Source organism: Aquarana catesbeiana, linkage group LG05 (assembly GCF_042186555.1).
Source record: "Aquarana catesbeiana isolate 2022-GZ linkage group LG05, ASM4218655v1, whole genome shotgun sequence".
Taxonomy (NCBI): Eukaryota; Metazoa; Chordata; class Amphibia; order Anura; family Ranidae; genus Aquarana; species Aquarana catesbeiana.
This window is the reverse complement of record NC_133328.1, coordinates 125,654,819-126,571,415: the sequence shown is the minus strand read 5'-3', so window position 1 is coordinate 126,571,415 and position 916,597 is coordinate 125,654,819. Positions and strand designations below refer to the sequence as shown.

Sequence of the window (916,597 nt, the reverse complement as noted above, 5' to 3'; positions counted from 1 at the left end):
GATACTAATATGAATTGATAATAAATAAAAGAAATTAGTTAACATTAATTTAAAATAAATTAAAATTAGAGCATATATATATATATATGTACTAAATATATATAAAAAAACTATATATAAAAGATATATATAAAAAAAGTGGTACTTTATATTAAGATGAGCCTCAACTGCTAATGGGAGGGCCTATTAGATATATGGCAGGGTTGTGGCAGGATTCTTACTTGATATATATGTATTCATATTCACTCTAGGTCAGTGTTATTAAAGAATGGTGGATATCTCTATTTCTTCGTTGATTCCACCGGGATTTAGAACGTCCAAAGAATAAATCCAGAAAGTTTCTCTTTCACATAATCTGTGAAATCTTTCAGCTATGGGTAAATTTTTTGGCATTTGTTCAATAACCCATACTTCAAGACCTTCAGTGGAATTAGCGTGGTGTTCACAGAAGTGGCGGGGGACACTATGTTTGTCCCTCCCGCCTTCTATCTTTCTTCTATGTTCCCCGAATCTTTGCCTAAGTGGGCGTATCGTGCGCCCCACATAGATAAGATTGCATGGGCAACTTAGGCCATAAACTACAAACTCCGAACCACAATTATAAAAATTGTCAAGTAAATAGGTTTTCCCTTTAGTAGTGAATTGTTTTTTACCATGTTTTACAAACATACACGTTTTGCACATGGTTTTTCTACATTGGAACATGCCTTTAAGAGGAATCATTTGGGCCTGTGATGGTGCGGTTTTTTTGATGGTCTTTAGTTTGCTAGGTGCTATTTGGTTTTTTATATTGGGGGCTTTTTTGTAAGTGATTTTGGGGTAATTAGGTAAAACTGGTTTAAGATATGGGTCCTCAAGGAGGATGGGCCAATGTTTTCTGAATATTGCTTCCATTTTGGAGAATTTTGTGTGAAACCTAGTGATAAAACGTCCTGATGGATTTGATGTGTTATCGTCTTGATGTTTGGTAGCAAATGTGGGTTGCAAATATTGTTTTTGCGCTTGGTCAACCAATGACTCTGGATACCCTTTGTCTTTAAGTTTTTTTCTTAGTAGATGGCTTTGATCTATATAGTCAGAGGTTTGTGTACAGTTTCTCCGTAATCGGCAAAATTGCCCTTTGGGGATATTATTTTTCCATTTTTCATAGTGGCAACTTTTGTAGTGCAGCAAGGAATTTCCTGCCGTAGGTTTGAAGAAGTTCCTTGCGTGTATTTCATTGCCAACGTGAAAAAGGTCAAGGTCAAGAAAAGCTAATCTCTCTTTGTCCATGACATGAGTGAAACTCAGACCATGTGGATTATTATTGCAGTGGGCCACAAACTGGTTAACGACATCAGCTGGACCATCCCAAATAATAATAATGTCGTCTATGTAACGACCGTAAAAAATAAGATGCCTGAGGAACGGATTGTTTTGCCAGATATATCCGTGTTCCCATAGTCCCATTGCTAAATTAGCATATGAGGGCGCAAAGTTGGCCCCCATAGCTGTCCCCTGGATTTGTAGATAATACTGTTCGTTGAAGGAAAAATAATTGTGGGTTAAACAATATTTAGCACAATCTAAGATAAATGTTGCCTGTTTGTTGCTCATATATGGGTCTTGAGATAGAAAATGATTGAGGGCTAATATTCCAAAGGAGTGAGGAATAGACGTGTACAATGAATTCACGTCTAGTGATAACCAAATATATTGATCCTCCCATCTGTATGGTTTCAATAGGTCTAATAGGTGGGTACCATCTCGGATGTATGACTGCAGTCCCTGAGCTAGGGGCTGTAGATGGTGATCAATATATTTGGATAGGCCAGACGTGATGCTGTCCATGGCAGCGATTATGGGCCTTCCTGGGGGATTGGTCGGGTCTTTATGAACCTTGGGTATGTGATAAAAGTATGGGGTGCGGTAATAATCCTTCCGTAGGAAGGATGCCTCATTCTTATCAATAATGTCTGATAGAATGGCTCCATTGATGAGAAGATTTATATCATTTTGGAATTCTGGTAGTGGATCAGACCGTAACTTTTGGTAGGTAGAGCTATCTGCAAGTAAACGTTCTGCTTCTTTTATGTAATCTGATCTGTTTTGGATTACGATTCCACCACCTTTGTCAGCAGTTTTTATGATTAGATTGGTATTGTCTGTTAATGCTTTTAGGGCCAGTTTTTCTTTTGTGGTGAGACTACCAAGGGTGGTGGAACTTGTTTCACCTTGACCACACATCTTTTTTAGGTCTGAGAATACCATATTATAGAATGTGGTGAGGTGTGGGCCTTTTGATTGATATGGGTAGAAAATTGATTTGGGTTTTAATCCAGAATGTTGTACTGGTGGAGAGGTGTGAAGATGTTGAGTAAAAAGGTCTAATCCTGTAAGTGAGTCGTCGTGATAGAGATGCTCAAGCATCTCGATCATTTCTGTATCAAAATTGAATTCTTGGGTTTCTAATAAAGGATCTATAGTATTTATCAGGCAAGGACTATTGGTATTATTTTTGGTTTTGTTTTCTTTTGCATTTTTGATTTGGAAAAATCTCTGCAATGTTAGATTTCTGATGTATCTATTCAGATCTTTAAACAGGATAAACGGGTCTGGTCTATTGGATGGAGAGAAATTTAGGCCACGGTTTAGCAAGGAGACTTCGGCTGGGGATAGGATATGTTGGGACAGATTGAAGATTTTGACCGTTTCCGGTTGTTGGATGCTTGTGCTTCTATTTCTGTTTCTGTTTCTGCCCCCTCTGCAGCCTCTCCGGTGAATTTTCTTTTTAATTGTATGGCTGGAGAGGGGTTTATGGATAAAAAAGGTGAATTATCTGTAGTGCTGAGGGAGCCAAAGGTAATGGGTATATTGTTTGTGATTTGTGAAGCAGATTGGGAATGGATAGAAGAGATGTCTGATGCTGATCGGGTGGAGGGTAGGGTTCTGGAAAAGGGTTTAGTACTATCTGCACTGGATATGATAACAGTATCAGTAGTGTTTAGGGTTTTTTTATGACTGGATTTATCTAATGGGATAGAAGCATCCATTTCTATAATCTGCGATGGATTAGATATTGTAGAAGCAACTCTAGGGATGACATTTGACGTGTTTTTGGTGAGATCAGATTGTGAACGGTTATAGAATAGGTTTAGTTTATTCAACAATTGAGCTTTGGGTGACTTGATGGGGGGATGAGAGGTGTCTTGTAGTTGTATCTTACAAGCTGTGTGAGAGGGACGTTCTATGTTTCTACTAGTTTTTGATTTTTCCGCTAAAGCTCGTGATAATGATAGAGGACGGGATGGAGGTAATGGGACAATGGGCTGGGTAAATGGATCTAATTCCATTAATGATGGGATGTGTGTTGATTTTTTCATCCATGTGAATACTTTATTGTTTGAATAGTCTTTAATGTCACGCCTAAATTTTCCTATTTTACTGGAAATAAGATCATTTTCTTGTTTTTTGGTATTATTCTTAAGGATATCTAGCCAGGGTGAGGGAACTTTGTGTCCTATGTTAATAATCTCAGTAGTTAAATTTTCAAGGGTTTTTTTGAGATTTTCAAACTTTTTTTCTCTGTGATTAACTAATATGTTCATCCATTTAGTAGTACAGAATTCTGCCAGGCTGCCCCATTCACTGGCATCCTCTGGTTCTAAAAATGAACAATTCTTGAGGATGCGGAGGCCTCGTGGGGAAATTCTGTTTTTCAAATATTGATTGAGGAAATATTTATCCCACCATTGGGAATTGGTAGAGTGAATGAGACGTTCAAGTTTTTTGAATTTTCCGCATAAGTTATAGCGTGTCTTTTTGTCTAGGGCAACATCTGGGCTAAACATAGACAGTGGTAATAGATTATATAACGAATCTAAGACACTATATTTGTGCGACTCTATATCGGTAATGAAATCCATAACAATAATATGCTAGATGTGGTGTTGCTGTTAATATGTGCAATTGTACTAGTCTGAGAGAGGTTTGATGATGCGTAATGGAGACAAAACTGCCCCTATTTTTTCTTACAAAACAATATCGTGAGATAATGAAATCGCACCAATATATAAGTAGATAAACGACTGGGGAGGAGAAAGGAAAAAGGAAGGAAAATGTAAAGGGGGGGGGGGGGGGGAGAAGAGGGAAAAAGGAAGGGGGGGGGGGGGAGGGGGTGGGTTAGGGGGAAAGGATTGATTTACTAGAAGTATATATAATATAGATGAACAATAATAACAACATAGATAAAACCACTGAAGTATGGGTTATTGAACAAATGCCAAAAAATTTACCCATAGCTGAAAGATTTCACAGATTATGTGAAAGAGAAACTTTCTGGATTTATTCTTTGGACGTTCTAAATCCCGGTGGAATCAACGAAGAAATAGAGATATCCACCATTCTTTAATAACACTGACCTAGAGTGAATATGAATACATATATATCAAGTAAGAATCCTGCCACAACCCTGCCATATATCTAATAGGCCCTCCCATTAGCAGTTGAGGCTCATCTTAATATAAAGTACCACTTTTTTTATATATATCTTTTATATATAGTTTTTTTATATATATTTAGTACATATATATATATATATGCTCTAATTTTAATTTATTTTAAATTAATGTTAACTAATTTCTTTTATTTATTATCAATTCATATTAGTATCATTTTATCAGATAGTGCCATTGTGCATAAATGTGCCCATAACCTCATTACTATTTATTTGCATATATTGCACATATACATGGGTATTTAGTCCATTTAGGTAATTACATAATATTCAGCCCAACGCGACTACAGTTATTTATTATTTTTTATATAGTGTATGTATTAATAATGGCCATAAGTAGTGATAACATGCATAACAATATTATCTTACACATATTAATATCTTATACCTACAATAAGTAGGCACACAATACCTAAATTGCAATGCTAACATACAGTTCTTTCCGTTTGGCCCTTTTTGTAACATTACCTGTATTCCCTATGCAATTACCATTATATCCACTAGGTGGCGGTGCCACTAGAGCACTTAAATAGGCTGCAGTTTCTTGTATTCCCTAGCTTGAGAAAGGAGCGCGCCCGAGTGCGCATGCTCTGAAACGCGTCGCCTTACGGCAGTACAGCACATACTCTGGATGTGCGTTCCAGCGTCCCAGCCTCCCAATTGACTACTCGGCGGTGCCCAAGCCTCGTTGTGGATCTTTACTGATACCGGAAGCTTCTACCACACGGACCAGCCGTCAGCAATAGAGGAATAAGACTGTGGACATAGGAGGACGCAATCCTGTTTGGCTATACTGAACTCCCCATGCCGGACTATCTAAGTTTTTAATGTGAGTGTTTTTAATGCATATATTACATTAAATATACAGTTTTACTAAGAGGCGCCTTCCCTGTTGTTTTTTCTTTGCATATCTGGAGTGGCTTCACCTCCCATCAAAAGGCTGCCCTATCTAGAAGCTGTTTGCATCTCACAAAGAGCGCAACGCTCAAAAGGACATTTCTATAGCAACATCTGCATATGACATTAACCATGTAACCTGCGCTATTTGTTTGTTTACTTGTTTAATACATTTTGAAGCTTGTTTTAAGTGGCTGCAAACATCAGTGGTTTTATCTATGTTGTTATTATTGTTCATCTATATTATATATACTTCTAGTAAATCAATCCTTTCCCCCTAACCCACCCCCCTCCCCCCCCCCCCCTTCCTTTTTCCCTCTTCTCCCCCCCCCCCCCCCTTTACATTTTCCTTCCTTTTTCCTTTCTCCTCCCCAGTCGTTTATCTACTTATATATTGGTGCGATTTCATTATCTCACGATATTGTTTTGTAAGAAAAAATAGGGGCAGTTTTGTCTCCATTACGCATCATCAAACCTCTCTCAGACTAGTACAATTGCACATATTAACAGCAACACCACATCTAGCATATTATTGTTATGGATTTCATTACCGATATAGAGTCGCACAAATATAGTGTCTTAGATTCGTTATATAATCTATTACCACTGTCTATGTTTAGCCCAGATGTTGCCCTAGACAAAAAGACACGCTATAACTTATGCGGAAAATTCAAAAAACTTGAACGTCTCATTCACTCTACCAATTCCCAATGGTGGGATAAATATTTCCTCAATCAATATTTGAAAAACAGAATTTCCCCACGAGGCCTCCGCATCCTCAAGAATTGTTCATTTTTAGAACCAGAGGATGCCAGTGAATGGGGCAGCCTGGCAGAATTCTGTACTACTAAATGGATGAACATATTAGTTAATCACAGAGAAAAAAAGTTTGAAAATCTCAAAAAAACCCTTGAAAATTTAACTACTGAGATTATTAACATAGGACACAAAGTTCCCTCACCCTGGCTAGATATCCTTAAGAATAATACCAAAAAACAAGAAAATGATCTTATTTCCAGTAAAATAGGAAAATTTAGGCGTGACATTAAAGACTATTCAAACAATAAAGTATTCACATGGATGAAAAAATCAACACACATCCCATCATTAATGGAATTAGATCCATTTACCCAGCCCATTGTCCCATTACCTCCATCCCGTCCTCTATCATTATCACGAGCTTTAGCGGAAAAATCAAAAACTAGTAGAAACATAGAACGTCCCTCTCACACAGCTTGTAAGATACAACTACAAGACACCTCTCATCCCCCCATCAAGTCACCCAAAGCTCAATTGTTGAATAAACTAAACCTATTCTATAACCGTTCACAATCTGATCTCACCAAAAACACGTCAAATGTCATCCCTAGAGTTGCTTCTACAATATCTAATCCATCGCAGATTATAGAAATGGATGCTTCTATCCCATTAGATAAATCCAGTCATAAAAAAACCCTAAACACTACTGATACTGTTATCATATCCAGTGCAGATAGTACTAAACCCTTTTCCAGAACCCTACCCTCCACCCGATCAGCATCAGACATCTCTTCTATCCATTCCCAATCTGCTTCACAAATCACAAACAATATACCCATTACCTTTGGCTCCCTCAGCACTACAGATAATTCACCTTTTTTATCCATAAACCCCTCTCCAGCCATACAATTAGAAAGAAAATTCACCGGAGAGGCTGCAGAGGGGGCAGAAACAGAAACAGAAATAGAAGCACAAGCATCCAACAACCGGAAACGGTCAAAATCTTCAATCTGTCCCAACATATCCTATCCCCAGCCGAAGTCTCCTTGCTAAACCGTGGCCTAAATTTCTCTCCATCCAATAGACCAGACCCGTTTATCCTGTTTAAAGATCTGAATAGATACATCAGAAATCTAACATTGCAGAGATTTTTCCAAATCAAAAATGCAAAAGAAAACAAAACCAAAAATAATACCAATAGTCCTTGCCTGATAAATACTATAGATCCTTTATTAGAAACCCAAGAATTCAATTTTGATACAGAAATGATCGAGATGCTTGAGCATCTCTATCACGACGACTCACTTACAGGATTAGACCTTTTTACTCAACATCTTCACACCTCTCCACCAGTACAACATTCTGGATTAAAACCCAAATCAATTTTCTACCCATATCAATCAAAAGGCCCACACCTCACCACATTCTATAATATGGTATTCTCAGACCTAAAAAAGATGTGTGGTCAAGGTGAAACAAGTTCCACCACCCTTGGTAGTCTCACCACAAAAGAAAAACTGGCCCTAAAAGCATTAACAGACAATACCAATCTAATCATAAAAACTGCTGACAAAGGTGGTGGAATCGTAATCCAAAACAGATCAGATTACATAAAAGAAGCAGAACGTTTACTTGCAGATAGCTCTACCTACCAAAAGTTACGGTCTGATCCACTACCAGAATTCCAAAATGATATAAATCTTCTCATCAATGGAGCCATTCTATCAGACATTATTGATAAGAATGAGGCATCCTTCCTACGGAAGGATTATTACCGCACCCCATACTTTTATCACATACCCAAGGTTCATAAAGACCCGACCAATCCCCCAGGAAGGCCCATAATCGCTGCCATGGACAGCATCACGTCTGGCCTATCCAAATATATTGATCACCATCTACAGCCCCTAGCTCAGGGACTGCAGTCATACATCCGAGATGGTACCCACCTATTAGACCTATTGAAACCATACAGATGGGAGGATCAATATATTTGGTTATCACTAGACGTGAATTCATTGTACACGTCTATTCCTCACTCCTTTGGAATATTAGCCCTCAATCATTTTCTATCTCAAGACCCATATATGAGCAACAAACAGGCAACATTTATCTTAGATTGTGCTAAATATTGTTTAACCCACAATTATTTTTCCTTCAACGAACAGTATTATCTACAAATCCAGGGGACAGCTATGGGGGCCAACTTTGCGCCCTCATATGCTAATTTAGCAATGGGACTATGGGAACACGGATATATCTGGCAAAACAATCCGTTCCTCAGGCATCTTATTTTTTACGGTCGTTACATAGACGACATTATTATTATTTGGGATGGTCCAGCTGATGTCGTTAACCAGTTTGTGGCCCACTGCAATAATAATCCACATGGTCTGAGTTTCACTCATGTCATGGACAAAGAGAGATTAGCTTTTCTTGACCTTGACCTTTTTCACGTTGGCAATGAAATACACGCAAGGAACTTCTTCAAACCTACGGCAGGAAATTCCTTGCTGCACTACAAAAGTTGCCACTATGAAAAATGGAAAAATAATATCCCCAAAGGGCAATTTTGCCGATTACGGAGAAACTGTACACAAACCTCTGACTATATAGATCAAAGCCATCTACTAAGAAAAAAACTTAAAGACAAAGGGTATCCAGAGTCATTGGTTGACCAAGCGCAAAAACAATATTTGCAACCCACATTTGCTACCAAACATCAAGACGATAACACATCAAATCCATCAGGACGTTTTATCACTAGGTTTCACACAAAATTCTCCAAAATGGAAGCAATATTCAGAAAACATTGGCCCATCCTCCTTGAGGACCCATATCTTAAACCAGTTTTACCTAATTACCCCAAAATCACTTACAAAAAAGCCCCCAATATAAAAAACCAAATAGCACCTAGCAAACTAAAGACCATCAAAAAAACCGCACCATCACAGGCCCAAATGATTCCTCTTAAAGGCATGTTCCAATGTAGAAAAACCATGTGCAAAACGTGTATGTTTGTAAAACATGGTAAAAAACAATTCACTACTAAAGGGAAAACCTATTTACTTGACAATTTTTATAATTGTGGTTCGGAGTTTGTAGTTTATGGCCTAAGTTGTCCATGCAATCTTATCTATGTGGGGCGCACGATACGCCCACTTAGGCAAAGATTCGGGGAACATAGAAGAAAGATAGAAGGCGGGAGGGACAAACATAGTGTCCCCCGCCACTTCTGTGAACACCACGCTAATTCCACTGAAGGTCTTGAAGTATGGGTTATTGAACAAATGCCAAAAAATTTACCCATAGCTGAAAGATTTCACAGATTATGTGAAAGAGAAACTTTCTGGATTTATTCTTTGGACGTTCTAAATCCCGGTGGAATCAACGAAGAAATAGAGATATCCACCATTCTTTGATAACACTGACCTAGAGTGAATATGAATACATATATATCAAGTAAGAATCCTGCCACAACCCTGCCATATATCTAATAGGCCCTCCCATTAGCAGTTGAGGCTCATCTTAATATAAAGTACCACTTTTTTTATATATATCTTTTATATATAGTTTTTTTATATATATTTAGTACATATATATATATATATGCTCTAATTTTAATTTATTTTAAATTAATGTTAACTAATTTCTTTTATTTATTATCAATTCATATTAGTATCATTTTATCAGATAGTGCCATTGTGCATAAATGTGCCCATAACCTCATTACTATTTATTTGCATATATTGCACATATACATGGGTATTTAGTCCATTTAGGTAATTACATAATATTCAGCCCAACGCGACTACAGTTATTTATTATTTTTTATATAGTGTATGTATTAATAATGGCCATAAGTAGTGATAACATGCATAACAATATTATCTTACACATATTAATATCTTATACCTACAATAAGTAGGCACACAATACCTAAATTGCAATGCTAACATACAGTTCTTTCCGTTTGGCCCTTTTTGTAACATTACCTGTATTCCCTATGCAATTACCATTATATCCACTAGGTGGCGGTGCCACTAGAGCACTTAAATAGGCTGCAGTTTCTTGTATTCCCTAGCTTGAGAAAGGAGCGCGCCCGAGTGCGCATGCTCTGAAACGCGTCGCCTTACGGCAGTACAGCACATACTCTGGATGTGCGTTCCAGCGTCCCAGCCTCCCAATTGACTACTCGGCGGTGCCCAAGCCTCGTTGTGGATCTTTACTGATACCGGAAGCTTCTACCACACGGACCAGCCGTCAGCAATAGAGGAATATGACTGTGGACATAGGAGGACGCAATCCTGTTTGGCTATACTGAACTCCCCATGCCGGACTATCTAAGTTTTTAATGTGAGTGTTTTTAATGCATATATTACATTAAATATACAGTTTTACTAAGAGGCGCCTTCCCTGTTGTTTTTTCTTTGCATATCTGGAGTGGCTTCACCTCCCATCAAAAGGCTGCCCTATCTAGAAGCTGTTTGCATCTCACAAAGAGCGCAACGCTCAAAAGGACATTTCTATAGCAACATCTGCATATGACATTAACCATGTAACCTGCGCTATTTGTTTGTTTACTTGTTTAATACATATTATTCAGTGGCTGGACAGTATGTGGGCTGTTTGATTAGGTTGTAATATAAGAGGAAGAGATGATACAGATTTTAACTCAAAACAGAAATAATAGTGTAATTTGAGAGACACTAGCCATACATTTTGCACAGTAAGAAACGAGGCAGGTTGTATCTTATCTTGCAATAAAGATTTTCTGAGGGACAATGTCCACAAATATTGTTAAGTGGCTGAACTGTTTGTAAACAGCTTGGTCAGACCACAGTATAGGAGGAAGTACAAGGTAGATTTTAGCTTGAAATAAACATGAGAATGTATTATCTGACAAATAATAGTCATGAATATTTGTGAGTGACAGATGACCAGAATAGACTGCAAAATTTGAGGCAATGCAGGATTTTCCCTGCAGCAAACATTAGAAATTTGGCACCTAAAAGTTCAGCTGTGGAAGCATTGTGTGGCACCTTTACAGTGCATGGGCACTGAAATAGGCTGCAGACATTGAGGTGCAATGCAGGATTTACCCTGCAGTAAACTTTAGAAATTAGGTAGCTGCAGAAATATTGTGCGGAACCTTTACAGTGCCGAAGCACTGGAATAGGCCAGGAGAGGTGGCAGGAACTGGTAATGGTGGCACTACCATTTTTTTTTGGGGGGGTGGGATATTACAATAGAAAATTTAGTCTGTATCATCAGCAGCTGGGTTTTGTAGTCATTGTTAATTCAAAACGGGTTCATTTTAAAACAAATGAGCTGGTCCATATCTTGCTCCTTGTTATGCAAAATGATTTCTCAGACAGGGCCCTAGCTGTAGGGCAAGCCAGAATCTTTAGTGCATACTGTACAAGCTCCTGTCAGTGGTTTATCCTGGATACCCAATAACCCACGGGGTCAGCCCTGGACAACCTACAGCAAGGTCTGGCTGCTGTGGTTTAAGAAAAACTCTGAAAAGCAGCCCTGAGTCAGCCGTCCCTACTGCTCCTTTCAGGGATCAGAGGCACATTTTCATCAGAGGGGATCCTGCCATGATCAAGACATGCGGTAAAGAGGGTTTTATGCAGCATTTAAGACACACTCCAGACAGGTGGAAGTAGATCAGCCATTTTACCCTTGAATCAGGGAATCTAATGGGGTAGCTACCCAATAGTGGTCCTTCTATTTGACGACTCAAATCTTGGGATTTTTGCATAGGCGTTTAAGAATACTTAGTGGCACTGAGAGCAGAGTCCCAAACAATCTCACCCCACCTACAACAATCTCACCCAACCCACCAACAACAGGGTTTAGGAGGGGTAAAATGACCCCCCCCCCCAACCTGAAGCCTTCCCTATTTCCTCATCACTGTTAGCACTCCAATCCTTCTTCACAAATATGGAAACAGTAGGCAAAGGATCCTGCTGGCACTCAAACAGCAAATCCTCCTTTTCCTTTCGCTGTTGTAGCTCCAGTCCCTGGTCTATCAGACCACAGAGTATATTCTTCCCACCATGTTGCAGCTTACCATTTTTGTTACCTCTTGAAAGGGTGCGTAAATGCAGCATTAACCCTGAATGATGAGCCATTAACATAATGAAAAGAATCCCAGCTTGCCAGAGCCTGGCTCGTACCATGATCACACAGGTTCACAATGGCCAACATGTAGAAATGTCACATATAAGGTGGTTCACAGGCAGCTGATGTTGGCACTGCTTTTCTGCCAGGTGAGCCATGGCAGGGTATGACCACCTAAAGTGGCCACAAACTATTTTGGCCTAGTAAAGGACATCCTGAAAGCCAGAGCACTTCATGATGAACCACTGCACAACCAGGTTGAGGACATGTGCCAGGCAAGGTACATGTGTGATTTTTCCTAGGTAAAGTGTAGCCAGCAGGTTAGCTCTATGGCCACACATGACCTTCCTGGCTGAAGATAGTGTGGGGTAAGCCCTGTTCCAGCCAGGGCCTGCAAATCTGCTAGCAGTGTGGCCCAGTGTGGCTCCTGGCACGTGGCAGCACCACCAGCCTCATCCTGCTTTTGCCCCAGTTGCCAGAAGATCGACACAGTGTGCTGTGAAGCATATGTAGCATCCATGCCATGTGTTCAAGGTTATATGTACCCTGACACTAAAGGCGTGGTCCAGTAACACAGATAAATTATATTCCACATGATGATCAGGGCAGGGATGACCCTCTGGGAAAAATAATGGCAGCTGGGTACCTGCCACTATGGTGTAACACCTCCCATGAACGCCCAGATGAAGGCTGATTCCACAAGCTATCGTTTTGCCATGCTAGCTTCATATATAGTTTAAAACACATTGTCAAATTGCCAAAAAGTGCACAAATACGAAGTGAGGTATTTATAACTTTAAGGCTGAAAGATCACCTCGAACTTTAACATGAGGGTAGAATTATACCATAAGTGCCAAATTTTATGGAATTTTAGGAGTCAGTTCCTATTTCTATATATAACTTTTTCACAAGAGATAATCTGATTAACCAATGGTTTTCACTGGGCTACAGTAGAGTAAGATGGCCTCATCCTTTCAATAGCTAGGGCTTTGTGAGCCATAAAGAAATATTCTTGCAAGAATATTCTAGTATAGTAGGGCCAATATTCTTTGTCTAGTATACCAAATACATAAACACAGGGCCGGTACAAGGGGTGGGCAGAAGGGTCGGGTGCCCTGGGCAGAGTATTACATGAAGGGGGAGGAGCGCACTGGAGCCGCACTGTTCTGAAGTTGCCTCAATTACAGAACTGACGGTAGTGTCATTACTATCAGGCCGAGCAGGAATCTTGATAGCTGCTAAAGGGAGGAGACTGCTCTCTCTTCCCTCCAATAGCAGCCTGTGGGCAGAAGAGAGGAGGACAGCCATGGAGAAAACCTCCTTCTGTGTATAGAGCCCTGGGGAGTGAGGGTATAGCGTCCTTCATTTTGTTTCCACAGAGCAGAGAAATGCAGCTTTTTGCTAATGACAAGAGGAAAAAACAAAACTTATATGTTTGTCCTATGAAGGGACAAGGCTGCAGAGAACCGAATGGTAGCATTCCTAGAAGTTGATAGCAGCACGGAGGACCTGAGCTGATCCACTGACCTCTATTGTTACTGAAAGGAGGGAGGAAACAGCTTCAACGTCCTACAGATGAATATTAAGTGGGTGATGGTATTGCAGCAGAGGAGAGCTTTCTTAAAAAAAAACTGATAGCATGTATTGTAGAAGGGGGGGGGGGGGGGGTGGAATGCATGGAGGGGGGTCTGACAGTTATGTGTTACTCAGAGATAAGGAAATAAGGAAATGCACTATTCCTGAAGAGCTTCTTCATCTCAACAAATATTGCTCTTTTAATACTAATTAATGTAACAATAGCCAGGTTAAAGGAAAGCTAACATGAAACAGGAAGGTTGGCATTGCTGTTTTTTATCTGAAAATGCTAGTTACTTGGTTGGCATGCTGACTGCATTGTTCTGATTCAGTGGAGGTATACAGATTGGGACATGTGAATTTTGGCAGACTTTCCTGACATACATGTTTTAGGTCAGAATGTATTAAAGATAGTTGGTCAGCATAACACCAACTAACTAGCATTCTCAGGAAGAGGTTGGCAGTAAAAGGGCTTATAGTTCACTAATCAGACCTAGCCTCCCTTTTCCCAAACACACAAATTCACAGGACTCTGCAAAGGGGTAGGGGTGCTATAAGTAAAGTGTAATATGCCTTATTAGGAGATATTATGTTGCCTCTTCTCTACCTGTTTTAGGCTGGGTTCACACTGGTGCGATAATAGACATCACATGTGATTTGTACCGCATTGCTGTGCACATCACATGCGATATCTTTGCAACGCAAATTCAGCCATACAGTTTGTATGGCTGAATTCGCATCACATTCTGACCAAAATGGTGCAGGACCCTTTTTTTGGTCCGCACTGGAATCGGATGGCATGGGTGTTCACACCCATGCCATCCGATTCCTGTATCATTTCACAGTACGCACTGCAATATGCAAACCAATCTGGGGGTGTCCTTAACATCACATTGACACCTGCAGCAGTTCACAGATGTCAGTGTGAACTGCTGGCAATTTAGGTGCAATGCAGAAACCCGCACAGGAATTGCAGGGTTTCCCACATCACACCAGTGAGAACCCAGCCTGAACCTCTAAAAGTCTTCACCACTGTGCTGTAAGTACACAAATTGCAAATGGTTTTCGGGTGGCCAGTTATGGCCAAATTCTGCAGGTAGTACTGCCCACCAAACACTTCAGGGAATTATTTTTGCCATACTATGATACAAAGCATCACAGCCTGGCATGTGTATACCTCCATATACAAAACAATTTATCAAAATTTCTCCCTATATCCAACATTTACTATAATCTGTACCCAGGACTAGTTACACATTCTAATGCAGATCAGGTCTGACATGCGTAGTACAACCCTCTAATAAGGATATGTGTAAACTCTGATAGATGAAGACATGCATAAGAGGAAGTATGTCAGACCTGATATGCATTAGAATGTATACCTCCATATAGCTGCTTTTGCAATTAGGGGGTCATTGGGAGATTTGGTAAATTGTAATCATTGCAGCAGTCTGCTGTAACCAGTACATACATTTCAGCGCTGCATATACTTCTCTAACTCCTCCCAACTCCTTGGCGGGGGGGTGCAGTTTGGCATTTTCGCCCTGGGCACTAGATGACCTTGTCCCACCACTGCATAAACATCAGGTGTATAGGTAAGAGAGAATTGCAGTAAGGTGGTGAACGAAGTAACTATTTGCTGTCAGAAGTCAAATATAATCTGACAACTCCAAATGAGGTGAATGAAGTCTGCATGTGGTTCATTACATGAATACAGTTAGGAGTGTCTATATGTCCTATTATGTCCAATCAAACAGGAATTAAGTATGTTTGGTGTATAATATAAAATTGAATTAATCCAATATTAACAGCTGATGAAACTAACATATGAGAGGAGCATATATCATCCCATTCCTCTGTAAACGTAGAAGATAGGAGGGTCTTCCATTTAGTCTTAATAGTCAGTGGTGTTTTACCCAATTTGATGTGTAGCAAGTGGGAATAGAGAGTTGGATATTAGCCCTTTGGGGCCCTGCGACTTAAACACTCCTGTTAGTAGGTATTCAAAGATGGATTTATCCTGATCCCTGAATAGTGCCTCCTTAGCCATATACAGAGGACCAGTCTACAAGCTGGATTGGCAATGTAATATACTAATAGGACTCCCAAGGATCCACATATGTAAGAATCAAAAACTTGGATGCTGATGAAGCACAATGAGGTGACAGACATATTATGTTGATTTTACCACCTCCAGATAATGCTATATTGCTAATATGTAATGTATAACCAGGGTCGAACACCAGGTCCTATGCTGCTTAACATGCGTTTCACTGATGTATTTTACTGCGTATCGTTGCTTCCTCGGAAGAGTATGTCTGTTTACAGCAGGGCAGTACATAGGATGTTGAACCAGGGATATATACTGGTAATTTTTTTCTGTAGTAGTTGCAATTTTCAAGAGTATATATTCCATGTGCTGAATACATGATAGCAGTGAATGCACTCATCCATGCTAGTTTATACTGGAGGATCAATTATTTCACATCAGGTTTGTGTGCAAGCACTTATACAGCTACAAATATCTAAGTATCTACACAACCAGATATGAACTTATTAAAATAAATATTGATCATAATTTGCTGATTTTTTTTTTTAAATTAAGTGTTGACCCATGGTTACTATTGGACGATATAATGGAATCCTTGATGTAATTTTGCCACCTGCTATATTTTAATGCGTGTAGTTAAATTATTAAAGAGGAAGTTTATGGTATAAATTGAACACATTGTTTGGTGAAATATATGTATGTGTATGGTTTATATACATGGTTCATATACTGTACAAATATAATTTTTAATGTTTGGGGTCAAAATACCATATTATTGTGAATAATATAAACAATATATATATATATAACCACAACAAATATATTTACAGTGGGAACGGAAAGTATTCAGACCCCGTTACATTTTTCACTCTTTGTTATATTGCAGCCATTTGCTAAAATCATTTAGGTTAATTTTTTTCCTCATTAACGTACACACAGTGACCCATATTGACAGAAAAACACAGAATTGTTGACATTTTTGCAGATTCATTAAAAAAGAAAAACTGAAATATCACATGGTCCTAAGTATTCAGACCCTTTGCTGTGACACTCATATATTTAACTCAGGTGCTGTCTTCTGATCATCCTTGAGATGGTTCTACACCTTCATTTGAGTCCAGCTGTGTTTGATTATACTGATTGGACTTGATTAGGAAAGCCACACACCTGTCTATATAAGACCTTACAGGTCACAGTGCATGTCAGAGCAAATGAGAATCATGAGGTCAAAGGAACTGCCTGAAGAGCTCAGAGACAGAATTGTGGCAAGGCACAGATCTGGCCAAGGTTACAAAAAAAATTCTGCTGCACTTAAGGTTCCTAAGAGCACAGTGGCCTCCATAATCCTTAAATGGAAGATGTTTGGGATGACCAGAACCCTTGCTAGAGCTGGCCGTCCGGTCAAACTGAGCTATCGGGGGAGAAGAGCCTTGGTGAGAGAGGTAAAGAAGAACCCAAAGATCACTGTGGCTGAGCTCCAGAGCTGCAGTCAGGAGATGGGAGAAAGTTGTAGAAAGTCAACCATCACTGCAGCCCTCCACCATTCGGGGCTTTATGGCAGAGTGGCCCGACGGAAGCCTCTCCTCAGTGCAAGACACATGAAAGCCCGCATGGAGTTTGCTAAAAAACACCTGAAGGACTCCAAGATGGTAAGAAATAAGATTCTCTGGGCTGATGAGACCAAGATAGAACTTTTTGGCCTTAATTCTAAGCTGTATGTGTGGAGAAAACCAGGCACTGCTCATCACCTGTCCAATACAGTCCCAACAGTGAAACATGGTGGTGGCAGCATCATGTTGTGGGGGTGTTTTTCAGCTGCAGGGACAGGACGACTGGTTGCAATTGATGGAAAGATGAATGCGGTCAAGTACAGGGATATCCTGGACGAAAACCTTCTCCAGAGTGCTCAGGACCTCAGACTGGGCTGAAGGTTTACCTTCCAACAAGACAATGACCCTAAGCACATAGCTACAATAACAAAGGCTTGGCTTCACAACAACTCCTTGACTGTTCTTGAATGGCCCAGCCAGAGCCCTGACTTAAACCCAATTGAGCATCTCTGGAGAGACGTAAAAATGTCTGTCCACCAACGTTTACCATCCAACCTGACAGAACTGGAGAGGATCTGCAAGGAGGAATGGCAGAGGATCCTCAAATCCAGGTGTGAAAAACTTGTTGCATCTTTCCCAAAAAGACTCATGGCTGTATTACATCAAAAGGGTGCTTCTACTAAATACTGAGCAAAGGGTCTGAATACTTAGGACCATGTGATATTTCAGTTTTTCTTTTTTAAGAAATCTGCTAAAATGTCAACAATTCTGTGTTTTTCTGTCAATACGGGGTGCTGTGTGTACATTAATGAGGAAAAAAAATGAACTTAAATGATTTTAGCAAATGGCTGCAATATAACAAAGAGCGAAAAATGTAAGGGGGTCTGAGTACTTTCCGTCCCCACTGTATATTATATGTGGTTTTATATATATATATATATATATATATATATATATATATATTGTTTAAATTAATCCATTTATTGTATTTAAATAATAGAAACAGTGTGGATGATTAAATTTACATCTTTATATATTTCTTTACATATTTTGTATTATACAGTATCTCACAAAAGTGAGTACACCCCTCACATTTTTGTAAATATATTATTATATCTTTTCATGTAGCAACACTGAAGAAATTACACTTTGCTACAATGTAAAGCAGTGAGTGTACAGCTTGTATAACAGTGTAAATTTGCTGTCCCCTCAAAATAACTCAACACACAGCCATTAATGTCTAAACCACTGGCAACAAAAGTGAGTACACTCCTAAGTGAAAATGTCCAAATTGGGCCCAAAGTGTCAATATTTTGTGTGGCCATCATTATTTTCCAGCACTGCCTTAACCCTCTTGGGCATGGAGTTCACCAGAGCTTCACAGGTTTCCACTGGTATCCTCTTCCACTCCTCCATGACGACATCACGGAGCTAGTGGATATTAGAGACCTTGCGCTCTTCCACCTCCCATTTGAGGATGCCCCACAGATGCTCAATAGGGTTTAGGTCTGGAGACATGCTTGGCCAGTCCATCACCTTTACTCTCAGTTTCTTTAGCAAGGCAGTAGTTGTCTTGGAGGTGTGTTTGGGGTTGTTTTCATGTTGGAATACTGCCCTGCGGCCCAGTCTCTGAAGGGAGGGGATCATGCTCTGCTTCAGTATGTCACAGTACATGTTGGCATTCATGGTTCCCTCAATGAAGTGTAGCTCCCCAGTGCGGGCAGCACTCATGCAGCCCCAGACCATGACACTCCCACCACCATGCTTGACTGTAGGCAAAACACACTTGTCTTTGTACTCCTCACCTGGTGGCCGCCACACATGCTTGACACCATCTGAACCAAATAAGTTTATCTTGGTCTCATCAGACCACAGGACATGGTTCCAGTAATCCATGTCCTTAGTCTGCTTGCCTTCAGCCAACTGTTTGTGGGCTTTCTTGTGCATCATCTTTAGAATAGGCTTATTTCTGGGACGACAGCCATGCAGACCAATTTGATGCAGTGTGCAGTGTATGGTCTGAGCACTGACAGGCTGACCCCCCCACCCCGTCAACCTCTACAGAAATGCTGGTAGCACTCATGCACACAACCTCTGGATATGACGCTGAGCATATGCACTCAACTTCTTTGGTCGACCATAACGAGGCCTGTTCTGAGTGGAACGTGTCCTGTTTAAACCACTGTATGGTCTTGGCCACCGTTCTGCAGCTCAGTTTCAGGGTCTTGAAAATCTTCTTATAGCCTAGACCATCTTTACCTAGAGCAACAATTCTTTTGTTCAGATCTTCAGAGAGTTCTTTGCCATGAGGTGCTGAGGTGTTGAACTTCCAGTGACCAGTATGAGAGAGTGAGAGCAATAACACTAAATGTAACACACCTGCTCCCCATTCACACCTGAGACCTTGTAACACTAACCAGTCACATGACACCGGGGAGGGAAAATGGCTAATTGGACCCAATTTGGACATTGTCACTTATGGGTGTACTTACTTTTGTTGCCAGCGGTTTAGACATTAATGGCTGTGTGTTGAATTATTTTGAGGGGACAACAAATTTACACTGTTATAAAAGCTGTGCACTCACTACTTTACATTGTAGCAAAGTGTAATTTCTTCAGTGTTGTCACATGAAAAGGTACAAAAATGTGAGGGGTGTACTCACTTTTGTGAGCTACTGTAAGTGCAGCGCATTTTATTTATTCACAGAATTGAAGTGATCAGATCACATATTATTTAACCATATTATTGCGTTGAGTAATAAACGCTATAGGACCCTGCTGCTGTATATGGATTTCTTTTTAATTGGGCTCTTAAAAAGGTATTTATTGGTGTGTATGTGTTTAAGATTTTGCTACACTGAATTTTTTAATTTTCATCATCAATTTTCTTCTAGTCTTGAACCAGCTGTGATTCAAGGCCTATTTATTTCATCCCTTAGTTATCCGTCATAAGTTAAAAAGGGCCCACACTGTACAGCCTAGGGGAGTGGCCCTGAGGATAGCAGTGGCCAGTCCCTGTGGGGCAGTGTCACCAGATGGACTAGGGCAGATACTCATTCATCCTCCCATTCTGCTGTTTTCCCTATGAATCAGAACTTTCCTCCACTCCAATTGGTGGTATCCATGGAAGTTTTCCAGCTCATCATCCAACCTCTCCTCATCGCTGGAGTCCACATTTTGGTAAGCTCCATCTGCTGGAACATCACTGACACTAGCAGCTACATGGCTGATGCAGCAAGTTTGATCTCATGATCAAATAATTCTGCCCACTCCTTATTTCCAGTTTGCAGGGTTATGGTGGGATTAGCATAAAAAGTGGAGGAAGAGGAAAGGGTGCATTATCTGCAGTTGCAGGCAACTGACTGCTGGTGGCGGCGATTGGTGGTGCTGTGTGTCGCTCCAACACACTGCATCTCCGGTCGTGGCAAAGAGCCTATGACCAATCACAGCTGATCACAGCGGTAACCAGGAAGTGCTGGTAATCGGCTTTCCTCGGTTTGCGCTAACAGGTAGAGTCTGATGGGGGTGGGGTCAGTGCTGCCTATCAGTGCTGCCTATCAGTGCTGCATATTAGTGCCTCCTCATCAGTGCCCATCAGTGCCACCTCATCAGTGCAGCCTCATCAGTGCTCGCCAGTGAAGGAGAAAACAAAATTCTATAACAGAAACGAAGAAAACCTTTTTTTTTCAAAGATTTTGTTCTTTTTTAACTTGTTTAGCAAAAAATAAAAAACCCAGGGGTGATTAAATACCCCCAAAAGAAAGCTCGATTTGTGGGAAGAAAATTAAGAAAATTTAGTTTGGGTACAGCGTTGCATGACAACGCAATTGTATTTCAAACTTTGACAGCGCTGAAATCTGAAAATTGGCTTGGGCAGGAAGGGGGTGAAAGTGCCCTGTATTGAAGTGGTTAACTGGGCACTAACTCCACCCATTACATCAATAGAGGAAGGTTTTCTCTAAAAGGGGGGCTAACACCTAGTTACAACTTCCCCTTACCATGCCATAATAGCACAGAGCCATTTAACGGCAGACAAGCTAACTGCCATAAGTAGCTACAGTAGCTAATGGCTGCTGGGAATCTATCCTTTTATAGTGAGGGAGCTGGCACACAACATGGCCCCCCATTATTAGCCATTGTAACCGTGCTGACCACAGTTGAAAGGTTGGGAAGTGGATTAAGATTACAAAGAATTCACTTCAATAAATTCAATGAATTTCCACATTATTTTGCCAGGACAACGATTTTTGAACCCACTGGGCCCACCATGAATTCATGGTTGTGACGAACCCCAAACTCATCCCTAATTTTCTCCATGTTGCCTAACAGCAGACAGTCACCAAATTGTACAAGGTGTTTTGAAGGAAAATGTCACACTTTTACAGTCTGAATGAATCAAAGGTGTGTCATGCAGACAGGGGAAACTATCACACTGGAAACATACTGAAGTACCCATTTAAAGCCATGTACTGTACATGAAAAACATGCGATGGGTGTCCATGAAGGTGGAAGATTTCCCAGTCCCTCTCCGGGGAGTACCATGGCTGCTGTCCCAGGTTCACCAAAAGGTTCAGACTCACCCACTTATAGGCAGTACTGTTCAAATCGCCAGGACGGCCTTTTGGACCTCTGATATCTCTCCTCCGATATTGCCCCTGATGCCTATAATTGGGAACCCAGACTTTATGCCCAGTCTCACTAATAGAAGCCTTAGGCGATTAAGTCAGGCTGGGAAATCCTGGCTGCTTGACTTTTGGCCACAAGGCATACTACTGTCTCAAGAAGAACTTTTTCTCTGCTCCTACCCACCTCTAGATTTCTGGAGCACTGTCTAGCTTCGACATTTTCTCCAGACATTTAGCAAAGCCACTTATTCTCCACGCAAATGTACACGGTTTGATTCAATTTGTCGAAACATGACCAATCATGGCATACGTGCTTGCTTATGTATGGCCCCTTGTCTGCCCCCTCTGATGCCTGTACCTGACGTTCCTACTCCAATAAAACCTATGGACCTACAGGGAACCTTCACTTTGAAACAAGCAGATAAGGTCCTCTACCGGTCTTATAAATCATCCATTGCGTATAGATATCAATAAATAGATTACAAGATTCTGTCCAGATGGTACCGGGTCCCTCACTTACTTTGGAAAAGAACACCTTTGACACCTGTTGGCATTGTTCTGAGGCAGTGGGCATGATGGTGACAGCTACAACACTTGAAATTTGTAGACCTAAGTGGGAACCCTGCAGTTTGTCTTCTCCACCTGACAGAGAGACCCATCCAGAAATACAAAGCCTTTTTAACTATCCATAGTGAATGCAGTGAGAGCCTGCATCCCCTCACTGTGGAAGCAAACACAGCCACCGACTAGAGCACTGTGGTACTCTAAAAGGAATGATATTCACTGCATGGAGGAACAGACAGCTACCCTTTATAATACCAAGGGGAAATTTAGAGAGAAATGGAGACCCTGGAGGTACTTTTACACTGACAGCTAACAGCAGGTGATGTCTGATATACAGCCTGATATGCCTTAGTGTCATTTTGTGCATTCTCAGGATGAAGCCATGGGGAGTGACTGCTTCCCCTTCCCTTTTCCTCATTGCTCTGGACTGTGCCCACAATTTTTCCCTTAACTCCCCCTTTAATTTTGCTCATTCTTTATTTGATCCCCCTGCCCCCTTCCCACCCCATGCAGTAAGTTCTACCACATTCACCCAGCCTCTTCCCAATTCTTACACGTATTCTGATGGTCTCTGCTCCTGTGGGCAATTATTTGTAACGCCATCGCAGTGCATTTCTGTGATTAAGTCTTATTGATCGTGTTAGTCGAGATTTGTCCTAATCGTTGTATCCTATGTAAACACGTATCTTCTCGCAATAGGGATTCTTAGTAGGTCTATGGAACTAACTTTTTGTCACACGTACATGTCCTTACAAATGATTCTTATATTATGCATTGGTGTCTTGTATAGAATGCTTTTTGCCATATAAATCTTTTTGTTGGGGTACTCTTATCACCTGCGAGAAGTATCTACTCTCAATAAAGAATTATAGAAAAAAGAAATAAAAAAAATGAACCCACTTTGTAACATCTGATTCATTCCTCTCATTTAAGCCTAATGACCCAAGCCACTAATGAAGACAACATTTTCTGGGCTGCATTTTCATGCCTCTGCTAACTGAAGGACACCTGCTTATTATCTCCTGTTTGTACATAGCTCTAGTTTTGTAGGGAATAAGGAAAAATCTGGCTCTCGAGGTTCAGGCTACTGTATGTGTCCAGAAAGACATGGAAAGGGTGTGTCACCTGCAATGATTCTAGGAATCGTCTGGCCCACTCGTTGATGAATTTGGTCTCTGTTGTCCTATAAATTGCATAACAAGTCATGTTAGATAGTTTTAAGGCTCCCAGTCTGATTGTTTAAAACGCATCACTGTTTTTTTTACAACATGGAAGCTTTGCATAAAAAGCTCTTACGCCGTATAGATTTTGAAGTGAAGGGAAAACATTACTGCGTCTGATCAATGGTTTGGTGTGCAGGGATATTAATTATTATATGTCCCCAAAGAGTTTACTTTTCCACTGACATATTAAAACATATTAAAACAGCAACCCTCGCTGCTTGCGCACGACAGGGCGTGAAGTAAAACTGCGGCCAGCGTGACAGATGTAATTAATTCCAGCCCAGCGGCTGGGAGTCCATGATATATACTTCATCACCTCATCACTCTGATTGAGAGTGAAGCAAAGGGAGGGGCATCGTTGACCCCCAAATATAAAACATAATAAAACAAATCAAAAGTATTTGCAAGACCTTAAGTAAGCGTTTTCTTCCTCAAAAAAGAGTTATTATAGCCACGTTTGCTTTAATGATAAAGCATATCATGTTAAAGGCCAACTCCTTCTAAATGTGATATTTTAGTATTTGGTGGATGAACATATGTTGAACAATCTGTTTCTTAGAGCTCTTGGAAACTTCAGTGGTTAGATTTCTCCTTAATACAATCATCTCTGCGCCTTTTCCATCAAGGCTGATATACAGTGTACACAGCCTCTTTTGGAGATAAAATTCCTAGTTAGTTATGTCTTCTGCAATAAAGTGAATACATTAGAAGAATGTGATGCCATCATTTTCTTTGGGATACATGTGAATGGTGCTAAGAGGACAGTTTGGTTTATCTGAGATTCTAGATTTTAAAGATTTCCTGGAGAATGGTCACATGTATCCTTTATTGCCAGAGGTCACCTGGTATCCTGGAACACGTCTCAGGAGCATTCAGACCTTTCACATTCCAAGTAAGCAGTTGCAACTTGGTTACAACATTGTTTTTAGACAATACAAAAGGGCCAGAAGTACCACTTAAATTGAAAAATTTTGTTAATAGGTCCAACGCCTAATGCCGCGTACACACGATCGGAAATGCTGCCAGCAAAACTCCGATGAGAGCTTTTTGTCGGAAAATGCAACCGTGTGTATGCTCCATCAGTCTTTTGCTGGCGGAATTCCAGCCAGCAAAAGACTGAGAGCATGTTCTCTTTTTTTCGGACGGGAAAAGTTCCTATCCGAAAATGCGATCGTCTGTATGCAATTCCAACGCGCAAAAAAAAATCATGCGTGCTCAGAATCAAGTACGAGACGGAAGCGCTCAGTATGGCAAAACTAAAGTTCTTAATGGAGATGGCACATTCGTCACGCTGAAATGTTTTAAATAGTTTAATGCAGTGCATTCTCTTCTTCTTTAGAATGATAGAAGAATGAAGTTGTTTTGCTGCTCATATTCACACAGAGTTCTCACAAACTGATTTCTTTATTATTTCTCATGATCTCCTGAATAATCTTTTTTTGTTTTTAAAGCCAGATTTCCATAATAATGTTTATAATTTTTTTTATAGTCATTTTTATTTTATTTTTTTAATCAAGATCTCCTCTTGTTTTTTTATTTTAAATTATTTTATAGTGATCTCCATATGTTTTTTTATTTTGTATGTCACGTTTCCACAGCAACATTATTATCTTGTATTTGTAAACCTCAAGGAGGTTGCTTGGTCTCCCTTGTTAATTAGACATCGTACTTTTGAAATGTACCTGCCTACTCACAAAAAACTTTCCTATTTGAAGAAAAACACTTAGGCAAGTATTTTCATATAAAAAAATCTCCATTTATTCTGGCTCATAACAAAATAAAGAGGAAGGCAACACTGGAGAAACTGCTGGAATTTGTGAAGCCTTTGTACCCCAGGGCAGACATCAACTCTTTGTAAATTAAAATTGGTAGCCTGAGAAGTCCATATAATAGGGAGCACAATCTGGTCCAGGACTCCCAGAGAACACGAACAGCAGCAGATGACATATATGTCCCCAGGCTGTGGTACTACCACAGCCTGTGTCTTCTGTCAGACCAGACTGAAGCCAGGTCATCACTTTCTTGTCTTCCTTGCAGCCTTCCCTTCACACTGCCCTGCAGCCTTCCCTGCAGCCTTCCCTGCAGGCTGTGGCTCTGGAGGTGGACTTGTAGCAGGAAGAGGATGAGTGAGTACACATAAGTAGACATCATCTGTCATTTGCCCCCTCAACACCTTGTGAATGGCCTCAAAAAAAAATTTCCACAGTTGAGGCGGTGGCCCTCCTCCATTTTGTGCAAATTTGAAGCTATATAGTAGCCATAGGCCTCTCCAGCGTTGAGGGGGGCTTTCAGCGCCTCATCAGCCTCCTTAATGAGGACAAGTGCTGCCTCCTCCACGTTCCTCCCCTTCCTGGGCCTTATGGGTGGAAGGCGGAGGGACCTGGGATTGAGTGAGGCTGGGCCCAGCCACCTCCTGGCTGACACTAACCCCCGCCTCCTGGCTGACACTTCCCCCGTCTCCTCCTGTGTGCCACATTCCAGAGACTCCTCCTGGCTGAGATCTTCCTATGTATGAAAAAGGGTTATAGTTTTAGTTTTTGGTTCATCAATCACACACAATTTTCAGCTCATGACTGTTGCAAATTGAATGTTAATAAATAGAAAAGACTATCATTCTGAGCCCAGCATTTTTAATTCTTGTCCCAATCATTTTTGGCCCCTACTGTCTATTGATATGTCAAATACTTTTTGTTAAATCATTCATTTGTTAGCAATAATATAATCTAGTTAACAACAATAATTTCCCCACAAAAAATATGTTTAAAAATACTATACCTGGCTCTAGCTGGGCTCCTCAATTTCTTCCAGGATGGAAGGCCCAGGTTGGTCCTTGGAAGCCTCAGTTGGGGTTGAGGGAAGGCTGGATGGAAGGAGGGCCAGAAGAGTCGAAAGTGATTCCCTGGCTTCCATCTGGTCTTCCAGAAACCGCATCGCGTTGTCCTACCACAGACTGGGTACATACACATCCTCTGCTGCTGCTCCTGACCTCATGGACTTCTGGACCTTCTGAAGCTCCTTCCTATACGTGTTTCTCAAGCTACCGATTTTCCTCTCCACAAAGTCGATGTCTGCACTGGGGACCTGCGTCTTCACAAATTCCAGCAGTTTCTCCAGCGATGCCTTCCTAGCTGGTTTATTTCTATATAAGGGGTTTTTCACCTCCCACAAATATCCCTTTATTTATCAATGAACAGGCCCATGAATTCCGGGTCTTTAAATTGTTTCATTTTTGCTGTAAGACCAAACAAAAGACAAAAACACTAATATCAGGCTAAACTCTCCTAATCTTATCCCAATATAGGCCTCAATCTAGAATCAGTATAGGCCACTCATGTCCCAAGTTAAAATGTTACCTTCGTTATTACGTTCGTCGCTTCCGTTCCTTGTTCTTCCGCACACAAAACGTAGGTACGACACACGCGTGTTAGCTTTATATACACTGCGCATGCGTGAAACTCTGCACGCGTTGCCCGCCCCTGACGTTCTTTCTAGAATATTACCCGCCCCTTCTCTTTTGGGGCACAGTGGGAGACGACATGGCAGAGATACAGCAGGTGCGTGATAATAACAGTAACGAGGAGGAAAGCCTGGCGTAAGAAACATCTCGATCCAGGAGGAGGAGATTTAAGGCCTCAAATATGGCCTTTGTAAAGATGGTGGAGATGGTCAACATATTGAAGAGGGCCAACTATGATGGGAAGTATGGACCGTACACCAACCCTATTCATAGAAAGGCCAAGATCATGACTAAAACTGTGAAGAGTCTGCACAGGAATTTTGGGGTACGACGATCCAAGGAGCAACTGAGGAAATGCTGATCAGACCTGAAACTGAGGGAGCCGGAACAGTATAGAAGGATCAAGAAAGTGATTCTAAAAAGTAAGTAGTTGTGTGTTCCGATTATTATTATTACTTGCATGCTTCTCCATGTGCTTTTCTTTACCATTGGACAGTTTAAAATGGCGACTTTTATGTTCATGGGCACAGTAATCGGCACAGTAATCGGTCGTAGTAAACATCATTCGTTTGCCAACTAAATGTTTTGCCAGATACAGGGTTAACTACATTTGGTCATGATAATTTGTATTAAAAGAAGTTTAGGACATTGTTGTCTAGATGTGTTTGAAACGAGAAGGAATTGCAAACTTGATTCAGTGTAATGTAAGGAGAGGACACTTGGCAGCTGTTTACACATCTGGACTCAGGAGCACTAGTGTGGGACACAAGAACAAACATTTTAGGGTGTCCCACACAGGTGCTTCAGTGGATACTTGGGGTGTCTCCATGTGTGAAACTTGTCCAAAAAAGGTAAGTATTCCAGCTTGGTTAGGGGAAAAATCATGTCTTCAGCTTTGAACTCTGCCCAAACAGACAATTGTACCCGACTTCCAAGCAATGTTTCATATTACTATTTCTGGCCTCAAATATCTGTGTGCTAAGTATACCTTTTGTTTCATTCTCATAGGGGAGAAAAGACTCAGGATGTCTGAGGACTGCAGGAACCCCCCCCCCCCCCCCACCTCCTGAAGAAGGGAACCAGGGAACACCATAAGCTGAGGATGTGGAGGAAGGAGAGGTGGTGGAAATTGTCACCACAACAGATTCAGGTAATATATGTATGCCTGCATATTTATATTACATGGTGTGTATTTTTCCTTTTAGGTGATGTGCATGTTGTTGAAGAACAAGCTCCTCATTTCACCAGTGACAGTGCCCAAAGGCTTACCCAGGACATCATGTATTGTAGTCAGGATTTAGACTTTATAAAGCAAAAAACAAACGAGATTGAACTAAAACTGAAGAACATGATTGATGTACTAGGAAGAATATAAAAATGCCACCATTTTTTTTTTGTTTTTAACAATTTTTGTATGCATTTTAAAAGCCAAATTTTGAAGATGCACACAGTGTGTCAACATATGCTATCTGCCATCAGGGGATATCAATGTACGCATTTTGTGGCTGCAACCCCTTCCTCGCAACTCAAGTAGGTGTGAGGAAGTGGTTGCACCCCCAAAACACGTCCATTGATCCCCCATGATGAGAGATTAGCACATGTTGACATTAGGTATGGGATCAGGAGGAAAATCCCCAGTTTGACTCCCAATTTGTGTGCATCTTCAAAATTTGGCTTTTACAGGGGCGACATCACTTCATCTGATGAAGGCAATATGAACACATTTTGGACACTATAATGTCTGATATTGCCTTCAGTTTTTCAATGTTGAACTTTGTAAGTTCATGAGTTGTGTATGTTATGTTTTGAAACATGCCTGTTTATGTACCCTAAAAAAAATTCAAGGTAAAACTTTAGGAAACCCATATGTTTTGTTTTTTAAAAAAAATGTTTTACAACGCACATGTGCATGTGCACGGAGTAAAAGGTTTTATACTCAACAGTGTGTGGCTTCTTCTTCCAATGATCAATACCAGTTTTTGTATTAAGTTTGTGTTTACAGTGACAATGGGTGTTATTTAATAATGGAAAAACCACTTGGCACTACAAGTGCACTAGGAGAACCTAGGAGACAGCAAAAAGAAACACAAGCAGTAAATGAAAATCAAGATTTTATCTGATAAAATAGAAAATGTATTCCAATTTGACTGCCAAAGCAATGGCCCCCCTACCCGTAAAATATTCAACATATTTTTCCCGCACTTCACGGGCGCTTTGGGGGGCAAGCCAGGACGGCCTGCTTCCAGGGCCGTCAGTATTTCATTAAGTCCAGCCTCAGGCCCAATTGAGGCAACATAACTTGGATTATTTCTTTTTAAAAAGTTGTGCAGTATGCAGCAAGCTAACACAATGTGGTTTAGTTTGTACTCCGCCATATTTATGGCAGTTAAAAAGAGATGGAACCGGCTGGCCATTATCCCAAACGCATTCTCCACGATTCTTCTGGCTCTGGCCAGCCGGTAATTAAAAACCCTCTTCTCTGGGGCGAGGGTCCTCTGGGGGAATGGCCTCATCACGTGATCACCCAGACCGAATGCCTCATCTGCGACAAACACAAATGGCAGTCCCTCAACGTTATCTTCCGCAGGTGGCAATCCCAAGCCACCACTCTGGAGATGTCGAAAGAACTTGGTGCGGGCAAAGACTCCACCATCCGACATCCAGCCATTCCTCCCCATGTCCACATACAGAGACCCATATGTCGCCGACACCACCACCATCATACTATGAAACCCTTTATAGTTATAATAGTATGACCCCGAATGGGGTGGTGGTACGATGTGGACATGTTTCCCATCAATTGCCCCTCCACAGTTGGGAAAGTCCCAACGGTCGGCAAAGTGGGATGCCACAGTCTGCCATTACTGTGGGGTTGAAGAAAACTGTGGAGTCAAACAAAAACATAAAAATTAGTCATTTTGCACATAAACATTGCAAGCAGATTAGACAAAAAAATTCTTGACCAACACCAGTATAACATTTTTTTGAAGGAGTATTTAAAGGCAAAAATATAAGGTCCACTTAGCAGATTCATCCCCCCTCTGATGGCCCATTTTAAAAATTTTAGGGGGGGAGATGTTTTGGACAGGTAACCCTCTTCACTTCATAGAGAGCTGAATGCATAAATAATGCGTGTTACTTTGGCCAGCCCCTCCTTATGTACACTATTGACAGTCCACTGGACAGGTAAGAAGTGTCATAAAACAAAAATATGAATACACACTGCACAAATTGAAGCACATTTTTACATTCTGCAATTAACTAGCAAGATAATAGGAGAACCAAACTTTAAACAGTACCATTTGAAAGTATTCAGGCAGGCCCTTGCACTACATGCTTTGGTGAATTCATCCATAAATATGAACTCAAAAGAGGTAGGTATAGTGTGTATGGGTTTGGCAAAGTCAGCAGATAGAGGATTGGTAAGGGTTGATTTAGCGGTTGGGGGAGGGAGGGTTCCAAATGATTTTGGGACCCCCAAAAAAAGCCTCTGGCACTCTGCCTGAATTTAAGGACACAAATAACATTTGTACACATTTTAGGGGGTGTTTAGAGTAAAGACCTACAATGGAGCTGACAAAATATATTGTTAAGTGACTAGGCTAGGTGGATATGGGCCCAGGATAGCATGCTGGTGAGGTTATTGAAGGCAAATATGCATGAAGGACAAAAAAAGGAAGTTTAAAAACTGCCAGCATGCATGGGCACATAGGGGACATTCACAGCATATTACAATCATGGTAATTAGGGAATGATGAAAGAAATACAATACATTAGCAAACATTAAATACATAGAATGTGATGTTAAAGGAGAAAACTTACCCTAATATAGTCTTTCTGCAGGACCTGAATGATGGCAGAACAGGTCTCTGGAATAATGATCCCCAGAGCCTGGGGGGAGATGCCTGTCGAGAACTTGATGCCCTGCAGAATTCTCCCAGTCGCCAAGTACCGCAAAGTGGCGACTAGCCTTTGTTCGGGAGTGATGGCTTGCCACATGCAGGTGTCCTGCCTGCTAATATAAGGGGAGAGCAAATCCAACAAATGGTGAAAAATGGGGTCCGTCATCCGGAGATAATTCCTGAAATCATCAGGGTTATTCTCCTGGATCTCCCACAATAAATGCATGTGAGAGAATTGGTCACGCTGGAGCCCCCGCACAGCACGAACTCTACGACGAGGACTCACCCGCTTCAAAACGGTCAGCTGGTCAGAACGAACTAAGCAGAAAGCACTGAAAAACAACAAGGCCTGAAAGAACGAGCTGAAAATCAGAAACGAGCGGACAAGAACGCACTGCAAATCAAATACGGTACTATAAATAGCACGCACTGACAAACAAATGCGAACTGACTACACGCACTGAAGAACAGATACACACCCACAAGCACAAACTGAAGAGCAGCAACGATCTGCAAAAGCACAAGGCTGAAAAGCACGAATCTTCTCTCACCAAACTTCTACTATCACGAGATAAACACGAGATTAGCAGAAGGAGCCCAAAGGGTGGCGCACTTGGTATTGAACTTCCCTTTTCTAGTCCCATCGTACATGTTGTACGTCACCGCGTTCTTGGAGGTCGGAATTTGGTGTGACTGTGTGTATGCAAGACAAGCTTGAGAGGAATCCCGTCGGAAAAACCATCCAAAGCTTTTCCGACGAGAATTCCGATCGCGTGTACGCGGTATAATTTTATTTGTTTTGGGTAAAGGGGGCTCTAGAGGTTTAAAACCGTTGTCGGATTTATATTACAGTCTGTATTCCTGCTGGTGGAATCCACCCACTATATTTGTTTTGTGATGATTTTAACCTGGACTGAAAATTAGGGAACATTCTGCCTTGTCACTGGCTCAGGAATGGAGAGGAAATCAATGGTTTCTGGTGACAACTGTGTAAGAGAGGACTTCTCTTACTTCAGAGAGATGTCATCTCACTTTCTCACTTTCACTTTCCAATGGAACACAAGCAGCTAAAAAAAAAGAACTTGACAGGGGTTTTAACCCTTCCATTATCTATCTAAAATATAAGTGTTGGCCTTAGATATACTTTACCTTAAGCTGTATAGGTGTAAAAGGAATTGCTAACCAAAGACATATTTGCCATTGAATCAGCCCTGATGGTTACCATCCTGTCTTTGCCCCATGTAACTGTTACTGCACAGCAATAGGTAATGTCCATGCAGCAGAAGTCAATCAAATTTAGTAAACACAAGTCTATGAGAGTTCACAGGCCAGTGACTAGCAAGCACAAGCAAAATAGGAGTTCTTGCCAGTATCTAGAAATACAGTACAAGACATGGACTTACAGAATGTTCATAGACCATGGGTTATATGCAGGTTACATTCAGGTGATTGGACACTGGTCAAAATTGTATTCATGGGACATGCTCAAGCATTAAACTGAGTGGTGGGCAACAATACATCAAACAGAATTGCCAGCAGGCCCACAAGAATAATAAGGGTTAAGAACTTGAGCAAAACACTCAGTGTGAATCACCTTGCAGCTGAAGCTTGCATCAACCAAGGTCTGAGAACATGCATCTGGTAGAACTCAGAGAACATATGAACCGAGGACCAGGTGGAAGCCTTGCAAATCTGGGAATTAGATGCCTAATGCTGAAAAGCCCAAAAGACACAAACAGCCCTAGTGGAATAATGTCTGAGAGGCAAAGGAGAAACAGGTTCCTGGTCTCTGTTTATCCGTCTTGTCCACTTAGTATAGTCAGGCAAATACGCATGACAACTTTAGCTGCCTGCAGGGCAGAACCTGCAAGGGCAAATAAGGCCTTCAAGTGGTCTTCCCGGATCCTACCAACAGAATCCTTAAAGAGAGAATATCCTCAGCAGAAACTGTAATGTGTTTATTGAAAACTAAAATGGCACCAGAAAAGCATATTTCTTCTTAAATTCCCATACCATAGAACACATTTCAAGAGTTTAGGAAAAGTGAATACCCTTTCAGGATTTGGCCCATCCTCATAAAGTGCACAACCAATTTGTGCATGTATTGGAAAGGTCTTTCTTAACTTAGCCAGTGTTTAGTGCCATTAGGGGCTTGCTTAGGTTGACAAGAGTCAGGTGCTGCTAGGCAAAGACTAGTGTACACCACGTCAATCAGCGTGTAAACAGTACCTTATAAAATGCAGGGGAAAGAAAATCATCTGCTGTTCCTGTTACAAAATCAGGGTCCTCAATATATTTCCTTCATAATATTCTCAATTAAAGAAGGTTTCTCCTCTGAATTTTGAATAGGGTGATGAGAATGGAGGACAGCTCTGAGTTTTTAAAAAAATTCAGAAATAGTGGCAGAGGAATCTGCTTTTTTCAAACAGGCCACATGGCACATGCCTGAGAAGGAGCGAAAGTCCAATAAGGGGAGTGTTGCCATATTAGGACATTGCTCTGGGACAAGGGAACATCTATGGAGTGGTGGTTTGTGTTTCCTGTAGGCTGCCTGCAGAACGCATGCTATTTGGCCCTTTTGTCCTATGCAAGAATATCTAGCATATTTCAGCGGTACTAAAAATGCCACTTTCATCGAGGGTGGATTAAAAACACTTTGAATGGACTAGAGGTGAACTGGAACTTTAATGGTATTTCTTCCAGTGTGATTACAAGCACAGGTCTTGTCAGCAGCTGGTTTGGCAGATGAATGAATGGAAGGCAATCTATACATGGAGGAGGTATACCTTTCAGAGCACAGCTTCCTTCTATGAATACAGGAGGTGGGCATAGTGGGAATTCTTGATGAGTGCATATGAAAGGCCTTCAGCTCTATTAACACCTGCTGCACCAGAACATTACAGGGGTAGAGGTAGGTGGGACAGAGGATGGAAGATTTCAAATAAAGCACCAGACAGCAGCACAAAAGACACATCTCATTGATTGCAACTCATGAAATTAGGTTGTTGAAGACAGTTTCATGTCACAGGTCATGCACCATGGCAAGACTGAGCACAGCAACAAGACACAAGGTAGTTTTACTGTACCAGCAAGGTCTTTCCCAGGCAAAGATTTCAACGTAGAATTGGGTTTCAATATATGCAGTTCAAGCTGTTTTGAAAAAGCACAAAGAAACGGGCTACATTGAGGACTGTAGAAGCAGTGATCGGGCAAGGAAAATTAATGCTACAGATGGAAGACACATCGTGCTTACTTCCCTTTGACATCTGAAGATGTCTAGCAGTGCTAGCAGCACAAAACTGGAGGGAACCAGTAGGATCCAGGTACACCCATCTGCTGTCCAGAGAAGTCTGGCCAGAAGTGGTCTTCAAGGAAGAACTGCAGTCAAAAATCCATACCTCTGTCATGGAAACAAAGCTAAGTGATTCAACTATGCACAAAAATATAGGTGTGGTAGGCGTGGTGGAGGTTCTTTGAAAGTCTGGGGCTTCTGCAAATGGAGTTGGGGATTTGGTCAGGATCAGTCGTGTCCTCAGTGCTGAGAAATACAGGCAGATACATATCCATCATGCAATACCATCACTGAGGCATGAAATTGCCCCCAAATTTATTCTGCAGCAGGGCAATGACCCCAAACATACAGCCAATGTCATTCGGAACTATCTTCAGTGGAAATAAGAACAAGGGGTCCTGGAAGTGATGGTTTGGCCTCCAAAGAACCCTGATATCAACATCAGTGAGAGACAGGAAGATTTGAGGCAACCTACATCCACAAAAGATCTGTGGTTAGTTCTCCAAGATGTTTGGAACAACCTACCCGCCGAGTTCCTTCAACAAGTGCAAGTGTACCTAGAAGAATTTATGCTGTTTTGAATGCAAAGGGTGGTCACACTAAATATTGATTTGATTTGATTTGGATTTCACTCCTTTTCATTTTCTTTTCATTTTGTTAATTGATAAAAATAAAGTATTAACACTTCTATTTCTGAAAGCATTCTTATGCCCTGTGTACACGACCGGTTTTGCCATCGGAATAAACTCTGAAGGTTTCTCTGACTGAACGGAATTCCGCTCAAGCGGTCTTGCCTACACACGGTCAAACCAAAGTCCAACCAAAGTCCGACCATCCAGAACGCGTTGACTTACAGCACGTAAGACGGGACTAGAAAAAGCAAGTGCAGTGGCGATCGCGCCACCCTTTGGGCTCCTTCTGCTAATCTTGTGTTTATCTTGTGTTAGTAGAAGTTTGGTGAGAGACGATTCGCGATTTTCAGCTTTCGTGCTTTTCAGTCCGTTACTGCTCTTCAGTTTGTACCTGTGGGTTTAAATCTGCTTTTCAGAGCGTGTAGACAGTTCGTATCTGTTTTTTCAGTGTGTTCTTGTCCGCTCATTTCTGATTTTCAGCTCGCTCTTCACAGGCCTTGCTGTTTTTCAGTGTGTTCTGTAAGTGCGTTCTGACCAGCTGACCGTTTTGAAGCCATGTTGCGTGTACATACTCGTAGAGTTCGTGTTGTGTGGAGCCTTGGTGTTGGGGTTCAGTCTTTGACCCAAGCCCAGTCCATGAACAGGGAGGGGAAGAGTTCATGGACCAAGAATTAGTTACTCTATATATACTATGGTGAACCACCGAAGGTCAACTATGTTGCCAACATCCCAAATTCATGCACAAGAAAGGACCCTTAGAGATAGGGACCTTATGTACCCCCCCGGTACAGTGGGACTTTACAGGCGAACAAAACGATTACGTATTAAGTAAAAACAACTTATTTATTTAGGACAAGCATAAAAACAAGATATAATAAACATGGATCTCTACAAAAGTGCTTATGCAATGAATTTTCTTTCATATAATTATCATATACTTCCATCTATAGATACATGTTTCTCTGTGAGCCTAACATGTTTCAGGACGATGTCCCTTCTTCAGAGGCGTGTTGCAGAGAGAAATATTATATTTGTGGAAGATACATTCTGAAAAAAACAAACAAATGAAAGCAGTTTGCATATTACATTATTATACAGAATGAGCATTTCAAACCAAGGTATCCAACAATGTCCACTATACATACCAATGAGGTAGTCCTTAAGAATGTAGATACGGTGCATAAGATATGTACATAAGCAAGCTTTTATATTAGGTAAAGAAAGAAAAAGATAAAGAAAAATGATTTTGATAAAATAGCAATGGCCATCAATTAGCCGAGTAGCGGGTATGATGGTTGTCCCCCGGCTTCAGAAATAGCTCCGCAAAGGCCCCCAAATGAAAGGACGACCCTGCTGTGTCCCCAGAGTGACCCTAAAGAGGAAAAGAAGAAAAACAAGGGGAGGAATGTATATGGGTTATCAGGTCCTATTGGCTTGTTACAAGCATTTTGATTTGCTATAGGTCGCATTCTCTATAATTTTAAGCAGTGTTTGACTTTTAATCTATGGTTACAAAACCGATAGTTCCAAAATTTTTGACTTCAAAAAAGTATCAGAAAGAATTTAAGACATCAAAGCACCAACAATGCCCCAATCCCTATATTAAGAAGAAAAGAAATAGATTATCCTTGTATGTAAATAAAGGATTAATTATGCAGCTGGAGCTTAACCATTCAAGCATAATTTAGGGGATAGAGGGGAGGGATGGCAAGGTATTCCCACTTGTGCCTTCTGGAGTACAGAAAAATATCTATAACATTAAAGAGATTTACTTACTTGTTTAGATTTTGACTATGTCGAGCGGGCAGCTGGAACGTAATGAGCCTTTGTAGGAGGGATAACACACTGGAAAGGATGCCAAAAGCGGCTTTAAATAGCCGCCGGCGCCTGCGCAGTGTGGATCGCACATGAAGTGACAGCAGAGGTGAGATAGTGTCGTCGCGTATGGCGCACACGCGTCATACAGGGCGACGGATCCAGAAGAAACTGAATGCGTCATGGTCCGAGGAATCTACAAGGCCGCGGCGTCCCTAGAAGATTGCGTCACCACGCACAGCGCACAGCACGGTGACGTGGTAAAGATGCAATGCATGCTGCAACGAAAGGCCGTTCGATATGCCACTAGAGAAGGGGAAATCAGTAGTCGCTATGGCAACTGAAGGGGCGGTGCCAGAAAACAAAACAAAGCATAAGGGAAAGAAGGCGTTTGAGCTATGTTATAGGCTGTTACAGGAAATATAGCCAGGAAAGAGAAGCCAAAGTGCATAGACATGCTTATATCATAATGAATGTTAAACCAGTAAAGTGTGAAAATAATGGAAGAGTCAGGGGACTTGAGACTTGGGACATCCAATGGTGAGGCCGCAGGGACGAGTCTGCACGGCGCCCACCCACCGCCTAAGCTCTGGGGGAGCATCATGCAGGCAAGTCCCACCGACGCGCGAAACACTGCCATGACATGCCCGGGTGATGGACAGATCTGCATCCTCCTGATACAAAGCCATCTAAAAATGGACGGAAACTCATTTGGGTATTTAAGCCTGGAAATTGTGTTGCATCGAGGTTCACAATTCAACGGACCTCCCTCTGGAGCAAGATCTTATTCCAATCACCGCTCCTCGTATCCGGGTGAATTCGGTCGAGGATGGTAAAATGGACAAGGGGAAATTTTCCCGTGTGATGGTCTCGCACATGTCGCCCCAGAGGGAGGTCCGGGTCCGCTTGCCTCATGCTGGTGATATGTCGTGCCGCCCTTTTGTGAAACTCCAATTTAGTTTTTCCGACATAAAAGCATTTGCATTGGCACGTTAGCAGATAAATAACTCCCGAGGTCTTGCAATTAGCAAAATGTCTCGGCCTATACATTCTTCCGTTGGGTAGTTTAAATTTGGTTTGTGTGTTCATATAGCGGCAGCACGAACAACCACCACATGTGAATGTTCCAAATCTCTTACATATATCTGATCGAAAAGTGCCCGTATATTCGCTTTTTACGAGATGATCCCCTAATGAGCGAGCTTTTCTGAAGGTAATGGTGGGTGTTGCCGATATATATGGTTTTAAGTTGGGGTCTATTTGTAATAGATGCCAGTGTTTCTGTAAGATGCGTTTGATAATCCCATGCTGTTTGTTATAAGTGGTGATTAATCTAATGGCTGGTTGAGAATTAGAAGATGTTTTTTTGGAAAACAGAATGTTGTGCCTTAATTGTCCCCGAGCTCTTTTGTAGGCTTTTTTCAGACATGTGGGCGAGTATCCTCGCTCTCTGAGTCTTTCTCTTAATTTATTTGCCTCCGGAACAAAGTCAGTGTCGTTTGAGCAGTTACATCTAAGTCTTAGATATTGCCCACATGGGATGGATAAGCGGTCTCTTTCCGATAGAGGCCGCTGGATAAGGAACCATCTATGGATTTCGTTATACTTAAATCAAGGAAGGTAATAGAAGTGTCACTGAAAGTCATCGTGAAATATAAAGTTGTTTTGATTCATGATTTGTTTTGATTCATGATTTGTATGAAGGAGTGTAAAACCTCTGTTGTACCGTTCCATATCATGAATATATCGTCTATATACCTGAACCATGCTGCTACATGGGTGGTATATGATGAAAGGTTGTCGTCTGACAGAAGCGACTGCTCCCACTCCCCCAGGTACAGGTTGGCATACGATGGGGCACAGCAAGTCCCTATCACCACCCCTGCACCTGGAGGTAGTGGGAGCCATCAAACGAAAAGATATTGTGTGTTAGAATAAAATCTAATGCTTCCAGAAGGAATGAGTTTAATTTGCGGTCATCTTTATGAGATTGTGATAGGATATGTCTGATGACTGAGAGACCTGAATCATGCGGAATAGAGCTGTATAGTGCTTCTACGTCGATGGCCACTAGAAGCGAGTGTGGTAATGTATGTAATTCTTCCAAGTTTTGCAACAAATGGATGGTGTCCTTGATGTATGAAAATAGACCCGCAACATAGGGTCTAAGATGACTGTCTACGAATTTGCTTAAGTTTTCAGTTATGGACCCGTTCCCGGAAATGATGGGACGACTGGGAGGGTTTTTTTTATTTTTATGTATTTTGGGAAGGCAATACAGAGTGGGGGTACGTGGATATGGTGTCCTTATATATTCCCAAACGTCTTTATTGATGGCCCCTTTACAAAACGCTTTGTCGACCAAATCATAAAAGGCAGAATGAAATTTATCTATGGTGCTTTTTAAGATGGGTCTATACCATGATAGATTGGTTACAACCTTCAGGCACATGTCTCTATACTGCTCATTAGTCATGATAACGATGTTCCCACCTTTGTCTGATGGCTTAATCGTAAGAGAATGTTCTCTTTTTAGGGATTCTAAAGCTAGTTGTTCATCTTTGGTGAGATTCTTTTGAGAGGTTTGTGATTTAGTGTTTTTTAATTTTTTGATCTCTGATGTGGTAGATGTTATGAATGCTGCTAGGTTGGGATTGGGTGTAAAGGACGGAAATTTGTCTGATTTTTTCTTAAATTTTGCCTGCTTATCTGGCCGTGATGGAGCTTCCTTTGTGATATGTTCCTCTAAGAGATTTTCAATATCAATTGTATCGATGAGGTCGCTAGGATCTTGTTCCTCAAGTAGGGTTAAAAGATCGTCTAACGCCTCATCTGATCTTCTAGTCTCTGTTTGAGAGGTGTTTTTTTTTACCTTATGCACCGTATCTACATTCTTAATGAGTACCTCATTGGTATGTATAGTGGACATTGTTGGATACCTTGGTTTGAATTGCTCATTCTGTATAATAATGTAATATGCAAACTGCTTTCATTTGTTTGTTTTTTTAAGAATGTATCTTCCACATATATAATATTTCTCTCTGCAACACGCCTCTGAAGAAGGGACATCGTCCTGAAACATGTTAGGCTCACAGAGAAACATAAGTAGAGAAAAAAGGCAGTACAGCGCATAAATGAATCCTAAACTAAAGCAATCAATAACCGTCCATATAAAAATACAGATAAAATCCAACAATTTCTCCAGTGATACACATGACATACAATAGCTTGTAGGGTGACTGTAGTTAAATGGGCCTCCACCTTCAGTAGCACAAGCCGCTCACCTCTACAGATGGACCCCTGAGTGAATCAGTCAGGTCAAATCAGCAGTTCCCTCATAGGGATATAAACAGGAGATGATGCATGCAAAACTCGATCAGGCTTCAGCAACAGATACTCTTGCAGTTATGAAATGTAAAAAATATATAAAGGAGATCTAGTGCTCTCTGTATATCACTAAAAGTTTTATTCCAAGATAAGTAAAAGCACTTACAAACATAGCACTGTACCCCAGTGCGAAGGACAACAGCGTGTGTGAAGATAAATGATCCACATCGGATAGACAAACGGAGCGCGGGTGACGTCACGATCCAGTCACGTGGGTAGTGCCGTACGGGTTACGTCCCTAAAGGGGGCGGGAATTCCTCAGCGGCGACGGCTGGACGTGACAGCACCCGCTTAAATGCATGTCTGGGGTTAAGGATAGCCAATCAACACCAATGCGTACCTCTCTCCATGACAACGCAGGGAGGGATACTAGGCGGCGCATTATACAAAAACAGGAACCGCTGCGAGAGTATTTCACTGCGGAATCCCGTTTAGCCTTTTATGAATGGCCTTATTAAGTCTAAGAGAGCTAGAGCACATATAAAATAGAAATTAAAAATAAATATTTAACATCCCGCGCTCAGGACGAATATCCTAGGATCATCCATATTCCATAGTACAGGTAATGTATTAAAAATATATTAAAAAATACATGAAGGAATATAAACAATATGTCAGTCCCTAAAGTCAACCACTAAAACAAAATAAAAAAAATCAGATAAAATCAAAAAGAAAAACCAGAAAAAGTACATGAAAAATACATGATTTTATCAATCAACTACTTACGATCTGAGATAAAGCAATTAACGTCAAAGTCGACGTTCAGGCCCCCAGGAATGAGAACCTTGGTCTCATGAATCCAATGGGATCCTCTGCGACTAAGTTGACGTAAGAAATTGCCCCCTCTCCAATGTTTATTTACTCTTTCAATACCCCAGAAGCTCAATCCCCTGGGGTTTTGACCATGCACTAATTTGAAATGTTTGGAGACATTATGTGTCTTTAATCCCTTCTTAATATTGTTGAGATGTTCTCCTAAGCGTACATGTAGGGGGCGGGAAGTCTTTCCTATGTATTGAAGGCCACACTCACATTGGAGCATGTACACAACCCCTACTGTTGTGCAAGTAATAAGTTGATCTATTTTATATTCTTTGCCAGTGGATGTGGCCCTAAAATTCTTACGTTTTTTATTATTGCATTTGGAATGCCTACAGGCTGTGCAACGCCCACAGGCATAAAAACCTGAGAGAAAAGAGAACAATCGGTTTTCAGATTGTATAGGGGGATCAACCACTCCTGGGGCTAAACGATCACGCAATGTTGGAGCTTTTTTATATATGAACATCGGACGTGGTGGCAGCAGGGGACCCAGCACACGATCCTGTTTAAGGATTGACCAATTTTTTGAAACTAATTTTTCAAACTGTTTGTGTTGAACATTATAGTTAAGTACCATTTTGAAGTTAGAGACACTAGAATTGGTATCCTTAACTTTGTCAGCAATCAGTGAGGCCCTATCCATGGCCAAAACCTTCTCAATCTCACTTTTCAAATTGTGTGTATCATAACCTTTTTCAACAAATCTAGACGTGAGCAACGTAGATTGAGCAATAAAATCGCTATCACGTGTACAGTTACGTCTAAGTCTGACGAATTGCCCCCTGGGAATGTTACAAAGCCATGATTTGTGATGGCAACTTCCCAGGGGGATGTAGGAGTTACGATCCGTAGGTTTAAGATAGTTACACAACCATAACCCTTCACTCTCTTTCCAGATCTCAAGATCCAAAAATACTATTTTTTCTTTACTAAAACACCAGGATAACTGGATATTTTTGGTATTACTATCCAGTTTCTGTACAAAGGCATCTAGACCAAGTTGATCACCCTCCCAGATCATGACAAGGTCGTCTATGTACCTTTTGTAACACACTAGTTCAGGGGGGCGATGCTTGAACACCACATCTTCCTCCCAGTGGGCCATAAACAGGTTGGCCACACTGGGAGCAAAACTGGCACCCATTGCAACACCCCTTTTTTGAAGAAAAAATTGACGGTTAAACCAAAAATAATTTTTGGCCAAACAAAACTTCAGACATTTCAAAAGAAACCTTTTATGTGCCCCTGGAAGGTCAGAATATAAAGATAGGGCCCATTGGACAGAAGATATAGCATCCTCATGTCCAATGATGGTATATAAGGACCCTACATCGGCTGTGACCATAATACTAGAGGAAGAGCATCTAGTTGATTCAGTGGTTTGGATAATGTGCTTGGTGTCTTTCAGAAAAGCATCTGTTTTACATACCAAGGGCTGGAGAAAATAGTCAATATATTGGCCTAACCTGGAGGAAATGGAATCGATACCATTTACTATAGGCCTCCCAGGAGGATTAGTCATGTCCTTATGAATTTTTGGGAGGCAGTAAATGATGGGGGTTCTACAAAAAAAGGGGTCCAAATAAGAGGCCTCCTTCTTAGTGAGAATATTCTTACTTTTCCCCTCCTCAATTAGCCAATGAAGCTCGTCTTTATACACCAGCATAGGATCTTTACTCAAAATTTGATAGGTATCTCGATCTTCCAGTAATCTATGCAGTTCCTCCAAATACTTAGATTTATCCAGAATCACCAGACCTCCCCCAGACCTCACAGAGAAACATGTATCTATAGATGATAATTATATGGAAGAAAATTAATTGCATAAGCACTTTTGTAGAGATCCATGTTTATCATATCTTGTTTTTATGCTTGTCCTAAATAAATAAGTTGTTTTTACTTAATACGTAATCGTTTTGTTCACCTGTAAAGTTCCACTGTACCGGGGGGTACATAAGGTCCCTATCTCTAAGGGTCCTTTCTTGTGCAAGAATTAGTTACTCCAGCGTGACCAATTCTTTCTTATGCCTTTGCTTCGTGAGATCCAGGAGAATAATCCTGATGATTTCAGGAACTTTCTCAGGATGACGGACCCCATTTTTCACCATCTGTTGGCTTTGCTGACCCCTTATATTAGCAGGAAGCATACCTGCATGCGGCAAGTCATCACTCCGGAGCAGAGGCTAGTCGCCACGTTGCGGTACTTGGCGACTTGGAAAAGTCTGCAGGACCTCAAGTTCTCGACAGGCATTTCCCCCAGGCTCTGGGGATCATTATCCCAGAGACCTGTTCTGCTATTATTCAGGTCCTGCAGAAGGACTATATTTAGGTAAGTTTTCTCCTTTAACATCACATTCTATTGTATTTAATGTTTGCTAATGTTTTGTATTTCTTTCATTATTCCCTAATTACCATGATTGTAATATGCTGTGAATTTCCCCTTTGTGCCCATGTATGCTGTAATCTTTTAATACTCCTTTTTTGGCCTACATGCATATTTTCCTTCATTAACCTTCCCAGCATGCTATCCTGGGCCCATATACACCTATAGCCTAGTCACTTAACAATGTATTTTGTCAGCTCCATTGTAGTGCTTTACCCCAAACACCCCTTAAAATCTGTGCAAATGTTATTGTTGTCCTTAAATTCAGGCAGAGTGCCAGAGGCTTTTTTTGGGGGGCCAAACTCATCTCGAACCCTACCCCCCTAAAATGTTTACAATGGGCCATGGACCAATAGTAATTAGTTCCATTGGAAAAATTTAAAAAATGTTCACTATCTAGGTCCGTCGATGGAAAAAGTACGATGGGGCATACACACGGTCGGAAAATACGATGAAAAGCTCTCATCGGACTTTTTCTGACGGACATTCCACTCGTGTGTACGCGGCATTAATTTACAGCATTTTTTTACACCTGCTTTAAACCTTTGCACAGTAGTGTATAAAGGTGCTGTGATTTCCAGGCACCACAGCAACATTCATATTTTACTTTGTATGGCTGTACGCCTAATGTATGGCCATGTGCAAGACCCTTTACTCTCTATGGTGCATCCTCTTCTAAAGGGATGCAGACACTACATCTTTTCTGATTACAACACCAAGGTGGTTATGATAAAGACAGTGCCTCAAATTTGGAAATTAGTATGAAAATACCCTCAACCTCCCCTTTAAGCAGTTATTGAGATAACTTCCAAACTACACAGGTAGTTCATTGTTTTCTATGACTTAGCTGATCCACAGACTTGTATTGCTAGGAGAAGCAGTAAAGTACAATTACTGCTTATCACTGTAAAACAGGAAGCAGAAGCTGCACATGGATGGAACAAACATGGCTGCCTTTACAAACATGTCATTACAGACTATAAAAAAACAAGGTTTAGAAAAATATTAAAACACATTCATAACATTATTCACACCAATATGATCTATTTATATGCATATACTGTATTGTATATATTAAAGCGTATTTAAAAGACTATACATTCTTTTTAATCTTGCAGTGCTAAGGCAAATGTAGGATTGCACTTGCTTTTAATGCAATATTGGCTTTCAAAATACATACCTGTATAATTTAATTAAAGTTTATGGACATGAGCAAAACTTGGCCATAATTGTCACCTGAAACCCTAGCATGAGAAAACTCTGAATTAATAACAAACTTGTATTAACTCCTATAGCTATATGGTGGTCCCACTGGGATACAACATAAGTATAGTCTTACAGGGGCTTTGGAGGCAGAGATCCTTTCTTTAATGTTTCCTCCATGATAGATCTTGTATCCAGTTTCTGTCTTGTCAGCCTAGGAGTGAAAATCTGCCAGGACGCTATTCCTATGCTGGAGTTCATAAGCTTGTTCTTAAGGACATCATTGTATTTCAGTTCTGTATCCTCAGTGACATCTGCTTTCCTCATTTACTGTAATAGCGCAAAATGCCAGAACTACGAGAGACAAATCACAGTGAAAGGAGAAGTACAGATCAGGTCTTACACTCACATATATAGATGACAAGACTTTGAAGTTGGGAAAAGAAGAATTTATTACACTTGAATCTATTTCAAATTTTATAGAAAACCACAAGGGCTCAAGTGATGAGGTGTAATTCTGCATCACCTGTTAAAGAAAAAGTCCATAACATTATAGATTCCCCATGCTCTATCAAAGAAAAAGTAGAGTGTTTTGGCATCTATTTTCTTTCTTTATCATGAATTTATTTATTTTTAGTCAGGTAAATATGAAATGCTGCAATTTATGATATTGATTCCAAACATTTTTATTGAAGAGGCTTAACAAGATTAACAAAGTGGAACAAGGTACAGAGAATAGTAATCATGGGCAAAGATGAAGTTGTTTTCCAGTTGTAAAGGGGCTTTTATATGTAGGAATGTGTCTGTTATGAAGTGAGCTAAGGTTACCCATGCCCTGCATTTTCTTTATCTCCAGGTCCTTCAGAGGGAATTAATCTGAAGGCTTAGGGTGATGTAAGGTGTGTGAATAGGTCTGCCTGAGAGGAACTGGGCACTGTTGATGATGAAGGAGGAATAAAGGGTAGGGACATTAAAGCGGGGTTCCACTCAAATTTTTTACTTAATCTTACCCCCTTCAGTTAATTGCATAGATGTTCAAATGCTGCACGAAAAATTTTTTTATCGCTGTAATTACCTTTATATTGTATTTTATTGTGGCACTTCCTGTCTCTCCTCCCATGGGAGTAGGCGTGTTTATTGCCTTTCCCCAGCGCCGCACTGTCTCCTGGGAGCTTAGTGTCAGGCTTCCCAAGATACAGTGCGGGAACAATGATCATGCGTGTGGACAAGCTGTGAATGAACAGCATTCGCCGCATCCAGGAAATCAATGCTTGTGGGCTTCACATGCCCACAAGCAAGATGGAAACAGCCAGCATCACATTTTTAAAGTTATTCTTCAGTACGAAAACAGACAGAGGCGGAAATATTACACCCAAACTGTGAGTATTATTTTGGGGTTAGCAAAGTGTCTCAATGACCTAAAAAAAAAAAAAAAGATTGGTCGCCGGACTACCACTTTAAGAGTGGGAAATGTGGGAGAGAAAAGAGTGTGTGTGTGTGTGTGTGTGTGTGTGGAGGCACTAGTAGTGTGGAAGATGGGTTCGATATGTATAAAAAGGGATATGAGGAGTAGAAAAAAAAGGGGGTAGTAATAGGTGAGGGGTCAGGGGTGAGTAGGCAGATTGACAAGGGTGAGTTGGAGCTGGTGGGGGAGTAGGGAGGTGGGGTAAGTGGACTCTGGTGTGGCTCATAATCCCCCATATGGAAAACAACAGAAGCCCTTGTGGGCAAAGATTGGTTTGTTACATTTGGGACTTTATATGAAGTGTGTACCCAACAGTTGGTATAGTGCATATAAACATGGTGTAAATTCATAAACAAAAATGTTAATGTATATTAAAAAAAAGTATTGTTTTGGGTAGCCTAATTAGCAGATGGTAACAGTATTACAACATGATTGAAACAATTCATAAAATAAATTCATACATCAATGGTACAGTTAAGCCATAACACACTTATCAGAATGTGAAATTTTAAGAGCTGATTTATAAAAAATCATAATGGTATTGATACATGATAGACATACATTGATATAAAGACAAACATCTAAGTACATAATAAAACCAAAAAGATTGCATCCTATTGTGGTCTACACATTTCGTGAAATTCACTTCCTCAGTAGCAGGTGCATTCCATATATCTGCAAAAAATATATATCTAAATAACAGTATATCTGGATGATAAGCAGATATTATGTCAAAAAAACAAATTAAAGCGATGCCCTTTACAGATTTTAATTACAAATCAAATCAGACTGTTACCAAGTGGTGTTTAGGACCAAGGGCCTTCTAGAAATGTCTACCCCGGGAACGGCGGTCTGACGTGTACAATCTGTACACGTCAGATTGTATACAGGGAACTGTAAAGAACTGCTGGGAGCCGCCTGCAACTATAGGGGATGTAGTTCCCAGGAGACAGCCTCTATATCTAAGAATAGTACTGTACGGGACTACAAGTCCTAGGAGGGATGATGAACTGGGAGAGGGGGCAAAAGGAAAGAGAAGTGTGGACTTAGGAAGAGTGAGAGGGAATGGATGGAGGGTGCTGCTGAGTTTGAGGCGCTGCTTGTTGCCAGAGATTTATTGCAGAGTTGGACTGTGCTGCCATGTTCATTCAGAGGCCACTGCCATCAAAGTGAGCTGAGGAGAGGAGGGTCACTGAGTTATAAGAGATCGTTGCTAGAGCATCCAGAGTTGACACCAGTGCCATGGGTTCCGTGGGAAGGACCACTTGAACGTCCAGGGTTTCGTACACCAGAGAACAGACAAAGGCTTTACCATAGACTGCACAGTGGTGAGATGTCACTGTCTTCAACCTCATTACCTTCCTCTTAAAAGAACACACTAATTTGGGGCGTAGGTTGGAGACTCACACCCTTTACTTGAGTGATCCAATGCTGGACTCTGGGCTCAAATGTTTAGTACCACACTGGTTAGTGGAAGGGGTTTTGGAGAAACTCTTGAACTTTTCAGCCTCTAGGAGAATATCATCTTTAGTTCGGGCCCCTCTAGATTAGAATTCAGGTGTTGATTGGGTCAATAAATATTTGGTTCTCACATTGTCTTTGGTGTATTGTACAAATGTGTTTTACTTTGTGACTGTTTAATGTGATTTTTTTAATGTTGTTCTTGTTGTCTCAAAGGGTGTGAAGCCCAAATAAATTCTCATTCCTCAGCCTTGGTGTGTCAGTGGGTGTGCAATTGCCAGAAGGTTTGTTGTCATCTAGAATCAGGAGCCTGAAATCCTTTAGCGGCTCTTTTGGTAGTAAGCATGACACATGTATTAATCAATGTCATTGTCATACTAACCACACAAATAATTTTGTTCAAAGTCAATTAATACTTGTTTCTAAATTAAATGTATTTCAATAAAATATGGCTAAAATTGCTAAGAATGGTTGAAAAGTTGTTAACCAATGACAACCTGAAAAAGTGAAAAACTGAGAAATACCGCTGGTAAACAAAACCATTGAATGTGCTATGAGGATAGCTTTTTTAGGATGTTGCTGGTTAGCCCAGTGACATCACCTTTGCATATCCACTTCAGCTCTCGCATCTTTGAACCACTTATGGACCAGAGCAATTTTTACATTTCCATCATGGACAGTAACTTTTTGGGTAATTAACCACCTCAAGTCCGCACATTTTCACCTCCTTTCAATCCAGGTCAATTATCAGCTTTTGAGTTTCACACTTTGAGTGACAATTACTCAGGCATGCAACACTTTCCCCAAATGAAATATTTATAATTTTTTGGACAGATAGTGCTTTCTTTTGGTGGCTATTAATCACCACTGGGTTTTTTTTATTTTTTGCTATATAAACGAAAAAATATCGAACATTTTGGAAAAAAAAACTTTTTTGCAAATACATTTCTTCATAAATTTAGGTCAAATGTATTCTGCTACATTTTTTTTTAGTAAAACTAACCCAAAACAGTGTATATTATTTAGTCTGTGTGAAAGCTAAAGGGTCCACAAACTATGATATACTATTTGAAAATTCAACAGTCCTGATGTACTGACTGCCTCTCATTTCTTGAGACACTGAAATACCAGGACAGTACAAATACACCCAAATTACCCTTTTTCAGAAAGCAGACAGTCCAAGGTATTTAGTAAAAAGCATGGTGAGTTTTTGAAGTAATTTTTTTTGTCAGTTTTTTGGAAAATTAAGCAATTACATTTTTTTTTCACAAACTACTTGCAACTACACCCCAAAATAAATTTTGCTATGCCTCGTAAGTATGGAGATACCACATGTGTGATACTTTTTCACAGTCTAAATGCATAGAAGGGTCCGAAATTCAAGAAGCACCTTCATGTGTTCCAGAAGCACAAATTACACATCTAATTTTCTTGACCACCTATCACATTTTTGGAGACCCTGGAGCACCAGGACAATGTAAACAATAGGGGCGGCCTGTCCATTGAGGGCGCACAGGGGCCCCCCCCCAATCCAATGTGAGGTGGGTGTTTTTCGAAGCACTGATTAGAGCCAGTGGCTCTAAAATGCTTCAAAATAGGGTGACAGGGCGCAGAGAATGCGCTCAGAGCCCACCCAGGTGTGTTAAAACAGCGAATGAATATTCGCTATTTTAACACTGATCCTCCTGGCCAATCAGGAAGCATCACCCGATTGGCTGAAAGGACAGGCAGTCCTATTGGACGCCTAGGAGGAGAGGAGGAGCTGCATGCTCGAAGCTGCCGATGGAGGAGAGGACACCAAGCTGCTGCACGCTGCCCGCCACCCGCTACCCACTACCCGCCTAGATGGGGTAAGTGCCAGACTGACCGGCAAACAGCGGGAGGGGGGAGGTGGTTGTTTGCCATCCCCACTCCAAAAAAAAAAAAACACCAGCCGCCACTGGTAAACACCCACAAAATGACCCCATTTTGGAAAGCACACACTCCAAGGTATTTTCTAAAAGACAGAATGAGTCTTTTGAAAATTTAATTTTTTGCCACAAATTTCTGGAAAATGTAGGAAAGAAGATGAAAATATATTTTTTTTACACAAAGTTGTCAATTAATAAGATATTTCTAACAAACAGCATAGACATACTTAGAAATACATCCCAAAACACATTCTGCCAAGTGTGCCGATACCACATGTGTGAGACTTTTTCACAGGCTAAGCACACAGAGTGGCCCAAAATCCAAGGACCACCTTTAGGCTTTCTAGGGGCATAAATTACATATCTGTATGTTACACCAAATAAATAGATAGCAAACATACCCTGTTTTAAAATTGCGTCCACCCGTGGAATAGCTCCAAACGACAGTACCTAAAAATCCCCATAGGCGACACTTTAAAAGCCTTTACAGGTTACCAGTTTAGGGTTACACAGGAGGTCTGGAGCTAGAATTATTGCTCTCACTCTGATGTTCGTACATCACATATGGGGTGCGCTTGCCATTTACATATGTGCGCGGGGCCAGCGCACACGTTCGTATTTGTGCATGAACACTAGCGGATGGAGGCACTTTAACACATCAGACACAGATCGGTCTGATCAGTTGCCTCCCTGGCTGGTAATGTCTGGTAAAGAACCAAAACCGGAAGTGACAATATAATTATTAATAATATACAGGATTTATATAGCGCCAACAGTTTGTGCAGTGCTTTACAACATGAGGGCAGGCAGTACAGTTTAACAATTACAGGTCGCCCTCTGGGGGCCTGACAGCTTGGCCTCTTTCACCCTGGGTTTATAGGTCTTGATACAACATTATGCTCCCCCTATCCTCCTGAAGAAGTGGGCGTCCACCCCGTGAAAAAGGCAACCGGTATCCCCTGTAAATGGAGTTGACTAATGTATAGATATCAGATTATCGCCTTCTAAGTGTAAATAGTCTTAGATATATGTTTGAAAGTAGTCTGACACAGGAGTGATCACTGAACCAAACCACTCTTTCAGATGTTCATCTCTGAAAATGACACGTAGGCGCTTTACAGTTTTCATGCGCTCTTTACAAACACTTGGCACCCCCTGTAGTTAGTCAAGTTGAAAATAGAGAAGGAAGAAGAAGGCTTGAAGTGTTTCATCAGTGGGCATAGTGATTCTTATGGAATTCCTAGGGTGACAAGCAGCAGTGCAAAAGACTGTTGCTATCACTTTGCCCTCACCTTCTGTTTGTATGGCAAATGTGGAAATTTGCATGACTTTCTGTACCAGACACAGTGGTCATCGAGATCAGTAATGAGGCTGAACCTGTCCAGTAAGGACACAGACAGAAATAAACACCCCATAAAAAAAGAAAGTTTTGCATTCACATTTACTAACAGTTTTTACTTCTTTTTAAAATGAAGCTATATTTTGAAGTATAGACTTGCAGGTATGACAGATCTTTAAATTCTGCAAAACTAATTTAAAATTCACAACAGCCTATCTGTCAGAATATTACTTCAATTGAGTTTTCAGATCAACACCTTCATTTTTGTTTTTGTAGACCCACTTGAGAACCTTCGCTGAAATAAGTATACTTTTCCACTGCATGTCAACCTTTATTAATATGGATGGAAGAATTGATGTCTTCATTTTCAATCATATAAAAGTGCATCTGCATGAAAATGTCAGAGGTAATATAAAATGTTGCTCCTGTTTCAAAGAAACACGTGTATCCATTCATTTAAAAGGGAGTATTTTTCCCAGGCAGAATTGTGGAATGTGGAATACACCAGACTTAACTATCTCTTGGTCCGGGCGCCAAACACAACAACATACTTCTCCAGTTTATGGATGTAATGAACAGTCTGTAGACAGAAATCATTTATTTCAGTTTGATCTGAATTCTACACGCTGTAAGATCTGCAATAATCAGAAAAGCACATGTGCTGCTTAACTTAAACACTTGTTTCCACATTTAGGGGTTTCTGGCACCTCTCTGTACTATATAAATAATTGTTCAACCTACAATTGTATACTGAAAATAGCTAAATGCAAAGCAGATTCTTCAGCATGGTGTGGAGTAGGTTGATTGTGCTGTGAATTAATACTCTATATACAAACCCACGTAATAATACACTAATGCACAAATGCTAGAGGGGTGTTTTTCAAAGTGAATTCTCAACACAACAAAGCATAGAGACATAGATGGATGTGGGGAGTTTGCTTTGAGTATTAAAAATTAATTAAACAGCGTTTTTGGCTTGTGGTGCTCATATGCAGTGTAGTTCTTCTTTAAGGTTGTACCACTTCTCCTTCAATTTCATTCAGTGGCCGCGTGTCTTCTTATACTCCCTGAAACTGAATAGTTTCCACCCTGCAAGAGTCACCATTGATGTATTTGTATATCACTATAATTTCTCCTATCAAGCCTATCTTCTCCAGGGAGAAAAAGTGTAATGCTTGTATGCTCTCCAGTCCCCTTATTAGCTTTGTTGCCCTTCTCTGGGCTCTCCCTAGTTCCAGCGCATCCTTTCTGAGGGCTGGTGACCAGAACTTGATGGCATATTCAAGATGTGGCCGCACCTGAGTCTTGTAAAGTGGTGGAATTATAGTTTTATCACTTTTACACTCTTTTTAATGCATGCTAATTATGTGCTTGCTTTACTTGCTGCAGCTTGGCTTTACATGACATTGTTAACCCTATGATCTACTAGGACCCCCAGATCTTTTTCTATCTCAGAATCCCCCAATGATTTTCCCTCTAGCGAGCAACTTGCATTCACACTTTTGTACCCCAAGTGTATTACTTTACATTTCTCAACATTAAACCTCATTTGCCATGTAGTTGCCCACCCCATTAATTTATTTAAGTCGTCTTCTATATCCTGCTTTGAGGTTATCGCCCTTCTTAGCTTTGTATCATCAGAAAACACTGACATCTATGTTATTTATTAATAATTTAAACAGAATTTGTCCCAGGACAAATGGTATACATGGCACATGATGTGCAGTAGCATTACCATACCCCTTGGACATGGTACCCACTAACATAATGGGGATAATCCTAGAGGATTAGGAATTTTATTTTACACAAATTAGTGTTAATCTACATTCCTGACTCTAATTTATTCTATTCTGAGCAAAGTAAAAGTAAATTGAATAACTCATTATATATGTCTGTTTGTGGAAGTGGAAAAAGATTTATATAGGGAGGAGATTAGGTTGCATGCATGTGGTTCACTCAAACATCTATACAAAATTTGCTATAGCCTGTGGTACAATTTTACTTTTGACAAAAATATTGAAGTGTGGCCTTGGTAATTTATGCCCATTTAGCCAACATTGTACTTGTGGGTTCAGGTACTGATATTGGACAAGAAGACCTGGCTCATAATCAGTGTTCCAATTAATCCCAAAAGTATTATGTAGGGTTGAGATCAGGGTGAAGGCCATTTGAGTTTCTCCACACCAAACTTATCAGATGATTTTATGAAGCCGGCTCTGTGTAGAGGGACACAGTCATACCGGAACAGAAAAGGGTCAATTATAGAAGTGCAGATTTGTCCAAATAATATTTGTATGGTGGTGCACTAACAGTACCCTTAAATAAAATGTATTGATTTTATTGTGGGGTTACAGCTTCAAACAGTGAGCCTATAACAAATAAGTCAGTTCACCAAACGTTAGCCTCAGGCTTGCCCACTCATATTCATCTAGAAGGTATAGTCATGGCTGGTAGACACCTCTGTTTTTTTTTACGCATACAGGAATTTCTTATAGCCATACTTTCCTCTTAAAACAATAACTTCCTGTTTTTTTCCACACTGGTTGGAAAACTTGGGGACAGTGGGTCCTCTCCTACCCTCTCTGGTCGGACTCAGGGGTCAAAACCCCACACTAAAGCTGTCTACACATTATACAATTTTCTTGTTCAATTTACTTTAGATTTACCTTGAGCAATGTAGTGCAAGGGCCTACCTGATTGCATACAAATTAAAAGTGTTTAGGTTTGACCTCATATTATAGGGTTTTGGTAAATCTAAAGGAAAATTGTACAAAAAAATGGTATCATGTGTAAGCAGCTTAACCCATGGGCTATCTGGTGCTGTTGTTTACATATTTTTACACATGTGTGTGTACCCAGCCGCCGCAGATGACCTGTTCTGATCAGCCCATAATTTAGAGAACTCCCAATGCCTATTTTCTACTGCAGCCTAAATTTACATTTTTATGGGCTTTTAGCTTTTATTTTCACACTCTACTGTTCACTAAAACAGTAAAACAATTTAGGAGAAAAAAAGAAATGTCACTGTTATTATCTCACTTGATGTTTGAAACATACACTTATCTGGTGTGTTTGTTCTATATTTTACTGACCTTAGTATATATAACTTCAGGTGCAAAATACAAAATACACCTGGCTGCAAACTTTGTGAATAAATCTGAAGATCCTTTATTGGATGAAATGTGTCTGAAAAATGTGAATGGGATCTATATAGAAGTAAAGTCCAGACAGAGTGCGGTTCATACAGTGCGGGTCTTGTTTTATACCTGTAGAACACAGACTACACATTGCAGAGACCTGTGAGAGACAGACTTACACAGAAATATTCGGACATCTGGGATTATTTATGGGAAGAAAATGAAGGCCACCTAGGTTTTCTGCATGTTTTCAGGTCTTCAAGTGGTCCAATGTCCTGCCTGGGGTAAAATATTACTGTCTGCTTCATAGTAATCTTGTGACATGTTATTTTTATACTAATGACATCCTCGGTATGATCTGACTGTCCTGGTGTTCCTGGATTGTGCTACAGCTTCTTTTCCAGACGCTTACTTTTTCTCTTTGAATAATGTCTCATGTACACATAGTAATATTAACATCCTCTGGTGTGATTACAGATTTCAGGATATAGCTTGCAGAATTAAAGGGACACTCCAGACAAAATGAAATATTCTGTCCTGGCAATCATACATAGAGCACAACCAACCTTCTCAGTACTTTAGCTATTTATGCAGGTATTGTCATGCTCCAGTCCACCTCAGTATCTTTGGTCTGTAATCTGCTAATCCTGGAACAAACCTGCTGGTGAAACTGGAATGCTGCAATGTTTGCCTCTAGCATTCAGAAAGCCTGTTGTAAAAAGGATAATGGGATTTAGTAGTTCTAGCAGCTGGCATTCAGATTTAAGCCAGCCTTGGAAGCTTAAATGTGTTTCATAAAGCAGGGAGCTGAGAGACGGTAAGTGGCACTGAACTGACTTTAGGAAGAATGCTCTTATTGCCCTTCTACTGATACTATGAGATGCTTGTGTGTGGAGTGGAAGCAGGATTTACATAGAATTCAGATCTAGGTATAATGAGTTAATATTCAGTAAAGCAGTACAAACATAAATGAGAATGTCGCAGAATTTATACAGTAATATTCAGTTTACACAAAGTCAGGATACAGGAACAGAGATTGTGATCTGTTAGTATTGGTTAAAATGTATGTAAACTCTGACAATGTATGTCTCTCATTTGCTCCCTTTTGGCCAATAAATATATTGTAGCGCTACCCCCACTGAATTTGTGTCCCAGGTTCTTTACCCTCTGTGTAGCAGCAGCCAGACAAGCAACATTTACTTCTAGAGGTTGCCTTTTTAAAGTTTATTGCATAGTAACTTGGATGGGCTTAAGGAAGCTGTGAGATACTCCAGAACACTAACAGGAGTGTGAGGACATTCTTCTCTTTCTAGCTGCTTCTCAGAAGAGTCCCTTGAGCAGTAGGACATGAAGCAGACAGCAATGTGACATTCTAAGCAATGCCCCAGGCCAGGCAAACCTTGATACTAGTGCACCAGGGGTTAACAGCAGGAACAGTCACAAGGATTCTTCTCTCTAAGGTCTGTACTCACAGTGTCCCTGGTGCTTGGATGTCTCCATCCAGACTCAGAAAATCTATTCAGTGAGCCTCCAGACTCGATCCTGGGTGAAAACTTCCTTTTAGATCTCTAGGAACTTGCAGCACAAAAGGCCCCCAGCTATGCACAGCTGGGACCTCGATGAGACAGGCAGGATCTTCAGCTGGACTGCCAGAAAGGGCTGGCAGCCTTTCTGGCTGGGGAAGAACACTGCTCTCTGAGGCTTCAAACTATTTATGCACTTTCCAACCCCAGCTGAGCACACCTCCCCAGGGATTGGCTGGAGCTGCATAAATATTCAGGCTGCTCGTTTGTTTACCCTACCCACTACAGTCTGGAAATCTCCAGAAGGACAGAGGGAAGCAATCAAACTTGCAGCCTGCAGAGCCCAAAACAGTCCAAAGCAATCACATGCTCCCGAGGAGAAGAAGGGAAGAAGACGCCGGCGCCACGGAGGAAGATGCCGGACGAGAACACTGGAGGAAGAACCAGAAGAACCAGAAGAAGAAAATGGAGGAAGAAACTGAAGGAAGATAGAAGATAGAAGAAAGAAGTTAGAAGATAGAAGAAAGAAGAAGCATTTAAATAAAGGAATTGTCAAAAACTGTCTCTTGTAATTTTTAACATTTTTGACACTTTTTTGTGAAATGGTAGGGGTACTTTTGTACCCTCTTACCATTTCACACAGGGGGGAGGGCCAGGATCTGGGGGTCCCCTTGTTAAAGCCCCCCGCCCGCAGACCCCCACAACCACCGAGCAAGGGTTGTGGGGATGAGGCCCTTGTCCCCATCAACATGGGGACAAGGTGTTTTGGGGGGCTACCCCAAAGCACCCTCCCAATGTTGAGGGCATGTGGCCTGGTATGGTTCAGGAGGGGGGCGCTCTCTCGTCCCCCCTCTTTTCCTGCGGCCTGCCAGGTTGCGTGCTCTGATAAAGGTCTGGTATGGATTTTTGGGGGGCCCCACGCCATTTTTTTTTAAATTCTGGCACGAGGTTCCCCTTAAAATCTATACCAGACCTGAAGGGTCTGGTATAGATTTTGAGGGAGACCCCACGCCATTTAAAAAAAAATTTTGTCCGTGATTCCCCTTAATATCAATACCAGACCTGAAGGGCCTGGTATGGAATTTAGGGGGACCCCCCACGTCATTTTTTTTTTCAAATTTTGGTTCAGGGTTCCCCTGTGGGGAATTCCCATGCCATTTTATGAACTTTTATGTGTATTGACGGACCGGCAATTCATTAATAGCCGCGAATAGTTTTAAATGACTTTTTTTCAATTGAAATGTCATTTTGCTGTCAGACTGTTCTAAACACGGGAAACATGCGCCCCTTTACAGGCATACTATAGACACCCCCCAGGTACGAAATGTAAAGGAATATTACACTTTTATTGTTTCACTTTAAGCATTATTAAAATCACTGCTCCCGAAAAAACGGCCGTTTTTAAAACTTTTTTTTGCATTGATCCATGTCCCCTGGGGCAGGACCCAGGTCCCCAAACACTTTTTATGACAATACCATGCATATAAGCCTTTAAAATTAGCAATTTTGAATGATCCCATAGACTTTTAAAGGGTGTTCCACGGCTTTCGAATTTGCCGCGAACACCCCAAATTGTTCACTGTTCGGCGAACTGGCGAACAGCCGATGTTCGAGTCGAACATGAGTTTGACTCTAACTCGAAGCTCATCCCTACAAATAAATACCTGTTCATGCTGTCAGATACCTAGAAATCCAATGACTTCCTGCACTCTTTATTGCTGGTGCACTGTTATAGGTGTAGCGCTTACCCTCACAGGAGCCACTATTATTCATGGGTCCTCTGTTCTACCACAACTCTTAAAGCTGCTCGGCCCCCATGGACGCACCCGGTTATAGGTAGAAGGCCACTCAGAGCAGGGTAACTTAAGCTTTAGTGAGTCAAAAGTATTTATAATAATACACAGAATTCAGGCCACAGACTACCAGAAAGTAAGTTAAGTAGATGTCAAAGCAGGTACACAGTGCAAGGCCTGACATCAAAAGAACTTTTTTAAAGTTGCAGAATTGAGTAAAATGAATGCTGGCCTGTAACAGGATGAACTAATTGAACTGCAGCTGTGTCAAGGTTTTAACTGAAATAACTAATACTGAGTGAGATCAGACCCAATTAGCACAACGATAGTGTTCTTGAGTGCACTCTAATATCTAGAGGTACCCCTTGATGGCTGTGTCCCAAGTACCTGGCGCCTTAATGTTAGTGTTGGCTGTCTTGCTGTGGGGCCCTTCTGTTGGTGATGCTGCATCTGTCTTTAAGAGTATGTTGTGTATAGCTGCTTTCACGTACTGTACCTTATGGCTGAGCCTGACGTGCAGAGGGAAAGCCTCCCGTACAGTGCTGGCTCAGAGACCATTGATGTTGAGACAGTGGCCGCCAGAGCACGATGAGGTATGGGTGCCTGTGCAGTCTTCTGCGTAGCGGATGTGTCACCAGAAGGACCGGATAGCTGGAACAGCAGGTGTTGGCAGGAACAGTAGACCCTGGGCTGGTGGCAGCAGGCAGCAGTGGGCAGTTGCTAATAGCAGGTGCAGGAAGGCTGATGGCCCTGGTAGAAGACGCTCCAGCAGAGAACAGGCAGGTGCATCCAGAGCAGAAGAGCCACAGGATGCGTGGTCAGACAACCCGGGTCGGTAACAGACGGTCAGATGCAGGCATAGACAACAGACAAGCAACGGTCCAGGTATAGGCAGGGGTTGGCAACATGAGATCAGGCAGATAAGTAGAAGGCAAAGGAAAGTCCAGATACAGGCCAGGGTCAGGGCAGAAGATAGTCAAGCGAAGTCGAAGGCAAGACGGGTCAAATACAGAAATCAGCAGGATCAGGTTCAAGAACATAGGTACAGCTGCAAATCAGACAGCAATGGACTAGTGCAGCTGCTGTGCTTATATAAGGCAACTGGCACCAGTGTCAATGGCTAATGCGTGTGTGCATGCCCACATCTGTGCACATTCGTGGGCGTGTGCTCATGCACTCACCTGAGTGCAGTAAGACGGGCATTGGCAGGCACGTGCATGTGCCTCAGAACTTCAGTTCTGCTATGGCCAGGACGTTCCTGACAGTTGCAGGGCTGCCAAGAAATGAGAAATCTCTGTGGGGCTGGATGTAACAAGGAGTTAAGTGTCGAATCTCCTCTCACCACTCTTGGCAGGTGACGGGTCCAGTTTCACACAATTGACGCATAGCGGTTCCAGACGTCAGGTCTTGGAGACTCAGTCTCCCAGCTCTGGTCCATACATGTGGCTCGGTACCACAGCTCTAGTTCATATACCATGCAGTCCTTGGTGAGCTCTGAGAGCAGGTCTGACCTCCCTCAGACTGACAGGCTCAGGCAGCAAGTCCCTCTGTGTAACACTTTCTCTCTGATATAACTATGGCAGGTCCAATCACTCGTCTGTTCAGCTTGCTTTCCCTCAGGCAAAAAGACTACAATCTCTCCAGAGTGCCTGTGAAGCCCTCTCCTCCCTCACCTCCTCTGTCCCCTTGAGATGCTGGTCATTGTAGTTTGTGGTTTCATTAGCCCTCATTGAGCAGTCCCCTTTAAGGACTACATGTCCCATGATCCTCTGGCTTCTCACAGTGAACCAGCTTCTCACCAGGGAATCACTTGGCCAGGAAGTAAAGAATGAGAGTTGCCGGCTGTCCACACACAGCTTCAGTATGTGTGTATGGGGGGGCGGCTGGAGAGCGGGTAAACATATAGCTGAGGGCACTGGGCTACACAAGTTAAATTGTTTTCCAGCTATCTTTTTACACTAAAAAACACACTAAGTTATGAAGAGGAGAAGAGAAGAGGGGAACATGTCCTGTAGTCCTGTCCTAGGGTGACAGCGCTGCACGTCTATAGTTCCTCTTTAGAGATGCTCCTGTATAATGAGTAAGCATTGTCAACCTAGAAAAGGATTATCAGGTAAAATAAGGGAAAATAATGGATTGTATGAAAAAAGAAAATGAATGAAGCCACCACATCCAAAGACTAGTAAGCTGCATTATATTCCATTTTTCTTCTTGTGTTTAGATACTTAAACTTATATTTATACTTAACATTTAATATTTATACTTAAACTTATATTTATTTAAAGTGGTTGTAAATGATCACCTTGTAAAACAACCCACTTAGTTTGAAATAGAAATGAAAGGCAAAACATTGTATAGTGTATAGATTTAAAAAAATATATTTATAAATACCAGTACCTTTTTTTCCCTTTTTTATACGTGATCACATTCCCTCTGTTCTCAGCTGCATAAGAGCTGCGGGGAGGAGAAGCAACAGTACACTGAGCTTCCCAGTGAATGGCTGTGGGGGGGGGGGTGTCAGGACAAGTCTGATCATTTGAGGAGGGAAGGCTAAGTTCCAAGCAGAGCTAGAGAACTAACAACGGTGTGCTCTCCTGCTAATGCCCTGTACACACGGTCAGATTTTCCGACGGAAAATGTGCGATCGGAGCTTGTTGTCGGAAATTCCGACCATGAGTGGGCTCCATCGGACTTTTTCCATTGGATTTTCCGACACACAAAGTTTGAGAGCAGGCTATAAAATTTTCCGACAACAAAATCCGATCGCGTCAATTCCGACCGTGTGTGGACAATTCCGACGCACAAAGTGCCACGCATGCTCAGAATAAATTCTGAGATGGAACTGCTCGGTCTGGTAAAATTAGCGTTCGGAATAGATATAGCACTTTCGTCAGGCTGCAATGTTTTAAGTTGTTTAATGCAGCACACTCTGTTCTTCTTTATAATGCTAGAAGAATTAAGTAGTTTTGCTGCTCATATTCACACAGAGTTCTCACAAACTTCTTTCTTTATTATTTCTATTGATTTCATCAATATAATATTTGTATTTGTCACATCTGATTCCAAAATTTTGTTTTATTTTTTTTGGTTAGTATTTTTTTCAAGCCTGATGTTTTTTTTGTTTTTTTTAACTCCAGAATATTTCTGGGTGTGTTTTATGTGTCAAGTTACCACAACACCATTATTATTGAGTATTATTTAATCTCAAGGAGGTTGCTTGGTGTTGGTGTCTCTTGTTAATTTCACATGTATTTTTGAAATGTACCTGCCTCCTCATAAACAAACTGTCCTTTTAGAAGGAAAACACACATAGGCAAGTATAATTGAAACAAAAATTCCTTTATTAAGGGGTCCTAACCAAACAAAGAGGAAGGCAACGCTGGAGAAACAGCAGAAATTGGTGGAGCCTTTGGCCCCCAGGGTACACATCAGTTATTTCCAGGCAAAATTGGTGGCCTGAGGAGTCCATATATAAGGGAGTTCAATCTGGTCCAGAAGTCCAAGAGAATCATGAACAGCAGCAGATGACATGTATGTCCCCAGGCTGTGGTCATACAAGAGCCTGCATCTTTTGTCAGACCAGACTGAACCCAGGGCCATCACTCTCTGGTCTTCCTTCCACGCTGTGTCTGTGGTGGTGGAGTTGTGGCAGGAGGAGGAGGGGGGGGTGGTCCAACTCACACAGGTGGGTATTGGGTGTGATTTCGCCCCTCACCCCCTTGGTTAAGGTTTTATAAAGAATGTCCTCACACATGAGGCGTTGACCCTCCTGCATGTCCTTCAGTTTTGTGGCAGCCATGCAGGCAAAGGCCTCTTTAGGAGTGGGGAAGGCTCTGAGGGATGCAGAAGCCTCCTGAATCAGCCTGAGTGCTGAATCCTGCACGTTACTCCCCTTCCTGGGTTTTTTGTTTGGAAGGCGGAGGGGAGGGACCTGCGATTCGGTAAGGCTCCTACTGGGCCCGGCCTTCTCCTGGCTGCCACTTAGCCCCGCCTCCTCCTGGCTGCCACTAACCCCCGCCTCCTCCTGGCTGCCACATTCCACAGCCTCCTCCTGTGTGCCACATTCCACAGCCTCCTCCTGGCTGAGGTCTTCCTGTGTATGAAAAAGGGACATCGTTTTAGTTTTTTCTTCATCAATCTCACACAATTTTCACCTCATGACTGTTGCAAATTGAATGTAAACAAATATAACAGACTATCATTCTGACCCCAGCATTTTTCATTGTTGTCCCAATTATTTTTGCCCACTACTGTCTATTGACATGTAAAACACTTTATTAAATCAGCAATTAGTGATCAATAATAAAATCTAGTAAACATCATTTATTTATTGACCAGAAATCTGTAGAAGAATGCTATACCTGGCTCCAGTTGGGCTCCTCCACTTCTTCCTGGCTGGAAGTCCCAGGTTGGACTTCGGAAATCCTCAGCTGGGTCGGAAGATAGGGTGGAAGGAAGAGTGGAAGGAAGAGTGGAGAGGGATTCCCTGACTTCAGTCTGGTCTGACAGAAAACAAAGTCTCTCATAGTACCACAGCCTGGGGACATAAACGTCATCTGCTGCAGCTCTGGATCTCTGGGAATCCATGACCTTTTCGCGCTCCCTAAGATAAGTGCTCCTCAGGTCACCAATTTTGGCTTTTAAATAGGGGATGGTTGCTGTGGGGACCACCGGCTTCACCAACTCCAGCAGTTTCTTCAGCGCTGCCTGCCTCTTTTGTTTATTATTATACTGCGGGTGTTTGATCCGCCACAGACAGGGTAGCTCCCTGTATTTGTCTATGAACAGGGGGAGGAAGTTGTGGTCAGTGAAGCCATCCATTTTATCTGCAATACACAAGACAAACCCTAATGTCAGGCTAAAGTCTCCTAATCTTGTCCCAATATAGGCCTCAATCTAGAAGCAGTATAGGCCCAATTTTTAATCTTACCTTCGTTATCACGATCGGCGCCTCCGATACTCCTTCCTCCGCTCACAGATCGTACATACTACACACGCGTGTTACGCTTTATATACACTGCGCATACGTGAAACTCCGCCTGCCCCTGACGTTGCTTCTAGTCTATTTCCCGCCCCTTCTTGTTCGGCGCAGTGGGGGAAGAGCACATGGCGGAGACAGAGCAGGTGCCTGCTAATTACACCAACGAGGAGGAGGAAAGCCCAGAGCCAGAAACGTCCCGATCCCGGAGGAGATGATTTAAGGCCTCAAATATGTCCTTTGGGGAGATGTTGAAGATGGCCTACATACTGAAGAGAGCCGACTATGACGGGAAGTATGGACCATACCCAAACCCCAATGTCAGAAAGGCCAAGATCATGGCGAAAGTTGTCAAGAGTCTGCAGAAGAATTTTGGGGTACGACAATCCAAGGATCAACTCAGGAAGCGGTGGTCGGACCTCAAATTAAGGGAGCACGAGCAGTACAGAAGGATCAGGAGAGTGCTGCAAAAAAGTAAGTAGCTGTCCTGTGTTCCTATTCTTTATTTTTCTAACGTTCGTGCTGCTCCATGTGCTTTTCTTAACTGTTGTACATTTTAAGATGGCAACTTTCATGTTCATGGGCACATTATTCGTTCGTATGAAAGATTGTTAGTTCGTCATAGAAAACACCATGTTTTGGACATATGCATTTGAATACATTTTTGCTAGCCTACTTCTCTTCAAATAATTTTGTTGTCTAGATGGATGGTTAACTAGAATGAAATACAAACTAGGTTCTGTGTAAGGAGAGGACACTCAGCAGCTGTGTACACATCTGGACGCTGGAGCACTAGTGTGGGACACAAGAACACCCTGGGGGTCCACACAGGTGCTCCAGTGCATACTATAGGGGTGTCTCCATCTGTGAAGCTTGTCCAAAACAGGTGAGTATTCAAGCTTGACAAAGTAAAAAAAATTTCGTCATCTTGCAACTCTGCCAAAAGAGACAATTGTACCCCACTTCCAAGCAATGTTTCATATTCCTATTTCTGGCATAAAATATCTGTGTGCTAAGTATACCTATTTTTTTTACATAGGGGAGAAAAGACTCGGAGGACACCACTCATCCGAGGAGACCACAGACCCCCCACCTCATGAGGAAGTGGAAATCCCCAAAAGCCAACAGGAGGAGGAGGAGGAAGACGTGGTGGAAATTGACACCACAACAGGTGAGTGTCTGCCACCACAGGCTCAGGTAAGAGATGGATGCCTGCATATTTATAATACATGGTGTTTTTGTTTCTATATTTTTAGGTGATCGTGATGTTGTGGATCCAGGTCATTTCACCAGTGAGAGTGCCCATGTCCTGATCGGGGAGATCATGGGGTGTAATAGGGACTTGGAAAGCATCCAGAAAAACATCAATGATGTTCAAAACAAAATGAAGAACATCATTGATGTTTTAGGGAGAGTTTAAAACACCTCCAAATCCCTTACTTTTTTGTGCTTTTTTGAATCTAAAAATTATTCTCATTTTTTGACATATTATCGAAAAGCCAAATTTTGAAGATGCACACAGTGTGTCAACATGTGCTATCTGCCATCACGGGAGATCAATATATGCGTTTTGTGGGTGCAACCCCTTCCTCAATAATAAAGTAGCTGAGAGGAAGGGGTTGCACCCCCAAAACACGTCCCTTGATCCCCCGTGATGGCAGCTAGCACATGTTGACATTCGGCAATTTGTGTGCATCTTCAAAATTTGGCTTTTCCAGGGGTGACTTCACCCCATCTGAACGCAATATCAAACACAGTTTATTAATACTCATGTCTGATATTGCCTTCAATTTCTAACAAAGTTGAACTTTGTAAGTTCCAGATTTGTGTATTTCTTGTTGCTTTTAAACATGCCTGTTTTACCTTAAATGGACATTTCTACTTTTATTAATGTGACCCAAAAAATTGTTATACAACAAACATGTTGGTTTGTTTTAAAAACCTTTTAGAAATGCACATGTGATTGTGCTGGTATTAAAAAGATTGATAATCAAGAATGTGTGGATTCTTCTTTCAATGTTCCAAAACTTTTGTTGTGGTAAAATTGTGGTTTTCTGTGACAATGGGGGTTATTTCCTAAGGGCAAATCCACTTTGCTTTCTAATGTTACACAATCACGCCATTTTCAGGACTACCCACATTTCAGTCAGGGTCAGCTAAAAGAAACACAAGCAGTAAATGTCAGCAAATATTTTAGTAGTTCAAATTATTTTTTTATTTAAAAAATGTCTCAGACATTGTCTGGCATATTGATGGCCCCCCTACCCACAAAGTATTCAAGGTATCTTAGACGGACCTCGCGGGCACTCGGGGGGGCAAGCCAGGACGGCCAGCTTCAAGCGCCATCAGGGTTGGTACATTTACATGAATTTCCGGATTCAGGCCCAACTGAGCCAGCATAGTTTGCAGAATTTCTCCTTAAAAAGTTGTGTAGAACACAGCAAGCCAGGATGATATGATTGAGTTTATACTCCGCCATATGTATGGGTGTAAGAAATAGGCGGAACCGGCTGGCCATGATTCCAAACGTGTTCTCCACCACTCTTCTGGCTCTGGCCAGCTGGTAATTAAAAACCCTCTAGTCCGGGGTGAGGGTCCTCATAGGGAATGGCCGCATAAGATGGTCCCTCAGCGCAAACGCTTCATCCGCAACGAAAACGAATGGGAGTCCTTCCACATTGTCTTCTGGAGGTGTCAAATCCAAGCTGCCATTCTGGAGACGCCTGTAGAACTCCATCTTTGTGATGACTCCACCATCTGACATCCGGACATTCTTCCCCATGTCCACATACAGGAACTCGTAAGTAGCCGACACCACCGCCAACATCACAATAGTATTGAACCCCTTGTAGTTGTATGACCCCAAGTTGGGTGGTGGGACAATGTGGATATGTTTCCCATCAATTGCCCCTCCGCAGTTAGGAAAGTCCCACCGCTGGGCAAAGTGGGTGGCCACAGTCTGCCATTCCTGTTGGAAACTGTGGAGTCAAACCAGAAAAATAAATTAATAATTTTGCACATCAACATGGAAAGCAGATTAGACACAAACATTCTTGGCCAACATCAGTATAACATTTATTTTAGGGAGTATTTAAAGACAAAGGTATAAGGTCCACCTATCAGATTCCCCCCCCTCTCATGGGCCATTTGTAAAATTTTATGGGGGGAGATGTTTTGGACAGGTCACCCTCTCCACTTCATTGATCGATGAATGCCTAAATAATGTAGATTACTTTGGTCAGCCCCTCCTTACTTTACACTATTGGCAGCCCACTGGACAGGTAAGAAGTGTCATAATACAAAGAGATAAATACACACTGTACACATTTTAGCACATTTTTACATTGTGATATTACCTATCAAGATAATAATAGGATACAAAAACTTTAAACATTAACATTTGGAAGTATTCAGGCAGGCCCTTGCACTACATGCTTTGGGGAATTCATCCATAAATATGACCACAAAAGAGGTGGGTATAGTGTGTATGGGTTTGGCAAAGTCAGCAGATAGAGGATTGGTATTAGCTGAGTTAACAGTTGGGGGAGGGTGGGTTCCAAATGATTTTGGGACACAAAAAAAAAACTTCTGGCCAGAATTTAAAGCACAAATCTAATTTTTACACATTTTAGGGGGTGTTTAGGGTAAAGCACTATTATGGAGCTGCCAAAATACATTGTTAAATGACTACACGAGGTGAATATAGGCCCAGGACAGCATGCTGGGGAGGTAAGTGAAGGCAAATATGTATGAAGGACAAAAAAAAAAATCAGCATGCATTAGGACAAAGGGGACATTCACAGCATATTACAATCATGGTAATTAGGGAATGAGGAAAGAAATACATTACATTAGCAAACATTATATACAATAAAATGTGATGTTAAAGGATAAAAATCTTACCTTAATATAGTCCTTCTGCAGGACCTGGATGATGGCAGAACAGGTCTCCGGGATAATGATCCCCAGAGCCTGGGGGGAGGTGCCTGTTGAGAACTTGAGGCCCTGCAGGCTTCTCCCCGTCGCCAAGTACCGCAGGGTGGCGAAGAGCCTATGCTCCGGAGTGATGGCTTGCCTCATGCAGGTATCCTGCCTACTGATATAGGGGGTCAGCAAAGCCAACAAACGGTGAAATACGGGGTCCGTCATCCGGAGAAAGTTCCTGAAATCATCTGGATTATTCTCACGGATCTCACGGAGCAAAGGCATATGACAGAACTGGTCGCGCTGGAGCAACCAATTCTTGGTCCATGAACTCCTCCCCATCCTGTTGATGGACTGGACTTATGTCAAGGTCAGGACCCCAACACCAAGCCCCCGCAGAGCATGAACTCTACGATGAGTACGTACACGCAACATGGCTAGAAAACGGTCGGCTGCTCAGAACGATGTAACAGAACGCACTGAAGAACAGCAAGGCCTGTGAAGAGCGACCTGAAAATCAGTAACGAACGAACACGAACACAATGACAAGTCAATTGTACTCGCTGCACGCACTGAAGAACAGATACAAACCCACAAGCACAAACTGAACAACAGAAAACGATCTGAAAGCCACGAGTCTGAAAAAGCGCGAATCGTCTCTCACCAAACTTTTACTAACATGAGATTAGCAAAGGGAGCCCAAAGGGTGCCGCGCTTGGTTCTGAACTGCCCTTTTATAGTCTCGCCGTACGTGGTGTAGGTGACCGTGTTCTTGGCGATCGGAAATTCCGACAACTTTGTGCGACCGCGTGTATGCAAAACAAGTTTGAGCCAACATCCGTCGGAAAAAATCCATGGATTTTGTTGTCGGAATGTCCGATCAATGTCCGATCGTGTGTATGGGGCATTAGTGTGGTCAGTTTTTATAGGAAGTAAGGGGACTGACAGGAACACCAGGAATTGCACACAATGGAAGGGGAACAGGAACATATCAGGAATATGAAATGTTGGGGTAACAAATGCTTTTATCTGTACTGCAATTTAAAAATGTAAACTACTGTCAGGAATGAATTGCAGGCACCCAGAGGCACCTTTTGTTTTCTTCATACGCGCTAGGGTTGCAACGGATCAAAAAACTCACGGTTCTGATCGTTCCACGGATCAGGAGTAACGGTTCGGATCATTTTCAGATCAACAAAAAAAAATCTCCCCCACTGTAATATCCACGTCATCTCCCCCACTGTAATATCCACGTCATCTCCCCCACTGTAATATCCACGTCATCTCCCCCACTGCAATATCCACGTCATCTACCCCACTGTAGTATCCACATCATCTCCCCCACTGTAATATCCACAATCTCCCCCACTGTAATATCTACGTCATCTCCCCACTGTAATATCCACGTCATCTCCCCCCCTGTAATATCCACATCATCTCCCCCACTGTAATATCCACATCATCTCCCCCACTGTAATATCCACGTCATCTCCCCCACTGTAATATCCACATCATCTCCCCCACTGTAATATCCACATGATCTCCCCCACTGCAATATCCACGTCATCTCCCCCACTGTATTATCCAAAATCTCCCCCACCGTAATATCCAAAATCTCCCCCACTGTAATATCCACGTCATCTCCCCCACTGTAATATATCCACAATCTCCCCCACTGTAATATATCCACATGTCCCCCACTGTAATATATCCACATCTCCCCCACTGTAATATATCCACATCTCCCCCACTGTAATATATCCACAATCTCCCCCACTGTAATATATCCACATGTCCCCCACTGTAATATATCCACATGTCCCCCACTGTAATATATCCACATCTCCCCCACTGTAATATATCCACATGTCCCGCACTGTAATATATCCACATGTCCCCCACTGTAATATATCCACAATCTCCCCCACTGTAATATATCCATCCGCAATCTCCCCCACTGTAATATATCCACATGTCCCCCACTGTAATATATCTACATGTCCCCCACTGTAATATATCCACATCTCCCCCACTGTAATATATCCACATCTCCCCCACTGTAATATATCCACATGTCCCCCGCTGTAATATATCCACATTTCCCCCACTGTAATATATCCACATGTCCCCCACTGTAATATCCACGTCATCTCCCCCACTGTAATATCCACATCATCTCCCCCACTGTAATATCCACGTCATCTCCCCACTGTAATATCCACGTCATCTCCCCCACTGTAATATCCACGTCATCTCCCCCACTGTAATATCCAAAATCTCCCCCACCGTAATATCCAAAATCTCCCCCACTGTAATATCCACGTCATCTCCCCCACTGTAATATAGCCACAATCTCCCCCACTGTAATATATCCACATGTCCTCCACTGTAATATATCCACATGTCCCCCACTGTAATATATCCACATCTCCCCCACTGTAATATATCCACATGTCCCGCACTGTAATATATCCACATGTCCCCCACTGTAATATATCCACAATCTCCCCCACTGTAATATATCCATCCACAATCTCCCCCACTGTAATATATCCACATGTCCCCCACTGTAATATATCCACATTTCCCCCACTGTAATATATCCACATGTCCCCCACTGTAATATATTCACATGTCCCCTACTGTAATATATCCACATGTCCCCCACTGTAATATATCCACATGTCCTCCACTGTAATATATCCACATGTCCCCCGCTATAATATATCCACATTTCCCCCACTTTAATATATCCACATGTCCCCCACTGTAATATATCCACATGTCCCCCGCTGTAATATATCCACATTTCCCCCACTGTAATATATCCACATGTCCCCCACTGTAATATATCCACATGTCCCCCACTGTACTATATCCACATTTCCCCCACTGTAATATATCCACATGTCCCCCACTGTAATATATCCACATGTCCCCCACTGTAATATATCCACATGTCCCCCACTGTAATATATCCACATCTCCCCCACTGTGATATATCCACATGTCCCCCACTGTAATATATCCACATGTCCCCCACTGTAATATATCCACATCTGCCCCACTGTAATATATCCACATCTCCCCCACTGTAATATATCCACATGTCCCCCACTGTAATATATCCACATCTCCCCCACTGTAATATATCCACATGTCCCCTGTCACAAATTTGCACGCCCACGGTGACTAACTAACCGCGACGTGCGTTCCATGACCGGGGTATATGAAGAACTAAGGGAATAAGGGGGAACTTATACTGCGCATGTAAGACTGGCTGTGGTACTTTCACAGCCCGCACTACCTTTGGCCACCACTAGAGAGAGACTCCACTCCAATCCAGCTAGCTGACCACACACACCGGCAGATACGAATCTTACATACAATCTGATGCACTCTAATGCCCCGTACACACGGTCGGATTTTCCGATGGACAATGTCCGATCGGAGCGTGTTGTCGGAAATTCCGACCGTGTGTGGGCGCCATCGGACATTTTCCATCGGATTTTCCGACACACAAAGTTGGAGAGCAGGAGATAAAATTTTCCGACAACAAAATCCGATCGCGTCAATTCCGACCGTGTGTGGCCTGTTCCGACGCACAAAGTGCCACGCATGCTCAGAAGAAATTCTTCTTTATAATGTGACAAGAATTAAGTAGTTTTGCTGATCATATTCACACACACTTCTCACAAACTTTTATTTGTGTTTTTTTAGTGGGATTCCCTGAATATATTGTTATTAGTTGTCACATCTGACAGTTTTATATTTTTTTTATTTTTTTTTTTGGGATTTTCAGCCTTTTTTTTTCTTTAATGTTTGGATTTTTTCCAAGGCTGATCTTTGTTCAATGTTATTTTTATTTTTACTCCAGAATATTTTTGTCTGTGTTTTGTGTGTCAAGTTACCCCAACACCATTGATATCTTGTATTATTTAATCTCCAGGAGATTGTTTGTTGTTGGTGTCCCTTGTTCATTTCACATTGTATATTTGAAATGTACCTGAATCCTCACAAACAAACTGTCATTTTTGAAGTAAAACACATAGGAGAGTATAATTCAAAACAAAAATCCTTTATTAAGGGATCAGAACCAAACAAAGAGGAAGGCAACACTGGATCAACATGAGAAATTAGTGAAGCCTGGGACCCCCACGGCAGACATCAATTCTTCAACATCAAAATTGGTGGCCTGAGGAGTCCATATGTAAGGGAGGGCAGTCTGGTCCGGGATTCGCAGAGATCCGGATAGCAGCAGATGACATCTGTGTCCCCAGGCTGTGGTACCACAAGAGGCTGCATCTTTTGGCCAACCAGACTGGATCCAGGGCAATCACTGTCTGGTCTTCCTTCCACGCTTCCTTCCGGGCTGTGGCTGTGCAGTTGGAGATGTGGCAGGAGGAGGAGTAGGACCTGGAGGAGGAGGAGGACTGGGGGGACCTGGAGGAGGACTGGGAGGACCTGGAGGAGAGGGAGGAGGAGGAGGAGGACCTGCAGGAGGAGGAGGAGGACCATCCCAAAGATGTGTGTGAGGTGTAATTTGGCCCCTCATACCTTTCTCCAGAGCCTCCGATATGAGGGCCTCACACATGACTTTTTGGCCCTCCTCCATCCTCTGCATTTTATAGGCTATGAAGGCAGCAATGTTCTCCTCCATGGTGTGGGGTGCTCCCAGGACCTCTGTAGCCCTTCAAAAGAATGCTATAGCAGCCTCCTCTAGGGTACTCCTCCTACTGCCACTTTCTGTTTTCAGGGGGGGTGGAGGGACCTTGATATCAGCCAGCCGGCTCGGCCCGGCCACCTCCTGGCTGAGACTTCCCTGTGTATGAAAAAGGGACATAGTTGTAATGTTTTGCATCATCAATCACAATCCTAAATTAGTACTCCTAACTAACATCTAGTTAACATCATTGATTGGACAAGCAGAAATATTTAGAGGAATGCTATACCTGGCTCAATCTGGGCTCCTCCACATGTGGCCTGGAAGGCCCAGGTTGGGCGTCAGAAGCCTCAGCCGGGGGGGAAGGAAGCGTGGAAGGAAGACTGGAGAGGGATGGGCTGGATTCAGTCTGGCCTGCCAGAAAGTGCAGCCTGTCGTAGTACAACATCCTGGGGACATAGATGTCATCTGCTGCTCCGGATCTCTGCGAATCCTGGACTTTCTTGCGCTCCCTCAGATATGTGCTCCTCAGGCCACCAATGAAAATCTTTAAATAAGTGATGTCTGCCGTGGGGATCACCTGCTTCACAATTTCACACAATTGCTCCAGTGCTGCCTTTCTCTTTGCTTGGTTCTTGAAATGGGGGTGGGTAATCTCCCACAGACAGGGCAGCTCACTTAGCATCTCTACGAATACTGACATGAAGTCATTGTCTTTCATTAAGATATCCATGTTCACTGCAAGACACAACACAAGACAAAGCCTAATGTCAGACAAAACTCTCCTAATCTTGTTACAATATAGGCCTCAATCTAGAAGCAGTATAGGCACAAGTTTGTCTCTTACCTTCGTTCTTACGATCGGCGCGTCCAATGCTCCTTCCTCCGCTCACAGATTGTACGTAATACGCACGCGTGTTACGCTTTATACACACTGCGCATGCGTGTAACTCCGCCCGCCCCTGACGTTCTTTCTAGTCTATTCCCCGCCCCTTTTCGTTCGGCGCAGTGGGTGAAGAGCATGATGGCGGAGTTACAGCAGGTGCATGCTAATTCTAGCAACGAGGAGGAGGAGGAGGTAAGGCCGGATCCAGGCACATCCCGATCCAGAAGGAGACGTTTTAAGGCCACAAATATGTCGTTTGGGGAGATGTTGGAGATGGTCGACATCATGAGGAAGTCTGTCTATGACGGAAAATATGGGCCTTACCCCCACCCCAACATCCGAAAGGCCAAGATCATGGTGAAAGTGGTCAGGAGTCTTGAGAGGAATTTCGGGGTACAAAAATCTAAAGATCAGCTCAGGAAGCGGTGGTCGGACCTGAAGTTGAGAGAGCCAGAGCAGTACCGAAAGATCCGGAGAGTGCTGCAAAAAAGTAAGTAGTTGTGCTGTGTTCCTATTCTTTCTGTCTTTATTCCGTTCGTTCTGCTCCATATACTTTTATTAATTGTAACGTTTAAAAGGGCAACTTTAATGTTCATGGGCCCATTATTCGTTCGTATCAAACATTTTTCTTTCGGCCTCTAGAACACCATTGTTTAGGCCATATGCATTTTCCCACATTTTTTGGGGCCTACTTGGATGCCAAATATTTGTTTGGGTAGATGGGTTTGTTACTAGAATGAAATGCCAACTAGATTGTGTGTAAGGAGAGGACACTGAGCAGCTGTTTTCACATCTGGACACTGGAGCACTAGTGTGGGACACAAGAACACCATTTTTATTAGGGGGGCACACAGGTGCTCCAGTGTATACTATAGGGGGGGCTACATCTGTGAAGCTTGTACCAAACAGGTAAAGTATTGCAGCTTGACAAAGGGCAATAAAAAATATACATCTTGGAACTCGGCTAAAATAGACAATTGTACCCCACTTCCAAGCAATGTTTCCTAGTTCTAGTTCTGCCATCAAATATCTGTGTGCTAAGTATACCATTTTTGTTTTACATAGGGGAGAAAAGACTCGGAGGACACCCCTCATCCCAGGAGAACACAGACCCCCCACCTCTGGAAGAAGGGGAAATACCGCAAACACAAGAAGCTGAGCAGGAGGAAGAAGAAGATGTGGTGGAGATTGGCACCACAACAGGTGAGTGTCTGCGACCACAGGCTCAGGTAAATGAGATGGATGGTGGCAGATTTTTGAGACCTTTTTTTGTTCTTTATCTCTTTTTAGGTGATCGTGATGTGAGGGAGAGAGAACGTTTCACATCTGAAAGTGCCCAGATACTGATCGGGGAGATCATGGGGTGTAATCTCGAATTGCACAACATACAGCAACAAATCAGTGATGTTATTAAAAAAAATAATAACATCATTGATGTTTTGGGGCGAATTTAAACCCCACAAAATCACCTGTTTTAATGTGGTCCAATCTTCCAAAAATGTTTTCAATGTTTAGAAAAGCCAAATTTGGAGGATGCACACAGTGTGCCAACATGTGCTATCTGCCATCACGGGAGATCAATGGACGCGTTTTGGGGGTGCAACCCCTTCCTCAATTATAAAGTCGCGTTGAGGAAGGGCTTGCTCCCCCAAAACACGTCCCTTGATACCCACTGATGGCAGATAGCACATGTTGACATTCGTAAATTGGTTTGCATCTTCCAAATTTGGCTTTCCCAGGGGTGATTTCCCCCCATCTGAACGCTATATCAAACCCAGTTCCTAAATACTCATGTCTGATATAGCCTTCAAGTTCTACCAAATGTGAACTTTGTAAGTTCAAGTTTTTTGGCTTTCTTGTTGGTTTTACACAGGCCTGTTTTATCTGAAATGGATATTTCGATTTTTGATAATGCTACTGCAAAAATTGTTATACAACAAACATGTTGGTTTGTTTTAAAAACCTTTCGTAAATGCACATGTGATTGTGCAGGTATAAAAAAGTGCCTTACTCAAGAATGTGTGGATTATTGTCTCAACACTACAACACTTTTGGGGTGATGTAATTGCTGTTTTATGCAAAAATGGGGGTTATTTCCTAAGGGCAAATACACTTTGCACTACAAGTGCAGGTTCAGTGCAGTTGCAAGTGCACTTGTAGTGAAATGTGTTTTTGCATTTAGGAAGTACCAGCCAACACTGTTTTTTATAAGGTTACCCAATCACGACATTTTCTGCACTCAACACATTTCTGTCAGGGTCAGCTAAAACAAACACAAGCAGTAAATGTCCACAAAGAATTTCTTTTGGTTGTTTTTTATTTGAAAAAGGTTTCACAGATTGTCTGGCATATTGATAGCCCCCCTACCTGCAAAGAACTCCAGGTAGCGTAACCGGACATCACGGGCACTCAGGGAGGGGAAGCCAGGACGGCCACTTTCAATCGCCGTCAGTGTTGATGGATTTGGGATTCCGGCCTCAGGCCCAACTGAGCCAGCATAGTTGGCTGAATGTTTTCTTAAAAAATTATGGAGAACACAGCAGGCAAGTATTATATGGTTCAGTTTATACTCCGCCATATGGATGGGTGTCAGAAATAATCGGAACCAGCTGGCCAGGATTCCAAATGTGTTCTCCACCACTCTTCGGGCTCTGGCCAGCCGGTAATTAAAAACCCTCTGTTCCGGGGTGAGGGTCCTCATCGGGAATGGCCGCATCAGGTGGTCCCCCAGCGCAAATGCTTCATCAGCAACGAACACAAATGGGAGACCTTTAACATTGTCCTCTGGAGGTGGCAAGTCCAAGCTGCCATTCTGGAGACGCCTGTAGAACTCCGTCTGGGCGATCACTCCACCATCGGACATCCGGCCATTCTTCCCCACGTCCACATACAAGAACTCGTAATTAGCCGACACCACCGCTAACATCACTATACTATTAAACCCCTTGTAATTATAATAGTACGACCCCGAGTTGGGTGGTGGGACGATGTGGACGTGTTTCCCATCAATTGCCCCTCCGCAGTTAGGAAAGTCCCACCGCTGGGCAAAGTGGGAGGCCACAGTCTGCCATTCCTGTGGCGTTGAAGGAAACTGTTGAGGAAAAAACAATAAACATTACTATTTTTTCACAGAAACATGGCAAGCAGATTAGGCACAAACATTATGGGGCAACCTCCAGATAGCATTTATTAAGGGGAATTTAACAACAACAAAGTATAAGGTACACCTATCATATTCCCCCTCCCCCCCTCATGGGCCATTTCTAACATTATAGGGGGGGGAACTCTTGGACAGGTAACCCTCTTCACTTCATTGAGAGATGAATGCCTAAATACAGGGTATTACTTGGAACAGACCCTCCTTAGTTACACTATTGGCAGACCACTGGACAGGTAAGAAGTGTCAGAATACAAAGATATAAATACACACTGTACACATTTGAGGACATTTGGACATTCTGCTATTACCTATCAAGATAATAATAGGATACAAAAACTTTAAACAGTACCATTGGAAAGTATACAGGCAGGCCCTTGCACTACATGCTTTGGGGAATTCATCCATAAATCTGACCAGTAAAGAGGTGGGTATAGTGTGTATGGGTTTGCAAAGTCAGCAGATAGATGATTGAGGATAGAGAATTGGGATCAGCTGACTTAGCAGTTGGGGGAGGGAGGGTTACAAAAAATTTGGGGACACCACAAAAAAAACCCTCTGGCACTCTGCCTGAATTTAAATAAAAAATAACATTTCCAAACATTTTAGGGGGTGTTTGGGGTAAAGCACTACTATAAAGCTGATAAAATACATTGTTAAGTGACTACATGAGGTGAATATAGGGGCAGGAGACACCATGCTGGAGAGGTTATTGAAGGGCAAATATGTATGAAGGACCTAAAATAATAATTACATAAAAATCCAGCATGCATGAGGACAAAGGGGACATTCACATCATATTACAATCATGGTAATTAGGGAATGAGGAAAGAAATACAATATATTATCAAACATTAAATACAATAAAATGTGATATAAAAGGATAAAAATCTTACCTTCATATACTCCTTCTGCAGAACCTGTATGATGGCAGAACAGGTCTCTGGGATAATGATCCCCAGAGCCTGGGGGGAGATGCCTGTCGAGAACTTGAGGTCCTGCAGGCTTCTCCCTGTGGCCAAATACCGCAAGGTAGCGACCAACCTCTGCTCGGCAGTGATGGCTTGCCTCATGCAGGTATCCTGCCTGCTGATATAGGGGGTCAGCGAAGCCAACAGACGGTGAAACACGGGGTCCGTCATCCTGAGAAAGTTCCTGAAATCATCAGGATTATTCTCACGGATCTCACGGAGCAAAGGCATATGACAGAACTGGTCACGCTGAAGCAACCAATTCTTAGTCCATGAACTCCTCCCCACCCTGTTCATGGACTGGACTTGTGTCAAGTTCAGGACCCCAACACCAAGCCCCCGCACAGCACGAACTCTACGAGGAGTACGCATACGAAACATGGCTAGAAAACGGTCGGCTGCTCAGAACGAAGTAACAGAACACACTGAAGAACAGCAAGGCCTGTGAAGAGCGACCTGAAAACCAGTAACGAACGAACAAGAATACAATGACTACCTAAAGTCACGCGGAACTTGTTTGCACGCACTGAAGAGCAGATACAAACCCACAAGCACAAACTAAACGGCAGAAAACGATCTGAAAGCCACGGGTCTGAAAAAGCGCGAATCGTCTATCACCAAACTTTTACTAACACGAGATTAGCAAAAGGAGCCCAAAGGGTGCCGCGCTTGGTTCTGAACCGGCCTTTTCTAGTCTCGTCGTACGTGGTGTACGTGACCGCGTGATTATCGATCGGAAATTCCGACAACTTTGTGCGACCGTGTGTAGGCAAAACAAGTTTGAGCCAGCATCCATCGGAAAAAATCCTAGGATTTTGTTGTCGGAATGTCCGAACAAAGTCCGACCGTGTGTACGCCCTATAAGGGTTGGGGAGCAGTCTAGCAATTACTATACACTTCTAGAGTTCCTCCAGCTATCCTGCAAGCTTGAACCCCGGTGTTAATCACTCTTCCCACTGTCCCCACACACCAGACACACAATAAACGATAGCCTGCCACCACCCAACAGTTTGTCCGCAGACTGGTCTGCTGAGCCACCAAACACACAGATCTCCGTCTGGCAGATCTGCTAGCTTACAATCTGCATGCAATCTGCCAACACACAGTGCAATTGCATACCGATTGGCATGTAACTTAGATCGAGTACTTAGGCACTAAAACACAACAACCTCTCCAGAGATATGAGTCCTAGCTTAATACACAGAAGTCACTTATTAATTTTATCATTTAATATCCCGAAAGTGGGCAGTGCATATAAGATATACAAAGAAAAAGGATTTACCAAAAAAGATACAAGAAATGCAGAAAGACACACAAATTGGCAATTTGCTATGAAAATAAAAAGGGATAAAAACAGAAATAAACTTTACCCAAGTCTATCTTGTAGAAGCATTCAAATCAAAGCTTGCAGACTGGCTGGGGTCTTATGAATGCCCCCTGCAGATCCGTGTAGCCAAAATGACTAGCACTTTTCTTTGAAGCCTCAGGATGGAGTCAGTGACCTAAGGCTGGGTTCACATATATGCGGCTGCAGTTTGCAGTCCGGAGTTCAGTGCATTTCTGTTCACCGTTTCAGGTGCGATTCGGGTGCAAATGTTTCCCTGAATTCGTACCTGAACCGGACCCAAAAACGCACAAGACCATTTTCAAAATCGCACTGCAGCCGCCCCGCACATGTGTGAACCAGCTCCATTAAAGGCTGGTCACATTCACATGTTATGCGAATTGGATGCGGGTATAAATGCATCCAATTCGCATATATGTGAACAGAGCCAGGGACACACCATCAACATGACAGCCAGACAATAAACTCTTTTTTAGGGAAAGGTCAGCAATGGCAGTTTTTGTGACATATTTCATTTAAGCAAATCACAAAGCACACATTTTAAATGTTAAAGGCTAATTCAATCAAAAATGGATATTTCAGTTTTATACAGTTACTAGCAAGCTGAAGTTTCTTATATATCTCAGGGACTCCAGTAATGAGCTACCTCCACCAAAATCCTCAGCTCTGCCAACAAAGCTAAATGATGGTGTCACACTACTGAGATGGATTCTCCATGATGCAGAATAAATCTATGGGCAGTTCAGCTGTGAGAAAGTAACACCTTTTTATGACCTACTGTGGGGAAACCTTGCTGCTGGAGTAATTATGGGACATATGAAGTTTCTGGGTGTTTCAGCTCAGAAGGGAAATTTTAATGCCAGACACCATAAACTCCTTCAGAAGGAGGTACTGGGTGGAGTGGTTCTGTTATTCTACAATAAATTCCTCAGCATAAAAGACATTGCTGTGTGCACCCTGATCCTTTCCTTTCTGGTTTGGTGTCTACTGGGCTGGGATGAGCCAGCTTAGCATGCCATCTTATTGCATTGGCAGAGGAGTTCAGTCTAGAGCCATAAAGTGTTTAATTTAACTTGGTATTTTAACTCGCTTAAGAAGCCTATTGTTAATGCTGAACTCCAGGCAGTCAGCTAAATACACAGTTGAAATACATCTATACCTGTCATCAAGGATTTGTATTTCTGTCCATCCGGTCCTGGGATTTACACAGCTCTGCCACACAAGAGGGGCCTGATTTGTTTCTGTTGTTGTTTACCTTTAATTTACAGGTTTGCTCTACTCAACCCTGTGAGTGGGCAGTAAAAGGGGAAGCAGCACAATGATGAGCTCCTCACTCTGCCACTCTGCTCTCCCCTCCTAGAAGCATGTTGCTTGCATCGTGGCACACTTGATTGGCCCCATGTGCAGCTTTTCCCCTTCTCTTGGAGCTCTGCTGTACAGGGACTGCAAGAGGCTGATAGCAAAAGAATAATTGGGGCATCAATTACTTTTATGGTGCACTGGAATATTCCATACACTAACTCTTAAAACGGTTGTCTTTATTCCATCAATAGTAAAAACATTACATTAAAATAAACAGTTGTTTATCTCAGTATATAACATAGATGTATCTTGGATGGACTTCTCATAACCGATTACAGGTTAAATAACACAATGCATACCTAGGTATACATTCTGTATAAATTGTCCAAGGAAGGGAGGAAAGGGAAAGGACTCCCAATTCTCAAAGCATTTCACAGAGTATACCTCTTCTTCAGGAAAAGAGCGTGAAGGAGGCAGTGCACAGGATCGCCCATACAGTGTACAGGATCGCCCACTCGCCTTGGGGGTGGGTATGGGGGAGCACAAGGAAAAGGGAGAGCTAGCGAGAATGGCATGAACACGTAAATATGATGCCACACCATCCTCTTGATACTATATAGCTGACTATTAAACCACAAGGGAGCACTAACCTAGTAGCTCCTTAAAAATCTCCCATGTAGGGGTACCTAAGGATGGTAGCCACAAATATTGAAAATGTGGACCAACTTGGAGTATTATCTATGTGTAAGAAGAAATACAAAACATAAAGTTATATGGCAGTCATTTTATGTGGGCATTTATTATTGGGGGTTACTATATATGTCAAAGAGCAGGGCTTTTTTTCAGCTGGAACTTGGTGGAACTCAGTTCCACCACCTCTGGCTCAGACCCTCTGCTCACCACTATCACTTGTAATCACGGAAGTCCAGCTTCTGTGTTTACAAGTGACAGCTTGTCTCCCAATGACTCCCACAGATCTGATCTCCTGCGTGGCTCCCACTGAGTGAAATGTGGATGGGGGATGCAGAGGTAAGCAGCTGTGGAAGAAGGCTGAACTCTGCACTCTGTGTGTTGTGCACCCCTGAACTCTGCAATCTGTGTGAATCACTTCCCCCATGAACTGTGCTATCTGTACATAACGCACCCCTGGTATTTAATGCCCCTTTAAGACCCTTCCACTGTTTGACATAAAATGTGACCACACCCACTATTTGATGCAGTTTGGAGGGTGTTTGTTTGTGGGGGAGGGGGGTTTTGGGGGTCATGGTTGAGTTCCTGCACCAATTTTCTAAGAAAAAAAGCCCTGTCAAAGAGTATACCCTAAAAGATAAATTAGGACTGCAGAATATAAAGTGGTATTCTCCATATACACTATATTGCCGAAAGTATTGGGACACCTACCTTTACACGCACAGCAAGGTAAGCAAGGTCCATAAATACATGGATGAGCGAGTTTGGGGTGGAGGAACTTGACTAGTCTGCACAGTCCTGACCTCAACCCTATAGAACACCTTTGGGATGAATTAGAGTGGAGACTGTGAGCCATGCCTTTATGTCCACATCAGTGCCTGACCTCACAAATGCACTTCTGAAAGAATAATGAAACATTCCCATAGACAGACTCCTAAACCTTGTGGACAGCCTTCCCAGAAAAGTTGAAGCTGTTATAGCTGCAAAGGGTGGGCCAACTCAATATTGAACCCTACGGACGAAGACTGGGATGCTATTAAAGTTTATGTGCGTGCAAAGGCCGGTGTCCCAATACTTTTGACAATATAGTATAGCTAAAATTGCTTAAAAAAATGTATAGTTAGCATTACACACAGTCATCAGTATTAATATTAAAACAATAACAATTGCTTTTCACACTGTTGAGCTGCATTAACACTTACGTTAATGTGTACACACTGCACGTTAATGTGTGTTGAGTTAAGGCAGCATTTTCATTTGAATAGACTGCCTAATGCACTACAATATACCAAAAATGTACATACAGAACACTACGGGGTTGATTTACTAAAACTTGAGTGTGGTGGTCTGGTGCAGCTCTGCATGGCAGCCAATCAGCTTCTAACTTCAGTTTGTGCAGTTAAGCTTTGACAATAAAACCTGGAAGCTGAATGGCTGCCATGCACAGCTGCATCAGATTTTGCACTCTTCAGTTTAAGTTAATCAACCACTATATCTCACAGTAATGCGTCACCATGCAATTTGGTGATCTGCAATGGCTGTCGGCAAGGTCAGTTGAGGTACTACTCAGAACGAATGGGGATACATTATACTAGGGATGCACTGATACCGATACCGGTATCGGTGCCGATACTTGGCATTTCCAGGGGTATCGGTACTCGTGAAAATTCACCGATACCAGAAACTGATACCGGAAGTGACATTAGCTTGGGTGGAGCTCGGAACCCGGATAAGGTTGCGGCCTCTCCACACGGCGGTGAGTGCTGTTTCCCTCATGACAGACATGTGTTTTGCTGCTGCTGCGCCTGCTAAATGGCTGCCCCACATGGCGAGCGTCCTCCTTACACCATGTCCCCTCATGGCAGCCGGTGAGTGCTCTTCTCTATTTCTAACTGTTGCTTGCTTTCTTCATCTGTCCCGCAGCCGGTGATTGCTGTACACTGCTTACATCATCATTTGCCTAACATGGCGGACGGCCTGTGTTATACTTAAGTTAGTTTGTCACACATTGTCTCTCTCTTGCCTAACATGGCGGCCGGCCTGTGTTATACTTAAGTTAGTATTGTTCCACATTGTCTCTCTCTCTCTTGCCTAACATGGAGGCTGGCCTGTGTTATACTTAAGTTCGTTTTGTCCTACATTGTCTCTCTCTTGCCTAACATGGCGGCCAGCCTGTGTGATACTTAAGTTCGTTTTGTCCCACATTGTCTCTCTCTTGCCTAACATGGCGGCCAGCCTGTGTGATACTTAAGTTCGTTTTGTCCCACATTGTCTCTCTCTTGCCTAACATGGCGGCCGGCCTGTGTTACACTTAGTTTGTCCCACATTGTCTCTCTCTCTCTCTCTCTTGCCTAACATAATGTCCACTGTCCAGCATGGCGGCCGGCCTGTGTTTGTGTGTGTTACATAACTTAGTGTCCCACATTGTCTCTGTTGCCTAACATGTCCATCATGGCGGCAAATGACTGCTACTGTTACATAAATCATCATGGTCTCTTGCCTAACATTTTGCTGCATGTGCCTTTCTGAGACCATCCTCTGCTGTTTGTATTGTAGAGATACCGACCGTCGCACCCGACAGATGGATGTCATCATCCCCGCTGGTTTACTTGGCCATACCAAGATGCTGGATGCAGCAGGAACTAACAACAAGCACCGGTGAGAGCAGCTTCATTATTCTAAAAAATAGTAGGTGTCATCATGTGTGAAAAAATCAGAAAACAAAACATTTGGGCTCAAAATTTTTTCCCCATTTTCCTCATTTTTTCCCCCTTAAGGTGGATAGACTTACTTATTTCTGGCTTTAAGTGCAATGCAAACGGATGCCACTGCCAGCAAAATGTCAGCTGTCTGGAAGTTTTTTAAAACTGATGAAACCAACACATTGCAGACTGCAAACTCTGTTCTGCCAAAATATCCAGAGGAGGTTCAAAAGTTAGTTCTTATAATGTTAACTCCCCTCCATGTTGGCCTTTAAAAAAAAATAAAATATGCCTTTTTAACTCCATGCCACAACCTTTTTCTTTAAGTGAAAAAGTGAATCACCTATGGTGCGCACATTGCACACTATAGGTGATTCAACGTGCAATGCATGGGGGACACATAGCCTAATATGGAGCGGCATAGAGTTAACACTACAGGCAAACGAAAGGCCCAAAAACAGGGAGGTCAAACGCCTGTAGGAGCAGCTACTTTGAGCTTTATTGTGCATGTGGCCTTACTGCTGCTAAGTCCTTGGCTCCTTGGCCTTGCCATCCTGGAATGACCCTAAGTTTGGTCTGTGAAAAAAGTTTTTTCACGAGTTTCATAAGAAGTTGAACTAGAAGCTAGCACTTTTTTTTAATTTAAAAAATGTTTACAAAAAAATGTTAGTTTTAAGGTACTGTTCAGTTGCTCCTCCTCAGGCCTAACATTTTTTAACTGTATTGCACTTGGGTTGGTTGATGTGATGACGTGAACTTGTGATGTTTGTTTTAATACGTGGCCTCATCAACAATGATGATATTTCATGTTCTGTGTGACATCTGAGCTTTTCATTTTCAAGGCATAATGCCTGCACAATGCAGCTAAAAGCATCTGCTCCTCAAGGTTTGAGCTTTTTTCCTGCCTGTTAACGCCTCCCCTCCATGTCAGCCCATTGTACACTAGTTTCAGGAGTTTAGTGTCAGGAAAGTTTACAGGCAGAAAAAAAATCCAAAGATTTCCATTTCCAATTTCTTTGGATTTTTTTTTCTGCCTACTGTCTGTAAGCTGCCCTGCCACTAAACTTCTGAAACCGCATAGTGGTCCTTGGACAATGGCCATGAATGAACACATAGGCTAACATGGAGGGGAAGAGGTAACGGGTAGAGAAAAAAAAAGCCCAAAAGAGCTAAAACACCTGGAGAAGCAGCTGCTTTGAGCTGTGCATGAGGCCTTACTGCAGCCTACATGCCAACCTAACACACATCCTTGCCATCCTGGAATGTTCTGTCTGTGAAATGTGTTACTCTTACACATGTGTAAGTTGAACTGGAAACAAACACATGTTGTGTTTTTTTTTGATTTTTGAAATTTTATAAATAATGTCTTGTGTTGTGAGTTAACTGAGGTACTGTACTGTTCTTGCTTCTCCTCATGCCTTAACATTGTGAACTTGCAATGTACATGTCATTGATGACATTGACATTATTTTTTATATAACATGTTCTGTGCAATTTGCGCTTTAACAGCTTTGTGACCAGCAAATAAACATGTTTTCTTTCATAATCTTTTGACTGCGTTTCAATTCCTCATATTATGGTGAAAATGTGTAATTTTTCATTATTTTTTTTTTTTAAAACGGTCACATAACCAAAATCAGGTATCGGTAATTGGTATCGGCGAGTACATGATGTCAAGTATCGGTACTCATACTCGGTGTCAAAAAAGTGGCATCAGTGCATCCCTACATTATACCATCAGGATTTACAGTGCGCAAAGGTTTAAATGAGACCTAAGTGAGCACAGGCAATTTGCATTTTGTGACTGAATAATGAATAATGAATGAGTTTTAGGTGTTAAAGTGATTGTTTACGATTGACACTAAGACAGCCCAATTTCACCTGCTTCAAGAAATGCAGCCTTTATGGAGGTTTAGGAAGAAGTTCAGGGGCCACAAAACATACTGTACCTGCTGACTTTTAATAATTAGGACACTTACCTGTCCATTGGCTGTTGGGTGCTGCCGCCGCCATTGCCAGTAAGGGAACCTGGCCTACTGCGCATGCTGCTCTTTCTTACTGGCCTGGCAGCAGGGGAAGGAGGAAGGGGCAGAACTTCTGACGTACCTAGCCATGGCGAGGTCCGAGGGAAGTAGGGACAGGGTAGCTGTCAAGGACAGGTACCTGCTCCCCCCCCCCCCCGAAAGGTGCCAAATGTGGCACCGGGGGGGGGGGGAGAGACATATAAGCAGAAGTTCCACTTTTGGGTGGAATTCCGCTTTTCCTTCAGAAACTATTTGTATTGCATACTTAGTCCAGCTTGTCACAATGTAAGTATGTATTACTCATAACTAACACAAAAACAGCAAACAATATTAGTAATCCAGCGCTTAGGTAAACTGTATAAAAAGGGTATAAAAAAAGAACAGGCTGCTGCTATAACAACAAACAATATAAATCAAAAAGCCTTAAAAGTTCATCTCCTGTGATCCACAAAGTGAAAGCAACGCTCTTGAGTGTGTTACACCCAAAATTTAACACATTTTATATTGGTGCACTCTTCGACAAGTGAGTCCAAAAAAACATGCTCTGCTGAATGTTTAATGAGGGCTGTGTGTAGTAATAAACCTTCACCACACCACGTGATTCCACTCCCCTCAGAGTTTAAACTCACGCTTGTCAGGTTTGTCTTTCCCATTTAGCAGTCATTACCAAGAGAGATGACACCATCAGTATTTGAGTCAGGTCAGTGGTGTATTTAGGTTTTGTGCTGCCCTAGGCCTGACTAAACTTGGGCACCCCCTAATTTAAATATGACCCACCCCTTCCGGTCAAGGCCACACCCCTTCCTTTTTAAGACCCGCCCTGTCATCTTCATCTGATGAAGACAGAGGGACGTCGGGGGAGGAGGACAGACAGGGTTGTTGTGGTGGTCAAAAAGGCCTAGAGAATAGCAGGTTAGGCACGGCTCAGTCCGTAGGAACAGTAATGGATAATGGCCAACAGGCCCTCTTACCAGACCCAGCGAAACCGCAACAGTGATCCTGTGGCTCCCTCTCTGGTGGTGCGGGTACAGCGTGGCTCTCTCTCTGGTGGTGCAGGTACAGCGTGGCTCTATCTGGTGGTGCGGGTACAGCGTGGCTCCCTCTCTGGTGTGGGTAAAGTGTGGCTCTCTCTCTGGTGGTGCGGGTACAGCGTGGCTCTCTGGTGGTGTGGGTACAGCGTGGCTCTCTGGTGGTGTGGGTACAGCGTGGCTCTCTCTCTGGTGGTGCAGGTACAGCGTGGCTCTATCTGGTGGTGCGGGTACAGTGTGGCTCTATCTGGTGGTGCGGGTACAGCGTGGCTCTATCTGGTGGTGCGGGTACAGCGTGGCTCCCTCTCTGGTGCGGGTACAGTGTGGCTTCCTCTCTGGTGCGGGTACAGTGTGGCTCCCTCTCTGGTGTGGGTACAGTGTGGCTCCCTCTCTGGTTGTGTTGGTACAGCGTGGCTCTATCTGGTGGTGCGGGTACAGCATAGCTTTATCTGGTGGTGCGGGTACAGCGTGGCTCCCTCTGGTGGTGCGGGTACAGTGTGGCTCCCTCTCTGGTTGTGTTGGTACAGCGTTGCTCCCTCTCTGGTGGTGCGGGTACAGCGTGGCTCCCTCTCTGGTGGTGCGGGTACAGTGTGGCTCCCTCTCTGGTGGTGCGGGTACAGCGTGGCTCCCTCTCTGGTGGTGCGGGTGCAGCGTGGCTCCCTCTCTGGTGGTGCGGGTACAGCGTGGCTCCCTCTCTGGTGGTGCGGGTACAGCGTGGCTCCCTCTGTGGTGGTGCGGGTACAGCGTGGCTCCCTCTGTGGTGGTGCAGGTACAGCGTGGCTCCCTCTGTGGTGGTGCAGGTACAGCGTGGCTCTATCTGGCCTCTCCCAGCACAATCCTCTTTTTTTCTTCCCCTGTAGCACTCTGCTGTTTGCCGGGTTCCAGGTCCCCCCCAGTGCATGTATGTTGGAGGACTGTAGCCTGCTGTCTGTGGACATACTGGGGCCGTCAATCTTCTGGGACTAAGTTTCCCATAATGCCCATCCCCGTGTGTCCTGATTGGCTCTCTGCTATGACCAATGGGGAGGGAATCAGAGCGGGCAGAGAGGGGAACACGAGAGCCGCTCTTTTTCTCCTCTTCAACTTCAGCTGACAGGAGAAAGGAGGGGGGCGAGCGGGGGAATTACACAGCCGCTGTGTACAGCTCTCCTCTCCCTGTCACAGCGCCGCTGTCTAAGTTAACATCGCTTTGCCGCTGGGGGGGGCGACTGCACCCACTACAACTGCTTCCTAGTGTCACCCGGGTGCAGTCCGCCCCCCCCGCATTCCCATAGCGATGTCATTGGCGGCCCTGCATGCGTGAGTCGGGAGGAGGATGCAGGTGTTTTTTTTCGTGGGGGGGTTGCCGCCCCCCCCCAAGTGCCGCCCTAGGCCTGGGCCTTGTCGGCCTAGGCCTAAATACAGCACTGAGTCAGGTATCCTGAACAGTTGATTTGTTTCCTTCAATTCAGCTATTCATTCAGAATCTGGTACCACCACCAATCTTAAATGGCTCATAACTTGGGAGGAAAAAAAACAGTCCTCATAGCGTCCCCATCCTAGGATTCTCGTCCGCGGTGATACCCGGGTGGAGGTCCGTGTAGCTGACAGGTTCACAAGACGTATGGACATGCCTAGACGCATTTCGTCATTACGTCTTTATCAATAGGTATGCTACACGGACCTTCACCCGGGTATCACCGCAGACGAGAATCCTAGGATTGGTGAGCGATGACTGTGTTATGCTGTACAATGATTTGGTTACACCATTGGATGCCTTTTTAAATTGTTGTTCTTGTAAGTGCATATGGAGAAGGGGGGCATTTTTGTGGGAATAAATACTCAAACAGGTTCACGCTATGAGGACTGTTTATTTCCCATGTTATGAGCCATTTAAGATTGGCAGTGGTACCAGATTCTGAATGAATAGCTGAATTGAAGGAAACAAATCAACCTGACTCAAATACTGATGGTGTCATCTATCTGGATTTTGACTGCTAAATGGGAAAGACAAACCTAACAAGCGTTTATCTTATATTGATCTGGCGAGTTTAAACTCTGAGGGGAGTGGAATCACGTGGTGTGGTGAATTTTTTTTACTACACAAAAGCCCTCATCGAACATTCAGCAGAGTATGTTTTTTTGGACTCACTTGTCAAAGAGTGCCACAATATAAACTGTGTTAAATTTTGGGTGTAACACTCCAGAGCGCTGCTTTAGCTTTATGGATCACATGTATTACTCATACCTTATGGACCACTGGGAAAGCTGGAAAGCCCTGAAGTAATAGACACTACTAAAGTGATAGCTGCAATCTTCGGCATTCTGCTCAGGTTCTACTGTATGTGAGTTGGTTCCCCACTGTATGCTTACAAGAAGGAGTTGCTCGTTTGGCACTGCTGTAATTCAGTGGAATGTTTATTATTTTTTTCAGTGAACACAAGGCACTCTCTAATTGGTGAGATTGTGATGTCACTGCCTCTTTTCACCACCTCATCCAATCACCGACTAACCCTTGTAGTCAGTATGCAGTGGGGCAGCTGCTTGCAGAGACCCTGAGCAGGACCTAGAAGATTGTGGCTATCACTGTTGCAGTGCCCAATACTACAGTGATTTCCAGCTTGCCCAGCAACCCATCAGGAATGAGATATGCACAATTACATTGTGCCAAGCTGGACCAATGTAAGTATGCAATTCCTAAAGCTTTAAAAAAGTGTGCTTTTCAGTCATCATCAGTTTTCAAAATTGTATTTTGTTTGATAATATTGTGTTTAATTTAGTAGGTACTGCGGGAATATCTATGTAGTCAGGTGATGGGTTACAGCAATATGAAGAAGGAGACATTGCCTTTTATTGTTCTCTCCCTCTACTGAGATACTAATGTTATGCTGCACCATTCTCCTCTGGCCAGCAGTCTCTACATAGACTTCTATGCAGAGCACCAAGAATCCTAGGAGCTGTAGCTTGAGACGGCAGCCCTATAATGAGAGGAATAGATTCCTTTCAATACAAATCAAATCCAATATATTACACTGTGCAGTAGGAGTGGAGAATTTTGTTTATTTTTATTAAACTGTCCAGGAAAGCTCTTCCTCTTGGTACTGAGGGAGAGCACCTCTGTCTGTATATTCACCTGCCAGAGACCATACCAGCGGAGACTCTGAGTGAGGACACCCAGGGGCAGCACAGCACCACCCACATCACAGTACCTACACCGCTGCTGCAGGAAGACTGGAGCATCCACTCACCCTCTGTTTCCCAATGCTGATCAATGGAGGCTTTTGGGGAGAGACTGAGGGCCCCCCTTCTAAAGCGAGAACTCACCGAAGCATCCCAAGGGCTGGTGAGAGGGCTATCCGACCATTGCTTATACTGCTAGCAGGGACTGAGCCACTTACAGCAGGACACAAGTGTACCTAATCCATACTGTACCCATACTGCACTCTATACCACTCATATTCCAAACCTTAACTGCATATGTATACCAACCCTATACTGCATTATACCAAACCATTACCACATCTAAACCAAATCTACTTTGCACCTGTGCCAAAGCTACCATAACTATACTGTACTTATACTGCATGCAAATTAACTGTAGTAAAGTACAAAGATGCTTTTCAAGGGCCCCAATGATAGCTGGCAGAAGAACATCTCAAAGGACTGCCCCTTCTGTAATAATTATTATGCAACCGCCCTTGTTCCCTGCCCCCTCCACTACCATCCTCCTTTTCTTTAGGACAGTGCATACCCAGTCAGTCTAGTATTAACATTGCCGCCATAAATGTGCTTCGGCAGTATATTTCCAGCACTCAGCAGATTAAACTCTACTAATGCTCGCTGCTGCACTTGAGGTGGCCTTGCTACTGTTTATGCTAATCTGGACAACAAATGTAATTTTATGCCTAGTCCTTACAATTAGGCTGACCATAGATGATTTGATTTTCTTTCCTTCCACCACAGCTGGTAGGAAAGAAAATAACTTGATTTCCACATCAACACAGTCAGTGTTATTGAGGGAATGCCTCCAGCTGCGCTATTGTATTCAGCAGAATACAATGTTTACTGCTAGTGGCCATAGCCGCTGGCAGTAACCGTATGTAGAAAAATCTGACATGCTGATTGTACCCAAGTTGATCGATCAATCAACTTGTATACAATCAGCCTTCCCATACATGATTCAAATCCCAACTGGTTCCTGCTGGACGTGCCAAATTTCGATCCATGTATGCAGGGGAGGGCTGGCAGCCTTAGGCCTGGGGGCAAGTCCAGTCAATTGGCCCATTGAACCACCGAATCAGCTCACAATCCATCTACACCACATTCCCCGCACAGAGAGAGAGAGAGAGAGAGAGAGAGAGAGAGGGGGAGACTGCTCCATATTGCCCCAGAGAGAGAGAGAGACCATTTGACACTGCCTGCAAAGAGAGAGAGAGAGACCGCTTGACACTGCCTGCACAGAGAGAGACCGCTTGACACTGCCTGCACAGAGAGAGAGAGAGAGACCGCTTGACACTGCCTGCACAGAGAGAGACCACTTGACACTGCCTGCACAGAGAGAGAGAGAGACCGCTTGACACTGCCTGCACAGAGAGAGACCGCTTGACACTGCCTGCACAGAGAGAGAGACCGCTTGACACTGCCTGCACAGAGAGAGACCGCTTGACACTGCCTGCACAGAGAGAGAGAGACTGCTTGACACTGCCTGCACAGAGAGAGACCGCTTGACACTGCCTGCACAGAGAGAGACCGCTTGACACTGCCTGCACAGAGAGAGAGACCGCTTGACACTGCCTGCACAGAGAGAGACCGCTTGACACTGCCTGCACAGAGAGAGAGAGACCGCTTGTCATTGCCTGCACAGAGAGAGAGAGACCGCTTGACACTGCCTGCACAGAGAGAGACCACTTGACACTGCCTGCACAGAGAGAGAGAGAGACCGCTTGACACTGCCTGCACAGAGAGAGACCGCTTGACACTGCCTGCACAGAGAGAGAGACCACTTGACACTGCCTGCACAGAGAGAGACCGCTTGACACTGCCTGCACAGAGAGAGAGAGACCGCTTGACACTGCCTGCACAGAGAGAGACCGCTTGACACTGCCTGCACAGAGAGAGACCGCTTGACACTGCCTGCACAGAGAGAGAGACCGCTTGACACTGCCTGCACAGAGAGAGACCGCTTGACACTGCCTGCACAGAGAGAGAGAGACCGCTTGTCATTGCCTGCACAGAGAGAGAGAGACCGCTTGACACTGTCTGCACAGAGAGAGAGAGAGCGCTTGACACTGCCTGCACAGAGAGAGAGAGAGAGAGACCGCTTGACACTGCCTGCACAGAGAGAGACCGCTTGACACTGCATGCACAGAGAGAGAGCGAGACCGCTTGACACTGCCTGCACAGAGAGAGAGAGAGACTGCTTCACACTGCCTGCACAGAGAGAGAGAGAGACTGCTTCACACTGCCTGCACAGAGAGAGAGACTGCTCCACATTGCCCGCAGTGCAAAGGGGTCACTCTCTGTGGGGGCAGTGCGAAGGGGTCACTCTCTGTGTGGGCAGTGCGAAGGGGTCACTCTCTGTGTGGGCAGTGCAAAGGGGTCACTCTCTGTGGGGGCAGTGCGAAGGGGTCACTCTCTGTGTGGGCAGTGCAAAGGGGTCACTCTCTGTGTGAGCAGTACGAAAGGGGTCACTCTATGTGGGGGCAGTGCGAAGCGGTCACTCTCTGTGGGGGTGAAAGTTTCCCAACCATCAGACTACAGTGATCACTGCTGGCAGCTATAGCAGCCAGCAGTGATCACTAAAAAAAAAAAGAAAGATACGCTGGCTGTACTGAAGTCAGTTGATAGATTGAATTCTGTACAACCAGTCTGCACATAGATAGGTTCAGCAGAAAATTAAATCAGTTTATGGTGGCTTAGGTTCACCAGTCTCTGGGTTTAATAATATCCTCAAATCTTCTGAAAGGGGGGCACCACTTAGGTGTAGAAATTCACTTTGAACTCCACCTTATTTCCAGAACTCTCTTTATGTATTAGATGTGCAAACAATAAGGTGAGAGCACATTGAATGCCTACAGAGAGTAATAGAAATAAGGTGGAGTTCAAAGTGAACCGTGCCATTACCTGCAGGGACTGGCATTTAGGGGGTTAAAACAGGCAGGGAGGAAATGTGATATCACCTCCTCTGTCTGTCACTTTTCAGTGGAGTGGCAGTGACTGCTGCAAGTGAATACAAGCCTTTGGGCTCACACTGGTGTACTGGCAGTTTTCCATAGCCACAGTCCCTCAGACTTCTTTTAGGTTGCACATTTTTGCTGCATTTCTGGAAGTGCACCAAAGATGCAGCATGCAGGACGTTTTGTGCACTTTCAGAACATGCAGTAAAAATGTGCATCCTCTATGGGACCGGGGGCAACATGCAGGAAGACTGCCAGTACACAGCACTGCAGACAACCCGCAGCATGCCAGTGTGAGCCCACATCATAACACCTAGGAGGGCAATGTAGTGTGGCTGCTAGGAAAAAAAAACTCTTTAGCTGCAGAGAGGGGGAGGGAGGAGGAGTTCACTTACTTGGACGGTCCCCGCCTTCCAGGAGACTCGCTGTATTCTAGCCGACTGCTCAGATTTAACTTTCCCGCCCCACACATCCTCTTCACAGACAACACAGTGTGGGCGGGGAAAGAGAGAGCAGGTCCAGCCTCTGCCAGCCATTCGTGCTCTGTAACACAGACTGTCAGCCCTGAGACATTGCTGGCTCACAGTACTGGATGGAGATGCCGCACTCGGCCAGCTCAAAAACTGCGCATGTGCGGTTCTGAGCTAGCGACACAGCGGCCTTTATAGAGCATATGAGAGCAGCCCAGGGGGCAATTGCATCTCTGCCCCCCGACCCAACCCGCCCCTGCATGTATGACCAGCATAAGGATAGCCATATACACTTTAGCTTAAGTACAAACAATGTGTTCAATTAAACAGGTGTCTATACAGTATGCTGTTACAGTATATAAAAATGCACATAAAGGGTAAGAGACAACAAAAGGTACATGCCGGAAATAATATGGAATCTGAGGTTGCATAACAGCCACATGTGATAGAGATAGCCTTGTTACCAATGACAATAGATAAATGTGAGCAAACATGAATAAATTAGCATTCTGGTGGTATTGTGGCCTGCAAGTCTAACCAGGCGGATTCGTTCCGTCGGACCTTTGCTGTCGAAAAGTCCGGTTGTGTGTACATTAGGGCACCCTCTAGCTGCATATGTCATTTTATACAGCGGCAGTGCCTGGTTAATGAGCCCAAGCCACTGGGATAGAGTAGGCGGGGCTTCTGATTTCCACTGGATTGCTATCAATTTCTTAGCATAAAAGAATACTAGTAGTATGTAAAAGTAGTTTCATACAATTAGGAAGGCTTTCCTCCTCTATATCGCCAAACAAACACAGTAAAGGATTACATACAGTACTATGCCAAAGTTTTACGCAGGTGTGAAGAAATAATGTAAAGTAAGGCTCTCAAAAATATATATATTAAATGTTTATTTTACAGTGAATAGAAGAAAAATCCAAATCAAATCAATTTTTGGTGTAATTACCCTTAGGCTTCAAACAAGCATCAATTCTTACACTTGCACACTTTGTACACTTGCACAAAGTCAGAGATTTTGTAGGATTAGAACCAGGTGTATAATTAACCAATCATTTCAAGCAGCTACTAATAATCATCAATTTTATATGTAGTTTTAAACACAGTCATTAACTGAAACAGAAACAGCTGTATTAAAAACATAAAACTGACTGGAGAAACAGACAAACTCTGCTACTAAGGTGAGGTTGTGGAAGACACTTTCATGCCACAGGTCTTACACCATGGCAAGGCTGAGCACAGCAACAAGACACCAGGTAGTTACAGTGCCTTGAAAAGTATTCATACCCCTTGACATTTTCCACATTTTGTCATGTTACAACCAAAAACGTAAATGTATTTTATTGGGATTGTATTTGATAGACCAACAAAAAGTGTCACATAATAGTGAAGTGGAAGGAAAATGATAAATGGTTTTCAAAATGTTTTACAAATAAATATGTGAAAAGTGTGGCGTGCATTTGTATTCGGCCCCCCTGAGTCAATACTTTGTAGAACCACCTTTCGCTGCAATTACAGCTGTAGCTGTAGCCAGTGCTGTGTCTTGGCCTAGGCCAACAAGGCCCAGGCCTAGGGCGGCACTGTGCGGGGGGGCGGCAAAAAGCCACCCCCCCCCCCCCCCCGAAAATGGCAGCGGCGTCCTCTTCCCGCACAGCAGGGCCACCATCTGGGGAGTACAGCTTAGCAGTGCGGGTGCGGAGGGGGCTAGAAAGTAAAGTAAGAACTGTCAAGCCGCCCCTCCGTAAAGCTGTAAATCTGTCTCTGATTGGCCCTCTGCTGTGGCCAATCATGGGGAGGAAAACAGCGGTCAGGAAGCTGGGCGGCGGCACAGCGAAACCAATTAGAGCCGCTCTCTCTCTTCTCCCTTCAGCTGACAGAAAGGGGAGGGGGGGCGAGCGGGGGGAGTTCTCTGGCAAATGGATCAGCAGCGCTGTGACAGGGAGAGGAGAGATGCGGGCTGTCTGTGTATCTCCCCCGCTCGCCCCCCCTCCCCTTTCTGTCAGCTGAAGGGAGAAGAGAGAGAGAGCGGCTCTAATTAGTTTCACCATGCCGCCGCCCAGCTTCCTGACCGCTGTTTTCATCCCCATGATTGGCCACAGCAGAGGGCCAATCAGAAGACTCTGGGGGGCATCATGGGAAAATAGTCCCTGAAGAATGGCGGCCCTGTGTGTCAACAGATATGCTACAGCCCCCAGCATGCATGCACTCTGCTGAGGGAGGGGGGGGGAGGTGTTAGAAGAGAAAAAGAGGGAGCCACGCTGTACCCGCACCACCAGGGAGCCACGCTGTACCCGCACCACCAGAGGACCACGCTGTACCCGCACCACCAGAGACATGCTGTACCCGCGCCACCAGAGACATGCTGTACCCGCGCCACCAGAGAGCCACGAGGTACCCGCACCACCAGAGGGCCACGCTGTACCCGCACCACCAGAGACATGCTGTACCCGCACCACCAGAGACATGCTGTACCCGCGCCACCAGAGAGCCACGAGGTACCCACACCACCAGAGAGCCACGCTGTACCCGCACCACCAGAGAGCCACGCTGTACCCGCACCACCAGAGAGCCACACTGTACCTGCACCACCAGAGACACGCTGTACCCGCGCCACCAGAGAGCCACGAGGTACCCACACCACCAGAGAGTCACGCTGTACCCGCACCACCAGAGAGCCACGCTGTACCCGCACCACCAGAGAGCCACGCTGTACCCGCACCACCAGAGAGAGCCACGCTGTACCCGCACCACCAGAGAGAGCCACGCTGTACCCGCACCACCAGAGAGAGCCACGCTGTACCCGCACCGCCAGAGAGAGCCACGCTGTACCCGCACCGCCAGAGAGAGCCACGCTGTACCCGCACCACCAGAGAGAGCCACGCTGTACCCGCACCACCAGAGAGAGCCACGCTGTACCCGCACCACCAGAGAGAGCCACGCTGTACCCGCACCACCAGAGAGAGCCACGCTGTACCCGCACCACCAGAGAGCCACGCTGTACCCACACCACCAGAGAGCCACGCTGTACCCGCACCACCAGAGAGCCACGCTGTACCCGCACCACCAGAGAGCCACGCTGTACCCGCACCACCAGAGAGGGAGCCACACTGTTCCCGCACCACCAAAGAGAGAGCCATGCTGTACCCGCACCACCAGAGGGGGAGAAAGATAAAGCCACTGCCAGGGTACAGACATGCTACACTACTGACCAGAGTCAGCCTGGGCAACCCAGAGTGAGCGAACGTCCAGCTGGAGGGATCACTGTTGCAGTTTCACCGGGTCTGGTAAGAGAACCTGTTGGCCATTATCCATTACTGTTCCCAGGGACTGAGCCATTAGGAAGTGCCTAACCTGATATCCTCTAGGCCTTGTTGACCGCCACAATGAGCTCCAACGCTGGGCCTCCAGTCCAAAAATTAAGGGGGGGGACACAATTTTTACAGCTCCAGGTGACACCAAACCTAGTGACGCCACTGTCCCGGAGCCCACAACAAGTTCCGGCACTGAGCTTCGGTAACTGGCAGCCAGAGTGCGCTAGCGTGGGCACCCAGGAAATCTGCCACCTGAGGTCCCACAAGCGGCAATCGGCTTTCCGTAGCAGCCGCCACCTCTCTCCCCACTGTCAGCCACACACACTCCTCGGCTCCTCCTCCTTCTCGGCTCCAATGTTCTAGTGTACACAGCCAGGAGGAGAAGGAGCCACAGAGGAGGGACACGACTTCAGTGCAAGAGCCGCGCTGCCGGTCTGAGGTCTGTGTATAGTTTACAGTGGAGGGGGACACAGTAACCGGGAAGGGGGGCAGATAACAGATGCACACATGGATGAGGGGAAGGGGGGTAAGGGGATATGTGCTGTGTGTTTTGGGAGGGGAGAGGATATGTGCTAGTGAGGGGGGTCTGATCCTCCCCTCCCAAAGCAACTAGCACATATCCCCTTACCCCCCAAATGAAAAGATGCCACATGCCTCTCTGTCCTCTTCCCGTGGCGTCCCTCTGTCCTCCTCCAATGAAGATGACAGGGCGGATCTTTAAAAGAAAGGGGTGTGGCCTTGACAGGAAGGGGTGGGGCATATTTAAATTAGGGGGTGCGCAAGCTCAGTCAGGCCTAGGGCAGCACAAAACCTAAATACACCACTGGCTGTAGCTGCAAGCTACAGAAAAACCAGTGTAGCACCAATATTTAAAAAAGGGCCAAAATACATCCCTGGGAATTACAGACCATCAATAGTATGCAAGCACTTGGGAGGTATGATAAGGGACTATATACAACATTAGCATTACATAGTTACATAGTTACATAGTAGGTGAGGTTGAAAAAAGACACACGTCCATCAAGTCCAACCTATGTGTGTGATTATGTGTCAGTATTACCTTACATATCCCTGTATGTTGCGGTCATTCAGGTGATTATCTAATAGTTTCTTGAAGCTATCAATGCTCCCCGCTGAGACCACCGCCTGTGGAAGGGAATTCCACATCCTTACCGCTCTTACAGTAAAGAACCCTCTACGTAGTTTAAGGTTAAACCTCTTTTCTTCTAATTGTAATGAGTGGCCCCGAGTCTTATTAAACTCTCTTCTGCGAAAAAGTTTTATCCCTATTGTGGGGTCACCAGTACAGTATTTGTAAATTGAAATCATATCCCCTCTCAAGCGTCTCTTCTCCAGAGAGAATAAGTTCAACGCTCGCAACCTTTCCTCATAACTAAGATCCTCCAGACCCTTTATTAGCTTTGTTGCCCTTCTTTGTACTTGCTCCATTTCCAGTACATCCTTCCTGAGGACTGGTGCCCAGAACTGGACAGCATACTCCAGGTGCGGCCGGACCAGAGTCTTGTAGAGCGGGAGAATTATCGTTTTATCTCTGGAGTTGATCCCCCTTTTAATACATGCCAATATTCTGTTTGCCTTATTAGCAGCAGCTTGGCATTGCATGCCATTGCTGAGCCTATCATCTACTAGGACCCCCAGGTCCTTTTCCATCCTAGATTCCTCCAGAGGTTCTCCCCCCAGTGTATAGATTGCATTCATATTTTTGCCACCCAAATGCATTATTTTACATTTTTCTACATTGAACCTCATTTGCCATGTAGTCGCCCACCCCATTAATTTGTTCAGGTCTTTTTGCAAGGTTTCCACATCCTGCGGAGAAGTTATTGCCCTGCTTAGCTTAGTATCGTCTGCAAATACAGAGATTGAACTGTTTATCCCATCCTCCAGATCGTTTATAAACAAATTAAATAGGATTGGTCCCAGCACAGAACCCTGGGGAACCCCACTACCCACCCCTGACCATTCTGAGTACTCCCCATTTATCACCACCCTCTGAACACGCCCTTGTAGCCAGTTTTCGATCCAGGTACTCACCCTATGGTCCATGCCAACGGACCCTATTTTGTACAGTAAACGTTTATGGGGAACTGTGTCAAATGCTTTTGCAAAATCCAGATACACCACGTCTACGGGCCTTCCTTTATCTAGATGGCAACTCACCTCCTCATAGAAGGTTAATAGATTGGTTTGGCAAGAACGATTCTTCATGAATCCATGCTGATTACTGCTAGTGATATCGTTCTTATTACTAAAATCTTGTATATAGTCCCTTATCATCCCCTCCAAGATTTTACATACTATTGATGTTATGCTAACTGGTCTGTAATTCCCAGGGATGTATTTTGGGCCCTTTTTAAATATTGGTGCTACATTGGCTTTTCTCCAATCAGCTGGTACCATTCCAGTCAATAGACTGTCTGTAAAAATTAGGAACAACGGTCTGGCAATCACCTGACTGAGTTCCCTAAGTACCCTCGGATGCAAGCCATCTGGTCCCGGTGATTTATTAATGTTAAGTTTCTCAAGTCTAATTTTAATTCCGTCCTCTGTTAACCATGGAGGTGCTTCCTGTGTTGTGTCATGAGGATAAACACTGCAGTTTTGGTTACTGAAGCCCCCCGATTCACTCGTGAAGACTGATGAGAAGAATAAATTCAATACCTTTGCCATCTCCCCATCCTTTGTAACCAGATGTCCTTCCTCATTCTTTATGGGGCCAGTATGGTCTGTCCTCCCTTTTTTACTGTTTACATACTTAAAGAATTTCTTGGGATTTTTTTTGCTCTCCTCCGCTATGTGTCTTTCATGTTCTATCTTAGCCGTCCTAATTGCACCCTTACATTTCTTATTGCATTCTTTATAAAGTCTTAATGCTGAGGATGATCCCTCAACCTTGTATTTTTTGAAGGCCTTCTCCTTTGCTTTTATATGCATTTTTACATTGGAGTTAAGCCATCCAGGATTTTTGTTCGCTCTTTTAAATTTATTACCCAATGGGATACATTGGCTAATGCCCTTATTTAATATGCTCTTAAAGCAAACCCATCTCTCCTCCGTATTCTTTGTTCCTAATATTTTATCCCAATTTATGCCTTTTAGCAAGGTTTGTAGTTTAGGGAAGTTGGCTCTTTTGAAATTCAGTGTCTTTGTATTCCCTTTATGTTTCCTATTTGTGTGATTTATACTGAAACTAATTGACCTGTGATCGCTGTTACCTAAATTGCCCCGTATTTCCACATCTGTGATCAGGTCTGTATTGTTGGTAATCAGTAGATCCAGTAATGTTTTATTTCTAGTTGGTGCGTCTACCATCTGACCCATAAAATTGTCCTGCAAGACATTAAGGAACTGGCGAGCCTTAAATGAATGCGCGGTTCCCTCCGCCCAGTCTATGTCTGGATAATTAAAATCCCCCATTATGATAACACTTCCCATCCTTGCTGCTAATCCAATTTGTGATAGGAGATCCGTCTCCACTTCCTCCTTCAGGTTAGGGGGCCTATAGCATACTCCCAGTATTATTTTCCCCTTAGCTTCATCCCTTTGGAGCTCTACCCATAAGGATTCCACCTCCTCTCTAGCTCCCTCAGTGATGTCATCTCTCACATTCGCTTGTACATTATTCTTGATATATAGGCAATACCCCTCCCCCTTTTTTACCCTTTCTATCCTTGCGGTATAGGGTATACCCTTGAATGTTTGCCAGCCAATCATGAGAGCTGTTGAACCAGGTCTCTGAAATTCCCACAAAATCCAAATCCTCCTTGTACAACAGTATCTCTAGTTCACCCATCTTGTCTGCCATGCTCCTGGCATTGGTGAACATGCCACATAGTTTAGGCCGGTCGCATATTGTCCTCGTATTGGGCGTTTCAAAATTGCAACTAGGACTTGCTACTATACTCACCTTGTGTTTTTGTGCTTTGGTTAACCTACCACTAATGCCCCCAACACTACCCTCTGGAATATCATCCGCGCTGGCTATCACTGTCTCTGGACCCTCCCCCCCATCGCCTAGTTTAAAAACCCCTCTAACTTTTTGGCCATCTTCATTCCCAGCAGATCTGCCCCTCCTCATTTAGGTGCAGTCCGTCCCTTCTATAGTACCGGTTACCGACTGAGAAGTCAGCCCAGTCCTCCAGGAACCCAAACCCCTCCTTACTACACCAGCTCTTCAGCCACTTGTTTACTTCCCTAATCTCCCTCTGCCTTTCTGGTGTGGCTCGATGTACCGGTAGTATTCCTGAGAATACTACCTTGGAGGTCCTTTTCCTCAATTTAGCACCTAAGTCCCTAAAATCGTTCTTTAGGACACTCCATCTGCCTCTGACTTTGTCATTGGTGCCAACGTGCACCATGACAGCCGGGTCTTCCCCAGCCCCTCCCAGTAATCTGTCCACAAGATCCGTGATGTGCCGAACCCGAGCGCCCGGTAGACAACATACTGTTCGGCGCTTCAGGTCTTGGTTACAGATTGCCCTCTCTGTCCTTCTAAGAATTGAGTCCCCTACCACCAGAATCTGTCTTTCCTTTCCCTTTGCTGCCCCCCCACTCTCACTGGAGGAGTTCTTCCCCTGGCAGCTAGGAGAGTCCCTCATCTCCAGCAGTGCTGGTCCCTGACTGGTTTCACCAATGACACTCAATGGAGCGTACTTATTGGGATGCTCCAGTCCTGGATCGGCCTCTCTGGCACTTCCCCCTCCACCCCTCCTGACTGTCACCCATCTACTCTTTGCTAGTGCCTGCACCTCTTTGTCTCCACCCGCCTCTGTGCTGGCCCCTGCCCGCACCTGCCGTGTACATTCCTGGCTCACCTTTAGTATGGAGGGACTTCTCAGTGCTGACAGTTGCTTCCCTAGATTCAGAATCTGGGCTTCCAGGGAAACAATGTGCTTACATTTTGCACAGCAGTATTCACCCTCGATCGGATGATCAAGTAACGCATACATGCGGCAAGATGTACAAAGAGTCGCCTCTCCACACCCGCCGGGCATTGTACCTATTAAATTTAGTGAGGATTTGGGGATTTTACCCTGTCCAAATTACCTAACAGCTAGCTTCCTGGCACTAATACTCAAGACAATACACAGGTACACAACAAGACAATACACAGGTACTCACAGACCTACGTGCACACGCAATACTCAAGTATACAGTACACAATACACAAGTACTAACGATCCACACACACTACTCAGACAACACTCAGATACTCACACTACACAGGTACTATGACCCCTGTTATAACCTCCTGTTTTAAACTCTAGTTTTTTAACTCCCACTTATACCAAGTTCCACAGCCAAAGACTGAGCACGCTCAGACTGAGTTCTACACCCAGTTAAATAGGCACCTGTGAGCAATTAACCATCCCCCTTAATTGATAGGCTGAAGGAACCAGAGGAAAAAAAAAAAAAGCTATTTAAAAAGTGACAGAAAAAGGCAAATGAAAAACTAAAAGGAAAAGCCCCAAAAATGCACCCCAGCAAACCCAGCAATCAACAAGCAAGACTTATTCACTCTATAACTCTAGTTTTTTAACTCCCACTTATACCAAGTTCCACTTACACAAAGTTCCACAGCCAAAGACTGAGCACGCTCAGACTGAGTTCTACACCCAGTTAAATAGGCACTTGTGAGCAATTAACCACCCCCCTTAATTAATAGGCTGAAGGAACCAGAGGAAAAAAAAAAAAAAAAAAGCTATTTAAAAAGTGACAGAAAAAGGCAAATGAAAAACTAAAAGGAAAAGCCCCAAAAATGCACCCCAGCAAACCCAGCAATCAACAAGCAAGACTTATTCACTCTATAACTCTAGTTTTTTAACTCCCACTTATACCAAGTTCCACTTACACAAAGTTCCACAGCCAAAGACTGAGCATGGATTCATGAAGAATCGTTCTTGCCAATCCAATCTATTAACATTCTATGAGAAGCTGCCATCTAGATAAAGGAAGCCCGTAGACTGGATTTTGCAAAAGCATTTGACACAGTTCCCCATAAACGTTTACTGTACAAAGTAAGGTCCGCTGGCATGGACCATAGGGTGAGTACATGGATTGAAAAGTGGCTACAAGGGCGAGTTCAGAGGGTGGTGATAAATGAGGAGTACTCGGAATGGTCAGGGGTGAAAAGTGGGGTCCGTGCTGAGACCAATCCTATTTAATTTGTTCATAAACGACCTGGAGGATGGGATAAACAGATACATCTCTGTATTGGCAGACGATACTAAGCTAAGCAGGGCAATAACTTCTCCACAAGATGTGGAAACCTTGCAAGAGGATCTGAACAAATTAATGGGGTGGGCAACTACATCGCAAATGAGGTTTAATGTGGAAAAATGTAAAATAATGCATTTGGGTGGCAAAAATATGAATGCAATCTATACACTGGGGGGAGAACCTCTGGGGGAATCTAGGATGGAAAATGACCTGGGGGTCCTAGCAGATGATAGGCTCAGCAATGGCATGCAATGCCAAGCTGCTGCTAACAAGGCAAACAGAATATTGGCACGCATTATAAAGGCGATTAACTGAAGAGATAAAGTGATAATTCTCCCGCTCTACAAAACTTTGGTCCGGCCTCACCTGGAGTATGCTGTCCAGTTCTGGGCACCAGTCCTCAGGCAGGATATACTGGAAATGGAGCGAGTACAGAGAAGGGCAACAAAGCTAATAAATGGACTTGAGGATATAAGTCATGAAGAAAGGTTACAAGCACTGAACTTATTCTCTCTGGAGAAGAGATGCTTGAGAGGGGATATGATTTCAATTTTCAAATACCATACTGATGACCCCACAATAGGGATAAAACTTTTCTGTGAAAGGGAGTTTAATAAGACACGTGGCCACTCATTAAGATTAGAAGAAAAGAGGTTTAACCTTAGACTGCGTAGAGGGTTCTTTACTGTAAGAGCGACAAAGATGTGGAATTCCCTTCCACAAGCGGTGGTTACAGTGGGGAGCATCGATAGTTTTAAAAAACTATTAGATAAGCACCTGAATGACCACAACATACAGGGATATAGAATGTAATACTGACATATAATCACACACATAGGTTGGATTTGATGGACTTGTGTCTTTTTTCAACCTCACCTACTATGTAATTATGTAACTATGTAAATCTTTTTGAGTATGTCACTACCAGCTTTGCACATCTAGAGAGTGAAATGTTTGCCCATTCTTCTTTTCAAAATAGATCAAGCTCTGTCAGATTGTATAGAGAGTGTCTGTGAACAGCAATTTTCAAGTCTTGTCACAGATTTTCAATTGGATTTAGGTCTGGACTTTGACTGGGCCATTCTAACACATGAATATGCTTTGATCCAAACCATTCCATTGCAGCTCTGGCTGTATATTTAGGGTTGGCATCCTGCTGGAAGGTGACCCTCAGCCCCAGTCTCAAGTCTTTTGCAGACTCTAACAGGTTTTCTTATAAGATTGCCCTGTATTTGGCTCCATCCATCTTCCCATCAACTCTGACCAACTTCCCTGTACCTGCTGAAGAACAGCATCCCCACAGCATGATGCTACCTCTACCATGTTTCATGGTGGGGATGGTGTGTTCAGGGTGATGTGCAGTGTTAGTTTTCCACCACACATAGCGTTTTGCTTTTAGTCCAAGTTCAATCTTGGTCTCATCTGACCAAAGCACCTTCTTCCACATGTTTGCTGTGTCCCCCACATGACTTCATGCAAACCTCAAACGGGACATCTTATGGCTCTCTTTCAGCAAGGGCTTTCTTCTTGTCACTCTTCCATAGAGGCCAGATATGTGGAGTGCACAACTAATAGTTGTCCTGTGGACAGATTCTCCCACCTGAGCTGTGGATCTCTGCAGCTCTTCCAGAGTTACCGTGGGCCTCTTGGCTGCTTCTCTGAATAATGCTCTCCTTGCCAGTTTAGGTGGCTGGTCATGTCTTGGTAGGTTTGCAGTTGTGCCATACTCTTTCCATTTTCGGGTGATGGACTGAATAGCGCTCTGTGAGATGTTCAAAGCTTGGGATATTTTTTTAGACCCTAATCCTGCTTTAAACTTCTCCACAACTTTATCCCTGACCTGTCTGGTGTGTTCCTTGGCCTTAATGATACTGTTTGTTCACTAAGGTTCTCTAACCCACCTCCGAGGGCTTCACAGAACAGCTGTATTTATCGATTAAAGTAACCAGACGTGGACTAGCTGACTTCTGAAGGCAATTGGTTCCACTAGATTTTAGTTAGGGGTATCAGAGTAAAGGGGCCTGAATACAAATACACGTCACATATTGATTTGTAAAAAATGTTCAAAACCATTTATCACTTTCTTTCCACTCCACAATTATGTGCCACTTTGTGTTGGTCTATCACATAAAATCCCAATAAAATGCATTTACGTTTTTGGTTGCAACATGAGAAAATGTGAAAAATTTCAAGGGGTATGAATACTTTTTCAAGGCACTGTATATTGCACTGGTAAGGTCTCTCCCAGGCAAAGATTTCAAAGCAGACTGTGGTTTCAAGATGTGCTGTTCAAATTCTTTTGAAGAAGCACATAGAAACGGGCAACGTCAGGACCGTAGACGTAGTGGTCAGCCAAGGAAACTTAATGCAGCAGATGAAAGAAACATCATGCTTCCTCCCCTTCAACATCCAAAGATGTCCAGCAGTGCATCACAGAACTGGCAGAAACCAATGGGACCCAGATACACCCATCTACTATCTGGAGAAGTATGGCCAGAAGTGATATTTGTGGAAGAACTGCAGCTAAAAAGCCATACCTCTGATGTGGAAACAAAGCTAAGCCACTTTACTATGCAATAAAACAGGAACTGGGGTGCAAAAAAATAGCAGCAGGTACTCTGGACTGATGAGTCAAAATTTTAAATATTTGGTTGTAGCAGGAGGCAGTTTGATGAAGGGCTGCAGAACGGTACAATATTGAGTGTCTGCAGGCAACAGTAAAGCATGGTGGAGGTTCCTTGCAAGTGTGGGAATGCATTTTTGCAAATGGAGTTGGAGATTTGGTCAGGATTAGGGATGAGCCGAACACCCCCCCCCCCCCCCCGGTTCGGTTTGCAGCAGAACATGCGAACAGGCAAAAAATTTGTTTGAACACGCAAACATCATTGAAGTCTATGGGACATGAACGTGAAAAATCAAAAGTGCTAATTTTAAAGGCTTATAAGCAAGTTATTGCCATAAAAAGTGTTTGGGGACCCGGGTCCTGCCCCAGGAGACATGTATCAATGCAAAAAAAGTTTTAAAAACTGCAGTTTTTTCGGGAGGAGTGATTTTAATAATGCTTAAAGTGAAACAATAAAAATGAAATATTCCTTTAAATATTGTGCCTGGGGGGTTTCCTTAGCATACTTGTAAAGTAGCACATTTTTCCCGTGTTTAGAACAATACCACAGCAAAATGACATTTCCAAAGGAAAAAATGTCATTTAAAACTACTCGCGGCTGTAATTTATTGTCGGGTCCCGGCAATATAGATGGAAAGCATTGAAAAAAAAACGGCATGGCCCTTTGGGTCTGGTATGGATAATAAGGGGAACCCGCACCCAAATTTAAAAAAAAATGGAGTGGGGGTCCCTCAGGCCCCTCGACACTATATACTCTGAACAGCAGTATATATACTATACGGCCTGCCCTAAATACTCTGCAGAAAATTGGGCCTTAGGTGTTGGTGGTACCAGAACACTGTAAGCCCTCACAGTTACTCTTGGTGGGCGCAGGAACGGGCCCTGCTGTGAAATATTATATCACAAATTGTAATTACCTGCCCCTGTTAAACAGGTGCAGAAAATTGGGCCTTTGGTGGTGGTGGTGGTACCAGAACACTGTAAGCCCTGTAAGCCCTCACAGTTACTCTTGGTGGGCGCAGGAACGGGCCCTGCTGTGAAATATTATATCACAAATTGTAATTACATGCCCCTGTTAAACAGGGGCAGGAAAATTGGGTCTTTGGTGATGGTGGTGGTGCCACAACACTGTAACCCCTCACAGATACTCTTGTCGGGTGCAGGAACGGGCCCTGCGTTGAAATATTAGATCAAAAATTGTAATTACATGCCCCTGTTAAAGAGGGGCAGAAAAATTGGGCCTTGGGTGGTGGTGGTGGTTGTGCCACAACACTGTAACCCCTCACAGATACTCTTGTTGGGTGCAGGAATGGGCCCTGCTGTGAAGAATTATATCAAGAATTGTAATTACATGCCCCCGTTAAACAGGGGCAGAAGAATTGGCCATTGAAAAATTGCATTGAAATATTATATCAAAAATTTTAATTACATGCCCCTGTTAAACGGGGGCAGAAAAGTTGGGCCTTGGGTGGTGGTGGTGGTGCCACAACACTGTAATCCCTCACAGATACTCTTGCTGGGCGCAGGAACAGACCCTGCGTTGAAATATTAGATCAAACATTTTAATTACACGCCCCTGTTAAACAGTGGCAGAAAAATTGGGCCTTGGGTGGTGGTGGTGGTTGTTCGGGAAATTTTAAGCTTATCCCTATAAGCAAATAATTTCTTTGCACTTAAAAGCACAAAAACAGCTCTCTTATATAATGCCGGGAAAGCGCACTTGTATGTCTCCAAGTAACACAGATGCTGGTATCATCTTGAGCTTAGCAGAATCCTCCAGAGAATAGCCAGCTCCTTTTATTTATACTATAAACACGAATAACAAAGGAAGGTGGTGGCTTCAGAATCAGCCAATCAGACACTTGTATTCTTTCAAAAGAAAAGAGGGGGTTCCCCTAAGTGGATTTTACCGGCACTTGCACAAAGTATATATAAAATGGGAGAATGCACATTCATGTGTAAGATAAAACAATGTTTATATTTATTCAAAATTTTTCATATTAAAAACACTGCAAACATTTGCAAGCAACAACAACATTATATAGTGGACACACTTCAAAAGAAATTTATGTTTGTTATTAAAAGGTAACACTTATATGATGGAGTTCTTTTCAAGCCCAACGCGTTTCGGGGTATATTCTATTTCAGTCCTTCTTCAGGGGAATGGTTGAAAAGAAAGGTTCATCTGTTGTGTTATCGTTGATTTTTATGCAAGAAAATGATGACAGTTGTAACAAGGAGCAAAGAGTGCTTACAGAGAAGGGGATGGCGCTTAGTTCACTGTTTATAGAAGAGAGATGCTGTTCTCTGGGTACTCTATCAAATATACAGTACTTCCCCAAGGAGAGGGAAGAAGGTTCTTTGATGTATTGTGTACATAGAACTTCACCTACCCCTGCCCCTCCCGGATGCGTGCAGGCCACAGCGGTATACTGGAGCAAAGAGGAACAATCCTTGACTCAGACAGTATTTCAATTTGACCACCCACACATCCCAGCGTCCGGCAGGTACAACGCCAGAACAGCATCTCTCTTCTATAAACAGTGAACTAAGCGCCATCCCCTTCTCTGTAAGCACTCTTTGCTCCTTGTTACAACTGTCATCATTTTCTTGCATAAAAATCAACGATAACACAACAGATGAACCTTTCTTTTCAACCATGGCCCTGAAGAAGGACTGAAATAGAATATACCCCGAAACGCGTTGGGCTTGAAAAGAACTCCATCATATAAGTGTTACCTTTTAATAACAAACATAAATTTCTTTTGAAGTATGTCCATTATATAATGTTGTTGTTGCTTGCAAATGTTTGCAGTGTTTTTAATATGAAAATTTTTGAATAAATATACACATTGTTTTATCTTACACATGAATGTGCATTCTCCCATTTTATATATACTTTGTGCAAGTGCCGGTAAAATCCACTCAGGGGAACCCCCTCTTTTCTTTAGATAAGTATTTTGGATGTGGCATGGCCCCCTTTTTTTAACCTAGGAGAACTAGTCACTCTCCTTTATGACTGTATTCTTTCAAAAGGACCAATCACACACATGTATATATTCAAATACAAATACAGTAGTGACGTGTGCAGATGGTCATGTGCAGGGCCATGCGGCAAGCGTCTTTTTGAGACACAGAGTGTCTCACAATTTGAACACTACTTACATGGCTTTGAACACGATCGTGTGCACATTCCCACTGCTACCAATGACACGAGCCATACTCTATCATGGCTCAGTGGGGCATAATTTTGTATGGTTATGCTATAGTTCCCATGTACGCAGATTTTCTTACTTAGGAGTTTAGATGTGGTTGCCATGGAATGGACAGTCCCTTGGTGAGGCATAAACAAACATCCTTAAAAGAGCAAACAGATCTGCCATGCCCACGGGAAGGTTTCCTCAGCCAATGGGCTTCTACCAACGTCTATATGTGCGAATACGCTTGCATGAGCGCATTACAGCAAAACTGACACTGGGGGACATCTGACAAATAAAAATTTCCACAACATTTGGGTGCCACAACACTGTAACCCCTCACAGATACTCTTGTTGGTTGCAGGAATGGACCCTACTGTGAAATATTAGATCAAAAATTGTAATTACATGCCCCTGTTAAACAGGGGCAGAAAAATTGGGCCTTGGGTGGTGGTGGTGCCACAACACTGTAACCCCTCACAGATACTCTTGTTGGGCTCAAGAACAGGCCCTGCATTGAAATATTATATCAAAATTTGTAATTACATGCCCCTGTTTACCACTTCAGCCCCGGAAGGATTTACCCCCTTCCTGACCAGAGCACTTTATGCGATTTGGCACTGCGTCACTTTAACTGACAATTGCGCGGTCGTGTGACGTGGCTCCCAGACAAAATTGATGTCCTTTTTTTCCCACAAATAGAGCTTTCTTTTGGTGGTATTTGATCACCTCTGCTGTTTTTATTTTTTGCGCTATTAAAAAAAAAAAGAGCGTCAATTTTGAAAAAAAACGCATTGTTTTTTACTTTTTGCTATAATAAATATCCCCCAAAAATAAATAAAAAACATTTTTTTTCCTCAGTTTAGGCCGATACATATTCTTCTACATATTTTTGGTAAAAAAAATCACAATAAGCGTTTATTGATTGGTTTGTACAAAAGTTATAGCGTCTACAAAATAGGGGATAGTTTTATAGTATTTTTTAATGGGCCTTGGGTGGTGGTGGTGGTGCCACAACACTGTAACCCCTCACAGATACTCTTGTTGGGTGCAGGAACAGGCCCTGCTGTGAAATATTAGATCAAAAATTGTAATTACCATATTTATTGGCATATAACACGCACTTTTTTCCCCTGAAAATAGGGGGAAATTTGCGGGTGCGTGTTATGCGCGGACAGCGTACCTTGCAGGGAAAGGAGGGGGACAAGTGCCGCTGGAAATCACTGATCTCCTCACCACTTGGCCCTCACTCGGCTCGCACGTCACACACACAGTCTCACCTCCGCCCCCGGCATTGGACCAGTGTTCTGTCTATCACAGGAGCTGGTCCAATGAAGATGGCAGAGGCGGGACTGTGTATGTGACTGTCGACTGAGTGCCGAGGAAACAGATGACAGATTCCCAGAGAATCCTCCAGTCCATAAACGTCATTCCCATCGCAAGTGTATTCCCGCCCTTCCCTGCTAGACCACACCCAAGGCCGTACCCTTGACACACCTCTCTCCACAGCCCTCTCCCAACCTCGCCCCTCCTGATTTATCTGTGGAGCCCCACCCCAAACACATGTTTTTCAGACCGTCCGCCCACTCTGCTGGCTCCGCTCCCGAGGCATTCTGGGATGTGTAGTCTTTTAGTCATTAGCGCAAAATGATGGTGACCGTAGCCTCTGGCATGCATGACTTTTGTTTAGTCTCCAAATAAAGAAACCAGGAAGTATAATGAGCCTCCTGTACTGCATCGTAGTAGTTCACAGAGCAGTGAGCTGTTGTGCTTCATTATTCCGAAATTCACAGCCGTCCATATAAAGTAGGATACACCCAAAAAGTAACACCTACCTCTCTGCACACATCTGTATTCACTGAACCCCACAGAAGTGGATACTTCCTGCCAGCAGACCTCCTGCACAATAACATGGTGGTGGTGGCACTTTATTATTTGCACAGCTAATCAAACATATATTTCAGGATTAAATACACTAAAATGAATTTAAGTGACACAACACCCAATTTTTTTCGTAAAATATAAGAGACGGGCTTACATTGAGTAAATAAATACCAAACATGCCAATCTGTAAAATTGCGCATGCCCATGAAATTGCAAAAAACACAGCACCCAAAATTGTCCATAGGAGACACTAAACACCTTTACAGGTTACTAGTTTAGAGTTAAGTGTGAACTATGGCCCTAGAATTATTGCTCTCCTTCCAACGATCGCGAAGATACCCCGCATGATACCTGGCACAATTGATGGTACATACACACGCTCGACTTCGGCTGCGCTTATTTATTGGGTGCTTTACATTTGAATTAATAATTATTTTTTTAAACTTTTTTATTTTATTATTTTATTAACTTTATTACTATCACAAGGGGGCTAATAGGCGCCCTATGTGATAGCATGGGCAGGTCCTCTTTATTGAGGCAATGGGGCTTTATTGTTTCCCCGAAGTCTCCCCTGCCCTCCAATGCGATTCCAGCACAGATCGGGTTTGAATAGCTGCATCCTTGAGAAATGCCAGGTTTGACCCCAGAAGTGATTTAATACACACCGCTCCCGGGGTCACTAGTCGCAAGACGGATTGAGGAATGATTTCATAATAGAGATGGTGAGCTGCATTGATGGGGGAGATGGGCACAGAACAGGCTGCAGATGGGCACAGAACAGGCTGCAGATGGGTACAGATCAGGCTGCATTGATTCTCACTGACCATTATTTTGCTTCGAAGTGGTTTATTCAAAAAAAAAGTTTTTTTCCCTGAAACTTCCCTCTTAAATTAGGGTGCGTGTTCTACGCCGCTAAATTAGGTACATGGCCCTGTTAAACAGGGGCAGAAAAATTGTGCCTTGGGTGGTGGTGGTAGTGCCCTAAACCAAAAATATTGTTGGAAGCTAGCATCATCAAGATTGAGGAGGAATAGGATGGTCAGCATAGGCAGCCTTCAAGGGATCCCACATCCATAGCAAATTCAATCATTTACATCAGCATCAGGTGCTTGATATCTGCTGATCCAAGACTGATTCATTTTTATGAATGTGAGCCTATCAACGGAGTCTGTGGACAGGCGCACTCTTTGATCTGTTACAAACCCTCCAGCAGCACTAAAAGTGCGTTCAGAAAGCACGCTGGATGCAGGGCAGGCCAGTAGCTCAATTGCATATTGAGCAAGTTCTGCCGAGTGGTCCATCCAGTAACCCAGTGGATGCTCTGTTGGAAAGGCCTCCAAGCCTGCTCTTGCCCCTAGATATTCCTATACACCATGTAATGCAGACGCTGGCAATGGTTGCTTGAACTGATCAGACCTTGGTGCTGAGGGCTGAAAAATTGTTTAAAGGCATCGCTCAACCTTCTCCACCGCTCTTCCTCTGACGGAACGAAGCCTCAGAAACACGTTGTCCAGCACCAGGAAATTGTAACCTCCCAGGGTCTGGAAATGCATTGCACAAACCTTTCTTCAAGGCCTCCTGAAGATGTTTCATTCTCTGCTCCCTCAGCGAAGGCAGGATGAGTACTGCAACTCTACCCTTGTAATGAGGATCAAGAACGGTTGCTAGCCAGTAATGATCCCTCTCCTTGATACCACGAATCCTAGGGTCCTTTTGCAGGCTTTGCAGAATCAGGGAGGCCATGCAGCATAAGTTTGCAGAGCCATTCGATTCTGAGTCCTCTGGGTCACTAAGGATCACCTGATCTGTAACTACCTCCTCCCAGCCACGTACAACTCCTTGGGTTTCTGGGGACTGAAAACCATCCCTTGATGACTGCTGCTGAGTGTTATCCTCTACATCAATGCTAACACAATCTTCCTCCTCCTCTTCTTCCTGTGTGTTTGGCGGGCCCACAGGAATGTTATCTGGATAAAGGGGGCCTTGAGAGGTAAGGAAGTCCTCCTCTTTCTCCTGCTGTTCTGCCTCAAGTGCCCTGTCCATGATTCCACAAAGCGTGTGCTCCAACAGGAAGACTAGAGGGACAATGTCACTGATGCATGCATTGTCGCTGCTCACCATCCTTGTGGCCTCCTCAAATGGTGACAGGACAGTGCATGCATCCTTGATCAGTAGCCACTGGCATGGCGAAAAGAAGCCAAGCTCCCCTGACCCTCTCCTGGTGCCATGCTCACACAGGTACTCATTCATGGCCCTCTGCTGTGTGTGCAGCTGCTGCAGCATTGCTAACGTTGAGTTCCACCTGGGGGGGCATGTCACAAATGAGGCGGTTGGTGGACAGGTTGCATTCCTTTTGAATGTCAGCCAGCCAGGCACTGGCATTGTATGACCGGCGGAAATGACCACAGACTTTTCTGGCCTGCCTCAGGAGATCCTGTAAGCCTGGGTACCTGCTCAAGAACCACTGCATCACCAAATTCCGGACGTGTGCCAAACATGGAACATGGGTCAAGTGTCCCTGTCAGAGGGCGCAGAGAAGGTTGGTGCCATTGTCACTTATAACCATTCCTGGCTGAAGCTGGCATGGTGTCAACAACCTCTGAGCCTGCCCCTGCAGAGCTGACAGAATCTCTGCCCCAGTGTGGCTACTGTCCCCTAAGCAGACCAACTCAAGCACCGCATGACATCTTTTAGCCTGACTGCTTGTGTAGCCCCTTGAACGCTTACGGAGCACCGCTGGTTCAGAGGACAAATCTGTAGAAGAGGCCAAAGAGGACGAAGAAGATGAGGGGGTGGAGGAGAGAGCTGTGGCAGAATCACCACTAGCATTTTGGAGGTGTGGTGGTGGAACAAGCTTTAACAACACTGAACCCTGTCCTGCATTTTTCCCAGCTGCCAGAAGAGTTACCCAGTGCGCCGTGAAGGAAAGGTAACATCCCTGCCCATGCCTGCTGGACCGTGAGTCAGCAGTAATATGCACCTTACTGCTAACCGCCCTGTCCAACAAGGCCAAAACATTGCCTTCCACATGCCGGTAGAGAGCCAGAATGGTCTTCCGTGAAAAGAAATGAAGTTTTGAAACCTGCCACTGAGGTACAGCACATTCCACAAATTCACGAAAGGGAGTAAAGTCTACCAGCTGAAAAGGCAGCAGTGGCAGTGCTAGCAATTTGGTCAGGCTAGCATTTAGACGCTGAGCATGTGGATGGCTGGGACCAAATTTCTTTTAACGGTTCAGCAACTGGGGTAGGGAAATTTTCCTGCTAAAATCAGATGGTGGTGTACGGCTAGCAGATTGGCTGCAAGTACCTGGAACACCTTCCGGACATGATGTATATTTTGTTTTGCAACACCACTCTACACTGTATTAGATACTGTGTACACCACCAGAAGTGTAGTAGAAACTGTACACACTGTATTAGATACTGTGTACACTGCCTGCACTGCATTAGCAACTGTACTATGGCTGCACTGTATTGTGTACTGTGTACACCACCAGAAGTGAAGTAGAAACTGTACACACTTTATTAGATACCGTCTACACTGACTGCACTGTATTAGCAACTGTACTATGGCTGCACTCTATTGTGTACTGTGTACACCACCAGAAGTGTAGTAGAAACTGAACACACTATATTAGATTACTGTGTACACTGCCTGCACTGTATTAGCAACTGTACTACGGCTGCACTGTATTGTGTACTGTGTACACCACCAGAAGTGTAGTAGAATCTGTACACACTGTACTAGATACTGTGTACACTGCCTGCACTGTATTAGCAACTGTACTATGGCTGCACTGTATTGTGTACTGTGTACACTCCCAGAAGTGTAGTAGAAACTGTACACACTGTATTAGATACTGTGTACACCACCTGAAGTGTATTAGAAACAGTACACCACGGAATGCATTGTAGATATAGGTTACACTGGATGCAGAGTATATATATATATATATATATATATATATATATATACACGAGACTGTATATATATTAATACACCGCCTGAAGTGTATTAGAAACAGTACACCACAGAATGCACACTGCATTAGATACTGTGTACACTGCCTGCACTGTATTAGCAACTGTACTATGGCTGCACTGTATTGTGTACTGTGTACACCACCAGAAGTGTAGTAGAATCTGTACACACTCTACTAGATACTGTGTACACCGCCAGCACTGTATTAGCAACTGTACTACGGCTGCACTGTATTGTAAACTGTGTACACCACTAGAAGTGTAGTAGAAACTGTACACACTGTATTAGATACTGTGTACACCGCCTGCACTGTATTAGCAACTGTACTATGGCTGCACTGTATTGTGTATGGTGTACACCCCCAGAAGTGTAGTAGAAACTGTACACACTGTATTAGATACTGTGTACACTACCTGAAGTGTATTAGAAACAGTACACCATGGAATGCACTGTAGATATAGGTTACATTGGATGCAGAATATATATATATATATATATACGAGACTGTATATATATATTAATACACCGCCTGAAGTGTATTAGAAGCAGTACACCACAGAATGCACACTGTATTAGGTACTGTGTACACTGCCTGCACTGTATTAGCAACTGTACTACGGCTGCACTGTATTGTGTACTGTGTACACCACCAGAAGTGTAGTAGAATCTGTACACACTGTACTAGATACTGTGTACACCGCCTGCATTGTATTAGCAACTGTACTACGGCTGCACTGTATTGTGTACTGTGTACACCACCAGAAGTGTAGTAGAAACTGTACACACTGTATTAGATACTGTGTACACCACCTGCACTGTATTAGCAACTGTACTACGGCTGCACTGTATTGTGTATTGTGTACTGTGTACACCACCAGAAGTGTAGTAGAATCTGTACACACTGTACTAGATACTGTGTACACCGCCTGCACTGCATTGGCAACTGTACTATGGCTGCACTGTATTGTGTACTGTGTACACCCCCAGAAGTGTAGTAGAAACTGTACACATTGTATTAGATACTGTGTACACCGCCTGAAGTGTATTAGAAACAGTACACCATGGAATGCACTGTAGATATAGGCTACACTGGATGCAGAGACTGTATATATATTAATACACCGCCTGAAGTGTATTAGAAACAGTACACCACAGAATGCATTGTAGATATAGGCTACACTGGATGCAGAGTGTATATATATATATATATATATATATATATATATATATATATATACACACACACAAGACTGTGACCGTATATATATATGCACTGACTGAATATAGAGTAAACACTGAATATATAGTCTATGCTAAATGCAGAGTATATATATATATATATATATATATATATATATATATATATATATATATATATATATATATATTAGACTGACTGTATATATATATATCAAATACACTGCCACTAACTGAATTACCTGGCTGCTTAATCTAAATCAAGCTATCTCTCTGTCCACACCAACAACACTACACAGGGCCGCTGTGTAAGCAGCTTTATATATTGTGGGGTGTGGACTTAGTCCCCCTGAGCCATGATTGGCCAAAGGCACCCTAGTCCTAGTCAGGATCAATGGTGTCCTCAATGCTAAGACCTACAGGCTAATACTTATCCATCATGCTATACCATACCATCAGGGAGGCGCGTGGTTGGCTCCAAATTTATTCTGTAGCAGGGCAATGACCCCAAACATACAGCCATCTCATTAAGAACTATCTTCATCATAAAGAAGAACAAGGAACCCTGGAAATTATGATTTGACCCCCACAGAGCCCTGATCTCAACATCAGAGAGCCTCCCCTTTACATCAGGGTCCCCAGGGAGCCCCCCTTACATTGGGGTCCCCAGAGAGCCTCCCCCTTACATCAGGGTCCCCAGAGAGCCTCTCACTTACATCAGAGTCCCCAGAGAGCCCCTTCCTTACATCAGGGTCCCCTGAGATCCCCCTTACAGAGGGCTCCCTTCCAGAGGTTCCCCGTGTACCTGGCTAGTCTCTGCTCTGCTATGTGTATGTGTGAGGCTCACACAGGAATGGGGATTTCACACTGGGATCTTCCACTCGGTGGAGGGGGAGTGGAGCGGCATCCGTGCCTAGTACAAGGCTCCCCGCACAGCAGGTGAAAGATCTCTGCTCTGCACACATGGTACGTCCGGATATAGGCACAAGGTGGCTTGGGAGGATCGGAGCCCACATGGGGACACAGCTGTGAAATTGGGGTCTACGGGGGATAACAGGGGGCCTGTTCTTTTTGGGCAGCTGGGTTTAAAATAAGGTAGCTGCAGCTCCAATAGCCCCTACGTTAATCCGGCCCTGCTGCAGCTGGTAAGAGACTCTGGGCTATAGCCCGAAAGCCACCCCCTAGTGATGCCACTGCCTCCAGGGGCTCTATCGCTAGAGCGAACCACAGAAGTGACAAAGGATAGCCCTGCCTAGTGACCCTGGATATGGTGAAAGATTCTGAGACACAGTTGTTAACCCTTATACTGGCCCTGGGATTGTAATAGAGCAGTTTGGCCAAACAGAGAAATGCTTCGCCAAAGCCAAATTTTGCTAGGACCTCCTGTAGATATGGCCGTTCAACAGAATCAAATGCTTTGTGGGTATCCAGGGCCATCTTTATGGTATCCAGGGCCATTTTTTTCCCACTGACACCAATGTTGCGGCAACTAATTCACCTTCTGACCACCAGTTTTGGTGCATTTTTTTCTTCCTACTGACCACTGATGTCATGACATATTTCTTTTTACTGACCACTGACACCAGAGTATTTTATTCCTTGTACTTACAACTGTTGAGACATTTTTCCCCCTACTGACCAGACCACTGACAAAGCATTTTTTTCTCCTACTGTCCACTGGTGTCAAAGCAATTTTTCCTCTTTCTGGCCACTGATGCTACTGCATTTTTCCCACCCACTGACCACTTACAAGACATTTTCCACCTACTGACCACTGCCACGGGACATTTTTTTCTGCCTTTAAATACTGATGCCAGGGCCTTTTTCCACCTACTGACACCAGAGCAATTTCTCCTTATACTAACGACTGGCACCATGACAGCCCCAAATAATTTTTCCACCTACTGACCACTAATGCGGGAGTATTTTTTTCCCTCCCACTGACTGACAGGCTTTTTTCTTTCATACTGACCACTGACACTGGAACAATTTTTCCATCTAGTGACCATTGCCTTTTTGATTTACCTCTTTTAAGAATTTGAACTATATCTGCTGGGTTCTGCAGCATGAACACATCCTATTAACTTTTTTGCAATGGGACACTGTAATTTACAGGTGCACCCCTGCCTTACTATATCAAATATATCTATATATCTATGTGTTTGCTAGATGTTCCCTATTTAATCAGAGAAATACACATCAAGACAGAAACTTTTGACTTTTAAGTGCTTTATTATATTTGAATTGTAGTGGATATTAACATTTGTACAAATATTCTTTTGTAAATCTAGAAAGAGATGTAAAAACTGAACAATTAAAACAGTCTCTTTGATGACTGTGAAACTCAAAAAGAAAAAAAAAAAACATAAAAACAACACAAAGCTTAACATAATAAAACATAGGAACTGCTGATGAAATTATTTACACAAAAGGTACCAAATGCTTTCCCTTCCAGTAAGGAAGGTAGTTACTGTACAAGGTTTATCAAGCAAGAAATTATATTGTGGACATTGCAATGTGAGAACATACAATGTATGCAGCACATTTTGCTGTTCTTTGTTTTGACACAGTGCTAGATGAAATGTTACAAAATCAGTTTGTTGAGCGCACTCATGGCTTGCACATAGTAGAGTCAGTCCTGCTAGAAGCTAATCAAAAATACAATTTATCAGTTTTACAGGGACCATTATGTTTGCTGAGGCATAAGGCACAAAGAACCTGATTCATCAAGCCATGATACTTAAGGCTTGCTAAAATGGCCTTTAACGTGATAATCAATCATGTGTGATAATATTGCATGAGAGGCACACCTTTATCATACCTGCAATGCTTTTTTAGCTTAATATCAGGACCAGAGTGTCTCAGCCATATCCTTTGTTCCTAGAAAATGAAATAGCTCTGTTACCATTTTGTCTCAGCCTAAAAAAAGACTTCTTCCACTCCATATTGGCAAGTGGTGAATTTATTGGAAGAACTTTCATCTTAGCTTTGTTTGTCAGAATTAAACTGGATTAAAGAAAAGAATCTTGATTTTCCCTCAGCTGCCAATCTAATTGATCAGCTGTTTTGCTAGTGCAGCATAGGTGCTGGGATCTGGCTGTTATGAACATCAGACATTAGAAGTGCCTTATGAAAACTGATACAAATGTTAAGTTATTGTCCTTAACTATCAATCAGATTGCAGTGCAAAAGATTAAACCAGACTGATTGCTAACAAGTACAACTTCAGTTTTGCTCCAGCAATTTTGCTTCAGTCCACATACAGTAAATCACCTGCCCCCATGTTAATACAAACAGTTTGCTGGCTTTACCAAAGTATATGAATATTGTAATGGAATTTTTACATGGAAACACAATTTACTGATAATCAATGGTCTGAGTAGCAAGAACATGTCAATCTAAGGAAACATTGTGCAATTCTAGCAAACACTGAAATCCCTGTAAAAATTTTCATAAGGGTCTATATAACAGTCATCATTGGTTAGTCTCCCTACTCAAGTGCAAAGGACATGTTCAGTAGGCTAGCCTCAAACCATGAAGATCAGTTCCTGACACTCATCTTTAGTAAACTTTTTGTTGATTTATTTACATGTTAAAACCATTTGTTTGTTTGTTATTTTTATTTTTTATTTTTTTTATGATTATTACAAATACTTTGGTCAGCATAAAGATCACACAAACTGTTGTGTAGATAGGTTTGGTCAACCAGATCTCAATTAGACAAGATTTTTAAACAGATCCATCTTAAAGTTAGCTGGTATTTTGTTTTTTCCAGATAAACATTTTTATCTGTCATCTTCATATTCTACAGGCAAGAAATTATTGATGTTTTCATGATTCGCCAACATGCATGTCTGTGTAGCCCCTAAAGCTGGCCATGCATGCTACAGTCTGAATGTACATTACACTTTCTACACATTCTCCTTTAGGCTTACCAAAACCATGAAGCATGAGGGCCTACCTAGGCAGTCCATCCATCTTTTATCTAGTCAAGCAGGCCCTTGCACTACATAGGTGGTAGTAGATCTTAACTCTGTTGTACAACGAAATTATGGTCATTTAAAGAATATGTTATACAGTTGCTCTCCTCTGGGTCCTAAGTTGCATACAATCCCTACACATTCTCCTTTAGAATTACCAAAACCATGAAGCATGTGGGCCCATCTAGGCAGTCTATTCAATTTATATCCAGTCAGGCAGACCCTTGCACTAAATAGGTGGTGGTAAATCTGAACTTGGTTGCACAACTGGAATATGGTCATCTTAAGAATCTAGAGACTGATGTTCTTGTTTTACATTACAAATTGTATTACAGTGGTCTCTAGTTTCAATGGTCTCTAGATTCAATGGGACTTTAAATGAACCTGACAAGACAGTTGTTAACTTGCAAAGCTAAGCTTCCTCTTAGCCCTGGAGGCTATCACAGTGTGACCAACTGGAAGTGGAGCCTGTTTTTGGAAAGGGCCATAACGCATAAAGCACAGTGATGTACCTGCCCTGAGGTGGCTCTGCTCCTGGAAACTAGTAATGGAAGGCTTTAGTGTTTTATATGGTCCTTGACTGTGCTGGGCAAAACCTGTCCTTACAGCCTATTTTTATCTTTACAATGTAGCAGAATTACATGAAGTTTTGTTTATTACCATGACACTATTTGGTACCCTAACAAATCATTATTGTTTCTAATTGTAATGTTTTAGAACAAAATACATGATTAGTTATAATAACATAAATAATAATGCAAAACATATGGGCCATAAAGTTGCTTTTATCTCCTCAGTAGTCCAAGTTATGAATAACAATGCTTAAAGCATCAGTTTGTCAATTTTAAGAGAGAATGCTGCCAATGTTAACTTTTGGGCTTACAACTAACTCATTAATGCATAGTCAGTGAACAAAAATCCTTCTCCAGTCTCCAAAGACACAGTTATTCCCCTGCTAGGTGCTAGTATTCACCCTCTCACATAGCATAGTGAAGGTGACAATCACAACCCATGCATCAAAGACATCTCTTATTACAGTCACGTGTCACGGATGTTAAGAGATGGAGACGAGGGATTAGCTATTGACTTTTGACACAAGTCGAAATTTGCATATCAGTAACAGCATTGCTTAGGCTGTAGTTTTTGAGGTAAGCAAAAATGTGCGAATGCAGCTGATGGAATAGATTAGGAGGATGATGCCGATTTACATTCTTGGGGAAAAGAAAGGTTCACAGTGGCTTATGGTAAGGTTTCTATAACCATGGTATTGGGCAAATATCTCAGCATTTAAAAAAAAAATACACTGTACATCTAGTTGACTAATTGTCAAATACTGGCCTTTCAATAGAGCTGAAATATCTGTGAACTTGGAAAGAATAAAATATGCATATGCATAATAAATACTAAGCATACCAACTAGTAAAAGGTATGCAAAAATCAAAATAATGATCATCTTTTAATCCCTAAAAAACAGCTTTTAGGGATGGTGGAATAAAACCACAGTCATACTAAGATCATTTGCATTACTTAATACACATTAAAAATCATTAGCAAAACAGTGGACTCTGGCAGTACTTTAGGTACAACAGAATACCTAATTAAAAAGAAAAAAAGTTATGTAGTTTATAAATCTGCATTTTTTGCAGTATCTAACAATCAATATTTGATTTAAGAGGCACATAAGGCATGATGCAGGGTAAAACCAATGCTTGTAGAAGCAGTACATTTGAATTGGGCACCACACCTAAAAAGGCTGACCCCTGCTTAGGTATTGAAGGATAGTTTGTAATGCTGAGTTATCAATGTTATATCTATTGTTTACAGTTCTCTTATTTCTAAGATGATCACAATGAACCACGCATGCTGTGAATGAAACAGTGCCTTTTCCTGTGGGAAGCTGTTCTCCTGTGGGTCACTGTTTATAGGTAACTTTGGCAATTGTTCACAGTTTTTCCCAGTGGTTCTCAACCACAGTCCTCATTTACTCCCAATGGGCCATGTTTTTAGGTTTTCCTTTATTTTGCACATTATTTTGACATGGTATTTATAAGAGCTATTTTATCTAAGATAAATTCCAAAAAAAGATGACCCATCGGGGGGTACTTGAGGGCTGAGGTTGAGAACCACTGTTCTAGCTCACAGGTTGGACACCTGTGAATGTGATGGACCAGTGTTTTTAAACTCCTGTCATCATTTACCGTAATGGTTTAAACTTTAAAACATTTCCCTCACATGACACATCTGTGGTTATTAGAGACACTCCTATACTCTTTAAGATAAATAAAAACCAGAAAACATGACCTGTTCTGTAGACATAATATTCTAATATACCACCTATTAATGTTGCAGAAATAACTTTCTGGTCTAGAGATGAATTTGTGCAAAAGTCATATAGGCCAACAGTCAAGGGTCCCTAAACAGGAGGAGGGGTTTTGAATACACTTTGTTTTATCATTGCACCCAACTCTGTAATGCCTAACATAAAAAAAAGCCAGAAGTCACCATAGGTTAAGAGCCAGATACACCTTTAGCAGTAGACTTAAAGTACAACCACATCTTTGTTTTTAAATCAATATTGTAATGAGCCAAGCAATATATATATTGAGCAATATAAATACTATACATTTTCCACATAACCTAAGATTTTGCCATTGTCTGTCTAACATAACTTTGTTGCTGAATCAACCAAAAGCATGGGCTCATATCACTAAATGAAAATCCTAATACATCCAAAGTATTCTCCTGTACTCTACAGGTCTTAGCATTCATGTCAGACCATGGCAACATCTTTATGTGGAAAACAGGTATAGCATTTATCTTGCTGATTTAATAAGTGTACTAGGCTCATTATAATAATCGGCAACCATTACTTCTTTATCACAGTAGCTGATGCTATTATAGCAGTATATTGGATTCATGCATGGTTTTACTCTTTTTTCATCATTACAATAATCATCTTTAAAAGAAAGGTGCAGCTGTCCATGAACATTACATCTATCCAGCTTCCACTGTAATGTAGATGGTGTACATTTCCAGTTTGGTTAAGTTTGGGTATATACATTACATTGTAGATGGTTCTATGAAAGATTGTATCATTACACACAATCTGAAAAACAATTTGAGTCTGATTATTTTTATCTTATTGAGGTATTCAGGGATGAAACATTACAGGAAAAACATTTCGCAAAGCAGCGAATACACTGATTTATTTTATGCAAGGTACATGTTACTGTGCAACCACTAAGAATTTGTGCTCATGGGGGGCAACTTGGTAAAAGAAGGTCTAGGTTTATGTAAATGTAAATAAAATCAAGCCCTACCCTTTTCCATGTGTTGTTGGACACTAAATGGTGGGAAACTGGAAACTTCAGTATTAGGATGACCATGTGTCCTTGTCCAATTGACATTGATGTGTAGACCTCAAAGATTTAGTTATGGGCGTATTGCCAAACTGAAGATCAAAAGAAGTTAGGTGGTTTAACATTTCACTATATACCTCCTTTTTAAGGAAAGTGTCTTTCCCACTGTAACCTGTGAGAGTATCATATTGATTCTCTCACTTATAGAGGAATAACCCTCAATAATATCTTTTTGCGGTGGGCAACACACACAACCTGCAGACACCTTTGTAGTCAGGGTTGGAAAACTAAAACTTCCATAAGTAATGGCTCACACTGGAACATAGAGCCGAAAGGACAAGACAATTTGTTTTTGATTTATAATATACCAAACTAGTGAAACCTGTGCAGTAAAGAACTATTACTATGACATCCAACAATAAACAGATCAATACATTCAGTGCAGCGAATATGAAGGCAGTTATTATGCACAGAGAACCATGCAGTTGTATGGATGCAAAAACATGCAGAACAAGCAATTTAAGTTCAGTCATAATTATTTCTAAAACTACTTAAACGGTAGTTAATTTGGACAGTACTGGAAAGTATTTTATTGCTTATTTAATGAGTTTCAATGAAATGCTAAGCAAAAAAGGGGAAAATACCAGTATAGTTTTTTGTTTTATTTTCTTCTTCCTGTGACTAATGTCTTGTAAAGCAAGTAGGTGGTTGTTCTAAAAAATGGAATCCAATAAATTTCCACTTGTGCTGTCACTCACTTTGGGGTAATCATGGTTCTTAAAGTGAAGAAAGAAAAAAAAACATCTGCCATACCAATCCTATGCTACTGGTAATACGATATCAAATGGCAAAAACAATGTACAAAAGTGCAGAGGATTTTTACTTCTTTGTAATGACTGCTTAAAATGGAAGAAATAATAAATTTGATTGGTTGCTTTTACAAAATTGCCCATCATTATTTCTCTGTGTACTACCAAATCAATAAGTACCAGAGTGGTGCAAAATGTTGCAACACATAACAGCCAATCAGATGTTTCTTTGTCCCCTGGATCTATGACTGTAAAAATGAGCATATTCCCTGTTGCTCTTGGCAACCAATTATTTTCCATTTTCAAGCATTTCATAAATGAATCATTGTGTAACCTATCCTTATCAAAGTTCATAGTTTGAAGATATACGGTAGTTTGTGATGATTTTCACCGTAGTTTTCCCTTTAAAACCTTCTTGATTTACCGTATACTTCTGTTCAGTAATCAAACTACTTCTAAGATATCAAATTTTTTACCCTAGTTGCATACACATTGTTTGCGAATCTGTTTTTGTAAATTATTATTTATTCACAATATCTTCAGAATCTGCAATATCTTCTCACAATACATTATTTTGCATGGTACCTAAGTAATTACAAACAAATAGTAGGATTATGGGAATGTTACTTTGGATATGGCAGGCCTGCTGTAGGGCTATCGCAAGGTGGAGAAGACTTTAAAGGAAAAATATAGACTTGATTTTTCTAGATATGCATGTAAACAAGATCAGCACGGCATATACAGTATAACCTATCATTCCTTAAAAAATAATTTGTATAGTTTCTAACTGGGATCAGGCATATTTGTACATTACATTAAGCAGGTTCCCCTTCCTGTTTGCAGCGCTTTACAATGGTAGTTCTTTACTGCTGTTACTCACTGTAAAAGTCAGAGAGTCTGCTGACACATTGAAAGCGATGCACTCTCTGTGTATCTAAACCCAGAAACATGATTTAAATACAGTATATTGCAGTTTAGCGGTGCTTAGATGTGGTGGCTTTTTTTTTTTTATTGAAGCGTCTGTACTTTTTTTTTACCTGGTGAATCTGCCATAAACACACTTCCTGACCTAGGGTGACAACACTTTAACAGCACAACAGAAACCTCCCTCTCTCCTCTTCTCCATAATACATGCAGCAAAGCAGAAATCATGGGAAGTTATCAGCTTATTTTTTTCCTGGATATTACAAAAGGCTTTCAGTGGTATGTTTAACATATCAAAAGGGACCAAATAGGAGAAGGTAATTATTAGGATTTACACACACTTTAAGCACGGACAGTTATTGTAGTTTTGAATCTACTTTGCTTCTGGTGGTTGATCTACACATTTTTACATTTAACACAAAAACAACAAAAAAAGAACGTTTTTTTTTGTTTTTTTTTACGGTCTTGCAAAAATTACTTTAAACTAAACTCTGCAAATCAAACTCAAGTATGTGCTCACTGAAAATGTATTTCCCTTTCTCATTCCATGCATGGCACTGAGTATTTGGGAGTGACTGGTGCTTTATGTGCTGTCTGTAGGGTGGAATCCTACATAACGTAATAGGGACTTAGTGACAGGTTTCCTGTTATACATACAGCCTAACATTTTCTAATGTATGCCAAAACTCTTCAGATCCTGCACTTAGACTGAAGAGAAAACTTAGGCTGAGGGATAAAGAAAATGGTCTGCTGTCTGAGCTGCCCACACAGACATAGTTTAGTTATACTTAATGAACCTGCTCCTATCCACAACTTATATATTATACTTAAGCTATTTTCATAGTTATCTGGTAAATGGTCTAAAATATATCTGGAAGAAGTGTGTCAACCATGGAAACAGCTGACACCTGGTTGCTTTGGGCAATACCTTGAATTGGTTTTTACTCTGGCATTGTGATTAACAGAATGATGTTTGGGATCTGCTGTATACATTAGCATAATGTGAGACTGTTATATATTCGTATATACACATACTATATAAATATATCTAAACATTTCTTTAAATCTTTGCTTTGGTCCTTCCCAGCTTATTTTTAGCAAGATGTGAAAAATGTGCAAAGAATAACCAGATGGGAGATTTGCTTCTGCAGTACCATTCACCTCTCACCGAGTTACAATGTGTTTCATAATGGAAATGAAGATCTCAGTTTACAAGTTACTAACCCTGTTTAAGTGTAAAACAGCTACTTAAAGGTTAACAAAGTGAAAAAGGTATTACTTAGAGCTCCAGACACATTCCATCTTCTATCTTTATGTGTATCTTTCTGTGTACATATCATTTATCACTGTTGAATAGTATGCACTTTTCTTGGCCATCATTTATATGGCATTGTTAATTTAACGTCTGCTAACAAGTAACATCCCCCTTAAGTTCCTTCAGATAAACATTTTCTTTACTTTTGTTCTAAAAAAAAATTAAATTTAACTCAATTACGGTATTCATTGAACGCTCTTACAGGCTTAACCGAAAAATAAAAATTTGCATAACTCCAACATTTTCTTATATGAAACGACCCATGTACCACAGGCTGCCTCTCACTAGCTCTAGGGTCAAACAAAATATTTAATTCCTTTGATTTTGATCATTTAAAATAGCTGCAATGAAGCGACCCTGTTGCTATGTAAGTATAAAGGAGCACAAGTTGAGCCCGCAAAGCATTAACCTTCTCACTGTCTGCACCACCAAACAGCACTAGATTTTAAAAATAAATTTTCTGGGAAAAAAACCCTGTTACCCTGCTGAGCTCAATGGTTCCTTCTGTTGGCTAATGTGAGTATAGGACAGTGATGGCGAACCTTGGCACCCCAGATGTTTTGGAACTACATTTCCCATGATGCTCCACTACACTACAGATTGCCTGAGCATCATGGGAAATGTAGTTCCAAAACATCTGGGGTGCCAAGGTTCGCCATCACTGGTATAGGACATGGACAGTGGAAAAACCAAAGAGAGCAGTCATCTCCCAGAAACATGCTGGATGCTAAAGAGCCTTCAGTAAGTTTTTCACCTAAAGTCAGCTGAGTTTGGAGGCATTGAAGAGTTGCCTCAGGCAAGAATTTAGACTTTTCTTTGAAGGCTTAATTTGTGTATTGTAAGTTTACATAAGTCAGAGTAATTTTAATGCAGCAAATCTAAATGATCAAATGTCTAAATTATCAATTTTCTTTTTCAGTCAAAGAGCCTCTTGCACGGAAGGTCTGTAGTCATGAAAGCTTTTCTTTAACTCCAACCTTGTTATATTATGTCACCTACTGACTATTCCATTTCAGTTACTACAATTCCATGTCCTTGTCACTGTTGCCTGTCAATTTATCTGATTTTGCCATTCTTATTGTAAGCCTGATAGCAGATCCCGCAAAATGCCTTGGACATAGCTTTCCTTCTTGCAAATTGCAGTACATAGTCCAAGTATTTCTTCTATTTGCTATACAGACAACCGTCAAACCTGTAACAACTCACAGACATGCAAGGATATCATGTCTATGGAAGCCGCTGTAATGCAGCCTGAAATGGGGCAGATTGGACCCAGTGAACCCATTTTCAAAATATGCAGGCTTCACCGCACACACAACTACAGGGAATTCATTCTGTTATCTCCATTCATTGCATAGAGAACAAAATGTTATGGTACTGGTCAGTATTTGTGTACTAATGGATTTTACATATGTCTGTTAAAGTTCTAAGTTTACTGGCTGTTCTAGTACGTCTATAAAGGTTTTCAGTTATCCGGGTCATAAGACAGCCAGTGGTAGCAAATCAAACACAATAGGATTTGTTTCACTACTCAACCAACCTGATGGAGATTGCACTACCCATAAATGTTTAGATGTCAGGGAACTGTCTTCCCATCAGATGAATGGAAAAAAAAAAAACACTTGGATGAGGAGCAAAACATTTTTAAGAATAATAAGAAAAGCAGTTAAGTTTGTTTTATTACCTCTGTATATCCTATTCTATCATGTATAAATTATCACATGCAGTTTCTATACTATGCCTGAAGAACAGACCTGAACAGTCTCAAAACTTTGCAGTTTTCAGCTATTCAATTAAAGTGTAATGAAACACAAAAATAAAAATGTTTAAATATTGCAGCTTACCAGTACCTGGATGTATCGGATGCAGACATTTTTTTTTTTTTTTTGGCTAATTTCCCCCTTTTTTTTTACCTTTTAATCCTGTGAATAAAACACATCCTGTCTCTTCATGACTACACTTTTTTCTCTACTGTATCTATGGGGCAGCCATGGTTGTGTCACTGTAAATTGATGGGACTAGCAGTTTACACAATAAGCCTGAAAAAGTCAGCACATCTAAGGTTTCAGGATATTACTTCAGGATATTACTTTTTTTTTTTTGGGGGGGGGGGGGGGGTAAATAACTTTAATGATACAATTTACCAAAAAAATAATTGTTTGAATTATATAGAGAATTAATCTTTGTTAAGCACTGTCCTTATCACATTCATGGTAATGATCTCTTTGGTTAATTTTGCAATAGAATGGTTATAAAAAAAATAATTAAGGTAAAGGAAAACTTTTGTATAACTCCCTAGTTGTCCTGATCACCAATGTCACTGAATTTTAACTCAGGTTGTAACCCTCCTTTACACTATTTAAAAAAAAATGTTAACTATAAATGGAAGTATAAATTTAAAAATGTACTGGGTTACATTAACACAGTTTATTAAGATGATGAAATACAGCACCAAGAAATCTGTCTTTATAGATATCACCCATTATGATGATAGGGCTGACTTTTAAGCCAGTGATTTGCAGTTATAATTAAATATATGTGCAGATGTATAAAACCGAAAATAAAGGACCTTGGTCCATTAGATCAATGTTTCTCAAGTGCAGTCCTCAAGGCGCCCCAACAGGTCATGTTTTCAGGCTTTCCATTATTTTGCAAAGGTAATTTGATCAGTTTCACCGCCTTAGTAATTACCACAGCTATTTCATCTGAGGAAAATCCTGAAAACATGACCTGTTTGGGCGCCTTGAGGACTGGAGTTAAGAAACACTGCATTCAATGACAGTTTTAGGGCTATATTTCTATGTGTTGGTCCTTTGTTTTTGTGTTTCCATAAATAATAACATGAATAATGTATTTTATTAATTTCACACCTGCCTGTGACCACATTTTTAAGGTCACCAGATCCTTTTTTTGGGTATATGTTGGTAGGTTAATTCACTGTTTGAACTCTGATATCTCTGAGAACTGACTGGCACCTGCATTTCTAATTTCAGAGTAATTATGTGGGACTCCCTGTAGGGTTTGTCACTTATTTTAAACTGCTAATGTTCCAGCAGGTGGAATGAGGTTTCATTGTATTGGGGGTTAGGTACAGGAGATCGATCATTTCTGCCAAAAAGCAGGTAGATACTTCTGTCTCAGGTGTATACCTGAAGTATCTGTTTTCTGTAGACTGGCTTTAAACTACCTAAAAGCCCAAGCAATTGAAACTGAGCATATAATAACAAATGCAAAGGCAGAAGTTACTTTTAGTAAAAGCTACAAGTCAATATGATCAATAGATCTGGAGCTACAGACAGTTGTAATTATATGCCATGCTAGCTTTTTTATTATGCAAAGGTTTGAACCTACCGCCTTCTTGTTCCCAAGTTGTTCTATAGGTCACTTACTGTGATGATTGGTGTCACTGACCAATAGGGGAACATGGTGGAAGTGATGGTGGTGGTGGTGGTAGTGGTGGGGGGAGGATATAGAAGGTCAACTCTTGCTTGCATCACAAGTGAAGCTTTGAATATATGTACAGCTTCTTTTATCAGTAGATCTACTGGTTGTTGGTTATGCTGTTTTTAACAAAAGTAACCTTTGCTTATTTTTTTTTAATCAAATGCTTATTTTGAGTTTACCAGTTTACCAAAAGGGGAACTTTAAAGTGAAACAGTCAGACTTCTTAATCATTTAAAACAAAAAGTCTTGCCTTGGAGCAGACACCATGTGTAGACGTAGGCCCATCTGTCATCCCACAAATCCAATGAGAGCTCCCCAGTAGCCAATAAAGGTGCTCTTACTGAGTAGTGGACTGTAATTTTCAGAGAGGTTTTTTTCCAGGGGTGTTATTTGTCTCAATTGTCAGAGAAGTTGTGCCTCTAATAAGAGAGTGGGCTTGAGATCTTACAGGGTCACAAAAGAAGGGTTTTCAGCTTAAAGAAGGCAATAGAAGACACCAGTTCTAAGAAAGGACTTTAATTTTGTTTTAAAGTTCAATTTCAGGAAAATCAAAAAAAATCCACTGCAAGGGTTAAAATGCTTGGTATGTCTAGGTGACAGTTGAAGAGCCTGTCACTTACCTTGCACACCACTTTGGCTGGTGCTAGAATTTTCCTTCCTCTGCCTGAAGCTCTATTCTGTGGGTGCATCCAGGGCCAGGACAAGGGGTGGGCAGAAGGAGTGGCTGCCCTGGACACTGTGGTATCATGTATGGTGGGGGGGCACCACAAGACGATTGGGGGGGGAGAGGATTTGTGTTGAAAGGTGGACTATGGGGGGCTGCATGGGGGTAAATATTGTTCTAGGAGGGAAAATTAGGGGGAGGGGTGCTAAGAGTGGTGATTTAGGGGGATTTGTGTTGGTAGGGGGATTGGGGATAGAAGATTTGTGCTAGGTGGGGGGTTTTGGGGGGGATTTGTGCTGGGAGGGGGGATTTAAGTGGGGGGAGATATGTACTGGGAGGGAACATTTTAGGAGTAGAGGAATTGTGCTAGGAGTGGTGGATTTTTTTTTGGAGGGGGGCATTTGAGCTTGAGTTGGCAGATGGGGGGTGGCAAAAATTTGTGCTGAGATGGGGGATTTCAGCAGGGGGGGTGGATTTGTACTGGGAGGAGGGGAAATGTAACCTTAGGGGGTAAGCATGCAGATTAGTGCTCAATGTTTTTGTGTGGAGATTTTTGCTGATACATAATGCATCTTGGGGAGGGCAATTTGGCGATAGATGACCTTGTCTCGGCACTGGGTGGAACCTCCACATCATCGTGTACACTACAGAAACATTAGCCCTGTATTGTACACTGAGGAGGCTGGAGTGCAACCAGAGCTGGTTGCAGCGTACAGAAAAGACTTCTGGGGGCCATTTATAGTGCTGGAGGGGCCATGCTGGAGCCAGTGGTATGGTAAGTATTTACTCCTTAATCCTCTAACCCTAGACTAAACAACCATTTACCCTTGTAGTGTAAGGGACCCCACTGCAAGGATGGATTTTTTTATTTTCCTGGAATTGGGCTTTAAATAATCAGGTTGACAGATCCTTTAAAGTGCAAATCTCACCTCTTCTATAACTTGACCTCAAAGTATTTGCTTATTCACTATTCACTATGCTACAGAATAGCAACTCACAGCTATTTTAGTGATGCTAATAGTTCCTGGTGGTTTGAACAGCTGACAATTGTTCCATCTTAAAAAATGCTTTGCCTAATGGTATGCAAATAAGAAGCACACTATAAATGCACAATAATGGTAAATGCTGGGTACTGGTAAACTGTACAGGAGTACACGAATACACATATTGACCTGCCTGTTTAGCATAAAAAAACAGACAAGCCTTAGCCACAACGTATACACATGTCAATCTGTCAGGCTACAAAACTGAGAAAATTCAGATGACCGTAGAACAGCTGAGCCTTATTTTTTCTGCTGGTTAAAAAAAGAGGGAAAATGGAAAAAAGATACAACTATATTTCAACAGAGGAAACAGAACCAAACCATAAAGCTTGATTCCAATCAAATGGTAACATAAAATGCCATTCTTGTGTTACCTTTAGTGCTTATGTTCATATAATATCACTTATGTTCTCTCCATAAAAAAGAAAAAAAAAATCTAACTAAAGTAGCACCCTGGGGCATTTTAAAGATATAGATTTTTACACATGGTGTACTAATATATATTTGTTCCATTTTTATAAAAGGCTATCTGATTTCCCATAAAATGTAGAAAAGCAATAAAAAAGAAAGCATTGGACTAAACAATTCCAAAGTAAATGTTTGCTTAAAAATATATATGTATATATATATATTTATATATATATATAATGTATAAAAAAGGGCTGTACATTGGTTTTGGTTGACTGGGTTAAATTAATAAAAGTACAGTGCATGCTCAGACCTGACCTGGGGTTTGGAAATTTCTATACCAGTTTACACATAAAATAGGTTTTGCAACAGTTCTTTTTTGGTTAAAATATTTCTAACAGCAGTATGCAGTCATAGTATTACAGGCAGCATTATTATATTTATTTGGTACCAAACAGCAATGCAAATCAGTGCTTTTCCCATTAGACTGGGAAGTCTGTATTTGATGTTGTTATGATTACATTGAGTCCAGAGACACTATAACACAAAAATAATGTAATAATGCTGACTGCACCTGTTTGTTACATTGTCCATGATAGTTATCAACTTATGATGTGGTGGAGTTTGTATATGGCAAGATGTGCACTCATAAAGCAAGGAAAATGTCTTTCCTTTCCCTTCCTAGACAATGGTAAATGATGTCTGAAATTAAAAACAGAGCAGCCAATAAACTTCTTATAGTCATTTTTACAAATGAGGTTGAAATATCAAATGAAGAAGCTCACTGGTCGCTTTTGGACAAGAGTGATTTTTTCAGACATTTTGAAAAAGGAAATCTAATGAGCTGCCCCTAGCACTGCCTATATATTGTACAAAGGAAGTAGTGAGTTTCACTTGTGTCTCTGCATAAATAACTGACTACTAGACAAGGATGGAGGAAGACAAGTATAGGTGTTTTGTGTAGCAGCAGTAGATGAGGGGAAGCTATATATCTGTTGAAGCTTCAGGGGACAGTTAAAAACAATCACTTTTATCCTACTTCAAATAATGAGAAAGTTAAGAATTAAAAAGTTCTGGGACTTTAATGGGTTTCTTCATCAATATTTCATCTTGCTTCAAGGTAAAGCTACTCTTAAATAGCTACAGTGCTTTTTTTTTTTTTACAATTTTTTGAGATAGCCATATGCTATTTAATTGGGTAGGAGTGAGTTTATGACAACAACAGCTTCAAGAGGCAACTTAGCTGGAAGCATGAAAAGTCAGATCAGAGGTCCAAAACAGTAAATGGCAAAGAAGTGTGATGTGCCAGCCTTGAAACACAACATTCAGGAAAATTAGTTAATAATAATGTTTAGTGCGTTAATAAAACGGTATAAATTAAGTATTGCTTGCTTAAATGCATGCTTATATAAATCATATATTGCATCAATTGTTTAGACCGGTGGATACTGAGCACCTAAAAAAAGTTGTTGCAAACAAGATATCTAATTATGGGCAATGCGTATGGACCACTGAGTTTGATGGAGAAACCCTTTAAATTGGCACTTGACAGCCAACTGATTTAGGTACTGTTTGTAGAGATTAATACACAACATAGTAGCTGTAGTGAGATTAACAAATATTTTTTTTTATAATACACTAGTTTCACAATCAACTGTCAAGAGATGCCGTCTGATTAGAAACTATGGCATTAGACCTTACTATATATTTATATATTTATAACAGTTCTTGGAACAGTTGTAATATAACGTGTGTATTATAAAACTGCTTTGTCAATTTTGAATGGCAAAAATAAATACACTGGAAATGTAACAGGTAGTTATGTAACAATTTTGTCAATGCATTACATTTAATGTCCAGGTGCAAGCACCTAAATCTGGTCTTTGAGCAAAAATGGCTGTCACCCTATGTTCATAAAAAAGAAAAAAGAAAAAACAAGATTCAGGCCACTTTGAAGACTGACGAAAAAAGAAAGCAAATTTGAAATGTTACTATGTACATAAATGCTTCAGTTCTCAAAGTAACACAATGTACCAGAATACCGAGAAAGCGTCACACGTTTCCCAAAAATGCTAGCATAGTAATTGCATAAATCCCTTTTCTTATAAGAAAAAAAAAAAAAAAACACATTTTGAATGGATACTATAAAAAAAGAAAGGCAAGGTCTTTCAATGACTGAAGAGACTTCCAGGATTGAAATAAAGTTGAGAAAATGTTCGTAAAAATGGAAGATCTGATTTAATACCAAACTCCCGAAGGCAGTTTTTGAACCCATTGTTTCAGAGAATTGGGTTTAGGTCTGTTCTGTGGTTGGCAAGAGGATTGAGAGAGGAACTCCCAACCACGTCACTGATGGAAGAGGAAGTTGTAATGGTGTTATGTTGAATGACTTGCTGCTGGGAGCAGGCTGAAACCGGACTCTCAGGAGGGCTGTTTTCAGGACCTGAGGATGACATTAGCACCACGTTTTATAGTAGATCAGCTTAAAATATCTAATACAACAATAATGTATTCTCATTTCACACAGAGACGCTTACATTTTGTCAACTATCAAACATACTAGAATCATCTTAACTTCCTGTTTTGCTACTGCAGAGGATAATGGAGACAGCATGCTTGACCTTTAAGTTTTTTCGATTGAATCTGGGGCATTCCCAGGCTACTTGGGAAGTAAACTCCCTGGAGCATCTTTTGGGGTGACCTTTGAGCTCATGTGCATCTTGATATACCTGGAACATCTCTAATTAGAGATCCATTGGATCTGTTCAATGAATCTTATCTTGCTATAGACCATTATCAGCTGTCCCATTTTCAAGTTCCACTTACAGAACAGGTACCAGCTCAAAATGCCAAATAGAAGGACTGCATGGCTAGGTAAAGACTATAGACTCCCAAAGATGTAATCAGCTGCCTATATGAAAGCACACACATGGCTTGTTCTCCTAAGTGAATTGTTTGCTTAGTTCAAGACCGATTTATTGTATATTTGTTCGTAACAATCCATGGGGTTGATTTACTAAAAGCAAATATGCTGCTCACTTTGCAAGAGAATTTTCACTTTGCTGGGGAATTTTGCCTTAGCTAGATGAATGTGGTAAAAAATTCATGTTGCAAACAATACGCAATATTGTGCAAGAAAAATTAAAACACACTGTATTTTTGCTTGCACATGATTGGATATGCAGACTGTTGGTGCCATATAAATCCTGTATAATACTTTTAATAATAATGAAGGTCAGCAGAGCTTAACCTCATTTACTACACCAAGAGATATGCAAAGTGAAAAGCCTATTTGCCTTTGGCAAAACAACCCCTCTGTGTCTTTTAACTTTACAGGATCTTTTTACAAATGTTTACAATAGCAGAAATGATGACCTGAGCTGTTCTAGAGACACTGGAACAGAATTACCAGATTTCAAATTAGCAGCCTGAAGTCTTATCCTACATGGAGATGAGACGTATATATTTACCCAGTAGTTTATTAATTCCTGCTCTTTCACAAAGTGTTTTTAAGACACAAGTGGGCTCTCTTAGCAGGCTGTCTTTTAATACCTAAAGAATTAATTGTAAAAGAAGATTTTCTATGCAAGGATTCTCTTTTCTTTTTGTGACCTCTGGTTCATTTTAATGATGGGGCTTTTTCCTAGGCAATCTAAGAAAATTCCCTTTTAATAAAGCCATCCTAATGGCTCAATAAGAGTGGCGCAAATATAAGCATTGATCTCTACTGGTCTTATGTTGCAAAATACAAGACCAAGTGACAGAAATGTGGGCTCTCTCTTTGCTGCTTTCTGCTACCTCCATTTATTCACTTAGCATTTCCTGTGACGAAGAAAGAGTGGTTCCCTTTTATTCTAATATTTCATTAGCAAAATACAGCTTTAGAATGATTATTTTGTCAGCAAATGTACTAATGGCATGTGAAAACTGGAAGAAAGACAGCATTAAAAATACTTAAAGGGTATGCTACCCTTCCTGGAGACTAAATACGAGCTTCTATTGAAGACCTCTATATCTGTGAGAATGTCAAATTTGACCATTGTAGTACTGTACTTCTCTGTACTCCTTTTCTTTGTAATTTTCAATAAAAAAAAGTATATTTGAAAGAAAAATACTTAAAAATATAATACCTGTATACAGTGCAGAGACAAGGCCAATTGGTGCCCAGGGCGAAAATTGCAAACTGTGCCCCCCCCCCCCTGTTTTTAAGAAAGAATCAATGTCGTTTCAAAACAAGAATATACTTAAAACAATAAAAATTCAATTAGGATTAATGTGATAGAAACAGAGTTCACTCACACTTTGTAAAATGCAGCATGAGGGGGTTAATGAATTGCCACTGGTTTCTGATAAATTAGTGACCAGTACCAATTAATTAACCCCTTTGTGCTCCATTAGTGGCACCAGTGTAACACTGACACTGGTGCCATTTATGCAGCACAAAGGGGTTCATTTGCTGGCACTGGTCTGATGGGCATATTTTATTTTAAGAGCAACACTGATGGGCATATTTTGTTGTGCCCATCAGAGTGCTCCTTAACATAAAATATGCCCATCAGTGTGATCCTTAACATAAAATAAGCTTGCATGCTGATGGGCACATTTTAATAATAAGGGACACTCCTATGGGCACAACAAAATTTGCCCCTTTACATAAAATGTGCCCATCAGTGTTGCTCTTTTAATAAAAAATGGCCATCAGAGTGCCCCTTAAGATAAAATATGCCCATCAGAGTGCCCTTTACATAAAATGTGCCCATCAGAATGCTACTTATTTTATGTTAAGGGTCAGGCTGATGGGCATATTTTATGTTAAGGGGCACTCTGATGGGCATAACAAAATGTGCCCATCTGTGTGCCCCTTAGCATAAAATGTGCCCATTAGTGTTGCTCTTAAAATCAAATATGCCCATCAGAGCAAATAAGTAGCATGCTGATGGGCACATTTTATGTTAAGGGACACTCTGTTGGGCACATTTTATGTTAAGGGGCCATCAGTGTGCCCTTTAACAAAATATGGCCATCAGAGTGCCCCTTAACAATATATGCCCATCAGTGTGCAGCTTAGGAAACATGTGTCCCACATACCTTGAGCTCAGGAGCAGTCAAGCTTCAGTGGGGCAGAAAGCTGCGAGATATATCTCGCAAGTGAGAGTCAGGACAGGAGCCAGGAGCTGGGAGCCGCGAGTAGCAGGGGGATGGGGCGGAGCACGCACGTGATGTCACACACGGCCGGGCACTCTTGTGACAGAAAACCGGGATCCGCGAGTAGCAGGGGGCGGGGCGGAGCATGCACGTGATGTCTCACCCGGCCAGGCGCTCTTGTGACAGAAGACTGGGAGTGTGAGCCGCGGTCAGGAGGCGGGGCGCACACACGCCACATCACTGGTTGCTGGAAAACCCGCAGTCCCAACAAGCCAGTGACTGCTACTACACTGGCGGCCTGGCGGTCCGGGCAAGAGCGTCGCTCGGTCCACGCACGGACTGCCATTTAATGACTGCTGTGCCTGTTTTAGAAGGACACTTCACTGCGCCCCCCACCCCCAATAACTTGAACCACCCAGGGCATCCGTCCCTTTTGCCCCCCCCCCCTTGTACTGGCTCTGCCTGTATAACTAAACGCAAACTGTCTAACATAAAAGGCCGTTAAAAAGTGCTATTAAAGTGTATCTAAAGAAAAAAAATATTTAGTTTTGTATAGAGTAGGAAAGTGTTATTAAACCTTTTTTGTGCCCCCACTGAGGAGATTCACCCTCTCTTATTGTCCTGATGACCATTGTCCCTGAGAATGACAATAAGGGAAAAACAAATCACACGTTTTTAAGATGTTCTCTTTTGAACAGGGATAAAGGAGATTGTAACACCTGTTGTGGTGAAAACTGTCTAAGAGATTATTTACTATTTATAGGCACCTTTCCCTCTATTAAAAAATAAATAATATATATGTGAATTTGAGATATATATCCAAAATATTTTAAATGCTTCTGTTAATGTCACCATTAATTTGCAAATACATTTTTTCTTTACGTTTATCTGTCTTTGTGATCTGATTTACAGAGTACTCCTAAAATAAATTTTGCTACTGAGGTTAACAAAGACATCATGCTGGCAGGGAAAATGCATGGGGGATTATGTAAGAGACCTGTAAAAGCTGCATCAGCTTTTCTTTCTTTTTCTTTTTTGCTCTTTATGCTAGGAGGTGTTACATGATGTATAATAACCTACACACTGCACTACACAAGCTACAATAACCCCCCTCACCTACTTATTATATCCAGTGTACGCATTATGATTGAACACTGTCAGAGAAATTAGACGTGTTTGATTTTTATAATTATATATTGTAACTTCTTGTAATTTTATACAGTGCAGAAGACAGTCTTTCTTTTATATGATTCCTGACAGAAGCTGATAAAACATTGTAGCACACAATACAAAATCAATATCTATCTATCTATGTATCTATGTATCTATCTATCTATCTATCTATCTATCTATCTATCTATCTATCTATCTATCTATCTATCTATCTATCTATCTATCTATTTATCCTTCATCTATCCACCCATCCTAAAAGGATATGTTGTACAATAACTGAAAAATGACAAAAGGCATTTAACACTTTATACTTAAAGTGGCTTCAATTACACAGGTGTTGAGGTCTGTACAGCACGAATGAGCTCTTTGCATACAATGTGCATTTTGGGCCTTGCACACACCCCTGCACGCCTGTCAAATTGAGACATGTGGCCGTGTCCATACAGCCACTGCCTACCCATTCAGTAACAATGGCTGCCTGTACACAGCTCTAGGTGGTTCCAGCCACATAAACAAACAGCTCATTTGCTCTTCCTCAGTACATGTGTGAATGAAGCTTTCAGTCAAAACTTTTTGTTTACTTTTTGCATAATGTAGGGAATGTCTAAACCTCTCTACTTGTTTTGCTTTCTGGGGGATTGGGAGATTTATCTTCACTTTCTTTTCCATAGACAAAACAAGAGCAGTTGTGTTTAGCAATTGTCACTGCAAAACATGTCCCCTCTGAAAGATTTCCCCTCTATTCCTGTTCTGAGGACAACAAAAAAATCTGAGTTTTTACTCACTTGTACTCCCAGAGACAATGGATGTCAGGACAAGTAGTGAGGGTAAATCTTCCAGCAGGGACACAGACAGCAATAAAGCATAATACACAACAATGTGACCTATCTCATCTGAGGACAGAAATATTTTGGTCTGGACCCACAAGGGAAATAATGTTGCCTCCTGTTTTAAAAGGCAATAAAACCTTGACAGGGTTGCCATCCCTATGGAGGACATGGAGGAGGTTATGTTAAATGTACAGTCTGGTATGGTGGACCATCAATAATTCTTGTATGAAGGCTGTAATTCTGAAATGGAACAACTTTAAAATTAGCAGCATGTGTACCAAAATCCTCAGCATCCTACCGAGAATCAGGAGTGCATTTTTTTAAACAGCTGAAAACCCCTTTAACTTGAATATTCAGTGACAATTCTTATGCCATATGAGTAAAATAACAGAAAAGTGATACAAATGTTGTTCTAAATCTGCTATATTAGTTCTATCACCAGCAATCTTGCTTTCTGTCTGCCATCACATTTTGCAGCTGATTGAGCTGTTAGTTTTCTATACCCACTGCATTTCAGATTTGTTACTCCTGGGCTGCAATATTTGTACCTACATGGTTACATATGCCTCATGATTTGCATGTAGTGAAATGTTAATTATTTGGAGAAAGGAAAGTGAGCCATTTACTCCCCACACACAGAAGTTCTGGGGAGTTCTCTTTACTCCAAGCAGCTGCACAGAGCAACAGGGGAATAAAACGTAGGTACGGGCTGCTGGTGGTGGTGGAGGTGGGTGGGCATTAGGTAAATATGTTGTATTGCCCTAATTAGGCAAAACACAGATTCACTTAAAATTTACAAAAAAAAGAAAGTTTGAACTAAAAAACATATCCTCCCAGGTAATTCTCCTCTTTATAGTACAGCCTGTGATATCTTACTACAAAGCCAGGCCTTTGTACAATAGATACTAAAACAAGAAGACCAATGACTTGAAAATGAATTGCTATATCTTTAAATGAAACTCAACTTACCATGAACTGGGCAGCTTTTGAGTAGAGGTACTCATCCTGCATAAAATGGAAAATTCATTTTAAATGCTTTAAGCAGCTCTCCTGCACTGTGATTTTGGCTTAAAATAATGCTTGCAAGAAGTCCAAAGATGACATCATACAACCCAGGTTTAGAAAAAAGAAAATGTAATTGACTTTGTGCTATAAAGGTACTGTACTTTTGTATGTGCGAATGCATAGAAACCACACTGTATAAAGGAATAATAATGCAAAACTGCAGCTTAATAAAAACCTACTATGCCATCATGTAAAACACTTTTTAGGCTGAATATTGGAGACCTTTGGAATGCTGGAATGTTTAGTTCCTTGAACTTTTAAGACCTGTGTATTATGCATGAAGCACCAACAGTTAGCTGCAAGTAGGAATAGCCAGCCGACTTTTAAACATATTTGCAACTTTAGAATGTATTCCACAAAAGAAACATATCATAGGGGTTTAGTACTGTATAGAGTTTGCCAATGTTCATAAACATTGTTAAAACATCCATTAACAAGGTTGACTTGAAACTACAAACTTTTCTTCTGATCCTGGATGCTTGCATACATCACTGTTTTGGAACAACTAAAAAGCCACTCACCCTGACAAGTAGAGCACATCGTATCACTATCTCATGATCTGTTTGTCATGGACACAGACAAAATTTGTCATAATTGTATCTCAAGAAGGTTTGAATAGCATTCTTGATGTATCTGCAATGGACTAATCTTTGGTCATTTTATAAATATGGATCTGTGTCCTGTAGAACAGTGGTTTTGCATATTATGGGAATTTACATAATTCCAAGGCTTCCATCGCTAATTCGAATTATTTAAAGTATATCTAAATGCTAACTGGGTGACATTTAGTTTTGAATCATAAACAAATGCCATGTTTGTTTCATTTATTTTATCCTGTTTTGCAACTGCTGATCTCCTCCAGACCTTTTTCAGCATCTTCTGTTTAGATGCCTTCACCCTAGCCTAACTTGCACATCATTGCTCTGAACTATCCTGATTGTGACAACAGTGAACTATGTCCCAACCATATGCATCAAGACAGCCACCTGTAGTCCCCATTAGAGACACATGTGACAGAGTGACAATGTAGCAGCACAATTGGAAAATAGTTGTCATTCCACTTAATCAAACACCTTCGTGACAGGATGGCCAGATATTAATTTGGCAAGAGCTTTAGATTTAAAAAAGACTGATATAAACTTTTGAAATTACACAAACTTAGAGCATTTTTTTAGATTTTAATGATTATGTTAAGATCTGTGTTATTCCTTTATTTACACAGAAGTAAACATAAGCACTGCTTTAGTGTTAAAGTCTGTTCAAGGCTTTTATGATATATGGATAATATAGGGTTTACCTATTATACAAAGCCTTTCTTAAGCTGGACATAGATGGCTCGACGATGTATGGGCAGGCTGCATGTACCCAAGTTGATTGATTGATCTGTTATAGCTGCTAGCAATAATCACTGTGTTCTCCCGGCGGAGACAGTTTCCACATGCCCCCGCCAGGAGATCACAATGACTCCTCGGGAGGGATTACCCATCAACAATGACTGCGTTGATGGGGGAATCCAGTGATTTTCTTTCCTGCAACCACAGAATATTGCTCCGTCTGTGGCCTGCTTTACTAATGGGGTGCATTTATTGAAAGCCAGAAATAGGAAGGTCTAAGTCACATGGCAACTAGATTTTTCCCCTGACTTTCAAACAGCAATTTCTATATTTACTGTCAGACATGATGAGCCTTTAAGATCATTGGAACTGACTTTTCTCCTAGTTCAGAAGTCATCAGCTATACCATATGGATGGTTGGGGCCACACAGGAAATCTGTCCTTGCATGTGTAGAAGGCTATTAGGATTGCATTAACAGAAAGGATTGAAGTTATTATTATTTTTTTTAAGTTTGAGTCACATTATGCTATGTGGCATGTGTTTTACATAAAAATATGCCCAGTGGAGGTCTCCAAAGCATGTATGTAATCTATACTTCCATTAGAAGTCTGTACCCTATTATATACACATGAGAACTAAAGCATCTCTAAATGCACTGCAGAAATGAACAGGACTTTCCAAAAGTATAAACATTTTATACCTAGAAAACAGCATTTATAGACAACACTAAAAGGGAAAGTACAATGCTTTTTTTAAAAAAAAATATTTATTTAGTTTATGTACGGATGTATTTTATTATATTTTAATAATTTGTGTCTAATCTTTATTTTAAAAACACTTTATACAGTGTGTATTCATGGCACAGTTTGCAGAGGAGGGATTTTTAATGAATAACCCAGCACTGCATACATGCTTGCATGGCAGCCTTGGTAGAACAGATTTAGCAAAAAAAAAAAAAGGATCTTCTCAACTAATTAGACAGCACAGGTATAGAAAGGAACCCATACAAACTGGTGTTTTGATCTGGAGACTGACACTCGCAGGCCACAAGTAGAAAAAATTAAAAATATATGGGATATTTCTTATTAACCTGATTAATAAATAATAAAATTTGTATGTATTAGCACTGAATTATAAATAGATAAAGAATATATATATATATGTATATATATATATATATATATATATATATATATATATATATATCTATATAGATATAGATATATATATATAAAAAAATATATATATATATCTATATATATAGATATATATATATATCTATATATATATATCTATATATATAGATATATATATATATCTATATATATATATATATATATCTATATATATTGTACGTATAGCACTATACATTCCCTTTAAAGTACTCTTCGGAACTGTTAGTAACTGAGGAAATGTTTCAAAGAAGCGGACATAGAAAAACATATTTGTCCTCATGTGTATGATGGTAAATTCATACAAAACGTGATACAAGAAACAGAGGGAGCGCAATGTATGAGCAGTTAGACACCTGTTTATGATGTCATGCTTTGACATTCTTGCACAGGGAAGCAGGAAAGCAGATTAAAGAATTAGAAAATTAAGTTCTTAATAACTAACACAAATGTTCTACTTCATATAATTGTTTTAAGACAAAAGTCTTTATTTGATAAGTTAAAATGTAATGCACAGACCGTAGCACCTACAATTTTTTTTTTTTTTTCAATTTAATAGCAATTTATTGCAGTAAGACCACTGGAAGCTTTAAGCACACTTTTCATTGCTCTGTGCACTGCTTTATTAAATAAAGACCAAAGGCTTTTCATTGCTCCTAAAGATACGACTGACTTTTGTCAAATGCAATGCAAACAATATTATTTAATAGGAGCAAAGTTATAAATTATAATTTTGTTAAGCTCTCATCTTAAGAAGCATATGTATGGATAGACAAATAGAAAAAGGACCACTCATGGGTAAAGCAGAGCACAGACCTTTCTGCATGAAGCAACTTGTATGGCATCCACTAGGATTTGTAAGTTGGATAGTATTGGGGGGTAGTAGTATCATTAACTGCAGTCATAATTAATTTAGCTTTACTTATGGTGGGTATATGGACATATTTTCAATTAGCCAGGCAAAATTTGTAATAAAACATGAAAAAAATTACAATGCAATCACTATATCTAAGGACTGGTAAACTGTAATACATACATTTTTGTTGTATAAGTTTAGATACACTTTAACCTTTTTGCACAGATTGGTCAGGTCAGGGGAAAGGGCAGCCATATAGTTAAAATGTATAAGGGGGGTGGTTTGTATACATTTTTGTTTCTGTTAACCACTTGCTTACTGGGCACTCAATACCCTTCCTGTCCAGGCCAATTTTAAGCTTTCAATGCTGTCACACTTTGAATGACAATTGCGCGGTCATACAACACTGTACCCATATGAAATTTTTATCATTTTTTTCACACAAATAGAGCTTTCTTTTGGTGTTATTTAATCACTGCTGGGGTTTTTATTTTTTGCTAAAAAAACAAAAAAAGACCAAAATTTTGAAAAAAAAGACAGTTTTCATAGTTTGTTATAAAATTTTGCAAACAGGTAATTTTTCTCCTTCATTGATGAGTGCTAATTAGGCTGCGCTGATGGGCACTGATAGGCACTGACAACGCGGCACTGATGGGAACTGATAGGTAGCACTAATGGGCACTGATGAGGCTGCACTGATGTGGCACTGATAGGTGGCACTGATGGGCACAGATAGGCAGCACTGAAGGGCCCTGATTGGTGGCACTGATAGGTGGCACTGATGATGAGGCACTGATGGGGACTGATTGGCAGCACTGATGGGCATTGTTAACAACGGAGGTACTGTAGGCAACTTGAAATATATTATAGTTAGCTGTGATTGGTTGGCTAGAGCGTATGTTAGGTCTAGGGTTAATACATTCAGTACATGTAGTTTTAGGCTATGGATTCATTTTAGGTATATGTTAAAAGGTAAGAGTGAAAGCTATCAAATTAATTACCATGTGCTTAGCATGGTTAGTATGGCTTCCAGTTCTTTTTCAGTTTAAAATATATTAACCAGTAGGTGTGTTTTGTAAAATGTCTGACCAAAACTCTAGATATCCCTACATAAATAAATGGTCTCTTGTATTAATACTAAAATGCATGTTTTATGTATTTACTAATTCTGTTTAAATGTGGATCCTGGTTACATCATATAGACAAAATACAATAAATTACAATGAATGTCTATTCCCTCGTGGAATATCTATCCCAAAACATATATGAGCTTATTTAATAAACCAACATGCAAAATGCACTAACTTATCAGTCTGGAATAATTATCACTGACCGAATTCCAGTAAAGGTTTATCTAACTGGTTGCTTACAATATTGTATAAAAAATAGTTATTCCCTCTGATAGTCAATCAGATTCTAGTCATGTTTTTACTGCAGGCTCCAGAGTGAAAGTATACTTGTGACAGGTTGCTAAATGCATCAATGTCTGTCTGTTAAAGTCGACCCTGCTTGGCCCTGGAACACTGGGGTTGATTTACTAAAGAAAAATAGTCTGTTCACTTTACAAGGTCTCCGTGATTAAAGTGATAGTAAACCCCAAACCATAAATGTATTACATTGCAGATTACCAATAGATGTGGTGACTGCATTCATTTTTTTTTTTACTTCTGTTTTCATTTGGTGATCTTGCCAGTAACAGACCTCCTGTATTAGAGTTCCCCCCACTCTGGATGAATGAGGGGACACATTTGGGGTGGATGAACGAGGGGGCACAGGGGGCACATTTGGGCAGCAGCATTGTCAGTTTGGGGGGAGGGTAGATTGAAGCCAAACTCCAATTAACACTTTTTAAGCTGTTACAGCATATAGTTTTGTTTCCTTTTGGGCTAAAGATTTTACTTAAATAAATAAAACTGATCATTGTAAGCACCTCTGCCAGTGGTAAATGGTTTGTATCATCCCCGATACACCTGCAAGAGAGTTAGTTCTTTTGAAAAACAACAGACTTACTGGCCAGATGAAAATAGAAGAAAGAAAGGCCGGAAAAGAAAACGAATCCATCCATCATATTTAAGAATTGATAAGCAGAATAATAAATGTTTGTTTTTGGGTTTAATACTGCTTTAAGCCCTTTGTGGGGTGAAATGCATCTGAGTGGGAGGTGAACATGCAAGACTATATGTTGTGAATCTTCTATTTATTATACTAAAGCTGGTTTTACATTGGTTATGGCATCAATGTGCGGCCTGCTTATTTCTACTTGACAAGCAGCACAGTTGAGCGGGGATATACACCTGGACATGCACCTGATGAAAGCTGGAGGTACAGGGAAAGAAGCAAGTTTGGAGCAGCATAGCTACGACTGATTCCACTTTATAAGTGTTTTTTCCCATAGCTTACTTAGAGAATAAGGTGAAGCTCTGCTGACTTTCATCATCCAATCACATACAAGCAAAAGTTCTTGGAAAAATTCTCTTGCAAAGTAAACAGCATATTTGCCTTTAGTAATTCTACCCCATTGTTCCTACTGATGACAGGACATTTAGAAAAATGTTTTGGTGAAATGCAATCAGGGACACTCTTCTATTTGTTTCTCCAACAAAAGAGCCCCTGGAGCTGTAAAAGTAATCCTGAATAACAATATTAAATAGCTATTTAGAGAAAACATCTAAATGATAAATATTACAGTAAAATCAAGTACTTACTTAAATATCCTTGTGACTCCTTCTGCATGGTAGTTATTGGACAATCTTTATGTGTAAGCAAAAGTTGTTTTAGTTGTGCTACCTCATTTTTCAACATGGAGACCTCGTTCTGAAAAAAAAATGGAAACCACATTGAAATTCAGAATACTTTCAGAGACCTGTACGGTGAAACAAGAGCTTTGGAGACTCAAGTGACTGCCATTTATATGCACAGCTACCAATTTTTACAGGACAGATTTCCAATAATTTAACTTTTTAGCCTTGATTTTAGACAATACCCTGAAATACCTTGCCAGTGCATACGAAGATTATCTTCAGAAACACTTTTATCTTCTCCATGTTGACCTACAAAATCAATCTGTTTTTGACCAGTATTAAATATTTCAAGACTGAATCCAAATAGTCAGTTACAATTAACCACAATCTTCATGCTACAACATGCTAATTAAGAGAATACAGACTATGTCTTAAATTATAACCCAAGACAGTTAAACAATAGAATTACTTACAAATTTATATTCAACAGGAGTCTAGATAATTATTGTTTTCATTACTTGCTAAATGGAACACATGTAATTTGCCAGATTGTGAGATAATATCAGGTTTTGAAGGTAACAAAGCATATATTAAAACTGCTTTTTTTCAACCTTGTCCTTGGAAGTGGCCCCAGTAATAAAAGATACACCATATGCTAGTTAGAGACTGCTTTCTGCTGCTAATGTGCTGTAGGTTTGCCCCTGATTGTTCAGACCAGCACCCTACCCTGGTAAGCTCAAGTTTATAGATGCTATATAGAGTTGTTCTTGTCATTGACACTAAAAATGAGCCTTTGTTCATGGTACACAGAACCAGGACATTGTCAGAGACAGGCTCAAAACGTTGTGGAACATTACTTTTCTTTTAAACATTGACAGATTTCTTCTAACCAGGTTTAAAAGTACAATATAGAAGGTTAATTTCATATTCTAGTCATGATTTAAAGAAGAACTCTAGTCTCAGAAATACTTTTCTTCAGTGTCTATAAGCTGAGCCTTTAGAGCAGGTCTTTACCAGTGCTGCTTGTATATACCTTTATTCATTTGCCCTGGGCGCACTTTAGCTTGAACATCAGAGCTCTGACTTCCTGCTTCCTTCAACCTGTTTATCACTGTTGGTCAGTGAGACCTTTTATCAAAATGCTGAAACATACCACCTTGTAATCTAAAGTCAATAGTTTGAGCTTCTTCGAACACTTTAAAATAGTCTTTCTCAACCTTTTTTTTTTACCCCAGAAGAACCCTTGAAATACTTTCCAGGTCTTCTGGAACCCCTGCTAAAACCCTTACCAAACTGTGGTGTCCATTGGACAAAGTGTCCCTTACATTGATGGGAATGTCTTCCCTAAAAAGAACTAACAAGACCATTGAAGTCTCTGGCCCCGGAACTATACGACACCATCAAACGGAAGGGCAGTTAGTCACATCTCAAGGAACCTGTAGCAACCTCTGGAGGAGCCATGGTTGAGAATGGCTGCTCTAGAATATAACTGAGGTTATGTGCAGACACATCTTAGTTTCAACATTTGATCCTGCTGGTACCGTAAGGCAATGTACATATAACATGATAACATGCTCACTGTGCTGCTTTTTTAGCATTATCCAATCAGCAAGTTGTGTTTTTTTTTTGTTTGTTTTTTAACTAAACTACTGCAGCAGTGGTTGCAGATTTGGCTATGCTGTCTAGCATAGCCAGATCCACAAGATAGCACCTAAACAGAGCAAGATTTAAGGCAGCCCCTGCCTAAGGGGAAGGCAATATTAGACCTAGCTTACAGCGGGTACATCCTTTGAGGTGAGAGCTTAGGTGAAAGTGTGGTGGGAATCACAATGTCATTGCTTTAAATTGCACCAATAAATAGAAGAATAGAAGATTGCACTGTAAAAAATATGTGATCACTGGATGTATACATAGCTGTTTTTTCAAAAGACTTTTATTTTGACCTTACTTTAGAAGATACTTTAATGCGCAGTGGAGATACAGGCTTATATATATGAATTGCATTTACGTATGATTTCTATGTTTTTATTTCTTTGTATGATTTGCACATGTTATACACTTTACAGTGGTTTTGCAATTTGCAATTTATATGAATAATGAGGATTGTAAATGTTAGTATATTAGGGTAAATATTTTTAATCACGCACGGTTTGGGGAGGCGCAATGAGAATTATTTTATTCATTCTCCCATGATTGTCCTATGAGGATGCAGGACCCCCTGACCATCTTTTTGGACAGTGCTGATTGGCCCTGTGCTGATCACATGCACTCTCCCAAGAAAAAACTCTTTAGCAATACACACCAAACTGAGCATGTGCAGCTTGTCCCCTAGCTTCTGTACTATCAGAAGATGATTTGAGGACTCTGGAAGAAGAGGAGGATCAGAAGAGACAGGATCAAATAGCCTTTTTACACAATGCAGAGGATTACCCCTTAGGTTCCGCAGTGAGTATAACAAGCATGTTTTACTGCATATACCGACTTATTTTACTGTTGTGAGTTTAGTAACACTTAATGCAGAGAATCACAACTCCAATGGAAAATAAAAAAAGTTCCCACATACTTCAGCTTTAACCCTTTATGCCGATGGGAGCCAAAGCATTAAAAGGGCCACAATGTCCGAAGCTGGTATGAGGGCATCTGATCATGCAACACTGTAATTGGCTGGACAGTGTTGATGTCATCTGGAGCTCATCCTACCAACTGTTTGAAGAGTGCTAATGGAGCTCAGAAAAAGTCAGTAAAGCATGCAGAGGTTGAACACAAAAATGGAAACACTTAGCGACATGTTTCACGTTAGAAGTGGAAGTAATGTAACATTCTTTTGCTTGCGCTGTGTGATGAGACACCTAGCTAACAGGTAGGAAGCCTCACTTTCATCATGCGCCGCTAGTAACATGAAGTCATGTCAGAGCTTACTGAGTTTCAAAGAGGGCAAATTTAGCTGGTGCCTCTGTGACTGAAGCTGCCAATTTATTTGAGGTGTCGTATTGTACAGTATCAAAGGTTATGACGGCACATATAGTTTTCAGGAAAACTTTGTCCGATAAGCATACGCGTCAACTGACCAAAAGTGACAAAAGCACATTATTCAGGATTGTGACACAGAATTTTGCATTAAGAGTGGTATTAGATTCCATTATCCACCATCCAAGACCATCCAAGGCCTATATTTGTCAATTCCCAGAAGAATTCAGGCCTTCTAGGATGCCAAAGGTGGTCCAACACCATATTAGATAATGATTTTGTTCTTTTACTATACTTGTTTCCATAATTCTGTCCAACCCCTGTATATGCAGCAGCTGGACATTAAAATTCACATACCATGCCACTGCATATATGTGTTTTGCTATCATAAAGCATTAATAAATATATGTTTTAATACAAAATAATATAAAAAATACACAACCATTTAAAATAATATAGACTCCAAACAATGATGTTCACACATTAAAAAGAAAACTATGTTCTAAGTAGGATGTCTTTTTTTTTCATGCTGCTCCCATTTGAGTGAACGTGCATCCTTTTTGCCCATCAGTTTCATGTGGCTTGACATCTTGCAGGTGCATATGGCAATTGTTAATGTTCTTAACCTTTCTACTTTAGCACTTAAATATAAAGGAGTGGGAGATACTATCTTACCTTGGGGCACAGTGCTGATATATATCCTTCAATGGCATGTATTTTTAACCTCCACATAAACTGTGACATTATAACCTTTTAAATAAAGCTAAGCATCTCTAAACTTGCCCATGTGTGAATTGAAACCAAGTGTCCTGTAATAGGATGCACATGTGTGTATAGATATATAATCTCAGGACCATATAATTTTCCAGTGCTGTGTAAGATTTTTGAATGTGTACCATACACCTCTACCTGACAGGGGAGATTAAAGTGGATCTTATGGTTAGAAAACTAGCAGTCTGACCTTATTAAATGGGGCAGCGTTTCTCTGGAAATTATGCTGATTTTGAATACTATGGGGTTGATTTACTAGAGGCAAATAGGCTGTTCACTTGGAAGTTGCAATGGAAGTAGCATTTTGCAAGGGAATTTGCCTCAGAGCTTAGTGAATGTGGTAAAGTATCACTTTGCAAAGAATACCCAAACACATGCAAGAAACAAAATAAAAAATGCATTTTTGCTTGCACATGATTGAGTGATGTAAGTCAGCATAGCTTCACCTCATTCACTAAGCTATGGGGCAAATTCCCTGCAAAGTGCAACTTGCTTTTCAAAGTAAACAGCATTTTTTGCTTTTATTAAATCAATATCTATCTATCTAGCTATCATTACATGCGGTTACTCATACATACTCATACATACGTATACGCACTTAGGTATATGCTTAGGTATATGCTTGTAATATACTGTACATATACACTGTCACAGCACAAAAGCAAATCATACTGTCTTAGGCCCCTTTCACACTGGGGCGGTAGGGGGCATCGGCGGTAAAACAGCGCTATTTTTAGTGCTGTTTTACCGCGGTATTCGGCCGCTAGCAGTGCGGTTTTAACCCCCCGCTGGCAGCCGAAAAAGGGTTAAATCCACTCGTATAGCGCGGCTATAGCCGCGGTATGGCCGCGGTATAGCCGCGCTGTCCCATTGATTTCAATGGGCAGGAGCGGTTTAGGAGCAGTGAATACACCGCTCCTTCACCCCTCCAAAGATGCGGCTGACAGGAGATTTTTTCTTCTCCTGCCAGCGCACCGCTTCAGTGTGAAAGCCCTCGGGCTTTCACACTGAACAAACAGCGGAGGCTGTTTTGGGGCGGTTTGCAGGCGGTATTTTTAGCGCAATAACGCCTGCAAACCGCCCCAGTGTGAAAGGGGCCTTACTCACTGTCTTGTCTTGTCTTAAAGAGACCCTGTCACCAGATCATTAATTTTATCAAAAATCTTCCATAAAATTATAGGTGCATGTATTATATGTTTCTATTTACCTGTAAAAGCCTCCATTGTGTAGACATCCAAAAGTGCTGAGACTGCTGCTGGGTGCCACCATCTTAGCTGTGATGTCCTCAGCCACAGCAAACTCCAAGCTGTCACTCAAGTGACACTTTATAGTGTTTCCCTTTGCTCTTCCACTTGCAGCTACATAAAAGGTTATGTAGGGAGGGTAGGGGATGGGTGCAGATGCTGGGCCAGCATAAATAGTAATGAGATCCTTCCAGGAGAGAAGAGGGCTTTGATGTGCAAGGAGGAAGGGAGCGTGCTAGGAATTGACTCTCCTGGAGTAGTCAAATTTTCTAGCAACTTCACAGGCACATTGCAAGCGAATAAAAATAACTTTTGGAAAGAAAACATACTGCAAAAAGCATATATATTTTCTGTACTTTTACCAGGAATTTATTTGAATTGCTGACAGGGTCTCTTTAACCACTTCACTACCCGGCCATAGTAAAATGACGTCCACAGATGGGATCTCCCATCCTGGGTGGACATCATATGATGGCCTGGGCTTCCCGGCCGCCTAGGGGGCGCGCGCGCGCCCGTCGCGTTGCTCGGGACCCAGTGCGTGTGCACAGCAGCCGCGATGTCCGCTGGGCATCCGCGATTGCCCCCTACAGTTATAATCACTCCCCTAGGAAACATTTAACCCCTCGTCTCCCCCTAGTGGTTAACCCCTTCCCTGCCTGTCACATTTATACAATAATCAACGCAATTTTATAGCATTGATCGCGATCGCCGCTATTACTAGTAAAAAAAAAATAAATAAATAATTTTTTTAAAAAAATGCCATAAATCTATCCCGTATTTTGTAGACGCTATAACTTTTGCGCAAACCAATCAATATACGTTTATTGCAATTTTTTTTACCAAAAATATGTAGAAGAATACGTATCGGCCGAAACTGAGGAAAAAATTTGTTTTTTTTTTTTTAAATTGGGATATTTATTATAGCAAAAAGTAAAAAATATTGTGTTTTTTTCAAAATTGTCGCTCTTCTTTTGTTTATAGCGCAAAAATAAAAACCGCAGAGGTGATCAAATACCACCAAAAGAAAGCTCTATTTGTGGGGAAAAAAAGACGTCAACTTTGTTTGGGTACAACGTCGCACGACCGCACATTTGTCATTTAAAGTGCGACAGCGCTGAAAACTAAAAATTGGTCTGGGAAAGAAGGGGGTGAAAATGCCTTGTATTGAACCGGTTAAAGAACCGGGGCACAATGTAAAAAAAGTCTGGTAAAGCTAACATTTATTGTTGCCTGTAGCAACCAATCAGTTCTGACTTCACTGTCATTGTCACAGTATGACCTTTAAAACAAATCAAAGAAGTTGCAATGGGCAGCAAGAAATATTACTTTGACCATACTTTCCATACTGTACAAAAGGCTCGTAGTGTCTACCCAGCAGCCAGTAAATGACCAGGCCTCTTTTTCAGACTCGGTGTTTACAAGTTAAAAACAAGTTTTTTGCTAGAAAATTACTTAGAGCCCCTAAACATTATACATTTTTTTTCTAACACCCTAGAGAATAAAATGGCGGTCATTGCAATACTTTTTGTCACACCGTATTTGCGCAGCGGTCTTACAAGCGCACTTTTTTTGGAAAAAATTCACTTTTTTGAATAAAAATATAAGACAACATTAAAGTTAGCCCAATTTTTTTTATATTGTGAAAGATAATGTTACGCCAAGTAAATTGATACCCAACATGTCGCTTCAAAATTGCGCCAGCTCGTGGAATGGCGTCAAACTTTTACCCTTAAAAATCTCCACGTTTAAAAAATTCTACAGGTTGCATGTTTTGAGTTACAGAGGAGGTCTAAGGCTAGAATTATTGCTCTCACTCTAACAATTGCGGCGATACCTCACATGTGTGGTTTGAAGACCGTTTTCATATGCGGGCACTACTCACGTATGCGTTCGCTTCCGCGCGCGAGCTCGTCGGGATGGGGCGCTTTAAAAATGTATTTTTTTCTTATTTATTTTACTTGATTTTATTTATTTTTTCACTGTTTAAAAAAAAAAAAATGGGTCACTTTTATTCCTAGTACAATAAAATTAAACATCCCTTGTAATAGAAAAAAGCATGACAGGTCCTCTTAAATATGAGATCTGGGGTCAAAAAGTCCTCAGATCTCATATTTGGACTTAAGTGCAAGAAAAAAATCTCCCACCGCCGATAACGGTGATCTCGCGGTGAATCTGCTGCAGAGATCACCATTATCGTAAACAGGTCTGCCGGCTCAAAAGATGGATACCTAGGTTGTGGCAGCAGCTGCTGCCGTTACCGAGATATCCATCTTTAAACTGCCGACGTATATGTACAGGAGCCGGTCGGCAAGTGGTTAAGCAAACTTTATTCATAGCCTGTTTGGTGGTCATTGTTTTGTGGTCAAAACAAAAAGCAAAATGATTATTATATATAAACTATCAAAAAGCAAAAACATACATGAAATTATTACTAATATATTATTTGTCGTATATACGAAATGATTATGTTTCATCTTTTAGCAAATAAGAAATAAATTGTCTAGCTAAATACCACAATAATTTAAAGTTTACCATAACCTCAAAACAAAAATTAATATATTGCAGCTTGCCAGTCATTGGAGGTGGTGGCTGCATTATTGTTTCTTTTTGCAGGCTATATTTCCATTATTTTTATGTAGTGATCCTGCCAGTAATACATTTTCAGTCCTAGGGTAACACTCATTGCACAGTATCTATTAAGAAGTATTGTTGTCATCCTAAATTTCTCTCCTGGTTAGGATTAAAAACATCTACCCCTCATCTATATTACATTGAGGAAGTTGTTTTGTAGTTTTGTAGTTTATAAAAGATAGCTGGGAAAGCTAACATTGTTTGAAATTTCAGTTCAATGCACAGGACGTCACAAGATCACAAGATCAGTGGCAGAACTTTCAGAAAATGTACTTATCCTAAAAAGGAAATTAATGCAGCCATCACACGATGAGCTCCTGAAGACACCAGCACACAAGGACTGGTAAGCTGAAATATATAAAACTTTTGTTCTTGGGGTTATTATGGGGGGGGGGGGGGGGGGGGGGTAGAGTAAGGGAGGATTATAACAACTGCCTGTGTTTTTTTTTTTTTTGTCCATTGGGGAGATTTTCCTTCACTTCCTGTCACATAGTCAAAACAGGAAGTGAGAGAAAACCCCTCCAAAGTGAAGGAATCCTTTGTGGTCACCAGGGTCACCAGAACTAGTGTCTCCTTTGGAAGATTTCCCCTCTATTCCTGTTCTAGTGAAAACTCAAAATTTGGAAATTTCTTTCACTTGTACTTTAAGCCATAATGGTAAACAGGACAGAGAGTGGGTGAATCTCGCTAATGGGGGCACAAACAGCAATACCAACCTGACAGGTGTTTAAACCCCTCTCCACTCTAGCCAAAACTAAAACAACAATTTCCTTTAGTTATACTTTAAGTATACTTGATGTACGAATAAACATTTATGACAACAGACCAACATGAAACAGATTTCATAAATTTGAAACTGCACCTTTCAGTGTTGTAGAGTAGACTAAGGCAATGCAAATTTACATTAGTTTTTTTAATTTCATCTTGAAATTTAAATATCAGAAATTTTGCTTTCATTTAAATCTCAAACACCTTTATGGAGATTTGCATAGAAGTTGCTTAGAGTCAGACCTCAGACTGGACACTGCTGATAATACATAAACATGGACGTGGCCTGCTGGGATTTTTAGTAATAGTGTACCATTATTCCAGACATTGAAAGAATTGGTGGAAATAGGGTGATAGTGAGTGATCTGCTGGATGTCCAATCACTGTTTTCTTTGCTAAATGCTGAAAACAAAATCAGGGCTATATTTTGAACATGATAGAGCTGCTTGCTCTGTAAAGGTTTCTTTGAGGCAAGTGCAAAGTCCTTTGGCATCCTTTGACACAAAGTGTTTACACAAGAAGGACCTCAGTCATCTGCTAGAGTAGATTATGTCTGTGTTTTCATTATTAATGTAATGTGTCTTGCTTGTGTATGATGGACGTGTAGAGAAAATGCTCAGCTATAAACAGTGGCTTTGTGAAGCTGTACAGTACACACCTGAAGCTGCATGTTTGTCTGGGTTAGTTCCTCTGCTTTCTTTTCCAGTGACATCACCCAGACCTTCCTTTTCTGTCTGCACCGCGTGGCAGCTGCTCGGTTCCTTTCCAGAAACTTTCGCCGCCTCTCGTCTGGATCCTCGTCCACCACCCGCCTGCGTCGGCCTCCCGTGGGCTGAGGGGACTGTATTGTCTGAGAGGGCTGCATTTGCTGTGCTGCTGGTGAGAGCTGGACCAAGAAGAAAAGCTAATTGACTCTCTAGACCACTAAAAGCACACATGTTAAATGTGGTGGTGGCAATGTCGGCCAAAAGAAAAACTAAAATTTCATTTAAATAACCACTCTGCATTTCTTAAGCATTCACACTGAAAAAAAGATGTCTGTCTGAAACTTAAATAAATATATACAGAGTTTTTTCTTTTTTTAATAAAAGCAGAAGGGACCGTGGTAATGATAAGAATGTTAGGTCATACTCTTTTCAAAAGTGCACCTGTCATTTTTGCTAGTCATGCTAGTATTTAATTGGGTAGGGGAGATAGATAGTTCCTTGTTGTTTCTGTCCTATCATGATGATTTTTGTATATTTTTTGAAAAGTGATGAACAATCCCTGCCTTCAATATTGTCAAGCCATCCCTTTCATATAATGAAGCCCTACTTCTGTTGTTACCATGGCAGTGGTAAGGAAACTATGATGTGGAAGAGTGTGGTGCCACTTGAATTGGTCATACACATTATAATCTGATTTTAAAATCTCTGCACAATCTCTTTTAAGTTTACCTAAACTATGTAATGTGGAGGCCAACCTAATCAATGTATTCAAACCGAATCCAGTTATGAAGGCCCTCACTCTATATTCCAGGTACCTAATCTGTGGCCCGTGGGCCACATGTGGTCCTATAGTATTTGATGTGTAGCCCTCAAACCTTGGCAGTAGGTAGTGGGAGTGGGATCACTGGTTCATAAAGGGGCAGTAATGGCAATAAGCTCAAGCAACCTCAAATAACATATTCCTAGTCTCAGACTGTCCAGCAACATGTCTGTAGGATGCAACTGCTCCTGTAGCACATACCCAGTGGGGTTGGTTTACTAAAACTGGAGAGTGCAAAATCTGTTGCAGCTCTGCATTGAACCCATCAGCTTACAGTTTTTTTTGTCAAAGCTTAATTGAATAAGATGAAGTTAGAAGCTGATTGGCTACCATGCACAGCTGCACCAGACTTTGCACTCTTCAGTTTTAGTAAATCAACCCCGCAATTTAACTATTTTTCAAAAGATGTTCATTGTCTCTTACAGTCTTCTGTAGTGACATATATACTGAATATTATATTTGGTCACTTGGTTATGTCAGAGGCCACAGCTGATGCCCCCCTATACCTCATAAGCTGACCACAGCTGTTCTACAAAATTGTTGGTAGATCTAAAGGAGAGTATTCAATCAGAATATTTTGTATATGGTCAACTTTACACTGATGAGTCTTAAACACGTATATCCACCACAACCTCAGCTTCTTACCCTGTCGTGGCAACATACAAAGAGCTTGGAGGCATAACAAGCTCTTCTTATTAGTACATTTTAGGTGTGTTTCAAGATATCCCTGTTATTAGTCCAATTTAACCTTGTACCATAAATAGTGATACTCTAGAATAAAAATTGCTTATTGAGTAAATATGCAGAATTTAATTTACTATGTAATTAAAGTGGATGTAAACCCGAATTTTTTTTTTTTTTTTATCATACTGTAGAGTATAAGATTTCCTATCATTTGAGCCCAGTCTTGCCACACAGAGTTAATCCATCTCTGAGCAATCCTCTTTTATTGTTCGGTGAGAGAAATCTTGACGAACTGACAAAAACTTTGTCAAATACTCCCCCTTGCTGTGAGTGACAGCCTAAGACACAGGCATGATTTTTTAATTCCCTCCCCCACTCATTTCTTCAGCAGCTCTGCAAGAATTGGCTGTTCCACACCTCAGCATGATTTGGCATGCTGAAGTCATGTGGTTACTTTCCTGTCTTTTCACTGGATGTTAGAGATCATAGCAGAAGTTCAGTTAGAAGTACACAGGAGACAAGGGGAGTGTAGAGGTGGGCGGGGAGTTTACTGACATCACGACTCCACCCACCGAGCTCCAGACAACAGACCCACCCACAGAATATGAAGTTTTTCAGCTCTCATAACAGACAGAGGGGAGACATTTGACAGGTAAAGATACATGCAGGAGGCATGTATATCCTTATAGATAACCCCTATGGCAGTAGTTTAGAAAGGATGACATTGGGTTTACATCCACTTTAAGCAATTTTTTTTTCTCCAAAGCAAAGTGCACACTTTTTCACCAATAGCTTTACCTGTTGTAATATTATATATTATATATATTTTATAATATATATAAATTGTAAAAAATCAGATATCCCTTTTATATGAAAATGTGGAATACCTTTTTACTGGCCTGGTAACAATTCTAAATTTTGGATATTCTTTCACTTTCTGTCCCAATGACAATAGTCAGCAGAACAAAATAAAAAGATGAATCTCCCTATCAGGGCCTTTTTGACAATCAAAGAGAACTAGCTTGTGGATTAGTTTATCTCCTGTGCAATTCTCTTGGGTAAGCATGTTCACAATGTTAGACTGATAGCACTAACAGCACAGAGTCCTGATTGCTTCAAAGCACTGTCCAATTATCAGACTTACACATTACTTTTTTTATAGATACATAGCTTGAGTATATATTTTTTATATATAAGTTGTAATGTAAGATTTAAAGATAAAACTTTTATTTTATTGATTCAGGAAAATTAAACACAATGATCCTCTTCATGGTTTACATTTCAATCATCACTTTGTATTGCTTCATGGAAGAAGGATTGACATTATTGATCAAGCCTAACCAGAAAAATGAGAAATGGGGTCTGATTGGCTACTGTTGTTTCTATATCTGTCACACACCGTACTGATTTATAAAAACTGCGAAGACTAAAGCTGTCCATATATGGCCCCATCTTAAGGGGTCATTAGACTAATGTTTATGTAATTGTAATGAATCTGTATTTTTTCTCATGAATTGTCATTTTCTCAGCACATGGAATGGCTCTGCACTCTCTGATCTTCTCAACAAACACATAAAAAATCTCACAATTGTAGCCACTCGGAATTTAGCCATATTTAATGTACAGTATATCTGAAGCCAATACTTTCTTTTTTTTTAGTTTTGGATAGCATAGGGAACAGTTAGAAACATTTTTTTTTCTGATGTCTATGTACCTTCGGGAAGTTTCCCTTCATTTCCTGTCCTGGATACACAAGAGGAAGTGAGAGAAAATTTTTCAAAAGAATCGGGAACTATCATCTTAGACAGCTGTCACTGGAACAGGTGTCCCATTTGGAAAATTTCCCCTCATCTCATGTTCTGGTGTCAGTTGCAAACGTTTTAATTATTTTTAATTATTTTTTGCAAACGTTTTAATTATTTTTTGACTTGATTTTGAAGTCCAGCAAATCCATTTATTAAAAGTCATATTTGGTTACATTCAATGCATTTCAGGTTCCTTTCAGCAGGGGCAAAAGGAACTTTAGGAAGAGATTCTGGATCTTTAACTTAAGCAACATGGAATGATTTGTATTAAAGGATCTATTCCAAACAAAAGTTTAGGCAGCAGTCTAATGCAGCGTACACACGAGCGGACTTTTCTATCGGGCTGGTCCGATGGACCGAGTCCGGTGGACAATCTGATCGTGTGTGGGCTTCATTGGACCTTCAGCGGACTTTTCCAGTAGAAAATCTGATGGACTTTAGATTTGAAACATGCTTCAAATTTTTCTGACGGACTCGAGGCCGGTCGAAAAATCCGCTCGTCTGTATGCTAGTCCGACGGACGAAAACCCACGCTAGGGCAGCTATTGGCTACTGGCTATCAACTTCTTTATTTTAGTCTGGTCGTATGTCATCACGCACGAATCCGTCGGACTTTGGTGTGATCGTGTGTAGGCAAGTCCATTCATTCAAAAGTCCGTCGGAAGTCCATCAAAAGTCTGTCGAAAGTCTGTTGGAAAGTCCATCAGACCAGTCCGGCCGAAAAGTCCACCCGTGCGTAGGCGGCATAACAGGTGAGTTGTACACTTTCCTCACCACACATCAGTCTACATGAGACATCAATCACCCACAGTTGGTACTCCTTACAGACCTGTCTGATAAATAAATTGATCCACACAACCAACAATCTAGAGCTTCACACCTCCTCTTGTTTAGCAAAACAAACCTGACAGGGCTTCCAACACTTAAACACTTTGTCCAAAACAAAAAAAAAAAGGTTTTGGCTTTAGATATACTTGAAGGAGTGAAAAACTTTGTAATAAAAAACTGTGGTACCTGATGAAGTGGATATAGAGGTTATAAATTATCACATATGTGTTACTTTAGTAACCAGATGTTGTTAAAGGATTAGTTGTATGTAAATTTACTATGCAATAAATGACCCGGGTATTTTATAAATCATTTTTCAGTAGAGAAAAAATGAGCTTACTTTAAACAGTATTCTTGTAGGTCAAGGGTGGCTTCCTTGATGCCTGGCTAGAAAACTTCCACTGAGAAAAATAAAGTTCATCCTGTGCAGAATCTATGACATTGGGTTTTGAAACCAGCATTTAAGGAAAGAATGCTCTCCTTTTGACATACAATCATACATGTGCAGTGCACTCTTCCTCCCCTGTCACAACGGCCACTGATTTCAGTCTCTACTGTGACAGGGCAGGAACAGCGGGCTACCCATATGCAGTTGTATGTCAGAGCGAGAGCACTCCTTAGATGCTGGAGAATGCCTTAAGAGCTGGTGCTATGTTAAATTGTTCTCATGTCCTAGATTCTGTGCATGATGTGATTGATCTCTTTCAATTGATGTTTTCTGGCCAGGTTTCGGGGACGCCATTCTTGGCCTACAGAAATATCTTCAAACGTAAGCTATTTTTTTTTTCCAATGAATAATGTTTTATAAAATACTGAGGCATCCTTTATGCATAGTACATTTTTATAAAAATGTGAACTTATCATTAAAGCAAGACGATTGGGTTTACTTACTAAAGGAGTTAAGTGTTAATATTTACTGCAAATATCTAATCATTTGCAGATGAAATAAGTAAACAGGAATTTGCTTTTCCCATTAATGGGCAATTGAAGTAAATATTTGGTCAATGTATTGTGTTAAGATTCTTGACTCCTTTAGTAAATTAGCATCCATAACTTTACTTTGCTATTTAATGAGTTAAATAAGATATCCACATTAGGGTTAACTTGACAAATGGCCAAAATTATATAAAAACTGTCAAAAGTTTGTAACTGGATATTCATAGTATCTCGTCTCATGCTGCATTATTAGAAATTATATTTGTGTCTAAATATTAAAATTCAATATTTTGCTGGTATTGTGCAGTTCTAATTGAAGAAGCATTTTTCTGTGTTATACAGGTCTGAGCACATGGAAAACTTTCAAAAGCATGGCTACTGTCACCTCAATTATTCTTGACAGGGAGCCTCTGGTAAAGGAAATTTTAAATGGAGCTTTTTGATTGACTAAGCTCACAGAGATCAAAATCTAAAAACAGCCTAAGGGCCTATGTCGATAGACTTTGGGGTTGTGTTGATGGGCAAATGCAACTTGTTTCTGACATCAGTTTGAGATGCTCTATATTTGAATGTCCCTAGATTAGCAAGCCACACTATAAAAAACAACATTCACAAAACACCTAATTCTCTGTTAATTTTTTTTTTTTTTTTAATGAAACCTGGGCTTGGTTTTATACTTGTAACCAACTCTGCAGGTGTTCAAACAGAGAGATATTGAGCACTTGCTTACAGGATGTACATCCTAAAGGTAATTGACAGCCACATTTCACTTATTGGTATCTGGGTGGGTATTTCTGGCCTATAAGATATTTGGTATTTATGGTCAAGCTAATTTTAAAGTGTCTAAAGCTAAAACTTTTCATTAGTTTTTAAGAGTAAGGAGCAAGAGTAAGGAAAGGGTAAAACCTCACCTGTGTCCCATTGGAGAAATGTCCCTTACTTTTTGTCCTAGAGACACAACATGAAGTGAGAATATATTTCTCCAAAGTGAAGTAAATAATCTCTTAGTTGTCATCAAAACAAGTGCCCAAACTGAAATATCTCCTCTATTTCTATTCCATGGCAACTCAATATTTTGGATTCTCTCTCACAGTGTGATGGCAGGGCAAATACTAAATTTTGCAGCAATACAGACAGCAATAAGGACTTGACAGAGGTACTAACCACTCATTGCAGTATCCAAAACAAAATATGTGGGCTCTTTTGTTTGATATAATAAAATCCCAAAAATTGAGCAAATAGTTTTAGACCTTAATGCTCTTGTGGGCCTGAGGCTTCAGCTGCCAACTAGCATGGGGCAGAATCAAAGCACAATATTTTGAATTTTGGAATTACTTAACCCATTTTTTGGGTAATTCTTGGAGCAGAACAAAAGGGGGGGGCGGGAAACAGTGCCTGCTGAGAGGAGTCAGAAAATCTGTAGCACACACCCCACGTCTGTAGGTACCCATAGATATGCTGGATCAAGCATGATTATCCAAGCACAGGGCACCAACAGATTTTTACATACATTTTTGCTTAACCAATCTTGAGGGAAAATAATGACCATTTTTGGGGTACCATTGGTGTACATAACACCATCAGAAATCAATTTTTGTTGCTTGTATGATTGCTCTATTGCTTCTCCCTGGGGTTTGCTCTGAGATACAAGTCAAATTTCAGACATTCATTGCAGCAGATGTTGAAATTTTGAGGACATTCTCTCTAAGGCTGGCCATTTTTTTTGATTATTGTATTTTGACAACTGCACACACCAGTGGCTGGCTCTATCTATTAAGTGAGAACATATTTCCAACAGACTTCAACAGAAGTCGATCAAGCAGTCTACTTCTGTTGAGTGGGGACAGCTACACACTGATTGCATTTTGGCTAGTCCCTGCTGAACCAACTAAAATTGTATCAGTATATGGCCAGCTTAGGGATCATCCTAGACTAAAGAGATGCAGACACTGCAGCATTTATCATAACAACAGTGAGATTGCACCAGGTGGTTATCATGTAAGCAGACATTCCCATTCAAAAATCAGTTTGAGACATGATATGGGGTAACAGTTTCTTCAGAACCTGCTGTATGAATATGCAAAAACATTTGCTAAAATCCTTGCAAAGTGTATAGTTCACTTAGATGGGATTTTATTTTACTCTACAAAATTTGAGCTTCACTTTAAGAAATGGAGTTCTGCCAGTGGGAAGAAGTTTGTTTCCTGTGATCAATGCTGATTGGCTGATCTAAGACAGTGCAGTGCACAGTAACCCTCAGCCAGTGGCTCTAGCCCTCCTCAAAATGTGTGATTTTATACTTTCCTGCCAGAAGTGGACACCTCTTTTTAAGGGGATTACTTTTACATCTTTGAAAAAAAAAGTTAAAGCTGGCACTACCACATGTACAAAAACAGTGGAGTTAAAATATATAGATGCAAATTAAAACACTAGTACTACAATTATATAAATAAAAAGCACTAATGCCTATCATCACCTCCAAACTGCTTTTTCTCTCCACTTAAATACATGTCTGTTGGACAGTCTGTTTAGCTGAAATCCGCACCTGTAACTGCTGTTCAGATTTTTATCTTTATTCGTAATGAGCTCTGCAAATGAATAGGCTCAAACAGCAAATTTGAACATTTCAGCGAGGCTGTCACATAAAAGACAGTCTGTTAATTTGTACATAGAGTGCAGCAGAAATTTCTTGAGACTTCAGAAGTCTGTAATTTATGTGTCTGCAGCCTTGTTTGTAACACATCTGCTGTCTGACTAGAACTTTAGCCAAAAAAAAGTTTTCCTACTTAATGTATTTACTACACAGATGAACATTTATGAGGCTGATTTAAACACCTTTTTTTTTTTACACTTATAGAAGACCATAGTCCCAGACAAGTGCACCCTAGACACGAGGAGCTACATCTAAAAGCACTCTTCTGTTTCCCTGCAATGGTTACTTAAGGGAAAATAAGGTAATTGGGATTGTAATTGCTGTCTCTTGACGTCAAAAATTGGAATTAGTAATCAAATCTGTTTTTGGCTGAAAACTATTGTTTTCCTTTAGAAAGATGGTACATACGTTTTTGAACACTGTACCAGATTCACATTTCACTTTCTGTTTTATCAACCACAGTGATCAGCCAACAGTCATATTCTCCTGAAGATTAGAATGGCAAAGAAGATCTAAACACCTCTAAATTAAACTGGCCATAAACTAGATTTAGTAGACTAGTAGTATTAAGAACAAATGTTCATACAAACATGTGTATGAAAATTCAGTGCATTTGATTTGTTGATGAATGTAATTCCACATTTTATTTGCTTTTAAAACTTGATTTGGAATAAATGGACTTTCCCAAATGAAAACAGTGTAAGAAAAAACTTCCATCTTGCTCTTTCTACATTTCTTGTCACTGCAATAGAAATATTTGACCCAACTAACTATTAAAAAATTGATGAAATGTTCAAAAAATTTAAATTTCACGTCACGTGGCGTTAGGGGGGGGGGGTATAACCCGTTTACATCACTGGGTGGCCTCGCCCTCAGCTATATAACAGCTGTCACCGAGAAGAAGCGCCACTCGGCAGGAGCCTACCATGGAGGCGGAGCTGTTGCGGCTTTTTTTTTTCTTTTTTTGGCTCATCTGCGTGAGATGGATTTACATCTTGGGACATTTGTATTCTTTTATCTTTTAATAAAGGACTTGTCCCATAGTGTCTCCTGTCTTTTTTACTATTTTTGACACATTTTTGGGAAATGGTAGGGGTACAATGTACACGTTACCAATTCACATAGGGGGGAGGCTGGAATCTGGGGGTCCCCTTGTTAAAGGGAGCTTCCAGATTCCAATAAGCCCCCTGCCCGCAGACCCCCACAACCCCCGGGCAAGGGTTGTGGGGATGAGGCCCTTATCCACATCAACATGTAGACAAGTTGCTTTGGGAACCCCAAAGCATCCTCCCCATGTTGAGGGCATGTGGCCTGGTACGCTCTCTCGTCCCCCCTCTTTTCCTGCAGCCTGGCAGGTTATGTGCTCAAGTAAGGGTCTGGTATGGATTTTGGGGGGTACCCCTACGCCATTTTTTTAAAATTTGGCGCAGGATTTCCCTTAATTTCCATATGAGACCTAAAGGGCCTGGCATGGATTTTGGGGGGACCCCCAACTCAATTTAAAAAAAAAAATTTGGTTCGGGGTTCCCCTTAATATTCATACCAGAATCAAAGGGCCTAGTAATGGACTGGGGGGGGAACCCATGCAGTTTTTTTCAATGAGTTTTATATATATTGCCGAGACCCGACAATACATTACAGCCGCGATCAGTTTTAAATTACTTTTTTCCTTTAGAAATGTCATTTTGCTGTGGTACTGTTCTAAACACAGGAAAACTGCGCCAATTTACAGGCATACTATAGACACCCTCCAGGCACGATATTTAAAAGAGTATTTCATTTTTATTGTTTCACTTTAAGCATTATTAAAATCACTGCTCCCGAAAAAACTGCCATATTTAAAACTTTTTTTTGCATTGATGCATGTACCCTGGGACAGGACCCGGGTCCCCAAACACTTTTTATGACAATAACTTGCATATAAGCCTTTAAAACTAGCACTTTTGATTTTTCATGTTCTGTCCCATAGACTGACGGTGTTCGCGTGTTCCTCCAAATTTTTTGCCTGTTCGCATGTTCTGGTGCGAACCGAACCGGGGGGTCATCCTTACTTTAAATTAGTAATCCACCAGAAATTTACTTTGCAGACAAGACAGTTTATCTGGCATTTACTGTTATTTCTATGTTAGCGAACTTATTTTTTAATTATTAATAGGACACATTCAAGTTGATTTAATAAATGAGTAGGGGCTGCTTACTTTAATTTCCCTTGAACATGATTAGGTATTTAAAGTGAACACATATTCATCTTATTTTCTAAGCTAAGTGAGCATTTGCTTTGCAAAGTGGAATGCCTCTACTCCCTTAGTAAATAAAGCTTATGTGGGGTTTATTGTGCTAGTATACATTTTAATAGGCAGGGGGAAAACATTTTATTGATTCCCCCATTCGTTGCATTAATGCTGTAAAAACAAAAACCTAAATTTAAAATATATTTACCTTATCCCTGGCTTCTGCCCACTGTGTCTAGGTGATGTTACAATGCTTTCAGTGAGACTACGGGAATACCAAGGATTCCAGTTCTCCAAAGAAGAACATTGTGCTGGAGCATTGTGCTGGAGAATCTTCTTTCGATTTATGGAATAATCAGGGTTCCAGTATATCGCCAAAAGGACTGTGACATCACCCTCTCCAGTGCTGCATCTCAGATAGCAATACCCCGGATAGAAGTAAAAACCAAATTGATATTTTCTTGCTCTATTCAATTTTTTTTAAAATATAGAAATAAGTGGGGAATTAATTGGCAACATTTTACAGCATAACTATAGGACTGTAATTGTGCACTGGGATAAAAACTGTTGTGGGAGGATGTCACCATTTCTTAGTTACTTAGAGATATAAGCGTATGTGATTCATCCCACTGGTGCTCAACCAAAACTGTACATTCAAAGTGCAGTTGGTTTTTAATATCTAATATAGTTAAAATAGTAAAAAAGAAGAGCAAATATAATACAGGAGGCCAACTACTGTGGGGCGTAAAGTGGCTGTAAGATGTACAAATAACTTGGAAAGATCTGTCACTAATCATGTTTAGTTTTCATTTTTTAGTTTCCATGGCTGCAAATAGACATGTCCTTGAAGCACACACCTGTGTAACACTGGAGCTTTATCCATGCTACTCAAAAGTAAAAGAGCTTTTGGAAGGAATTTGAAAGTTGAAAATGATTATTTTTTTAGGCAAACTTTTTTTATTTTTTAGGCAAATTTTTAATATGCAACATGCTGTGTTTAGTAGGAGTTATTCTATTCTTTCTTTGTTTTCAGAGACAACTAACATAGTGCTCCCCATATAAAAATAAGCTTATTTAAGCTAATTAAGCTTATTTACATATTTAAAAAAATAGACATACAGCCAGTGTTTTACCAAAATGTAAAAATACAAAGTATAAGATAAACGCCTCTTATTGCATATTGAGGAAAATTAAATTGAAGTTTTAATGATTTGCTCTATACCACACACTTAACACTGATGCAAAGTATTTTGCACAGATGTGTTGTTTGCCTAGCTATTCATACCTGGAAGAACCTTTTGCTCATTTGTCTATGCTATATTGCTCTAGCTATGTCACAATGATTCAAAACTGCAACGGAACAGCAATTTTCAAATCCTGCCATAGATCCTCAATTGAATTGAGGTCTGGGCTTTGATCGTACCATCCTATGACATTTAAACTGGTTCTAAAGTCGTCCCCCCCCCCCAAAAAAAAAAAAAAAACTTACCAGCACCATTCAGCAGTCTAGTGCTGTGCCTGGCTGCAGGTCTACTCCCTTCTCTTTCTTTTCTCACAGGAGACTCAGGCAACAGTGAGAGCCATTGGCACCTGCTGCTGATGAGTCAAATACTGTGAGGAGGGAGCAGGATCTATAGCTGAGCCGCTGTGTCTATAGACGTATGCAGCCTTGCTCAGGAGCATTCATACACAGGTGACCCCCAAGCACACTTCTTACTAAGGAGAGACAGAGCAGAGAATGCCGGTAGGGGACTCCAGAATGGGTAGTAAGGGGTCGCTCTGTGCAATACCTTTGCATGGAGCAGGTAAGTATAACATCTGTTTATTTTAAGAAAAAAAAGGAGGCCTTACAATCACTTTAATTTTCGTTTTAAACCAATTTGGCAGTATGATAGGGTTCATTGTCCTGATGACTGTCTATCCTCAAGTGTATTAAAAGTTGCATTATTTTTACCTGCTACATGCATTGTTGTTTAAGCCACAATAATTGTTATTTTATTATCATTACGATAAGTATACCAAAAGCTGCATTTGTTAAAGTAGTATTAAAGCTTTGTTTTTTTTAAATGAACATGTTATACTTTTTTGATAGCGATAGTCTCTTGTCCTGGGGGCACCACTGCATCCTCGCTCCCGAGCTGCTGCTCTATGCATCTGTAAGACACATAGAGCCGCAGCTCGGCCCCGCCCCCCAGCTCTCTTCTCAATGGTTCACTGGCTGTGATTGACAGCAGCGGGAGCCAGTGGGCTCCCGCTGCTGTCCCATTCAATAAGGAGGGAGATTCTCGGGACAACCGAGGCTATTGTGAACGTTGCTGGATTGGAGGGGGCTCAGGTAAGGATTGGGGGGGGGCCTGCTGCACATCACTTCCGTGATGGCTTCTGGGAGATGACCTAACACGAAGTGATTGCTGATACAAGCTACAGGAAGTAATGTAATCTGAAAATCCATTCAAAGATACAACAAGACTGACAAGATTCTAAATATCATGTGAATGAGAGCCCTGATCATCTGTGAATCCCCCGGAGTGGTGTTGGCAGCAGCTTGTGGCTTGGATGCTTCTTCCCTTATATATTTCTTAGCTCTAGTGAGTTTAACCCCCTGAGGGTAGTGTGTTCTCACATGATGGAATTGGACTGACTGGTGGAAGGTGCACACTGAGATTCTGTTTTATAATCACCTATGAACACTCTCTGAACCACTTTTTAAACTCCTCACTACTCTTGAAGGACTTTCGTGTGAAGTTGGCCGCATGTTTGTGTGTTTTTGCTCAACAATAGCGCTGTTTGTAGTTTATTATAATGCCCTGTACACACGGTCGGACTTTGTTCGGACATTCCGACAACAAAATCCTAGGATTTTTTCCGACGGATGTTGGCTCAAACTTGTCTTGCATACACACGGTCACACAAAGTTGTCGGAAAACCCGATCGTTCTAAACGCGGTGACGTAAAACACGTATGTCGGGACTATGAACGGGGCAGTGGCCAATAGCTTTCATCTCTTTATTTATTCTGAGCATGTGTGGCACTTTGTGTGTCGGATTTGTGTACACACGATCGGAATTTCCGACAACGGATTTTGTTGTCGGAAAAATTTTATATCCTGCTCTCAAACTTTGTGTGTCGGAAAATCCGATGGAAAATGTGTGATGGAGCCCACACACGGTCAGAATTTCCAACAACAAGGTCCTATCACACATTTTCCGTCGGAAAATCCGACCGTGTGTACGGGGCATTATAGTTCAATTTACTGATTATATTATACTACTCTTTATTATAATGTATTGCTATATATGTGAACTAAAAATCCCTGTTTTTCATTGCATAGTTGCTGGAAAGAGTGTATAGCAGTGTGCAGAGGGTCCATCCAGAATTTGTAAGTTAATAAGACTGCCTAGCATGATTTGATCAACAAATGTAGGTGTTTTAGGCTTTTTTTCTAAAACACCAACTCATTTCCACAAGGATGACGTTTCTTAGTACTATTTAAGAAAAAAACAGGCCTTGCTTGTGTAAGTATCTTGCATTAGTATCTTTGATTTACTGAAACTGAAGAGTGCAAAATCTAGTGCAGCTCTGCATAGAAACCAAGCAGCTTCTATTTTTTTTGTCAAAGCTTAATTGAAGAAGCTGATTGGCCACCACGCACAGCTGCTTCAGATTTTGCACTCTCCAGTTTTGGTAAATCAACCCCAATATTTTAACTTTCAAATACTAATCGTTGCATGATGCCATTAAACAAAAATGATTGCTAGGTGTAGCTGTTGCTGAGGGAAAGCCAAAGCCCCTTATCACAGACTCCAACTGCCCAAAGTAGCGTTGGAAGTATTGCCATAATACAGCATCTGCAGTGCAAGGGAGCCGTTCTCTCTTTTAAAATATACTGTATATTAACACAGCCATGTTATTACCTTTAGAGTGGTATTAAACCCCAAACCAACAATTTATTATATTGCATCTTACCAATCATTAGAGATGTGCTGGCTGCATCAGTTTTCTTTTCTTTGGCTTTTTTCCCTCTATTTTCACCTGGTGATCTGGCCAGTTACACACCTCCTGTATTAGTGAGACAAAACTCTGGAGGAATGAGCACAAGAGGCACAGCAGACAGCAGCATTGGCAGTCTTAGGGGGGTAGTGTTAAATGTATTAACTCCAGCGCACACTTTATAAGCAGTTACAGCAAACCTTTTTTTTCTCTTTAGGGAAGGTTTTGCATGAATCGATAAAAGCTGATCATTTTAATCACCCCTGTCAGTGGTTTGTCTCATCCATGTAAACTGATACATTCTGCTGGAGAGTTGGAGAGCTTGTGCTTTTGAAAAATAAAACAGAATTGCTGGCTGGATCATCAGATGAAAAAAGAAGAAAGCCTAAAAAAGGAAACTAATACAGCCATCACATCTAAGAATCGGTAAGCTGCAACATAATAAATGTTTGCTTTTGGGTTTATTACGGCTTTAAGCCATGTCCCCCAAAATGTTTTACATAACAGCTCAGTACGAGTATTCCATAGATTCATTTTGTTTTTAACAGTGTATCAACTTTTTGGGTTAATGTTTATTATTATTTTTTCTATTTTCAAAAAATGTCAAGAGGTCCAAAAACTTGTACATGACCCACTCATCTTCACAGTCGCCACCCACAATAATAAATAAAAAAAAAAAAAAAAAAAAAAATATATATATATATATATATATATATATATATATATATATATATATATATATATATACTATATCACCAAAAGTATTGGGATCCCTGCCTTTACACACACATTAACTTTAATGGCATCCCAGTCTTAGTCCGTAGGGTTCAATATTGAGTTGGCCCACCCTTTGCAGCTATAACAGCTTCAACTCTTCTGGGAAGGCTGTCTACAAGGTTTAGGAGTGTGTCTATGGGAATGCTTGACCATTCTTCCAGAAGTGCTGTGTGAGGTCACTGATGTGGACGAGAAGGCCTGGCTCACAGTCTCCACTCTACTTCATCACAAAGGTGTTCTATCGGGTTGAGGTCAGGATTCTGTGCAGGCCAGTCAAGTTTCTCCCCCCCACACTCGCTCATCCATGTCTTTATGGACCTTGCTTTGTGCACTGGGCTAAATCATTTGGTGGAGGGGGGATTATGGTGTGGGGTTGTTTTTCAAGGCCCCTTAGTTCCAATGAAGGGAACTCTTAAGGCGTCAGCTTGCCGAGACATTTTGGACAATTTCATGCTCTGTGGGAATAGTTTGGGGATGGCCCCTTCCTGTTCCAACATGACTGAGTGCACAAACAAGGTCTGTAGAGACATGGATGATCAAGTTTGGGGTGGAGGAACTTGACTGGCCTGCACAGAGTCCTCAACCCGATAGAACACCTTTGGGATGAATTCGAGCGGAGACTGCGAGCCAGGCCTTCTTGTCCACATCAGTGCCTGACCTCACAAATGTGCTTCTGGAAGAATGATCAAACATTCCCATAGACTTACTCCTAAACCTTGTGGACGGCCTTCCCAGAAGAGTTGAAGCTGTTATAGCTGCAAAGGGTGGCCCAACTCAATATTGAACCCTACGGACCAAGACTGGGATGCCATAAAAGCTCATGTGCATGTAAAGGCAGGTGTCCCAATACTTTTGAAAATATAGTGTATATTTCCCCCAGGCAGTAGGGCCCTGTTTCATTACATTACAATTTCCACCAAATATTGACTAAAGAGCCAGAAGAACAAACACTATTACACTAGTAAATATTAAAGAATTATAGTATACATAATTGGCACCTACCTGTGCTTGTCCACCACTGTGCAGGGGAGCATGTGGTGACGTCTGATGATGCGATGGATGTTGGTGCAGATGTGAATGTGAGTGGTGGTGCGGATGACCTTGTTGATGATGGGGCTGGGAGTGAGGATGATGTGTGGGGTGCTGGTGCTGCTGATGAGGATACGGATGATGTTGTGACAAGTTCTGATGCTGATGTGGGTGTGAGTGCATATGATGATGTTGTGTCTGTTCCTGTCGGGAGTTCATCATGTCCATCATGTGTCCCATAGAGTTCATATTCCCATTAGATATGGTTCCAGGATGATGGGATAAAGCTGCCTTTAATCTCTAAAAAAAAAAAAAAAATGATATTCTATAAAAATTTTAACAAATACAATAAAAACAACATATATGAACTGTATTGATTGTTATTATGACTTTACAAAAAAGGGAAGACACTGACCTGTGCATTAGAAGCAATAAATATAAAATGTATTTTTCAGTGTAGGTATTGCAAATGAACAGATAAGAAAATGTAAACAGCACAATAACAAAAATGTGCTTTTATAAAAAAAGCAATGAAGAAGCAAATAGAAATGATCTATTAAAATTCATCCGATTGTAATCTATTGTAGTCAGATCTGCAGAAGCAGTTTTGCTCTGTAGTGACATATTTTAAGCCATAGGAGAAAATTCTTAGTTAAAGTGATTATTTACATACTTAAATTAGTTTTACCCTTTTTCAAGCTGTGCTATATATTTTCTATTAAATGCAAATGACCAGAAAGCAGATTTACGGGGTTCCCTGTCCTTAGTAGAATCACCGCCGCTAGGACTCAAATAAACATGTGATTATAGGATTATAGGGGAGCAGGGAAGGGCTTCCCAGCTTTTTCTGTGCTGAATACTGACAGGAATAACCTTAGATGCAAATAAGCAAAAAGCAGAGCAGCTGAAAACAAATTTTGATGAAAAATTGTAACCTATCATGCACCAATAAATAATACTACACATACCTCCATATTGTCCTTGCATAGTCACTGTGCCTTCACTTTTTTTACCACACTTAACTAAAATAGTAGCCTAAAAAATCCCATAAATGAAGGTACCTATTTATGGAACGCCAATAGATAACCACGTTGTATTCTTTGCATATAATGTACATAACACAAAAACAGCATTTAAACCTTGTCCAAACCTGTAGACAAACTCACCAATAAAACCTGATACCAAAATATAAAAGCAGACAATAAAAAAGTGTCCATATTTATCCTTGGTAATTTTTTAGAGTACCTTAAGAGCTTTAAAGCCTGAGAGACATCATAAATTGGCAAAGGTTGGAGCTCTGCCATGCCCCTCAAATCTCTAAGTTCACTGTTTTGAACCTCTCTAATGACTAGAATCTAATGAATTGCATTGTGAGGGGGTGGTTCCTAGAGGTTCAGGTCACAATGTGAAGATAATTCACCCCAGGCTTTGAGACTGCTGGAACATACTAAAAGACTGATAATGATATACGCAGGGTAAGCATCAATAGGTATATGCTATTATGTGTTCTAGTGTCAGCTTTTGTTGTTGAGTTTAACACGTGTTTATTTTAAAGAGTTGTTAATGCTTGGCAGTCATATAATTCGTGTTATAACTGTGTTGTGTATGAATCCTCTACACTGTAGGTTGGACAGAAATCAATGTTTGGGTTCACTGGATCTTAGGGTGGCAAGCAGTGTACACATTGTGGTTGATTTACTAAAGGAAGAAAGGCTGGTCACTTTGCAAGTGAAATTGAACTTTGAAAGTTGCTGAAGACCTTAGTGAATGACGTTCTACAGACTTTCACTATCAAATTGTGTGTAAGCAAAAATACTGTTTTTTTATTTTCCTTGCACATGATTTGATATTCTTTGAAAATTTAAACTTCACCAACTTTTCTCCTGTGCAAAGTGCAATTTTCCCTGCAAAGTGGACAGCCTTTTTGCCCTTTAGTAAATCAACACCCCCATTGATTCAAGGAGCTGGGTGGGTAGAATGTTGATTTGCCTTCTGATCAATTTTATTTAATGTTTCAGAAAATTGTTAGATGAATATTATTCATCAGAAGTTCAAATGAAACGTATTGAAATCACATTTTACTAATCACATCACTCCCTTCCTTGTTGTTTTACAAATTACAGTAAGGTCGCATTTTCATGACAATAACTTATTTTTTCTGAAAATTATAGCATAATTATTCTTTACTATGACAATAATTGCATCAGCATATTGTAGAAGTCCACTGAAAATGCTCCAATCCAGTTGGACATTTAGTGTCCCCATTGGAAGATTTCCCCTCTATTACTTTTCTGGGGACAACCCAAAATGTGGTATTTTTTTTTCATTGGTAAACAGGACAAATAGAGAGAGTGAATCTCGCTAACGGTAGCACAGACAGCAGTAGAAACCCAATAGGTGTTTTAATCCATATCCACTCTATCCTAACTCCAAAAAAAGTTTTGCCTTTAGTTGTAAAAAAAAAAAAAAGTGTGCCTTTAGAAACACTTTAAGCATTTATTAGGTTTAGTGTGAAGGTTCACTGTTTCACCCTCCAGATGAGGATGGGCCCAACCACCAGAAGTATGTGATATTTGGAAGTATGAGTCTACGCTGGTAGGCTATATGTTAGTAAGCTTTTTCTGCCATTTGTATTTTAACCAACTGAAGACCAGGACTATTCTGACACCTTTTGTTTACAAGTAAAAATCTGCATTTTGTTTGCTAGAATACTATTTAGAACCCTAAACATATATATATATATATATATATATATATATATATATATATATATATATATATACTGTATATATAGTGGAATATATATATATTCCACTTTTAAGTACACAATGGGGTTTATTTACTAAAGCTGCAAAATGCAAAATCAGGCTCACTTCTGCATAGAAACCTATGAGCTTCCACATTTTATTACCAAAGCTTAATTGAACAAGCCAAGGTTAGAAGCTCATTGGTTTCTTTGCAGAAGTGAGCCTGATTTTCCAGCTTTAGTAAATAAACCCCATTGTGTACTTAAAAGTGGAGTATGCCTGTGTATATATATATATTAAGCAGAGGCCCTAGAGAATAAAATTGTGGTTGTTGCAATTGTTTCACACGGTATTTGGGCAGCGGTCATTGGAACACAACAAAAAAGGTGACGTTACACAGAGTAAATAGATACCTAACATCTCACACTTCAAAATTGTGCGTGCTTGTGGAATGATGACACACTACAATACTTAAAAATATCCACAGGCGATGCTTTACATTTTTTTTTACAGGTTACCAGTTTAGTGTAAAAGAGGAGGACTTGCACTATAATTATTGCTCTTGCTAGAACGTTTGAGGCAATACCTCACATGTGTGGTGCAAACACCGTTTACATATGTGTGCATGAACTACATATGCGTTCACTTATCCATGTGAACATGGGGAACGGGGACTCTTAAAAAAATGTGTTATTATTATGATTTCTTTTATTTATTAATTTTTTTACTTTTATGCTGTCCCACAGTTTTTTATCACTTTTTTTCCTATCACAAGAAATGTAAACATCCCTAGTGGAAGAAGTAAGGTATGACAGGTCCTCTTTATGGAGACATCTGGGGTCTATAAAATTCCGGATCTCTCCTCTATCCTGGAAAGCATGATATAAATAAAAAAAAAATATCTCACACTTTCCAAAAAAACCCCAAAAAAGCATTTGCCCTAACTGGAAGTGACGTCATGACGTTGCTTTCAGCCTCCTAGATCATAGAGATGGCCGGGCACCTTTCCAGTCCTCGGCCAGCTCTATGACAAACCAGCTGCACCGCTGGATCAGATACCCCAATTGCACCGTAGAGCCTCTCTAGCTAATCAGCCGCCAGGATTGCTTTGGGATGAAAGAGCATTGCCGGCTGAAAAAAAAAATACTGGGGTTATGGCATACAGCTTCAGCCATAACCATAGTATAACCACTTCACACAATTAATTATATGTAAGTAAATCTGCGGCAAGTGAAATAAGGTATTATTATTAAAAAAAAACAAAAAACACGCAAACAAACAAAAGTTAACACCACTTTAAACTATGTAAAGAAAATGTAGACAATTTTCTCAAATCTTCTTTGCTATAAGCACTTAACCCTACTAGATACATTCTATTGAAAATGGACAGAAATTAATTTCAATATTGGTGTAATAGGTTTTTTACACTTAGGTTAAGTGTGTCCTATGCTATGTAAATAAATACATACTAGTGGGGCAGTATATTTTATCACTCTTTTGTAGCTAATAAAGGCTTTGCTGATTAAAAAAAGTGAAATATTTGAAAACACAATCAAAGTTGTAATGTGGCTTACCGGTTAGTAATATTGTTCAATTGCTATAATGATCTCTATTAACAAGATTACAGAGAGCCACAAATTCTCCAAATCAGCAAACTGTTTTTGTTGTGTTGTGATTGTAGATGGAGCCTCTTATGTGATCTGACTAAGTATAAAGTTACATGTTTACAATAACTGCAAATATATTTGCTTACTACAATCTGCACTAAACCGTTTTCCCTAATCATTTTGCTCAGCTGTGTTTTTTTTTCTTTTTTATGTTTCATGTAATGGCAGCTCCAGCAATTCAATCAAGAGATTTATTACTCAATGCTAAAATCTAGTGAGGGAGTCACAGCAATCTATCCACAATAAACTGGAGAGCCCCTTAATGAGATGACTACTGTACTTGCATTCTAAACAGTCTGTGTTTATAAAACGTAACCTGAATGTGAACTGGGGGCCTGGAAAATCCTAATCTGTAAAGTGACTGATTGCTGATCTCTCAACATACTCCATATGTTCAATATTATGTTAAAATAATGACCTCAAATTGCATTGATACACTCTGCCAAAATATAAGAGTCTTGTGTTGCTTTTCAACATAATTATAGAGGTTAGATATTCTCTTTTGTAATATTAAATTACTTTAACTACCAGCGTTGGAGACCACCATACCCGCCAACACATGAAATGACCATAGAGGGACACATTAAGGTCTGCATGTAGTTGTATTAGTGAGTATGTGGCTCAGCTGCCTTTCCAATACATATTAAGTTAAGATGCAGTTTACTACCCGAAGACATATACACCTCAAAAGCAATAAAGCTTGCAATAAAGAAAAGAGTGGATTATATGACATTATACTTGTTGGCTAGCTAGCGCTTTTACAAAACAATGGAGGAGTTTACCTATTGTTATGAACAATCACACAGGTTATCATAAGGAAAGAAAAGGAACCAAAAACCTTTCCACAGAAAATACTGTGAACTTCAGCACTGACATATTAAAAACAGAACATGTTTAAATCATCACTTCAACCACAAATTTGAAAAATAAGCAGTTAATTCTTCATTCTTTAAGGTGGCAATCTGCTAACTGTTAGTTTATGCTCATGTGGCAAGCCATGCATTCAGTGCATCTGGTTTATATGAAATATGTAGCATAAAACTATCAAGAAAGATGGAACCAATAGGTAGTAATCACTAAATGTACAAGGAATAAATTATATCTAAAGATATTGTTTTCATTTTAGATAAAGTAGGGAATAGTTAAAGCACCTGTCAAGTTTTTGACATGTGTCCCAATGAAGAGATTTCACTTTACTTCCTTTACCACAGACATAGAAAAGCGAGATGGGATCTTTGCAAAGTGAGCTAAACCCCATCAGCTGTCACCAGAGCAAGTGTCTTCCTTGGAAGATTTTTTCCCTTTTTGTTTTCTGAAAACAGCGCAAGGTTTTGGATTTCCCATCACTTTCAGTTTCTGGTTACAATGACTATTAGGATAAAAAGAAAGGCTGAATCCCCTAGAGGGGACACAAGCAGCAGTTAAAACCTAGCAGGGGGACTACTCCCACTAGTCTATTCAAAAATTAAAACAAAAAAGTTTTGCCATAAGACAGACTTTAAGACAGACACATTTTGAGTTAACAGCTAGGCAAAACACTCCACCCCCAAGGGTTGCACTAGATTATCCAAGCATATAGATGATGAGGAATCAGAGTAACTAGTTACGTTGGTCTTTGAGGAAGAAAAATGTCATCTAACGGAAACTTCTGCAGAGGAAAACAGAAGGTCTTAACAGATTAGAAGATCTTCTCCATAAATGTTATTTAGGAACTTAAGGTTTTCTGATAAAGCATTGGAGTGCTACTGAATTAATTGCAATAAGTGTTGATTGGTTAGCAGCAGTGTTCTTTTGCTTTAGCTTCCAGCATGTAAGTTTTTCTTATTAGTAAATACCTGGTTAATCCTGCCATTTACATGGGCTTGCCTTATTGTCAGTGGCAACGCTATAACAGCCAATCCTCTGGCTATTGTGTTGCAATGGTCAGTGCACATGCTACACCAGTTCCCCAAGCGGTAGCTTTTCAGGTCCTCCTTTTTCCCCTGCAAGCTGCCCCACATGTTTCTTTTCCTCTGCCTGAGGGGGACTCCAGCATAGGGGCATCTGCACAAGCTGCCCAAGTGATACACACTGCTGAGACTTTAGGGGGGATTTCAAGTGGGGTGAGTGTGGTTGGAAGCTGATCCTACAGGAGGCATCACTGCCATTCTATTATCAGACTAAAGAGGAAATTTCAAGTTCCGGGAGAAATTACATTATGTCACACGACTGTGGAATATAGCAGCAGCAAAAATTGTATTTAGGAATTTTTTTCACGTGTGCTAGAGGTTATTGCTTCTAATATTAGATTTCCTGAAATTCCATATGAAGTTGCTACAACGGGTTTAGTGACCTCTTAAGTACCTAAACAACTTTATATAAGGGATCCTCCAAACTCTTAGGCCCTGCTTCCCTTTAATATGAGCTTACATAGTTACTTCAGCAACTCAAATCCTGGTGCCACCTGTGGATTCAAGTTTGCTGGTGCTGGTGGGTCAGTTTACTGTACTGTATCCCAGTCATTAAGTCATTTACAAACTATAATGTAACCATATGCAAGTTAAGAGGCACAGAGATATAATGTCTAAAAGAGGTATAGGGGGTTATTTACTAAAGGCAAATCCACTTTGCACTACAAATGCACTTGAAAGTGCAGTCGCTGTAGATCTTAGGGGGACGTGCAAGGAAAATAAAAACAGAATTTTAGCTTGCACATGATTGGATGATAAAATCATCAGAGCTTCCCCTCATTTCAGATCTTCCCCTCAGATCTACAGTGACTGCACTTCCAAGTGCACTTTCAAGTGGATTTGCCTTTGGTAAATAACCCCTATAGTTTAATATGTCAGATGGTGTACATCTTTAACAGTTATGGCCATATTTCTACTGAATTCTTAAAGAAAATTCTCAACTCTGTGTTTTAGTGTGGTGTCCTTTACTAATTCTACTAACTGCGCTTCCGACAAGTGCATCTTCTATTGAAATGAATGGTACTTTATATAAAACATAAACATAAAACATATAAAAAGCACAGAGGTGTCAACAGCCTATTTGTGGTCCTATTTCAACTTTCTTCTAATCTAAGGAATAAACACAATGGTTATTTTACTACATAAAACACATGTTGTCTCATGCTAAAGTGGTTCAGGGCTTCATGTAATGACAATGGAAGTATATCTGAAATAAACAGCCATGTCAACATGTATTAAACTCTAGCATACCAAGAATAACACAGAAAGAAAAACTAATGTGCAGCTGGTTTCAGTCAAAGGGGGGTGATTTGAATTAGGACTGTGTAGCATAGAAACTCCCAATTCTCTCTCCCCAGTGGAAGGGTGGTCCAGCTGACTTGGATCTAAATTGTGTTAAAAAATTTTCCTATCTACCTCTCCCAGTCCCGATAGTGCTACAGCCACTCAGCTGCAATCTATTTTTTATCCTTTTGTAAACCAGAAGAGAGAGTATACTCTGAATTATTTGGTGACAAAAGGCATGCCAACATATTGGAAATGGTATACTTCTTCAAATCTCTTTTGAAAAAATAAACTTACTACCATTTTTTTATTTGCTCCATTTTCTTAATAAGTGCCAAAAATATCTTTGTAAATATGCAATACTTGAAAATAAACAACAGCTCTTGAAATGCAGAGTATTGTTTGATAAAATAGTATACATTAAATACGTGCCCAAACAATGGGGATCATTTACAAAAGGAGTACAGGCTGAAATTTGAATGTTCAAATTGCAAAGTGAATGTTAGTAATAAAGGTGAACTTGTAATTCCCCTAAAACATGAATGGGCATTCAATGAACCCAGGTTCACCTTGCTTACCAATATTCACTTTGCCAAGTCTAACTGCCTCTAACCCTAGCCTCTAGTAAAACAACCCATGTGACAAGCCAGAACTCAGCTGAAAAACTCTATATTTCTTAAACAAATGTGGTGGAAGTCGGGGATGGGATGACCTTAAGGGGGATGGGAATGGCAGAGGGCTGGATGGGGCAAAAATGGCACAATGGTTCATATGAAACATGGCCATGACCTACAGAACACCTAAATTTGTAGAATACATTTAAAAGCCTACTCCGACAACCACATTTATTTATATGACAGCTCATGGTTGTTGTAGGTACAAATCAAGTAACATAATTACAGAAATATCGGCTAATCTTTGCACCACAAGTGAGGAACTGCTAATTTTTAAGGAATTTACATTATTGGTAGCTATGTAGCTATACATCCCTTGTATGATTGCACATTCATTTTACCAAAACTCAAATATTACAGGCTTTACACATATTAGCAATATTACATATATTTTGCAAACATTTTTACTAAAATAAATAAATACATACATATTACAGATTACAATATTACAGGCTTTACACATGTAAGCAATATTACATACATTTTGCAAATTTTTTACTAAAATAAATAAATGCATAAATAAAATATTGAAATAGCCACAAAACAGCCATACTGTTTTAGCACTGATAGCAAAGGCCATTTTTAAAATATGCTGCATATCCAACATATATTGTAATATAATATATAATTAAATAAAAATGAACTAAATAATAATACAATTATAAATGAGTTGATACTGATCATTAAATGCATTTACAAAACTCTTAAAGCATTTTCATTTTGTGAGATCAATTGCTTTCTTTGTTTATAACTCGCAAAACCCATCAAGGATAAAGTAAACTGTTTGCATTTAGAGTACTAGCAAGGGAATTGACTTTATTTGTTTTAATTGTAAAAATCTGTTTTATTTAAGTGAGAAGAAAAAAATATGTGGTGATGTAGAGAGTGAATGTGCTTTGGTTTATTTCAAGTCACGCTGGGACTATATGAAAAAGTGATAGATTACATTTTTTATGTCTGCTTTCTTGGCTCATACTGTGTGTAATTTGTAGGTTTGAATTTTGAAAAAAAATGTAATAAAATCTTAAAAAAAGACACTGAGTTACTTGCATTGCATTGCATTGGCAAGAAATAAATGTAATGTGTTCCTTGCCTTGACAATGCTAAAGCAGAAAAAAAAAAATAATGTCCCCAGTCAAATGGTACATTCCATTAAAAAGCTAGATTTCACCTCCTGGAATTTTCAATCTCTCCAGTTCATTTTTGATTGGTGGGGAAGCTAATGGTTTCCTAATACAACACTTTAGTTAGCAACACAAAACATAACAAAACACTAGCACCGGTGAAATCCCCTTTCAGGCAGTAGTCCAGGATGAGATTGAAAAAATTCCCAAAACTAGACACCAGTCATTTAAACACAGCCACACACGCTTTTAATAATCTACTGGGTCAACCTTCCTGTCTATTGATTTGCAGCAATATTCATGTTATTTAAATGGAACCAGCACTGCCTGCAGCACCAAAATTAAGATTTCCCTTGTACTATGGCTGCATACAAACTGGCCATATGTGTATGTGTGTGTCCAGAACTCTGCAGAAACGCCGACCCTGGACACACACTATCTGTGTCCAGGGTCAGCCAGAGGCTCTATTCACATGTAACTGATGCAAACAGTGATGGTGCTAGCCATCGATTTGAACAGAGTGCAAATATGACAGTTGCCATTGACAGGTGCTGCTGGTTGTACACAGAGTGTGCAGGCAGTGTTTCATACCACCGGCAAGAATTTGCTGATTCTCGCCAGTAGCCGTCCATACCTGCTGTTGTGTGGCCATGTGAATGTAGCCTTTCTCTTCATATTAGCATGCTTCTTGTCAGCACATGAACTGGTTGGCACCTAAAACTGGTTTTGTCTTTGTTAAACTGCAGTTCTGCTTTACAAGGACTGCAAGAGGCTACTACCAGGTCAAATTCAGGTGCTTAGACTGCTTCCATTAAAAAAATACATTAATGCAGTTCTGTATATATAGACAGTATGTGTGTGTGTGTGTGTATATATATACAGTATCTCACAAAAGTGAGCACACCCATCACATTTTTGTAAATATTTTATTATATCTTTTTATGTGACAACACTGAAGAAATGAAACATTGCTACAATGTAAAGTAGTGAGTGTACAGCTTGTATAACAGTGTAAATTTGCTGTCCCCTCAAAATAACTCAACACACAGCCATTAATGTTTAAACTGCTGGCAACAAAAAAGTGAGTACACCCCTAAGTGAAAACTTTCCAAATTGGGCCCAATTAGCCATTTTCCCTCCCCGCTGTCACGTGACTAGTTAGTGTTACAAGGTCTCAGGTGTGAATGGAAAGCAGGTGTGTTCAATTTGGTGTTATCACTTTCACTCTCTCTTACTGGTCACTGGAAGTTCAATACAGCATCTCATGGCAAAGAACTCTCTGAAAATCTGAAAAAAATAATTTTTGCTCTACATAAAGATGGCCTAGGCTATAAGAAGATTGCCAAGAACCTGAAACTAAGCTGTAGCATGGTGGCCAAGACCATACAGCGGTTTAACAGGACAGGTTCCACTCAGAACAGGCCTTGCCATGGTTGACCAAAGAAGTTGAGTGCACATGCCCAGCGTCATATCCAGAGGTCTTTGGGAAATAGACGTATGAGTGCTGCCAGCATTGCTGGAGGTTGAAGAGGTGGGGGGTCAGCCTGTCAATCCTCAGACCATGCGCCGCACATTGCATCAAATTGGTCTGCATGGCTGTTGTCCCAGAAGGAAGCCACTTCTAAAGATGATGCACAAGAAATCTTTAGATTTCATGTTGCCAACCATGAATTCCAACATGTACTGTGACATATTGAAGCAGAGCATGATCCCCTCCCTCCCGACTGAGCCGCAGGGCAGAATTCCAACATAACGACCTCAAAGACACCTTCAAAACAACCACTGCCTTGCTAAAAAAGCTGAGGGTAAAGGTGATGGACTGGCCAAGCATGTCTCCAGACCTAAACCCTATTGAGCATCTGTGGGGAATCCTCAAACAGAACATGGAGAAGCGCTAGCTCTCAAACATCCACCAGCTCCGTGATGTCATCATGGAGGAGTGTAAGAGGACTCCAGTGGCAACCTGTGAAGCTCTGGTGAACTCCATGCCCATGAGGGTTAAGGCAGTGCTGGAAAATAATGGTGGCCACACAAAATATTGACAATTTGGGTCCAATTTGGACATTTTCACTTAGGGGTGTACTCACTTTTGTTGCCAGCGGTTTAGACATTAATGGCTGTGTGTTGAGTTATTTTGAGGGGACAGCAAATTTACACTGTTATACAAGCTGTACACTCACTGCTTTACATTGTAGCAAAGTGTAATTTCTTCAGTGTTGTCACATGAAAAGATATAATAAAATATTTACAAAAATATGATGGCGTGTACTCACTTTTCTGAGATACTGTATATATATATATACACACACACATACTGTCTATATATACAGAACTGCATTAATGTGTATCTTATATTTGCCTATAGGTAAGCCTTAAAATGTATATTAGGTCCTTTTTTTAGTTTTGGATAGAGTGGGGAAGGGACAGAACCCCTTTGCAACATTTTTTATTGCCTTGTGTGTCCCCACTAGGGAGATTCACTCTCTCTTTTTTGTCTTCATGACTACTGCTTCTTAGAAAGAAAGGGAAAGTCAAAAATTTTGAGAAGTCATAAGAAAATGAATAAACATGAATATTTTCAATGCTGAAGAAGCTGCTTGGATGAGTAATGAAACCTCCTTCATCATTACATAACTATCCCAGATGAATGTGATTAGCCACTTTTAAACAGTTTTTATTAGTACTGTCCTGAACAAGGAAGTAGACTGGAGTGCAATGATCTCAGTCTCTTGCTGTTTATTGTTTACTTAGAGGTAAGGGCAGGGAGGATTCAAGGCTGTATTGCTTAACTGCAGCAGAATAAAATGAGGTTGCCAATCTAGCTCTGCTCTCTGGCAGGTTTGTGTAAATTTCAGGGCTGGCAGGACAAAACTGCAAACCCTTTGGCAGGCAAAACCGCTCCCATATGTGGATTTCAACTTTGTATTTAGCTATTTACCTAAACTGCTGCTTTACGTCCAGTGGTCCCAGCATAATGATGCTTACAGAGCACCAATACTGTACTGTATATCTTAAAGGCTTTCTCCCAAAACTAGATTTGACTAGCAGGTGTGGGTATAGGCAAAATCTAAAACTACAGAAGCAGTCGTGTACATTCAAATTTTTAGTCTGCTGCATTCCTGTTGCAATTGCTAACACTGTTACTAGTAAAACATAATTATTACTTAGTTATATTTGGTTCTATTGTCAGTGTGCAGCAAAGTAAACTAGTAAAAAGATTAAGAAATGCCTTTTTGTCTACTTGTGCTTGAAACTACATTGGATTTGCATTGTTTCAAGTATAACTAAGGAGCTGTTTACTGTAAAACAATATTTTCTAATATGCAGAATAACACAACTATTGTGAAAGCATATCTAGGGTCAAACATGGTTTGCTTATACAGTACATTAAGCTGTGCAAATACATGAACCTAAAAATGATACCCTGGTGCTATATACTTGTGAATACAGATGTAGAAAACTAATTAAAAGGAGATTGCTAATGTCCATGTAAAGTTTATTATACATCTTGCAAGAAAATGCTGACAGGTGCTTGGCATACATTAAGATAGAGTAGACCATGAGAATGCAGACAGTAGAGAAATGACCTGAAAGAAACAAATCCCAGGGGTTTGCTATGTCCTAACAGAAGGCTGATGTCTAAAGGACATGTCCAGAAAATGTAATGCCACCAAACAGAGTATACAATGGAAATGTCTACTATCCAACTACAAACTAGCTTATTATTGACATTAAAGCCAAGTCAGATTTTCTCTGTTTAAAATTTGATATAGTTTTAATTGATTATACAGTGGTAGAATTAACACATATAAGCTTTCACTAAAGAAACAAATCTTAAGAAAACTACTGAATTAAAGCAAATGTTGTTAATAGTATTTTATACATACCCCTTATCAATAGAGACATTCACAGTACAGGTACCATGTTTAAAGCAAACCAGTCAAACTGGAAACTCTGCCTGCATATACCTCTATCAGGTGCTCTACAAGTCCCCAATTTGGTTTCTTGGTTTACAACATGCTTAGTTACACCCCCATTGCAAGACATGATGCACTTCAGATCCCTATCATTGACAACTGCATTGCATTGTGGGATGCCTGTTGCAGGAACTAGTTGCTGTCTGATTTCACAATGATAGCTTACTTTAAAGTGGAAGTTAAGTTCCATGGCTGATTTTTACCTATAGGTAAGCCTATAATAAGACTTACCTATAGGTAATGTAAATATCTCCTAAACGTGTACCATTTTGGAGATATTTACTGTACATGCAGCCAGTGACATCACTGGCGCATGCGCTCTGAAGGAACGGTCACCCATACCATTCCTTCAGAACCCTATGCTGTAAAATGGCAGCTCCCGCGCACATATGTGGGAGTGACATCATCGTGGTTCTGGTCAGTCACAGAGCCAGAGTCCGCGAAACCGGAAGCAAGATGGGTGAAGATGGAAGCAGCCTACAGCTCTGACATCTCGGTGTGGGAGGGCTTTGTTTTAAGGTAAGTTTAACATAATGTGCTAGTATGCAATGCCTTATAGTATGCAATTCACATTATGGCTTTACCTTGCAGGGTAAAAAAATTTAAAAAGTCCAGTGGTTTACAACGATTTTAATAGTGTTTCTGAAGAAAAAAATTTACTTGGGAATGACCTAGAAACAGATCTAAAGAGAAAAAACTGCGCTAATGTATAATACAGTTGGAATATTCCCTTAAAGCTGCAACTCCTCTGCGAGATATACACAGTTCAAATCATATAATTCATATTGAGTCACGTTAACATAATATTGCATAGTGAAACAAAATACATAATCAAAATATTATAACAAAATGATAATAAAGAAGTCCACATGTGCTAAAGTGAAGAGATTTTGGATTGGATATCATCATCATGCACCACCATAAGTAAAGGATCCTCTGTGATATCGCCACCACCAAGTGCAAAAATGCTTGCTTACCAGCTACTACTGACCTCGTATTACAGGAGGTCAATCGCGCTTTGGCTTAATACCCAGCCGGGACCTTTAATGCCTGTGGATCTTCTCAGGTGCCTACATCAGTCCTCCTAGCAGTGGTAATATGTGGACATCCAAGAACAAAAAAAGAGCTCCACATAGTGTAAAAACATTACCTCTTTATTATAAAAGATATTAAAGGTTGCACTTACATTAGAATCAATGTTAAAAAGCCTTAAAACAAAAGCGCCGGCCGGTACATACACAGCACCCGTCCTGGGATTTGCACGATAGCGGTGACGACAGCACGTCCCTCACCCTACGTGTTTTGTCATAGGTTAACGTATTCCGGGGTACGGGCGAAATGCTGCGTCACTTCAAGCCTCGATCTGAGCTTTGGATGGCCATACATGTAATCAATTCAGGAACCCAGCATTACTAGGTCACAAATAAGGGGAACTATAATTTGCAATACTATTTCCTTTAATAAAAATAAAAATTGAAAAGTATCAAATATCATCCTCAGAGGATCTTTCCCAAAAAGTTTTCTTAATTTAGAATTATTATGTTTGAACCTCATCCTTTCTTATTTGAATTGCATAATCTGGGAGGGGCAAAAAGATCTTAATCTAATACTGCATTAAATATTTAGGATGACTCCCATATACATTTCCTATCGAGAAACATTTAAAAAAAAACATCCTACATAAAGAGTATACATTTATTTCTGTTCTTTTCTTAAAGGTGAATTGAGACACCAGGTAGTGCTGCAAATTAGCCAAAGGGGTCACAATGTTTCCATTGTTCAAAATGACATCTAATGAGTAAACGAGTTAAATGAATAATAGATTTACCAATGAACGTAAATTGAAATAACAGGAAGTGTCAAAAATCTTCTTAAGGGGTCACGACATTCATAATGCTGAAAACGACATCTAGTGGACAAAAATTATACTAAAATGTCATTCAGCTCTTACCAGATAAAATTATCAAAATTGTTCACATAGTTCCATTCAAATGTGATCAGCTTGGAAAGTGTCAAATAGTCAAAATAATACTTTCAATGTTATTATACTAAATTATTTGTTATAAATGGTTATACAACCACTATTACCACTGGTAAACCACTCCAATTGAATTGAGACAAAACACTATTTATGCAAAATCTATATATCCCCATCTCAATGTCCTATCAAAAATTAGCATAAAAATGAAAACCAAAAAAAAGAAAAATATTTTATATAAAATATTTTATATAGAAACAATAAAGATTGTTATATTGTAAAAAATAAAGATTGTTTACAAAATACTAAAACTCTACAGAGATGACAGCATAACACATCCAAATTTTAAAATATTTTGATTGCGAAATTGCTAATGAAAGCATTCATATCCACATCAACGTTTAAACCATACGGGACATAAGATCTTACCCTATGTATCCAGGCCATCTGAATCTGGGAGATTTCCCTAAGAGCCCTTTCACGCCGAGAGCGTGTCTACATTAGCAGTAAAGTGCCGCTATTTTTAGCAGCGCTTTACTGTTGTTTTCTGGGCACTTTTTGGCCGCCAGCGGGGCGCTTTTAAGCCCCGCTAGCGGCCGATGAAGGGGTTAATAGCGCCCGCAAAGCGCAGCTGCCGAGGTGCTTTGCAGGCGCTTCGGCGGCGCTGCCCATTGATTTCAATGAGCAGGGGCGCTTTAGGAGCGGTGTATACACCGCTCCTAAAGCGCCTCAAAGAAGCTGCTGGCAAGACTTTTTTTAGCATCCTGCCAGCGCAGCACTCGGGCTTTCACACTGTGATAGCAGTAGAGGCGTTTTTTAGGCGCTGGAGCTGCCCCTCCAATGTGGCTTATACTTGTCAATACCCAAGAATACAGTGTTTGAGGGATCTCTATTGTGTACCAATGCATAATGTTTTGATACCGAATGGTTTTTAAACCCTTTCCGGATATTGCTAATAGGTTCATTGAGCCTCACCTGCAAAGTTTGCTTGGTCCTGCCCACATATTGAAGCCTACAAGGGCACTGTAACAGGTATACCACCCCAGTAGAGGAACGTGATAAATGGTTCTATTTCAGAAGATCAAGAGGTACTCGTAGAATTAAAGCCATTAGTTCTCCTATTTTTACATCCTTTTAGCCTGCACACCTGACATTTTCTACATTGGTAACATCCAGTGAGGTTTTGAAAAAAAACACACATTCCTAATGGATGGATTATATACATTAGGAGCTATTTTTATCTCTCAATGAAGGGGCACACTTAAAAACTACCTGTGGTTTACTGGGTAAGATTGATTTCAAAACTCTATCATTCTTCAATATGTGCCAGTGTTTCTGCATCAAACATTTAACATTTCTATGTTGAATGGAAAATGTTGTAATGAATGGAAGAAATTGCACCTCAGTATTGGTACTATTCGTTACCCTTTCTGGTCTTTTCCTCAATAAATCATTCCTATCCATCCCCTGGACTTGTCCCACAATATTTTGAAGGGATTCTCCACTGTAACTGTGTTGCGTTTGTTAAAATATGATTTTTTTTATATTAATCAGACATAACATTACATGGTACAATATTACAATAGTGGTTGCTCATAGATTACTGTCAGGTTTTGGCTTGAGTAGATATTTCTCAAACAAATGCTGCTGCATACAACGGGTACGTAGATACCATTGTTGTATTCAATTGACAGTTTTCAACAGTCCATTGTTTCTACAGCTACAGTAAACAGGTATGTTTTTTGTTGTTTGGTAACTATGGTAAACAGCCTGACACATAAAAGGGGGATTCAGGCATAAGCTAGGGACACACATCATCATGTTTTGAGATCGGAAGCCACTCATGACACAAGGAGGTGCCTGGTCTCAAGGAGAATCGTTGCCAATGGAGATATAGACTATAGGCTGTTCATTTGCTAGGCATTTTGCTGGTTATAGATATCTGTCAGTCTTGTATTGTATTCCTAATATTGTAATAGTTTTGTATGTACAGCATCTTTGTAAAGTAAAAGCACATTTACACACTGCAGAAGTCTCAGCTTCCTTGCTTATACCACAAAGTAACCTTGCTAGATAGACGCAAGCAAAACAGTAACCCTTCTCAATAAAACGAGTGGTGAGAATGGATGCCTGTCTTTTAAGCCTCGTACACACGATTGGATTTTCCGACGTGAATTGTGTGATGACAGACTGTTGGCGGAAAATCCGACCATTTGTACGCTCCATAGGACAATTGTTGTCAGATTTTCCGCGGAAAAATGTTGGATGGTAGGCTTTAAAATTTTCCGCGGACAAATGTCTGTTGTCGGATTTTCCAAGCGTGTGTACACAAGTCCGTCAGACAAAAGTCTAAAGTACAAACACGCTTGCTCGGAAGCAAGGATGAGCCAGAAGCGGTCGGTCTTGTAAACTAGCGTTCGTAATGGAGAATTAATAATTGTGACGCGGCAAATTATGAAATCTCGAAATGCAGCACACATTCTCTTCTTCTTTAATGGGATAATAATGAAGCTGCTTTGCTGGTGATACTGATGGAGTTATGGCAAACGAATTTTCAAAGGCTTTTTTTTTCTAGTGATATCAAGAAAAATATTATTATGCTTGTTATTTTTTTTTTTTTTTGGTGCAAGTTACCACAACACCATTATCCCGTAGTTTTTAAGATCAAAGATACAACTATGTTGGTGTCCCTTGTTAATTTTACATTATATTTGTAAAATGTAACTGCCTACTCCCAAACTGTCATTTGAATTTAAACATATAGCCATTCTCCACAATTTTTTATTGTGCATTAAAAAAAGAAAACAAATAAAATTAGACATGCTATATGCTAATGGAAAAGTGCATTCTATGCATCCAAAAATATAGTAAATATAACTAATCAAATCATTATTATTCAACCAAAAAATAAAATAAAAGCCTTATGCATGTGTCCTGCTTCTTAATATAGGGGGTCAACAATGCCAAGAGTTGGTGAAAGCAGTGGTCCATCATCAGGAGATAATTCCGAAAATCATGCAGATTATTCTCCTGAAGCTCCCGAAGCAAAGGCATATGACATAATTGGTCACGATTAATAAAGCAACCAATTTTTGGTCCAAGAAATCCTCCTCCTGTTCCTGGACTGGACTTGGGTCAAAGCAATAACTCCAAGGCCAATAATAAATAACACGTTATCTCCCCCGATTCCGCAACATGGCTCCTTGACGAACGGCCTTTCAAAAACGAACTGAAAAGTGTGAAATGAAAAGTGTGAAATGAAAAGTGCAAAATGAAAAGCGTGGATCAACACTCACCAAACTTCTACTAAGGGCTCTTTCACACGGGGCGGATCCGTGATGATCTGCCCCGCGAACATCCACTTGCTCAGCGGGGAACGCTCCGCCGATCCCCGCTGGGCAGGAAGATGACAGGTCCGTCGCTGCACACTGTGCAGCGACAGACCTGTCAGAGTGCCGCTCTCCCCTATGGGGGATCGGATGATGACGGACAGTAGAGTCCGTCGTCACCCGATCCGATCCGAAAACGGATGGAAAAGTAGGTTTTTCCTCCATTACACTTTTTCGGATCGGAGCGGGTCGGTTGTCACCGCTGACATCCGACGCTCCATAGACCTCCATGGAGTGTCCGCTCAGGTCCGCCTAAAAAACTGACAGGCGGACCAGAATGGATCGGCTGTGTGAAAGAGGCCTAACACGCGCCTGACAATTGATCTTTTTCAGCTAGTAGTACGTCTAGTACGTCACTACATTTGTGTTTGTTGGCCGACAATTGCTTGCCTTTTGTATGCAAGACAAGTTTTGGGCCAACGCCCTTCGGACAAAAGTCTGAGGCTTTGTCTGCGGAAAATCCGATCATGTGTACAAGGCTTTAAAATCTTCCAACTCAGAAACTCAAATTACTAGAAACAGATCTATTTTAATTACCTCTCCACTTTTCAACAAAGCTTCTGAGACTGAAGAAAGATGTCCTTGTGTAAGCTCCAGGTCCCTCCAGTCCATGTGATGATGCTGGGCCAACCAGCTCAGATGTGCACACAATTGTGATATTATTTTGCAAAGCATATTTTTGATTCATATGCACTATACATACGTAAAGAAATATATTATTGTCCTCTGAGTTAATGTAAAGAACAGCAGGATTGCAATCTGAGTCTTACTGTTGCTCATACATATATAGGCAAGATAAAAATGCCATGTGAATCAAGATCGCTGTGTTACAGAGCACACGCAATGGAGAGATTGCGGATATGCGAATTTATTTAAGGCTATATTAAAACCAAAAGCAAACATTTATTGTATTGCATCTTATAAATTCTTAGATGTTATGGTTGAATTAGTTTTCTTTTTTGGCTTTCTTTCTTTTATTTTCACTTGGTGATCCAGCCAGTAAATCTGTTGTTTTTTAATAGAACAAGCTGTCCTGCAAATGTATCAGTTGAGAGTGTTGAGACAAACCATTTTTCACTGACAGGGGTGCTTACTATGATCAGGTTTTCTTTATTCACTTAAAACTGTTATCCCACAAGAAAAAAATGGTGCTGTAACTGCGTGTGTAACTGTAGTGTGAACTGGAGTTTGGCTTCAATTTGTTAGTGTATTTAAATATGCAAGTATATGTAACACTCCCCTTCTTCCATATTACAAATGCTGCTGTCTGTTGTGCCCCTGTGCTCCTTCACCCAGAGTGGGGGCACTCCAATACAGGAGGCGTGTTACTGGCCAGATCACCAGGCGCAAACAGGGTGGAAAAACGAGCGCAGCCACCACATCGAAGGATTGGTAAGCTGCAATATATGACATTTTTGGTTTTGAATTTAATACCAGTTCTATATTTCTGAAAGCACCAAAAGCTGCTTCAGCCCTGTTTACCAACTACATGCTGCTAGTTGGTAAACAAGGCTGCACCCACAATAAAGTTTTACAATCAAATTAGACACTGATAGGAAGGGGCTAGTATGCAAAGACCACTATTTATGAATATGTAGTGTATATCCTACCTGCCATTCCCTATTTTTTGACCACTTTTGCTTTGTTTTAATTGTATTGTCATATTTGATGAGTATATGTGCCTGTTTTTAATGTTAACAATAAAATTGTCTTTTTTAAGAAAAAGAGATAAGATATCATAATCATTTTCTACATATAACTAATTTGCACCGTTAAAATCCCTCCTCTCCCTTTATTCACAATCAAATGATAGGAAATATGTTATTCAAAGAAAGTTAGCTCCAACACCAGGCGCCTTTTTGTTTTTTGTTTTTTAGTAAAAGAGCCACTTTGAAAATATACAATTAGAGGCTGTTGTAGTATACATCACAGTATAATAGAATGTTAAATTAACAGGATTGAAACTCCATTATGATAAATTACACATAACAAGAAAAAAAATAGGAATTCAAGTCCTAAAAGTCTACATTCATCTTCAAATTAATTTTGCTTACATTTCCCATGGTGGTAATTAAATAAACAATTACATCTATTGATTAAAATTGATCCAGCCGGGCCTTTTTTAGATCATTACTTTTGTGGGAAACCTCCTTATACAAAGGAGTGCATTGATCACAGACTTTGCCTTTAGGCACGCAGCAAGCAAAATCAAAATAAATTGGGCCAGAACAATGTTGGGCCTGGCCCTGAACATCACATAACACAACATGTTTCTTTGTTCAGGAGACAGTTTGTATTTATGTGACAGTTTATATCATTTTTTTAACTCAAGCATGCTTACTTTTTCTTTGTAGACTCATGTTTGTGTCTTCACTGGGGGTTCAATATTTTCCTTGTCAAAAGAAGTTTATTGAGTATACAATGTTATAAAGATACATAAAGTAAGTTTACAAGGATCTATAAAGTAAGCTCATTGTTTTACAGTAGGGTTTATATAGGTAAATATCATGAAATTTCAAATATTAAACATTGGGTTCACGTAAACCTAAATTAAAGATATATATCATTTCCTTAGTTACTTTTGTAGGTATTTAAATGATTTATACCTACTATACATATTGTTTACAAGTAGAGTGTATATAGGTCAAATAAATTCTGATAATGAGCTTTAATCGTAAGGTGGAGAAAAGGAAAGAGAAAGAAGAAAAAGGGTTGAAAGGTAGAGGTATGGTCCACAAGGTTGTCCCGCTCGTCAGTTTATTATTCTTTTTAGTTCTCTTTGAAGCCTTAGAATGGGTGTCTCTGTAAGTCATTTAATCTGTTACCATGGCAACAGGACAGAGTCATTGAAGTTTGACAGGAACTGTTGTTTTATCCAAGGATGCCAAAGTTTTTCAAATTTTGGAATTTGATTTTGATCGATGGCTACCATCTTAGCATGGGACATTGTATTAATCATTCTGTGAATTGTTTCTGCTAGTACCAATGTAGGAGATTTCCATGCCTTGGCCACTGTTTGTTTTGCAGCCGTTATTAGTTGGATCATAAGTTTGAATTGAGAGAGTGTTAACCATTCCGGTTTTAGATTAAGTAAAGTTAAATATGGATCTGGTTGTATTATTTTTTTAAATATATTAGATGCAATCACGAAGACTTCCTTCCAGAAGGTTTGGATTACTGGGCACGTCCACCATATGTGTAAATATGTGCCTATTTCTGGGCATCCTCGAAAACAAAGAGCTGAGGTATTAGGTGAATATTTTGCCACTCTAGCGGGTACAAGGTACCAGCAAGTTAGGACTTTATAATTTGTCTCCAGTGCTAAGATGTTGGGTGAAGATGACTTAGATGTGAGCCATATGTTAGACCAGTCTGTGTCTTCTAAAGTTCGTCCCAGGTCCTCCTCCCACCTCTGAACGTAAGAGGGTCTATTAAGATTTGCTACTCCATATAATTGATTATAAAGTGATGAAATTGTACCTTTAGCAAATGGATCTTTTGTACAGATTGATTAAAAAATGGATAATTGGGATAATGGTGTATCCCCCTTTAGGAATGGTGTATAGAAATTTTTGATTTGGAGATATCTAAATATCTCAGAGTTTGGTAGATCATATTTTTCTCTAAGCGATGGGAATGAAAGGAATGATTTAGATGCTATGAAGTCATTTAGTGTCTGAATGCCTGATGTTGTCCAAGCTTTAAAAGAATTTGGGTAGATCCATGCCGGATAAAAGGCCGGATTTCTGATAAAAGAAAGGAGAGGATTGTGTGGAGATTGTAACTGATATTTGGTTTTTAGTTTATCCCAGAGAGATAAGAAGTGTTTAGTTATGGAATTATGAATTTTAAAGCGGTCTTTAGGATCAAGCCATAATAAATTTGATATTAATAGAGGGTCATTTTCTGAAGCCTCTATAAATACCCATAATGGGATTTCCTGTTTTGCATGGTAATTGGACAGACTGGCCAAATGTGCTGCTCTGTAGTAGTTAGTAAAATTAGGGTATCCCAGGCCTCCTTTATTTTTGGGAAGATGTAGTGTGTGTATAGGTATACGTGGTTTAGAAGAGCCCCATATAAACGAAGTTGCTCTTTTTTGTACTATTCTCAAAAAATAGGAAGGAATTGGAATAGGGAGGACTCTGAATAGATAAAGCAATTTGGGTAGAATAGTCATTTTGATTGCATTAATCTTCCCTATCCAGAATAAAGGAAGTTGCGACCATTGTTTTATTAGATTTGTGATCTGTCTTAATACAGGAGGATAATTGGTTGGGAATAAGTCAGAATGAGATGCTGTTAAATGAATTCCAAGATATGGGATTGATTTTTCTGCCCATGTGAATGGGAGTGCAGCCCTAGCCGGGATCAATTCCATGTTTGTGAGTGAAATATTAAGCACTAGGCATTTCTTAGGATTAATCATAAGGCCGGATAGGGCTGCAAATCCATCAAGAGCTGGTATTAAGTTAGGACCAGAGACCTGTGGTGATGATAGAAAAAGTAATATATCGTCTGCAAATATACATAATTTGTGTGTAATACCTCCTACTTCAATGCCAGTTATAGTTTGGTTTGTTCTGATGTATTGGGCCATGGGTTCGAGTATAAGGGCAAATAATAAGGGAGATAATGGGCAACCCTGTCGGGTACCTCTTTCGATATTAAAGGCTTCAGATTTGTATCCAGCATATTTTATATAGGCTTTGGATTTATTATATAATGCTTTGATCCATGTTAAAAAGTGGGGTCCAAAACCCCATTTTTGTAATGAATATTGCATATATTGCCAGGATACTGTGTCAAATGCCCTCTTAATATCGAGAGATAGAAAACATAAAGGGATTTTCCGTTTTTTAGCAATATGTGCCAATAACACTGCCCTGCGTATATTATCGCCTGCCTGTCTATTTGGCATGAAGCCTACTTGATCTCTATGTATTAATTTGCCTATAATGCTATTGAAGCGTTTTGCTATTATTTTTGCTAATAATTTAATAGCGAGGTTTAACAGAGAGATAGGCCGATAATTCACACAGGAAGTATCATCAGAAAGGGGTTTTGGGATCATACAAACAATTGCCATTAGTGTTTCTTGCCGAAAAGAATGTCCATCTAGAAGTTTGTTAAAAGTTTCAGTGAGAATGGGAGAGAGTATTTCTGAGAATGTTTTATAGTATAAAGCCGAGTAGCCATCTGGGCCTGGTCTTTTGTTAAGTTTTAGGTCTTTTATGGCGTTAGCAACTTCATCTATAGTTATAGGCTCATCCAAACTGCTTTTTTGATTCTGAGATAACTCAGGTAAAGTTATTTTTGAGAAGAAGGATTCAGCCTCTGTAGGATTACATTCATTGTTTGTCTTGTATAAAGTTGCGAGATGTGAGTGAAATTTATGGACTATTTTAACTGGATTACAAGTGTAAACATTTTTTGATAATTTCAAACGTATTGGTTTGAAAGATTTGTTAGTTGAATTTAATGCCCGAGCCAAATATGTACCTGGTTTGTTTGTATTCATGTAGAAATTGTGTTTGGAGCGTTTGAGGGATTTATCAACTGACTCAGTGAGAAATAGATCGTATTCCAATCTAGATTTTTCCAGATGAGATTTTGTACTCTGAGATGGATTATCTTGAAATGATATGTAGGCTGCATTAAAATTGAGTTCTAGTTTTTTTGCTAGATTTTTGCGTTCCCGTTTAAATAGTGCCATTTGTCTTTGTATTGTACCACGCAAGACAGGCTTATGAGCTTCCCACAATGTTATTGGGGAGATGTCTGTTGTATTATTAATTGATATGTATTCCTTTAAAGCTTGTTCAATGGCCATCTGATGTAGTGGGTGTTTGAGCATTATGTCCGGTAAGTACCACGTTGGGTCATGCGCTTTTGGTATGGCTGAGGCTATAGTAGTGTATACTGCATTATGGTCAGACCACGGAATCGGAATTATATCTGATGCAATAATTTCTGGTATCATTCCTATTGTTAGAAAAATATGATCTATTCTGGTGAAGGTTTGATGAGGGTGCGAGAAATAAGTGAATTTCTTTTTCATTGGGTTACTTTTTCTCCATGAATCTACCAGATTGTATTTGGAAAGAAGTTGAGAAAAACGTAATCTAGAGGTTATTTTGGATGGTGTAAAAGGTGATTTATCTAGAAATGGGAGGAGGACCTGGTTCGAATCCCCACACATTATCACTGTTCCTATTTTGTGTGTATTAATCACTTGTAATATATGTGAGAGGAATGGTGTAGGTTGTTTGTTAGGAGCGTAGTAGGAAATCACCGTGATTGCTGTATCCATTATATAACCCATGAGTATCAGGTATCTAACTTCTGGGTCTTTAATTTCTGATGATAAGGTGAATGGTGTGGATCGGTGAAATGCAATTAGAGTTCCCCTTTGCTTGGTACAGGCAGAAGCCGTGTAAATTTGTTGATAAAAAGGAGAAATATATTTTGGATTAGAATCTTTGGTGAAGTGTGTTTCTTGGAGGCATACTATGTGAGCCTTCTTGTTATGGAAAGTACGGAAGGCTTTGGTCCTTTTTTGAGGGACATTTATTCCCTGAACATTCAGGGAAAGTATATTCAGTGGTGCCATGGCAATAGATCAAATAGTTTTGACTTACTTTTTGTTATGCAGAGCTGACTGCGCAGATCAACCTGTGTGGACTGAAGAGATGAATAGATAGAAAAGAAACCAGTGAATTCTGGAGTAAAGAGTAAACAAAAAACATATGAGATTAGATGATACATTGTATAAATTATTTTTTGCAAGTAATCACAATTTACCCGTGAAAGAGAATAAATATCTCTCTCAGGGGAATAAGTGCCTTCGTCACACTCCCACATAATATGGTTGGAAGAATGAGGAGGGCTAATTGGGGGTACACGGATCTTCCACTTACAGGAGAGAAGTGCTATGTCAAAAGACATCAAAATGATGTTTCATTAATTGGAGTGCAGAATATAGTTTTTGTTGAAATTATTTATTCCAGGGTGGTTGTATATGGTTAGTCTTGCCCTAGGCTAAATAATTCAGTTAGAAAGGTACTGTTAATAACTTTGGTATTGATGAAGATAGTTTGAATTATTTTGGGATTTTAACCCTTTTAGAGTAAACAATTACATATTTTATTCATATGTAACTGTTTAGATATGTTAACTCATAAAATTGAGGTTGTATTGCTTCAGATTAGAATAAACAAAAACATAATTCTAGGAACTAGTTAGGTAATAATATATTTGTTTAAGAAAAGAAAGAAAAAGCTTCCATTACTTCTGGATTATTGAACATATTTGTCCTAAAAAGTAATAAATCTATTGTTATTACCTGATAATATATAACTGAACATGAATTTCCTTATTTCACTTATATATTCTAAGGCTATATGAATCAGAAGTAATAAGAAATATAACTGGAATGTAACATGATCCCACACAGTGTGTGACTATCAGAATGCAGTTACATTCAGTTATAAATATAGGTTTTTTATAGAGAACCATCTCTTAGTATAATAAATGAAGAGATATCAGGAATTAGGATGTCAGTCCATTGAATCTTCTTGGTCCATGGATGATGTGGCATAACGGCCTCTTTTGTGAGAATGATTCCCATTTTGTTCTGAAATTTTCTGGGTGCTGCCTGAAGGTGAAGATGATGCCATTCTTCTGCGTGTGGGAGTGTTGCTGCTTGTGGGTTCTGTCAGATTTAATTTTAAAAGGGTTTGTTGTAGTTCATCTGCTGATCTGCTTCTGTAAATTGTACCTTGGTAGTTAAATCTGACTGAAAAGGGGAAGCCCCATTGATACATAATGTTGTGGCGTTGCAGTTCCATTAGTTGGGGTTTCATGGATCGTCTTTTAGTAATAGTAAGTTGGGATAGGTCAGCAAAAATTTGATAATTGTGTCCTTGAAAATTAAGTTCCTTTTTTTCTCTTGCAGCAATTAGTATTTGTTCTTTCGTTCTGTAATAATGAAATTTTGTGATTATATCACGTGGGGGTCCATCTTTCTTTTTGGCTGTGAGGGCTCTGTGTACTCTGTCCAGTTCTAAACGTTCAATAGGGATATCTGGCTTTAGTTCTTGTAATAGAGCAGTAATAGTAGATTGCAGGTCTGTCACAGTTTCAGGTATTCCCCTTATGCGCAAGTTTGAACGTCTGGCTCTATTTTCGTAATCTTCGAGCTTAGTTTGAAGTATTAAATTCTCTTTTTTTAATTGTTCCAATTCTGTTATATTTTCTTGGGTTGTAATTTCAATTTCATCCATTTTTATTTCTAAGGCTGCGGTGCGGTTTCCCAGCTCTCTTATTTCTTTGGTTAGACTTTTTGTTATTTGGTCTGAGGTTTGTTTTAAAGCCTTATGAAGCATCTTTTCAAACTGTAATAATATTACTGGGGATACTGAGGAGGCTTGTGGAGAAGTTTGTGAGAGGATTTGTTCTGTATCTGACTCAAATGGAGAGTCTTGCTGTGACATTTTCTGTCTGTGAGAGCGCCCTGATGCTGTATCTTGTGAGGTGACTGGAGCTGCTTCAGCTGCAGTGAGTGCCTGTGAGCTCTTTGTGAGGTGATTTTTATTTCTGCCACGGTTTCCTCCCAGTACCATATTTCCTGCCCAAACTTTCACAGTTTGTTCCCTGGGGCAAAAAGGTTCAAATGGATACCTTTTGAGCCTGCAGGCTCCACTTTGTCCTTCTCTTCTCTCCTCAGCGGTGTGGAGCTCTAACAATGCATGTCTGCTCTGCTAGGCTCCGCCTCCTGCCCCCCTGGGGGTTCAATATTTTAAGACGCAGTTTGCTGTTAAGGAGTGTCCACAAAAACAAATAGTGTAAGTATAGCAACTGGAAATAGTGAAATTGCCTTCCTTTAGTAAAATGCAGTATTACCAGTAAGCATCAATGAAATGACAAATGCAGAGCTATCTGCATGCTCAAAATTGTGGTTGTCATTCAACTGTCAAAGGCCAATGCTTACCATTGACGTTCTCCTGGCAGTTGAATTATAGTGGGGTGGGCGGTAAGGCCTAAATCTTTCTAGGACAAAAGTTTGTCTTACTTGGACCTAAATTCCCAAGGTTCTTCTCCAGGACAGATTTATGATCAGCATCAATGGGACTTACATTTTAGAACTGATTCTCTCCACATACAAGTCTATAGTAGGGATGAGGTTTGGGTCCAGGGTCAATGAATCACAAACTTTTGGCCAAAAACTTTTCAGGTTCAAAAATAGGAAAGACGCTTTAATGCAGTACAGCCTTTGTTCCTGCTCAGCTGAGTCAATAGAGCCAATAATGAATAACCACCCCCTCCTATTATAAACGGGATGGGAAGACTCACAGCAGCCATATTGTCAGTATGCACTGTTGTTAGGTAGAGTTGACAGTCCTGTATAGGCATAGGTAATGTGCTATACTGTGCTTATTGTTTAAGCATTGGTACATGCCCCAATGGCAATGCCTGGCTTACCACACCCTTTGTTTGACCTTAGCTTGCTTGTTAGCCCTTAAAGTAAATGTAAACCCGATTCATGAAATTTGAGCTGGGCACATATATCTGCAGTGTTTTGTTATCTCTCTTCAAAGCACTATGTCCCGTAGCTTTCTCCTGCTCCGTTCTTCTGTTATCAGCCTGAAAACTCCTGACAAGTTCTCCATTTCAAATGATAAAAGCAGCCTGAGTTTTGTGTTGGGGAGGATGCTATAAATAGATTGGCAGAGCCCCGAAGTATTCAACAATCAGATCTGAAAGTCTCTACCTGAGAAGAGAAGAGAAGAGAAGAGAAGAGAAGAGAGGGTGTGTGCCTTTCCTCCAATCAGCTGTCTTGGCTGTATGCCCAGGCTTCACTGCAGTGTTGAACAGGAAGAGAAAATCTCCTAACACGATCTGAAATTTATAAACAGTATATACAGCTGAAGACAGCAGATATACAGTGGGGACGGAAAGTATTCAGACCCCTTAAATTTTTCACTCTTTGTTATATTGCAACCATTTGCTAAAATCATTTAAGTTAATTTTTTTCCTCATTGATGTATACACAGCACCCCATATTGACAGAATACAGAATTGTTGACATTTTTGCAGATGTATTTAAAAAGAAAAACTAAAATATCACATGGTCCTAAGTATTCAGACCCTTTGCTGTGACACTCATATATTTAACTCAGGTGCTGTCCATTTCTTCTGATCATCCTTGAGATGGTTCTACACCTTCATTTGAGTCCAGCTGTGTTTGATTATACTGACTGGACTTGCTTAGGAAAGCCACACACCTGTCTATATAAGACCTTACAGCTCACAGTGCATGGCAGAGCAAATGAGAATCACGAGGTCAAAGGAACTGCCCGAAGAGCTCAGAGACAGAATTGTGGCAAGGCACAGATCTGGCACAAGGTTACAAAAAAATTCTGCTGCACTTAAGGTTCCTAAGAGCACAGTGGCCTCCATAATCCTTAAATGGAAGATGTTTGGGACAACCAGAACCCTTCCTAGAGCTGGCCGTCCGGCCAAACTGAGCTATCGGGGGAGGAGAGCCTTGGTGAGAGAGGTAAAGAAGAACCCAAAGATCACTGTGGCTGAGCTCCAGAGATGCAGTCGGGAGATGGGAGAAAGTTGTAGAAAGTCAACCATCATTGCAGCCCTCCACCAGTCGGGGCTTTATGGCAGAGTGGCCCGATGGAAGCCTCTCCTCAGTGCAAGACACATAAAAAGCCTGCATGGAGTTTGCTAAAAAACACCTGAAGGACTCAAAGATGGTGAGAAATAAGATTCTCTGGTTTAATGAGATTTTCCATAATTTTTTCTTTCACGTGACAATTGCCAATGGAGGAATTCTAACCTTTCCCTTCCAAATAATTAAAAATAAATTTTTTTAAAAGACTGCTGTGATCATTCTGGTGCAAACATTTACTTCAGTGTTCTTCGCAAAAATTAAATTTAAAGAAACAAAGTCACTAAAACCTCATATAAGCTTTAACGTGCAACATAATTTCTTTAAAAAATAACATGGCGATCTTGTCATTAAGGTCCTTGCTCAGAAAGTTCTGTTAAAGAATGACAGCTGTTTTCTAACTGTGCTCCTGCAGTGTCATCCTGTTACATGGGCCCCTGGTTAAGACAGCAAGCAGTCGTTCCAATTACGCAGGCACGGCCCACTGTTGTTGTTATTATCAAGAAGCTGGTCCAATGCAATGATGTGCAGCTGACAGTGGAGTGAGTGTATGTAGACAGAATGTGATTGAATGAGACTGGAGGACAACAGCAGCACTAAGATGCAAAAGAGGATAAAAAAACGTGAAAATAGTATTTCACGAAATAAATTGACCTTATTTATAATACATAGTGCTTTAGCAAACTGAAAGTCATCCAGTTGCGGTTTAGATTTACCTTAATACATCATGGGCTATTTTTCCCAGTCCCGCTCAATCTCTTCGCTATTTGTAGAGTAGCAGTCACCTACTGCAGAGCAACCATTCCAAAGAGGCATCTTATTGGCTCTTCTAATATTTAACCATTTGATTTCCAATAGACACTACAAAACTGCAAATATCTTTTGGGCTAGGCCACAACTATCTCCTCTCTTTGTAATATGTAATGCAGTTTCCAATAATAACTTATAAATTCTTAATTTTTCACTGCACCTATATTGAACAATTCTGTGCAAATGGAGCCTGTAATTACCCATATAAATCAGCCTCACAAAGTACTCTGGATTTCTTTTTACACTCTCCCTGGTTGCCCCAGGGGAATGGAATCACAGCTGTTCTGTTGTTTGCAGGCTAATTGAAGGGCATGGGCTTACCAAATGGATTCATTAATTACTGCAGCCAGAATCTCTATGGGCTAGCATACACTGGGCGGGACCTCCCTCATCCAGGACCATACACATTCCATGAATGTTAGAGAACACCTCATTTATGATTTAAATGTTTACAGATGGGCTGGTATTTATATCACATGATCCAACAGACCTCATATTTTCAAATAACTGTTTCTCTCAGGAGACATCTTTCATAAAGCATACAAAATCTAATTTTTGGCTGTATACTTTTATTGTGTGTATATAAATCACAAATGTAAAATGTAACACATAATCAATATAAACAGGTGATATCCTTGCATCACAACTTGCAGATGCACACATTTGCTGCTTTGTGCTAGCACACCATCACACATTGCACCTGTAATGTCATAGTAGTTCAAGTATCAATGCATATTACTGTGCATAGGTAACCTAGTTAGCGAAAGATTTAAAGGGAAGATCAAGAACTTACTAAAAGAACAAATTATACAGACTTTTAAGGTACCCAGGGATTACAACCAAATTCATATAAAAGTGAAAAATTAATATATTAATATATGTAAAAATTAGTGTGGCACTAAAATATGAGTTGCAACAATACAATGAATGTCATGTGCAAAAATATCAAAAAGTGCATATTAATCATAAAATAGTGATACAAATAAAGTGCATATGTGCAAATAAGTGCAAAATCCGCTGGGCAAGCCAGATTAAATAAATGTCACTGAATGGTGAAACAAAGTAAGTTCAATGAAGACCCAATTGGCAACAAAATATGCTGAATGGTTCACACTGGGAAATAAACTCAGCGGTGCAATCCAATACAGACATAGATGGCAGATGGAATAACCACAACTTTTTTGAAAAGAACATACAAAATAAAGTCATCTGAATACATCCCTCACATAGATAGCTCTGTCCAATGTGATTTAGCATTTAATGAGTCTCAGACTCAATCAATGATATTCAAACTTTACACATTTAGCCTATGTTAATAGACTGATGATAAAGTGTACAGCGGGATCTTTATTCCTCTACATCTTTTTTGGATATGATACACTTCCTCAGAAGGATAGGAAAGGCTAATTCTGCATTAGACGTAAAAACAATTATACACGTAATCAATATTCCAATATATCTGTACAAAGACTCATATTCACATATCACAAGTATCTAATGTTTAATGTCTACTACATAGTCAGTGACTGCAGAATAAGTCTGTATCTTTTATGTTCTCTTCTGTAAAAGAAAAATTAACAAAATCATTTGATACTTTTATATGAATGTGGTTGTAATCCTTGGGTGCCCTAAGAGGCCATATATTTGAATCCTTTTAGTAATATCTGCATAATTTTAGCATGTGGCCCCTAAAGTTTTTTTATCTATGTTCCCATAAAAAATATAGTTTAAAGAGAATATCTGGTGATTTTTTTTTATACAGCGGGTAAAATAAGTATTGGACATGTCCCCATTTTTCTAGGTAAATTTTTTAAAGGTGCTATTGACATTAACAACCCATGCAATCCATACATACAAAAACATTTTTTTTTCAATACTCTTTATTGCAAATTTTGTACATATTAATTCACATTATTTAACATTTTGTGTCCTTATACAATTCTTCATATATTTACATTTACATTCTCTCCTGTCAGTCACACCATTCTCTCTCCTCCACTCATGGTCACTTTATACTACATTTTAAGGTATTCCTACATCCATTGTTAAACATGATCTATTCCACTTTGCCCATATATTCTCATATCTCTGCACATTACCCCTTTGTTCATACAGTATTCTTTCATGTGGTAAAACCTGATTTACTGCTCTTACACACTGGATCACTGTCGGTGGGTTCGGCTGAATCCATTTCTCTACTATTTGTTTTCTTGCGAGAAAAAATACTTCCTGCAGGAACATCCTATTATATCTGCTAATACCTCTCTTCTTTAGTATTCCCAACACACAGAGTTCAAGTGTGGCCATAATAGGTTCATTTAACACCTTTTCTATTTTACCAGTATCTTTCTATATTGCCACAATACCACATTACGTGGAGGAAGTCTGCCCCTTCGTGCCCACATCTTGTGCAATTTGGTTCAGGCATTCTCCCCATTTTATACAACCTATTTGGCGCCAGGTAAGTCTGATATATGATATTTAACTGAATTATCCTGTTATTAATTGCTGGGGATACTTTCAAATGGGAGGAGCAGACTTCATTCCATTCCTGATCACTCATGTCTGGGATAGCTACCTGCCATTTATTCCTTATTTCCATTGGTTCCCCTCCTATTTTACTCTGTAGCAGATGTGAGTAAAGTTTGGCTACTAGTCCCTTTGGTCCCTGCGATCTCGAAATGTCTATAAGGGGATATTTAGATATTTTTAATTCCTTTCTTCTAAACTGTATCTGTAGCACTTGTCTAAGCTGAAGGTATCTATACAACTCAATAAATTATATTGTTTAAATAAATTTTCATAGGGTACTATTATATTTCTATCATACACCTGGCTGATACTTGTCCCCTCATTCTGTTTCCAGAATTTACTATCCTCAAATTTTTCCAGTTGCTCAAATGCAGGATTATTCCACAAAGCAGTTTCTGGTGGGATGTCAGTAAATCCCGTTAGTTTTTTTGCTTCCTTCCAGACTGCTCTGGCTAGCTTTAGAAGGGGAATTTTTACTTCCACCCTCCTCAGATCCTTTGTTTCTAGTCCTACAAAGAGATCTTCTACATACAAAAAAATTAATAAAAAATAAGTTCAGAAATTAAGTTATGTTTAATAAAATGGAATGATGGCACAGGGAAAAAGTATTGAGCACATGAAGAAAGGCAGGTGCAAAAAAGTATGGAAAGCCAAGACACCAGCTGAAATCTGTCAGTAATTAGAAAGCAATCCTGCTCCTTGTCAGTGCAAATTAATATCAGCTGGTTCAGTCTCAACTGATGGCCTATAAAAAGGTGTCTCATTACCAAGGTGTCACACAAGAAACATATCATAATGGGTAAAAGCAAAGAGCTCTCTCAAGACCTTCGCAACATTATTGTTGCAAAACATACTGATGGCATTAGTTACAGAAGGATTTTTTAACTTTGAATGTTCCAGTGAGCACTGTTGGGGCCTTAACCTGGAACTGGAAAGAACATAATTTCACAATAAACTGGCCAAGACCAGGTGCTCCTTGCATGTTTCTGACAGAGGAGTGAAAATAATTATCAGAAGAGTTGTCCAAGAGCTAAGGACCACTTGTGGAGAGTTTAAGAAAAACATGGAATTAGCAGGTACAATTGTTTTAAAGAAAACAATAAGTAATGCACTCAACCGTCATGGACTTTATGCACACTCACCTCACAAGACTCCATTGCTGAAGAAAAAGCATGTTGAAGCTCATTTAAAGTTTGCTGCACAACATTTAGACAAGCCTGTGAAATACTGGGAGAATATAGTCTGGTCAGATGAGACCAAAATTGAACTCTTTGGATACCAAAATACACACCATGTTTGGAGGTCAAATGGTGCCACACACCACCCCAAAAACACGATATCAACAGTAATGTTTGAAGGTGGGAACATCATGGTTTTGGGCTATTTATCAGTATACGGTACTGGCAAACGTCCTGTCATACAAGGAAGGATGAATGAAAAAATGTACCAAGACATTCTTGATAAAATCTGCTGCCATCTACCAGGATGACGAAGATGAAACAAGGGTGGACATTTCAGCAAACACAAAGCAAACACAAAGCCAAAGACACTCTCAATTGATTTCAAAGAAAGAAAATACAGTTGCTAGATAGGCCCAGCCAATCACCTGACTTGAATCCAATAGAAAATCTATGGAAAGAACTAAGATCAGAGTTCATAGAAGAGGCCTAAGGGAACCTTCAAGATTTGAAGACTGTTTGTGTGGAAGAATGGGCCAAAATCACACCTGAACAATACAGGAGGCGTCTTGAAGCTATCATTACCAACAAAGGATTTTGGATGAAGTATTAAATACATTTCAGTTAGCGTGTTCAATACTTTTTCCCTGTGTTATTCCATGTTATTTCACATAACTTAATTTCTGAGCTTATTTATTTTGGTTTCTTTGTATGTATGGACTGCATGGGTTGTTACTGACATGTGGTGAGAATTTCATGTCAATAGCATCTTTAGAAATATATTTACCTAGAAAAATGGTCATGTGTTCAATATTTATTTTACTCACTGTATATTGTCTTTCTTTGTTATGGTGGGAAATGAAAAAAAACATATAAAAATATTTTCTTATTCACTCTTTTAATCAACTAAATGCAGTAAGCTTCTTTTTATAAGTATTCATAACTGTTTTAATATATCTGAAGCCAGGGCCGGATTTGCCACAAGGCCACCGAGGCCAGGCCTCGGGGCGGCAGTGGTGCAGGGGCGGCGCCGCTCCTGCGGCGACTTCGCGGCCGCCCCCCCTTTCGGGCTGCTCGTTAAAGTTGATTAAGGGCACCGGTGCCCTTAGAAAAGATGGCCGCGAGCCGCCCACTACTGCGCATGCGCAGTTCTGAAGCGGCCGGGCTCGGGAAAGCTCGTATGCGCTCGGCCGGGCGACGCATGCGCAGTAGCGTGATTTCGCCGCCCAGAGCCATTTTTGAAAAGATTAAGAAGTAATGTCAGCGGTGCGGCAGCGGGGGGAGAGAGATGACATCTCTCATTGCCAGCACCGCTGTTCCGCCCTCCTTTATCTGGTGGCAGACAGGCAGCGTGGCAAGTGACATCAACATCTGGTGGCAGTGTGGCAAGTGACATCAACATCTGGTGGCAGTGTGGCAAGTGACATCAACATCTGGTGGCAGCGTGGCAAGTGACATCAACATCTGGTGGCAGTGTGGCAAGTGACGTCTCCATCTGGTGGCAGCATGGCAAGTGACATCCCCATCTGGTGGCAGCGTGGCAAGTGACATCCCCATCTGGTGGCAGCGTGGCAAGTGACATCCCCATCTGGTGGCAGTGTGGCAAGTGACATCAACATCTGGTGGCAGCGTGGCAAGTGACATCTCCATCTGGTGGCAGGCAGAGTGGCAAGTGACATCTCCATCTGGTGGCAGTGTGGCAAGTGACATCTCCATCTGGTGGCAGTGTGGCAAGTGACGTCTCCATCTGGTGGCAGCGTGGCAAGTGACATCCCCATCTGGTGGCAGGCAGAGTGGCAAGTGACATCTCCATCTGGTGGCAGGCAGAGTGGCAAGTGACATCTCCATCTGGTGGCAGCCAGGCAGTGTGGCAAGTGACATCTCCATCTGGTGGCAGCATGGCAAGTGACATCCCCATCTGGTGGCAGGCAGAGTGGCAAGTGACATCTCCATCTGGTGGCAGCGTGGCAAGTGACATCCCCATCTAGTGGCAGGCAGAGTGGCAAGTGACATCTCCATCTGGTGGCAGCCAGGCAGTGTGGCAAGTGACATCTCCATCTGGTGGCAGCATGGCAAGTGACATCCCCATCTGGTGGCAGGCAGAGTGGCAAGTGACATCTCCATCTGGTGGCAGCGTGGCAAGTGACATCCCCATCTGGTGGCAGGCAAAGTGGCAAGTGAAATCTCCATCTGGTGGCAGCCAGGCAGTGTGGCAAGTGACATCCCCATCTGGTGGCAGGCAGAGTGGCAAGTGACATCTCCATCTGGTGGCAGGCAGAGTGGCAAGTGACATCTCCATCTGGTGGCAGCCAGGCAGTGTGGCAAGTGACATCTCCATCTGGTGGCAGCATGGCAAGTGACATCCCCATCTGGTGGCAGGCAGAGTGGCAAGTGACATCTCCATCTGGTGGCAGCGTGGCAAGTGACATCCCCATCTGGTGGCAGGCAGAGTGGCAAGTGACATCTCCATCTGGTGGCAGCCAGGCAGTTTGGCAAGTGACATCTCCATCTGGTGGCAGCGTGGCAAGTGACATCCCCATCTGGTGGCAGGCAGAGTGGCAAGTGACATCTCCATCTGGTGGCAGCCAGGCAGTGTGGCAAGTGACATCTCCATCTGGTGGCAGCATGGCAAGTGACATCCCCATCTGGTGGCAGGCAGAGTGGCAAGTGACATCTCCATCTGGTGGCAGCGTGGCAAGTGACATCCCCATCTGGTGGCAGGCAGCGTGGCAAGTGACATCTCCATCTGGTGGCAGCCAGGCAGTGTGGCAAGTGACATCCCCATCTGGTGGCAGCGTGGCAAGTGACATCCCCATCTGGTGGCAGCGTGGCAAGTGACATCCCCATCTGGTGGCAGTGTGGCAAGTGACATCAACATCTGGTGGCAGCGTGGCAAGTGACATCTCCATCTGGTGGCAGGCAGAGTGGCAAGTGACATCTCCATCTGGTGGCAGTGTGGCAAGTGACATCTCCATCTGGTGGCAGTGTGGCAAGTGACGTCTCCATCTGGTGGCAGCGTGGCAAGTGAAATCCCCATCTGGTGGCAGGCAGAGTGGCAAGTGACATCTCCATCTGGTGGCAGGCAGAGTGGCAAGTGACATCTCCATCTGGTGGCAGCATGGCAAGTGACATCCCCATCTGGTGGCAGGCAGAGTGGCAAGTGACATCTCCATCTGGTGGCAGGCAGAGTGGCAAGTGACATCTCCATCTGGTGGCAGCCAGGCAGTGTGGCAAGTGACATCTCCATCTGGTGGCAGCATGGCAAGTGACATCCCCATCTGGTGACAGGCAGAGTGGCAATTGACATCTCCATCTGGTGGCAGCGTGGCAAGTGACATCCCCATCTGGTGGCAGGCAGAGTGGCAAGTGACATCTCCATCTGGTGGCAGCCAGGCAGTGTGGCAAGTGACATCCCCATCTGGTGGCAGGCAGAGTGGCAAGTGACATCTCCATCTGGTGGCAGGCAGAGTGGCAAGTGACATCTCCATCTGGTGGCAGCCAGGCAGTGTGGCAAGTGACATCTCCATCTGGTGGCAGCATGGCAAGTGACATCCCCATCTGGTGGCAGGCAGAGTGGCAAGTGACATCTCCATCTGGTGGCAGCCAGGCAGTGTGGCAAGTGACATCTCCATCTGGTGGCAGCGTGGCAAGTGACATCCCCATCTGGTGGCAGGCAGAGTGGCAAGTGACATCTCCATCTGGTGGCAGGCAGAGTGGCAAGTGACATCTCCATCTGGTGGCAGCATGGCAAGTGACATCCCCATCTGGTGGCAGGCAGAGTGGCAAGTGACATCTCCATCTGGTGGCAGCGTGGCAAGTGACATCCCCATCTGGTGGCAGGCAGCGTGGCAAGTGACATCTCCTTCTGGTGGCAGCCAGGCAGTGTGGCAAGTGACATCCCCATGTGGTGGCAGCCAGGCAGTGTGGCAAGTGACATCTCCATCTGGTGGCAGGCATAGTGTCAAGTGACAAGCGATGGTGGCAAGTGACACGCTCAGGGCTCCCAATGATTCTGCATTATGGTGAGTTGAACTATTTCATTTTACATTACAATGTAATGATAGAAATAATGTGTTTCAATCATCCTGACACCATACCAACCATGGTGCCGGGGATGATTGAGGCACTAACACCAGCAATTGCCCTGAAAAATTGCCCGCGAAAAATTGTTACCCCGCGCGCTTACCCTGAAGTACAATTAAAGCCAGTTGTTTTCAGTGTTCTCGTGTGTGGAGATATGTTTTTAATTGATCTATTGTAGCAGTCATCGATAAAGGACGAGAATGGTGGTGTGTGTGTGTGTGTGGGGGGGGGCGGCATTGAAGGACCCGGCCTTGGGGCGGCAAAGGGAGTAAATCCGGGCCTGTCTGAAGCTGAAATTGCCACACAACTTAAAGTCCAAGTCCAGGAATTAAAAAAACACACCTTGCAGTGGGTATCCCTAACACTGCAAGAGTTTATTGCTTATTATGTCTAGGGACTTCAGAATAAGTAGGAATACTTATCTTATTCCACACTCCAGAAGGATCGCATCAGTGGTGCTGATCCATTGCAGCCTCCTCTCTAAGCCACAGCTGCTCTCCTGCTTCTTTAATGTACAATACAGTGTTAATACCCCTGCATTGTACATGATGATGCTGAGGGACTGCTAGAGGATGGAGTTTCAGAAAGAAGACGAGAACATGGGAGCCAGGTGAAATGGGGGGTAAGGTAAGGAATAATGCCTGTTACTGTACCCCTAGACATAAAGAACGTTGAAGGCTTGCAGTGCGGGGGGGGGGGGGCACTGCAAGGTGAGGTTTTTTTTCATTCCTGGAGCTGGACTATAAGACTATAATTAATCAGAGCAGTGACTCCCTCACCTCCCTTCCCTTCTGTGCTTACTGAGTTCATAGGTCCCATATTAAGTTTAATTACAGGGAAAGGGTTTGATTTACTAAAGAAAAGTAGAAGGATGTAGCAAGGATAATTTTCCCTGAGGTTAGTGAATGTGGTAAAATGTTACTTTTGCACAGAAGATTTAAAGCGGGGTTCCCATAAAAAAAAATCATCTAAGCCCCGCTCGTCCACCCCTCCGCTCAGCGGTGCCAGCATTTTAACTGTGGACGCCCGGCTGTGGCTTCACAGCTGGGCACTCACTGTGCGAGCGCGAGCCATGCCGCGCGGCGCGCCGTCAATGGCCCCGCAATCATCTGGGACCGGTCATGTGTCCCAGATAATTGACAAGAGGGAGGATGTAGAGGTGATCTACCTTCCTGCGCTGAGGGAAGTGACGTCAGGAGCCCAGGCACCGAAGGAGGCAGACTACGAGGGACCCCCTAGCAACAGGCATTTAGAGGTGAGTAAAAAAAATTTTTTTCTCCAAATGTTTTTTTTAATTTTTTTTTAAGCACTAAGCATTACTATTTTTTTTTTTTTTTTTTTTTTGGGATGGAACTCCACTTTAATCACCTGCAATGAAAAACAAAGGGGTTGATTTACTAAAACTGGGGAGTGCAAAATCTGGTGCAGCTGTGCATGTTAGCCAATCAGCTTCTAACTTCAGCTTGTTCATTTAACCTTTAAAACATTTTTTAGAAGTTGATTGGTTTCTATGCAGAGCTGCACCAGATTATGACTCTCCAGTTTTAGTAAATCGACCCCTATGTGTTTTTGCTAGCGCATGATTGGATGATTAAAGTCAGCAGAGCTTCACCTCATTCACTAAGCTTTACAGAAAATTTCCTTGCAAAATGTACAGTCAAAGAGTATGTGGGTATGTCATTCTTAAGAAAACCCACAGTGCTCCGAGAATCAGAAAAACAAATATTCTATATACATCATAATAAAAGCTATATACTGTAGAAAAGACCTAAAATGCATAATCCTGTAAAGAAAGTCTTTTGCAGGCAGAAACAAATGAAGTACAGAGGTTACACGTAGAAAACAAAAGTATAAATATAAACATCAAGCATTAGGTTGGCCACAGCAATCATTCAGTGTGAGCCAATCATGTCCACTATGGATGCATTGAGGAAGGAGGTGGCACAAAATGTAATTAACATTTACCAAAGGAATAGAACATGTTAAGCTTGGAAAATATGTACTTACTTTGAAATATGGATTTTCACTCTAAGTAAATGAGGTGAAGCTATATTCACTTCAATCTTCCAGTCATAAGCAAACAAAAATCAATTTGTTTTTGAAATTTCCCTTGAACAAAAATGCATATTTAAAATGAACACAGATACGCCTAATTACCTAGGTTTAGTGAACATACACTTTGAAAAGTGAAGTTTCTACATCTTTTGTAAACCAGCCCCCACTGTGTCATTCCAATTTACTACAATGATGAACAGACACTGCAGTCATGTATGAGGTCTACAGTCGGCCTAATAATAGCCAGTGAATAGGTTTCCATTAGCATTAGGTTATCTCTGCCTTCCCTGAATAAAGTGTGCCCGCTCTGGAATATGGTTCCATACAGATGTCTATGGTCATTTTACAATTTTACCAGACAGATCCTAGCCAATTGCTTCTGGGGAAAAGCTGATTTTGATGAACAATTGCTATTTGTCTTTTAAGATTCTCTGCTAAGTCCTTGGACAAATAGATGCAACAACACATTTTAAGTGCTTGGAACAGAAATCATTATTTCGATAAAGAAACCGTTCAAGTAGGATAACAAATTTTAATAATACATATGCCGATGAGCCTAAATGTCTTTTTTCTCCACTAAATGCATTTGGGCCAGGCTCAAACTTTGCACAGAGGTTGGCTGACACCAGTTTCCAATTGTTAAGTGACATTTGGCTGGGATGAATGGCATAAAGAATCTAACATAGAGGGATTTCACATTTATCCATAAGACATGAAGTGGCTGTTCACTGACAGCTGAGTAAACAGTTTGCTGAAGTTCTGCGTTAGACGTAGCTAGTGAGTTACACCCATAATTTCATCTGTTAACACAAACAAATCAGCCTGCCGCTGTGCCTTTGCTAGAGCTGGGCAGCCATTCCAAGCACTAAAATTATTGACTGTCACTTGAGTAAACAAATCTTCTGTATCAGGTCTTCATTTTTTACATCTTAGTTCTACCGGAATTGCCCTGATTTACTGTAGGAGGGTCTATGACGCAGATGGATCGGATCAAATAAGTGTGAAAGAATGCCAGCGATGTTTTTTGGCAACGCCCTGAACATTTCACCACATGAGCAATGACATCACTAGGGCAGAATGACTGAATCATATGATTTACACCTTCATGACCTTTTGATTAAAAAGGCTGGGACCGCATACCGCAAACTGTTTTGGGAGTTTTGACATCACAATGAAGTCAGTGACCACATACACAACGTAATTTTAAAAACGTCACAGTTAAGATTCATCAGTCTTTTTATTACTAGGTACCCGCAACCAAGTTCTCAAATCGTAAAGGTTGTTGACCCAATTCCAAAATCAATTAAAGGAGGTAACAGGAAGAGGCACAATGATTCTCGGAACTCAATACTTTAAAACCAAAGGTATTAAATGCTGGCTTGGATCTGTATTTGTTTCTATAGATAGACCCAGTGTTCATTTATGAGTTTCATGTTCCTGAATGACAAGATAGAAGAAACATGGATTACTGGTGATTATTGATTCATGAGAAGGACTATTGCTGTAGTGAATGTTTACTAAAGAAGGTGAGAAATGTCACTCTATCAATTGTAGCTTTGTTTACTTTGAATACTTAACCATGTGCAGATGAGTTAAACAGTCATTTGCTTTTCACATAATTTAATAATTCAAGTGAATCTTCGCTAGATTTTCTAAGCGAAGATTCTCAACTCCTTTAGTAAATCAGCCTTATTGGACAATTTCTGGGTTTATATGGATACATGTATCATTTTCCTTTTGATGTTATATTCATACTTTGCTTGAAAAAAGGCTACAAACTGTTATGCGTTAAAGTTGATGTTCTGATGTTCAATAAAGACTATATATATATATATATATATATATATATATATATATATATACTGTATAGATACAGTACATACAATACCATTGATTTATGATCGGGTCTCTTTGTAAGAAATATGTCCAAATAATAGCAAACAGATAAATATTCACAATTGTTGAAAATCTTCACTTTTAGGATTACCATTACAATTCCTTTGTTTTTCTATTATCGGGCACAAGGCATATCTTGTTATTAAAATATCAGCAGAAAGGTGAGGCCTATACAAAATGCACATAGACACCCAAAAGGTCACATCTGATTTATCAGCCAACACACAAATGACCTCTAAGTCTGTCTACTTTCAATATACATTCTTCAGTTGACAACACAATGTGAAAGCCCGTGGCTGGCTCCAGGGAAAAGGGCCCCCATTTCTAAATCCTTTTTACTTAATTATAAACCACCACAAAGAAAATAAGGGGTATGTGAGATATCCTTTAATTTAAAGTTGCAAGTGATACTTGTTTTTAAAGCTTGGTTTATTTCTTGTATATAATGCAACTATAATGGTAAACAGTAGAATTAAAATGTATTATGCAATACAATCAAGGTTTCTTTCCCCTAAATTAGGAGTAAATTCAAGGTGAAGTTTATGCATAGCCATAACCTTTTTGTTGGGGTTGTGTAGAGTGTGTGTGTGTGGGGGGGGGGGTTAGGGTGGGTTAGAACCTGGTCGGGTTTTTATTGCTGTCTGTGTTCCTGCTGGGGAGATCACCACTCTTTATTTATTTTGGTGACTACCCTGACAGAGATAGAAAGAGATAGGAAATTCAAACGTTTATGGATACCGCTAGAACAGGAGAAAAGGAAATCTCCCTAATGAGACACAAAAATCTAGACTTAAACTTGCCGGCTTTTAACCCTTTCCTACTCTAAGCCTAAAAAAATGGCTATACATACACTTTAGGAAGCTACTTCAGTACTCAAAAAACATTTGTTTGCTGTAAATCTGCCAGAGTGCTCCTAACTGCTGTAGGATGATGAAAATGCCTCTGCTGTAATAAAATCCCAAACAGTGTTGTCAGCCCTACCCAAGTTCTCCTCTTCTGGATTACCCTCTCTTTAAATGTATAACATAAAGGGAGGAGTTCTATAGTCCAGCAGGGACAAACGTGGGCAGGACAGATATCACTGCTTGGGATTTCAACGCAGCAGAGGTAGTCTTGTTAGCCTACAACAATAACATGAACAGTTTGAATTCCTGGATCAACAGGTATTTTTCTGTACTTGCAGGGTTTTTAACTAATTCAGCTTTTGCACCATTAACCTCCCTGGCGGTATGATTATTTCAGATTTTTAAAGTTGAAAGTGGTACAATTATTTTGCATGAAAATTTTATATTGTAGGCCTGTAATTCTTAGGAATAACTCACTTAAATCTTAAATCTGTACAAACAAGAGTCTAGTAGACATCCCTGGTATGATAAAGTTTGAAACAAGAAATCATAAATTATAATATAATAAATAACTATAAATAATTCCAACAAATAATAATATAATAATAATAAAATGTATTCAATAATGTAATCAAATCAAAAACACTGAAATTTGCTCAGTTGCAGAATTGTCGCTGTCATTACTTTCAGTGTTTGATGACGGATTTCCCCACATATCACTATCGCTTAATTCTGCAAGTGATTCTAATTTATTATCGCTGTTTTCTAGCTGGTCTAAAACCACTTTTGATGTAAAGGGACAATTTTGGTTGCTATGGACAATCTCCAGTTTCCAGGCAGAAAGAACAGTATTTATAATATAAAACTGCATGCAGGGCACTGGACAAACCACTAGGGACAAAAGGGATGTGAAATAAATTGATACAGTAATGTAACCTGTAAGATTACAGTGTACTGTGTATGTATTGTGTTTTTTACTTTTTGAATTTGGCGCCATTCTCCATCCCCGTGTGTTGCAACTCTCGCAGGGAACGGAGCTTGGCTCTGTGATAGATTGAGCGGAGGACAGCTCGCTCACACAGCGGGAGGACATCGCAGGATCCTGGAGACAAGGTAAGTTTGCTGTACCTGGATCCTGCGATGCAATCCCGAGTGTGGCTCGGGTTACCGCTTTTGGTGCTGAAAATCCACCCCGAGCCACACTCGGGAATACCGTCAGGGAGGTTAAAACCCTTTTGGACCAAGACAGGTTTTACATTCCTGCTATGGGTCTATTTTTTTAGTGATAAATACACTATATTACCAAAAGTATTGGGATGACTGCCTTACACGCGCATGAACTTTAATGGCATCCCAGTCTTTGTCCCTAGGGTTCAATATTTGCAGCTATAACAGCTTCAACTCTTCTGGGAAGGCTGTCCACAAGGTTAAGAAGTGTGTCTATGAGAATGTTTGACCATTCTTCCAGAAGCGCATTTGTGGGGTCTGGCACTGATCTGAACGAGAAGGCATGGCTCCTAGTCTCCACTCTAATTAATCAATTCATCCCAAATGTGTTTTATCAGGTTGAGGTCAGGACTCTGTGCCAGTCAAGTTTATCCACCCCAAACTCGCTCATCCATGTCTTTATGAACCTTGTTTGTGCACTGGTGCGCTGTCATGTTAGAACAGGTAAGGACCATCCCCAAACTGTTCCCACAAAGTTGGGAACATGAAATTGTCCAAAATGTCTTGGTATACTGACACCTTCACTGGAACTAAGGGACCAAGCCCAATTCCTGAAAAACAACCCCACACCATAACCCCCCCTCCACCAAATGATTTGGACCAGTGTCCAGACCTTAACCTGACAGAACACCTTTGGGATGAATTAGAGCGGAGACTGTGAGTCAGGCCTTCTCGTCCCCATTAGTGCCTGACCTCACAAATGCGCTTCTGGAAGAATGGTCAAACATTCCCATAGACACACTCCTAAACCTTGTGGACAGTCTTCCTAGAAGAGTTGAAGCTGTTATAGCTGCAAAGGGTGGGCCAACTCAATATTGAACCCTACGGACTAAGACTGGGGATGCCAATAAAGTTCATGTGCGTGTAAAGGCAGGCATCTCAATACCTTTGGTAATATAGTGGATGTCATTACCTAAGTGCAGCAATAACTCACGGTGGAGCTGCTGGTTTAAGCGGGTCTGTTACCTTCACTCTGCTTCCCTCTGTTTTACCAGCACCGGGTCTAGGGTTCCGTTGAGTTTACTTCTGGATGACACACGCACCAACACGTTTTCAATGCTTTATTAAACAAACGACTTAGGAAGTAGCAGGAAAGAGGTAGAAAGGAAACTCGCAGAAGAAACTCAAATATTCTCTGAAAGGGGTTCTCTTGGCAAAAGGTCTTGGTATAATTCAAATACTATTTGAAATGCGCTCCCCTTGTGGGACACACTCCTTGCTCATCTGGATAGGCCTCTCTCACCGGTCCAGCAGCCAGTACGCAGCACGAATCAAAGTCTCTGCCACAGACTTGGTTGGAAATAAAATTCGTACGATCCTCTGCCACAGGATGTATAGATTTGCTGTAGTGAAAGTCAGTCACAGTGCCTGAACCTTTAAGCTGAGCCGGCAACACTATGCTGTATAGTTAGTTTTGGTTACGTCCTCCAACCGAGTCACCAGGCCCCTCTATAGACCAGCATGTGGCGCGATCTCTCCAAGACGGGTCCTCCCCTGGGATCTCCTCGGTTGTCCAGCTTCGTCACATGGGACCGACAGCTCAGGACCATTCCTCGGTGGCAGGCTCCAGACAAGCCTCTGGACCCACCCCTGCACCGAGGTATCGTGGGCCTCCCGGACGGAGGACCACGAGGTAGCTCCTTAACGCATACTTGTTGGCCAGGAGGGCCAGCAAGTGGCTGTAAAACGAACCCCAAAATATGGCGTCTGTCCCATAAATACCCTCGCCCAGAATGCAACTCAGAGGACCACCTCCACCGACCGTGCCTCCGGGACAGAGGAGCATCCATACGCCTCAACACGTTGCCTTTCCAACCCTGACCAGTGGTAACAGCGACACCCACCGGTCAGCACAGAAACACCCACAGCGTCAGCCAAGCTGGAACAGAGGCAAACTTTTAACCTTCCTAACACACAATTTACTAAATTTACCTAACAGACGGTAGATTGCAAATCTACCAGCGCTACAAGATTAAAAATTAATACATATATCACTTTTTAGGCAAACCAAGCTATCTTGTGTTGATATTGTCTAGCAAAAACAATTTTCTTTTCTTTACAGTCTATAGACAATATAAGTTAAAAAAAACACGTGCACTTTTTTTCTGCTTGGATCAGTGTTAGCTTAAAAAAATTAAACCTGCTGAAAATAGAACGTATACATTTTTTTCTATATTTTGTTTAATGTATAATGACACTAAAAATATAATTTTGGTACAAAGCAATGCAAAGTTGTTTAGAAATTAAATGAATGTGTTCCTTTTTATTTGACCAAATAAATTAATAGACCAAAAAAAGGTTAATATTATTGGTTCAAAATAGACAATAAAACTAACATCTTTAGAAAAGTAATAGCTAAAGGGAGAACGGGAGGATAATGTTAATCAAAGCTGATTTAAAGCGGAGGTCTGCCCACCGCTGCAAAAATTAAAAGCCAGTAGCTACACATACTGCAGCTAATGACTTTTAATAATAGGACACTTACCTGTCCTGGAGTCCAGCGATGTGGGCACCGCAGCTGATGTTTCTATCAGCTGTCGGGTGCTACTGCCGCCATAGTAAGTAAGGGAACCTGGTAGTGAAGCATTACGGCTTCACGCCGGGTTCCATACTGTGCATGCGCGAGGCACCCGCTGCGCTCTCTTACTGGCCCGGAGGCTGGGGAAGGAGGAGGGAGCCGAGCGTTGATGTCAACAGCTGCAGCCGAGACTCCCGGAAGTGGGGAGAGGATACCCGTCAAAGACAAGTATCCTCTCTTGCCCCAAAAGGTGCCAAATGTGGCACCAGAGGGGAGAAGGAGACAAATGAGCGGAAGTTCCACTTTTGGGTGGAACTCCGCTTTAAGTTAATTAAGGGTTAGTTAAAGGATTGAATAGGAACACATTTTATTTTATATAATTCTTTTTTACTTGTAAAGTTGCTTTAACTGACATCACATGCAGATCAGAGGTTAAATCTGCATAAGAATAAAACAGCGTACACAATAGTGTACACACTAATTACACATTTAAGCTTCTAAATAGTGTTCTGAGCACACTTTAGAAACTTTGATTCTCTGTAATACATAGCAAGCTTTGACTGTCATTTTGACAGCTGAGATTTTATGGCAAGAGCAGCGGAAGGGGCAGCAGAGGGAGAGCGACAGAGTGTACAGCATATACCTGTGTCCAAATTTATTTGTATGCCCAAAGTCCTCAAAGAGACAAAAGATGGGGAAATATGCAAGGATTGCAGAGATGTATGTAATATCTATGCTTTAGATAGATACATTTTGGTGGAAAGGAATTTTTTATTGTAATAAATATTGTAAAATCAAATACTTTTTTACTCTGTCTGCACCTGTAATTAGGTGTAAAATCACAGAAAAATCATTCAAACATCACATCCATGCTGTTGGACCAGTTCCCACAGCCTCTTCTCTCTACTCTGGCAGTCTAAGGTCCTCTGACATTAAAACCGAGGCAGGACCTATAGCACTTCATCAGACATGAGAAAGCTGAGGGGCAGTCCACTGCTGGAGCGTAGGGGATTGCCATCTGCCGGGGGAGTGCAGGATAAGGTAAATAAATAATAAAATGTCTGCTAGACAGAAACGAGAAGTTAACCCTGGCAGTGCAGGAGCAACCCTACTGCTGGGGAGGACTTTTAGTTTTCCCGAAGCTGGGCTTTAAGTAAAATCTTTTAATGAATGCACTTAATGTGACACACACATAATGTTCTTAATAAGAGTAATTATTGCTATTTACATATAAGCAGACCAGTCATATCATGTCTTGGTCAAGGTCTACTTGCAATAGTTCAGCCCTTTTCCTTCCACAGCTGGCACTCATTTTCTTTTCTTCAGCGTTTGTGCCAAGGAGGGAATGACAGGCAGAGTTTAGCTTGTTTTGCTAGCATCTACTACATTTGTACAGTGAGATCACACTAACTGTCCTTGAGATGCTGGCGAAAGCAGTGAATGGATGGACATGAAATGTGTTTTTGTCCATTCATGTCCAGCATGTTTTCAAAAGGTCACTGGAAATACGCCACTGTAGTTGCCAAGTTGAAATAACTGCTGGATGACCACGCAGCAGACTAAAAATGGACCCGAACAGGATTTCTTAACTATGTGTAAGTCCCATGAGATTTACAAATATAACAAAGCAAAACCGCAGTGTTGTCACAGAGTTCACCTAAAGTCACTGCTTCTCATGATGTTTTAGGGTGCCAGCATGGCATACTTTGAACATTTTGTATAATCTGCAGTCAGCGCTGTTTAACCTGTTAATGACTAGCGACAATTAATATATTCTGGTAACTGCTTTTTTTTTTTTCTTTCTCAAAATTCACAGCTTACTGTGTTACAAGCAAAGATGAATTGTCCAGATATACCCATGGAGAATCTGTTAGAGGGTCACTTAGAAAAGCTATGCACAATATTTCAATGTCATTCACGTTCTAGTGCATTCTGCATAGTAATAAGAGCCAGAAAAAATTTTGGCTGGTGGTTCAGGAAGACTGGCTATTACCCAAGCAACAGATGTTACTGCCTGGCTGGGGGTGGGTGGAGGTCTCCCTTCCAAGATCACTAAGGGATGTGAAGACTGAGCAAGGGAACAACCTCAGATCCACTCCACCCAAATCTGATTCAGAGGTTTTTGCGGGTGGTGTTCTATTTTGCATTTTTTTGTAAAGGTCAGAATTGCTGAAAATATACTTATGTTTTGATATGTTCAGTAAAAATGTTTTTTGACTTGAGAATTTTGGTGCTGATTTTTTGGGGTGCATCCCTACACCCTTTAAGTCACACAACAGTTAAACCTATCTTATACTGAACGCTAATTAAAATTAAAGCGCTACACCACTGCTAGGAGGTCCAGATACTACGATGTTTCGTTAAAAGTCAGGGGTACCACCAAATAAGTAGCCAATTATTCTCGGGGGATCAAGAGCGCCCCCTTCATTAGGGCTTGATTGACAGAATTGTGAACAAACCAAAAGTGAACTGGAGCTACAATGGTATTTTTTCCAGTGTAAATTACAAGCACAGGTCTTATCAGCAACTTGTTAGGCTGCCAAACATGTGTTCTGACAAGGCCTTTCCTTTTAATTCACACTGGAAAAAATACCATTGTAGCTCCAGTTCACTTCTGGTGTGTTCACATTGCTGTCAATCAAGCCCTGATGAAAGGGGCACCCTTGGGCCCCAGAAATGCTTTGTCTATAGATTGTACTTCCGAATTTTAATGAAATAAAGTTGTATCTGGACCTCTTAGCAGTGGAGTAGCTCTTTAATTTCAATTTTTGTTACTTTATGCTGCAAGCCATGGAGACTATGGAGATCTCCTGAGGTGTTGAAGTTGCCTGCCCAGAAGCCAGATCACTTACATCAACATCAATGCCAGTGAGATAATCTTACAGGTCCAGCGCTATCTTTCCCCTTTCCTCAATTATACTGAACCCTAATGCCCGGTACACACAGTCGGACATTGATCGGACATTTCGACAACAAAATCCATGGATTTTTTCCGACGGATGTTGGCTCAAACTTGTCTTGCATACACACGGTTGCACAAAGTTGTCGGAAAATCTGATCGTTCTGAACGCGGTGACGTAAAACACGTACGTCGGGACTATAAACGGGGCAGTAGCCAATAGCTTTCGTCTCTTAATTTATTCTGAGCATGCGTGGCACTTTGTGCGTTGGATTTGTGTACACACGATCGGAATTTCCGACAACAGATTTTGTTGTCGGAAAATTTTATAGCAAGCTCTCAAACTTTGTGTGTCGGAAATTCCTATGGAAAATGAGTGATGGAGCCCACACACGGTCGGAATTTCCGACAACAAGGTCCTATCACACATTTTCCATCGGAAAATCCTACCGTGTGTACGGGGCATAACACTATTGTGCCTAACTGAAAATTAACCTTTAAATCTTAGGGACATACTTACAAAGCAAAAAATCTGACATTCACAAAACATTCACTGCAGATGAATCCTCCGGGTGCATGTGTTTTAAATGACAGTGATTGATTTACCACTAGTGAATGTTTGCCAAAAGTCACAATTACTGCACTTGCTGACCGCCTACATTATATATACGTCATTACATTGTTAAATACTGTTGTTATGGCAGCAGCAGGCTGACATAACACTGGTATAATTTTTTTATGTGGGTGATTCAACGTCTGTTAAAAGTGATCCCATCGGCGCATTCACAGCGGGATCACTGTTGCTTCATGGTCTTTTCCGAGCTTACCGGACCTGTCATTAAGCCCAGAACTGATCTGATATGGCTGATGGCTAGGCAGAAAGTTGAGTGAGGGCAAGATAGCCCCCACTCGGCTCTATGCCCTTGGAGGACCAGAGCGATCTTTGAAGTCACTTCGAGTTCTCGGACATAAAGACATTTTTTTTAAGTCAAAGTGTTAACAGTTTTTTTTCTTTTGCTTTTAAAGGTATATGAGAGATCTGGGGTCTTTTTGACCCCAGATCTCTCAATAAAGATGACCTGTCATGCTTATTTCTATTACAAAGGAATGTTTACATTCCTTGTATTAGGAATAAAAGTTATAAAAAAAAATGAAGGGACAGTGTAAAAAAAAAAAAAGTAAAATAAATTAAAAAAAAAAATTTTAGTGGCCCATCCCTCAGTGCTCGCACGCAAAAGTGAGCGCATACATAAGTTGCTCCTGCATATGTAAACGGTGTGAGGTATTGATGCAATCGTTAGAGCAAGTGCAATAATTCTAGCACTAGACCTCCTCTATAACTCTAGACAGGTAACCTGTAAAAAAAAAAATGTAAACGCCGCCTATGAAGATTTTTATGTACCGTAGTTTGTCGCCCATCCATTTTCCATATGATGTCTATATTTTTATATATTTTTTTTTAGTTCATTAAAGTGTATTTTATTCCAAAAAAATTGCGTTTGATAGACTGCTGTGCAAATACAGTGTGACATAAAATTTGCAACGATCACCATTTTATTCTCTACGGTCTCTGCTAAAAAAAAAATATATTTATAATATTTGGGGGTTCTAAGTAATTTTCAATCAAAAAATACTAATTTAAACTTGTAAACAAAAAGTTCCAGAAAAGGCTTGCTGAGAATGGCAGCAGCTGAAGCCTGGGGGAAAAGCCAAGACCTAATCGCAGATTCTGCTCTCCTCTGTGTAAGTAAAACAGTAACAGAGGAGATCACAGTAATGTGAACGGAAGGGGGAGGATGGTGCAGTAGACCAGAGGACACCGCTGTGGGGGCTGAGATGTGAGGGATAACACCAATATGGGGGGAATCATGTAAAGGGGGGCTGAGATGTAATTGGGGGGCAGAGGACACCACTGTAGTGGGGTAATGTGAAGGGGGGGACAGAGGACACTGCTGTGAGGGTAAGGTGAAGGGGAAGACAGAGGATACCACTGTGGGGAAAGGGGATGACAGGAAGGGGGGCTGAGGACACTGCTGTGAATGGAGGGGGCAACTTTGATGTGAAGGGGAATTGTGATATGCCGGGGGACCGAGGATCTGATGAAAGTATGTGATTTTGATTGAAGAGGAAGGGGGCTGTAATGTGAAGGAGTCATGACACAAACATCCGATTCAGACCTCGGTTGGAGGAAAATTTTACTGATCGCACCTTCGAGAAATTTAGTTCGGTACCCCTGACATATAACATAAAATGTATGTAAGTCTCAGTTCCCCAGACGACACTTGTTATGGAGAAACACGTTGGGAGAGGCCTCACACGTGACGTCATTCCGGAAGTCGGGTTGAATGCTCGGACCTGCTGGCCTTTTGTATTACACGCTGTGTAACATCATGCATTTTGTAAATGCATTTCCATTGTTTTATTAAATCTATGTGGTAAAGTACTACACTATGTGAACCTCCTTTTGTATTTAAATCTCTTCCTTGGAGTCTATTTTGGCTTAAGAGTTGGAGGAGTCTTTGTACTTTGGATCGTGGTATATGTGGCTGCAGAGCAGCAAGGCGTTTAGGGATCTCCTGGCAGGATCAGAGCATCTGGTAAGGTGCTCATTTAACTATTTGTGGTGAAAACCTTCTGGGAACATTTTCATGGTGGTGCACATTACAATTCCCCGCCAATGACTGACTGCCGACACCCGGTAATCAGTTCTGAGCTTCGCCGAACACAGTTCTGTAAATGTAAACAACACAGAGCTGTGTTCATTGACAGGGGATCAGGGAATGAAAACAACTAGATCCTCAGTAAAAGCAGCACACAGTACACACATAAACACTTGTTAGACACACATTTAGCCCCTTGATTGCCCTAAATGTTAACCCCTTCCTACCCAGTGTCATTAGTACAGAGACAGTGCATATTATTAGCACTGATCACTGTAATAATGTCACTGGTGATGTCAGTGGCAGCTAGTCAGTTCCCCTCAGCATCAGTTAGTGTCAGATTTCTCACTGCACTATTGCAGTCCCCTTATAATTTGCAGATCGCCGCCATTACTGGTATAAAAAAATAACAATTCAAGTATATATCCCATAGTTTGTACATACTATAACTTTCACACAAACCATTCAATATACACTTATTGGGATTTTTATGTGGTAGAATGTAGCAGAATACATTTTGGGCAAAATTTATTAAGGGATTTGATTTTTTTTCTGGGATATGTTTTATAGCAGAAAGTAAAAAATATTGTTCAAAATTGTCTTTTTTTGTTTAAATAATAAGAAATAAAAACCCAGAGGTGATCAAGAAAGCCCTATTTGTGTGAAAAAAATATATACAAATTTTGTTTGGGTACAGCATTGCATTACTGCGCAATTGTCAGTTAAAGTAGAACAGTGCTGAATAGCAATAAAATGGCCTGGTAATGAAGGGTGTAAAACCTTCTGGAGCTGAAGTGTATAATAAAAAAAAAACATACCAGTTTGTGGAGTCCAGCATTGTCCTTCTAGCATTTATAGCTCTCCAAGCATCAGTCAACTTCTGTGTTGCCATCTTGAAAGCCTTCTTTCTCATTCTCCACCCTGCACATGCACAGACACGCCACAAGTCTTTGCCTGGTCCCAGACCTGGCATTGACCTGTGGTGTGTCTGTACATGCACCGTAATAAATTTGCATGATAATCACTGCCTCCTGGGATGTGTGATGTGAACATCCCAGGAGGCAGCGGGTGGCCGATTGATGTCATCCTCATCAAGGAATAATGCAGATGTAGGGGGCTGCAAGGATGAAAAATATGTATTTGCAATGAAAAAAAAAAGTCTGCAAATGCGCAGGAGGGAGGAGGGGTGGGAAGAGGAAAGAAAGAAAGAAAGCGGAATATATGGGCAAAAGGCTACTTTTCACCTAACACTGAAGTATATCTAAAGCGAACATCTTTATTTTTAGTTTTGAATAAAGTAGGGAATGGTTAAAAGCACTGACAAGTTTATTTTTGTTCTGTGAGTCACATTTATGGAGCTTTTCTTTAGTTTCCTGAGTCCTGACTTGTGACACAACAGGAAATGAGAGCAGGGCTTTGCATAGAGTTGCCCCTGGAACAAATATCTCCATTGCAAGATCTCCCCCCTATTTTTGTTCTAACAACAACTCAAAATTGTAGCTTTTCCCTCATATTCAGTCCCAGTGAATCTCCCCAGCAGGGCCAAAACCTGTAAAAAAGAAACTAACAACGGTTCTAACCCTTCCCTACTAATTTTAAAACAAGGGCAAAAAGGGATTTAGATACACTTTACCTTTAACTTCCTAAAACAGTATATTGCAGCGCCCAAATCTTATACTCCATGTGCCAAGATGTTACATCATCATTGCCCCTTAGTGCCTGCCTCTGATGTCTATGACTGGATTGAGCATATCAGCTGGCCATAAATATAAATACAGCACCTTTTTTTTGTGGGGGGGGGGAGACAGGACTAAAGCATCATATAAAAGTCACACTTGCTAAATTAAATGCATTTGCTTGTAAGGTTTGAAGATCAGAGAGCAGAAGTCCTACATTACATTTATGAACATTAAAGAGAATGCGTGGCTCCTCCTTGGTTAAGGTATTATTCTAAGTGTGATAAAAGTAAACTTTTCTTACCAGGTCAAATGAAGAATACAGGTGGAAAATGAGAATAAGCCAAGCATCACCAACCCAAAGTAACAGTGAGAAACACCTGCCTAGATGTGCGAATACTTATGAGATTCTCCAGGCAGATGTAAGCCCTAGGCTTTAATGCCAGATTGCCTTCCAAGCCCACTAATTAAGTCTTTTGCCTGGTATAGGGGAATTTAAACAAAGAGACACATCAAGTTCAAAGCAACTTATAAAGAAGATGATTTCTGGCTTACCACCAAGATCCACAATATCTGCACTTCATGAGTTGATCAGGTAAAAGCAAAATACATTTTTGTGGTAATAACTTGGTATTTCACCCCCTGAGACCACAATTAGTGTAATTTACTATCAAAGCTTTGAAAAAGCTTTTGTTCCACTTTTAATATGCAATCCAAGTTTCTACAGATTACTTTTTTCACTTTTTTTTTTTTACAGTAGGTGTTAAATGGTGTATTATGTGCAAGAGTAAAAGGAAAAACTGTTAATTATGAATCCAAGTTCAAAAGTTAGCAAGTTTATTGCATGGTCTACTTCCCTGCTAATATCTTCAGAAGCTGTAATGCATGGCTAAATTCCCTATTCTTAGATCTCAGCAGTGCTGTACTTATAGATTTTTACAGGGATTTTTGATGGATTGTCTATTGAAAAATAACACTTTGAAGTTCTAAATTTGTTCTTTGAGAGTTGAGAGTAGAATAATGTTAAATATTGTGTTCATGAGAACACTCCAAGAGCATACTCCATCACATAATATTTGATGTGCCAGCCTACACATGTAGAATATTTGACTGACTGTCCATGTGGTTCTAAAGTGCATGGGTGAGACCACCCAAAAAGCAAGTGACAGCATTGCAAAACATAAATATTCTGTTATAATATAACACCTATGTTAAAGCACTTCCTAGAAGCAGGGCATTCACCTTTCTAACTTTGGTTTACAGGTGACTGATTACATACCAGAACCCTGAAGTGGAGGTGATCCTTTGTTATTGTTAAAAAAAGTGTGCAGTATTTTGAATATGTACCTTCGACACACTGGTTCAACTGTGATTATAAATTCTATCTCTGTGTATGACAAGTGTAGTAGGCAGGGCTGTCCTAACAGCATCATTGACCCCTGGGTAAAGTAATACACTGGGGCTCCTACCAGGAAGATGGCGATCTGCGATGCGCTAGGCGCTACACAACCAGGAAATTATCTCAAATTAAAATCACTCCCTGTACACACTGCCCCCTGTCATAAATGGCTCTTCCAGCCTGATGAAGGAGCATGCATGCTCCTAACACGAGCTCGACCACACCTCCCATCCATCACCGCTGACGTGCTTGTTCCGTGACCGACTTCAGCCTCGAAGCCTTGGGAACCACCGGAACTGCCGGGAACTGCTGACCTCCACCGCTGCCCAGCTGGACTACAGGAGCCCAAGCTACTTATGCCATTCACATTATATCTCACCAAAATGTGAGTTGATCTTACTTTTATTAAACATTGAATTTTAACTGACATACTGCACTCAGAGTGGTGCCGCTCCTCTCTCTCTCTCTCTCTTCCAGCCTGTCAGCAGCCTGTATTTATGTATGTTTGTAAGTTTCTGTTAGGTCTTGTTCATATGGGCATACTTAAGCATACACAGGTGCAAGGGCCATGTTTGCCCGCACAGGAATGAGGATCACAGGTGCTCAGTGCATCCTCACGCAGGCAGTCCCATTCATGTCAGTTAAGATGCAGCAGCTGCACAGGCACAGCTGCTGCTCCCAATCTGACATCTCTGTGGGCATGGGTCCTTGAATGGCAGCCTCTGCATCCCAACTGACATGAATGAGACTGCCTGTACAGGGATGCATGCAACACCTGTGCATCCCATGCCTGCGAGGACAATCTCAGCCCTCATACTGGTGTATGCTTACGTATGCCCATGTGAACAAGGCCTAAAAGAACTGTACAGACATACACACACATGCATATAAATATAAGTACTCACACACATACATACACACTCACATACATAAACTCACACATATACATACACGCTCACATACATATATGCCTTTTGAAAAACCCCATCTTACTGTATCTGACTGACCAGTGTTTGGCACCTGCACTACCGAGTCAGATTCCTGTGTACTTAGTGCTGCATGGAAGGGAGGGGGCAGGTCAGGACTCAGGAAGCAGCTTTCACCATGCACAGCTCTACCCATTGCTGCCCACTCAAGCTTTGCAGTTCAGTGTTCTTGGCCGCACTTTTCAAGACTAAGTGGCGCTGCTGTGCTTCTCCTCCTTCCTGCTAACAGGAGTAGTGAGTGACACTGTTGTTACATCTCCTGTCAACCTATAGTGGTAGAGTCTAATGCAGCATTATACGGCTTATTTACTAAAGGGGTTGATACATTTTATTCAATTTATCATTCATTATTAAAGCAATATTAAACCCAAAAGTAAAAATGTAATATATTGCAACTTGCCAATCATGGCTGCATTTGTTTTCTATTTTTAGGCTTTTTTCCCTCTGTTTTCACTCTGGATGAAAAACACAGGGGGCACCTTTGGATAGCAGTATTGTTAATCTGAGGGGAGGAGAGTGTTAGATGGTAAATAACCCTGTCAGTGGTAAATGGTTTTATACCTCTAACTGCTACATCTGCAGAACAGTTTGTTCTTTTGAAAAACAACAGACTTACTTACTGGTTGGATCACCAAGTGAAAATAAAGGAAAGAAAGCCTAAAAAACGAATGTCGATAGCACATCTAAGAATAGGTAGGCTGCAATATAATTAAATGTTTGCTTTCAGGTTTAATACCACTTTAATTATACATATGTAATATGAGTATTTATGAAAAGCAAATTGTTGTTTACTCATACATTATTTCATTCGCCCATGATTGAGTATTCAAAGTGAACACAGCTACAATTTATTGAATAAACATTCTTAACTCCTCTAGTAAATCAACCCCATAGTGTTAAGGATATGTTGCTGTTACATTCAGTAAATAATTAGGTTCCAGTCCTATTTTTATGGGTGGTATTTATGAACGTTGGCATCTGATCAGTTTGGGTAACACCATACACCTGTGCAAAAGCCTAAAAGAGAATATGTCATGGGAAAGCCAATGTCCTCTAATGAAAGCAGCCTTTAACCAACCACAGGGCTGAAAACTTGTTCCAGGGCAGTGAGGAAACTTACAAATCTGGTCAAGAAGTATTATGTCGCCAAGTGGACATATGATGGTTGTTTTCAGCAAAGGATATTAGCTTTGCTAGGTATGTGTTCAAAAACTTGCCAAAATCTAAACATCTCCTATGTTCATATACTTTTATAGTGCAGCTACTTTTTCTTAGAAAGATCACATATTCTCCAACAGTTCAATCCACAGCTATAGATGTTAGCTATTATACAACAATGAATGGGAACATCTCTTCCCCCAGCGAATCTATAAGGGACAGGGATTTTGCAGCAGCCTGGAGACTATGATGAATGGCTCCCTATGTGTTTTCTGCATCCAGCAGACAACAGTCCATGCACAGGGGAAGGCTGTAGATTCAGCTGTGCGCTACTTCACTCTGCTTTCTCTAGTGACCTCATCCTCTCACAAAGATACCATTCATGCAGATGTGCTAGACGACAGCCTACAGTGCTTTCATTTCATCATATAAACATGTACATAGAGACGCTTGGATGAAATAAAAGCTATAGAACCCTCACAAAGGTGTGCGGGGGTATGTGAAATATTCTTGCAAATCAGAGCAATTGCACACTGGGATTTTCCCAGCATTGTCTGTTTAGCTGATTACCTTCTTTAATCAGTAATATTGGGATAATTGTTGTATAGTAGCCAGGTAATGGCCAAACATAAGATTAAGAAACAACTACAATTATTTACTTTACTAAACTGTTCATATGTAATGCATATAGATAACTTAGATTTTTTATATTGAGTAGATTTATTTAAAGGGTTAGTCCAAATCAAAAGCTACATTTTAATGATAGGTGGGAGGTGATTATCATCCAGGAAGAAATCCGCTCAATACGAACAGACATAGAGAGACCATTGGGAAAGACCCCCAAGACAACAGTTCAGGAGATCTATGAAACTGTCAGGGTGGAGTGGAAACCACAGAAGGATTCATTTCAAAAAGACCCCAAGTGGATAGGAGACTGAGAAAGGAACTTCGGCAGAGAAAAGAAGAGAGAGAACAAGCAGGAGATGCAGAGGAGGGGGGAGAAAGAAATTGAAAAAGGAGGAGGGCATATACAATTTGAATTCAGTTTCTCTGACCAAGGAATACATGAAAGTACTAGACTTGGGATTAAAGTTTGCCCCTTATGCCGCGTACACACGAGCGGACTTTAAGGCAGACTTTGTCCTGCGGACTTTTTGACTGACTTTACGACGGACTTTCCGAATGAACGGACTTGCCTACACACGATCAACCAAAGTCCGACGGATTCGTACGTGATGACGTACGACCGGACTAAAACAAGGAAGTTCATAGCCAGTAGCCAATAGCTGCCCTAGCATCGGTTTTTGTCCGTCTGGCTAGCATACAGACGAGTGGACTTTTCGACCGGACTCAAGTCCGTTGGACAGATTTGAAACATGTTTCATTTCTAGGTCCGTCAAACTTTTGAGAAAAAAAAGTCAGCTGGAGCCCACACACGATCGAATTGTCCAACGGACTCAGAATCGCCGGACCAAGTATGCCGTAAAGTCCGGTCGTGTGTACGCGACATAAGTCTAATTTGAAAAAATTTCAGGCTTATACTGATGTTAATTGTTAATACATTTGTGGGAAAACTAAACATCAAAAAATATTATGCCACTCTATCAGGTCCCACACAGAAAGCTAATCAACCATGTTTAGCGGCCTCAGGGATAAGTCATTATGATTGTCTCCAATCATAATATGGAGGTTTTCAAACAAATGGTCAATGGGGAATTACGGGATTTATGGATAAATAAGAATATGGATGGCATAATCAAAGGGATAGCAAGATTGAAAAATAAGAAAGACATTATTATCCCCCCTTCAGACAAGTGTGGGGGAGTGGTCTTATTAGATAAAAATGATTATGAAGAGATGGCTAGGATATTAGGGGATGCTAATACTAAAGGCGAACCCCCTCAGTGAAATCCAAGAACGAACTCAACATATTAGTGAAACAAGCTATTTAGTTATACATGTCTGCAAGATATCCATGGTTTATCATCTGACGAAAGTTCATAAGAGTCTATTCAAACCTGCAGGAAGGCCTACAGTTAGTGGAATCAATTCTGTCCATGCTAGATTGGGGGAATAGGAGGATTTCCATCTTCAACCTATAGTGACACAAATGCCAGCCTTTAAGAGAGATACCAGATTGTAGTAAGAATCCTTGAAGGTATGGAAGTAGGGGTGAATGGTATACTCACCACTATAGATGTTACATCACGATATACAACGTCAAACATCATGATGGAATTAAGACAGTAAAATGGGCTCTTAGGCTCTTAGTGACTTGAAAAGGATACAAAGGATACAAAGAAAATTAATTCTACAGGCCCTTGAGTTTGGTATGACAAGGAACTATTTTTGGTATTGTGGACATTATTATTTTCAAAAGAAAGGTGTTGCTATGAGGCCTAGATTTACCCCCTGTTTTGCCAACCTGTCAAAAGGAAAGCATGAGGCTATCTTTGAAAAATAATGTGAAGGACTGCAAATTTGGAAAAGATTCACTGATGATATCTTAATAGTTTGGGATGGCAGTATGGAATTTCTTTCAATGATAATGCATACAGAATTGAGTTTTCCAAAACTATTGATACTCAAACGATTAACTTTTTGGCTTTAAATGTATTTGTAAGTGAGGGGACCATAATGGATATATCCCAGTCACTAGTTGACACCATCCTAGGTGGGTGGAAAATGTCCCTAATGGACAGTTCACTAGTATAATGAGAAATTGTTCAAGGCTGGAAGATTATGTAGCCTAATCAGCACCCATAATGAAGAGATATTTTAACAAGACATATGGTCCACAAAAGTTGGAAAATTTGGGCTATGAGGTCATTAGGAATTTTATCGTGAGGGAGAGAGAAAAATTGGAAGTTAAAAAGAAAATAAAAATTTGAAGCATACATTTATTTTCAATTATAATTGTCAATAAAAGGAGGTTGAAAATATTAAAAGAAACTACTGGCCCATTTTGAAGAAAGATAGAATACTGGGGCCCCTCATTCCAGATAGACCACAGTTTATTTATCGCAGAGCATCTAATCTAAGAAATACATGGATTGATTAAGAATTTCATATCTCTACCATGCAAAAAAATCTGAATTTTTGTTTGATATGAACAGTTTTTACTGAAACAAGAATGAAGAAAAAAAAATATATATATATAAAAATATATATATATGAATAAAATAAATGAGATAAATACACCTCATGACAAGTGTGTTGTGATAGTATCACTATATCAACAATAGTGAACCAAATGGGAAAAAAAACAGTCCACATGTAGTCTGATCCAAAAATGTTCCAAGAGTGATGAGATCTCCAATAGACAACACTATGATTCTTGTATCCACCACACCTCAGTGACGTGATTCCACTCCCTTCTGAAATTCAAACTCACCAGCTGTTATAGCCTCACACTGTCGTGTTTGGCCACAATTGCCTCAACCCACTCACATGGTGGTTAACATGCAATCTCCAGTATCTAATGCTGTATAAACCAAGCGCTTCCCCTGAAGCAGTGGCTCCACATGTGAGATAAAAAAGATGCTCCAATAGTGTGATACCATTCAAAAATGTATTAAAAAATGAACCAACACCATTGTACTCACATGTAGATAAATAACAGTAGGCAAATCACATCACAGCAATCAAATCACATCACAACAGTTCATGCAGCAGTAACGATACAGCAACGAACTGCCACGGCAGACCCAGGGAGTATGGACACTGACGATCGTCTCACCCGTTCGTAGAATCGTACCTCCACTGACCACCGCTCCGTATCCCGTCACTCCTTCCTCTGTCACACGTGTTAGATTGCCATGTAGCCACGCCTGACATGTTTCATCACTGGGACTTATTCATGAGGTTGGCTATCCGGCAAGGCAATCATCTATTTATGCAAATTGAGTAATACGTGGGCGAATGCAAATCGCTCTGCGTCTACACACTTCCTGTGTCCCCGTGTCTAGCATATAACGACAATACATCTCATACATTGAGCACACGGGTGAATAATATAATAATAAAATAATGGATGGACTGGACGATTCTACGAACGGGTGAGAAGATCGTCAGTGTCCATACTCCCTGGGTCCGCCGTGGCCGTTCGTTGCTGTGTTGCACCAGAACATTCGAACACACCACGAAAGTTCGGACCCGAATAACGAACCCCATTAAAGTCAATGGGTCCCGAACGTCAAAAATCAAAAGTGCCCATTTTGAAGGCTTATATGCAAGTAATTGGACATACAATGGTTTTAGGGGTCCGGGTCTTGCCCTGGGGGACATGTATCAATAGTACCATTGTACTCACATGTAGATAAATAACAGTAGGCAAATCACATCACAGCAATCGAATCACATCACAACAGTTCATGCAGCAGTAACGACACAGCAACGAACGGCCACGGCGGACCCAGGGAGTATAGACACTGATGATTGTCTCACCCGTTCGTAGAATCGTACCTCCACTGACCACCGCTCCGTATCCCATCACTCCTTCCTCCGTCACACGTGTTAGATTGCCATGTAGCCACACCCCAACATGTTTCGTCACTGTGACTTATTCCTGGGGTTTGGCTATCCAGCAAGGCAATCATCTATTTATGCAAATTGAGTAATACTTGGGCGGACGCAAATCGCTCTGCATCTACACGCTTCCTGTGTCCCCGTGTCTACCATATAAGGACAATACACCTCATACATTGAGCACATGGATGAATAATATAATAATAAAATAATGGATGGACTGGATGATTCTACGAATGGGTGAGATGATCGTCAGTGTCCATACTCCCTGGGTCCGCCGTGGCCGTTCGTTGCTGTGTCGTTACTGCTGCATGAACTGTTGTGATGTGATTAGATTGCTGTGATGTGATTTGCCTACTGTTATTTATCTACATGTGAGTACAATGGTGTTGGTTAATTTTTTAATACATTTTTGAATGGTATCACATTATTGGAGCATCTCTTTTATCTCACATGTGGAGCCACTGCTTCAGGGGAAGCACTCGGTTTATACAGCATTGGATACTGGAGATCGCACGTTAACCCCCATGTGCGTGGGTTGAGACAATTGTGGCCAAACACGAGAGTGTGAGGCTATAACAGCTGGTGAGTTTGAATTTCAGAAGGGAGTGGAATCACGTCACTGAGGTGTGGTGGATACAAGAATCACAGTGTTGTCTATTGGAGATCTCATCACTCTTGGAACTTTTTTGGATCACACTACACGTGGACTGTTTTTTTTTCCCAATAGGTTCACTATGGTTGATATAGTGATACTCTCACAACACACTTGTCATGAGGTGTATTTATCTCATTTATTTTATTCATATTTTGATATATATATATATATATATATATATATATTTTTTTCATTCTTGTTTCATTCACAGTGTATTACATTAGTGTCATGCACTTTGCACTATTGCTCATCAATTTACTTGGTTAAATGATATTTTATCTCACCGGGTTTTTCATGTATGTTCATTCATATTATATAGATCAATCATTTATCTACTTATGTTTTTTCAATTTCACTACATTTGTTGAGAAGTGTAACTCATGCTTAAACACTGGTTCAAGGTGATTTACACTGGTCCAGTCACGATATTACATTGTGTATTCATCATCATCAGTTATTGATTTTAGTTCACTCAGTTGCATCATCATTTTACTTCACTTTATTAGTAGTGATTTTTTTTTGCTAGCGCCACTATTCATTTTCGCATTCATTGCGGGTTGGATTCAGACCACACATTTTTTTCTTCAAGTGGCAGCTTGAGTTGTGTCATTACTTGTCATCTAGAGCGCAGTGGTGGTATTACGGGCTTAGACGGGTATACCTGTACACCAGCTTCTACACTTTTGTAACCTATCTACTGGAGTGCCCTTGTGGTCTTTAGTAAGTGGGTCAAACCACTAGGAAATTGCAGATTAGATTGAGAGAACATATTTAATCATAAAAGGGATCTCCCTAAAATTCCTTGCGATATACACTGTTAGGGAACATTAGAGGGGCTCAAACAGAATCAGAGATATTTCCAAAAATGAAACATTTGAATATATGGCTGAACAGTCTATGCCCAAAAATTTTACCACTAGAGGGAGTGTGTAATTACCCCACAGTAATGAATGTGAACTATGTGTAAAGTTTTAGATTTTATATGAGAATATTTGTAGGGTATGTTTTTGAATACATTTATTTTGTATGGAGGTTCAAATTATGCCAAGTTGGAAATGTTTTGGCCATTGGCTCTTGCTGCTGTCAATCACAGCCAGTGAGGAGGAAGCGGAGGGCTAGGTCGAGCCCAATTCTGTGTGTGAGCATTCAGAGAAGAGGAGGAGCCAGGAGTGCAGGCAGGGGACCAAAGAAGAAGAGGATTGGGGCAACTCTGTGCAAAACCATTGCACAGAGCAGGTAAGTTTAACGTTTGTTATTTACAAAAAAAATGCCTTTAATTTCACTTTAATTGAATGTGCATTTAATGCTCTGTGAATGGTGGGCATATCTTTTGGTAAGGTATACCAGCATATGGGAGTGCATGCATGGCTTTCAATCACATGGGAATTTTAGGTTTTGCACTGAGATTGACTTAAATAATGTGAGCACACTTACTAAGGAATTTAAATGATTTATTTAAAACTGTTTCACTATCAATAATTAGGGATGGGCCGAACGGACCTCGGTTCGGTTCGCACCAGAACATTCGAACACACCGCGAAAGTTCAGGCCCGAATAACAAACCCCATTAAAGTCCCCCGAACGTCAAAAATCAAAAGTGCCCATTTTGAAGGCTTATATGCAAGTAATTGGACATACAATGGTTTTAGGGGTCCGGGTCTTGCCCTGGGGGACATGTATCAATAGTACCATTGTAGATAAATAACAGTACAGGTGTCAAACAGGTGCAGAAAAATTACTCTTTGGGTGTCGGAGGATACTCTTGATGAAAGCAAGAACTGGCCTTGCTGTAAAAAATTGCAATAATATGCACCTGTCAAACAAGTGCTGAAAAATTGGTCTTTGGGTGTTAATTGTGCCCATGAAACCTATACCAAAAAAATCTTCCAGATGAAATGATTGAACACCCTCAAAGCTAGGCAGCCTCGAAGTCCTGCAGAGATTCCACATCCCCAAAAGACTTAATCAGTGACATCGGCATCAGGTGCTTCATAGCTGGTAATCCAGGACTGATTTATTTTTATAGAAGTCAAACGGTCCCACAGAGTCTGTGGACAGACGCGTTCTATGATCAGTAACGAAACCTCCTGCAGCACTGAATGCCCATTCTGAAAGCACGCTGGATGCAGGGCAGCCCAACAACTCAATAGCATACTGAGCAAGTTCTGGCCAGTGGTCTATTCTCATGACCCAGTAAGTCAGTGGATCGTCAGCTGGAAAGCTCTCCAGCTCTGTTTTGGCCCCGATGTAATCATCCACCATGTGATGCAGACGCTGCCGATGGGATGTGGAAGCTGACAGCCCTGGGCGGCTAGGACTAAAAAAATTCCAAAATACCTCACTTAGGCGGACGCCTTCTCCAACTCTCCTCTCTTGACCAACAGAAGACTCAAAACTGCGTTTTCCAGGACAGGAACCTACTGGAGTTAGGAAAAATGTTTAATAAAATCCTCTTTAATGTGTCCTCAAGAGATTTTATATTCTGCACTCTCTGTGGGGACGGGATGAGTTCTGAGACCTTCCCCTTATAATGGTGGTCAAGGAGGGTTGCCAACCAGTAATCATCCTTCTCCTTTATGCCAGGTATTCTTGGGTCCTTTCGCAGGCTTTGAAGCATGAGGTTGCCCATGTGCCTCAAATTTGCCGAGGCTTGACAAGCAGACTCCTCGGGTCACTCAAGATGACAGCATCTGGAACGTCCTCCTCCCAGCCACGTACTACTCCCAAGAGTCCTGAGGTTGGACAGCCATCGCTTACAGATTGACGCATGTCTTCCTCTTCTTCGAAGCCTATGAAAGTGCCAGAATCCTCCTCCTCATATTCTTTCCCTCTCTCCTCATGTGTCTTTTGTGACATAGGAATGATGGTGTCTGGATAAAGTGGGCCTTGAGAGGAAAGGAAGTTCTCCTCTTCCTCCTGCTGCTCTGCCTCCAGTGCCCTGTCCATAATGCCACGTAGAGTCTGCTCCAGCAGGAACACAACAGGGATTATATCACTGATGCATGCACTGTCACTGCTCATCATCCTTGTGGTCTCCTCAAACGGTGACAATACAGAGCATGCATCCTTAATGATCAGCCATTGGCGTGGGGAAAAAAAGCAGAGGCAGCCTGAGCCTGTCGTCATGCCGTACTGGCACAGGTACTCGTTAACGGCCCTCTGCTACATGTATAGCCGCTGCTGCATTCCCAAAGTTGAGTTCCACCTGGTGGGCATGTCACAAATCAGGCGGTTTATGGGCAGGTGGAATTCCCGCTGAATTTCAGCCAACTGAGCACTGTCTGTGTATGACCACCTGAAATGGCTACGGACTCTTCTGGCCTGCTTTAGTACATCTTGCAACCCTGGGTACGTACTTAGGAAATGCTGCACCATCAAATTGAGGACATGTGCCAGGCAAGGCACATGTGTTAACTTTCCCTGTCTAAGGGCGGACAGGATGTTTGAGCCATTATCGGCCACCACCATTCCTGGCTCCAGCTGGGGTGGTGTGAACCACTGCTGGGCCTGTCCCTGCAGAGCTGCAAGAATCTCTGCTCCAGTGTGGCTCCTGTCCCCTAAACACACCAGCTGAAGCACTGCATGGCACCTTTTAGCCTGACCCTGGGAATAGCCCTTTGAACGCTTAGTGGGTACCTAATGTTCATAGGACAATTCTGCAGAGGAGGGCATGGAGGTGGCGAAGGAGGAGGGGGTAGAGCTCACAGGTCTGGCATCATCACCACCAGCTGTATAGAGACGTGGGGGCACAACAAGCTGCAGCACCGAGCCCTGTCCTGCATCCTTTCGAGTTGCAAGCAGCGTTACCCAATGTGCTGTGAACAAAATATATATGGTCCCTGCCCATGCTTGCTGGACCACGTGTCAGCAGTAAGGTGGATTTAAGGCTGACTTCCTTGCCCAACGATGCCAGAACATTCCCTTCCACATGATGGTAGAGAGATGGAACAGCCTTACGTGAATATTAGTAGGGACTGGGAACCTGCCATTGTGGTACAGCACATTGTGCGAATTCACTGGAGGGGGCAGAATCCACCAGGCTGAAAGGCAGAAGTTGGAGAGCCAACAGCTTTGACAAGCTTGCATTCAGACGCTGGGCATGTGGGTGGCAGGGACTGTATTTTTTTTCCGCTGCAGCAGATGGGGCAGAAAAAATTGCTGGCTAGAGTCTACAGCTGGTGGTGTGCAGCTGGCAGATGTGCTGCTAGGACCTGGGACACCCTGTGCTATACCATCATCCCTGTCAGTGGAGGCTGCTGAAAGGTAATGACTCAGTATTGCAGGGGTAGACTGAAGTGGGTAAGGAGGAGGAGGAGGAGGAAGAGGGACAGATTTGTGCCCCTTTTGTGTGGCTTTTAGGTGCTCTTGCCAATGGGCTGAGTGGTTGGAGGTTAAATGCCTTGTTAAGCATGTGGTACCCAAATGGTTGGTGTTTTTACCACGTTTGATGTGCCTGAGACACAGTTCGCAGATAGCAACAGTGCGATCTGCTGCAGATGTGCTGAAAAAGGCCCAGACAGCTGAGCTTTGGGGAGTGGGCCGGGAGATAACAGCTGCAGAATGTGATGGAATAGGGTGGCTGCGCTCTACTCTTTCTTGATGTTGGCCTCTTTGGGGTTGTGCCACCCCACCTTCAGTTTCCTCCTCTGCTCTATCTGGCATCAATGAGCAAGTGGCTGATGCTGTAGTCAAATAACTCAGCTGACTCCTCAATGGCTGATGTTGGGGCTATGGCAGGAATAGATGTGGACAAGGAGGCAGGATATCCACTCTGGCAATGGCAGGGGACTGCACACTTGTCTCTGCTTGCGTGACAGAGGATGAGGCGGTTGAGGAAGGTTTAGTAAGCCAGTCCACCACCTCCTCTGCATGCTGTTGCTGGATAGCATGGCCAAACTCACTAGACAGAGGAAATGATGCCCTGTCTGAGGACTGACCACCACGTCCACCTTTGCCTGTGGACACATTTGTTGCTGGTCCCCTTAGAGTGCCAAGGGAACATCTGCAAATGTAAAGAAGTTGAAATCTGTACATAGATGAACTTTAATCAATGTAAAGAGGTGTTTGGTGCACTTTAATTTCAGTACTCACACTATACAGACACACTCCATGGATACACTATAATATACTGCAATATAATGCACCAAATGTACAGTGACGCACAGAACTATATGGCGTTAAACTGGCAGTAACTCACACAAAACTATATGGCGTTAAACTGGCAGTAACGCACACAGAAGTAAATGGCGTTAAACTGGCAGTAACGCACACAGAAGTAAATGGCGTTAAACTGGCAGTAACGCACACAGAAGTAAATGGCGTTAAACTGGCAGTAACGCACACAAAACAATATGCTTAAACTGGCAGTAATGCACAAAGAACTATATGGCGTTAAACTGGCAGTAACGCACGCAAAACTATATGGCGTTAAACTGGCAGTAACTCACACAAAACTATATGACGTTAAACTGGCAGGAATTCACACAAAACGATATGGCGATAAACTGGCAGTAAAGCACACAGAAGTAAATGCCGTTAAACTGGCAGTAACGCACACAGAAGTAAATGCTGTTAAACTGGCAATAAAGCAATCAAATAGATGGTGTTCAACCATCACTACACTGACGCTATCTGAACTGTTCCTACTCTAGCTATACACTAATGTCAAGATTACTGACATGGTCTCACTACACTACACTGAAACAATATGAGCTGTCCCTATTCTAAACTAATGTATGTATGAATTACACGGTCTCACTACACTACAGTGGAACTATCTGAGCCTATCCCTACTCTAGCTGCACTCTATGCAAAGCTGAATGATGGTCCTCCTTACTACACTCACACTAAACACTAAACTAGACTATAGCACACTAACTAACTAATAGCACTGAAGAGAGCCCTGTTCTATCTCTCTCCACACCAAAATCACACTGAAAATGGCTGCCATTCAAAGAATACTTTTATACTGTGGGGCGGGAATAAGCCATGACTGGATAAAGTCATGACGACAGTGTCCAATCATGACTCTGACAGTGCTCCGTGCCCTGATTGGCTGAAGCTTTCACTGCTTCAGCCAATCAAGGCTTGCAATGCATTGTGGTCGGTTCGGGGGGCCGAACAAAGGGTCAAAGGACCTGTTTGTTCGGCTGTTCACCGAACAACGAAAGTTTGCCCCAAACTTATGCTTGGGCCGAACCGTTTGCCCATCCCTATCAATAATAGGACAATAATAGTTTGCAAAGATTGAGGCATTGTTTAGAGACCAGAGTGCTGATTTTGATCTAGATATTTTGTACCCGCCAGGGGGTGTTGTGTTTCTATTGGCTGTGGGAGTTGGTTTTCATCTGTGCGCTGATAAAGATTAAGATTGACATTTTAGTGATAGGTGAAGCCTAGTGGTCTGAGTAAGACCCTAACTTATTATATGTCTTGGACACTCCAACAAAAAGATTTTTCTGCCACAAATCCCAACCTGTCCACCAGGGTGTTTTGGTTTACCCAGCCTACATTTGTGTTTTCCAGCTTCTCCTGTTGCATCTTAATTAATATAAAATAAATTAAAAACTGTAATATGGAGAGAGCAGGAAGCCCTCACAAGAGCCACAGAAGGTGTGCACACACTGAAACTCAGAAGGGGAGATCTCAATAAGTCTCTGGGAGCTATACATATCTATGAAGCACTTCAACTCTTTGGATTTGATCAAAAACAGAAATATAATTTTGGGGTAGACTGACCCTTTTTACAATTCTTATATTTAAACATTATAAATATGGAGCCTGTATCATGGAGAAGTAAAAAGGAGGGTTGAAAAATTCAAGACTTATTCAATGTTACAACTTTCATGCTTTGTATGTTGAGTAAGACTAGGTTTGCCTTAACTTTATGTAAACTCATGCACTTAGATATCTTGTGAAGGGAGAGGAATAGTCTAGTTTGCCAATATCTGTTGTCAACTGTACTACAGTCAAAATATATACAAAATAATCTGCCATTTGCCTTGCTTTCAATAGCCATATTACTGAAGGTATTGCACTACTAGAGTATGCACATTGGTTCACCAGTCTCACATGCCCAGTCAGATCAGCTTGCTGTGAATACATACGTAGTTGGACAATTGAACAACTCCAATGTTTTTTAAACAGAATCCCTTATATTATTTACCAATTCATTATATCTTATGTACTCATATATTACTATTATATCTTAAGTAAATCTTATGTACTCATGTATTACTAATGTTTCTTGTCCAGGGAGTAGGGGTGATGTGTGTTTTTGGTCACAAGGATTGCCAAGACAGAATGCAGAACCTTCAAAATAGGAACAAAAAATAAAAAGATGTTTTACATCTCTATCTAAAAACACACAATAATTTGGCTACAGTTCAACTTCAAGGGAAATATTGGGTTATTATGAGTAATTGAGCAAGTCTGTACTTTAATAGACAATTTTAAATGTCCACATGTTCATTTTACGCCTAAATCACTTACATTACATTTTGTATTGGTAGGTGAAGCTCTGTGAATATTTGCTCTACCAATGTAAGATAAAGAGTTATCTCCAAAATCTGCCAAAAAATATGTCTTAAGTGATTTTTATTCACATTCTTGGCCAACTTGGTTGCGTTTGAGTAGCGTGTAAGTGTTTACCTTGTGAAAACTCTGGAAGTGTCACTTTGTACTTCTTCAGCTTGTGATGGGGAGTATTACCCTAGCAACCTAACAAACACTGTATCCCTAAGCGCTCACTAGCTGACTTTCCCCTCTAATGTTTGTTATCACTGAGCGTTTTATTATGTAATGCATATTAGGTTTCAATAACAGGGAACATTGTTACTTAAGTGATACTTATGTTGAGTGAGACCTGGAAGTAGCAAACCATTTAAACAATTACTTCTGTTCAGCCTTCTCAAATGTATATAACACTAACAAAATCATATTGGTTCCAATGGTAAAAGTGAATTTTCAGGGTTTCTAGAGGCAGCAGTAATAGATGAACTGAATAGCTTAAAGCTTAATAAAGCAATGGATCTTGATGGCATTCATCCCAGAGTTCTAAAAGAACTTCTATGTACAATAATTTTTTATTGAAAAACTATAACATCTTGACAAACGGTAACCCACGCAGGGGCGTAGTTCAATGAACATAACGATCTTATAACATGAATAGGAATTAACTATCAACTGGGCGACTTTCTAACAGAACTTCAAGGAACTTCATTGAAGATCAATTAACTGATCTTTTACTCAATCTCTTGTAACAATGACTGGTGGAGAGCTAATGTTGTACCCAAGCACACGAAGGGTAGAAAGGAAGTCTTATGCCCTGTACAAATGATCGGACATTGATCGGACATTCCGACAACAAAATCCATGGATTTTTTCCGACAGATGTTGGCTCAAACTTGTCTTGCATACACACGGTCGGACAAAGTTGTCGGAAAATCCGATCGTTCTGAACGCGGTGACATAAAACACGTACGTCGGGACTATAAAAGGGGCAGTAGCCAATAGCTTTCATCTCTTTATTTATTGTGAGCATGCGTGGAACTTTGTACATCGGATTTGTGTACACACGATCGGAATTTAACCGATTGGATTTTGTTGACGGAAAATTTTATAGCCTGCTCTCAAACTTTGTGTGTCGGAAATTCAGACGGAAAAAGTCTGATGGAGCCCACACAGGATCGGAATTCCAGTCAACACAATCCGATCTCACTTTTTCCGTGGGAAAATCCGACCGTGAGTACAGGGCATTAGTCTAAAGAAATCACTCTTAAGAAAGAAGGATCAAGGATCATTTAAAAACACACCCAAAGTCACCCAAAGCAGCATGGCTTTACTGAGGGCAGAGCATCTTGAACTACTATCAGTGATTTTTTGACTATGTCACAAATGTTTCAGACCAGGGTGATGCGGTGGACATTGCCTATCTTTATTTCAGAAAAACATTTGATAGAGATCAGCATAATGATCCAATAAAAAAAGTTGTACAAGATAGGACTTAACCCATAGGCGCCTTTCACACGGACGACTATTCTGCCGCAGTTAAAAGCATGTTTTTTTTCCTGTGGAGTTCAAGACTCCAGGCACTGCGATCAGCTGCATTTGCACAGTGCAATTAGCTTTGGTCGCGTTTGGCTGCAGTTTGCCATTTCCATGGCAACCTGACAGGGTGCCGACTCGCACTGTTTGGTATGAATCTTGAGGGGGAACTCCACTCCAAATTTTAAATAAAATAATGGCGTGGGTCCCCCCCCCAGGGGCATACCAGGCCCTTCGGTCTGGTATGGATTTTAAGAGGAACTCCTACGCCTAGTTCCTCTTAAAATCCATACCAGACCGAAGGGCCTGGTATGCCCCTGAGGGGGAACCCACGCCATTTTTTAATTTCAAATTTGGTGTGGAGTTCCCCCTCAAGATTCATACCAAACAGTGCCGGGCATTGGCGGGGATCCGAGTCGGATCCCCATGCTTGTCGCTCATTGGGAAAGGAAAAATCATTTTTCCTTTCCCGATGAGCAGCTCGGCGCTGTTATCCGCAGCTGACACAGTGCACTGCGATTACCTGTGGTTATGTGCGGATAGCTGTGCTAAATCGCTCCTGGAAACAGTCAATTCTATTTTTTCTATCCGCACAGAACCGCATGTATCTAATTCGCAGCTGAACGCAGTGTATTTATGGGGCCATAGGAAAGCATTGTGTGCTTTAAGCTGCGGTAGAAAATGAGAAAATCCGCAGCTAAAAGCACCATTCTATCAGTCCGTGTGAAAGGGGCCTTAGGTTGTTGAGTGGATATGCAGTTGGCTTAAGTATAGATATCAGAGTGTGGTTGTAACTGGGGTTCATTCAAAACAGAGACCAGTCACTACTGGTGTACCACAAGACTTTGTTCTAGGGCCTATTCTATTTATTCTGTTCATAAATTATATTACTGAAGGTTTGGTGGGCAAAGTATATCTTTTTGCTGATTACACAAAAGTGAATAATCATCCTGGAGGAATGCCAAATCATGTTGAGCATGATTTGGCATTGCTGGAAGATCAGGCAAAGCAGTGGAAACTGCAGTTCTAATTTTAATGCATTTGGGGAAAAAGAGTCCTTTGACAGTGTACAATATTAGGGGTACAGTGTAGGCCAAAACTAAAGATAAAAAAATATTTGGACTGCCTATTTCAAATTTTTGCAGAATAAGCAAGCAGTAGGACTAGACAGTGGGGTAGGCAAACAAAATTCTTGGGCTCATAACTAGAGGGATCACCAGCAGGAGTAAGGAAGCCCTGATTCACCTATACAAATCTTTAGTTAGGCATCATTTAGAATACGGTATCCTGTTCTGGTGACATTAAGTACAAAAATATATTTCTAAGGTAGAATGAGGCAAGCAACAAAATTGTCAAAGGTCTGAGGGATAAAACATATCAGCAAATACTGCTAGAACTCAATATGTACAGGCTTGAGGAAAGGAGGGAAAGGGGTAACATGACTGAATCCTTACATTACAAGTGTGAATAAGGTTTAGGTTTAGGGCAGCATTTTCAGTATGAAGCCAAGATAAGAAAACAGGGACATAACTTCAAATTATCAGAAAGTTCACAACTAACCTTAGTAAGTATTATTTCATGTAAAGAATAGTTGATGCTTGAAACAGATTTTCAGCAGAGGTAGCAAGTCAGTCAAAAGTAAGTGAATTTAAACATGCATTGGACAAACATAGATCTACAGTATACAAAAATGTTACAAAACAAGAAAGAAAATTAAAAAAAAGGGCAGACTTGATGGACCACTTGGTCTTTTTCTCACATTACCCTTTTATGTTTCTATGACCTAATTTATATTTGGCCGTCTGGGATATTATTTGGTATCATATTCTATGATATATATTACACCTGTAATAAAAAACAAAATCTGTTGCGCTTAATATAACATTAAGTAAAGAGCTGCTGGCACAAAATTGCTGGGCACAATTAAAAAGATAAAAAAGAGACGGTGCAGTGCTAAAAAATAATAAGTGATAGGACATTATCGCAAGAAATAATGAATGATAAAATAATGTCCCAAAATATGAATATAATGAAGCCAAACAGAGCCTTCTCCGTCGGGAGGAAAATAAGAAGCCCGGGACGGTGACACGACGGCCATCTTTGTGGTTAGAAGCGCTGGACGCTTCACACTGCTTTTTGCTATCTTACCAAATGTGAGTTTGTTTTACTTATAATACATTAAGTTATCTTTGGTTTGCGCAATGAGAGTTTTCTTTTTACTTCCCATCTACCACGATTCTTGAGGTTGCTCACACCCACTGGATCATATTTGGTTCAATATCTGGTTGTAAAGATGAATCCCCAATCTCTCCATCTGGTCTAGAGGGGATTGAATATGTTGATGCCACTATAACAGAGGATCGTTGGTTCACCTTAAGAAGATTGCCTTTGCTATCTGTTTACAACTTACGTGTATATCCCATACACTGATGGTAAGGGTCAGTTTGGGTGATGGTGATGGTGTTCCTATCCCTTTCTGAGTTGTCCTTCATGGTGGATCTTGTTTAATAGAGGGCTTCTTATTTTTCTCCCAATGGAGAAGGCTCTGTTTGGCTTCATTATATTCATATTTTGGGACATTATTTTGTCATTCATTATTTCTTGGGATAATATCCTATCACTTATTATTTTTTAGCGCTGCACCTTGTCTTTTTTATATATTACACCTGCCCCAATTCCCGCTTGCCAGAAACCTGTTTTTGGTGTGCTATGCTGGGTACACTGTACAAGGACTGAAAATCAGCCAGTTCTGCAGGAACCGGACACATTTTTCTCTTTGTGTACCCCTATCTGTTTAACAGAAGCTGGTCTAACAACCGGCTTTTTTAAAATGGTCATGCTGGAAAACCAGCATTTAATCAGCACATGCAGCCAATGGCCGCATAACTGATCAGTGTATTCTGAGGGGGGGGAGACCCCGCTGTCACAATACAATCGAGAGGTGGGGTAGATTGCTGCATCCACATCCCTTATGTGGATGCAGGGATCTGTGAGTTTTTTTTCGTTCAGTATGCTGGTTGAATGAATAGAAACTTAAAGTGTAGAAGGTGTACACACTTATGCAACCACATGTTTTGTTTTTTATTTTTACTCCCCCCCCAAAAAAAAGATTTCAGTTTGTTTTTCAATTGAGTTGTACAGTTTATAAGTCACATTAAATGTAAAAAAAGTTCTGAAATTATTTATCTTTTCTCATTTTTTACATCACAGAAACCTGACATTTTAACAGGGGGGTGTAGACTTTTTATATCCACTTGATTAGGTCAGCTTCTCTAGACCATATGACCCCTTTTGAACACATATTTCTTTGTGACCCCCATTCTCTGAGTCTTATATCTTGTCTATATCTGCAACTCCTGGACAGATCTGATTCCAGTCCCCCTACATATACGTCCAAATGGGAGCAAGATCACTGAGCCTCCTTGACACCATTGATTGGAATGTTATTTGGAACACAACCAAATCTTCTGTACAAAATATTAGTGCCTTATAAAGAAAATAAAAAGCTTTAACTCGCTGGTACCTGGTCCCTGGTCCCTGCTAGAATATTAAAATTTGTGCTGTCTTACTTGCCAGATTGTTTTTGTGGTTGCAGAGGTCTAGGTACACATCTGCATGTCTTTGGTCATGCCCGACTACGTGCCGATTCTGGGCAGAAATTTTACACATCATCTCCACCCTTTGCTCCACCGTGAGTTTACCCGGCCCCCACTTAGCACTTCTGAATTCACACCCCTCAAACTTGACTCAAGCGTAATTTAAGCTGTCTCTACTAGTGACTATGGTCACAAAACAGACTACTGAGAAAGCTTGGAAGTCTCCATCTCTTAACATAACAGAGACTAAGAACAGAATCAATCAAGCCATGATTCACGCTAAAATCAATGCTGTCGTACAAGACAGAGTCTCGACATACACTAGGTCTTGGCAACCCTGGGTGAATCATTTTCTTCCCCCATATGTCAATGACCCTCTGCTGCTCTCTTAATAACCAATCCCTTGATCTATTTGGATGCCTTTTATTCTGAGCCAGGTTTCAGCTAGACCCCCTGGGAAGACCCCTATTCTCCTCCTGTTTTCTTCCCCTGTTATTATTGTTATTATACATATATATAGCGTCAACAGTTTGCGCAGTGCTTTACAACGTGAGGGCAGACAGTACAGTTACAATATAATTTAATACAGGAGGAATCAGATGGCCCCGCTTGTTAGAGCTTACAATGTTCCTTACTATTTCATTGCTTGTATCCCATTATATTCCACGCCTGAACAGCCATTGCTCTCTCTAAAAAATGTAAATAATATGTATTGATCACTCTGTACCTTACTGTTGTTTACCTTTAAACTACTCTGTTTGTCCAGATCTCAGTGGTTCTTGTAGCAGACTTCCCACTAAATTGCTTATTAACAGATTGTCATTAATCTTGTTGTCTTGCTGTTTTGTGACTCCTCTGTTTGGGCTATTTTATTACTACTTTCTCTTATTCAAGTGACTTATCCATTGTCAAACTCAATATCAATATTGAACAAGGAAAGAAGTGCCATTTTTTAACAGAATATTGTTTTAATCTTTTTGTATCTCAGCGCTGCCGATCTCCTCCATCCTCTTATAGCCAGACCTCTCAGTCTGCCTCCTGTCGCCTCCTGTCGCCTCCTGTCTACATGCACTCCCTGCCATGTTAGCTGAACATTATTGCTTTGTACATGCTTCCTGGTAGTAGCAACAATGAACAATGTCTGTCCTGATAGTGCCAACAGTGGACTATGCCTGCCCAATGAGTGTCATTCCATAGCAGGAAGTGCCTGAAGAAACACTTTCATGAGAGGATCACCAGATACTATTTAAAAGAAAAATTAAGATTTTGAAATTTTGAAATTACATTAACATGTTGAAGCTTAAATGAGATATTAGTGATTGGCTTTGGATCTACTAAAGGGTAATGCAACCTGAGTGTCTTTAATGCTTTACAATATGGAAACCTACAAAAATGGCTGCTATTTGCTCCATAGAGTATGCAAAAATATATGTTTTTTCTAGTACATAAAGTCAAGTTTCAACAGCATGGTGGTTAAGCATTTGGCAATAATGAACTGCAGGGCTTGGTCCAGGGTCTTAAGAGTGTGAGTTTGAATATTCTCCCCATGCATTATAGTGTTTTTCTCTAGTTACTCCATTAGCTCCCACAATCCAAATATATACTGTCACAATAATTGGATCCCTCCCAAATTGACCCAACAGTGAGTGTGTGAATTTGGTAAGCACATTCGATTTTGAGCTTCTACGGGGGACAGCGACTGATGAGAACGGTGGTACAAATTCTGTTTGGAATGGCCTAGAATAAGCAGGCAAATCCAGAAAGTCAAATTAAAGCCTGACCTTTTCAACATAAATGTTTTTGGCTAAAATGACTAAAGCCACTGGATCAGCTTAATAACCTAGCATTTTGTGGAAGAAGAAGTCAGCTATGAGAGCCTTTATCTCTCATGAATTCCTTAGATTTAAAAGAAAACAGCGCACTGAACAAACAACTGTATTGGTGAACACAAACTGGGATAAAACCAGCAGCTGAAAGAAAATTACAATTTCTTAGCTTCATGTTTTACCTGTGAAGCCTAAGTATTTTTTTCTAAAATGTGTACAGTAATTGATAAGCACAAATGAATGTTTTCATTGTTTGGGATGTGAATAGTTACCAAAAGTGTGTATTTTTGAAAAGAGCAGATATTACTCCCCAGATAGGTGATCCCCAAAGTGTTATGTCTATGACTGTTCTGTTTACCTAACCATGTATATAAATTAATGGCCCTATTTGTGTTCTAGAGCTGTCATCACATACAGACTTGTTTCTAATTACAAAGACTGCACTAGTGACATTGAAAAAATATTGCTGGTAGTTCATATACGTTCATTGTGTAGCAGGTGTGTTATCACAAAGAATGTATATTACTGTTTTTTTTTTTTTTTCAAATCTGGTGCCTAGACTGACTTTACGATTCAATAAATATGAACCTCTGTCTGCTTATCATAAAAAGAACAAACAACATGCTACATACATACACGTCACACCCACACAAAAACATGTGAAATGGGAAAACTACGCCGCTAATGTGTTTTCTTTCGATATATTGAAGTCAAAAGTCGTCATATTATGAAGTATAATTAATGAGCAGCTACAGAGCAGAGTGATGATGTGTGAAGTGAGTCTCATTCATTTCTAGGTCTTAGCTTGAAGCTGATTCGTTGGCCAGACACAAATACCAAAGCAGACTGGATATGCTTCTGCTTTAACTCAGCAGAAGGTCTTTCTATTCGCATTGACTGTTATGAAAGCACAGTGTCATGCTGAAGTGGAAACCCAATGCAATTTAGGAGGTGCAACATGTACAAGGAGGATGTTGGTCTGGTCACTGAAGAGAATTTTCCAGTTATGGCTGTTCCATGCGGCTTTGACTCTGGAACATGGCACTGACAGCAAAGGTCATTTAAGAGGCTGGTCCGGCAGAAGGTGACACTGGCTATAAATCTTGAATAGAGTGGAGCCAGAAAAGAGTATATTTTACTTCAGCATGTAAATATATTTAAAATACTGCCATGGCAGTATTTATGCCACATAAAGTCAATCCATCAGTGCCAGCTGCAGTGCAAAAAAAACTAGTCACATCTCCACATTGTGGCTATATATGCAACATGGAACAAAGAATTAATTCATTCAAAAAATACTCCAGACAAATGTCCAAAAAATAAATGTACTCAATTTAGCTTTTTATCTATCTATAATCAATGAATTTGTTTAACTACTCCAGACCTGTCAAACTTCAGCATGCTGATGGTCTCATCTGCCCACTATCGTTGGCCAGACAGGGAGAGGCATCTTCCCAATAAAAGGGGTGGTGAGTGGGTAAGAAAAGAAACTAAGGGTCATAGGTGGTAGTCAGGCACAGAAGTCAGTGTGGCCATGGCTCCAGGTAGTGAGAGACAGGTGGTAAGCGGTTAGAATAGTCAATGTAGTTGTGCCTCTAGAGTGGTGCTGGCTAGAGTGGGCCTCTGTATGCAAGCATTTGTAAATCTGGGAAACACTACTATAACTTGGTCTTGTCACTTTTGTGAAGGTGGTGACTAGGCTGGGAGTGGTGTGAAGGTGGTGAGCATGTGGTCTGCAATAAATGTGTGCTAAAGAAGGTGGCAGGCTTTGCATTTTAGCTGTAGAAGGTGGTAGAAAGTGACCAAAGCATTTATAATGCAACATTTCAAAATTAAAATAATTCTAATAAATGTTTATATTTAATGTAGCGCATACTCCCAAAGGAGCAGCTGATTAAATGTTATATCCGTAATTCACGTTTACCACCCAACCCTCGCAGCCCACAGATTTACAACTCACAGCCCTTAGTACTTTTTCACTTGCTTTGTTTAACAACACGAACTGGGATGGGAGAAGGACTTCCTCTGAGATGCTCTTTTGTTACATTATCATCTTTTAAGTGAATCTTGCAGGAATACTATGATCAATTGCGGATAGTTAAGAAATCATCCTCAAATGATTTCTTCAATCAGGGAAGATGGAAGTAGATTTTTATAGAGAATAGTTGATAAAGAGTCACTCTGAATAACTTCTTCATCTGTATGACTTTTAAAGAACTGTCCGTATCTCTATATGTGCGCCTGCAGCTTCACCGCTACCTGTTTGCCACTACTTCCCATCTGCATGGTACTTCCAAGTTGAGCTAAAGATAAGTCACTCTGAATAACTCTTCCCGCTTGACTGATTGGAATCCCGGGGTATTGCTGAACCCAAAGTCACAGGCCATCACTGCCCATCTCACTGACTTGCGTACCAACAACCCTCAGCCTCTGGTAGTACCCTTCCCTTGGGCTTTCACTCACATGATCAACAGTCCATGTGCCACTCATAAACTATCAATCGCCCAGTTTCCTTCCGCTTTGTTGCTACTTCTCAATGATGCTTAGCTCCTTTCCTCCTTTGTGGCCCGCTCCCCTCCCCGCAGGGGCCGCCAACGACACCAGCGATTACATGCTGTGAAGTGTCGTCTATTCCTTCATGGAGGACCGGTTCTCCCCCCCCCTTACTGTAGGGAGAAAGCCCCGTTGGCTCCCCGGAGGGGAAAACCTCTCTCCCCCCTCTGGGAACGGGGCTGGCTTCCTCCGCTCCTCAGAGCAGGACTGCAAAAACTCCTCCCCAGACACCACGTGACCCCCTTTTATAGGAGAGCTTTCTTGGGATAACAACTGGCACGGCTAAAAGCTACTCGGCTGGTATCCTAAGGAGTGGGTCCCACTCCATCCCGCTGACTTCTGCAGCTCTCCCGTCCCACCGGGAGGCCCGAGTGACCAGGCGACAGTCTGCCGGCTGGCCAAAGACCTGAATGAAGCCAGAATCGGCTTTGATCGGGTCTCCAATCTAGTAACCCAGAAAGCGATGTCATGACATCACTTCTGGTTTAGTGTTCCAAAACACAGATTTTGGCATTTTGAATACTTTTAAGTGCAAAGGAGGGATTTGGAGTCTCATAGACCCCAGATCCCTCTATAAAGAGTACCTGTCACTGACTATTACTGTCACAAGGGATGTTTACATTCCTTGTGACAGCAATAAAAATGATTAGAATTTTTTTTTAAAGAGACAGTGTAAAAATAAAAAAAATTTAAAAATAAGAAAAAAAATAAAATCCCTCTGTGTCGCGCCTGCAATTGTAAATGGTGTTCAAACCACACACGTGAGGTATCACCGCGATCGTTAAGATGAGAGCAACAATTCTAACACTCCTGTAATTCTAAACTGGTAACCTGTAGAAATTTTTAAATCATCGTCTATGGAGATTTTCAAGTACTGTAGCTTGTCGCCATTCCACGAGTGTGCGCAATTTCACAGCATGACATGTTAGATATCTATTTACAAAAAAAATTGGGCTAACTTTACTGTTTTATTTTTTTTTTTATTCATGAAAGTCTTTTTTCAAAAAAAAATGCGTTTTAAAGACTGTTGCGCAAATATCGTGTGACATAAAATATTGCAACGATCGCCATGTTTTGGAGTTCTAAGTAATTTTCTAGCAAAGATACTACTGATTTTAACTTGTAAGCAACAAATGTCCGAAAAAGGCTTAAGCATGAAAGGGTTAATGAATTGATTTTAAGTGGCAAGTCCTATTGCTTTAATATTGATTTACATCTTAAAACATATTTTGAGACTAAGGCAGCAGAAGAGACCTCCCCATCTATAAATTGGGCAGTGCATAAGGCTTCGGTGTGTGGGTTCTTAATTCAACTCCAGGCTTCACAAAGCTTGCAACAAATTAATTGCTGCTAAAACTAGGGATTACGATGATCTGGTGATCTGAACTAACACAAGCTTTTTTTTCGATTCCAGCATTACTTGTGAAACTAGAACAAGCCCGTACTGAATTGAGTGTTTGCTTGACTACCAAGGTGGGAAAATCCCTGCATTGGTCCCAGCATAAGTTTTTCACTTGAACAGACCAACCAGGGTCTATGCTAGCTAATAAATTTACCTCTCATTTCCAGGCCTATGCAATGCCCAAGCTTAAACCCACACAAACACAAACCCAAAATCCTCCCCGGGTTTTACAAGAGTTTCATGATTTTTATAGTAACTTATACTGCAAGACGGGAGAGTATGATCGTTCCATATTACAGCAATTCTTAGCCTCATTACACTTACCGGTCCTTACTACTGCCCATTAGGAAATGATGGACCGACCTATTACTCAGGATGCACTCCATAAAGTACTTAAGACCCTGTCCTAACATAAGTACATTCCCCCTGTGGACACCCTCTCTTTCCTTTCTTCTTTTTATTTTTCTGACCTCTCCTCCTTTTTTCTGTTGGATTTGATCTGACTCTATCCTAGTGGACTTTGATTTTTCATTGGTGCCTTTGGGGCACTTTTTGAGGATGGGGCACCTATACCTTTATTAACATCAGTATGTTTATATTTTTATGTTTCAGCTCATACCTTGCACATGCTATAAGACGCTATATTCTAATTATTGTGATATTTGTCCTGCTCATAGGGTGCGCTTTATAGAAATAGAAATTGCCACTAATACCTACATAATGTACCCTTCTCTACTTATAGGAAATGTTCACTTTTGTTCACTTATATGTTCCTTGTAACCACAACATTTATGGAGCATTTGCTTTGTATTGTTTGAAAAAACTTTAATAAACAGAATGAAATACAAAGAAAGCTGGAAAAATAGAAAAAAAAAAAAACAATAAATATACAGAGGAGAGAAAGAGAAAAAAAATATTTTTTCCCAAAAATAATCCCCAGGTCGCAACAATGGGGTTAGATGATCTGGATGACATTTGCATTTACTGTGCAGGCATCAGAGGTCTTACATAAATGAGCATAATATAATTAGAATTTTTAAGGATCACAATCCTGTGAAAAAGTGGCTGTTGTGCCCTTGTCAACCAAACCTAATATCTTAATGTTGCGCAAACTATTAATGTAAAACATTTTTTACATTCTGTCGCAATGTAGCCTTGAGAAGGGAGTAAAGATTTCCCAAACATATGGGGGTGTGCAAACTACTTAAATTATTTTTTATAACTTATTCCCAAGGAGTTAAAAATACATTGAATTCATTTACATTTACTTTTGGCCCAATTTGAACATTTTCATTTTGGCGTGTACTCACTTTTGTTGCCGGCGGTTTAGATATTAATGGCTGTGTGTTGAGTTATTTTGAGGGGACAGCAAATTTATACTGTTATACATGCTGTACACTCACTACTTTACATTGTAGCAAAGTGTCATTTCTTCAGTGTTGTCACATGAAAAGATATAATAAAATATTTAGAAAATGGTGTACTCACTTTTGTGAGATACTATATATATTGACTACATATAGTTACATAGTAGGTGAGGTTGAAAAAAGACACCATCAAAAGTCCATCAAGTCCAACCTATGATTAATACATTTACATAAAATACATTTTCAAATAAATGAAGGTCCTATCTGTCCTGCAAAAATAATGTATAATACATTAGGGTAGACTACAATGCCTAAAAGATGCAATGTTCAGAACCAAGACATCAATGAAACTGATGAGTGAAAAAAACATGTTCTGGGACCCAAGAGGATCTAGGGAGAAAAGGGCCTGGAGATTCAAACAGTTATGGTGTGACTGCCTATACTACCTGAAGCTGTCATCACTCCCTGTGCTCAGGCAGAAGGCTCAAATTAAACTTACAATGTATACTCACTAGCAATATTCAGTTTTTTGAGTGAACATGCCAGGCTCAAATACACCAGGCTGTTGAAATCACAGGCACGCAAATGGCACTTTGCTCATCATAATTTCACAGCTGCATAGCTTCTCTATGGTTTGGCAGCCCCCTGGCTACAGAAGATGAGCCCAAATAAAACGTTATATGACATTTTTAAATGTGCTGTATTGTGCTGATGTGAAGCCTTGTACCTTTTCCCCACCTGCTTGACAGCTGGTGAAAACACATGTGGGGACAGTGTATGAACTATTCTCCTGTCCAGAGAAGGATGGTTCATGTGGTTAGTAAGCACACAAGTCAGGTGGAACATAGCAGGAGTATTAAAAAAACTCACAAAATGGAATTTCTGCTTTGGCAGTGTTGTTATGCTAGGACACATTATTGAGTCCCATCTTCTCTTTGCAAACACAGGTCAAGTGAAAAGGGCATGGTTACTGACTGCTTCAAGTGGACCTTTTAATAACCTTACAAGTGTGTATTAATAAATTCCAGATATGTCACAGTAAACAGCAACAGCCTATTTTTTTTCAAGTACACTTTATTGTAAAACGTAGTGTGAGCTTAAAGTTGTTGCAAAGTCAGAAGGTTATTTATCTTCATGCATTCTATGCATGAAGATAAAAAACCTTCTGTGTGCAGCAACCCCCCTAATACTTACCTGAGCCCATCTCAATCCAGCGATGTTGTAGGAATGACTCGGCTGCCCGGGAACTTTCCCTCCTCACTGGCTAAGACGGTAGCATGGCACCATTGGCTCCTACTGTTGTCAATCAAAGTCAGTGAGGCAATGAGGAGAGAGCGGGGGAGGGACCGAACCGCGGCTTTGTGTCTGAATGGACACACAGAGCAGCAGCTCCGCTTGCATGCTCCCACAGTAACCTGCTTGCTGTGGGGCCACTCAGCAGGAGGGAGGGGCCAGAAGCACTGAAGAGGGACCCGAGAAGAGGAGGAGCTGGGCTGCTCTATGCAAAACCACTGCATAGAGCAAGTAAGCATAACATGTTTGTTATTTTGAAATGTAAAAAAACTGAGATTTTAGTATCATTTTAAGTCTAGTGTCTAGGCTGAGAAGATGTAATCAGTTTGCTGCAGGCAGGAGTAAGCATGTACTCAGTCCCTCCTTCATTTGGAAGTGTTTAATCCTGGCGGTGGCCAAGGAGCAGCAAAGCACTGGAATTTAAAAGCAAATGCACTGGAAAGATAAGTATACAAGCTCTCTTTTATGGGATGTGTTGAGTTTATAAGTAACCCTCTGGTGCCAGGGCCCCTTAAATATGTCAGGAAGTGGGGTACTGGCCAGAAAGAAATATTTGCAGCCTTAAAACTGTCTCTCTCTTTTGGCTAAAGCTGCTCATATAGCATGGGGGAAGCTATGAGAACCAAGGACTGCCAACACAAAACAGAAAAGATTTTAAAGACAAGCAGTGGCCATTAAAAGTGCATTCTTGTTTTTTGGATGATCCTTTTTAACATATTCATTAACTAAAGACTGAGAACCTGTCTGATAACATTTTTTTGCAAATGTAGTGTAGTTGTAGACACACGTTTAGAAAACGTCATCCTCTGATATGAGCATTCAGCTTGTTATCACCGCCCAATTTTGTTGCTCCTGAAAAAATATGCCCATAAACCAATAACATGCTCCACTGGGAGTTCTTTACTGAAAAGACTCATTTCAAAAGGCATTGCCATACTAATTACTTCATAAAGTATTTAGCTGTGTACCCACTGGGATACTACTTACTAGTGCTAAAACTGCTCTTGGATCCAGCTAATCAATTAATGTTCATTATAAGACCTGGAAATTCCAAGCAGTAATGTGTAGAGGTTATAAATAAGAACAGGAGGCATTAAAAGAAGCACATGGCATGGTATGCGGGGCAACATATTGCTGATTACTTTAATCAGCCACCGTGTTTATCCAAGCACATTTATTTTAATGATCCTTTTATCTATTTTGCATTCACAAGCTATAGAAGGGTAGGTATTTGATAATGATAATGACATTGTGGCACGTGTTGGACATCCTGTCTCAGACATCTCAGACATATTGTCAAGTCTTGCCTTTGGCTACCGGTGTTATTTGTACCAGGGCTATAAAGGAAACATCTTTAGAGAAGTATACTAAAATATGCACGAAAATAAGCATTAATGTCCCAATACCACAAAACAATACCTGCTGGCTGAATGACATATTAACAGGCCTAAGCTTTGCCACTTAGGATGGCTGCATATGCAAAAAAGACAGAAAGATCACTGCTTCACAAAAATAGCTTTAAGTGCAGATGAAATAATGTATATGAACCACACCACTAACTCTTTGCCACAATTTTAATAAGGCAATACACGAGCTGAGGCTGTTGTACAAAACCAGCCAGCCTTCGGTAGTTTTACTACATCTGGCCAGCCTTTGAAAGACATAAATGTGAGATGCATAACCCCTCTACTTAGAAAAATATAATTTTAGGATCTGCTGTCAGTATGTAGTGACAGCCTACACCACTTTCAAGTCTATAAAGAAATAAAATGATTTACTTATTTTATCCCTTGCTTTGGCATTTTACAAATCCTTAGTTTCATGTCCTTAAACTGAACCTATGGCAAGGCTATGGACATTTAAATATTTATATATATTTAACAAGCAGTAAGTAAATAATAGGTAATAATACGCCCTCAGGAACCTCTGTAGATGCATGCACTGTCGAGCAATTCATCTTCAATCAATCCTTCTCTCAGCATTTTAGCTCACTCTGTTCCCATATACCATGCACACCATCCTTATTAAACAATATATACACCAAAAGACAGAAATTAAAAAAAAAAATTTTTTAGGTGCAACAGACACCCAGGAATAAGAACATTACATACTGTAAGCTTAAAAAAGATTTTTATTCACATACTGTATATAACACAACCATATTATAAAAGATGCATTGATAAAATTACAAATTATTATCCCACTTAGAATACAACCATAATTAGTTGGAAACAAAAATGGAAAGGAAAAAAGCACCTCACTTCTCCAACCCCTATGCCCAGATATCAGCATAGAAACAGCCCCTGGTGTATATATAATATGAATATAGTTACATCATCACATTTCACTCTATTCCTCCACCAACAGTAGCTTTCCAATCTCTAATGTAAACACAGAGGAGGTGCACTGAGAAAGGGAGCAGAGTATGCTGAGATGTTGTGATAAAGATTTGAAGGACAGTGTTTGGGCTTTGAACTGTGAGAATGAATTGCTCCACAATTTTTGCAACTATAGAGGCCAGCAAGAGATTTTTTTTAAGCATTTACTGCTTGATAAAAGATATATGTCAATACTTAAATGTCCATAGCCTGGCCACAGGTTCAACCCAAGACTGTCCAGCCTTGGCTTGGCTGGTTATAGCCCTAGGATATTTTGGTTCAAGAGGTACAGGCCTTCGATAATTTTTAAGGATGACAACATGGCTATATATAGATACATTCTACTTTTTTTAAACACAACCTTAAATGTCTTTTTATGTAATTACTACAATTATTGTCATTACTAAAATGCTCATGTATCAATTGGACTACCACATCTGTTGTAGACATTTGATTTCTATGACAATACAAAAATATTTCTCTCTGGCCAATACTGAATAGAATTTTGCAAATATTATGCACATCTGGTTATGACATCTTTCCCATGTAGTTACAGTTCTGCACTCTACACAAAAGGCATGTGCTTTTACGTTCCAAACTCTTTGCCGTGCGCTGATTACTGCTGACAACCTTTCAACAATTCCTCAGTATACAAATACAGCCATGGAAACAAACTACTTGGTTTACTCTAAATCACTACTCCCAGCTACCTCAAAACAAAACAATTTCAATTCTCAAAATTAAAATCAAATGTGATGTGATTTTTCACATATCCATTTTCAGTTATATTTTTGGTATTTTAATACTCTTTCAAAGTCTATCCCAACCCAGCTCTTGCTTAAGAAGCTACAAGTCCCTGCTGTTGAGCTTTTAGGAGAGTGTATGTGATATGTAGCAATAACTGGAGTGGACCACGGCCTATAGAGATTGGATGTAAACAAAGGTGTTATTTCCAAGTTGCTTTTCAAGGGCCAAGGGCAATGCGCAAAATTGTCACTTGTCTTGGACCCAGCAGAAATGAGGGTACACAATGCACTTTTTTAGCGACTAATCCTATAACTTTGTATTCTAATATTGCTTATATTTAAGGTCAGTGTTGACCTAAGAAGAAAGGCAATGTCTGAAGGCTCTCACAGGCAGCAAAGACTAGGCAGAGGTTTGGAGCATTCTATACCATCTGCACAAAGGCAAAAAGCTAAACACACAGTTGAAATACACAAAAGGGGGCTTTTTTAACCTACCAAATATTTAGAATTTTTGTCAATGCAGTTCTGAGATTTACAAAGCTCTGCCATACTACACAACCCTACCTGGCAAGGGAAGAAAACTAAATGTACTCTGCTACAGTTCAGTTATGCCCCGTACACACGGTCGGACTTTGTTCGGACATTCCGACAACAAAATCCTAGGATTTTTTCCGACGGATGTTGGCTCAAACTTGTCTTGCATACACACGGTCACACAAAGTTGTCGGAAAATCCGATCATTCTGAACGCGGTGACGTAAAACACGTACGTCGGGACTATAAACGGGGCAGTGGCCAATAGCTTTCATCTCTTTATTTATTCTGAGCATGCGTGGCACTTTGTCCATCGGATTTGTGTACACACAATCGGAATTTCCGACAACGGATTTTGTTGTCGGAAAATTTTATAGCCTGCTCTCAAACATTGTATGTCGGAAAATCCGATGGAAAATGTGTGATGGAGCCTACACACGGTCGGAATTTCCGACAACAAGGTCCTATCACACATTTTCCGTCGGAAAATCCGACCGTGTGTACGGGGCATAACACTTACAGTTCTTTACCCCACCCTGTGCCTGGACAGTAAAAGGAGAAGTAGAACTTCTTTTCAGCAAGCTCATCGTGCTGCAGCACAACCAAATAGTTTCTAGTGCTGCTTTTCTCTCCCCCAGTCTGGGATGAATCTGTTGAACAAGGACTGCAAGAGGCTGATATTAATGCATAGGCTTCTATACATAAGCTTCTCCCATGTGGATGGAGAAATCTCCCCTGCCAGCTATTTTATTTAGACAGTGCCCACAGCTGTGAATACCAGAACAGTGACTTCATCTGATAGGATGCAGTCACTGCAGCCGACTATTTCCACTCAAAGATTTTCAATTGAAGTCTCTTGAGCCAGGGGGTGCCAAAAAGGCCACGCATGGTTGAATTTGGCTGATTCAGCAGGAATGTTGTCTATGGACAGCTTAAGTCAAATTTGAGTACTTGCACTGCTTAGTAGCAAATATTAGCCTGCAACTCGGTGTACTCCAAAATTCAGATCTTTATTAGCTACATTCAAAATGCACAGTGTATAAAGCTATCGCATTTCGGACATGGTGGCCCTACTTATAGCATACTAAAATGTGGAAAAAATCACAACATTGATAGATCCTGAAGTGCACTTCCAAAGAAGTTAAAGAGGTGGGACCCAGTAATTAAAATAAATTAAACAAAAATTAACAATAAGGAGGAGGATAACAGAGAACAGAAACAATTAGCTGCAGACTTGCTAATGAAGCAGTAGAGTTTGGGTATTGTATCCTGTGACTTTACAGTGCTCTCTTGAGATTCCCTTAAAAGTGGTAGTAAATGCTCAATTTAGATTTTTACCTACAGGTAAAGCTTATCTGTAGTTTAAATGAATATCTCCTAAACATGCACTGTTCAGGAGATATTCTAACAAGCAGCGGCCAGTGACGTCATCAGTGCATGCACTCTGAAGGAATGGCATACATGTGCCATTCCTTCAAAGCTCTATACTGCGTCTGTGACTTTCACGTGCATACACGGGCGTGATGTCATCATGGCTTGGTTATTCAAGCGGCCACAGCACCACAAACCTGGAAGGAAGACCAGATGGAAGATTAAATCCTCTGCAGCGGTGACAGTGCACTGCTGGAAGGCTTTGTTTCAAGATAAGTCTTTCATAATGTGCTAGTATGCAACGCATTTTTTTGCAACATTAACAACCACTTTAGGAAAGGTAAAAAAAGTGCCTAGGCTTTCAGCGTTGTCATGGTCCCTTGTAACATATACTCACAAATTCGTGGAAGGGATGGAAAGGAAAAATAGTTCTAAGGGCTCATGTGAGCTAAGAGCTAAACTAAAATATACTCAACATGGTTTAAATCTATTCCTGGGAGAACTAGGACTGTAACTAGTACTACATTAGCACTGCACATCAATATATATAGTGTCTTAAAATTATTACCCCAGCACTTGCAGTTTTACACCAACTTTCTATGCTGCTATGCTAACATCCAATTTTCACAGGAAAGCTTTAACAGTGCACAGTGCTGTCTCCAGTCTATTAGACGGGGAAGGGAGGGGAGAGGGAGGGGAAAGAAGGAGCAGGGGAGTGCCTTGCCATTGTAGGCTACAAGGCAATATGTTTCTATTGATGCTCACAGTGTAGTGAGACACAACCCCAATGCCTACATGCAAGAGTGGCTCCATAGACTGTTGCAAAGGAAAGGAGCCAACCTGAAACAGCTAACTTGGGGTAGTGACCATAGCATCAGCTTAAACTAGAACATAGGCAAGGATTAAAAGATAAAAAGGCTGCATACTCATTAAGTAATTAAATCAGCTGCTGAGAGTACCTAAAAACAGAGGGTTTAATATCACTTTAACTACTTTGCTAATAAAAAAAAAATAAATAAAAAAAAGCAGTAACTTATCCCCACCATGCTCTGTATGGCTCCTATACAGAGCTACTGTTTAGAAAAGGAAGAGCTACTGCTGTACTCTCTCTTTAGAAAACCCAAAGTACTTTGCAAAGTCACATGCATTATATAATTTATTTGTGAAATAAAGATTTTGTGAAAATAATAAAAAACATTTTTTTTTTTCTTGAATGCAAAAATCCATTACCACAGTTACAAGAAACATTTTAATAGCTACAAACCTAACTTTAATAGCTTATGTTTGAAGAAATGGTCTGCAGTTAAAACTGTCTGGATAAGGGCCTGTGTCATATGATGGCACAATCAGTGCAGACACAATTCCTCATCTAGCTTGGCATGCATATTTGGTATGTAAACAGATGCAACAGTTCCTTATTTATTGCACTTTGAGCTATATGAATGAAAACAGCTTTGCATGTTCTTACCATTTTGGCATCTGAGTGCATTGGAGGGACTTGAGGTGAAGCACAAGGATTGCCTAGGTTGGGACCCTGCATCCCCATGATATTGGAGTTCATTGACATCTGTCTTTCCATCTGTGTGGGATATGAGAAAAACTGTGACATGACACCCACCGAATCCATCTTAAAACAATAAGAGGTACACAGCCTTTTTTTTAAGAAAGGTTAGTTACCTCCTTTTTAAATGTAAAAACATGAAAAATGCATATTGCATTTTAGAAAGGCAGCATCCTTTGCATAGTCTGACATTAGAATATTGCCTGCCAAATCTTAGGTATTTGGCTCTGCAAGAAAAAGCAGATGTCACAAAGTAATTATACTTCTATTTCCTTTGATGAGCCTGATAATGTACAGTATGTTAGCCAGTGTGCATCAGGGAGTTTCGGTACACAGAATCTTTTGTTTCCCACTTGTTAAGAACAGGAACTGAGAAAGAGGGTTTTAAAATGAGAATTAACAAATAACAAATTTTCGAGAAGGAAGCTAAAATGGGGGAAAAAAAACTGTAAAAATTAAAGAGATTACACAGTTGAAAAAGTTTAATGGTTCTATAAGGATGTAACAATTGGGCATTGTTTATCCAGGGTGGAATTAAGCATGCTGCATTCTCACTTCAGTACTTCTATCATACTGCTCTACTTGCAACCTCTTTGTGATTATCACCACAGCCATAACAAGTGTTGTGGATATACAGTAAAAATGAAGTAAAGAGTTTAGGGGAGCCCAGGACCTCGCTATAGATTGTCCCACTAATACTTGTGTTTAATTTTACATTTCTGTACAGGTGCACTTTAAGGTATATTGCATGTATGTTTTTTCCATGTAAGAACTTAGAATCTATTAGTATGTAATTTTCCAAAAGTCTGGGATAGGGTACTCAATTCTTTGTATAGGTGATAAAAAGCAGACCTTAGGGTTTTTGTGCAGGTCAGGTGTTAATGAGAAGTTGCTTTCTGTAGTGTCAGTTACTAGTGGCAGCCACTAAAGGAAGTACTGCTGCTTTTAACAAGTAGATTGGACATGGTTGCTGCTGCGGGCTCAAAGGTCTTTTTGAACAGGTCAACCTACCTACTAAACTTTAACCAGAAACAAAAAATGAGAACAGACAGAAACCATTATTATTTGTGGATGAGTTTCTGGACAGAACAGTTTAGTGACAGCTTTTAAGATAAGGTAGTACATGATTGACCAAAGTTTGGGAAACGCTGCATCAGCATAAACCACCCCCTGTATACCAAAATACAATGTATACAATCTAAATGTTCTCCAGCACCTGAATATCCTTTCCTCAACCCCGGTTTGTACTAAGGGCTTTGGATATAGTCTAGCTCGAAGGGGAGCCATTTATATGCTCAGTTTTACTTCACCCAGTTTTCTTCACCCATAAATCAAAAGTGCCTGCTGTCCACACCTCCTCTGCTCCACTACCTGTATAGAAGCTTTTTTTTTTATTTACCCTTTTGTTCAGAAAACAGAAACAACATGGTACTGGGGGACCGAGCGGTGGCAGGGCATGAAGGGTTCTCAGCGAGACAAGTATCGTATAGTATAGTAAAAAATAAAGAGGGGGGGTTGAGTGGCGATCCACTTTATTGAGCTGGGGCATTTAGCTTTGCAATATGGTAATGCTGAGTACAACGCTGAATGAAATTGGTGATGTGAAGGACAATTTAACTTAAGCTAAACAAATCAAAATGTTTAATTCTGTCTACCTTTAATTTAATTGGTGTTAGGCTGCATAAGGGCACTAATACTCTGGTGTTTATATATATAATATATATATATATATATATATATATATATATATATATATTATATATACTGTGCGGGAACAAATGCAATATTGACCAGTTCGGTCATATCAAACTATTCTTTTTGTCAGTACAACTAAATATGAAGATGACTGTGAGATAATTGTAAAGCTTTTTGTAAAAGTTTTGCAACCTCTTTCTTATGAAGTTTGTCAGTGTTACAGCTGCCACTGCTGACCTGTTCATCTGAGAATGTTAGTTCTCTGGCTGTCTTTGTGTTCCAATGGCTTCAGTACTTTTTAAGTCACTGACCCAAAACAAGTATAGAGATAAGGAATTATGACCCGTGTCTGACACTCAAATAGAGCATGCTTGCTCAGTGTCTGCATTAATACTTTTAAAACCAGACACCACCAGGCAATTTGATGTTTTTGAAGGAGTCCAGGGATGGCACCTTCTGTGCTGTATACATGATAGGAGTATGCTGAACCCTGAACATTGCAATCTGCATTTAGTACCACATGAAACATGCTATAATGGTTAAAAATGCCAGGTTAGCACTTAGTATTTAAGAAAGCATTTCCTTACTGGTATAGAAGGCAACCAATTTGCCATTATGTTAATAATACAGCATTGTTTTCATCCTCCACATTCTTTATCCAATTTACTTCTTTCTGTTCTGAACCATGGGCGCAACCTTCATGGTTATATAAAGGAAAAGGAAAAGTGTACCCACCAGTACAAAACCTTGAAATACACTCATGCTTTAATATACGTTTTACAGTAAATCGATGAATACATACTGAAAATGTTAGACATTGAAAAAAAAAAGACAGCTGGCAAGCAAAGATCACAGTGGACCAACCCTAAATCAGGACAATAAAACTAAAATCATGCAAAGAGAAAATGTATTGTCTAAACTGTATATATTTATTATCAAAGTGACTGGAGCTTTAAAAGCATGTTTTGAAGAAGCATGGAAATTTATGGCATTTTCCCAAGGATGAATATAGTGTATTCCCTGCAAAGTAATCAGAATGTGAAGGTTTGTGATACATCTCAGCCTTACAAAAGGGTAAGAGCTGCCAGAATGTTACTAGAAGGAAATCTCTGGGGAAAAGAGATGGAGATCATATTTCTGCTCTCCTTGGCTCGCTCTAGTGACAAGCAGAATGGTTTTGCTTTAGCGTATTTATCAAAAATAGCAATCAGTGTGGCAGTGCAAAATAAACTCGTCAGTGGACAATTTTGGTGCTAAAAGCTTTTAAAATGTAAAAGGCTTTTTATCTTGAGCTTTCACGGGTAATAGATGAAGGACCTTCACCATTTGTTGTGCTATGTTGTATGTGCTTTATAACCTGTCCCTATTTTACACTAGAGATTTGATTTTGCAGTCATGGTACATAGCTACTTAATCTGGGTGTTGATAAATGGTCATGCCTAGTGAATCAGGCGTGTCAGCTAGAGATACATCTGCACACTGCAATCGGATAGCCCCAGCAGAGGTCATCTCAGTGCTGATCTCCTTTGTGTTATGAAGAAAAGAAAATCTGACTTTTTCTAAGTGCAAAAAGAAGGCGCGAGGAGGGGACCAATGAAAAAAAAAGAGAAAAAAAAAAGAATAATGAGTCCTCTCAGAACACGACGTGATATGTTTCCCATTTCAAGTATGCATTCCAAAAATAATTTCTCCACCACAACAGGCCCCATAGCTATTACTTTAAATTGACTAGGCAAAAGATGGTTTTATGTTAATGAGTGAGATGACTGCATGACACGATGAAAGTATACTTTGAAACAAGGTCCCTGTAGTGAAAAAGCTATTCTACTTCTCTGACCAAATCTAACATGAAACACGGGTAATCTCTGTGAATAGTACTTGTAGGTTGGAATGAGAGCAGCTTTATTATTTTAATATTTCTAAGTAAAATTACAGAGCACGGGATGAACAGCACCAATACGGGAATGGAAGCAGAGTGTCTGTCTGGCAGAACAGCTCTAGAGATCATGATGAATTAGACAGGCAGGACATATAATCCAGTTACCCATGCAGAGTTTGTTTTTTGAAATTTGGTTGAGGATCTTATTCATCTCACAGAGAGCTGGAGCCGCATTGAATGCACACAGGACATGTTTTATTAAATATGTATTAATAAAAAGGGGACAAAACTTTTTTCAAGCTGGATAACAGTCACTTCCTGCCTGTAAATATTTTCTTTTTCTGTGCTGATAATATCCACAATTGTATCTAGCTACTTTATACTAAAAGGACAACATTTGTGAAGTCTAGAACTGTTCACATACATGACCTATGAGTTGTCTGCAAACTGTGGGCCAAGTAAAGACTTCTTCACCAACGCTTTGTATTGTATAGCACAGTGATGGCGAACCTTGGCACCCCAGATGTTTTGGAACTACATTTCCCATGATGCTCGACTACACTTCAGAGTGCATGAGCATCATGGGAAATGTAGTTCCAAAATATCTGGGGTGCCAAGGTTCGCCATCACTGGTATAGCATAAAGAAAAATATACCCACTTTCCTAAAAGTTCAAGGATTTAAATCTACCAAGAATTGCAGTGCCCATACAGATATATGATAAAGTTGCAGACTTAATATATTTAAAAAGGCTGAAGAATATATAGAGTATATTCTTCCTTATAATACACCAAAAAACTAATCCATAGATAGAAAAACATTCTGAATCTCTGCTTCTCAAACTTCACACACTTTAATATGAAATGTGGCTGACCATGTGGTATCTGTTGTCTTGTGGGATGGGCTTCATTAAAAAATCAGTAAATTATTCAAACCACAATCACAGTCTAGACTGTTCATACATGTATAATTTAAAGGGATTAACATAGGCACTTATTAAAAAGGGGTTGTATTTGGGTATAAAAATCAACTTTATTCTAAATCTGAAAAGTCCAGAAAAGTGGAAATAAATTACTCATATATGCATACAATGAGCATAATGTAAGCTCCATGAGCAGGGCCCTCCTATTTTTTCTGTATTGAACTGTGTTGTAATTGTATTGTAAAGCGCTGTGCAAACTGTTGGTGCTATATAAATCCTATATTATAATAAAAATAATAATAATAATTTTTCCAGATTTCAGTCGCAATTTGTTAATTTAGGACTATATTATTATATTTCAATATTTGTTTATTTGTCATATTTATAAAGCATTGTCAGTTCAACAGTCCTTGATATACGGGAGATTATATTTTGATGTCCCTACCACATTCATACAAGTATACACTCCACTCACTCCAATTTGGTCAGATGTCTCTTACCCAACTAATATGTTTTCTATAGCAGAAAACTGCAGTACCTGGAGGGAACCCACACATGAGGACAACATACAAACTCTATGAATGCTGTCCTTGACGGGAATTCCCAAGTTTGATCAGACAGTCTTTGCCATGAAAAAGTTGCTAAGCCCAAATGTGCAGTGGAGAACTCCATGGGCTTGATTAACTAAATGCAAATAGACTGTGCACTTTAGAAGTGATGTTGCTCCAGAGCTTAGTAAATGAGGGGATGCTCTGCTGACAACCACCATCCAATCATGTGCAAGCAAATATGCTGTTTTTTTTTTAATTTTGCTTGCAAGTGATAGGGTATTGTTTGTAAAGTGAAGCTTTACCTCATTTAATACGCTCTGGAACAGCTGTACTTGCAGAGTACAACTGCACTTCCAAAGTTTACAGTCAATTTGCCCTCAGTAAATCAACTCCATGTCTCTGCTCTTTGCCAGTGAACAGTAATAAAGGCAGACCTATTTATCTGCTCTCCAATATAATAATTTACATAATATTAAACAGATGATTTCAAAATAGCGCAAGGTCACCATTGTTTTGTGACTACAAGTGCAAAATAAATGTATACCAGAAGATTTAATTTGATTTCACATGCTAGACCAGTATTTCTCAACTCCAGTCCTCAAGGCGCCCCAACAGGTCATGTTTTCAGGCTTTCCATTTTTTTGCACTAGTGATTTGATCAGTTTCACTGCCTTAGTAATTACCACAGCTGTTTCATCTGAGGGGAAATCCTGAAAACATGATCTGTTGGGGCACCTTGAGGACTGGAGTTAAGAAACATTGTGCTAGACCACACTAAGGGTTGCTACATTTGTTCAATCTTACAAATACAGCTTCTATTAACAGCGGATGGCAGGGACTTCTAGTATGTTTTACTATTGGCAATTCACAAGAACGCTTTCAAACCCCTGTCAGCCTGTCTCCAGCAGCAGGGGCAATCCCTGGTATCTGCCTGCCAATGCACAGATAAGTCCAAAAGAAAGGCTACACTTCACTATGTCTGCAGTTCAAAGCTTTATTTCTATACAAGCAGAGAGAACACTCTAATCCCTCTTATAAACTTCCCCCCCTTGTACTGGGGCTTAGTCATGGGGGTTGACTTACTAAAGGCAAACTGGTTGCTCACTTGGTAAGGGAATTTTCACTCTGCAAGGGACTTTTCCCTTAGCTTAATGAATGTGGCGAAAATTCACTTTGCAAAGAATACCCAATAACATACAGGGAAAATAGAACAGAAAACAGTATTTTTACATGAATTGATAATGGTAGTCAGCAGAGCTTCACATTATTCACTTGCAAAGTGAACAGCCTATTTTCCATTAGTAAATAAACCCTATAGAGTCAACATGATAGACCTTGTATGACTAAGCCCCCAGTAGGAGGGGAGAAACACGTTAGATTAGGGAGTTAACAGAAATTGAGCTCCCAGTAGCTGCCTGTGCAAGAAATGTAATAAAAGTTGTTTCTTACTACAAGAACAAGGTAAAGAAAAAAATTAATGTTGGGACATGCTCTAGAGGGTGAGAGAGAAGTTTGGGGGTAAATGTGTGCCCTGTCTACATAAATAATTTAAGGGGGAAAAATACTGTAAATGCTACAATGTTAAGTGAACATACAAATGCGTAAATTAAAAGTAGACAGTACTATAGACAACACCTTGATGTGTTCATATACACTATATTGTCAAAAGTATTGGGACACCTGCCTTTACACGCACATGAACTTTAATGACATCCCAGACTTAGCCCGTAGGGTTCAATACTGAGTTGACGAACCCTTTACAGCTGTAACAGCTTCAACTCTTCTGGGAAGGCTGTCCACAAGGTTTAGGAGTGTGTCTATGGGAATGTTTGACCATTCTTCGAGAAGTGCATTTGTGAGGTCAGGCACTGATGTTGGACGGGAAGGCCTGACTCGCAGACTCTGCTCTAATTGATCCCTAAGGTGTTCTATTGGGTTGAGATCAGGACTCTGTTCAGGCCAGTCAAGTTCCTCCACCCCAAACTCACTCATGCATGTTATTATGGACCTTGCTTTGTGCACTGGTACGCAGTCATGTTGGAACAGGAAGTGGCCATCCCCAAACTGTTCCCACAAAGTTGGGAGCATGAAATTGTCCAAAATGTCTTGGTATGCTGACATCTTAAGATTTCCCTTCACTGGAACTAATGGGTCAAGCCCAACCTCTGAAAAACAACCCCACACCATAATCCCCTCTCCACCAAATGATTTGGACCAGTGTAAGGTCCATAAAGACATGGATGAGCGTGGTTTGGGGTGGAGGAACTTGACTGGCCTGCACTGAGTACTGACCTCAAACCGATAGAACACCTTTTGGATAAATTAGAGCGGAGACTGCGAGCCAGGCCTTCTTGTCCAACATCAGTGCCTGATCTCACAAATGTACTTCTGGAAGAATGGTCAAACATTCCCATAGACACACTCCTAAACCTTGTGGACAGCATTTCCAGAAGAGTTGAAGCTGTTATAGCTGCAAAGGGTGAGCCAACTCAATATTGAACCCTGCGGACTAAGACTGGGATGCCATTAAAGTTCATGTGCAGGCAGGCGTCACAATACTTTTGACAATATAGTGTATATTCTAAATTAGGAATTATGTTATGAATCCCTAATTGCAGACTCCTACGTATGAAGCCTGGTCTTTGTTATGATGGTAAGTCATAAGAGTCTCGTAAACAACAGCTTTTCGAGCAGCAGTTGAGCACATATATTTATTTACGGCAGACTGCCAGTGAAAAGCTAAAACAAAAAAATGTGCCAAAAATTAAATCACGCTCAGGCATAAGTGTATTACTGTTTATACTACAGATTCAAATTTTGATATTTTTATACTAATACACGTATTATATTCATCTGTGTCCCAAACCTGAACCTGGATGTGTGTCTAGGAATCGTACAAGTTTAGACACGAGTTACCTGTGTTTTGAATTCTTTCCTTAAACAGATGTTTACAAAGACCGCGAGTGCTGAGAGAGATGAAGGGAACAATCAGACCAATTGGGGGTATAGCAGGCCATCCCCTCAGGGGGACCTATTGATATTCTTCAAGTCCTTAATGGCAATTTTCCACTACTTACCAAGAATTAAAGCATTCCACTCTATACATACTCAAAGACACAGGAGCCTAAAAACTCATACACATGGGAATGCATGCATTGGACATCGCTTAAAGTGAAACTCCAGGCAAAATGTATTTCTAATTACAGATGGAATACAGAAGGGTTAAAATTTTGTCACATTTTAATTGCCATCCATGTCAGCACTGTGGAGATTCAGCCTCATTTCCTATTCTGAAAAAAAGGTGACACCAGGGGGAGGCAATAACAGGTAATGCTTCTCTAAACTTTTCTATGTGCCCTGTACATATGGCATTTCCCATTATTTCTTCTAAGGTAATGCCCCCTACACACGATCGGACATTCCGACAACAAAACTGTGGATTTTTTTCCGACGGATGTTGGCTCAAACTTGTCTTGCATACACACGGTCACACCAATGTTGTTGGAAATTCCTATCGCCAAGAACACGGTGACGTACAACACATACGACGAGCCGAGAAAAATGAAGTTCAATAGCCAGTGCGGCTCTTCTGCTTGATTCCGAGCATGCGTGGACTTTTGTGCGTTGGAATTGTGTGCACACGATCGGAATTTCCGACAACAAAGTTTGTTGTCGGAAAATTTGAGAACCTGCTCTCAAACATTTGTTGTCGGAAATTCCGACAGCAAATGTCCGATGGAGCATACACACGGACGGAATTTCCGACAACAAGCTCACATCGAACATTCCCCATCGGAAATTCCGACCGTGTGTACTCCGCATAAGGGTGTTCAGTCATTAAAGATGCAATACCCTCTCTAATGTCATTGTCTAATGTAAGTTCAACCAAAGTCACAACAAAAAATGACAGGAAACTTCCTTAAAGTGAGGGAAAATCACTAATGCCGCGTACGCACGAGAGGACTTTTCGATGGACTAGGTCCGACAGTTTTTCCGACGGACTTTGCAGCGTACGTCCGCCGGACTTTCAAACGAACGGACTTGGACACACACGATCACACCAAAGTCCGACGGATTCGTACGTGATGACGTACGACTGGACTAAAATAGGGAAGTTGATAGCCAGTACCCAATAGCTGCCCTAACGTCGGTTTTTGTCCGTCGGACTAGCATACAGACAAGCGGATTTTTCGACCGGACTTGAGTCCGTCGGAAAGATTTGACACATGTTTTATTTCTAGGTCCGTCTGACTTTTGGGGAAAAAAAGTCAGCTGGAGCCCACACACGATCGAATTGTCCGACGGAGTCCGGTCCGCCGGACCAAGTCTGCCAGAAAGTCCGCTCGTGTGTACGCGGCATAACAGTTGTCACCAGAACAAATGTTACCACTGGATGATTTTTACCTCCACTCATGCTCCAGTGGCAATTGCAACATATTAAAAATCTAACCGTTCCATACTTTCCCCAAAACTTAGATATATCCATAATGACTTCAAGATATTCTCCCAGTGACTTCACAGAGTTTATACTTATACCACACAACTGAACTGTGTTACTATAATGATTATCCTACCTGTACAATATAGCTACAGTAGTAGTGATCTATGAATAGATACAAGGAGTTAAATTTGGTTATCTAGCAAGCAGCTGAATAGCTCAGCTGGTGTGGAAAAAACTAATTATTAGTGTTATTCGATAGGCCAGTGCTCAAGAGAATAAAGTGTATAGTCTTTTGCCTTGATGCACTGAATCAGGATTCTCATGTACTGTTCCTTGCTCAGCAACTACTCAAACCATTTTACCAGCCAAGAAACACTTTAATTTGAACTAATAGAATCCTTTTTTCTCTTTTTGTGTATCTGGAGTTCTCCCTGTCACTCATAAACATATAATTTATAAAATACATATATAAATAGAGGGCCTGCATTGGCTTTGGACTTGATAAAACACAGTGGACCAACACCAGCAGATGATATGGCTCCCCAAATCATTGCTGACTGTGGAAACTTCACACTGGACCTCATGCAACTTGGAAACTGTGCCTCTCCACCAGTGGCGGCCCGTCCATTAGGGGCGCATGGGCACCGCTCCCCCTATCTATGCGTTCGGCCCCCCGATCTACATACAGTGCACCTATGGATTCCAATGGGGGGGTGTGTTTTTGAAGCATGTGATTAGAGACAAAGGCTGTAATAGGCTTCAAAAAAGGGTGGGCTCGGGGAGCAGAGCACTGTGATAATAGCGAATGATAGCGTTTTCATCCCATCCGATCTGCCAGACGGATGGAAAATATGGATTCCATCCGTCTGCATTTAGCGGATCAGATGTCAGTGGACATGTCACCGCTGACATCCGGCGCTCCATAGAGGTACATGGAGTGTCCGTTCAGATCCGCTTGAAAAACTGACAGGCGGACCACAAAGGTTCATATGTGTGGAAGGGGCCTTAGGCCCCTTTTACACTTGTGCGACCTGAAAGTTGTGCGATTTGCCGCAATTTTTTAACCCGACTTTGACTTGATTTGCCGCGACTTGAAGCAATGCCTGTATAATGTTGATGTCTAGGGACCTCAAGTTGCCTCAAAGTCAGACCAAAGAAGTGCAGGGATGACTTAAAGTCACACATATATGAATGGTACTCCTTGAAAATCATGAAGTACGACTTGTCATCCAACCTGAGGTGACTTATGTTGGATTTTAACGATTTATAATAAAGATGCCTTCTTTCGGAGTGCGGCAGTCCAGGATTTCTTCATTTCCATAACCCCCATAGATTGTTTTTGTGATTCTCTCACAAAACAAAAACATTTAACATGTGAAACTTTCACTGTACCACTTTCCACCCACGCTATAGCCAAAAGATGGCTACAGCGTGGGCTTCCAGTGCCGGAAGGGCATCAATAAATGTGCTCCCGTGATCGTGTTGTTTGCGGGCAGCACACTCTGTGCCCAGTAAGCAAAAAGTTAAAAGCACATAATACACATATAATTTGAATCATCATCACATCATCATTTTAATAATTTCATAAAATGTGTTCTTACAACTCCCACGGATATCTATGTATTAAAGGTAAATGTAGAGACTTTTTTTGGGGGGGGGGGGGCTTTTTTCTGCATATGAAGTGATTAAAGCCCCTGCTGAATTTGTTTTTACTGTCTGTGCCCCACTGGAGATATTTTCCTCCTCTTACTGTCCCATAGATACAACAGGAAATGGGGACACATCTCTCCATGAGACAATACATCTTTTTTGGACAGCTGTCACATGAACAAAAGTTTCTGATTGGTAGATTTACCATTTACACCTCTCATTCAGTTAACAACCATAGCACTTTAAATTTACAGTCACTTTCTCCATTGGTGGCAATGGTCATTGGGACAAGGGGCTAAGTAAAACTCCCATAATGAAACATCATACAGCATTTTAATAATTAATGTAATCACAACAGGTAATTGCATACACAATATTTGTTAAATAAAACAAATAGATATTTAATGTATTATTACTAGGTCCACCTGAAAATTATATTATATGTTTGAGTGGATGCTGGGAGGCTTAATCACAAGCCACCTTGTGGAAAACCTTTGTTTTTTACAAAAGATGTTAACATACCGTAATTGATCTTGGTGAATAAATGTTAACACACTGAGATTTAGTTACTAAATGCTAATAAGCCGTTTACTTTGCAAAGGAGATTGCTCCAGAACATAGTAAATGAGATGAAACTCTGCTGACTTTTATCATCCAATCATGTGCAAGCAAATTTCTGTTTGCTTTAGTTTCCTTGCATGTGACTGAATACTTTTATTTACTTGTTTGTTTGTTTTTTTGCAAAGTGAAACTTCACCACATTCACGAAGCTCTGGGGAAAATTCCTTTGCAAAGTATGATATTTCCTGCAAAGTAAATAACCTATTTGCCTTTAGTAAAGCAACCCCATTGTGTCTGGGGCCAGATTCGGCAATCGTTGCTGCTTCTTGCCCTCTGGCTACAGATTTTGACTACAAATTTTGAATGCAGTTGCTAACCGGTTCCCGACCAGCTCACGCAGATATAGTGCCGCACAATGGCTCTTCTGGGCGAAATCCCGTATGGGTACGTCCTTCCCTTTTTGGCCACCAGAGGGCGCGCACGCCTGCCGCATGGCGGGGGAGCCGATGCGCATGCCCTGCTGGCATGATCATAGCCAGCCACGTGCGATCGCGTGCATGAGCGACAGCATGGGGATTTGTGTGTGTAAACACACAAATCCCTGTGCTGTCAGAGGAGAGGAGACATGTTGTTTGTTCCTACTAAATAGGAACAGTGATATGTCTCCTCTCCTACTCAGTCCTATCCCTATACAGTTAGAACACACTGAGAGAACACGCATTTAACCCCTTGATTGCCCCTATTGTTAACATTTACACAGTAATCAGTACATTTTTATAGCACTGATCGCTGTATGAATGTACCGCTAAAAATCACAGATTGCAGCCAAATATTGTTTTTTTTTTCTAAATTGTCAGTCTTTTTTTGTTTATAACGCAAAAATAAAAACCACAGAGATGATCAAATACCACCAAAAGAAAGCTCTATTGGTGGGAAAAAAAAGGATGCAAATTTTGTTTAGGTACAGCATTGCATGACCGCGCAATTGTCAGTTTCAGCGACACAATGCCAAATTGTAAAAAGTGCTCTGGTCGGGAAGGGGGTAAAATCTTCCAAGGCTGAAGTGGTTAAACCAATGGGGGTTGTTAAACCAATGTTAACGATTTAGAGAGGTAGTTTTGAAGATACAGTTGCATAACAAAGCAATCCCATTTATTTATATAGCCCCTTAATGTTTGTAATACAGATAAGATAACTCACAGGCATCAAGACGGCGGAGGATCCGGGCATGGTGGGGTTGGGCAGAGTGCCAGGCATAGAGGCAGGCATGGGTTGTCTTTGTCGGTTGTGTAGATGTAATAATGAGGAAAGAGAGCCCGGGACAGGCCTATAAAGAGAAGTGAAATTATGGTAAGAATTACAGACAGTATAAACATTTAAGGGCTGTACATCGTATTACATGTCAGACTAACTCCATAGATGCCTGATATTTTGACCTAGGTTCTCTGCACAACCTTTCCTATTCATGAACGCTGTTTTCATATTATCAGAGGAGGACAGGTTACAATAACAGGGGTACACCAGCAGTTTTACAGCAGTCATTGACCAAGAACTTGTCTGTTATACTTTCCAGACTACAAAGAATATAAGCCAAAATCACATTTGATCTGTGTTCGCTTTCTATTTCTGGCAACATTGTATATAGTAAAAGTAAAAAACAGACTAAAATATGGAAAATTGCATCCACAGCGGAGGCAACAATTTGGTGACCTATGTAATACAGGTGTATGCTCATAAAAATGCCAATAAGATAAACAAAAACTACCAATTTCAAAAATATATGTTTACCCAATTAGGTCAAAGTGACAGAGTCTCTCAAAATTCCAACCCCTAATTTCACCTTTGCGGTGTTCCTCCACCAATCCATTGTTCCTTCAATTTAATCAGAAAATACATGGTACTTCCAAGTATGTAAACTCCTCCCGGGGGGTAGTGCTTGTGCGTAAGCAGCCAATTGCCATTGCATTGTCACCAGAAGAGGATGATGTTACAAACCATATGTAAGCTCGAACACCATCCAACACAAAGCTTACACAGGATTTGAATTTATTTCTGTTTCAGTGACAGTGGTCACCAGGACAAATCTACCTAGCAGGCATACAGACAGCAATAAAAATGTGACTCTATCCAAAATGAAAAAGTTGTGGCTGTACTTTAAGTTTAAAAATCTTGTTTCTATTTTCATTTTTAATCATTTCTGCACAAAACAGTGAATTATTCTCATTACATATATTAATAGGGGGGGGGGGAGGGGGGGATTTACTAAAGGCAAATCGACTGTTCACTTTTCAAGAAGTTGCACGTTGCAAGGGGAATTTTTCCCAGAGCTTCTACTCTACTGAATTCCATCCTCCAAACATATGTAAGCAAAAATTCTGTTTTTAATTTACCTCTCAAAATGGAACTATCACCACATTCACTAAATTTCCCTTGAAAACTGCAACTTTCATTGCAAAGTGAACAGCCTATTTAACTTTAGTAAATCAACCCCTATACTTAACAGAGCTTCACAGATATAGTAGGCCTGCTGATTTTCACTGCTTCCTTCAGTGGCTTCATCTGAGAGAGTTTCTGAAAATGGTCCCAATAGATCAGGGGTAGGCAACCTGGGGCCCTCCAGCTGTTGCAGTGGCGTAACTAGAACCTTCAGGGCCCTGGTGCAAGAAACCATGGAGGGCCCCCCTGACCTCCAGCCAGGGCCCTTCCCACTAATTGCGGGGGCAGCAGGACCTGGATAGGAGGGGGAACAAATCCCCCCCATTTTCCTCCTGCAACCACTTAATGCCTATCAGAGGGAGAGGAGGAGAAGCAGACTTTTAGTGGGTGCAGGAGAAAAATTGAGGGGATTTTTTCCTCTAAATGCCCTCCCCCCCACATCCAGGTGTTCAGGGGCAACATGTGCGCTATCACAATTGTTACCCCTGTAGTTACGCCCCTGGGATGAGTGGCAACAGTGGTGGTTGGGGAGGGATAGGATCAGTGGCGGGGGATGGGATGAGTGGCAGTGGTGAGGGAGAGATGGGATGAGTGGCAATGATGGGGGGGATGGGATCAGTGGCAGCGGTGGTGGTGGGGGGATTGGATGAGTGGCAGCGATGAGGGGAGATGGGATCAGTGGCAAGGGTTGTGGTTGGGGGGGTGAGATCAGTGGTGGGAGGGTTGAATGGGATGAGTGGCAGAGGTGGTGGGGGGTGGGATCAGTGGCAAGGGTGATGGTTGGAGGGGGGTGGGATGAGTGGCAGTAGTGTTGGTGTGGGGGGTATCAGTGGCAGTAGTGGTGGTGTGGGGGGTATCAGTGGCAGTAGTGTTGGTGTGGGGGGTATCAGTGGCAGTAGTGTTGGTGTGGGGGGTATCAGTGGCAGTAGTGTTGGTGTGGGGGGGTCAGTGGCAGTAGTGTTGGTGTGGGGGGGTATCAGTGGCAGTAGTGGTGGTGTGGGGGGGATCAGTGGCAGTAGGGTTGGTATGGGGGGGTATCAGTGGCAGTAGTGTTGGTGTGGGGGGGGTCAGTGGCAGTAGTGTTGGTGTGGGGGGTATCAGTGGCAGTAGTGTTGGTGTGGGGGGTATCGGTGGCAGTAGTGGTGGTGTGGGGGGTATCAGTGGCAGTAGTGGTGATGTGGGGGGTATCAGTGGCAGTAGTGGTGGTGTGGGGGGATCAGTGGCAGTAGTGTTGGTGTGGGGGGTTATCAGTGGCAGTAGTGGTGGTGTGGGGGGATCAGTGGCAGTGTTGATATTGAAGGATGGGTGCCACTCACTTGCAGATCACTTGGTCCCCCTCCTTGCTCTGTCTTGCTTGGGCGAGCAGAGAGGATGGGCGGGGCCTGTGAGTGAAGGCGGAGCGGGCGGGGACTGTGCCCGTGAGTGCAGGTGTAACAGAAGATGGGCGGTGACTTAAGTGAAGGCAGAGCCGGAGAAGATGGGCGGAGCAGGCGGGGATAGAGACAGATGGGTGGGGACTGTGTGGGCGGAGAAGATGAGCGGAGCGGGCGGGGATAGAGATGATGGGCGGGGACTGTGCGGGCGGAGAGGATGGGCGAAGCGGGCGGGGACTGTCCCCGTGAGTGAGGGAGCAGAGGATGGATGGGGAGGATGGGCGGAGCAGCAGGAGAGGATGGGCGGGACGATCGGGACTCCAGGTGAATGACTATCTCCTGGGCAGCGGCGGGCCCCCCCACAGTGGCAGAACTCAGGGGCCCAGTCGCAAATGCGACTGGTGCAACCCTGAAAATTCCGCCACTGAGCTGTTGCAGAACTGCAAGTGCCATCATGCCTTTGAGAGTAATTGTAACTGCCAGCCTTGCAATGCCTCATGCGAAATGTAGTTCCACAACAGCTGGAGGGACCCAGGTTGCCAACCCCTGCACTAGATGAAACAGTGAAAGTCAGTGGGCCTGCAGCATCTGTGAGGTTGAATGTCACCTGAAGACACTTGTGTATCCATTGACTGTATAGATGAATCCTAATAGTTCACAAATCAACATAAAGGATATTAGGATATAATGTTTTGATATTTAACTATTGGTTATTTGAAATTAATCAGGTAACTGGACCTTGTTGACCCAAAAATAGCCACAGGCAATAGCCTTTCTGGCAGATACCAGGGCTGTCAAATAGCTACTGGGAGTCTGACGTGTAGCAGATATACTTAGAAGCATATTACTCCATATTATGGGTAATACTAGGCAGGGATCTACAGTACATCTACCATTTACAACAGAATATAATAATAATATAAATAATAATAAAACTTGGGACACCATAATTACAACATCAAGATGACTATAAAATAAATGAAATGTAAACGGAGGTGCATGCTTGAAAGCTTATTGCCAAATATTATACTGAGAAAACAATATGTGTGAACAAAGAAAGCAAATATAACACTTGCAAAAGCTAAAACTACTTCTGTACCTCTAGATTGAAAGTTAATAGCAAACAACAGCGTTAATAAAAATATTGACAAGATATATATATCTTAATAACACAATTATGAAAGATGCACAAAGTTATATAATGATGAGTAAATATATAAGACTGGTTATGTCATAGATAAGATGATGAGCAGATTGGGTGCCTCAGGGTAAACCTGCATAATAAAATACATACATGTAATGGGTTTAAAGGAAGTTCAAACCATTTCAATATGATCTTCTCAATATGATCTTCTTTATTTTGCCCACACATAGCAATCTATCACACGGAACATTAACCCCGCAAAGGACTGCCCAGATCTGAATGACGAACCTGGATGCAGATGTTCTAATTCTGCTAAACATTTGTACTGTATAAAACTGCCTTCAAATATGGACATGAGACAATCATTACTTGAGCCTGCCTTAATCATTCAAATCAAAAAATGATTCCATGTCTAAACATATACTGCAACCTCTGTAGATACCCCTTGTTCAACCAATATAAAAAAAAAAAATAATAATAATATATATATATATATATATATATATATATATATATATATATATATATATATATATATATATATATATATATGTGTAAAAAAGGATATGCAAGAACCTGGTATGTCTGTTTCATCCAACAACCAGAAAAGTGACTTCTTTTCTAACATGCATCAGAAAAATAATACAATGATTTTGGGGGCCGGTAGGCAAGACAGACACTCTTCTTTGTTCAAATGTTTGAAATCGTTTTTTTTTCCCACACGATAGATAATATGGGCATTTCTAAAATAGAGTGCTGATGAGTCCTCAGTGTATTTTTTCCTGACCTGAAGCAGAACTAAATCCTTCTGTGCTTTACAGCAATAGAAAGTTCCCATCATAGCCTATGATTGATCTGCAGTGGCCATGGTGCTACATGTGATCAGTTATGACATTAGCCATTTGATGGTTTGACAGCTTGGTTGAGAGCACAAGCAAGGGTGACAGTTATCATTCATGGCATGCCTTGAATGCAACTGTTTTGGAAAACTGTTAAATCTTTGAGTTTATTTCTGCTTTAAGGTACAAATGCTCCTATTTCTGTGCAAGTTTACTAGTATAGCAAGCAAAAAACCTAGCACTGTGTTAAAAAGCTGGGCATTCAGGCTTTCAGCTATTGATTTGCTTCCCATTGTAAAGATCATTTAAGGCAACCAGCTGTAGCTCAAAAGGAAAGTAATATTACAGTAAACAGATACACACTCACTGGCCACTTTATTAGGTACACCTGTTCAATTGCTTGGTAACACAAATTGCTAATCAACTAATTACATGGCAGCAACTCAATGCAATTAGGCATCCAGAAGTAGCGAAGACGACTTGCTGAAGTTCAAATTGGGCATCAGAATGGGGAAGAAAGAGGATTTAAGTGGCTTTAAATGTGGCATGGTTGTTGGTGCCAGACGGGCTGGTCTGAGTATTTCAAAAACTGCTGATCTACTGGGATTTTCCCGCACAACTATCTCTAAAGTTTACAGAGAATGGTCTGAAAAAGAGAAAATATCCAGTGATTGGCAGTTGTGTAGATGAAAATGCCTTGTTGATGTCAGAGGAGAATGGGCAGATTGGTTGATAGATGATAGAAAGGCAACAATAACTCAAATAACCACTTGTTACAACCAAGGTATGCAAAATACCATCTTTGAATGCACAACACATCAAACGTTGAAGCAGATGGGATTTGTACAGGCTCACCAAAATTGGACACTAGAAGATTAGAAAAACATTGCCTGGTCTTATGAGTCTCAATTTCAGCAGCGACGTTCAGATGGTAGGGTCAGAATTTGGCTTAACAACATGAAAGCATGGATCCATCCTGCCTTATATCAACAGGTCAGGCTGCTAGTGGTGTAATGGTGTGGACCACATTTGCTAGGCACACTTTGAGCCCCTTAGCACCAACTGAGCTTTATGACTATAGTGCACCCATCTTCTGATGGCTACTTCCAGCAGGATAATGCACCATGTCACAGAGCTCAGATCATCATCTGGTTTCTAGAATATGACAATGAGTTCACTGTACTCCAACGGCCTCCATAGTCACCAGATCTCAATCCAATAGAGCACCTTTGGGATGTGGTAGAATGGGAGATTCTAATCATGGATGTGCAGCTGACAATTCTGCAGCAACTGAGTGATGCTATCGTGTCAGTATGGACCACAATCTCTGAGGAATGTTTCCAACACCTTGTTGAATCTATTCCACAAAGAATTAAGGCAGTTCTGAAGGCGAAAGGGGGTCCAACCCGATACTAGCAAGGTTTACCTAATAAAGTGTCTGCTGAATGTTTGCAGGCTGTTATAACCTGTGAGCCTTCACTAAAATTATGATTGCAGACAAGGCATCAAAACAGGTACACTTAAATGGGTACAGTCTACCTCAGACTCACATTTTAATGATCGTTGATGTCTGGTTGGCTGAATCACCCAATGACTTTTTATGAAAGATATCAGTGATTAGATCACACTACCCTTCTGACTGGAATGACTTCAGTTACAATGGCACCAAGTGAGCTTGGATCTGAACAGGTTAAACCTGAGCTCCCAACAGAAATAAAAACCCAATTTAATACAGTCATGACTTCAGTAACAAATAGCTAAATTCAATTTATTTAGACCTAGACTGTCATGACACCAGCCTCCCGTATAGGCTGGGAAAGAAAAGGGCCATCACTCTGAGCCAATTAGTGTTCCATTGCTTTGCACAGTACTATCAGACATACAGTGAACACACATACAGGAGGGAATACCAGCAGGATGACATAATCAATATTCTGGTGCTCTTTCACACTACAATAAGCTAAACCAGGTCCTGGATAAGGCAGTATTGTTTTGCTACAATCTGCAGGACCCGATTGTGCTTTCTGGAAGGGTACTTGGATAAAAAGTCTGTCTGAATATCATTTGACATGAAAATCCATAGATGTATTTAGCTATTTGCCTAGAGATAAGATAAGAAGAACATGCATGCATGTAATCCAAGGGGACTTCATTGTAAAAACTTCATTCTAAAAATGTCTTAAAAATAACTATCTCTGTTGTCCATATCAAACAACCCCTTTTCTACTGTCAGTGCAGGTGAAATGGTAAATGTTGAATGTTTTCAGGTTGCTATGGAGAACACACATTATTACAAAAATGATAAGACCCCCCCCCACTCCCCGTATCTCAGTTACCAGCTTGAAAGTCTTGCCTTTAAGCAGTCTGTGCCCAAAAGCTTCCTCTTGCTTCTGTTGGTAATACATGTTTATGCCAAAACAACCAATAATGAATTATCCTCACATATTTTGGACTTATGCATTATTACAACTATTGCCAACAGTCTTTCTAATGTGTGCAGTAGCAATGTTCAGAAATCAGCTCTATGCCCCGGGACTCTGGCACTCAACAACCATCATTCTCATGCCAACTCCTATAAGAATTAGATCTGTAAATTGTCTAGACAACACAAATGATTCCAGATGCACTGGGTCTATATTCTGCTTGTTATTACCCCACTTTATAGCTCTGCTGTTTTAGATTTATTGCATAAACTAATACATTAAGTCTTTGTAGGTTATCAAAGTATCTTTATAGATGCAGGGAAAAATGTTGTGTGTCATGTTTAGGAATAGTCTACCAATAGAAACAATGTGAAATATATCTACAATCAAGACTTTTTCTGTTTGGTTAAGTGAGTGAGGGAAATCCCCTGTTAGACAGCTGTCCTGTGAACAATGTTCCCAATTGGAAGGTTTCCCTCTATCATTGTTCTGGTGGTAACCCAAAATTTTGGATTTACCCATCACTTGTATTTCCGGTAACATTGGTGAATAGGGCAATTAGAGAGTAGGGAACTTCCCTAGCCCCTTGCCACTCTATCCATATATAAAAAAACAAGATTTGCCTTTAGTAATACTTTAAACTTGTATAAAAATAAACACATTGAACGCATTAATATTAGAGATGTTGTGTCACTTTTCTCCTCAGGCAGAATTCAGATGGAAAGTATGTACTCTGGGTTGAACAAGAAAAAGGCAACCTCTATTATTATAGCAAACAAGCAGAAATGGGTGCACACAGCAGCGCATCAACATTTCGCAAATATGAAGATCATGTTTGTCCACCATTACTTTTTCTCATCTGTTTGGAAGTCTATGCAAAACCTTTACATGATTATTAAAATGCCGCTATCATTGTGTATGGGTGGCATCAATGGTAAGGACCACTGACACCTGTTTAGTCAACACTTGTACAAACAAGTGGAATTCAGAACCATCTTCTTCAGGGCTTTGATATAACTAAAAATTATTCTACACAAACTACTTCTAAAATATTTACACAATTCTATTTAAGGTTAATCCATAGTACCTTATTAAAAAACAAAAAACAAACAACAGGATAATAAAAGCCTAATACACAATGGAAAAAATAACAATATATAGGATCCATTAAGACGGTACTGTATATACTAAAACAAAAAGAAAAGAGGTGTCTGATTTATTATATTGTCTCTTTACACTAATCAAAATAAGTATATATATACATTGTTGTTTATTCATACAAATAAGAGAGAGGAAAAGGCAGACAAATGATCTTATCTCAGATCACAATGTTCCACCTATTATGATAAATGGTTAAAGTGGAGCTTCACCCAAAATGAGTAGAGGGGGAAAGCAGAGCGCCTCTATCAGAGTATTCACCTGCTAGTGGGGATGTAAGCCTGAGACTGGGAGTGAAGACACCCAGGGGGAGACAAGCACTGCCCACATCACAGCATCTGCGCAGCTGCAGCAGGGAGAATGGAGCATCCACTCACCCTCTGCTTCACACCACTGATCAGGCTTTTGGGGAGAGACAGAGGAGGGCCCCCTTCAACAAAGAGAGGTCAACACAGCATCCTGGGGACTTGTGAGAGGGCTATTCGCCAATTACTGATACTGCTAGCAGGGACTGAGCCACTGAGAGCAAGACACCAAGTGTACCTAATCTATACCGCACCTGTACTGCACTCTCTACCGCACTTATTCCAAACCTAGACTGTACATATACCAACTTAATACTGCAATATACCAAACCTTTACCACATCTGAAGCACATCTACCTTGCACCTGTGCCAGGACTATACCATACCTATACTGTACCTACAGGTTAACTGAGACTGTCGTTAAAAGCAAAGATGCTCTTGAAAGGCCCAGATGATAGCTGACAGAAGAGCATCTCCAAGGACTGCCCCTCCTATAATAATTATTTTGCAATCCCCATTTGTTCTCCTGCCCCTTCCACTACCGTCCTCCTTTTCTTTTGGACAGTGCATGCCCAGTCGGTCTAGGACTAGCATCGCCGCTATAAATGCGCTTTGGCAGTATAGTTCCAGCACTCGATAGATTAAACTTTACTACTGCTCACTGTTGCACTTGAGGTGGCCTTGCTTCAGTTTATACTGGACTGGATGCCAAATGTTATCTTATGCCTGGACCTTGCTGTTAATCACTTTGTATGTTAGTTACCAACCATACTGGGTGACAATATGATAATCCCCTTTGCGACGAGCGTATGCACATATGCGGCCTCAGCTTTCAGGGGTTATACCGGGAAGATGCCCGCAGCTGAAGGCATCATCCCGGTACCGTTTTTTTAGAGCGGGCGATCGGCTTTCCAGGGATAACAACCGATGCAGCTAAAAGCCGCTCAATTGTTATCCCGGAGGAGCGGGAGGGGTCACCCCCCTTCCCGCCACCTCCTGCCGCTCTGACCAGGCCTCCCGTCCCACCGATCCGCGATCCAGCACTTACAGCGTCTAGCCACAGACTGGAACAAAGCTGTAAATGGCTTCATTCCAGTCTCCTGAATGTAAACACGGAAGCAATGTCAGGACGTCACTGCCAATGGCGCCGGATTTTTAAAAATATACAGTATTCAGAATCACCGTTTTTGGCGATCTGAAGACTTTGAAGTGCAAGGGAGGGATTGGAGGTCTTTTAGACCCCCGATCCCTCCATAAAGAGTACCTGTCACCACCTATTACTGTCACAAGGGATGTTTACATTTCTTGTGAAAGCAATAAAAGTGATCAATTTTTTTTTTAAAACACAATTTAATAATATAAAAATAAATAAAATAAATAAGAAAAAAATTTTTTTTTTTAATGCGCCCCCATCCCCGTGAGCTCGCGCAGCAAAGAAAGCGCATACGGAAGTCGCGCCCGCATATATAAACGGTGTTCAAATCACACATGTGAGGTATCGCTACGATCGTCAGAGCGAGAGCAATAATTCTAGCACTAGACCTCCTCTGTAACTCTAACCTGGTAACCGTAAAAAAAATTTAAAGTGTCGCAAATAGAGATTTTTAGGTACCGTAGTTTGTCGCCATTCCATGAGTGTGTGCAATTATAAAGTGTGACATGTTTGGTATCTATTTACTCGGCGTAACATCATCTTTCACATTATACAAAAAAATTGGGATAACTTTACTGTTTCGTTTTTTTAAAATTAATGAAAGTGTCCCTTTTCCCAAAAAGTTGCGTTTAAAACACAGCTGCACAAATACTGTGTGATATAAAATATTGCAACAATCACCATTTTATTCTCCAGATTCTCTGCTAAAATATATATATATATATATATATATATATATATATATATATATATATAAAATGTTTGGGGGTTCTAAGTAATTTTCTAGCAAAAAATACGGATTTTAACTTGTAAACACCAAATGTCAGAAATAGGCTTAGGCATGAAAGCGTTAAGTTTGCTTTTACTACCTGGTTTGGTGCCTGCTTTCTATAATATAGCACTCATATAGTTTGATATAGTACTACTATTAGACCCTTTTCACACTGGGGCAGTTTAAAGGCGTTTTAGCGCTAGAAATAGCGCCAGTAAAGCGTAAAAACTGCCTCCTCTGCCATCCCAGTGTGAAAGCCCGAGTGCTTTCACACTGGGGTGGTGCACTTGCAGGATTTTAGAAAAAGTCCTGCAAGCAGCATTTTTGGGGTAGTTTACACCGCTTCCAGACCGCCCCTGCCCATTGGAATGAATGGGCAGCGCTTCTGAAGCGGCTGAAAACTGCTTCGGATGCGCCACAACACGAGCACTTTTAACTAATTTTTTAACCCCTTCTTGGGGGTTAAAAGCGCCCCCGCTACCGCCTAAATAGCGGCGCCGAAGCGACGCTATACCAGCGGTAATGCACCGCTAAATCGAGCGTGCTTTACCGCTAACGCTCGGGCAACTGCAGTTTGAAAGCAACCTTAGATACTAAGTATTACTTTCAGTGATTTCCTGTGATATTGTAGGTTTGTACACTCAGCCCGGTGTGTAAGAGGGGCTGAGGTTCTTGAGAAGGTCGAGGCAAAGAACTGATGACTCATCCTATCCAGTGGCTGCTATGAGGGTAGCGTTACATATGGAAAAAACTATTGGCACTTATATAGTAAAGTTTGACCACCAAAGCAATCCATCAATCAAACACCATATGGAATTGAGGTGTTCTAAATTTGCAGCTTAGCTGCATAAAGATGAGTATAGACCTATCTCAGTAATTCTCAAACTGCGACGGCAGAAGTGAGATTTTCAGGTGTGTCGTGAGAGTTTTTAAAAGTATTTAAAATTGCTAGCGTTTTGAAACCTTGAACATATCAAAAAATTAAATGGTAAATCAATGTAGCAAAAGTTAAAAAAGTAACATATATAAAAACGCAATCTCTGTCAGTCTGTCATTCATTGGTTCCTTTCATAACACAAACTTGTGCGATATCTCGGGAAAACTCGATCGATCTAATTATATTATAATAATAGAGAACGTTCTATTTGTTTGTTCCGTTTGTCAACTTTGAAGCCTCGCTTCAATCTGATTTGCTCTTAAAAGCAGGCACATCCTTCACATTAAATTTAAAGCGAAGTTCCACCCATTTAAAAGTCAGTAGCTACTAAAAATGTAGCTGCTGACTTTTAATAATCAGACACTCACCTGTCCCACAGTCCAGCGATGCGGGTGCACGAAGCCTCGCTCCTCTCCCCCTCCTCTCCGTGGCACCGGCATTCTAACTGTGGGCGCCTGGCTGTGGCTTCACAGCCGGATGTGCACTGTGCATGAGCAAGTGCTGTGAATGGCCAAGCAATCTTCTGGAACCTGTGACATGTCCCAGAAGATTGCAGGGAGGGAGTGGGGAGAGGTGATCTTCCTTCCGGTGTCGTGGCGCCAGGGGAGGAGGTAGGAGCTGAGTACCTGTAAAAACAGGGTACCCATTCCCCCCCAAAAAAATTACATGCCAAATGTGGCATGTCAGGGCGTCACCAGCAGTTAAAGTGAAAGTTCCATTTTTAGGTGGATCTCCGCTTTAAAATTATATATATATTAGAAGGCCAGTATGCTGGCCTGAGTTTATGGGAGGGGCCCAGAGGGTATTTAAGCTGACCACTTCCCCTTCCTCTTTGTCAGTTCCAGTGCACGATACTACACGTCACTGGGCTGACTCTTCCCAGCTCACCTTGTGTTCATGAGTCCGTCTGTCCGTCCATCCAATTACATGTCTTGCAGCTTCTCCGTGCGTGGTGTTCGTCTGCGGTTCTCATTTGCTGTTGCAGGTAGGGTTTGAACTTTTTCGTTCATACGCAATGTTGCGATTTATGTTTCCTATCCTGCATCTCTTTCGCTCTTAGCTGCCTCTGAGTTGTTGTCGGTCATGTCCTGTCATCATTTGGCACAGGTGTAGTAGATTCACATGTTCCCTCAGCCTTGCTTGTCATCCCACCCACAAACATACATTTTTATTTGTAAATCCAGACCTCCGAGCCATTGTTAGTCATTGTCCGATTTCACTCGTTACAGGCTTCGTTGCTCATAGGTTTCACAGTCTATGGGGTTGCCATCTCATTCATTTGGAGATGAGCATATATTGTTTGCACAGGTTCTGTGGCTGATTGAGGTGGTAATTAGACCCACCTGGTGCCTTCTCTGCACTTGATTAGCATGGGGGGCTGGGTGGTTGGTATGGGTTCGGTTTTAGAGTAAGGAGTGGCATACACTCTCCAACCAATTCATAACGGATTCACATCATACTTTTCAACCAATTTCTTTTACCCTACTACCGATTCATATCAGATATGTTGCATTACCTACCACAGTCTGATTCGTACCTAGTCGTGTCAGCAGCACAACGGTCGCATCAGATACATCCTGCACCGATTCATATCACTCACTCTCGTACCCTACAAACGATTCATTGTTATGTCATGTTACTCACTGATTCATATCACTTTCATGCCATATGCATGACTCCAATTCAAGCCTAGTCGCCTCGGCGGCACAACGGTTCGCGTTGGTCGTGTCCCAAACATTGATTCGTAGCGGTTTTTACCATACCCTACAATTCGTTATTCATATTATTTCTACTGATCGATTCGGGTCGCAGCGGCAGCTACATGCATCACAGTCCATTCCAAACCTAGTCGCTCCGGCGTCACAACGGTTCACATCACGGGCATCCCGCACACCAATTCATAGCGGTTCCTATATAAACCTACGATTCGTTACTTATGTCATTTCTACTAACCGATTCGTGTCACATTTACATTTGTACACATCACAATCCGATTCAAACCAAGTCGCATCGGCGGCACAAAGGTTTGCATCATCTGTATCCCACACACCAATTCATAACAGCCCCTATCACAAATCTACGATTCGTTACGTATGCTACTTCGCAGTTCGTTCCTACATATACAATTCTACTATCCTTTTTCTTTTTCGCCTATCAGTAGGTGACCTTTTCTTGCAATCGCTGCAAGATACGCATCTCATCATAACTCCTTGCAATCGCTGCAAGACACGCATCTCACCATAACTCCTTGCAAACGCTGCAAGACACGCATCTCACCATAACTCCTTGCAATCGCTGCAAGACACGCATCTCACCATAACTCCTTGCAATCGCTGCAAGACACGCATCTCACCATAACTCCTTGCAAACGCTGCAAGACACGCATCTCACCATAACTCCTTGCAATTGCTGCAAGACACGCATCTCACCATAACTCCTTGCAATCGCTGCAAGACACGCATCTCACCATAACTCCTTGCAATCGCTGCAAGACACGCATCTCACCATAACTCCTTGCAATCGCTGCAAGAAACACGCATCTCACCATAACTCCTTGCAATCGCTGCAAGAAACACGCATCTCAGCATATACCCATTTTGCAATCTCTGTAAAATATGCATCTCAGTACAAACTCCTTGCAATTGCTACAAATACACGCATCTTACCATTTACCCATTTGCAATCATTGCAAAACATGCATCTCAGTATAAACTCCTTGCAAATACACGCATCTTAGTATTTACCCACTTGCAATAGCTGCAAACCACGCATCTCAGCATTTAACCATTTTTGCAATCACTGCAAAACATGCATCTCAGTATATACTCCTTGCAATCGCTGCAAAACACGCATCTCTGCATTTACCCATTTTTGCAATCACTGCAAAACACGCATCTCAGTATATACTCCTTGCAATCGCTGCAAAATACGCATCTCAGCATTTACCCATTTTTGCAATCACTGCAAAACACGCATCTCAGTATATACTCCTTGCAATCGCTGCAAAAACACGCATCTCAGCATATACCCATTTGCAATCGCTGCAAACATGCATCTCAACATATACTCATTGCAATCGCTGCAAGCACACTCAGTGGTGCTCATACAGCCCACTTCATTTTTTAGTGGCACTTAATCGGTCACTCGTCTCCAGTGGCATTCATACGAGCCACTCATCGTTTTCGTCTGTCTTCTCTCCCTCAGGTCAGTCGAGTTCAGGTTCCATTCTGTACCAGGTTGGACGTTATTTCCCAGGTAAAAAAAAAAACAAAAAAACGCTATGTTTGCATCTTCACCAGGGCCAGTCGCATACAAGGGGGACACATAAGAAAGGAAAAAAAAAAAAGTAAAGAAATCTTGTTGCACTCATGTCACCCCTACTGCAGGTGTTCCCGGTCGACCGATCATAACCAGGACCTCGCTACTAGAGCGTCAGTCAGGGCCTAGTTCATGGGCTTTTCTATCACATCATTCTGCAGAACCCTTTCACTATACCGTACTGTACTTCACATACATCATTGGACGTGATCTCCAGGCGTTAGTTCTGCCACATATGTCTATACATGACACTCTGTTTTCGAAGGGCGACCCTTCACCTCGCAGACAAGGTTGCTTAACAGTAGACTTGCTGGCAGTGCAAGCGTTAGCAGGCCGAGCACACGTCACCCCCTACAGACTGCAACATTCCTATGTAGGCCGTACCAGACTTCTACTTCTCACCCCAGTGCGCCCTGGGGTTCTGGTCTTCAGGTTTGTGCTTGCCACAGACAGGCACCCGAGCTATCGGTTATCTGGCCAGTCACCTCCTGGCCCACCTTGGTCGCCACGCACTCTTCTGAGTTTTCTAAATTTCCACTCTACATAAGTTCTGCACAACAGAACTCTGTCAGCTCCTGTCTATGCCTATCATTCCTTTTTCTGTACTTCTTCCTTTTTCCTCCTCTCTGAGTTTTCTCTTTACCACTCCGCTCTCTATCCTATGGCTATGACTCCTCTTAAATATGAGCACTCAGCCCCCTTTTGTCTTCTGGCAGCGAGGACTTCACACCCGCCCCTCTGTTACCCCCCCAAGCGGCTCAGAGCGCGGCTGCCTGCAGTCCCTCAGGGGACAAGAACATCCCCAAACTCATAGCTGAGTCGCAGGGATATTCCCTTTCCTGCTACGGCCAGGAAGGCAGAGCTTTTCAGGCTCCTCTTCCCGCCTCCAGCTGCAGCTGTGCCCAACAGGCATCCCTACAATCCATCCATGGGGCCCAGCTGCACTCTTTGGTCTCCCCCTTAGCCAGTTCGGACGTCCAGACCAGAGTCACACCTTTGAAAGTTCGCCCACCCATGGCCCTCCCTGACCTGGTCATGGTCCCGATGACAGCTTCTCCTTCTGCAGGTACACCAGGCTCTGCACCTATCGTCCTCCCCGTTCATCTTGTCCCGACCAGCATCGGGGAGGATATATTGGAGGGCAAATATTGGACCCCAACCTCAGTCTTAAGCTGTCAGCCACTGAGTTCGCCCTGGCTTCGGGATGTTCAGAGATGTACTTTGTTCAGCCACCCTCAGCAGGAGGGAGGAGCTGGACTTATACCTTCATGCAGTGACAGATCTTGCTTACAAATATGGAGGTTTTGCCTTATACGACCATCGGTCGTTTTCAGCCAAAGCAGCAGCGAGACTTGCCCAGTTCCAGATAAGCTCTGACTGGAGCCTCACAGACACGGAACTCTTTTGTCGCCACTTCGCTCACAAAGCTGACGTTTTCGCCCCAATCCCTCACTTGAACCTGTCACACCAGGCCCAATGTCACAGGGTTATCCATTATCTGCTCATCGAACACCTAGACATACCCCCCCCCCCGGTAGATCTAGACAAGCTAAGAGAGGTCTTCAACAATCTCAATGAACACATAGTGGAAGGCCCAACACATTTCATAAGTTTCTCAGGCATCGTCCTGGATACGCACGCCATGCAGCCTAGCCTGCCTTCTGACAAATTAGCTTGTGTTAGGTTGGTCATTCAGGAGTTTACCCGGTCACAGGAATGTACTAAAAGACAGCTGCAGTCCTTGATAGGGATGCTCAATTTCACTATGAGAACAATTTCTCAGGGGCGGTCGTTCATCTCAAGGCTCTTAGTCTTTCTTGCCCGAGTGCAGGACCCGACCAAGTCCTCAGACTAGACCCAGCAGCAATAGCAGACTTGGCTATGTGGGACGAGTTCCTCTTCAACTGGAACGACATATCAATGTTTTTCCCTCAGTATCAGCTCAGTCGCCCCAGGTAGTCACAGATGCTGCAGCCTCCACCAGCTTTGCTGCAATTTTTGGCCATCACTGGTTCGCCAGACCTTGGCTCCCAGAAATCTGCCTGATTCCTGGTTTCCCTTGATCTTTGTCATGGTTCGAGCTGTACCCCATCGTGGCAGCAGCCCAAGTCTGGGGCCACACATGGACAGATCAGACAGAGCTCTTCACCACTGACAACCAGGCTACAGCCGACATCATTAATAAGGGTAGATCCAAGTTGCTCCCCGTTATGTCCTTCCTGCACAGTCTGCTGCAATTGTCACTACATCACCAAATTTAACAGTTACTGTGAGCATATCCCTGCCAAGTGCTATACCGCAGCCGATGCACTGTCCCGCTCCAATTTTGTCTCATTCTTCCAGCAGGAACCCGGAGCCGACCCATCATCCACTCCTATCCCACCTTGGTCTCAACTAACAATGGATTGAAGCCACACCTTGCCAATGCAACCCGGCTCATCAACCACTCACTGTCTAGCAACACACTAAAGGCTTATCGCACTGCCTGGAACACCTACCGTAGGTTCCTTGCCACTTGTCGTGGAACCACAGTAGATGACGTCACTCATGTCCTAGCCTTTATATCTTATTGCCACACACAGCTGGCTCTCCCTCATACCCCTATCAGGCTGTACCTGGCCGGTATCCATGCCACTATGTCCTTTATCTTACGGTCTCCAAAACACAACAAACCGGACCTGGAGTGGATATAAACTTCTTTCGAACCAGCAACGCCTGGTGCCCAGCAATGATCTTTTGACCATCTGCTCTTTCACCTACCCAGCCAGCCAGTCTCCAGCCCGTTACTGCCTTTTCCGGTCAACCCCCTGAGTGGCAGTCAGTTTATTAACCATGTTAGGGTCCTACTGGTCAACTTAGGCCTAGACCCCAGGTGGTATTCTGGACATTGCTTTGGATCAGCGCAGCCTCAGCCACATCTCAGCACAGAGTACCAGACCATGTGACCAAGTAGCTAGGCAGGTGAAAGTCTGCCTGCTTCGCCAGATATATATTCCAAACCCTCAAGATGGCCCTTTCTCCAATGTTAAATCTTTTCAGATGTGCCGTGAAATGTTTTTTATATTTTCGGTGTGCCTCAAGACAAAAAAGTGTTGCCCAATTGTGGTCAAATGGGCAACATAATACATAATATAAATAAATAATATATATATATATATATATATATATATATACAGTATCTCACAAAAGGGAGTACACCCCTCACATTTTTGTAAATATTTTATTATATTTTTTCATGTGACAACACTGAAGAAATTATACTTTGCTACCATGTAAAGCAGTGAGTGTACAGCTTGTATAACAGTGTAAATTTGCTGTCCCCTCAAAATAACTCAACACACAGCCATTAATGTCTAAACCACTGGCAACAAAAGTGAGTACACCCCTAAGTGAAAATGTTCAAACTGGACCCAATTAGCTATTTTCCCTCCCCAGTGTCATGTGACTCATTAGTGTTACAAGGTCTCAGCCGTGAATGGGGAGCAGGTGTGTTAAATTTGGTGTTATCACTCTCACTCTCTCATACTGGTCACTGGAAGAACCTCATGGCAAAGAACTCTCCGAGGATCTGAAAAAATGAACTGTTGCTCTACATAAAGATGACCTAGGCTATAAGAAGATTGCCAAGACCCTGAGCTGAGCAGCAGCACGGTGGTCAAGACCATACAGCGGTTTAACAGGACAGGTTCCACTCAGAACAGGCCTCGCCATGGTTGACCAAAGAAGTTGAGTGCACGTGCTCAGCATCATATCCAGAGGTTGTCTTTTGGAAATAGACGTATGAGTGCTGCCAGCATTGCTGCAGAGGATGAAGGGCTGGGGGTTAGCAGCCAGTGCTCAGACCGCACACTGCATCAAATTGGTCTGCATGGCTGTCGCCCCAAAAGGAAGCCTCTTCTAAAGATGAAGCACATGAAAGCCCGCAAACAGTTTGCTGAAGACAAGCAGACTGAGGACATGGATTACTGGAACCATGTCCTGTTGTCTGATGAGACCAAGGTAAACTTATTTGGTTCAGATGGTGTCAAGCGTGTGTGGCGGCAACCAGGTGAGGAGTACAAAGACAAGTGTGTCATGCCTACATTCAAGCAAGGTGGTGGGAGTGTCTTGTTCTGGGGCTGCATGAGTGCTGCCGGCACTGGGGAGCTACAGTTCATTAAGGGAACCATGAATGCCAACATGTACTGTGGCATACTGAAGCAGAGCATTATCCCTTCCCTTCGGAGACTGGGATGCAAGGCAGTATTACAACATGATAATGACCACAAACACACCTCCAAGACGACCACTGCCTTGCTAAAGAAGCTGAGGGTAAAGGTAATGGACTGGCCAAGCATGTTTCGTGACCTAAACCCTAATGAGCATCTGTGGGGCATCCTCAAAGGAAAGGTGGAGGAGCGCAAGGTCTCTAACATCCACCCGCTCCGTGATGTCATCATGGAGGAGTGGAAGAGGACTCCAGTGGAAACCTGTGAAGCACTGGTGAACTCCATGCCCAAGAGGGTTAAGGCAGTGCTGGAAATAATGGTGGCCACACAAAATATTGACACTTTGGGCCCAATTTGGACATTTTCACTTAGGGGTGTACTCACTTTTGTTGCCAGCGGTTTAGACATTAATGGCTATGTGTTGAGTTATTTTGAGGGGACAGCAAATTTACACTGTTATACAAGCTGTACACTCACTACTTTACATTGTAGCAAAGTGTCATCTCTTCAGTGTTGTCACATGAAAATATATAATAAAAAAATTACAAAAATGTGAGGGGTGTACTCACTTTTGTGAGATACAGCAGCTATATTTTGGGTATTTTTCATTAACACTTTAATGACAATAGGGTGCTTACCTTAATGAAGTATATATTTTTGTATCACCAAAATTAACACTTCCTATGATCTGAACTGAACATAAGTATGACAACTCTTTACAGGGTTCCTTCACATCTTCCTGGGTTCAGTTCACAATGTTTTTAAAATCTTGTTCTAAGTTTGAAGTTTGCGAACTTTGGGGGTGAACCTTTACATTAAATTCTGGTCATTTGTAGGGTAAATAAGCAAGCTATTGCCAACCAAAAGGCATGACAAACTAGACACTGCAATTGGGGTACCAGTGGCAAAAAAAAAGGAAATGAATAGATTAAAAAGAAAAAAAAAAACAGTATTTCTCTAGACAGAATTGTCAGCTTTACCTAACAGATCCAATACACACTGACAAATATCAATGCTGTGAACGAAATCTTTTATAGAAGGGGATCAGAGTTATACATCCAAAATTATGCAAACTGATCCAGAACAAATAGACTAGCTTTAAGATTATTTTAAATAGAAATACGTGCACAGCACTACCAATTATTACAAATAATGCCCAGAAATAATAATGTGATAATAATACTGAGTTAGGAAGTGATTAGTGGTGAAATGCAGCTAATTCCTAAAAAGTGAAAATTCCATACTGCAGCACTCAGACTGTAATGTCTTGCAGACAGACTGAGCAGTTTAGGAAGAACTTCAGATACTAAAATATGGAAAAGGCACACTGACATAGAACAACAATATTTATTTAAACCACATTTTTTAATTAAATTCACCACTTTCAAGACTGACTTTAGGTACATGCTTGTGTGAAGATGTAATAGAAGTTGATCCATTGGGAGCACACCTGCTCATGACCATTGTTGAGGCTCCTGGACTCTTGAATAGCTATGGATTTGGTTGCGGATGTCACCTTTTGCCTGCTCACTTTATGACATACAGATGCACTTAAAACCTATCCAGAATCAATAGCTTTTCCGTGGCTCAAGCTCAGTTCCACCAAAGCACCTCTTTCAAGCAATGTGCCATCGTAAATAATGGGTATCCCAGGTGAGTGTGCCTTTCTATTTAACAGAGCTCTACAACCTTTCTGCACTTGGAGGTTCTCTCATGTGTCCCCACCTATCACCATCTCTGTCCAAACCCACCCTTTTCACGAAATTATCCTAAGCAGCAAAAAGTGTCTTTTATATCGAGAAGTCACCTTTCACCTAAACCATTGGTTATTGCCTGCTACAGATGGTAGAAGGTGGATTAGAAGGCATGCTAGAGAAGATGGGGATGCCTGCCAATACCATAATATGTTTACTAATCCTTATCAATATACAGGGCCAGATTTTAGTCTCTGGAGCTTGTAGACTCACAACCTTTTGCACTCAAAACAACACCCTACTGCTAGGAAGGATAACCCCTTTGACACAGAACATTTTCTTATTTTACTGTTTTAACTTGCTGTAGAGTATTGCAACAATGTGTAAATAAAATTATATTATATGAGTGCATATCTAATGATGGTGGAAAAAAATGTGCAGCTCAGTAGTTTACAGAAAATAGCCACCTTTTTCCATCCTCCACAAAAAGGGACAGGCATACTTAAGAGCCTACTCCAGATAACCTGGGTGCTGGTATCAATGTAATAAGACTGGTATCGGAAGACTAAGACTAGAATATATGCTGTATATATATTTTTTCTAACATATAGGTGATCTAAAAACAAAGCAGAGTCATGTACAGACAAGCTGTGTAATAGCTACAGATTGTACATTCATTGTTTCCTGTATTTTTAATTTTGCCTGTGGGAGAAGTATTTTATTGCAGAAAACCCACACAAAAAAGTGTATATACATACATCAACGCATTGTTGTATCACCAATCTTGTTCCTAGCGAGCTGAGCCTCTGCAGACAGATTACTTCTACCTGTGTACTTGTATAAACACCATTCATGAAGTCCCAGACAACATAAGCTTTTCTTTCAATTAATATGTCAACGATGACAGGTAAAAATTTCAAGCTACTCTCATGAGTGATAAATACTGCAGTCCCCCAGATCATGGCCTTCTGCTGTCAGGTCTGTTAATCAAATTGAAGTGTCCAAGATAAATGAAATAGACCCAGCTGTTTTAAGTGCTTTCAGGAAGGAGTCACTGATTTGTTCAAGACCAACGCTATTTAACATTCATGAATGGCTGTAAAAGTCACACATTTTGTTGGTGTTCTAAAACAGTAATCGAATGTACATTGGCTTACATAGTTGAAAGTAACATATATGGATTTGACTTGACAAAGGGGCAGAAGGACTAGAAATATGTTGCCATGTCATTCTGGTGTGTGCAGTGAGTTGTGAGTAAGCTGGCTCTCAGCTCAGCTTCTCTCCAGAACTTGGTTTCACTGGTAGCAACTGCAGCTTCAAATAACCGGCTCTCGGGAGAGGTAGCGCTGCTACTGCTGTTTGTGTACCATGAACCCTATTATGCTACATCCTGTGATGTGCTGACTTCTTCCCATGTACACTGAGGCTGGATTGCTGTATGTGGATGCTTCATTATGATTAGAGGGGTTTGATTTTACTGACACCACTCTGCGCTCTGTCTTTCTGTTTACTAATTCAGGCTGGCTCTTATCCCAAGATTGCTGATGTGGATGATATAGGTAGTATAACATTTTACCCTCACACAAGGACTTGATTCCAAGTCCCCATGGCTGAAATTAAGTTATGAACTCTTATTATTTGTTCTATTATGTACTTTTTAATATAGACTTTTCAGTTATGACTCTCAGTAATTTGTACATTTTCTAGCTCTACAGATTATTTGTTTTTATGTATGAACCTTATCTTTATAAACTCAGAGTGGTGATATCTGAAAGCAATGGACAGTGATATTGTAAAGGTTTTATTTCCATATAATAACTAAAGTGACCCTGTCAATAAAAACAAAAAAGTGCATATTTACAGAATGTATCAGATGGCTGGGCTTAATAACAGGTGTTAATCAAACCTAACCTATAATGCTTTGGAAATCCTTGGTCATCATGTATTGAATGTTCACTTGGAAAACAAAGATTGTGTGTGTGTGAATATATATATATATATATATATATATATATATATATATATATATATATATATATATATATATATATATATATATATATATATATATATATATATATATATACAGTATCTAACAAAAGTGAGTACACCCCTCACATTTTTGTAAATATTTTATTATATCTTTTCATGTGACAACACCGAAGAAATAACACTTTGCTACAATGTAAAGTAGTGTGTGTACAGCTTGTATAACGGTGTAAATTTGCTGTCCCCTCAAAATAACTCAACACACAGTCATTACTGTCTAAACCGCTGGCAACAAAAGTGAGTACACCCCTAAGTAAAAATGTCCAAATGGGGCCCAAAGTGTCAATATTTTGTGCGGCCACCATTATTTCCAGCACTGCCTTAACCCTCTTGGGTATGGAGTTCACCAGAGCTTCACAGGTTGCCACTGGAGTCCTCTTCCACTCCTCCATGATCAAATCACAGAGCTGGTGGATGTTAGAGACCTTGCACTCCTCCACCTTCCATTTGAGGATGCCCCACAGATGCTCAATAGGGTTTAGGTCTAGAGACATGCTTGGCCAGTCCATGGAAATGAGGAGTGATAAACTTCTAATTGTCTCATCATTGTCAAAAGGAACCGAGGAACACCTTCCACCAATTAGCACTAGTCAAATGCTGGTGTTCCCTCTAGTCTGGCTATCCAGTTGCACAAAATAGACCTTCCCCGGCTTGGCATTCAAAAGTTTTCCTAACATGCAGATAAAACACAAAATTAGCAAAATAAATTGAAAAGTTAGGAATGGGATCATGATGAGAAGGCTAAAGCAAAAGTGGGAACCACCAACTCTCTGTAAACAGGAAAGAGTTGGTTGCCCTATAGACATTCTGAAAGTGAAAGTTCTCTTCATGTAGCTATGGTTGAGTGCAGTTATTAGGGCATCCATTTAACATATGCAAAAGAAAACTTGAGCGCTAAACTGTTACATTTCCATGGAAAACACTGAGCATAATACAAACATATAAGTGAGCCACATTTGAAAAGATACTTGCTAGGATTACTTTCAGAGGGCTCACCTTTACCTTGACATTTTAAAGAATCACCCCACCATCTGAACTGTGCATAATAATAATTAAAAAAAAAATCCAATTAGCAGTACAGAATGTGCTATTTGGAAGCCTTTATTAGGAATTGTAATAGCTTGAAAAAGAAACACAAAAAATAATTTACAGCACATGACAACACAGTTTGGAAACAAGATCAAACTTGTCTTGGTTAGTCCACTTCCACAAGCTCTACATATATTTATAGTTTATTTAATATCAAGTAAATACTTCAATAGATTATACAGCTTCCTTGGAAAAGTACTGCAACAACAATCTGTCTTCTAGGAACAGCCCATCTTTCCTTTGGGAAAGAGAATTTACATAAAGTATAATGAAAATAAGCACAATAAAGATAAACAACTATGGTGCAGGATGTCCAAACATACTCTGACTCACATAACCAATACCCTATGTTTTTATAATATGCACTAAGCATTTTTGGAAAATAAAGACAGCAAATTTACCCTGCAGCACTTAAATCCTCTACCTATCAGAAAATATGATCTGAAAATCAATCAGCTAAAGGCATTTTAGGCTGGAATACAGGGCTACATGAGTTCACAACAAAGGCAGGATAGTGGCTATTTACCAGTATCAGCCAATCTTCACAAGACCATCTTATATCTTCAGATGATAACATCTCCAGCTCTTCACTGCTCTAAGGGTATGTTGATGGAATTATTATGACTCTCGCCAGAAAAAGCAGATGTTATAGAAGTATTTAGATTTTTGTCTCCACTGACTTTCCAAAATCTAACATTACACATCCTAGAATCTACTTCTAAGGTTCTAAGGGATGATTAGCAGCACATTCAATTACTTCACTAGGCTTTTATGGTGACAACTTTGTAACTTGATTTGGACATTGACAGTAGTAGGAGAAAATAGGTCTGTTTTGCAGACCATTTATTTCTGGCAATACTTTTTAAATCCCTGGATGTGAAAACTGCATATAGTTGAGGGGCCCAATATCTAAAACCAGAATAAAATAATAAATGATACAAAACTATTTTTTTTTATTTTACAAAGTTTTCTGATTGTTGAAAGATATTCTTGTATGAATTATGGTCTTGGGAAATAGGCTACCTAAAAACTCCTATGAGACCTTATTAAATCTTAAACCCTTTTTCCTGCACTTCTAGGCAATTAAGCTAGTGTCATCCATTTTCACCATGGCCAGACAAACCTCTAGCATCTAGTATTCCCACTATTGCCCAGGTGAAACAAAAATCACATGGTACTTATTCAATGAAAAGCTTGCTGTCATACTACAAGACAAAGTAAAAAATAACATTAAAGACATATAAGAGCCACAGACCTCCAATTACCTTGGGGAAATATCAACAAATCCTTATGGGTACTCTAACCTTATGAAGCAAATCTGTGTGGTGGTTTTCTTTTGTAGGTTGTATGATTTTATTGGATGTAATAAACTATATAGATTTTATACTTTTATATTTGTCTCATGTTGTGCCAGTAAATACCGCTACCATTGATTTGTATGTGTTTGGTTTTCTCTTTTTTTTTTTTTTTCTTCTTTAACATTCTGCTTAAAAATTTGTGAATCAGTACTGCTTGGACCTTGAAGAAGGGGACATACCCCGAAAGCTTGTCCTGAAAAATTGTATGTTAGTGCAAATAAAAAAAGTATCAAGGATAGTACTCAATTTTCTCTGCTACTTTTAAACAAAGGTTTTTGTTCTGTTTTTCTGTAAATCTGTGTGGTGGTTCATCTTGCGCGTGAAAACTCGACCTGGCCAAATCCTGACACCTTTCCCCTCTTTACCCCCTATCTTCCTATTCTCTCAAGCTACTACTTATATTGAGTTCTGGCTGGGGACTGAGCCAGCTCGGGTGCCCCCAAAGCAAGCTGCTTGCAGGGAGGAGCCAGGAGCACCAGCGGGGGACCCGTGAAGAGGAGGATTGGGGCTGCTCTGTGCAAAACCACTGCAGAGAGCAGGTAAGTATGACATGTTTGTTACAAAAAAAACAAGCCTTTAATATCCCTTTAAATTATACAACAGATGCTCATACAGAAGGGAGGGGATCATGCTCTGCTTCAGTATGTCACAGTACATGTTGGCATTCACGGTTCCCTCAATAAACTGTAGCTCCCCAGTGCTGGCAGCACTCATGCAGCCCCAGACCATGACACTCCCACCACCATGCTTGACTGTAGGCAAGACACACCTGTCTTTGTACTCCTCACCTGGTTGCCACCACACACACTTGACACCATCTGAACCAAATAAGTTTATCTTGGTCTCATCAGACAACAGGACATGGTTCCAGTAATCCATGTCCTTAGTCTGCTTGACTTCAGCACACTTTTTTACGGGCTTTCTTGTGCACCATCTTTAGAGGAGGTTTCCTTCTGGGAGGACAGCCATGCAGACCAATTTGATGCAGTGTGCGGCGTATGGTCTGAGAACTGGCAGGCTGACCCCCACCCCTTCAACCTCTGCAGCAATGCTGGCAGCACTCATACATCTATTTCCCAAAGACAACCTCTGGATATGACGCTGAGCAAGTTCACTCAACTTCTTTGGTCAACCATGGCGAGGCCTGTTCTGAGTTGAACCTGTCCTTTTAAACCACTGTATGGTCTTGGCCATCGTGCTGCAGCTCGGTTTGGCAATCTTCTTATAGCCTAGGCCATCTTTATGTAGAGCAACAATTATTTTTTTAAGATTCTCAGAGAGTTCTTTGCCATGAGGTACCATGTTGAACTTCCAGTGACTAGTATGAGAGAGTGAGAGCAATAACACCAAATTTAACACACCTGCTCCCCATGCACACCTGAAACCTTGTAACACTAACGAGTTACATGACACCAGGAAGGAAAACTGGCTAATTGGGGCCAATTTGGGCATTTACACTTAGAGGTGTACTCACTTTTGTTGCAAGCGGTTTAGACATTAATGGCTGTGTGTTGAGTTATTTTGAGGGGACAGATTTACCCTGTTATACAAGCTGTACACTCACTACTTTACATTGTAGCAAAGTGTTATTTCTTCAGTACTGTTACATGAAAAGATATAATAAAATAATTATAAAAATATGAGGGGAGATACTGTAGCTATATTCTGGGTATTTTTCATTAACACTTTAATGACAATAGGGTGCTCACCTTGATTAAGTGTATATTTTTGTATCACCAAAATCAATACATCCTATAAGGTGACAAATACCCCTTGGGTACGCTTAAAATGTTACTACCCTGCTTTTCTGGGACATATACTTTTATGTATGCTCGAGTGGGTTGATATTCAGTTGATAGATTTTTATCATTCTTTATCCTAAAACCCATATATTTGTAATACATTGCTGTTAAGTAAGCACATCCTGTGAAACAGAAATGATAAAACATAGCTGTCATTGTATTTAATACAATTTGTTTAACCTCTTCAGCTCCAGAAGTTTTACCCCCTTCATGACTAGGCCATTTTTTGTGATACGGAACTGCGTTACTTTAACTGACAATTGCGCAGTTGTGCAATGACTCAAGGTCCTTTTTTTCCACAAAAAGAGCTTTCTTTTGGTGGTATTTGATCGCCTCTGCTGTTTTCATTTTTTGCGCTATAAACATAAAAATGCCGTCAATTTTGAAAAAAAAACAACATTATTTTTTATTTTCTGCTATAAAACACATCCAATAAAAAAATGTAAAAAAATCAATGTTTTTCTTCAGTTTAGGCCAATATGTAGTCTACTCCATATTTTTGGTAAAAAAAACCCTAAGAAGCGTATATTGATTGGTTTGTGCAAAAGTTATAGCACCTACAAACTATGGGATATTTTTATGCAATTTGTATTTATTTTTATTTTTTTACTAGTAATGGCGGAGACCAGCGACTTATAGCGGAACTGCGACATTGCAACGAACAAATCGGACACTAAGTGACACTTTTGACACTTTTTTGGGGACCAGTGACACTAATACAGTGATTAGTGCTAAATTATATGCACTGTTACTGTACTAATGACACTGGCAGGGAAGGGGTTAACATCAGGGGCAATCAAAGGGTTAAACGTGTTCCCTGGGAGTGCTTTCTAACTGCGGGGGGTTCTTGTACTGTATGAAGACAGAGATCCGTGTTCCTGCTTAGCAGAAACACAAGATCTCTGTCTTCTCCTGTCACAGAATGACGATCTGCCTTGTTTACATAGGCAGACCGCCGTTCTGTCTGACTTCGGGAACGATCGGCAGGTCCCGGCGGACTCACTGATTGACTCCCTATGTGTCCAATCACAGCCATAGCTGGTTGCCGGGGGTGTGTGTGCGCCAGGCCCAGGAAACAAAGTCACTTACAGGTACATGATTTCGTGCTGAGGGGCCGCCCTGCCACAGTATATATATGCGTGGGGCGTTCCGAAAGTAATTAATAAAAATGTATTGAAACAGAAAGATATTCTTGTATGTTTAATAAATAAATTCACTGAAGGATTCAGCAAATTTAGTCAATGGACACGTTGAACAATTTTAAATATGATAACACCCTCTCTACTAATACCTGAAAACTGACAGCGTAGTTTACAGAACAGGCTTTACTGCATTATGGGAAATAAACTAGTTCTGTCCTGGTTCAGAACAGCTTAGCTATGACATGATGAGGTAAAGGAGCATAGATCAAAAGGCTGTTATTTTTTAGGTCTTCTAAATGGGCGGGAGGAAGTTTTTTTGTATTTTTGTAAATGCTTTGGTGCAAGTGTAGATACAAATAAAGCTTAGCAGTGTTCTTCTCTGAAGAAATCTGCAGTTTTAAACAAAGCCTTGTATCCCCTCCAAACTCATGATCAAATTCATAAATGAAATTAGAGAGCTCAGTCCCTTTTAGAGCATTTCCAGTGGTCCTCTGAAAAGTCCCACATGTAACAACAGAAATTAGCTGTCCTTGGTGCATGACATGGCTGCACGTATCAGAGGGTTTTTTGATGAGGAGAATCAAAAAACGTTAGTTACCCTTTAAAGTAAATTACCTTCCCTGACAGCTCCATGTCAGCCTACCACTGTGCTGACATGGAGCTCGTCAGGAAAGAAATATTCCGGTAAGTATTTGATATTCAATTTTCCGTTTTCCTGACAGCTCCATGTCAGCACAGTGGTAGGCTGACATGGAGCTCATCAGGAAGGAAAATTGCAGTAAGTATTTGATATTCAATTTTCCAGTTTATATCTAATTACATACACATAATAATAAACAAAATGGCCATTTGCCAGGAGTTACCCATAAGGAAACCTTGTTGTTTCCTGAACAAAACCTATAGAGAGGGTGACAGCTCTATTTTTCGCTGTTTTGCAGAGCTCCAGTCACCCCTACTATCTGGCACTTGTAGAGTTCCACATTTCAAATTCTTGTAAAATAAATTAAAATAACTGTTGCTACAATTGCTCCAGAATTTTGAGCAGTGTTTTTTCCAACATACAAAAACAATAGGGGGAAGAAGAGAACTTCACCCTAGAGAAGTGTTTTTTTCCTGGGGACTATTTCGGCATGTATCCAGACTGAGTGAAAAGGTTATACATTTATTTCAATCAAAATTATGATTGTAAAGTATGCTAATCAAAAATGAAAAATATTACAAATCAAAAAACAGACAACGTTGTCTAGACTAACAATGTTAGTCTAGACATTGTTGTCTCTGGGGTGGTGATGGTTGTTTTTTGGTTTGTAATATTTGAAATAAATGTACAACCTTTTCACTCAGTCTGGATACATACCAAAAAAGTCCCAAGAAGTAACCCCTTTTCTAGGGTGAAGTTCTGTTCTTCCCCCTATTGTTTTTGTATGTTGTTGGTTTGTTTATATCTTATTACCCCCATCTTGTGTATGCGGCCACCAGACCATCTTATTGCTCCAATATAATTATTAATAGATTTTTCCAACCCCTGTCACTGTCATTTTCACTGATCAACTTTACCTGCATATACACATGAAACAAAATGAAAGGCATGTGAAATAAAAAAGTAAATCCGATACTAAATAATGTGATTACACGTGTTTCCGGGATAGCCGAAATAACCTTCAGGCCACCTATGCCAAAATCACTTGATGAAGCAAGGTTTTAGTTACATAAACCTAGATATAGATGCACACTGTCAAACCATAAACTATGGACTTGCCTGTGGTTCCCTTATACATGATCTCCACTGTCCTGTCATTCTAAAAAATAAATTAATGGATTATGAAATGTATGTGACTCTAGATTTTGTCACTTGGGATAAGTCAAACAACAATTATCAGCATCTTGAATAACTAAACCTCAGCTTTGCTGAAACAATAAACCTCTCAGCTCGAACCTTTATCTCAGTGTCTGCCAGCTCTCTGCGGCCTTATGTTAAGGATACAGGCATATGTTTTCGGAAGAGATATAAGAAATAAGGGAAATATGTTGGGATTACTGTAAACTGCAAACTGCTGGCAAAATATTTAGGTTTCTTTTGGTTCTGAGCCAGACCTTTTTTTTTCTTTTTTCTTTTTTAAGCAAATGAACACCACATCTTTATTAAGTTATGCTTAACTTTTTGATTCAAAACATACTTTAAATACTTGGCTTGGAAACATGCAGTAATATGATAATGTATTTCATAAGTTAAACACATAAACAAGGGACATTATGTAAAGAAACAGGTTGGTATACTACAGCAGAAATTTAATTTGTCTTGTATTTTAGTCAATGGCTAAAGCACTAAAGCAAAGCCCATACAGCATGATGAAGCAAAGTGAAAATGTAAGTGGAAGAAAAAAATCAATTTCATATTTTAGATTCACATTTGTTGAATGAAATTATATGGTACGTATGATTGGGGAGAAAATTGATTATTTGGTTATGCGTAGGTGCATATAATGTCAAACTGAACAATTTTGACAAAAATGTATCATGCAGTTTGAAAACAGGTGAAACAGCAAAAAATATTGGGCAGGTATACAATATATTTGCAAGTATTTGTACACTGCAGCATGGTACAAAGGTAGATTTACTAGGGAAGCGTGGGATGTAACTGAAACAATAATGCCTCATAGAATTATCAATCAATATTGCACTTCTTAGTTATTCGTCCCCTATCTTACATTTTTATTTTACAATATAAACATAATTATTCTGCAACACTTTACATAGACCACTAATCCCGTCACCAGTCTTGTATCTAAAGGAGCTAACAATCTACTTAATCTGTCCCTTCTACAATCATAAGCACTCCCACATACAATAGGGTAATTCTGGGTGGAAGCCAATCAAGCAACCATTAGTGGGTGAAAACTGCAACACCAAAAGTAAATCAATCTAAACAGAGGGGAAACATAGAAATACTCCAAAATACTAACCGCGCCAAATACTTTCAATTAGCTGTAAACCCTTACATATACCTACTGAAGTGACTATCTTCAGGTGATATACAGAGATGAAACAAATCCTTCTGCATACATTTCACCTATTTAAGTGCAGCCCTCTCTCTTTTACAACCTTCCAAAACACACAGTTTAAAGGCTTTTCCTGAGCTCCAGAAGATAGGGGGCAGGGATCTGATGTCACAAACTGCACAATATAGTGAGAAAAGCTCAGTTTACTCTGAAACCTGAGTGGATTAAAGGGACACATCTCCTCTACACAGTCACATAGGGAAACATGGTAAACATGGATAGCTGAGGTCTGTCAATCACCTACTGTGTGCTGGAGGGGGGCGGAGCCATCTCCTGAGATTGTCTGGTGTCGACATAACGTATCTTGGTCTTCTAACAGGGGTCATAAACTCTATACAATTGATTGACTGGCTGAATTGTACCATCTATGGGCCTGTGATAGGTCTTTTCAAGGAACATTGTGATCTCACCTACACTCAATTGGCCCCGATCAGGCAGCTAGAGATTATCAGGTCAAGGTTCTTTTGCGCTGAAATACTTTGTGTTTATTTTCAGTAGTGTAGTCTATTATCAGTCTCCTTGGAGATGCAACAAAGGAAAAGAAGCACAGCGCCTCTAAGTGCCGTATTGGTAAATAATTTAATGATAAGTCAAAAGTGAAACTACTCACAAAGGGAGCATAAACACAAGTATGATAGTAATCTTGCAGCAAAATCCGGAGGTGGTTTTCTCCTAAACATCCATGCTCCCTTTGTGAGTAGTTTCACATTTGACTTATTATTAAATGGTTTACCAATACTGCACATAGAAGCGCTGTGTTTCTTTTCCTTTGTTGCATTGAACTATACTATGATAGACAGGCTAGTGTCTAAAACAGGTCAAACACTTAATGTGTCAAAAAATAAAACCTTCCTAAAACATGTACATTATTGTGTTTTTGGGGTTGTTTTATAAAAGCATATCTTTATATACCTGTAGTTAACCTTTAGACCATAGATAGTCATTTTGAGTCAAACATTAAACTAATTGCTAAATATTTAAGAAAGAGTATAATGGGAACTTGTTCCATTTATACGCTCAGTTTCTGTAAGTGAGCCAGGCTTAGTGAACGTGCCTGGCAGGGAAAGAATGTCATTGACTCATTTGATCTTCAACAGCTATCAGTGGATAGAATTCCACCTCCGCATTAGACTTATGCTCTGTGCATGGTTGGAACACTCCTGACAACATCTCATATTATAGAAAACAAGTCAGGGAAATCGTGGAATATACACTTAGCAGCACTAAGAAGAAGCGTCTGAAATGCACTTTGGTTTTGTCACGTAAAGTCAAGAGGTCAAGAGCGGTCAAATAAAATCATTGTTACCAGAGCAGCATACTTCTAATGGGCATCATGATCAAAGAGTACCTCAGTTGTGGAAGCTGTGCTCAAAAAAGGCCAGCAGAGGGCTGAGGACTTTTCACCAGTGTTGCCTGTAGGCTCCCTGCAGCTGATCCTTTTTGCTATTACTGACTTACCATGTCTTGTTCTGCACTGAATCTAAGTGTGGAGGCAACCATCTTGGTAGAGGTAGGGCTTTGATTACTCATGTCAGAGCTCCCTCTCCAATGACTGGTGATCTGAAAACTGGTAGAGGAAGAAACATCAAGAGAGGTGTAGAAAGCAAGTCCTCTGGTACAGCAAAGTAGTGACATCACCAAATCTCACTCCAAATCTCATGAAAATTACAGCCATAGGCACAGTGCTTTAGATGAGTTCACACTGCAAATATGCAGCTGTGAGATCCAAAGCACAGAGTTACTAGACACAGGAAATGCAGTCCTATTTTTCAGAAGAAATTCAAGGCAATGGGCACTTTTTAGGTTACAGGTCAGACCTTACTCACGCGTACTACCCCCGCACATCCCATTGCAGGTAAACACGGCTCTTGCACAGGCGTATGGTGTTGTACACCCCATATGAACAAGGCCTCAGGCACAAATAACATTTCTAGATAGCAAATCATCATCATAGCACACGGGCAAATGAAAATACTGCAATCTACAGTACACTGGATCTTTTTGCCAGGACTGTAAAACGTGATTGTTTTGGCACATAATTACACGTGTTTATGTGCATTTACAGGAAATATGAGTATAAACTCATTCTACTGGACAGAATGTTCATCTATTCTGGCCCTGGAATGAATTTACGTGCCTATGCACATGTTTATGAGTATATGTGCATAAATGATGCTAATAAGCACAGATTTGGGACACTTACTTTATGCCCCTGATCACTGCTCTAGCATATGAATCTAAATGCCACAATGTGCATGAACACATTGGCTGAAATGGACCTGTGTTCAGAGGCAAAAAAAAAAAAAATTCCTTTAATAGAGGCATTTTTTCTGCCAGTGTGAATGAGGCCTTAAAGTGCTTAACTTTAAACGTTAAATAATTGCAGTAGCAGATAATAATATATACTATAGCCTGCAACACAGATTATTTAAAACGTTCTTTTTATTAAAAATAGGTTCATGATTTTTGCAATACTTTCCAACTTTTTAGGAGGGAAACATAAAGAATACACAAAAGACAGTCCTGCAACAACCCCAGTTACACAGACCATGAAGAATTGATATGCATAAAATAATTGCAACCACAAGTGCTTTTCACTGCTCACTGCCTTTATACTGGCTTTTCAAAATAATACATGAAATAATTTAGAGTTTGGATTGAAGGTGTCATACATTATAATTTTCATAGTTAAATAGTACAGTTTTATAGAGGTGAAAACAATGGACCAATAAAAAGTACAGCTAAGGAGACAGTAAGGAGCTCTACACATTCTCCACTCACCAACACATTTATTCATCTGTAATAAAGAAAATCCTGATTATCCAGAATATTTAAAGCCTAACTTTAGATTTTTAAGAATGTAATTTTGCAGTGATTAACCGGTTTATGTTCGCCGTATAGCAGTTTTACTGCTACAGGGCGGCACCTGTGCATCAGATCACAGGTAGGGGGCGCATATGCACAATGCCGCGCTGCTGGCTTCCGCTGTGATTACATGCAGTGGAAGCTTATCGGTGGGGGTGCAGGGTACTCCTCGGGGACCTGACAATCGTCATTCAGAGACACAGAACTGCGATCTGCCTATGTAAACAAGGCAGATCACTGTTCTGACAGAAGGAAAGGGATGGGGATTGTGTCCCTGCAAAGCAAGGAATACATTTCATCTTTTCCCCTAGTAAAAGCACCTCACACAGTATAGTAAATAGAGTGAATAGAAGGGTACTTGCAGGCTGCTATGTGTAACAAATAAAATGAACCAAATCTAAAAACAGATGAACAACTTCTACCATTAATTAGTGAACTCCTACACTAACTGCAAAAAATGTGTAAACAATATAAATAGTGTGCTTATTCACTTGACATATCATAAGTGTAAACACTTAATAGGCACAGTGATCAGTAAAACTTATAAACATCAAACTTCAATGAACGGACATATAAACCTTAAGATATAAAAAATATATATATACTGAAATAAAGATATGCTAAAATAAAAAAAGTCCAGGTGTAAAAAACAATTAATTCCAGTCCATAACGTGATTAGACATCAAACATATCTAGTGATGAGAAGACCAAATAAATCCAGTGAAAAAATATTGCATCCACCGCCACCAATAAATGAAATGGTCGGGTACTGACCATGAGGTCAAACAAAGCTTTTGGTAATCAAGGGGATATCTGCTGGGCATCACACTGCACAACTCCACAATATCTGCTGTGACTCTCCAAATCCACAATTCTCGCAAATACTCAGAAAGAGCACAAAAATACCATAGTGCAATAAAGCCAGTAAAATGTAGTAAATGTAATAAATACCTGCTTACATTACAGTAAAACACCAATCCAAGTTGACGATATACAGGAGAAAACAGATCACCTCCTCACCACACTTCTGTACACTGTAGACACAGGAAGTGATGTCACATGCTCCACCCAACACGTTGCGTCACTGGTCACGTGATAGACCCCACCCTGAGGAAGTCACGTGACCAGTGACGAAACATGTTGGGTGGAGCCTGTGATGTCACTTCCTGTGTCTACAGTGTACGGAAGTGTGGTGAGGAGGCAATCCGTTTTCTCCAGTATATCGTTAATTTGGATGGTGTTTTACTGTAATGTAAGCAGATATTTATTAAATTTACTACATTTTACTGGCTTTATTGCACTATGGTATTTTTGTGCTCTTTCTGAGTATTTGCGGACCAAGAATCGTGGATTTGGAGTGTCACAGCAGATATCGTGGAGTTGTGCAGTGTGATGCCCAGCAGATATCCCCTTGATTACCAAAAGCTTTGTTTGACCTCATGGTCAATACTTGAGGTGAGCGGCCATTTCATTAATAGCAAACAGTAAAAAACATTTTTTTTTCTCATAATTGTTTGTCTATTTTGTCTTTATAGCTCAAAAGCTAAAAAACGCAGACATGATACCACCAAAAGAAAGACTATTTGTGGGGGAAAAAGGGACACAGATTGTATTTGGGTACAGTGTTTCAGTTAAAGTAACGCAGTGCCGTATCACAAAAATGGCCTGGTCATGAAGGGGGTATATCATCCGGAGGTCAAGTAGTAAAATTAAAAAGTGGCCCTCCCTTCAATATTCACCCTATACCTGGCACCTTCCACAGTTGACTCAGCACTCTATGATCTAGCCCTGGTCCTCCTTCAGGCTTAAGAGTACTGGGCAGCACATCATCAATTCCTTCCCCCTGGATGTAGAGGAGAACGATGCAAGGGATAGCACTGACATTAATAGGTACCAGTTCTCTGAACACCTCCAGAGAAAGAAGAAGAGGTGTCGTTACTTTCTATAGTCTGCTCTAACCACTACTTTTCACTGTGTCCTCAGTTGACTTACATGTTATATATAGCATGTTAAGAACACACTGCATGCATACTTTATCATTTCTAATACATTACTTGAATGCATTCAACTATTTTACTGCTAGAAACCCTGTGCAAACAAAACTCTAGGGCTGATAAAATGTTAAAAATGCTGAAACAATAGGCAAAGTAAATGATAGACGTTAGCTAGAAAAACTCCCAGTACGAAGTACAAACTCCTGCTCGAAGGTGTCAGGTCTATATGAAAATAATACAATACACTTTCATTTTTTCTTTATTGATAGAATGTGTCTGTTGTCTAAGCATTTTATTTGTTAGCCAGACAAAATAGAAATAAAACTGCTGAAACATCACAATATTTATGGCTAATTTTATGTTCTGTATGATTCAATATAGATTTGAATGAGCAATGCAGAAACAAATCACTGTTAGAGGAAATACTCATATAAAATGACCGAGTTAAAGTCTGGAAAACTGTGAGCCTTGTAGTATTGTTATATGTCATGTCAACAGATGAGCCTATTGTATGAAACTAGCTGTAGCACTAGCAGTCATTCTAAGGGTGCAGTCACACTGGGGCCGGTTAAAATGAACCGCACCTGAGTTTGATTCTCCCCTCCTCCACACTGGTCTGCATCCACACTATTAAAGAATATGTTACCCCAAGCATTTCATATTCCTGATATGTGTCTTTTGTACCATGTACTTGTGTTAAAAAATATCCTGTTCTTTTTGCATTGCTTCCTTTGTGTGAAATACCTGGTGATCTTGCCAGTTTTCCTGCTTTCCTCTTTAAAACTGACCACGCTAGGGATGAAAGCACATCCTTCCCAGTGTGGTCAGCTGTGCTGGGAGAACAGCCTGCCTTTCCTCCCTCCAATGATCAGATTTCTGCTGATACCCCCTTCCCCCTGAACAGCCATTCACTGGGAAGATCAGAGTATTGTTGCTTCTCCACACCCAGCTCTTCTAGCATCTTAGGCAGCTGGAAATAGAGATTATGCAATCACTTATAAAAAAAAGAAAAACAAGGTATTTATAATGTTTTTTACCTATATACACAAACACAAATGTTTTGCCTTTCATTTATTTTAAATTGAATTAGTTATTTTACAGGGTAAGGGTTCATATATACTTTGTGCAAAGAGAAAACAATCAGCGCAAACAAATATAAATGGAGCACAGGTAAATGCAAGCTGAACACTATAGTTACTCACAAAGCCTATAATTAATATGCAAAACAATGGTTAGTGCAGTGCAATAAATTTGGGGAAAAAGTCCATTCCGCATAAAAGAAGAACTGTAAACGTCCCAAAAGTGAAAGGCAAGATCCCTCTTGAAGGAAGGTGAGGTGTAATCCTCCTGTGATGTATATGTGGCAAGATCCTCCACCATAAAGCCAAATGCTCTTACCAGATCAGGTGGACCTCTGTACAACAGAAGGTCATATACACGTTTATTCACACAGGGATGATGGTAATTTCCAGCGCAGCTTGGATATCTTCAATCCGGCAAGGTGGATCTCCAGCCCGGCAAGGGTATCCGGCAATAATAGCCTCCAATGTAGCGGTGGTAGACAGTGTGGTAATAACGCCGAGGGGGGAGGAGCTTTTGCACGGGCGTCACCCGCTGCCATCTCTCTGTGCTCGATCCATGGATCTTGCTGTAAAAAAATTTTTATTGGCAGTTTTACTATTTGCGCTTGTTTGCGCTAGCATTTTATGCCTTTTATATCCTAAATAAACCTATGGAGTACACTAATGCCGCATACATGCGATCGTACATTCCGACAACAAAATCCATGTTTTTTTTCCGACGGATGTTGGCTCAAATTTGTCTTGCATACACACGGTCATACAAATGTTGACGTACAACACGTACGACGAGCTAGAGAAAAATCAAGTTCAATAGCCAGTACGGCTCTTCTGCTTGATTCTGAGCATGAAGTGTGTACACACGATCGGAATTTACGACGACAGATTTTGTTGTCGGAAAATTCGAGATCCAGATCTCAAATTTTGCTTGTCAGAAATTCCGATGGAAAATGTCCGATGGAGCTTACACACAGTCGGAATTTCCGACAACAAGCTCCCATCGAACATTTGTTGTTGGAAATTCCGACCGCGTGTACGCGGCATTAGAGTGTGTCTTTCTATTCTCATATACTTACCTTGGACGGCTTTATTACCACACTGCCTACCACCGCTACATTGGAGGCTATTATTGCCGGATACCCTTGCCGGATTACACCTCACTTTCCTTCACGAGGGATCTTGCCTTTCACTTTTCGGACGTTTACAGTTCTTCTTTTATGTGGAATGGACTTTTTACCTAAATTTATTGTCCTGCACTAACCATTGTTTTTCATATATACTTTAACCACTTCATCCCCGGAAGATTTTACCCCCTTCCTGACCAGTGCACTTTTTACAATCTGGCACTGTGTCGATTTAACTGACAATTGCGCCGTCATGTGACGCTGTACCCAAACAAAATTTGTGTCCTTTTTTTCCTACAAATAGAGCTTTCTTTTGGTGGTATTTGATCACCTCTCCTGTTTTTATTTCTTGCACTATAAACAAAAAAAGAGCGACAATTTTGTTTACTAGTAATAGCGGTGATCTGCGATTTTAAGCAGTACTGTGACATTGCAGCGGACAGATCGGACACTTTTGACAAATTTTGGGACCATTGACATTTATACAGGGATCAGTGCTATAAATATGCACTGATTACTGTATAAATGTAACTGGCAGGGAAGGGGTTAACACTAGGGGGCGATCGAGGGGTTAAATGTGTTCCCTAAGTGTATTCTAGCTGTATGGGGATAAGACTGACTAGGGGAGGAGACATATCGTTATTCATAGGAACAAATGACGTGACTCCTCTCCCCTGACAGAACAGGGATTTTACATGTTCCACCCTAAAATTAACTATCATGTAACATGTTCTCAAAGGTGAACTTATCCTTTAACCAATCATGGGTGCAGTTCAACACAAATGAACCGCCCAATGGGTTACAATGCATCTGGGACCAGTTAAAAGTGCTAGTGTGAGTGCACCCTAAGACAAAGTTAAGCTGGCCATAGCTTACTCTTTTTGATCAATCAACCAGGGAGCTGAATGAAAAACAAAAAAACCTGAATCCTCCTCACTGGGACATTGTATTCTGATAGCAGGATTCTCCAGTGTCAGAATATGATAATCCAATGATCAACATCTGTGAAATAGGGACAGCCACACATGGATCATAATTTGGCTGGTCCCTGCTGAGCCGGCTGAATTTTGATCCAGCTATGGCCAGCTGTACAGTGTTCATCCTCTTAATAATCAGATGCTGGCCTCTTCTGTTCAGGGTTTAAAGTGAGCCGGTGCTTTGCCCATGCAGTGCCAATCAATCAGTTCAGTTTGCTGCTGGCCCCACCAGTTGCTTATACATTAACCATTGATGGGAGCAAAGGAAAAGAAGCCACGTGTACGCACCAAATCACTCCAGCTGAATCCTATGTAAGGGGCTTTGGATTTCCTCTCTGCTCTCACTGGTGTCTGGTCATTGGCTTCTCTAATACCTATTGTTGCATTGTGGAATGAAGGGGACGGAGACAACTAGCTATTCCCACTATACATAAAGCATTTTTCCTTTACTCTCTGGGCAGGAAAATGTATCCCAGTAGGACAGCAAAAGGAAAACTAAGTATCAAATAAGTTAATCTATTGTTTTGTCCTGCATTGACAAAGAACAGGTTCAAGTTAGACAATATGATTCCAAGTTCCAAAATTAGACATTACAATGTAATAAACATGTATTAAATGACAACTGTTGCATAAACTGAAATGACTCTAAAGTTGGTATTACCAAATCACTTTAGATGTTTTTGTTTCAGTTTTTGAAGCTGTAGAGTGGCTTATAGGCACTTTAGCTAATCCTCTAAACACTGACCCAAAGTAATTGGTTTCCTGTGCCTATACTTCTTTTAAGAACACAGGTAACCAGCCTTGCCCATGTTGTGCCTGAGCAAATCTCATTGTACCAGAATAACTGACTCTAGAAGAAAAAGAAAAAAGTTCCCGCTGGTTTTTAGTGTCAACATGTTTTATAATTTATTTAGAGATCTACCCAGCTATGACATGCCGTTAACGATGAGTTGCAGCACAAATGGCGTATTCTTTCCTCTCTATGATGAAGACTCAGTATACAGTAATGACCCAATTTTCTAGAGTCATATGCTCACTTTAATAAGGGCTATGTCAGACAAGTAACTTTGTAACAGTTACAAATCTCTCTGATTGTTTTCTCTGGTGATTAGTAGCTGGATACAGATTTGCTGCTGTAGCTGGCTACAATGCTTGTCTATGCAGCTGCAATTCACTAGTGTGTCAGGATCATGAGAGGTTGTAATAGACAACATGAGTAGCTACTAAGGTTGTCGATTTTTATGGCCAACTTCAAAAGTCATCTGCTCACAGACTGGTGCTTGAAAAAGCTGAGATTATTGAGTCCAATGTTTTAAATTTTTCTGCTACAAAAATGGCCGTGTGACATATGACAGAGCTGTACAAGTGAGCCAGGTGTAAAGTGCATGAAATGCACTAGTTTTCACTGAAACCTTTAACACATCTCCATGGTTATAAGTGACCGTTACACTTGAGCAAGCAAAAGGAACTTTTCAAATGAAATCTAATCACATCTACATTGATTTAATGTAAATTTAAAGTTAGATTTCTTTACCGTAAATTTAGAGTTGTATTAGATGATAGTTGTATTGAAATGTGTCATTACCATGTTTTTAACAAGAGGTAAATGTGACATCCCATATATTTAAATTCAGCCTCTGTTGGCATTTTACATATAAAATAGATAGCTGTAAGGATGATAATATTGTCATTACTATGTATATATTGGAATGCATATTTATCTAAAATTGTAGTGTACAATCTGGGTATACACAAAGCAATCATTAAGATTCATCTAGCCACATTTAGCACCCAAGCAGTCCATGTGATTGTATGCGGCTATAGCTGTGAAATATTTGTGGGAAAATTCACTGCCTAGTGCGCAAATGATTAACAGTTGCGAATGTGCTCTAATGCCTATACAGTTTGAACATTTTGAAAGCAATGGAAAGTGAAGTAAACATTCAAATTGGAAAATGTATTTTTTTGTAAAGTACTATATTGATTCTAAGTTTTCAGTTGCATACTAGTACCATTAAAGTATAATACAACAGGTCTTGTCATCTTCTACGCTGTTCTTCAAGTCAATTACCCCTATTTATTAAACAAGTAAAACATGTTCACTTTGCAAAGGGAATTTTCACTTACCAAATTTGGTGATAATTCACTTTGCAAATAATATCCAATCTTGTGCTCTATGCAGTTTGAAACAAATGACTCAATAATATTAGTCTGTATCTGTTTTGTAAACCTATGATTCTGAATCTAGTTGACTATAAAGCATAAATGAACAAACTTCACTTGCTTAATTGAAATGAGAAATAATCTTCTAATTTGTGGGCTTATGACAGATATGTAAATACCTTCCCCTTCCTCTGCACTTTACACTACTAACATGCATTTTTTTTTCATATTCATATTTAAACATAGGTATTCTAAAATATTGATAAAATATCAGAAATTATATGTTTTACAAGTTTTATTTGATTATCTACAACTGCTTTCAATATATCACTTTACCAATGATATTTTTTTTTAAATGTTACCCTGGAAAGGATTCAAACAGAACAATTGTTTATTAATTATTAATATTACATACCATGCTATGTCACCAAAATTTTCCCTTGAATATTGGCAGTATTTGCCCACATTGTTTGACTCTGCCTGAGTACAAGCATAATTTTACTGACATGACATAGTTACATAGTAGGTGAGGTTGAAAAAAGACACAAGTCCATCAATTCCAACCTATGTGTGTGATTATATGTCAGTATTACATTGTATATCTCTGTATGTTGCGGTCGTTCAGGTACTTATCTAATAGTTTCTTGAAAATATCAATGCCCCCCGCTGAGACCACCGCCTGTGGAAGGGAATTCCACATCCTTGCCGCTCTTACAGTAAAGAACCCTCTACGTAGTTTAAGGTTAAACCTCTTTTCTTCTAATTTTATTGAGTGACCACGTGTCTTATTAAACTCCCTTCCGCAAAAAAAGTTTTATCCCCATTGTGGGGTCACCAGTACGGTATTTGTAATTGAAATCATATCCCCTCTCAAGCGTCTCTTCTCCAGAGAGAATAAGTTCAGTTCCCCGCAACCTTTCCTCATAACTAAGATCCTCCAGACCCTTAGTTAGCTTTGCTGCCCTTCTTTGTACTCGCTCCATTTCCAGTACATCCTTCCTGACGACTGGTTCCCAGAACTGGACAGCATACTCCAGGTGCAGATGGACCAGAGTCTTGTAGAGTGGGAGAATTATCGCTTTATCCCTGGAGTTAATCCTTTTTTTAATGCATGCCAATATTCTGTTATCTTTGTGAGCAGCAGCGTAATTATCCTTACTGTGTCTGCTCCACTTTTGAAAATTGGAAATCATTTTTTAAAACTAAGGATTGTTGTTTTTCTTATATTGCATTTGGATTATCTTATACTCTTTTTGAATGCTAAGAATTTTCCTGTTAACAGCAAGCAGTCAAGTTTTTGCTGGCTTATAAAAAAAAACAAAAAAAACACATGCATAAAAGCATTTAGGAAGAAACAAATACTAAAACGTAGCAGTAGTGAAATGTTATATTTTAAAGATATATAACATACACAGAGCTATACCGGATCATATCAAATTTAAGTAGTTTTCTGTGTAGATATCTTTGTGCTTAGCAGACAGCCTTAGTAAAACACCTAAAAGGCACAATACTGTATTAGCCAAAATAAGCCAATCCATTTGAGAACTTTCTATCCCTGAGATCTTACAGCCCGGATGTCTGCTGAGGTGTCACCCAGTGAATGTTTATTAGTATTTTAAAGGCTTTTCTGCTCTTCGAAACAGAAATTATAAAGTGATTTAAGTAGTCAGGCCAGGATTTCCAAAAAATGCCACATAGACTGTGGCCTAAAATAGGGTAGACTGTCTTATAATCCTTAAATTTCCCTAACTTTTTTAAGCTTAAAACAAAGTAGTTACATATCAACAATTCATTACATACATTTATGTACGTCTAATTTACTTATGAAGCACTGAAAGCTGGGGGATGTAAAAACCTATGATCACAGGTGCATGGATATGTGATAGGGAGTAAAGGAGGCCTAGGGGGGACTAAATGTGACATCCATTACTAGAAGCAGATTTTTGATATTTGATCAGCTGAATACAATGATTGGATTAAACATCAGACTGATTTATGAGAGTCTGTACTATATAAAAAGATAAGTTAATTGTGTGGCTCATCAAATGATAGTGCTTTTTGATATTATGTTGCTCAATAAATTTGTGTGTCAGAATAATTTTTTTGACCACATGATCAGTTTTAATAAAGGGAAGTTTGAGTATTTCAGCTGTTTTTTTAAATATTTGGGGTCTTAATTTACATTTGACAGGTTTTTATTCTTTAAACCAATATGCAATAAAAAGAATGTACGTTTTCCAACAAGCTTTAACGCTTTTTAAACACTTAACAATTTTAAGAACAAAGGAATATCAATTTAAAGTGATTGCGATGGGTCTTTTAAAAAAACAAAAAAAACAAACAAGTTTATACTTACCTGCGCAAAGGTTTTGTGCACCCCAATCCTCTTCAACTCGGGTACCGTGGGGACGCTCCTGGCTCCTCCTCTTCTAAGTGTGCCACCATAGGTAGTTGCTTCCTATAGTGGCACACTTGTGGGCTCAATCCTGAGCCATGCTGCCTGGCTCAGCTTCGCCCCTGTGGCTCCCACTGCTGTCTCTGAGCCAGTGAGGAGAGAAATAGACAGCAGGCTGGGGGGGGGGGGCAAAACATGAAAACATGAAATGCATTAAGGTAAAAAAAAAAACCTTTAGCTTTTACAACCACTTTAAGTTTACTATGAAGTAGCGTAAATGATCATGGCTTAATTTACAGGAAAAAATTTCACCCTAGCATGGGTACGCACTCTTCAAACAATGAATCGTGTTGAGGGTAATTTAAACAAATACAATCTTCCAATGAACCTGTTTTGGTAATAGAGATGAATACATGATGATGTGAAAATGACTCCTTAAAGAGAAATAAGTCTCAGTACTTTTTTAAGCGTTAACATGTTTGGCAATATTTTCAAGGTTATTAAATAGACAGCAACCAATATCTAGCAAATAAACAGCTCTTTTGTCACTTTGAATAAAACAGCAAATCTGGTTGTTATACATTAGTCATATTAGCTTATCTCAACTACTCACAGAAATGTATTTACAATTCTAAATCAGTATATTTCTGAATGAGATATACTGTACTCGGTAAAAAAAAAAAAAAAAAAATCACAGAATAGGCATTGCCAATAAAAAGTAACAAAGCCTCGGGCCTCCTTGTGCTGGACTGGGACCACACACAATAGTCACATTCTAAGTGGTACCTATAAAGGGTCAGATAGGAAAATCAGTCTTTGAAACTGATGGAGGAGTAAGACCCCAACAAGTGAAATGCATTGGCACGTTGATGATATATTTTTTATTTGAAGGGAGAAGGAAGCCAATAAACAAGCTTTAATGCCTTTCTGATACATAATCCTTGGCTATTTGCTTCATTATTAAATAAATATATTCTCTGCAATCTACATTGAAAAACATTTTCACTTACTAAAAGCACAGCACCAGTATACATTTTTGACAGGATAAGTTTGATATGTCACAATATATCTTACATTATATATTACACTTACGTTACTTATATATCTTCATTATGACTGCCCTCACGTTGTAAAAACTGCTGGCGCTATATAAATACTGTATGATAATAATAATAATTATGCACCAAAGCCAACATCACAATGAAAAAATAGTCTTGTAAGCAACTAGAGTAAATAGTAAAATTTAAACGGGGAAATGATAATACAGTGGAAGCCGCTTGCACTAACACATGCCTATATTAATGTGTGCATACATAAATTTATTAATGAAGCGCAGCACACTTCATTAATTAATTTAGAACCAACATCACAACAATAAAAAATAATAGTAGGATATTGATTTACTAAAGGCTAATAGGCTGTTTACTTTGCAAGTGAAGTTGCACTCTGCAAGGGAACTTTTCCTTAGCTTGCAAAAAATACCCAAACATGTGCAGGAAAAAAATAAAACTTTACTTATACATGATTGGATGATGGCTGTTGGCACAGCTTCGCCTCATTCACTAAGCTTGGGGATAATTCCCTTGCTGAGTGCAACTGCACTTGCAAAGTGAACAGTCATACTAGGAAAGACTTCAGGAACTTTTAACATGTACAGTCTGGAGGAAAGAAGGGAAAAGGTAGACATGACTGAAACCTTAAAATGCATGAAAGGTGTGAATAAGGTTTAGGAGGGTAGTATTTTCAATAAAAAGCTAAGATCAAGAACATGGGGACATGACCTCAAATTAGTAAGAGAAAAGTTCAAAACAAATTTTAGAAAGTATTATTTTACCAAAAGAGTAGTTGATGCTTGGAATAGACTTTTAGGAGGGGTAGTGATTCAGTTAACATTAAGTGGATTCAAACATGCTTGGGACAAACATAGATCTATACAAAAAGGTACAAAAAAATACAATTATATTATAATATATATATATATATATATATATATATATATATATATATATATATATATAGGGGGCAGACTCAATGGACCACTTGGTCTTTTTACTGCCATCAACCTTTTATGTTTCTATTTGCCTTTAGTAAATCGTCACCTTAAAATTAGTATAAAACTTTCTGCATATGACAATATCCATTCAATACAAACTTCCACAATATTTCCAGACTAATTTTCACATAAATTTCCTTTCTTGATTAATCTTATCATTCACTGTAGGCCCTAAGTCATAAAAAGCAGGCCTTAGAATTTCAATGTGGAACCAACTGCTTCCTGTAGTACACTCTTATTTTATTATTTGTGGCCTTGCAGCGGTAGTATACTGTAGATGTACATATGATATGACAGACATATACTCTAAATACAAAGGATTCCTCTATTACTAATCACTATATAAAGCACAGTTAACCTGCATTTACTTTAACGATTTGAGTTTTTGTTTTTGTTTAAGTGGGTAGGTGCTTTAAATGAACACAGTTTTGCTAGGTTATCATAAATAGGCCCTCTTTAATAAATGAGTAAAAAGTAAGTGTATTAAAATGTATTACAAAGTTAAAGTGTACATCAACAGCATCAGATCGTATAAACCATCCCATCATATCTATGTCCAAGGTCACATCTTTGTTTGAGTTGAATAAAATGCCTTGGGATATATCTAATTATGAATCTAGTTAGTAATTCCATTACAAACAACAACTTAAAAGCGACAGTCAAGCAAGTTGTGCCTTCCAGGTCACACCTCTGCACCCTCCATGCTTTCATTGTTGCTGCAGCGGACTGTGTCATGACACTGGCTACAAGATCAGGACCAGAAATGAATGAAGCAGCTTGCCTGTCTGTCAATACATTCCCTCTCTACAAGTCGTTCTCTTGTCAGGCCAGCGAGACATCTCGCAGATGAGCTTTGTGGAATCCAGCCACTGTCTGCATAAACCACTTTACTGGATTTAAAACACAACATTGCCTTACCCCGATTTGCTGTTAGCTGGTGAGCATTCTGTTTGAATGACACTTTTACACTGACTTCTTTACATAAAATTACTGAAACATGCAGCAAAGAGAAAAGAAAACCTGATCAACGGGAACATAAGACACAGGGTTGTCTTTCTGCCAGTTACAACAAGTTTTATGTATCTCTGCTGGAGATTAACCCATTCATTTCTACAAGAGCTGAGTATTCAAGGTACAGCGATGGTCCCCATTCCCCAGCACAGTGTGTGATGACACTTTTGCACCTTCCTAAACCACTTTCAGCGTCAGTTACTAGATTTCAGTATAACACAAAAAAAAGAGAATCAGTGGCATCTGTATCAAAATGTGAAGCAGATAAGATCGCGGAAATCCCTTTCACACTTCAAAACTCACACTGCCATTGCTGAGTAAACAGCAGTGGGAAATCAGTAGCTGTGATGCTCTTTAAATCACCAAATCCTAGAGGAAAGCTTTCCATTTCTCTATGCCCAATACTGCATATTTCTATTCAAAATGTTATAAAAGCTGACAAAATTGCAGCCTAAACTGTATGAACTGCTCCATACAAAAGTAGCGATATGCTTTATCTCTGGAATAAAACAAAATTTGATAAAAACGCTCCATTGGCTCATAAAAGCAATTATCTTATTTAGGGTATTCTTGGCTGTATACTACAAGGTTTCTCCTTGCTCAGGTGAGCCTTTGTTATGTAGAAGAAAACGTTGTGCTCAGGCTGAAAACAAAGTGTGGAATAAAAGAAGGAAGTTTCTGCAAAACTAACCCAAGAGTGGAAATCTGATCACACATTGTCATTGTAGGATTACTGCACTCTCAGGATTTCTTTCTCAAATAGAATTTCTTCTAATAAATGAGAACAATCTTGAACCCTTTTGCAGAAAGCTCATTTTTCAATTAACTAGTTAAACTTTCACCTTCTCCCCTCTTTGACGTGGGGATAAGGTGCCCAACTTTTTTCAACGATTTAATATTCTCAGTACTTGCAGAAAATAATTTGCAGCTGTGATAATATCCCTGTACTCTTTTTTTTTTTTTTTTCCAAACCAACTATAACTACATTTTTTTCTAATAACAGATAAAAGAAGCAGTCTGCGAATAATTAGTGATGGCAGGCTAAAGCCAGTTCATCATGTTCAAGATACTGATAATAAACTATGGCCCCCAGGAGAACAGGTAACTACTTTGTAACTATGACCTCTTTCACTCTCAGGTTACTTAACTGGGCTGCGGAGCCAACATTACATCACTTACAAACCATTGGTCCTTGCTCATTAACCCACTAATGACTACTCATCTCTAAAGTGGAATGCACACTGCGATCACAAGTTCTTAGCTGAACTGATCACTAAATACTCTTAACTCTATTAGCTGCTACTCAATAAAACTTCTAGTAAAGTACGCTGACAAGTGTCCCTGGTGCTATAACATGCATGCAATAAATATTCTGAAAGATGAAAAAAAAAAATCATAATTTAAAAAAAAAAAAGTGAAAAATGAACAACTAACCTCATGGACATCACTGATTCTGTATTCCCTGCTGAGGCGCAGAACACGAGAGCCCTGGAATGAGTGTATGTAGAACCAGAGCCAAAGCTTAACTAGCCTGTGTGAGTCATATCCTTCCCATTTGATTCCCCTCCAGATGGTGATGTAATGCTCTGGCCCTCTCTCACTCTCTCCCTCTCTCTCTCTCTCTCTCTCTGCCTGTGCACACCACCCCTCCTTCTCATTTTAGCTCAGTGCTGGTGAAGTCACCATTTAAATCTGGCAGAGCTGCAAATAAAAAAAAATAAATAAAAAAAACTTCAATGTAACCAAAACAGGCCTAGGCGAAGTTCCAAACTTGGTGGTGCAATTGCCATTGGAAACGGGATAAACATCCAGAGAAACAGTACCACCTTAAGAATGCCAAACAGCTGTCAAAAACATCACATTATATGAACTGTCACACATAGGAAAACATCCTATGCATTTACGTTAGAGTGTGCTGCGTGCCATTAGTACCCACAACGTTATACTGGCTATTACACATACATTATGCTTTTATATGTTTTCAGCTCAGTGAACATATCTGTCAACGAAAAAAAAAAACGAAGGCTCAGGAAAAGTATTCACTTGCTACAATTTTGGGATTCAATTATTTTTTAAAGACGCATAAGGAAACTTGAACTTGAACTATAACGTATTAAATATCTAAGCTGCAGTTTTGACATTTACCTCAAAATGAAAATATTCCTAATAGTAATACTAATAATAATAAAAAAACTTTAACAGTTTTAGAAATACACAAATATTTCAGCTTCTCATAGGGAGTAAACTATGTCTTGCGGATTAAAAATACCCAAGCCCAATCATATTTCAGCTTCTGTCTCTTGACATAAACAGTGTGTTCCATTGCAGTTTTGATGACAACATATTTTGTTATATTTTATTTCATTTTCTACACTGAATTGTTAAATAATGACAATATATGGCTGTATAAAAATAAAAAAATGCGCGTTTAATACCCCAACACTTCATATTTCTAAAATCTGCTGGCTGTACCATGTACTTTTATGAGAAAGTATACTGTTTTCTTTGTATTGCTTCCTTTATGTGAAATCCCTGGTGTCCCTGCCAGTCTCCTTGCTTCCTATTAAAAAATGACCACACTAAGCAGGAGAGCACAGCGTGGTCAGTTCTTTAGCTGTGCTGGGAACTCAGTGTGCTTTCCTCCAATGATCAGACTTGCCCTGGCACCCCCCCCACTGCACAGCCATTCACTGGCAAGCTCAGTGTGCTGCTTCTCCTGCAGCTGAGATCAGAGGGAATGTGATCTCTTATAAAAAAGGGAAAAAAGCTATTTGTAATTTTTTTTTATATCTATACACAAATGTTTTGCCTTGCATTTCTATTTTAAACTGAATGGGTTATTTTACAAGGTGATCGTTTACAATCACTTTAAGGATACCACATTTCTATGTGGCATAAATGCATAAATGCTGGAAAATAATGGTGGTTACACAAAATATTGACACTTTGGGCCCAATTTGGACATTTTCACTTAGGGGTGTACTCACTTTTGTTGCCAGCGGTTTAGACATAAATGGCTGTGTGTTGAGTTATTTTGATGAGACAGCAAATTGACACTGTTATACAAGCTGTACACTTACTACTTTACATTGAAGCAAAGTGTCATTACTTCAGTGTTGTCACATGAAAAGATATAATAAAATATTTACAAAAATGTGAGGGGCGTACTCACTTACTCACTTTTGTGAGATAAAGTCATGCAAAAATGTTTTCTAAAAGTCAATTTTCCGTGTGATGCACAGTTCACATATTATACATTACAACTGCCTTTTACCAGTGCTGTACCTGTGGAGCTATGTCAATACTTCCATCTCACTTCTGGTCTACTTTAGCAGATGCAGCATAACAAATAGATTAACACACATAGCATTTGAGGTTGCATCAAGAAAAAATGCTTATTTTGATTGTCACCATATTAGTGCAGTTGCAACAACGCTGCTGAGTACTACTTGGAAAGTTTGGTTTTTTTTTACACACATTTTTCAAGACAAGCTTTTGGGGGACCACCCCTTCTTCTCTTTCTTCTTGTTAAAAACTACAAATCCCAGTGGTCATTGAACTTGATATGATGATGCTAACTACGTCAGTACACAGCTCTGTAGTCTCAATGAAGAAACAATTTTCGAAAGGTGACAACGCTGGAGGAAAATTCCAAAGCAATGATTTAGTATTATTACACAAAGGTACTTATTACAGGAAATTAAAAGAGAAGCATGGCTTTTTTTTTTAAGAATCATACCTACCTAGGTGGACGCAGCATTGGACCTAAGCACAATCTGTCCCCCGCCAGCTCTAAAACTGGTGTTAGAACTGACTGATAAATCACCGTCAATGGCTTGGTTCTCACAGCTCCCTGAGCAGAGAGCTGGTGACTGTCAGTCACTGCTCTCTTCTCCCCCCCCTCACTCATTGGAGCGCTTGGCTGTGAAAGGGGCGGATTCTCAGCAGTTTGCTGAGAGGCTGAGCCAGGTACCGGTCCAGGCATGTGGGCGGATCTGGACTTTATTGTTGCAATCTATCCCGAGCCTGGACCAGCTCTGTGGAATCAGCCAACAGCGGGCTTCAGCCCGCTGTCTAATGAAAATGGGTCACAGAAGTGGAGAACGAACTGCACTCCTGTGATCCATAGAAGTACAGCCAAACAAGCTTTGGCTGTACTTTTCCCTTAAATTCGATTGATTTTACTGGCAGGATCAACAGGTGTGTTTGGGCATTAAATGGAAAGTAAGTTAAAAAACAATCTAAACTGTCACATTAATGCCCTGTATACACGATAGGATTTTCCGATGGAAAATGTGTGATAGGACCTTGTTGTCGTAAATTCCGACCGTGTGTAGGCTCCATCACACATTTTCCATAGGAATTTCCGACACACAAAGTTTGAGAGCTTGCTATAAAATTTTCCGACAACAAAATCCGTTGTCGGAAATTCTGATTGTGTGTACACAAATCCGACGCACAAAGTGCCACGCATGCTCAGAATAAATTAAGAGACGAAAGCTATTGGCTATTGCCCGTTTATAGTCCCGACGTACGTGTTTTACATCACCACGTTCAGAATGATCGGATTTTCCGACAACTTTGTGCGACCGTGTGTATGCAAGACAAGTTTGAGCCAACATCCGGCGGAAAAAAAATCCTAGGATTTTGTTGTTGAAATGTCCAATCAATGTCCGACCGTGTGTACAGGGCATAAGAATTTTTGACAAACCACATATGTAAATTTTAGTTTTTGACCAGAGACTTTCAAGTTTATTTGCTGCAAATTAATTGAAAGTCACATTTTTTGCAGTATTAATTTTTGCCTTTTTGCTGGGCTTAGAAATAAAGTAGTCAATCATGGCAGAACATGTATACATTACCTAATATACAAGAGTGTCACTTAAGGCCCGTACACACGATACGAAAATGGGAAGTAAAACTTTGTTTGGCGAACGATCTGCTGATTTTCGGATCGTTAGTATGGTGCTTTCAAAAGCCGATTCCGATTTTTCGTATGTCAAAAGCTGGATGTGCAGACTATAAAATTTTTGTTGGATGTGAACACAACGTCCGATTTTCCTTTAATGTGTGTGGTTTTCATCCGAAAAAAATCGTAAGAGCAAGACTATGCATGCTCACACACGATACAATACATATAAAACTATTCAACACATTACGTCACTTCTGAAGTCAAATTATGTCATACGAGAATTTTCGTATAGTGAGTAACCTCTTCACTTTCGACATGAGACTAGCATGCAACATAAAACGGACATACGGTCGTACGAAAATGTGATCGTGTGTACAAGGCTTAAAGCTGTCCAGCAGGCTGATAAAAAAAAAAAAAAAACTGACAGATTCTACGATCCACAAAAGTGAGGTGGATGGGGGGAATGCTCCCCGCTGTGCTATTGTATTCTGACAGTGCGGACTCCTCCACTGTCAGAATACATACACTGATCAGCACTGCAGCTGATTGGCTGCAACACTAATCAAACAAAAATTTTACAACAAGCCTGTTCATGAGAAGTCAATCATTAAGTCAGTTTTGAACGAACTATCGATTGATGGATCGAATTTGACTGGGCTCTGCTGAACTGGCTGAATTTCGATCTATGGCCATTTTAGGACAAATGGAAAAACAAAGTATAGGGAGAGCTTTTCTAAAAAATTTTATACAATTTTCCCAAAAAGACATTTTTTTTAATTCCAACTCCATCCAAAACTTTTGTTTTCGTGGAGATTTTTGGATAGACTTGTGAAATGAAAATATTTCTCAAGTTTTTATTGATGCCTATGCCTAATCCTTTTCACCATTTACTAGTTAATGTTTAGCAGTGTAAATACAGGTATTAGGAAGTTTTTCAGAACACAGGAAGTGGAAGTGACTAGAATGCATCTGTCTGTAACCACAGAAAAGTTACAAGTAGGAATCTGTAATCAAGTTTGCAATGTACAGTATGTAACTGAACTGAAGGAATTTTTTTTTCTAAACAAAAATGGAATTTTCTTTTAAAAACTTCTCTATGTATTTATTTTTGAACACATAATGGAGCATATATCATTCTATTTTCTATATTTCAGTGGAACTGTGTAAGAACTGTAAATCATCAAGTCTTGTTAGCTCAAACATTCTCTCTCATATCTGCCATCTCCTCCTCCCAATCAAGTAGGTAAACAAAATTGTTGTCCCAATTTATAAATGATTGATTTTTATTCCATTAGTGTAAGTGTAGTTCACACTGTGGTCTCAGTTGGCACAGCACAGTTATCCTACCAACATAGATGTAAACAATATACTGAATATATTTTCATTTAATATAGCCTTGGATTTGATAAATTTGGATTTAGGATTAACAGTCAGGCATTGTGACCAGACACTGCGTACTAATTGTGGCCTGATCGCCTTCAGACACAGGCTAGCCATACACTGCCTGGGTTACGCTAGTAATGGGGCCAATTCAACTACTGTCATTGGTATTCTGGTGGGTTAAGGCCATTAGCATCAAATATCACTAATTATGATTATGACTAGGCTAACCCAATGTTAAAGAGACTGTCACTACTTTGAACATTTTTGTCACTACCTTGAAATTTTGATAAAGGCTTTTATACAAAGAAAGAGATTAATACTTACCACTGCTGTCCGCTCTGCTGATTTATGTTGTCTTCAACCGCTACATTGGATTCTTTACTGTACACAGTTCTGGGAGTGTCAGATGCCTGACCCCTTCTGTGTGCTGTTGTTCCTTCTGTTTCTTTTATTAAATAAAGGTCACATGTGATCTTTCTTTAATAAAAAAACATTTGGATGAAATTGATGATCCTTGGTGTGCTGACGATTATCTACAGCACCCAGTAGCCTAAAGGAAAGTGTGCGACGGGAATATGGACTGTTGTTCCTTCTGTCCCTACATCTCTAGTCTGATGTAGGGGCTAAAAGAAGAAACCATGCAAATGGGGATCAATCATCACACAGTACGCTGCCAGAAGTGTTAGGTGCTGGGGATTTTTCAGTAAGGGTAGAACTTAGAGAAGGGATGGATAAGTATTACCCAGTATTATTCTTTTGTTGGCAGGGAAGGCTTTTTTTTACTACTTTTACAATTTGTGAAGGGAAACTGTAATGGTCTTGGACCAATTTTATTTATTTATTAATTTGTTTACATGATTTTAAACTGATGTTTTATATATAAAAAAAAATTCTAGCAATCATTGTTTTTACTAGCAATCATAGTTTTTACAAATACACATGAAAGACATGGCAAAGGATTCCCAAAGCACTGTAGTATACCTTCCAAGGCAGTACAGCAGATTACGCCCGTTGCCTGCTTTCAGGCTGTGGGCTGTCTGAAACTTTTAAGCCATAAAGGATAAGTCAATGCAATAAATCACTATTATGACTAATTCCTAGACAAAATTATTAAAGAAACCTGGGGATAGCTTAAAAGCATTGAACTGGAAATAGGGATGCAAAAGTATCTACAGGTTCCAGCAATTAATATCTTTATGGGTATCCTGGGAAAACCTAGACATGGGTCACTCAACTATACAAATTGTGATCTCACTTTCTAAGTTTGGTCCACCAGCTCCCATGTTTCACTATTATAATTGGTGGCTTCACTGTCCAATGTTGAGGCGGAGGAGACAGTAAGGGGTGGACCAAAACTCAGACTTCCAAGCTGTAGTTAATATTTGAGTGTCAAGGGTTTCTGGACACTCTGGGCACTCACAAAATGTAAAGGAATTACAGGCATCTAGACACCTTTAGGTGCATGCTTTGTATACCTATTGTAAATTAGGTACTTTTTGACTATGTACAGGTTTTTAGCCTGCCATGCACATGCCTATAGCCACAAACAATAAAACGAAAGGGGAGTGACCTTTAATTTTACATGCAGCAGAATGTAATGTCACGCAAGCCAGGTTAAAATATCTGGCATTATCAAGCAAAACTGGCATTGTGATGACTGCATTTGTGGTGATGGCCATTTCTTCCATTTCCTGTTGCTGCTGAGGAAAGATTTGCCCATTTATGGCCACTCTAATCAAAATATAGAACTGATGTTTCCATAAAGGAAAAGTGCATTCATATTACATACAATTGATTATGACAAGCAAAAATATTGCTCGTCGACAGAATTGCAGCAGAAATATTCCAGTCTTACAGGTCAATTATTTTGGTGATTGTTATCTGTAAAATATTTTTCATGTGAGCAATCTTTTCATGATATTACTAGATAATTGAACGTTTGGTGTAAGATCGTTTTTTTTCTCAGACCTCTATCACATGACTTTGGAAACTTTATATGCTTAAACCTAATTTGCCATAGACTGTGGCTATTCAGATATCTGATTTGTGGAACTTTTACAAAAAAGTGTCATCATACAGGTGTGCCTAGGGCAGCATGAAGTCTGCAAATGGTCCTGGTTTTCAATGTTGCAGGGGAATAATGTGTTTGACAAGGAACATTCATATTGGTATATGTCTAATTACTTTGTATACCTATGTCTACCAAACACCTAAACATCATTATGCAAAAGTATCAGGCCACCCATAATTAGAATTTCATGTAAAGGTGGACTCTTGTCATGAATCACCCACTGACTTCACTTATTTTCTATTGCCCCAGCTATAGTTTATCACCCCTCCTGCTAGAGCAAGGATAATCTTCATAATCAGTTCCTTCTACTGGCATTCTGCGTAATATAGAATAAAGGAAAATTCAAAAGATACGGGGATACAACCCTGCAGCAGACAAACAGTACAATTCTCTTGTCACCAGTTCCAATAAAAGAAGTCAATGGGTAATTTCATCTTTTGACCCAAACTTGAAACATCTACAATAATACACAAATAAATGAAATCACTCTAAAATTAATATGACAACACAAACAAAATAAAATGCCTAATGTCAAACTTATCTTCACATTCTCAGCTAATAATCAGTGCAGAAAAAGCGTTTAACCATACATATTGGTGCATGGTTGGCTATCTTTTTAGACAAAGATAAATCTTCCATTTCTGCTAGTTTATTGATATGATTAAACAAGGTCCCTGCCGAGGTCCAGACTCCAGTACTGTGACAAGGCCATAAAGAATAGTTGGAACCCATCCCTTATGCTTTCTTGTCTTTCTAAAAAAGATGTGTCTAATTCAATTAAGAAATTGTAAAAGCTCAGTAAAGTCCACTCCACTGTACAGACATGAAGTTTATTGTCAGGTGATGCCCTATGTGAATTTGTGTAGCAAATGCACTTGCCATCCTGGGTAATTTAAAATCAAGGAGATATAAGGGTAAGGGATATAAGGTGAATGGCTTATTATTGCTGGCGCCGCAGTATATTTTATCTGAAGTGACTGAAACACATTTGGGTGGATTAATTTCTCATTGTTGACTGATTTGTATTTAATACAGGTCTGAGTAATTAACTTCAAATAACTAGATAACGTCATTATATGACCAGAGTAGATGATAAAACATGCTCAGCACTAAATGAAATATTCTGCTCCATGATCTCTACCTGATTGGTGGTCATATATTTCATATGTCATGTAGAGTTGTAGTAACCGTTTGCCAAAAACACACATTAAAAGCATTTTTGTATGACATACATAATTGTTATAGAGAAAATATTGTTGTCTGTCAACTATTTCAAAACATATTGAAATATTGGTGTTTTTCTCTATATTTAAAATTTTAGTAAAGGCTGTGTAAGCATTTTAAGCAAATTTGACAAATTCCTGCTGAACTAGCCAAAATTCAAGCCATGGATGTCCTTGTCAGCACTACCCGAAGCAACAAAAGTCTATATTTCAAGCCAGGTTGAAAATTGTGGGTCAAACAGTGACTGCATCTCGTCACCTGCAGTCACTGTTGGGTATACTGACAGCCATAGGTTCTGGCTATCAAAATACACTAGCTGGCAGGGGAGATTCCTTTATTCATGCTATTTAGCATGGATGGAGGGATCTATATGTGTATGGGTAGCCTTACTAGGGTCTGGAGCTATTTCTTAGCTGCAAATCATCTTTATAGCTCATCTAAAGTTTAAATATGAGTGTTGGATATGGGGAATTAACAAATTGATACATTCCTTTGTGCGGAAGTGTGCAACCAGAAAGGGAATACTTTTGTACATGTGTACTCTGCATCTGTGGTTCCCTAGGTGAGTGGTGGTGGTGGCGGGGGAAGGGTTATTCTACTCATACATCAAACATTGCAGCCCTGCCAATTGGGGTATTAAAATGCAAGTTTGTTTCTTGGCACATATGCCACCTAATACAAAATGTATTTTTGAAAACAACCAATCCTCGCTGGGGGGTCTGCCACTGTCTTGTCCTAAAGAATAATAAAAGGTAAAGCAAGAAACACTGGGTAGTATTACTGATGAGAGCAATTATTCACTGACCTACCAGCCAAATCGGTTTTGCCAACCTGGGGTAAAGAAAACTGACGGCAAGAGAAAATAGTTACTCCTTAGTTAAAACTTCTTTGTTACTCCTGTCACTTTAGGCAAGGAAGCCTTTAAAATGCTCACTGCCATTATTCAGGCATTTAAAGAGGAACTGAACCCTAGAAGCTGTACACAAAAAAACAAGTAGAAGGCAAAGGACTAGTCACCAGTATTGCCTGTGGCCTACCTGCAACTAATTCTTTCCACATTACTGACGTGCAATGCCTTGTTTTGCACTGTGTCTTTCTGTGGTAGCAACCATCTTGGTAAATTTAGGGCTTTGCTTCGTTATGTCAAAGCCTCCAGCAAGGGTAACAGTGGGCAGCACCATAGTGACATAACCAGATCTCACTAGAGACAGCAATGTCTTAGATATACAATTGTGAGGCAATAGACACAGGAGTACGTAGGTACACTCACATCCCAGGAAGTGTAGTGCTACTTTTCAGGAGCAATTCCACAATAAGGTAAAAATTTTAGGGTACTTCTTAGGTACAATTAACATTTTAAGTTGTTCCCTAAAACATAGCAAATTTTCACTTTTTTGGGTTCAAGTGTACTTTGGAGTCTTAAACCAAGGAAACATTATTTATTAGCATTGGAACTGATTAAAAAGCCTATTAGGTTTTTATTTCTGTGTGAGATATCCTCATTTCCTGTTCTGTCTGACACCCATTGCCTAGACAGGAAGTGACGGTCACTTCTAATTGGGGACATAAGTAGCACCTTCTACATAGGTAGGTGCTAGAGGTGAGGATTTTGTGCAGTGCAGGTAAATTTAGGCAGGCCTAGCTGGGAACTAGGCCTGCCTAAAGAGCAGGAGCTGTAACTCACAGACAGCATCACTACACGATTACCTCCCTCTTGCTTCTAGAGGATTCTACAAGAAAAGGAGGGGAAGAGAGGTGGAGCTGTCTGGGGTTTCTCAGGGAGCCCTGACCAATCCCCAACTAGAATTGTCAGGGGGCAGGACTCCTTGAAATATTCAGGGTCAGTCCAGCTGGGAAGGAGTTGTCGGGTGGAAGAACTGAGGATGAAGTACTAGGCTGTCAGGGCCTTGGAGGGGAGCTCCCATGTCTGGGGGGGATGACCTTGGGCCTGGGACTCGGGTACAGGACGGAGCCCCTCAAGAACCCATGAGGGATCTGAACAGGAGGCACAGAGAGGAGTCAGAGATGACAGCAGAAGCTAGTACTGCTGGGCAAGTCTTCAGGAGGGAACCACCGGTTTGCAGCCAGGGCTGGTGAGTAACATGGGCAGTCAGGAGGTCTGGAGAGGCATGCCAGAGAGAACTGAGAGGAAACAGAGCTGGGTGTGGTCCAGTAAGAACTGCAATGTCACAGGCAGTGAGGTCAGGCAGCTGCAGCCAGGAGGGCTGGCAGGTCCTGAAGAGGATATACTGGGAGCAGTAGTCCACCATAGGACAGCTAGCACTAAAGACTTCCTATTTCCAATTCTTGCTACATTAAAGGGACCCGTGGTCCCTGCGTTCAAAGGGCAGTTGCTGAGGCCTGACTGAGTCAGAGTTGGACTTAACCATGTGCTAGCTGTGCCTGGAGTAAAGTGTTGTGCAGGAGAGAGAGTGAGAGTAACAGTCTGCAAGCAAGAGATGTGCTGGAGTAGACTGGAGTAGCTAAGTGTTTTTTTTAGTTGCCCCAACTGATTGATATTCAATCAACCAATTGTTTGTTCAACTGGGCATCCCATATATTCCTATCCCTATCCAAGTTCACATCCCTCAATAAAAATACAAAACAATCACATGGACTGTTCATGTCTCAAAAGTGACTGGGAAGTGAATGCCCGGCTGGGCAGGGTAACAGGTGGGCCACAACTTTTAGCAGCTCCTATGGCGGTACCGCTACATAAGCTATAAAAAAACAAAACAAAAGAGATTTGTATCGCTTTCACTCTCTACAAAGAACAAAAAATACTATTCATTTGTGTTTGAATCCCGTTTGGGAAGAATACCCCACACTTCCTATGCTGTCTGACATCTGTTAGTCAGGAAGTGGGGGGAAATCTTCTCAAACTGGACAGTGGCAAAAATAAAAAACAACTGGGTTTCCAATACTTGTGTACTTTAAACACAATGAAAAAAATGTGCTGGGATTGGGCTTGTTGAAGAAACTATCACCAGAAGAAAAAAATGTTAAATCCTGTGCACAGAGCCCTTTTCCCCATTAAAAAAAATAAACATAAAAATATAAAATTATGGACGTTCCCATGAGGTGGAGTTACAGCCAGCAATGAGTCCCGTCCCCTCTTTATCAGAAAGCGCCATGCCTCCTCATCTCTCCTTTTGAGTACATATAGAGCTCGGACCTACTGCCTGCTATTCAGGGCACAGAGTGTAAACCATCAGTTTTTGTGGTGAATAATTGCAGCCGGACAAGAGCACTTTCATTTCCAAACATTCAAGGTGATAATAGCACACCGGCTACTACAATAAGATACATTTGACAAGTGTAGTAGCCGGTGTGTGTGCTGTTGTCAGCTGGTGCTTTTGTGAATGATAGCACCCTTCTCCAGCTGCAATCATTCACAACACAAGCTGACAGTTTCCACTCTATCAGTGCCCTAAATAGCTGGTGGCAGAGGCAGGTCTGGACTCAGTGTAAGCTAAACAGGTGACAGCACTGTACATCAATGTTTTTTCTAGCAGCTTAAAAGGAGGGGGCGGGGCTGGGTGGGCTCTATAATCCCATCATGCCCCTCTCCTCCTGAGCTAAAATCTGTCTCAGTGTCTTTGTCAGTGTTATTGAATGACTAGATGGGAGTGCACGGCTACATATTCAACACCACGGCTCTGCAAGTGCTATGTGCACAGGATCCCCTTAACAAGTTTTATTTTTTTCTGGTGATGGTTCTTCAATAATACTCCAAATTTTAGCAGAAAAACGAAACCTGCAAACTAAAACAGTCTGTTGTGTCTGGGGTGTTCTGGGGAGCCCTGACCAATCCCCAACTTGGGTTGGCAGGGGGCAAGCCTCCTCAAATACCCAGGGTCAGCCCAGCTGGGGAGGAGTTGTATCGAGTGGAAGTTGAAGATGGAGTGCTAGGCTGTCGTGGTCTTTGAGGGAGTTCCTCAGTCTGGAGGGGGCCTTGGGCCTGGGCTCAGGTGTGGGTGGGGCCCTATGAGAACATGCGGAGGTGTCCTGGCCAGGAGGCATTTCATGGGCACAGAGGTTGCATATGATGGGCACAGATGCTGCAATTGATGGGGAACAAATTCTGAATTTCATGGGCACAGAGGCTGCATATGATGGGCCGAGTAGCTGCAATTGATGGGCACAGAGGCTGCATATGATGGGCAGAGTGGCTGCATTTCATGGGCACAGAGGCTGCATATGATGGGCACAGTGGCTGCATTTCATGGGCATAGTGGATGCATTTGAGGGGCACAGTGGCTACATTTAATGGGGCACAGTGGCTGCATATGATGGGCACAGTGGCTGCATTTGATGGGCACAGTATTTGCAATTGATGGCACAGTGGCTGCAATTGATGTTTTTGTTTCAGTATTTTTCAATTTTGAGCACCAGCCACCACTGCTACTGACTCTCTGTTATACAATATTATTTCTTTGTGAATTCTGTGTTGTTCTTATCTTACTAATTGAATTGTGTAAACCATGGCATTAACAGAACAGGATAACAGGCCTAATCACAGGCATTTTAATAGTTAAAGCAGATGTGGAGTTTCTGCTGCCTTGGTCTGTCCCAGTTCTAAATAATACAGGTGTTAGCACTGTCAGAATACTTAATTTGTATCTGAGCTCGCCTGCTGACCTTCTTTAATTTATCATGAATAAAAGTCAACACTGACATGTTGCTGAATTATACAACAAAGACAAAACTTGGCGCCTTCATTGTGGTTATTAAATGTAATTTATTAAGTCAATATTTCACCAGGAGAAAGCCCCTTTCTGGCGAATTTAGCGCTATAACTCAGAGAAATACAACAGAAGAGGCACTCTTAGCTTTTATTGCAAGTCAAGTCGCTAAAACCAGCAAGATCTATGGGTGACCTCTTGTGCCACCACCAGTCACATTCAGTATTTAAAGAATAAAAAAACAAAACATTGGCAGCGGGGCTTGATACAAAGAATTTAGGTATAATTTAATCTATCATGATTAGTAAAATAAAAAAAATAAATCAATACTCAACCCTTCTGCGCTTTAGGATGGTGACCTAATACTATCACAAAAATAATAAATGAATAGATAAATACTTGTATAGCCCTAAGAATAACTGACATACTTAAAATAGCCCTAAAAATTGTGAAACAGACTGAAGATCATGGAATCCCAAGATCCAAACACATGATACAAATATTATAAATTGAGTTGCAGTGAGTAAAATATGTATTTAATCCCCAAGCAAAACATAACTTAGTACTTGGTGGAGAATCCCTTGTTGGCAAGCACAGAGGTAAGATGTTTCTTGTAGTTGGTTACCAGGTTTGCACACATCTCAGGACGGTTTTTGGTCCACCCTTCTTTACAGATTTTCTATAAATTCTTAAGGTTTCTTCGCTATCGCTTGGCAACTGAATTTTCAGCTCCCCCCATAAATTTTCTATAGGATTAAGGTCTGGAGACTGGCTAGGTCACTTTATGAACTTAATGTGCTTCTTCTTGAGCCACTCCTTTGTTGCCTAGGAGGTATGTTTTGGGTCATTGTCATTCTGGAAAACCCAGCCACGACCCATCTTCAGTGTTCTGGCTGAGGGAAGAAGGTTCTCATCTAAGATTTTACAATACAAGGGCCTGTTCATTGGCCCACCAATGTTGTAAAGTTGGCCTTTACCTTTAGCAGAGAAATAGACCCAAAGTATAATGTTTCCACCTACGTGTTTGACTGTAGGGATGGTGTTCTTAAGGTCATAGTCAGCATTTTTCTTCCTCCAAACACGGTGAGTTGAGTTAATGTCAAAGAGCTTAATTTTGGTCTCATCTGACCACAGCACTTTCTCCCAATATTTTTCTGAATCATTTAGATGTTCATTGGCAAACTTCAGATGGGCCTGTACATGTACCTTCTTGAAGAGGGGGACCTTGAGGGGGCTGCAGGATTTCAATCCATGGCGGTGTATTGTGTTTGTTTGGTGACTGTGGTCCCAACTGCCTTGAGATCATTCACAAGCTTCTACTGTGAAGTTCTGGGCTGATCCCTCACTTTTATCATGATCCTCCTTACCCCATGAGGCGAAATCTTGCATGGAGCTCCAGATCGAGGGTGATTGATGGTTATTTTATATTGCTTACATTTGTGAATAATCACCCCAACAGTTGTCTCCTTCTCACCAAGCTTCTTCCTGATGGTCTTGTAGTCCATTCCAGCCTTATGCAGGTCTACAATCTTGTCCCTGACATCCTTTGACAGCTCTTTGGTCTTGCCCATGATGGTGAGATTTGAATGTAAGAAAGAGATTTTGTGGACAGGTGTCTTTTATACACATAACGAATTGTTGTTAGGAGTACCTCCTTAAATTGACAGGACTAATCTGTCTACCACATGAGCACATACTGTAGCCAGTCTGTGAGAGCCAGAATTATTGTTGGTTGGTAGAGGATCAAATACTTATTTTACTGCAACCCAATTTATAACATTTGTATCATGTGTTCTGGATTTTCGGTTGACATTCTGTCTGTATCATTTAAAATACACCTACACCTTCACTTCTTTGTAAGTGGGCAAACTTACAAAATCTGCAGGGGATCAAAGAAAATGTTTTGCGATTGTATATGATACATGTAAAGCAATACTCTATTTCTAAATCAAAATATACACCCAGTGTGGAAAATAAATTAACACAGAGGACTAAATGTTTTATTGATTTATTTAACACACTGGGTGAACATTTGGACTTGGACACAATACCTGGATGTTTTAAATATATACAGTGCCTTGAAAAAGTATTCATACCCCTTGAAATTTTCCAAATGTTGTCATATACAACCAAAAACATAAATTAATTTTTCAGGATTTTATGTGATAGACAAACGCAAAGTGGCCACTAACTGTGAAGTGGAAGGAAAATGATAAATGGTTTTCAAATTTTTTTACAAATAAATATCTGAAAAGTGTGCCGTGCATTTGTATTCAGCCCCCCTGAGTCAATACTTTGTAGAACCACCTTTCGCTGCAATTACAGCTGCAAGTCTTTGCACATCTAGAGAGTGACATTTTTCCCCATTCTTCTTTGCAAAATAGCTCAAGCTCTGTCAGATTGGATGGAGAGCATCTGTAAACAGCAAATTTCAAGTCTTGCCACAGATTCTCAATTGGATTTAGGTCTGGACTTTGACTGGACCATTCTAACACATGAATATGCTTTGATCAAAACCATTCCATTGTAGCTCTGACTGTATGTTTAGGGTCGTTGTCCTGCTGGAAGGTGAACCTCTGCACCAGCCTCAAGTCTTTTGCAGACTCTAACAAGTTTTCTTTTAGGATTGCCCTTTATTTGGCTCCATCCATCTTCCCATCAACTCTGAGCAGCTTCCCTGTCCCTGCTAAAGAAAAGCACCCCCACAACACGATTCTGCCACCAACATGTTTCATGGTGTGGATGGTGTGTTCAGGGTGATGTGCAGTGTTAGTTTTCCGCCACACATAGCGTTTTGCTTTTAGGCCAAAAAGTTAAATGTTGGTCTTATCTCACCAGAGCACCTTCTTCCACATGTTTGCTGTGTCTCCCGCATGACTTCTCGCAAACTGCAAATGGGACTTCTTATGGCTTTTTTTCACCAATAACTTTCTTCTTGCCACTCTTCCATAAAGTCCAGATTTGTGGAGTGCACAACTAATAGCTGTCCTGTGGACAGATTCTCCCACCTGAGCTGTGGATCTCTGCAGCTCCTCCAGAGTCACCTCTTGGCTGCTTCTCTGATTAATGCTCTACTTGCCTGGCCTGTCAGTTTAGGTGGATGGCCATGTCTTGTTAGGTTTGTAGTTGTGCCATGTTCTTTCCATTCTTGGATTATGATGGATTGAACAGTGCTCTGTGAGATGTTCAAAGCGTGGGGCATGTTTTTATAACCTAACCCTGCTTTAAACTTCTCTACAACTTTATCCCTGACCTGTCTGGTGTGTTCCTTGGCCTTCACGGTGCTGTTTGTTCACTAACATACTCTAACAAACCTCTGAGGGCTTCCCAGAACCACTGTATTTATACTGAGATTAAATTACACACAGGTGGACTCTATTTACTAATTAGGTGACTTCTGACGGAAATTGGTTCAACTAGATTTTAGTTAGGGGTATCAGAGTAAAGGGGGCTGAATACAAATGCACGCCACACATTTCAGATATATAAAAAAAATGAAAACCATTTATCATTTGCTTTCGCTTTACAGTTATGTGCCACTTTGTGTCAGTCTATCACCTAAAATCCCAATAAAATACATTTACATTTTTGGTTGTAACATGACAAAATGTGGAAAATTTCAAGGGGTGTGAATACTTTTTCAAGACACTGTATATTGGCTGATTAGGCATTTTTGTTAAATTTTTATTTGTGTGTGTTTCATTTTTATATACAGTATATGCACTGGAATTGATTGAGTAGTGCTGTAACTGGTGGGGATCTTGAGGTTCCATGATCTTCAGAATGTTTTACAATGATTAGTGAGTACTGTCCGTGATACTTTTTTTATTTGCACTAACATACAATTTTTCAGGACAAGCTTTCAGGGTATGTCCCTTTCTTCAAGGTCCCACCGGTTCAGTATTGCTGGGACCTTGAAGAAGGGGACCTACCCTGAAAGCTTGTCTTGAAAAATTGTATGTTAGTGCAAATAAAAAAAGTATCACGGACAGTACTCAATTGTCCCTGTTGCAAGTGCACTAATACGACTACAATCACCTCAAGCACAATGATTAATAAAATGTTGTACCTGAAATTGTATTGAATTTAAAATAGACTGGGCTTGCTCACCATCTAACCATCAAACTATCTAATGATAGTATCTAATTCAGGTACCCCAAGCAAGATAAAATGGCAAAACACTACTCACTACCCTTTTTCTTTTCTCTTATCTCTACTCCTTACTGTAGTTTTTTATGCAGAAATGAGGCACTTTTCATCACCCTCTTTCTTGTTTTTTTTTTTTTCGTTTTGTTTTTTCAAATAAAAAATAAGAAGGGACAACAGGAATGAAAGACACTGATATTCCCAAAGTAACATTTTAGCCTGGGCAGAGCAATACTTTTGGGGTGCTCCTTTCGGACCCCTATGTGTACAAGTTTCTAACTGTTTCTGTTCTTATCAAGGAAGGATTTTAGCAAGGACATGGAAACACTAGATGAGTGCTACATTTTTTACATATGTTTTTATGATGGAGACCTTTAAAGCTCCAAAATATTGCATCTGCTTATATATGATGTTAGTATAAAAATTTGTATTTCAAAAGGAGGTTTGTTAACAACATGTTTTATCACTGTTTCCTATGATGCTACAGTACCCTATAATACAAGATTATGTCCAGAATGCTGAATGATGGAAATATAGTAACTAAATGGTTATTCCTTCTTTACACCTGGGTGCCTGAGGTATCATATCATTCAATTCATTCAATTCATCAGTTCACCAGTGTACTACCAAAGAGTGGTCATTCTGCACAATAGCTATCTTTCTATCTAGAAATAATAGAAGCAGATGGCATTTACCAACCCAAATATTTAAGGAACATTTTTTCTTCCAAACATTGCACCAAAGGCTATAGAAAATGCACAGTTAAACAGGTATTTCACTTGGCCATTTCAGGTCCGCTCCATAGCAGTTTCACTGCTACAGAGTGGCACCTGTGTGCCAGATCACATATAGATACGTGATCCAGCTCTACCGGGTAGGGTGGGTGCATGCGCTTCACTGGCGGCTCGCTCCCGCTATGATCACCGGGTACCACAGACTCTATGTCCACTGGCACCCACCAATGATCGAGGAGAGAGGCAGAATGGCGGTCTGTAAACACGGCAGATCGCCGTTCTGTCACTAGGTAAGGCATGGATCCTGTGTTTCTGCATAGCAGGGACATGGATCCATGCCTTCCCCTAGTAAAAGCACCTCTCATAGTTTAGAAAAACACAGACTAGGTACACATTTAACCCTTTGATCGCCCCTGATGTTGACCTCCGTCCAGCCAGTGTCATTAGTACAGTGGAGGTACATATTTTTTAGCACTAATCACTGTTATAATGTCACTGGTTCAAGATTGCAGTCCTGCTTTAAGTTGCTGATCGCCGCCATTACTAGTAGAAAAATAAATAAATAAGAATAAATAAAAATATCCCATAGTTTGTAGATGCTATAACTTTTGCGCAAAACAATCAATATACGCTTAGTGCGATTTTTTTTTTTGCCAAAAATATGTAGCAGAATACATATTGGCCTATATTTATTAAGAAATTTGATTTTTACATTTTTTTATTGGATATGTTTTATAGCAGAAAGTAAAAAGTATTGTTTTAGGGTTTTTTTTCAAAATTGGCGGTCTTTTTTTGTTTATAGCACAAAAAATTACAAACGCAGAGGTGATCAAATACTACCAAAAGTAAGCTCTATTTGTGGAAAAAAATGGGCATCAATTTTATTTCGGTGCAGCGTTGTATGCTTGTGCAATTGTCAGTTAAAGTAACGCAGCGCTCTATCCCAATAAATGGCCTTGTCATGAAGGGGGGTAAATCTACAGGAGGTCAAGTAGTTAAACATATTTGGTTGGGGCTCCTGTATTAAGGGAGCCTATAATGATGTCTTCTTTTAAGCAGCAGCCACTGTAAGCAAGCCTGTGTAAATGTAAACAAAACCATAGGATTGTTTTTACTGGAGAAGTGCAAGCTGTTAAAATGACAAGGGACCCTGCAGCTATTGGCTACTGGCTATCAACTTCCATATTTTAGTCTGGTCGCACGTCATCACGTACGAATCCGTTGGACTTTGGTGTGATCGTGTGTAGGCAAGTCCGGTAGTTAGATAGTCCTTCGAAAGTCTGTCGTAACTCCATCGAAAGTCCGTCGGAAAGACCGTCGGACCTTTTTTGTCGAAAAGTCCGACCATGTGTACGCAGCATAACAATTACAAATGTCACTTCATATCTCCAATAGGGTTGCTACTAGGTTGGTATTTTACTAGTCTGGCCAGTGAAAATGGGACCTATTGTCAATGTTATGAATAAAAATGGGCAATCTTTGTTGCCATGCTAGAAATCTAATTTTTGCATTTAGCATAATGACAGAATTTACAAAAGGCTCATTGTTTTTGCTTATTTGTTTAAAAATATAACTCATACATATGGGAAAGAATCATATTCAGTTGCTATCTTTAAATGTGTTAATTGAAAAAAATGTTATATTATTTATTATATTATTCTATATGAATGTAGGATTCAAGAAGATCTACAGCCTGAGAACAGGACCAGTCAGCAAGGCTTTGAAGAAAAAAAAAGCCTATTTGACATTACTCAGGATGAAGACATACTTTCCTCATTTACATTTTGTCACTAGTTAATGATAAGCAATATCCTGCATTTAAGAACCTTTAAGTCAATTAAAATACCTGTTTTGTCTACAGTGCCCTGTGTTGTTACACTAGAAGGGGCCTGCAACTAATCACATCAAGCATTCATAAATGCAATCTAGAACTGCAATCCAGCTGCATCTCTACTAAGTCACAAGGCGCTTGGGGACTATCACATTTTTATTTTACTTCCCTGTGGAATAGTGACAAGGCACAGCAGCTGCTTGGTGTAACTGAAGTTCAAAGTGTCACTGAAGGATTTAGCCTTGTGGAAGTTGAGGTGGCACACGAGACAATAATAAAAGAAAGAATAAAAAAGGCAGTGAACATTCCAAATATCGTTTTGTGCACAACACTACTGACTTGCAGGACTACTAGAAAAACTACACATTATGTATAAAGTTAAGGTATAGTCCTGCCAAACAGCTGAACAGATTAAAAACAGATACACTTAGTCCGTAGGGTTCAATATTGAGTTGGCCCACCCTTTGCAGCTATAAGAGCTTCAATTCGTCTAGGAAGGCTGTCCACAAGGTTTAGGAGTGTGTCTATGGGAATGTTTGAGCATTCTTCCAGAAGCGCATTTGTGAGGTCAGGCACTGATGTTGGATGAGAAGGCCTGGCTCGCAGTTTCTGCTCTAATTCATCCCAAAGGTGTTCTATCAGGTGCAGGCCAGTCAAGTTCCTCCACCCCAAACTCGCTCATCCATGTCTTTGTGGACCTTGCTTTGTGCACTGGTCCAAATCATTTGGTGGAGCGGGGATTATGGTGTGGGCTTTTTTTGTTGAGACTGGACTTAGTTCCAGTGAAGTGAAACTCTTAAGGCATCAGCATGCCAAGACATTTTAGACAATGTCATTCTCTCAACTTTGTGGGAACAGTTTGGGGATGGCCCCTTCCTGTTCCAACATGACTGCGTACCAGTGCACAAACCAAGGTATATAAAGATATGGATGAGCGAGTTTGGGGTGGAGGAACTTGACTGGCCTGCACAGAGTTCGGACCTCATCCCAATAGACCACCTTTGGGATGAATTAGAGAGGAGATTGCGAGCCAGGCCTTCTCGTCCACATCAGTGCCTGACCTAACAAATGTGCTTCTGGAAGAATGGTTAAACATTCCCATAGACACACTCCTAAACCTTGTGGACACCCTTCCCATAAGAGTTGAAGCTGTTATAGCTGCAAAGGGTGGGCCAACTCAATATTGAACCCTACGGATGAAGACTGGGATGACATTAAAGTTCATGTGCGTGTAAAGGCAGGTGTCCCAAAACTTTTGGTAATATACTGTATATAAGAGGTCCTACCTGCTGAAAGATTTTTAATGATATCTCTCTAGACCTTAGAAAGAGGAACTCTTAATTTGTTATATCATTGACCTGACTTTTTTCCACTGCAATTAAGCAGTAAAGCGTGATCAAGGGCCCACCTCAGTCTGTGATTAGGCTAAATAAGCAATCCCATACTTTGCTCTTTCCTCCTGCCAGCAAGCTCTGAGTGTTAGACTGCAGTGTGCAAGGCAATAGAACCTGACCGGCATTGACTATTGACACCCCCCCTCCCCCATAATTAAGCCTGCGTTTCTGTGCCAGGGATCACATTAAGTTAAAATAAAGACAGATTCAGATACTTATATTAGATGTATTGAACATGTTATAATTGCTTAAGATACTTAACAGGTTTAAATTGTAGCCTTTCAGATATGCCTTTAGTTCAACTTTAACAATGAAATCTAGGCGGAAAAGGCGAAAAAAAGAAAATAATGCAGCTCTGTAGTCATTAATACATGATTAAATTTCTTTTTAAATGTATGCAGTGTAAGTACCTGAATTTGATCTGGGTTCGGCTTCCTGCAGTTCCTTTATAGCAGAGCTGGATTGTGAGTGGAAGCAGCAGCACAAGGAGCCAGAGAGATGAGCTTATTATTGCACTGCTTCTTCTTTCACTGTCCAGTCCCAGGCTGGTGTAGCACCAGGATGACCTGAGCACAAAAGAAGTGGGTTTAATGAGGCTGGCCATCAGACTAAGGACATCCAGTGCCAGAAAAAAAATACAGCAGGGCCAATCTGGGTTGAATGTGAATATTGCAGTAAATGCTGGTTTTCTTTTTTTTTCATGGTGTTTTTGGCTTGATTTGGCAACCCGCGCACACTTATCGTAATTTAGTCAAATATCAATCAGATATCACCTTTTACATTTTACACTTTCCAAAAGTCACTCCCACATGAAAAAGTTAATTCCAACCAGTGGTTTGGGAGCCGCATGAATACATCTCATGTGTACAAAATATACAAAATATAGTTGAACAAAAAAATGTCAACTAAAATATTGAATCAAGCTATTAAAGAGGGTAATGAGGAGTAAATTCAGTGTTGTTCTTTGGGTCACACCCTAAGCCTAGAAGTAATCCAACTCATGTGAAAGATAGTTTGTTAAGAGAAGGAAAAGAACCAGTCAGGCTGCATTCACACCTATGGAGTTTTATGACTATTAACACATAAGGATGACCTCCAAGCCAACAACTAAATACACATGTGAAGGTGAGAAAGAATTACTGCGCTAACCCCAAAAAAGAAGAAAGGATAAGCAGCTACATAAAATGTGACAAACATATATAGAACAAAATGGTGAAAAATGTAGCGCTAACTGATATACACAAATATCGTGATATATGTGCCAAGTAACAATAAGTAATGGAAAAGACTCAAAAGTCCATCTGCAGAAAAACAACCATCTACAAAAAATAGTGATAAACCAGGATAGAAATGTCTAGCATTCAATATTGTAAAAAAACTGAAAAGTAAATGTCCAACTGTGTAGACAAAATTATCCAACACCAGATGGTAAAAGTCCAAGAGCGGTGGAAATGGGAACACAACTCCGTCAGTAGAGGCAACATCAAATGGAAAATCTTCAATAACTGAATGACATATGATTGCTCTTACCGGAACGGATGGACTCTAATGTCAGTGACATAGAGTCATATAGGCAGTGTGCCGCAGATGTATGGATATCCAGATAGTTCGGACCTCTAAGGTGGTATCCAGGGGAACCGATGGTGACCTCCAAATCGACCTCCAATCCTAGGACCGTCAGGGTTGGATCTTGATGGTAAGTTCACCAAAACAACGTATCCACTCACATCAGGATGGTATGTGGAGAAAAAAATTGCTTCCACATAGTGTAGGTCAAAAGGGGTATTTTATTTCTGTAGACGCACACAGCCTGTGGTGCCCAGGCACAGAATCAGACTGGAGATACCTTTTTCCAGCAAGCTGTTTGTCCCAATGTATATCAGTTAACTAAATACACATATCGAATATACATACTGTATGTAAACTGTCTAACCTGACAAAGTATTTGTAATTCTATCAAACAACTTTAGCGATTCATAAACCTCTGTCAGAGAGCATAGTCAGGAAGAGATACCACTTTCTCTATGAGTGTTAAAGCCCTTCTCTAAGCAAAACCTTGGGCATACTAGTGTACTCAATAAAATTAATAGTGCGCTCAAACCCAACTTGATAATAATAATACACAGTGCATAATACTGCAAAAACTGTCCATAAGCATATAATTGCTGATAGAACTTGAGATGACAAACAAAAAAATTATATTATAATGATAATCCTTCCTCTGTGAATATAGGTGATACAAAATTATATATAAAATGAAGTGAAGAAATAACTGCAGACGAAAAAGTCACCACCACCTCAGTGTGAGTTTCCTGCCCACCTTCCAAAAATGAAACCCCCTTGGGCCAGATATCACTTTCAAACAGGGATCTTCACTAGGATCAGCTTATATGTTTTCCGTGTCTTGATAGTGATTCAAAGATGTGTCTGTAGTTCTCCAAAGATGATAGGTTCTTCAGAATTAAATTCACTCTCTCTATTGGGGCTCTCTCAGAACTCTATACAAGCTTTTCACCTCCACCAGAACGCGTCACCCAGGCCATACTAGTGTACTAATAAATGACCTTTTTTTATTCCACGTTTTGGCGTACAGTAATAAAAGCACATTTTGGTTTAAAACCCCAAAGGTTAAATTTAAGTAACCTGGGAGTTATGAAAACCATCAGCATAAATAAACAAGGCTGGGGAAGGAAGGGATAGGGATGCATTTAGGAGTGCCAGAGTGACCATGCAAGAGGTCCAGAAGATTGCTTTGTCACACAGGGTCTCACATGGAAAGGGGGGAAGCATTTGGCAAATGAAAAAAAAAATCAACAAAACACACAACGCTGTGCAAAAACATATGTACTGTACTAATCCATATTAGAAGTACATTACTGCATTCATTAAATTTAGCCTACCTGTCATCAAAGCAAATGGGCCTCACTTAAAAGCCTGATTATTTAGATAGGGCCTATTGCAGAGAACATTCTTGGGTGACATTTCATGGCAGCAACTGGGAAAATAGATGGGTTTGTCGGGTCAATTTTAAAAACCTACCTGGGTATGATATGGCTGATTAATAGTAAAGAAGTACAAAAAACACTGAATACAGACAAAGTGTTGTAACTCATATCAGCCAATCAAATTTCAGTTTAAAGAAATCATGTGTAAAGGTGAAGTCTCACTGGTTTTCTTGTGCTACATACATATATTTACTGAATGAGTCTACATACATATATTTACTGAATGAGTCAAAGGATCACACAAAATTCCAGCATTCAGCTGTTAATGAACAACAAGTCCTAACTCTAGCCTGTAGGGCATTCTGGGATATGCTGTTTGACAATAGGTTGCTCATCACTGGCCCTTGTGACATGTATGGCTGTGGCAGCAGGTGCAGCAAGTTCTGTAGTCACTCAAGTACATTACAGCCAGTACGGTACAAATGAATAACGTGCCCTTTCAGGACACAGGGAAAAAGAAATCCTCAAGCAATACACCAGGGAGATGATTTCAGGCTTAAATAAACCCTAATCACTCTCACATGCAGGAGAAACAAGAGCTCACTATTACATTTTATTCAGAAAAGAAACATCTCTTCCTTTTTTTCAACCAAATCGACCGTCCAGGTGGTTTCTTAAAAACATTTCTGTAAATTGTTTCCATTGAACCCTCCGGTTACAGACCATTGCAATTCCACATGCTTTTATTCAATCTTCAATCAACTTGGGTGTCCCACCTTCACCAAAACAGAGCAAAGGGAGAACGTTTTATATTATTGGAGCAGTACTATGACTGCACTATTCTGCACTCTTACATAATGTAACAAAAATACACTCCAAATCCAGTAAACAATTTCTATGATACCCTCATGTTTACACAACTGTATGCCACCAATTCATATACTGTATATGTTTTAAAGAAATTTGCTGTAAAGTACAGCACTGCTTTCTTCAAATTAAAGCTACTTCCTATCACAAATGCACATATCAAGGTTCATCATTTAAAGTGACAAAAAATACTTACCTGTCCTGCTGCCCACTTCACAAATCTTTACTCTTTTGAAGAACTAGGCTTGCAGAAAAAACCATCAGCACCCAACCCACATCCAAAATCCACCCCGACCCCTCCCTCGTGTGTGGTGGTGTATTCTGTCAAGACCTAAGCCACTTCTGTGTCCTGTAGTTATGTACAGGCTAGAAAATGGGGACCAGGAATCTAAAATACCCAGAACTGTGTTGGATGTTGACATTTCTGAAAGGATCCTCTCTATCTGTCCTTGAAACCATAGTCACTTAGACACAAAAGGATGGGAAATCCAAAAGTTTACAGATGACAATATACTAGAATGTGAGGGGAAATCTTGCATCTTTTCCAGTGAAAACTGTCTACTGTCTGAAACCACTCACTTTAGAGAAAGTTCCTGCTACTGTAGCAGAGTGCCCAATTAATCACCATGCTATGATGCAGGCGCAGGCTGCTTTAACTCCATTTTCCACAACATACTGGCTTCTTGGACATGTCAGAACCAGCATGCTGACGTCCTGGCCAGAACATAATAGCATGCAGCTTCTTCAAAAGACCCAGCAACCCCCTTCTCAATTACTACCAGAGTACTCCAGGCATTGAAGATGGTGCTTTTGTCCTCCGGCTGTTCATCTGTGTTACCAGGGTTACCCTGGACTTAGTAGTAGTGAGTCTCAGCTTGACTCTTGGTTGTTATAGAGTCTTACAACGACCATGCTATGCAGCCAAATGGTACCCTGGCCACAGAGATGCTGCTGTGAAGAGTCCATGTTTGTGCATCTCTCATTATTATGCAGTGCAAGTGTGCTCTTTTCCATCCTAAACCTGTTTTGCATTATTGCTTCTAACTTTGCACCTGTGTCATAAACAGTTACTCTCTGTCTGTTTATTCGGCTGATTACATTATTATCTGTTGTGTCTCTGAAACAGAAAGTGAATGAAATTTTTCCAAATGGTACGCAGAGGGATTTAAAAAAAATCACAGGGTTTTTTTTTCCTCAAGACATCCATCCATTGCATCAAACTTCAATTAAAGCTGAACTCTGGGCAAAACAAAATACTCTCCATGCAGTGGTGTCCTTCCTGCATTGCAAGGGTAAAATGCTTGTGTATGCCTAGGAGAAGAGAAAAAGGCACTTTCACTCACCTGATCCCCTGCTCCTACAGACTCCTTCCACTCTCCTAGACAGGTTCCCGAAGCCTCTTCTCCCTCAAATCCCCGCAGTTGCAGGCTCTGTGACATCATCGAGTACAATGTATGGATAATAGGGAAAACCTCCCCATTTGGTCCAAACAGTGAGCTCCAGGGAAAAAAAAACTGTTGCTGCTCAAAAGTGTGAACTGGAATTCAGTGTTAATATTTTAGCCAATACCATCTAAATCTACTGGAGCATCTAACACTACCCTCTCCCCAGAATGACAATGCTGCTGTCTGAAGGTGTCTCCTTTGCTCCTTCATGGTGTGGAGTCACCCAAGTCAGAAAGTATGTTACTGGACAGATACTAAGTGAAAACAAAAGAAAAAAAAAGGCAGGAAAAAAACACAATTAATACCACTTCAAGGGCATTCCCCAGGCATGTAATTTTGTATTTTATCTTTGCCCTTTGAGCATCAGTCAAATTGCTGCTCCCCACCAAACTGATTTTTTATTAAATGACCTTTTGCTTTGGTATATGTTTACCAGGCCAGAACTAATGGGGCCCCTGCCTCAAAACCAAACCCAGGTACGTCCAGCTCATCCCTAATAGTGATAAGCCCGATGTTCGAGTCGAACGTAAGTTCGAATTGAGCATCGGGTGTTCGCCTGTTCGCCGAATAGCAAACAATTTGGAGTGTTTGCGGCAAATTCGAAACCTTTAAAAGTCTATGGGAGAAATCAAAAGTGCTAATTTTAAAGGTTAATATGCAAGTTATTGTCATAAAAAGTGTTTGGGGACCCAGGTCCTGCCCCAGGGGACATGGATCAATGCAAAAAAAAGTTTTAAAAATGGCCATTTTTTCAGGAGCAGTGATTTTAATAATGCTTAAAGTGAACCAATAAAAGTGAAATATTCTTTTAAATTTCACACCTGGGGGGTGTCTATAGTATGCCTGTAAAGTGGCGCATTTTTTCCGTGTTTACTATAGTCCCTGCACAAAATGTCATTTCTAAAGGAAAAAAAGTAATTTAAAAATACTCGCGGCTATAGTGAATTATCGGGTCTCGGCAATACAGATAAAAGTCATTGAAAAAAAAATCATGGTATCCCTCCCAGTCCATTACCAGGCCCTTTGGGTCTGGTATGACTATTAAGGGGAACCCCGAACCAAAATTTAAAAAAAAAAAATTGCGTGGGGGTCCCCCAAAATTCCATACTAGGCCCTTCAGGTCTGGTATGGATATTAAAGGAAACCCTGCGCTAAATTTTTTTTAAAAAATGGCATAGGGGTCCCCCTCAAAAATCCATACCAGACCCTTATCCGAGCACGCAACCTGGCAAGCCGAAGGAAAAGAGGGGGGCACGAGAGAGCGCCCCCCCTCCTGAATCATACCAGGCCACATGCCCTCAACATGGGGAGGGTGCTTTGGGGTAGCCCCCCAAAGTACCTTGTCCCCATGTTGATGGGGACAAGGGCCTCATCCCCACAACCCTTTCCCGGTGATTGTGGGGGTCTGCGGGTGGGGTGCTTATCAGAATCTGGAAGCCCCCTTTAACAAGGAGACCCCCAGATCCCGGACTCCCCCCTGTGTGAAATGGTAATGGGGTACATATGTACCCCTACCATTTCACAAAAAGAGTGTCAAAATGGTACAAAAGACAGGATACAGCTTGGGACAAGTCCTTTATTAAAAAATAAAAAAATAAAAATGTCCCACGAAATTCATCTTCTTCTCACGCTTTGCTGACGGACCAAAAAAGAAAAAAAAAACAAAGCCGTGACTGACCCGCCTCCATGAGAGGCACCCGCCGTATGACCCGTCCTCGCAGGTGACAGTTCTTTTATAACTGAGGGCGGGGCCACGCGGTGATGTACCCAGGTGACCCCGCCCCCTGTGACGCACGGGGGCTTCCCCGTGGCGTCAAAGAGTGGCGGGGCCACCTGTTTATGTAACCGGGTGGTCCCGCCCCCTATGATGCCCCGGGAAAGCCATGGGGGTGGGTCACCCAGGAACATCACCGTGTGGCCCCGCCCTAAGTTATATAAGAACTGTCAAAGCGAAGACACATCATACGGCGGTGCCTCCCATGGAGACGGGTCGGTCACGGCTTTGTTTTTTTTTCTTTTTCGGTCCGTCGGTGGAGCGAGAGAAGAAGATGGACTTCGTGGGACATTTTTATTTTTTAATAAAAGACTTGTCCCCAAGCTGTGTCTTGTCTTTTTTAACATTTTGACACTTTTTTTGTGAAATGGTAGGGGTACCCCGTGACCATTTCAAACAGGGGGGAGGCCAGGATCTGGGGGTCCCCTTGTTAAAGGGGGCTTCCAGATTCCGATAAGCCCCCTGCTCGTAGACCCCCACATCCACCGGGCAAGGGTTGTGGAGATGAGGCCCTTGTCCCCATCAACATGGGGACAAGGTGCTTTGGGGGGCCTGGTACGGTTCAGGAGGGGGGGCGCTCTCTCGTTCCCCCTCTTTTCCTGTGGCCTGCCAGGTTGCGTGCTCGGATAAGGGTCTGATATGGATTTTTGGGGGGACCCCGACGCCATTCTTTTTTTAATTTTGGCACGGGGTTCCCCTTAAAATGCATACCAGACCTGAAGGATCTGATATGGATTTTGAGGAGGACCCCTACGCCATTTATAAAAAAAAATTGGCGCAGGGTTCCCCTTAATATCCATACCAGACCTGAAGGGCCTGGTATGGAATTTGGGGGGACCCCCACACAATTTTTTTTTTTAATTTTGGTTCAGGGTTCCCCTTAATATTCATACCAGACCCAAAGGGCTTGGTAATGCACTGGGGGGATCCCATGCCGTTTTTTTTCAATGACTTTTATCTGTATTGCCGAGACCTGACAATTCACTATAGCCGCTATTACTTTTAAATGACTTTTTTCCTTTAGAAAAGTCATTTTGTGCAGGGACTATTCTAAACACGGGAAAAATGCGTAACTTTACAGGCATACTATAGACACCCCCCAGGTACGAAAGGAATATTTCACTTTTAATGTTTCACTTTAAGCATTATTAAAATCACTGCTCCAGAAAAAAGATCTGTTTTTAAAACTTGCATATTAACCCTTAAAATTAGCACTTTTGATTTTCTACATTCGTGTCACATAGACTTTAACAGTGTTTGCGTGTTCGAACAAATGTTTTGCCTATTCGCATGTTCTGCTGCAAACCGAACCAGGGGGTGTTCGGCTCATCCCTAATCCCTAATGGTCAATAGGCCTGCTTTGTATGTGATGGACTGCCCTAGGACTGGGGATTGAGGAAGAGGATTTGAGCCTGCTGCTGGAGCCAGTGATCAGGTAAGTAAATGTGCTTTTCCTGTTTTCCTAGGTATAAACAAGCAGTTAGCCCTTGCAGCCCAAGAGATAGGCCATAAATTTGCTGAGAAAAAAAATTGTTTCATCTTTCTATTGTACAGTTCATGCACGCAGGACATAACATGCACTTGATTTCATTTCATCATGAATATATTATTCACAGTCAAGTACAGGCTTATAACTACAGCATATTCAATAACACAACAGAAACTATTAATATAGAATTCCAAGAAGGACCAGACCAGGAAATGTTTGAATTTAAGTATGGTATGCAGTACATTACTTTCAATGGATTAATTCAATATACAGATTGAAAACATTGGGCAATTCTTTTCAGTATTAAATATCAACATGTGAAGGCACTTTAAATACCATTGTAGAATGTGCAGCTTTTTATGTTCTTGTGTTAGATATAATTTGATTTCTGAAAATGTGTACACAGCAAGGCTGAAACTATGATATGAGAGAGAGGAATCTTCCTACTTTCTTTAGAACATGCAAATCATGAACAAAATAACATGCCACAACTCGTTTTCTAACAGGTGTATGCAACCAAAATCACAGTTAAACCCCTGCTTACATTTATTGATTTTATATACCGGTATTTTTAAACTCTGCATAACACAGATTATATTATTCATGGTTCCTTGCAAGTTGCAGCTGTGTAGCTTCCTCTATATATTATTTACCGTTCTACAAGTTTTCATGAGTATAACTTTTGGTGCATTGACCAGCACCAAGCATACTCATCGTGTTTCCATAAAGTTTATTGCATGAAGGAATTTTTCATTATGTACACAACACACTCTTGATGAGCTATTCTTAATATACTGACATTTTATAAAAAAGAAAAAAAAAAAACAAAGCTGACATTTTTCATGAAGCACATTATTCACTGCAGTATTAGTGATGGAGGTGTAGGTTTGCATACTTATCTATTTGTCTCTTAAAAAAAAAAGAGTAATTTATTCCAGTGAATTGGTGTTCAGTGTTGGGATCCAAGCACCGTTGCATTCAGCGTGGGGAGTTTGGTGCTGAGATCAAATATATAATCTCTCTGAGTGGAGAATAGTGACAGCCTAGCCAGCAGGTTTGTTTGTAAACAAACTCATGTGATTCAAATGATTGGCTGGCATGTAGATCACATCAAAGGTTAGTGTGATGCTATTGCAGACTAAGGGGAGACTATCTGCAGCCTGATGATTCAGATCTCACCACTCAAAGTAGGCAAAGAGCGTGGTAAGCCTATGAGAAACTACACTATTGTATGTCATGATGCTCGGTCTGTATTAGAGGAGTGGGCAATCAATACATTAGTAAAAAAATTAAAAACAAATGTGAGGTAGTGTTTCTAATTTTTCTGAAAAATCCAAAGTCATTAGATTTACATGTCACAGCATAATACTCACCATAGATGTACGTATACCCAAAGCTCAAAAACACATGCATGTGTGTCAATCAATAGATCAGTGGACGGTGTCAGCAGAGCAGTGGACTTTGTCAGTTGGACAGAGGACGGAATCAGCGGAGCAGTGGATGGTGTCAGCAGGGCAGAGATTGGTGTCAGTAGTTTTTTATTTGTATTATTTTTACTATTTTTCACAATTGTATTTTTTTATTTAAGAAAAAAAAATTTTTTTTGTAATCTTTTTAGGAGCCCCACTAGGGGGCTTTGGTGTAATATCAGGGGTATGAACAGACCCCTAATGTCTCACTTTTGGGATAGAGAAGGGGACTGAGGACAGAAATTCTTACATCACCTTCTCTGCAGTCTCAGCTGCACTGAACAGTGAGTGAATGCGAAGTCCTCTGTGCTGAGCAGCTTCCTGTTCATTCACAAACTAAAGCATAGTAAACACAGTGTCAGTTATGAATGGACACAGGAGTGATCTGTACCAATCTTTCACTGTGTTCATTCAGTAAAAGAAAGGGTTGTTAAATTACATGTTGACCGACCCCTTCACCCCACCCCCATACTGAACCATCCACCTGTGCTTCTGCAGCAGCTGGCAGGAAAGAGGAGGGAAGCCGGGAGCACTACAAAGAGAGGTCCAGGGTAGCAGGGGGAATATGCACCACATGGTGTGTTTACGGTGTGCCCAGGCACACTCGGCACACCCCGTGTGCCCACCTATGACACTCACTATGAACTATGCAATGTGTAAGGATCATATCCTAAGCTGGGGTGTTCCTAATTAGTGTGTTTTGTTGCTAGGCTGTAAGAAGCCTGAGCTTTTAATACATTTGCTGGTTCTCATAAGCTCAGTTCGTTGATTGCTTCTGCCTGCTATTGTTGGAGGTTCCAGTAATCAGTGTGGGAAGGACAGTATTTGTCTGACCTAACAAATCTATGAGGTTTATGTTTAGTGGTACAGTTCGGGGAGAAAATAAATGTTTGGGGAACCTTTATGAAGTAATCTTTTCCCCCAGGCTTGTGCCTGGAGAGAATGTCAGTATGGAATTTGTTTTCTATTTGGAACTTGCCTCATTCAGGAGCATGTGCTGAAGGAATAATCTGTAAGCAATCTTTGTGTTTAGGCCCCTGTTCAAACCTGAGAATTTTGTAGTTATTTATAATTGTGCTAGTTCACATTACATTGTAATCATGTAGAGCCTTTTGCTCTAGTAGACTTCAATGGGAGCTCCTGTAAATGTACAACACACAGATATTCACATGTTTTTGAGTGTGTTTCTGTGCCTGAAGAACTTTTCTTCTCCTCTGGAACTGCTCTCCTCCACTTGCCCAGCTCAGCAAAACAAATACATGAAGCTTGATACATGTGCAAAAAACAAAAATGTTTGCACAAATTTTGTTAAATAATTTTTAACCCCTCCCCCTCAAAAAAATAAACCCTTCAAAATCACCAGGAATACGTTATGCTCAGGTGTGAATGCCGGAATAGAGTGTAACCGATGTTCTTTGACTGTAATCAGAGGGTCAATAGCAAGGTTGAATAAGAAGAGATTCACTGCAACAAAGAAAACTGTGACTGCTCTCAGGGGGTCTTACAACTACCTGGCTGCTCAAATGGTGCCCTGCTACTTTTCAGAATACCAGTTTGCATTTTCTATTCTTTTTTGGTATCCCGCACCACCAAACCCTCTCTCCTACAATTTAAGCAGAACTAAACCCTCCTACCCTTTACAGACAAGGAAGCTGCCATCTTGGTCTCTGTTTGACCGGCATGCCATGGTACTGCACATGTGATCAGTTATGTTACCAGCCATTTTACAGTTTGACCTTTTTTTTTTAACAGTGTAACATTTTATTAAGATTTTATGCAGGATATACAGGCAAGTACAAATGTACAAAAGTAAAAATGAGCGTACAAAAAGAAGTACATGAACTTAAAGAACACAATACCAGAGGTATCTCTGCACTTTAGCAACAAAGCATTATAGCAACATCATAAAGCAATAGTAGTATTTCCAATGAAGATTAACAAATAATATTGCCATTGAAGCGCCAGCAAGGAAGGAAGGGAAAGAGGGAAAGGCAGAAGGAGGGGGAGGGGAGGGAAAAGGCTGCAAGGGAAACCCACATTACAAGTGTACAGAGCAAGTTAATATCGGGCATACATTAAACTGTGGCATCTTGCATATCAACCCAGCAGCTCCAGATTTTATCAAATTTATGTGTGATGTTTCTACTAGCATTGGTCAACTTGTATAAGAGAAGTGTGTTAATAGCCATCTTCCATCCCCGCACAGTGGGGAGAGATGGAGCTTTCCAACATAGGAGGATTTCCCTGCGTGCATAAAATGCAGAGAGAAATACAAAGTTGTGTGTGTCTGGCAGGTACAACCCCCTCTACAAGGCCCAGTAGCCAAATGACTGGGTTCAGCAGAAGAGAGAGACCAACCACATCATTAACTGTATCTAAAACACCTTTCCAGAAACATTGTAGAGCTGAACATGACCAAAATACATGGAAGTAGGTACCCACTGTTGTGGAAATTTTATGAAGATGTATTTAATATATATTGTCATAGTGTCTCCCAGTGTTAGTACTCCCACAGCCCGCTCTAGACAGCTGACTGGGGCAGACTGACGCTGGTTGAGATCTGTTTTGGTAGTGGAAAACTTCCTGAGGTTGGAGGGAAGTGTTTGCAGAGTGGGGATATATCCGCCGGTGAAAGGCCCCTGTGCGATGCACAGAACAATCATCTGGGGGAGATGTGTTCGCTCTGCCAAGACATTATCGATTTAGCGGATGTGCGCTTGTGTCACCCCTGTATGCCTGATCAACATGGCGCCATGGCGTACACCTGCAGATAATCTCCCATCCGCAGAAACAGTATAGTATAGTCCGGGTATGCTTTGTTCTCTGAACAAAGCAGAATAAGGATTCACGAACAAACGGTAAAAACGGGAGTCTTTGAATCGTTGTGGTCAGGAAAAGCGCTCATGATCTCAGGCTTCCTGTGATCATGCTGAAGATAGCTTACAGAGACAGGGGGCTGGAGATCGTACACGCTGCCCCCACCCAGACATGCCCATAGGATTCCCCTAGTCATTGTCCATTGGTTGTTGTATAACCCCTCCTGTTTGAGGGAATGCCTATGCTTGATTGGTCGATTGTGAAACCATGAGGCTCTATTGTTTATACGAATGAAAGTTGGCCCCGAGGAAGCGATCAGGGCAGATGAAGGAGCGATGGAGCTAAGATGGTGATTATGTCTGTTTACTGGGGAAATGCGGGAGACATGGGTTATTGAAAATGCATTATACCATTAGACGAAATGGGCGCTTATTAGCGAAAAAGAGTATGGTGGGCTTTTCCACGATACCACCTCCGTACCACAGTTTGACAGTTTAGTTGCGAACATAAGGAAACGTGAGAGTCATCAGTCACGTCTTGCCTAACTGTAACTGTTTTGGGAAACAGGTAAATCAAAGGGTTTGGTTTTGCTTTAAGTTCAGCAATAAAAAGATGAAAATGACTGACACCCGCTGTATTTTTTTCCCACTATACACAAAGAATCCACTTCAGAGATGGAACTGTTAACCTGCCACATTACCCCAAGAGGAGGAGTGCTACAAATGCACTCTAGTTACATTGGTTACTTCCGCTTTGTGTAGGTGATGGGTACATTTTATCAGCCTGAATGTGAATGCTCCCAGGGAGAATTGTGGCTTCCTATTACCTCATCACAATCTTTTCAGAGAAGCAGAGTGAGTGAATTCTATATGTTTACACTGCTTAACATTCATTGAGATCAGCTTTGAACATTTTTTCAGACACCACATGATGAGGCTAAAACACGGTCAACACAAAGAATTACGTGTGTCTTTAAATATGTTGTGAAGAAAATTAAATATTCATGTGGTTTGTAATGCGTAGGGAAGACCACAAGAGAGTTCAAAACATACTTTATATTGTTACCAGGGGTTAGGATCAAAGTGCAGCATGACAAGGAACAGAAACTTCTTGTAGCTGCACTTTCCCTGAGTCATGCTTCAAATGCCTCACCTCAGTAATGCTGTTCAGTGTGGCAGACACCAGTTCTGATATAAGAACTACCATTTAAAAGGTCTACGTTATAAAGCAAATCATGGTTAAATACATAAAAACATATTTATCTCAACATAGCTTTTATGTTTACCGAAGTAAATCGTTACCGAAGTAATGATGCAATTTTGAATATCGCATGTCATGACTGAACCATTTAGGGGTTAACAAGAGAGTGATAATGTGAATTTCCAAGTGTCAAGATTATTGACATGCCCAAGTATCTCTGTATGACTAGTTAAAATTTCATTTTCTACAACTACAGAGCTAGTTTTTCTTTTTTCTTTATCTTACTACATTATTGTGATTCTAAAGGCAAAACGTTTTTGTTTTACCTTAATGCATTTGATGCATTAAGGCAAAAAATTGTTTCACTAGCTTCTCTCCCCCTGCCCCTAATCACCTACCTGCCTCCTATTATGATCCAGAGCTGAATTCCTCTTCTCACAGGAAATATAGGCAGCAGCGGGAGCCATAGGCTCCTGCTGCTATCAGTCAAACTCTTGTGAGGAGAGGGTGGGGCATGGCTTACTGACTCTGTGTGTGTCTATAGAGATTGTCATTGAAATGCCCAAGATCTTTTTCAAGCCTTGCTTATCTTTTAGGCCTCATGCACACTGGGTGTTTTTACAGCTGCACATAGGCTTTTATTAGCATTTTTTGGCAGGGGTGTTTTCAGGCTGGAGAAAAAAACCCCAGAACTTCTGAATTTGAGGAGGAGTTTTTCAGCATTTATGAGCATTTTTGAGCCTTAAGCTTTTGTGGGAGTATAGTTTTGCTGCAAAACGCAAACGTGGCAAAATGCTAAAAAAATTTAAAATACACTAATGCAAAAACGCTGCAAAACTTGTGCATGAGGCCTTAGAGATGACTGCATTTAACCCCCCTGGCGGTAATCCCGAGTCTGGCTCGGGGTGGATTTTCAGTACCAAAAGCGGTAACCCCGAGCCAGTCTCAGGATCTCATCGCAGGATCCAGGTACATGTTACCTTGTCCCCAGTATCCTGCGATGTCTCCCCGCAGTGTGAGCGAGCCGTCCTCCACTCAATCTATCACAGAGCCAAGCTCCCTTCCCTGCGAGCTTTGCGATGCACGGGAACGGAGAACGGCGCCAAATTCAAAAAGTAAAACACACAATACATATACAGTACACTGTAATCTTACAGATTACATTACTGTATCAATTTATTTCACATCCCTTTTGTCCCTAGTGGTCTGTCCAGTACCCTGCATGCAGTTTTATATCATAAAGTTCTTTCTGCCTGGAAACTGGAGATTGTCCATAGCAACCAAAACCATCCCTTTACATCAAAAGTGGTTGTAGACCAGCTATAAAACAGTGATAGTAAATTAGAATCACTTGCAGAATTGAGCGATAGTGATTTGTGGGGAAATCCGTCATCAAACACTGAAAGTAATGACAGCGACAATTCTGCAACTGAGCAAATTTCTGTGTTTTTGATTTGATTACATTATTGAATACATTTTATTATTATTATATTATTATTTGTTATAATTATTTATAGTTATTTATTATATTATAATTTATGATTTTGTTTTTCAAACTTTATCATACCCGGGATGTCTACTAGACTCTGGTTTGGACAGATTTAAGTGTGTTATTCCGAAGAATTACAGGCCTACAACATAAAACGCCAAATTTCCATGCAAAAGAATTGTACTGCTTTCAGCATCAAAAATCTGAAATAATCATACCGCCAGGGAGGTTAATGAGACCTATCTGTTCAAGTTGCACCAGTTTCTCCATATGCTGTCAACAAAAATGTTCATGAATATTGCTTTTGTCAGAGATAAACAAATTTCTGAAAGGGTTGATCAATTGTTGTTTGGACAAACTTTTTAAAAATTCTCAAACCTTCAGAATTGTGAATTTCTGAAGTCTTATTAAAACGAATGGGACTCTGTGCTAAACTCCAAAAAGTGTGGGATGCAAACTATGCAAAATTGTGCACAATGGCACAATGGGGTTGATTAACTAAAGGCAAATCCACTCTGCACTACAAGTGCACTGCAAGTGCACTTGAAAGTGCAGTCGCTGTAGATCGCTGTAGATTTGAGGGGAAGCTCTGAAATGAGGGGAAGCTCTCCTGATTTTATCATCCAAAAATGTGCAAGCTAAAATGCTGTTTTATATTTCCCTTGCATCTCCCCCCTCAGATCTACAGTGACTGCACCTCCAAGTGCACTTTTAAGTGCACTTGTAGTGCAAAGTGGATTTGGCTTTAGTAAATAACCCCCAAAGTGTGCCTAATGAAATGATGGTGCCAAAAAAATAGTGTGTGCAATCCCTTTAAACATTCTACCAGAGATACTGACAGAAGGATGGGACCTGGTGACATTGGCAGTCAAGCTGAAGGTGCCCAGGCAACAGCAAAAGCTGCCAAAGGACAGAAATAAAACTTTGGAGCAACCTATGGTGCCTTTCTTAACCTCCCTGGCGGTTTTCCCGAGTGTGGCTCGGGGTTAAAAATCAGGACCATTAGCGGTAACCCCGAGCCACACTCGGGATTACATTGCAGGATCCTGGTGTGGCATTACTTACCTTGTCCCCGGGATCCTGCGATGTCCCCCGCAGTGTCCGCGGGCTGTGTCCTCTGCCCGAAGCCTCTCTGTGCCAGGCTCCGTTCCCTGCGAGCGTCGCGACGCACAGGGGCGGAGCCTGGCGGCACATTCAAAAAAATGTCAAAATCATAACACATACAGTACTGTAATCTTACAGATTACAGTACTGTATGAAATCATTTCACATCCCCTTTGTCCCCAGTGCTTTGGCCAATGGCCTGCATGCAGTTTTATATGATATATACTGTTCTTTCTGCCTGGAAACTGGAGATTGTCCATAGCAACCAAAAAGTGTCCCTTTACGTCAAAAATGGCTTTAGACCAGCTAGAAAACAGCGATAGTAAATTACAACACTTGCAGAATTGAGCGATAGTGAATTGTGGGGAAATTTATTTTATTACTATTTATTTTTATTTTTTTTAATTATTTATTTTTATTTATTATATTATAATTTATGTTTTTGTGTTTCAAACTTCATCATACCCGGGATATCTACTAGACTCTTGTTTGGACAGATTTAAGTGTGTTATTGTTAAGAATTACAGACCTACAATATAAAACGCCAAATTTCCATGCAAAATAATGGTACCGCTTTCAGCACCTAAAATCCGAAATAATCATACCGCCAGGGAGGTTAAAGAAATCTTCAATAATTTTAACTGCTAATTTGGATTCATCTTGGGACTTCCAAATTCATGAAAAGTGGTCCAAATCTAACATTGTCTGCACTGTCAAAAATAACACTGAATTTAGTTTTTTTGCTCAGACCTCCAAAATGCATAAAATTCGGTCCAAACATAATGATAAATTCCATCAATTCTAATTGTCAGTAATCAACCACGCATAAATATGGGTAATATTTATTTTTCCAAGAACAATCGTAAAGAACTCGCTTTTTTAAATTTGTTTTTCTTTTGCCAGAAGCAGGGAAAGTGTATTTTGGCATGTGTGTTTGTGAATTTTTGATGAACACACTACAAGAATAATATTTTTTACTGGAGATTAATATTTGTGACAAATACCAGTCTAAGGTGGGAAAACTTTTTTTCCCCAACAAATCAAATGAGTAATTTTTATTTGCTTATTGCTAATTCATAGTAATGCTTGCAAATTATAGCATTATCAGGTAATTTACAAAAAATGACACATACCTTCTCTTATATAAGTTCAGGCCTGAGCTAAAAGGCACAATGGAGGAAGGGCTTCATGATGGCATTAAAGAGATCATCAAATGACAACACGATATGAAAACAACACAGAACATTTGAAACATTCTACCACATTTTCGTAAATCTCCACCTCAATCTGAGTCAAACCTGGCAAACTCATTCACGGAACTCTAACCATAACTAGAAACAGTGCACTACAGTGAAAATATCTTAACCCCTTTACACCTAAGAGTAAAACAAATCTAAAAACCTAAGCTCAATTTTGCAACTTTGACATGTGTTAGTAAAACTGTACATATCGTCGCAATGGATTACACCTTTTTTTTCAGGACAAATTGAGCTTTCTTTTGGTGGTAATGGTAATGGATATCTCCTGATTTTTTTTTTATTATCAAAGGAAAATTGGCCCAAAATTGTAAAAAAAAATATATATTTTTTTAATTTACCTGTATATTTCTTGCTATTATCATAATTTACCACCAAAGAACAACCCAAAATTAATTCTCCTACTCCTGACAATTGCATTGATATCACATATGCGTATGTTAGTTGTTGTTCGTACCCGTAGTACAGCCCAGAAAGAATGGTGCGCATTTTGCATTTTTTTTATCCTGCTTAAAACACACTGACTCTAAGTGACACTGATACCAATTCAACACAAAACATGCTGACTGTAACCTTTGACCCCAACCTTGACCCTAACAATAACCCTGGCAACTTTGATCTTGCAGCAGGACACGGGAACACGCCCCCACGGGTGTCCCGAAGGAGAGCGCTTCTCTGATGGGGCACTCGAGAAGAGGAGTACCCACGAGCGCCACTGAGGGACCCCAGAAGAGGAGGATCGGGGATATGACATGTTTGTTTTTTTTTTTTTTAAGTACAAACCTTTACAACCCCTTTAACCTTGGAGCTCTGTAATATGTAAAAGCAGACTAGGGGATTTAAATGACTTCTGTAAAGACCATTGAATTATTGGGTATCCTTGAATCTATCAGATAGTAGTATGTGGTTTTCATATTTAACAAAAAATAATTTTAAAGACCTTTGCTTCTAAAGTTGTTGTTTTTTAAAAATAAATAAGGAACTTTTTAAGAGCAATATAACCCTGGAAGCTGTGACCAAAGAAAGGCAGGCAGAGGACAAAGGACTAGTCACCAGTATTGCCTGTGGTCTCTCTGCATTAGATCTTTCCCCCATTACTAACTTACCATGTCTTGCTCTGCGCTTTGTCTGTTTGTAGAAGAGGCCATGTTGGTAGCCTTGGCGGTTAATGTCAGAGCCTCCAGAAAGTAGAAAAGTGAGCAGAACAGTAATGACATCACCAGACTACACTCCAAATATCCTGAGACTAAAAATGTGGTATGCATTTTTCAATAATGCATATCTTGTTTTCAACTTCTTTTTTGGTAATGCGTTAAAATTTAACCCAAAGCATATGTGTTTTAGATACATTTTGCATGTGTTTCATTGCTGGTCACTGGTTGTTAAGAGCTGGTACCCACCGGAGTTCTAACAACTAGTGACTCAGTCCCGCTGTCAGCGGGGTATTCCTGGCTGAAAGCAGAATGTAAACAAATGAACTGCCTTTAAAAATTATACACAAATTGCATGGGGGTACCCCCCAATCCATGTCAGGCCTTTCAGGTCTGGTATGGATTTTAATCAGGACCCCACAGCAAAAAAATTGACATAGGGCCCCCCAAAATCCATATCAGACCCTTATTCAAGCATGCAGGGTGGTAGATCAGGAAAGGGGGGAGAGTGTGCGTGCCCCCCCAAACCATACCAGACCACATGCCCTTAGCATGGGGTGGGTACTTTGCCATAGGTGGTCCCCCTCTGCAAAGCACCTTGTCCCTATGTTGATGAGAACAAGGACCCCCACCCTACAACACTGGGGGGTTATCAGAATCTGTAAGTCCCCTTTAACAAAAATAGGGCCAAAAGTGCCCCCATAGGAAGCGGCTTCCTATAGAGGCACTCACTGAAGAGGAGAAACCAGGAGCACTAGAGGATGACTGCAAAGGAGGATCAGGGCTGCTCTGTGCAAAACCATTGCACAGAGCAGGTGAGTAAAATATGTTTATTATTAAAAAAAAGTTAAGGTTTAGAATCACTTTAAATGTCACATTGCAGACCTACAGATACAAGGCTACAGAAACAGGAATTATTAGACAACCCTACACACTAGAAAATGCATGTTGTTTTTCAGGAAGAATTCAAGACAAAGGGTGTTTTTTTAGGGTACTGAATAGGTGCAAATAATGCCTGTTCCCTGTAACAAAGCAAATCTTTATCTTTGAGTTAAGTTCCACTTTAAATGTTGGATAAATCCTCAATCTATAAACTGATACCAGGTCCATGTTTATTTGGTTCTACTGACATATCTGTAACCTATAGACAGAATTAAGGAACTTTACAGTACCTGGATAGTGAGCTAAAAAAAAAAAGGCAAAGTTGTAATCGTAGAATGAGCAAACAGTAAAACAATCACTACTCTCCAAATAAAGGGAGTTCCTAATAATATAAAGTATTTTTTCTGTAGCATTGCTAACTACAAAGTGCTCGCTATTCTTTACATTCTGACCACATAAACACATTTGATTATACAGGAAAACCAAGAAAGAATAACAATAATATAAACTTTGAACTTTCCAGAGTTAGTCAGTTTGAGGAGCTTACAAGTAATGTTTATAAAACCAAGAATACCAAAAACTACATGCATTCTGCATATGCAGAAAGAGAGAGAAAAAATATTTTTTTTAGTTATTGCATAGAAGAGTAGACGTGTGTTCTTTTCTATGCTGAGTCGTTATATATAATATATGACCAGATATTTTAATAACTGCTTGTACTTACAAATGATACAAACAATTATAGAGTTAAAAAATGGGGTTGCGCAAACGTTTCAGATTCAGAAAAGGTTCAACCTAGGTTAACAGGCATGAGCAGAGGGGGTTTTCATAGTTTTTCTTTTATAAAATGTAACTTAATGACCATATTTAAGCCATAATTATAGCAAACACCTTAAATACACTGCAAAAATTGTTCAAAGGGTATAAAAAAACTATTTGCTGATTGGTATACTGGCAGTCCAATGTATTTGGGTAGTCCAATCCATTAAATGTTTATGTAATTTTGTGTAAATACAGAATATGCAGCTTTTAGGAAATACATTAGCGCGTTTGTTTCAGATATAAAAAAATGTACTGATCAAACCATTAAATGCTTATTAGTACTGTATGTTTATACTGTACATAATATATTTACACATCCAGCATTAATCTAGCATTGCCAGGTAATTTACAAAGGATGAGACGAATATTATTATATACATTTTGGCCTGAGCTAAAAGGCTCAATAGAGGGAGGGCTCCATGACAGCATAGATGGGCTCATCAAATGTCACCATGATCTGTAAACAACATGGAAGATATGAAACAAGCCACCACATGTTCATATATCTCCAACTTATTTCATTTGTCTCAAGTTCATGTCATACCTAGAAAACTGATCAATTAAACTCTAACCATAACAGAACAATTGCACTGCAGTGACAACATAATACTGCAATGCAAGACTAAATTAAAAGTTGCTTGATTTTGGTTACTATTAGTAAATGTAAAAACTAGAATACTACTGTATAATTGAACTTAATCCTGCATGTAAAAGCAGACTAGAGGACTAGGTCTTAGTTTTTACTATACAATATAAATACAGAATTTTTTAGATAAAAGAAGAACTCTGCAGATAAGATTCCTTATGAACTATGAACTTCTGCTCACAAGACGATTTGTGAGCTGAACAGACTTGTCCTTGTGTTTCAGAGGTGTCTGTCTGTCAAAGAAAGTGTCACTTGACGTCTACATCCTTTTGTTTAACAGGAAGAACCTTTGTCTGGCTCAACTTCTGACAGTCTAACATCTCAGAGCTTACAATCCTGGGATCGTACTGTTAAAGAAGAAACTTTGCAAGTCCAGTGGATGCTGAGACTCATGATGTCAACCCTGTCTGCTGGGGCTTTCATAGGAAATTATTTCACAAGTTCCAGTTCTGGGTGTCAGTTAGCATCCGAGATTCTGGTCACACTCAGTCAAATGAGATGATTTATTTTGTGAGCTACATGTGTGGGTGGCAAGGCAGAGATTCTATGGTTAATATGTAGGCAGAATGCCCAGCTGTAACCACTATCATAAACCATTAATTATCAGAAGCTGAAAGTGGTTCATTGCAAAAACTGTTTAATTCCAATTTGACTGTTTTGTACATTTATGTTACATCTCCACTGTTTTATTCTATATTTACCCCCCCCCCCCCCAGTTTTGAAAATCTAAATGCACATAATATTTTACATGTACATACTGTAGGCACATAAACAGTTTTCATGAGCTCAGTTTGTACTGCAATTTTCATATGGGAAGAATCTTTTCTTTTTTGTACCTTTTTAAAAATGTCATGTGGGTGACTAATCAGCAGAGTAAGGCTGGAGAACCTTTCACCTTCCTCTGTGGAATTGCTCCCTCACAGGCCATGCCCACTGCCAATTCTCCCTTGCTAGTAAGGGAGGGATTTCATGGAGACTGGTAAGCATTCTCTTAGCAAACCTGAATATTTTTAACTGGTGTTTTTAATGACTAAGGTCCAGCAAAGGTCTAATTACCAGTATTGCCTGTAGAATCTCTGCAGCTGATCTTTACCCATTACTGACTTACCATGTCTTGTTCTGTACTATGTCTATGTGTGGAGGTGAGCATGTTAGTAAAGACAGGGCTTTGCTTCCTCATGTCAGAACCTCCAGTAAGGACAACAGTGACAGCACAGTAGTGACACCATGCACACTCATATAATAGAAAAAGCACATTGCCATTTTTCAGGGGAAATTGCAAGACAAAGGGTACCTTTTTCAGGGTACTGCTAAGGGACAACTGATGTTTCTAAATGTTCCCTATACACAATATTATTATTATTATACAGTATTTATATAGTGCCAACAGTTTGCACAGAGCTTTACAATATAAAGGCAGACAATACAGCAACAATACAATTCAATACAACAGGGTTAGGAGGACCCAGCTCCTGTGAGCTTACAATTTAATAGGGAGAGGCTGGTGGAACAAAAGGTAACAGCTGTAAGGGATGAACCGATGGGAGGAATATAAGATTCCGTTACTAGTTGAAGGCAGGATAGGCTTCCCTGAAGAGATGAGTTTTCAGGGATCACCTGAAAAAGTAGGAGATAGATAGACAGATTTGGGTAGGGTGTTCTATAGGCTCTGGAGAAGTCCTGGAGATGAGCATGGGAGGAGGAGATAAGAGAGCTAGAGAGCAGGAGAGGACGGTTTGGGTGATAATTGGAAAGAAGATTGATGATGTAGCTCGGGGTAGAGTTGTAAATGTATTTGTGTGTTATTGTTAGTGTTTTGAATTTTTGGGCAATGGGAAGCCAGTGGAAGGATTGGCAGAGAGGAGTGGCAAGCACTGAAAGGTTGGTAAGGTGGATGAGTCTGGCAGCAGCACTCATAGTAAACTTAAGAGGGGATAGCCTGCTAAAAGGTAGGCCAATGAGGAGGGAGTTACAATAGGCAAGACGAGAGATTACAAGAGAGTAAATTGGTTGTTTGGTGGTTTCAACAGTTAAAAAGGGGTGTATTATGGAGATGTTATGGAAGTGAAGTCTACAAGATTTGGACAGGGATTGGATTTGGGGCTGAAAGGATAGGTACATAGCAGAACTTTACTATTTGAGTTCAAGTCCACTTTGCAGCCAAAATTAAACAGAAAAATCAGGATCTATAAATGGAAGAGATAGACCTTGCAATCATCTTCCTGTCCTACATCATAGGTTGTTTTTCATTTGAAGAAGCTGTAGTACAGCTTCTATGAATGGAACAGCTGGGCAGAAAGCGCTATCATAGTCAGACTCTCTTGATAGCAGCCTGTGACAGCCCCTTAGTTCTACTGAAGAAGGAGCCCTGTCCCACTCAATTTTTTGGTTTTTATTTTGGCTGGACTTAGGTTTTCAATACATAATAAGTATGCTGTTGTAATATAATATGGCCTATGTTTACTAAAACAGCTTTTTTATTAGGTATTTTCTTGTTTTTATATGATACCGTTTTTCAATTTTATGTTAAATTATATTTTGTACGCTTTTTAAAAATATTTTATAGCATAGTTAGTAATTTATATAGAATGGCATTGATACATGAAAAAAAAATCCAATATATTTACCTATAAGCATATAAAGTTCACCTGAGGTACCATTATTTTCAGTTCATGCAATTGGCATGGACTCAATGTTTAGATGTACTTAAAAAAAAGAATTGGTGAATTATAATAGTTTTTAGCTGAGACAGCGGTGCATGATAAAATCACCTTTTGGTCTAACAGAGCAGCAGCTGCTAGGATGTGTATGTGAGTGAAGTATATTTCTGCTGTCAGGAGGGGAACCATCTATCATGTCACCAAAATATTTAAACAGTTATGGTTTATTCCATACAGTTCAAAGAGTAGAGATGAGTGACAGGCGAAAATCTGCCTTGCCGACAGTACATGCTTTAATGGGCTTTGTTTTACTGCTTTCTCAAGAGTTAATAAAGTGTTGGCTAGATGTCAATGTGCACATTATATATTACTTTATACTTTAAAAGGAAGCACACCACCAATGGTTAAATTTTATTCTATTTTATGTTGCTATAAATTTTCAGCAATACTCGAAAGTATACAATAAATCTTTCCACATATCTGCTTGTACTGGGTTACTATTCGAATCATATAAATAACTTATATATTTAAAGAGAACCTGTAATGAAGAATTATGGGGCTGCCATTGCTGACATTTATTTAAAGAATGCTGATTAGCTGTCATACCGGTCCTTGCTTTCCTACCTAATGAGTCATTCACCTTTACCAACAAGTATGTTGGACTTTAGAATCTTACTTTCAGTGACTTATTGGATAGTAAAGCCAGGATCAGAATCACAGTCCTCAAATATGCATCTTTAATAATAAGGCAGCAATGGTGCCTCCCATATTTTAGTCCTGACAGATCCACTTTAACTCACGGCACTAAGAAAAGTGTTGCCCTGTCTAATGCCAGAATACAACAAAAAGTAAAACGAGCAAGCCAGACCAATTTGACAGCAGTACCAAATGTCACCTAACCACCGCACTGTGCTACTTTAACTGCCAATTGCGCGGTCATGTAATACTGTATGCAAAATAAATTGATTTAACTTTTTCACACAAATAGAGTTTTCTTTTGGTGGTATTTAATCACCACTGGGTTTTTTTTTATATAAACGAAAAAAGACCAGAATTTTTTTTTTAAACTCTGAAATTTTCTACTTTCAGTTTTAAACATATCCAATAAAGATGTCAATAAAACAAATTTCTTCATAGATTTAGGCCAAAATGTATTCTGCTATGTGTCTTTGTTAAAAAAAAACAATTCAAAATAAGTGTATATTAATTGGTTTATGTGAAAGTTATAGCGCCTACAAACTATGGTATAAATACTGGAATTTACGCAGCTATAGATGCTATACTGTAATGGCGGTGATCAGCCACTTATGGTGCTACTGTGATAGGGTGATGGGCAATTTGGAGCTAACAGACCTGGTGGATAGCTAACTGACACTGACGTGGCTAGTGACACTAATACAGTGATCAGTGATAATATTGCACACTGACACTGTACTAAGGAAACTGGCTGAGAAGGGGTTAATATCTAGGGGCAATCAAGGGGTTACCTGTGTGCCTAACAACAATGTGTATAGTGTGTGACTTTTATTTACTAATATGGCTGTTTTGTCCCCCCTGCTTTTCAGGGAGAAGAAACAGCCAGATCGCTGTTCCTATGTACACAGAACACTTTGTGTGATTAGGCACAGCCAATCAGCAGGTTGCAGCTGAAATCATTGGCTGAAATCTGCTGGCAAACTTGTGCTGTTTCCAATCACAGCACAGGTTGACAGGGGGGCATGGATGCTCACCCCAAACCCAGAGGAAGGCCGGTGACGTACATTTATTTGACCATGCCTCTACCTGCTGCCCGCTTGCAGTATATTTATTCTGAGCAGCCTGCAAGTGGTTAAACTTTACTAAAGGTAGATGAATATAGTATAAAAACAAGATACAGTTTCCCCTTGAATAATTTTATTTGCACCGTATATTATTTAAATAAATAATTTTTTAAAGATGAGATTGGAGTTTATATTATAACAGTTCACCTGGTGCCTGCCAATGTGGTCAGTTTGCTTGATTCAATATGACATAATACAAATAAAATGAATATGTACATGTCAAACCCAGTATGTCATTTTAGGTCTTCCAATAAATTCCTTATCTTAATCTTAACCGTTTAAAAATACATGTAGATACTTATGTATCTAAACATAAAAAACAAATATGTAATATATTGCAGCTTACCAATCCTTACATGTGGTGGTTAAATTAGTTCTTTATAGCACTTTTTTTCTTTATTTTCACTCAGTGGTCCTGCTATTAACAAACTTCCTGTTTTAGGGTGACTGTACTCACTTACTATACTGTATATATAAAGGAGCTGCATTGTCACCCAAGGAGAGGAAGTTAGTCAGGACTACAGAAAACATCCTCTCCTCATTTCCATAACATAGGTAGAGGTGTTGTGTACTACTCAAAGAGAACTGGTAAGAGAGTGGCACAAGCAGAGAACACATTAAAGGGGTTGTAAAGGTAGAAGGTTTTTTATCTTAAGATAAAAAGCCTTCTGTGTGCAGCAGCCCCCCTAATACTTACCTGAGCCCCATCTCTATCCAGCAATGTCCCATGACCATCTGGGACTCTCCCTCCCGATTGGCTGAGATTGGCGACATTGGTTCCCCCTGCTGTCAATCAAAGTCTGTTAGCCAATCAGGGGTTATAGAGGGCCGAACCACAGCTCCGTGTCTGAATGGACACAGGGAGCTGCAGCTTGATTTGGGTGTCCCAATAGCAAGCTGCTTGCTGGGGAGGCACTCGACAGGAGGGAGGGTCCAGGAGCAGTGAAGAGGGACCCGAGAAGAGGAGGATCCAGCTTGCCCTGTGCAAATCCACTGCACAGAGCAGGTGAGTATGACATGTTTGTTTTCTTTTTTTTGTTTGTTTTTTTATAAAACAGGACTTTACAATCACTTTAAGTTATCAGCTCACTAGATTTCTGGCAGAGTCAACAGGTATTTTATTGCTCCTTTTAAAAAGATGCCATAAATGCTTTCAATGTTAAAATTAACAAACCTAAAGACAATAAAAAAAGAATACTTCATTGTTAGGGTTTTCATATATTTTAAAACTCTTATTGGTACTCAATCCAAGAGTAGCACACACTGGGTGATCTAGGGATAATTCATTATTGAGAGGATCGATTTCTCATATTTCTTCTGTGCTTCCCATTTATAAAATCCAGGCTGGGATGGGAAAAAGTCCAGTGATATGTTTGATTGATGTTAGATCATCTGTCATTACAGTATTCAACATCTTATTTGCAGACAGCAACCTGACATGAACTAAACAGCTGCATCCTCTCGCTGAGAGAGTATCCAGTATGACTGCAGCATGTGACAGCAGCATCCATAAATTCAGAGCTGCCACAGAATCTCCCTGTTTTCTCTAAGGATAGGATGGAAAGGAAAACCCAATACATTTATGGGAGGCATCCAAGAAACACCAGGTGCTTCAGGAAATACATGTCCTCAGTATTTACTATAGACATTTCTGCTTATGATGCAAACATTTTTTCCACTGAATATTGCAAATACCAGTGATTTCCTTTATCTTTCTCTTATGTTTACTTCTTTCCTTTTCTCTGTCTTGGTGACTGTTCTGTTGCCAATCAGTCTGTGGGGTATGCTGGGAAATTGTGCAATATTTTATATGGTCCTAGGAGGACAGTGAACATGCTCTTTGACAAGAAATGGCTTGTTCATGAATATTTTTATCAGACTGACAGGAACTATACATGATTAAGAAAAGTGCATAGTAAAATCACCTCTTTCCTCTACATAGGGCAATACAGAGATCGGTAGTGTCATGGAACCTGGTAGAAGGAATCAGTTAGAGCCCTGCATTACAGAAGCCAGGGCTATAGTAATTTTTCTTTATACATTTTCTTTTCCCTTTGGGTGTCTTTTCTTTATATTTGTAGCAGTGGCTGGAGCTGCTGCATGATCCCCCACTCACCCCCCCCTCCTACCACTAAGGTTAGTGACAGGGCTGAGTGGCTCTCTCTATGTGGACTTCCCTTCGCTTGCCTCCTCCCCCCCCAACTCTGGTACACTGTATCAGAGCGCTAGGGGTGTGTGTGCAACTGTCTCTCCCTTCTCTCCTTGTAGCTAAGAAGTGGATCTGTGTAAAACCCCCTTCTCCTACTTCAACCCCCCTCCCTCCTGTCAGTAGACTTAAGCCAATCAAGGAGCAGGAGAGTTGGAACCAAAGTATGCAGACTCCAGAGGATGCTTAGAAACGTAGTCTTAAAGTGGCACTGTACAATATAATTGAAAGGCTGCAGAACTACATCACCCACAATTCCCTGGACACAGAGGAAGAGAGACAGGACTGCTGTTCCCAGGCAAATAAAGATACTGAGAGTTCTTTGTGGAGAGGAGAGTGAGAGGTGCAGACAAACTGTCGGGTCTGTGTCTTATGTCAGAGGAGTCCTACATAGGGTGAGAGAGGGAGAGAGAGTTGCTGCACCTTGTAAGTAACAGAGCCAAGAGACAGAGTGACTGCAAGCCTCCTGTGTGCGGGGACCAGGAGCAGTGCAGACCCATTGCTTGGGTGTCTGAACGCATTCTAGGGGCCAAATGACTGAGACACTAAGACTTCTCCTGCTTTACCGGGACCCAAAGTTGTAGGGACCCCAGCTTACAGTCATGGTGTGCCAGAGAGGGACCAGAGGACTGGGACTTATGGAAAAGCTGACAGCCAAGTGCATGGGACCAGGCCTACTGCCTGCCAGGAGTGGTAAGCTGTATTACGCATCCTAAACTCTAGCTGCACAGCGTTCATGCTACAGACTGCTCTTACCTAGGAGCGTATCTGTTATTCATCATCCACATTTCTAAAGGGACAGTGCACCAACTACAGAAGGACCCCACCAAAAGCTGGCTGCCATCGACTAATCAGGTCTTGTACTTTAGTCAACTTCTGAGGTACCCCTTATTAGGCACCATGAATCCACCTATTAAAGGGCTGCAAGACCAGGGTGCACCTAATATCACTATTATTGTGTTAGCTGATTCTGACTCTGCCAGTTACTGGTTACATCGGTTAAATGTGATTTAACAGGACAGCAGTTCAGTTAAATCCCCTGTTATAGGCCAGTGTTCCCTTTATCTAGTTCCTGCAGTTTTGAAAGTGTACTGTTGTTGTTTGGAAATGTACACACTGTTTAACTGCCTCGATATAATACATTTAATTAATCTACATTTCAGTTGTCTGTGGTTCACATTCTGTGTGCTGATATAGAGTGCAGGTATACTAATGCCCCGTACACACGGTCGGACATTGATCGGACATTCCGACAACAAAGTCCATGGATTTTTTCCGACGGATGTTGGCTCAAACTTGTTTTGCACACACACGGTCACACAAAGTTATCGGAAAATCCGATCGTTCTGAACGTGATGGCGTAAAACACGCACGTCGGGACTATAAACGGGGCAGTAGAGAATAGCTTTCGTCTCTTAATTTATTCCGAGCATGCGTGGCACTTTGTCCGTCGGATTTGTGTACACATGATCGGAATTTCCGACAACGGATTTTGTTGTCGGAAAATTTTATAGCAAGCTCTCAAACTTTGTGTGTCGGAAATTCCGATGGAAAATGTGTGATGGAGCCCACACACGGTCAGAATTTCCGACAACAAGGTCCCATCACACATTTTCCGTCGGAAAATCCGACCGTGTGTACAGGGCATAACGCTTAAATCACACAGGTGTGAGCGTGTGCAGTTTACTAAGTCATTGCAGAACAGAGATCCCACCATCACCAGTAGATCCTGCGGGAAGCGCTACACATTCATGCTATTTACAATGGGGGAGGCACCCTAATATATTAAGAAGATATTGCTTTTTACTGTAAGATCTGCTTTAAGTTGTGCATAAAATCCCCATATTTCTGAACAATCCTGTAGAACCTTTAGCGATGGGGCATCTATCACAGATGACTACAACATGTAAAGCTAAAAGGTGACAACATTTGTTGCAGTGACATGCAGTATTTATAAAATTATATTACTGTGTTGGATATTATATCTTCACACCAAAAGGCAAATTTCTTTTCCACATTTATTCCATGACAGCCCAACAGTTAGAAACCCTGGTGTGTTCCGAGTTAATGTACATTTATCTGAAAACAAAATAATGAAGTCTCTTGTTTTTTCCTTTTACTATCTTATTGAATTGACCTTTTCTAGTGACCTTGCCCCAGCTTCCTATTCACATTGCTTCTGCTTCCTGTCCAAATGTAAAAGCTTCAGATGATGGCTAAATAGTGACAGCAAACTGGAAACTGTTATTGTACAAAAGTTACATGTTAAAGAAAAGATTTGGACGTTAAAACCCAAATGCCTATCCATTAAGGCAAAGAGAAACTGTAGTAACTCATAGTAACCAGAAATCTTTAAGTGTATTTATAGCCTAACGTCTTTTTAATAGTTTTGGATAACGTTTTGGATAAAGTCATTTATCTGTTCCTGTTTTTGTCCAATTACAAAGATTTTATTTCACCTTCTGTCTCAGTAATGCAACAAGAAATGAGAGCAAATCTCTCCAAATATAGGAGTTTTCCATTAAGACAGTTGGCACTGGAACAGACATCCAAATGAAATGATTAAGCCTGCATTCACAGCTGAGTACAACATAAGTAAACCGTATTCCTGGTAATTTGGATGCATTTTTTCAGGTGTTTCTCAGACAAAAATACAGGCGTTTTACAAGCATTGTGCACATGCTTCAGGCTTTGGTTTACAGGTTTGTTTCCTGGGATGGGCAATTGGGAGGACAGCAGTTCTATAGGAGGAGAAGAACTCTTCAGGTGTAAAAGCATATTTGAAGCCTATGGGACCAAAAATGGCAGTATACACAAAAAAAAAGCACACATATTTTTTTGAACATACGGCAAAGAGTGTACGGTGACTGAGCATACAAGTGTGAACAGGATAAATTAGAAAGAATGGAATTCTGCAAGTTAAGTGTAGTAAAGTGTAGTGAGGAATAGGGAAACGAGCAGAAAAATGCTCAAGTATAAATAGGGGCTTACCCTCACCTCTTGTTCTGGTTACAATTGCAAAAATTCACTTCCTATCCCATTGACAGTGGTCATAGGACACAAAGAGGTTAATTTACTTAAGGCACATAGGCTGTTCATTTTGCAAGAGAAGTTGCCCCAGAGCCTAATTAATGTGGTGAAGCTCTGCTGACTTCCATCATTCAATCACGTGAAAGTAAAAATTCTGTTTCATTCTTTTCCTTGTGCATGATTGGAGAAATTCTTTGGAGAAAATTATTTTGCAAGGTGCAATTTCCTTTGCAAAGTAAACAGCATTTGCCTTTAGTAAATCAACTCCATAGAGAGGATACATCTTCCTAGTGGAGACACAGGAAGCAATGCAAACTTGACACTTTCCAAACTACAAAACAGAATTTTAGGCTATGCGTACACGTTAAATCTTTAACAGCTGTTGGTTCCAGCACAGTGCACATCATGATTATGCCTACCTCTTTCTTACTGAATATTCCTATTACTTTCTTGATTAGAGCCTAGGTTCACACTGACAGCTGGAATGAAATTGTGCGAGTTCAGCTGAACTCGCACAATTTCATTCCTGCATGTCAGTCCCAACTTCGGGGGCCATTTCAGAGACATCTATGGGTTTCTGCACAGATGTCTATTGAAATTGCACCCCGGAGTCCCCAAAAGTACTACAGAAACTACTTTTGGGAATTGGCGTCGCCCTGATTCAGACAGTGCCATTGCCAGCAATAGTCGCCGATTTGGCATGCGATTTGACATGTCAAATCGCATGCCAAAGCGCTGCAATGAGAACAGGGCAGAAGGTATTTTGTATCTATTATGTGTCAAAATTCTAGCTCCTCATTTTTTTTAAACTGTAGTATTAACAACAAATTCAGTTAAAAAACAACTCTGGTTACTACGATCCTTCTTTCAGGAATAACACATAATAAGTGAATTTCCCTGTCCCACCCCACCACAATTACCAATGTGTAAATTAAATTTCAGACCTTATGCCGCGTACACACGGTCGGACTTTTCGTCTACAAAAGTCCGACAGCCTGTCCGACAGACTTCCGACGTACCTTCGGCGGACTTGCGGCAGACTTTGTTACGAACGGACTTGCCTACACACGACCACACAAAAGTCCGACGGATTCGTACGTGATGACGTACACCGGACTAAAATAAGGAAGTTCATAGCCAGTAGCCAATAGCTGCCCTAGCATGGGTTTTTGTCCGTCGGACTAGCACACAGACGAGCGGATTTCGGGGTCCGTCGTACTTACGACGTAAAGATTTGAAGCATGTTTCAAATCTAAAGTCCGTCGGATTTGAGGCTAAAAAAGTCCGTTGAAAGTCCGGAGAAGCCCACACACGATCGGATTACCAGCCACCTTTAGTCCGTCAGCGTCCGTTGGACTTTTGTAGACGAAAAGTCCGACCGTGTGTACGCGGCATTAGAATCAGACTATAAGTAGGTTTTAGTTGTCCAAGTTTTTGTAAAATTCAGTATATTTATCTTGTGATGCTCAATTTTCCTAAAGCTTGTATTCCACTCAGCACAATGTGCCTGTCGCAGCCCTAGAAAGTAATAGCCAGGCACATACCCAGCTCAGCAAACCTTCAGGAGATGGCCATTAGTCTTTAAAATGTAGATAAAGCCAAAAAATGTATTTTAGTCTTGGATAGCATGGTGAAGAGCTAGTAGCCCTGCCAAGCTTTTGTTGCTGTTTGTGTCCCTATTAGGAAGATGTAATCTTTATATGTGTACTAGTGACCATAAGGACCAAGATGGAAAGTGAGCAAGAAACTAAAATTCTCTGCTGCCACGAGAATAGTAATAAAGGGGAAACCTTTCAATGGGAAGACTTTTTCCAGTGACTCAGAGGTGTTTTTCCTTTAATTTTCTTATCCATGGGACAAAATGTGGAGAAATCTCCCCCCCAGTTACACACAGTTATGCCCTGTACACACAAAATATATGATAGGACCTTGTTGTCGGAAATTCCGACCATGTGTGGGCTCCATCACACATTTTCCATCGGAATTTCTGACACACAAAGTTTGAGAGCTTGCTATAAAATTTTCTGACAACAAAATCCGTTGTCGGAAATTCCAATCGTGTGTACACAAATCCGAAGCACAAAGTGCCATGCATGCTCCGAATAAATTAAGAGACGAAAGCTATTGGCTACTGCCCCGTTTATAGTCCTGACGTACGTGTTTTACGTCACCGCATTCAGAACGATCGGATTTTCTGACAACTTTGTGTGACCGTGTGTATACAAGACAAGTTTAAGCCAACATCCGTCGGAAAAAATCCATGGATTTTGTTGTTGAAATGTCTGATCAATGTCCGACCGTGTGTACAGGGTATTACAGTACCATTCACTCATTCCATTCACTCATTCCAAAGTAATGGAATATGTAGTAAACTGTGTCAGTTTAATTAGTTAATTAGTTTAGAGAAAGGTATTTATTTATTTATTTCACTTAATGCAAAAAAATAAATAAAAATAAAGTACATACCTGCCAAATGATTTGTATTTCTGTCCATTAGGAACTGAGATTTATACAGCCAGGTGGATAATACCACTGTCTCTGGTACAACTGCAGACCATAGAAGGTGGTGCCCTTTCCAGGGGCCTACCTAGAGCATTTGGCACCTGGGGCAGATCCTATATCTGGCACCCCCCAAATTTAAAATGTAAAAACACCCCACTGTGCCCCCTGCATACCTCTGCACCCCCCAATATCTCTTTGTCACTACTGTGTACCCCCTCTCCATAACTACACCTCTGGACCCCTTTACATTACACAGCCGCCGCAGCTCTGGACCCCTTTACACTATACAGCCCCCCCTCACTCACAGGTCTGGACCCCTGCACATTACACAGCCCCCCACACTATCGCTGGATCCCTGCACATTACACAGCCCCCCACCCCAGCTCTGAACCCCTGAACATTACACAGCCCACTTCACTTGCGGAGTGTGGGGGGCGCCCGGCTGACACCCCCCCAATGCCAGGCACCCGGGGCGGTCCTTTCTCCACCTCCAACCTGTTGATTGGCCTGTAAAAAAGCTGCAGAATGATAAGGTCATCTCTCTAACCAATCTGCACTCAAATCTTGTTCTTTGTAAGCATAATTGTATGCAGCACACTTAATTTGCTCACTTTATTGCTCTTCTCTTTATCTGTCTGCTAGTCCTGCTATATACGGGATTGCAAGAGTCTAATGTCAAGTCAAAATCAGGTACTCACACTAGTTGCATTTAAAAAACAATGTAATAATGAATACCTAGCTGCATTTATTGTGTTTTTTATATCTGCCTGGACCTCAGCTTTAAAACAAAAACTCAAGTTCCTTGCTGACAAGATACACTATATTGTCAAAAGTGTTGGGGCGCCTGCCTTTACAAGCACATGAACTTTAATGGCATCCCAGTCTTATGCCCTGTACACACGGTCGGATTTTCCGATGGAAAATGTGTGATAGGACCTTGTTGTCGGAAATTCTGACCGTGTGTAGGCTCCATCACACATTTTCCGACACACAAAGTTTGAGAGCAGGATATAAAATTTTCCGACAACAAAATCCGTTGTCGGAAATTCCGATCGTGTGTACACAAATCCGACACACAAAGTGCCACGCATGCTCAGAATAAATAAAGAGATGAAAGCTATTGGCCACTGCCCCGTTTATAGTCCCGACGTACGTGATTTACGTCACCGCGTTTAGAACGATCGGATTTTCCAACAACTTTGTGTGACCGTGTGTATGCAAGACAAGTTTGAGCCAACATCCATCAGAAAAAATCCTAGGATTTCGTTGTCGGAATGTCCGAACAAAGTCCGACCGTGTGTATGGGGCATTAGTCCGTAGGGTTCAATATTGAGTTGGCCCAACCTTTGCAGCTATAACAGCTTCAACTCTTCTGGGAAGGCCGTCCACAAGGTTTAGGAGTGTGTCTATGGGAATGTTTGACCATTCTTTCAGAATCGCATTTGTGAGGTCAGGCACTGATGTGGACGAGAAGGCCTGGCTCGCAGTCTCCGCTCTAATTCATCCCAAACGTGTTCTATTGGGTTGAGTTTAGGACTCTGTGCAGGCCAGTCAAGTTCCACCACCCCAAACTCGCTCATCCGTGTCTTTATGGACCTTGATTTGTGCACTGATGCAGTCATGTTGGAACAGGAAGGGGCCATCCCCAAACTGTTCCCACAACGCTGGGAGCATAAAATTGTCCAAAATGTCTTGGTATGTTGACGCCTTAAGAGTTACCTTCACTGGAACTAAGGGGCCAAGCCCAACACCTGAAAAACAACCCCACACCATAATCCCCCCTCCACCAAATGATTTGGACCAGTGCACAAAGCAAGGTCTATAAAGATATGGATGAGCGAGTTAGAGGTGGAGGAACTTGACTGGCCTGCACAGAGTCCTGACCTCAACCCGATAGAACACCTTTAGGATAAATCAGAGCGGAGGCTGTGAGCCAGGCCTTCTTGTCCAACATCAGTGCCTGACCTCACAAATGCGCTTCTAGAAGAATGGTCAAACATTCCCATAGACACACTCCTAAACCTTGTGGACGGCCTTCCCAGAAGAGTTGAAGCTGTTATAGCTGCAAAGGGCTGGCCAACTCAATATTGAACCCTACAGGCTAAGACTGGGATGCTATTAAAGTTCATGTGCGTTTGAAAGGCAGGTGTCCCAATACTTTTGACAATAGAGTGTACATTCATAATTATTTTGATGTTTTACTGCTGGTGTGGAAAAAAAGATTCAAAAGCATCTAAAATGACCTCTCTGTGACCAGGTAGAAAATCATGGGGTCCCATAAGCCCAGTTTTCCAGTTAACAAGCCTCTACTGTCGCTCCCTAAACAGAAAAATGCTTATTGTTTCTGAATATATTGATGATTCTGCTTTTCTCACTAAGCTTCAGCTGGAAAAAAAAACTGTATTGGTTTGGACAGGAGCAGCTTACATGATAGGATAGTGCACAATTCCAGCCAAAACTGGGGAGTTGGGAAGGGAAGGTGTCATGACAGGAAGTGATAGAAAATCTCTCCATTGGAAACACAGACTAATGTTTTTAAATGAAATGGAGAATATTTAGAACCGCAGTCAAGTATTGTTATTCTGTGTCTTTCTGTCCCAGTGGCAACCTCTCATTTCATTTTTTGTCCACATGTCATTAATACAAGATGTGAGGTAAAATCTCTGTACTGAGGCCACAGACACCTTCCCAGGTCTATTAAAAACGTAAACAAAAACCAAAATAACTACATATTAAATAAACTGAAGGATGGCTGTAGAACAAGGTATGACCCACACAAACCAGTTGGGATCTTGAGCACATTTTCTGCACCTCTGATGAGAAAATGACAGTTGCAGGCAAAACACACACTTTCTTTAGCTATAGATTACCTACTGTATGTAAGGTCCAATTCTATTTGATATTTTTTTCCTGCTATGACATGCATAAAAAGTTCCTAAATATTTTAACAAAACTACTAAGCGTATTTAGCATCTTATGAGGAATGCACAATATGTCTTCCCAGAGAAAAATAACTAAAACTGCAAGAGTGGTGGCTAAAAAGTACATGGTACATGCTGGGATGCACTCATCATGATGTACATAGCACAGCACAAGTTCTTACTATCGCACTGTGTCTTATAGAAGAGACTGTGATTACTCTGTGCCACTACACTGCCAGGAAATTCTGAGAGCCAGGGCGGAGGAGCAATACAGCCCAGGACAAGATGTCACATACACCATTTAAAAACTCATACACCATTTAAAAACTCATATTAGCTTAAGTGGTAAGCAAAATTATTCAGCAATCTACTACAGGCTTCACCAAGATATATATATATATCATAAAGGGCCGCTTGCAGGCAGCTCAACACTAGGACAGAAAAGTAAACAAAGGCCTCATCATGCTGTAAGGGCCCAAGTGAATGAGCGCCAATTTTTTTTCCTAGGAAGTGCGCATGAAGGGGTGACTCCACAGAACAAGGCAAAAGAGCCAACCTAAAACCTGAAAATGCAGCAGGAGAAAAACTGAAACAGGAGGAAAGCCAAACTTTAACCTCCCTGGCGGTATGATTATTTCAGATTTTTGCGCCTCAAAGCGGTACAATTATTTTGCATAGAAATTTGATGTTTTATATTGTAGGCCTGTAATTCTTAGCAATAACACACTTAAATCTGTCCACCAAGAGTCTAGTAGATATCCCCGGTATGATGAAGTTTGAAGCACAAAATCATAAATTATAATAAAATAAATAAATATAAATAATTATAAAAAATAATAATATAATAATAATAAAATAAATTTCCCCACAAAATCGCTCAATTTTCAATTCAATTAAATTCTGCAATTGTTCTAATTTACTATCGCTGTTTTCTAGCTGGTCTAAAACCACTTTTGACGTAAAGGGACACTTTTTGGTTGCTATGGACAATCTCCAGTTTCCAGGCAGAAAGAACAGTATATATCATATAAAACTGCATGCAGGGCATTGGACAAACCACTAGGGAAAAAAGGGATGTGAAACTATTTCATACAGTAATGTAATCTGTAAGATTATAGTGTACTGTATGTGTTATGAATTTTCACTTTTTTGAATTTGCTGCCAGGCTCCGCCCCCGTGCATTGCGACGCTCGCAGGGAATGGAGCCTGGCACACAGGACTTCGGGGCGGAGGACAGAGCCCGCAGATATAGCGGGGGGACATCGCAGGATCCTGGGGACAAGGTAAGTATATCGCACCACGATCCTGCAATGTAATCCCGAGTGTGGCTCGGGGTTACCGCTAATGGTGCTGAAATTTAACCCCGAGCCACACTCAGGAAAACCGCCAGGGAGGCTACATATGAAGATAAGGCAGGCAACGGGGTTGATTTACTAAAACTGAAGAGTGCAAAATCTGGTGCAACTCTGCTTAGAAACCAATCAGCTTCCAGGTTGTTTTTCATAGATTAATTGAACAAGCTGAAGTTAGAAGCTGATTGGCTACCATGCACAGCTGCACCAGATTTTTCACTCTCCAGTTTTAGTAAATCAACCCCATTGTCTACCCCGTGGAATTAAAAATATGATTTTAAATTTTGCCCAAAGATACTCTTTAAGCTGTTAAATTGCTGTTAAGTTTTATATAACTTTAATCAAGCTAGTGAGGGAAATTATTTTTAGACTGGCTACTAGTAGTTGCTGGTTTGATTTATTTCTTTCACACTGTTCCTTTTTATGTGCTTTTCTCTTTTTACATCTTTTCTCTTTTTACATTTTTTCCCTCTCACCTTTTCCAATTAAACTTGCTTAGGAAAATATCAACTATGGCACAAGTATTGTTTAAGCAGGCTGTAGGGAACAAATATGTGGAAGCATAAATGTGTTAAGAAACTGTAACAGTGATCTCCAGAAGCCTCATCTAATGTCTCTTCAGCCCATGAATGTCTCATGAAGCATGTGTCTAGCTTCCTATAACATGACCATGTCTTGTAGCATGCTAGTAGGCTATAACCATCTCCTACATGTCTGTGGTCTCCGACAGCTTTCTGTAGTATTACATATATTGAGTATTACATGTGGTCCTTTGGTGATGTCAGGGGTGTCCCTTGAGACCACCTATAACAAATAAGTTGACCACTACTGCTCTACATTGTTCAGAATACCTGTATGTTTGTCATAAATGATATACAGTAAGGACTCTTCCATATCATTTTTCTTGATTAAAGAATGTAAGCAAACAAAGAGTGACCCCAGTGTTGTTTAGTAATGCAACTCATATGAACATTTGAACATTTCCATGTGCAATTTGGAACTGTGTCTGATTGTAATCCTACACTCTCTTTTGTTTCTCGTCACCTCTGCAGTGGTGAGTATTAGAAGCACTGGCACTTTCCAGAGTAGTAAAAACTTTGTTTGGATGGTGTTATAAAGTTGCATGTCACACTGCACAAAAGTAAACATTTTATCTCAATATAGCGAATACAATATGAAGCGTATATTGCAGTGTTAGCAGATATAGATATATTAATATAAATTATAGAGAGAGACCTTATGTTAAAGCAAATGTAAACACAATCACTAAAATCTCACAAGTCTCATAGTGTATTAAAGGCCAATCGAAAGCAACTTCAAAATAGTATTTAACTGTAGCACCACTCCCGTAGAAACTGCTTGGTAATTTTGGGTGCTCTGTTCTGCGCCTGGACTCCAAGTACAACCTCAGCCTCTCTGACAGACTTGGTTGAATAAATGTCACCACAAGCCCTTATAGACACTCATGTATAAATACCGTTACCTGACTGTGATGTATTACCAGAAAACAGACACACACCCGCTTAGTGATAAATGTACTTCTTATATTGAAATAGGTTTAGAATAACTAGCAGTAGAACATAAATGAGCACACAGCGGGTAAATTTGAACACTGTCTGCTAGACAGGGTAATAACTACACCAAATGATTAAGATCAGGTACTATACCACTAACTGGAATCAATACGTGAATTAGCAAATCAGTAATAAACAATGTACATTAACGTTAAATGCTGGGTGAATGATACTGATACTGCATTGGTTTAGAGTGCACTCTAAGGGATTGGCTGAGGTAAGGTACAGCATCTCCTAAGAGGTACTTCCTTAACTAAGCAAAAGTGGTAAAAGGTCTCTGGGTAGCAACTGTTTGGGGGCAGTCTGTAGTTCTCACTCTTTAGCCAGCTAAACGTTGGGGCCCAGTAACTGTTGGTGCACTTTAAGGCAGCCAAAAGGCCTGCAGGCATTACTATAGCTATAAGGTAGTTCCTAATGGCTCAGCCTTTAGTGGTGGTAGTAAGTAGTGGTTGCAAGGATTTCTCACCAGACCCAGCAACACAGCAGAAGTGGTCCCTATGATCAGGTGTCTGTTTACTCTGGGTTGTGGTGACTCTGGCAAGCAGTGCAGCATGGTAAATATCCTGGCAGTGGCTCCAGCTCTCAGGTCGCAGCTCTGCACTGTCTGGCTTCCAGTGACGTAGTCGCAGTCTCTTTCTCTCTCTCTCTCTCTCTGGGAGGGCACCTGGCAACACAATCCTCTCTCAGTCTCCCTCACACTGTACTTCAGTAGAATTGTACTGCTGAAAACCTCTTGCATTCTCCTCCTCTGCGAGACAAGGCTCTCTCAGAATTTAAGTTCATAGTTCATCTGTCCCCATTTGCTAGTGTTATGCTGCACCCTTTTAAGAACTATAAGTTTCAGTGTCCTTGATGGCTCTTGCATTCTTAGTGGCTGCTCAACCCCTGCCCCTTGATTGGATTCAATCCTGCTGACAAAAGGGAGGGAGGTGGGAACAGGAATAAGGGGGATAGATTGGGGCAGATAGTCACAGCCTGTAGCTGTACCTTTCTCATCTGTAGCAATGGGGGGCATCCACACAGAGCAGTTAAGCCCACTCTGTCGTTATTATTGTGGGGCTGCTCCAGCCGCACACCCTGCAGGAGGGGGTAAAAGGTGAAAAGGAGACAAGTGTGCCATCACATACTGAATAGGAATGTTGTCACCATCTGTAAACCAGTTCTAAAAAATGGGGAAACTAAATGCAGCCATTGTTTGAGCGGATGCATGTGCAAACAAAAAGTGGCTGCAGAAATGCTGCAGGCAATCAAAGGCGCTGAAATACGACAAAAATTTTAAAAAATACTTTATTTAAAAAATGCATTTTTTATTAATATACTCAGGGGAATAAAAAAAAAAAACTAATAACACTTTTCTGGCGGTAGTTCCCTTAACCACTTCAGCCCCGGAAGAATTTACCCCCTTCCTGACCAGAGCACTTTTTGCGATTCTGCACTGCGTCACTTTAACCCAAACAAAATTGACATCCTTTTTTTCCCACAAATAGAGCTTTCTTCTGGTGGTATTTGATCACCTCTGCAGTTTTTATTTTAAAAAAGAGCAACAATTTTGAAAAAAACACAATATTTTGTATTTTTGCTAAAATAAATATCCCAATTTTTTTTTAAAAAAAGCTATTTTTTTCTCAGTTTAGGCTGATATGTATTCTTCTACATATTTTTGGTAAAAAAATCGCAATAAGCGTATATTGATTGGTTTGCGCAAAAGTTATATGGTCTACAAAATAGGGATAGATTTATAGCATTTTTATTTATTTATTTATTTTTTTACTAGTAATGGCGGTGATCTGCGATTTTTATCGTGACCTCGACATTATGGCGGACACATCGGACAATTTTGACACATTTTTGGGACCATTGGCATTAATACAGTGATCAATGCTATAAAAATGCTATAAAAATGCATTGATTACTGCAAAAATGTCACAGGCAGTGGGGTTAACACTAGGGGGCGATCTAGGGGTTAACTGTGTTCCCTGGGAGGTGATTCTAACTGAAGGGGGAGGGGATTGACTAGAGGAATTGATGGATCGTGGTTCCTAGCTAATAGGAAAACACGACCTGTCACTCCTGTCAGAACAGAACAGGGAAGTGTGTGTTTACACACACTCGTCCCTGTTCTGTGTCTCCTGGTTACAATCGCTCGTGGCCGGAGGTCATCACGAGCATCAGCACCCCTGCTGTGCAGTGGGCACGTGCCTCTGGTGGTGCGCGAGCCTGCTATCCTGTCCCAGCAAGCCAACGTACAGCTAAGAAGGCTCGCGCAGGGGAGCCCGCCTGCCGCAGTACAACTGCGGCGGCTGGTCGGGAAGCGGTTAATAACTACCTACACCTAATATGGACAAGCATTTGCGCCAGTGTAAGTAACATTACAAACACATCAAAACAAACAAATAGCCACTGCCCTCACCTATAACTGGCCTTTGCAGTAAGGAGCACATTACAAACACATGCAGCAAAATCCGGTAGTTCTTATTACAGCCACTTTTAGAATCAGTTGGTATGGTCCCTTAAAGAATTACCACCAGTTCTCAAAACTGGCTGTAAGTAAGACCAACTCTGAGCTGGCATACAGAGGTACACCAGTACTCAGAGCAAGGCCTACTTGTGCTGGGAACCTGCCATGTATGTGACAGCCTCCCACACAGGGCTTTATTCCTGGCCCCATTTAGCTGTCAGCTGGGTTTCCCCAGTGCACAGGTGATGTCATTACCCAAATATGGCAATGCCCATATTTGGGAAATTACTCGTCACTGGGTGGGCAGAGGCTGATGGGAAACTGAGAGACCAGTCCCACATCAGGTATGCTTTACTTTTTATTAACAGTGCACAGCAGAGGGCAGTTTCGGAAGCCACTATAGGTCTGAATAGTGGCTATGGATTTGCCAACCGCCATGCGCTACCAATCAAAAGTAAAGCAGACCTGATGGGAAAACTAGTTTCTTAGTTCCCCATTAGGTTCTACCCACCCCTATACAAAACTCCCTGGCCATGCACTTGTCAGTGTGATGGGCACAGTGGTCAGGGAGGGAGTGCACAGAGGAAGGAGAATCCAGTGTGGGAACTCCTTCGTCAGTTCAGACACAAACAGATTCAACTACCTGTCTGTGACTAAACAGAAATCTAAAACTATGACACTCTTTATGAATTTCCCTGACAGTGCTTTATCAAACTAGAGGTCATCTAGTTAGGGCTTATATCTACTTTACTTTATCAAACTAGAGGTCATCTAGTTAGGGCTTACATCTACTTAGACTTTTTAGAAATGGGACATTCCATTGCACCCATAATGTGCTTACACTCTAAATTAATATACATCAATCATGTTTTTCTATGTATGTATATTTTATGTATTCTCTATTCATGTATACAGTACATTGTTTGCTTTGATGATAGTACTTCTTGTGGGTCACTCACTTCCCTAGAACCCAGGGTGATGGTAACAATAATAATAATAATAATGCAAAGATATATACCTTATAAGAATTTTCTCCAAGCATTTTCGATAAATGTTGCATAGACATACATTCACTCTTCTACATCCTAAATTATAGCTGTTTTGTGTGGTTTATAATGAAGTAAGATACTGCCAATTTTAGTAATATGTCCAAAAATTGCATGAGGAGCATTAAAACATTAATTTACTGTTGTCTCCTTTTTTTTAATTCACTGAATATGTATGGTATGAATATACAATTATATTGTATTATAAAGACTAACCGCACAATCACCGAAGTATACTCAAAAGGTTAACATATGGGTAGCCGACAGCATTGATATGTGTCCTCACACCTAGATAAAGTCATGTTGTACTCAACGTGGTAGTCAACATGTTAGGAGGAGCCAATGAAGTCACTGGAAGTGACATCAACCATAATCAGAGAGGCGAAGCCGAAGTTTTATGCTCTTTAAGGGGCTGGATTCCATCTTTTATGTGTGTATCTGTGTGCACCAGATTCAGTGCACATTCAAATGTGAGTGCATTTTAATTTGCCTTTTAATACATTTGGAGTTTTTGTTTATACAATTTGTACAATGATGGTTCCATTTTCGTTCCTAGTAGGTACTATACATCACACACTGTGAGGAGTGGATCTTTACCGAGGGCTGGTCATTCTGGTCATTCTAGTCATCATCTAAAGGAGTATATCACAAGGATAGACAGCTATTACCTATGTTGGTCCCAAATTAAAGGGCAAAAGGTCCACATATGAAGGTGAACTGCTAAGAAAATCAGTGTAGGATCCACGTAGTGTTTTACACATTATAATTTTAGCCACTGCACGGAATTATAGAGCACAGTTAAAGGAGAACCGCACTTTGTGGATTTTGGTTGTGTGTATATATGGAAGTAGCAAAAGAGCTACTACGGACAGCACATTTAAGTTTATTTCAGGACTGTTTACTCAGAGACAGTTAGTAAAAACACATGTATTTTTTTGGGAGAGGGTAACCCCATTATTGTTAAGAAGTTATTTTGATATATTTGTATTTATATTAACATGCTGGCTATTTAAAGGTATATTAGTAGAAGGTCATTGGGACACCTATATGGAGAGGGTGTCACCACTATTTTTCAGTACTTCATATCAAAAAATTATTTTCTACAAGTTTCTTTTCATACTTTATATACATACCACTCAGTAGAGTGTTAAAGGAGTATCCATCATAGATGTTTACCATTATTTATGTAGTTAATGAACACAACCTTGGTAGCGTTGCATTTTTTTCCTTTTGTACAGTAATTATATTATATTGTCAGTGTAAAATGTCACTTGTCAATGAATTATAAATAAAAGTGTTAACTATGTTTAACCCTCCTGTAATTTAATCATCAATAATTTAAGAACAGTAACGCAATGTAACCTATCAAATCAAAGCCTGCTGTGTGATGGTGAATAGCAGTCTTAACCTGGAACCCCGCCAGGCCACGCCCCCAACACTTTTCACTCTGCCCATCGGTGCTTACCCCATAAGTAAGCTCCGATGGGTGGAGTGAAACATGTTGGAGGCGTGACCTGGTGGGGGTCCAGGCTGAGACTGCCATTCACCATCACGCAGCAGGCTTTGACTTGATGTGCGGCTCCCGGGTCACCTATCACTCTCTACAATTGCCTGGTGCATAGATGAGCTCCCTTCCCGGCAAGCACTCACAGCGGTGGGCACAGAACTTCATTCTCATACAGCCTGAGTGGCTCACACACATATCTTGGTTCGCAATGTAACCTATCCAAACATGAAAAAGACAATACGACAATATATCAAATTTGTTAAAACTTTAGTCAAAATGTTTTCTTTTCTTTTTCATTTTTTCTTTACAAAGTGTAACATTATTAGAACAGATTTTCATGAGTTTCTTTTTAGGCAACAAAATATAGTTACACTGGACTTTAAAAGTTAAATGATTTAGACATTGATACAAGAGTACATGAACTTCACCTATTAAAAGCAGATTAATGACTGTAAAGGTACTTTGAAATAAGGAAAATGTTTCAAGATTTTGTAAATGTATATATAACTGCGGCTTATCCTTACAACGTCTGTAAGTACAATTTTCCTTACACCCACAGAAATGGCAAGTGATGTTTTTCTAACAACCAAACTGCAAGTAAGAGTAGAAAAAAAATCTTTAACTTTATTGTCAATAACTTTGAAGAGTGAAGACAAAACTATGGCATGCCGAGAGATGACAAAAAATTGCTATGAAAATAATGATAAAACAAGAAACAAGAAAATAACAAGAATACGCTTTGTTTATTTCAAATATGTGATATAATAATAGAACTAATCTAAAGCAAAACTCCTTAGAAAAGTTTTATAAAAACTTAATATTTCATGTTCAGAAAATAAAAGGGTAAGGTCAAATTGTGATCTATTTTTTTTTTAATGTTTATTTCATAACAATATATAGTTCATCTATCAATAGATAAAAAAATTAAAAAAAAAACAAAAAAGCAAAAGGCTCTTTATACATATTTTACAGACCCAATGCCAGATGTTAAACATGTCATCTAGGTATATGATTGACTAGCTACACTGCTACTATGATAATTATGTTTGAAGATCACCTGCATATGAAAAGGGGTTGTGCCAGCTGTCTTCATTTATTTGAAGGTCTCTGTCCTGCATTAACATAAGGAGGAAAAAGCAATACGGACACTAGTGACATTTTGGGGTTTCTGATACATGAGTTTCACCTAATTTGGCTCAACATCTGAATAAATATCATCTTAGCAAATGTCACGCTGTTCAGAAAATATTTATGTCTGTGTAGGATGACCAAAGCAATCTCATGAAGCCTTCCAGCAGCCCAAAGAACGCCACCAATATTTTTCTAGGTAAAATAATTACTTTTTCCGCTGCCTATGTGATTTAATGAATAAATATTTGAACAAGCAAATGCGTGTATTAAAAAAGGTGCAATACATGTAAATGACTGTGTGCAATTAAAACCTGCAAAACCAATGAAACTGTGGGACATTTTTCTCATCAGAAAAAAAATGATGATTGCTTGGCTTCAAGTAAATAACCTTCCTGCACAGTGTAAGAGTTGATTTAAAAAAAAAAATTATATATATATATATATATATATATATATATATATATACTAAATAGGTGCTAGGACTAGGTAAATTCAGTTCTGGCTCACTGTATCCAATGGAGCTGTTGTTTTGTTGTTAGTCAAATTTAGTGATGATCACTATAATTAGTGAGACTGTGTTGATTATTCTGGCCTGTTCAGTGTTTCACCAGGCTTGATTGTTCTCTCTCTCTCTGCTTTCTAGAGAACTGTGGATCTTTCTGGAACATAAGTGTGGAGCAAGGCAAATGGGCAGCATGAATATTTATACAGCCCTGGCCAATCCCTGGGAGGATGGCCCAGATGGCTGCTGGGAGTTTGTATAAATACTCTGAGACATAGAGCTTCTAGGTCTTTTCCTGTAGGTTGCTGTTACTTGCCCCCAAGGCAATTCTGCCATGTGCAAGGTTCTGAGGCCTCAGGTGGTGACCTAAGTTGCAGAGAGATGACTGAGGGGCTGTCGTCTGAAGATCTAGTCTGATGTCATCGGAAAAGGGTGTCATATGAATTTTGGAAGGAGGCAACCAACTTCCAAAGACATTTTGTGGGTACAAACTGCTGAGAGAGATCTTAGAGACTGTGGGCTGCTGCCATCCTTCTGGTGCTAGAGTCAGCTGTGTGCGTGTAAAGGGGACATTGGCTGGTGTCCTGCAGAGCTCAGTCTATTTAGTTCTTTTTGAAGGGGCTCTGCTCTAATTGCTCAGAAGAGGCATCTGTGCCTTTAGTTACTACTACTACAAAGCTGCGTCCACAGTCTGCTTTTACAAGGACTTTGCTTACAGTTCTACAGAAGGAAGTTTACAGTCCTCACTTTGTACATAGTTCTTATACCTGGCTCCCAAGGGGGGTAGCTCTATATATATATATATAAATATGTGTGTGTGTGTGTGTGTGTGTGTGTGTGTGTGTGTGTGTGTGTGTGTGTGTGTTCGACAACCTTGGCATTTACCAGCTCTTCTAACAAAGAAGCAGAATCTATGCTTTGGACAAACATTGCAATTGACCCACAAGGGTTCCCAGTGCAGAACTTTATAGACCTAAACCTACATTTGCTTATGTAATCAAATTATAATTAATCTACCTACAGTATATGCTGTGTGCTGACTTTCAAATTTCCCAGGTTTCAATCCAATCGATCATCTGTGGGATGTGTTGGATAAACAAGCCGAACCCCAGAGACCCCCACTTACAGGGCTTGAAGGATCTGCTACTGATGGCTGTTAGCAGATACCACAGCATACCTTCAGAGGTCTAGAGGCATCCATGCCTCAATAGGTCCGGGCTGTTTTGGTGGCAAAAAGGGGACCTATTCAATATTAGGCAGGCAGTCAAAAAGTTATGGCTGATTGGTGTATACTATATCTCCTAATGGTGAAATGTGATTGACTGCACTTTGCAAAGAGTGGCTTTTCTTTTCTTTATTTTAACTTGGTAATACCTTTCCAGACTGTTATAACACAGTTTCTTGTTTCATGTAGCTCTAAATCTATGTTTTTAGACGTGAAAAAACACGCTTGGCCCTACCTGATGGGAATAATTTTCTGTATCCATTACTACACTTTATAGAAAAATGCTCTGCATATTATCATGTCCTTTATTTTATCCCAATTCTTTAAAAATATATATAAATGAATCCTAATAACATTTCCAAATCATCAACACATGCACTCATTTGCCATCACTTACATCACATACACAATGGGGTTGAATTATAAAGGTAAATAGACTATTTATTTTGCAAGGGGATGGGGAAAAGCTCTGCAATTTTTTTTTCTTGAGTATAATAGGGTATTCTTTGCAAAGTGAAATTTTACTATATTCACTAGGCTCTGAAAATTCCCTTGCGAAGTGCAACTTCCCTAGCAAAGTTAAAAGCCTGTTTGCCTTTAGTAAATCAATCCTAAGGTCTACAAAGATCTAATAGATATTTTAAAGCTGAGCTCCTGGCAAACAGTTACATACACTGATGAAAGATGAAAAAAACAAAAGGGAGCTGTTTTGCCAGTTATTATTTGTTTTATATGCCAGTATTTGTATTTCTTTCTGTGCCTTCCTGAGATTTACTCCCTGCCACACAGTGCAGCCAGGAGCAGGGGCAGCCCGTTCATTAAGGGCACACGGGCGCCGCCCCCTCTGTGCACGCCACCCCCCGTATATGGTTAATGGATAAATTAATGCATAGCCACCACATCCGCCACGGCCACCCCCTATTCAGGTGTCTGGCCCCTTTCAAGACGCCGGGTGCCTGAATTACAGTAGGGGGGTGTTTTTTTGAAGCACCTAATTAGAGCCACAGGCTCTAATAGGCTTCAAAATAGAGTGGACTCGGAGTGTAGAGCATTGCGCACAGAGCCCACCAAGGTGTTTTAGAAAAGCAAATGAATATTCGCTTTTCTAACTCTGAATCCCCTCTCCACCAATCAGGTCTGTTACCCGTTTCCCGGTTGGCTGAAAGGTCAGGTGATCCTATTGGACGCCTAGGAGGAGGGGTGCATGATCTCAGAAGAGAAGAGGACACAGGAGACGCTGCCAGATGCCGCCATATCCTGTCCCCTGCCCGATGTGCCCGCCGATGTGCCAGCCAATCCCCGATGTGCCAGCCGATCCCTGATGTGCCCGCCGTTCCCTGATGTGCCCACTGATCCCCGCCACTGATGGGGTGAGTGCCAGAGGACTGGCAGAGGACGGGGGGTTTGAGGTGCTGTGGGGATGAGGGGTGGTTGTTTGCCGCCCCCCAAACAAAAAACCACCAGCCGCCACTGGCCAGGAGGATGAAACCACTTTCTCTATTGCAGTCTTAGATATTAGAAGGGATGTTCTCCACCCTTAGCCTGCAGACTTGACAGTGAAAAAACAGCAGGTGATCTTTCTGTCACTCTGCTCTCCCCTCTTATCAGCTAATTTCTTGACAACACATCTGCATGGAACACATATGGCCGACCCTGTCCTAGTCCATTTTATTGGGTTGAATTAGGCTGATGCAAGATAACATTCAGGTACTTACACCGGTTGTATTTGAAAAATGCATTTAATGATTCACAAGTGAATGAAGTACTCCAGTATTAAAATTCTCATACTTCTAGTGGTCTCTTCTCATAGTATTAGTGGTCTTGAAGTCTAGCCACTATAGCCTTTTAGATTTGGTTTGTAGTCATTACTGCAGTTTAACAAGAGTAACAAAATTTAAGGGACACGGTCAATAACTACTACAGTGCATAGGGATCAGAATACTTTAAAGCACAGGGAAGCCTAAACATGCACCTTTGAATTGATACTCTGCACCGTCCTTATCAACATTTCAAATGTTTTATGGCACTTATGCCCCGTACACACGAGCGGATTTTCCGTTGGAAAAAACTTGGTTTTTCTGATGGAATTCCGCTCAAGCTTGGCTTGCATACACACGGTCACACAAAAGTTTGCTGAACTTTTGACTGCCAAGAACGCAGTGATGTACAACACTACGATGAGCCGAGAAAATGAAGTTCAATGCTTCCAAGCATGCGTCAAATTGTTTCCGAACACACGTAGGAATTTTGCACGTCGGAATTGCTACAGACGATTGAGAACCTGCTCTCAATCTTTTGCAGGCTGGAATTCAGCCAGCAAAAGTCCGATGGAGCATACACACAGTCGCATTTTCCGACCAAAAGCTCTCACTGGTGTTTTGCTGGCCGAATTTCCGATCGTGTGTACACGGCATAAACCTGCTGAACAGCTCCACCAGTCCAGTGCTTATCAGGTCCAGAGAGCCAAAACACTGCTGTTCATTGGTCAGTGTTACATTTCATAGCAGGCTGCTTGATAATTTAATACGATAGCGCATGGGGAATCCACTTTCATCCTTTTGGAAAAGCTTATTTATAGGACCTGTGTCTGTTAAGGAGGTGTTAATGGTTGTTTGGAGGTCCGCTGTTCTATATTCATGCAATACTTTCCTATCCTAAAGAAACTGCTACTCTAATCTCTCTCCAGATTTGGTCTCATAACTAACTGCCAAGGCACTGGTCATGTGATCTCAACCAAACTGGTTTACGTCAGTGATGTTTAGGTATGGCTGACCAGTCAAGGTTGCAGCTTATCCTTTATTTTGCCTGAAATTAAGTGGCCAATGCCCCAGCATACAGAAGCAGTCGGGTTTATTTACTAAAGCTAGATAGTGCAAAATCAGGCTCACTTCTGCATAATAACCAGTCAGCTTCAGGTTTTATTGCCAAAGCCTAGTTGGACAAGCTGAGGTTAGAAACTGATTGGTTTCTATGCAGAAGTCAGCCTGATTTTGCACTCTCCAGCTTTAGTAAATAAACACCAGTAACATTTAGCAGCTATTAAGTTACATGTAAATTTTATGAAACCATGTAACCTGAGTTATAATGGTGAACATCTAGAGAGTGCAATTTTTTAGTTTCAATATAGAATAGCAAATATAATACAGTTTAAATAGTGATTCATGATCTGTCATACAGAAAAATACCAGTCCTTTTTAAAATGATATTGCCAGTTTATTTTCACCAGATTTAATCAGCAATAGGAAGAAACATTATATCAGGTGCTACTGCACAGGAACTATCAGTGCAATTTTATGATCAACAGCAGAAGTGGTTCGCTTCAGATACCACATTGCTGACTCTTACAAAAAAAAAGTACAGAGAATAAAATAAAAAAATGTCAGATGTGTCTGGACATCTGTTCCCACAACGCCTTCAAAATAAAAGGTGAACATTACCGGAAACATTGGGGGCTGTCAAATAAGCCACGCAAATAATAATAAAAAAATGACTGGCTTGTAATGTGGTATAGTAAAGAACACAGACTGGAAAGTGTGGGCTGTGGTGCCCAGATTCAATCCCAATGTTTGCCCTGAGACAACTATGAAAACATTAAAATAAGGCCTGGTACACCAAATACCTTTGTAGGATGGAAATCTAAATTAGCAGCTGCAGAATGTGTCAGGAGTGCACAGAGAGTACATGCTGCAGCTACAGCTAATGACGGGGCAAACACTTTTTTTTTTTTCTGTGGCAGCTGCCATTTATAAAGCACAGTCTGAGCAAACTGGAAGCTTGCCAGAATGTCAGTCCGGGACCCTCTGGCTGTGTTTATGTACATTAAAGTTTAAAGGAGCTTTAGTGAACCTTTGTCAAAAGCATCACCAAGATATTATCTATGCCCTGAGTCCCAAGTGAGATGAAATGTTCTCTTATTGATTAAAACAATTGCAGAGTAAAGGCTGTGATCACTTATGCTAACAAGGCACTGCTGAAGCTTACATTCCTTCTCTTCTGAGATAACTCCCTCCGCTACAGTTAACCTCTACGCTACTCGAATGGTGTATCTGTCTGACCAGACAGTGATGGGAAGGTCACCTTAGTTTTCTGGAATAAACACATCCAAAAGTCGATCAATGTAAAATATGTGTTCTAACATTAAGCTAATTAAAGTTGAATCAACAGAACTATAGGGATTATGCAAGTTGTTAGCTAGTCCTAAATTAATTCAAACAACTCTTTAATATTCACAGCTAAAAGTTCTATTAAAGTAAGTTTTTTGTCACCTGCGGAAACACACAGAATGCAGGGCTACCCAAAAAATCCAAATCCAAAATAAAGAAAAAGACATCCAGAGCACAAACCCAAAGCCGCAATAGGCTCAATATATACATGACAGTCCAAAAAAGGGAGCAGGCAACTTGGCATCTCTGCAACTAAGCATCCATTTATTGCAACACAGTTAAAATCAAGCCAAAAGACCTATGCAGTTAAGCCAAAAGCAGGATTATGGTTACAACAGTTCAGAGTGCCATCACTTGTGGTTATAATTTTTTTAGACAAATTTCAGAATAAATGTGTTCATTTTTATTATTCTTTAGTTCCCTAATACCTGTCTGTATACTCTAGTCAATTAAAGCACTTATAATTTATGGAGTATATACAGAAGCAGGCGAATTGGAGAAAGACAGACCTCAAGATATGAATAGCAAAGTTAAGTTTTCACATAGGTTTTTGTTTATGACCACCAAACTGTTTTGTGCCTCCAGCTGTCATCGAGAAGAAGCGTCACTCGGCGGGAGCCTCCCATGGAGGCGGAGCTGTTACGGCTTTTTTTTTCTTTTTTTGGCATATCGGACGGCGTGAGATGGATCTACATCGCGGGACATTTTAATTTTTTTAAATAAAGGACTTGTCCCAAAGTGTCTCCTGTCTTTTTTACTATTTTTGACACTTTTTTTTGTGAAATGGTAGGGGTACAATGTACCCATTACCAATTCACATAGGGGGGGAGGCCTGGATCTGGGGGTCCCCTTGTTAAAGGGGGCTTCCAGATTCCAATAAGCCCCCACAGACCCCCAAAACCAACGAGCAAGAGTTGTGGGAATGAGGCCCCAAAGCATCCTCCCAATATTGAGGGCACGTGGCCTGGTACGGTTCAGGGGAGGGGCGCTCTCTTGTCCCCCCTCTTTTCCTGCGGCCTGCCAGGTTGCGTGCTCAGATAAGGGTCTGGTATGGAGTTTGGGGGGACCCTGTTGCCATTTTTTTTTAAATTTTGGAGCAGAGTACCCCTTAAAATCCATGCCAGACCTGAAGGGTCTGGTATGGATTTTAGGGGGGCCCCTTCGCCATTTAAAAAAAAAGTTGGTGCAGGGTTCCCCTTAATATCCATACCACACCTGAAGGGCCTGGTATGGATTTTGGGGGGACCCCACGCAATTTTTTAAAAATTTTCGTTTGGGGTTCCCCTTAATATTCATACCAGACCCAAAGGGCCTGGTAATGGACTGGGGGGAACTCATGCCGTTTTTTTCAATTAGTTTTTTCAATATTGCCGAGACCCGACAGTTCATTACAGCCACGATCAGTTTTAACCACTTCCGGATCGCCGCACGCCAATATACGTCCTAACTTTGAAGAGGGATATCTCTATTATGCTAGCTAGCTGCCATAACTCCGGTATCCTCTTCTTCGGTGGGTGATCCGGTTTCCAATAATAGTGGTCTCTGCGGTGGATTCGCTGCAAGATCACTTTAATCGGCGGCGAGCGCGGGCCCTCCCCCACCCACCGCGCTCCGGTGCCCTCCACTGCTTACTGGAGCCGTCGGCAGTGGCGGAGGTGATCGGATCCTTCTTCCTGCTAGGCATGGAGACGAATGAGGGGAAGCTGGCCCCCACCCATCTCCATACCATTGCAGGGCGGAAGTGACGTTCTGCCCATAGCTCTTAAAGGGCCATTTTTCTTATTGCATTTTATTGTAAATATGAGATCTAAGGTCTTTTTGACCCCAGATCTCATATTTAAGAGGTCCTGTCATGCTTTTTTTCTATTACCAAGGGGTGTTTACATTCCTTGTAATAGGAATAAAAGTGACACAATTATTTTTTTTTAAAAGAACAGTGTAAAAATAAAAAATAAAAGGTAAAATAAATAAGAAAAAAAAATTTTTTAAATGCGCCCTGTCCCACCGAGCTCGCGTGTAGAAGCGAACGCATATGTGAGTAGCGCCCACATATGAAAACGGTGTTCAAACCACACATGTGAAGTATTACCGTGATCAGTAGAGCGAGAGCAATAATTCTAGTCCTAGAACTCCTCTGTAATTCAAAACATGCAACCTGTAGAATTTTTTTAACGTTGCCTATGGAGATTTTTAAGGGTAAAAGTTTGAGCATTTAAAATGAGCACTTTTGCTTTTTCATGTAAGTGTCCCATAGACTTTTAACAGGGTTCCGCGGCTTTCGAATTTGCCGCGAACACTGCATAATGTTCGTTGTTTGACGAACATCTGAACAACCAAAGTTTGGCCCGAACTTATGCTCGGTCCGAACCATTCACCCATCTCTACTCCTTACCCACTTCAGTCTGCCCCTGCTATACCGAGTCATTACCCCTCAGCACCTCCGCTGACAGGCATGATTGTATAGCACAAGGTGTCCCAGGTCCCCGCAGCACATCTGCCAGCAGCACACCACCAGCTGTAGACTGTAGCAGGCAAATTCCTCTGCCCCATCTGCTGCAGCAGAAAAAAAAATACAGTCCCTGCCACCCACATGCCCAGCCTCTAAATGCAAGCTTGTCAAAGCTGTTGGCTTTCCAACTTCTGCCTTTCAGCCTGGTTGATTCTGCCCCTTTCTGTGAATTCGCAGAGAAAATTGAGTACTGTCCATGATACTTTTTTTATTTGCACTAACATACAATTTTTCAGGACAAGCTTTCGGGGTATGTCCCCTTCTTCAAGGTCCAAGCAGTACTGACTCACAAATTTTTAAGCAGAATGTTAAAGGAGAAAAAAAAAAAAAAAAAAAAAGAGAGAAAACCAAACACATACAAATCAATGGTAATAAAGATAGCAGCAGAGTTAGTGAGATAGATAAGACAGAGGGAGAGCTAGGGGGGAATGGGGGGGGGGGGGGATGCTAGTCACAGAGCGGTCGTAAAACTTTAGCATAATGTGTAAGGAAACCAATATCTAAATTCAGGCCATTACTCTTCGTGTCAAAAAGAAGTATCATTCTTAGTTCAAATGTTTTCCTTTCCTGGATAGTTCTGAAATTCCCTTTAAGAACTAAGACATTGAGGTCTTCTATAGTGTGGTCCGATTGTGAGAAATGATGTCCCACAGGTGTGCATAAACTGTCTTCTTTATGTTCTTTGATGGTATGTCTGTGCAAATTCATCCTCGCTTGCAACTTCTGTCCTGTTTCACCAACATAAGATCCTTTGCTGCACCTTTTGCATTGGATGAGGTACACAACATTACTTGAGGTACAGCTGTAAGATCCCATGATATTGAAGGTCCCATTTGTGTGTGTAACACTTTTGGATAGATTTATCTGGTTGCATAGTTTGCAGCGTTTTTTATTGCAGGGTTTGCTTCCAAATCTATCCAAAAGTGTTACACACACAAATGGGACCTTCAATATCATGGGATCTTACAGCTGTACCTCAAGTAATGTTGTGTACCTCATCCAATGCAAAAGGTGCAGCAAAGGATCTTATGTTGGTGAAACAGGACAGAAGTTGCAAGCGAGGATGAATTTGCACAGACATACCATCAAAGAACATAAAGAAGACAGTTTATGCACACCTGTGGGACATCATTTCTCACAATCGGACCACACTATAGAAGACCTCAATGTCTTAGTTCTTAAAGGGAATTTCAGAACTATCCAGGAAAGGAAAACATTTGAACTAAGAATGATACTTCTTTTTGACACGAAGAATAATGGCCTGAATTTAGATATGGGTTTCCTTACACATTATGCTAAAGTTTTACGACCGCTCTGTGACTAGCATCCCCCCCATTCCCCCCTAGCTCTCCCTCTGTCTTATCTATCTCACTAACTCTGCTGCTATCTTTATTACCATTGATTTGTATGTGTTTGGTTTTCTCTCTTTTTTTTTTTTTTTTTTTTCTCCTTTAACATTCTGCTTAAAAATTTGTGAGTCAGTACTGCTTGGACCTTGAAGAAGGGGACATACCCCGAAAGCTTGTCCTGAAAAATTGTATGTTAGTGCAAATAAAAAAAGTATCATGGACAGTACTCAATTTTCTCTGTCACAATTGCACTAATACGGCTACAATCAAATCAAGTGTGAATTCGCACAATGTGTTGTACCACAATGGCAGGTTCCCAGTCGCTACTACTTTTCACGTAAGGCCGTTCCATCTCCCTACCATCACATGGAAGGGAATGTTCTGGCATCATTAGGCAAGGCAGTCAGTTGTAAAATCCACCCTACTGCTGACACGTGGTCCAGCAAGCATGGGCAGGGATGATATATTTAGTTCACAGCACACTGGGTAATGCTGCTTGCAACTCAAAAGGATGCAGGACAGGGCTCTGTGCTGCAGCTTGTTCTGCCCCATGTCTCCATACAGCTGGTGGTGATGATGCCATATCTGTGAGCTCTACCCCCTCCTCCTCCTCTGCCACCTCCATGCCCTCCTCTGCAGAATCTTCCTATGAACATCAGGTACCCCTAAGCGTTCAAAGGGCTATTCCATGAGTCAGGCTAAAAGGTGGCATGCAGTGCTTCAGCTGGTGTGTTTAGGGGACAGGAACCACACCTGAGCAGAGATTACAGCTCAGCAAGGACAGCCCCAGAGGTGGTGCACACCACGCCAGCTGGAGCCAGGAATGGTGGTGTGCGATAATGGCTCAAACCTCCTGTCCGCCCTTAGACAGGGAAAGTTGACACATCTGTCATGCCTGGGACATGTCCTCAATTTGGTGGTGCAGCGTTTCTTAAATACATACCCAGGGTTGCAAGATGTGCTAAAGCTGGCCAGAAGAGTCTGTAGCCATTTCAGGTGGTCATACACAGCCAGAGCTCGGTTGGCTGAAATTCAGTGGGATTTCCACCTGTGCCTGATTTATGACATGCACACCAGGTGGAACTCAACTTTGGCAATGCTGCAGCGGCTATACATGCAGCAGAGGGCCATCAACGAGCACCTCTGTGAGTATGGCACGATGACAGGCTCAGGCTGTCTCTGCTTTTTTTCCCCATGGCAATGGCTGACCATTAAGGATGCATGCACTGTATTGTCACCATTTGAGGAGGCCACAAGGATGGTGAGCCATGACAGTGCATGCATCAGTGACACAATCCCTGTTGTGTTCCTGCTGGAGCAGACTCTGCGTGGCATTATGGAAAGGGCACTGGAGACAGATCACCAGGAGGAAAAGGAGGACTTCCTTTCCTCTCAAGGCCCACTTTATCCAGACACTATCATTCCTATGTCACAGAACACACAGAAGGAGAGAGGGGAGGAAGATGAGGAGGAGGATTCTGGCACTTTCATAGGCTTTGAAGAAGAGGAAGACATGCGTCAATCTGTAAGCGATGGCTTTCCAACACCAAGACCCTTGGGAGTAGAACGTGGCTGGGAGGAGGAAGTTCCAGATACTGTCATTCTGAGTGACCCCGAGGAGTCTGCTTCTCAAGCCTCTGCAAATTTGTGGCGCATGGGCAACCTCATGCTTCGAAGCCTGCGAAAGGACCCAAGAATACGTGGCATAAAGGAGAAGGATGATTACTGGTTGGCAACCCTCCTTGACCACCGTTATAAGGGGAAGGTCTCAGAACTCATCCCGTCTCCATAGAGAGTGCAGAAAATAAAATCTATTGAGGACACATTAAAGAGTATTTTATTGAACGTTTTTCCTGACTCCAGTAGGTTACAGTGTCGTGGAAAACATAGTTTTGAGTCTTCAGTTGGTCAAGAGAGGAGCGCTGGAGAAGGCGTCCGCCTAAGGGAGGCATTTCAGAATTTGTTCAGTCCTCGCCACCCAGGGCTGTCAGCTTCCACATCCCATAGGAAGTGTCTGCATCACATGGCGGACGAATACCTGGGGGTGAAAACAGAGATGGAGAGCTTTCCAGCTGACGATCCACTGATTTACTGGGTCATGAGAATAGACCACTAGCCAGAACTTGCCATGCTATTGAGTTGTTGGGCTGCCCTGCATCCAGCATGCTTTCAGAATGGGCATTCAGTGCTGCAGGAGGTTTTGTTACTGATCATAGAACGCGTCTGTCCACAGACTCTGTGGACCATTTGACTTTTATAAAAACGAATCAGTCCTGGATTACCAGCTATGAAGCCCCTGATGCCAATGTCACTGATTAAGTCTTTTTGGGATGTGGAATCTCTGCAGGACTTCAAGGCTGCCTAGCTTTGAGGGTGTTCAATCATTTCATCTGGAAGTATGGTTTTGGTATAGGTTTCATGGGCACAATTTCCACCCAAAGACCAATTTTTCTGCACCTGTTTTCAAACAGGTGCATATCATTTCAATTTTTTTTGCCTTCATCAAGAGCACCCCTATAGGGTTACGGTGGGAAGGTGCCCCCGACACCCAAAGAGTAATTTTTCTGCACCTCTTTGACAGGTGCATATCATTGCAATTTTTTACAGCAAGGCCAATTCTTGCTTTCATCAAGCGTATCTCTATAGGGTTACGGTGGGAAGGCGCCACCAACACCCAGAGACCAATTTTTCTGCACCTATTTGACAGGTGCATATCATTGCAATTTTTTACAGCAAGGCCAATTCTTGCTTTCATCATGAGTGCTTCTATAGGGTTATGGTGGGAAGAGTCAGACGCGCACCGGAAGTGACAAGGCGCCGAAAACGCCGGTTTTAAACTGTTCTTGCCTGTTATTCATATTTTTCATGTAAGAGTCCACCTGATTGTTTTAATAAAACGCACTTTAGACTTCTAAACCCCACTACACTATTAGAGGCACTTTTGTTCCTTTTTCTTCCCCATCACTATTGCATTAATGCACCGGAGTGCATAGGGACGGCTGATTATAGGTACCTACAGCTGGAGAAGGTACTCCTATCCCCTGTTGCAGTGTATGTGAGCTGGAAAAAGAACCAAAGGGGAGCAGTGGAGAGATATATCCATTCAACCATGCGATTCAATACAGTTGTATGAGGTGAGAGTTCTGTGAGGCTGGCTGTTCAGGAATTAATTTATGAAGTTTTACATGGACACTGAGGAGCACTGATTTGGTTTTGTATTACTACACCATCTCTGTTCACCACTTCATGAACATTTATTCTTCCTGTTCTCACCATTCTCCGTAGAAGACGAGAAAATATTATCTTTCTGTTTCTTATGGTGAACTGTTTTTAACGTGCTTATATATGCATTTTTTTAGCATTTTTTTGCACATGCGATTTTTTGCACATCCATTGATTTTTCCCCACTTTTTTGCACATGTATTGGACACTTATTTTCATTGTCATTATTTTAAATGTCCTTTGTTGGAATTTGTATTTCACATTTTTCTAACCTTATATTTGAGGTTTTTACTACCTTCATTGGTTGCACATTGCACTTAATGTGTTTTCATAACATTTATTAGTCTGCACGAGATCACTCTATACATTTTTACCCATTGTACGTCCTGTGAACACTATCAGATTTTGCTGCAGATTTTTTCACTTGAGCTACTTGTATATATTTATTATTTTAATTTTTGTGTGTTTCCATACATTTATCTATTACTCAGAGTAGCACGAGGGACATCCATAAACTTCTACGGTGGGAAGGCACCACCGACACCCAAAGACCAATTTTTACGCACCCGTTACTTCTATCCAAAGTCAAAGTGACACCAGAATGTATCCAAAAAATCTCTAATCGTGTTCCTAGTGCACTACATTGTGGCCTCATCATACACACTGGCTCCCCAGCTGTTGCTGAGCAAAATAAAGGCAGCTTGCAGGGAAAATTAAATTTTTTGGGCTTTATAAATGCAATTATTGCTGCAGCAGATTCTAGACATGCTACAGATCTGCCACTTTACAGGTAGACTAAGGGGACCAGGCACTATATTGGAAGGAATTTTTCATTTTTATGCTTTCACTTTAAAAATCAAAAAATTACTGCTCATTTAAAAATTACGTTTTTCACTAACTTTTTAAACTTTTTTTTAATTGATACATGTCCCCCAAGGCAGGACCCGGACCCCTAAAACCATTGTATGTCCAATTACTTGCATTCAAAATGGGCACGTTCGGGTCCGATTGACTTTAATGGGGTTCGTCATTCGGGTCCGAACTTTCGCGTTGTTCAAAAGTTCTGGTGCGAACCTAACAGGGGTCCGTTCAGCTACAAAATTGGGTGATGGAGATATATGCAGATCAGACTTACGATAGATTTATATAACTATATTGTTTTTGGCTTTTCTATGTCCCCTGCAGTCTTCCCTATAATGAAAATCAGCCTGTGGTCCATGGCCTAATTGACCTGATTGTCTGATAACATACATACCTACTATATCTCCTGAAGAAACAGATCTATGATCTGGAAAATTCTCCTTATTCCACTGCATGAATCAACACATACATCAAATGGAAATAATGACAATACGTAATTGTGAAGGCTTTTTAGCCTACTATGCAGTGGGCAGCGGGCACTATTCAAGGGTCTTTATAGAGGTAGTAGTCAGACATAAATTATGATTTGCTTTTCGAAAAATATGGGAAAATTATGGATAAGGCTCTTTTTATGTGATTTTATTATTTGTTAATAACATATTTTAATATTTCTTTTGTTGTTAATATATGCAACCAGCACCACAAAATCTCATTTGGTAATTGAAGTTATGGGTAATTTTATAGTTGAGCAGGGAAGCCGCGGCCAGACCCCTATTCCAGCATAAGCTTTGAATTCTGTTAGCAGAAAGCCCAGAGCAAAGAAAAAACATACATGTTGCATTTTGTTCACCTCGATAGTGATGTTAATAACAGCTTTCTACATTCTATAATTTCTAATTGTGTCCTTAGGGACTCTGGAAAAGAAGGCAGAGCTGTGCCCTAAAAGTTTATAATACTTGTGTACCTTTCATTTATGGCTGGTAAACCTAAATATCCACAGGATAAAATTCCAAATTTTACAAATATTTTTTTTTTCTTTTTTTTTCTCTTGCTTTTTTTTTTTATCAGCGTAAATCCCACATGGGCTTGACAGCTGTTTTATGTCAATTGGTTCGAGTTATTGTTTTCAGATTTTCCCTGAGTAAAAATGGCATAAAAGTTAAAACAAATGTTTTCGTAATAAACAGGAGACTTCAAATGTTGTCCAACTGTGAATATATTATTTTTTTTCTTTGGCAGTACAGTGGTTATACTTTTTATTTTCTAAGAAATTTTGATTATGTGACATGTCCAAACTTTTTTAGTAACTTCTATGATTTAGACCTACGTTTTTTTAAGGGCATTGACAACCTGTTTTACTTATGCATTTATAAAGTCAACAAACAGTATTTTCCACTTCTCTGCATAATGCAGATTCTGACATATGAGATGCTCCTGAAGTGTATAGTATGCCCAGCTATTTTTTTTTCTGGAAACTCAGAACACTTGTTGCGGTATTATTGCTATCCAGGGCTTCATTAACACGATTTCCCTTCGTTTAGGCTCCTTTCACACTGAGGCAGTTTTAAGGCGTTATAGTGCTAGAAATAGCGCCTGTAAAGCGCCTGAAAACTGCCTCCAATGCTACCCGAATGCAAAACATCACTAAAGCTCTGCTAAAACTAGCAACACTTTAGCGCTGCCGCAGCTGCGGCCCCAATGTGAAAGTAGCCTTACTGTTCTGTTGACAACAATTTTAACAGGACAGGTGTCAAGTGAGGGATAATCTCCAACAGCAATATACAGTATAGCAGTATAAAGCACTCAGTAAAATGTGTTTTTTAAATAATTGCATCCTTCATTAAAGTGAACCTGTGGTCAGGCTATTGACATTCAAGTATTTACATTCTCTTATGACGCGTACACACAACCAGACTCTACGGCATACTTGGTCCGGCGAACCTGAGTCCGTCGGACAATTCGATCGTGTGTGGGCTCCAGCTGAATTTTTTTTCTCAAAAGTTTGACGGACCTAGAAATGAAACATGTTTCAAATCTGTCCGACGGACTCGAGTCCGGTCGAAAAGTTCGCTCGTCTGTATGCTAGTCCGACGGACAAAAACCGACGCTAGGTCAGCTATTGGCTACTGTCTATGAACTTCCTTGTTTTAGTCCGGTCGTACGTCATCACGTACGAATCCATCGGACTTTGGTTGATCGTGTGTAGGCAAGTCCGTTCATTCGGAAAGTCCGTCGTAAAGTCCGTCGAAAAGTCCGCAGGACAAAGTCTGCCGTAAAGTCCGCTCATGTGTACGCGGCATAACAATCAATAAATGAGCTTTAAAACAAACCCCACTGACCTCTGCAGCTGCAGACACTGTGGAGCAATTTATCCCTAAATTTCACACCAGAAGCATTGAAGTTGTTCTATCAGAAGCTTAGCTCACCCTGCTGTGAATTAGCTACCTTCCAGCACAGTGGCGGCCTGTCCACATGGGGCACACAGGCGTCCCCCCTATCCATGCGTCTGACCCCCTAATCTACATGCACGTAGCATGTGATTGGAGCCAGAGGCTCTAACAGGCTTCAAAAAAAGAGTGGAATCTGCGCCCCAAGCTCACCCAGTTGTGTGACAATAGCGAATAAATCTTCACTATTATCACACTGATTTTCCTCCCGGCCAATCAGGAAGCAGGTCGTGAGACCCATTTCCCAAAAGGAGAAGCATTCCAATTGGCCAGGAGGAGGGAGGAGACACTGTGATGCTGAGGTGGAGAAGCAAGGGGAAGCTGCAGCCCATCGCCTGTGCCATAGATGGGGTAGGTTCCAGGCTGGGAACCATCCGACCAGCCAGATGGGGGGATGGTTGCGGGTGACCTATTTTTTAAGTGTATATTTCTGTCTGCACATTAAATATACATGCTGAGACAAGAATTGCTGGCAAATATGTAAAATTCTAGCTTGAACATTGACACACGTTAAACTAATTTGACCCTCATTATTCTTCAATTTTTTTTTATATAATGACCCTATATAATAAAAATGTTGATTGTAGTAATTACGTACAATATATGTTGCAATATAATTATATTAGCAAAACAGCCTATCATCTCCCAATACAGTATGACTGTCGTGTTATTTATTTCACAGCTAGTAAAAGTAGAAGCAACTAAATTATCTAATACTCAAGTGTGCAGAAAATACAATTTGGATACACCTTGGAGTCAACAGTTATTAATGTTGAAAATGCATGCCCAGACCCAGTCACAGATATGTTATATGGAACTAAACAAAACCCTTGTCTTTCTTTCAGTTCCTCTAAATGCTAGAGAACCTTCAAGTGAGCTTGTGAAAAAGAATCTAAACATGAGATATCTTCAAATTAGGAAACATAATCAGGATTGCCAGATTGTGTCTTGATTCTCTACCCAGTCCAGACATCATTGTGATGATCATGCTGGAAAATATACAATACCTACAGGAATGGCCTCCTGTGGGCCATGTAGTAAAGTAGAATGATAGATGTGGCCAAATTGCACTAATAGTGGGAGAGCCTTAAAGGGGCTTAGTGAAAAAAACCTTGAATCTAATTGCTGTATACTCCGCACACATACGCCACAGTTCTTGTACCCACACGATATGCTTTAACCACCTCAAGTCTAGACACTTTCACCCTGTTCCAGTCCAGGCCATTTTTCAGCTCTCAGCGCTGTCAAACTTTAAATCACAATTACGCAGTCATGCAACACTGTACCCAAATTATATTTTTATAATTTTTTTGAGACAGATAGAGCTTTTTTTGGTGGTATTTAAAGGATAAGTCAACCCTCGGGAATATGTTACATGTTCCACATGTTTTTAGGGTGGAACTTGTAACATGTTCCCGCTCCTGCAGCTCTCCCCCCACTCCCTGTGACAGTGGGTTAGGGATCTTCTCCTTACACCTGCTGTCACAATTTGAAAAGAGCATGGCTTATGGGGCTTCACCCCCATCATTCATTTGCAGAGTTCTGTGAATGAATTGACTACAAGTACCGACAGCCTTTACGGATGACAGCTTGTAGTTCTAAATGAACTGCGAGGGCGCTGGTGAGCATCCTTATAGTTCATTGATTCTTCCTTAACTGAAGTAGTAGCCTGCCCATATCATAGGTACTAGCAGACAGCTACCCTGACAGTCTGCAGAAACCTGACATTGCAACAGCAATCTGCTTATCACAGGTGAAATGCTTTACAGGTTCCTAAGATAAAAAAAAAGTTAATGTGCATTTTTTACCTGCATAAAATTGTGCATTTTTTTAAAAGGAGAACTTATCCTTTAATCCCAACTGGGTTTTAATTTTTTGCTATTTAAGCAAAACAAATACCGAAACATTTGGAATAAAACATGTTTTGCTTAGTTTCTGTTAGAAATATTTGCAAATGTTTTTTTTTTTTTTTTTTTAAATTTAGGCCAAAATGTATACTCACAAAATTACAACATGAAAGCTGTAAAGCAGATGTCGTATGGTGCAGGATACAAGTGCTCCAACAACACCCGGCTATGCTGGCAAGTTGACTCGTTTCGGTTTACATGCTCTTTTATGCTGCACTTTTGTGAGTATATATTTTTATCGATTGTATATCTTTCCAATACATTTTTGATAATGCACTAGGTGTTTGCAACTTTCTTTTTGTAGTTTTACATTGGATTCCCCTATCTGAGGAGGACTGCATTCACCAAGCTTTAGGGATGTTTATGGATATGTTGCCTGTTAAGCCTTATCTTTCTGTGGAGGATCTCTGAGCATTGGGAGTGATCAATACTTCCAGCTGACACCACTGATTGTGGAAATGAATTCCTCATCCTTACTGCCCTGACAGTGAAAAACCCACTACGCAGTTTAAGGTTAAACTGCTTCTCCTCCAATGTCATTGAGTGGCCTGTGTCTTATTACACTCCCTGAAACGGAAAAGTTTCCTCCCTATTCTGGGCTCACCATTGAGGTATTTGTATAGCGCTATCATGTCGCATCTCAAGTGTCTCTTCCCCAAGGAGAATACGTTTTTATTGTTTGTAATCTTTCCTCTTAAAGCGGGATTCCGGCCTGAAAAAAAAAAATTTCAAAGTCAGCAGCTAAAAACACTGTAGCTGCTGACTTTAAATAAGTACTTACCTGTCCTGGGTGCCCGCGATGTCAGCCACCCGAGGCCGACCCTCCCTCGGCTCTCGGGTCCCGGCACCGCCATCCTAGGTAAGGGAAACAGGCAGTGGAGCCTTGCGGCTTCACTGCCAGTTTATTACTGCGCACGCGCGAGCGGCGCTCCGCTCTGTGAATGGCCCTGTGGTGTTCTGGGAACACACACAGTTCCCAGAAGACAACGGGGCCGCTCACCGAGGAGAAGAACACGCCGCGGAATAGGAAGAGCCAGATTAGGAAGACTGCCTAGCAGTTTAAATTTTTTTTTTTTTCAAAATGTATTTTTTTAATTTTTTTTAGGATTTTTGGTGATTTTTTTTTTTTTTTCAGGGTGGAACTCCGCTTTAACTGAGGTCCTCCAGTCCCCTTATTAGCTTTGTGGTCCTTCTCTGGACTCTCTCCAGTTCCAGGACATCCTTCTGGAGAATTGGTGACTAGAACTGGACAGCATACTCTAGATGTGGCTGAACCAGAGTTTTATAAAGTTGCTGGTTGATTGTTTTATCACTTGAGAAACATTCCCTTTTTTATGCATGCCAATATTGTGCTGGTTTTGTTTGCAGGAGCTTGACATTGAATGCCATTGCTAAGCCTGTCATCTACTAGGACCCCCAGATCTTTTTTCTATCCGGGAATCCCCCAGAGGTTCTTCCCCTAGTGTGCAACTTGCATTCATATTATTATTGCTGTACAGGAAAAGGGCATAGAGTAAAGATCAGTAATTGGGTATTTCTGGAGGGTGAGTGACAAGTCCATATATAGAGGACATTTTACAGAGGAAGCTTTTATTTACCACTTTGTAGCTGACTCTCCACTCAAACGACTGGTGTTCCCATTTGATAGCCTATCTTGTATTGGGAAAATGTCTGTCCCATCTGTGTTAAAATTACACCTCTAGTAAATCAGTTTCTTTGACATTTTGTATTTTGAGAATGTTCTTGATGATGGGCTATTTCTTACCCTTGTATCATAAAGCTACAATTCTTGAAGGCAGACATTATTTATCATACCCATACAATATGTCCTAGTGCTATATGATAATGATCAGCTTTTATAAGTCCCAAAGATGGAAAGTAAAACATTCATTTTCAGACTTATTTCCTCAATTAGACTAAAGAAAGATAATCCATGTGAAGTTAGAGATATGGATGTTGTTTTGTCATTCAGCTCAAGGAAACGCATTCTATCAGTGTCCCAGTGTGCCCAGACAGGAAGTGAAGGAAACGCAGGGTTTTGACATTTGCTGATTGGCAGGTGATGTAAACCAGTAAAAGGTGATTTTTCTTTTCTTTTCTTTTTTAAATCAGCATTTTTACCCATTTCTAGTGTGAGACAGACTACATCTTCAAAGCACATTCCTTTGATCATGTTTCAGAGGGCTGTATTGTTAATACTTGTGGTTTTCCTTAACACATTTAAAGTGCCCACAGACAACTTAAGTTGGTGGTGCCATTACTTTTGACATTCACAATTTTCTGGCAATTGTTGGAGATGAGAATAAGAAATAACAGATGCTGCCCAAAAGATTGACCAAATTGGACTGTTTCAATGCTTGTGTGAGTTACATTCACATGAATGTAGACTGATGACCAACAGTCTATTGTGTAAACTGCACATATGCAAACTTCCATGGAAGACGTTCTAAAATTTTGAAACAATGTTGAATTATAAATATCTGTAAGGTTCCTATGTGTATACATGCATTGGAAAATACTGTAAATGGCAAATATATCCTGTAATGTTCATTGAGACATTTGAAACGGAAGTAAACCCATCTATTTAACAGTTTCAAAAACCAGTTAAATTTCCAGCACGTGCCAGGAATGTAACTGTCACATTGGTTGTGCTCACAACCGAACTGTCAAACCATCCAATGGCTGGCTTCATAACTGATCACATGTGCAGCACCATGGCAGTTGAAGACTAAACAGAGGTCAAGATGGCAGCTTCCTTGGCTGAAAACGATAGGAGGGTTTACTTCTATTTTATCAGCAACAATATACTATAAACAGTCATTCAGTATATAACAGATCTTCCTTTTATGTCTATTGGTACTATTATACTGATTGATACTAACTGCCAATGCCACATTAAAGTGGTTGTAAACTCGAAAACAAAACAAAAAAAAGGAAACCTGCAACACAAAGGCATAATGAGCTAGTATGCATAGCATACTAGCTCAGTATGTATTACTTACTTGAGATCGAAGCCCCCGCAGTGGTCCTTGTTCACCACTCCGGCTGGCGACATTGCTCCCGGAGTTACTTCCGGGTATCATGGGCACCAGCGCTATGATTGTCCGGAGCCGTGATGACGTCACTCCCACACATGCGCACGAGAGTCGCCGGTAACGGCACAGTTTAACTGAAGCAACGGCATGTACTGCCATTGCTTCAGTGTGCATGTGCCAATGACGTTGGCACATGCAGATACAGGGGATATCTCCTAAACTGTGCAGGTTTAGGAGATATCCAGGGTAGCTACAGGTAAGTCTTATGATAGGCTTACCTGTAGCAAAAAGTGGTTGTAAAGGGTTTACAACCACTTTAAAGCCCAGGTAAGCTCCTACCAGGATCTGCATAGTGAGTTTAAAGGGAAACTGTAGTGCATTTTCAGTTAGAAAATAATGATTATGAAACCATATATCTGAAAATAATTGTTATGATTTTCTTTTACTTGCTTGCAGAAGATTTTCATTTTCTGGTCATTTATAGTGATTTGTCAAGGCTTCTACTGGGCTTCGTATAGTTAGAGATTGAATTAGCATTTCCTGCTTAAGGCCTTATCAGGTAAGTTCATTATGGGGAGGATATTGTTTCAGATAGATCAGACCTGTTCCATAGACTAATGCCGCGTACACGCGACTGGACTTTCCGGCAGAAAAGGTCAGACGGAATCATTCCGTCTGACATTCTGATCGTGTGTGGGCTTCATCTGACTTTTTCTTTCTAAAATTCTGACGGACCTAGAAATAGAACATGTTTCAAATCTTTCCGACGGAACCAGTTCCGCCCGTCTGTATGCTAGTCCGACGGACCACAAACAACGCAAGAGCAGCTATTGGCTACTGGCTATTGAACTTCCTTTTCCTAGTCCCGTCATATGTCATTGCGTTCTAAACGATCAGACTTTGGTGTGATCGTGTGTAGGCAAGTCCGTTTCAACTGAACTTCGTCGGAACTCCGTCGGAAAGACCGTTGCAGTCTATTCTGACGGAGAGTCCGGTCATGTGTACGCGGCATAAGACAGAGGATCGGTAAAGCACAATCACTGTGCAGAAATACTAAGCAGGAAGTAGAGCCTGCATATGTAATAAGCACATATGGCTGTCCTCATGGCCATATACAGTATATTTACAAGTCTACACATAAACAAGATTTTGAAGCCTAGGACTAAATAATGTTGAAGCAATTAATCAATTAGTATGTTTTTTTTTGGGAGGCCATGGTTGAAACATGGTTGAAATATAAATTGAAACCAGCACCCCCTATGTTGCACTAACAAGTTGATAGCTAATGTCTTGGTCATTGTGTTGTCCACCACAATATGAATCGCCGTATAGCCACTGTCTTAACTTTTGTAGGGCTTCCACTGAAATTCTGATACATATTTATAGAAAACAATAAAAAAGAAAAATATCTGACTCTTATACAGCTAACTATATAACAAATATATTTTAATGGATAGAAAGTATAAAGACACACAAACTGTGTTAAAAACAAAAGTATACCTACTAAAACCCAAGATACTCCCAAAATGGTCTACAAAACATATATACATACATCCTACAGTATAAATCAATGAATCAAAAAATGTATATCAAATATACAGATAAGGATGTAATAATCACATGACAATAGTGGTGGTACTCTATCAGAATAGCAGCTATACCTTAAAAGGCTCTGTGAGTGAAATGGTTAATCCTACAATCAATAGTACACCTGTTGAGTGGCAAATCAACAATAGCACAATTCATCCACTTCTCCCATAGACAAATTAGAGGGGAATAGAGTGGCTCAATAAAAAACTTCCTGTATTGCTGAGGATGTAGTACATCAAAAGGTTAAACCAGCACATCGAGGTGACATAGCCAAGCTACGACTTCTGTAATGTTGTAATACAAAAAACCTGAATACTCCAGGTATGGGAAAGGTCTCAAGGTGGGTTTTACCTCTGATTTATCAGAGAAGAGAATGTCCACATATACGCTTTAACAGGGACCACCAAGACTATATACATGGTGGTAGGTGCAACATTATCTAGTCTCTAGTTAGATTTACCTGGTCATTAGAAGTATACAAATGTCCACATGCAGATCTCTACAGGGACCATTGAGACCTTATATGTATGGTTTACATGTATAACTTATAAGCATGACTTGTATAGTTGGCACGTCATCATCATCCAATTTCCAGGTAGATTTAAGGTCAGGAGGAATAACAAGGTATGTGTATAGAGGTTTGAAGTATAGTCCTCTTTGAATTAATGCACTTTTTAACTACTAAAGTGTTACACTACACTAAGGTGTCCGTTTATGAAGCAGTGATCAGCGGTGATCCCGAGGATCACCGCTGATCACAGTCCATAAACAGTTTATGAAACAGTGATAATCGGGGGAGAACATGTTTGAACTTGTTCTCCCGCCGATTATCTCTACACACGGAGAATCCTCATTGAATGACACAGAAAGGGCCAGTTTATGAAGCGGTGATGTCACCGCTTCACTGGTGATCTGAGTCAGAATTCACACTCCCAGGTTCACCAGCTCAGAGGTGGTGAATCGGGGAGTGAAGAGGAAATCTGGGGGGATCTGAGGGGGAAGAAGGAAGATTTTTAACTTCCTTATGCCTCGTTCAGACCCCCCAACACTGTAAGCATGTCCCCCTGTCATATTTATGTGTATACATATATATACATATATACATATAATGTGTATATGTATATATATATATATATAATGTATGTGTATATACATGTATATATAATGTGTGTGTGTATACATATGTATATAATGTAGGGGGACTCATTATTTTATTAACAGTAATTCATGCCGTCTGTCCGTGTATTGAGCGGTGATAATTTATCACTGCTTAATAAACTGACATCTCTGTATTTCTGGTGCTGTAATCTCGTAAAGTCTCACGAGATTCCAGTATCAGGAGCCTTTCTCCACTGTTGAAAGCATTTGTAGATCTCTTCACTCCTCCAAAGGTGAAGCGATCTACAAAGCTTCATAAACTGGCACACAGAGGAGAAAATCTTCACTGTGAATGCCGGAGAATGAAGCAGTGAATAGATTTCACTGCTTCATAAACGGACACCTAAATCTTTCATGCAACTTTTTTAAGATTGCATTTGTTATTTTGAAAAGCCAGAATAAAAAAAACAAAAGAAACAACCAATGATGTTTTTGGTAAAAATAAATCCTCCTAGTTCAAGTAACTGGAAACATGGCCTATTAGCTGCTTGCATATGCAGGCCATACCTGGGATGAATTCCGAACGATTTGTCAATCGAAAAGCGAAAATTTGTAAATTTTGTAATCCGATGGTGCCACCAGTGAATTTGAAATTCGACCAACCAAGCCTTCAATTTCACCTCATGTTGTTATGAAAAAGAACATTTGTGGCCAGTAATCTTCTTTTCTTTCCAGGTAACAGCTCATGCACACTTCTTTTTCGATTCTATTTCTCAAACGATTCTCCCATCATTGATTAGAAATACTTATTTTTTTTTTTTTTTATTCCAACATGCCCAATCACTCAATTCAATGGCTGCACAAAAATCATCCGTTGTTGCGACCCACGAATAAGAAATATTATGAATGAAAAGTGTAAGCAGCAAACCTTCTGTGACACATATACACAGTGATTAAACATAAAATAGATAAAGGTCACGCTATTCATTCATGTACAAATGTAAAAATTAGATGATTAGAATAGTCCACAAGTGATGTGAAAATAAATCCTGATGTCAATCTCCACCACCTTAGTGATCTTAAATATAAGTGCCTCCACCAACAGCTGAAGAACTTGCTTACCAGCTCCTATTGATCCCTCATTACAAGGGATCATTAGCGCTTGGGGCTTTAGCGCAGCCAAGGCCTTTCTCCAGGTCCAAATGGTCTCCCAACAAGATCACCCCTTGGCACCGTAAAAGATGTGAAGATTTCTCACTCAGGTTCCAGGTGATGCATCTCCTCCTGCTCAAAAACGCGGCTCACCAGCGTTTAACGTTTTTGATCCCATTGAAAAAAAAAAGATGCTTAAAAATGCTAAGGCTAAAAAACGCTAAAAACATGCAAAAATGCTGAAAAACTCACTGCAAAGCTACTGGTGTTTTTATAATGCTATTATAACATCCAGTGTGTATGAGGCCTTAGGCACAAGTTACAATTTTGTAGAACAAAGTCGAATAGGTTTTTTGTAAATATTTTAGACGAATTTAAATATGTGGAAATGTGGTGTAAAGAATACTGAGCTTAAAAGCTTATTTTTGAAGGTACCAAGTGCTCTGGGACAATATAATTCTCTCATGGCTACAAGACTAGACGAAAAAACGGTATCAATATAATGTATTGCCCTGTTTTTCAGAGAATTGTTAGTGCTTAAACTGGAGCCTTGTTAGCACTAATAAATCAAACACGTGGTTACACTTAACCACAGGACTCGCATTATAAAACTGCTGTTATGTTGTTAATGGTAAAAATCAATATTTTTCTACAACTTTTTTCATTTTATTTCATTTAAGTGCTGGGATGAAAGACTCTATAAAAGCCACATATTGTTCCATTTTATTAGACAAAGGAATATCGGCAAGTAGCATCGTTAGCAGTATTCTGTGGAAGTTGATGTCAGGCATTAGTATCTTCTTTAAAGCCCAACTCCAGGCAAAACGATTTTGTTTTTATTATGTATTTATTTATTTTTTTAGTTTTGTGCACAGGTGTAAGTTTACAGAGGCAAAGGGTGTGCTTCTTCACGTTAATGTGCTGGTTGGTGAACAAAGAGAAGAGAACAATTCAATTATATAACACTTTTAATATTTCTATGTCCAAACACCAGCCCTTGATGCATCACACATCTGGAAGACTGTTGTTCAGAAAGAACTCACAGAACCCAACTTGGCTTTGCTTTTCAAAGTGTGCTCACTTAAGCCGTGTACACACGGGTGGACTTTTCAGCATCAAACGTCCGACGGTCTTTCTGACGGACTTTTGACGGAGTTGCGACGGACTTTCGGACGACCGGACTTGCCCACACACGAACAGACTAAAGTCTGTTCGAAAGTCTGTTGCTATGAACGTGATGAAGACACTAGGATAAGGAAGTTCATAGCCAGTAGCCAATAGCTGCCCTTGCGTCCTTCTTTTGTCCGTCAGACTAACATACAGACGAACGGATTTTTCAACCGGACTCGAGTCCGTTGGAAAGATTTGAAACATGTTCCAAATCTAAAGTCCATCTGATTTTCGACAGAAAAAGCCTGCTGAAGGTCCGATGAAGCCCACATATGGTCGGATTGTCTGATGGATTTGTTCCGTCGGACCAGTCCGGTCGAAAAGTCCGCCTGTGTGTACACAGCATAAGTGCTCAAGCCGTTGATGATGGTACAAAACCATGATGGCGAGCAAGTCTGTTAAGACCAATTTATTACTCTGTATTGCATTCAAATGTTTATCTCTTGTTCAATTTTAAAGAAAATTTGTAAATTATGATGTTTTCCCCTCTTCTAATTCTTAACCACTTTCCAATTTCCCTATAGCAGATTTACTGCTACAGGGCAGCCGTTCTGTGCAGAATCACGTATATATATATATCTATATATCTATATATATTTATATATAAATATATGTGATTCTGCACCTTTGCATAGGGGCCGCGCTGCTCTGCTGTGAATAGTCACAGCAGAAGCTGATCAACAGGTGCCAGCCAATGGATGACTGCCGGCACCCGCTGATCGTCAAGGAGAGACATAGGATGTAGCTCTGCATATGTAAAAAAAGTAGAGCTCCATCCTTTCAGCAGGGATAGGGTGGATTTTGTTTCCCTGCAAAGCAGGAAATAAAATCCAGCAGATTTCTTACTAAAAACACCTCTGTGTAACACATAAACACTGGTTAGGCACACATTCACCCTTTTGATCGCCCTAGATATTTAACTCCTTCCCAGTCAGTGTCATTACTACAGTGACAGTGCATATTTTTAGCACTGATCACCGTATTAGTGTTACTGGTTCCCACAAAGTGTCAGTTAGTGTCGGAGTGTCCGCCACAATATTGCAGGCCCACTATAAGTCGCTGATCGCTGCCTTAACTGGTATAAAAAAAAATACCAGTATATATCCCATAGTTTGTAGATGCCATAACTTTTGTGCAAGCCAATCAATGTATGCTTATTTTGATTTTTTTTTTTTACCAAAAATATGTAGCAGAATACATATTGGCCTAAATTTATGAAGAAATTTGATTTTTAAAATGTTTTTATTGGGTATGTTAAAAAATAAAAAAAAATCAGTGGTGATCAAATACCACAAAAAGAAAGCTCTATTCGTGGGAAAAAAGGACACACATTTCATTTATGTACAGCGCTGCATAACCGCGCAATTGTCAGTTAAAAAAAAGCAGTGCCGTATAGCAAAAAAATCCTGGTTATGAAGGGGGGTAAAACTTCCGGAGTGACAGTGGAAACACAATACAATAGAAACAGAAAGAGAGACAGAAATGATGACTGTTTCTGAAAAAGATAGTTGCCCGGATGTTATGATAAACTTCTTGCATTATTTGAGTCATTATCCTGGAAAAAATATACAGATGAGGACTTCTGGCTTTCCAAATCTGCTTATATGTTCCAGATCAGCAATCCAGAAAGTAGTGGGTTAGCATAATATCTAACAAACTAGCACTGGAAGAAGGCTGGCAATGACAGCATCCATGTATCTGACATGACAGGTTTAATTTAAGCAAACTAAAGGAGTGCTAGTCATGGAAAAGGTAGAATAGTCCTGTATTGGAGCATGGGCTTTGTCATGTTTTCCTGCAATATAAAACTGAGGATATTTTAGATTTATGGGGCATGTTTATAAAGCAGTGAACATGACTTTACCAAACTTTCACTAGTAGTGAATCCATCACTGTCATTTAAAAGAATTGCACCAGGAAGACTAACCTGCCATGAATGTTTGGTGAATGTCATACTCACTGCTTAATAAATGTATATTAAATTATAACCAAAGGCAAAACTTTTTGGGGGGTTTTAGAGTAGAGAGGGATTAGAACACCTGTCAATTTTTATTGTTGTCTGTGCCCCTGTTACGGAGATTCACCCTCTCTATTTGTCCTGTTTACCAATATCATTGAAAATGAAAGTAAAAGAAAATGTTGGGTTGTCCCCAGAAAAGTAATAGAGGGGAAATCTTCCAATGAGGACCTGGGGGTCCCCAAGGAATTCCTTTCATTTATTAAAGCGATTTCCTCTCACTTCCTGTTTGGCTATGGGACAGGAAGTGAGAAGAAATCTCTGCAATGGGGCACAGGTGGCGGAAAAAAACTCTGACGGGATATAACCATCCCTTGCTCTATCCAAAATGAAAAAAAAAAGTTATTTTCCCATAGTTCCACTTTAAGCCAAGTCTCCCAGCAGCTCTACAAATATTACAATGCCCATTACAAAGACAGTTAAAATGCAAATATGTACTATATACTTTACAAAGTGCAAATGGTTAATGTGATCACCAGAGGCTGAAGGTTACAATTACAGTGCAAACAAAGAATTTAGCTGTTTATTCACTTTATTTCCTATAAATTGTTTTCCTGAGCCCTAATTATTCCAGGTCTTGATGTTTATGAGATTCTGCAGAGCAAACAAACATGTTTGTTTCCAAGGAGACCTAAGGCTGATTAAGCCATTACTAACTCACATCTTCAGCAATGCTACTTTTTTTTTTTTAAGGGTTTTAACCTGGAACTGTACCTGCGGGTCTCATTATTTCAGAAAACCTTTCTCTGGAAGATCAGTGGATTTTTATTAGCGGAATGGCTTTCCAGAAAGGGATACTCTCATTGAAGCACTGGAAACAGTTATACATACTGTATATTACATATATTGTATATTTGAATGTGTGTGTTTTTTGTGATATATTTATTTATATTTTTACTTTATTTATTTATGTATTTTATGTTATAAAGGTTTAATTTTGATAACAAGAAAGCAGGAAAGATCATACATCTGTAAGCAATATGACTTCCAGGTACATCAGGGTCACAGGTAACGCCTGACACAGGTAGCAGGACACAAGACAATAAGAGTGACATATGTCAAGAACATATTTAGTGCAAAAACCATTGATTTGTGAGACGAGCCATATGCATATTGCATCGGCATTTTATTTATTGTCATTTGCCAACCTAAATTTGATCTGTGACTAGTATGTAGGATAATTGTACAGCATCATTCTGCTTACTATTCTTGTATAAAGTTCATCAGGAAAGCTTAGTTACAAAAAACAGAGCATTTTCAAGGGAAATTGGTCATAAAAAAAAAAATGATTGTGCAAGAAGCCTGAGATCGAAGCTGACATTCAGTGGTGCTAAGGACTGCAAATTAGTTTCAGGGCAGTAAAGTAATCCACAGCAAAACTTTCATCACTTTCAAGCAGTATACTGTACTTGTGCTTCTAAGAAAAATAGTTACATACAGTAGTCTGGTTGAAAAAAGACACAAGTCCATCCAGTGCAACCAGTAGAATGGTTAATAAAATGGCAGCATCCATCTCAAACTGTAGTTCTACACTGAAATTTTCCATTCTGTCTATTTTGCAATTCAATAAAAATAGTTAGGACATGACGAATTCTAATGCCGCGTACACACGAGCGGACTTTACGGCAGACTTTGCCCGGCGGACTTTTCGACGTACTTTCTGAATGAACGGACTTGCCTACACACAATCCACCAAAGTCCGTCGAATTTGTACGTGATGACGTACGACCGGACTAAAACAAGGAAGTTCATAGCCAGTAGCCAATAGCTGCCCTAGCAGCTTCATGTTTCAAATCTAAGTCCGTCCGACTTTTGAGCAAACAAAGTCCGCTGGAGCCCACACATGATCGAATTGTCCGACGAAATCCAGTACGCCAGACCAAGTCTGCCGTACAGTCCGCTCGTGTGTACGCGGCATTAGAAGATCTGCGTAAGATAACACAGACCTGTGTGAAGCTCTACTAAAACCATAAATTTAATTGTTTCCCAAAACAGCTACAATCAAGGCATGATGTGAATGATAAATACCAACTGAACTGTCAAGCCTTGAAATGACTGGCATCATAGCTGATTATGTGTGCAGCACAGTGGCAACTTCAGATCAAACAGAGACTAACATAGCAGCTTCCTTGTCTGTAAAAAATAGAAGGGTTTGGTTCCCCTTTAACGAAAAACACCTGATGATATTCCTTCTTATCAGCTTAACCACTTAAGCCCTGGACCATTTGGCTGGCCAAAGACCAGAGCACTTTTCAGCACTGCGTCCCTTTAACTGACAATTGCGCAGTTGCGTGACATGGCACCCAAACAAAATTGACGTCCTTTTTCCCCCACAAATAGAGCTTTCTTTTGGTGGTATTTGATCACGTCTGCAGTTTTTATTTTTTGCGCTATAAACAAAAAAAAAGCGACAATTTTGAAAAAAACGCATTATTTTTTACTTTTTGCTAGAATAAATATCCCCAAAAAATATACTAAAACATTTTTTTTTCCCTCAGTTTAGGCCGATACGTATTCTTCTACATATTTTTGGTAAAAAAAAAAATCACAATAAACGTTTATTGATTGGTTTGTGCAAAAGTTATAGCGTCTATAAAATAGGGGATAGTTTTATGGCATTTTTATTAACAAATTTTTTTTCACTAGTAATGGCGGCAATCAGCGATTTTTATCATGACTGTGACAGATCGGACACTTTTGGCGCGATTTTACAGCGATCAGTGCAATTAAAAATGCATTGATTACTGTGTAAAAGTGACTGGCAGCGAAGGGGTTAACCACTAGGTGGCGCTGTAGGGGTTAAGTGTGTCCTAGGGAGTGATTCTAACTGTGGGGGGGGGCTATGTATGACTCGATACTGATCATTGCTCCGGATTACAGGGAGCTGGGATCAGTGTCAGTGTCATTAGGCAGAACAGGCAAATGCTTGTTTACATCAGCATTTCCCTGTTCTCTCTATGAGACGATTGCGGGTATCCCTGCAGACATCGAGTCCACGGGACCCGTGATCACACTCACGGAGGAAGCGGCGGGCGCGCGTGTACCTGCAAACCACTTCTTAAAGGGCAACGTACAGGTACATTAATCTGCCTGTACGTGCCCTTCTGGTGATGTATATCGCCGTGAGCCGGTTAGCAAATGGTTAAACACTTTACATTCATTTTAATGTCTATCCCTAAGGGCCAATTCACACCACATGCAGTCTGGTGGGGGGGTTTTTCTGCATCAAAAACGCATGGAAAGTAGGTTAAAGGGTTTTCAATGGCATAGTTCACACCAGTGCTTGCAGTTCCAGTGCGCTCCAGTGCCAGAAAAAAAACATAGAACTTGCTGCATTTTTTCTGCCCTGGACTGTACTGGAACGCCGTAAAACGCATCAAAAACACACTGGAACGCATCAGAAACGCGTCAAAAATGTGCATGCAGAAAAGCATCTGGAACGCATCCAGACTGCATTGTGAACTGGCCCTAAAACAATAAAAATGATCAATCCTGATGTACTGACTGCCTATCTAATTTCTTGAGGCTCTAAAATGCCAGGACAGTACAGATATTCCTCAAATTATCTCTTTTTGGAAAGCAGATAGTCCTAGGAATTTGGTAAGAGGCATGGTGAGTTTTTTTAAGTTTTTTTTTGAAAAATGAAAAAATTAAATAAAATTAGTGTTTTTTTTCACAATTTTTTTTTTTACATGCTATCACCAGAGCAGTAAGGTTTCACTATATAGCTGGTGTGACAGTGATCAAGGACACTGACTGGTGACAGTATGTAAAACAAAAAAATGTATGATCTTTTACAAAAAAAATAAAAATACTTTTTTTTCTCCTTTTTAAGTATTGTTTTTTTTTTTAATATATACTATAACAAGAGCAGTACAATGTTACCAGTGTGACACTGTACTACACTGTACTGGGGAAGTGATCAGGATTTTGTTTTTTACACACTATGATTGCTTATAACAGTGATGATCACTGCTTTAAGCAATCATTTTTATGAATGGCATTTATTCATTCATTCATTGTGTACTATTGTGAAGTTGTGATTAACCACAGCTATCACATGGTACAGATGCACTGTGATTGGGCCTGTGTGTACCATGCAATCACTGTGACCGATCACAGGCTCAATCAACCCAGTTGTGCACAATGAATGGCTATGAATGATGAAAGCCATTCATTGTGTACAACTGTCATGTGATCGCTGTGACTGGTAATTGAATCATGGGAGTCCTCAGCAGGTCACAGGTACCCTTTACCTAGCATTCCTTACTCCTTCTCCCCACTTTGCCCCTTTTTCTATTTCCCTCTTTCTTTTTCTTCTCACTCCCTTTCTCTTCCTCCTTTCGCTTTTACAACTTTTTATCTTGGCCATTTTCTGTTCAGTCTTCTGCAGGGGCGGACTGACCATCGGGCAGTTCGGACGCTGACCGAGGGCCCGTGGCCAGTAGGGGGCCCCATGGCAGCTTTCACTTCGGGGCCCGACCTACCCGTCAGCTAGCTGTGATTGACGGGCAGATCGGGTCCCTGCTCACTGCTAAGAGACTGTAGTGTATACAGACCTCTCGTGATGCGCTCCTCCTCCCCCCCGCCGGCCCCTCCTTCCCACCCGTCCATCCCAGGTGCTTGTATCTGTCATCACCTCGGACAGACAGAAAAGAGGAGGGGCCGGCGAGGAGGAGGACCGCATCACGAGAGGTCTGTATACAGCCGCTTCCCGCGCTACTCTGCATCTAGGAAGGAAAGTGCAGCAGCTTGTACCACATGCTGCTATTAAAAAGTTGCTGCACAGCTTCCCACCCACAGTGTCCCCCTGTGCCCCCCACCTCCCCACAGTTTCCCCCTGAGCCCTCCACCTCCCCACAGTGTCTCCCTGTGCCCCCCACCTCCCCACAGTGTCCCCCTGAGCCCTCCACCCCCCCACAGTGTCCCCCTGTGCCCCCCACCTCCCCACAGTTTCCCCCTGAGCCCTCCACCTCCCCACAGTGTCCCCCTGTGCCCCCCACCTCCCCACAGTGTCCCCCTGAGCCCCCCACCTCCCCACAGTGTCCCCCTGTGCCCCCCACCTCCCCACAGTGTCCCCCTGTGCCCCCCACCATGTCCCCCTGTGCCCCCCACTTCCCCACAGTGTCCCCCTGAGCCCTCCACCTCCCCACAGTGTCCCCCTGTGCCCCCCACCTCCCCACAGTGTCCCCCTGAGCCCTCCACCTCCCCACAGTTTCCCCCTGTGCCCCCCACCTCCCCACAGTGTCCCCCTGTGCCCCCCACCTCCCCACAGTGTCCCCCTGAGCCCCCCACCTCCCCACAGTGTTCCCCTGTGCCCCCCACCTCCCCACAGTGCCCCCTGTGCCCCCCACCTCCCCACAGTGTCCCCCTGAGCCCTCCACCCCCCACAGTGTCCCCCTGTGCCCCCCACCTCCCCACAGTGTCCCCCTGTGCCCCCCACCTTCCCACAGTTTCCCCCTGAGCCCTCCACCTCCCCACAGTGTCCCACTGTGCACCCCACCTCCCCACAGTGTCCCCCTGAGCCCTCCACCCCCCACAGTGTCCCCCTGTGCCCCCCACCTCCCCACAGTGTCCCCCTGTGCCCCCCACCTCCCCACAGTTTCCCCCTGAGCCCTCCACCTCCCCACAGTGTCCCCCTGTGCCCCCCACCTCCCCACAGTTTCCCCCTGAGCCCCCCACCTCCCCACAGTTTCCCCCTGAGCCCTCCACCTCCCCACAGTTTCCCCCTGAGCCCTCCACCTCCCCACAGTGTCCCCCTGTGCCCCCCACCTCCCCACAGTGTCCCCCTGTGCCCCCCACCGTGTCCCCCTGTGCCCCCCACCTCCCCACAGTGTGCCCCTGAGCCCTCCACCTCCCCACATTGTCCCCCTGTGCCCCCCACCTCCCCACAGTGTCCCCCTGTGCCCCCCACCTCCCCACAGTGTCCCCCTGAGCCCTCCACCTCCCCACAGTTTCCCCCTGTGCCCCCCACCTCCCCACAGTGTCCCCCTGTGCCCCCCCACCTCCCCACAGTGTCCCCCTGAGCCCTCCACCTCCCCACAGTGTCCCCCTGAGCCCTCCACCTCCCCACAGTTTCCCCCTGAGCCCTCCACCCCCCCACAGTGTCCCCCTGTGCCCCTCACCTCCCCACAGTTTCCCCCTGAGCCCCCACCTCCCCACAGTGTCCCCCTGTGCCCCCCATCTCCCCACAGTGTCCCCCTGTGCCCCCCCCCCCGTGCCCCCACCTCCCCACAGTTTCCCCCTGAGCCCTCCAACTCCCCACAGTGTCCCCCTGTGCCCCCCCACCTCCCCACAGTGTCCCCCTGTGCCCCCCACCTCCCCACAGTTTCCCCCTGAGCCCTCCACCTCCCCACAGTGTCCCCCTGAGCCCTCCACCTCCCCACAGTGTCCCCCTGTGCCCCCCACCTCCCCACAGTGTCCCCCTGTGCCCCCCACCTCCCCACAGTGTCCCCCTGAGCCCTCCACCCCCCCACAGTGTCCCCCTGTGCCCCCCACCTCCCCACAGTGTCCCCCTGTGCCCCCCACCTCCCCATAGTTTCCCCCTGAGCCCTCCACCTCCCCAAAGTGTCCCCCTGTGCCCCCCACCTCCCCACAGTGTCCCCCTGAGCCCTCCACCCCCCCACAGTGTCCCCCTGTGCCCCCACCTCCCCACAGTGTCCCCCTGTGCCCCCCCTGTGCCCCCACCTCCCCACAGTTTCCCCCTGAGCCCTCCACCTCCCCACAGTGTCCCCCTGTGCCCCCCCCACCTCCCCACAGTGTCCCCCTGTGCCCCCCACCTCCCCACAGTTTCCCCCTGAGCCCTCCACCTCCCCACAGTGTCCCCCTGAGCCCTCCACCTCCCCACAGTGTCCCCCTATGCCCCCACCTCCCCACAGTGTCCCCCTGTGCTCCCCACCTCCCCACAGTGTCCGCCTGTGCCCCCCACCTCCCCACAGTGTCCCCCTGAGCCCTCCTCCCCCCCACAGTGTCCCCCTGTGCCCCCCACCTCCCCACAGTTTCCCCCTGAGCCCTCCACCTCCCCACAGTGTCCCCCTGTGCCCCCCACCTCCCCACAGTGTCCCCCTGAGCCCTCCACCCCCCCACAGTGTCCCCCTGTGCCCCCCACCTCCCCACAGTGTCCCCCTCTGCCCCCCACCTCCCCGCAGTTTCCCCCTGAGCCCTCCACCTCCCCACAGTGTCCCCCTGTGCCCCCCACCTCCCCACAGTTTCCCCCTGAGCCCCCCACCTCCCCACAGTTTCCCCCTGAGCCCTCCACCTCCCCACAGTTTCCCCCTGAGCCCTCCACCTCCCCACAGTGTCCCCCTGTGCCCCCCTCCTCCCCACAATGTCCCCCTGTGCCCCCCACCATGTCCCCCTGTGCCCCCCACCTCCCCACAGTGTCCCCCTGAGCCCTCCACCTCCCCACAGTGTCCCCCTGTGCCCCCCACCTCCCCACAGTGTCCCCCTGAGCCCTCCACCTCCCCACAGTTTCCCCCTGTGCCCCCACCTCCCCACAGTGTCCCCCTGTGCCCCCCCACCTCCCCACAGTGTCCCCCTGAGCCCTCCACCTCCCCACAGTGTCCCCCTGAGCCCTCCACCTCCCCACAGTGTCCCCCTGAGCCCTCCACCTCCCCACAGTTTCCCCCTGAGCCCTCCACCCCCCCACAGTGTCCCCCTGTGCCCCTCACCTCCCCACAGTTTCTCCCTGAGCCCCCCACCTCCCCACAGTGTCCCCCTGTGCCCCCCACCTCCCCACAGTGTCCCCCTGTGCCCCCCCTGTGCCCCCACCTCCCCACAGTTTCCCCCTGAGCCCTCCACCTCCCCACAGTGTCCCCCTGTGCCCCCCCACCTCCCCACAGTGTCCCCCTGTGCCCCCCACCTCCCCATAGTTTCCCCCTGAGCCCTCCACCTCCCCACAGTGTCCCCCTGAGCCCTCCACCTCCCCACAGTGTCCCCCTGTGCCCCCCACCTCCCCACAGTTTCCCCCTGAGCCCTCCACCTCCCCACAGTGTCCCCCTGTGCCCCCCACCTCCCCACAGTGTCCCCCTGTGCCCCCCACCTCCCCACAGTTTCCCCCTGAGCCCTCCACCTCCCCACAGTGTCCCCCTGTGCCCCCCACCTCCCCACAGTGTCCCCCTGTGCCCCCCACCGTGTCCCCCTGTGCCCCCACCTCCCCACAGTTTCCCCCTGAGCCCTCCACCTCCCCACAGTGTCCCCCTGTGCCCCCAACCTCCCCACAGTTTCCCACTGAGCCCTCCACCTCCCCACAGTGTTCCCCACCTCCCCACAGTGTCCCCCTGAGCCCTCATCCTCCCCACAGTGTCCCCCTGTGCCCCCCACCTCCCCACAGTGTCCCCCTGAGCCCTCCACCTCCCCACAGTGTCCCCCTTTGCCCCCCACCTCCCCACAGTGTCCCCCTGAGCCCTCCACCTCCCCACAGTGTCCCCCTGAGCCCCCACCTCCCCACAGTGTCCCCCTGAGCCCTCCACCTCCCCACAGTGTCCCCCACCTCCCCACAGTGTCCCCCTGAGCCCTCCACCTCCCCACAGTGTCCCCCTGAGCCCCCCACCTCCCCACAGTGTCCCCCTGTGCCCCCCACCTCCCCACAGTTTCCCCCTGAGCCCTCCACCTCCCCACAGTGTCCCCCTGTGCCCCCCACCTCCCCACAGTGTCCCCCTGAGCCCTCCACCTCCCCACAGTGTCCCCCTGTGCCCCCACCTCCCCACAGTGTCCCCCTGAGCCCTCCACCTCCCCACAGTGTCCCCCTGAGCCCTCCACCTCCCCACAGTGTCCCCCTGAGCCCCCCATCTCCCCACAGTTTCCCCCTGAGCCCTCCACCTCCCCACAGTGTCCCCCTGTGCCCCCCACCTCCCCACAGTGTCCCCCACCTCCCCACAGTGACCCCCTGTGCCCCCCACCTCCCCACAGTGTCCCCCTGTGCCCTCCACCTCCCCACAGTGTCCCCCTGTGCCCTTCACCCACCCCCCACGGTGACCCCCTGTGCCCTTCACCCCCCACAGTGTCCCCCTGTGTCTTCTATTCCCCCCATGGTGTCCCCCTGTGCCCTCAACCCACCTACAGTGTCCCCCTGTGCCACCCACCCATCTACAGTGTCCCCCTGTGCCACCCACCCCCCCACGGTGTCTTCCTGTGTCCTCCACCCCCACTGTGTCGCCTTCGCCCCTGATGGCTACCCTGAGAGACACTGTGTTAAGTCTGGAGGATCCCAGTGCTCTACTGTGTGCCCTGTGTTTTGGTTTGTGCCCTGCTATTTGCCCTACTGCGTGCCCCATAGCATGTGATGTGCCCTGCTGTGTACCCCCTTATGTGCCCTACTCTGTGCCCCTTGCCCTGTGATGTGCCTTGTGATGTGCCCTGCTGTGTACAGCCTGTTGTGCTCTACTGTGTGCCCTGTAATGTGCTCTACTGTGTGCCCCATGCCCTGGGATGTGTGCCCTGATGTGTACCGCCTGTGTCCTGTTCCCAAGGATGTGCCCTACTGTGTGCCCTGCTGTGTGCCCTACTATTTGCCACATGCCCTGTGATGTGCGGCCCGCTCCCTGCTGTGTATCTCCTGATGTACTCTGTGATGTTCCCCGCTGTGTACCCACTGATGTGCCCTGTACCCCCTGTGATGCACCATGCTGTGCTCAATAATGTGCCCTGATGTGTACAGCATAATAAACCCTGCTGGGTGCCCCATTATGTGCCCCATGATGTGCCCCGTGCTCTGCTGTGTGCCATGTGATGTGTCTTACTGTGTGCCCCATGATTTATGTAAGTGGGGCTTTGTGTAGGTGTGGCTTGCATGTGGGCGGAGACACAGGGGGCCCCATGACCTTCTACTGCCCGGGGGCCCCATGAGTTGTCAGTCCGCCCCTGGTCTTCTGTTTAACTTTTTTCCTTTTCTGCCTTTTGGTTTATTCTTATCTTCAATGCAGCTGCACAGATTACAAAGAGGCCCATACTATATTCATTCATTTCATGACTTACATCTTCTGGATATACTTAACACCCACAGCTATATGACGCAGTGCAGGCTCAATTATCTACCTAGGTTTCTCTGCTTGCATTTTACAGCTGGTGAACAAATAGTTTACTGCACATGACCTCAATAATGTATGCTGTGTATTGGAGGAACCCAATAAAAATTCACTGAAATTTAAAAAATCTGCATACGACAGAAATGTGTAAGATAAGAATTAGCACCTACAAGTTTTTACATTTGTTAGACTCTTACACAGTTAGTTAAAGTATATGTGAACCAATATCTTGTAAAACAACCCATTCAGTTTAAAATAGAAATGCAAAATAACATAATAAGAATAGGAATAATTATAATAATAAGAAAGAATAAAATGAATATGAATGACAAGAAAAGGTGAAACATTTGTATATTTAAAAGAAAAAATTATAAATCATTTTTTTTCTCTGTTCTCAGCTGCATAAGAGGCTTAGAGAGGTGGGGGTGGGCAAGCAGCAATGCACTGATCTTCCTAGTGAATGGCTGTGCAGGGAAAGCATGTCAGCACAAGTCTTGCTCATTGGAGGACAGGCAAGCTGTGCTTCCAGCACAGCCAGAAAACTGACCACTCTAGGGTAGATGTGCTCTCAAAGCCAGCATGGTCAGTGAGAACTAAGATAGCAGGGGGACTGGCAGGGACATCAGGTATTTCACACAAAGGAAACTATACAAAGAAAACAGGATACTTTTTAACACAAGTACATGGTGCAACAGGTACATATTATGAATATGAAATGTTGGGGTAAAATATTCTTTAAAGCAGTCTATAGTGAAAATCCTCCATTGCCACCTATCTTCCCACCTATCATCTTACCAACCTGCCTCCGTAAATGATAAAAAAAGCCATGTATTAACTATGGGTGCAGGGCCGTCTTAATAGCATCATGGGCCCCTGGGCAAAGTAATACTCTGGGGTCCCTATCAGCTTCCCCCAATTTATGCACCAACTCTCAAGAATTAAAGTATTAATAGTTGATAGAATTAAGCATATATTTATTAGTAGTTTCAATAAAATTGATTTTAAACAATTAGAAAACATGTCATAAATCAAAAACTAATCAGCACAAAGAACACAGTATGAGGGGAGGCAGAGGGACACAGTACAGGTTCTGGGACACTGTCCGGGACACAGCCATCCCAGGACAGCTTAGCTTATTAAAAAGCGTGACTGTCCCGGTAAATCCAGAACAGTTGGCAAGTATTATGTAATGCTAATTATCATGGGGCCCCCATGCACCTGGGGCCCCTGGGCAGTACCCAGGGGTGCCCATTCTTTAAGACAGCCCTGCATGGGTGACCATATGTTTTGCATTTGCTGGCGTGACCTGTGGACTGACGTTCCAGCAATGCCAGCCAATCAGCATTGTTGCATTCAGCTGAGTTTGTGTGAGAACATTGGTCTCCACAGGACATGAAAATTACATGACAGGTTTCCTTCTAGTTTTGGCACTTCATTTTCATCCGTTCATTATAATGGGGCTTCACTTGCTTCAACACTGTGCTTTCTATGAATGCAGATCACAGTGTCTCATCTGTGGTGTCCAAAGAAGTTTTCTGGTCATAGGGCAACAGAGCCCTGTCACATGACCTGTCAAAATCACATGACAAGTTTCCTTGTCATTTCAGCACTTCTTTTCCATCTGTCCATTACAATGGGGCTTTGCTTGCTTCAGCAATGTGGTTTATAAATATGTCAGCTTTTTTTTTGGGGGGGGGGGGTTACGTACATTTTGCCAGTGCATTAGGATTAGCAATACTGCTTCTTAACATGGAAATATTTTTTTGCTTCCAATGACAAAAAAAGTATTTCAGAAGATTTTCCCCCTTAATGACCAGGCCATTTTTGGGACATGGCACTGCGTCACTTTAACTGAAAATTGCGCAGTCGTGCGACGCTGTACCCAAACAAAATTGACGTCCTTTTTTTCCCACAAATAGAGCTTACTTTTGGTGGTATTTAATTTTGGACTAAAAACAAAAAAAGACCGACAATTTTGAAAAGAAAAACAATATTTTTTACTTTTTGCTTTCATACATATCCAAAAAAGGAATTAAAAAAAAAAAAAATTTCTTCATCAGTTTAGGCCATTATGTATTCTTCTACATATTTTTGGTAAAAAAAAATCACAATAAGTGTGTACTGATTGGTTTGCGCAAAAGTTATAGCGTCTACAAAATAGGAGATATATTTATGGCATTTTTATTATTACGTTTTTTTTAACTAGTAATGGCGGTGATCAGCGATTTTTAGCGGCACTGTGACATTGCAGCGGACAGATCTGAAACTTTTGACACTTTTTTGGGACCATTGACATCTATACAGTGATCAGTGCTAAAAAAATGCACTGATTACTGTATAAATGACACTGGCACAGAAGGGGTTAACACTAGTGGTGATCAAGCGGTTAAATGTGTTCCCTGGGAGGTGTTTCTCTGTGGAGCGATCGCGCGCGCCTGCTATAGCTCTTATAGGAGCCGATGTACCAGTACTGCAATTCGCAGGAACGAGCCGACCTGCTGCAGTATAATGACAGTGGCTGGTCGGCAAGTGGTTAAAGTGTTACTAAACCCAGGACCCTGCATTCAGTATGTTTGGTCTCCCACAGTACACAGAACATAGAAATGCAATTACTTTAGTAAATATAAACTGCTAAATACCTTTTCTCATCAGCAGTACATAGCAGTCTTGTGACTTCTATCCTTGTCTGGTTAAATCTTGAAGGAGGAGTTTTCATTCTACTCAAACTGTCCTATGCGGCTGCAGGACCCCTGACTCTCTGTCTAGACAGTGCTGATTGGCCCTGTGCTGATCACATGCACTCTCTAGCAATTCACATCAAACTGAGTATGTGCAGAATGACTCCAAAGGATCTGTACTATCAGGAGCTGGATTGGGGGCAGTGGAAGAAGGGCAGGACCAGAGAAGACAGGATCAAACAGCTTTTTTTTACACAATGCGGAGGATTAACCTCTTGGGTTCCACAGTGAGCATAACCAACATGCTTTACTGCGTATACAGACTGATTTTACTGTTGTAAGTTTAGTAACACAATTTTCATATACTCATTTGTGCATTGGTTAGCATTGGCACTTTGGAAAATATCCATCTTCTCTATGTGTAAACATCATCTATGCAGAAAGTGAGTACAAAGTAAACTTTGAGAAAAATCCACGGTATATCATTTTGCACCTGGATTTGTGATATGCTTGAACAATGGCCAAACACTCTTCTTGTTACACTTTTAGGACTGTAATTTATGAACAGGATTGAGTCAGCAGACCCACCTATCCCCAGTCACAATTCATCCATAAACCTGCAGTATTTGTCAGCACAGCCTTTAACTTTGGAAAAGGAACTGATTTAACAGGAGCGCTGTGATCAGAATCCATATAAAAAGCTCACTTTGTGTAAGTGGTTTGCAGGAAACAAGGGGTTAAACCACGGTGCCCTGCTTTGTGGTTTTCACATCAACTCCCAACAAGGTGTTCAGTATTTTAAAGTTTCCCATGACTCAAAAAAAAAAATAAAAAATACAGTATTAAACTGATATGGATTAGTGTAGAATTTGTGAAAATGTAATTTGTACTGAATACTTGAAAGTGTTTAATGTTGAAGCTTTAGGATGACAATAAATATACAGTAATTACAACAAGATCAATAAAGAGACAAGTTACTTATTCAGGGCAAAGTGACAGTGTCTGGAAATATTGTAGCATATTGTACACGTGTTTAGGCGTTTATAAGCATTTCCCCCAAAACACTATAAAAATGTACACTTACAAACGCTTAATGCTCCACTTGTTATATTTTTTTTTAGCATGTAAACGCCCCTCTACAAATATGCCTGTAAAAGCCCAAATGTGCATTGACGCATAGGGGTTTATTTACTAAAGGTGGAGAGTGCAAAATCAGGCTCACTTCTGCATAGAAACCAAATGGCTTCCGGGTTTTATTGCCAAAGCTTAATTGAACAATCTGAGGTTAGAAGCTGATTTCTATGCAAAAATTAGCCTGATTTTGCACTCTCCAGCTTTAGTAAATAAACCCCATAGGCTAACATAGAGTTGCTTCTACAGGCTAAAAGAAAAAATGCTAAATGCCTGTATAAGCAGCATTTTTATGCCCAGTATGCATAAGGCCTTAGTGTATACCCAGCTTTAGTCTGTTATGCACTATATACAGTTACCATTTAAACAAAGGGAGAACATAGGAGCAAAGGAAATAATAACTGTCAGCTTTCCTGTAAAGCAGTAGTATGTTTAATATATGTTCTTTCCATAGTCACGTGTTAAACAAGTGGCTTGTAAATTAGTTTTCTAAAAAAAAAAAACAAAAAAAAAACATAAAAAGCCTGTTTTTGTACAGGGTGCTATTTTCATATCACTGCCGAGGGCAGTCTAACTTCAATAAATGTTTTGTGACTGTCCATTTACAAAACTTTAAGTCATAAGAGTATTTTAGACACAGCACAGAAAATTTCCATGAATAAAACCTGCAGCCCCAGAGCACTTTTAGATCCCCGTCAGGCAGAGCTGATCCTTAGCAGACTTTATGAGAGGTAATTAGACTTACTGTACTTTCTCTGCTTTGATTAGGCTGTTTTTAAACCTAAATGTTTATAGTAGGTTGGATCTGTTGTAAATTATGAGGGCCGTCCAAACAAGTTAATATATTAGCAAAGTATACAGAAATCAAGGTTCCAACAGTGACCTATTTTTTCTCAAATTATGGGGACTGTCATTTAGGTAGCAGGAGTATAGTTTAATGCATAATATAAAATAAAGTTAAAAAAAACTAAAAGTAATAAACCAAATGCAGAAATTCTTTCTACTGTAACAAGGACAAATAAGGCCCAAATAGCATAGATGGAATACCAACTTACCAAATAGTGTTAAGCCTCATATACACGATCGGATTGTTGGCCAACAACACCGTGGGATTTTGTCCGAAGGGCGTTGGCCCAAACTTGTCTTGCATACACACGGTCACACAAATGTTGGCCAACAATTACAAACGTAGTGATGTACTACATTGTTTTTCAGCTCTTTAGCGCCACCCTTTGGGCTCCTTCTGCTAATTTCATGTTAGCAGAAGTCTGGTGAGTGTTGATTTACACTTTTCATTTTGCACTTTTCAGTTTGTTTCTGAAAGGCCATTCGTCAACCAGCCATGTTGCGGAATCGGAGGAGATAACGTGTTATTTATTATTGGCCTTGGAGTTATTGCTTTGACATTATTTTTTCGGTTGAATAATGATTTGATTTGGTATATTTTCTATATTTTTGGATGCATAGAATGCACTTTTTGGTTAAGTTCTAATGGCAGATAGCATGTCTAATTTTATTTGTTTTCTTTTTTTAATGCACAATAAAAAAATGTGCAGAATAATACTTGGCTATGTGTTTTACTTCAAATGACAGTTTGGGAGTAGGCAGTTACATTTTAAAAAATACATTGTAAAATTAACAAGGGACACCAACATAGTTGTATCTTTGATCTTAAAAACTACAGGATAATGGTGTTGTGGTAACTTGCCCAATTAAAAAAAAGACAAAACATAATAATATTATTCTTGATATCACTAGAAAAAAAAGCCTTTGAAAATTTGTTTGCAATAACTCCATCAGTATCACCAGCAAAGCAGCTTCATTATTATCCCATTAAAGAAGAAGAGAATGTGCGCTGCATTTCGAGATTTCATAATTTGCCACATCACGAATGTTATTTCTCCATTACGAACGCTGGTTTACAAGACCGACCGATTCTGGCTCATCCTTGCTTCCAAGCATGCGTGTTTGCACTTTGGACTTTTGTCCGATGGACTTGTGTACACACTCGGAAAATCCGACAACAGACATTTGTTGGTGGAAAATTTATAAACCTGCCATCCAACATTTGTCCAGGGAAAGTTGGCCAACAATTGTCCGCTGGAGCATACACACGGTCGGATTTTCCCCCAACAGCCTGTCATCACACATTTCCCCTTGGAAAATCCGATCGTGTGTATGAGGCTTTAGATAAAATAGCGATCCAAAAAACCAAGCCATTGACTCTGATTTAAAGCACCTGTGCAAGATAAAGGGAAACCTGCAAACATGGCCTGTTGGGGGTACTTGAGGACAGGGTTGAGAACCACTGACATAGGGCATATGAATCTGTGCTTGTGTGAAGGCCATACTTATCTGTACGGGGAGGCACAGGAGTTCCATGTGGACAGTCCCTTAGCTGACAATTGGGATGCAGTGGTTGAACGAACACAGCCACTGCTCCCAATGTGACACCTGTGCGGGTGCATAGCCTGAAACGCACCAATGAATGTCAAATTGGGAGCAGCAGTTGTGTCCGTACAGCTGCTGTGACCCAATTGACAACAGCAGGACTGCCTGCATGGGGATGCATGGAACACCTGTGCATAGGGTTGCCACCTCATCTCTTCAAACCCGAACACAAACTAATTACACAGGTTCTGTGGCTGATTAAGGTGGTAATTAAACTCACTTAGTGCCTTACCTGCATTCAATTAGCCTCAGAACCTGTGTAATTAATATGTGTTTTTCTTTAACCGGTTCCCGACCGGCGCACACCGATGTACGTCGGCAGAATGGCACGGCTGGGCACATGGGCATACCTGTACATCCATTTGAATTCCCAGCCGTGCCATTGTGTGCGCGCCGCCGGCGGAGCGCGCGCCCACCGGCCCGGAGCTCCGTGAGTCGGGTCGCGGGTCCCGCGGACTCGATCGCCGCGGGGATACCCGCAATCGCCTCGCGGAGAGGACGAACGGGGAGATGCCGTTGTAAACAGCATCTCCCCGTTCTGCCTAGTGACAAGTGTCACTCGATCTCTGCTCCCTGTCATTGGAGCAGAGATCAGTGATGTCACACACAGCCCATCCCCCTTCAGTTAGTAATCACTCCCTAGGACACACTTAACCCCTCCCCGCCCCCTAGTGGTTAACCCCTTCACTGCCAGTGCCATTTACACAGTAATCAGTGCATTTTTAATTGCACTGATCGCTGTATAAATGACAATGGTCCCAAAAATGTGTCAAAAATGTCCGACATGTCCGCCATAACGTCGCAGTCACAATAAAAATCACTGATCGCCGCCATTACTAGTAAAAAAAAAAAAATTAATAAAAATGCCATAAAACTATCCCCTATTTAGTAAACGCTATAACGTTTGCGCAAACCAATTATTAAACGCTTATTGTGATTTTTTTTTACCAAAAATATGTAGAAGAATACGATCGGCCTAAACTGAGGAAAAAAAATGTTTTTTTTATATATTTTTGGGGCATATTTATTATAGCAAAATGTAAAAAATAATGCGTTTTTTTCAAAATTGTCCCTCTTATTTTGTTTATAGCGCAAAAAATAAAAATCGCAGAGGCGATCAAATACCACCAAAAGAAAGCTCTATTTGTGGGAAAAAAAGGATGTCAATTTTGTTTGGGAGCCATGTCGCACGACCGCGCAATTGTCAGTTAAAGCGACGCAGTGCCGAATCGCAAAAAACGCTCTGGTCAGGAAGGGGGTAAAATCTTCCGGGGCTGAAGTGGTTAAAGGGATGAGGTGGCAACTCTACCTGTGCATCCTCTTGTGGGTAAACAAAGCCATCACACAGGGGGACAGATTCATACACCCTGTGTGAGCAAGGTCCAAAGCTTAGTCAGGCTACTAGAACATTTATTTTTACAGCTGTCTGTGATCCTATTGGCAGGATTTCCTCTCTGTCTGACACCTGTCATAAAAACAGGAATTGAGGAGATTTTCTTCACTTCCTGTACTGCCTGAAACCTTTCAAATAGTAATTAGTAAAAAAAATATATATATATCTAGAAATAATAAGCTGCAAGTTTGAAACATCCCCACTCTAGTCAAAATGTAAGATAAGATTTGACTGAGTTTGGACGTTCTAGACAGCAATGTGCTAGTAGTTTGACCAAGAAATTATATGTGTAATTTAGGCTCCAAGAACGCCTGCATGTTGGGCCTCTGCATGTGGCCACGCTGTGTAAAGGTCTCACACATGTGGTATCGCCATACTCGGGAGTAATAGTAGAATGTGTTTTGGGGTGTAATTTGTGCTATGCATATGCTGTGTGGGAGAAATAAGCTGCTAATATGACAATTTTGTGGAAAAAAAAAATAGAAAAAAAAATCTTGATATTGCAAAGAATTGTGGGAAAAATTACAACTTCAAAAAACTTACCATGCCTCTTACCAAATACCTTGGAATGTCTGTAAGCAAAAAAGTTCCGCGCTAGAAGCACAAAAGGATAAGCAGCAGTAAACAGTGCGACAACACCAAAAGCAGAAAAAAATATATATAAACTGCGCTAAACAAAGGTTATGTGTGTTGAGGTGGATAAATATTGTGATCTATCACACAAAACAAAAAAGTAAAAAATTGTCAAAATACACAAATCAAAAATGAATAAAGTCCAAATTTCCCACGTGGTAGGTATTCAGTATAAATGTAAAATGCTGATCCAAATGAGCTATGATTGCTCTTACCAGATCTCCAAAGAAATGTGCGGATGGCAAAAAAACCCTTGCCGGGGCCTCTGGGGTGTTAGACCAATCAGCACCGTCCGTGGTTAGATCAAAATCCCCTCAATGGATACAGGATAAAAGCAAACACAAGAAAAAAAGAAGACTGGCCATAGTGTAGTATATTAAATACTGGACATGGACATACGAACATACCAATCACCCAGGTGTGCACATAAAAACAACCAAAAAAACAGGGGGGGAGGGAAGTGAAAAACCCCACCACCGTGGCTGTAGATTGTGCTTACCGACTCACGGTGATACACAGGCTTTTAATAGGATGGGAGCTGACATATAGCTGGCAAGAAGCACCTTGATAAGTCCTCATTACACGAAGTCCACAACGTCAGTATACCACCTTCTCTCCGCTCTGGCTCCGTCCTCCTCCTCCGTCCCGCTCACTAAATCCTCCAATGGAGGATTTAGTGAGCGGGACGGAGGAGGAGGACGGAGCCAGAGCGGAGAGAAGGTGGTATACTGACGTTGTGGACTTCGTGTAATGAGGACTTATCAAGGTGCTTCTTGCCAGCTATATGTCAGCTCCCATCCTATTAAAAGCCTGTGTATCACCGTGAGTCGGTAAGCACAATCTACAGCCACGGTGGTGGGGTTTTTCACTTCCCTCCCCCCCTGTTTTTTTGGTTGTTTATATGTGCACACCTGGGTGATTGGTATGTTCGTATGTCCATGTCCAGTATTTAATATACTACACTATGGCCAGTCTTCTTTTTTTCTTGTGTTTGCTTTTATCCTGTATCCATTGAGGGGATTTTGATCTAACCACGGACGGTGCTGATTGGTCTAACACCCCAGAGGCCCCGGCAAGGGTTTTTTTGCCATCCGCACATTTCTTTGGAGATCTGGTAAGAGCAATCATAGCTCATTTGGATCAGCATTTTACATTTATACTGAATACCTACCACGTGGGAAATTTGGACTTTATTCATTTTTGATTTGTGTATTTTGACAATTTTTTACCTTGGAATGTCTACTTTCCAAAAAGAGGTCATTTGGGGGGTATTTGTACTTTCCTGGCTTGTTAGGGTCTCAAGAAATGAGATAGGCAGTCAGTACTTCAGGTGTGATCAATTTTCAGATATTGGCACCATAGCTTGTGGACTCTGTAACTTTCACAAAGACCAAATAATATACACCAATTTGGGTTATTTTTACCAAAGATATGTAGCAGTATAAATTTTGGCCAAAATTTATGAAGAAAAATTACTCATTTGCAAAATTTTATAACTGAAACTAAGAAAAATGCATTTTTTTACAGAATTTTCTGTCTTTTTTCTTTTATAGCGCAAAAAATAAAAACCCAGCGGTGATTAAATACCGCCAAAAGAAGGCTCTATTTGTGTGAAAAAAGGACAAGAATTTCATATAGGTACAGTGTTGCATGACTGAGTAATTGTCATTCAAAATGTGAGAGCACCGAAAGCTGAAAATTAGTCTGGTTAGGAAGGGGGTTTAAGTGCCCAGTGGTCAAGTAGATTAAAGAGTTTTGTGTTTTGTGTGGGTGCGTTTGCATATTTTTTCTGCAGTGTTTACTACTTATGATGCAAATACACACGTTCCTTTCACTATTTTTTAAAATAAATATAAAGCAACAAGGCACAAAGCCTCATTCGGTTTTACGTTTGTGGAAGCTATATGGATGTCCTACAAGTAATTCTTTTGTATTCATGAGAGTAAAGTTTATGTGAAAATTCCTTTTTTACAGTATATATTTGTACTGTATGCAATATGTATCCATGTCCATCATAGACATAATCAGTGTAACAAATTCAGAACTGAAGACACAAAATGGGGAAGATAATGGTGAAGGAAGTGTGGGGCAGAATCGAGACTGACATAGCACCGAAAAGAGCGACCAAAAAACTCTGTCCTTTATGCTTTCATTATTTTTGTTTACACGTACAAAACCTATAAATCTCATAGAGATAATCACAACTTTAACAAAACGGGCTCTATGAATCAAAAGCCAGCAAGTTGAGAAGTATTCCTGCTAGTAATTATTGCTCACGTTCACAATGATTAGGCCTTGATTTTTTACCAAAAAAAGGGATAAAGGAAAAAGATCACATGTGATGTCAATCTATAATTATAACCAGTGCCAAATCTGAGCTTACCATTCATTTTTGAGCAAGACCAGCTTAAAATGAATAACAAGCAGCTGTATTTTCTGAGCAATGCAATGCTGTCCTGTGTTCCTTCAGTATCAGCACTGCTCTAACTTTTCCTTTTTTTTTTTTTTACTTTTATTTACTTGGTTGGGCCATTTGGGGGTCTAACTACATCTTTGCTAATGTACCTACTAAAGTTTCTACAATCTATCCTGGTGTTCTGATATCACTGTACCCCTTACCAAGTCACCGTAAAGCTGAACTCTATTCAGCATTATAATGTCAGCTTCACGTGACATTACCGGTTAAAAATAACAACACAATTTCTGATTTTAAATGACAACTTTAAATTTGAACTCCATAAGGATCTAAAAACATACCAGTTAATGCATTCATGTGTTCATTAAAAACGGAATTTGATTTTGTTTTAGCCTTTTGTAATCTCCTGTACAGCAACACTCAGATTGAGAGGAGAACGGGGAAGTAGTAGGATCCAACCCTGTGTTCTGCATGCACGTGTACTAACATAGAACATGCTGACAGCAGGAAGTGAGTGACAGAAGGGTGGGCTGATGCTGCTCAGTCATTGCCCAGCCTCAGGCTGAGACAGGGAGGTGACCAAGGTGTCTGACTTAATTGCAGAATAGAAAAGTTGGGTCATTAGTCCAGCTGTCCACTTTTAATTTCAGTTTTCAATATCAAAAGCGGGTAATAACTCACGATCAAGACAAAGTCTCTAAAAATTTCACTACTGGGCTTCTAAGTACATCAAAACATTATATGCTGACAGTGTTCTTGGACTGGTGCTGTTTATGACACAGTTAACTGTCTTTGAACATTGTAGGGAGTCTAGTTTCATTGTGAGTGGGCTTTGATGTGTATGTCAGTGTATGTAAAGAAATGATATAACATTCAGGCCCTATGCACACTGGGTGTTTAGCCCCGGTGAATGAGGCTCTGGTATTTTGGTGCCAGTGTAAGGTACAGGATGCCGTCCAGCCCCATTGCTGGCAGCCTGTCAAACTCCTTGACAGGCTAAAAGCTGCTGCTGCTGGACGAGGTTGAATGGTGGACTGAGTGCTACTAACGTTTAGGGCAGTATGCGTCCAGAAGTATGCAAGGCGTCTGGCATTTGTCCCTGGCCACATATATCCCTAAACATTAGTACATTAATAGCACTCAGTAGGGTTGATTTTCTAAAACTGGAGAGTGAAAAATCTGGTGTAGCTGTGCATAGTAGCCAAACAGCTTCTAACTTCATTTTGTTCAATTAAAGTGATTGTAAAGTCTAGTTTAAAAAAAAAAAAAAAAAAAATAACAAGCATGTTATACTTACCTCCTCTGTGCAGTGGATTTGCACAGGGCAGCCCGGATCCTCCTCTTCATGGGTCCCTCTTCGCTGCTTTTGGCCCCTCCCTCCTGTCAAGTGCCCCCATAGCAAGCTGCTTGCACCGAGCTGAGCTGCAGCTCTGTGTGTCCATTTAGACACAGAGCTGCTGTTCGGCCCTGCCCCTCTCTCTCCTGATTGGCTAACTGACTTTGATTGACAGCCGTGGGATCCAATGACGCCTCTGCTGTGTCTCAGGCAATCAGGAGGAGAGTCCCGGACAACCGAGGGGACTTGTGGACATCTCTGGACAGAGATGGGGCTCAGGTAAGTATTAGGGGGTGCTGGGGAGGCCTCTACACACAGAAGGCTTTTTTATCTTAATGCAGAGAATGCCTTCACAACTCCTTTAAGCTTTGACAATACAACCTGTAAGCTGATTGGTTTCTATACACAGCTGCACCAGATTCTGCACTCTCCAGTTTTAGTAAATCAACCTCAGTGCACCATCCTGCCCCATATAGAAGCAGCAGCTTTCAGTCTCTCATAGAGTCTGACAGGTTGCTGGCAACAGGGCTGTATGGTGCATTTGTGCTTTCCATCTGCACCCAATCGCCGGAGCCTCATGCACCAAGGCTATATGCACAGGGTGCATGGGGCATAAGCTGTGTTGCCAAGACTTGCTTAGATGCTCAAGGAAATTACATAACTACATAAAGGTCTTTACCTGAAAGGGACTAGTTTTGGCTTTACCAAATGCCAGTGACTCTTTGAATACTAACTCATATGCAAGAAAACCATACTACAGTAGTTCTGTCTACAACTTTTCATGCATTAGGCTCAATTCACAAAGTTCTAACACAGAATACAGATCTTTATTTTCAGCTATGTAAATGTTATTTTCTAATGTAATTGGATCCAACTGCCAATAACTCACTGTGTTTCCTTTGTAATTTGAGCCTAATATATGATATCAAGATGTTTTAACCATATTTTATTGCCCTTTAAAGCGGCAAAATCAAAAGTGTAATATATTGCAGCTTATCAATCTTTAGATGTGATGGCTGCATTCATTTTCATATTTTTTTTTTCTTCTGTTTTCATCTGGTCATCTGAATACAAATAGGACAAATCAATAATTGCGCTATTACAAAAAGTAGTACAAGTGATGGCTGCCAGCATGTAACAATGTGGTAAGCAATGTGGGAATAAATAAATACAAAACACATGCAACGCTAGGAAAAGTGCATATACATCTTAGACATGTATAAGTGACAGAGTGCTAAGTACATAACTTATGCCAAATAGGCAATAGGTGTGGTTGGTGAACACTTCACTGTACGGTGACTGCGTCCATCCTTTCTGGTAAGGTTATTCACTTCTATTGTTTGCAGTTTTAAGTTGGACTCTCAGAAGACCTGTGTGCTAAGTGTCTCCTCATACACACATAGTTTGCTCCAGCTTCTATCTCATGCGCAGGTGTGACACCGCATATGCCCATGAACCCCCAGTTTCTGTGGACTTACATATGATCCACAATACACTTATGGACTTTTTTCCTTATTTGTTCATTTTTTAAATGTTCACCAACCACACCTATTGCCTATTTGGCATAAGTTATGTACTTAGCACTCTGTCACTTATACATGTCTAAGATGTATATGCACTTTTCCTAGCGCTGCATGTGTTTTGTATTTATCTGGTCATCTGGCCTGTAATACACCGAACCCACTCTGAATGAATGAGCACAGGGAGCACATTTGGACAGCAACATTCCCAGTTTGGGGGAGGGGAGTGTTATGCCGCGTACACACGAGCGGACTTTACGGCAGACTTTGCCCGGCGGACAGGATTTGGTCGGACTATTCGATCGTGTGTGGGCTCCAGCGGACTTTGTTTTCTCAAAAGTTGGGCGGACCTAGATTTGAAACATGTTTTAAATTAATCCGTCGAAATCGAGTCCGGTCAAAAAGTCCGCTCGTCTGTATGCTAGTTCGATGGACAAAGAGCCACGCTAGGGCAGCTATTGGCTACTGGCTATGAACTTCCTTGTTTTAGTCCGGTCGTACGTCATCACGTACGAATTCGACGGACTTTGGTGGATTGTGTGTAGGCAAGTCCGTTCATTCAGAAAGTCCGTCGTAAAGTCCGTCGAAAAGTCCGCCGAGCAAAGTCTGCCGTAAAGTCCGCTCGTGTGTACACGGCATTAGATGTACTAACAGATTAGATACAACAAATTGAATCCAAACTCCAGCTAAAACTTTATAAGCAGTTACAGCAAAGTTTTTTTCATTTTTGTATAAAGGTTTTACATAATTAAATAAAAGCTGATCATTGTAAGCAAGCCTGGCAGTGTTAAATGGTTTGTCTCATCCCTGTAACTAATACATCTGCAAGAGAGCTAGTTCTTTGAAAAACAACAGGCTTACTGGATGGACCACCAGATGAAAATAGAAGAAATAAAGTTTTAAAAAAAGAAAACTAATGCAGCTATCACATTGGTAATGGTAGACTGCAATATAATAAATGTTCGCTTTTGGGTTTAATATTGCTTTAGGCTGGGTTCACACTAGTGCGAATTGGATGTGGATTTCCCTGCATCCAATTTGCACAGCAGGAGGTGGTGACCGGCTCTCTATGGAGCCGGTTCACACATCTCCACAGCGGCTCTGATGTGATTTGTGTGTCTTTTGGTCCATTTCAGGTCCGAATTCAGCCAAAAATTCAGGCTGAAATCAGACCTAAAATGGTGAACAAGGACGCACCGGACTCCTGCTGTGAGCCGCTGCGTGTTGATATGTGAACCCAGCCTTAAGGAAGCACTATTCACTAGAATATTAACTGTTACCTATATGTCTACAGTGAGAAACTATTAATATTTATAGTTATTTTTCCAGATATTAAGCAATGATTTTGCATAGGGGATTCGAAGCATTAGCAGATTTAGGGGATTAGCAGGATTAGCAGATTTTACATACCTGTAAAATGCTTTTTTTGGAGTACATTGCGGAACACAGAGCAGGTTATAAATCATGCCTATCTGGGTTATATACCACCTATAGGTGATTGGACACTAGCAGAAAAAACAGACGGGAAGTTCCCCTATATAACCTCTCCCACTCCAGAAGCTCCTCAGTTCAAGCAATGAACCCCCAAAAAGAGGTGGTTGTAATGTACTCCAAGAAATAGATTTTACAGGTAAGTACAAAAATCCAATCTTCTTTTTTGTACTACAGGGGACACAGAGCAGGCTTTAAATCATGACTACCTGGCATGTCCCAAAGCAATGCTCATGGGCAGAGCGAGACACAGCAACCACCATCAGCATGCATAATGCTGTAGCCAAAAGCAGTATCCTCAGCAGCCTTCACATCCACCTGGTAAAACCTTATAAAGGTGTATACTGATGACCAGGTTGCAGCCTTGCAAACCTAAAGCCACTGATGCTTGATGATGGTTAGCCCAGGAAGCTCCCACACTTCCGTTGGGAGAGTGTGTCCATACTTGAAAAGGTGGAATCTTCCTCTTCAAGCCATAGACATGGGCAATAAGCTGACAAAGACCACAGTGAAATGGTTGACTTGGTAGCTGCCTGTCCTTTCCTAGAGCCTTTGGGAAGGACAAACAATGAATCAAACTGCCTGATAGCCACAGACATTTTCAAATATCATCCTGACAGCCCGAATTACATCTAATGTGTGCAAGGCTTTTACCCCCCGCAACCGAGGACTGGGAAACAGTGAAAGCTGAATCAACAATGCCCACTTCGGCTGATCTACAGGTACATTTGACCTTATAAATCGTTGAGTAGGGAAGGTCCAAAACTTCAACCTGTACCCATGAGAATTTGTGGAAAGGACCCAATTGTCTGAAATCGCTTTTTGCCAGGCTTCCGAAAAAGCCAGCAGCCTCCCCCCACCTTAACGAGTGGGAGCGCTACTTTACAGTGAAGAGGATTTGGATTCTAGTTCAGCTTACTTGGCTGACCAGGACTTTCTTTGCTTTGACTTAAAGGTGAGCATGCCAGCAATCTTTACCTCCAAGCCAGCCAAAGGAGCTGCTAAGTCATCCCTAGTGACATATGCTGAAGTTGATGCCCCTACAGTGGTCACAATACCAGTGAGATGTAATGGCTCAGACACACTTGTTACATCTGGTCTCTTAGAAGACACAAATTCAGCAGGAATACAACTCTCCTCTGGACCTGACGATGGTGCCCTTGAACCATTCACCCCCCACATGCTTTCCTGGAAGATATTTTCCATGGCTACCCTATTAGGAGGGGAGAACCATCCAGTTGCCAGCACCTCACTCCCCAGTGGTGTACTCACATACCCGGGACTTCAAAAGCCTACCTTGTGCCTCCTCTGCTGCACAGCTGCAGCCTACAGTGTTGCTGCTGCCGGAGAGAGAGCCTGAGAAGACCACTGGCTTCATCTTCTTTACCAAGATGGCTACCCATTCCTTACCATTTCCAGTTCCAGCGTAAACGCACGGCACTTCGATCATAGCAGGGCCTAGGTACCATCCATCTTAGCCTCCCAGGTAAAGGAATAGATTGAGCCAGTGATCAGAAGATCGATCTCCTGATCCCTGCTAGAACCATTGCGAATTTGGTATTTCCATACAGAGAGTTGTACTTCAGGGATTATCACCTTTCATACACTGGGGAAAAAAAACAAGAAGCTTCCAGAGTGGGAGGGGTTATATAGGGGGGCTTATTGTCTGTTTTTTCTGCCAGCGTCCACTCACCTATATGTGGCCCATAACCCATGTAGCCATGATTTATAGCCTGCTCTGTGTCCTGTGATGTACAAAAAATAAAAGTATTTTTCAAATAGAAAGGTTCACTTTAGTGTAGGACTGTGGTACTGTCCTGCTACTCTACTGGCAAGAAAAGCACAGTACGGTAAATATGGTGCTGCTGATGAAGATTCAGACTGTATGAACTGGCTATGCTTGTCTTTAAAGCATTTGTGGCAATAGGAACATGGGGAAAAGGATGACTTTAAATGTTCCACACAAACAAAATATGAAATCAGTTCCTTTGCATAACTACTGTGCACATGAAAAGTGGAAATACAAGAAAGCTACATCTTTTAGGATAAGTAAACATACAAAAGACAAGCGTGTTCTACACTTATCTTGACACTTATCTGTTCAGCTGAAGATCTCTTGTATGTTGCGCTTTGATTTTTACTGCACAAACATTCTGACACAACTGATAAGTACTCTGTATCCTGCATACTTTTTGGGTGACATATCTCTCTAAGATATCACCGTTTACTTTGCATAAAAACCATATAAAGCATTCGCTCATACACTGTGTGGGCATTTCAGTTCTTGCCACCACCTGCCCATGATGTCATCTCAGTGTATGTCATCTGGCTCAGGGCTATTGTATGTGAGATTGCATCACAGGTATAGAAATAAATATGTTTACCAAGGAAGCTGCATGTATTCAGCATACGGCTGCAGACATTACCTTACTACAGAGGATAGGAAGCCTTGGAAGTGAAGTCACCTGAAGTCAAACTCCTGCCTATGTTTAAACCATATATATATATATATATTATATATTTTTTTTTTTTTTTTTTTTCCTCAATAATGTACACATAGCACCCCATATTGACAGAAAAACACAGAATTGTTGACATTTTTGCAGATTTATTAAAAAGGAAAAACTGAAACATCACATGGTGATAAGTATTCAGACCCTTTGTATTCATGGTGATAAGTATTCAGACCCTTTGCTGTGACACTCATATATTTAACTCATGTGCTGTCCATTTCTTCTGATCATCCTTGAGATGGTTCTACACCTTCATTTGAGTCCAGCTGTGTTTGATTATACTGATTGGACTTGATTAGGAAAGCCACACACCTGTCTATATAAGACCTTACAGCTCACATTGCATGTCAGAGCAAATGAGAATCATGAGGTCAAAGGAACTGCCTGAAGAGCTCAGAGACAGAATTGTGGCAAGGCACAGATCTGGCCAAAGTTACAAAAAATTTCTGCTGCACTTAAGGTTCCTAAGAGCACAGTGGCCTCCATAATACTTAAATGGAAGACGTTTGGGACGACCAGAACCCTTGCTAGAGCTGGCTGTCTGGCCAAACTGAGCTATTGGGGAAGAAGAGCCTTGGTGAAAGAGGTAAAGAATAATTCAAAGATCACTGTGTCTGAGCTCCAGTGATGCAGTCCGGAGATGGGAGAAAGTTGTAGAAAGTCAACCATCACTGCAGCCCTCCACCAGTCGGGGCTTTATGGCAGAGTGGCCCGACGGAAGCCTCTCCTCACTGCAAGACACATGAAAGTCCGCATGGAGTTTGCTAAAAAAAACACCTGAAGGACTTCAAGATGGTGAGAAATAAGATTCTCTGGTCTGATGAGACCAAGATAGAACTTTTTGGCCTTAATTCTAAGCGGTATGTGTGGAGAAAACCAGGCATTGCTCATCACCTGTCCAATACAGTCCCAACAGTGGAGCATGGTGGTGGTAGCATCATGCTGTGGGTGTGTTTTTCAGCTGCAGGGACAGGATGACTGGTTGCAATCGAGGGAAAGATGAATGCGGCCAAGTACAGGGATATCCTGGATGAAAACCTTCTCCAGAGTGCTCAGGACCTCAGACTGGGCCGAAGATTTACCTTCCAACAAAACAATGACCCTAAGCACACAGCTGAAATAACGAAGCAGTGGCTTCACAACAACTCCGTGACTGTTCTTGAATGGCCCAGCCAGAGCCCTGGCTTAAACCCAATTGAGCATCTCTGGAGAGACCTAAAAATGGCTGTCCACCAACGTTTATCATCCAACCTGACAGAACTGGAGAGGATCTGCAAGGAGGAATGGCAGAGGATCCCCAAATCCAGGTGTGAAAAACTTGTTGCATCTTTCCCAAAAAGACTCAAGGCTGTATAAGGCCTCATGCACACGAGACGCCGGTGCAAACTCTGCTGAACACATGTTTCTAAAAGCTGAAACCGGCATTAAGAAACCGTTTTGCTGAGTTTGCATTCCGCGTTTAGCCGCGTTTTACCGCGTTTGCGTCTAGAAGCGTCTGCAGAGCAGAGAATGACATTTTGCAATCCAACTTTGGGGCCCCATATCTCGGGGCCACTTGGTGCTAGGAACCCCAAATTTGGTGTGCTAACACAGTGGAACCAGCACTACAACATATTTTATATCCAAATTTGGGGTTCCTAGCACCAAGTGGCCCCGAGATACAGGGCCCCAAATTCAGGTCGCAAAATGTCAAGCACTTCTGCAGCAGAGAATGACATTTTCCGACCTGACTTTGGGGCCCCATATCTCGGAGCCACTTGGTGCTAGGAACCCCAAATTTGGGTATGTTATAGTGTTAGTCCAACTGTGTTAGCACACCAAATTTGCGGTACCAGCGTTTAGCCACGTTTAGCCGAATTTGGCGTCTGAAACGTGGAAAACTTTTGCGTCTGAACCCATTTTTTTTGCTTCTGGAAAAACGAGGTTAAACGCAACTGCCTAAAAACGCCAAAAAACGAGACTGTGTACATGGACACATAGGATAACATTGAATGGGTTCAGGGGCAGTTGAAAAAAGTGTCCAACTGCCTCTGAACGTGAGTTTAACATCGTCTCGTGTGCATGAGACCTTGGATCAAAAGGGTGATTCTACTAAATACTGAGCAAAGGGTCTGAATACTTAGGACCATGTGATATTTCAGTTTTTTTCTGCGAACTCCGAACAATATGTGATGTTCGCGGCAAATTCGAAAGTCGACGGAACACCGTTAAAGTCTATGGGACAGTAACATGAAAAATCAAAAGTGTTCATTTTAAAGGCTTATATGCAAGTTATTGTCAAAAAAGTGTTTGGGGACCTGGGTCCTGCCCCAGGGGACATGTATGAATGCAAAAAAAAAGTTTAAAAAATGGCCGTTTTTTCGGGAGCAGTGATTTTAATAATGCTTAAAGTGAAGCAATAAAAGTGAAATATTCCTTTAAATTTTGTACCTGGGGGATGTCTATAGTATGCCTGTAAAGGGGCGCATTTTCCCCATGTTTAGAACAGTCCCTGCACAAAATGACATTTCTAAAGGAAAAAAGTCATTTAAAAGTATTCGCAGCTATAATGAATTGTCTATGGGAGAAATCAAAAGTGCTAATTTTAAAGGCTTATATGCATGGTATTGTCATAAAAAGTGTTTGGGGACCTGGGTCCTGCCCCAGGGGACATGTATGAATGCAAAAAAAAAGTTTAAAAAATGGCCGTTTTTTCGGGAGCAGTGATTTTAATAATGCTTAAAGTGAAGCAATAAAAGTGAAATATTCCTTTAAATTTTGTACCTGGGGGATGTCTATAGTATGCCTGTAAAGGGGCGCATTTTCCCCATGTTTAGAACAGTCCCTGCACAAAATGACATTTCTAAAGGAAAAAAGTCATTTAAAAGTATTCGCAGCTATAATGAATTGTCTATGGGAGAAATCAAAAGTGCTAATTTTAAAGGCTTATATGCATGGTATTGTCATAAAAAGTGTTTGGGGACCTGGGTCCTGCCCCAGGTGACATGGATCAATGCAAAAAAAAGTTTTAAAAACGGCCGTTTTTTCGGGAGCAGTGATTTTAATAATGCTTAAAGTGAAACAATAAAAGTGAAATATTCCTTTAAATTTCGTACCTGGGGGGTGTCTATAGTATGCCTGTAAAGTGGTGCATTTTTCCCGTGTTTAGAACAGTCCCTGCACAAAGGGGAACCCAGAACCAAAATTTAAAAGGGGTCCCCCTCAAAACTAGGAAAAATATTTTGGCTGGCGACCGCCTACTGCAGATGTACTGTGGCAGGTTGGCTCTATTGCACGAAACGACATACCTGTACGTCGTTTCATGCAATAGCCACTGGGGGGTGCACCGGCGGAGGCACGATCGAGCGCTGATTGGACACATGGGATGTTAATAAGCGAGTCCGGTAGACCCAATGTCCGGCGGCCACCTACGATCATTCCCCAGAGACACATAACGAGAGGGGAGAAGCTGGAGATTTTGTATTCCTGCTAATCAGGAACATGTCTTCCTCCAGTCACAGCATTCTCCACACAGTTAGAAAGCACCCCCTAGGTACACACTTAACCCTTTGACTGTCCCTAGTGTTAACTCCTGTCCTGCTAGTGTCATTAGTACATAAATAGTGTATATTTTAGCACTGATCACTGTAATAATGTCACTGGTCCCCAAAAATTTGTCAAAACTGTCAGTTAGGTGTCCGATTTGTCCACCGCAATGTCGAAGTCCCGCTAAAAAACGATGATCGCCGCTGTGACTAGTAAAAAAAAATAATATGTAAAAATCATATAAAAATATCCCATAGTTTGCAGACACTATAGCTTTTGCGCAAACCAATCAATATATGCTTATTGAGATTTTTTTTACCAAAAATATGTAGCAGAATTCATATTGTCCTAAATTGATAAAGAAATTACATTTTTTACATATTTTATTGTATATGTTTTATAGCAGAAAAAATATAGTTTTTTTTTTCAAAACTGTTGGCCTTTTTTTGTTTATAGCGCAAAAGATAAAAACCACAGTGGTGATCAAATACCACCAAAAGAAAGCTCTGTTTGTGGGAAAAAAAGGAATAACATTGACTGGGGCACTGGATTTACAAATTCATTTGAAAAGTGTATTATTATTTAAACTTTATAGTTATTAACATATTGGTGATCCAAGGGGTGATCCCTTTTATCTACAGATGTCCTTTAGTGATTCTAAAGGTAATTTTTTTTAAAATAACAAATATGTCATACTTACCTTCTCTGTGCAATGGTTTTGTTCCTCTTTTCCAGGGGTCCCCCCCTGGCACTCCTGGCTTCTCCCCCTTGACCAGTGCCCCCAATAGCAAGCCCCTTCCTATGGGGGCACTAGTGTGTGCTCGCTCCTGAGCCGTGCTCTATACTTCTATAAAGCACACAGAGCCACGGCTCAGGCTCTGCCCCCTCCCCCGCTCTCTCCTAATTGGCTCACTGGCTGTGATTGACAGCAGTGGAAGCCAATGGCTTCAGCTGCTACCCAGGACAGCCAAGATTCCCATGTACATCACTGGATCGAGAGGGTGCTCAGGCAATTAGGGCTCAGGCTGTGGGGGGAGCAGCACACAGAAGGTTTTTTTACCATTCATGCATAGCGTGCATGAAGGTAAAAGAACTTCAGCCTTTACAACCACTTTAAGCATATGTCCTCTTACAAAATAGTAGTACTAGAAAATACAGAACTTTGAGCCAACACCTGAACAGGAATAGAAGGGAGCTTCTTTAAATAAGGGCAAAGGTATTGTAGTGACAACTAAAGAGATCTCATTTTCTGTTGTGTCTGTGGGATAGAATGTCAGTGGAACCGTGGATTACAAGCATAATCCGTTCCAGGAGAATGCTTGTAATCCAAAACACCCGCATATCAAAGCGAGTTTCCCCATAGAAGTCAATTGAAACTAAGATAATTTGTTCCGCATTGACTTCTATTACATGCAATACCACATATAGCCAGAGGTGTGGGGCGCCGGAGAGCCTCGGAAATACTCGGGGACAGCTCGGCTGAACTCGGAAAGCTCGGAAACACTCGGAAATGGAGTATTTCCGAGACATTCCGAGTATTTCCAAATGGCTCCAAACGGCTCCGAACCATTCCGAGTGTCCCCGGCGCCCCGCACCTCTGGCCAAATGCAGTACTGCACCGCCCATTAGCTTGAATTCTGCTCGTTTTGCAAGACAACATTCGCAAACCGAGTCAGAATTAAAAAAAAAAATTGCTCGTCTTTCAAAACGCTTGTTAACCGCGTTACTCGTAAACCAAGGTTCCACTGTATATAATAAGTATAAGACACATATGGCATAACAAAAAAAACTGACGGGGTTTTATTAAACCTTCCTAGTCTATCCAAAACAGAAGAGAAAAAAAAAAACTTTACATAAATAACTGTAGAAAAGGAGGCATTATAATGCAAGTTGGTTTATGCAGGTCAAAGGGGCAACCAGTATATAAAGGAGGCTGCTGTAAGACGATAGAGACAAACTGCTTCACCTGGTTGCAGTAAAAAAATCCTACAATCTGAGTGCAAAAGGCACTGTGTATGATAGTTCATGAAAATGACCAGAGTAAATGGGCCAATGACGATCTGTAATAACCCATAACAGCCTATCAGCTATCAGCTTTGGCTGATTAATGAAGTCAGATTATTTTAAGGTGATCTGTACCTGCTTACTAAGTATTATTACTAGCTAGTATTACTCTTTGCTCAAGGTTATTAAATAAAGACTGTTATGTGATACGAATTTCAAGTACATATGGAACAAAATTAATGAAAATGCTTAACAACTAACAAAACTAGGAGAAAATCCACATCAGGCTACAGTTCCACTGCAGGGATTTAGCTGGCTTGTAAATGTCTTCTAGGCGCCTGTCAGCTACATGTTTTGAGCAGCATATAGTCAACAAGGAGTTGAAAAACTTGCATAGCGTGAATTACAGTTAAACATCCCAGCATGTGGTTAATTACTCTTGTTTCATAACATGATATTAAGTAAAATTCAAATCTTTTTCAAGATCATAGGTAACAAAGAAACATTAAACACATTATGTATCCTATTAAACAATAGTGCTCTGTTTTTCTTTGCATTTGAATCTGAAATTCTTATGGAAATCCTGTTGTGCCCAAGGATTAGGGTATGTGCCTCCAACAGGTCTTTGAAGTTCTTCCATAAACATGTAATTATTTCTTTTCTGGTGAATGCGCCACTGCTCGATGTAAGCCCAATGACAGGTCATTCTCTGACATTAAATTTATTGCTTGGTTATCCTGAGAGATTTTATATCACCATTAATGTTTCCTTTTAAAAACCTTAGCATACATTAAATTCTCGTTGAAGGTTTCCTTGTGTTTTCCTTGGAAAACCACTTTCTGTGGTATTTCATATTATACAAATCCCTCCACACTCCCCCCCCCCCCCCAACTCATTTAATACCTTGGGCGCTGGGGTACGTACAATGTTTCATCTGAAAAGACCCTTCCATCCGTTCTAAAATATTTTTCTTGCTATTTGTCGATGGGATTACCTATTACCCTTAGGCATCCATGCGATATAAAGTGAAATGAAAATGTCTTTAAAAGAAGCTTGTTACAATTAAATCCAATTGCAGTTCTGGCAATAGTGGACATGCAAACCGCTAGTCAAAACACCAACGTTAAATGTTTCTTTTAGGTCCGGGCTCATTTTTGCTTTATTTAACATTTCAGAAGAGGAAAGTTTCAGAAAAGCGAAATTCCTGCATAATGTAATTTGGAGATATAGTTAATGTGAGCCAGATATGTTATACATATTTAAAGCCATTTAAATCCATAGGATAAAGGTTTTTAAATTAATCATTATAAAACATGTGAATCTGTAGTTAAGACTTTCTTGAGCAGTTATTGAGCTGTGCACTTAATTTGTGACCAGGTGATCTCAAATGTGTCTCGCCAAGTCATGAGGGCTTGGATAAGTAACCTGATGTAAGGACCTTACATCCAAATTGTAGGATCACGGTAATAAAACATAACATGGTACAATGTGCAGTAATATATCATAATTCACAGCAACAAGAAATCAGTATTCAGAAGCAGACTAATGATATCTGGTTTATGATTGGTTATATTTGTTTATTGCTTCATGTACTGCATGAATTAAAAACTAGAGATTTTATCCACAGAAAATAATAATTAAAAAAACTTTCAGATTTGGTCACCAGCTAACTAAAAGTATTAAAGTTTCACAGATAGTTTGAAAATGGACTACCAAATTATTCAGCAATATCATTCAATCTTGAATAAATGATTATAATAGTACATATTAACTTGACAAAAACAAAACAACTTTTTGCTATTTCCTTCAATAATATATGTTCAAAAATCTGCCTGCCGACGCTAATTACCTATGAACCTATCCAATATATTGTTGCTGTGAAAACTGAATTTGAGGCAGATTTAAAAGACATGCATTATGACAGTTCTGTAATCATGAATACATAATTAAATGTTTTTTCAATGCAAACAAAGCAGTGACCCGATATCAGCCTCTTGTATTCCCTATAGAACAGGCTGGAGTGTAAGAGGAAGAAGCAGTACCGAGAGCCCAGCAGAATGACAGAGAGATGAGCTTATCACTGTACTGCTTCTTTTTTCACTGTCTAGTAAAAGGCTGAATGGGCCCAGGTTGACTTGGGCTCAGAGGAATGGGATTGAATGATGCCAGCTATTGGACTGCGGACATCCAGCCACAGAAAAGAAAGTTCTGCAGAGAAAGTCTCTGGATCGAAAATTAATTTTGCAGCAAAGCTGGTTTAAATATACTATTTTTTAATTTGATAGTTATTCTTTTCTAGTTCTCTTTGAAATAATATTCTTTTAATATTAATATTTAATAATGCAAAAATATTAACATACCTTATTTATTAATATAAATTTTAGGCATAGTGAGTTTTTATATATACTATAACAATTTGGAGTTTTAAAGTGTATGTATAGCTAAATCCTTTTTTTTAGTTTTGGATTAAGCATTGAAGAATTAGTATCTCTATCAAATTTTTGTTGCTACCTGTATCCCCGCCTTGAAGATTCATGCCTTTTTTTTGTTCTGGTCATTGAGACAGAATATGACAGAAAATTCAATATTTTACAGTTGTCACCAGAACAGCAGTATAGGGTAAATGTCCCAGTAAGGGCACCAGCTTCTGTGTCAATTCTCTAGGAAGGGAATTCTCCCCCACTTTGTAGGGATTTCCCCTCACTTCCTAATGGATCCTTTGGACGGAATGTGAATGGAAATCTCCCCAGTGAGATACAGACAACCAAAATTAAAATTACATTGTTCTGGCAACAACCAATCTTTTGGTTTTAGAATCACCTACCTTTACATTAAACAGGTGAAAAAAAATGGTGTGCACTTTTTCTTATTTGTCTGTGACTATTTTTACCAAAGTTTGCATTATACATTATTCAGTTAAGTTTATTACACAGCATAATTAATAGAAATGACAATATTAAGCTATTTATCATATCTGCTTTATTACTGCTATTTTATTTCTTTGATTACATTGGGGCTTTTCTGTTGTGTTTTACAGTTTGTACCCTATATCCGGTGGCAAGTTGCCAGAATTTTCACAATTTCTCGTAAAGGTTTTTTTTTTTTAAATTGGCATTGTTTTTTCCTTGTAGACTCCTACTGGACCACCATTGGTTTTTAAAACTAGGAACCTATCAAGTGTCATTCTCTGTCCAAGGTGCTGAAAGATAATGAAGATAAATAGGAAAGCATTCATAATCTGTGGGTAGGCACTGTAAGAACAACTCTGTACCTCTAAAATTTAATTCAAGTAGAATTATGCAATAACAAAAAGCTATATTGGGTACACAGCACCCTAAAGATATGAAAAGTATTTCATCTTCTAGATGGTCTGCTGTCAAGCAAAAGGAAATACTGTATAGACTAGCTGCTTACATTGCTTTCCCAGGACAATCAAAAGGTCCTTTGGAAGCATCATGAGAAATATATCATGGTTTTATGAAAAAATAATATGCTGATAATGATATTCACTCATATACATACAGTACATTCCATAATTGTACAGATTACTAAACAAATATACCTCCTTAGCCTTCTTATTAATGAGTGAGGTTGATCATAAAATTCAAAGACCACTAATGAAACTCTGGAGATGCGGCCAATCTCAGCTTTTACTGGAATAATTGAGATTTGCATATATCTTAAATAACGTATATCTTTTCATGTTTTCCTGATCATTTTGACATGTGTTTTTTTTATTATGTATTTTTAGTCATAAATTGGTGACAGGTTTTCTTTAAAAAGGCAATCTGCTATGAGAGAAACATATTTTGCCTCTACTTGACTTCGTGCTAACTCTCTTTCTATAATACTTTGAGTCACTAACCCAGAACAAGTATACATATAAAGATGTCTGACTCTTCCTTGAGTCTCCTAATTTCCATACTTGACTGTGACTCAGAAAGGATTGAAGATGGAGGCTCAGTATAGGTGCCAGACAACTAGAATTTTTGCAAGGAGGTAAGCCAGGGGTCTCAAACTGGTGGCTCTCCAGCTGTTGCAGAACTGCAAGTCCCATCATGCCTCTGCCTGTGGGAGTCATGCTTGTAACTATCAGCCTTGCAATGCCTCATGGGACTTGTAGTTTTGCAACAGCTGGAGGGCCACCAGTTTAAGACCCCTGAGGTAAGCAATGGCAGCAGACCTGTATTCTCTTAAGTTCAACTCAACTCAAGGCAGATATAAAATGTACAACTCAAGGCAGCTCTGCAGGTAAAAACAGTATACATGTATTTCATCTGTGTATTTAGCTGTTTGCCTGGAGTTCAGCTTTATATATTATAATTTTTATTAATGTTTTGCATCCATATTAATACAATCTTTCACATAATTTTTAAATACATGTCTCTCTATTCCTAAATAAATCTACCACATTCTACATTATCATAGAGAGGCCCACATATACATTTATAGTCTCCCATAAGAAGAATTCTTGAGGCATCTCCATAAACCCAACCCCCAGCCACTCAGGGAATAACAAAAAAAAGGGGAAAAAACAAATAAATCTCTCTCCTCTCTCTCCCATCATCTCTATCCTTGCCCTCACACCCCATTTAACTAATTTACTATGTAACTCACTTCCAACAACTCCCTCATCTTCAGGGATGCACAGAACGATTTCCATGAGGATCATACTGCAAGCAATTTCTTGCTGTTGTCATTCATCATTGCGGTCAATTTTTCCATTCTCTGTAAACATTCCATTTCCTCTACCCACTCTACTATTCCCGGGGGTCAGGAGAACTCCAAAATCTTGGTATTACAGCCCTTGCTGCCGACAGACAAAAGCATAACGCAGAACTAAACTCTCCTCTGGCCAAGGAAGTGGCCATCTTAGCTTCTGCTAGATCTGCAATTGTCATAGTGCTGCACGTGATCAGTTATGACACCAGCCATTTAATGGCTTGACAGTTTGTTTGAGAGGCAACATAAGCACACTGTTATCTGTAATAGTTATCATTCATGGTATGCCTTAAATGTAACCATTATGGGAAACTATTAAATTGGTGAATTTAGTTCAACTTTAAAGCGGAACTAAAGTCTCCATATTTACCTCTCCAACGGTCCATCTTCAGGTTGCCGGTTTTCAGGCCCCTTCATTGGCTGGCGGGGGGGCGACGTCACTCCTGCACATGCTCAGGAGGCCGTCATCCCAGCACTTGGAGACTGGCACGGCACTATAACCTGAGCTGTGCATGCAAATATCAGTTTACAATGCTGGAGGAGATGGTGAGCAGGCAGGTAGGGGCCTTTTATTGAAGAAGAGACAGTGCATATCTATTCTGCAATAAAAGCCTGCCTGCTGGACTTTAGTTCCACTTTAAGGAATTGTTAGGGTGAAACAAAAATACAGAATAAAGTCTTAGCTGTTACAGTTGACTTAATTAGCTCTAAACAGAATCAGCTAAATAGCAAACACATACACACATATTTTTTTTGATAACACAAACAAAAGCATATGCTGTCTCCCTTACCAACCAATCATATATAAGCTTTTAGTGTTTAGGCTAATGGGAGCTTATTTGTAATTGATCACTAATAATCACAGTAAACAACTGTTCCATGGGTTGTTAAGAAAAACCTATGCTGTCTTACAATTTTGAACATAGATATTGCATGGACATAAAGAACTACATAATGTGTGGCCTCCAATGTCGATTTGTCTCTTCTAAGATATTATAGATGTTCTCTTTTCTTCCCCGCATGATGTAATTATATTGAAGGAGGCTTCTTATTTTGCTTACTGTAGCTTTTGCTTATGATCAGAAAGCCATGTTTTGATACAGCAAATGCCTGAAAACATCTGGAGCACGCTATTATCTGTATGAAGTTTTCTAAGACATGTTTGTTACAATGCTCACCAAATGACCTTTCCTAAGGTAAACCCCGCTGTAATGTATTGAACTTCTCAGAAACAAGAAGCAGATGCTTGGGCTAAGGAAACTTGTAAAATCTACTGGGCTATATATTTTGGAAAACCGTCACATGCATTTTATGGTATTTAAAAGTAAATATAATTTAATGCTTCTGAGCTGTTGAAGAATAACAGGAGTACCACTGTTTTACCGTAATCTTTAGTTAAGCTTTTTGGGAGACATATCCAATATTTTGCTATGTTTTTTTTCTTATTTAATTCAACAAATACTGCATGTGAATAAAAAAGTGATTTTGCAGCCCAATGAGGTTAATTAAAAACAAAATACAGTGGGGACGGAAAGTATTCAGACCCCCTTAAATTTTTCACTCTGTTATATTGCAGCCATTTGCTAAAATCATTTAAGTTCATTTTTTTTCCTCATTAATGTACACACAGCACCCCATATTGACAGAAAAACACAGAATTGTTGACATTTTTGCAGATTTATTAAAAAAGAAAAACTGAAATATCACATGGTCCTAAGTATTCAGACCCTTTGCTGTGACACTCATATATTTAACTCAGGTGTTGTCCATTTCTTCTGATCATCCTTGAAATGGTTCTACACCTTTATTTGAGTCCAGCTGTGTTTGATTATACTGATTGGACTTGATTAGGAAAGCCACACACCTGTCTATATAAGACCTTACAGCTCACAGTGCATGTCAGAGCAAATGAGAATCATGAGGTCAAAGGAACTGCCTGAAGAGCTCAGAGACAGAATTGTGACAAGGCACAGATCTGGCCAAGGTTACAAAAAAAATTGTGCTGCACTCAAGGTTCCTAAGAGCACAGTGGCCTCCATAATCCTTAAATGGAAGACATTTGGGACGACCAGAACCCTTCCTAGAGCTGGCCATCCGGCCAAACTGAGCTGTCGGGGGAGAAGAGCCTTGGTGAGAGAGGTAAAGAAGAACCCAAAGATCACTGTGGCTGAGCTCCAGAGATGCAGTCGGGAGATGGGAGAAAGTTGTAGAAAGTCAACCATCACTGCAGCCCTCCACCAGTTGGGGCTTTATGGCAGAGTGGCCCGACGGAAGCCTCTCCTCAGTGCAAGACACATGAAAGCTCGCATGGAGTTTGCTAAAAAAAAAACACCTGAAGGACTTCAAGATGGTGAGAAATAAGATTCTCTGGTCTGATGAGATCAAGAACTTTTTGGTCTTAATTCTAAGCAGTATGTGTGGAGAAAACCAGGCACTGCTCATCACCTGTCCAATACAGTCCCAACAGTGAAGCATGGTGGTGGCAGCGTCATGCTGTGGGGGTGTTTTTCAGCTGCAGGGACAGGACGACTGGTTGCAATCGAGGGAAAGATGAATGCGGCCAAGTACAGGGATATCCTGGACGAAAACCTTCTCCAGAGTGAACACAGAGAGTGTATTAGATCAAAAGGGTGCTTCTACTAAATACTGAGCAAAGGGTCTGAATACTTTGGACCATGTGATATTTCAGTTTTTCTTTTTTAATAAATCTGCAAAAAATTTCAACAATTCTGTGTTTTTTTGTCAATATGGGGTGCTGTGTGTACATTAATGAGGAAAAAAATTAACTTAAATGATTTTAGCAAATGGCTGCAATATAACAAAGAGCGAAAAATTTAAGGGGGTCTGAATACTTTCCATCCCCACTGTATATTGTTTAGGCTGAAGTACACAGCTATGCATTAAAGGCATGATTCACCTTTACCAAAAAAATGCAGATCATGAATGTCTATAGTTAAAAACAAACTGTGTAGCTTTAACCAAAGTTAAAGTGACTGTAAAGGTTCATTTTTTAATTTTTTTTTTTAAATAACAAACATGTTATACATACCTCCTCTGTGCAAGGGTTTTGCACAGAGTGGCCCCGATCCTCCTTTTCTGGTGTCTGCCAGCGGCGCTCCTGGCTCCTCCTTCACATTGCGTGCCCCCACAGAGAGCCGCATGCCAAGGGGGCACTTGTGCAGGCGCGCTCCCGAGTCCCGCTGCTGTGTCCATTGACACAGACAGCAGGACTTGGCCCCGCCCATGACTCCCGTGTCACTGGATTTGATCGACAGCAGCGGGAGCCAATGGCTCCTGCTGCTATCAATCTATCCAATGAGGACCCAAGACAGCGACTGTAGCTGCTGGGCTTGTTCTCGTCACTGGAAAGATCGGGTTCAGGTAAGTAAAAGGGGGGCTCTGGGGGGCTGCTGCACCACAAAGTTTTTTCACCTTAATGCATAAAATGCATTAAGGTGAAAAACCTCATGACTTTACTAATCCTTTAAATTAGAATGATCCTTGAAGGATCCTAATGTTGTGGTACAGAAAAATAACTCCTGCAAAGGTTTTTTAAAACCTCCCCATATTGCCCGGCTAAAGATGGTACCTAAGTCATCCCCAAATGACCTCATTATTTGTCTGCTACTTTGAAATATATATTACAGTCCTGCACTCAAAAAGAATCCACAGATAAGGTTATTGTGGGAATCTTTGAGCAGGAAGGTATACCAAAAGGTAGAATAAATATAAAACTTAAATATAAGTCTGTGTACACTCACTGACCACTTTATTAGGTACACCTGTTCAATTGCTTGGTAACACAAATTAGCAACTCAATGCATTTAGACATCTAGACGTGGTGAAGATGACTTGCTGAAGTTCAAACTGAACATCAGAATGGCGAAGAAAGGGGATTTAAGTGACATTGAACGTGGCATGGTTGTTGGTGCCAGACGGGTGGTCAGAGCATTTCAAAAACTGCTGATCTACTGGGATTTCCACGCACAACCATCTCTAGAGTTTACAGAGAATGGTCTGAAAAAAAGAAAATATCCAGTGAGCGGCAGTTGTGTGGCGGGAAATGTCAGAGGTCGGAGGAGAATGGGTAGACTGGTTCGAGATGATAGAAAGGCAACAGGAACTCAAATAACAACTTGTTACAACCAAGGTATGCAGAATACCATCTCTGAACACACAACATATTGAACCTTGAAGCAGCAGAAGACCAAACCGGGTGCCACTCCTGTCAGCTAAGAAGAGGAAACTGAGGCTACCAAAATTGGACAATAGAAGATTGGAAAAACGTTGCCTGGTCTAACGAGTCTTGATTTCAGCTGCGACATTCAGGTTGTAGGGTCAGAATTTGGTGTAAACAACATGAAAGTATGGATCCATCCTGCCTTATATCAATGGTTCAGGCTGGTGGTGGTGTAATGGTGTGGGAGATATTTTTTTGGCACATTTTAGGCCGCTTAGTACCAATTGAGCATCCTTTAAACACCACGGCCTACCTGAGTATTGTTGTTGACCATGTCCATCCCTTTATGACTACAGTGTACACATCTTCTGATGGCTACTTCCAGCAGGATAATGCACCATGTCACAAAGCTCAAATCATCTCAAACTGGTTTCTTGAACATGACAATGAGGTCACTGTACTCCAATGGCCTCCACAGTCACCAGATCTCAATACAATAGAGCACCTTTGGGATGTGGTGGAACGGAAGATTCGCATCATGGATGTGCAGCTGACAAACACTTTGTTGAATCTATGCCTCAAAGAATTAAGGCAGTTCTAAGACCCCTTTCACACTGAGGCGCTTTGCAGGCGCTATAGCATTAAAAATAGCGCCTGCAAAGCGCACTGAAATAGCGAAGCCCGAGGGCTTTCACACTGGAGCGGTGCGCTGGCAGGGCATCAGAAAAAGTCCTGCCAGCAGCTTCTTTGGAGCGCATTAGGAGCAGTGAACTCACCTCTCCTAAAGTGCCCCTGCCCATCAATAGGCAGTGCTGCCGAACTGCTGGCAAAGCACCGCTCTAGCAGCACTTTGCGGGCGGTTTTAAAGTGGTTGTAAACCTTTTACAACCACTTTAAACTACAGGCCAGGCTAATTATATGCTGCACTGGATATTTCCTAAACCTGCACGTTTAGGAGATATCCCTGTATTTGCATGTGCCGACGTCATGCGGCACATGCGCACTTAAGCCAACTGAAGCAACGGCACAAAAGTGCCGTTGCTTCAGTTGTACTGTGCCATTCGCGGTGGTTCCCGCGCGCCAGTGCGGGAGTGACGTCATCACGGCTCCGACCAATCAGAGCGCCGGAGCTGTGATACCCAGAAGCAAGCCCCGGGCGACATGTCGGCGGCATGAGGGGGAGACAAGGACGGCTGCGGGGGCTTTGTTCTCAGGTAAGTATTTCATAATGAGCTAGTATGCTATGCCTACTGGCTCATTATGCCTTTATCTTGCAGGGTGTGTTTTTAGTTTTATTTTTTGCAGGAGGGTTTACTTCCTCTTTAACAGTTTTTCAGCCGCTAGCGGGGGGTTAAAAGCGCCCGCCAGTGGCCGAATAGCGCCACAAAAACAACGGTAAAACGCCACTAAAAATAGTGGTGTTTTACTGCCGATGCCCGGGGCAGCTCAGTGTGAAAGGGCTCTAAAGGCAAATGGGGGTCCAACCCGATACTAGCAAGGTGTACCTAATAAAGTGGCCGTTGAGTGTATATTCCGGTACACGTGTACATTTTTACCCAGGTACTAACGTGTATACACAGCCATTGACTTCTATAGGAGGCTGAACGAAGCACTTCTGAGCTCCCTGGGAAATAAGCTGTAATTTATGCTATATGGCCAGATTCAGCCATGTGCGTGAGAGAAAGTATACTAAATATCAATAAATTGTAAGATGATCCTGTATAGAAACTGGCTTGGTATAAGGAATGACATGTTTAGACCTAGAATATCTGAATAAGGAAAGGACGAGTTAGCTACATTTGGTCTCCTTATTTGAAAAATGCATGAATTCTTAAAGCGGTATTACAAGAGAAGTAAAGGAATTCTTTTTTTTCCAGAATCATACTTACCTAGGTGGATGCAGCATCTGTCCAATGGCGCCACTACACTGAGAACCGAGCGATCGAACACCGCCAATCACTCGGTTTTCAGAGCTCCGTGAGCAGAGAGCTGTAGACTGTCAGTCACAGCTCTCTGCTCTGCCCCCTCCTCGCTCATTGATGCACTGGGCTGTGGAGGGGGCGGCCAGCTCAGTCTCTCAGTGGCTCGCTGAGAGGCTGAGCCGGCTATCATTCCAGACACCTGACGGATCCAGACTTTATTGTCGGGATGACGCAGTGCCTGGACTGACATCCGTGAGGTCAGCAGGGAGTGGGCTTCAGCCTGCTCTCTGCTGAAAACGGGTCACAGGAGTGCAAAATGGACTGCACTCCTGTGACCCAGAGGAGAAGTACAGCCAAACAAGCTTTGGCTCGACTTCTCATTTAAACCCAAAACCAAAAAATTTAATATATTGCAGCATACCAATCCTTAGATGTGGTGGATACATTCGTTTTTTTTTTTTTTTAGGCTTTTTTCTCCTCTCTTTTCACCTGGTGAGCTGGACAGTAACACACCTCCTGTATTAGAGTGCCCCCACTCTGGATGAAGGAGTACAGGAATACCTTTGGACAGCAGCAGCAGCGTCAGTCTGAGAGGACACGAGCGTTAGATTTAGATTTACTAAAAAGTTTAAGCTAAACTCCAGCCCACACTGCAGTTACACAAACAGTTACAGTAACAGTGTTTTTTTCTTTTGGGATAAAGGTTTTACATGAATAAATAAACATGAATAAATAAAAGCTGATCATTATAAGCACTCCCGTCAGTGGTAAATGGTTTGTCTCAACTCTCTAAAATGCTACATTTGCAGGAGAGCTTGTTGGGTTGAAAAACAACAGAGTTACCGGCTGGATCACCAGGTAAAAATAAAGGAAAGAAAGCCTAAAAAAAGAAAATGAATGCAGCCACCATATCCAAGAATTGGTAAGCTGCAATATAATAAACATTTGCTCTTGGGTTTATTACTGCATTAAAAACTGACCAAAACTGGGTCTCATAATAACATGTTCTCCATGTATGTTCTCCAGAATCATTGGCACAAAAAGCATAACAATCACCAGAGCACAACATGTGACTGTAATGGACTCCAAAAGCCCCAGGGGACCAAAGCAGTCTTGCTATACATTGTTTTGTGTAGGTGGTAATGGTAAATGATGTAAATCAAATGTATTTAAAGCCTGAGAACTGTTATATGGCCACCATCAAAACATTGTAGATGGAGATTAGAGAGATAGGTTTTGTTATAGGCCCCCCATCAAATGGCTCTGGCTGGCACAAATATAAAGCACACTAATTATTGCAAGTTTCCAAGCAGAACCTGGGTTAAAATCAAACTTTATTTGGATCATTTTTTAAATTAGCCCAGATGAGCCCACAGGTAATTTGTTAGGAGATGTCACTTATAAGTAGCCATTCCAAGCTGATCGGTTCCATCAAGTAAATTAATCATACCAAAAAGACAGACACTTCTGTGCATCAGAAAATATGTGTCCTGAAAGATTTATTTGCAAGGTCTAAAGGGGACAACATTTAGTAATTGACAATATGAGTTACAGTGGTGTGAAGCAGCAAGGGAGGAAAAAAGGACCAAAGTCTTCAGTTTAAAATGATATTGGCTGCAGTCCAGCTACCAGTCCAGAACAAGGCTGACATTTAGTTCCTGTGATCATTGATGTCTGTCTCCCAGGTCAAAGATTCCTGGTGGATGACGGCTCTCTGCTCTACATGGCAGCCAGAATCTCACCCCCTCCAACACCCACTATATAATCCTAACAATATAACAACAGGTTCTGGATTATTATAGTGCCAACAAACACACCAGATTTACAGCTCACTATTAACAGCTGCCTGTGGATATGAGTACAGAAGATTCTTGTAATATTTAAAGGAAACCTAAAAAAAAATGTGAAAAAGAGGCCTGGTGGATGATCTATTGGCTTTAAAGGTATACTGCAGTCAAATGTGAAAATATAAACTAAAGCCGGCCATAGACAGATCAAAGGTTGGTTGGTTCAGCAGGGACTTGTGGAATTTCAATCAATATGTGGCTGTCCCTGTTTAATAATATTTAGATGCCAAATGGACAATTTGGAAAATTTCTGTAGATCAGCAACTGCTGCCTAACGGCAAAAAAAATGTGAAAAAGAGGCCTCGTGGATGATCTATTGGCTTTAAAGTTATTATTGTTTGAACTAGATGGACTTGAGTCTTTTTTCAACCCGACGAACTATGTATAAAATATATATAAATATACATATATACATATACATATGTATAAATATAAACTAAAGCTGACCATAGACAGAGCAAAGGTTGATCGGTTCAGCAGGGACTGGTCGAATTTCGATCACGCCTGCCAAATGGAAAAGTTGGAAAATTTCTGTTTATCTGCAACTGCAGCCAATCGGTGTAGCTGCTGTCAGAATACAATCACCCAGAGGGGGATTCCTCCATTCATGTTTGTGTGGATGGAGGAATCTGTTCTGTTGTGTCATCAAAAAAAATCTAGCAGATTTTGTTGGACATTTTTTGTTTTAAGTACATTTGTTCAATTTTCTAATTGGGGTAGGGTATGACACAATGACAAGAAAATTGGAAGCAGCAGGATGGAAATTATTTCTCGAACAAACACATTTCTAACAGTTATGCCCTGTACACACGGTCGGACTTTCCGACGGAATACGACGGAATATGTGTGATCGGAGCTTGTTGTCGGAAATTCCAACCGTGTGTGGGCTCCATCGGACTTTTTCCATCGGAATTTCCGACACACAAAGTTTGAGAGTGGGCTATAAAATTTTCCGACAACAAAATCCGATCCTTTAAATTCTGATCGTGTGGAGACAAATCCAACGGACAAAGTGCCACGCATACGAAGAATAAATTAAGAGACGAAAGCTATTGGCTATTGCCCCGTTTATAGTCCCGACGTACGTGTTTTACGTCACCGCGTTCGGAACGATCAGATTTTCCAACAACTTTGTGCGATCGTGTGTATGCAAGACAAGTTTGAGCCAACATCCGTTGGAAAAAATCCAAGGATTTTGTTGTCAGAATGTCTGATCAATGTCCGATCGTGTGTACAGGGCATTAATGTAGTTTTGTTTTGGAAATTTTATTCACTAAATAAAAATAAATGTTAAAAGCAAATTTTAAAGTTGTTTTGAACGACATTCATACAATTATTGAATATACAAAGACATTTTGTACAAATGTTTGTATGAATATTCATATAAACATTTGTTCAGAAATGTACTAGTGTATGGCCATCTTTAAATTCACATCCTATGTGATGTTTGCCTTTTATCCAGACATTCATGATTTGTAGCTGGTTTCTTCATGTTGTAAGTTCCTATGGCTTCTGTGAACACCCTAAATTAGAGGCCTAAAAAATACAAGCTTTCTGGTTCTCAGTACCACCCACCATAGTCCTCAAAGAGGAAAATTGCACAGAATATTGGAGACAAGAGGCTTGAGTGTCACTCAAAAGTATGGTAAAAATCTATCTACAGGCCAAAACTCTGGCTTTTTTGACTTTCATGTGGAAAAATTCCAGAATTTTTGCCTGTTTGGCAGGAGCTGAATGTAATATACAGTTGTGTTTCTATTACTACTGTATATGACAGCTTCCTTTGTGTCAATGGTTGTTAAAGCAGAACTAAACTCATTGATTTAGGCCGGGTTCACACCTGTGCACTGTGGGTTGGGTGCAGCACGATTGTATTCGCATTTAACACACGGTTTTAGGTGTGCTCCCATTGACCTCTATTAGACCATGTGTTTTCTGAAAGTGCATCAAAGATGCAGCATGCGGGACTTTGATGTGATTTCTTGAAAATGCATTGTCTAATAGAAGTCAATAGGCGCGCACCTAAAGCTGCGTGTAAAATGTGCATATATCACACAGCACCCAACCTGCAGTGCTCCGGAGTGAAACCCACTGTTAGCTATTTCCCCAAATAGTTGCATTCAAGCCATGTCGTAAATGATAAATGTCACAGTTGTTTGTGCTCTCAAACGAACTGTCATCAAATGACTGGTGTCATAACTGATCACATGTGTAGCTCCATGACAACTGTTGACCAAACAGAGGCTAAATAGCAGAGTCCATGGCTGCAAAGGATAGGACGGTTTAGTTCTGCTCTAAGTAGACCTGTTTACGTCTGCAACTGGGCCAGAGAGATGTTATTTGGCACACGTAAGCAATGGTAGCAGATTATGTTGGTGGGATTTTTTTTCTTTCGGCACATTGGTGTGCACTATTCATTGCGATTGACGGGACTTTTTTTATTATTAAAGGACTTGTTAAAATGTTTTTGATTTCATTATATACATTCACTTGTTTATAAATGAGTAGGGCTTACTCATTCAAATAGAGTCAGTATCCGGCCCCCCTATCTTAAAGATTCCACCCGGCCAGGGTTGTGGGGAGTAGGCCCTTGTCTTCACCAACATGGAAACAAGGTTCTTTGTCAGGGGCTTCTCCTGGGAGGACACCCTCCCCTCTCCATCAAAGTATTCCCCATGTTTAGGGCACAAAGGGAAGACACATGCTCATCCCAGCCAGGCTAAATGCTCAGATAAGAGTCTGATATGGATTATAGGAGGGACTTCATAGTCTTCTCTACAAGGAGTCCCCCTTCACATTCATATCAGACCCCCACCAAAGATAAGAAATTTTTTGGCAAAACCTCATGCTGCTATTTTTTTTTGTAGGAAGCCCCCATTAACAAATATACCAGACCCTCACTGCTTAGAAGAAAGTGTCCAGGTGCTGTCATTTACTGACAATTCAAACAGCAAATTTTTTTTCTTTGTCAATGTCAGCTTTGCCGCATTAGGTTAGCAACAACAAAAAAGGGGGCCGCAAGGTTGCCTTAGTGTAAAACCTTTAATTAGAGAGGGTTAAAATCTTCAGCATATACACTCACATTTTGTGATGAAAACACAGGGACATCCATGAAGCTCTGACCACCTCTCCTGGTTGTGTCCCTCTATCCCTCTCCTGGTTTCCTCCACGGATAGAGGAAGACAACCAACAGAGGTTGTCAGAGCTTCATGGATTTGCCTGTATCTTCATCACAAAATGTAAGTGTATATGCTTAAGATTCTAACCCTCTCTAATAAAAGGATTTCCACTAGGGTGATCTTGCGCTCTCTTTTTCTCTTTTTTTGTTGTTGCTGGTTTAGATGCATTCATGCTCCCCCAGAGAAATCTTCTGAGAGCTGCGGTGGTTGAGTGTTATTAACCCCTCAGGCACTGAATGGAGTCTTTATACCAGCATAAAAGAGCTATGGAAGATCAGCGCATAGTGTAGTGTTTAAAGTGTTACTAAACCCAGGACCCTGCATTGACTATATCTGGTCTCCCACAGTACACAGAACATGGAAATTCAATTATTTTAGTAAATATAAACTGCTAAATACCTTTTCTCATCAGCAGTATATAGCAGTCATGTGACTTCTATTAATGTCTGGCTGAGCACTGGTTAAGGATTGTAGGAGGAGTTTTCATTCTCTTCTGACTGTCCTATGAGGCTGCATGACTCCTGGCCCTCTGTCTGGACAGCGCTGATTGGCCCTGTGCTGATCACATGCACCCTCCCAAAAAAGAAAAAACCTCTCGATCAATACACACCAAAATGAGTATGTGCAGAGTGCCTTCTAGGGCTCTGTGCTATCAGTAGATGGATTGGGGACAGTAAAAGAAAGGGAGGATCAGAGAAAACAGGATCAAACAGGCCTTTTACACAATGCAGAGAATTAACCGCTTAGGCTACACAGTGAGTAAAATACGCATTCTTTACTGCATATATAGACTGATTTTAACTGTTGTGGGTTTAGTAACACTTTAGGTCTGTAGTTGCCTTATGTTATTAAATTGTTTCTTTACATTTCATTAGCTGAACCTTCACATTTGTTTCTTGCTGTGCTTCCAAACATCATTTTACCTCTTTACACATTCATCACCAATATATCTCTTTCCAAGCTGCTTTACTGATCCCTTGTGCAGTTTTCATACAGCGCATGCATTCTCACATTAGACTGCTTTTACACAGAAGCTTGTCTATGCCACCTGTGCATGTCAGTGTGCGGAAGAATGCACATAGGGGTAGCTATAATGAGGCAAATCCTGTAGGGCAGGGAAGTCACCCTATAGGCAGAAGTTTTCTTGGGAAGATCTTCTAGTTCTCATTTAAAGAAACAAGGATACTAAAGATGAAAGTAAACAACAATGTAGCAAGCATGTGGAGTTATAGAACTACACCCTATACCACATTTTTGTATTGTAAACTGAAATTAGGCAGCAAAATTAGGAAAGTAGTAAAAAAAAAAAAAAAAAAAAGACAAAAAAATACTTAGAATGGTTACATGTGCCCAATCTGTAATCATATTTAGGGCCAGTGTGAATGGGTTTTTTTAACTGCTTGTTTCTTTATACAAGTCTATAGGTATAGGAAGCTTGAAGCAGCAGGTCAAATGTATCTGCAAATAATTCTGAATAATCTCAGGAACTTCTCAAACTGAAGTGAAATGCATGCAGCATTTGCCCTTTGACACTTGCCCTTAAAGTGTAACTTCAGCCCAATGTTTTTTCAATATAATGGAGTAAGGGTTAGAACTTCTGTCAGGTTTCCATTGCTTTCTGGGTGCCTATTAATGAAAATCCCTGTGACTCTGTGTCTTCAACTATAAAAACGAATAAAAAGAAAATACTTCTATCTTGTCGAAGTAAGGACATGAAATAGGTGAGGTCAACCAATAAAAAGCAACGACAGATACATCAAACTTTACATGTCAGAAGTTGAATGAATACTCTACTTGGTGCCAGGGAAATAGAATGTTAGTTACAAAGATACAGAATGCAGTACACCTGTACAGAAGTGCATTGGAGGAGACCACTCTGTTGTTTCAGCTTTAGCACACTACATTAGTTTTAAATGTTCTAGGCAATGAATTTGTACTGAAGCCAAAAAAGAAACAAGCCTAAAACTATTTACACTGGGAGAAAGCTTATGTCTCTCATTTACTGGCTTTTTGTTGGCAGAGTACATTATGATTTTCAGCATATATAATTTCGATTTAAAAATGTTTCTTTCCTGAATGTGTAAAGAGGATTTTCATTATACTTTCCTTTAAATATGAAAGCGCTGCAGGCTATTGATTCACTCAAGAGTAAAGTTGTTGTCTTCACCAGTATATTAAAATCATAAGCAGTATGTATTAAACTTACCTCACCAATGCAAGTTAAATAAGCTTATAACTATTCAAAACATACAGTGAGTCACGCAGACCATGAGAAGTGCATTTCCACCAAGCTAACTTCATCTTGAAGTAAATAGAACATGTTGGCTATACAGTATAATGGGTTATAATAGTTTTCCGCACCGGAAGTTTGACGCAAAGATTCCATCACTAATACTTCTTTAATTACCAGGCAGTATGCTTGGGGTGAGCTGGTGACCAAGCTGTATTATTTAACTGTATTGTAGAAAAGGGAGATAACTGGCCTATGCAATGTATACAGAGTGTGCAGCAGTCAGAAGTGTGCATTATAGAGCATTTTACATTCTTGGCCAGTGGGAAGTATAAATGCTCCAGCAATAGTGGTAGGATTAACGCCTCTACAGGGCTAGTCAGTGGGGGAATAAAATGATCTGGCGTCCGTGATCTGGGGGTTTGGGTCACTGGTGTTGGATGTTCCTGGCAGAAAAAAAATGCCCTGGTGTCATTGGTCAAAAAAAATCTCTGCGGTTGGTGGTCTGTAGGAGGATGTATGCCTGGAGTCAGTGTCTATGGGAAACATATCCTGGCATTGGAGATCAGTGAGGGGAAGATTGACTGGACAGATTTATGCAAATCAGTTTTCTTTTTTACAAACTATATAATCTGGAAATTTTACACTGACCACAATTGTAACAGGGCAATTACAATGACCCCATATGTAAGGGGGATTCTACCATGACCACCAGTGTAAGAGAGAGTATTTACATTGCCCAGCAACGTAAGAGGGGTGGTTCATATTGCACTGCCAGCTTCACCATGTACAGAGATTTTACAGCTTGCAGTACAACAATCTAAGCATCAGCAGACTGGGAATGATCATCACTAAGGCCATTTTTTTTTTAACATTTCAGGTCTTTAAATAGAGCCAACAGTTTTTACACAGAGCTTTATATAGTGTACAATCAAGTCAGTCCCTGCCCTCAAGGAGCTTAGAATCTATGGTTTCTATTTTTTTAAGTTAATTTCGGGCAGTTCATTTGTATGTCAGGATAGGTCAATAACCCCAGTTTGGCAAATGTGTATTCCTCCAGCTATTCTCCAAATTATTTTTGACAGGGCATTTATGATATGTCTACATTAAAGTGGTTGTAAAGTTAGAGTAGGATTACTGCCAGCCCCTCTGTTATACCAAGATATACTACACATTGTAAATGTTTGTTTAAAATGAGGCTGATAAACACCTTATTTCAGATTGTGCGGTCACGCGACCTCTCTCCGCTCTCCTCCCCTGTTCTAAGAGTTGCAGTTTACAGAATCCAGTGTCCAGCAGGGAGGAGAATGCACATCGAAAGATAAGAATCTAAAGAAGATCTCAGGCAAAGTGCTGTGATGTTTACAAAAGTTTGCTGGCCCCTCTCACCAGAGAGCAGCAGACAAGAACCAGTAGTGGCATCACTGGATTTCAAAAGAAGTATTTATTGAAAACAAAATATTTGATGAAAAAACATGAATAAAAAGATATTTGGACTTTTTTATAGCTTTGTTTTTACAGATCGTCCTTAAAAATGGGCTGTTGGCCACCCTGTCTTAAACTGATGCTAAACTGATTACATTGACTCTACCCTTTTGCCATCAACACAGGCCCTTTGAAATATAGCCTATATATACCAGATACATCAGGTTTTTATAGTCATGGTTCATTTACTTTAGTAATGAACCATGACTAGTAAATTAAAACCCTGGTGAAAAAATGTTTACATTTGTATTGCACAGAAATATTACACATAAGAATCTGCACCAAACCAGAGTCTGAGCTGGTAAAAAGTATAAAAAGTGTGTAAAATTCAATTGTGAAAAAAAATTGAAATTGTGTTTCCTAAATGAATGCCTATGGTTTTGTTTATAATACAAGGGAAGAAATATCTTGCACAATTTTAGCAACTGTTTGGTAAATTAAGCACATTTAATAATTTGAAATAAATTATTTTACACTTACAGTATTTTAATATACTGGGCATGTTAAGTGCCATTCAGTCATCCATAAACAGAACTCCGTTCAGATGGTATACTGGTATCTATGCATTTTACTCTTTACTAAAATAGGAAAGATATTAGACATGTGCATTTGTTTTCGTCCAAATGCATTTTCGTCCGAATTTCAGGTATTTTCGTTATCGTTTTAACAAACGATAACGAAAGTGCAGAATCCGAAAAATGAAAGATCCGACATAAACAAATGCTTTATTTTCGTTTTCATTGCTACAACAGTTCGATATAGATAGGAGATTCGACATGATGATGACGATAACAATCTGTGTCCATCAAACCTGTGGTCGAATGTGCCTAACCTTAACTCTATTAGTCCAAGATTATTCTACATAGAGAGAAAAGATTCAACGTAGGGGAGAAAAGATTCCACGTAGGGGAGAAAAGATTCCACGTAGAAAAGATTAAAAAAAATAATGATGATGATGAAATTTATTGGCTGATTGTAACCAAAGAGGAGGAGCAGTAAAATAACTAGAACTAAGTACACATGGCTTATGGCTTATGGTGTCTGTTGAAAGTTCTAAAAAGATTTGATGGAGCAGGTAAACTATACGGCTCCGTACAGTTTAGCTGCTCCATCGAATCTTCTTTGAACATTCGACAGAGACCATAAGCTTTCAATGACAGATTCGACCTTAATTTGGATTGTCGGACTAATGCAATTTTTAACGAAAAACTAAATAAATAAAAATGAATTTCGGGAGTAACGAAATAAATGTATTTTTCGGACGAAAGCGAAATTCCGAAACAAAATATTTCAGTGCGCACATGTCTAAAAGATATCAGAGCTGTCAATTGGTGCCCTCGATTAATAACATGTTAAATCCCAACTTGAAAAATATTAGGCTTCACATATTTTCAAATCTATTTTACAAGCATATGTAGCAATATCTTTTGTCCAATGAGATTTAAAAATGACTGTTACATGACTAAATAAAGATACTTCTCCAGGTGTGGGAGCTTTGTGAATGGAGCCTTATGCAGAACACAACAGAGGTGAGTTAGTATCTTGAAACTTCACAGGAATGAACACGTGTCCCATAGAAAAAGGTGAGAATTGGGGTGAGGTTTGAAATTCAATCATTAAAGAATATCAGTTACTGTCCACATTGACGAACAGAGAGGCAAGATAATATTTACTGCATACCTTGTCTACACTAAGGCGTTTTTCGTATTCACTACCTTACTTGTATTAGCACAATCACCTATGTCTGAGATATCAAATTAATCCCAAAACTCAAGGTGCAAAGTAACACTATAAACAAAGTAAGTACAAACTAAAAAACTAATTTCTCCAGTCCTGGATGTAAACTGTAGTATAACAATGTCTTACACTATACATAGGGTCAGCAACACAGTTAAGCTATTCATACGCAGTATGGTGTGTAAAGCATGTACCGATCTTTTGAAGGGTGTTAAGAAAAATGGTGTTATACGCATATGAAGCACATATGTGCAATAAAATTTTTATTTACTTGGCCACTGACGAAAAGAAACACAATAATCGCCATTTTATTCCATTAAGTACTGAAATAGGCATTTTCATCCATGTTTACATAAATCATTGCTTAATACTTTGTTTCTGAAGATTGCTTTATTTCTCTATTGAAAAAGCAATTCACTTTAATGAGCTTATGGGATAAAATCAGCAACATTCCCAAATAAAAATCGGGAAGGTGTTTCCTTTCAATGGAGCTAAGCTTGTATACCGTGTCCAAATTTAGTAGACTTCAACTTTTGGATACGTTACAGTGAAAGAAATACAGCAATATAAAACAAATTGTAATAATGACACTATAAAAATAATTATACTTAAAAATGTAGCAGAGTGTCAGCCAGAAAAAGAATAAAACAAGTTATTTATTCCAAAGCCACAGCAAGTATAGTTCTACACATAAAAAAATTAGAATAGTTTCTATTTTTTTATTAACTTTGCCATGCCAAATAACTGGCAAAAGTCTCTTTTACCTACTTACTTGTGAACCGAATGTTAAAGTGATATTAAAGTCTTTGTTTAAAAGATAAATTTAATAAAATAAAAAATAAAGTATGTTATACTTACCTGCTCTATGTAGTGGTTTTGCACAGATCCTCCTCTTCTCGGGTCTCCCGCTGGCACTCCTGTCCCCTCCCTCCTGCCTAGTGCCCCCACAGCAAGCGGCTTGCTCTGGGGTCATCCAAGCAGGCTTGCTCCCGTGTCCATTCACACACAGAGCCGTGGCTCGGACCTGCCCCCTCTAATCTCCTCATTGGCCAACTGTCTGTGACTGACTGCTGCCTCAGCAAATGAGGAGTGAGAGTCCCCGGAGAGCTGAGACACTCATGCACATCGCTGGACCAAAATGGGGCTCAGGTAAGTATTGGGAAGGTTGGGGGGGGGGTTATTGGACACAGAAGGTTTTGTGCACATCGGTGGACCAAGATGGGGCTCAGGTAAGAAAAATGGGGGGGGTCTGGGGGACATCTGCATAGAATGCATGAAGGTAAAAAACCTTGAGCCTTTAGAACCAAGTAGATCTAAATCCATGCTATGTCTCTTCTGAAATAAAATAAACTTACCTGCCTGTTGGTATTCTTCTTTAGAATTTATACTGAGCTATGCACGATAAAAGGATACAAAAAACTCAATTTGTTATTTGTTAAATCACAATGGTCTGGGTGAGTTTTATGTTTATATTTTTCCTATGTCTTGTAATCCTTTTATCTTTCTGAGTCTGATAATTTGAGTTCCAATGTTTAATTATAAATAATTACTGTAGTCATGCATGAATTCCTCTTACATCCTTGTAGATGAGAAATATGCAAGTTGTTCTATAAATCTGCTCCATGATTGAACCAAGAAACCAGCAAAAACTAAGATCAGTATGCTTGGTGGCTCCTTGATTGATACAATAATGTAAATTGTAACCATCTGTATGTATGTATATTTTATTATACACAGCTATGTTAATTCTTGATACTTTACAAAAATAAAATAAAGAATTTATAAAAAAAAAATAAGATCAATAGCTGACCAAAGTCAGTATCCAATCTCTGAAAGATCTGATAGGCTGGACACTGAATGGACATTCCAACTTCTAGACTTATCACAGTGCATTTTAAAGGACTACTGCAAAGCAACAGAAAATTTTAGCAATGGTGGCCTGCACATTTCTTTCAGTAAAGCTATAATTTAGGCAAACCCCTCAGACACCAAATGTCATGAACCTAAAGCTCATGTATTTTGAATCTTGGTAAATTGGGTCATGCTGAACACTGCAAATTATTAAAAAAAAATGTTACATAGCTATATAGTTAAGTTGGAAAAAGACACAAGTGCCTCAATTTCAGTCAATAGAAAAAAAAGAAAAAGAAAACACATAAATAAGTCAATAAAACTTATACAGAATTCTAAACCCTCAGATGATTCAGAGGAAGCCAAGAAAAAAAAAACCTATATAAAGCATGGCCTAAGTTGTTTCAATGGGAAAATGTTTTTTTTATTTCTGATCCCTTGAGGCAGTAAGATACTCCCGGATAAAGAAAAACTAAGAAAAAAGAGATAACGTTGAACAAATAATTGTAGAAGCCAGCTGACAGTGACATCTTTGGTGTTGCCTTCTGATAGTCACAGAGACACAAACTACTGTGAGTAAATCAAAAGCTTACACAAATGTTCAGCGCAATGGGTACCTTCCCTACTAGTCTCTTGAGACTGTGTGGGAGCCAATTTGATAAATTGTGTATGAAAACTTTAATGAATGCATTCAATTTAATATAAATTGTCAGTTTGACATACAGGTTTTTGGATTGTTTTTAATAACGTTTTAACCACTTCAGCCCCGGAAAGTTTTAACCCCTTAATGACCAGGCCATTTTTTGCGATACGGCACTGCATTATTTTAACTGACAATTGCGCGGTCGTGCAAAGTTGTACCCAAACAAAATCAATGTCATTTTTTCCCACAAATAGAGCTTTCATTTGTTGGTATTTGATCACCTCTGTGGTTTTTATGTTTTGCACTATAAACTAAAAAAGAGCGACAAAAAAAAAATAAATATTTTTTTACTTTCTGCTTTAAAACATACCCAATAAAAATATGTAAAAAAATTAAATTTCTTCATCAATTTAGGCTAATATGTATTCTGCTACATAATTGTAGAGGACATATTTACATGTACTATATCATGGTATGGTTATGTTAGTCTTTTTCTCTCTTCACTCCCCCTTCAGTTTGATATAGTCCTTAGATTGCTGAACATACTTTAATTACATATTACATATTTACACTGGGCACATCCATTTCTTTGTTTTTCTTATACTTTTCTGCATTGACATGTACTTCTGTTGTATTTCCATTTCTTTATTAACAAAACAAAACAAAACAAAAAAACTATTAAAATCATTGAAATAGGAAAAATGTAAGAAAAGTGTCCAATGTTGCTTTAAGAATCTTCAGAATCCAACACCTCTAGAAGTGTCAGATTCCTAATCCACATTGCACTCTGTGGTTCCTCCCATCAGCTACTACAGGGAACAGGGAATGGAGAATCCAACACTCCCAGTCAGATTCTCAAGATTTTTCAAGTGGCAGAAGACCCTTTTCTTAGCATACTTATTTTATTTGGCATCATTGCTTTAAAGCTGAATTTCAGCAAAAAAAAAAAAAACACACACACATTAAATACACACAAATGAATGTAGCTCTACTTATTGATACATGCAATAATGTAATAACTTGAACTTGATTTTGTATGACCCTTTTTGCAATGCCTGTACAGCAGAGCTCAACTGGGGGGAAGGGGGGGGGACATAAGGAGCCATTCAGTTGTGCTGCAGTGCAAAGAGCATGTGTAGTGACATAGAGATCATCTCACCAGTTTGCTGTGTTTTCTTTCATTGTCTAGTCACTGGGGGGAGTGGGGGGTACAATACCTGTAAGCAGGGCTTTTTTTCAGTGGGAACGCGGGGGAACGCAGTTTCGGTACCTTCACCACTGACTGCAAATGGTGGTGGGGTGTGCTGCAGGGTCTATTGATGCTCACTGCTAGGGGATCTATTCTAGCTGGAGGGGATCTATTTTTGCATGGGGGTCTATTGTTTCTGATGAAGTCTATTGTTGCTGGTGGGAGACCTACTGTTGCTGGGGGTGGGTCTTATATTGCTTGGGGGTCAGTTGTTGCTGGGAGAGATCTACTGTTGAGGGAGGGGGTCTATTGTTTCTGGCTGCTGGAGAATCTATTGATGCTGGCTGTGGGGATATCTACTGTTGCTGCTGGGAGTCTATTGTTGCTGGGGGGGATTTTTTGTGGTAGGGTGATCTATTGTTGCTGGCGGGGGCTCTATTGATACTGGCTGCAGGGGATCTATTTTACTGCATTTCTTGTTAGAATTCCCAAATTTCTTACGGATTACTTAGCACTACAAATTGATACTTGATTCTGTGTTGTCTAAAAGGGCATTACAGGGAGGTGGGTAGGGGACTGAACCAAGGAACGGTGCTCGGAGGTGGGTAGGGGTGGAGAAAAGGGGTGGCTCAGAAAGGGGGAGTTCCTGCACCAATTCTCTGAGAAAAAAAGCCCTGCCTGTAATAGGGCGTACACACGGTCGGACTTTGTTCGGACATTCCGACAACAAAATCCTAGGATTTTTTCCGACGGATGTTGGCTCAAACTTGTTTTGTCTACACACGGTCGCACAAAGTTGTCGGAAAATCCGATCGTTCTAAACGCGGTGACATAAAACACGTACGTCGGGACTATAAACGGGGCAGTGGCCAATAGCTTTCATCTCTTTATTTATTCTGAGCATGCGTGGCACTTTGTGCGTCGGATTTGTGTACACACGATCGGAATTTCCGACAACAGATTTTGTTGTCGGAAAATTTTATCTCCTGCTCTCCAACTTTGTGTGTCGGAAAATCCGATGGAAAATGTCCGATGGAGCCCACACACGGTCGGAATTTCCAACAACACGCTCCAATCGGACATTGTCCATCGGAAAATCCGACCGTGTGTACGGGGCATAAGTGTTACATAACTACAACAGAAAAAAAATCAGGTCCCCTCCCATGACCAATAGGGCTGAGTTGTGTGGCTGAGTTCTGTAACTCTCAGCACTGGATGAATAGAAATTAAAATCCTTTGACAGGTAAAACAGCTGTTTGCCTAGAGTTTAAGCCTTAACTCTCTTTAGGGAAAAGAGATGGTATGGGAAAAGCTCCAATTCTAGCCAGCATTTATTGCTCCACTTCTTGAAATAGTCGTTACTGCTTTGAAATCCACTCAAGGGTTAATTGTAATGTCTTTTTAAATATGGAAGCATAATCCATCTCTTATGGTTAAAAAAATGTTCTTTGGTGAGTCTGTCAGTCACCTGGGGCCGATTGGATTACAAAGACCTAGAAAAATGCTTCTAATCTTCCATCATTTACCACAAAAAATTAAGCAGCCTATGTGTTAAAGATGTAGATGGCTTGAGACTGAGCAGATCACCAGCGGCAGCAGAACCCAACAAAGGCAGGCTGTGGGGTGGGTGTCAGAAGAAATCACCTCTACAGGCTTGTAAGGGCTTAGAAAGAGCTGTAAAAACAACACCTTTTTTAAGAAATTAACCCCTTTTATACTTCATCCATGGCCATTATTTTCTATATTGTTTTTTTTTCTTTTGTTTACTCCATCACCACATTATTTCACAAGGCAAATAGCACACCATTAACAACCAGTCAAAAATGATTTTAATCTAACATTTAAAGGGAGCCTGTGCAGTGCAAAGCAACAGATTTGATTTAAAGTCGAACTTCATGATCTTCTCCCCTGCCCCTCAGAAGCTCTCCGGCTGTATGGTATGCTTCATTTTATTTAATACTCATCCTTTTCAGAAGTGTTCAGCTGGCTCATGTGACACATCGTCCTCTTCCTCTTGGTCTCTTCTCCAGTGCTGAGCGCTTCTCAATGTTGCAGAGAGTGAAGCTCTCAGAGGAAATCAGCACTGCTCTCTACATCATGTTATTCTGTACATGAAGGGTGCCCTGGGGACATCCTCTGCATTCCCACGATGGCCTCGGTCTTCTACATTAAATAACACTGTGGTTTTTTTCAACCTAGAAGACTGAGGACATCTAGTGGAGGAAAGGAATTATTGAGGGGGAGAGCGCTGGAGAGGAGGTTAGTAGAGCTGCTGTTTTATTTTTTTTTATCACTGTCTGGGTCGCCAATACAAAAAAAAAATCTATTTGCCTGGAGACAGACATTTAAGTACAGTTCCTGAGCAGTACATACTCACTGTCCTAGGCTGGCCTCCTCCTCCATTCAGTCACTGAGAGTGATGGGAATAGCAGTTACTGCTGAGTATGGAGGAGCATGTGACTTACTCCACATGAAAACACTGGTGTGCTGTCACATAGGGGCAGGAAGAAAGTCAGCCCTGTGTAAGCTCTGATGGGAAAACCCATTTGGGCTTACACGCTGCAGTATTTTTTTCACTCTCAGCAGCTAAACAGGGGAGCAAACAGAAGGTCAATAAAATATGCAGAGGAGGAGGGTTATAACATGCATTGCCTTAGACAGGCAAACACTTACTGGATTGTTTAGTTTGCTATAGCACCATGTATGATATATTACTGTCATGTTTTTGTCTCTTAGAAAATACTGTTTTTAGCTTTTTTCATACTTTTTTGTACATTCATATATGTCAGCATTGCTGATCTCCTCCAGGCTCTTTCAGCCACTTCTTGTCTTAATGCATGCACGGCAACATCAGCTACTGTTTATGTCATTGCCCAGGACTGTTTTTTCTGATTATGGCAACTGTGGAGTATGTCTGGTTAACCGCTTAAGGGCCGCCCCACGTACATATACTGCGGCAGGGTGGCCCTTAAGCGCGAAATCACGTACCTGTACATGATTTATTTCGTCAGATCTAGGGTGCGCGCCACCCGCGACCCTCTCCCACTGTGATTGGTCACAGCGGGAGCCAATCAGCGAGTTCAGCAGACTCGATGTGGGCCAGCACCCGCCAATCGTTTCTGAGGCAGACAGAGCGGCAGTTTTTACTGAGGCAGATCTCTGTTCTGTCAGAGGGGAAGATGGAGATCTTGTGTTTGTGCTAAGCAGGAACACGGATCTCTGTCTTCCCCCAGTACAAGTACCCCCCACACACAGTTAGCAAGCACTCCCAGGGAACACATTTAACCCTTTGATCGCCCCTGGTGTTAATCTCTTCCCTGCCAGTGTCATTTGTACAGTAACAGTATTTTTTTTTTTTTTTTTTTTTAGCACTGATCACTGTATTGGTGTCACGGTCCCCAAAAAGTGTCACTTAGTATCACATTTGACCGCCACAATGTCGCAGTCCCGCTAAAGATCACTGATCGCCGCCATTACTAGTAAAAATAAAAATTCCATAAATCTATCCCATATTTTGTAGATGCTATAACTTTTGCGCAAACCAATCAATATACGCTTATTGGGATTTTTTACCAAGAACATGTACAGTAGGTGACCGCGATATTGTGCCAATCTCTCCGCTGTTATCAGCGAGATTTTACACCTGCGAGCCATGTCACAGGAGCCAGCGCCGAGCTGGCTCGCTCATTGGGAAAGGAAAACTGTGTTTTTTCCTTTCCCGATGAGTGACAAGCATTGCTGACAGGTGTCTGGTATGAATCATGAGGGGGAACACCACGCCAAATTTTAAATAAAAAACTGGCATGGGTTCCCCTCCAGGGGCATACCAGGCCCTTAGGTCTGGTATGGATTTTAAGAGGAACCCCCTACGCCGAAAAACGGCGTGGGGGTCCCCACAAAATCCATACCAGACCCTTATCCGAGCATGCAGCCCGGTTGGTCAGGTAAGGGGGTGGGGACGAGCGAGCGCCCCCCCTCCTGAACCGTACCAGGCCGCATGCCCTCAACATGGGGGGTGGGCACTTTGGGACAGGGGGGCGCCCTGTGGCCCCCCCACCCCAAAGCACCTTGTCCCCATGTTGATGGGGACAAAGGCCTCTTCCCAACAACCCTGGTCGTCGGGGTCTGCGGGCGGAGGGCTTTTCGGAATCCGGGAGCCCCCTTTAATAAGGGGGCCCCAGATCCCGCCCCCCACCCTATGTGAATGAGTATGAGGTACATTGTACCGCTACCCATTCACCTGGGGGGAAAAGTGTCAATAAAAAACACACTAGACAGGTTTTTAAAGTAATTTATTAGTCAGCCCTGGGGGTCTCCTTCCGACTTCGGGGGGGTCTCCTTCCGACTTCTGGAGGTCTTCGGGGGGTCACAGTCCTGGGGCATAATAGGACTGTGACATCATAAGGGGCGGGGTCACCGGGTGACATCACCCGGTGACCACTCCCCATGCCTATATAAGTTGTTGCACACCTCGCACACAGCATTACAGCGGGAGAGAGCGTCGTGTCAACATCAGAAGAAGAGAAGAGGGAACAAGGTGACAGAGAAGACCGGGCCACCGCTAGCAAAAGAGCGGCAAAAGAGCAGAAGATAGCGGAGGAGCCTGGCAGAAGAACCGGAGAACGGAGAAGAGGCCGGAGAGCGGGAGAAGAACTGGACACCGGGAGAAGAGGCCGGAGAGAGCGGAGAAGTCGGGAGAAGACCACCGAAGTCGGAAGAAGACCCCTGAAGTCAGAAGGAGACCCCCGGAGCTGACTAATAAATTACTTTAAAAACCTGTCTAGTGTGTTTTTTTATTGACACTTTTTCCCCCAGGTGAATGGGTAGGGGTATGATGTACTCCATACTCATTCACATAGGGTGGGGGGCGGGATCTGGGGACCCCCTTATTAAACATGGGGACAAGGTGCTTTGGGGTGGGGGGGCGCAGGGTGCCCCCTGCCCCAAAGCACCCACCCCCTCATGTTGAGGGCATGCGGCCTGGTACGGTTCAGGAGGGGGGGGGGGGCGCTCGCTCGTCCCCACCCCCTTTCCTGACTGGCCGGGCTGCGTGCTCGGATAAGGGTCTGGTATGGATTTTGGGGGGGACCCCCACGCCGTTTTTTTGGCGTAGGGGGTTCCCCTTAAGATCCATACCAGTCCTAAGGGCCTGGTATGCTCTTGGAGGGGAACCCATGCCGGTTTTTTATTTAAAATTTGGCGCGGAGTTCCTCATGATTCATACCATACACCTGTCAGCAATGCTTGCCGCTCATCGCGAAAGGAAAAAACAGTCCTCCTTTCCCGATGAGCGAGCCAGCGCGAGATGTACAGTACCCTTACGCCGAGAATCAGCGCGATGGGATCACGCTGGAAACACATTCTCGCGGTCAGGTACTGTAGCAGAATACATATTGGGCTAAATTGATGATGGAATTAGATGTTTTACATTTTTTTATGTTTTTTATAGCAGAACGTAAAAATATAGTTTTTTTTTTCACAATTGTCAGATTTTTTTTTAAGTGCAAAAAAACAAAATGCAGAGGGATTTGTGGGAAAAAAAGGACATCAATTTCGTTTTGGTACAGCGTCGCACGACCGCGCAATTGTCAATTAAAGCGGAGTTCCGACTAAAAAAAATGTAATTTCAATAATCGGACACTTACCTGTCTCAGGGTCCAGGGATGTGGAGGAACGAAGCCCCGCTCGTCTCCCCCTCCTCTCTGCGGTGCCGGCATTGTCACTGTGGGCGCCCAGCTGTGGCTTGCTGCGTGCTGTGACTGGCCGGGCAATCATCTGGGACCTGTGACGTGTTCCAGATGATTTCCGAGAGGGAGGGGAGAGAGGTGAAATTACTTCCAGGGCCGAGGTACCCCAGGAGGAAGTGGGAGCTGAAACCCTCTAAAAAGAGGGTTTCCGCCCCCCCCAAAAAAAAAATTACATATCTTGTGGCATGTCAGGTGGACACCTTCCCTTAAAGCGGAAGTTCCATTTTTGGGTGGAACTCCGCTTTAAAAACAACGCAGTGCCATATCGCAAAAAAATCGCTTGGCCAGGAAGAGGGGTAAACCTTCCGGGGATGAAGTGGTTAATGTGCATCAGCACAATGTCTTATAATCTGCACTGGAACTGCATATAAAAATTTAAAGAATAAGGACTGAGAGCTGTCACCTAATAGTAGCAAGAGCCTTAGCAGGAACCTTTATGGCAGGATCACCAGGTAGTATTTTACTGAAAGCAGGAGATTTCAAAGTATTGAACATAACTTGAAATGACATTATTATATAACATTTTTGTGATTGGGTTTACGTATGTTTTAACTACAATGACATTTTACTGACCACTATAGGTCACTGCTGTTTGTAAACTGTAATTGCTCTGAGACAGTCTCGTTGAATAAGTCTTTATAAGCAGAATTTAATAAAAAAATTGTGTGGTATTAGTTTAAACTGGAAAAAGAGACAGAAGATGGAAATGCTGAGCCAAAGTTCCTTGTTATTTTTATTTTTCATTACTGTGGCCACAAAATATCTTAACTTTTATGTCAAAGTAAACAGTATTTTCTTCTTAGACAAATATACTTTCTATTCTAGTACGTTGCTCACAGAACATTTACAACATTTTGATGGCATTTTAAATAAAAGACTGCATTATATCTTCCAAATAGATTAAACTAGCTAGGGCATGAAAAAAAACTGCAGCACCTTATAATAGAAGCAATAACATTTCTACTAATTACTGCTAGAAATACCAAGTGAAAAATAATATTTAAAATAAAGAAATAAATGTGTGTTAATGGAAGACAACACTAAATATGGTTAAAAAAAATTAATATGAGAAAATTAAAAAAAACAAGTAATTGAAGTCTAATCAAATCTTTTGATACACTTTAATGGTTGTATACCTGACAAGGAGGCACCACATGCTTTTTTTAAAATTGTATTTAAACTACTTAATTCATAATTTCTCTTTAACTACTTCCATGCCGGGCCTATTCTGGCACTTCTCTCCTACATGTAAAAATCATAATTTTTTTTGCTAGAAAATTACTCAGAACCCCCAAACATTATATATATGTTTTTTTTAGCAGACACCCTAGGGAATAAAATGGCGGTGATTGCAACTTTTTATTTCACACGGTATTTGTGCAACAATTTTTCAAACGTGCTTTTTTTGGAAAAAAGTTTCATTACTTAAAAAATAAAAACCAGTAAAGTTGGCCCAATTTTTTTGTATAATGTGAAAGATGATGTTACGCCGAGTAAATAGATACCCAACATGTCACGCTTTAAAATTACGCACACTTGTGAAAATCAGTACTTAAAAATCTCCATAGGTGATGCTTTAATTTTTTTTACAGGTTACATGTTTAGAGTTACAAAGGAGGTCTAGTGCTAGAATTGTTGCTCTTACTCTAACGCATGTGGCAATACCTTACATGTGTGGTTTGAATGGTGTTTATAGGACTTACGTGTGCGTTCGCTTCTTATGTTATTTTTACACTTTTTTTTAAATTGTTTTTTTTTGATCACTTTTATTCCTATTACAAGGAATGTAAACCTCCCTTGTAATAGAAATGGTGTGTGACAGGTCCTCTTTATGGAGAGATATGGGGTTTATAAGACCCCACATCTCTCCTCCAGGCTGGAAAGCATCAGATTGGAAAAAAAAGTTACAGATCTGATGCTTTCCAGCCGAGATCCCCACTTTGTTGACATCAGTGGCCCGGACGTGACATTATAATATCACGCTCGGGCCTCCGACAGTCATAGAGATGACTGGTGACCATGCTCTTCATCCAGCGGAGGCGGATTCTTTCTCCGGGTCCCCGATGGCAAGGAAGAGCCCAGAGAAGCACCGGAGGGCGGTGGGAAGGGGGATGTCCCCTCCTGTCGCCTGTAAGAATGATCAAGCGGTGAAACTGCTGCTATGATCATTCTTACGGTGTACAGAATTGCCAGAAGAAAAGAATATCTGAATGATGCCTGCAGCTGCAGGCATCATTCAGATACCCCCACTGAAAGTCAAGGACGTCATATGACGTCATGCGGGCGGGAAGTGGTTAGGCTAGGCACCGACCACAAGGCTGTACCCAGCTCTTGTTTGCCACTCTTACTCAGGTGTATCTTAGGTAAAGTACAACATTTTCTTAAAATGCCAACAGTATGACTCCTCAGATTATTTATATTTGCTGTATGCTTTGATGTATACTGATGGTTGACTAAGCTTATTTATAGCCCGGTTTGTATGTACCACTATACATGTTCATTAAAAGCAACTGTTAAAAAAAAATTACTTAGATATTTCTTTCTATAAGTTGAATAATAAATATAGACTTCATCAGTGGTGCTCAACTGGATCAGATCACGATGGAGACCTTAGACTGCAGAAGACAGTTCCGGAAAAGGGGGTGGATAAAGAAAAAAGATTTTCTTGGCTGTTAGGCTGAAACAATCCTTTAAAGCATTATTCCACCCAAAAGTGGAATTCTATTTACAGATAGGGTTTAAAAGGCTGCAAATACAACAAGAGTGGAACGGGTCCAGTTACGGTATATCCACAAATATGTATTGGTTATATCAGTCCTTTAAGCCACTCACCCCAATAGGGTGTTGTTACCATAAACAAACAAACTAGGCATACAAAGAGATGGCCCAGGCAAGATTACCTGGGAAAAAAAGTGGCTACTATGGCAACAATGGGCAATGAATGAAGGCTGATAAAAAATTCTAAAATTTATAAAATTTAAGGTAGAGGGCTAAAAGGATGCACAGTGATACTGTGCATGCTTCGTGATCCTAAATCTTTACCAATATAGATGCAATGTTTTCCAGTAGGCTTTAAATTCAATAGAAAGTCATTTAATATCAGTACAGCAGCAGTTCTCATACATTACAAAATTGCACTGGTGCAGTATAGTATAAAATAAATATATAACATTCTTTAAAGGATATTCATTAAAACACACCAAATGTTTGCCCCAGTAATCGTTTTCTGTCATAAAGCAGGATCAAAACTGGGTAAGCCTAATAATAGCTTGCCATAAAAGGGTTAACATGAGACCCTGCAATGAAAATACTCCAAAGCTCCCCACTGTCAATCAGTGCAGAGAAATGTACAGTCATTTATATCTAATTTAATAGTTACCATATGCCTAATCTCTGCATTTTGGAAACAAATGTGTGGCGGGGGGGATGTGTAAATGACATTAAATACGTTGAAACATTCTAACTAAATTTGAAAGCCAAAAGCAGAAAAAAAACGAAATAGCAAGAATAGAATTCCAAGACAGAATAAACTCAGTGCAATTAAAAACAGACCAAGCATTGTTACATTGTTGCTGATTTAATCATATTAAATGAACATAAAATGTTTAGCACATTTTGTCCAATTATATAGTAAATGTAGAGATAAGACTTGTCTGTTTTATGAAACTTGAAGTAAAGAAGCTAGTGCATATGATGCAAACCCACCAGTCTCTTAAAATGAAACAAAGGGACATAAACCTTAAATTGCCAGGTTTCTCTAGAAAAACTCGGTGTTAAGGCTGATTTTGCCGAAATGATGGCAAGAGTATACAGCCCATATTTTTGACAATTTGTATTTAATGTGGAATTATTGTATTCATTATCCAGATTGTAATGGATCACTATGTGACCCTTAGGGCCTGTGAATTCATTATCTTGGGGTTGTGAATTTTAACAAGATGACCTTATATTGCTTTTATAAGTTTGTGGTTGTTTTACTTAAGGAAAATAGGCTGTTCACTTTGCAAGGGAAGTTGCACTATGCAATGGAATTTTGGTGAAACTCTATTGACTTTTTACATCCAATCATGTTCAAGTAAAAATACTGTTTTTTTTTCTTGCAAGGAATTTGGTATTATTTGCAAAGTGAACTTACGCCACAATTATTAAGCTCTGGGGAAAATTCCATTGCAAAGTGTAACTTCCTTTGCAAAGTGAAAAGTCTTTTTGCCTTTAGTAAAGCAACCTCATTATCTCAGGGATGAACTAGACATTGAGTGACAATGTAAACTACTTGGATATTGTTTAATCTTTAAAACCTAAGGGATATCTAACACTTGGTTCGATTGTCGTACAACTGAGCATCTGATTTTTGTCAAAAGCGCGTGTGCAGGATTTTGTCAAGCATACTAACTATCCGCAAATTGTCATTCGACAAACACGAATGTAGTGAAGTACTATGAGCGTATAAAGAGGAAGTTCATTTCTTGAGCGCCACCCTTTGGGCCCCTTCTGCTAATTTCGTGTTAGTAGAAGTTTGGTGAACGTTGATTTGTGATTTTCAGATCGTTCCTGATCTTCAAATGACAGTTTGGGAGTAGGCAGTTACATTGAAAACAACACAATGGAAAATTAACAAGGGACATCAACATAGTTGTATCTTTGATCTTAAAAACTCAAGGATAATGGTGTTGTGGTAACTTACCCAAAAAAATCAAACAATAACCATAATATTAATATTAATAAGAATCACTACAAAACAAAAGCCTTTTAAAATAGGTTTGGCATAACTACATCAGTATCATCAGCAAAGCAGCTTCATTATTAACCCATTAAAGAAGATGAGAATGTGCACTGCATTTCGACATTTCATCAATTGCTGCATCACAAATGTTAATTCTAAATTACGAACGCTGGTTTACAAGACTGAACTCTTCCGGGTTGTTCCCTGATTCTGATCATGCATGTTTGTACTTTCAACTTTTGTGTGACAATTTCTGTACTGACCATCCGAAAATCGGATGTTGAGCTGTCGTTAGTCAAACATGTACTAGTCTGCTCATCCAGCTTTGGTCTTACGAAAAAATGAAAATCGGATGCATACTAACGGTAAGAATTTCGGACGACAGGCCGTCGAACGACAATTCCCTTCCGAAATTTGCATCGTGTGTACAGGCCTTAAGGCTGGCCATAGATAATGCAATTTTCTTTCCTTCAAAAGAAAAACACTTGATTCCTCCATCGACACAGTTAAGCTGGAAACACACTATACAACTTTTGTTGCTAGATTTCCTTTAGATTTACCAAAACCATGTAGTACAAGGGCCTGCCTGATTGCATACAAATTGAAAGTGTTTAGGTTTGACCTCATATTGTATGGTTTTGGTAAATCTAAAGGAAAAAATCTAAGGAATATTGTATAGTGTGTATCCAGCTTTAGTGTTAAAGCGAGGAATCCCTACTGCTGCGTTATTGTATTCTGACAGTGGGTGGTTTCCCCATCATTAGAATACAAGGATTACTAATACTGTCTACAGCCTGTAGCAGTCATTGTACGAAAAAAAACCCGACTGATTCGTCTATGGCCGGCTTAAAGCCAAATAATTTTCTATTGCTCTCTGTGACAATCTCTTTCTATATTTCCTTGTGACAGTTACTGTTATTACTGGTACAGGAGGTAAGATGGAATCTTCCAGTGTTCTGGTGACAACTGTCAATGAGGGGAGTTCTGTTCATTTTAGAGAGATTTGCAATAATTTCTTGCTGTGTCTTTGGGACAGGAAGTGAAGGGAAATCTGCTCAACAGAAACAAAAAAAAAAAGTTTTTCAACAATTATTTTCCCAAGCTAAGAAGAGTTCTGAATTTAGATAGACCCAAATAAAAAGGGAAATACGGGCCCCACACTGATCATTGACAACTCCACAGAAATAGGAACTGATGGGAAGTGTGGCAGTTAAAACCTATAACAACTACTCTTTTTCCCATATTTTAGGGCCCATTCACATGCAGAGCACACCCTAACCCATTTGCGTGTTATATTAGGACATAGCAGCTGTGCCCGTGCAGCTGCATGTCCCAATAGAAATGAATGGGACACTGGCACATGGATGCATGCAACAGCTGTACATCCCTGTGCCATTAAAAAAGATGGCCCTGCCTGGGAGATACATGTCTGTACCCCGTGTGAATGAGGCCTTTGTTTTTATAACTGTGACTTGTCAGCAATTTATACAAACTTCTCTAGAGATGAAAGCACCAAGCCGTACAATGCAATAAGTAATCTCAAGTGCTAGAAAATGTATAAGTATACCGTATTTTTCGCTCCATAAGACGCACCTGACCATAAGACGCACCTAGGTTTTAGAGGAGGAAAATAAGAAAAAAAAATTCTGAACCAAATGGTGTACTAAAATATTTACCAGTGCCCATGAAATGCAGCCTGACCAGTGCCAATTAAATACAGCCTTACCAGTGCCCATGAAATGCAGCCTTACCAGTGCCCATAAAATGCAGCCTGACCAGTGCCAATTAAATACAGCCTTACCAGTGCCCATGAAATGCAGCCTGACCAGTGCCAATTAAATACAGCCTTACCAGTGCCCATAAAATGCAGCCTGACCTGTGCCAATAAAAAGCAGCCTGCCTTGTGCCCATGAAATGCAGCCTGACCTGTGCCCATGAAATGCAGCCTGACTTGTGCCCATGAAATGCAGCCTGACCTGTGCCCATGAAATGCAGCCACACCTGTGCCCATGAAATTCAGTTATACCTGTGCCCATGAAATGCAGCCATACCTGTGCCCATAAAATGCAGTCTGACCTGTGACTGGTGAGGACATCATTACATCCGCCTGTTACTCAGATAGAAGACAGAGCAGCCCGAGTGGCCGCCAGAACCATACTCTATTCGGCCGCTGGGGCTGCTCTGTCTTCTGTCTGTGACAGGCTCAGCCAGGAGATCACCTGGCGCACATGGGAGACGGCCCCCAAGTATTGTGACATGGCGGTGGCAGTGGCGGTGACGGCGACAGGGGGCCTGGTCAGTATTCGCCCCATATGACGCACAGACATTTCCCCCCATTTTTGGGGGGGAAATAAGTGGGTCTTATGGAGCAAAAAATATGGTAAATATAAAGAGGTAATAAACCCAAAACCAAAAATGTAATACATTCCAGCTTACCAATCATTAGATTTAGTGGCTAAATTTTTAGGATTTTTCCCTCTGTTTTAACCTGGTGATTTGGCCAGTAACATACATCCTGTATTAGAGTGCCCCCACTCTGGATGAATGAGCACAGGGGGAACAGCAAACAGCAGTATTGTCAGTCTGGTGGAGAGTGTAGTGTTAAATGTACTATCAGATTTAAATACACTAACAAATTGAAGTCAAACTTCGCTCACACTTCATAATCAGTTACAGTAAACAATTTTTCCTTTTGGGATAAAGGTTTTGCAGGAATAAATAAAAGCTGGTCAATGTAAGCATCCTGCATCCTGCCAGTGGTAAATGGTTTGTCTCATTCCTGTACACTAATACATCTGGAAGAGAGCTTGTTTTTTGAAAAAACAACAGACTTACTGGCCGGATCACCAGATAAAAATAGAAGAAAGAAAGCCTAAAAAATAAAACGAATGCAGCTTTCACATCTAAGAATTGGTAAGCTGCAATATAATAAATGTTTTCTTTTGGGATTAAAACTGCTTTAAGACTGCAGTTTTTTTTAATTGATTTCGTATTAACTTTACATTTGAAACTACACAACACAATTTCATAAAAGATTTTTTGATAGTGGGACACATGGCGGGAAGTGAAAGTACTGTATAACGGGACAAAATGTCTGCATGTGTGTTTATTTTGCTTATAGCAACTAGATTCCAGATGTCATATTCTAAAACAAAATCTGTGATTTGTGTGCTTGAAGACAGTTGGGTGTCATTGAAACATGCCTTCACTGTTGCATGATATACAGTATAAAAGGCTATTTGGTAATGCAATGTGCAGTAAGAGCTTGTTTACACTAGTGTTGGCTTGTGAATAGGGATCCACAGCTGATCACTTTTCAGAGGGTGTTTGTAAGCTGGTGATGGGGCAATATATCACTTCCTCACTGCCTGTCTTTTCCCATAAAAGTCTGTGCCACAACCACATGCATTCACTTGAATGGGTTGTGTTTGGCAGGCTGCACTGCCTGCCAAATGTGATAGAAGGGACCATTTTTACTACACTGCTAAGCAAAGCATCATGGTTGCAGCATGGGTACACCCCATCAGCCTTTGCAGCTTAAGGCAGATAAAGTGCTAATCAACTGCATGTTTTGCTGCCCCTCAACTGCAAGTGTAAACTAGCCCTTAATATATGTAATGTACTGTAATCCATAAAAGCCGTTTGGTATACATATCAGTCAACAGTAACTTTGATAGCTAATGGTTGCTGTTACTTTGTATCTAGTCACTGCAATTTCTTATTCACTTAAAGTGGACCTTTCATTCCTTTCTAAAAAAAAAAAAATCACATCAGTAGCTGTATCTTACATTCATTAGTTAAACAAACAATATTTGCTTTTTACTTACAATTATTGTTTTTCCACCTCCTGGTTTAGTGAGGCACTGGTGATGTAAGCAGGCCCTCACAGCCGCATCCTGGGAAGTTCTGCCACCTGCTCCAGGAAGCAGACCCAGAAATCTAGGTAGAGTTCTAAGAAGTACAGTTAGATGGATTCATCTGCCCGTGGTGAAAATGGCCAACATTAAAACAGTGGTGGTGGAAAAAAAGAAATAAGGTGTGCAAAGAATAAATAATCTGCAAGTATATGTAAGTATCTGATTGTAGATTACCATTACATTTCTAAAAGTAACTTTGTTGTAAGTTTTATGATAATGGTGAAGTTCCTCTTTAGGTGTCTTAGGCAGGCCATGCATGGGTCGAATTTTGAAAGAATTTTCTCTTTCGAAAATCTTATTTAAGTATTTTCGTTTCAAATTTCACACTATTAGTGGGCTGCAGCAACAGCCAATTTTCCTGTGGCCATCGAATTTGAGTAATCGGGCATGTTGCAATTTTTTTGAAAAATAAATGATTTTCCAATCAATGATGGGAGAATCGTGCGAGAAATGTAATCGAAAAAGAAATGCGCATGTGCAAGAAAAGAAAATTCCCAGAAAGAAAAGAAGATTCCCAGCCACGAAAATTCTTTTCTGTAGCAACAGGAGGTGAAACTGAAGGTTTGGTTGGTCAAATATTGAAATCAATGGTGGTGCCATCGGATCACAAAATGCACAAAATGTCTGATTTTCAAAAGAAAATTCTGTCGAAATTCGACCAGGTATGGCCAGCCTTAGTCCTCAGAAAATCTCAAAATCAGATGGATACCTTACAGAATAAGAAAGCCCCTTAGCATTTTATCAACCTACAGGTGCAATATTCCATCTATTGTTCCGCACATAAGCTTGGTTAGGCTGTGCAAAGAGCAATGTTGTACAGTCACTTATGACAACCAGTTAGTTTAAGTTCTCATTAGTTTTGAGCAGTCCTAACAATGAAAAATGATTGCTTAACCTAGAAGAACTTGGAGAACTCAGAATTTTAATGAGCCCTAAAAACCGTTCAGCGGATTTGCCTCAGGTGTGAATTTCTGTCACAGCTGACATGAGTGCAGGCATCTGTCAATTGTCACACAGTCTTCATCAGACTGGGACAGGTGTGGGGGTAGTAATGAAGTGACAGAATACACGTTTGTTCTAGATATCATGGCTGAAATATACATCTGTGTATACATCTGTTCCTCCTATGGTACAGGTATAATAATATTCACAACCTATGATTCTTCTTCTAACAGATGAATGGTATTTAAATGGATCAATAATGATGGAAAAGGCAGCAATAGGAAAACCACATAGTGAGGGAAAGAACTATGATTTTAATCAGTGGAAATATCTTTTTCTTTCTTTACTCACAGGTGAGTGAAGGAGTGCTGGAAAACCTTGGGGATAGAGACATTTTCTTTATCGGAGTCCCTGGGAGCCAATGATGAGGTATCTTGCCTGGTTTACAACCAACTGACCACCTCATTAAAAACAACCTTCTTGATCCCCTTCAATCTGGATTTCACCCTCAACACTCCACATAAACTGCTCTTTTAAAACTCACAAATGACCTACTAACTGCAAAAACCAACAGACACTATTCTGTACTCCTACTTCTGGATCTTTCAGCTGCCTTTGACACGGTTGACCACCCCCTCCTCAAAAAAAAACTTTACTCCCTCGGTCTCCGTGACTGTGCTCTTCAGTGGCTCTCATCCTACCTATCCCAACGCACCTTAAGTGTCACTTACAATTCTACTTCCTCCACTCCTCTTCCCTTCTCTGTCGGGGTCCCCCAAGGTTCTGTTCTTGGACCGTGTTTATTTTCAATCTACACCTCTTCCCTGGGTCAGCTGATAGCCTCTCACGGCTTTCAATATCATTTCTATGCTGATGACACACAAATCTATCTCTCCACCCCTCAACTCACTCCATCAGTCTCCTCACGCATCACTAACTTACTAACCGACATATCTGTATGGATGTCACACCACTTCCTCAAACTCAACTTGTCCAAAACCAAGCTTATAATATTTCCTCCCCCACGTGCCTCTTCCCCTAACTTCTCTGTCAAGAGCAATGGCAAAACCATCCACCCGTCCCCACATGTCAGGGTGCTAGGTGTTATCCTGGACTCCGAACTCTCCTTTCGGTCCCACATCCAATCACTTTCCAAAGCTTGCCGCCTCAACCTCCGCAACATCTCTAAACTACGTCCCTTTCTAACCAATGAAACCACAAAGCTCCTGATTCACTCCCTGGTTATCTCTCGCCTTGACTACTGCAACTCCCTCCTCAATGGCTTACCTTTAAATAGACTATCCCCCCTTCAGTCCAGCATGAATCCTGCTGCCAGACTCATCCACCTTACAAGCCGCTCAGTGTCTGCTACCCCTCTCTGCCAATCCCTCCATTGGCTACCACTCACCCAACGAATTAAATTCAAAATACTAACAATAGGTTACAAAGCCATCCACAACTCTGCCCCCAGCTACATCACTAACCTAGACTCAAAATACCAACCTAATCGCCCTCTCTGTTCCTCCCAGGACCTCCTGCTCTCTAGCTTCCTCATCACCTCCTCCCATATCCGCCTCCAGGATTTCTCCCGAGCCTCGCCCATCCTCTGGAATTCCCTACCCCAATCCGTCAGACTGTCTCCAAATTTATCCACCTTTAGGCGATCCCTGAAAACTTTCCTCTTCAGAGAAGCCTATCCTGCCTCCATCTAACAACTGCACTATTTTCTCCATTAGCTCATCCACCACAGCTATTACCCTTTTGTATAACTTGACCCTCCCTCCTAGATTGTAAGCTCTAACGAGCAGGGCCCTCTGATTCCTCCTGTATTGAATTGTATTGTACTTGTACTGTCTGCCCTAATGTTGTAAAGCGCTGCGTAAACGTCGGCGCTATATAAATCCTGTATAATAATAATAATAATCTTGCAGCCAGAGAGGCTTCCCTCCTCCCTTTAGGGAGTTTGAAAGGCTGTGTGTGGAACCATTGAGGACGGCGATTACATTGGTAGCGAGATTTTGGCTTTCTTTCTCCCTTTTCTCTGGAAGGGAAGACTGTTGATATTATGTTGACAGGCTATATTTGATGGTCCTCCTACCAGGGGGTGGTTAGGTGTGGATGGTGGTCCCCAGGCTCCTGATCCCTGATCTTAGATGATTACATAATAAAGGTTTCACCGAATGTGAAGAAGTAGAATTGGAGACCCACAAAATGCATTGTGATTTATTGTATTACTTCTACTGACCAGTCCCTATCAAGCTATGTTAAAGAGGTTCTAAAGCCTTAAGGTTTTTCACCTTAATGCATTCTATGCATTAAGGAAATCTACTCTGCTGCAGCTGCCCCCCAAACCACCCCTTTTTCTTACCTGAGCCCGATCCGATCCTGCGATGTGCATGAGCACAGCGGCTTCCGTTGCTGTCTCTTTGCTCATTGGACAGATTGATAGCAGCGGGAGCGATTGATTCCCACTGCTGTCAATCAAATCCAGTGACATGGGGGCGAGGCCGAGTCACACTGTCTGTGTCAATGGACTCGGGAGTGAGCACGCAGGGTGCCCCCAGGCAAAGCAGCTTTCCCTAGGGGCACCCAAATAGCAGGAGGGGCCTGGAGCGCCGACGGGGACCCCAGAAAAAAGGGATCGGGCTGCTTTGTGCAAAACAAGTGCACAAAGCAGGTAAGTATAACATGTTTGTTATTTTTATGAAAAAAAAATTAAGCTTTAGAATCACTTTAAGTAGAGGGAAATGAGTAATGATATGCTGTGAAACATGTGTTAAGAATTTTTATGCATCACATGGATGTTTCTATGAAAGTTTTTATGCACTATATGTTTGAATACATACAACAAAAAGTGTTGTTAGGCAAAACCTGCCTTATTTTATAATAACCCTATAATAAATTGAAGTATTCTAACAGTTTGGTATATTCATTGCATTATTAGGTACCCTTAAAGTCCCATGTTTGTAGAAAATAGTTTTTGATATCTCTTTTTTTATTTCATTATTTTCCTCTTTCTCACGTCTTCTCTCTCACTTTATGCATCATATATTAATATATTGTTTGTACATTAAGCCATTCCCCCAAAAAAGCATATGAAAGTGCTCTCTTGCAAGTGCCAGATTATGCAGAAAATAAATTGCCACATATTATAAAAAGACAGGAAGTTTTCATTTTGGATACATGCTGGAAATTACTTTTGTCAACCTAGTCATTGAACAGCAGGAAAGAGGTGCAGGACTTTTAAGGTGATGATTAAACAGAGTATATATCAAAATCAGTTAAAACAATGTATTTATTAAATCACACAAATAGGCTTCTTCAGGAAAAAGGTCCCTTTTACCTGAAGAAGCCTGTACGGCGAAACATGTTGAAATAAAAGCGTGGAAAACAACTATGTAATCAATAATACAGCTATCTACTCTCAATGGATGATGATATTCGTTCGTACCAATGTTTTTATCTCTATTTGTGTGATTTAATAAATACATTGTTTTAACTGATTTTGATATATACTCTGTTTAATCAGCACCTTAAAGGTCCCGCACCTCTTTTCTGTTGTTCTGAGTATCTGGTTTATGGGATGTTGGTGCCATATGCTGAATACAGATGGTTCTGGATTTGTCGACACAATTAGTCAAAGGAGACATTGAACAGTCACATTCCAGTAACAATCGGAAAATTCTAGCTCAGTCCAAATTTGTTGTGTTGAAGTGGTCAGTTGAAAATCTGACTTCTCAGACATGAGTGACAAGTATCCTTTCCTTCAACCACTATCATGGGCAGTAAAGAAAGAAGTCCAATGAAAGGTACAGGGGGTGACAAAAGAGCCTTGCCTCCACTATCTACAGAAGGTATTGGAAAAAATGGAGGCATCATGGAACTAATAATACTGATCACTGTTCACACAATACATGCGCATGAGAACCCACTGCTGATTTGAAAAGATAGATATGGCAAACCTTTCGTTATTGGGTCAAAACAATAAGCTAACTATATAAAATATAATAATTGAAAAAGCAGATTCCGCAGCTTTGAATGCATTCAATTTGTCAGCCGTTTACAGGGACTCAAACAGTGGGATTTTAGTTCTGAAAGTTCTGAGTAATAATATTACTAAACAAAATAAAAGATCATGATCATCTTTATCATGCAATTGGTGGAATTCCTCAGCTTTCTAGTGCTGGTGAAATAACCAATGACAAGGCATTTGTCATGTGATCTCTGCCAAAAGAGAGGAATCACTTTTTTTCAAATTCTTTTTTTTTATGCACATTACAAAGTACAGAACAAAAAAACAGTACATAACTAAGAATAAGGCCTGAGCATACCATTTTTTGTCCGTTATTAACTGTGTGAAATAGTACAGGATGTTATCTTCAGATAATCTGAAAACATTGGACATATCAGTTTATAAGAGCAGTTATAAAGGAGGTTGCCAAATTAAAGAACAATTTGATCCTTTAGGCAAAGCCTGGGGGTTGGCAGGGATAAAAGTTGGATATGTACTACACAGAGTCACCTTGCGACAGGACTACAGGATCTCTAGTGTGTGTTTTTTTCAGTTGGGGTGAGGATGTGTATGAATGGAAGGTTAATTTAAGGGTCAAAAGCAGAGAAAGAGGCTGATCCAGGCAGCAGAGTGGGCTGTCAACAGTAACAGGATGCAGTGTAGGTGGAGGAACAAGCATCTCCGAGGTCTGCAAAAGGGGAAAAAGTGGCCTTTAGGTGAGGCTGAGCAGCCCTAATCCGTGAAGGTAAAATCATTCCAGTAATACATGTTTAAAAGATATATTTCTCATTTGTTTTGGGAAGTAAGTATGAGGTTTTCCATCTTTCTGATCACCTCGAACCCACATTGGTATCAAGGGTGGAAAGGGGTTTTGCAGGAATACAGGCCTATGTCGCATTCAATAGGTGCCTGAGAATCTACCTGCTCTAAGATTTGAGGGGTATGCAAGATCTATGGTTCTGACTCCTTTTCAGAAGGTTTCCAATGTTGGGCACAGCTAGAATATGTGATATAGAGTACCTTGCTCCAAGTTACATTGCCAGCATAAATCTACATCAGCAGGGTAGATTGGGTCCTATACCCCCAAGGTTAGAATTCTGACATTTTCATCTTGAAGATTAGTGCAAATTAAGGATTTTCAGTGAGAATGTACACTGTTCCAGTGTAGGAAAATACATTTTTAGACACTTGTTAGCAGGCTGGCTCTGCCTGAATGTCAAACTTTCAAACCTCTTCAGCTAAGATAAAGTGACCAATGTATCATCATTGGACATGGAACCAAGGCACAAGGGTTTTACTGAATTACAAGATAAAGGAAGCTTTTTCTGATAATTCATTATGATGTATTAATATCAAGCATGGTGATTATTTTACTGGCAGTCTTTTTATTTGAGAGTATAGGTTTAATTTAAAACTTTTATTTATTTTTTGTGGGTTTATTTTAAACTATTTAACAATTTAATGACAGGATTAGAGCACTACTTCCAGCTCTAATTACTCATCATTACATCAAACTGAAAAAAAAATGTCTACAGGTAACTCTGTGGGCCCCTGAACATGAGAAATGTAATTCCACATGGAAATCAAACTCATGTGTTCCATATTTGGGAATGTTACATTTGCTAGCCTGTGCGATTTTTATTTGGTAATCTTGGTAATACAGAACATATGAACCACAGAAACCCTTTCAACAGTAAAAACAGCTCAAATAACACAGAAATACTGCAACAATAAAGCAAAAATTAGGACTGATATATAGTTGACCAATTACCACTTTTGGTAGGCAATTTTCTTTTTACCCCTAAACTAAGTAAAATATCAATTTCCAGTAAAGAAAGTATAATATGCATTTAAGGGGCAGTTACAATGCACTGAAAAACAGTTACATTGTTTGAGAAAATGCAGACTCAAGACATAAGAATAAGTTCTGTTCCATCCAATGTAAGCAAAACCTATCCATCTCTTCTAAGCTTTGTTCTAATCTTATGTGTATATGAGACATTAAGGTTTCTACTTTCCTCCCTCTTCTACTTGTCTGCTGCAGTTTTGTGTGAGTCCAAGGCACTGAGTTGCTGCCTTTATCTGAGTAATTAAAAAGTCTGCCTCAGACAGAGATAAGTCATAACGGCAGAAATGAAAGGGAAGAATGTGACTGGCGTGACCAGGAGAGAGGACGCTGTGGCTCACACATAAGGATTTTGGTGCAAGAGGGTTTTTTGAACATGGGTAGCCTTATAACTTGGGATTAGGTGCGATTTCTGTTGAAAATGTAAGACAGAAAGAAGCTATAAAATGTCCATCCCATGATATTAATCACTTTTAGGCCTCATTTACACTAGCTTCCAAAATGGACCATCCACGTCCACAAAACATTCTTAAACAAATCTGAATGCATCCTATGGTCTTCAAAGTACATTTGCACACAAGATGCTCAAAAGCAATTATAAGCTCTGGTCTTATAAAAAAATGCATTCATGGTCAGTTCAGTGTTGCTTTTTCGAATCTGAAAGCAGCTGAATGAATACATTTAAACATGACTACACACATCTAAATGTGTCTAAACCTGCTTTAAAGCAGATCGCTTCAAATTTGCATCTAGATGTTCCTGCTTGAAACATGCACACATACACACACGTACATATGCACATACATACACTATATTTCCAAAAGTATTGGGACGCCTGCCTTTACACGCACATGAATTTTAATGGCATCACAGTTTTAGTCCGTAGGGTTCAATATTGAGTTGGCCCACCCTTTGCAGCTATAAACACTTCAACTCTTCTGGAAAGGCTGTCCACTAAGCTTAGAAGTGTGTCTATGGGAATGTTTGACCATTCTTCCAGAAGCGCTATGAGCTATGATTAAGCACTGACTACAGTGTGAAACGTGTCAGTTTTACTGAATTTTTCTGCTGTGGCATGTATCTTTGATGACTTTTATTCAATAAAGGCAACATATCATTTTGCGGCTGTCCAGGACTTTTTCTAATTACTTCATTGTGTCTATGGGAATGTTTGACCATTCTTCCAGAAGCGCATTTGTGAGGTCAGGCACTGATGTTGGAAGAGAAGACCTGGCTCGCAGTCTCCACTCTAATTCATCCCAAAGTTGTTCTATTGAGTTGAGGTCAGGACTGTGCAGGCCAGTCAAGTTCGTCCACCCCAAACTTGCTCATCCATGTCTTTATGGACCTTGCTTTGTGCACTGGCCCAAGTCATTTGGTGGAGGGGGGATTATGGTGTGGGGTTGTTTTTAAGGGTTTGAGCTTGGCCCTTTAGTTCCAGTAAAGTGAAATCTTAAGGTGTCAGCTTACCAAGACATTTTGGACAATTTCATGCTCCCAACTTTGTGGGAACAGTTTAGGGATGGCCCCTTCCTGTTCCAACATGACTGCGCACCAGTGCACAAAGCAAGGTCCATAAAGACATGGATGAGCATGTTTGGGGTGGAGGAACTTGACTGGCCTGCACAGAGTCCTGGCCTCAACCTGATAAAACACCTTTGGGATAAGTAAGAGCGGAGACTGTGAGCCAGGCCTTCTCGTCCAACATCAGTGCCTGACCTCACAAATGCGCTTCTGGAAGAATGGTCAAACATTCCCATAGACACACTGCTAAACCTTGTGGACAGCCTTCCCAGAAGAGTTGAAGCTGTTATAGCTGCAAAAGGTGGGCCAACTCAATATTGAACCCTACGGACTAAAAAATGGGATGCCCGTAAAGTTCATGTGCATGTAAAGGCAGGTGTCCCAATACTTTTGGCAATATAGTGTACATACACACACACCTACGCTCACATACTGTACATACATACAAACACTTACATACATACATAAACACACACTTGCATACATACGTAGTTATGTATCTTTAAAAGCCACACATTCATTGTGCATGGCTGACTTTTTCCTTCATTTAAACTTTCAGCAGCTGATACGGTTTTTCCTCCTTCCTGTTCATGCTAGTCTAGGGCAAGACCTGGAAACTGTTGAGTGGAGACAGTGGTTGGTACTGCCAGCCCAGGTATTTTTATGAATATTTGCTCCTGCGTGTGATGAAGTTGGTGCAGCTCACTACACAACAGCACTTTGCCTAGGGCAGTTTCCCCTTCTGCCCCGCTCACCCTCCCCTGTCCTGGCCCTGTGTGGCAGTACAAAGAGTAAACCTTGCCCAACCTTACATTAAATTACTGCACCTCTGGTAGCTGCCCCTCCTGCCCCCCTATGTGAGATCCAAATATTTTCAAATCTTGTTTTACATTTCCTAATTTCATTATTCATGATTGTTCAAGATTTGGTATTGCTAATAAGTGTAAGAAAAATGAGCAAATAAGCTTAAATATGCCTGATGATTTACTTTTAAAGGCTTAAAAAGATGGCTTATGTAGATTCATTTCTATGAAGACGTTTATAAAGCAAAAGATTTCAACCCAGGATGTACATATTTTAGGGCACAATCACCAAATATGGTACTTAGTTCCTATTTATCTACACTATCATGCAATACAATTAATATACTAAAGCAAATGAAAGTCAAAAATGGAAAAAAAAAAGAAAAAAAGCAGTACATCTCTGTAATACATACATTTCTCTGTGTCTTTTTCCTTTTAAAACCCTACAATTTCGAATCCTCCAGAAATACACTCAGCATTTTAATTTCCTATTGTGGAAACATGCTGCAATTTTATGGAATAAGTGGTGTCAGTCCTTCTCATAAGACAGCTCTGAATTACTGACAAAATACATTTTTTTGCACTTACAAAATAGATATAACAAAGTGCTTTCGATGGAATATTTAACAGACCAAAATGGATCAAATAAGAGAAATTAACTGTTATGCCCTGTACACACGACCGGTTTTGCCGTCAAAATAAACTCTGAAGGTTTTTGCGACGGAGTTCCGATGGAATTCTGCTCAAGCTGTCTTGCACGGTCACACCAAATTCCGACCGTCCAGAACGCGGTGACCTACAACATGTAAGACGGGACTAGAAAACAGAAGTTCAATAGCCAGTAGTCAATAGCTTCCGTCTCCTACTTGCTTCAGAGCATGCGTCATTTTTGGTGAGTCGGAACAGCATACAGACGAGCATTTTTTTCCAATAGTAATTTGTTCCATCGGAAAAATATAGAACATGTTCTCTATCTAAGTCTGTCTGAATTTTCGACAGAAAAAGTCCGATGGGGCATACACACAGACAGAATATACGATGAAAAGCTCCAATCGGACTCTTTCTGTTGGAAATTCCGCTTGTGTGTACGCGGCATTAGAGCATACATGCCCTTTAGTATGCATCGGTCACTATTTTCTACCTTGAAATCGCATAGGACATTTAAATGTCAGGGGATATGGTGAAAGAATTTTATTACGTAAAATTACACTGAAAACTCTGCCAGTCTTCAGAGCATAATATAAAAAATATGGTAGCTACCTACCTACAAAATACTGCTTAAACACTTGATGTAAGGAATTATTAGTGGTGGTCAACCTAAAAATGTTAAATGGTACACTTCCAGAGGCCTGCACAATAGCAGCGAATATTGGTAGATTGCGTTAAGTTAGACAGCCCATGCAAGATGAATTGGTTTTAATGCACCACAACACCAAAAAGTGTTGGTCCTGCTGTATTTTTTGTAGCCCGAAGAAGTTGGAGTACACCTCCAATATTGGTATCTGTACATCCAGTAATAAGCCCCAGCACTGGTGTCAGTGGACGCAATAATAACTTCCAGCATTGATGTCAATTAATGCAATAATAATCCTCAAAATTGGTGTCAGTGACCGCAATAAGAATCCCCAACAATGGAATTAGTAGAAGTAGTAATAACCCTCTAACATTAAAGTCAGTTAGTGTGATAATAACCCTCAACATTGGTGTCAGTGGATGCAAAAAATAGCCCCAGTGCTGGTCTCAGTACTATTGACCTCCCCCACCTTATATTGGTGGTCACTAACAATGAAATTGAATCGCCTCATCCCAACCCCACTTCACAGGTGGTAATGGCAGTGAAAATGACCCCCCCCCCATTCATGATCACATGCTCATGCGCCGCTCTTCCCAAGCCAATGTTTTGTAGACAAAGATAATTTCACCAACAGTATAGTCCTTCTTTCAGTTTCGTGTTGTAGAACACAGAGAGCATTCCAGCACCCAGAACTCCACTGCATCTCTAATGCCTAACTGGTGCCCAATAGCTTGTGAGCTCCGAGGTTTTAAGTCATTGTTTTCAGTCAATGGCTAAAAACTTTGAAATGATTATAGAAGCAATATTAAACAAGTTTAGTGTGCAACTAAGTCCCACGTTAGGCAAATTAGTCGGCCGCGAGGCCCCTGGGAGTGCGAGGCCTTAGACGACCTCCTAATTTGCCTAATTAGAGAGCCGCCTCTGCAACTAAACATTCAAAATGTTTTTTTAAAGCTTTTCACCATCCTATAAAGCAATTCAAAAGTGAATATCTTTGTCGAGTTTAATTCTACTTAAAAGCAATAGTTAAAGATAGCTTAAGCTCTATGACTACTCTCCTACAGGCAAAACCCCTGCTACGGGGAAGGAATCTCCTGTGGATTAATAAAGCATTACGGAAACCATGGGCAGACATTACATAAAGACAACACTTTAAACATGGCAGTGTCATTTTTGGCAATGTACTCCATTTTATTTCAAAGGATATGCAGGGATGTATCAAAACAAATTAATGCTCAGCCTGCTGACCTAGCAAGATTATTTTTTACAAGCACGGGGGAGGTTAGAAGAAATTCCCCTTAAACATCCCTATGGAATTATAAATATCCGAAATGATATGTAATCAAAAGTGAAAATTAGTGAGAAAATGCATTTGAAAATGTTTTCATAAATTACACAATTGTTTACAATATAATTCAGCACTAGGCTTCAGAGCTGAGTCTGTTTCATTTATCTTAGAATGTTCTAAAGTTGCCTGCAGCTACAAAAAACATGCCTTATTTCACAATTTTACTCAATTGTTTTTTCCTCTTCAAATATCCATAGACTGAGATGTTAGGTGTCTCACAGAAGTAAGCTGTGAGAAATCACCAACGCTTTCAAAATAAAGGAAACTAACCTAAGTTGATTGGAAGTTCATTCTCTTTTTATAACTTTCTGGCCACATGTGTGCAGTCAAGGACGGATTTCAAACCTGTACCGTACTGTGAACCCTAGGAAAATAAACCACATGAAACAAGCAGAAATTGACTCCATTGCCCAAGAGATTGTAAGGGAAATTGACCCAAATTTGCTCTTGTTTTTATGAATTTCATTTTTTTTTTAAACTGTATCGTGGGCCTACATATTCAGAAGAAGTATATTTATGTTTTACGTTTAAACTACAATAAAAAGTATTATTAGTAATAAGTATAATAATAGAAAATAATTACATAGAATGTGCTGCATGCAAATATGTAATACATTTCTCAATTGGCACTAAATAAAATATACTATTATTTTTTAAACAATTTATATTTCATTTAAACACAGCATTTGATTACTTAAAGCTAACTTTGGATAGTAAAACATTTTTTTTCTGCCAGTAAATACCTTTTCTTGTCTGGTAAAAAGCCTAGGCTTATGACATCATGCACAGCTCTCTCCTCACGTGAGAGTTTGCCAGGAAGGGAGGGGGGAGGTCATAAGAGGGCCAATGAGAGCTGCAGGGCTGCAGAGCTGGAAGTTTTCCTCTGTGTGTCTGTGTAAATCCAGGAAGTGAACAGGCAGCAGCTTTAGCTGCCCACAATTAAAATGGATGCAACCAGACTTAGTGGAGGGAGATTTCTGCAGCATATTTGGGAAGTACAGAATCACAGTATATATAAAATAATATGCAAAGTGGTTGGAGGGAAGCTTAAGAATGGCAAAGATGTTTTTATTACAAATTATGTGAGCAGACTGCAGTTCCTCTTTAAAGTATATCTAACCCCTAACAATAAACTTCTCTTTTTTGCTACCATTTGATCTGTTAAAAATGTATTTTTTTTTCTGTCTTGGATTACATGTCAGCACCCCTTGGCACTTGGGGTTACCATGTCTAGTTTTATGTAGTGATATATTTTTTTACAATAAAATAAAATTTTTATGGTATCCTTGCCTCTATTATGTTGCTGATATAATCCGCCATTGTAGGTACTGAAAACATGTTTTTAGATATTCTCCTATTGTTTTTCTTTGATACATTTTTCCAGTCTAAGGCTGGGTTCACACTTATGCAAATTGGATGCGGCTTTCCCCGCATCCAATTTGCATGACAGGAGAGTGTGACCGGCTCTCAACGTAGCTGGCTCAAACACCTCTGGGGCAGCCGCGGTCTGCATTTGTAAAGGGTCCTGTAAGGTCTTTGGCTCAGAATCAGGTGCAATTCAGGCAGAAATTTGGACCTGATCTGCACCTGAATTGGTGAACAGGTACACATTGGACCCCCTGTGAGCCGCGGGCACAGCAAGTGTGAACCCAAGAGTTTCACCCATACATAGCACCCGATCCTTGTAAAATGGGGAGTCAGTAGACTTCCAGTATCTAGGTATGACCCTTCTGGCTTGGAAGAGAGCTCTAGCCACAGCTTCTTTAATATGGACAGTAAGTTGGAAATCGTCTAAAATGCCCAAAAGGCAAGGCTTAGGGTCAAGCGGTATAGAAATCTGAAATACAGCATTTAATGTTTGCATTACTCCTGCTGAATAAGTGTGTAACTTGGGACACCCCCAGGTCAGATGGATCAAGTCCCCATGGTCCCTTAAGTATTTACTACAGGTGGGGGTATCTAGGATGCCCATTTTATGCAGCTTAACCGGGGTAAAGTGTGCCCTCAAAAGTTTATTTAATTGCATGAGCCTTTGGGCCACATTAAGGGAACATTGGAGTATTGCCTGTATCGCCTCCTCCCACTCATTTTCCACAAAGGGGCCAAGATCTCTTTCCAATCTCTCACTTGATTTCAGGGGAAAGGACAACAAAAAGTCATTAAGGATCATTGCATACAGTAGCAACGCACGATAAAACCCTTAGTGGAAACTGATTTGGCCATCATGAGGAACACTGACGTTAGGGATTGTTGCCACTCCATGGCCAAGCCCTGGGCCACTATAGCGTGTTTGAGCTGGACAGAGTAGAACAACATGGACATTGGCAAGGACAATTTTACATGTAGTTCCTCAAAGGAACATTAAGTACATCCTTAAAAATATGGTGCAAATTAGTTATCCCCCGCTTACGCCACCGCGGGCCTTGTTGCAGCTTAGCCAACTCAGGGTAATTATCAGTATGCCAGATGGGACTGTAGCGGGTGAAACCTGTAACCCACTGCAACTGTTTAGCCTTGTTCCAGATTTTCTGAATCAGGGCATAAGTGGGCAGGAGACAATTACTTTTGCTATTATTCATCAGTGAGATCTCTACCCATTGCTGACTACGCAGAGCACCGAGACAGTGGGTTAGTGGTCACATGACTGCAGAAAAACACACAGAAATAATGTACTGTAAGGGAGATTTTTACTAATCACACCTATACGAGTGAACAAACTATAATAAAGAAGAGGTACCATTTGGGCAGTTCATTATAAATTGCCTTTTTATCTGTTTGAAAAATATTATATTTGTGATTTCTAACCTGCAAACGTTTTCATTAACAAATAAATATTTAATTTATTTATTATTATGTAAAGTTTGTATGAAGAATACATTGCATCACACCATTCCATAGTGGACTGGAACGAGCCAATCTGCTTTTAGTTTACAGCTGAATTTGGCATGTTTTAGAGCTGTGTTATTTGTTGTTACACTGTTGAGAGTTTACACTTGATGCACCGCTAAACATGTTCTAAATCAAAACATTTGTTAAAATAGCAGAGAACAGCTTCGAATTTTTCGCTGAAGCCCCTCTGGAATTTGAAGCCTGCCAAATACAGACTGTCTTCTTCAGCCAAACAATATGACTGAAACACCTGCTGAATAAAACACATAACAGGCTTCATGCACAACACATTATTTAGCAGTCCCTTACACCAAGGTACATGCTTTTGCTCTTTGCACCACTTTTAATTACATTTTCTGATGCTGCGCACTACAGAGATGCTACATTAGACATGCTTTAGTAAACCTTAATTATTTATTTTAACAAAATAGTATTAGCTTTAATTTGTTCAGAATAATCTAAATTCAAAACCTCACACTGATGATGATGGGGGAGCGGGGAGCAGGTACCTGTTTTTGACAGGAACCTGTCCCCACTTCCAAGAGATCTCCACACTGCCTTTCTGATATGTTAGAAAAAATGAAGATTTGGGGGAATGGTGGGTAGCCTATGGCCATAGATTTCATCACTAAACTTTTTGCTGTTGTCTGCACTTCCACCTGGCAGTAAAATTTTAACTCTCCATTTGTCGCTGCCTGCCCTACACAAGGTGGAGTATATTTCTAGGTATGACAGATAATGAGGTTTGCTGAACTCCAAACTGAGTGGTGAGAATGGGAAAGTTATGGTGAACTCTGTACCTCCCTAATTTTCCGAAAAGTCACAAGTCAACAAAGAATATGTCCAGATTTTTTTACCTATGTCTGGGCTGGACACCGAGAGATGGTATAACACTTCAAAAAAAGCAGAGGCACCATAAATCCCATTAAGACATTAAACATCCCAGGGAAGTACCTTTGAGAGGACACAGGCAGCTAAGAGACTGCAGCAGTGTCATTCAACTCCATTGGCAAAATGTTGTAAAAGCTTCATTAAACCAAAGTCTTCTAATGGTATTGTAAATGCCAAATCTGTTATGTGACTTCACTATAAACATCAGTGAGTCTGGTTTTTGAGCTACACAGTAAAGCTACGCTACACATTTGAGTTAAGCTTCATGCAATTTCCATAATTCCTGCTATGATGGACTTGAATTCATAAAAAAAGTGATTATTCCAAGATATAGCAAAATAACAAACAGTTGAACACCAAACACACATATTTTAACAGATCCGGTATAGTCATAGGGGTAGGGCGTTGGACTTTGCAGGAGAAACATACCACTGGAATACGCCTGAAAAATTGAATTTTTTTTTTCCATTCTGTTCAGTAATATGTTGGTTGATAGAATGTGAATCCTTGTCAGTTCGAAAAATAGATGCATTTAGAAAATTTGGTATTAATGCAGTGCCTGCTGAAGTATCATAAAACACCTCATCACTCATTCAGCACACCCCTAAGACCCTTGGATTGGTTATGTAATTTCGGTAAATTCCCTCTTCAGGGACCAGAAAAATTGGCTGCATCTTGCGCTCAGCAGCACTCGTCTCCATCAAAACTATGCAGGAATGACAAGAATCATTAACGAGAGCCAGTGAACATGATACACCAGATCAGACTACTCGGCAAATGAATTACTCCATGCAAAATCCAAGAACTTTTCACTTTTTTAAAACTTCTTTATTAAGGACACAAAGTACAGGTAAGAATGTGAAAGAATAACCAGATACAACTTCCATAATGTGAACGCATACTGTACCTCCAAGAAAATATTAGATATGTTTGCAACAGGCCTATCCAGGTCTTTCGCATAATTGTTGTCAGAATGCTGCCCATTGCAATAGTATCCTGACAAATATCAGGTTCTTGACCTGAATAAGAGTAATAAACACCTGTATGGTCCATAATTTGGGGATGTATAAGCATTTTAACAGAGAAGAAAGGAGAGGGATGCTGTTGCTGTTGTTAGTATTGTATTTTTTGTAAAGTTCTTTTCCTCTACATATTTTGCATTTTTTTTTATATTTCTTTTTTAAAAAACAAAATTTTAAAGTAATTTAGCTGAATCTTTATATGCTTCAAATCAGAGAGTAAAAAAACGTATATGGCCTCTTTGAAGAAGTATACCATATTTTAACCTCTGTTACATTCCTGTCTGTTAGTAGCAGTGAGTGCCACAGACATTTATTAGGGTTGGAGTTGCTACAGCAGATGCTGTGAATAGTGTGTTTCTGTTAAAACAGGTGGTGGTGATGGCAGCCACTGCTTGTGTATATTAAAAGAGAAGTATGTAATTTTTTAAAATTTTATAATCATACTTACCTAGGTGGATGCAGCATATGTCCCCCGCTGGCTCTAAGGCTGAGAACTGAGTGATAAAACACTGCCGATCACTCGGTTCTCTGAAATCCCTGAGCAGAGAGCTGGTGACTGCCAGTCACTGCTGTCTGCTCTGCCTCTCCAGCGCTCACTGGAGTGCTGGGCTGTGGAGGAGGTGGGAGCGGCCGGCTCAGGCTCTCAACGGCTCGCTGAGAGGCTGAGCTGGGTGCCGGTCCAGGCATGAGGGCGGATCCGACCATATAGTCGCAATCTTTCTCGAGCCTGGACCATCTCTGTGATGTCAGCTGACAGCGGGCTTTAGCCCACTGTCTACTGAAAACGGGTCACAGGAGTGCAAAACGAACTACACTCCTTTAAGGGTTAACTGTGGCATTAAACTACCTAAGTTCTACTGCTTAGATTGTTCTCCCATGAGCCAGAACATTCATGTTCAGGGTGAAGCTATAAGCACAATTGTCACACTAGGACTTTTTTTTGCATAAGGTAGAACCCAGGTTTCATAGCTATACCTGCTCAAGTTTGCTTCACTAGTACAGGAGCAACTTTACAAGTAAAAGAATATAATTATCAAAATATTATACACTTTTTTTAATTTGATGCAAATTAACAACTCAATTTTTTGGTAAATTATAAAAGATTATGTTACGTTGGGTAAATAGATGCCAAACATGTCACGCTTTAATATTGCACATGCCTGTGCACTGGTGAAAAGCAAGGTAAATTTTACTATCCATAGGCGACGCTTTAAAAGCCTTTACAGGTTGACACTTTGGGTCTGGTGCTAAAACTACTGCCCATGATCTGACGTTTGCGGTGATACCTCATGTGTGGGACGATCACTGTTTGCGTGCATGCGGGACCGATGCGTGCATTCGCCTTTGCGCGTGAGCACGGGGGACTTTACTTTTTTTTTATTATTTATGTATTTATTTAATTTTTTTACACTGTCGCTTATTTATTTATTTTTTATCGCTTTTATTGCTGTTAAAAGTATGTGACAGGTACTCTTTATGGCGAGATCCCTCCTCTGCCCTTCAAATAATTTGATCACGCCAAGATTGGTGTGATCAAATGCTTTTCATTTTTAAAAATGGGGCCGTTTACATGCGGGTAAACCGAAAGTGATGTATGCTTATGGCTTCCGGGTTACTATATCATAGGAAAGTGTACTTGTCATTGCCTATTGCTATCACAGGTGATATTTATATTCCCTGTGATAACAATAAAAGTGATAAAAAAAGAAAGCAATAGTGTAAAATTCAAAAGTAAATAAATAAATAAATACATTTCTAAAACGCCACAACCCCCCGTGCTCAGGCGCAAAGTCGACCGTATGCGTCGGTCCCACACGCACGCAAACAGAAATCTATCACCGTGAGTGTCAGATCATGAGCAGTAATTATAGCACTTGATTTCCTGTGTAAATCTAACGTGGTAAACTGTAAAGGCTTTTTAATCGCCTCCTATGGATAGTAAAATTTACGTTGTTTGTCGCCGTTGCACGGGTGTGCGCAATAATAAAGCGTGACATGTTTGGTATCTCTTTACTCGGCATAACATTATCTTTAAAATTTTACAAAACAATTGGGTATTATATTGTGTTTGTGTGCATTAAAGTTTAGAAAAGCCTATTTTTTCCAAGAAAATTGCATTTGAAAAATCACAGCGCAAATACCATGAGACATAAAAATTGCACCAATTTATTCTTTAGGGCCTGTGCTTTAAAAATAGATATATATAATATTTGATGGTTCTGAGTAATTTTTTAGCAAAAAATAACAATTTTTACATGTAAACAAAAAGTGCCAGAAAAGGCCTGGGGGTCAAGTGGTTAATGCCACTAATTCAATTACCTTATTTGAGCCGAAATCTAACATAAAAAAAGAATATGTATACATGTACCATATAAACACAGACCTGCGGATTATATATATATATATATATATATATATATATATATATATATACATATATATATACATATATACATATATATACATATACATACATATACATACATATACATACATATACATATACATACATATACATACATACATATACATATATATATATATATATATATATATATATATATATATATATATATATATTGCAAAGGATAGTGATATTATGGTGATATGTACAGGCCTTTGATGATTGACAGTTGTGGAAAAAAACATGATGAGCAGATGACGTAACCATTTAACTGCATCCCACCCTCACCACTGCCACAAGGACCCTATTATTCAGACATACTGACATGCTATGTATGGTGGAAAGAACTGCACTATTGTATTATGCAAACATAAGATTATATATTGAATAATTCTGGAACTTGTCAGTCATATTGCCAAGAAAATTACTAACCATTTTCCAGCCAAAGTTCCAGTCAGGATCCCTACATTAAATACCAAAAGTTATTTGGGGCCAATGTGAAAACACCCACTGGTGTAGGAATAGATGTTCGGACTGACTGTCATTTTTTCAACTAGACCTTTTAACAGCTGCTAGGATTCATTACTGGTTAGAAAAAAAAAAAATGTTAATATTTATTTTTACATCAGGTTGCCTGCAGTGGGTTAAATGTACAGTTGTGGAGTTATTTTGTACATTACTTTTACATCCCTTCCAACTTTAGAACAAGAGTGACAGCTAAGGGAAAAAGGAACCTGCAGCCTGCACTGCTGCAAAGAGTCGATGTGGTTAATTACGTTACATGTTGGCTATGGCTTACTAGAACTTGAACATACTCACATATACACCACACATAAATCCTACAGCAGTGGCGGCATGTCCATAGGGGGCGCACAGGTGCCGCCCCCCCCCCCCCCCCCCATCCATGCGTCCTGCCCCCTGAGCTACATGCAGGGCGCCGGACGCATGGATTCCAATGGGGATCTTTTTTTTTTTTTTTTTTTTTTGGAAGCATGTGATTAGAGGCAGAGGCTCTAATAGGCTTCAAAAAAGGGTTGGCTCGGGGCACAGCCCACCGAGTTGTGTGACAATAGCGAATGAATATTTGCTATTGTCACACTGATTCTGCCTCCTGTCCAATCAGGAAGCAGACCTGAGACCCATTTCACAGATTGGCCGAAAGGAGAAGCTACCTTATTGGCCGAGGAAGGAGGAGGCATGGCGAGGACACCGTCATGATGCAGAGGAGGAGACGCATGGCGAGGACACCACTGTGATGCCGAGGAGGAGACGAGGGGGAAGCCGGCCACCCATCGCCCGGAAGAAAGCGCTGCCTGTGGTATGTGTTATAGGGGGAACAGGGGGTGGGGGGTGCTGTTTTACACCCCCCCCTCAAAAAAAAAATATACCACCGCCAGTCACTTTTTAGCCATTAATGGTTAGTAAATTAGCCCCGCTCCCTCCCTTCTTAGGCATTGATGGTCGGAGAAAGTCCTCACCCCCTTTTAATAATGGTCAGTGATGGTTTCCCCCTCCATACCCCATTATAGAGTCAGCAGTATGTCATATAAAGCCCAGCATACAGAGTTTGGGGGTCAAGAGTATGAAATACACAAAATAGTGTATATATCATGCAGGGGTCAGATCAAACAACAGAATCAAACAACATGCAGAGTGCAGGGGTAGGGAGTAACACAAAGAGTGAAGGAATCAGGGGCACATAACACACAAAGCCCAGGAGTCAGGGGTACATAAAGCACAGAATGCAGGTGAAAGGGTTACCTAACTCACAAAGTGCAGGGATATGTAACGCATAGCGTGCAAGGATACATAGTGCACAGCGTGCAGGGTCAGGGGAATGTAACACACAGAACACAGAGGTCAGGAGTGCAGAACACACAGAATTCTGGGGTCAAGGATGTGTAATGCACAGGTCAGCAGAGAAAGTACAACAAAAAATGACCTTTTTCCCAAGCCAATAGCTCCCCCCTAGTTCAGCCCCCCCCCCCCCCCCATACAGATCTCCCTGCTCCATGACACCCACTCAACAAACCAGGCAGTTCAGAGTGAGGGGCAGATCCCCCCCGGCTGGGTTATGTGACCAGAGCCAAGGAGGAACTAAGGATAGCCTTCCTTGTGCTAAACGGTCAATGTCTGTATCTGAGGCCTGATAGCTGAAAGGAGCAAGTACTTCAGGTTTCTGGTGACTGTGAATATTAGCTTCTGCATGGCAGATGTTCTGGGAAGGGAGGATGGTTGGACCTTATCCCCCCTTATCCACACCCCTGGATGTCTACGCATGTCTCTTATACCACCATCAGAGGTCACTAGAACCCCCATGGGGGGAGAAGCAGCGAGAAGTAAGGCACTTCCAGGTGTTGGAAAATAGCTGCCTCCAGTGCTGGATGTGAGCCTTAATGGTAACTAGACTAGCCCAAAATCCACCTACAACCAGTTTACAAGCATACAAATCAGGTTACTTTGTATATAGCCTTGGGTGTTCTATTCTGTTTTTCTCCATTCCAGTATCCTATTGCTACCCTGTGATAGGATTGGAAGACAGAATTGTTAAAGTGTTACTAAACCCAGGCCCCTGCAGACCCTCTGTCTGGACAGTGCTGATTGGCCCTGCCAAAAACCCTGCCTTGGCAACCTCCCAAAAAAAAAATCTCTAGCAATACACACCAAACTAAGCATGCGAGGAGTGCTCCCAAAGCTCTGTTCTATCAGCAGATAGATTGGGGACAGTGATAGAAGGGGAGGATCAGAGAAGACTTGATCACATAGCCTTTCTACACAATGCGCAGGATTAACCCCCTTAGGTTCCACAGTGAGTATAACAAGCATGCTTTACTGAATATACAGACTGATTTTACTGTTGTGGGTTTAGTAACACTTTAAGTTTCTGATACCTAATTATAAATTACATTTCCAAGAAATTGAAATTCATCCCACACCCCAAAAATAGCTTCCACCCGTTATTGGAATTTTTTGACTTTAGCAAAGTTTAGCACTTTTTTAAATACTTTGAGAACTTCACTGTTAGCTTTTCTTGTACTGAGCCGAATTTGCATCCTGATATCCTACCTTCATCTTACCACATGCTGGAGACATGCCAAGGGCTCGTGTTAACAGATTTTTAAAGAGACCATCTGAATCTTGCCTGCATCAAGCTGCACTAGGGTGTTTTGCTGAACACAGTGTAAAGTATAACTGGACTTGTTATTTAGGCGTTTTGCTCTGCTCCTGAGAAGGCATTTGTGTAGGGATCAGTGCTTGTAGGATTCAACAAACCCTCAAAATCTCTTAAAAGGCTGTCTTCACAAAGATCAGAAACTACTTTCTTCATTGAGTGCTCTCTACCACTGATATCAAATGATAGCATATTGGACACCTTCCTGACCGACCTATAGCTGGGCGGGGCTTTCCCATCCTGACTAGACGTCATATGATGTTCTTTCAGAAAGGGCTGCGCAGTGGCACGATCTGACTGATTGACCGCTGTGACCAATCACAGTACCATTACCACGTACCATGTGACTGCCGTGACCAATCACAGCAGGTCACATGACAGTTGTACGCAATGGATGGCTTCCTTTCATGCCATCCGCTGTGTACATTTGTGTTGCTAGCTATGTCTGGTCAATTTGATCACATGTACAGACAGAGCCAATCACAGCCTATCTCTACCATGTGATTAGCTTTGACCAATCAAAGCTAATCACAACAAAACAAATTGAATGAATCAGTTTCATTGAGTAAAATGCTTGCTGATAGCAATGTAATTCACTGCTATAAACAAACATAATGTGTAAAAAAAAGAAGAAATCCTGATCACTTCCCCAGAGTAGTAAAATGTTACTTTGGTAACATTATATTGCTCTGGTCACAGTGTGCTAAAAAAAAAAAAAGTAGTAAAAAAAATTATAACATTATGTACTGCAATGGTGACAGTATGTAAAATAGAAAAATATGTGAATTTTTTTTTTTTTATTCATTTTCCAAAAAATTATGACAAAACATTACAACTTCAAAAAACCCACCATGCCTAATGCTAAATACATTGGACTGTCTACTTTCCAAAAAAGGGGTCATTTGGAGTTATTTGTACTGTCCTGGCATTTTAGGGCCTCAAGAAATGAGAGGCTATCAGGACTGATCAATTTTCAAATACTGTATATACCATAGCTTGTGGATTCTATAACTTCTCTACAGACTAAATAATATACACTAATTTGGGTTATTTTCACCAAAGAAATGTAGCACAATACATTTTGGGCTAAATTTATGAAGAACAATTACGTATTTGCTACATTTTATAACAGAAGCAAAGAAACTTTTCAGTATTTTTTTCATTTATTTAGCAAAAAATAAAAAACCCAGTGGTGATTAAGTACCACCAAAAGAAAGCTCTAGTTGTATTAACAAAATTATAAAAATGTAGTTTGGGTGCAGCGTTGCATGACCGCGCAATTGTCATTCAAAGTGCGACAGTGCTAAAAGCTGAAAACTATCCCGGGCAGGAAAAGGGTAAAAGTGCCTGGTATGGAAGTGGTTAATTTGCCAAAGAAACTCTCTTCTCTAAGGACATGTTTACTTATTGACTGCAAATAACTTAGAACCTATTGCAAAAAAAATGTGGGAAAAATCCTATGAGAAAACACCTGTACTCTCAGACCGGCATCTATAACACACAATTTCACAGGTTAAAGTCATAAAATAAAACTTGAGAATGTAAAACAATTCATCCTCCCTGCTCATTATATAGATATGTAAGTGTGAGCCAGCTGTTATCTGCTGGTGGGCTGAAAATACCAGTAAATGCTGATTTGTACCATCACTGCAGAGTCTCAGCGACCCCAGCAACTACCTTGTACAGAATGTCGGGTCTAGAGATATACACGTACTTATCTACTTATAATTAGAACAGCTGGACTCTTAAGGAGATACAATGTAACACTATATTTACATTACAAAAGCACACCTAATCCATCAAATATGTGCACAACCACAATATGTACCAGTAAAAGCATACCACCCAACTTTTTGAGATGGGAACGAGGGACACCAATTAGCAAAAGTATGTAGACATAAGACACACCCCTTGTCACACCCCTTTAAAGGAGAATTATACAAAAAAAGAAGGTTAGTTAAACCCATGAGTGCTTTTTTTTTTTTTTTTTTTTTTATTAACACTACTATTCTTTTATATTGGCTTTGAAATTTACAAATGCAGCGATTTAGAAATTGGATGAAAGGTTTAGCACTGGGAAACACATTTCGAAAGATAAATAGTGCATTTTATACATAACTATATAGATCAGACCAAAATGAGGGACAAATAAGGAGGAATGAGGAACAGTTTGTTCCAAATCAGGGACAGTCCCTCGTAATTAGGGACAGTTGGGAGCCAACGCTCTGCTTAGTGTACAAAGTTTAAAAAATAAATACATATTTGCATTCAGTGCCAGACTAGGGGATATATGGTATATGGTTTACTGTGAATACACCGGATCACATTAGTTTAGATACATATAACAATGTAATGTTTGTATCCACTTCAGATCCGCCCCATAGCCATTTTACTGCTACAGGGCAGCACCTGTGTGCCGGATCACATATATATATATACTGTACATGATCCGGCTCTTCGGGGTGCACGCTGCCAGCAGCTCGCTGTGATCACACACACAGCAGGGGCTCAGCGGTGGGTACCACAAACTCTGTGTCCGGCGGCATCCGCCGATGATGGAGCAGAGAGGCGGAACAGCGGTAAACAAGGCAGATCGCCCTTCTGACAGGAGGAAAGGCATGGGATCCTGTGTCTCTGCAAAGCAGGGACTAGGATCCATGTCTTCCCCTAGTAAGAGCACCCTCCGCAGTTTACAAAAACGCAGGCTAGGCAGTTAAACCTTTGATAGCCCCTGATGTTAACCCTTCCCAGCCAGTGTCATTAGTACAGTGACAGTGCATATTTTTTTTAGCACTGATCGCTGTATTAGTGTCACTGGTCAACAAAAAGTGTAAAAAGTGTCAGTTAGTTTCCAAATGTCCATCCTGCTATAAGTCGCTGATCGCCGTCATTGCTAGTAAATAAATAAATAAAAATACCCCACAGTTTATAGCTGAATGAATGACTTGTAAAGCGCTACCTATGCAAACTGAATCACCTCAGGGTGCTTTTTGCCACCGGTGTCCATCGGCGGTACAGCGCGGTCCTTTACCCCATGGGATCCTGACATGCTTACAAACACATATTTGACCAATTTTTTTTTACAGGATCTAATTAACCTACTGTCCTGTCCCTTTCATTTATCGCGTTTCAGTCCTTTCAGTTATAGAAGCTCAACAGCACATGCAAGCATTACCTAGCACAGTCTACATGCAAAACAGTCTGCCTGGGAATGCCCACTTTTCCAGACTAACATCAACACATCAAGGCATTTTCATATCTGCATAACTTCTTCAAAGAGCCAAAGCCACTGCTTGCAGCAGGATTGGAGGCTTATGAGAGGAGTACTGAGGCAGGCTGTTGTAATGCTTTCAGGAAGTTATACACATCCCCCTGCTGTCCCCCCCAAACACACACACCAGCCATGATCTGCCTGTATTGCAGAGTGAAGCACAGAGAAATAAAGTACTGTAGTCATAGCTCCCAATTGTCCCTGATTTCGAGGGACTGTCCCTGATTTGGAACAAAGTCCCTCCGTCCCTCATTTGTCCCTCATTTTGGTCTGATCTATATAGTTATACATAAAATGCACTTTTTATCTTTCAAAAAGTGTTTCCCGGTGCTAAACCTTTCATTCAACTTCTAAATTGTTGCATTTGTAAATTTCAAAAGCCAATATAAAAGAATAGTAGTGGTGAAAAAAAAAAGCACTTGTGGGTTTAACTAATCAAATTTTTGTTTAATTCTCCTATAATTGGGCATGTGTCTTATGCCTACATACTTTTACTAATAGGTGTCCTACCTCAAAAAGTTGGGAGGTATACTGTATGTAATGAAAACAGAAAGATTTTATTTAAAATGTCATTAGCATGTTACTGAAAGGGGAAAAGGAGGTACCAGCAAAGATAAAATATAAGCAGATTACAATTCAACTTGAACTGTTCCACAGCACTGACGAAAATTTGATGTAATGTATGTTCTCATATTTAGAATGTGCAAAGCCACCAATAGCGGCTCATCTAATAGGACTTTGTGAGTTTCTGATGGCTGGAATTGCTGACACACATTCAAATGTACTTTATAAGACACCAGGGACCTTGGCTGCAAAATAAAGTCATGGTCTACTACCACACCCAGGGCAGGGTTGCCAACCTCCCGCTGGATGTTTTACTGACAAAACATGGGAAATTTACTGACGTAACACATTTTTTTACTAGCAACCTGAAATAGTTTTCCTATTGAAAACTAACAAAATCAATATTTAATCATTTCCCACCCGGCCTATAGCAAAATGACAGCCGGAAAGTGGTTCAGCTATCCTGACTGGGCGTCATATGACGTACAGCAGGATAAGCCGTGATTGCACGCCTGTGGGAGTACGGCGATCGGTGGTGTAGTGTGTCAGTCTGACACACCGCATCACCGTTCTCGGTAAAGAGCCTCTGACGGAGGCTCTTTACCACGTGATCAGCTGTGTCCAATCACGGCTGATCACGATGTAAACAGGAAGAGTCGTTTATCAACTTTTCCTCACTTGCGTCTGATAGGCGCGAGTAGAGGAGAGACGATCCATGGCTCTCCTGACAGGGTGTTTATCAGCACAGCCCCTTCACGGATGCCCAGGACCATCCGGGGTGCCACCAGGACCACCAGGGATGCCCACAAAGGAATCCCAACAGGTATGCCACGCTGGACCACCAGGGATATGCCAATCAGTGCCCAGGCAGTGGCCAATCAGTGCCCATTAATAATGCCTGCCAGTGCCATCAGTGTTGCCTATCAGTGCAATCTATCAGTGCCAGCCATCAGTGCCACCTATCAGTGCCCATCAGTGCCCAGCAGTGCCGCTTATTAGTGCCCATCAGTGTCCAGCAGTGCTGCCTATCAGTGCCACCCATAAGTACCCATCAGGGCAGCCTTTCAGTGCCCATCAGTGTCGCCTATCAGTGCCCATCAGTGCCCACCAGTGCCACCTATGAGTGCCCATCAGTGCCACCTATCAATGCCCACCAGTGCTGCATATCAGTGCCCATCATTGCCAGCTATCAGTGCCCATCGTCAGTGCCACCTCATCAGTGCCATCTCATTGGTGCCACCTCATTGGTGTCACCGTATAAGAGCCCGTCAGTGCAGCTTATCAGTGCCCATCAGTGAAAGAGAAAACTTACTTTTTCACAAAATGTTATAACAGAAACAAAGAAAACATTTTTTTTTTTCCAAAATTTTCGGTCTTTTTTTCTATTTGTTTAGCAAAAAATAAAAACCGCAGAGGTGATCAAATACCACCAAAAGAAAGCTCTATTTGTGGGAACAAAATTATAAAAATGTTGTTTGGGTACAGTGTATCATTTAAAAAGTGACAGCGCTGAAAGCTGAAAATTGGCCTGTTCAGGAACGGGGGTAAGTGCCTGGTATTGAAGTGGTTAAACAGTGTAAACATGAAATGTAAACACTGTCAATACCCATACCAAGTAATTTGCCTGATTTACACTTAAAAAGTCAACACAGCATGACAAATTATCAGCCCCTAATATTTACTGACAGTTGTAAAAAAAATCATAGATTTTTACATACTGTCAGTTAATTTACTGACGGTTGGCAACCCTGACCCAGGGACCTGGTTTTATACTGATATGTCAAAAGCTAAATGGCACACAGCGTACCAAGTGTCATGGATGCCTCAGGGTATGGGATAGCACCAAATTGCTAAAAGCATACTGAAAACATCAGCAAAACCCTTTATAAAGCTGAAGACAATTGTGCTTAGTAAAGATTAATACACAATCCAAAGCTGAACAGTGTAAACCTATGTACTCAGCATCTAAAATATTAAGAGGCCACAGTGTGAATTCATTTGCAATTCATATTTATAAAGTGTGCTCTAATGATCTCTCTAGAGGTAGCCGCAGACATGCTGTGATAGCCATGTAATGTTTGTTTGGTTTCCTTATACAGGATGTGGGATTTTGATTGAGGTCCCATGTGTCAGATCACAATGCATTTTTATGGGATTCCTACCATTGGTGATGATAATATAGCTTTGCTTATGTGCCATCCACCTTTAAAGACAAACAGCACAGGGAGGGACAGCTAGTTTGCTTGGAGTTTTATTGTTGTAGTCTTCAAACACATACAAAGGATATGCAACAGCTAAAATAAAAAACAAAAAATAAACTTTAAATAAATCACTTATCAGCATTGCACCACCCAGCGCTGTCTTCATATAGAAACTACAGAAACTGTATAGTAAAATGAGATTATGTCATGTGCCAAAAACCACAGGCTCTGGAAGAGTCAGCGGCTAGAGTTGTGTAGCTTTTTGGGCATATCATGCAAATGGTAAAGGCACTGCTCTTTGTTATGCATTCATTTTGTTTTTACAAAAATAACAAAGATGAGGTGCTGGGCATGAGGAATGACCTTATGTGGTTTAAAAATACTCATCTACACGCATTAATTCAGAATGGCAAAGGTAACATTTACTTAAAAAGGAACTGCAGTCTGATCACATAATTTGTAATAAATACATCTTTGCCATTCTGAAGCTTCCCTCCAACCACTTTGCATATTATTTTATATATACTGTGATTCTGTACTTCCCAAATATGCTGCAGAAATCTCCCTCCACTGAGTCTGGCTGCAGCCATTTTAATTGTGGGCAGCTGAAGCTGCTGCCTGTTCACTTCCTGGATTTACACAGACACCAAGAGGCACACCTCCAGCTCTGCAGCCCTGCAGCTTTCATTGGCCCTCTTATGACTCATCCCCCCTCCCTTCCTGGCAAACTCTCATGAGAGTGAGAGAGAGAGCTGTGCAAGATGTCATAAGCCTAGGCTAAATACCAGACAAGAAACAGGAAGTGGGCTGTATAAGATATTTATTGGCAGAAAAAAAAAAACGTTTTACTATCCAAAGATAAAACAACAAGGGCAGAAGATTTAATATATGGAAAGTTGAAAAAATGACTGAAGGTCCACTTTAACCACTTGCCGACCACACGCCGCAGTTATACTGTGGCAAGGTGACTTGGCTGCGCAAAATGCCATAGGTGTACGTTGGCTCGTAAACTCACTTTTGTGGACGTGCTCCCATTGGCCAGCAGGGGAGCCAATTAACAGGTCCGGCGGTCGTTACCCGCAGTGACAGAACGGGGATATGCTTGTGTAAACAAGGCAGATCTCCGTTCTGACAGGGGAGATCACACAGATCCTGTCTTTCTGCTATGCAGGAAGACGGATCTGTGTGTTGTCCCAGTGAGCCCTTCCCCCATACAGTTAGAACACACAGTGAGGGAACACAGTTAACCCCTTGATCGTCCCTGATGTTAACCCCTTCCCTGCCAGTTTTATTAGTACAATAACAGTGCATAGCACTGATTTTTAGCACTGATTACTGTAGTAATGTCACTGGTTCCCAAAAATGTGTAAAAAATGTCCGTTAGGTGTCCGATCTGTCCGCCGCAATGTTGCAATTCCGTTAAAAAACACTGATTGCGCCATTACTAGCAAAAATGCCATAAAGCTATCTCCTATTTTGTAGACGCTATAACTTTTGCGCAAACCAATCAATATTTGCTTATTGGGATTTTTTTTTACCAAAAATATGTAGCAGAATACATATTGGCCTAAATCGATGAAGAAATTCATTTTTTTTACTTTTTTGGGAAATGTTTTATAGCAGAAAGTAAAACATTTTTTTTTCAAAATGACCGCTCTTTTTTTGTTTATAGTGCAAAAAATAAAAACCGCAGAGGTGATCAAATACCACCAAAAGAAAGCTCTATTTGTGGAAAAAAAAGGACATCAATTTTGTTTGGGTACAGCGTCGCACGACCGCGCAATTGTCATTTAAAGCGACGCAGTGCCGTATCTCAAAAAATGGCCTGGTCAGGAAGTGGGTAAATCCTTCCGGGGCTGAAGTGGTTAAAGGGCACATATCAACGGCACAGCACCAACACTGTTTGAAATTTACTAAAAGTACAGCTCGCCTATCATAGCTTGAAAATGGCCTGAGGATCCTGGAAAAGATAAGCAATAAATTAGAGTTTTCTATTTCAAGGTATCTTCTTTGTTAATGCCCATGTCTTCTTTGGTTTCCTGTGGATTGTTCAGCATATGCTTTTTAATTTAATATGATTCAATATGTTCATGCAATGTTTATGTTTTTGTTTTGATTCTAATGGATATATATCTCATTACAGATAGTGAGATTTGCTCTGTCTTTGTATATTTCACATCTCTAAACCTTGATCGTGTCCTGAAGAAGCCTCACGGCGAAATGCGTAGACGCACAAGGGCTTACTGTATGAATTATCGTTCCATGTTTTTAACCTTTTTTGAACATCGTGATATACCATGTACTTTTTTCAATAAATAATACTATAATTATTTTTTGTTGCCTTTCTATTACTTCTCCATTGTTTCCATGCCTTAAAAGTCTGAATTTTTTGGTTACCCACTCAGTACCCTTTCTTGTCTCCAATAAATTAGAGTGTTTTGTTGTCATGGGTTCAGAGATCCAATAACCAATGGCGATCAATCCCATGTCTGCTCTCAAAAGTTACAATGAATTCAAATCTGAGTGGCTGCTGTGGGTTACTGCATATTTTTACTCTTAGGACTACATTGCGCTAACAGTCCTGCCATTGGTTGCAACTCGCCACCACCAATGTCGCTAAATAAAGCCCTTATCTACTTTTATGGTAGTGCTTCCTCAATGCAGCATTGAAGTAAAATCTCATTACTCTAACCAGCATGGAAGCAGGTGAGTGGTTACTCTGTATTTCTAGCAGTCAAGTATCGTGGTGAGCTCTCTAATTCAACTTGCAAATACAACAATTTGAAAGCCTTGGCACACCCCGAAAGCTTGTCCTGAAAATTTGGGTGTTAGTGCAAATAAAAAAGTGTCAATTGCTCTTGTTGCAAGTGCACCAATACAGCTACAATCACCTCAAAGCCTTGGCTAAAACCATGTTCCGTTTCAGCAAGAGGCTGGTAAGACCTCGTCAATAGTGACATTGGGGTTGATTTTCTAAAACTGGAGAGTGCAAAGTCTGGTGCAGCTCTGCTAAGAAACCAATCAGCTTCCGGGTTTTTTCTCAAAGCTTAATTGAAAAAACTGAAGTTAGAAGCTGATTGGCCCTAGAGTCTCTTAAATAATAATATTTCAATCATTTGGAATTATTGGACAACACTAGTGGGATCTGCCTTGTGTTTATATTTCAATCCTACCAACAGATTTTAGTGTTGAACAAATTGTGATTAATATCAAAACTTAAAAAAAAAGTCGTGCTCATCAGAATAGTTCCAAGAACAAACTTTCATAATGAGGTAACAAGACTGAAGAAATGATGTATTTGCTTTCAGTAAGATATTCCTTAGCAGAAGCATTTACCTCTCCACGCTCCATCTTGCTGCTGACCTATACCCATGCCCCGTATCTGCCATTAATGCTCAAATGACAACTGCATTTGATGGTATAGTGCAATTACAAAATGCAAGCTTTGTTGCCTGAAACCCTTGAAAATGTAGCTTTAATTAGACTCAATACATCCATATGCCTAATACAACAGTCCTTTGTAATAGAAGCAAACCATAAAAACTATCCCTACAGACTCCAGTTTAATCCAAGCATTTTGACATACAAATCAGGTGATTGCAGGAGAAATCTGCCTTAATATTTACTTATTAAGATGTAGAGCATAGGTCCATGTCCTAAATGCATTTTTAGTTTACAAAGCTTCCAAACAGCTATAAGGTTAAATACAACATAATATTTATAACAAATCATTCTATATAAAAGGTTAACAAATCTATTAGAAAATGATGAGGGGGACTGTCAACTTTTATATTTTAGCAATTAATACTTAATCGTCCCAAAGTTCTTTACTTTCCATTTATGAAGATTTCACTTTCAGTAATATTTAACACTTAAGCCATGTTCTATGTCTTCCAAAACCCTGCCCATGTTCATAAAAGCATGCCCATATGTGCCATGAATCTTAGAATGTTCTTCCTAGGGTGTGGAAGGGAAAATCTTGCCCATGTTCATAAAAGCATGCCCATAATATGTGCCATGAATCTTAGAATGTTCTTCCTAGGGTGTGGAAGGGAAAACCTTGCCCATGTTGATAAAAGCATGCCCATAATATGTGCCATGAATCTTAGAATGTTTTTCCTAGGGTGTGGAAAGGTAAAAAATGAGTGTCTGACCTTACATCTACATGCATACTTGTTCCAGGTCACTGACTTGAAACCTATTGAACCTGGATGGTCACTGTACGTAATTTTGGTTGAGTAAAAGGAAGAGATTCGGAATCTTAAAGTGTTACTAAACCCACAACAGTAAAATCAGTCTGTATATGCAGTGAATCATGCTTGTTATATGCACTGTGGAACCTAAGGGGTTAATCTTCTGCAGTGTGTAAAAAAGCTGCTTGAGCCTGTCTTCACTGTCCCTCACCTTCTTCAACAGTCCCCAAATCATCTCCTGATAGAACAGAGGCTAGGGGACACGCTACACATGCTCAGTTTCGTGTGTATTGCTAGAGTGTTTTTTTTTTCTTGGAAGAGTACATGTGATCAGCAAAGGGCCAATCAGCACTGTCCAGACAGAGGGTCAAGGGTCCTCCAGCCTTATAGAACAGTCGGAGCAGAATGAAAACTCCTCCTACAAGCTTTAAACAGACAGTGATAGAAGTCACAAGACTGCTCTAACTGCTGATGAAAAAAGGTATTTAGCAGTTCATATTTACTAAAACTATTGCATTTCCATGTTCTGTGTACTGTGGGAGACCAGATATAGTGAATGCAGGGTCCTGGGTTCAGCAATACTTTAACTTTTTCAGCTCAGGTCCACTTTAAGGTATCATATCATTTGGTTTTAATGCAAAGATTCCAGGTCAAGGTGCCCAAATGCAGCATAATTTCAAAAAGCACTGCCATTTACTTCACTGCTGAGAATGGGCCTTACTGACCTAAAAGGATTTATGGCCGTGCTGCAAAATGTGGCTTTGGGGTTGAAACTGGTGTAAATGAGCCGTAAAGGGCTAAAATTTTCCCATATCAGTTTCATAAGGGCTTAATTTTTTTTTTTTTTTTTTGGTTAATGCAGACAGGGAGAACCAATTGAAGAAGGAACCTCAGTGTTAGAATATACAATCATGGATCAGTGAAAAAGAGGCACATGAAAACACAGAAGTGTACAGGTAAAAGCTGCATAAGCATTGTACTTTTCTGATTCTGAGAGTGACCTCCAGATCAGGACTAGTCTGGCTAGGCATGCTGAGACTGGCAGCTGAGGGACCACAGGCAGAACACAGCTGGTATGTGGTTTTCTTTTTCTTTTTTAATAAATGCTTTAATTTAAAATAAAAACAGGTTAATAAATAAAACAGATTTCTATCAATGTAAATGGCTGAATAATAAAAATCCCAATAATAAAAAAAATCCCATAAAATCAATGAATAGTCACATCTGTTTTTGTTCTCTGCAAACCTTGCAAGCTAGAAAAGTAAGTGTAAAATGTCTTTACTAATACAAGTTTGTAGACAGAAAATTGGCTGCACAGACTAGACAGCAGAAGCTTAAAATATAATTAGGGGATTTATGCCTTTTTCTGAGATGTGGCTTTAGAAGATTCATCTCAGCATAATTATTGTTTAGGGTGTTTTATTTCACATCTGTCAGTTTTTTTTAGGTTAAGAGATGTAGTTATTGTGCCCTATACATTGTCATTTGAAGTAAGCATATACTGTATAGAGAGGACATTCAGTCTGCTCTGCCCCATGAGCTATGCAGCCACAAGTAGAGCAATCCATAAGGGGGCAAAAAGAAGTTTCTATTTTACTTTCATTGGAATCTATCACCATACTTACTTGTGAATGTTTGGAAACTACCTAATAGCAATTAAAGTTGCCTATACATACTTATGATTAAAACTCTTCTCATTCCTTATAAAAATGCTCTGCCCAGAGTGTATTCTTCAAGCGGGTCAGCTCAGGTCGTTGTGACCCCCACCTCCTTCAAACAGCCTATAAATCCTTGCTTAATCTGACAGACAGGATATTTCTGACAGCTCTCTTTGTAGGGTTCTAGCTTGTAGGGTATACAGATTGCTAAATAGTATGAAAGAGTCTTGACAGAGATTAATGTATATTTAGACAGAAATATCCTCTCTACCTTTCAACGCAACTGATTTGTGCGTTGAATTGCGGTATGCAGATGGGTATGTCAGAATTTGGGGAGGTGAACTCTGTCTGGGATTTGGAGCTTTTATATAGAGCAGCTTAGGGTTCATGCATTCTAAGGGCATTCAGAAGTAAACAGATCTTTATATACCTGCTTTTAGGTCATTATCAAACAAAATGTCTTTAGGATACTTATGACAGTTCCATGTTAAGGCTTTGCATTGCCCATAGAGATTGATGTGAATGACTCATATTTCTTTCAAAATTTGATGGTCCTACAGTCTTTTACAGTTGTGTATGAAAATATAGAAACAGGAGACAGCTAATCAAAAGACAAAACCTTTGTTTTCCTACTGTGGATAGGGTAGGCTATGATTAAAACTATTAGTTTTGACATCTGTGTCCCATTTGAGACATTTCCCTTCACTTCCTGTTATGTAAGAACAACAAGAAATTAGTAACTTTTCACAGCTTGATATTGCCATTATTATTATTATAATACAGGATTGATATAGCACCAACAGTTTATGCAGCGTGATACAATAAAAGGGGGACAGTACAATTTACAATACAGTTCAATACAGAAATTATAGGAGGTCCCTGCTGATTGAGCTTACAATCTAAAGGGAAGGGGAGGTGGTACAAAAGGTAGTGGCTGCAGGGAATGATCAGATGGAGGGAACTCAAGTACAATTCTTAGGTGGAGGTGGGGTAGGCTTCCCTGAATAGGTGTGTTTTCAAGGATCGCGGACAGGGTAGGAGCTGGGGCAGGGAGTTCCAGAGGATGGGAGAGGCTCTGGAGAAGTCCTGGAGGCGAGTATGGGAGGAGGTAACAAGGTAGATAGAGAGCAGGAGGTCCTGGGAGGATTGCCATCAAATGTAAGAGGGAAGCATCAGCAGGGAGGACAGGGCATACTATGTACCCTGTGTACTTAATTTTTTTTTGGCCAGGGGAGCACGTGTAGTACACACAATGTACACAAATGGTTAAGGTTCTTCCTCCCCATGCAGCTTTAGATGGTATTAATTCAGTCTGTTTCCATGATGCTCATGCTTCTATTTGGCCACATGACTCGCTAGGCCTCATGTAAAAAAAATGAATGCACTCCAATCTTCAGAAATATTGCAAGCTTTTAATGATAAAATCCAAAAATACAGATATCACAGACCCAGGATACAGGAAAGCAGCTTAAAGTGGATGTAAACCCACCACTCACCCAGTATAGATTAATGGCACAATATTAATGTATATATACATGCAAGCCTCATGCATGTATCCCTACCTTGCAAATGTCAACCCCTTCAGCAGTAGGAGCCCCACAAAACTCTGGAATCAGTGGGTGGGTCTCTTTTGCCAGAGCTCGTGGGCGGAGTCGTGATGTCACAAGACTCCCCGCCCACCTCTAAACTCTCCTACACTTCAGTCACACTGATCATGCCCCATTAAGAGTAACATCCAGTCAAATCTCTGGAAAGGCACCACATGACTTCAGCATGCCCAATCATGCTGAGCTGTGGAGCAGCCAATCCTGGGAGAGCAGGAAGTGGAGGTGCCCCCATGCCCCCATTAGACCCAAGATCTCTTCATAAAGAGGACCTGTCATGCCGTATTGTTATTGCAAGGGATGTTTATATTCCTTGCGATAGCAATAAAAGTGATAACATTTTGTGACAGTGTAAAAAAATGTAATCAAATTAATAAAAATATATATATTTTAAAACGCCCCCGTTCCCGCATACAATAGTGAAGGCATATGTAGGTCACACCCACATATGTAAACAGTGTTTACACCACACATGTGTGGTATGTCTGAGCGCAAGCACAATAATTCTATTACTATACCTCCTCTGTAACTCTGAACTGGCAACCTGTAGAAATTTTTGAAGCGTCGCATATGGAGGTTTTTAAGTACTCTAGTTGACACCATTCCACGAGCGTGCACAATTTTAAAGAATTACATGTTAAGTATCTATTTACTCGGCATAACATTATCTTTCATATTATACAAATAAATTGGGGTATATATTATGGGTTTTTTTTTCAATTCATTATAGTGTATTCTTTCCAAAAAAATTGCGTTTGAAAAACCGCTGCGCAAAAACTGTGTGATAAATGTGTGACAACCGCTGCGCAAAAACCGTGTAACATAAAAAATTGCAACCACCGCCATTTTATTCTCTAGGGTCTCTGTAAAAAAAAATATATAATGTTTGGGGGGTCTAAGTAAGTTTCCCCCCCAAAAATACAGATTTTTACTTGTAGACAACAAATATCAGAAAAAGGCTGGTTCCTTAAAGGGATTGTAAAGTCAGAAGGTTTTTATATCTTAATGCATTCTATCCATTATGATAAAAGCCTTCTGTGTGCAGCAGCCCCCCTTAGCCCCCCCTAACACATACCTGAGGTCCCTCTCTGTCCAGTGATGTCTGGAGTGCCTCAGCCATCCTAGATTCTCCTTCCTGATTGGCTGAGACACAGCAGCGGCACCATTGGCTCCCACTGCTGTCAATCAAATTCAGCTAGCCAGTCAGGAGAGAGAGGGGGCAGGAGTAGGCCCGGGCGGGGCTCCGTGTCTGAATGGACACAGGGAGCTGTGAATCGGCTTGGGTGCCCCCATAGCAAGCTGCTTGCTGTGGGGGCACTCAACAGGAGGGAGGGGCCAGGATCACAGAAGAGAGACCTGAGGAAAGGAGGATCTGGGCTGCTCTGTGCAAATCCACTGCAACAGAGCATGTAAGTATACCATGTTTGTTATTTTTATAAGAAAAAAAAAGACTTTACCATCACTTTAGTGCGGTAGTAAACCGTTTTTTTTTTTTTTAAACCTGCAAGGCAAAGTTATAATGTGCTAACATGCATTGCATACTAGCACATTATGTGAAACCTACTTTAAAACAAAGCCCTCCAGCCCCACATTGTCACCGCTGACAGGGCTTCCATCTTCACCAGGTCTTCCTTCCGGGTTGGCGGGCTCTGGTCCTTTGATTGGACAAACCATGATGATGTCACTCCCGCGCATGCACCCGGGAGCCACTATTCACGGCACAAGGCTTTGAACGAACGGCACGGTATGCCGTTCCTTCAGAGGGCACCAGCGGCTTCACAAGTAAATATCTCCTAAATGGTGCACATTTAGGAGATATTTACAGTACCTAAAAGTAAGCCTTACTATAGGCTTACCCATGGGTAAAAATCGTCCATGGTAGTTTCCTCCCACTTTAGGTGGTTAGTAGGATCAGGATTTTATGCAATCTATTACTAGTATCACTGTTATTTTGTATTTGCTTGGTATATTCAGGTCACAGACTTGACAAGCACCCTGTGGTTCACAAAGGGGATTACATTATTATGTCTCACCTGGAGAGGTGTCTGCTTCTCATGTCAGCGACCATGTCATACAAGACACACCCCCTATAGATCTCTGCACTATAGAAGGTTTCATTGCAGAGCTGCTGCCTGTGTGCGAATGATGCCATAGCTGCCAAGCATAGATCACCCTTGCAACAACACCAATAAGCACTGTCCATCCCACCCTTGCAAGTTCCAAGGGGCACACATCACTGTGACATAACCCTCACCATTAATCTCTTCTCACCAGTCATGGTTTGTTGGAGGGAGAAAAGGACAAGGAAGGTCACGTGAGCATTATATTTAATTTAAAAACAATATATATTCTGTCACAGCAGGAGGGGGGTATTTAAACCATGCAGAAGCACAGATTCTGGCATTCTGTTTTAACATTATGATGAAAGCAGCAATAAAAGTGAGACTTACTGCTAGTGAGCAGGTAGATGCATGAAGTCTGGTAAGAAGATCAGGTAACATTAACTCTGGCAGGGAGCCCCACTGCACAATTCTATTGAGTGTTGATTGATAACTGAAAAAGCAGTTCTGGGTGGACTGGATGGTTATAGATGAAGGTATACAGTTCAATCACTTTAACATGGAAAAATGGCAACAGAAAGTACTCTACCTAAGCTCCACACACATTGTGCCAATTGTCCAAGTATATTTTATTAAGGTGTGATTAAGCTGCCATTTGTTTTGTATTTGATTTATTTCTAGGCTTTTCACATTTTGACAAGAAAACACCTTATTAAACTTCACCATGATTTTTCATTGCTTTCAGGCTGCAGTTTTACTCCTACTCTCTATATGCAGCTTTATAATGCCCAGAGGTTATATTTGAGAGAGGCGTTGCTTGCAGCTAATCCCTCTCCATAATTTCCCTTAATATTATGGTATTTTCCAGGATCCTTGGATTTAGAGTTTAATACTGTGAATGGTTACCTAGGCAGACCATGAATGGGATGATGGTTGAAGTCTGTATGTGCAGACATGAACACAAACGGGGAGTAAGTTAAAAGGGAGGCGGAGGAGAAAGACGACAGTATCCCCAGGAGAGCCCCATCTGTGAACACTTCACCACTCCCCACGAATGGAGCTCTGCGTGGGCACAGGTGGATCCCAGTCTCCTGCTGGAGCAGAGCGCGCTGCGTAGCCTGAAAGAAGACTTTTCATTACTGCTGGCTGTTTAGATTGGAAAACAGCCATCTCAAACATTTGCAGGTGGCTTGGCCATACTTTGACACTTAAATATTTGAGGCCGTGATAAAATCAGAATATTACTACAATATGGCGCTATACAAAGTGTAATGTGCAATCCTTAATATGAAATGTATGTTAAAAGATTAATTCCCAGGAGACTACTAAGAAATTCACATTTGAAATTAGTATACTACTTATTCCCAAATGTTTTGGTTTTAATGTGTTTTGGGAGGGAATGGAAATGAAAGCAAGTCCATCCAAGTTCTTTTGCCTTTCATGCTCATGTTACAACTGTTTCGAGGCATACATTTTCAAAAGGCTCACATTTTTTATTTTTGCTTATCCTCCTATGGCAAATAGGAAAACTCATAAGTCTCTCAAATTCATAATCCTGTTTGTAACAGCTCCGACAGAGTCAGGGGAAAATAAAGGAAATGTTGACATCATGTGTGCTGATGCTATCAAAAAGCACTTTGATACCCATCAATGCCTTCTCTTCAGTTTTGAATACCTCCATTCCAGCATGGAAAGCACATACAAAAATAAGGTGTCATATGATTAGAGATGAGAGCAAGGATAAATATTACATCTGACAGTCCTTCAGCTGATAGTATCTGAAATATGTTTTCCCTGATGTACTTTTACAGAAGGGATACAGCGATGATTAAGTGCTGAAGTTTCCACAACATTCACTTGTAAATCACAGGTCAAGCTCAGGCATACTCAGCATCTTCACCTACAGAGGGCAAGCAGTTTCCAAAAACGGATATTTTCATAGAATACCTACATACATAGGATGATGTTTTTCTAATACCTGAACATAGCTTTTACATAGATTTACATAGATGTGGTTCTGAAACTATTCCATCCAACACAAATCAGTTGTTAGACTTCAAAACAAGCGTCCAAATATTTTACCTTTCGGTCATTAAGAGAGTGGGCGCTCAGGCCCCAGTAATCAAGCTACTTAACAAATTGCAAACTGACCAGTCTATCTAACAGATGCAGCAATGTGAGTGACTATTAGAACTGGATACTTTTTTTTTTTATCCCACATCTAGCAAGATCTAGCAAACATAATCAATTAAAGCAGTTGACTACAAACTATAAATGCTTAATGATGAAAGACTGTGCACACCATGGGTCAAGACTTGACATGGTTAGAACCTGGAATGACAGCTTGGAAAGGGAGGACTTAATCTTAACATTGTCAAAAAACAACATCTTGACCAATGCTCAATGGCTGCTTACAAGAGAGCAGACCATCTGAGTTGCTACTCATATCAGGACAAAGGGGCTATGCTTTGTGTAAAAATAGAAAAAAAAACTTTATTCATAGCATTGGTAACACTCACACACAATGATAATGCTGACAGCACTAGTTTACCCACTTAAGCATGACTTTCCTTACTTTAGACTTCTTCCGACAACAGAGTGAGCCAATGAGCCAAACACACAATGACATAAAGAATAAATAAAAACACACAATTATAGGTTGACCTCAGTATGACGGGCAGTTCGGATTTCTCTTTCCTCTATAAAGTGTTCTTTTTTTTTCTGACTTTAGGCACGTTATCTTATTCTAGCATATGTCAGAAGATAAATCTTTGGTGGATATTTTTATGGCTGAATTAAATGGGGACATTTGAATATATATATAATAAATTATATACCTTTAACAATAGAAACAAAAGAAAAGCCCTAACAGCTTGTCGTACAGTAAGTGAAACTATTAAAACAGCAATGAAAACATGTACACTTTGCTATTATATTCCAGAAATAACAAGCCAGTAGCCAAATATCAATCTGTTAAATTGGGAATAATTAATAATGAGAATAAACATCAAAGAGAGAAAAATGGTCATCCTACCCAATCTGGCGATTTGTGGAAGGTGCTTGGGTGATGACAGAGCTGGACTGTGGAGATGGCATTGCTTGTTGAATTACAACGCTGGTGTCATGATTTGGCATTCTTGAATTTGATAGCTGGTGGGACACTGGTCCTGTCATTCCTCCATGCATGCTGATATTCTGCAAACAGAATAAAACAGAATTGATAAAAAATAAAAGTAACAGATATCATGTGTAAAAACTAGATGACTCTGTATGTGTTTCTCAAAACCACCATACAGTCCTATCTTGGGGAGGGGTGGGGGTAGCCAGATCACCAGACCAAAGAACAGGCCCTTGGACTTTCCTAGAACCTGGGTAAAGGAGCCCGGGTGCCAAGTAATGACAGTGTAATTCAGTTAGGGTGTATCAATGCTGGCGATGTAAAATGTCATTACCAATTCTCAGTATAGTTAGGTCATTCTGAAGTTATTGCAGAATTGTGTTGGGAAGCTCTTTCCTGGCTGGCTGCCAATTCTCCAGCAATATGGATGTCTCACTGACTATATATATATATACACAGTTCTTTTTGCCACATAATGCAGATTATGTAGCACTATCTCAGGTAATGTGCAGTTTACATGGCAATCTCTTTGACAACATATAGCTCTCAACGCTTTCTAGTTAGTACCATGCAGTTCTAAAACATGCCTCTTTGGCATCTCTTTAAAAAATTTCCACGGAAAGAATAACCTCATGGTCCCCACAGTCAGCATACTCTACATGTACACATGAGACCAAACTGACCAAACTGGAGCTCTTCAGAAGAATGTCCTTCTTGCACTCCAGATTGTGATGTCATACATGGTTGGTGGGTAACTACTTTCCCCGTCTGTGTATGTCTTCTGCTATACACACCCCTAATAGCTGCAGCTGCATAAGTCAAGCTGGGGCTGGCTGGATAATGGTTCAGAGACACTGTCACAGCCTTCTTGCAGCAGCAATGCTGGGCAGGAGACGTGTCTGTAAATCTGACTTGGGAAACACAGGCATGCTGTGTCTACGCATGGCGTGCATTTACTGTATCTCTATCAGTTAGTTATATGCAACCTGACAACACTAGCACATATCTGCTTCTGTGGCATGGTCAGTTTTAAAAGGTAAAAAAGATGAACTGGCAGGATCACCAGGTATTTGTATCCAAAGGCACAAACTGAAATGCAAAAGGATTTCATCTATTAAAAAGGATACCCTAATAAACGCCCCTTTCTAACCAATGACACAAAAAAGCTCTTAATTCACTGGCTTGTCATCTCTCGCCTCCACTACTGCAACTCCCTTCTCATTGGCTTACCTCTACATAGTCTATCACCTCTTCAATATATCATGAAAGCAGCTGCCAGACTCATCCACCTTACCAATCACTCTGTGTCTGCCACTCCTCTCTGTCAATCCCTCCACTGGCTTCTGTTCAGCCAAAAAATTACATTCAAAATTCTAACAACCACGTACAAAGCCATCCACAATTTTGCTCCCAGCTACATCACTAGCTTAGTCTCTAAATACCAACCTACTCGTTCTCTTCGTTCCTCTCAAGACCTCCTGCTCTCTAGCTCCCTCGTCACCTCCTCCCATGCTCGCCACCAGGACTTTTCCAAAGCCTCTCCAATCCTATGAAATGCCCTACCCCAATCTGTCCGCTTATCTCCTACTTTATTAGCTTTTAGACGATCCTTGAAAACCCTTCTCTTCAGAGAAGCCTACTCTACCCACACCTAACAACTGTATTTTCATTTTTTCCATCAGCTCATCCCCCACAGTTATTACCTTTTGTTTCCACTTGACCCTCCCTTCTAGATTGTAAGCGCTAATGAGCAGGGCCCTCTAATCCCTCCTGTATGGATTTGTATTGTAATTTTACTGTCTGCCCTCATGTTGTAAAGCGCTGCGCAAACTGTTGGTGCTATATAAATCCTGTATAATAATAATAATAAACATATATATGCTTTAATTATTTTATTGGTAACATATACAAGTCTTTCACAAGGAACATGGAACATGATTTGGCATTCTTGGAAGATTGGTCAAAAGGGTAATAACTATACAGATTTTTAGTGAGACCTCATTTAGAATACTGTGTCCAGCTCTGGAGACTTCACTTACACAACAATATTAATAAGATAGAACGAGTCCAGAAACGGGTAACAAAAAATGGTGAAAGGTCTGAGATATAGAACATATCAGGAGAAACTTCAGGAACTTAAAATATACAGTTAGGAGAAAAGAATGGAAAGGGGGGACATGATTGAAACCTTTAAAGTGATTCAAAAGTAAAGAATAAAAAAACCTGTTATACTCACCTGCTCTGTTTAATGGTTTGGCACAAAACAACCCTGATCTTCTTCTTTTTGGGTCCCCCGCTGGCAGTCTTGTCGTCCCCCCCCCCCCCCGCCAAGTGCTACTAATAGCAAGCCTTTTGCTATGAGGGCACTCAAAAAGGATTGCTCCCAAGCTCTGCTCTGTGTGTCTGTTCACACACAGAGCATGCCCCTTTGCCCCCTCCCCACTCTCTCCTCATTGGCTCACTGGCTGTGATTGTATGAGCCAGTGAGGAGAGAGAGAGAGCTGCTGCTCTCATGCACATCGCTGAATCAAGATGGGGCTCAGGTAAGTATAAGGAGGCGCTGAGAGAAGATTTTTTTACCTTAATGCATTGAATGCATTAAGGTAAAATAAACCTTGAGCCTTTATAACCACTTTACATATATCAAGGGGTGAATAAGGGCAGGATTTTCAATATGTTTGGAATAGACTTCCAGCAGAGATAGTGAGTCAGTGGATTCAAACATTTTTGGGCCAAACAGAGATCTATACCTAAACAAAAAAGTTAACAAAATTTTTTAAAAATTTTTAAAATTTTAAAAAGACAGGCAGACTCAACCAATTGCTCTCTTTTCTGCTGTCACTTTTCTATGTTTCTATTTTTCTAAAATTCAGCTCAAAACATCCTATTTTTTTCTTTTCAGTGTTATCAGAACAGGAACAACTAAATTAATCTCTACATCCATAATTTAATATATGAATAAATTATTGACCACAGTATGGTATTATATTTGGTCTGTAAGGAATTATTTATAACATAATGTATACATTGACTAATTTCATATATTGTGCTATGCAGTACTGAGACAACTTCCTAACAGAGACAATCATTTTAATTTTAATCTTTACTTGCTCACTCTCTTTCTAAAAAAAAAATATGAAATTAAGAATTCTAAATAAAAAACAGCATCTTCGAGGTCAACATATTGATCGGTCTTTGGGGTATTATGAATCTCTCATAGCACTCTCTCGGGTGACATGGGGTTCACATAGCACTATTTACAGTAATCTAGAGCTCACAGGTACATTTTTTTTGTCTCCCTCAGACTAAACTAGGTTACAACAATGCTGGAAAGCAATACTTGTTAATGCTGAGCTGTGTCCCTAAAGGGACACAGGACTGGAATGCTTCAAGTACAGCAACATGACATAAGACTTCTGTCCCTCACCTGTGAATGCTTTGTCTGTTTTAGAAAAGTAAACACTTATGTCTATTTCCCTTGCTACACCCCAGTCACTCCAGCCCTGCCACTATATTCTGGCTTTTATTTTTTCAAGACCAGTTCGGAAAAAAACTTGGGAATTTGTTCAGGAATTCGCTACACACACAGGAGTGCAGAGTTCAGCCTTTTTCTACAGCTGCTTACCTCTGCATCCTCCATCCACATCTCACTTTCACCCCTCTTCAACTCTGACCTCTGCATGCAGACCCCCCTCCACTGCCCCATCTTCTCCCCACCTCTTTAACCACTTGAACATTTACGTTGGCAGAATGGTACGGACAGGCAAATGGGCGTACAGGTACGCCCCTTTAAATTTGCCGCCATGTGGTCGCACGCGCATCGCCGGTGGCACGTGCGCGACCCTGCTGCAAGCTCCGTGAGAGTGATCACGGGTGAGTGTGATTCTTCTACATATTTACCAAAAATATGTAGAAGAATACGTATCGGCCTAAACTAAGGGAAAAAAATGTTTTTTTATATATTTTTGGGGGTATATTTATTATAGCAAAAAGTAAACAATTTTGCTTTTTTTTCAAAATTGACGCTGTTTTTTTGTTCATAGCGCAAAAAATAAAAACCGCAAAGGTGATCAAATACCACTAAAAGAAAGCTCTATTTGTGGGGAAAAAAGGACATCAATTTTGTTTGGGAGCCACGTCGCACGACCGCAGAATTGTCAGTTAAAACGATGCAGTACCGAATTGCAAAAAACACTCTGGTCTTTGGCCAGCCAAATGGTCCGGGGCTTAAGTAGTTAAAACCCCCTGCCATTTTCCACATGTCTTATATTTGTTGCTGTAATATGCTGAAGCACCCAGTCAGCTCTAGTACCTCCCCGCACACTGTAGTTGGCTCTACCTCTCTCACTTGCAGGGAAATCATCCTGTGGGGGTGTCGGCATCTTCACTGCACCCCGGGCACCTGCATCTCCCTTGTCTCTATCCTTCACTTAGTGTGAGCCACGCAAGAGATCAGATCTGTGGGAGACGTTGGGAAACAAGCTGTCACTTGTAAACACAGAAGCTGGACATGTTTACAAGTAATAGTGGCGAGCAGGGAGAAAAAGGCCTGAGTTCCACCAAGTTCCAGATGAAAAAAGCCCTGTTTATAGATAACTAGCAGAGCTCATGAGTTTTTCAACAAAATTATGTGTTTTCTTTCTGGTGGTCTGCATTCTTAGTGATGGACACACTTTGGATGCTTCAGGTAGTGTTTGAGTACTCAAAGCTGGGAGATATTGTAATTAGTTTAGTTTGCAGGCCATACAGAGAGTAATTAACTTGTTGTTGGACCATTGTATATAAGATATACAGGTGGTGTTGGGTTTTAAAGATCTGTACATTGTATGGCATTTTGAGATGCTTTGCTAGTATCAGTCCATTTTTGACTTTATCTCCTGTTTGTCCAAACAGCCAAAGAATAGGTGATGGTGCCACAGATCCACAAGTACCAAAATCTTATCCCCTCACATATGCTCAGTGAAATAATTTTTGGCTTTCGGTTGTTCTGGCCAGAGTACTTTTGGAATTATTCCTGGCCAATACATTGTTGCTATCAAATTGAGACTCCCAGCATACAATTGCTCTACAAGTAGTGTTTCAGGTGCCCCCCCCCCCCCCTCAATTTGCATTCTCCATTATAAACAAAAATAATTCAACTGCATGTCTAGATATTCCTACAACTGAAATCAGTAATGTTGACCGCAAACATGGCAATTCTGTGGCAATTCAACCACTTTCAACCAGCCTTCTAGTAAAAATAAATAAATAAATGACTAAAAGGCCATCCACTACCAATTATTTTAATAAAAATTGTAGGTAGTGGGTGGGCTTCACCCATCCATTTCTTCTGTTTAAGAGATAGTTGAAAGTGGCTGAAATTGATAGAAAATTGTCTTGTGTAAGGTAATTAGCGAGCTTAGATCTGATACGTTTGAACTCTGCTGCATCCAACAAAACCGAAACTCTAGTTTTGGGTGGACTGATCTTTAAATTGCTCAATTAACAAGGAGGTGAGAAAGAATCAAAGATCCCGATGAGCAGAATGTTACAGAATGGAACTATTAATAGCAGCCAAGCTGTATATTCAACCCTGTGCTTTCCAACATTTGTTTTTTGATTTAAGATGTATTTAACACCTCTGGAGGCGTAAGACTCAAAAGCTGTACCTGAACAGCATTAAACCAGTTGCACAAAGTAAAATAAATACAGCTTTCAGTGTGGACGTCTTATGGGCTTCAGCCAGTCTGAATTCAAACTGAAGTATTTGGAATAAAAGTTCAAAGTGACAATGTGAGAAATGACAGACCTCAAAAAATCACAAAAGTTGCAGTAACAGGCACAAGGAAAGATTTCCGTATACTTTATATAGTAGAATGTGCAAGTAGTATATCTAATAAAAATAGACCAATTTAAAGTAAACCTGTCAGTATGCTTAAGGTACTAAACAGGCTGCAGTACTACACTGTTATGCTTGTCCAGAATTTTGCGGCACTGTGATATTCAAATTTCAAATTTCCTGAAAGTTTTGTGAGCTGGCCTGCCCTCTTCCACCTCCAGGAGCTTCTTACTGGCCCACTAAACTTTTGCTCTAGGCAACCAAAAAAAGCAGCGTGGGAGCAAAAGAAAGCTGAGTATGTGATGATAGATAAATATGCAAATTTTAGTATTTATACCATTTCCTGTACCTTCCTAAAGCCCGAGTGCTTTCGAACTGGGACGGTGCGCTTGCGGGACGTTAGAAAAAGTCCTGCAAGCAGCATCTTTGGGGCGGTTTGGGAGAGCTGTATACAGCTCCCCCAAAATGCCCTGCCCATTGAAATGGATGGGCAGCGCTTCTGAAGCGCTTTAACACTGGTGTTTTTAACCCCTTCTTTGGCTGCTAGCAGGCGTTAAAAGCGCCCCGCTAGCAGCCTAAAAGCGCAGCTTAAACAGCGTTAAGTGTAGCTAAAACGAGCGGCGCTTTAGCGCTAAAGCTTGGGTGGCCCCAGCGTGAAAGTAGCCTTACTGGCCATTAGGAAGGTACAGGAGATGGTATAAATACTAAACTTTGCATATTTATCCATCATCATATACTCAGCTTTCTTTTGCTCCCACACTGCTTTTTTTTGTTGCCTAGAGCAGGCGAAACTACCCTGTGTAACATACAAGTCACTCAGGTTGTAGCTTACACAGATTCAAGGACTCTCTCTATGTGCTACTGCTATTTACAGTTAGTCAGGTTGAAAAAAAAGCCATCTAGTTCAATCAATAGTCCATCTGGTTCAACCAATATTGCTTGGACCAGCACTGCCAAATGGAATGAGTGAAATGCTCCTTCAGAGACAAAATCATAGGATATTTTCTTCACTCCTGGCAGACAAACAGATTACTGGGGGAGTGAAAAATTAGGAATATGTGATGCTGGGGATGGAGGGATTAGAGCAAACTTTTTCATGCATTGGCAAAAGAACAGGTTTTCTTTAAAGGGTAACTCCGATTTTGTGGGGAAAAAAATAGCAAATAAAGAAAAAATGATATAGCATATAAAATTGCAACACAAGTCATATTGTAATTGAAAGTTATTAAAAATTACCTTTCCATTTCAATCTCCAGCCACTGTAATTTTCTGAAAATGCAATGCAATATAGCTACCTGGAGTAGTTCTGTACAAAGAATGTGTACTGACCACCCCCCAAAAACATAATTTTTTTTTGTGTGATTGGCTCACCAATTTTCCCAGAAGTCTGCCTAAGATACAAGTCAGATTTCAGGCATCCTCCGCAACAAAAATGTCATTTTTGGTGAGATACTCCCAATTGGAACACGTCTAAAGGGATGCAGGCCCAGCAGCTTTCCTCATTAATGCTCTGCAGCTTCACAGCTGACTGATAATTATGAAACCACTCCCATTAGACCCACTCTGTGCACAGAGGCACAGAGGAACAAACAATGATTTCGACAGAATAACAAAATGTAGGAATCTGCAACAAAGGTTGTTATAATCCTTGCACTGTACATAGATCACCCAGAGGGGAATGTTTTTTCTCAACAAAAGTGGAGTTACGCTATAATAGTTGCAGTAAATGCTGATCACACAATAGAGCACTTTACTATTACAACTTAAAATGCTTACGTAGAGCAGAGGTTGGCAAATTAAAGTGGTATTAAACCCAAAAGAGATCACTTAATATATTGCAGCTTACCACTTCTTAGATATGCTGGATGCACTAGGTTTCTTTTTTAGGCTTTCTTTCCTTTATTTTCACTTCAAATAGAACAAGCTACCCTGCAGATGTAGCTGTTGAAGGGAAGAGACAAAACCATTTAACACTGATAGGGGCGCTTACAGGTGCCAGCTTTTATTTTTTTATGTATAACCTTTATCCCAAAAGGAACAAAACAATTGCTGTAACTCTCCCCAGGCTGACAATGCTGCTGCCCAAAGTTGTCTGTTGCTCCTTTATCCAGAATGTAAGCACTCATACAGGAGGTATTTTAATGGTTGGATCACCAGGAGAAAAAGGAATAAAAAAAAAAAAAATAAGAAAACAAATACAGGCAGAACATCTGATAATGAATAAGCTGCAATATATTACATTTTGGGCTTGGGATTTAATACCACTTTAAGGTGTATATATAGCCAAAACTTTTTTTTTGTTGTTTTGGATAGTATAGAGAAGGGTTAAAACATGTATCAATTCGGGATATTTCCCTTCACTTCCTGTTTTGAAGGGCAGGAAATAAGAGAAAACCTTCCCGGGGGGGGGGGGGGAAGGAATTCCTTTCTACAACATGTGTCCCCACTGGAAGATTTTATCTCTTGGCCTCAAGACATTTTAAAAAGACCACTATATTTAAACATCTATTAATTGTTGTCCTACAGGTCATTACAGTTTTAAAAACAAATAAATGCCTAGGCCCAGATGGCTTTTCTGTGCTTTTTTACAAAAAAAAAAAAAGTTGTGAATTGTGGCACTCTATATAACCCAATTATTTAATCATGTTAGGCATGGACACTCCTTATCCTCTCAGGCCCCTTTCACACAGACGGACCATCTATCCATTTTTATTCCATCCGTCAACGGACGTCAATGCATACCTATGGGCAAACGGATGACCATCCGTTATCATCCGTTAACCGTTTTTATCCTTTTTTTTAACGTACAAGGCTACGTCCAGATCCATCAAAACGGATATTACTGACAATGTCCATCAACGTCCGATCAGTAAAGATCCATTTTGAAGAAATAATTCAAAGTTCATACTTTGACAAATAAAAAAACAAAGTGAAAAAACCTTTATATTAAAAGGGTTATGCAGAATAATAAAACTAAAACTGTTTTGAACATATCATGTGCATTTGTGTCTTTTTATGCTATCAAAACACAATGAAATAACCAAATTAATTAATTAATACATTTAAATTTGCACTGCATTATTTATATATATTGGTACTGCCGTGGAACTTCTCCTGATGGAGATAGAAAGTAGTCTGCATAATGTTCACGCATGGCAATGTAGGATGGGGTGAGCAATGCTTTCTGGGTAATCTCCTTAAAGGCACAGAAACTGCTATAAACGGATGAAAACGGATACAAAAACGGATCAAAAAACGGATGTAAACGTGTACATTAACGGATGAAAATGGATATTAACAGAATGGAAGACGGATGAAAACAGAGATTAACGGAACAGAAGACGGATGAAGACGGATGAAGACGGATGAAGCAACGGATAAGAACTGATATGTTTTTAACATGGCTAAACTGATGGTGCCCGTGTGAAAGGGGCCTTAGATGTTGACTGCTAATATAGTCATGATACCTAAACTAAACAAATAACTACAAACCGATCTCTTTATTTAATAAAGAAATCAAAATATTGACAAAGATCTTAGCAAGCAGACTAAATTCATTTTGAGTAAGACTCATTAAGAAAGATAGGGGTTGATTTACTAAAGGCAAATCCACTCTGCACTGCAAGTACCCTTGGAAGTGCAGTGGCGGTAAATCTGAGGGGAAGATCTGAAATGAGGGGAAGCTCTGCTGATTTTATCATCCAATCATGTACAAGAAAAAATGCTGTTTCTTATTTTCCTTGCATATCCTCGGATCTACAGCGACTGCACTTCCAAGTGCACTTGCAGTGCACTTGTAGTGCAAAGTGGAGTTCCCTTTAGTAAATAAACCCCATAGGCTCCATGTACACTACAGTAACTAAACATGAGTTAAGGAGCTTTTGGCTTTTTTTGTCAAAGCTCCTAAACTCAACTCCATAAAAGCCTATGTGTCCATGTACACATAAGCATTTACCAGAGTTTTGGAGCTGCTCCTTCAACCCCCCTCTCCAGAATGCAGAAAAATCATGTTCAGGATAGGAACATGTTGACCGCTGGCCACAAAACGCAGCAAAATCGTGGTCATAATAGTCTATTTGTACATGAAGACTAATTAAGGTTTGTTTCTAAGTGTCAAGCCAGAGATAGCATAACCCCTTCCCGCCGACCGAACGCATATATGCGTCCTCGGCTTTCCGGGGTTATACCGGGATGATGCCCGCAGCTGCAGGCATCATCCCGGTACCGTTGTTTTCAGCGGGCGATCGGCTACCCGAATATAACAACCGATGCGGCTAAAAGCCGCTCGGTTGTTATACCGGAGGAGCGGGAGGGGACATCCCCCCCCTCCCGCCGCCTCCCGCTGCTGTTACCGGGCCTCCCGTGCGATCGGGAGGCCTGGTGTCCGGTCCGCTGCCTTCGGCGGCTGGGGGCGGACTGGAACGAAGCTGCGAGCGGCTTTGTTCCAGCCTTCTTCTTGTAAATGCGGAAGCGACGTCATGACGTCACTTCCCGTTTACTCGGCTGCCAATGGCGCCGAATTTAAAAAAGTACACAGTATTCAGAATCGCCGTTTTCGGCGATCTGAATACTTTGAAGTGTAAAGGAGGGATGGGGGGTCTTTTAGACCCCCCATCCCTCCATAAAGAGTACCTGTCACCACATATTACTGTCACAAGGGATGTTTACATTGCTTGTGACAGCAATAAAAGTAAAAAAAAAAAAAAAAAAAAATTTAAACACAATTTATAAAGTACAAAAATAAATAAATTAAATAAAAAAAAAAAAAAAATTTTTTTAAAGTGCCCCTGTCCCCGCGAGCTCGCGCAGCGAAGAAAACGCATACGGAAGTCGCGCCCGCATATGTAAACGGTGTTCAAACCACACATGTGAGGTATCGCCGTGATCGTCAGAGCGAGAGCAATAATTCTAGCCCTAGACCTCCTCTGTAGCTCAAACCTGGTAACCGTAAAATTTTTTTAAAACGTCGCCTATGGAAATTCAAAGGTACCGTAGTTCGTCGCCATTCCACAAGTGCGTGCAATTATAAAGGGTGACATGTTTGGTATCTATTTACTCGGCGTAACATCATCTTTCACATTATACAAAAAAATTGGGGTAACTTTACTGTTTGGATTTTTTAAAATTCATGAAAGTGTCACTTTTCCAAAAATTTGCGTTTAAAACACCGCTGCACAAATACCGTGTGATAAAAAATATTGCAACAATCGTCATTTTATTCTCTAGATTCTTTGCTAAAAAAATATATATAATGTTTGGGGGTTCTAAGTAATTTTCTAGCAAAAAATATGGATTTTAACTTGTAAACACCAAATTTCAAAAATAGGCTTAGTCATGAAAGGGATAAGCAAGGTCTTGTACCTTAATCACATAGTCCATAAGCAAATGCAGGAGATGATGTTGCTATCCCTGGACTCATGTACATGTGTTTCACATACTTTTTTTTCCATGCGTTCCCATTGAAGTCTATGAGAGAAAAAACATGCTGCACGGCACCAAAAGAAGCATCTGTACACTGCTACACTGCATTGATGTCAAAATGCATCATAGAGGCTATGGATCGGGTTTACAACTTAAAGTGGAGATCCAGTCTGCTACGCAATTTTTTGATAAAAACCACCCCCCGTTATTCCTAGTAATCGTACTAATCTAATTTATATATTTTGATAACTGTCCTCACAGTTTTTAGTTGTAAATCAGTAATCCCTTACTTGATCTTAGAAGCAGGTAGGGGCCATCAAGGATGTAGGCATCTGAAACCTGACTCCTGGGATTCAGGGCAGCTGCACCTCCCAATCTTGCACCTGCACAATAAAGACACTGCATGGCACACTTTGTTCATTACAGGTTGCTATAGCAATGGCGGCGTCGGCAGAAGTTCCTGCACTGTTGTTATGGCAACCTGTCAATCAACAAATCAACAGAGAGCCTGGCATCTAACTCTTCCCGATCATGTAATTTGCTGTCTCGAAATACTGTGTAGCCTATTACTATTAGGCTATCCGAAGACTCCTGGGATAGATGATGCCGATATCCCAGGAATCCAAGGGAATCGCCTGATGATGTAATCACCTAGGTGGCTGGGACTGGAAGTGCCGGCAAATTGCATTAAAGTAAGGTATTTATAAACAATAACAAGAAATCAATAACATATATTTACCATTGTACTTTAAATGGGCATTATAATCAGAAGAAGTATAAAAAATGGATGAAACTCCCATTTAACTCACTCCCTGATTCACATGGACATCGGTAAAAACCTTATTGAAAAAGCCCATTCTGGATATATTTAGGTTGGAACGGTTATTGGCTTCCCGTGTATTTGTGGCAACTAGACTAACCATAGCTAGGGCGTGGAAAACCCCCACCCTTAGTAAATAGGGCAACTGTTATTATGGTCAATGAGAAAATCACTGCCATTCTAACAGACACACAGTCGAAAGTCACAATTCCTTAGGGAGTGGGTGAAGGGCAGAGGCAGTATATTTTCAATTTTAAATAGACCTCAGCTTTAAAATGTGAAAAGTAGCCTAAAGTGCCACTTGCTGGTTAAAAATCTGAAAAAAATATTAATATGATATATTTTATATTTATCTGACACAAAAAAATAAACATTTTTAAAGCATATTTTTTAAGCTGCAACCATAAAAAAGAAAGAAAGCATTTACAAAATCACTACACATTTCCCTTAAAGTCACCAAATGCATTAGTTTTTACTGAGGATATATAAAATCATTCAAGCATGGGGTTTTCTGTGAAAAACATATGAAAAACATTTGAACGCTTCTAGACAAGAAATTAATTAACACCCAATAAATTATCTACCCATCTGATATTTCATTTTTAAGGCACATACTGCACAGTTAAACCACCTGATGAGACCTCTGGTCATGAATTCCCAGGCCTGAAAACCTGCTGTGACCATAGTTAAGGGACTGGATTTTTTTATTATAATATGGAAAATGCAATAGGCTTGAAAAAGACTTTAGTCTTGAGAAAAGTCTAAAGACTAAAGTGAGCAGGCACACATAACAATTCAAGGATGACCATAAAACAGAGACTGTGACAGAAAGATCTTGACACTGGAGTTCTCATATAAAAGTATGGTGTTAACTCAGGAAGTCAACTTTGAGCTATAATATTAGGGGTTGACTGGTGTTTTAAAGTGAACTTGTAAAACCAAATATCACAGGCACCTAAAATTTGACTCTTGCCTGCCCTGGGAGTCCTCTGGACACAAAGCATATGCACTATACTGTATTAGTACTGACTTTCCTGAAAGTCACAGTTTTCACACCCTCCTCCCACCCTGAAGGTTTATTCGGTGATCTATTTGAAGACACCTGAAGTGTGAAATTCAATATTGTCCTCAGAATTAACATAATCTGGTATTGAAACCCCAGTTGGGAGCCCAAGGAAAGGGTGGAGCCAAATTGCCAAAAACTACCCAAGACCCTCTTATAGGTTGCTTTCAAAGTGTAATGATAGTTTTAAATGTTTTCATTGTTATTGGTGTACTTTAAAGAACTCAAATGTTCTGTGTGTTTGGGGGACTCCTTAGTTGAGTGGCACAACGGGGTCCTTCTACCACAGATCCAAGGCTTTTCTGCAGAAGAATCTAATTATTACAGACTTTACATATGATTCCACCTGCTGACGGTGGTGTAGCCTTAAAATACCATGCCGAAGAAATATTTCTGTGCATTTTTTTTATCACGGTGACTTGTGACATGTTATTACAGCATAGACTCCCTATAAAACAGGGGATTTTCACTTTTCATAGAAATATGTTTTAAATGATGGGTTGGGGGGTATATTAAAGTTTAACGATCATATTATCTCCAGATTTACACACTTTCCTAACACTGCATATAGGGAACAAAAACAACAAATACCTATTATCAAAAGGCCAAACAATGGAAAATATGCTGAAAATGTCCAACCAACTTTTTCTATCAGAGTGGTGCCCTCTGGTTCAATTAGTGTTCTTGTAAGATCTTACTTTATATATATAGTATACATAGACTTAAAATCTTAAAGTAAAATCTCTTTTTAGTAATATATTTCTATTTTTTCTATTTATAAAAGCAAACTATTGCCACTCTCATTTGTCCATTCTTTTTCTTTGTCTCGGCTTATGATCTAATTCATGGCAGACTTTGCAAAGCCCCGGCTTTACATGAGAAATGCAAACAGTTCATGTAATAAAAACCAGCCAACATATTGAGATTGGCTACCCTCCAAATACTTTATATGTTTTATTTCAACCAAATCTCGCCTGTGAACTGAAGAGTTACTGCAGTTTCTATTGAGAATTTTACTTTAGCATATGTATTGAAAGTTATAACTTTAGCTAAGGTATCACTAAGGTTATCCAATGAATGATATTTCACTGCAGAGCCTAAATTATATTTAATTCTAAAATATAGCAATAACTAATCACAGATAACAACATTTTTATGTTATTGCTTAAAATGCATTTGCTAGAAAGATGCATATTTTAGAACTTATTTTTATCAAATTGACATAAATATTTAAAGGAGAAGTCCAGCCTGATCTCATTTGGCTGGACTTCTCCTATGGGTCACAGGAGTGCAATTGCTTTTGCGCTCCTGTGACCCATTTTCAGCAGAGAGCGGTCTGAAGTCCACTCTCTGCTGACATCACCAAGATCAGTCCAGGCACCGCGTCATCCCAACTCTGGAAATCTGGATCCACCAAGTGCCTGGACTGTTGAGCGTGGAGGAGCGGAGCAGGAGAGCTGCTGACTGACAGGCAGCAGCTCTCTGCTCTGGGAGGTGAGAGAACCGAACCATCGGCGATGTTCAGTGGGTTGGTTCTCAGTGAAGAGGCGGTGGGGGACAGATGCAGCATCGGACTGATGCTGCATCCACCTAAGAAACTATGATTATGGGATAAAAAAATCCCATACTTCTCTTTTAATTTTGTGTTAATGTAAGGATTAACAAAATGTACAAATGATTTACAAATTTATTTGAAAAATTAACTTAAAAATGAAGCCTTAAAATAAGCTACATTAACTTTCCACTGATATAATGTCACTGCATGCCAAAGAGAAAAAAAAAGAAAATACAAAAAATGTGAAATAATCTGAAGATTGTATAGATAGATTGAATTTGACTGAATATCACATTCACTTCAGAGTTCTTGAAGGCAAATGCATTGGTGCCAAATGAAGTTCATCAGCCCCAAGTCAACCAATGACGTGAACCTAAATCGGTATTAAATCCAAAAATAAAAATGTAGTATATTGCAGTTTACCAATTCTTAAATGTAGTGGTTGTGTTTGTTTTCCATTTATAAGTGTTTTTTTTTTTTCACCTGGTCAAAAGGTGTCTCCACTCTGGATGGAGATGCAACAGAGAAAACTTTGAACAGCAGCATTGTCAATCTGGGGAGAGGGTAGTATTAGATGTACTAGCAGATGTAGACTTGACTAACAAATGAAAGCCAAAATTCAGCTAACAATTTTTAAGCAGTTACAGCAACAATTTTTTTTCCCTTTCAGATAAAAATTTTGACACAAATGAAGAAAAGCTGACCGATGTAAGCATCCCTGTCAGTTTTGAATGGTTTGTCTCAACTCACTAACTGCAACTTTTGCTGGACAGCTTGGTTTCTTATAAGAAATTGAAAAATAAAAGACTTACTGGCTGGATCACCAAGTAAAAATAAGGGAAAAAAAGCCTAAAAACAAATGCAGCCACTACATCTAAATTTGGAAAGCTGCAATATAATATATTTTGGGTTTAATGCAGCTTTAATTTAAATTTGTAGAGTTTGCCTTAACAAAACTAGAACCAGATATAAAAAAAGTGTCAAACATCCATATGTTCTCCCTAAACTCCCTATATCCAGGAGCTAAACCTATACTCTCTCTCTCTATCTCTCTCTCTCTCTCTCTCTCCCTCTCTCTGTCTCTCTCTCCTCTCTCTCTCTCTCTCTCTGTTTCTCTCTCTGTCTCTCTCTCTCTGTCTCTCTCTGTCTCTCTCCCTCCCTCCCTCTCCTCTCTCTCTCTGTCTCTCTGTCCCTGTCTCTGTCTCCCTCTCTCTCTCTCTCTCCCTCTCTCTCTCTGTCTCTCTGTCCCTGTCTCTGTCTCCCTCTCTCTCTCTCTCTCCCTCTCTCTCTGTCTCTCTCCTCTCTCTGTCTCTGTCTCTCTCTCTGTCTCTCTCTCTGTCTGTCTCTCTCTCTCTCTCTCACTCACTCTCTCCTCTCTCTCTCTATATGTCACGACACATTTATAAAGCACAGTGATGTGCTTTAAAAGTGTGCATTGCACTCTGCTCGCTTTGGTACTCCTTTGGTATTCCATGTCCATGCACAAGTACACTTCAGTCAATGGTACAGGAGCCAGATACAGCTTGCCTTTTTTCCTCACGGGAGAAGATCCAGTGTCATCTAGATTATTCCTCTCCTGTCCCTTCCCTGTCTCTTTAATGTATTGGATTTCAATTCTTACACTACTTCAGGCAGCATTACTTAGTGCAGTCTGTGTGCAAATGTAGTCTGCGTCACAATACCCACTCCTCCAGACTGACATTCATCCATCATGTCATTTTGATATATGCATAACTCATCCCAAGAATCAACCCATCGCTTGCATCAAGGCTGAGGGATGTTGATAACAAGACTAAGACAGGGTGCTGTGATATTTTCAGGAAGCTATGTACTGTACAGTACCCTCCCAGACCCTCCCATCAGCCATGACCTGCCTGGCTTGCATGGAGAAAGATAGAGGGATTGGTTTATCTGCTGCATAGAAACCAATCAGCAACCAGATTTTTTGTCAAAGCTTAATTGAACAAGCTGAAGTTAGAAGCTGATTGGCTACAATGCACAGCTGCACCAGATTTTGCACTCTCCAGTTTTAGTAAATCAACCCCAGAGACTCAATGATACCATCAATGAGTCTATAATAAGGTATATAATAAAAATTGAAAAGTTTTATTTAAAAATGTCAGTGGCATGTTGATGAGGGGGAAAAAGAAAAAACAGGGAAGTCAAATGTAAGCAGATTAAACTTTGGCTTTAAGGCAGAGGTTTAGGGGCATCTTCATGTTAGGGGTTAGGTTTTTAAGGTTGAGCTCAGTATAATGTTTTATGAATTAGTTTAGGGATAAAGTGTAGACTTAAACATTAAGCCAAGGTTTAGGTTTAGAATTAGGTTTAGTTGTTGCCCTAAAGCATATGTAAACCTAGCCACTAAAATCTCAAATAAGCTTGTACATGCCAATGTTGTATCAAAAGTAATGTTCAAAAATGTAATTCTACAGATTTTATTTAAAATAATATCTGTTGATCCTGACATGAAAGTCCTTGTTGTCATCCTGTCACACAGGCCTGTGATGGAGACTATAAGTGGAATACATGTTGTCAGGGGCATGTCAGCAGTCGTCGGGTGAACCTGCGTGCACGTAGGTCCACAAGGAGTGTTTTCCAGCGAATTCAGCCAAAATCCCCACCAGGGGGCGCCGGTGCGCTCCCGCGGATGCCTGTACGCGCGTTCGCGCGTTCGCGGGTGCACGCGCGCGCCCGTGCGCGCGCCCGTTCGCGCTAGCGCCGTTTGGCGCCAAGGGGCCTTTAAGAAGGTGACAGGTGCTCATGTTAGCTGCTGTTCGTCTGCAGCTCTGCACCTGAAAGTTCCAGTATCTGCCTGCTTGTTACTACTTTTGACCCGGCTACGTTTGACTACTCTCCTATCTCCCATCCGACCCGGCTTGTCTGACCTTGTTTACTCTGCTACCTGTTGCCGAACTCCTGCCTGTCTGACCAATCTTGGATCATCCCTCCTGCTTATACCCTGCCTGATCTCCTGCCAAATACGGACTGTCTGACCTTGCTTGCCTGTGCCTTAACGCTGCTTCCAGCCTGCCTGTTTGCTTCCAGCTACTATCTTCATATCCGGCTGCCAGCCAACCTACCAGCCTGCACCAGTTACCTGCATCCACAGCTCAGCCATCCCTGCGGAACATCCTCCCAATTCCGGTGTCTGCTTCTGCTGGAACCTGCATCAGGCCCTCCTACCCACTGTGCTCAGGAGACCACTGTTCCCACTTCCAGCGGCTCCTGAACCAGCGCTTAAGAGAGGTCTCCTTCTACCAGTCAGGCTCACTACCAGGTACCTCACAGTACGAACAGCCATGACTGAGCCTGCAGGAGAGACCTCTCCTATTCAGGAGATCTGTACACACTTGGCGGCCCTCACCCAAGCAGTAAAGACTCTACAAGACAGTTATAACAGACTGGAAGGGCAAGTGTTAAACCTCAGTGGTTCCGGTGGTGTGGCCTCTGCACCCGCAGCTGTTCCAGTACAGGCCGCAGCACCACCCTCAGTGGTCATGCTTCCACCAGAACCAAGAGTACCTGTTCCTGACAAGTTTTCCGGTGACCGAACTAAGTTTGTGGCCTTCCGCAGCGCTTGTCAACTTTACTTTGGATTACAGCCACGGACTTTTTCTTTGGAAGCCACCAAAGTGGGGTTTGTGGTATCCCTTCTACAGGGGGAACCCCAGACCTGGGCCCATCGCTTACTTGAATCCAACGCCATACAGGTCCAGACCCTACCTGCCTTTTTTGAAGCCATGGCCCAGCTCTATGAGGACCCTCAGCGGGCTGCCACCGCTGAGGCAGCCTTGATCGCGCTCCAGCAAGGCCGTAGACCGGCCGAGGACTATGTCATGGACTTTCGACGCTGGAGCGCGGATACTCAGTGGAATAACGCAGCCCTACGCCACCAGTTCCGCATGGGGTTATCTGAGGGTCTTAAGGACGAGCTTGCCCGAGTAGGAATGCCTGACACCTTAGAAGAGCTCATTGCCATCACTATCCAAATTGACCGACGCCTTCGTGAGCGCCGGTCTGAACGATCTGCCCAACAAAATCGGCCTATGTGGATGACTGCCAGAGCCCCGCTGCTTGCCTCCCGGTATCCACCTTCTGCCGGGCCAAACCCAGCCAATCAAGCAACTGACGCCTCTGAACCCATGCAACTTGGACTTATGCGTACTACTCTGACCCCTGAAGAACGGGCACGCAGGCGCCAACTGAACCTTTGCCTCTATTGTGGCGGAACGGGCCACTACGTGAACAACTGCCCAGTGAAGATCCGTAAGTGTTTTTCTTCAGCTCCAACCAGTTTGTCTGCTTTAACAGCCAATGCCACTCAACTTGTTCTCCCTCTCTCATTACAGCTTCAGGGAAGAACAATTCAAGTCAACGCCATTGTTGATTCCGGGGCATGTAGCTGTTTCGTTGACTCCACTTTTGCTACCCAGCAAGATCTTCCTTTAAAAGATAAAACACATAGACTTTCAATCTTTCTGGACGATGGGTCCCATATAAAATCCGGGCAAGTTTCTCAAGAGACCCTTCCTCTGTCTGCTATCTGTTCATCCCAGCATCAAGAGATCTTAATCCTGGACGTTATCTCATCACCTCTTTTCCCAATCATTTTGGGTATGCCCTGGCTTCAAGCCCACAATCCTCTTGTCAATTGGGCCACGGGCGAGATCAAGTTCCAGTCACCCTATTGTCAAAGACATTGCCTACCTGAACCTGTTAATCCTGCTACCACCCTACTATGTATGGACTCTGACCCAGATCTGCTTCAAAACGTACCAGAGGTCTACCAAGACTTTGCAGATGTATTCAGCAAGAAGGGAGCAGATTCTCTGCCACCCCATCGCCCCTATGACTGTCCAATTGAATTGCTTCCTGGAGCTGAGATCCCTTTTGGGCGCATCTTTCCACTATCCGAGAAGGAACAAGAGGCGCTTAAGGTTTACATCAATGAAAATCTAGAAAAAGGCTTCATTCGACAGTCCACTTCACCAGCTGGGGCGGGAATATTTTTTGTCTCTAAGAAAGATCTTACGCTCCGCCCTTGTGTGGACTATCGGGAATTGAACAAGATTACGGTCAAGAACTGCTATCCGTTGCCCCTAATACCAGAACTGTTTCAAAAATTACGGACCGCCATTATCTTTACCAAATTGGATCTGAGAGGGGCCTACAATCTGGTCCGCATTCGGGCCGGGGATGAATGGAAGACGGCTTTCCGGACCCGTTTCGGGCACTACGAATATTTGGTCATGCCCTTTGGCCTTTGCAATGCTCCTGCCACATTTCAACATCTGGTCAACGATGTGTTTAAAGATTTCCTGGACATCTTTTTAATTGTCTACTTGGACGATATCCTTATCTTCTCCAGTTCCCTTGAACAACACAGGGAACATGTCCGTAAAGTTTTAGCCCGACTCCGCTTGCACAGATTGTACGCCAAAGCAGAAAAGTGCGAATTTGAACAAGAAGAGATTCAGTTTCTGGGGCTAGTCATCTCCCCGACCGGTATTAAAATGGATCCTCGGAAAGTGTCTGCTGTGTTAGAATGGCCAGCACCCATGGACAAGAAAGGCATCCAACGCTTCGTTGGATTTGCGAACTTTTACAGAAAGTTTATCAGGGGGTTCTCTGCCATCATCTCCCCCATTACACAGCTAACCAAGCAGAATATTCGTTTCCACTGGAACCAGGAAGCCCAGGAGGCCTTTGAGGAATTAAAGAGGCGTTTCACGTCAGCTCCGATTTTCAGCCATCCAGACCCATCTTTGCCATTTATTCTAGAGGTTGATGCCTCCGAAGTAGCTGTGGGTGCTATCATTTCCCAACGTCAGGGCAACAAAGACCTGATGCATCCTGTTGGGTTCTTCTCTAGGAAACTTTCGCCGGCTGAGCGGAACTACGATGTGGGGGGATCGGGAGTTACTTGCCATCAAGACGGCCTTGGAAGAATGGAGATACTTGCTTGAAGGTGCAGTCCACCCAGTACTGATTTATACAGACCACAAGAATCTGGAGTATCTAAGATCTGCTAAAAGACTGAGACCCAGACAAGCCCGTTGGGCTCTATTCTTTACACGGTTTTGCTTCCACATCACCTACCGGCCGGGTTCCAAGAATATAAAACCAGACGCACTGTCACGCATGTTTGATAATCCCAAGGACTCTTCTGTTCCTGACACTATTTTGCCGGCAAACAGTTTTCTTCTCCTTCAGACAGATTTGCTATCCATGATTAGAGAAGCATCCCCAGAACCTTCAAGTCTTCAGGAGTCTTCCTTAACATCTCGAGATGGACTATTATGGAGGGGAAGTCAAATCTTCGTACCAGAAAACGTCAGAGTCAAGGTGCTGACACTTTTGCATGACCATCCACTTGCAGGACATTTCGGGGTCCGTAAGACCCTTGAGCTGGTGCAGCGCACGTTTTGGTGGCCTAACTTAAAGGAATTTTGCAAGAAATATGTCAACTCCTGCTCTGTCTGCATCCAGAACAAAACCCCCAGGAACAGAGCGTGGGGACTACTAAGACCATTGCCCATACCAGATAGGCCCTGGAGGATGATAGCTATGGACTTTATAGTCGAACTGCCATATTCTGAGGGGTGTTCGGCGATCTTTGTGGTCGTCGACCGGCTATCCAAAATGGCCCACTTTGTGCCCCTAAAAGGAACACCCTCTGCTGTTGAGACGGCCCGTGTGTTTATTAAGGAAATCGTTAGGTTACATGGGATTCCCGCAAATATAGTGTCTGATAGGGGGGTGCAGTTTACCTCACGCTTCTGGAGAGCCCTTTGTGAAAATTTGAAGATTGAACTAGCTCTGTCCTCAGCATACCATCCCCAAACTAATGGGCAAACTGAACGGACAAATCAAACTTTGGAGCAGTACATTAGATGTTTTACATCTTTTGTACAAGATGATTGGGTATCCTTGCTGCCACTTGCAGAGTTTGCGTACAATAATGCCAGTCATTCTGCCACAGGTCAATCTCCTTTCTTTGCTAATTATGGGTTTCATGCATCTTTTTTACCAGATTTTCTTTCAGAATCTTCGGTTCCAGCAGTCCAGGACACTGTACAGTTCTTCAGTCATAATAACCGGATCTTGCAGGAAGCGATATCCAAAGCGCAAGCAGATAATAAGCGGTTCTTTGATGAGAAAAGAAGGGGAGATTTAAACCTTCAGCTTGGTGACAAGGTATGGCTGTCTACTAATAATATCAGATTGTCATGTCCTTCCAAGAAGCTTGCTCCAAAATTTATTGGACCTTTCCCTGTGAAAAGGAAAATTAATGAAGTATCGTATGAATTATGCTTACCTGATTCACTTAAGATACACCCTGTATTTCACGTTTCACTCTTAAAGCCGGCTGTAGATGATCCTTTTCCTGATAGGGGTACCAGGGTCCCCGAACCAGTTCTGGTGGACGGCAATGAAGAGTATGAAGTGGAATCCATCCTTGACTGCAGAAAGAGGTCTGGGCAGGTACAGTTTTTAATTAAGTGGAAAGGGTATGGTCCGGAAAATAACTCGTGGGAACCTGACTGTAATATTCATGCCAAACGTTTAATTCATGCATACTTTTCTACCCATCCTGAAAAAAAGGTGTATCTGGGCATCCGGAGGCTGCCCGTTGGGGGGGGGCAATGTCAGGGGCATGTCAGCAGTCGTCGGGTGAACCTGCGTGCACGTAGGTCCACAAGGAGTGTTTTCCAGCGAATTCAGCCAAAATCCCCACCAGGGGGCGCCGGTGCGCTCCCGCGGATGCCTGTACGCGCGTTCGCGCGTTCGCGGGTGCGCGCGCGCCCGTGCGCGCGCCCGTTCGCGCTAGCGCCGTTTGGCGCCAAGGGGCCTTTAAGAAGGTGACAGGTGCTCATGTTAGCTGCTGTTCGTCTGCAGCTCTGCACCTGAAAGTTCCAGTATCTGCCTGCTTGTTACTACTTTTGACCCGGCTACGTTTGACTACTCTCCTATCTCCCATCCGACCCGGCTTGTCTGACCTTGTTTACTCTGCTACCTGTTGCCGAACTCCTGCCTGTCTGACCAATCTTGGATCATCCCTCCTGCTTATACCCTGCCTGATCTCCTGCCAAATACGGACTGTCTGACCTTGCTTGCCTGTGCCTTAACGCTGCTTCCAGCCTGCCTGTTTGCTTCCAGCTACTATCTTCATATCCGGCTGCCAGCCAACCTACCAGCCTGCACCAGTTACCTGCATCCACAGCTCAGCCATCCCTGCGGAACATCCTCCCAATTCCGGTGTCTGCTTCTGCTGGAACCTGCATCAGGCCCTCCTACCCACTGTGCTCAGGAGACCACTGTTCCCACTTCCAGCGGCTCCTGAACCAGCGCTTAAGAGAGGTCTCCTTCTACCAGTCAGGCTCACTACCAGGTACCTCACACATGTATAGTCAGTTATTCAACAGTTTAGAACAAGTGGCATGGCAAGTATGCATTAGTGCACCAGCAATGCATGCACCTAAAATTACCATGTGAAATCTTTCCCAATATAACACAATGTATTGGATGTATGACATCTTCAGTGTGTTCTGATGTTTATAACAGATAGTCGACCAGGAAATACCATCTTGCTTTCAAAGTTTTCATAAGCAAGTAGCCAGCCATAGCCACTTGGCTCAATGTGAGAATGAACACTCTGTGATTATCACTAGCAATGCCTCTTCAGCACTCTTTACTCTCCAGCACTCTTTGTTCTCATGAGTCAATACATCATTGTATCTTTTCCTGACACCAAGACAGTAAGAACAGTTTTCTCATAATAAATTGTCCCTGTGGCATTGATTAGCATCACTTTCCTTGACATGGAATTAGGATAAATTTACTTTGGGCTTAGTAATGCAACTCAAAGAATTATTCACTGAATGTTAAGACTAGAAGCCGGTAAATTATTATTACTAAGATGTCAGTTTATAGCAGAGCTGCCCAAACCAGTCCTCTTAAATATAGAGATATCTTTTGATGTCAGTAATAAAATCTCTTCCTTTCAGGAGATTTCAGGGCTGTTGATTTCCTGAAAGTGTTTTCCTATATTGCTTTGTAAGTGGTCTCCCAAAGCCATTGCTTAGACACGTTAGCTATGCTAGTGCATTTATAAAAAAAAAAGATATAATAAAAGTATCAACTACATATATCCTTTCATGGATATATTTAGTTAATTGATAATCGAAACATGACCACCAATACCTGATTGGTTGTTTTGAGTGCAGTTATTTATTTTCATTGACCTGATTTCTGACGTTTTGAGCATGCTCTGGATGGCTGCTAAGTTCAAATCGATGTGCATACATTAAAAGACAGTTCTGAGGATTACATAAATTGTAAAAAGAACAGATACATTTATTCAAGGCCAAGTTGTAAAGGATTGATTTACTAAAAGCAAATAGGCTGTTCACTTCCCAAGGGAGTTTTATGTTTTCAAGGGAATTTTCCCTAAGCTTAGTGAATATGGTGAACAATCACTTTGCAAAGAAAACCCAATCACGTGCAAGGAAAATAGAAAACAGAATTTTTGCACACAAGTGATTGAATGATGGAAGTCAGCTGAGCTTCTCCTCATTCACTAAGCTCTGGGGAAAATTCCCTTGCAACATGAACAGTTTATTTGCCTTTAGTAACTCAACCCTCCTAGCCTTCAACTGTGTAAAGAGCACACGACTTTCTGGTTAGTACTCTAGATGCTGATCCAGGCATTGCTGTAGCATACCAGCACTCAGCATTGCCTTTTTTCTGTAATCTGCTGGTCTGAGAACCCCTGCTTTTGATGCTGGGCTTGAGAAAATGCACTGCCTTGCTTGGCCAACACTCATGTAGCCTTACTGACCAGGAGATTGGAGCTCCTGTAGATGCTGTATATGCTGATTATTTACACATTTTAAATGGGTCCATCTAGAACACACAGTGTCATATTTGTTCACCGCTGCTGATCTTTGCACCACTGGCTGCTATATCCTGATTGTCCTGCTAAAGGTGCTTCACTAGTAACTTTGATTTAAGTGAACATATACTATCATGTCAATGGGGTGTGCTCTTGATTCTGGCTAAAGGGGATTACACAAAACCAATATTAAATTGACTCATTTAGTATCTTAATTTAATTTAACAAATTGCAATCAAGGCACACCTACAAAGAAAGCAATGAATATATACCTCTCCGACTTTCTACTGTCTAGTGGGGTTAGAGAGCTGTTAGGGTGGTCCATATGACAAGCCCTCTTGCTCTCATGCTCCTCCCACCCGCTATTTAGAAATAAGGATAAAATAAATTTAAAAAAGCCAAACAAAGTTAATTGGCTGAAACCTCTCAAAGAACTCCACCACTATTCAAAGGAAGTCATTGAATAATCAGTCTCCATCCTCCTGACACCCTGTATATCCCCAAAACAAAAGAAATAATACGGTGCAGAAAAAGGAACTCAACATGTTTTCGCTCAGTAAAATGAGCTTCGTCAGGAGTGAATAAGTTCGACCATTTACTAAAATCCTAATAAATGTTTGGTTTTTGATCCTCCCAGCGGCTTTTGGTGCATGGGAATATGTACCCCTGTTTCTTGTTTAAGTGCATATTTGGTCATGAACAAATATGATCAATGGCATTACTCAGGATCTCTGCTACTGTGTTTACATTACCTCAGTACTTTATTAATTTAATTTAGCAATGGAAGTGCTGTGAGGAAGAATCGTTGGGCAGTGGGTCGCATGGCAGCATGTCATCATGATTGACTATAGCTCTACATCAAAAATACTTGAATGACAATGGATTTACATTGGAGGGCATTGTTTACATTTTTAATGTTTCTACAGATTTTGTTTTACAGTGTGTGTGTGTGTTTATATTTTTAATACCTTGCACATAGGCATTGCCATCCTCCCTTGCAAAGTACCCCAATGTTGAAAGGCTTCTTGCCTGGTATAATACAGGAAGAAGGGGCCACATGCTCGCGGCCTTCCCTTTTATGGACACTTGGGCTGCAAGGGACTGTTTCAAATTTTAGAGGGAACCCCACACCTTTTTCTCAGGTTTTTTTTTAAATAAAAAAATAGAAAGAAAACTGTGTGGGGTTCGCCTTAAGACCAAGAATATTATTCTACTTGCAGCCTGGATGGTCAGGAAAAGAGAGTATTGAGCATTCACCTTTCCCCCTTCCTGTACCATACCATTCCACATGCCTTTCAAAACCATGCATGTAGGGGCAGTTAAGCCTCGTCCCCTTACAAGGCACCTTGTCCCGATGTTAAGGAACAAGGGTCTCTTGACATCAATTCCCTCAAAAAGGATGTGTTGGTTTGTGAAGGGGGATTTATAGGAATTTGGAAGCTCTTTTATAATAGAGTGTCCCCCCAGATATGCCCAACCAACAGAATGAGTACAGGGGTACATTAGTGCCCCTTATTTATTTCCAATATTTTCATGATCTATTTCCACAGTAAAAAAAACCCAAAAACATCCACACAATGGAAAAGCCCTTTATTGTCAAAAAATAAAAATGTAAAGAATGCAATTCCATCAATCACATCGGCCAGTGATGTATCCATCAAAATTCACAACAATCCAGCGCTAAACAATGATTACCCACCACCAGACAACATTGCCCCACCACACTACTACTAATAAATTACAGAATCTCTGGTGCTGCTGTAATTTAAACAACAGTTCTAGGGATGCTGGGTGATATCATAGGCCATATCTGGTTGCGGAAGCTGCCAGAACAGAAGATATAACTGCATTTAAAAGGAGGTGTTCGAGCAGTGAACAATAATTTTAAACAATATTCCTTCTTTGGCATCACATGGCAGCTACTTTATAGCAACAGTCTGAATATCAAACTTACAGTAATATCAAATATTTCAGTTTTCAAATGGGTATAGTTACCTTAAATACTTAGTGGTGAATATGGTTAGTTGTTAGTTCTTTTACATATTGTAACTTGTTTGTCTTAGATGCAAAGGGCCTTTAAATGTACTACAATAAAATTATAAAACTTCAGGACCAATGAAAGAAGTTCATACGGTGTGTGTAAAGTTAAAAGAGATGTAAACTTAAATGAGTAACATAATTTTTTTAAAGCACCACGTATTGTAAAAAAAAAGAGCTTTTCAAAAAAGATACTTTTTTTGGCTGTTGTATCTCAGGGCTGCTGATCGCCTGATGCTTCCTTACAGCATGCACTCCAGTGATGGCTGTATGGCATACTAAAGCCAAATTTCCTGATGTTGACAACTGTTAATTATTCTTGCATAATGTATGTTGAGACAGTCACTTGTAGTTTCTATGGGGTGCTTGTGTAAGAGTGAAAGAGGGTAACTATGCCGGAGAAAAATTGGGAGACGGGAACAAAGTGTGGTCACCTTATAGAAGAAAATATCTAAACAAGGACCTTCATGGCAGTATGACTAGGTATTTTAAAATATTGAAATTAATTTAGTCTTTGGGTTTTCATATATTTCTCTACATAAAATGATCTTTTTGTCAACCATTTTTGTCCTGTATTAAACAGTCTCCACAGAGCACATATTTGTCTGAACTAATGTCAGTTATCTAACAGTTTAGAACCAAAAAGCTTTTGATAAATGACCTACATGATGGTCGCGACTCTCAAGCATTAGTATGTTCTAATAACTTAATTGCAAGTATATCTGTCTTGCCTGGAGGACTTGCTTAACAAAGCTATCTTGTTCAAGGCAAGCTGAAACTCCTGTCTTGTCAGTCACAGTTGCCAGCAACTTCTGAAGAGCCCATGCTGGGTCTTATTGAGTTATGCCCATTGTCTGCACACAGAATGCACCATCTCTTTGCTGTAAAGCTCCATCTTCATTATATGACATTATTGAATTACAATTTTTGTCCTGCACGTCTTTTATTAATATCCACATGAAAGGGTAAACATATGGTATACATGATACATGGTATAACTTTTATCTTTGGACAGATAATTGGGTAGAGATATATAAAATCAATTTTTTTTTTTTCTGTCAAACTTTGAGAGCATTACTTAATTTATAAAACCATATATGCGGTAGACAATAGGTAGATATAAAAGTATATCTAAACCCAAGAACAAAAATGTATTATTTTGCAGCTTACTAGTCTCCTGTGATGTAGTAGCTAACTACATAATGTTTGCAAGTCCAGAAAAATTCCTTTTTGTCTTGATAGAAATTTTGTGTATTGGTATTTTCCTGTGTACTAAACTGAAATCTCCACCAATTTTATCAGCCTTCCCAACTATCTTCTGTAAACTAACTAACAGCTCATCCCTAGGTATTGAGATGAGGGAAAGTGTTTTATAATAGGAGAGCAGGCTAGGGTGACAACGCTGGACCTCCACAGATACAGTACAGTGAATGAGGACAGCCACCCTAGGACAGGATGTATGTTACAGTCTGGATCAACAGATTAAAAGAAAAGAAAAGAGCCTGAAAAAGGGAAACAAATGCAGCCTTCACATTTAAGAACTGGTAAGCTGCAACATATTACATATTTTGTTCTTGCGTTTAGATACACTTTAAAGTGTCCAGCAATTTATAGTAAATACTGATGGAAGATTTTTATTAGAAACAAGAACGAGCTAAATGGGTAGAGATCAGTATTTCCAAACATTTTTTATGTACCATCATCCCTAAAGTAGTAAACCAAAGAATGTGTGAGAAGTGGGATTTTAAAGGTACCCCTAGTATAAGAAAGAGCACTATCAACTAAAAATATGCCAAATATTTATTATTACAATTTTACAAAAAAGAGCAGTAAAATGTGAAAACAGTTTTACATTCATAGTCAAAGGTATACATCCTCAACCTAGTATTGACAATGAAGGGAAGGAACTGTAGTCACAAAAAGTTCAGATCATAACCACGTCCACAAATTTCAACATGTTTTGCCAGGAAGGCTTCATCAGGAAAATGGACAAGGCTTTTCAATTATTCAACAACAATATTCACGATAAAAACAACCTTGGATGTTTAAAGAAAAAAACAAGACAAAAGAAAAAAAAAAATACATGGAAAAGATACATGGAACATTCATATTTGTACAGCTTGAAAGCTCTTTAGCTTGTGCAACCATAACTCCACCAAAACCTCCTCCAAAAACAAAAATGCAAAAAATGCACCAAAACCCCCTCCCCCCTCCCTCTCCACACCCCCCACACAGGCTTGCACCCTCCCCCCTCCTAATGCTCCCACCCAACACAACCCCTACGTCAAGTCGCAGGATCCGAAGTGTCAACTGAGAGAAGAGGGGAGGAGGGGTATCCCCAGAGTTGACTCCCCCCTATGGTCCAGAAAGATGCCTGATCACCCGTAGGGAGGGATCTATATTCTTATGGATGAAGACCATCACAGGCAAAAAGAATGATTACAGTATCTGTAAAATATATCATAGATATTGAGATTTCACACATATTACGGGTGAGGGGAGAAAGAGTCCACAGAAAAAAACTAAACAGTGGACATTACTCACCGACCCCCCGAGATATAGAAAAGTATTTGTATTGGGGGCTCATGAGGACTGATGGCACAATGTCAATTGTAAAAAAGCACCTATGCGAGAGAAGACAGGGCTACTCTATAGTTTCTGAAAAAGTGTATAAAGATGCATGTAGCTATATTAAAGTTAAGTGTAACAAAAAGCATATGTAAACTGCGATTTTAAATCTTCAAGAGCACCTGCTCACCTTGAAAAAGTGTCACATCGTTGTGTGGAAAGCTACGTCACATTTCTATTGGTGCTACTGAGGAGACACCCTAAGATGATGGACCACAAAGGGTAATCACTTCCTATATTTAAAAAAAAAAAAAGAAAATAGAAAGGAGATAAGGCACCCAAAGTAGTGCTTAGTTTTCAGTTGAACATATGCTAGTCGGTCAATAACGGTCATTGTTAAATTTACCTGGTGCCGGCGTCCATGTTTAGCATGAGCTCCCAGACTGCTAACAAGCATCTGAATGTGTGGGGTTTAAATATCCCTCCTCATTGCGTCCGCTTGGCGCCGGTGCAGCGTGGATGCCGGCACCAGGTAAATTTAACAATGACCGTTAGTCGGTCTAGCACTTTGCGATATGTTCAACTGAAAACTAAGCACTATTTTCTTTTCTTTTTTTTCTTTGTCTTACAATTGACATTGTGCCATCAGTCCTCATGAGCTCCCAATACAAATACTTTTCTACATCTCGGGGGGTCGGTGAGTAATGTCCACTGTTTAGTTTTTTTCTGTGGACTCTTTCTTCCCTCACCTGTAATATGTGTGAAATCTCACTATCTATGATATATGTTACAGATACTGTAATCATTCTTTTTGCCTGTGATGGTCTTCATCCATAAGAATATAGATCCCTCCCTACGGGTGATCAGGCATCTTTCTGGACCATAGGGGGGAGTCAACTCTGGGGGTACCCCTCCTCCCCTCTTCTCTCAGTTGACACTTCGGATCCTGCGACTTCCCTGGAACTCTTTACAGAGGTATGGAGTTGACGTAGGGGTTGTGTTGGGTGGGAGCATTAGGAGGGGGGAGGGTGCAAGCCTGTGTGGGGGGTGTGGGGGGGAGGGGGTTTTGGTGCATTTTTTGCATTTTTGTTTTTGGAGGGGGTTTTGGTGGAGTTATGGTTGCACAAGCTAAAGAGCTTTCAAGCTGTACAAATATGAATGTTCCATGTATCTTTTCCATGTATTTTTTTTTTCTTTTTTTTTTTCTTTTGTCTTGTTTTTTTCTTTAAACATCCAAGGTTGTTTTTATTGTGAATATTGTTGTTGAATAATTGAAAAGCCTCGTCCATTTTCCTGATGAAACCTTCCTGGCGAAACATGTTGAAATTTGTGGACATTGTTATGATCTGAACTTTTTGTGACTACATTTCCTTCCCTTCATTGTCAATACTAGGTTGAGGATGTATACCTTTGACTATGAATGTAAAACTGTTTTTACATTTTACTGCTCTTTTTTGTAAAATTGTAATAATAAATATTTGGTATATTTTTAGTTGATAGTGCTCTTTCTTATACTAGGGGTACCTTTAAAATCCCACTTCTCACACATTCTTTGGTTTATTAGAAACAAGAAGTATATGGGCAGGATCTCAGATATTACAAATTTTGGTAAGCTACTCACTAACAGACATAAGGTTTACATACAAGGTATGTCTATTAAATAACGAAACTATGATTCTACCTAGTAATCAAAGCAGTCAGAACCGGTTATAACTGCATGCGTGGTGACCTTGAACATGTTTGAACCTGCATGACAAGCAGCAACACTCTATGACATTCAGTTGATTGTGAGTCGCCATTTAGTTTGGTTGTGTTTTCTGTAGTGTGCCGAAAAAATGCTAAGTTTAAAAGTTGAACAACGTGTCAATTTGAATTTTTTTTGTAAAATTGCACAAAACACCAACAGAATGTTTTTAAATGCTTACTACAGCTTATGGGAATGATGGCCTGTCTCATGCGCGTGTGTTTGAGTGGCACAAAAGATTCAGCAACATGAACACCCAGGGTGGCCTTGCACTTCAAGAACCAAAGAAAATGTAGAAAAAATCAGTCAGATTGTTCGAAAAGACCACCGACTCAGTGTTTGAATGATAGCTGAATCCAGTCTCATTGTGTTTTTTGGATATCAAGGGTGTAATTTTGAAAGAATGGGTTCCAGAAGGCACATCAGTTAACCAGCATTATTATAAGAAAATTTTGAGAAAGCTGAGAGAAAGAGTCAGAAAAAAACATCCTCAATAGTGGGAAAATGGTTTCATTCTTCACCAGGACAATGTGCCTGCTCACACAGCACTTTCTGTGAAGCAGTTTTTGAACAACAAGCACATTACTATACTTGAACATCCTCCATATTCGCCCAATTTAGCACCATGCGACTTTTATCTTTTCCCAAAAGTTAAATCAGTGCTTAAAGGGACACATTTTGAGTCAGTTGATGCTGTAAAGAAGAAAACGGCGGATGTGTTGAAACAGCTGACAGAAATTGATTTTCTCCATGCCTTCGACTAGTGGAAAACAAGACTGCAGCAATGTATTGCTGCAAATGGGGAATATATTGAAGGGGACAAGCATTTAATTTGTAATACATATAAATAAAGGTGAGTTATTTAATCAGTCTCGTTATTTAATAGACACACCTCATATTGCTCATAGTTGATGAATAAGTAGGTAAAGAATCCTCCTTGATTAGGAGGGACAATGCCTGATTTAAAAGAAGTCTGTCTTGGTTGTAGAAGAGATTCATTGCATACATATACCAGAGCAGAATAAGATCTGGAGAAGCAATTGTATTTCATTTCTGAGCAAAAAAGTCTCTACAGCCAAGACTAAAATCTCCATCTTTAGAACTAAAAGAAATTATTATATTCAAAGAAGAAAGTCTCTGTCTTTGCTGTAGAAGAGATTCAATGTATACATATACCAAAACAGACAAAGATCTGGAGAAGCAATTGTATTTTATTTATGAGTAAAATATCCTCTACAGCCAAAACTAAGACTTCCTTCTTCAGAACTAGAAAAATTATGATATTGAACCCTGGTAACCTGCATAACAAGCTGCATTGACCTCCTTGATTACCCAGTATAGGGTTCCTTTATAAACCTTAAACATTCACCTAAAGAACAAAACATTAAACAAAATTCTTTACCTTTAAAACTTTATATTTTCTGACAAATTTTCTGCAGAACTACTTCTTTTTATGAAACCCTATCCAGAGTAAGAAACGGAGAGCATGGGCTCTCGGGTTTCTGAGGCAGACAATTCTGTAACAGAGAATGGTTCTAAATACACAGGGAACTGTTGAGTCAATAGGAAAGGCATCTGGAGAATAAGGAGAAGGGAGCCTTTGCTCTCTATTTAATCAGAACAGGTTCTTTAAGGGAAAAAAATCCTGACATTACATATATAGGACAAAAATATTGTATTTGTTAACTTTAGGTTAACTAATAAGGTAACCTTAGATATTTTACATACTAACGATAGTGTTTTTTTTTATGTATATATGCTTAGGTAAATAGGTATAGTCCTTTACCAGTTGACCAAGGAAAGCTAAACCTTCTAGTGTGGAACCTACATTTTTATAATTGCACCCATATGTGCCAAAATAAAGTCGAAGTCGAATTAACACCCCTCTCAAAACACTTTCCATTCGTGGTAAGGGACTCGTGGGTTGGTTTAAGAAAGCAAGTAGGTATCTAGCTCTTCAGCCCCTGAAAACCAGTCAGCATCTCTGGTGTACAAGGTTGGCAGCCTTATGAGAGGGAGGAGAAAGTTGGTCACTAAAACAGAAACAGAAAAGAAATCTTATAATGAGTGCACTTCCTCCAATGACAGCTGCCTAGGAGAATATTTCCCTTTATTTGAGGAGACCTCCTATCACTTCCTGGTGTGTCTTGAGAGAGAAAGAAAGGTAAAGCTCCCAATGGGACCCAGAGAGCAAAAGACCTGGCAAGCACCTTAACTATACCTTATGCCTATTATACAGGATGAGAAAATTGGAAAAAAAATCATAATTACACAGCTTTCAAGAACCAATCATTGCATAGTGACAAGCACAAAAAAATTCTTGTAAGATAACAAAACAAATGATTGTTGTGTAATTAGTATAGTAATTGTACAAAAAAATAAAGTGGCCAAGACCATGCATGCTCAGAAACAAAAGAATACATTACAATACAATAAAATACATTACATCACTTCCGAAGTTGTATTCTGTCTAATGAGAATTTTTGTACCTTTAGTAACTTATTCATTTTCGATATGAGACTAGCATGCAAAAAAATGATCATTCATGCAATATTCTCATCATGTATACAAGGCTTTACTCTATTCAAAACAAACAAAAGTTTTGGTTTCAGCTATACTGCAAATCAAATAATTGTAACTATGTAAAATGTGTTTGCTTTTAAAAAAAATTGGAATGAAAACAAAACAAATCAGACCTGAAAATTTGAAAACTAATAGGTCTTAGTTACTTAAAGAAAGATACAGGCAAACTATTGTTAAAGTTTCTTCTGGTGCAATATGAGCTTGTAATTGCTCTCCAATACTCATTGTCATATATCTATATGTTATTATATGTGCTTATGTCATATCCGTTACTCTATACATTTCTTGGCAGTGATTAGAGTGCCTAGCAAAACTGTCAAAGCTGTAAAGTGAAATAATCTTTAAAATGCCATGAGGTCATGTTCCCATACATAGCAATGGATGGAGAAGTTTGGCTAATTGGCTTCTAATTATATCATAACTATCCTCATAACTATTGTTGATGCTTGCACAAAGCACTAAACTGGGCAAAATACAGTAAAATTGGGCAACAAGACCAAACTTGCCACAAGCGCCAGAAAGGGAACTTTCTAGCAGAACACTTGGATTGTATTGAGGAAAGGCAAGTGGGATATTGGATAACAAACTGGGTCAACACAGACACAACCAGCAATCCATGGGCTTTCTGACTAATCACTTCTGAGACCAAGAGCAGTCCAGGTATGAAGTGAGTATGCGTTTTGACACTGCTTAGTATTTTCATTCTAGGCCTACATAGTGGCCATTGCTGCTACTGTTGCTACTTGTGCTGCTTCTTTGGCCTGTGCAAGCAGTGGTTGTAGAATAAAAATCCAGCAGGAAGTGAAAAGGGCCCTATTCCTCAGAACTCAGCCTTACGGCTGTCTGCTTACAAAAAGCTGCATTAGATTAAACACACTACTGCATAAGCTCCCCCTGGTCAAGTGGAAAGGTTGTACATCCATGAGGAGAACATGGAAAATAAGAAGGAATTTCTGCCCTCATATTATTTCAAACTCATTTTTATTCTTTACCAGTTACCAGTTCCTTCCATCATAAAGTAATGTGAAAGCCAAGTACACCTAATTTATCTCTTCATCTAACCTTAACATGCAACCTATTCCCTGAAATTAACCTTAAAAACTAACCTACCCTTTAACACTGAAAGATAATCCTTAAACTATGTATACATAAAAAAAGTTCCTTCGTTAATCTAATCACACCCCAGCTGTTACAGTGTGCAAATGCTACAAATTAAGCAAATTGCCTCCACTGCACTGCAGTATTAAGTAAAAGAGATAATACATAAACTATGGTGGTTATTTGCTTCATTAAAACTATCCCTTAAAGTAATACTAATTATATAAAGAAAAACTCTCAAAATGGGACTTTAACAGTACTGGATCATTATAGTGTCAAGTGAATGAACAGTATTTCTAGGTAGTATAAAAGTTGACACACCTTTACTAATACAAATTGTGTAAAACATTAAAATACATCTTAAAAGTTATGGGAAACAGGTTCTTAATGCTGTATTTAAGATGGAATCAATAGAGAACAAAGGATGGGAATTGCTGGAAAGTAATACTAAAGTCTTTTTTTTTTTGTTTAAAAATAACAAACATGTTATACTTATCTGTTCTGTGCAGTTGGTTTGCACAGAGCAGCCAAGATCTTCCTTTCCTTGGGTCCTTTGCCAGCGCTCCTGGCCCCTTCCTCCTGCCGAGTGCCCCCACAGCAAGGAGCTTGCAGTGGGGGCACCTGAGCCGAGTCGCTGCTTTGTGTGTCCATTCAGACACAGAGCTGCGGCTCGGCCCTGTCCCCTCTCTCTCCTCATTGGCTCACTGACCTTGATTGACAGCAGCGGGAGCCAGTGGCACCCGCTGTGTGTATCAGTCAATCAGGAGGGAGAGTCCTGGACAGCCGAGTCTCTTGTGCAACATCGCTGGATCGACGTGGGGCTCAGGTATGTATTAGCGGGGCTGAAGGGGCCGCTGCACACAGAAGTTTTTTTTAAAAAAACCTTCTGCCTTTAGAACCACTTTTAAGCTGAAATCCAGGCAGATATATAATACACAAATTAATGTACATCTGTATTTATTAATATACACTTGAATATATATATTTTTTAATGCAAGCACTAAAAACCTGAATTTCACTTGGCATCAGCCTCTTGCAATACATATACAGCAGAAATGTGAAGAGGAGAAGCAGCATAAGGATCCAGTTGGTTTTCCTGTAGTGTTTGTGTGCTAACAAGGTGGAGAGAGTGACAGAGATGATCTCGCCAGTCTGCTGCATCTTCTTTCTCTGTTCATTTGCAAGTTGGGGGAAGGACACGACCTGTGTTAAGAATTACTTAACTACAGCAGAGAAGAATCAGGTCTCCACAGCCCGTTCACTTGGCTGAACACTGAGAAGTCCAAGCAGCAACAAGAAAGCCTTGTTAGAGAAAAAATTGTCTGCTCAATATCCTCCCTTGGGGCTGAGGTTACTCCACAAGTTGTCAAAAAGAGTTTGAATCAACTAACTGCTACAGTAGTGAAAGCATTGGTAATATCATGGCTATGTGAGTACTTGATTGGTAGATAGTTAGATTACACTGGTCTACAAATTTTGGAAATTATCAACCTCTGAGATAAAATGTTTTAATTCTTACATACAGTATTTTGATTAGATGAATTAGAAAACAGGTAATAAAGGTGCTGGTTGACTAAAGTTTTCAAGATATTTCACAATAAAGATTTATACACAGGCGAGTATATTTGCCTACAAGGGAGGGAGGTGTCTAATGATCATGAGGCCATGTAACTTCTCGACAAAAAAGAACAATGAAAATTGTACCACATGGAAGTGTATATATTTATCTTCACTTTGAGACTAAAGATTATTACCTAACTGTAATTTATTGTTCTTTTATTGCAAAGTACATTTGTCTTGGTCAGACCTACCCATCATACAGTTACATCTAGTGGTTTGTGAAAGTGTCATTGCCTAACATTTCCAAGGAACAGTTGCCTGATATTTTCCCTCAGAAGCCAAGATGCCTCGAAACTGTGTAAACAAAGCAGATAACTTCTGCTACAGTTGTGGCAAGGTTACATTTGCATCTCAAAAGTGCAGTATGATGGCAGTGGTAAAAAAGGCATACCACCTATATTTTGGATGTAAAATAGGGGATCAGGACAAGAGTTGGGCACCTCATTATTGTTGCATGTGCAATTTATCTGCGTCATTGGCTAAACAAGAAGAAAAAGTCCATGCCTTTTGCGGTCCCAATGGTGTGGAGGGAGCATGAAAATGTTACATGAAAAACTAATAAATGAATAGAAAGTTATGTTTTGTATCAATAAAATGATAAACTTATAATGATTGGTGTGGCACCATTCTCATTGCTATATCAATATATATATGCTATATATTTTGCAGAAAAGTTATGGAGCATAATCTCACATCCCCCTCGTAATCTTGAATTATTTTGATGCAATTTTGACCTGAAGCTGTATCTTGGAACCTGGAGCCAATTAATACTCAGGACTTAATTTCCCTTTATTAGTGACCCAATTCTGGTAAAATTTAGCTACTTTTATTTTCTCCTTGTAGACCAGTGTTATCAGGTGCATATTTCAGTTTCCTGTCCAGACACTTAACAATAATAACTGTTATCTGTAGGAGAGAGGAGAAGGAATACATACTTCTGCTGGTGGAGGGAACCTGACTGTACATTTTAAGTGAACAGACCAGTGCAATCCATGCCAAATCCTGGTGCTCATGATTGATGTCACTATTCTGTGGTACTAAGTGAAGATAAAGGGGGTTGTAAAGGTACTTTTTTTTTTTTTTGTCTATACTTACCTACGCTGTGCAATGGAATTGCAGAGAGTGGCTGGGAACTTCTTCTTTTCAGGTCCCATGCCGGCGCTACTGGCCCCTCCTCTCTAGCCAGTGGCCCCATAGGAAGCCGCTTCCCATGGGGGCACTCATGTGTGCTTGCACCCAAGTCCCTCTGCTGCGTCCATTGACACAGACAGAGGGACTCGGCTCCGCCCCAGCAAAGCCAGCGAGACCAGGAAGTGAAGGGAGAAAAGATCTGCTGACCTGCACGGTGCTGGATCGAATGAGGTCTCAGGTAAGTAAAGGGGGGCTGAGGAGGCAATGCTGACACCTAAACATGTTTTACCTTAATGCAAGGAATGCATTAGGGTAAAAAATGTTTAGACTTTACAACTACTTTAAGCAAAGAGAAACCCAAGCCATCCTATTCCTGGCTTTATAGGTTTGTGGGAGAAAAAAAATATTGGTACATATGCTGTCCAGTCAAGACTCAAACCTCCATCATGTCCTTACTCCAATTATAGCAACACATGACAGTCACTGCACCAATTCTTTATTCTTTCCAACATATAACACCAGATTGTTGTTTCTCCTAGTCTGATGTGAAGCATGCGCCCTGAAGTGGTAGTGTGCCTGCTCTATGACTCCCCTCATAGTGCTGAGGTTCTCCATTATTAGAGGCTATAGGTCACGGGGAAGAAATGGATCCTTAGCACTTGGTGGGGAGAAATCAGCAGCATGGGCTCCTGCTCCCTTTAGGTCTGGTCATAGTTGCAACAATTGTAATAACATTTTGTACATTATATAACTGTTCCAGGTGGTAAAGTAAGCTGTTTGTTTTGACCATGACCTCTGATTTCACCAGCAAAGGTTAGAATGACTGAGATAGCATGATTTGAACCAGATAATAGATTGGTATTCATCAAAATTTAATCTATACACTAAAGATATGCACGATGGAAAAATTAATTTCATTTTGTTCCGGATTCCTTCATTAAGTTAATCATTTCTTGTCATCATATTCATTATGTTAGAATGGTTTGTTTTCGGAATTTGTTTTGTATATTCGTTATTTTCTAATTGAATTTCAAAATTAATTTGAATTGGAAATATGTTGCAATACATACAGTAAGGTATAAAAGTGAACTAAGATGATGATTCCTGCTTAGGCTACTTTATATAATAGGATAGAAAAGAGTAGAATGGAATAGAATAAAACAGAATAGAATAGAAAATAAAGGAATAGAATAGAGTAGAATAGAATAGAATTAAATAGAAAATAAAAGAATAGAATAGAAAACAAAGGAATAGAATAGAAAATAATAGAATGGAATAAAACATATTCTATTCTTTTTAATTGTATGCTATTCTATTCTGTTTTATCCTATTCTATTCTGTTCTATTCTATTCTACTCTGTTTTATTATTTTCTATTCTATTTTACTCCTTTATTTTCTATGCTATTCTATTTTATTCTATTCTATTTTGTTTTATTCTATTCTATTATTTTCTATTATATGCTATTTTATTCTATTCTATTATTTTCTATTGTATTCTGTATTATTTGTGGCTATTCTATTCTGTTCTATTCTATTCTAACCTTTTATTTTCTGTTCTATTCTGTTCTATTCTTTTCTATTCATTTTCAAATTCAAATTCATTTTTTAGATAGAATTCAAATTCATTTTTAGATTCAAATTCAGACAGTTTGTTTCCTTATAATTTATTTTGGATTCATGACATTTTTAATTTCTGATACATTCGAATCTCTGAATAATGATCAATTTGTCCGAATTTTGATTCGTAACGACACTAATCACCCATGTCTAGTTTACACTAATCCACTTGTTTGACAATGTTTCAAATGCCAGCAGTAAGTTTTGACCTCTGGACATTTTAAATACAGTTGCACTCACATTCTTGGTTGTGATATAACAGATCCAATGCATGTTCATCATTTTCACACTGTATCCAGTTACAGTCAGAACTCTCAAAAATATATCTCCTTCTTCAGTGTTAAACTACCACCGCAGCTAAAATCAGACATTGGTTTTCCATCGCAGTTACCAGGCATGTTCAGAACAGTGTTATTACATTAACCATCCAACTTTATAGTTTTACAAGTTTCTCCGTTTATTAGTTCTAAGCGACTGAGAACACGTGTCTTTCATTTTAATGTAATTCTCCCTATATCCTTCTTGAATGTATACCCTTTATTTATTCCATACTTTTCTAGTTGTTTTGTTTCTGTGCTACACATTCAGTTCAGTATTCTGACTTATGCAGCTTTCATCATCTGTCTTAAAGGGGGATAAAAAATCTTTAGTATAGTTACATAGTTTCAGTTGTATGCTCTTTCAGCTGCAGCAGTTCCTGTTCTAATGGTTACTGCTTTATGCCCCGTACACACGATCAGAAAATCGTACGGAAAATACCGCTTTCGAAACGATCGTACGATAATCGGATCGTTAGTACAGAGCTTTAGAGAGCCGATCAGGACAGTTCATCCGATAGTATTCTATCGGACATGCAGGAAATTTTTTTTCGTACGGTGCCAGATCTTACGATTTTCGTTTAATCAGTACAACTATCGTTTCGAAAATGCAATACGAATGCATAACAACACATGACATCACTTCTGAATTTTATTTCTGTCGTGCGGGAATTTTCGTGACTTTAGTAAACTCATCAGATTCGATCTCAGATAAGCATGCAATAAAAAACGGACGATCATTCGTCCGATAATCTCATCGTGTGTATGGGGCATTACAGTTGAGCACGCTTACTGCAACTCATAATTCAGCACCAACTTACATTTCTCTTTTTTTATTTTCAACCTGCCACTCCACCTGTATCCTTATATCTATAAATAAATATAAATATCTATATCTATAAAAAAATATATCTATAAATAAATCACCTCCAACTGTCACATTCCACTTTAGCTACCTCCTCGTCTCTTCTTCTAGACTTCTCCATGCTGCACGCATTCTATGGTAATCGCTATTTAACCAATTTTACTGTCTGCTATTTTTTAAAGTTTTTCCCTTAAACACAGTTTCCCTTAAATTCCCTTAAAATTCGACCCTTCCTGACTAATGACACCACAAAGCAACTTATTCACTCCTTATGATTATTTCCCGCCTTGACTACTGCAACTCTCTCCTTAATGGCCTACCCTTATGCAGGCTATCCCCCTTTAGTCTATTATGAATGCTGCTGCTAGACTAATACACCTCACTAATCGATCCGTGACTGCTGCCCCTCTCTGACAATTCCTTCACTAGCTTCCCCTATCCCACTGTATAAAATTCTAAATGCTAACCGCAACATACAAGGCCATCCACAACATTGCCCCCAGCTACATCACCAACCTCATCTGCAGATATCACCCAAATCGTCCCCTCCGCTCCTCCCAGGACCTCATGCTCTCTAGCTCCGTTGTTACCTCCTCCCATGCTTGCCTTCAGGACTTCTCCAGAGCCTCTCCCATCCTCTGGAATTCCCTGCCCCGGTCTATCCAATCAGCCCCTAACCTGTCCACCTTTAGGAGATCCCTGAAAACTCATTTATTCAGGGAAGCCTATCTCACACCCACCTAACAACTGTCCCCAAGCCACCCCCATCAAATCAATCCCTGCATCTATTACCTTCTGTACCACCACCCCCTCCCTTTAGAATGTAAGCTCTACGAGCAGGGCCCTCATGTCCCTTCTGTATTGAACTGTACTGTAATTGTGCCGTCCCCTTCTACATTGTAAAGCGCTGCGTAAACTGTTGGTGCTATATAAATCATGTATAATAATGATAATAAACACATTTCTGTAAGAACTAATAACAGATTTTAAAAAATGACCCTGTAAAACCTATATACCTATATACAGTACCTTCAAATGTATTCCCACCATTCAGACCAACTGTTTTGCTGAATGCCACTTCACTGAAAAATGTTTCTCCAAAGTCTGCAGGTAAACCATAACTTCTGAAAGTTTCAATCAACCCCGCAGCTCTCACTGGTTATTCCTGCAGACCTTCACGTCACTGAAGTAGCAGTTTCCCTGTGGACTTTGGGAGACCATTCCATCAAAGCAGTGTTTAGCAGCGTGGGCAACATTAAGGATGAGAACAGAGGCGTATCTAGTGAAAATGGCACCTATGGCAAGCACTCCAACTGCGCCCCTGTCAAAACATTTGAAACCCATCTTTCAGATTACCTTAACAAAAAAAAAACCTAACAAAATGACAAGGCAAAATTTCAAAATATAAAATTGTAGTATATTAGTGATGGTGACACCCCCTATTGTTGTAAGTGGAGTTATTTTATTTTTTGAGGGGGTGTTACCATCATTTATATATTGCAACTTGTTATCAAAAATCTTTTGAGGGGGTGTCAATGTCACCAATATGCTGCAATTTTATATTTTGATATTGTTATTTGTTTGAAAGATATCAAGTAGTATATTTGGTTTATAGGACACCACATATACAGTATATGGTATTTAGAGGGAGGGCTCCACCGTCACTTAAAGTGAAAGTAAACTTCCTTTACTGCCTTTTACATATAGGTAAGTCTATAATAAGGCTTACCTATAGGTACAGTAAATATCTCCTAAACATGTACAGTTTAGAAGATATTTACATTACATGGAGCCAGTGACGTCACTGGCGCATGCGCTCTGAAGGAACGTCCAAGGGTGCTGTTCCTTTAGAACCCTGTGCCATAAACTATGACTCCCGTGCGCATGCATGGGAGTGACTTCATCATGGCTCAGGCCAGTCACAGAGCCTGCGAACCCGGAAGCAAGATGACTAAAAACAAGAAAATGCATTTCCTGGGGAAAATGCGTGGGAATGCTGAATAGCTGAATTGCTAAAACGGCCCCCAGCAAAACTGCCCCCATCATATTGCCCCATAAAAATTGTCCCCATCAAAACTGCCCCATCATATTGCCACCATCAAATCTGCCCCCATCAAAACTGCCCCATCATATTGCCACCATCAAAACTGCCCCATCAGAATTGCCCCATCAAAACTGCCCCATCATATTGCCACCATCAAAACTGCCCCATCAGAATTGTCCCATCAAAACTGCCCCATCATATTGCCACCATCAAAACTGCCCCATCATAATTGCCCCATCAAAACTGCCCCATCATATTCCTCTATTATAAATCAGTACATGGTGTGTCTGTCCCCTCCCCCGGGCTCTGTAATCAGAGCTGAGATGCTCCAGCCACCTCCCCCCCTGTGTATAACAGAAGCTTTGGTAACCATGGCAACAAAAGCAACACAGTACACTCTGATTAATGGCTAAAATTTCCTGAAATGACCTCTAAACAAAAAGCTTTTTCACAAAAACTGTAAAAGATATCAAACTGAAAAGATATAGCCAGATAGCTGAAAATTTTGTGAACATTTTAAAGTTTGTTTGGTGTCTCTAGGTGAAAGTATGAAGGAGCTGAAACTTTTGGGAGCGGAAGATTTTAAGGATCTGAAGCATGCTCCCATTGACTTCAATGTTAAAAAAAGTGATAAAAAGCTTAATATTTTTAAAAGTATAAATGGTAGAAAAAAAGTTGAAAAAGTTCCACCATCAGCTGAAAGAGACGAACATTTTAATAGTTGAATGGTTTTAATAGCTAAAAGTATGCAGAAGTTATGCAGAGCCAAAAAACGTACGGAATAAAATTAAAGAATAAAAATAAATAAAATCGAATAACAATAGTGGGACTGCTAAAGCATTGCCACTAATGAGAGCACCTTCTGCGCTGACTTCTGGGTGCGGAAGGGTTTGTTTTAAGGTAAGTTTAACATAATGTGCTAGTATGCGATCCATACTAGCAAATTATACCTTGACCTTGCATGGTAAAAAAAAAAAAAAAGTCCAGCAGTATACAACCGCTTTAAATTATGCCATTACATTTAAATTGAAACACTAAGGGCTCTTTCACACTGGGGTGGTTTGCAGGCGCTATTGCGCTAATAATAGCGCCTGCAAACCGACCGAAAGTGCCGCTGCTTTGTCTCCAGTGTGAAAACCCCAAGGGCTTTCACACTGGAGCGGTGCGCTAGCAGGACGGTAAAAAAAGTCCTGCTAGCAGCATCTTCGGAGCGGTACGCTGGCAGGACGGTAAAAAAAGTCCTGCTAGCAGCATCTTCGGAGCGGTACGCTGGCAGGACGGTAAAAAAAGTCCTGCTAGCAGCTTCTTCGGAGCGGTGAAGGAGCGGAGCGTATACCGCTCCTTCACCGCTCCTGCCCATTGAAATCAATGGGACAGCGCGGCTATACCGCCGGCAAAGTGCCTCTGCAGAGGCGCTTTGCGGTGATTTTTAACCCTTTCTCGGCCGCTAGCGGGGGGTAAAACCGCCCTGCTAGTGGCCGAATACCTACGGTAAAGCGCCGCTTACAATAGCGGTGCTTTAGCGCCAATGCCGCCCCGGCCCCAGTGTGAAAGGGCCCTAAGGTGAAGAAGGAAGCACAGCATTGTATTTTATTATAACATTTATAGTGTTTATACTGATTATGGCAAGAGGGAAAAAAAAGGGAGGGAGGGGATGGAAGGGGGATGAGAGAGAACTGAGGGGGGGGAGAGGAGAGAGAGAGAGAGAGAGAGAGAGGGGGGGGCAGGGGGGAGGGAGACAGAAGAGGAATACAGAATGCATCAGAAAGTACAGAGTGATTAAAGAGAGGACCATTGTAGTAAATGTCTCTTCCTGTGCACATTCTCCACATTACCTTCACCTGAATACATTCTTCTGCTTCTCTTGCTCATTTCTCCTCCTTCTCTGCCCCCTCCCCAGTCCCCACAGCAGCTCAGTTCTTTCTCCAGGCTCCAGCATGGCTCCAGTACTCTGTTTTTCTCAATCAAAGGATGTGGCTTGAGAAGGGGGCGTGTTACAGTAGCGCCCATTGGCTCAGTTAGCAGCAGGAGGTGGATCAGCTCCTGCTGTTAACTCTTTCTTGTCCTGTGGCAGCCGTTTCTATATTACGAGGCTGCTGGCTCCTTTCTGCTGCTTCTACTGTATATAGTCAATGACAGGACAGTAGGGAGAATCCGCACACACACACAGAGCCACTGGGAGAGAAGAGCTGCAGTGTCAGGACTGTGAAGATGGAGAGGAGGGAGAGCACAGCTCACCTCCTGGCTCCTTTCCCCTCTCCTGCATGGTAGCCTATTTTGCAAATAACCTAGGGGGACACTACTGGCACTGCCTAAACTCCTCTCTCCCTTTGATTCTTCTGCATGTCGGAGAAGATGCAGGGAGGAGGTGGGCGGAGCTAAGCAGTGGGCACGGAGGAGGAAGTTAAATCTCCACTCTGATTGCTAATCTCCGCCTCTCTCCTCCGTGACGTCACTGGTTGTTAGACGCCAGGCGGGCCGTGCTTAGCAACCAGTTTAGGCAGTGAGCCAGGGGCCAGTGGTGAACGACCTAAAGCAGTCTCCGCTGGCCAGGATCCCACCCCAGGCTGACATTGAGTAACAGTGGCGATATCAGGGCCATTTTAAGAAGAGATCTCTGCTAGTGCCTTGCTGCCCAGCCACTCAGGAGCGCCCCCTTCATATGGCGCCCATGGCACTTGCCATATCTGCCATACCCTGGATACGCCACTGGATGAGAATGTATATTCTTCTTTTACAAGTAGATACGTTCTTGGAAACTTCTGTATAGTGGCATGGTTGCTTTACATGCCCAGTTATTACTAATGCTTACCCTGTCCATGATCAGCTTTTCATTACAACTCTTTTCCAATGATTTTTATTGAATTGTTTCTGTAATAGTGACATACAGGTAATGAAAAAAAGGGAAGTAATGAACAATACATTAATATTTATAGTGGATTGGCATTACAAGTAGTCAATGCACAATATAAGGGATTGTTGACAACTATTGCTCCTGCATGCAATTTTCGACCGTCGTTATTTGTTTTCCATAGACTACTGATATAGTGACATAAGAAATTTTGTACACTAATAAATTAAACTTATTGGGAGAAAGGAAACAAAGAGGAAGAGAAGATTAAGGAAGAAGAAAGGAATACAAATAAAAAGAATAATAATGTGCTAATAAGCTACGCACGTCTGTTCTGTCCGTCCTCCATGTCCTTCTAAAAGGGCTAAATATTTTGTACCAGACATAGTGTACCCTGGGGTTCCATATTTTCTCAAATAAACCAATTTTGTTATTCAAAACAGCAGATAATTATTCATGTATCATTATCCCTGTCAGTCCACATCAAACAGAATGGACGAAGACTGCAATTGCTATGCCAGAAATATAAATGAGATTATTTTTTTACTATGTTTCTGTGCTTCCTCTATGGGTTGGTTTAGAAGAGCCTGCCATGAAGATTTTCTAAGGTTGGTTTGGGTTATAGAATGCAGGAAGTTATATACCCAAATCCAAAGCCTTTTAAACTTTGGGCATCTCCACTAGATGTGATATGCTGAACTTTCTTGCCCCCATCCCCTGAAGCAATTACGGTAGGTGCCAGAGATGTAGGAGGCTATGTTTGTAGGTACCATGTACCAACCTAAAAACACTTTATGGTTGGCTTTATTAAGTATTAATATATGACTTAGAGGCAGCTCATGATCCTCACTTTGATATCACTACTATTTCTTATTGTCCTACAGAATACTGCATTTAGTCTATACAATCTGCTATTCATCATCTGTCCCAAAAGTAAATTTTATTTCTGTATTTCAGAGAAATTAGCTGGTTTGCTGGTTCACACAATACAAAATTACTATATCTTATATTTGCACAGTTTGGATCCTTAGTACAATTAGGCATTTTATTTATTTTTTCCTCTTAATCATTCTCTATTTTAAAGTGGAGTTCCACCCACTTTTACAACTCTTCAGCATCCCTCACTAAACTGTGCACTGTAAACGAATTGGATATTTAAAATTTTTTTTTCTCAGCGCTACTGTATATCTGCTGTATTCATTTTTTACTTCCTCCTCCCTGGCCGCGGCCCATCGCATCATTTCCTGTTTGCAATGCCTTCGGGGAAGGGGCAGCAACTTCCTCTGACACTGCCGTTGCTATGGAAACCTGACCTGAAACCTATTACACTGCTTGTGCTGCACTGAGCATGTGCGAGATCTGCAAGGATGAGATCCAGGAAGAAATATAGTCTGGCTTCAGATGCCCAGACTTAAGATGGCCACGGCCTGCTGTAAGTTTATAAAATAACAAACTACTGCTATAAACTAACAAAACAGACCTTAGTTTACAGACTAACTTTACTAGAATACATTAAGCTTGTGTATTATAGGGGTATTTTTATTTAAAAAGTATAATTTCGGCCGGAACACCACTTTAAATGTGGCTTTATTATGTGGTGATTCATTACTATTATTTATTTTTTATGTGGCTTTATTTTATTGGAGTTCAATTACTACATCCAAATTGGTTGTTAGCTTTGCAAGTAAAATCTCCCTTAGCTTTGTAAATGAAGTGAAGCTCTGCTGACTTCCATCATTCAATTATGTGCAAGCATAAATATGTTTTTTTTAAATTATTTGTGCGTGGTTGGGTATTCATTTCAAGGTGAATTTTCACCACATTTAACAAGCTAAGGGAAAATAAATTTGCAAAGTAAAAATGTCTTGCAAAGTGAACAGCTTGTTTGCCTTTAGTAAATCAATGCAATTGTTTCATTCGTTTTTCTAAAATATTAACTACATCCAGCCTATAATAATAAAAGGGCTTGGTGGGACTGCTGCCATTTCAGGTGGACATCATATGACATGCTCATAGTCGTGTGCCTTGTGTACACCCTATGGGGCACACAGCTGTGCAATCTGTGACCCGCTGTGTCACAGAGGAACACAGATCAGTGTACTGGGCCACTGTGCGTGGTCCTGGTACCATGTGATCACTATGACTAATCAATTTGATGACATATCAGTTGTAAACAATAGCTTGTCATTCATAGCCATTGTGTACTCAGTGATTGGTCACATTGATCACATAGTACAGGGCCAATTTACAGTGGACCTGTTGTACCATGTGATAGCTGTGGCCAAACACAGCTATAACAATAGTACATAATGACACATGAATGGATGCCATTCAAAAAGTAAAAATAATGGCTTATGCAGTGATCATCACTATAATAAGCAATCATAGTGTAAAAAAAAATCTTGATCATCTTCCCAGAGCAATACATGGTAACACAACTGCTGGTGACATAATGTAAAAAAAAAGGTTTAAAAAAAAATCCTTTTTCTTGCATACTGTTGGCAGTCAGTGTCCTTGATCACCGCCATACCAGTCATATTATTATTATTTTATTTAGTTTCTTAATTTTCCAAAAATTGTGACAAAAAAATTACAATTTTAAAAAACTCACAACGCCTCTTAATAAATACCTTGGGGTGTCTACTTTCCAAAAAGGGGTTTCCTGGCATTTTAGGGCCTCAAGAAACAAGATAAGTTATCAGTACATCAGGATTGATCATTTTTCAGTTATATATACCACAGTCTGTAGACTCTATAACTTTCACACACACTGAATAATATACACTGATTTGGTTATTTAAAAAAAAAGAAAATGTCGTGGAATACAATTTGGCCTTCAAAATACATTTTTTTCAAAATTTTCTGTATTTTCATTTATATAGGAAAAAATAAAGAAAAACAGTGGTGATTAAATACCACCAAAAGAAAGATCTTTCTAAAAAATGATAACAATTTCATTTGGTTACAGTGTTGCATGACTGAGTAATTGGCAGTCAAAGTGTGACAGTGCTGGAAACTGAAAACTGGCCTGGAAGGAATGGGGTGAAAGTGTCCGGTATTGAAGTGGTTAAAAAAGATTGGTACATCTAGAACCGATATTGCAGTTTCTGATGTTGGAGAGTTAATTCACCTAACTTTTCCAACACTTTCTCAGCTGACGTTATGCACATGTTGTTGATGTTTATAAGAATACCATTTAGAAGTATGAGGGACACTTTTGGATGCAATTGCAGTACATGTTGTGTTTATTGGATGTTGGAAATCCTTCAAAAGCTGAAGTTTAGATGAAGGCATGTAATTAAGGGAATAGGGAAAATCAAAATTAATTCACTTCCCAGGGCTTGCTCATGCCACATCTGTAAATAGAACTATTAAAGTGGTTGTAAAGCCTTAGGGGTTTTTTACCCTAATGCACTCCTGGCTCTGTCCCTCCTCACTGCACAGACTGATAGCAATGGGAGCCATTGGCAGCCGCTGTTGTCAATCAAATTCTGACATGAGGGAGTAGGGGGTGGAGCCAAGCTGCCCTGTCTGTGTTAATGGATGCAGACAAGGTGGCTCGGCAGCGAACCCACATAAGTGTCCCCACAGGGCAGCTTCCTATGAGGACACTGGCAGAAGAAGTGGAGCCAGGAGTGCTGGCGGGGGAACCCAGAAGAAGAGGATCAGGGCTGCTCTGTGCAAAACTATTGCACAGAGCAGGTAAGTATGATATGTTTGTTATTATAAAGGAAAAGAAGAACCTTTAATGTTACTTTAACTCCATGAACCATACAAATTATAAAAAGAACTGACTATGCCTTGGATGAATATAGGTCATTTGAAACTTGCATCCTGGATATTTATGTTGCAAGAGAAATATAGTTTGCATAACAATAGACAAAACTTTTTCCGTTGGTTTTGGATAGAGTAAGGAAGGGTCAGAACATTAGGAGTTGATTTACTAAAACTGGAGAGTGCAAAATCTGCTGCAGCTCTGCATAGAAACCAATCAGCTTCCAGTTTTTTTGTCAAAACTTAACTGTACAAGCCGAAGCTAGAAGCTGATTGGCTACCATGCACAACTGCCTCATATTTTGCACTCTCCAATTTTAGTAAATCAACCCCTTAATGTCTGTGACCACAGAGGAGAGATTTCTTCTGACTTTGTGTGTGGTCGCTGAGACAGGAAGAAAGGAAAATCTTGCTAACAAAAATAAAAAAAGAACTATTATGACACAGAAAGAGTGGGAAAAGATCAGAGTACCTAACAGTTTTTTTATGCTGTGTGTATCTCTACTTATTTGATTCTCCTCACTTTCTATGTGGTCACTGAAATGGGTTTTAACCTTTCTTCATGTTAATAAAAAAGATGTTTTTAATGTTGCTTGTGTCCCTGCTGGAAAGATTTTCCCTGTAACAGGAAGTGAGGAGAAATCTCTAGGAAAGCAATAAAAAGTGACAAGGCTCTATCACAAACCCACTCTATTTCAAATAAATGAAAAATGTACATGAACTTTAAAGTGGTTGTAAAACTCAGACATGAAATATGAACAAAACATATTCCTCTATAGTGTACTTGGCTCAATTAAGAGCACAATGTGTTATTTCTGTCTGTTAGCAGCATGAATCACTTCTGAAAAGTTTTCCTGACACCAAGAGAAAAATGGTGACAGGGAAGAATCTCCAGCAGATTGACAGCCTCAGCTATGTTCCTGCGTGTTGTGTGGAGGAGGGTGTGTCCCTTCCCTCCAATCAGCTCTCAGAATCTCTCCTCACTGAGCTCTGCAGAGTGTAACTTTAGCTCTCCGTCCCCTTTTTTCTGAACTCTTATGCCCTGTGCACACGGTCGGACATTGATCGGACATTCTGACAACAAAATCCATGGATTTTTTCTGACGGGTGTTGGCTCAAACTTGTCTTGCATACACATGGTCACACAAAGTTGTCGGAAAATCCGATCATTCTAAACGCGGTGACATATAACACATACGTCAGGACTATAAACAGGGCAGTAGCTAATAGCTTTAGTCTCTTAATTTATTCTGAGCATGCGTGGAACTTTGTGCATCGGATCTGTGTACACACGATCGGAAATTCCGACAATGGATTTTGTTGTCAGAAAATTTTATAGCAAGCTCTCAAACTTTGTGTGTCAGAAATTCTGATGGAAAATGTGTGATGGAGCCTACACATGGTCGGAATTTCCGACAACAAAGTCCTCTTACACATTTTCCGTCGGAAAATCCGACCGTGTGTACAGGGCATTAGACAACCTTTATAATTCAGCACTTTGAACAGTTGTAGAGAAGAGAGGGTGCAGATAGACAAGTACAACTTATGTAGGAGGATTTGTTTCATCTCTGTGTATCACCTGAGGCCAGTCACTTCACTGGGTATATGTAAGGGTTTACAACCACTTTAAGTTCTGAAATAGTTCTGCATTCTAACATATTAATACTTTTGCTTGATTCTCTTTCAGTTTTCATTGTTTGATGACCAGGAAATTAATATGGCTGCTGTGCTGCCTAAAACTATTTGTGCCAAGAGAAAACCTTGATGTCACAGTTACAATACCAAACTTCAGATAAGCACATCACATCCATCAGTCTTATCATGTTCTCTGATGAGAAAAAGAGCCGCTCTACCTCAAGCTATTTCCTATTTAATCCTGGCGAGCACATTGGACAGTCATGGTTTCCTAATCTGAATAGAAGAGGAAATTCTATTCACTATTCCATGACCTTGACTGATTTCCGAGCTGTGTGGAGCATATTTTTCCTCAGGAAGATCAGCACTATATAATTATAATGCTTTCAGTTCATTAGGGACTTTCATCTAAAGAGCAAATATGGTCAAGGAAAATATGCAAGAGAGTGTAGTAGTGGTCATGTTTAAAAGTTTGTTTAATCAACTGATGCCATTGCCACCATCAGCTGGTATGGGTAATTACAAAGATAGCACAAAATAATATTCCTCCAGCACATTATATTGCACTGCACTCATTTCTTACAAAACATATTGTGAAAAGTCTACTTCATTTTAAAGCCCAAGATATGTAGTAGATATAGGAGCCACCTGCTGAAGGTTATACGCACATTCAACACCTTGCCAATTTCTTACAATTTTTTACAATGTGCTAGTAGGGCATATATAAGACATAACCCATTACTTTAGACTTCACATGCTTTCTATGCAACCTCTATAGCAAGATGTATATAGATAATGATATTAATGTTTGTGAGCATTTCTTAAACATACTTGTCTGTGTTGGGAAGTAATATAAAACAGAAGATAGAGATTGTTTTGACTCTACATGGAAATAATTTTTTTTTTTAATTTACACAAGTTAGTAAATAAGGTCCACTACCTGTATCTCTACCCTGTTCTCTACCAAACACAAGCTTCCTAAGCCTAACTTTAGGTGAAAGAATCCAGATGCTATTTATCAGGATATTTATTTTTTTCAAGTGTAACTAGGTTAACGGTGGAGCAGGACTTGGGGGAGAAACAGGCTTAAGCGTTAGAGTTACGTTAAAGAGGAAGTAAACTTTCAGGTATTTTTTGTATCTTCAGGTAACCCTACAATAAGGCTTACCAATAGGTACTGTAAATATCTCCTAAACGTGTGCCGTTTAGGAGATATTTACTGTATACTGCGCTGATGATTTCATCGGTGCATGCGCTCTGAAGGAATGGCCGCCTGTGCCATTTCTTCAGGAGCCTGTGCCATGACCGGTGGCTCCCGCACGCATGCGGGAGTGAAGTCACCCGGCTCCGGCCAGTCACACAGCCGGAGTCCGCGGCCCCGGCCTCCAGTGGGGATGAAGAGGGCTTTGTTTGCAGGTAAGTGTCACATAATGTGCTAGTATGCGATGCATACTAGCACATTATGCCTTTACTTTACAGGTAAAAAAAAAAAAAAACCCAGCGTTTACTTCATCTTGAAGTGATAAGAGCTAAAGTGTAGCTATAGTCATTTTTGTTTTTGTTTTGGGTAGAGTAGGGAATGGTTTAAATCCCTGTCAACTATTTTGTTTTCACTGCCTCATCAGACACATCAGAAAGTTAGAGGAAGTCTTTCAAAAGTGAGAGAAAATCCCCTAAGCCCTCGTTCACACTGAACACGGCTTTGAAATCGTGTGAGTTCATCTGAACTTGCACGACTTCAAAGCAGCATTTCAGTCCGACTTCAGGGGCGACCATTGCGGGTTCATGCACAGATGTCTATTGAAATCGCCCCTGAAGTTGCCAAAAGTAGTGCAGGAACTACTTTTGGAAATCAGTGCGGCATCGCAAAGTCGGCATCACACTGATTGGGACGCTTCTTTTGCCAGCAATAGGCTTTGATTGATGACCTGTCAAATCGCATGTCAAATCGCACCAATGTGAACAGGGGCTGAGGCATAATTAACACCAAAACAGGTGATCCCATTTGGAAGATTTCTCCTCAACTTCTCATGTGATGATCACTGTAAATTGTATTTCCCATGACTTGTGTTTTGCAATAATAAAAAAGTGCTGTAATCCCTTCAAAGCACTTTATGCAGCTTTGTTACTTTAAAATGTTTAAAATATGTGTAAGAGGTGTTATTCAAGCATGGTATTTTTTCACTGTTTTTGTTTCACATCTGTAATTTTACATACAGTTAAGTGCCCCATGATTTTCCTAGCAATAAAAACCTTGACAAAAGCTCTAACCATTTCCTACACCATCCAAAACTGAAAAAAAGTTATGTCTAAAGATATAATTTAACTTTAGGGTAAGCCTTTTGGTTAAGGTTAAGTGCCAAGTGAAAGGTTGAGTGTTCATTTTTGGGAGTAGGTTAGGTGTTTGGATTATATAAAGGACAGCTAAAGCGGCAGAATGACAATACATATTAGAGATAGTTGAAAGTTGGGTGCTTTGAGTGAACAGGTAAAATTAAGATTTGCCTTGGCTACTGCAATTTTTTTTTTTCCTTTATGAAAGAAAGCATAAAAAAAATATAGTTAAAGGATAAGTTCATCTTTGGAACATGTTACATCTTCCACCCATTTTAGGATGGAACATGTATCATGTTCCAGCATCTGCACCTTCTTCCTACAATCCCCCCTCCCTGTACCAGCAAGCAGGGGATCTTCTACCTGCATCCGCTGTCACAATTTGCAAATAGTGTGGCTGTGCAGGGCTCTGCCCACAAAGCCATGTCATTCATTCATATTTTTCTGCAAAAAAATGTGCATTTATTATTCTTTACAAAAGGTGAACTTAGCCTTTAAGGGACATCCTTTTAATTGTTTATTTTAAATTGTATTGCACATTTTACAGATAGCTAGATAGATAGATAGATAGATAGATAGATAGATAGATAGATAGATAGATAGATAGATAGATAGATAGATAGATAGATAGATAGCTAGATAGATAGATAGATAGATAGATAGATAGATAGATAGATAGATAGATAGATAGATAGATAGATAGATAGATAGATAGATAGATAGATAGATAGATAGATAGATAGATAGATAGATAGATAGATAGATATTTTTAAGGCATATAACAGTCTAGTAACAAACTAAACTTTCTCTGCAACACAATGTCATACTAAGCAGTTTTACTGTAATAAGCCCTCCTTTGTCAAATAATGATTTACAGCAAGGTTCAATCATCCATAGACACACTTTGAGTGCACAGTTGAGCATAATGGAAATGAATACCTGAAATTAAAATGAAGCTGCACTAGCTCTAGAAGTCTGCTCCAATGTGGTTCTAATTATAAAGCATGTAACATGTTCCAGTTACAGGCTTACTTTTGAACGTGTTCATGTTTGTTCCCAGCGGTCCTACAAGAGCTATATATTAACCACCTGTAGCAAGATTAAAAACATTATTCTAAACTAAACTTGCCAATTTTGCACAGAACATTAGTCCAGGCTATACATGTCTTGTTATTTTTAACAATGCCATCTGGATTTTTATAGACTGGTCAGGATAATCAAATATACTGCCTGAATTTATCTGTCTGTATTTATCCCACACATTTAAAACCCATCTTTTTACCAGATTTTATTGACATATACTGTATAGTATTATTTAACATGTAAATCCATTGTTAATCACATTGTCCAGCGATGCAGATTCATGTCAATCACCACTTGGAGCTGTCTTCTGGAATGTACACAAAGGAGCCAGGGATGGTGGCTAACATTTTTTACTACATAGAAATAGTATACAAGACAATATGATAAAAACAAAGTGTAGGCCATACAATACAGAACTGATATTTTATGTGTATGATTGATTGCAGAGGAGGATGCAAAACCGCAGGCAATTAGAAAGGAGATCCCAACATGTTTCGGAATGTATCAAATTCCTTCTTCAGGTGATGATGATCCAAAAGTACTGTATTGTCTAAAGGTGCAATAATAACATTATCAATATAAATTCACAAAAGCGTATAGAGTATATATATCAACAAAGGGATTATAGATAACAGCATGGCATAGCCCTACAGGAAACAGAATCAGAATCCGAACATACTTACAAGCATGGCTATACATGATCTAAGTCACAAACTGGTTCATATGATGCTTCAAAAGTGCCCCACCGCATTCACATTATCCCATGAGTGGAATGGTGCAGAAAAGGGGCTGGTAGATGGTATCCCTGAACCAAGACAAATGTCGTAGCACCAAGAGAGGGAGACCAAGAGGCGCCAGCGTCAGCAAAGTGCTCACGATCGCATGGGAAGGAGACGGTCCTGAAGAGTAAATAGTGTATGGTCTAATAACTGTGTGCCCTCAATTAAAGATAGAAATAAGTATAGAAATCTATATTTATTACTACAGGCATACCCCACTTTTAAGTACACAATGGATGGGGTTTATTTACTAAAGCTGGAAAGTGCAAAATCAGGCTCACTTCTGCATAGAAACCAATGAGCTTCTAACCCAGCTTGTTCAATTAAGCTTTGGCAATAAAACCTGAAAGCTCATTGGTTTCTATGCAGAAGTGAGCCTGATTTTGCACTTTCCAGCTTTAGTAAATAAACTCCATTGTGTACTTAAACGTGGGGTATGTCTGTATCTTTAATTGAGGGGATACTATCTACCTGCCCCTCTTCTGCACCATTCCACTCATGGGGTAATGTGAATGCAGTGGGGCACTTTTGAAGTATCATATGAACCAGTTTGTGACTTAGATCAAGTATAGCCATGCTTGTAAGTATGTTCGGATTCTGATTCAGTTTCCTGTTGAGCTATGCCATGCTGTTATCTATAATCCATTTGTCGTTATATATACCCTATACGCTTTTGTGAATTTATATTGATAATGTTATTATTGTACCTTTAGACTATATTGTACTTTTGGATCATCATCACCTGAAGAAGGAATTTGATACATTTTGAAACATGTTGGGATCTCCTTTCTAATTGCCTGCGGTTTTGCATCCTCCTCTGAGATCAATCGCACACATAAGATATCAGTTCTGTATTGTATGGACTATACACTGTTTTTATCGTATTATCTTGTATACTATTTTTATGTATTAATAAATTTGCACTTTATTACACTTTCTACTTTGTCTGGTGTGACCATTGCCCCCAAAGTCCCGGGGGCATTTCTGTACATTTCCTTAACGTTCAGACAAACGCCCAAACATGAAAGGTTCCCCACTGAAATACATCCCCACTAGATAGTCAGTGCTCTATAACAGAATAAATACAAATAATCTGAAGCAGATTATTTTTTGTTTTATCATTTCAGATTTTAATAAAAAATGAGATTTGAGTACCATACTGTTCCATTACATTTTTGCTTTCTTCCACTGTGACCTACACATGGCTACTTTGGGAAGCATGGCTCAAATAACTTTATGTATACACCTAAGAACTATGTAAGACACTTGAGGTACAGTGTTAGGAATTTATTTACTGTTACATTTAATCCAGATATTGTACAGATTAAATAATTCTGCATACTTTGTATTACAGCTACACATATTATGCACATGTACACTTATGACACCACTTACCCTCTTAGTGTTTTCTTCCTCTTGTGCACTTCTGAACTCCTGTTCCAAGTCAATTTCATTGAATAACCCCACTTCCTCACAGTTTTTCAAGAACCGAGTTGGAGTTGGTGTTTGATCTGTGAAAAAAAGTTACAATCAGATTATTATTACAACTTTCTTTTTCACTAGATTAAAAGCATTTTTTCAATGCCACATCATAATCTGGCGTATGCATATTATGTAAGATGCTCTGCCCACATAGCTATTCATCCTAAACACACGATAAATAACAGGAAACCTTTGGAACAATGACTGTCTCCTGTATGATCGTTCAGGTTGTACATATGGGGATGTTTGTTAATGAAGGACTATTTTTATGGCCACTTGCACCTGACTAAGAATGCAAAAGGACCCCTTGAGTACAGTGCATATTAGTGCAATCTGTGCACATGATATAACTGTAAAGTATATAATTTTATATTACATTACTGCAACAATTAATTGTACATGAGAAAGTTCAGAGGTATGTTCTGCAACCAATTTACATGTATAAAAACTTGATAGTTTAAAGCTTTTCACGCCACAAGGTCTCCTACTGACCCAAAGATATTTCAAGACATAGCAGCTGTTCTAGCAGCATGTATACATGGGTGGCATGATACATTCATTTGATTCACTTCTTCAACATATATAAAATAACCTGTACTCATATCAGTATATCTAATGATGCCCCATTTGTATGCTTGGCTCTAGAGAAACACATTTGAGAGGCACTGGGAATGCTTGTTTGTGCAGTTCAAAATGTTTGCAAGTGAGCTCACTGGCTTTAGTAAGGCAGTTCTTGGACAGACCGCCTTCAATGAGCATAGAAAACAAAGGGTAAAAGAGTGCAAAGATGCCTTTATTTATTTATAATTTGCAAAAAAACAGCCAATGCATTTCGGGGGCAACAAAACTCTCATTGTATTAGGGCACAGAATAGGATAAAGACTTGTATGGCCTCAGAAAGACTTTATAACCAAATGAATCTATATATGATTTGTGAACAAATAAGTTGATGACCAAGCAAATACAAATAAATTGGCAATTGTGGTAACACATATTAGCATACAAAATGACTAACAGTAAGGGCTAAACATAAAATGACATGTAACACCAGGGTTAGCAAAAACAGTAGCAGCACCACCTAAAGTATAACAGTGAACAGCAATAAAGCTTGAAATTGCTGGGACTATACTGCCAGTGTGCACGAATGGCGGCTACGCTAGGCCTAAACCTACTCAGTAAAGGGGAAGAAGGGAACTCGCAAGATGTTGGGGTAAAGGGCAGTCCTTAAAATTTATCGGCTGTTGTTGGGGCCCTTTAAATGAACGTTGCTGCACTTATGATAGTTTTTTAAACTTGCATGCAGTAAGATGATGTGTCTGGACTGGGATCTGAAGCCATGACTTCTGCTGCATCCAGAGGTAACTCTTTTAGCTGAGCCACCTGGAATGCTGGACAGCATTCTGTCTGATTTGTTGGATAATCTTGCCTTGTGCCTTGTTTCTGGTGAACCTTGAACTCCTTGCTCCTCCCATGTACTTCCTATTTAATCCATGCTTTTGTACTTCCTGTTTGCCAGATTATTGTGCTCTCTCCAGCCAATATCATGTTCCTTTGCATACTTGCAGCTGTCCTTATTTCCACTAGCACTTGCTACCGGCCTTTTGCTTGTTGCTCAACTAGGCTATTGCTTGATCCCAACCTGCAACCATTCATTATCAAACTTTGGCTTGTTCCCCGACTATGTTTTTGCTTATTTACAACCTGCAACCATTTGTTACCGAACTTTGGCTTGTTTACTCACTATGCTTCTGCTTGATCCCTACCTGCTATATCTGCTACTGGACGCTAGCTTGCTCACCTCCCGGTGGGGTAATCCTGAAGACCGTGACCTGGTACTAACACACAGCAAAACCCATTTGCACTGCCAGGAGCTCTGGTGAATACTGTTTAATGCTTAGACCCTGCACATCGGGTGAGCCCATGTCATCCAGCTGGTCGGTGGGAGCCTTTCACTGCTATAGCTTATGGTCTCTGAGCCTGACCCCTGACTGTGACATGATGGAAGGTACAATACAGTTCAGTACAAGGTGAAGTAGAGCAGGCCAGAGATAGTAATAGTGCAGTACAACCGCAGCTCAGAGCTGGTAATGGTGCAAAATACATTTGATGGTAGTGAGGTACAGAGTTGCTATGGAAGGGGAGCAGATTGGGTACCCTTAGTGTCCTGCTCTTAGGGACTTGGTTACTGCTAATAGTAAAAGCGGGCCAGTGGCCCTCTCACCAACTTCCGGAGGTGGTGATAAGCTCCTGCGGTGGAAGGAAGACCCCCCAGTCTTTTCCTGGTGATGCTGCAATTCAATTGGCTGAAGTGAAGTGCCGGATGAATGCTCCTGTCTCCCTGTGGCAAACCAACAAGGTCAGCGGGCCTAGAGATTTCTGTAAATCTCGCTCCCAAGCTCAGGCTACTATGAAACTAACATGGTCTCCTACTCGCAGTCAACAGCACAAACAGGTGTGTGTGTGTGCGCATTGACTTCTGCGGCACCAAGAGAGTAGGCTTTCTTGGGAAATTTAATAAAAACTCCTTGTAGCTCCTCCTGCTGATCAGGTCTATTGGAACCTGTAGCTCAGAGAGTCAGTTGTTCCATTACATGGCTGCTTCCTCAGACTACACCTTCCAGGTATCCTGGCACTCTGCAATAAAGCCTGTGGGTCAACTTGACATAGCTTCTACCCATGCTGGCCAGAGGAGGGTCATGCAGTACAAATTAATATCACAGAAGAGGGAGAGCGGTAAATAGGGAGCAATGTATCCTTCTCCATACTGCCATAGCCTAGTACCTGGCTACAATTGTACTCAGTGGCAGCTTGTATGCTGGAGCCAAGTGAGTTATCCAGTACTAGTGGGTATGGCTGAGCAAGTAACTCATTTACCTTCCTCACAAAGGTTGAGTTTTGTCACATGGGGGCCAGAGAAGGAAAGCCAGCCTTGTGTAAGCTCCAACCAATCTGACTTAAATGCTTCACAGGGCTTCTTGATTTGGCTTTAGGAACAGGGGCCAGGGTAATGAAAGCAAAGCAAGTCTTGTGATCAGAAATGGGGAAGGGAGCGCTTGACCTATTAAGGGGAATCTGTTATCTTACCCTGAATGGATTTTGAAAAGAAATTTATCTGGGAGTGCAGCAGTATAATTAATGATGAAATTAGAGTCTTATAAACCCAGGCACAGCTGCTAGATCTTTTACATTACATGGATCTTCTGGCCTTGTGGGTGCACGGCAGCAACAGTGTTTGCAGACATATCGGTGTAGGCAGGATGACAGAAGACAAAACAGATAATTCATGTTAAATACAGTTAACCCAACTGACAATGGTAGCCAAGTACGATCTCTTGCCAAAGGTAAAATACTGGCATCTACTGTGGCATCAACCTGGCCCCACAGCAACAATACCACTCTAGCTACATAAATATACAAACTTTTCAGGGAAAAACCCAAAAATGAACTACTATATTAGCAATGAGCATGCTCCACATTTTTTTTTTGCACATCAAGTTAATTGGTGCAATCTAAATAGCATGCAGGTTCACTCAAATTGGTTCATGCTTCACTACTAAGCTGCACATTATATACAATACATGAATCAGCAAACATAAGCACCCACAAATATAAAGTGCAGGAGTTATTTTACATTATGTTTATCAATATTTATTCAAAAGTACTCATAACTGTATAGAAATTGAAATACCAAAAAAGTCTTCTAATTTTGCCTCTTACTGCTCAGCGCTGTTAATCAAATTTGGCTACATGTGGATTACAATAAGCACTTGGCAATATTTTTATATTGATATAATTGGATAGGACTGCAGCTGTGTTTTTTACCACAAGACCACATTTAAATATCTTAAAGCTCAACTAAGACCTCATAGCAAAAAACATCAATATTGCATTCCCCTGCTCCTAAGTAATCTCTATTTAAAAAAAAAAAAAAGTTCTAACACAAACTAATATGATCTTTTATGTTCCCAGTTCCGGTTTTGATAATTGGTATGCTAAATCCTCTTTGCATGCTGGTCGCTGACTGGTCTTGTTGTCCTCCTTCTCCTGGATGTCATCACACCTGCAATTCATCAGTGCAGGACCAATGTCAATGTCCTCAGGATGGGATGTGGGTGCTGAGGTAGTTCCCACCTACATTCCAGCACTGAAGATTAAAGTACGCAGCTGTTGTGAAACCATGGGTTAAAGTATTAGTCATTTTTAAAAAAACAGGTTGACATACACTCACCGGCCACTTTATTAGGTACACCCAATTGCTTGGTAACACAAATTGCTAATCAGTAAATTACATGGCAGCAACTCAATACATATAGGCATCTAGACGTGGTGAAAACAACTTGCTGAAGTTTAAACCGAGCATCAGAATGGGGAAGAAAGGGGATTTAAGTGACTTTGAACGTGGCATAGTTGTTGGACCAACGGGCTGATCGGAGTATTTCAAAAACTGCTGATCTACTGGGATTTCCACACACAACCATCTCTAGGGTTTACAGAGAATGGTCTGAAAAAGAGAAAATATCCAGTGAGTTGCTGTTGTGTGGATGAAAATGCTTGTTGATGTCAGAGGTCAGAGGAGAATGGGCAGACTGGTTCCAGATGATAGAAAGGCAACCAAGGTATGGAGAATACCATCTCTGAATGCACAACACATCAAACCTTGAATGGGCTACAGCAGCAGAAGACCACACTGAGTGCCACTCCTGTCAGCTAGGATAAGGAAACTGAGGCTACAATTAGCACAGACTCACCAAAATTGGACAACAGAAGATTGGAAAAACATTGCCTGGTCTGATAAGTCTCGATTTCAGCTGCGACATTCAGATGGTAGGGTCAGAATTTGGCATAAACAACATGAAAGCATGGATCCATCCTGCCTTATATCAACAGTGTGGTGTAATTATGTGGGACACATAATTCTTCTTGGCACACGTTGGGCCCCTTAATACCAACTGAGCATCATTAAAACACCACCGCCTACCTGGATATTGTTGTTGACCATGTCCATCCTTTTATGACTACAGTGTACCCATCTTCTGATGGCTACATCCAGCAGGATAATGCACCACGTCACAAAGCTCAAATCATCTCAAACTGGTATCTTGAACATGACAATGAGGTCAGTGTACTCCAATGGCCTCCACAGTCAAAGATCTCAATCCAATAGAGCACCTTTGGGATGTGGTGAAACGGGATACTCGCATCATGGATGTGCAACCGAAAAATCTGCAGCAGCTGAGTGATGCTATCATGTCAATATGGACCAAAATCTCTGAGGAATGTTTCCAGCACCTTGTTGAATCTATGCCACGAAGAATTAAGGTAGTTCTGAAGACAAAAAGGGGTCCAACGATACTAGCAAGATGTATCTAATAAAGTGGCCAGTGAGCGTATGTGGCTGTAGTTCAGATTCAATAAGGACAGACTTCTTAAACTTTTACATAATTATTAAATAAAATAATTTACATACATTTTATATAAACCAGCTTTAAGTTGATATGGTTATCCAAAATACCAAGTAAGTGAAATTTAGCAATAATTAATGACAAGCGTATGTCACATAAAATACAACATATGCTGTTCAGCAAAAAGTACCATACCGGTGCTGCAATATGTAAACATAATTCAATTTTCAATTAATAATATTAATATATTACAGTCACACAGCCGCTTTCCTCACATTTTATTCAAAACTATTACAGGTGGCATGAGCAAGAGAAAGAAAACAAGTGAAATGGTTCTATTTATACAAACCACCACATTTCAATTTACACCTGTTCTATGAAGGTGATACTTTTCAAATTGTTTCCAGAATTCCAGACTTGGATGATTTTGTACTTGTGAACCAGCGCTAGACCATTAATGAATTTTTCTTACACTTCTCTCCTTCAGTTTCACTGTTGGTAAAATTAAATTCTGTAGCATATTTTACTGAAAACAAAATACACTCCAGCTTACATGCCACCTGTTCTACTCATACAGCCTGCTTTGCTGGCTTTGAATCTGCCAGTGTTTAAAATGTAAGGCTGAACTTTGGACTGGTGGTGTAAATAATGCCCATGCAGTGGGCCTCCCCACAAATAATCCATAGGATCCATAGTTTAAGAATCAATACTATAGATAAAACAAGAAATTAACCTGTACAGTGTTCTGGGGGAGGGGCACTGCATTTAACAGCAGCCTGGATTGTGGCTTTAAAGTGTAAAAAATCCTAGAATAAAAATGTCATATATTATATATTGAAGTTTACCATTCCTTAGATGTGGTGTCTGCATTCATCTTCATTTTTCAGGCTTTTCTTCCTTTACTTTCACCTGGTGATCCTGCCAGTAACACTCTTCCTATCCTAGGGGGACCATGCCCACTAATTATCTTGTATTTATGGAGAAGTAGCATTGTCACACTAGGACTGGAACTATTTAAAGACCCCTGATGGGTTTTACTTCCTCTTCATTTCCCTGCAAAGGTAAAGCATAATGGGCTACTATGCATTGCATAGTAGCCCATTGTGTGTCACTTACCTAAAACCGAAGCCTGCGATGTCCCCGCTGTCCCCACTAGCAGCGAGCATCCATCTTCGCTCCTCTTCCTTCTGGGGCCGCGAACTCCGGCTCTGTGACTGGCCGGAGTCACGTGACGTCACTCCTGCGCATGCGCGTGGGAGCCGCCAGTCACTTTCTAAAGTGCGCATGTGCCGTAGACATCGGAACGGAACGTGCGCTGTAGACATCGGCGCATTGTAAATATCTCCTAAAACGTGGAGGTTTAGGAGATATTTCCAGCACCTACAGGTAAGTCTTAATATAGGCTTACCTGTAGGTAAAATTGGTTGTACAGGGTGTACAACCACTTTGAGAACCAGAGAACCCCTCCCCTTTTTTCTTTTCTTCATAACATAGAGGTTATGGAGACTTCCTACCAGAAATCTAATGAGCTGGTAAATTCCTTTCCCTCTTTGCTGACTGCTATCAGTAAGCATTGTATACAGCTCTCTCTGTACTATAGAATACCCCTTCCTCTTCTTCATAACATATTGCCAGGTGTTCTGTAGTTCACAGAGAAAACTGGGAACAATGCTTCCTGATAGTAGTCAAAGGAGACAGAGATCAAAGGAAGTTACCAGCTCATTAGATTTCTGGCAGGATCAACAGATTTTGTATTGCACTCATTAAACAGATACAACAAAAAGCGTTCAATTTTATGTTCAACAAATAAAAAGGGAAAAAATAAGAGATGTTCGTTGCTGGAGATTACATACGCTTTAAAGGGGTTGTAAAGTCAGAAGGTTTTTTTTTCTTAATACACATGCATTAAGATAAAAAGCCTTCTGTGTGCAGCAGCCCCCCTCTGCCATCCTGCACTATCCCTCCTGATTGGCTGAGACACAGCAGCGGCGCCATTGGCTCCCGCTGCTGTCAATCAAAGTCAGTTAGCCAATCAGGAGAGAGAGGGGGCAGGGCTGAACCACAGCTCTGGACCACTACATGGAGCAGCAGCTCGGCTCAGGTGCCCTCATAGCAAGCTGCTTGCTGTGGGGGCACTCAACAGGGAGGAGGGGCCAGGAGCACAGAAGAGGGACCCAAGAAGAGGAGGATCTGGGCTGCTCTGTGCAAATCCACTGCGCAGGGCAGGTAAGTATCACATGTTTGTTATTTTTATAGAAAAAACAAAACAAGACTTTACAATCACTTTGAGTCAATATAACTTCCTGTCCCTGTGAGGCCCCTAGAAGTAATGTCACTAAGACAGGAAATCCTTACGCCCAAGTGCAAAAAGATTTTTTTAGGCTTTGCACAAAAGTGGGAGGGGTTAGAACACTATTCCTAAATATGTTCCCTCCCCCTCCTCCTACCTAATCTGCCTAACCTGTGTAAAAAAGATCTGTATACGTGCCTTTTTTTTTAGTCTTCTCCAGTCTGGTCACATGATCCTGCAGCTCCAGTTCCCCTGTGTCAGTGAGTAGCGGGGAGAGAAGAAATTGCTGACAGGGCTTGGTCATGGGAGCCTAAGGGTTATGTCACAGCACCCAGATTTCCGAGCCATTGTCAAGCGCTCCATGAAACAGGGGGGCTGGAGTTGCAGGAGCATGTGACTGGACTGGACTAAAAAAAGGTAAGTACACAGATCTTTTTTTTTCACAGGGTAGAAAGGATAGGTAGGAGGAGGAGGAGGGGACATTTTTAGGAATAGTCAGTGTTAGGCTCGGTTCACACTAGGACGACTTGTCAGGCGACCTAGGTCGCCTGACAAGTAGCGTCCCGTTCAGTACAATGGAACCATTCTAATCGGAGCGACGCAAGTCGCTCTGACTTAGAAAAAGGTTCCTGTACGACTTTGGGGGCGACTTGGGGCGACTTGCATAGACTTCTATACAGAAGTCGTTTTGCAAGTCGCCCGGGCAGTCGTGTGCAGGTCACCTCGGTGAGGCGACCTGCAAGTCGTGCCGCCTCTGGTGTGAACCGAGGCTTAGGCTCGAACTCCACTTCTAGTGACAGGGTGTGTCAAGTACATAAAACAATGGGATAGCTTTCTGATGGGGACAGAGCCCACAGCAAAGGCATATTTATTTATTAGAGTGGGATGGACTATCATCAACAATCATCAGGTTTTTATTGCTTTCTGTGGGGTAGATTTACTAAAAACTGGAGAGTGCAAAATCTGGTGCAACTCTGCATAGAAACCAATCCACCTCAAGGTTTTATTGTCAAAGCTTACTTGAACAAGCCAAAGTTAGAAGCTGATTGGCTCCCATGCACAGTTGCACCAGATTTTTCACTCTTCAGTTTTAGTAAATCAACCGATGTATCTTCCTATCTCGTGATATCCGTGTCCTTGCATTTCCTATACTGGTGTCAGACTCAAAAACAAGAGAAAATTTCCCCACTGAGGACATACACAGCAATAAAAACATAACCCAAGATTGGACTCTTAATGAATCAATCAAAAACGCAAAAATATGTTTTGGCTTTAACAACACAATGGGTTAAGTTTTTCCTTCCATGCCTGCCGTAAATCTGCCATTATTTATAGGCCACAGCACACAAAATGGGTTTCTCAACTGCTGTAAGTCACAGGTCCATGTTACAAATTGTTCCTTCACGTGTAACTTTGCCAAGAAACTTGGCAAACATTCTACGGATTAAAATGGATATGTGATTCTGAGCAACAGTTTCAAAATTCAAAACGTACATTTAAAGACGCAAACTGCTTGCAAGTCAGAAAAGTTGGTTTCATTGGAAATAGAAACCCTGGACATTTTTTAGGAGCGTATTATATATGCATGTTTACAGTCACCCAGGGCTCAGAAAAACTGCGTTATTTTATAGGACGTGATACATTTTAATGAACCTACATACCAATCTTACAAGGTGTTCTTAAAAGGACTGTATGATAAAAAATAAACAATGGCCCAAAGTAATCCATCATCCATAAAACACATAATAAACAAAAAACACAAGGACAAACACATAGTTCAGCACAAATTGCCCTTATTTATGAAAGTGTCTGTGGGGAACACTGTCTCAAGTCTGTGTTGCTTCATTACAGCTAATCAAATTGAAACATGGAATGGAAAGTGAGTTTGAGGATGAACATTTGCATCTGATTTGTTGCTATAGGCTAAGACAGACTGTGTCAGTTTATTCTTCAGACAGGTTGATAAATTGTGAGCAATGGCTGTTTAAGTACAAAGTGCAAATCTACTAAAAATGTATACATCAGTTTAATAGACCCCAGTTGGTTCAGTCACCCCCTCGATTCTCATATCATATAGTGGCATGGAGATCTCCATACAAGCATCCCCTCCTACACTTACACGCTTGCTTACACTTATGCCGCGTACACGCGATCGGACTTTACGACAACAAAACCGTGGAATTTTGTTCGAAGGTTGGTGGCTATAACTTGTCTTGCATATACACGGTCACACAAATGTTGGCCAACAATTTTGAACGTGGGGAACGCAGTGACGTACAAGACGTACGACGAGCCGATAAACAGGAAGTTCAATAGTCATGTTATAGCTCCATTACGAACGCTAGTTTTACAAGAACAAGCACTTCCGGCTCGTACTTGATTCAGAGCATGCGTGAACTTTTGTGCGATGGACTTGTGTACACATGATCAGAAGGTCCGACATCAAAGTTTTGTTGGCGGAAAATTTGAGAACATGCTAGCCAACATTTGTTGGCGGAAAGTCCGCCAACAAATGTTTGATGGAGCATACACACGGTCGGACTTTTAGCCAACAAGCTCACATCAACATTTCCCGTCGGAAAATCCGATTGTGTGTACGCGGCATTACACTCCAACACCTAATGGCTTCACTTGGCCACTTGTTGACCTGCTTATTTTAAATTCATGTTCTCTGTTTAATATGTAGAATCCAGCCAGAAGCACATGACCTTATAGTTTATCTTACAAATAAGGGAAAATGTTAAGGCTGTGGCAGGGTGGTTGGAGCAAAGATCTTTAGGGCATGGAATATTAATAAAAGCAGCAGGTAATCCTAGTCAAACTCCACTTAAAGAGTTAAATACACAATTCAAATACATGCAAGTGCATTGTTTAACCTTTCAATGGATTTTTAATCCTGTTCAGACAGTCTTGTGACCCAGACTACCCTGCTAGATACAATACAGCCAGTGACCTAATTTTTTACTGCTGCAGTTAAGCATTGCAACTTGGTCTAGAACCCATCCCCATTGCTTATAATTAGAAAATGAAGGAGCACTACTGTGATGAAGTTATTCCTGTGCTCCCCCTCAAATAGGTATGCCCACAGTATTGGACTGCCAGTACTGTGCAAAGTCTACCTCTCCCGGTGTGAGTTCTACTGTACAGGGGATTACAGTAAGCTAAAATAAAGACAAATGAAAGGAAAGAGGAAGAGTTTTCTAGGAACCCCTTTTCCTCATGGGATTACGACAGGGGGCAGTTTCAAGGCTCCCCCTTGTGTGCCAGAGGCGCACATGGGGCCTGGTTTAGGTTTAGTGGCCTGAGGTGAGGTCACATGGCCTATAGGGGTTAGGCCATGTGAGTCTTGCCGCTGTTTATACAGGCACACAGAGACCGTGGCTAGGATTGGCTGATTTGAGGTAAGGTCAGGGGTGGACTGACCATTCAGGCACTCGGGCACTGCCCGAGGGTCCCATGCCACTAAGGGGCCCCATCAGGGTTGCCAGCCTCAATAGAACCAGGGACAGTATGTGAAAATCTGTGTTTTTTAAAAAATCCCAAGATTATGGCTGCCCCGCCTCTCCAGTACCTTTTCAGTGTGTGTATGTGTATTCTGTGTGTGTATATTGTGTGTGTATATTGTGTGTGTGTATACTGTATGTGTGTGTATGTATCCTGTGTGGCACCATAATCTATTGCCTGGGGGCCCCATGATCTCCTATTGCCCGGGGGCCCCTTAATCTCCTATTGCCCGGGGGCCCCATAATCTCCTATTGCCCGGGGCCCCATGAGTTGTCAGTCCGCCCCTGGGTAAGGTCGCTTGGCATACTAGGGTTAGGCCATGTGAACCTTACCTCAGAATTTTCCAGAAACCCCTGAGCCTGCCTATAAAAAGGGGGTTCCGTGAGGGGGAGCTCATTCGCCTCAGAAGGCACAGCCATGGTGCTCCCCACCCTCCCACCCAAAAAAAAAAAAATATATATATCAAAATAAAATGTTTCTTTGTCGTGGCCAATATTGTGTGGTGGTGTCACCTTGAAGTCAAGGGGGACAGTTGGAATACTATGAAAGTGGACCTGAGTTTAAATGACTGGGTCTGAAAGTGTGTAAGTAAAGTTAAGTTTATTCAGGAAGTTTAAAGTTTTTAATTCTTTATGATACCGCTTAAGCCATGGTGGCTAAGCTGTTTTGTCATTTCTTGCAATATTATTTATTTAATCAAGATATAATATCTTTTAAACCAACAATAAACGGCCGTGGCCAGTTATTATCCAAGCTTTGTGTCTGGTGTATTCTTTTTTGGTAAGCTGCCTTCCTCTCTGTTGTCCCATCAAAATTCTTATATGAATTAAAATCATACACACATTTAACTTTATTTTCATTCAATACATAACTGGATTATATGAGGAAGAAGGTAATCCTTCGAAACGTGTCAGCCAGCAGTGGTTCGCACATCCTCTCTTCAGGATCAGGATCTGGAGACTGCTATCAGTAGACGGATTGTCATAGGTGTGGTTTTCTTTCCATCCTTGTGAGTAGTTTTTACTATTTTTTTTTCTAATAAATATATCAAAGGATAATGCACAAGGCTGGTGCGCCCTCTTTTTTCGATTCTCTTTTTAGCCTACATGTATGTCATATGTATATGCATGTATGACACTGCTCATTCCTAATAGCCAATATGTATGTCATAGAGAATTCACAGCCAATATCTATGTCAAGCACAGCAATAGCAATTAACAGCTTTATATATTTAAGCATATGTGCAGCCTGCTAAGTGATAGGTGGTGACAAGGGTCACTTTAAACGTGCTGTGAAAAATGAAAGCTGGAGAATGGGATTGAACTTGATTGCTTTTTCTGAAAGATAATTTTAGGTAGAACTTTAGTGCTATAAAGTGGAACTAAACCTTCATTTTTTTAAAATGGTGAACTGGCAGCTTTTTTTGTCTCGTATGCAACAATACAAACTTACCTGCCTGCTTGCATTTTTCTACCGAATGTAAACTGAGCTGCGCATGCACAGCTGCAGCATGCATTCCTGGCACACTTGTTGTGCCGGAATGACTGACTCCCATGCCTGTGGATGACATCTGCTGGCCAATCAAGAGGCTGAAAAATCGGTACCCGGTAGAAGAGTAGAAGATGACAGCAGCTTGCAAGGGATGTAACCACTACATCACTGGAAGTTTAAGGTAAATATACGGGGGGGGGGGGGTTAGTTCCACTTTAAATATAAACAAATAGCTTGTAGCTTGTTTATCAGTGGCTGGCTGACTCTTTTGCATTCTCAAAGACATGTATAGAGAGAAAAGCAGTTCTGATGTGAACAAGTGTTACTATGCACAAGATCTCAATCAAGTTCAAACATTCCGTTTTTTATTTTTTATTTTTTTTTCTCATATAGGATTTTAGAGTTAATTTATGGGTTTGGAGATATTTTGTGTGTTAGGGATGAATGGGCTCAAATCGTACTGCACTGAATCGCATGTGAATTGCACAGGAATGCGGTTTGGTTCCTGTGCAATTCACATGCGGGTTATAGTGTGAACCAAGACAGGAAGTGGGTAACTAACAGAATCACCAGGTGAAATAAGGGGAAAAAAGCTGAAAAAGAAAACTAATTCAGCTGCCACACCTAAGGACATTTTTGTGTTAGGTAACCTGGGGCCCTCCAGCTGTTGCAGAATTACGAGATCCATCATGCCTCTGGGAGTAATTGTAACTGTCAGCCTTGCAATGCCTCATGGGAAATGTAGTTTCACAACAGCTGAAGGGCCTCAGGTTGCCTACCCCTGGTTTAATATTACTTTAAGAAGTCCAAATAAGCTCAAATAGTGGTTTTACATGCTTTTACTATTGATTTAAAAATGTTGTTAGAAACGCAAATGGTTACATTTATTCAAAACATAATTTTCCTAATAAATATTAGAAAGGGGAAAACAAAGGAAGTGCCACCTAGGGTTTTAATGGCAAGGTACATAAAATCACTCACAAGATGAAGTACTAGGTGGTTATGTTACCTGACAGCATGTTATCATTCTTTATTGAAGGGAACTTCAAGGTCATTTCGTGCTTATGCCTGTGAATCATCAGGTGATCCTCGGTGGGGAACCTCTGTAAGATAAAACATATACATACATATATATAGAGCATGTAATAAATCCGTGTCACTTTGAGCTGTGCAGGTAACACAATCACTTGATGTCTTCTAAGACATAAATAAGTAACCAGAAATTACTTACAGTGGGTGTTAACTTACAGAAAGAATTCTAAATCAATTACCTACTTGTTAGGCATGGACAATATGAAGGAAGAGCTGACAGCCTACAGACAGGGAGGAAACACTTAAAACAATCCAGTCTTTGTTAACTGAGGCAATCATAGTCATTTACACAGTGAGAGGATGAAGAAACAAATCTACCTTACCCAAATGGTATAAATCATTCATTTGGGAATGGGAGACTTTGAAAAAGTATTTTCTATAGTTGACAATCACATCATGTCACATGAAAGCCAGCCGGAAGACTTGAGCTACTCATACATGTAACTCATACTCATACATGTACCAATTGGGTAATTGCTCTGCATGCATGTGTGATCTAACCCAAAATAATTTTTGTATGTTGCAGGGACGTAGATAAGGGGGTCAGGGGGGTCAGGGAGGGTCTGCCCCCCGCCCCCCCCCCCCCCCCCCCCGCTCCCCCAGAGCAGTTACTGACTATCTGGTATAGGGAGAGACTGTAAAAAAACAGGGAGCTTTGCTTCCGTCTGTAATTGTACAGAAGAAACTCCTCACGGTTTCCTCCTCCTCCCTCCAATCAACTGATAATGGAATCAAATAGAAACATTAGAGAGCCAGAAAACATTAAATGTGGACCTTTCAACTAATTCCACCCCCACTTATTACTTTACAAAAAGAAGTTTAATGTTTTTGTAAATACCTGTGCAGGACCTGCTTATTTCCCTCTTTCTCACCTAGGCAAGATGGAATACACACACCGTGTCCTAGAAGCCAGCAGAAGTAAACCATACATGGAACAGGGACACCCAGCACACTCAGGAACAGTACAGGAAGGCCTGTCCTGCACTTTGGCACTGCCTGTGCACAGCTGAAAATAATAATGAGGTCTGGCTACCAGGTAAGATGTGGACCTAGAAATGGAGCTTATCCCACCCAAAGCTCCCAAGAATCCAGAACAGAGGTTACTAGACAAAAAATTTGTTTTCACTATATCAGTAAAAAACCCTGTAGCTCTAGGTGACATGTACACATTGTCCACAATCCTGCCAGCCAGTGCTACATTTATATATATATATATATACCCTGTTTCCCCAAAAATAAGACCTAGCGTGATTGTCAGTGATGGCTGCAATATAAGCCCTACCCCCCAAATAAGCCCTACCCTGTTTCCCTGAAAATAAGCCCTACCCTGAAAATAAGACCTACAAGGATTGTAAGTAGGGCTTACTTGGGAGGTAGGGCTTATATTGCAGCCATCACCGACAATCACGCTAGGTCTTATTTTCGGGAAAACAGGGTATATATATATATATATATATATATATATATATATATATATATATATATATAAACACACAGGGTTTTTTTCTCAGAGAATAGGTGCAGGTACTCTCTCTTTCTGAATTACCCCTTATCTTTGTCCCCTACCCACCTCCAAGCACCCTCCCTTGGTTCCAACCACCTACCCGACTCCCAGCAGTGGCAGCCCGTCCATTAGGAGCGCACAGGCGCCGCCCCCCCGTCCATGCATCAGGCCCCTAATCTACATACAGGGCATGGATTCCAATGGGGGGGTTGAAGCAATTGATTAGAGCCAGAGGCTCTAATAGGCTTCAAAAAATGGTGGGCTTGGGGCGCACAGTACTGCGCCCCAAGCCCACCCAGTTGTGTGATTCTCCTCCCAGGCAACCAGGAAGCGGGTCTTGAGACCCGTTTCCTGATTGGCTGAAAGGAGAAGCAATCTTTTTGGAAAAGGGGGAGGGGGGAGGAGGAGGGAGGAGACACACAGTCTGAGGAGAAGCAGAGGAAGACCGACCAACCCACCAGCCACCACAATGGCTCACCCGAAGTGGCTCAGCGGCTCTGTGTAGTTGCTTTTTTAATGAGCTCTACAACCTGTTGTACATTTGAGGTTCCTGAGGTCCCAGAGTTTGTATTCATGTGACAGTCAGTGGTATATGTTGAATACAGCTCCCATTAGACAGAGCAATCACACTATTCATTTTGTGGTTTTAACGGCTTTTTATATTCAAAATGATTCACTTTGTTGTAGAATGTGGGTTTTCAAAGATCTTTAAAGGTTCCTGTAGATTAATTGTTATTCTTTTTCATGTGTGAAGTTATTTTAGGTCTATGGTCTCAGTGGATTTGTTATGTAGCACCCAAGTGGACTCAAGACCATTTGCCTGCTAGACTTCTTTTGTTCATTTTGCACTTTACTATCGCTTTTAGCTCTACCTTAGCAAAGGTGACACAATTGTATTAAACTAATTATTTTATATTTTGTGTGCAATTTCTTTGTGATATTTGCTTTGTTTCATTTATATTGACACTTGATGCATTTTATGACTTCTTTAGTCTTACTTTATGAACTCATCTTTGCCACAACAACCCATAACCGCTTATTTTAGAGTAACACCGGGAAATTTATATACTCAGTCTTTAAATCATTTATTTAGAAATACACTAAAAGGCTAGAAGTCTGCCAGCCTTGGATCTTGCAGCGTCTGCCAACATGACAGCACTGCTAAAATTATTACTGTTAGATAATTGTGGCAAAACTCTGCTAACAATTCTACCTCTCTGATATAATAAATAAACTATATCGGCAACTAGAATGTGTTTAGGAACATCAATCTGCCAGGTCTGCTTAAAATTATTGTTTTAAATAGTATTTATGCAATGCTAATCCCCTTTCCTGATGACCACAACAAATCATAGGGAGAAGAGGCCAAGTAAACCCTTGGCAGCTCTATGAGGTCACTACTGATTGCAGTACAATAGCCTGAAGCAGTCACTCAGTTGTCTGAGCAGCACAGTGCTTTGCAACAAACAATGAAGAAATTAACATTTATTTAAAGGGGCCTTTATTTTTCATTTTTGTAATTAAATACTAGGTCCACTCAAATTGATATTTCGGTTATAGATAGAATCTGTTAGGGCAGACTTAAGCCTTGTACTAGACATGTGCAATTCATTTCATTCCAAATTCCTTTCCAAATATTCGTAAATTCAAATATTCTAATATTCGAAAATTCGTAAATTCGTAAATTCATAAATTCGTAAATTCGGAAAATCGAAATTCGAAAATCCAAAAACCCAAAAATTCAAAAATCTGAAATAATAACTAACCAATAATAACTTAACTATTACTAACTGTTAATTTATAGGTATTGGAATTTCCTTTAAAATTTGGCTGTTAGTGAACATAGCGAATATGAGTTCATCCAAAGTTACAAACTATCCAAAATAACGAATGCCGTATCTAAATGAATGGAACGTAACAAATTAATAATAAATAACAATAATAATAATAAGAATATTTTATTATTATTTTTATTAATTTGTTCCGTTCCATTTGTTCCATCTTGGATAATTCGTAACTTCGGATAAATTTGTATTCTTTGCGTTCACTAACAGCCAAATTTATAAAATAAAACAAACTCCGCGCTTAGGATAAAAAAGGTTTGCAGCCTCCCCTAATTACACCCTCCAAGAAAGGGGGTGATATGTAAATAAATGAAGGTGTGGGGTGAGTGGCGCTCCCTATACTAATGGGAATGTACTCCCTATCTAGACACAAAAAGGTGTTACCACCTAGGTGTATATAATATGTGGGTAACTCTCAACCACCTAAAGTATAATCAATGAATAAATAAATATAAATGTGTAATATAAAGAATATATATATGTCTCAAAAAGTGAGTATTAATATATAACACAGTGACTGTATATCGGTTAGTGTTGTATAAACAATATAATAATAAACATCAAGTATAACACTAGTAATGCAGTGTGCTCAATATTCCCACTGACAGCCAAATAATTGGGGATAGCACCCAAAAATCCCAGCTGTCAGCAGGGGATTCACCCCACACCTTCATTTATTTCATTTCATTTATTTACTCATATTTGAATGTTATTATATCTGCTGACAGCAGGGATTTTTGGGTGCTATCCCCATTTTTTGGCTGTCAGTGGGAATATTGAGCACACTGCATTACTAGTGTTATACTTGATGTTTATTATATTGTTTATACAACACTAACCTATATATGGTCACTGTGTTATATATTAATACTCACTTTTTGAGATATATATATATATATATATATATATATATATATATATATATACACACTCTTTATATTACACATTTATATTTATTTATCCATTTATTTTACTTTAGGTGGTTGAGAGTTACCCACATATTATATACACCTAGGTGGTAACACCTTTTTGTGTCTAGATAGGGAGCACATTCCCATTAGTATAGGGAGCGCCACTCACCCCACACCTTCATGTGAAATTCCAATACCTATAATTTAATAGTTAGTTATTATTAGTTAGTTAGTTATTCTTTCAAATTTTCATATTTTCTTTCTTATTTTCGGATTTTTTAATTTTCGAATTTACAAATTTATAAATTGCCATCATAACGAATGACCCGAAAAACAAAAAACAGAAAAAACTAATGAAACGAAAACGAACAAATTTTTCGGCAGTGCGCATGTCTACCTAGTACACACTAATAAAACAGACAGCTCAGATCGGAGCCACTGTAAGAACAGTCTGATGTTAATACAGCGATCTCCCCTGCTAAGCTATTTTGCTATTTTGCCCCCCCCCCCCCCCCGCCAGAACACTCTGGTCAGCACTCTTAGCCATTGGCTGAGAGTGCTGATCTGGAGCCAGTTGGCTGCTGGTTTTCCAGCATGCAAGTCTGACAGCATGGAGATTTCAGTAAACTAGTCAATCTTTGGTTTTGGGATCTGTTTTCCTTCCCAAACATCAGTTAAAGATCAAAAACACAGTTTTTTTTTATCTTGATTGCAGTTAAGCAATACATTTAGGTGGCATTGCTGCCCCCTGCCAGTCAATGAACAGCGAAGGAGCAGTAGTAGACTAATGAGGTTATCTCTCTGCTCTCTCTTTGTCAGCCATGTTCCTTATCAGCACTTGTGCATTTAGGGATCCCTTCTTGACTCCTAATGCTGACTCCTCTTCTCCTATTCTGAATTCTATTCTACAAAGAATTACAGGAAGTTTATACCAAGTAACAATCAGGTCAATACACTAGCAACATATAAAATTTAAGGATTTATTAAAATTATCTATGGTCAAAATGTTAAATATATTTATTTACACATTGAATTACAATTATTTCTAGCCTACTCCTGGTAATTTGAGCAATCTTTTAAATGTACTTTGTGAAGATCCCCACACATCAGCAGGGATTAGCCTATTGCATTGGGGTGTGCACCCCAGAGCACAAACACACATGCTTGTATATCAGCAGAACAGTGGACGGTGTCAGTAGAGCAGAGATTGGTGTCAGTAGTTTTTATTTTTATAATTTTTTCAAATTAAATTTTCATTATTTTTTTACAATATTATTTTTTTACAATTTTTTAGGAGCCCCATTGGGGAGCTTTGGTGAAATATCAGGGGTCTAAACAGACCCCTGATGTCTCACTTTTGAGACAGAGAAAGGGACTGAGGACAGAGCTTCTTCGGACCTTTTCTCTGCAGCCTCAGCTGCACTGGACAGTGAACTAATGGGAAGTGCTCTGTGCTGAGCGCTTCCTGTTTATTCCCAAACTGAAGCATAGTCAACATAGTTGACTATGCTTCAGTTAAGAATGAACAGAGGAGTGACTGGTACAGATCACTCACTGTGTTCATTCAGAAAAAGAAGGGGTTGGTAAATGAAGTATTCATCGTCCCTTTGCCTACTCTCCATCCTGAAACATGCCCCGCAGCAGCCAGCTGGAACGGAGAGGAGGGAAGCTGGCAGCACTGCAGGGGAGAGACAGGGGGCGCCAGGAAGCACTGCACAAATCTACACTCCACAGGTTGAATAGGGTGTGCCCAGGCACACCCAGCATACCCTGGCTGCGAGCCTATGATTTGGGGTTTGAACAGAGAAACACAAATGAATGTTTTGCTATGTGGGAAGTTACAAGTCTACAAAGTACAAACAACTAGTTACAACTGTTCACTGAAACATCTTTTAGAAAAAATGCAGCATGACAAGATGTAACCTTTGCTGTTGTAAAAAAAAAAGGAGCCTGTCGATGCTTTAGGTCCTGGGTGACACTGTGACATGAAAGAAAGCTACATGAATATTTATCATAGACGCTTACCTGTGAGCAGCCAGGAGCATTGCAAACAAATGACCGGTCCTGCTCCAAATTCATCTCTTATTCTTCATATATCTGAAAAGAAAATTGATAATAATTAATCATAATTTCCAGAGACCATGGAATTCAATAATCTATTGTATTCATTTAGTATGATTAAAAACTGAATGAAATGGGAAAAGGACTGTTATCCACAGCAAACTGTAGGCATCTAGCTTTCCTTCTTTTACCTGCACTAGAAGAATGTTGGTGTAATTGGTTGCAATGGGCAACGGCTTATTTTTGTTTTGTTTCACTTTTAAATATTAAGCATATTTGTTACTTCAGCCAACTTTAGGCAAAGTGGACTCTTCCAGTATGCATTGCCAGATATACACATGAAATGCTAAGACTTCTAGTTTTCTGGCAAATTAAAGATTGCAGAATGTCGTCCAATGGTTTAGGGTTAGCCTAAACCATGGTTGGCTGGGAAGGCAATTACATATGAAAAAACGGGACAGATGAAGTAGATTCAGCTAAACAGTGATTTCAATCTTGTATCCTGATACTCCCTTTCTGATAATAATATACTGTGAGGGAGATTTACTAAAACTAGAGCACTCAGAATGTGATGCAGCTGTGCATGGTAGCCAATCAGCTTCTAAATGAAGCTTGTTCAGTTAAGCTTTGTCAATAAAACCTGAAAGCTGATTGGTTTCTATGCAGAGCTGCACAAGATTTTGCACGCTCCAGTTTTAGTACATCAACTTACGCTTTAATAACACATGATCACATCATCTCAACTTGCAATAATGTTGCCCTGTAATGCCTCGTACACACGATCGGACTTTCCTCCAACAAAACCGCGGAATTTTGTCTGAAAGGCATTGGCTCCAACTTGTCTTGCATACACATGGTCACACAAATGTTGGCCAACAATTAGGAAAGTAGTGACGTACTAGACGTATTACGTGTTTTTTTCAGCTCTTTAGCGCCACCCTTTGGGCTCCTTCTGCTAATTTAGTGATAGTAGAAGTTTGGTGAGTGTTGATTCGCGCTTTTCTTTTCGCATTTTTCATTTAGCGCTTTTCATTTCATGTTTTACAGTTCATTTCTGAACGGCCGTTTGTCAACCAGCCATGTTGCGGAATCGGAGGAGATAACGTGTTATTTATTATTGCCTTGGAGTTATTTCTTTGACATTATTTTTTTGGTTGAATAACAATGATTTGATTTGGTATATTTTCTATATTTTTGAATGCATAAAATGCACTTTTTGGTTAAGTTCTATTGGCAGATAGCATGTCTAATGTTATTTTTTTTATTTTTTTAATGCACAATAAAAATTTGTGTAGAATAATACTTGGCTATGTGTTTTACTTTAAATGACAGTTTGGGAGTAGGCAGTTACATTTTAAAAAATACAATGTAATATTGACAAGGGGCACCAACATAGTTGTATCTTTGATCTTAAAAACTACAGGATAATGGTGTTGTGGTAACTTGCCCAAATAAAAAAACAAAAACATAATAATATTATTCTTGCTATCACTAGAAATAAAAAGCCTTTGAAAAATTGTTTGCAATAACTCCATCAGTATCACCAGCAAAGCAGCTTCATTATTATCTCATTAAAGAAGAAGAGAATTGTGCGCTGCATTTGGAGATTTCATAATTTGCCGCGTCACGAATGTCAATTCTCCATTACAAATGCTAGTTTACAAGACCGACCGCTTCTGCTTCCGAGCATGCGTGTTTGTACTTTGGACTTTTGTCTGACAGACTTGTGTACACACGCTTGGAAAGTCCGACAACACACATTTGTTGGCGGAAAATTTGAAAACCTGCTAGCCAACATTTGTTGGCGGAAAGTCCGACAACAATTGTCCAATGAAGCATGCACACGGTCGGACTTACCACCAACAGCCTGTCATTACACATTTCCCGTCGGAAAGTCCGATCATGTGTACGGGCCTTTACTCTGACAGTCCAAATGGAGACCTTTACTCTATATCCAATGAGTGCAAAAAAAGCATATTAATGGGGTACCATTTTATATAAACCTAAAAAAAATGTATTTATTAATTATTTTATTTATTTATTTATTAGTTTATTATTATTTTAATAAAAGATGGAAAATAGGATGTGCCAAATGCTTACAATCTACTACTTGTTGAAGACCAATGAGTATATTTACTAATAATGACTTTTTTTTAGTTTATTGCTCCGGCTATTATTCAATGGGGTTGATTTACTAAAACTGGAGACTGCAAAATCTGGTGCAGCAGTGCATGGTAGCCAATCAGTTTCCAACTAGAGCTTGTTCAATTAAGCTTTGACAAAAAAAAAATGGAAGCTGATTGGTTTCTATGCACAGTTGCACCAGATTGTGCACTCTCCAGTTGTAATGAATCACTCCACTGAGTGCATGTGTGACAGGGTGACAACACAGGTATACAATTGGGAGACAGTGACAGAGCATGGTCGCCTTATATCAGAAAGAGCCTGCGCAAGGACCTTCAAACCAGGATCATCAAGTATTATTTTAAATAAAGTTGTAGATTTAAAAATATTGAAAATTACTTTTGAAATTACAATGTATATGTTAAAGAATATATAAGATTTTAGTGATTGGGTTTATATACACTTTAAATACATGCTTTAGCTGTTCTGTATCTGTGTTAAAACTTTATCTCAATCAAATTATAAAAAATGTGCGCTATTTCAAAGTTTATGTAACACAGTTGATTTAAATAGAGAATAAGTAGGAAAAGATTAGTTGTCACTGACCACAATAAGGCCACATCATCAGGGACCTGTACACAATGTCAGTTAACAATGATTACAGTCAGGTTAAATGGCTAATTGTGAATTAATGGGGGTAGCCATGAAAACCTATACTTGCACCAACTCAAAGAAACAAAAACACACAAAGAAGATCTATTCAGTAGTATTAAGAGTGTGGTATATCATATAGCTGACTGCCAGTCTATGTACATTTTAGCTAATAGCACCTTAATTGTAGTAAGTTCCCCACAAAGCAATAGTGCTCATGGACACAGTCTCCTGAGATTTCACAGTTAACCAGAATATTGAGTTCTGTTTTGTAAAAGGAAGCTCATTGAAAAATCACAGGCTGCTATAAAATATTGTTAATTCCAATGGACATTTCCATTTGCAGTTTTGTGATGGGACAGCATAAAACTATCCATATACAACTTGACCCACATGTGTCAGGGCAAATCTTACATATCAGAATGTTCAGGGTCCAAGGTAAACTTCCAGCGTGTACCCGGGATAATACAAGTGCCAAATGTGGTATATGCACAAAGATGTGGAAATTGTACAACTGGATGTTTCCACCTAGCCAATTACCCCCTTCCTGACCAGAGCACTTTTTGCGATTCAGCACTGCGTCGCTTTAAATGACAATTGCGCGGTTGTGCGACGTTGCACCCAAACAAAATTGACGTCCTTTTTTTCCCACAAATAGAGCTTTCTTTTGATGGTATTTGATTGCCTCTGCGGTTTTCAATTTTTTGCGCTATCAACAAAAAAAGAGCATCAATTTTGAAAAAAACACATTATTTTTTACTTTTTGCTATAATAAATATTTCCTAAAAATATATAAAAAAATATTTTTTTCCTCAGTTTAGGCCGATATGTATTCTTCTACATATTTTTGGTAAAAACAAATTGCAAAAAGCGTATATTGATTGGTTTGCGCAAAAGTTATAGCTATAGTCTATAGTATAGTTATAGTCTACAAAATAGGGGATAGTTCTATGGCATTTTTATTTTTTTATTAGTAATGGCGGCGATCTGCGATTTTTATCGGGACTGCGACATTATAGCGGACACATCGAACACTTTTGACACTATTTTGGGACCATTGTCATTTATACAGCGATCAGTGCTATAAAAATGCACCACTTACTGTGTAAATGACACTGACAGTGAAGGGGTTAACCACTAGAGGGTGATGAAGGGGTTAAGTGTGTCTTAGGGAGTGATTCTAACTGTAGGGGGATGGGCTTCAAGTCACATGACAGCGATCACCACTCACGATGACAGGGAGCGGTGATCTCTGCCATGACACAAGCCAGAACGGGGGAAATGCCTTGTTTACATAGGCACTTCCCCGTTCTGAGTCTCCATGACATGATCACTGGGAGACCGGCACGGTCGCACTGTACGCGGCGAGCCTGCGCGCACTGCTATCCCCGGCTCTTAAAGGGGACATACAGGTATGCTCATTTGCCTACTGCTGCCATTGTCGGCAAGTGGTAAATGCGCTCACATTTACTTCTCTGGGCCTCTAGATGCATGTCAACGGGCAAAAAAACTTACTCCAACAGATAAATGTTTAACCAGGCCCATTGAAAACAATGGCATGCCAAGTAACAAGCCTTTTGAGGCAATGCAACACGTGCATTAGGGCTCTTTTACATTAGCGTTGCTTTCTATAAGGTGATCTGTGATTGACTGCTTTTCAGAGGGTGTTCAACTACATCACTGCCTCATCACCTGTTTTAACCCCTGGGAGCTCGCATTGCCATGTAGCAACTGAGTACACTGCATGCAGTTGCAGGACAGCCCAATTCATGGTACTGCCCACTGTGCGTGACACAGGGGACGAAAGTGATGGAGGGGCAAAGCATTGAGGCCTGGGCATATGTATACCCTTGTCTGGCTGCTTTTGCAGCTTAGGTATAGAGGTTGAGAGGTGTGGCTCAGCCGCTTGTTTTCACCACCCCCCAACCACAAGTGTAAATTAAGCCCTAGGATGCATCAATGTCAAGGAGGTCTTAAGCTGGCCACAAAAAGATGGGTTTTAATCTTTCATATCAAGAAAATGGACCAAAACCTAGTATAGGTGCCTATTTATAAAGAAGTAAATTTGACATTCACCAAAAATTCTAATCAGGCATGACATTTAAAACACACGTAGCAGGAAGATTCACCTGCATTAAACTGTATGATGCATACTACATTCACTGCTTTACAAATATACATCTTACACTATCTGTATTTGAATTGTGTGTTTAGCCATCTCCCTGGAATTCTACTTCATTCACCTTAGATTGCATTTCTAGGAACAGCTGTTGTCCTCTAACTTGCTCCTGGGTGACTGAACTTCTCATCCTATCATGAAGAGTTATGCCAGCAAGTCTGCTGAGTGACCTCATTCCCACCTCTTGTACTCATCATGAACTTGTTGTTTTGGTCATTATCCAGCACATATGAACATTAGAATGGATGTTTTTTTTAATAATTTGGTGCTATACATATCATATATTATGCTTAAAGTGGAAACTTCAGTCATTTTTTCATCTTTCCATGTATTAAATCTTCTGCCCTTGTTGTTTTAACTTTGGATAGTAAAACATTTTTTTCTGCCAGTAAATTCCTTATACAGCCCACTTCTTGTTTCTTGTCTGGTAAAAAGCCTAGGCTTATGACATCATGCACAATTCTCTATCTCACTCTCGTGAGAGTTTGCCAGGAAGGGAGGGGGGATGAGTCATAAGAGGGCCAATGAGAACTGCATAGCTGCAGGTGTGCCTCTGTGTGTCTGTGTAAATCCAGGAAGTGAACAGGCAGCAGCTTCAGCTGCCCACAGTTAAAATGGTTGCAGCCAGACTCAGTGGGGGGAGATTTCTGCAGCATATTTGGCAAGTACAGAATGACAGTATATATGACTAATATGCAAAGTGGTTGGAGGGAAACTTCAGAATGGCAAAGATGTTTTTATTACAAATTATATGCAGTTCCTCTTTAAGACCTGTCCTTAATAAAATTCCATAGGGTAAACTTACTAAAATTCACAGAAGAGACTGGAGGAGACACAATCTGGAGCAGCTGTGCATAGTAACCAATCTGTTTATAGCCTCAGCTTTTTCTGTGAAAACTAGAAGCTGATTGGTTACCATGCACAGCTGCTCTAGACTGTGTCTGCTCCAGTCTTTGAAGGACAAATACATACAATACACTGGCTCTAGTCTAAAAGCATAGCTCCGAACTATCCCTGATTTCGAGGGACTGTTCCTGATTTGAAACCAAGTCCCTCTGTCCCGCTTTCCTCCTCATTTGTCCTTCATTTTGGTCTGATCTATATAGTTGTATATAAAATGCACTTTTTATCTTTCAAAAAGTGTTTCCCAGTGTTAAACCTTTCATCCAATTTCTAAATTCCTGCATTTGTACATTTCAAAAGCCAATATAAAGGAATGAAAAAAAAAGCACTTGTGGGTTTAACTAATCATTTTTTGTATAATTCTCCTTTAAGGGGGCATGGCAGGGTGTGTGGCCTATGCCTACATAATTTTGCTGGTAGGTGTCCCTTGTTCCCATCTCAAAAAGTTGGGAGGTACGTAAAAGCACCAGCTACTAAGGATAACCAGTCTACTGTTCCCAGGAATGGAGTATTGCATGACGTGTCTTATATGCCAGTTTTTCTGCCTAGCTTCACATTGGCAGCCCCTGGCAACTACAGTTGGGCTAGGTTTATTAGCACCTGTGCAGTGTTAAAATAGCCACACACATGGGTGGGAGCCGCTGCATGCCAATTGACATGAATTGGGGACTGCCTCTATGGGGATGAAGGCCTCTTGAACACCCCCCCCAGGGAAAGAGAGCCTTGACTGATGGGGGCATGGCCAGATGCCGGACAAAGGGGCGGATGGTGATGATTGGTGGCAACACGGGGGATGGGCTTGAGCTCAGGGAACGTGTGCCCCAGAGTATTCTGGGTCTTTCGGAGGAAGAAGTGGATGGAAGAGCTGGAAGAGTGGATGGAACACCTTCCACGGGCCTATGCTTTAGTATGGCCTGTGAGAACAAAGCCTTAATGTCCTTAGTTGAGGTTTACATTTCCTTTAGGCAACATTTCTTCAATTCCAAAAATTTGCAGTACTCAATCATCCCTTTTTAATACACATGTCATAGTGGGTGCACAGAGGTGACCATCCAACATGTACTTATGGGTTAAGCACATAAAAGTGTAATGTGTACTGAAAGGATGTAGGAATGCCAGTTCATACATGCGCGGCATTGTTTCTTCAGTAGTTTTCAATAAAGTATCCAGATTAAGGATTAAGTAAGACATCATAAAAAAGGAATGGTAGAAATAATGAAATCTGATTGCCTTCAGGACTTATGTCCACTCCCTGGTATTGAAAAAGAAACCCAGATTTAGAGTTGGATTTTAGAAACTAATACTTTGATAGACTGAGAGACAGCTATCTGATTGTGTTTCTTACGTCAGCTGAAAATGATTTGCCAAAAAGCTCACTGGTTTGACGCATTTATCTCACTAATGCCAATGAGCAGATATCCTCTAAAATCGTCCTTTATCCTCTAATCCCAATGATTTCAGTCTTTACAGGCCGATCTCTTAAAATGGATCTATTATCCAAATTGTGTATAATCCTATTCATGTTTAAAGATGATGTTTTTGCAGTGTAGTGTAATTTTTAGTTTCCAGCCTATGGTGCTTGTTCCAATATACTGATGCTGCTTCTTAAGTATTCTTACACTGAATCTGGTCAAATCCTATATTTCAAATATTGTCACTTGAATACATTTACTATATGTTTACTTTATTTGTGATATCCATGTAGGTCTGCTTCAAGTCCTGTTTCAGAATAAGTTTAGAATAAGTAGTCTCTGATTTCCAGACTACTTAACCACTTCAGCCCCGGAAGATTTTACCTCCTTCCTGACCAGAGCACTTACAATTTGGCACTGTGCTGCTTTAACTGGTAATTGCGCGGTTATGCAATGCTGTACCCAAACTAAATTTGTGTCCTTTTTTTTCCCACAAATAGAGCTATCTTTTGGTGCCATTTGATCACCTCTGTGGTTTTTATTTTTTGTGATATAAACAAAAAAAAGAGCGACAATTTTGAAAAAAAAAAAATATATATTTTTAACTTTTTGCTATAATAAATATCCCCAAAAATGTTTTTAAAAAACAAATATCTTCCTCAGTTTAGGCCAATATATATTCTTCTACATATTTTTGGTAAAAAGAAAATAGCAATAAGCGTATATTGATTGGTTTGCGCAAAAGTTATAGCGTGTACAAACTATGGGAAAGATTTATGTCATTTTTATGGCATTTTTATTATTATTTTTTTACTAGTAATGGCGGCGATCTGCGATTTTTAGCGGTACTGCGACATTGCGATGGACAGATTGGACACTTTTGACACATTTTTCAGACCACTGACATTTATACAGCGATCAGTGCTATAAATATGCACTGATTACTGTGTAAACGTCACTGGTAGGGAAGGGGTTAACACTATGGGCGATTAAGGGGTTAAATGTGTGTTCCCTCAGTGTGTGCTAACTGTATGGAGATAGGACTGACTAGGGGAGGAGACATATTGTTGTTCCTATTTACTAGGAACAAACGATATGTCTCCACTCCCCTGACCAGACAGGAATTTGTGTGTTTACACACACAAATCCCCGTGCTGGCTCTTGTGCACGAAACCGCACGCGCCCTCTGGCGACTCTTAAAGGGAACCCTGTATATATACGGGGTTTTGCGCAGGGGTGCCATTCTGCCTCTGTAAAAAGATGTGAGCTGGTCGGGAACCGGTTAAGGACATGTTTTTCTGTGCCTAACATGCGCTTGGAATGGGCCTCAAACGCAGGTCAGTAAAATCCAATTTACTTCAACTGAGCAGTGCATATGGCAATCCAAAGGCTGTATTTGCTCTGAAGCAACAGGGGAGATTTACTAAAACTATGTTTTATTGTCAAAGCTTAATTGAACATGCTGACATTAGATGCTGATTGGTTACTATGCAGAGCTGCACTAGATTCTATGCACACCAGTTTTAGTAAATCTCCCCCAAAATGTGCAATTGATTTGCATTTGAACTGTAGGTAGAGGGTAAAATGCAGGATTTTTCATTTGAACACAGCTGTATGAGCTGCATTCAAATGAAAAATGCAGTATTGAACACTCATCGACATGAACCCTAAAGCCTCGTACACACGGTACGATTGTTGGACAACCGAGCGTCTGATTTTTATCAAAAGGGCGTGTGCCAGGATCTTGTCTTGCATACTAACATTACACAAATTGTCGTGCCACAAACATGAATGTAGTTACGTACTACTAGGAAATTCAACTCTTGAGCGCCATCCTTTGGGCCCCTGCTGCTAATTTTGTGTTTGGTGAGCATTGATTCCGAGCATGTGTGTTTGTACTTTCGACTTGTGACGGATTTGTGTACTGGCCATACGAAAATCTGATGTGGAGGTGTCGTTTGACAAAAATTTACTAGCCTGCCATTCAACATTTGTTGGCCGAAAATTGGAAAATAATTGTTGAAAGGAGCGTACTAATGGTAAGAACTTCGGACAACAGTCTGTCAAACGGCAATCCCCTTCTGATTTTCGTACCGTGTGTCCGAGGCTTAAGGCTGGCTTTACATCTATGCGTTGCAGTAACATGCATTACTTACTGCAAAGCATGCTCACGTAGAATAAGATGTGCATTGTGATGTAACGGTACCCCAGAACATAGAAGTACAGTAGGCAATGAATCCCCCCCGCCCCCTACCACCATGTTTGTACACTACCCCTCCCTGAGCTCCTCTCTGCAATTCATCTTCTTCAGCGTTGTCACCTAACCAGCAGGGCTCCTCTTCATCTTCTTCAGCGTTGTCACCTGACCAGTATGGGTCCTCTTCATCTTCTTCAGCATTGTCACCTGACCAGCAGGGCTCCTCTTCATCGTCTTCAGCGTTGTCACCTGACCAGCAGGGCTCCTCTTCATCTTCTTCAGTGTTGTTACCTAACCAGCAGGGCTCCTCTTCATCTTCTTCAGCGTTGTCACCTGACCAGCAGGGCTCCTCTTCATCTTCTTCAGCGTTGTCACCTGACCAGCAGGGCTCCTCTTCATCGTCTTCAGCGTTGTCACCTGTCCAGCAGGGCTCTTCTTCATCTTCTTCAGTGTTGTCACCTAACCAGTAGGGCTCCTCTTCATCTTCTTCAGCGTTGTCACCTGTCCAGCAGGGCTCCTCTTCATCTTCTTCAGCGTTGTCACCTGGCCAGCAGGGCTCCTCTTCATCTTCTTCAGCGTTGTCACCTAACCAGCAGGGCTCCTCTTCATCTTCTTCAGCGTTGTCACCTGACCAGCAGGGCTCCTCTTCATCTTCTTCAGCGTTGTCACTTAACCAGCAGGGCTCCTCTTCATCGTCTTCAGCGTTGTCACCTGTCCAGCAGGGCTCCTCTTGATCTTCTTCAGCGTTGTCACCTAACCAGCAGGGCTCCTCTTCATCTTCTTCAGTGTTGTCACCTGTCCAGCAGGGCTCCTCTTCATCTTCTTCAGCGTTGTCACCTAACCAGCAGGGCTCCTCTTCATCTTCTTCAGCGTTGTCACCTGACCAGCAGGGCTCCTCTTCATCTTCTTCAGCGTTGGCGGTAGGCAGTTTACACTGGTCTATGCAGAAGAGGAGATCGCTTACCACCAACCCTGAAGAGGATAAATCTTGTGAGGTGTGAGTTCCAGTCTATGCAGTCCTCAGGCTAAATTGTGATGAAGAGTGCCACTGACAGCCTGGGCTCATGAAAAGGGGGTTGTATAACACGAGCTGTCATTCAGCATGGAAGAGGACTGGCCAGCAGGATCAGTTGAGGACACATATGGCGGTGCTGGAGCATAGAGATGGTGGGTATTGCTTTACTAACTTTATTGTTTTGTTTACAGCTGAGGAGCGGAGACAAAAATAAACCAGAGTTAACCCGGAGTTATGTTATAAGGACTTCAATGAAAGGTCTGTTTTAGTAGTTTAGATTAGGGGTAGTGAAGGTTAAATATCAGATTTAAGTTAAGTGTAAAGAGTTGTTTTTTGAGTATATTTATAACTAGAATTAAAAGAATTAGGTTAATGATTCAGGGCTGGTTCACACCACAAAACGGCACTCCAGATCCGTTCTCGATTAGTTTTTTTCATGTGTGTTCTTAATGTGTTTTTTGTGCATTCCAGTGTGTTTTTAATGCGTTTCCGAATGCATTCCAGATTCTTTTTTTTTTCTTCATTTTTCCTGTTTTTTTTTCACTGTACTGGGGTCTTGTGTGTTTTTGATATGTTCCAGTGCATTCCAGTGCGTTTTTGATGTGTTTTACTGCGTTTCAGTACAGTCCAGTGCAAGAAAAAGGCAGCATGTTCTATTTTTTTTTCCTGGAACTGGAAAGCCCTGGAACTGACTGGTTTGAACTATATTCAGAAAAAAACCCCCGCAATGGACTGCATGTGGTGTGAACTGACCCTTAAAGCTGAACAAAACCCTATAAATGTAACCTTTTCCCAAAACAGTTAGGGCCAGTTGACACCACATGCAGTCTAGTGCATTTTTTTTTTCTGCATCAAAAAAGCATGGATAGTAGGTTATATGGTTTTCAATGGCATAGTTCACACCAGTGCAGTCAGTTCCAGTGTGTTCCAGTTCCAGAAAAAAAAGTAGAACATGCTGCATTTTTTCTGCACTGGACTGTACTAGAACGTGGTAAAACACATCAAAAATGCAGTGGAACACACATGTCCTTATTTTAGGTTAAGAAAAAGGATCGGGGGGGGGGGATGCACTGTACTGCATCAAAAACATACAAAAAACGCATCAAAACTGTACTGGAACGCACCAAAAACGCATTAAAAACAGGAACGCAGAAAAGCATTCGGAACGCATCTAGACTGCATTTCTATGTTATGAACAGACTCTTAGGCCTCGTTCACACCATCTACAGAGATGTCAGTATCAGATGTGTGTTCTGCAAGAGCACAAAAAACACAATTGTTCTCTATGTGCCCTGTTCAAACCACAACACTGGTATTACATGCAGATTTTTTCTGCCCAGGAATCTGCAACGTGTATGCAATTTTCTGCACAAGAAAAAAAAAAAAAAACTGACGTGACATCAACACTGTGGTGTGAACAGGGCACTGATTTGCATGAAAGCTGATGTCAACGTGCATAAAAGAAACTTACTGAAACGCACATGAAAACTGATGTTTCTGCAAGTTATCTGCAGGGTTTCCCCATCGGTTTTCATGCACGAATGGTGTGAACGAGTACTAACATTCAAGGCTTGCCGTGAATCATAACTGTCACATTTGCTTGTGCTCTCAATCAAATTGTCAAGCCATCAAATGGCCGGCATCATAACTGATCACGTGCAACACCATGGCAACTGGAAATCAAACAGAAGATAAGATGGCGGTTTCCTTGGCTGTAAAGGACAGAAGAGTTAATTTCACTTTAAAGTGGAACTTCACTCTCCCAATAAACATTCATTATTTTTAATCCTCATGCTGCTAACATTAGTAAATAGATAGGAACGCACAGCATATAATTTACTTGTTTAAACTTTATTTTTTTTTGCATTTCTTCAGTTACTTCCTGGTTTTTTGCCTAGGCAAATTATGTCATACATCCCAGGAGTCTTCAGGAGGAAAGGAGAGGAGGTGGGGTTTTCTCAGCTAAGCACACTCTCCTGCATGCATGCTTGAGCTAAGGGCAGATGGATTCCAGGACGTAAATGCTCACAGCCAGAAATGCTAGGGGGTGTTTTTCAAAGTGATTGGTCAACAAAATAAAGCATTGAGACATGGATGGATGGGGGAGTTTCCTTTGAATATTAAAAATTAATCAAATAGCGCTTTTGGTTTGTGGTGTTCAGATGCAGTGAATATCTGCTTTATGTGTTAAGATATTTTTAAATGTTTTAGTGTTTTGGGGGTTAAAGTGTAACTAAAGGCAAAAAACTTATTTTTTTTAAATTCTGAATAAAGTGGAGAGGAATTAGAACACCATCCAGGTATTTATTGATGTCTGTGCCCCCATTAGGGAGATTCACCCTCTCTAATTGTCCTGTTTACTGTTATCAACAAGAGTGACAACATCAATGAGCAAATGCCAAATAAAACATTAACTAAAAAAACATTTCAAACTAATTAGGGTGTCATTACAGGCGAATGGCTAAACTGCCCATGGGTTCTTGCACTAAACCAGTCTTAGCAAGTATAAGTGCATCTAATACCAGCCCAGAAAAGCCCTGTTATGTGAAAGACATTGGCAGAGCTGATAACAGCATATTACCATAAAAAATGCGTCCATAAAGGTATAACCCAAAGATGTGCCATAGAAAAGAAAAAAGTTAGAGAAAATGGAAAGAAAGAAAGAGAGTAGGGCGAGACAGAGACCTAGAACTCACAGAAGACTGTACAAGCTATCCAAGTGTGAAGGAGAGAGGCACCTGTACATATGTTGCAAATGGCTCCCATTTTCGTTCAAAAAAGATTCAGTTTGTCGTTTATTATACTAGCTACCCTCTCATGTAATATAATCCAAGACACTTTATGCTTCACACAGGGGATAGAAACAGTTGGGGACTTCTACGCTCCTGCTATGGTGATTTTAGCCACCGGAAGCATAAAGCTAATTAATCTTTTCATAGGGCTTGGCATGTTGTCTGGAAGATCATTTAACAGTGCCATTGAAGGACGTTGCACTATTGTTATCCCTGTGACTTTGCGAATCATGGCAAAGACCCGCTTCCAATAGCTCCTAATGTACAGACATTTCCACCATATATGGAGCATAGTACCCCATAATGCACACCCTCTAAAGCAATCCCCTGAAGTGGATGGGTACATCCTGGCAAGACGAGTAGGGAGTAGGACCAAGTACCACTGCATGAAGACTTTAACACTCGCCTCAATCAAAGAGACATTCAGCACACCCTTGAACGAGGCCTCTAGTCTGGAGTACCAGGATTCGGGCTCCAGAGAGAAGTCTAGATCTCTTTCCCATGCCAGCATATACAGATGTTTCGGCAGGGAAGCAAGTAAAGACACATAAGCCATGGAGATGTCACCCCTGCAGCCTTGATCCTTAGTACACCATTATTCATAAGCAATTAAAGAAGGGGGATCGGAGGAAGTATGAATTGTCAATAAAAAATTAGCAATTTGAGTAAAACGAAACCATTCAGAGGAAGGCATCTCCAGCACAGTATTGCAATATTCTTATGCATAAGAAAATGAAAATGACCTATACAGTAGAGGTCTTTGTCCATTCACCACTTAAAGGCTATCTCCTGGAAGGAAGGCTGGGTTGTGAAATAAGTGATCTAGACTAGTAAAGGCAGAAAGTCAATAGTGTGGGACTGAATGGCTAGCCGTTCTATTGATATCCAATCAGGATTTTCCTGTTGGGAATATACTCTCGACAATTGCATGAGTTGTGCCGCCTTATATGTCCAAAAATCTGGAATACCTAACCCTCCCTTAAGCCTGGGTGCATAAAGGGTGACTCAAGGTAGTTTTGGACCCTTAGAGCCCCAAATAAACCTAATAACTTTCAATTGGAAGCCTGCTAAGTCAGCCCTATTAAGGAGAATGGGTAAAAAGCGGAATAGGTATAATAGTTTGGGTAGCAGGGTCATTTTGACTGTTGAAATTTTTCCAAACCACGAAAGGTTGTGTTACGACCAGGGCCATCTTGAGAGCATTATAGGCCCCCGGGCAATACAGTGCACTGGGGCCCTGTCTACACAATCACGCACGAGAATTAAAATGCAAATTATCAATAAGGCTATATTTCTTGGTACTTCCAACAAAATCAGTGTTTAAACATTAACACAACCTTTGGACAATATAACACGAGTTTGATGGGCACAGTGGCAGGGTTTGATGGGCACAGTGGCTGCGTTTAATGGGAACAGTGACAGCTTTGATGGGCACAGTGGCAGCTTTGATGGGCACAATGGCTGTGTTTGATGGGCACAGTGGCAGCTTTTGATGGGCACAGTGGCAGCTTTTGATGGGCACAGTGGCAGCTTTTGATGGGCGCAGTGGCAGCGTTTGATGGGCACAGTGGCTGCGTTTGATGGGCACAGTGGCAGCGTATAAGGGGCACAGTGGCAGCTTTGATGGGCACAGTGGCTGCGTTTGATGGGCACAGTGGCAGCTTGAATGGGCACAGTGGCTGTGTTTGATGGGCACAGTGGCAGGTTTGATGGGCACAGTGGCTGTGTTTGATGGGCACAGTGGCAGCTTTTGAGGGGCACAGACAGTGGCTGTGTTTGCACAACTTGAACTTACTTAAGTAGACAGTGTTAGACTTACTTGAGGCCGCCGGCCTGGTGCAGTACAGTGTGTCACTCACAGCAGCAAGGCAGCTCCAGCTATCAAGGGCCGTCTTTCCGCTCCGCTCCCTCTCCACGCTGTCTGAAGAACATGGCAGAGGTGGCCGGAGCTTGTTCACTAGCAGCTTGGGCGGCCGTGGCGCGCTATGAATGCTGGGGCGGCCGCGGCCTCTGACTGACGTCACTGGTTGCTAGCTAGACGACGGGCGGCCGGTGATTCTAGCAAGTGAGCAACCAGTGCAGTCAGTCAACTAAAGCAGCAGATTGCAGCGCTGAGGATCGGCCCTGGATAGGGCCCTCCAGACAAGTGGGGCCCCCGGGCAACTGCCCAGTGTGCCCAGTGGAAAAAACGGCCCTGGTTACGACCAATACGAGAGAAGTTCAATCAGGAGATGGAAAAAAGGGGGATAATTAGTCGAATATAACGATGAGTAAGACACAGTAAGGGTGATCCCCAGGTATGGTAAAGCTTTATCTTGCCACTGAAATGAAGGACTTAACTGTCTGACTAAAGTTCCACTTTAAGGTCAACTAACCATTTAAAATGTCAGTATACAAGCTAAAGAGAAGAAAAAAAGATAGTTTAGGCAGAACCCTTAAGGACAGAAATATGGAAGCTCTCATGAATTTTTGGAAGCTCCAGACTCCAGGACTGTGCCTTCCAAAACATACTTCACTACTTGAATCACTGACCTGGCAACAAGCATGTGCATATCAGGTATGCAAGTGAACCTGTATTTTTAGTGAATGTATCCATTTAAATGGTCAATTACTGCATCACAACAACACCAGTAACCCGACCCTGTGCCTTTTAACGGCAGGACTGCATATTTTATTTGGCTGTGGCTATGAAATCAAAAGGTGACTGGACTGAATTCCACATGTGAAGATAACTTGGCCTCACTGTGGAGCATTTTCTTGCCAGAAAAAAAAAAAGTTCAAGCCCATTTCATTTTATTGTTATTTCCTCCAAAATAAATGTGCACTGGCAGGTGATGAGGTCCAAGCAAAGTTCTTGAGTTTTATGAATGTGATAATAAAGATGGAACAGCATTTTCTCTGTCCATAGCTGGTATTTCCTTCCTCTCGCTCTGCTGTCCACATACAGCCTCGCAACAATGTTTGTTTTCACAAATTCCAAATGGTAAACTCATTTGAATTCCACCAGTGGAGGAACGCCAGCTTTTTATGAGCAGCGACCGATTACAGGCTTATTAACCATTCAGAGATTACATCACACAACATAATTGTTGAGTGATTACATCAACGCTAGAGGATTCCAACCGAGCAAACTCCTGGAATTCAGAGGAAAACTATTTGTCATCGTGTATTACATTTTCAGATAAAATATGCTGTGGAGCATTGCATTCAAATGACAGTATGACTAAGTAGGAAACTAAAAAAAGGAGAGCTGCAATGTATTGTAGGGGGATGGACGAATGAGCATTTCACTGTAATAATGTTTCATTTACTCAGCAACACTGCTACGGGTAAGCACAATCAACTTGTGCAACCGTTTTGTTTTTGTTTTTACACAGAACACATGGCTATACAGATTCAACCTGATGTCATTTGTATAGCATTAACATGAGCTGTATGATGTGAAAAGTTCTCACAGCCTCAAACAGCCCATCACTGTTTCATACACTGTATATTGTAATGATTTTTTACAGCCACTTAAATATTACACCTGATAGATGAATTTTAGGGATGAGCAAAGAGATGTTGTTCAATCAAAATTATTGCACATTTTCCAATTAAGTTCCTTAGACCACATCTGTTTGAAAAAAAAAAAAAATTCTACTCTTATTTAAATTATTACAAAGGTGTGGTTTTTGGTGTATTTAGGGCAGTTTGTTTATTTAATTAAGCATTATCATATTTGTGGGGTTTTTTTCTCACTTTTGTATATTTCATCGTTATATGTATACTTATGTGTGTTTTACATTTTTTCTTTTGTTTTTTGTTTTTTTTACTGTATTTTTTCTATGTATTTTTATACTCTTAAAAAAACACCCCAAATCTTCTTCTGGGCTTATGAAATTCTGCCAGAAAATGTCCCATGGAGCCTACACACGGTCGGAATTTCCGACAACAAGCTCACATCGAACATTTGTTTTGGAAATTCCAACTGTGTGTACGCGGCATTAAGGTGTAACTAAAAGCAAATTATTTTTTTCATTTTGGAAAGAGTAATGGAGTGTTATAAAGGCTGTCAGTTTTTTTTTTGCTATCTGTCTCATTGGGGAGATTTCCCTTCACTTTCTTGCCCATAGCTAAAACAGGAAGTGAGAAGAAAGCCCTCCAAAGTGAGGGAATCCCAGTGTAAAACTGGGGTCACCAGGACTAGGGTCCCCATTGGAAGATTTACCCCCTAATTGTGTTCTGATATCAGCAAAAAATTTCCTTTTACTTTCACTTTTGATGTTACCGTTAAAAAAGGACAAATAGAGAGGGTGACTCTCCTTAACAGGGGCATCGACAGCAATAAAGACTGACAGGAGTTCTACCCTCGCCAGTCTATACAAAACTAAAAGAGAAAAAAATTTTGACTTCAAAAACAGTTACATTTTGCTCATTTCTAAAACAAATCTTATTTCCATTGACTGTCTTTATACACTGTAGCACAGTAGACTGTGTGATGCAATGCAGAGATCATCTGAGTGTGTGTTGGCCAGTTCTATATCCTGTCTATGTATACTACAATCAGTAGTGATTCCTGCAAACTAAATGTATTTATCTGTTCCCTACAGGCATCCATAGTTGGGAACATTCCAGGTTTCAGACAATTATTTTGTATTTCAAGCTTGATAAAGAGCCGGTTAGGTTCAAAATGTTACCATGCCATGTTGTTGGACAAGCCTTTATTTCTCTAACTATATGAAGCCGAGGGGTTGTCAGTGGGCTGGCGGCCAGTGCATGGGGCAGTGTTTGGGAAAGGTGTGCACACTGTTAGCTTGACAAGTTTATGTCTGAAGCACAAAGTGGTGTTATATTCTATAAAAAATAATAAAAACACTTTCTGTTGACTACGTTAAATAATAATTATACTACTGACTAAATAATATAATAACACCAGTATAGCTCTCTGAAAATCTCAGACTAACAATTTAGTTTCGGGAGTAAGAGGGTTGAAATATGCAAATAAGAGGATTTCCTAGACCAGACACCTGGGATCATTTGTCTGTAGCTACCCTGCTTACAGGTGAATGTACAATATAGTTAGTAGGAGCTGAGCTGTTCCTGGACACTCCAAAAAAAAGCAAAGGGATTTTCATGTGCTTGGTTCAGACAATTGTGTTTCAAAATATATTAATGAACACATATTTTATGTAATATTTTTGATATTATACATTTAAGTCTGTTACAATTCATAGCAAAAAGAATCTGAAAATGTATGGGTCCATGTTTCTAGATGCGCCAGCCCTAATAGGTTGTGGCGATTGACTATGTTGTATCCTGTTTACTAATCTTGATTATCAGTTTTACATCATGAAAATTTATGTATATGATCACAATATAAAAACCAGCAGAGCACTGTCACATGGAAATACCCAGGTTCGAACATTGGGGTTGATTTACTAAAACTGGTGCACTCGGAATCTGGTGCAGCTGTGCATGGTAGCCAATCAGCTTCTAACTTTAGCTTGATCATTTAAGCTTTGTCAATAAAACCTGGAAGCTAATTGATTTCTATGTAGAGTTGCACCAGATTTTGCAATTCACAGTCTTAGTAAATAACCCCCACTGCTGAGTCAGCAGAAGTCTGCAACACAGCAATTGATTCAAGAACCAGTTGTCAATCACATTCTAACCCAATTCCACCCAAAAATGTTCATTTCTGTTTATTGCTGTCCGTGCCTTTCTGTCTTAGTGGCAACCACTCCCCTCCCACTTCATTTCTTGACTTAGTGTCACAGGGGCAGGAAGTAAGGGAAAATGTACACAATGGCACTAGTGACAGAGATAAAAACCTGTCTCGCACTAATCCCCACTTACCTAACACTAATGCTCCCTGTAACCTTATACCTAAAATGACTGTACTTTTTTTTAATAACACTTACCTGCTCTGTGCAAAAATCCTCCTTTTCTGGGGTCCCTGGTTCCTCCCCTCTGCTGAGTGCCCCCAAGGCAAGCTGCTGGCTGTGGGGGTACTTGTGCGGGTTGAATACTGACCTGCACTCTGTGTGTCCACTGACACACACAGCGTGGCTCGGCCCCGCCCCCACTCCCTCCTCACAGGCTGTGATTGATAGCAAACAAAAAAATGTATTTGAATAATCAAAATGTGGCATAAAATTGGTAAATGATGTAGAAAGAGGAATCCCAAATCCAAATACTGGTGGTGACACAAGTGCTCCACGTGATCCCTTGTCCATGCTTCACCATATATAAAAATGAATGGACGCTTACTAGATGAAGAGACCCCAAACAAGGACTAGCCACGCATTATGGCAGCTAACTGCTGCCATAACAACGATATCCCCGTTCAAAATTAGGACGTATATAGTCGTGCGGCGGTCGAGAAGTGGTTAAAAAGATAATTTGTCATCAAAGCAAAATTAATACATCAGGCATTCAGAAATTATCGTCCTGCACCCCAGCGGGCATGCTGGCATTACCGCTATGTTCTCCAAGTCGATGTACGCTTCGTCTCAATAGACTTCGTCACAGGGGCAATGGAGATGTGATTGATAGCAGCCAGTGGCTCTTGCTGCTGCCTTCATGTTCAATAAAGAGAGAGAGAGCTCCTACTCTTTCCACTGATAGTGATTAATGGCAGCCGGAGCCTGTGCTGTCCTTTCTGAACATTGCATGTGAGATATTCATGGTGCCAGCTCTACCTGGGAAGTTTGCGGAAACTGTGCTGTGTGACCTGGAGCCAGTGGCCTGGCCCCTTAGTTCCAGTGAAGGGAACTCTTAAGGCGTCAGCATGCCAAGGCATTTTGAACAAATTCATGCTCCCAACTTTAGGGATGGCCCCTTCCTGTTCCAACCTGACTGCGCACCAGTGCACAAAGCAAGGTCCATAAAGACATGAATGAGTTTGGGGTGAAGGAACTTGACAGTCCTGACCTCAACCCAATAGAACACCTTTTGGATGAATTAGAGTGGAGACTGCAAGCCAGGCCTTCTTGTCCAACATCAGTGCCTGACTCCACAAATGTGCTTCTGGAAGAATGGTCAAACATTCCCATAGACACACTCCTAAACCTTGTGAACAGCATTCCCAGAAGAGTTGAAACTGTTATAGCTACAAAGGGTGAGCCAACTCAATATTGAACCCTATGGACTAAGACTGGGATGCCATTAAAGTTCATGTGCATGTAAAGGCAGGGATCCCAATACTTTTGACAAAATAGTTTATGTGGTGCCATTGTTGTAAACTGCATTATTTCTGTGATTATTTGATTTCTACAATATAAACAAACAAAGTTTAAGGATCTATGTATGTTGACCCAATTCTTGGGTAGATTGGTTAGGTCCCACTGACACGCTTAATGCTGCATACAGACAGTCAATCCTCCGGGTAAACAAAGATGATAAAAAAAAGTAATGTAACTGCCTGGGGGAGACATTGAACCTCATGCTACTATGGCCTATCAGATCTGAAGAAAATGCAGAAGCATTGAAACGCGTCATCTGACACATCCATACGTCACTTCCGCTTTGTTGGTTCCTGGATCAGTGCTTTGCGTTCCACGCCTGTCTTCTTCCGGTTCCTGTCTACTGCGACGGCTCTGGCTCCCCATGTCCGCCTAGATGCTGGCTTTCTTTGCGGACACCTCCATCGCCTTGCAGCCCAGCGCCCAGCGGTGACCCCGCGGACCATTTGCACATCACTACGCTGACAGCGCTTCCATGAGAACCTGCACTATGCACTTTGTTCACATCTGAGGAGGACGTCCCTGGACTCATCACTTGTCCTTGCTTTAATCTATCCCATCTTTGTGAGTAGCCATTTGGCTGTTGTTCGTTTATATTATCCCATTAAAGTTTTATGATACTGCACTCAGATTGGCGCTTCTTGCTGTTTCTCACATTGTCTTTTCAGAGTTGTTTGCTTCCACTCTCAAGTGAGCTGCCGCTGGTGCCTAGTATCAGATTCCTGTGATTCATATATTTTCAGTGACTATATATTTTTTTTTTTTTTTATATACATTTTTATTGACTATCACACCCTGGATGTTTTTAGCAGAGTCCCTATATTATTATCTTTACCATTTTTGATCCTGTACATTCAGGTCACATTTACTCTGGACTTTTTATATGTATGTATATTACTTCATTCTAGCTTGTTTGTATGTTCTTGCGCCATTTATCCTTTTTGTTCTTTATAGACCATCACCACTTGCCGCTTACTTCCAAGGCCGAGATTGAAACGTCCCACATTTCGGACCACGCCCCAATTTCACTCACAATAAAAATCCCCTCCATGCCCCATAGAGTTACCAATTGGAAACTTAATGATACCCGCCTAAGTGATGATATTGACAAAAAATTGATCAGTGAAGAGTTAAATCTCTACTTCAAAGAAAACACACATCCAGACATATCACCGGGGGTGCTTTGGGAGGCGCACAAAGCCCACATACGAGGTAAATTTATGGAACTGGGTTCTAGGAAGAAAAAGGAACGTACACACCAACAAGCTAATGTGATCTGTGACATTAGTGCTCTCGAACAGCAACATAAAGCAAGCCAAACACAAGCAGTCCTTCACGCTTTAACTTTGAAGCGAGAAGAACTCAAGGCCCTGCTTCACATGGAACAAAAGCGTCATTCTCGCATAGTGGCACAGCGCTTCCATGAATGGAGTAATAAACCCGGGCGTCTTTTAGCACGCTCTTTACAACAGAAAAAAACTGCCTCCTTTATAGACAAAATTAAAACTTCATTCGACACCCTAAAATATGACACCCCAGACATAGCCAAAGAATTCCAAATATTTTACCAAAAAGTATACCATGTCCAAAACACGGTGACAGATTGCGACACGCGGACGAATCTAATACATGATTATCTAATACAGGCTAATCTACCCAAACTTACGCCAGACACACTGGCAGCTCTGGAAGGAGAATTAACTATCTCGGAACTTCGCATTGCATTGAAGGCCATGGCCAATGGCAAGGCACCTGGGCTAGATGGCTTCACAGTTCCCTACTATAGAGCATTTGCAGATATTCTATTGCCCCGCTTGGCCTCATATGCAAATGCGAATTCAGACGGTGAGACCCTTAGACCTGAAACCCTCCACGCACACATTACCATTATACCTAAGCCCGGCAAGGACCCTAGCAATTGTGGGAGTTACCGTCCCATTTCCTTGTTAAACATAGATGCTAAGTTGTATAAGTTGTATGCCAAAGTCATCACAAATAGACTCCTACCTTTAATTCCACACTGGGTTTCACCAGACCAAACCGGTTTTATCCCTGGCAGGGAGGCTCGTGATAATGCACTTCGCACCCTGTCCCTAATAGATCACGCAGGAAGGTCCTCCCAGCCCACCCTTCTACTCTCAACAGATGCAGAAAAAGCGTTTGACAGGGTGGACTGGGAGTACCTCATGGCAACGCTGTCACATTTGGGAATAGGTCCCTCCCTCCTTTCACACATATCCGCCTTATATAATTTTCCTACGGCCCAAATACCTTGAGTGAACCTTTCACGCTTTACAATGGCACCCGCCAAGGATGCCCCCTCTCGCCTATTCTTTTTGCCCTGTCCCTAGACAATGATCCCCTCTCAATGATCAGACATAATCCCTCTATTCATGGAATCACGGTAGATAATTTGGAACATAAATATACAGCTTACGCTGGCGAAATCCTGTTTTATATACAACAGCCCCAAATTTCCTTCCCTAATCTCATGTTAGCCTTCTCAGAATTCAGCGCCATCTCCAACTTTAAAATTAATATGACCAAATCAGAAATCCTAAATATTTCAGTACCTACTCATATTATATCACAACTTAAACAAACCTTCCCCTTTAGCTGGCAAAAAGATAAAATGGAAAAACTTAGGTATATTCCTCACACCTAAATTGACATCTCTATTTCGTACTAACTTCCTACCCCTCCTTAACACAATCAGATCTGATTTACAAAAATGGACACAGTTGGCACACTCCTGGTTAAGGAGGATTAGTGTTGTAAAAATGAATGTACTACCCAGGCTGCTATTCATGCTTCAGATGATACCCTTTGGAATTCCTGCGGGATTCTTTACATTGATCAGATCAATAATAAGCAAATATGTTTGGAACAGAAGGCGTCCCAGATTGGCCAGGAATATACTGGTCAGATCTAAACGCCAAGTGGGCTTGGCACTGCCTAATGTTAAGCAATATTTCTTAGCTATAATACTGAACAGAATCTCTGATTGGAAATATCATAAAGATTCCAAAATATGGGTTCACCTTGACATATCATTAAGCCAATCAAATCTTTCTACCCAAATCTGGATTCCCAGGAAACATAGGACTTTATCCGCAAACACGTCGCCGCTTACACATTCAACTCTCATGATTTGGGATTCTCTGTGTAAGACACATAAATGGCATTACAATTTCCCTCTGTTGCCACTTACTGGCCATGAATACTTCCCACCCGGAAACATGGATCCCAAAACTCACACCTGGAATTTGGGTAACACACCTCTTCTTCACCAAGTTACCACTCAGATGGGCATAGTACCCATATCCACATTGCTACCTAACATAACGGCCACTCCCATGGATCAATGGAAATACCGCCAACTGTCTGCTTTTATTCACTCCCTCCCAAAACCTTTCCGGTCCACGTCAGATCTTACACCTATAGAGGGAGCCTTCCTGGATGATCAACCAGTCGAGAAACCTATCTCATACTTCTACCAGGCATTACAGTCTCTATCAACCTCAGGATATCCTAATTTCATAACTAATTGGGAAAAAGATCTTCATAAAGAGATAACAGAAGCGCAAATATCTACTATTCTGCTGATGGTTCATACATCCTCCACGGCATCAAAAACAGCTGAAGTGAATTACAAATTGCTCACAAGATGGCACTATACCCCAGCGGTGCTCCATAAGACATTTCCACGGACATCACCCCTGTGTTGCCCAGTTATTCGCCCGTACTGGCTAACTATCCTATACTGGATAAAAGAGATCCAAGGTTTCGAAATACCCAATGATCCATGGGTTGTGTTACTTCACTGTACAGGCTCACCAGCAGGAGCATACAAAAAGTCAATAACACCTCATTTGCTCAATGCAGCAAAAGCTCTCATTCCACGTTTTTGGAAACAACCAACCATCCCATCGCTACGTCAATGGCTGATGGAAGTGGACCACACATATTATATGGAGGGCCTCGCATACTCCCTTAGAAATAAACCAGATTTGGCAACGAAAATATGGTCCTGCTGGTTCGCCTTTAAATATACCACTGCATATGCAGAAATTATGTCCAAAGATACATAAATAAAGTATTGTTATTAATTATGTTAACGTGGGGTGTGTGGACTGAGGCAGACCCCCCCCCTCCACTCCTCCCTATCCTCCCCCCCCCCCCTCCTGCCTCCCTTCCCTTCTCTTTCTCCCATCTTCTTCATCTAATCTCTATTCCACCCCTTTCTCCCCCTCATCTCTTTATTTATTCTATCCTTTCTTTTTCTCTATGCTGAGGATTGTACTAAGGTCAGACGGCTTGTGCTGGGCTCTCATAGAACACTTTTTGCTGTATAGATAGCAGACACCATTTATAACCAAGACCATATGACATACTTTTATACTATCCTACAGTTGGTCTCCTGTCGTGATTACAACACGCCATTCATAACAGATGGCCCATCACTGATTGTGTTATGTACACTGCTTGGTATATACTTTGTATATTGTATTCCTTTTCTTTATTTTTCAATAAAAACTAATTAAACAAAAAAGATAAGCCTTTCAAAGCCTCCAGAGCAGAGGATAAAATGGCCACGGCGGACCCAAGGTGTGCAGGCATAAGGTTGAATCTCACCCCCACCTTGGTCCTGGATCTAAACCTGCTCATCAACTTGCTGGTGTGTCAAGCAATGTCCTGCCTCAATGATGTTGATTGCCGTACAGCCGCACCCCCGACATGTTTCGTCACAAGGACTTACTCATGGAATTGTTCTTTTGTAGCTTCACTAGCTACATCATATCACTTCACTTGTCACAGGGTGTTTAGTGCTATTTGTCAATTTAGTACTTTAGCATTTATTATATTTTAGCACATGTCAGTTATATTCTCATTTGTAAATTGTGAGTCACATGTCACTTTAGGGGATTTAATACTTCTCGTGCACAAACATTTAGCGCCGCTATTTTGACTTTGTGTCATTATCCCAGATTGACCAGTAGTTAAAATTCAGCTTTTATATAAGAAGATTGCCAGACCCTGAAACTGAGCTGCAGCACGGTGACCAAGACCATACAGCGGACATGTAAGGTATAAATACTAATGCACAAACCAAATGAATAATAAATAATACTAAGTGGCTGCCAACATAAATAATGTTCCCATACAGTGCTAATATAATAATGAGAAATGTGACGCTCACTAAAATGTAATGTGTTAACAAACACAGTAACAAGTAAGGATGTGCAACTATACACAAACAAATAGTTGATAAACCTTCATAAACAATAAAGTGCAATATTACAGGGTAAATAAATAATGTTGATCCTCAATGTGCAAACAGACAGCAATATATATATATATATATATATATATATATATATATATATATATATATATATATATATATATATAGAATAAGCAAATATTCATAGAATAAAATGCAATAATTCCAAAGTGACCATACTTACTAGGAAGTAGAGAGGAGAAGTTGCTGGAAGTGGCAGCAGAGGATGGAGAACTTGTAAAGAAATTAACATCACCATTTGCAAGCTGTTAAAGCGAAGGTCCACCTATTTTTTTTTTGTTAAAAGTCAGCAGCTACAAATACTGCAGCTGCTGACTTTTAAAATAAGGACACTTTCCTGTCCAGGGCGCCCGCGATGTCGGCACCCGAAACTGATCTGTCACTCGGCTCTCGGGTGCTGCTGCCGCTATCTTCAGTAAGGGAATCAGGAAGTGAAGCCTTGCGGCTTCACTTCCCGGTTCCCTACTGCGCATGCGTGAGTCGCACTACGCAATCCAGATGGTCCCTGCTGTCTCTGGGACCCGTATGATTCCCAGCAGACAGACATCAAAGAAATTCTGGACAGCCGCACTCCAAAGATATTTGCCTTTATTCAATAAGGTGTCATCCAAAATACAGGTCACAGCAAAGTGGAATTTGTGCTTAGTCTAAGCACTCCTTGTAGTGCAAAACGCTTAAGCTTTGTTCCACTTTGCTGTGACCTGTATTTTGGATGACAACTTATTGAATAAAGGCAAATATCTTTGGAGTGAGGCTGTTCAGAATTTCATTGATGTCTAACTGCCATAGCATTGCCAGCACCTGGACTTCTAGACTGAAGGAGATGCCTTTTACCTTGATCTGACCCACCTGGAGCGGTGATACTCTCTCTCTGTTTCCCAGCAGACAGCGGGGGGGGACGGGAAGAGGCACAGACTCCCGTGGAAATCTATGCCAAGAAGTGGGTGCAAATACCTGTATTATACAGGTATCTGCACCCCCCTCCCCCCTGAAAGGTGCCAAATGTGACACCGGAGGGGGGGAGGGTTCCGAAAAGGAGGGTTCCATTTTTGTGTGAACCTCCGCTTTAATATTTATCTGTCTGGGTGTGCCTGGAAAACGATTGCTATTGCCTTGGAACCTGAAGTTACACCTATACAGAGACTCTACTTGACCTATAGGGGTCTTTGTCTGAGGTGAGAGGCTGGGGCAAACCACTGGCATACTACAGATGGTGGAAGCATCTGGATGTATTGGATCCCTGTTTTTTGCACACGCACATTATTGATAATGAACTTTATGAATCAGGCACGTTTAGCACGTTTATTTCACTCTATGGTCAATTTGGAATTATTGCACTTTATTATATGAAGATTTGTTTATTCTATATATACAGTTGTGCTCATAAGTTTACATAACCTAGCAGAATTTATGATTTTTTGGCCATTTTTCAGAGAATATGAATGACAACACAAAAACTTTTCTATCACTCATGGTTAGTGTTTGGCTAAAGTCATTTATTATCAATCAGCTGCGTTTTACTCTTTTTAAATCATAATGAAAACAGAAATTATCCAAATGACCCTGATCAAAAGTTTACATACCCTGGTGATTTTGGCCTGATAACATGCACACAAGAAGACACAAAGGGGTTTGAATGGCGATTATAGGTAACCATCCTCACCTGTGATCTGTTTGCTTGTAGTGTGTGTGTATAAAAGGTCAATGAATTTCTGGACTCCTGACAGACCCTTGCATCTTTCATCCAGTGCTGCACTGACGTTTCTGGATTCTGAGTTATGGGGAAAGCAAAAGGATTGTCAAAGGATCTGCGGGAAAAGGTAGTTGAACTGTATAAAACAGGAAAGGGATATAAAAAGATATCCAAGAAATTGAGAATGCCAATCAGCAGTGTTCAAACTAGTGGAAAAAGGGGGGTTTTGTTGAAACCAAACATTTGGAGAGGAGTCAACAAGGCCTATGATGAGAGGTACACCATTCCTACTGTGAAACACAGAGGTGGATCGCTGATGTTTTGGGGTTGTGTGAACTACAAAGTGCACAGTAGAAGAGTCCTGTGCGTCTTTGGCTCTGTTTCAGGTCCGAATTCAGGCAAAAATTCAGACCTAATTTGGACCAGAAATTGTGAGCGATGAACGCACCGGACCCCTGCTATGCCCCACGGCCGCACATAGTGTGAACCTAGCCTTATACTCGTGCATCTGCAAGTGAAATCTGCACCTCAATTTCCATCAGTTTTTCTACACATACAGGCATACCCCACTTTTAAGTACACAATGGGGTTTATTTACTAAAGCTGGAAAGGGCAAAATCAGGCTCTCTTCTGCATAGAAACCAATGACCTTCCAGGTTTTATTACCAAAGCTTGATTGAACAATCTGGGGTTAGAAGCTCATTGGTTTCTATGCAGAAGTGAGCCTGATTTTGCACTTTCCAGCTTTAGTAAATAAACCCCATTGTGTACTTAAAAGTGGGGTATGCCTGTATAGTGTGAATGAGGTCTAAGATCGCCACTAACTGACACTTGCACTGCCACTAACTGTCACTGACAGTTAACTGACAATTACACTGGCACTGACACACTGCCACTAATTCACATTTTCACTAACACTAACAGTTACTGACACACTGACAGTGTCAATAACTGACACTAACACCAACACCAACACTCACTAAACTAGGTCAAGCACTCAACTAGTAAGTCCCTATGCACACAGGGCATTTTTACAGCTGCTTTTACCAGTGTCAGACATTTTGTTTTTGCAGCTTAAAAACGCCTGTCAATGTTATTCTATGGCCTCATGCACACCCAGGCTTTTAGGAGCTGTAAGTGGTATAGGCGTTTTCAAGCTTCAAAAAAAAACCCAGGGCCAGTGCGTTCTGAAGACCAGCATTACATCTGACACTGCTAAAGGCTGCTAAACGCAGCTTAATGCTGGACACATCGTTAGGTAGCGGCAATCTTTTTTTTTTGACATGTCAAAATCAATGGTTCCCTATGAGAGTCATCATAACTGATCCGACTTTCCGCTCATTGATTTGAATGGAAGTCACATTCAAGTTGGATCACGATGATCTTACTTGTGGTGTGACTTGTGCTCTGAGAAACTTGAAGGGAAACCTCATGCCAAGAGGAAAAAAAAATGGCGTAGGCCCCCAACATGAGCATACCATGCATTTTGAGGAGAACCACCATGCCAAAAAAAAACGGCATGGGCCCCCCCCAAATCCATACCAGACCCTTATCTGAGCATGCAGCCCGGCAGGTCAGAAAAGGGGATGATGAGCGAGCGCCCATCCCCCCCCCCCCGGACCACACCAGGCCACACTTCCTCAACATGGGGGGTGGGTGCTTTGGGGCAAGAGGGCTCTGCGCCCCCCCATCCCAAAGCACCTTGTCCCCATGGTGATGTCACCAGATGGCCACGTCCCGTGTCTATATAAGAATCAGCAGAGAGCGGAGCTGGCACAATGACGGGAGACAGCATCAGAGGAGGACCGGGTCGGTGCCAGAGAAGACAGTAGCAGTGGAGAAGACCAGAGGAAGAAGACTGGAGGAAGAAGATCAGAGGGAGACCACCAGAGGAAGAAGACGGGAGAAAATTTTTTAGTAAAAGACTTGTCAAACCTGTCTCTTGTTTTTATTTACACTACACTGCCTTTTTTTGGGGGTGAATGGTTAGGGGTACAATGTACCCCACACTTATTCACATGGGAGGCGGGGATCTGGGGGCCCCCTTGTTAAAGGGGCTTCCAGATTCCGATAAGCCCCCTGCTTGCAGACCCCTACAACCACCACCTAGGGTTGTTGGGAAGAGGCCCTTGTCCCCATCATGGAGACAAGGTGCTTTGGGGTGGGGGGGCAAAGAGCTCCCTCTGCCCCAAAGGACCCACCCCCCCTATGTTGAGAGCATGTGGCCTGGTATGGACCAGGAAAGGGGGGCGCTCTTCTCTCCCCCTCCCCTTTCCTGACCTGCCAGGCTGCATGTTCAGATAAGGATCTGATATGGTCTCGAGGGGGGGCCCATGCCATTTTTTTTTTCATTTGGCCGTGTGGTTCCCTTTCAAGATCCATACCAGACTCAAAGGGCCTGGTATGGATCTTGGGGGGTACCCCACTCCGTTTTTTAAAAAATTTTGGTGATCTTTTAAGATTCTCAGAGCACAAGTCGCACCATAATTTGGATCATTATGATCTGACTTGGATGCGACTTCTATTTAATTCAAAGGGCCTAAAGTCGGATCAGTTAAGATGGCTCTCATAAGGAACCAGTTATTTTGAATAGAAGCTGAGAAACGCTGCTAAAAGCTAACGCGGCTAAACGCACATTAACACCAATGCAAAAAGCTACTAAAAGCGTGTTTTTACAGCCGCTTTTTCCTGGCTTTGGTAGTGGCTTTGCAACTCGTTTTTTCTAATGCCCTGTGTGCAGACATCAACGCCAGCAAGGAGAAATAGATACATTTTATCTTTTCCTTCTTGCTAGCAAAAAAGTTTGTCGTTTGTCCTCTTTACGGAGGACAAAAAACTCAGGGAAGGGCTACAGAATGAATGATTAGTGTGATAACCAATCAGAGGCTATCACAGCGATCATGTGATAGCGATCCAGTTCCCTTGGGTCCCGATAGTTAGTAGCAGACCTGGAGCTGTCAACAACAGCCTGTTCTCAGTCCTGGAAGTGCATGATCCAGCACAAACAGAGGAACACAAATACACTGTATGTGTTGCCCACGATTAAAGCCCTGGATGCCGTATATATGCTTTACACCAGGGATATGCAATTAGCGGACCTCCAGCTGTTGCAAAACTACAAGTCCCATCATGCCTCTGCCTCGGATATCATGCTTGTGGCTCTCAGAGTCTTGTTATGCCTCATGAGACTTGTAGTTCTGCAACAACTGAAGGTCCGCTAATTGCATATCCCTGCTTTACACAGTCAATAAAGGGTTAAAGCTCATAGGAGATTTTAGAGATTGGGTTTCCATATATTTTAAATATCAGTAGTCCATGTAACTGTTGTGAAACCCAGTATTATCTACCTGTATAATGATTGGTGGAACCAATATTACCAAATTACCAGGAATACAATCAATTTATTGAGTATTTTCTATCAATTATGATAAAAAAAGCAAGCCATGTTGTAAGTTATTGTACTGGAATGGCAGAGAGCTCAGTGCTGAGATAACCTTTATAATAAATGTTTAAAGGGATTGTAAAGGTAGAAGGTTTTTTCTAATTCTATGCATTGGTGTAAAAACCTTCTTGGTGCAGCTCCCAGCCCCCCTTATACATATATGAGCCCCATCTTGATCCAGCGATGTGCATAAGAGCAGTGACTCTCCCGGGTCTCTCTCCTCATTGGCTCACACAGCAGAGGGTACCATTGGCACCTGCTGCTGTCATTCACAGCCAGTGAGCCAATGAGGAGAGAGTGGGGGGTGGGGCTGAGCCGAGCTCTGGGTGTGAATGGACAATGTCCATTTACAGGAGCACGGCTTAAGAGCGAGCCTGCTCCAGTGCCCCCATCGCAAGAGGCTTGCTATTGGGGCACTTGGCTAAGGGGGGAGGAGCCAGGACCGCTGGGGGGGAAGATGAAAAAAGAAGAGGATTTGGCCTGCCCTGTGCAAAACCATTGCACAGAGCAGGTAAGTATAGCATGTTTGTTGTTTAAAAATAAATAAAAAAATTAGCCTTTAGTAGCTTTAATAGCCAGGATGCACTAATGTTTATTGCGCTACAGATAATGCAAGGTCACATGATCTGAATTGTAACAATTTGCTATCTGTGAGTGAGCTCCATTCTATGTACATATCTTCTTAGTAAAGCCTTTAACAAAGGAGGTACTTTCTATCTATGGTCCCAGTATCTTCTAGTGCTTGCACTGACTGAAATACACACACTCTAGAAACCCTATAGATCCTATAGGTGGTTGCTATAAACACCTGCTAGATTAAAATGAGATATTGCTATTTTACATAGAAAAGAAATGTACACTCAAAGCCATTTCAGTCTGATGTACTCAGGGTATTAATGGAGCACATGTGCACCAATGCAATATATATTTTAGAAAAGAAAGCATCCGCAAAGCCAAAAAATATTGCATACAGAAATGCACACTGGGGAAAGAAAGTATAACTCCAGTTTCACAAAAACAAAAAAAACAAAAACAAAAAAAACAGTGACTTGGTCAGTAAATTCCACATCATCACAAATTGACTAAAATATGCCCAAGTACCCACATACAAACGTTTTTCTCTGGTAGAGATTATGTTTACGGCAAAAAAAATAAAAACACTCTTTCTTTTGCCAATGTTTATAAAAGCAACAGCTAAATATAAACTATTCAATTTTATAAAAATCTCACTGGTGCATAATCAGACTCTACTCTAATCTAAAAAATCTTATAGTGTATGGGCACTAGGTATCTCCAAGCTAATGAAACTTTAAAGATGAAAAGTAAATGAATTACTGCATAAACATATAAGCAGAATGTCCATATACACTCACCGGCCACCTTATTAGGTGCACCCGTTCAATTGCTTGGTAACACAAATTGCTAATCAGTCAATCACATGGCAGCAACTCAATGCATTTAGGCATCTATATGTAGTGAAGACGACTTGCTGAAGTTCAAACCAAGCATCAGAATGGGAGGAAAAGGGATTTAAGTGACTTTGAACGTGGCATGGTTGTTGGTGCCAGACGGGCTGGTCTGAGTATTTCAAAAACTGCTGGGATTCTGACACACAACTATCTCTAGGATTTACAGAGAATGGCCCGAAAAAGAGAAAATATCCAGTGAATGGCAGTTGTGTGGAGGAAAAGGTCTTGTTGATGTCAGAGGTCAGAGGAGAATGGGCAGACTGGTTTGAAATAATAGAAAGACAACAATAGCTCAAATAATTACTTGTCACAACCAAGGTATACAGAATACCATCTCTGAACGCACAACACATTGAAACCTTGAAGCAGATGGGCTACAGCTGCAGAAGACCACACCAGGTGCCATTCCTGTCAGCTAAGAACAGGAATCTGAGGCTACAATTCGCACAGGATCACCAAAATTGGACAATAGAAGATTGGAAAAACGTTACCTGGTCTGATGAGTCTCAATGTCAGCTGCAACATTCGGATGGTAGGATTAGAATTTGGTGTAAACAACATGAAAGTATGGATCCATCCTACCTTGTATCAATGGTTCAGGCTGGTGGTGGTGTAATGGTTGTGGGGGGATATTTTCTTATCACATTTTGGGCTAATTAGTACCAATCATCAGTTAAATACCACGGCCTACATGAGTATCGCTGCTGACCATGTCTATCCCTTTATTACTACAGTGTACCCATCTTCTGATGGCTACTTCAGCAGGATAATGCACCATGTCACAAAGCTCAAATCATCTCAAACTAGTTTCTTGAACATGGCAATGAGTTCAGTGTACTCCAATGGCCTCCACAGTCACCAGATCTCAATCCAATAGAGCACCTTTGGGATGTGGTGGAACGGGAGATTTGCATCATGGATGTGCAGCTGACAAATCCGCAGCAACTGTGTGATGCTATCGTGTCAATATGGACCAAAATCTCAGAGGAATGTTTACAAAACCTTGTAAAATCTATGCCACAAAGAATTAAGGCAGTACTAGCAAGGTGTAACTAATGAAGTGGCCGGGGAGTGTATTAGTCCATTACAAAAACATCCATAGTGTGACCACTAGTGAATCTCCACCTCCAAATAGTTCTCCACTCATGCAGACAATCGTGCCATTGTCTTCTGTGATCCACACCACCTTCTCACCACACTGCCTCTCCCCAGATTCTAGGCCCAGTTGTTTGTGGGTCAGCTTGCTCTAATCTGTCCACAGCAGCCTTTCTCATCTAGGGTTTCTCCAGAGGTTGTTAGGGGTTCCTTGAGTAATGAGCAATTTCCGCTTCTCAAAGAAGTAATCATAGACATAAATGATCTTTTAATTTATCTGTAAGGGGGGATTCATCCCACTGACCACAAATTTAAGGAACATTCTTCCCACTGGACAGCAGACTAATACCTTTTTAAGGGTTCCTCAGTGTTAAAACGTTTGAGAAAGGCTGGTCTACAGAGATCAAGTTATTTCCCCCACTGAGTGTCACTATCTAGCCTCTCGCACAGTTTAGAGAAGGGAAAGTCAGCCTGTCTATCACAGCCTATAGGTGAAAATGGCAACTTTGGAATGCAGTGTCTGGACACCAGTAGGCATTTTTTTAAATAAAGCTGTGTATTTTACTATTTTTCTTCTTTATGGTGTGCTGATGACTTTTTTCTTCATACCACAAAGTTTACATGCTGGGAAAATGGAAAGTTTCATTAAACAGGACCACTTAATTATAATGCTTGGAGGTGCTCAGAGCTAAGTTTTATTACAGTATACTTGAATATAGCTTTGATTTCATTGGGTTTGGGTCCTAAGAAGACGACATACAAGTGAACAGTATGAACGATTTGAGCAATGAATGTTTAAACAATGAAATAGCTAGCAAGATGTATCTTTTTACCTTTGAAGAAAAATATGACATGTAACTCCTCAGTCGCATGTCCATTTTTTTGAGAGGAAAATTTAACTTAACATATCCGACCCTTCTAGGTCTTGGGTCCAACTCACAGTAATCCATGGGGTTTAAAGCCCTTCAGAAACGCTTATTTTGACTATACTTACAAGTGTAAGTCAATAAAAAACATTACTTAGTCTGCTGAAGAGATTTTGGTTGCTGCCAGAAAAGATGCCAAAGCACGTATAAGTATGATTAGATCACTGCAGGAATGGGGTAAAGTAGAGGTGATGAAGGGTAAATCTGTGTGTTTGGCCAAGAAACCAGTGTCAGATGCATTTCTGAAATTCAAGCCAAATTTCAAAGTCCTGGGGAAATCCAACTTGAAATGAGAGTAAAGCTGCAGGCACTCACTATGTATGATATCATTATGGGCACTAGCTCTGCAAGTACATCACACCATTTGCAGCAATGTGCAGTTATCCTGCTGGACAGCCGCTATGAGCAGTAAAAGCTATGGTTTTTGGACATAGAAATTAGCAACATGTGTTAAAAATGTTGAGACTAGTGCTAGGTCATTTATGATGCTCTGTAATCAAGTTCAGACATTTGAAAATACAATATTTGCAATTTGTCCAAAATCGTAATACGACTAACTGTTACAGCAAATAATGGTAGAACTTATACATTTCTGATGTAAAGAACTATTTGTATATATGACCTCAGAACTTGTACTATAGTAAAATACTTATGGGTATAACCAGGAGGTGATGATCCCAAGGACAAGGATTATGAACATGTTCTTCTTTTAGAATACATGTTGTACAAGTTATGATGTATTTATAGATGTTGTTAACCTTGAATTTTTATTTCTATTTTTTTTTTTCATGAACAATGTATGACATTAATATTAAGGCTACTAATAAAATGTAATTTTTAATTGTATCAAGTCACCGAGTGGTACTGTGGATACAACATCGGTATAAAGTGCCACGTCCTTGAAATTTGGAATAACAAAAAAGAGAATGGGACTTGGACTTTTTAGGCACAGTCAACAATATTATTATATACAAAAATAGTTTATTTTAATATGAACACATAAAAATACATGATCTCTAAAAATCCACATTGATGACACTTTACATATTTTAATATTACCGCTACTGATAGACCCAATGATATCTACTAGGAAACAAAAGGATGAATGGGAATCATTCCATAATATGTAAAATCCAAGGATGTGGTTCACAAGCAGGTAGACGGTATACTGCTGTTCAAGTAATAATTCACTCACTAGCTTTTGCGTGCCGCAGGAGCTCACTCTCGGGTCCAGCAGACTCGATGTCCACTGGCCACCCACGATCGCGGGAATGAGAGGCAGAACGGGGATCTGCCTTTGTAAACAAGGTGGATCCCAGTTCTGACAGGGGAGGAGAGAGAGATCAGCTGTTGCTAGTGATCAGGAACAGCAATCTCTCTCTCCCAGTCAGTCCGTCCCCCATACAGTTAGAAACACCTCCCTAGGGAACACTTAACCCCTTGATCGCCCCCTAGTGTTAACCCCTTCCCTACCAGTGCCATTTATACAGTGATCAGTGCATTTTTATAGCACTGATCACTGTATTGGTGTCACTGGTCACCAAAAAGTGTCACTTAGGGTCAGATTTGTCCGCCGCAATGTCGCAGTCCCGCTAAAAATTGCAGATCGCCGCCATTACTAGTAAAAAAAAATTAAAATAAAAGTTCCCTAAATCTTTCCCCTATTTTGTAAACGCTATAACTTTCGCACAAACCAATCAATATATGCTTATTGCTATTTTTTTTACCAAAAATATGTAGCAGAATATATTTTGGCCTAAACTGATGAATACATTTTTTTTTATATTTTTTTCTTTTGGATATATATTATATCAGAAGGTGAAAATATTGTTTGTTTTTTATGTTTATAGCGCAAAAAATAAAAACCCGCAAAGGTGATCAAATACCACCAAAAGAAAGCTCTATCTGTTGGAAAAAAAGGACATTAATTTTGTTTGGGTACAATGTCACACAACTGCACAATTGTCAGTTGAAGTGACACAGTGCCGTATCACAAATAATGGCCTGGTCATTAGGGGGTAAATCCTTATGGGGCTGAAGCAGTTAAAGGTTTCAATCATGTCTCCCCTTTCCTCCAGAACCCAGCCAGTGTACATGCAGATTTAGAGATGATAGTGCTTTTAGAGATGATAAATCTATGTAGTGGAGTCACAAACAGCAATTTGTGTTTGACAAGAAATCGGATCTATCCCTGCTCCATCTAAACCTTAAAAAAAAAAAGTACTGGCTACACATAAAGGGGGGACAAGATATGATATGATCAAAATCCAATTGGCCACAGGCCACCGATATTATCCATCATTGCTGCAAAATCGCCATGTCCACTGGCTGGGTTCTGTACCTGTATGTTCATGAATCCTTATATAACTGAAGCAGACATCACCCATGCATGACACCATCTAAATATTTCCTGAAATACAATGAGATTTACTCATTAAACTGAACTTGTCATTTTAGCTTCAGAATAGTATTGATCTTCATGTCTAAACAAGCATGCAGTGGATTTCACGCAATGGAAAACCCAGCTTCAGTTATAGTAAAGAAGCCCCATCAATTATATCATATACATATAACGTTTTATAGACCGCATTGCTGACAGTTTTAGACCAGCCAGGCCTCCAGACATTTTTTTTTACCCAAATATTGCCAACACTTTTCCTCCAAGGCATGCACAGTGAAATTTTTTTTATTATGTGGAACAAAAAGCCAGGTTAGTTACATAGTTACATAGTAGGTGAGGTTGAAAAAAGACACAAGTCCATCAAGTCCAACCTATGTGTGTGATTATATGTCAGTATTACATTGTATATCCCTGTATGTTGTGGTCGTTCAAGTGCTTATCTAATAGTTTTTTAAAACTATCGATGCCCCCCGCTGAGACCACCACCTGTGGAAGGGAATTCCACATCCTTGTCGCTCTTACAGTAAAGAACCCTCTACGTAGTTTAAGGTTAAACCTATTTTCTTCTAATTTTAATGAGTGGCCACAAGTCTTGTTAAACTCCCTTCCACAAAAAAGTTTTATCCCTATTGTGGGGTCACCAGTACAGTATTTATAATTTGAAATCCTATCTCCTCTCAAGCCTCTCTTCTCCAGGGAGAATAAGTTCAGTGCTCGCAACCTTTCCTCATAACTAATATCCTCCAGACCCTTTATTAGCTTTGTTGCCCTTCTTTGTACTCGCTCCATTTCCAGTACATCCTTCCTGAGGACTGGTGCCCAGAACTGGACAGCATACTCTAGGTGCGGCCGGACCAGAGTCTTGTAGAGCGGGAGAATTATCGTTTTATCTCTGGAGTTGATCCCCTTTTTGATGCATGCCAATATTCTGTTTACTTTGTTAGCAGCCATTGCTGAGCCTATCATCTACTAGGACCCCCAGGTCCTTTCCATCCTAGATTCCCCCAGAGGTCCCCCCCCCCCCAGTGTATAGATTGCATTCATATTTTTGCCACCCAAATGCATTATTTTACATTTTTCTACATTGAACCTCATTTGCCATGGAGTTGCCCATCCCATTAATTTGTTCAGATCTGTTTGCAAGGTTCCACATCCTGCAAAGAAGTTATTGCCCTGCTTAGCTTAGTATCGTTCGCAAATACAGAGATTGAACTGTTTATCCCATCCTCCAGGTCATTTATGAACAAATTAAACAGGATTGGTCCCAGCACAGAATCCTGGGGGACCCCACTACCCACCCCTGACCATTCCGAGTACTCCCCATTTATCACCACCCTCTGAACTCGCCCTTGTAGCCAGTATTTAATCCATGTACTCACCCTATGGTCTATGCCAACGGACCTTATTTTGTACAGTAAATGTTTATGTGTCAAATGCTTTTGCAAAATCCAGATACACCACGTCTATAAGCCTTCCTTTATCTAGATGGCAACTCACCTCCTCATAGAAGGTTAATAGATTGGTTTGGCAAGAACAATTCTTCATGAATCCATGCTGATTACTGCTAAAGGTCTTCTAAAGTTAAAGATTTGTTTCTTCATATTCCCTACAAGAACCAATTAATGCTAGTGATGATCAAATTAGTTGTATGATCAGCAAAAAAAAATGGAACATATACTGTATAGATATTTGTTGATTAAGCTCTTTCTGTACTGTTCAGTTTACACCCGATCTGTAATATGAAGATGCCATTTCAAAGCCAAAATAAGTTAGGGCAATTTGAGCGTTATGGTGAGTAATCTAAACACTTTAGTCTGATCTAAAAGCCTTAGAAAAGAGTTAAGCTCTCTTCAATATATTTCCTCAGCATTATGCACTCTCAGGTTGTGAATTATTAATACACAGAAAAGCTACATGTTTTTTTTTCTGGACACACATCTCACATTACGTATCAGAGGAGAGATAGCGAAGTTGTCAAGCCTAATAGTTCTGTGTTCAGATAGAATTTCTCAATGTTATTTTAGAAGAAAGAATCAAGATACAGCTCAATAATATTTCTATTTAAGCTCATTGTAGATATATCATATTTTCCGAAGAGTGAGTGACGGAATACAGCTTCGTCAAGCCAAGCAACGTTATTTATTGTTTGGCAGTATCATTTACGTATCCACAGCAAACTATGATGTCAGGAGAAATATAACTCTTTGTTGCAATAAATTAGAAATGTGCCTGGGTGGGTCAGTTTACTTAGTGCATTAAAGAAACAAATCAAAGCTTGCATAAAAAATGAAGGAATGGTGTATTATGACTGCTCATATACAATCACAATAGAAGAAATCTCAAATCCTGTGTTTTCTCTTCAGGGTACAGTCAAGTCCATCGACTGCCTGACACGTCTGCTGGGGCTATGATTTTCTGTACTGTAATGTGTCAAAGATGTAACCACAGATATAGCAGCCCTTGCAACTACTGTGGGGCCCAGAAACTTGGAGACCCTGTAAAGTTTTAAGAATCCACTTAGCAAGGGCATTTTAATAGAATTTAAAGCAAACCTGTTTCCATTCTACCAAATAAAAAATGCACTTAGTATTTATGCAGTGCTAATAAATAGACTTCGGCAGATATATAATACATATATGATCCAAGATACACCGTAGGTGAGCTGCACGTTATGTAGGTACAAAATATATTTAAGGTGCCCATTTCTAGCAGATGCAAATCACTTACCACTTCAGCCCCGGAAGAATTTACCCCCTTCCTGACCAGGTCATTTTTTGCGATATGGCACTGCAACATTTTAACTGACAATTGCGCGGTCATGCGACGCTGTACCCAAACAAAATTTACGTCCTTTTTTTCCCCACAGATAGAGGTTTCTTTTGGTGGTATTTGATCACCTCTGCGTTTTTTTATTTTTGCGCCATAAACAAAAGAAAAGCAACAATTTTGAAAAAACACAATGGGGGTTATTTACGAAAGGCAAATCCACTGTGCACTGCAAGTGCACATGTAAGTGCACTTGGAAGTGCAGTTGCTGTAGATCTGGGGGGAAGATCTGAAATGAGGAGAAGCTCTGCTGATTTTATCATCCAATCATGTGCAAGCTAAAATGCTGTTTTTTTATTTTTCTTGCATGTCCCCCTCAGATCTACAGTGACTGCAGTTGAAAGTGCACTTGTAGTGCAAAGTGGATTTGCCTTTCATAAATAACCCCCAATATCTTTTACTTTTTGGAAGGGGAAGGGGTTAACACTAGGGGGCGATCAAGGGGTTTTTGGTCTAGATGGTGTCAAGCATTTGTGGTTGCAACCAGGTGAGGAGTACAAAGACAAGTGTGTCTTGCCTACAGTCAAGCATGGTGGTGGGAGTGTCATGTCTGGGGCTGCATGAGTGCTGCCGGCACTGGGGAGCTACAGTTTATTAAGGGAACCATGAATGCCAACATGTACTGTGACATACTGAAGCAGAGCATGATCCCCTCCCTTCAGAGACTGGGCCACAGGGCAGTATTACAACATGATAATGACCCCAAACACACCTCCATGAATTTCCCCATAAGATATAATGGAAACTCAGATGATTCGTTCCACAACCATTTATTCATAAGCCCTTGAGTTTATAGTCCATATAAAAAGATTATAGCAATGTGAAGGTTGTGTAACCATAAAATGTCCATCCACAAATGGAAGCCTCCACAAGGGAATTAGAAGCAAAATCCAGCAGGAGCTACAGAGTATAAAAGAGATGAGAGGTGCCCCTAAGTGTAGCAATATGGTTACATTTAACCATAGCAACTCACATGGCTGATGATTAAAAGAGGCACATCTAAGTATGCAGGCATCTGGGGTAAAGCTGTCCACATAGACCATCCCCCGCACCGTTGGCTCTCACCGCTGTCAGTCTGCAATGGTGACCGGGAAGACTACCCTGCAGTAGAGTGATCTGAAAGTGAGGCTTGAAGTGTTCATGGAGCGCAGCGTGGAAGGGATGACGTAGATAGTGGTGAGGAGTATGGTCTATGTGGACAGCTTTACCCCGGATGCCTGTGTACTTAGATGTGCCTGTTTTAATCATAAACCATGTGAGTTGCTAAATGTTGTACCTTCATCAAATGTAACCATATTGCTACACTTATACAATTAGAGGCACCTCTTATCTCTTTTATACTAAGTTGTGACATGACACTACTTGTATATCAAGACATCGCTCGTTTATCAAGTCAAAATTTATGAAAAAATTTTGCTTGTCTTGCAAAACACTCTCAGACCAAGTTACACTCAATCCAAGGTTTTACTATATACACAGTATCTCAAAAAAGTGAGTACACCCCTCACAATTTTGTAAATATTTTATTATATCTTTTCATGTCACAAAAATTTGGCCCTGATTCGTCCCTGAAGCGGACCCCTGCTGCGAGGCGCAACGGTATTAGGTGTGAACCCAGCCTAAATCCCTTTTCTTCACCATTCTGATGCTCGGTTTGAACTTCAACAAGTCGTCTTCACCACATCTAGATTCCTAAATGCATTGAGTTGCTGCCATGTGATTGGCTGATTAGCAATTTGTGTTACCAAGCAATTGAACAGGTGTACCTAATAAAGTGGGCAGTGAGTGTACATGGACATTCTGCTTACACAGTATCTCACAAAAGTGAGTACACCCCTCACATTTTTGTCCTCACCCCGCACACACTCCAAAACTACTGGGTATAGGTTATAGGGACACAATCAGGTGCTTTCCAGTCAAATCACTAAACTCTTCATCCAGTAAACTTATACTGTATCTAATGAAACCTTGTAGCACTTTGCTCAGTATGAAAATAGAGTCTCAGTTACTGTACCATGAACTGCTTTGCACACACTCTTGAAATTACAAACATAACCAATATTTCATTACAATTTTAGATTTGATCCCTTATATACTATATTTTATTATTACCTGGATAGGTCATTATATACTGTAGGGAAACTGTACAGTAATGTTGTCCAGAACTGATGTTGCCAGTTACATCATATATATAAATGTCACCTCAATAGTCCACCTTGACACAGGTACCTGGTATTCACATGAGGTTAGTACTGGTCCAGGACAATGGCCAAAAATATGACCGTAGAGAGGTAAAATCCTTCATTTTTGGACTTTAGACAAAATTTACTTTGAAGTGGAAAGCTAAGACACTCAGCTCTAAACTGACTTTATGAATAACACATGATTAGGAGAACGGATATAGACAAAGTAAACCCACGTTCTTTGTTCCTTGCGGAACAGCTTAGCTAAATCAGTAAAACCAATGCCGGAATCACCATATGCTCAACCTCAACTACAAAGTGAAACCAGCCATCTAAAAGATAAATAATAATAAATAAAAGTGGGTTATGGTTGCTTTTATTTTTCTGGTTAATATCAGCTACCAATTCATCACAATTCTCAAACAGCTATACCATTAGTAAACAAAACCGAGGGCCAGTTTTTTGTATTTTTTTAATTTCTCAGGAGAATCTGGTTTTAATACAGCAGCATAAATTTTCAGTCAACACCCAAGATCACCATGGAGAAGGCAGAGAGCAAACAACACAACTTTCTGCAATCTGTGCTTTGCAAAGTGAATGTTTTGCCTCGGCTAGAACCCAGGTGGAAATGCTGGATGATATCCAGTTGTTTAATCTGAAGCACAAAGACCAGGAAGTCAGGGGTACGGCATGGCAAGCAATCGGTGCCTTGTCTTGAGGGGATGCAAATTATCTCTTATCATTCTGGAACTGCAGTTCCTAACCTGCCCCAATATCTTTATTAGTGTTTAATTTAAACCAGCATTAATAGAAAATGTAATGCTGCAGTCAAGCAACCAAGTTTCAGTTTTGCTATGGGTTACTATGCTGTGATCATTGCTCTTACCTTTAATCACTAAAGTGGAACTCCAACCTGAAAGTGATATTAGATAAAGTGGAGAAGAGATAGCACCTCAGGAATGTATGCTGTTTCATCAATGGGGAGTCTGATATCTGCCAAAAGGTCAGGAAGTGGGAAGAATCTCCTCAGCAGGGACACAAGTAGCATTAATTATCTGGCAGAGGTTCTAACCCTTCCCCAAGTTACTTAAAAGAGAAGTTAAGGGTTTCTTTTCTTTTTTTTTGGAATCATACTTACCTAGGTGGATGCTGCATCTGTCCCCCGCTGGCTCTAAGGGTGAGAAGTGAGCAATCAAACACTGCCAATCACTCAGTTCTCAGTAAGCACTGTCAGTCACCGCTGTTTGCTCTGACCCCCATCGCCCCCCCCCCGCACTCACTAAAGCGCTAGGCTGTGGAAGGGGTGGGAATGGCTGGCTCAGCCTCTTAGCGGCCCACTGAGAGGCTGAGCCAGGTGCCAGTCCAGGGGTGGATCTCGACCATATGGTTGCGATCCTTCCCCAGCCTAGACTGGCTCTGTGACGTCAGCCAACAGTGGGCTTCAGCCTGCTGTCAGCTGAAAACGGGTCACAGGAGTGCAGAATAAACTGCTCCTTTAAAAAGTGTGTTATTAAAGTGATTGTAAAGTGTCGTTTTTTTTTCCTATAAAAATAACAAAAATGTCATACTTACCTGCTCTGTTGCAGTGGATTTGCACAGAGCAGCCCAGGTCCACTTCTTCTCGGGTACCTCTTCTGTGTTCTTGGCCTCTCCTTCCTGTCGAGTGCCCCCCGCAGCAAGCAGCTTGCTATGGGGGGCACCAAAGCCGAGCTGCTGCTCCGTGTGCCCATTCAGACACGGAGCTGTGGTTCGGCCCCACCCCCTCTGTCTCCTGATTGGCTAACTGATTTTGATTGACAACAGTGGGCGCTAATGGCGCCACTGCTGTGTTTCAGCCAGTCAGGTGGGAGAGTCCCAGACAGCTAAGACACATCGCTGAACAGAGATGGGGCTTAGGTAAGAGTGGCTGAGGGGGGCTGCTGCACACAGAAGGCTTTTTATCTTAATGCGTAGAATGCATTAGGATAAAAAAACCTTCTGACTTTACAACCACTTTAATTTTTTGCCTTTGGAAAGATTCCCCTCTTAATTTCTAACCCATGTAATGCTTGTCAGACCCTAATTACAATCACTATGACAATCATTGAGAGTAAATCACCCCAAAGGGGACACAGACAGCAGTAAAGAAGCCGAGCCATATTCACTTTATCCAAAAATAAAAACACAAAAGTGCCCATTGTTTACTTTCATTTTTCTTGCAGCCCAGATTTGTTATGTTGTGATTGCATGATGTTTCATATAATACTATATACAGTTGTGCTCATAAGTTTACATACCCTGGCAGAATTTATGATTTCTTCGCCATTTTTCAGAGAATATGAATGATGACTGTTATAAATCTTGTATAATAATAATAATAATAATAACACAAAAACTTTTCTTTCAGCCATGGTTGGTGTTTGGCTGAAGCCATTTATTATCAATCAACTGTGTTTACTCTTTTTAAATCATAATGGCAACAGAAACTACCCAAATGACCCTGATCAAAAGTTTACATACCCTGGTAATTTTGGCCTGACAACATGCACACAAGTTGACACAAAGGGATTTGAATGACTATTAAAGGTAACCATCCTCACCTGTGATCTGTTTGCTTGTAATTAGTATGTATGTAAAAAAGGTCAATGAGTTTCTGGACTCCTGGCAGACCCTTGCATCTTTCATCCAGTGCTGCACTGATGTTTCTGGATTCTGAGTCATAGGGAAAGCAAAAGAATTGTCAAAGGATCTGCAGGAAAAGGTAGTTGAACTGTATAAAACAGGAAAGGGATATACAAAGATATCCAAGGAATTGAGAATGCCAATCAGCAGTCTTCAAACTCTAATCAAGAAGTGGAAAATGAGGGGTTCTGTTGAAACCAAACAATGTTCAGGTAGACTAACTAAAATTTCAGCCACAACTGCCAGGAAAATTGTTTGGGATGCAAAGAAAAACCCACAAATAACTTCAGGTGAAATACAGGACTCTCTGAAAACATGTGGTGTGGCTGTTTCAAGATGCACAATAAGGAGGCACTTGAAGAAAGATGGGATGCATGGTCGAGTCGCCAGAAGAAAGCCATTACTATACAAATGCCACAAAGCATCATTACAATATGCCAAACAGCACAGAGACAGTCCTCAAACCTTCTGGCACAAAGTCATTTGGAGTGAGTCAACAAGGTTTATGATGAAAGGTACACCATTCCTACTGTGAAACACGAAGGTGGATCGCTGATGTTTTGGTGATGTGTGAGCTACAAAGGAACAGGAAATTTGGTCAAAATTGATGGCAAGATGAATGCAGTATGTTATCAAAAAATACTAGAGGAACATTTGCATTCATCAGCCAGGAAGCTGTGCATAGGACGTACTTGGACATTCCAACATGACAATGATCCAAAACACAAAGCCAAGTCCACCTGTCATTGGCTACAGCAGAATAAAGTGAAGGTTCTGGAGTGGCCATCTCTGTCTCCTGACCTCAATATCATTGAGCCACACTGGGGAGATCTCAAACGTGCAGTTCATGCAAGACAGCCCACTAATTTACAGGAATTGGAGCCTTTTTGCCAAGAGGAATGGGCAGCTTTACCATCTGAGAAGATAAAGAGCCTCATCCACAAATACCACAAAAGACTTCAAGCTGTCATTGATGTTAAAGGGGGCAATACACGTATTAAGAACTGGGGACTTTTGATCAGGGTTATTTGGGTAGTTTCTGTTGCCATTATGGTTTAAAAAGAGTAAACACAGTTGACTGATAATAAATGGCTTCAGCCAAACACTAACCATGAGTGAAAGAAAGTTCTTTGCGTTATCATTCATATTCTCTGAAAAATGGCCAAGAAATCATAAATTGTGCCAGGGTATGTCAATTTATGAACACAACTGTAGAATATTAGGGGGCATTCAGAATACTGTGTAGTGAAACATGCAGCTTACTGCATGTTACCACAATGCACAGTAACACAGAAAGCTAAGTATGGTATATGGCAGTGAAGGGACCCTTTCACAAAGGCATCGTCAGTTCAGTCACGCTTTTTGCTAATAAAAAACTGATGAATACGGGATTCAGGTTTTTAATAGTTTACAATCAGTTTGCATATCCTTCTATATTCAGTTTAGTTCAGTTTGCATTAATTTTTGCATCCATATTTTTAAGTTGTTGTAGAAACCAATCATAGGTGACAAAGTATAATCAAAAAATGTTCCTTGCCTAAAACGGACATAAACAGAACACACGTTTACACCTAAATGAAAAAGGGCACAGCCTTGTTCCGTTTAAAAATTATGATCATACAGTTACACCCACAAGCCCATAGAAATGAATTGCTGTCAACAAACAGAAAAAAAAAACAGAAGGCCCATGCGAAAGGGCCCTTTATATTTTGTCTACCTCCGCAACACACCACTTGTTGGGCTACCTGTTGCTATACTGTAATGTGCTGTAAGCACATATTTAATTGTACCCCCATGCACCTAGGCTCACAACAAGGCACCAATGTAAACTGTCTATGCATTTTGTGTTATTCCCGAAAATATTTATTTCATTGAAAATTAACAGCTTCCTTAACAGTGGGAGCAAAAAATGGTGCTGTGACAGTGGTGTCAGTCCGAGGAGTCCTGTCTTGACATTTGTCCAAGTAAGATGAAAGAGGGGAGCTGGGGAGGCACTGAACTAAGGTGCCCTGTATAGCTCTATGAGAGGGGGGAGTGTAAAGGGCTCTGATGAAGGTAGGGTGCCTAAGGGGCATTTTGGGGCTTTCAAGGGAAGAGGGGAGCTCTGGTGTTGTGTTGCTCCACTCACCTTATGTGTACTAAGTGAAAATGGTTACCCCAAATAACATTCAGAATTAACCATGTTTACATTGAATTGCTAACCTGGGTAGTGCTTAGGCAGAAGGTAGAGGTGTGCATAGTAGGAGTAAGTAGGTGTACCCTGTCTCCAGACTATTAATTTCCACAAAAATCTTCCCATTTGATTACATTATCATGTAATGTATTTTAGGCATGTTATTTACCTGAAACAACTTACCTTGCTCTTAGACATCCAAAAGCCCTGAGACTGTTGCCGAGTGTCTCCATTTTGTAAGTAATGTTAGCAGCCCCTGGAAACTCTGAGCTATGACTCAAGTGACACTCTATAATATTCCCCTTTGTTCCTCTCCCCAGAAGTGACATGAGCCTATGTAAGGTTTTGTAAGAAGGTGAGGGGATGGGCAGAGGAGCTGGGCTAACACAGTCAGTAATAAGACACTCCCTGAAGAAAAGATTGCTATGATGTGCAAGGAGGAAGGGGGCTGTGTTAGGTAGCTGACTCTTTCTGAAGCAGTCAATGTGCTACCAAATTCAAAGGCACATTGCAAGTGAATACATATTAGGTTATGGAAAGGAGGAACACTGCAAGTAAGCAATTACAATACTTGATTTAATGTGCTTTTATCTGCTATTTAAAAGCTGATAACAAGGTATCTTTAAGTGCACCAAGTTCCTCACTATGAAATAGCTTAATCCTCACGAAGAAGGCTTTCAGCTGCCAATTGCCAAGGTCTTTGCTCATAGAGGAAACTGTGATTTTGATCCATTACTTTGCAGGATGGCTAAGGAAGAGGTGTTTGAAATAAAGACTGAGGAGTAAGGTAATTGATACACAATGCACTATGAGAATTTGATTTTTTCCTGAAGGGGCTTTAAACTTTCAGATTCCTAAAATCTTTAGTTTACAGTAATTAAAGGAGAAGTCCAGCCAAAGCTCGTTTGGCTGGGCTTCTCCTATGGATCACAGTAGAGCAATTTGTTTTGCACTCCTGTGACCCGTTATCAGACTGAATTCCGCTCTCTGCTGACGTCACAGAAATCAGTCCAGGCACCACGTCAACCCAACAATGGAAGTCAGAATCCGCCAGGTGCCTGGACTGACACCAGTCTCAACCTCTCAACGAGCCGCTGAGAGCCTGAGACAGCAGCTCCCAGTCCCTCCACAGCTCACTGATCCAATGTGTGAAGAGGAGCAGAGCGGAGAGCTACTGATTGAAAGACAGCAGCTCTCTTCTTACAGAGCTCTGAGAACCCGAGAGGTGTTATAGCCTTGCTTTATTTCTTTATATAGGTATTTTTCTGCACTTGCAAGGTCTTTAACCACTTCCCGCCCGGCCCATAGCAGATGACGGCTGGGCGGTGGTTCAGTTAGCATGCCCCAGTAGACGATCTATTGATCGAAAAGCTTCGGGCGCTTCCAGCATCCTCCTTGTTGCCCATTTTTGATTTTATACTCTGTGATCACATTTTATTGTTATCTGGCGTTTTTAGCAATAAAAACACTATGTGGAGCTTGTTTATTTTTTCTCCACATACTTACTGAGATATTCAACCAGCCTTCACTCCAGCCTTTGTACGTGACACATTGTTCCCTCTGATCCGCACCTTGGCCATCCTTTGGGAGGACCCACCTGGCGACCCCGGGAGATCCGCGCAGAGTTTGACCCAGAAGGTTCGCAGAGCTGTGATGTCTGTTCACTGGCCCTGAGAGGCAACCCGCTCGAGTGACTACCTGTCGCTGACAAGGGAGTCCATCATATCTGGTAAGAGTTTCTTACACACCACCTTTACCAAGTTGCATGTTGTTGAGAGATACAACTTGGGGATGATTGGTTGATTCACCTGCGTTTTAACTTCTGTCTCCCTGCATCCACGCATGGTTTTCAGTGAGACATTCCATGTCATTTGTTTCCCACTCACCGACAGGATTTTATTCACTTATATTGAGAGACTTACAAGTTTTTTCACTGTTATGTTTATTATTTGTGGACATTTGTTTTTTTCAGTTGTTTTTTTTTTTTTTTTGATTGAAGACTTTTGGCACCATTTATGCGCTACTTTTTATTTCATTTTCACATGTTTTTTTGGTTGTTGTCACCTTGTAAGTAGCTGCTCCGCACCATATATTTTTTCAATTTAGCGCAGTGTACACTTTTATTATATTTGCACTTGGTGGTTCAGTTATCCTGACTGGGCGTCATATGACGTCCAGCAGGATAACATGCCGGCGCGCACCCGTGGGGGTGGGCAACGCGGCGATTGGTGGAGCCGTGTGTCAGTATGACACACCGCTCCACCGATCTTGGTAAAGAGCCTCCGGCGGAGGCTCTTTACCACGTGATCAGCTGTGTCCAATCACGGCTGATCACGATGTCAATAGGAAGAGCCGTTGATTGGCTTTTCCTCACTCGCGTCTGACAGACGCGAGTAGAGAAGAGCCGATCGGACGCTCTCCTGACAGGGGGGGGTCTGCTCTGATTGTTTATCAGCACAGCCCCCCCTCAGATCACCACACTGGACCACTTGGGATCACCACTAGGACCACCAGGGAAGGGGGCAACATGTGGATTGCCTGGTATGTACCCCATGGCCATCCACGTGTGCCCAATGTGCCCAGTCAGTGCCCAATCTGTGCCAATCAGTGCCCACAAATGGGCACTGATTGGCACCATTATATTGCAGTGATGCCCAGCAATGCCACCCTTAGGGGCATCAGTGCCACCAATCAGTGTCATCAGTGCCACCCATCAGTGTCCATCGGTGCCACCTGTCAGTGCCCATCTATGCCCATCAGTGCCCACCTATCAGTGCCCATCAGTGCCCATCCCTGCCACCTATCAGTGCCACCCATAAGTACCCATCAGTGCCACCCATAAGTACCCATCAATGCCACCTACGAGTGCCCATCAGTGCCGCCTATGAGTGCCCACTGGTGCCACCTATGAGTGCCCATCAGTGCCACATACCAGTGCCACCTATCAGTGCCCATCAGTGCCACCTATCAGTGCCCATCATCAGTGCCCGTCAGTGCCACCTCATCAGTGCCACCTCATTGGTGTCACCTCATCAGTGCCCGTCAGTGCCGCCGTATCAGTGCCTGTCAGTGCAGCCATATCAGTGCCCGTCATTGAAGAAGAAAACGTACTTATTTACAAAAATTTTTAACAGAAACAAAGAAAAACTTTTTTTTTTTCAAAAATTTCGGTCTTTTTTTATTTGTTGCGCAAAAAATAAAAACCGCAGAGGTGATCAAATACCACCAAAAGAAAGCTCTATTTGTGGGAACCAAATGATAAAAAAAATTGTTTGAGTACAGTGTAGCATGGCCGTGCAATTGTCATTCAAATTGCGACAGCGCTGAAATCTGAAAATTGGCCTGAGCGGGAAGGTGTCTAAGTGCCTGGTATTGAAGTGGTTAAAGGATAAGTTTACTTTTTAGAAAAAAATAATAAATGCACATTTTTTGCAGGTTAAAAAAAAGGGCATTTATTATTTTTTTGGAGCCTGTAAAGCATTGCACCAGTGATCGCTGTTGCCAGGCAGGTCTCCAGCAGATCTGCCAGTGTATCTGCTTGGTCGTATATCCCGCACGGGTTAGCAGATACAATCTGACAGGAAGCATAAATATACGACCACGGTGCTCCACAGTGCCATGGTAGTTTATTGAAAACTACAAGCCCACAGCCGCAGAGGCTGCCAGACCTTGTAGTTTTCCATGCACAGAGCCCTGTCAATGTTTTTTTAAAATTGTGACAGCTAGCGGGGATCAGGGAGGTGCGGAGGATGGTCCGTTCATAACATGTTACATGTTACACCCTGAATATGGGTATAACATGTAACATGAAAGGTGAACTTATCCTTTAAAGGGTGTCTTATCGAATTCAGTCCCCTATCATATAGTGTCCTCCCTGTACTGCGCAGGCGCAGTACGGAGGACAAAAGAGACGCCGAAAGTCTCCGAAGTTCAACAGCTGATCGTCAGCTGTACACGGCGCCTGTGCATTTATTCTTACCCTATGTCCAGGATCATTCCCTACTATCCAAGTGGACATAGAGTTAGAATAAATATTTGCCGAGCGCAGCGAGGCCGTGCCCGAAGCGTGGCGAGTGAAGCGAGCCCGCGAGGGGCCCTCTTACACTGCCATCGCTAACAAGTGCCCGAGCGCCGTGTACAGCTGATGGTCAGCTGATCAACTTCGGGCATTTTCGGCATCTCCTGCTCCTCCGTACTGCGCAGGCGCTGCGCCTGCGCAGTACGAGGCGGACACTATCTGATACGAGGACACTATATGGCAGAACAAAGGGATAAAACACCGGAAATGTGCATGTATTGCAGAGATACACTAAATGTTTTTTTCATTTTCATCCTGACATACACATAAAAACAAACTGTGAAAGCTTTAGAGAGCTCAATCCCAGGAAGGAGGGATAACAGAATCAGGCAGACCCCTATCCTTCAGGACCTGTGAAGAAATTAACATGCTTATCATATTTAAAATGTTCTGAGGACCTGAAAAAACATCTACACTATAAGGCCCCATGCACGCTGGGCTTTTAGCCCTGATGCATGGGGCACTGGCATTTAGCTGCAGGAAGAGGACACAGATGTCCCGTCCAAGCCCCACCACTGGCAGCCTGTCAAACTCTAAAGCAATCCATACATCAATCATTTCTTTTCTTTTAACCAGTGGTCTGAATGGGGAAAAAATCACCCAACTGCAACATATACACACTCAATGTGGGTGGAGGAATCCTTCCCGCTGAGTTCTTGTATTCTAACAGCAAGGAAACTTCCCTGCTGTCGGGTATAGTGAATCAGGAAAAACCCAATAGGGTGGCTGCACAGAAGTAGATCAGTAGTATCGGAACTTGGCCAGTCCCTGCTAAACTAGCTGATTTTCAATCCATGTATGGCTGACTTAAAGTGGTTGTAAAGGTAAAAGGTTTTTTTACCTTAATGCCTAATCTGTATTAAGGTAAAAATAAATAGCTTTTGATAGTAGCTTGCACCCTTGCCTCCTCCTAAATACTCACCTGAGCTGGATCTCCCTCCAGCACTGTGCATGTCTGCAGCAGCTCTTCTCCCCTCTTCGTTCTCTTACAGTCTTGGCTGACAGCAGAGGGAGCTGATCCTACTGCTATCAGTCAAAACCTGTGAGCAGAGAGAGGGGGGCAGGGCTGAGCCAGGTTGTGCGTCTGAATAGACACAAACAGCCCAGCTCGGGATTGAGCATGAACACATGCCCAATAGAAAGTGGCTTCCTATGGGGGCACTTGGTAGGGGGAGGAGACGGGAGTAACATCGGAGTATCCGAGAAGGGGAGGATCGGAGCTGCTCTGAGAAAAACCATTGCACAGAGCAGGTGAGTATGATATGTTTAATATTTAAATAAAACATATTTTAAGGCTTTACGATCACTTTAAGTCAAACTCTAATGCCCTGTACACACGGTCGGATTTTCCAACGGAAAATGTATGATAGGACCTTGTTGTTGGAAATTCCGACCGTGTGTAGGCTCCATCACACATATTCCATCGGAATTTCCGACACACAAAGTTTGAGAGCTTGCTATAAATTCCGATCGTGTGTACACAAATCCGACGCACAAAGTGCCACGCATGCTCAGAATGAATTAAGAGACAAAAGCTATTGGCTACTGCCCTGTTTATAGTCCCGACGTACGTGTTTTACGTCACCGCGTTCAGAATGATTGGATTTTCTGACAACTTTGTGTGACCGTGTGTATGCAAGACAAGTTTGAGCCAACATCTGTCGGAAAAAATCCATGGATTTTGTTGTCGGAATGTCCGATCAATGTCCGATCGTGTGTACAGGGCATAAAGAGGGGCTGACAGCTGCTGTGACTGTATGGGGCATCTAGTGGCATGAACGTTTAGGGCAGTATGCACCCAGGGATAAATGTCAGGAACACAAGAAGTCTCCTGGGAACATACTGCTCTAATCGTTCGTACCACTAGGTTCCCCATCCAGCTGCAGCAGCTTTCAGCCTCTCCTATGCCACATACAGACGATCGGACATTCCGACAACAAAATCCATGGATTTTTTCCGACGGATGTTGGCTCAAACTTGTCTTGCATACACACGGTCACACAAATCTTGTCCGAACATTAAGAACGCGGTGACGTACAACGCATACGACGACCCGAGCAAAATGAAGTTCAATAGCCAGTGCAACTCTTCTGCTTGATTCCGAGCATGCGTGGAACTTTGAGCATCGGAATTGTGTACACACGATCGGAATTTACGACAACGGATTTTGTCGGAAAATTTGAGAACCAGCTCTCAAATTTTGTGTGACGGAAATTCCGATGGAAAATGTCCGATGGAGCTTACACACGGTCGGAATTTCCGACAACAAGCTCCCATTGAACATTTTCAGTCGGAAAATCCGACCCTGTGTACACGGTATTAGAGTATGACAGGCTGCCAGTGGTGGGGCTGGATGGGACAGCCAGAATCCCATACACCAGGGCTAAATGCCCAGTGTGTATGGGACCTTATTGGACACTCTTGCCTTGCAACACTGGGGTTTTGGGTTTATTTCCACCAAGGACACTATATGCATGGAGGCGGTGTATAATCCTTGCATTTTAATGGGTTTCCTCCAATAACTCCAAAACATAATGCTATTTTAACAAATTTCAATATTTTTTTTGGTGTGTGTGACTTTTACAGAGACTTGTAAGTACCTTCTGCAGCAAGGGTAGATGTGAATGGGTATATGTTCCCTTTAAAACTATAGACTTTGCTGGTGCTGTAAAATATAGAAAATAAATATAGCAGTATCACTTAGCAGTGAAAATCTCTTATGTCAGTTAGCAGTAAATTGTTCTGCTTGAAGGAAAACTACTTTACACAGATGATCACTGCACTAATTGATCTTCCTCGTGTCTGTAACATCCCAATTCATGAACATGCAGGGCAGATGGAGTGCCAATATTCAGTGCAGAGACAATGCACTATGACCATTCTTTGATGTATTTTCTTTTCAGAGTTCTGTGTTAGTAATAAATTGCTAAGTGCACAGTTATTTTTCAGTATCACCCATATTTTTTGCCATAATCAGAATGGTGGCACCAGTGGATTAATATGTCTTAGTTACAGAGATGTAGAAACACAGGATTTATGTTTCATTAAACGTAGCTAGTGGCAGAAAACTGACTGAACAGGTTAATATATGGAGTACTTTAACACTTCTTCTTAAGTGTGAATTAGCACAAATTAAAATATTGCTTTAGATGGATTCTAGGTCTAATACTATTTCTGTACAGAATTTCGGTAAGGCTCTGGGATATTATTGTTGCTGTGTTTAAAATCGGATGGTATATACAGCTGAAAGTGAGCGCATATGCTTTGCATTTAAGGCCAATTCCATGAAAAAAAAAAATTTTGGGCACACAGTCCTTCAGGGACTGAGCAGCACTCACACGCTCAATCCTGGAGGAATGCCCATTCACCGCCGCCACCTGAAGGAGAAGAGGAGCTTCCTGTGATGTGATTGAATTAGCCAAGAAATCTGTGGGGGGGGGGTAATGTATTTTTTTCGATTCCTCCGGGGTCAGGGGAGCTTGGAGGAATCATATATATGGTACAACTCTGAAAATTTAAACCCAATTTCCGGGCTCCTACTGTCCCATTGCCCCCACACCCTTTTATTATTTCCTGGAATGTAAATGCCCTTTTTACTTATTCAAAGCTGGGGTTTATGTGACACTTCAGTCCTGAATCTTCTCACCTCTTCAGTTTATATGAGGCAGTTTTTTCTTCAGATGTCTATGTCACTTCCTGTGTGATGTGAATACTTCCTACTGGCTGGCCAGGGGTATGTCCTCTCAGGATTAAAAGAGGACCGATGTCATTGTGCGGAGACTAAAAAATGTAAAGAAGAGGTCCCTGAGTAGGCACCATCGAGAGAAAACGTGCATTGGTAGAGCTTGTGTAGTGATGCCACGCCGACACATTGGAGCACATTGTGGCAGCAATCGATGGGAGTGCTGCCCCCTGGAGAATGTATATAAAAGACTGAAGATATCCTCAGATTGATGTCCACGTTTATTACCACCATACAAGCTATTTATGCTGCATTTAGTGCGCACTGCATGCGGGTGGAGGCTGGTGTTTTTGAAGCACTTTTTTGCACAGAGTGGCACTTTATTCATGTGGCTGGTGTGGAGAGGATGTTATCTAGCAGTATTACGCTATATTTTCTTCTCCTAAGTTCCAGCTCCTAAAGAATTCATGTGACTGGTATGAAGCATCAGAAGTTGTCTGCAACATTAAAAGCTTATATGAGTTTATGCTGCACTTGGGTAAGCAGCCTTTCCTTCTGGTGAGTGTGCAATACAGCCATAGTGCCATACTAGAACACAGAAGAATTCTCACTTGGATATTTATCTGATAATCTTTACTTTGCACTATTTATTAATGTATTTTTTTTTTATCTTTCGCTGGTCTGATGAGTTTGACACCCAGCTGATGCATGCATAATGTGATCACTATTTTGATTATCTAAATGACTGAATTTCACATATTATTTTATTTCATTCATGTATATTTTATAGTATTTAGAGCGCTGCAATTTAAAAGATTTTGCGAGGAGACTGACACGGACCGGATGATGCAGGCACATCTGCTGTGTTGGAATAGCGAGCCTCTTGTAAGGGACCTTGATGGTGAACTAAGGTAAGTATACTGTATCTTGCGTCACAAGGTAAGAAATAAACAAAAACAAATAGGATGTGTTAGAGTGGGGTTCATGTTTTGGTGATGGGCTTTGACAGTTTGGCTGCAGTTGGACAATTTTACAGATAGATAGATAGACAGATCTGTAGGCTGCCAACAGTCACTAAGATACCGGCACGTATGGTTAGTTGAAGCAGAACTAAATTCTATAAACTGGCGGTAAGCCTTTGCCAAAATGTGCAAGTATGCAACAACATACTTGTACATTATCTTACACTTACCCCCAGGGCTTTTTTTCTCCGAGAATAGGTGCAGGAACTCAACCATGCCCGCCACACACACATACCTGCCAAATGGCATCAAATAGTAGCTCTTCCCTCTGCATACAACCCCCTCCCTACACAGCCCTCATCTCCCCCCTCCTTAAAAGCTTCACCATCTGTCATATGTCTCACCTTTTTTGCAATATTAAGCTGAAACACCTATCTGGCTGTAGTACCTCCCAGCATACTATTCTATTCTATAGTCACTTGCAAGGGAGATCATGCAGTAGGAGCATCAACAACTGGTTGCCAGGGAAAAATGGAGACCACAGAGGGTGCAGCCTACCATGCACCCTCTCCTCCCTATGACTGCACTGAACCCTGGGCACCTGTTCTGTATCTCCCTTGTCCCTGTCCGGCACTCAGTAGGATCTGCACAGGAGATCTGACCTGTGGGAGCTACTGGGAGATGAGCTATCACTTGTAAACGCAGAAGCTGGACTTCAGTGTTACCAAGTGATAGTGGTGAGCAGGGAGCAGAAGACCTGAGCCAGAGGTGGTGGAACTGAGTTCCCCCTAGTTCCTGCTGAAAAAAAGCCCTGCTTACCCCTCTCAGAGTTCAATTTTCTGTCTGCTTCCACCAGCTTCTTCCCCTTATGGGACCCATGGCGCTCCTCTTGGCCACTGGGTGGTCACTGATGATGTAACTTCTGTGCATGTGGCTCTATTCACGCATGTTGAGAATGAGCAGGATGTACACGCATGTTCCATGCAATGCAGATAGACAAAGAAAAATTTCTTGGAGCATGGGGCAAAAGTTTTTTACTAAAGAGACTTTGCATGCCTCTTTTGCCAAACATTTAAGTGGATGTAAACCCGATTCATGAAATTTGAGTTGGGCACATATATCTGCAGTGTTTTCTTATCTCTCTCCAAAGCACTATGTCCTGCAGCTGTTTCTTGCTCCGTAGCTCTGTTATCAGCCTGATAACTTCTTACACGTTTTACGAGACAGGAGATAGAAGTGTGTGTCGGGGGAGGTTGCTATAAATAGATTAGCAGTCAGCTTGCCATCTAAGAGCAGACCTCTGCACATTCGTTTCTTCCTTTGCCAATGAGGAGAGGGAGTGTCTTTCCTCCAATCAGCTGTCTTGGCTGTATGCCAAAAATCCACACCCAGCGCTAACCAGAAAGAGAAAAACTTTAACACAATCTGTACTTTCTAAAGGATATATACAGATGAAGAGAGCAGATATACAGTATCTCACGAAAGTGAGTACACACCTCACATTTATGTAAATATTTTATTCTCTTTTCATGTGACAACACTGAAGAAATGACACTTTGCTACAATGTAAAGTAGTGAGTGTACAGCTTGTATAACAGTGTAAATTTGCTGCCCCCTCAAAAGAACTCAACACACAGCCATTAATGTCTAAACCACTGGCAACAAAAGTGAGTACGCCCCTAAGTGAAAATGTCCAAATTGAGCCCAAAGTGTTAATATTTTGTGTACCCACCATTATTTTCCAGTACTGCCTTAACCCTCTTGGGCATGGAGTTCACCAGAGCTTCACAGGTTGCCACTGGAGTCCTCTTCCATTACCCCATGATGACATCACAGATTTGGTGGATGTTAGAGACCTTGCGTTCCTTCACCTTCCATTTGAGGATGCCCCACAGATGCTCAACAAGGTTTAGGTCTGGAGACATGCTTGGCCAGTCCATCACCTTTACCCTCAGCTTCTTTAGCAAGGCAGTGGTCGTCTTGGAGGTGTGTTTGGGGTTGTTATCATGTTGGAATACTGCCCTGCGGCCCAGTCTCCGAAGGGAGAGGATCATGCTCTGCTTCAGTATGTCACAATAAATCTTGGCATGTATGGTTCCCTCAATGAACTGTAGCTCCCCAGTGCCGGCAGCACTCATGCAGCCCCAGACCATGACACTCCCACCAGCATGCTTGACTGTAGGCGAGACACACTTGTCTTTGTACTCCTCACCTGGTTGCCGCCACACAGGCTTGACACTATCTGAACCAAATAATTTTATCTTGGTCTCATCAGACTACAGGACATTGTTCCAGTTATCCATGTTCTTAGTAGTCTGCTTGTCTTCAGCAAACTGTTTGCAGGCTTTCTTGAACATCATCTTTAGAAGAGGTTTCCTTCTGGGACGACAGCCATGCAGACCAATTTGATGCAGTGTGCAGCGTATGGTATGAGCACTAACAGGCTGACTCCCCACCCCTTCAACCTCTGCAGCAATGCTGGCACCACTTATACGTATATTTCCCAAAGACAACCTCTGGATACGACGCTAAGCACGTGCACTCAACTTCTTTGGTTGACCATGGCGAGGCCTGTTCTGAGTGGGACCTGTCCTGTTAAATGGCTGTATGGTCTTGGCCACTGTGCTGCAGCTCAGTTTCAGGGTCTTGGCAATCTTCTTATAGCCTAGGTCATCTTTATGTAGAGCAACAATTCTTTTTTTCAGATCCTCAGAGAGTTCTTTGCCATGAGGTGCCATGTTGAAATTCCAGTGACCAGTATGAGAGAGTGAGAGCGATAACACCAAATTTAACACACCTGCTCCCCATTCACACCTGAGACCTTGTAACACTAACGAGTCACATGACACTGGGGATGCAAAATAGATAATTGGGCCCAATTTGGACATTTTCACTTAGGGGTGTACTCACTTTTTTGCCAGGGGTTTAAACAGAAATGGCTGTGTGTTATTTTGAGGGGACAGTAAATTTACACTTTTATACAAGCTGTACACTCACTACTTTACATTGTAGCAAAGTGTCATTTCTTCAGTGTTGTCACATGAAAAGATATAATAAAATATTTACAAACATGTGAGGGGTGTACTCACTTTTTTGAGATACTGTACATATAAAACTTATATAGGGAGATTTGTTTAATCTCTGTCTATCATCTGAGGCTGTTCACTTCACTGGGTATATGTGAGGGTTTACATCCACTTTAACTCCTAGCAAATTTTGAAAGTAAGACTTTAGATCTGCTTTAAATTGTAAACCCTAAATTAAATAATTGGGACAATGTAGCTTACTCTAGATTTGTGGGTATTGTTTTTTTTTTTTTCTTTTGCACCAGGTGATCCTGCCAATTGGAGTCCTCTTTGAAACTTTCTGCCATTGATGGATAACTGTGCCTTACTGTTTGGTCTATGTTGTCCTAGGACATGTGCTTCCACTGCAGTACAAACTGTATGCACAGCACACAGGCACATTTCACTTCTTTTCTATTTCTGAGAATGGCCTCTTCCCAGCCGCATCATAAAACCAGCCAATAAAGCTGCTGACATGTAAGCTTGTCAAAATCATTTACCTTCTATGAAATGTAAGTTTTAAAAAGAAATTTAAAAAACGGGAGACTCATCATAATTTTAACACATAATTTTAACATCTTGCAAGAGGGATAAATTATACTTTCACATTTAGGTCTATTCTTCATATAATACTTTTTATAATATACTATTTATTCATCTTTATTCACAAGTACTTATGGATGAAAAATTTCATCATTTTTATGTTTATGTTGGCTTTGTAGCCCTGATGTGGGAATTTTGTTGCCCCTGAAATGCGTTGGCTGTTTTTTAAGGTCAAATTGTAAACCATTAAAATCTTTCTGGACTCCTTCACCTTATGGTATGTTGTTCATTAGCTTATTTTTACATTTTGCATCCTTATACTGTTAATCTGACTGCAAAATCTCAGCACAAAAGTTCCCAGCTCCACTCATCTGCTGCAGCCCTTATTAATGGGTCTAACATTATAGAATGATATGGTAAATGTGAGATTATTTTTGTCTGCGGCAGAAAGAGTGAGACTTTATGGTGGTGAAGGCAAAAGGAGATCCCGCTACTAAACTTAAATTTTCTTGACAGACTATACCTTTAAGAACTGCAACAAAGTAGATATAATGTGAAACCCAGAAGCTGTTAGAGGTATTATGCGTCTTCAGTTTGGTGCCAACCACAAATCTTGCTTCTGAAGACAATTTAATCTGAAGAACACATATCACCCTTAATTAAAGGGTCAGAAAGCCTGGATGCAATGTAACCTAATGAGCGCGATGTATAATAAAAAGGTCACGTTGCACTTTCTGAACTTCCAGCCAAAACCGATGTCATAAAAACCTGCTTGTGGCTGTGTTTTTAATTATATTTGCAAACATTAATGGAGGTTTCCAACATAATCAGACTCAAACTATTAATAACTGTTTATCCAAGTAAAAAAATATGTGGTTCACTTAAAAATACAACATTTTCACAGCCTATTACTTCCTCCTAAAACTCAGTTTTGTTGACAGAAGTGTGGATTCGCGTTCAGCAACTGTATGTGTGCATAAACAACTGCTAAGTCTTTGGTTTGGGTTAGGAGGAAGCTAAGGCTAATATAAAGTTTCTTACTGACACTAGTTAACCTAAAAAAAAGAATCCAATTATTAAAGTGGACATATCACATTGACTATACCTTTCTGAGTCATCAGTATTTATCATGGTTTATTGTTTTTTTTCTGTTCATCAATGTCCTGTTTTTCTGTATATATTGGCAATATATCACATAATCCTTAAAGTGGTTCTAAAGGCAGAAAGTTTTTTTATCTTAATGCATTCTATGCATTAAGATAAAAAACCTTCTGTGTGCAGCTGCCCCCCTCAGCCCCCCTAATACTTACCTGAGCCCCATCTGGATCCAGTGATGTCGCACAAGAGCCTTGGCTGTCCGGGACTCTCCCTCCTCATTGGCTGAGACACAGCAGCAGGTGCCATTGGCTCCCACCGCTGCCAATCAAAGTTAGTGAGCCAATGAGAAGAGACAGGGGACGGGCTGAGTGTTGGAATGGACACACTAAACAGCAGCTTGGCTCGGTAGCCCCCATAACAAGCTGCTTACTGTGGGGGCACTCAGCAGGAGGAAGGGGCCAGGAGTGCTGGCGAGGGACCCAAGAAAAGGAGGATCTGGACTGATCTGTGCAAAACCATTGCAGAGGACAGGTAAGTATACCATATTTATTATTTAACCCCCCCAAAAAACCCAAGACTTTAATATCATTTTAAGATCCAAGAGCATCCAGTAGGGGAGGACTGGGCTGAGGGCAGAGGGACAGGGGGGCATATGCTTTCCTGGGCAAGTATTAAAGCGGAACTTCATTCTCTCAATCAAAATTTACTATTTTTAATCATTCCGCTGCTAGCATTACCAAATAGATAGGAAAGTATCTTATATTTACGTGTTTTAAACTTTTTAAAACCTTTTTTTTTCAGTTACTTCCTGGTTTCCTTGCCGAGGCAAATGAGTTTATACATCCCAGGAGTCTTCAGGGGGGAATGTTTTTTTTTTTTTTTTTAGCTAAGCACACCCACCTGTATGCATGCAGTTGAGGGCAGATTGGTTCCAGGAAGTAAATGCTAATGAAATCATCTGCCCTTACTCAAGATTGCCACATCCAGAAATGCTGGGAGGGTGTTTTTCAAAGTGATTTCTCAGCAAAACCAAACCTAGAGACATGGATGGATGGGTGGGTTTGCTTTGAATACCTAAAATGAATTAAATAGCGTTTTTGGTTTGTGATGCTCAGATGCAGTGTAGTTCTGCTTTAAAAAAGACACTGTATATTGGGTCGATGACCCTGAGTAGAGAATTTTCACCATTCAGAGATCAATCGGGTGGAAGGGGCTGAAGTCAGTGACAGCAGAGTGGATCCTTAGATGTCTTATATGTCATGTGGCTGGGGCTGACACTTTTATCAGCCACAAAGTCTGGTCCTGATGAAGTGGCCTATGGTACTTCACATGTGATTACAGTGCAAGCGTAATGACATCAGACGGGGGTGGAGACAAGACCAGTTGAAATCTGACAAAAAAGTGGCTTCAGGGAATTGGTTCTTTACAACCTAAACCAGCAGGCAGTAAGTCATGGATTAAGCAATTAACCTCCCTGGCAGTATTCCCAAGTCTGGCTCGGGGTGGAATTTCAGAACCAAAAGCGGTAACTCCGAGCCAGACTCGGGATCTCATCGTAGGATCTAGGAAGAGCTTACTTACCTTGTCCCCAGGATCCTGCAAGGTTTCCCCGGACTGTGAGCGGCTTGTCCTCCGTCCGCTCGATTCATCACAGAGCCGATCTCAGTTCCCTGCGAGCGTTGTGACGCACGGGGACGGAGAATGGCGCCAAATTCAAAAAGTGAAACACACACTATACATACAGTACACTGTAATCTTACAGGTTATATTACTGTATGAAATTATTTCACCTCCCTTTTGTCCCTAGTGGTTTCTCCAGTGCCCTGCATGCAGTTTTATATTATAAAAACTGTTCTTTCTGCCTGGAAACTGGAGATTGTCCATAGCAACCAAAACTGTCCCTTTACATAAAAAGTGGTTTTAGACCAGCTAGAAAACAGCGATAATAAATTAGAATCACTCGCAGAATTGAACGATAGTGATTTGTGGGGAGATCCGTCATCAAACACTGAAAAGTAATGACAGCGACAATCCTGCAACTGAGCAAATTTCAGTGTTTTTGATTTGATTATAATAATAATAATTTTTATTATTATTATATTAGTATTTGGTATAATTATTTATAGTTATTTATTATATTATAATTTATGGTTTCGTGTTTAAAACTTTATCATACCTGGGACTAGACTCTTGTTTGGACAGATTTAAGTGAGTTATTCCTAAGAATTACAGGCCTACAATATAAAACGCCAAATTTCCATGCAAAATAATTGCATGGAACAGCATCAAAAATATAAAATAATCATACCGCCAGGGAGGTTAAGGTATAACTGTGTGCTAGCCCAACAAAAACAACAACAAAACACAAAAGGAGCATTCTAGACATTATCTATGTGAAAAGTAATTCCCATGCCCACGGAGGTTTTTACAGCTGCTTTTAGGAGTGTTTTTCACAGCTTAAAAACGCCTCTCCATGTTAGCCTTTGGCCTTATGCCCACCAAGGCGTTTAGGAGCTGTAAGTGGCATAGGCGTTTTTAAGCTCCAAAAAAAACCACCCAGGAACAGCGCGTTCTGAGGCTCCAGCGCTAGAGCTGTAAAAATGCCAGACGCCAGTAAAAGGTGTTAAACGCCATTTAACAAGGCTTAACGCTGTATATACAACGTTAAGCCTCATCCAGTGTTTCTCTGTCTCTATTCAAAATCAATGGTTCCCTATGGGAGCCCATTAATTTGAATAGAAGTCGCACCAGAAGTTGGATCAAGATGATCAGACTTGCGGTGCGACTTGTGTGCTGAGAATCTTGAAAGGGAACCCCGCCAAAAAGTAAACATTTTTGCGTGAGGTTCCCTCCCAAGACAATACCAGACCCTTCGGTCTGGTATGGATCTTAAGGAGAACCCCCCCCATGCCCAAAAAAATTGTGTGGGGGTTCCCCCAAGATCCATACCAGACCTTTATCCGAGCACGTAGCCTGGAAGGTCAGGAAAGGGGGGGACGAGCGAGCGATCAAGGGCCTTTTCCCGACATACCTTGCCCGGTGGATGTTGGGGTCTGTGGGCAGGGACTTATCAGAATCTGTAAGCCCCTTTAACAAAGGGGTCCCCAGATCCTGGCCCCCCGCCCTAGGTGAATGAGTATGGGGTACATGGTATCCCTACCCATTCATCTAAAAAAAAGTGTCAAAAATAAACACACTACACAGGATTTTAAAGTATTTTACCAAGGCAACTCCGGCTCTTCTCCCTCTTCTGGCGTGGCCTGTCTGTGTGCAGTGAGCTCTTTTCATGCTGAGCTAATATAAATGACCACAGCTGATCACAGTTGGAAATCAAAAGGCTTTGTGTGCCATTGAGAAGATGATTAGCTACATCTGATTGAATTTACAAGTCATTTTTGGAGGGGGTGATCCTTTTTCCAACTCAGTGATTCTGTCTTTGATTTTTTTTACTTTTGTCTGACATGCTGGTGTTATAATTTTCACTTGGAAGTTATAAGTTGCACTGCATAAATACAGTTTTATATATATATATATTATATTATATAAATATAAATACATTTAAATTGTGTATTTAGCTATTTGCCTGGAGGTCAGCAGCTTTAAGACAATGAAGACTCTAAAGCAGGGGTGTCAAACTAAATTTTATCGCGGGCCATGTCAGCATTATAGTTGTCCTTTAAGGGCCGATTGTATTTGCTTAGACTAGATTTTCAGAGCACCCCACTTTCCCTTACATCAGATGTCAAGAGCCCCCATCAGTAGTCGAGTCCCCCACCCTCCCTTACATCACAGTGCACCCTCCTTACCTTGTGCTGCTGCTACAAAGAAGCTGGGGGCAAAGTTGGGAAGCAGAAAGTGCATGGTCTGGAGGAGGACCAGAAGAGAGCTGGATGTCAGCTGAATGCTGAGACCAGGGGAAGCAGAGATGAAGGGGTGCTGCAGCTGCACACAGAGGGGCAGGATTTGTAAGAGGAGTTCTGTCCTCTGCTGTCAACTGCTGAAACAAGAGTGGTGCTGCAGGAGAGGTGCGAGGGCCACATGAAATACCCTGGAGGGCTGGCTTCGGCCCATGGGCCTTGTGTTTGACACGTGCTCTAAAGTATCATATTTGGAAAGAGTTGGCCATCAAAATCAGTCTGTGTATTGCCTTAAGTTACTTTATGATGAATCAATAAACAAACAGAATTCATACCTGGCATTTACATTCCTTGGCAATCTACCATGCCATAATTAAACATAAATAAGACAGGGATACTAATATAAGTATATCTTGAGTGCTAAAAGCAGTAGGCAGATAGGATCAAATATTTTCTGATCTTAGCTGGTTAGAATTAAAATAAGGCTTCATTCCCCTGTTGAGGAAAACAAACTGGTAATCCAAAAAAAAGCACTCTCAACATAAATATGCTGTAAACACGCCAAACATAGATCTGTTCTGCCAACTTGACATATGGCAGCACTATTGTCTAATAATATCTATGCATTTAAAGGGACAGATCGTTTCATCTCTCAGATGGCCAAAAAATGATGCCTCGGGGGCCAGAATACAGTTCAAGACATGCCCAGAAAGGAGATAACTAAATTGTCAAATGGATTTTTAAAAGCTGCCTTTGTGGCCGAAAAGAATATAGACTCCATTAAGGAGGCAGTTCATCAAAATAAAGTAGTTCCCAGTTACTGACTAGCCACAAAATTGCTGTCTGTGATCAGTATATAGCTGCCTGCCATCATCAAGAGAACAATAAAACGCTTACTTTACAAGGATGGAAAAAAAAAGGAAAAAAATGTAAATGTCGGCATGTTGTTGTTCCAAGAGTTTTATATAAAGCCAAACATCCGCTAAATACTAGCTGAAATATAAAAAATTGTGGATATAATTGTCTCAAATAATGTGCAAATAAATACTGGCAAAGTCACTCTGACTGCTGTAATTACAATAACTGCTACTTGGCTCAAATATGCCCAGTAAATAAAATATAAAACAGAATTCACACACAACAAAGCCACGTCTTCTTATTTGTGGAAAAAAAAATTATATAAATATATGTTTAGCTTCACCGAGAAATTCACACACTGTTTATTAAGTAGCTGCATTGAGCCAATTATATTATGTAGTGCAGTCAGCATCTTAGCGGAATGACTGCTATGTAGAAATTGAGGGTATTAAAGTGTTACTAAACCCACAACAGTAAAATCAGTGTGCATATGCAGTAAAACATGCTTGTTATACTCACCGTGGAACCTAAGAAGTTAATCCTCCGCATTGTGTAAAAAAAGCTGTTTGATCCTGTCTTCTCTGATCCTCAAATTTTTTCCCCTGTCCCCAATTCATTTCCTCTAAAGACAGAGCCTTTGGAGTCACTTTGCACATACTCAGTTTGGTGTGTATTGCTAGAGAGTTTTTTTTTCTTCGGAGAGTGCATGGTATCAGCTGTCCAGACAGAGGGTCAGGGGTCCTGCAGCCTCATAGAACAGTCAGAGTAAAATAAAAACTCATCCTACAAGCTTTAACCAGACACTCATAGAAGTCATAAGACTGCTATATACTGCTGATGAGAAAAGGTATTGATCGATCGAAAAAATTGGGTACAGCCAGCCTGCTAGATTTTACATGCAATTATTGCTAGAGTCTGTGTTCTCCCAGTGGGGACGGCTAACATTGAGCCCCCCCCCCCCCCATCTCCGCCAGGAGAACACAATGGCTCCGCGGGAAGGATTCCCCTGTCAAAACTGTCTGTGTTATTGGGGGAATCAAGTGAATTTCTTTCCGGCAACCCATGGTTGCCGGTAAGAAATTTGCTCCGTCTATGACCGGCCTCAGCTGCACACAGATAGTGATACATTTCTGGCAGTTTGAAAGTGACACCAAACTATATCCTTATTTACTTCACAGCCTGTTTCCTACTGCACATGCACGAGCCGCCATGCGCTTTGTGAATGGTCCCGTAGATTTCTGGGACCTGTGATGTGTCCCACAAGACTGCAGGGCAAGGGGGGCGAACTTCCGGCTCAGAACGCCGTGGTGCATCTGACCGGAAGTGGGAGTGGGAACTTCTCCAAACCAAGGACCCGTGCCCCTCCCGAAAAAAAGGGCCAAATGTGGCAGTGGAGAGGGGGGGATGCAAACAAGTGGAACTTTCCATTTTGGGTGAAGTTCCACTTTAAGAGCAATAGAAGATACTTTTTTGAGTTAAAGGCATCATAAACCTTCCTACCTGCACATGTGTATTTCACCTGAATAGCATGTGCATTGATCCTGTAGTTTCATGGTGTCATTTTTTGGTCTGAACACACAGGCTATAGCACGGTAAATCTTCACATTTTGGTATTAGAAATTTCTGTTCATGTTCAAACATGAATCATGAGGCATAGCACTACACATGGTATTGCATGACCTCTGTCTGTAGTCTGAGAACTGACACTTACTGCAAGTAAACTATATATCCCACAATCCCTGAGTCTTTCGGTGTAGTGTTTCTGCAGTAATTAGATCTCACAGACACAAGCAGGCAGAGTAATGAAGGGACGAGTTGTGTTTTCATCACATTAGCACTGACACATTTGTGATGCAACACAAAGAAATTGCAAGGCATTGATTGAATGCTGTGTAAAGTTGCCAGTCTCTTTAGAGAACAGAGACAAGCTAGGTGAATGAATACACATACATAAGGGAATCGATCAGCCATGACACTACAAACTGCAGCTACAACATCTGAGATCATCATTACAAGGTAAGACAGACAAAGGACACAGGGAATAATATAACAACAATACCTTGTTAAAACAACGAAAACATTTGAAAGTGTGCAATGCTTTTAAGAATACATACTTGAATAGAATGTTTTTAAACCAGAATTTAGTGTCACTTTAATGTTATACTGAACATTTTGAGATATTAATTGTGCCTTAGGCTCCACTCACACCTAGGACGTAATCGCTGCAATTCTGCCCATGATTCCCGAATCACCGCAAAACGCGGGAGGCACTTGTGATCCCGTTACTTTCAATGGTATCCCAATCACGGTGCGATAGTCGTCGACATATCGTGACAAAATAGCAGGACGCCTGTCGGACAAAAGAAGTTCCAGGACTTCTCGCGATTTTGTTTGCATGATTTGTCGGGCCTGCCATTGAAAGTGACGGGATTGCAAGCACGTCCCACGTTTTTCCGCCATTCAGTAATTGTGGGCAGAATCACGTCGATTCCGCCCGCAATCTGGAATGCCTAGGTGTGAATGGAGCCTAAGCAGTACTCTGAACAATTAAACTTTCTTTCTGGAATTCCTCCTAAAAAAGAGCAGTGCACTTTCTGGTATGTGAATGTCCCTAGGCACCCTTGTTCCTGGCAGCACCATAGCTGTATATCCGCAATGCAAGATCTCAGGAGCTGCTGCCTCACTAATCTCAGGAGACATGGAATAAGAATTGGTGATATCACTACTGTCATTTGATCTACTGATCTTTACTCTCTCTGCTGTTCTCCTTGCTGGAGGCTCTGACATTAGTAAGCAAAGCCCTGCCTCTACCAAGTTTGCAACCTCCACACAGAGACACAGTGATGAGCAAGGCATGGTAAGTCAGTAATGGGAAAAAATAAGTAGCAGGGAAGCCACAGGTAACATTGGTGACTAGTCCTTTGCTGTCTGGCTATGTTGGGTAAAGTTGGATTTTAAAGTGATTGTAAAGTCTCGTTTTTTTTTTTTCCTCTAAAAAAAACAAACATGTTATACTTACCTGCTCTGTGCAGTGGTTTTGCACAGGGCAGCCCAGATCCTCCTCTTCTTGGGTCCCTCTTCGGTGCTCCTGGCCCCTCCCTCCTGTCGAGTGCCCCCACAGCAAGCAGTCTGCTATGGGGGCACCCAAGCCGAGTCACAGCTACCTGTGTCCATTCAGACACGGAGCCCCAGTTTGGCCCCGCCTCCTCTCTCTCCTGATTGGCTAATTGACTTTGATTGACAGCAGCGGGAGCCAATGGCGCCACTGCTGTGTTTCTGCCCATCAGGAGGAGAGTCCACTTGTGGACATCGCCGGAGAGAGATGGGGCTCAGGTAAGTATTAGGGGGTGCTGGGGTGGCTGCTGCACGCAGAAGGTTTTTTATCTTAATGCATAGAATTCATTAAGATAAAAAACCTTCTGACTTTACAACCATTTTAAGTTTTGTCATTTGGAACTGAATTGTGTTTCAGAGGGTAAAACAGAAAAGAGCCAGTGAGTTAGATTTGGGCTCATGCAGACAGATGACATTATTTGTATTTGTATGTTTGTTGGCAAATTCCATGGTATGATAGGCCGTATAGTATTGCGCTTTCTGCCACCTTATAAAACAACTTTTATCCTTTACTTTGATTGCAACTATATTCCAAATACTGCAAGTACTGTGATTTGAAAACAAAAAAATGACTTTTAATGTTTGTCTTAAAGTATATGCAAAGCTATTTTGGGGGGGTTTGGAGCAGTTAAAGTGGTTCCAAAACCTTAAGGTTTTTTTCCAGTAACCACTTCCCAACCGGGCCATAGCCAAATGATGGTTACAGTGCGGTTGGCTTATTTTGGGAGGGCGTACACTGACGTTCTCCCAGAATCACGCTTCCTGCGTGCCCCCCTGGGGCGCGCACCCGGGAATGTCCGTGACCGTGGGGTCCTCCGGACTCGGCGCATCATGGATCGGGGTAAAGGGCCAATGACAGTGGCCCTTTACCATGTGATTGCTCTGTCCAATAACGGAGCAATCACTTGTCAACAAACCAGCGCATGTCTGGTTCAGCTCTCTCCTTGCACGATGTACACACCGATCGGTACAGCGTGCAAGGAGAGGAGGGAGACTGCAGCAGTACTCGCTCGTGCCTCACCCGTACCTCACCTGTGCCACATCAATGCCTCATCCGTGCCACATCCATGCCTCATCCATACCACATCAGTGCTCATCCGTGCCACATCAGTGTTCATCCATGACACATCAGTGCCACTACAGTGCTTATCAGTGCCCTACAGTGCCTCACAAAAGTGTAATAGGTAGTCAGAAAATTTGATTTGTAATTTTAGGTCCCTAGAGCACCTGACGGTGCCCCCTGAATGTTGGTCTCTGTATGGGGCCAGGCTGTGTAAAAGTCTCACACATGTGGTATCGCCATACTCAGGAGGAGTAGCACAATGTATTTTGGGGTGTAATTTGTGATATGCACATGCTATGCGTTATAAGAAATATCTTATAAATGAACAACTTTGTGTAAAAAAAATACGTTTTCATTTTCTTTCCACATTTTCCAAAAACTTGTGGGAAAAAATGGCATGTCCAAAAGACTCATAATGCCTCATAGAATATACGTTGGGGTATTTGCTTTCCAAAATAGGGTAATTTTGTGAGGGTTTTCATTATCCTGGTGCTCCAGGATTTTCAAAAGTGTGATAGGTTGTCAGGAAATTATGGCGTTGATTTACTAAAGGCCAATAGACTGTGCACCTTGGAAAGTGCAATTGCACTCTGCAAGTGCAGTTGCTCCAGAGCTTAGTAAATGAGGTAAATCTTCACTTTGCAAAGAATACCCAATCACATGCAAGGAGAATTAAAAAAACAGCATTTTTGCTTGCACATGATTGGTTGATGAAAGTCAGCAGAGCTTCTGCTCATTTACTAAACTCTGGAGCAACTGCTCTTGCCGTGTGCAACTGCACTTTCCAAAGTGCACAGTCTTTTTGCCTTTAGTAAATCAACCCCTCTATGTGTAATTTATGCTCCTAGAATTCCTGACGATGCTACTTGTGTGTTGGGCCTCTGTATGTGGCCAGGCTGTTTAAAAGTCCCACACATGTGGTATCACCATACTTAGGAGGAGTAGCAGAATGAGTTTTGGGGTGTAATTGGAAGTATGCCTATACAGTGTGTAAGAAATAACTTGGTAATATGACAACTTTGTGAAAAAAAATCTTCATTTTGCAAAGAATTGTGGGGAAAAAATTACAACTTCAAAAAACTCACCATGTTTCTTACTAAATACCCTGGAATGTCTACTTTCCAAAAAGGGGTCATTAGGGGGGTATTTCTACTTTCCTGGCCTGTTAGTGTCTCAAGAAATGAGATCATCAGTACATTGAGTGTGATCAATTTTCAATGATTGCCACTAGGGATGAGCTTCGTGTTCGAATCAAACCCATGTTCGATTCGAACATCGGCTGTTCGATCATTCATCGAATTGCGAACGATATGGGCCATTCGCGCCAAATTCGTGTGGTGTGTCACGGCATCGCAGTGCATTGCTGGCTGATGATTGGCCAAGCATGCACTATGACCCGCATGCTTGGCCAATCACAGCGCCGTCAGTAGAGAGAGCTGTAATTGGCCAAAGCCAGGGTGGCTTTGGCCAATTATGGCTCAGGGGGTTTAGAACACGCCCCACAGGATATAAGGCCGCCTGCACGGCATCCCTGTGTAGTGTGTTCCAGCGTGCTTAGAGAGAGAGAGAGACAGTGTCATTTCATTTGAGTTAGCTAGATTAGGCAGGACAGTCAGTGAGTTAGCTGCACTTACAGTGTATTGTGTATATATATGCATCCCAGGTGTTGCATATATATATATACACTGTATTCAGTTTAGCTAGAGCCATTCCTGTTATCTTCCTACTGACAGGCAGGCTTGTCTTGTTACAGTATTTACAGCTACCTGAAGAAAATTGCTGGTGTTCTTTTGATCCTATTAGTACCACAGTCAGGCAGCTAGACTATTTACAGTTAGTGTAGTGCGTCCTCCTCACAGTGTTCAGTTAAAGCTACAAGTTAGTTTAGTGTGACCTCTGCACAGTGTTCAGCTAAAGCTACAAGTTAGGGTAGTGCGTCCTCCTCACAGTGTTCAGCTAAAGCTACAAGTTAGTGTAGTGCACAGTGTTCAGCTAAAGCTACAAGTTAGGGTAGTGCGTCCTCCTCACAGTGTTCAGCTAAAGCTACAAGTTAGTTTAGTGTGACCTCTGCACAGTGTTCAGCTAAAGCTACAAGTTAGGGTAGTGCGTCCTCCTCACAGTGTTCAGCTAAAACTACAAGTTAATGTAGTGCGACCTCTGCACAGTGTTCAGCTAAAGCTACAAGTTAGTGTAGTGCGTCCTCCTCACAGTGTTCAGCTAAAACTACAAGTTAGTGTAGTGAGACCTCTGCACAGTGTTCAGCTAAAGATACAAGTTAGTATAGTGCATCCTGCTCACAGTGTTCAGCTAAAACTACAAGTTGGTGTAGTGCGACCTCTGCACAGTGTTCAGCTAAAGCTACAAGTTAGTGTAGTGAGATCTCTGCACAGTGTTCAGCTAAAGCTACAGATTAGTTTAGTGTGACCTCTGCACAGTGTTCAGCTAAAGCTACAAGTTAGGGTAGTGCGTCCTCCTCACAGTGTTCAGCTAAAGCTACAAGTTGGTGTAGTGTGTTCTCCTCACAGTGTTCAGCGAAAACTACAAGTTAGTGTAGTGCAACCTCTGCACAGTGTTCAGCTAAAGCTACAAGTTAGTGTAGTGCGTCCTCCTCACAGTGTTCAGCTAAAACTACAAGTTAGTGTAGTGAGACCTCTGCACAGTGTTCAGCTAAAGCTACAAGTTAGTGTAGTGCGCCCTGCTCACAGTGTTCAACTAAAACTACAAGTTAGTGTAGTGCGACCTCTGCACAGCGTTCAGATAAAGCTACAAGTTAGTGTAGTGAGACCTCTGCACAGTGTTCAGCTGAAGCTACAAGTTAGTGTAGTGCATCTTGCTCACAGTGTTCAGCTAAAACTACAAGTTAGTGTAGTGCGACCTCTGCACAGTGTTCAGCTAAAGCTACAAGTTAGTGTAGTGCGTCCTCCTCACAGTGTTCAGCTGAAACTACAAGTTAGTGTAGTGAGACCTCTGCACAGTGTTCAGCTAAAGCTACAAGTTAGTGTAGTGCGTCCTCCTCACAGTGTTCAGCTAAAGCTACAAGTTAGTTTAGTGTGACCTCTGCACAGTGTTCAGCTAAAGCTACAAGTTAGGGTAGTGCATCCTCCTCACAGTGTTCAGCTAAAGCTACAAGTTGCTGTAGTGTGTCCTCCTCACAGTGTTCAGCGAAAACTACAAGTTAGTGTAGTGCGACCTCTGCACAGTGTTCAGCTAAAGCTACAAGTTAGTGTAGTGCGTCCTCCTCTAAAGCTACAAGTTGGTGTAGTGTGTCCTCCTCACAGTGTTCAGCGAAAACTACAAGTTAGTGTAGTGAGACCTCTGCACAGTGTTCAGCTAAAGATACAAGTTAGTATAGTGCGTCCTGCTCACAGTGTTCAGCTAAAACTACAAGTTGGTGTAGTGCGACCTCTGCACAGTGTTCAGCTAAAGCTACAAGTTAGTGTAGTGCGTCCTCCTCACAGTGTTCAGCTGAAACTGCAAGTTAGTGTAGTGAGACCTCTGCACAGTGTTCAGCTAAAGCTACAAGTTAGTGTAGTGCGTCCTCCTCACAGTGTTCAGCTAAAGCTACAAGTTAGTTTAGTGTGACCTCTGCACAGTGTTCAGCTAAAGCTACAAGTTAGGGTAGTGCATCCTCCTCACAGTGTTCAGCTAAAGCTACAAGTTGCTGTAGTGTGTCCTCCTCACAGTGTTCAGCGAAAACTACAAGTTAGTGTAGTGCGACCTCTGCACAGTGTTCAGCTAAAGCTACAAGTTAGTGTAGTGCGTCCTCCTCTAAAGCTACAAGTTGGTGTAGTGTGTCCTCCTCACAGTGTTCAGCGAAAACTACAAGTTAGTGTAGTGAGACCTCTGCACAGTGTTCAGCTAAAGCTACAAGTTAGTGTAGTGCGTCCTCCTCACAGTGTTCAGCTAAAGCTACAAGTTAGTTTAGTGTGACCTCTGCACAGTGTTCAGCTAAAGCTACAAGTTAGGGTAGTGCATCCTCCTCACAGTGTTCAGCTAAAGCTACAAGTTGCTGTAGTGTGTCCTCCTCACAGTGTTCAGCGAAAACTACAAGTTAGTGTAGTGCGACCTCTGCACAGTGTTCAGCTAAAGCTACAAGTTAGTGTAGTGCGTCCTCCTCTAAAGCTACAAGTTGGTGTAGTGTGTCCTCCTCACAGTGTTCAGCGAAAACTACAAGTTAGTGTAGTGAGACCTCTGCACAGTGTTCAGCTAAAGATACAAGTTAGTATAGTGCGTCCTGCTCACAGTGTTCAGCTAAAACTACAAGTTGGTGTAGTGCGACCTCTGCACAGTGTTCAGCTAAAGCTACAAGTTAGTGTAGTGAGATCTCTGCACAGTGTTCAGCTAAAGCTACAAGTTAGGGTAGTGCATCCTCCTCACAGTGTTCAGCTAAAGCTACAAGTTGCTGTAGTGTGTCCTCCTCACAGTGTTCAGCGAAAACTACAAGTTAGTGTAGTGCGACCTCTGCACAGTGTTCAGCTAAAGCTACAAGTTAGTGTAGTGCGCCCTGCTCACAGTGTTCAACTAAAACTACAAGTTAGTGTAGTGCGACCTCTGCACAGCGTTCAGATAAAGCTACAAGTTAGTGTAGTGAGACCTCTGCACAGTGTTCAGCTGAAGCTACAAGTTAGTGTAGTGCATCTTGCTCACAGTGTTCAGCTAAAACTACAAGTTAGTGTAGTGCGACCTCTGCAGTGTTCAGCTAAAGCTACAAGTTAGTGTAGTGCGTCCTCCTCACAGTGTTCAGCTGAAACTACAAGTTAGTGTAGTGAGACCTCTGCACAGTGTTCAGCTAAAGCTACAAGTTAGTGTAGTGCATCCTCCTCACAGTGTTCAGCTAAAGCTACAAATTAGTTTAGTGTGACCTCTGCACAGTGTTCAGCTAAAGCTACAAGTTAGGGTAGTGCATCCTCCTCACAGTGTTCAGCTAAAGCTACAAGTTGCTGTAGTGTGTCCTCCTCACAGTGTTCAGCGAAAACTACAAGTTAGTGTAGTGCGACCTCTGCACAGTGTTCAGCTAAAGCTACAAGTTAGTGTAGTGCGTCCTCCTCTAAAGCTACAAGTTGGTGTAGTGTGTCCTCCTCACAGTGTTCAGCGAAAACTACAAGTTAGTGTAGTGAGACCTCTGCACAGTGTTCAGCTAAAGCTACAAGTTAGTGTAGTGCGTCCTCCTCACAGTGTTCAGCTAAAACTACAAGTTAGTGTAGTGAGACCTCTGCACAGTGTTCAGCTAAAGCTACAACTTAGTGTAGTGCGTCTTCCTCACAGTGTTCAGCTAAAGCTACAAGTTGGTGTAGTGAGTCCTGCTCACAGTGTTCAGCTAAAACTACAAGTTAGTGTAGTGCGACCTCTGCACAGTGTTCAGCTAAAGCTACAAGTTAGTGTAGTGAGACCTCTGCACAGTGTTTAGCTAAAGCTACAAGTTAGTGTAGTGTGTTCTCCTCACAGTGTTCAGCAAAAACTACAAGTTAGTGTAGTGCAACCTCTGCACAGTGTTCAGCTAAAGCTACAACTTAGTGTAGTGAGACCTCTGCACAGTGTTCAGCTAAAGCTACAAGTTAGTGTAGTGCGTCCTGCTCACAGTGTTCAGCTAAAACTACAAGTTAGTGTAGTGCGACCTCTGCACAGTGTTCAGCTAAAGCTACAATTTAGTGTAGTGAGACCTCTGCACAGTGTTCAGCTAAAGCTACAAGTTAGTGTAGTGCGTCCTCCTCACAGTGTTCAGCTAAACCTACAAGTTATTTTTTGCGAGCTCTGCACAGTGTTCAGCTAAAGCTACCTGTAGAAGGTTGGTGGTGTTTTCCTGATCCTATCACTACCGCAGGCAGCTAAATAAGCTACAAGTTTTTTTTTGGCGAGCTCTGCACAGTGTTCAGCTAAAGCTACCTGTAGAAGGTTGGTGGTGTTTTCCTGATCCTATCACTACCGCAGGCAGCTAAATAAGCTACAAGTTAGTGTAGTGCAAGCTCTGCACAGTGTTCACCTAAAGCTACCTGTAGAAGGTTGGTGGTGTTTTCCTGATCCTATCACTACCACAGGCAGCTAAATAAGCTACAAGTTAGTGTAGTGCAAGCTCTGCACAGTGTTCAGCTAAAGCTACCTGTAGAAGGTTGGTGGTGTTTTCCTGATCCTATCACTACCGCAGGCAGCTAAATAAGCTACAAGTTAGTGTAGTGCAAGCTCTGCACAGTGTTCAGCTAAAGCTACCTGTAGAAGGTTGGTGGTGTTCTCATACTACAGGCAGGCAGTTGATTTTGCTAGCTGCAGTATCAGTACATATGTATATATATATATATATATATATCCCAGCTTAGTGCAGCTACAGGCCATTAGTATGTCTGGAAGGCCAACAAGGAGAGGCAGACAGTCACAAGCCAATAAAAGAGGGCAAGCAGGCTCTGTGTCTAGAGGCAACAGTGCTGGTCGTGGAGACGATGCATCCTCATCAGCACGTGGCCGTGGGACACACTTGGACTTTTTTTCGGCAGCTGGCCGTGTTGAGCCACAACATGCGGAAGCCTTGGTCGAGTGGATGACCAAGCCGTCCTCATCCTCCTCATCCTCTCTCACCCATGCTCAGGGTACTTTGTCTGGCAAAGCAGCGGCCTCTTCCCTCGGCTCAATGTCATCAGTGACTCCTTCCCTAGCCCCACCATGTCCTCCTGAGGAGTCCCTCGAACTGTTTGACCACAGTGTTGGGTACATGCTCCAGGAGGATGCCCAGCGTTTGGAAGGCTCTGATGATGATACTGAGCTAGATGAAGGCAGTAACGTGAGCACGGACAGAGGGGGTGCCCAAGAAGGACAGCAATCTGGCAGTTATGCTCCCCCTGCTGCAGCATACTGCCAGATTTGCTCCAGTGATGAGGAGGGAGGGGATGATGAGGTCACTGACTCAACGTGGGTGCCTGACAGGAGAGAGGAGGAGGAGGCACATCATCAACGAGGCAGGGTGCCCTCCAGGGGCCAGCCTAAGGGCAGCACACTGACTGCATCACACCCCAAAGCATGTGCAGGGCGCTGCAGTCTCTGCATGTTATTCAAAAAGTTCTTTGGTGTGGGCCTTTTTTGAGATGAGTGCATCAGATCGCACTGCTGCTATTTGCAACATATGTCTCAAGCGTATCTCGTGTGGCCAAAACATCTCCCGCTTGGGCACCACATGCTTGACCAGACATATGTTGACCTGCCATGCAGTTCATTGGCAAGCGTATCTAAAAGACCCACACCAAAGAACAAAGAGGACCTCTCCTTGCTCCTCATCAGCTGAGATCTCCAACGCCACTATACCTTCAGTCCTCTCTGAGACCTGCACTGAGAGGAATGAAGGTGTAGAATTAGGTGTGTCACAGCCAAGTACTTGTGGGCAATCTACTTTCGGTACACCGACGTCAGATTGTACCAGGCAAATTTCCCTGCCCCAGCTGCTGCACCGCCGAAAGAAGTTCGCTCCCAGTCATCCACATGCCCAGCGGTTGAATGCTAGCTTGGCAAACTTGCTAGCACTTCAACTGCTGCCTTTTCAGTTGGTAGACTCTGCCCCCTTCCGTGAGTTTGTGGAATGTGCGGTTCCTCAGTGGCAGGTACCCAAACGCCACTTTTTCTCACGGAAGGCGATTCCGGCTCTCCAACCCCACTATACCTTCAGTCCTCTCTGAGACCTGTACTAAGAGGAATGAAGGTGTAGAATTAGGTGTGTCACAGCCAAGTACTTGTGGGCAATCTGCTTTCGGTACACCAACGTCAGATTGTACCAGGCAAATTTCCCTGCCCCAGCTGCTGCACCGCCGAAAGAAGTTCGCTCCCAGCCATCCACATGCCCAGCGGTTGAATGCTAGCTTGGCAAAATTGCTAGCACTTCAACTGCTGCCTTTTCAGTTGGTAGACTCTGCCCCCTTCCGTGAGTTTGTGGAATGTGCGGTTCCTCAGTGGCAGGTACCCAAACGCCACTTTTTCTCACGGAAGGCGATTCCGGCTCTCTACTGGCATGTGGAAGGCAATGTCTTGGCCTCGCTGGACAGGGCGGTCAGTGGTAAGGTGCATATTACTGCTGACTCATGGTCCAGCAGGCATGGACAGGGACGTTACCTAAGTTTCACCGCGCATTGGGTGACTCTGCTGGCAGCTGGGAAGGATGCAGGACAAGGTGCAGTAGTGTTGGAGGTTGTTCCACCACCACGCCTCCAAAATGCCACTACTAATGATTGTGACACACCTCTCTCCCCCACCCCCTCCTCTTCTTCTTCCTCCATGGCCTCTTCCTGTGATTTGTCCTCGGAACCAGCGGTGCCCCGTAGGCGTTCAAGGGGCTACGCAAGTACGCAGGCCAAAAGATGCCATGCGGTGCTTGAGCTGGTGTGCTTGGGGGACAGGAGCCACACTGGGGCAGAGGTTCTGTCAGCTCTGCAGGGGCAGGTTCAGAGATGGTTGACGCCACGCCAACTTAAGACAATGGCACCAACCTCTTCTCTGCCCTCCGACAGGGACAAATGACCCATGTGCCCTGTTTGGCTCATGTCCTTAACTTGGTGGTGCAGCGGTTCTTGGGCAGGTACCTGGGCTTACAGGATGTCCTGAGACAGGCCAGGAAAGTCTATGTGCATTTCCACCGGTCATATAATGCCAGTGCTCGGCGGGCAGACCTAAAAAAGGAGTTTAACCTGCCCAAGAACCGCCTAATCTGTGACATGCCCACCAGGTGGAACTCAACGTTGGCCGTGCTGCAGCGGCTGCCCACGCAGCAGAGGGCCATCAATGAGTACCTGTGCGACTATGGCACCAGGACAGGGTCAGGGGAGCTTGCTTTTTTTTCCCCACGCCAGTGGGCCATGATCAGGGATGCATGCACTGTCCTGTCACCATTTGAGGAGGGCACGAGGATGGTGAGCAGTGACAGTGCATGCATCAGTGACACTGTCCCCCTTGTCCACCTGTTGGAGCACACACTGCGTGGAATAATGGACAGGGCACTTGAGGCAGAACAGAGGCAGGAAGAGGACTTCCTTAGCTCTCAAGGCCCCCTTTATCCAGACAGTGTTCCTGCGTGCCCGCCGATCACACAGGAAGAGGGCGAGGAGGAGGAGGAGGATTGTGTCAGTATGGAGGTGGAGCCTGGCACTCAGCATCAGCAGCAGTCTTTAAGGGATCAGTCCCAAGAAACACATGGACTTGTACGTGGCTGGGAGGAGGTGGCTGCGGACCATGTCGTCCTTAGTGACCCAGAGGACTCCGGACCAAATGCCTCAGCAAACCTATGCTGCATGGCCTCCCTGATCCTGCAAAGCCTGCGTAAGGATCCTTGTGTTCGTGGTATCAAGGAGAAGGACCAATACTGGCTGGCAACCCTCCTTGATCCACGTTACAAGGGTAAGGTTGCGGACCTTATCTTGCCATCGCAGAGGGAGCAGAGGATGAAACATCTTCAGGAGGCCTTGCAGAAAGGTCTGTGCAACACGTTCCCAGAGACTGGGAGGTTACAAACTCCTGTTTCTGGACAACGTGTTGCTGAGGCTTCGGTCAGTCAAAGGTTTCTGGACAACGTGTTGCTGAGGCTTCGGTCAGTCAAAGGTTCCAGCAACCATTGCCAGCGTCTGTTTTACATGGTGCAGGAATACCTAGGGGCAAGATCTGACTTGGACACCTTTCCCACCAAAAATCCTCTGGGTTACTGGGTCTTGAGGATGGATCACTGGCCAGAGCTTGCACATTATGCAATTGAGCTACTGACCTGTCCTGCATCCAGCGTTCTTTCAGAACGCACATTCAGTGCTGCTGGAGGCTTTGGAACCGATCACAGGGTGCGTCTGTCCACCGACTCGGTCGATCGACTGACCTTCATAAAGATGAATCAATCTTGGATCACCACCAGCTACCAAGCACCTGATGCTGATGTAACCGAATAATTTTTTTTGAAATCTCTGATCCCTTCAAAGACTACCTATGCTGATGCTGAGTGACTATCCTGAGTAATTATCCTCTTCCTCCTCAATGATCACGCTGATAGCTTGTAAGAACATTTTTGGTTCTGGGCGCCGCCACCAGTGCCTAAAGCCCAATTTTTCAGCCCCTGTTTAACAGGGGCGTGTAATTACAATTTTTGATGCAATACTTTGCAGCAGGGCTCGTTCCTGTGTTCCAACTAGAGTATCTGTGAGGGGTTGCAGTGCTGTGGCATAGGCACCAGTGTTAAACAGGGGCATGTAATTACAATTTTTGATCTAATATTTCACAGCAGGGCCCGTTTCTGCGCCCACCAAGAGCGAGTGAGGACTTACAGTGTTGTGGCACCAGCACCACCACTACCACCAAAGGCCCAATATTTCAGCCCCTGTTCAACAGGGGCATGTAATTACAATTCTTGATCTAATATTTCACAGCAGGGCCCGTTTCTGTGCCCACCAAGAGCAAGTGAGGTCTTACAGTGTTGTGGCACCAGCACCACCATCAAAGGCCCAATTTTTCTGCCCCTGTTCAACAGGGGCATGTAATTACAATTCTTGATCTAATATTTCACAGCAGGGCCCTGTGAGGGCTTACAGTGTTGTGGCCACAACAACACCTAAGGCCCAAATTTCTGCTGAGTATATAGGGCAGGCCCCTACTTTCAAACATCCGACTTACAAACGACTCCTACTTGCAAACGGAAGGAGACAACAGGAAGTGAGATGAAATCTACCCCTAAGAAGGGAAATTCTCTCCTGTAAGAGTTAATATGGGAAAAACATTTCTCCTTTCCACTGATGCTTTATCACCAATCCTTGTTTCACAAAAAACCCCAAATTTTCAAAAAACATTTGGCATTGGGACAAAAAGTGAGGTTCAATCTTCTGAAGAGGAGCACAGACAGCAAAACAAATGTCACAGGGGTGATGTTTTTCAAAAAGCTTAAAAAAGATTTTTTGGCTGGAGCTAAACACGTTAAAAATGTACCCGTTCAAAATTACAAACAGATTCTACCTAACAACAAACCTACAGTCCCTGTCTTGTTTGCACCGCCTGTATACTGCTGTTCAGAGTATATAGGGCCTAGTGGCCCCACACCTTTCCTTTTTTAAATTTGGGTGTGGGGTTCCCCTTAATATCCATACAAGACCCAAAGGGCCTGGTAATGGACTGGGGGGTACCCATGCTGTTTGTCTCACTGATTTTTATCCATATTGCCAGGACCCGACATTACATTAAAGCCGCAAGCAGTTTTAAATTACTTTTTTTCCTTTAAAAAAGACATTTTGTGCAGGGACTGTTCTAAGCACGGGAAACATGCGCCACTTTACAGGCATACTATAGACATCCCCCAGGTACGATATTTAAAGGAATATTTCACTTTTTTTTTTTTTTACTTTAAGCATCATTAAAATCACTGCTCCCGAAAAAACGGCCATTTTTACAACTTTTTTTTGCATTGATACATGTCCCCTGGGGAAGGACGCGGGTCCCCAAACCCTTTTTAGGACAATACCATGAAAATTAGCCTTTAAAATGAGCACTTTTGATTTCAAACGTTCGAGTCCCATAGACGTCAATGGAATTCTAACGTTTGTGCGAATTTTCGGTCCGTTCGCAGGTTCTGATGCGAACCGAACCGGGGGGGGTGTTCGGCTCATCCTTAATTGCCACCATAGCTTGTAGACTCTATAACTCACTATAACTCACAAAGACCAAATAATATATATAGTATCTCACAAAAGTGAGTACACCCCTCACATTTTTGAAAAACTGTATTATATCTTTTCATGTGACAACACTAAAGAAATGACACTTTGCTACAATGTAAAATAGTGAGTGTACAGGTTGTATAACAGTGTAAAATTGCTCTCCCCTCAAAATAACTTAACACACAGCCATTAATGTATTAAACCGCTGGCAACAAAAGTGAGTACAAAATGTCCAAATTGGGCCAAAGTAGCCATTTTCCCTCCCGGTGTCATGTGACTCGTTAGTGTTACAAGGTCTCAGGTGTGAATGGGGAGCAGGTGTGTTAAATTTGGTGTTATCGCCCTCACTCTCTCATACTGGTCACGGGAAGTTCAACATTCAGCACCTCATGGCAAAGAACTCTCTGAGGATCGATCTGAAAAAAAGAATTGTTGCTCTACATAAAGATGGACTATGCTATAAGAAGATTGGTAAGACCCTTAAACTGAGATGCAGCACAGTGGCCAAGACCCTACAGTGGTTTAATAGGACAGGTTCCACTCAGAACAGGCCTCGCCATGGTTGACCAAACAAGTTGAATGCACGTGCTCAGTGTCATATCCAGAGGTTGTCTTTGGGAAATAGACGTATAAGTGCTGCCAGCATTGCTGCAGAGGTTGAAGGGGTGGGGGGTCAGCCTGTCAGTGCTCAGATCATACGCCGCACACTGCATCAAATTGGTCTGCATGCCTGTCATCCCAGAAGGAAGCCTCTTCTAAAGATGATGCACGTAGTTTGCTGAAGACAAGCAGGCTAAGGACATGGATTATTGGAACCATATCCTGTGGTCTGATGAGACCAAGATTAACTTATTTGGTTCAGATGGTGTCAAGCGTGTGTGGCGGCAACCAGGTGAGCAGTACAAAGACAAGTGTGTCTTGCCTACAGTCAAGCATGGTGGTGGAAGTGTCATGGTTTGGGACTGCATGAGTGCTGCCGGCACTGGGGAGCTACAGTTCATTGTGGGGACCATGAATGCCAACATGTACTGTGACATACTGAAGCAGAGCATGAGCCCCTCCCTTAGGAGACTGGGCCGCAGGGCAGTATTCCAACATGATAACCACCCCCAACATACCTTCAAGATGACCACTGCCTTGCAAAAGAAGCTAAGGGTAAAGGTGATGGACTGGCCAAGCATGTCTCCAGATCTAAACCCTATTAAGCATCTGTGTTGCATCCTCAAACGGAAGGTGGAGGAGCGCAAGGTCTCTAACATCCACCAGCAACATGATGTGATTATGGAGGAGTGGAAGAATACTCTAATGGCAACCTGTAAAGCTCTGGTGAACTCCATGCCCAAGGGGCTTAAGGCAGTGCTGGGAAATAATGGTGGCCACACAAAACATTGACACTTTGGGCCCAATTTGGACATTTTCACTTAGGGGTGTACTCACTTTCATTGTTAGGGGTTTAGACATTAATGATGTGTTGAGTTATTTTGAGGGGACAGCAAATTTACACAGTTATACAAGCTGTATACTCACTACTTTACATTGTAACAAAGTCTCATTATATAATAAAATATTTACAAAAATGTACTCACTTTTGTGAAATACTGTACTTATTTGGGTTATTTTGACCAAAGATACAGTCAGGTCCATAAATATTGGGACATCGACACAATTCTAATCTTTTTGGCTCTATACACTACCATAATGGATTTGAAATGAAACAAACAAGATGTGCTTTAACTGCAGACTTTCAGCTTTAATTTGAGGGTATTTACATCCAAATCAGGTGAACGGTGTAGGAATTACAACAGTTTGTATATGTGCCTCCCACTTTTTAAGGGACCAAAAGTAATGGAACAGATTAACAATCATCCATCAAACTTTCACTTTTTAATACTTGGTTGCAAATCATTTGCAGTCTATTACAGCCTGAAGTCTGGAACGCATAGACATCACCAGACGCTGGGTTTCATCCCTGGTGATGCTCTGCCAGGCCTCTACTGCAACTGTCTTCAGTTCCTGCTTGTTCTTGGGGCATTTTCCCTTCAGTTTTGTCTTCAGCAAGTGAAATGCATGTTCAATCGGATTCAGGTCAGGTGATTGACTTGACCATTGCATAACATTCCACTTCTTCCCCTTAAAAAACTCTTTGGTTGCTTTTGCAGTATGCTTCGGGTCATTGTCTATCTGCACTGTGAAGCGCCGTCCAATGAGTTCTGAAGCATTTTGCTGAATATGAGCAGAGAACCAGTTCCATTGGCAGACATACATGCCCACGCCATGACACTACCACTATCATGCTTCACTGATGAGGTGGTATGCTTTGGATCATGAGCAGTTCCTTTCCTTTTCCATACTCTTCTCTTCCCATCACTCTGGTACAAGTTGATCTTGGTCTCATCTGTCCATAGGATGTTGTTCCAGAACTGTGAAGGCTTTTTTAGATGTTCTTTGGCAAACTCTAATCTGGCCTTCCTGCTTTCGAGGCTCACCAATGGTTTACATCTTGTGGTGAACACTCTGTATTTACTCTGGTGAAGTCTTCTCTTGATTGTTGACTTTTACACACATACACCTACCTCCTGGAGAGTGTTCTTGATCTGGCCAACTGTTGTGAAGGGTGTTTTCTTCACCAGGGAAAGAATTCTTCGGTCATCCACCACAGTTGTTTTCTGTGGTCTTCTGGGTCTTTTGGTGTTGCTGAACTCACCGGTGCGTTCTTTCTTTTTAAGTATGTTCCAAACAGTTGATTTGGCCACACCTAATGTTTCTGCTATCTCTCTGATGGGTTTGGATCTCATATTGAGAATTGACAGCAACAGATTCCAAATGAAATTAACTCTGGACCTTTTATCTGCTCCTTGTAAATAGGATAATGAGGGAATAACACACACCTGGCCATGGAACAGCTGAGCAGCCAATTGTCCCATTACTTTTGGTCCCTTAAAAAGTGGGAGGCACATATACAAACTGTTGTAATTCCTACACCGTTCACCTGATTTGGATGTAAATACCCTCAAATTAAAGCTGAAAGTCTGCAGTTAAGGCACATCTTGTTTGTTTAATTTCAAATCCATTGTGGTGGTGTATAGAGCCAAAAAGATTAGAATTGTGTCGATGTCCCAATATTTATGGACCTGACTGCATGTAGCAGTATAACTTTTGGCCAAAATTTATAAAGAAAAATTACTAATTTGCTAAATTTTATAACCACAACAAAGAAAAATTATTTTTTTTACCAAATTTTCGGTCTTTTTTTATTTATAGCGCAAAAAATAAAAAAAAACCCAGTGGGGAATTAATACCACCAAAAGAAAGCTCTATTTGTGTAAAAAAAGACACAAAATTGTCATTCAAAACGTGAGAGCACTGAAAGCTGAAAATTGACCTGGTTAGGAAGAGGCATAAGTGCCCATCGGGCAAGTTTAATTCTTTCTATGCATTATATTAAAAAAAATCTTCTGTGCTGCAGGATCCCCCCCCCCCCCCCCCCGGGACCCCAATACTTACCTGAACCAGAGCACGAATTGGAGCTGTGCACTCCTGGCTTTGTCCCTCTTCACTGGACAGATTGATAATCAAATCCTATGACTTGCATGCAGAGTCAGTGACTTGGAAGGTAATTATTATTATTATACACAATTTATATAGCGCCAACAGTTTACGAAGCGCTTTACAATGTAGAGGGGGGACAGCACAATTACAGTACATTTCAATACAGAAGGGACAGGAGGGCCCTGTTAGTAGAGCTTACATTCTAAAGGGAGGGGATGGTGGTACAAAAGGTAATAGATGCAGGGAATGATTTGATGGGGGGGTCGCTTGGAGACAGTTGTTAGGTGGGTGTGGGATAGGTTTCCCTGAATAAGTGCATTTTCAGGGATCTCCTAAAGGTGGACAGGTTAGGGGCTGATCGGATATACCAGGGCAGGGAATTCCAGAGGATGGGAGAGGCTCTGGAGAAGTCCTGAAGGTGAGCACGAGAGGAGGTAACAAGGGAGCTAGAGAGCAGGAGGAGCGGAGGGGACGATTTAGGCGATATCTGCAGATGAGGTTGATGATGTAGCTGGCGGGCAATGTTGTGGATGGCCTTGTCAGACACAGCCAGGCAACTAGTATTTTTGGAAGGTGGTAGTCCCCATATGTCTCTAAATACTTTTTTTTTTTAAAAGGTAGAATACAGGTTTTCTTTAACTGTACTATATTCATTCTGTATTATCCTATGAGTGAAATTTGATAAAGAAATACATCTTCAAACTTCCCCTAAGTAAGGGAGCCAATTGAATTTTAGATGAAAAGGATATATTTTGTCTAGATGCTGAAGGTAATTAAATGCCAAAATTATATGTTGTGATAAAGTAAAAAAATGTTGGCAGCATTTACTTCTTCAATGTCTGATTACAAGACAAAGGGATCACTTTACCTTGACCTCGAGGATATATTACATATCCTGTTTCACTGTACACCTTTCCATAACAGCGAGACCTACACAATGCATTTTATGATCCTAGAGCACCATCTAAACCAAGGCAGTTTGATGTGAAAAGATCTGTAATCATAAAAGTGTTTTCCAATAGATTAACACAACGATTTTCTTCATTAGTCAATCACTAACACCTCAGCCTGGTTTAACTATAAATAAGTAGAGAAGATTGCTTTTACTCTACGGTAGGCACAGTTCAGAAGTCACCATCAGATTGGGAGCATTATGAGTCATCTATAAGCCAGCTTACTATCCTCAGCATTTTTTTTAGATCAGGCTGTCCTGAGCATCGTGCACTAAATCATTAATTAGCAACCAAACAGCTACAATTCTTTGGTCCATTTTTTTTTAGTTAACAAAATTGAATTCAAAACACTTGTTTAAAGTGTATGTGAAACAAAAACCTTTCTTTGTCATTTTGGATAGAGTAAGGCATGGTGAAAATCACTGTCAATTTTATTTATTTTTTAATTTTTTTTGCTCCTTCTATCCAATTGTGGAGATTTCTCTTTCCCCAATCTCTAAATACAACAGGAAGTGAGCAGAAATCTATCCAAAGTGAGAAAAATCCACACTTGGACACCTATTATTGGAACAAAATGTTAGATTTCCCTCCCTTTCAGTTCCGGGCGACAACGGTCATCATAACAAGTAAAAAGCGTGAACCTCCCCAGCAGGGACACATACAGCAATAAAAACCTGAGAGGGATTCTAACACTTCAACACTCTATTCAAATCTAAAAAAAGTCTGAGCTTTAGGTATGTTTTGAGAAAAAAAGACTATATATACTGTATACATACACTCACTGGCCACTTTATTAGGTACACCTGTTCAATTGCTTGGTAACACAAATTGCTAAACAGCAACTCAATGCATTTAGGCATCTAGACGTGGTGAAGATGACTTGCCAAAGTTCAAACTGAACATCAGAATGGGGAAGAAAGGAGATTTAAGTGGCTTTGAACATGGCACGGTTGTTGGTGCCAGATGGGCTGGACTGAGTATTTTTAAAAACTGCTGATCTACTGGGATTTTCATGCACAACTATCTCTAAGGTTTACAAAGAATGGTCAGAAAAAGAGAAAATATCCAGTGAGCGACAGTTGTGTGGACAAAAACGCCTTGTTGATGTCAGAGGTAACAGTAACTCAAATAACCACTCGTTACAACCAAGGTATGCAGAACAACATCTCTGAATGCACAACACATTGAACCTTGAAGCAGATGGGCTACAGCAGCAGAAGACCACACAGGATGCCACTCCTGTCAGCTAAGAACAGGAAACTGAGGCTACAATTTGTACAGGCTCACTGAAATTAGACAACAGAAGAATGGAAAAATGTTGTCAGGTCTGATGAGTCTCGATTTCAGCTGTGACATTCAGATGGTAGGATCAGAATTTGGTGTAAACAACATGAAAGCATAGAGCCATCCTGCCTTGTATCAACTGTTCAGGCTGGTGGTGTAATGGTGGGGGGGGATATTTTCTTGGCACACTTTGGGCTCCTTAGTACCAATTGAGCATCCTTTAAACACCACGGCTTACCTGAGTATTGTTGCTGACCATGTCCATCCCTATATGCCTATAGTGCACCCATCTTCTGACGGCTACTTCCAGCAGGATAATGCACCATGTCACGAAGCTCAGGTCTTCGCAAACTGGTTTCTTGAACATGAGAAACATGCCACGACGAATTAAGGCAATTCTGAAGGCAAAAGGGGGACCAATCTGGTACTAGCAAGGTGTACCTAATAAAGTGGCCTGTGAGTGTGTGTATATATATATATATATATATATATATATATATATATATATATAGTGACAGAGTGAGACCTTGCCACTATGTAAATAGGCATTAAAGTGACACCGCATTCTTAAAGCTGCAAAGCTGCAGTTTAAAATTCTGGACTGGGGCCAGGAGCTTGCACAGGTGTGAAGGGTCGTTATAAAGCAGATCTGAGCGCAGCTCAGAGCAGGTGGAGATGGAGGTGTTGCTGTTGCCAGGAGGGAGGTGTGCTCCTTAGAGACCAAAGCAATCTACTCGAGACATCACTCCATGTGGGAGAGGTTCCAGGCCATTGGAACAAGAGGGTTGGGCCAGATGAGAGAGTCTGGGAAAGTCTGCGAGACTGCAAGAGTATAGGGCTGAAGCAACTGGAAGAGGGTTCAGGGGAGCCAGAGGAATCTGTGGGTCTCGAAGGATTGAGAGCGCCTGGGGTATTAGGAGAACCTCTACCTAGAAGCTAAGAGTGGGCATGTGCATCAAGGTACTGAAATTAAATCTTATGCCGTGTACACACGGGCAGACTTTTCAGCATCAAATGTCCGAAGGACTTTCGACGGACTTTCAAACGACTGGACTTGCCCACACACGAACGGAAAGTCCGCTGAAGGTCCGATGAAGCCCACACACGATCGGATTGTCCGACGGATTCGTTCCGTCGGACCAGTTCGGTCGAAAAGTCCGCCCGTGTATACATGGCATAAGTGAGCTTAAGAGCCAGGTGGCTCTGCATTTTTCTTTTGGTGTGACGACACTTTTGGTGTGAAGCTGAAACCCATGAGTGAGAAACCTTATGTTGTAAGGACTTTCCTTTCCTTTTAATAAAACTGGGCTACCAGACCCTCAACTATCGTCCGTGCCTGCCATGGACAAATTAATAGGTAGGTGGTCATAAAGTTATGGCTGATCGGTGTATATAAAGGACACAACACGTCAAACAGCGTTGACACAATGGTTCTGGAACCCAAAGTATTGTGTAGAAAATGGATCCACTCTGTACTGCCAGTTTTTCAAAGGTGAAAAATGTAGTATTCTATGCAGAAAGTTTTATCAAAAGCATCCCATCATGAGAAATGTTTGCACACACTGTACATTGTACAGAATGCAATACAATTTTTTCTATGCGTATTTGCTGAAATACTGAATACAAATTATTTGATCTACATTGCTGTCAATGTACTTGGACAATACTTTATGGATTGCATAACAATGATTACTTTATACAGACTGCATGAAGCATATGTATGATCTCAATTCATGAGCTGTCTCTGTGCAGGATTAATAGCCATATGATGGTATATCCTACCCAATGCAACATCATTTTCTGTGCTGACTACATAGGGAAAACCTCTCACTAATATGGTGGATGGGCTTACACAACAGCCTGCAAATCTTCATCTGGAGTCAGTCGTACCCTATTAATATCTCTTTCCAAGAACCTGTGTCTTATAGGCAATATATTCTCTTTGAAGACTGCATTATCTCATAAAAATGTCAATTGTGCACCTTTAACCTCCCGTATTGGATCCTTATGTTACAGCTTCAACATAACGTTCGAGTAAATATACCATGCAAATACAATTTATTTCAAGAGTTTCCACTGCCTTCCTATTGCCCTATGTCTAAACTCAAGCAAAAAACAAACAAAAAAAAACAATTAAATGCTGTAAAAATAACTACATATTTAATTTTCCAAATATAATGGCATTTTGGCAAATACCACATTTAATTACAGGCTAGCAGTAAGGTCTTGCTTAAAAGTGTAAAGCACATAATTAAAAACATACCCTCAAAGCATCATTTCCAGTGCATGAACTGACAGTGTTATCTATTCGTTTAATCAAAGTGCTGACTCTGCATTCTAGAAAAGGGTGCTTGCCAAGTTTATAAGTGTATTATTAACAACATTGTCCCAACACAAGCTCGCACAGTGTTCAGTGCTGGCAGTAAGCAGCTGTGTCTAACTGTCTATGTATAGGGAAAATGATGTGAAGATGGGAGAACTTGCTGTTCACAATACAACATTTCTGTTTTTTGCTTCCCCTTTGATGACTAAACAAGTGGAAGGAACTGACCTCTAGTAATTATCTACCTGTGACTGTCGTTAATCAGGTGACCAGGAAAAACAATAATGCCATAAGGCATACTACAGTATCTATACAGCACAAGGATTTTCTGACTATTCTGAATATGTCACAAATTTCAGTGACAAGTCATGCATGTTCTAAAAACCTTAGCCCAAAAAAATGATCTCAATCAATCATTTTTTCTGTAATTCATTACATCAGTACTTTGCATTTTTTGTATTCGTGTACATTTTCTGTCTATGAACTATTTTTTTTTTTTATATATAACAAAGAAAGATACTAAAACTTTTCTATTCTGAAAAATATGAAGATGCTCCAGGAGAGAGGTGAATCTAAAAAAAAATGTCAGTAAAAATTGGGAACTTTTCTTTCTCCCAAGAAAAACATTTTTGTGGAATGCTAAACTATTTCAGTGACCAATGGTAAAGATTTTTGTTTCTTCATTGCATTCTTTACATTACACTCCTTTCTACAGTACCTCATGAAATGAAATCCACAAGATGTCACCTGCACATTAGATCTGTGGATGAATGTGAAGTTGAACATTTTTCCCACAGGAAGATTAGACTGAGCACTTTTTTATTTTGATTACATTACAAATGTTGTTAAGGTTTATGGTAGACAAGTATTGTATTATTGCATTTTAGATTGCACCTGAAGACGTCCTGTTGGACAAAACATGTTGGGTGGAGTCTGTTGTGAACACTGATGTCTATGGCTGCTGTCCCCTGGTGAGAAGAGGCTTTTATTCAAGTGTCTTTTTGCCAGCTTGTTTTTATACTTGGTTTTATGTCTTAAAAATAAATAATGGGATTTACTACACTATGTATGAGTTTTATCTTGCCCCTTATAATATGTACTATATTGGGGATTTGAGGATCAGATAAGAGGATTGGGTTTTTTTAGCCAAGAACTACTGGTGCTTGTGAGATCTGCTCATTAGTTGCCATTCCTTCATTTGTGTTCTAGCTGATAAGGGGGGGGGGGGGGGGTAAGTACCTTGATGCAGCCCCAGACTAATATATGCTAAGTGCAATATGTCTGTCTCCTACTCTACTTTTAGATGATCCCTGAAAACCCTTCTCTTCAGTGAAGCCTATTCTGCCTCTACCTAATAACTGTACTTTTATTCTGTCCATCAGCTCATCCCCCACAGTTATTACCTCTTGTATCACATGACCTTCCCCTTTAGATTGTAAGCTCTAATGAGCAGGGCCCTCTGATTCCTCCTGTATTGAACGGTATTGTAACTGTACTGTCTTCCCACCTGTTGTAAAGCGCCGCGCAAACTGTTGGCACTATGTAAATCCTGTGTAAGAATAATATACAGCTCGCTATATGTGAGGTTTTTACTCTAAGGCTTCTAATAGTCGAGGATGGATTTCAAGCATTAAGATCAATGTTGCAGGGTGTTGAAGTACATGGGTGTTATATTTGGACTTCAGTAGACAAGTTAGAGTAACTTGGACTTTTATTAGTTAATATAATGTTTATGTTAATATTGTGGTAGGACTGCAAAAATATTTCAAGTTGAAGGAAATAAAATCACTCAATTCCCCCATCAACACAATCAGTGTTGATGGGGGGGATGGGGGAATCTCTGCTGCACTATTGTATACTTACAGTGGGAGGTTTTGGAATACAATTTTTACTGCTGCCAGCTATAGCCGGTGACAGTAATCACACGGAAAAAAAAATTATGGCTGGTTGAACCGAAGTTGATCGATAGATTGACTTTAGTACAGCCAGCCTGCCCATGCTGTAGACAGATTGAAATTCAGGCCACATTTTGATCAGTGTATGGCTGGCTTTACTTGCCTCTTTGCAGTCTTCTTTAGATTGCACACTAAGCTTTGTATGAGCAGCTCAGTTTACGTTTCTATGCATCACTGCAGTTACCTGCATCTTTGATCAAAAACATCGTTAACTGCACATAGTATGAATGGGCCCTTAAAGAGGAAGTAAACCCTGGTGGGTTTTACTTCCTCTTCATTTCCCTGCAAAGGTAAAGCATACCGGAGTTCTATGCATCGCATTGTAGCCTATTATGTGTCACTTACCTGAAGCCGAAGCCAGCGATGTCACCGTTGTCCATCTTCGCCCCTCCTCCTTCCGGGGCTGCGAACTCCGGCTCTGTGACTGGCCGGAGCCGCGTAACGTCACTCCAGTCATGGCATGACCCCTATTAGAAACGGCACAATATGCCCTTTCTAAAGTGCGCATGCACTGATGACATCGGTGCATGCACCTTAGTCATCAGCGCTCGGCTTTTTAAGAAAAATCACCGAAACCGTGGAGGTTTAGGAGATATTTCAAGCACCTACAGGTAAGCCTTAATATAGGCTTATCTGTAGGTAAAAGTGGTTGTAAAGGGTGTACAATCACTTTAAAGAGAAACCTCTGTCTGAGGAATCTTCATAATTCAACACTTCCAGGAGTGTTAGAAGCGATTCGCTAAGCATAAAGGAGGAAGACATGGAAATCGACACTCCCAGAAGTGTCAGATTTTAAAGATTCTTAATGTGAAGGTTTCTCTATAATAGAGATCAGTGGCACAGGTGGCAGGAGAGGTAAATATTAACTATTTTTTTTGTAGGAGACACTTAACATTTTTATTCTAGTAAATGAGTCATTTTAAAGAAAACCTATATGGAGATACACAGAATATGGGTGCTGCCTTTGATGATCTGCTTGTTATAATGCTAAAAGAAACAAGCCGGGGGTGCTGACCTAGGTGCCGCATTTAAAAACAAAGTTTATTAATAAAAAAAGCTAAATGGTTACTCACATAAATGGTAAACGGGTAAGCATATAAGAACTATAGGCATCTGGGTCAGATGTCCAGGGGTCTGCCACAGTCGGCGTGCTGCTCCTAAGTCTGGTATGTCCGTCTTGGACCAAGACAGACATAACAGACTGAGGAGCAGACACTGGGACATTACAATCTGACCCAGACGCCTATAGTTCTTACATGCTTACCTGTTTACCATTTATGTGCGTAACCATTTAGCTTTTTTTATTAATAAACTTTGTTTTTAACTGCTGCACCTAGGTCGGCGCCCCCGGCTTGTTCTTTTTTGTTTTCTGCAGACTATTGCTTCACTCTATGAGGAGCTGCCACCAGTGTGGTTTTCATCTTCATATGGACTTCATGAACTGTAATGAACTTTTATGATCATTGACTTTCTTTTATTAAGGACTTATAGGTTACACTAAGCCAATAGTGTTTACTTTATTTTTCTGCAGTCTCTGGCTTCAATACTTAGTGATTTATTGACCTGGAAAAAATAGGCAGATCAGGAAGTTTGGAGTAAACCAGACCTCCTATTCTGCATACTTGCTCCAGGCCATTGACTCAGAAAGTACCAAAGTCGTGACAGCTAAGGAGCTCACATTTTCAGAAAAGGATGTTAACAATGGCAGCCACTATAATGCCTTAGTACAGGTTTCCTTTAAATTACACAACATTGAATTTTGCAGTTTTCATCACTTCAGTGAAGTATTTGGAAGGACATTAGCAGCAAACACACTGCCTTGGTAACTGTTAGTGCTGCAACAGAATTGTTTTTCTGATAGATGAGATTAATGACATATACATTCTCTAATAAATCTTTATGGTGAGTACATAAATCACAAGCTGCATACAATTTAACACAACATAGCCTTATTATTCATAAATCACAAATTACAAATGGTGAAAAGATGTTAACAACAAGCAATTGGTCTTATACAGTAGTTAAAAAGACAAAAGTGATTAAACCTCAACTAACTTTATTTACATAGAAAAATATAGAGGTAACCAAAAGTTTTGAACATTCAGTGCCTAAGCACAAATTATAATTGGTCAACAATTTATTTCCATGTGGTCAAAACCCAGAGATGACCTTTGAACGTGCAAGTAGATCCCAATTGTCAGAAGAGGTCTAAAATACACTGAAACAATGCTAGCTGCAACTGCTGAAGATTATAAAGTGATAATGCCCAAAACAAAAATGCCATATATTGAAGATTACCAATTCTTAGGTTGCATTTGTTTTTGTTTTTTTTAAACATTCATTTTATTTCACCTATTGATACTTCCTGTAAGGGCTTATGGGGTCTTCGAGGGGGGGGGGGGGGGGAGGGGGCAGTAAACCATGTGATTAGGCATTAGGCCATCTGTTGCATTTGGTGGGGACTACCAGGCAGACTCATTCAAGCGTATGGGGCTGAGCTGCAACTGGCCTTCAACCACATGCAATGCACATGGTTGTGGCACAGAGGTGTGGCATTTAGATGGTTAAGAGGGCTAAGAGAGGGGGTTACATATCATCATCTCACTGCCTGTCAAAAACCTCATATAAACAATCCGACCACAGCTTGCTTTTCAGAGGCGTAGCAGTCCTTGCCGCAAGTGTGAACGAGCCCTAATGCCGTGTACACGCGATCGCACATTCTGACAACCAAATCCATGTTTTTTCTCCGACGGATGTTGACTCAAACTTGTCTTGCATACACACGGTCTCACAAATCTTGTCAGAAATTCCAAACGTCAAGAACCCGGTGAAATACAACACGTATGATGAGCCGAGAAAAATGAAGTTCAATAGCCAGTGTGGCTCTTCTGCTTGATTCCGAGCATGCGTGGAACTTTGTGCGTCAGAATTGTGTACACACGATCAGAATTTCCGACAACAGATTTTGCTGTCGGAAATTTTGAGATCCAGATCAAATTTTGTTTGTCGGAAATTCCGATGGAAAATGTCCAATGGAGCCTACACACGGTCGGAATTTCCGACAACAAGCTCCCATCGAACATTTCCTGTCGGGAAATCCAACCGTGTGTACAGGGCATAAGTCTGTTATTTTTCAACTTCCTTTAACAGACCAAGCTGTCCAGCAAAAAAGTCAGTTGAGGCAAACTAGTTAACCCTGACAGGGGTGCTTAGTGCTTACAATGGTAAACTTTATTCCAAAAGGAAAGAAAAAATGTTGCTGAACTGCTTTAAAACCGTTAGCTGGAGTTCAGCTTTAATTTGATAGCCATGCTAAATCTGCTAGTGCATCTAACACTACCTTCTCCCCAGATTGACAATGCTGCTATCCAAAGATGTCTTCATTGCTCCTCCGTCCAGAGTGGAGACTCTCAAAGACAGGAAGTGTGCTACTGGGTAGATCACTGGGTATCCCCTCTGTTATAGCAAGCTATACAGTGCAGTGTCTCTGTATACAGGAACGTAAACTGATCACGGATCAGTGGCCATGATTACCGTGGTCAGCACACCTAGGGGGACACAGGAACAGGCAGGATCAATCAGGTATTTTACAGCATAGAGAGGAACAAATTACACTGCAGAACTATGCTGTTTATCGTGTTTTAAGGCTGGATGCACACTAGTGTGAATTTGGTGGATCCAATTCGCATGTCAGGAGATTGTGACTGGCTCTCAATAGATCACACAGCTCTGGGACGGCTGCGGAGCAGTTTGCAGAAGAGTCCTGTGCATCTTCTGGTCCGTTTCAGGTCCGAATCCAGCCAAAAATTCATGTCTGATTCGTCTCTAAAATGGAGAACAGAGACGCACCAGACCCCTGCTGTGACCTGCTCCATACAGCAGTGTGAACCCAGCCTAAGGCTTCATGTACACGGGACGTTGTGTAACCTCTCCTGAATGACGTAAATTGACAGATAGAAACGGCATCTAAAAACGTCCGTTTAGCTGCGTTTAAATGCTGCGTTTAGCCGCGTTTGCGTCTAGAAGCCTTTGTAAAAAAAATTTAAATATTTTTTTTTGTTAAAATTAAAAACGCCTGTAAATGACATGCCGCTTAACGCGAGTTACCACGTTTAGTAGCGTTTACAAGCTGTTACAGGCATTTGGCGTTTCACATGCGTCTGAACATCCGTGAACCCATTTTTTTGCTACCAAAAAATGCTTCTAAACTCAACTGCCTAAAAACGACCCTGTGTACATGTACTGATAAGATAACATAGAGGAGAGTTCCGGGGCAGCTGAAAAAAATGCCCAACGGCTCCTAAATGTCCGTTTACCAGCAGCAGTGTACATGATGAGGCCTTAAGGAACAGGATTTTTTTTTTTTTTAAGCTTACAACTGCTTTAATGCCCATGGTTTATTGGGAATGTGTACGTTTGTTACATTGATAATTATATTGCTATTCAATTCTAAGAACTAAATGTATGTAAACCAACCAACACAAATCTGTTTGATAAGCGCAAAAATAATTTTTTGATCCATGTTTGTAAGTGCAATAGCATAAGGGTTGGGTTTATTTGCTGAATAAAAGTTTACAGTTTTACACTATAAGCATTCCTTTCCTTCCTTGTATCAAAGGATTATGGCTTGTCTGGTCTGGGGACCTACAGGATCAGGACGTTCGTTATCCTTTTGGTAGATCGATATTGAATTTCCATGTTGATGTCCTTTCGATATTGATTACAAAGACTGAACATATTTTACAAAGGCGATTGTGTATTAGGAATCCAGTGAGTGCAACTCCTAGAGGGAGCAGAATCACATGGTGTGGTGATGGTCAAACGTCTACTCAGCTGATGATTGTTTTTATTTTATTTTTTAGCGCTGCTTGAAGGGGTTGTAAACCTTCGTGTTTTTTCACCTTAATGCATCCTATGCATTAAGGTGAAAAAACACCTGTCAGTGACCAGACCCCCAGCCCCCCCCCCCCCCGTTTTACTTACCTGAACCCTCAAACTTGACCCGGCGGGACACGCTCTCTCTCTGCCTGGGGTTCACGACTCTTGTTTGGATAGATTGATAGATGTGCAGCCATTGGCTCCCGCTGCTGTCAATCAAATCCAATGACACGAGCGCCGGGGGCGGGGCTGAATCCTGCATTCGGCCTCTTTGGATGCAAAATGCTGGACTCAGGAGCGCGTCCGCAAGGTAACCCCCTGGGGGAACTGCTTCTCCGAGGGGGTTATCAGATGTGGGGAGGAGCTGCAAAAGCCGCCGGGGGACCCCAGAAGAGCAGGTTCAGGGCCACTCTGTGCAAAACGAGATGCACAGTGGAGGTAAGTATGATATGTTTGTTATTTTTTAAAAAATGACCTTTAAAATCACTTTAAGCTTGAAAGGACTCATTTTTAGATATTTTTTGCTTCTTTTTCTAATCTTTTGATCCTCCCACAAATCCAGTGGGCTGGTAACTTCCTGTGGTCTCTGTCTCTGCTGTACTGAAATCTCAAGTAGTGTGATCAGCCCTGCCCAGTTCACTTCTGTGAACTAGAGAACAACACCCCCCTATGTTATGTAGACAAGAAGTTGTTCTTTAGTCCAAATCAGGAGCATACAGCATAGGTGACAACATTGCTCTTCCTTAGATATGCTAAAGTGAATGATCATTGTCACCATAGCACATGAAGGATGACCAGGTTAAAATAAAAGGAAAAACAGCCCAAGGGCCAATTTAGATGTGTGCATTGCAGTAAATGCACACCACACAAGATGGGAAAAAGTGTAAATCCAGCCTCAAAAAAAAAAAAACCTAATGCAGCCCTCACATCTAAGGACTGGTTATTTGCAATATATTACTTTTTGTTCCTGAGTTTAGATAAACTTTATATTTAGCACTCCTTTCAGATGAGAATAATTTTTTTTTTTTTTTTACTTCTAAAATACTGTAGCATTCATTTGCATAAAAAACTGCTACCATGTATAATGTTTTGGGCTTAGCATTTTTAATGAGCAGTAGAAAGTGCTTTGTGACATTTCTCAGTTTGGGAGATAAAAATTATCTAGTCGGATAAGAATGAAATGTTCATATCTGATAAGTTACCCTCATTTGAGTAAGCGTGTAAATTCAGTTTTAATGAAAGCCACAATGTGGCTTTTACTATGTTAGAGATGAATACCAGATGCTGGTGACAGTCAGTGGACAAGGTCTCTAGTCTGCCCGATTAACTTTGGCAATTTCCTGCAGTCTACATTTCATGGCAATAGGAAACATATAGAAAAAAAAAAAGTTCTAAATACTGCTATGACTCTGAAGTAAGTTCTTTATAAAGCATCTCTTCTTTGCATAAACCCAGACGTGTTTTCTGGATATTGCTGGTTTAGTATCTGACAAAATCAGGGGGCAGGCATTGTCCTTAGAAGCAGCTCCAGGCCCTCTCTGTGTGTTCCTCCGTTGGTGACATCACAGTCCCCTCCCAGAATTGGAGAGTCCAGTGGTTAGTTTGTAACTTCCAGCAGACTGTGGTCTGGAGATCCTAGCCAAGCCTGGCTGTCACTTAACCTTTCACTAAATGCAGGGACAGAGAGGCAATTTTATACCATCCTCCCACAACATAGGCGTTTACTGTCTAGTCTGGTTGAAAGAATGAAATATATTTACAACCTCTTTCAATCTTTCCTCTGGGACACTGAAGTCAGGAGCTTTGAAGACACATGTAGAATTTTTTAAATATTTGAAGTAGGATATTATGAAAGCTCTGCTCAAAAAAACAGTCATAAATGTGGTCCAATACTTTATTTTGATACATAACTACAGTATGAAAGGGCATCGTTTTCTGAATCTCAAAACCGATGCAAAAGTACAGTACCTGTCTGAAAACGTTCCGTAACCTAATTAAAAGCAGGTGTTTTTCTACGGGACGCATAAACCTTTTTATAGTTTAACAGCCATATACAAACAACAGTGCCTACAAAGACTACACTTGTAGGGCTAGTTAAAGTAAACCTGTCACAATGATGCTACTTCCAACCATATATATTAGTGTTGCACCGATACCGGTATCGGTAAAGGTTCTGATACTAAGCATTTGCAATAAGTATTTACAAATACTCCGAAGCTCGAAAACGATATCTTTTTGCGTGGTGCGGTACGATTTGAGCCCATACATAATGTATGGGCTCAAATCGCACTGCAAAAAATTGCATGTGATTCCTGTCCAAACCACATGCAGTTTCCCCGTACTGCTCCTGTGTAAACCCAGGCTTGTCATAGTGACTTCAGCATTGGTTCACACAGGAGCAGTGCGATGTGATTCGGACAGGTATTGCACCGCATTGCTGTTCAAATCACATGCAATTCTTTGCAGTGCGATTTTAGCCCATTCATTTTGTATGGGCTCAAATTGCACCACATGAAAAAAAAGGTATCAGTAATTGGTATCAGAGAGTGCTTGAGGAAAAGTATCAGTACTCGTACTCAGCCTGAAAAAGGTGGTATTGATGCATCCCCAGTATATATGATAAAAAATGTATAAACCAAAGTTACCTTAAAGCTGCATGTCAAAAATGATCAGTAGATACAGACAGCTCAAATGACATGCAGTTCTTTTCCTGCCAAATTCAGCTTTTGCACCATCCCGTCCACCTGCCAAGCCTCCCTATTGGTGCATGATGTTGCCCGTCACATTGAAGAATCAAATGGGAAGCTTAGGAGGAGGAGGTGGGACAAAAAAAAGCTGGCCTCTGTTTATATATTACTTTGATAAATGCTTTGTTTGAATTGTCCAGGTTTGCAAAAAAAATTTGAGGAAATGAAAAAGCTATTTGTTCGGAAGAAAACATTTCTGGAAATGATTTAGACCCCTTTCACCCTGGGGCCGCGGCCGCATAAGCGGGGCGCTTTTAACTCCAAAGAAGGGGTTAAAAATGCCCGTGTTGCGGCGCTTCCAAAGCACTTTTCAGGCGCTTTGGAAGCTCTGCCCATGCATTTCAATGGGCAGGGCGTTTTGGGAGCGCTGTATACAGTGCTCCCAAACTGCCCCAAAGATACTGCTTGGAGGACTTTTCCTAATGTCCCGCTAGCACACCGCCCCAGTGTGAAAAGACACACTGAAATGAATGGGAGGCAGAAAACGGCCTCAGTATGAAAGGGGACTTATAAGACTTACTGCTTAGATCAAATTTGCTGTTAGAGAACTATAATTTTCCACACGTATGGGTTCCTAACATATATAAGGTTCCTTATATACCCATTGGAGTTCATCAAATGGAAGCAAAGACTAATTTCTTTAATGAAACAATTGCCTGTCATGTAGTTTGGTGGACCACTGCTGACACAGAGTACCTACTGAGTCAAACAGGGACGACAGCCCACAAACCGGTCAGAAAGACACTAGAGTGTTGTAAGTCTGCAGACCAATGGTCAGAGCCAACAACAGGTTGGTGGTCAGTACAGGCACAGAGAAACAGGGCCTAGACAGGTAAATGGAGCTAGGACTGACAAATAGGAGAAATGATCAGGTCAATAAACAGGCTAAGAACAGACAAGTTGAGTACAAATGCAGTATAAACAGTTCACAGTACTAATCCATGGCATGAATAGTTAGACAGAAGTCAGGGTTAAACATGCTGCATCCAGAGCATGAGCAAAAAGACCAACTTGTTAAATCCACACAGGCTGAATATTCTGCAGTCTATTTAAGCACTTTTAATGAGACAGCTGTTCACTGCAGATGCTGAGTAATGACCAGAAAAGGTGTGTATTGGCTGCTTGAATGACTAGGTTTACACTATTACAGGTGGTTGTAGGTGCGGGAATCGCACCTGTTCCCGCACCTACAGCCACAATGCAATGTTCTTTAAAAACACTCAAGGTTGCCATGCATCCTTAATGGCACCCTCACACATCTAAAAACGTAGCGCGTTTGTGAGTGCAGAACCACTAGGAAATTACATGGTGCAAAAGCACCGCTGCATTTTAAAAACAGTGCAGGAACCATTTTCCTGCATGAAATGCAGACACAGCAAACACAGCTCGTAGAGCCGCAATAGTGTGAACCAGGCCTTAGATAGAAACTGAGTTGTGAACTCATATCTAATACTCATAGACATCCAAGACCTTCTAGCAGTCTTTAACAAATTGCAAGTTTAGGCTTAGGTGTCAGTGCCACCTTAGGCTTGAGAGGCCTCCCCACCCACTGATTTCAATGGAACTTGTAACAGTCAGGCCTGTTGAGACTACCTGCACCTAAAGAGGATAAGACATTCTCCAGAAATTCTCCATTGAGACAATCTCCATAAATAAGGTGCAAATGGGCATACCACAGGTCAGCCATTCTCATCCTTTTTAATCAGTCTATGGAATGACCCTACAAACCTAAAGGTAAGAAGCAGGCTCTCTGGTGGATTTACTTAAAGAAAACCTACCATAAAACAATTCTGTGAATTGCTGAAAATTTACAGCTGACATTTCTCTGAAAGCATGTCTTCTTCAAGTTCTTATTTAGTAAAAGTGTATGTCTATATGTTGAAGGATAACTCGTTTGTGATAAATTGAGTGCAGGGACCATAAGCCTGACCATAATGACACTGAACTTGTAGGAAAGATGGCTGAAATATATAGGTGCAACTAGCATATATATATTCCATATATATGGATATATTCCATATATATATATATATATATATATATATATATATATATATATATATATATATATATATATATATTGAATGGATTTATTTAAATGCAACCAAAGATATATTTTATATATATATATATATATATATATATATATATATATATACACACACAGTATATATGTTTTTATTTCTTTGCTAGTTGAGTTGCACCTTCTCATAGTATATATTTCAGCCACCTTTCCTACAAATTCAGTTCCATTATGGTCAGGCTTATGGTCCCTGCACTCAATTTATCACAAACGAGCCACGAGTATCCTTATATATACATTCCAATATATTCCTTTTTTTATTTGCTTTTTTTATTAAACTGTGTTATAGATACTTGCAACAAGACAAACTCCCAATAAATATGTGTACAAAACTATCAATCAACTTACGATGCTGCGCTCCACGCTCCTACCAATGTGTGTGTTAACAACAAATAAGTGTTTCCCTTTAAGAGTACCCACTGGTGTACTCGACATATAAACATCTATATCATAATAATATCAATATTGTGCATATAATCACATGCATGTGCACACAATGCAATATTGATCACTGTGTAAAAGTGACAAAAATTGTAGAAAAAAAAATCAATACATATAAAAAGCAAGTCCATTCATGCAGTCCAAAAATGCTCCTCTGCTCATCCAGGTCACCATAAAAAAAGAACACTGTACATAGTGCTGTATCTTTTTTTAAATTCAACAGGTTTTATTAAATACACTTACTAAATACCCCAGACTGTCTACTTCCTAAAAAGGGGTAATTAGGGGGTATGTGTAATGTCCTGCCATTTTAGAGCCTCAGGAAATGAGACAGGTCGTCAGTACATCAGGATTGATCAATTTCCAAATATTTATACCATAGTTTGTAGAATCTATAACTTTCACACAGACTAAATAATAAACACTGATTTGTGTTATTTTCACCAAAGAAATGTAGCAGAATACATTTTGGCCTAAATGAATAAAGACAATTTTGTAACAGAAACAAAGGGTTATTTGTGTGAAGAAAATTATATAAATGTATTTTGCGTACAGTGTTGCATGACCGAGCAATTGCCAGGTAAAGTAGCACAGTGCTGAATAGCAAAAAATGCCCTAGTCATAAAAAAAGTAAAACTTTCCAGAGGTCATGTGCTTAAATTACAGTGTATGGGTCACCTGCAATGAGTGTTTGGTAGATATCACATTTACTGCTTTATAAAAAGTAATCTCAGACCAAATGTTTTGGAACCTTGCAGGATCCCTTTATCATGGTAAGGGGAACCTGCGAGGTGCTGAAACATCAGTCTATAACTATAGTATATCTTTGATGTTCTAATAAAGACACAGTTTTTCCCAAACACTAAGAGTGCTCCTGAACATTACATATGTGATCTATGTTTTTGAAGACACCATCTACTGTATATGGTCACTTGAGCACCTACTCATAGAATACATAGCAATCCTGTAAGATGCGTGACTGATACAACAGGCATTTATAAGCAAAACAGCAGGTATATCCTCAGTTTAGTCCTTATCCTAATGTAATGAAATATTTATATATATATAGGCAGTCCCCAAGTTAGGAACACAATAAGGACTGTAGGTTTGTTCGTAAGTAGAATTTGTTCGTAAGTCGGAACACTACATTTGTAAGTGTTACTTCTGCCTGTGCATGGATGTGGGTGGATGTTCCGGGCGCTTGTTATGTTATCTGGGGCTCTTCTGGCCATGCAGTACATGTAGTACTGCAGTGTGGGATGTGTCCGGAGGTGCTTGGAGGTATCCAGGACCAGCGTGGAGCACAAGTGGCTGGCATTTGAGACCATTCACTCAAGTAAGAGTCGTTTGTAACTCCTGTGTTCGTAACTCTGGGACTGCCTGTATGGTATCGGATTAATATTTGTCTTCTTATTATTAAAGTGATTGTAAAAGAACATTTTTTATTACAAAAAAAATAACAAACATGTTATACTTACCTGCTCTGTGTAGTGGTTTTGCACAGAGCAGCCCCAATCATCCTCTTCTCAGGTCCCCTACCGGCGCTCTGGGCCCCTCCCCCTTGGTAAAGTGCCCTCATAGCAAGCTGTTTGCTGTGGGGCACTCATGCGTGCTTGTTCCAGAGCCGACTCTCTGCGTCCATAAGACATGAAAGCACTTTGTGACAGTTAGACCTTACTCCGGTGCTGTTATCCCAACATGTTTTAGATACAGAGAAATTAAAAGTTGCTAACTGAGCTCCCTCTTGATCATAATGAATGGTTATGATTATTCAACTAAAAATTAGCATCACTATTGTGAAGATGCTCATTCATAATCCAATCCAGGCTGGAGTGAGAGAGGTAACACAAGACGTTGCATTGTTGCAACTTTTAAATGCTGGTGTAACTAAATGGGTGTTTGAATTCAAAGAATGACTGAAAAGTAGAATTAACAATGATTCTGTTAGAAGCCTAGAAGCTTAAAATGGGCTTTCCATGAAAAGGAAAGGTTGTTTTGTTAAAAACTCTTTACCCCTCAAATACAAACGCTTTAAAACATTTGAAAAATATAAAGCATTTTTAGTAAAATGTTAAAAATACTCACCTTGGACCACAGCCTCCAACCACCTGGAGGTGCCTGTGATGTTGCTGGGCCTCCTAGGAAAGCTAGGTGCTCAAATACCATGAGAATGCATTCCAACACAGTATAGGCATGCATTTGGAGCACTTAGCTTCATTGTTCATTACGAAGAAGCATTAAGGCCCAGTGATGTCCAGGAAGTAGATAGAAGCCAGTGTCCAAGGTGCATACTGTTTCGTTTTTTTTTAAAATTATTTTATGTTTTTTTTCTTGTAGGCTTTATCAAGTGTTTTTTTTTTTTTGGGGGGGGGGGGGGGTGTTGGGGGGCAAGTAAAGGGCTGTCAACAAAAAAAGTTTCCTTTTCATGCAAGGACAGAAATTAAATTACATTTTCTTTTAGCCATCATCTCAGCTACGAGGAGAATGCAAGGGAACTGCAGATTAATTATATAGGATTTTGCACTTTGGACAATTCTGTAAGCACTTTAATATTGACAAAATATTTTCATTTTTTTTTTTTTTAAATGTAAATGACTGTTTTAAAATTTCAGTCTAAACAGATACATTTTTGAAAGCAGGTTAACATTTTTACTGTTACAATCAATGCATGGATATGGCCATTTAGCACATACAATATAATGGTATTAAAACTGCCAAAATGTTTAAAGTAAAATTGTATTTATCTAAAAAAAAAATGATTCTTGAAAAGACAGAAATTAAATATGTTTAAATAAATGATTATGATACGCGTGTGCACTCTGTTGTTTGCTTGAGAGTAATTAATCATTAACCTATTAGTATTCATTAGCTAATAAGTGTTACCAGATGTGCATTCAGTCTTTCCATTCACTAGGGGAAATACAAGAGCCGACTCATGATTAATTCCCAGGACACTTAATAATTGTAACGGTATGCCTCGAGATTGCTCATGCAGGAAAAAAAGTATTTCATGCAAATAATATATAATTATTTTAACTAATACCATATTCATTATTATAATACATACAGTATAAGGCAAAGAAACCTAATTACAGAGTAACATATTTATTTCACTTTTACCGCAGATTGCACATTTGCAGTTCTGTTGGCATTGTGAGAGAGGAGAGGAATGTAATCATAGTTATTTCAACAGACACTTTATGTGTGCGACATTCTGTTCATACTAGATATTCACACTAGATGACCACCTTCTAGTGTTAGAACAGTTTGTGTTTAATGATATTGTCAGACAAGGAAATTTGACTGCTCATTTAGATATAATTATACCCTTGAGGATAGAAAACTGAAGGAAAGAAAATGAGAACAAATGTGCAATTGTTGCCCATAGTGACCAATACGATTTTCAGTTTCGGTTTCCCAGAGACTTGAAACTTGATTGATCTCTAGGCAAAATAACTATACTTTTTCCTCTTTTCCTAAATAAGCCCTAATTTCAGACAAACTACATCAACGCAGAAATGGAAAGTAGTACTAAGGTAATATTTCTAACCCAATTAGGCTACTTTCACACTGATTACATCTCTTAGTCGTGTATTTATCACTTGCCTGTCTTTGTGCCCATTTAATCAGCATGCTCAGGTGCAGGCATAGGCCCCTTAAACTCCATTTCTCACAACTCCCTGGGTTCCTTGACATGCCCAGGAAAGATAATATATTGATCAGCCCACCCACCCCCTCTTCGGCTGTTCAGAGAGGTCACACTTGATGAGGCAGAGGTAGATGGGCGAATAATCTGCAGCCAGGTGAGAGGCTTTCCACAATCAAAGCAGGCATGCAGGCAGAAGACCCTTCCCAACTGCTACCAGGGTACTGCAGTTTGACTGAGGTTGGTACTTTGTCCTTGGGCCTTGGATCCCTCCAGATGTTTGTCTGGGCTACCAGAGCTACAATGTGCTGTGCTGAGGGACGCTGCCTATGAGGATGAGGAATACAAATATCTGTGTCCTGTATTATTTTACTTTAGTAGTGATTCTTAGGATGATTCTCTATTGTTATAGTTTTATAGAAAATATGCTCTGCAGCCGTATTTCACTCTGATTGAGTCACAGAGACATTGCTATGATGAGTCCATGTTTGTGCAGCTTTCATTATTCTGCAGCATGCACTTGCTCTTTTGCCATCTTGAACCTGTCTTGTATTGTTGCTTCTAAATTTGCAACTGTTTAGTAAACTGGTAGAGTTACTCCCTGTCTGACCATTCAGCTGGTTATCCATCCTGTTAAAGTTTTATCATTCATTAGGGAAAATCCAGTATTCAGGATATCGTTCATATGCCCCAAAGCATGCATACTGTAACTGTAACATTGCCATATTTTCTGTAATTACTGGATAACAAACACCGAGGGGTTGAATTACTAAATAAGCAGAAAATGTTCTATTATCAAAGTGAATGTCTAGATAAACTGTAAATAATCTCCCAGTCATGAGCAGGTGAATGTCAAAAAAATTGATTTTGCCTGGCACATGATTGGATAATATTAACACAGCTTCAATTTTTTACTAAGCTACATGAACATCCACTTTGATAAGTGAACGCTCTCTACTCCTTTAACATTTAAAACAACAAAAGATCACACAAAACATATTCACTTTTTTTTACAGTTATTAGAATCATTCTTTGTTAGGCTAGGCTGACTTTAGGGTGTCTATTTTTATTACATTCAATTGAAAAAAGCAATATTTAATTTACGCAGGTCCCATTAAATAACACTATCAAAATTAAAGAACAACAACAGTTTGTCCCCCACAAAAAATTGTGAAGTTTAGTCAGAATTTATATCACTTATATATATATTTTATATCATACTTAGAAGGATTGTTCTTTTGATTTGACACCCATGTTTTTGCCTTTTTAAATGTCATTCCATATTACAACGGTGATAACTTTTTTGATAAATCTTCCATTCATCAATACCTCACAAATATATAGGGCATTATATTAAAACAGTGAATATGACACCATGCAAATATTTACTGCAGGTTAATCTTCTTGGTAAATGTGTTTTACATTACAGGGAATGATTGACCATCTGGGAGTGTTTGGTGAATGTTGCATCCACTGCTTTATAAATATGCCCCACAGAAAAATGACTACAGATTTTGCAACTTGTTAATGGGAGCATGAGCAAACTGTTTGGAAGAGATTAAAAAATGTCTTGATTGTACGTAGATATAAATAATACTATTAAGATGGCAAGATTAAAGTGTCCCTTGATTCAGGGGTTCATTTTTCAACCGACTAAAACCACTTTCTGATGGTTTTTGATCCAGAAAAAAATAGTCAGGACAATCCATCAACATTTTTATATATACTGTGGGGTTGATTTACTAAAACTGGAGTGTGCAAAATCTGGTACAGCTGTGCATGGTAGCCAATCAGCTTCTACCTTGTTCTGTTAAGCTTTGGCAAAAAAAAACCAGGAAGCTGATTGGTCTCTATGCAGAGCTGCACCAGATTTTACACTGTTTCAGTAAATCAACCCCTGTGTATATATCAGGGATGTTGGTAAGTTGCCTTGATCCAATTGATTATCGAAAAGCCAATTGCAAGTGTTTGGCATTTGGAGAAAACTACCATTAGTATGGGCTACATAAGTAAGGTTTAGGCCTCTTTCACATAAACGATCCGTTCAGGTCTGCCTGTCAGTTTTTTAGGTGGACCTGAGCGGACCCTCCATAGAACTCTATGGAGCGTCGGATGTCAGCGGTGACATGTCCGCTGACATCCGACCCGCTCCGATCCAAAAGAGTGTAACGGAGGAAAAACCTACTTTTCCATCGGGTGACGGCGGACTCTACGGTCCGTCATCATCCGATCCCCCATAGGGAAGAGCGGCACTGTGACAGGTCTGTCGCTGCACAGTGTGCAGCGACGGACCTGTCATCTGCCTGCTCAGCAGGGATCCATGGAGCGATCCCCGCTGAGCAAGCGGATGTTCACGGGGCGGATCATCTCGGATCCGTCCCGTGTGAAAGGACCCTTAGTGTTAGACGTGTAAAAAATCATGAGTTTTGTTTTACTGTTTAAAGTGGAGGGCCACCCTGAAAAAAAAATTGCACCAAAAATCCTAAAAAAATGTATAAAAAAAAATTTGTAAAAAAAAAAAAATTTAAACTTACCTGAACTCTTGTTGCTAGGCAGTCTTCCTAATCTGCCTCTTCCTATTACGCGGCGTGTCCTGTTCCTTGGTGAGCTGTGTGTGTTCCCAGAAAACCACGGGGCCATTCACAGAGTGCCGCGCCGCTCGTGCATGCGCAGTAGAAAACTGGCAGTGAAGCTGCAAGGCTCCATTGCCTGTTTCCCTTACTTAGGATGGTGGTGCCGGGACCCGAGAGCTGAGGGACGGGTCAGCCTCGGCGGGCACCCAGGACAGGTAAGTCTACTTATTTAAAGTCAGCAGCTACAGTGTTTGTAGCTGCTGACTTTAAAAAAAAAAAAAAATTTGCTGGCCGGAATCCCGCCTTAAGTACATTATACTATGAACATACTAAGAACATTAAAAAATGACAATTGTTATCTAGTTCCAAAAACATTTGAGAAATTTAGATTGGTATTTTAGGTCTTAGCTTAGCTATTTGTATGTTTAGGCATTTATTGCATAGCGAACTATAACTATTAGTATATTCTACATATATCTCTATATATACACTCACCAGCCACTTTATTAGGTACACCTGTACAATTGCTTGTTAACAAAAATTGCTAATCAGCCAATCACGTGGCAGCAACTCAATGCATTTAGGCATCTAGACGTGGTGAAGACGACTTGCTGAAGTTCAAACTGAACATTAGAATGGGGAAAGGAGATCTAAGTGACTTTGTACGTGGCATGGTTGTTGATGCCAGATGGGCTGGTCTGACTATTTCAAAAACTGCTGATCTACTGGGATTTTCACACACAACCATCTCTCGGGTTTACAGAGAATGGTCCGAAAAACATAAAATTTCCAGTAAGCGGCAGTTGTGTGGACGAAAATGCCTTGTTGATGTCAGAGGAGAATGGTTTGATATCATAGAAAGTCAACAGTAACTCAAATAACCACTTGTTACAACCAAGGTATGCAGAATACATTCTCTGAATGCACAACACATCAAACCTTGAAGCAGATGGGCTACAGCAGCAGAAGACCACACCAAGTGACACTCCTGTCAGCTAAGAACAGTAAACTGAAGCTTACCAAAATTGGACAATAGAAGATTAAACATACGTTGCCTGATCTGATGAGTCTCGGATTCAGCTGAGACATTCAGCTTGTAAGGTCAGAATTTGGTGTAAACAACATGAAAGTATGGATCCATCCTGCCTTGTATCAATGGTTCAGGCTGGTGGTGTAATGGTGGGGGGGATAATTTCTTGACACACTTTGGGCCCCTTAGTACCAATTAAACATTGTTTAAACACCACGGCCTACCTAGTATTGTTGCTGACCACGTCCATCCCTACAGTGTACCCATCTTCTGATGGCTACTTACAGCAGGATAATGCTCCATGTCACAGAGCTCAAATCATCTCAAACTGGTTTCTTGAACATGACAATGAGGTCAGTGTACTCCAATGGCCTCCACAGTCACCAGATCTCAATCCAATAGAGCACCTCTGGGACGAGGTGGAATGGGAAATTCTCATCATGGATGTGCAGCTGACAAATCTGCAGCAACTGTGTGATGCTACCATGTCAATATGGACCAAAATCTCTGAGAAAGGTTTCTATCCGCTTGTTGAATCTATGCCACAAAGAATTAAGGCAGTTCTGAAGGCAAAAGGGGGTCCAACCCAGTACTAGCAAGGTGTACCTAATAAAGTGTCCGGTGAGTGTATATAAATACAGTATATAGATATATGTAAAATATATACCCCATAACCTAACATTAAAAAATTCAAAAAGTGTGGCGCTATAAACTCCATACATAAAGAATAATTAAAATAAATCTGAAGAATGAACACTCTAAAATATTGAGTGATTATAAAGCAAACATTTCAGTGTGAACCAAAAGGTGCTTATGTGAAGGGAATGTGATTAGTAAACAAAACTTAAATGCATTCATTAAATCCAATAATCGTATAGCGGTAGTCATGAGAGGTCCACCCGACTGTTTAGTTGAAACATGTCGGGTGGACCTCTCATGACTACCGCTATACGATTTACATGCTGTTTTCTTCTTCAAAAAATGTGAGTCTGTTTTTATTCATTTTTTAAATAAATCCAAGTTTAAAAACGTTATCACGCTATGTGAGTGTTTTTCCCTCACATGCCACACATACTATTGGCCTATGGTGTACCCAGTGAAGAGGAAGCCGTGCTGATTTCCTTTCCCCCTTCTCTGTGTGACAACGACATCTGACCAGCTGTTATATTCAGACCTGTCGGTCATCAAGCCTTTTTGACCTGTTTTGGCATATGCTATTTCAGGCCAATATTTCTGGTAAGCCTCTATGATTCCTGGTGACGGTTCTGGCACTGATTCCAATCCTTTGTGTATGTTTGGTCTCCGCGTGGTCCATTCACCTACCAGGTTGCTTGGTCTAAACAACCCTTCCGCATGCTCAGGAAACACCTGTCCATCATCATTTATGCACTATCATCACAGTTTTCTCACTTATTATGACATGGACTTTATATATAATATTATTTTGTGATGTTTTTTTCACTTATTATTGGATTTAATGAATGCATTTAAGTTTTGTTTACTAATCACATTCCCTTCACATAAGCACCTTTTGGTTCACACTGAAATGTTTGCTTTATAATCACTCAATATTTTAGAGTGTTCATTCTTCAGATTTATTTTAATTATTCTTTATGTATGGAGTTTATAGCGCCACACTTTTTGAATTTTTTACTGTTAGTTTAACCCTGAGTCTACAGGTGTGTTGGCTGCTGTTTACTTCCTTTAGCGCAGCGCTGTACTTAACCACTACATACCAATTTATACCCCATAACCTGCATGTGCATGTTTGTGCACATGGAGGGCACAGAGTACATTTTATGAGCAAATGATTGGCTTGATTGCATCTGATCTAAAGGTGTGTTCATCCTTTAGTAAATCAGGTTCACTGGTTGACGGGACTTGAAAGTGCTTAGATTGGGTAAATGGTGTAATAAGTGTACTGGGGTGAATGGAGTTTTCACAAGACACTGCTGCTCCACCTGACAAAATCCATTCAAGTTATTTGATAAAATATACCAAACAAGAACACATTGCTCGTTCCTGTGAATAAGTATCCCCATTGCCACCTCTAAGCGTGGGCCAAAGCACCTGGAGAATTTTCTCATTGCAAATTTAAAAGGCTATGGAGAAAATGTCAGCATTACTGTACTAGCTGAGGGAATGGTGAGTTTTTATAGAAATGCAATTCAAATTTCCTTTAACAGTAATAAGTAGAGAACATATGAATAAAATGTGAAACTGGTCAGCCCTCTGCAGTGAATTATTTTATATTGGCTATCAACAGCCGTTTGTCAGGGGATCTAAGTGCTAATTAGTTTATTAAGTCTGACAACCCATGTTTGTTACAGAAAATACAATAATGCATTCACCTCTGAGTGATTTAGTATTTTATGCTGTAGACGTAAAATTGCGCATTTACTTAGTGGCTTCTACAGCTTTGGGAGTGGTGAATTTTCATTATTTATGGAGCGTAACACTTTTTTTTTGTATAGTTTTAATCATGTAAAAGCTTTTCTTTTGTTTCAGAAGGTTTCACTTAAACCATTTTTACCAGCCCATAGCCTTCAGAATGTTAATTTGTAATCCAGAGACCCCCTGACTGGTGAGTGAATAAAGCACTGGCAAGATGTTGTGAGCCTTTACATTAGTGCTGGCGATAGTGGAGGGCTCATCTGGTGATCAAATGTATGTCCTTCCTCTTCAACCTGGTAGATGTCAAAGGGGTTTTTCATTCCAAGTTTATTTTCAAAGACCTTGCAAGTCACAGAACCTTGGAAAAAAAATTCACATGAAATATCCATGATAGCATACATTAATTTTCTAAATATGGATTTCCATTGTATCTGTTAGCGAAATGTGTGGTTTGCGTTTGGATATTTTATACTTCTTTAAATGTATATGCTTCCACTGGAATGTTAAAGTCTGTTCAATAAAAACCATGGATTTCAAGTTTAAAGCCCATCTGCTTCTAACATTTCCATGTTGTAACATGCCCTGTAATAAAAAAAACTGGTATTTGTATCCAAATGTTTGTTTTGCCTTTAAGACCAAAGTCCATTCCTGTCCACTATAACACACGTCATTATACATGACTAAATAATCTGCAATATCTGATTTTACCAGCAGATGGAGCTGTGGGAGGAAGCTACAATATAAATATCTGTAAGTAGTGGTATCTACGAGAGGGGAGGATCCCTGAGATGTAGATGTAAGTATTTCAACTTAAATTTAAAATCCTGTCAAACTAACAAATACTTGGTCTCCTTTGTAAAACTATTTACAAAAAAACAGACTTTGTTTGCTCCTTCCTTTCAATAGTTTTTTATTGTGCATCTTCAGGTTACAAACATTGTCAACGTGTCGTAATGCATATTAGGAAACATGAACAGATAACATATAAATAACACAGACATGTTATTAAGGATTGTCTGGATGTACGAATCTTATTAGATACGCTCGGATTTATAAGTGTATGGTATATCTTTTGGTATATCTTAAACAGTGCTGTAACAGTTTTCTTAATGTATATAAGTTAACGCTGTAATTAATGCAACAATATTATTTAAAGTAGGGGGGAGGAGGGAGACCTGCATGAAAAGACGACCAAGTATTTACAAGCTAGTGTGTATCTTATACCAGTTAGACCAGGAGTTCCACATTCGCCTCAGCTTGGTGTAAGACTGGTTATTTTTCGTCAGGAGAGTTTCATAATCACGATGGGTTTGGACCATCATAATGACATCTAGTACAACTGGGGATTTAATATTTTTCCAGAGTTTAGTTATGTTTCGGCTGGTTGCAAGTAGTATGTGGGTAATTACTTTTCTGTGAGCTATAGGTACAGAATCTATATTTAGGTTTAGTAGGGCTAGGTCAGGTGATGGTATTATAATCAGTCTGGTAATTTGTGAAAGAATCTAAAAGACTTCATGCCAGAGGGTATTCCCAGAGGGTATGTAATAAGAAACCCGGTAAACCGCAATTTCTCCACCAACTGGGGGATGTGCGATTGTCGAATTTGGCTATTCTATCTGGGGTTAAGTATCTCCTTTGAACAATGTTCTGCGTAAGTTCCCACAGTGCAGTGCATTTTGTGGCCTAATATGTGGATTTGAGAGCCCTTTGCCATCACTTTTCTGTATATGATCTGCCTAGATCACGCTTCCATTGGTTGAAGGCCAGGGAGTGTTGGAATTGAGTCTTTTCTTGCAGTACGTTGTAAAATAGGGAGATACCTTTACCTCCACAGGAATGGGGTGAGTAGTATGCTATTGCTTTTGTGGGAATAGAGATCAATAGTTGTGGGTTGCTCTGAAGACAGTGAACGATTTGCATATATTGGTAGTAAGATTCTGGACTAAGTTTTAGAACTGTTTTGAGTGCGTGGAAAGGTTTGAGCCGACCTTTTTGGACTAGGTCTGACATGGATAGGGATTCATGTCAGGGCCAGTTATGTGCCAGCTCTCCAAGACTCTGGTCCGGCCGCACCTATAGTATGCTGTCCAGTTCTGGGCACCAGTCCTCAGGAAGGATGTACTGGAAATGGAGCAAGTACAAAGAAGGGCAACTAAGCTAATAAAGGGTCTGGAGGATATTAGTTATGAGGAAAGGTTGCGAGCACTGAACTTATTCTCACTGGAGAGGAGACGCTTGAAAGGGGATATGATTTCAATTTATAAATACCGTACTGGTGACCCCACAATAGGGATAAAACTTTTTTGCGGAAGGAAGTTTAACAAGACACGTGGCCACTCATTAAAATTAGAAGAAAAAAAGTTTAACCTTAAACTACGTAGAGGGTTCTTTACTGTAAGAGCGGCAAGGATGTGGAATTCCCTTCTACAGGCGGTGGTCTCAGCGGGGAGCATCAATAGTTTCAAAAAACTATTAGATAAGCACCTGAACGACCAAAAGATACAGGGATATACGATGTAATACTGAAATATAATCAGACACATAGGCTGGACTTGATGGACTTTTTTCAACCTCACCTACTATGTATGTATGTAACTATGTATATGGAGGTCGGGAATAAGCAATTTAAGAACAGATATGAGTAATTTGATGGGTGTTATAGGAGTACCACTCCAGGTGGTGGAAGTGAATTTACTCCATGCTCTAACTGTTGCTATAATAGTTGGTGGGAGGTAATTTGGGATTTTAGATCTTGCATTTAGGCTACAGATCCACTTTTTTAGGTCGTTGCCTGGGACTGCATTCTTTTCTAGGGCCACCCATCGAGTGGAGGTCAATGGAAGGAACCACTCTCTAAACTGGCTTAATATGCTTGCTGTGTAGTAATCAGCAATATCTACTAGGCCTGAGCCACCTACTGATCTGTGTTTGATGAGTCTGCTTCTAGACACTCGTGTTTTTTTTCCCGCCCAAATGTATTTTTGTAGGGACGCTTGGAGGAAGTTGGTGTAGCTTTTAGGTATTGGGATAGGTAGGGTACGAAAAAGGTATAGAAATTGAGGGAGAGTGGTCATCTTGAATACCGCCAGATTGCCAGCCTATGAGAATTTGTATGTTTCTAATCATTTGAGGGATTGGAGACATTTTTTGTCTGTATCGGGTAAAGTTTTCTTTATATAGGTTTCTTGGGTATCTTGTTAGGGTAATTCTTAGATATTCTATGCCTGTTTCTGCCCATTGAAATGGGAATTTTAAAGACAAGAGGTTACGGGTTGTGCCATCAACCCCCAAGTCTAGGATATGCGATTTAGTAGCGTTGGATATTGCACCAAAATCCAGTAGTAAGGAATGTAAAGCCGGTAGAGACGAATGTGGATTAGTCAACATTACTATGATGTAGTCAGCGAATAAGCTAATCCTGTGGTTATATTCGCCCACTTGGAGGCCGGAAATTAGTTTGGAGCTGCGGATACATTCTGCTAGTCTTTCAATGGTTAAGTTAAAGATGAGGGGTGATAGGGGGCATCCTTGGCGTGTGCCACTTGATATATGGAAGGAAAGTGATGCTCACGGTGCATGGTCCAACCACGTAATGGGATCTATAGTTGAGTGGGAAATTCTTTGTAGTAGCCATTTTTCCACTAAAAAATAGTCTATTCTGGAGTACGAGTTGTGTGGGGCCAAAAAGTAGGTGTAGTCTTTCTCTGTTGTGTGGTGGCATCTCCTGACACCATAGAGATCTTGGAATCGAAGGAAGTTCAGCATGGGTGAAGTGTGTCTGAAGGAGGGGTTGGAAGTATCCAATGAGTGATCTGGTGATATGTTGAAGTCTCCACACACAACCAAGGAGCCTAGTCTGTAGTTATTGTTTTTTTTTTTCATACTTTGTTTAGGAAATGGATTTGGTGCGAGTTTGGGACGTAAATACATGCTAAGGTGTATTTGGATCCTGCGATGGTGCAGATCAGGATTAAGTACCGTCTATTAGGGTCTGAGAGTTTGTTATGGAGAAGAAAGTCAGTAGCTTTGTTAATGGCCACTACTCCTCTTTTCTTTTTATCTTGGTTGGATGGTAAGAATGCATGTGGGAAGTTTTTGTGCCGACATGTGGGGGTGGCGGATTCTACAAAGTGGGTTTCTTGAGTGCAGATTATATCGCAGTGTGTCTGTTGCGCTGTCTGCCACAGCGATGCCCTCTTTGCGGGATGATTCTTTCCTTTCACATTTAGCGATAGGATTTTAATTGCCATTTGAGCTGTGGTGTATTGAGATATACATTAAACTCACAGTTCAGTTGAGGTAAGAGGCAGTTGTTCCTTCAGTGGAGGTCAGTAGGTAGTAGTGGAGCTCAGGATGGTTGCTGGGTGTAGTGGTAGTTGGTTTTTCAAGGTAGTTTCTTAGGTATTTTTCCCAAGGCCTCATGCGTGGAGGGTGAAACAAAAAAGGTGTCAACAGGGTAGAAGAACGAAACTTGCATAGCTTTACAGCCTTGTATATAACCAATGGGCTGTTATATCCAGAGTGGGGGGAAACGGTTTAAATGAAACTAGCGTGCCGGCCAAGGGGCCACTGAGAGAGACAATAAGTGGTTGGGTGTAGTAGCACCTACTTTAGCTAGATGTCAGTGGTTTCTGGTGCAGGGACCAGACTGCGATTTGAGCCAGGGTGGTGGAATTTTGTCAGGCAGGTTGTGAGCTCCAGATTGGGGGGCTTGAGTGGGCATAAGCCCCCATTCCCTAAGCAGCGAGAGACCCTTCTCTAACGACATAATGGTGAATGACCCTTTATTGCGTTCCACAATTAGTTTGGTGGGGTGTTTCCATTTATATGTTATGTTGTTGTTACGGAGTGTTTTGGTAACCGTATTTAGCTGCCTGCGTAGATCCAGGGTGTATTTGGAGAGGTCAGCATAAATTTAAATGTTTGCATAGGGATCAGGGAGTTTCCCTAATGAGCGTGACTTTCGCAGTATTTGCTCTTTTGTAGGGAAGAATACACCCTCATGAGCACATCTCTGGGAACTTCGTTGGGCAGGAAAGAGGGTTTAGGTATACGGTGTATGCGATCTATTGTGAGATCCAAAGGAGTTAATTCTGGCACCACTGAATAAAAGAGCTCTTTGGCGTATTGTGTGAGGTCTTGGGCAGGCACATTTTCAGGTACCCCCTCTAATTTTATTTTTTTTCGCCTTGAGCGATCTTCTAGAATGGTGATTTTTGCACGCATCCAGTGCCTTTCTTCATCGCCTTCCTCATTTGCGTCAATTATATCATTAATTGTAGTGGTAATGTCTGTAGTTGCATGTTCTACCTAGTTAACTCTGTCGCCCATCATGGACAGCTCTTTTGAGAATTTATAGGTGATATTGGTAAACTCAGCATGCAGGGAGCGGTGTAAGGAGAGAAGCATTTCTTTCAACTGTGTGTCCAGTATGGGCTGATTGGAGGTGGGAATGGTGGCTATGGGGGATTGGAGCTCTGTGTGCTCTATGACTGAGGATATCTCATGACTCACCTCTGTGTCTGCAGTTGCTGTGTCCAATCTCATCCTGGCTTTGGCTGGGCTTGAGCAGGGAGGGCTGTGGTGAGGAGAAGAGCTTCTGGGAGTGGATCTCCTAGCCTTACCATCAGCATCTGGCAGGTCAGAATAATGATTACTGCATGGTGTGGAGGAAGGGGCTGAGCAGCCGGTGCCGTCTTGACCTCCTCCACCTACAGGCCAGTTGAAGTAGATTGTTAAGTTCTTAGGCTTGCAGTCCCCCTGTCGCTCCCTTGACATTTCCTGGAAGTAGTGGGTGATGTTGGAAAGCTGCGCAGGTCTCGGGTATGTGCGAGCGGTGCTCTGTGTCTCTGTCAGACGCTGGTGTCTCTGTCAGGGCTCCGGAGCTCGGATCTAAGGCAGCCATCTGCCATGCATGCTAGCCACGCCCCCCCCCCCTTGTTTGCTTCTTAAACAGATGAGTCAATATTAATTAAGCATAAATGTAATGATTCTACATACTCGAAAATTGTTACTGGGAAATTTTCCTGATTGCCATACAATGACCCTCAAATATTCCTAAATGAATCAGATTTGTCACAGAAAGGTGGGGGGCATTTTTAGGTTCTGACATTGGACATCACAGTCAGTGCTCAAATATATATACATATAAACACCTATAAAAAGGAAAACATAACTAAACGTATTGAATTTGGGCTCCCATTCAGCAATCAACTGATGCAATGTAAACATGCTGCAACCTGCATAATCAGTAATATTCACAAATAACACTGCTATTGTATCCTGAATAATATATGTATGCCAGGAGACTAAAATATTACTAGTCCCAATCATCTTTAGGATCTATTACTTTCATACAAATCTGAAGGATAACTGTAGTTCTTAATAAATTGAAGGAAACCAAGCAAGTTTGTAAATATAACCTTTTCCTACCTAGTTTTCAGTCCTTATCTGCAGTTAGAGTGCAGATTTCAGACTAGCTGGCCCTATGATGATAAGTCTAAAAGAAGGAGAAAAGGGGACAGGTAGGGTGTTTATTTGCAAATTTGCTTGATATCCTTTGATATTTTAATAATGTTTTTTTTAAAGCGGTAACCATTTCAAGAGGACCTAAAGCCTATTGAATTTACCTGGTTAAAATTTAAATTGTGTAATTATTATCAATCAGTAGATCTAAGCACTCTCAGGTTGCTGGCCCCTGAACACAGGTGTGGCACAAGGTCATTACACTAGCGCTTGACTTTCTGCACCTTATGAAATAAAGTCACTGCTATGTAAAACCAGTCTCTTTATAATTTATTAACTCCTGGACATGTAAGGTATCCGAGTTTGGCACATCTTAAGACTATCCTAGACTAGACAGTTTATTTAACAACATTTTTTTTGTCCTATTCAATACATTCTCATATAGGTTTAATTATTAGGGCAAAGAGCAATTGTATAGATTATAAAACCCACAAAAAACAACAAACAGCATTATTTTGTACTGACCAGTCATCTTATAAAAGTAAAATGTGATTGGTTTAAATAATAAATATGATAAATATTTTACAAATAAAATGGAGAACTGGATAAAACAGAGAAGCATTTAGCTGAGCCTATATTTCTTTTTCATGATCTCTTTCCAAAGAAAGCAAAACCCAAGGCAACATTAGGAATTTAGACACATTTAATAACTATTCCCAAAACTATACTGCACCCCAGAACAGGTCCCACTATAAATCATCTGTAGTCAAAAAAGACATCAAGCATATGCCCTTCCTCTTTTCCAGACATGGTTGCTTTTAATTGTCACTAGGGAAGCATCATTTTAGGATGTGGTTCAGAAGATGTGTTTTGAGAGCTGAAACTTGGCCCTAATTCTACTGGGTCTTTACAGCAGCAGGTATGGCAGCAGAAGAAAGAAAACCTTGCTGGCATAGGCAATGGGAGACTTGGGGGCAAAATAAGTGAAGAAAAGTGAAATGATTCTGCAAATCTGAATTTGTTACAAATTTAAATGCTTTTCAAATCAGTCTGCATTAGATGTGCAGCAAGCATTGGGAAAAAAAAAGATTTTTAAAGTATTTTTGTAGATTTACGTACAGCACACTATTTGAGTGGTTAGTATGCTTGATTGCGGTGCTGGGATCCTAAGCTTAAATCCCATTATGGGCTCTGTCTATATAAACTTTGTATATTCTTTCCTTGTCCGTTTAGTTTTCCTTCAAGTGTTTCCACTGCCTCTGATAACCAGAAAAAAAATGTATATACACTTGTATGTTAATTCGATTCCTGATTCCTCCAAAATTAGGCCTAAACTGTGTATGTGCATGAGACAATGGTAGGGACACAATTTTGTAGTCCCTGGGGGCAGGGACTAATGTAAATGGTTAGTCATTTGGGCCATGGAATCGATCAGTGTTATATAAATGTACAGAAAGACTAAATATCTGATAATATATTCCCTAAATGGTTCAGCTCACCTATACATACAGCAATATGGGATTTTCTAACACCTAACAAAGCAGGAAAACAAAAATAAATTATATATTGATCTTTTACAAAATTCACAGTAAAAAAAAAACAGCCAATTTGCAGTAAGCATATAGTTAAAGGAGCACTGTCATCAAACTAATAATCCCATTAAAAAACAAGCCTAAATCCAAAAACAATACTGCAAGTAGGTTTTTAAGCACTTGCTTACTAGACACTTGTAACCCCTTCTGGCCCAGGTCAATTTTCAGCTTTCAGCGCTGTTGCACTTTGAATGACAATTGCGCAGTCATGCTACACTGTACCCATATGAATTTTTTATATAATTTTTCAAACAAATAGAGCTTTCTTTTGGTGGTATTTAATCACTACTGGTTTTTTTTTTTTTGCTAAATAAAAAAAGACCGAAAAAAAAAAGTTTTCATAGTTTGTTATAAAATTCTGCAAATAGGCAATTTTTCTCCTTCACTGATTTGCGCTGATGAGGCTGCACAAGATGGGCACTGATAGTCTGCACTGATAAAGCGGCACTGATTGGCACTGGTGGGCACTGATGAGACGGCACTGGTGGGCACTGATCAGGAGGCACTGATGAGGCTACACTGATAGGCCGCATTGAAGGGCACTGATAGGCAGCACTGATGGGTGGCACTAATAGGCACTGGTAGGTGGTACTGATAGGCAGCAGTGATAGGTGGCACTGACGATGAGGCACTGATGAGCACTGATAGGTGGCACTGGTGGGCACATTTACACAAGCGGTAATCGGCTAACCTTTTTTCTTCTCACGCTATCAGATTACCGGCTTTTGTTTACATCATTTGATCAGCTGTCATTGGCTGACAGCTGATTACGTGGTAAAGGGCCGTGATGGGCCCTTTACTCCGATCAGTGATCAGCCAGGTCCCAAGGAGGGGAGCAGGGGACACACAAGCAGCGCGAGCACGGGAGGACATCCATGTATGCCCTACCGGCAATTTAAGCACACACTGTAACCGTCTTTCGGCTATAGCATGGGCAGCAAGTGGTTAACTACAACAAAGAAATTAAACTTATTGTTTCTTTTCTGCTTTGGAAAGTCAGAAAATTCTTAAAAAGCCCTCACTGGACCCCACCAATCTTAACAACCTACGTCCCATCTCCTTACTCGCCTTGTCCTGCAAACTTCTTGAAAGACTGGTCTACAACTGACTAAACCACCATCTGACCATGAATAAACTTCTTGATCCCCTTCAGCCAGGATTTTGCCCTCAACACTCCACGGAAACTGCTCTCCTTAAACTCTAAAATTACCTACTAACAATAACAGCTAAAACCAGTGGACACTATTCTGTACTACTTCTCCTGGATCTCTCTGCTGCCTTTGACACAGTGGACCACCCCCTCCTCCTCAATAAACTCCACTCCTTTGGTCTCCATGACTGTACTCTTCGCTGGTTCTCATCCTACCTATCCCACCACTCCTTCAGGGTCACTTACAACTCTACTTCCTCCTCTCCTCTTCCTTTCTCCGTTTGGGTCCCCCAAGGTTCTGTTCTTGGGCCCCTGCTTTTCTCAATCTACACCACCTCCCTGGGTCAGTTGATTGCCCCCCACGGCTTTAAATATCATCTCTATGCTGATGACACCCAAATCTATCTCTCCACCCCCAGCTCTCTTCATCTGTCTCCTCACGCATTACCAACTTACTTGCAGACATATCAGCCTGGATGTCACATCACTTCCTCAAACTCAACCTATCCAAAACCAAGCTCATGATATTTCCTCCCTCAGGTGCCGCTTCCCCTGATTCCTCTGTCAATATCAACAGCTCAACTATCAACCCATCCCCCCACGCCAAGGTCCTAGGTGTAATCCTGGACTCTGAACTAGCTTTTCGGCCCCACATTCTATCACTATCCAAAATTTGCTGCCTCAACCTCCGCAACATCTCCAAGATACGCACCTTCCTAACCAATGTCACCACAAAGCTTCTAATCCACTCCCTGGTGATCTCCCGTCTCAACTACTGCAACTCCCTCCTCATTGGCTTACCTCTAAATAGGCTATCCCCACTTCAGTCCATCATGAACGCTGCTGCTTGGCTCATCCACCTCACAAACCGCTCAGTGTCTGCTATACCCCTCTGCAATCTCTCCATTGGCTGCCACTCAGTCACCGAATTAAATTCAAGATACTAACTATAACTTACAAATCCATCCACAACCTGGCCCCCAGCTACATCTCTAAACTAGTCTAAAAATACCAACCTAATCGTTCTCTTCGCTCCTCCCAAGACCTCCTGCACTCAGACTCCCTTGTCACCTCATCCCATGCTAGCCTTCAGGACTTCTCCAGAGCCTCTCCCATCCTCTGGAATGCTCTACCCCAATCCGTCCGATTTTCTCCTACTTTATCCACTTTCGGACGATCCCTGAAAACTCATCTCTTCAGAGAAGCCTATCTGGCCCTCACCTAACAACTGTACATTTATCTTCTCAATCAGCACATCACCCACAGTTATTAACTCTTGTATCTCTTGACCTTCCCTCTTAGATTGTAAGCTCTAAGGAGCAGGGCCCTCTGATTCCTACTGTATTAAAGTGAATTGTATTTGTACTGTCTACCCTCAAGTTGTGAAGTGCTACGTAAACTGTTGACGCTATATAAATCCTGTATAATAATAATAATAATAAGTGAAGTGAAAATTTGCATCTTGGCCTTTTCAGGGCTATTGGGGTAATCTAGGATAAAGATAAGCTTACTTGCTGGCACTAGGGGTGGATAAAATTAGGGTTTTCATTTTCTAAATTGGGAGAGTTTGGCTAAATTTTTCCATTACAGCCAAACGTGTTAAAGTCAATGAGGAAGGTGAATTGAACGCAGTGTTTGTTGGATTTACGCAAGCAATGTGCTTTAAATAGTTCTTGAGGGTCATAGAAGCTGCTTTTAACTATCCTGGGCTTGTTTGTGTGCCAAAAAATGTCCCATTTCTAAGCCTCGTTATTTTATTTATTTTTTAACAAAAAGAAAAAAACAGACAGAAAAATAACACTAAAAAAGGAAACTAATACAAAGAGTAAAACTTTTTATGGAGATTTCACTTAAGCAAATTATGACATATGTAATTATGATCCCATCAGCCAAATTTCACTTATAGTGAAATCAGTAATTTTGTGGCTAAATCAGTTTTTGCTGAAAACCACTCTACTCATCCCTAGTAAACACTTGTATGTGTCTGCATTTGAATGTAACTGCCTGCAATGTGGGTGTCCTACATGTATTAATGTTGCTGCATTATGTAAACCTATTTGAATAGTTTTTACATTTTAGAATGGGGCACCTAAAGACTGTACATAATCTTGGAGGGTGTCTTGAGATTGTACATAATTTTAAAGGGTGCCTTGACTGAAAAAAGGTTGAGAAACACTGATCTACACTACTGCAGGCTCATACTGGGTAGAGTTTGTCAACTTGCTTTTATTCCAAGCCATGTTCTAACACACTAGTTCGCTTGCATTAGATATGTACTGATTGTGATCATTGGTCAAATCCTCACTGCTTCCACTGACATCATATTGCCATCCCAATGCCCTGTACACACGTTTCGATTATCGTTTGACAAAAGTCGCTTTCGGACAGATCGTTCGATAATCTGATCATGACAGTCCGTCCAACCAAATCCGAAGGGACAAACAGGTAAACTTCAGTTGGACAGCCCATCGTACGACAATCGTGTAATCAGTGCAGTATGCATCCGCTAAAAGTCGATCGACAAACACCACGCATGCTCGGAAACACAAAAATAAACCAGAAGGACATAGGGGTCACACGTATTTGACATCATTTTAAAATATGTAGCTACGCACAGCGGAAGATTTTTCCTGAATCGTACGACAAAAATCTTACACACATTTTGCAATATTCGATCTTAGTTTTATGCAACAAAATGCGAATGATCTGTCGTACGATAATCGGAATGTGTGTACAGGGCATAAAACTAATAATTGTCCTGACAATTATTGTGATCCGTCTGGGGAACAGTCAACATGAACAGCAAAAATAAGGCCGATATCTCTTACTAAAATTCTGTATTCTGTTGAAGGGCCCTCTTGTTCGTTACGATTCCTGTGCAGTAGCAGATAGTAGAGAAATTAAGAGGATTCATAATAAACTCTCCAAAATTGTTTAAGGCTCCATGAACACGAGCTTTTTTTAAGCTAAAAAAAAATGCTGGAAAAAACGCTGGATAAAAAACGCTGGTAATAGCTTTTCGTAGCAGCATTTTAGTAGTGTTTTAGGAGCGTTTAAGAGTGTTAGCACTTTATTAGCGTTTTTGCAGTTCCTTAAAAAAAAGAAAAAAAAAAAGCTAAAAGAAAATGCTATTAGTGGCATTTAGGAGCGTTTCTGCTGGAAAAACGCTCCAAGAAACACTGCAAAAACTTTTTTTTTCTGCTCCTAGATGCTGAAGCTCAAAAAACGCTATTAGTCTAAAGTAGTGTGCAAGGACACATAGGATAACATTATTTAGCTTCAAGGAGCAGAAAAATGCTAATAACAGCTTCTAGGAGCTTAAAAAAACACTAGTGTGCATGGAGCCCAAAGAATAGCCACTATCAATACAAACCAAATCAGTAAATGTACAATAGATTATGTCCACTCAGTTTTCCTCTGTTTTCAATGTAAGCTCCAAAGTTACCTCTACTGAATCTGTAGCACATCTACTCCCCGGTACTTGTACTGAAAACCTATGCTGAATTTCACTGTGTCCACTTTTCAGTTTTATTCTGATCACAAACATAAACCATTGTGCTACAGGAAATCCTTCGGAGGTATTGTAGGCCAAAATGTAACAAAACAATGTATCAAAAACAAAATGTGAAGCTTGTATTACAGATTTTCAATCCAATTTAACTTTTGCTTCAAAACTGTAACAAGCTATAACTTACAGCAAAGACGGGGGAAATAGCTCTTTCTCTTTTTATGCAACTGCTAAAAATCACTCAACTAACTTGATACAGATTAAGTTGTTCAGTTCACTTCCTCCCTTTTTGCACAGCTCTGAAATATTTATTTCCCATAGTAATAAAATAACCAGATCGTTATCTTAATCCCGTGAATGTATAATAAAATCATATTAACATGAATGTTTTATGTATGGCTGGCTGGTCACACAAAGACGTTGATCAGATCAATTTATGTTGGATGACTATAAAAAACAACTTAGTAGGGTCACAGAAAAGATATTCCATCAAACTTGGTAACATAAAATATGCAATAACGTAATTGACTAATGAATATACTGGAGCTCCTGGTCAAGAATGTGTGGGCTTTGTCTCAAGGGACCAACCAGAGAGCAGATTTTCTTTTAACTATACGCCAATGCATTTAATGGCCTATTGTTTAAAAAAAACAACAACAAAAAACTTTTATTACTTGTTGTTAATTTTTCTATAAGTGTTGCTGCTTAATTGCCCTCAAGTATGAGTTCAATTTGTTTTTTAGTAATTGTCCTTTTGCAATGGATGTAGTTGTGAAATAATGAAATATTTTGAAGAGTGTGTGTTTACAATCTGTGACACATAGCAATCCCCTGCCACACTGTTCACAATCATAAGCAAAGAAATTAACAAGTGTGTGGTCACATGCAGTGGACAGTGCTAGCTCGTGGTAATTTGGTTCTGTGCTGTAATATGGGGAAAAGGACAGCCTTTGGCCCTGTGTAAGCTCCTACTAGAGTGAATTACACGGGGCTGACTTCTGTCACTCTTAGTGGCTGAACCAACACTGGGGGAGCAAAGAAATGGTGAGTATATACTGGTGGGAAAGGGGGGCTTTAAAGTAAACCTGTATCACTCCGATTTTAGCGTAAACAAATTAAAAAATCAGTGGGTCCTCTTTCTACAGAAACCATTATGTGAATCACTGGGGGCAACGTGAAAATTGCAAAGCCAACAATCACATTCAACTTCCATTGTCTTTGCTTACGTTAAACTGATGGAAGCTTAAACTGATACAGGTTTAGAAACAGACATACAAACCCTGCCCTTAGAAGCAAAAAAAGTATAAATCCAAGAACAAATAAAATAATATTACAAAAAACACTGTTACTGCTGCCACCTTAAAATATAGATATCACTCTTACTTGAAATAAGAGTGAAAATAAATTATCACTCCAACTTCAAAGCAGCGCTGTGACTCAAAACCATTGCCAGTGCTACCACTAGGCAAACTAGGCAGCCGCCTAGGGCGCACCACTGCCTAGGGGCACCTGGACACTGGTTTTCCTCCGCGTCTGCATGCTCTGCAGGCTGCAGCATGTAACTAACTCAGTCCGACTGGTAGTGTAATTAGAGGAGCAGAGCAGCACCGGAGCCAGCGCTAGAGGAAGCAGAGCCGATGCTTCCTGTATATGTGGCGCCTTCTGTCAAATGGGCAGGGCAAAGGGGGTGGAGTCAGTGGTGGAGTCAATGGGTGCGGCAAAATGAGGTTTTGCCTAGGGTGTCAAAAATCCTTGATCCAGCCCTGCTCAAAACAATAATAATCAATAAAGTGCATATAGTGCAAAGGTCATGAAAAAAGTCCATAAATTGTGCAGAAGAAATATCAAACATCCACCAGGAATTTTCTTAGATCACCACTTGTGCACCTGAGATCCCACTCCTTTCAGAAAGACACTCACCAAAACGATATGCCACCCATTCTCATGACTGGGAAAAATGCTTGTATAAAATAACAATTATTCCTCCATCCGGCTCATTAGTCACAAAAAAAAATGAGGTAGAAACAAGAAATAGCCTCCAATCGTACAGTAGACCATCAACAGGTGGTCACCTACTGTGACAAAATTGGGAGGACGAAACTCGTTGAGGCGTGACTACGCAGCAACCGTAAATGATGTCAGAGCCCGAACCGGAAGTGACGCAGCGGCAGTTGCCAAGATTTCCAGATGTGGTGAGAGTGAGCTGTGACCACTAACATTATTGCCTGACGGTGACCCACGGTTTGTTTAGTGTGCTGCTCAGGCTCAATCACTATAAGGAGTGGTGTGGGTGATGCTGCAACCACTGCAGGAGTGCTAGCAAGGGTTGGAGCTTGTCCCAGCTCCTGTAGTCCCTAGAAGAAGAGAGATCCCTGGTGCTGCACATCCATGGAGTCCTATGGTGGTATGAGAGAGAGAACCTCAGCCTGGGCTCCTGCCAGGCCACGCCCCCAACGTGTTTCACTCCACCCCTCGGAGCTTAGTCATGGGAATCATTATTGCCTGATCTTCTAATATGTGATGAACGTTTTTTATTGCACTTTTGTGAATTAATAAAAAAGATTGTTGATGGTTTACCTTATTTACCTAGCTTCGTAAATAAGAGGATAGTGTAGACACTCTGAATACCCAATTATGTGCAAGATAAAGTAAAAAAAAAGTAAGGGTTTTCTTTGCACATGATTGGATGATTGAAATGAACTACGCTTCACCTCCTTCATCAATTTAAGTGACCGTTCTCTGCTCCTTTAGTAAATCAACATCAGCATCCACTGGTGGAGAATGCTAAAGAAAGGGTGATGTTTCATTCAATACATTCCTTATGATTCAGTTTGTACATCTGGGTAAAGTTATAAAACAATCCTATGAGTGTGTATGACGATTAGGTTCTTCATGAACGTACAATAGTGCTGTGTATATACTACTGGGAAAATGTCCTGTTGCACAAGATGAGTGCTAGTTGGCTAAGCCCAATTTAGATTACCACATGTCAATAAATTACATTTCTTTTGCGATTCCTAATGCTTTGCAGAGACCGAAACATTTTAAATGCCAGCATATGACCTGGCATGACTGTGAAGAGGTTAAATTGGCAGATTTATGTGGCTGACTTTACCTAATGAGCTGTCTAATTTATAGTTGAAAAGACTGCAAACGATGCAAAGGATGCAGTGCTGAACCACGGTAACAAATTACAGCACTAACAGCTAAATTATGTAGATTGCAAAAGTAACCAAGGCCACAGATTAACCCACCAGAGGCCAGATGTTGCTGCAAGTCCCAACTCCAGAGCACAGAAAAATATCGCTGTATGTTTTCTACAGCACCTTAGTATGGAGTCTTTACTTGTCCAAAGATAATAACACATCCTAACCAAAAGTTAATAAAGAACAATAAATATCAAGAGCAAATCAGAGTTATACATTTAAATCTGATCTTCGGGCAGAGAAAAAAAATAATCTAGTTATGTAGTCCTAATGTAATATATACTAATATACTATACTATACTAATATAGTATATATACTAATTAAATATACTAATACATTAGTATATTTTTTGTAATTTTTTTTTTGTACAGCAGCACTCACCCTGGGAAAGGGAGGGTCAGCACTCTGAACCAATCAGAACTCTACTCGTCAGTCTATAGTCTAGCCAAACTGCAGAAGAGTAAAAGTAAAGTCACTGACCTGGCTATGCTAATTGATTACAGTTTTTCTTCAAAATAATTTTGTTCATATTTGGAATTTTGCCTGGTTTATATACTGTTTTAGAAACAGTGAGCACTATGTGCTTTTCTGGATCATTAGTGAACAGCAGAGATAAACACATGACAAATATAAATGTATGACTAATTAAATAGACAAGACTCGGTTTGGAGTTTTATTTTAAAGGGTGAGCACATTTCCAATGGATTGAGTGAAGTTCTTGGAAGTGCATGGATGCACACAAAAAAAAGCTTTAATAGAAGGGACATATATCTTTTTGAAGAATACTACTATTATATATAATATTTCTGTGGTACTTTACTAAGAAATTTGAGTGCTGCACACTGCACAGATTATACATTTGCTTGTTTAATTTGTTCTGTGTGTGATTCGCAATGTGTACCAACAGCTCAGAGGGAGGGGATTAAAGCACAGCTGTGCTTGACTGAATTGAGATCTGGAGAATATGGAGGCCAAATCAACACTTCAAAGACACCTTCTTCCATTGCTCTGTGGTCCTGATGCTCATGTGTCCATTGTAGGACATTTTGGCTGTGGAGATGGGTCAACATGAGCACCCTGACAGGTCTTCGGCTACGCAACAGCATACAAAACAAACTGCAATGCACTTTGTGCTTTGACACCTATCAGAACCAGCATTAGCTTTTTTTTTTTCTTTTAGCATATTGAGTTGAAATAGCTCTTCTATTGAATTGTACTACATGGGTCAGCTTTTGTTTCCCTTCTTTGCATCAATGAGCCTTGACCGTCCATGATCCCATCGTCAGTTCGCAGGTTTTCCATCCTTGGACCACTTTTGGTAGATCCTGACCACTGCAGACCAGGAACATCACACAAGGGCTGGAGTTTTGGAGTTTTGGAGTTGTTCTTACCCAACTGCTATTACAATTTTGCCCTTGTCAAAGTAGCTCAAATCCATACGCTTCTCTATTTTTTCTGCTTTCAACACATCAACTTTGGAGACAACATGTTCACTTGCCGCCCAATGTATCCCACCCACCTTCAGGTGCCATTATAACAAGATAATATATGTTATTTGCTTTACCTGTGAACGTCAATGGTATACAGTATATAATGTGATAATATTTTTCAATCATGTGGAAAAAAAATCCCTGATTTGCGCCGACTCCTCCCGGCTCTTTAAGAAATTTCAGATGCCGGAGACGGAGCGGGGTTTATGATCATGTGACTGCCATGATTGGCTGTCACAGCGGTCACATAATCAGAAAGCTCCTGATCGCAAGAAACGATCGAGAGCTTCACGTTAGCCGCTGGTAACTGTGCCGGGAGTGCAGTTACCGGCAGCTAGCGCAAAGCCCCCAATCGCGCTCTTGGCACAGCTGTGTCTGCAAATTGGCACGCACTTGATCTAATGGGAATCTTAGCCAGTCATCCCCCCCCTACAGCCCAGCACTCCAGTGAGTGCTGGAGGGGCAGAGCAGAGAGCAGGTGACTGATAGTCATGGCTCTCTGCTCAGAGCGGATGGGGAGAACTGAGCGATCAGTTTGATTCCTTGATCATCTGTTTAATCACTCAGCTCTCACTGCAGAGCTGGCGAGAGACAGTTGCTGCATCCACCTCGGTGAGTATAAATGTTTTTTTTTTTATGTCCATATTCTTTTATTTCTGCGCAATAATCAAAGTGAATATTCACACCGTTTATTGTATGAACCTTCTCAAATCCTTCAGTAAATATGCCTCATTCTGTGTACAAAGCTTTACATTATTCATTAGGCTAAGTGAGCAGTCCCTACTTCTGTAGTAAATCAAGGGCACTGAATCAACATTAATAAAATAAGATACTTGCTTTCTCTTCTTAAAGCGATAGTTATATCCAATTGAAAAGCATATTTCATCTTTCTGATTATGCTTCATTTAGAGTGTAATGATGAAACATTGTTATATTCCCAACCCCCCCCCCCCCCCCCCAAATCACTCCACACACATACTTAATTAAATCATGATTCTTCCCCCTACAGCAACCTGCTTTCTTATTAATTTAGAACGGCTGTGTGGTTCTCCATCCACACAGCCACGTCATCCATCCACAGAGATCAGTAATTGGGATTACTATTGCCACTGCTGCGCAGATCAAGTGGCGTTACTTGCAGTGCATTGCTTAGTTTCTCCAGCCCAAAAATTGAAAGGCCATACCTCCATACAGACCTAAGGGTAAAATGATGCAGGAGCTTGTACACTGAACCCGCAATGCACTGATCACCATTGCAATTCTCTGCAAGTTTTACTGTGGTTGTAAATGAGTTCTATGCGTGAAGGTACAAAACCTTCTGTGTGCACCAGCCCCCCCCCCCCGGCACCCCCTAATACTTTAAAAAAAATGAAGAGAGGGCGCACCAACCTTGCGCATTACCCAAGTAATATTTATTGAAATTAAAAAGAAAGAAACATACTCAAAAACAAGTGGATAGTAAAAGCTTATCAGAGTCCACAATGGACAAAAAGCAACAAGGTCACCAGGACTGTGTCTAACACGCCGGAGGACCTTCCAGATGGCTGATGCATTTTGAGGGGGTTTCGAGGGAGGATCCCCTCTTTCTCAGAGCCCTGAGGATCCCCCCTCGAAACGCATCAGTGCATCACATTAGTGCAAGGTTGGTGCACCCTCTCTTCATTATTTTACAGTGTTTTTTTGGGTATACCCTGACCCTTCGGCTCTCGCTGCTGTCAATCACAGTCAGTGAGCCAATCAGAAGACGGAGGGGACGGGGCTGAGCCGCAGCTCTGTGTGTGAATGGACACACAGAGCTGCGGCTCCTGAGTACGCCTGTCATCCGGCAGGAGGGAGGAGCCAGAAGCCGGTGTGGGAGCCGAGAAGAGAAGGATCGGGGCTGCTCTGTGCAAAAGAATTGCACAGAGGAGGTAAGTATAAGATGTTTGTTATTTAAAAAAAACAAGGCTTTAATATCGCTTTAAGCTTGTTTTCCTTTATTTTTACAGAGTGATTGTGTCAGTCGCCCACTTTTTTGTCCTAGGGTGACAATGTTCATTTACCATATTGTATCAAAATATCAGAATCAGGACTACAGACACCTTCCCTTCTTATCTTATGCATCACATGAGGGCTTCAGTGATCCTCAAAGATAGCAGGGAACAATAATAACAGATAACAGTCAACAGAGGCAGCACATGAGGTTATCATTTGACAGGATTTCTGGCAAGATTAATGCCCGGTACACATGATCCGATTAGCGGACGAATGATCATCCATTTTTTTTTGCATGCTAATCTCACGTCGAATCTGATGAGTTTACTAAAGTAACGAAAATTCCCGTACGACAGCATAAAAATTCGGAAGTGATGTCATGTGTTGTAATGCATTTGTATTGCATTTTCGAACGATAGGTGTACTGATTAAACGAAAATTGTACGATCTGGCATCGTACCAAAAAAATTTCCGTGCATGTCCGATAGAATAATATCAGATGAACTGTCCTGATAGGCTCTCGAAAGCTCTGTACTAATGTTGCGATTATCGTACGATCGATTCTAATGCAGCATTTTTCGTACGATTTTCGGATCGTGTGTACGGTGTATAAGAGGTATTTTTGCGGTTATCAAACAGATATAATATAACATTTTCTATTGTATATCTAACAGAACAAAATGGAGCAGCTAAGATATGTTGTTTGGGTTTTCCATACCCTTTAACCGGTACCTGAAAATACAAAACTAGTGCAATTGGTTGGTATTCATGAGTGCTACTTTTAATAAATAAGCCCTGATGCCAAAAAAAATTTTTTTCTCTAATTCTGCAACAAACAGTAATTTTCTAAAATAATTAGGTACATTGTTATCAGCTATGCATGTTTTCATTGGTAACCCACACTGCCAACAAAGCAAAAATGCCCAGTCACCCTACAAGCTGATCAGTTCCCTATAACAGAAAGTACGATCGGTTACATCACCAAATCATCCTCTTTCCCTCATATCTGGTCTGTTTGCATTTTCATTATTTCATAGCAGGTAACCACTGCATTGCATCCCTGACCATTAACCAACAGGAATTATTTATTGGGATACAGTAGAACAGTCTTTGTGTGAGACATTCGATCGTCCAAAGCTATATCACTTACGGGATAGGTCTGAATCTGCTAGTATCTGTATCTGAAAACATTTCTCAGCAACCTGGGATTTCAGGGCCCCTAGGAATTCACTTTGTCAACTTCCATCTGAAAATGAGCCAGCAAACACTTGCCAAATTGAAAATTAAGAAAAAAAAAAAAAGCGTGAAAACTGTTTACCTGAAGATATTGAACATTCATAAATTTGTTAAGCTGAACAAATAAAAAAATAACATGTATTATAGTGTGAGGTGTGTTTTTGCAATCTGTGCTGCTATATATTTCCACCGTTCTACTATTCACCTTGACAAGTGTAAATTTGTAGAAGATGAGAAATATTTTTCTGGCATACAAAATAAGGTACTTAGTTTGAATAACAAAAGCAATTTTTAAGTTAAAGCAGTTATACTTTTTAAATCTATGTCTGAAATGTGCTTTTTTAATTTTCAATCTGATCGGCCGGCTGGATGTTTGTGGACACACCTTCTGTGGCCCTAAAAAATTTACTTTTATAGTAAAGTGCCCTTATGGAAACCAAAAAAGGATATTTTGTGCAGCCATTTGCTTTCAGGTTCTGAACCTTACCAACGTAGGACAAGGAAAAAAAATGTGTTTGGCCTTCACTGATCAGACAAATTTTCATAGGACTGTCTGTTGCCTTCTGAAAAAAATTCCAATCTTTAATGTCGATTACATTTGAGAAAATGCTATTTTGAGTCTTATTGGTTGCTCTGAGGCAATATGGACAATACTGCAGAGCCAAGTTACTAAAAGAGTCGTTTATGCTGGCCTATATTCAATGTATGACCCAATCTTGTATTAAAGAATTTACAAAAATTATTAATAACTTCATGTAAACTCATTTGAAGAGAACACAGTACTATGTAAAAAATATTTCATATGCAAGTTTAACCGGTGCTCACGAAAAAAGTTATCGTTGTGCAATACAGAGAGGAGATTAGTAGAAACATGGAAAATGAGTATGATTTTTTGGGAAGACATAAAAAAACTGTAAAAAAGTGAAACTGCATTATATATATATATACAGTATATACAGTATATATATATATATATATATATATACACACACACACACACACACACACGGACACCCACATATATCTCTCTCTCTCTCTTTCTCTTTCTCTCTCTCTCTCTATGTATATATATAGATATATAGATTTATATCTATATATCTATAGATATATATCTATATATCTATATATGTGGGTGTCTGTGTGTATATATATATATATTTTTTTAGTTTCACAGTTTTTGGCAGTTTTCTCATATATGTCTTCCCAAAAAATATATATACAAATATTTATGTATGTTCTTTCTAATAATAACAATATTAGGAGAGACAAAAACCCTGTAGCTTTTATATAGACTAATTTGATTAAATAGTATGCATACTTCATAAAATGTCGGCACTACGGCACTAAATAAATGCCTATAATAAAAATGCCTATAATAAATAAAGAACATTTGGGATAAGACACACAAAAACTGCCAGTGTGGACTGTGGGGCTGATTTACTAAACCTAGAGAGTGCAAAATCAGGTGCAGCTCTGCATAGAAACCAATCAGCTTCCAGGTTTGTTTGTCAAAGCTTAGTTGAGCAAGCTGAAGTTATGGCCCGTACACACGATCTGAATATCGTACGAAAACGGTCGTCCGAGGAAGGATCGTACGATTTTCGGATCGTGTGTACTCTACTTTCGACAGCCAATCACGACCGTTCACCCGATCTTATTCGATCAGGCATGCACGAAAATTTTCCTGGTACGATTCCAGATCATACGATTTTCGGTTAGTCAGTATAGTTATCGTCCGAAAATTCAATACAAATACATTACAACACATGATATCACTTCCGATTTTTTTTTCTGTTGTACGAGAATTTTCGTGACTTTATTTAGCTATTCAATTTCTACTTGCGACTATTAAGCGAAATCGGTTGTATAATCAGTCGTACGATATTCGGATCGTGTGTATGGGCCATTAGAAGCTGATTGGTTACCATGCACAGCTGCACCAGATTTTACACTCTCCAGTTTTAATAAATCATCCCCTGTGCTTTAAACTAAACATATAGATATCCATAAGTATAGCAATTTTAAAAACTTTATGCATATGTGTAAATTGACATACTGTACTTACATAAAGCATTTTGCGTGAGCACTGTATGGATAAAAGATTTTTCAATTCTATAATCAGCTCAAGAATTATGAAGCGACTATTGGTTGCTAGGGGCAGATTTGTATGCTCATTTTTGGACCTCTTTTATTCACAGGCACAAAAAAAACATTTTTTAGAAATTACTTTTAGAATTTTGGTTTAACCCCCCTACAGCCTTTTCTTCTAGAAGTTTTCACATAGAAGTTTTACTTCCAAATTGCCGAACTGAAAAGAAAATGATCAAGGCAAATTTGTTAACGTGGTAAGTGATGCCTGTTTTTCCATACATTTTCTCTAGCTGTGTAATTAGGCTTTCAGTTAGCATGATGCAGGAACACATATATACAGTCCACCGCATTAAACATATACCCTAAATAAAAGTTACACCATAGTACCATTTCTAATAGTGTACTATTATTTTCTCAGGCACAGTTAACAATCACTAATAAAACAGTCCAGCACGGAAGACCGAACGTTATGTATACGCACCAACTCATAAACTGCAGAGGATCATAATCGCTAAAAGCTTACAATCAACTAAGTAAAAAGCTGATGAACATTAACCCTTTAAAGCTTGTCAGATTTTACTCTTTGCCAATTTAAAGAAATTTGTAAAATAAATGTTGACAACAAGGTCTGGATGTGAAAACGTCACCTTACTTCATACTTCCTGTACAGCAGCACATACGAAAAGCGGAAAGACCTGAAACATGTTCTGCGCTCTAGCGTTGTATGATAGAAAGTACTAAGCTGAATCAATTAATGTTGATTAGTTACCAACTAGCTGCTGCAGGTTTCTTCATAGAGCAAATTTGATTTATTAAGCCATCTTAACCTCTTGCCGATCGGCTCACGCCGATATACGTCGGCAGAAGGGCACGTACAGACACATTAATGTACCTGTACGTTGCCCTTTAAGACGCGGCATTTTGGGGACGCGCGCCCACCGCGAGTGTTATCGCGAGTCCCACGGACTTGATGTCCACAGGGATACCCGCGATTGTCTCACAGAGAGGAAGAACGGGGGAAATGCTGATGTAAACAAGCATTTCCCCATTCTTCCTAGTGACAGGACACTGATCACCGCTCCCTGTGATCGGGAGCGGTGATCAGTGTCGTGTCACACGTAGCCCAGTCCCCCCCACAGTTAGAATCACTCCCTAGGACACACTTAACCCCTGCAACGCCCCCTAGTGGTTAACCCCCTTCACTGCCAGTCACATTTACACAGGAATCCGTGCATTTTTAATCGCACTGATCGCTGTATAAATGTGAATGGTCCAAAAATAGCGCCAAAAGTGTCCGATCTGTCTGCCATAATGTTGCAGTCACGATAAAAATCACAGATCGTCGTCATTAAAAAAAAAAAATTATTAATAAAAATGCCATAAAACTATCCCCTATTTTGTAGACGCTATAACTTTTGCGCAAACCAATCAATAAACGCTTATTGCGATTTTTTTTACCAAAAATATGTAGAAGAATACGTATCGGCCTAAACTGAGGAAAAATATTGTTTTTTAAATATTTTTTGGGGATATTTATTATAGCAAAATGTAAAAAATAATGCGTTTTTTTTTCAAAACTGTTGCTCTTTTTTTGTTTATAGCGCAAAAAATAAAAACTGCAGAGGTGATCAAATACCACCAAAAGAAAGCTCTATTTGTGGGGAAAAAAAGGACGTCAATTTTGTTTGGGAGCCACGTTGCACGACCGCGCAATTGTCAGTTAAAACAACGCAGTGCCGAATCGCAAAAAATGCTCTGGTCTTTGGGCAGCCAAATGGTCAAAATGAAATGAAGTGGTTAAATAGCATTTAGAAATTTTGAAGTGCACTAGCCCTAAGGAACTGTTCTGACTTTAGTTTAACGCAGTCAGTATATTTGATGTTTAGAACAGACATCTGTTAGTGTTAGCAGGGGATATTTACTAAAACTTAAGCATGCAAAATCTGGTGCAGCTCTGCAAAAAAAACAATCAGCTTCCAGGTTTTATTGCCAAACCTTAAAGCGGTTGTATACCCCGCTTGCACATTTTTACCTACAGGTAAGCCTATAATAAGGCTAAGGCTTACCTGTAGGTAAAATGAATATCTCCTAAACCTGTACGGTTTAGGAAATATTCACCTTGCGTGCAGCCGCTGACGTCAGTGGCGCATGCGTTCTGAAGTTCTGGCGGATGCTGCCGGACCTTGCCGGAATGGGGACTTCATCACGGCTCCGGCCACTCACAGCACTGGAGTCATGAACCCAGAAGAAACGCAGAGGGAACATGTCAGTTCCCTCAGCGGTGACCGGTAGGTGGTGCGGGCGCTTCGTTCTAAGGTATGTTTTTCATAATGAGTTAGTATGTGGTGAATACTAGCTCAATATGCCTTTGCCTTACAGGTTTTTTTTATTAATTTTTTTTCCAGGGCATTCAACCGCTTTAATTGAACAAGCTGAAGTTAGAAGCTGATTGGCTACTAAGTACAGCTGCACCAGATTCTGAGTGCACCATTTTTAGTAAATCTCTCCCAGTAAGTCACTCAACAATAGGTGGATTAAACATACTTGTAACAAACATAGATCTATACTCAGCCAAAAAAGTTGTTTCAAATGGGTCAAAGTTTATTGATGCTTAGTTGCCTACGTTTGCAGTAAATGCAAAGCCAAGCTATCTTATCTTTAACCTAGGAACCTTTAAAGAATATTCTAACCGCATAAGCACATCAATCATTTTAATTTAGAGAGTTTTTTTTTTTTCTCTCACGTATAGACAGTTTCAGTCTTGCATCAAAAAGCTGGAAAACTTCAAAGTTATAGTGTTATGTTTAGTTATGGTACCAGATTTTCCAGTGACCAATAAACAGGTTGGTTAAAAGTGACATGGAAAATTCAACTAAAAACCTCTTGCTCTGTCTGGCCTTCCACAGAATCCGCTCTGTTGTAAGTGTTGAAGGATATCAAACAAGCAGTCAGTTGCTTGGCTCATAAGCCCGGTCTGTATTTCCAACCAACATTAAATTGCGCCATCTAGTTAACACGGTCTGTGTGCTCTGCTACCATTGAACATGTTTAGAAGCTATGAACGTCAAAGAGTGTACATGGCATTTTCCATGATAAACATAATCATCTCTTTCACCGCATATGGTAAATTCACCCAGGTGTCACGACAAAGCCTTGATAACTAAGGTCCCAGCAAACACCTTTATTTTCTAAGATTTTGCAGATTACTGGAGTTTATTGGACCCATGAAGTCAATGCAAAAGAACAACAATGTGCATATAGTATAGTTCCCCATGATAATTAGTTAGATTTTATTTTTTTAAAGCAGTTTGAACAATGAAAACCTTAGCTTTTATAGAGTTACTATACCATTGATTTTTGCTTGTTTATTTTAGGTTTGAAAGTCCCCCTTTTACTGGTAGCTTGCTGAGTTTATACTCTTTGATGACTGTTTGTTTTAAGCAAGGATTTGTAGCTAATGAGCCTTGAAGTAAAGCATATACCATCTTCTTGCAGAACAAATACATATTAAAAGCTAATAAACTGTACGTTGGAATATAATATATTTATGTGCAAATGACTACTGGCCCAACACACATTATAAATTATTCAAGGCTGAACTGTAGGTCCCTAAACTAACTCCCACTATCCCATTCTGGGCTGAAAAGGTTAAGAACCTGCTGTTTAAACAGTCATTTAATCCTCTGAAGTGTGGCCTTGCAATGGTTCAAATAAAACTTTTGATCACAGATCATTTGTCAAACAAGAGCACTCAGGCTATGATTGTTTATACAAATATCATGCAATGTTACATTACTTACAGTAGTGTCCATACTTATGGATCTTATACTGTCCTCTAGCATTTTTACTATTTACTAATTTTAATACAGACAATGCCGATTCACATTATGAAATCTACATGCTGCTTACCCCCTGTTGCCATGGGATTGCTTCACACATAAGTGTTTAATAAGTCAGTGTAAAGATTTATAACAGTATGTAAAGTGTTGTCACCCGAAGCAGATAATCAGATTTTACACTCCTTTAATTTAAATTTAAATTTTAAAATGGTTGCTATAGGATACCACACTGGATGCATTACTTTCTGTCTTATTAGATGAGCATGATAGTTACTTAAAACATTTATTCGCTTTCTCTGTTCTATAGGACTTTATAATACCACTGACATTATAGAATGCAAAGCCTGCTCATCACTTCATTTCCATCGGCGAGCTAATTTGACTTTATTCCGTAGATCCCTCTAGAATCCATTAAAACACATTGAGGGTATTTATATTGTACACCGAATTAGGAAATGATCTCTATTTGCCAGACGGATAGTAATAAATACAGTGCAGGAGGACAAATTAAAACATTTTGGTAATACTAGTCGGCTAGTGCTCCAACAAGTGTCAATCAACTTTATGTAATGTTTCCCTTTCCCAGCGTCATTTAAAAATGCAAATTTCTCAATATCTGAATGCTTAGCTGTAACGTTTGTCAAAACAGCGAACATTTAAATTACGTATTGAGACGGAAAAAAAAAAAGTTGGCATAGAACCTGTTGTAGTGCAGTATATGGCACAAATAGAGTTTGAATTCATATTAAATAGGTATGTTACTGCATATTCCCCTTCATGCATGCACTTTTACTTTCATTGTACTGTAAAAAAAAAAAAAAAATATATATATATATATATATATATATATATATATATATATATATATATATATATATATTGCATATATTTATTTGTGCAGTTTAAATTAAAAAAGAGAGCATACATATGCATATCTATAGACTATACATACATGATTGCATACACTGAGTATATTATATTTAATTGCATATATTATAGTATGTATATTATAGTAAAATATGTTTGTGTAGCATTTGAGCATTATAGTGCCCACCTGCTGCCCCTTTAGCTGACTATTCAAACTTAGCTTTGACAATCACTTTGAAAAGTTTAACACCAAGAAGCCTCACCTTTCCTGTTTGAGTCAATCGGCCGAGTCCTGCAAGCTTGCAGTCTGATGTGTAACTCTCCTTCACTTATCCTTCCTTAATGCCCCAAACCTCAGCATTGGTTTTGATCTCCCTTCTAACCTGGTGACCCTCCAGACCTTAGGGTACCCCCCTTTTCTTCTCACGCTTTTTACTCCATTCATGTTTTTCAGTGGGAGGAGATGTAATAAGATGATCAAGGACTTAGCAACATCATTTTTCAGCATAATGAAAGGCCTCTTGTCTTTTAACCTTTGCTTGGGGTCACAAGGTAAAGGTGAGATGCGGGAAAACTGTCCTCACTTAATGGCACGTAGAGGTTATTTTCTGCCACCTGAACACATGAAAAGAACTGATTTTTTTTTTTTTTAATCTGATTGACAATACTAAATTAGTAATGCCTAAAATTAAAAAAAAAAAAAAAAAGTACAGAATTTAACAGATTTTGTCATTTGTCATTTAGCGCTTAAACGCTTTTGTTGACAAACTAAATTCTGTGCTAAAAATAATGCTGTGCTGCTTGATTTCACTGTTCATTTGGCCATGTTCAGTAGTTTAATCCTGGGACATCTTTAAATCAAACTTCCCACCAAAACAAACTTCACAGAGCATTCAAACAATTAGCAGTGCACAAAACAAAGATGTATGTTTAGCCAGTGTTTTTCTGGGAGGCAGACTGCACTGTCAGCATTTCAACCCCTGAACCCTTCAGTATCTCAGGCTGTTAATCATACCCTCTTACTAGGCTGCAGAATGATGTAATGGCCTTCTCCCCAGCATTATTCCCAGCCATGTCTGAGAGCAAAACATACAAATACTGACACCTAACAACCAAATATGCACAAAGCACACTCCAACGCAGGCAACAACACTTGTCATCCAAAGCTGCCGGGGAGAAATGAGGGGCGAGGGGTTTATTATATGAGGAGGAAACTTTCACTACCTTGATTGAATTGTCATAAGTCCAAGATCGGTTAATATAAAAACAAGCACATTATTCATTATTAAACTGGGAAAGTTACACCTGTAAAACAGGCTGAAATCAATTAGAAAACAAAAATATTTTTCTAATAAAAAAAAAAAGAAAAAAGAAAAGCATCAACCCATCCCATCTATTAGATTGTAAGCTTCCATGAACAGGGTCCTTCCAACCCTCTGGTTTGACTTTGTATTGTAAATATTATTATTATTATTATACAGGATTTATATAGCGCCAACAGTTTGCACAGCGCTTTACAACATAGGGCAAACAGTACACTTACAATACAGATCAATACAGGAGGGATCAGAGGGCCCTGCTCGTTAGAGCTTACAATCTAGAAGGATATATATTCTATTGTAACTGTACTGTCACCCCTTACACTGAAAAGTGCTGTGCAAACTTTTGACGCCGTATAAATCCTCAATAATATTAATAATAATACAAATATTACATTTTTTGCACAGTTCAAAAGCATTACAACACTGATCTTGTGTGACTTGTTTAAGTAAGAAAAGTCTGTCCCCAAAATGTGACAGTAGAATTCTTCTAGCCATGTGACTGTCATCTTCTGATCTCATTGGTCTCAGCTGACAAGAACTGTCACTTTTTTGTAAATACAGACCCCCCCCCCCCCCCCTTCTGGTGTGAGTGCTTTTTGAATGGAGACTATTATCTAATTTCCTGATAAATGGTTTCCAATCAGAGGTGCGTTCCGTGCTGCTTATCAACTAGTCACTCTTTAGTATATACAGATCCTTCTCCTGGTATGTTGGCTTATTGTTTTCTAAGTAATTCCTAATAAATGGTTTCCAATCAGAGATGCGTTCTGTGCTGCTTATCAATTTGTCTCTCTTTAGTATATACAGATCCTCGTCCTAGTATGTTAGTTTATTATTTTCTAATTTCCTAATAAATGGTTTCCAAACAGAGATGCATTCTGTGCTGCTTATCATCGTTTCACTCTTTAGTATATACAGATCCCCCTCCTGGTATGTTAGTTTATTATTCTCCAATTTCCTAATAAATAGTTTCCAATCAGAGGTGTGTTCTGTGCTGCTTATCAACTTGTCACTCTTTAGTATATACAGATCCTCCTCCTGGTATGTCAACTTTCTAAATGGAGACTACTGCAGATTATAATTCACTAATAAATGGTTTTACATAAGTGATGCGTATCAACCTTCTGTGAAATGCCACATACTAATACAATGTTCATTCAGGCTGATGAATTGTCAAACAATGGAGGGGTTATTTGTCGATAACATTGTCTTGTGTATTACTTCTGTGGAGGAGACGGAGCTACCAGTGAAAAGTAGTGTGATGACACTTGCATATCAATGACTTGCTGCTGATATTATTATTTTCCTAGGATCAAAGTTTAGATCTGTACAGGGAGAGATTTTCTAAGTTTGGAGGTGCACACCTCCCTCAGCTCTGGTGTAAACTGCTACAAAAGTAAACTTGTCACTGTCACTGAGCAGACCACATTAGGTGACAGTGAGATCACTACAATCCACATATGGATAATGATCAGCTACCTACACGGCTGGTCCTTGGTGACCTGTGGTGACCTGGGGAGCACAGCAGTGACATATACATTGGGTCATAACTTGTCAAAACTTTCCACCAGTGACAGTTCTCATCACTGACATCCCTTCTTCATCATCAATAACATTCTATTAGTAAACACAATGCTGTGATCAGAGATAAGAAGTCATCATCATCATCATAATAATAAATCTTAAGTCATTCATACACAATTCATACACAAATGAGAAATCGAATCGATGAAAGTCTAATAAATGAACTGTGTGATCTCATGAACTTACCCAACAAGTGTAGAAGGTGATGATCCAATGATGATGAAGGAGGATCTGGTAAGTTGTGATAAGTTTCTGGGCTCCCCAGGTGTCAGGCTGAAGCTGGGATAGAATACACAAGTGTTAATGGAACAGTCCTCTAACTTTATTTGGCTGCAGCATGGACAGGGAAAACACTTGGAGCAGCTAACTCTTCACAGACTGCTTCAAGACTATCCGCTTCTTTCTGAAGTGGGGAGTGACTTTCCCCCTGCATCACACTCACTCACTCACACACACAGGCAGTTTTAAAGACACAGTGCCATGTACTACAAAGGAACCACGTTGGACTGAGGGAAGATTACAATACTTTCTATTTAGAGAAGCATTACATCACCCCTTGGTGACGTCACGTGGGATTCCTGAACTTCTAAATCATAGCAGTCTGCTGAGGGGAGGAGGGGTGTGGCTGTGGGCTCGGACGCACACCCCCTGGAGGCTGGTGCATGGCAGCTGCTGGCCGCTGACTGGATACGTGGCGGGAAAAGGGGTGTGGCTGTGGGACTGGAGTCACGCCCAGCTGGAGGCTGCTGGATCTCAGCTGCTGGGGGCTGACTGAAACGGGGCGGGGGAGAGGGTGTGGCCGAGGGGGGTGGGAGACACACCCCTTGGAGGCTGGTAGTTCTCAGCTGTAGCTCAGCTGCTGGGGGTGACACATACGGGGCTCGGAGAGCGCTGCCTGTCACAGAGGGCGGCCGGGGCTGGGAGCTGTCATATCGGCCACACCAAGTTAGGGAGTCCCGTCACCAATGTGATCTAGCCGTGCTCAGGCACTCCCAGTACACTGCAGCCATTGCCTGCTTTGCGGTCCGGTGTTGCGCTATGATTGGCTGTGTGATCGGTAGAAGTAAAAGCGAAACTTTTTGTTTTTTCCTAATCGTTAGAATGGAGAGAGCATAGAATACCTGGCAGGTTGTACTGATGTCTGTGCCCCTGTTATTACCATCAAGGAAAGGAAATACCACATTTTAGGTGGTCACCAGAACAGGAACAGAGGGGAAATCTTCCCATGGGGACACTCGTCTTGGTGACAACCAAGGATTCCCTAACTTTGGAGGGATTTCCTCTCACTTCCTGTTTTGACTATGGGACAGGAAGTGAAGGGAAATCTCACCAATGGTACACAGATGACAAAAAAACCTTAACAGAAGTTATAACCCTCCTTTACGCTATTCAAAATTTAAAAAAAGGTTGCCTTTAATTCTAATTTAAAGAGGAACTCAAATCCGAAAAAGTGCGCTCACAGTCATTAACCACTTGGTAATCCCCTGCAGTATATTTAGTGCAGGCAGGAGGCACCGGAGGCTGGATCACATACATATACATGATTCAGCCTGTCGTGGGTTAGGGCCATGCTGCACACTATCCTGTGATGTCCACCAGACACAGCAGATCACTATTACCGGGTATTATGTGATCACTATGATTGGTCATAGCAATCACATGATACCAATGTAAACATCTGTCACAAATGGATTTCCATTCATGGACAGCTTGCTTAGAGTTGTGATTGGCTCACAGAAATCACATGGTACCTGGCTACCTGTACCATGCTGTAACCAATCACAGATCACAGCCATAAGCAAGTGTAGCACTATCCCTGTAGGGGTTGCTGATGACTGGGTTCCCCACTTCTGCACAGCCAGGCAAGTAGCATTTACAGCTTTTATCCAGAGATAAGTATTAGTCTTTGGGCTTTGTGTTTACGTTTTATTAGAGGGTAATACCTTGGATGGGGAATAGGAATTATGGAATGCCCAACTTGATAGCAATGAAAACCAGGGACAGGGACTTCCTTACTATTTACAATTCCAGATTTCGTTTTTTCACTCCCAGGCATTGACAGTCTCTAAGTGAAAGGTTCAACAGCCCCTTTAAAGTGGTTGTAAACCCTGTTACATCACTTTTATCTACAGGTAAGCCTATAATAAGGCATACCTGTAGGTATTGTGAATATCTCCTAAGCTTGCACAGTTTAGGAGATGTTCACTGTATCCGCATGTGTGGACATCATCAGCACATGCGCACTGAAGAAACGTCTCGCTCGTGCCATTTCTTCCGGATCTGTGCCGTGACCGGCAGAGAACCGCATAAGACACCCGTCCAGGATGGGAGAGTGTTTCTGCGGGCGTCATATGACTATAGGCTGGTATGGAAGTGGTTAAGTAGTTATCCTTGCCCTGGGAGATCTCTGGAGAATATTTCCAGGCGTCTGCTCGCATTTGGCGAGTGGAAATTAGTTGAGGGTGAGTGTGGAGCAGGGGCGGATTGAACCAACAGTTTCCTGGCTGATGACTTCTGGCATCTGATGCCCTCTAAAAAAGGCCAAACCGCTTTTACCAAAAGCGATCAGCCAGGAAACTGTCAGAAGGAGAGCTGGCTGGATCACACAGCTTGTATATGAAACACCGGCCACGTGTCAAACAAAGTACCGCCTCCTGGACCGGCTCCTATGATAGACAGCACTTTGGTCCAATGCCGGTCCAGGAGGTGGGACTTTGTTTGACAGCAGCCGGCGTTTTATATACAAGCTGTGTCACAGCGGGAAATCCCCACTCCGTGTGATATGGCCGCCAATCCTCCCGATTCCTCCCTGTGATCCTTGCTGCATTAATGGGCATCAATGAGGCTGCATTTATGGGCGCTGATAGGCTGCATTGATGGGCACTGAGAGGCTGCATTGATGGGCACTAATGAGGCTGCATTGATGGTCACTGAGAGGCTGCATTGATGGGCACTAATGATGCTGCACTTATGAGCACTGATAGGCTGCATTGATGGGCACTGAGAGGCTGCATTGATGGGCACTAATGAGGCTGCACTTATGGGTACTGATAGGCTGCATTGATGGGCACTGAGAGGCTGCATTGATGGGCACTAATGAGGCTGCACTCATGGGCACTGACAGGCTGCATTGATGGGCACTGATGAGGCTGCTCTTATGGGCACTGATAGGCTGCATTGATGGGCACTAATGAGGCTGCACTTATGAGCACTGATAGGCTGCATTGATGGGCACTGAGAGGCTGCATTGATGGGCACTAATGAGGCTGCACTTATGGGTACTGATAGGCTGCATTGATGGGCACTGATATGCACTGATGAGGCTGCACTGATGAGGCAGCACTGGTGGGCACTGATAAGCTGCACTGATAAGACAGCACTGATATGCTGCACTGATGAGTAATGATATGCTGCACTGATAGGCACTAATAGGCTGCACTGATGGACTCTGATGAGGTTGTATTGATGGCCACTGATGAGGTGGCAATGATGACCATTGGTATGCTGCACTGATAAGGCAGCAAATTTATCATGAAAAAACAAGTTATAATCCACCTGGATACACTAAGTAGATGCAAAGATATTTACAGCTTTACTGACACATGCCAAAGTTGCAAAACTAGTTTCTGGCATTAAGATTTGTTTGTACCTTCATCATTATAGGGTTAAGATAAGTGACAAATAAAAGCCTAACTTTTGTTCTTACTCTTATGCCGCGTACACACGGTCCGACTTTCCGGCAGGAAAAGTCCAACGGAATCTTTTCATTGGACATTCCGATCGTGTATGTGCCTCATCGGACTTTTTTTTCGAAAATTCTGACAGACCTAGAAATAGAACATGTTTTAAATCTTTCCGACAGAATCAGTTCCTATCGGGAAAACCGCTCGTCTGTATGCTGTTGCGACGGACCAAAAAACAACGCATGCTCTGAAGCAAGTACGAGACGGCAGCTATTGGCTACTCACTATTGAACTTCCTTTTTCTAGTCCCGTCGTACGTGTTGTACGTCACCTCGTTCTAGATGGTTGGACTTTGGTGTGATCGTGTGTAGGCAAGACAGTTTCAGCGGAACTCCGTCGGAGCTCCATCAGAAAAACCTTCAGAGTTTATTCCAACGGAAAAACCGGTCGCGTGTACGCGGCATTAGGCTGGGTTCACACTGCCGCACAGAGCGACTAACAGCAGGGGTCCGATGTATCCCTGTTCACTGCTTCAGGTCCGATTTGAGTCTAAATTTTTGGCTGAATTCGGACCTGAAATGGACCAGAAGACGCACAGGGCTCCTGTGCAATTCACACTGGAGCCGCTCCGGAGATGTGTGAACTGGCTCCATAGAGAGCCAGTCACAATCTCCTGACATGTGAATTGGATGTGGAGAAAACTGCATACAATTCGCAGTAGTGTGAACGCAGCCTTAGATAGTGTAAGTAAAGGTTTTAAACGCTCTCAGGATTTTCCTGCTATCTGTGCCCACACTACAGAACAGGAGGTTTCCTCTCACTTCCTCTGTTAGACTTAAACAAAAAAGAAATCTTCCCAACAGAACAGAGCCAAAAAAAAAATGTGGCTTTAGGCGCATTTTAACTGCTTTTTTAGTCTGGATTCACACTGCTATGCTGTGTTTGCACAAGCATGTTATGAAGCATTATTATGCACATTAACTTGTGTTAGGCAGCTTATTAATTTGAAAGGACTGCTTAAAGCAGAACTTTATCCATAAAAAAATGATAAAAAATAATGTTCTTTAGCAAGGAACATACATTCCACATTAATAATTATGCTATGAAAAAAAAAAAAAAAAAAAAAAAAAAAAAATATATATATATATATATATATATATATATATATATATATACAGTCAGTCTAGTATTTATATACATACTCTGCATTTAGCACAGACCATATATCCAGTGTTTACGCTATATTCAGTCAGTGCAGACAGTGTATTAAAATATATATATTTTGCATGAAGTGTAACCTATATCTACAGTGCATTCCGTGGTGTACTGTTTCTAATACACTTCAGGCGGTGTATTAATTAATAAATAAACATATATATATATATATATATATATATATAAAAATCCAAAAACAAGGGATTGCTGCACAAACCGTATTTATTTTGAAATCTTCAAAAGGACATCACCACGACATCCATAAAATCAGGCATACATAATAATACATTTATGTATGCCTGATTTTATGCATGTCGTGGTGATGTTCTTTTGAAGATTTCAAAATAAATACGGTTTGTGCAGCAATCCCTTGTTTTTGGATTTTTTTCTATGTCGAAGCCTGTGCACCTCACCCTTCTGATTATATATATATATATATATATATATATATATATATATATATATATATATATATACTGTGCATCCAATGTAGCCTATCTGTGCACCTCTTCAGAAGATTTCACCTCACTTTCTGCCCCAATGACAAATGTTTTTCAAAAATTTGGGGTTTTTAGTGAAGCAAGGATTGGTGATAAAGCATCAGTGGAGAGGAGACACGTTTTTCCCATATTAACTCTTACAGGAGAGAATGTTCCTTCCTAGGGGTAGATTTCATCTCACTTCCTGTTGTCTCCTTCCGTTTGCAAGTAGGAGTCGTTTGTAAGTTGGATGTTTGAAAGTAGGGGCCTGCCCTATATACTCTGCAGGATTTGGGGCCTTAGGTGTTGGTGTTGCTACAACACTGTAAGCCCTCACAGTTACTCTTGGTGGGCACAGGAACGGTCCCTGCTGTGAAATATTAGATCAAGAATTGTAATTACATGCCATTGTTGAACAGGGGCAGAAAAATTGGGCCTTTGGTGGTGGTGCTGTTGCCACAACACTGTAAGTCCTCACAGTTACTCTTGGTGGGCGCTGGAACGGGCCCTGCTGTGAAATATTAGATCAAGAATTGTAATTACACTGTCTGGATAAAGGGGGGCTTGAGAGGTAAGGAAGTCCTCCTCTTCCTCCCTCTGTTCTGCCTCAAGTGCCCTGTCCATTATTCCACGCAGCGTGTGCTCCAACAGGTGGACAGTGTCACTGATGCATGCACTGTCACTGCTCACCAACCTCATGGCCTCCTCAAATGGTGACAGGACAGTGCATGCATCCCTGATCATAGCCCACTGGCGTGGGGAAAAAGGTCCCCTGACCCTGTCCTGGTGCCATAGTCGCATAGGTACTCATTGATGGCCCTCTGCTGCATGTGCAGCCACTGCAGCATGGCCAACGTTGAGTTCCACCTGGTGGGCATGTCACAGATTAGTCGGTTCTTGGGTAGGTTAAATTCCTTTTGGAGGTCAGCCAGCCGAGCACTGGCATTATATGACCTGCGGAAATACACACAGACTTTCCTGGCCTGCCTTAGGACATCCTGTAAGCCCGGGTACCTGCTCAAGAACCGCTGCACCACCAAGTTAAGGACGTGAGCCAAACAGGGAACATGGGTCAATTGTCCCTTTGGGAGGGCGGAGAGGAGGTTGGTGCCATTGTCGCAAACCACCATACCTGCCTTAAGCTGGCGTGGCGTCAACCACCTCTGAACCTGCCCCTGCATAACTGACAGAATCTCTGCCCCAGTGTGGCTTCTGTCCCCCAAGCACACCAGCTCAAGCACCGCATGGCATCTTTTTGCCTGCGTGCTTGCGTAGCCCCTTGAACGCCTACGGAGCACCGCTGGTTCCGAGGACAAATCAGCACAGGAAGAGGTCATGGAGGAAGAAGAAGCGGAGGGTGTGGAGGAGAGAGGTGTGGCAGAATCACCACTAGTAGTATTTTGGAGGCATGGTGGCGGAACAACCTCCAACACTACTGCACCCTGTCCTGCATCCTTCCCAGCTGCCAGAAGAGTCACCCAGTGCGCAGTGAAAGATAGGTAACGTCCCTGTCCATACCTGCTGGACCATGAGTCAGCGGTAATATGCACCTTACCGCTGACCTCCCTGTCCAGCGAGGCCAAGACATTGCCTTCCACATGCTGGTAGAGAGCCGGAATCGCCTTCCATGAGAAAAAACGGCGTTTGGGAACCTGCCACTGAGGAACCGCACATTCCACAAACTCACGGAAGGGGTCAGAGTCTACCAACTGAAAAGGCAGCAGTTGAAGTGCTAGCAATTTAGCCAAGCTAGCATTCAACCGCTGGGCATGTGGATGGCTGGGAGCGAACTTCTTTCGGCGGTGCAGCAGCTGGGGCAGGGAAATTTGCCTGGTACAATCTGACGTCGGTGTACTTGGCTGTGACACACCTAATTCTACACCTTCATTCCTCTCAGTGCAGGTCTCAGAGAGGACTGAAAGTATAGAGGGGTTGGAGATCCCAGCTGTTGAGGAGCAGGGAGAGGTCCTCTTTGTTCTTTGGTGTGGGTCTTTTAGGTGCGCTTGCCAACGAACTGCATGGCAGGTCGACAAATGTCTGGTCAAGCATGTGGTGCCCAAGCAGGTGATGTTTTGGCCACGCGAGATACGCTTGAGACATATGTTGCAAATAGCAGCGGTGGAATCTGATGCACTGGTCTCAAAAATAGCCCACACCAAAGAACTTTTGGAATAACGCGCAGAGACAGCAGCGCCCTGCACATGCAGAGCTCTGCGGTGTGATGCAGTCAGTGTGCTGCCCTTAAGCTGGCCCCTGGAGGGCATCCTGCCTTGTTGGTGATGTGCCTCCTTCTCCTCCTCTTTCCTATCAGGCACCCACGTGGAGTCAGTGACCTCATCATCCCCTCCCTTCTCATCACTGAAGCAAAGCTGGCAGTTTGCTGCAGCTGGGGGAACATGACTGCCAGATTGCTGTCCTTCTTGGGCACCCACTCTCTCTGGGCTCACGTTACTGCCTTCCTCTAGCTGGGTACCATCATCGGAGCCTTCAAAATGCTGGGCATCCTCCTGGAGCATGTACCCAACACTGTGGTCAAACAGTTAGGGGGACTCCTCAGGAGGACATGGTGGGGCTAGCGAAGGAGTGACTGATACCATTGAGCCGAGGGAAGAGGCCGCGTTGGCAGCTGCTTTGCCAGACAAAGTACCCTGAGCATGGGTGAGAGAGGATGAGGAGGATGAGGACGGCTTGGTCATCCACTCTACCAAGTCTTCCGCATGTTGCTGAAAAAAAGGACAAGCGTGTCCCACGGCCTCCTGCTGATGAGGATGCACCGTCTCCACGGCCAGCACTGTTGCCTCTAGACACAGAGCCTGCTTGCCCTCTTTTATTGGCTTGTGACTGTCTACCTCTCCTCGTTGGCCTTCCAGACGTACTAATGGCCTGCAGTGAGATGTAGCTGCACAAAGCTGGGATGTATATATACCCTGTTTCCCCAAAAATAAGATCTAGCGTTATTGTCAGTGATGGCTGCAATATAAGCCCTACCCCCCAAATAAGCCCTAGTTAAAGTCCTTAAAGGTCTTATTTTCAGGGTAGGGCTTATTTTGGGGGAAACAGGGTAGGGCTTATTTGGGGGATAGGGCTTATATTGCAGCCATCACTGACAATCACGCTAGGACTTTTTTTCAGGGAAACAGGGTATACTGGTACTGCAGCTAACAGAATCAACTGTCTGCCTGTAGTATTATTAGTATGAGAACACCAGCAATTGTCTTCAGGTAGCTTTAGGTGCACACTGTGCAGAGGACACAGTACATGAACTGTAAATACTGTAGCTGCCTGCCTGTGGTATTAATAGGATCAGACAAACACCACCAACTTTCTTCAGGTAGCTTTAGGTGCACACTGTGCAGAGGACACACCACACTAACTTGTAAATACTGCAGGTGCCTGCGGTACTAATAGGATCAGAAGAACACCACCAATTGTCTTCAGGTAGCTTTAGGTGCACACTGTGCAGAGGACGCACTACACTAACTTGTAAATACTACAGCTGCCTGTGGTACTAATAGGATCAGAAGAACACCACTAATTTTCTTCAGGTAGCTTTAGGTGCACACTGTGTAGAGGACGCACTACACTAACTTGTAAATACTGCAGCTGCCTGTGGTATTAATAGGATCAGAAGAACACCACCAATTTTATTCAGGTAGCTTTAGGTGCACACTGTGCAGAGGACACACTACACTAACTGTAAATACTGTACCTGTCTGCCTGTGGTATTAATAGAATCAGACAAACACCACCAACTTTCTTCAGGTAGCTTTAGGTGCACACTGTGCAGAGGACACACCACACTAACTTGTAAATACTGCAGCTGCCTGCGGTACTAATAGGATCAGAAGAACACCACCAATTGTCTTCAGGTAGCTTTAGGTGCACACTGTGCAGAGGACGCACTACACTAACTTGTAAATACTACAGCTGCCTGCGGTACTAATAGGATCTGAAGAACACCACTAATTTTTTTCAGGTAGCTTTAGGTGCACACTGTGTAGAGGATGCACTACACTAACTTGTAAATACTGCAGCTGCCTGCGGTATTAATAGGATCAGAAGAACACCACCAATTTTATTCAGGTAGCTTTAGGTGCACACTGTGCAGAGGACACAGTACACTAACTGTAAATACTGTAGCTGCCTGCCTGTGGTATTAATGGGAGCAGAACAACAGAAATTGTCTTCAGGTAGCTTTAGGTGCACACTGTGCAGAGGATGCAGTTCACTAGCTGTAAATACTGTAGCTGCCTGCCTGTGGTATTAATAGGATCAGAAGACCACCAATTTTCTTCAGGTAGCTTTAGCTGCACACTGTGCAGAGGACACAGTACACTAACTGTAAATACTGTAGCTGCCTGCCTGTGGTATTAATAGGAGCAGAACAACAGCAATTGTGTTCTGGTAGCTTTAGGTGCACACTGTGCAGAGGACGCAGTACACTAACTTGTAAATACTGTAGCTGCCTGCCTGTGATATTAATAGGATTAGAAGAACACCACCAATTTTATTCAGGTAGCTTTAGGTGCACACTGTGCAGAGGACACAGTACACTAACTGTAAATACTGTAGCTGTCTGTCTGTGGTATTAATAGGATCAGAAGAACACCACCAATTTTCTTCAGGTAGCTTTAGGTGCACACTGTTCAGTGGACACAGTACACTAACTGTAAATACTGTAGATGCCTGCCTGTGGTATTAACAGGAGCGGAACACCACCAATTTTCTTCAGGTAGCTTTAGGTGCACACTGTGCAGAGGACACAGTACACTAACTGTAAATACTGTAGCTGCCTGCCTGTGGTATTAATAGGAGCAGAACGACAGCAATTGTCTTCAGGTAGTTTTAGGTGCACACTGTGCAGAGGATGCACTACACTAACTTGTAAATACTGCAGCTGCCTGTGGTACTAATAGGATCAGAAGAACACCACCAATTTTCTTCAGGTAGCTTTAGGTGCACACTGTGCAGAAAATGCACTACACTAACTTGTAAATACTACAGCTGCCTGAGGTACCAATAGGATCAGAAGAATACCACCAATTTTTTTCAGGTAGCTTTAGGTGCACACTGTGCAGAGGATGCACTACACTTACTTGTAAATATTACAGCTGCTTGCGATACTAATAGGATCAGAAGAACACTACCAATTTTCTTCAGGTAGCTTTAGGTGCACACTGTGCAGAGGACGCACTACACTAACTTGTAAATACTGCAGCTGCCTACGGTACTAATAGGATCAGAAGAACGCCACCAATTGTCTTCAGGTAGCTTTAGGTGCACACTGTGCAGAGGACGCACTACACTAACTTGTAAATACTACAGCTGCCTGCGGTACTAATAGGATCAGAAGAACACCACCAATTTTCGTCAGATAGCTTTAGGTGCACACTGTGCAGAGGACGTACTACACTAACTTGTAAATACTACAGCTGCCTACAGTACTAATAGGATCAGAAGAACACCACCAATTTTCTTCAGGTAGCTTTAGGTGCACACTGTGCAGAGGACGCACTACACTAACTGTAAATACTGACTCTAATAGGACTATAAGGATCAGAAGAACACCAGCAATTTTCTTCAGGTAGCTGTAAATACTGTAAAAACACCTGCCTGCCTGTCAGTAGGAAGAGAATAACAGGAACGGATCTAACTAAACTGAATACAGTGTATATATATATATATATATATATATATATATATATATATATATATATACACAACACCTAGGATGTATCTATATACACAATACACTGTAAGTGCAGCTAACTGACTCACCTGCCTGCTCTATCTAACTTAAATCAAATGACGCTGTCTTCCTCTCTCTATCTCTCTCTCAACGCCGGAACACACTACACAGGGCCAACATTCAGGCGGCCTTATATAATGTGGGGTGTGTACTAAACCCCCTGAGCCATAATTGGCCAAAGCCACCCTGGCTTTCTGTACAGACGGCGCTGTGATTGGCCAAGCATGCAGGTCATAGTGCATGCTTGGCCAATCATCAGCCAGCAATGCACTGCGATGCCGCAGTGAATTATGGGCCATGACGCGCCACTCGAATTTGGCGCGAACGGCCCATATTGTTCGTAATTCGACTCGAACTCAAACTTCATCCCTAGTAATGAGTAATATTGGCTTTCTACCTCATATATTTTTCGCTCAGGACAGAAAGTTCAGTTTTGGCCTCAGCAGGCCAGAAAATTGTTTTCCTTATTTGCTGTCTGTCTCATATGCTTTTTGGCAAAACTTGAAACAGAATTTGATATGGGTATTTTCAGCAATATGTTTCTTCTTGTCACTCTTCCATAAAGCTCTGCTTTGTGGAGATTCTGGTTTATAGCTGTCCTTTTTTTATCATTGCTGGGGATCGCTACAAATACTTCACATTTACCATTGGCATCTTGGTTGTTTTATGACTATTAATTACCTGGTTGTTGAGGTGTACAGCAATTTGAGAAATTGGTTAGCAATGCCAGCCTCCACATTTATTCAGTAAAAGTTTCATAGAATAGATGGTTTCTTCAACTCAACCTGCAAAAGGTACCACATAAAATAAAGCAAAGTCTTTTTTTTTTTTTTTTTTCAATAACATTTTTTTTTTATTTTGTTATCAAATTTTACATGACATAACAAAAAGGGAGATGTAATGAAATAATACAATTCGTGATATAAGGGCAGAAAGACACATATATATAGAATATTTTCCTTAATGTATTTTAAAGTAGTTGCAGTTTCTTGGCTAACATGGTTGCATCTGCATGTCGATATCACACATTAAGAATAAACTTCTCATACAAGATAACAAATGTAACATAAGTAATGAGAAAAAGAGGTAAAGAAATAGAAAAGAATGGGGAAAGAAAAGGGGTAAAGTCACCTGAGTGGGTCAATAATCCGTTTATAAAGAGTCCTCCCGGAAGTGCCACAACTCCCAGACCTTATCATGGGCTTTCATTCTGTCCTGCATCCTGGCCGTCATCTTCTCCATCAACTCCACATCTTTAATTCTTGCATACAGTGCCTCGGGGGTAGGGGGAGATCTCTTTTTCCAATTCAATGCAATGAGACATCGTGCGGCCGTTAAAATATGGCGCACTAATTTTTTATTGTTTTTGGAGATCTTTAGTGGGGATAAACCTAGTAGAAAAAATTTAGGGGTCATGGGGATTGGTTTTCCCAGGAGATTATTTACTAACTGCTGGACTTTTTTCCAAAAGGTAGAGATTAGGGGGCACTCCCAGTAAATATGGAGAAGGGTACCCCTAATTCCCAAGCATCTCCAGCAGCGGTCTGAGCTGGTAGGGTAAATGACATGGAGCACATCTGGGGTCATATACCAGAAGAAAATTATTTTGTATGCATTTTCTTTATACAATGTGCAGATAGAGCTTTTCGGTGCCTGAGACCATATCACCCGCCATTGTTCCATGGGGATCTCCTCCATGAGGGCTTTCTCCCACTTAATCATATAGAGGTGCTTACCTTGCGCCTCCATTGAGTAAGCATTCAGGATTTTATAGATATCAGAGATTAATCCCCTCTGGGTCAGACACGCCAAAACCAAGTTTTCAAAACGGGTTAGGGGGGGAAATTGCAGGTCGGGTGCTATGGTCAGGGCATAATGGCGAATTTGTGGAAGCTATCAAATGCTTGGCGAGGTATATCATACTTGGTTTGGAGTTCCGAGAAGGGTAACAGTTTACGTGTTCTAGGGTCTATTATGCTTCCAAAGTGAAATAAATTCCGCGAGGACCATGGGTAGGACATTTGGTATGTGAGGCTATCTGGCACTTTGGGGTTGCAAATGAAGGAAGTCAAGGGCGATTTTTTGGAAGAAAGGACATGTGGGGACCGCAATGCCCGCCAGAGCTTACAGAGATGAGACATAGCTCCTAATAGACGTTCAGGGGGCACCTCCACGTCCGCACACCAAAGCAAGCTATTGGGATGGGTCGGGGCTAGCCAGATCTTCTCAATTTCTGTCCACTTATTGTAGGACCTCTGGGTAGACCACGATATTATAGCTCGGAGTTGAGCTGCTTGATAATATTTGATTAGGTTTGGTAGCACGAGGCCGCCATCCGAACGAGCTGCCATAAGAATTGATCGGGGTATTCTATGCCTTTTATGGTTCCAGACAAATTTAAGTATGTCTATTTGGAGTTTTCTGAGATGTTTGTATGGAACCGAAATGGGTAACGTTTGAAATAGATAAAGTAACTTCGGGAGGATCGTCATTTTAATGGACGCGATCCGGCCTAAGAAGGAGAGGTGGTGTTTTTTCCATCTGAGGAGCATGGCTCTAATGGAGTGGAAGAGGGGGGGGGAAATTTTCCTGATAAAGGGCTGCAAATGTTGGAGTAATGCGTATTCCCAGATATTTTAGAGATGTCGTTTTCCAATGATATGAAAAGTTGGCCTGTAAGTGTGTGGTTTCTAAATCAGGGATATTTATTGGGAGGGCTTCTGATTTGGATGTATTAATTTTGTAGCCCGATAGGGTTCCATATCTATCCAGCTCAGCATGAAGATTCGGGAGGGATATTCTAGGTTGTGTCAGGGTTAGAATGATATCATCGGCAAAGAATGAAATTTTGAACTCCCTTCCCCTGACTGATGTCCCATGAATATCCGGATTGCCTCGGATATAGGCTGCTAAGGGTTCCACACATAATGCAAATAGCAGGGGTGAGAGAGGACACCCCTGTCGTGTGCCATTATTTATTGAGAATGGGGTGGAGAAGGCAAAAAGAGTTCTGACCTGGGCAGTGGGGCGTGAGTAAAGGTGCTGTATCGCTCGCAGGAAGGGGCCTTTTAGCCCTATATGTTGCAGCGTGGCGAACAGGAAGGGCCACCCAAGGCGGTCGAAGGCTTTTTCGGCGTCCAAGCTAAGAAGCAAAGACGCCGAATTCCCCCTGTTCGCCACATCTACCAGGTCAATCACTTTCCTCGTGTTATCTCCTGCTTGTCTAAGCGGGACGAAACCCACCTGGTCCTTATGTATAAGAGAAGGGAGGACTACATTCAGACGAGTTGAGAGTAGTTTCGTAAAGATTTTTAAGTCTGAATTTAAGAGAGCAATGGGTCGATAATTAGCACATAGTACGGGGTCTTTATTCGGTTTGGGAATCAGGGTAATGAACGATCGCTGCATATCTGCCGGGACAGAAGTGTCCCGGAGAAAGGTATTAAAAAGTCTGCTCATATATGGGAGTAGAAGAGGGAGAAAGGTCTTATAGTATTCGTATGGTAAGCCATCTGGACCCGGGGATTTAAAAGCAAAGTCTTTATAACCAGTGCTACACTGCTTTTAAGCTTTAACAGCTACTTCTTGACATAACTTTATTTTCATGCACTGGTACTCTGGTGTCTCCATAAACATATTTCCGGAATTATTGAGCCTAGACATGGTGGCTTTAACTATCCCTTTCATGACTAAGCCTTTTTTTTGAAATTTGGTGTTTACAAGTTAAAATCCGTATTTTTTGCTAGAAAATTACTTAGAGTTCCCAAACATTATATATATTTTTTTAGCAGAGAATCTAGAGAATAAAATGGCGATTGTTACAATATTTTTTATCACACGGTATTTGTGCAGCGGTGTTTTAAACGCAAATTTTTGGAAAAGGGACACTTTCATGAATTTTAAAAAATCCAAACAGTAAAGTTACCCCAATTTTTTTGTAAAATGTGAAAGATGATGTTACGCCGAGTAAATAGATACCAAACATGTCACCCTTTATAATTGCACGCACTCGTGGAATGGCGACAAACTACGGTACCTATGAATTTCCATAGGCGGCGCTTTAAAATTTTTTTACGGTTACCAGGTTTGAGTTACAGAGGAGATCTAGGGCTAGAATTATTGCTCTCGCTCTGACGATCGCGGCGATACCTCACATGTGTGATTTGAACACCGTTTACATATGCGGGCGCGACTTCCGTATGCGTTTTCTTCACTGCGTGAGCTCGCGGGGACAGGGGCACTTTAAAAAAATTTTTTTATTTTTTATTTATTTTATTTATTTTTTTACTTTATAAATTTTTTTTTTACTTTTATTGCTGTCACAAGGAATGCAAACATCCCTTGTGACAGTAATAGGTGGTGACAGGTACTCTTTATGGAGGGATCGGGGGTCTAAAAGACCCCCGATCCCTCCTCTGCACTTCAAAGTATTCAGATCGCCGAAAACGGCGATTCTGAATACTGTGTACTTTTTTAAATTCGGCGCCATTGGCAGCCGAGTAAACGGGAAGTGACGTCATGACGTCGCTTCCGCATTTACAATGAGAAGGCTGGAACGAAGCCGCCCACAGCTTCGTTCCAGCCCGCCCCCAGCCGCCGAAGGCAGACGATTAGACACCGGGCCTCCCGATCGCACGGGAGGCCCGGTAACAGCGGCGGGAGGCGGCGGGAGGGGGGGATGTCCCCTCCCGCTCCTCCGGTATAACAACCGAGCGGCTTTTAGCCGCATCGGTTGTTTTACTCGGGTAGCCGATCGCCCGCTGTAAACAACGGTACCGGGATGATGCCTGCAGCTGCGGGCATCATCCCGGTATAACCCCGGAAAGCCGAGTACGCATATCTGCGTATGGTCGGCGGGAAGGGGCTATACAACAGTCCATTGCATATAGCGGGTACCAAGATACCACTCAGATACCAAGGCAGAGACTCAGGTTCTGATCGGCAGACGATTATTCAGGACCGGACCAAGCACACCAACTTGAAGCGGTGAACACAGGGCTTTAAATTTGTCAAAGTAAGAAGATTTATTGTGACCAGGCTTTAGTGCTGCATGATATGAAACAGCTTAACTGAACTCATGGCTGTACTTATGACTTGAGTGGAAAACAGTTAGGCCATGACTTGCTTGCTGATCAGTTTGTAGAATGGAGATTTTTTTCTTAAACATTGAACCAAATATAAAATCACTAAATGGCCAAGTCCCATAATTGCTAAGCACACAAGAACAGATAAGCACTAGAATAATTATACAGTTCAGCTGAGCTGCAGCAGCTAGAAATAGTAAAATACACTGTGCAAAAAAAGAAGCAATAGCAAGGAAAGTGCAAAACAAGAAAACAATAGAAAGGGGTCCTCTTAACACTGAAAAGTTACTGGCGACCTTGCATTTTCTTTGTATCGTTTTGTTTGATTGGAGAAAATAGTTTTAAATTTGGGGAGACTGACTACAATTTTCATCATGATTTTTGCTACATATTGCACTTATTTTTTTCTGAGTGACTGGTTTGCTATTGATGTTTTTTACACAGGAGATTTTACAATTTTTCGTTGCCATGCTTTAACTTGATGTAATTATTCTGATGTATATTAAAGTGGATCTTTAGTCAGAAGATTAAGTCCTGCTAGATCACTTCAGGCTGTCCCCTTTTGCAAGTATAGCTATGTAAAACATTAAAAATAAGCGTCTATACTGTTTAAAGTCCAGTAATACACTGTCTTACCCTGCTCTGCACATGCACAGGTGCTCTACATTTTTAGGTACTGCTGAATTTGTAGATGCCGATCTGCTGACAGCCTTAAACTGGAATAAAGACCCTTCTATTTTACAGTCAAGGAAGCTCCTTCTGTTTGATCTGCAACTGCCATGGTGCTGCATATGTGATCAGGTATGACACCAGCCATTTGTTGGTTTGACAGTTCGGTTGAGGACACAAGCAAGCATGTGAAAGTTAGCAATCCCAGAATTCCAGGAATGTAACTGTTTTTTGAAACTATTAAATCAATGGGTGTAGTTCCTCTTTATGATTTACTGCTGTTCAGGGGCTCTGGGCTTCAGCAAAATGGCAGCCTCCAGCAAGAAGAGACAGGAGCAATGCTGGGCGCAGCTTACAGCACATACTATTTTTGGTAGGATAATTACTAATGTGGAATGTATGTTCCTTGCTAAAGAACATTGTTTTTTATCAAGTTCTTATGGGTAACTTTGTATATACTGTATGCTGCATGTATTCTACCCATGTTAATCTTTTTATTTTATATGTTATTGTGTACACTGCTACCAATTATTTTGAGTGTATGCTATTAATCATGCTTTGAACTATGGTATTTTTTCTATGTTTAATCATGTTTCCACAACTGGCTACCTCTTTTATAAGTATTTTGTAAAGAGATAATCTTTTAAGACAGGAAATGTACGTTGTTTATGGTATGTTCGTTAGTAGATCGTTTTTGTAGGTAACACTGTAAATTACTATCTATCCATATGTACTCCATTTTTCTGTCTTTGTATATGGGTTGTACACACAGTAATATATTACTTTATTTCTAACCATCACATTTTAGACTACTCTATGGCTCTGCAGTGACAGTGCTTGGCAGTCAAACAGACTAACGTGGGCAGTATTGCTGTAACTTGATCAAACTCTCTAACGTGGGCAGTTACTGGCAGTCTGTGTTTACCATGGACGATCTTTGGCAGTCTTTCTTTAACCTGGCAGTCTCTTTCACTCTGTCAGCTCTTTTAACATGGTAGTGGCAAACTCATCTTTCAGGAAGGGTTGCAAATATAGGGTTTACAGGTCTGGTGGTGATTTAAAAAAGATTGGAAAGCAGGCTGCAAGTAGGGTTGTGGGTACAGGGTTTGCATGTCTGTAAAATTAGACCCACTCAGGTCCATACAATACAATTATTGCAAGTTCTGCTTGTACACTAGGGGTCAATGAAATAGTTTGATTCCAGAAGTTGTGAAGAAAATAAGCCTATGTTTGGGTCCATGGTTCCTTGCAACAAATCTCAATAAGGATTACCTTCTATTCAAATCTCTCTTTTTGATATCTATTTGTGGATTTCATCCTTTTGTTAAACTCTGAAACGTATGCATTAGATCGTATAAAATTTGGTGTAGCACTACTCCTGCAGGAGTTTCTGAAGTTAGGGTTCCCCGCTGCTGCACAGCCAATCACACAGCATTTCCCTCTTTCATCCGGACATAGAAATCAGTCTTTGGGTTGTTTTATTAGGGTATGATACCTTGGATGGGGTGAGGGATTATGGGATGCCTTACTATTTACAGACTCTTCTTCCTTCCACCTTCACAAACTTTGTTCCTGTTTGCACAGCTTCTGCCGGTTCACTCCTGAGGGAAATGACAGGCTTTTGTCAGTTCAGCAACAACCCATTACAAGCAGGAAGTCTTAGTCCCTTGGCAAAGCAACACTTAAGGAGTGAACAACATGTCATATTTCCTTCTGCTTCCCCGTGGCCAATAAACCCAGCTCCACCACTTGCAGAGAATGCTAGCCCACCTGGCTGCCACCAGCCGCACCTGGCTGATTCTCTCTTCCCAGTCCTCCTGACTTACACACACATGGAGAGTCCCTGGGGCGAGGTTAGATGAGGACTTAGCACAGCACTGCATTCAAGAGAGCACTGCTACAGCTGGCAGTCTCTACCCTTGTCTGTCCCTGCATCATGCTGATCTATTCACTCTCTCCTTGCTCTCTTCGCTGGCTCTCTGGCTTGAATCCCTCCAACTGCCTACTGTGGTGGGATCCTTCCAGGCCAGCCTGCCAAGCCTCAGTCCGAGGTAACCCTCCCTCCAGTAAGGGGTCCCTCAAGGGCCACCGACAGCCTCCCTCAGCACTGCTTATCCATCTTCCACCCAAACTCCCTTGCTGGCATGGCTCATGTCTATTTAAGGGCTTCCTTGGCTGGGGATTGGCCAAAGGCCCCTAAATATTTAGTGCAACCCCTCCTAGCCTCCACCCACTATTTTCTAGAACGTTCTCTAACATTCTAGAAATGTGGGGGGGGGGGACCAGAGAGCTGCCAGGATGAATCATCCAGCCTTGGCCTCTAATAACCCTGACCCAGAATTAGTGATTCCCAGATCCAGACTATTTTTTGTCTGCACTAGAGGGTGCTACACTGGCATACAGTAAAATTGCACAGCTGGTTAGATACAGTACAGTGAAAATATAATACAAGCCATTAGCAGAACCATAATGCACCCAGCTTGTACAGTGTCTGCTTGGCCCCTGAAGCTGACTGGTGCCCAAGAGTAAAAAAAATGGAGAACATATCAATACATTTCAGACTATGAGAGCAAAGTTTGGGTGATGTCTAAAAATCATTATTTTGTATTAAAGTTTTCATAATCATTTTATTTGATACATTTTCCAATGTAATTTCAGTTAAGCCCACTGATTTTACATGGTCTCGTGTATTAATATATTTTACTGTTAAAAGTGAATTGAACTACCAACTAGTTAAAAGGTCTTCAATGAGAATTCTGTAAAGCAGTGTTGTGCAATTGGCTCTTTTGCAAATTACTCTTGGCTCAGTGCCCCCATATTTAAAGCTGTTTCTTCAAGGTACTTCTGCACTTCTGTCTCCTTGAGCTAAGTAATTAAAGAACACATGCACAACTCTACACTAAATGATCTCCAAAAAGAGGAAGGGGGTGTAAAAAGATTTACCCTGTTACTCAAAACTGTTCCTTTACAGTCCTTCTTCACCTTATTTTCCTCAATGTTTGAATTGTTATAGACCTGAAAGTGCAGGAGGAAAGATTAAATAGGCAAACGACTAAACATATATTTGGAAAAACATATAGATGAACTGTCTTACCTGTGGAGTGATTTGAAATTCTGTTCAATCATTGACAGCACCCTGAACAGCAACATATCCTAAGTGGCCTCTAGTGCTAGTCCTGCTGTGCAGGGATTTATAAGAAACTTTAAAAAATTACAAATTTAGGTACGTACACTAATTGCATTTAACATGCATTTTCATTTTTGTAATTTAAACAAAATTTTCAGAAGTGTGTGGTCTCCAAATTCCTCAAACAGCCTGAAGCCCACAGTATAAATTCTATTAAAAATCAATAAGAACAACCGGGTTCTCTCCTCCATATCTTCTGGTCCTGCTGCTTCTTGCTCCCTTACTGGACCGAGGTCCCCCTCATTGTCCAGAAATTTACAGATCGAGAGTTGCCTTTGGCCCTTTGGTCCCCGCATTCTTTCTTCTGCACCGCCACGAGATTCTGAGCAAGATCTACAGAAGATCCATCCTGCCTCTCCTGTTCACTGCAGCAAAGAGCTGCATTCCCTTGTTCTGGAAGCAAACACAGCCGCCGGCAATAGCCGTCTGTTTAAAAAGAGTAGCCAAAATCAGTACAATGGAGGACTTGGTGGCCACGGAGAGGGGCCTCTGGGAGAAATACCTCAAAAAGTGGTTCTATTGGCACCAATTCGCATACTCAGAGGAGCATGTTGGGCTGGTGACTGGACTTCCAAAGGAGTGAAGATGAACTGATGGGCTCCCCGGGGTGGACAGGGGGTACTGGATGGTAGCTGACCCCCTCCCCCCCCTTTTTTTTTTCCTCTTTCACCCCCAACCCCCCCCCCTCCTCCCAGTCTTTCTTTCCCCTTTCCTAGCTATTCCCCTTAGCTATTCCCCTTAGTAACTTGACCTCTAGGGTCATAACTACTCGGTACACAATCCGTACTAACACAGTGATAACTGTGCAGGATATGGAGACTTCCCAGATCCTGAAGCCCAATGTATGGATAGTTATACATATGTTTATAATAGTGTGGACAATGTAATGTCCGCGCATATGGTCTTCAATGTTGAAGTGTTCCAGTGGATGTTTACTAATATTATGGTCTCTGTATTGCCGTATGTCTTAAATAAAGAATTGATAAAAAAAAAAAAAAATCAATAAGAACAAAAACCTGTCTTAAAGAGTACAACAGAATATATATATATATATATATATATATATATATATATATATATATATATATATATATATATATATATATATATATATATATATATATATATACACACAGTATCTCACAAAAGTGAGTACACCCCTCACATTTTTGTAAATATTTTACTATATCTTTTCACGTGACAACACTGAAGATATTACACTTTGCTACAAAGTAAAGTAGTGAGTGTACAGCTTGTATAACAGTGTACATTTGCTGTCCCCTCAAAATAACTCAACACACAGCCATTAATGTCTAAACCACTGGCAACTAAAGTGAGTACACCCCTAAGTGAAAATGTCCAGATGCCCAAAGTGTCAATATTTTGTGTGGCCACCATTATTTTACAGCACTGCCTTAACCCTCTTGGGCATGGAGGTCACCAGAGCTTCACAGGTTGCCACTGTAGTCCTCCTCCACTCCTCCATGACGACATCACGGAGCTGGTGGAGGTTATTGAACTTGCACTCCTCCACCTTCTGTTTGAGGATGCCCCACAGATGCTCTATAGGGTTTAGGTCTGGAGACATGCTTGGCCAGTCCATCACCTTTATCCTCAGCTTATTTAGCAAGGCAGTGGTTGTCTTGGAGGTGTGTTTCAGGTCGTTATCATGTTGGCATACTGCCCTGCGGCCCAGTCTCCAAAGGGAGGGGATCATGCTCTGCTTCAGTATGTCACAGTACATGTTGGCATTCATGGTTCCCTCAATGAACTGTAGATCCCCAGTTCCGGCAGCACTCATGCAGCCCCAGACCATGACACTCCCACCACCATGCTTGACTGTAGGCATGACACACTTGTCTGTGTACTCCTACCCTGGTTGTTGCCATACACGATTGACACCATCTGAAACAAATATGTTTATCTTGGTCTTGTCAGACCACAAGATATGATTCCAGTAATTCCTGTCCTTAGTCTTCTTGTCTTCAGCAAAGTGCGGGCTTTCTTGTGCATCATCTTTAGAAGAGGCTTCCTTCTGGGATGACAGCCATGCAGACCAATTTTATGCAGTGTGCAGTGTATGGTCTGAGCACTGACAGGCTGACCCCCCCACCCCTTTAGCAATGCTGGCAGCACTCATACGTCTATTTCCCAAAGACAACCTCTGGATATGACGATGAGCATGTGCACTCAACTTCTTTGGTCGACCATGGCGAGGCCTGTTCTGAGTGGAACCTGTCCTGTTAAACCGCTGTATGGTCTTGGCCATCGTGTTGCAGCTCAGTTTCAGCATCTTTGCAATCTTCTTATAGCCTAGGCCATCTTTATGTAGAGCAACAATTCTTCTTTTCAGATCCTCAGAGAGTTCTTTGCCATGAGGTGCCATGTTGAACTTCCAGTTACCAGTATGAGAGAGTGAGAGCGATAGCACAAAATTTAACACCTAAATAAAAAATACAGGAAGAAACCGCGCTAAAAAGCAAATATTGTAAAGGGGGAGCTGCAGCTGCAACAAAAATCACAAATATCAATGCAGTGAAAACTTAAAAGAATATATAAGTGCGCTTGCAATAAAGTGACATAAATCAGTGATCATACATAATATGTGACAAAGATGATCAAAAATAATTAAAGTTCATGAACTACTTTAAAAGTACATGATAAAGTCCATACATATACAAGACCAAGAAAACTTGATGAAAGTGAGCAAATTCAGTGAGGAAGGGTCACACGTCCAAAGTTCATCCACCTTAAACCGCATGAGGGGGGAGGGGAAGAGGGAGATATGGAGAAAACATCCAAACTGAAGGTGAATCCAGATGACAATAAGATTATGCTCTTACCGGAAACGGTGGACCTCCTTTAGAGCAAGGTCATATGCACAGGCAGATACAGCCCTCTGCTGGGACAAATGGACTCCCACGTCTAGATCCTCAAATGTCTGTGGCGTCCCAGGAGCGAGCAAATCCGGAGTATCAATCTAAGGGGAAACACTCACGCGCTCTCTATTTGCTTCACCATGATTGCCCACTGCAAGACTACAACAAGACACAATGTAAAACTAAAAAACTCAAATAATGTGGTTGCATAATGTGCGCACCCTCTTATAATTCGGGATGAAGTTGTGTTCAGAATTAAGCAATCACATTCAAACTCATGTTAAATAGGAGTCAGTACACACCTGCCATCATTTAAAGTGCCTCTGATAAACCCTAAATAAAGTTCAGCTGTTCTAGTAGGTCAGGAGTAGGCAACCTCAGCCTTCCAGCTGTGGTGAAACTACAAATCCCATCATGCCTCTTCCTCTAGGAGTCATGCCTGTGATTGTCTTGCAATGTCTCATGGGACGTGTAGTTTTAAAAACAGCTGGAAGACCGAGGTTGCCTACTCCTGTAGTAGGTCTTTCCTGACATTTTTCTTAGTCACATCCTACAGCAAAAGCCATGGTCCGCAGAGAGCGGTATCAGTCAGGAAAAGGGTACAAAAGAATTTCCAAGGCATTAGAAATACTATGGAACACAAAAAGACGAGAAGAAACCTGGTCAGGGAGGCTGCCAAGAGGCCTACAGCAACATTAAATGGGCTGCAGGAATATCTGGCAAGCACTAGCTGTGTGGTACATGTGACAACAATCTCCCGTATTTTTCATATGTCTGGGCTATGGGGCAGAGTCTTACGAAGAAAAACATCCAAGCCTGGCTAAATTTTGCAAAAACACATCTGAAGTCTCCCAAAAGCATGTGGGAAAATGTGTTATGGTCTGATGAAACCAAGATTGAACTTTTTGGCCATAATTCCAAAAGATAAGTTTGGTGCAAAAACAACTAGAAGAACACCATACCCACAGTGAAGCATGGTGGTGACAGCATCATGCTTTGGGGCTGTTTTTCTTCAGCTGGAACAGGGGCCTTAGTCAAGGCAGAGGGAATTAGGAACAGTTCCAAATACCAGTCAATATTGGCACAAAACCTTCAGGCTTCTGCTATTAAGCTGAACATGAAGAGAAATTTCATCTTTCAGCATGACAACGATTCAAAGCATACATCTGAATCAACAAAGTAATGGCTTCACCAGAAGAAGATTAAAGTTTAGGGATAGCTCAGCCAGACCCCAGAACTGAATCCGATTGAAAATCTGTGGGGTGGTAAAAATCTGTGGGGTGGTACTACACTCCAGTCAGGTTGTACCGGATGTTCCCTCAGAGTTCAGACCTATGTTGGACATGTGGTCCTATCTTCTGGTCCTGTAGGTTCCTGACCCCCCTTTGGACAGAGGTCCACCGCATCACACAGAAGTTCATAGACCGGGAACTGCCCAGGACTCCCGAGTTCTTTCTACTACATCACCATGAAATACCGAGCAAGACATACAGGAAATCAATCCTACCCCTGCTGGTCACAGCAGCGAAAAGTTGTATCCCCCTGTTTTGGAAGCGCACAGAGCCTCCGGGGGTGGCAGTGTGGTTGAGGAGGATAGCTGATATACACAAAATGGAGGACCTTTTAGCGGCCGACAGGGGACTCAGAGAACAGTTCCTCAAGAAGTGGTTCTATTGGCTCGAATTCTTCTATTCCGAGGAGTATGCAAGGCTGCTGGCATTACTACCTAGTGGCTGGGAAATCCGGGGTGAAGATTGATAAACCGATAGAGGGACTGGAGGAAGGGTTCCCCCCCTTTCCCCCCTCTTTTTCCTCTCCTATCTTTCCCTTCCTTCCCCGCCCCCCTTTTTTTTTCTTTTTCTTTCTCTTTCTTACTCTCATTTTACCTAGTATTCTCTCTTAGCTTCTCGATAGGACTGACGACCCATAGGTTGTACTCTCCCTCACACTACTTATTTACAAATTGGAATCTACTCTTACTGGACACACAGCGAGCTCCTTAATCTAGGGGTCGACTACCCAGATCATGAATATATAGGTTTCTACAAACAGTCATGCCTTATTGTTTGATTAACATGGTCTGACCAGTCGAGATGTAGCCACAGTATAAACAAAATTGTTATGTCCTTTGTACCAATGTATGTTTGATGTTTCCATCTTAATCCTTCGCAAATAAAGAATTTACAAAAAAAAAAAAAGAAAATCTGTGGGGTGATCTGAGGAGGGCTGTGCACAGGAAATGCCATCACATTCTGACAGATTTGGAGTGTTTTTGCAAAGAAGAGTGGGCAAATATTGTCAAGTCAAAATGTGCCATGCTGATAGACTCATACCAAAAAAGACTTAGGTGTCCTTTTATGAAAGTGCGGTAAAATACCGCTTTTCAGTTCTCAGGCATTCTCAGAGGAGATCGCTCTCCTCTGAGTGCCTGTTTATGAAAGTGTGTAGATCGCTTCTCATGTTGAGTTGAGGAGCGATCTACAAACGCCGGGAACTCCTGAGAATGGCTCCTCTCACTATAATCTCGCGTGATATAGCGGGATTACAGTATGAGGAACCATAAAATACAAAAGTTTAACACAAATCAGCACACATTATTCCCCAACATATTAATAAAATAATAAAGTTAAATTCCCCCTACACAATATACATTAACCTAATTATAAAAAAAAACATTGTTTTTATTAATATTTAAAGATCATACATGTCCCTATTTAAATGTGAATGGTGTATAGTAAATGAATGTAATGCACATATGTAATGCAGCTATACACCATTCATATAAATGCAAAATACATTTATAATCATTAAAAAAATAATTTTAATAAAGTATACAAGTATAAATATTTATTAATAAATTAAAATAAAATATATTTCATTATAGATAAACATAAAAATTGATAAACTGGTGCGATGCGAGAACACTGCGAATCCACTGCGGGTTCGCATGTCTGTTCACACTGCCATATACGAATCGCTGGGGAGTGTCAATACATTGTTAACCACACCCCCAGATCAGCTTGCATATCGCACTGCGAACTGACAGTTCAGACATGAATCGGATCACATATGTGTGAACACACACGCGATCCGATTCTGGTCCGAACAGAAAAAAGGGTCCTGTGCGTGTTTGCACCGAATGCGGTGCGATATCAGCCATACTATCTGTACAGCTGATATCGCACCGCACAGACATCGCATGTAATGTGAATGGCAGTGTGCTGCGAATAACATGCGATGCCTGGGCGATGTCCGGCATCGCACAAGTGTGAACTGGGCCTAAAAGTTAACAACACCCCCAAATCAGTTCGCATATTGCAGTGCGATCTGCAAACTCGGACAGTAATCGAACCGCATGGGTGTGAACACTCATGCGATCTGATTCTGCTGTGGACCAAAAAAAGGGTCCTGTAAGAGTTTGGTCCGAGGGCAATGCAAATTTAGCAATACTATCTGTATGGCTGAAATCGCATCGCACAGAGATCGGATGTGATTTTGCACTGCAGTGCGGTGCAAATCACATCCGATCTCGGACACCGCAGCAGTGGGAACTGGCCCTAAATCATATTGCATTTGCACCAAAAATGGTACAGGACCCTTTATTTGGTCCGCACTGGAATCGGATCGCATGGGTGTGAACACCCATGCGATCCGATTCCTGCACCATTACATAGTTCGCACTGCGATCTGTGAAATGATCTGGGGGTGTCATTAACTTTACATTGACACCCGCAGTGGTGCGCAGATGTCAATGTAGGTGCGATGTGAAAACCCGCACAGGAATCACGCTGGTTCATGCATCGCACAAGTGTGAACCCAGCCAGAGACGTGAACATCTAAAAAAATATATATATATATCTATATATAGATATATAGATATATATATTTATATATAGCTATATATATATAGCTATATATAGATATAGATATATATATATAGCTATATATATATATCTATATATATATATATATATATATATATAGATATATATATATATATGTATATATATATATATATATATATATATATATATATATATATGTGTGTATATATATATGTGTATATATATATATATATATGTATATATATATGTATATATATATGTATATATATATATATATGTATATATATATATATATATATATGTATATATATATATATATATATATATATACATACACTATAAATTCCTATCCTGCTGGTTTTGGGGTGTGTAATGGTGGGGAAGGTGTGCTCTGACTGTTTGGTGAAAGAAAGAAGTCAAAAGACTTCTTGCTTTCTCCAGAATATCAGCCAGTTTCAGGCATCTCACTCTGATTCTCCACTACTGAAATGGTGAATCAGAAAGTGAGAATTCTGTCACAGATCGCCAGTGAGGTGCTGAGATCACACCTTCATAAACTGGCCGTTTCTGTGAAGTCAGTTACAAATTCTCACTGTGCTGAGATAATCAGATCGCCGCTGATCTCAGTTTCATAAAAGGACACCTTAGTGCTGTAATAAAATCAAGGGGGGGGGGAGAGGAGGGGGGGAGGAGGGGAGTGAAAGAAAGGGAAGGGGGGGCAAGAGGGAATGAGCACAAGAAGAGTAGGCAATGAGATATAGGATGTCCTCCAATGAGTTTCACAGCATAATAATTATGGAGTAGGGGGTTCAACCCCAGAGGCGTCTACCCAAGAGGACCAGATTTTATCGAACTTCCCTGGGCATTGCCTACTTTCATATGTCAATCTATACAGGGAAAGTACCATGTTTACCGACCTTCTCCATGATGCCAAAGTAGGAGGCTCTGCTAGTTTCCATACCAGTAAGATTTCACGCCTAGCATAATATAATGCGAAAGTGAGACACAACTTGCTATATCTGTCTCCCTCAAGATCCTCCAAATGACTAAGCAATAGTATCTGAGGATCGACCGGTACATTTAAACCTGTAACATTGCTCAGTGTGGAGGCCACTGCTGACCAAAAGGGTCTAAGTTTGGGACAGGACGAGACCATGTGCCAAAAGGTGCCCACCTCCTGTCTGCATCTCTGACAATTGGGGTCCCTTTGATTGTAAATGCGCGCCAATCTCTGGGGGGTGAAATATGCTCTGTGTAGGAACTTAAATTGTATGAACCTATCTTTCGCCGCGATCATGGAAGGAATGTAGGAGATTAAACACTCCTTCCATTCCTCTTCGTCCAGGGAAGGAATATCAACCCTCCACTTTTCCCATGTCTTAGTTAGTTTGGTGTCATATTCTACTGTGAGATATAGATATAATGTTGAAAGTGGCTTCCCCATCACACTAGAAATCAAGAGCCGTTCAATGGAGTCTGGTTCCAAAATAAGGGGGGCAGGGAACTGAGCTTCAAAAGCGTGCTTTAGCTGCCAGTATCTAAATTGGAAGGAGGATAGGATAGCAAATGATTGCCTCAGGGCCTGGAAAGTCATAAGCCTACCGTCCTGAACTATATGTTTTAGTGTAAGAATACCCTTTTTTGCCCAGATAGAGGGGTCTGGTATACTGTGAAGGTGAGGGAGCATGGGGTTACCCCATAGGGGCATATGAGGTGAGATATGATTAGGTTTCCCATATATCTTCCTAGCCTCCTGCCAGACCCTTACGGTAGTTCGCATCGAAGTTGTCATGAACGGGCTAGCCCTAAGTCCGCGAAACGGAAGGTTGCTTAGGGCTGCAAAGGAACCCAAAATGGCTGCTTCGAGAGTGACCGCAGGATTCTGTGTGGGCTGGGAGAACCACCACCGAATCGTAACAAGAACAGCTGCCCAGTAATATATCTGAAAGTTCGGTAGTGCTAGTCCCCCCCCCCCCCGATAGTGGGAGATATAGGATCTGCTTGGCCACCCTGGGTGGCCTCCCAGCCCACAGAAAGTGTATCAACAGACTCTCCAACCTTCGGAAAAAGGCCCTAGGAATGTGTTTGGGTGTGTTGCGGAAAAAATATAAATATTTGGGAAGGTAAATCATTTTTAGCAGGTTTTTAGCAGGTTTACTCGGGGTCAGTGAAAGGGAATGCCAAGCAGAGCACCTAGCCGTTAGCTGTGTCATAAGAGGTCGCAGATTGTTGTCCATATAATCCTGGACTTTACCGCTAATTTTAATCCCTAGGTACTTGAAGTCTTCTACCCATTTAAGCTGCGCGTGTGGAACTCTAGGGGTCGATGGGTGGAGCGGGAACAGTATCGACTTATCCCAATTAATACGAATCCCCAAATACCCGCCAAATCGGTTGATCAGACCTAGTGCAGTCTGTAAGGAGGACGATGCATCCGCTAAATAGAGCAGAGCGTCGTCTGCATATAGCAAAATTTTCTCCTCTATTGGGCCTACCTGAAGCCCCCTCACCTCGGAGTCGGCCCTCAGCAGTATAGCCAGGGGCTCCATTGCCAAAGCAAATAAGCTCGGGGAAAGGGGACACCCCTGTCTCGTACCCCGAAATAATTTAAACTTCTCTGATAGGCAACCGTTGGTGCGTATTCTGGCTGAAGGGCTATGGTATAGCATGCGGAGCCATTTCGTGAAACCCGGGCCAAACCCAAATCGCAAGAGCACCTCCCATAAATAGGCCTTCTCCGCGTCGAGTGAGGCCACCATTTCCCCAGACATCTCATCTGCCCTGTCTATATGAGTATAAAGGCGTCTAATATTAATGTCAGTACCTCTCCCCGGGCATAAAGGCTGTTTGATCCCTGTGGATCAGGGCAGTGATGACTAGGTTAAGCCTGTTGGCCATTACTTTTGCCAGTACTTTTGGATCCACATTCAGGAGGGATATGGAGCGATAGGAGGAGCATAAAGTAGGGTCCTTCCCTGGTTTGGGGATCACCACTATGATCGCTTCACTCATTGTATCCGGGAGTTTCTCGAGGCACGTCGATGCAGAGAAGAGGCCCTGAAGTTTGTCTACTAGTTCTGCAGCGTATTGTTTGTAAAATTCTACAGGGATACCATTGGGTCCCGGTGTTTTCCCCGTCTGCATGGAAGATTTGGAGTTTCTGGACGTTCAGGAATGGGAGTTGGAGATAGCCTACACACAGCTGTTAGACTCTGCTCAGCAGCAGGGTGGTGCTCCCTTTGCCTGGGACTATCAGGAAATACCAGTTGACAACTCTGAAATCCTGGCTGAAGAGTTGACAATGTGGCAGAGTAACAGTGTGCTTCGCCAACCTGGCCCCGCAGCTATGGAGGCGGAGGTCTTATGGCGGATGCAGCAAGTGCTCACTGACCTTGATTAACCTGTTTCTGCATTGGATGATCTTGGATGGAGGAATGTGCCTGTCCAGCAGAATGCCAGAGAATCGGCAGTGGAAAAATCTGAAGATTGCCGTCCCCAAACCTGAAGTGCTGACAACAGGGCAGAGCTCTGCTAACCTCTGCCCAGCACTGATAGCATCTTCTGGGTTCCACGGAGAGGAGATGGTGAACCTTTATCCCCAGACACCAGTTGCAGAGACAGGGGATTTGATAGACTTTTCTGCTGAGGAAGAACAACCTGGTGAGCCTCCAGCAGAAGAAGAGCTGTTATTAGGGCCAAACTTCACTATGCTCTGCCCAGCACCAACAGAAGTATCTGTGAAGTCACAAGGAACTTCCCCAGCTGAAGCGCTGGCAACCGGACAGAGGGTCCAAGATCTCTGCCCTACACCTGCGGCGGTTCCGGAGGCTCAGGGTGAGAAGGAGGTGGTCACGTCCCAGCAGCAGATCAGGATACAGGGGGAGAAGGGAGAGGAGGTGTTCGTCATCCCTCCCCAACAGTTAGCCGGAGCAGATGGTGTGGGGTTTCCAGCAGAAGGGCTGGCAACAGGGCCGAGTACTGCTGGACTCTGCCCTCAACTAACAGAGGATGGATGTCCTGTGAAGGTGGATGGGACTTCAGTCTCCACCTGTATACCCCAGGAATGCTGGGCAGTCAGCCCAGATCCACAACAGCATGACGGAGTGAGCCCAGACACCCTGTCTTCTCTCCAGCGGCAGAAAGGACTCCAGGGAGAAGGGCCAGTCCAGGCCTCTCCCCAGCGGCAGATATGTTCTCTGAGAGAGGCAGAGGTTGGCTGGGTGAGTAATACTTTGTTTGGAACAATTTGTTTGGGGTACTGTGTGGGTACAGGCATTAGAGGACTGGAACTACTGACTAACTTCGGAGTCAACCCGTCTGGGGTCTCCTCCTGTGTTAGTCTCCTGCCAAAAGGGGAGAAATGTGACAGACCTAGCCGGGAAAGAGACTTTTGGAGGGGACTGTATGCAAGCCTCTTGCCGATCGATCGGGGGCCCTTGCATTTGGGGGAACGATGCTCTTTGTGAGCTGTATGCCTGGGGACCCTGGATTTGCCATATTGGAATAGTGGCTGATTCATAATGCTGGTACAGATACTGTTAGGAGAGGCTGATGTAAATTCCAACACCTGTCTGTCTATTGTCTGCTGAAAATGTGTATTGTAAATAAGTCTACTATGGGATCTAAGAGTCATTACATCCCCATTGTTATTTGTGTTAATTAACTCTGCTATTGTGTGAAGAAGAGTCTATGTTGATTGTGCTAATGTTGATTGGATTTTCTGAACTACAAGACGGCCAGTCTGGCCTAACGGTCATGTCTGAGTCATCTAGGCTGTCTAAAGGGATTAGTTAATTAGCTCATGTTAATTAGGTTAATTAGGTTACAGCTGTATTGTTAGAGTAATATGAGCAGGAGGTCTGCACCTACACTTTGAGTGTATAAAAGCCTGTATTTTGTCAATAAAGATAGATTCCTGTTTGAACTTACATACAGCCTGCCCGGTGTTTGTTCTAAACTATCACAACTGGACTAGAACGGCACAGAGCTGTGGTTCTAGTCCCGGACCATTGGATGACCGAACCATCAGACGTTGCAATCTGATTCAATAGCTGCAGAGGAGTGTCGGGAGAGTGGAACCGAGCGGGCAAGGGGCTCGTTACAGCATTGATTTAAGTGCCTGGAGTATTTCTAAGGATGTAATTGGGGCGTCAAGCTTGTCACGATACGTTACTGTAAGGGTTGGGATATCAATGTTATCTAGGTATGCTACCAGATCCTCTTCTCTATAGTCTGCCCTGGACATGTAGAGGGATTCGTAGAATTCTGCGAAGCAGCTATTGATCTCTTCCGGTGTGTGAACTATCTGTCCCGAGGGGTCCCTGATGTGGGAAATGCTCATCCCCCCGCCTGTTCCCTGAAGAGCCAGGCCAGCAGACGGCCCGCCCTCTCCCCCTGCTCAAATATTCGTTGGGATTGGGTTAACATTTTTTTTCTGTGTAAGAGAGGTACGAAGATGAACCACCTCCGACGTCATAAGCTGTAATTGTGAATAGTGTACAGGATCTCGGGTGCGAACAAAGAGAACCTCTGCACTACTCGCCTCCCTCTCCGCCTTAACCAACTCTGCCCTGCGCTCCCTGCGAACTCTGGCTATGATGGTCTGGTAATGTCCCCTCGTCGTGGCCTTGAAGGCATCCCAGATTACTGTGGGGTCAGCTGAGCCCACGTTTACCGCCCAGAAGTCAAGCAGCTCCATTCTGAATTGTGAGTCCACAGCAGTGTCTGAAATCCAAAACCTCGAGAGCCTCCATATCTGAAACCTGACATTTTAACAGGGGTGTGTAGACTTTTTATATCCACAGTGCATATATATATATACAGTAGTATATATATATATATATATATATATATATATATATATATATATATTTATTTATTCATGTCATTTTGGTGAGAAATCATGTCTAAAGGGGTGCAGACCCTGCAATTTTCCTCATTAGAACTCTGCGGTTGCAGCAGCTGACTGATTATAAAATCACTCCCATACAGACTTGCTAAGCACATGGACAGACAAACAAAAAGCTATTTCTTCAGAATAACAAAACCTAGGATCTGTAATAAAGTTTGTTAAAATCCCTGTAATGTACAAAGATCATCCAGAGGGGGATGCTTTTTTTTCAACAAAAGCGGAGTTACTCTTTAAAGGATAGACAGCACATGCAATTATTATAGTTGATGTATACATCCAGAGCCCTGTCTTCAAGGCTCAATATTTAGCAGGATTTCAAAACCATGGGTTGCAGCATACATAAAGTTTATTTAAATATCAATCAGAAAAAATATGCTACAGTTTGGCCAAACTTTTTTCCCAAAACCCCATTTTGGAATCCTGATATATATATATATATATATATATATATATATATATATACACACATACACTATATTGTCAAAAGTATTGGGATGCCTGCCTTAACTTTAATGGCATCCCAGTCTTCGTCTGTAGGGTTCAATATTGAGTTGGCCCACCCTTTGCAGCTATAACAATATCAACTATTCTAGGAAGGCTGTCCACAAGGTTTAGGAGTGTGTCTATGGGAATGTTTGACCATTCTTTCAGAAGGGAATTTGTGAGGTTAGGCACTGATATTGGACGAGAAGTTCTGGCTTGAGGTCTCTACTCTAATTCACCCTAAAGTTGTTCTATTGGGTTGAGGTCAGGGGAGTCAAGTTCCTCCACCCCAAACTCGCTCACCATGTCTTTATGGACGTTGCATATGTATCTAACTTCTAGTTTAAAAATGATTGAGAAAAGCTGGCTTTTTAAAAAAAAAAAAAAAAGCATAATCAGCAGTTCAGGGGAATGCAGCAAGAGATGTAAAATGGCAAACAGGGCAGCTAAGCTATAAAATGAAAAACAAAGCAACAGTATGCAATCTTGAAAAAAAGTCTTCATAAATTTATAAATAGTAAAAAGTTAAGGACAGGACACGTGGACCCCAAAAAAGATAAACTTGGGAAATTGGTCAAAAGTGATAAGGAGGAGGTAGATGTAACAACATTTTTGCCTTCAGTTTACATAAATGAAAAAGATGGGTTTGATAGTCAGTACACTTATGCCAATAAAAATGTACTCATGGTACGTCTGTGGATGACATAAATCCAGGCTCAATACAGAATAGACAAATGTAATGTGAATTAATTGCAAGGAAAAGATGGCCTGCACCCTTGAGTACTCAAAGAGTTTAGTTCTGTTATAGCAAGACTGTTGTTTCTAATTTTAAGGACACTTTAGTGACTCAAATGTTACCAACTAATTGTCATAAAGCAAATGTGGTACAAATATTCAAAAAAAGAATGAGGTGTATGCCAGGAAACTACAGACCAGTCAACATAATATCAATGGTGTATAAAATATTTGAGGAACTGATAAGGGACTTACAGAATTTGTTAGCAATATTAAGCAATAATAATAATAGCTAGCAATAATAAGTAACAACCAACAAGGATTTATGAAAGACTGTCAGACCAACTTGGAAACATTCTATAAGGAAGTGAGTAGGATTTTAGAGGTATACTAGTGGATGACATAAATCTGGACTTTGCTAAGGAATTCAATGCTGTGCCTCATAAACATTTAATTTTCAAAACACAATCTATTGGTTTAAAATAAATTGTATGTGTATACTGTAGATAGAAAATTGGTTACAGGAATTTGTCCAGAGAATAATGATAAATGGGTAATGATCCAAAGGGACTAAGGTTGGTGTGTCCCAGAGCTCTGTCTAGGGGCCAATGCTGTTAACCTTGTTTATTAATAATATTTCGGTGGGAAATAAGAGGTCAATTTCAGGGTTTGCTGATAATACCAGATTATGCAAGGAAAACATTTGCCACAAGTTATATCATTGTTACAGGAAGACCCAGATAAAATAGGGGCAGGGCATCTACATGACAGATGAGGTTCAATATTAAAAAATGTAAAGAAATGTAAAAAATTTAAAGTTATGCACTTTGGTGCTAAAAATATGCATACAACATATTTTATGGGAGAGGCTTTTCTGGGCGAATCTGGGATAAAAAAAAACATTTTGGGGGCCTTGTAGATTGCAGACTAAGCAACAGCATGCAATGCCAATCTGCATCTTACAAAGCTCGCAGAAAAAGGGCATATATTCAAGGGGTCAAACCATAATTCTGCCCCTTTATAAAACGCCCTCTTTTGAATATAGGTGCATTTCTGCCATCTAATCACAGTAAGGATGTTCTTAAACCAGACACAGTTTAGAGAAGAGCATCACAATTATTAAGGGGGTTGAAGGACCTCAATTATGAGGAATGCTTACAAAGTTTAAGGTGGGTTATAACACAATGTATAAATATATTAAAGTAGAACTATAGGCAAAACATGTTATTTTTCATTTTGGATAGAGTAAGGGAGGGTAATAACCCCTGTCAGATTTTTTTTCACCATCTGTGTCCCATTGCAGAGCTTGCCATTCACTTCCTGTCCCATAGTCATACAGGAAGTGAGAAGAAATTCCTGCAAATTAAGGTAATTCCTTGGGGACACTCAGGTCGCTAGAACTAGTGACCCCATTGGAAGATTTTCCTTCTATTACTTTTCTAGGGACAACCCAAAATTTGGGATTTTTTTCAATTTTAAATTTTAATGATAATGGCAAACAGGAAAAATAGAGAGGGTGAATCTCCTTAACAGGTACACAGACAGCAATAAAAACTGACAAGTGTTCTAAACCCTCTTCACTCTATCCAAAACCAAAAAATGCCTTTAGTTATACTTTAATAAATGTTTATATAAGCTGTATTAACATGTCTAATCTAAGCCCCTGAAGAAGACATATAGCCACAATTTAAGATTGAATGAGAGGAGGTTTAATCCTAAACTAAGAAGGGGTATATTTTCTGTTAGAGCAGTGAAAATGAGTAACTCCCTTCCCTTAGTAGTGGTATTTGCCGAGAGTATGGATACATTCCAAAAACTTTTAGATATCTTCCTCAGTTACCATGATATATACATGGCTAGGGGAATTCTTGAATGCATTAAGAGGATAATCCAGGGATTTATCTGAAGTTGGTATGGGGTTAGAGGGAGCGTGAAAGGGAAAGTGAAAGAGAAAAAAGTGAACAACGTTTTTTTACCTTCTTAGTGCAAATTGACATATGCTTTTAGGGATTTTTTTTTTCAAACACGAAAAGTTCACACTAATACACATATAGACGTTAAACTTGATGGTTTTGTGTCTTTTGTAACCATGTGTGTACATTTGTTATTTTGTTTTTCTGATTTTTTTATTGACTGGTAATGTAATATTGTATAATAAAAGATAAACAAGTGTATAAATGTGTTTAGAAATGAATGAATGATAGTAAGAGATTAATGATAGTAGGAAGTAAGGAAGCAACTTTGCATTTTATGTTGTAGACCTCATGTTTTAATTGCATCTGTAAAGTAGTTCCACTGCCTACTTAGGGCGTTGAACTTTTCAGTCTTGATTGGGTGCTGTAGATCATTGTACTTCATTGTCCTTTTTTCAGAAGACAAGAAGAACTATATAACAGAGATAGAACACCACACAAGACTTCTTTACTTCCATGCTGATCACCTACAAAGACTAAAAGTATCTGGCCAAAAAACATTTTCCGTGTAAATGTACTCATTTTCAAGATGTTCAGAAGAAATATTACATCTTCTGTTCCATTTTTACTTTCATACATTCTTTTGTAATTGCCTCTAATTGACAGCATATAGTGGGACACGGTATACATTTTGTTATTATATCTAAAAACAATGTCTAAGAGAGCCTGAAAATTAAAGCCCAGTTTAACTTTAAGTTCCACTCTCTGCTTGCCCCCGGGAACCCTTCCAGCAGTTACAATTTTAAAAAAATTGCTATATAAACATATTTTTTGCTGGGATCTTTGTTCTGGTCACATAATATCACAGGTTCTTTTCTTCCTCTTTCTACGGACAGTCCTAAATGCTGCAGAGATAGGAGCTACATAGTGACCCACGTGGCCGGATGATGTACCCACGGAGGGTGGGTTCTTTTAATGTTGGACATCATTCAACATGGACTGGTTAGTTTGCAAGGAGGCGCGTCTTTGGGTGGCGGCGCAGAAGATGGGAGTATTACAGAATATAGACATGTGCAATCCGTTTCGTAACGAATCGAAATTTGGCCGAATTTTGCATCTTTGATGCATCCGAATGTCCGAATAAAAAAATAACGAATTTCAACTAATACAAAAGAAATTATAGTGAATATAACGAATGAATTCGACATGATTCAGTAATTTGTTAAAGATCTAATGAAACAAAAGGTCAACTCAAAGTAAATCTTACAGTCCAATCAGCTGATTAATTTTGTGCTGGAGGTTGGATTACTGGCAAAGTGCATTCCTGAGAACTGAGTGAGAAGGGTGTTGTATTGTATTTGAGCAGAGGAGAAGAGATATTGTCATTGTGTGTGCTAATAGATTCAAAAACGACTTTCCAAACTACGAATCATTAACACGAATCAATATACATACATAAATATCGAATTTCAACTACGAAAGAAATGATAGCGGATATAACGAAGAGTTCGTCATGATTCGAGATTCAGTATAACGAATATCGACACTCTATGAATAATAATGACTTATCCGAAAACGACTTAACGTAACATAATGAATATAACAGGACGAAATTATGCATTTTACGAATGACAACGAACCGAAACTAAACGAATTTTCCTGTTGTGAGAATGAAATGCTGTTTCATTTTCTGTATTACTGGGGAGTAGATTAACCCCTTTGTGACCTAAATAAAGCTTTGTACGTCCAAATGTAAAATGCATGCTGTAAGAACGTTAATTAACCTTGTAAACTTGGTCTAGATATCTAAGCTTCAAAAAAAAACGTAGTCATAGAGGGTTAAAAATTTTGAATTTGGCTTTAAAGAGAAACTATCTACGAGAAAGTAGCAAAGGCACAGTTTCAGAATTGTACACTTCCACACAAATATCCTTGTGCACTTTATGATATTAAGCAGCCACAGAGTAAAGCAGCCACATTATACTGTGTTTAATATCAAAAAGAAATTAAACTAACAAACAAGTTTTTGGGTTTTTAATAATCCTAAGCACTGGAACTTCAGCAAGCCATATACTGAAGAGGAATATCGTGTTACATGTTCTGAGGGGGTGCTTGAATCCTCCATGGGTCTAGCTGCAGGTATTTACATTGTAAACTGAGTAACACTTCATATTTTGTGACACTAATTACACTAACTGCTTTGTAACTACAAAGAAACTGGAATTCCTATTTTAAATTAATGACCTTTGAATCCACAAGAAAGTAGTCACTTAAGATGTTTTCCAAGGCAGCCCCAGTGCCTAAGAGAGACATTTATGTGACTTATGTGTAATTACTGTATTTTACCAATATGATTTTCCCCATCTTAGGCCATATAATGAGGCTGTAAAGTGGTAATATTAGCCAGTGTTTTCTTTCTAACTGGCCAGACTCAGAACTTGCTCAAAGGGAATCTGTCACCAACAAAAGATCTCTTGAAAATGCAGCAGTTCACTAATTACAGCATCCCGGCATAGAGTAGTCTTCAGAGCTCCAAATCTATGTCGCTTTCTTAAAAAATTATAAAGATTTAAAGAACCAATCCACCTAAAAGTGAAGTTTTGGTATAGTTGGAGCCTGGTGGGTTGAGTCAGCTCACTTTTATGTCTGGTATTCTAAGTCATGGGTGGGAGACCCTATGGATTTACATCAGGCTATCTCCCCATAAATATCAAAATGTGGAAGTAAAAGAGTTTCCTCATGTACCTCAGAACAGAGAAGATCATAAGGGAGTAGACACATGTAAAATAAAAATAATGCATTTGTTAAAAACATGCATTTATTATATTAAAATCCATAAAAACACATATTAGCAACTGCACATTCCAGTGATTGATAAATCCTACAAGAATAACCATGAAGGTGTATTGCAAAGGGTCAGGATCAACGCGTTTCACCTATCTTAAGGCTTCATATGGATCCCTTTAATGGTTAGTGATAAATCAAAGAAGAATCTGAAGCATCTGAAGAAGCTTCAAGATAGGCAAAACACATTGATCCTGACACTTTAAAATACACCTTCATGGTTATTCTTATTGGATATATCAAGCACTGCAATGTGCAGTTGCTAATATGTGTTTTTATGGATTTTGCTATAATAAATGTATGTTTTAAACACATTTATTGTGTTTTTTTGTTCTTTTCAGAGCATTTTAAATCTCCCCACTCTTTTCTGTTCTGGGGTACGTGAGGAAACTCTTTTTACTTCCACATTATGTCTGGTATTCTCTAACTACATAATCTCCGTCATACTTCCCAAATCTTTTTTTGTCCACCTGGGAGTTTTGGGTGTTCTCTCCCACCACTTGTGTTCCAATATCTTCTGTTGTACTCCTCATAATATAAAATAAAGTAAGAAATTCAATACAGAAAGTAGGAACTCATAATGGCCACAGTAGGTATGTAGAACTAGGAGCTCAAGCAAATGTATTTCACCAATAAAGTCTTTGAGAGATGTAAGAGATTGTCAAGTGGTTTATCTTTCCATAACCCTCCAAAAGCTGAAATGTCAGTTTTGGGTGGATTGATCCCCTTCTATTAGGACTCCACATTTGCGGCCAGGGAGCAACAAAAACAGACAGCTGAGCAGTAGTTTTACCATGTCAAACTTGGCAATTGAGATCATGCAAGCGGTCCTGCAATGTAAAATTGCTGTTTGGCAATTTAAAAAAAAGGCGTCAGGAAGCTGCAGTAGTGCCTTCTAAATGCCTGCAGCCAATGCTATACCACCCTCTGAAAAGTCATCCACCACAGATTGCTTTTCAGAGAGTTGTAAGCATTACCGCCTGTCTGAAAGAGCTCTTAAAAAGTAAAAAAACACATTCCCCTCTAGGTGATCAATCTACATTGCAGGGATTTTAACAAACGTTGTTGCAGATTCCTACCTTTTGCTATTCTGATGAAATAGCTCTTTGTTGGTCTGTGTCCATGTGCTAAATATATGTGCATGGGAGTAATTTCAAAATTATCTGTCAGATGCTGCACTTGCAGGGCTCTATTAAGGGAAGTTGCAGGGTCTGCATCCCTTTAAATGTGATTTCTCTTTAGAAGTATCTCACCACAAATGACATTTTTGTTGCAGGGGAAGCCCAAAATCTGACTTGTATCTTAGTGCATACTTCACACAAACCGGGGGGGGGGGATGGGGTCTGTACAGCATCTGTGTTTAGAATGCCTCCAGGTTGAAAATGAACCACTTAGGGACTGGACGGTTTTACTCCCTGGCCATTACCAAGCCATTTTTTGCGATATGACACTGCATTACTTTAACTGACAATTGCGTGGGCGTCTGACGCTGTACCCAAATTAAATTGTCCTTTTGTCCCACAAATAGAGCTTTCTTTTGGTGGTATTTGATCACCTCTGCTGTTTTTATTTTTTGCGCTATAAACAAAAAAAGGCCGACAATTTTGGGGGAAAAAAAAGAAAACAATATTTTTTACTTTTTGCTATATTACATAGACAAAAAAAATTTATAAAAACAAATTTCTACATTAATTTAAGCCAAATATATTCTCTTACATATTTTTGGTAAAAAAATCCCAATAAGTGTATATAGTTAAGTTATATATAAGTTATAGCGTCTATAAAATAGGGTGTAGATTTAGGGACTTTTAATTTATTTTATTGTTTTTACTGGTAATGGCGGCGATCAGCAATTTTTACCGGGGCTGCGACATTGTGGCGGACAAATCTGACCCTAAGGCGATCAAAGGGTTAAGTGTGTCCTAACTTAACCTGTCTGTCTAACTGTGTGGGGGATGGACTGACAGGTAGTACACAGAGATTGCTGTCCCTGATTACTAGGAACAGACAAGCTCTCTGTACTCCCCTGTCAGAATGGGGATCTGCCTTGTTTTTTTTTACATCGCGGACATCGTGGCCGCTGGATCTGCGCATCGGCTCCCGCTCTGTGCCGCGGGCACGTGCGCACCCACAGTATCTATTACATGAAACAATGTACATGTACGTTGTTTCGCACAATAGAGCCGCCCTGCCACAGTATATCTGCGGTGGGCAGTCCTTAAGTGGTTAAAGCACTGAAGATTGAAAAGGAAAGGTCATTTTTAATAACATTCAATTACAATATGACTTGTGCCACAATCGTATATGCAATATTATATATTTTTTTATTTTCTATTTTTTCCTACAAAAGTGGAGTTACCCTTTAATGTGCCATTAAACCCAAACATTTATTAACGTGTAAGTTCACCTTTTCACAGAAAATAAAAAGGTGAACTAACACCCTAAACCTTCCCACCCCCGGTTCCCATTACACTTACCTCCAAGGCTGATGAGCTGCCACTGCCCACTCAGCCAGTGCAGGGGTCCAGGAGTTTGAAAGCCCCATTCTTCTTCCCTGTCTTTTATTCCAGGACAGATCAGAGCAAGTCCAGTTGGTCAAACTGGAATATTAAAGGACTTAAGCTTGATATTTTCCTTTAGATTTACCAAAACCATATAACATGAGGTCAAACCTTAAGAGTTTCAATTTGTATGCAATCAGGCAGGCACTACATGGTTTTGGTAAATCTAAAGGAAATCAAACAACAAAAGTTGTATGGTGTGTATGGGATCTTAGAGCTGCCTGACCTTTTTTCAGCATAGCACATTGCTGTCCCAGGAATCCATGAATTCATTGTGGATATTTAATATCAGATCAGCATCTTACCGAAATACTCCTTTGATAAATTGGGGGTTATTTACGAAAGGAAAATACACTTTGCACTACAAGTGCAAACTACAAGTGCAAAGTGCACTTGAAATTGCACCGAAAGTGCACTTGGAAGTGCAGTCGCTGTAGATCCGAGGGGGACATGCAAGGAAAATAAAAAAACAGCATTTTGGCTTGCACATGATTGGATGATAAAATCAGCAGAGCTTCCCCTCATTTCAGATCTACCCCTCAGATTTACAGTGACTGCACTTCCAAGTGCACTTTCAGTGCAATTTCAAATGGACTTTGCACTTGTAGTTTGCACTTGTAGTGCAAAGTGGATTTTCCCTTCGTAAATTACCCCATAGTATTATAATCTATGATGGTATTTCAACTTACCATTTTTATATATAACCAGTTTTACTTGCAATTCGTTTTTCCAACTGTCTTGAAATTTACTTACAGAAATATCAGCCTTTGGTAAATTTCCCTGTAATTTCTCACAAACCACAAACTGCAAATGTTGATACAGTAGCTAATTATCCTAAATGATCCTCTCCCAAAAGCAACACATGGATATACTCTCACAAGCTAGAAAATTCTGCCCACTGGATAATAATCCAATTTCCTGTTTATTTTCCTTTAATGCCTTTAAAGTTTTCTAATGATTTAAAAATTAGGCCATAATGCTTCAATAAAAGTATGAGAAAACCAAGTGTTTTTGCAGGAAAAAATGCATGACAAGGTTTGATGCTTTAAATTTTCAGGAAAGAAAAGTGTATGTATTATCTCCAGCAGCCAATCAACCTTCTAGCATTTTCAATTACAAATTAGAAAATGAAAATGTGTGATACAAAATGTTTATTTTTAGGATATTAAGTACTGTATTCAACATTACATTAACACAATTGATTGGAGAATTACATTCTGACAAAGTTTTGTTGAAATGTATATGACCCATCTGAGTAATCACAAGGTGCTCAAATGGGGTACCAAAGGGACAGCATCCAATAGATCAGTGCAAAAAGAAAACCCTCTTGGAACCTTATAGGCAGGACCCAGGGTCCTTTTTTATACTTTGTTTCTAAAATAAAAATTGGCTCTCGCCTCTTAAATGAATTGTATGTGTCGTTCTGTCTATAAAATCCCAAGGGGGTTTTCTTTTTGCAATTTTTTATTCTGTGGTGTTGGCAGTATAATATCACTTTACTCAACCTTCTTATAATATATCAGTGATCCACGTCACCATCAATAAACCTGTAAATGAATTAGGTACATTGGTAATCTTTGTGCAAAGTTGTTCGCCGTAAGTTTACTGCAAATAAAAAAGTGGTACCATATTCAGTAAGGCTTGTTTAGAGTAAGGGCTCATTCTCACCAAAATGCGGTGAAGGAAACCTGCATTTCTTGTACTGCTTTCAAAATGCATTGGGTGTGCCATCTGCCGCAGGTGTCAACATGCTCCAATCCAATACTATGTTATTTAGTGGGTGAATTTTTGAAAAGTAGTGCATGTACTACTTTTTGTATGATCTAGTGTGATTTCAGATCATTCAAATGAAAAGGCTGACAATCGCACAGCAATGAGTTGCACAGGAATCGCACAGGAATGCAGAACGTTTTCCTGTTCAATTCAGGTGTGAACCAGCCCAAAGAGAAAATGTATAACAGGTGCTAGGCCTAGACAACTCTGTAGATTGTTTCAAAAAAGGCTGTATGTGTTTATAAATGCACAAAGGAACTTACTATTAGTATTAAAGTGTTATTAAACCCAGGACCCTGCATTCACTATATCTGGTCTACCACAATACAAAGAACATGGAAATGCAATTATTTTAGTAAATGTAAACTGCTAAATACATTTTCTCATCAGCAGTATATAGCAGTCTTGTAACTTCTATCAGTGTCTGGTTAAAGCTCGTAGGAGGAATTTTCAATCTCCTCTGATTGTCCTATGAGGCTGCATGACCCCTGACCCTTTGTCTGGACAGTGCTGATTGGCCCTGTGCTGATCAAATGCACCCTCCCCCAAAAGAAAAATAATATCTAACAATACACACCAAACTGAGCATGTGCAAAGTGCCTCCAAGGTTCTGTTCTATCAGCAGATGGGTTGTGAACAGTAAAAGAAGGGGAGGATCAGAGAAGACAGGATCAAACAGCCTTTTTACACAGAGGATTAACCCCTTAGGTTCTACAGTGAGTATAACGAGCATGTTTTACTGCAAATACCGACTGATTTTACTGTTGTGGGTTTAATAACACTTTAAGAATTAAAAGAACACGATTCTTGATCCAAGGACTTTCTGATTGCCTTAGGGATTTAGAAAATAATTTGTTCCTGTTGCAGAAAATTGGACAAGCTTTATAAGCATAGGCGTGCGCACAGGGTGTGCCAGGTGTGCCTGGGCACACCCTAATCATGCTGTGCTGCACAGATTTCCCCAGCTGTTTGGCTGCAGAAGAAGGGACTGGGGAATCTCTGTCTTAAAAGTGAGATATCAGGGGTCTGTTTAGACCTCTGATATCAAACCAAAGCCACCCCCCAATAGAGCTCCTAAAAAATTGTATAATAATAATAATAATAATAATATATTATTAAATAAAATTGTAAAAAATAATATAAATACAAAATATAAAATATAAATAATAAAAAAATTAATAAAATATTTTTTTATAAAAATAATAAAAAATATATATTTAGACCTCTGATATCTCACCAAAGCCCCCCAATGGAGCTCCTAAAAAATTGTATTATAATAATAATAATAATAATAATAATAATATATTATTAAATAAAATTGTAAAAAATAGAAAAAATTTAAAAAAAGTTATGAGAAAAAAAGAAATAAAAAAAATAATATAAATAAAAAATAAGAAATATAAATAATAAAAAAAATAAAATATTTTTTTATAAAAATAATAAAAAAAATATTATATATATATATATATATATATATATATATATATATATATATATATATATATATATATATATATATATATATATATTTATATATATATACACACACACGTGTGTTTGAGCTTTGGGTGCACACCCTAATGCCATGGTCTGCACACGCCTATGTTTATAAGATTACCTTTTTGTCTTTCTCTTGATCAGTTATAGTTTTAAGGTTCTGAGGATGCAGGATTTGACATTTTTTATGTACAGGTGCATCTCAAAAAGTTAATATTTTTCAGTAATTCAATTCAAAAAGTGAAACTCATATATTATATAGATTCATTACACACAGAGTGATATATTTTAAGCATTTCCTTCTTTTATTTGTGATGATTATGGCTTACAGCTAGTGAAAACCCAAAATTCAGTATCTCAGAAAATTAGATAATTACTTTAGACCAATAAAAAAAAGGATTTTTATTACAGAAATGTTGGCTTACTGAAAAGTATGTTCATGTACAGTATAGTATGCATTCAATACTTGGTTGGGGCTCCTTTTGCATGAATTACTGCATCAATGCGGCCTGGCATGGAGGTGATCAGCCTGTGGCACTGCTGAGGTGTTATGAAACCCCAGGTTGCTTTGATAGTGGCCTTCAGCTCATCTGCATTGTTGGGTCTGGTGTCTCTCATTTTCCTCTTGACAATACACCACAGATTCTCTATGGGGTTTAGGTCAAGTGAGTTTGCTGGCCAATCGTACACAGTGATACCAAGATTATTAAACCAGGTATTGGTACTTTTGGCAGCCAAATCCTGCTGGAAAATGAAATCCGCATTTCTATAAAACTGACCAGCAGGGGGAAGCATGAAGTGCTCTAGAATTTCCTGGTAGAGGGCTGTGCTGACTTTGGACTTGATAAAACACAGTGGACCAACACCAGCAGATGATATGGCTCCCCAAATCATTGCTGACTGTGGAAACTTCATACTGGACCTCATGCAGCTTGGATTCTGTGGCTCTCCACTCTTTCCCCACACTCTAGGACCTTAATTTCCAAATGAATCGCAAAATGTACTTTTATCTGAAAAGAGGACTTTGGACCACTAAACAGTCATTCCTTTTTCTCCTTTGCCCAGATAGGATGCTTCTGACGTTGTCTCTGGTTCAGGAGTGGCTTGACACAAGGAATGCGACAGTTGTGGCCCATGTCCTGAATACGTCTGTGTGTGGTGGCTCTTGAGGCACTGACACCAATCATAGTTCACTCTTGTGAATCTCCCCCAAATTTCTGGAATGGCCTTTGTGTTACAATCCTCTCAAGGCTGTGGTTATCCCTGTTGCTTGTGCGCCTTTTTCTACCACACTTTTTCCTTCCACTCAACTTTCCATTAATATGCTTGGATACAGCACTTAGTGAACAGCCAGCTTCTTCAGCAATGACCTTTTGTGACTTACTCTCCTTGTGGAGGGTCTCAATGGCTGGCTTCTGGCCAACTGTCAAGTCAACAGATTGTGTAACCTACTGAACCAGATTGAGAGACCATTTATAGGTTCAGGAAAGGTGTTTTGAGTTAATTAACTGATTAGAGTGTGTCACCATGGGGGTTATTTACTAAAGACAAATCCACTTTGCACCACAAGTGCAAACTACAAGTGCAAAGTGTATTTGAAATTGCACTGAAAGTGCACTTGGAAGTGCAGTCGCTGTAGATCCGAGGGGGACATGCAAGGAAAATAAAAAACAGAATTTTAGCTTGCACATGATTGGATAATAAAATCAGCAGAGCTTCCCCTCATTTCATATCTACCCCTCAGATTTACAGCGACTGCATTTACAAGTGCACTTGCAGTGCAATTTCAAGTGTAGTAGTGCAAAGTGGATTTGCCTATCATAAATAACCCCCCATGACTCTACAATATTGAACTTTTTCACAATATTCAAATTTTCTGAGGTACTGAATTTTGGGTTTTCACTAGCTGTAAGCCATAATCCTCAAAATTAAAAGAAAAAAATGCTTAAAATATATCACTGCGTGTGTAATGAATCTATATAATATATGAGTTTCACTTTTTGAATTGAATTACTTAAATAAACTAACTTTTTGAATATATTCAAATTTTTTGAGATGCACCTGTATTTCTGTCTTTTGGTTGAACTCAATAGACTTGTCTTTTTTTCATACTGACTATGTATGTAACCACACACCTGTCTAATTTGTTTCCTTTTTAATGTGGAAATTGGGAACCCCAGGTGGGTAGTCAACCCTTCCTTTAAAATTTCTATTATGCCGCGTACACACGGTCGGACTTTTCGGCTACAAAAGTCCGACAGCCCGTCCGACGGACTTTTGGCGGACTTGCGGCAGACTTTCTAACGAACGGACTTAACTACATACGATCACACAAAAGTCCGACGGATTCGTACATGATGACGTACACCAGACTAAAATAAGGAAGTTGATAGCCAGTAGCCAATAGCTGCCCCAGCGTGGGTTTTTGTCCGTCGGACTAGCATACAGACGAGCGGATTTCTGGGTCCGGCGGAGTAAAGATTTGAAGCATGTTTCAAATCTAAAGTCCATCAGATTTGCGACTGGAAAAGTCCGCTGAAGCCCACACACGATCGGATTGTCTGCCGGACTTGGTCCGTCGGCGTCCGTCGGACCTTTGTAGCTGAAAAGTCCGACCGTGTGTACGCGGCATTACTCTGTCAACAAGAGATGCACATTAGTGTGCTGTGGTGTGCTGCTGTGCGTTGTGGTGTATATTGCCAAATTAGTGCATGCACCTTTTTCGTAACTTTTTGGGGTTTTCGAAAGTCCATTCAAATGAAGATGCTGCTTTAAAGTGGTTGTTAACCCACTTCTATCAAATAGTCTTATCCCCTCTGTACCTTAATAACATGTGTCCCTGTGCCTATGTTCTTTAAAAAATCAGCCGATCTGTACCGATATAAGCCCCGCTCTGGGCGCTCAGCTGATTCCTCTCCTCACTTCTCTCTCCAGCTCACAGCTGCAGTGGGCGGGGCTGAGCCATCAGCCGGGGAGGAGGGAGAGAGAAGAGAGAGAGCGCTGACAATCAGCTGAGTGATGGGAGCCACGCTCATACAAGGTACAGACTGGTGGATTTTTTACATTATACAGGCACAGGGACACATGTTATTACCTTACAGAGGGGATAAGATGATTTGATAACAGATACGAGAGGAGCAGGAGCGGAGGGGGGAGGAGTGGGCGCTGGTACAAGCAGGGAGGGGAGAGGGGAGGAGGACAGGGGAGACATAGACACAGTAGTGCTGCAGATAACAGGGTGCGGCTGACGGAATCACGCAAACGGACCAGAATGTCAGGGCTCAGCAGCCATGTGGTCAGTTTGCAGAGGGGAGGGTATAGCCAGGCAGGATCAGCCAGGTTTTTTTAGGGTGTACAAGGGCCAAATGACACAGCACAAGCACTGTGCTGTATAACATGCTTTAAAGGAACAGGATCTATTTTTGTTTTTTGGGGTTAACAAACGCTTTAAAGCACTGCACGTTAACGTGTGATCTGGCACCTAAACGACAAAGATGTAAATAGGCCCTTATTCTATATAATAATCTCTATGGTCAGTCTCTTAAAGTGGAGGTCCACCCTGAAAAAAAAATTGCACAAAAAAATACCTAAAAAAATGGAGGAAAAGAAAAAAAAATTTTTTTACTTAGGTGAAATGGCTGTTGCTAGGCAGTCTTCCTAATCTGCCTCTTCCTACGCCGCGGTGATGTTGTCTCTTTTCCTCCCCGCGTTGTCTTCTGGGGAATGGGGCGCGGTGTGTTATGGGAACTGTGTGTATCCCACAACACATCGCGTCCCATTCACAAAGCGCTGCGTAAGGCTCCACTGCCTGTTTCCCTTAGTTAGGATGGCGGTGCCAGGACAAGAGAGCCGAGGGATGGGTCGGCCTCGGGCAGCCGACATCGCGGGCACCCAGGACAGGTAAGTACTTATTTAAAGTCAGCAGCTACAGTGTTTGTAACTGCTGACTTTTAAAAAATTTTTTTACGGCCGGAATCCCGCTTTAAGTATAGACATTAAAACTGTGTAAACTGTCATTATTTGTGATAAACACAAGTGTAAACTCTAATTTCCCAAATGATCTGACATACTTGATGGATGCTTTGGCAGATGTTCTTTGATAGTTATCGTATTTGACGTCTAATTGGAGTACGCTGTCATTTTTTGAAAGTTCATATATATTTTTCTATAAAGAAACAAGTGCAGTGCTAAAATCCCGAACCACAACTGGAATCGTGAATGGATTTGGTTTGACTTAGTTTGTTTGTGTGTCAGCTGCTATACATTACTTTGACAAATAATTTTGGGGAGCATTCTCTCTTTATCACTACATATATATTTTTCAGTTTGTATCTAGTTTTTTTTAGTTTGATTGCAGAAAACAAACTAAATTTTAAAAAATGGTGGAGAAAAAAAAAAGGCTTGAGAATTAGTGAACACTGGCCACTAAGTAGGTAAGCAATATGAAGTGTACAATAATACCACAAGTGTTAGACAAATTTATGTGTGCAGAAAAATGGAACTTCCCTTTTTGGGTGAAGTTCTGCTTTAAGGAAATTAAAAGCATATTTTTGTTCCCTGGAAGTGCGTTGCATTAAGGCAGCTGATTAGTTTTAAATTGGATCTCAAGTGCTTTGACATACAAAAAAGTACTTACACTATATTTGTTAATGTGATGCACCACAATGCTCAGCTTTTACAACTTTGTGTTGTGGTGCGGGTGTGTTATAGCACAGGTGTATTAGGTTCTACTATACTGTATATGTACTTTGGGTTGCCATTCAGAATACCATATATGAAGGTTTTATTGCACCTAACCGTAATGCAATGGTGTTGAGGAAGCCTTGGACTACACAGCTTGTATTGAAAACATTTATTAATATTATTCAATTTTGATTATGTTAATACCCCACTAGTTAACTTTAGATAAAATACTAAGGGGCCATGTATAAACATTTGAAAAAAAAGAATAGAAACAAAAAACAATGTGGTTTCCCTCAGTGACCAATCAGATTCCTTTTTTTATTGTGCTACAAACTAATACATGGAAGTTGATTGCTTTACACATTATCATTTGTTCATTGTTTTCTTTCCTCTAGTTTCTTTAAACTAGCTGTTAGCAAAACTTTATACCTGTCCTTTACTTTTGTTGCGTTTGTACATAAATTTCAGTCTATTAGTTATTCCTCTATTGCCTTATAGACTTACTATAAGTAAACAACAATGCTCATTTACCTTTAATTCTTAATAGCCTGCACATGCCTGTGTACCAATTTGTATATTTATAAACCCAGTGTTCATATAAAAATCCTGCTTATTTAATTAAAAAGGGGGCACAAATCTATTTCACAATTTATAAACAATGACGTTTTTATTCTCTTGCAAACATTCCAGTGAGAGGTGAGCCTGCGAAAAATGCTATAAAACAGAAAAAAGTGAAAACAAAATGTTGAGTTAACTATCTAAAAGTTTTAAGAGGTAATAATTGAACTTTTTTTCTTCATGAAAATGTTGTGAAATAAAACACACCTGACTCCAGAGCGAAGACTGAATGGCTCTATTACTTGTTCCATATTTAAGTGGTATCGTTTGTGAAAACACGTGTACATCTGGTCTGAAAACATAAAACACAGCCACTTTGTAGGTTGCGTAACAGAATTTATGGGTTTTAGATTAGCACTGTATCGGAAAATGTACCTCGCATTACCTGAAACATTCTATTTTGTTTTAATAATTGAATGTACTTTATAAGTTGGCATTACAATCTAAGTTCTAATTGTACAAAGAATAGTTTTATTATTACAAATAGCCTTATACAGTAGGCTTGGATTCTCTATGTGATGATTGCAGGGTCTCCCTGTATAGAGACTTTCTATCTACAGTATGACCCAACAGACTTTGTATACGAGATGTCAGTGGCAAGATTTCAGTGCCTGGGGCTCCCAGTTTCTCCCACCTACTGTGACCTTTATGAGAGGTTCTAACTCTTACTATTGGGCTTTTCATTGTCTGAACCTTGGAGACTGCACCAGAGTGATATTATATGCTGATAGAAGTTACCAGCAGGATACACTTTTAATCATTAAATTCCTGAATAGATTTAAGGCCTTATGCACACGAATATTTAAATGCAGAAAAGTCCTCTAGCATAAAGATCCTGGTACTTTCCCGCTCCTGAGGAGCTACAGGTGCATACAGCCACCCATACAAGTAAAAAACTGTACACGGCCCTGCTCTTGTAAATGCCGATGTGGCTCGAAAGTTCTGCATTCAAGAAATACATCCAGTGGTGGCTGGTGTTCAATATTTTGGGGGGGGGGTGGCGAACCAATGCCAAACCCCCCTACAGGAGATAACGGGAATGCAGAGAATACCCCCCCAACCCCCCCCCCCGCGGGAGACAGACAGGAATGCCGCAGCGATCAGAGGCCTCTTTACCTTATGATGGAGGCAGATCAGACAGGCATGAATCAGGCCTGCAGCTCCTCGCTCTGGGGCCATCGCTTCTCCTCCAGGCCGAACAGGAAGTGGGTCCTGACTGAGATCCGATTGGCCGGGAGTCCTAAGACTTCCTGGCCAATTGGGTCTCAGGAACTACTTCCTGACTGGCCAGGAGGAGAATCAGGAAGATAATAGCGAATAATATTTTGTTATTGTCACACAAGTGGGTGGGCTCGTGGGTGCAGTGTTCTGCTTCCCGAGCCCACCCATTTTTGAAGCCAATTTTTGAGCCTCAGGCTCTAATCATGTGCTTCAAAAAGAAATGTAATTGAAATCCATGCGTCCGGCTCCCCGCATGTAGATTAGGGGACGCATAGTTAGGGGGGCGACGCCTGTGTGCCCCTAATGAACAGGCCACCACTGAATACATCGTACATGCATGTGTGAGTACATCCATTCACTTGTATGGTCGGTCGGCTGTTTGGGGCACCTGCATCTCCCGATGTGGAGGAAAGGTTTGGAAATTTTATGCAAGAAGTTGTAACCCTAAAAAAAAAAAAAAATAATAATAATAAAAAAGTTTCCTGTTCCTTTAAAGCACAATAAACAGCATAGTGCTTCTGCAGTGTAATTTGTCCCTCTCTATGCTGTAAAATACCTGGTTGATCCTGCCTGTTCCTTTCCCCCATGTGAATTGACCACGGTAGTCATGATCCATGATACCGTGGTCAGTTTATGTGCCTCTGTCATCCTGCAGTCTCTCTCCCTCCCTCCCTCCCTCCCTGCCTGTCAGATCGGTAGTCTGTGTTTGTGAGCCATCTCCTCCTTGCCCCCCCCTCCACTATTCCACTGTGGCTATAAAGTTACTGATCACAAATCTTGGAAATCCCTCTGTTACGGCAAGATTTACAATGTCTGTGTTTTTTAAAAATTATGCAGCTAAATATATTATTTTACAGCAACGCATAGCTCCCAACTGTTCCTGATTTCGAGGGACTGTCCCTCATTCTGAACAAAGTCCCTCTGTCCCTCTTTCCTCCTTATTTGTCCCTCATTTTGGTCTGATCTTTATAGTTGTATATAAAATGCACTATTTATCTATCAAAAAGTGTTTCACAGTGCTAAACTTTTCATTTAATTTCTACATTGCTGCACTTGTAGATTTCAAGAGCCATTATAAAGGAATAGTAGTGGTAAAAAATCACTTGTGGGTTTAGGTTTAGCCAATCATTTTCTTCAGTACAATTCTCCTTTAAGGGGCGTGGCAAGAGCTGTGTCCTATACCTACATACTTTTGCTGTCCCTCATTCCCATCTCAGAAAGTTGGGAGGTATCACATGACCACCCGGCTGACGTCAGAGAGGAATCTCAACCCCTCCCTCTGTAGTCCTTAGATTGGGGAAGGAGAGTGGTGAGAGGTCACATGACCCCACAGCGGCACTGTAAAATAAAGTATTTAGCTGCATCATTTTTAAAAAACACAGACACTGCACTGTATATCTTGCTATAAAAGAGGGGATACCAGTAATTGTGATCAGTGACTTTACAACCTCTTTAAATGTAAATGTCTGTGTGTATGAGGCCCAGCAGCAACTGGACTAAGATATCAGGGAAAGGTGACTCATCTTTTAGAGTACCTTCTTACAGCTTTTGATAATTATTGATTTTCTGGTTCTTGTGCAACCTTGTCTGGGTGGGCTTAGGTTGTTGAAAATGGCATTCCTTTGAGGCTGGGTTCACACCATTGCGAACTGGATGTGGGTTTCTCTCTATGGAGCCGGTTCACACATCCCCGGAGTGGCTCCAGTGTGAATTGCACGGGAGCCCTGTGCTTCTCCTGGTCCATTCCAGGCCCAAATTCAGCCAAAAATTTGGGCTGAAATCGCTCTGTGCTCTGGTGTGAACCCAGCCTTAAAATGTTATATGTACAATGATAACCAAATCTGGCAGATTCAGCCAGTGACTTGAGAGCCTCTCATAAAACACTGATGTGGTCCTTAAAAGACCACAGCTTCTATCCTATTCAAATGCTTATAGCTACAGTATAAGGAAACAAGGTCAGAGGTGGACCGTGTACATCCAGGAAAGGTCTAATTTCGGAAACTGCTTGTCTGGGCTCATTAAAGTTACGCACATTAAACTAAGTGTTGAATTTGAAGTTGCATCAAGAGACAACAGCAAAAAGTCCTGCAAATTTTGTAAACAGATGCATTCACCATGCAATTGGACAATTTAATTCTGCCTACTTGATATTTGAGGACATATTGATTGGACAAAGAAGATTATATTTCTGTGATGGAAAAACATTCATGCAGAAGCCACTGGGAAACATGCAATCTATACAGGATTTAGGATATGTATACAGGATATAGGATTTAGTAGAATCCTTCAAATATTATTTTCAGGGCACCATAAACTTATGTTGCAAGTATAAAAATATAGTATTGAAAATATAAGGCTAATGCACATGACCGCAAGGGGGCCATTCAGCTTGCAAGAGTGTACAGAACTTGGGGAAAATCTTCCCTGGGAGCCACAGCTGTTGCTACAGCCATTTATAGAAAGTTATTACAGGATGTAGTTGTGTGCAGGTATATGTCAGACCTTGCATAAAGGAAGCAGTCAGCACTTGGGGTTGTACATCCATGCGCGTGCTTAAGCAAGTACCTGCATATACCCATGCACAGCCTGTAATTTATTTCTATTTGTGGCTATATGCAGCAGCTGTGGTTCCAGTGGAAGAGTTTTTGCAGGTTCTATACACTCTTGCATGCTGTAAAGCCCTTTTTGCAGTCATGTGCAAAATCCCATTGTAGGAAGAGGAAAAAGTCAAATAAATTATTTATTTACTCCGTTTCAGTGATTGTTTGGCGAGGGATAATCAAAAAATTTGAGTTGTTGCTAGAACAGGAGGTGAGAGGATATCTTTCCGTGGGGACACTTGTTTACATAGGTGTGTGCAACCTATTGCATTAGGATGTGCACCCCAAAGCTCAAACACACATGCCTTTCTCTGCAGCCTCAGCTGCACAGGACAGGGGATGAATGGGAAGGGCTCTGTGCTAAGCGGCTTCCTGTTCATTCAGAAACTGAAGCATAGTAAATGCAGTTTGCTATGCTTCAGTTATGAATGAACACAGTGAGTGTGTTCACTGTGTTCATTTAGAAAAGGAAGGCACCAGTAAATTGCATATTTATTAGCCCCTTCCCCCGATCTCCATCCTGAAACATCACTCGCAGAGGGAGAAGAAAGGAGGGAAGCCAGTAGCACTGCTGGGCAGGGGGCCAACATAGGGGGAAGTAGGGGGAATCGGCACCGCACATAGTGATTAGGGTGTGTCCAGGCATACCTGGCACACCCCCTGCGCATGCATGTGCTTGTTTAGTTGACAACTTACCTCACTGGAGAAATTTACTGTTACTTTCTGATGTGTCTATAGAACAGGACATGAAGGGAAAATTGTTTTGGCTTTAGACAGGACACTTTCATAGTATCAGTAAGAAATACTGTACTATACTCACTTCAGTACTGACTATTATGGTAGAATTGACAATTTCAAACTTCCGTAATGAACATAGGAACACAACATGTGACTAGAACACTAAAAGAGGAGCTATAATGATTAGGGGCCAATTACCGTATATACTCGAGCATAAGCCGAGTTTTTCAGCCCATTTTTTAGGCTGACCCCCCCCCCCATTCCCCCGGCTTATACTTGAGTGAGCTTTCATTTTTAAAACAGCGTGTGTCTCCTGCTGTGTTATGTAGTCTGTATGGCCGCCCGTTGTTACAAAGCCCCGCCTCTTCCTTGTCTGTGATAGAGGAACACTGATACAATGCTGGGAAACTGTATCAACGTTCCATCGATCACAGACGATCTATCTCTCTGTCTATCACAGAGGCGAGGCTTTGTTACAATGGATGGCCGAACAGACTGCATAACATAGCGCTCCCACAGTTTTAGTAATGAAAGGTACGGCTGCAGATGGGCACAGTGAAACTACAGATGGTCACAGTGAGACTGCAAATGGGCACAATTAGGCTGCAAATGGGCACAGTGAGGCTGCAGATGGGCAATGTTTACCCAGTAGCTGCTGCATTTTCCCACCCTAGGCTTATGTTTTCCCAGTTTTTGTGGTAAAATTAGATTATTCGGCTTATATTTAGGTCGGCCTATACTCGAGTATATACGAGTATACACCCAGACTTTTGAAGGGTTAATAATCTGGCATCAGACAGCATGTATTTTCTTAGTTTCATAAGACAAAGCTTTATTTCAGTGGCAAAAACAAACAAAACAGAAAAAAAAAAGCCTTGCCGGTCAGACACTAACTTACAGTGGCATTAAAAACAAAAGCCGACATTTATTATATTGCAGCTTATTAATTCTTAGATATGATTACTGTATTTGTTTTCTTTTTAGGTTTCATTTCCCTTATTTTCACCTGGTGATCTGACCAGTAAACCTGTTATTTCTCAAAAAAACAAACTCTCTTGCAAATAATGTAGCAGTTACAGGGATGAGAATAACCATTTAATACTGACAGGGTGCTGACAATTATTATGATTATTTTTTTTTATGTAAAGCCTTTATTCCTAAAGGAAAATGGAGCTGGAGTTTGGCTGCAATTTGTTAGTGCATTGAATTCTGCTAGTACATCTTACACCCCCCCCCTCCCCCCCTGATTAACAATGCTGCTGTCCAAAGATGTCTCTGTGCTCCTACATCCAGAGTGGAGGCATTCTAATACAGAAGGTGTGTTACTGGCCAGATTACCAGGTGAAAACAGAGGGGAAAAACACCTAAAAAAGCAAACTGGTGCAGCCACCACATCTAATGATTGGTAAACCACAATATATTCCATTTTTGGTTTGGGGTTTAATACCACTTTAACACATGGAGGTTTCTCTCTAACTTGTGGTGAGTTAACCGAATCCACTCCAAAACAAACAAACAAAAAACAGAGTTCCTTGTAGCTCCCACAGGTTAGATTCCTGTTTCCCCAGCTCCATTTTGCTTTGCTATAGAACCTCTTTTTATTTCACCTGCAGTTTAATTATTGGTCAGATCACCCACCCTGAAATGTTCCCAAAACTTGGCCTGGTGTTTTCGTATTTTACTCGCTGACATAAGATATGAATCAAGGGTAAATAAAACCTTCCTTCAATGATTTGGGAGAAAGAAAGATTTGTGCTATGGGGATTTGGAGAGGGGATTTGGAGAGGGGAATTGGGTGGAGGAGACAATTTGTAATGGAATAGGGGGTAGAAGAGGATTTATTCTGGGGGTAGAGATTGGGGGGAAGGGGGGATTTGTGCTGGGAGGGGAAATGGATTTGTTTTTTGGGATCAAAAATTGAGGGGGATGAGGATAAGTGCTGGGATGGAGAAGAAGGGGGATTGTGCTTGGAGGGGGGATCTGGGCAGGGTGGAGGAGGACTTGTGCTGAGGAAGGGGGAGAAGGTTTGTGTCATGTACTGATTGCTGTTGTTATTATCTCTGTGCTTTAAGAAGACTACTTACTGGAGGATATGGTTAAACTATTTTCCTATTTTCCTACATTGTTGAGTACAAATCTCCCAGTTAAGGAGTAAGCACTCTACTATGAATAAAGGAGAGGACCCCAATGCTGGCAGGATTGAGTTCATGTTCCACTGGCCAGTGGTTAGGTAGGACCTTCAGCCTGGTTTCACACTATTGCGAACACAGACATTGCATGTGATTCGCATTTCTGTGCCGATCACATGTGATGTCTATGCAATGCATGTTCAGCCATACAGTTTATATGGCTGAACTTGCACTGGATTCGCATAACAAAGGTGCAGGGACTTTTTCTTTCCTGCACTGGAATCAGATTGCATGGGTGTTCACACCCATGCGATCTGATTCCTGTCTGAATCCACAGTTTGCACTGCGATCTGTGAACCGATCTGGGGGTGTCATTAACAATGTATTGACACCTGCAGCGGTTCGCAGAGGGCAATGGGAACTGCCTGCGGGATAGATGTGATGCGGGAACTGGAGCTGGAATCGTGCTGTTTCCCGGATTGCTATAATGGGCTAAAGTAGAACTATAGGCAAACTTTTTTTTAATTTTGGATAGAGCAAGGAAGCGTTATAGCCCCTGTCAGATTTTTTTTTTCTGCCATCTATGTCCCATTGCAGAGATTTCCCTCCACTTTCTGTTCCATAGCAAACAGAAAGTGAAATAAAATCCCTGCAAATTTAGGGAATTACCTGGGGACCCCAAGGTCACCAGAACTAGTGTCCCCATGGAAAGATTTCCCTTCTAATACATTTCTGGGGACAAGCCACAATTTAGAATTTTATTTTACTTTTAATGATAATGGTAAACAGGACAAATTGAGAGAGTGAATCTCCCTAACGGTGGCACAGGCAGCAATAAAACTGACAGGTGTTCTAATCTCTCTCCACTCTATACAAAACTTTAAAAGAAAGTTTTGCCCAGTTATCTGTACCGTCACTTTTTGTATTTTTGTGTTGTACACGGTTTGTTGCATTGTCTGATGAGTAGGGTTGCAGGTCCTCGGGCCTGTCCTGAAAGTCTTGGGAAGGGGTGGACATGGCCTTTTGGCTTGGTTCGCCCTCTCTCATGGGGTCTCCCTTCAGGGAGCCCCACCTAGTACTTGGGTGGGTTTGTTTCGGCAGGCCCTCCAGAGAACGGGGTCCATCTGGTTTCGGCCAGATGGACCAAGTGTAAGTACCTTGTCCCCATCTGGAGCCTAACGCCCCGGGGGATTCAGAGCAAGGCCCTCTGATTTAAGAGGGCTTGTGTACCCGTTGCACTTTTTTGTGTTTCACTCTTTATGTGTGTGCACTTTTTTTGGCACCGGGTGAAGTTTTTGGGTGTGTTTGCACGCCATAGGCTTTAAAAAAAAAAAAAAAAAATCTGTACCGCCATTAGTGACCTTACCTGTGTACTGTTCTTCAGTTTTTGAGGAAAGTAATTTCTGATTATTGTGCCAGTGTCATTCCTTCACACTGGCCTAGTGTATGTTCAGAACTGGTTCTTCAACAGGTGGCCATGGCAAATGATCAGGGTTAGCTGGGTTGTGCCTATAATTGTGTACTGCGTTACTGAATCTTTGCTGCCACTGCATCTACTGTCTAACTCTAACCCATCAATATCCTTTTACAGGGATTTTGCCTTGTTTAAAAAAGCCAAGGTGTGTCGGTGTCACTCAGGTCCAGTCACAGGGTGGGCCATCGTTGGAGCAGAGCAAGAGAACCCTTATGATTAATTTATTGCTGAATTCTGTAGTCTGTATTTTTTATTAACATAGTTGTAAACAATTCTCCAGGGTCACTATTTTCTTGATTACTCATCTTGTAAGCTTTGTCACATCCGTGTAGTATCAGAGTTTACTACTACCTCCCACTCCCACACGTTCCTATTGTCCAATCACTATGCTTGGCTGCCTCACCAGCCAATAGAAATGTGGAGGAGGCAGGCAAGCTTTGGCACTGTCAGGAAGTGTGGGAATTCTGGCTGTAAGAATGGCCCAGCATGTGGCTGCAACTGCAGAGTTTTGGAGGCTGCTGTAAATATTTTTCTGATAGATTTTTCTGTAAACTTAAAGCTTGTTTGGCTGGGATTCTCCTATGTGTAGCACGACCCCCTAAGGGGCTGCTTGTATTTATCTGCTCATCTGCACTGTCATGACCTGATGAACATTCCAACCCACCTGAAACTCTGGGTTCAGACATCTTTGCACCGCCTTAAAGCAATAAGTAAGACAACTCTGTGCGTTTATGTTCTGATAATGTTTACTAGAACAGTTAAAGAAGATATCGTCACAAAGTGGTGGTAATAGATCTGCTGAATTTTAGGCAACAGCACCAACTCTGCAAAGGAATTCCTCCGAATAACACAAACCAAGATATTTGCAGGTAAAACCGTCTATGATATACACGTGTACAGTGGAATTTTGCTTGCACCTGATAGGATAAACAAAGTTAAATGGTTATACTGACAAATTTCTGAAGGGAAAACCTCGGCCAGCCTATCAATCTTTAACCCTAATGAGAGGTCTGACTTAATGGCAATGGTGTAAGGACCCTTGTAGCAGTAATGACAGCAATATCCCCATTGCAGATCTGATGGTCTTCACCAGAACATAGGAGCTCATTAATTGTATCTAATAAGGTGTAATAGCAAGCAATAAGGTTTCTTGAAATGGTAGAAGCTAAAGGTGTCTATGCACAGTGTTCAAGATAGGTTCAGTAAAGTATTCCCAAGGTAAATATGTCTGTGCAAAGTGTCTCAGTGAAACCGTGAGAAAAGGATTTGTAAATGTGGGTGATTGCCCTCTAACCAACGACCAGGTCGATTCATCGCCTTCCGGACAGCAACTCCTGTAGCTACACACGCAGCGGATCCGCCATATCGATCTCCCGATGCAAAGCTCAGAACAAAGGTTGGCAGGCGACCAAAGTGTTGTTGGATGGATGTCTGACAAACAGCAAGCAGTGTTAGGCCCCTCTCATCAGTGTTGGAATGTGGTACACCGCGTGGTAGGCCGCGACGTCTCTCTCCATGCACGGAGAGGTCTGTCTCACGTCAGTTCCAGGAGGAAGAGAGCGCAGCCAAGATCCCTGGGATATGTAGTCCAGGTACAGAGTAGGGCAAAGCAATTATCAATCTGTGGAACTACTCATCCCACAATCCCTTTAGTTTGGCTCACAAACATGATGTCAGTTGATAACACTGGGCACTAGAGGGACATGCGATGCATAGAAATACCGGAGGATCACTGTACTTTATAATTGTAATCCACTTTTCTACATATGGATAACAGGAGTGTAATTTGTTTTGCACTCCTGTGACCCGTTTTCAGCAGAGAGCGGGCTAAAATCCGCTCTCTGCTGACATCTTGGATATCAGTCCATGAACCGTGTCAATGCGACAATAAAGTCTGGATCCACCAGGTGCCTGGACTGATACCCGTCTCAGCCTCTCAACGAGCTGCTGAGAGCCTGAGGTGGCCACTCCCCGCCCCTCCACAGATCAGTGCACCAATGAGCGTGGAGGGACATGAGCAGAGAACTGTGACTGACAGTCTACAGCTCTCAGCTCATGAAGCTCTGAAAACTGAGCGATCGGCGGTGTTCGATCGCTCTGTTTTCAGTGCAGAGGCGCCGGGGGACAGATGGAGCATCGGACCTATGCTGCATCCACCTAGGTAAGTATGAATCTGCAAAAAAAGAGAAACCCATTCTTCTCTTTTAACGAATTTTTTGCTTGCTTGGAAACACCGGATATCTGGTCTCAATTTCTCTAACATGTCTTAAGTTCTTCAACTTCAGAGATGCGCTCCTCTTTTCTCTTCCACCAGGTACGTGACAGGTTGTTGAGGCAAAAAGTCCAAGTCCAAGGTGTCAAGGGCACACAGAAGATAATTTTAACTTTAATAAAAGGTGATAACAAGCACCTTGTTCTTCCTGTCCTTAATCAAAACTTTTAGTTTAAAAACAGGCTGGGGAACATGCACTGCTAGTGGCCTCTTAGAGTTTTAAAGCACCAAAAAAAAATCATATTCTTCCATTTTTACAAATGAACCCTTGTTTCCACAATGCCACAGGATGGATTAGATCTGGCAAGTCATGATAGATTCTTGTTCTCCTAATTGGGGCTGCCAGATCACACGTGAATTCACCTTCAGTACTTGAGACACTGGGGTCAAACCTGCAAATACATTAGAGAATATTTCAAGATTGATTTTATAATACATTCATAGCAGGTAAAGGGCTTGACACTGATGCATAATACATTTTGACAGCTTTAAGCATGGGATTCTGGCGGCCGATGCATTCATATGCATTGAATGTCTTGTTATAGCAGTTTATTATTAGAAGGCCCATCCATACTCTTGGTCTTGTTACTTAGATTAAACGATTTCAGATGGTGCTTTTTATTTGATTTATTTAATACAGCACTTCATATTGTGGAAAGAACAAAAGTCACTTCTCTGTACGTATTTCACATCATTTCATTAAATGTATTTTGTTAATAAATTGCCACAGAAGAGAAAGATTGTGAGTGTCACTGCATTGTGATGGGATAATATTGGTCTGCTGCTTTAAAAATAAATGCCCTAGTTTTTGCCTTGGTCTTTATTTCTTCCAAATACCACAGCAGGACTCCATTAAGTTGTCAATGGTCTCTCTTCAGCCGGCATTATCTCTGAATTCTTCCAGGTGTGGGATTTGGCCAGAAGTCAATAATCCAGCATCCATGTGGTTGTAGCATTGCTTGTTGTAGTCTACCCATCATGTCATGGCAGTAGAAATATGCTTATCAGTTCCAGGGGAAATAATTTAGGTGTCCGTTTATGAAGCTGTGAAAAAAATGTCACTGCTTCATTCTCCGGCATTCTCAGAGGAGATTGTTCTCCTCTGGATGCCAGTTTATGAAGCTTTGTAGATCGCTTCTCCTTTGGAGGTGAAGCGATCTACAAACACTTCAAACAGTGGAGAACGGCCCCTGATACTGGAATCTCATGAGGCGTTACGAGATTACAGTACCAGAAATTAACCGAAACACCGAGGTGTCCATTTAATAAGCAGTGATAAATTATCACCGCTTAGTACACCGACAGACGGCGTGGTTAATGAAATAAAGAGTCCCCCCACATAATATATATATATATATACACACACACACACACACACACACACACACACACACACACACACGTTATATATACATATATATACAGACACATTATATATATACATACACACGCACACACATATATATATATATATATATATATATATATATATATACAGTGGGGACAGAAAGTATTCAAACCCCCTTAAATGTTTCACTCTTTGTTATATTGCAGCCATTTGCTAAAATCATTTAAGTTCATTTTTTTCCTCATTAATGTACACATATTGCAGATTTATTAAAACACATGCAGATTTATTAAAAAAGAAAAACTGAAATATTACATGGTCCTAAGTATTCAGACCCTTTGCTCAGTATTTAGTACAGTGGTTCTCAACTCCTGTCCTCAGGACCCACTAACAGGCCAGAGTTTAAGTATTACCTTGGGGAGATGCAGACTAGAATACTGCAATCACTGAGCAGCAAATGATATCACCTGTGATGTACTTCAGTTATCTTGAAAACCTGGCCTGTTAGTGGGTCCTGAGGACAGGAGTTGAGAACCACTGATTTAGTAGAAGCACCCTTTTAATCTAATACAGCCATGAGTCTTTTTGGGAAAGATGCAACAAGTTTTTCACACCTGGATTAGGGGATCCTCTGCCATTCCTCCTTGCAGATCCTCTCCAGTTCTGTCAGGTTGGATGGTAAACATTGGTGGACCGCCATTTTTAGGTCTCTCCAGAAATGCTCAATTGGGTTTGAGTCAGGGCTCTGGCTGGGCCATTCAAGAACAGTCACGGAGTTGTTGTGAAGCCACTCCTTCGTTATTTTAGCTGTGTGCTTAGGGTCATTGTCTTGTTGGAAGGTAAACCTTCGGCCTAGTCTGAGGTCCTGAGCACTCTGGAATAGGTTTTTCGTCCAGGATATCACTGTACTTAGCCACATTCATCTTTCTCTCGATTGCAACCAGTCGTCCTGTCCCTGAAGCTGAAAAATACCCCCACAGTATGATGCTTCCACCACCATGCTTCACTGTTGGGACTGTATTGGACAGGTGATGAGCAGTGCCTGGTTTTCTCCACACATACCGCTTAGAATTAAGGCCAAAAAGTTCTATCTTGGTCTCATCAGATCAAATAATCTTATTTCTCACCATCTTGGAGTCCTTCAGGTGTTTTTTTAGCAAACTCCATGCGGGCTTTCATGTGTCTTGCACTGAGGAGAGGCTTCCATCGGGCCACTCTGCCATAAAGCCTGACTGGTGGAGGGCTGCAGTGATGGTTGACTTTCTACAACTTTCTCCCATCTCCCGACTGCATCTTTGGAGCTCAGCCACAGTGATCTTTGGGTTCTTCTTTACCTCTCTCACCAAGGCCCTTCTCCCCCGATAGCTCAGTTTGGCCAGCTCTAGGAAGGGTTCTGGTCATCTCAAACGTCTTCATTTAAGGATTATGGAGGCCACTGTGCTCTTAGGAAGCTTAAGCAGAATTTTTTTTGTAACCTTGGCCAGATCTGTGCCTTGCCACAATTCTGTCTCTGAGCTCTTCTGGCAGTTCCTTTGACCTCATGATTCTCATTTGCTCTGACATGCACTGTGAGCTGTAAGGTCTATATAGACAGGTGTGTTAGCAAGAAAATCCCGGACTGCTGCACTCTGGAAACGGACATCTTTATTTCGTAAATTTAAAATCCAGCACAAGTCATCAGATATGATCAGAAGATAGCAATAGGTAACGCATTTCACATACAAAGATGCTTACTCAGCAGGTGTGTGGCTTTCCTAATTAAGTCCATTCAGTATAATCAAACACAGCTGGACTCAAATGAAGGAGTAGAACCATTTCAAGGATGATCAGAAGAAATGGACAGCACCTGAGTTAAATATATGAGTGTCACAGCAAAGGGTCTGAATACTTAGGACCATGTGATATTTCAGCTTTTCTTTTTTAATAAATCTGCAAAAATGACAACAATTCTGTGTTTTTCTGTCAATATGGGGTGCTTTGTGTACATTAATGAGGAAAAAAATGAACTTAAATGATTTTAGCAAATGGCTGCAATATAACAAAGAGTGAAAAATTTAAGGGGGTGTGAATACTTTTCGTCCCCACTGTATATATACACATACAGTATATATATGTATACACATAAATATGACAGGAGGACATGGTTACTGTCTTGGGGGGGTCTGATTGAGGTAGAAGGAAGTTAATCTTCCTTCTTCCCCCTCAGTTCCCCCAGATTCTCTCTTAACACCCCGATTCTCCACCTCTGAGCTGGTGAATCGGGGAGGGTGAATTCTAACACATATCGCCAGTGAATCGCTGAGATCGCAGCTTCATAAATTGGCCGTTTCTGTGTCAATCAATGAGGATTCTCAGTGTGTGGAGATCATCTGCAGGAGAACATGTTCAAACTTGTTCTCCCCCGACTATCTCTGGTTCATAAACCGTTTATGGACTGTAATCAGTGGGGATCCTCGGAATCACTGCTGTTTACAGTTTCATAAATTGACATCTTAATGTACTTAGCAGTAAACTATGGAAAGCATCAAGTGTTCCCTATGTGTTACTTGTGCTCAGATTATTTTAATGGCCCTTCATCTCGGGCCTTCTCTCCTCTCTTCCCTCTCTGGGACAGTTGAAAATCAAGCACAATAATGGCAACCATAAGACTTATCTTTGCATGAAAGACCCTGTCTGGTTTAGTTAAAATTCAATTGGCATTAGAGCCCTTATTCTCAGTGGTGGCTTCTCACCATTTTGGTATCCAACTGGTTATTATCTATTCCTGAATCACTCTTTTACAGTGGCCAATTAGGGATTCCCCCACCCTATTGTTAGGGGCAGGCATAGTTCTAACGGTAACCGCAGCCAAACACTATCTTCCAAAGTTTTGCCTCCATCTCCAGGGGGGGGAAGGATGGTCTGTAGGTGTAGGTGACATCCTGCTGAGAGGCTTAAAGTGGATGTAAACCCAATGTCATCCTTTCTAAACTACTGCCATGAGGGTTATCTATAAGGATATACATGCCTCCTGCATGTATCTTTACCTGTCAAATGTCTCCCCTCTGTCTGTTATTAGACCCGAAAAACTTATTCTATGGGTGGGTCTGTTGTCTGGAGCTCGGTGGGTGGAGTCGTGATGTCAGTAGACTCCCCGCCCACCTTTACACTCCTTGTCAATATGCATTTTCTCCTGTGTATTTCTTACACTGAACTTCTGCTATGATCTCTAATATCCAGTGAAAAGACAGGAAAGTAACCACATGACTTCAGCATGCCAAATCATGCTGAGGTGTGGAACAGCCAATCCTTGCAGAGCTGCTGAAGAAAGGCATGGTGGAGGGAATTAAAAAATAATGCCTGTGTCTTAAGCTGTCACTCACAGCAAGGGGGAGTATTTGACAAAGTTTTTCTCAGTTTGTGAAGATTTTTCTCACTGAACAATAAAAGAGGATTGCTCAGAGATGGATTAACTCTGTGTGGCAAGACTGGGCTCAAATGATAGGAAATCTTATACTCTACAGTATGATATCAAAAAAAAAAAATTTCGGGTTTACATCCACTTTAAGGCGAGCACTACACTTGTGAGTAAGCTTCCAGTATGAGGGAGCCCATAGACAAAACCAGAACCTTGGTCTCTTAGTGCGTAAACACAAAAGCTCAGCTGAACATTTGTGTTTATCTCAATGAAGGAGAAGAATGGCGGCTGGTGTTGATTTTTTTTTGGGGGGGGGGGGGGGGGCAATGCTTTTTGTGTATGATATTTAAAAAGAAGATGAATCCCTTGTTCGCTGGTATCTAAATCAATCCCAAATTGCTGTGTTTATGGGCACCTTCATATTACTACAAGAACACGACATTTCCTGAGTCAAACAGTATAAAATGTAATGTACAGAATTAGTAAAACTGCCTTCATAGAAAGGAACTGTAATGGAAATTTGTAAGTTCTGTATATAATTGTATTGTATTTTCTATGTATTGCACTCTTCCCTCACTGTGCACACGGCACTAATAATGTTTTCAGTAAATGTTTACATTCTTTCGAGTCCTGATTAGAATAAGCCTGCCTATGTAACGCCCCTTGTTACCATAAACCTACAATTGTAATATTAATGTGATACCTACGTAATCATGTGCATAAAAACCTTCAATTGCGTCATAATAAAGCAGAACAGTAATTTGGAAAGATGCTGAGCGTATCTTTTGTGTCTGTTCCCTACTGCAGTAGATATTATTAATTTGGAACCACTAATCAATATGAGGATAGGAGTTGCCTATCATCAATTTAACCGAGTCATGCATGGCGAGCCAGCCAGGAGGGGATTCCAGGTGACCCTGAGTATCCGAAACGAGGAGCTTGAGACGATCCGGGAATTTCTGATAATCAGCCGGCTGAGGTAAGCCTTTTGCTTACATTTGAGTTATCAGACTTCCTTGATCGGTAAGGCATTTTCGGGACAAAGGGTACCTATTTTACTCCCCTTAATCGAACTGTATTGATTGGTGGTTATATGTTATGTTGTCCCTGTCTATTGTCCATCGGAGTGTTATAGATAAGAAAGGGAAGAATAGTGCTGTTCACAGGTATATGTAGTACATCTGCTAGATAAAGTAGTTTAGAGGCAAGAGGGTATAGGCACACGTAGAGAAGAGAGAAGACTGGCCAGTCATTATGGGCATTGAATTAAGTAAGGGAATGAAGGGTAAGAGACCCTCAAAAATGCCCAGCGCAAGAGAAGCGCTATATATGAACCGAAGGTGTGGTTCCGCCTATACTGAGCCCCTAGATTAATGGTTAGAGTGGACAGTGATCCACATTGGGTAACTGGGTTACCAAAGTCCACAGGGACTAAGAATCATGCAGAGTAAACAGCTAGAGAAACAGCTATCTATGTGAGCAGGATGGATCAAGGGTGACATTAGAACAAGACAGAAAGGGACATTTTCATGTTAAGTTGTGGGATGAATTTGGGATCAGGCACTACAACTAGTAAAAGTCAGAAACAGAGAAATGAGAGGTAAAACAGAATACTTTATATGTTGTCAGAGAGGGAAGATGGGATGAGCACTGTGGCTCCCCATCTGATCATAGAATCATAGAAGCTAGATATAAAAGTTTTTTAAACAAAATAAGGAAAGCAGAATTTAGGCAGGGAAATATTAAAGAGTTAAAAGAAAGTGAGAGAATGATATGCATGTGTTGTGTACAAATGGGAAAAATGTAAGCGATTTTAGAGAGATATTGGTGTGTGTGCGAATGCTGGGACCTTTAGTTCTATTGCTTGTGTGTGTCATGTACGCAGATGTGACCCCCTCCTTTGTGCTCTCATGAAAGAAATGTGGCTGGGATGAGAGGTTAGTGATAAGCTGGAAGGACACCATTGCCAATTTCTGTTTTTTAGACAAAACATTTATAACAAAATGTGCCGGGTTAACAAATCTAATGGTAAACAATGTGATCACAATTATTTTGAATCTGTTTTCCAAACATGGTAAAATGAAGGTTACATTTTTTTTTTTTTTTTTTAAATCTTTATTTAGGGAGAGCAGATTATACAACAATGCAGGGAGTCAAACATACTCATCAGTTTACATCTGTACTTAGGCTGTTACATTTGCTTGTCAGATAAGTCATTGTACAGTGTTTGGGTATCAATTAAGGTTACATTTCAACTATAACAATATAACTGCGCTCAAAAATTCAGCAGTAACTATATGTGCCATTTGACCGGGGCCGCACAGAGTACTCCCTAGTCCAGAGGACCTGTAAAACCATTCCGTTATAGTGGGCTTGTCCCTCTATGTACGGTCACTATGCTCGTGTCTATGGTGTGCTGATCCCAAACGTCATACTTTTTATGAAAAATGGTTATTTATCCTGAATTTTCAGGAGTGGAACCAGTATAATACTGCAATCCGGGGGAATTTTGTTATTTTAAAGAAAAAAGAGAAAGGGTGACACCATAGGTGTCAATGGGGGGAAAGCTATGAAAGGAAGTATAGGCAGAAATATAGGAGTGGAGAGGAGGGGAGAAGGGGAGGTTCCGGCAAGGCCGACGGTCCAGGGCCCCAAGCCGCCCCTGAGTAGGATAATTAATTGTAGGTCTTATATTCGTCCGAAAAGCGGAACAGGTCCCAGTGCATCCAGCGAGTATTGTGCTCCTCCTCTCTTTCCCCTAGGGCAGCTGTAAGTTGTTCCATTTGCTGAATATCGCAGACCCTAGCAAACCACTGCGCCACAGTTGGTGGGGATCGCTGCTTCCATACACTGGGTATACACGCCCTGGCCGCATTCAGAAGGTGCTTCAGTAGCGATTTACGGTATCGCTTACTAGATACGGGGGTTAGGTTTAAGAATATTGCTGCCGGGTTATCCTGAAGCGATACATCCGTAAGCCTGTAAATGATCTCCAGGACCTGTCTCCAGAAGGGAGTCAGAACTGGACACTCCCAGAAAATATGGAGCAGTGTGCCAGTCTGTGTGTTACATCTCCAACATAGAGGACTGTGATCTGGGAATATGGACGCTAAGACAGATGGAGTCCTGTACCAACGCGTTAATATTTTGTATGTGATTTCTTGATATCTGCTGCATAAGGAGGACTTATGAGCAAAAAAGACTATTCGATTCTTTTGGTCTTCTGTGAATGTCATATTAAGGTCACTTTCCCACTTCTTCAGGTAGGAAGGGTCATTTTGAGATATGTGGGTAAGTAATATGTTGTATGAATAAGAAAGGGATTTCCGTATTGGTCCATCACCTAGGCACAAGTCATCGAAAGATGAAGGCTGTCCACGAAAACCACTGACCCCCGGGAGGGATCTGAGGAAGTGGGAGAGTTGCGAGATCCTCCATCTACCCAAGATGGAGGTATTAAAACTGGGATAAATGTCTGAGGGGTCTCTCCAATCAGAGGGACCTAGGAAAGAGGAAGCTCTGACTATGTTCTGGTCCGGGTGTAGTCGGAAGGATCTATCGGAGATTCCCGGTAAGAAGTCCGGATGACCTATTATAGGTGTTAGAGGGAGGGAAAACTAGGCGTTTCCGCTAGTCTAGAGTATCTATGCATTTCCTTTAGAGTGGGTTCAATCAGTGGGTGGGATAAAGACAGTCCAGAGAGACTGGTCCCACTCCATGGTAGGCCCGAAAGGGGAAACTGCACTGCTTCCTGTTCCAAGCAAACCCATAGCTTATGGTGTGAGTGTCTGCACCAGTCTACTACTCTGTTCATGTGTACTGCTGTGTTATAAAGGGCTGGGTCCGGAAGACCGACCCCTCCTCTAAGCTTTGACCGCTGTAATAGAGTTCTCTTGAGTCGCGAGGACTTGCCCTGCCAAACGTAATTGATGAAGATCGAGCGTAGTTTGCGGAAAAAGTTTTGAGGAATCCTAACCGGTAAAGCTTGTAAGAGATAAAGCAGCCGCGGCATAATATTCATCTTTAAGACGTTACATCTACCAAACCAGGAAACCGCCAGGGTCCTCCATCTGTCCAGATCTGAGGAGAAAATATTCAGGAGGGGCTGAAAGTTAAGCTGGTAAATGAGATGTAAATCAGAAGGTATTCTAGTACCTAAATATTGGATAGCCTGAGGGGACCACCGGAAAGGAAAATTGCCGCTAAGTCGAGTCAGAGCGGTAGGGGAGAGGGAGACATTAAGCGCCTCCGATTTTTGCAGATTAATTTTAAAATGTGACAGTTCCCCGTACTGACGTATTGCCGATAGTAGTACAGGGAGGGAGGTGTGTGGCTCTGAGATGTAGAACAGCAGGTCGTCTGCGTAGGCCGCTATTTTATGGTGATATGTGTTCGTTTCTAGTCCTCTGATGTCTGGGTTGAGTCTGATATGTTGTAAGAGGGGTTCTAAAGAGATAATAAAGAGGAGCGGGGAGAGTGGGCACCCTTGTCTTGTGCCGTTACTTATTTTAAAAGGGTTGGAAGTCACTCCGTTTACTCTAACTGTTGCTGTGGGGGAGGAGTAGATGGCAGAGATCCAAGACAAGATGCAGGGCGGCATTCCAAGGCGTCGCAGGGTGGCTAGAAGAAAAGTCCAGTCCACCCTGTCAAACGCCTTTTCAGCGTCCGTGGATAACAGGATGAACGGGGTATTAAGACGTTTGACTCCCGCCACTACATCTATCGTTCTTGTGGTGTTATCTCGCGCTTCTCTGTTCCGGATAAAACCGACCTGGTCCAGGGGGATTATGCGTTGGAGGACATGTCCCAGTCGCTCGGCCAAGATCTTCGTGAACAGCTTTAGGTCACAATTAAGTAAGGAGATCGGTCTGTAACTTGCGCAAAGGAGTGGATCCTTCTCTGGCTTAGGAATGACCGATATGCTGGCTAGTAGAAGGTCTGGAGGCAGAAGGTTACATTTAACCGTGTATTACACAAATTGAATATCCTTTGATAGTGGAAACAGTGCATTTAAAAAAGGGAAATTAAGTAAAATTAAGTAATAATGAGTATTAATTTCTAATATGAGTTTAACAATTATATAGATATAATGAAACTGGTTTAGACAACCTTTGGTTGGAAATGAAATCCAGGTTATTGGGGAAATTTGTAAAAATGGGATTAGTTTAGATTAAGATAACAATTTTGTAATTTTACATTTATACAATAAGCCCTTATTGAGAGAAAAAAAGATTAAGATGAGGTTGTTATTTTGAATAAAGCTGCCATAATATTTAACAAAGCCAAGATGGATGGGATACATAAGAAGTTTTTCTACAAAAATGATATTGTAAGGTTTTTGATGAAAACTTGATGTGCGGTCCATGATGTAAGAGTAATAATAAATAAAATTTAAATATAACAGACCTCAAGTCCACACACCCTGTTAGGATAGATGCCACCTGCAGCCAGTTGTTTTATAGTTTTTGATGCTTTCTGGTCCATCATACTGATTGGTCCTTTTGTTTTTATTTATTTTTATTTTTGAAATCCAAAGCAGAATGTGTGGATTGTGAAATGATGTGCCCCTTTTCCTTGTAAGTACAGTGGTATAAGCAGAAGAATAGTTTTGGATTTATGGGCATCTCTCCATGACTGCAGGGTATTGTTATCATTTATTATAATATTGCCAGGAAAAAGTTGTCTTTTGAAACATGAAACTGGAGTTCTTACACAAATAGTGTGATAGAAAACAAGACATTGTAATATATTTATGCAAGCTGGACCCAGTAATGAAGGGTTCACCCCGATATATCAGAGCTGTAGCTTTTATGCAAAGGTGCTATTAGACAAAGTTAGATATTGTTTTGGTCAATGGTCTGACATTCTGTGCAGCAAATTTACAGCTAACTAAATGTTTGTCTAATGAAAGGTTTAAAATATGAGTTTGTTTATGTACAAATCTAACAATGAAAAATGCGTACATTTATTCAAAAGAAAGGAAAAGACACATGTGTTAAATTGATGACATAGGAATCAGCTGCTGTGAGTCCAGTGCAGGACACACTCCCTGAAGACCCAGATATTACATTTTTTGTAGATTTGAGTATGCAGTTTATCACCCAGAAGGATACCCTGTATTCAAAGTCATTGGATCCTTTTTCCCCAGCTCAAGAAGCAGAGCTCCATGTTTTAGCAAAGCCTGTGAGCTATAAAAAGAGTGTATATTTATATAGATAGTCGAGATATAGAGAGCTTTTGGTTCCATTTGAAGGGCCAGAAGTTTGTTTTTACTTCGGCAGGTAAACCAACCAAGCATGCCAAGTTAATTTGATTGGCTGTTTTCAGCCTTCCAGCTTCTTGCTGAGGTAGCCATATTAACTTTCACACATGGAAGCAGACCAGGTGACTCTAAGGATGCTGCATTTACAGCCCCGGACACTTGATGGGTCTGTGCAACTCACAGATTCCACCCTAGTTCTGGCCCAGTATAGCTGGGATTAATAATTCAACTTTAAGGACCCCAGAACGAGAAGAACAAGTGGTCCACAGGGGGCAACTTCTTATGAAACAGGACTTTGGAAAAGGTGATAATTTATGTCTGTCAGCCACTCTTTTCCCTCCAGCTTGACACATGGACTGTGTCATCAGTCACAAGCAGTTATGGCTGCCTTAGTAAATGAGCATGGGATAGAGCCAGGGTTCACCACAGTTGTTTTTATAACATACCACTTCTTGTTTTACCTGTTACCAAAGGTGTTACCAAAAGCTAAACATCCCTTCCAGAGATTACAAAAAAGATATATCCAGATGCCCAAGTTAGGATCTTATGAGTATGCATTTTGTCTGTATGGACATGTTTTTTGGATGTCCAGTGGCAAATGCTAATGCAAAGGCCACAGTAAAAAGTGTTATCAGAAGTAGTTTGTAAATATAGAGTGCAGAAAGTACAGAGAGTAACAAAAGAAATCATTTTTTATAGGAGAGTCCTTACTAGAAGTTTTGAGGTTTTATTTTTACACCCCCTACTGTCTACAATATAGCGGACAAAGTAAAGTAAGAAACTAGAAAACTTTTGTCTGAATGTTTTCTTAAATTTTATCAAGCCTCTAAGGGGATGTTGGACTCTCTCCCTATGAGATTTTGTTTGGGAGTGTGTTACTCACTTGCTTATATTTTGTCTCAGCAGCTGAAGTCCTCCATTCGGATCTCACGGAGAATGCTGATGATCTTTTAAGGTTTTTTACAAACTCATTTATGTGTTTTCTCCCTAATTCCAGATCCTAAAAGTTTGGAAGGATCTAAAACTAAAGCCAGGTGACTTTTGGATTGTTAAGAGACATTTATATATAAGGAAATGTTTGGAGACTCAATACAGCATCTATTTCATGTACAGTTTTTGCAAAACTTGAAGGAAAAGTCACCTGGATCCACACCAGACACTGCAAAAATGACTAAATTAAAGAAATCTCTGTGTTTGATTTGTTTCCCTCTTGTGATCACAGTCTAGGGTACTTTTTGATTCAATTATTTTAATTGTAAGGGATATATATATTTGAAAAATAGTTTAGCCATGTTGAAGTCATATTTGTCTTTTGTACGTCTTCCATTTTATGTAGAATTGTCTGTGTTTACATATGCTGATAAGTCAGCATGTCCACAATTCTGGCCACAGGAGTGTACAGCCAGTACTCTGTAAATATGTCTTATCAATCATTTGTTCTTCACAATGAAAAGTCATTTTGTAATGAAAAAGTTGCTCAGCTATTTTCTCCACAATGGAGTTTTTTTGCCTCTTTGGCCAGGACTACCTCCACCTAAACGTGTGGAGGTTCCAGGTTAAAGGTGATAGCAGGTATGGTTTGTGATCAAAATATTGATCAAAAGAGGGGAGACTGTAATGGAAATTTGTAAGTTCTGTATATAATTGTATTGTATTTTCTATGTATTGCACTCTGCCCTCACTGTGCACACGGCACTAATAATGTTTTCAGTAAATGTTTACATTCTTTCGAGTCCTGATTAGAATAAGCCTGCCTATGTAACGCCCCTTGTTACCATAAACCTACAATTGTAATATTAATGCGATACCTACGTAATCATGTGCATAAAAACCTTCAATTGCGTCATAATAAGCAGAACAGTAATTTGGAAAGATGCTGAGCGTATCTTTTGTGTCTGTTCCCTACTGCAGTAGATATTGTTAATTTGGAACCACTAATCAATATGAGGATAGGAGTTGCCTATCATCAATTTAACCGAGTCAGAACTAAGTCAGCAAATGACTATTTCCTAATGTAAAGTTTTCTGGTTTGTTTTGTGTTTATTTTTCTATCTCTCTCATCCTTTCGCTGTTCTGTATGTACTGTATGTAAGCATCCCTTGTGCCGCTGGCTGCTGTTTTAGTTGAAATTTGAATTCCACTGTCCCCTGTCACAGATCCCTCAGCTCTATTATCACCAGAAAATCACAGCTTTGGGAGTTATATGCACACAGAATATAGACAGAGTGCTTTGCTGTCCCCCAGCAAATTCTCCTTGTCCTTCCTAAGCAAAAACCCCACTTCTCTCAAATACCCCCCCAAAGTAGCTATCAATTGTTTACCTCCACACACCTCTTTCCTTACCTCTGCGTCCCCCATTCATAGCTCACCTCTGCGCCCCCTGTCAACATCTCATCTCTGCACTCCTCCATCCACAGCTTATACCCCTAGTTCACAACTCACCTCTGCACAGCTAACCACAGGTTATATCTGCATCCCCATCCACAGTTCTCACCTCAGCACAACGCGCCCCCTCCACAGCTCTCACCTCTGCACAAATCCCCCCCCCCATTCTTATATCTCATTTCTGTAAATCCACCACCCCCTCCACAGCTCTCACATTGCACAACCTGCCCTCTGCCCTCCACAGCTCTCACATTGCACAACCTGCCCCCTGCCCTCCACAGCTCTCACATTGCACAACCTGCCCTCTACCCTCCACAGCTCTCACATTGCACAACCTGCCCTCTGCCCTCCACAGCTCTCACATTGCACAACCTGCCCCCTGCCCTCCACAGCTCTCACATTGCACAACCTGCCCTCTGCCCTCCACAGCTCTCACATTGCACAACCTGCCCTCTGCCCTCCACAGCTCTCACATTGCACAACCTGCCCCCTGCCCTCCACAGCTCTCACATTGCACAACCTGCCCTCTGCCCTCCACAGCTCTCACATTGCACAACCTGCCCCCTGCCCTCCACTGCTCTCACATTGCACAACCTGCCCCCTGCCCTCCACAGCTCTCACATTGCACAACCCGCCCCCTGCCCTCCACAGCTCTCACTGCAGCACAATTGCCCTGCTCCTTCCCAGCTCTCACTTCTGCACAATCAGCCTCCTTTCCCTCCCCTTTTCTCTCTCACCTTTTCACATCCCCCCCCCCCCAGCTCTCATTCCTCTTTGGAATGCAGCCAGGACCACTCTATTAGGAGTTCCTGAGCTTTCTTTTTTGGTCAGTGCAGTCTGATTTGGGTACTTAGAATTGTTGCACAGGTCTGAAAGTCAGGAGGCAGGGCCGCTTCTCAAATCAAAATTAAGAAAATGCTGTAGTGTCGGGACCTGGAGCACCCTCCAACAGGTGTGGGCCACATGCCCTGGGTGCCCAGCACTAGAACTCTGAAGTCGTTATAGGAAGTAAGCTATGCAGAAAATTCCTTTACTGCCTTCTGTGTTTAGTGACAGGTATATATATATATATACACAATATATTCCATATAGTCGTACGCAAGAGTAAGCATCTTTTGTTTTGACAGATCTTACAAGGTGTTGCAGATTCTTGCAGGCAAACTGTGTATTTCATGAAGAAGTTAGGTAGAATATGAAGCAGGCAGCAGGTGCACTCAGCAGGATTTGCACCAAGAGGAATTGCCCATGTGGTCTTATTAATGTCTGTTCTGCCTCCAGCAGGATATCCATTACGATGTTTTGCCTGCAATAACAGATTTGACCAGAAGATGGAGCTAGTGGTAAATTTACTGTTTTTGCAGAATCGAGAAAAAGTTTGGCTTTAATAAAAGTTCCCATCATCCTTCAGTCTAAGAAAAGAAAACAGGTGCATCCTGGGAACTCAGACTCCATCTTAGAGGCTAGAGAGAAGAAACCAGCTATCAGAGCACATGTTGAATTGAAACTTGTATTTTTTTTTACATCCGCTAATGGCAGCATGGCTGGTGAGAATTACTTACTGCCATTCATCGTATTTTCGGTATATTTCATATACTGAATATGTGTATTCTTATCTGTTTTTCTTAATAGGTTTACCCCACCCTGTTTTGTTAATAAAGCTTCTAGATTACATCCAGTCTGGCTTATTACAGAATAGGAGGGTTTAGCTACATGTCGAGTTACACACAGGGAAACGTAGCATGGACAGAACAATGTCAACACCACAGCTAGGTGCAGTCCACTTTTCTCAAGACATTATATACAGGTATATAATACGGTTTGTCCTTTTTTTTTCTCTATTTGTAAATCAACATTAAAACAGAAATAAGGATTCACACAGAGCTCCATACAAATATTTGGATAATAGTACAGGGTAACGTCCTAAGAAACTAACATTGCAAGGTCTGTAAAACTAATTAGTAGATGTTTTCCATTTGTTATATTTGCACCATTCCAATCAGTATTTGCAGTGTGCATGTGTATTTTGTTAAATCAGTGTCATGGCTATTTACACAGGTGGGCCATGGAGAAGCTAGAATGGGGTTATGAAAGAAAATATTCAGACTGACATTTGAAATCCCATGTTCTGAGATAGAGCACAATCATATTCATGTCTTACCTTGTCCCCATAACTGACAGTCTCCCATAAAGAGTTATAAAGACATTGTGATATCTTATTAATACAACTATTCAAAGTGGCTGTGCACTAATAATAACTGTATTGTGACTGCAATACTACTGTTTCCATTCATTTTATTTGTGCTGTGGCGTGTTTTCAATCAGTTTCTCCTTGATCACCGCCATGCACCTGGCATGAAGTTTTTCATTTCTGAAAGCATTTTAGTTAGCATTTAGTGGTAATGTGATAATGATATGCTTAATGACTCTTGCTGATTACAAGGATTTATTGTTGTTCTTCTGCCTTGAGGAATTCAAAAAATACTTATGGCAAATAAACCGTCTATTTGTCTGTAAATGAACAATAAATAAATATAATTAATTATTTGGGAGTTATATATTGTTTAAAGCTGAGTTCCAGGCAAAAATTGAACAACTTAGAAAATGCAAGCACACCCTCCCCCCTCCTTTTTTGGATATTTTTTTTCATACCATTTCCTATATTTTCTTAGGGACATATGTCCCACGGCACCTCGAGGTACGTCACTTCCACGTTTTTGTTGTTGCCCTCCTCCTTCCCCCATCACCTTCTGGGACCTATGTGTGTCCCAGAAGACGACGGGACTATTCCCTACTGACTCACGCATGCGCAGTAGGGAACAGGTTGTGAAGCCGCAAGGCTTCACTTCCTGTTTCCCTTAGTAAGGATGCCAGCGCCTGCACCCGGAGCTGATGGACGGGTTGGCTTCGGGAGGTGACACCCCAGGCTCCCTGGAAAGGTAAGTGTCCTTATAATAAAAGTCAACAGCTACAGTATTTGTAGCTGCTTACTTGAAATTTTTTTTTCACCTAGGCTGGAACTCTGCTTTCACCACTTCAGCCCCGGAAGGATTTACCCCCTTAATGAACAGGCCATTTTTTGAGATGCGGCACTCCGTCACTTTAACTGACAATTGCGCGGTCGTGCGACGTTGCACACAAACAAAATTTATGTCCTTTTTTTCCCACAAATAGAGCTTTCTTTTGGTGGTATTTGATCACCTCTGCGGTTTTTATTTTTTGCGCTATAAACAAAAAAAGACCAACAATTTTGAAAAAAAAGCCAATATTTTTTACTTTCTGCTATAATACATATCCAAGAAAAAAAATATAAAAAAACAAATTTATTCATCAGTTTAGGCTGATATGTATTCTTATACATATTTTTGGTAAAACAAATCGCAATAAGTGTATATTGATTGGTTTGCGCAAAAGTTATAGTGTCTAAACTATGGGAAAGATTTATGGACTTTTATTTTATTTTTTATGTTTTTACTGATGATGGCAGCGATCTGCGATTTTTAGCAGGACTGCGACATTGCGGCAGACAAATATGACCCTAAGTGACACTTTTTCGGGACCAGTGACATTATTACATTGACCAGTGCTAAAAAAATGCACTGATCATAAATGACACTGGCAGGGAAGGGGTTAACACTAGGGGGCGATCAAAGGGTTAACTCTGTGCCCTGGGTGTGTTCTAACTGTGTGGGGGGCTGGGCTCACTGGAACATCACAGAGATCGAGGTCACTGGTGGACATCGGGTCGCCGGCTGCACGCCGTGGGAGCGCGCCTGCGCCCACAGTGTCACATGCACAGACCGCCGTATAGGTAAGGCGGTTTGCGCAATCGAGCCGACCTGCCGCCGTATATATACAGTGGCTGGTCGGCAAGTGGTTAAAGTGGGGTACACACTAAAAGAAAATCAGGCGAACGATCATACGATTTTCCTCATTGTTTCATAGCAAATCAGAACCGGTGAACGAAAATTCGTACGAAAATTCTCGTACGAAAGGATTTTTTTTTTGTTGTTTGTTGTTTCTCATCATGCGCAGTCTTTTTTTCTGATTTTTATTGTACGAAAATGGTACACATCAAACAAAAATCGTTCGTTCTGTTCCGTATGAGAAAAATTTGGGAGTTTGTCACTTCGGGAGTTTTCGTACAAAAATTCGGAATTGGCTGTCGAAAGTTGTATACACACTGTACAAATATCGTACGACTGATCGTACGACTGTTCTTGCTTAATAGAGGCAAGTAGAAATTGAATAGCTAAATAAAGTCACGAAAATTCTCGTACGACAAACAAAAAAATCGGAAGTGATGTCATGTGTTGTAATGTATTTGTATTGTATTTTCGGACTACAACTATACTGACTAAACGAAAATTGCACGATCTGGAATCGTGCGAGAAAAATTTTCGTGTATGTCCGATCGAATAATATTGGCTGTCGAAAATAGTGTACACACGATCCGAATATCGTACGATCCTTCCTCGGGCGACCACTTTCGTACCATATTCGGATCGTGTGTACGGGCCATTAGATACAGTGACTGTATTATCTATTTATTTATTACAGGTACTTATATAGCGCTGATAGTTTACACAGCACTTTACATAGCATTAGTTTTCTTCTTTCAGGCACTTTAATCTTTATTTTCACCTGGTGATCCTGCCATTAATGCACATTCCTGTCCTAGGGTGACAACACTCATTCACTGTACTACACTGTGCTTTTTGCAGAAACGCACTACAGTCCATTTACATGGTTTCCTATGGGACACGTTCACATCTATGCTTTTTTCAGCTTCTGTGTTTTTGGAAAAGGTCAGGGACTTTTTCAAATGCGAAACGGTGCATTTTTGGTCCCATAGACCTCCATAGAACATCTGCAGAAAAGCATGTAGTGTGTTTTTGGCGCAATTTACATTTTTTAATCTGCTCAACAACAAATTGGCCAAAAAACCCCCACAAAAGCATTAAAAAATGCAAAAATGCATACAAAAACGCAGGAAAAATGCAAGTTCAAAAACGGACTGCAAAAATTACTGCAGAAGCAGATCAAAAGCAAGCTGCATAGGTGTGAACCAAGCTTAAATGTTTTATGACTACAGAACACTCTCATCATCTCCATAACATGGCAGTATTCTGTAGTCAACAGGGAAAACTAAGAACAATGTAACTGATAAAAGTGCAGCACTGCTTTATTTGATGGATTACAAAGTACACAGGACCTCATCTCCATAACCGCTCCTTGTGCACAGCGGAGAGCACAGAAAGTTATAAATTCGCATGATTTCTGACAGGACCAACAGGTATTTATAGCATTTATCAAACAGATGTAACAAATGCGTTCAATGGTATATTGAACAGACCAAAAGGGATCACATAAATTAATTGTCAAGGTTTGCATACACTTAAATTTCTATCTGTTTGATGTGTATATGTGTGCATTACAAATATTTAACACCAATGCTTGTCTTTTTATAAGCAAAGGTCTTTTCACATTAGCATCTTTGTTTTTCACATATGTTAAATTACAACTTTTCACTACTTAACAAGCAGGAATAAAATACACAGCCAGATTCAATAAAATGCCACTAAGTAGCATTACAGGGTAAACTGGCTGCAAACACACTGTGAAAAACCTGGTAAGTACACGACAGATTTCCCATATTTTGCTCCAATGGCAATTACATTTTTTTTAAAGATTTGCTATGCATTAATAAAAGTCAGAACAAAATGTAAAACTCATAGCTTTTAGTAGCCAACTATCAAACAATATTCTGATATATTTGCATCTAGCAAATTTGCAAACTCATGTTAAATTTGTACTCTACTTTTTACATTTCAGTTTCAAAACATTTCAAATGTAATAAACATTACATGGGCACTCGGTAAACAGTAATAAACTGTAATTTTCACAAACCCACTTCTTTTGATTTAGAACTTAAAATGTTCATTGAATCATTATGACCAGGTGGTATTTAAAGGTCTACTGTGTACTAAGACTTTTATTGACATTAATGGATAAATATGTGAACGCCTCTAAATGAAAGTAGTATTAAGCCCTCAACTTTTTTTAGTTTAACACATTGAGCACAAAAAAAAAATATTCCCCAGTCAACTGTTAAAATTTGATTCCAGCACTTGCACGTGCTTTTGCTCTCTCAATGCTGCTTTCCCGAACTTCTGGTCTTCACAGGAAAGCGTTAACTGTAGACAGTGCAGTCTTGAGTCAGTCTGTTAACTTGGTGAAAATGTGTGAGATTCTGCAGATGCACACAGTGTGGGGAGATACAACTCCAGTCCCTGCATGCAAGGATGGCTCCATAGGATGCTGCAAAAAAATTAAATAGAGCCACACTGAAACAGGAAGCTTGGGGTAGCAGCCATGATACCTACTTAAACTGAAAGGAATAAACTGGCAAGATAATAGAAGATGCATACTGAGAAAATGAATAAATTAGCTGCTGAAAGTGCTAAAAACTGAGAGTTTATTATCGCTCTAAGTACAATTAAAGTGTTACTAAACCCACAACAGTAAAATCAGTCTGTATATGCAGTAAATCATGTTTGTTATACTCACTGTGGAACCTGGGGGGGTAATCCCCTGCATTGTATAAAAAGGCAGTTTGATCCTGTATGCACAGATCCTTCCCTTGACTGCATTGTCTCCAAAACATGTTTGGATAAGACAGAGTTATTGGAGTCAGGCTGCACATGCTCAGTTTGGTGAGTATTGCTAGAGTTTTTTTTTTTTCTTCTGAGATTGCATGTGATCAGCACAGGGCCAATCAGCACTGTCCAGACCAGGGATCCTCAAACTACGGCCCTCCAGCTGTTGCGGAACTACACACCCCATGAGGCATTGTAAAACTCTGACATTCACAGACATGACTAGGCATGATGGGAATTGTAGTTCCTGAACAACTGGAGGGCCATAGTTTGAAGACCCCTGGTCCAAACAGAGTGTCACAAAGCTGCTATATGAGAAAAGGTATTTAGCAGTTTATATTTACTAAAATAATTGCATTTCCATGTTCTGTGTCATGTGGGAGACCAGATATAGTGAATGCAGAGTCCTGTGTTTAATAACACTTTAAGTGGAGTCAGGCAATTGACTAATACATGTTAAACTGCAACTACACCTAAAACCTTTTTCCCTAGTTTTAGAGCATAGAATCAGGAAGAGTTAGAACTTCTGTCTGGTTTCAAGCGCTATTATCTCACTTTCTGTTGTGCCTCCAGGACAGGAAGTGATAGAAATTCTCCACAACAATGGTGGAACATTTGGGACATATCCCTTCCAGATCTGTTTCTGTACTCTGCACATCCACCCTCTGAAGTGTATGGACAGACTAATAATAAAGCGGAATTAAACACTCTCGATCAGCATTCATTTTTTTAATCCCTATGCTGCTAGCATTAGGAAATAGATGGCAAAGTATATCATATTTATGTGTTTTTAAAAATTTTTTACATTTCTTAATTTGCTTTCTAGTTTCTGGCCTAGGCCAAAAGGTGCCATGCATCCCAGGGGTCTTCATGGCCATTTTTTTTCTTCTTTCATCCGGAGGAAGGGAGAAGGAGTTTTCTCATGCATGAATCATCTGCCCTTACTCAGGATGGCCACAGCCACAACTAGAAATGCTATATAGTTTTTGTTTTTTTTAAAGTGATTTCTCAACAGAATAAAGCATTGAGACATAGAGGGATGAGTGACTTTGCATTGAATATTAAAAATTAATTAAATAGCATTTTGAATTTGTGGTGCTCAGATACAGTTTAGTTCCATTTTAAATACCCAGTGCTTTTGCCTAAACATTGCATTTACATAAATAGTGAATACAACATAGATTCAGTGTCTCTTAGACCCCTTTTACACTGGGGCACTTTTCAGGTATTTTCGCACTAAAAATAGCGCCTGTAAAGCGCCACTCAAGCCTCCCTAGTGTGAAAGCCCGAGTGCTCTCACACTGGGGCGGTTTGCTTGCAGGATAGGAAAAAAAATCCTGCAAGCAGCATCTTTGGGGCGGTGGAGGAACGGTGTAGGAATGGTGTATACACCGCTCCTTCACTGACCCTGCCATTGAAATCAATGTGCAGCGCTGCTGAAGCGCCTGCAAAGCGCTTTGGCAGAGGCACTTTGCGGGCGCTTTTAACCCTTTATTCAGCCGCTAGCAGGGCTTAAAAATGCCCCACTAGCAACCAAAAATCGCTGCTACAGTGGTAAAGCTCCCCTAAAACTAGCGGCGCTTAACCGCTAAGGCCCCCTGCCTCAGTGTGAAAGTAGCCTTATGTATGGGTAAGATTGCAGCTTTCTTTTTCCATAATCCCTTGCAGTGACATACCCCTTATGTGTATGTGGGCAAGGCTACCTTGATCTCAAAGAGGGTGGTGTCAAAACCAGTGAACACGCAAGTTTAAATTTAAAAAAACTCCCATTGAACTGATATGTACCTTTTAATAATCATCTGCTGCTCTTCTTTAGTCAGTAAAGACAGCATAGCCTATATTAATGTTGCCATCATGCAAAATTGCAGTAATAATGATCAAGTTATGTTACATTTTTCACAAATGTCCAAACTGGAACTATATAAAACAAACTTCAATGTATCCAATTTGGTTTACTTATCTGTTGAATACGTGAAGGAGACATTACATGAACCATTGTATTATTTGTTTCTCTACATCCTCTAGCTGCAGCTGATTGGCAGTTAACTACAAAGGTAGATACATACTGTATGTCAGAAGATTCCCCTTTGATTGCAACACTCAACATTTGTTCAGCCCTGCTAAAACATGACTAAAAGCTTTTTATCTGCTGTATTTTGAACTATAAGTATACCTATAGTTAAAAGCTAAATTAAGGAACTTTATATGAAACAGAATAAATGTGACTATAACATGTGCATGCCTGGAGATCACCTCCCCTAAATAATTAGTATTTTTATTGCATTGACCTCCTTTCTTATAAGTGGGCTAACCTTAGAAAAACGGGGTTAAGCTCTTTTTTATTTTTTATAACATGCCTATTTGTAATATATTAGACCTTTGTTACCATACAAGGAACTGACCCTAAACCCTCACACCTTATAACATTAAAGTAAACATGCAGAGCATGACCTCAAGTAACTTTATGATAACTTCTGTAGAGCTGGTTTTCATCACCAGGAATCTGAATGAAATTAATGGGGTATTAAAAGGACTATAATTCATAAACATTTTGTTCCTTCCAGTTATAGTATGTTTTCCATATGTCCCCTTGCAATTACAGCTCAGCCAGCTAATTATGCAGCAGAGAAGAATGTTCTACAAAGTTTAAAGGTACATGTTACAGAATTGCTGCCAACGTTTCTTTAAAAGGCAATTTTACTTTATCGGTAGCAATAATCTTATGTATAAAAACAAACAAAGGCATTATACACCAAAATATGTTGATGTTTTTTAAGATTATATTGGCCCCAAAATAATTTGGTGTTATTTAAGTTTTTCTTCAAGTAAAACCCCTTTCAAAAGTAAAATAATAACAATGATAATAATAATAATAATAATAATAATAATAATAATAAAACTATTATTAACCCATTAAAATATTAAATAAAAAAGCAGATTTAGTTTCAGTACTTATCTTTTGAAGCTGTCTACTGCAGTATTTTGTTTCCACCACTAGACGTCCTTGGTCTTCTTTTTGAATGATGGCCAGCATTATCCAACCCACTTCCTCTGAGCCCAGGCTGCCATGGACCTGCGTGCTGCCTGTGACTGGACAGTAAAGGAAAAGCAGCACAATGGTGAGCTTATCTCTCCCTCAGTCTACTTTCTCTTCCTATCAACATGTTCCTTCTCAGCTCATTAAACTAATTGGCTTCATGTGCTGCTTCTTCCTTGCCTACTGTGAGCTCTGCTGCACATGGACTGCAGGAGGTTGATATCAGGACAAATCCAGATATTTACACTGCTTGCATTTACAAAAAATAAATAAATAAAAAATAATAATTAAAATATCAGAAATTATGTGCAATCAGCACTTTTTTGTTTCACTTATTAACCAATCATAGAACATTATACAGTATTGTATGCATATTAAATATCTCAGTGATGAAATTGGGGTGAGGCTCAGCCAAGGGTAGCAAGCAAATAATAGGGGCTCATTTCAATAATAAATAAGATTTTGTTGTCCATGTTGAGAAAGGTATGCAGTAAGTTCTCAGGGGCACAGTGGGCAACTCTATGCAAATTACTGTTGATTTTCAGTGTTCTCCTTTGCCCCCTCCCGCTCGAGCGTGGGCTGCCTAGGAGCGGGGGAGCGAGCACCATCAGCAGGCGGGGTTGAATGGGAGGCGTTCTCCCAGTGATCGCCCAGAGGAAGAGAGAAGTTAGAGCCGGCCAGATGATCAGAGAGCAGAACATTGCTGTAACATCTTTCATTTCAATTGCTGTGTGTTCCCTGCACTCGCTGTCTCATACAGCCCCACCTCCTGGCCCGGGTACTTTGATAGACAGCACAACTGTCCAATCCCAGGATGTGTGACGTATATCAAAGTCCCTGGGCCAGAAAGCAGGGCTGTATGTGACGGCGAGCAGCAGGAACACACGGCAATTGAAATTAAAGCTGTTACAGTGATGTACCTTGGCGCTCTGATGATCTGGCCAGCAATCCTCTTCCTCTCCTCTCTTCCCCTGCACAGGTAGGCTGCATTGATGGACACAGGTAGGCCGCATTGATGGACACAGGTAGGCTGCATTGATGGACACAGGTAGGCTGCATTGATGGACACAGGTGAGGCAGCACTGATGGACACAGGTGAGGCAGCATTGATGGGCACAGGTAGGCTGTATTGTTGGGCACAGGTGAAGCGGCTTTGATGGACACTGATAAAGTTGTTGTTAATATTTATTTTTTTAACTTAAAACATTTAAGTGTCATTTCACGAGATAATTTATGAGGGCATGTTTAGGGGCGGAATTGGGGGCAGGGTAGGGGTTGGGTGGGGCAACTGGTGGCGAGTAACCCTTGAGGCCTGGCTAGTAGCTCAGGACTTGAAATTTTGAGCTGTGTGTGTGTGTGTGTATATATATATATATATATACAGTGGGGACAGAAAGTATTCAGACCCCCTTAAATTTTTCACTCATTTGCTCTGACATGCACTGTGAGCTGTAAGGTCTTGTATAGACAGGTGTGTGGCTTTCCTAATCAAGTCCAATCAGTATAATCAAACACAGCTGGACTCAAATGAAGGTGTAGAACCATCTCAAGGATGATCAGAAGAAATGGACAGCACCTGAGTTAAATATATGAGTGTCACAGCAAAGGGTCTGAATACTTAGGACCATGTGATATTTCAGTTTTTCTTTTTAATAAATCTTCAAAAATGTCAACAATTCTGTGTTTTTCTGTCAATATGGGGTGCTGTGTGTACATTAATGAGGAAAAAAAATGAACCTAAATGATTTTAGCAAATGGCTGCAATATAACAATGAGTGAAAAGTTTAAGGGGGTCTGAATACTTTCCATCCCCACTGTACACACACACACACACACACACACACACACACACACACACACTTGAATATCATCAACAGGTTAATCCATTTCAGTAATTCAATTAAAAAAACAAAACCCATATAGATTTATTACACACAGAGTGATATGTTTCAAGCATTTCTTTCTTTTACTTTTGATGATTATGGCTTACAGCTAGTGAAAACCCAAAATTCAGTATCTCAGAAAACTAGAATATTACATAAGGCCCCTTTCACACGGGGCTGTCCATGTACGAACTCCGCTTGCTCATCGGCAGATCGATCTGTTGATCCCCGCTGAGTCGGCGGATGACAGGTCCGTCTCTGCTTTCTGTGGAGAGAAGGACCTGTCAGAGCTCCGCTCTCTTCTATGGGGGATCGAATGAAAGCGGACCACCTGTCCGTTTTTCATCCGATCCGATCCACCAGACGGATGGAAAATAGGGTTTCCATCCATCTGGATTCAGTGGACCGAAGGTCAGTGGACATGTCACCGCTGACATCCGTCGCTCCATAGACCTGCATGGAGCGTCCATTCAGGTCCGCCTAAAAAACTGACAGGTGGACCTGAACTGTTCGCCCGTGTGAAAGGGGCCTTAGACCAATAAAAAAAAAGCCTTTTTAATACAGAAATGTTGGCTTACTGAAAAGTATGTCCATGTACAGTATAGTATGCACTAATACTTGGTCGGGCTCCTTTTGCGTGAATTACTGCAACAATGCGTCGTAGCATGGAGGTGATCAGCCTGTGGCACTGCTGAGGTGTTATGGAAGCCAAGGTTGCTTTAATAATGGCCTTAAGCTACTCTGCATTGTTGGGTCTGGTGTCTCTCATCTGCCTCTTGACAGATTCTCTATGGGGTTTAGGTCAGGTAAGTTTGCTGGCCAATCAAGCACAATGATACCATAATCATTAAACCAGGTATTGGTACTTCTGGCAGTGTGGGCAGGTGCAAAGTCCTGCTGGAAAATGAAATCAACATCTCCATAAAGCTGGTCAGCAGAAGGAAGCATGAAGTGCTCTAGAATTTCCTGGTAGAGGCCTGCACTGACTTTGGACTTGATAAAACACAGTGGACCAGCACCAGCAGATGGCTTGGCTCCCCAAATCATCACTGACTGTGGAAACTTCACACTGGACCTCTTTCAACTTGGATTCTGTTTCTCATCCACTCTTCCTCCAGACTCTGGGACCTTGATTTCCAAATGAAATGCAAAATTTTCTTTCATCCGAAAAGAGAACTTTGGACCACTGAGCAACAGTCCAGTGCTTTTTCTCCTTAGCCCAGGTAATATGTTTCTGATGCTGTCTCTGGTTCAGGAGTGAACCAGAGACACGCATTGACACAAGAAATGCGACAGTTGTAGCCTATGTCTTGGATGTGTATGGCTCTTTAAGCACTGACACCAGCTGTATTCCACCGGTGCACTTGAAATGGTGCACCGGTAACAGAGCGCGAATCCCCCATTTACTAAAGCAATCTTGGCGCACTATGGACATGGTGCACAGCATCTCCAAATCAATAATGACAGAAGATGGAGGTGTTAATATTATGGAGTGATGTGAGGAAGTTTAGTAACAACTGTCCAAGTAACAAATATGCCCAAAATAGAATGAGAAAGTAACTTTTTCAGAGAAAGCCTGCTGTGCCTGCAAGTACGTTTAGAACTGCGTGAGATCAATGTAAGCAATGCGCAAGCTAATTTAAAGGGGTTTTCCACATTCCGTTAAGCCCCTTGTCTGCAGGCCCCCACAACCCCAGCCTAGGGTTGTGTGGAAGAGGCCCTTGTCCCCCTGAATATGGGAACAAGATGGTTGACTTTTGGGGTGCCCGAGCCCCTCCTGCCCCCAAGCATCCACCCCCCTTTCATGGGCTGGCTTGCTGTGTGTTTGGCTAGGGGTTTGTTAGTGTGTGGGAGGGGCACAATTTTTTTAGTTTGGGGCGGTATTTTTCACGTGGAGGGTTCTCATTTTAAGCCTTAACAGACCCAAATGGCCTTGTATGTATTAGGGGGGCAGGCTACCTTTTGTTTTGGGTTCAAATCTTGCAGCTGCAATGTAGATTTGTAACTTTTCTCTAAAGCCGTACATCTTTGAAGCAGCATTTTGGATACATGCTACAGATGCACCACTTTACGGGCAGAGTAAGCCCCCCAAGTTACTAACTTTTAAGCAGTTTTGCATTTTTAACCACTTGCCTACAGGCACTAACACCCCCTTCCTGCCCAAGCCATTTTTCAGCTTTCAGCACTGTCACACTTTGAATGACAATTGCGCGGCCATGCTACACTGTACCCAAACAAATTTTTTATCATTTTCTTCACACAAATAGAGCTTTCTTTTGGTGGTATTTAATCACTGCTGGGTTTTTTATTTCTTAAAAAAAAAAGACCAAAAATTTTGAAAAAAAAATGTTTTTCACTTTTTTTCTGTCAGTAAATTTTGTAACTTTTTTTTGTAATTTTTTGCCTTCACTGATGTGGGCTTATGAGGCAGCACCGATGGGCACTGATAGGCTGAACTGGTGGGCATTGATGAGGTGGCACTTATGGGCACTGATGAGGCGGCACTTATGGGCATTGATGAGGTGGCACTGATGAAGAGGCACTAATATGCCGCACTTATGGGCACTGATAGGTGGCACTGATATGTGGCACTGATGAGCACTATTAGGCGGCACTGATAGGCACTGTTAGGCAGCACTGGTGGGCACTGATAGGTGGCACTGGTGGGCACTAATAGGTGGCACTAGTGGGTACTGATAGGCGGCACCAGTGGGCACCGATAGGTGGCACGGATAGGCGGTACTGATGGGCATTGATGAGTGGCACTGATGGGCGACACTGATGGGCATTGATTGACAGCAGTGATGGGCATTGATGAGCAGCACTGATAGGTGGCACTGATTGCTAGCACTGACTGGCATCGCTAATGGGCACTGATTGGTGGTACTTGTGGGCAGTGGCGGGCACTGATTGCTGCCACTGGTGGGCACTGATCGCTGCCATTGGTAGGCATTGGTGGGCACTGTATGGTGACACTATTTTTTACTATTGTAATCAGGGCACTGATGATCAGTGCCCTGATTACATTCCTAAATGTCCCCCTGCGTGGAGAAGCCGCTGATCGGCTCTCCTCGCCACACACTCTGTCAGTGTGAGGCAAGGAGCGCCGATTACCGGCACTTCCTTGTTTACATGTGACCAGCTGTGATTGGACACAGCCGATCACATGTTTAAAGAGCCGCGGACATGGCATCCCAGAACAAGAGCCACACCGCCCCGCTGTCATTTGACAGTGAGCGGGCGGCAACCAGTTAAAGGCACTTCTCCTTGTTTTGTTTTTGAGGTTGTCCAAATTGGTGACATTGATATATGTCCCTTAGGGTGGGACCCAGGCCCCCATACCCATTTTAAGGCCAATAACTAGAATATAAGCCAGCCAAGTGGGGACTTGCAAAATTAACAAGTCAGTTCCCATAGACTGCAATGGTATTTGGTGTATAACTTTTGCCCATGTTAGGCTCTCTGTTTCCCCCCCCTGGACCAGGGGGTGTTTGTCCCATCTGTAATTTTGTAGCATGCTGGATGATGTGCCTAATTTTGGACAGGGGGGCTTATTTTGCGCTAGCTGCATTTGGGTTGTTCTGGGCATGCTCAGGGACCTTGTTTTTTTGCTGTGGCTTTTGGTGTGTGAAATGCATTTGGGTTGGTCTGGGCATGATCAGGGACTTTGTTTACTTTTTTGTGCTTTTTGTGTGTGAACAACACTTGGATTTTTCTGGGCATGCTCAGAAAGTGTGTTTTTTGGATTAATAATTTAAGGACATCCTTAGAAGGTGTACCCACTTTGAAGTTCTGTCTCTACACTGGCTGAACTTGCATTTTGTGTGTTTCATGGACTGTGCATGTGTTTTGAATTGCCCCATTAGCACACAAACATGTGTGTGTGTGTTACATTTGGGTTTCCTTATAGAGTTTGTAACACATGTATTTTCTCTTTGTATTTTGTTTGCAAAGCAGGTGTGTTTTAGAGCAAGTATTTTTTACTTTTGTTTCTTTTTTGGGGGGGGGGATATTTTTCACTGAAATATTTTTGACGTTGTCAATGTTGTTTGTAGATTGTTAGTTTCACTTTGATTTAATTGTCTGTGCTGCATTATTTTGCAAAATCTTCCTAAAGGGGTTGTGACTAATTCAATCCTTAAGAGACTGTCCATTTGTGGGCGTAGTCCTTTTAACTCCTGTTCATTTCCTCTGCAAAATGGTCAGACCTCAAAACCAATTTCTGTTAGTGTCTCAAATTAACATGCATGTGTTTTTGCTTTCCTTGCTCTTTTCCAAGTCCTGTTTTGTTGACCAATAGCAATTTTTTTATGTGTTTTGTTAATAATTGGTTTTGCAGATGCATGCTCAATCCAAGTAATGCATTTTACACTCTTCCCTCCCCTCCCTAAACAATTTTTATGCAACAGATTTCCCAGCGGCAGCTTAACTAGGCTGGTTGGCATGGCAAAACAAAAAAGGTGTGATTTGTCTAAAAGCTACTTTCCTTGTGCCTTCATGTTAGCATATGCATGGATTGTGCGTATGCTGCCATGGATAGGCACCAAGAAAGTAACATTACAGAGAGGTAAGCATTCAAATTTCAATTTTAGCACAGTGGTTCTCAGCCTCAGTCCTCAAGTACCCCCAACAGGACATGTTTTGGGAATTTATCTTATCTAAAATAGCTGTCCAAAATACCAAGCCATTGACTGTGATTCAAAGCACCTGTGCAAGATGAAGGAAAACCTGCAACAATGGCCTGTTGGGGTACTGGAGGACAGGGTTGAGAACCACTAATTTAGAGCACTGAGCTAAAATCTAGCTCAAGACAATCCTATTGTGGAGAACCTGGCAACATTTGGGAGGTGTCCTATCAGGGGTGTAGACATCCCCAAAAACTGACAAGACTTCTAATCCCTCTGCACTCTATTCCCAAGCAAAAATAAGAAAGGATTTAAATTATCTTAACTTGCAAAGACACATTCCTAAGTTCAACTGTGATGCATGTCAATGGCCCATTTAGACATTGTTTAATAAAAAAACACCAGTTGCTTTCACTATAAACATTTGTTAGTCCAGTTCTGGAAATCTGCATCTGCAGTACTATTAATTTCCATAAAAATTGGGTTCCTGCAGCTAGATGCGCCAAAAGCATCTAGATGTGCGACCGCTGTGTATGTGAGATGCGCAATTGCTGTGTGCATAGAGGTATGTACCCGTGGTGCATATCTGGTTCCCGGAAGCAGTGGCCAGCACACAGGAATGACATCAAGTCCTTCCAGAAAGTTGCTTGTACTGCTGCTAATTTCTTCCCACCACCATGCCCTGCTCACTGTTCTCTGAGGAAGAGTTGTTCCTTTTTGCAAATCAAGATCGTTTTTTATTTATTTTTACATGGGTTGGTGTTTGTGTGGGTCATGTGTGTATGTCTAAATGATTTGGCCTCAAAACACACACCTACTTCCTGTGTACAGATTAACTTCTGGGCCAATGTATATTGTTTCCTGCTTCTGTGTGTATGTGTGTAGATAGATAGATAGATAGATGTAGGTTCTTGTGTCCACCAGCAGAGAGAAGTTGGGTAGATGCCACACTCCCAATTCTGGAGGCATAATAATGGTCTAGCACAGGGGTCTTCAAACTACGGCCCCCCAGTTGTTCAGGAACTACAATTTCCATCATGCCTAGTCATATCTGTGAATGTCAGAGTTTTACAATGCCTCATGGGATGTGTAATTCCCCAACAGCTGTAAAGCTGTAGTTTTAAGATTCCTGATCACTCTAGCATGTCTTGAAAAAAGGTGGTATTTCATGTGCCTTGTATAATGCCCAAGAAATATCGTTTGGAAAATACAAGTGGGTCATGGCACATTAAGATGGTCATTCATTATGCAATCTGATTGGCCGATCTTTGTACAACTCAATATTTAGGCAAAATAGGTAATAGGAAGACGCACTTGAACAATTAATTCAAATTATAGGAGATCAAACAGGCTCTTGCACTAAATCTAATTTATTTAAGATCTAACTGATCGCAGTGTATGGTCACCTTTAAAGATCAAGATCAGAAAAAATGTATTTATTGGGTTTAGAAACACCTCTCTGTTCTTTGTAATGTATTAAAAGATTAGGGTAAAAAAAAGAAAAAAAAACACATTTCAAAAGATATATTAGAATGGATAGGAATGAGATTAGCATCCAAGCAGACACATCCAGACACATCCAATGAGATTAAATTAACCAATTGTATTGGGTGTACGCTATTATCAAATGAGAAAACCGCACTTACCCTAGCCACAGTTGCAGTTTACATATGTGCGCCGGTTCGCACGTTCAATTAACGACTTTTCCGGCGCACCAATTAATGTATGAACTGGTGTAGTGCCTTCTTCTTAGTAAATCACCCCCCTTGAGTCTACAATATTGAACTTTTGCACAATATTTAATTTTCTGAGATACTGAATTTTGGGTTTTCATTAGCTGTAAGCCATGATCATAAATTAAACTTTTAACACTTTTGTCAATAACATCAACAAGATGTAAAAAAATGTTTTGGAAATATATGTTTCTCAAGGTACTGCTTTTCAGTACTGAACATGTTTGTACTGTATTATTCCTTGTTATAAAAAGGGAAATGTATGGGCAAGATCACTGAAAATGAAAGATGTCCAGTACAGGTACTCAGAGACACAGGAAGGTGGTTAGATGTGCAAGCATGATGCAACCACCCTTAAGCACTGCTACTATACAGTATGTGCCTTTATACTCCATAAAGAACACTCAGGCTTATATCTTTGCAGAGAGGAGAAGGAAGCAGCAGCCAGATGTTCCCTGTATCACTTGTCCTGGGGAGAACAATAGCATTTGGACAAGATTTTCAAACCTGTCCAATTAATTAATCCCCTTGAAAGCAGTCAGATACTAGATGTTACCTTATTCAGTAGACTTGAAATTGTCCTTTAGTCCAGGTAACCAAAAAAAAATCATCCATGAAATACTATAGTCAAAATATGGAACAGCAAGCAACAATGTTAAAATCTCATCAGAACTGAGGCAATGTACAGTGATAACACAAAATATGTATTCACTAACTACAGTACAGATCTCCGTTAATGGGTCAGTGTGTGTGTAACAAACAGATCTGCTTTGGCAATATTCATACTTAAAGTGAATCCTTGAGGGTAAAAATATGAGGCTGCCATTGCTGACTGTTTTTAAAATTGTAAGCTCTGTGGCTGTCATCCTGATACTTGGATTAGGAAGAAAAGGTGCGCCACATTAAGAACAGCCAGAAACAATTTCATTTCCCCTTGTATGTAACAGAACAAGCTAACACATTTCATGAGAATAAAATGGTCCCTCTTGATCAGGGTTTTAGGAGCTTGTTTAAATTCAGGTGTACTGGACTCCAAGAAGGAAAAAAAATCCAATAAAAGGGATATATTGCTTTGCTTAGCGTGGTTCTCAAGGTTGCTTTAAAGAGGAAGTGCAGTCTGCTCATATAATTTGTAATAAAAACATATTTGCCATTCTGAAGCTTCCCTCCAACCACTTTGCATGTTATTTTATATATACTATGATTCTGTACTTGCCAAATATGCTGCAGAAATCTCCTTTCACTGAGTCTGGCTGCAACCATTTTAACTGTCAGCAGCTGAAGCTGCTGCCTATTCACTTCCTGGATTTACACAGACACACAGAGGCACACCTCCAACCCTGCAGCTTTTATTGGCCCTCTTATGACTCATCCCCCCTCCCTTCCTGGCAAACTCTCACGAGAGTGAGAGCGAGGGCTGTGAATGATGTCATAAGCCTAGGCTTTTTACCAGACAAGGAAACAAGAAGTGGGCTGTATAAGGTATTTGCTGGCAGAAAAAAAATGTTTTACTATCCAAAATTAAAACAACAAGGGCAGAAGATTTAATAGATGGTTGAAAGTTGAAGTTTAAGTTGAAGTTGAAGTTGAAAAAATGACAGAAGGTCCGCTTTAAGTAGCCTTCCTTGAGTCTAGCGCCCCTACTTTTAGACATGGGTCTAAAGCCCTGATGAAGAGGGACAACTTGATGCTCCAAAATGCATTGGCTTGTTTTTTTTCTACCTAAATGAGAAAATTAAACTCTTTCTGAACTCTGCACATTTGATGTGGTGATCCTGTTCTTCCTAATAACCCATGGTCTACACCCAGGGCCCACACTAAAGGCCTCTTAAATGTAATGCTGCTAAACCAGAGATGCTGCACTCTTCTTCAAACAATGAACCATGGACCACCAATTCCGGATCCAATGTCTCTAACCCACACCTTTAACCTGATTCTGGATACCCTAGCTAGTGAGGCACTGACATGGAATAAACACATTGCCAGTGAAATATGAGAAATCCCTCTTGCATGCTTGTTTCTGTAAGTATTGAAACCTGGAATAGGATAAGCCTGTCACTTTAAAGCCAAGTCAGGAGCAGACGCTTTTCTATTTCAATCCTTACAGGTCCTCTTCAATGTTAAGCCCTTTCAGTTAGCCAAGGGTTAACCTTAATTTTCATTGGCTGACTACAACATACGTGTGCAATTAGGTTTATTTTCTAAATATCATTGAGGAAGGACTAGAATGAGAATTAAATATCCTTTATAGTTGATAGCCTGTAGCTCGCATTTATGAATTAAATTAAAACTGCATACAAATGTTTATTCAGCTTTGTTTACAAAAAAAAAATATTTTTCCAACAATTATCTAAAAATTGGTTAATCATGACAAGATAACTGATCAAAGACCCAGTAAATGTGACTCAGTTGGAGCAGCTGGTGTTTAGCAGTCCAATGTGTCAGATACCAAGGAAACCCAAAAAACAGGAAATATCAACCACAACTCAAGAGAGCATTACTGCAATGAATTTGTACTCCACTGATTCACACAATGATTTGCAGATGTCCTACGCAGAGCGTAGCCAAACTAGGATTGGCTTCAGTCATTCAGGCCTTGATGTAGAGCTGACCTGATGGGGTGATTAAGTGAGGATCGATCATCAATGTTCAAGCTCTGTCTCTGCTTTCACAAAACACGTGCAGTTGTTGAGGCAATGAGTTGTGAGATCATTTGCCTCATTTAATATAAAGTAGATAATGATTTATTATAAACTAAGCTGTCTGCATTTTTATGTTCAGGACAAATAGAAGACAAAACCCATTCATTAACAAAGTGTGATGGTGGTCAGGCCCGGATTTACTCCCTTTGCCGCCCCAAGGCCGGGCCCTTCAATGCCGCCCCCCCCCCCCCCCACACACACACACACACACACACCACCAGAAAGAGCCCCCAGACATAATACGGTCAAAGACTGCAGACATGATACAAGAGATGGTCAGAGACTGCAATCATAGTACAGGAGATGGTCACAGACGGCAGACATGATACAGGAGATGGTCAGAGACTGCAGTTCCTATGGACATTAGTAGATAATGGCCGATCGGCCCTCTCACCTGACCCAGCGATACAGCAATGCTTCCCCTGATCAGGAGTCGGCTCACTCTGAATTGCCCGTGGTGACTCCGTTGGGTAGCACCCAGATCTGTATTCCTGCAATGATTCCATTCCTTTCTCCGCCAGGGATGGCGCCAGGCTGTGTGGCTTTCCCTCTGGTGGTGCAGGGCAGCGGGGTTCTCTCTCTGATGGTGTTCCCTCAGCACTGCCCTCTCCCTCTGGAGCCCTGGGTGTACTTTCCTGGGTGTAGACCCCCCCAGGTCAAACCACCCCCTTCCATTAGTACAGACCCTCCCCCCAGGACAAACCCCCCACCATTAGTACAGACCCCCCCAGGACAAACCCCCCTCCCTTCATTAGTACAGACCCCCCCTGGACAAACCCCTTAGTACAGACCCCCCCAGGACAAACCCACCTCCCTTCATTAGTACAGACCCCCTCCAGGACAAACCCCCCTCCCTTAGTACAGACCCCCCAGGACAAACGCACCCCCCTCCCTTAGTACAGACCCCCCCCGGGACAAACCCACCTCCCTTTATTAGTACAGACCCCCCCAGGACAAACGCCCCTCTATTAGTACAACCCCCCCAGGACAACCCCCCCATTAGTACAAACCCCCCCAGGTCTACCCCCCTCCATTAGTACAAACCCCCCCAGGACAACCCCCCTCCATTAGTTCCAACCCCCCCAGGACAAACCACTCCTCCCTTCATTAGTACAGACCCCCCAGGACAAACCCCCCTCAAGTAGTACAAACCCCCCCAGGAAAACCCCCTCTCCATTAGTACAAACCCCCCCCAGGTCAACCCCCACCCCCTCCATTAGCACAGACCCCCCAAGGACAAACCGCCCCTCCCTTCATTAGTACAAACCCCCAGGACAAACCCCCCCCTTCACTAGTACAGACATCCCAGGACAACCCCCCCTCCATTAGTACAACCCCCCCAGGACAAACCCCCCCTTCACTAGTACAGACATCCCAGGACAACCCCCCCCCCCTCCATTAGTACAACCCCCCAGGACAACCTCCCCTCCAAGTGTGTACAACAGAACAGATGGGCGACAGGCACAGGCTTGGGCGGGACTCGGGAGTGAGAGACAGAGGAGAACACGCCCCCCCCGCCGCACAGAGACCAGCCGCTCCGATCTTCGGCGGCTGCTCTCCTTCTCTGACAGGAGGAGGGAGGGGGGACGGGCTTGAGCAGCGAAATACACAGCGGTGGCGGCGGTGACCTGCGGAGGGAGCCGCCTCAGTCTGGACACAGAGAGGAGGAGGAGGGAGAGGAGCACTCTAGCGCTTCAGCGCCCCCACCTCTCTGGCGCCCGGGTGCACTGCATGCTGATGTTAGTGTGGGGGGAGGCGCCGCCCCTGTACCACTGCCGCCCCGAGGCCTGGCCTCGGTGGCCTTGTGGGAAATCCGGCCCTGATGGTGGTTGAGACTGTCATCTTTATTGTACAAATTTTTCTGATTAGTTAAAGGTTTTGAGCCATATACAGTAAGGTTACCATCCATCCCTATTTTCAAGGGACAGCTCCCATTGTGAGTTGAGGAGTCAGGATTAAATAACGCAGAGAGTTTTGGGGTCAGGATTAGGTTATGCACAGAGTTCAGGTGTCAGGATTAAGTGATGTGCAAAGTTCAGGGCCTGGACGCTCTGCATTACTTAATCATGACCCAAGAACTCTGGGCATTAGCTAATCCTTTCCCCTGAACTTTGGGCATTACCTAATCTTGACCCCTGAACTCTGTGCATTACTTAATCCTAACCCAAGAACTTTCTGCATCACTTAATCCTGACCCCTGAACTCTGAGGAATATTAAACTAAAACTGGTGCACACAGGATCTGGTGCAGCTGTGCATGGTAACCAATCATCTTCTAGATTATATTGTCAAAGCTTAAAGTGGTTGTATACCCTATTTTTACCTACAGGTAAGCCTATAAAAAGGCTTACCTGTAGGTAAAATGAATATCTCCTAAACCTATACGGTTTAGGAGATATTCACCTTACATGCAGCCGCTGACGTCAGTGGCGCATGCGCTCTGAAGGTCCGCGGATGCTGCCGGACCTTGCCAGAAAAAAGACTGCCGCATGATCGTGGCTCCGGCCACTCACAGCGCCAGAGCCGCGAACCCGGAAGACACGCCAAGGGGAAAATGTCAACTCCCTCTGCAGTAACCGGGATCTGATGCCGACGCCTCAAAGGTAAGTATTTCATAATTTTTTCTGCGATTATACAACTGCTTTAATTCAACAAGCTAAAGTTAGAAGCTGATTGGTTATGCAGCCCTACCCCTGGAGGAGGAGCCCCTGGTATGTTGTTCCGGTCTTCCTCACTTTTTTGCCCCACAGCCAGATGCACACTCACTTTCGTGTGTTACTCCAAAGACCAGTCTAGGGGTTTTGTTTGTGTTGTTTTATTGGAGAACTTAAGGTAAGGGATATAGTGGGATACTTTCAAATTAATCTTCACACCAAGGACTTTAACTTCCTTTCATAGTGAAACTTGGCTGAAGTCCTTGCAGAAGGCCAATGAAGACTTCTGCACAGCAGCAGCAAACTGATTGCAGAACAGAGCAATGTCCCTTAGTGAAGTAGTGGACAGTCCCAGACAAAGCTCTAAGAACACTAGCCAGTGTTCTCTTTGTGTGGACCCTCAGCTGATTTAGAGCACAAGAGGGGATAACTGTCTAAGGATCCTTAGAATGTCTGTACTCACAAGGCTCCTGAAGCACCACCGGCAGCTTTCTTTCTTCGTGATACCAGACCAGATGCACAGTAGACTCTCCCTCTGTCATCTATGGTAGTACCAGGTTTAGTCAGACTTCAGGCCCTCAGGTCACCCACATGAGGCCACATGGCAGCAAGTGGCAGGAAAGGCAGCACCTCTCCCTTAGCCTGGTGCAATCCTCTGCTAGGAAAGACCAGGAGCCCATGTGCACCCAGCATGCCTAAGGGCACCTCCCTTTCCAATTGGTCATGGCTGAATGTATATATATGCTGCTCATCTGCCTAGTCCCCACCCATAGCCCAGAACCTTCCTAGGTTGCTTGGACACAGGGACACTCAGATAGCACAAGCAGCACCAGAGCACACTGAGCAGCAGAACTAAACGATCACAGCTTCTGTTAAGCAGACAGCCCACATAAATTTACCTGGCTGCTTCTCTGTTAAGCAGAGGAGCCAAAAACTATACTAACTACTTTAGCACCTACCTAGGGGGGTGCTACACTTACTATGCACAGCTACACCAGATTCTCTGTGCACCAGTTTTAGCAAATTTCCCCTTGTGTGTTACTTAATCCTGACCCCATAATTCTCTGTGTTACTTAATCCTGACCCCAGAACGCTATGCTTTACATTCTCTTGACTCATAGCAGCATAGGTATCAGGTTTTATTTAACCATATCCTTTAAAGACCTGTCCGCTGTTGCTGCAATTTTTCTCAGCTCATTGCCTTTATCATGCTGTCCATAGTATTTTCCCTTTATAGCTCTGAGGCCTGCCTCTTGTTCCCAAATTCTGTGACCAATTGTTCCAGAGCGTGGTAAAACAAATGGGGGTGTGAATTTGTGGGTGTGGCTACAAATGAGGGTGTGGTTTTTGGGCATGGCCAATTGGGTATCCTTAAATTTACATTCACTAGGGTTTTGCACTTTGCAAGAAAAGTTGCAATTTTACAGGGAATTTTCCCCAGAGATTAGTGAATGTGGTGACATTTCAGTTTGTAAAGCATCCCCAATCGGGTGATCGGGAGGAAAATTAAATAAAAAGCATTTTGCACTGCTTGCACTTGATTGGGTGATGAAAGTCAGCAGAGAGTCACCTCATGCACTAAACTCTGAGAATAATTCCCTTCCAAAGTGTAACTTTTCTTGCAAAGTGAATAGTCTATTTGCCTTTGGTAAATCAGCCTCACTGTCTATGGGGAAAAATGGTAAACAGATGTTCAGATATGATCAAACATGAAGTTAGGAATCTGAGCTAATCTGAGCTCTGTTAAGTTACTATTTTATAACGTTTTTCACAGCCAGTACAAAGGCTGCAGCATAAATCAATCCCAATCCTTCGGCTAGCAGCTGCTATGCGTGGTGATGATGTCACGTTAGGTGCCGTTCATCACATGTAACATCATCAGGGGCATCATAGTGTGATGAAATGCACAGGGAGGTGCCTGATGTGACATTACACATAGCAGCTGCCAGCCGGAGGATCAATTCCTGCTGCAGCCTTTTCTTTATGCATGGTACCAAGGATTTATTTTATAAGAACGATACTTGCCTTTAATAAAAAACATTTTAATTTATCCACTACACCATGAGGTTTGGTTCTCTTCTCTGTCTCCCTGTTCTATGAGCTGTGGTAAAACGCACATCAGCGCAAGTCAACTCGTGTTAAAACGTGCATAAAATTGATGGAGGTGCACATCCATTTTCTCTGCACTTTACTGCAAGTCAGTGTGAATTTAGACAAACTAACAACGTGAAGCTAAACGCCAACTAAAAATTTCTAATCAGTTACAGCAAACAGTTTTTTTCCATTTGGAATAAAGGTTTTACATAAATAAATAAAAATGTATCATTGTAAGCACCTTTGTCAGTAGTAAATGGTTTGGTCTGTCTCAACCTCCTAACTGCTACATGTGCAGGACATCTCATTCTGTTGAAAAACAACAGAATGGCCAGATTACCAATGAAAAAAAAATTAATACAACCATCTCAACTAAGAATTGGTAAGTTGCAATATAATAAATGCTTGCTTTTAAGTTTAATACCGCTTTAATATAATGTACCATTTAGAAGGTACCTTGGCAAAAACAGAAAAAAGATTTCTAACTGGTTATTCTCTATAGTAGGCAGTGGTGGTGCATCCATAAGGGCCCACGGCACCGCCCCCTCTCCAGCCATCCCCTCTATGATCAATGGATAGATTCATGCATAGCATGAATCTATCCATGGCCGCCGCTGCCATCCCCTATTCAGGCACCGGACGCCTGAATTACCATGACAGGGGGTGTTTTTGAAGCACCTGATTAGAGCCATAGGCTCTAATAGGCATCAAAAAAGATGATCTGCAAGCGCCATTCTTGGTGCTCGCAGTTCACCCAGGTGTGTTAGAACAGCAAATGAATATTCGCTTTCCTAACACTCAACCGCCTCTCCGCCAATCAGGTGCTCAGGTCCCGTCACCTGATTGGCTGAAACGACAGGCGCTGTGATTGGATGCCCATCAGGAGGAGAGGACGGGAGGGGGCGCATGGAGGACACCGCTTGCCGCTGTCACCAGAGCGGTCGGGGGTGTCATAGTGGCAGCATTCGATGGCACTGTGGCTACATTCGATGGGCCCAGTGGTTGCATTTGATGACACAGTGGCAGCATTCGATGGACACAGTGGCAGCATTCGATGGACACAGTGGCAGCATTCGATGGGCCCAGTGGTTGCATTTGATGACACAGTGGCAGCATTCGATGGACACAGTGGCTGCATTCGATGGGCCCAGTGGTTGCATTTGATGACACAGTGGCAGCATTCGATGGACACAGTGGCTGCATTCGATGGGCCCAGTGGTTGCATTTGATGACACAGTGGCAGCATTCGATGGACACAGTGGCTGCATTCGATGGGCCCAGTGGTTGCATTTGATGACACAGTGGCAGCATTCGATGGACACAGTGGCAGCATTCGATGGACACAGTGGCAGCATTCGATGGACACAGTGGCAGCATTCGATGGGCCCAGTGGTTGCATTTGATGGCACAGTGGCAACATTTAATGACACAGTGGCTGCGTTTGATTGGCACCATGAGGCTGCAATTGATGGTGTTTTTTTTCAGAATTTTTCAGTTTGTTTGCGCCCCCCCAAAAATTTTGAGCACCAGCCACCGATAGTAGGTAATGCATTCTCGGTGAACTGATTGGGTTCTAGACATAGAAAGAACAGGCTGCATGTAATCTGATCCCAGCTCACTCACTATAGTTGAAGTATCTTACTGTACCTAATCCCTCCTCTCTCTGAATCCATTGCAATATATCATTACCAACAGCAAGGATAACAATATATGAGCCGGATGATTGACAGGTGTCAAAAACTGTGTAAGCGGTTTAAAAACTGACCCTTACCGTAATGTTTACTCCTAGAAATCCTCTGAGAATTGTTGTATTTTTCCTACACAATCTCTCTAAAACAGAACATATCAAATAATGGTCAGAAAACACAAAACACTATACTTCATTTGACCTGGGAAACAGGACTTCATATGTAAAGATAAATTCTGGCTGTGCTGTCTCATGATGTCTCATTTAAAAACAGCTATTACTAAGATGTCAGGTGTCACCGAAAATAAACTGTCAGCTATCTCTCACTCACGCTAGTGAAAACAGCAGCTGTGTTGTGTTTCCATATTGATAGTTTCCAGATTATCACCTAAGTGTTCCATTATGTTACACAATGTCAGTGAGCCTTGCTTCACTAGTGGAAGGGTATTTGACACCATTTTAAATATTCCTGGGAAGGGAATGTGGGATTATTATGGTGTCAGTGTTCTGTCTGCTGACTAAAATGCATTTTTATTGTCTTAGATTTAGGAATAAGTAGATCTTGCATTTGTAATGAAAAATTCATTTTCAGGAAAAATGCTTGCTTAAGGCCCTTTTGTGCAAAAACGCCCAACCCCCCACCTCCTGCAAACCCCATACACACATACAAGAAAAATACTTACACAGTTTTGTTTTTTTCTGGACAGCTACAGATTCACATGGGTTGCCACTTGCTGGTGAAATTAGGTAATGCAGCAAATAACTATATTTTAAAGTACATATTCCTTTCCACCATGTAATGCCACTATGTAAGACACAAAGACCTCGTTCAAATACAGCATTACCATTAAAGAAAATGTCTTGAGATACAGTCAGGTCCATAAATATTGGGACATCGACACAATTCTAATCTTTTTGGCTCTATACACCACCACAATGGATTTGAAATGAAACAAACAAGATGTGCTTTAACTGCAGACTTTCAGCTTTAATTTGAGGGTATTTACATCCAAATCAGGTGAACAGTGTAGGAATTACAACAGTTTGTATATGTGCCTCCCACTTTTTAAGGGACCAAAAGTAATGGGACAATTGGCTACTCAGCTGTTCCATGGCCAGGTGTGTGTTATTCCCTCATTATCCCATTTACAAGGAGCAGATAAAAGGTCCAGAGTTCATTTCAAGAGTGCTATTTGCATTTGGAATCTGTTGCTATCAACTCTCAATATGAGATCCAAAGAGCTGTCACTATCAGTGAAGCAAGCCATCATTAGGCTGAAAAAACAAAGCCTTCAGCCTACCAGGGAGAAGAAACCTGCATTCAAAACCCAATCTCTTTATTCTATAACAAAGTTGACAGCAAAAGCTACCTATGGTAAAAGAGGCCTTCCATGGTTGACTTCAGAGCATCAGAATATAGTCAGGACCTTTTTCTCGCCTTCCAAGAGAACAGCAATGCTTCCAGTAACGACTCTCTGCTCTACCAGATGAGAGATGTAATTGGAGAGGAAATAAGCAGAGGCATCATGCACACCTACCTCCAAGCTTCTCCACAAGATTAAAGTGGTTGTAAACCCTGTAGCAGAGCGTCCCAGAGAGAGCCAGGAAAAGTCCTGTTCGGGGTTTATACATCTCCCAGGCTCCTCTCATACATGTTCAGGGATCTCTGATCCATGGTCCAGTTCAGGTCTTGGTCCTCTCCCCCAGGCTAATTTAAGCTCACCTGAGCAGACAGCCTTTGCTCTTGGCCTGGGATACTCAGACAACTTCTGTGTAGGAGAGCAAAAAGGTATGTGGAAGCTGACAAGCTGTAGGCTTGCTCAGCCTGGTAGTTAGGAACTGTAAATATTGTTTAGTTAGTGCCGAGACATGGCTAGGTTTTGTTTTGGCTATTTTTGTTCCTATTTGTTTTTTTTTTGGAACACTGTACAGCACCTGTATATAGACTTGTATATATCACAAATAAACACTGCACTGTTTGTCACTATTTCACTGGATTTGGTATCTGTGCCTGAAAGACTGCTCATCCCAGGGAGCTTTGTACCTGCTACCTGTCCCCCAGTTTACATATGGTGGAGACTGCGACCAGCTGTAGTAAGTTACTACTTAAAAGGCCAGTACCTAGAGTGACTAAACATGGAGGAAATCCTAAAACAATTGGTGATATCCAATGCTGCACAGCATCAAGCAAACGCTGCACTGCATCAAGCAAACGCTACACAGCAGCAAACAAACGCTATCGCACAGGAGCAAACCAAGGCGCTGTGCCAACAGATTGGTGCTGTACAGGAGCTATCGCAGAGGCTGTTTGAACAGTTAGCCACTGATGCAAAAGAGGATAGGAAAACCCTGGCTGCGGTTGTGGAGACGCTAGCACAGTGGTCACCTGCTAAAGTTAATGTTGTTGGAGACAAGCCCTCAGCCATCCATGTGGGTTGCTTTCTTTCTAAGATGACTGCAGATGATGATCCAGAGGCCTTTCTCTTAATGTTTGAACGGACCGCTGAGAGGGAAGGTTGGCCCAAAACCCAGTGGGCAGGACTGGTCGCCCCCTTGCTGTCTGGAGAATCGTAAAAGGCCTACTATGAGTTGGAGTCAGCAGGAGACTATGAAAAGGTCAAGTGGGAAATCCTGGCGTGACTTGGTGTCACCTTGGCAGTTCGAGCACAGCGGGTCCACAGCTGGTTCTTCCAAGACGAGAGGCCCCCAAGATCGCAGATATTCGACCTAATTCACTTGGTGAGAAAATGGCTACAGCCGGAGTCGCTGTCTGGGCCACAAATAGTGGAGCGTGTGGTCATGGACCGGTTCCTGAGGTCACTACCAGTTCCCCTGCAGAAGTGGGTGAGTCAAGGAGACTCCAACTCGGCGGACAACCTCGTGGAACTCGTTGAAAGGTACTTTGCTGCAGAGAGCCTGGTCACCACCCCTACAGCCGCACGGACTTTCCACCCAAAGCCACGGTCTCCTCAGGCAACCAGTAAGACTGTTCCAGGGAAAGTGGGTGGTAAGCATGGCAAGGAAATAGGGGGGAGGATTTTTGGTGCCAGGACTGATGTTTGGCGTCCCAAACAAGGGAAGCTACTGCCTGTCAGCAAACCAAACTGGGGAAACATCAGGTGTTTTCGTTGCCAAGAACTGGGACATGTTGCAGTAAACTGTCCATTGACAGATGAACCAATGCAGTGTGATCTATCTATTAGAAAGCAGTCTATGTTTGCTGCTGTTTCATGCGCTGCAGCACCAAGTATGAGAAAACACATGTGCCAAATGACTGTTAATAATAAGCCTATTACGGCCTTGCTGGACTCTGGAAGTCTAGTGACTTTGGTTACAGCTGAGATGGTTGAAACTGTGAATTTTCATGCTGAAAAAGTTGCTGTGATCTGTGTACATGGGGATACCCGCGAGTATCCTATAGCCACTGTTCAGTTTAAAACTGGCTTAGGTACGGTGACCCATCCAGTCGGACTTGTGCCCCACTTGGTGCACGAGGCCATCGTTGGTAGGGACTTCCCTAAGTTTTGGGAACTGTGGGATCGTCCCGACCCGGTCGCAGTAGCTGACTCAGTGAAAGAGACAGAACTCCTGGCCGCTACTGACAATGTGGGTTCAGGGGACTCTTCTCAGGGCTCCCCGGGTTTTCCTTTCTCAGTTATGGCAGGAGAGCTGGAGGAGCCTGAGGAGGTTCCCACAACCAGTGGATCTGGACAGCCATCTGCTGAATCTGACCCTACGTTGGAGTTTGCTGACCTTAATGTACACAAGGAAAATTTTGGTACCGAGCAGAGAAAAGACCCAACCCTTGCCAGGGCCTGGGAAAATGTAATGGTGATTAATGATGTACCTGTTGAATCAGGGGACAGGCTCTGTTTTCCTTATTTTAGCAGCAATGAGGATTTACTGTATCGAGTATGTAAAAAAAAAAAAAAAAAAGGATGAAGTGGTTGAACAGTTGGTGGTCCCTAAGCCATACAGACGGGTGGTGTTGGAACTTGCCCATGGGCACTTGCTAGGAGGTCATTTAGGGGTTGAGTAAACTACTGAAAGGGTGTGGCGCAGGTTTTATTGGCCCGGGATACAAAAGGATATTGAGAATCATTGTCGATCCTGTCCTGTGTGTCAGATGTCAGCCCCACTACAACACTTCCGAAGTCCTTTAGTGCCCTTGCCCATTATTGAAGTGCCCTTTGAGAGGACTCCCCAAGTCTGCCCGAGGTCATCAGCATATCCTTGTAATCATGGATTATGCTACCCGTTACACCGTGGCCATTCCCTTACGTACCGCGTCTGCTAAAAACATTGCCAAAGAGCTGTTTATGGTGTTCAGTCCTGTTGAAATCCCTAAAGAAGTCCTTACAGACCAGGGCACCCCATTTATGTCACGAATAACTAGAGAGCTGTGCAAGTTATTTAAGGTGTCGCAATTGCGAACCTCGGTGTACCATCCTCAAACGGATGGCTTGGTGGAACGCTTCAATAAGACATTAAAGAGCATGTTAAAAAAGGTTGTTGACAAGGATGGGAAAAACTGGGACTTCCTGATACCATACTTGATGTTTGCCATCAGGGAGGTTCCCCAGTCCTCCACGGGGTACTCTCCATTTGAGTTGCTTTATGGGAGACACCCTCGGGGACTCTTAGACATAGCCAAAGAAACTTGGGAGGGGGAGCAGACACCCCATAAAAGTGTCATTGAGCATATCGCTCAAATGCAGGACAGGATTGCAGCAATTATGCCGATGGTAAAAGAACACTTACTGCAGGCCCAAGCAGCCCAACAGAGGATATACAACAGGGGGGCCCAACTCCGTGTTTTCCCACCTGGTGACAGGGTCCTGGTGTTCCCACTGTTGAGAGCAAGTTCCTGGCTAAGTGGCAGGGTCCCTTTTGAAGTAATTGAAAGAGTTGGGGAGGTCAATTACAAGGTATATCAACCAGGGAAAAGGAAGCCCGAACAGATTTACCATATAAACCTGTTAAAGCCCTAGAAGGATAGACTGGTGTTAACTGCGAGGTCCCTCCCGGTAACGCCTAAGGGTGGTGAGTCCCTTCTGATCCCCGAGGTTACTATTCCAGACACCCTGTCATATTCCCAAAAGCAGGAAACTAGAGAATTCCTGATAAGAAATAGAGAGAAATTTTCAGAGTTACCTGGCACGACTTCAGCAGTTCAGCATGATATTGTTACTGAACCAGGGGTCCGTGTCAAGCTTAAACTGTACCGAATTCCTGAAGCGAGGAGAAAGGACATCAGCGAGGAAGTTAAAAGAATGTTGGAGCTAGATGTCATTGAGGAATCCAATAGAGACTGGTCTAGGCCCATCGTGTTAGTCCCAAAACCGGATGGCACTTGGAGGTTCTGTAATGACTTCAGGAAGCTTAATGCAGTGACAAAGTTTGACAGATACCCAATGCCCAGAGTGGACAAACTTATAGACCGACTTGGCAAGGCTCGCTATCTGACCACTTTGGACTTGACAAAAGGTTATTGGCAAATACCCCTGACTGGTAGCGCCAAAGAGAATAATGCATTTGTGACCCCGGAGGGTTCCTTTCAATATAAAAAAAATGCCTTTTGGGTTGCAAAATGCCCCCGCGACATTTCAGAGGGCCATGGACAGGACTCTAAGACCCCACCGACAATATGCAGCAGCATATCTAGATGACATAGTGGTACATAGCACTGACTGGGAGTCTCACTTGCCCCGTGTCCAGGCTGTCCTTGATTCCTTCTTCAAAGAAGGTTTTACAGCAAATCTAAAAAAAATGTGCCATTGGTCTAGAGGAAGCCAAGTATTTGTGCTACACTATTGGGCGTGGTGTCATAAAATCTAAAGTGAATAAAATAGAAGCCATCCAGGAATGGCCACGTCCTGCAAACAAGAAGCAGGTCAGGGCCTTTCTTGGCATTGCGGGGTATTATAGAAGATTTATCCCAAATTTTGCAACTATAGCTGCCCCACTGACAGACCTTACGAAAGGGAAAGGCTCTGTAATGGTGAAATGGTCCTCAGTAGCAGAGTACTTTCCAAGTCCTGAAGAAGGCTCTTTGTGCACAACCAGTACTGTACTCCTCCGATTTCTTCAAAGATTTTTTGGTTCAGACGGATGCGTCTGATGTTGGTATCGGGGCAGTACTATCACAGGTACACAATGGGGAAGAACACCCTGTGGTGTACCTAAGCAGAAAGCTCAATGACCATGAGCAAAGGTATGCAGTCATTGAAAAAGGAGTGTTTAGCCATAAAGTGGGCCGTGGGCGCACTCAGGTACTATTTGTTAGGGCGCCAGTTTGAGTTAATAACTGACCATGCTCCTCTGAAATGGATGGCCCAAAAGAAGGAGACTAATAGATGGGTGAACCGGTGGTTTTTGGCTGTACAGGATTACTCATTCACTGTAAAACACAGGCCAGGTGTTGGGATGGGGAATGTAGATGCCCTGTCCCGTGTTCACTTCTGTTGGGCTACAGGTGTTCCAACCCTGGGGTTGAAACAAGGGGGGAGGATATGTAGCAGAGCGTCCCAGAGAGAGCCAGGAAAAGTCCTGTTAGGGGTTTATACATCTCCCAGGCTCCTCTTATACACGTTCAGGGATCTCTGATCCATGGTCCAGTTCAGGTCTTGGTCCTCTCCCCCAGGCTAATTTAAGCTCACCTGAGCAGACAGCCTTTGCTCTTGGCCTGGGATACTCAGATAACTTCTGTGTAGGAGAGCAAAAAGGTATGTGGAAGCTGACAAGCTGTAGGCTTGCTCAGCCTGGTAGTTAGGAACTGTAAATATTGTTTAGTTAGTGCCGAGACACGGCTAGGTTTTGTTTTGGCTATTTTTGTTCCTATTTGTTTTTTTTGGAACACTGTACAGCACCTGTATATAGACTTGTATATATCACAAATAAACACCGCACTGTTTGTCACTATTTCACTGGATTTGGTATCTGTGCCTGAAAGACTGCTCATCCCAGGGAGCTTTGTACCTGCTACCTGTCCCCCAGGTTACAACCCTTACAACACACTTTTTGCTACAGGTAAGCCTATAATAAGGCTTACCTGCAGCTACCGTGGATATCCCCTGTATTTGCATGTGCCAAAGTCATCGGCACATGCGCACTGAAGCAATGGCACGTACGTGATGTTGCTTCACTGAGTGTGCCGTTACTGGTCACAGCGCCAGAGCCCGCGATACCCGGAAGTAACTCCAGGAGCAATGTCGGCCGCTGGAGCAGTGTACAAGGATGGCTGCAGGGGCTTCGATCTCAGGCAAATAATTCATAATGAGCTAGTGTGCCATGCATACTAGCTCATTATGCCTTTGTCTTGCAGAGTTTTTTTTTTTTTTTTTTTTTTTTTTTGTCCTAGGGTTTACAACCACTTTAAGGAAGTAGGCCATCAGACCAACTAACTTGAGCACAGGATGGATGAGGCCACCACTGTCCTGGACGTCCATAACCAAGAGATTAAGACACCACAGAAAGATATCACCCCATGAAAGTCTTTGGTCCGCAGTACAGAACAAGGGGTTAAACAGATATAAAAGGACGGAATGTCGGTTTACACCTGATTGACATCCAATCCGCCAGACAGATGCGGAACTGATCCCCATCCGTCTGTTTTTAGCGGATAAATCCGATCGCAAGTCGGTGGTTGTCAACAAACACATGCCCGTGGGACACAAAATGGCATAGATGTGCGGACTGTCAAATCACCGAAGGTGTGTACTCTCATTAAATGTGGGGCTACAGTTGTCATGACACACATGTTCCCCTATGTTTACAATTATTCAGCAAAAATTATTTTCGAGCGATATCAGGGTAATAATTGCAAACATATAAAAGTATAAAAATAGAAAATAAAAAAACGAATAAAAGGCACATCGAATAGGAATCTACTCTGTGCCTTGCCAAGAGAACCATCTAACCTAGACATTTGCCTAGGTAGGGGGACATATGTTCTTCCCATTTAACAATCCAAGCATTCATCTCGGGTGTGTTCTAAACTGTAAAAACTAATATCAAAAATATTGAATAAAAAAATTTTAATAATACAAATAAAAAATGAAATAGTTCTGAGAGTGATATAGTAGGAATAGTGATGAAAAGATGCCTATTGGGAGGTAACCATACTTGGTCAGACCCACCCATAGGTAGCACCTCTCTAGGGAACTTGACACAGAGGGGCGTGAAGAGGGGCATGAACAGGACGTTTATGACTGATTGATAAACGCGTTGACGTCCCACTCAATATTTAAACCATGGGGTGTGTAACATTTTATTTGGTGTATCCACCACGTTTCAAGTCTAGAGACTCCCCTTACATTTGATTCCCCTCTCCAGTGTGGTATAAATCTGTCTATGATCTGAAAAATAGTCCCTGCTGGGTTACGGTCATGATATAATGCATAGTGTTTAGACACACTGTGATTAGTTCGACCCTTTTTAATTGCTGTGATGTGTTCTTTTACCCTTGTGGTGAAGTTACGTATTGTCCGACCAATATATTGCTTTTTACACGGACAGATGATAAGATATACAATATATTTAGTTTTACATGTAGCGAATTGCTTCATCTTATATTCTTTGCCCGTAATGATAGAATTAAATGTTTCCATTTTACGTGCTTGACAGGCATTCCATTTACAAACTGTGCATTTCCGGCAAGGAAAAAATCCCTTCATATTATGAAAAAATTATATTTTATCTGGGGGGTCGATCACATTTGGTGCGATCTGTCCTTTAATTGATGGAGCACCCCTGAAAACAGTGGCCGCTTGTTCGGGTAATAAAGGGCCCAGAATAGTATCACTCTTTAATATTCTCCAATGTTTCCTAATGATGTCTTTGATTTGTTTATATTGAGTGGAAAAACTTGTCAGAAAGGACCACTTATGTTTAGGGTCTGCAGTTTTTTTCGGTCTTTCCGGTTGTACTGTCAACAAAGAGGCACGATCTATTAGGGCCACTTGTCGAATCTCTTCAGTGATTAGAGAGTTATCATACCCCTTTTCACAGAAACGTGATTTTAAAGTTTCCGCCTGTTGGAAATAGTCGGAAAGATGGGAGCAATTTCTCCTTATTCTCATCAACTGGCTTCTAGGGACAGATTTTAGCCATGCTTCATGATGGCAACTGTTCGTCGGAATATAGCCATTGCGGTCCGTTGTCTTAAAATAGGTTTTTGTATCCAGATAGCCATTATTGGATGTAATCTCTAAATCCAAAAAATGGATCTTAGACCGGCTGGCTTCATGGGTCAAATGGATCCCCACCCGGTTATCATTCAGAGTCACAATGAATGAATCCAAGGAGTCCATATTGCCCCTCCATAGGAGGAGGATGTCGTCTATGTACCTCGCCCATAGAACTAACTCTGGGGGGTTTAAAGCATAGACGACATCCTCCTCCCATTTAGCCATGAAAATATTCGCCAGGCTGGGGGCAAACTTGGCCCCCATGACTACTCCCTTTGTAGATAAAACTGGTCATCGTACCAAAAATAATTAGTACTTGTGGCAAATTTTAATAAATCCATAATAAATCTTTTCTGTGTTCGGGGAATGGTCCTGTCTCTCGAGAGAAACAGTTCCACCGCTTCTAAGCCTAGATCCTGGGGTATACACGTATACAAGGATGTAACGTCCGCGGTGGCTAGTATTAAGTTGTTACTATCCGTGATCTGTTGTAGTTTTATTATGGTATCCCTCGTATCTTTCAAGAAAGAAGGGGTAGCTTGAACTATAGGTTGGAGGAAAAAATCTATGTATTTCCCTACCCGGGAAGTTATGGAATTAATGCCACTGATGATCGGGCGTCCTGGTGGGTGTGTCGCATTCTTATGCACCTTTGGCAGGTAATACATTATGGGAATACGCGGTGCGACAGGCACCAGAAAGTGTTTTTCTTTTTTATCCAGGATGCCCAACTGTGAACCAGTATCTACAAGATCAATTAATGTCCTTTTATATTATGAGGTTGGGTTATTTTGGAGGCGGCGATATGTCTCAGAATCACTGAGGATTCTGGTCATCTCACTATGGTAGTCATTCTTATCAAGAATGACCACCCCTCCCCCTTTATCCGCGGGATGGATGATGAGATCCTTCCGCTCACATAAGGATTTTAATCCTATTCATAACCTTGGATCGTTATATACTCTTTTACATGGAAGGTCTTTGAGATCCTTCAGTACTAGTTCCCTAAATACCTTAATTAGAGGTGCTGTAGGGACTGGGGGGTTGAATAGTGATGGATTACTCAACCCTGAATGCACAGTATGAGTGATCGTTTGTGGATGAGAAGATCTACTCGGATTTGACATGATATATCTTTGAATGTTTAATTTACGCACGTATTTCTGTATGTCAATAAATGTAGAAAACATATTCAGTTTTTTCGGAGGAGCGAATTTTAGACCTTTATCTAGGACAATCTTTTCGGCTTCTGTGAAAGTCACTTTACTTAAATTAAAAATACCTTTGTTTTCTATGACCATAAGGGGGAAAAAACTTTCTTTAACTGCTAAAAAAAAAAGTTGGGCTTTTATTTGTTAGTCACTTATGTAAAGTTATCTAAATCTGCTAGTCCATCTAACAGTACCCTCTCCACAGGTTGGCATTGATCCTGTCCAAAAGTGGCTACGTTGCTTTTCCAAAGATACATAGTTACATAGTAGGTGAGGTTGAAAAAAGACACAAGTCCATCAAGTCCAACCTATGTGTGATTATGTGTCAGTATTACATTGTATATCCCTGTATGTTGCGGTCATTCAGGTGCTTATCTAATAGTTTCTTGAAGCTATCAATGCTCCCCGCTGAGACCACCGCCTGTGGAAGGGAATTTCACATCCTTGCCGCTCTTACAGTAAAGAACCCTCTACGTAGTTTAAGGTTAAACCCCTTTTCTTCTAATTTTAATGAGTGGCCACGAGTCTTGTTAAACTCTCTTCTGCGAAAAAGTTTTAACCCTATTGTGGGGTCACCAGTCCGGTATTTGTAAATTGAAATCATATCCCCTCTCAAGCGTCTCTTCTCCAGAGAGAATAAGTTCAGTGCTTGCAACCTTTCCTCATAACTAAGATCCTCCAGACCCTTTATTAGCTTTGTTGCCCTTCTTTGTACTCGCTCCATTTCCAGTACATCCTTCCTGAGGACTGGTGCCCAGAACTGGACAGCATACTCTAGGTGCGGCCGGACCAGAGTCTTGTAGAGCGGGAGAATTATCGTTTTATCTCTGGAGTTGATCCCCCTTTTAATGCATGCCAATATTCTGTTTGCTTTGTTAGCAGCAGCTTGGCATTGCATTGGTATCGTCTGCAAATACAGAGATTGAACTGTTTATCCCATCCTCTAGATCATTTATTAACAAATTAAATAGGATTGGTCCCAGCACAGAACCCTGGGGAACCCCACTACCCACCCCTGACCATTCCGAGTACTCCCCATTTATCACCACCCTCTGAACTCGCCCCTGTAGCCAGTTTTCAATCCATGTACTCACCCCATGGTCCATGCCAATGGACCTTATCTTGTACAGTAAACGTTTATGGGGAACTGTGTCAAATGCTTTTGCAAAATCCAGATACACCACGTCTACGGGCCTTCCTTTATCTAGATGGCAACTCACCTCCTCATAGAAGGTTAATAGATTGGTTTGGCAAGAACGATTCTTCATGAATCCATGCTGATTACTGCTAATGATACCGTTCTTATTACTAAAATCTTGTATATAGTCCCTTATCATCCCCTCCAAGAGTTTACATACTATTGATGTTAGGCTAACTGGTCTGTAATTCCCAGGGATGTATTTTGGGCCCTTTTTAAATATTGGTGCTACATTGGCTTTTCTCCAATCAGCTGGTACCATTCCAGTCAGTAGACTATCTGTAAAAATTAGGAACAACGGTCTGGCAATCACTTGACTGAGTTCCCTAAGTACCCTTGGATGCAAGCCATCTGGTCCCGGTGATTTATTAATGTTAAGTTTCTCAAGTCTAATTTTAATTCCGTCCTCTTTTAACCATGGAGGTGCTTCCTGTGTTGTGTCATGAGGATAAACACTGCAGTTTTGGTTACTGAAGCCCCGTGATTCACACGTGAAGAGGAGAAGAATAAATTCCATACCTTTGCCATCTCCCCAGCCTTTGTAACCAGATGTCCTTCCTCATTCTTTATGGGGCCAATATGGTCTGTCCTCCCTTTTTTACTGTTTACATACTTAAAGAATTTCTTGGGATTTTTTTTGCTCTCCTCCGCCATGTGTCTTTCATGTTCTATCTTAGCCGTCCTAATTGCACCCTTACATTTCCTGTTGCATTCTTTATAAAGTCTGAATGCTGAGGATGATCCCTCAACCTTGTATTTTTTGAAGGCCTTCTGCTTTGCTTTTATATGCATTTTTACATTGGAGTTAAGCCATCCAGGACTTTTGTTCGCTCTTTTAAATTTATTACCCAATGGGATACATTGGCTAATGCCCTTATTTAATATGCTCTTAAAGCAAACCCATCTCTCCTCCGTATTCTTTGTTCCTAATATTTTATCCCAGTTTATGCCTTTTAGCAAGGTTTGTAGTTTAGGGAAGTTGGCTCTTTTGAAATTCAGTGTCTTTGTATTCCCTTTTATGTTTTCTATTTGTGTGATTTATACTGAAACTAATTGACCTGTGATCGCTGTTACCTAAATTGCCCCGTATTTCCACATCCGTGATCAGGTCTGTATTGTTGGTAATCAGTAGATCCAGTAATGTTTTATTTCTAGTTGGTGCGTCTACCATCTGACCCATAAAATTGTCCTGCAAGACATTAAGGAATTGGCGAGCCTTAAATGAATGCGCGGTTCCCTCCACCCAGTCTATGTCTGGATAATTAAAATCCCCCCATTATGATAACACTTCCCATCCTTGCTGCTAATCCAATTTGTGCTAGGAGATCCGTCTCCACTTCCTCCCTCAGGTTAGGGGGCCTATAGCATACTCCCAGTATTATTTTCCCCTTAGCTTCATCCCTTTGGAGCTCTACCCATAAGGATTCCACCTCCTCCCTAGCTCCCTTAGTGATGTCATCTCTCACATTCACTTGTACATTATTCTTGATATATAGGCATACCCCTCCCCTTTTTTACCCTCCCTATCCTTGCGGTAAAGGGTATACCCTTGAATGTTTGCCAGCCAATCATGAGAGCTGTTGAACCAGGTCTCTGAAATTCCCACAAAATCCAAATCCTCCTCATACAACAGTATCTCTAGTTCACCCATCTTGTCTGCCATGCTCCTGGCATTGGTGAACATGCCACATAGTTTAGACCGGTTGCATATTGTCCTCGTATTGGGTGTTTCGAGATTGCAACTAGGACTTGCTACTATACTCACCTTGTGTTTTTGTGCTTTGGTTAACCTGCCACTAATGCCCCCAATACTACCCTCTGGAATATCTTCCGCACTGGCTATCTCTGCCTCTGGACCCTCCCACCCCATCGCCTAGTTTAAAAACCCCTCTAACTTTTTGGCCATCTTCATTCCCAGCAGATCTGCACCCACCTCATTTAGGTGCAGTCCGTCCCTTCTATAGTACCGGTTACCGACTGAGAAGTCGGCCCAGTCCTCCAGGAACCCAAACCCCTCCTTACTACACCAGCTCTTCAGCCACTTGTTTACTTCCCTAATCTCCCTCTTCCTTTCTGGTGTGGCTCGATGTACCGGTAATATTCCTGAGAATACTACCTTGGAGGTCCTTTTCCTCAATTTAGCTCCTAAGTCCCTAAAATCGTTCTTTAGGACATTCCATCTGCCTCTGACTTTGTCATTGGTGCCAACGTGCACCATGACAGCCGGGTCTTCCCCAGCCCCTCCCAGTAATCTGTCCACAAGATCCGTGATGTGCCGAACCCGAGCGCCCGGTAGACAACATACTGTTCGGCGCTTCAGGTCTTGGTTACAGATTGCCCTCTCTGTCCTTCTAAGAATTGAGTCCCCTACCACCAGAATCTGTCTTTCCTTTCCCTTTGCTGCCCCCCCACTCTCACTGGAGGAGTTCTTCCCCCGGCAGCTAGGAGAGTCCCTCAGCTCCAGCAGTGCTGGTCCCTGACTGGTTTCACCAATGTCACTCAAAGTAGCGTACTTATTGGGATGCTCCAGTCCTGGATCGGCCTCCCTGGCACTTCCCCCTCTACCCCTCCTGACTCTTTGCTAGTGCCTGCACCTCTTTGTCTCCACCCGCCTCTGTGCTGGCCCCTGCCAGCACCTGCCGTGTACGTTCCTGGCTCACCTTTAGTATGGAGGGACTTCTCAGCGCTGACAGTTGCTTCCCCAGATTCAGAACCTGGGCTTCCAGGGAAACAATGTGCTTACATTTTGCACAGCAGTATTCGCCCTCGATCGGATGATCAAGGAACGCATACATGCAGCAAGATGTACAAAGAGTCGCCTCTCCACACCCGCCGGGCATCGTACCTATTAAATTTAGTGAGGATTGGGGATTTTACCCTGTCCAAATTACCTAACAGCTAGCTTCCTGGCACTAATACTCAAGACAATACACAGGTACACAACAAGACAATACACAGGTACTCACAGACCTACGTGAGTGGAGGAGTAAGTGTAGCCACCCTAAGACAGGCATGTGCTACTGGCTGGATCACCAAGGAATAAAGGAAAAAAGCCTAAAAAGATGAAAACTAACATGCCACCACATGTAAATGCTGGTAAGCTGCAATATATTACATTTTAGTTTTTGCACTTAGATCCACTTTAACCACTTGCCGACCAGCCGCCGCAGTTGTACTGCAGCAACATGGCTCGGCTGTGCGAATTGCCATCATGTTACTTCGGTGACATAGATGTCCCCTGCTCTCCCACGGAACCGATGCGAGTGTCCGGCGGTCGCAACAACCGCTGGGCTCCCGCGATCGCTAGGAGTACACGGAGAACCAGAATCCAGTGTTGCCAACCATCAGTATTTTTACTGGCAGCCAGTAAAAAACAGGCAATTTTCTCCTGCCAGTAAATACCAGTAAAAGGTTGCCAGTAAAATATATGGCTGTGATGCTCGGCTTGGTCCGGAGCTGGCTGAGACCATCCGAGTGCCTGTTACAGTGTGATCGGGTGGCTCTGTTGGAGGCGGTGCCTGAGCATGTCGTGTGATGTCATAGTGCAATGAAGCCAAGATTGGCCAGAGCCTCCGGTACAGGTCTGCGGTATGGGAACAAGGTGGGCTGGGACAGGGACCGTCAGTGCTGTTTAGACTGGAGGGACCACTTGGCTTGGAGAGAGACTAACTGTGACTCATGAGGGGGATGTGTCAGTGAGGTCACATCATCATCTGTGCTGCTGCACACTGCTGTCAGTATCACTGTGAGAGTCAATTTTATGTGTGTGTGCCGCCCACTCTAATTTCTTGCTCTGCTGACGCCTGTCCCTGAGCTACTTACTATAAAGAAAATAAAATAAGAAATATATTTTTTGCCTTATTATCCACCTTAAATCATATTGCTAAATGCATATTATACTTGTTTGTAGCCTAAATACATCTAACTTTGAACTGTAATTTTGTAACTTTTGGAAATGACAGTAAAAACGTGGCTGTGCCAGTAAATTTTGGCTGTTGTGTCAGTAAATTTCAATTTGGTAGGTTGGCAACACTGCTGGGATCTGTGTGTGTGTGTGTGTGTGTGTGTGTGTGTGTGTGTAAACACACAGTTTCTGGTTGTCTGAGGGGAGAACAGACAGATCGTCTTTTCATACAGAGTAGAAACAGCGATCTGTCATTTCCCCTGCATAGTCCCCATCCCCGCTTCAGTTGGAAGACACACGAGGACACACTTAACCCCTTCACTGCCCCCTAGTGGTTAACCCCTTCACTGCCAGTGACATTTTTACAGTAATCAATGCAATTCTATAGCATTGATCGCTGTAAAAATGCCAGTGGTCCCAAAAATGTGTCAAAATTGTCTGACGTGTCCGCCATAATGTCACAGTCCCGATAAAAAAAAAATCACAGATCGCCGCCATTACTAGTAAAAAGAAAAAATTTAATAACAAAAATGCCATAAAACTATCCCCTATTTTGTAGACTCTCTAACTTTTGCGCAAACCAATCAATATATGCTTATTGCAATTTTTGTTACTAAAAATATGTAGAAGAATACATATCGGCCTAAACTGAGGAAAATAAATGTTTTTTTATATATTTTTGGGGGATATTTATTATAGCAAAAAGTAAAAAATGTGTTTTTTTTTTTTTTTTTTTTCAAAATTGTCACTCTCTTTTTGTTTATAACGCAAAAAATGAAAACCGCAGAGGCGATCAAATATCACCAAAAGAAAGCTCTATTTGTGGGGAAAAAAAAGACATCAATTTTGTTTGGGTGCAACATTGCAAGACCACGCAATTGTCAGTTAAAGTGACGCAGTGCCGAATCGCAAAAAGTGCTCTGGTCAGGAAGGGGGTAAAATTTTCCGGGGATGAAGCAGTTAAGCGTGAATGGGCCCTTACAAACAGTGCTGCATTTGCTTAGGACTATCGTGAGCACCAGTCATATAGCAAGTCAGAGCCAATTCTACTTTATCAGTCTCAGGAGTAGTAGTGTGATTGTAAGACCACACTAGGATCAGATAGTGTGATCAGATGAACAGTAGCTAAGATCAAAGAACAGCACCTGCAGCAAACTTCTTACAGCACTGTACATTTTCTAGACGGTATTTCACCAAATCAACCTGGGGCCCTTGTATTAACAATATCCTAACAAAGGTTAAACTTCCTTGGGCAGTGACTGGAGTTAGATAACACACTGTAAGTGATAATTAGGACTATATCATTCCATCCTAGTGTCCTTTTAACCCTTGTGTTTGACAGAGGTCACCCTCCACAGTGATCAATGATCACTACAGTGCTTCACGTTGCAGAAAACTTGTGGTAACTATCACTGAACTAGTGTAAAAATAAATAAAATAACAGATATTCGCTATCTATTCCTAAATGTTGAAAAGTTTTATTAGCTTTTTATATCTTTTATATACTATTAATTGTCTGCAGACAACTACTGTATTGTTCCCATTGCAGCCTTTGTCTTTGGAAAAGTTGCTCTTGCATTGGTGATGTCCCTACGTTAGTGTTAACATTGAAAGGGATAAAGATCCCTACATTGGTGGTATTACTGGAAGGGAAAATGTCCCTGTGTCGATGGTGTCACTGGAAGAAAAATGTCCCTGCACTGGTTGAGTCATTGGAAGGAAATATGCTCCTGCATTGGGGGGGGGGGGGTGTCACTAAAGTAAAAATGCCCTGCATTTATGGAGAAATTGGAAGGAAATATATCCCTGTGTGTTTGGTGTCACTGAACAGAAAAAGAGCCCTACATCAATGCGGTCACTGAAAGGAAAAAATGTCCCTGTGTAGGTGGTGTCACTGGAAGGTGAAAATGTTGCTGAATTTGTGAGGTCTTTAAAAGGAAATATTGCCCCTGCATTACTGGTGTCACTTGAAGGAAAAATGTCCCTGCATCAGTGGTGTCATTGAAAATAAAGTTCTTGCGTTGGAGGTGTCACTGGAAGAAAAAATGTCCCTGCATTAGTGGTGTCACTGGAAGGAAAAATGCCCCAGCATTGGTGTGTCACTGGAGGAAAAAAAAGTGTTGGTGGTGTCAATTGAAGGAAAATGTTCCTGTGTCGGGGGTGTCAATAAAAGGAAAAACTATTTGTGGAGTCACTGGAAGTAAAAATGTTATTGCGTCTGTGGTGTCATTGGAAGGTAAAATGTCCCTGCATTCGTGGGGTCACTGGAATGAAAAAATGTCCCTGCATTGGTGAGGTCACCTAAAGGAAAAGTTGTGTCTGCTTCTGTGGTGTTACCTAAAGAAAAAATGTCCCGCATCAGTGGTGTCACTGGAAGGAAACATTTCCCAGCATCAGTGGTGTCACTAAAAGGAAAAAATGCCCTGCTTTCATGGTGTGACTGGAAGGAAAAATTCCTTTGTGTGCATGGTGTTATTGGAAGCAGAAATGCCCCTGTGTCTGTAGTGTCAGCAGAAGGAAACAATGTCCCTGTGTTGGTGTTGTAGCTGGAAGGAAAAATGTCCCTGCATTGGTGAGGTCACTAAAAGGAAAAGTTGCCCCTGAACCAGTGGTGTCACGGAAAGAAAAAATGTCCCTGTACTGTTGGTATCACTGGAAGTAAAAAAAAAATCCTTATATTAGTGATTTCACTGGAAGGACAAATGCCCCTGCATCAGTGGTGTCACTGGAAGGACAAATGCCCCTGCATCAGTGGTGTCACTGGAAGGACAAACATCCCTGCATCAGTGGTGTCACTGGAAGAAAAGATGCCTCTGTGTCGGTGGTGTCACTGGAAGGAAAAATGTTCCTGTGTTAGTGGTTTCACTTGAAGGAAAATGTCCTTGCAACTGTGGCTTAACTTGAAGAAAAAATTGTCCCTGCATTGTCACTGGAAGGAAAAATGTCCCTGCTTCAGTGGTGCCAGTCTGAGGAAGATTGATTTGGTGGTGATATGAAGGGGGATAGGAGAGGTAGGGTGGGGGCTCTATGCAGTGCATTTACCTATGGGGCCTTGTATGGCTCTGATGATTAGTTTACACTAGCGTTAGCCCTCTGAACAAGGATTCCGTAGTGGATTGCATTTCAGAGGGCACTTTACAGGTGGTGAGGAGGCGATTTAACTGCTAAAAGACTATACCACTGCCCTGCAACTGTGCACAACAGCGGGTGGCTGTGGCACATCCCTCTTCAGTTTGAGGGGGATCACATTCAGCAGGGGGTACTACCCACCAAATGCGACAAAGGGGTTAATTGGTGCTGTAGCTCAACTGCATGTTTTTACCAAAAACATGGTAAATGGGCAATGGGCCCTGGTAGAGGTAGGGTGGCTGTGAGAGGAATAGGGAGAGGGTCCCTCCCACCCTCTGTGTACTTACAGTTCAGACCTCTTCAGCGCAGCATCTGCCCAGGAATGAAGGGGGTTTCATCATTTTCCTCCATATTTGGTCATGTGACATGTCACAGGACAAGGTGAGACAGGAAGAAGGGCAGTCTATCCTAACTCTCCAGCAGGTGCCTTCCCTGCCTGCCCTCTTCAGTCTACGTTAGACTGCTGTTGAGCGAATCCTCTCTCCAGCAGCTATTGCGGCGCCTGCTCTGTGCTCCATTCTGAATGACAGGCATGACAGCAATGTCACTCCTGTCATCTGGAAATATTTTCTCTAGTTAATTGTATTTTAATAATTGTAATTATGAATGAACATGTATAAAAATGGAAGAATTGTTGCAAAGACGTCTCTTCTTACCTGAATCACTTGGGACACATTGCCCCAGGGCAGCCAACTCATCTATTTAATTACTAACATATCTAAGTTAAGCAGTTTCTGTGGTTAATTATATTCAGTCAGCCCTCTATCATGCATTAATCAGTCACAGGACCTGTGTAATCTCTATGTGTCTTGAATTATAGGGAGGAATTGGCAACCCTGATCTGCAAGGTGATTCCAATGCTGCTTACTATAGTCAAGCTGATCATTAAGAAACCAGCTTGACAGAGACTGTCGGAACGCTACACTCACCGGCCATTTTATTAGGTACCACTTGCTAGTGCTGGGATGTAGACATGTGCAATTCGTTTCGTTCCCAATTAGTTTTTAATGAGTTTCGACAAATTCGTTAATTTGAAGAAATATCCAAATTAACGAAAACCCATTTAACGATTTTTTTTTTTCCCGAATATTCGTAATATCCGAATATTCGAAAATTTGTAAATTCGTGCATTCGTAAAATCATACATTCATAAATTCGTACATTCGTAAATTAGTAAATTCAGAAATTAGTAAATTAGTAAATTCGTACATCTGAAATAATAATTAACTAATAATAACTTAACTATTACTGACTATTAAATTATAGGTATTGTAATTTCCTTTCAAATTTGGCTGTTAGTGAACGTAACACATACAAATTTATCCGAAGTTACGAATTATCCGAAGTAATGAATGCCGTATCCAAACGAATGGAACGTAATGAATTAATAATAATAAATAACAATAATAATAACTTTTTATATTTATTATTAATTTGTTCCGTTCCATTTGTTTACGAATTTACGAAAGTATGAATTTACGAATGTATGAAATTCCGTATGTATGAATTTAGGAATATACGAATGTATGAATGTGCGAATGTATAAATGTACGAATTTACAAATGTACAAATGAAAAACAAAACAAAAAATAAACAAATGAAACGAAAACAAATTTTTGGGCAGTGCATATGTTTACTGGGATGGACCCCCTTTCGCCTTCAGAACTGCCTTAATTCTTTGTGGCATAAATTCAACAAGGTATTGGAAATATTCCGCAGAGATTTTGGTCCATATTGACATGATAGCAGTTGCTGAAGATTTGTCGGTTGCACATCCATGATGCAAATCTCAGCTCAATTAGTACTAAGGGGCCCAAAGTGTGCCAAAAAAATATCCCCTACACCACCACCCGGAACTGTTGATACAAGGCAGGATGGATCCATGCTTTCATGTGGTTTATGTCAAATTTTGACCCTTCCATCTGAATGTCGCAGCTGAAATCGAGACTCATCAGTCCAAGCTAGGGATTAGCTGAACACCCCCCCCGGTGTTCGGTTTGCACCAGAACCTGCCAACGGATCGAAAATTTGCTCGAACTTTAGAACCCCATTGATGTCTACGGGACTTGAACGTTCAAAATCAAAAGTGCTAAATTTAAAGGCTAATTTGCATGGTATTGTCCTAAAAAGGGTTTGGGGACCCGGGTCCTGCCCCAGGGGACATGTATCAATGCAAAAAAAAGTTTCAAAAACGTCCATTTTTTTCAGGAGCAGTGATTTTAATGATGCTTAAAGTGAAAAAAAAAAGTGAAATATTCCTTTAAATATCGTACCTGGGGGGTGTCTATAGTATGCCTGTAAAGTGGCGCGTGTTTCCCGTGCTTGGAACAGTCACTGCACAAAATGACATCTTTAAAGTAATAAAAGTAATTTAAAACTGCTTACGGCTTTAATGTAATGTCCGGTCCCGGTAATATGGATGAAAATCAGTGAGACAAACGGCATGGGTACCCCCCCCAGTCCATTACCAGGCCCTTTGGGTCTTGTATGGATATTAAGGGGAACCCCGCACCCAAATGAAAAAAAGGAAAGGCGTGGGGCCCCAGGCCCTCTGAACAGCAGTATACAGGCGGTGCAAACAAGACAGGGACTGTAGGTTTGTTGTTAAGTAGAATCTGTTTGTAATTTTGAACTGGTATATTTTTAAAGTGTAGCTCCAGCCAAAAAATCTATTTTTAAGCTTTTTGGAAAACATAGGGAAGGGTTATCACCCCTTTGACATATGTTTTGCTGTCTGTGCTCCTCTTCAGAAGATTTCACCTCACTTTCTGTCCCAATGACAAATATTTTTTGACAAATTGGGGTTTTTAGTGAAACAAGGATTGATGATAAAGCATCAGTGGAGAGCAGACATGTGTTCCCCATATTAACTCTAATGCCCCGTACACACGGTCGGATTTTCCGATGGAAAATGTCCGATCGGAGCGTGTTGTCGGAAATTCCGACCGTGTGTGGGCTCCATCGGACATTTTCCATCGGATTTTCCGACACACAAAGTTTGAGAGCAGGCTATAAAATTTTCCGACCACAAAATCTGTTGTCGGAAATTCAGATCGTGTGTACACAAATCCGACGGACAAAGTGCCACGCATGCTCAGAATAAATAAAGAGATGAAAGCTATTGGCCACTGCCCCGTTTATAGTCCCGACGTACGTGTTTTACGTCACCGCGTTTAGAACGATCGGATTTTCCGACAACTTTGTGTGACTGTGTGTATGCAAGACAAGTTTGAGCCAACATCTGTCGGAAAAAATCCTAGGATTTTGTTGTCAGAATGTCCGAACAAAGTCCGACCGTGTGTACGGGGCATTACAGGAGAGAATTTCCCTTCCTAGGGGTAGATTTCATCTTGCTTCCTGTTGTCTCCCTCCATTTGCAAGTAGGAGTCGTTTGTAAGTTGGATGTTTGAAAGTAGGGGCCTGCCCTATATACTCTGCAGAAATTGCGGCCTTAGGTGTTGGTGTTGCCACAACACTGTAAGCCCTCACAGTTACTCTTGGTGGGCGCAGGAACGGGCTCTGCTGTGAAATATTAGATCAAGAATTGTAATTACATGCCCCTGTTGAACAGGGTCAGAAAAATGGGGCCTTTGTGGTGGTGGTGCTGGTGCCACAACACTGTAAGTCCTCACAGTTACTCTTGGTGGGCACAGAAAACGGGCCCTGCTGTGAAATATTAGATCAAGAATTGTAATTACATGCACCTGTTGAACAGGGGCAGAAAAATTGGGCCTTAGGCACTGGTGCCACAACACTGCAAGCCCTCACAGATACTCTAGTTGGAGCGCAGGAATGAGCCGTCCTGCAAAATATTGCATCAAAAATTGTAATTACATGACCCTGTTAAACAGGGGCTGAAAAATTGGGCCTTAGGCACTGGTGCTGGTGCCACAACACTGCAACCCCTCACAGATACTCTAGTTGGAGTGCAGAAACAAGCCCGCCTTGCAAAATATTGCATCAAAAATTGTAATTACACGTCTGTTAAACAAGGGCTGAAAAATGGGCCTTAGCCACTGGTGGCGGCGCCCAGAACCAAAAATATTCTTACAAGCTATCAGCATGATCATTGAGGAGGAAGAGAATAGACACTCAGCATAACAGGATAGTCACTCAGCATCAGCATAGGCAGTCTTGAAAGGATCTGACATTTCAAAAAAAATAATTCGGTTACATCAGCATCAGGTGCTTGGTAGCTGGTGGTGATCCAAGACTGATTGAAAAAATTGTCTGAACACATCTGTCAGATGGCCACCTTCTCCACCGCTTCTTCTTTGACTGACCGAAGCCTCAGCAACACGTTGTCTAGGAACAGGAGTTTGTAACCTCCCAGTCTCTGGGAACGCATTGCACAGACCTTTCTGCAAGGCCTCCCGAAGATGTTTCATCCTCTGCTCCCTCTGCGACAGAAAGATAAGGTCCGCAACCTTACCCTTGTAACGTGGATCAAGGAGGATTGCCAGCCAGTATTGATCCCTCTCCTTGATACCATGAATAAGAGTATCCTTCCGCAGGCTTTGCAGGATCAGGGAGGCCATGCAGCATAGGTTTGCTGAGGCATTCGGTCCGGAGTCCTCTGGGTCACTAAGGAGGACATGATCCGCAGCCACCTCCTCCCAGCCACGTACAAATCCATGGGTTTCTTGGGACTGTAAATGATCCCTTAAAGGCTGATGCTGAGTGCCAGGCTCCACCTCCATGCTGACACAATCCTCCTCTTCCTCCTCCTCCTCATCCTCTTCTTGTGTGATTGGCAGGAACACTGTCTGGATAAAGGGGGCCTTGAGAGCTAAGGAAGTTCTCCTCTTCCTATCTCTGTTCTGCCTCAAGTGCCCTGTCCATTATTCCACGCAGCGTGTGCTGCAACAGGTGGACCAGGGGGACAGTGTCACTGATGCATGCACTGTCACTGCTCACCATCCTGGTGGCCTCCTCAAATGGTGACAGGACAGTGCATGCATCCCTGATCATGGCCCACTGGCGTGGGGAAAAAAAAAAAACAAGCTCCCCTGACCCTGTCCTGGTGCCATAGTCACACAGGTACTCATTGATGGCCCTCTGCTGCATGTGCAGCCGCTGCAGCATGGCCAACATTGAGTTCCACCTGGTGGGCATGTCACAGATTAGGCGGTTCTTGGGCAGGTTAAATTCCTTTTGGAGGTCAGCCAGCCAAGCACTGGCATTATATGACCTGCGGAAATGCACACAGACTTTCCTGGCCTGCCTCAGGACATCCTGTAAGCCCGGTTACCTACCCAAGAACCGCTGTACCACCAAGTTAAGGACGTGAGCCAAACAGGGCACATGGGTCAGTTGTCTCTGTCAGAGGGTGGAGAGGAGGTTGGTGCCATTGTCGCAAACCACCATACCTGCCTTAAGCTGGCGTGCCTTAAGCTGGCGTGGCGTCAACAACCTCTGAACCTGCCCCTGCCCCCTCCCTATTTTGGAGGTGTGGTGACGGAGCAACCTCCAACACTACTGCACCCTGTCCTGCATCCTTCCCAGCTGCCATAAGAGTCACCCAGTGCGCGGTGAAAGATAGGTAACGTCCCTGTCCATGCCTGCTGGATCATGAGTCAGCGGTAATATGCACCTTACCGCTGACTGCCCAGTCCAGCGAGGCCAAGACATTGCCTTCCACATGCTGGTAGAGAGCAGGAATCGCCTTCCGTGAGAAAAAGTGGCGTTTGGGAACCTGCCGCTGAGGAACCGCACATTCCACAAACTCACAGAAGGGGGCAGAGTCTACCAACTGAAAAGGCAGCAGTTGAAGTGCTAGCAATCTAGCCAGGCTAGCATTCAACTGCGGGGCATGTGGATGGCTGGGAGCGAACTTCTTTCGGCGGTGCAGCAGCTGGGGCAGGGAAATTTGCCGGGTACAATCTGATGTCGGTGTACCGATAGCAGATTGCCCCCAAGTACTTGGCTGTGACACACCTAATTCTACACCTTCATTCCTCTCAGTGCAAGTCTCAGAGAGGACTGAAGGTATAGTGGGGTTGGAGATCCCAGCTGATGAGGAGCAAGGAGAGGTCCTCTTTGTTCTTTGGTGTGGGTCTTTTAGGTACGCTTGCCAACGAACTGCTTGGCAGGTCAACATATGTCTGGTCAAACATGTGGTGCCCAAGCGGGAGATGTTTTGGCCACGTGAGAAACTCTTGAGACATATGTTGCAAATAGCAGCGGTGGGATCTGATGCACTTGTCTCAAAAAAGGCCCACACCAAAGAACTTTTGGAACAACGCGCAGAGGCAGCAGAACCCTGCACATGCGGAGCTCTCTGGTATGATGCAGTCGGTGTGCTGCCCTTAAGCTGGCCCCTGGAGGGCATCCTGCCATGTTGGTGATGTGCCTCCTCCTCCTCTCTCCTATCAGGCACCCACGTGGAGTCAGTGACCTCATCATCCCCTCCCTCCTCATCACTGGAACAAAGCTGGCAGTATGCTTATTGGAGCCTTCAAAATGCTGGGCATCCTCCTGGTGCATGCACCCAACACTGTGGTCAAACAGTTCGGGGGACTTCTCAGGAGGACATGGTGGGGCTAGGGAAGGAGAGACTGATGCCATTGAGCCGAGGGAAGAGGCCGCGTTGGCAGCCTGGGTGAGAGAGGATGAGGAGGATGAGGACGGCTTGGTCATCCACTCTTCCAAGTCTTCCGCATGTTGCAGCTCAACACGGCCAGCTGCCGAAAAAAAGGACAAGCGTGTGCCACGGCCACGTGCTGATGAGGATGCACCGTCTCCACGACCAGCACAGTTGCCTCTAGACACAGAGCCTGCTTGCCCTCTTTTATTGGCTTGTAACTGTCTACCTCTACTTGTTGGTCTTCCAGACATACTAATGGCCTGCAGTGAGATGTAGCTGCACAAAGCTGGGATGTATATGTGTATGTATGTATGTATGTATATGTGTGTGTGTGTGTGTGTGTGTGTGTGTGTGTGTGTGTATATATATATATATATATATATATATATATATATATATATATATATATATATATATATATATATATATATATATATATATATATATATATATATATATATATATATATATACTGATACTGCAGCTATCAGAATCAACTGCCTACCTGTAGTATTATTAGTATGAGAACACCAGCAATTGTCTTCAGGTAGCTTTAGGTGCACACTGTGCAGAGGACGCAGTACACTAACTGTAAATACTGTAGCTGCCTGCTTGTGGTATTAATGGGAGCACAACAGCAATTTTATTCAGGTAGCTTCAGGTGCACACTGTGCAGAGGACGCACTACACTAACTGTAAATACTGTAGCTGTCTGCCTGTGGTATTAATAGGATCAGAAGAACACCACTAATTTTCTTCAGGTAGCTTTAGGTGTACACTGTGCAGGGGATGCACTACACTAACTTGTAAATACTGCAGCTGCCTGCGGTACTGTACTAATAAGATCAGAAGAACAGCACTAATTTTCTTAAGGTAGCTTTAGGTGCACACTGCAGAGGACGCACTACACTAACTTGTAAATACTGCGGCACTGTACTAATAGGATCAGAAGAACACCACTAATATTCTTCAGGTAGCTTTAGGTGCACACTGTGCAGAGGACGCACTACACTAACTGTAAATACTGTAGCTAATAGGATCAGAAGAACATCAGCAATTTTCTTCAGGTAGCTGTAAATACTGTTAAAACACCTACCTGCCTGTCAGTAGTAGGAAGAGAATAACAGGAACAGATCTAGCTAAACTGAATACAGTGTATATATACGTATACAGTGGGGACGGAAAGTATTCAGACCCCCTTAAATGTTTCTCTTTGTTATATTGTAGCCATTTGCTAAAATCATTTAAGTTCATTTTTTTCCTCATTAATGTATACACAGCACCCCATATTGACAGAAAAACACAGAATTGTTGACATTTTTGCAGATTTATTAAAAAAGAAAAACTGAAATATCACATGGTCCTAAGTATTCAGACCCTTTGCTCAGTATTTAGTAGAAGCACCCTTTTGATCTAATACAGCCATGAGTGTTTTTGGGACAGATGCAACAAGTTTTTCACACCTGGATTTGGGGATCCTCTGCCATTCCTCCTTGCAGATCCTCTCCAGTTCTGTCAGGTTGGATGGTAAACGTTGGTGGACAGCCATTTTTAGGTCTCTCCAGAGATGCTCAATTGGGTTTAAGTCAGGGCTCTGGCTGGGCCATTCAAGACCAGTCACCAAGTTGTTGTGAAGCCGCTCCTTCATTGTTTTAGCTGTGTGCTTAGGGTAATTGTCTTGTTGGAAGGTAAACCTTCGGCCCAGTCTGAGGTCCTGAGCACTCCGGAGAAGGTTTTCGTCCAGGATATCCCTGTACTTGGCCGCATTCATCTTTCCCTCGATTGCAAACAGTCTTCCTGTCCCTGCAGCTGAAAAACAGCCCCACAGCATGATGCTGCCACCACCATGCTTCACTTTTGTGACTGTATTGGACAGGTGATGAGCAGTGCTTGGTTTTCTCCACACATACCGCTTAGAATTAAGGCCAAAAAGTTCTATCTTGGTCTCATCAGACCAGAGAATCTTATTTCTCACCATCTTGGAGTCCTTCGGGTGTTTTTTAGCAAACTCCATGCGGGCTTTCATGTGTCTTGCACCGAGGAGAGGCTTTCGTCGGGCCACTCTGCCATAAAGCCCTGACTGGTGGAGGGCTGCAGTGATGGTTGATTTTCTACAACTTTCTCCCATCTCCCGACTGCATCTCTGGAGCTCAGCCACAGTGATCTTTGGGTTCTTCTTTACCTCTCTCACCAAGGCTCTTCTCCCCCGATAGCTCAGTTTGGCTGGACAGCCAGTTCTAGGAAGGGTTCTGGTTGTCCCAAACATCTTCCATTTAAGGATTATGGAGGCCACTGTGCTCTTAGGAACCTTAAGTGCAGCAGAAATTTTTTTGCAACCTTGACCAGATCTGTGCCTTGCCACAATTCTGTCTCTGAGCTCTTCAGGCAGTTCCTTTGACCTCATGATTCTCATTTGCTCTGACATGCACTTTGAGCTGTAAGGTCTTATATAGACAGGTGTGGCTTTCCTAATCAAGTCCAATCAGTATAATCAAACACAGCTAGAATCAAATGAACGTGTAGAACCATCTCAAGGATGATCAGAAGAAATGGACAGCACCTGAGTTAAATATATGAGTGTCACAGCAAAGGGTCTGAATGCTTAGGACCATGTGATATTTCAGTTTTGTTGAAAAAAAAAAGAACTTAAATGATTTTCGCAAATGGCTGCAATATAACAGAGTGAAAAATTTAAGGGGGTCTGAATACTTTCCGTCCCCACTGTATATACAACACCTAGTGTGTGTGTGTGTGTGTGTGTATGTATGTATGTGTGTGTGTGTGTGTGTGTGTGTGTGTGTGTGTGTGTGTGTGTGTGTGTGTGTGTGTGTGTATATGTGTGTATATATATATATATATATATATATATATATACACAATACACTGTAAGTGCAGCTAACTGACTAGCCTGCCTTCTCTATCTAACTTAAATCAAATGACACTGTCTCTCTGTCTATCTCTCTCTCAACGCCGGAACACACTACACAGGGCCGCCGTGCAGGCGGCCTTATATAGTGTGGGGTGTGTACTAAACCCCCTGAGCCATAATTGGCCAAAGCCACCCTGGCTTTGGCCAATTACAGCTCTCTGTACAGACAGCGCTGTGATTGGCCAAGCATCAGCCAGCAATGCACTGCGATGCTGCAGTGAATTATGGGCCGTGACGCGCCACTCGAATTTAGCGCAAACGGCCCATATTGTTCGTAATTCAGTGAACGGCCGAACACACGATGTTCGAGTCGAACATGTGTTCGACTCGAACACGAAGCTCATCCCTAGACCAGGCAACATTTTACCAATCTTCTATTGTCCTATTTTGGTGAGCCTGCACAAATTGTAGCCTCAGTTTCCTGTTCTTAGCTGACAGGAGTGGCACCCGGAGTGGTCTTCTGCTGCTTTAGCCCATCTGCTTCAGGGTTTGATGTGTTGTGCGTTCAGAGATGGTATTCTGCATACCATGGTTGTACGAGTGGTTATTTGATTTACTGTTGCCTTTCCATCATCTCAAACCAGTCTGCCCTTTCTTCTCTGACATCAACAAGGCATTTTTGTCCACACAACTGCCGTTCACTGGATATTTCTCTTTTTGGACCATTCTCTGTAAACTCTAGAGATGGCTGTGCATGAAAATTCCAGTAGATCAGCAGTTTTTGAAATACTCAGACCAGCCCGTCTGGCACCAACAACCGTGCCACGTTCAAAGTCACTTAAATCCCCTTTCCTATTCTGATGCTCAGTTTGAACTTCAGCAAGTCGTCTTTACCACGTCTAGATGCCTAAATGCATTATTGCTTCCATGTGATTGGTTGATTAGCAATTTGTGTTACAAAGCAATTGAGAAAGTGTACCTAATAAAGTGGCCAGTGAGTGTAAATGATGCAGCAGGAATCTGAGGCTAAGAGAACTGCACCTGTTGCACAGTTTAAATAGTTTCCCTATGGCATGCCTTATGATCAGTAGTGCTCAGGTGAGTTGATTGCCAACCAAGCAACTCAACATGCGCATTCACAGCTGGCTCACCCTTACCCTGGATAATAGATACAACTTATTCAACTGGTTACAGTGTTATTGGGAGATTGATGGCATTGTTTAATTAATTTAGGCACAGTTTCCATCTCCAACTTTCAAGTCAATTTATATCACAGGTAGAGTACTCTGCACAGCTTAAAGCAGAGCGCCAGTCATTTTTTTCTTTTTAAAAAGCACCCCGTGACAGTCACAGCTTATGCCATGCAAATTGGCATAAGCTGCATATACAATCATTTGTGTTCCTTGTAAATGCAATGTGACTCTGGATTCTGTAGGCATCCATCACCAGTGTGGGCATCTGAAGCCCGGTTGTACTTTCTTTCAGGATACAGTGCAGCTGGCTACCCAGCATGCACCTCCCAATCTCGCGCCTTGGCAGGGCGTGGAAGATGTCCGTTGACTGCTGGGATTGATGACACATATATCCCAGTAGCCAAGGGGGCTGGAGGATATGACGTACTTCGCAGCGGCGAGGTAATTTGGAAGTGCAGTGCTTTAGGATGCCTAAGGTGTTTAAACATTGGAAAAAAAAATCCAAAACATTGATGGCATAGCAGTAAGCAATGCCTGGGGCCAAAACGCAAAAATAAGGTGGAACTCCGCTTTAAGGATAGTAATGATTTTATTAAAGACATTGGGGTTGATTTACTAAAACTGGAGAGTGAAAATCTGGTGCAGCTCTGCACAGAAACCAATCAGCTTTCATTTTTTTTTTTTTTTTGTCAAAGCCTAATTGAAGAAGTGGAAGTTAGAAGCTGGCTACCATGCACAGCTGCACCCGATTTTGCACTCTCCAGTTTTAGTCAATCAACCCCATTGTATTATAATGTTATCCGGTTACCACATGATGTCATTACCACTGCATATTGGAAGCCTCTGAGCATCATTCCTGTGTATTAGTAATGCAACAATGGAGGTCAGGTGAGGTTTCTTTATTTCGGGCCCCATGTCCACATCAGTTTGACCACCACACACTAGTAGGGGACGTACCATGCATTACTAAGCTTTTGACCTCTGCTGGGATTCACTAGCATTTTGATTTCTGAATACTTGTTATTTTTTACCACAATAAACTCAAAAACCACAATAATATAAATGGCGCCAACCTAAAAATGTGGTGTGAAAAACCATGACAGCTGCCCTTTTAAGTGTGAAACACACTAATATAACAAAACCTAAAGTACAGTAGGCGCTAATCTCCTCAAGTGCAAACAATGACCTGTGTTTCAAAGAATATGTATCATTGCAATTATTCCAATAGTACCCATTGGTTAGTGACCTCAAAATATGTGTACTAGTAAACGCATCAATATATCTTGCCAAAATTAAATAAACCTATAAATGATTTAAACATGTGAAAAATGATAAAGATAAAAAGTATGTTAAATCAAATTTAGGTTTTGTTATATTTACCAAAGGTAAATCAAAGGTTTTGTTATATTTACCACAATATTTTTTTTTACCAGATAGATCATTATCACCATGTATTTAATAGCTACAAGATACGTTCTTGTTTATGGGTGTATTATAATGTGTAAGGTATTTAAATATATGGCTGGTCTTATAATAAAATTAATAAAAATAAATAAAATGTGACATTGAAGCCACAAGGCCCTTGAATCTGAGATTGTTGGAGTTTAGTTACTTTCATAGAACATTGTGTTAATATATAATATAGTCCAAATACACCACTTCATATATATAACCAGGGATATCTATAGCCCTCAGAGTATAGGGACTAAATGATGGGGGTATGGGACTGAATCTTTGAATAATAAAACAAATGAAACATGCATTATTGAACCTAAAATCAAAGTGGAGGAATCAGTTGACGTGTCAGGTGATATGTACCCTTATAACTAACTGTACCTCATGACTCATGGCATATTTTGATTGTACATAAACAATTGCTAATAAATTACATTAGTAGCTAGCTTGTGTATTTGTGATTTGCCGTTTTTATTCATATGATAAAATCTTCTTTCACCTGTTCCAGGCTTTCCATATGTAAAGTAGAACCAAGCTATATTTTGAAGTCTTACTGGAACCTAATAGAACTTGTTGTGATTATCATGATTTGATGAGGGTATGGGGACAAGTTGGACAATCCACTGGTGTTTTATAATTGGGAAAACGTTAATAATCGCTGATATGAGATGAATCAGGGGCAGATGCCCATTTATTTTGACCCATAAAAATGTATACCCTCTTACCACAGTTCTGCTTACTAATCTAATATAAGTCCACCATGGATTCACAAAGCTTTTGCATGCACTGCTTAGGTGCACCTCTCCATTTTTCCCCTAATACTTGCCATGTCCAGACACTTAAAGGATAAGTTCACCTTTTGTTACATGTTACACCCATATTCAGGGTTTAACATGTTACAAATGCACTGCCCCCCCCCCCCCCCCAATCCCCTGTTGTGACAGCAAGCGGGGGATCTCTCCCCCCTCCCCGCTCGCAGTCACAATTTATGAAAAGCACACTGCCGCTTCATTAATTCACAGTGTTTTGTGAATGAATGGGAGAACTACAAGTGTGGACAGCCTTTGTGACATCCTGAAAACATTACATCGCTCTGGCTCGTACTACTCTCAAGAGCCCTCAGTCCCAAGCAATGGGCTTGGGAGGATTTATGTAATTATCAAAATGCTCTAGTGGATGTCAGTCTTTCTCACTATGGCTTATTAAAATTGATATCACGAGATCAACAGAGAGATATATTCAATACACTATGCACAATTGGTAGGAAGAAGACAGGTCCTAGGGTAAAGACATGTAGGAGTTTTTTTTTTTCCTCTCTCTCTCTCTCCCCCCCCCCCCAATATCCAGAATTGGAATCGGAAATAATCATCCTGAGATATATATATTAGTAGAAATAAAATAATTACACACTGTCCCCTATTTTAGGTTAAAGTTATTTTTTTTATTAGAACGTTAAATTCCTTATATTAGATTATATGTATAATAATTCTTTATTATTAATTCTCATAATAGATAAGTTGATTTGATTGATGGATTTAAAGTAGATATTTATAAGCACTGCCGCTGCTTTAGTTTTTTATTTCTTGGAGGGGCTGGAGGAGATAGCTGGGGACTCCCTCTTCTTGGTCATGTTTAATCACTTCCCCCAATTAGGCCAGCACTCATAAAGTATAGAGGTAATAGGTTGAGTGCATAAAGCAGAAATTGCTTTGATATCCCTTGGAGAGGCTGCAATATAGCACTCACTCCAAGAGGATATAGTTAGCTGTTTGTGAAATTGTTGTGTGATTTGTATTGGGTTTTTTTTTTTTCTCCAGCCCCCCCCCACGGTGCCGGTGAAATAAGACTGGGAAGGATACCCTATCTATATTGTCCCTTAATGTTAGGGGACTGAATACACCTGAGAAGCAACGTATACTGCTCCAGGATCTGAAAAAGTCACGGGTAGATATAGCATTCTTACAGGAAACACACTTTAGGGACAATAACCTGCCCCTGCTTAAAAATAGGGACTTCCCGTTGGCTTATCATGCAACCAATTCTGCCGCCAAGTCAAGGGGGTATCTATCCTTATTTCTAGTAAGATCCCATGGGCTCACACAGATTCTCTTGTGGATGCCAGGGGCCAATATCTATTTCTTAAAGGTAGGATTTTGGGGGGGGGGGGATTAACTGGTATCCTACTATGCCCGTAATGTACAACAGGATTTATTTTTTAGAAATATCTTAGGTAAACTTAAGGAGTTCAGGGAGGGCCAGTTGATCTTGGGTGGGATCTTAATATGCCCTCGATACCTAAGGAGGTACCTCGTCAGTTCTGCCAGGTTCACGGAAACAGATCACTCGGGCACTTCAAGGAGCAATATTAGTAGATGTGTTTACACTCTGAGGAAAGAGATTATTCTTATTATTATTCGCCATTGCATAAGTCATACTCTCGTATTGACTTTTTCTTTATTCCTCATTGCCAATTGCACTTAGTGGCGGAAGCCACTATTGGGGCAATCACTGGGTTGGACCATGCGCCAATTCTCCCGATGTATAACATGTCGGGGAGCCAAGGCCCTGGCTCTGCGACATGGAGACTTAATGAAAGTCTTTTACAAGACTCCGTTGTGACAGAAGATGTTCTTGGGGAGGTGACATGCTATTTTCAGGCCAATGATACTCCCGAATGTGCCCCTGGAGTGATCTGGGAAGCCCAAAAAGCAGTGATTGGGGGACTATTGATAAAACATGGGGCTAGGATTAAACCAGAGAGGGAGGCAAAGCTATCATCTTTGCTAAGAGATATACAGCAACTAGAATCACTTCATAAACATGCTCTCTCCTCAGACGTGGAACGGGACCTCCTGACTGCTCATAGACAGGTTACTGATCTACTCATGTATAAAGCTAAAAGGGCAATACAGATTGGGCGTAAACATGTTCACGAGTCGGGCAATAAATGTGGCAAACTACTTGCTAGAACCTTGAAGGAACAACAATCGATGACTTATGTACCAGTGATTACAGGGGCTGAAGGTGAAAAGCTCACATTACCTAGACAAATTACTTTGATTTGGGGATTACTAATCTTCCCTTTATAATTTACAGTCAGAACCCCCGACACAGTCAGGGATAGACGACTATTTAGCATCATCTGGAATGCCCAGTCTAACGTCTATAGTACAACAGGAAGTGGAAGTACCAATTACATTAGAGGAGGTGCAGGAGGCAGTGAATGGGGCGAAAGTGGGTAAATCACCTGGCCCAGGCGGTTTTACGGTTCAATATTACAAACACTTCCTGCCTATACTGGGACCTTATCTTGTGAAGATGTTTAATGGCCTGGGCAACCGAAGTTCCTTTCATATGGAATCACTCAAGGCCCTTATCACGGTACCTTCTAAAGAAGGTAAAGATCCCATGCAATTTGGAAGCTATAGGCCAATATCTCTTTTAAATGCAGGACTGAAATTTTTCGCAAAAATTCTTGCAACCCGGCAACAGCGACAACTGCCTTCTCTGATTTATCTGGACCAAGTAAGGTTTGTCCCCACGCGGGAAGCATGGAACAATACTATTAAGGCACTGAATTTAATACATGTAGCTAATTTATATAAGATCCCGTGTGTGTTTCTTGGGATGGATGCAGAGAAGGCTTTTGATCGGGTCAACTGGCAGTTTATTTTTTCGGTCCTGCGACATGTAGGGGTGGGAGACAATATGCTTTGATGGATTTTAAGCATCTATACCCTACCAAGTGCTCAGGTAAAGGTAAATGGAGTCATATCTCCCTCCTTTAGGATCACCAATGGGACCAGGCAGGGTTGCCCACTATCGCCCCTTCTTTTTGCTCCTTCTTTGAAACCTTTTCTTTGTAAGATTCAATCAAACCCAGACATCCAGGGACTGACAGTTGAAAGAACTCAGTGTAAGATTTTGGCTTACGCTGATGATATACTCTTTTCATTGACTAACCCAATGATATCCCCTCCTTATCTCTATTTTAAAATGGAGAGATATGGCTCCTTATCGTACTTTAAGATCAACTTATCTAAGTCAGAGGCAATGGGAACCGCAATACCTAAAGACATGCTGAGATTATTGAAATCCAGCTATAAATTTAAATTGACTGATCAAGCTCTGAATTATTTAGGTACCCTATTCCAGCAGACCTCTCATACACATTCAAGCTTAATTTTCCAGCACTTTTACAAAATGTACGAATCCTCTTGGAGAGGTGACATAAGGGGTTCCACTACTGGTTTGGAAGAGATAATCTAGTCAAAACAAATATTTTACCAAAGTTCCTATATTTATTTCAGGCATTACCCATTGCTATTCCTAGGCAATATTTTAAACAGATTGACACACTCCTTATCAGATTTATCTGGGCACAGAAACATTCAAGGATTAGAAGATCCTTGCTGACCCTCCCTAAACAATATGGTGGGCTGGCAATACCTAATTTGTATAAATATTATCAAGCAGCCCTATTGAGTCGTATAATTAATTGGTGTCGACATGGGGACCTAAAAATTTGGCTGAATTTGGAGCAAGCACAGAGCAGTGCCCTATTACATAGAGCACGCTGGTGTTTCAGGGATCTACCATCTACGGTAAAGACATTAATCGATAGGTCCTAAGATAAGTATGTGCTACGGGCTCATCTCCAAAGGGAAGCTTTCATCATTAGAGTCCCCATTATTACCCATTTTGGGGAACCCACAATTTGCGCCAGGATTGCGGAAGGAGACTTTTGGGGTATTACTGGAACACTGGCTATACCAGGCTTCCCATTTTGTAATAGATGCAAACAAAGCCTGGGGAATGCCCAGGAAAAAAACAAAGCCTACTTACCACCAACTCGCAGACAACCAAATTGACCTGTTTAACAGTACGCGTTAAAAACAGGGGTTTAGTCCGCACGCATTTGCAAATGCATGCGTAAGCCACAGAGCCTCGTCATGGCACCCTGATATCTGTGGTCCTAACACTAAAATATGAGTGTCCCCACAGTGGAGGCACATGCATTCTGATGGATAAATGCTGGCATAATAACAGGATCTTGGCCCACTTGGCAAATATTGATATCCAGCTCCAACTCTTACCAATTAGATTTCTGGCGTGCGGCACAATTGCGACATTTTTTTTCATACCCTACCCACGCCCGGCAATTTTGTGCAGAAGTTAACCATATCTGAAGAATACTGTAATGGGAGAGGTTTATTTCCCCACACTCTCTCAAAGATGTATGACTTATTGATTAGGCCCTCAGAAGACTTCCAACTGCCATTCCTATGTAAGTGGGAATTAGATCTGGGCAGAACTTTCTCGGAAGAACAGCGTACCAATATAATACATAACATATTCAAATCCTCAATTTGTACGAGGATGCACTAAACAAATTTTAAGATTGTTTCTCAATGGTACCGAACCCCGGTTCTTCTTCATAGATATTTTCCAGATACTTCTGATAGCTGCTGGCGATGTCGAGAGGAGCGTGGGAAGCTATTACATATAGGTTAATTGGATCCTGTCTAAAATTGGCCCTAGTATATGTATGAATGTGTGTTAGGGACCTTAAGTTGTAAGCTCCTTGAGGGTAGGGACTGATGTGAATGTACAATGTATATGTAAAGCGCTGCGCAAATTGACAGCGCTATATAAGTACCTGAAATAAATAAAATAACTACATCTTCTGGTCCTGCTCCATAATTGATGGTTTTTGGAGGGAGGTTTGGAGCATTACCCAGAAATTTTGAGAAGATGAGATCCCTGAAGATCCCGCCTTCTTCCTATTACATGATTCCAAAATTTCAGTTAAGATGTATAAGGAATCTATAGTATGTCATCTTCTGAATGCAGTCTAAGTATGCATTCCCTTTACCTGGAAGCAAACACAACCTCCATCAGTGGGACTTTGGCTTAAGAAGATGGTGGAATTTAACCCAATGGAAGACTTGATATGGACAGCCCAACAGAAACGAGAGACATATTTGAAAACATGGTCTGCATGGAATCTCTTCATTAATTCAGAAGGGTGAGGAATTCTCATAGATGAGGGTCCCACCAGTTGTGAATGGAGACATTGGATGCTGTAAATTTGATTGGCCTTGAGGAGTATTACATCCTTGTTGGCTGGCGCCGGGGGATGGTGGGGGGAGAGAGGGGGGAAATGTATTGGGGTGGGGGGGTTTCCCTTTTATTTTTTTATTTTTTTTGTTTAGTTCTGTCTTGTTTTGTGTTGGGTTGGTAAAAATGGAAGGGAAGAGAGGGGTAGATATCCTACTACTATACAGGGGGTTCCCCAGGCGATGGGATATTTGAGGTTTTTGGATAAGGTAGAGTTTTTAAGTTCATGACCAAGGGGAGATGAATATTTTGAGAAATAGGTGGTTTATTATGCTTATGAACAAAATGAACTTAAGTTTTGATATGTATTTATTATCCTGTTGTTGGGGTATGGTTACCATGTTATTTTGATGATGTTTGAAAGATGTCTTGATATTTTCTTTCTGAAATAAAATAAAATTTAAAAAAAGAAAAGAAAAAAAAAGAACTACAAGTGCAGACAGCCTTTGTGGCATCCTGAAAACATCACAATACTCTGGCTCGTACTACTCTCAAGAGCCCTCAGTCCCAAGCAATGGACTTGGGAGGATTAATGTAATTATCAAAATGCTCTAGTGGATGTCAGTCTAGAGGAGTGGGCATACTTGGCAGGCTGTGCTGGCAAGCAAGAATTGATAAGAACCAGCAAAGGTTAGAAGTTGTGCTGAAGTTTCATAGAGACCATAGTTTTGGAGACACCAGGGACTGGTGGCAAACAGAGATTGACAGCCATAAGCTGACTGTTATCATCGATGTTGACTATCTCTCTATCTCAAATTATAAGCATATAAGGATGTGGCAATATATTTAATTGTCCTGATTAGAGTGAAGTCTGTTTAGTTATTGTCTCCCAACATTCGGCCTGTGTGTACAGGGCTTTAGGGTCCAAGATGATTAGCAATGCAGAAGCACAGTAATCAAACCATTTTTGACAACAGACTATTCAAAACCCGTACTGAATCCTTATTCTTTCCTGAAGGGCACCCCAGGAAGTATGCTCACTTCAGAAATAAACAATTAAATATACAGTATTGTTTAATAATACAGAAATGTATAGAACATTTTGTTGGTTGTTCCTAGCGAGGTGCATTTCTTCTTTTTCTTGGTTAATTCACTACAGAGAAAAAGCAATGAAAACATAATATTTTAAACATGCCTCAAGGTTTGACTGTGATCCAAATATGCATGTAGTGTTTTTTCCCAGCAAACAGAGGCTGTGTTCACATTATTGCCCCCAGCGGTTTACACACACTATTTGCAGGTTTTACAGGCTCCCTTCTAGATCCAGCAGCTTGCTACATAAGTAATGAGCCTTAGTTAAAGGCTATATATTGTAACTGTTGTAACGTAAGCTTGTACTTTATATTTACTAGAATTAAATGCATGTTGCAGAATCCTTAAAGGAAACCTGTCATAAAAAAACATGAAGGCTGCGATCAGTAAACTCTACTGAAGCTGCCAGTTACCTTTCACACTGACCCTCTACTTAAAGCAGACCTTCAGTAATTTTTTCAACTTTCCATGTATTAAATCTTCTGCCCTTGTTGTTTTAACTTTGGGTAGTAAAACATTTTTTTTTCTGCCAGTAAATACCTTATATAGCGCACTTCCTGTTTCTTGTCAGGTCATTAGCCTAGGCTTATGACATCATGTACTGCTCTCTCTCTCACTCTTGTGATAGTTTGCCAGGAAGGGAATGGGGATGAGTCATAAGAGGGCCAATGAGAGCTGCAGGACAGGTGTGTGTCTGTGTAAATCCAGGAAGTGAACAGGCTTCAGCTGCCCACAGTTAAAATGGTTGCAGCCAGACTCAGTGGAGGGAGATTTCTGCAGCATATTTGGCAAGTACAGAATCATAGTATATATGAAATAATATGCATAAGTGGTTGGAGGGAAGCTTCAGAATGGTAAAGAGGTTTTTATTACAAATTATGTCAGCAGACTGTAGTTCCTAGTAAGTGTTTATGTATAAAACTTAGAGAAGAAACACATTTTTAATCATGCGATCATTGACTAAAATCATACATGATCAGTCATCTCACTTGGGATTCATGTCAGGGAAACATGCACTTGTGGTGTGTATGTGAAGCGCTCATTATTTATTGGTATTCTAAATGCACATTCTTTACTTTAGCATGCTTATTACAGTCTAAAATTACTATCTTCTTGGTATGCAATGCATGATAAGGCCACACAAGTTGTCCATCCATAGAGAAATGCCAATGAAGAGGAAAGGTAAGGGCGGTTCAGAGGTCCCAGAAAGGGAGGTCAACTGGGGAGGGTATATGGTGTTTCACATAGAATGGTTATTCACCCCCCTTTAAAATAATATTTTGTTGGTTTGCAGCCTGAAATGAAGAGAGACACAGTTTTTGTTTTATCACATCCAAGTGAAAGATATAACACCAACATATTAAAAAAAAAAAAAATCAAAAACAGAATCACTTGAAAAAAGGATCACCCCCTGGTAAGTCAGAGAAGGATGAATACCAAAAAATTTCAACGGCTTTATCAATGCCTAGAAGCACAGTGAAGTCTATTATTAAGTTTAAGGTATTTAGTACAACATAAACCCTCCCTGGATCAGGACGTCACTCCAAACTGGATGAAAGAGCTAGGAGGAAACTGGTCAGAGAGGCTACCAAGAGGCCTACAGCAACTCTGAAGCAGCTGCAGGAATTTAAGACAAACAGTGGTCATTGTGTGCATGCACATGAAGGTGCAACTTCACGTGTATATTCACCAAAGAATGTATTTATTTAGTTAATTTTAAACACAGATATAGAACAGCGCCATATCTACTTTATTTTCTTTCCAATCACATACTCCACCTAGTGGTAGTAATTAGTAAGGGCAGCAGTTCTTTTAGTTTTTTGTTTTGTTGTTAGTGTTCACTTCCTTTGCGCGGAATCATTCACATTTCCTGCATTGTGTGCATGCGACAACAATATCACAAATTCTCCACAAATGTGACTTATATGGGAGGGTTGTAAGAAAAAAGCCACTTCTCAAGAAAGGCCATATGCAGTCACTATTGACCTTTACCAAAACGAACCTTGAAGATTCTGAGGCCACAAAAAAAGGTGTTATGGTCAGATGAAACTAAAATTTAATGATTTGGCCTTAACACCAAATGATATGTCTGGTGGAAATCCAATATAGCTCACCATCCAAATAACACCACTCCTACAGTAAAGCATGGAGGTGGTAATATCCTGTTATGGGGGTGTTTCTCTGCAGCAGGGACTGGAGCACTTGTCAGGATAAAGTAAAAATGGATGGGGCAAAGTACCCACAAATTCTTGAGGAAAATCTGCTGCCCTCTGGCAGAAAGTTGTCAACGGGAAGAAGGTTTACCTTCCAAAATAACAATGACCAATAGCACAGAGCGAAAAATGACCACACAGTGGTTGAAGGAGAAATAGGTGAATGTCCTTGCATGGCCTAGTCAGAGCCCAGACTTAAACCCAATTGAAAATCTGTGGATTGACTTGAAGACTGCAGTCCACAAACGGTCACCATCAAATTTAATTGAACTTGAGCAGTTGTGCAAAGAAGAGTGGGCAAATATTGCAAAGTCTAGATGTGCAAAGTCAGTAGTGACATATCCCAACAGACTCAAGGTTGTCATTAAAGCAAACTGTGGTTCAACAAGATACTGACACAAGGGGTGATCCTTTTTCCAACTCGGTAATTCTGTTTTTGATTTTTTTACAGCTGGATAGAACAAAAACTGTCTGTCTTCAGTTCAGTTTGTGAAGCAACAAAATGTGATTATTTTAAAAGGAGGTGATTATTTTCTATACCCACTGTAATAACTGAACACTTTTTGTTGATCTGTGGAATATGATGGAGACAATACAGCTACCATATGCCTTCTTGTTGCTGCCAGAAACGGCAAGCAGCACAAATGAGAAAAAAATCTTATAATTAAAGAATGTGGGCTCAACATGTGCTGACATTAGTACCCATAGTTCTTGAATAGTACAATGTAAGTATATATAATGTGCAAGTACAGTATACTATTGGACTTAGATGGCATTCTAGTCTACTCCTATTAACCTGAATGATCTTGAAGTTTGTAAAGTTACTTTGTGAAGATCCCCACACATCCCCACACATTTACTTTCTTGAATTCTGTGACGTATTCACTATGCCCTGTTAGTAGGCACTACTGTGTCACAGAATTCACAGAGCCTACCTTCTGAATTGCAGATGTGCTGAGAGGAAGAGGATGGGCTGGGTACAGGAATCGCTGCTTGTGGGCAGCAAGGTACCATGGGATACAGTGCCTTGCAAAAGTATTCACCCCCCTTGACTTTTTACCTATTTTGTTACATTACAGCCTTTAGTTCAATGTTCTTTTAATCTTAATTATATGTGTTGGATCAGAACACAATAGTCTAAGTTGGTTTAGAAAAATTAGAAAAATAGTATACATAAAACTATTTTTCAGAAATAAAAAACTGATAATTGGCATGTGCATATGTATTCACCCCCTTTGTTATGAAGCCCATAAAAAGCTCTGATGCAACCAATTACCTCCAAAAGTCACATAATTAGTGAAATGATGTCCACCTGTGTGCAATCTAAGTGTCACATGATCTGTCATTAGATATATACACCTTTTTGAAAGGCCCCAGAGGCTGCAACACCTAAGCAAGAGCCACCACTAACCAACCACTGCCAAGAAGACCAAGGAACTCTCCAAACAAGTAAGGGACAATGTTGTTGAGAAGTACAAGTCAGAGTTAGGTTATAAAAAAATATCCAAATCTTTGATGATCCCTAGGAGCACCATCAAATCTATCATAACCAAATGGAAAGAACATGGCACAACAGCAAACCTGCCAAGAGACGGCCGCACACCAAAATTTACGGACCGGGCAAGGAGGGTATTAATCAGAGAGGCAGCACAGAGACCTAAGGTGACCCTGGAGGAGCTGCAGAGTTCCACAGCAGAGACTGGAGTATCTGTACATAGGACGACAATAAGCCGTACGCTCCATAGAGTTGGGCTTTATGGCAGAGTGGTCAGAAGAAAGCCATTACTTTCAGCAAAAAACAATATGGCGTGTTTTGAGTTTGCGAAAAGGCATGTGGGAGACTCCCAAAATATATGGAGGAAGGTGCTCTGGTCTGATGAGAAAAAAAATGTAACTTTTTGGCCATCAAAGAAAACGCTATGTCTGGCGCAAACCCAACACATCACATCACCCAAAGAAAACCATCCCTATTTCAGCAGTCGGGACTAGGAAACTGGTCAGAGTTGAGGGAAAGATGGATGGTGCTAAATACAGGGATATTCTTGAGCAAAACCTGTACCACTCTGTGTGTGATTTGAGGCTAGGACGGAGGTTCACCTTCCAGCAGGACAATGACCCCAAACACACTGCTAAAGTAACACTTGAGTGGTGTAAGGCTTCATTCCCACGAGTTGGATCCGCTGCCACGGAGTCCGCCTCTGTCCGCCAGCTCAACGGGAGATCTCTCCATTGATATCTGCTGAGCCGGCGGATGACAGGTCCCTCTCTGCTAACTGAGCGGGGAGGGGTTTGTCGAACACCGCTGGTTGCTATGTAGAGATCGGACGAAAATGGACAGCATGTCCATTTTCATCAGATCTCACCCGATCCGATTCGCCAGGGACAGATGCGAACGTAGGGTCATCCGGTCTGATTTTAGCGGATCGGACCAGGTCGGATGTCAGCGGACATGTCACCGCTGACATCCGTCGCTCCATAGACTAACATGGAGCGCCCGTTCAGGTCCACTGACAAAACTGACAGGCGGACCTGAACGGTCCGACAGTGTGAAAGGGGCCTAAGGGGAAACATGTAAATGTGTTGGAATGGCCCAAGCAAAGCCCAGACCTCAATCCAATAGAAAATCTGTGGTCTAAAAACTTAAAGATTGCTGTTCACAAGCACAAACCATCCAACTTGAAGGAGCTGGAGCAGTTTTGCAAAGAGGAATGGGCAAAAATCCCAGTGGTAAGATGTGGCAAGCGCATAGAGACTTATCCAAAACGACTTGGAGCTGTGCTAGCTGCAAAAGGTGGCTCTACAAAGTATTTGCTTTAGGGGGGTGAATATTTATGCACATTTTAGTTATGCACCTTAAAAAATGAAAAATTTAAAGCTCCCCGTCCTGCCAATCTCGCGTTCGCAGAAGCAAACACATATGTAAGTCGCGCCCGCATATGAAAACAGTGTTCAAACCACACATGTGAGGTATAGCCGCGATCATTAGAGCGAGAGTAATAATTCTAGCACTAGACCTCCTCTGTAATTTAAAACTGGTAACCTGTAGAAATTTTCAGATGTTGCCTATGGAGATTTTGAAGGGTCAAAGTTTACGCCGAGTAAATTGATACATTCCATAAGAAGGCGCAAATTTGAAGCGTGAGATGTTGAGTATCAATTTACTCGGCGTAACATTATCTTTCACAACATAAAAAAAAAAAAAATGGCTAACTTTACTGCTGTCTTATTTTTTATTTTAAAAAACTGTATTTTTTCCAAAATAAATTGCGCTTGTAAGACCGATGTGCAAATATGTTGTAAGACCACCATTTTATTATCTAAGGTGTTTGAAAAAAAAATATATAATGCTTGGGGGTTCTAAGTAATTTTCTAGCAAAAAAAAAATTGTTCTAAACACTAAAGTCTGAAAAGTAGGCCCAGGCCTTAAGTAGTTAGTGGTTGTAAAGTAAACCCTTACATATATATACCAGTGAAGGGACTATCACACACATGGACACACATGGAGGAAACAAACCTTTCTACATAAGCTGTATCTGTCTATCTGCAGTATTCTCTTCTTTACATCTGTTCAAAGTGCTGAATTTATAAGCTTGTCTGAGAGTTCAGAAAAAAGGGGCAGAGAGCTGAAGTTACGCCTTGCAGAGTTCAGGGAGGAGAGGTCTAAGAGCTGATTTGAGGGAAGGGACCCCCCCCCCCCCCCCCCTTTACACAGCTCACAGGAACAGAGCTGGGGCTGTCAATTTGTAAGAGGTCCCTCCCCGTCACCATTTTTGTCAGGAAAGCTGATAGCAGAGGAACAAAGCAGCAGACAGAAATTACACTTTTAATTGAGACACACTATAGAGATATATTCTTTGTTCATGTTTTATGTCTGAGGTTTACGATCACTTTAAAAATTGAAAACAAACGTCAGAGGAGAAACCGTAAAGCTGCAGGGAATCCAGGAAGTTGTGAAATAAGATGGCCAGCAGACAGAACTCACAACATGAAAGGAGATTTTTCAAGCAAGCGTATATTGGATTATCAAATATAACTATTGTTTGTATCTTTATTATAATGCTGATGTTATAAAATGAAAATGTATGTTTTGACCATGGATCTCCTTTAACAGACCATTAATACTTTGCCAGTGCTGGTGTAAAAGTGTACAGTGTGTGTGGACAGTCAGAACATCAGCAAGACCCGCTTCTGCTTGTGTCTAAGCTAACATCATATTGTCCATTGGCACTTAATGAACATAAAGATGTGTTTCCTTGAGAACTACAAATTCCTGACAACCCTGATTCCGGGGTTTACAGTTCTTTTTAGGTTGCATTTCTAGTGCTACTGACCCGTGATTTATTTCCATTATGAAATCCTTTTCATATTCATTATCCATCCCTGTTGTCACTGCTCTATTTGTTCACTATATTTATACAAATTGTTTAACTACTAACTAGTTATACTAATTATATTTATAAATCTTTTATATAGATTGTCTTACTACTAGCATGTTATGGCGTTCTTATTTGTATATTTATTGTGATTCACTTGTTCTTGGATAGGATAACTATCACGTTTTTCAAGAAAAATTCTGAGGAAGTCTCCCTGTACTGTGAGATTTACCAGGAGACCAAGCAATGCTCGTCCCTGGAGAATTTTTAGAAGGCTATGCCTAGGCTGCCTTGCTATGTAGTTAATCTATTCCCTAGAACAAATTAAGTTTGCAGATCATAGATACTGCAAATTCTTGCTTTCTCCCTTTTGTAACTGACCAATTACTTTTTTCTAAAGAAGAACTTAATGAATGGAAGATCAATGGTAGGAGGGAGGTGAGTATTTATGTGAACATCTTTGTACCTTACTATGTACAGTATCTCACAAAAGTGAGTACACCCCTCACATTTTTGTAAATATTTTACTATATCTTTTAATGTGACAACACTGAAGAAATTACACTTTGCTACCATGTAAACTAGTGAGTATACAGCTTGTATAACCGTGTAAATTTGCTGCCCCCTCAAAATAACTAAACCGCTGCAACAAAAGTGAGTACATCCCTAAGCGAAAATGTCCAAATTGGGCCCAAAGTGTCAATATTTTGTGTGGCCACCAATATTTTCCAGCACTGCCTTAACCCTCTTGGGAATGGAGTTCACTAGAGCTTCACACGTTGCCACTGGAGTCCCCTTCAACTCCTCCATGACGACATCGCAGAGCTGGTGGATGTTAGAGACCATGCACTCCGCCACCTTCCATTTGAGGATGCCCCACAGATGCTCAATAGGGTTTAGGTCTGGAGACATGCTTGGCCAGTCCATCACCTTTACCCTCAGCTTCTTTAGCAAGGCAGTGGTCTTCTTGGAAGTGTGTTTGGGGTTGTTATCATGTTGGAATACTGCCCTGCGGCCCAGTCTCCGAAGAGAGGGGATCATGCTCTGCTTCAGTATGTCACAGTACATGCTGGAATTCATGTTCCCTCAATGAACTGTAGATCCCCAGTGCTGGTAGCACTCATTCAGCCCTAGACAATGACACTCCCACCAACATGCTTGACTGTAGGCAAGACACACTTGTCTTTGTACTCCTCACCTGGTTGCCGCCACACACGCTTGACACCATCTGAACCAAATACGTTTATCTTGGTCTCATCAGACCACAGGACATAGTTCGAGTAATCCATGTCCTTAGTCTGTTTGTCTTCAGCAAACTGTTTGTGGGCTTTCTTGTGCATCATCATCAGAGGCTTCCTTCTGGGACGACAGCCATGCAGACCAATTTGATGCAGTGTGCGACGTATGATCTGAGCATTGACAAGCTGACCCCCCACCCCTTCAAGCTCTGTAGCAATGCTGGCAGCACTCATATGTCTATTTCCCAAAGACAACCTCTGGATATGACGCTGAGCACATTCACTCAACATCTTTGGTCGACCATGGCGGGCCTGTTCTGAGTGGAACCTGTCCTGTTAAACCACTGTATGGTCTTGGCCACTGTGCTGCAGCTCAATTTTTAGAGTCTTGGCAATCTTCTTATAGCCTAGGCCATCTTCATATAGAGAAACAATTCTTTTTTTTAGATCCTTAGAGTTCTTTGCCATGAGGTGCCATGTTGAATGTCCACTGACCAGCATGAGAGAGTGAGAGCGATAACACCAAATTTAACACACTTGCTCCCCATTCACACCTGAGACCTTGTAACACTAATGAGTCACAGGACACCGGGGAGGGAAAATGGCTACTTGGGCCCAATTTGGACATTTTCACTTGGTGGTACTCACTTTTGTTGCCAGAAGTTTAGACATTAATGGCTGTGTTGAGTTATTTTGAGGGAACAGCAAATTTACACTGTTATACAAGCTGTATACTCACTACTTTACATTGTAGCAAAGTGTCATTTCTTCAGTGTTGTCACATGAAAAGATATAATAAAATATTTACAAAAATGTGAGGGGTGTACTCACTTTTGTGAGATACTGTAAATAGGCCCTTTGATAGTCCGGGGTTAGGAAACTTCTGGGACCTTGCTCCTACCTCTAGGTAATGGTGATTTCCCACAGGTTTCAGTTTTGCCTAGTTCAGGTAGTTGTATTTACAGTAATAGGAAAAGCAACACTACTCCAGGTGATCTGATCACTCAACTGAGGATCAGGTGCCGGTCCAGTCCACAAACTGGATACACTAGAAGGAGTATGCAGAGGAGATGACCCCATTCCAATCTTTAGAAAAATGCGTAGCTTTATTCCATAGAATCCACATCAGACATCAAATGAGCACGATACATAAGGAAGTTGTACAAGTTATACAAGTTGTATTTACAGGCCAATGGATCCTGCACATAGCTGAGTTTTGGACAAAGAGCCACAGAAATTTGTATAATTAGCTTACTACACTGAAATACCCCTGTAACCAGTCCCTGCTTGGTGATATTGCCCTCTGCTGCTTAACAACTTGCTTACTGGGCACTTAAACCCCCCTCCTGCCCAGACCAATTTTGGGCTTTCAGCGCTGTCGCACTTTGAATGACAATTGCGCAGTCATACAACACTGTACCCAAATGAAATTTGTATCATTTTTTTCCCACAAATAGAGCTTTCTTTTGGTGGTATTTAATCACAGCTGGGGTTTTTATTTTTTGCTAAACAAACAAAAAAAGATGGAAATTTTTGAAAAAAAAAAAATCATGTTTAATAGTTTGTTATAAAATTTTGCAAACAGGTAATTTTTCTCCTTCATTGATATGCACTGATGAGGCGGCACTGGTGGGCACTGATAGGCTGCACTGATGGGCACGGATAGGCACAGATAAGGCGGCACTGATAGGCACAGTTAAGGCGGCACTGATAGGCACAGTTAAGGCGGCACTGATGGGGACAGATAAGGCGGTACTGATGGGCACAGATAAGGCGGCACTGATGGCCACGGATGGGCGGCACGGATGGGCGGCACAGATGGGTGGCACGGATGGGTGGCACGGATGGGTGGCACGGATAGGTGGCACGGATAGGTGGCACGGATGGGGGGCACTGATGGGCGGCACTGATGGGCGGCACTGATGGGCGGCACTGATGGGTGGCACTGATGGGCAGTGATGGGCGGCACTGATGGGCACTTATGGGCACTGGTAGGTGACACTGATGGGCACTGATAGGTTGCACTGATGTGGGTGCTGATGGGTGGCACTGATGTGGGTGCTGATGGGTGGCACTGATGGGTGGCACTGTGGGCACTGATGGGTGGCACTGTGGGCACTGATGGGTGGCACTGTGGGCACTGATGGGTGGCGCTGATTGATGGCACTGTGGGCACTGATGGGTGACTCTGGTGGGCACTGGTAGGCAGCACTGCTGCCTATTGCTTTGAGTTATAAGATCGCCGTGATCGGGACTGATGTCCCGATCACGGCCACCGGTGATCGGGTTTTTTTTTTCCTCCTCACGCTGTCAGCGCGAGGAGGAAAAATAGCCGATTACCGGCTCTGTTTACATCACATGATCAGCTGTCATTGGCTGACAGCTGATCATGTGGTAAGGGGTCGGGACCAACCCCTTACTCTGATCTGTGATCAGGCGAGTCTCATAGACTCGCTGATCACTGAGCGCGCCGCGCGCGCCCTGCAGGGGGCGCGCAGGCCGCTCGTGCATGGGACGACGTCAATAGATCCGCGCTGTTGCCGTCATTTGGCAATGGCCCGGATATGAAGCGGTTAAAACTGAAATTTGAACTGTTTATATTTTGTCTTCCCTGGTTCCTTGTTCTCCCCACATCAACATGCTAATGACATTTTTAAATAAAACCTTATAATTTCCATTACATGTAGGTGAAGGAAAGCTGGCAGCTTCCGCAATGAATACATTTATTAATCCAGGTGTGGTACAAAATAATACAGGGCTTAGGCGTTTCAATGTGAAGCCTTATTCATGGCTTTTCTTTGTCTATATGTTTGCTTGAGTGCTAGGAGGACACTACAAGGCAGTGCACTGACCGTTTACCACCTCAGGTACACTAAAACACTACAGGCGTTTTCTACTATATTTCCATGATATACCTTATTTTTGACCCAGTGACATCATCACTTGGTCTATGTGCATGTCTATGCAGTGCAGGCAAATAATGACTGGTGGTAGGCGCTAACAAGGTGCTGTACATAGCTTCATAAAACATCACTGTTCCCTGTCTCAGTACTTCTATCAGTCCTGATCCAAGCAGTGAGATTGTTCTTAGAAGGTGTGTGCTAGTTATATTAATATATGTAATAAATCAGACAATGCTGCTTGCATAGGAAACAGATATTTAGTTGTGACTGCTTATTGATTTTCAATACATCACTGGAAAAAAATAATAATATTCACAATGATCTTGAGCTCTGTGGGAAATGAAAACTTCCTCACTTAATGTACCAATTTTGTGGAATCACTTAACCACTGGATGGTTTTACCCCCCTTCATGACAAGGGCACTGTGCTGGAAATTGCTCGGTCATGCAAAACTGTATGCAAATGTAATTTATATCATTTTTTTCACACTAATAGTGCTTTCTTTTGATGGTATTTAATCACCACAGTTTTTTTTTAATATTTTGTTATATAAGCGAAGAAATACTGTAAATTTTGGGGGAAAAAAAACATGTTTTCCTTAGTTTCTGTAAAATTTTGCAAACAAATACAATTTCTTCATAAATTTAGGCTAAAATATAGCCTGCTACATTTCTTGAGTTAAAATAACCCAAATCAGTGTATGTTATTTAGTCTGTGCGAAAGTCTACAAACTATGGTGTGTGTATATATATATATATATATAATATATATATATATATATATATATATATATATATATATATATTTGAAAACTGATCAATCCTGATATACTGTCTCATTTCTTGAGACCTGAAAATGCCAGGAAAGTAAAAATACCCCCAAATGACCCCCTTTTGAAAGAAGACACTCCAAGGTATTTCATAGGAGGCATGTATAGTTTTTTTGAAGTTGAAATTTTTTTTGGCACATTTTTTTAGAAAATGAAGAAATTAGTAAAATGTGTATAGCGGTCATAATATATGTATAAGATGATGTTGCATATATGTTATCATTTGGCGCCACCTAGCGCCCAAAATATAAAAGGACTGCATCTTTATTTTCTATTACTGTTCAGAAGTTGACATGGAAGTACTTTGTTTGTTTACCTCTGGACATTAACTTGACCTACCCAGAATGCTGAACAACTCCCATGAATCTTAAGGGAACAGACTGCATTGTGGGAAGCCTATAAAAGGGCTGGGAGCGGCGATCTTAGGGCTCTTGGACACGCATAGCCAGCCTGGGAGGATCTGTGTGAAGTCTCCAGCACAGCGCGGCCTACCTCCACGAAGCAGCGATCCGAGTAACGGCACTGTGTTACACCAGAGAGCTGGACTGGTGGCGGGGCAAGACTGGAAAGGAGTCTGAGGAGCCTGTCGGAGTCATCTGGGAGTTCCGGAGCATTTTATAGTGTGGATCGGAGCAGCGCAGCAGTGCTGGCCAGCCGGAGGCAGAACACTGAACATCTGAACGGAGTCCTCTGACAACACTGTCCTGGTTGGGTGAGAGGGCTGTTGCCCACAAGTTCCTTGATGCACTTTTATACACACATGTACACAAGACAGAGTTGCTGGGACCCTTAGTTCCACAAGCAGATTCAAGAGGAATTAGTACTGAGTCTCTTGCATCAAAGTTTGTTAAAGTGCCACAACACCGGAGCCTGGTTTTCATCTTCTCAGTATACTTTGATGAGGAGTCATTAACCCTTGGATTACAAAATTATCTTGTTTGCTAGCAGAAGAAAAGAAGATAAAGAAAGACTGTTCAGTAACACAAGGCCTTGGGTCCCCTTACCATATTGGGGTAGTGTGATATTAATAGAGGGAGCTCCCAAATTGTTGTACTATACTTAATCAAGTTATCATTTGGTTTAGTATAGCCAATAAGCGAGCAGGAAATAGGACAGTGCTCAGAGTGAGATAGATTCACTCTGACGGTTATCCTATTTGCTTTGCTATATCATTCATACGTTACTTCAGACATTTTATATCTGTATTTTATCCTTGTAATATAAAGTTAAGTTGACTGTCAGACTATGTTGGTCTGATGGTACAACTATTGTAGTACACCCCTTTAAAGTAATTACAGTACACAAAGATTTACTTAAGTATAACTGTGTGGGTGTTATTTTCTTTGTATCCTCAAGCAAGTGGAGATCACGGTAAAGACAAACAGGTATACTATATTGTGCACTGTGAATTTGTTTTAAGGTTTTGTGGTGATCGCACACTATTACACATGATGGAACCCGAAGTGTCAGAGGTAAGGGTAGCTCCAAGGGTCTGGGATGGCCAGTGGGGAAATGAACAAATTAGCAGCTCCTACGGGGGTAGTGCTCTTCATGTGTTTGTTTTCTCACAATTTTTTTATTTTTACATACTGACACCAGTGTAGTACAGCATCAAGATATGACTGGTGTGATGGTGATCAAGGATACTGACTGGTGACGGTATGTAGAAAAAAAAACTTTAATAAATGATTATCTATATCCTAATATGGGGTGATGCCAGCTATCATGTATGCTTCCCGTAAGGCACCAGCCTTCTCAAATGTATATTGCACAACTGTCTATCTCTCACATATCCCAGCCACCGGAACAGAGAAATTAATAAAAAGGGGGGTTGACAATGTGCCTTACAGGGAAAACAGTAAAAAAAACTCACATGGTACAGGGTGCTAGGTACCGTGTCATAGCTGTGGGCCAATTACAGCATCATAATAGTAAGCAAGTACTCATGAATGGAAGCCAGCCATGAATTTAAGTCACTCATGACTGTTTTGTGTACATGTGATCGCTATGGTTGTTCACAGCGGACAGGTGCTAAGTGCCGTGATCCGCTGTGTTCACTGGACACATCGTTCACGGGATTGCACTGCTGCGTGCCCAGGGGGGGCACCAGTGTGCATGTGTGCCACAACGTACATCGAATGTCGCAGTACCTGCAGCTGCCGCCAGCTCGCAGTAAATGTACTGTGGGAGGGTGGCCAGTGATTAAAGTGTATGTTACCCTAAATATTTTTTTGCTATCTGTGCGTTCACGTATCTATATTTTTTAAATCTTAATCTCTATCATTTTCATGGGTTTGTTCTATCCTCTCTCTGAATTACCCAATTGATCCTGCCAGTCACTTTTCTTCCATGTTCTAAACTGACCACACAAAGCACAGAAGCTGATCAGTTCAGGTTGCATCCTTTGGCTGGCCATTCAGAGGTACAGGACACTGTACAGACACACACAGCATGCATGTATTGGTTAGTCTGTTCAGCCACCACACCCCCCCAGCCAATCACAGCCTGCCTCTGGCACACACACCCTTCAAATCACAGTCTGTCTCTTGAACACACTCCCTGCTCAAGCAGTGCAGCCTGCATCTTGCCTCAGGCTAAACTGACTGGAATAGATGCGCATTGTGTGTTTGTACAGTGTCCTGTTAATCACCCCCATACTGTATTATTAGAAAGTGTCTTGAACATTGTATGTTCACAACAGCTTTAATCTTAGCACATAGTCTATCTTTATACCTGTATCTGATTTATGTAGTAAGAAAGTTTGCTTTTAGTTGACATGTAGGAATTTGCAATGTTCATTTCATTAATTTCTGTGGCTCCCAATTAAATGTGGGCTAAGATCATGGAGCAAAAGTGCCATTACTCACAGCAAACATCAGAATCCTGTAAAATGAATGCTCCTTGAGCTGTTAGATGAATACAGCTTTTATGCTAACTGGAGTTCCCCTTTACACACATTCCTATTTTAAGCACTGTACATACTTGAAACAGCTAAGAAAGTGAATAAAACACATCTTCCAAATCCCAGGCATGATGAGGAACGGCTCTAGGTGGAGCTGCAACTGAGTGTGCTTGGCCTTTGGGGTTCTCCAGAGAGCATTCACATAGTTGGCTTGCATTCTTTTCGAATCTCAGGCACCGACAGAGCTACACCAGAGCTACAAAGCTAAATATATGACATAAGCCATGCGTTCTATACAACAGCATGCCAGCATACAAACAACAATGGTTAGCGGAGACATAGAGAATTAATTCTAGCATTAAACAGAGCAAATGGTACTTGTGTAGGATTAATACATGATACTTGATATATTAAAGGTGCACTCTGGGATAAGCAAATATTGCCTAAATACAATGTCCATGTGTATTCTACCTTGGATCTTGGTGTGCTTTGTGTATTTCTTCCAGATCTGTGCAGTAATCCAGTGTGAAAGGTTGCACAGGAGCTTCCTGTAATAAAGACCAGTCAATGCTGCTCTATTTTCTTGTGCAGGGAGACTGGTCTTGTCTCCACCCCCTCATGTAATGTTTTTTTTTCAGGCAGCCTGTAGTGGGTGGGGCCTGCTTTGTCCATCCCACAGCTATGCTCTCTGCACAGGCTATGTGCAACACAGTGATGAAGTGACTGATACATTTATAAAGTATAATCTGGGTTTGTGGACATTTGGTGCACACAAAGGGGATTAATAACCTTCATGGCTGTTGAGGAATATATTTAGAGAAACTTCTGCTTCACCTTTAAAATGTATTTTCCAGTATGCTTTGGCATAACTGCATAAGTACAGCCCAGTATCCACAAGATGAGATGAGACAGATCTTTTACATGTGAGATATAACAAGCATGCAGTATCTGAAGTCATTATCTTTTACATGTGAGATATAACAAGCATGCAGTATCTGAAGTCATTACTTCCAGATCTTATCCAGGATGCTGTGAAATTGTTTGTGGTCATTGAATAATCATTTCCTTACTCCCACAAGAATTCCCGCTACGTGATTTTGTGGACCAATTTGTGTGCAATTTTGCGTGTCGTACAGGGCACCACATGCCTTTGTTGCCTGAAAGGAAGTTCCTGTTCCTTTTTCAAGTAACATACTTTACACATATTTTGAAAGGTGCAGTTTGCCACAATTGCTGCGTGACAATCGTGGCAGAATTGCATCGCGTTTGGGGTGCCAATAAGCGATAATGACAACCAAACGCACATTGCGATTCTGCCTGCAATTCCATATTCCAGAGTGTGAATGGAGCTTGCCCTTGCACGGGGTAAATGTAGCCTGCACTGGGTTAAAGGTTTGCAGTTCAGTTGGTTATTCCAAGTACAAAAAAATATAGCATTTTATTGTTCATCTCTCTGTAATTGGCCCTGTGAAGGTTGCAAAAACAACTCTTGAGACCCTGAGCACCTTGTGGGCAACAATTTGTGTACACACAATTATCACGGTTTCACTTTAAGATTTAATGTTTGTTTCAGACTGGGGGGAACGTTGGGAGGTAGGTAGGCACTAATTTTACTTTTACCCAAGCTATAATGTTGGGAAATCCAGTGATTTTTTTTACAGGCTACTGCAGAGAATTGTGAAATGTATTAGAAAGCTATATTTGCAGATTCGGGTTCCAATATCCCAACAGAATAACTTGAACAATGTTCTTAATGAAAACGAATAACTCATTTTTAGGAATGATTTAAAAATGAGTTACAAGAGTCACAATAAGGTATCCACTGACCAGTGTTGATTACTCCTTGTAAAACTGCTGTTATCTACAACGGAAAAGCCTCTTCCACACACTGGATCACATGATGTCCAATGCCTGTAAAATCTGTTTTATGCATATAGAGATATATAGACTTTGTTTTGCAAATAAACAATAAACATTTTTGCAAGAGCATTATAGGTTAGAGAAAGTCACAGCAAAGGAGGTGCTTACTTTCTTTTCCACTCTATTAGACCCGGCCAGGACCCCCAAGGTGGATCTCTGCAACCCCTACAACCCTATGCCTACCAAGATCTGTATGGTGCTTAGTAAAGTGTATTTTGTAATTCTTCACACTGCTAACTGTGCCTAGGCCACCCCCATATTGGAGACCCCCATATTATTCATTTTTATTGCTCCTCCTGGCAGTCCCACTCTATTGGTTGAGCTTTTGAAGGCCAGACAAAACCTGAGCCCTGACTGCACTTCTGTAACCAGTGCCTCCTAGTATGAGTTCTTTATCACAGGGAATTTGTATTCAATACTGACGGATCCAGCATCTTTCTTTTGAGTATAAAAAGTTTCTCATACCTGATAAATAAATAATAAAATAAATAATTGTCCACAGTTATCATTGCAAGTTGTGCTGCAGTTCGCAATCAAAAAATAAAACACCAAGCAGACACAGCTTAAAATTATGAATGTTTACTATGAATTTTTCTACAGACTGAAGTTCACCTTTTTCAAAACAGTGTAAAAAATACCAGCAAATGTGTAAATGTCCCAGCTGGTTAACCATTTATGAGAGTGTAATGTTCAATACATATTACATCTTGTAAGTGCTGTGATATTTCTTGCTTACTGTGATTTTTGTGGTTACATTTGCAAGTTTAGACTAAGTAATCTGTGAAAGAGATCTGAACTGTAAGTGTAATGTAGGATGTGGTGGTCTTATTTAAGGCTGTGGTTTTCCCTTTATGTAACTATAACTAAAACTGTGATTTCACTTCTAACATAAAAAACCTTTAAGGTGAGTTGGGAATGTCAGCATCCGCAAAGCCTTCGGTTTATTCACAGATCTCTGTAAAGTGTATAATAGTTACTTAACGAATATCCATAAAAATTTGTGATGAAAATGTGCTGCAAATTAAAAGGTTACTGGTAATAGTAGGTGGGCTGCTATAAAGAGGCACTGCATCCGATATACAGTAATTGCATAGATAACATGAACAAAATAAACAGTAGACTTTTGTGGATTTTTTGTTTGTATAGTTTGTTTGTAATCAAGCTTGGATGAATGTAGGATGCATATGCTATACTTGTGGAACCACTGTGAAAGCAGAGAATCACTATAGTAATCACCATTACCACAGTGATCACCGTTGTCTTCCATGTCCTGTGCCAAGCAGCTGTCCTACTACATAGTACACATTGGGGGGGGATCTCTCACCCGGCACAGGACAAATCTCATTGCATTTTTCTCAACAAATGCAGTGTTTTTTTATTCAATGAGGTAGAGATCATAATGTCAAGGCCCAGCATCTCCACCTTATCCAATCAGAGAACTATTTGCATTAATTGAGAAAATTCAAGCTGTTCTGTGAATGGCATTCGCGTTGAGCGAACAACCCTGTTTTCACTATATGGCAGGGCAGCTGCTCAGCACAGGACCCATAAGATAGCAGAGCTTACTGTAGTAGCAGTGACTATTACAGTGATTGTCCACTTCCACAACAATCCTACAGGTAAGGCATATGCATATGTACATTGGTCCAAGCTGGATGTACCCAAAACCCAGGAACCTGCACTCAGGAGAGCCTAGGAGCGACCACCTCAGTGTCCCAGTGTTCTGCTCAGCATGAAGGAATGAGAATGTGTTGTGCTGGCTTTGTCGCACCAGGGACAATTCCAGTGTCCTCCAGAGAGTCTGTGCTGCCCACCTGGATCTGATTGAGGGGCGATTCAGAAGGCACACTTGGATGAACCAGCTTTGTCCATATTGGGGTAAATGGGAGAGTGGGCCCCATAACTGAAACCCTGCGGGTGGCATGTATACATGAGGACACTAGAGATTACCCACTGGTACCAGTGACAATAGATCATGGTTGGGATGGATGTTGAGGAAACTTCCCAACTACAGGTTATGTCTTAGGAGGATTGGGAGGAAGGCTCCTATAGTCCATCATAAGCAAAGGAGGGGTGTATACAGTGGCGCTCAGCGGATGACAAGTGCTAGGTAGTCCAGCAAAATTATGGATAGTGATACAGGACTCCTGGTGGTATAGTCCAGAGGTGAGGGTGGCTTAGACCCTACTATAAGTTCATTGCTAAATACGGGGTTGAAAAGTCCAGGTAGGTTGGAGGGTTAAGGGATCTGGGTGGATTAAAAGTGCTCAAGATGTGCAGCCAGCTATGAGAGAGGAACAGCCTGAGGAAAAAGCACGCATGCTCCAAACACATGCCCGACGGCCCCGTGTCCCACATTCAGTGACGTCACAGCTGTCGAGAGAGACGACTGCCAAACACACTTGGAGCCTTGGAGATACCCAGAGCAAGTGAGTTATCAGCAGCACCATATACCGCCAGCCTTCTGGACTCAGGGCTACATAGAGAGGCCAACATTGTGACATGCCTGATTAACCCCCTCCTTTGTAAGTTGGCAATTTAATATTTTAATAAATCATGTGCCTATTTTAACTTACTATTCTAGTCCATCATATCCTGTCCTGGTAGTGTCAAGGGGTGCATTTGTTGCTGCCCAAATGTGGAACCCTCACAATAAAATCTGTCAGAAAACTAGTTACAGTGGTCAGTGGGGTATCACAAGTGCCTGAGGCCAAAAGAAGGTTTCCACCCTTTGCCGTCAATGGTTTACCAGTTGCTATACTGATTTACCAATGTCCAAGGTGAGGGGGTCGACAAGTTACTGGTCCCCCAATCTTTTAGACACATAGTACTCAATTTGGGCCACAATGACACATTGGGGGGTCACCTAGGAGCAGAGGAAACAGTGGCACAGATTATAGACTGGTTCTACTGACCGGGAGTTACTGCTGAGGTGAAAAGATATTGTAGTTCATGCCCCACTTGTCGGCTAACTGCTGCAGTGTTGCATTTTAGGAACCCCTTAGTGTCTCTGCCTATTATCAAGGTACAACTTCAGCATATTGTGATGGATCTGGCGGGCCCTCTGGAGAAGTTGGCTCAGAGACACTAGTACATCCTGGTGGTGGCACAATTATATAATGAGGTATCCAGAGGCGGTCCCTCTGAGGAAAACTTCTTCCAAAGCAATTGCTTGAGAGTTATTTAACATGTTGTCAAGGACTAGGTTCCCTGAAAAGAACTTGGTAGACCAAAGCACTCTATTCATGGCAAATGTGATGGCAGACCTATGCAAGGTATTTCAGATAAAACAATTGCATTCTTCAGTTTATCACCCCAGACAGATGGGCTGGTCAAAAGGTTCAATAGGATGCTAAAATCTATGGTCAATTGGGTGGTGCAAAAAGATGAAAGGATTGGGATGGCTTATTCAAAGCACTCATGTTTGCCATCAGAGAAGAACCTTAAACATCTACTGAGCTTTTCTCAGTTTTCAGTTTGTTTATGGGCAAAAATCAAGGGTGGTTGCTTGACCTGGTTAAGGAAACCTGGCATAGTGACTCTTCCCTCCATAAAACAGAGAAGGGTGTACAATCGATCTGCCAGACTTAGACAGTTCCAAGTTGAAGACCAGGGGGCTGTGCTTATCTCCACAGTGGAGAGCAAATTCCTGGCCAGGTGGCAAGGGCCATGTGATGGTGGTAGAAAAGTAGAGTATATAGAGTATATATATATATATATATGAGAGAGAGAGTTATAGAGTACACCAACCTGGGAAGTGAAAGCCTTACCATATTTACCATGTGAATCTGTTAAAACCCTGGAAAGACCAAGAGCAGGTAGCTGCCCTGGCTGAGGCTAAATCTAAGCCCCATGTGGTGTGGAATTAGTCCCAGTTGCCACCATCCTATCAAAGCCACAAACTCAGCAGGTATGAGAGTTTTTACAGAGGAATATGGAGATTTTTTGGGGACTGCCAGGCTTTACCATAATAATTGAGCATGACGCTGTCACAGAGCCTAATGTAAAGATCTGAGTAAAATCCTGTCACATTCCCAAGGCACACAGAAAAGCGGTATCTGGGGAAGTTTGGAAAATCCTTAAACTCGATATCACTGAGAAATCACAGAGCAATGCACTGGCCTGAAAAGAGCCTCCAACTCTGATTACAGGAACTTTGATGCTGGAAGCAGGGCGGCCATCAGAGGGGGACAGCCCATACACATGTAGGGAGCCCGGGCATCCTAAAGGGCCCGTCGCCCGGGCCCCAACCATGGCTGGAGCCCCCCCCCCAAGCTGCCTTGATAAGTTGTGCAGGGCAAAGCGCTCCTACTACCTTCAAGCTCCTCATGTACCAGTTGGCCAATTCAGCAGGGAAGGAAGGGGGCAGGGCCGTCTTATCCAGCGGAGAGTGCCCAGGGGCACAGGTGCTCATGGGGCCTCATCAGGACCGGCCCCAACCTAGGGGGATGCTGCTGGCCCTGGGGTGCAAATACATTCTTCCACAGCACAAGGTTATCCAACTCCTCCAGCTGCAGCCCCTCTGCTCCCTCACAGAGCCCTCCCCCACTTATATCAGCTCACTCTCCTTCCTGGGTCACAACTCCTTCCACCTTCTTTCCGGATTAGTTATTTTCACTTATTCCTGCTGCACCTGGATGGCTCACCTCCTGCTTCATTCCTTCATTCTCTATCTACACTTCCAGTATGCAGACACTTTCACGCCGATCCGATCCTCCTCCCCTCTCCCCCGTTAACTTTATGTACTCTATTGTTTCTTCCTGTGCTATCTGCTCTCCCCTCCATAAATCTGCACTACAAACGTGGCTGCAGCCTTCAGTCTCACCTCTGGACATTCCACACTAGTCCACACTTCCATCTGTTATGTATGCGTTCTATCCCAGCTAATTTTTTATCTCTTCCAACTGTCCTGCACCCTAGCATGTTCAATGCAGCTTTTTAAAGCAGAGCTCTACCCAAAAGGGGAAGCTCTGTTTTAAGGCCTCCTCCCTCACTCCAGTTTGTGAAATAGAGCTTTTGAGGAGCAGGGGGAGCGGGTACCCAATTTTGAAAGGTACTCACTCCAACTTCTGCCTTGACCGCCTAGGTGATCAGAAGCTGAAGTTCTTCTCCCCCTCTCTTCCGCAATATTCTGGGGCACGTGCCAGGTCCCAGAAGACACCGGACCATTCACAGTGCACAGCGCCGCTCGCGCATTTGCAGTGGGCACCCAGCTGTGAAGCTGCAAGCTGTCACAGCCGGGTGCCCATAGTAAGGATGCCTATATCGGGGAGAGAGACACACAGGGTAAAAAAAGCTGGGCCAAGCACAGTGCTGGATCCTAGGACAGGTGAGTGGCTGTTTATTATTAAGTGTGTATGTGTGGAAGTATAAACCACCACCAAAACTGCGCAAATGGCAAAAAACAAAAAGTATAATGGTAAAATTAATAATAATAGGAGCAGCTCATTGTAAGTATATAAGTGAAAAAAGAAGAATGAATTAAAAATGTATTCATTAGAACCGCGCTCTCTCAAAAATAATTAAAGTGCATGTGCTCAAAGTACATAGACCAATGTCAGCAAACACAATATATGTCTAACAATGAATGTAATTTCCACAAAGTTATCTGATTAGGTGTCCAAATCAAAATTCAAAAATCAAAAATGTGCAATTGGATCTTCCAATTCTTGGCAGACAGCAAAGGAGTAGATCTTCCACCACTATCACCAACCACACATCCTACTCACCAGAATCCGATGACACCCATTATAGGTAGTCATATACGCTTGTGAATAATGCCAATGGAACACCTCACAGCCACAGCTCACAGATGTATGGTTGGTGATGGTGGTGCAAAATCTACTCCTTTGCTGTCTGTCAAGAATTGGAAGATCCACATGCACATTTTTGATTTTGGATTTGGACACTTAATCAGATAACTTTGTGGACGTTACACATACATTTTTACAAATATATTGTGTTTGCTGACATTGGTCTATGTACTTTGAGCACATGCACTTTAATTATTTTTTGAGAGAGCGCGGTTCTAATTAATGAATTTTTAATCAATTCTTTTCTTTTCGCTGTTTATTATTAGTCAGCAGCTTCAGTTTTTGTAATATTTACATAGGAGACTGGAGTTCCTCTTTAATCAGCCCATAAATTAGTAGTTTTTTTCCCCCTTCAGCCAGCAGTCTGATGGAAGAATGAACAGAATCTACACAATGTCCCCCACCAGTACATTGTATTCTGGCACTATCAGAATAAAGTAACCATCAGCTCCACTTAAATGGGTCGCAGACAGTACTGACCACTGAATGCAACGTGGGGGTGGGGGTAGGTAAAATCATGTCCCAACCACCTGTTTTTACTGCCCCCACAAGTCTAAATGAGGCCAGTAAAAGCAGGCAGTTGAGCCATGGCTCTACCCCCTTGACCACCCATCTCAGGGCTGTATGCCTGGCGAAAATGAAATGTCACCATGAATGGGGCTGCACCGTAACAGCCCTGCTGCCACATGCAGTGCACATAGTTGAGGTACAGTGGGTGAGCAATTTCAGGGTGAAAACATGCAGTGAGAAGGAACCATATCACTCCTTCACTGCCTGTCAAACACCAGCAATGACAGCTGAACATTTGAATGAGCCCTTTCAGCTCCTCTTTCTCCCTCAGAGCCCCTTAGATCCCTTTAGTTCCATGCACCAACTCATTCCCAACTGGGGAATGTGTTTCTTCTGTGCCTTTCTCTGTCGCAAAAGTAAGACTTCAGGGGTCTGTTTAGACCTCTAATATCTCACCAAAGACCCCCCAACAGCGTTGCGGGAATAATGTAAAAAGTTATTTTAAAAAAACTGTTAAAAATTTAACTAAAAGTTCTAATCAGACTAAAAAGTCACACCCACTATGTAGTATAATTTAGCCTTACCCACAGATCTCCATCTTCCTTGTGGGGGCCCTGGTGCATTAACAAAAAAAAACAATAAATAATTGCGCTTCGAATTTCTACAGAATAAATGACATAAAGCTGCGATGTCCTAAATTGTGACACAAACACAACAAAAAATGCAAAAGAAAAAAATGTGGACTCGCGCTTGGCAAACAAATAAATGTGTGGCTGAGGAGTGCCACACAGTGCGGTGTATACATAAATATAATATTATGCCAAACTGTACCACGCACAATGTGAAAAATGGTGACGGGAACACATAAATCTCTCTAGTAAACAGTGCAATAGTATAAACAATGTAATCAAAGCTTCAGATAAAGTCCATGGGTAATAAGTAAAACAGAAAGTGAATCATGAAGGTCCATATGGGAGAAACCCAAAAGGTGATATGCAGTCCTAGATGATTCAAAATTGGGTAGAATCATAAATGTGTGGGTCCACCACCAAAAGAAAGGGGAGCCTGGCCGCTTACCGGAACCCCATGACCCCCCGTTACAGAGGGTCTAAATGGGCATTGAGATCCTGCTAGTCTGGAACTCCCACGAATGAGGATGGAAACTGGAAGGGCGTCAAGGACTGTGATGGAAATGGACGGATCCCCAAGGAAACTCAGCTCTCAGCATTATGTAGTCATCATAGGAAAAGAAAAAGGGAGGGCTCCCATAGTGTAAAATCAAAGGTGATTTATTAAAGTAAAAAAACATAAACACTCACATGTAGGTATAAAATCGTCATCAATAAAAGAACAACCTGTGGCACCGGCCGGATGGCCACAGGTAGCCCGTCCTGCTGGGTATACAGCGACAGTGGGAGGTGGCGCGATGAAGCCGCTCAGCCCTACGCTGCGTTTCGCAATAAGTTTGCGTCTTCCAGGGGCACGAGCTGCTCATCGCATCACCTCCCTTAAATAATAAAACAAAAAGCATCACTCTGGAGTCACCCAGGCCCGTATCCGCAATAGCCTAGAGCGCACCTGATGTCAGTGCGCAGACGCGCCGGGACTCCACTTCCGCACTAGCCTGAAACGAAATAAGACCGCGGCGCTAGTGCGCATGCGCGCCCCAAGGCTCCGTCAGCGTCACGCCGGGACTCCACTGCCGCACTAGCCTGAAACGAAATAAGACCGCGGCGCTAGTGCGCATGCGCGCCCCAAGGCTCCGTCAGCGTCACCCGATGTTAAATCAAATGATTGGATAAACAACCGGGGTCTCGTGCGCGTGCGCGCCCCCTATGTCCATCCCCCCACGTATTACATGTTAGGGATTCCACAGGTGAGCGCGGTGACAGTGAAGACCAAGTAATCATTAAAATAATGCTAACCAAGGATAAAAATGTAAATATATAAGAACCTGTGGCCCCAGCCAACAGAACCAATAAAGAGGGCCATCACCCATATTAACCAATCGCTTGCAAAGGCGATCGTTACCCCCGATCTATTGCATTGGTTTCTGTTGTCCCATAAGCGGGAAGGGGGGGGGGGGGATTGGTTTGTGTATGTCCTCCCAAAGTGTGCTATATCATACCAGGTGCATCAAAATAGATGGATGCACCAGGTTTGAACCGACAACATATAAATAATACTCTTAATGAATCTGAGTAGTGACACACAAAGGTCAAAATCAAGAAAAAGCATCCTAGGGGGACATGCATAAATAATGCAGTGCGACCCCTAGTGGCCTTCCTACAAAATGCATACACACTATAACCGACCATCATCTTAAATATACAGTCAGGCTGCGGCAAAGGTGTGCACACATAGTGATAGGATAGTTAAAGTGAAAGTGAACAATAAAAATTAAAGTGCTGGCTACTATAATATGTTAAGGCGCCTTTAATTATGACAATAAAATGTGATCAAAACTAACACATACATCAAATGATAATGTCATCATGAGGTGCATGATTAGACTACAAGGGTAGTGAAGTGTTCCCCCAAATTGGATAGGTCCAAAAACAGGGGGGGGGGGGGCACAACCCACCCAATATTAGACTATTTCAAGTATTAGACCATATTTGAACATGTCTAGTGACACATATAAGCCAAATATGTCCTGAGGGGACTCAAAATTGTGGAGTGGTAAAAAACGACCAATACTGGCCAACCTAAAAAACGCTTGTGCTCGTTACGTTAGGCAATGTGTGAATATCGAATTGAAAAATAAAAGAATAAAACTGTTAAACAATATTATTCAAAATTATTTTGAATGTTAATATACACCTTCGATGGTGAACGTTTATCGTGGGGCTTATCTGGTGTTCCGGGCGTGAGGATCCAGAGAAAAGCAACAGTAGAATATACAAAAAAATGTATACAAAAAATTGATAAAACCATGGGCAAAAACCAACCTCAACAGCATCCTATAACTAGGCGTTATTGATAAAGGCATTGATATCTGTATCAACATTCATACCATGCGGCACGTAGCTTTTGGTCCTATATATCCAAGACAAGGTTAATATGGGTGATGGCCCTCTTTATTGGTTCTGTTGGCTGGGGCCACAGGTTCTTATATATTTACATTTTTATCCTTGGTTAGCATTATTTTAATGATTACTTGGTCTTCACTGTCACCGCGCTCACCTGTGGAATCCCTAACATGTAATACGTGGGGGGATGGACATAGGGGGCGCGCACGCGCACGAGACCCCGGTTGTTTATCCAATCATTTGATTTAACATCGGGTGACGCTGACGGAGCCTTGGGGCGTGCATGCGCACTAGCGCCGCGGTCTTATTTCGTTTCAGGCTAGTGCGGAAGTGGAGTCCCGGCGTGACGCTGACGGAGCCTTGGGGCACGCATGCGCACTAGCGCCACGGTCTTATTTCGTTTAAGGATAGTGCGGAAGTGGAGTCCCGGCGCGTCTGCGCACTGACATCAGGTGCGCTGTAGGCTATTGCGGATACGGGCCTGGGTGACTCCAGAGTGAGGCTTTTTGTTTTATTATTTAAGGGAGGTGATGCGATGAGCAGCTCGTGCCCCTGGAAGACGCAAACTTATTGCGAAACGCAGCGTAGGGCTGAGCGGCTTCATCGCGCCACCTCCCACTGTCGCTGTATACCCAGCAGGACAGGCTACCTGTGGCCATCCGGCCGGTGCCACAGGTTGTTCTTTTATTGATGACGATTTTATACCTACATGTGAGTGTTTATGTTTTTTTACTTTAATAAATCACCTTTGATTTTACACTATGGGAGCCCTCCCTTTTTCTTTTCCTATGATGACTACATAATGCTGAGAGCTGAGTCTCCTTGGGGATCCGTCCATTTCCATCACAGTCCTTGACGCCCTTCCAGTTTCCATCCTCATTCGTGGGAGTTCCAGACTAGCAGGATCTCAATGCCCATTTAGACCCTCTGTAACGGGGGGTCATGGGGTTCCGGTAAGCGGCCAGGCTCCCCTTTCTTTTGGTGGTGGACCCACACATTTATGATTCTACCCAATTTTGAATCATCTAGGACTGCATATCACCTTTTGGGTTTCTCCCATATGGACCTTCATGATTCACTTTCTGTTTTACTTATTACCCATGGACTTTATCTGAAGCTTTGATTACATTGTTTATACTATTGCACTGTTTACTAGAGAGATTTATGTGTTCCCGTCACCATTTTTCACATTGTGCGTGGTACAGTTTGGCATAATATTATATTTATGTATACACCGCACTGTGTGGCACTCCTCAGCCACACATTTATTTGTTTGCCAAGCGCGAGTCCACATTTTTTTCTTTTGCCCTGGTGCATTACTTTGCCCAGGGACCCATGATGCTATTAAGATGACACTGGAAGAGGGTTGAGCAGAGGCAGAGAGGAGACTGGGCGATCTGTAGCAATTCATTTCCCCAGCCAAGCGGACTATTTCTTCACTTTCGGTTGCAGGTATAGTAATCTCCTGTGCTAGACGAGTATGTTACAGTCCCAGCCTGCCCAATTGATGTAGAAGAGGCCGGGACTGTAATGTACTTGTCTGGCACAAGAGAGTACAACAACTGCATCAGAAAGTGAAGAAATAGACCACTTTCTGCCTGGACAATGCCCACACACGATACAAGAGTCTGGGGAGTCATTTCTTCTGCAAAATAAGATGTGTGGCAATAGATAAAAGGATGGACATGATGCTATTCACATTCTGCAGCCTGGGACAACTATGTTCATGTAGTTCCTTGTTCAACTCCAGGCTCCTTCTGGGGGATACCTCTGACTGGGATGGCTGTGTGTGCAGGGAGGGAGTCTTCTATCTGAAAGGTGTGGAGGTGCCCACTAGAAGGACCTGGTTGTGTGTGTTGAATGTGCCATCTTTTTATTAACAATTGCTATATGCGGATGTCTCTGCTAGATTGGGCTCTCTCTTTGCTGAATATTTGGGGATGTCTCTTTGTTTGATTGGACTGTCTCTTTGCTGAATATTTGGTGATGTCTCTTTGCTGGATTGGACTGTCTCTTTGCTGAATATTTGGGGATTTCTCTTTGCTGGATTGGACTGTCTCTTTGCTGAATATTTGGTGATGTCTCTTTGCTAGGTTTGGCTGTCCCTTTGCTGAATTTTTGGGGATGTCTCTTTGCTGGATTGGGCAGTCTCCTTGCTTAATATTTGGTGATGTCTCTTTGCTAGGTTGGGCTGCCCCTTTGCTGAATATTTGGAAATGTCTCTTTGCTGGATTGGGCTGTCTCTTCTTTGATCCGCTTCAGACATAGGTTGCAAACAGCAAAAGTGAGATCTGCTGCACACGTGTCGAAAAAGGCCCACACCAAGGAACTTTTAAAAGTCAGCGGGGAGTCAGCAGTGCCCTGCACCTGCGGAGCTCTGCAGTGTGATGCAATAGGGTGGCTGCCCTTAAGCTGTCTCCTAGAGGACATTCTGCCTCGTTGGAGTTGTGCCTCCTCCTCCTCTCTTCTCTCAGGCACCCAAGTACAATCAGTGACCTCATCATACCCTCCCTCCTTGTCACTGAAGCAAACTTGGCAGTATGCTGCAGCAGGGGGAACATGACTGCCAGTTTCTTTTCCTTCCTGCGCACGCCCTCTCTCTAGGCTCACGTTACTTCCTTCCTTAACCTGGGAACCAACATCAGAGCCTTCAAATCGCTGCACATCCTTCAGCAGCATGTACCCAACACTGTGGTCGAATAATTCTGGGGACTCCTCTGTGCATGATGGTGGGGCTACGGAAAGAGTGATTGTGGACAAGGAGCCGGTGGAATAAGCTGCTTTGGCAGCTGTGTTGGAAGGCAAACTACTCTGAGCCTGGGTGACAGAGGATGAGGAGGATAAGAACGGCTTTGTTATCCACTCCACCAACTCTTCTGCATGTTCCGGCTCAATAACACGGCCAGCAGCAGAAAAAAAGGACAAGCGTGCCCCACGGCCACCTGCAGAGGATGCACCATGTCCACGACCACCACTGTTGACTGTAGACACAGAGGCTACTTGCCCTCTTTTAGTGGCCTGTGAGCGTCTGCCTCTCCTTGGTGGCCTTCTGGACATGATGTATTTTTTGTTTTGCAACACCACGCTACACTGTATTAGATACTTTGTATACTGCCTGTAGTGTATTAGAAAATGTACAATAGCTACACTGTATTATATACTGTGTACACCACCAGAAGTGTAGTAGAAACTGTACACACTGTATTAGATACTGTGTACACCTCCTGCACTGTATTTTAAACTGTACTACAGCTGCACTGTATTGTGTACTGTGTCCACCACCAGAAGTGTTGTAGAAACTGTACACACTGAATTAGATACTGTGTACACCACCAGAAAAGTAGTAGAAACTGTACTATGACTGCACTGTATTGTGTACTGTGTACACCACCAGACGTGTAGTAGAAACTGTACACACTATATTTTATACTGGGTACACCACCAGAAGTGTAGTAGAAACTGTACACACTGTACTAGATACTGTGCACACTGCCTGAAGTGTATTAGAAACAGTACACCACAGAATGCACTGTAGACATGGGCGTCCACAGAACTTTTTTCAGGGGGGGATCATTTTTGGGTCACCCATGCACCGCCCCTTTTGACAATGTCATTATCACATTATCATGGTCAGAGACTGCAGACGTAGTACAGTCACTAGGATAAGTAATGGATAATGGCCAACAGGCCCTCTTACCAGACCCAGAGAAACTACAGCAGTGATCCCTCCGGCTGGACGATCGCTCACCCTGGGTTCCCAGAGGGCAACTCTGGTCAGTAGTGTAGCATTTCTGTACCCTGGTAGTGGCTCAGTCTTTCTCTCACTGGTGGTGCTGGGCAGTGTGGCTCTCTCTGGTGGCGCTGGGCAGCATGGCTCTCTCTCTGGTGGTGCTGGGTAGCGTGGCTCTCTCACTGGCTTCTGCCCAGCACACTCCTCGTTCTTTGTCCTGTAGCACTCTCTCCCTCAGCTTTTTTCCAGACTGCAGCCTCTCAATCTCTCTCTTGATCGAGCTGTAACCTCCTCCCTGTGGAAAATGGGGCCGCCAATATTTGAGACTACATGTCCGATGATGCACTCCTCTCCTAGTCTCCTTTGATTGGCCCTCAGTTATGGCCAATAGGGAAGGAACGGAGCGGGCAGGAAACTGGGCGGGGAACTGGTGAGAGCCATCGTCTCTTCTCCCTGACAGGAGAAAGGGGGGGCGAGTGGGGTAAACCTCTGACAGCCCACAGCTCGCCTTTCTCCTGTCACCTCGCCACTGAGTTCTCTGCTGGACTGAGCAGGGAACAGAGCCAAAGTCACACTACACTGATGGGGGGGCTTGCCAGCACCCTGATGGTGTCACCCCACTGGTGGGTGGCACCCGGGTGCGGGCTGCTCGCACCACGATAGCAACGGAACTGTGCTGAATTTAAGATCCGATCCCAGATTCCGGGGGGGGCACTTGACCCCCTTGCCCCTACCTGCGGACGCCCATGACTGTAGATATGGGCTACACTGGATGCAGAGTGTATGTGTATATATATATATATATATATATATATATATATATATATATATATATAACTAGACTGACTGTATATATACAGTATATATCAAATACACTGCCACTAACTGAATAACCTGCCTGCTTAATCTAAATCAAGCTATCTCTCTGTCCACGCCAACAACACTACACACATGACCGTCATGTAAGCAGCCTTATATAGTGTGGGGCTGGACTTAGTCCCCCTGAGCCACGATTGGCCAAAGGCACCCTGCCTTTGGCCAATTATTGCTCTCTTAGCAATGAGCGCGCTATGATTGGCCAAAGCATATAGGTCAGGTGCATGCTTTGGCCAATCATCATACAGCAATGCACTGCGATATCGCAATGCATTATGGGGCGTTCCGCGGCGCTCAAATTTTCCACAAACACCCCATAATGTTCGCTCTTCGGTGAACGGCGAACACCCGATGTTCGAGTCGAACTTATGTTCGAGTCGAACTTATGTTCGACCCGAACATCGAGATCATCCCTAGCTGGAAGTGTTACCCAAGTCTGCAGGTGAGGCCTGAAAAGAAACAGGAAGCAGCCAGCAGGTGTCTGTGAGGTGGAATAAACGAGGACATACTGTAGCTGTGTGAGCAGTGTGGACTGGTTAGCAACTGAGACACGGTTGCTGAGCTGTGGAGACCTCCTCTTTGGGACCCTTGAGGCAGGTGGAAACTAATGAAATTCATGAAATATTTTGTTTATTTTTTCCCATGCTGAAGATAAGCTGTTTTCTGTTTGCCTGTTTTTGAAACTGGCTGGTGATTCCAGGTTTCCCCATATTACACTATGCACAAAACATACATCATACATCATCATACAACAGTTCCTTAAAAATTGTTATCATTCCCATCCAGCAATCCGTAGCTATGTGTGTAATAGTACATTTTGATATATATATATATATATATATATATATATATAGTCACATGACTCAACATGGTATCGGGGGAATTTTTTTCAAAACATTTCCTGAAAAAAACCTCACTTGCTCAGGAGCACAATTGAGGCTTTCTATTTTGCTATATAGTCACGACATCGCATTCTATCAGGGGAAGTTTCTCTGGATTAGCTAATATAGCAGTGGAGTTGAGCTCTCTCAATGCATTTCCTGGATGTAAACTCTGCTTCTTCAGGAGCACAATTGAGGCCATGGACCTGCGTAGTGAAGGAGGGGGATCCCAATTCCCTCATTGTGCAACATGCTTGCTATGAATATTGAACACAGTATGAGCTCCAGTTTTTGTGTAGATTATCTAAAGAAAAAGAACCTCCTGCTAACAAAAAGCCACTGCTGTCTCCTGTAATGGGTGGAGGTCAGCTGGGGGAATCACTGAGAGCTGTAAGGAACTCAGTAGATCAGCACTACTGGAAGTTTTAGTGTGGAATTCAGCAGAATGCTCAGCATTAATATATAGCTTGATCATATGGGCAGCAGGACAGGTAAGTATTTACAGACTTCTTTTACAGGTATGTCTTTTTTTTTAACAGACATGTTTATTGTAGAACAAATCAGCATTACAATGTCATGATCAATAGAAATACATCCTTACAAACACAATAAAGAGGAGTAAGTCCAATCAATCCAGGGATCTAATTCTCAATCCGGTGTATTACATACTAGAGATTACAGAATTATTCCTAACCTCAACCAGGGTTCTCCACCAGCATCGTCTTCCTTCATCCTATTCTCTTACATATACCTGACATAACTAAGAGGTGTGGTATTGCCGGGGGGGGGGGGGGGGTAAGCAGGATGAGAACCTACATGAGACGATCTCTCTCGCATTTGGTCTTTAAGGCCAGAACTATTTTAACCATTAGCCTCTATCCCCCTGACCAGACCTTATCGAATTCCCCCTGGGAACTGTCTGCTATGATATGTGAGCCTGTAGAGGGGGAGTTCCGAGTTCACTGAAAGGCGCCAAGAGTCATGCGTAGCTGGATCTGCCAACTTCCATCTTAACAGTATTTCCCTTCTAGCATAAAACAGGGAGAATGTCATACAAAGCTTGGCATACCTGTCTCCTACACCTCATCCAAGTGACTCAGTAAGAGAGTTAGGGGGTCCAGTGGAATCTGCGTCCCA

At 41.3% G+C, this 916,597-nt stretch overlaps 1 protein-coding gene and 1 long non-coding RNA gene across 4 annotated transcripts; both read right to left on the bottom strand.

Moving 5' to 3' along the window:
- Positions 1-125,349: 125,349 nt before the first annotated feature.
- CREB5 (cAMP responsive element binding protein 5) lies at positions 125,350-746,136 on the bottom strand. 3 transcript variants are annotated; one of them, XM_073630163.1, is made up of 12 exons: positions 745,838-746,136; positions 604,788-604,859; positions 598,421-598,514; positions 584,638-584,753; positions 528,503-528,663; positions 272,373-272,499; positions 259,382-259,492; positions 169,197-169,523; positions 153,422-153,649; positions 144,347-144,455; positions 138,183-138,218; positions 132,405-132,508 (listed from the first exon to the last, which is right to left on the bottom strand). In XM_073630163.1, the coding sequence occupies exons 2-11, from the start codon at positions 604,839-604,841 to the stop codon at positions 138,214-138,216; spliced, it is 1,332 nt and encodes a 443-aa protein (XP_073486264.1). In that variant the 5' UTR covers positions 604,842-604,859; positions 745,838-746,136; the 3' UTR covers positions 132,405-132,508; positions 138,183-138,213. The 3 variants fall into 3 exon arrangements, with proteins under 3 accessions (XP_073486263.1, XP_073486265.1, XP_073486264.1); XM_073630162.1 differs by lacking the exon at positions 138,183-138,218 and having other exon boundaries at positions 125,350-132,508; XM_073630164.1 differs by lacking the exons at positions 138,183-138,218; positions 528,503-528,663; positions 584,638-584,753; ... (1 more) ...; positions 604,788-604,859; positions 745,838-746,136 and adding an exon at positions 320,527-320,625 and having other exon boundaries at positions 125,350-132,508.
- A 149,638-nt stretch (positions 746,137-895,774) lies between these two features.
- Positions 895,775-908,691, bottom strand: LOC141145825 (uncharacterized). The gene is made up of 3 exons (XR_012244661.1): positions 908,261-908,691; positions 907,526-907,555; positions 895,775-896,737 (listed from the first exon to the last, which is right to left on the bottom strand). It is a non-coding gene; the product is annotated as an uncharacterized lncRNA (long non-coding RNA).
- Positions 908,692-916,597: the final 7,906 nt, after the last annotated feature.

Excerpts from the sequence above, each read along its gene's own strand:
- CREB5 (XM_073630162.1), bottom strand. The coding sequence starts at position 604,841 with ATGAATTTGGAGCAGGACCGGTCATTTGTTTGCAATGCTCCTGGCTGC. Across the intron at positions 144,456-153,421 it reads AGACAAACATGCAGCTTCAG|AACGAGGTCTCCATGTTGAA; the intron begins GTGTGTACTGTA and ends TTTTTTTTTCAG. Across the intron at positions 132,509-144,346 it reads GGAGTCACAAGGATATTTAA|GTCCTGAAAACAGCCCTCCT; the intron begins GTAAGTACTTGA and ends TGTCATCCTCAG.